Raw genomic sequence first — 1,153,433 nt, forward strand, 5'->3', positions numbered from 1 at the left:
TAGACTAGATGACATTCCAACTCAAATCATTCTATGATTCTGTCTACAAGTCAAAAGTTCAACCTTTTCCCTCTGCCCTCCAACAACCTCTTATCAAGGCAAAGAATGAAGGGTGGATCCTATCAGTTCATGCAAGCTGTCACCTCATGTAAATCCCTGCCAGCCACTCTGCAAGCCTGTTAGAAACAGTCTTGCTGTCCTTCCCTGTAACTTCTGACTCATGCCACATCACCCTATGACATTTTGGCACCTTCTTTTGTCTTCCTCTCCACACTTTGTTTTTCACCTGTTGCTGTTTAGCCCCACCCTGCTCATTAGATCTGGCATCTCACAGGGTGATCAACAATCTCCAGCTGACTACAGTCTGCTGATGCCAAAACCAACAGAGTCAGCCTTGAGCTGCTAGGAATGGAAGCAGAGTGGACAGGAGACGGCTTTGCCATCCACCCACTCTGTTTTGAGCAGATGGGCTTCCAGTCCAAGCGCTCTCATTTACATCAACTGTGGCAGAACCAGTGACTAAGGATTTCAACAAGGACACCTGCTCATCACAAGTTATTTAGGAACATGGTAGGGATGGGGCTGTTTGTCGGCTGTACTCCTTCCACATCTTTCTGCTGAGAGAAGTAATTCCAAAACATAAAAGCAAGCAGTAACATTTAAGACAATGCATTAAAAGGAGGTAAGGTCCAAATGCAGGAAGGTATCACAGAATGGTAGGAATTGGAAGGGACCTCTGAAGATTAACAAGTCCAACCCCCCTGCCAGAGCAGGATCACCTAAAGCAGATCACATAGGAACACATCCAGACGGGCCCTGAAAGTCTCCAGAGACCAAGATTCCACCACCTCTGGGCAGCCTGTTCTGTGCTCTGCTACCCTCAAAGTAAAGAAGTTCCTTCTCATCTTCAGATGGAACTTCCTATGTTCAAGTTTATGCCCATTACCTCTTTTTCTGATACTGGGGACCACTGAGAAGAGTCTGGCCCCACCTTCCTGACAGCCACCGCTTGTTTGTAAGCATACTGGAGTGTCTGCTGCAGGCACATCTCAGTGGTTTCAAGGGGAAGGCAGGTGCTTGAACTGTTTCATGGAACCAGACTTACCAACACAAAGCTGCATCAGGAAATGCAAACCAGCAAAGGCACAGTTAACACCTGCCTGATCAAACAGACCAAGGAGATACTAAAAAAAATAAACCTTGATGTACAGGGGATGTCTCAGTGCATACAACAAACACCCCAAAGCAGCAGCCTTGTAGTGATGTTCTTTGCATGATTATAACATGTAAAAGTCCCAGCCCTGGGCCCAACTGAACCATGACAGGTGCCACATGACATCAAGATGTATTTTTAGATTCTGCAGGTGCAGTATTATACAGCCCTTCCAGAGAGAACTGTGACTGCAATGTTGCTTGATTACTACTTTTCAACCTCTTTCACCTACTTGGGAGAGAAGCTTCCAGGGCTATCCTGCAGCCACTTCATGTTTATGAAGTTATGAGTTTATGAGCAACTAGTCTATTACCTTGAATCATAGAATGGCTTCAGTTGGAGGGGACCTTAAAGGTCATCTCTTAGCTAATCTTAAAGATCTCTTCTCCAGGCTGAACAGACCAAATACCTTCAGCCAGTCCTCACAGAGGTGCTTTGCCTCTTTACATTTATTGCTGACACTGCAGGCACCTCGGGGTCTGGAGTAGTAAGCACTAGGAAAATGACCACTTGTTGGATTGGGATAATTTGGAAGGGAAGATGGATGCTGGAAATTCTCAATTTCATTCCCAAATAAGCCACTGGTTTCTAATTGCCTTGAGCAAGTCACTTGATCTTCCCATAATCCCCTCTTCAGAACAGAAATGAGTATGTCAGGGAAGCTGAGAGCATAAACCCATTAAAGACTGCAAGGAGTTCAGATCCTATAGTGATAAACAATTACTTAATACAACTGCAATGCTTGGCAGCATATGTCAGTTGTTTCCAAGTACAGACAAAACTGCTTGGTCTGATGAGCACATGAGAGATTTGCTCAATAACAACCACAAAACGGCAAAGCAACAACAAAAAAACCAAACCACCAAGAAACTGCAAGTTGGCTCATCTAACCCAGCATTTCTGCCTGCTGTGAACACGTGCTCTCTCAGAGACAGAAAACAGATATCTCCTGCAGAAGTTGTTCAACTAATCTGGGTTTACAGAAATAGAAACATCTACCCAAGATGCTGAAGGAAATGCTATGATGCTGAGCACTACGGCTTTATAACAGAAGAAGAAACCATACAGAGTTACAAAACAAACCAGTGGTACGGCTTTATTGATGATTCACACAATCAAACACCAGTCACCCAATTCACTCCAGCAGCTGCAGTGTGACAGTTTTCCTTGCTAGGTTTGACTGATTTTTCCAAGGTAAACAATATTGGCTTTTAACTTGGGGTGGGGAGAACTCATGCTTTACAGTTGCCATTTCGTAAGAGCAAATGCATCACAGCCAGCACAATACCTTGCAGTTTTATAGCACTCAATCTTCAAAGCACTCTTCAGGCATTTAATTAAAGCCTATTAAAGCCTCACAGCAGTCCTGGCTCCCAGTCCACTTTAGGTCACACCTCCTTATTAATATTTCACATAAAACCCCCACTACCTCTCAACATAGCTTATTCAGGACTTCTATGGCTTGTAGTAGTCTCACAAGAACCTTAACCCTTTAGTTAAGTGGGATTTATTAATATTCTTGAAGCCAGGAACTGATAACAGATGAACTGCCAGTGTGCTTCCATAATCTCACCAGCACATACATTATTTTCAGCAAAGCAGAGTTCCACTGGTATGAAAATGATTTTGATTTCCCACTAAACACACTCAGTCATATCTGAGAGTGTTATACACATACAGTCACAGCAGCAGTTCTCTCCAGGCGAGTCGACTGCTGAGCTACAGGAGACAGGAGTGAGAAAACCTGGGGAAAGGGATAACATCTTTGATATTGGCAACGCCCAGGATGTACTGCAGGTAGCGTTCAAACCCCATTCCGAAGCCTCCATGAGGAACAGAGCCGTACTTTCGGAGGTCTAGATACCTGGAATTTAAACAGACAGTTACATGTGCAGCGTGGTTATGCTGATGTAATTACAGACAGCTTTTTATCTAGGGTTTTGCTTTCCATCTTAATTGCTTCCCTTTGACCCTAACCACTAGTGGATTTCTGCCAACACAGCTGATGTTGGTCAGGGGTGCGAGGAGGTGCGGTTCCCTGACAGGCAGGATTGTATTAGCAGAAACCCCAAGTGCAAACACATTGAAACCAGCACCAGCTATGCTCTGCCAACACGCTACAGCCTGATTTGTTTAGGAGCATAAGACCCATTTGGGTACGAAGAACAGACTGAACATCAGAGCTCTGCTCCTACTAGGAGCCTATTTGTAAGTTTCAGTATCTAAAGCATTCCAAGCAGCGGCACAAATCCAGGTTCCTGCAGAATCACAACACATTTTCAGAAAATTATAGAATGGTTTGAGTTGGAAGGGACCTTAACAAACATCCAGCTCCAGTTCCCCTGTCATGTCCAACCTGGCCTTGAACACCTCAAGGCAGGGGACATCCACAACTCCCTGGGTAACCTGTTCCAATGTCTCACCAACTTTGACATTTTCAGTGTCAGAGATGGAGTTGCCTGGTTGGGTTTGTTTAACCCCTGCCATGCTCATGCTAACATCTGCCATCCAACAAATTCTTTCATTTCTGTCTTCTTTTCACAGGGTCACAGTATGTCAGCAGTTGGAAGGGACCTCTGGAGATCTTTGAGTCCAATACCGTGCCAGAGCAGGACCGCAGAATCTAGCACAGGTCACAGAGCAACACATCCAAATGGGGGTTGAGAGTCTCCAGAGAAGGAAACTCCCCAGCCTTTCTGGGGAGCTTGTTCCAGTGCTCTGTGACCCTTACAGTAATGAAGTTCTTCCCCATGTTGAGGTGGAACTTCCTGTGCTGTGGTTTACATCCATTGTCCCTTGTCCTATGACAGGGCACAGGTGAGCAGAGGCTGTCCCTTCCTTACTGACTCCCAGCCCTCAGATATTTATATACATTTATTAGATCCCTTCTCAGTCTTCTCCTCTCCAGACTAAACAGCTCAAAGTCTCTCAGCCTATTATTTTGTATAATGCAGTGGTTTGGAATTTACCACTGTACCTCATCAGGCAGTGCTCCAGTCCCTTAATCATCCTGGTAGTCCTCTGTTGGACTCTCTCATGCAGATTCCTGTCCCTCTTGAAATGGGGAGCCCAGAACTGGATGTAATATTCCAGTGGTCTTATTTCATTTCCAGTGGTTTCTTCAGAAGCCTATACAGATCTTGCTGTCTGGTGAATATTCCTTCTTTTTTGGTTTTTTTTTTTTCTTTCCCCCTTCAAACCACTGATTAATTTATTTCCACAAGAAGTCAGCAAAAAATCTTGGACATACCTTCTCCAAAAATGAGATCTGGAACAAGACATTTCATTTGGAGAACATTTAATGGAGAACATTTTCTGTGGCACACAGAAAAACTCAGGTATTCCAAACACAGGGGATGTACAAGAAGATTATGATGGTTCTTTAGAGCCCCCAGTTTTCCAGCTGGACAGTAGCTGATGTGACACACAGGACCTATATTTGCAGCTATACATTGTCACCAACAGTTTTATTTTAATGTGAGTGAAAAAAATCTCAGTGGTTCTAGTGATTTATGGGGCCACTTCAGAGCATGCTGAGGCCACAAAAGTTATTCTTCGTTTTATGAAAGCACTAGTGAGGGATTGAGAGACTACAGATGGATTACATTCCTCTTGTCTTGTACATGAACACTTCATCACCCCAGTTTTAAAAAGAAGCAAATGCACTTAAACATAAAATATGCATATAAAAAAATATGTATGTTTTATCACTTAGGCAGTGAAATAGAGGAAGAAAGGAACTGTCAAAGCACCTGAAGATTGCATTGATTGTAATAAATGGTTTCCCAAATTTTAACTACTGTTAAATCAACTGCAAGGAAAAACTGGATTTTTAGAGTGTATATGTATGTATTTAAATATATGTATACACACACACACTTAAAATATGAATCATATATAAGTCTATTTACTTTATATCTATAAATATGTATTTAAAAATCATAGAATGGCTTAGGTTGGAAAGGACCTCAGAGATCATCTACTCCAACCCTCCTGCCATGGGCAAGGACACCTCTCAAATAGACTTGGCTGGCCAAGGCCTCATGCCATCTGGCATAAAGACCTCCAAAGAGGAGGCATCCGTAACCACTCTAGGCAACCTATTCTAGAGTCCCACCATCCTCATACTGAAAAACTTCTTCCTAAGATCCAGTCTAAACCTACTCTCCCTCAGCTTAAAACCATTCCCCCTTGTCCTGGCTCTAGATACTCTTATGGATAAAAGTCCCTCACCAGCCTTCCTGTAGGATCCCTTCAGATATTGGAAGGCAGCTCTAAGGTCTCCGCAGAGTATCGTATTCTCCAGGCTGAACAACCCCATCTCCCTCAGCCTGTCCTCATAGCAGAGGTGCAGCAGCTCTTGGATCATCTTTGTGGCCCTCCTCCTGACTCGCTCCAACAGTTCCATGTCCTTCTTACAATGGGGACACTAGAACTGGATGCAGTACTTGAGGTGGGGTCTCACAAGAGCAGAGTAAAGGGGAAGAAGAAATAGGTGTACTTTACTGGATTCCATGTGTTTCACAATTGTGTTGGCTTGAAGACTACATTTAAATAGAGTGAAGCCAGAAGTGATCACCATTGATCATCTTTACTTGCAAACCAAAATTACTCTCCAACAAATTCTATAGCTGAAAAAGCGCTTAACAAGTCCAAGTGCTGGGTTCTGCACTTTGGCCACAACAACCCCATGCAGCACTACAGGCTGGGGTTGCAGTAGCTGGAGAGTGGCCAGGCAGAAAGGGACCTGGGGGTAGTGGTTCACAGAAGGCTGAACATGAGCCAGCAGTGTGCCCAGATATCCATGAAGGCTGATGTCATCCTGGACTGCATCAGAAATAGTGTGGCCATCAGGAGCAGGGAAGTCATTGTGTCCCTGTACTCAGCACTGGTTAGGCCACACCTTGAGTCCTGTGTCCAGTTCCAGGCTCCTCAATTTAAGAAGGACATTGAGATACTTGAATGTGTCCAGAGAAGGGCAGCAAAGCTGGTGATGGGTCTGGAGCACAAGCCCTATGAGGAGAGGCTGAGGGAGCTGGGGTTGTTTAGCCTGCAGAAGAGGAGGCTCAGGGGAGACCTTCTGGCTGTCTACAACTGCCTGAAGGGAGGTTGTAGCCAGGTGGGGGTTGGTCTCTTCTCCCAGACAACCAGCAGCAGCACAAGAGGACACCGTCTCAAGCTGTGCCAGGGAAAGTTTAGGCTCAAGGTGAAGAGAAAGTTCTTCACAGAAAGAGTAATTGGCCATTGGGATGTGCTGCCCAGGGAAGTGGTGAAGTCCCCATCCCTGGAGGCATTCAAAAAAGGATTGGATGTGGCACGTGGAGCCATGATTTAGTTGTCATGAGCTGTTAGGTATTAGGTAATAGGTTGGACTTGATGATCTCTGAGGTCTTTTCCAACCTGGTTGATTCTGTGATTGATTCTGTGAAAAGATTGCCCTGGCAGACTCAGTTTGACAGTATGCCTTTCATATCATGAAATACTACAATGACCTGAAAGGAGGCTGCAGTGATGCTGGGGTTGGTCTCTTTTCCCAAGGAACCAGGAACAGGACAAGAGGAAAAGGGCTTAAGTTGTGCCAGAGGAGGTTTAGATTGGATATTAGGAAAAATTTCTCTCCTGAAAGAGTGGTCAGGCATTGGAACAGGCTGTACAGGGCGGTGGTGGAGTCGCCATCCCTGGAGGTGCTCGAGAAGCATGTATATGTAAGTGCTTCACAATATGTTTTACTGATCATGGTAGTTGGGTTATGGTTGGACTCAATGATCTTAAAGGACTTTTCCAACCTTAATGATTCTATTATTCTATAAATATCATTTTTCCTTGCAGTTCATTAAGAGTAGTTAAAAATCTGGGAAGCCATTTATTACATCAAATAAAATCTTCATTATGTTTTTCCCCCCCTGCCTCCACCACCCATGTGGCAAAATCAGAAGCAGAACCTCACAAAATCCTAGGACTCCTTACCTGTTTCTACTAGAACTGACACACAAGGTGCAGTTACGACTACACTGCAGACTCAGGGGTGGGACATAAATTTTCTGAACCTTGGGACCCATTATATGTGGTGCTGGGTGTTTGCTTGACTTGCTAAGGCTCAGCTCTATCCACCCAACACCATGTGATAAAGGCTATGTTTACAACATGAATACAAAGGCTGGGCAAGAGCATGGCGGTCTTCATCTCTATCCAGTTCACACAGATTGCATGCTGGGAACTGCCCCCAGAAGCAACAGCTTTTCAAGTGTTTGCAAGGAAGATGATGGGGAGACCTGATGCTGAGGGTGGCAACTCGTGAAACAGAAAAGACCTCATAAATGTGAAGGGTAGAGCAGAGCAGGCAAACCAGCTGGTGACAGCTCTAGCTGCAACTAGTAACATAAATAACAGCACAAGCACTTCTGCTGATGTCTATAAGTATCTCTCAGTCTGTGCAGAGACAGCTGAGACATGCCTAGCATCTTCTCTCCCCTTTTGCTGGCAACGGCTACAAATCATTGTAAGGAGATTAAATAACTCAGCTTCTTCCAGATGAACAATAATAATAAATTCTACCCTTGCTTATCCAGGGCTTTCATCTGTAGATCTCAAAGCACTTTGAGAGGCCATTTTGGCAAAAGGAGTGAAACAAACCCCATTACAGTTAATGGAAAAAGCCCATTGAAGTAAACGTGCTGAGGATCAAGACTGTGAATCCTTTCTGATGATTGTGCTCAAAAGCAGCAAAGAAATTGAGCATTTTCCCATTCTTCCAAGATGAAAGAAAAAGCAACTGTCTGCAGATGAAGAGAATATTCCCTTTAGGCTGCAAAATACTCCCTGAGGTTTTCCTTCATTCGAAAATCACCAGACTTTGGATGTTTCTCACCTCAAAAAGAGTCAAGAACGGGTCTGGCTATTTCTCCTCATAGCTGATATTGAAGAGGAGAGCTGAGCACTCTAATGGCAACTGGGGGACTGTGTAACATTATTTCCTGTAGGAAATAAGTTTATGTGACCCCAGCTAACCCCAGAGTTCATGTTCTGGACCTGAAAGACTGTCAGTTTTTCAGCAATTTGAAAGTATGTGCTCCAACAACGTCCCCCAGCAATGAATTCCAGGACATTGTTATGCGCCAAGTTAGAAGAGCATTTCCTTTCATCCTTTTAAAAATGTATACCCTCTTATCATCATCACCATCTCCTGTGTTGCACAGCAAGGCACTAGGAAGATCAGTGCCCTCTTAGTGACCATTCATAAGCAGAATGTATTCTTCTCCATCTCCTTTCAAAACAAATACAATCTTGATCTTTCCTGCAACCCCCTTGTTTGACTGAAGCCTCTGCAGCCAGTTGGAGAAAAGTAAGGATGAAAGAACAAAGATACTGCAGTCCACAGAGCTCGATATTCTACTAGAAAGAAACAAAACAATAGAGCAAAAACGAGGCTAATGAAAGACTACTAATGAAGTGACATCTGAAAGACCTTTTTGTTGAATGTTTCAGGAAATAAACACGTGAAGCATCATCAAGTTCTGATTCTCCCTCAAACACTCTCTTTGGTTTCAGGCAGCTTTGGCTTTACTACAGCTTTGTGGGAATCCACACAAAAAGCATTCAGGGGGGTCAATCTAAAACACTCCTATTGACATTTGGGCACATGCTTGCCTCTGTATGGCCCAGCACAATACTCTGGTTTCTCCCCAGAGCAGGACTAACTGGACCAGGCACCTGCTTCCAGTTTTTGCTGGGCTCTGAAGGATGTTAAAGGGTGGTATGAATGTTGTCAATGGCCATGGATTGTAAGTGGCTCACCAGTGTAGCAACTCAAGTCCAACTCCTCCCTTCTGTCTTACCACACAAAGACACAATAGAACATTCCAGCATTTGTGCTTCAAAGAAAATTAGAAATCAAAGAGCCCAACAGAGCTCACTCTACTCCACCTAGAGCAGGAAGAAGGCCAAGAGAACATAGTAATATCCATTCTAAGACAGCAGATAAGATCTGCTTTGCCACTGTGTACTCTCAGTAGCGTTACACCACAAGATCAGAAAGGTACCTGGATGGTAGAGGTTTCAGGATGAGGGCATGTTCTCCCTTGATGCACATGATGATCACCAGAGGGAGGAAATGAGTGCCTTACATGTAGAAAGACTCAGATGCTGCCAGAGCTGAGAGCAGTGGGGACACATTCATTACAAAGTATCTTGTTATTGCTTGTGCTAAGTGGAGGCTGCGAGTAGGACCAGGTACCCTGTGTACAAGGCAACAGACTCCTCAGTGACAGAGAAAGCAAGTGACTTCCCAGAGAAAACTCTGACTGTTCAGCTTTCCCACCTCACTTCCACGGATCTCTCTCACTTCAGCCAAGATCATCATCTACGCTACCGAGCTCTTTTTGTATCTACAGTTCAAAGGAAGGAGTGTGAAAATAAGATAAAATAACTCTGCAAATCAAGCCAAATACTTCTCCAACTCATATTCTTAATGGAAAGAAACTGGCACAACAGGAAAGATCCAGTGACATAAGGAAGATTCAGAGGACTTTGCCTGTGTCCCTTTACCTAGTTTTTATGAAAAGCTTTCTAGAAGGCAGGAATGGGTAGAATCACAACAGTATTTCACATCATCAGTTGCCTCTGCACAATGATTCTCCTGCAAACAAGAAGGCAGTCCTGAAGGAGTCAGCCCCCACAGTATCTTCATGCTTAACAGGAGTAGAAAAGAGGCAAAAAGCGAGATACAACAATAAAAAAGGCATTTGAAACTGGAGGATCACATCTACAGCTGCCCATTCTGATGTCAGCAAATATTATACTTTAAAAGGAATGACTCAACTGTTCTGCAAGGAGTGTGCGAGCCAGCTTTGGAGACTAAATTCAATCACTAAATTGGAGGAGACTAATTTCAGTCTCTCTTTCCACCTCCACTAAAAAGATGGATGCTGGCAAGCCACGTACCTGTTTTCTGGCAGATACTGAACTGTAATCCAGAAGCATCCAGGTTAACTCATATCCTGCACCTTCCTAAGACACCAGACCCTGGGAATCCCTGGGAAGTCAATCATCTGTGATGGAGTGGAGAGAACAGAGGAGGAAGGAATCTCTATAAGATCACAGGGGGAAAGAATTTCCAGAATGCGACTGCTTCATATGACATGAAACTGCAAATGGCTGGCAGGCCATTTAATCTTCTCTCTTGCGGGAAGCAAGCGGCAGAGCTGAGCTCTCTCTGTAGAGCAGGAATGCTCTGCCACTGAACATCAGATCTTCGCAGCCCATGTCTCAGCATCTTCTCTCTAGGATCAGGTGATAGGATGAGCAGAAATTACCTGGAATGGCACTGGGGCGGGGTTGGGTTGGATATCAGGAAAAATTTCTTCATGAAAGTGTGGTCAGGCATTGGAACAGGCTGTCCAGGGAGGTGGTGGAGTCGTCATCCCTGGAGGTGTTCAAGAAATGTGTGGACTTGGCACATGGTACATGGTTTGATGACCATGGTGGTGCTAGGTTGATGGTTGGACTCAATGATCTTAATGGTCTTTTCCAACCCAAACAATTCCATGATTCTATTCTATTCTATTCTATTCTATTCTATTCTATTCTATTCTATTCTATTCTATTCTATTCTATTCTATTCTATTCTATCTAACCACATGACTGACCAACCTTGGAGAGGATAATCCTTCCCTCAGATGAAATGATACGGTATAGTCTGGCCCATAAATGCAAACCACAAAGAAAGACATATAAGTTACTCCATTTTAAAATGGATGATATAAATGTCTGCCATGCACTGGGCTGTTCCTAAGTGATTTCTCATTGTGAGAAGAAGAGAATGAAGAATCCTACACCTAACTCTTTTTCAAGGCAGCTTCCCTAGTGATCAGTCAAGATGCTGAAGAGTATTTGAATGCACTCTTCAGAATTTAAAATTCTCTGCACTGTTACCCCTTCAGAAGCTATGACAAAGCACATACCAAGAAACACTTGTCAAGAGGAACACTAAAATCTGTCATTTTAATAGGTTAAACCACTAATTCAAAAGGTTGATCTGTCTCCTTCACAGGACAGTTTTAATTGCTTCAACCACTTTGTTAGGGAAGGCTTTTCAATCCAATTGCCTTGGGAGTTATTCATAGAGATGCTAAAGGTCACAAATTGTTTGTGGTTCTGCAACCTGTTTATCTCATGCAATGGTGGTCAGAAACTATTCTGATCTAGTTGAGGATGCCCCTGCTTTACTGGAGGGAGAGCTGGACTAGGTGACCTTTGGAGGTCCCTTCCAACCCAGACCATTCTATGACTCAGCTTCAAACACAGCCTAATGATTTAATATCAACAATCATTACGGCTTGCCTATTCATCTACTGCAGGCAATCTTGAAGAAGTAACCTCTGCTGCAAGGGAACAAGTTGGGTAGATAAACTAAATAGCATTAAACTTTGCTTAAATGAACGGGCTGTTCCATTTAGACTGGCAGTGATGGTAGGACAACTCGGCCAAGAAATGTTCCCTCAAGAGCAGGATCAAAAAAATGAGGCAGCAAAAAAAAAGAGTGTCTAAAGAAGAAATAAGTCAAGGTAGTGTCTTACCATTGGTAGGCATCTGCAATTTTTAACCTGTGGAACAAAACCAAAATCCTTTGTAAGTACAGGAACGGAGGAGATCTGCACAAGCAGAATTTGTCTGGAAGAGTACACTACACGAAAAGGGAGAGTCTGGTGACCAAATTCAGTTGAAAAAGGTAAGACAAGAAATTAAGGGAAACCTTGATCAGTGCCTGTCAGTTCTAGTAATTGCTAGACAAACTTGAACAGATTCCCAACACGCTTCTCTAAAATGCAAAGTTTGTTTTGTCAACATGGAGGATTGAGCTGAGCTTCATGCAAAGACTTGTGCGTATTCTTAACTTCTAAGTCTATCAATAAACTCTACTTGTGAATGCTTGCAGAGGACAGGCCTGAATATTACATTTACAATATTAAATTTACAATTAAATCTATAATGCAGCCAACCTCATTTATGAGTGAGTCAAAATCTCTTCACATGTGGCTACACAGCTCCCTTTCTGTAGTGTAAAACCCCACTGAACTCCTACAGCTTTATCAATGCATTTTAACTTCTGTAAAACTACTAAATAAAAGATGTCTTTTTCTAATTGCCACCAGTGCACCCTCTCTCCTTTTCCTGCTCTGGCAGAAGCAGAGGGAAGTTGATGGGTTCTCTTCCATTTCTCTGAACGTTAACAGAAAACTGTTGACAAAGAGAGGCCACTTCTCTCATCTTCAGTGCACTGCAGCTGTCCCTGACTGGGATGTTGAGAGCTACTGTATGAAATGTGCATGAAGAGACAAGAATACTGTTTTTAATTTCACTTAATTATGCTGGGGCTGCAGGAAGTACAACTAAAAAGCCTTAAGAAAGTGTTTGGGCTCAGCAGTTAAGATCCTGATTACTCAAAACTGAGAACAATGTGTGAAAAGGGGTGTCACTTTTCCAGGTCATCTCCAATGCAGAGCTGTACTTCCAGGTCACTAAAGGCATATCATATTTGTAGCTTGAAACACTTTCTTTGACTTTCCTGACGTGCAAGAAAAGTCTGGCTTCAGCCTCTACATGGATCCCTCCTCCAGTCCCACACCTTGATGGCTGTGGACTGTCTATCCTACTGGCAAAAATTTCAAGTGAAAAAGTGCAGCTGCCAACACTATACTTTGCTTCAGCTGAAGCAAGCCTGCCTTGGGAGAGCTCACAGCAAGAGTAACAGGAAGCACAGGGAATAATATCATCCTAGACCACAAATTGAGAACCAATGTACTGGTGATTTTAATTGCCCTGTGCCTTTTGGATTCATTGAAATGGATTTTGCTCTTCTCCACTGACTAGATACATTTATGTGAGTATGTGCTTGATTTAAGCAACAAATTCATTCCCAGCCTGCAAATTACGTTACTCTGGGATTAATCCTCCTCCAAAATTGCTTTGCACAAGAGTATGACTGGCCCCAATGGGCTTGTCTGAGTTATGAAAGGTTCTTTTGAACAGTCAGGGAAGATCCAGTGAATAATTGTCTGTGGAGAATTACCCCACCAATAACGTCAATTATTGTTAACTAAACAGCAGCTTCAATACTCTGACACTGAATGTAGCCTAAAATTACTGTCACATGATCCAGAAAAAAAGCAGCAGGGAAAGAGCCATGTGACTCAGTAGAGGTCCCAAGCACTTCCAGTGAAGCTTCCCATCAAGCTGTCAGCAAAGAACTGTATTCTCTTAAATGATGCCACTGAGGCCAGCTGCATCACAGCCAGCAAAGCTTTCAACCAAAGCTGCAGTTCCTCAGTTACACAATGCTGTGACAAATACATCTAAGCTCTCTCTACGTGACAACTTCCACCTTCACAATCCAGTCCCAGCCACAAAAGCTGCAAGGAAAAGGCTCAAGGATGAAGTGCCTCACACAAGACCCTGTTCCAGACAGTTCCAGCAGAGCTGAGGGATTCTGTTGCTCTGGTCTAACAAAATAAATTCTCTTTCTCTGATGAGCTAAAACAAGGAGGCAGTTCCCACACCTACAACAGAAGCACAAGAACTTCTTCACTGGTTCACAACCACCTACTTGGTTAAATAGATAAAGAAACAAACAGGCTTTTTAAAAACAGCATTAGTTGCCCATCTACTCCTCTGTCTTGGCAATCACCAGCAGCTCTCAAAACAGTCCCGTGGTACCTGTGGGTTTTCCTTACCTCTGCAAGCGTGACTCGAGGAAGGGCAGTCGCTCCTCTCTCAGGCTGCCTCCACACAACTCTCCTACTCCTGGTACGAGGAGATCAACAGCTGCAACCTTCAAAGAAAGAAACCTAAGCATAAGTCATGCCATGCAGCCTTACAGTCTACAGCAGAAGTACAGTTGGTACTGATGGATGTTTGTAAATAGCCCCTCTAATTTTTATTACTGAATCCAGAACACTTAGGTAAATAGCTGCAAATGCTTGAAAAGCCTCTTCTTGACAGGAGAAGGCTGCGAGGGAACTTCTCCAGTGGCTGGAGAGCGGCCAGGCAGAGGGACCTGGGGGTACTGGTTGATGGTAGGCTGAACATGAGCCTGCAGCCAGGAGGGCCAATGGCATCCTGGCCTGCATCAGGAACAGTGTGGCCAGCAGGAGCAGGGAGGTCATTCTGGCCCTGTACACTGCACTGGTTAGGCCACACCTTGAGTACTGTGTCCAGTTCTGGGCCCCTCAGTTTAGGAAGGATGTTGACTTGCTGGAACGTGTCCAGAGAAGGGAAACAAAGTTGGTGAGGGGTTTGGAACACAAGCCCTATGAGGAGAGGCTGAGGGAGCTGGAGTTGCTTAGCCTGGAGAGGAGGAGACTCAGGGGTAACCTTATTGCTCTCTACAACTACCTTAAAGGAGGTTGTAGACAGGCAGAGGTTGGTCTCTTCTCCCAGGCAACCAGCACCAGAACAAGAGGACACAGTCTCAGGCTGCACCAGCGGAGGTTTAGGCTGGATGTTAGGAAGAAGTTCTACACAGAGAGAGTGATTGCCCATTGGAATGGGCTGCCCAGGGAGGTGGTGGAGTCACCATCGCTGGAGGTGTTCAGGAGGAGACTTGACAGGGTGCTTGGTTGCATGGTTTAGTTGATTAGGTGGTGTTGGATAATAGGTTGTACACGATGGTCTTGAGGGTCTCTTCCAACCTGGTCTGGTCTGGTCTGGTCTATTCTATTCTATTCTACTCTACTCTACTCTACTCTACTCTACTCTACTCTACTCTACTCTACTCTGCTCTACTCTATCCTACAGGTTACTCTGGTGACAACCTGTCCATGTAGCAAGCCTGTGCAGGGTGTGAAGAACTCAAAGATGGCTCACAAGGCAAGAGACACATGGGCAAGTCTCCTGAAGATCTGGTTCCCTAGCAGTTTAAGCTACTCTGATGCTTACAACTTGTGTTTTACCTCATTCCTTGAGCCAGCTGTAGTGGTAATGATACCAACGGATAAATCGCATTGAGGTGCTGATCCATGTGTGAGAATCCTGATGTTGTAACCTCTGCTCTTAGGTTTGGGCTGGTTTTCTTCTCTGTTTTGTTTTATAGTTACTTCTCTTATCCCACAGCTGAGCTGTTGCTAGAACTAAAGCCAGTGAATTGACAGCAGCACACGGTTGGGTAGTGACTCTTTTTAGAAGGTTGTCTCAGTTCAACTAGGAGATCACACCCTCAAAGCATGAGATTTGGGGAGGAAGTGTTTATGTCCTGTGTCCATCTACTATTTAAGGACTACAAAGATGCTAGATTTAGATGACATGAGACTCATGGATTGCTTGGAGTCATGTAATTCTAGGCATTTCACATATTAGTAAAGAAGCCTACTAGGCAAAGAAATAAACTCTGGCAAATCTGTCTTAAAGGACTTCAGGTTTACCATTACTCAGCTCCTGAATCCTCTTGCTTTTGTTCTTGCTTTGAGGATTTCTTCTACAACAGGAAAATGACTGAACAAGATGACCTGATGGTCACATCTTATCTTGGACTTCTTGACTGGAGGTCTAGCAGAAGACTACCCTTATATGAGTAGGCTAAGATACGTATCTAGTCAAATAAAAGAGAAGAGGTGGAAAGTGACCTATGGACTCACTGTGTGTTGAGGTCCATCTTCATTGTCCCGCATGTAGAAAGGTTTGAGGTCGTATGGGTAGTTAATCACAAACACAGGAACCTCACCGCAGTGCTTCACCAGGTACTTTTCATGCTCTGTTTGGAGGTCACAGCCCCACTGTAAAGACAGCAAAAGGGACCTGGGATCCTGCTTTGGTGCATCTTGCCTGTGGCAAAAGACAAAGCAAAATCCCTCCACAGGAGTGATGTGAAACCTTGAATGATGTGAAATCAAACACAGCAACTTCTTACACTGGGAACATCTGCTAAGCAGGTAGGGTTTCACAAGTTTTAAGACAGGGCAAAGCAATGAAACTAACATGGTTTAACTTCTGCAGAACAGGGCCAGATCATCCCTGCATCAAGCTCAAGCATCTGGTATCAAATCAGAAAATAAGCCATACAAACAAACAAATAACATTCCCACCCCAAACCACACCCTGCACAGCTTAAGGGCAATAGGAACCTATCCAAAATCAGCTCACTCAACCCAGCCTTATTTCAGTCTTATCTCTGGCATAGAGAAAGCAGCATCACTAGGCTGATCACCTTTTTCCCTGCTGTGTCCTCTTATGTGCTGCATTAATTCTCACTTAAGAAAGCCCAGCATCCTATGAAACAATTCTTTGCCATCAGAAACCCAGGATGTTTGCAATGCCCTTCACTTCTCCTTTCTTCCATCAATGTTATAAATTCTGTGGCCTTTGACTAGAGACCTCCCATCCATTATAGGATGCACAAAGAACGGAGGGAGCGGAAGAGGAAGAGAGGAACAGATACTCTGCAGACTCTCCTCATCTGAAAACACGCTGAGTTTGCTGTCTCAGATTGGGGTAGTACAGATACAGAATTTGAGGTTCCACACCCACTTGTACACAGCGACATGACAGTTTCCCAGCTGGCTGCAAAGGCAGCTTCAGCTTGAGGGTTATTGTCCTCAAAGCACCAGAAGGAGATGAAGATCAGTCAGTACACATGAGATGAGCACCAAGAATTCTCTTCATAGTGTGTGTGTTTGAAATCAGGCAGAGTTAGTGTTTGTGGCAGTTTGGGCTGGGTGCCTCCTGCTGCTGCCATACGGGGTGCACCTCTGGTGCCTCAGGTGTCCAGCCCAGTGGGTGGACAGAGGAAGCTGCGTATTTCATACCCATAATGTCCTGCTCCCTACAAATCCATCTGCAAGGTCTCACACTTCCTCTTTCTTCCCTTGCCACTCCCATGGGAGATGCTCCCTATCTGGTTATAGAAGGGGTTATCTCAAGGCCTCTTGGGCCTGGCTAGGCCTAATGCCAGGAGGAGAAGGGGGAAGGGCAATCTCAGATCTGGCCAGCTGAGATTAGCCTAACAGTGGAGGGGGGGAAGAAAGAGCCCTGGGGGGTTTGGGTGTAGCCTCAGGTAGGGAGAAGGGGAGTGCTGGGAGGCTTCTGGGTATGCTTTGGGATCTCTTTTGTCACTGTGCTTGTAGTTTCTCTGTAAAACACTCACTGCTTTCCCATTTAAACTTTCCATCACTTCTGCAATCCATTTGTTTGAGCCTTGTTTTTCTGCCCCGGTGGGAGGCAAGGGAGGATCTGCTTTCAAACTTTAACAGTGTTAGAAGGACTAGTATGTGATTCTTTTCCCCAATGTCTATGCTATGGAAAGACAAGGGATTCCCTTTACCTACATCTAGATGACATCATTAGGCCTGCTTTGGTTTATTAGCCCTTGTCAAACTTTTGGTACTGTCCTAATGATTCCTTTATTTGAGGACCAGGAAAATAATCCTCTTCAGATGACTGCTACTAAATCCACAATGTACTCAACACTACTTATACACAGGAAGGAGAAGTGCTTTTGGCAAAGCCTTGGTCCTTCAATAGCAAGCTCATCACTTCCTCTCCTGCAAAGTTACAAGTTCTTGTGCTACAGATCTCACTTCCATTTCAGCCATAGAGGGAAAAAGTTACACTTGGATTACAACTGAGCAAACACCCCAGGAGGCAGATACCCTGTACAAAGTAACAAATCTCAGGGTATCAAAAAGAGATCTACCAAGTGATGAGGGAACTGGAAAAAAAGGCTCAAGGGAGATCTGCTCACTTTCTAGAACTATCTGAAAGGAGGTTATAGTGAGGTCGAGGTTGGTCATTTCTCTCAATTAACAAGCAACAGAACAAAAGGAAATGGCTTCAAGTTGTGCTAGGGGAGTTTTAGGTTGGATATCAGGAAAAATATCTTCCCCAAAAGGGTTGTCAAGGCCTGGAACAGGCTGCCCAGGGAATTGGTGGAGTCAATATTCCTGGAAGTGTTTAAAAGATATGTAGATGTGCTGAGGGACAATAGTTTAGAGTTGCCCTGACAGTCCTGAATTGATGGTTAGACTTGATGACCCTAAAGGTCACTTCAAACCAAAATGATTAGATGATAAAGTTCAAGCTGGCTCTGCATATGAATATGTACAGGGTCAAGCCACCACTCAACCACCTACCTCTGGCTTGAAAGTGAAAGTTTGAGATGCTTGCTTCAGAATTTCCACTGCCTCATTGTAGGAAATTCTGCAGGAGGGGGAGGAAAAAAAAAAAAAAGCCTTTAAGATAAGGATGAAAGGAAAAACAAGGAAGTTTTCTGGCTAAGTGCCACACTGGAAAATTGAGGAGGCATTTCCCCACCACCATGCCAACTTGTGCTGTGATGTCAGACTTCCCAGCAAAGGTTCTTTGGACAGAAACCAAAAGCCATTTTATATGGCAAGAATCCTATGTTTTCCCCTGTGCTTCAGCTACACGTAGGGCAGGAAGTACTGAGCTCTCAAGACACTTCTGCAATTGCAGCTGAATTGCAATGTTGCATTTCAGTCAGAGGTGAGCTCTGCAAAGAGTTGCTTCTTAGAACCATGTGGATTTTGTTACGGAAACAACGTGCCCTCACTGGCACAGCTCCATTGTTCAGAGTAGTGTTAGGCAAAAATAACAGCCCAGAGTGCAAAGGGCATGAGGCACACAAGGATCTACCATGATCCTGTTGCCCCAATGTGGCTGTAGCTGCTAAGCACAAAAAACAGCGCAGGGCTGAGCTGCCCTACAGTGCTCTGTAGGATGCATGGAGAGCACCACTATTCGAAGAAGACAGGCAAGAGTGGAGAAGAAGAGGTATTTTTGGAGGCCACGGTGGGAAACCAAAACTCCTTCAGTCCTTGAGCACACAGAAAAAATGGGAGAAGAAACTGCACAAGCTATTGGGGATTGAAAAACAATTGGGAAAAGAAAACCGATTAGGGCTTTTAAATATCAAAACATAGTTTCATAAAAAGGGAGTCACTGGAGTGAAGTGTGAAGGAAAGCAAAGCACCAAAGCCAAAATCAAGCATTACAGTGAGCAAACCACTGCACAGGTACATGCTGGGAGAAGGATACTGCTCGAGAAGAAGGGTTTTGCCCAGAGAAACAAAAGCCAAAGGCCAACAGATTCAGAGGTCAGGTACATGCAGAGATGAAAGGGTAACTGGCAACAGCACAAAGGAACTGCATTTCATTCCCTTTTGGAGACATCATGCTAACCCAGAAGACACTGAGTTAGGAAAGAAGGAGAACACAAAATAGGACCAAATTTTACTTACGTCACAAATTTGTGCTTCAGAATTTGTTCCAACCTGCCCTTGGTCAAAACAAGAAAAGAAATAAAATGTAAAGCTACTCTGAAGGGTTCTGGGGCCCAGTGGAAACTCAGAAAAGTCATCTCCCTCCAAGTTTTAATTTGTAGGTCTGCACTGTAATCCAGATGGGGTCAAAATCCACTCCCACACATTGAGTGCTACAAGGATACCCAATTATTGAAGTTGATCATTCAGAGGCTCTCACATGTTTTGACAGCCACAGTCCTCCCACACTTGCTACCAGCTACAGAAAGTTGTGTGTCCTCTTTCTGTTGGTCTGAACAGCCGCATAAGCTCAGAGTAACTTTTAGCTCTTCATGGTTTGCTATCAGAGGACAACACAGTAAAAAATAAAACCAAAATTAAGCCTCCCTATAGCAAAGAAACCCCAAGTGTCTAACAGGACTGCAGGTCTTTTCTGTCACATTTATTACCTTCTGAGCAGGAGCTATGTATTTATGAAAAAGCTCAACATCATGAGGACATTTGGAGAGGACAGTACTTGTCACTGTCTTGAAAAGATCTTCCATAACCTAGCAGAGAAAACAGGAATGCATGAAAAATTAACACTGCTTAGGTGTCCCAGACCATAAATAAAACAAGGTACACATCAGCCAAAGGGTACAGAAGGAGCTTCTGTCCTTCTGCATGGTCAGACTGCTTAAGAGGGCATCAGCTTGCTAATGCTCCTAATTAGCAGGCTTCCTCAGTAGCTGGGACTGGGACCTGTATTTCGGCTGTGAGTTTAGGGCTTCAGTGTCTGCTGATGGCCTCAGAATCTTCAGTCAGGTAACTTCAGTGAAAATGCAGCAGGAATGGTCAGCCACAAACACAGATTAAAACCATTTGTGGTGACTGGTGTCTGTCCTGTAATGAGCAATTCTGGTTTTCTGCTTTATTGTTAGAAGAGGCAGAACTAAAGGAGAGGAAATAACCGTGTGCTATTTGAGATAAAGAGACTCTATGCAGTAAGAGCCAAGCAAAGAGAACGTGCACAGAGACAAGCAGAGAGCTAAGGCAGAGGACACAACAATGCAGGAATGTTTGAGAAACTAAAAAAATATGTGGTTTCATTTCCCTAAACTCATGTGGATTAACTAGATGACATTATCATCCAATTTGGATAAACTTATCCATTAAGGAATTAAAATGCCATTTCAGTGCTAAACAAAAAGAGCCCCCACGTGGGATGCCACTGCATTTTGATCAACCTGTTTTAAGAGTAATTTTCTCTTTTGGTTAAGCAAAGCAGACCATACAAGAGACTTGCTGCTGTGCAAATTGAAGGGTTCTCATGACTACTTGTAGTCTTCTGCCTGCACCAAGCAGGTCATTGCCACTTGCGTAGTACTGATGATCCCAACTCTTCTACACAATCACCCTCCTTATTCTCATCTCCTTTGTAAGGAACACTGCAATGCAGGCTGGGCTGCACATCATTTCATCCTGAGATGGGACCAAGCTTTTCCCAACAAAAAGCACCTTTGGAAGTCATGCCACATTCCTGTATTTTTATTGTGAACACAATGACTGCTTCATTAATTGCAGCTGAGAGATGAAGTATCCAGCCATGATTTGTAGGTGGGCAGCAGTCCCTAGGCACCACATAGCCCAGGGAGAATAACTGAAAAATGTCCCCCACTTTCAGTCAGCAGAGCTGTGGAAGAAGCTGAGGAAAAAACCAGACCTTATAGTGTAAGAGGAACAAAAGGCACAGAAAAGAAGCAGCTGGGCTATTGACCTAGTGTAGTGGTATGATTTCCCCCTCCCCACTCATAAGCCAACTCAGTACAGGCTGCAGTTCTTCTCCCAGGTCCACACAGCAGTTGTGAAAGGACATGTACTAGAGCATTAGTTAAAACATCCTCTTAACATACCTCCTGTCCCCTCTGTTCTCTGGGGACAATAAGGACAATTACTTCCTGCAGTGGATCCCAGTGCTGAGGCACCCCCTTAGCACCCCTGGCTCTTACTCCCCTCCTTATTGTCTTGGATGAACAGCGGATCCTCTTACAACTTGGTACGCATGTACTTGGGTCTTGGCCATGAAGGGAGATAGATACCAGGACCTCAAGATTCAGTAAGCAGGTGCAACTGATGGAAAAGTACCAGGACCCTTGAGTCTGAGACTTACACAAACCAGAATACTGCAATATTTAAGAGAAGCCAAAATGGAAAAGCACCTGACAAAAAAGGCAATTAACTCAGACCCTACAAAAAGTGATCCAAAAATGAGACCCTTTTAGCTCTCCTGGATCACACCAGGCTGCATCCAGCACTCAACTCAGCTAGAATGCCTCTTAGGACCTGTAATGGCAAAGCTGACACAAGGTCTGGGTGAGATTAACTCTTTGAGACTCAACTCCTGCTCACTGAGAAATGCTGATGCATTGTGAGTATTTAAACTCAAAGAGGGAAATTTTTTATTATGGGCTAGTCACTTTTACCCACCTCTCTACCCTTCCAGGCATTTGATTTCATGCATTTGCTTGTGTGAGCATTTACATATTACACTGGTCAAATATTTCTGTGTCTGTATGCTTTGTGTTTATGGATGCTTTGGCTGGAGAAACATTGTAGTAAGTTGTCATCTTGTCATCCTTGAACCTGTAATTAAGTCACTGTTTTACTACATCACTTGTTACAGTAAGTGCTGCTAAAATCAGCCTTTGATTTATCCCACTTTGTTAATAAATCTTGAATTGCTGATAAATGAAATTGTGTCAAACATATTCATCTATGACACCAAGACAAGATTTCAGGCACATTGTTCAACTTCTCCCGTTCTTTGCCTGTTCCAAACTGATGAAGCTCTGCACTGACAAACAATTTCTGCATCCCACCAGCCTCCTGCATCAATCTGGGCCCTCTTTTTTTCAGAAGGGATGAGCCAACCAGAGGAACAGCATTATCATATGCAGATGAATGGTTTTATCCCAACTGCTTCTCAAACATGGAGGAAATGAAAAGCAAGCATTCCTGCTGCTGAGTGGCAAACAACCAAACAGCCAGCTTTGAACATTCTTCAAAGTGGTTAGAAAAGGGCTTATGCAAATAAAATTAGAAAACTTCTTGGCAACTCATCTGGTTTCACCAGGCAGGGACGAAGGGATTTTACATTAAGCTTCCTCTTTCCAGAAAATGAAAGTAGCATCTGGTTTCAGAAAACCATGTTGGTTAATTAGCAATTTTTTTTTCCCTCCCTGCCCCCCCTCACTGTGCGATAAAGTAACAATTAAGTTCCCACAGCATTCAACATAAGCAGCTTCCTCTTGTGGAAAAAAAGATGTGGGTGGTATGGGAAAAACAATCTGAGAAATATTTCCAGGTTTGAGACTGAGGTTTTAGCCTGGCCAAAAAAAAAAGACACGTGGGTCATGCATTGGCTTCCTCCCTGCTCTTGTAAGGGCCGGGTGCTGCACATTGGCCACAGCAACCCCATGCAGTGCTACAGGCTGGGGTCAGAGTCGCCTGAGAGCAGCCAGGCAGAGAGGGACCTGGGGGTACTGGTCGATGGTAGGCTGAACATGAGCCTGCAGTGTGCCCCAGCAGCCAAGAGGGCCAATGGCATCCTGGCCTGCATGAGGAACAGTGTGGCCAGCAGGAGCAGGGAGGTCATTCTGGCCCTGTACACTGCACTGGTTAGGCCACACCTTGAGTCCTGTGTCCAGTTCTGGGCCCCTCAGTTTAGGAAGGATGTTGACTTGCTGGAACGTGTCCAGAGAAGGGCAAGGAAGTTGGTGAGGGGCTTGGAACAAAAGCCCTATGAGGAGAGACTGAGGGAGCTGGGGTTGCTTAGCCTGGAGAAGAGGAGGCTCAGGGAGACCTTATTACCCTCTACAACTACCTGAAGGGAGGCTGTAGACAGGCGGAAGTTGGTCTCTTCTCCCAGGCAATCAGCACCAGAACAAGAGGACACAGTCTCAAGCTGCACCAGGGAAGGTTTAGGCTGGATGTTAGGAAGAAGTTCTACATAGAGAGAGTGATTGCCCATTGGAATGTGCTGCCCAGGGTGGTGGTGGAGTCCCCATCATTGGAGGTGTTCAAGAAGACTTGATGGGGTGCTTGGTTGTATGGTTTAGTTGATTAGGTGTTGTTGGATGATAGGTTGGACACAATGATCTTAAAGGTCTCTTCCAACCTGGTCCATTCCATTCCATTCCATTCCATTCCATTCCATTCCATTCCATTCCATTCCATTCCATTCCATTCCATTCCATTCCATTCCATTCCATTCCATTCCATTCCATTCCATATGCCAAATGAACCAGGAACAAACAGTGGAAGGAAAAAAGAAAAGGGGGTAAAAAGATGGTGGGTTGAAGTTTCCCCACCAGCATTAACTTTGCCAGACCAACTCAGTTAGAAGCAAATGAAGCTGTATTTACAAGCAAGAACTACACTGTACAATGGAATGCAATGAATATGAACAAAATATACAGTATTTACAATATTATACAGGTATTTACAATTAGTAAACAACATGAAACTCCCCCTGGTCAGAGACCAGGGAAGCCATTCCACTGTCCCCCTGCCCCCTGTGTCTCTCAAGAGAGAGAGAAGCAGAGAGAAAGCAGTGGCTTGGACTTAACTAAGCAATTTCAGCCAAGGCCAGCCAACAAGCACGTTAATCTCTCCCAAGCAAAGCAAAACAGCAGAGATCAGGAAAGAAGAAAAAATTGTTTAGGTACAGCCAGTCTTATTCTAGATATTTATCCAATGAATCTGTTTAGAATAATATTTTGTTTTCCTTTTTACACCCAATAGTGATTTATTCATATTTTTCTACTTTTCTGCTCAAAATCTGGAACTAAACTTTACAGACACAGCCTAAAACCACCACACAACTCTTGAACTGAGAACTTAACAGCTTTAAGCAGATAATATAATGAAGAACTGGAAAGCAGACCATAAGAAAAATGAGCAGAGAAGCACAACAACTCTCTTGCTGGCCTGAGGGAACACATGGACTGGAAACACATGCAAAGTGACTGGTTTGAAGGTATTCTGAAGGAAACATGTTTGGCAGGAGACTTTACTCAGAGAGAAAGACAATGGAATCACTACAAGTAGCTCATTGCAGAGGTGGGACTCCTGATGTCCAACAGCCCATTAATTTGGTTGCTTCATCATTCAATTCTTTACAGTTAAGGGTGATGAGACACTGGAATAGCCTGTCCAGGGAGGTCGTGGGTGTCCACTTCCTGGAGGTGTTCCAAGGCCAGGTGGGATGAGGCCTTGTGCAACCTGGTCTGGTGGAAGGTGCCCCTGCCCATGGCAGGGGGGTGGGAACATGGATGACCTTTAAGGTCCCTTCCAATCCAAACCATTCTGTGATTCTATGGTAATGGAAATGCAAAAGTGGTGCTGGTAAGAAGCCAGGTGAGGAGGAAAGAGGTAGAAGTTTTTCCTTCTCTCTCATCCATTCCAGCCTTTCTGTCTCGATTTTCACCTTTCTAGGAAGTTCAGCAGTATTGGTCTTGGCCTTCCCCGATGGTGATGCGAAACTTTATACAAACTGTTCAATTTTGATTAGAAGCAGCTCCCAACTGTATTGTTTAATTTTAACTTGGATATTTTGATGTTGCAACTTATCCTCTGCCCAAATAAAGTTATGACCAGAGTTGAAACAGAAGAAATCATCAACAGAACAGCAGTAAATGGTAGCAGCAGCAATTGAAGGTGCAGTGCACTACAAGGAGGGTTCAAATCAGTGTTTTCATGACATAGGAGACATTCAGAAGGATTTTTCTTTATGTATCTACATGGGGCATGCATATGGATACAGCGCCTATCACAGGGTATTTAAATAGGAAACATTCATCAAGTGGATCATTACTCCTTGCCTTCATGCTTGCTCCCACACACCACAGATGTGTGCACATACACACACACACAGAGGGGACATCTGCATCTGGTCTCACCCATAAAGTCCTTTCCTTCAGCTCTATTACTTAAAAGGAAATTCTACAGGAAGTGGAGAGAAGGACAGGTAGAACAGGGGGAATATAAGGAAGCTGCCCGAGCAGCAAGAGTCCTGGTTAGGAAAGCCAAAGCAGAGTTTGAATTGAATCTAGCCAGGGAGATTAAAGGGAACACTAAGAACTTTCACAGGTATATTAATGGGAAGAAGAAGCCTAGGGAAGGTGTGGGCCCCCTCAGAAAGGAAAATGGTGACATGGTCACAAGTGATGAGGAAAAGGCTGAGGGACTTAATAACTTCTTTACCTCAGTCTTCACTGCAAGGGCCTCTAGCCACACTCCTGATGTTATGGAAGTCAAAGCCAGGGACGGGGAGGAAGAACTGCCCATTGTAAGTGCAGATCAGGTTCGTGATCATCTGAAGAACCTGAAAGTGTTCAAGTCCATGGGACCCGACGGGATACACCCACGGGTGCTGAGAGAACTGGCAGATGAGGTTGCTAAACCCCTCTCTATTATATTTCAAAAGTCATGGCAGTCTGGGGAAGTCCCCACAGACTGGAAAAGGGGAAACATTGCCCCCATCTTCAAAAAGGGTAAGAAGGAGGAACCAGGGAACTACAGGCCAGTCAGTCTCACCTCTGTGCCTGGAAAGATCATGGAGCAGATCCTCCTGGAGTCACTACTCGCTCAAAAGAATAGTGAAGAGGTGATTTGGAACAGTCAGCATGGCTTTGCCAAGGGCAAATCCTGCCTGACCAACCTGGTGGCCTTCTATGAGCAGGTGACAAAATTAATAGCTGAGGGGCGAGCAACTGATGTCGTTTACCTGGACCTGAGCAAAGCCTTCGACACTGTCCCACACCACATCCTGGTCTCCAAACTGGTGACACATGGGTTTGATGGGTGGACCACTAGATGGATAAGGAACTGGCTTGATGGCCGCACCCAAAGAGTGGCTGTCAATGGCTCCATGTCCCAGTGGAGGCCAGTGACAAGCGGAGTCCCTCAGGGATCAGTCCTGGGACCTGTCTTGTTCAACATCTTTGTGGGGGACATGGACAGTGGCATTGAGTGCACCCTCAGCAAGTTTGCTGATGACACCAAGCTGTGTGGTGCAGCAGACACGCTGGAGGGAAGGGAGGCCATCCAGAGGGACCTTGACAGGCTGGAGAGGTGGGCACAAGCCAACCTCATGAGGTTCAATAAGAGCAAGTGCAGGGTCCTGCATCTGGGTCGAGGCAATCCCAGGCACAAATACAGGCTGGGCAGTGACTGGCTGGAAAGTAGCCCTGAGGAGAGAGACTTGGGGGTGCTGGTGGACAAGAAGCTCAACATGAGCTCTCAGTGTGCACTTGCAGCCCGCAAAGCCAATCAAATCCTGGGCTGCATCAGGAGAAGTGTGGCCAGCAGGTCGAGGGAGGTGATCCTCCCCCTCTACTCAGCCCTGGTGAGACCCCACCTGGAGTACTGTGTCCAGTTCTGGAGCCCCTATTACAAGAGGGATGTGCAGGTGCTGGAGCGTGTCCAGAGAAGGGCCACGAGGATGATCAGAGGGCTGGAGCACCTCTCCTATGAGGGCAGACTGAAGGAGTTGGGGCTGTTCAGTCTGGAGAAGAGAAGGCTCCCAGGTGACCTAATTGTGGCCTTCCAGTATCTGAAGGGGGCCTACAGGAAGGCTGGGGAAGGACTTCTCAGGATCTCAGGTAGTGACAGGACTAGGGGGAATGGAATGAAGCAGGAGGTGGGGAGATTGAGGCTGGATGTGAGGAGGAGGTTCTTCACCATGAGAGTGGTGAAACCCTGGAATGGGTTGTCCAGGGAGGTGGCTGAGGCCCAGTCCCTGGGGGTGTTTAAGAGCAGGCTGGATGAGGCTCTGGCCAGCCTGATCTAGTGTGGGGTGTCCCTGCCCATGGCAGGGGGGTTGGAACTAGATGATCCTTGTGGTCCCTTCCAACGCTGAATGAAACTATAAAACTATGACCAACAGCCTAGGACCCACTATGGAGAGAGACTGCTGTTTCGAAAGGAAGAAGACTTGTCTGTCAGACTACTGCTTTGCTGGCCATGAAAGCTGAGCAAGAAATGCTGATGGAAGTTAGGAAACAGAAGGAGCTTCAGCTATAGCAGCTGGATGTCACTCCAGGGAAGGAACCTACAGCCCTGTAGAAACCCCAATGTCCTTATGCTGCACAAGATACTTGGAAAAGATCTTCCCTATGTGGTTACCAGTGTTTGCTGCCTTGAGAGTGCAGCCAGATTTGACCAACTGTCTCAGCCTTGGCACTAAAGACAGAAAGTATTCTGAATGCAAACTATTTTGGAAGTCAAACCACATCTCTGTTTCAGATATAAGGTCCCTGAACCTGACACCCAAAATCAGTGCTACTGCTGATTTCATTTCATGCCTGAACTCCCTTCTGTAAAAGAGAGGTATTATTGCTCCATGTCACTGGGCTGTAATGACAGCAGATTAATTTTGATCAAGTACATAACCAATGGAAGACAATACTGCTGCCCTCAGGACAGAGCTCAAATTCTGTGTGTTAAATTGTCTTCACCCTCTTTAAAGAGATGCATTTTCCATCTCTTAAAGAGACAGTGGTGCTAGTATGGGATCTTGTTAAGAAAGAATAACACTGTGTGTGACATGCCAAAAACACCCTCAGGAAAACTCCCTTCAGGCATTTCCTAACTTTACAGCCTAAATAATTTTTTAAAAGCATGGTTGTGTACATCCATTTGATGAAATTCAATGACTACTGCCATCATATGGGCTCTTTGAGACCCCATTAGTGTCATGAATGAAACAGGAACATCCACATCCACTGCACCGCCAAGGCAGTGGAACAAAAACCAAGAGAGAATAACATACAAAAATGGCTACATAACACAGCACTGAAGAGAAAGGGGGAGGGTGGCAGCAGGCATCTCCGACAACAGATAGAGAACTGGGAATTCCAATTCAGGGATTGGAGAGGAAATGGCTCTAGTAAGTCCAGACACTTCCATACCAATTGGACCTCTCTCAATAACTCCCTCTCTTTCTCATCCAGTTTGGAGGGAAAGTGCCTTGGGGCGACTTAACTTCTTGACTAGACCGTCATGGAAAGAGGCCACAGAGGCCTCTCTTTAGGTACATACAGATACCCTGTACACTACAGTAGCAATACTATCACCCAGCTTTGCAGCATCCAGTACTGCACCAAGCACAGGGGACTTTCCACAGAAAGTATTGTGAAACCAGGGCTGCGAGAGTTGAAGCTTCTTTATAGCACTAAACCATGTTTTGGCACAGAACAGAAATTTAGATTGCATGACCAATGATGAATGAGACTTCACAAGAACTGTGCAGCTAATTTAGGAATAACTGAGTGCTACTCTGCACAATTACAGCAGGGAAAAAAGGACTGTTGCTCCAGGATTTCAAGCCCTTTGCTCCCAAATACATGTAACTTTGTTACTAAATCATTTTCCTTCTATTTTCTAAGGGAAACTATGTTTCTTTTGGAGCTTTGGCTGAGAGACAGAGCCCAAGCCTCACCAGAGAGCTGTAAACATGCACATCTTTAGAGCAAGGCTCTTCTTCAATAGTGTACAAGCAAATACTTCAAGAACACCCTGAAGCAGCTGAGCATTCCCAGCACACTAACTCGCTGAAGATGGAGGTATTCAGTCCAAATGCTGAATACCAACTTTAAAAATAAATGTTAAACAATCCAGCTCTTTATGTGAGGACAAAGTTCAGATGCTAACCCTGGCTAAGAGCCCCCAAGGTTTTCAACTGGGCGTTTTGCGCCAAACAAAGAACTTGCAGATGATGACAAACAGATAAATTGTCCAACGGGCAGAGAACAGGGAATTTAGGTCAGTTATGTGGGGAAAAAAAAAAGCAACTTAACTCAGGCTTTAGAGCAGTGGTCAGCTGCTTGTTTTTGCTTTAAAAAAAAAGAGATTGCCCAATGATTTAAAAATAAACAAAAGGGGAACTCCACTTTTGCAATGAGAACATCACAAAAGTGAAGCATGCTGCAATGTGGACTCGATGTGAGGAGTATAACATGATGGCTTCTGGGTGACTTTCTGTCATGGGGAAAGATGCTTATCAAAGACTTCGGGACAGAGGGAAGAAGTGAAGAGGAAAGTACAAATGGAGACTTCTCAAGATATTTAACAACAAAAGCCAAACTGAAGGGGGAAGTTTTTCTTTTCAAGCCCTGCACATTCCAGACCAGTTCTGAAATCTAATTCTCTAGATTGTCTGAACTGGCTGGCTGTACTTCAAAAGCCAAGGAATTAGGGTTCTCAGCACAAGAGTAGAGATGTGTTCATGCTGTGTTCAAGGGCTCAAACATCACTTAACAAGACTTAATGAGATCCTGCTTATTACAGTGGATAAAAGCAGTGAAGATTTCAATCAGCTCCTGGTCACCCAGAGAAACAGGGAACTCAGAAGGTATAAACATACACACATGCTATGCTCTGAGAATACACAAAGTTCTTCTGGAGAAAAGGAGAGCCAAAAGAAAGAGCAGGATGCTATTAATGATGGGGCACAGAGATTCTCCACAGGTCAGTCCACATAGCCCACTGCCACCCAGACATTCAAGATGCAGAAGCAGGACACAGAGGAGACAGAGTATGTCAGCTCTGCTGTCAGGCTGCACTGACTCAGCAGACTGTGTATGATCCAGGCTGAAGAAACTACCACCTGGATGTTATTTGATAAATCTGTAGCCAGTGCCTCAGGTCTTTCTCTTTTTAAAACTGTTTCTCCAACAGCCTTCTAAGAAGCTTATCTGATATATGAGAGTGCGTGTGGATGTTTATTCACAAGTATTACTGGGCATAAGCTGCCTTATATGCTGAGACTAGTGAGATGCATTAGTATCCATCATGTGGTTAGACTGCAACTGAGAGGTCAACCCTGAAAAATCAAAAGCTAGCTGACTAAGGAGTTCTTTCAGTCTTCTGTTAAAGCCACAGTCAATAGTGCATGCCAGGAACTGTTGTTTCTACTTGAGATTTCAATGTAGCTTTCAAGGAGCTCTTTACAGAGCACACCAAGTGACATGCTGATTAATACTGCTTAGATTCACTGGAGAGATGCTGAAGGTTTGAAGGGGAAAGTGCCACTTTCATTAGTGCCAGTCAAGCACATTTACACATTTCCTGGCAATATAGCAACCGTGCAGCCTCCCACCCAGAGGAGGGTTGCGTTTGCACCTCTATCTTCCTTTCCAAATACCCTCTGCAGTTTCATCTCTGCTGAACAAAGCCGCATCCTTGGGAAGTGCCTGTGCAACCTATACCCAGCTCACACAGGGTGAGAGGAGCTGTGACCTCTGTCAGGGGCAGGGAGCACAGCTCAGGCAGGATGAAGTTCTGGCACTGGTTCTGCATAGACACTTGGTGTACCCACCTGCATGATGTCTTGGAGGCTTTCAGTGAAGGACAGCTCAGCCTCCACCATATAGAACTCTGCCAGGTGCCGGCGACTCTGTGAGTCTTCTGCTCGGAATGTTGGCCCAAAGGTAAACACACGAGTAAAAGCCCTGCAAGATGAGAAGGAACAGGTAGGTCAGGCCTGGTACACCAGTGGGTCTGTTATACTTAAAGCCCTCGCTTTTCTCCCAGGAGCTAGAAGCTCTCCTGTGTTCATTTAATCTTTGACTACATTAATGCCACTGATGGGTACACTGATGTTCCAATCCTTTGTCCAGACATGGAGAGGTGTTGTTCACACCTCTTTGTGACTCAGGGAGCTAGTACAAATCCTGTTCAGCTTTCACTGAGCACCATTTGTGCTTGGGGCATAAGTGAGCTCATTGGAGGAGCACCCAGACATCATACATATGCTCTTGTCTATGTCCCTTCATATTTGCTGGGCTGCAGGATCTGACCTTTACGGCTGCTGTGACATCCCAGAGCTCAAGAAAGCTGAGAAGGTCCTGCTGCCAGAATTGCTGGGCTGGCTGATCGCACTGAGAGGCGCTGGTGAAGCCCAGCAGGATGATGCACGGTGCGTGGCTTGCAGTCCCCCTCTAGTGGCAAGACACAAATTTACTGCTGAGATCTAGAACTGGGCTCCTTCCACACAGCTGACAACGGTTCAGCTACAAGGGGTCCCTACTGCACAGAACACAGCTGGGATATCATTTAACACCGAGGCAAACAATGCATTTCCTATTGTGAAGCTATTTCTCCAGCAAGCTTCTGGAGAGTCTATTTAAATATAACCCCCCCTGTTTTGCAGCCAGGTCATGCTGTGTGACACAGGATACAACAACCTTCTTGATCCTCCACTTCCTTTGTAAGGAACCTTCTTACCAAACAGCAACACACCTTTAGAACCTTTATTTTTACTGTGGAGAAGCTGCACTGCAAGCAATACCTTTTACACTGTGGGCAATGAGCACTTGGGCTCCTGGACATGCACAAGCCAGCGACAGCTTCCTAAACAGATGCCATGACAGCTGTGTTTCCTCTCATGCTGCATGGGAAGCAAACCATTAACAGGGAGAGAGCAAGCTTCTTTAGCAAAAAACCATGGTCTGGACAGCTTCTTGGTACATCTTTAATTTGGTATTATTTGTAGCTGGAGCCAGCACATAGAAGAAAGAACCTGATCAGCAGAGATTAAGCACAGTTTAAAACTCATGAAAGGATGTGTGTTAATTGCTGGGGTTGGCACTTGACTTGCACCTCAGTCTGCAAGTTAAAGAAGATGTTTGTTGAAGTTTCTGCACAGGGTAATTTTGTTAAACTTAAGTTTAAACAAAAACCACTACAAAAAGCAGCATTTTCCCTTTGCCCCTTATGGAGGCATCTGCACTGCAAAGAAAGGAACACACACATTCTGCTTCCCTCATCTGCTCCCTCATGTCACATGATGGTTAAAGGTTATGATCTAAAGAAACAGCACTTTCTTTTTCCTTGAGTTGCTAGTAGTAAACACAGCAGTGGAAAGTTCCAGGTCAAGACTTAATACATAGTCTAACTGCAGGTCTCTTCTTTCTGCTGGTTCTGCTGTCCCTGCTATGACAAATCCACTTTCCGCCCCCATACCTGCACTCTCTCCTACATGACCACAACATCCATGACACTAACCAGGTTTTGCAGCAAACATCTTTCCTCCAGCATCATTAAGGCTGAGAGACCTAAAGCTGTATAGTCTGGAGAAGAGAAAACTGAGAGGAGATCTTATTAATGTTTCTACATATTGGAAGGGTGGGTCAAGAAGAAGGGGACAGTCTCTTTTCAGTGGTATCTTGTGATAGGATAAGGGGCAATGGGTATAAACTGGAATACAGGAAGTTCCACTTCAGCATGAGGAAAAACTTCTGTAACTGTAATGGTGACAGAGCACTGGAACAGGCTGCCCAGAGAGGTTGTGGAGTCTCCTTCTCTAGAGACTTTCAAGACCCGTCTGGATGCAGGGGGATTGGACGCAACCTCCAGAAGTCCCTTCTAAACCCTACTATTGTATGATTCTATGATCATTTCCAGCATGTCTCTTCCCCCCCTGCTGCTTTCTTTGCTTGGTGCAATGTTACTGTAAACTTTTGCAGTCACTTGATCAGCCCACTTCAAACTGCCTTTTGCTATAGTGTCCATAAAACCCCAGCAGTGTTTAGATAAGTGATGTACCAAGACTATTACTCACTGCACAGGTCAGTATTATCTCATCAGTTCCCTGTGCTCCCCCATCTGCAGCCATCTGCTGTCTTGGGTCATACAGAAACACACATTCTTCCTCACAAGCCCTTTTTGTGTTTTGCCTTTTTTTCCTATGTTCATACAACACCTGGCACAACAAGGTCTTGGATCCAAACCTTAAGAGCCTGCACTGCTATAGCAATACAAACAACAAATATGAAACAATGAGTCACTTGGCCAAAACTGTTTGGTGTTTAAAGCAGAACTGGTCAAAAACTTTTGCTTGCCAGGCCCTGGAGGTTGGCTTGCAGAGGGAAACAGGAAATGCAGGTTCTTGTTCTACCTGTGCCTGTGCTTCAGACTTGTCCTAAAATATTTTGGTTTGAAGCACTAAAATGTTTCACTTTGAAGCATTTAGAGAAAAAATTAAGCCCTAAATAAATGAGTTTAGTCAAAAGTTCAGATTGTGACTGGGCCAGGACTGGACACATGACATGCCATTGCTGAAGTATCCACTCAGGACTCCTCAGTTTGAGGTGCAAATCTCTAATTTCTAGCTGTCATGAAGTCTTCAAATTAACAGAACTAAAGTGTGACACCAGCTGGCTAGCAGGAGATCCTGTCCCACAGAGCAACAGTCTGGCCTCAGTCAGAGACAAGAAGGACATGGACCTGATGGAGTGGGTCCAGAGGAGGGCCAGAAAAATGATCAGGGGGTTGAAGCAGCTCTGCTATGAAGACAGCCTGAAGGTTGTCTGGGTTCTGCTGAGTGTTAAGCCTGGAGAAGGAAGGCTCTGGGGCGACCTAATAATGAACTACCAGTACCTGGAAGGGACCTACAAGAAGGATGGAGAGAGACTGTTTACAAAGGCCTGTAATGATAGGATGAGGGGCAGTGGCTTCAAACTAGAGAAAAGCAGATTTAGATTGGATGTTAGGGAAAAGTTCTTTACTATGAGGGTGGTGGAACACTGGAACAGGTTGTGCATGGAGGTGGTTGGGGCCCCATCCCTGGTGACATTCAAGATGAGGCTCAACAGTACTCAGGGCAACCTGATCTAGTTGAGGATGCCCCTGCTAACTGCAGGGGGATGGGTTGGTCTACATGACCTTTGGAAGTCCCTTCTGACTCAGATCATTCTATGATCCTCAGCAGTTGTCCAAGCACAGGCACTGACACTTCAGTTACTGTAGGTTACTGTGGCAAATAAGAGTCTCCAGCAACGCATGCTACCATGAGCACTTTGAACTGCTCTTAATTCCTACTCACTAACAGCCCAAGCATACCTGGTTACTCATCTTCCAAGGGGGTGCAGGCTGCAAGATATCCAAAAATAAAAACCACCACCTTATTGGTCCAAGATGTCAACTGAAGTTAAATACTTCAGTCACAGACTGATTTTGTGCTGAAAGAATAAAGCCTCTCTGTGCCCAAGATGGAGATTTTGAGGCGGCCAACTGCAGAACAACTGCAGGAAACAACTTCAGTCTTTTGTCAGCTCTGTGCATCCTCTTAGAATCATTCTTCTCTGATTAGTATACTGGGCACCATCTACACCTACAAAATGAACCATGGTGAGACCTCCACCTGCACTGCTGTGTGCAGCTCTGGAGTCCTCAACACAAGAATAACATAAACCCGTTGGAGCAGGTCCAGAGGAGGCCACAGAAATGATCAGAAGGCTGGAACCCCTGTGCTGTGAGGTCAGGCTTAGTTAATTGGGGTTGTTCAGCATGGAGAAGAGAAGGCTCCAGGGAGACCTTTTTGCCACGTTTCAGTACTTAAAGGGGGCCTATAAGAAAGATGAGGGCAATCTTTTTAGCAGGGCCTGTAGAAACAGCACAAGGGGTGATAGATATTCAGACTAGATAGAAGGAAATAACTTTTCACACTGAGGGTGGTGATACACTGACATGGGTTGCACAGAGAGGTGGTAGATGCCCCATCCCTGGAAACATTCAAAATCAGGATGGACAGGGCTCTGAGCAACCTGCTCTAGTGGAACACGTCCCTGCTCACTGCAGGGGGGTCAGACTAGGAGAACTTTAAAGGTCTCTTGAAATTTGAAGCATGCTCAGCAACAGCAGGAATAAAGGCTTTGTGATAGCCTGTAGAGAACATCACTGGTGTCAGGCTGAATTTGCCTGCCTGCCCCTTGGAAGAAGGGGGAAAAAACCCAACTCAAACTCCCAAACAAACCCTTCTCTGCAGGGGGAGGAGAAATCATGCATTTCTCAAGCTAAGAGTAAAGAGAAAAGATAGATACAAATAACTGTGAGAACTTCACCACAATCCCAGGACCCTGGCAAAGAGAAACGAACCAGATGTCATGTTGGCAAAGTGATCAAAGGAGCACAATAAACACAACTCATCTGGTAGTGGCAATGCAGCACTGGCCAGAGATCCTGGGCATGCCAGAGGAACACAGCTAAAAATACATGCAGCCACTTTATCAACTCCAAGCGTGAACAACTCTTTTTCATTCAGGCATCCATACACTGTTTACTGTGCTCTGCCTTTTGAGCCATGAATCAAATGTCCACCACACAAACCTGACCTTTATTTGTACTTCATCTGCTATTAAAAAGCATATCTGTGATTTGATGCACTGAACATGTATAAATATACTAGAAAAGAGGGGTTGGGAGCTGTCTCTGCTCCAATTTCATGGTACAGAGGGCAAACCCAGTCATTTTGTTCTGTGTGCATTCAGCACCTAGCACAATGGAGCCTCAGTCCAGGGCTCTGCCTTCTTTGCTCTGCAATGTAAATAATCAATCATTTCACATTCCCAGACCACTGCAAGACTTCCAGCATTTAAAAATAACCTGGAAATTCTGCCTGGAGTCTCCAAAAGTGCCTAGGTCAGTTGGGGTTGTGGGCACACAAAAGTCTTAAAAAAAAATAAATTATCAGTAGTGCTAATTCTTCATCTCCAACAAAAGCACACACAGGGCAGGGGGAGGGGAACAAGCAAGCCCAATAATCTGTTGAGCCCTTCTTCTTAGCCATTACAGGCAGAGCAGTAATGTCTGTAGCACTGTCCTTGTACGTGCTAGCAAAGAACACAAGAGAGGCTTTGAAACGAGTCCCCTTTGCAGTCAGCTTCACACAGATCAGAGCTCTGGACAGCAAGCCTGAGTGCATTTATGCAGTTCACAGGCGCTGCCAGGGTCGACACCAGAAGAAGGCACAGAGCTGCTTTAATTAATTGCTCCCTTTCTGGGACTGGATTTTGCTCTGCCTGGCTCCCTGGGAAAATCTGAGGGCTTAATGTGGAGGCCAAGAGAATATCTCCAGCACAGCATTCCCTCTGACACACAGGAACACTGCAGAAGCCAGGGTCCTGTCCTGAGCAACACTGAGCATGCTTGCCCCAGCCCAGTGAAGGGCTTAGCCACCTTCTAGGTGTAGGCTCCAAAAGCCCCTTTGGATGCAGAGAGCAGTGCTTGGATACATTGCTGGAGCCCAGCCATCCTCCACACCAATAATTGCCTGGTGAAGGCTCACTCTTGCAGAGCCTGCAGTTGTGATCTCCACCTTAGAAACAGCCAGGAAGGGAGAAACACCCTCTTTTTTCATTCTTATTTCAGACACTACTAACACCCTCTTCCAAAGCAGCAACATCTCTGCCTCTGAGAGTTTTAAGTCATGCAGAATGAAAGCTCGCTTCATTTGAACTTGTTGACAAGTTGAGGGAGTGATAGAAACCAATACAGAAGTATAAACTATCTGCATCCAAAGCTGCTTAAAATCATCCTTTTAATTAAACCCAGGCAGAGTTTGTAGGCTTGAGTGTCTCTGCCTCACTGGCAATTTTTACACTGCAATCCAAATAGAATTAATTGTTGTGATGGCTCTCAAGCCAAGAATGGATTGTGCTCCTTTTCTGAGCCAGGACTCCAAGCTGCTACGGAGGTAATAAAGACTTATTTGTGCTGTTGGACCAAGGGGATATAACTCTGAGCAAGGCTATTAATCAAGAAGATGCAATCCCTGCACAGTCAGCTTATAGCCCATGCCAAGGTCATACCACACAGCAGTGACAAAGCTGGAGGCAGGAGATGGTTGCTGTGACTCAGGGCTGAGCACTAAACCACACCAGTACAGGCAGCTATTCATCTGTACAGTGTCCTCCTTCTCACCGCAAAATACTACAGGTATTGTGCACAAACACAAACACAGTAATTACTCTGATGAGGTCTGCAGTGAAAAGTTGAGCTGAGTGGCAAATCTCATCTTTGGCCAAACTAAATGTGCTCATTTCATGTTCACAGCATGTGACCCTTCAACACAGTATGTTTCCCAGGACCATTATCCACCAACCCTCCCCATCACACACATACATGCACTTAAATGTACATGGAAAAAACCCATCTAGAAACAATTTAGCTTCTCACCCAGGGACAAGGGGGTTGGACTAGGTGACTTTAAAGGTGCCTTCCAATCCAAACCATTCTATGGTGTCAGCAGAGGAGTAAAGGAGAGCAAGGTGACCCTAAAGCACAAAGGAGTTTAGCTTTGTCAGCTTCGTTGTCCTTTCCCTTAAGAAGGGAAGAAATAAATAAAGTGAACCATCTGATTTAATTCCACTCTCTTCCAACACGGTCATATACATTTTGAGCATGGAGGACCTGCCTGCTTCATCAAAACAAGCAGATGACTTTGCTTGGCTGCCAGGAGATGCAGTCAGCTACAGTGCTTGACCTAAGCATGACTGGGATTGTTCTAAGATGCTGAAATTTGATGTTTAAAGATGTTCTGGCCCACTGTAAGAAACCACATGCACACACACAACTATTGAAACACACTGATTCAATGCCTCCAGGGTCCAGTTTTCAGAAGGGCTGGAAACTCAGTGCTCCAAATGAGGATAGTGAGATCTGGGTGCCCAGCAGTTTGGAGAAGAGGAAGAATATTTCTACATCTTTGAGCTGGGTAGACTGTTCTAAAACAAAACCTCAGAGCTGGACAGAAGTACTTGGGTTTTAACTTCAGTATAAAAATAACACTCCCATTACTATTGTTTGGTGGTTTGGATTTTGCACAATGAAAATGCACATTTCTGTTGAAAAGGTGGGGTGGGGGGATTGAATTTTATCCAGAAAATTATCAGAAAAAGGACTTCTAAAAGCTTCCTCACAGAAAACAGGAAGCACAGATGAGAAAAGTTGTGTCTTGACAGGAGTTTTTGTAGCAGTAAATGAGCCTTAGGCCTGGGCAGCAGCAGAGCTAAGGTTCCGATTCGTGCTGCAAGGAGATGGGTTTCAATTCATGTTGCAAGATGGGGCTGTACTTCCTTTTGTAGGCAGCCAAAAATAAATACATAAATTAAAAAGAAAAGAAAAAAAAGAGCTGTCTAAGTTCCCAGACTGGCACTGGGAAGTGCCAACTTCCCCCCCTCACCCCAGCCAGTCAGACTGAAGCAGCACAGCAGTTTCCCTCGCTGCATCCCGCAAAGGTGTGGTGGGTTGAAAATCCACACCCCCCACCCCCAACATTAAGTTTGCCAGACCAGCTCAGGTGGAAGCAAATGAAAGCTGTATTTACAAGCAGACCATGAATATGAACAAAATATACAGGATTTACAATATTTACAGGTATTTACAATTAATAAACAGCACAAGAACCCCCCTGGTCAAAGCCCAGGGGAAGCTACTAGCTTTTCCCTCTCTGCCCCTCCCTCATCCTTCTGTACAAAAGGGAGAAGAGACAGAAGCAGAGAAGTTAGTACCAAAACAATGCAGCCAAGGTCAGGCAGAAGCAAGTTAGTATCTCTCCCAGAATAAAGAAGAGAGAAGAGAAGAGATACTGTTTTGGGAACAAGATCTTACAGAGGATAACTCTCCAATGGGATTGCTTAGAATTATCTTTATTTTCCTTTTTACACCCAATAGTGATTTATTTACATTTTACTATTTTTCTGTTCAAGATCTGTGAAAAAATTTAAAGGCATAGCCTAAACCACCACAAGGGTAGAGTCCTACCACACCCATGAGGTTATGTGTGTGGCAGCACTCTGCATCCATGCTCCAGGATCAGCTATCCCTGCACCAGGTCCTTTGCTCCAGCTTCAGCAGCAAGAATAGGAGGAGAAGGAACAATGATCCTCCCCAGATCAGCCACCTCTGCATGAAAATGATCCAGGCACACCTGAGTAATTTAACAACGTGACCCACATACCCTAATCAGCTGGCAAAACGCACTTTGATCTGTTTATGAAACCTCACAGCACTCCTAGGTGCTGCTGCTCGTTTAGACATGGCAGGAGAATAGGGGGAAATGGAGACAAAGCAAATCCTTACTCAGAGCCATAACATCTCTTTTGCTTCAGGCTCAAAGATCTCATCAGCGTGGATTCCCTGCCCTTTCGTGTGACACTGCTGTACTTTACTTGCAGTGGAGTCTTGTTTTGTCCTAGTTTTGATATTATTATTACTAATTAAAGTCAATAAAATGACTGATTAGCAATGGTAAATCAAGCTGGGTTGATGAAAGCCACCAGAGCAGTTCAGTGTTTCTTCAAATAACCATTTCCCATGCTCAATTTAACAGGGATCTTCTACAAAGGAGTGATAGAAAATGTCTCAAGGATTTAAACAAGACGGGGAGCAAAGATGTTTTCCAAACTTATTAATCCAAGTGACTCCATAAAAATATGCTACCAACAGGGAGAGGGGAAAACAAGTAGGTTAAGTCTTTTTTCTTTCAGAGTAGAAAGCCCACATGTTCTCCAGAAACTCCACTCTGATACCTATGAAGAGGACTTTGGGTTTTTTGCTATTAAGTTTTTCATATGGGCACTGGTTCTATGAACTTCATAAATATGAATCACAGCACAAAATCTGTATAGCTGCACAAAGGGAGACAGGGTTCAGGCCACATTTCATAGAATCATAGAATTGTTTTGGTTGGAAAAGGCTTCTAAGATCACAGAGTTCAACCATCAACCTAACACCACTGTGCCCACTAAACCATGTCCCAAAATACTATGTTTGCAAGCTTTTTGAACTTCTCCAGGGCTGGTGACTCCACCAGCTCCCTAGGCAGCCTGTTCCAATGCCTGACCACTCTTTCAGGAAAGACATTTTTCCTAATACCCACCCTAAACCTCACCTGGCACAACTTCAGACCATTTCCCTCAGTTCAGGAAGGCGTCCCTGCCCATGGCAGAAGAGGTAGAACAAGATGACCCTGAAGGTCCCTTTCTACATTGCATGAGCAGCCAAGTCTAGATGAGAGGCTTCCCTGCCCATGGTGGGGAGGTTGGAGTAGAAGACCTCTAAGGTCTCTTCCAACCTAAGCCATTCTATGATTCTTGCTTACTCCAGCTGTAAGGAGAAACAAGTTCAGAGAAGGTGCCCACCATGAATGTGACTACTGTGGTATGGGCAATGTGTGGACAGAGGGTTGTAACAGCTCTATTGTAACATACAAAGCCACAGTTTCTTACCCCACTGCAGCTCTCATGGTTTTGTCTGGGCACATGCATGATGTTAAGCTGCAAGGTCCTACACAAACTTGGATCCCAGGATTTTCTGGCATGGATCCTAAGGAGCCTATTGCTGCTTTGAATAGGGATGACAAGACAGAGAAGGAAAAGGAACCATGCACTGGATTCAAGACAAGTTTGTCTTAGCATGCTTGTAAAGGGATGACCAAGAATTTCAACTGATGACATCTTTCACCAGACAAGCATAACAATTGTTTTTGTGTTGCTACTTGCACTTGCTTTTTACAGTCAGGAGCTAAAAACTTCACAGAAGGGACTGTTAAAGGTCATCTAGTCCAACCCCCTCTGCAGTAAGCAGGGGCATCCTCAACTAGATCAGGTTGTTGAGCACCCTGTCAAGCCTCACCTCGAACATTTCCAGGACTGGGGCCACAACCACCTCCCTGGGCAACGTGTTCCAGTGTTACACAACCCTCATAGTAAAGAACTTGTTCCTAACATTCAATGTAAATCTGCTCTTCTCCAGTTTGAAACCATTGTCCCTTTTCCTGTCATTGCAGGCTTTTGTAAACAGTTTCTCTCCATTCTTCTTGTAGGCCTCCTTCAGGTACTGGAAGGTTGTTATTAGGTCTCCCCAGAACCTCCTCTTCTCCAGGCTGAACACTCCCAGCTCCCTCAGCCTGTCTTCTTCGGGTCCATTTCCTTCCTGTATTGAGGGCTCCAAAGCTGGATGCAGTACTCCAGGTGAGCAGAGTAAAGTGATGAATAGAATAGAATAGAATAGAATAGAATAGAATAGAATAGAATAGAATAGAACAGAACAGAACAGAACAGAACAGAATAGACCAGAGCAGGTTGGAAGAGACCTTCAAGATCATCATGTCCAATCTATCATCCAACACCACCTAACCAACTAAACCATGCAACCAAGCACCCTATCAAGTCTCCTCCTGAACACCTCCAATGATGTTGACTCCACTACCTCCCCAGGCAGCCCATTCCAATGGGCAATCACTCTCTCTCTGTAAAACTTCCTCCTAACCTCCAGCCTAAACCTCCCCTGGTGCAGCCTGAGACTGTGTCCTCTTGTTCTGGTACTGGTTGCCTGGGAGAAGAGATCAACCTCTGCCTGTCTACAACCTCCCTTCAGGTAGTTGTAGAGAGCAGTAAGGTCAACCCTGAGTCTCCTCTTCTCCAAGCGTGATAGAATCACCTCACTCAGTCTGCTGGCCATGCTTCTTTTGATGCAGCCCAGGCTGCCATTGGCCTTCTGGGCTGCAAGCTCACACTGTCTGCTCATGTCCAGCTTCTTGCCCATCAGCACCCCCAAGTCCTTTTCTGGAGAGCTGCCTTCTATCACTTTATTCCCCAGTCTGTATTGACAGTGAGGATTGTTCTGGCCCAGGTGGGGGCATCTAACACCTCTCTGGGCAACCTGAGGGTGTTTCATCACCCTCACTGAAAAACATCTCTTCCTTATATCTGGTCTGCCTCTCCTCTCTTTTAGTTTACAAGCACATCAACATGGACTGCAAAGCTCCAACCAGCCAAACGACCCTAGGCTCATTGTTGTACCTACTAAGTTCCTTCCTTTAGCCTCCCAGTGACACACAGTCATTAGCAATCACTGCAGCAGTCATGAACCAGACTGAAGTATGCGGTAATTGATTAAAAACAGACATGTCATGGTTGCTTTTTATAGCTGAAATTAAGTGTCAGCCTAATTAATGGAAGTTAGTGTGCTAATTATAAGAGTCTGTGTTGTGACTCAGACTCAAACAAACGTTGTGCAAGAAATGTCAAGAGATTTTTTTTTTCAGGCACCCAAGATAAATAATTACACTTATTTTTGTTACTTCTTAGCAACAGGAATGTTATACAACAGGACATCATTCCTGCAGCTGCATTCACAAGTAGTTCCAATTGTACAGTGTAGAGCAAATATTTGCTTTAAGACAATGCAATCTGTTCCATCATCAGCCACTTATTTTGGCATCAAATTTTAAGGCTGCGTTTGCCAGGCTGCTGAAAATGAAGATTCTTTTATGGAAGATGGCCTCAAATGCATCTCTCTTCAGCTCTGCAGTGTTTTATTGTACACCAGCCCAAAGTGACAGCTATCTCTCTCCATCTCTTTCCATGCTCTGAGAAGCAGTGAAGCACTGGCATTTTAAAAGTGAAATCGGTGTTACTTCTTGAAAGTGGAAATTCACTGCCTCCAGCTCTCTACAAACTCAAGCAAACACAGCTAAAATGGCCTGGATGACCAAGATGTTTTTAGAGCCTCTCTGCAAGCTGCAAAAAGCAGTTGCAGAGAGTACAGTGTCCAGCTCTGGATCCCCCAACATAAGGACATGGACCTGTTGGAGGTGAGCCAGAGCAGGGACAGAATGGTGATCAGAGGGCTGGCTGAGGGAGTTGGGTCTGTTCAGCCTGCAGAAGGGAAGGCTCTGGGGAGACCCTATAGCGCTCTTCCAGTACCTGAAGACGGCCTATAAGAAAGCTGGAGAGGGACTGTTCATAAAGGCCTGTGGTGATAGGACAAGTGGCAATGGTTTTAAACTAGAGCAGAGTACATTTAGATTAGATAATAGGAAGAAGTTCTTTACTATGAGGGTAGTGAAACGCTACAGGTTGCCCAGAGAAGTTGTGAGTGCCTCATCTCTGGAAGTGTTTAGGACCAGGCTGGATGAGGCTTTGAGACACCTGGTCTAGTGAAAGGTGTCCCTGTCCATGGCAGAGGGGTTGGAAATACATGAGACTCTTCTAGCAAGAGGGGCTGAAAGGAGAGGAGCTGGTAGAGCTTGTGGGAAGTGCACATGAATGGAAGGAGGATAAACAATACAGCCAGTTAGCTGTACTACTTGCCAGCAGCTGGATTTGGCTGTCTCCAGTACAACAGAATCATCTTCAGTTACTGTAGACCCTCCAGCCTAGTTCAGGTCCCCAAAGGGGTTTTATCCTCACAGGAGAACCATGGGGTAAGGAAGAGCCACAAGGACATCTCAGCAAACCAGTGACATTTAAAAGCAGTTATCAGGACACACAGAGTCCTACAAGCTTCTACCACATGCATTGGTTACTGACTCATCTGAGCCTGAGAAGCCTGAAGTGGGGAGCTGTGTTACCGAATAAAGACTTTGCTGGAGACCTTAAAGAGCCTGCAGATTTACAGCAGCTGACAATGAGGCAGACACTCTGAGCAGTCTGCTGAGATGCCATCACTACAAAGCTGAAGTACAATGAGCTGAGAAGTTGTGCCAACTAGGCCGTCGATGTCATACTGAGAGACAAGATGAGCTTCTCCGTCCTTGCCTTCAGTAACAAGCCGGCACAGCACAGCAGACAGTCAGTAAATGCAGGAACACCTCTTTTCCCACTCCTCCTCAAAGCAAAAGAGTACAAACTGACAAATTATGAATGGCTCATCCTTCCCTCCTGTAATTAGGAATAGCAGCAAGCAGCTCTGCTGTAAAACAGAGCCCTGAGCCCTGGATGACAGGCAGGCATGGGTACTCAGATGGTATCTTGTGGGCTGCAGAGGAACTCTCCACAAGGACAGAAGATCTGGTTCAAGACACACCCAGTAAGTCTTTTCCAGACCATCCATGGCCAGACTTTCTCACTTACAGCTTGGAGGTCGCTCATGAGTGCTGTATATGAATAGAATAGAATAAACCAGGTTGGAAGAGACCTTCAAGATCATCGTGTCCAACCCATCAACCAATCCAACCCACCTAAACAACTAAACCATGCAACCAAGCACCCCATCAAGTCTCCTCCTGAAAACCTCCAATGATGGTGACTCCACCACCTCTCCAGCCAGTCCATTCCAATGGGCAATCACTCTCTCTGTATAGAACTTCTTCCTAACATCCAGCCTAAACCTCCCCTGGCACAACCTGAGACTGTGTCCTCTTGTTCTGGTGCTGGCTGCCTGGGAGAAGAGACCAACCTCTGTCTGGCTACAACCTCCCTTCAGGTAGTTGTAGAGAGCAATAAGGTCACCCCTGAGTCTCCTCCTCCCCAGGCTAAGCAACCCCAGCTCCCTCAGTCTCTCCTCATAGGGCTTGTGTTCCAAACCCCTCACCAGCTTTGTTGCCCTTCTCTGGACAAGTTCCAGCAAGTCAACCTCCTTCCTAAACTGAAGGGCCCAGAACTGGAGACAAGACTCAAGGTATGGCCTAACCAGTGCAGTGTACAGGGGCAGAATGACCTCTCTGCTCCTGCTGGCCACACTGTTCCTGATGCAGGCCAGGATGCTGTTGGCCCTCTTGGCTGCCTGGGCACACTGCTGGCTCATGTTCAGCCTACCATCGACCAGTAGCCCCAGGTCCCTCTCTACCTGGCCGCTCTCCAGCCACTCTGACCCCAGCCTGTAGCACTGCATGGGATTGTTGTGGCCAATGTGCAGAGCCCAGCACTTGGATGTGTTAAATCTCATGCCCTTGGACTCTGCCCATCTGTCCAGCCTGTCGAGGTCCCTCTGCAGAGCCTCTCTACCCTCCAGCAGATCAACTCCTGCCCCCAGCTTGGTGTTGTCTGCAAATTTACTGATGATCGACTCAATGCCCTCATCCAGATCATCATATCTACAAGGTAACTCAAAACAGACACGACTGCTTGGCTTTCTGGTCTGCTACCCCTCTACTCTGCTCTGGCGAGGCTGCATCTGGAATGTTTTGTCTAGTTTTGGGTCCCTCAGTTCAAGAAGAATCTCAAGGAACTGCTTATAAGAGCCCAGCACAGAGCCACAAAGATGCTGAAGGGAGTGGAACATCCCCCGATGAGGAAAGGCTGAGGGACCTCAGGCTCTTTAGCCTGGCTTAGAGGTGATCTCATTCAAATTTACAAAGATAAGAAGGGCAAGTGTCAGGAGGAAGGAGTCAGGCTCTGCTCAGTGATGTCCAATGATAGGACAAGAGGTTATGGGTGCAAGCTGGAGCACAGAAGGTTCCACATAAACAGAAGGAAAAACTTTCACTGTGAGGGTGACAAAACACTGGAACAGGCTGCCCAGAGAGGTTGTGGAGTCTCCTTTGGAGACATTCAAAATCCTCCTGGACATGTTCTTGTGTGACCTACTCTAGGTGATCCTGCTCTGGTTTGGACTTGATAATCTTTTGAGGTCCCTTCCAACCCCAAATGTTATGCGATTCTGTTCCCTACAAGTTCCTCCCTACCCTACCTCTCATACCTATCCTGTTCCACCCCAGGTTTCTAATGGACTTCAGTAAGATATGTTCTTGAAATCCCATGTCCCACAGCAAGTCACAACAGGATATGGGCCAGGAATGGATGGGGAATGGTCTCTGAAGCTTTTCTGTCTTGGTGTCCAGCCAGAAACTGTCAGGGATCAGTTGTTCCTGAAAGACTTAAGACTGCGGCATGTCAATAATAAAGGTAATTTTTGACAGAGGGAATCTCTGAAGAACAGTTCCATTTTGGGACATTCAAGATTTAGTCTGACTAAAACAAAGGATAAATATCACAAGATTAAATCCATACCACCTAAATCTTTACTGTTTTCATGGCTTTGCTTATTGGGGAGACTAGAATGTCTGTTTTGAGGGCAGAAAGACTCCCACTTTTCTGCAGGGCTGGTCTCAATTTCATCATAGCCAAGCATCACTACAGTGCTTCTGCAACTAGAAGAGCTTGATCTGTTTTTGAAGACTGAAGGGATTCATAACCACCTGAGCTGTAGGCCTCAAAAAGTCAGTGTGATTAAATAAAATAAAAACAAAAGTAAAAAGGGCAGGTTCACAGACCAGCTATGTCCCATAGTGAATAAACATAGCTTATCTAAATGTAGATGGCACTGGATCCATTTAAAATGCCTGTAAGAACTCTACTGTAAAGCAGGCACATGAAGCAGCAATGTAATGTCCTGCAGGCTGAAGGACATTGATTTTGTTATTCATCCTCAGCGAGCAAGGTGCACCTGAGTGCTATCAGTGGAAAAAACATTTAGCAGACAGGTTTTGCATCTGCCCAGTTGAGCCTTCTGCTCCATCCCATATCAGGCTGTGTGCTATTTAAAAGGAACAGACTGATGCAGGAGAGGGAGACTGTGTTTCAGGTTAATCATTACAATCCATACATTTCCTTTGGACTCATTTGATTTGTGGAATTACGTCTTCCAGTAAAGGTCACAGCATGTGACAGTCAATTAGGTCTAATGTGTGCAGATGCATGACGTCCCAGCATCTTTCAGGTACTCAAAACTCCTTCACCCCTACAGTTAAACAAACCTCTTTTTCCTCATTAACTTTCCCCAGCTAATATTTGGGATGACGCACCAGACTCTGGCTGCCAGGTGACGTGTGCTTCTGTCACAGCAGCCAAGGAACCACAGGAGAAATATCCTATCCAGCCAGAGTCTAGATGGTCTGAGAAGAGAGACAGTGTCCCTCAGAGGAAACAATCCAGGCAGAAAACAGCTTTCTGAAGAAATTTATACCTTTTGATTTACAGGCAAAGCTTGCCCTTTGAATAATTTCACTGCAGATATTTGCTAGCAGCCAATTAAGCTGTGCAACAGTGATTAAATTAAGAAACACTGGTTCTCAACGGTGGATATGAGGCATGAACTGCAAATACTGTAAGAAATACTCATCAGAACCTTCACATGAACAGGGAGCTCCCATTTTCTAAAGCTAGGATTTAATCCCTCTTCAGAAGACTTGCACTGGACAGCAACTAACAAAGTCACAGCAAGTGACTGACACATCCCCTTAGCAAGTGGCAAACTTCAGTGCTGCCCGCCTGAGATCTGGTCTCTGACAGGTTTTATCAGCCATTCAGCTGGCAAGCAGTGTTTTGGCTGAAGTACCACATCTGAGGGGAATCCAGGCTGCAAGTGCTCAGAAAACTGTGGCTGAAAACAAGGGAGTGTGCTGATTTCACTCCATCTGTTTAATGTCCTGATCTAGCTAATTTATTGGGAAAATTCAGTGTAGAAGAGGATCAAACCTCCTAATTAAAGGGATCTGTCTCTCTGACAGACTGACACTCTCTGCCCTCACAAGCTCAGTGAAATATTAGCATTAAAAGCTTAAGGATATATTTTGTTAAATCAAAGTCAATATTGACTATTTGACTGGGATCACTTTGGTGGCTAGAATGAACAAAGACTAGATATTAGGAAGAAATTTTTTACAATGGGGTGGTGAAACACTGGCCCAGGTTGCCCAAAGAGGAAATACATGTCCCATTCCTGAAAACATTCAACGTTAGGCTTGATGGAGCTCTGAGCAACCTGATCCAGTTGGGGATGTCCCTGCTCAGAGCAGGGGGGGTAAGACTAGATTATCTTTAAAGGTACCTGCTAAACCATTCTATGATTTTTTTTTGATATGCATCAAGTTTGAAAGCCATGAAACAGGAGAAATGAAAAGTGAAGGAAGAAACACACAAGGAAGACTGAAAAAAAGCAGCTTAAGGAAAAGAATAGAGAAAAGAGGAAAGGAATGTGATAGCCCGAAAGATTTTCTTGCTGAGACATGCCACAGGAAGAATACACTTAAGGCATTACAATTATGAGCAAGAATCCTATAGACAGGATTAGCCATCCAATATTCCCAACCTATGGCAAGCAGAAGGAGACTCCAAATATTTTAAAATAGTTCATAGACCAAAATTAAAAAGTAACTTAATTTTCCCCTGCTGAGGCTGTCCTCTCACACCACCATCCAGCCACTGCTGCTTGATACATTCTTTGATGAGGTCAAAATACTGTAGGAATCCTGTATACAAATCCTGGATGAAAATCACCTTGTGATTGTACCATGAACTGAGATGTGCCCTAAAAAGGATAAAGATTGCTCACCATACTGCAGCTGCCCTGGAACAATGGGCAGATACCACTGCTATCGATACTCTCTGGAATATGCATTAAGACAGGATCATCTCCACCCATCCAGTACCCCAGAAAGAGAGGATGGTGAGACAATGGATTCACCACCTGGCCCCTGATGTGTATTATGTGTGTGGGCAGGTAAATGGAGAAGGAGGAGGTGGAGACCCCCCAGTTCCTCCTGACCCCTGTACAAACACAAGGCATACACAGGAAGATTTCCTGGGGGCCAATACCTGGACACATACCTAAGGACTAAAAAAAAGACCCGAGCAATACTGGCAGAGCAGAAGAAGACAACACCGCATGCTGGAAACATCACGGGGCAACACAAACCAACTTGGACTCTAAAACCTCTCTCTCTCTCCACCTCTGATCAATGGTAATATAATCTCTTTCCTGCTCTCCCTCTTCTCCCTGTTTCTATTTTTAACCTCTCTCTCTCCCTCCTTCTGTTCCGACCACTTTATTCTGTTAATAAATAGCCTCGCTGTTGATATTTTGGCCTCACTTGTGCCTCTAATTTCATAACATGGGAATATTCAAAAGAACTGAGTCTCTTTCCCTCTCTGGACCGAGATAAATACCAAATGAGATGGTTCCATAGACCAAGCCAAGAAGTTCTCTTTTTGCTCACCCTGCCATCACTTCCAAGTGGAGCTGGCCAGAAACTGTCAGGAAGGCAGGCACATTGAAGAAGTGGGTCTTTTCTTTTGCCTCATTTGAGGTCTGCAAATCAAAAAGAGAGCAAGAAGTCAGACTGTTGGTATCTGAATAAAAAGAAAGCTCCTAGCTTATGAAACACCACAGTTCCCACCTCCATTTTCAGTGACCTATGAGGATATAGGACATAAGTACCACAGCAACTTACAGAACAAGACAGTAGGCATGCATCCCCAGTGTCACCAGCACAGCTTGGACACATCTGAAAGAACTAACAGGGCCCATAAATTGGATCACCAGCAATCAGTTAGTTCAGCTGAATGTGAGCCACAGAATGGTGGGGGTTGGAAGTGACCTCTGGAGATCACCTAGTCCAGCTCCTCTGCTAAAGCAGGGTCACCTAAAGCAGATTGCCCAGAATCATGTCCAGAGAAGAAAACTCCACAGCCTCTCCACGCAGCCTGTTCCAGTGCTCTGGCACTCTCAAAGGAAAGATTTTTTTCCAGATGTTTAGGTGGAACTTCCTGTCTCCCAGTTTGTGGCAGTTGCCCCTTGCCACTGGGCACTAGTGAAATGAGTCTGTACCCTATCCTCTTGACACCTACCCTTTAGATATTGATAAGCATTGAGAAAATGCCCTTTGAATCTTCTCTTCCCCAGGCTCTCCATGGTAAGATGACTCAGTTGCATGGAGTTTGTTTGCCCTAAACTTTGATGGAATCACAGAAAAATTCAGGTTGGAAAAGACCCTAAGGATCACCAAATCCAAGTGATAACCCTACTGTACAAGGTTCACTTCCTAAACCATACTCCCAAGCACCACAACCAAACAACCTTTAAACACATCCAGGTTGGTGACTCAACCACCTCCCTGCTGTCAGCCCATTCCAGTGCCTGACCACTCTTGCCATGAAAACTTTTTTCCTACTGTCCAGTCTAAACCTACTCAGTGGCATCTTGAGGCCATTCCCTCTTGTTCTATCACTAGTTTCCTGTGACAAGAGACCAGCAGCAGCCTATCCACAATGCCCTACAGGTAGCTGCAGACAGCAATGAGGTCTCCCCTCAGCCCCTCTTTTCCAAACTAACCATCCCCAGCTCCTTCAGTTGCTCTTCATCAGATTTATTCTCCAGGCCCTTCACAGCTTCCTTGCCCTCCTCTGCACTGGCTCCAGCACCTCCACATCTCTCCTGTATTGAGGTGCCTAAAACTGAACACAATACTCAAGGTGTGGCCTCACCAGAGCTGAGTACAAGGGGACAATCACCTCCCTACTCTTGCTGGACACAGCATTTCTGATACAAGCCAGGATGCCATTGGCTTTCTTGGCCACCTGGGCACATTGCTCGCTCCTATTCAGTTGCTTGTCCATTAGAACCTTTCTGCCAGACAGCTTTACAGCCACACTGTCCCAAGCCTGCAGCATTGCTTGGGGTTGCTGTGACCCAAGTGCAGGACCTGGCATTTGGCCTTGTGGAAGCTCATCCTATTAATGGTGGCCCATTGATCCAATCTATCCAAGTGCCTCTGCAGAGCCACCCTAGCCTGCTTTGTCGGCAGTAAATGTTCATACAAAACTAAAATAATATGTGGCTCTTCTTACCTCTTGCCTTTGTATCTGGGTATGCCACGAGCTCTAAATTTTACTCAAAGAAATCTGTGACTTATGTTTTTAAACACAGAATCATAGAATGCATTGGGCTGGAAGGGACCCTCAAATTTCATCTTGTCCAACCCCCCTGCAGGAAGCAGGGACATCCTCAACTAGATAGGTTGCTCAGAGCCCCATTGTTCAAGAAAAGACTGGATGAGGCACTTAGTGCCATGGTCTAGTTGATTAGACAGGGTTGGGTGATCAGTTGGACTTGATGATCTTAGAGGTCTCTTCCAACCTGCTTGATTCTGTGATCAAGTTTAACCCTGAATGTCTCCAGGGATGGGTACTCCACCACATCTCCGGGCAACCATTTCCAGTCTTTTACTACCATCATTGTGAAGAGCTTCTTCCTAATGTCCAATATCCATGATCTGAATTAGGAATAACATTGTAGAAAGGGAGGAGGTAACTCAAAATGTCAGGAAGCACAGATTCACCATTTCCCGAGTCTGAGAACATGTGTAGGAGAAAAGCAGATTTTCTAGAGCAGCCTCTGATTTCTGCCTCCCTGATAAAGTAATACATATATAGCTAAGGGCTTGGTCTACCTAGGAATTTGGGATGATCTGGATGAGGGGATTGAGTCAGTCATCAGCACATTTACAGATGACACCAAGTTGGGAGCAGATGTTGATCAGTTAGAGGGTGGAAGGGCTCTGCAGAGGGACCTTGACCGACTGGACAGATGGGCGGAGTCCAACAGGATGGCATTCAACAAATCCAAGTGCCAGGTGCTGCACATTGGCCACAACAAGCCCATGCATGGGGTCAGAGTGGCTGGAGAGCTGCCAAACAGAAAGGGACCTGCGGGTGCTGATTGACAGCTGCCTAAACATGAGCCAGCAGTGTGCCCAGGTGGCCAAGAAGGCCAATGGCATCCTGGCCTGGATCAAGAATAGTGTGGCCAGCAGGAGCAGGGAAGTCATTGTGCCTCTGGAGTCAGCACTGGTTGGGCCACACCTTGAGTCCTGTGTCCAGTTCTGGACCCCTCAGTTTAAGAAGGACATCGAAAAACTTGAACGTGTCCAGAGAAGGGCAACAAGGCTGGGGAGAGGCCTTGAGCACAGCCCTATGAGGAGAGGCTGAGGGACCTGGGGTTGTTTAGCCTGGAGAAGAGGAGGCTCAGGGGAGACCTCATTGCTCTCTACAACTACCTGAAGGGTGGTTGTAGCCAGGAAGGGGTTGGTCTCTTCTCTCTAGCAACCAGCACCAGAACAAGAGGACACAGTCTCAAGCTGCACCAGGGGAAGTTAAGGCTGGAGGTGAGGAGAAAGTTCTTCACTGAGAGAGTCATTCACCATTGGAATGTGCTGCCCAGGGAGGTGGTGGAGTCACCATCCCTGAAGGTATTCAAGAGGGGATTGGATGTGGCACTTGGTGCCATGGTCTAGTCATGAGGTCTGTGGTGACAGGTTGGACTCGATGATCTTTGAGGTCTCTTCTAACCTTGGTGATACTGTGATAGAGAAACCACAACTCATGCTCCTAGGAAATGCAGACGTACAAAATGAAAACCCCTCTGGAATACCTGTTGAAGAACGTTTTCCCCAGCAACATACAAAAGAAGGGTCCCAGTTTCTATGAAGTACTGAATTCTCACTCTTTCCTCCCAAGAGGAATTGTGAGGGGGAAGAGAAGAATCTCTACTGTTTGGAAGTTTGAGTCCTCACACAGCATTACCTTGAAAATTCAATTTCAAGTGTGATGAGAAAATGGAAGAATATTTTCTGTGTCAGGTGCACTGGCTTCTAGCAAAGACTTTTAAAAGTAGTGTTATTTCCTTTTCATGGGTAAATGAATTTGTTTCCATTGTAAAATGACAAACACTACTCAGAAAAAAAAGTAAGGAAAAAAGGAAATGCAATGTGCTCTTAGGACTTGTTCTTCAGTCCTCAAAAACAGCAGAACTGAAATAATGTGGAGTTAGAAACAACACTGCTTACAGACTATATAGGCACTGAAAGCCAAACTGTTTCACTGCAGCTTTTGCATATTTTTTCAGGTCTTCAGATAATTTAAGCATATAAAAAACTAAGAGTAATGGAAAATTTCGCAAGTTCTATGTTTCATTATGAAAAGAAACACCCTAAAACAGTCCCATTAAAGTGACAGCATATTTTGGGCAGTTCATTTACAGGTACAAAAGAAAAATCAGAAGACCTCTGTGTGAAGTACTTGAAAATCATTTGAGCATAAGGACTGTGCTTTACCGCATCTCTTGCAGACACCAAGCTGGCCATAATCCTATCACGAATCACAGAATGGTTTGGGTTGGAAGGAACCTTAAAGACCAGCTAGTTTCAACCTTGCTGTAGTGACCAGGGACACTTTCCTCCAGACCAGGCTGCTCAAAGCCACATCCAACCTGGCTTTGAACATTTCCAGGGATGGAGCATCCACAACCTCTTGGGGCAAACTGTTCCAGTGTCTCACAAAGAAAACTTTTGTCCTTGTATCTATGACTGCAGGGAGACATCACAGGCAAAGAAAGCCACCAGCCTCTTGAGATATTTTGGACAGAGCACTGCCAGCAGGTCATGTATCCTTCCCCTCTGCACAGCACTGGTGACTCAGGATCAGAATCACAGAAATGTTCAGGTTGGAAAAGACCCTCAGGATCACCAAGTCCAACTGATATCCCTACTTTACAAGGCTCACCCCTGAACCAAGGTTCACCCCCTTTAGTTTTGAAAAATCAAACAGTTCTAACATTTTGTAGAATAAGTCATCTTGGGATGAAAGAGACAAGCTCATTTTCCTCTCTTTAAGAAAGAGAAGCCCTCCAAATTTTTCAGATACTGTAAGCAGCAGCAAAGTCAAGCTGCAGCCAGAAAAGGAAATATCTCAAACATTTTTAGCAGTTTTAAAGCTCCTTTCCATTACTCTCCAAATAGAGTTCATGGCTGAGTTACCAGGATGTGCAGCTCCCCTTGGTGAAAGCAGCACCTAGTTCACTTTTAGCTAATTAACTCAGAAAAGCTTCTACCAAGCGAGATCCCAGTGGAACAATCCCTATCTGGACCCTACGATATGTAGCCAGGGACTCACCAGGATTGCCGGGTGCAGTCCTTGCACCCCCAGTACAAGAGATGTGGGCACACTCTATTGAGTCCAGCAAAGGGCCACAAATAATGGCAAATGGACTGGAGCATCTTTTGTAGAAGAGAGGCTGAGCAAGATGGGACTGTTCAGTACAGAAAAGAGAAGGCTCAGGTGGGATCTTATCCTTGTGGTAGAAATACCTCCTGGAAGGGAATGAAGAATGTACCATGCTCATCTCAGCTGTGCTTGCTGAGAGGAAAAGAGGCAATGGGCATCAATTTTAAAACAGACAGATGAAATTTCACCTGAAAACAAGAATATACACTTTATTTACTGTGAGAGTGGTCAAACACTAGAACAGGTTGTACTGAGAGGATGCAAAATCTCCATCTGGGAAGACATTCACAGAATCACAGAATTGTCAGGGTTGGAAGGGACCTCAAGGATCATCTAGTTCCAACCCCCCTGCCATGGGCAGGGACACTTTTCACTAGATCAGGTTGCCCAGAGCCACATCCAGCCTGGCCTTAAAAACTTCCAGGGATGGGGCATCCACCACCTCTTTGGGCAACCTGTTCCCAAAACGCAGCAGGACAGAGTTCTGAGCAACTTGTTCTAACTGACCTAGAGAGAAGTGAGATTGATTAGATGATTTCTCTGACTTTTAAGAAAACCTGAAGATAAATGAGATTTTTCTTCCAGCATTTTCTACATCTCAATGTCATCCCTAAGCTTTAGAGGAGTAAAAGGTTCAGGAGAAAGGCAGAAAGAAATTTGTGAAGCTGAGGTTTGGCTGACCTACATTCACTTCCAAATGACTGCTTTCTTCTGAGGTAAGTTTGGAATACCCACTTTTCAAAGCATAGAGCCCAGGAGTTGTGCCAAGTGTCACTAGCTCAGCTAAGAATGTCACTGTCTCCAGACACCCTGCTCCCCAGCTTGCTTTGTCACAAGGACCAGGTGGGTTTGCCAGCCTTTGATATACTGCCACCTGCCATTTTTCTCAATGAGATGGAAGGTGTTGTTTCTGTTCTTAAAAAGCTCTGCTGCTCATCACAGAGATAAAACAGAGACTGCCAAAGATCTTAGATCACAAGGCAGTTTTATCTCTCCTCAGCATCACATTAAGGAAAAGAGCAAGCTTGACTTGCTTCACAGAGATCAATGAAAATGCAACAACTGGTGGTTGCAACCCCAGGACTGCTTCCTTTGTTCCCTAGGTCTTGTAGTTCTAAAAACCCCTAACAACAAAACCCAAGGATTCAGAAGCAGAGCCCTATTGTTTTCTTCAAATAAACTTAGAGTATTTGCTCAAAAACAATAAGGGTATTAATAAATATACAAACATCCATACATCACAGTCCCAGAATCACAGCCAGAACACTGAAGAGTCATGGGCCACTCAAGTTTCTCCTACTGCAAGCTTAGTTCAGCTACATTCCACATTCCACCAGTGAAAAATCCCATCTAATCCTGTAGGATGCAACTTCTAAACAACAAAAAAGAGACAGACTGGAAGCAGGAAAAGAACAGAAGAAATCAGCCATGAAATCTTCTTCCCAGGTCCACAAACAGGATACAGCTGTCTCCAGGAGCTGGAGCTTGGTTTATTTGTAATGCCTCTCTGTCATTTTTCATTCTCCAAATCAGATGTAATCTCAGAGATGCAAAACTAAAATAGACACAACAGTAAGTGACTGGAGGAAGAGTATGAGAAAGTCTACAGCTCAACTAGACTTAAAAAAACCTGGAGCCAGATTGAGAGCCTACAGAGAGCTCCCAAAGCATGGGTCTGCACTGTGAGCAGCTCCTGGATGGCATCCAACAGAAGGTGAAGAGTCACCATGGCAATATAGAGATAATAGTTTACTCCTCCATCATGATATGAATGCCTGCTGCCCACTTCCTTTCCCTCATTTTGAGGCGAAGCTTGGTGTTGTGAACTGCAGAGCCAATCCACCTGCTACACAGGGAAAATGAAATGCCTCCCTTTTCCTTCAGAAGGGGTCCTTTCAGCAAGGAGATATCCCATAACTAGCAGCTTGACATTTCACATGTATAAAGATGTCGGTTCTTCCACTTCACACATTTAGGCACAGGATCAAGGCCAGCGATTTCAGGTGTGTGTGTCCCAGATTTAGGTCAGATTTTTAGACAAAGCTTGTTTCTTTATTATAAACCACTACAGCCACTGGTAGAAGACAAGAAATAAATAGTAGGTGATGCTCTCTCTTCACACCTGACACTGAGAGACATTGTTTTTCATGTCCATGACTAACAAAATGAAGTGACAACATTGTGGTGCATTTAATTTCAATAGATAGGACTTCTCTTGCAATTCCCAATCCCAAAACACCTGCTTGATAAAAGATTAGAGGGGAATAATGTGCGTGCTTTCAAGTTCTCTCCATTCTCTAGTCAAAAACTACTCAAATTACAACGGGGAAAGAGGGAGGGGGAAGCTGTATGAAGCATTTTAGTGTCTCAGAGTAAACGAAGCATTTTAGTGTCTCAGAGTAAACGTACCAGGATTTGATGTCAACATCAAAGGCTTTTTATTCTCATTCTAAATACGAGAACAACTGGATTTAGTACCTGTTTTGTTTCCATCTCCTCAAATGTCTAATGATGTAATTTAAAATTATTCTCTTTGATGTCACTCTTATATTAACTTTCACTTGAGGCAACTAGCTTCAGGAGAGTATATACCGTTTGAATCTGTCTTTCACTCGGTGCAAGCTAAAAGCACAAAGGGATCAGAGAAGACTTGAAAAGCTCAGAGAAATCAGCACTGTAGTTCTAGCCCAGGCCCACAAAACCAACTGCTGAAGTTTCACAGCATCATGTCTGTAATCTGGACCTGTCTTCTGCAGCAGTGAGGCTGCACCCTGAACATCGTGTTCAGTTTCGAACACCTCACTACAAGAAGGACATTGAGGTGAGGAGCATCTCCAGAGAAGGGCAAACCTAGTGAAGGGTCTAGAGAACCAGTCTTATGAGGAGCAGCTGAAGTAACTCAAATTGTTTAGTCTAGAGAACAGGAAGCTGAGGGGAGATCTCATTGCTCTTTACAACTTCCTGAAAAGAGGTTGGAGTGAGGTTGGATTGGTCTCTTCCCCCTTGTGTCAGGTGACAGAATGAGAGGAAATGGCCTGAAATTGTGCCAAGGGATGTTTAGATTGGATATTAGGAAACATTTCTTTACTTAAAGTGTGGTCAGGCATTGGAACAGGCTTCCCAGGGAGGTGGTGGAGTCATCATCCCTGGAGGTGTTCAAGAAACATGTGGGCATGGCCGTTTAAGACATGGTTTAGTCACTATAGTGGTGTGAGGTTGACAGTTGTACTCAATCTTTGAGGTCTTTTCCAACTAAAAAAATTCAGTGATTCTATGATGTCCCATTATAAACATGACTGAATTTTCCCTTTAGACAAGCACTGCAAAATTCCTGACTTCCACAGAGTCTTCCTTACAGTCCTAATTCTGATCAGGCGGAGGACCTGCATTGGGCAACAGCAGCTGGCTCTGCTGAGACAAACATCACATGAATAAGGACTGGAATTGCAGGTAGTGATGAACCAGGTAGAAAGAAGCAGAAACTGGGGGAGCTAGAAAATGCAGGAGCATGTCCTCCTCCCTCAGATCAGTTCCAGCTTATTCTGATTCCTGCTGAGCAGCCCTCTGAAGTCTTTCTCCCAGGCTGTCTCCCAGATTGTGACACATCTGTAAAAGGGAAAACACCTGACAGATTCTAACACTGCTGCATTTAATTTGGGATTTTTTCCAGCAGATCCCAGTGTTCCTTGCTGCTGATGAGGCTGTTTCTCAGCAGTAGCAAAGGAATGGTAGGAGGGAGTTTCTGCAGCTTCACCAGCAGTTACATACTACTGGTGGAACAGCCAGGGATCCCCCCCTCAGGGATCTAAAATCTTTTACACTCACTCTTGTGGGCAAGTGGCAAAATAACCCCAAAAGCCAAATGCCATCCAATCTCTGGAAATATTTTGGAGAACAATACCTGGATTTGGGTTTACAGTCAAGTGTCCTTTCAAATAGTAAAACAGCATGATCCATGCTCTGAGTGCAGTCAAACAGCACCCAGAAGTATGTGGAAAGAGACAAGCCTGATGCATAGCACATATCACCTCTGCTGGAGGTGGATAATAAGTTATCCAAGGGACAGTAATGTGCCCTTGTGGCCAAGAAGGCCCATGGTATCCTAGGGTACATTAAGAAGTGTGGCCAGCAGGTCAAAGAAGGCTCTACTTCCCTTCTGCTCTGACCTGAGACCATATCGAGAGCATTGTGTCCACTTCTGGGCTCCCCAGTTCAAGAGGGACAGGGATATACTAGAATGAATGGCTGGGAGAATGATTAAGGGACTGGAATATCTGTCTGATGAGGAAAGACTGAGATCTGGGGCTGTTTAGTCTGGAGAAGACTAAGAGAAGAACTTATTAATGTTTACAAATATTTGACAGGTGGATGTCAAGAACATGCCAGTCTCTTCGCAACTATGTCTTGTGATAAAACAAGGGGCAGTGGACACAAATTGGAACACAGGAAGTTCCACATCAACATGAGGAAAAATTTCTGTAACTGTAATGGTGATGGAGCACTGGAACAGGCTGCCCCAGAGGGATTGTGGAATCTCCCTCATTAGAGACTTTCAAGACCTGTCTGGATGCATTCCTGGGTGACCTGCCCTAGGTGACCCTGCTTTGGCAGGGAGATGGACTGTATGGAGGTGCCTTCCATTTCCCATCATTCTATGATTCTATGGAGCTAACAGGTAGAGTGCAGAACTTCCTACATTTAGAGCAAGGTCCTCAGGAATGAGTAAGGCCACAGGCAGTAGAAAACACATCTGAGATCTACTTTAAGGAGCTGTGAATGCCAATGCAGCTGTTGCGCTTTCTAACTCATTGCATGCCGAGTTCTATTAAAAGGCTGCAGCTGGGCCACAGGAAAAGTGGCTTTCCAGGGCCTCATCATACTGGCTGGAGCATCTTGAGCCAAAAAGACTCTTTCAGAGAGTAGAGAAGCCTCCACCTTCTCCACAGCAGCTGAAGACAGTCAAACAAGGAAACTTCCCAGGGAGTGAAGTGGAAAAGAGAGAACACGAGGCCCAGAAAGCAGGGAGCCTTCAAAACTGCAGACAGAGTGGGAGGCTACTGAAAATAGCAGGGAACAGACATGCAGCTGGGTCACAAAGACAAAAGGAAGGCAGATTTCCTAGGAAGCAGCCCCAGAAGGCTGCTTGCAATACACAAAGCTGCTTGTGCTTGCAATATACCAAGCTGCTAAGAATTGCAGACTTCAAAAAAGGCAAGGGAAGGATCTGCCTTGAGGTGCAAATACTTTGTTCAGAGGAATTATTCTCAGATTAAATCAAAATAAAAACAGCTGTCTCACCCTTGCTGATCTGCCTTCCCCCATTATAAGAATTACCTCCTCCTACTTTGCATTCTGCTAAAACTCAGCTTCCAGTGTTCAAAGCTTTTTTGGTGTTTTCAGTAAATTTGCTGTAAAGAAAGCAGCACAAAACCAAGATACTTCTCCCCTCCAGGGTTCCACCGGAGGCACAGACACATTCAAAGGTGCAGAAATTCACAAGCTGGTGTTGCTGATATTCTCCTCCCTGTGGGTCATGGTCTGACTGGCTGTTTTCACACGTCTAACAGTTTCTTCTCCAACATTTCCTCAGGACTACATTTCTCAGGTGCAGAAAAATCTCAACTGTAAAGATTTCTTTGGAGTTCTTACCATCTTGTGATTTATTTTAAATGTCCTCTGCTTACCACCCTCTTTTCATTGTGACAATACTTCATTTTAAAAATATTTAACTGAATTGATTTGCCCAGAAGAGATGGAAGAGATTCTCCTCCAATCCAAAGTCCTGGTATGAGAACATCCCAGCCAAAGCTATGTACAGTCTAATCAGTACACCCAAAACCAAACAAAGATAATGAGGAAGCTGAACATATAAACAAACACAAATCCTACAGGATTAGGAGGTCTAGGAATCAAAGACCACATGCCTTCAAAAAGCCTTTTTCTTCTAACTCAAGTTACTTTTTCCTTCATCTCTTCAAGTCTCATGTAAAACCAGATTCCTGCTCTCTTTTCTTGCCACCATTTCTGAGGAATGCAGGAGCCTGAGCAGCCATCAGACATTAGTCAGAGGATTAAAATTGTGCCAGTCAGGAGAAGACAGCTATTAAAAGGCAACAGTTCACAATGGGTGCAAAAATAGCCTCTGTGTGGGACATACAGGCTACTCAACCCAAGTTTTCAACTTATTCTACCCAGTACAGGATAGCTAAACTGGTGAGATAATCAGCTTTGGACACTGCTCAAGGGAGCTAAAATGAAAACAAAAAAAACCACAGGGGCTGAAAAAGGAACCTGTAAGCAGCAGGTGCATTGTAACTACCACAAGCCTGGGAGCAATAGGACATCAAGTCACATTCTGTTTGCAACTGGAGGATAGGTCTTAAAACTTTCAGTACAGGATTTAGACATCTTTTGCACTGAAGAATCTAATTTGCAGGTTGCTTTCACTGATGGGAATCTTGGCTGCTGCTGAAATATAAGAGGAACAGGAATTTATTTTCTCCCTCAGTCAGTGCAAACAGTGAATTAAGGACGAGTTTAAAGTGACTGAATACAGCAGACAGGGAATGTCTTGATGGTTGGTATGATTAAAAGTATATAGAGATTCCTGGCTTTGTAACAAATATCACACCCTTGTTTTTATGTCTGACAGTGTCACATGCCTGCCCTGAGACAAGCTTAATCTTCCCCAGACTTCCACTGTCAAGAAACACCGTCACTGCTCCTGTGGAGTGAAGTGGTCACAGCAGGGTAACATTGGGTCTTGGGTCTATGCTAGCCAAGGCTAATTCTGAACAGAGCTTTGCAAAAACAAAACCAAGACCTAAATTAGGCCAGACAATGAAGCAGTACTCAAGAAAGAGGAAACCAGGGAGAACTTCATACTAGCAAGTGAATTTTTGAAGCTCTTTCCTTGTGGCACAGGCCATTAAATGGGATCCAACTCAGCATTTACTCCTCACCTTTCAAGCAGGGCTGCCATTACATTTCTCCAAGACAGGTATTACTTACCTAAGCAATCACATTTGAGAGAGAGCTAGAGATTTGCCTTGAACATTTAGTTAAGATCCAGTTTATCCACGTTTGAGACTTGCAATTTAGCACCTCAATCAACATTTGCATCAGTGCTTCTGTTACCAGCAGCCACCTACGCTGCAGTCCTGCATCCTCTACAGCTTTCAAGTGGATACAATTTGTACCAAAGATGTAACACACTGTACAGCTGCAAACCCTGTAATGTTCTCATCATTAAGTGTCACTTGTTTTCACATCTTAATTTGCATGCAACAGCCTTGAACGAACCTTTGGGTAGCATTAAGAGATCTCATTTAAAGAGGAACAATTTAGTTTAGCTAATCAACTCTATTGTCCCAGCAAGCAAAAGGCTGAGCCACACATACTGGTTTAGAAGGGAATCACCAGTAGCACAGGTTAGACCTTGACATCCTGAAAGATGAGCACACAGAGGCATTTTTTGTCATGAGGCTCTGTAGTTGGTGGAAGATGAGATCCTGCAGCAAACAACTGCTGCCTCAACAACTTGTCTTTTGCTTGCAGATGATTCACTAGCAAGGCTGGAGCCAGTAAGCATAAGTGGCAATGGATGCAACTGTCTGAAACAGGCAAGTGGATTTCAAATATGGCCAAGAAGGCCAACAGCTTCCTGGCCTGGATCACAAACAGTGTGGCCAGCAAGAGCGGGGAAGTGACTGTCTCCCTGTACTTGGCACTGGTGAGGCTACATCTCAAATATTTGGTTCAGTTTTGGGCCCCTCACTACAACAAAGACATTGAGGCACTGGACAGTGTCCAAAGGAGGGCAACAAAGCTGGAGAAAGGTCTAGAGAACAAGTCTGATAAGGACTGTCTGAGGAAACTGGGATTGTTTAGTTTGGAGAAGAGGAGGCTGAAGGCAGACCTCAATGCTCTCTACAGCTCCCTGAAAGGAGGTTGGATTGAGGTGGGGGCTGGTCTCTTCTCCATAGTATAAAGTGACAAAACAAGAGGAAATGGCCTGAAATTGTGCCAAGGGATGTTTAGATTGAATATTAGGAAAAATTTCTTTCACTGAAAGAGTGGTCAGGCATTGGAACAGGCTGCCCAGGAAGGTGGTGGAGTCACCATCCCTGGAGGTGTTCAAGAAACGCGTGGACATGGCATTTTGGGATACAGTTCAATGTCCATGGTGGTGCTAGGCTGATGGTGGACTCGGAGGTCTTTTCCAACTGCAACAATTCTATGAAATAAAAAAGGATTCATGCATATAGGGGTTAGGAACTATGAGAGACATGTGGGGAAGATCCTAGTGGTTATAGGTGTATTTATGTTTCATAAGAGGTTTTGACCCAAGATGTGAAGGCCTTCATGTAACGAGAGAATGTGGCAGTAATCTGGCAGATGACTGGGGAGACTTGGCCACACTGGGGGATAATTCCAACATAAAACAGGAGCAGCTTGTAGGCAGGAATTCATATACGGGTGAAAAGAAGTTTTGGGTATTGCTGACTTTCTTTGAAGGAGCTATCTCAAGGTAAATTACATTCTTCATTTCAAAGCTAAGAAATATTTGTGTGTAATAGGCTGTCCTGACCATCCCATCCCTGCTGATTGACAGCTGCCTAAACATGAGCCAGCAGTGTGCCCAGGTGGCCAAGAAGGCCAATGGCATCCTGGCCTGCATTAGGAACAGTGTGGCCAGCAGGAGCAGGGAGGTCATTCTGCCCCTGTACACTGCACTGGTTAGGCCACACCTTGAGTCCTGTGTCCAGTTCTGGGCCCCTCAGTTTAAGAAGGATATCGAGACACTTGAACGTGTCCAGAGAAGGGCAACAAGGCTGGGGAGAGGCCTTGAGCACAGCCCTGTGAGGAGAGGCTGAGGGAGCTGGGGTTGTTTAGCCTGGAGAGAAGGAGGCTCAGGGGTGACCTCATTGCTCTCTACAATTACCTGAAAGGTGGTTGTAGCCAGGAAGGGGTTGGTCTCTTCTCTCAAGCAACCAGCACCAGAACAAGAGGACACAGTCTCAAGCTGCACCAGGGGAGGTTTTGGCTCGAGGTGAGGAGAAAGTTCTTCACTGAGAGAGTCATTCGTCATTGGAATGTGCTGCCCAGGGAGGTGGTGGAGTCACCATCCCTGGAGGTGTTCAAGAGGGGATTGGACGTGGCACTTGGGGCCATGGTCTAGTCATGAGGTCTGTGGTGACAGGTTGGACTTGATGATCTTTGAGGTCTCTTCCAACCTTGGTGATACTGTGATCCCATCTCTCCATTTACTAAGATCTTCTATTTCACTCTGTTTTCCTTTGTACACTTTTTCACAGCACCAGGGACAGAAAAACCTCGTCAGTATAAAAGGTGCTGACTAAAGCACAAAGCAGCAATTTAAATTATAGTAATGCATCTGTTTAACTGTGCCTGAATTACTAGCTTCAGCAAAGAACTGCTGTATCAAAAAATAAACAAACACATGTACAGAAGTACATGAAGGAAAGGGTTTGTAAAGACAAACATTTCCTCTAGCCTTTAACAACCTACAGAACTGCTTTCCAAGCAAAAATCAAAAGAAACTTTAGGCAGCCCAACTTACCTCAATTTGAAAGAGCTCCCCAGCACCTTCACAGTCATTTGATGTAATGATGGGGGTATGAATATGCACGTAGCCATTATCCTGGAACAGAAAGAAGGCTGAAGTGAACTAGCTGAAGATACAAACCAGCAGCTTCAAGGATACTATCAACCAGCACACTTCATAGCTGAGCAGTTAGTTCCCAAGCAGGACAGCACATGTACTCCGATAGGCAACTTCTGCCTCATATGGACAGAGGACTAACTAAAAGCTGGTATAATTTACAAACCCATGTTTCATAAGTAACAAAGTTTCTGCTTTTACCGTGGGGTTTTGCAACTGCTCATCTCCATGCTATTCCCCTTGCTTCTCACTGTTTTTATATTTTTGGGCAGTTTCAATCAAATTCAATCCTACAGCCTCAATATTTCAGTTTCTTCCAGCCTTTCAGATGATGATGGTTAGGCAGAGGATACTCTCTCTTCATGTTCTCCACGGGAGAGAGGCCTTAAAAACACCCAACTACCATGAAAATATCAGTCCCACCTCAGATCTGAGATATCGAAGTCAAACTGGTTTTAAGAGACATCATATATGTGTACTCTGGCTTGGTCATCCTACAAGTACCTGGAGAATTATTCATTCATTTAACAGTTCATAACAGCTGAGGGCTCTGAAACCAGGAAGATTGTAGGAAGAGTGCCTCTTCTCTGGGCAGGGGTCAATAGGATGGGACCAGACTTTTCAGTGGTGCCTGGAAACAGGGCAAGGGGCAACTGGCACAAACTGGAACACAGGAGGTTCCATCTAAACATGTGGAAAAAACTTTCCTTTGGCAGTGCCACAGCACTGGAACAGGCTGCCCAGGTAGGTTGTGGAGTCTCCTCTGAAGAGATTCAAAATCTGCCTGGACACTACCCCATGCAACTCTCTCTAGGTGACCCCGCCTTAGCAGAAGAGTTGGACTTGGTCCTTTTTTGAGGTCTCATCCAATCCCCACGATTCTACCATTCTGTAGGTATTTCTGAAGCACAACTGTAGGCTTTTAAACCAGCTGCAACACAGTTTGCAGTCCTCAGACAATTACATACAGCATGTTAGGTGCAAAACCAGGAACAGAACTCTAGTACCCATCACTTTCCTAATTTAGTCTCACTACTTGTGTATCTCAAGGTAAACAAGAACCTGGAACTAGCTGATTTTAGCTATGAACAAAGGATTTGTTCTCCCTTGCATCACTGTAATGTATAGCATGAAGGCAACTCCTTTAAAATCAGGGTGTGCCAGCATGACCAAGACAGAGGCAATGACAGAGCATAACTCATTGTCTATTTACATAAAACACTAACTAAAAAAACAGATGAAAAAACAAATGTTTCTAAAAGTTTAATTTCACAGGGCCACTCTCATGAGAGGTCCTGCACCTTATCACCAGCTAGTTAAAGGCCAGGAAAACAGGAGCAGGATTTAGTGCCCATCCTGAGAATCAACCTAAAATTAATTTGGACCAAAGAGTTGGTGTGGACACAACATATTTTGTGGCTTCACCATAATTGAAGGAAGAGGGAGCAAGTCCCTGCAGTCAGGTGTAGGCTACATTGGTTACAGGTGAAAAGACCTCAGCTTACTGAGCAATCAGCAGGAACTTCTCACCGAGATCCAGTGACAACAGAAAGAAATTTAGGAGCCAGAACTACTTGCTTTGCCAGTTTCAGCCTACCAATGCAAAATGAAGGTCACTGCCACAATTCCATGCATACTCCAGAGACCTGCTGGTCATGTGGCCATCCAAGCATACATGAGATTTTGGAAAATTGCCTAAATTCCTCATACTGTGGTGCCAGCCACTGTAAAGAAGTACATTTCACATCCCTTAGATGATATAAAAAGGGTATGTGAACTGCACAGGTCTGAAAGATGAGAAACCCATAAAACCCTCTTGGATTGCTCCCCTCCTAAAATACTTCAAGTAGCATCACTGGTTCTGACAAACCTGGAAGTTAATGTGCAAAGTGAAGCTTGACAGTCACACAGTAACTATTTTACTGTGTCTCAGAACAATGTTTCTCTCCTATATGGACCCCACAATACTCAGGAGAAGATACAAAGATGACATTTGAGGCTTCAGCGTCCAAACCAAAGGCATTTGGCATTAGTCAGCCACTGATGGAAATGACTAGGCTAAAAAATCCCCACCACTTTCCATAGTTAGAGTCGAGATCATTTCATCGACTCATAGACTGTTTGGAGTTGGAAGGGACCTTTAAGGGTCATGTAGTCCACAACACCCTGCAGTAAGCAGGCACAGAGAATCAGAGAATTGTCAGGGTTGGAAGGGACCTCCAGGATTGTCTAGCTCCACCCCTCCTGCCACAGGCAGGGACATCAGGTCCTAGACCAGGTTGCTCAGAGTCCAGTCTAACCTGACCAAGAATGTTTCCAGGGATGGGGCATCTACCACCTCTGGACAACCTGTGCCAGGGTTTCACCACCTTCATTGTAAAAGATTTCTTTCTTCTATCTCATCTGAATCTCCCCTCTTTTAGTTTAAAGCCATCACCCCTTGTCTCTAGCAACACAGGCCCTGCTAAAAAGATTGTTCTCATCTTTCCTATAGGACCCATTTAAGTACTAAAAGGTTTTCCTGAAGCCTTCTCTTCTTCAGGATAAACAATACCAACTCTGTCAGCCTCTCCTCACAGCAGAGGAGTTTCATCCCTCTCATCATTATCTTTGTGGTCTCCTTTGGACCCACCCCACCAGGTCCATGTCTTTCCTGTACCGAGGACTACAGAGCTGGACTCAGCATGTCAAATGAAGCCTCACCAGAGCAGAGGGACAGAATCACTTCCCTCACCCTGCTGGCCACTTCAAGTGTGTACTCAAAACACCCCTTATTTTCTTTCCCTATTAAGCTCTTTACAGCTCTGCACAATGAAAACTCTCCAATTATACTTTCTAGTTATGGTGTGTTCTGCCATTGTCAAGTCAGAAATCAGAGCATTCTTAGGGTGATGTAGGTGGCAATTTAAGAAGTCTGCTTTCCTTCCATCAGATGGAGCAAACCACAGACATTCCTGGTGCTAGGAGAGTTGGGACATAAGCATTCTCAAATACCAGGTCTGGGACCAAATCTTCCTTATTCCTTTAAAAATAACTTTAATGTAGCTATTCCTGCTAAATTAATAATTCATTTTTTCTTCAACCTTGCCTCTTAAACATTTTAAACAGGAAGGTATGTCAGGGCCTGAGCTGGAGTTAATTTGGAGAAATAAACCTTGTATCAAAATAAGATACTTCTTTTGTATCTCGCTGCCTTCCTAGCCTGTGCCTGAAACTGTTGCAGGCAATGCCATCTAGTGGCTCCACACCAGTAAAGACCGGTTCCAAATTGAGCGGGCTTCTGCCTTAGCAGCTGGCACAACACTGACACCACCACAGCTTTACCTGACATAGTATTTCTACTATGCTCTTAAAAAAATAAAATAAATCAGAACCCCCCAAAAAATATCTTCTAAATGCCCTGTGGTGCCATACAGGTATCTCTTGGAGCAGGCAAGCCTTTTCTGCCACTGCAGGTGACAGCACCAGCATAGCTGGGACCTGAAATTCAATCTCAACCATTCTGACCTGTGGAGTCATACTGATTACTACACAGGAATTTTGTAATCAGACTACTCTGGATGTGATTCTACTCAAGGTAAAAGCAGCTTATCTAAAGTAAAATAAGTTTGTTGCAACAAAAGGCTTTAAAAGAAGGGGCTCAGATACACTTGAGGACTTCATCTTTCTTTACTTGCATGACCTCTACATGATATCTGTAACCAGAGTTCATCTACTGCCTGCAAAATGCCTGTACCACGCCCACAGCTAAAGAGTGACAGGTTCATAAAATGCAGTTCAAAATGTATCAATGCTCATGTATCTCTTGCACTGGGAATGCAAGCACCTCACCCAGCAACCCTGATAAATCAAGAGTGCTGTGCAGATGGGGAGAGATCCCCTCCCTTGCCCTACTGGTAGTGCTCTGCCTAACACAGCCCAGGAGGCTGGTGACCTTCTTTGCCCCATGATGACTCCTTGCTGCTATAGATAGAAGGAAGAAATTCTTCATTGTGAGGGTGGTGAGACACTGGGACAGGTTGTCCAGAGAGGCTGTGGATGTCCCATCCTTGGAAGTGTTCAAGCCCAGGCTGGACGCAGCTTTGAGCAGCCTGGTGTAGTGAAGATGTCTCTGGTCCCTGCAGCAGGGTTGGAATTACATGATCCTTAAGGTCCCTTCCAACTCAAACCGTTGTACAATTCCAAGAAAACAGGAGACTCAATCTCATCTATCAGCATCTACACAGACTTGCAACACAGCAATAAAAAGTCAAGAACTTAACAGAATAACATGAAGAGCTTATTCTGTTGGTAGCCTTCCTGCATCAGATTTCTCCATGTGGGAGGAGGCTTCTATCCAAGGACCGTAAGGTCACTGCTGAGGATGGGTTAAACAACTCAATATTATGTTCTGTTCCACAGACCACACACATTGGCAGGCAATTATATTGCTGCTTAATGAAAGGGATAAAATAACTAACAGGAAATGGGTGGAAAGATCACAGATGTGCTAATCTGATCACAGCTAACAGTCTAGCCAAGGCCTCAGGCAAACCTAGGACTGGGAAGAAAACCACCATGTTCAAAATCCATACCTTGCAGTAAAGATGTCACACTCCCTCCCCTCCCTTCATGCTCCCATGAAGCCAGACTGGTGGAGTGTTTTACACCTAAGGCTCAGTGCAGAAGGGATTACCTGGAAGAAGGAGTGGATGGCTGCAGTGGCTTCACTGCGGATTCTCAAGAGGGAGGCGAGGGTGTTGCTCCTGCATCGCAGGTGAGGGAACTGTCGGACATACTCCAGTGGGTGCCTCTCCTTCATTTTCAAGGGGAATGTCTGAAAAACAAGGAAATAAACTGAAGAAGATGAGAACTCAGAGCCAATGTAGTTTTATTGCTATTCATGGAGCAGCATCGCTGCCTGCTAAAACCCAGTTTTCAGTACAGAGCAGAGAGGAACTACATACTTCTGCCTGTTTTTTCTAGTTTTGCTGTGGATTTTATAAAGCTTTCAGCAGAGCAGAAGCCATGAACACAAGACAAGGTATCAGCACTCTGACATGCTCCACCTTCTGGATGCTAAGCCCCCTTGCAAGCCAGCTGCTCATCCCACTGCCACAACAGCCAGACAGTTCCAAACATGCCTGCGGCAGACACAGCTCTTCCACCTGCACAATCCAGGGTGTTTTGCCAGTCCCACAGCTTCTCCAAATTGCATCCCAAGCCAAACTTACCAGGCAAACCACCTGGCACAAGGAAGTGCTTCAGGGTGGGATAAATGCACATGCTTAGTTGCCAGCATGTGCACCAGTTTCCACACAGAAACAGCTCTGCTGCAGAGAAGAGCTTTCACAGTGATCTCATGTGTCTCCTTTGAGGTACTCTACAGACACTGCTGACTTATCAAAGCCTGCAGGACCACTCAGACTTAAACACTCTGCAGAACACTTTGTTGGATATTGGACCTTTTGAAACTTCTTTCCAAAGCAGTTCTACCAGTTGGCCACCTGCTGCAGTGACATACCCAAGTATCACAGGCTCCCACCACACGGATGCTTTCAGCTCGCAGCTCCATGTTCTGCCTCCGATGAGGACTTTTGACCAGTTTCCCTCGCACTTCCACTGCGCTTCCAAAAGTCAGATCTCTAAGAAACCAAGAGGAAAAAAATGTCAGCTTAACTAAGCACTGACACAAAGTCAGATACATTCCTCTTAATTTAGCTGGGCCACCTGAGATCACAAGAGCTACTGCAGTGATAGGGCTTAAAGGATCAAATGAAAATTTATTAAATGCATAGAATGGTTTGGGTCAGAAAGAACCTCCAAAGGTCATCTAGTCCAACTCCCCTGCAGTCAGCAGAGACATCCTCCACTAGATCAGGCTGCTCAGAGTTTTGTCAAGCCTGACCTTGAATATCTCCAGGAATGAGGACGCAACTACCTCCCTGGGCAACCTGTTCCAGCGTTCCACAAGCCTCGTGGTCAAGAACTTGTTCCTAACATCCAATCTAAATCTTCTGTTCTCTATTTTCAAACTACTGCCCCTCATCCTATTGCTACAGGCCTTTGTAGTCCCTCTACAGCCTTCATGTAGGTCCCCTTGAGGTATTGGCAGGCCACTATTAGGTCTCCCCAGAGCCTTCTCTTCCCCAGGCTAAACAACCCCACCTCCTTAGGCCTGTCCTCATAGGTGGGAACCTGAATAGATTCACAAAGGTAAAGAATAATTTAGGACAAATGAGGGGAAAAAGAGACAGGTTTTTATGAGAAGGGGCTCTTGGTGGGCACACACCAGACAGACAAAAAAAATAATAATCAAAAAACAAGTTATAGGCAGAAGGTTCTTGGATCACCCCACAGCTCCCAAATGCAGCCCTCCCCCCAGACAGCACAACTGAGAGTAACAAACAAGATGAATCTGTAAAAGAAATGCATTGTTTGATTAAAACAAACCAGACATGCCCATCCGTGGGGTATATCTACTGAGTCAGCCTCAGATTGTTACAGGAAGAGCAACAGCACTCTCTAAAATCTGGGGGACAGTTATCCAAGGCTACATTGGGTGATCTCCAAGCAAATCCAATAGCAGTCCAAAGTGCCCACACTGCTACAGCTTTCAAGAAAATTAAGTCCAAATTACTCTCACATGACAGGCAACTGAAACAGAACCATGGAATCATTACGCTTGGAAAAGACCTCTTAAGATCATGAAGTCCAACCCTCTACCCAATACTTCCTTGACAACTAGACCATGGCCCCAGGTGTCACATCTACTTTGTTTTTTAACACCTCCAGTGATGATGACTCCATCACCTCCCTGGGCTGCCTGTTCCAGTACCTCACCAGTTTTTCAGTAAATAAATTTTTCCTGACATTCAATCTAAACCTGATATTTTCCTGATATTCAATCAAGCTGGAACAGCTTGAGGCCATTATCTTGTCCTGTCATTAGTTACTTGGGAGAAGCGGGAAACACAGAACCACAGAATTTTAGGGGCTGGAAAGGATTTCAAAGGTTCATCCAGTCCAACCCCACTGCCAGAGCAGGATCACCTAGACCAGATCACACAGGAATGCATCCAGGTGGATCTTGAATATCTCCAGAGAGGGAGACTCCACAAACCCCCTGGGCAGCCTGTTCCAGTTCCATCATCTTCACAGTGAATAAAGTTGTCCTCATGTTCACATGGAACTTCCTATGCCTCAACTTCTACCCTTTGCCCCTTGCCCTGTCATTGGGCATCACTGAGCAGAGCCTGGCTCCATCCCCTTGGCATTCACCCTTTACATATTTATAAACATGAATGAGGTCACCGCTCATTCTCCTCCAAGCTACAGAGCCCCAGCTCCCTCAGTCTCTCCTCATAAGGAAGATGTTCCACTGCCTTCAGCATTTTTGTGGCTCTGCACTGGACTCTTTCGAGCAGTTCCCTAAGGTCCTTCTTGAAGTGAAGGGCCCAGAACTGGACACAATGTTCCAGATGTGGCAGAGTAAAGGCAAGGAGAACCTCTCTCGACCTACTAACCACACTCCTCCTAATACACCCCAGAATGGCATTGGCCTTTCTGGCCACCAGAGCACATTGGTGGCTCATGGTTAACTTCCCATCCACTACAACCCCCAGGTCCTTTTCCTCTTCATTGCCCTCTAGCACTGACCTCGCTAGAACCTCCTTTTAGGTAGCTGTAGAGAGCAATAACGTCTCCTCTCAGCATCCTCTTCTTCAGGCTAAACTACCTCAGCTCCCTCAGCCTCTCCTCATAAGACATGTTCTGCAAAACAACTTTGTCACCCTTCTCCACGCCCACTCCAGCACCTCAATATCTGTTTTACACTGAGGTGCCCAAACCTGGACAAAGTACTTGAGGTGCTAGGTACTGGGGCACAATCACTTCCTTAGAAGTACCTCAGCTTAACTAAGCTAAGAAAGCCTCAGCTAAGCAGAGACAGAGTAGTCACACTCTGCAGCCTAAAAACACACCCGGAGACCCTGAGCTGAAGTAGTGCCTGTCCTGTGGCCAGCTGCCAGCTGCTTGTGACCCCCTGGCAATGGGAAGGAAGCCTGAGCAGACTCCTCGAAGCATTGCTCAACACAGATACTTTTCCAAGTATCTCAAGGTGACCAACCTATTTTCCAGGCTGGGATCAGCAACCACCTGGAGGTGTTCCAGAGAACTCCCATCATTTATGTGCAGGAACAAAATTTCTTTCTGGGATCGGACAGAGCGGACCCAACCCTAGAGGCAAAAGAAAAAGAAACTTGTTATTTCTTGGCATGGACGGTCATGCTCTTCTCCCTGCTGAGCTGGACATGCTACCTTAGGCCTATTTCGACTTCTTATTGAAGGGAAAAGAAATATTTATTTAGGGGGAACAAAGATAAAAAATAATGTTTAAAACAAGTCAGTGTCAGCTTTTCTACTGACTTCAAAGCAAAGAGATACAAATACTTAGGCAGAGATATCAACTCTTCTCTTGAGGACAGCAGGGACAACTAAGATCTACCTGAATCTCAGGGAAGATGAGACTCCAGAAAGCTACAAAGTGCTCAGAAGATGAAAAACATTTTAACAAAATACATGTTCTTCCTAGTGATGTCTCTTCAAAACACTTCTTGCTGAAACAAGAGAGACAAGTAATGCACAGCTTTCTATGATAAAACACTCAAAGCTCCTTTGATGATTTTTAGTATCCATTTTTGTTGCTGCATCACCTGTGGGAAGTTTTCCACTGCAATTTGTTCATTGGCTGTTTAGAATAGAATAGAATAAACCAGGTCAGAAGAGATCTTCAAGATCATCGTGTCCAACCCATCAACCAATCCAACCCACCTAAACAACTAACCCATGGCACCAAGCACCCCATCAAGTCTCCTCCTGAACACCTCCAATGACGGCAACTCCACCACCTCTCCAGGCAGCCCATTCCAATGGGCAATCACTCTCTCTATGTAGAACTTCTTCCTAACAGCCAACCTAAACCTCCCCTGGCGCAGCCTGAGACTGTGTCCTCTTGTTCTGGTGCTGGCTTCCTGGGAGAAGAGACCATCATCTGCCTGTCTACAACCTCCCTTCAGGTAGTTGTAGAGGGCAATAAGGTCACCCCTGAGTCTCCTCTTCTCCAGGCTAAGCAACCCCAGCTCTCTCAGTCTCTCCTCACAGGGCTTGTGTTCCAAACCCCTCACCAACTTCGTTGCCCTTCTCTGGACATGTTCCAGCAAGTCAACCTCCTTCCTACATGCCCTAAGCCACTGGACTGCTAAAAGAATGATGCTGCAGCCAATAGATTCAGATGAAAACACATTCATGTGGCCTTGGGCAGCCTGATCTAGTTGGAGTGTCCCTGCTCATTGCAGGGGGTTGAGCAAGATAACCTTTGAGGATCCCTTTCAACTTGATGAAATCTGTGAAAACAAAAATAAAAACTAATGCCTTGAGTGTTTCTCTTTACACTTCAAAATCAAGACTGCTCCACTGTCTCCATGGGAAAAAATATTGAGGAAAAAAATCTGTAAATGTTCTTTTCCAGTTTGACTATAAGAATAAACACAGTAAAGCAGTTCTTTGTAACAGAAAACCAGTAGAACTGACCACATATATGCCAGGGTAATGTCTTAAGTGTTTCAAAGAGAAATAACATTTCCCTTAATAATACTCAAAAAAATAATAATTAAAAGTTAAGCAAGTATCACGAGAACAAGCAACAGTAACAGCATTCAAAATACAACTCCCTTAGCTGCATAGACAGCAGGTTGAGGGAGGAGATTCACCCCCTCTACTCCACTCTGGTGAGACACCACCTGGAGTACTGTGTCCAGTTCTGGAGCCCCTATTACAAGAAGGATCTGGAGGTGCTGGAGCATGTCCAGAGAAGGGCCACGAGGATGATCAGAGGGCTGGAGCACCTCTCCTATGAGGACAGACTGAAGGAGTTGGGACTATTCAGTCTGGAGAAAAGAAGGCTCTGAAGAGACCTAATTGTGGCCTTCCAGTATCTTAAAGTCATCTACAAGAAAGCTGGGGAGGGGCTTTTTAGGGTGTCAGGTAATGACAGGACTAGAGGGAACTGAAACAATATAGAAATGGGTAGATTCAGTTTGGATGTTAGGAAGAAGTTCTTCCCCATGAGGGTGGTGAGACACTGGAACAGGTTGCCCAGGGAGGTGATGGAAGCCTCATCCCTGGAGGTTTTTAAGGCCAGGCTGGATGCGGCTCTGGGCAACCTGATCTAGTGTGAGGTGTCCCTGCCCATGGCAGGGGAGTTGGAACTAGGTGATCCTTGAAGTCCCTTCCAGCCCTGACAATTCTAGGATTCTAGTTGCTCCCCAGCTCACAAGAGTTAAAAGCAAAACTTAAAAGCAAGACTACCCTTTGTAAAGCTTCCAGTTCACCTTCATGCTGCAGAGAACAACCTACCAAAGTGCTGATTAAGTAACCAAGCTGCCTCTTTTCCAGTCAGTTTTGTTTTTCTCTTAAGTGTAAGTGCCCAAGTAGTTCCAACCACTTCACATCACACAAGTGCTTTAGGTATTTTATACCAAATCAATGCAAATCATCTACTTCTGTCGTCTAGATGGAACAAACATGAAGAATCAAACAGTATCAGAGGTAAAGCATCCTTGAAACTGCAATATGACTACAAACACAGACAAGGCATTAGAAAGGCTGGTATAACAGGGAGTGGACAACTGCATACAAGAACTATGAAAGATTTTAAAGCCATGAATTTAGCGATTAACTGAACTTCAGCTTTTGCTCTAGCTGCACAACTTCTGCCAAGCATTTACCTAAACAACCTCTTCAGGGTGTTACACTTGAGGCAAGAACTAGTGCAAGGATTAGATAATCTGTAAAGGTGCTTTCCAACCCCCACCATTCTGTGAAGACAGGAGTGTAAAATTATGGTCTGATCATTTGAATAATCTCCTATTTCTGTGGCTAAAGCAGCAGATGTTTAAAAGGCCTTTCATACAATAACACACCTGAAGCTGCTGTGCTTATCCTTTGTATCCCAGTAAATCCCCACAACAGCCCATACATATTATACTTGATAAATCAAATTTAATGCATATTTTCTTTCCTCATAAGCTCTCCTTAATGAAACACACAAAATCCCTAAACAAAGAAACATTCTCAAGAGATTTTGTTCTACCTCGTCAAGTTCTTCTGGGATCTGTAAAGTAGGGAGATGAGTCTTGCATCCCACAGTAAGAAGTGACAAACATACCCCCAGGCTTGTATTGGACCCACAGAGGTTATGGCAGCAATGTTTTAAGCACTTCACACCTTACTAGAAGCAACGTGTAGTGACAATTATGACTCAGACCACACTGCACGTTCCAATAACCCAGTCATAATAAAGTTGGGTTTAAGCCAGGCCAGTTCCCCAGGCCAGTTTAATACAAAATATATTTTTTGCCAGCACAGAGGAAAAGCAATAAAGCAGCAAAGACCTGGGGCAAAAAGAAGTACTGTAAATTTCAGCATCAGTTTGTATTATTCATAAAACTACAGCACCTGTACTGAATGAACTTCTTCCTACCCTATAAGGCTTCATCTATGTGTGTGCAGGAGTATCAGTGTGCTATAAATTGTGTTTTGGGTCACCAGTGATGAAGCACTGTCAAAAATCATCTAACCCAAATCTCCTTGCTGTGGACAGGGACATCTTTCCCCAGATTAGCTGCTCAAATCTCCATCCTACCTGGCCCTAAACACTTCCAGGGAAGAAGTATGTAACACTTAATCTGAGCAAACTGTTCCAGCACCTCACCACCCTCATAGAGAAGAATTTCTTCCCCATAAATTTAAATCTATCCTCTTCCAGTTAAATTTAAAACTGTTACAAAGTACCCTAGACCTTTACAGATTCATCCAGAAATAGTGACAGCTGCACAGTTCTAGCGAGGGGCCTTGCACTAAACCAGGAAATATGCATCTGCAACCATTACCCTATCAGTCAGGAACACCAGAAAGCAGAGGGACACACAACGTGTACTGAGGATAGAGTTCCACTGATAAAAACCTATTTATCCCAGTCGAACTTGCTTCACGACAGGAGCCAGACACAAACAACAAACAGTTATTGTTATCTCTACCTGACACTACTATAAATCTAGACAAGGAACAAGACCTAAAGCAACTATTTAAAGTCATCAGCACAGAGGCAATGGTTTGGTCCTCCAAACTAGAGCTGATAAAACCAAAACCAGACAGTGCACGTTTAAGCAAAGCCCATCACAGTGGCAGCTTTTCCCTGCACACGCCCCGAGGAATTTCACAGCTTTGTTACGTGCTCTGTCAACAGCAATCTGAACAGTGAGAGCTCGCCCTGGAAACTGTAAAGGAGATCTGCAAGTTCAGTAAAACGAGCTGCAGAGATTCTAGCTTTCCTCCCTGAAGCAAAGCCAGTGTATCCGGGGTGGGCCACGCCACTCCAGCTCCCCTCCCAGTAAGGGTCTGGGTGGGTTACCAGGTATACCCCGACCTCCCCTGGACACACCTGCACTTTAACCTCGCCACCGGACTCTCGGGCCCCCAGCGCCTCGCTGACCCGCAGCCGCACCGCCTGAGGCAGGGAGGCGCAGCGGCGGAGGGCCTGCCACCCACCCCGGGTACCCAGCATGGCGCAGGCCTAGCGGGTCTGCTCTCCGCGGCGGCCCGGCCTCAGCCCTCCCGGAACACTCGCTCCACGCCGGCCCGCTCCCGCACAGTTCCCGTGAGGCAACACACCACCCGTCGCCACACGTGATCTTCTCAGCCAATGGCCGCCAGAGGCTGCTCCAGCCAGCCAATCGAAACGGGAGAGCTCCAGGCCCTAAGGACGGTCTCTGTCTCCGTGTTGGCGCAAGGCACTCTGGGAAATGTAGTTCTTGGGATGGCACTGAGCAGGGTACGGCGGGATGCGATCCTCATGGCGGGGCGATAAAGGACACCAATGGCTGTGGGAGGGATCCCCATGGAGTGTGTAAGGAGTATTTCGCTTTCCAGGACCTGTCATAGATCAGCAAAGTCCAGGCTGTGTGGGGAAGTAATGTTTGTGATTTTATGCTGAGCTGCTCACTAACTGATCTTTGTATAATTATCCTATTCCTACTATTCCTAGAGTAAGTTTAGTTAGCCTAGTTTAAAGGAATATATTGAAAACAAACAAACAAAACAAAACAAAAGAAGGATACATAAAGGCATCAGTTTAACAGACTAGCAGTGGCACTGATGTTACCCCTTTCTCATAGAATCAGAGTGGTTTGGGCTGCAGAAACCATATGGTTCCAACCTCCCTGCCATGGGCAGGGACACCTTCCTCTAAACCAGATTGCTCCAACACTTCAGCCTTTAACACTTGAACCCTTCCAGGAATGACGCATCAACAACTCCTCTGGGCAACCTGTGCCAGTGTCATACCAATTCATAACAAAGAATTTCTTCCTTACATCTAAATCTACCCTCTTACAGTTCTTAACCATTGTATCTTGTCCTGTCATTACAGGCCTTACTAAAACATTTCTCATTTAGAAGCCCCCTTTAAGAACTGAAAGGTCTCAACAGGGGCTCATCAGAGTCTTCTCCAGGCTGAACAACCTGGACTCTCCCAGCCTGTCGTTGCAGCACAACAGTTCCAGCCCCCTGATTATTTTTGTGGCCTTCTCTGGACCTGTTCCAATCCATGTCTTTCCTGTGCTGAGGACCCAGCAGTGCAGGTAGGGGTCTCACCAGAGTAGAGGGGTGAAATCCCCTCCCCTAACCTGCTGCCACTGCTTTTTTTTTGGCAACCCAGGATGCAGGTGGCGTTCTGGACTGCCAATGCACATTGCCTGCCTATGTCCTATTGTTTGCCAACAAGTACTCCCAAATCCTCTGCAGGGCTGGAGACACTTGTGTTCTTGATAGATGCTTCTCAAGTTTTATTCAAAGAGGCCAGAGGAAGGGAGGGGGTCATGAGGCTGAGAAATGAGAGAGTCTTGTCCTCCAGCAAGGGTTGCAGAGCAGAACAAAGTCCTGAGTCCCTGATCGAGGAAGGCATGGACTGACATGGGGCATTTCTCCTCAGAGAGAGACCCAGGAGGTCAGGAGAGTGACAGATGGTGCCTGAAATTCTCAGCACACTGACCCTAGACTGCACTGCAGCTGAGGAGGGTGGCTTCTCCCTTCAGTGTCCTCCCACTAGCATTCTCAGGGCTGTGGTGCTTTTTTACTAAGGCCTGAAGTGACAGGGTAAGAGCAGTTTTAAACTGTAAGAAGGTAGTTTTATGTTGGATGTAAGGAAGAAATTTTTTTTACTGTGAGGGTAGTGAGGTACTGGAATGAATTGCCCAGCATTCAAGGCCAGGTTGGATGGGGCTTTGAGCAACCTGATCTAGTGGAAGATGTCCTTGCTCATGGATGAAGGGTTTGAATCTGATGATCTTTAAAGGTTCTTTCCATCCAAAACCATTCTATGAGGAAAGATTAAAGTCAGTGCTGCTTCCCCACACTGCCTGGACTTTGTTGCTCTGCCCTGCCCTTTGCCTAATCCATGTGCATCCCTCTTCTGCTCAGTCACACTGTGGGAAGGCAGCTACTGAACATGTCTGCTGTGCTGGTGGTCAGGGGTTGTCTCACTCCTGTGCATTGATCTTTGGAGTACAATGGGTGAAACAAGAGACAGCAGCAGTGTTATGCCCCAGGGCCAGGAGGTGCTGGGAGTCAGCCTTGGTAGTGGCACTACTTCTAGGGAACCAAATCTCTACCTCACTTCAAAGCCTCAGTTATGAAAAGAATTGCTGGCCAGAAACCTCATTTAAAAGAAAAAAGCTGGGCTTATGGGAAAGAGAAGTGGAAAGCTTTGTAGATGCCTATTTTTGACTTTTCCCTCATGGCCTTTTTCATCTGTGCATGAAAAGCTTCTTGTCTCTGAAGTCCCCATGCTGCTTCCCCATGCATGGGCCTTCCTTCACCTCTGCCTTTGCTCCCAGTGAGACCATGTCTCCACCTGTGGTTCTTAGTCTAGACCTGAGCTCCAAGCTGCCTTGAGAGGCCATCCCAAGGAATTAGAGCTGCAGAGCAGGGGCACAGCTGTATCCAGGTGGATGAGAAAGATATTGAGAGGAAAGACAGGAGATTGCAGGGAGAGGTACAGGGAGGGAAGATAAAAACTGTGCTAGAAATGCATCCTCATCCAATGAGGACAGCTTGTCCAGTGTCCATCCTCCATGCCACTGCAAGGCACCTCACTTGGACACAGGCAGGTTATTACCTCAGTGCTTGATGGAAAAACAGGGACACACAGGTCTTAGTGCTCCTGAGTGAGCAAAATTAGTTTTGTTTTAATGTCAATCACCATCCCCTCCTGTAAGTGCCAGCATTGAGCTTTGCTGTGTGCCTGCCCAACATTGTGATGTGGCTTCTTAGAGAGTCACAGCACAGGAAGGAGCTGGTACTGCTACAGTGTGAGGCAGAGATACAGGATATAATTGCTAGGAAATTAGGGCTCTGTTGTTCAGGGAACTCCTGGCTTAATGTGAGAATTAAATGAGTGTGTAATGAATGTTCAGTGCATGCTGTATGTTCTCTCTGCCCAGTCACAGATGGTGTACTTCTTACTGCTCTCAGCTATAGGTGTTTTTGCACTTGTTCAGCCCATACTGCCCAGTTTATTTTCTTCCAGGGCTATTTGACTCATAAAATTCTCTCAAGGCCAGAAAAACAGTTAATTTAGAGAATAATTTGAGACTAACATGAATGACAGTGTCTAAATGTACCAGGAAGAGGCCATAGTCCATCCTCTAAGACTTTTCTGGTCCAGGGCCAACTGTGGGTATTTGGAGGCAAGGGGTAACACAGGAGAGTCTGTCCTCAAACTTCTAGAACTGGACTTGAGCTTTTTCCCATCTGACTGAATATTCTTCCATCTAAAGACCAAATGGAGAGGACAGGAATTTGGTCTGTCAGTCCCCAAAAGAAACTTCTGGTAAAGCACTACCAGAGTGCAAAGCTGATGGTCTCATGTGTTTTTCTGCCCTTAGAGATCAGCTCCTAGATCAGCTACTGTTCCACACACCCTATCTTGCTCTATACTCCTTTTGCTGAGTTCCTCCCCTGGGGCTGGTGCTGCTGAGGCTTACGTGTCTGCGAGGCATTTCATCCTCCTGAACTGCAGGCAGTGTTTGTGTGCTGACAGACACAGTCTACAGCAGTATTTTAAGATGGCAGAGGAAGAGGCAGGGGTTACTGTGTTCCAAATTCTCCAACAAACATAGATTGGCTCCTGTCAGAGCTGCCCATCCCCTTTCCACTGCTGGATGCTGTCCTCAATGAGTAGCAGGACCATGAACCATAGCCCTGGTGATGGCTCCAGATCTAAGGCTGTTTCAATAGCTCCATTTGGGCCCATGCAGTGCTGGACCTAGTTCATAGCTCTGTTCCTTCTTGGGAACATGAAGTGTGTGTTTTGTAGCTGTTTCAAGTGTCTACAAAGATATGACAGTGTCTGGATACATGATTTGTTTCATTCTCTGCAGAGTTCTTCCAAAAGCTCTCCAGAGGGCACTGGTGCTGCCTATGGATTGGATTAGATTAGTAATGTAAGTCTGAACAGGGAGATAGGAAGATGTTGTCAGGTTATCTTCAGGGAAGGAGGTATAAAGGATGGTGGGAAATAATGATTCACTTTTGTTCCCAGCTGGTTGTAAGGTCTGTGGAGAAACCATGGAGCAGTGGTGGGAAGGAGCTTCCAAACAGGCAGTGTCAGTTTTTGGGTAGGAGTGGAAAATCAAGTCTTGTGCTTGTAGAGCATCCCCTCTTTGGTGTCATCCATATAGCAATGCCCAGCCTTCACCTGGCATAAGTATTCTGAAATGCCTTCTTTATGGATGTTTCAGCCTGGTGCTTTAGCTCCAGACTGTCGCCACATGAAGCCTCCTCACCAATGCCCCTCTGCATATTTCTGTTCCTTTATTTTGTCCTTTCTAGCAAGTGGAGGAGGATAGGCTCCACACATCTGCTTTCAAAATGAGTATGTCCTTGTTTCATTCTGATTCTGAGGCTTGTAGCCTCAGATCCTCCAGATCTGGCCTTGGAGATCCTGGAGGCATCTCTGATCTGGGACTGCTGAGAAAGCAAGGAACAGGATGACAGCAGTACAAAGCAAGAAATCAAATCTTGCCTCCTCCAAGATGACCCTCATCTGTCTGGAGTCTGATGATATGAACCTGGTCTGTCCACACAGTTTGGAATTAGAGATGCTGTTACACAAAAACTTTCCTCAGGGCTGAGCCTGTGGAAATTTTATCCATCTCTCCTTTTGATAGCCCTGAAGATGTGCAGTGGCATCTCTTTCTGATTTTAAGGGCTCTTTCGAGAGGGCTTTTATCAGCAGCAGTGTCCACTATTCATGGGCCTCTGATCTATAGTCCTGAGCATCCCCAGAAAAGTCCAGCATCCTTTTGACTTCTGTGCCAGGAGATCAACTTGTACCTTCTACCTGAAGCTCAACATGGCACCTTCTGTGCAGATAAAGAACTATGCATGCAGGGCGTGAGCTTGTCCTCCCCAAAGAGAGAAGAGAAAGGCAGATAAATCTTTGTTAACTGAAGGATAATATGCAGCTCTTCAATCTGGCAGACTCCCCATAGTTGTGAAGTCTTCTCACTTTGTCAGTGAATACCCTTTGGTGTCCTTAAAGGTTCTAGTTTGAAACTTAGACACACAAGATAGTAAAAATCCTGCTGTGTATTAGATGTAGGAGTGGGGACAGTGTGATTAGAAAGTGCTGACCTTTGCTTCAGTGGTAGCTTGGTAACCTGAAATGAAGAACATTTGTCTTTATTTCAAGGGAAAGGATGTATGTTTCTTTGCTTCACAATAGCAACGTTCTACTGAAGTGAGACACAACATGTAACACATTCCTTCCAGGAAATAAAGTTGATTTTCCCTGAGTGATTCTCCAGTTTAGATATTTCATTCTTTCTATCTCAACTTCCAGGAGTTTTTTTCCCTGAACCTTTCACTGAAAACCAAACCAAAGCAGATGCAAAACCTGCTTCTTACCATGTCCTTCAGATTTTTCTTTATGTGTCCCAACAGATGGAGAAAAATGGAGAGCCTGTCCTTCTGTCAGAGGATAGCACATGACTTGGCTTGGCTGACTTTATGTTTCATGACAGGAACAGTTTCATAGTGCCATTCTTTGCCCAGGTTGGTGGTGGTGCTTTCAGAGGCTCTAAGCTTGCTCTGCTGGGTCTGGGCTGTATTCGCAGTCCTCTGAAAGAACTTCTGTCCCTGGGAAGGTCCAGCCCAGAGAGAACAAGCCAAGGATGGAGCCTTGGGAGCTGCACAGCAGTGTCTGAGCTGCTTTGTTAACTGTTCTACTCTGACAGCACTCCTTTGTGGTGTCTGCTGGTGAAACCCATATGCTGCTTTCCTGCAGAAAAGTTTCTAGTGAAAGGCAAAATCTGAACCCTTTCCTACCTGGTTACCAGTGATATTGCCCAATACTAGGTGAATCACTGACCAGTTGCCTCAATGAATGGGGGAACTTCTTCAAGTTCCTCCATTCACACCTTCCTACTTTGACCTGAAATGTGGTTGTTAGCAGTCCAGTTCTCCAAACTTTTTCCTTCCCCCCAGCCTGAACAACAACAGCCTGGGGGTTCCTGAGTTCAAAACCTCCTGGCTTCTAGCTCCATCCATTATGACAGCAATGAGGAACAATATGACTCTTCATATAGACCTTCCTGATGAGCAGAGATCTCAGATATTCAAGCACAAAGGAATGCAGCAGCAAGATGTCCAACCTGATCTTGTTCCACATGTCTCCACTCAGAGCATTTCCTGCTTCAGTGGAAACAGGGGTGTCACTACACGAATGACATTCACTGGGTGAGGTACCTGGACTGGAGAAGTGAGTCTGTGGAGAATAAAAAGCAGAATGGGAAAACTCTGCTTCCTCAGTCTGAGACCACGCTTACTCACCACTGCCACTTCTCTGGCAGACAGTGGATGTCAGAGGAGCTCAGTGGATGGTGGGAGCCAAGTCTGAGTTCAGTGGGGCATTGGGAGAATGAGTGCCGTGGACCAGAACAGTAAGCATCTTTAATTTGAGCATAAGACAGGAGGAAGTGGCTTGCAGGAGCCTTGTAGAAGAGTGTCGGACAGGACTCCCAAGCCTAGCAAGTACACCTGTCCTCCTCCCAATTCCTGGAGCAATGGACCCACCTGAGTGGTGCTCATACTAGATGTTTGTGGTAGAAGCAGAGTTCACCTTCTGTGATGGTACTTCACTGAGGGAAAAAAGAAAGAAGAACTAGATTATAGATGATCTTTAAGATCTCTTCCAACCCAAACCATTTGATGAGTCTACGATTAAAGATGACTGTGGCTACCAGACATGTAATGTGATGTCATGTTAAAGGTAGTGAGTCTGGACCAACCTGGACTATGTTGACAAATGGGTTTGAAAGCAGAAATACTTTTGATATTTGCAGGTCCTGTTGCTAGGAGTGAATCCTGAGGATGGGTCAGAGGTTTCCATCTCTTCCTTTCTGTCTTGCAGTTAAATGCACAGTGAAGATCTCTTCCATGCAAACAGCTGTGGGCTTATCCTAAGTAGCTGGTCTGTTCTGCAACAAGGTTTTATCCTTTAGAAATTAAGATCAAGTGGTTAAAAAATGGGCAGGAGGAGATGGACAAGGTTGTTTATGAGGACATCCTCCTAAATAGTGATTAGTCTTTCCAGATCCTGGACGCTTTGGAAGTCACACTTAGGTGTGCAAGGGGATATCTGTGCTTGCCAGGTAGAGCATGTCACCCCACCAGAGCCCCTTACCATCACCTGGGGTGAGCAGCTGGAAATGGAGAGATCAGAAAATTTTAAGAAGAGTTACTTCTAGGTCTGTGGGGACAGCAGGACAGTAGAAAAGGTATTTTGGGAGGAAGCAATATCTAGCTGTGGCCTTTACTGTCTGGACTACTCTCTCAACAGAAACATCTGGATCTCCTGTGAGCAAGAAGATGGGCTTTGTGCTGCTTCATCATGGTGGTACTTGTCATCTATCAGAAGAAAAAGAAAGGCAAATTATTCATGAGCTAAGGAGAAACTCATTCTTAATGGGGCTGCAGAGAGATGTTTTAAAGCCTGTAAGGCTTCACCAGAATTTAGATTTACCATGACAATTTCCTTGGGTTCCCAGCATTCAAGTAGGTTTTATATGATCTAATCCAATATCTGTAGGAGCCAGTGATAGCTTTTAATTTATTTTAACTGATGTTAGATTGGGCTTTCAGTGATGAGAAGCCATTTTAAAACTATCATCAGCTGCTGAAAGGTCATCCCAGTCCTCAGAGATACAGTCCTAGACTCCGGTTATGGTTTCTTACGAGTATCAAATTAGCTACTTTATTCCCAAATGTCTCCACATTGCTTTGTTGCAGACATATTTTGTAGCCTCTAGAAGCAAATACACTCATACTTATTTATAGAAGGATTAAATACCCTTCTTTTGAAATCATGCAGGGGAGAAAAGAGAGAACATTATCTTCCCAGAAAGCTGCAGCCTTGTTCTCAAAATGCTGTTTTGCTAGTAACAGCATCTGACCCCAGTCTTTGCTTTTTCCTTTCTAATAATGTAAGATTATTAGAATCACAACCAAACACTGGGTAAGTCATTGTCATGTGATATTTTTCATGGTGCAACCTCAGCTTCATCCTGCACTGTTATTTTTCCTAAGCAAACTTCCTTAAACAAGCCACACCCACCGCAGCCCTTTGTCTTTGTGAATTCTCGGCTTATAGGTTTAGGTCACCAACATCAGGATGACCTGAATTCCTTCCCCACTGTCACAACTAGGGTGAGTGCCAAGAGGATGGAGCCAGGCTCTGCTGGGTGATGCCCAATGACAGGACAAGGGGCAAAGGGTGGAAGTTGAGGCATAGGAATTTCCATGGAAACAGGAGGAATTTTTTTTTTCACTGTGAGGGTGACAGAACACTGGAACAGGCTGCCCAGGGGGGTTGTGGAGTTTCCCTCTCTGGAGACATTCAAAACCTGCCTGGATGTGTTCCTGTGTGATCTGGTCTAGGTGATCCTGCTCTGGCAGGGGGGTTGGACTAGATGATCTTTCAAGGTTCCTTCCAGCCCCTAGCATTCTGTGATTCTGTGAAGGCTTGGTGCTGAAAATGCTGAAATTCCATTTTGTGTCCCAAATATTAGTTTCCCAGTGAACTATGATGAGAACAGTGTATGGTTCTCCAACCTGCCTGGAGCCTGAGCTTGTTGCACTGGTGTTTTTAGGGCCCTGCATTATCTAAATGACAAATGCCTTGAGTAGGTCTCCAAGCTCATCTCAGAATCTGGATTCCCCTGCCATAAAGAAATCTTCTACCAGAATGGCCTCCAGCAGGGCTTCCTTGGGCTCTCAGAAGCTCAGCTGACCCCTTGTCTCTTAGCAGCTCTGTGTGGTGGGTTAGCATGGGAGCACCATACACTTGGTGATGATGAGGAGAGGGAGCATGTTGGCAGCTACTCCAGAACTTCAGAGCAGAGATGCAGCCATGCTCATGTTAGGATGAACATGGAAACCAGAAGAAAAATTCAGGGAGGTGAATGCAGGAGACTGGTAACAGGATCCTGAAGGAGCTTTTCCTATCTCTCAGTCTAGCTGGAACAGTGACTGGCAATTCTCCAAAGCCTGCACAAGAAGTTCCTACAAGCAGTTGTGCTCTTTTTTCCTTGCCATGCCTGTCTGCTTCAGCTACAGTGAAAGGCAACACAGAAAAGGGACACACTACTGGATGACTAAGTCCACAGCATATCTCTCTGCATCTGTTTCTCTCAGAGTTTTTTTAAAGGAGCTGTTGCTGCTCTTGATGGATGAAAAATGAAAAGCTGTCCATAAGCTGGCAATGTGCACTCAGCCCAGAAGGCAAAATCATATCACAGCAGCATGGGTAGAAGGTTGAGGCAGGTGATTCTGTTCCACTTTGATGAGATCCCACCTACAGAACTGGTTCCGGAGTCCTCAGCACAGGAAAGACATGGACTTGCTGGAGTGGCAGCAGAGGAGGCCACAAAAATGATCCAAGGGCTGGAACCCCTTTGCTGTGAGGACAGGCTGAGAGAATTTGATTTGTTCAGCCTGGGGAAGAAAAAGCTCCAGGAGGACCTTGTTGTGGCCTCTCAGTACTTAAAAGGGGCCTATCAGAAAGGTAGGGACAATCTTTTTAAGCAGAATCTGTTGTGACAGGACAAAGGGGTGGTAGTTTTAAACTAAATGAGGGCAAATTCAGACTAGATAGAAGGAATAGTTGTTTTACACTGGGGGTGGTGAAACAGTGGAACAGGTTACCCAGAGAGGTAGTAGATGCACCATTCCTGGAAACATTCCAGGTCAGGTTGGATGGGACTGTGAGCAACCTGGTCTAGTTGAAGATGTCTCTGTTTACTTTAAGGGAGTTAGACTAGGTGACCTTTGCTGGTGCCTTCTAACACAAGGCATTCTGTGGTTCTATGATTCTCTCTGTTTTTTCCCCAATGCTATTCCCTTTCCTCCTATGGCTGCCTGTGTTAGCATGGTGCTGTCCCTTTCCCTCTCAGAAGAGCTGTAAATTCAAGGGCTGTTGAGGTGGACTCTGCTCCTGCATGATGCTGCAGAAGGAAAACTGGAGCTTCCCAGCCCTGCATCCACCCGGAGAGAGAAAAAATCAATAGCATTTCTAGGGAATGTTTTGTACTTGGAGCATTCTATCTAATGGTCTGAAAAGATTTGATAACTGGGAGCTAATTAAATGTACTAATTAACCTGGTGTTTAATCTCAGCTCCTTGCTAGCTTCCTGTGCTGCTGAAGCAGAGCTGTAGTCCCTTCTATTGTGACATCCAGCCACTTGGCTTAATTGTGATGCCTCTGCACATGGTGCAGGCACTCAGCTGCTAAGGTGATGAGAGGAGCACTAAAGCCCATGTATGAGAGAAAATTAGAGGGGTGAGGCCAGCCCTGTGTGACTAACAACCTGTGAGATGATTTCCATGAAGAGGATATTGACAGTCTAATTTGTTTCCCCTTCCCATAGTCACTGGTTTGTTCTCATTGATGCCACTACTTTGCTGGGGGGATGGAAACAATCTACTTCTAGGCACATGGTGATAGAATGGTTGTGTTATGACTTGGTCTCATCCTTATCACCATGCCTTTCAGCTGCTCTGCTACATCCAGGAGGAGGATGCTGATCACTTTCTCTTTGCCCCGTAGTTGGCCATGGACCTGCTTTTCTGTGAGGGTTTATACTGGTGGTGTTGGTACTGTTTTGGTGTACAACCTACACAGCCAACTCTCAGAGTTCCATGAGCTGTTTCCTCAGTGCCACAGAAGAAAGGTTATCTGAAGTGACTGCCCAGAGCCCTCTCAATCCAGCAGCAGTTAAGGAGGAACTTCTCTAACTTTCCTATATCCAGCTCCTGGCTCTGGATCTGTAGTGCATCCTAGAGCATGTTGGTGACTTGGTGGATCATGGTGGGCCCAGGAGAAGGTCTGGTCTGCAGATGAAGCAGAGACAGAAGGCTCACAAGATTGAAAATCCTGGCACATCATGAAGGCCATCATCCTGTGACACACTCCTTGTAGAAGCAATATTTAGTGGGAGACTTCTGAAATCATAGAATCATAGGATCATAGAATCATAGAATGGTAGAGGTTGGAAGGGGCATCTGAATATCAAGTCCAATCCCCTGCCAAAGCAGAATCATTGAGGCAGGTCACACAGGAACACATCCAGATGGGTCCTGAAAGACTCTAGAGAAGGAGACTCCACAACCAGTGGTATTGATGAGGCAACAGTGTCTGCTCAGCAAGTTTGCTGATGATACCAAATTAGGAGCCTTGACTGATACAGCTGAAGACTGTGAGGCCATCCAATGAGACTTGGACAGACTGAAAAGCTGGGCAGAGAGGAACCAAATGAGGTTCAACGAGGACAAGTGCAGAGTCCTGCATCTGGGGAGGAAGAATAAACTGCACCAGTACAGGCTGGGAGCTGATCTGTTGGAGAGCAGCCCTGTGGAGAGAGACCTAGGAGTCCTGGTGGATAGCAAGTTCTGCATGGGACAGCAATGTGCCATCGTGGACAAGAAGGCCAATGGGATCCTGGGGTGTATTAAAAAGAATGTGTCCAGCAGGTCGAGGGAGGTTCTCCCCTTCTACTCTGCCCTGGTGAGACCTCATCTTGAGTACTATGTTCAGTTTTGGGCTTCCCAGTTTAAGAGGGACAGGGATCTGCTGGAGAGGGCCCAGCGGAGGGCAGCAAGGATGATTAGGGGACTGGGGCACTGCCTTACGAGGAGACGCTGAGGGACCTGGGACTTTTAGTCTGGAAAAGAGAAGACTTAGAGGGGATATAATAAATGTTTATAAATATCTGAGGGCTGGGTGTCAGGAGGGAGGGGACAGGCTCTGCTCACTTGCTTCCTGTGATAGGACAAGGAGCAATGGATATAAGCTGCAGCACAGGAGGTTCCACCTCAACACAAGGGAGAACTTTGTTACTGTAAGGGTCACAGAGCACTGGAACAGGCTCCCCAGAGAGGTTGTGGAGTCTCCTTCTCTGGAGACTTTCAAGGCCTGTCTGGATGCGTTCCTCTGTGACCTGAGCTAGATTGTATGGTCCTGCTCTGGCAGGGGGTCTCTTCCAACCCCTGACATCCTTGATCCTGTGAACCACGCTGGGCAGTCTGTTCCAGTGCTCCATCATCATTAGTTACAGAAGTTTTTCATCATGCTGAGGTGGATTTTCCTGTGTTCCAGTTTGTGTCCATTGCCCTTTGTCCTATGACAGGACAATCCTAATACTGCTTCTTATTACAGCTGCTGTGGCAGTTGTGCCTGGGAAGATACCAAAAACTACAGACTGCCCAACCTCAGTCACAATAATTGCCCCCAGCAGCACTACTTATGCCATCAGCTTTGGTTTGTTCCTAGTTGTAATTCCATCTACACACCCTTCATTCCTGCTAATATAAAAAAGGGATGTAGATGAAATTCTCTTGGCTTCATGACCTCGATGTGGGTTCACAACTCCCTCTTTAGGAGTTACTAATTTGAGTGTGGTTGGAAAGGAACCTGTGTGAGCACAGGGCTGTTAATTAAACTAGGCAGGGAAGCAGGCAGCAGTAGGGGGATGCAGCAGTCACCTTTGCTGAAAATCACCAAGAGAAAGCCAGGCATGAATCTCTCTGGGTTGTCTTGGGAGAATGAATCAGACCTGCCAGGATGTGGGGAGAGGGGAGAGACAACCCACCCAGGGGCTTTTTTTTCTGAGCTGAACAAGCAAACGACTTTACGAAACTGACAATCCCCCAGTCCCCCAGTGTCTCCTTGTGCAGCCCTATGCAGCCAGCGGAGGAAATTGGTAACTGTACCCAGCAAGCCTGTTTTTAATTAACAAATAATTATCTACAAATTGCTGTAATTATTGCCTTGGATTCCAGAGGATGGGGATGTTAGTGCAAGATGAGCACAGTTTCCTTGTGAGTGAAATAGTTTGTTTCCCTACCTTATCTCCAGTGCCCTGCTGCTGTGAGGTTTGGGGACTCCCTGGCCCTTTCCTTTCAAGAAAGTGTTAAAAGGCTGCCTGGAAGGGGAAGTGGTGGGAAAGACACCAAAGGGAGGACAGGTTCTTGTGTTTATCAGGTTGTCTACCTTCATGCTGAAGTGGTTTGGGTGATGCCAATTAAGACATAAACTAAATTGCTTCGGTTGAAAAAGACCTTTAAGATCACCAAGTCCAACCATTCTACCACTTCTGGTGCTAAACCATGTCCCTTTGCACCACAGCTCTGTGTCTTTTAAACACCTCCAGGGATGGGGATTCCATCACTTCCCTGGAGAGCCTGTTCCAGTGCTTTGAGAACCTTTTCAGTGAAAAAGTTTCTTCTAATGTCCAATCTAATCCTCCACCAGTGCAACTCAAGGGCATTTCCTCTTGTCCCATCACTTGTTACTAGGGAGAAGAGATTGACCCCCACCTCACCACAACCTCCTTTCCTGGACATAAGAAAAAACCTCACAGAAAGAGTGGTCAGGCATTGGTATGTGCTGTCCAGGGAGGTGGTTGGATCACCAACCCTGGATGTGTCTAATGGATATTTAGGTGTGGTGCTTGAGGATATGGCTTATGGGTGAACCTTGAAGAGTAGGGTTCTCGGTTGGACTTGGTGATCCTGAGGGTCTTTTCCAATCTGAATGTTTCTGTGATTCTGTGATTCAGTTGTGGAGAGTGAGAAGGTCTCCCCTCAGCCCCCACTTATCCAGAGGCAGCCCAAGTACTAGGGGGTACAGAGGGGTGTTTATTGTTCTGAAGGACCCAGACATTTTCAGCAGGTCTAACAGGGGAAAATCCACTCCAGCTTGCGGAGAAGTATTGAAAGATTATGACGTGTCCCAGGATGGTTAGGCCAGGACCTGGATGGGCCTGGAACTATGCTGAAGAATTTCCAAGCCCAAAATTCATCCTCGCTCAGCGTGTTTAAGCTCTGAATTCTGTCACCTCCTGAGACTCGATGCCCTTTTTCTGTCACTCCTAAGTGACTCAACTAAACATGCTGCTCCTGCCAGGGTTTCCATGACAGCCTGTACTTCAAGCAACCCAGACACTTTTTATTAATCTTCCACATCATATTTACCTGAGGTGAGCTGCCTCTGTGTGCCATTGTGAAATATTGCCATGTACCACCTCTTTCCACTTCTTCATGCAGACGTTAACCATTTTGGGTTGGGACACCCTGCAGCTCCTTCCAAGGTGTTGTGGGGTGCATTGCCATCTCTCACAGCATCCCTTCAGCTGTAAGAAAACCTCTTCTTAATGAAGAGACATTATGCCTCCTTGATGCCAAGGTGCATAACGACTAGGACAAGCTGAGACCTTGGTCCTGAATTCACCCTGAACTTGCCTTTCCTTTCAGGATGACACAAGACCCTTAATCCTACTTAGAAATATTCTACTTATCCTGAAAATATAGACATTAGTAGCTACAAATACATAGACAATAGCTGCTGATTTTCTGCTACTTTCTGGGGTAGCAAGAGGAAATGGGCCATGTGAACTTGTGTTCCAGTGGACACAAACTGCAACACAGGAGGTTCCACCTCAACATGAGGAAGAACTTTCCTTTGAGGGTGACAGAGCACTAGAACAGGCTGCCCAGAGAGGTTGTGGAGTTTCTCTCTCTAGTGACCTTCTAGTGACCCATCTGGATGCATTCCTGGGTGACCTGCCCTAGGTGATCCTGCTTTGGCATCTCCAGAGGTCCCTTCCAACCCCTACCATTCTATGATTCTGTGATTCTATGATTCTGTGAGCCTGGTTCCCAGCACTGGCTGGTCTTGAGAAGCTTCATGCTTTTCAGACCTTTAAGGTTCAAGCTCCCAGCATGAACTCTCCCTTTCAGAGCTTACATTGGGACTTCAGTAAGCACTGAAAGGCATTTCTCAGTCATTTCAGGACATGCTGTTGAGCTTGGCTTTATGTGCGAGTGAAAATCTGCCTGCTGTGAAAGCTGAGTCTCTGCCCTTAGCATGGTGCCCTAGATGGTGGGACCTTGCTGAGCATTCGTAATGTTCCTGCCTTATTCAAGGCATGGCTGTACCTCAAATATGTGACTCTAGCAGGAAAACAAAGAAAATCAGACCATGCTTTGGTGTTAGGATCAAGAAATGGCTTTTTATATTTTGTAATACCTACTCCTCTCCCACGCACTGTGGCCTCTAAGTAGTTGGTTTCTGATGAATGCAAATAGCTCATGGATAAAGAAACTGTCACAAGAAATGATTGATTGTGCTTAATATTTTTATTTTCAAGACTTAAAAGGAAATCTCTGAAATATCCTTTGGCAGGTTTTTGAACCTAATGAAGTGATTCATAAAGATACAGAAGGAACTGAGGGTCTGTTACCAGTAGAGCGGGAAACGTTGGTAGTGTTTCATACTCACTCTTGCAACATGACTGAAGAATCCTAGGGGGAAAAGGCAAACAAAGGCAAAATTCAGATCTAGTTGCTTCAGCCCTACTGACAAGAGCAAAACTATGTCTTTCTTACCACTGTTCACCTGTAGCGTTTTAAAAGTAGGGAGAGGAAACCAGCTTTTTGTTGGTGAAACCCAAATATTGTCTGAAATTGGAGTATCTCCAGACTGCTGTGCCCAGCAGCACTGAGGTGTTTGCCACCAAGTTTTAATTCATTTGGAGAGTTCCCATGGGAAACCAGTATCCTGTTGTGCCAGTGGGCTACACTGCTGAAATAACTTGTTCTAAATCACACGAAAGGTCAAGGTCACGCATGGGATTTGCACCCTGACCTTCCAAAGTCTTGTTCTGTGCATGCACCATCAGCTCTTGTTTTTCTCATGCCTCGTTTCATTCCAGAGACTTTATGCTGCCTTCGACCTCTTCCAGCTGCCAAAGATGCTTTTTGCTGCCTCCAGTGTGTCTCCACAGGGGACATGTCCTCTGTAGGGAACATATACCCATAGAGGCCATGTCCCCAAAAAGTTGGAGGAGCTCCTTGCTCTGTGTGAAAGAAAAGGCTGCCTTGTGATCAGTGGGTCTGCGGGATGGCCATTGTGAGTTTTAACTCTGTAAAATCTTCATAAATTAGGATGGTATGGTTTTAGGAGAAATTCTGACTGCTCCAGGAGAATGTCACCTTTCAGTTAAGGGACAGCAGCCATCTCACCTGACTCTAGAGCACTGCCATGGAGATGTCTGCATCTAGCCATTGTTCACACTCCTTTGTAGCTGGCTGATAGAGACAAATTAGCTCCTCTAAGGAGCAAGATGTCCTATCCTGAAGCATACATCTAAAATAGCCTGGATGAATGCTCACAGGACAGTCTGAGATGGCAGTCTCAGGTGGCAAAGCCTCCATGATTAGGAGACATGTACCCATCTGAGGTATGTTTGCTGTAGGCAATGCTCAAGGTGTTAGAGCGATCCTGCAGTGCCAGGGGGAACAGCTTAAAAAACATCTCCACTGGCTCGGCGTGTACAGGTGAGACCTCACTGCTACTAGTGAGCTCCAGGTGTTCAAAATACACTGTTTTCTGCTTCTCCCATCACAACCTGAGCTGACATTTCTTTCATCCCAAGATTTTCCACTCTTTTCAGCTACTTCTTCCCTTTTGTCACTAGATGACAGCAGAGGTCTCATAACATCACACCAAGGACTGCTCTGAACCCAGGGTGTGTGTGGTTTCTACACCTGGCAGTTCAAGCCTGGGACAACCTGTTGGGTTGCCATCCTGACAACTTTAAACTACTGTTCATCTACTTATTTGTCTGATTATGTAAAAATACAACATTAAAATAAAAACTTGCACCTTTGGTGCAGTGCAGCTTGTGTGCATTTTCCTGTTTCAGCACCTCCATGTCCACATCCTATTTTTAAGAGTTTCTCTCACACCTGCTTATGCCTTTTAGTCGAAGGTAGACTTGTGGTTTCCAAAGATGGACACTGTCCATCTTATTTAATTCCATAGGAGCACTCACAGATAACCCTCCAGTCCTGTACAACCAGCTCCTGTACAATACCTGCAGGCACAGAGCTGGGGAGAGGATTGCAGTGATAATTGGGAATTGACACATACAAATGAGTGTAAATATTTAAGATGGGTGGGTGGGTGGATGGATGGATGGATGGATGGATGGTTGGATAGGTGAATGGATGGATTTTAACGCATGCAGTAATTACTTCTTCTCAGTGGGATATAGGCCTGATAATTGAGAGTTAGATAAGAGGTGAAATGGGTGATTTTTTTAAGAAGAATGGTTTAATGATGAATGATTCTGTTATCAGGAATACCCTTAGCAGGTGCAGAAAACCAGAAAAAAAGGCTAGGGTTTTTTTGACACGAGTCAGTCCAATGAGTGATTTCTGTACCTGCGCTGCTATGTAGGGGGCAGATTCAGGCTGTGGTCTAGCTGAGAGCTCTACATGAACACATGAACCTTGTCTGATTATTAACTGAGCCAGGTCTCCAATCTGTGCAAAGGTATTATGTGGGGAAGGTATGATCTATATTCTTAGGAGAGCCCAGGACACTTTTGGAGATAGTCTGTGTGATTTATTCATAGTTTCATAGGAGATTCTGGGACAATATTTCACAAGGAGGATTTTCATTACAAAATTCTTAAACCTAAATCCCCAGCAGCAATCTTCGGTGCCTGCAGCTCTTGGGCGTGGTCCAAGAATTTGTCCTTGTCAGCACCAGGGCTGAACAGATACCAAGACCAGTTGAATCTTTCAGATATTGTAAAACATGAAAACATATCTCAAGCTTCTTCTCAGTGACTAGAGGAAGCTTCCATGTTGTTTTCTGCAGAGGTTGATGCCTTTGTTTTCCCTGCAGTACAATTTTTACATTCAAAGAGAGTGATAACATATGGATACTGGTAGCCCTTCATGATCAGTCCTTGGCCCTCTGCTCCTATTGACTTGGCCCATGCAGGATCATATCCCTAAGGAGCTGTTGTAGTGTATTATGATGGAAAACAAACCCAGCATTTTAATTTTTAATCATTCAATCTCTAGCCTACAGTTGGATGAAGGAGACATGAAATTGTTTCTTTGGTGTCATGCTCTAGTTGTTCCTGGTGGTGGAGATGGAGGTTTCTGAAGAATCATGGCTCCCAGTTCATTGTAGCCAAATAAAACTGGCAGTATTCCCATATGACAAAACATCTCCCTCGAATGGTTCTGCTCTTCCTAGGATGAGTAGCTAAAACGGGAGTTAGGAAGTGTCAAGAGAGGCTTGTGCCTCTCAGTTGGCTATGAAGGGAAAGCTTAGATGAGTCACTTAGACCAATTGCTGACACTTGGGGGTGAGGTGAATCCCATCCCTGGGAAGGAAGAGCTCAGAGGCTGTTTGCTGTGTGTCCTGAGCAGTCCAGTGTGTGCCAACCTGAATCCCATGGAATAGGTTGGGGTACGGTAGGAGAAGAGAGAAAAGGAGAGGAGAGTTGAGGAGAGGAGAGACTCAGTTTTGGAGCTGCCCATCACCAGCAGAGGACCTTGACATGTCTCAGAGCATGAGGCAGTACCTATATGAACCAGCTAGGATCTGCCCATCTGTTTCATCTCCTATTTTAGGAGCTGTGAATCAAGGTAAAATCCACTCTGGAGCTGACAAGTATCTAGGTCACCCTGGCCATAGCCACAGCTGGCAGGTTGGTGAAGGGAGGGGAGAAGGGTGATGCTTCCTGATGAATCAGAGCTGAAAGCAGACCTTTAGAGACACTGGTACAGCCTGAATGTTATAGATCAGCTACTGCTGACCTAAAACATTCACCCTGAGATTCAGAGGGTGACTTCTAAGCCTTGTTACTACAGTTTTGGGACTAAGAGGGGTCCTGAGAAACCCATCACAGGCTGAGTCTCAGGAGAAACAGCCTGCAGTTAGGTAGCTACGTGTCTATGGTATCAATTGAGCTTTTAAAACTGGAAGCATCTGCCCCAGCAGTGATTTGATTTTATGCAATGTGTATCAAGCTACCGTGTTGCTAAGCATGCCACTAAATCCTTGCACATCAAAGGAATAAAGTAAATCAAGCAAAACTGCATAAGCCATATTTCAGGTCAGTTTTGGCAAAAGGTGCTTAGACAACCCAGGAGGTTGTGGTCTTCCAGCTCTCAGCAAAACTCAGAGAAGGCCAAAAGCAGTGTAGTTTTTCCTTTGCCATTGGGCAAAAGGCTCACAGCTAAGGTTGGATTAGAAACTGCCCTAGAGCTGAGGGGTCTAGATGTCTAGTCCCGAGTCTGACCATGATTTTCCAGTTGTATTGAAGCATTTTATTTACCCTTTTTGTGCTTCCATTTCTTGACTCCAAATTTTTCTCCTGCATCTTCCATGAGGAAGAGGAGAATTAGTTAGATAATACTGTTTACTAGAGAAGAAAAAGCTTTGCAATTGTTACATACTCCAGTTCACCCTTTGCTAGTCCAGCTAAATTGAATTCCTGGGACTAGGTATTGCAGTGCAGATTTTGACCACATTATTGCTGTTAATATTCACTCTTCGGACTCCTGACTATGTGAGGACTGATGGCTTTTGCTGCTTTCTGCTACATCAGAGGCCCTCGTGAGGGTCAGAAACTTCACAGGTTCAACAAGGTCCTGCACACTGGTTGGAGTAATCCCCAGAATCAATACAGGCTGAGGAATGAGGAAATGGAGAACAGCCCTGAGAAAAAGGCATTGGGGTTGCTGGTGGATGAAAAGCTGGACATAAGCCAGTAATGTGCACTCTCAGCCCAGAACCAACTGTGCCCTGGGCTGCATCCAAAGCAGCACGGGCAACAGGTTGAGGGAGATGATTCTGCCCCTCTACTCCACCCTGGTGAGACCCCATCTGTGTCATCAACACAAGAAAGATATGGACCTGTTACAGCAGGTCCAGAAGAGATCACAGAAATGATCAGAGTGCTGGAACCCCTCTGCTGTGAGGACAGGCTGAGGGAGTTGGGGTGGTTATTGCCTAGAGAAAAGAAAGGTCTGAGGAGAGCCTAATGTGGTTTTCTTAAACTTAAAGGGGCCTTTAGAAAAGAGTGGGACAGACTTTCTAGCAGGACCTATTGTGACAGAGCAAGGGGTGGCAATTTTAAACTAAAGGATGAAGATTCAGACTAGATAGAAGGAACACATTTTTTTCCAATAAGATTGATGAAACACTGGCCCAGGTTGCCCCAGAGAGGTGGCAGATCCTCTACCCCTGCAAGCATTCAAGGTCAGGTTGTTTGGGGCTCTAAGCAACCTGATCCAGTTGAAGATGTCCGTGCTTATTGCAAGAGGGTTGTACTAGATGACATTTAAAAGTTCCTTCCAAATGAAACCCTTTTATGATTCCATGAATCTGATTGTAAGCCTAGCAGCTATTGCACTCCTTGGAGCCAGGCTGCACTGACATACGAGCTGTCATTCATCAACATACACAGCCCCACAAAAATGGAACTACAGTTACCAGTGCCATTTAACACAGGTGAACTCAAACCCAGTTACAACTTCTGGTCACTCCTGGTCTAGAACACGTTGACATTTGTAGATCACCATCCCCATACAGAGCACTACACAAGAAACAAATGCAACCCATCTCCCAGGGCTCTTTTTCTCTAGAGAATCCAGATGCTTTCCAGGCGCCTGGTAACAGAACAAAATAGTCTACTATTAAAATTCAAAAGCAAGGAAAATAGCCCTTCCCCGCAGGCTTTCTTTCTATGAGGCATTTCTGATGCAAATCCAGAGCCTCTGCAGAGGCCTGGCATGCAAATTCCAAATTATATAGCTAGCTTTCCCCTCTTTAGAATTGGTTGTGTGAAACACAAAATCCCTTTGCAATTGTCTCTGGTGATGACAGTAGCTCCTTATGTTCCAACCATTCCCCTCAGCCTGCCTTGTACTGAAGGCCTGCAAGGCTTGTAGCCCAGGAGCTACCTCTTCTTCCTGTGGACCTCCTGGCTCAGGAGAGAGCCAGGAGTCATCCTTCAGAGGATGATGGAGGGTCCACAGACAGAACTGCCTTCTTTCTCCAGCCCCCTGGAAACTCCCTGGGATCACATCTGCTTTTCTACCCCCATCTCTGGAAGCTTTCTCACTGACATCTGAAAGGGCACTCTACAACTACACATTTGGGGTTATTTTGTTGTGGGGACAGGTTAAAAGTGAGTCACAGTCTTTTTCATGAATTACTTGTACAGCAGAGTTTTTCCACACAGTAAGCCATTGTGAACCCTTAGGTAGAGAAGATAATTATGACTGGTGTAAAGCTGTGCCTAATTTCCCACTCCATTAAAGGGGGCACTATAATTCCCTTTCCTCTGGGAGGTGTATGATGATTTAATCATAAGGGGAGCTCTGTATTTATACATTTTAAAGACACCACTATGATTGTATAGCCCCACCTTGTACAAAACAAAGCACAAAGAATGTCAGCCATTAATGTCTGTGTTGGGATCATAACTTTTTCCTTGGTTTTCTAGAACATCTCTTAGAAAAATATTCCTGTGACCAATCTGACTGTGTATGTGTCAAGGTACAAACCTCTTTTTCTATGTTGGCTTGCACATAGCATTGTGATTTCCATTTATAAATTCATCTTGGATGTATAATATCCATTTGCACAGAAACACAGAATGGTGGGGGTTAGAAGGGATCTCTGGAGAACATTTAGTCCAGCCCCCATGGCAAAGCAGGTTCACTGAGAGCAGGTTGCAGAGGACATTGTCCAGGTAGGTTGTGAATGACTCCAGGGAAGAAGACTCAACAATCGAGAGAGGCAGCTTGTTCCAGTGCACTACCACCCTCAAAGTAAAGAAAATCCTCCTCAGGTTTTGATGGAACTCCCTGTGTTCATCTTAGTGCCTGTTGCTTCCTGTCCTGTCACTGAACACCATGGAAAAGACATTGACTCCATCCTCCTGACACCCACCCTTGAAGTATTTATAAGCACTGATAAGATCCCCTCTCAGTCTTCTCTAAGCTTAAAAGCCCCAAGTCCCTCAGCCTTTCATTTTGTGCAATTTGTGTAACTTGCGGATTTCGTACCTACAGCCCACTCACACAAGGTCCAGAGTAATGTTAGCCAGTCAGTTCCTGATCAAAGAAAGAATCTGCCACATCCCTGAGAACACCACAGAGAAATTGTGGATGTGACCATGTGTGGCCCTGGCACTGGCTGAGTGATATGGCAGAAAGTGTTTTTCCTTGGGCTGTGAATGATATCAGGAACTTTGGAACTGAATGGGTCTATGGGTTTACCCCACCTAATTAATTGTTTTTTTCATGTCCATGTACCAAATTACAAAGGGTTTAGTTTGTATTGCTTCCAACAAAGTGAAGATTATTTGACAACCTTATAAATGAGCTGGAATCTCTTTGTAGGAGTGTTTATGGATGGATCAAACTCAAATGTATAAGTAACATATGCCCACACATGTACACTTTAAGTCCAGTTTAACAGACCATAAGAAAACACTTGGCTGAAGAGCTGTATCTTGAATTTAAGTGGTTTTCATATGGTGAAGAACCTTGTTATTTTGAGAAAGTAGCTTAAGCTGTTGTTCCTCAAAGGAGGTTCAGTTTTGTTACTTGATGATGTGACAGGCAGTACTGTGTTGTCCCTCATCACAGGATTTTGGTCTTGAAAAAGCTTTGCTTAGCAAGAGCTGATGTAGTCTAAAGTTATTTTTCTGTTGGATGTGACATCACCGTGATAAAATAGAGGATGTTTTGTTCCCCTGATCTGCATAAGTGGAAGTGATGTGCTTACTGATGGGACACATGGGCAAAATGAACCTGGGGCTACCTATGAGAGGATGTAGTGCTCTGAAAATGTTTATCTTTTGTCATATGTAAGAAAGCTAATCTGAAGACAAAGGTGCTGGTTGACCTCTAAAATGCCAGTAAGGTTTGGCCAAGGGGCATCCTCTAGAGCCTTCAGGTAGTTTGTGAAGATTGTAGATCTCTAGTTGCTTACTAAAAGTGGCATGAGATGAGCAAAAGATTACCCATGCCAATTTTTTTTCCCCATTCTCTTGGTGATTCCCTAAAGACTGAGACTAGGAGCAGATAGGCTCAGTGGGGTGGGAGTCAATGGGTAGGAGGCTGAATGCAGTGTGCTATGCCTGAGGGAAAGACTGAGCTCAAAGGGCTGTGCTTATTCACCCGCCCCAGGGACCCAGACCCCCAGAATTCCATGTTTCGGAGATGCTGCTGTGGTCCTAGGTAGGCTATTTTCCAGGAAACCTGTAGGGAAGTCACTCCTTATTTCCATCTGAACTTTCTGATTTGACTGCAGAACCACCAGATATCATTGCCCCTTTCTCCCAGGTATGAAACCTGATTTGAACATAGTCAAACAGGGGCATTTTGCTAATGTTAATCCCAAAATGCACACTCAGTAGCTGTTCATGTTCATGTTCCACCTATTATCGACCAGTATTCGGTCAGAGGATGTAGCATTTTGAGGCTGGTTGCCTTTAAGAGGGCCACAGAGTTGAGACTTCCAGGATCTAGAATGTCCAGGAAATGTACCAGAAGCTGTAATCTTCGTATTTCTTCCCACACATCCTCAATCCCTGTAAATCTGGCTGCAAAGTGATTTTCTTCCCTTTTCCCCTTCCTCTCTCTTCCCGGCAAGATGTCCAGGCTCTGATCTCTTGCAGAGGAATGAGGCCTGGTTTTTGGCCTTGTCAATGCTGCCAGTTAGGCAGAGGTGGCTTAACTGGTGGTTTAACATTCAGTTGCCAAACTGAATGTTGTGCTGCATCATTATGGAATCACAGAATCACAGAATGGTCCAGGCCAGAAGGGAGCTGATCTAGCGTGACCTCCCCACATTCAGCTGGGACATCCTCAATTAGATCTGGTTGCCAAGGGCCTCATCGAGCCTCTTGAGCCTTCCTTTGAGTATCTCCAGGGAAGGGGCCCAAGCCACCTCCCTGGGCAACTTGTTCCAGTGTTCCACCACCCTCATAGTGAAGAATTTCTTCTTGATATCCAATCTAAATCTGCCCTTCTCAAGTTTGAAGCCATTGCTCCTTGTCCTGTTAGTGCAGGCCTTTGTAAACAGTCTCCCTCCATCCTTCCTGTAGCCCCCTTCAGGTACTGGCAGGCTGCTATTAGGTCTCCCAGAGCCTTCTCTTCTCCAGGCTGAACACCCCCAGCTCCCTCAGCCTGGCCTCAGAGCAGAGCTGCTCCAACTCCCTGATCATTTTTGTGGCCCTCCTCTGGACCTACTCCATCAGGTCCATGTCTTCCTGTCTTGAGGGCTCCAGACCTGGATGCAGTACTCCAGGTGAGGTCCCACCAGAGCAGAGTCAGGTGGCAGAATCACTTCTCTGGAGCTGGATGCTTTTGTGGTATGGAGGGCAGAGAGTCCTTGGTAGGGAGGGGGGATTGAAAGCCTGGGTTGGTTTGGCTTGGTATAAAGATAGTTTTGGGTGAAGCTTTGGCTTGATGAGCTTCTGTGTCAAGCCCAGATTATGAATTTTTGTGTATTTTATATGCTTTGCTATGCTTACCACTATAGAATTGTAGTATTGTAACCTTTCCATTTAAACTTTGCAATACTATCCAATCCTTAGTGTGAGCGTTATTGTTTTGCCCCTTTTGGAGCAATAGAGCAATCTGCCTGCTCATTAAACTGCAACAGAAGACAAGAAAGATATGGACGCACTGGAACATGTCCAGAGAAGGGCCATGAGGATGATCAGAGGGCTGGAGCACCTCTCCTATGGGGGTAGTCTGATAGTTGGGGTTGTTCAATGTAGATAAGAGAAGGCTCTGAGGGGACCTTATTGTGGCCTTCCAGTATGTGAAGGGGGTTTCAAGAAAGCTGGGGAGGGACTTTTAGGGTGTTGGGTAGTGATAGGAGTAGGGGGAATGGATCCAAGCTAGAGGAGGCGAGATTTAGATTAGTCATTAGAAAGAAGTTCTTCCCCATGAAGGTGGTGAGACACTGGCACAGGTTGCTCAGGGAGGTGGTGGAAACCTCATCCCTGGATGTTTTTATGGCCGAGCTGGATGTGGGCTCTGGGCAGGGGCATAGGAACTAGATGATCCTTGAGGTCCCTCCAACCCTGACAATTCTGTGATTACCCGCAGGACATCCCAAGACTGATAGCAGCAAGGTTTGCACCTGGAAGAAAAGTTGTACTCCTTAGAGGACGAGTGAGCAGTAAGAAGTGGAGTAATAAAACCAATAAGACCTCTGAAGCAAAGAGCAGGGAGAGGTTTATGAGACAGTTGGACACTTTTATGGAGACAAATGGAATGAAGTGACATGGTGACAAATCAGAGGGGTGGGGCTGAGGCCTACAGAAACCAGAGAGGCCAAGGAGAGTGAAAATATCTTCAGTAGTTCCCTGTCTTGCTTTTAATGTCCAGAAGAAAATGTTCCTTGTGGGAAAGTTCATGGAGAACTTCATGGAGAAGCTTGAGATGGCCTCAGCTTTGGCTCATTAGTGTGGCATGGGTACTACTAGGCATGCCTCGCAGCTGTCCCATCTCTTTGCCAGGAGCGTGACACCACTGCTTGTCCCTCTCTCGGTGATTGAAAAGTCATCTTTTTGCTTTTCCCTCCACTCATCAGCATCCTTAAATGACCCAGGCTTCCCTCAACTCCAGCCCCCTTCCACACCGTAGTGTCTTGAAAACACACAGCACCACTTTGAAAGAGATGTTGAAAATCAAGAGTGATGCTTTTAGCTCTGTATAAGGATCTAGAACATTTGACCTATTTTCCTTCCACTTGGTTACTTCTCTCCTTTTAATAAATCAAACAAAACTGTAGGAGCACTGAATTTCATCTTGTCTGGACTGTTATATTTCATCTTCTGGGTGGGTGGAGGTAGGTGTGTGTGGAGGGGAATGGCTCAGAAGCCTGAAAACATGAGAGATGACTCTCTTAAGCTCGTCTGATTTCACAGAAAGTTGCCAGATCGGCCGCTAATTAGGACCTATCAAAACCAATCAGAGGAAAAGGAAAAGGTCTGTCAAGTTGTTAGCTGTCACTAAGCTTTTCTGAGTGTAGAATTGGGTTTTTTGGGTTTGGTTTTTTTTGCATAGTGCACAAATTTATTCATCCCAGTGATTTTAGAGCTGCACTCCCTCCCTTGCAGCACATCTTTCTGTATGAGAAACCTCTTCTATCATCTTTGCCTCTTGCTCAATTGGCAATTTTCCTGCTGGGATGGGCAGGAGCACTCGGGCATTGCCAGGGTGGAGATTAGATTTTCGCTTGGCACTTTTTTCCCCCCTGATGCTAAGAACATTTTCCTCGTGTGCTGATAACGCCATTATTTCTGTTTCATCTGCAAAGTAAGTTTGGAAATCAACAGTCCTTGGTGTTCACTTAGCGATGTAAAAACACAAGCATGATGAATAATCATATTCTGTAGCCTGTTAGGGAAAAAAAAAAAAGGGGAAAACAGTGCATTTTTTAAAGGAAAATTTAAAATGTTTTCTTTAGCAGATTTTAGTGGGAAAGTTCCCTCCTCTCCCCACAGCATTTTTAATTCCACAATGTGGTTCACATTATCTGTGGAATTCTCTGCTCTGTTGGGTTTTGAGAAATTTCTGTCAATAGGGCGTGTCTCAAGTAGTAAAAGTTAGAATCATCTTGAAGCGTTTTGCTGGATCAGAGCTCTCATTATCAAGACAGTGGTCACACCAGCTCTGACATCCAGGAATATTTCTGGTTCAAAAACACAATTTAAAAATAAAATGGCTAGGTTTTGTGTCCAGTGCAGCCACCAAAGGAAAATGTATGACAACTGGAGGCCGTAAAAACAGAGCAGGATCACTGAACACATCTGGAAATACTTTAATTACTGCACATTCAACTTTGAACTACTTGGTTCCTATGTAAACATAAGGCTAGTAATTAAAGTACAAGATTTAGCTTGTGCGGATTGCCATCTTTTAACTACTGGTCTGGAGAAGGAAGGGGAGAGAGAAGGGGTAATTTTACTTTTGCAGGTTTTACGGCCAAAAGGACCATTAGATGTGACTGGATGTATAACAGACTGGTGAATTCCACCCTGCTACTCCTTTTGAGTCCAAAACCTAATGTTGACTAAAGCATATTTTCTTGAAAGATACTTAATCTTGGTAGGAGAACATCAAGTGGTGACGTTACACCTTGGAAAGCGGAGGGAATACTTATTTAATGAGTTTTAAGAAAGCATAAAGATCATGAAAAGCTTTTCAAGTCCTTTTTGGAACCAGTCTAAGGATGTATGACATTTTAATTTGAGCTGCAATAAACCAGTTACAAAGGGCCATGTTTTTATCAGCAATTTTATACATATATATATATATTTAATTTAAGATGTGTTAATAAAAAAATCATCGAGGTCTAAAGGATATACAGTAAAAAAATTAAAAAAAAATCAGTTGGCTTGTTAAATTATTCTGAGGAATTACTTCAGATAAGGTTGAATTCAATGATTTGCCATGAAACCTGGTGTAGTTGGCTCAAGATGATAAATTAACTGCTCTGTAAAACTGCTTAAAATATCTTTTCAGTGCATTAAGAAATATCTCTTCATGATATGAGTGGGGTTTTTTGTACAGTATTAGGGAGTGCCTCATCTGCTGGCCTCCATTTTGGCTCAGCAAGAACTTTCTGTCTGCTGGTGGCTGGGTGGTCTGTGTGAAGGCAGCCACAGACCTCTCCATAGTACGTTTCAACCCTCAACAGACCACCACTAGAAAGCATGAAATCAGTGCCACACTGCAGATGATGTTATTGTAAGGCTTGATGTCAAGTAGGGTTCATCTTGACATGCTGCACACTTTGAATCTTCTGGATTTGCTTCAAAGGTTATTTCTGTGTTGTGCTGGTGGAAGCTACATGAGATACCTTAACTAGCTCACCAGGACACTCTGCTTGGCTGAGACCACCTCTATGGGTGTTTAAAACTGGACCCAGCCCTCATCAAAATGTTTCTTCTCTGCTCACTGTGGAAGATGCCCAAATGGCTGATTATGGCTACTTGTCTGAACTGTGAAGGTTAAAATTACATGGGTGAAATCATATTCCTTTTTACTGGTATTACCTAAATAGATCTGCACTGTAGCTGCACCACAGCACAGCTAGTCCATCTGTGCCTAAAACCTAGGCAAACTCAGGGTGGGCAAAGTCACATGGGCATTCTAGGCATTAAAACAACAAGAGCTTGATGAGTTAGGTCGTCCTTGGAAATCCAGGACTGAACAAGCCAAGGAGCCTGGACTGGTTTAGTGGGCATGGTGGTGTTGGGTTGACAGTAGGACTGGATGATCTTAGAAGTCTTTTCCAACCTTAATGATTCCATGTTTCTGTGATTCTGACTTTCCAGTGTTGCCCTCTATTTCCAGTAGAGATGGGAAAAATCTCCAGAAAGCCTGACTTCTGCAGTTTTCCCTCTGTCTAGCTTTATTTACCTTCTGGAGTCAAACGTAGAAAATGTGAACATATGGGAATAAGAGAATCACAGAATTTTTGAGGCTGGAATAGATCTCTGAGATCATCAAATCCAGCCTATGACCTAACACCACCACATCAGCTAGACCATGTGACTAAATGCTACATCCAGTCTTAAACACCTCCAGGGGTGGCGACTCCACCTCCTCCCTGTGCAGTCCATTCCAGTATCTAATTACCCTTTCCATGAGGAAGTGCCTCCTAACATTCAAACTAAACCTCCCCTGGTGCAGCTTCAGGCAATGCCCTCTTGTCACAAATTGCCTGGGAGAAGAGCCCAATGCCCACCTTACTACAACTTCCCTTCCCATACTTGTACAGTGTATAAGGTCCCCTGAGTCTCCTCCAGGCTAAACAGCCCCAGCTCCCTCAGCTTCTTGTCATAAGACTTTCCCTCCAATCCCTTCACCAATCTTGTTGCTCTCCTCTGGACCCACTCCAGTACTTCCACTTGATGAGAAATATAACCTTCTGAACAAAACTTGGACATTTTTAGGGTAACTATTATATTACTGCTACTGCACTTCTACTTTTTGTTAATAAATATTCCCAGTGATGTCAGTGTATCTCAAAATGTTTAACATTAATAGTAATGATTCCCACATATTTTAGACTCTGCTTCTGGTACTTCACAGAGCTTTGTTTGGCTGAATTATAATATTAATATATATATATATATATATGTATATAATGAGGCCATTTTCCCTAGGCTTTCTTCTCCATTTGTATGACAATGCAAGAGGATGTAACCTTTCTTTTCTTGCAAGTCAACAATATTGAGGCTTTTTTATTTTCAAGTTTGTAATTTCCCTACCTATTTTATCAGTGTTTGTCAAGATAAAGCACATACAAGCACTTCAGTGTGCAGCACTGTCGTGTGTGTGAGGTGTGTTTGTCATTATCAGGAAGTAAAGAATTGAATAGCTCCATCAAAATGTTTGTGTCATGCATAAGAGCAAAGGATATGTTGTTTAGTATGAATTAAGTGAATGAAGGTAGGTTTCAATAAGGGAAATATCACTGCAGATTTATTTATTTGAGAGTTCAAGCTAACGTGGTATGGGGTTTTATTTGTTTGTTTGTTTGCTTTTTCCTTTTTTTTTTTAATAGTGGATATTTGGAATTTAAATTTGTGTTCAAATTTCCTGCTGAAATCAAGCATTTGCTGTGAGGTGATGGAAAGCATCAGGACCTAAGCATAGGTTGTAGCAAGGAGAAAAAGAGACATTAGAGAAAAGACTAAAGAGCAAACAGCAGCGAGCTGCCAACAAAGCAAGCAGAGAAAATCAATTTTCTTCATCTTGATTTTGCTTTTTGTTTTTTTCCTTCTTTTTTTGTTCTTTTTCACTTTTGATTGATGTAATTGTAAAATAAAATTTAATTACCTTTGATTTGAGAATGCTTCTGAGTAGGTCCCCATCATAAAAAGGACAAAAGCTATTGGAGCGAGTCCAGAATACCACCTAAGAATGCCACCCAAGAACACCATTGGCACTTGTGGCCACAAGGGCCCATTGCTGACTCATGGTGAACTTGGTGTCCACCAGCACTCCCAGAAGAGCACCACTTCAACGCATAAAAAAAGGAACAACCCAAACCAAATTGAATTTTAAGTCCTGTTAGAAAAAAAAAGCCCACTGGAAACGAACCTGGGGCTGTGGGCATGAGGCAGCAATGTTCACTGGCACTCCAGAAGCCCAGTCAAATCCTGGGCTGCATCAAAAGAAACATGGCCGGCAAGTTGAGAGCAGTGATTCTGTCACTCTGCTCTGGTGAGACCTCTCCTGGAGTACTGTGTCCAGCTGTGGGATCCCCAACACATTAGGGGCATGAATCTGCTGGATTAGATCCAGAGGAGGGCCACAAAGATGATCAGAGATCTGGAGCACCTCTGCTATGAACCCAGCCTGAAGAGAAGGCTCCAGGGAGACCTTATAGTGGCTTTCAGTACCCAAAGGGGGGCTATGAGAAAGCTGGGGAGGGGACTGTTTACAAGGACATGTAGCAACAGGACAAGGGACAATGATTCTAAACTACAGAAAGGCAGATTTAGATTGGACATTAGGAGGAAGTTCTTCACTATGAGGGTGGTGGAACACTGGAACAGGAGTTGGTGGAGGGCCCAGGGAGTTGGTGGAGGGCAGCCCATCCTTGAAGACCTTCAGGATTAGGCTTGATTGGGCTCTGAGCAACCTGATCTAGTTGGAGATGTCCCTGCTTACTGTGGGGATGTTGGACTAGGTGACCTTTAAAGATCTCCTCCAAGCCAAACCATTCTATTAGTGTATGATTCCATGACTCAATGATATCATCATGCTGTTGTGCAAAACCCTCTGAAATGCCATGTGCAGTTCTGTTTCCCTCATCTCCAGACTGATTTACTAGAGATGAAAAAGGCAGAAAGAAGAGCATCAAGAATCGTGAAGGCTGTGGTATGGTTTCTGTAACAACAGCTGAGGAGGACACAGGAGTCACAAGTGATAAGGGAAGTTAAAGAAGGAATAGCTAATTGTGGCTCCTGATGCAAGAAACATTGCATTGGAATAATGGGAATATTTTAGTGTTTAAAATTAAAAGGACCAGCTTTCCAGTGTTCATGACTTTATTTCTCCCCATAGCAAGGAGATGAAGTACTGAAGGCCTTGCTGCAAAACACTGTCAGAGCTAAAATTTTGGAGTTGAAAGAGATATGGTCCAGTTAGACCTTTGGTCTGCCTTGATAAGATATTTTTTATGTGACTACTGGAATTCAGTGAAAATTTCTTATGTATATGCATTTACTGGTCTGGAATGTCCTGTGCAAGCTTGCTCTCTACTGGGACTTCAGATGACAGATTTTACTTATTAATTCAGAGGTTGTGGTAAAAACCTGAGTCTGGATAGCTTATATCCACAGCACCAAAGGGACTGACTGATATCCCTCCAATGTCACTTGTAGGATATGAAATAGACAATAAGCCAAGAAAACAACTATTGATAGTAGATATACTCCTGAGAGTATTTGGTGAGGCTGCACTTGAAACTGATACAGGAAACAGTGTAATACATGCATGTTTGATCAAAAAGAATCATCCAGTTTCAAAACCGGCATGGAACACATTTACAGAAGCTGCAGCAGAGGGTGAGCCATCCCTGGAAGCTGTCGTGGATGTGATTGTGGACTGGCCAGGAGAGCCCACAGGTACTGGTATTTCCAGCTCCAACTGAAGAATTGTGGCAATCCATGGCAGATTATCTGAGGATAAACACATATACTGCAGAAGCTCAGCCTTCCTTGAAATAACTCACATAAATACTGGAAGGTTAAGTGGATGTACCTATGTGGAGGGTTGGAAGGGTAAGGCCAAGAAGCCTCCTCCCTTCCCCCTTGTAAGGTAAAGGGAAAAAAAATTGAAGGGAAAGGAAAAAAAAACTCGCAAGCTGAAATAGCAAAGCAGTGGAGCTGTATATTTACAAAGCAATGTAGGATATGCAGGGGAATATATACAAATTTACCATATTTACAATATATACAAAGATATACAATAAAGTAACACAGAAATAAGAGTTCCCCCCTCTGCTGAGGGGGTTCCCCACCTCCTCTCTCCCCTCTCTCCCCCCTTTCCCCAGAGTAGGTTAGAAGAGAGAGAGAGAGAGAAAGAAAGAAGTTAAAAGCAGTTTTGTGTTAATTGGAAAGCAGTTAATACAGGCCTTATATCTTATCGGTTTCAAGGCCGAAGCCTTGGCAGAAAGCCCAGCACAGAGAGAGCTGCTGCACTGTGGAGGAGCGGAAGCAAGACTGATAGAAAAGTGCTGGAATGCCCAGTTCACTCCCAGTTCAGAAGGTGCTTCCTCCCACTCTTCCAATGAAATTAGTTTAGATCCGTTCTTTTCATTTACCAACATCCGTCCACCATATTCCCTTTCTTAAAGGCACAGCCTCAAACGGTCACAACCTAGAAAAGCCTAAAGAAGAGCCCCAAATGAAGTATCCAGGCCACAAAATGCAAAGTGGACAGATAAAATCTTGAAATGTGTGACATTTGCTGAAAACTGCAGTGCAGGCAGGACCCTGGTGATGATAAGTCAGGAGTTCTTGAAGCCAGAGTCCAAATATATAGTACACAACAGTGACTATTTCTTAGCTTTGTCTTATTCACTCTGCCTTGGTATTTCCTTTAGTGGAAAATCTAACACCAAATCCATTATCATTGGCCTTGGTGGTGTCAGTTGGACTCAATGATCTTAGAGGTCTTTTCCAACCCAAATGATTCTGATTCTATGATATTTGCCAGACTTAGGATTCCAGCAATGACAACCTGCTGGTTCAGTGAACAAGACTTACACAGATGGTAGGTGCTCATGGATCTGAATTCCTGTCTGTCCAAAACCGTGCAAAAAACCCTAGTGGAGGACATCTGCAATGGTAGATTTCTGCTCTGTAGACTCCAAAATGGATGTGATATATCTGGACTTCTGCAAGACCTCTGACACAGTCCCCCACAACATCCTGCTCACCAAGTTGGAGAGATATGATTTGATGGGTGGACTGTTCAGTGGATAAGGAATTGGCTTGATGGTCACATCCAGAGGGTAGTACTCAATAGCTTGAAGTCCAGATGGAGAGCAGTGACAAGTGGTGTTCCTCAGGGGTTGTGGTGGTTTGAGCCTTAACTGGGAGTTAAGATCTCAGATGGGGGCAAGGCTGAGAATGTCTTCCCCCACTCCCCCCTCCTCCCTTCCAACAGAGAGGGGAAAAAAAAAGAAGGAGCACATCCACCAAACAGTAATTTGGAGTTGGCTTGGAAGTAGAGAGGTAAAAAGTTTTTTTCTTTAAACAAAGTAAAACAAAACTATATATATATATGTCAATAACAGGTAAGATTCACAAGGGCAAGGAACAGGGATGGATGGGAGGGGGACAAAGAGGAAGAATACAAAACCAGTTTTTCTCTGAAGAGCCACGGAGGCAGCAGGGAGAAGGATCAGGCCTGACCATGTGGCAGAGGAGCAGGAAAGCAGCCGCAGTAGCTCTCATCCAGGAAAGGCAGGAGCCAAAAGGAGTACTAACAGCTACAATGTCCTGCTTTTTATACCCTAGCTGGGCAGGGAGGGGGGAGTGGAATAGACTCAGCTTCCCAGGGGAGAAACGCCCTGCAGGGAGGGCAAAGTACCCACAAGCCCTCCACCCTGCTTTGTTTGTTTTTGTTTCCAGAATGGGCGTTAACCCACCACAGGGGTCCATACTGGGACATGTTCTGTTTAATATTTTCATCTATGCTATATTCAGTGGGATCGAGGCACCATCAGCAAGTTTGCACATGACACCAAGCTGAGTGGTACTGTCAATACATCAGAGGGACAGGATGTCATCCAGAGGGACCTGGACAAGCTTGGAGAGGTGGGTCCAGGTGAACCTCATGACGTTCAACAAGAGCAAGTTCAGGGCTCTGCACCTGGGCCAGAACAATCCATGCTATCAGTACAGACTAGGGGAGGAGGTGACAGAAAACAGCCCTGTAGGAAATTACCTGGGGGTTCTGATGGATGAGAAGCTGGACATAAGCAGGCAGTGTGGCATCCTGGGCTGCATCAAAAGATGTGTTACCAACAGACCCAGAGAAGTGATTCTGCCACTTTGCTCTGGTGAGACCTAACCTGGGGTACTGCGTCCAGGTCTGGAGCCCTCAGTATAGGAAGGACATGGACCTGATGAAGGGGGTCCAGAGGAGGGATACAGGAATGATCAGGGTGTTGGAGCACCTCTGCTATGAAGACAGGCTGAGGGAGCTGGGGTTGTTTAGCCTGGAGAAGAGAAGGCTCCTGGGAGACCTAATAGCAGCCTTCCAGTACCTGAAGGAGGCCTACAAGAAGAATGGAGAGAGACTGTTTACAAAGGCCTGCAGTGACAGGAGAAGGGCCAGTGGCTTTAAACTAGAGAAGAGCATATTTAGACTGGATGTTAAGAACAGGCTCATTACTATGAAGCTGGTGGAACAGATTGCCCAGGGAGGTGTTTGGGGCCCTATGCCTGGAGATGTTCAAAGTGAAGCTTGACAGGGCTATGGTCAATCTGATCTAGTTGAGGATGCCCCTGCTTACTGCAGAGGGGGTTGGTCTAGATGACCTTTGGAGGTCCCTTCCAACCCAGACCATTCTGTGATTCTATGATTCTATGATTTTATGATTCTGTTATTCTATGATTCTATGAAATGTGTTGAAAAAGATCCAGGTACTCAAGACCCTGCAGCTGTTGTATACATTGGTACATTGGTTCATCCTGATACAGAGGATTAGGGACATACAAACTCCTGAGGAAGAGTTGTGGAAGAATCATAGTGCACTTGCAAGCTATTCCTAGTAGGAGGAATAGGGTTATGAAATCTGCAGAAATAGCCCTAAAAGTACAGAAAAAACTGATAACGTTGTGAAGTTGTAAAGGAATGAGCAGAAGGACAGAGATGGATGGGCCTCTTAGAAGACCAGCCAGCACACACAGTTCTTCTGGGAGCTCCTGAGAGACTTACTGAGTGCTGTTAAAACAGTTAAAGTGGAGCTGAATGTGGTGTTTTGTTGGTTGTTTTTTTTTCCTAAGTGCTGTAATACAAATTGCAATGCAAGCTAATTTGCTGCTGAAAACCTCAGAGTTGTGTTATGAGGATATTGACTATTTCCAGAACAAGGAACAAGGTGATACTCACCAGAGATGCCCCAAAGAAAGAGCAACTGAGAGGCTTCTGGAATCTGGTAAATGTTTCTACTATAACTTGACTTCTCTACTGCAAGTATAGCATCAAGCTGCCTTCCTGTCTGGACTCTTTGTCAGTGACTTCATTCTTCCTCCATCAGAACCATGGTCCAAAACTTACACTCTGAGCATCTCAGGCTGGTCATAGATCAAGATTCTGGCTGCAAGTCATGTAAACCACGTTTAGGTGTCTAGAGGGGAAGTGTTACTGGTTGTTGTAGCTTACTTTTACAAAGAGAAGACCAAAATACTCTGCTGTGGTAGTGTCTCCTTGCACATCTTGCTGCCACAGCTTCATGCTGAGCTGCATAGTGACAAGATGTCCCAAGGATTTGTACTAAATTCAGAGATAGCATAGGGGAATGAGCACTGATATGGATGAGATGAGACCTACAAGACATGAATTAGGAATTACTGAAATAGGATAACATCTTGCATAGGGAAGAAGTCCTCTTCATCTTAGCTGGGTGAGGTCAGCCTGTCAAAAAACAATCTGTGTATCTTCACTTAGCTACAGCCATAGGGGGCAAGATGCTCATATGTTATTCCCCTGTTGTTTACTCACCTCTTGGCAATAAATATGTGCTCTTCAGCTCGTGGATAGGGCTTTGAACAATGTCATCTAGTGGAAGGTGTCCTTGCCCATGACAGGGAGGGTGGAACTAGGTGATATTTAAGGTCCCTTCCAACCCAAAACTTTCTGTGATTGAGATGCTATGACCTGCAAAAACACAGGCCACTGAAGGAAGAATCACAGAATCAGCAAGGTTGGAAGAGACCTCCAAGATCATCAAATCCAACCAATCACCCAAACCTGACTAATCAACTGGACCATGGTACTAAGTGCCTCATCCAGTCTTTTCTTAAACAACTCAAGGGACACACTGACCCCACCACCTCCCTGGGCAGCCCATTCCAATGGGCAATCTCTCTTTCTGTGAAGAACTTCTTTCTAAGATCAAGCCTAAACTTCCCCCTGCACAGCTGGAGACTCTGTCTTCTTGTTCTGTCACTGGTTGCCTGGGAGAAGAAACCAACCCCCACCTGGCTACAACCACCCTTCAGGTATCCTCTTCTATGCACCTTCCTACCCCAAATCACTGCTGGGCAGTTTAGCACACTCCATGCACCATTAGATGAGCATTGATTATCTGGCTTTAGCACCATCAATATTCAGTCCATTGATGTGCAAATGCTACTCTGGGAAATAAATATCCATAAATCATTTTGCTAAAACTCCCAACCAAAATAAGGGCAGATGATGATACTAACTGAACTGTACAACTGATTGGAAGTAAGAGCTTCTGAAATAGCTTCTTGATTGAGAGTGTATGTCTCATTAATCTTTTAAACAGAACAACATGAGCTGAGCACAAAAAGATAATGGAGCCCCAGCAGCATCCTTGGCCCTGCCTTTAGGACAAGAACTGCAGTGCTTGGGCCTGATTAAAGAAGTCATTTAGGTGGAGGTGTCATTTTCTGGAGGTGCTTAAAATACCACAGGCTATGTTCCCTGAAGTGCATTTCTGCCCCTCAGGCAACAGGATGCAAAATGGAGATCCTTCTCTCGTAGTGCTTGGCTGCTTCTCTTTCTGCAGGTGCTAGTGTTCTTCACAAACTTATTTTTTCCTGCTTAACCTTCCCTAACACCCCAAATCTGTCCCTGGCCTGAAGCTCCCCAGTATTAGAAATAGTGAGCATGAGCTGGGCATGCGTGATAGTGTGGACCTTATAAATCTGGCTTGTGCTGTTTTGCTCCACACTAAGGTAGGGCTGGAAGAATATAGGATTCCCACCTCTACTTTGTGGTGGTTGGGACATCTCTGCAGAAAGAAAGAAACTCACATTTGGTTCCTGTTCAAGCATGCATTGCATCTGAGTTCATGACTGTCACAGAATCACAGAATGGTAGGGGTTGGAAGGAATCTGAAAATTATCTAGTTCAACCTCCAGCTAAAGAAAGTTCATTTAGGTGAAGATCACCTAGCCTTTGTCCCAGAGTTAGAGGTATCAAGCACCTCTCTCACTGAGGTTGTCCCATGACACATGGAAGCATTGTGTCATCTGGCCTCAGCAAAAAGTCAATCAATTTGTTGCCCTGCACTGAGACATCTCCTGGTGAGAGGATCCTGGACCCAAGACTTTGCTTCAGGAAATATTTCTTTTTGACATAGGGTTGTATTTACAGCAGAGACCGCAACCAGGTAATCCCTCTTGAGGTGTGATTCTGTATTCTTGATAACCCTTGGCTTTCTGTGTTTCACCTGATGTAGTCAATCTCACCATCTGAAATCAGAAATGAGATTAGCTCCAGGTATAAAACATCCAAAACCCAGGTGGGTTTTGGCCAGCGAAGCACCCAGATTTGAACTGAGGCAGAGCAGAAGATGTATTACTCACATCTTGGTTGAATACTACCACTGTTGGTCACAGCTACAAGAGGGACAGAGCATCCTCCCTGACTGTAAACACATGCAAGGCTTGGTGATTGTCCTTGGAATGTTTAATTCCCTGGTGTAGGTAACATTAGAGGTGTTTGTGCTCCCTTCTCATCCTACAGGAGAGCATTTCTGAACCCTTTGATTGTGTCATGAACATACAGCACTCTCCTTTGGCTGTAACCTTGAGTAGAGACACTGCCAGTACCTCACAGGAATCTTGGCAAACTAGAACATTTGCCTTTCATTCCCATTTGCACCAGTGAGTCACATTACATTTGGGCAGTTGGATCATTTTGATACCCTTGGAGAGCAGTGAAAGAGAAAAGGACCTGAGAGTCCTAGTAGATGGAAGGTTGACCATGAGCCAGCAATGTGATCTTGTGGCCAAGAAATCCAACACAATTCTGGGATAAATTAGAAGGCATTAGTAGGTCAAGAGAGGTTCTCCTCCCCCTCTACTCTGCCCTGGTAAGTATGAATTTGGAATATTATGTCTAGCTCTGGGCCCCTCAGTTCAAGAAGGACCTCAGGGAACTGGTTGAAAGAGTCCAGTGCACAGCCACAAAAATGTTTAAGGGAATGGAACATCTTCCTTACGAGGCGAGCCTGAAGGAGCTGGGGCTATTTAGCTTGGAGAAGAGGAGACTGAGAGGTGACCTCAATCATGTTTACCAACATGTAAAGAGTGAGTGCCAAGAGGATGGAGCCAGGGTCTACTCAGTGATGCCCAATGACAGGACAAAGGGCAATGGGTGGAAGCTGAGGTATAGGAACTTCCATGGAAAGATGAGGAAAACATTTTTCATTGTGAGGGTGATGGAACACTGAACAGGCTGCCCAGGGGGTTTGTGGAGTCTCCCTCTCTGGAGATACTCAAAACCTGCCTGGAAATGTTTATGTGAGATCTGGTCTGGGTGATCCTGCTCTGGCAGGGGGGTTGGACTGGATGATCTTTTAAGGTCCCTTTCAACCCTTAACATTCTGTGATCCTGTGATTCTGTGATTCTTCTATTTCCTCAGGTCTTCAAACTCTACAGCCCAAATGTGGTGTGCACGTGACGTTATTAACTGCTGTAGCTGCTTGTCCTTAACATGAGTTTGGACATAAACACATAACAAATTAGTACAGAGCAAACAAAGCAAACAAAGCCAGATAAGAAGAACAGCTGAAGTTTTCCCTCTCTCTCTCTTTTTTTTTTTTTTTTTTTTTTTGAGTGCAGTTTATCAAAATCAGTTCTAACCTCTTTTTAAAACACAATGCCAACAGCAAAGTCCTTCTGAACTTTAATGAGCATTTCCCAAGTATGACTGGGAAAGTCCTGCTATTTTTCACTTGATCAGGGAGTTTGGCAGAAGGCTTTTGTGAAAATAGATGGACTATTCTCATCATAAACAGCGAGGGATAAAATAAGGGTCTTCTAAAACAGACTGAAAACTGGCTGCTCTGCAGTGCAGCCAAGAGGCTAATGTTTGTTGAAGGTTGCCTGTGGAGAAAGTCTGTTGGGCTATCATTTCTTAAATCATAGTGGTTTGCTCAGTTTTCTTTTGAGGGAAGCGAAGGGAATGCGTCAAATCAATGTCAGCAGACCCCTAGTCTCTACCAGAACAATGGGTTTTAAAGTACATCTTTGCTCTTCTCCATCTTCCCTCTGGAAATGGAGTATATTCTTCTCCCTTCATTGGGTTGCTGGAAAGGCAGTTTATTTTGCAGTTCATCACCAGATTTTTTCCCCCTTCCTTTCATTTTTTTTTTTTTTCCACTCTCTGATGTCACATTGCAAACCCACAAGATTGTCTCTTCAAATCTCTGTGGGAAAAATCTAAGTGACCCATACAGACATTTGCAGAACACTGCAAGGCTCTGCTCATTAATAGCATAAAGCATCTGACCCAACACCATTTCTTGATATGGCCTTTTATAGTGTTTCAGTTCCAATTGTAGCTCTGAATTTGCTGATGCCATCAATTACAGCTACAGACTGGGCCATGATTCCAGTTCGTTGTCTCTTTGTGAGCTCTCAAAGAACTCAGGAGCACCTGGACAGTACAATGTGCTTGGTAGATAAATTTAAGTGTGATGGAAAACTTGTGTTCAATCATACTGTGGAATAAGGTGATGAGCTTGAATGGAAAGGAAGAAAGCAGAGATCAGACAGAAACACTGAATTAAACTGTACAGGTGATGAGGATTTACATCCATAGAGGATTTCTCTTTGTTGTGTGTCCAGCTCAATCCAGATAGAGGAATGCATGACTCTGAATCAGAGCCAGAATACATTCTGCAGTCCTCAGGGGTTTCTCCTCTGATTTTGGTGGATTTTACAATTTGGGATTAAAATCACATCCTTTTCACTTCTAATGCACTTCACCTCTAGCCTTTTACCATGTTCCTTGGGGAAGACATCTTCCCAACTCTTGTTTTCATTCATGTATTTTCCATCCTTTTCCCCATGCTGGGGATGTCAGTGTGCAGGGAAAAAGAAGCCCATGGCACTTCAGCCTGCCATGGAGATGGCTGAAACCCAGCAGATTCAAAAAGAACATTCATGGCCTTTTCTCATTTAAGTGAGACTCACTGAAAAAAAAAAAAAACAAACAACAAACCAAAACCAACCAACCAAAATAAAAGAAACCTTGCAGATGCCTAATACTTTACCAACTTTTCATCAGTTGAGAAGCCATTTACACTTTAGGAATTCTCATCAGAATTCCAAATACTGAGGGAAAAAAGGCAAAAAACCAATAATCTTGTAACTTTTGGGGGTGTTCTTCTCTCTTGCACATCTTTGTGCCTTGGAATCTTTGATCGCCTCCCTACATCAAGGAGAAAAGTTTCAGCCCTAGCTCAATGGCATCAGAAAGACCCTACCACTGGAGGAAAGCCACATGAAATGGTCATAAAGGCAAGGAGGGGGACTGCAAGTTGGTCTTCTGGTTCATTCACTCCCTTGTAAAAGCCTCATCTCTACTCATTTCATTGGTTTTTGAATCTTGTGGTTTGCTGGTGTTGTAGTTTAAGGATTAATTGGTATACCATAGAGATGAAAACTCCCCTGAGAGTCTAGAAAGTCCCAGGAGGGAGGCACAGGATGTTGTAGTGTGTTATCCCCTTTCCTGTATTATCCCTGTACAAGAAGACGACTTTCTGGTCATCTCTCTCTTCCTGCTCTGGGCACATGGCTTTTGCTTTCTCTTGCAGCAAGGAGGAGGCTTCATTGGCTGGAAGATATTTTTACTGTGTAGTTGAGACCCAGTTCAGGGCCTAGCAGGCAGCAGGTAGACCATAGCTGATTCTGATTGTATACATCCTTTTCCCTTAATAGCTCTTGTACTTTTGTTTGCTTTTGTAAATAGTATTACTTTTATTAACTTCCAGTTCTGTGCAAGGTCAGTCACACCCTGGGCTGCATCAAAAGATGTGTAGCCAGCAGATCCAGAGAGGTGATTCTGCCACTTGACTCTGCTCTGGTGAGACCTCACCTGGAGTACTGTGTACGGGTCTGGAGCCCTCAATATAGGAAGGACATAGACCTGATGGAGAGGGTCCAGAGGAGAGCCACAAAAATGAGGCCAGGCTGAGGGAGCTCAGGGTGTTCAGCCTGGAGAAGGGGATGCTCCAGGGAGACCTAATAGCATCCTTCAGTACCTGAAGGGGGCTACAAGAAGGATGGAGAGAGACTGTTTACAAAGGCCTGCAGTGACAGGACAAGGGACAATGGCGTCAAATTGGAGAAGAGCAGATTTAGACTGGATGTTAGAAACAGGTTCTTTACTATGAGGGTGGTGGAACACTGGAACAGGTTGCCCAGGGAGGTTGCTGAGGTCCCTTCCCTGGAGATATTCAAGGTGAGGCTTAACAAGGCCCTGGGCAGCCTTTTCTTGTTGTGGATTTCCCTGCTGACTGTGGGGAGGTTGGACTAGATGACCTTTGGAGGTCCATTCTGGCCTGGCTCAGCCCGTTCTGTGATTCTATGATTTACTCCTTTTACCTTCCCTTGCCTAGTTTTTCCCCATGGGGGAAGCAGGAGGGGAAGTGGGGTAAAATACATTCTGTCCTCTGTCTGGAGCTGTTCCAGTTCAAACCTGGACAGCTAATTATGCAGGCTTTGCAAAACAGAGTCCGAAGAGGACCTGCTGATCTATCTGATCTTGTCCTCAACCTTTTGCAAGACCTTCTGTTGCACATCCCATCCTCCTCCTTCACACCCGAGCCAGTTAGACAATACTACCCAGCACAACAGGATTTGAAATGCCACTGTAATAGCAGCAACAACATAATTGCCTTTGTTTATCATAAATTTCCTTTTAGCTAGTTTTATTAAGGCTCTTGGGCTTAGGTGCTGATAAATTAACATAAATTGCCATCTTATTAATGGCTCCCACTCTAATCTTCCTTGTGATGAGAAAGACTGGGGTGAAAATTCACAGCAGACGTTGCATTTTCTGGCAGGTTGTTTTATTGTTATTATTATTGTGTGGTTAGTTTGGGGTAGTTTGTGTTTTTTGTTGTTGTTGTTTGCTTTGTTTTGTTTTTAAATTTTTTTTTCCTTTCATTTTTTTTCTTCTGTCTAATTGTAATTAACTAACAGTTGAGAAAAGTTGGCCTCCCTGTGTCACCTGCAATTGCTAGAGTCCAAGCTGCAGCTGTAATTTAGAGGGCTGGAATAATCACATAATTACTCTGCAGTGATTATGGTAGACTTGCATGGTCAGTGGATAAGAGAGATTACATGGCATTGGGAAAAAAAGATGCAGACATATGCTGCTAGTTAAGTTAACTGCTTTATATTAATCCTGGCCTGCAGAGGGAAAGGGACATCCTTCTGCCAGGGGACTGGATGCACAAAATCCTTACCCAGACTGTGGGGAGCATCAAGCCCTGACGTTCTGCTTCCAGTGAGTAGGAAGATTAGTTATAAAAGAAGAAAATAGGAAATAGTAAGATTAAGTCCTGGAGGCAACCTGCTTTTTAAATCTTTCACAGTATCGCCAAGGTTGGAAGAGACCTTGAGGATCATAAAGTCCAACCTGTCACCACAGACCTCATGACTAGACCATGGCACCAAGTGCCACGTCCAATCTCCTCTTGAATGCTTCCAGGGATGGCGACTCAACCACCTCCCTGGGCAGCACATTCCAATGACAAACGACTCGCTTGGTGAAGAACTTTCTCCTCACCTCGAGCCTAAACTTCCCCTGGTGCAGCTTGAGACTGTGTCCCCTTGTTCTGGTGCTCGTTGCTAGAGAGAAGAGATCAACCCCTTCCTGGCTACAACCACCCTTCAGGTAGTTGTAGAGGGCAATGAGGTCACCCCTGAGCCTCCTCTTCTCCAGGCTAAACAATCCCAGCTCCCTCAGCCTCTCCTCATAGGGCTGTGCTCAAGGCCTCTCACCAGTCTTGTTGCCTTCTCTGGACACGTTCAAGTGTCTCAATGTCCTTAAACTGAGGGGCCCAGAACTGGACACAGGACTCAAGTTGCAGCTTAACCAATGCAGAGTACAGGGGCACAATGACTTCCCTGCTCCTGCTGGCCACACTATTCCTAATGCAGGCCAGGATACCATTGGCCCTCCTGGTCACCTGGGGACACTGCTGGCTCATATTCAGGCAGCTGTCGATCAGCACCCCCAGGTCCCTCTCCGTTTGGCAGCTCTCCAGCCACTCTGACCCCATCCTGTAGCTCTGCATGGGATTGCCATAGCCAAAGTGCAGCACTCGGCACTTGGACCTATTGAATGCTATCCCATTGGTCTCCGCCCATCTGTCCAGTCGGTTGAGGTCCCTCTGCAGAGCCCTTCCACCCTCTGACTAACATCTGCCCCTAACTTGGTGTCATCTGCAAATTTGCTCATGACTGACTCAATCCCTTCATCCAGATCATCAATGAAGATGTTAAAGAGGATGGGGCCCAGCACTGATCCCTGGGGGACACCACTGGGGGACACCACCAGCTGGATGTGGCACCATTCATCACCACTCTCTGGGCTCGGCCCTCCAGCCGGTTCCTAACCCAGCACAGAGTGTTGTGGTCCAAGCCTTGAGCTGACAGCTTAGCCAGCAGTTTGCTGTGGGGAATGGTATCAAAGGCCTTGCTGAAGTCCAGGTAGACCACATCCACAGGCCTCCCCACATCCACCAAACGGGTAACCTGATCATAGAAGGAGATCAGGTTGGAGAGGCAGGACATGCCCCTCCTAAATCCATTTTGGCTGGACCCGAGCCCTTGGCCATTCCTTGGGATGACAACACAAACCTTAGAATCATAGAAACATAGAACTATATTGCTTGGAAGAGACCTTTCAGATCATCAAGTCTGATCATTAACCAAACACTAGTAGGTGAGCACTGAACTATGTCCCTCCACACTACATCTACACACCTTTTAAATAACCCTGGGGATGGGATTTCTCTGGGCAGGCTGTTTCAAGGCTTGATAACCCTTTTGAGTGAAAACTGTTGTCCTAAAATTCCACTAAATCTCCCCTGGCACACCTTGAGGCTGTTTTGTTCTTGGTCTATCATTTGTTACTTGGCAGAAGAGACCAACCACCACCTCACTTATACCTCCTTTCAGGTCTCCCCTCCTTTTCTCCAGGCTGAACAACCCCAGTTCCCTCAACTGATCCTCAGAAGACTTTTGCTCTAGACCATTTACCAGCTTTGTTGTCCTTCTCTGGACATGCTCCAGCACCTCAATGTTTTTCTTGTACTGAAGGGTTCAAAACTGAGCCCAGTATTTGAGGTTCGGCCTCACTGGTGCCAAGTATAGAGACATGATGACTTCCCTGGTCCTGCTGGTCACATTTTTTCTGATATAAGCCACTATGCTGTTGGTCTTCATGGCCATCTGGTGTTATGAATAAAGGGTAATATGGTGAGAAATTAATGAAAGTATGAATTATTTATTAATTTGGCTCTGCCTCCCACGTAACTACATACAAAAGTTATAAAGGTTATAAAAGGTTTGGTATTCGGTTGAGGAATTATCTTCACAACAGGAATGGTTACAAATGGTTTGAGAGCAGTATTTAGAAGAAGATAAATCCAAAACAAGGATGTTATCCCTGCTAATAAAAGGTAGGAATTTCCTGGAGACTTTAGGAATGTATCAATTAGTCATAATGATGTTTGCCAATTGTGGGAATTTCTCTTTTGTCTCTTTTTATTGGTGAATCCTTCTGAACTGCTGCTGCTTATAATCCATGTGAGTATATGGCAAAAACCCAGGAGAAGAGCCTTGTGCTCTCTGTAGCTCATCTGTTTTAATTCAGCCAGATAATTTTTGTGTTATCTTTAAGCATATCCCAAGCTGAAAAAGACCAGAATTGGATAACCATCAGTTGTCTACTTAGACATGCCCAGACTTGACCAAAACATGCCCAGACTTGGCCCTGGATGGGGTCTGTGCCTGGCAGGACATGTGGCTTGGGGAAAGGGCCCAGGTGAACCCACTGATCTACAGGCCTGGGAGGAGGAGGAATTGTCTCCTCTCTCTCCCTTCATCCCAGCTTCCCTGTTTCCCCCCATCCTGTTTTTGTGAGAAGGGAGGGGAGAGGATTTGGATGTACTGCCACACCTGGGCAAACTACTGGTTCATATTTAGCTAGATTTCTGCCAATACCCCTAGGCCATTTTCTACTGACAGCTTTCCAGCCCCTCTGCCCCAAATCTGTAGTGTTGCATAGGGTTCTAGATTCTCCGTTAAAAGGAAGCCTGAAAGCTGCAGTCTTTTTTTTTTTTAAGGAAAGAAAGTAAACTGGTGAGGTTGTAAAGGGATGCTGCAGCCCTCCTTTCATAAAAGAAACAGTTAGGGGCACAAGTTTGTTCCCTTCCCAGCTGAGTCAATGGGATCATCAAAGCAAGGAGTGGTGTTCCACTTTACTTGCCCTGGGTTTCACCTGCAGGTCTGATTCTGAGCTGAATGAGTGTGTGGCAAGTTTAAGGTTAAGGTGGCCTTATGCTTGAAAGTTGTTTATGGTCACTACTTTGGAGCTGTATTCTAGGGAAGGGAATGGAAGGGAATGGAAGGGAAGGGAAGGGAAGGGAAGAAGACCAAAGAGGAGAAAGGAGATAATTTAAAGTATTAATTTTAAGTGACCTACAATAATCATCAAGTCCAAATGCCTGACCACTTCACTGCTGACCAAAACTGAAAACATACTGCTAAGGACATTGTCCAAAAAACTTCTTAAACACTGATGGGCTGGGGCACCTCTGTAGGAAGCCTGAAGACATGATTAATCTCTTCCCTTTTGCCAGGCTGTCCTGGCTCCTCTGCTCATGAGCTGGTTTTCAGGAGGATAAATTCACTCATGCAAGTGTTCAGTCAGAGCCAGCAGCAGAGATGACCTGGGAAAGTTGGTGAGGGTGACCGTTGTGCATGAAGTCAGGGCTTGGCTGAGAGTGGGACGTTCTAACCACTACACAGAGGTGACTGCTGTAGACATTGGCAAAGACTACATTTCCCAGCAAGGTGGCTTACTTTGTTTCCATAAAAGTTTAGGACAAAAAAACCCTTCCACTGAGATACAAGACATGCTTTAGAACATTACTGGATGGGATCCCTGAGTGGGGAAGGGAGGCTGTTTGAAAGCTGCTTCCCAAACACTGCCGCGTTATCGGTTGCACAGGTACAGTGTACACGAGGTTAATGAAGACAGGATAGGAGGGGATTAGTAGCACATTGCAAACAAGTTTGTGCTAAGTGGCTTAGGGTTCATCCTGTCCTGCTTCTAAATACTGATTTCTGCTGTTTTCACCTTCCAAAACACATAAACTGTTGATTTTGATTAGTAAATGAATTTAGACAGATAAGCTTTAGCCATCTGCTAACAGCAAGATGTGCCCCACCACCTTGTCCTTTGACATTGACAGCTGAACTTGTGGAGTTTTGGTGCAGAGTGTCCACACTGATGTTCATCTGCATAGCTAAATGCAGCCCCATTCCTGGGCAGCCCATCCATGGGGTACCTGACCCCCACAAAAAAAGCCTGTCCCACATCCTATAAGTCATTCTTGTAAGCCTTGACAACAAACTCAGTACTACTATGCAGAAAAGGATGGAGAGAACTGAAGGGCCCCTCAGTTCCCATCACCTTATGTCTCTTTCTGCAGATCATCTGCAACCATTTAGGCCTGGAGTAACTAATAACAGAAGAGTAACTATATATAACTATTCCAGAAGAAGGGAAGAAGTAACTAATAACAGAAGTCAGCTAATGTGGTGCTGGCACAGTTCATGTGGGGGAGAACAGCATTTCTTCAGGCTGAATCGGATTCTTGGCTTCAGCTTTGGGTGAGTTTCTTACTACTGTTTTCAGTGAGAAAAGGGTAGCTGCATCACATTTGATATTCAGTGGGAAGCTTCAAAATATTCTTAAATTCCATACCACCCTCCTGCATGCCCTGGATCCTGCTCAATTTTGTTATCCATATCCACCAAAACTCTCATCCACACAGTGGATTCAGAAGCAATTTAAGAGCTCATTACCTCTAATTTGTTTTTAATTCTTCTCTCTGAAACCCAGAGAGCTGTTAGCAGTTTCAGGGTGATTACAGGGGGCTGCTCCTATTGAGTAAAACTCCTTGGAAGGAAGAAGAAACATATTTGCAGGATGTGGTGGCATTTCATGCTACTACTTCCAGGTTGACCCCTTGCAGCATCCCATTCATGTTGTGCCTGTGCAGTTCAGTCTGGCAGCAGCCAACAGCCTATGAGTGTGCAACTTGGATATTTTCCCACTTTTTTAGGACATTTGGGGCCTATGAGATTTTCTGTCTTTTGCAGCGAGGTATCAGGCTGCTTTTGACCTCCTAACAGACTTTCTGCACCTTCATCTACCCTGGCTTCCATCTGTACCATGCATTAGGATTAAATACTTTGCTCTAATTTGACTTAATATAGGCCATGTATGGGAAGATGTTGCACCTGTGACATGCAGAAGGGGGACCTAGATGACCAAGTGGTTCTCTTCTGCTCTTGGCCTTGGGCATCTTTTACTCCCAGGGGCATCTTCCCCCTTTAATAGTTCTCTAAGTGCAGCACAGAAAGACTCTGTTCCTGTACTAAACCCGTGCCTTTATGCTCCTAAACCAGATCAGCATCCAGGTTGCTCTCTGCCAAGGGTAACACCACTACTGCCAAAACCTAAGCTTGCCTGCTGCACAGGACCATGGTAAGAGCCCTCGTACTAGCCTCATCCCTGTGAGAAACAGCTGCAGCCAGCCTCCACCAGCACAGAGATTTTCTGACACATGCAGGTGGAGTCAGAGCATCCAAAGGACATCAGGAGTTACCTGGTCAAGGCAGCTGAATAGCACACATCCCTTATCTCTTCTCTCCCATAGCCCATTGCTCACCCAGCCAAACCTGCTATATCCTTGATTTCCACCTCTGTGGTGCCATCAGGAGGCTCCTGGGAAAGGGACAAATCAGATGTAACTGAAAATGGGCTGGTGGCACCGTAGTGGAGGGAAATACCATTGTAATAAAAGACCAGCAGATGCAATAAATAGAGAAGTGCGTAGTTTGCTTGCTGAAATGCAGCATGCCCCAGTTATCCACATTGCCTCATCAAGTCCTTGTAAACAAAAGTGTGTGTATACCCACTCTGCTCTTTGGATTCTGCTCTCCACTCTTGGCAAAAGCTGGAGATAGAGGCATCAATTCACAGAATCACAGAATGGTAGGAGTTGGAAGGAGCCTCTGGAGATCATCTAGTCCAACCTCTGCGCTAAAGCAGGTTTCCTTAGAGCAGATCATGAAGTGAATGGGCATCTTCCAGGCTGACTTGGTTTCATTTGGGACCATTTACTGAACTGAACCTAATAACAGTCACAGAATATTAGAGGTTGGAAGGGACCTCTAGTCATCATCTAGTCCAACCCTCCTGCTCAAGCAGGGGTACGTAGAGCACATTGCATAGGATTATGTCCCAGCAGGTTTGGAATGTCTTCAGAGAAGGGGGCCCCACAGCCTCTGTGGGCAGCCTGTTGCAGTGCTCCAGAACCCACAATGAAAAAAATTTCCTAATGTTCAGATGGAGCTTAGTATGTTCCAGTTTGTGCCTGTTGCCCCTTGTGCTCTCTCTGGGCACCACTGAAAAGAGACTGGAGCCATCATTTGACCCTGCTCTTTAGATATTGATAAACACTAAGAAGTTAACCTCTCAGTCTCTTCCAGGCTAAAGAGGTCCAGGTCTTTCAGCCTTTCCTCCTCAGAGAGAGGCTTCAGTCCCCTCAGCATTTTTGTATCTCCCCAATGTCTCTCTTGAGCTGGGGAGTCCAGAACTGGACACAATACTCCAGATATGGCCTCACTAGGGCAGAGTAGAAGGGAAGGAAAACCTCCCTCAACATACTGGCAACAATCTTAATGCATGCCGGAATACCACTGGCCTTGGCTACAGAAAGCACATTGCTGGCTCACATTGGTTCAGAGATTCACAGAATACATTGAATTGGAAGGAACCCTCAGGGGTTATCTTGTCCAACCCCCCCCTGCAGACATCAGGGACACCTCCAACTAGATCAGGTAGCTGAAGGCTACATCAAGTCTGACTGTGAATGTCTCCAGGCATGGGGCCTCAACCACATCCCTGGGCAACCTGTTCCAGTATTTCTTTGCTCTCATTGTAAAGAACTTCATTCTAATGTCCAACCTAGATCTACCTTGTTCCAGTTTAAAAACATTGCCCCTTCACTACAAGCCCTTCTAAACAGTCCTTCCCCAGCCTTCTTGTAGGTGCCCTTCAGATATCGAAATGCAGTATTTTGAGATGCAGTTACATACAAATGCACTTATACTTCTTCATCAGCACTCCCAGGTCCTTCTCTGTGGAGCTGCTTTCCAGCAGGTGAACCCCTCACCTGTACTGGTGCAGAGAGTTATTCCTCACCAGGTGCAGGACTACACTTGACCGTGTTGAACTTCATTGCATTCCCCTTGACCCAACTCCTGAACCTGTCCAGGTGTCCTGGCTTTTCTGTAACACAATCCCAGGCCAGACGTAGGCTGCAGGCTGTTAGCTCTGAGTCAGCCAGGAGAGCTGACTTGGGTTGGCTACAGGTGTGTATCAGACCATGAGCATCACACTCAGTATAAAAGGGGAGGTTTGTTAAGGAGAGAGGAGGTTTTTGTTTGGGTCTTTTACTGGCTTTCTTTCTCATCTTCTTTCTTTTCCTGTTCTTGAGGACTGCCTTCCTGGATATTGTGACTGCTGCATTTTTGCTAAGCTGAGTATAGCTTTATATATTTTTTGTTGTGTCAGCTGCTCCTCCCAGTTTTGAATCACCAGCAAACTTGTTAAGAGTAGACTCCAGCCCTTCATCCAGATCACTGATTAAAATGCTAAATGAGACTGGACCCAGTACTGACTCCTGGGGAACACCACTAGTTACAGGCTTCCAACTAGATCCTATACCACTGATCACAACCCTCTGAGCACTGCTATTTAGAGAACAAGTCTTGTGAGGAGCAACTGAGGGAAATGGGGTTGTTTAGTTTGGGGAAAATGAGGCTGAGGGGAGACCTCATTGCTCTCTCCCTGAAAGCAGGTTGGAGTGAGTCAGGGGTTGGTCTCATCTCCCTAGTATCAGGTGACAGAACAAGAGGAAATGGCCTGAGATTGTGGCAGGGGAAGTTTAGGTTGGACATTAGGAAAAATTTCTTCGTTGAAAGAGAGGTCAGACATTGGAATAGGTTGTCCAGGGAGGTGGTGGAGTCACCATCCCTGGAGGTATTAAAAAAATTGTGTAGATGTAGCAATTTGTGACATGGTTTAATGGCCATGGTGGTATGTCAACAGTTGGACTTGGTAATCTTAGAGGTCTTTTCCAACTGAAACAATTCAGTTTTGGGGCCCTCAGTTTAAAAAGGACATTGAAACACTTAAACATGTCCAGAGAAGGGCAATGAGGCTGGGGAGAGGCCTTGAGCACAAGTCCTGTGAGGAGAGGCTGAGGGAGCTGAGGTTGTTTAGCCTGGAGAAGAGGAGGCTCAGGGGAGACTTTATTGCCATCTACAACTGGCTGAAGGGGGGTTGTAGCCAGGAGGGAGTTGGTCTCTTCTCTCAAGCAACCAGCACCAGAACAAGAGGACACAGTCCTAAGCTGTGCCAGGGGAAGTTTAGGTTCAAGGTGAGGAGAATGTTCTTCACAGTGAGAGTTTTAGCCATTGGAATGGGCTGCCCAGGGAGGTGCTGGAATCACTGTCCCTGGAGGTGTTCACAGTATCACAGTATCGCCAAGGTTGGAAGAGACCTCGGGGATCATCGAGTCCAACCTGTCACCACAGACCTCATGACTAGACCATGGCACCAAGTGCCACGTCCAATCTCCTCTTGAACACCTTCAGGGATAGTGACTGGTGCTGGTTGCCTGGGAGAAGAGACCAACCCCTTCCTGGCTACAACCACCCTTCAGGTAGTTGTAGAGAGCAATGAGGTCACCCCTGAGCCTCCTCCTCTCCAGGCTAAACAATCCCAGCTCCCTCAGCCTCTCCTCATAGGGCTGTGCTCAAGGCCTCTCCCCAGCCTTGTTGCCTTCTCTGGACATGTTCAAGTGTCTTGATGTCCTTCTTAAACTGAGGGGCCCAGAAGTGGACACAGGACTCAAGGTGTGGCCTAACCAATGCAGAGTACAGGGGCACAATGACCTCCCAGCTCCTGCTGGCCACACTATTCTTAATGCAGGCCAGGATGTCATTGGCCTTCTTGGCCACCTGGGCACACTGCTGGCTCGTGTTTAGGCAGCTGTCAATCAGCACCCCCAGGTCCCTCTCTGTTTTGGTGCTCTCCAGCCACTCTGACCCCATCCTGTAGCTCTGCATGGGGTTGCCGTGGCCAAAGTGCAGCACCTGGCACTTGGACTTGTTGAATGCCATCCCATTGGACTCTGCCCATCTGTGCAGTTGGTCGAGGTCCCTCTGCAGAGCCCTTCCACCCTCTAACTGACTAACATCTGCCCCTAGCTTGTTGTCATCTGCAAATTTGCTGATGATTGACTCAATGCCCTCATCCAGATCATCAATGAAGATGTTAAAGAGGATGGGGCCCAGCACTGATCCCTGGGGGACGCCACTGGTGACTGGCTGCCAGCTGGATATGGCACCATTCACTACCACTCTCTGGGCTCGGCCCTCCAGCTGGTTCCTAACCCAGCACAGAGTGTTGTGGTCCAAGCCTTGAGCTGACAGCTTAGCCAGCAGTTTGCTGTGGGGGACGGTGTCAAAGGCCTTGCTGAAGTCCAGGTAGACCACATCCACAGGCCTCCCCATGTCCACCAGATGGGTAACCTGATCATAGAAGGAGATCAGGCAGGACCTGCCCCTCCTAAATCCATGTTGGCTGGACCTGAGCCCTTGGCTCAAGATGGGCCCTTGGTTCAAGAGGGGATTGGATGTGGCACGTGGTGCCATGGTTTAATAGTCATGAGGTCTGTGGTGACAGGTTGGACTTGATCTTTGAGGTTTCTTCCAATCTTGGTGATTCTGTGAATTCTGTGATGCTCTGATTCTGCCTGTTCTCAATCCTACTCGTCTAACCCAAATTTCCTGAGTTTACCTATGAGGATGATCTGGAACACAGTGTCAATACTTTTTCTCTGGGAAGCAATATTTTCCAGGGTTAAGATATCAAACCTAACTCATTTAACAGTTGGATTTGATGATCTGAAAGGTCTTTTCCAACCAAAGTGATTCCAAGAATCGTAGTGGATGTCCTGGCACTGGGGCTGCCCTCCCCAGAAGATGGCAGCCTCGCACAGCGTAGGACTCTCGGTTGCTTGGCTGATCCCACCCAGCTCTTTGAAAGGAGCGTGAAATATTTATCTACAGATATATTTGGATCTGATATTTTTTTTTTTTCTTCTTCTTCTTTGTTTCTCCCCTTCTTTGTATCTGAACAATCTCTCTCTAGCCTTGCCGGCACAGCGGTTTTCCAGAAAAATGAGACCTTGCAATCTTGTCTGCTTTCTGACTCAAAGCTTGCAGGCTTGTGAGGGTTTTTTTCCCCTTTTTTTTTTTTTTCTGTTGTTTCACAGTTAACAAAGGAAAAAAAAAAAGGAAAAAAAAAAAGGAAAAAAGCAAGAAAAGAAAGAAAAAAGAAGAAAATGAATTACTGCTAAATGCTTTAAAGCTAATCTGAGGTTCCTGGTAAAGAGAAATCATTAAAATCCAGCATGCTTTACAGCAGAAAAGGTGAAGTGAATTTGCAGAGTGAGTACTTTCCCTTCCCTCTGCTCATATTAAGACTTGCTCATAATATTGAACGAGCCTTTTGGCCAGAGATGTGCTGAGCCTTGCCCCTCTTGATCAACAGGGATTAAAAAAAAGACGCCTGGGAATGCTCATGCCGAGGTAATGAAACAGGAATCGGAGGGCTTTGGAGAGCAATTTGAGAAGTTTCCTTTCTTATTGCAAAGGTCGGGGTAGGCTTTTCCCCAAATTTAGTATTCTGTCTGGGAGAATATAAAATAATGAGACTCCTGCTGCTTCCCTGGGGAGACTCTTGAATTGCCTTGGAGATATTACTGTCAGCCTGAGGTTTTTTTTTTCCCTGCCTAATGCTGACCTGAAAAACCTAGCAAAGAAGAAAGCAAAAGTGAACATGTGCTTGTTTTGATGCTTTCTGGTGGGCAAAACTGACTTTTATCATTTAGTTCGAGCCTTGGGGAGGGGGGAGGTGTTTGTTGGTTCATTTTGCATAAGAGTCACCAGTATTATGAAATTCACCATGGGAAAAATTTTTCTTTTTGGAAGAGGAAATAAGAGAAAAAGGGGATTGCTGACAGCCTGCTCTGAAGGCCTCTGCAATTGCTGGGGAAGGGATGCAATGAGGCTGGAAAAGTACAGGGTGTTTCTCAGTCATGCATTGAAGAGAACAAAAGCTGGCACCATGAAAAAAGAGAGAGCGAGCAGCTGCTGGAGCAGTTAGGGGAGGAGAGGCTGGCTGTGAGATGCTGGCATTTACAACAGAGTGGCTTTAGGGCATGAGGGATGCAGACGGCAAGGAGGTGTTAGGAAAAGTCCTATCAACATATTCCTTGCAAGGCAGGAGGAGGAAGAGTAAAGTGCCCTGTGCAGGGGATTGGAAAAAGCTGCTAGGAAGCAAAGCGGGTGCTGGCAGGCTCTGGCTGGTGGTTTCCAGGATGACTTATTGCTGCTAGCTGAGGGGAGGAGAGGAGAGAACTGAGCATAAAGAGCAGAATACAGCAAGGAGACATCCAGCACAGTATTAGCTTGCTTGCCTCTAAAGCTGCTCTCATGATGAACGTGGACCTGTTGTGTTTCTGAGGCACCTTGGGCTTACAGCACTGGCTGCAATCACTGATGGTCCCCCAAGAAAACTCTTATTTCACACATTTATGGCATATCAGGGGCTACTCTACAGAGCAGAGCTCTGCTTGCCTGCAGCTGGGCTTGCAGACAAGGAGGGAAGGGCAGATGTGCTTCCATGGTGGCCTTTTAATGGGGCCCCGTGTGTGAATTAACCCTGTCACACAGCCACCAACCCCTGACCATGAAGGAGTAACGTGAGAGGTTTAGCATCCTACCCTGCTGACAACTGAAGTGAAATGGAGAGCTGGTAAAACCTTAGTCACAGAATGGTTTGTGTTGGAAGAGACCTTTAGAGGTTTATTCCAACCCTCATGCAGCAAGAACCTTCAACTAGAAAAGATTGTTCAGAGCCCAGTCCAAACTGACCTGGAATACTTCCAGGGATCCACCACTTCTGTGGGCAGCCTGGGTCAGTCTTTCAACACTTTCATCATAAAAAATTTCATTGCTTGGAATAATGGCCCACCTTTTAGCATGAATTGCTGCTGGTCATTTGGGTGGTGGTATCACTGAATAAACCAGGTTGGAAAAGACTTCAGAGGTGGTACCTGGAGGTTGCTTATCTTTCAGCTTAGATAGATCTGGAGGTTCAGACACTTGCAACTCTAGGAAATACCACTCAATCTGGGTGCTTTTGGGAAGCTCATCCCTGTGATCTGGGATGAGAAACTGTGCTTGGGGCACTGGTCATCTGTGTGTCACCAGAAACAGTGATGACTCCAAAATGAGTTAAGATGTTGGATCACAGCATCCCCAGGGATGAGACAGCAGAGGATGGGTAAAGTTAAGAGCAGAGTTTGCTAGCAGTGCTGTGAACTTAATGAAGCAAAAGCTGAGGATGAATCCCCAGTGAGAGCTACTTCCCATTCTCTGAATCCCTCTGGATACAGCTGAGTCTGGTCCACTTTCTTCCCATTGAGATGCTCTTAGGAGTAAAAACCTGCTACACAGGTTGCAGAGGACATGCTGTGGACACTCATCTTTATTAGGGGTGCCACAAAGCTGGCATATTTATCTCATCATCCTGGACCATTTCTGAGCTGCTCTTTTGTTTGCTGGAGCGAAAATCAGGTCTCATGTGAAGGGCAGGGCAGCTGGGGCCACCATCTGAAATGAAAAGGCCCCAGGGATAGAGACGAGCTCACACAGCCTGATTTCGCACAAAGGGGAATAAACATCTGGAATAGGTTAACAAGTGAGGTGGCTGAAGCTGTGCTATAAATAAGACTATAAATAAGTTCAAGAGGTGTGTCAGCAGGCTGCTAGGGAAATACAAAAGAGCCAGAGGCGAGGAAGGGATTGAGGATATTAGGATGAGGGTGGAGGAGCCCAGAAAAACAAGCTTATAATAAAGGGAAAATAAGATGGAGAAGCAGACTGGTCTCTTCTTTTTCCAGCTGTGCTATGAGTTGGAGGGGAGAGCTGTTTCTGACTAGCATTTAAGGAGGACAGGGAACTGCTTGAGAGAAGAGAATAGAACAGAACAGAATTAACCAGGTTGGAAAAGAACTTCGAGATCATTAGGTCCAACCTATCACCCAACACCATCTTATCAACTAAACCATGGCACCAAGCACCCTATCAAGTCTCCTCCTAAACACTCCCAATGATGGCAATTCCACCTCCTCCCCAGGCAGCCCATTCCGATGGGCAATCACTCTCTCTATGAAGAATTTCTTCCTAACACCCAGCCTAAACCTCCCCTGGTGCAGCTCGAGACTGTGTCCTCTTGTTCTGTTGGTGGTTGCCTGGGAAAAGAGACCAACCCCCACCTGGCTACAACCTCCCTTCAGAGCCTACACCAAAGGGCTACAAAGATGATGAGGGGTTTAGAAGATCTCTTATGAGGAAAAGCTGAGGGACCTGGGGCTTTGAAAAGTCTAAAACCTCGAGGAGACTGACTGCTTGTAAGTGCTTAAAGGGTGTCAGGAGGATGGGGCCAGTCATTTTTTCAGTGGTGTCCAGTGTCAGAGAAGAAGGTAATGGGCACCGGCTTCAACACAGGAAGTTCCATCTAAACTTCAGGAGGAACTTTTCTACTTTGATGATATCTGTCCAGAGAGGTGGTCTTCACCTCTGGCACCATTCAAAATGCAACTGGGTGCCATCCTATGCAACCTGCTCTGTGTGAAACTGCTCTGGCAGGGGATTTGGACTAGATGATCTCCAGAGATCACTTCCAACCACTATAGTTCTGTGATGTGTCTGAACCAGCAGTGACTGGTCTGTTCAGTGTGAGGCAAGTTTTGCCCCTAGAACTGGAGGGTATTGAAGAGAGTTGGCATCATGGTGTTGGGTGTTACATACCTCTGATTTTGGAGCTGCTCTAAGGGATGGATGTGTGGGTTTGGAGGCTTGTATGATCAGAAATACATCTGGAGGGTGGTGATGTCTTCTGCATGGCATGCTGCTGAGAAGGGAAAGGGTGAGGAGGAGTGGCAAAACACAGAGATGCCTCCATAAAATCCTCCTCCACAATAAAGCATGAAGAAATGATATAGTGATGGAGTGAGGACTTGTGTCATCAGAGTAGCTTCACTGTGGTGGTGCCTGGGGCTGATGGGGACCAAGAGGTACAACATTGGTATGAGAAAGATCAGAACAAACTCCTACCTCAGCTCCTCAAAATATTCATTTCTCATTCCTTTTACAGAGATATGTGGTCAACAGCTTGGGGAGAAGGGAATGTTGGATTCAAGTAAACCTCTTTGATGTAGCAGATGTTTCTAGGGACTGCCTTGGCCAACCATCTCTTAAGCAGCTAATGCATGCCTGAAGTTCACCAAAGCCATGAATCTCCAAGATTTTAAGCATTTATTTTATTTCTTTTGCCCTGCATAACAGGCCTTTGCAATCACTCTGCACTGGGAGATCCCTACACTTAAACAGGAGACACGTCCTGAGCTTTGCAAAGGAAGATGTTTCCAAAATTCTCACACGGACAAGCATCCCCTAGCCAAATGGAGAAAACATCCTGTGCTTGCAGGTCCAGCCAAACTGATTTTGTCAGCTATAGCAGCCACTATTTTGGCTTCCATGGTGGGAAATGGGCTGGGAATCTCCAGAGTGAGCAGCCAAGGTTTGTTAAACTGGGATTTTAGGTCATGTTAGTGCTGGGTTGCACTTACAGGGAATGCAGCTGATGGGTTTTAGGGGATTTCTGATGCTTGCCCTGACTACAGACTCACGATGCCTGCTCTGACTGCCTGGAGCCTATCATCATTCACAACAGAAAGGATACATCAGGTCTCCTGCATTGCTTACTTTAAAAATAAAGCTTTTTTTTTTTTTTTTTTCCTACCCAAATGAACACCATAGAGATCTGCCTATCTTGCAAATGTGACTGCATCTTTTCTTCAACTGGGTTGGGAGTTTTTTCCCCACCTTGCCCATAACAAGCCTTTCTGACACTTTAGGCAAAAGAAATCCTGGTTTTGGGGTGCAATTGCAAACACTAACAACCTGAGCCAGAAAAGTGGTGGAGGCTCCATTCCTGGAGACATTCAAGCAATGTCTTCTATTTAAAGCTGTCTCTGCTCACTACTGGTGTGTGTGTGTGTGGTGTGGATGAGATGTTCTTTGAGAGTCCTTTAGGAAGTTCCATGTAAACATGAGGACAAATGTTTTCACAGTGAGCGTGATGGAACACTGGAACAGGCTGCCCAGGGAGGTTGTGGAGCCTCCCTCTCTGGAGATATTCAAAACCTGCCTTGATGTGTTCTTGTGTGATCTGGTCTAGGTGATCCTTCTCTGGCAGGAGGGTTGGACTGGATGATCTTTCAAGGTCCCTTTCAGCCCCTAACATTCTGTGATTCTGCAATTGCAACCTGATGCAATTCTGCAATTCTATCCGTACTGTGACTTAAGGGGGCAACACCTCTGTAGTGGAATTTACTGATGAAAATTGAGGCACTGAAGGAATGTTTATGCAATGAGTATCACCACTATGAATACTGATATGCCTGGGCAGGTAGGTGTGTTTTCTGAGGGTCTCCAGAATTCCATTTCAGCTGACATACAGGTCAGCTTTTGAAGGTCTGGGCCTTGGTGCAAATGTTTCCATTCCAAGTTTCCCCCATAATATGTCCAGAAAGTAACCTAATGTGATGTTAGCCTGTAGATATCACAGCCCAGTGAAAGCATCATCAGCTGGTTTCTTGGAGTAAACTCATCCATTCATTATTAATGTGTGCCTGGAATTTCAATTTACTCTCATTAAAATGTGATTGATGGTAAAGATACAGTAGATTACAGTCACACTGCACTGGCACTTCCCTTGCACTCAGAACAAGCCAAGCTCTGCTTTGTGGGCAAAATCAGACCTTTTGCTTTGTTTTCTTGTGCAGAAGTGGGACTTTGTCCTCTCTGTAGTAATTGCTTTTCCTTTGCCTCTTTCAAAACAAAAATTGCTGCTGTTTCATTTCTGTGATGTAAATTGGCAAAAATGGTGAGAAATGAAGAAAAAAACCCTAGGAATGTCACTACTGGCCTTGCAGTTTTAATACAGGCACAGTAATAAGATGCTGAAGGGGTTGGTGCTGTTGCCCAAATGCCCAGAGCTGGCAATGAGGAACTTCTGTGCTGTTAAAGAGAGCAGCCTTGCCATGTCCACCCTCCTCCCCCTGCAAACACAGGCGGCAATTTCCCGCATTGCCTGGCCAGCCTCCAAGCTATGCTCTGAGCCAAACCCTGGCCTGTAGTTATACAGGAGTTAAGGCCTCATTAGTTTCTTATTCCCATATCAGCAGGATGTTAGCAGGCTCTGAATTGGCCAACTGGTTTCTGGAGGTGAGCCAGCTAGCAGCAGCGCAGGGCTTAGTCCCCCACAGCAGGCACTGGTGCCGCTAGAGAAATGCATTTCACATGCATCCCATGGTGACACTGCCAGCTCTTCTTCTTTCATGGGTTCCCACTTGAGTTATGTGGAAGGTCCCAGGAGCTTCATGCCAGACTCCAGTGTTGATCTAGGCTCCCTGGGAGATGCTCTTCCACCAGCTACTTTTCTCTGTGTCCCCAGCACTCCAAATTCCCAGATGTCCTGATGCAGAATAAGCTCTTCTTGATTGCTTTGGCTCCTCGGAGAGCTGCCTGTAACCTCACATGTTGTGTTGGATGCTGCTTTTATCTGTGAGGCAATCTTCTATAGAGTTGGCTACTCTTTCATCTCTTGAACCAAATTTTCAATGCTAAGTCAGAGTCATCAGGGTCTAACCTGGTCTTAAGCTATTCTGGTCAGCTCCAGCCTCAGCCTGCAATGAGCCACTCTTTTCATCTGGCTCTAGATGCAAAATCTGCTGGCAAGAGCTTTTCTTCCCTTATATGTGGGTGGGGGAAGCACCATTGCAAATCATGCTTAAAATCTGAGCTGGCAAGAAAGCTCTGAAAGGCCTTTGAAAGGCTGAGCAAAACATTTCTGTAAAGCTATGCAGCCCATGCCTGGAGAAAGGAGAACTGCTGGCATCCCAGCATGATTTGGTATTTTTTTTTCACCTGTTCCCTCTTGATCTCATTCATGCCTTCTTTTTTGGTTGTTTGGGGTTTTTTTTGACTGTTCTTAGGTCTCCTCAGTGATCTGGTCCATATATTTATTATCCTCCCAGTGAAAGCCGCACCACTGTTCACATCACACACTTCCACCTTGCAACATTTTACCAGCATGCCATGGTTTGCTAGGAGGAGTTTCAAGCCTTTTCATAATTCCAAAGGTGGCGATTAAATCACTGCCTCCCAGCTGCCTCTTGCAGTGAAAATAAACTCCCATTTCCTCAACTCTCCCTCATACCAATATCCAGGAATTTTGGAATGCTTTGTGTCATTCTCCAAAGGTCTGCCCCTCCAGGGTAATTGCAGAATATCTGAGACAAGGTCATGGGTCACATACACGCTCCTCTGGGTGAGATGTAGCTGCTCCTTTGCAAAGCAAAACATGTCATTGCCCCTGATTTGCACACCATTCCCCTTGTAGCTCAGCACCGTCTCATTTACTTCCTTTTCTGAAACATTACAGATGAGGAAAGTTTTTTTGCCCCAGGAAATCAAGTGCTTCAGATCTCACATGAAGAACATGTGTCTGGGTCCTTCCCTCTTTCTCTGTTGTCTTTCTCTTTCCCTGTGGTTAAGCAGGATATATGATTGCTAAACTAATCTGGTCCTCAGAATACACCTTGTGTTGCAAGGTGCTGGTGAGTTTGTTAAGGATGTGAAATTACCCACTCAGAAACGAGGGGCATTTTCCAGGCTGGCTTGGGTTTCTTTGAGGACCATTTACTGAACTGCAGCTAGACACAGAATCACAGTATCACAGAATGGTGGAGGTTGGAAGTGTTGGAAGGCACCTCTAGGGATCATCTAGTCCAAGCCCCCTGCTCAAGCAGGTTCCCCTTGAGCAGGCTGCACAGGGCTATGTCTATGCAGGCTTGGAATCTCACCAGAGAAGTAGGGCCCACAATCTCTCTGCCCAGCCTGGTTCAGTGCTATGCCACTCTCAAAGGAAAGAAGTTTTTTAATCATATGGAACTTCCTGTGTTCCAACTTGTGCCCCTTGTGCTGTCTCTGGGCACCACTGAAGAAAGTGTGGCCCTATCCTCTTGACATCCTTTAGATATTGATAAACGTTGAAAAGATGCCCTCTCAATCTCTTCTCCAGACTAAAAAGCCCCAGGTCTCTCAACCTTTTCTCAAGAAGATGCTCCAGTCCCCTCAGCTTTTTTATATTCCTTCACTGGACTCTCTCCAGTAGTTTCCTGTCTCTTTTGGACTGGGGAGCCCTGAAGTGGACACAATACTCCAGGTGTGGCCTCACCAAGGCAGAGTAGAGGGGGAAGAGAACCTCCCTTGACTTGTTGGCCACTCTCTTCTTAATGAAACCCAGGACACCTTTTGCCTTCTTGGACATGAGGGCACATTGCTGGCTTATGGTGAACTTATGGTTGTCCACCAACACTCCCAAGTCCTTCTCCACAGAGCTGCCTTTCAGCAGGACGGACTCTCAACTGTATTTCTGCAGGGAGTTATTCATTCCCATGTGCAGAACCCTACACTTGCTCTTGAACTTTATAGGGTTCCCCTCTGTCCAACGCTCCAGCCTGTCCAGGTTCTTCATTCAGGCAAAATTCCAGCTCAAGACAGAAAGATTTCACAGACTCATATTTTGCTGTGTGGCTCACAGTAAAATGTTTCCAAGGGATGGACTCTGCAATGATGTGACCTTACAAGGGTGTTTGTGGACGTCTCAAGACATTAAATGTCATTTTCTGAAAAGCTAGGAAAACTTAGCAGATTTTACATCAAACTTATCTCCACAAAATTAAAAGCCACAATGATTGTAGGAGCTGAGCAATTAAACAGGCAGAGAGAATCCAAAGAGCCTGTTTGTGAAGAAGTTTTGCAAATCCCAGCAATATTTTGGGGTAGGTGAAGTAGAGACTTAATAGGAAGAAAATATCCCTCACACTATGGAATCAAGTACTGAGGGGATCAAGTACAGTGTTTCATTCAGAGTCAGAAGAAATTGCTGCTGAAAACAAGGATCTCAACAATCTGTCTGAGAGGCCATAAGGATTGTTGTTCCTTCATGCTAATAGCTTTGAAGAAAGAGAATTCAACAGAAATTTCACCAGCAAGTGGCACTTGTTCCAGACCTGTGCTGTCAGGCAGGAAGCTCAATATGCATTTAAGATGTTTGTGATCTTAAACTTGAGTAATACAAGGACCTCATGGCCTTCCTGTCAGATCCTCTACATTAAAAAATCCAAATCTTCTGGCAGCTGGTTGTGACTTCAGGTACACCAAAAATTCATTGCCTGTTTCTTTGGGCTTTCTGTGTGAATTATCAGAGTTTGAGATGGGAGATGTAAAGGGTGAGTGCCAAGAGGATGGAGCCAGGCTGTGCTGGGTGATGCCCAATGACAGGACAAGGGGCAATGGGTGGAAACTGAGGCATAGGAAGTTCTGTGGAAACACGAGGAAAATTTTTTTCATTATGAGGGTGACAGAACACTGGAACAGGTTGCCCGGGGGGTTGTGGAGTCACCCTCTCTGAAGACATTCAAAACCTGCCTGGATGTGTTCCTGTGTGATCTGGTCTAGGCGATCCTGCTCTGGCAGTGGGGTTGGACTGGATGATCTTTCAAGCTCCCTTCCAACTCCTAACATTCTGTGATCCTGTGATTCTCTGATAAACTGCTTTCAATTTCTTGATGTTTCCTTTTATGCATGATAATGAACTCTCCCTTTATAGAAATGGAGGCCACATGGTCAAAAATATGTGATGACAGTGTGATGACAGTGATGACAGTGAACCAACCTTGTGCTGGGTGTAGTACAACACTGAAAAATGACATAATGGTAGTGACTAGTTTGCTATTCGATAGCAGTTCTGATTTACACTTTACTAGGACTCCATGTTTTCTCTCATGCCCATAGTGTCCAAAGTATCTGTCCCACTGTTACGGTAAAGAAGATTCTAGTAAGATACAGCCAAACTCTTTGGGCAATGAGGCAGTGAAGAATTCTGCTTACCATTTATTTTACACTGTATGACTCTTGAGCATTCATTTAAGCCATCATGAAATCGACCACTTGTTTAACTTCAACAAAATCTCCAGAAAAAGGCCATGTTTTGTGTTTCAGGTGAATTCTGCAGGTGATCAAACATCATAGAGTAGAATCAGAGAATGTTTTGGGTTGGAAGGGACCTTTAAAGGTCATCTGGTCCAATCCCCCTGTGGTGAGCAGGGTCAGCTTCAACTAAATCAGGTTGCTCAAGGCCCCATCCAACCTGACCTTAAATGTTTCCAGGGATGGGGCTTCCACCACCTCTCTGACAACCTGGGCCAGTGTTTCAGCAGCTTCAGCATAAAAACGTTTTTCCTTGCTTCTAGTCTATATCTCACCTTTTTTAGTTTTAACCACCATCCCTTATCATATGACAGCAGGCCCTGCTAAAAAGATTGTCCCCATATCTCTTGTAGGCCCTCTTTAAGTACTGAAAGGTCTCCCTAAATCTTTTCTCACCTCAGGAAAATGGAGCTCATTTGCATTGCCATGCATCTGCAAGACAAGCAGCAGAGGAAGCAGGAGATGTGGCTTGTTCTGAACTACAATATAACCAACAGATTCAGTTTAAGCCTCAGGATTACTCATTTGATGGAATTAAATGCCCAGGCAGGTGGTTGAGACCCCATCCCTCAAGATATTCAAGTTGAGGCTTGACAGGTATCTGGGCAACCTCATCTAGTCGAGGATGTCCCTACTTGTTGCAGAGCTGGTTGGACTAGATGACTTTTGGAGGTCCCTTCCAACCCAGACCTTTCTATGATTCTATGATAATTTCTCAAAGAGTGGGCTCTTCTCTGAGGTACAGAGTTATCTTCTATGCTTGCGCCGTCACTACCCAAAAGAGTCAAGAAAGATCTCATTTTCCAACGGTTACTAGTGGAAGATGTGGATACTCATCCCTGTACCTGATTCCATGCTCAAGGAATATTTTATACTCCTCGTGGACACTTTATATTCATGGAGTGTAAGCCTTCTGTGATAGCTCTAGGTGAATACTGATTTTGTGGTGCTCTCCAGAATACTGTATTTCTCCTGCACATTGGAAAGAGGAAATGTTGCTAGAAGAAACTTCAGCCATGTAACTCGTGCATATAGGCTTGTATAGACTATGACCATTCTTTATCTCCTGGATTAAAGACTTCTTCCTCAGCATGAGAGGTGGCTGCAGAGGAGATACACAAGAAGCATGTGTGAGTGAACACTTGCAGTCAGCTTGTTTTGTTGCTTTTTTACAGTAGTTTATTCAGCCTTCATGTGCAAGGCTGTATCTCTGTGTAGAAAAAAAAAAATCATCTGGCAAGGTAAGGAAAATCTAACCCAGCATAAAGACTTCAATCCTTGGAGCATGCCAGCTCAAAGCAAGCTGGCAAGGTTGCCCTGTAATTTTGAACTTTGGTGTGCAAAGAATTACATAGAATAGAATTATATAGAATAAATCAGGTTGGAAGAGACCTTCAAGATCATCACATCCAACCCATCAACCAATCCAACCCACCCAAACAGCTAACCCATGGCACCAAGCACCCCATCAAGTCTCCTCCTGAACACCTCCAGTGATGGTGACTCCACCACCTCCCAGGGCAGCACATTCCAATGGGCAATCACTCTCTCTGTATAGAACTTCTTCCTAACATCCAACCTAAACCTCCCCTGGTGCAGCCTGAGACTGTGTCCTCTTGTTCTGGTGCTGGTTGCCTGGGAGAAGAGACCAACATCCGCCTGTCTACAACCTCCCTTCAGGTAGTTGTAGAGAGCAATAAGGTCACCCCTGAGTCTCCTCTTCTCCAGGCTAAGTAACCCCAGCTCCAAGGAATATCTCATTCTCAGAAAGTGAAGGAGCTCTCCTTAGGTCTCAGTGTTGGTGACACAGGAATGAATACATTGGATTTCTGTTTCCATTTGACTGGAGATGTGGATGAAAATTTGAAATACCTGCTGATTGTCAAACCTGAATAAACTTACTAGGGGGTGGAAAAGAAGTGGGGGAGAAGAAATTTCTTGCAGCATTTGCCCATATTTTACCTTTGGCATTCATCTGTTTGGTAAAATCTTCAGCTGTCTGGGAGTCTGCCTGTTGCTTAGCAGCAGAACAGCTCTCCTGATGCTCTGGAGGACTCTATCTTGGGACAACTCAGAGGAAAGGATTGGACCATTATTGCTCTCAAAGAGCAGATTTCTTTTTTCCATTATCCATGAATTACAGGAGCAAGTAATTTACAGAGAAAATACCTTGTTCCTCAATAATTCAGTTTAAAGGGTGGATAGAAAGAGCCTGGATGTCTTATTTAGAGTACTCTTTTATTCACAAAATTTATTTGGGTCTTCTTGCTGCCAGCGCTATGACGGGCTAATGTTTGAACATTGAAAGAGACATGTGTATTGTTCTGGTTGTTGATATCATCATGGATCAATAGCTGTCAGTGGATTATAATAATCTGTGCCTTGCATTATTGCCTGTGAGGTGGTGGCGGTGTGTTCAGAAATACAAATACCACAATAAATAAGTAGCTATGTTGGTATTTATTTTGCTCTGCACTGACATCCAGCTGAGCCAGAGGTACCATTTTATGGGTTTCTCTCAGGGACTGGATGACTGCATCAGAGGGCTCGAGCACCTCTCCTATGAAGATAGATTGAGAGAGTTTGGGCTATTCAGTCTGGAGAAGAGAAGGTGCCAAGGAGACATTATTGTGTTCATCCAGTATCTGAAGGGGGCCTATAGGAAAAACTGGGGAGGGACTTTTTAGGGTGTCAGGTAGTGATAGAATCAGGGGGAATGGAACAAAAATAGAAATGTGTAGATTCAGATTGGATGTTAGGAAGAAATTCTTCACTGTGAGGGTGGTGAGACACTAAAAGGTTGCCCAGGGAGGTAGTAGAAGCCTCATCCCTGGATGTTTTGAAGGTCAGGCTGGATGTGGCTCTGAGCAACCTGATCTAGTGTTAGGTGTTTCTGCCCATGGCAGAGGGGTAGGAACTAAACAATCTTTGACAACCTTTCCAACCCTAACAATTCTATGATTCTGTGTGCTGGCTCTCCATACAGTGCTCCAAAGCTGCTTCCACCATCATCCTACTCCTGAGCAGCCTAGAACAGACATCTGTGCTCAACTAATCATAAATCCTTTTCTGTTTCTTCATAGTCCTGGTCTTCCAAGCCTCATTTTGGAGCGTATACAAGCTTTCATCCAGCACAGCTGGATCCAGCGGTGCAGAAACTGAAGTAGCTGATGCTTGGGCAGATGATGTACGGGCGAATAGTTTGGAGAAGACACATGACAGCATGGGACTGTACTGGAACAGAAATTCAGCCTCTGCACGTGTGGCCAAGTCCTTATGATCAGCACTGAAATCACATCCTGTGTGCTTTGCTCTGCTTTACCACCTCCTCTTGGAAAAAATCATCCATCTTCATCCAACTGCACAGTACAGTGCAGCTGCTGATGATTCCTGTTGGCTGATCTCAGCATCAGAGATGATCTTTCACAGAGTTCCCCTGTACCTGTGGCTGGATGTGCAGACTGCCACTGCACCCCTGAGCACACCACCTCTGACTCCTATTGGGATCAAGCAGCTCACTGGCCCTCAATGTCTTCCTGCAGCTCAGCTTCCACCTGCTGCAGTTCAATGTCAGAAGAATTAGAAAATCCAGTGATTTCCCAAAAGACCTTCAGCTCTACTGCACAGCTTATCTGGGGAGGCTGTCAACCACATTTACCTCAGGGACTAAAGGTTGTAGAGTGTCCTGGCCCAGGCCCAGCCCCTGCTTTACATTGCAGCCCCATTGTGAGCAGCCAAAATCTACATCTCAATTTCTCCCTGCTGTCTCCTGTGCCAGCTTCATATCTGCTCTCTGCATGGGATGTTCCTCACTTGCAGCAGACCTTCCTGGGCTGCCTCCCTGTAATTGTAGCACTAATCCAGGAGCCAATGCCAGCCTTGTGCTCCAACTTGATCCCAAATTCACTCCTGTTGCCTTTATAGAATCACTGAATACTTAGGGTTGGAAGGATCTTTTAAGATCATCTACTCAAACCCCCTGCAGTGAGTAGGGACATCTTCACCTAGATCAGGTCACTCGGAGTCCTGCCCAACCTCACCTTGAATGTTTCCAGGAATGGTGCATTCTTTCCTTGGAAGAAGAGACCATTACCTTTTTATTCTACTTGACTTTTTCAATACATGCACTAAAACTCATAAATTTTTTTCTTCTCTGATGGCCAGCACACTCCTCCATGTTGGCAGAGCAGATGAGAGATGAATTTAGACCTGACATGCAGCAAAGAGAGTTACTCCTAGATGTGTTGGCATCTGTTCAAGCAGTTTCTTGCTCAACCTGGAAATTCCTATCTCCTGCTGTAAAGGTAATGGGTAATGTTCTGCAGCACCAAGGGTAAACTCAAGGCCCAAACCATTCCTTGTGTCGTAAAGAGGTATTTTGAACTTCTGCTGTGAGATTTGACTGACGGCACCCGTTTGAACAGGGTGTGTTGCTGTACACCCAAGCTCACCTCTTCCAGCTGGCACGGGCAGCTCTGGCTGCGTTTCATCTGCTTTGCACCTCGTCAGCAGTGAGGAGGATGCTGGAACCAATTTAGGTGGTGATGTGGTAGACAGCGCGTGAGGCAGAGCAGGATGTTGGGAGCGGCTCTGCATCTGTCTCCCATCACAGGCTCTGGCTAGGAATTTTCAGCTGGCTGTGAGAAGAGCAAGGCTGAGCAAGTGAGGAGCACGTGCGCTGAGGAGGGAGCAGCATTTAGTAAGTGAGGTTATGGCATGAGGTTGGGTGTTGGAAGAGCTGAGCACTTCCACTGGGCCTGTGTCTCTCACTTGTGAGGTTTGGGTTTGGAGCTTCAGCCCAGCAGAGCCTTAAGCTCTATCTGCAGTTATTACAGTGTGCAAAAAGGTCTGGCTGGGGTGTAGTGCAGCTCAGCATTTGGAAAGAAGTGTAAGGCTGGTTTATTGGTGCAAGGAGCCTTAGAAAAGCCAAAGCATTGCTCTCACCCCAGTTTGTAGAGCAATTGGTTTAGAAGGGACTGCTGGAGGTCACCTGTCCACCTCCTCACACTCAAAGCAGGGTAATACTTGCTTATTGTACTGTGTGCTTGCAGCACTTTCTTTACTGATTTTGTATGTTTAAGTGAATCTTGAATTTTTGAGTACTGTCTCCTTGCAAAATTCCTTCCATTGCTTGTCTGCTCTGTGGATCTTCTCAGCTTGAGAGAACTGTTTGGGCTGAATTGTGCCAAACTGCAGAACAGAGCCTTCCCTCTGCACATCCTCTGCTCCATGGACAAATGCCTGGGAAGCAGTCTGATTCAGAGCAGATTTCAATCCTGTAGGTCAGCAGAGGGACATGGTTTATGTCTGAGGATTTTGATATGTAATGGGAGATGGCAGTGAAGGCACAGAGATGGTTGAGCCACCCAAGGGCCAGGGAGCAGATGACACTCATTTGGCTTTGCTGTGAAACTGCTATCTGCAGTCCTTGGCTGAGCACATGGATGCCAAACAACTCTGCTGTCCCAGCAGGAAGGCAGAGGTGAGCACCTGGAGAAGGTAATGCCAACAATCATGTGTCTATCACCACAACCAGGTCTCCAACATAACTGCAAGCCTTATCTCTCAATGAGACCCACTGAGGATTTGAGAGTCTTCTTGGACAGCCAAAGCTGAGAGGGTTAGGGCAGATCCTCACCCTCTTCTTCAGATCTCTGCTGGGCTTTGGAAACTTTCCTTAAAGCCACATTGCTCTTAGAAGCCCTTGGCCATTCCTTCACCCCCCAGTTTAAATAATAATGCAACTTTTTGGTATTTATATGTCTCCTACCCAGTGCCTCATCAACAGGGCATAGAGCTTATGTCTGCTTCATGTGGGCAGGCACCCTTTTTTATTTTTTATTTTATGTTTTGCAATCTATGAAAGGCCAACAGAAGAAAAGCTGGCTGCTATCTGTGCTGTTGCTTAATCCTCAGACTCCAATTCCCTCTATCAGCACTATCAGCGAGACTTTTCTCTCTGCCACCATGTTGCAGAACAGCAGATAACATAATCCTAAATCCCAGGTACAATTTTGACCCTTCCCCTGTGCCGAGCTTATTTTCGAAAGCAAAGTCTCTTGCATCAGATGAATCCCAGCTGGTAATGTTCTTCCTCAGCCTCTGTGTTCCCTTAGTATCAAACCAAGCCCCATTTGCTTTCTGCTGTCTCCTTTTCTGAAACTATTTTCAGTTTTCATTTGAAAATGTCTTTTAATGTGGCCATGTGTGTAAGGCTTTTTGGAAAGGGGAATTAAAAAAAAATAAAAAAAACCATAAATCCATGATGCATCTTTCTCTCCTAAAGAGCTCTGATTTATGACTCAGAAGAATTATTCTTTCTGCCCATAAAGTAATTTTTCCAGCATGTTGGTTCCACACAGGGTAAGATTAGTTCCAAATCCAGATAGCTGTGGATTTATCAGACCATCTAAAATGCACACACACATGCACATGTGCTTAAAAAAGAGTCAGTGGGCCAAGGTTTTGTTGGGTTTTCTTGCTACAGAGAGTAAATTCATCAAATTCATTAAGTTGCCTTGGCTTATTACCAATGGAGTTGAGACTGGGACATGACCAAGGGGCTGAATCTGCATAGGTATTACCATGATCATCTGCACGCATCTTAGACCAGACTTATTCTCTCTGTGCCAATTACCAAACAATAGTAATATTATCTGCTTTATTTTATATTAACATATTTGAGTTATTTTATATTTATACTCTCACAACCACAATGTCTGCTTTAGTTGCAAACAATAATGTCTTTTTCATCCTTAACTGCTTTACAGTAAAAACATTTGATTCATGATGGCATGTTTTGGAAAGGTCCCAGTGGTCTTGGGTTAAGCTCTGCAGAACTCCCATGGGTGCTCATGATGTGTTTATTCAGGAAAGACTTTGGCTGAACTTCATGGGTTAATGCATTAAGTAGAAAGGATATGAAGAAGATTTTTTCTAGGGAAGGAGTAGCTGCAGTGCTGGTTTTTCATAGAAGTTGTGACTGGGCCATCTCCAGTCACCTAGGCTGGCGTGGAAATTGCAAGCATGATTGAGATTTGTCTTCATGCAGGTGTAAAATCCTTCTCCCACATTCTTTGAGTGTGTTTAATTCTCTTCCAGTGTTAAGAAATTCTTATTTTTCCCTCAGCATCTCCAAGCTGTGATACCTATTTGACAGTGTGACTCTGAAGGATCACAGGATGATAGGAGTTGGAAGGGACTTCATTGAGTCCAATCCCCCTGCCAGAGCAGGATCATAGAATCTAGTGCAGGTCACACAGGAACACATACAAATGGGTCTTGAAAGTCTCCAGGCAGAAGCCTGAGGAAAACACCCACAGATAACAGACTTGGAAGTAAGGATTCCATAACCACACTGTTCCTTCTGAACCTCCCTAATCCAGAGCTGCTGCTCCTTAAAGAGTTTATGATACCTGGGCCTTTGCCATTGGCACACTGTGGGCTGCAAGGAACTCAGCAGATCCCAGCTGCTGTGGTTAGTCCTGGAGAAGTACCAATGATGTTGAAGATTTGGTGTTACCCCAATGGGGCCCTCCAGTTCAGAAGATGTTTTGTGTGATATGAACTGTATAAGTTAAAGATGTCACAGGATCTCAGGACGTTAGGGGTTGGAAGGGACCTCTGGAGATCTTTGAGATCTTTGGAGATCTAACCCCCTGCCAGAGCAGGACCATAGAATCTAGCACAGGTCACACAGGAACACATCCAGATGGGTCTTGAAAGCCTCCAGGGAAGGAGACTCCACAATCTCTCTGGGGAGCCTGTTCCAGGGCTCTGTGACCCTTACAGTAAAGAAATTCTTCCTCATGTTGAGGTGGAACTGCCTGTGCTGTAGTTTACAGCCATTGCTTCTGGTCCTGTCACAGGGCACAAGTGAGAAGAGGCTGTCCCTTCCTTCTTGATACCAAGCCGGCAGATATTTATAAACATTTATTACATCCCCTCTCAGTCTTCTCCTCTCCAGATTAAACAGCCTCAGGTCTCTCAGTCTTTCTCCATCAGGCAGTGCTCCAGTCCTTGTAGCCCTTCATTGGATTCTCTCAAGTAGATTTCTGTCCCTCTTCAACTGGAGAGCCCAGAACTGGATGCAATATTCAGGTGGGGCCTCACCAGCGCAGAGCAGAGAGGGAGGAGAACCTCCCTGGATCTGCTGGACACACTCTTCTTAATGCACCCCAGGATCCCATTGGCCTTCTTGGCCACAAAGGTACATTGCTGTCCCATGAATAACTTCTTGTCCACCAGGACTCCCAGGGCCTTCTCCAAGAGGCCCTGCTTACTGCAGGGGACTTGGACTAGATGATGTTTAAGGGTCCATTCTGACCCCAAATTGTCTACAATTCAATAAGAAAAATATAAAGATGGGAGTGGAGGTGGTGGAGTCACCATCCCTGGAGATGTTCAAGAGGGGATTGGACGTGGCACTTCATGCCATGGTTTAGTCATGTGGTCTGTTCTGACAGGCTGGACTTGATGATCTTTGAGGTCTCTTCCAACCTTGGTGATTCTGTGATTTTGTGATTCTGTGACCCAGTCCCTTCCTAAATGATCTAGGATCTCTGTGCAGTAGAGTTTGCCTGCAACTTAGTAATTTGGAGAAAAATATGGCTCTTGATTCCTTACATCAGTCACACACCGCATGCTGCAGTGCCTGATGGCACCTCCTGTTCCTGCAGCTGCCCAACATCAGTGGCTGCTGGAAACCTTTTTCTGAGCCTTGAGCCAGCTCTAGAAAATGGCGACATATTTGGCTGGTTTCTTTTCCTTCCTTCCTTCCTTCCTTCCTTCCTTCCTTCCTTCCTTCCTTCCTTCCTTCCTTCCTTCCTTCCTTCCTTCCTTCCTTCCTTCCTTCCTTCCTTCCTTCCTTCCTTCCTTCCTTCCTTCCTTCCTTCCTTCCTTCCTTCCTTCCTTCCTTCCTTCCTTCCTTCCTTCCTTCCTTCCTTCCTTCCTTCCTTCCTTCCTTCCTTCCTTCCTTCCTTCCTTCCTTCCTTCCTTCCTTCCTTCCTTCCTTCCTTCCTTCCTTCCTTCCTTCCTTCCTTCCTTCCTTCCTTCCTTCCTTTTCTTATTTTTCTTATTTTAAATGGGAAGTGATCACTTACATGGCTTTGAAGCATCTTTTGAGTCAAGTCAAATAAAGTACCAGAAGTATCAAAAGCTGGGATATATTGTTTTGGGTATTTCTAGTTTGGATAACCTCACTTGTGATCTTCTGTGCTGGTGCCCATTGGTGTGTGTGAGGCTGCTCACATGAAGACCCCTAAATTTTTCCAGGGACTGCAAGATCTTGTGCCTGTTTCTCTTTGTAATAAGCCTTTGCCAGCAAATGCATAATACATAATTATAAATCCTCCACCTTCTGCTTCATGTCTTTCAGGGTGGGATTAAAACAAGCCACAAACAACAGTGCCTCTTTGCAACTTCATACTTAAACATTATTATTTTCCCCTGTGGCAGCAGGAGAGGAAGAGGCAGTGATAACTGATGGCAGAAGAATTTGAGCAGCTGGAGCAGGCTAAAATCTGAGAAAACAGTGAAGCTCTGATAGGTTTTTCTCCCCACCCTGGAGTCTGAATAGTTTTTCCATCCCACAAAAACACTCATGGAAGGGAGGTGATTTTCCTTTCTCCCCATGCTGTGAATAAGAGGTGCTTCCAAGAGCATCTGGAAGTATTTCCTTCCCTAAGCAGAGATTGGTGGCTCCTGCTGTGAATGTTTTGCAGCATCCAAAAAAAAGAGAAAAGACCTGGGGAAAAGAAACTCAGCTAGGACAGTTTCATGGATGAGGTGGCAGCAGGTGGAGGAAACAAGGGCTGGGTGTTGTAGAGTAGTGGATGCTCTAAAGTGACACTGATGTATTTTCACTGATCCTGAGCAGCCATTTAACTCAGTGTTGGGTCACACAGGGCTTTTTTCAGCTGTCCTGCTGCTTTTTTTTTTACAATGGGAATCACCTGGCTAAGCACAAAGCTTCGTATGTGGAACCTCTTGCAACTGGCATGAGTTCCACCCAGGTAGTAGGTGTCCTGGCTGGGAATGGAGGGAAAACCCCAAGGTTTTTGGTTGTTAATTGAGTCCATTTGCTGAGGTGTCATTTCTGTGATGCTCATTTGTTGGTGGTACCTGACCTTGACCATTTCACAACGTGGACAACACACTGTGGAAAAAATGATGAGGATCACTTTGGTGTGTCTGACAGATGGAGTCATGCCCTTCTATATCCAGACCATAGAATAGAATAAACCAGGTTGGAAGAGACCCTCAAGATCATCGTGTACAACCTTCATCTAACACCACCTAATCAACTAAACCATGCAATCAAGCACCCTAGCAAGTTTCCTCCTGAACACCTCCAGTGATGGTGACTCCACCACCTCCCCAGGCAGCCCATTCCAATGGGCAATCACTCTCTCTGTATAGAACTTCCTCCTAACCTCCAGCCTAAACTTCCGCTTAAAACTGGAAATGCAGTGAGATCCTGAGACTGTAATGATTATCCCAGGGAGTTCATGATGGGCTCTATTTGTCACCTGAGCCTTGCTTATTTTGAGGGGTGGAAGATTTTGTAGTCAGTGTGGGATATCTGTGAGAACCTGGCATTCAGTTGTCATGCTCTGACTCAGATTTTCTATATGACCTTGATCTGGTTACATGATCTCTCCATATTTCAGTTTCCTATGGGAGTATGAAGGCTTTCCTTCCCTGAGTATATACTCCTTATTCTCTGTGAGGGGCTAGGGTATCATGGGAGAGGTGGATGCTACGTGGCTTGTCACCTGTATATGCTGTAAACATCTCCCATCAAGATGCTTCTCCCTTCCCTTTCTGCCATCAGGTACCTCACTAGCAAGGATTGCTGTTCAGCGAGCCCTGGTTGCAATGGTTTTTAAGAGCTGGTAAACTTGTCTACTTGCTCACTTGTCGCTTTTACAGAACAAGATTTCCTTCAGTAGATGCATAACCTGACTGCGGGCTCATCAGTGGGCCACCAATCTTCCCTGCAAGAGCCCTCAGTACAGGAAGGACCTGGACCTGATAGAACCAGTCCAGAGGAAGGCCAAAAATATGATCCTGGGGTTGAAGCACCTCTGCTGTGAAGACAGACTGAAGGAGCCGGGGTTGTTCAGCCTGGAGAAGAGAAAGCTTTAGGGAGACCTAATAGCAGCCTTCTGGTACCTGAAGGGGGCCTACAAGAAGGCTTCAGAGGGACTGTTTACAAAGGCCTGCAGTGACAGGATGAGGGGCAATGGCTTCTAATGACAATAGCTAGAGAAGAGTAGATTTAGATTGGATGTTAGGAGCAAGTTCTTTACCATGAGGGTAGTGGACCACTGGAACAGGCTGCCCAAGGAGGTGGTTGTGGTCCCATTTCTGGAGATATTAAAGGTGAGGCTTGACAGGGCTCTGGGGAACCTGATCTAGTTGAGTATGTCCCTGCTGACTGCAGAGGACTTGGACTAAATGACCTTTCCAACCCAGACCAAACTAGAATTCTATGATTCTATGATTTACCCTACCTGCTGAAGGTGTTCCAGCATCACCTTGTCCTCCCATGCTTTTGCTAGCTGCCCCTCTAACCAGGCTGTGCTGGGTTTATTCCTCTTTCCTGGACAATGTTAGTTGAAGATCAAAGACTTTTTTTAATTACTTGCTTCATGAAAGCTTGAGATTTTCTGACCTGAAGACGGAACAGCTCTGGTAATCTAACAGAAGCTGTTCGGCACAAGCTGTTCACTTTTGCTAGCTTCCCAGTGGTAAACTCCCAGCTAAAGCCTCAGAGAGTGATATGTGGAGAATAGATAAAGACATAATATGGCAGAGAGGAAAATCTGAAGGTTTTCTCCTGCGTGTGTCTGTCTGCTGAGATGTATTTATTATCAGTTTCATATAATTTTATATTTTCCAACCTATTTCAGATATATGATATGATATAAAAAGATGGACTCTCACGGTGCTGTTACAAATGATTGAAAATTACCATCTGGGAAGTTTGTCATCTGCAATATCTAACACAATGGAAGCATGCTGTATTAAAAAATAAATAAATCTATATTTCAAAACTAAAAGAATAATAATAATAAAAAAAAAAGAAACCCTTGTCAGAAGCAATCTGTTTCCCAGGAATATTCTGGATATAAAGTGGAGATTTATAAACCCTGCAGTGTGTGCACAGCGAAATGGATGAAAACAGGAGCTGCTGGTTGGTGTCAAACTGCAGTGGCATTCTTGCTGCTCTCTGCAGCCAAGCCATTCGTACAGCATGGACTGTTTCCAAACTGGGATCCAGCAGGGCTGTTTTCCTCCTTTCCAAAGCTTTGGAAAGCTGCACTTCCCAAGTGGTGTTTCTGTGGGTTCAGGACAGATGTTTGCTAGTCAGCAATTGGCCTTGCCAAGCTTTGGACATGATTTTGGACCTTGGTTTTTTGCTCTTTCTCTTCCCTCCTGTCCCCCCCTGCCCCAGTGACTAGGAAATGAATGGACCCAGTTCAGATGAGGATGTGAAGAGCTGCTGTTCATCACCAAAGAAGCAGACATTTGCATCTATGTGAAGGTAACTAGAATTTTGACTAACATACATTTCAACACAGTCGTCCATCTGTGTGACTACAATTCATGGGGTTTGTGCCAAATAAGCAGACATCTGTCAAAGGAAATAAAACGGAGCACGTTTGACTTAACAAGTAGCAGGCTGCTGTTGCTAGGACTTGCCACCCAGAGAAGCTGTGGCAAATGCTCTGCATTTGGCTATTGATAAGTGCTGATCTGTGTGCCAATAGCAATAATGAAGCTAACCAAGCTGGCTCATGGAAAGATGATAAAACCCCCAGGCTTTCATCCCAGGTTTGGAAACAGGCAGTATCCACCCGTTCTCACGTTAGCCAACACACAGAGGGATGTGGAATGAGAGTGTAAAGGGCCAGAAGTGATGAAAAACATACTTCACATTGTATTGCTGTGAAAAATCACCTATGGGAGTATGGTGGTGGGAGAAATGTGTCCACTGACCTGACTTGTGAAGGCTCACATGAGTAGCAACCAGGGGCTTGACTGGGGCAGGGATATAAACCTGCTTGTCTTGGCTTGAGCAGATCAATGCTGGTGAATCTCATTCACCAAAAAAAAAAAAAAAAAAAGAGGAATACCTAAATTTTTAAATCAGTGGACAGCTTCGTGTAGGAGTCCTTCCATTTTATGGCATCTTTGAAATATTAATTTTTCCCACTCTCTTAACCATCTGCTAGTCATTAATATCCCTTTGGAAAGCCAGGAATGTCTTTTCTCCCCAAAGACACATAAGTTTCCATCCTTCCTTGACACTTTGCAGAGCCTCCAAGAAAATCTCTCCCAGCTACTTGCTAAAAACTATTTTTAGAGAATAGATTTACCACTGAAGAATAATTCAAGCTTTCCCTTCCATGCAAACATGTTCTGCGAGGCCACGACACCAGTCTGTTCACTTGGGTGGGAGAAGAGCACATGGCCAAGGTTCAGGTCCGGGAGTTGTCAGTGAGGGTGAGACTCATGGCAGCCAGCAGCAACCACCATCTAAGCTCAGCTTCGTCTCCCTTTATAGCCAGTGAGGAGAAAAAGTCAGTTCTAGAACATGAGGCATCTGCCTAATGTAGCCATCTGTCTTAGAATGAGATGGATCATGACCCCATTGCTCTTGGTTGAATATAATAGAACAGCAGTGAAATTAGTTGAATGGGTGGTGATGTTTCAGGAGTCTAATGATGGAGAGGATGGACACTTCCTTTGATCACTTCCGATGGAGAAGGAACTACATCCACTATAGAATAGAATAGAATAGAATAGAATAGAATAGAATAGAATAGAATAGAATAGAATAGAATAGAATAGAATAGAATAGAATAGACCAGGTTGGAAGAGACCTTCAAGATCACCTTCAAGATCATCATGTCCAACCTATCATCCAACACCACCTAATCAACTAAACCATGCAACCAAGCACCCTATCAAGTCTCCTCCTGAACACCTCCAGCGATGGTGACTCCACCACCTCCCTGGGCAGCCCATGCCAATGGGCAATCACTCGTTTTCAAACTCACCGAAAATAATCACATTCAATGACCTCTTCAATAGTTGGAGAGATATTATCATTAATGGGCTTCTGTTATCACTGTCCACTCTCTGCCTAAAATTAATTTGGTGTCATTGTCCAAAGTGAAACAATGTTGCCTGGGCTATTTCTGTCTGAGTGAGTTAATGGGCAACATGGGAACACCTCTAGGGATTTCAGGTGGCGGAGCTGTGAAATACTTCATAGAATCACAGAATGGCTTGAGTTAGAAGGAACCTTAAATACCATCTCTTTCCAACCCCCCAGCCATGGACAGGGATGCCTCCCACTAGACCAGGTTACTCAAGGCACCATCCAGCCTCATCTTAAACACGTCCAGGGATGAGGCACGCACAACTCTCATAGTAAAGAACTTCTTCCTAATGTCCAATCTAAATCTACTCTGCTCTAGTTTAAAATCATTGCCTCCTATCTTATCTTATCTTATCTTATCTTATCTTATCTTATCTTATCTTATCTTATCTTATCTTAATCACCACATGACCTTATAAACAGTTCCTCTCCAGCATTCCTGTAGCCCCCTCTAAGTACTGCAATAAGGTCTCCTTAGAGCCTTCTCTTCTCCAGGATGTACAGACCCAATCACTCAGCCTCTCCATGTAGGAAAGGTGCTTCAGCCCTCTGATCGTATTTGTGGCTGTCCTCTGGACTCTCTCCATCAGGTTCTTGTGTGGGGGCCCCAAAGCTGGACACAATTTAGTGAGATAAGGACTGATACTGTTTCATATTATTCCAGAGGAACACATCAACCTAAATTTTTGAAATTCCAGAACAATGTTTCCTGCATACTGGTGTCTTTTCTGACCCACCTTTTTCTTAATAGAATCACAGAATGTTAGGGGTTGGAAGGGACTTCAAAAGATCACCCAGTCTAACCCCCCTGCCAGAGCAGGATCACCTACAACAGGTCACACAGGAACTTTTCAAGGCAGGTTTTGAATATCTCCAGACAAGAAGACTCCACAACCTCTCTGGGCAGCTTGTTCCAGTTCTGCCACCCACACAGCGAAAAAGTTTTTCCTTATGTTCATGTGGAACCTCCTCTGCTCTGTCTTGCACCCATTGCCCCTTGATTTATCAAAGGACATCACTGAGCAGAGCCTGGCTCCATCCTTCTGACACTGCCCTTCACATCTTTATAAACATGACTGAGGTCACCTCTCAGTCTCCTCTTCAAGCTAAAGAGCCCCAGCTCCCTCAGGCTTTCCTCATCAGGAAGATGTTCCACTGCTTTCATCATTTTTGTGGCTCTGTGCTGGACTCTTTCAAACAGTTCCCTGAGGACCTTCTTGAACTGAGGGGCCCAGAACTGGACACAATATTCCAGATGTGGCCTCAGCAAGGCAGAGTAGAGGGGGAGAAGAACCTCTCTTGACCTACTAACTACTCCACTTCTAATACACCCCAGGATCCCATTGGCCTTCTTGGCCACAAGGGCTCATTGCTGGCTCATGGTTATCCTTCTGTCCACCAGGACCCACAGGTCCCTCTGCTCTGCAGGGCAGGAACTCCAATCTATAGGATTTGATGGATCTATATAAAATCCTGTTTCTGCTCCTCTCTTTTTTTGTGTGAGGGTTTTCTGTTTGGTTGCTTTTTTGTTTGGTCTCTTTGGTTTGCTTGTTTGTTTTTTTGGGTGCTGTTTTTTTGTTTCTTTGTTTTCTTGTTTGTTTATGGAGGTAGAAAATTTTGCTCTGGCAATACATAATGCTTCAGCCTTACCTTTGCAGATAACTGGGGAAGGTGGAGGGAAGGTGGGGAAGGCATTTCTGGTAATAGCTGGTTGGGTTTTGTTGGATCATAGGCTAATTCCCAATCTTTGTATTACACAGCCTTATTTACATTGCATTATCATTTCATTTATGTGCCCCTTGGAGCTCTCAATCACTTTGGGGAGCTCTCCAAATTTGCCTTTCATTACGTATTAATGAAGTGTTAATAGCTCACCCAAGCCATTTTTGAGCAAACACCACGTGAGGTGTTTGTTTTGTGCTATCAGCCCATGTGCTTTGCTAATATGTGACTGGTGGGGACAAGGCATACGCCACCTTACTCCTAATTTCTCCTTCCATCACTTGCTTTGCTTGCACACAGTGTCCCAAGCCTTTGGAGGCCAGTGTGGATCTCCCCACAGTAAAACAAAGCTCTTGTGCACCACTTCTGGTGGCAGGGAGCAAAAAACATGAGGCAGAGTCTTTGAAAATTGGGCAACTTTTGAAGGTTGGTCCAAGGCATGAAAGGCAAGAAACTACTGGAGAAAGGCCAGCAGACAGCCACAAAGATAAGGCAGCAGATCAGAGGGCTGGTGCTCCTCTCCTATGGAGACAGACTGAGGGAGTTGGGGCTGATCAGTCTGGAGAAGAGAAGGCTCTGAGGACACCTTATTGCAGCTTTCCAGTATCTTAAGGGGGCCTAAAAGAAAGCTGGGGAGGGACTTTTTAGGATGTCAGGTTATGATAGGACTAGGGGGAATGGAGCAAAACTAGAAGTGGGTAGTTCAGATTAGATATTAGGAAGAAGTTCTTCACCATGAGGGTGGTGAGACACTGGAACAGGTTGCCCAGGGAGGTGGTGGAAGCCTCATCCCTGGATGTTTTTAAGTCCCGGCTTGATGTGGCTCTGAGCAACCTGATCCAGTGTGAGGTGGCAGAGGAGTTGGAACTGGATGATCCTTGAGGTTCCTTCCAACCCTGACAATTCTATGATTCCATGACAAGGGGACTGGAACTTCTACATTCTGAGGAAAGGCTGAGAGAGCTGGGTCTGTTCAGCCTAAAAAAGTGGAGACTGAGAGGGCCTGGGGGGAGTGTCTTCTCAATGCTCATCAATATCTAAAGGGTGGAAGTCAGGAAGATGAGGACAGACTCTTCTCAGTGGTGTCTGGTGACAGGACAAGGGGCAATGGACACAAAATGGTACACAGGAGGTTCTGCATAAACATAAGGAAAAAAAAAATCTTCGCTGTGTAGGTGGAAGACCACTGAAGCAGGCTGCCCAGAGAGGCTGTGAAGTCTCCTCTGCGGGCATTCAAAACCCACCTAGATGTGTTCCTGGGCAATTTACTCTAAGTGACCCTGCTCTAGCAAGGGGGCTGGACTAGATGATGTTCAGAGGTCACTTCCAACCCCTACCATTCTGTTATTCTGTGTTTCTGTGATCTGTTAGATTTGCACACATCCAGCACCTGGCAGGCTGGGTGTGCAGAACTCAGGAAGAGCATTTCCTGGAGGAGCAAGGAGAGTGGCTTACCTATTGCTGACCAAATCAGTAGGGCTGGAGGCCTGAGTCTGTGACATGCTCTTCAGCACGCTCAGGGATTTGGAGATTTGACTTGCCTGTTACTGCCTGTCCTCTAGCACTTAATTCTTTTAGTGTGCTTGTTTCTGGTTATTGATTTCTGCAGTTTTCTTCATCCAGACCCAGAGCAAATTCTTGTAGTTGTGTTTTCGTTTGGGTAGTGTGGGTGTGGGGTTGGGTTTTTGTTGGAGTTTTTTTGTGTGTTAAGGTGAATGATTTGAGCTGGGTAAAAGAGGAAGATTTGCATCCACAGGGAAATTCATCCCCACGTTGCCCAGGGAGATGGTTGAGGCTCCATTCCTGGAGATACTCAAGGTGAGGCTCAACGGGGCCCTGGACAACCTGATCTAGTGGGGGATGTCCCTGAATGCAGTGCGGGTTGGACTGGATGACCTTTGGAGGTTCCTTCCATCCCAAAGCATTCTATGACTCTGTGATTCTATGGCTCTGTGATTCTATGACTCTCTGATTCTATGATTCTTTGCAATTTTGTTTTAAATTTTTGTTTTCTTTTCTGGCAAAATGAGGAAGTTCCAAATGCAGGGGCAGAAACAGAGGCAGTTTTAAACTGCTTCTTCCCACTATGAGAGAGTGTTTAATCACTTCCCCCCCTCTGTGGTCAGGAAACACCATTTTCCACATTTCCTTCCATGTTGCCTCTTGTGTGGTCCCTGGTTCATGTGAGTTTGTCGGAAAGGAGCAAGAGGGTGAGGAAGGAATAAGAAACTACATAAAAGGTGTTACATTTTTTTACCTTCCCTTTTTGTATCTTCAGCTGCTGCCTGACACCTTCTGCCCTGATCTGGCAGTGCTTTGGATTAGTGCTCCTGCACTACAGAGGAATTATTTCTGAAACTGTAGGGGATCTGCTTCTGGGCATCAGCGTAACCAGGTAAGCTGCTGAAGGATCAGGCTATTGCACTCTTGCAAGTGATGGGAAAAAGGCATGCTGATGTATCTTAAAAGCACTTTGAGGAAGAGCTTATTGACAGGCCCTTAATACATGCTCCAAGGACATTTCAGACATCAGTGCTGTGTGATGTGAGGGTGATAAGGCCTCTGCAGAAGGTTTTGTTGTCCCTAAAACAGTGTCCCCTTATCAATCCCCAGCATGCCCTGGCTGCCAAGGTAGCAGGACAGGGCAGCAGAACACTGTGGTGGGGATAATGGAGTTTATTCTCTTCTCTTCTGGTGAGACCTCATCTGGAGTACTGCGTCCAGCTCTAGGGTCCTCAATACAAGATGGGCATGGACCAGATGGAGAGGGTCCTGAGAAGGGCCACAAAAAGATCAGAGGGCTGGAGCACCTACAAAGACAGGCAGAGAGAGTTTGTGTTGTTCAGCCTGGAGATGTTTAAGAAAGATGCTGAGTTGCTAGAACATGTCCAGAAAAGGGCAATAAAGCTGGTGAGGGGTTTGGAGCACAAGCCCTGAGAGGAGAGGCTGAGGGAGCTGGGGTTGTTTAGCCTGGAGAAGAGGATGCCCAGGGGAGACCTTATTGCTCTCTACAACTACCTGAAGGGAGGTTGTAACCAGGTGGAGGTTGGTCTCTTCTCCCAGGCAGCCAGCAGCAGAACAAGACGACACAGTCTCAAGCTGCACCAGGGGAGGTTTAGGCTGGATGTTAGGAAGAAATTCTTCCCAGAAAGAGAGATTGGCCATTGGGATGTGCTGCCCTGGGAGGTGGTGGAGTCACCATCACTGGAGGTGTTTAAAAAGAGACTGGATGAAGCACTTGATGCCATGGTTTAATTGATGATATGGTGTTGGGTGATAGGTTGGACTTGATGATCTCTGAGGTCTTTTCCAACCTGGTTAATTCTGTATTCTGAGAAGAGAAGGTTCCTGAGACATTTTATACCAGCCTTCCAGTCCCTGAAGGGGGCCTACAAGAAAGCTGGGGAGGGAGTATTTACAAAAGCATCTAGCAATGGTTTTAAACTGGAGAAAGGTAGATTGGACATTTGGAAGAAGGTCTGTACTATCAGGGTGGTGGAACACCAGAGCAGCTTGTCCATGGAGATGGTGGAGGCCCCTCCCTTGGAGACATTCAAGGTCAGGCTGGATGGGGCTCTGAGCAACCTGATCTAGTTGGGATTGTCCAGTAGACCTTTAGAGGCTCCTCTCAACCCAGTGCATAGTAGGTTTCTGTAATGGACCCTGACTACTTTGAAGGATTTGGGGAAACACCTTCCTGATGAGTAGACCTCATTGTTAATTCAGTATTCCTCTTAGTGGGGAATGACATTTGCAGCTCCCTCCAGAGGACATGGATATGTTTCTTTGCAGCACTGTCTGGACCATAATGTGTTGTCAAATCCATAAAAGAGCTCACCTGAAGGGATGTTGTAGCCTTTAAACAGAATCAAGAAGTATGGTGCCTCCTGTTTTTTAAAGCACTTCCCATGAATTCTCCAGGATGTGTGACAGGATATGACCCTCTCACAGATGACCTTTTAAGTAACAATAAAATCACTCAGTGGTGCACTTTATTTTGATTTATCATGCCTAACATAAAGGGATCATATATCAAAGGAGGCACTAAAATGATGAGACTAATAAGAAGAGACCAAAGGAAGATGGGGAATAACTGGAAGAAGTTTCATTGGCGTTTTCAGTCAAAAGGGTTAGGAAACCATGGCTTGGCTTGAATGGCCCTGGGAAGGATTTCCACCCCCCAGTCCCGCCCAACCCCACCTGACAGCTTAAAATGCAGAAGGAATGTAAAAATAAACTAATTGAAAAAAGGGGAAAAAAAAAAAGAAAAAAAGGAACATAGGGAAGGGAAGGGAAGGGAAGGGAAGGGAAGGGAAGGGAAGGGAAGGGAAGGGAAGGGAAGGGAAGGGAAGGGAAGGGAAGGGAAGGGAAGGGAAGGGAAGGGAAGGGAAGGGAAGGGAAGGGAAGGGAAGGGAAGGGAAGGGAAGGGAAGGGAAGGGAAGGGAAGGGAAGGCCATGTAGAATCTATCTCCCTTAACTGGAGTATGATGATCTGGATGAGGGGGTCGAGTCAGTCATCAGCAAATTTGCAGATGACACCAAGTTAGGAGTAGATGTTAGTCAGTTAGAGGGTAGAAAGGCTCTGCAGAGGGACCTCGACTGACTGGACAGATGGGCAGAGTCCAATGGGATGGCTTTCAACAAGTCCAAGTGCCGAGTGCTGCACTTTGGCCATGGCAATCCCATGCAGAGCTACAGGCTGGGGTCGGAGTGGCTGGAGAGCTCCCAAACAGAGAGGGACCTGGGGGTGCTGATTGACAGCTGCCTAAACACGAGCCAGCAGTGTGCCCAGGTGGCCAAAAAGGCCAATGGCATCCTGGCCTGTATTAGGAATAGTGTGGCCAGCAGGAGCAGGGAAGTCATTGTGCCCCTGTACTCTGCTTTGGTTAGACCACACCTTGAGTCCTGTGTCCAGTTCTGGGCCCCTCAGTTTAAGAAGGACATTGAGACACTTGAATGTGTCCAGAGAAGGGCAACAAGGCTGGGGAGAGGCCTTGAGCACAAGCCCTATGAGGAGAGGCTGAGGGAGCTGGGGTTGTTTAGCCTGGAGAAGAGGAGGCTCAGGGGTGACCTCATTGCCCTCTACAACTACCTGAAAGGTGGTTGTAGCCGGGAGGGGTTGGTCTCTTCTCCCAGGCAACCAGCACCAGACCAAGGGGACACAGTCTCAAGCTGCGCCAGGGGAGGTTTAGACTCGAGGTGAGGAGGAAGTTCTTCACCGAGCGAGTCATTCCTCATTGGAACGGGCTGCCCAGGGAGGTGGTTGAGTCATCGACCCTGGAGGCGTTCAAGAGGAGACTGGACGTGGCACTTGGTGCCATGGTCTAGTCATGGGGTCTGTGTTGATAGGTTGGACTCGATGATCCTCGAGGTCCCTTCCAACCTAAGTTATACTGTGATACTGTGAGTACTGGACATTTTCTTCAGGCTTCAGCTACGTCACTTTTTGCATTTAAATGATATTCAGAAAGGAGATTTATCATTAGCCTTCATACATTTTGATTCTGTTTAATTTTTAATATTAGGGCACTTTGATCCATTGACATAGAAAATATCACAAATTAGTCTGACAAACACAGATTTTCTTCTAAGAGAAGAAGCTCTGAAAGGGGCAATCATTGCTCAACAGCTGATGTTTCATACCCCTTCCAAAGTTGGGAATGAATGCTGATGGAGGGGTGTGTGTGTGAATGTTTTCATCCTCGTACAAGTGAAGTGTATGATATTTGCTGCTGGGGAGAGGTTCCTAGCTGAGGTGGAGAAATTCCCATTGTCTTCAGTAGTACAGCCTGGCCCGAGGACCACAGCTGTTTCTGGATGCTTCACAGTGGTACATGGTCTCTTCCATTAGATGTTGCCCTGGAGCACAACCTGGTTACACATCTTTTAGCACTGACATGTCCATTGATGAGTCTTTGGACACGAATGGAACAGCCATAGAGCACCAAGGGAGTGATAATAGAAGAAAATCTTCAGGTTTCAATGGATGTGGAGCTCACTGGTATTCAACATTCATTCTGTGCTCTCAATGCATGTTCCACTGAGTATAGGGAATGCACACATCAAGACAGAATTGCCAGTCAGAGATGCCCCAGCAAGTCCTCTACCTTCAGTGCATGAAGTTGTGAACCAAGGCCAAGTAGAGGTGGTCCTGAAGGTGGACCCCACAGGAGCCAGTACGCTCCATCATACAGCTTTTGCAAGTAAGAGGCCAAAGCAGACAGATAGCAGCCATGGTGCTTGGACCAAGGATGCGCTTATCAAAGCAATTTGCATGGAAACCGTAAGGATTGTGAATTTGAGATACATTTAAATAGATTCAGCATTTGAATAGACTCAGTAAAACCCCCTTTTGCATAAGTCAAAACAAGACTTTAGTGTTTTGTTATTTTTTCCTTTATGGATTGGTGAAAGTGAGTGGTTTGAATTTTTAAGTGAAATGTTCATTCCATAACAGCCTTTGGATTACAAAGATTGACTGATGGTGAAAGAAGAAGAAGAAAAGAATTAAAACATGCTTCAATCACTCTATACAAAACTAAAGATTTGGAATGAGCTTATTGTCATTATTCAGCCAAGAAGCAGTCCAAATTCTCCCTGGAAGATCATAGACACTGGGATGAGGGGGAGGAGGCAAACAGCAGCCAGAGCTGTTGTTATGACCCAGATAAGAACAAGTGACATAAAAATGCCTGAGCAAGTGTTGGTGGGACTGTGATGCTCACTGTACTCCTGGCTAAAATGGATACTTTATCCCATTCCTGAATGAAGACCTTCATGAAAGACATTTCTTGCTTTGCAGTTATATTCTGTTATCTAGAATAGAATAGAATGGAATGGAATGGAATGGAATGGAATAGAATAGAATAGAATAGAATAGAATAGAATAGACCAGTTTGGAAGAGACCTTCAAGATTTTCACGTCCAACCTATCAACTAATCAACACCAACACCAACACCATTTAATCAACTAACCCATGGCACCAAGCACCCTATCAAATCTCCTCCTGAACACCTCCAATGATGGTGACTCCACCACCTCCCCAGGCAGCCTATTCCAATGGGCAATCACTCTCTCTGTGTAGAACTTCTTCCTAACATCCAGCCTAAACCTCCTCTGTCTAGTTTAGGAGCTGAGCTCCTCACTGAGTGTTTCTCACAATGAGGCTGCAGAGCACTAACATTTCTTTTTGAGGAAAATAAAAGATGAGGTGCCTGAGATCAACAGGTTGAGTTGGGTTTTCTGCATCAAGTTCAGCTGACTGTTTCCCATAATATAGTCCTGGAGAAACTGGCTTCTCATGGCTTGGGTGGGTGGACATTCAGCTGGATAAAAATCTACCTGAATAGCTGGGCCCAAAGAGTGGTGGTGAATAGAGTTAAATCCAGTTGGTGACCAGTCAGAGGTGGTGTTCTTCAGGGCTCAGTATTGAGGCCAGTTTCTTTTACTATCATTATCAGTGATCCGGATGAGGGACTTGAGTGCACTCTCAGTAAGTCTGCAAAGTACACCAAGTGTGGTGTAATCTGCCTTTCTTAAAGGCACAGCCTAAAACTGTCACACCAAGTTAGGCAGGCTTGGGGTAGAGTGGCTGTAAATCTGTCTGATGGAAAAGAACCTGGGGATGCTGGCTGACAGCATGAGCCATCAGTGTGCTCAAGTGGCCAAGAAGGCCAGCAGCATCCTGGCCTGTATTGAGAACAGTGTGGCCATCAGGACCAGGGAAGTGATTGAAACTACACTTTGAATACTGGTTTCCGTTTTGGGCCCCTCACTACAAGAAGGACATTGAGATGCTGGAGCATGTCCAAAGAAAAGAAACTAAACTGGTGAATCATGAAGAGCACAAGCCCTTTGAGGGGCAGCTGACATAACTAGGATTGTTTAACCTGGAGAAAAGGAGGCCTAGGGGAGACCTTCTTGCTGTCTAGAGCTCACTGAAAGCAGGGTGGGTGTTGGTCTCACGGGTGTTGGTCTCTTCTACTAAGTAAAAGGAATGAAAAAAGAGGAAACAACTACAGGTTGTACCAGGGGTTAAGGCTGGATATTAGGAAAACAATTATTCCCCGAAAGGGTTGTCAAGCCCTGGAACAGGCTGCCCGGGGAGGTGGTGCGCAACATCCCTTTAGGGATTTAATAAATGTGTAGATGTGGTGCTGAAGAACATGGTTTAAGGATGGACTTGCTAGTGCTGGCTTAACAGTTGAACTTGATGATCTTCAAGTTTCTTCCAACCAAAATGATTCTATGGTTTTATAATTCTTTGACTTCATCCACTTCTCTGAGGTGCCTGCTTGAGGAAGACGGTCCCATAGGTAGAGATATGGCCTGAAGACAAAACCAGCCATCAGCTTCACTAAGACTGCAGTCACTTGTTCTCTGTTTGCTGTAGTATGTGGCAGTGAGCTCCTCCTCTATGCATTTCAGCCAGAAATCTAAATTTGGGAGGAAGAATTTGGCCATCTCTAAGGAGCTGTATGCTGCAAAATGTAAAAACAAGACTGCTTTTTATGTCATCCCAAGGGTTTTCAAAGAGGAATTTGCTTTTCCTTACTTGATAATAAAAAATATTAAAAACATCCTTGGACCTGGATGGCTCTAGGAGAGGAGAGGAGGGGAGAGGAGAGATTTGGAGAGGAGAGGAAAAGTTCAGAGAGGAGAGGTTAGGAGAGGTTCGGAGAGGTTTGGAGAGGAGAGGTTTGGTTCGGTTCAGTGAGGAGAGGTTTGGAGAGGAGAGGAGAGGTTTGGAGAGGAGAGGTTTGGAGAGGAGAGGTTCGGTGAGGAGAGGAGAGGTTCGGAGAGGAGAGGTTCGGAGAGGAGAGGAGAGGTTCGGAGAGGAGAGGTTCGGAGAGGAGAGGAGAGGTTCGGAGAGGAGAGGAGAGGTTCGGAGAGGAGAGGAGAGGAGAGGAGAGGAGAGGAGAGGAGAGGAGAGGAGAGGAGAGGAGAGGAGAGGAGAGGAGAGGAGAGGAGAGGAGAGGAGAGGAGTAAGACCAGAAGAAAAGCACATTTCAAGAGTCATCAACCTTCCAACTTTGAAGCGCCAGGGCATGTTTGCTGCAGTCCTTTCTCAAGGTCCCCACAGAATTGCTGAGAGGAAGAAATCCTTGTTTAGCAAAGCTGCCAGATGACAAGACCTGGGGATGTAGGGCACTGAGCAATCACACGGTGCTGTGCTTGTTCAAAGTGCACCTGCAGGGGGGAGAGCAGGGATGGGGGGTGTGTGTGTATCTCTTTGTGAGGGTAGGGGGAGAGCAGGAAGGGATGGAAGACTCTCCTAAGTGTTTATAATACCTGAAAATCCCTCTTGTGGCTGCTCCATATAAGCACTCACACATTTGTCTATATATACACAGCTATTTCTAGGCAAATAAAGAACTCTTTTTCAACAGTGGAGCTCATCAAATGGTTTTGGTTGGAACAAACCTTTAAGATCAAGTTCAACCATTAACCCAGAACTGCCAGGTCAGCACTTAATCACATCCCTCAGCACCACACCCACACTGCAGCTTTGTGTGCCTCTGTGGCATGTAGGTGTGAAGTCCTGTGTTTCCCAAAGTAGTATGCACACAGGTGACCTCCTTGCTGGAGGTGGCTTTTCCAGAGGTATGAGAGCAGTGGGGGAACAGCATTGAAGGCATGGGGGAGAGGCAAAGTGATGCCAGTGTGCAGTACCCTTGTGTGGTTTGTATAGTGGGGACGAAGCTACAGGGGTGGCTCCTGTGAAAAGTTTTTTGAGCCACTCTGTGGACCTGCTTCTTAATTGTTGTAAAAAGGTTTGGTATACTTGCTTCCTGCCCCAGGTATGCTTACCCTGTGCAATATAAACACAGAAGCCTCTTAGGTGTAGAAACAAGTAACTCCTGACTGACCCTGTGCTCCAGTGTTTCTTGCCATGAGTTTGTCTGTGGCTGATTCATGGCCACATTAATGTGGACTGCCACATGCTGGATGTGGTCATCTGATACAATGTGCTAATCAAGCATCCTTTAAGCTGTCTAAGAAACTCCAGATTATTGCTGTTTGTGAACATTTTGTTCTCATTTATAAGAAAGCTCCATTCTGCAGCCAAGATCATACACAGGAAAGCAAACCCAGACAGATCTTCCCCAAAGACTAGAGGCAATTCTGAAATGCAGCATATCATAGAATCATAGAATCATGAAATTGTTGAGGTGAGAAGAGACCTGTGAGATGGTCAAGTCCAACCACTCACCTAGACCTCACAATGCCAAGACAACTGCTAAGTCACTACCACTAAACTACATCCTAAATATCACATCTATGCATCTTTTAAATGTCTCTAGGGATGGTGACACTACCAACTCCCTGGGCAGCCTGTTCCAGCCTGTGAAGAAATGTTTCCAAGTATCCAACCTGAACCTCCCATGGCACAACTGGAACCCATTTCCTTTTGTCCTGAGTTTCAGTCCCATCCTGTTATGAAGAAGAGCCTGCTTGCCTCCAGTGATGAGATAGAACTCACAAACCCAATGATGGGTCGCAGTGCCTTTGTCAAATGCTTTTTGATCCTTGCAGTTTGCAATAAACCCCTTTCAAATCCTGGTTTATTATGGGAATGTGGGAGCAGCTCTAAGTAAAAATGTTGTGACTCAGATAGCAAAATAAAGAGGTACAACAAGAAGAATCACAGAATCACCAAGGTTGGAAGAGACCTCAAAGATCATCAGGTCCAACCCATCACCACAGACCTCATGACCTCATGACGTGGCATTGAGTGCCATGTCCAATCCCCTCTTGAACACCTCCGGGGACGGTGACTCCATCACCTCCCTGGGCAGCACATTCCAATGACAAATTACTCTCTCAGTGAAGAACTTTCTCCTCTCCTCGAGCCTAAACTTCCCCTGGTGCAGCTTGAGACTGTGTCCTCTTGTTCTGGTACTGGTTGCTTGGGAGAAGAGACCAACCCCTCCTGGCTACAACCACCCTTCAGGTAGTTGTAGAGAGCAATAAGGACTCCCCTGAGCCTCCTCTTCTCCAGGCTAAACAATCCCAGCTCCCTCAGCCTCTCCTCATAAGGCTTGTGCTCAAGGCCTCTCCCCAACCTTGTTGCCCTTCTCTGGACACCCTCAAGCATCTCAATGTCCTTCTTAAACTGAGGGGCCCAGAACTGGACACAGGATTCAAGGTGTGGCCTAACCAATGCAGAGTACAGGGGCAGAATGACTTCCCTGCTCCTGCTGGCCACACTGTTTCTAATGCAGGCCAGGATGCCATTGGCCTTCTTGGCCACCTGGGCATACTGCTGGCTCACGTTCAGCCAGATGTCAATCAGTAAGAAGACTCAGCCCAGAGGTGTTACCAGCGAGCAAGTGGCACAGGGCTCTAGAGTCACAGCTTTTTCATTCTTTGTCCCCCAATGGTGTGATCTCAGACCAAACATTTAACCTCAGTGCCTTACTTGTCCCACTTGTAAAATGGGGATAATATTTTCTAATGCTGGAAGGAGATTCCAGAGGGGAACCACAGCACAGGTATGAAGCACAGCTATTGCAAAAAAACCCCAACCCCACCAAAGTGCTTATTTCTTTATATGCTTCCTTTGCTAATCAGTTTAAATATTTTTTCTTTTTCTTTCCTTTTATTTTTTTTTTTTTAATTAAAAAATTGGGAACACAAAGGAAGATTTATAGAAGTCATTTGATGAAACCCTTTCTGGCTGCATCACAGGGTGTATTCACACAATTTTCTGCCAGCTTCTGACCTGCCGTGACTTATTAGCCTGCTGCCTTGACTATCCCTGTGCCACTGATGAGCAGCCCTGCTTGTGAAGGATGCTTTTCTGCCAGGCTTGTCACACTCTGGCTTCAAGTTTAGGTCTTGAGGGTTCTGAAGCTCAGATTGATGGTGGATGATGAGGTCTGGTTATGTAAAACTCCTGGAGGACATGAGTGTCTCCCAGATGGAAAATAACACCATAATGATGAGCTAACAGAGACCTCTCATCTGCTCTTGGAGGCAGAAATCAAAGCCATCAGGCAGCCCTGATGGCTTACAGCATCTCACTGGTGGGACCAGCTTTGCTGAACGAGCTCACTCTAATGATCTGGCCACTGACTTCCTCTGCCCAGGAAACCCCAGGGTAAGAAAACATTTTCTGAACTCCAGGTTAAAAAACCCTGCTCTGTGAGTCAGGAGGTAGACTCAGAGCCACTTGAGCTGCCTGAGCAACGTGGCAGGCCAAAGTACAAAATCAGAACTGTGCTTCTGCTGTGGTTCTTGTTTATTTAATTCAGGGAGCGGGAGGCAAGCTGGTATGAAGCCTAAGCACGCTGGGTTGTTAACCACAAGGATGCAGTGCTTGCCCTGCTTCTCTGTTCTTCCCCATCATTTGCCAAGTAAATCCTGACAAGGATGTGCTGGCAGGGGTTTGGAAGGCTCATGTTTTTACAAACAACAAGTTGGAGAAGAAAGAGGTGCTAGGGCTTGTGATTTATGTAGTGGGCTGCTAGTTGTAACAGTTTTCCAGGCAAAAACCAAGAAATGCTCTTAAAATATCCAAATCTCTTGCCTGGACTGCCACTGTTTCATCATTCTGTATTCAAGGGAGCTCCTCTCACCCTGAAAATTTCTCTACAAATCATCACCACATAAAAATGACTGATGCAAACCAGAAATGTCATGTTTTGACAAAGCCCAAGCTCAGTTGCTTCAAAAGGACATGTTAATGACCAGATAATTTTTTAAAAGCAGGTCACTCTTTGCAAAAGAGTCTCTGTCTCTGCTCTCAGCAGCAGCTCAACTTTCCTGTGCCTTGAAACTACATATTTTTTAAGGAGTGCTGAAGACATTGCTAGTGTTAGATTGCAGCCTGGGCTTTCCCCAGCCTGCAGGTGTGGCACTGCCCCATCCATGCTGTGTGGTGGAGGGTGCTGCAGATGGCATTTACCTGCCTGGGCTGTTGCACTGCATGGCTGGTGAATACACCATCTCAATACACACATTAACCAAGCAAAAAAAACTCTGGAGAACCCTGGATACGTTCCTGTGTGACCTGCTCTACGTGATCCTGCTTTGGCAGGGGAGGGGTTGGATCTGATGATCTCTGGAGGTCCCTTCCAACCCCTAATATTCTGAGATTTCAGGTGAGCCCTGTAATGTACTGTGCCAAGCAAAGGCTCTGGAATGAATATATCAAGCTGGAGCACTTGCACCTAAGGGGATGACCCACTGAAGCCACACCACTTGTGTTCTCCATGTGTCCATTTCTCCCACCCCAGTATAATCCTCAGTCTTTGATTTTACTGCTTTCCAGTGACACAAGAGCTGTCCAGGCTTGAGTTACATTCTACAAGAGATGTAGAAGAGGACAAATTTTGCTGTGTTCCCATCCTCCAAGCAGTCTCCTGAAAGATAAGCCAACAGCCTCTGGCTGTGGCCCCTGTTACAAACATGATGTGGTAAGTCCACTTTGGCTGTTGAACTGGCATGGCAGAGGAGTGCCCTTGATTTAATGCCCACAATATTTTGATTAAAACATTGGTCTTATCTGGCATGACCACATGAGATAAAGGCAAACCCGACACACTGACAGCTTAAAATGTTGCTGTTTCCTTAGTTACCCTCAGGGATTAGTCCTTGGTTCAATGCATTTCAATATAGTTATCAATGATTTAAAGCAGGCTCTTTTCCACTGCAGGTGGCACGATGAGTAATGGATGGTGGGCACCAGCAAGGGCAGGTTGCTATCACAGGGTGATTCCCCTGGCTAAGCATGGCCTGAGAAGATGCATGTGAGGGAAAAAAAATATCACTGAAAAAGTGATCAGGCATTGGAATGTGCTGCCCAGGGAGGTGGTTGAGTCAGCACCCTGGATGTGCTAAAGGTTGTTTGGATGTGGTGCTTGGGGGTTTAGGGGTGAACCTTGTAGAGTAGGGCTCTTGATTGGACTTGGTGATCCTGGGTTTCTTTTCCAACCTGAATATTTCTGTCATTCTGAATAACAGCCTGATGCAAACCAATGCATCTGCCTCAGAGCAGAGGCTGCAAATAAGACCCACAGGCTCAGGGGAGGACATTCAAGTCACCATCAATTGTCTCAGTAGGCATTTTCTAGGGCAAGAAAGGAGGTTGTAGTGAGGTGGGTGTCTGTCTTGGCTCCCATGTAACAAGCAATAGGATGAAAGGAAATGGCTTCAAGTTGCATCAGAAGGCTTTTAGATTGGACATTAGGAAAAATTACTGAAAAAGTGGTCAGGTGTTGAAACAGGCTGCTCAGGGAAGTGCTAGGGATGGACTCACCATCCCTAGAGATGTTAAAAAATGTATAGACATGGCACTTGGGACTTGGTGAGACACTGGAACAGGTTACCCAGGGAGGTGGTAGAAGCTTCATCTCTGGAGGTTTTTAAGGGCAGACTGGATATGGCTCTGAGCAACCTGCTCTAGTGTGAGGTGTCCCTGCCCATGGCAGGGGAGTTGGAACTAGATGATCCTCGAGATCCCTTCCAACCCTGACAATTCTATGATTCTGTGATTTTCGCAGAGAACAAAAGCCCCAACACACACAATTTAAACACAAAATATTCTTTTATTTGTCACCGAAGGCTACACACGGTCACTTCTCTCTGTCTGCTCAATTATTATTGGGTTTTTTCCTTTTTTTTTTTTTTTTTTTTCTCCTAGAAGGTATCTACATCTGCACTTATTTACAGCCTGGTTGTATTTACACAGTCAAGAGTACAATATTAGAAACACAAAAGTGTTGAGAAAAAAAAATTTCTCAAAAAAATTAGTTCCAGACTTCAGGAAAATTCTTACACAGGGTAATGACAAGAGTCTTCAGTGCTGGGCTTACAGATGCAGCTTTCACACAAAGTCCTCTTCTGGGCTGGAGCTGCATCAGAAGTCCTCACACAAAATAAACTTTTTGACCTTTTTTTTTTTTTTTTTTTTTCAATAGAAAATCGTGATTCTTTGATTTGTTATTTCAACCCTCCACAAACTGTCCAAAAGCTTTAAGTTTCTGTTTGGAAAGTTCTGTTGTTTGCTTGAGCAGTTTCCAGCTCTGAGGGGAAAAGGGAAAAAAACCAATATATATATATGTATATGTATATATATTTTTAGTTAGTTTTCACTTGTGGTTTTCTATGCTCCCCTGGCCCAGAAAGCATTGACCTCTGGGATGGGAGTTGGCAGTTGAGCCATGTAACACTTTGTCAAGAATATGAAATTTTAAGGTGATCAGAGGAAATGGGGGAAGAGACACAAAAGGTTTCCCTCAGGTGGCCCCAGTTGTTCTTAGTTTGGGTAGGAAAAGGACGGACAAGCACCATGGGAAATGGTCCCTGGGACATGTCAATGGCCTTTTGTCCAGGAGCAAGATAGGAGGTCTGGGCCAGGGCACTACATATCCCCAGGGTGTCTGTTTAAAGCTGCTCTACAGTCACACATAATTTTGTTTACATATACCCTAGAGATGAAAAATAAATTCACAAAAGCAAGTAATGAAAAACAACAACAAAAGTTGTGAGGTTTAAATTTATTTTTTATAAAACTCATGCAAATTCTTCTGTGTAACAGAGGGATTCAGATATCTAACTATTTAGTGATCATAATAAAAAGAGCGATTATAATAAAAAGAGATGCTAAAAAGCTTGCTGTTCTGTGGAGGACTGGAACAACAGGAGCACAAACACCCCTGGGCCATGCCTGTTGTGGGGTGGAGGATGCTCCTGGCCATATGGGAGCCAGATTTTATCCCACCAAGCCCCAGCCTCCATGCAGCATCCATATTTCACTCCAGAACATGGTTTAATGGCCATAGTGGTGTTAAGTCAACAGCTGGACTGGATGACGCTAGAGGTCTTTTCCAACCAAAACGATTCTATGATTTTATGATTCTGTATTTTGGCAGTGGCACCAGAGCTGGGAGAATAAAGTGACTGAGATTTAATGAGCAAAGCCATCTTTTTAGACTCCATTATTAGTGTGATAGGTGCTTTATTTCTCCTCCACATGTAAAAACCAGCCATAGGGCTCACCAAGATCCCTGGCCCTGGTTTCAATTATGTGGAGACTGAACCAGAACAGACTGCTGTGCCGTAAATACAAGGGGGGCCCTCTCCATACAACGTAAAAGCCAGGGCTAAAATTTCATGTTAAAAGCCTTGTCTTCGCTTAATGGATTGCATGGCCATCTCCCACCGTGACACTTATAAGTCATGGCTGAGAAAGTGCTTTATTACATATATTTATTTTTTCTTTTTTTCTTTTTTTAAACCAATTTTGATTTATTCTGGTAGAACAGACCGAGCAGAATCCCAATCCTATCCTTGCACTCAATAAAGCGACTACAGATAGATTACAGAAGTCCCTCACTGTTTCTAACTTACAGCCAAATAGTGTCCCAGGGACTGCTCCCAATCATCTGCGTCTTTTAAACCCAAACCAAGCATCAGGGTTCTTAATGACCTTCGTCTCATCAGCTCTCTCCTGGTGTCGCTCAGAGTTGTTGGCCCATTTTCATCATGGCTCTGATCAATAGCTGTGATGACAAAGATATGATGAGCCACCTGATTCCCTCCAGTCACTGTTGCTTAATGATTTTTCCAAGCTCCAATCTTTAGTTGAAAGGGAAAAAATATAATAAAAAAACCCCAAACATATATATATATAAAAAACAAAATAAACATTGTGGCATTCCTCACAATGCCAAATCAGTCTTGCTCCTCTGCCCTTGGGCTGAGCACACAGGATGTTTTTCAGCTGCAGAATTCCCTCATGGCATGGGCTCATGTCTGGGTACCGCAGCAGATTGGTTTCATCACTGTTGTGCCTCACCCACCACTCACACCAGGAGCTGCAGCCCCTGCTCCAGACTGCTGGATTTTCTCATCTTGAGCTGTGAGCCTTGGCCAATACATCCTTCTCACCACCCTTTGGACCGAAGAACACCTCAAGAGTTCAAAGTCATTTCATCTATGCTTTTGTATTTTGAAGGGAAAGCCTTCTTGGAGGAGGTGCAAGTCCTGTTTTTTGGGGGAGTTACGAAAAGAGCAACTTCTCAAAGTCAAGCCATAAAGGCACATGTGGCCATAGTGACATTTTCCCTTGGTGATGGTCTGGCAAGCAACTGGCCTTTGAAAGAGCACGTAGAGGAAGGGGATATTGACATTAGTGCCCTGGTATCTGCGCCTAGGACCAACCAGTGCTGGAGAAGTGAGGCTCTGCTACCCCTCTGCCCACGAGCAGAGTGAAAAGAGTCATGCAGACATAGCTTGGCCCCATGGGGAGGCAAATTGGGCAATGCAAGGGCTGGGAAGGGGATGTGGGTCCATCAGCTGAGTGGAAATGCTTGTGAAGTTGAGTGCAGTCTCTTGAGGAAGATGCAGCTCTTTGTGGTCACATCCTGTTCCAGCAAATTCCAGGGGAATGGACTTGCGATCCTGTAGAAGGAACATTTTTCACTAATGAGGGGAGAAATTTAGGGATTCAGGACCAAAAATATTCTTTCCTTGTTTTGCCATCTACATAAAGTAGAAAGCCTTTGGAGATGCTAAGGATTCAGGTATGCAGCAGCTGTCTTTGGGCAGGTTTCTCCCCAGCAGTAGACAGCCATCCCTTTGAATGGTTTTGGTTTTGATAAAGAGAAGAGCAACACATACATATATATGCTTGTACATAGAGGATTTATTTCCCCCGTTTTTTGACATGATGCCCATAGTGCCTGCCCCAGATGAAGGTCTAGGAGTCCCCTATGGACCTGGCAGGCAGATAGGTGTAGTCACATCCTACCACTGCTGGAGGATGCTGACAAATGGAAGCTGAGCTGCCTTCACCAAGACGCAGGCCGGGATGGCTCCTGGTCTAGGTGCGCTGTATGCGTGCGGCGGGAGCATAAGACTCTTGAGAACTGGTGAACTCCTCAAAGTCGTTAGCGCATGTAATAACCTGAAGAGTCTGTGTAAGGCTGTACAGGTGGCATCTCAGGCTGGCAGGGTTCCAGTAGGAATACTTCACACTTGAAGCTCTTTCCTTAGCTGTGTGGAAAGGTGGCCCATTTAATCTTGCACTACTCCTCTTGGCATTGCAACAGGTGGACAGGGATGGAGATAGAAGCATCATCTCTCTTCAGAGCTGCTTGGAGAGGAGCAGTATAAATGGGATGCACATGGAGCTCTCTTAGCACTGCAGGTCTTTGCTGGGGGTTTATACCTTTTCGACCCAGCTCCCACAGGTCCTTTTTTAGTTTGGGTTTTTTTTTTTTTGTGTGCTCCATGCATGCTGTTTTAGACACTCAGGAATTTGGGAGGAATTTGTCCATAGTGTGTCTAGGGGGGGGAAGCAGAGCACTGGGTACCTCTGGGAATAAGGTGCTGACCCCTTGAAGTAAGTGGCAACTGCTTGCTTGGATAACACTGCCCTAATCCTCACCAGTGCTGCTCAGGGCAATTGAGGCTTGCCAGGAGTTTGATACCATGTAATATCATGGCCTTTAACCATCCCTGGCAGGCAGCTGCCCAAAGTAACTGATCCCTTGCCAAAGCCTAGATCTGGTCCAGCCAACACATTTCCTCCCAGCCAGCCCTGCCAGAGCTGGATACCTTTTCTATCCTGGCTGCTTGTAACTCACTCCAGCCAAAGTAATAAAGATTGCATGTTGCAAAGGGTGGTTCAAAGTACATCACTGGCATACAGCACTAGTACTGTCACCCTTGCTGCAAGCAGGGGAGGCCACCAGAAAATCAGGCCTATACTAGTAGGTGGCCCCAAAGTGGGTCAGCCCTGGAGCTCTGCAGCTGCCAAAACTCTGGTCATGAAGCCAAAGGTATTAGGGATTGGGAACTGGAGGACGAACAGTCTGTTGGGGGAATTTCCATCCCATCACCTTCCTCCTGGCAAGCACCCGGAAACAGAGAGGCAAGGCAGACGGAGCTGGCAGCTGGCATCGATGGGGAAACCACAATAGCATTGGAGCTGCCAACATTTCACTGCTTGAGGACCGCATGCCCAACACATCCCTGCTTTATCTTGGGGGCTGGAACCTGCAGAGATGTACCAGGCTTCATTGAAGGGTGTCAGTGGTGCTGGCATGAGTGCAGAAGAGCTGGCTCTGCATGCATTGTAGGGCTCAGAGTAGGGAATCAGTCTTAGCATGGATTTGCACATCTCAGGTTATCTCTCTGCAGAACCAGGAAAAAAAAATCACAGTGGATGAAATGAAAAAAGAATCAGGCCTGAGGTGTTCCCAGAGAGACGTGGTGAGAGCTCTTAAGAGTCAGGATACGTTCACGTGTAAGTGTGATAGAGACATCTACTTGGGACCAGGGTTGGCCATATCCGGCCAAAGCTCCAGCAAGAGGTGGAGTGACAGGGTTGCCTGCAGGAATGGCCCTTGCTACCACAGGGGCTGTCTCAGGCAGGGAAGAGGATGTTAAGCTCATCTCCTTGTTCCCTTGAATTTCAAGGACTCTTGCAAATACCAGAGCACAGAGGTTATGTGAATACAAATTACATTAGCATGCCGAGTAACTTTGTCAGCAGTTTCTTATTAAAGCACTTGGTCCCCTCTGTAGTGGGCATTTCCATTCAACCTCCCCCTTCTTCACCACTAACAGTCAACTGGGCTCTCCATTTAATTCGAACTCATGTAAGAAACAGTGAGAGGGTTGATTCCAATATCCCCCTCCTTGTCCCACCACGCACAAGCTGTTGCTACTTATTAAACATTTTAAAATCCCTGCTGCCAAAGTCCCCGGGAGACATTTATCTGCCATCGTCATAAACGACTTGCCAGCATGCTACTCAAAACTGCATTTCCCAGCCAATAAATACAAGCTCCAGAAATTAGGAAAAGCAGGGTTTGGCTTGCTCTAATTTTCAGTGGTATTACACCGGGATACTATAACTACTTTTAAATTCAAATCAGCTTCCTAAAAATTAACTGTTTTTTATCAGATACAGCACAGTGGACTGTTAAACACGTAGCCTCGTGTACTGAAACACTATACATTTAATGAAGTTATGCCATTAGCAAATGTACAACATGGGTGCATTAAATCCACCTATAGAACAGCTCTACGTACGAGAGAGAGAGAGAGAGGACTTATTTTAGCTTTACTCAATAGAGCAGGAGGGCCTTTCTTGGCTTTTGCTATTATTTTTTTGTTTTTAGCTAAAATCAGGAGTTGTGCCCATACAAAAAACAAAACAAAACAAAAAGAAGTCCACCCCCACAAGTATCTACTCTCATAATGAAAAAAGACTGATTTTTTTTTTTTCCTTTTTTTTTTTATTCCAGTTCAGGAAGGAAGAGAATCATCTTGCAAGTTAATATAATCAGCTCCTTTGCCTCTATAATCTACTTCTGCTCAGCAGGACCCCCCTCCCACCCCCCCGCCCCCCCCCCCCCCCCTTTATGTCCCAAGTGAAACGTGAAAACTACTGGTAAGGTCTCTTTTGAGGCACATGATTTGGACGGTTGCTTTCGGAGTATCAGAATCAGCGTCGGTTTTTCCATCTCCTTTCTTCCCAGGCTGAGCTCGCCAGCATGCTGTGGGCTCCCCGTGTGTTGGGCGGAAGGCTTATCTGTCCCTGCCCCAAATCAGAAAGGGTTAGGATGACGTAAGTCAGCACAGACACCCATTTCGCGCTTCACACCTAAGGACGGACGGACGTTGACGACTCCCCACTTCAAATTCCTTACAAAGGGTGGGAGTGGGGATTAAAAAAAAAGCCCCAAAACAACAATAACAACAATAACAAATAAAAAAAGGACAAGAGACACTAAATTTCACGGTGATCACACTACGGCAAAAGATACCTTCTGTTCATTGCAAAACAAAAAGTGTGAAGGCCAAATTAAAGAGGGGAAAAAAACCAAACCCAAACCAAAAAGTATGTTGCATGAGTTACAGTGCAACTGTATTATTCCTCCTCCTTCTATGTTCCTCCCTCCCCCCACCTTGTTCAGTTTAGAAAAAGGATTGAGTACAACACAGTCAGGTAAGTGGCCACAAAATAGTAGCTGTCTTTGGCAAGAAGTCACCGCATTGACCCTCTCTGTCACCTTCTGCCCATTTCGCTCTGTCTCATGAAGTGGATGTTGTTGGCGCTGTCTGAGAGTTCGGGGTACTGCTCCACTGAGATCACAAAGTAGCCATCGTAGCCCTGTACCCGGCCTGTGTTTAGCACTTGCTGCTTCTCCCCATCTGTCCAGGAGCGAATACCCTCCTCCCCGTCCCGCAGTCTCTGCTGTTCCCGGGACCAGGCTTGGGCAACGGCACGCTGCCGGGCCAGCTCCAGGACACGAGCCTTCTCCTCGTCCAGGGTGGTCCCATAGCGAGTGTTGAGGCAGAGCGCGCCATGCTGCAGCTGGATGTCCGTGTAACGTCTAGTCCTTCCGCCCAGCACTGTGTTGATCTGGGACACGGTCACGTTCACGCCGTTCTCCAGGGTCCTCCGCCCACCGCTGAGGCCCAGGATGGACAGATCACCCTCCGACGGCCCTTGCTTAATGAAATAGTGCGTGTCCACCCCATCGATGGTGAAGTGCAGGTTCTCCAGGTAGTGGGCATTGTTCAGGATGGCTGCGATCCTCCGCCCATCCTCGTTGGCCACGCTGATGATGTCGGTGGCCACGCGCCCATCCTTCATGGCGAACTTGACGCCTTTGCCAAAGATGGAGCCTCCAGAGGCAAAGTTCTTGTTCTTCTTGACCTGCCGGCACCCGGCGATGCTGGAGCTGTAGATCTGTTCAAAGCGCTCAAGAGTGACAAAGGCTTTCAGCTGCTTCTGCACTTCACATTGGACCCCCAGAATTGACTGAGCAGGAAGAGAAAGAATAGAGTGACACATTAGAAAGAGAAACTTGAGGACCCAAAGGCATTATTAGCATGCTGGAGAGCAGCAGATCATCCTGGAAACACCTAATGAGGAGCCCCACTTTTTTTTTTTATCCTTACCACTTTTCCAGATTTTTAACTCTTCTTAAAGAGAGACATCTTGGCAGGCTATGCCCCCTGATACTCATTGTTTCAATAAACCAAACTGTATTAAATCTCACAGACTAAAGGATGTAGAGATAGAAAAAGGACTTTTTTTTTTGCCTCAGTGGTTTGAAGGTCTAGTTTGGACATGCAATTATTTTGTGCTTCAGTGTTTCTCATCTGGACGTAAGAAATCATTCATCCTGCAGCTGCGATGCTTTGCAAAATGCTTTCAGATTTCCTGTGAAAAAGCAGGGATCCTACTTGCAAAAGTTCTCTCTAACTTCACTTTGTAGCTCCTTGTGCTACCTTCAAGAGCTCTGCATCACACATATGACCCTCAAAGTGGCCATAACCCTGCTATATCCCATTTCATCTTGGCCAAAGCAGGTAGTCCAACATTCAAGGAATGTCTTAAATCCAACCTCTATTGCCTGCAAAACCTCTAAAATGTGGCAGGCTCCCTGAGATAAGTCCAGCCACACCTGATGCTTAAGTTTTGGAAGCAAAACTGCTGAAAGGCAACAGCTTGGAGCATTTGCAGTCAGGTACAATACAAAGTCAGTTTTGGTATTAACACATAATGGAGCAAGCACACAGCAAGTCAGCAGCTCATCATTACTGCAAAATGTCTTTGGAAGTGCTCTCATCAATTCATGGCAGCACAGGTTTCTCACAGACTCCTGTTCACAAACAATTCTTTGCTCAAATTTCACAAAAGCAAGAGGATGCTCTGACAAAACTCTCCTGGCTCTGCCAATGGCTCAGTTCAATAATGTAATGACATCCAGGATTAAAAATAGGCTACACAGGAAAGTTTGCTGCACTCCAATTATTTCGAGGAAATTTAACATCCATGAAGGATATTGCCTTAAACCATCCACAAGTTAAGGCTGACATCCTTCCCTGGCTGAGAGAAGACAATTCTTCTGGAGAAGAGAAAGCTCCAGGGAGATTCTATTGTGGCCTTTCAATAATTCAAAGGGGGGGCTATAAGAAAGATGGGGGGCAATCTTCTTTAGCAGAGCCTGTTAAGACAGGACAAGGGGTGGCTATAAACCAAAAGAGGGGAAATTTAGACTTAATACGAAGACGAAGTTTTTTACAATGAAGGTAGTGAAACCCTGGCACAGGTTGCCCAGACAGTTTGTAAAAACCTCATCCCTGAAAAAAAAAAAAATTCAGGTTAGGTTGGATGAGGCTCTGAGCAACCTCATCTAGTTGAAGATGTCCCTGCTGGCTGCAGGGGTCTTGGAGTAGATATCCTTTAAAGGTCTCTTCCAACTCGAAGCATGCTATGATTGACAACAAAGCTGGTGAAAGGTCTAGAGATTGTCTCATGATAAGTGGCTGAGGGAACTGGGGTTGTTTAGTCTGGAGAAGAGGGGGCTGAGGAGAGACCTCATTGTTCTCTACAACTCCCTGAAAGGAATTTGAAATGAGGTGGATGTCAGTCTCTTCTCCCTAGTATTAGGTGCTAGAATGAGAGGAAATTGTGCCAGGGGAGGTTTAGGTTGGACATTAGCAAAAAATATCTTTACTGAAAGAGTGGTCAGGTATTGGAATAGGCTGCCTAGGGAGATGGTGGTGTCACTGTCCCTGGAGGTGTTCAAGAAACCTATGGACATGGCTCTTTAGGACATGATGTAATGGCCATGGTGGTGTTAGGTTGATGGTTGGACTTGATGATCCTAGAGGTCTTTTCCAACCAAAACTGTTCTATGAATTCAGAGAATGCAGGCACTTGGCTGTGGAACTCTCAACTAACACTTGTAAGGTGGAGAGGGAAGGGAAATAAACCTTCATTTCCATGGTGGCTTTTCCAAAGAGGGGTCTCAGGACATTAAAAAATTAAAATAAAGGATTTAGCACTGCAGCTTGCTCAGGCATTACAAGCAGTGTTGATCTATAAAGCAGAAAACTATAAGGAAACAGAGACACACAGGTTCAAGAGTGTGGTTTGGGTTGTAAAGCATTAAAATATCCAGCACTGACTTTTATTCAAAGTGCCATGCGGGCAGGCATAGCTTCTCCTTTCCCCCTTTTGATTAACAGCATAGGAGCTGGAGAGGGAAGCAGTCACCTATGAAAGAGGAGGTCTTTGTGGTTCTCCCCATAATGCCTGCAGGGGATCTTGCACACAGCCTAGAGAGCAATATAATTAACAGACTGACAGGGAGCCAAACCCAGCTCCCCTGCCAACTGCACAAGAGCTGTAATTATGCAAGAAATGGACGTAATTAATGTAGATGTCACTGATGATGGACACAGAACAATTAGGTTTCTAGGCTCCAGGAGACACCTACTGCTCTAAATAAGTGTATACTGCACAGCCTTACTTAGCTGTTTCTACTTCAGAGAAGTTTAAATGAGGAGGCTTTCTTCTCAAGTGCATCTCATGCGGACTGGCTCCAGGTGGTCCCACTACTCAATGCCACTTTGCTCTTCCAACTTGCCTCAGTAAATTTTTGCACGTGATGGGAAAAGACATTTCTCATTACTCATGCTGAATCACCAGCATGGCCTGAGCTCCTTCACTCAAGGATGTAAATCAGGTCTTCTGCATTGCACTGCAATGTCCTGTCATGATTTATAAATCACCATCTATATATACATCACCATGTTTACCAGCAGTTGAGTGATACACAGGCTCTGGAATTAATTGCACCATCTACTGATTATCACTTAGAGGAAGGGAGCTCTGGGAGGTCAGAATACATGGGCGTGTAAGAATTATTCCTATCAGAAATCACGCCCATTCTCCTCCTGTTTTGTCTTCATCACCTTGCTGTTGATAAGTTGCAGGAATTCTAGCACTTGTCAATGCTGAGCAAATTATTAGGTATAGATTCCCTGTGCCTGGTGCTGCTGCCTCCAAACTGGGCTGCTCCAACAAAGCAGTGGGGCTGGACACTAGTCTTTTGTCTTTTATTCCAGTCTCAAATAAAAATTGAGTTTGCAACGGGATCATGGGATGTTAAAGGTTGGAAGGGACCTCTGGAGATCACTGAGTCCAACCCTTCTGCCCAAGTAGGACCATAAAATCAGGTGCAGGTTGCACAGGAACACATCCAGATGGGTCTTGAAAGTCTCCAAAGAAAGAGACTCCACCACCTTTCTGGGAAGCCTGTTCCAGTGACCCTTATAAAAACAAAGTTCTTCCTCATGTTGAGGTGGAACTTCCTGTGCTGTAGTTCACATCCATAAGCTCTGAAAACTTGCTGATGGTGCAAGACAGACCCTGTGAAACGACAATCTGATGTGCTTTGGACAAGTGGGACATAGGGTTTGTATCCATATGTTTATATTGCTAAATATAAAATAAATATTTTATAAATAATACAGTTTCATGAAACTGTAAAAAGTAAATGCTGCTAAAGACAAAGAGATGTTGTATTGCACCTCTTGTCATTCACATGGATTGGTTTTGTTCTAATTCCTGGTTTAGTTTTGGACTCCTGTAACTGCTTTTTCCACAATATGTTTCCTAACTCTTGACATTTTTCTAACTTTCCTCTACCTTTTGGGCCAGGGATTGGTCTTAGACTTAGTTGCAGAGACATATTCAAAAATGATGTTATGGAGTCTTGTGAGTATAACAGTTGTAGAAGACAGTTTGTGGTTGGATAGTGTCCCTGGGTTTGCCATTAATTCAGGATGGATGGTAGCATGGTTGATACACGCCATCACATAACAGGTATCACAGCCAAAAACTGTGCCATGATCTACCTCAAATTCCAAAACCAGTACCTTGGACCTTCTAGCCTGAGGTAATTTTCAGTTTTCCATTTTATGGTCAAATTCTCCACAGCTTTGAATTTCAGAGCAGTAATTGCCCATTACAAAAGGAAAGTCTGATTTTTAAAGTTTTTGGGTTGGTTTGTGGTGGTTTTGTTTTGTTTTCTTTTCTTTCTTTTACAATTTATGGCCCAATGCTGGACCTTTCCTTGGCCTAGCTGCATAATGCCTTTGTGATGTTATATGAAGCTTTGTGTGATGCTATATGAAGCTGTGGAAGTCCACAGCTCCACTGTTCACCTGGATGTAATTTGGAAAGAATATAAGCAGCACGCACCCTGCTACTGGCAGGATGTGGAGGTTTAAGGGACTACACCATGATCTAGAAGCAATGAAACTGTCATTTCCTGCCTAAGGACACCCACACAGGACACCAGGCCAAATGCCTTGTTGCTGTCCTCTTGGTCTCCACCCAGGACATCTTCTCTATAGTGGGAAGGTATTTCTTGTGTTGCACTGGGACTGTCACTGGCACTGTTCTCTGATAGCTGAAACACAGATAAACGGGCTGACCAAAGCCATGGAATTAAGAATCTCTTGACGTCCAGTCACGTGCCTGCTTAGAGACACTGCAGGTGGGAGGTTCATGAAACTGAGGGCTTGAACCACCTTCCTGGCAAAAAAACTGAGCCTTTGTCGATGTGTGGCTGTCCCAGCATCCCATGCACTTGCTTCTCATACACATTGACTACAGGACGGTTTCAGTCGTCCGTACATGGATGTCTAGTGTGTTCTGAGATGCCTCAGAATGCATTCAGCATCTGCACAGAGCAGTGAGAAACTGAAAAAGTTCTGGGAGATATTTATCCTCCAAGTAGCACCTGGAGGCCACTTTGCTTACTTGGCCCTTATACAGACAGATGAATCAAACCTCTACTTTGCAAGGCCAGAGGACCCTATAGCATTCTCATCTTGGTCTACAATTAATGCCTAGCACATGGACAGCCCTTTAAGTGAGATCCACTGTCTGTATGAGCTAGATGTTGAGAGACCAGAGTGGGTAGACACAGCTAGCATGCATGGAGACCTCTATATCTACATTGAATTCAATCCTTGTTCCTAGCATCTATTATCTGAACTGTCCTCTGGGCTCCACTGACAGGTCAGCCAAATAATTTTTGACACTATGGGAAATCCTGCTGGGCCATCAATTCTTGCTCTAGCAGGGTGCAGGTAATCCATGCTGTAGACATGAGGAAGTTCAGGAAACTCTTGGCTATCTCAAATGACACCTGCAAGGGAGTTCATTGTTAATCTCTGCTGGCTATAATGGAAGCTTGGATGTCAAGTTCACAGGCAGAGACCTAAATTTAGTTGTCTTAATCAAGAAAAAAAATCACATCCGAAGGGTTCTCCACTGGAGACTGGTTGCAGGCCTTCTGGGCTCCTCATCTTTTTTCATGTAGGGAAGTAGGAGATCATACACGTGCACAGCTGCAATGCTCAACATCATCACCACTTAGCTATTACACTAACTAAGATAACAATCTCTGTTATCTTGAAAATGAGCCCAGGAGCACTTTGAAATGACTTTTTGAGTGTGTTTCTTTGAGGAAAGAGTGTATTTGGGAACACCTCTTTTTTTTCTTTCTTTCTTTTTCTTTATTTTTTTTTTTTTTTAGGAGGAAAAGCAAACATATCCAACAGAAAAAAAATCACTCTACAAACCTCCACAGATTCAGGCAAAGCAGAGTACAGCCAGCTTGTGTGCTCTGCTGTGAATGTAAAGGGGATGAAGGCAAACAGATTATGGGTAGTTCAAAGAGGCTGTGTATCCCTGACTTTGAAATTACCATTTCTGTTTCATCTTGGAACTCATTTTAATGAACTGGCAGAGAAGAGAAACAGAAAATTTCTATCCAAGGCTGGCATTCTCTAAATACGCTGCTGCTTTTAGCAACTGTAAACCAAGGTGTCTATAAAAACAGTTTTGCAGAAGAAAGAAGGGAATTCATAACTATTTTATTTCAGTATTTGCTGCTAGAGGCGAGTGACAGATATGCTGGGCTTGTTTTCTCCTCACAGTCTTTTTTAATCAGATGTCCTTAGGTGACATTTCACTTTATCTGGTAACAACCCATTGGAGAGCAGAGAACGACCTTCATCATTTGTTTGCTGCTGCACGGGGCTCAAGAGAATGGCACATTACAGAGCACTCTGAATAGCCTCTTGCATTTTGCCAGCACCTCTTGAGGGTTTGAAATACCACAGGCAGATACTATCATCTGTTGTTTTTAAATACCGCCTTCCAGTGTCAGACTGAAAGCTTTAATTTCCCATCAAAGATCCAAGATATGAAATACATGCACATGTTTGCAAGTTTCTCTCCATCCTTGTGCCATTATACACAGATAGGTGTTTCTCTTACCACCATATGGCTTACAACACAGAAAGCCACTTCTTCCAAATGCCTTGGAAGTTATGACTACCCCAAAATACTCTGAATCATTAACTCCTTCCTATTTATTCCTTAGCTGTCTATTAACAAAATCATTCTTCAGAAATCAGCCTCATCCCTCCATAAGCTTGGCCTTGTGGCCAAGAAGGCCAATGATATCCTGGGGTGCATTTAGAAGAGAGTGTCCAGCAGATCAAGGGAGGATCTTCTCCCCCTTTACTCTGCCCTAATGACGTCCCAGCTGGAATATTGCATCCAGTTCTGGGATCCCCAGTTCAAGAGAGCCAGGGATCTACTTGAAAAAGTCCAATGGAGGGCTACGAGGATGATTAAGGGACTGGAACACTGCCTGATGAGGAAAGGTTGAGAGATCTGGGGCTGTTTAGTCTGCTGAAGAGAAGACTGAGAGGGGATCTAACAAATGTATATGAGGGCTGGGTGTCAAGAAGGAAGGGACAGCCTCTCCTCACTTGCACCCCGTGACAGGACAACGGGCACAGCACAGGAAGTCCCACCTCAACATGAAGAAGAACTTCTTTACTGTAAAGGGTCACAGAGTGCTGGAACAGGCTCCCCAGAGAGGTTGTGGAGTCTCCTTTGGAGACTTTCAAGACCCATCTGGATGTGTTTCTTGTGCGACCTGCACTCAATTCTATAACCCTGCTCTGGAGGGGGTATTGGACTTGAAGATGTCCAGAGGTATCTTCCAATCCCTAACATCCTGTGATACTGTGATCCTATGTCTCTGCTTACTGAAGAGGGTTTGGATTGGATGACCTTTAATGGTGACTTCCAACCCAAATCATTCTCTGATTCCACCAAGCCATGTTGAAAACAAATCCTCATTTTGGATGTCCCCCACCAAATCCCAGCAGGTGAAGGTACAGGAGGATGCCATCAACCACAAAAGCCTATCAGGCTGCACACTGCACGCTGCACAACCATCAGCACTGGACACTGGTTGGCAGAGAAGCCAAGTGCATGCTTAGCAACCTGTCAACCATGGGTGCAAGTGGCACAAAAGAGGTGAGCAGGCCTGGTGCTGTAGATGCTGATTGGTTAACAGTAAGCAAAACAAAAGTGACAACTCTTGGGCTTAGAGGACAGGGCTCCCCTGCCTCCTGCCAGTGTACACAGCTGTAGGGGGATAACGAAGTTGAGCTCATTAAGCAAATTTACATCTGTGGGGAAATAAGAGGATTTGCCTCCTTCTCTTGCTCATCTATTTTCATAAAGCTTCAGGAGATTAATGTCTTTGAGACTTCAACTCCTTTCTCTGCATCAGATCCAATGAAAAAAATGGCCACTACTTTTGCAAAACAAAACTAGGGGTTGATGAACTGACTTGCAGACAGCATGATGGCCCAAGCCCAGGACAAAGCACCTGCCATGTGAGGATGTCCTCCCCGAATGATGAGCACTGGCAGAGCCAGTCCCTCAAACAGATTGTCCTTGAGAGAAGCTGTGCCAGAAAGCATAGCCCTACAGCTCACACCCTGCTGAGCATCCCAAAGCAGTCCTTACCTCCAAAATGCTGCTTCATGAAGGATGCCAAAAGCTGCTCTGCCAACAGAGCCTGTAATGGGTACTGCAGGAAAACAGTACCCTTCCTGGAGGCACAGAGCTCATGGAGAAGTGCTGTCAATTCTATGAGGACTCAGGGGCGCTGGTGGATGAAAAGCTGGTAATGAGCCAGCCATGCGTGCTCACAACCCAGCCTGCATCGAATGAAGTATAGCCAGCAGGAGGAGGGAGGTGATTCTGCCCCTCCACTCCACTCTGGTTAGACCTCACTTGGAGTACTGTATTCAGATCTGGAGCCCTTAGTAAAAAGAGGACATGGACCTGCTGAAGGGGGTTCAGAGGAAGCCACTAAGATGAGCAAAGGGCTGGAACACCTCTGCTGTGAGAACATGATGATATCAGACCCCTAATGGGAAGGCCGTGAGTTCAAGCCTGCAGTGGGCAGTAGTGTCCTCCCTACTCTAATCATGAGGTCTGTGGTGACAGGTTGGACTTGATGATCTTTGAGGTCTCTTCGAACCTTAGTGATACTGAATACTGAATACTGAGTTGGGATTTTTCAGCCTGGAGAAGCCTCTGGGGAGACCTTATTGTGGCCTTTCAATAATTCAAAGGGGGGCTTTAAGAAAGACGGGGACAATCTTTTTCAGTAGGGCCTATTGTGATAGGATGAGAGGTGCTGGCTTTAAACTAAAAGAGGGGAGATTTATACTAGATAGGAGGAAGATATTTTTTTGTGCTGAGGGTGGTGGTGAAACACTGGCCCAGTTTGCCCAGAGAGGTAGCAGATGCCCCATTTGTGGGAACACTGTAGTTCAGGTTGGCCAGGGCTCAGAGCAATCTGATCTAGTTGAAGATGTCCCTGCTCACTGCAGGAGGGGTGGTGGATTAGAAGATCTTTAGAAGTCCCTTCCAACTCAAAGAAGTCTGTTATTCTATGATGCAGTTAAGGATACAAGTGCCAAGTGAAAAACATCCCTCCCTGCAAATAGACTTGTTCTGGTTCCAACGATTATCTGACAGTTCAACAAGACAAAAAGGAGCGGGGGGGAGGGGGGGGGGGAACCAAACAAAACCCCACAAACAAAGAACAAAATAAAAACCAAAACCAAAAAGATAAATTGGATTCAGGTGCAGCAGCTCCACGATATGCCAGAGGTCACCCAGAGTCCCCTGGTGGCCAATAACACTGAACTTGTTCAACAAACAATTTAGTGACAGCCTCTCAGATGTAAGGAGGAGGGGAGGGAAGTGCTGCACAACAGAGTATTGGATTTTAAATGTCACTCCAGAGCTGCAGGGGGTTAGTGCAAGGTTGATGACACACTGGCTGTTTCTGAGCTGGTGGATGCTCAAAGTCAGAGCTATTTCTTCCATCTTCTGGCCCTGCAAGGCAAGTACCAGCAATATTTTGGAAGGAGATACTGTGACCCGTTGGTTATGCACTCTGAAGTGATAGGAAGCAGCCATTTCTGTGGAGCTGGTTACTTTGCTGTTGTGCTCCTGTCATTCATTCCTCACTGATAAAACAACTGACTCGATCTGCTGGGCCACAGCTTTGATCAGCAAAGCCAGTGGAGTTACTCAGATTTACTTTAGTTTATCACAAGGAGGTATGTGGCCCAGAGAAATCAGGCATTGGAAGGTGTACAGATAAGAAAGCTATATTGCATCATTCAGTGAATATCCCTGGATGGATATTGTACACTGCCTCCTCCAGACTTCTTTTAGAATCATAGAACCACAGAATGGTTTGGGTTGGAAGGGTCCTTTAAGGGTCATCTGGTCTAACCTCCCTGCAGTGAGCAGAGACATAGAATCATAGAAGAGAACCATGGAACCATAAAGGTTGGAAAAGTCCTCTAAGAGAATCAAGTCCAAACACCAACCCAGCACCACCATGCTCACTGAACTGAGGTGTTAGCTATTAGGTAATAGGTTAGACTTGATGATCTCTGAGGTATTTTCCAACCTGTTTGATTCTATGATTCTATGTCCTGAAGTGCCACGTGTACAAGTTTTTTAAACACCTCTAGGGGTGGTGACTCCACCACTTCCTCAGGCAGCTTGTTCCAATGTCTGGCCACTCTTTCAGGAAAGAATTTTTTCCTAATATCCAATGTAAACCTTCCCTGGTGCCACTTGGAGCCTTTTCCTCTTGTCCTATTGCTTGTTAACTGAGAGAGTAATCTTCAGCTAGACCAGGCTGCTCAGAGCTCTGTCCAACGTGACCTTCAATGTCTCCAGGGATGGGTCACCAATCAGCTCTCTGGGCAACCTGTGCTGGTGTTTTAAATGACTAAAGCGCTGGAGCTTAGTCCACATACTCTGGAAGACCGCTTCACAATTTGATCAGTCTTACTACCTGAAAAATGTCTTGTGCTTCCATTTAGCTTTATTTAATTCCATCATTTGCTATGTAAAATGTTCAAAGTTTTCTATTTCTTCCCCATGCTTCACCACCAGAAGGATGGAGGGCTGGATTGTGTCTGGGTGTGTGTGCATGTGGCTGGAAGGGCTGGGAGAACAGCTTTGGATGCATGGATAGGCTTAGGAGAAAATGGATCATGTGTTCAGGTATCATATGTGAATTAATTTATTTTTTGCAAATATATGCCTACAGTGTGCTGGATGTGACAGAAAGGAAGGGAATCCTGCACTGCAGAACTGGAGAGCCGCTTGCTATCACAGCATGATCCTGCAACTGCAGACTGAAATAAAAATGCTCATGTTTTGTTGCTGTCATAACACAGGAAGAGCAGGAAAGAGCCTCCAATAGCTAAATTCCACTTTCAGCACTTGAGTGTGAAGTGACTCATCTGGAAGCATGATAGCTGCATGAATCTCTGGTTTATGAAGCAGGTCCCTGTACCATCCTCACTGCAGCTTGCTGCTTTCCAAACCTGATGGGGATATGGAGATTTTCTTTTATTCTCCCTGCTCATTCAGGAATTCACCTGAAATAGGTGGATGGAAAGGAGGGCTCCTTGGTTTTATTTCCAGCTCAGCTGCCTGTTTGAGCATGTGCCAGTCTTTATCTCAAGCTGTCACTCAAGTTGGCTATTCAGGAAGTCTAGTAATAATACTGAATTAATGAGAAAATAATGGCACAATAACAAGACCACTAATAATAATTTCTGTTGCAGTTCTGTGAGAGTTATTTATCTACTGCACAGAACAATTCAGAGACAGTCTTTTGTGTGGTCTCTGAATGAGCCTTCCCTGTTTGCCTTCTCCTGTACAGCTTTGCCTGGGGAGACTGTGCCACATCAGAGAGAAGAAAAAATCCTGAGGCTATTTCTCATTTTAGAAGTCATCTGTATTAACATTTTATTGTTTAATCCAAGGAAAAGAGAAACAAAAAAGGGGTCTCTGAGCTCCAAAACACAACTGAGTTACTGTGGCATGATGATTTTCAAGCATCAATTCTGTCATGGTAGCAAAAGGCATAGTTCTTTTGGTTTGCCTCTATTATAAAGTGATACAAAGCCTTAAAATAAATCTCTTATTAATGTTGAAGCTTGTATATTTTAGCTTGTCTTCACCATTGCTATGAGGATGAGCTGACACATGATTCTTTAACAAGTCCACATGGCATTTAACAAGTCCACGTGCCAGGTGCTGCATTTTGGCCACAACACCCCCATGCAGTGCTTCAGGCTGGGGTTGTAGCGGCTGGAGAGCAGCCAGGCAGAAAGGGACCTGGGAGTAGTGGTTGACAGCCAGCTGAACATGAGCCAACAGTGTGCTCAGGTGGCCAAGAAGGCCAATGGCATCCTGGCCTGCATCAGAAATAGTGTGGCCAGCAGGAGCAGGAAAGTCATTGTGACCCTGTACTCAGCACTGGTTAGGCTACACCTTGAGTCCTGTGTCCAGTTCTGGGCCCCTCAATTTAAGAAGGACATTGAGGCACTTGAACATGTCCAGAAAAGGGCAACAAGGCTGGGGAGAGGTTTCGAGCACAAGCCCTACGAGGAGAGGCTGAAGGAGCTGGGGTTGCTTAGCCTGTTGAAGAAGCAGCTCAGGGGAGACCTTATTGCTCTCTACAACTACCTGAAGGGAGGTTGTAGCCAGGTGGGGGTTGGCCTCTTCTCCCAGGCAACCACCATCAGCACCAGAGTACATAATCTCAAGGTGTGCCAAGGGAAGTTTAGGATTGAGGTGAGGAGAAAGCTTTTCACAGAAAGAGTAATTGGCCACTGAAATGGGCTGCCTGGGGAGGTGGTGGAGTCACCGTCCCTGGAGGTGTTCAAAAAAGGATTGGACGTGGCACTTGAAGCCATGGTTTGGTTAGTCATGAGGTGTTAGGTACTAGGTTGGACTTGATGATCTCTGAGGTCTTTTCCAAACTTGTGGGTTCTGAGATTCTATTTTATTAACCTGCAGTATCTTGTCCTTAGCTCTAAGTGATACTTCTTGTGGTTTGGGAAACGTGACACTGTATCCCTAGAGGTGTTCAAGAGGGGATTGGATGTGGCACTTGGTGCCATGGTTTAGTCATGGGGTCTGTGGTGACAGGTTGGACTCGATGATCTTTGAGGTCTCTTCCAACCTTGGTGATTCGGTGATTCTGTGATTCCATATTTTAACTCCTGCTTTAATATGTTTATAGGACCCATAGAATCTGTCACAGGACAGTGTGATTTCAGTGAACTCATAAATAAAAAGTCTAGGAGGGCAGCTGGAATCCACTTCCTACTGTTATCATTTTATTAGCAAAAATGTTATCCTGATCTCCCCAAGGATATTGGTGCCACGCTGCTCTCGTGATGTTTGAATGCACAGCAAGAGCAAGCAGGAGTTCAGACTAAAGAGGATTTGGACTAAACAGATGAAAGCAACCCCAGAATAAAATCAGGCTGGGAGATGAAAGAGTATCCTGAGAGGTAAATGGCTTCTTTAAGTTCACACAACTGATAAGCAGTAGGGCTGGGAGTAACTCAAGGCTCTCACATCCTGACCCAGTGTGCTAACCTTTAACAGCACTGCCTCCATCTTTCAGCAGAATAATTCCCAACAGGAAGAAAATGAGGGAAATGATTACACTGTAAAAGCTTTTTTTGCCAGTTTCATCACTGAATTTTCTGCTGGCACCTACCAAAATGGCTTGTGATGCTGGCCTAGTTTTAAAGGCAGGACATAGGATTAAATTTTGGGATTAAATCTTTAGGTCAATCCCTGCTTTGGGATTAAACTCAGACAGGTAAAAAGAAAGTTAACTATCATCTGAACCTTTATTCTGGTGAGACCCACTGCAATGCAGAACAGTTTCCTAGTGAAGTATTGCCACTTGTTTAAGACATTTTAAACCAGTAAGTGTGTAGAAAAAAATCTGTAGACACTTATTCTGTGTCATGATTTGCTTTTTTTCCCCCACTTTCAAGACTCCTTGGTGCAAAGGCCTTGAATTTAGCCTGCAATATGGCCTCTTGTGGGAGAAAGCACTGACATATAATTCCTTGAAGAACAACCGAAAAAAAAAAACAAGAAAAAAGCACAATGACAGTAAAGAACATAAAATATGATGATTTAACCAGATTTCATTACTATAATGGGGACTGACTTGCTCTTAATCTCCCAGTTTATCTGAGAAAAGAGACTGAGAGATGGTTTGGGTTGGAAGGAACCTTTAACGGTCAGTCCACCCTCCCTGCAGTTTTTCAAAACAAAGGTTGCAACAGGAAAGTCTGCTGCTGAGGATGTGAGATAGAGTATAGAGTTGCATAGATCACCTTGCTGTTGTCCCATTCTTGGGTTTTCATCTGTGTGTGGATCAGCTCATAGGATGGCTCCATGGCATCCATGTCTGGCTTGGGGTAGCCAGGAATGACGTTGTGCAGCTGGAACCCAAAGGTGAGCAGCCAGCTGTTGACATCTGAAAGGAAAGAAAAACATAAATCAGATTATCTACTCTCCCAAGCAGGGTTGCCCAGGAGAAGGCACAGAGGAGGATCTTATGGTGTCTGGCACTGCAGCAGCCTAGCTAGAATGATGAGTGTTTACTTTGTGTCAAGGGCACAAATCTTAATGGTCCTTGAAAGAACTGTGTGCCAAAGCTGGGCTTTCCACCTCCAACCACAGCCCAGTTCTACACTTTGCCAGCTCTGAAACAACTGGCAGCAACCAAATGACTCAAATCAAAGCCAGCTCCATGTCTGCCCTTTGTCAGCAGGAACCAGGCACTGGTCTAAGGTATGCAGGAGAAGCACGGGAACATCAGTCTGCTAATGGAAGTTGAGATGCTCCAGCTGAAAGGGAAGTGTTGTCAAGTCCCACAGTCAGTCACAACAAAACTCTTCCTCAGGACTCTCAAAAGGACTACAGGTTATAGATTAAATTTAGAGCTATGTCAGCCAGAATACCAGGACATGAAGGAGAGAGAGTGTGGTCATCTAGAGATGCTCATGGAATAGGCTCTGGACATATCCTTTGCTTTTTCCATGGCATTTCCAGTTCAGTCCTGAGTTCCTTGGCATTTTTCATAAGAAGGTGTAGTTAGAGTATTAAGCCATTGTAAAGACACCTGTCATCTTTTATAGTGACACTTCAAATCCTCCACACTACCTGACAAGACATATTATAGTGAAAATAAGCACACAGATACAAGATTGCTTTACTTGGGCACTTCTCATAAACCCCTTAGAAAAAGTCCATGGATCGTGAGAAAACTGCAGGCTACAAGTGATAAACTATTGTCCTATACAAAAGAGAGACCACTGGCGCTAAAAAGGACATGATGGAAAACCTCCACCTGGGATATCATAAAATGTTTGGGGTGAGAAGGGACCTTTAGAGGTCATCTAGTTCAAATGTCATTCCTGTATTCACGTGACAGTACCAAGTCTTCCCTGATTTTTGATTGTACAGCTATGAAGAATAGCAGCTGAGAGTCAATCTGCTGGAGAAAATAATGATGGGGTTGGCTAACTCCTAGATCTGCTTAGGATCAGCATCAGAGCCTTTGATGATCTCACCTTGTTTGCCTTCAGTGAACTCTAGAGAAGGACACACCTGCTACAGTCCCTGAGCAATATGGCATGCATTTGGCACAGAAATAGACATGGCAATAAAAAGGAAAGTTTAACTAGTATCAGCTCCAAAGGGTCATAATTGTTGTAGATGTAACTGGGATTGTGTTGGTGATTGCTTTGCTTCAAGTTGGATGTGCAAGAGGTCTGGCTTTCATTTTGGTGAACTCAGTAAGCGTTGTTGAAAGAATCTGAAAAAAAGGATCAACTTAAATAATCAAATAGGCATCTTTAAATACTTTTTTCTCTATTCTCCATGAGTCTAAATGAGTGTTTTGAAGAGCTGGTTGGAAAAGAAATTATGGATTCAGGTGGCAAATAAGGCACTTCGAGATGACTGGAGAACCAGGAGCCAAAAAAACACACTATCTGTTGCTTGTTTTCTTACGGGCCAAAATGTTGAGCTTGGGCAGATTTCCAAAAAGCCCTTGTGACAATCCATGTGGAAGGGGGAGGATTTCTGTAATAAAAACACTTCTGTTTGCTCAATGTACAGATTGGCTGTGGAGTGCCTTTGAAACAGAGAGGTTGGAGGGAGGGAAAGAAATTAAAAGGCTCATTTGATTATTTCTGCCCCCCCCCCGCTTAACGCTAAGCCAGCCTACTTCCAAATCCTTCTCATGCAAAATGAAAACCTTTGATGTACATATTGTGGACCAGGTGGTCAGGAGAACAAAGTAAAACAGTGAAGGTCGGCATTGGTGCGGGAACTATTCGCCAAGTACTTCACAAACATTAAAAAGGATACAGAGCAGGGATGCTGAAGAGCAGAAAACTATGTGACATATCTGGAAAGATTCAAGACAGGCTTTTCTTTTTTTTTTTTCCCTCTTTTTTTTTTCTACTTCTCAGAAAGCTGACTTTGAAAACATTTGCAAACAGGAGTTTGTTCTTTTTGGGAAGAGGTGTTGGAGTACCCAGAACAACAACAACAAAAAAACCCTCCACCAACTTAAAAACATGGGTGGAAGGTGTGGAGCTGAGAAAACAGAGGGGAAAATATTAATTTGCCAAGAGGCAGTGACAACTTTTGTGACAGAAAAGTACATTTCACATCACAGAGGTTTTTTTCAGCTACAGTAACCCTGCCAACACATTTCACAGTAAATTCATTTGAGGGCAAAGAAAAAGAGTGCTTAATGCAGACACATGTAATGGAAATGTCAGTTCAATCCATCAGGATTGCTGAAGCTGGCAGCAAAGCTCTGTGCCATGAAGTGTACAATCACTAAAATATTCATGTTTAACAATGGGCCTCTCAAAAGGTAAATACCTGCTTCTCCTGCTCTCCCCTCCACATGCCTCCAATTTGTACCCACTAGCTCAGAAACCTCATCACTGGAGACCACAGCATGTGTTGGCCACCCATGTCCTGGGCACTGAGTTCCCACTGAGGACAGCAGGTCCCATGATGGGGACCGAGGGACAGAAAGTGGTTCCTTATGGGCAGATTGGGCTGTGATGGCAAGGACACACTCTTCATGGATCCTGTCCATGACCTGCCTGAATGCTTCAGCAGATGGAAACACCAGAGCAGCAGCCTTGCATCATAGCACTCATCCCATGACATGATCAGTTTCTTCCACGCCCTGGGAGAGGAGAAACTTAAAAACTGTGTTTGGGCTCTGTATTCCTGAAAGATTTAAACCAGAACTTTTATGACAGTGGAAAAAGTTATTAGTTGCATTTAAAACATTAAAATATCAGATTTGGACATCTTGATGTTATCATCAGAACTGGTAGGAAAACTGATCTCCTGTTCCAAGACAGGGCTGGGAATTTTGCCCCATCAGAGGAAAACAAAATTATGTTAATATATCCCAAACCAATTATTCAAAACCTAAATCGATTTAAGACAACAATTTCAAATTAAGATCTTCCATTTTGGTTTTGAGTCCTTAATATTTCTTTTCTAGTCTTCAATTCTTAGCTTTCACTTCACTTCAGAAAGTTGAACACCCCTAAAAGCATTTTTCTTCTACGCTACTTTGGAATTTGTCATTTAGACAGTTGTGAGAGCTGTTTACAATGTTTCTGCTCAGAAACCTCTCAAGCTCTACCTTCTCCCATAAGCAAATTCAGTTTTGACAAATGAGCATTTTCTGTTAGGAGAACTTACTTCAAAGTATTCTCTGCCAGCCTTAATTGTCAGAGGGTGGCCAATACACAGGATCTTTTGACATAGTTGGTGAGGGGTTTGGAACACAAGCCCTAATGAGGAGAGGCTGAGGGAGCTGGGGTTGCTAAGCCTGGAGAAGAGGAGGCTCAGGGGAGACCTTATTGCTCTCTACAATTACCTGAAGGGAGGTTGTAGATAGGCTGGTCTCTTCTCCCAGGCAACCAGGACCAGAACAAGAGGACACAGTCTCAAGCTGTGCCAGGGGAGGTTTAGGCTGGAGGTTAGGAAGCCCATTGGAATGGACTGCCCAGGGAGGTGGTGGGATCACCATCACTGGAGGTGTTCAGGAAGAGACTTGATAGGGTGCTTGGTTGCATGGTTTAGTTGATTAGGTGGTGTTGGATGATAGGTTGGACACGATGATTTTGAAGGTCTCTTCCAACCTGGTCTGGTCTATTCTATTCTATTCTATTCTATTCTATTCTATTCTATTCTATTCTATTCTATTCTAACCCCCTCCTTACTACAACCTCCTTTCAGGTTGTTGTAGACACAGTCTCAAGCTGCTCCAGGGGAGGTTTGGGCTGGATGTGAAGAAGAAATTGTTCCCAGAAAGAGAGACTGGCCATAGGAAAGTGCTGCCCAGGGTGGTGGTGGAGTCACCATCACTGGAGGTGTTTAAGAAGACATGGTTTAGTTGTTTAGATGGTGTTGGGTGATAGGTTGGGCTTGATGATCTCAAAGGTCTTTTCCAACCTATTTAATTCTGTAATTCTCTAATTCTGCAATTCTACTAATTCCATATTTCACTTCCCTTATGGCATCATCTTCTCAGCTCTGGAGAAAACAGATTCTAATTAAAAAAAAAAACCCAACAACCAATAATCTAATCCCCGTGATTATTGCAGAAGTACCTGAAAACATGAATCTCAGTGGCGAGAAAAACAAGTGGAACAGAAACCAGGATTTTTATTTGGTAACTTTTTTTTTTTTTGGCCATTAAGCCAATTTTGCTATTAAGCCACAGCAGGAGTATTTTAAAATTAATTCCATCTCCTTGAAGAAGTCTGCACATCAGATTTCTGACTGTGCAGCCTGGCTTTCCAATGGGAATTATATAGAAAAGAGTCCCACCAAAAAAGTCCCTCGTCCAGATCGTTGATAAAGATATTAAACAAGACTGTTCCCAAAACTGAGCCCTGGGGAACACCACTGGTGACTGTCCACTGACTGGATTTAAATCCATTCACCACCACTCTTTGGGCCTGGCCATCCAGCCTGGTTTTTATCCAGGGAATTGTCCACCCATCCAAACCATTTTCTCTACAAGGATGCTGCGGGAGACAGTGTCAAAACCTTTACTAAAGTTCATGAAAGCAACATTCACAGACTCATCCACAAGGCAGGTCATCATTTTTGTAGAAAGAGACCAGTTCAGTCAAGTAGGACCTGCCTTTCATAAACCCATGGTGACTGGACCTGATCACCTGGTTCTCCTGTATGTGATGTGTGATAGCGCTGAAATTTGTCTACTCCATTACTTGAGGTCAGAGTGACAGGCCTGTAGTTCCCTGGATACCCTTCTGGCCCTTCTTGCAGATGGGCATGACATTTATCAATCTCTAGTCAAAGTAGACCTCCCTGACTAGTCAGAACTGCTGGGAAGTGGCGGAAAGTGGCTTGGTGAGCACTTTGGCCAGCTCCCACAGTATCCTTAGGTGGATCCAATCTGTCTCCATAGACTGCTGTTTGTCACAGTATCACAGTATCACCAAGGTTGGAAGAGACCTCAAAGATCATCAAGTCCAACCTGTCACCACAGACCTCATGACTAGACCATGACACCGAGTGCCACGTCCAATCCCCTCTTGAACACCTCCAGGGATGGTGACTCCACCACCTCCCTGGGCAGCCCATTCCAATGATGAATGACTCTCCGTGAAGAACTTGTCTAAGTGGTGTAGCAGGTGCTTACCTGCTTCATTCTGCTCCCCATCACTGTCATCCAGCTCAGGGGGCTGGGCACTCGGAGGACAACTGATTTTACTACTAAAGACTGAAGCAAAAATGGCATTAAGCACCTCAGCCTTTTATTTATTCTTGGTCACTATGTTTCTCCCAACATCCAATAAAGGATGAAGGTTCTCCTTAGCCCTCCTTTTGCTGTTAATGGATTTACAGAAATACTTTTTATTGTTTTTCACAGCAGTAGCCAGATTAAATTCTAATTGGGTTTTGGCCTCTGCTCTGTAATAAAAGGTTTAAGTTGTTGTTGCCATTCTGCTAAAACAAATCTGTCATTTGTTTACTTGCAAATAAATCTCTAGGCAAAATTGTGTAAACAGCTGCTCCTCTTACAAAGGAAAAGGTTATCAGGACATTAATTGGGAATTAAATTTATGGTATCTGGAAGCAAAATAAAGCAAACACCAAGGAAAAGAAAAAGAAGGAGCTTTGGGATTTAAAGTCTGCATTGATGTTAATGAATTAAAAATGTCCTGGACACAAGGGTCAAATGGCAAGGAAAAACTTGTGTCCATTATATTAAACACTGGAAAACCTCACGGTGACCACAATACGGAGAGAGAAGAAATCTATTCACTGATGGCAAGCTTGTGAACATCTTAATTAATTTAAATGTCTTACCTGTCATGTAACACTTGATATCCTGAGAGTTGCTAATGGGATTGTTGTTTTTGAACATATACAGGTTGAAAGGCATTATATTATTGCTACTTAGATGCTTCCACATATCATGGTCAGGACTTGTCCACCGACCCGCTAGCACATCGTAGTCTCTCCGTCCCATATGGATAAGCTTTGTGAGGGGGTCATACAGTCCTCCATGGTAGCCAATGATGATCTGGAAGTTGGGATTGGTGTCCATATAGATCTCCCCATATGCTGTGTACAGTATCTGCTTAATCATTAAGCCAGTCCCACTGAACACAGCCAAAGGAGTGCCAATGTTATCACAGGCTATGTAGAATTCATCACCGCTGCTGAGCTCCATTGCAAAGAGGTGGCCTTGGAGGTCATAGTAGAGAGAGGTGATCTCGGAGCTCGAGTGGTTGTATAAATGTGTGACCTTGGTTGGGCTGGTCAGGTCTGCGTAGAAGAACTGCAAGTGATGGCCATGGCTGGTTTTGCTAGAGACTCTCCTTCCTAGGCCGTCATAACGATATTTCACACTCCACCCACTAGCTTTATTGTAGGCTTTGATGAGCAGGCCAGCTGAATTGTACTCAAAGATATCATTGCCCCTTTGCTTCAGAAAACCATCTTCATCCATTTTGTACTGCACATCCCCCAGTCTAGTAATCCTGTCCCTGAGGTCATACCGGAGTGGTGTAAGGCGGGCACTGTTCCCTGGACTCAACAAATGGAGGTTTCCATTCAGGTCATAGCTGTAACGCCAGAGTGGTTTGTCATTGATAGACACTGTCTGCAACTGGCCATCAGCATCATATTCATATGAGTACCTAGTTGTGTTTGCGTAAGGGCCAACCTTCAGCTCTTTCTTGACCACTCTCCCCATGTTGTCATACTGCACAGTCATCCAGTACATGAGAGACCGAAATATCTCATACTGGACCTCCTTCATCCTGCCATAGGCATCAAAATGTTTAGTGTGAGTCATGACAGCAGTGGTGATAATCTGGTTGATATCATAGTAAATGACTCCAAATTTGCCAAATTGCTCAGTTTTGCCTGAAACATCATCATACCTGTAGAGATCAATGGGTAAAGGTGTCTCATTGATGACTGCTTGCATGCTGGTGACCCGGAAGCTGTTGTCATAGTTATAGTCAAAGCGTGCGTTCACCATGCCTTCCTCAGTGAAGCGGAAAATCTGTCTGTCGATGAGGGGCCCTATCTGTCTGTATCTGATTGTGCAGGTGAAGCCTTCATTCTGCAAGTTGATGGTCTTCAGCATCCCAGCAGTTTCATCATAGGTGAAACTGATCTTTGTGGTGTCGTAGAGCATCTCAGCTAACTTGGACAGCTTTCCATACTTGTAGATGACACGTCTCCCTGTGCCCAAGTACAGAGTGTGGAGGAGCTGCTCATCCTCTGTGAAATCCTGAATCACTGAGGCGTTGCCTTCTGGTGGCCTGTAGATGTTCCTGTAGTAACCAATGGAACGAATGGTTTCTAAAGTCTGGCGGGCAACGTTGGGCATGGTCACAGAGGACAACCGGTCGTTCTTATCAAACTCAAAGATGTACTGCCTCTGGCTGTGAAGGAGCAGCACCATGGACTGGATGGGAAGGAGAAAAGCATAGATTATATTCCTGGTTTTCAGGCAGAGCTGAGTACTCAACTCCCACAAAACCTGCAAGATTCTCCAATCCAATGAGCATGGCAAGTGAGATAGAAGTCTGCAACCACAGGATTCAGTGGTGAAAGGTATGCACTGCACAGCACATTGAACATCCCCAGGTAGGAATGGGTCAGAGGAAGAAGCAGTTAATGCAGAGACGAAGGGCTAAGTTCAGGATGCTCAGCTGATCAGATCAATACCCTGTAGCGAGCTGTCTCTGCCCAAATTCCCTGTGCCAAAAGCTTTTACAGACTAAATAAATAAAATTGCTAGAGCTACTGAAACAGTGCTTGAAACAAGTGTCCCCTGACACCTTCCCATGCCCAATTAATTCATTGTGTCTCCATATCTTTTAGTCTCTTACTGCGAGCTTCCGCCTGCATGTTTAGTTGTCCTGGGATTGGTTTTTGCATTGTTAAAACTCATCCATACAGCTTGTATAATACAAGAAGCAAGTCAATACTTCTTGTTTTTTAAAAGCTACGTTACTGCAGTTTCCTTCAGCTGCTGTAGGGACAGGCTTTATACAAAACTAGGGAATAAAAAATTCCAGCCCCTGGTATGCAGCATCTGTATCTACAGGACACTGGGCAATGGTAATACCCAGAAGAATTTTAGTCTCACACCAGTCAAGAGAGCACAGACTACAGAAAACCCTCTACAGTGAGCTGCTGGATTCTTGCCTCATACTTATAAATCACATGTATTTATTTCCTATGAGGCAGGAATGGGCCATTTGAAGAAGGCAGGATGTCAGACTGCATGGTTTGTTTTCACTCCTACTGTTCACACCTCTGCTTTTTCCTGAAGATATTTGATATTGCAGCTAGCTCAACAAAGGGATGCTGTGCTTACAAAATCAAATGTCAAAGCCTCACAGCATTAAGACATGCTCCCAGCATGACTGGGAAGAAGCTTCTTAAGCTATTTTCATCTGCACTTCAGTGGTCTGGCAACAAAGTTACTGTGTGCACCTTAGTGTGGGCAGAATAGCAGTATTAGGCTACAAGGACCATAAATCAGCTGGAGAAGAACAGCTGTACTGAAGACAAAGGAGTAAAGCTCATTTGCACCAAATGCACAGAATCATAGAATGTTAGGGGTTAGAAGGTAACTCTGGAGATCACTGGGTCCAACCTCGCTGCCAGAGCAGGATCATTTAGGGCAGGTCATACAGGAATGCATCCAGATGGATCTTGAAAGTCTCCAGAGAAGGAGACTCCACAACCTCTCTGGGCAGCCTGTTCCAGTGCTCCGTCACCATTACAGTTACAGAAGCTATTCCTCATGTTGATGTGGAACTTCCTGTGTTCCATTTTGTATTCATTGCCCCTTGCCCTGTCATAGGACACCAATGAAAAGAGATCAGCATGTTCTTCTTGAGAGATAAGAGGACTCGTACCTTCTCCAAGTAAGTGTAGCTCCATGACTTGCCATCAGCAAAGATCCTTGATGTAATTCTGCCAGACTGATCATACTCCATCCTTTCTGACATTGTGCCCCTCTGAATCCCTGCAATGTGTCCTCCTGAGGAATAGGTGACATTAACCCCATTCAGTCGACTGCTGGGTGACCAGAGGCTGGGCCTCCCTGCCTGGTCGTAGAGGATGCGAAGCGTGAACTTGCGGTGGTCATCATAGATTTTCTCTGTCCTTGTCACACGATCAAAGTCAAGGGACAGCAGGTTTCTGTTGTGAACCTACAGCAAAGAGATGGAGAATTAGAAAGCTGGAACCATTTAAATTACAAGGGCATTCCTTGTTTCACTAGACACCTCTTTCCATCACATGGGAGAATATCCAGCTGTTCATTACTTCTGGATAAGAGGCAATTTTCATAGCTAAGAGTCACAGTATCACAGTATCACCAAGGTTGGAAGAGACCTCAAAGATCATCGAGTCCAACCTGTCACCACAGACCTCATGACTAGACCATGGCACCAAGTGCCACATCCAATCCCCTCTTGAACACCTCCAGGGATGGTGACTCCACCACCTCCTTGAGCAGCCCATTCCAATGACGAATGACTCTCTCCGTGAAGAACTTTCTCCTCACCTCGAGTCGTCCTAATGCTGCTTCTGTTGACTCCAGTGAGGAGAGAAGCAGAACAACAGGGTACTTGTGAAACATCACCACAGTGAAGGAATATTGTCCCTATTCCAAACCTATGCTTAGGCCTGCTACAGCAGTCTTGTCATTATAGGCCTAGAGAAGATGTAATGACAACTTGTTGCAAGGCATTCTACAAAACCTGGGGTAGGTTCTCTTTTGTTTTCATAGGTGTTGAAAAATAACACTTGCAGAAAGAATCACAGAACCATGGAAATATTCAGATTGGAAAAGATCCTGAGGATCATCAAGTCCAAACTACTCTGCAAAGTTCACCCCTGAACCATATCCCCAAGCACCTAAACCACATCTAAATGACCTTTAAACACATCCAGGGCTGGTGGCTCAACCACTTCCTCCCTGTGCAGCACACTCCAATGCTCAACCACTCCTTCTGTGAATTTTTTTTTCCTAATGTGAAGATGGATGGATTTTTTGTCATCATAGTGGAAAACAGAGTTTTAATCTGAGTTTACGAATATACTGCAGTCACAGGAGGTTTAGCCTTTCCCCCAGGATAAAATATGGAGGCCCTGACCACTGTAGAGGTTACACAGGTCAAGAACTCTCTGTGAGAGCTGGAGTTGTAGCTTCGCTGTCATGGGGTTATTCAGTGCTGCATAATTACACTCCTGCTACCTTCACTGCCTCTGCATTTCCAAAGATCAAAGGTATCTACTTCAAAGGAAGGAGCAGGAACACATTTTGATTCAGGGATTGTAGCACACAGTGATACAAAAAGGAGCTGATAACTCAACTCATGTTTAGCCACGTGAGCAAGGAGACTTACAAAGCCACATCATCACAGCAGCAAAGTACTCAGCAAGGACAAAAGCCCCAATAATCTAGTGTGAGCTTGCCAGTGAAGACAGCTCTTTTTTCCATCTCATCAGTTCTGAACCTCTTTCAGCTGCTGAACCCCACTTTTTGCAGGGTTTAAAAATAGAAACATAGAAACATTCATTCAGGTTGGAAAAGACCCTCAGGATCACCAAGTCCCACCGATAACCCTACTCTACAAAGTTCACCCCTGAACTGTATCCCAAAGCATCACATCCAAATGACCTTTAAACACATCAAGGGTTGGTGACTCAACCACCTCCCTGGGCAGCCCATTCCAATGCCTGACCACTCTTGCTGTGAAACTTTTTTTCCTAATGTCCAGTCTAAACCTACTCAGTCGCAGCTTGAGTCTGTTCCCTCTTGTTCTGTCACCTGTGAGAAGAGACCAGCACCAGCCTCTCTACAACGTCTTTCAAGCTACACAGGCTTCTGGCATGAATTTCAAACTCCAAATAGTTGACTTGGGTTTCAGTTCTCTTTGTGGCACTTCACCTGCAGTCAGTAAACCGAGGTTTACTGCTGCTGTAAGGTCTTCAGACTGCAAGTTAAACACGCTGCCTTCTATACTGAGTGAAGCTGAGAATCCTGACCTGAGCACTGCTCTCAGTTCGCATCCAGCTTTTATTCTTGCCATTGCTTCAAGATGTGTGATTGACTTTCTCCTATATTTTGAGAGATGTGAGAGTATCTGAGAGCTAAATATCAGGAGAAAGGATGTGACAGAGCCAATAGATAAGGAGCTCCTCAGCCCTGTAGGGATGGGAGAGGGCAGATATCTATGGTGAAACCTAGAGAATGGGGACACTGCAACATCACAGAATCATAGAATGGTTTGGGTGGGAAGGGACCTTAAATATCATCTAGTTCCACACTTGCCTGGCATCAGCAGAGACACTTTCCACTAGACTAGGTTGCTCACAGCCCTATCCAACTTCCAGGGAGGAAGCATCCACACCTTCTCTGGGCAACATGCACCAGTGTCTCACCACCTTCAGGGTAATGAATTAATTTTTTTTTCCTGATATCTAGTCTAAACCTACCCTCTTTCAGCTTAAAACCATCACCCTTTGTCCTATCACTACACTCCCTGATAAAGAGTCTCTCTCCGTCTTTCCTGTAGGCCCCCTTTAAGTACTGACAGGCTGCAACAGGGTCTTCCTGGAGCCTTCTCTTCTCCATGCTGAACAACCCCGATGCTCTCAGCCTGTAGTCTTAGGGGACAAGTCCTCACAGGGGACATAAATCAGAATTCAAAAGAAGGTAACCCAGAAGTTGGGGCTGGAAGAGGCAAAATCACAGCTGAGAAACTGGAAATGAGCTGAGGATGCATGTGGCCAGCCAAGAGAGAAGGAATCTGTGCCATGATGTAAGTGTGAAGATGATGTAAGAGGAGGCAAGTGCAAAAAACTATTTTCAGCTTATGAATAACGATGCCAAAAGGCAGGTATGATTCGAGGCAAGGAATGGCATGGAAAAGTAGATGATGCTCCAGTTCAATGCATCTAAACCAGAATGTAAATGGGCAGGAGAAAGGGAATCAGCCAACAGTCCACTGTAAGGGGCAAGCTGGGAAAAAATTAAAAAGGTATCATGACTGTAAATACAGATACAAGTAATTAATGGAGCCATTTGATACCTGGTAAATGCTTGCTGCTATAAATAAACAGAAGTGGCAACTGCTTGCTGAAAACACAACCCTGCAAAGCAGGAAGGAATAGGATTTCTGTCTTCCATCTATTAACAGAACAGCTCCAGCCTGGCAGCTGCAGCTTCTTCCACTACTGGTCTCTGCCAAGAGAGTTGGAAAGAGCTCTTCCAGCCTGGGACAGTAATCCAGGCTGAAAACGGTCCCCTTAATCCCTACGCCAGCAGCATTGCCATTCAATGTGGTGGAAGGACCAAATAACAGCTCCCAGGATATCTCTTAAGCACAGTCCAAATTTCTGCCTCCCATTAGTAGTGCCCTAAGTCATTCCACCCTCCCCATGCTCTGGCAAGCAATTTTTGCAGGACTAGTTGGAGCCAATCTCTTTTATTTTATGCTGTGCTTTCTGCTGCTCTCTTGGTGTAATCTCTCTTATCTCTGAGAAGTGTTGCAGTGCCAACAGCCACCCCTCATGATGATAGGCAAAGTGAACTCTACCCTGCCAGATAGCCTCTGAAGAGGGGATAAATCTCTTTCAGCCTTGTTCAAGGATGAAATCCTTGAATCATAGACTCTTCAACTAGAGTAGGCTGCTCAAAGCCTCATCCAGCCTGGCCTTGAACATTTCCAGGGATGGGGCATCTATAACTTCTCTGGGCAACCTGCTCCAGTGCCTCGTCACTCTCACATTAAAGAATTTCTTCCTGATCTAGTATCTTCCCCTCTTTCACTTTAAAACCATTACCCCTTGTCCTGTTACTACACACCCTTGTTACGAGTCCTTCTCCAGTTCTCTTGTAGACCCCCTTTAAGTACTGAAACACTTCTCTAAGGTCTCCCAGAGCCTTCTCTCCTCCAGAATGAATAGAAATGAATTTTCTGCCGAGGCACTGACAGGGCTGCAGGCTTCAGTCCAATATCTATGTTTTACAGCGAGCAGCTAAATAAGGTGCCATCCTACATCCTGGAGTTCTTATCCTGGAACAGGGTCTGAAAAGCTCCTGCAAAAAGGCTCTTGCCCCTCAGAGCATTTGGCAAGGTTTTTGATCAGCACAGGCTCAATACAGGATCAATTTAAATCCATGGTTCACAGTGTATTTGCTGTCCTCTTTATAATGTGTGAGAGACTAAATTCAACCCCAAGCTCTTGTTCCACAGCACCTTACTCAATCCCTTAGCTTGCTCAAGAAAATCAAGAGCATATACATGCCACCATCTCCCATTTCCCCTATGCTTCCCATGGAGCTCCTTTAGCTGAAATTAAAATTAAACAACATGCATTGATCTCCCTGGGAGCACAGGAGCACAAAAAGGGAAGATTTCTCATGAAAACACTCTGGCAACCTTCAGCAGAGGAGGGCAAACAATACCTCTGCAGTGACAACTCCAGGAGTCAACAACATCCATGTGATAAATGGCTGCCTACAAAGCAATTTCCCCAGCGAGCTGCTAAAACTGTTGGGGTGGCTACATCCAGACCCTGACACCATGAAGAAATTGTAGAGATGATGCTGGACTGTCCTTGTTGATCAATGCACCATGAATGGTTAGCAGCATATCCAAAGAGACCTCTCTGGTCATGCCAGTTCTTGGGAGTGTCTGGGACACCAGGTTTTGATGCCACCATTAACTTGCTGCCAAGGACTTGGAAAAACAAAGTGACTTACAGTTTAGTTTCCATGGTTAAACAAATGAAGGAGCTGAGCCAGCAGCTCTGTCTCTTTTGGCTGTCCTATTTGCTCCACTGTCAGAGATTATTTTACATCCTTCTTAATTGAAAAAACCTCAAGTTTGTTTAATGGGGGAAAAAAAAAAAAGAAGGAAGGAGCTCTGTTCCTTGGAGCGGAGTTTACCTAATTCTTTCCCTTGCAGATGGCCTTTGTGTTGCTGTTGGCTACTGGTAGGTTGAAATTGCAGTCAGCCAATTTGCAAAGATACCTCACTGCTAGATTCACAGATATCACAGCCTTCCATGGGAAGTATGGGATAGGAAAGGGAAAATAGGACTCTTTTAACATATTTGTACTGCTTTACTGATACCTGGCCAAGCACAGAACCGGGTCAGTATTGATGGAGATGGGAAAAAGGCATGAAGATTGGCCCTTTTCCCCTCATCCATGCAGAAGTCCCTGCCCTGTGCCTTATCCCTGCAGTCAAGAAACATTTGTATTGTCTTATTTCCTAGGTCCTTATTTCCTAGATGTTCAAGGAGGCATCTGAGAAACTGACTTCATTATGCTGGACAGGTTTGAGTTCATGGTTACAGGTCATCAATCCCCAAGAACACCCCGCAACCATGGGAGGAAGGACTGCAACTCATAAAATGTGGAGCCATGAGATGGCAGCAGCAAGGAGGCTGGTTTCAGGAGAACTCTCTCTTTTACAGTGGCCAGATCCTGTTCTCCCTGTCTCAGAATCTTCCTGAAGTGATGCTGCAGCCTCTTTTGGGCATGCTGTTTCCCCATGGAGCACCAAGTCTTTGCTGCTGTCTCATGGGAGCGGTGGGGTGAGGGGAGAGGGAAAGTAATGATTTACTCACATATGGCAGAAAATGATAACATTTCCCCAAATGAACATAAACATGTTGAACTTAACTTCCCTAAGCTTCTCTCTTGCCAGGGAAAGCAGCAATTACTGCTATGAGGCAAGAGGAGAACATGACACACAGACTATGTTAAATGCCAGGCAATCCCCAGGGAAGCAATTAGCACCTTGCAGGTTTATGTCTTCGGGGTGCAGATGCTTCCATGCAGGTACAGACAAGCAGCTGAAAATGTCTTGTACAACCTCATCTGCTCTGAACCCCTGAACAGAGCCATAACTTAGTCCTTCAACCATGCAAGATGCTCTTCTGCTTCACTAGGAGGGCTCGAAATGTGAGTAAATGCTGGCAGATTTATAGGGACACAAGCAACCAGCCTGAAACCTCATTGTGCAAGTGTTTTTCCAAGTGCAGCACAATATAAAACAAAGGCACATTCTGTGTTTGAATCCACTGTGAAAATCTGGGAAGATAAAAATGACGCGGGCAGCTGAGCTGTGGCTAAATGGGTAGAAACTGCTTTGAACACAAAATAGCTGTGACACAGCTGCAGATTTCAGTAGGCTCTCTCCTTTCAGAAAAGGACCTGCCTGATCATTTCTTTGGTTATTAGAACAAAATAAAAACCCCATGACAAAGCAAACAAGAAGGGTGATGCCAGATGATTTGCAGATATACAGCAGTTCCCAGTGAAGGAGCAGCTTCAGCTTTCAGTACAGTTTGCAGTTTTTCTCCTGGTAACAAAATAGGAGGCTACTGAGGCAAGGGGAAAAGAACAGAGGCTGGGCTGGAGAGGCTGAGGAGCAGTATTTGACAAGTGTAAGTGAGGAGAGATGGGATAAATCACACCAAGGTGGCAGGGGTCACACTGCAGGGAATAAGGAGAGGTGAAGAGTGAGGACTGGGAAACACATATGCCAAAACCAGAGCATAAATATTTACTGCAAAGCTTAAGTGTGAATAAATGGCTGCAGTCCTTTTGCTGTGGTGGCATTACACAGCACAAAACTTATTTCTCAGAGGCCTTGAATTTGCCAGGTGCTGAGCAGCTTCCCAGGAACTGTTCATCAGCCCATGACTCTGAGACTAGCAAGGTACAGGGGGAGTGCACAGGACTTGCTGTTGCCAGTTACCAGCCTTGCCAGCAGCTAGCAGAGGAATTAGAGGCTTATTGGGCAAGATCTTTAAACAGCCTTGACAAGCCTGTGGTGCACTGTGCAGAACAAGGTGTTTCAAACACTTCACTCTCAAGCACAAACAGGACTTCTGGAGGAGAGAGAACCATCAAAGCCGGAGCTCTTTGCAACACTTCAGAGAACAATACAAACTGTGATGTAATGCCCTGTGGGCTCAGTTCTTCAACAGATGAGCAAGTTTCAGGAATCTAGAGATTTTTTTGAGTCTACTCAGTGAACAATAACCATAGAATCATAGAAGTGGTTTGAGTTGCAAGGGACCTTAAGGGTCTCCAGCTCACCTGCCATGGAAAGGGACATCTTACACCACACCAAAAGCCCCATCCTATTTGGCCTCAAATGCTTCTAGGGATGGGACATCTGTCACCTCTACGGGTAACTTCTTGCATCACTCTCACAGCAAATAATTTTATCCATAAAATCTATTCTCAATCTCCCCTCTTCCAGTTTAAAACCACTATCCCTTGTCCTAACACTGCACTCTCTGATAGATTCCCCCCAATCTTTCTCACCAGATCCCTTTAAGTATTGAAAGGCTGCAATGAGATCTCCCCAGAGCCTTCTCTTTTCTAGTCTGAACAACCCCAACTGTTTCATCATGTCCTCATAAGGTTGCAAAGCTGTTGGTGCTCAGGTCTATTATAGCCAGCAGCACAGGCAGAAAATATCTATAGTAATTGATGCTATATTTTATAGTTATGATCATCCCTTGCTTGCTTAAACAGCCTGACATGATGGTTAAACCTGTGATGTCTGATGGGAGGTCACACATTACCGGTGATGCAGAGGACTCACCACTATCTGTGATGCTTAAGAGAACACCAGCTCATAAAGAGACATAAGGATATATTCAAGTCATAAAGGCAGTGTCACTGAGGATGATCAGACAATTCTCTGTTCTGCAGCCTCATCCCTACTGCAGCAATGAAAATCAGTCCTGTCCCTTCCTGTCACAAGACTGGGGACTGTTGAGCTGAGAATTGTTGGGAAGTGGTTGTGGAGTCTCCTTCTGTGGAGACTTTCAAGACCCATCTGGATGTGTTCCTGTGTGAGCTGTGTTAGATTCCATGGTGCTGTTCTGGCGGGGGGGGGTGCACTTGATGATCTTTGGAGGTCCCTTCCAACCTCTAACATCCTGTGATCCTGTGAACTGCTCATGCTTTTCACTTACCCTCAGGCGACGTCCAAAGACAGTGACCTGTCCCCTTGCTTGCTCCTTCCTCTGCCTCCACTCCACGAGATTGAGGCCATTGTCAATGGGCAGGGTGACGTTCCTCTTCCCCACTGTGGGGTTGACAGTGCCAGCCAGCAGATGTGGTTCGGTTTGCAGGGCCACCTCCATGCCATTAGCGAGCATCAGTCTGAGAGAGCCATCGGCACCAATGTAATAGCTGTTTCGGACTTGATCTGGAAAGAGAAAAGAGAGCTTTTCCTATGGCTCCCCAGTGATGCAATTCCAACCTTTCATTTGCTCCCTCACTTTGGCTTCATCAGAATTTCTGGTGGCTGTCACGAAATGCACTCTATCATTCACCCATCCTGCTCACACCGAGCAAGACTTGAGTTTCATAAAAGATGGGCAATGTAAAGATGGACAATGTAAACATGGACAATTTCTTTTTCATTCTGATGAGGTTCTACACCTCAAATTCTTACACAGGCTAGAAAAGGCACCAGTGGAAGGCACACATTCCTCCAAGCTAAAACACTGGATGGTGACATAATTTGCCTTAAATCACATTCTGGCTGAAACTTCCCTTGTTTTTATATCCTAAAGATCCCAGTTTCACTACTGTATATGAAAAAGTAGGGCCACCTACTTTCCTCATCTTATACACCATCTAACAAGGACAGGAGATTGCACAGCACATTTAATGCTAACCAGTTCCCAAGCAACAGACAAAGTCTTCCACTTGGGTAATTTTTGAGGAGGGAACTGAAGTTCTCATGTTTGGAGAGAGAAAAGAGACACTAAGGTCCCACAGATATCTGTACATCTGGCCTCCCCCAGCTTCTAAAAGATCAGTAGATTTTGAGGTCAGGGTTTGGAAGTTGAGGAGTGAAAGAGTAAAATCCCTTCCACGTCTTTTATAAAATACTCAGGCCCTGTCCTTTGAGTCTCCAACTGACATTGCTCTCTGCAGAGCAGAGCTCATGAAGAGTAAGAAAACATGAAAGTAGCCTGGAAAAGAGAAGACTGAGAAGCAATCTTAAATGCATATAAATATCTGAAGGGTGGAGGCCATGACAATGGGGCTGAGCTATTTTCAGTGCTGGCCAGTGATAGGAGAAGGGACAACAGGTACAAACTAGAACACAGCAGGTTTAACTTGAACTTAAGGAAAAGCTTCTTTCCCTTGAGGGTGCCAGAGCAGTGAAACACACTGCCCATAGAGGTTGTACAGTCTCCTTCTCTGGAGACTTTCAAAACCCACCTGGATGTGATCCTAGGCAGGCCTGTGTTAGCAGGGGTATTGGACTAGATGATCTCCAGAGGTCCCTTCCAACCCCTACCATTCTATGATTCTATGAGACTTGCTCCGACCAGAATGGCTTTAAAAGGCACATTATACAATGATGGCCTTACCTAAAGCTCCTCGGGAGCTGGAAAATATGACAATTTCTGTCTCCTAGGCTGCCACAAATACCTAATTGTGAGTAAAACCACCCATTAAAAATGCATGTCAATTGCTTTTCCATTCTGAGGCAAGTTGGGTTTTGTTCACTAGTTACTCTGCCATCGCTCAGCAGGAAACAAGATCACAGTGAAATTATCATCTCTTGTCTGGATGAAGTAGATCAGCAAAGAGCACAGTCTGGTATGATTAGGGAAGGAAACTTGACACCAGTTGGTCTTTTTTATTGTGAGTCTGATGTTACTCCTCATGTAGCCAGCTGGAGTCTTGCCACACTGATCTCAGCAGGACTGCAGCTCAACTCACTGTACACAGTAGTGATGGTCTGGAGCTGCTGTGGCACTGGATTTTTGGAACACGTATAGCTGTGACCCACAGTGTAGACCCAAGTAGTTTAGCTGTATCACTGAATATTTGAGTTAATAGTCTTTTGACATGGACTCCAGCAGAGGCAAAACCCACTCTAGTCCAGTGCAAATGGAGAGAAAGGGAACAATTAGTCAGCTGTCCCCATTCTTTTCTTAGCTGCTTGGTTTGGTGAGAAAGTGGTCAGAGATGCACTTTAAATCAAATCAGTCAAACATCTCTGCACAGCCAATACACTCCTCCCTCCTTCATCCTTCCCCAGGAATCAGGGGAAAGCTTGAAGGTCTCCATGAAACTCACTGGACATGTGATGTTCCTTTTGAGTAACATAGCAAGGAAACTCCACAAACACTCTGGGCAGCCTGTTCCAGTCTTCTGGCACCTTCAGAGGAAAGAAGTTTTTCCTCATGTTTAGGTGGAGCTTCCTGTATCTAGTTTGTGCCTGTTGCCCCTTGTCCTATCACTGGGCACCACTGAAGAGTCTGGCCCCATATTCTTGACCCACGCCCTTTAGATATTGATAAGCATTGATAAGATTTCCTTCTCAGTCTTCCCTTCTCCAGGTTAAACAGCCCCATGCCTCTCAGCCTTTTCTCCTCCAGAAAGATGATTCCAGTACCCTTGTCTTCATAGCCCTCCACTGGACTCTCTGCAGCAGCTTCTTGTCTCTCTTGAACTGGGAAGCCCAGAACTGGACACAATACTCCAGGTGTGGCCTCACTAGGGCAGAGGAGAAAGTGGACTTCCCGTGACCTGCTGACCACACTTCTTTTAACGCATCCCAGAAGACCGTTGTCCTTTTAGTCCACAATAGCACACTGCTGGCTCATGGTGAACCTGTTGTCCATCAGGATTCCCAGGTACTTCTCTGCAGAACTGATTTCCAGCAGGTCAACCCCCACCTTGTACTGGTGCTTGGGGTTATTACTCCCCAGGTACGGAACCCTGCACTTGCCCTTGTTGAACCTATTTTCAGATAAGTGTATTTCTTTAGATCCACACAGTTTCATAATTTTCTACTTCTGAAGATGGTCAAGCTGTTTGTAACACTCCGTGTCCCAATGGCAAGAGTGCCGCTCTGCTGGAGGGCAGCACAATGATGTAATCAAACGTGACACCATTATGTAACTGTGCCTTCAGCCCTGGGTGTATCAATCACATCATAGTCAATTATCTCATGAAAGGGCTCCCAGCAGTGGGCTCTATTGCTTAATTAGGCTCTTGAGGTGAAGCCAACCTCATGTCTGTGCAGCTGCCAAGCATCTTAATGCACTTGTCTGGGCTGGAGTGAGGTAGGTTGGATCTGTTTTACAAGCTGGAGGAAAGAATAAGAAAGTCATTGTGCTCCCCTATGGGAATAGTGAGGATGGATTGAAGGTACTGGCACCCTCTCAGAGCCACCTTTTCCAAAGGCAGGAAAAGCAGTGTTCAGGCACAGAAGGCAAAGCTTTCTTGTAGGAACACTTGCTGCTGTTATAGAGATTGGGAAGGAAATGCGTGTCCCAGAGATGTGGGGACAAATGTGATGCTGGAACATGTTGCTGTCACATGGAACATTTTGTTCCTCACAAGGGCAAATGATGTTTGACACCCCATTGCCATCAGGCACCGACCATGAGTAAATGAGAGTGGGGGAGTGAAAAAGTAAAGAGTTTGCTGATTCTTTTTCTTTCTCTAAGGCCCAGGGAACACGAGCCATGGCTCACCCTGACCCTAAGGAGGCTTCGGTATTCAGAAACTGGAGAGTCAGTCTGGCATGGTTTCTGCACTACAACTTCTGCCCCTACCAATGTATCAGCACAGTGCTCCCTGGCAATTTATTCCTCTTTTCTTTCCCACTTCATCACCTTTTCCTCCACCTCATCAATCCTCCACTTCCTCACCTTACCATCACCACTAGAACTGTGCTCATTTCCAAAAGCAACAAAATGGTTCCATCAGTCCTACCCTGGCTACCCACTTCTTTTTTATTTTGTGCCTCCCTATATCAGCCCTTTAGCTCAAAACCAGAGCTCTTGAGGACAGGGATGATAATTTTTCTGGATGCTTCCTTGTGAATGTTTGAACAGCCAGAAAACAAAGAATCGGAGCAATTTCCAGTAACCAGCTGGAAGCCTGTTCCAGGAGGAAAGTAACTGTTAAGTTGGAAGCCATTAAGAGAATGAAGCAAAGGGGTCAGCTGGAAGTGTGGCTAGATTTATGCAACCCTATTTGTTATAACAATAATGGTAATGATGATGGAGGACTGTGGTGCGTGAGGACTGCTCAGCAAGGGACTGGCCGAGAATGAAGCAGAAAACATCTGCAGAGCAGCCATGGTGAGAGGGAACGTGTCTGAGTAGGTGTCAGTGTGTCTGTACCAGCAGGTGGGGAGCTCTGGGAAGTAGAGGATGCAGGTGATTCTTGGTACTGAGATTACCAAAACAATGCGTGTTTCCTGATGGATAATCCATTGCATGCAGCTTGGCTGGGAGAGGGACAGTGGCCCAACTCACCTTGGAGCAGGGTGTAGAAGGCTCCAGATGCTGATAAATTAGTGGTTATTGTAACATCATCCTTGCTGGAGGTTTCCACCTGGACATGCACGGAGCTGTCAGTGTCGCTGCGGAAGCTGCTCACTTGGCCAGTAGGGAAGGTCACGTTGGTCAGGCGGCCAAAGCTGTCGTACCTGAAATGGAGGACGGAGTGAAGTCAAAAGCTTCAGCAGAGGATACAGGAATCATCCTGTATAATTAGAGATCAGGTCCTGAAGGCTTCACCCAGATTTTTCCCACAGGAAAACACGCTGTTACTCTGTCAGACTGTCTTGACTTTTTTGGCTTCCTGAGAAGAAAATCACAGCTTTTAGCTGAGGAAAATCAAGCAAACAGAAAATGACTAAACAAGTATTAGTCTGTATTTTAACATGAGTTTCCCTATACTTATCACCTACATTACGCTTGTTTACAAGAGTAACTTTATTTCCCATCCACTGTGCTTATGGAAAAGCACTGGGCTGTGCGCCGTGTCTAGCAGAACTAGGAGTTTCTGAAGGCAACCAACTCTTTTGTATGGTTGTGTCATGAACTCTTTAGTAATTCTCTTTTTTAATGTTTTTTCTTTTCTGTCTTATTTTAAAAGCTAACATTAAGGTAGTAACAAGAACCTAGCAGACTGACCACATCAGGCAAAGAAATATCCTTTGTGAACATTGTGTAGAGCTCTGGGCACAGCTGAGACCCCCACATCTACTGTTTCTGTTCATCGGTCCATCTGGAAGGACCAATTTAAAACCATGAAAAAGCAGCCCAGTTTTCACCCCTACTGTGTCCTTGGCTTTTCCAATGAGGGAATCAACATGAGCACCATCTGGGAAGGTTTCTCTGATGTGGACACCTGTGTACCAGGACCCAGATAAAATAAGCTACAGAAATGCAGGTCCACAGAAGTTAACAAGCTGGGGGCTTAATTTTCAATAAAAAGGATTAGACACTTGTGCCTAGAGACCTCCTGAGTTGACAGAGCAAACACACCATCCTGCCATTTGTGGCACTGCAAAGAGGGTGTCCTTGGGTCACAGACTGAGCTGAGAGGAGAGGACTGGCAAAAGACTTTTGCAGTGAGGCTATTGTAAACTGAGATGGAGAGCAGCAGAAAGCTCTGGTGGCTTGGACTTTCTGATTCTTGGGTAGCCATGGATGAGATGGACCTTCAGAGAAGGGATATTTAAATAGGGAGAAAATAGAAAGAGTCCAGCAAAAACAGTCACTTTTTTCAAGTCCTGCCCACATATTTAAGAATGATTTATATGCTACCAAGAAAACAGATCACTTAGAGATGCAAAGTGAATGGTGGGTGAGCAGATAGGATGTGTTTTTCTGCAATACTCAGAGGCAAGCCTTTGATGGAGCACAGTGTCTAGTGAAGGGCACCATTCCTCAGAATGATAAAGTGATGTAAATGATACATTAAAGACAGCAAGCTTAGAAAACATGATCTAAGAGGCAAAGACAAAAAAATGTATTAGTTGATTTAGAAGAGAAAAAACAAAGAAGTGGGATGACACCACCTTGACAACAGTTGTTCTGAAGAGGATTCTAATTAGATGTCTGTCATGACTGTTGAGGATGTGACAAAAAGTAATCAGGTTGAATGGAAACAAGGAAGATTCAGGTCAGAAGATCATAGAATCATAGAATGGTCTGGGTTGTAAGGGACCTCTGAAGGCAGTCTAGCCCGAGCCCCTCTGTAGTCAGCAGGGACATCACCTTGAATGTCTCCAGGGGTGGGGCTCCAACCATCTACCTAGGCAATCTGTTCAAGTGTTCCACCACCCTCATGGTAAAGAACTTGTTCCTAACATTCAATCTAAATCTGCTCTTCTCTAGTTTGAAGCCATTGCCTCTCATCCTATCACTGCAAGCCTTTGTAAACAGACTCTTCCCATCCTTCTTGTAGGCACCCTTCAGGTTCTGAAAAAACATTGTTAGGTCTCCCCAGAGCCTGTCTTCATAGCAGGGGTTCTCTAACCTCCTAATCATTCTCATGGCCCTCCTCTGGACCTACTCCATCAGGTCTATGTTCTTCCTGTACCGAGGACTCCAGACCTGGACGCAGTACTCCAGGCGAGGTCTCACCAGAGTCAAGTGGCAGAATCACCTCTCTGGATCTGATGGCAACACATCTTTTGATGCAGCCCAGGATGCCATTGACCTTCTGAGCTGCAAGCTCACACTGTCTGCTCACATTCAGCTTCTTGTCCATCAGGACCCCCGAGTCCTTTTCCACAGGGCTACTTTCTAACACTTTAATCCCCACTCTGTATTGATAGTGAGGATTGTTCTGGCCCAGGTGCAGAACCCTGCACTTGCTCTTGTTGAGCCTCATGAGGTTCACCTGGACCCAGCTCTCCAGCTTGTCCAGGTCCCTCTGGATGACATCCCATCCCCTGTGGTGTATTGACAGCACCACTTGGCTTGGTGTCAAAGATTGAGAATGTTTTCCAGCTATGTGGTTGCTTTAAGCAGAGGAACAGATGGAGTGCTGGAGATCCCACTGCCCAATGCTTTTAAGAACAGGTGAGAGAAATATGTTAGAGTCTGGACACAGTGATCAGACTTCAGAGGGACTAGATGGTTGAAAAGCTCTCAGTCCTCCTCTTCAGAATTACTCTGAGATGGGGAATACGACAACAGCCCCCAACAAATAACAGAACAAGATGGATAAGGAAAAAGGGGTGAGGAAAGAAGAAAAAGTGCTCTTGAACTGCAACTCATGGAAGACCTCGAAGCAGCCATTGGATGAGCTCTGAACTATGCAGAAAACAATAACCTCCTCTTCCACTCTCTTTTTTTCCCCCAGATTTGTTGACGGTGCTGGTAGTTCACGTTTGACAATATTCTGGTCATGACTCAGTATGAGGAAGGGCTGGCTGAAAAGGTGATTTCTGCCCAAGTTTAGTATTCAGTGTATGATGACTAAGTGGGTGACCTCATTGCGAGTCACTACAGCCCTTGGGTTTGAAGAAACCATTGCATGAGGCTTTTCTTGGCCAATGGGCAGAGGGGGAGTTAGGAAGTTAGATGAGACCATTTGGTCCTCCACAGTGTCAGCCTATCAGTCATGGCGTTATCCACACACAGAGGATGGAGGAGCCTTGCCCTTTCCCTTGGTGATCAAGCAGCTACTCACAAAACAGAGTAGAAGGAAGGAAAAAAAAAACCAGGGATAAATTCAGAAGTGCATTGCAGGAGTTTGGCAGAGATCAGTTAAAGCTTTTCCAAGCAGCTAGCAGCACACAGCTCGGAACTGAACTGAATCTCCTTGCAACAGCCAGAACTGAAGTGCTCTCACTACCAAATGCTTTGCTCCATGCTTGTGGCTGTCCTGTTTGCACTGAGATGCCATGTGTTTTCATTGTGCTTTCTGCACAGTCATCTGCACATCTCCTCTAAAATCACAGGTTCTGCTGAGACAGGACACAATTTAGTCTCTCACTTGAGCAGAGAAGACATGCTAAAGGTGTGTTGTGTAACACCCTGAATTCTTTCTACTATGACATCAATAGTCCAGTGAATAAACCAGCCTGAGCCATAAGGGTAGACTCAGATCTCAACCGCTCAGAAATTCAGAAAAGGTGGATCTGAATCTGGCACCTCTGACTTGGTGGGATTAGTAACTGTACAGAATTTATTTATACTGTTCTATTTACCTTTAAAATAATGAACTGCTCCTGAAATGGAGCTTGATTCAACTCCTAAAAATAATGGCACAAAGCTAGACATGCTTCATTGAGGCCTAAAGGGGGAGTTTGGTGCCAGATGTAATCTCAGGTGTGAGTGTGAAAGGAAGCAAGTCTGCAGATTAGGGAAAGGACAGTGAAAGTCAGAACAGGTGCTGAGAGCTTGCTCATGTGATAGAATTGGCTGCCATTTTATTTAAATGCTGACTCAATGTCCTGTGAGTCATATAGAATCATAAAATGGTATTGGCTGGATAAGACCTTTGAGATTATAGAGTCCAACCATTATCTAACTACCATGCCTAGTGCTAAACCATGTCACTTAGCATCACATCTATATTTTATCCTAATTGAACAACACTCAGCACCTTTCTGAGAGTCAGCACAAAACCTACACTCCATGCAAGCCCTACTTAGGTACTCCAAAGAGAGTTTCAAAAACCTCTGGCGACTCAGCTAACAGCCCCAAGCAGCAGCAGACACCAAGCTCCTTAAACTCTGTTCCTGGACATCCAGTTCCCATCACCCTTACAAAGGGTCCTCCATCTCTCTTCTGGGCAGATGTTCAAGTAACCTCTGCCTGTGTAAAATGGGTTACAGCATAATGAAAGTATGTGCTGGTGCCTAGACCTCTGTGCACATATTTTTCTATTTAAGTCAAAATGAGTAAGTACAAGAGGCTTAATTTACACAGTCACATTTTTTCAGCTATAGAAAATTCACTCTATGGGGAAGAACTTCACCAAGAGCAAGGACTTCCATTTGAGACTTTGAGTCCTGAGAAGCAAGGCTAGTTTTGGACCAGAACAGTCTGGAATGGGTTTAAGATGTCTGCACATTTATATTAGACTTTTGGCAACTCCTTAGTCACCCCATTAGCCTCCACCAGAAATAACCTGGACCATCTGTGTTTTCTGCATTTGCAAGAGCTGCTACCCCTCCACCAAGCAGCCAGGCAGGGACCTTGCAAGCACTCACTTTGGGGGTGACAGCTCACCTATTTGCAGCTGCAAGGAGGTCATGCCTAACAAAGGGAGAAAGGAGGGGAGGCAGCACAATTAGACTGTTCCCATTTTTATTATTAATTTTAATTGGTGGCAGATGAAGTGTAAAACACTTGTGCCCAGACAGAAACTCCTTTTAGCGCTGTGATGGCAACGCAAAAGAGGTGTGGGAAGCCAGTTAGCATGGACGCACATGGTGTTTTTCTCTTGCCAAGCAGTTCTTTGTTTCTGTTTTACTCAGGAATGGAGCATTTCCCCCCCTTCCCCTTGATTTAGATCGCACAGTACATACCTGGTATCATCTATCACATAGTCACAGATGCAGCAGCTTGAAAGCTTGCACATCCCAAACTGATAAATGTGCTTAACAAGTTAAACGACTCAAATCATTCTACCTCTGTTTTCAGCCCTGTAAAGGCACTTATAGGGCACATCCTTTACTTGGAAAGGAAGGCCAAGATCCTGTAGCTGCAGGTGTGCCCTGGTATTTGCAGTAAGACAAATCTCTCCTAGTCACCTCATTTTGTAGCTAAGCTGCCTAGGCCTGTTTCCACAGTCTCTGGATTTAGAGGTGGACCAGTTTTCATCACAGCCTAAGATTTCTGTGTTCTCCAAATGCTCTGAAAGCAGCAGAATTAAGGACTTGCTGAACCAGGGGAGAGCACACAGCAGCCACTCGGAGCAATGAATTCATCACCTGCTAACACAGCTGCTGCCTCCCATTCAAACCTGCTGCAAAGACCCAGTGCTCACAATTACGCTGACAATTATTAGGCCAGCAAAGGAAGCCGTTGCCATCCGTTCCCAATTGGAAATGCATTTAGCTAAGGTTCAATGCACAGAATTAAAATGGTATTTGGTGCTTATGAGGCTTAATTGTTAGCTTGTAAACATTCAGAGCTTTCATTTATCACATTACCATTGTGTAGAGACCTGGGCCTTGGGAATTAAAAAGAGCATCCTAAGTACCGTCTATTCAGAAATCAATTCCTTGCCTCAGTCTCTGGGTTTCCTCATTTTAGCTTTTACACATTCCATTGGCCTTTTAAAACTACAAGTCAAACAGATTGGAAAAAAAATCACCATGATAATATTGCATTTAGTGCCAAAGTGTCCTAATGTACCTTCCAAGCTACACTTTGTGTGTGCTTATGCAGATGTGTACCCACCCCCTCCGAACAAGCTCATCTCTTCCCAATTTTCAAAACAACATTAAACACAACATTAAAATCAAATCCATAACAGACAAACTGATACTACTCAAATGTGTATGAAGGCAAGTCCTCTCTACGGTGACACAAGGTTAGGTTGCAGCCACTGTCTGCAGAATTTTGCCAGAACAAGGGGAGGAAGATCTCCCTCTGGTTTTTATAATACTCACTATTTGCTTGGTTCTCAGCTAAACTCTGATGCCAGGCATTCATTTCAGGCTCAAAACATCACCTTGAAACTTAAGAGTTGCATTAATACTGGACAAGTACTATTTTTTCATGGCTTTTACTAGAGTTTCACCTAACTTCTTCAGAGGAACAATAATGAGAATATACTTTATCATGAAGAAGTTGTGAAGCAAAGGAATATTCCAAAACAAGGTAGGAGAGTAAAATCATAGACTGATAGAATGGCTTAAGTTGAAAGGACCTTAAAGGTATCTGCTCCAACCTCCCCATCATGGGCAGGGACACCTCTCAGTTAGACTCAGCTGCTCGAGGCCTCATCCAGTTCAGCCTCGAACACCACAAGGGAGAAGTTATCCACAATGTCCCTGGGCAACCTATTCCAGTGTTTCATGACCTTCCAACTGAAGAAAAAAATTAAAAAGCAAAAAAATGTTTCTCATATTCCTGTCTGCTGCAGAAGCAGAAGGAAATGCTCACTTGAATTACACTAAACCAAGGATGCCACCAAATATCATGAGGAGATAAAGGGATGTTATAGATAGAGTGAGCTAGCTCTTCACAGAATCACAGAATGTTAGGGGTTGGAATGGACCTCGAAAGATCATCCAGTCCAACCCCCTGCCAGAGCAGGATCACCTGTACCAGATCACACAGGAATGCATCTGGGCACGGGGGGGGGGGGGGGGGGGGGGAGGGGGGGGAGGGATACATGAAGCTAATTGGGCACACAAATCCACAGAGTTTTGAGTATCTCCAGAGAATGAGACTGAGGCAAGAGGTGGCAGCTCTTCTAAAGGCAGTAAGTGTTCATTTTGTCTCTGTTTTTTAAGAAAAATTGCAAAGCCTTTATGGCAACTACAAGGCAGGCTGAGTCTTCACCTCACCATGAGGTGACCACGATGCCCAATTCTAGCATCTGCGTCACCCAGACCAGGGTGCCCAAACACTGCTGGTGCTGGGGTTGGACTTCTGAAGAGTCCCAGGGGTCATTGGGAAGCCATCCAAGGTCTTCTTGCATGCTCAGTCCAGCTGGCTCCTACCTTCCATTCATTACAGTGTGTGAGGTTTGGCAGAGTTTGATTCTCTGGAAAACACTACCAGCCAAAGCTCACCTTACCTCCCATCTGAAGATCTGGCTCCACAAGGCTCTTTGCCCTCCAGGCATCTGTGAGCCACTTCTCGGGCAGCCCATGAAAAGGTTTTGAATTTCTGGGTTTGGCTGAAGTGATGTTTAAGTATTTCATGCTGTATGGGAGGAGGTGACCTTTGAAACTAATTGAGCACACAAAGGACCTAAGTGAAAGAGCCTCATCTGGGCTAAATAATACATAGAAGGTTTGACTTTAGCTCAGAGGGAAATTGAATTAACATGCAGTGATACCATCTCAGGGAGCTAATCAAGATAATTGCCGTATTCTTGGTTTAAACAAATACATTAATGAGAATTTCCGGATTCTGAAGCAGATAAACAGCAACTGCTAAGAAACTTGGTTAAGGCTGGTAGCAATTTTTTCAGGTCAAGTGAAAAAGCAGCAAGCACAAAGCAGCGAATAGTCACACAGCATCCTTTGTCTTTGACTTGAGGAGCTGAACAACAAGAAGCTGTTCCCCTGGCACTACTTCCAGATCAACTTCCTTTGCTGCTGATTATCACTGTCACAGGTTCAACAGGAAGGCAAGTCTTTAATCCAGTTACTGGACAAGCTGTGCTGCACTGCATTAATTGACAGTGAATGTCAAGCTCTCTGCAGAGGCAGAGAAAGTCTACATAATGCTAAAATCCTCAAAGAAGTCCTAGATAGGCCTTTGGGGATGGGCTAATTACTGCAGGGAGCTAGGTTTCACTCTCAAAGGAAAGGGAAACTGCACACCATTATATGCTGAACCTTACTCAGCTCTAAACCTAGTAAAGCAGGATTGTTAGAGCAAGCTTTGGTGTAGGATGTGTGAAAGGAAGAGCTGTAAGCAAGTCTGTCACTGTCTGAAGACAGCATCTGTCTCCTTCCCCTACAGAAATGAAGAGCCGACCATGACAGCCCAGCCCAAACCCTGGGAGGACCTGGATTCCCTGGCATGCCCTGGACATATAGAATCATAGAATCATAGAGCTGTTGAAGTTGGAAGACACCTTTGAGATCATCAAGTTCAACTGCTTGCCTAGAGCCCACAATCCCACCACTATTCCTAAGCTACTACCACTAAACCATGTCCCTAAGCAGCATATCCATATCTTTTAAATACCTCCAGGGATGGTGACTCTACCACATACCTGGGCAGCCTGTTCCTGATAACTTACTCTGTGAAGAAGCGTTTCCTAATATCCAGCCTGAACTTCCCCTTGTACAACTTGAGCCCATTTCCTTTTATTCTCTCATTTGTTGTATGTGAGAAGAGACTGACATCTATCTCTCCACAACCTCATTTGAGGTAACTGCAGAGGGTGGTGAGGTCTCCCCTCAGTCTCCTGTTCTGACAACTAAACAACAACAGTTCCCTCAACCATTCCTCATAAGGCTTGTGTTCAAGGCCCTTCACCAGTGTAGTTGCTCTTCTTTGGACATGGTCTATTACCTCAATGTCCTTCTTGTAGCGAGGGGTTCAAAACTGAACACCAGTGCCAGAGTACTGACCTCCAGGACTCCAGTACATAGACCTCATGCACTCTGTTAGTGTGGGGTCAGTCTTTTCTTCCAAGTAACTAGTGAGAGGATAAGAGGAAATTACCTCAAGTTGCACTGGGGAAGCTTTAAGTTAGATATTAGGAAAAAATTGCTTACTGAAAGAGTTGTCAGGCAATGGAAAAAGCTGCCCAGGGAAGTGGTGGATTCACCATTTCTGGAGGTGTTCAAGAAACATATAGACATGGCACTTCAGGCCATGGTTTAGTGGGCAGAGTGGTGTTGTGTTGACAGTTGGACTTGATGATCTTATAGGCTTCTTCCAACCTTAATGATTCCATGATTCTAGGTCACGGCTCTTTGCTGTATTGTCATAAAGTCTGACTACCCTGGGTGATCTTGCTTTGGCGGGGGGGTGGATCCCATGATCTCTGGAGGTCCCTTCCAACCTCTAATGTACTGTCATACTGTGAGAAATGCCCTGGGAAGAGCAGAAAATGAAGGAGGACCAGAAATGCTGGACATTCACATACATAGTGTTGCCACTCTTGCAAATGTTGCCAACCACCCTGTGTGGTGTCTGGTTTATCACGGAATCACAGAATCAACCAGGTTGGAAAAGACCTTCAAGATCATCAAGTCCAACCTATTACCCATAAAATTCTTTCAGAACCTGTAAGTAGTTACAAAAGACGGAAATAGCATGAACAACTTCCAAATGATACCTTGATCATATTTTACAACCACTATCATGAGGCATGGTGTGGGGTTTGATCTTCAGTTTTGCATAGAAGATGGTTCTCTACAGACAGTCAGATAAAGGCAAACCTTAGAAGGATATTCTTCATAGGGTCACTGGTGTGGTTGTTTACTCTTAACACTTTAAACAGCGTGCCCTAGCCCATAAGCAACTCTTACATACTGTGAGAAACATGAAGGTTTTCCTCAGTCAGATTTGATGGCTTCATTTTCTTGGCCACAAGGAAAACAGAAATATGAGCTTCACATTCTCCCCTCCCCTCAAGCAGAACTGAACATTACTCAGAGCACCTTCCAGCTGCTCTTGATCATGGGATTTATCTAAATCACTTAGACTTCCTCAGTGTATATTTCCTGATGTTCTGATACAGAAACCAATAACCTGGAGGTATTGGATGCTGATTTGGTTTACACTATCTTTTTTGACTTCTTGGATGTCAAAGGACTTAGATTTCATCCAGGCATGCCCTATAGTTTGTGTTTGACTCATGCAAATCTTCTATCTGGCAAGAGTATGTCTTTAGAGAGGCATCCAGAGACATGATGTAAGACAGCAAGAAATTGAGAATATACTATTTCTCATGGTTGCTCACTCTACTCGTTAGGTAGCCTCAGTCATGCCTTCCTGTCAACTTGATTATCTCTAGCTTTGTCTTCTAGCCCCTTACCCTTCTGAAGTCTTTCCCTGATAGATTAAGATTGGTGATAGGTTTATGGTGACATGCTGTGATGGAGACACTTCCCAGTCTTCTTCATGTTAAGATAAAAAGATCAAATCTTTGTTCTCCAGCTTAATGCACTTTCTCCTCATGAATGCATTTTTGTTTGGTTTTTTTTTTCTGAACAGCCTTCATCTTTTACTCTCCTTCATAAAATGCAAATATGACAACTGACAGTATTAGTCTCATCAATCCTGTAGAGGGACAAAATCAGCCTCCTACTATCCACTACAAGTAGAGTTGGACAAGTAAATGCACTCTTTTTTTTTTTTTTTTTGTCCATCTAAATGACAAGTTAGACAGATTTGCAATGGAATTACAGAATCAGAGGATCAGAATGATAGAATCATTTAGGTTGGAAAAGACCTTTAAGATCATTGAGTCCAACCATTAACCTAGCACTGACAAGTCCAATGCTGAGGATCACACTGAATGACTAGACACATTGCTCACTACAACCTCTCAGATTCAATGCTCATCCCAGTTCTTCAGATGTGGCCTGGTTTTTTTGCTTATCCTGGCATTAGACTGTGTAAGAATTGATTAGTTTCCACAAAACCTACTTATCAAGCAATCTAAGTTATCTCACTTTCATTTACTAATCTTGCCATTTTATCAGTTCTAATTTTATATTTCCCCCAGGATTATGCATGCAAAACTTGGGTAGAATCAGTCCCTGCCAATTCATCCCAAGCAACCTCCTTGGATGATTCCCTACTGCTGATTACTTTCTGAGAGCTATCACAGAACAAGTTCTGATATGTACTTTTCACAGCTTGGAAGAAGAGATGATCTGCTTTCCAAGTCCTTAGTGGACAGGACAAGACAGCATAGGATAGGATAGGATAGGATAGGATAGGATAGGATAGGATAGGATAGGATAGGATAGGATAGGATAGGATAGGATAGGATAGGATAGGATTAAGAGTGACAGTCTGATTCACAGAACCATAGAGTGATAGGGGCTGGAAGGGACCTCTGAAGATCATCTAGTCCAACTCCCATGTTAAAGTAAGTAACATTTAAGTAAGGAAGATTTAGATTGAGGTTATAAAAAAAGCTTTCTAACAATAAGCTAAGTAAATGTATTATCAATAGCAATGTTTATGAATAACCTAGATAACTTTAGAATTGTTTAGGTTGGAAGAGACTGTAAGATCGTCAAGTCCAACTGTTAACCCAGCACCGCCACAATCACCACTAAACCATGTCCCTCAACACCATATCTACTTTTAAATCCTTCATGGAATGTGACCATTTGAGGCTGTGCCTTTAAGAAAGGGACAGTGCTGGAACACTCTGGCTGAATATTTTGAAAACAAAGAGAGGTCTAAACAAATTTCATTGGTAGATTGGTAGAATGCAACTTTAAGTTTTAGTGTAGCTGGAATTTTCCTCAGTTCCATTCCTCTCTGCTCTCCCTTTCCAGCCTGTCTGCTTCTGAGCAACTAGCTGGAGTTTTGACCTTGAATACCAGATAAGCACTAACCCTGCATGCGCTTGGAGGCCTAATAAGAATTCTCTTCCATAATAACTGTCTTTTCTCTCTCTAACCCTTTTTGGGAAAAAAGAGAGGTAGGGGGAGAGAGGGAGGTACAGGGGGGGAACCCTCCTCTGTCTGGAGGAGGGAGTTTTGTTCCTGTATTTTTCTTTGCTGTATATTTCTGTATATATAATTGTAAATACTGTATATATTGTGTATATACAACCTGCATTCCATATTGCTTGTGAATACAGCTCTACCCTTTTGCTTCTCTGACTGGGCTAGCTGTGGTTTCTTTCTTTGTGGGGGAGGGAGAGCTAGGCCTTCTCTCAACCCACCACAAGGAATGGTGGGTGACTCCACCACTTCCCTTGACAACCACTAGGGTGAAAAAATCTTTCCAAATGCCCAAACTAAACTTCCCCTGGTGCAACATGTGTCCTTTTCCTCTTGTCGTATCTCTTGTTACTCGGGAAAAAAGAGTGACCCCCACCTCACTACAACTGCCTTTCTGATAGTTGTAGAGAGCAAGAAGGTCTCCCTTCAGCCTTCTTTCTCCAGGTTAATCAATCCCAGTTCCCTCAGCTGGGCTTCAATATCATTTGTGCTCAAGACCCTTCAGAAGCTTTGCTGCCCTTCTTTGGATTTTGATAGTATGCATTTGACCAGAATGTGGACATCTGCACTGTAAACATCCGCAGCTGAGCTAATCCTTCTGGACTACCTTTACAGAGAGAAACTTTCAAAACACAACTCCCCTCATCTCATCCCAAAGCAGACACCTGACACAACCCATTAGAAACTCATCTCAAAAGTGCCTCTTCTCTCCATTGCCTATAAAGGGAGGCTGAGGTAACTAATTCAGATATAGCCTTTTACCCTGTAGTTCTATAAAGCTGTATCAGAATCTGCCAGGAACAGTTAAATAGAGATAACTGATCACAGGTTTGGATGAGATATCTCTGAAGGCACATTCCCAATTCTATTTTCAGTGATGCTGTGCTATCATATAGTGCTGAGTTGCTCCAGTCAAGATTTCCATAGCCTAACCACTAGAGAATACCATCTTCCATTTACCTCTAAAATGCTTTCTTATGACTCTTCTGAAGTGCTTAAAAGGACCAGAAGGATGACTTCCACAAACCCTCTATTTTGTTGGATAGCAAGAAATAATGGATCACCGTTATAAATACATCCAGGGAACAAGTTGTATTTCAGCTTCTGCCTCATTTTATCTCCTTTATATCTGCAGTCACGCTTTTAAATAAAAGATTATGTTTGATGTATAAATCTGACCACAATTAGAATGTAATGTTTGGTTTGCTTCACTGTCCATGGCTACATCTGTTTTCAAGCACAGGAACTATTTGGGTTCTTTGCAAAAAGAAAACACCTCTTGATTTAGCACAATGGTCCTGACAATGCAGCAAGCTCCCATTCCTGTAGAGAAAAACACCCTGTCTTGCCTCCCTAAAGCCTTCCTCAAGCAAATTCAATGTAAGAGTTGGAAGGGTATTAACTTTGATTCAGGGAGGAATATTGCTATAGTAATTGCAAGCAGAACATTGATGGAATGCAAATAACCTTTCCTAAGATTCATCACAGAGTTTCCAGCAGTTCCTTTTGAAGCAAGAGGAGTAATGGTGAGCATTAAGCAGAGAAATGTGAAACCAGGCCTGGAACATTTTAAAGAAAGAACCAAAGCAACTGCATGCCTAGCACACAGCCATGTGGGTTCAGCCAGCTTTCCTTCCCTGAGTCTCTTTTGGCTTTTACAGTTTTTTAATTTGTAATCTTGGAGACTGTCTCTTCTAGTCAAATGGGGCTCTGACAATGGGTCTATTATTATGGTAGCTGAACAATTCCATGTATCCATTCAAATCATGTGGGAAAATAGGCACCAAAGAGGGAATTTCATAGAGGCCAGACTTGAAAATCCAAATGACCCTGCTGAAGAGGGAGGGGAAAGGACTCCCAATGGCAGGATGGCTTTGCAGACCATCATTCTAGATGTCCTTAATTCAGGTACCTATCTTTTTCCTATTTGATATCAGAAAAGTGTTGTCTTCATGTCATTGACAAGCAGGGAATTGCTAATACTAATACAAAAAAGTCAAACCAAGTCACAGCTACCTCTGGGTTTTTCAAGGCATCCTGTCTCTGCTGAAAAAGCTCTTTGGGGCAGGGATGGTCTTGAACTGTTCTGAGAATGTTTGTAAAGCTTCGTGAGGCCAGTTACAACAATAGAAACTGAGCAGTCCGTTAATTACAGCCTCATTTTCTGAGCAAGCTGTCATTAGTCATTGCTGGTTGTCATCCTACATCAGCCATTTCAAACAAGCTCAGCAAAGACACTGCGTCAGGGGAAGGAGGTGAAAAGCTGCAAAAAAGAGGATCTGATGGAACTTTCACACTTCTAAGGCTTTCGAAGCCAAGCAAAATTCTCTGACAGTAGCCTAAATCCCCAGTGATAACTACAGTTAAAGAGAGCCAGGTGTCCAAATTACTTAGATGACTTAGAAAAACTGAGCAGAAACCCTGACTGACTCTTGACTTGGTAGAGGGAGTTTATTCAAACTTAACATACTTCTAGCATGAGGTGTTTGTGTGAGATCAGATATTCCCTGTTTCAGGCAATAATTCTGTGCAGGGAATTAAATTCCATCAACTTCAGAGAAGACAGAATGAAGTCAGCAGCACAATGTTCATAATATACTTACTCATAAAATGTTGTCCAACCATTTTCATTGCTTTTGGTGGCAAGGAGACCAGAGTTGCCGTGGTAGGTCATCATGGCCACTTCATGCCCCTGCGTTGTTACACTCTTGAGGGCGCTGTTGGTACCAATTGTCACCCAGTAGACTTGGCCATCGGGCACCACCAGCCACAGGGGCATCCCCGTGGAATCTCTTCGGATGTTGACTAAGTTGCCATTGTTGTCAGTGATCAGGGTTATATCTCCATCTCCAGAGTAAGTAAAATTGTAAAGATAATCTCCAGTGGTAAGGCTCTGAGTATAAAGGTGCTTGCCACTGGTGTCAAACAAGTAGAGCTCCTGGTCTATGGGTGAGGACAACTCATAGAGGTTTTGTGTGTTGAGGAAGGGTTTGTTTTTCCGAATGAAGCGGATGCGGATATTTCCCAGGTCAGCAACGTACAGCTCCCCATCGGCACACACTGCCAGGGAGGATGGCGCATTGAGCTTGGCATCCTTGGCATAGCCATCATCCCCTGAGAAGCAGTCGCAGTTAGCATCATTCTTGCAGTCACAGCTGCTTGGTGCCCCAGCGACCAGAGAAATCTCTCCATTGGTGGTGACCTGCCTGACACGGTTGATCTTCTTTTCGTCGGTCTCAGCAATATAGAGGACCCCGTTATGGGAGACGGCCAGGGCGGTAGCAGACTCCAGCGTGGCATGGATTGCCACCTTGCTAAGGAGGAAGTGATCCATGCCTGGCACCTGGCAATGCATAGGTCTCCCTGCCACAATGCGCACTTGGTGGTTCTCAGATATTTGTAAGACAACGTTGTTGTCAAGGACATAGAGCGAGTTGTCCATTGGATTGACTGCAAGGTCCGTGGGCCATTCCAGACGAACCTTAATGGCAAGATAACACAAGGGAATTATTACAGCAAGGGCTTTTACACTGCATGATTGCCAGAAACCCATCACAAGGAGGAGGTTTCAACATGTATTAAAGGGAGAAAGGGTAAATAAAGCACAGCTAATTATTACTGCTTGATATGGTGGCCATAGAGGACAGAACTTGGTGTGAGGGGGGATGCTTAGCTGCTGGTCACACAAAGCAGACATGTGGACATCCACAGTCTGCATTGCAGCAGTGGTGGGAGCAGGCTGATGGACCGGCAGGCCTTGATTACATCTTCACAGAATCACAGAGGTTGGAAGGGACCTCCAGAGATCATTGAGTCCAACCTTCCTGCCAAAAGCAGGATCACCTAGGGTAGTCTGCACAGGAATGCATCCAGGTGGGTTCTGAGTCTCCAGAGAGGGAGATTCCACACCCCACCCCTCTCCTAGGCAGCCTGTTCCAGTACTCCATCACCCTCACTATAAAAAAGTTTCTTTTTATGTTGAGGTGAAACCTTCTATGTTCAGATTTATGTACATTGTTCCTTGTCTTATTACTGTGCACCACCAAAAAGAGATTGGCTCCATCCACTTGACACCCACCCCTCAAATATTGCTAAGACATTGATCAGATCCCCTCTCAGCCTTCTCAAGACCAAACAGTCCCAGGTCTCTCAGTCTCTTTTCATAGGGGAGATGTTCAAGTCCCCTAATTATCCTCTTGCTCTGCACCATGGCTTCTTCCTGCTTCTCCATCTTGGTGTGAGGGGCTGTGGGAAGGGGCACATTGCCCAGGGAATGCAGGGATAAACACAAATATCTAAAGATTCAAGGGAGATTTCCCTTTGCCAAGCATTCCTATGTTTTTGAATTGATGGAGCCTGGATCTGATAGCAGAGACCCGGGACTAGGAATTTTGTGAAGTGCTATGAATTCAGTCAAATGAAACAATGATCCTCTTGCTGAAGGATTTTACAGACAAGTGGCTGATCTGCTCTGGGCGAATGACAAGGAGAGAGGGACAAAACTGGCAGCTGTGTCAGCATGTGTGTATGTCTAAGTTATAACCACCCATTTTCTGCTTGATGTTGCAAAAATGCAAAACAGCAATTCCCAAGGAATTCAGGCAATTTCAGCACACTGAATAAAAGACTTGTGTCTTCACAGTGGTTTTCAGAGTTGGTTTTTTTTCCCAGCATCATGGAAAAAGTGGTCACCACAGCTCTGCACCGATAATCTATATACATAAACAAACTGAAAAAGTTGTTGGTAACACCATAATGAGTGAGGTCTCTATTTCTAGCTCTACTTGTACAACACTCTGTCTTTTCAAATGAGTCTATCCATTTAGTTGCCAAACCTACAACATGTTTACCAACAGAATTCAGAGTAATTTAATTTTTCAGTTAAAAAATCTAAAGTGTGCAATTTTTATTTTTTTTAACTCCAGATTTATATAGAAAAAAAAAGAAAGCCAAGGTCTTGATGGGAACCAACTAACACTTAAATGTTTTCCTAATGGTTTGCTTTGGGAAATCCAAAGCATAAATACATGTTGGGAATTAATAGATTGAGAGTAGCCATGTGGAGAAGGATTCAGGGATGTTGGTGGATGAAAATCAGAATATGAGAAGCCTGTAGTGATAGATGAGGGGCAATGGCTTCTAACTATGAAAAAGCACATTTAGATTGGATGTTAGGAACAAGTTCTTTACCATGAAGGTACTGGAACACTGGAACTGGTTGCCCAGGGAGGTGGTTGGGGCCCCATCCCTAGAGACATTAAAAGTGAGGCTCAACAGGCTCTGGGCAACCTGATCTAGTTGAGGATACCCCTGTGTACTGCAGAGGAGGTTGGAATAGATGATCTTTGGAGGTTCCTTCCAAACCAGACCATTCTATGATTCTATGCTTGCTCACAGTCCTGGGCTTCATCAAGGGAAGTGTGGACAGTAGATAAGGGAGGTGATCATGCCCCTCTGTTCTGCTCTGGTGAGACCACACCTGAAGAAGAACTGTGTCCAGATCTGGAACCGTCAACACAGGAAAGACACGGACCTGTTGGCCCAGAGGAAGGCCTCAAAGATGACTGGGGGACTAGAACCTCCTTGCTGTGAAGAAAGGCCAAGAGACTTGGGATTATTCAGCCTGGATAAGTCTCTAAGGAGTTGGTGTTGTCACATTTAATTACTTAAGTAGGGTCTACAGGAAAGCTGGGGAGGGACTTTTTATCAGGGGGTGTAGTGAGAGGATGAGAGGTAACAGTTTTAAACTGAAAAAAGGCAGATTTATATTACATTGCAGAAATTCTTTGCAGTGAGGGTGATGAGGTAGTGAAACAGGATGCCCAGAGAAGTTGGAGAAGCCTCATCCCTGGAACTGTTCAAGGTTGGTTAGGGCTCTGAACAACCTGATCTAGTGGAAGGTGTGCCTGATCACTGCAGGGAGATTGTAACTAAATGACCTTTATGATTCCTTCCAACCCAAATAATTCTATGATTCTATGATCTTGCTCATAGTAGAAGTGCAAATGGTGTTGGGAAGCAAACACTTCCAGCTAAGTAAGAAAGAAAAGCTGTTCTGGTGGTATAGCTTCTTTCAGTCAGCCAGTGAACTTTAAGTTAGAGCAGATGGCCTTGGTATCTACTGGTTAACTGAGAAGCTGGCCACTTTGTACCATTCTCCCTGCACCTGTGAGGTTTTTTGCTCTGTACCCAAGAGCATGATGTGCTGTAATGGAGAGCTCGGGGATTTGGTCACACTCAATGCTGTGCAGTTCCAGGATCTCCCTTGTTTCTTTGTTACAAGCTTTCCTCTCCCGTCATCCATCTCAGGGGCAGCTGCTTGTTATTTGTCTGAGGTCAGTAAGTTTGGGAGGGGTATTTTGCATCCATAAGCTGTCAAAATTATTGGAAGGAGGAGGAGGAGGAGAGGCCAGTAGGCTCAAGTCCAGCAAAACATCTCTTACTGTGATTTTGCTTAAACCAAGAACAAGAAGAGACCAGGTAAGATCTAGAGGCACATAGATTCTTATTTGTGAAACCTGTATTTGAACATTTCTGAGACAGTAATGCTTTGCTTTTGATGCTTCTACTCATGTTTAAATCCTTCTTCAACTTTTTCTATTTAAAGACCATCACATGCAAGGTATTCAGTTCATTGTGCCTTCTAATGGCTGGGCCTGTGAAGCTCATTTTAATGGCTAAGCATTGAGCTGAGCTTTGTCTGCTCTGTTTCTCTGTTTGCAAAATCTCCTTCCTTTTCTCAGCTCCTGGCCTATTTTAACCCTTCCTGTAGTAAAACATTATAGCCTGTGGTTTTCTCTTTAATAATGCATGCCTCCATCCCTCCCAGTGGTGTTTAAGCTCTGCAGCATTGAGTTAGCATCAAGAGCAGAGTTTATTCTGAACTGACATGGGAATTTTCAATTTCTTAAAAACCATTCCTTGTCAACATTGGCAGCTAAATATTTCATGTCCTCATGTTCCAGGGAGCCTCAGGGACCTGACAGTAAAGATCCTTCTAGTCACTGTAAATGATGAAAAGCTATTACCCAAGCTAAGGATTTTTTTGGCCTGGTTTGGGCTGTTGCTGTTTTGTTTTGTTTTAATTAAACTTGGTTTTGGTGTGTCTGTCCAGAACAGTACCTGTTAATCTGTCCATCACAGTACAGGTTAACCTGAAAATGCCCCCTGTCATTTCATGAAGAGAAAAAAAGGAGTCTTCAGCTAGTCTATTTTAGCTCATCTCAGAAATGGTAAATTGGTATGCATATAAGGTACACAACTGCTAGAAAATGATTTTTAAAGCCTCAGTCCACAACAGTCTTGTGGAAACCGCCTCTGAAATTCAGAGAGAGAGAAAAAACCATACTCAAGGTGGCCTTCACCCAGCCAAGTTTTCCTCTGTAGAAGGCCTGAGAGCTTTTAAACTCATAATTTCAGCATGTTCATAAATTGAGAACAGTGGGAACTAGTTGTAAAGAAGCAAGAACAATCTTTTCAAATTAGAAGGAAAACCAAGAAGAACAGATTCCATGTGGAAGCATAGAAATTATCTAGGTAGTTACAAAAAGGAAACCCTGTTGACATCTATTGTGGCTGAATAACAGTGCTTAGCCCTCCAGCTATGATCTATATTTTCATAGGAGAGGGCAACATTCCTGTAACCAGGAAAACAAGTGACACAAAGCTTACAAAGCCTCCAAACTGGCAATTTGACAGGTTGGCCAGTGCCCCATAAAATCAAGTACTGGGTTGTAGCAGAGTTCTCTTCTGTGCCATGGAGAAGGAAAGCAATCGTTAAACTGAGATTTCTTATTCTCCCTCTCTCTCTTTTTTTTTCCTCTCCACCTTTAAGCAGCAGGACTTAAAAGCTCAGCATGATGGTAGCTGCAACCAATTTTCAATCTGATGCAATTCAAGATTCTAGTTTTCCTGCTGTTGCTAATTTTGGCACCACAGCATCCAATCAGTATTTTCTAGACGCTAATTTAATTCAGGTTTAAAATTGTGCTGGGCCAAATTAGGATGGGGGGAGGCAAAGGAAAAAATCCTGTGTTTAGCTAACTTGTTAGAACATGGCATACAGCACCACTAAAATGAATATGGCTGCCTGGTCTTTATACAGACTCACAGAATTAACCAGGTTGAAAAGGATCCCTGAGATCATCAAGTCCAACGTATCACCCAATACTATCTAATCAACTAAACCATGGCACTAAATGCCTCATCCAGTGTTTTTTTAAACACTTCCAAGGACAGTGACTCCACCACTTCCCCAGGCAGCCCATTCCAATGGCAAATCACTCTCTCTGTGAAGAATTTCTTCCTAACCTCCAGCCTAAACTTCCCCTGGCACAGCTTGAGACTATGTCCTCTTGTTCTGCCACGGGTTGCCTGGGAGAAGAGACTGACCCCCACTTGGCTACAACCTCCTTTCAGGTAGTTGTAGAGAGCAGCAATAAGGTGACCCCTGAGTCTCCACTTCTCCAGAATAAACCTCAGCTCCCTCAGCCTCTTCTCATAGTTTAAAGCAACTTGTTTCTTGAGAAATTAGGCTAATGAAGCCTGGTTTTAATGTCTCCTAGCTCTGAAAAAAGTTTCTTCTGTGGCTGAGACATCTGAGGTGTTGATCTGTTAGAGGGTAGGAGAGCTCTGCAGAGGGACCTTGACAGGCTGGACAGATGGGCAGAGTCCAAGATTTAACACATCCAAGTGCCAGGTTCTACACATTGGCCACAACAACCCCATGCAGTGCTATAGGCTGGGGTCAGAGTGGATGGACCTGGGGGTAGTGGTTGATAGCAGGCTGAACACGAGCCAGCAGTGTGCCCAAGTGGCCAAGAAGGACAGTGGCATCCTGGTCTGCATCAGAAATAGTGTGGCCAGCAGGAGCAGGGAAGTAATTTTGCCCCTGTACTCAGCACTGGTTAGGCCACACCTTGAGTCCTGTGTCCAGTTCTGGGCCCCTCAGTTTAGGAAAGATGTTGAGTTGCTGGAACAAGTCCAGAGAAGGGCAACCCAGCTGGTGAGGGGTTTGGAGCACAGCCCTATGAGAGAGGCTGAGGGAGCTGGGGTTGCTTCACCTGGAGAAGAGGAGGCTCAGGGGAGACTTATTGCTTTCTACAACTACCTGAAGGGAGGTTGTGGCCAGGAGGGGGTTGGTCTTTTCTCCCTGACAAGCTGTGACAGAACAAGAGGACACAGTTTCAAGCTGTGCTGGGGAGGTTTAGGCTGGATGTTAGGAAGAAATTCTTCACAGAAAGAGAGATTGGGTATTGGAATGGGCTGCTCTGGGGGGTGGTGGAGTTGCCATCACTGGAGGTGTTTAAGAGGAGACTGGATGAGGCACTTGGTGCCATGGTTTAGTTGATTAGATGGTGTTGGGTGATAGGTTGGACTCGATGATCTCAAAGGTCTTTTCCAACATGGTTAATTCTGTATTCTCTATTCTGTGTCTTTAAGATCTCTCTTCCCAGAGATCTCTGAGTTAGGTCAGCTAGGTCTTTCCTTCAGTCTTTATATGATCTTTCTTTTTGACCCAGCCAGTTTCATACCAACAATAATGTAGAGATGTAATTGTCCTGGAGCCCTTACCTTTGTCAAAATTGAGGAGACACATGGGCATGCAGATGGGGTGATGGCATAGGCTTGTATTCTGTAGAAACCAAACCAAACCATCATCTTACCTGAGAAATGTCCATGACAGAGTCACAGCTGAGAGGCCGAGCAGATGTCAAGTCATTGGAGCCCAGCACTGTTGAGATGATCCCATTCTGATCAATCCGCCTGATCATTGTGCCATCCACAAAGTAAATCAGCCCAAACTTGTCCACAGTGATGCCTGAGGAGCAAAAAAAGCAAGATAGTCACAAAGTGATGACATGGTGATGAAAGAGTAGGGCTACTTGTTTTGGTTCAGAGCAATATATTTTATGGCATTCAAAAAGGATGAGATGAGAGCTGGACATGTGGGAGTCCTGGTTATCAGGAGCTTTGAAATGGCAGCATTCCATGGAAGGCACTTCCACCTGGCTTTGGTAGAAGAGGGTAACATGGGTGGCTTCTGTGAGAAGCTGCTAGAAGCTTCCCCTATGTCGGACAGAGCCAATTTCATCTGGCTCCAAGATGGACCTGCTGGTCAATGCCAAGCCCATCAGCAATGGTTGTACCACCTCTGTGACAACAACATATTAAAGAATGGGAAAAAGTTACCATGCAACAGCAATTACAGCCACAGAGAGGAGGGAGATCATGAGAGAATAAAGGACTGCAGGCACCAAAGTCACTGAATAAAGCGGCAGAGATGCTCCAGGTGCTGGAGCCGAGATTCTCCTGCAGCTTGTGGTTAAGACTGCAGTGAGGCAGACTGTCTGTCTGTAGCCAATGGAGGTTAACAGTGGAGCAGATATCCACCTGCAGTCCAGGTGGAAAGGGGTTGCGATCTTGTGGGAAGCCCATTCTTGAGCAGGCTTCCAGCAGGACCTGTGAACTCAAGGATAGGGGAGCCCATGCTGGAGCAGGTTTGCTGGTAGGACTAGTGACTTTGTGGGGTATCCATGCTGAAGCAGTCTGCTTCTGAAGGACTACACCCCGTGAGAAGGACCTGTGTTAGAGCAGATTGTGAAGAACTGTAGCCCATGGGAGAAGTTCATGAAGGACTCACACATGGGAAGGACCCCATGCTGGAGGATGGGAAGAGTGTGAGGAGTCTTTCCCCCAAGTAGGGAGCAGCAGAGATGACATATGATGAACTGACCACAATCCCCATTCCCTGTCCCCTTGCATTGCTGGAGAGGAGGAGACAGAGAAATTGGAGAAGTTGTTAAGCCTGAGAAGACGGGAGGAGTGAGGGGAAGGTGTTTTTTAAGAAATAACTTTTATTTATCATTATCCCACTCTGATTTGATTGGTAATTAATTGATTTTTTTTTTCTGCAGGTCTGTTTTGTCCATGCCAGTAATTGCTGAGTGATCTCTTCCTGTCCTTACCTTAACATGAACTTTTCATTATATTTTTCTCTCCCTTGTCCAGCTGAGAGGCTTTGGTAGGTACTTGGGTGTTCAGCCATGGTCAAGCCACCACACACAAGGTGCAATTTAGAAATCCCTGTTCACTTCTGGAGAAGGGCATGGCATTTAGTGAACTTCCGAAAGGGAAAGGTTTCCTAACAAGGACATGAGGCAATGGCCTCAAGTGGTATCTGGGCAGGTTTAGATTGGATATTATGAAAAAAATCTTTACTGAAAGACTAGTCCAGCACTGATGAGGCTGTTCAGGGATGTGGTGGAGTCACCATCCCTGAAGGTGTTCTAAAAACATGCAGATATGACAATTTGGGACATGGATTAGAGGGCATGGTGGTGTTGAGTTAACAGTTGATAATCTTGAAGGTTTTTTCCAGCTGAAATGATCCTTTGGTTATCTAAATAGGTGTCTGCATGTTCAGAAACATGGTGTTACTTCTCATGGTTGACTATTTAGCCATGCACATGGAAATGTTACACTAGTGAATCTTTCAGAAATAGCAGTGAAGAAGGCTGTGAAAGATCCATCAGGTCAACCAAATTTCAGATGGATGAATGTGGAAGGTTTTTTCTTAGGACAATCTTACCAATTGGATGCATTTCATCTGTTTCTGACATCTGCTAAGTGATTCATTCTGTTGTCTAACCCTCCTTTGTAGACATACTCCTGTCAGTGGATCTGAAGTCTGCCAACTGGAGCTATAGGCTGCTGCTTCTTGTTTCCTCACCTGCAGCTACATGCCATTTCACTTGTCCCTAAGCATCATTTCTCAAGTATTTGTTATGTTAGCAAAACCTCTTTTATCCCATGCCAGCTATACTCTGCATCTTCCATCAGAGGATTTCATGGTGCTTTACACTTACTAATTACACCTCATAGCAGTTTGTGAGTGTGAACACCCTGATTTTACATATTGGGAAAATAACAGATAAAGCAATTTTCACAAGGTCACAGAGAAGGACCATGACTAAGGCAGGAGTATAAAGCTAAGGGCCCCATTCACCTCTCTTTTATGCTAGTATAAATTAAAAATAACTCCACAGATCCTAATAGAGTCATCCATCTCATCCACCCTAAGGTGGCAGAATGCCACTCAGCATAATATTTGAGTGTCTTAGAGACACCAGAAGAATGTAATGGAACAGTAAAAAAATGTAGAAGCCTGTAACACCCTTTTCCATGCAAGTGAAATTCTGCTTGGAATATATGAATGTTAGGATCTCCCCATTCGGTTTCTTTCACTAGCAGGGTAGCAATCCCTCAGCAAAAAGCAGACATCTGCATTGTGCATCCAAGCAAGTGTCTGGAGCTTTTCCAGTCAATGGAGAGAAATGCCTGCTTCCAGGCTGCCATTCATATCACCTCAAAGCTGATATCCTGAAGAGAATATGTGAATCCTTTGAAAAACACCTTTTCCTCCCCACTGCCTATAAATGGAGACTACAGCAAATCCCTCCAAAGGAAACATTTATATTGTAGACAGAAAAAGTTGTTGAAATAAATCCTCACTATCGTAGTTGGGTTTGTTGGTTTTGGTTTGGGTTTTTTTTTGGTGGTGGTTTGTTTTTTTTGGCTCTCATTGTGGTGACAGAAATGATCTGTTCAGATGGAAAGCTTGGAGAATGTTTCTGAGAAGCCATCAGATCTTGTGTTCCTCCAGAATGCTGTTTTACAGCCAGATCCCCTAGTTTGAAATATTTACCCTCCATCTTCATCCACTGTGAGCTATGCTGTGAAGTACAGCAGTTCACAGATCAAAAATTTTAGACTTTTACATAGTAGGGACTAATCTCCTGATTGCTTTGGCAATTAAAATCATGACCTTCAGCCACCACTGTGACTATGACCCAGGCTGGAAGCCACAGAGGTGGACGATATGTGGCAAAATGTATTGTATTTGGTCAGAGAGAGACCCAGAGAAGATAACTGAGCCTAGATGTAATGACAGGAAAACCTCAGGACTAAGTCATTGTTTGAGGGAAAGAACAAACTGAGGGAGCTGGGGTTGTTCAGTCTAGGGAAGAAAAGGATGAGGGGAGACCCTATTGTTCTTTACAACTACCTGAAGGGAAGTCAGAGTGAGAAGGGGACCAGCCTCTTCTCCTCGATGACAAGCAATAGACTAGAGGAAATGGTTTCAAGCTGCACCACTGGCGGGGTTCAGGCTGGATGTTAGAAAACATTTCTTCACTGAAAGGGTTCTCAAACATTGGAGTGGTCTGCCCAGGGCAGTGGTGGAGTCACCATCCCTGGGGGTATTCAAGCAGCTTGTGGACTTGGTGCTTAGGGACATGGTTTAGTGTTGAGCCTTTAGTGCTGGGTCAAGGGTTGGACTGGATGATCTTGGAGGTCTCTTCCAATCAGATATATTCTGTGATTCTGTAACTTCACTGATCTGAGGTAAAGGAAGGGACTCAGAGAGGGCTGCAACTTGTGGATTCAAATTCAATTAGGAGTCAAGGAACTGAAGTTTCAGATCATTGAGCTGAATGGGAGCTGTGCATTTTCACTGGAAGGTGAAACCAGCATTTTCCTTAGTTCTTCACAGTGTCTCTTTGTCTGAAGGACATCGTCTTGACCTGGATTGGGTATTTGACCATCAGAGCAGTGAGGTTTCAGAATAGCCTCTAGGGTAGTGAGGAAAAAAATTACTTGCTGTTTTTAAGATGAAGTTCATTAATTTTGGAGAGGATTATATGACAGGATTGCTGAGATAATGGATGACAGGACTAAATGACCCAAAAGATTGCTTCTAGTTCTACATTCCAATACCTATGTTTAATTCATGCCAAGATAGGGCTGATCTTTGCAGGCCCATGAAACAAGAACCTCAAAGACGAGTGACAGGGACCTGTTGCACATTGGAATGTTATGGGAGAATCAGAGAATCATTAAGGTTGGACAAGACCTCTATGCCCACTAAACATGTCTCGAAGTGCCATGTCTACATGTTTTTTGAACACCTCCAGGGGATGGTGACTACACCACTTCCCTAGGCAGCCTGTTCCAATGCCTGGCCACTCTTCAGTAAAGATATATTTCCTGATATCCAGTCTAAAAGAGAAGCCATAGTTGTGGCCATTTACTCTTGCCATACAGTATAAACTCATTTGTGGTATCTTAGCACTTTCTTAAAAGCTTGCGGAGGGTGGTATAAGGATCAATATCTCACAGGCACTGATGGCTTTCAGGAAGCTATCTTTATCTGCCACAAGATCTGTCAGCATTGTGTGCCAGTTTTTGCCCTATCCAATGAGTGATCCAGGATGTTGGCACATGTCACCTGTCACTGGCATCTGCTGTTGAAGGTTACTGCTGCTTTAATTATTCTGCCCACTGAATGGCAAGTTCTTGGATATTTCTTGGTGTTTGCTTGACAACCAGGAATACAACTGAGCTCTTTCAGCGATATGGCAGACGTGCTTTCTTGGAAGAGGCCTGATAGAAGGTTTAGTTGATCCTAATTGGCTTTTGTCAAATACAAGATGCTCTTAGCCATTCCTAGATTCACAACAAGTATTTTTCAGGGCACCTGTCCATTAGTCTGTGTGACAGGCCAAAAGCCAGTGAAGGGTAGCAAGGTGGATAATGCAATTTTAAATGAGGCAGAATTTCCTCTCTTAGCTAGTTCCATATGTATTGAATTGGATTTATCAGCAGTGTGTGCTGACAGCTGCTCAGGGTGTGCAGAGCTGAGGTCTGATGGCTGGTCTGATTAACCAGTTACAGTAATAACAACCTGTACCTACTCTGGCTCTTGAGCCAGCTCTGATCTGTTGATAGAGCACAACTTTCTTTTGCATTCCAGCTTAGACAAAGAGCTTGCACACTCAAGTGAGTTGAAGTGGGATAGCAAAGTTACCACTTATCATCCTGCTCTGGGGGAACAGCATGTGCATATGTGTTCTTATCACAGAGCACTTCTCTGCTTATCCCTCTTTCACGGAAGCTAAGCAATCTCAATTGCTTTGCATTTCCTAGGATGTTCTGCAGGGTAACAGAATTTGCAGTCAGTGAAAACCCTAAATTCCCATTTGCACATGCTCCTCACACAGCAAGTGCTGCAATCCCTTCCTGACTTGAGCTGATTGTTTTGGAATGAAATCTAACTATGGAGAGGAACCCTGCTCTCCCACACACAAACATCTTTGGATGGATGACTTCTGCACAGAGGGAAAGAAGCATCTCATGGTTTCTTTGCAGCAGATTGTAGAGGTTAGATTGGACCTTTCTGTGTTTCCTTTCCGATAATGGCATGGTTCCAGTGCTAGGAGCTGGCTTCTGCAAATGGGCACAGAAATGGGTAATTCACATGTTATGCATGCATGTAAAGCTAAAGGCCTTGGCTTGCTTTGGCAGAAGGGTCCTCTCATGTTTCCATAGGAACATAAGGGGATTAAAGATTTTCAGCATACAGCTCAAAGTTCACTCTCACAGTTACTGAAAGAGAACATCTGCTACCCTTACCCAGGTAGTTTAAGCTCTGAGATATGTGATACATTTGCTATGAAATCATGTTGGCTCCTCTTGGATAGTTGGAGATCCCATATAAAACAAGGACTTGTAGCACCGCGTGCATCGCACCAGTGAGTTGTGCTGATAGAAAGTTATGATCAGATGACATTTGCTTCAAATGTCAGGACCTTGTAGTGTAGGGAGGTGACAGCACAACATTCGCTGCAAATAGCTACTTGGATGTGGTGGGTTTATTCTAGAAGATGAACTGCTAAAAGGGATTGCATTGCACATGTAGCTCTGCTTAGGGGTAAAAAACCAGACCACAACTCTTTTAACTAAAAAAAATAGGTGCTAAAGGAATCCAAATTTGGAGCTTTCTTGTCTGGATGGATGCTGAATGACTGAGTGATAAAATGGCAGATGAAAATCAATGTCAATAAGTAGACAGGAATTCACAGGGGAAGGAGTAAGCCTAACTACCCATACGCCACGACAAGCTGTAAAATAGATCAGAGGAAAAAAATTTCAGAATCCCTGTGAAAAGTTTTCTGCAAAGATCAGCTTTGTGCTCACCAGTGGTCCAGGAGGGAGCTAGAAGCCAGGATTGGATTAGGATAGGCACAGACAGAAAACCAGAAAGCAACAATCTGGCCTCAAGAAGACCACAATTTTTCATGCTGTGGCTGAAAAAATCATGAGAATTGTTAGCACAGGATGTCTGGAAGGGAAAAAAGCTAAGTGTTCAGGGAGGCAAGTTCATGGTGATATCTAAGCAGAGGTACAGCCTTTTCAGAAAGTGCCTCAAATGTCAATGACTAGAATCTGGAGTGGACTAGAATCAGCAGGGCTCTCTGCAGCTCCCTGAAAGGAGGATAGAGCTATGTGGGAGTTGGTTTCTTCTCTCTAGTGACATGTGATGGGACAGGAGGAAGTGGGCTCAAGTTGCATTAAGGGAGGTTTAGGTTAGATCTTAGAAGAAACTTCTTGACTGAAAGTGTTCTCAAACCCTGGAAGAGAGTCACAGTATCACAGTATCACAGTATCACTTAGGTTGGAAAGGACCTTGAGGATCATCGAGTCCAACCTATCAACACAGACCCCATGACTAGACCATGGCACCAAGTGCCACGTCCAAACTCCCCTTGAACGCCTCCAGGGTCGATGACTCAACCACGTCCCTGGGCAACCCGTTCCAATGACGAATTACTCGCTCAGTGAAGAACTTCCTCCTCACCTCGAGTCTAAACCTTCCCTGGTGCAGCTTGAGAGTCCTCAGGGAGGTGGTTGAATCCTCATTCCTGGAAATGTTTCAAAAAGGCTGAGACATCATGCTGAGTTACATGATTTAGTACCTGTCTTGGTAGAGTTAGATAATAGTTGGACTCCATGATCTTAAAGGTCTTTTCCAACCAAAACACATTCTATGAAAGGCCACATTATCAATGCCCCTTTCCCTATGTGTCTTTTCTGGCTACAGTAAGAGACAATAAATTCCGTTTGGTCAGCCTCTGCTCTTCCCTTACGTGGCCCTTACATTAGCATTGGATAATCAAAATGTTACAAAGTTGTGAAGAATTGAGTTTCTTCTTCTAATTTTGTGGAACTCATGAACGCTCAGAGAACAACTGAGATGTTGTTTACACATTTAGCAGGACACAGCAAAGGAAGCAATCTGTCCCCAAATTAATTACTTCAATTTTGCATTGGTTTTGTGGTGCTAAATGAATGAGATGCTCCATCCTCCCTAATGTCCCTTCTGAAACCTTCTTCCTATTGTGTCAGGCTTGTCACTGCAATCTCTCCTAATTGTAAACTCCTTGGTAATTTCTCTGCCACAACATTTTCCCAAGGAGATCCACTGATGAGTACTCAGATGAAAACAAATGCTGTGACAAGCTGGAGTTTTAATTTTTCTTTAGATTGCTTGTAGAAGAGGATCGTTATTAGCAGATGATAATTAGAAAGTGGTAACACTTTAATTTGCAAGGATATATTGAAATTCATTAGCATCTGAATGCTTTGCTGTGCTCTGTGGCAAATGAACTGAAAGTACCAGACTGGTTCCTAACGGCTGTGATAAATACCCTGACCAAGCAACTGCCACCACTACTGCATCTGTTGGTCTACCTGTCCTGTGTTTGTACGGCTGACTTTTATCAGAGAAACCAAAGACAGGGAAATGTCACATTTCTGGCTCTTATCCTTCCTAATGCTGACCATATAAAGGGATGATGCTTCAATGGTGTGACCGTTTTAGGCTGTGCCTTTAAGAAAGGGAAGCATGAGAACCTTTATCCAGGAGGACAGAGGATGATGAGACACTGGAACAGGTTGTCCAGAGAAATTGTGGATGCTCCATCACTGGACTTATTTAAGCTCCATCAGGTTGGATGGGGCTTTGAGGAACCTGATCTAATGAAAGATCATAGAATCATAGAATGTTAGGGGTTAGAAGGAATGTCTAGAGATCTTCTAGTCCAACCCCACTGTCAAAGCACAAAGATGTCTTTGAAGATCCCTTCCAACCTAAACCATTCTGTGATTCTAAGATTCTATGAAGTTGTTCACTCAGGAAGTAAGGTGGGAACTGGAAGAAGTGATCAAAACTGGGGGGAAAAGGTGGGGACCTCATCCTTCAGCCTATCACCTGCAGGAGGCAATCGTCACTCCTAGAATGTGGGTCGCCCCACTTTGAACACAAGCACTGGCATAGAATCAACCACTTTCAGGGTTCCTCTCTCTTCCCACTGAGAAGAGAAGCAAAAACAGATTGGATGCTAAAGGCAGCTGTAAAAATATGTGTTGACACCTCATGACTGACTCTCCAGCCTTTATGAATTGCTATTTCTTACCCGTCAGGAGTGTATTCTGTGTATTTTCCAGTGAGCTGCAAATATCAGCTAATTAAAACCTCCTGGAAGTGGAGACAAGACCTTGTTTTCATACAGTTTATGAACAAGTGCAAAGATGACCTTAAAATACACAAATCCTATTTTGCATGGAACAATTATCTTCAGTCAAAAGTAAAAAAACTTTAGCATTAAAAAGTCGAGTTCAGTGAAGAGCAGTGATTCTTGAAGAGCTGAACTTTTCAAGACCTTCTCTGGTCAGCTGCTATCTCTACAGCTACAGAATAATTTTCTAATTTCCTCTGACCATTCACTTATGAGTGTCTGTTCCCTTGCCAAGACAGGGAAGCAGAGAGTAACTTATGGTCTGCTGGTTACTTGTACAATAAATCATCTTTACTTTGAACTATTATGAAAAACAATCACACGAAGGAAGGGAATTTGCTGGATTTTTCTACTAGGATGAACTGCTGTGAAGGTATAAAGAAAGCTGACATTACACTGTCAGTGTGAGTTTTGACTGTTAATCATGTATTGAAGTGAACTGGAAATGAGTCACACCTGCCAAAGCTATTGTCTTGGCAGACTTTGCAAACTCAGGATGGAACCAGATGAGGGAAGACTGTTTACAAACTTTGCATTGGCAGTGTGTGCTTTCTGGATTATTATTTTCTTGTTGTCATTTTGCTTCATGTCATATCCTCTTTCACCCTCAATTTACTCCTATTTTGTGAAATTTCAGAGCTGTGAGGAGTGGATGCATGCATTTTGCCGCTATGTGATTGAGGTGGAAGAACAGTCTCTCCTGAGAGCTTGAATTGCCAACAAGAAGTATTTCAGTACTGAAAGCTTTGAACTCCAGAGCTCTATTTCCCAGAGCAAAGCAGAAACATAATTCATCTAAACCTTGCAACATCCACCCATGTAATGAAATGAATAATATTTTTCTTATCTTGTACAAGGGAGAATGGAGGTCCAACAAAAGTTTTGGTGTTGGGATTTTTTGCACATCAAAGTGGTGTAGAAAACTGGATTACAGATTTCTGCATTCCCTGATCTTATAACTCATCTGCTGGACTCTGCATCTCTGCCCAAGTCACCTAATTTTCTTTTCACTCACCTCTCTCAATTCAGTGAGCCAATTTCTACACTGCAACCTGACCACAGGTAGCTGTTCCCTTTCTATATCTGTGCCTCAGGCAATAACTTCATCCCAGCATAATGAGCGCCTCATGGGAGTCTAGAGTCCTTGGAAACCATGTTGGGCCCTTTGAATATCACACAGGTAGCAGTTTGGCTTTCTGTGCTTTTTGGCACAGAACAAGTTTCTCAAGTTTTATTTTTCTCCATTCTGCCAGAAAACAATGAGCCAACAAGTAACAAAAAAGATAAAAAAAAATCACAACTGGAGCTGACACAAATGGACAGTAACTCAGTTTGAGTTTCCTGGATTCAGTAACAATAATTCATCTCTGTGTCAACTTCCTTAGTCTAGCCAAGAAGAGAAACAACAACTCAACTGTCTTCATCTTGCCTGAAATAAATTGTTAAAGAATCCCCTGGTTTTGCTGAGGGGTTGCTTTACAAAGAGGTTGGGATAGACTTGAAAATTCCTGTGTGATCAGGGAGGGAGCTACCCAGATGGAAGGAAAAGGGAAACGGGCAGCACACTCATGCCAAAGCAAAGGAGCTATGAATAACTCCTCATAAAAACTGGGCAAGAAGACACAGACAAAAATGCCACATTTCTAAAAGTACTCACGCATGGGTGTCATTCTTAGCCCTGTTCAGAAGCAATGCAGAAGGTGTGCACACCAACAGTAACTTCCACCTCATCACTATCCACTCTGCGTGTTTTTTTGATTTTTGTTTTTTTCCTGAGGAGCTGTGGACAGCTGGCAGGAGTGACATCCTCCATATGCAGAGCTTGTTACCTTGAGACTGCCAGACTGAAGTCTTGGCTACACACAGGACTACATATGTTTGGCTAAACCTGTTTTGAACAGTTTACTTGAGAGGCATGAAGGCTGTGTGGTGCTTTTCTTCTGATTTGACTGTGCCTTTATTATATTTTAGTAAACTACTCAGGAACCAGGTGAGGTCATACTGAATTAGACCATTCCCACATTGAGATGTCTAAGCCTATAGGATTTAAGCTGGATGCCACAATACAGTGCGCCAATGTATAAACCTCACTTTGGGTCCCTCTGAGCTGTGTGCTGGTTTTTTTTTTTTCTATTTTTTAAATATAGCAATGTTTGCAGAGTTTTGGGTTTTTTTTTAATCATAGACTTGTTTGAGTTGGAAGGGGCCTTAAAGATCATCTAATTCCAACCCTCCCTGCCATGAGCAGGGACACCTTCCACTAGACCAGGTTGCTCAAGGCCCCATCTAACCTGGGTCTTGAAAACCTCCAGGGAGGGGGCATCCAAAACTTCCCTGGGCAACCTGTTTTGCAGTGTCTCAACACCCTGACTGTAAAGAATTTCTTCCTAACATCCATTTTTAATCTATCCTCTTTCAACTTGAAGCCATTACCCCTGTTTCCATCACTACAAGCTAACAAAGCTTGCCGAGAAAGCCTCAGTGAACTGAACATAAGTGAATCCAGTCCAGATTAGGAAAGACCAAACACCGTTATTTGTTAAGGAGAAGTAAAGGCTAAGTGGGTATAAAATGATGAGTGGATTTATTCTCTTGCCCTTTGCACATGTGCTCATCACTACAACCCTCTGATTTGGCCCTCCTTCCAGCAACCTCAACAAGAAGAACCAGGACTGGCTGAGGGTGGGGTGTACCCATGTGCTGCCAAAGACAAGCCCTTATGATGTATATGTGGCTTGACTGGGAAGGCTTGCAAAACTCTCAGTGGTGTTTTCTGAATTGGAGAGGAAAGCAGTCTCTGGTGTGGCTAAACAAGCCCCTTTCCAGAAGACCCCTTTAAAAAAATAACTGTGGAGAAGAAGCAGTCTCACCCCTAGGATTGGTCAGGGTAGCATCAGTGCCTTTGCCTCCATCTCCGCAGCGGGTGTCATCGAATGGGAGGCACTGATCCCCGGTTCCAGCCAAGACCTCGGAGTTCTTCACAATGTCTTTCACTGATGTGGTTGACTTGATTTTATAGATGCGTCTGCTGTTGGTGTCGGAGAGGTAGATGGAGCCGGTGATTGGATCTGTGGTCAAGTAATACTTATGAGCTGGGCTGTGGCTGAAAAACAAGGGTATGACGTTATTATTTTCTTGGATTATTTGTTTCCTTAAGTCAACAGGCAACGCAAGCACTTCAGAGAATAAAAATGCACAGGGCAGACAGACTGGGAAAGTGAAGCAGTACTGTGTTCAACAACATTAGTACAAGGAGTGCTACAGCAGGATCCTGAGCATGGAGAACAGCTACTAAAGGAAAGGGCTCACTAGGCTGAGCCAAAACCATGCTAGGAACTACTACAGTTTGAGTCCCAGCACCTGACTGTCCTTAATTTACTTAATACATACACAGTCCTGAAACTGGTGTTAGTGCAGTGCCAGAAAGTGAAGGGAAAGCAGAGTGCACTAGGGACTAAAGGAAAAACAAACCCAAAACCAGACCAAAAAAATGAAATTAAAAAATCTGCCCTCCTAATACCCAATACCAAAGCTCAAAAGCAGACTCCCAAGTAAAAAGCACTTGAATATATACTCTTCAAGATTACTTTATCAAGGCTTATCTGGTGCTCTTGCCAACTCCAGCAGAGGCTCTAGAGTCCTGTCCTGCTCTCATGGAAATTATCATTCCTGCCACAGAATTCAGCTGGACCTCAATGAAGACAGAAACAAAATGGTCCTTGGAGTGACGAATTTTGCCCTAAAAAGCTGTCTTTCAAGGATTCTATGTATAGTTTGGTATAGATACTAAACATTAACTTCTTTAAGAGTTTGCTATTAGTGTGTATTGAGCTGCATCTCTTCTAAGCCAGAAACCAACAGATTAAACTTGTAGCACCTGATGCCTGAACACAGGTCTCCTTCCTTCTAAGAAAGGCTAAGTAGTAATTAGAATAAGTATGAAAAAGTCTCTACTTCACTCCAGAACATCTTAAAGCTGTCCAAATTCATCAGGTCCCAAGAATTCATAATAAACCTATAGGCCATAGGTCACAGTTTTGCACTTGGTGGAATTGTTCCAAGAGAAGCTGGTTAGAAACCTGAGTGTCAATCACAGTTGGCTCTCTCCCTCATAATAAGAAATATCCTCTCTCCTTCAACCTTTATGTTAGGAAAATTAACCCTTCTTCAGACACATAAAAACTACTGGATTAGTCTTTAGTGCTTTAAAAAAATATGAGTTGGTTCTTTGTGCAAATTACTTAATACTTTGGTTAAAAAAATAAAAAAGGAGCCTTTCTGATTTATTCTGGAGTATCCCTTGTGATTTATCCTATTAAAATCTGAGCAGATTTCATCTCCACAAATGACACTGATTCTCGCTAAATAAAATGCTTTGACCTTCAAGACAGCTCCGCCTGACAGTTGAGTCTCCATCTGTATTCCTTTCCACTGACAGCAGGCTGGTAGGGTATTATTTCATTTACCTGCCTGTCACTCACACTAAGCAAGTGGCTTCAACCCCAGTGGAAGAAGTTTCCTGTGGGAATCCATCATCCAGTTTGATCAGGGCCTTGCATTTTCTTCTGACTGTCCTAACAAAGCCCAGCTGAATGTCAGTCAGCTTTTGAGCTGCTCATAATCTCTCTTTTGCATGAGAAGTGGACAAGAGGAGAACATCTTTAATGGCACTTTGCAATGCTTTAATGTCTTTGCCTGGAAAGAACAGATAGCTTTCACCAAGCCTTACAGCAGGCCATTTGCAGATGGGCAAAGGTAAATAATTTCCCCAAAGATGGAGAAAAATGGTGGCTGAACTGGAAGTTCCCACTCCCCTCTCCCAGAACTATTGTTACAATTTACTTTTGGATTTCACAGCCTTGCTCTGGTGGATTTAACTATCAATTACAACTTTCTGCAGAACAGGGAGATTTTCAAACTATTTTATAATCCTGGTTGCTAGGTAGAATGAACAGCAAAACAAATGATGCTTACTTTTAGCCATGGATCAGAGAACCAGGCAAAAGCAAAATATTCATCCAGCAGAAAAGCTGAACAGTACTTCCCACTGTCTTATTAGGGTAGAGCTTTGGGTACTCTGGCAACTTAAGTTTACTTTTATTAATGAGGCTATGCATAGAGATGCTGGGAAAAAAAAAGTAGGGGCAAGTTCAGTGTACACAATCATCACAAAATTAGTTCTAAATGGTTGAACTTTTAATCCCCTGCATAGCTGGATGCCACAGGGACACACACCTAAACCAGTACTTTGAAAGAGGTAGAGGTAGAAACTTATGTTGATTGAACTACCCATAGGAGTATAATAATGTGTTGCTTAGGGACATGGTTTAGTGGTGACTTAGCAGTATTGGGTTAATGACTGGATTTAAAGGCCTCTTCCAACCAAAATGATTCTATAATTCTATTCTATGTGTCTTGGGTCACGTAAAATCTTGAGTCACTTGAGTCTGGATTTCACCTGGTGAGCTGCTAGTGAAACTCCTACGACACACAATTACCTTTCTAAAGCTAATGTTGTTTAACGGTATGGGAAGACCCAACACAAAAGACATCTTTTCTTCTGCATGGCTCTTTGAGACCCATAGGAAGTGCTGTTCATTTTTATCAGCCAAACTTATATTTACAAGCTTGGCTTATCATGGTCTCCCACACCTTGCTCCATGCACAGAACTTTTGTGGGTGGAAGGCCTGCTGGGATGGCTTAGGCAATGGAGTATTTAAGCTGGGATGCATTGGAGCATGGAAGGTAAACCACAAACTGTTAAAAACAGTCAAAGTGGAATTTACCCTCCTTGCCTCTGGTAGCAGTTTTCACCACTGTCCTGGTTTCTGCTGGGATGGAGTTAATTTTCTTCCTGGTAGCTGGTATAGTGCTGTGTTTGGGATTCAGGATGAGAACAATGCTGATAACACACTGATGTTTCAGATGTTGCTAAGTAGTGTTTGTATTAAGTCAAGGACTTTTCAGCTTCTCACACTGCCCTGCTGGTGAGTAGGCTGAAAGGGCACAAGAAGTTGGGAGGGGACACAGACAGGACAGCTGACACAAACTGGCCAAAGGCATATTCCATAACATATGATATCATGCCTAGTATATAAATTGGAGGAGAAACTGGCTGGGACTGGCTGATAGCTGCCTGGGGACTAGCTGAGCAATTGCACTGTGCATCACTTGGCTTTCTTGGGTTTTATTTCCCTCTCCTTTTGTTATCTTCCTTTTCATTATTACAAGTAATTTTTATTTCAATTATTAAACTGTTCTTATCTCAACCCATGAGTTTTACTTTGTTTTGATTCTCCTCCCCATCCTACCCAGGGGAGGAGTGAGCACATGCACTAGGAAGGTGTCATTCTCTGCCCTTGCATGAATTGCAGTATTATACACCGGAGCTCTTGTTTAACACTTTGAAATCATCCAGGATGAGAGATGCTCAAGAAACCCCATACATTAGCAATGTAAAAATTCCCAAACTGCTTCTCTTCCTCTGTGATGATCCATGATCACGGAGCTGGGAACACTGGGGCTCTGCTTTTTATTTAAAGCCACAATCAATAGGCAAATCCAAGTGGCAAATTGGACTGATCTGAAGAAAAACTGAAATAAATCTGCCTGGGGCAAAGCAGAGAATTTCTTTTTCTTCCTTTCCCTTTCATCCTCTCTTATTGCTTAATTAGGCAACAGAGCAAAGCAAAAGACAGGAGTTTTCACTATTCAGAAGAGTCATTCCGTTACAGTATTTGCAGTCTTCAAATATTTATCCCCCATATTGACACTGCCACCACTAGAAAAGGGCTGTGGATGAAGAGCTGATTTCCCAATGAGGTCATTCCTTTTGCTATTAGGGCTTTTAAGAAGTAACCCTGAGGACTGTATTGCCTGAAGCAACAACCCAAAGTTGCAGGGATGGGACAGGCTGGTCCCTGGCAAAGAATAAAGACTTTTTGTATTAGTGGGCATGGTGGTGTAGTCACTGGGAATGAGGACAGTTTCATAAGCAGATGTTCTGCAGGCCAAAGTGAAATGGAGGTGATACTGCTTCCTTGTGTGCTTGTGATACAGCCATGTGCTGGAAAAGCACAGGGAAAAACCTCAGGGTTCACACTGAGCCCAGCTGTTTGTGGGATGTCCTTAAACCAGGACTTTCATCCACCTGCCTTGTCCCTTTTTTCATTCTCATCAGTTGGACAGGATTGTGCCAGCTCTATTTGGGGAGCTCTGCAGACACGTTAAGAGACTCCTTATACATGGGCATGGCACCTTTGTGGAGTCTCCTTCTCTGGATGCATTTCTGTGTGACCTGCTCTAGGTGATCCTGCCTTGGCAAGTGCGTTTGAACTTGATGTTAGAGATCCCTTTCAATCCTGAACTTTCTGTGATTCTTCCAGTATTTAAAGAGAGCCTATAAGAAAGATGGGGAGAGTCATTTTAACAGGACTTGTTGTGAGTGGACAAGGGGTGATGGTTTCAAACAAAAGAGGGTAGATTCAGACTAGTGAATAAGAAGACTTTTGTTTATCTATCTATCTATCTATCTATCTATCTATCTATCTATCTATCTATCTATCTATCTATCTATCTATCTATTTATTTTACACTGAGGGATGGTGGAATACTGGCCCAGATTGCCCAAAGAGGTGGTAGATGCCCCTTCTCTGAAAACATTCCAGGTCAGGTTGGACAGGATTTTGAGCAACCTGATCTAGTTAAAGATGTCCCTGCTCATTCCAGAGGGGTTGGATTACATGGCTTTTAAAGGTCCTTTCCAAACTGTTCTACTATTCTCTGAGGAAAGAAAGGAATAAAAAGTTGGGGGATTTAAGGAATAGGTAGACAAGTGGGATTCATGTGGATTGCTTCTGTAGTGCTATGAGAGATGCACAAGTTCTAAGAATAAGTTGGTATTACCCTCTTGGGACCAGAGCCTATGTTTTGGAGGAACCTCCTGTTCCAGCATGGAAAGCCAGGCTCTAAGAAATAAAGATGAGAAAAGGGAGATGGTAGATGGTTCCTGGTTTCAGTTTGTTACCTATAATGCATCAGCAGAGCAGATTTTACCTTTTCATGGTTTCTGTTCAAAGACAGAAGATTCATGTGACCAAGCTTTTGATGGCTACATAATAGATGCCGACACCTGAATTGGCTGCCTTAACTCCCTTTATAAGCAGTGGAGAGAAATAGCATTTTGGGGGCACAATTTGTAAGGGTCATTTTCAACATTTTTCCACATGAACTACATCTCAGTTTCTCAAATGTAAGGGCATCTACAACCTCCATCCCTGGAAGTACTCAAGGTTGGGTTGCATGGGGTTTTGAGCACTGGAAGTTGTCTCTGCCCATGGCAGGGCAGGTGGAAGTAGATGATCTTTAAGGTTCCTTCTAACCCAAACCATTCTATAATTCTCCTCTAAAGGACAATTTCTGATAACTGTAACAGTATGGCTCTGGCTCCCACTGTGGTCAACAGACAGGAGCAGTTACAACACCAAAGTTAGTTACCCATAACAACTGAATAAAACCCTGAGGCTTCTTTGGATCTGATATCTCTGTTTAGAGACATGAAACCACTTCTATGAAACTTTCTGTGCTAGCTGCCTCTTTACCCTCTGAATCTTGCTGGCCACATGCATTTGCTGGTGACTAAAGAAGCACCAAATTCCTCCAGCCAAGCATTTTTTGTTCAGTGGGGCTGTGTTTCCATGACTCCAAGCTAAGCACCCTGCAGCTCACAAACAAAGGATTTTATTATGGCTTGTGTGAAGTCCTGCTCTTTTATTTTTTTTTCCTTAGGTGACATTCAATAGATTAATACATAAGGAGGCTACACAGTGCAGTGAGCTGAATTTACACTTGGCCTTTTAGTGTTTTCCATTTGTCTGTGATGCCCAAAGCACTTCTAGTGTCACAGGCTGGATAATAAAACTTCGCAGCAATGCCATAAGCCAACCCAGGGACTGCAAGGGACTTTTAAACTGATCCTAGGGCAGTTTTCTGAGATACCTTTCTTTGCCACTAATTATAGATTTGTTTTTCTAAGGCATGAATGGAAACAAGAAAGGAAGAATCTATCTAAGTGTGGCTATTTTTTTGCATATTTGCAAGACAAATGCCTCACTACCCTCCATGCTTCTGCAGTGAAAAGATAATGATAATTAACTGCAACTTATTATTGCCATGCTTGGAAACAGTTAGATTCTGTAAGCCCATCAAGACAGGCCTATACACAGTCATACTGGAAAAAGTTCCCATTAATCTATTACTAAATGAGAAATGGGTGTAAACTTGGAAGGCATCACAGTTGGGTGATGTGTTTTGGCTTAGCTAACATTCCCCATGTTGCCAAACAGCCATTTTGGAGGTTGCAGAGCTAGACCTGGGCTACCTACCCTGTCCTGTAGGGCCAAGCCTCTTAGTTGGTAGGTCCAGAATCTCTGCAGATCAAGCTCATCACAGGCTACATAGTGGGGATGAATTCTTTCTGCTCAAGTGAGGAAGCTGCTGTGTACACATTGCAGCTTTTCCAAACCACCAAGATTCAGTGGTGTGGATCTCACCCTTTGCAACTGTTGCCTGTTTATGGCGTCAAACTTAAGACCTTCTGGAGCTCAAAGCACTGGAAATTTAGCTAAATCTACATCCACTCATTTCCCTATGAAGAGGCTTCCTAACAAGAAGTATTATGGGAAATGACACAGAGGAGCTGCTAACTCACATGAATGACTTCTCTCAGTGTAGTCACAGAGGGGAATATTTGTTCTAGAGCTCCTCAATTCCTTCTTCCCTTTTTGGTCCCCTTTGCCCTACCCTGTGCTGATGCAAGCATGTCTTAGTTTTCCTTTATTTAATTTCACTACTTAGACTTTAGGAATTGCCTAAAGGCTGAAGCCCTGGCAATCTTGTAAGGCTCTGGTGGCATCTGTGGCCAGTCCACACATCTTCACTCAGTTATTGCCTTCATATATAAAGCCTCTTCTTGTAACAGCTGTTCAGCTGCTGCCCTTCATTGTCAAAGCAGGTGTACCTTAGTGGCTGTGTATTTTTAGGACATTAAACATACAATCTGGCTGTTTCAAAGAGAAATTAGTTTTTCTATTGCCTTCAAATGATGTGAAGGAGGAGCTGCGGGACTGGAACTCAGCCTGATGAAGACAGTCAGTGCAGAGTTCTTGTGTACCAATCTCCTAGCCCTACTAATAGTTGCTTTGGGCCAGTGTGCTGTACTGTGGATGCTCAGCCCTTCATTAATGTTCTGGCAATAAGACAAAAAAAGTTTCTACTCCATTGTGTTTTCAGGCATGCAGATAAAAAGAACATTTCTGGTTTCACACAGCCTCTATGAAGTCAAAGAAGCCACAAATAAAAAGCACGTAGCAAGAAAAATCCCCAATCCCAAATGCAAAAAGAAAACCAAACACACATACCAAAAATAAATTCCCAACTCTACAGTCTAAGCAACCAGGGAGAAGGATGGGAAACTTGTCAGAGACAGAGAAGTCCCTGCAAACACAGTGACAGGAGGTTGACATTCAGACATCTTCCTGAATGCAACTGATTGGATCAAACTCACTGAAATGCCAGTGAACCCAAGACAAATATTCTTAGTGACAAAGCTCCAATTTAGAAGTCTCTCTTTCATCTTGTTTTCTTGTCATTACTCTTTCTCTTTTTTTTTAATTGCATTTCCTGACCGAGGTTCTGAGTTGCTCTACCTCCTGCCTGAGCCTGACATACTTTCACATAATGTGAGGGCTCTCTATGAATAGCTCAGGTTGACAAAAAGTTACAAAAACTTACTTCTCCAGGTGATCCTGGGGTACATATGGCCCTTCATTATGCCTGCTACACTCCACAAGCTCAAAAAGACCTTCTGACATATGAGAATTGTTTTTATATCATGCTACTCTAGTGACCTGTATCCTGACGATGTCCTCATTTTACTTTCTTGCTTCATTCCCACCCATTTTTTCCTTCCACCCTCCTCCTCTTGTTACACTGCTTCTCATCTCTGCATTTCCCCTGCCTGCAGCTATAACAAACAGCTCATGCAGAAGTCTGTGCGACTGTGCTCTGTGATTAATGGCTCCCAGTTCCGATGACTGATTGCTTACGCCAGTTTTAATCACGCCAGCTTCATTTGCTATTGAATCATCTGGAAATGGCACTTGTGGCTCACTGTGTAACAACATGCAACAAGACAGGGAGCGGCATAAGAATTCTCCACTGGTTGGCTTACCTATGTCTGAAATCTTTATTTCTGACAGAAGACAGGAAAGCAGGGAATAGAAGAAAGAATGAGGTGTTAGCAGCTCAGTTCGATGCAATATTAGCAGATTGAAAACTTGACAGTAACTGTATCATACAATGCAATAATAAATAAAGACTTAGCTGGAATGACACCGATATATTTTATGTTGGATATTGCTTGGCAGTGAGCTCACATGTGCTGTTGCACATCGCACAGGAGGTGTGATCTCACCTGCTTGAAGTTATGCAAGAGAGAGGACCAAGCAGACTTTATCATTCAGAGCAGTCCTAAGTACATTTAGATGCAGATATCTTTAGAGGGGTTTTTTCCACCCTCAAAGCAGTTACTTTTGATTTACAAAGGCCACTTAGCATTTGCACAGTTATGTGTGGCAGTTCATTGCCATAACCTAGTGAACTCTAGCCCAGAGGACTGAAATTATGCCAAGCTGGACATTTTTCAAGGGTCTAGTTACATACCCATCTGCAGCTGCTTGTGACCCACAATGCACTTGCTTTCCCCTCTGCAACAGGACACTACACTCAAAACACATCCTCCTAAACAAAACCCCAAAGCCAAATAGTGAGGGTGTTAATCTCCAAGGAGATGCCGATTTGAGAAGACACAAGCAAACTCCATTTAGTCCAAAAGCAATGGCTTTCCTCCACAGCTTTTGGTCAGCTAGCATCTGAACCCACTTACTTTATGGCACATCAGAGTGAAGAAACATTTATTAGATCCAGTAACCTAAGTGTTTGCACAGTTGAAGCAGCAATCGTTCCAGCAGATTTAACTCTGGAGTAAATTTAACTCTGTGGCTCTACACAAAAGCCAGCAAGGCCATTCCATCAAGGCTCCCAATTTTCTCCTTTCCAACCAGGAAATACTCTGCAAAACCTCTGCTGGGCCTGGTATTTCCACTGACAATGAAACAGGGATCAGGTTTTCAAAATGGTACTTCTGGGAATGAGATACTAATCCCACTCAGTTGCAATGGGATTTGGGCCCCCAAAACACCTAGGCTCTTCTGGAAATCTCACCTTTAGCCATTAAAATAACTTTCTGGCACTGGAAGAATATTATGTTCTTTAACATGGACCAGGCCTGGAGATTTATCTCAGCTTCCCACCTTACAAACATCAGAAATATTGAGTTCTCATATGTCACAGAAGAACACAAAGCAGGTTCTTGCTTTTTTACTTAGAAGATACGTCAGTCCTCTGAACTTGGACTGTAAACATCTCATTGTGGGCTTCCTAATTCAACGACTCCTGATTTCCTTGTTGTCCTGTGAGCATATCAAGACAGATGTTCTCTAAGTGCCAGCCTTACGATGGCTGTCTGGGTTTTTCTTCTCATACACTATGATCTACAACAATGGTTCTGTGTGCCAAATAGGACCTTTAGGAAGGTCTAATGACTGGTCTGTAAATGAGGGACTAATGGGATCTTGCACCAATGTTTCTGCAGATCAGCTCTTCCATTTTCCCCTGTGGCCTTGCAGCACAAAGAGAAATACAAGGTAATGGTGTATGGGATCTTGCTGCCCTAGGAAGCTAGCTAGTAAGCTCCCACATGGCAGTCCTTGCAGAAATGGAGCCTCACTTTTGTCGTCAGCAGTCAGGACATCAAATCTGAATGGAGCAGAGAGGTTCTTACTTGATGGAAGATTCTCATTTTCAGGCCAGATCTTGAGAGGTAAATGGGAATGTGAACCTTCCTACTATGGTCACCTCACATCAACACCTTAGAAACTTAGGTCTGGCCCTTCAAGGAGAGAAGACTCATTCAGAAACACTCATTTAGCTCTAATGACAGTCCTGGAGTGAGTCCTGTCTGGCCACGAAGAGTCCAGAATCAGGCCCTGATGCTTTGAAATGATTAATTGTATTTGTTGTGGGAATTTTAGATGGAAAAAAATCCCTCCAGTGAGGTCAATCTGAATTTCTGATTCAGTCAGAATCTGTTTAATTTTCTCAGAACTTGTCACAAATCTGTACTTTTCCCTCTCCTTCCTTGTTTTTAACAGATATTCCTTCCTCATCCTACATATTTCTCCTAATATATGTTTTTAATTCTGCTATTTAAGGTTAAAAGGAGCACTTTGCTCAGATGATCCATAGATACGCTTAGATGACCCACAGCTATGACCCATCTCTATGTTCACCTTGACACTGCTGTTCAGCTGGAGACTGAGGGACAGGTTTTGACATATTTGTTCTCAGAACCCCTCCCCCAAACAACCCACAAACCAAACAAACTAGAAAATCCCTATCTCTGACTTCCTAGAGCGATCATCCTGTCTTAATTATGAATCATCTGCTCTGATTAACCTCTAGATGTCATCATCAGTGCTGTGTCCATCCAAGTTTAGGTTTTGTCAGATGCTGTTAATTTTAGCAAGTCTTACTGGTCTGTTAATTTTAAGTCCCACTGGTCTCTATCTACCCAAGAAGGAGACATCAACAGAGTATGGCTTAGCAGAACAAAAATGTGGCAGTGTTTTCAGTGTGTGATTCAGTGGTGGGGTCTGAGGGACTTCACTTGTTAGGCCTGTGTTTCTCTGGTGTAACTCAAAGTCGGCAGTGCTGCAGAAGAGGCAGATCTGGACAGCTATTCTGGTTTGCTCTGGTTTTCTTAAAGAGGTTTACTAATTTTCCTTTTGGGCACTAGAGATTTTTGCAGAACTTAAAGGCATAACTGTAATGGCCACATTCAGCACAGCGTACCTCAGCTCCAGGATGTTGGTGACATTGCCAGAGGGAAAGATCCTTCGGATGTAGTTGAAATCTCCAACGTAAAGACTTCCATCAGACCCACATGTTAGGGCAACAGGAGCCAGGAGCTTGTTGCCATCTGCAAGACCATTGCAGCTTGGACAAGAAATGCTCCGTCTGCGGCCATTGCCCATGATGCTTCCAATTACAGGTGGCTGCTGGGAAATAAACTGGTTCTCCCCATTTCCTTTATGTAGGATGCCTAAAGAGAGAAAACAGTAATATGGAAATCAAATAGAGACACAAGGAAATTGAGACCAAAGGAAACCCATACTGGCTGGGGAATATGTCAAGTAGCAAGGAGGGCTCATCATCTTTCATAGCATTGCTTTGTGGTGGTTTCCAATGAGGATTCTCTTATCTGAAGTATTTTTTATAGACAATTCCTGCAGAACAGAACTATGAAGGGAGAAGAAGACTGGCATTACCTTTGAACAAAATACAATTTTCACTGTCTCCTGAATTTTCACCTGTCTATTCTGTCCCTCCTTGTCCTGTTAAATCTGCAGTCTACCAGATAAAAAAAGAAATTACATAGTTCATGGAAAAATAAGGGACAAAAACACCAGGATGTATTCTCTAGAGAAATGTTTCATCTGCAAAGCTTGAAAGGAGCTCTGCTTATGTTCCCCAGAAGTGTAGTGCTTTCAGCAGTGATGTGGGCAGAATTAGAAGTTTGCTCCCATACCACTGCTATCACCCAGATGGACACAGTGCTTCCATCTTTTGAATGTGTTCTGATCAGCTTTCAAGCCTCCCTGTCTGAAAGAACACAGAAGGTTTGATGTAAACCTATGGAAAAAAAGTCTTCACTTTGAGGCTAATGGAGCACTGGAACAGGATGCCCAGAGAGGTTGTGGAGTCTTCTTCTCTGCAGGCATTCAAACTCCACCTAGATGTTCTTGTGTGATTTACTCTAGATGATTAAGCTTTAGCAAGGAGGTTGGAACAGATGATCTTCAGAAGACCCATCCAGCCCCTACCATTCTGTGATTCTGTGCTGCAGTCTTGAGCAGACTTAAAGGTCTGTGGCACATTCCATTTTTCCTTATGACTTATAAAGCCTCTTGCTTCTGCCAGTATGTTTCAGAATACCTTCCTTGTTAATACTCTTTTATTAAGATACTACTAAGTTAGACCTGATGATGTTCAACTACTCCAGTGATGGCCAGCAGTTTTTGCATTTACGTACACCAAATTGCCTCTAAGTGTAGGTTACTTGAAATAATTTGTTAGTAATATACTAAGGACAGTACATATGTTGGTTTGGTTTCTTTCCTTTTCTTTAATTCTTAGCAGTAAGCAGCAACTGGGCCTTGCAACACTGCATTATTCTTTTGATGTGTTACGGACAACCTACCACTTTGTATGTTGAGGGCATGGTGTTTGTCCAGGGACCATCCTCCAAGTTTGGAAGCATCAATTTCATAACCCTGGAGCACAGCTGTCCTCTTCTCCCACAGGATTAAGTCAGGACAAGATTCATATTCGTAACCTACTGACACTGTGAAAAAGAGAATGAAAAAAAGATGCCAATAGATTAGTAACTCAGGGATGCACAGTCAGCACACACAGTTTCAGCTGAGCAGAGGTAAGAGCATTTCTATAGGCAGCTGCCAATTCTGTTTAAAATATCATCATCATCATAAGTTGGAGTTGTAGTATTGTTCTCTTTAAAGGCCATCTTTCATTTAAAAAGGTCAACAGAGTTGTAGATGTTGGGGAAATGTGTTAAATATTTTAAAGGCATTGTTTTAAAGACATATTTTAAAACAATGAGTATTGGAAAGTGTAAACCACTGCAGAAATCCTAAATGGAAGTATTTCAGGCCTACCTACTATCTTTAATCAAGCACTTAATGTCAGGAACTTGCTAAAAATCATGCCCTTTCTTGGAAAGTAAAGACAAATATAAATGAGGCAAGGAGCAGACCCAGCAGGGTTAGACCAGGTTGACCTGTGGCGATTGTTAATGTCAAAAGGCTTTGCTTGCCATGATGTCTCTAATCAGAGCTTTTCAGGAGTAACTCTGCTGAACACATTGGACTTGCTTAAAATGATGTCAGGAGAAGTTAAAACACAATGTTGACAGAATAATGACTCTTTTATTATTTCCTCAGAAGAAGCAGGACCAGTTTTCAATGGTCTGCTTTTCTTCTGCCCTACCTGATCTTTTCAGTGCTAACAGATGAAGCAGAGCAGAACTAAAAATGAAAAGCAATTACACAGATCACTTTTTTTTTTTTTTTAACTAGATAAAAATAAAGGCTTGATCTTACAACTTTCCAAGGCTCCTTAGAAAGTGCTGTGTGAACTCAGGATCCCTCACCAAATACAGCCTTTTGCAGAATCAGACAATATCAGAAGATATAATTTAGGAAATGAAGGCTTGATACTTTCCATTGCACTTACCACCACTAGAGGTAAGAAACATTGAAAACCTCAGTGCTGATGTGCTCAGATTTACTCTGGGGCTGCAAAGTTGCATCATGGAGCACCTCAGAACCTACTGCTGGTCTAGCATCTTAAAGAGCATGTAAAGAGTTTTTCAGGATATGCTACCAGGATACATTTCACTTTGTGGACTCAAACCTGCATAAGGTTCAGCAGGTTGTGTCATCCAGCATGCTCAAGGCAGCTGAGCCTCAGTGAGAGGAAGGCACCCATTCTTCCTCCAAGAAAACAAGGCACCTACAGCACCTCTAAAGAGGTCTATCTTCAGTTGGGCTGTGAAGCATCAGCAACCACCATTCTGTCAATGTGAAATCTATTTGCTAATTCGGAATCTCCCTCATTTTGCTGATATAATTTCCTTGGCAGCCTGAAGGGTTTAGTCTAGACTCTGTTGAAGACCTGTAACTGGATGCCTTCTGGTTGTGATCACAGAGCAGCATCACGTCTGCTCAATAAACACTCAAAACACCCCCTTTACGCCAGCACCATCATCCAAGGATCCCTGGGTGAGGTCTGGGATGGCAGCAAGAAGGGGAATGAAGCATGTCTCTGCATATATCTGCAGCATAATGTCCTACCCCACCATGGGCTTCAGCTTCTGTCCCTGTAGAGAGGGTGTCATGGGTCACAACGCTTGGTGCTGGTAGTGTGGCACATTGAGTATGTAGAACCTTCCTATTCTTGTAGCTCCTGACAGTCTTTTGCAGTTGTAAATGAATGCACAAGATTCATAAGGGAAGATCATGCCCCAGTTTGGGATGGCATTCTTCAATAGGTAATGAAGGGGAAACTAAGATTAGAGCAATCGAGAAGGTCAGGCACAAGGAGGAGTGGAGACCAGGGCTCTGTTCTAGGGATTTCTTTCAAAGCAGTGCCGACAGCTTTTGGCTACAGGCAAGAGGCAGCCAAACGCCTCTAGCCCCAGTTCATTCCTTCTGTATGAATCTGATTGTAGCAGCTCAGGATGTGTGTGCTGGGCCATGAGCCAGAGAACAGCTAAGTACTCATCTGCTGGGGAAATGTGTGCTGCCTGAACAGCTGGGCCCAGTCCTCCCAAAGGAAACAGCAGTGAACCAGCAGGGACTATCTTATGAGTTAGCAGTTGGACCATACTGATCTAGGACAAGGCCTGTGCATTACCACTTAGCTGCTTCTATAAAGAGACAGAAGCCCTGGGGTCACTTACCAAAGGCTTCTGAGAGCCCATACACCTTCTGGCTGTAGACGTCTGTCTTATCCCAGATGAAATAATAGGAAAGGTCTGGAGCAGCTGCAAACCACTTTCTGAAGAGGCGTCCCTCGACGGCCACCATGAGGTGGACTTTCATGAGGTTGAAAGGGATGGTGGGGTGGGTCATGCTGATCCTCAGGACTGATTTGTAGCCAGCTGTGCGACTGCTCAGGTAACTCACTTTTATTTTACTACCGGAAACGTTAATCTCCTCCTGTAGAGCCTGTGGAAAAGCAATCCAGGAGGTGTTAAATCAGCAGCCAGCAGACAGGAAAAGGCAGGGAAGCTGTAATTTATCAAACACACCTTTATAAAACCTCTGGTAGACATGTCTAGAAAAAGCACAGCTAGTAGGCACCGAGCATGAAATCATATATGTAATTTATAGGGTTAGTTGTGGCAGCCAAAGAGTACCCCCCTCTTTCTCTATATCTGTTACATGGAAAAACAGGAGACCAAAATATCACATTGTCCCTATGAGGACAGGCTGAGAGAGCTGGAGTTCAGCCCGAAGAAAAGAAGGCTCCTTATTGCAGCCTTTCAATACTGAATGGGGGCCTACAGAAAAGGTGAGGAGGGACTCTTCATCAGGGAGCATAGTGACAGTGCAAGGGGTAACAGTTTCAAACTAAAAGAGGAGAGATTTGGATTAGTTGTCAGAAGGAAATTCTTTACTGTGTAGATGGTGAGATAAACAGCACAAGTTGCCCAGACAGGTTGTAGATGCCCATCCCTGGAAATGTTCAACCCCAGGCTGGAGGGGACTCAGAGCAACCTGGTCTAGTGGAAGGTGTCTCTGCCCATGGCAGGAGGGGTGGAACTAGATGATCTTTTAAGGTCCATTCCAACCCAAACTACTCTGTGATTGTCTGATTCCAGGACTAAAGTCAGTATTTACATGTGACTCCCTGTTAGAAGGAGTCCCAATACCCTTAGTGAAAGGAGCTTGGGTTCTGAAATTATTCCAGCCCACCTATTTAGATTCTAATTTCTATCTTTTATCTTGGTAGAGTTTGTGGGGTTTAATGTCTCGGCTACTTTTTCGCAGTAAAACATCAAGCCCTACTTGGCTTCTATCGTTATGGATGTTCCCTCACCCTGATCATAACCTGCCATTCTCTTTATGTCATTAGATACAAACTTGAATATAGAAATTTTCATCTCAACATGAGGAGAAACTTCTTTATAGTTAGGGTGAAGAAGCACTGGAACAGGCTGCCCAGGGGGGTGGTGGAGTCTTCTGTTTTGGAGACTTTCAAAACCCACCTGGATGCATTCCTGTGCAGACTACCCTAAGTGATCCTGCTATGGCAGGGCGGTTGGACTCGATGATCTCTGGATGTCCCTTCCAACCTCTAACATTCTGTGATTCTGTGATACTCATCTCTCCTTTGAAGCTGCTCCTCTCCTACCTCATGTCTGAATATTCTTCTCCAGACTTTTTTTTTTTTTCCTGTCCCCTGGTTCTTATTTTCTGATCTCGTATTTCTTCCTACTTACCCTGGTCCTTGCTTAAAATTCCTTGCCCTCTTATGTGTCTGATGAAGCTCTTGGCCTGACCTACCACCAGTAATGCCTTTTTTTTCTCTTGCATTTTCCCTTCCTTCTCCTGATTCCTGTTTCCTAGGTGAATTGCTTTGTTTTCTCTTCCACCCATGAATGTGGGTACTACCTGAAGGGGGGTTGTAGACAGGCAGATGATGGTCTCTTCTCCCAGGCAGCCAGTACCAGAACAAGAGGACACAGTCTCAGGCTGCACCAGGGGAGGTTTAGGTTGAATGTTAGGAAGAAGTTCTATACAGAGAGAGTGATTGCCCATTGGAATGGGCTGCCTGCGGAGCTGGTGGAGTCGCCGTCATTGGAGGTTTTCAGGAGGAGACTTGATGGGGTGCTTGGTGCCATGGGTTAGTTGTTTAGGTGGGTTGGATTGGTTGAAGGGTTGGACGCGATGATCTTGAAGGTCTCTTCCAACCTGGTTTATTCTATATTCTACCTCTAAGCTGCTATGATATGCAACAGCCTTAAATCCCTTACCAGCATTCTATATTCTATTTCTGACTGAAATGGTTATGTCACAGATGCCCATTCCAGTACAAAATTTCACCAAAGAATAAAGAAACATCATGGAATGTTTTGTTTGCCTCTGCTCTGCTTTCAGAACAAAAAGTCTCAGTAAGGATAGGATTTTTAGCTAATTTGCCTGCTAAAGTATAAACAGATCTTAAAATGTCTTTCTATTTTTATTTTTTTTAGTTGGAAAAATGCAAGGGGAAGTGATCCAACATACATCCCTGCTGATCCTGCCACAAAAAAATACTGAGAAAGAAGGGCATTTCTATCTTAAGTCTCAGGAGAAAAACAAATATTAGTTGTAATTTTCCAGAAAATTTCCCTCTTAAGTTAGCACCCAACATGTACATGGTCAGCACAGGCTAGTAACCTTTGGCAAAGTTTGACGGATGAAGGTAGAAGCTTAGCAGCAAGCTGGAAAACTTAGTCTGATAATGGGATGTGTCAGAAGGTCACAGCTGGCGCTGTTCTCTCCTGTGTCACTTCTGATATACTTCAGGGTGCTGGACTCTAAATGAGCTGTGAAAACACCTTCCTGGCAGTAATCAGCTTTCATAATGTTAAAGGCATGGAGAGTTGAAGAGAACCACCCATCAGGAAGAGATCACAGGTATCCAAGGCCAATGGCATCCCACTTGTACCAGAAATAGTGTGGCCAGCGGGACTAGGGCAGTGATCATTGCCCCTGTACTTGGCACTGCTGAGGCCATACTTCAAATACTGGGTTCAGTTTTGGACCCTTCACTACAAGGACGTCAAGGTGCTGGAGTGTGTCTAGAGAAGGGCAATGAAGTTGGTGAAGGGACTAGAAACAAGTCTGAGGAGCAGCTCAGGGAACTGTAGTTGTTAGTCTTGAGAAGAAGTGGCTGAGGGGAGACCTTTTTGCTCTTTACAACTCCCTGAAAGGAGGTTGTAACAAGGTGGATGTTGATCTGTTCTCACAAGGAACAAATGACAGGACAAGAGGAAATGGCCTCAAGGGGAGGATTAGATTAGACAATAGGGGAAAAACTGTTGCACAGAAGAGTTGTCAAGCCCTGGAACAGGTTGCCCAGGGAAGCGTTGGAGTCCGGGTCCCTGGGGGATTTCAAAGTGGTGTTGATGTAGTGCTGAGGGACATGGTTTACTGGTGACATGGCTGGGATAATGGTGGAATTTGATAATCATGAAAGGTTCCTTCCAACCAAAACAATTTTATGACTCTATGATCCTGAGGTGTCCTCCAAGTTAAGTGGCTTCTACAACTCAACTCCTATGGTACCTCCTAAACTAACTTCACTGGCGTGATCAGGTTTTGTGGTTAGTGTTAACAGTAACAACTAGTCCTGGCACCTGAAAGACCTCTTTTAAGTTATTTTCTAAGGCCCAACACTGCTCTGAGTGATGACTTACAGCCTCTGAGCATTGCAGCACTTGACAAACAGACACAGCCAAAAGTTAAAGTGCTGTTCCACTGTGCTTATAAATATTTACTTTCTCTAATGCAGCCTTTTCAATTTACATATCTCAGTTCTTGGGAGGCTGAGAAATGATAGATCTGGGAAAACTCAGGAATTTAAAAATATATTTTATGAGCTCAGCAACAAGCTGGGCTGGGACCAAGCTCAATCAGAGACCAGCTGAGACAAGCTGCAGTAAAGGTGGTCCCTTGTATCAAATCTGTCTCCATAAGTAACCCCTCTAGAAAAAAGCCAGGCAGAAATAATTGTCACAGAGGTACTATTTGCAGTGTCTGGTTCAAATCCCTGTCAGAAATTATTATTTCTCTCTGTTGTGATCTGTCTCTGCTGTCCACCATTCCAGAGAAAGGGTCGGCACAGTGGTGCTGAGGCACTGAGCAGCACAAGGGGCTGTGTTTAAAGGTGCCTGCTTGAAGAGGGGGTTCAAAAGGTAATTCAGATGATCTGCAATGCATTGGTAGTTTGTAAGCAGTGATAAAGTAGCAACAAAGAAGGGTCTTGGAGTGGGGGAGTATAATCCTACAAAATATTGACAGGAGAAGAAGGGAAAAAATAAGCTTTAAAATAGCCTAAACTCACCAAAAGTAATGACATCTGAATTGTGCCCTTAATTCTATTCGATAATTGCTGTTTGGTCCAGATAAATTCATATGCTCTGTCCTTGTGGAAGACTAGGGCTCTTAGAGTTTATCAAAGCCTGACCAATATTATAACCTTCTCTTTAAAATGGTTCAGCTACCTGGCTGGTCAGGCAGAAGAGCTGGGTTTTTTAGGCTTACGCAGGCTTTTCCCTTAGCTTCTGGGTGTTGATGTATGCTTGTGTAAGTCACAATTCTTCCACTCCTTGCATGAGATGACAGAGGAAATCTTGTTTCTGTGTGCTGGGTTACACACTTCTCTTATAGCTACTCTTTCAGCAGACATGACAAGGAATAATCACCTTATTTTTTAACATGATGCTGTGACAGTCTAATAAGTTTGTCTCTCTCTATGTGAGTCAACAAAGATAAAAGTGATAGCAGAGCCACTGGAAAGAAGGTGGAAAGAATCCTGTCCACCAATCCTGGATGCAAATCAGCTTGTGATTGCATCGTGATAACACGGGACTACAACAATGGACCCAAGGACCCAGCCATCACACCTTTAGGGCAAGATAATCACCACCTGTTTCCTGAGCTTTGTCTGGATGGAGACAGGGTAGACGGAGATTCCCCCCTCCTCCAGCCAGGGTCTTGCCTAAACACACAGATTTCCTGCCACTGGAATTCCTGAGGGACAATATTTGACTACATACCTAAGGACTAAAAAACTGTATAAAAGACTTGAGCAACTACTGGTTTGTAGAGAGAAACAGAGGAGAGAAACAGAGGAGAAAAACGGGGAGAAAAATGGAGATGAAGGAAAACACAGGAGACGGGCCAGGCCGCTGAGAAGCCGGGACAATGCTGCTCCGGAGAAAAGAAGCTGCCCGGAGGACCACAGCTCCAGCCAAATCCTCAGCACCGTTCCTGTATCAACCCAACATCTCCCCAGAGGACCACAGCTGTTCTCCAGCAAAAGCCTCACCACGGTGTCTCTACAAACCCAACATCTCCTGCAGCACCTTTCCTCCACAGACTTTATCCTGGGGGGGATGAGGGGTGTGGTAATATAATTCCTTTCCTCTTCTCTCTCAGAGCTTCTATCTCTCGTCTCTCTCTCTCTCTTTTCTCCCTTCCCCTTCTTATGTCCACTTTCTCTATTTTCTCCCTCTTCCTTTCTTATGTCCACTTTCTTTATGTAATAAATAGTCTAGCTGTTGATACTTTGGCCTCGTTTGTGCCTTTAATTTCACAACACGGGAATATTTAAAAGAACTGTGTCTCTGGACCGAGACATCTAATGTCTCCGGACCGTGACATTTAAATGGCGTAGTCGGCAGGATTCCCGTGCAGTGAAAAGTATCACAGCAAAATTATTGCATTTCTGAGAACCCCGAAATGTGTGTGTGTGCCTGAGACGTACTTTTAGTACGAAGCGAGAGTGGAGTCCAGATTCGCGTTTCCACTCGCCCGCGAGGGAAGTGGCCGGAGAAGGACGAAGCGAAATTTTCAGAGAGACTGTGTGGGAGTTCTCAAAAGCTTTAAATGTGTGTGCTTTCTCGGGGAAGATTATCCGGGGTACAACTGTTGGTTTTATAGTGTGACCTCCTCGAGAATCCTCTGTACCCTGCTTTAAATTTGTGTGTGCATTCCCGGGGAAGATTATCTGGGGTACAACTGTTGACTTTATAGTGTGACCTCCCCGAGAATTCTCAGTACCCTCTTTTAGGGAACCCAGTGTTGGTGATATTTGTAAAGTGTGGCTTTCCCGAGAAGCCCAGTATTGAAGCAAAAGTTGAGAAACTTCTGCTGGTGTGTGTTCGCTCAGGGAAACAGAGTAACTCTTCCCTAAGAATTACAAGGTTGTTATCCTAGTGTAACAAAAAATTTTGAGGTACAAAAGCTGAGAAGCTTTTGCAAGTGTGGGTTCACTCAGCGAAATAGTGTGACTTCCTTGAGAAGCCCAGGTTGTTGTTGTTTTTTCTTGTGTGTGACCTCTCCTGAGAAACCTATTGTGCATTTTTCCTGGAGAAGATTATTTTGTAGTAAGCCTTTTAAAAGTGTACGTTTTTCCAGGGAAGGTTTTGCTGGTACAAAACAGTGTTTTGATCTGACTTCCCCATGAAACTTAGTGCCCTATTAAGAAATGCTTTGTGAAACAAAAGAGATGGCCGGGAGTGAGAAGCTTTTTAACCTTTTAGAAGTTCACGGTGCCCGCCCCTCTGTACAGGTACTTGACTGGGCCCGTGAAAATTGGCATAATTTCCAGAGTGTGGCTGATAGAATTGTGGCCCTGCAGAAAGATGCACGAGCAAAAGCCGGGAAAGGCAAAGGTTTTATTTGTGCGGTTTTAGGTGCCTGTTTAGCCGCCTCAGTGAAGGAGAAAGAGGAATGGCATGAACAGGAAAATATAACTATTTCCTCTTTGCAGGACTTAGTTTCGTCACTGCAAAGCCATGTTGCCACTTTGAAAGACGTAGTGGCAGATCTTAAAATTCAATTGGAAAAGGAGAGGAGGCAAAATTCGTATTTGGACTCAAAAGAGGGTGTGAATTACTTGGAGTCTGCCCCTATGTGCCCTCGGGCAGAACTGACAGTGGCTAAGGAAGCTGCTGCGCATATCAGACCTCTCATTAAAACTGAAGTTTTATATGAGGATGGGGAGGTTACCCCCACTATCACAACCAAAGAAACGCCTTTCTCCTACACTGAATTGGCCAAAATTCGTGCAGAATTTGCACGCTCTGCTGGGGAATCTGAGGTGGAATATGTCTGGCGAGTTTCAAAAACTGGAGGTGATCAGATTATGTTAACAGAAGCTGAAGCCATGGGCTATTGGGGTGATAATGTTTTTCTAACTACAAAAAACAGAAGTGGACCCTGGAGTCTTACGCAAAGAGCTGCCTATTGGGCAGGGGGGTTTGATCCAAAGGAGAGGGGTGAACCCCTAATTCTGCGGGGAGGGATGAATCAGATAATGGAGAATGTGCAAAAAGCTGCATGCCTGCAGATGATATATGAAAGGGAACTAAAACATCATTTTGAATCCCCTCTTTCTATCCTGGTGGATGCAAACAGAATGACTCCTTTGATCAGGGGCCTCTCTGACTTGCTTAAAATAAGAGGTATCCAGCTTCAAAAAGAAATAGCTAATACCCCATTTTCTTCCAGGACATGGCAAGATGTGGGGAGGGAATTATTAGATTATGCTAGGCAGTATAGTGTACCTGAGGAAATGAAAAAACCTCAAACTAGAGGCTTGAGACATGTGAAAATGACTCACCCACCAAGCCCCCAGGGCCAGATGCGCCGTATTCCTAGTAGGCACCTGGCTGGGGGCAGGGAACACTTGAATACCCGGCAATATTGGTGGGGGGTGGGTCGGGAGAAAGGTATTCCAAAAGAAGTGGTTGATGGGGTAGCCACGAGACAATTACGAATCATTGTGCAATGTTGGCCCGAGCCTAAAAAGAGGGCTGAGGTCACTGCTCCCCTCTTGGTGGGACCATTTGATGAGGGGAGGGATATGGCCCCCAGGGCAACTAAGGGCTTCACTTCCCAGCGGTGAATTGGGGGGTGAAGCATGAGTCAGGAGATCACCAAAAAATTGTACTTGGTTTGGAAAAAGGCTTTTGTTTGTGTTTAGCTTGGCTTTGAGAGAACCTGAAACACTCAACGATACTTACAGGCCCATTCAAAGTAATTATCACCTGAGAGGGTGGCTCTGAATGGTAACCTGGAAATACCAGTTTTGTATGTTTCAAGGTTGTGTTTCTTATTTGTGTTTCTTATTTAAGTTCTAATGCTAAATTTAAGTTCTAATGCTGAAGACTACCTGATGTATTGTCAGAAGGACTTGTCTTGCTACAATATGGAAGACTTCTCAAGTTTTGCATCACAGAAGACATCTCTTCAAGGACTGTACTTTCCATAACCCCGCAGACATTCAGATCTGGACTGAAGCTCTCACTTCAATTCCAAACTGAAGGACTGACGGGGTGGGGGGGTATGGGTTTGTTTGTTCTCCTGGCTTCCAGGAGGAACAAGGATGCTTTCACCTTGTGTAATTACCTGGTTTAATTTTGTTATATTTTCTTAGCATTGTCAATCTTGTATAAATCCCTGTTGTATACAGTGATTCAACATGTAGTGTCCAACATGCAGTTTGTGTCTAATGATGGTGTACAACAGATTTGTGCTGTTAGCCAATCAAAACTTATGTCTATTGCAAAAATTGTTTAAAACTTCTTTCCTTCCTTTTCCACTTCTTTCCTTTCTTTCCTTTCTTTCTTCCTTTTATCTTTGATTGACGGGGTGGTGTGACAGTCTAATAAGTTTGTCTCTCTCTATGTGAGTCAACAAAGATAAAAGTGATAGCAGAGCCACTGGAAAGAAGGTGGAAAGAATCCTGTCCACCAATCCTGGATGCAAATCAGCTTGTGATTGCATCGTGATAACACGGGACTACAACAATGGACCCAAGGACCCAGCCATCACACCTTTAGGGCAAGATAATCACCACCTGTTTCCTGAGCTTTGTCTGGATGGAGACAGGGTAGACGGAGATTCCCCCCTCCTCCAGCCAGGGTCTTGCCTAAACACACAGATTTCCTGCCACTGGAATTCCTGAGGGACAATATTTGACTACATACCTAAGGACTAAAAAACTGTATAAAAGACTTGAGCAACTACTGGTTTGTAGAGAGAAACAGAGGAGAGAAACAGAGGAGAAAAACGGGGAGAAAAATGGAGATGAAGGAAAACACAGGAGACGGGCCAGGCCGCTGAGAAGCCGGGACAATGCTGCTCCGGAGAAAAGAAGCTGCCCGGAGGACCACAGCTCCAGCCAAATCCTCAGCACCGTTCCTGTATCAACCCAACATCTCCCCAGAGGACCACAGCTGTTCTCCAGCAAAAGCCTCACCACGGTGTCTCTACAAACCCAACATCTCCTGCAGCACCTTTCCTCCACAGACTTTATCCTGGGGGGGATGAGGGGTGTGGTAATATAATTCCTTTCCTCTTCTCTCTCAGAGCTTCTATCTCTCGTCTCTCTCTCTCTCTTTTCTCCCTTCCCCTTCTTATGTCCACTTTCTCTATTTTCTCCCTCTTCCTTTCTTATGTCCACTTTCTTTATGTAATAAATAGTCTAGCTGTTGATACTTTGGCCTCGTTTGTGCCTTTAATTTCACAACACGGGAATATTTAAAAGAACTGTGTCTCTGGACCGAGACATCTAATGTCTCCGGACCGTGACAGATGCTCAGAAGGAATTTTGAGAAACACTCATAGAATGGTTGGAAGGGATTTTAAGTTTGTCTAGTTTCAATCCCCTTGCCATAGGCAGGGACACCCTCCACTAGACCAGATTGCTCAAGGCCCTGTCAAACCTGGCCTTGAACACATCCAAGGAGGGGGCATCCCCAGCTTTCTTGTAGGCTCCTTTCAGGTACTGGAAAAGAATTTAGGGTTTGATTCAGAGGACTTAACATAGACATCAAGTGCTTTTGAGATCTTCTATAGGATCCAAAACTTCTGCAAAGGACTAACAGATCTGACATGGACCTTCCTGAGATCCCTGCCCTTTTGAAGCTACAGCTGGAGGCCTGAGGGGACACTTCAGGGCATTTTAAATAGCACCAAATCTATCTCTAGGAACCTGAATAAAACACTTAAAATGTATTATTTAGTCTTTTGAATGCATCCAGGTAGAGGACACTGCATCTATTTGTTGGAACTCATGAGGTTTCTATCTGCCCACTTGTCGAAATTTCTTTCCCAGCCCTGCCATCCACTTGTCACCTCCTCCCAGCTGTGTGCTCATGCCTTTTATATTTAACATTTCTCTATTGAGAACTGTACATTATAAAATGCAGCTGCAGAAACTGACAGCTTGGTTATTTTTTAAGTACCACCAGCACAGGAATGAGAAGGAATCCATTTATGAACTGAAGTATGCTCAGGACTCTGTTATATATCAGATTTACCATGTATACTCCCGCACCAAAACTCTGTAAACCTTCAGCTGTCAAAATCTGAGGTGGAATACTGTTTAAACAGGTTTTAGCTCAAACATTTGACACGTTGGCAAAGTACTGTTCATCATGTATGGAATTCATCTTACCTAAACTTGCGAACCTGTTAGGAGTCTCCTCCGAACTAATCTTCTAGGTCTTTCCATGGCAAACAAGCAGAGGCAGGCTCTTTAGAACGTAGGTGTTGGCATGTAAACTTAAGAGTTGGATACTCTTCTGTTTTAAGGCATCCAAATCTAGTGTAGATATGTAAGTGTGTGCAAGTGAGGTAGCCATGTAAACATCAATTATAGTCAGGGAAGATCTAAACGATATCGTCAGTGGGAAGCAAGTGTCTTCAAGATGGTCAGCTTAATTGATCTGTAGGTTCCATAGACAGTATTGATTAGATTTCTGTCAGGTTTAATGGGAGCTTGGGCATCTAGCACACATCCAGATGACTGCGTGTGAGCACCTTATTTAGGTGCCATAATCTCAAAATGAGTCCCACTTAGGTATTAATTAGATTCCATACTTATAGGTGTCTAGTGTGATTTGGGATGTCCAGGTTCTGTGATGTTCACAAGGGATCACTGGATCACAGGATGTTACGGTTTGGAAGTGACCTCTGGAGATCTTCAAGTCCAACCCCCCTGCCAGAGCAGGACCATACAATCTAGCACAAGTCACACAGGAACACATCCAGATGGGTCTTGAAAGTCTCCACAGAAGGAGACTCCACAACCTCTCTGGGGAGCCTGTTCCAGTGCTCTGTGACCCTTACAGTATAGTTCATCCTCATGTTGAGGAGGAACTGCCTGTGCTGTAGTTTACATTGATTGCCCCCTGTCCTATCACAGGGCACAAGTAAGAAGAGGCTGTCCCTTCCTTCCTGACACAGAGCCCTCAGACATTTATATACATTGATTAGATCCCCTCTCAGTCTTCTCCTCTCCGGACTAAACAGCCCCAGGTCTCTCAGCCTTTCCTCATCAGGCAGTGCTCTAGTCCCTTAATCATCCTTGTAGCCCTCCATTGGACTCTCTCAAGTAGATCTCTGTCCCTCTTGAACTGGGGAGCCCAGAACTGGATTGGGGTTGGCAGATAGAATGTAGGACACTGATAGGGTAATTATTCCAGGTTGGTAGTTGGAGGCCAATCAAGATTTATGCAGAACATTTCAAATGGCACCAAACATCTGCAGTATGGTTGGTGAAACACTGGCATAGGTTGCCCACAGAGGTTCTAGATGACCTATTCTTGGAAATATTCCAAGTCATATTGAACAGGCTCTGAGCAACTTGCTCTAGTCAAAGATGTCCCTGCTTACTGCAGGGGGGTTGGACAAGATATCTTTTAAAGTTCCCTTCCAGCCCTAACCATTCTATGATCTATAGTCAAGAAACTGTATCAAACCATTGCTTATGATCGACATCTCTGGCTCCTTTCACAGTGCACAGACACATGCTCTTATTGAAGAGGAGTTTTAGAATGCTTTAGTCCAATTATACATAATTAACACAAATTAATTAGTATCCTACCAAATAATGAGTGAGACTACAATTATACTTGCACTGTTGCACTATTTGCTTCTTTCCCAGCCAGCACTGAACATTATCTTTCATGGTGCTTGTTGGTTTAGGATAAAAGATGTGAAAACTGAACAAAGAATTGGCAATCTGATGGACTTTACAAGGTGCAAGACTTAATTAGTAATTAAGCTGTGACAAACCTGGTGACTGTAAATAGAAATTAGTGTGAGAAAGGATCACAGGATTTGGTCCTGAGGGAAAGGTAAAGTTGCTGGATTCAGTACCTGGAGTATTAAAATTAGGCAACAAAAAGTGACTTCTTTGCTCATTAATGCTACCACAACCCAACCCCAATGGAGCCAAGCAGGAAACACACAATTTGTCACTACACTTGTTACTATTTTTACCTTGGCAGTCTATTATTGGTTGCTAAACGCAATACCCAGGACATGTTTAATGATGTCATCTAAAACCCTGGGCACAACATGTCCAAGAAAGGAAAGCCTGAATGCTGCTACATCCATATATTCCAAGACAGTGAGCATTTTTAAGGAAGATGAGTAATTCTGTTGTTTGGACAATCCCATTTCAAACACATCTTTCTATTTGGCAAAGCACTTTGAGTACATAGCAGTTTGATAAGCTGCTTTATATCAGATTCATATCCTTCAAAAAGGAAAGTGGGGATGATCGATTAAAAGTAACCCTCTTGCTAACCCTCATATATCCCAAATATCATGAAATGTAATAAACCCCCAGTGCTCTGCAAGCTGACCATTTGCCAACCATCTGCTGGCAGATTGCACATCTTAGCAGCTTTGTAGGATGAGGGGTATGCCTTCAAACCCTGAGAAAGTTCACACTCATCACTCCACCACTGAGGTCCATAATGCCCAGTGGGTGAAATTTGCTCCTGAACAGAAGAAAGGCATTAGAGCGTAAGAGGTCCTTCAGCCTCATGCTGGGCATACTAAATACCAAAGGGCTGCCTGAAGGCTCGTTGTGGGTCACAGTAGGGTCCCAGCCCATCTCCTGCAGATGAGAGGTGAAAACAGAGCAGAGCCCGTGTAGGTTTATACTGCTGGCCATGAGTGCTTTGCATCCATACTTCAGGAATAAGGGAAAACAAACCTTCAGGCTAAGTGTGTGGTTGTGAGAGAGTGCTCCTGGCAAACATCTGAGAAATGGTGCAACAAACAGGGAATGATTGTTTTTAGGAAAGCAGGGGAACAGTGAAAGACCCAGAAGCACAGTGGCATGCATGTTGCTCAAAGCAGGCAAAAAGACCACAGAAAGGAGCTGGATTAGAAGGAGCACCTCTTTTATGAGGATGGGCTTAGAGAGTAGGGGTTGTTCAGTCTAGAGCAGGGAGAATTTACTCCAGCGTTCCAGTACTCAAAGGGGGCCTACAGGAAAGACAGTGAGGGGCTCTATCAGGGAGTATAGGGAGAGGATAGGGTGCAACAGTTTTAAACTTAAAAAAGGCAGATTTAGATTCTTTACAGTGAAGGTGGTGAGGCACTGGAAAAGGTTGTCAAGAGAGGATGTGGACACTCCATCCCTGGAAACATTTAAGGTAAGGGTGTTTGGGGCTTTGAGCAAGCTGATCTAATTGAAGGTGTTCTGCCCCTGGCAGGGGGGTTGAAACTAGGTGGTCTTTAAGGACCCTTCCAACCTGAACCATTCTATGATTATATGAACCCTTTCTCCTTGGTTCAGACAACTCATACCTGGATTTCTGGAACAATAGGACCTTTTTCCGAGCAGGAGCTTGCAAAAGCTGTCAGCGGAGATGGGGAGACCACAGGGTTGGGCCGGGCAAAGTTACTGAGGTCACAGCTTGGGATCTCATTCTCCTCGTGCCTCATGACTATGGTTTCCATCACGAAGAAGCGATCCCATGGCAGCCACAGTGTGTGTTCCTGGGTGATGAAGGGAGCCCGCTCAAAGTGCAGGATAATGGAGATCCCACCAATGGTAACCAAATCAAAGCTGTTTGAGGAGATGGAATACAAAGTTAGTGCCAGCCCCACCCCATCTGTTTGCAACAGCACCCAAGCAAGGACCCCCTGAAAAACTGTTGCAAGAAATACCATCAGCCACATTTTACAAGCCTAAAACCTGCAGCCCACAGAAGATTTAGCTGAGTAAGAGCAAGTGGCAGAGGCAGGAGCACAAACGCAGCTTCTTTGTATGTTGTTCTCATGTGTATTAAAACCATACCCATCCCTTGTTTTGAGACAGATGTCTATTTTTGTTAGTGTTTTGCTACTGTTATTTGACCATACATACTCATATTTTCATTTGATTTCTTTTTATTTTTTTTTTGAGGGGGGGGCTTGCTTTGGGTGTTTTGTTTTGTTTTGTTTTAAAATAGTATTTATCATCCAAACACAGTCATAGATTGGATCAGTTCACATGGTGAAATAAACTGTTTGGAAAGTGGTTTCTCTGACACACCACCAGATAAATTGCCTTGGCATCACTGCTAACCTAACGAAGGCCTAATGCAACCCTACAACTTGTGGAACATATGGAGCCCACTCACAGACAGAGCCCAGCATGGGGAAGCATGGGGAAGAGATGAACATCATGCAGGCAGTCTCTGCACCACAGAACTCAGAACATAGTCTTGTTTGACTCTTGATCATTTACAGCAGGGGGGATACAACTTACCGCCTGTGGTCTGCAACTTTACCCTATGCTATCTCTGGCCAAGTGGCTTTTCTGCCTGCGTTAATACTGAATAGCACAGTATCAGGTCTCCTGAGCTGTGTGAAAGGACATCACCTCAAGGAGGAAAATATTCATCTCCTGGATGTAAAGATATTGATACAGAGTTCTGTGGGGTTTTTTCTTAGTTTTCCATTTACATTTCACTCCTTCTTAGAGATGGAGATTTTATGAAGTGCCACAGGATGTATTTGCTATGTATAGACTACAAAAAGAAGTGTTAATTGAGAAAGGGAGGGATTTCAACACAATTTGAAGATCCCTCTGTTTAGCTTCTTTGGCCTTTTCATCAGTATCTATTCAATTGTAATGCTAAGTGTGTGTTTCAGGCAAATAAAGTTTTCTCATCCCTGCTTCTCACTTTTGATGCTTGGCACTAGTGTGCAACAGTCTCACACAGATCGTAAGCTCACTGGCTTCGGCAGAGCTGCTCCTCTGCTTAAGACCATTGTGCTTAAGAACTTTTCCATGCATGAGAACTAGGATCTGAAAGCACTGACAGCCCAAAGCCAGGCATTATACACTTTGTAATTAAAAGGGCAGAAAGAATCTGGGCAAAAGTCTTTGAAATTATTTTAATTAATTAAGAGGCTTTCAGATCAGCTTCAAAACTCCCAGAGGAGCAACAACAGGTAAAAACTACTCCTAAACAAAAATCTTTGGCAAGCAATCATTCAAGAGAATCTTTTTTCTTTTTTATGGATGCTAGAGTGAGGTGGCATTTAGTAAATATAATTATGAAAAGAAAGTCATTCAGGAAAGAACCTTAAACTGAGTCCACAGGGTGGGGTAGTGGAAAGCATTTTCAAAAGCTAAAGATGTGTTTATTCTACCACTCAAGTAAGGGCATCAGCTTCCCAGCCCTATGGAGCTTGGCTTGCAACAGCCTGCAGAGTCACTTGCAAGGACTGCCAGCAAAGCTGCACAGCATTTGTACTTTGATGAGAACATTTTTAACAGTCAATTAGCATTTGGCAAGCCCTTCAGCTAGGAGGGAGAAGCTTGCTCTGCATGAATCCAGGCACTGAAAGGGGAAACGGGAGGAAAGAAACAAACATTACAAATGATGCTCAACAAGTTTGCAAGCAAGTGGGAAGAGTTTTTATTTGGAAACACCTTCAGTTCACTCCTTTGTGAGCAGTTCTTGACTTCATTAAGCTTAGACCAAGGATGGTGGCCTGCTGGAAAGAAACATCCTTGCCTCTCCTGCATCCACAAATCAGGATGCAGAAGGGAAAGCACCAGCTCCACATCAGGTTCCAGCAGCTGTGAAAACAGAGGCAGGCAGTATTTTTTAGCAGGCACTGTTACTAATGAGCCAGTTTTCCCAGAGTCACAGGGTGAAGCTTTGAAGTTACCTTGATGAGCTGAACAAAAGTGAAAACCTAAACCAAACAGAAAACCCAAACCTGAAAAACCTTCCTCCCAGCTTCCCTTAGTGAAATTAAATTAAGCAAGAGCAAAAGTGTCTTGGGATTGAAAGAATGAGATAATTTTGTTTCTGGTTTTGCTGCTGCTCTCTAATGTCTCTTTTATCACTCTGAAAAAATCATCCTTGTGGTACAGTCATATTGTTCTGTTTTTCTTAAAAGACTCTGGAGAGACAGGCCAGAGGATGAAATCCTGTATTTATCCACAAAGCAGATTAAGAAAAAACACACACAAAAAAACCCCAAACACAGAAAATTGTAACCCTTTCTTATTTCTTTGCTCTGAAAGTTCATGTATTTGGTCATTCTGAGAGAGCCATGCCAAAGCTGCTGTGATGCTTAATGACAGAACAAGGGGAAATGGGTGGAAGTTGAGGCATAGGAAGTTCCATGGAAAAAGGAGGAAAACATTTTTCACTGTGAGGGTGACAGAACACTGGAACAGGCTGCCCAGGGGGGTTGTGGAGTCTGCCTCTCTGGAGATATTCAAGGTCTGTCTGGATACATTCCTGTGTGATCTGGTAGAGGTGATACTGCTCTGGCAGGAGGGCTTGGACTGGATTATCTTTCGAGGTCCCTTCCAGCCAGTAACATTCTGTGATTCTGTAAATGTGATGGCAGGTGACACTGAATAAGTTTAAAGACAATCCTGATAGCTCATTAAAAATATCCCTACCACCATGGGGTACTGAGGACTTGCAGCCTTTATAAAGTAGCAGCTTCACCATATTTAAAGCTTTATTTTAAAATGTGGTTTATAGAATCACAGAATATTTTGCATTGGAAGGGACTTTTAAAGGTCATCTACTCCAACTGCCCTACACTAATCTTCAATTAGAGCAGGTTGCTCAGAACTCCAACCTGACCTGGCATGTTTCCAAGACTTTAGCATCTATCACCTCTCTGGGCAACCTGGGCCAGTGTTTCACTATCCTCACCATAAATAATTTCTTCCATATATGTAGTCTAAATCTCCCCTCTTTTAGTTTAAAACCATCACCCCTTGTCCTGTTGTTGCAGTTTGGGCTGGGTGCCCTCTGCTACGTGAGGTGCTTCCTGTGTCCAGAGGTCCAGCCCAGTGGGCAGACACAGGAAATTAGGTACTTCTTACCATAATTCCTGCACCACTATAAGATCCAGTGCAGGGTCTAGCACTTCCTCTTGCTTCCTTCTCCTTCAGCCGGTAACTGGGGGAGATGTCTCCTGGCTTTGGGCCTGGCTAGGCCCAAGGCCACGGGGGATGGGCAGTCTCAGATCTGGCCAGCTGAGACTAGCCTAGCAGTGGTGGGGAGGGGAAAGGAGGAGCCCTGGGGGTCTTGGGTGTACCCTCAGGTGGGGATGGGATATCTCTGGGTCTGGTTTGGGATCTTTCTCTGTCACTGCGCTTTTGGTTTTCTGTAAACATTCACTGCCTTCTATTTAAACTTTCCATCACTTTTGCAATCCGTTTGTCTGAGTTGTTAGTTTTTGCCCGTAGTGGGGAGGGGGGCTGCCTCAACCCAGCACGTGTCTCAGCAGGCCCTGCTAAAAAGTCTGTCCCCACCTTTCTTATAGGCCTCCTTTAAGTACTGAAAGGGTGCAAGTAAGGTTTCCCTGGAGTAAAGGTTCAGTACTGATACTTTGCTCCACCTATCAACACTCTTTTGCAATGAAATGCATACAACAGAGCAGTTTAAGAGTTTTCATTTTATCTTTATGCTTTGTTATCTGAAAAAAAGTCTGTCCCCCAATAATTAGGCTAAAACCACACACAAGCCTTGAACTTACCAAAAGCTTGCTCAGACTCAGTGCCATGAATTAAACAGAACCAGGATTTCACTATTGGAGGATGTACAGAATCATAGAATTGTCAGGTTTGAAAGGGACCTTAAGGATAATCTAGTTCCAACCACGCTGCCAAAGGCAGGGACACCTTACACTACATCAGGTTGCTCAGAACCACATCCAGCCTGGCCTTCAAAACTTCCAGGGATGAGGCTTCTACCACCTCTCTGGGCAACCTGTTCCAATGTCTCACCACCCTCATGATGAAGAACTTCTTCCTAACATGCAATGTGAATCTACCCATTTCAATTTTTGTTCCATTCCCCCTAGTCCTATCATTACCTGACATCCTAAAAAGTTCCTTGCCAGCTCTCTTGTAAGCCCCTTAAGATACTGGAAGGCCACAAGAAGGTCTCCTTGGAGCCTTCTCCTCTCAAGAATGAATAGCCCCAACTCTTCCAGTCTGTCTTCCAAGGAGAGGAGCTCCACAGATGCAGAAACCTTGAATACAGTGAACCCACTAAGAGGGGTGAAGAATTCAGCTCATTCATTTAAAACCTGAGATGATCTTTGAGATCTTTTTCAACTGGATGTATTCTGTGAGTTTACTCATTTTGAAACTTGGCTATGGCAAAATAAAGCTAAAACAAGCAAAGAAACAAACAAAAGAAACCTTAAACCAACAAAACAACCAACCAAAAAGCCAAATCTGAAACAACAAAATCAGCCTAAGAATCAACTTTGCTAAACTGATCCAATTCTGCCTTTTAAACTTCTTCACTTCAAACACACAGTTATTGCCTTACTATCAGTAAGTTGATTTGTTAAATCAATTTAAGGCAACTCAGTGCACATTTTCAAGAACAGATAGTCTTGTGGTGGGTATGTCAAATAATAAAGCCAGTGAGCTTTCTGCAGTTCTCTCATAACCCCTAGAATACAGAGCATGCAAGCATGTGCTTCCATTTTCCCTCCACTCCAACCCAGAATGCTATCAAAGATGGTCTATGACGGTGCAGTACTACAGACTGGGAATGCATGCAGGCTGCTACTGCAGTTTGGGAAGAGCTACTTGCTTAAGAGCATCTTTTTGGTTGGTGGGTTTTGGGTTTTTTGTTGTATTTGTTTTTAATAAAGTGTCTCAATCACATGAAAACTGCCCTGTGAAGAAGCTGATGAGAACAAAGTCATGCTCCTTTCAGAAAATTACTGAAACCCATCAAAACGCATAATAGAAACTGTAATAGAAATAATTCTTTGCACACTTTTACAAGTGCTTTACAAATAGTATTTAATAAATGCTGTAACAATCAGTAAGGAAGGCAAGTAAATATCTCCCTTTCACAGGCTGGTTGGCTGGCCAAGGGAGGTTAAGAGAGGCATCTAATGCTACCTGCTAAATCAGCAGCAAAGATAGGATTAGAAGTAAGGGATGTCTCACATAATTTTCTGCCCTGACAATTTTAGTCTGCATGCTCTTAATTTTTCAAGGTAATTTTTAGAAGATCTCAGCACTTGAGGAAGATGTTGGTTTTGGGTGTTCTTTAAAAGAAGGGCTTTCCCTTGTCCATTTATTACCTCCAGAGTACACAGATGCACTGCTGTGCTCCCTCATTTGAAAAAAATATGTGCACATATTCCTCAGCCAGTCTTGGAAGGTATTTTTATGATCCTGGAGACTCAGTACTGCAACTGGGCAATTTGCTGAACGTTGGACATGCACAAGGTTTCTGTAGAAGCAGATTGCTTTGAGGGCAAGGTGAAAAAAGTAAAATCAAAAGAGCTGACACCACACAGTGTGGGGTTAGACTGACCACCAGCAGCTGGCGACAGAAACCCCAGATTCAGGATGAATGCTACTTGGTGTCATATTCCCTGTTCTCAGACAGCTATCTCTGTCATTTTTATCATTTGGAGCTGAGTATCTGTTGGGGGCTGAGTCAGCAAACTGCAGCACAGAGCTCCTTGAAACTAATTTAAGTTCTGGTGGCTGGCAGCTGGCCCTGAGGAACCAGCAGTCCACTGAAGATTGGAGGAGCATACTGATGCTCCAGCTACATTGTTTTCTCCCCTGCCCTGGGCACCCTGCTCAGCTGGAGGCTGGGAAGGACACAATGTGGAAGGAACACCTTTGACTTTACTCTGACCTGGTGAGACCTCACCTGAAGTACTGTGTACAGGTCTGGAGCCCTCAATATAGGAAGGACATGGACTTGATGCAGCAGGTCCAGAGGAGGGCCATGAGAATGATCAAGGGGTTGGAGCACCTCTGCTATGAGGACAGGCTGAGGGAACTGGGGTTGTTCATCATGGAGAAGAGGAGGCTCTGGGGAGACCTAATAGCAGCCTTCCAGTACCTGAAGGGGGCCTACAGGATGGATGGAGAGAGACTGTTTACAACGGCCTGCAGTGACAGGATGAGGGGCAATGGCTTCAAACTGGAGAAGAGCAGGTTTAGACTGGATGTTAGAAAGAAGTTTTTTACTATAAGGGTAGTGGAACACTGGAACAGGTTGCCCAGAGAGGTGGTAGAGGCCCCTTCTCTGAAGATATTCAAGGTAAGGCTCAATGGGGCCCTGGGAAACCTGCTGTAGTTAAGGATGTCCCTGCTGACTGCAGGAAGGTCAGTGAGGATGACCTTTGGAGGTCCCTTCTGGCCCAGACCATTCTATTTTTCTATGATTCTATGACTTGAACTGACAGTAGAAGTAGGTTTATAGTAGGGTGGGTGACTTCAACCTGCCAGATATCTGCTGGGAACTTAATTCAGCAGAGAGGAGGCAGTCCAGAAGATTCCTGGAGTGCATGGAGGACTGCTTCCTGATGCAGCTGTTTAGTGAGCCTACCAGAGGCCAGGCTCTGCTTGACCTGCTGTTCTCCAATAGAGAAGGGCTGGTGGGCGATGTGATTGTGGGAGGCTGCCTAGGGTGCAGGGATAGTGAAGTGCAGGGAGATAGGGAGGAGCACCAACAGAACCTTCACCTTGGACTTCCGGAGGGCAAACTTCAGCCTGTTTAAAAAACTTATTTGTAAAGCTCCCTGGGTAGCAGCCCTCAAGAACCAAGGGGTCCAGACTGGTTGGGCCTACTTCAAAGAGGAGCTCTTGAAGGCACAGGAACTGGCAGTTCCCACGTGCCGAAAGACAAGCCGTCGGGGAAGGTGACTGGCCTGGATGAGCAAGCAGCTCCTGGAGGATTTACGGGGAAAAAAGAGGCTGTATCACCTTTGGAAGGAGAGGAAGGCTTCTCGAGGTATGTTTAAGGAAGCTGTTAGATTATTCAGGAAAAAAATTAGAGAGGCAAAGGCCCAGTTGGAACTTAAGCTGGCCACCTCTGTCAAAGACAATAAAAAGCATTTTTACAAATACATTAACACTAAAAAGAAGGGCAAGAAGAACCTGCACTCCTTATAGGACCTGGAGGGAAACACTGTGACTGAAGACAAGGAAAAGGCTGAGGTCCTGAACACCTTCTTTGCCTCAATGTTTAACAGCAAGGCAGGAGGAATTCAGGATGAGTGGCCTCCTGAGCTGGGCGATGGGGTCGGGGAGCAGTGTAGTGCCCCGGTAATCCATGAGGAATTAGTTCAGGACCTGCTGAGCCACTTGGACACTCACAAGTCCATGGGACCAGATGGGATCCATCCTAGGGTGCTGAGAGAGCTGGCAGATGAGCTGGTCAAGCCACTCTCCATCATTTTCCTCCAGTCCTGGCTAACCAGTGAGGTCCCAGGTGACTGGAAACTGGCCAGTGTGGTCCCCATCCATAAGAAAGGTCAGACGGAGGAACCTGGAAACTACAGGCCAGTCAGCCTGACCTCAGTGCCAGGGAAAGTGATGGAGCAGATTATCCTGGTGGCAATAACTGTGCATCTGAAGGATGGCCAAGGGCTCAGGTCCAGCCAACATGGATTTAGGAGGGGCAGGTCCTGCCTCTCCAACCTGATCTCCTTCTATGATCAGGTGTCCAGTCTGGTGGATGTGGGGAGGCCTGTGGATGTGGTCTACCTGGACTTCAGCAAGGCCTTTCCTGTCCCCCACAGCAAACTGCTGTCTAAGCTGTCAGCTCGTGGCTTGGAGCACAACACTCTGTGCTGGGTTAGGAACCGGCTGGAGGGCTGAGCCCAGAGAGTGGTGGTGAATGGTGCCACATCCAGCTGGAGGCCAGTCACCAGTGGCGTCCCCCAGGGATCGGTGCTGGGCCCTATCCGCTTTAACATCTTCATTGATGACCTGGATGAGGGGATTGAGTCAGTCATCAGCAAATTTGCAGATGGCACCAAGCTGGGAGCAGATGTTAGTCAGTTAGAGGGTGGAAGGGCTCTGCAGAGGGACCTCGACCGACTGAACAGATGGGCGGAGTCCAATGGGATGGCATTCAACAAGTCCAAGTGCTGAGTGCTGCACTTTGGCTACGGCAATCCCATGCAGAGCTACAGGCTGGGGTCGGAGTGGCTGGAGAGCTCCCAAACAGAGAGGGACCTGGGGGTGCTGATTGACAGATGCCTAAACATGAGCCAGCAGTGTGCCCAGGTGGCCAAGGCGGCCAATGGCATCCTGGCCTGCAGCAGGAATAGTGTGGCAAGCAGGAGCAGGGAAGTCATTGTGCCCCTGTACTCTGCATTGGTTAGGCTGCACCTTGAGTCCTGTGTCCAGTTCTGGCCCCCTCAGTTTAAGAAGGACATTGAGACACTTGAATGTGTCCAGAGAAGGGCAACAAGGCTGGGGAGAGGCCTTGAGCACAAGCCCTATGAGGAGAGGCTGAGGGAGCTGGGATTGTTTAGCCTGGAGAAGAGGAGGCTCAGGGGAGACCTCATTGCTCTCTATAACTACCTGAAAGGTGGTTGTAGCCAGGAAGGGGTTGGTCTCTTCTCTCAATCAACCAGCACCAGAACAAGGCGACACAGTCTCAAGCTGCACCAGGGGAAGTTTAGGCTCGAGGAGAGGAGAAAGTTCTTCATGGAGAGAATCATTGGCCATTGGAATGGGCTGCCCAGGGAGGTGGTGGAGTCACCATCCCTGGAGGTGTTCAAGAGGGGATTGGACGTAGCACTTGGTGCCATGGTCTAGTCATGAGGTCTGTGGTGACAGGCTGGACTCAATGATCTTTGAGGTCTCTTCCCACCTTGGTGATACTGTGATACTGTGACACTGTGATAGGGGGAATTTGCCTGTCACTGCACAGGCACTGGAAATAGTCAAATGTTACAAAAGTCTTGAGATGGGATAGCAGCACTGAACTCCGTGCTCCGTCCCTGTTTAGCTCACCGGTGTGTTTGCTGCCTAGTAGTGCAGTTGAGGATAAACCCCCAGAGGAGAGAAGCACAGAGCCATTTTAAAGCAGAGAGATTGTCACTTACTCAAAATACTTGTAATCTAAGTTAAAGGTCACACACAGTAGCCTGGTGTTGTACATATGACAAGGAAACAGCTGGAAAAGGGTTATGGCAGGCATTACTGTCCAGGAATTCTTCAGGTCCTCGGCCTCATCTAGTTGGAGGCAGTTGGTGCAGTGAGTAGGGACAAGATGACCTTTGAAGGTCCCTTCCAACCCAATAAAATCTGTGAACCTGCCCTGACAGACATGTCACCCATGAGAGGAAACATCACTCAGAAATCCTCCTAGCCACCATCATTATTCTACCAGCTTCTCTGGCCAAGGCAAACATTAATGAAAGCCACAGATTGGAGAGATGCTAAAATCTATAAATACTCTCCCAAACGTTAGTGGTTGGTAGTCAAGACACAGAGCATGTGCATCTGGAACCCCTTGTGCTTCATTTTTGTTCTGAAAAGAAAGGAGTTAATTAGCACTGACAGGCAAAAGATAAGAAAGGCTTTCCCAATTTCCAATGCTTTTGTTTTGGCTGAGGATGATTGCTCAGATTTTAAGCACGTGCCTCTAACACAACTGTAACCCTAATGACTTCTTCCTATTCATTAGCATGAGTTAAGTAAGAATAGAACTGGAGGCCTCTTTCTTTACATGCATGGGCACTCATTGCCCAGTTGTTGGATGAAGATACTAGATGTTATCACAAAGTTAATTATAATAGCTGATAAAGATCAGAATAGAATACTTCATCTGGAAGGGACCCACAACAATCATCCAGTCCAACTGCAAGACCACTTTCAGAGCTGACCAAAAGTTAAAGCATGTTACAGGCAATGTCCAAGTTCCTCTTAATCACTGGCAGGCTTGGGATATCGACCACCTCTCTAGGAAGCCTGTTTCAGTTGTTTCACCACCCTCTTAGTAAAAAATACTTCCTAATGTCCCATCTAAACCTCCTCTAGTGCAGCCATTCCCATGTGTCTTACCACTGGGTACAAGGGAGAAGAGATCAGCACCTCTCTCTTCATGTTTTCCCCTCAGGTAGCTGCAGAAAGTAATAAGGTTGCCTCAGCTTCCTTTTCTCCAATTTAGACAAGCCAAAAATTCTTAGGCACTCCTCACAGGATACTTCTTCCAGCTCTTTCACCAACTTTTTTGCCCTCCTCTGGAAGCATTCAAGTACCTTCACACCCTTAAGTTGTGTGGCTCAGAGTTGCACACAGTACTGAAGGTGAGGTCACAACAGCACTGAACACAGTGGGATAATCATCTCTTTTGACCAGATGGTCATACTGTGTTTGATGCACTCCAGGATGTGGAGTGCATCCTGGAGTCCTTTTGGCCGCCAGGACACAACACTGACTCATACTGAGCCTGTTGTCAACCAGCAGTCAAAGATCCCTTTCCACAGGGTTGCTTTCCAGCCACTCCTCTCCCATTTTATACTTGTGAGCAGAATTACTCCATGTTAGAATCCAGCACTTGGACTTGTTAAATTTCATTCCATTAATCACTGTCCAATCTATCCAGATCTCTCTGCAAGGCCTCATGTCCCTTGATATAGTCAAAAGTACCTCCCAGTTTGGTATCATCAGGAAATTTGTTAATGGTGCATTCATCTCCTGTATCCAGATCATTGAAGAGGACTGGTCCTAGAATTGAACTTGGAGGAATACTGCTGGTGACCAGTCACCAGCCAGATGCAATCCCATAACAACTAACAATGCAGCAACATAATCATAAGGCATCAACAATGAATGCATTCTTGGAAGGAGTTTCTCTTTACTGCTGATGGCACTAATGCTGTAACTGCTGCTTGAACATGGTAAATCCTATAAAGACATCCTACCTGCCATCTTGTCTGCTGATTGTGTATCCAAAGAGAGGATTGTTGGCAAAGCTGATGTTTACTCCAACTAGAGGGGTCCCATCTGCTGTCATCACCTGGCCTCGAATCACGCATGCGTGTCTGCAAGAAAGAGAAAAAAGAAAAGAAACAGTAAGTCTATTGACAAAATCAGGTTTTTTTACCTCTAGCTCTGTGGCTGGAAATTCCTAAGGGTCAGAAAGCTCAGGCCCTTGTGTCTTGAAAAGCTGGGAGCCATAATGCATGTCTTGATGGTGGGATGCTGCTCCTGAAGACTTTCTTAAGACTTGTCTAAGAACTTTCAACAAGTAAGATGAGGTTCACCTTTAGCCTACTCTCAAAAAGCAACAGCTTCAGCATGTACTTCATTAACCATGGACTTCTGTAGGATTCACATCATCACATTGGAATTTGCTATAACCAGCTAAGCTTCACTGTGTCTTGCCCTCACTAAAGGCAAAGCACATGTTAAAAGCAATGAGAACAGAAACCCACCAAGTACTACATGGCCATATTTAAGGCCCAAAAGCCACAGAAGCAGCCTAATCAAGGCTTGATGGCTCATTTCTTCCACACTTGGGAAGACCACGACAGATAATTTGCTAGGTTTAGGTAGCTTCCCTACAAACTGCTTGGGGAACTGAGAATGCTGACAGGATGGGCTTTTTCTTCCTGTCTTTTTTCTTCCCCCAAGTTTGGAAGGTGGCTCTGTTTTATAGGATACATCTATTCCAATTACTCTGTGCTCCATAATGTGGTCTTTTATCTTAGGATTTCAAGGATCTTTACAAACATTAATACTGCAAGATAGGTATTTTACAGAGAAAGGAAATAAAGCATAGAGTGATTTTCAGTTGTCCAAGGTCAGTTAGAAAATCTGCAGTAAAGCCAAAGATAGATTTTCCAGGTTCTTATTCCAAATTCTGTTTCCAGACACCTAAGTCATTACTACAATGCAACCTTAGAAGCTTCCTATAAAGACAAAGCATTACACACATGCCTGTGATAGTGTCTGAACCCAATTTTTGGCTGAAGGTGACTATTTTTCCAAGCAGCAACAGCAAATTGTGGTGTCAGTGTGCTAACATGATGCAGTGAGTGATTTTCCTAAGTGCTGTCCTGCTGGAGAGCAGAGATTGAAAGCCACTGTTCCCACAGGTGCAGGACCAGTTCTCAGCTGGAGTAAATCATCTCAGATGCATTTTCTGTCTACCCACTTCAGCTGAGAAATGTCACTCCTCTGGCTCACTGAGGCAAAAGATGATAACCCACAATGTTTTGTAAAGATGATTTCCTAAACACAGATCACCAGGTTATCATCTGACACTGCACCTGCAAATGTGACATTGTATAACACAAAAAGATAAAGTATAATTCATATTTAATAAGGGCTGTGCTATTTGTATGTTCCACAGGACAGAAAACAGACTATTAGCCAGGGAGGCTTAAACCAAAACCCTCCTGGTCTAAATGGAGACCTCCAATATGAACAAAAGTTCTCAAAGTGTTACTAGAATGTGTTAGCAATCTAAAATACACCTGGATTCATGTGCAATTCTGGAACAGGACACAGGAAAATGAGATAATGGAAATGACTTTTCTGTCACTGTGTTTTCTCTGATATATCATACCATATGACTTGTTAGGAGTCATGTAGGAAAGGACTTGGAGTCAACTTGGAGCTAATAATATTCTTAATTTCAGGCATCGGATTGGGCTGCCCAGGGAGGTCATAGAGTTGCCAACCCTTGATGTTTTTAAAGGTTGTTTGGATGTGGTGCTTGGGAATATGGTTTAGGGGAAAATCTTGTAGAGCAGGGTTCTTGGTTGGACTTGGTGATCCTGAGGGTCTTTTCCAACCTGAATGATTCTGTGATTCATGCTCCTATTGCTTTTCAATACTTTTATTGCTTCTCCCAGCTCAGCTTTCCACATACAACAAATTTAAAACAATCTTCCAGCACAGTCTTATCTACATCACTCTCTAACACAGAGGGCAAAGCATAATTCAAAGGATCATGAAGTGACAGTGTCACCATTCCTGGAGGTATTTAAAAGACCTGTAGGTGCAGACGTGGTTTAGTGGTGACCTGTCAGCATTGCACCTGATGATCTTAAAGGTCCCTTCCAAACAACATGATTCTATGATTCTATGCTTGGTAAAATGTCATGGGTTAAAATAACCCTACTGAGGTCAATAGGGTACCAACTGCAGCACAGCTTTTTCACAAAGCACATGTGTCTCATCTGAGCTATAAGCAGAAGCCAGGCTTTCTCTTCTCAGATTTTTCCATGATCTCCTCCACCCTGCTCCATCTCCTTATCCATCCTTTAGAGACACCTGAGGAATGGTTTGCAACTGTTTTCTCTCAGCTTGTTGTCAAAATGGTTGCACATTTTGTGAAAGGCAACTGTGGACTGTCGCTTGCAGACTCAGACCTGAGCATCAGAGACTCAATGTTCTGAATTTCTACCAGCACATTCAAGTCAACAGTGGGATTATGAATGTTTCAAAATACTTGAGAGATAAGGTCATACATTTTTGTGAACCCAAAGAGCGCACTTCTACCTATATTTTTTTTCCTTCTAGGACCTAAAAGGAAGCAGAGGAAAAATTACAAGGCTGCAGATGTTTCTCCTGCTGTCCTACACAAAAGACATGTCCAGGCAGTTGCAAACTTCTAAGCAGTACTGCAAGCACATTGGCCTAGATTCTCAGCTCATGTTAATTGGAGGGATGTGCTTTGTATCAGGAAGAAGCATCTGGTCCATTACACATCACTGACAAGTATTTGTACAAGCATTTGTACAATAACGAGCACCAGCACAACATGGACAAAGAGAGCTTCCTCTGTCTTTGGCAGCTGTAACAAATGTATTTGAACTCACACCTTCCAGGAAGAATCATAGAATTGTTTTATTGGAAAACACCTTTAAGATCATTGAGTCCAACCATTGCCTAACTCTACCAAGTCTGATGCTAAACCATATCCCTCAGCACCACACATGTGTGTGTCTTTTAAACACCTCCAGGGATGGTGACTCCATCGCTTCCCTGGGCAGCCTTCTTCAGGGAAAAAATTTTTCCTAATATCCAATCTAAAACTTCCCAGGTATATCATGAGACCATTTCCTCTTGATGTATTGCTTATTTCTTGTGAGAAGAGACAACCCTCACCTGGTTGCAACCTCCTTTCTGGGAGTTGTAGAGAATGAGAGAGTCTCCCCTCAGCCTCCTTTTCTCCAGGCTAAACAACCCCAGTTGCCTCAAACACTCCTCATAACACTTGTGCTCTAGACCCTTCATCAGCCTCGCTGCCCTTCTCTGGAAACCCTCCAGCACCTCAGTGTCTTTCTTGTAACGAGGGGCTCAAAACTGAGCACAGTATTCAAGATGTGGCCTCACCAGTGCTGAGCATAGGGGGATATTAATTTCCTTGGTCATGCCAGCCACACTATTTCTGATACACCCCAGGACACTGTTGGCCTTCTTGGTCACCTGAGCACACTCATGGCTCATCTTCAGCTGGCTATGGACCAACACCCCCAGGTCTTTCTCTGCTGGACAGCTCTCCAGACACTCTTTGCCAAGCCTGCAGCATTGCATGAGAGAACCAGCAAGATGCTCGGTTCCTGTTCTAGATGATGCTTCGCTGCACTGCACTTCAACTATGTTAGCACATCTACAGGCTGACTAACTTGGATGATGGTGGCATCTTTCTCAGAGAAGCAGCTTGTCAGCAAGCCCAGCTGCATCCACCAGTGTCTTGAGGACTTATAACAATAGCTTATTTACATGCTATAAAGAGGTTCCCACAAATGGGAGATCTTTCCCAAACCTCAACAATAAAAAGAAGCTGGAACAACACACACAAATGTGAAACCAGTTAAAAGCAGAAAGGATGGAAACTGGAGGAGAACCAAAGCCCAGACACAGCCTGATCTGATTTTCAAATCTCTTTTCCTAGGTGACAGAATTTGCCCCACTTGGGAAAGGTAGCTAATACAGTGTGTTGGAAGCAGCTGGCATAACTAGCATCAACATGTCATTTCTGGAGGCAAGATCAACTACCCTGTAAAAATCTTCTCTCTCCTGATGTGACTCAACAAAGATAAAATCACCTTTGCTGCTGGTCCAGACAATGGACCAAGGCCACTGCTATTGATACCTTCAGGAATGTGCATAAGACAAGATCATCTCCACCCATCAGGTACCCTGGAAAGGGAGGATGGTGAGACAATGGATTCACCACCTGGCCCCTGTATTGGGTGTGTGGGCAGGTAAATGGAGGAGGAGGCAGAGGTCCCTCATCACCCCCACCTCCCACCCCCACCCCCACTTCCTCCAGACCCCTGTCCAAACACAAAGGAATACACAAGAAGATTTCCTGGGGAACAATACCTGGACACTTACCTAAGGACAATTTCCTGGGGGACAATACTTGGACACATACCTAAGGACTAAAACACTGTATAAAAAGACCTGAGCAACTACTGGCTCAGGAGAAGAAAAACACACAAGAAAAACACAGGAGAAGGAAGACAATGGCCAATGCCGCCAAGAAGGAAAAACGGAGAGAATACCAGGACAGAGACATCACCTTGTAGCTTGGAAGTAGCAGACCAAGAGGAACCCTCCCTCTGTGTCCTAAGTTCCACCTGCTGCAACTCATGGAGCTGAAGAGGCTGCTCAGAGGACAACACAGCCAAAGCTGCAGCACCCTTCCTCTACAGACCCAGCATCTCTTCTACACCTAACGCTGCAGCATCTTTCCTCCACAGATTCAAACTGTCTTGGTCGATGAGGGGTGTGGTAATATAATTCCTTTCCTCTTCTCTCTCTCCCTATTTTCTCTCTCTCCCCTTCTGATCCATCCACTTCATTTGTGTAATAAATGGTCTAGCTGTTGATTTTTTTGCCTCATTTGTGCCTCTAATTTCATAACACGGGAATATTCAAAAAAACTGAGTCTCTTTCCCTCTCTGGACCGAGACATACCCACAACACACTGAGCCTCCCAGGAACCTGGTTAATACTAATTTAGTCAGACATTTCCTTCAGAAGACCTTGGTCCAAATGCTACAAACGAGTTAAGCAGTACTGCTAAACCGTTCAGCTCTGCTAGAAGGTCTCCTAATATATTTACATAAAATTATCTCTCATGTTAATAGAAGAGATTTATTCCATCAGTTGAGGCCTGCCAGTTCAGAGTGTTTTCTGCAGTTGATCAAAACTGAATTTCTCATAGCTGGGGCCTCATCTTCCCATTGAATTATTAACAGATTCCATCTATTCTCTCAAGTTTTTTGTTTGTTTCCTTCACTCATTTTACAGAAGACTCTGTGGATTCTTGTTTTGCAATGGAAAGCAGACAGCTTTCCCCCTCTTCTTTAATTAGACTTTTTATTTCTATTTTTCTTTATTTATTTTGTCCATACAAGCTTCCCTGAAAGACCAACTTATTGTACAGATGCTATCTAGAATGCCAGATGGTGTATCAATTTTACACCATCACTTTGTGAAGTCATTCTTTATTCCCTAGAAAACTGAATCAGGTCTTGCTAGTAAGATCTTTGCCACAGTGGTCTCAGCGTTCCTACTGCTCAGATATAAAGAAAGTCTGATAGGTTCTCAACAAAATTCAAGCAGACAAAGCCAGCTTTAGAATAGAAGCCAGAAAAGTAAACTCCCCCAAACCCATTTTTCATTACAGGAGCACATTAAAGATTTGTCTTTAATAGCGACTGTGATCCAGTGCCTCATAACTTAGACACTGGCCCTTCCAATAGTTCTTACTCATAGATGTTTTCTGCTGACACTGAGCTTGGCATTACAAAAGAGACAAAAGTATTGCTTCTGCCAAACAAATTTCACTGGGAAAGAAAATTCCTAACCCCTGTTTTGCTGCAAGAAATGTGTATTTTTTCCTTGACCGAGAATAGGTGCCATGAGAAGTCTCACCCCAATGAATTTCTGCAGTTCCTCAAAATATTTCCACTGTAACTCATTCTGCCTTCTCCTTTAAAGGTTTCAGATGTATGGAGTTGCTTATCATGATTGCTTAGCTTTCCTCAGCCAAGTTATTTATAATAAATATTTCAATTTGCCAATATCAATCTCTTCATCTCTTTGAACTTACCACTTCCATATTTTTTGGTGTATGTATGGGACTTATCCTTCTGCTCTGGATGAAACTTCAACAAAGCACCATGGAGCAAAAATCTATGCTCACTGAGAATCACAGAATCACTAAATGTTAGGGGCTAGAAGGGACGTTGGAAGATCATCCAGTTCAACCCCCTGCCAGAGCAGGATCACCTAGACCAGATCACACAGGAACACATTCAGGCAGGTTTTGAATATCTCCTGAGAAGGAGACTCCACAACCTGCCTGGGCAGCCTGTTCCAGTGTTTTGTCACCCTCACAGTGAAAACATTTTTCTTCCTGTTTCCATGGAACTTGCTATGCCTCAAATTCCACCCATTGCCCCTTGTCCTACTGAGGGCATTACTGAGCAGAGCCTGGCTCCACCCTCTTGGCAGTCACCCTTTACATATTTATAAACATTGATGAGATCACCCTGCAGTCTCCTCCAATCTAAAGAGCCCCAGCTCCCTCAGTCTCCTTGTATGGAAGATGCTCCATTCTTTTAATTGTTTTTGTGGCTCTGTACTGGACTCTTTCAAGCAGTTCTGTGAGGTCCTTCTTGAACTGAGCTGTGGTGACCTTTTTGCATAATAATAACTCAGGATGCAGCACACTGTACTTCATCTGTTTTGAGTTGACTGCACCTGTCTCATGTTCAACAACCTCAGGACAGTCTAGTACTAGGACAGACAGGAAAATTAGTAGAGTGCCAGGTGAAAAGTTAAGGGCATCATGGTCAAACATATGACACAAAATGCTGGCAGATGAAGGACAAAAGAAGAAGAGGAAACAGCAGAACATACAGGCCTTCAAGTTCATTGTTTATGGCAGTATTTCACATAGAATAGAATAGAATAGAATAGAATAGAATAGAATAGAATAGAATAGAATAGAATAGAATAGAATAGAATAGCATAGCATAGAATAGAATAGAATAGAATAGAATAGAATAGAATAGAATAGAATAGAATAGAATAGAATAGAATAGAATGGAATAGAATAGAATAGATCAGGTTGGAAAAGACCTTTGAGATCATCAAGTTCAACCCATCACCCAACACCATCTAATCAACTAAACCTTGGCACCAAGTGCCTCATCCAGTCTCTTCTTAAACACCTCCTGTGATGGTGACTCCACCACTTCCATGGTCAAAAACTGTCTGCAAAACCAGTCCTGCCCAACTGTACCAAAACCCCCTGCTCCTGGTAGTCTCTCCTTGAAGTGAGCCAATCCTTTCCTGATTGCTTCAGTTCAGTTTAGCTGTAGCAAAAGTTCAAAGTTGAAACCTACCTACTGCTTGTAGCCACCAACTTCAAGGAGTTGAGGAATCAACACTAGGAAAAAGAATGGAGAAGTTTCTGCTGAAGGGTTCCTTGTTAGACAAGAAGGGTCCACTTATGAAAAAATGAAAATTAAAATGTAGTCATCTAGAAAGACCTCTGTACCACCACAGGTAGCACAAATGAGTTTCTGAAAGGGTTTGGCACACAGTGGGAAGCTGGGATACAAATCATTAATTAGGCTGAGCTGAAAAGCTCACCAATAAGGGCAGCACCAGAATGCCACTGTCAGTCTGACAAAGGGACTAAATGCACTGACATTTGACCAAGTCCCAGACAGGGACCTGGTAAAGTGGCACTGACAGACATGGTTTTGCAACAGACCCTGCCACTCATCTTTCTGAGCAGCTGATGGAGTGGAAGACTCATGAGAAAAAGAGCAGGGAATGAAGAGTGAAGTTGTCAAGAGCTCTGATCAGGCTTAATAAGGGAAAGTCAATTCTAAGTTGCTTGCAGTAAGAAACAGTTTCTGCTGTTTTTGTTTAGCCTACACACTGAAGATATTTATAAGTGCCTATAACAGAAAATTCAGGAGATGCTGATGATTCTTTATGTAGGTATGGTCATTAGGTGTTAACTTTTTGCAAGTCTTTTAGATATTCTACAAGACACACAGTAAAACTAACTGGTTTAAAATGCTTCAGTGAAATCCCTTCCCTTAAACTCTGTAAGCAAGGACAGGGGAGAAAGGAACAAAATGCTCAGATACTTTTACAAATGTGGCTTATGAAGTTGGCATTTAAAGACCAAGAGGAAAGTGCTCATTAATCAAGATTTGCAATGGCACCTCTAGATACAGATTTTATCTTGTCTCTTTAGATATGGTCTAACCTGACTATCAAAACGGTGAGTCTTCTTCATCTGATATTTTCAGTACCCATGAGAAAGCTTGGTTTTATGACTAGCTGATGCTCAGTTTCTCAAACTCCACACTTCATGGATCAGATTCCGTTCTGTCCAGGAAGACTTACAAAATGCAATTGTAGCTGAGCCAAAAGAAGAAGGTATCTTTATTGACGACAGTTTAGTCAAAAAAATGTAGTACCTCCTGAAGACCACCTCTGCTTCTAGAAAAACCATGATCAAATGATTATTGCTTTCAAACCAATTCCCTCTCAGCTCCACTCCTGCAAGACTCAGGCCCATATTGCTTTGAAAACTTCTCCCAAGATCTGAACCTCATTCACCTACTCACATACTCAATGTGTGTCCTTTTTCTCTTTATGAAAGCACAATCCTTCTCTTTGATCTACCAAGCAATCCTGCCACTGTTGGAAAGAGATGCCACTTCTGCCATCCAAAACATCTTGGCTCTATGTGCCTCATTGACTCACTATTTCTGCATTCCAAGATGTCTCAGTTGAGATATAATGGCAAGGTGGGAGGATAAGGGATATAGGAAGGCTGCTCAGCAAGCAGGAAACAAAGAAGGAAAGACACTAATGCTGGTCTGTGAAATAATAAAACTGGCTCAAACTCTACTATTTAAGTGAAAGTATTTTAGAACTGAGTATTGTAGGAAATGCAACACATAATAAAGTTGAGCTGTGCTTTACTGCAAAGTTTTAATGAAGAATCCTTTTATTTACAATGTAGTTGACTAAGTAATGCCTTAGAAGTTGATGATTCTCTCCTTTACCTCAGTACAACCAGAGAAACGTGTTCTTCCTTTGCACAAGATCTGAAGAAACAGAATCATGTTCCCTTTGTTTTTTAGGGTCTGTAAAATCCAAGTCAAGTGTTCAGTAGCTTCTAAGGTGCAAAATAATTTTTCCACCTGATATTAATATGCTCATTCCATAATTGTTCAGAAGTGATCCCATAACCGTTATTTCTGTGAGGGGTAAAAAATTTAAGGTGTAGTAACTTTCAGAATTGAATAATGAGCTCATGTTAAGTCTTCCCCCAAACCATCTGCAGAACTTACCAGTTCTGTATTATTCTACTATTTTATATCTGCCATTTATTTTGTGGCCACTTTCAGCTCTGCAGAATACCCCAAATAAAATCATTTTCTTCCACTGAACTTGAGGCCCCATGAAAGCAGAACTGAGCAGAACATCAGGAAAAATACATTATTTCCATGTTAACTACAAAGTGAACTCTCTTTCTGATGATCTTACAGAAAATACTTTAACTACATGTAAGATATCTACAGCTTTGCAATGATCCAAAGGAACTATGAGGAAAAGAAAAAGGTGGTTCAATTAAAAAATTATAATGATTGGTATTTTAAAACTGATTTTATGGGTTTTTTTTTCACCTTAGAAGGATTTAACCAATATAACAAGTAAATGTCACACTCAAAGGACAAACTCTTCCTGATACTAAAATGGTTGAAAACTGTAGTAGGATCCAGTTAAGACCCCATAGCAAGAGGTAACTGCCCCCAAGCTGACCTGGCAAGGCAGAACTTCATTGAATCAGTGTAAAGCCAACAGGATCAGCTCACACCAGTTTCCCCTGCAGTTTTAAGTCCTGCCTCACTGGTGAGGTTCCAGGTGACTGGAAATTGGCCAATGCGATTCCCATCCATAAGAAAGGTCAGACGGAGGAACCTGGAAACTACAGGCCAGTCAGCCTGACCTCAGTGCCAGGGAAAATTATGGAGCAGATTATCCTGGCAGCCATAACTGCGCACCTGAAGGATGGCCAAGGGATCAGGTCCAGCCAGCATGGATGTAAATGGATCCTGCCTCTCCAACCTGATCTCCTTCTATAATCCGGTGACCCATTTGGTGGATGTGGGGAGGCCTGTGGATGTGGTCTACCTGGACTTCAGCAAGGCCTATGACACCATCCCCCACAGCAAACTGCTGGCTAAGCTGTCAGCTCATGGCTTGGACCGCAACACTCTGTGCTGGGTTAGGAACTGGCTGGAGGGCTGAGCCCAGAGAGTGGTGGTGAATGGTGCCACATCCAGCTGGCGGCCAGTCACCAGTGGCATCCCCCAGGGATCAGTGCTGAGCCCCATCCTCTTTAACATCTTCATTGATGATCTGGATGAAGGGATTGAGTCAGTCATCAGCAAATCTGCAGACGGCACCAAGCTGGGAGCAGATGTTGGTCAGCTAGAGGGTGGAAGGGCTCTGCAGAGGGACCTCAACTGACTGGACAGATGGGCAGAGTCCAAAGGGATGGCATTCAACAAGTCCAAGTGCTGGGTGCTGCACTTTGGCCACAGCAACCCCATGCAGAGCTACAGGCTGGGGTCAGAGTGGCTGGAGAGCTCCCAAACAGAGAGGGACCTGGGGGTGCTGATTGACAGATGCCTAAACATGAGCCAGCAGTGTGCCCAGGTGGCCAAGAAGGCCAATGGCATCCTGGCCTGTATCAAGAATAGTGTGGCCAGCAGGAGCAGGAAGTCATTTTGCCCCTGTACACTGCATTGGTTAGGCCACACCTTGAGTCCTGTGTCCAGTTCTGGGCCCTTCAGTTTAAGAAGGACATTGAGACACTTGAATGTGTCCAGAGAAGGGCAACAAGGCTGGGGAGAGGCCTTGAGCACAAGCCCTATGAGGAGAGGCTGAGGGAGCTGGGATTGTTTAGCCTGGAGAAGAGGAGGCTCAGGGGAGACCTCATTGCTCTCTATAACTACCTGAAATTGTAGCCAGGAAGGGGTTGGTCTCTTCTCTCAATCAACCAGCACCAGAACAAGGGGACACAGTCTCAAGCTGCACCAGGGGAAGTTTAGGCTCGAGGAGAGGAGAAAGTTCTTCATGGAGAGAATCATTGGCCATTGGAATGGGCTGCCCAGGGAGGTGGTGGAGTCACCATCCCTGGAGGTGTTCAAGAGGGGATTGGACGTGGCACTTGGTGCCATGGTCTAGTCATGAGGTCTGTGGTGACAGGTTGGACTTGATGATCTTTGAGGTCTCTTCCAACCTTGGTGATACTGTGATACTGTAAAGGGGATTTTGCATAGACTGAGGGGTGCTCTCCAGATCGGTCTATAGTCAGCAAATCTTGGCAGAATCAAAGAATGGTCTGAGTGTGAAGGGACCTCCAAAGGTCATCTAGTCCAACCCCCTCTACCGTGAGCAGGGACATCCTCAACTAGTTCAGATTGCCGATAGTGCTGTTGAGACTGACCACAAATATCTCAACTCCCTCCCTGGGCAATCTGTTCCAGTATTCCACTACTCTTACGGTAAGGAACTTGTTCCTAAACTACCCTCATGGTAAAGAAGTGAGGCAGCAAATAGCTGGGGGCAGAAAACTTTTTGCAGAGTAAATATGCTAGGGTCCCACATGAGAATCATTACACCACTGAGTGGGTATTAAATTTTAAGAAGCCTTAAGCTGTAATGAAATAATCAAATCTCTCCATTGAACAGGACATGTAGTTCCTGGTGATGTTATTATACTGGAAGGAGCTACTGACTCAGCTCAGAGTTACCACTCCTGACACATCCATCAACGAGCGATGTAAAACAATGGGCATGTGGACTGCTGATTTTCAAGAGGAACAGACCTTGAATATTGAATTAATATTAATCAAATATCTGCAATGCCAGAGCCAAGAGAATGCATCAGCATCACACATTAGTTTAGACTCCTAAAACCAAACACATCAGCATGTGTGTAATCTGTGAGGCACTTAACTCATTAGAGTTTTGTTTTTCTGCTTGGAAGCTTTGAAAGCTTAACTTTTACTTTCTGCATGCTCCAAGGTACAGGTATCATGCCTGAGACCTTTTAATCCCAGGTAATGGATGGTGCAGCATTTAAATCAGCTGCCTTTCCTGATCCTGGAAGCATGCCGAAATCACACCAGGAAGAATCTCAAAGAGCTTCAAACTGAAGAGTTTGTGCTTCATAATAAATATCCAATGGTTTTTACTATTTGTTAAAACTTGCACTCCAGCATCTCTAATGCCTGTGCATAGGACTTCCTTCTACTGCCACATATGAAAGTGGAATACAATTACAATGTGGTTAGTAGCCAGCAGGTCAAGAGAAGTAATTCTCCTCCTCTACTCTGGTGAGACCCTACCTGCAGTGCTGTATCCAGCTCCAGGGTCCTCAGCACAGGAAAGACATGGACCTGTTGGAGCAGATCCAGGGAAGGCCACAAAAATAATCAGAAGGCTGCAATACCTCTGCTATGAGGACAGGCTGAGGGAGTTGGGATTGCTCAGCCTGGAGAAAAGAAGGCTTTGGTGAGACCTTATTGTAGGCTTTTGGTACTGAAAGAGAACCTATGAGAGAGTGATGGAGACAGACTTCTGGCAGGGCCTGCTGTGACAAGACAAGAGATGGTTTTAAACTAAAAGAAGGGGGATTTAGACTTGACAAAAGGAAGATTTTTTCTTCACAATGAGGGTTGTGAAACACTGGCCCAGGCTGCCCAGAGAAATGGTAGATGCTTTATCCTTGGAAACATTCCAGGCTGGGTTGGACAGGGCTCTGAGCAACCTGATCAAGGTGAGATGTCTCCGCTCACTGCAAAGGAGGTGGACTAGATAACCTTTAAAGGTCCCTTCTCACTCAAACCATTCTATGATTACACTGTTATGGAAAAAAAAAATAAATCATTAGTATGGATGGGAACTTTGCTTTTATAGGAGAAACGTTGGGAGAAACCTCACAAACTGGAAATAAGCAGGTGCATATATTGAATTGGCAACTCAAAGTCACTTCAAGCAGAAATAATTTCATACTATATAAATATAAAATAAAACTAAAAAAGGAACACTGAAAATATATATCATTATATGACCTGTATACTGAAAACCTAAGTTTTAAAAGTATGCTTTCATGTGCTTAAAAGGAATAATTACCAAAATGAAAAACACCAAGTCACTGAAAATTCCTTGTTATTTCCCTCTATTTCAGGCCAAGGGATCAGGCCCAGCCAGCATGGATTTAGGAAGGGCAGGTCCTGCCTGACCAACCTGATCTCCTTCTATGATCAGGTGACTGCCTGGTGGATGTGGAGGCCTGTGGATGTGGTCTACCTGGACCTCAGCAAGGCCTTTGATACCATCCCCCATAGCAAACTCCTGGCCAAGCTGTCAGCTCGTGGCTTGCATGGGAGCACGCTGCATTGGGTTAGGAACTGGCTGGAGGGCTGAGCCCAGAGAGTGATGGTGAATGGTGCCACAGCCAGCTGGCGGTCAGTCACTAGTGGTGTGCCCCAAGGATCAGTGCTGGGCCCTGTGCACTTTAATGTGGCAATGCCAGCGATGAGCAGTGTGAGCAATCTGGCAGTGCAGGCCTAGAGCCTGACATGGTGGTAGGCCATGCTCAGCCTAAGTGCAGAGCCAGCTAGCAGTGGAGCAAAACAGTGCTGTGCCTGCAGCATGTAACTAAACCAAGACACTGGTAGCTATAAACATGGACAGTTATCTTGGGACAACAGGACATGCACCTGCATCAACAACCTCGTTGTGTCGTTAGTAGTTGGACCAATAATCTGTAATAGTGCAATGTGTGGTCACTCAGAGGGAACCAATGGAGCCATGCCAACAGGGCACTCCGAGTTTATATAAGTTGTAGCAGTTGCCTTGCTACGCACTTCTGCCTTTCCTGTCTCCTGTTTCTTCTTCACTTTACTGTGCTATACTTGCACTACAGGCCTGCTCCATAGGCCTGCACCATCGGCCTGCAACACTGGAACAATAAAGGAACAATACTCGATCATACTGGTCAGCCGTATTGATTCCTATCTCCATCGTCCGATACTTTAACATCTTTATTGATGATCTGGATGAGGGCATTGAGTCAGTCATCAGTAAATTTGCGAACAACACCAAGCTGGGGGCAGGAGTTGATCTGCTGGAGGGTAGAGAGGCTCTGCAGAGGGACCTTGACAGGTTGGACAGATGGGCAGAGTCCAACATCTTGAGATTGAACACATCCAAGTGCTGGGTTCTGCACATCGGCCACAGCAACCCCATGCAGAGCTACAGGCTGGGGTCAGAGTGGCTGGAGAGCTCCCAAACAGAGAGGGACCTGGGGGTACTGGTCGATGGTAGGCTGAACATGAGCCTGCAGTGTGCCCAGGCAGCCAACAGGGCCAATGGCATCCTGGCCTGCATCAGGAACAGTGTGGCCAGCAGGAGCAGGGAGGTCATTCTGCCCCTGCATACTGCACTGGTTAGGCCGCACCTCGAGTACTGTGTCCAGTTCTGGGCCCCCCAGTTTAGGAAGGAGGTTGACTTGCTGGAATGAGTCCAGAGAAGGGCAACAAAGTTGGTGAGGGGTTTGGAACACAAGCCCTACGAGGAAAGACTGAGGGAGCTGGGGTTGCTTAGCCTGGAGAGGAGGAGACTCAGGGGTGACCTTATTACTCTCTACAGCTACCTGAAGGGAGGTTGTAGACAGGCGGATGTTGGTCTCTTCTCCCAGGCACCCAGTACCAGAACAAGAGGACACAGTCTCAGGCTGCGCCAGGGGAGGTTCAGGTTGGATGTTAGGAAGAAGTTCTATACAGAAAGAGTGATTGCTCATTGGAATGGGCTGCCCAAGGAGGTGGTGGAATCGCCGTCATTGGAGGTTTTCAGAAGGAGACTTGATGGGGTGCTTGGCGCCATGGGTTAGTTGTTTAGGTGGGTTGGATTGGTTGAAGGGCTGGACGCGATGATCGTGAAGGTCTCTTCCAACCTGGTTTATTCTATATCTAATTCTATATCTAAAAGTAGTTCATTTAAGCAGGAAAGAACAAAATCAGAATGATCTCTTTGGAAGACAGCAATGCTGGGAAGGAGAAGGTTTGGAAAGGTGTTGGGTTAGTTTGTTTTAAAATACAGGAGGAAGAAATGACCCTATTCCCATCAATGTAGGTCAATGTAGGTACCATGTTGTGCCATGGTTGTCTAGTATCTCTCACTCAGTCTTAAACAGACGGTGCATTTATCTTTCAAAGCTGCCCTAACTTTTAGAGCTGCTGTGTCCCATGGGCTCCTGCCTTTCAGTAGGTGCATCCAGCCCATGGCATTTCACTGCCAGCCCAACAGAGCCACATTCTCCTGCAGCCAGGCCAGAGCTGTAGGCTAGATCAGCCAAATCAGAAAAAATCATCAGAAAGCTCACTTCATGAGTGTGGGTTTCTTGAGTTCTTTGGCTAGAAAAGCACCATTTCTTACTTTGCTGTATCAAACCTACACTTTTATTGAAGGAAAAAGTACAGAAAAGAAAAAGCACTACGGTTTCTCTGTGAAGAAACCTCAGGAAGATCTGCTGGGGTGAACCTGCAGCCTTCCAGATGTGGGAAGAAATGGGTGAAAGGAAAAGAGAAGGTGCTTTGAACGTCTTCCTTCAAGGTTACTAAGGTAATATTCTTTTAAACAATTCAGAACTGAGGCAGGTGGGTGGATCAACAAAATGTTTTGAAATCCATTTTGATCCTACCCTATTCTCTTGTTCTTTGGCCATGATCAGTACTCACAGTTCTTGTTTTGATGGGGCTTGGGATTAATGTTTTTTTATTGTTAAACTGCATCAATTTAGTTACAGTAAAGTAGTGCACACAAGCATTTATAGTACGCCTGCATATCTTGGTGCAACAGTGCTCCCTCTCCACTAAGGATCTCTAAGATAAATTGTACAGCCTGGAACATGGCAAGGACACAGGGAGATGGCACTTTGCTCTGGTGAGACTTCACCTGGAGTACTGCATCCAGGTCTGGAGCCTTCAATATAGGAAGGACATGGACCTGATGGATCAGGTCCAGAGAAGGGCCATAAAAATTATCTGGGGGGCTGGAGCACCTCTGCTACAAGGACAGGCTGAGGAAGCTGGGGTTGCTCAGCAGAGAGAGAAGGCGGCTCTGGTAAGACCTAATAAAGGCATTCCAGTACCTGCAGGGGGCCTACAGAGAAGGATGGAGAGACTGTTTACAAAGGCCTGCAGTGACAGGATGAAGGACAATGGCTTCCAACTAAAGAACTATGCTGGGTTACACCCACCTTGGGGTGGGGGGAGGGTTGCAAGAGCCCTGCTTCCCCCGGGGGACAAAAGAAACCTGATCCAGGTGGACTTGGCTTCCCCCTCCCAGGGGGAGCGGTCCCCCAGGTCTAAGTTGGTCTGTTCCACTTCTCTTTCCTATCCAGCAAGACTATAAAGGGGAGGGCATGGCAGACATCTTTCTCTTTGCTCCTGTCTCACCTGTTCTAAAGGACCAACAACTGCTGCTAGCATCCTGGTTCTGCCATGTGGTCGTGTCTGGTCTTCTCCCTGCCGCGTCCATGCTTCTCTAAATGACTGAAATCCACATACATCGAGGGAGGTACAAGGCCATCCAAATTTGGTTTTGTACATTTTCCTATTCATCCTTATTCCTTACCCTTGTAAACCCTCCCTGTTACTGTTTTTTATATATATATATATATATATATACATATTGTTAAAAAATTTACTTCTCCTACTTCCAAACTGACTCCAGATTATTTTTTTGGGAGATTTAGTAGATTTTTTGGTAGTCTCTTCAGGGGTGGGGGGATGATTTCTCAGTTTCTTGCTACCATCTGAATTCTTAAACTCCATCTAAGGCTCAAACCACTACAAGAACAGGTTCAGAGGGATGTTAGGAACAGGTTCTTTACTATGAGGGTGGTGGAACACTAGAACAGGTTGCCCAGGGAGATGGTTGGGGGCCTATCCCTGGAGATATTCAAGGTGGGGCTACGGACAACCTGATCTAGCTGAGAATGCCCCTGCTTACTGCAGAGGGGTGTTGGACTAGATAATCTTCAGAGGTCCCTTCCAACCCAGACCATTCTATGATTCTATGACAGAATCACAGAATGGTTTTGGTTGGAAGGGGCCTTAAACATCATCTAATTCTAGCCCTCTGACACAGGCAGGGACATCTTCCACTAGACCAGGTGACTGGCCAACCTGGCCTTGAACACTGTCAGAGTACACAACTCTGGGCAACCTGTTCCAGACAAGTTTTCAGATACCACTAGGGGACAAAAAAAAAAAGGTGCACATTTAATTCTGATTAGAATTTTAAACAATGTAAAAGCTAACTACTTTTTGTACAGGCTACTGACATGTGGGAAACAAGGGACTACTCACTGTTGCAACTAATACCAGATTCTTCTCTCTGATGTTTCTTTATAGCTCAGCTTATTATTCATAGCTGCCTGTTTAATGGGGATAATACTGCTGGCAGCAAGTAGATATACATAACCTTTCCCAGAATAACGGGTATAAAGCAGACCTACTTAAAACTCACTTAATTTCAAGGATTTTTGACCAAAAAAAAATATGCCAATTCTGCACAGGATTAAAGTACCTCAGGAAACCATATGTCAACACCTAACATGAAAGACTGTGTGGATCAGGACTTCAGCATGTTCTTGCAGTTTTCTGACTCTGTCCCTCAAGAGAAAACAAATATATCAGGTGTCCTACTTGAAAGCCAACAACTTGACACCACTGCATCTTGTGCTGCTCCTTATGGTGATGGACAACTAAGGATGGCTTAAAAACACAAAGCAAACAGCAAGAGTAAGTGGTTTCAAAATCAATAGAAGAACGATCAAGTAGCAGAAGAGTACTTGTTATCTCTTCATCAAAATGATGTGAAAAGACATGCCGTGCATTCAGAATTTAATTTAGCTACTTGCTTTATCATCATAAACACTCATTTCAATATGGACAAGATTTTATTTTTCTTTCCAAAACATGAATAATATATAACTGCTGGTATTTTGGAGGAGACAAGGTCTTTACCTTTATCCATCAGGGTAATTTATCATTGTCTTTCTTTTTCTTCTGCAGTGGTGAGAGAGCTTTTCAGCTCAGCTTGTTCTTAAAAAGCTGTAGTGTAATTCAATAATAAATTCACTCAAAGGCTAGCTGTCACAAGGCATTCATTTACATGTATCCATTAGGTGATCTGCACTGCTGTTCTCTCTAAAGGGTAGCTAAGCTGGGTTTCTGAAGCCTGGGAAATATATTGCTCAGATATTCAATCACCTCCTCCATGCTGCTACCACTTCTGCACAGGCCAGACAGGAATGTAAATGTGCTGTGGTTCCCCCGAGCATGATAATCAGCCAGCCATGACCTGGTAAAGCCCTGAGGAACAGGCTGTGGTTCCTGACCTGAATGATGAGTGTGCCTGTGCCACAGGTGTCTCTGCAGGACATCAAACGTGCAGGAGACAGAGGCTTTTTTTTTCTCACTGTGATGGTTATGGAACACTGGAACAGGCTGCCCAGGGGGTTGTGGAGTTTCCCTCTCTGGAGATATTCAAGACTTGCCTGGATGTGTTCCTGTGTGACCTGGTCTAGGTGATCCTGCTTAGGCAGGGGGGTTGGACTGGATGATCTTTTGAAGTCCCTTCCAGCCCCTAACATTCTGTGATTCTGTGATTCTGTTCAAGTCACCTTTGTGTTGTTTGCTTGCAGGGGACTGCTCACAGGAAGTAGCATGCATACAACTCCAGTCCTGCCCTATGAGGATGATGATGCCGGAACAAAATCACAGAATAGCAGGGATTGGAAGGGACCTCCGAAGAATGAGTCCAACCTCCCTGTCAAAGCAGGATCACTGAGACAAGTCACACAGGAATGTATCCAGATGGGTCCTGAAAGTCTCTAGAAGTCTCTAGAGAAGGAGACTCCACAAGCTCTCTGGGCAGCCTCTTCCAGTGCTCTGTCACCCTTACAGTAAAGAAGTTTTTCCTCATGTTGAGGTGAAACTTCCTGTGTTCCAGTTTGTACCTCTTGCTACTTGTCCTATCACAAGACACCACTGGAAAGAGACTGGCAGCTTCTTCCTGACACCGACCCTTCAGATATTTGTAAACAATAATGATTCCCTCAGTCTTCTCCAGACTATATAGCCTTTCCTCATAAGAAAGATGCAAGACATCCTCTGCCCATCAATCTACAGTCCTGATCTACACCAAGCAGGACACGACTTCATGAATCAGTGGAAGCAACAGAAGGGAGCGGGCTGTCCTGAGGCAGGATGCTGCAGTCCTCTACCAGAACAAAATTCCCTGCTCTCTCTCCTGCTGGACAAGCTATTGAGCTGGCAGCTGGAAGGACAGATGAAAATGGTTCATCTTGCTCCAGCTGCTGCTGTGATCTTCATGAAGATCCTAAGCAATTCCATGGGTAGGAGGGATATTATCACCTGGCTGCTGTAAGATTAATGGTAGAAGATTCAACACTGAGAACACTGCTGAAGAAAGGTGTGGCAGTTTCAGGCTGTGCCTAGGAAAATTTTCCACAGATTGAGTAGAAAAGTGGTAGAATGTACATAAATGACCATTGGATATAAAAGGGAAAATAATGATAAGGTCTAAATAATCCCATTGGCCTGGTATCTAGTTAGTTGTGTAAACTATCTCTTTCTCTTTTTTTAACTTCTTTGCTCTAGCAGATACTAACTGGTACTTTCTGCTTGGCTGTTGCTGACCTTGGCTGCATTCTTTGTTATGGCTAAGTACTAACAAGCTACCATCTGCTCCTCTTTCTCTTGTCCCATGTACAGGGGGGAAGAGGAGGAAGCTGCTGGTAACCCCCTGGTTTTGTCCAGGGGGGGTCCTGTGTTGTTTATAAATTGTAACAATATGTAAATATTGTATATTTTGTACATATTAATTACATTTGATATTTCTAGATTTTAGTCTGGCAATTTTATTTTGGGGGGTAATTTCAACCCACCACAAAAGGGCATGCCCACACATGCAAATTATCTCATTTGCTCAGACTAACAGGGTTCCAGACAGCTTCAGCCCATACTCCTCCACAGAGCAGTCAGTGTCTGACCAATGCTGAAGCACTGTCATTTCCAGGGTGACAAGAGATGGCTGTTTAAAGGTGCAGCTTTCTAGGTGGTGAAAATAGGCAATTGAAACTATAGAGAGAAGCCAAGCAAGCAGAAAACACTTGTAGTGGTTGGATTTATCCACATCTACAGGATCATTAAGAACTAATACAAACACACAACATCTTTTAAGATCCCAAAAGAGTAACAGCATTTTTAGCAACCCAACACACCAATAAGCCTGGTGCTGTCTCAGGGGAAAAATAAACCTTCTGTTGAGGTCCTTTGCTGTTATTTGTAACTACTTGTGATGAGTCAAGGTATTTAACTTGAGACATGCAACACAATCACAGCTTGAGGTGAGATCTGTAGACCATATTTAGTGATACACACTCTATGCTGATATTTTAAGAATGACAACCTCATAAATCACCATCTCTGCTTAATCCTTTGAGTTAACTTAAACAGAACATGGAGCCCCATTTATTAGTTCCACTACAGCTAATGAAAAGCAATCATTAAACCCATTCCTATTGATTCAAATCTTTGCATGCCCTTACTCTAGCAATCTATATGCCAGATAAACATTTCTGCTAGCAGGTGCTTCTTTTTGAATCCCAAATCTCTTTTTAGCAGGACATCTACAGATGGAAAGTAATTCCTTGTTATCACACAGTATCACAGTATCACCAAGGTTGGAAGAGACCTCAAAGATCATCGAGTCCAACCTGTCACCACAGACCTCATGACTAGACCATGGCACCAAGTGCCACATCCAATCCTCTCTTGAACACCTCCAGGGATGGTGACTCCACCACCTCCCTGGGCAGCACATTTCAATGACTAATGACTCTCTCAGTGAAGAACTTTCTCCTCTCCTCGAGCCTAAACCTCCCCTGGCACAGCTTGAGACTGTGTCCCCTTGTTCTGGAGATCTATCATCAGACCTATGAAACACATGCAACTGTTGCAGGCATTTGTGACCCTAAATGGTGCAGTCTTTCTGCTGGTTCCCTGTTGGCACACCTTGAAGCAAATTCACTGTGTAAATGAAAAATTCCCATTATTTTCACCCACCTCTGTGTGCTGCTGAATGCAAGCAGTCTTTAAAGACAAGCTGTAAATATTTTTAAACAGATATGTGTGAAGACTCTTATGGTTGTATAGAAAAGTACATGAAATGTGTGTCTACCAAAACTCTATCTATCAGAAGGGACACACGTGGACCTGGTGCCAGAGTTGTGTGGAAGGACTTTCAACTGAATTCAGCTCAGGAATTGTAACTCACACTATTACTTAAAAAGAAACTCTACAGGAAGTGGAGAGAAGGACAGGTAGAACAGGGGGTATATAAGGAAGCTGCCCGAGCAGCAAGAGTCCTGGTTAGGAAAGCCAAAGCAGAGTTTGAATTGAATCTAGCCAGGGAGATTAAAGGGAACACTAAGAACTTTTACAGGTATATTAATGGGAAGAAGAAGACTAGGGAAGGTGTGGGCCCCCTCAGAAAGGAAAATGGTGACATGTTCACAAGTGATGAGGAAAAGGCTGAGGTACTCAATAACTTCTTTACCTCAGTCTTCACTGCAAGGGCCTCTAGCCACACTCCTGATGTTATGGAAGTCAAAGCCAGGGACGGGGAGGAAGAACTGCCCATTGTAAGTGCAGATCAGGTTCGTGATCACCTGAAGAACCTGAAAGTGTTCAAGTCCATGGGACCCGACGGGATACACCCCCGGGTACTGAGAGAACTGGCAGATGAGGTTGCTAAGCCCCTCTCTATTATATTTCAAAAGTCATGGCAATCTGGTGAAGTCCCCACAGACTGGAAAAAGGGAAACATTGCCCCCATCTTCAAAAAGAGTAAGAAGCAGGAACCAGGGAACTACAGGCCAGTCAGTCTCACCTCTGTGCCTGGAAAGATCATGGAGCAGATCCTCCTGGAGTCACTACTTGCTCAAAAGAATAGTGAAGAGGTGATTGGGAGCAGTCAGCATGGCTTTGCCAAGGGCAAATCCTGCCTGACCAACCTGGTGGCATTCTATGAGCAGGTGACAAAATTAATAGCTGAGGGGCGAGCAACTGATGTCGTTTACCTGGACCTGAGCAAAGCCTTCGACACTGTCCCACACCACATCCTGGTCTCCAAACTGGTGACACATGGGTTTGATGGGTGGACCACTAGATGGATAAGGAACTGGCTTGATGGTCGCACACAAAGAGTGGCTGTCAATGGCTCCATGTCCCAGTGGAGGCCAGTGACAAGCGGAGTCCCTCAGGGATCAGTCCTGGGACCTGTCTTATTCAACATCTTTGTCAGTGACATGGACAGTGGCATTGAGTGCACCCTCAGCAAGTTTGCTGATGACACCAAGCTGTGTGGTGCAGCAGACACGCTGGAGGGAAGGGAGGCCATCCAGAGGGACCTTGACAGGCTGGAGAGGTGGGCACAGGCCAACCTCATGAGGTTCAATAAGAGCAAGTGCAAGGTCCTGCATCTGGGTCTAGGCAATCCTAGGCACAAGTCCAGGCTGGGCAATAACTGGCTGGAAAGTAGCCCTGAGGAGAGAGACTTGGGGGTGCTGGTGGACAAAAAGCTCAACGTGAGCTCTCAATGTGCACTTGCAGCCCGCAAAGCCAATCAGATCCTGGGCTGCATCAGGAGAAGTGTGGCTAGCAGGTCGAGGGAGGTGATCGTCCCCCTCTACTCAGCCCTGGTGAGACCCCACCTGGAGTACTGTGTCCAGTTCTGGAGCCCCTATTACAAGAGGGATGTGGAGGTGCTGGAGCGTGTCCAGAGAAGGGCCACAAGGATGATCAGAGGGCTGGAGCTCCTCTCCTATGAGGACAGACTGAAGGAGTTGGGGCTGTTCAGTCTGCAGAAGAGAAGGCTCAGAGGTGACCTAATTGTGGCCTTCCAGTATCTGAAGGGGGCCTACAGGAAGGCTGGGGAAGGACTTCTCAGGATCTCAGGTAGTGACAGGACTAGGGGGAATGGAATGAAGCTGGAGGTGGGGAGATTCAGGCTAGATGTGAGGAGGACGTTCTTCACCATGAGAGTGGTGAAACCCTGGAATGTGTTGTCCAGGGAGGTGGTTGAGGCCCCGTCCCTGGAGGTGTTTAAGAGCAGGCTGGATGAGGCTCTGTCCAGCCTGATCTAGTGTGGGGTGTCCCTGCCCATGGCAGGGGGGTTGGAACTAGATGATCCGTGTGGTCCCTTCCAACCCTGAATGAAACTATGAAACTATGAAACTCTAAAAACATCAGAAAAAATGAAATTTTGAGTATAATCTGTTCTATAGTCTGAAGCCTGGTTTTACAGCAAGAAATCACAACAAGTGACAGGAGAGAACTGACTGTGATAACATTTAGTCCAGAGTCTGTACTGTTCAGTATCCAGAACCTTCAGTCTCCAGAATGCTGCTAAAGTACAAGACAGTTTGGCTTTAATCAGAATCACTGTTGTCAGCTTTCTCGGATTCTGAAGGCCCTGGCAGGAAGACAAGTCAGGGAAACTATCACATCATACTGGTGGGCTTCTAAATGGTTCATGTATAAGGTCAGCATGTAGACCACCAAAGGATGCCGACAATGTCCCTTCATGGGAAAGCATTAGTTAAGACCTGGAAGGGCGTGAGAGGCCTGCTGAGATGCAGCTGTTGAAGTAAATACCCATGCAGACATAAGGGTTGTATATTTTCAGTGCCAAGCTATTCACTGCTGTGTGGGAAAGCTGAAAGTAAGCAGCTGACTGAGTGGCATTCAACAGAGTCCAAACCTAAATGATGAGGAATCATCTCCCAGTTCAGGGTCACCACTTCTGAAGGCAACATTCAGGGCAGCCACTGAATGATCTAAGAATCTAACATCCCAGCACATGATTTTAGCAGGATGACTTCCTCTGACAGCCAAGTGTGTCTTTCAGCAAAGAGCTGAGATGCAGTCACAGAAGCAACCTGTGTAAGATTTCTTTGCCAGTTCCTGTTTCTTGATGATTCCAGTGATAATGAACATCTCAGTATTAAAACTAATCTATACTCAAGTTGATTGTTTACATTGCAAATCACTTTGATAGCCCTCCCTAGACTAAGATTTTCTTCAGCTCTTCTGAGTTCTCCAATGGTCACAGTATAGATTACAAATACCATTCTAGTTTCCCCTCTTTTGGCCCTGTCAAAGGAACAAGTTCTGCTCTTGCCACTTATGAGATGCTTCTGGAAAGATGTCTTTTGCTTGAACTAGAAGGTCCCTGCTGAATGGAGGGCTTTCACTCCATGAAATAAGAGAAAGCAGGAAAGATGCAGCTGCCCATTTGTGCTGGGTGAGAAGCATCTTGTCTGTCTGCAAGACATTGCGGATGAGAAGACAGGAGAATCTGACCACAAAACTCTTCAGATATTTGCTTTCCTTAGACAATTTCTGTGCACTGCATCTTGCTGTGGTCCCAAGTCTTAAAATGGTCAAGTGGCTTTACACTTTATCTCTTCCTGAATAAAAACCAAAATTCACTTACCCTCCTTCGAAAGGATTGTCTCCTGGGATGACATGAGTGCTGTCCTTGCCGATCAGGAACTTGATCCGATCGTAGAACGAATGCAAGCTCTGCTGGGAGACAGGGGTTTGGGTCTCCTGGATGATATCCAGAGGGTCTGGGGAGCCGAGGCACAGGGCATTGACGTGGCACAGAGGCTGCAAGCAGCAGTCTGGGTCCATGCAATCCACCAAGCCATCTGTAGAAGGACAAGGAAGATTTCAGAGCAATAGTAAGTAGGGTGCAAGAACTCCTTGCAGTGCAGGCAGAGATTAATTGAGACCAACAGAGAGTAAAGCATGCTCTCTAAAAGTTCCAGTAAAGGACCTCAAATGTGTATTAATATGTAACATTAATATGTACTATATGGAAACACACATATACATGAGATTGGACCCTAAAAAATTACACCACATTTTTGAGGTTAATTCTGGGGTATGCCATTTCACATCTCACTGAGATAACTTCAGAGCCCCAAAAGGTGAATTTTTTCCTATCAATATGCAAACAACTCTTTTACAGTAGTCCTGCTCCCTGTGTAAATCACAGGCACGTTGCATCATACCAAAACTATCACAGCTGCTTTCAGTAGGAATAAATAGTGAATAAAGCCACAGTATCTACCAGGGCTACAGAGAGATCTACACATGCAACACACTAAAGATTCTGCCTTGATAAATGAGAAAGTAAGGGAAATTTTGCTGAGAAGATTTGGTCTCTCTTGGCCTTTGTCACATTTATTCCACACCAACAGATGACCTCAAACTCTCAGGATATAAATCTCACACGTTCAGCAACACTAAATTAGTAATAGCAATAATACAACAGTGGACACACATGAGTAGAGTTTGCCAAGCCTACTCTAGTGAAATGAAGGTTTGCATATCTGTCAGCCATCAAGTGCACAGACAGAACTGCTCCCCTCCCACCACTAGAGCAGCATTCCCCTGTTCATTGTGAGATGCCACTGTTCATTGCAGACAGCTTAGTAAAGAGAGGTGACAGGAAAGGAAATCAAAAAAGATCAGAAGGTTTGACGAAGCATGACATTTAGAAATAAAAAAGTTGTTAGCATGTAGTAGAAATGGATCTTTAAATCAGATAAAGGAACTGGATGCTTTTGTTCTGGGATAATGGGATATGGAACCCTTCACTTCCAACTCATCAGTTCAAGAAAGACAGCTTGATAGTGAATGAAAATTGCTATGATCTGATGGCTGTTCAAAGCCCTATTGAAATGAGTGGCTGTAGTTTCTGGGAGCTCCACATATCAGAGAGCCCACCTTTACAGCTGGCATCTTACTAATGATTTCAGTATACAGTAAGGAATGAATGTACTCAGAGAGCAACACTGTCCTGACAAGTAGGTCTCACCTACAGTGGAATGAGGTTTGGAGTTGTCACAATACAGTGTTTTTCATTTCAAAGAAAGAGTAAATTAAAACAAGACAATCATTATTAGAGATTTTGAGCTTCGGTTTCATCCCAGCTATAGAATCACAGAATATTAGGGGTTGGAAGGGACCTCCAGAGATCAAATCCAACCCTCCTGCAAAGGAAGATCACATAGAGCAGGTCACACAGGAATGCATCCAGGTGGGTTTTGAAGATCTCTAGACTTGTACTAGTACAAATAAGAGGTCCTTTCACTAATGTTATTCACATTACTTTTAATTTAGAATCAAATTATCGAATAATTTTATTTGCAAAGAACCGTTAAGATCATCAGGTCCAACTACTAACCTAGCAGTACCAGGCCACTACTGACCCATGGCCCTCAGCACCACATCTACAGGATTTTTAAATACCTCCAGGGATGGTGACTCACCACTGCCCTGGACAGCTTGTTCCAGAGTGTTAAAATCCTCTTCAGGGAAGAAATTTTTCCTAATGTCCAACCTAAACCTTCTCTGGTGCAATGGAGGTAGTTTCCTTTTGTCCTGTCTCTTGGTACTGAGGATAGACCAACCCCCCACCTCACTTTCAGGTAACTGTAGAGAGCGAGAAGATGTCTCCTGAGTATTCTTTTCTCCTCATAAGACTTCACCAGGTTCATTGCCCTTCTTTGGACATGCTCTAGCACCTTTTTGAAGATGACAATCTGGTCTGGTATTATTGCTCCTGTACTAACAATGGTTTATGCATCATGGATTCTGATTGTCTTAAGTTATACCTGTCCCGTTCTTGGAAGACTTTTAGCACTGCAAAACATGTGTACCTAGTGCATAGGTTGCCCAGGGAGGTGGTGGAGTCACTGTCCCTGGAGGTTTTCAAGAAAAATGTGGCGATGGCACTTCAGGACATGGTTTAATGGCCATGGTGGTCTTAGGTTGATGGCTGGACTCAATGATCACATTTTTTTGATTTTATGATCACTGGGAAAATAACTTCATGTGGGTATCCATTCACAGATAACCTACTCCCAGAGCTTCCAGTCTAGGAATAGGACAAAGAGCACTGAATATCTGCTCCATACAGACACATGCACAGTGAGTCACTTTCACAAGTGTGATGCTCCTGCCACCAATGACAATGGAAGCAGTGTTAGATTAGCAAAAGTGCTTGTGAAAATCCCATCCATTATCCTTAGCTCTGTCTGTTCTGATATCTTTACAGTTTTATAACTCCTTGCAAAATTGCCACAAAAATGTATCAGCTCAGGCACAAAACCTACCCAGCTGTCTTTCCTCCCAATGACTAGTGATAATGAAAAAACCCACCCAAAACCCAACAAATTACATTTTATTTGCTTATTTACAAAATATGACTTGCTGAAGATGGTTAGGCCAGTAGGATTCTGGCAGGTCAAATCTCAGATGGAGTTTAAGAGACAGTCAGTGAATCAAGCTCTGCATAGATGCAATAACCTTATCCTGATAGAAATACAAAAATACTGATGGAAATAAAAAAATATAGAAAAAAAAAGAGATGGAAAAGGAACAACAAACTAACCTTGTAACTATATTGATTAAAGTCTCAAGTAAGATAAAACATTGTCATTTTCCCCACACACATTAAAAATGTTTTCTAAGGCTACAGACACTCAGCTGAGGACCATGAGCCAGCTGAACCATACTTCTTCATTACCCTGTCTTTATTGCAGGCATCAGAAATGTGTTTTGGGATCTGAAGCTGCAAGATAGCAAGAAAATGTGGGGTTTGCAGGAAACAGGAGATATATGCTTGAAAAACAGATGCACAGGTACAGGTGGGAACGCTGAGGCCTCATCTACAGACAAGTCTCTCAGGAAAAGAAGACCCACAGGTTGAAATGAAAATGGAATTAATGAAATAGCCAAACTGCTTCCAGTGTCAATACAAAGCATATGAAGTTATACTCAGCCCAGCAAAGGTGCAGCTACCACAATATCCAGGAAGGCAGTACTCAGGAGCAGGAAGAGGAGCAGAATGAGGAAAAACCCAAACAGAAGTCTCTAGCAGGAGTCTTCTTTCCAAACTTTCCCCTTGCTACTGAGTGTGATGATCATGGTCTGGCATACACCTGTAGCCAACTCAAGTCAGCTGTCCTGGCTGACTCAGAACTGCTTATGGCCTGCAGCCCATGGCTTGCTTGGGATTCTATCCCAGCAAAACCAGCACAAACTGGAGAGCAAATATGGTACTTAATTATCTCCATGCATGGTTGAAAGCGCTATGTAGAGAAATTACAGTAATTCATGTGCTTTCAGGTTAGAGAGGCTACTATGATCAGTTTGTCTGACCTCTTATATACACAGGCTGTTCTTTTTCTCTTGCCCCAGAACAGGATTAAAGCCTGTCATTTAGAAAGACATCTCATATATCAAAGGCAGCTGATTACAGTGAGTTCACCACTTCCTCCAGTAAGCTAGTCAAAAGCTTAATTACTGCCAGAAAACTGCACCTTATTTCAAGGTTGAGAGTGTCTAAATACAAAGTCCCACCACTGGAATTAATTTTGTAAGGTTATCAATGTTTCCTTCTGCCCTGCAATGCTCAGATGTCTTTTCCAAGTGCAAGTCCATACAGAGCAACAATCTCTTTCAAACCTTTTCTCTTAATAGTTGAGGAAGATTAAACTTCCCATTGTAAGCTTTTTTTCCTAGCCACTGGATTTTTCTTTGTGGCCTCCCTTCATCTCTTTCCAGTAATTTCACATCTTTTGTTATGTGTGGGCACCAACACTGGACACAGAACTGTGGCAGCAATTGGGTACAGAAGAGAGACAACTTCCCAACTTGTTGGGTTTTTTATACTTCTAAGGTTCACAGTAGCCTTTTAGCCACAGCCTTGCACTGAGAGCTCATGTTGAGACAATTATCTCCAGTGACCTCTAAATCCTGTTCTGAGTCATTGCTTTTCAAAAGCCTCCCAGCTCATAAGTATAACATACTTCCTTTGTTCCCAGGGGGATTATCTTGCATTTTGCTGCACTGAGACAGATTTTGTTTGATTGTGACCTTGTAGCATCGTGTGTCAGATCACTCAGTATCAGAATGATCTGGCTATGCTATTTACCACCACTTGAAGCTTTACGTGACCCAAAGATTTTACCAGGAGAGACCTAAAGTACACGATAAAGACAATGATTAAAATGTTGAATAAGGTTGGGTACAACAAGAACCAGTTCCAAGGGATCCCTTCAGAAACAGCTTCCACCATGGATGCCTTTCAATTAACAAATTAACTCAGAGATCTGTCATTCTGCCAGATTTTAAGCCACCTCTCATGTTCCTCATTACTATTTCCATGTAATTAGAGTTTTTACACCTTTGAGACACTTTCTGCATTCCATATAGACTCACGTGTCCTTTTGGCAATCTTGCCAAAAACGAAACTCTTTGTCACGCCTCCTTTGTATAAACCCAGGAAATAAATATCTCTTGTGATCTCAGAGTTATCATGGGGTGAATCAAATCACTGCCTTTGTGAGAAAGGAGACAGCGGCCAGACATTGCCACTTCTGGTAAATAATGTGATCAGTGCTTGGCATCTTTCATTAAGACTCATGTAATCATAAAATAAGCAAGACTGGATGGGATGTCTGCAGGTCATCTTGTGAGCTCTCTCTCATTCCCTTCAGAGAGAGACTGATATGAAAAAGAATAAACTGAGCTCAGCAGAAACCCTTCCTTTTCTGCCACTGAGGATGAAGCAGCTACAATTTATTCAGTTCACATTATTTTTTAGGGGACCAAGTCCACTTTGATCAGATAACCTGTGCTCGGTAACATATTTTTCTCCCAAGTAACTAGTGAGAGAAGAGGGAACAGCCTGAATCTGCACCAGGGGAGGTTTTGGCCAGACATAAGGGAACATTTTTTCACTGAAAGGGTTGTCAGGCATTGGAACAGGCTGCCCAGGGAGGTGGTTGAGTTGCTACACCTGGATGTGTTTAAAAGCCATGCTTTGGGATATGGCTTAGTGGTGGACTTGGTAGAGTAGGATTAATGGTTGGACTCAAGGATCTTTAAGGTCTCTTCCAGCCTAAATGATTCTATGATTTTATATCACTAGACAGGGAGTTTAGTTTGGGATTACTGCATCCAGCTTGTATCTCCTGGGTGGAGCTGGAATATTGTTTTTAGAAAGATGCTCTGTTCCATTTAAAAGATTGCAAATTCACCAATCTTGTTAGTGAGCTCTTCCAAACAAACTTTAAATTCTCTGGGAACAGAGACGGTCTTTTTATTTTCTGATCATAAAACATCTGCTCCAGTCCCAAAGGGCTTGGAAGTGCCAAGATAACACAATAAAATAACCACAATTCTCATTAAAGATTTGTATCTGCAGTCTATTTTCAGCCTGTTCTCCATGCAGGCACTGCTTAATGGAAGGGACTAAACTCTAAAGCTATCCATGCCTTCTTGGAGCAGGCCCTTGGCCCTACAAGCGAATGATCAGGTGGCTGGAGCATCTCTGCTACAAGGACAGGCTGAGGGTGTTGTTCAGCCTGGAGAAGAGAAGGCTCCAGGGAGACCTAATAGCAGCCTTCCAGTACTGGAAGGGGGCCTACAAGAAAGCTGGAGGGAGATTGTTTACAAAAGCCTGCAATGGTAGGATGAGGGGCAATGGTTTGAAATTAGAGAAGAGTAGACTTAGATTGGATGTTAGGAAAAAGATCTTTACAATGAGGATGGTTGAGAACTGGAACAGGTTGCCCAGGGAGGTGGTTGAGGCCCCATCCCTGGAGATACTCAAGGGAAGGCTCAACAGGGCTTTGGACAACCTGATCTTGTTGAGGATGCCCCTGCCTACTGCAGGGGTTTGGACTAGATGACCTTTGGGGGACCCTTCCAACACAGTTGATTCTATGATTCTCTGATTCTTTGACATATTCCCTTCTCAGAACCAAAACTAATTGTCATGTCCATAGCCACTACTATCCTACAAAATATTTACTCCCCAGCAGCGATGGGGCTACTATCCCTGAGTTCCTTGGGTTGCTGCTGCACTTGCTGGCTGAAAAATGCTCACAAACCCCACAGCAGACTCATTCGTCTTTCAAGCCTCATGCAGTCTGGCTTCAAGCCCTTCACCCACCACCACGTAGTGCCAACAAGGTGTCAAGGATTAGTGTTGTACAGAAGCAAAGGGCTGGTTTTGAGAGACTGACTCTGCAGTAAACAAGATCAGCCATGAGCTAATAAAATTTCAAATTAGCTGTGACTTTTCACGGCCCCACAATTGTGTTGGCTGATTTAATGGGCAGCCTCTTAGCTCGCTGCGATTGAATAATTGAGCATTTCTACAGAGTTATGGATGCTGCAACAAAAATCCATCATGCTAACATCAACAATGGAATGCAAATAACCTTCAGCCAGAGGTGTTATTATGTGTTTAAGCAGACTCTGACAGGTGCTGCAAGTCAAGTGTTGGGCTGGAACAGCCAGGACACAGCTAGAGAAAGACCTGTCTGTAGGCAGTGAGCATCCTGTGGACCACGATGCACATCAGGAGCCCCAGACACACAGGAAGAGGTGAGCCTAAGAAGCCTTACTGAGGTAAATCTAGGAAAGTGTTCATGGCAAACTCATGATCATGAGACTTTTTGCCACTGACTGCAGTGGGAAGAATACTTGTAAGAAACTGTAGTAGGCAAAGTGTGGTGAGTTGGAAAGCAGATTCTCTCTTACCTCCCACCAGGGCAGAAAAATGAGACTCAGACAAATGGATTGCAGAAGTGATGGAAAGTTTAAAAGGAAAAGCAGTGAGTGTTTTACAGAGAAACTACAAGCCCAGTGACAAAAGAAGATCCCAAAGTATACCCAGAAGCCTCCCAGCACTCCCCTCTCCCTACCTGAGGGTATACCCAAACCCCCCAGGGCTCATTCTTCCCCACCTCCACTGTTAAACTAATCTCACCTGGCCAGATCTGAGATTGCCCTTCCCCCTTCTCCTCTTGGCATTAGGTCTAGCTAAAAGCTCAGAAAAAAAATCCCAGTAAAACCTCCTTGCCTTTCCAGGAGTATTTCCATTGCCAAGGAAAGCTGATTATACCAAATCGAGTCTCTCACCTTACCCAGTTCTTATCTTTCACTTTCCTTTCTCTCCCATTCACCAGGCTGCATTAGCATTTGTTGTGGGGACTCTGCCTGTGCTGAGACTTTAGGTGTCTCAGGGAGGCCTTACTGCTCTCTACATCTACCTGAAAGAAATTTTCTCCCAGGTAACAAGCAGCAGGACATGAGGAAATGGCCTCAAGTTGTGCTGGGCAAGGTTTAGGTTGCATATTAGGAATATTTTTTTCCCTGAAAGGGTTGCTAAGCCCTCTAAGCAGGTTGCCCAGGGAAGTGGTGTAGTCACCATTCCTGGAGGCATTTAAAAGATGTATAAATGTGGTGCTAAGGGATATGTTTTTTTTGGTGGATTTGGCACTGCTGTGTTAACAGATAGACTCAGTCTTAAAGGCCTTTTCCAACCTAAACTATTCTATGATTTTATGATTCTGTGATTCCATTACTGGGAGAGTTTGGATGGGGAAAGTTTAAAATGAAGATGCTCAGATGTAAAGCTAACAAGATTCTAGTCTTAACATTGAGCAGGTCAGGTTTTAGCCTTCCAGCTCTAGTCTAAGCTCTGGTGAACCAGAGGCTAGAAGAATGGCTCAGTACTTCTGCACAAAGCAAAAGTTATTGTTCATGGGAAAGCTTGTGCTGACAAAGGTTTACAGGAGTAATGATGTTCTGCCTTGAGTTGAGGATCAACACTCAATTTACTTCAATTGGATTTGGGGAATAAACAGGTGTTATTCCAGCACTTTGCAGAGAACAATTTTACCTATTCAACAACAGAGCTGTAGCATTTGGCCTCTCTCTGAGGAATCAAAGGGAAACAAAATACAAACACAAGGAACAACAGCAATGTGACTGTCAACCCCCTGTGATCACTTTAACTATTAATGTTCTCTTTGCTCTTTCTGTCCCACTTGTTCTGTTTTGATTTTACCTGAATAAGATTCTCACTGGTTGTATCCTGGCTAAATTAGTTTGCTGGCTGCCTGGGAAAGGAATTGTCCTCACATCTTTCTCAAAGTGCTTAGCATATGTTTGCAGGTTCCAAATAACATAGTCATATGTAATAGCAATCATGTATTTGAATTGCAGGAGTCCTTGGGCTCTAGTGCAGAAGCAGAGCTCTGCAGGGCTAGTCACTACAGAAATACTCTGCAAGAAAAGCTCATCCTAATCCAGACATTACTTAAAAAGTCATCTGAAAAGAAAAAGAAGGGAAGTGCAAGGAGGAAATGACAGAAAACACACAATAATCACCACTAGCTGGGCATAAACCAGAGCTACAATAATGTGTTTATAGTTTATAAGTTCACAGCATCCCCCAACTCACCAGGGCTCTGGAGAATACAGTTGATGCAGCTGGTTTAATGGGTTGCTTCCTCTCTCCAGGCAGATTCTTAACAAAGGGATTTACACATTGCACAACCAGCAAAGCAGTACAGAAACTCGGTAATCATGAAGCAGAGTATCTGAGGGCTTGTCTCAGCATGGGAGAGACCAGCATTCAGAATGGGCAGTGCGTAGGTGGCTTAACCTGATCAATGCACATGCAATATTCTACCTGAAACTGCCTCTTTAAGGAGCCAAAGCATCTCTCAAAAGTGATTCCTCTGAGAACACATGACTCAGAGTTTAGAAATATTTTGTGGGAGCAATGGGTTCACACCCTCAGCACTTGAGATATCCTTGTCACCAAGGCCTCTCAATTTCTTGGCAAGTGCTCCAAGTGTTAAGCTACTGCTGAAAAATTCACCCTAATGTATTCTATGACTTGAATCCAAGGCAGTTCAGGCAATCATTTGGGCACAGATTGGAAGGTGGTTTGTGATACATCAGATGTAGGTACATTTCTCAACTCCTAGTGAAGAAGAAAGTGGCCATGCCTGCTTTGCATGCTGGTCACACTTGTGACAAGATATTAGGATTTTAAGAGTGCCTTCTGCCCCAGGAAGAGGCAAGGCTTTGCCTCAGGTGATAAGGAAGATCTGGTGGAGTTTTTTTGAGTTTCTCCTTTGAGTATTGATGGCCAAACTCTGTTTAAGCTTCTTTTCAGGTGCAGATATGCTTTGTGAAATGCATGTCCAAGCCTGTATTTTCTGAAGATGGCTCATGTCACCTTTTGTTATCTCTTAGCTATCAGTAGTGCCTCCTCCCCATGAGTAACTTCCCTCATTTCAGTAGACAATGGTAAGTTTCTTTTGACACAGAGGACACTTGCATGTTTTCTTTCTTAATCTATTAATCAAAGACATTTCATTAAGGACAAGTCAGAAGTTCCAAGAACTCTCCCAAGCTGTCAGGAGAACCCACAACCACTGTTAGACCCTCAGTTCACAACACATCATCATCTGTAATGGCACAACTAACACTTGCTTCTGCATGCTGTAATACATGAGTTACCACCACCATCTTGACAGCCCCAGTGCTAACAACCAGTAGCAGGTGACACCCATGTGTTACTGTCCAACAGTGAACCAGAAAAGAGCTCAAACTGAAAATGTGAATGGTCATTTTGTTCTCTTACTTGAGGAAAACTTGATTAACAGTCATCATAAAACAGAGGAAGAGAAGGTTGGTGATTTATAACAAATTGTACCAGCTAGACAGGTAGAGAAGACTATCTCCTCTTTTTAGTAGTGCTTTGTGGTTCCTCCAAGATGATCCTGTTGTATGACTGGATCTATCTGTGATGGGAAATACTAATTTATGATGGCTGTTTTTCCCAGGTGCGTTCAGATCTCAACACTTCCCTTCATAAGTGTAGCAAGAACATTAATGCATCATTTTTTATGGTTTCGAGGAAGTAGACAGCTCCCACATCACGCCCAGGAGACAATCTTCTCCTGCTATAAAAGCCTTGCAGGCATGAAGTAAAGGTTCATAACAGTGTGGAGAAAGCAAATACCAGAAATCACCTCACCACCTTGTCTGCAGCTCAAACATTTGCAAAGACAAAGGGTTGTGCTCTGGACTTCTCCTGGATTCTTTACAACTCCTTTTACAACCCTCCAGGTTGTACTACCTTCAGGTGTAAACGTATGTACTGGCAAGGAACAAAGCAGACTCCTGCCAGCTCTCTCAGGGATTATTTGGCATGTGGTGGGCAGATGGTGGACACATGGGTGTTGAAAAGGTCAGTGTGCACTGCCAAAATGTCTTTTGCCAAAGAGTTTGTAATGCTGCTGTCCCAAACCATTATCCAAGTCTCCACCTTATTGCTATCACACAGTCATTGTGGTGCCAGATCACATCCAAAGAAAAGCAATAAAGGTGGTGAAGCATCTAGAGTACAAGGATTATGAGGAGAGTCTGAGGGAACTGGGGTTTTTTAGCCTGGAGAAAAGGAGGCTGAGCAAGGACCTTATTGCTCTCTGCAACTAACTGAAAAGAGGTTGCAGCAGTGTGGGAGTTGGTCTCTTCTCACAAGTAACAAGTGATAGGATGAGAAGAAACGGCCTCAAGTTGTGTCATGAGAGGTTTAGATTCGACATTAGGAAAAATTTCCTCACTGAACAGGTTGTTGAGTCCTGGAAAAGGCTGCCCAGGGAAGTGGTGGAGTCACCTGTCCTAGGAAACTGGAACAATGGTGAACTGGCTGAAATGCTGGCTCTCAGTACAGAGGGAATCATATACCTAGGTGATTTTCCTGGAGCAAAGATGGTTAATGCAGCTTTGCTGCCCAATATCACATCTGTGAGATTGTGAAGAATATCCTCGACCTCTCCATTTTTCCTGTACATTCTTTTCCTAACAGAAGAGTCTACAAATGCAGCAGAACCCATATTTAGCCCATGGAATATCAGCCTTTTCTCAAGGTTTTGTCAAATGCTCTTCACTCTGCTAATAGGACTTGTCACAGAAGATAATTTCCTTGGTCATTTAAGCCTTCAAACGTCTCTTTCTCCTAGCACATGACAGAGCACTCAGTGTGGGGTGAGACAGGACTACTCTCAGGTAGTGAGTGTTCACAGCCATGAATTAGAGAGGTTATTTTCTGCCAAAGAGAGGCCAGAACCACTTTTCTCAGCTTGTTTTAAGGAAACACCTTCCATTTGTTGTAATACAGGTGGCCTCTTAGGTCAAATGTGCCAAATCCCAGCCTTTCACGCAGATTGTTACAGCTCTGTCACTGAACTGTTTTCCCTTGACTGATATTGGATGATGACCTGCTCTCAGTTACTTGCTATGATCCCTTTCAAGTTGATGGGCTTTATGTTTAAAAGTGTAAATAAAGTGGATCTGGGTGTGAAACCTAAGTGCTAGCTTTGACAAATGACACCCCTGTGAGGAGAGAGGACTGCTCTCCCAGACACCTTTTTTCTAACCTGAACAGAGAGTACATTTCAATAAGTCTTTCTGCTTAGCTTGTTATTATTTATCTGAACAGCCTCCAGACTTAAGAGGAAAACACGCCCTGTAATTCGGTACCCGTCTGCCTCAGGGTATGATTAGGCTGGGATCTGATGAAAAGGATTCTGACTTCAGCTACCATTATCCCAAGGAATTTCCGGCTGCAGGGATCTTGACTAGCTGACACTCAATACCACAGCACAAGAAGCAGCTTCTGAGGAGCTCAGGCAGAGGGAACCCCCCTGTAGCATGAAGAGCCCCACCATGGTGTCTCAGTTTTGAGAGGTGATGCTCTGTGCAGGAAGTAAGCAACTATGAGATGATATCTGAAATAGCTCAAAGGGAGGATCATCAAACCACAGAATCACAGAATTGTTTTGGTTGGAAAAGAGTTCAACCATCAACCTAAGACCACCATGGCCATTAAACCACAACCTGAAGGGAGGCAATCATTCTCCTGTACTCAGCACTGGTGAGGCCACACCTCAAATATTGTGTTCAGTTATGGGCTCCTCACGATAAGAAGGACACTGAGGTGCTGGAGTGTGTTCTGAGAAAGGCAGTGAGGCTCATGAAGGGGCTGGAGCACATGGCCCATGAGGAGTGTTTGAGGGAGCTGGGGTTGTTCAGTTTGGAGAAGAGGAGGCTGAGGGAAGACCTCACTGCTCTCTACAACTATCTCAAGGGAGGCTGGAGCAAGAAGGAGGTCAGCCATTCTCCCTGGTGTAAAGCAACAGGACTAGAGGAAATGGTTTCAAGACATGCCAAGGGAGGTTTAGGCTGGATGTTAGGAAATATTTCTTCACTAAAAGGATTCTCAAACATTGGAATGTTCTGCCCAGAGCACTTGTGGAGTCACTGTCCATGGAGGTGTTTAAGCAGTGTGTGAACTTGGCACTTGGTTTAGTGTTGATCCTTCAGTGCTGGGTCAAGGGTTGGACTGAATGATCACAGAATCACAGAAACATTCAGGTTGGAAAAGACCCTCAGGACCACCAAGTCCAACTGATAACCCTACTCTACAAGGTTCACCCCTAAACCAAACTCCCTTGCACCACATCCAAACCACATCCAGGGTTGGCTGTTCAACATCTCCCTGGGCAGACCATTCCAAATCCCTGAAAATGATCTTTGAGGTCTCTTCCAACTGGATGCATTCTGTGATTCTGAGGTGCCATGTCCACAACACCTTCTTCAATGCCTTCAGGAATGGTGACTCCACCGCTTCCTTGGGCAGTACTCAGCACTGGTAAGGCCTCACCTTAAGTACTGTGTCCAGTTCTGGGCCTCTCAGTTTAGGAAAAATGTTGAGTTGCTGGAACGTGTCCAGAGAAGGGCAACAAAGCTGGGGAGGGGTTTGGAGCACAGCCCTATGAGGAGAGGCTGAGGGAGCTGGGGTTGCTTAGCCTGGAGGAGGCTTGGAGGAGACCTTATTACTCTCTACAACTACCTGAAGGGAGGTCTAGCCAAGTGGGGGTTGGTCTGTTCTCCCAGGCAACCAGCACCAGAACAAGAGGACACGGTCTCAAGCTGTGCCAGGGGAGTTTTAGGCTGAATGTTAGGAAGAAGTTCTTCACAGAAAGAGAGGTTGTCCATTAGAATGGGCTGCCCAGGGAGGTGGTGGAGTCGCCATCACTGGAGGTGTTTAATAGGAGACTGGATGAGGCCCTTGATGCCATGGTTTAGTTGATTAGATGGTGTTGGGTGATAGGTTGGACTTGATGATCTCGAAGGTCTTTTCCAACCTGGTTAATTCTATTCTATTCTACTGCCTGACCACTTCTTCCATAAATAGATGTTTCTAATATCCAATCTAAAACTCCTAAATCTATCTCTCTCCACTGATGGTCACCATGGTGACTAGCTCAGATGTCTGACTTCTAAAACTTCATGAAAGGACTACAGTCTCCATTGTCTGCATTCATGTGCATATGAAGACAACATACAGCCTTGAAATCCTTTACACTGAACCAAAATAAAGCACCTTTCTCCAGCCCTGAGCAGGTATCACTCCAGAGACTCTGACGGGATCCCAAAAATGTTTGTGGTGACAAAGTGAATATGGGTTCAATTTTACTTCTAAAACACAGGTACCTACTGTCATTTGAGTTAGTTGCCTTTGGATATCTGAAGAATCCAAAGTCTGCAGTCACACAAGAAATACACATACCTATCTATGTATCTATCTATCTTGTGTACTAGAGATCCAGGATACTGTGAATGGGAAGCCAGAAGCCAGCTGGATTACTCTAGGAAGTCTCAGACAATGCTGGACAAATGGTAAAAGACATTAAGTTTCATAATGGAAAAGTTATGATTAGATATTAGGAGAAAAAAGTTTCCTGTAATGATGGTCATATACTGCAGCAGGTTGCCAAGAGAGGTAGAATCTTAATCCTTGGAGGTTTTCAAGAGTTGACTGGATATTCTTGAGCAACCTGATGTGATTCTAATTGCTTTAAGCAGGGCACTGAATTAGCTAGCTGCTGGAGGTTTCTTCCAACCTCCATTATTCTTTAGATGTTCTACAAATGTCCCCAGCTGCCTTGCTATCGAAATCAGAACATAGGAAATAGGTCCAGAATCACTCTTTCTTCATGAATCCATGGAACTGTATTCAAATCCCTAAACAAGGAACTCAGCAGAAATGCCCACCAATGCTCACACCCCTACATCTCAGGGGTTGAAGTTCCAGGTTTGAGGCCACAAGTAAAAACGGTCCATAAAAATGCAAAAAAATCAAGTTTAAAAGGTAAATATATCCCACTGTTCCACTTTCCAGCCGAGGAGAGTCCTTACCAGTACTGCAGCAAACTCAGAGGAAGAGCACAACATGTAACATGGATTATCTGCACTCTGCAAAGCGCACGATGTATGTGCATTGTTTGCAGTGCACCAACAGTAAAACCAGCACTCATCTGTAGGTCTGACACATGAATAAGCTGTCACCAGGCAATGTGCTACAACCTGTCAGTTGCTCTGCTCTAGCTGTGTACACCACTGCTCCATACAAGTTCACCAAATGCAAGTTAGCAGCTGATGAGCGCTAAGTTGTAAACACGTCGGTGTCCATTGTCTCTCCTGTCTACTGCTGTCCTCTCAGGCTAACAAGGCAACAAATGGCCTGTTTCAAGGTGAGGGGAACCCAGCTACCAGGTTAGCACCTTGAACCAGGAGATACAAGGTGATGGTGTTCCACCAACCTGCTCAGAGTCTGGTCATCATCTACACTATATGTAAGACTGGATTGCTCCTTCTTCCCTCTCTCTTCACAGGCTTTTTGCTGGTTATATTTTTCCATGGAAAGTGGGATTATCCTCAGCTTTTATTTAACATTTTTTCACACAACTGATGTGATAAACTTAATGGCTGCCCTGTGTCAGCTATAAGTAGGACAGAGGACTACAGTGACATTCAGTTTCATATGATGCAAAAAGTGACCTTTGTTTTATAGTGCACACTCTTTGTTTGGTTCTCCGATTTTTTCCATCTTCTCTAAAGGGATAATTTGGTCCATTTGCTATGCCAGATGTGCAGAAGTATTTTAAATATTCAATCAGAATCCCAGTTGCTGTGAAGCAGATAATCACAGTCTTGGCTTGGCTATTTTTTTTTTATTATTTTTTTTCAACTGTACTGCTCTTGCAAGTATGATAAAACAGAGGCTTGCAAAAGCAGTCTCCAATTCACAGTCTGAGTCCTGGCCCAGACTTGTGGTTTACAAAGCCTTTTGCTGAGTGACAACAAAACAAATTATGCAGTCTCCCTTATGCCTTAAATTTAATATCTCATATCCTGACCTCTAATTCAAACCTTCACACTGCACCATAGTTTCCTTTGTAATGAGATAACTCTGAATATTAAGTTTGCATTACGCAGAGCTATTATTCACATGCCTGACATCATTATATATGAAACCCTAATCAATAAAACATGGTTCGAGAGGGATTGGATGGCTTGTGGGCATGGGGATCAGTCACCAAACCCTCTAAGTTTCTGCAAAACATCCATCCCAAGTCAGTAGTGGCCTACCAGAGAACCTCGATGAAAACCTGAGGCAGTGAGGCCAAAGTTTCAACAGTCCAGGACATATACTATCTGAGGTGGTCCCATCATGTCAGTGCTGAGCAACCTGGCTGGAGTGGACTGCATAGCCTCTGCCTGCACTGGTGTATGGCCTTGATTAGAAGACAAACAAACCTCCCTCTCCAGCCCTCGAATCCCAAGTCCGAATCCATTTCATTTGTATTCAGATCCACTCTGGCTGAGTCAGCCTGGCAGGCAGTGCTGTCTGTTCTCCACCAGCTGTCAAAAAACAATCTGTCCTGCAGAATCAAGCCCAGCTGACTGCTCACTGTGCAAGGCTTCCAGGCTCTGTGAAGCCTGACATCTCACATGTGCTGGTGTCCTACCTCCGTCGTTGTCTTTGCCATCGCCGCATGCCGTCTCCATGGAAGTGTCGCAGCCGGCTCCTCTCCAGCCCAGCTGGCAGACACAGTGCCAGCCATTCATGTCCAGGGTGCATCTGCCGTTGCCGTTGCACAAGCCAGGACATCCCTCTGCAAGGCAAACAGCCACACCTTCAAATGCACTGGAAAGACAAAGCAACATAGCCTGGAAAGGGGCTAATTAAACAGCTCTTCCCCATTGCCTTCAGTTTATTTCTCCGCTTCCACTTTGTGTCTTCCCACCTGGAGTGAACTGTCCCAGTTTAGGAGATGGTGAGAGCCACTCAGTGGGCTGCTATCTCCCAGGAGGTCCTCACAGCACAGCCTCTCTAATTGGATCAAGGGAATGGTGAGCTTCAGAGAGGCAGGGAGTTCTTCCTGCTTCAATGATTGTAAAACCCAGCTTCCCCTCCAAGGCTCTCAAAGATTTGCTTTCTAAGATTGAGATTTGGAGTTACTTGGGTTACTTTAATTGCACATGGGGTTGAAGTTCCTATCACCCAGCAGGGTAAAGCAATTGGCTTCCAGCAATATTGAGACCTCAGACTGGTAAGCAGTCAAAGCTGGCTGGAAAGGGAAGGCATTTCCTATGCAAGAAAGTATTTGGAAAACACCCGATATTTCTGCTGTAGTCATTTTGGGTGGGATTCCTCTATACCAGAGAGCCTTGCAACTCTCTCTGTAGTCAGCAGAGAAACAGACTGACCCATGGCATAAACCTCCTCATTTGTGTCAGATGCCCATCCTGATGAGCAGAAGCAAACTCTGGAAACATCCATTTCTCCCCAGTAACTACAAAGACCTTAGGTTTCTTTGGTGCTAAAACTTAGGGTGGATGAACACCAAGCTCCCAGGCTGCTCACTAGGGTTTGATATTTCTCATCTGATGACCTCCCACTGAGATTTCCCTCCTTTTCTCCCCTTCATCATCCCTACCTCCCACCCCTCCCCCCAAGAAAATTGCAGGGTAATTTCCACAGTAAGCAGCAGTGGGAGGAAGGCTGCTTAACTTCTACAGCTCTAGGGGCTTTTTACCTGCAGAGATCAAAAATCTTTACCAAGAAGCTGTCAGAAATGTAAGACACATTTTACAGCTTTGGAAATTGAAGTACAAGGGACTGAAGTGACTGTCAAGGTCACTCAGCGGGACTGATTATACCAGGAACACAATTCAGTCTTCCTAAGCCCTGTTTTAATACCTTCTCTATTTATATGTGTGTTGTGCAATCCTGCCATACAGTTTGATTTTCTTCAGGCCCTCAGCTTTGCAAGACAGGTTTGTTTGTGAACTGTGTAAACAACACAGGAAGTTCCATCTGAACGAAAAGAAACACCTCTTTCATGTGAGGGTGATGGAGCAGTGAACAGACTGCCCAGAGAGGCTGTTAAGTCTCCTTTTCTGGTGACTTTCAAAACCCACCTGGACATGGTCCTTTTACAACCTGCTCTGGGTGACCCTGCTTTAGCAGGCAGGTTGAACCAGATGGTCTCCAGAGGTTCCTACCATTCTTTTTTTATGATTATCCTGTCCTAAAGGGTTACAACCTGATGACAAAGAGGTGCAAGCTATTGCCACATCTGGTTGATGAGGTCTGCCCTAGAAGTGCTGAGACACCACGTAGAGCACATCACACTTTTGTGTGTTCATTTGTGTCCATTCAGAAGTGCCTTGTAACTAAAGAATTGTTTCATGGTGAGCTTCCAACCTATTCTTGAATTGTTTTTCTAACAAGTGACAGATTTTCAGGGATCAGATGGAAAAAAATTAAAAGGTGATAAGAAAAAGTCCTTTAAAAGGATCTTAAGTATTTTTTTCATTTATAAACATTTTTGTTGTACATCAATCTTATAAAATGTGCAAGTATGTGTGAGCATGCTTGTGTGTGTGCAATCTATAGATCTGTGTGTGTATGCTGCATTATCATGTCTACACCATAGAAGAACTATTTATAGGGAAGGCTACTGGAAATCCTCCATTTTAATATCCTGTCTTCAGTTACTTACAACAGTGCCAAACTTTTAACCACTGATTCTGATTTTCTTTCCATGCTAGAGCTAATTCATATGTTTGTTCTCTACTTTCAGTATAAGCTGAAAGCATTCAGCTGTTTTGGAGAATGAAAGAAACGTATTGTTAAAATAATCTGTTAAAATTACTTGGCTGGGTAGGTAATCCTGCTTTGGAGTAGATAAATTGAGTCTGGGTGGGACCATCCAGAGAGTAAAGATAGGGATTTTATTTCCCAGTTTATAAACCTGCCTAAATTAAAGGATGAAAAACCTCTGTAGAAATCTCACTTTATGTGTCTTTCGCAAAGCTCCATCAGAGTTTGGCTGCTGCATCATCACTGAGCACACCTCATGTTTTTACTTGCTTGAACTATTTATAGCCTATCCTAGGAAGTTATTTTCTATCCTGCAGTTGAAGAGGATGGGCAGAAAACTCCTTGCATGGGTACTATGGCATTGACGTGAACAGGAGTGCAGTGAGAACCAAAAGGAGTTGGTAGATTAGAAGACACCAGTGCAGAAGGATAAGAGTAGGGTTGGATACCACTAGATTTTTTTAAACCCAGCAATTATTGTTTAAATCCTGGAGCAGAATTTTATTTTCTGCAGTGGGAAGATGTATTTAATAATTTTTCGATGGGAGCTATAGACAAAAAGTCTCTTTAAGTTTAGTTCCAAGCCATGTAGGAACAGATCCAAATCCTAAAAGTAGTTTAAGTTAAGCCTATGAAATGTCACATGATGAAATTTCAGAGGGAAAAGAGCAATTCTGTTGTATTGTTCTTCCTTCAATTATATTTGCATTTCATAAACAAAGATCTCAAGTGCAAAGATCTAGCATTATTAGACAGAAAAGATACTGCAGTGACTGATCACTTGCTCGAAGACTGAAAAAAGCAAATGATCTTCAAATGTCTCATATGAGGCATAGCCAGTAAGTATAAGGAAAAACTACTAGAACTGTAAAAATCAGGAGCTCATATGGAACTGCATGTGCTCTTCTCCAGGCTTAGGAGAGGGAGGATTTAGAGTGATAGAAAATAATGGATATGATTTGGATGAGGTACCTTCTGCATCTGAGGAAATTACAAGAGCTTGATTTATCTACTCTAGCACAGCAAAAGCTAAAAAGACTATGATTGTTTACCACAAATTCATGAAACAGATGAACACTGAGAAGGGACATCAACTATTTAAGCTAAAGAGTATAACACTGGCAGAAGAACAAATGAACATAAACCAAGCATTAATAAATTCTGGTTGGAAATTAAAAAAAAAAAAAATATGCCAGGATCAAAGGAACAAAATTTTGGTGTAGCCTCCCAGTAAGAGTATTAAGGAGAAGAAGCCTCATTGACCTATCCATTTATCTATCCATGGCAAATTTATCCAAAGGTTTATATAGTGTGGTTGCCCTTAACAGCAGAGGACTGGACTCTGACTGAGGAGACCCCTTTTAGTCCCATGTCTTTGAATTTTCAGGGTAATTCACTGTCTATATGAAATGCATTTGTGAGCATTTTAATGGACTTTCAGGATTTCTTCTGAATCTTCTTGATCTGAATGCAAGGAAACTAAGCATCTCAGAAAGCAGATAGAGAATAGCATCAGTCAGGAAAGGAGAGACAGAGGACAAATACCTCATGAAATTATGCCTTCCCAAATATCTATTCCTCTTATTGACTATTAAGGGATTCAAGGTGACCAGACAAGATATAAGCATCTATGCTGTAGACACCTAAAGCAGCATAACTCCCACCTGCAATTTCATCTTCTATTCTCCTGACATCTTTCAAGTCTAGAAAGCAAGTTTACCCCTTCCCACTATGGAAAGAGTCATCTCTGTTTCCTAGTGAGATAAATCTCTGTCGAGGAACCAGAAAGAACTGTTTCTTAATGGCAGATAAAATCCTCTTCACAGATTCATGAACGTAAAAGCTTTCAGATATTAACATTACAAGATATTCAGATATTCAGATCTTACATTACAAGATACAGCAAAGTATCAGTGCTGTGAGGATTAAGGTGTAACTCTCCTGTGTCATGTGTCTGGTAGTAGAGAAGAGAGTTTTCAGAAGTAATGACCATTAATAGAAAGTAACACAATTAAACAGCAGCTACCACAGGACTCATACCTTTAGAAAGAATATAATATGGATGTGTAGGCAAATATATCTAGGAGAATGGACTTGTAAGTACTACCATTTCGAAACTGGTTCACTGCATAAAGACTTGACCACCAGTAGCACTACAAAGACAAGAATATACAGTGTTTCCTGTCCCACAAACAGTGCACTTCAAAACACTTCACAAAAAAAGATGAAACAGATAAACTTGATCCTCTCCTTTCCCCCATGCTGGGGAATAAAGCAAAAAGATCATCTTGTCTCCAAAGTGCTTCTGAATTTCAGCACAGCAGGATGGCTTAATCCTCATAGGTTTACACCACCATAAGCTTGCAGCTCTGATTTCTCATCCCCAGAGCCACTAATAAGCCATTCTTCCTGTTTGTGTTTGTTAAGGGTACTTGGGTGATTAATAGAATTAAATAAATGGATAGGGCTTTTTGAGGTGGTGCTGGTGATCAATCCTATATGTGAGTTTCCAACTGGAACACATAAATGAGCATCTGAATGATGGCAGTACTGCAGGACATTCACAAAGACGTCAGGGCTGCCAAGCAAGAGACAGTGCAGGCCAGGGAAGCGATATAGAACATGGACTAATTTTGAAGTAGACAAGGGAAGACTGTCAGAGTCCAAGGAGACTGTCACCAGAGTAAGAAATTATCCTGTCACGTTAAGACTTGGTGAAATAATCTGCTCTTAATGATCTGTACAGTTAAGGCTTTCTCTAATTAGTCCAATTATAAACAATGTTCAAGGGGATTTTTTCCTCAAGCCAAGCCTCATTGCCACTTGAAATTGGACTTAAAAGATAAGGCTATTATCATTCCTCCATTGTCAATATGAAAGCACTGATGGATGTTCTAGCAAGTGCCAATAGTGGTTGAGTTCAGGATATGGCTGAATGCAGGATATGCAAACACCTGGAACTTGGAGCTTGAGAGAACAAGAATCAATAAGTGAGCTGCAGAACGTCTGTAGGACTGAAGTGGAAGAGCAAAGCATTAGCTGATTCCTGCAAATTCTGAGAAACTCAGTAAAGCGTTCTGGAAAACACTCAAACCATGATATTTTGTGATGGTAGGAATCCATAAACTGTTAATCAGGCAAAGATTAAAAAGTTACTTGCCAGAGCTTCTATTGCTTGTAATTGTACAAATGGGGAAACACTGCAGTCAGATCTCAGGTTCTTACTGCTTGTCAAGCTTGATGAGCAGCCCAAAGAAATCACCTTGCAGCCATCCTGAGCTCAAATGATCAGCATCTTTACATTTCAGACTAGATGTTTATATGCCTGACTACAGTTGTTAATGTGATTATTTTTTTGAGGTATAATTGCTACCCAACAACAGGAATTAGTTATGTGTCTGTACCATCAGCTCCAGAGGGATTCTGAATGGTGCTCTCTAAAGTCAGCACCCCTTTAACAGCAGGCACCTCTCTTCACTTTAAGCATTACCAGTGTTAATTAGAGAGCAATTTGGAAGACTCCACTCCAATTCTAGTTAGAGTTCCTTGGTTTAATGATGCTGATGTTTAGCACTGAAACTTGCCCTCCAATTTATGAGCAATTCTGCATCTCCTTTGCCTTACTGGTTTACTGTTAAAGCTGTTGGAAAGATTCAGCAGTAAATCAGGCTCACCCTTGACAACACAAGATTACTGGGAAGGGATTTCAACCAGAGGGATGTTAATAATTAAGAAAGCCAAAAGGGCATGAGTAATTTAGTTTTGAAAAATGCACACCATGGAGTTAGCCAAGTAAAAACCATGTACTTTTAATGTTTCAGCTATTGCTAATCTTTCCAAAAGAGGCCATGCATGTTAAAAGCCAATCTTTTATTCCTAGTAGGCTGCTTAAGCTGTTACCCACTGAAATACTCACTAAATATAGTATGTCTTTATTCTTGGGCATAAAGGTGAGTCAAAAGGCTTTCTAGAAGAATAATGACAGCCAGAGAAGACTTAGTGAAAAAAACTGGACCACTAAATGGGCAAATCAGCACTGAAGGTCTTTGGACCCAGGTTCTGCAGGTTGTATTCTCATCTTTTCTATGCCCATGGTGATTATCTGCTACCTTTACATCCAACCTTTTCCAATGTATGTTGAGATGAAAAGGAGGAATCCTGGGGTTTTGAAATACAAAGCACTGAGATGTGGAACATTAACCAGAGGTTCTGATCACACTCCCTAGTGATGGCCCACATCTGTTTCTAAGGATGTCACCACTAGTGCTTCATAAGGGCACAAGTAAGTGATCCTTTTTTCTTGATCTCAGAACAAGAACATACTTTTGCTCCTAATAAAGTCAGGCATGTTTTACTGACACTAACCAAGGGGAGGAAAGCAACTAACACTGACCAATCTGCTGATCTATAAACTGGAGACCAAGGACAACTACCAGTTGCTGCACTGAAGATGAAAGCCTCCTTAATTAAACTGTGGACATTTCCTTATGATTAATATTTGTTTGTCTGTTCAAAGTTTTTTCCTGTTTGTGATTGTACCTGAACTTGCCTTTAAGCCTCAGTGGAAACAAGAGAGAAACATTAGATTATAAATTCATCTGGAGAGCAAAGTCAGTAGGGCAACCATGTTTCTTGTCACATCACAAGAGCCCTGTATGGCAGAGACTTCATTTTAACTGTTCCCTGAACAAATATTTTGGCATATCTGTCTTTCTTCATCAGCCTCTCACAGCTGCTATTTCTGATTGCTCACAACCTGAAAAGGAGGGTAATGCTATGGAACTGATTTGTTCAACCTGATTTTTTGGTTTGTTTAACCAGCAAACATATGATGCTGTGTGGTGTCAGAACTGTGTTGCCATTAGTGTCAAATCAGCCACGTAGAAAGATGTTTGTGTCCAACTCAGTCACACTTATTGTCAGACTGTTGCATTTAACTACTTGTGTGCTACCCCAATAGTTTAGAAAAACTAAGGGACACTGTGGAACTGTCTTTTGCTGTCTAAAAGTTCTACATTAATTTAGCTCATTGTTCTGGTTAGTAAATAATGGGGATGTTTTATGGATAGCAGATTATCTCTATTCTGCAACAATTAATTCCTTTTATTCTTCATGGGAGAAAGACACAGTTCTTAGGCTTCCTTTACATTTACAAATAGGAACACTGGGCTTGGGTTTTATTGTAGTGTACATTAACACAACATCAGTAGTTTCAGTAATTTTGCTGGTTTATAAAACCAGATGCTTTGTGGTGTTAACATTTTTGTATTAAGAACAAAAAATGTTCAAACAATGAATATTTCATTACTAGAGTTCCCACATAAGACTTTGCAGTGATGGATCAAACCCATGAAGACTCCACACAGAAAGTGCACTCACCTGCTTGGTACAAAATGGGTTATAGACATTTAATTAAAACACATCACTCTACAGGGCTCCTGCTGTATTCACAGACACTTTTGTTTCCTCCTGACTTGCCTTACCTGGGTAGGAGGGGTGAGGATGAGAGATGATTTGGAGGGCAGGGCAGGGACATGGGGAATGGTAGGTAGGAACACTGATACGATGTTAACACAGGGGCACAGCACTTACAGAGGTATTTCCTACCTAAATGACTGGAAAGATCACCCTTCCAGACATTAGGGAGCACTTTGGTGACAATGAGGAAGAGTGGCAACTTCCACACAGCATGTTCATGGTGCATTGTTTTTAAAGAGAAACACAAAGACAATAGGAAAAAATAGGAAGGAAGAGCATACCTTTCACTACCTTATCCAGATAGTGAGCTTGGGAGATAAAAGACAGGACATTTAAGGTAGGATTGAATAAGTGCATTGCAGCTTACTACGAAATTGTGCAGGTGCTAGAAAAGGCAAAGGAGAGTTCGCTGTGGTATGAAAAGAAAAACCTTGATTATGAGGAGAGAAAAAAAGGAAGAAGGGTGGAGCACAGCCCTCCTCAGTCAAAGAGCTCAAGAAGGCTGTGTTTAGACAATCAGTCATCTTTGCTCATTAAGATCAGGAAGAGAAACAGGAAAGTTTTATGTATATATGTATGTGGTTTTATATATAGGTACATATAGATATAAATATATATATATATAAATATATATATGGCAGAATATTGTAATGCTCTGCTCATTTGCAGCAGTCTGCCTCTGTTTTACTGAGCGCTTTCCTTCTCATCAGGAAAACCAGAGTAATTTGAAGGTGCTCCACCTGACCTGCATATTGTCCTATATTTTTCCACAAAAGAGGCACAGTTCTGTGACCTTACCAGATTGGGAGAGGCTTTTCCCTGGATCTTCTTGATGGGAATACATTGCATTTATACAGCATTCTCTAGCCCCAGATCAAATTATTTTATAGATGTTAAATTAACCTCATGGCAGCTCTACCAGGTAGGTATTAATATACTCATTCCAAGGAGGACTAATGGAAAAAAAGAAAGTTACAGATGTTGTGGGAGCAGTGCCCAATTCCCATGGAACATTATTTGGAAAACCACCTTCTAATTGATTTTCTGGCATTAAACAGAAAGTTGGTGGCAAAGACACAAGGAGAGAACCTTTGCATGTGCCAGCAGGCGGCACTCTCTGTCCTAACTGGTCTTTATCCATAAACAAAAGGTTCTGAGTCCTGCAATTCTCTCTTTCATTACCTGCTTAAACATTATTTCCCTTGTTCTCTGCAATTTCTCAGTTGTGCCCCGGTACTCTTTTAAGGAGGTTTTTGTTTCAGGTGGGTTCATACACACTGCCCACCTGGGAGGTCACAGCCTTTGGACTAGATAATCTTTGGAGGCCACTTCCAACCCAAACCATTCTATGATTCTATGATTCCATGCTATGAATTCAATGGATCTGTTGAAGCACTATTGTAAGCAACTGGAGAGGGCTGGGAGGATCAAATCTAACCTAGTGTGGAGCAGTTACTGAGACTCCCCCTTGGAAATGAGATTAACTAATCACCTCAGTGTAGTGGCAGTGATGCAGAAAGCACAGCATCACCATCTACTTGGATGGTGGCTGAAGCCTGGGAATGTGTCCCATGGATTTTGACATCCACACCAGCCCAACTTGTAAACTTAGGCAGCAGTTGCTGTGCACATGGTTGCATGGTTGCACATGGTTGCCAACACCTACCATACATCAGTTATGTGTCAATGTTTTCTTGTCATCTGAAAAACAATGAGGATCTTCTATGGGAATATTCTGTGGTAGCACAAATCTGTCTTCTCTAAACCTGCATTGTCACATTCCCATGCTATTCTTCTGGCATTAAAATATCATCTTACCATTTACAGGAATTCCTTTGGAAATGCTGCAGGCATGGGAGATGTGATAAAGAACTACGTAGGGGCTACATAGAAGAAAAGCCACCTTTCTAAGGTGTTCTCTGAACCCAAAGGCACCATGTTCAGCTCTGTATTACTACCTTCCTCCAGGAAGCCACTGTCCCTTCAAATCTGCTATGTGGAGAGGTCATATGAGCATTTTCAGTCTGAAAGTCCTCTCATTCCACCAGTCTGAGCTAACTTGGTCTGATTTGTCTGAAACACATTGGGAAGAATCCTATCAGCATTTCTCTTAGGTCATAGAGATGGAAAAGAGAAGAGGTGCTGGAAGAGGTTCTTGGACAGAACTCCTCCAGTATGCTCTTGTTCTTCATTTTCTAAATATGTATTTTCCTTTTATCTTCCCTGTGGGGTGAAGTAGACAGAACCTCAGTGAAATCACTGGAGTTAAATGGAGAACACAATTTGAAGGAGAGGAGAAAGTAGCCATTCATTGCTGAACCACTGATGGCACAAGGAGTTTATGCCACAGGGGAAGGGGAAAAGACTCTTTGAAGTTCATCTGTGCTTAGTACTTACTGTCAAATATGCTGCCAATCTACTTAAGGTTAGATTACCTTCAGTTTCATGCAAAATCATGTTGGAACAAAGCAGCAAGTATATATTTTCCACTGACTCTTATAACCATAGTTCTCTTGTCCAAAGGTACCCATCTTGACCAGACAGGGTGGGTGACACAGGGTCAAACACAGCCCACCTTCAGGTGCAGATATGCCTGAGGGCTGCAGTGATGTGACTATTTGCTCAGTTGGGTAGACAGAATCTTCAACAAACACTGGTGGAATTGTTGCACATGGACCAAGCTGTTGTATAGATTTAAATGGAACAAGTGATGTGTTAGAAAGCTGGGGAAAAGAGACCAGGATCCACATGGAATCTGGACTTGTTTGGATTCCAGCTGCTCCAGCAGAGCCTGGGAGGCATTGATTACAACCTTGGCTGCTCAGAACATGTGTGATTATTTTTGCAAGAAGGCTGATGAAAGACAAACTTCAAGGGACAGATTTTTCAAAATTTAAAGTTTTGCTAAGTAAAACAAACCCCAGCCCTACAGCACCATAAGCAGAAGCTCATGTGGGATGGGCTACCCACCTGTCTGTCTAGGCACTTGCTATTCCATACATCACCAGTACATGCCAAGAGTAGATTTTCAAGTGGGTTTAAGTATGCAGCTTTTGCAGAGATCAATGGGAATTAGGCACTGAGGTGCTCTGAACATCCTAAATCCTGCTAGGTAGTCTGTTGTGTGCTTGGAGCTAGCTGTTGGTGCCTCAGCATTCTAGAGACCCTGTAGAATTCAGGTGCAGCAACTGAACTTCAAATGACGGCTTTGGTCTGGTGTCCAGACTGTTCAAAGTTTATGAACATCCCAACTTCACCACACAGGGAAGCCATCTCTGCCATTACTTGTCTAAAGAACCCTAAAATGAATCAAGTGATTAATCTCCTTGCTGAATCAGATTGACTTTCATGTATCAGATACAATCTCAGTATCTCAGCAAAGCCCACATAGGCAGAGTGAAGTCTCCTTTTGTATCTCTGAGGTGGGATGCAGAGCACCTGGAGCACTGTCCAGGGCATATTATCAACCATACCAAATTTGAGACCAGGCTGTTACAGCCCTAGGAAATTTCTGGGGTTCTTTAATAAACATGGTGCTACCTGTGAGCTAATCCCATAGAGGAGCCTACCACAGAGCTGAGCTGTAATTTGGCCTTGCTAAGCTCACAGTAAGAGGGTTTCCTTCATCTCAAGAGGGTTTATCTCCCCTCAATGCTCCTAAACCCGCTGTACTCCTTCGATGTGATTTGGGCCAGAACAGAAGAAAGTTGAATTCTTGCAATGCTTCTAACTGGGGACAAATTTGGAATATGCTGGAGAGCACCATCATAGGAGTCTTGCATTGTGACTGTTGTCATGGTTTTGTTTTCTTCCATTAAGAAATTAAAGTGATTGAACCATTCTTCTGAGTTTCAGGATTCCTGCAGCTACATTATCAACTTTCTGTTCTACTCTTGCCTGGGTGCCTTAAGTTTGCTGAATTAGGATGGTGAATGCAAGCTTCTGCATCAATTTCCTGGTTGGGAATTAACTGGGGTTCCTCTAATGAAATCTCTGAATGTGAGCAATCAAGCCAATATATTTGGTAACATGACTCCTTGTACGAGCAAACAAAATTAATCCACCGGGATCAGAGTTTCCTTGAACACCAAAAGAAAGAGCCTCCTATGACCTTCAAACCAAAAGGATTTCTTACTCTCAAAGATGCTCAACAGGAAATGGAAGAAGTGTCCTTTACTTGTATCATCCATTTCGACCATGTCACCTGCACACATGGCAATGTTGTTAAAGCATCACTTCAGCAATGGGGGTTTGTGCTTGTCAGTGCTAAAGCAAACTGAGCCATGATGCAGACACAGAAGGAATTATTGTCAACAGAACAAGTTGCCATGCAGGGAAATTACACAAGGACAAGGGGAATGCTTTCCACATAGTTAATGTAATTCCAAGTCAATGTCCTTTCATCTGTGCCAATAGAACTAGCTTATTACGCCTTCCAAAGCTATTCAATTTTCTTGGGTGTTTATGACTTTGCCAAATCTCCTTTATATTCCACACATTTATCAATGAAATATTCTGCAGGAAATACTGTTTACAGCTTCAGAGGCATGAGACTATGTACAAATTTGTTGCTAAATCACCATGCAAGTAGATGAGGGAGGGGTGGAAGTGAAAAGAAACAGAATTGCTCCAGCATTCTTAAGTATTAAAGAATGATTCCTAATCCAGGGCAGCACTGCAATAGGAAGGCAGCAGCACTACGGTAAAATTTTACCACAGTAAAATCTCAATGTTGACTGCATTGCAGTGCTGAACTTTCCCACAAGAACACGGATTCTCTCTACGTGGAGTAAGGAATACTGCAAATAATTGGGAAAATTTAATTACCAGGGAAAATAAAAGTTTGTTGCTCCAAACCAATCCAGGCATATCAGCTGTGTGGAGAAATCTCACATGCCAAAGGAGTGGCATTTTGGTTTTGCAGCAGAACTAATAAAATGGTACTGAGGGCATGAATCAGGCTGCCTTTGTTTTTTTTGGGTTTTTTTTTGAATAAATGATTTTTACATGAAATTGTCCCCTGAGTTTCAGATAGTTTTTTTTTCCCCCAGGAATCCGTGTCGCTTTCCAAATCAAAGTGCTTAAACACAAGGCTATAAAATAAACATTATTATAGAAACACAGGATTCCAATTAGCACAGGATTGCTCTCTTTTAAAGTAATTTAAGAAAGGTTTTGTTGATTTTTTTAAAAAAATCTTTTCATTGTGAAAAGAAACAACAGCTGCTAGGGACATCGAAAAGCAAGCACGGTGTAATGTCTAATGAGACAGGGAATTTTAAGAGCTAACTATTTTTCATTAGAGGGATGCATGTGGAGGCCATAATGTGGCAGGGTGACATTAGCTTAAAGGATAAATAGAACTGAGCCACAGATATGGTTTGTACCATTATCTTACTGCTGGAATTAAAAAAGCCTCTTGTGATCAGGCTTCATTTCCAGTCTGTCTGTGTGGGCTCAAAGAAGGTGATTCATATATATAACTAAGGTGCTAATCCACATGGATAACTATGCTGACATTGGCCCAGGTGTAGACAGTAGGTAGTTTTGATGTAGTGTGATCTATATGTATTATGATATAAAGAAAGTAACATAGAGGTAAAATTTCTTATCTTTAAAAGGAGTTGATTAAATAAAAATGACTGGAGGAGAGTTCTCACTCTGGAACAACTCTTCTAAAGTCAACTGATTTTTTTTCAGGTCTCACACAGGCATTATTGAGAGTAGAAGTGGATTTACTAATTTAGGTTTCCATTAATGTATAATAAATGTGATCTAGGGAGTTTTAATGCTACTGATTTTATAGTATGGCTAATGGAATGGGAACTAAAGTACTTGAATGCATGACAGTCAGGAAAAAAGAAGAAAGGAAAATACATCAAGGAGGTAAGTGAGATGAAGGAAGAAGGTAAAGCCAAGCCAAGCCAATTCATTAATGATGCTGCAAACTGTTTAATGTGAGAACTGCAACTCTTTGCATGTTTTTGGAGTATTGGTAGCTCTTTACTATTACTGCTAATAACAGACATGACATTGAGAGCTTAAGATAAGTGTCGGGTGCATGAGGAATAGAGAGGTAAAGAGAGAGGGAAATGAAATGGTCAGAAAGGTAGCAAAGCAGACAAGAGATAAGCAAGATAGCTAATTGCCAGCGAGAATGCAGTTTCCTCTGTTATATTGGCAAGCAAAGTGGCAGCACAAATAATGGAGCAAACAAAACTAGAGAAAACTTTAAATCAGATGCATGTTTCTGAAAATGTCATCACAGGAGAGAGAAGTCTTGGGGGCCACAGAAAGACCTTTTAAGAGAAGCAAAGCAGGATGTTTTCAAAACCATCTCTCTGACGTTTGACAGCTTGTCTCTATGAGATCAAGCACCACATAGGTGTACTTTGTGTCTGATAATAAAATATATGTATCCCTGTTACTAACAAATGAAAGGACATTTAATCTTTTTCCCACATGAAAATGTATGATGTCAGAACTGGAAATCCAAGAACAAAGGTGCTCATGCTACACTAAGTCACACATATTCATTTAAGCATGCGCCTTTTCTCCTCCCTGATGATCAATCACTCTTTGAAAAGTAGTAGTTGGGTTTTCTTTCTCCCTACCAATAGTGCAGTGCTCTCCGTTCCATCCCGGGCTGCATTCACACTTGCCGTCACGGCAGGTCCCGTGCTCATTGCAGCGCGGGTGACACGCTCGCTGATCACAGGCTGTGCCCATCCAGCCCTCCTCGCAGCGGCAGCTGCCTCCAACACAAATGCCATGTCCTCCACAGTCGGCTGCACAAATCTCTGTGGGAGAGGAGAGAAGAGAGAGGAGGGGATATGGGTGGAGAGAAAGGAGAGGTGGAGGGGTGGGTGGGGGGGGGGGGGGGGGAGAAAAATCCAGAGTGTTATTGTTAAGAAAAGCAGCCACACTTCACTACCTCGCCTTATGGGGTGATGAAAGAAATTCCTGGAGCTCATAACCCTAATCCTTCCTGACAATAAGAATCTAATAAGTACATCACAAAAAAAAAAAGGAGATGAACATGGATTGCAGAGGTCTGCTGCCATTGATCCTCCTATTCGCTTTCTAATTCTCCTGTGCTCTTTAAGCTGTTGTGATCGCCAGATCCAAAGGGGAAGGCTTTTCCAATAAGCAGAACAAAAGTCACATTTAATTAAACTCTGGTTAAGTGTGGAAATGACGTGCTGATAAACTGCTGATGCTAAAGTTAAGTGCTGGCAAAGCCTGTTTATGGCTTGTTAACCCACGCTTCTGGGGATAGGGTTCATTAAGACCCTTCCTCTCCCTTTAAAATGATTATAGGATATTTCTGTTTCTGCTGAGTCTGCAGATCTGCTGTGTCCCTGTTCTCCTACCATCCCATTAAAAATCTCTTCTTAGGTGTTCAGAGGTACTACCATCCTCTTTCTTTTGAGGTACATGCACTGGAGTTGATAGGATGATGCCTGTTCCCAAGTCTTATTGGAGTTAATGGAAGCACTGGACACCCAGCTGGGTATTTCAGTACTTACCTCCACAAAAGCGAAGAGCTAAAGGACATTGTCTTTTCAGAGGTCCTGCCCTTCCTTTCCCCCATGAGCCCAAGTGGGCATGAGGACATAGATATGCATAATGGTTTTTGTTCAGCACTAGACTGGCATGCCATTGACATGACTTTGGAAGACTTCACCTTTTCATCTGCACTATATTTGTCTGGAAAGACTGAGACTTGGTGGAGAAGAGGTACCCATGAGTCAGGTGTTAAAATGACTGCTACCACCAGTACTATGCAGGACTGATTTTGAGGGGAAGAAAAATAAACCCAAATACTGTTGCAGTGTTATGCTGCAGATGAAGTTAAACAAATCTATTTCTTCTCCTCCAGGCTCATCCCCTGACTGCTCACTTTGGATCTCCCATAAACCATGACTGCACTCTCCTCAGTCAGAGGAAAGGCAATTCAGACTATGTCAGATTAGCAGCTTCCCCCTCCCCCCCCCCCCCCCACTTTCTCTCTGACTTCTGCCTGATGCTTCTAAATTGGATTGAACTTTCCCAAATGTTTTGAACTCAAGTATTCTGCTTGACTGAGCCATTTTATAGGTTTTACAGGCTAAGGACACAGTTCTTCTTGGGGAGAATGGAAAGAAGATGTGGACAGAAGAAACACTGAATGTGGCTGGGGTAGAAACGGAGGAAGGACTACCAGAGTACTGTGCAGAGCACATCCTCTCTCTGGTCTCCCAGCTATGTACCCTCAGAATGAGTATCTCAGACACCAGCCCATCTCCAGTGCCTTTCATTGGGCCTCTGAGCATATTAAGTGCAGGATTCAGGCTTCAAGGCTTATGGTGGAAGGGCAACTGGGCAAGACATTTACTGCAGGTCACTGGCTGCACATAATATATTCCAAACTACTCAGCCTGCATTAACATCACACCTGACTGAAACTCAGCCTTACTTCAGTTGCTCTTACTCTTTTGCTAATGACTATCACCAGTAACAAGAAGCTTGGGCTGTGTGAGGACTCTTAATACAGTTCTGATACAGGGCTGGAATATCCACTTCAACACCAGGAGGAAAGTTTTGCACCTTAAGAGAGAGTTGCAGGGTGATCAGCCACTTACCATGAAATAGGCTCTTATCTCCAAGGATCAGAGAGAGTTCTTTAGGTAATGGTTACTATGACAGTCATTATAAGAATCATAGAACCATTTTGGTTGGGAAAAACCCATAAGATCATTGAGTTAAGCTACTATCTAACTACCAGTTCTGGTGCTAAACCATGTCCTTCAGCACCATGTCTAAAAAACACCTCATTTCCTGAGCGAGACATGAACAAATACCTAACTCCTGCTTACTCTACAGTCGAGGGTGCTGGAACAGTCTTCAGAAGGTCATCTTCTGCAGTGCCTTGGATGTCTCCAAAGTCTTTCAAACCTTTAGTCTCATATATTTAAATATCTAATAAAAGAATTTTAGAGTTCAAATGTGCTTATGGTACTCAAGAACTTGTCTGTCTCAAGTACTTGTGCATTTGGGCACCTTGAGTGCTTAAACCAGGGACATGCACATGTCACTTGCTGCAGGAATGTAGCAGCATCTAATGTAACCTTTAACTTAGCACATGGCTGAAGAAAGACTCTTGAGTTGCTGACAGAAGTTTTTACATTTCATGTGGCATTAAGACACAGATTTTCACAGTTTCTAGATGCCAGGGAGGTAATATACTACAGTGATGGGTCTACAGGTATATGCGAGCTCTGTGAGAGGTGCAGGACTTTCTAGATGTCCTGACATGCAATCTTATGTTCTGTTGCTAGGACTGGGAAATGCAGCTCATAGTTGGTCAGATATCTACAGGATGATGGTGGAGGCAAAAAAAAAACATCAATCCACACTCCCCCCGCTCCCCCCCCCCCAACCCCCAAAACCAAACCAAACACCAGAGAGAAAAGGAAGCTATTTGGAGCGATAGTCAGATGCCTTCTTGGAGTTATGTAAAGATGAGGATAATGGAGTGACATTCAAAAATGGTGAGGAAAGGGGGGAAAAGCACTTTCTGAAAGGCAGAATCTCTGCAGAGTCATTCCTATGAAATGGGATGGAAAACCCACTGGGACATTTTCCTCTTGACTGAACTTTTTCTCAGACAACATGCTGCCAAAGAACAGTTTTGCACACATGGGCCAGGGACAGGCACTGCATGATCCAAACCAAACAGATAACCCAGAACAGGAGCACTGGGGATGCTTTGGGTTTCATCTCCCACCCAGCTGAGACCCCAGCCATGCCACCACCCATGCACACAGGAGAGTGCAGGCTCTGGGTTCTGAATGTATAATTCCTGTTTAATGGGTGTGTAAGGTAGTTTGGATTCCCAGGGGCCAAGAGCTGTAATAAAGACCCTCAGCTGTGAATAACACTTGTGATGCAAACCACTTACGACAGTCTCCCTAAAACGTAGTTTAATTATTGCTGACAGGGAACCAGGAGCCAGGAACTCTGGAACCTCAAGCTTCCATTTAGCTGCTAGTTTAAAGGTAGATGGGAACCATACACTTTAAACACCCTGCTGTATGCCCTGGCCCTTTATAACATGGTGCTCTTAAACGCTCACAGCTTTCTGACGGGTGATTAAATAGTCAGAGTAGCTTTTACTTTTCTGGTGGCACTCAAAGAAATGATCAAAATGGATTTCAGATTAAGTTTCCACTCAAAAGTGGGTCCTTTCAGGCATCTCAAGACGACTAAGGCTGATTTACAGAAAAGGGCATATGAATAATTTCTTCATCATTCAGTCCCAGGGACAGAATTTGCCACCTCTGTTCTTATTACGAGCTACTTTTTTTTTTTTCCTTTCTTTCTTTTTTTTTTTTTTTTTTTGGTACATTTCCCAATTCTGTTGTTAAAATTAGAGAACATGATTAGCTACCATCTGAGCTGTGTGAGCAAATGAGAAGGAAAGCTTTTAATTCTCCTATTACAGTATTCACAGGCTGGCCAGCTGCACTTTATTGCTCCTGCCTATTTAATCTTAGTTAGAATGCTGTGCTTGTGCATAAAAGACCTTCCTGTTAAATATTTTCACACCAGCTGTTCCCAAAAGGTGACTAAATATTTCCTTTCATCTTTAATCTCTTCCACTGTTTGTATGAACAGCTTAGCCCTTCCTTATCCTTTCCTAGAGGTGCATTGTGTTTTACTTCACCTTGTCGTGCAGCTTTCAAAGCTGCCTGTAGTTCCTTGAAGGAAGGGGATCTCCTGAGCAAATCCGGTGCTCAATTTTACAGGAAATATGTCCTCAGAAGGTACAATCAGCCCATGCAGCCCTGTGGGTACTACCTGGACTCTGAGTGACACCCTGACACTTGGTTTTTCCAGAGGGTGCTGATGGGCATCAATTGATGCATGGATGCAGGTTTTATCTAAGGAATCAAGTTCATTTCTCTTCTACCATCTGAATCTTTGCTGTGTTGCTGTTGGTGTCTTCCATTGCCTTGATTTCACCTCATCTTATGTTACACACTTACCTGAAGAACTCAACTGAGCTTAGTTGCCCTCAAGAAGGAAAGACATGTAGCTCCAGAGGCCTATTCACCTGAAAACGTTTACAGAGAACTTCTGGAGCACACTGTTGAGGTTTGGGTGGTTCACCCAAGGCTATCAGATGCATTATTAACATTATCCTTACAAAAGAATAATACCATTCTAACAGAATAATGGTAATTTTTCAGGGTGGTAATAATAATAATATACTTATCTTCAGTTTCAGGAACTGTTTTGTTCCATCACTGCTTTACCTCCACCAGGAACCAGACCCTGAGACCAGCCTCAACTGCCTAACTACCTGCTGGCTAGTTTTCAGACAAATGGCGCTTTTTTTTCTCCCTCATGGCTGAGAGAGAGATTTCCCTCTGGTCTATAAAAGCTGCCTCAGAATTCCTCAAGGTTTTCTAAAGAGTCATAATCCAGCTTGAAACACAGAATCATTTTGGTTGGAAGAGACTTTTAAGATCATCCATTGCAGCTGTTAATCAAGCACTATCAGGTCACCACTAAGCCCTTTCCCTCAGCACTGTACCTACATGTCTCAGACTGCACCAGGGGAGGTTTAGGCTGGATGTTAGTAAGAAGTTCTATACAGAGAGAGTGATTACCCATTGGAATGGGCTGCCTGGGGAGGTGGTGGAGTCGCCATCATTGGAGGTGTTCAGGAGGAGACTTGGTGGGGTGCTTGGTGCCATGGGTTAGTTGTTTAGGTGGGTTGGATTGGTTGATGGGTTGGAAGCAATGATCTCGAAGGTCTCTTCCAACCTGGTTTGGTTTATTCTAAATAAAGGTTTATTCTAAAGGACCAGAGCTTTTCTTTCAGCAATAAAAATGGTGAATGGAAAGGGTGTTGATTTTTGAAGCATATCTGCTATGTTCCAACAGGCTGAACTTTTCAGAGCCTGTCAAATCATTGCAAGCTCTGTATGACAATCTCCACTGCAATTACTGTGCAGTGCTTGAAGATCTTGATGATGATGATCTTGAAGGTCTCTTCCAACCTGGTCCTATTCTATTCTATTCTATTCTATTCTATTCTATTCTATTCTATTCTATTCTATTCTATTCTATTCTATTCTATTCTATTCTATTCTATTCTATTCTATTCTATTCTACATGCCTTTTGAATGCAACACTTCCCTGAGCAGTCTGTGAAAGGGCTTGACAACTCTTTCAGGGAAGAAAGTTTTCCTAATATGCAACGTAAGCCTGCACTGACACAACTTTTGTCCTATCACTCATTACTTGGAAGAACAGACTGACACCCATCTCACTACAACCTCCTTTCAGGTAGTTGCAGAGAGCAGCAAGGTCTCCCCTGAGTTCCTTTTTCTCCAGGCTAAACAATCCCAGCTCCTTCAGCCACTACTCATAAGACTTGTGCTCCTGAAACCTACCTGAAATCTTGCCAGTGGCTGCTGATGGGCTGGAACTTTTCCATGTTGCATGGATGAAAAATGCATTATAATTTTATTCTACCTCCACCAGCCTGTCTCTGTCTGTTGTCATTCACCTAATGCTTAAGAATCTCAACTGTCTGAGGCCAAGATTATCCCTTTCGTTCTGCCTTTGCACTGTGCCAGGTGTAATGAGGTCACAGCCCATTAACAACACTTCAAAAGTAAGAATACTAAAACAATTACTCATACAAATAAAAACCTTATACCTGATTTTTTTATTTTATTTTCTTAATTTATTTTTTTTCTCTTGAATATCCTGCTAAACAGTGACCCAAATCTGTCCCCTTGAGAATAAAAAGTCTGCTATTCTGCCTTTGATATTTCAGAAGAAAAGTGGGAAAAGAAACCTATCAAACACTGGCCACCAGTGTAGTGCTTTGTTCATGGCACTTTGTAATTGGTATAATAGACATGGAACCTTCCAACACAAGAAGTGGCATAATCCAGAATTCCCAATTATTTTCACATTACATTAAAGAATTGGGTTGGGAAAGGGACAATGATGTCAATTTATGCTTCATTTATGCCAAATCCAGTTTTACATGTTTACCCCCATCCTTGCAAAATCCTAAAATTGGCTTGACAACAGTTTAAAGCTTTCCAGCTTAGAGAAAAGCAATGCAGATGAAAATTTTTCTTTAGCATTCATGGGATGCAGAATCAGAAATTTAGCTGCTGCTGCCCTGCCTGCTAAATCCTTTAATAAATATGGATTTAGTGCTAAAATATAAGATCAGGTGAAATTGCTCAGAGCTTCCTGAAAACTAGGGCAGTTCTGCTGACCTTCAACATATTAATAGAAAATTGAATAATTAAATATCTATCTTAACTGGGATTTTCCCATTTCGAGTTGGTTCATCTGAGGCAATTTGCAGCCTCTGACAGATTTTTCCTGAAAAGAAGCACAGACTTGAAACGCAAAGTTTGCTGAGGGGCTAACCTTGCATTTGCTTTAGAAAGCAAGTTATGAGGAATATCTGGGAAAAGCATCTAGTAGGAAGATATGGATGGAGATACCAGAAGGTTCATGACTGGCATGATTGGCATGATGGGCTCCCCAGTTCAAGAGAGATAGGGAACTGCTGGAGAGAATCCAAAAAAGAGCCATGAGGATGATTAGGGGACTTGAGCATTTCCCTTATGAAGAGAGACTGACAGCCCAGGGGATGGTTAATCTTGAGCAGACTGAGAGGGGATCTCATCAACGTCTATCATTATCTGACGGGTGGGTGTCAAGTGGAGGGGGGCAAGCTCTTTTCTGTGATGTGCAATAATAAGACAAGAAACAGGAGGTTCAAACTTGAACACAGAACATTTCACCTCAACATGAGGAGAAACTCCTTTACAGTGAGGGTGATGGAGCACTGGAACAGGCTGCCCAGGGAGGTTGTGGACTCTCCTCTTGAGACTTTCAAAACCCACCTGGATGCATTCCTGTGCAGACTACCCTAGGTGATCTTGCTTTGGCAGGGGGGTTGGACTTGATCTTTGGAGGTCCCTTCCAAACTCTAATGTCTTGTGATTCTGTGCTTTAGATAGCAGTGAAGTGCTAAATACTTTATTCAGAATGAAACACATTTTGCAGAGTTACAAAACTATCATTTGTATGACTCGATGACTTTGTAGTGACATATGAACTCTGCTGGACCTGAGGAAGACATAAACCTCATTAGCTTTTAAAACCATCCTTTTTACACAATGTTATATGGGTTCAAACTATGGAGCAAGACAAAACCTGCATTTTCTGCCCTTGTCACTAATGAATCTGTAGCATGAGATCCTATGAAAACCACCCTGCCTCAGTAGTGACTGGGGAACATTCAGCAGTTTGTGTCAGAGTCATTAATTGAAGGCCATGTGTTTTTTCCTTCAGAGGACATGTTCTACAAGCAAGGTCTGCATAATTTAATGCCTTCATACAAACAATGTTTACCTGTTTTCAAAACATGCCTCAATTAGTAGAAATAGTAATTACTATTTATGTCATTAAATAGAAAACCTGTTTGCTTGTATGAGTGTAATTAGACTTCTGGTACCAAGATGACTGTTTGCTACACTCCAGGATCAGAATGCATTTTACATAACTCAGCAAACTGAATTTATCTGAAAGGTAAAGGCTATTTCTTCTCCTTCCATGGATGATGAAATCAAGATTAAAAGATGCTCTCCAGAGACTGGAAATTAATTCATCAGCCTTGCTATCACCTCTCAGCAGGAAGAACAGTGACCTTCAGTGATGGTTTTGCAATGTGACTCAGGACACCTAAGTGTTCAACTGCTGAAGATGAAGCCCTGAGGAGCATCCTGGAGTGCCTGCCCTTGGGGCATCCTGTATTACAGTGTGACCCTAACCAGGGCACTTCAGTTGCCTTAAATGATTCTTGCTGGGGTCTGCAGGATGATTGAGTACAGGCCTTCAATATATGTGCAGAAGCAACAAATTTATACCTGCAGACAAGATGGGATATGCACAAAGGAGGTATAAAACCTGTGCATGACAGAAGAGAAGAGAGTTTTGACTCTAAGCTGAGCTGTCTACCTATGAAAAGGGTTGGTAGACATCCCTGATAAAAGAAAGCACCCACCTCTGGCCCTCAGCTAGCCACAAAAGATTAATCCCACTTAGCCCTTTCCCCCATTTTCCTTCTGGCATTTAGTTCTTTACTTGCATAAGCAGCTTTGTGTTTAACTGAAAGATTTCTGCAAATCCCCTTCTAGGTCACATCTCTAGAGATGCAAATCAGGAATCTAGGTGGCTTTGAGCTGCCTAACTTGAAGATGAAGAGTCCACAGCATAGCTCCTCAAATGGGCTGAGCAAATCCAGGAGATCTGTCCCATAACTGCCTTGGAAGCCACCTTTCATCTCTAAAATGAGTAATGAAAAAGTTCAACATGGTAAAATATTTCAGCTAATGTATGTCTGCCCTCCAAGACTCTTACTCTAAACACACAGCACCTAGCGCAACAGGCCTCTTGGGAGTCCTTGATAGAGCAAGCAACAGTGAGGACAGAAGCAGTCATTAGCAATCCCCCTGCTAATGGATCACAACTCCTATCCACCCTGTGCAGCTGCACAAGGTACAGTGGTGTAGTTGGGATATCTGCTAAGAGAAACCTCACCTCTAAGTGTAATTTCAGCTTGCTTCATATTTGCATAAAGGTTTTGCAGATCCTGTCTCAAAAGCCATAAGTCTGTGAGACAAAATTCCATTAAACTGTTCTGCTGTCTTTTATTAGCTTCTAGTTTCTACAATATTTATACCCTATTTTCATTCTTGCCTTAAATGCTAGGGACTGACCATCACCTTGTGTCTGAAACATCTGCTCTATAGCTGTGATTTACTTTTGTACTCATGTCAATCTTCCCTTTATTTATTATTCTGAACTTTATTTTAAACTGTCTCTTGCTGTTGAATAGCAGGACATGAAATGCCAGGTTTTGATGGACTTCAGTCCTAGAATTGAGATTTTTTGAATAAAATAAATATCCCAAAGTGCAGAATTATGTTTTTCTCTTTGATGCTTAATTGGAACTCTCTGCTTTCTGGAATGTGAGTTAAAGCTTCATGGAGAAGAAACAATTCCTAATGTATTAAATGAAGCCCCTAGCAAGGATGCTTCTCTGGGATCTAAAATAATTTCTCCTCTGGGCCTATTGGAAGACAATTTGACAGTAGAAAAGCCTTTTGCTCAGGTTTACAGTCATTAGAATTAATTAATTTCTTTTCCAATTCTGTACATTTTGGGTTTGTCTAAAACAAATTCAACAGAGCATTTATAAATCTGTGTGCTGAAGTCATCACAAGCTTGAGATTCCCTTAGTCAGAGCTATACAGAAATCCCCAACAAGGCTTCCTGTTTCTTCAGACAACAGCTCACCAAGAAAATCAGAAATCTTAACTGCCTTTTTCAAAAGGAGAAACAGAACATGTATGAAATGTACTGGGATGACATACTCAGCCGTTTCTCCAGTTTCTCAGTCTGTTTCTCCACACAAATAGGATGCAGCAGCAGATGGTCCAGAAGCTTTGCATCTGCTGTGCTGTCCAGATGCCTCAACACTGGTCTGGAAGGATGACCTTTATGAAAAAGAAGCTTTAGCTCTCTCCAAAGCCCTTTCAAACTCTCATCTGCGAAGATCATTAGAAAGGTGCTCATTAGTGCAAATTGCAATAATAGGGTTTGGAATATGAACATCTTACAGCTTGGAAGGGATCAGAGAAGTGATACTAAACCAAATACATCCACTTCCGACAGCTGATTGTATCATAAATTTCTGGCCTTGAGTAGGTGCCGATCCATGATATGACAATCATTGGTCTGACATTAGCTTTACTAGCTCATTTTTATGTTACTCTGTTTTACTGACTCCAGGTTATATTCTGTGCCAGTTTAAATTGGAATGAAACATGATTTGAAGATGAAAACTTCCAATAAACTTTTGCAGAAACACTGAGCATTACAAGCTCCAGTTTGTTTGAAATGCAATGTCACAGTCCAAGAGCTATCCAACAACAGCATGGAATTGACTGAAGGCATGTGGAGAAGCCGTGACAGAACCTATGCCCATTGCTGCTGAGCCAAATAAGTGAGATATGAGAGGACAGTCTTGATCCAGCCTAGTTAAAGCAGGTCATGGGCAGAACCGGACTATGGACAAGCATCAAGTCTTCTGATATTCTAGTTAAAAGAAGGAACAGTCAAAAGCAGAGGTCTAAGCTCACAAAACCAAGATAATGTCTACATGGCCTTCTGTGAGTTGGTTCAAAGTGATTGGCCAGACTTATTGAACATTATGTGTCTTCAGTTCACTAGCTGCACAAGTTTCATAGTTTCATAGTTTCATAGTTTCATTCAGGGTTGGAAGGGACCACAAGGATCATCTAGTTCCACCCCCCCTGCCATGGGCAGGGACACCCCACACTAGATAAGGCTGGCCAGAGCCTCATCCAGCCATAGAGCAACCTTAAACCTGCAGAATCACACACTGATTCCTCTGCTTTTATGAGCATGACCTATTCCATGCTGTGACTTTAATGCTGAAGACTCTCAACTGTCTTGATCAACTTGTTTTCTTTCCAAAAGAACTTGAACCATTTCATATCATTCTTGCAGAAGACTAGTTTTGCCCTCAGTGGCAGCTGGATTACACTTATTGTGTCGAAGAAGGGCCTTAATACAGTTTTAAAAGCAGCAACTTTATCACAGTTACTCCATTGGAGAGGAAGGGCTAAATTATGATCAGCCTCCATGTTGGCATGATGTAAGTCCAGAAACTGTAAGGGCTCCAAGGCTTCTCCTTTCAAAAGCAAAGCCAGAGAGAAAGACAAAATTTGGTCATCTGAGGCTCAAGTTTTCAATGACGCAGGCAAATGTATTAATTGGTTTACCATCCTCAAGACACTCTATTTAATGGTAGCCTGTTTTAACCATGGAATTTATCAGTTTGTTTTGGTGTTATGAAATATCTGTTCTTCCAGTTAGCCAAGTCAACATAAACCCCAAAGAGTCCAGTACATCACTGCTCTTTTCAGGCAGAAAAGTTCGCATCACAAAGCATAACTGATCCAAATAAAAAGATTTTCTGAGGTCATGGTGTGACTGCTGAGGTCACATTTGGAGACAAGGAAGAATCATAGAATCATAGAATTGTCAGGGTTGGAAGGGACCTCAAAGATCATCCAGTTCCAACCCCTCTGCCATGGGCAGGGACACCTCACACTGGACCAGGCTGCTCAGAACCCCATCCAGTTGGCCTTTAAAACCTCCAGGGATGTGGCTTCTACCACCTTCCTGGGCAACCTCGTCCAGTGTCTTACTACCCTCACGGGGAAGAACTTTTTCCTGATAGCCAATCTGAATCTACCCAATTCTAGTTTTGCTCCATTCTCTCTACCACTACCCAACACCCTAGAAAGTCCCTCACCAGCTTTCTTACAGGCCCTCTTCAGATGCTGGAAGGCCACAATAAGGTCTCCTCAGAGCCTTCTCTTCTCCAGACAGAATAATCCCAGCTCTCTCAGTCTGTCTCCAAAGGAGAAATGCTCCAACCCTCTGAATGCTGAACTAAAAGTGGCATGACGGGAATTAGTCCTAATTGTGGCAGAAAACAAACAGGGATGGAATTGAATAGGCTGCCCACTGCCCTTTGAGGGGGTCCATAAATTTACATTGATGCTGGTAGGAGAGAAGGAAGCCTTATTCATCACAGTATGCCTGAGGTCAGTGGAGAACAAGGACTGCTTCTTACACCACTATTCTCTTCATACACTATTCTTGGCCAGAGACATGACCTAATTATACCAAATGTTTTGTGATCTAATGGTCAGAGCCAAACTGATGATATCACCATTTCCACTGGTTTTAGCCAGGTTTGAAATGTCAGCTAGAACACAAGTTTACACTTCCTTCAGTCTCTCCCTTGGTTGCACATGACCAAGACTATGTGGACTGCTGCAAAACAGAGAGGTGGCTTAAAAGCTGCCCTAAAGCTGAGAGAAGTTTGATGGATCTCTGCTTGGCCAGGGAAATGCCTTAACTATCAGCTTGTAAGTAAGAATCCACATTTGAACACAAAGTTTCATTTTCTATCCTATTGTGTGTTTTTGCCTTCCCTTTAGTATGTCTTTTTCATCTGCTGACCACAAAGATATTTAGACTTTTGAAGATTTGGCTCCCCACAAAAATAACTACAGCTCATTTCATCTATTGCCTTTTCCCCCCCACCCCCCCCACCCCCCCCGCCCAGGATCACCTTACATATATTTTCAATAAGCAAAGGGAAAGGGAGTAAAAAAGGAATTTAAATTAAAGCCTTCCTGAATACTTTTATTTCAAATGTTTTGGCTGTTTTCAGTCCTTTATTGTATTTTTAATAAAAAGCTTAGAAGACTTTAAAGGATAAGTTCATCTTGGCGATGGGTAGGCTAAAATCTGTGCTCACAATCCCAACTACATAAAAAACTTTATGTTTTGTACAATGATAGCTCTTGTTATCGCTGCTGATTGTCTGGATTCACTTATTATTTCACAATCCACAAAGCAGGTATCTGCCAGGCAAGCCTGCGATAGCCTTGTGTAGCAGCACTGGGCTGCACATACTTTATGCCTTCAGAGAGAAAACTCACTTCTCTCCACACAAATAAAATGTGGAAGATCACAGGCTCACAAATCAGCATGTTATGGTTCTGCAAGTCTGAGGATGAAATCCCTGCTGGTACAAAACATTTCCTGGCCTCCAACAACTGTAATAAGACCAAGTTAAAGCCTTCAGGATTGATCCAGGACAGATTTTGATGGTATCTTCTGAAGCCTAGCTTTGAAGACCCTTTACTTTCATACTTTCAGTTGCTTCAGACTAATGTTTGTCACCACATTGCAAGGGTGGTGAGATGAGTAAGTTTCAAGGTGAAGGAAGATCATTCAAAGTGGCATTAGATTACAGAGTTATTAATATATTTTCTTAAGGTTTAAAATACATACATATAAAGGGGGCCTAACAGAAAGATGGGGACAATCATTTTAGCAGGGCCTTTTGTGAGAAGGACATGGGGTGATGGTTTTAAACTAAAAGAGGGGAGATATAAGAAAGAATGTTTACAGTAAGGGTGGTGAGCCACTGGCCCAGGTTGCCCAGGGAGGTGGTAGAACCCTCATCCCTGAAAATATCCCAGGTCAGGTTGGACAGGGCTCTAAGCAACTTGATCTAGTTGAAGATGTCCCTGCTCACTGCATGGAAGTTGGACTAGGTGACCTTCAAAGGTCCCTTCCAACCCAATCCATTCTGTGATTCTATATTTCTTAATTTCAGGTGTTTTATCCTGAGGTTTGGCTCTCTTGTTCTTCCCCATCTGTTTCAAAGTTAAGCAAAAGACAATGGAGTGATTTCTTAAGCATTAAAGGGGGCCCTAGTCTGCAGTAAGGTACAAGCCTGCATCATGTGCCAGCTGATGCATTATCCATCTTTTACAGAGGCATTTTTACCTTTAATGAAGAAAATGATGGTTTAAAGGAGGAATTATATGAACATTTTCCAAGGACTGATTTGTATCTTGTTGGCCTTGGGCATGACATAAATTTAACATGAGATTTTGTTTGGTGAGGTTGACATCAATAAGCACAAGGAAAACGATTTTTGTCTCACATGTTGTATTAACCCTGGTGCTGTTTGACCAATGGGATATGATGTTGTCTGGTAAGATATAAGAGAACTGTGTTTCTGTGTGTCTGTATGTGTGTGTGTGTGCAATAATCTCCTGTACAATGCCTGAAGAGAAAATGGCATTGGAAGGTAAAGGTGTGTTTGCTCTACATTTCCTCTTTCATTCTTCTTGGTCTCCTTATCTACTAATTGGAATAAAGAAAATATGCCTGTTTCAATGAACTGTGCAACTTTGGGGTGAGGAACTCTTCTCGGTGTTATCAGAATGGCTTTTCCCATTGTTAATGTGAACAACTAAATTGGTACTAAAAAATCCAACCATTACCGTTAGCTGACACAGAATTGTAAATCCAATCATTGTTTTTTGGATGGGCTCAAACTGACCCATACTTCTGCAGAGTAAATACAAACTTCTCCATCAACTTCAACGTAGTGGGCAATAATTTATAAGAATATGGTTTCCATGCAAGTTTTACTTTAAATGCAGCTCCTCAGACTACCAAAAGCAGCAAAGCCATGGAGCACTGTTTTACAACTGCAGGGTTAGTGGCTGATCTTCTGGTAGCCCTATGGATACCCACAATATTTCCCCACTGTGCTTGGAGGCCAGGTTTATCTAGGCATATAAGCCAGGATTGTGATCACAACACGGCAGTCAGAGTCATACAATCATCACAGAATCATAGAATGGTAGTGCCTGGAAGGGGCTTCCAGAGACCATCAAGTCCAACCCCCCTGCCAGAGCAGGATCAACTAGGGCAGATTGCACAGGAACACATCCAAATGTGTCTTGAAATTCTCTAGAGGAGACTCCACAACCTCTCTGGGGAGCCTGTTCCAGTGTTTTGTCACCTTTACAGTAAGAAGATTTTCCTCATGTTGAGATGTAACTTCCTAGGCTCCAGTTTGTATGCATTGCTCCTTGCCCTATCACAGAACACCATTGAAAAGAGACTGGCACTCTCTTCTTGACACCAACCCTTCAGGTACTTATAAACATTAATAAGATCTCCTCTTCTCTTGACTAAACAGCCCCACATCTCTCAGCCTTTCCCCATCAGACAGGTGTTCCAGTCCTTTAATCGTCCACTCATTTCTCCATTGGAGAGCTTCTGTATATCCCCGTCCTTCTTGAGCTGGGGAGCCCAGAACTGGACACAATACTCCAGAAGTGGCCTCAGCAGGGAATAGAGGAAAAGGACCCTCCTAAGCTTTTTTAAATTAATCACACAGGCCAAGAAAGGTTTCCTATTTTTATGCTAACTGTGACAGTTCTGTAATTACCTCTCTCCTGAGGAATCCGTGATCATGACATCTGATGGGCCTTCCACACTTATTTGGCACAACTGAAGATCTTTCAAAAGCTGAAACCCAAACTGCCCTAAAGTAACATGAAGTACTCAAACAAGTAGGCAGCTGAATCGATGAGGCATCAATTACACTCTTTCAAGGGTTTCCACTTAAATAAAATCTGAACTGACCTCTGCAGAGGTTTCTCTTCTCTATCCCACAACTATCTCACTGAATTGGTACTGTCATGGGAATTCTAAAAGCAGAAGGCAGCTTGGAACTGGGCATAAATCCAAACGCATTTTGCTTTCTGTCCACTAAAAACTTAACATTTCTGGACAGAGTAAGTGTGGCCAGGGTGAGTGCTGCAGTGCTGGAAATACTGAGGAGATGGATAGTCTGAAACTCTGTTCTTGTCCCAAATGACACACACTCTGTGCTTTAGGATAACACCCAGTTGAAAGCCTCATCCTCAACTTCAACATCCCTTTAGATTGGCCCAGTCAGTTACTTCTTTTCTTTTAGATAACTACTTGTAGCATCTGCATTGACCTGACAGGTGGGATACTCTCTCAAGAAGTAGTTCCTCATACTGAGGGGACATCTGAGGCATGTGCCCCAGAAAAAAATGAGCAACTTAAGGTAGGTTTTCAATAGAGAGCTTTAATAGTGAAATGCCTCAGAAGTTGAGAGAGAGGTTGAAAAGTTCTCTGTACCACTTAGGTAACATTAAATAAACTGCATTTGCTTAAGGTAAGTTGTAAATGCCCGTGACAGATCCATAGACATTTCCATGGATGCTATCACACAAGTGATTGCAAGGGACCTCCAAAGGTCATCTAGCCCAACACCCCCTACAGTAAACAGGGACATCCTCAACTAGATCAGAATGCCCAGAGCCCTATAGGGCCTCACCTTGATTATCTCCAGGGATAGAGCCACAACAATCTCCCTGGGCAACCTGTGTTACACCCACCTCATTGTAAAGAACTTGTTCCTAACATCCAATCTAAATCTATTCTTCTGTAGTTTGAAGTCATTGCCCCTTGTCCTATCACTAGAGGCCTTTGTAAACAGTCTCTCTCCATCCTTCTTTCAGGCCCCCTTCAGGTACTGGAAGGTGGCAATTAGGTCTCCCTGGAGCCTTCTCTTCTCCAGGTCGAACGGCCCCAGCTCCCTCAGCTTGTCCTTGTAGCAGAGGTACTCCAGCCTCCTGATCATCTAGACCTGCTCCATCAGGTCTATGTTGTTCCTATATCAAGAGCTCCAGACCTACATGCAGTACTCCAGGTGAGGTGTCACCAGAGCAGAGTGTCACAATCACCTCTCTGGATCTGCTGGCAATGATCCTTTGATGCAGCCCAGGATGCTATTGACCATCTGGGCTGCAAGCTCACACTGTCTGCTCATGTCCAGCTTCTCATCCACCGGCACCCCCTAGTCCTTTTTCACAGGGATGCTTTCTATCACCTCAACCCTCAGCCTGTATTGATAGGGAAGATTGTTCTGACCCAGGTGCAGGACCCTGCACTTGCTCTTGTTGAACCTCATGAGGTTCACTTGGGCCCACCTGTGTAGTGAAACATCATAATGTGAAGTGAAGCATCATAACTTCTACCTTCTTCACTGAGTCCCAGTTTCCAATTCCCCTCTCTTGCCATTAAATGAACAGCCCTAGAGTTTATATCTCCACTGCCAATTTCAGACCACCACATACAAAGTACTATTCCTATTACTGCTCTTCTCCAGTGTACTTTTAAGAGTCTGAAGTACAGTGCTGGATGTCAACTGTGCATAAAGTGAGTCATTACAAATGAGTGATTGCAAAGGAATCCTTATCTGTATGCAGGTTGGTGTAAAACCACTGTCAACTGCCCAGAAAAAGTCAGTACAGTTATTACACAGAGAACATAATTTCTCTCTGCTTTGAATAATCAGCTTTTCGATGGGTCTAGAGAATATCATGCATGTCAAGATGTCAAACACCAAACAGAGAACAGTGTGAAAAACACTGATTTAAATTTGAGGAGAGTGAAGGACACCACCAGATAAGTTAATTCCATTGAGAATGATTTTGCATCCAAGCATTATACTGTTTTGATGGGCCTGGGATTGTACTGATGCAGCACTAAGATACCTGTAGGAAATGATTCATTTCCCAGATAACTTGACTCACTTCTTCATTTCACTGCACTCAGCAAATGTGCCCTATGGTATGTGGTTTGCTGCTTCTTGATTAGCCAGAAATACTCAGTCCAGTTTAAATAGGTGAGGAGTGAGGCTATCACATATTAAGCTCTGTTTCATGTTGCAGCACAGGTCATTTCTTTATGGCCACTACACTTAGACAATAAGAGGTTAAGAGAGCTACCCTATAATGACTTCATTAGTTGCAAGAATTTGGAGAATGAAGTCCTTTGCTAGGGCTAATTAAAAGGTGAAGGGAAATAGGTCGCCCAAAGCCTGGTATACAGAGGATCTGTGATGGCAGATCTTGGAGAAAGGGGTTTAGGATGAGTGGTTCTTAATTATTTTTTTTGTACTAAGCATTGCCTTGGACTTTTTAGTTGAGCTGAGTTATAAAGGACCTTTTTGTATTTGCTTGTGCAACAGTACTAAGATGCAAAGGAGAAGGGATTTGGTCCTCACCTAGAGAAATCAGAATGCCCCTTTTGATGCTCAGTTGAGGTAATCTCTGGACTTACCTCTGCACCTTTCTCTGAAAAAGAATTTGGGAATCAACCAAAGAGGAGTGGATAGTGAGAGAAGGGGCATTCCAAGAAAGCGTCCCTTGCATGGAACAGTGAAGCAGCTTAAGAAGTTTCTTTCTAGAGTGAAAAATCTGAGGCAGCATGGCAGCAGCCCTATCTCAAGATGCATTGTTGGTGGACACACATGAAGTCAGAACCCCCCAACCTGTATCATTACTTCTTCCTATGATGCTGTACATAGTAGAATTCACAAGAAATTGAATTGCACAGCTTGCCCATGAAGGTACAGGCTAAGTGTAAAGAAAAAAGATAACACAAATAGAAAACAGAAATCTCTGTAATATCATTATCTTGTGACAAACTAGAGGTTTGATCCAGTAATCTGTGTTCCTCTAATATTGCCACTAAAGGCAGGTGAAATCTACCTACTTAGCTGAGTCTAAGGTTCAAGGAGAGTTTAGTTTCACTTTTTATATATGATTCCCCAGACTTCACCCAGTTGCTCACACACTGACTGATACCTTCTAAATGAATAGAGCACACAGCATTAACTTCAAGGTGTTAAGAGCTGGAAAATTCATTTTTCACTCTGTATTTCCATATGATTATGCTGTTTCTCAGGGTCTGCTTCTCAATGCGGTTTAATAAAGAGGCTGTCCTTGGCACTAGCCCATGTAGGCACAGTCCTACAGATTTCACTGGGACTGAACACATTCCTAACAACTTGGCTGACCTGAGGTTGATTTATACCAGGACTTAATTTTTTCACTTAATAATTCTTCTGTTCTATTTGGTCTTGGTTTACAGGACAATAAAAATCTGGCTCCTTTAGACCCTTCTGCAGAACCTCCACCCCAGTGGGTTGGGCAGTGTGTTGTTATATGTACTAACATGCTTGCTCGCTCTATTTTAATCATGCAAGAAGAGTACCACACATCCTGTGAGTAAATCTGTCTTTCAAATCAAGTCATCAATTCAGTGGAAAGGTCCAGGCTAGACATGGAAGTTTACAAATCACCTTAGCTGTGATTTTAGCTGTGAGGCACAATAACCTGAATGTTACAAGCAGCTCGGTGAGGAAAAGGGTCTTGGAATGATGCTTAAGTTTGTCTCAAATAACCTCACACTGCCAAAGAAAGTTTGCACTAGATGGATTTATAAAAGCGGTAAAAGGAAAGCTTATAAATCATCTGTTCATGACCCTGCAGGTTAACAAAGGGGAAGTGAATTCTGTTTGCGTCTAGAAATGAACATTTTTCTAAATCCATCCCTGCAATCCCCAAACCTCCATATAAACTCAGAATAATGACTCAATTATGAGCTATGCTACAAAACCACTAGAAATACAGGGCTACCTTGCCCCTCATGGTGGTCTTATAAATGAATACACAAAGTATGGAACTGAAGATGGTTTTTGACACTTGCTAGGAAGTTATCAGCCTTCCGGATGCACATTACTGAATGGAATAAAGAATATGTTAACATAGAGAAAGAAAAAGCCTAACACCAAATTTATCTTCCTATCAATGCGGGAAAGCCTCCCTTCCCACAGCTGCAAAAGTTTTGATCAACCTAGTTTTAGCTCCAGGCAAGTAGGTCTTCTCTTTTAATTCTTCAGTCCAGTCAATTCTGCTTTATGACAATCTTCCTAACATCTAATCTAAATGATGACTTTTGAAAAGGGGTTTGTGGTTTTTTTGTTGTTTGGGTTTTTTTTCACTCATATCCCTGGTACCAGTTGATTCAGTTTTCTTCATCCTTGGAAATTACTCTCTTAAAATACTTGCAAGCTGTTAACCTGATTTTCTTTACACATGACAGTAATTCCTTGGTGAAAATATTATGTAATTTTTCTACTATATCCACTCTCCCAACAGTTTGGGGCTTTTTTTCTTTGTTGTTGCTTTGCTGAAAATTCATTTCACTGCTTATACTGAGCTGCCCTGGATTTTTGGCCTAGTTCCACCCCAGCTGTGCAAGGTAAAGAAGCTGTTAGTGCTGCAGTCTTCTGTTTGTGAGCACAATATACAGCACAAAAGCCAAAAGACAAATGTTCCATAGGTTCTGACTATTTCATGTACTGTAGGATTTCTCAGCATGGCATCAAAAGCCTAACTGCAGTTGGAAGAAAAGGCTCCTGAATAGTTTTTCTCTAGCCTTCAGGTACCTGATGCAGATTTTGAGCAAGATGCCCGCTGAGCCAAGGAATGAAGGAAGGTCACAATCCCAGACCTATACACAGAACTGACCATAAAAATCTGTCTCCTTGGTAGGTGCTTGCACTACTAAATATTTCTACTTAGTTAACCTATTTTCACTTGACAACACTTATGGTCTTTTACTATGAACTGCATGTGACAGTTATCCTTCTCTAGCCGAGCCTAGAAAAGGACATTACAAAGGAAAATGAGACCTGAAGGATTGTCACCTCCTCCTTCCTGTTTACAAGAATATTTAACCACCTCCTAAAAATCAAAACAGGCCCTTTGGTGGCTACTGGCATTCATCAAGAACTAACAGCAGAACAAACAGTTTTACGCAGCCCATCAGTTACCTTCCCAGCAATATAATGAACAGTAGCAAGTCCAGGTGGTGTTAATGAGGTTATGTATTGTATTACTCCATGCTCAGCAATGGTAGCAGAATTATTTATGTAGTTGAGCTATGGAATTTCTGCTTCCAGTCATGTCCTACTTGTGCTTTACTGGACCCCATTTGTAGTGCTCTCCTTGCAGTTCTGACCCTGAATATTTCACAAAGTTTAAATAAACCAACAAACAACAGTAAATCACTGCTGACGTTACCGATTGAGCAATCATGTCCAGTCCAGTTGGGATCACAGCTGCAGAGCCCAGTATCTGGGAGGAAGGTCCCGTGACCAGAGCATTGGTCCAGACAAGTGGCTCTTGGAGTCTCACAGTTTGTTCCTCCCCAGCCAACCGAACAATGACATTCTCCTCGCACGCAGACGCCTCGTCCCGAGCAGGTGGGATCCATGCAGTCCACTATAGGTGAGAAAGAGGAGGGAACAGACAGGGAAAGCAAATGGGAATTTCAGACAAAAAGCTATCAGACTGCCATCTGCACAAACAGATTGAAATAGTTTCTCAAGGCTCCAGCCAGAAAGCAGAGCCCCACTGTGCACAAACCAAATGTTTAATGTAAGAAGACAGTGTCCCAAAAAGACAGTGAGACCTAAACCACTTACATTAAAAACAAAGACAAACTTAACGACAAAATCCACTTTTTTACCCAGGTCCACATTAATAAATGTTATTTCTAGCAAGAACAGGCTAATATCAATTAAGAATAGAAGAAGATGACTGTTCTCTTGCACACATATTATAGTTCCATTTATTCCATTAGAACACCTAAATTACTAATTAATTCAAAGCTGAGCTCTAATTTTCTGAGAAATAATTTTACAGAAAGATTCAGCAGAAGCTGATGTCCTTATTCAGCAAAACACATACTTAAAGTGAAGAATCTACTGAAATCTAGAGAGGCTTCACAGACACAGAAGTTTAACATTAAACATATCCCCAGGCAGTTTTCTGAAGCAAGGATTGAAACAAAATTATATATATATATGTATATATGTATGTATAAAACTGTACTTCTGGTTTTATTTTTGACCAATTAAGAGTGTTCCACAGAATCATAGAAACACAGAGTCATAGAATGGTCTGGTCATCTAGTCCAACCCCCTGTGCAGTCAGCAGGGGCATCCTCAACTAGATCAGGCTGCCCAGAGTCCTGTCAAGCCTCACCTTGAATATCTCCAGGGATGGGGCCCCAACTACCTCCCTGGGCAATTTGTTCCAGTGTTTGGGATTTTATTTCCCCAAAGAGGTACTTTCCTAACAAGACTGGAGACCATTCAGTCAGGGTCACTGTATGGCAGTGTCCACCAAGAGACTGAATGTACTGCAGCCTGATTCCTGACTCGTGTTCTGCAGGCAATTGTCAACTCCTCTGTCCATGGGGGAATTTCACCCAGCAATCACAAAACATGAAACACACCAGACACCCTCTCAGAAAAGGACTGGAGGAGTCAATCATCTATTTATATAGAAAAGCTTCTAGGACAGCCTGGAGAAATTCTTCCCATCTCCTCAAATGGTGTGTGGCAGTGCCCTGGGGATCAGTGACAAGTGTCAGTCTGGCTAAGCAGCAAGGGGAAAGCTATTCAGCTCCTGGCTCTCATATAGAAGAGTCGAACATGGGCAACTCACAGGCAGTGGGTTTGTGGTTTATATTTCCCCCCTGACCCTGCAAAAGCTAATAAGAATCTCAATGACCTGTTCAAGATCCAGAAACCTTAAAAGGAAACACAACAGCTGCTCTGATAATTCCCTGGATTCTTAAAACCTTCTCAGCCTGACAAGTAATGGCTCAGCAATTACTATCCCAAGGCATGTGAGAGCATTTTCTGATTTTATTTGATTCCTGAAGTCCTGCTCATAGCTGGAACAATCCTTGAAAATTGTAAGAGGCTGGAAAGGATGAGTCTATAAATCTCCTTCACTGTTCGTAGGCTGGGAGCTAGGGTGCCAATTTTAGCATGAGACCCTTGAAGCCCTGGCCCTCTTCTTTCCCAGCAATAATAAGAATGAAAAGGACTAAGAAACAGACTAGCAGCCCTGTAAGTTCTCAGCAGATGGTTTCAACACAGAGAACAAAGATCACAGGCTAACTGACAAGAGGCTACCTCCAGGCAATTAATCATCCCTACTGAAGGTCAGTTGGGAAAAAGGTGAGTTTTACAGGGGGGTTCCAGCACAGGAGGCAGACAATCTGCTATCTCAGCTCTAACACAGACGATTATAGGAGGGGAATGTGCATGTCAGAACCCCCCATTTATCATAATCCCAGGGCCATTTTTCATGTTGAAATGAGCCCTTTCAGGAAACGTCACACACAATGGCTACTTTAACCTCAGCCTCACTAGCAGTATCTCTTTAGGCTCTCTGCACCATTGGAAGGGCCCCGGGACAGGATTATAGGCTTCTTCTTTCTTCTTAATCAATTGCTTAGTGGATTTGGAGTACAATGGTATATTTTTAGGGGGCTCTGTTTGACACATATAACTGCTCAGCTCTGAGAGAAGCAGAGATGGAGAGCAAGGCACTAGGGCAGAGCTGACAAGATCTGATATACTTGGAAAACAAGAAGGGAAAAAAAGAAAATTTTGCATATATCTGCATTGCTGCTTGGAAAATGTCCCAGGTGGTCTAATTCCTGTTGGAAAATGCCCCATTTATACTTCAGCCTTGTACAGAATCTTTGCCAGGGAGCTAAATCGTGCAGCAAGTTAGTGCCTCTTCTATGCTTTTACCCAGTATGCTTCATGCTTCATTGGTCACACAAGTTGTTAGGCTTAGCTGGTACCCAAAGAGTAACTTCTCATTTTTTTGCTGCTTAAATTTGCTCCCCTCCCTTTAATGTCTCACTGGCTTAGCCCGTGCCTTATAAAATATGAACCAATAAATGAAGGAAGGAGAAAAGAAAAACTCATGTATGATTGTTGGCTGATGTCTTATAAACATTGCTGAACTTCTACAGGGGAAAAAGAAAGACAGACGAAACCTTGGAATGAAAACCCATTACAAATGTGGACTAAGCAGTGAAGCTAGGAGAGCTGAGAAATAATAAAAAGTAATCAATGCCAGATGGTTCTTCTTAGAAAAGAAATTAAAAAGTAAGAGGAATTTAAAAAATAGTATATATCAACTGCTTTTACTAGATCTAAATATACATATATATGTCCTCAAGATTTCCCCCGTGGCATATTTCTGAGTTACTTCACCCCCTCACAACACAATACAAATTATGCCTAGGATGTGAAAAACAAATGCATGACTTGGAAAAATACTAAATAGCTCACTAGAAAAATGATGTTCTCTTTGTTCTTCCTTCTCTTTCAAGTTTTTACCTAGTGGGTCTGACACCGTCCCCTGCTCCAGTGATAAGATAAAATAACTAACTAGTGTCTGGTTTTTCTGCTTTAAATGTGACCAGGGAAAAGAGGTTCCTGTTAGAAAAAGGCCAAATATTACTCTGACTTACACACATCAAACACGTCTAGCTGAAGGCAAAATCAGGATCTTTTCATTTCTGTTTATCCAGTAGAGATATGATGCTTTAAAGATACTTCAGCAGTCACCATCTTTGGGGTTTGCATACCCCATGGCTTCACTGAATTGTGCTTTCTTAAGCCAAAATGAAGCTTTCTCCAGAGATGAGACATTGGTATAGAGCTGACACTGTATTCATCTCTAACATTTACTGACACTGAAGCTACTTTACATCAGAGATGTCCCAATCCAATACGCTTAAAGCATCTGAGGAATTGCTCTATTAGATGCCATTTCAGTGTCTGGCTCCAATTCAGCCTATTTTCATTGTCCAGAAAGTAAAGCCTCTTCAGACAAATCTTTATCCTCCATATATGAAGACAACCATAAATTCATTTAAGCCATTGTGATTCTTATACATGTATTGAAGCTTATACATGTATTGAAGTTTGAGGAGGGTAAATTTAGACTGAATACTAGGAAGATTCAATTCTTTACAGTGATGATGCTGGAGCAGGTTACCCAGCACTGGTTGTGGATGCCCCCACCCTGGAGGTGTTCAAGGCCAGGCTGGACAAGGCCTTGAGAAACCTGGTCTAGTAGAAGGTATCCCTGCCCATGGCAGAGGGTTGGAACTAGATCATCTTTAATGTCCCTTCCGATCCAAACCATTCTATTACTCTATGAATCAAACGGATGTCTTAAACCCATCAGGTGGTGCAGAAGGCTTAAATATATATCTGTAGAGGTGTAATTGAAACATAATTATCTGTCAGGTCATCTGCATAGGATTATGAGAATAGTTTTCAGAAGTGTTGAGTGTTGCTCTTTAAATCAGGCACTTTGGGATGTATTTTTATAATTGTCTGAATAATTTGAGCATTTCAAAACTGTCCACTTTTTTCATTTAGCAATAAGAAGCAGTCACAGACTCAGGTTTATGGTGGCAGGTGACTTCTTACACAAAAAAGTTAAAGATAAGTGCTAAAACGTACTGTATGTCTGAACCACAAATCTAAATGTAAATGAAAAATGTTTCCTGGCTAACATGAGAAAAAAGCTATGGAAAAGCCATTAAAATAATATCCAATTTTGAAGCAGAATTTACTCCAAGTCCTAATCATTTCTATGCTTTTAAAGCTGACAAGAATCAGGGACTTTCACTCACATGCCACCACTTTGTGTATGTAAGCAACTGAAATCGCTTGGCATAGCGTAGCAGAGAGGAAAGCACTGTAAAAGTAATTATACACTGAGATGTGCAAATGGAAATGATGCTTTAATAAGAACATTTGAACATATGATTAGATGTCCTGGTCTTTCAACTAGATTTTTCTGTTTGAAGCATTTGATGGCTTTTCATCTCATTACTTAACAAATATGATAGCTAACGATGAGTTATTGCAATGTTTCATTTTTGTGTTGCATTCACCCATTGTATCTCTAAGGTGCCCATTACTGTTCTGTTTAAGTGCCAGTCCTACCCTGAATTGCCTCTGCCCATGCAATTCTGCAACAGCAGTCAAAGCAAAAGGCTAATGGAGTGAATCTTGCAAATACCTTCTTCACAGCTCTCGCCTTTGTAGCCTGGGTTGCAGATACAGGTCCCCATGATGCAGGTGCCATGGTTATTGCAGGAGACATCGATGCACTGGTTGGTTGGGACATCACATTCTGCTCCTTTCCAGCCACTGTGGCACAAGCACCTCCCCTTCATGTACTGCCCATTTCCACTGCACAGCACTGGGCAGGATGCTGGGGACAGATCATAGTAATCACATTAAAATACAACTGTACATGACTCTCACTCCAAAAAAAAAGCACAAGAGTGCAGCATGGGATTTATGCTCTTCATAGACAGTCTTCAGTGCCAAAACCAATTCTTTTACGTGGATGACACCCAGCTGTGAACAGTATTCTCCTGTGACTGCATAAAGCAAACAAACAGTGCCCTTGAGTTAGAATATCTCCTTGCTTTGTGCCTCTGAGACTTTTTTTCACCAACTAAAGTCAGAATTTTCTTGTACTCTGACTTTTCAGTGTACTGGTGTCTTCTTTCAGCAGCACCACTGACTTCAGATTGTTATCACTATCCCCAGTCCACTGCCAGACTTCATACTTTCCTTGGCACTGCCTCTGCTGAGGACCTTAGCTGTACACAAATCACTCCCTGTTTTTCTCTTATACTTCTCAGCTTTACAGGCTTCATCTGCTTTGCTCAGAGTCCAGAATGCCACATTAAGACTATTTCCCTGATTTAGATCATGTCATACTACCAACTGCATCTCCACCCTTATTTTGTGTTATCACCTTGCTGGACTTCATTTATCATCAGACACAATGCCTCTGGTCTTCCCAAATCCCATGTAATAAAAGTTCTCTACATTTGTCCTCTGATCTTTGTATCAGTTTATAAAGGTATTTTTCATTGCTCTTGTTTACAGCAAAGTAGGTTGATTGTCAAGGCCAACCAGTTACAGGACTTCTTCGCTGTGATAAAGAGGAGATGACAGGCTCAAGCTGTGGCATGATAGCTTCCAGGATTGAGTGTTTTCTGAGCTGAATTTGGACAACATCAGGCAGAGTGGAATGAAGGATACAGAGCACATTCTCCAGGGAAGCAGAGGGCATTAAGGACCAGACCCCAGTCTCCACAACCAAAGTTTTGGTAATCACTGCTCCTTTCAGCTTCCTTTCAGCTCTGATGATGTCTTTTCCCTTTTCTATTCTCCACAGCTGCCACCTTACACTCAATTTTTTCTGCTGTTCTGGTTTATGTGATCCTCTGTTCCAGAATGGGGTAGTTGGTGATCTGCTCAGCTGCTTGGATCCTCACAAGTCCATGGGACCAGATGGGATCCATCCAAGGGTGCTGAGAGAGCTGTCAGAGGAGCTGGCCAAGCCACTCTCCATCATTTTTCAACAGTCCTGCCTACTGGAGATGTCCCAGAGGACTGGAAGCTGGCCAGTGTGATGCCCATCCACAAGAAGGGCCGGTTGGATGAGCCAGGGAATTATAGGCCTGTCAGCCTGACCTCAGTGCCAGGCAAGATCATGGAACAGGTCATCCTGAGTGCAATCACACAGCACTTAGAGGATGGCCAAGGGATCAGGCCCAGCCAGCATGGATTTAGGAAGGGCAGGTCCTGCCTGACCAACCTCATCTCCTTCTATGAGCAGGTGACTGCCTGGTGGATGTGGGGAGGCCTGTTGATGTAGTCTACCTGGACTTCAGCAAGGCCTTTGACACCGTCCCCCATAGCAAACTGCTGGCCAAGCTGTCAGCCCATGGCTTGGATGGGAGCACACTGCGATGGGTTAGGAACTGGCTGGATGGCCGAGCCCAGAGAGTGGTGGTGAATGGTGCCACATCCAGCTGGCGGCCAGTCACTAGTGGTGTGCCCCAGGGATCAGTGCTGGGCCCCATGCTCTTTAACGTCTTTATTGATGATCTGGATGAGGGCATTGAGTCCATCATCAGTAAATTTGTGGATGACACCAAGCTGGGGGCAGGAGTGGAGCTGCTGGAGGATAAAGAGGCTCTGCAGAGAGACCTCAACAGGCTGGACAGATGGGAAGAGTCCAAGGGCATGAGATTTAACACATCCAAGTGCCGGGTTCTGCACATCGGCCACAACAACTCCATGCAGTGATACAGGCTGGGGTCAGAGTGGCTGGAAAGCAGCCAGGCAGAGAGGGACCTGGGGGTGCTGGTTGATGGTAGGCTGAACATGAGCCTGCAGTGTGCCCAGGCGGCCAGCAGGGGCAATGGCATCCTGGCCTGCATCAAGACCAGTGTGGCCAGTAGGAGCAGGGAGGTCATTCTGCCCCTGTACACTGCGCTGGTTAGGCCACACCTCGAGTCCTGTGTCCAGTTCTGGGCCCCTCAGTTTAGGAAGGATGTTGACTTGCTGGAGCGTGTCCAGAGAAGGGCAACAACGTTGGTGAGGGGCTTGGAACACAAGCCCTATGAGGAAAGGCTGAGGGAGCTGGGGCTGCTTAGCCTGGAGAAGAGGAGACTCAGGGGTGACCTTATTGTTCTCTACAATTACCTGAAGGCAACCAGCACCAAAACAAGAGGACACAGTCTCAGGCTGTGCCAGGGGAGGTTCAGGCTGGAGGTCAGGAGGAAATTCTACACGGAGAGAGTGATTGCCCATTGGAATGGGCTGCCTGGGGAAGTGGTGGAATCGCCATCACTGGAGGTGTTCAGGAGTAGACTTGACAGGGTGCTTGGTTGCATGGGTTAGTTGATTAGATGGTGTTGGATGATAGGTTGGACACGATGATCTTGAAGGTCTCTTCCAACCTGGTCTATTCTATTCTATTCTATTCTATTCTATTCTATTCTATTCTATTCTATTCTATTCTATTCTATTCTATTCTATTCTATTCTATTCTATTCTATGCAACCTGCTCCATGTAAGCTTGATTTAGCAGAGGTTGGACTAGATGATCTCCAGATGTCCCTTCCAACTCCGGCTATTCTTTGATTTTGTGATTTTACTGAGGAAGCTGCTGATTCCTGACTATCAGAAAGAAGAGCCTTACCCTGTTCACACTCTCTTAAGCCTCTTTTTTAAGCCCTCTTCTCTTCCACTCCAGCTCAGCTACACTCAGACTTCTTTCTGTTCACTGCTGTACATCACCCTTAGGTGAGAGCAGCTGGGCTTCTCCTCTGTTCCTCAGAAAGGCACTTTATGAATGTCTTTATGCAGGGCAAATGTGAAAGGAATATTCTAGTCTGTTGCTTAATTCAACTGCATTAGGCATGTGATGAAAATAATGAACCTCTTTGGCTTTGTTCCAGACTCTGATTACATGTGGGAAGAGGTGTTAGCATGGTTAAGGGAAACATTCCTCTCTTCTTCCCATCTTTTCAGACAGTAATCACACAATGTGCATCCTCTGTAGTTTCCATGTGTTAAGATATTTTGGAGTTTGACTTACAGTCAGATTGGTTAGAGTGCTACAGAATTACAGCAACCTCAACAAAACACAAAGCATTGCCAGTTCTGACATGCAATGAACTATATTTGCCTGGCCAAGGTAAAAGAGGTTTAGAAAATAAAGGAACTTGGCATCTGCTATTACCAAGGAGCCCTCTGTTCCCTTTAAACGAAGCACACTGCAGTGGTGCGAGTCAAGCGCATCATTTGCAAGGAGGTATCCACCTACACAACACGAGACACAAATTGTTTAAGATGCACTGTAATGTGCACATGATTCACAGCAAACTTGCTCTGTAATTTCACTTTTCAGCTCGGCTGATGGCATTTTCCGCCCGCCTTGTCTCGAGTTTCAAATGCTCAGTAATGGAGCCTGCTCTTTCAAGGCACTGGAAGAGGATAGCCTGCAGCTTTTTTTCAACAAGAAGAAAGACTAATTGCATATAACCAGTGAGAGGTTGCTGAGAAATACTTAGATGTTTTCTGAAAAGACAGCTGATCAATCAGTATGAGATCAGATAAATTAGAAGCCATCTGCAGTTAGACTGGCCCTCCACAGAGCCTTCTATGGAGAACACCTTCAGCATAACTGGAAAGTGTTGCTACAAATGTCAAGGCAATGGCAGGAATAAACCTCCTTTGTAGCATGCTATAATGAATAAAGACAAAAGAGGTTCCTGGATTTTTTCCTTTTCCAGATATAAAGACATAATTATTGTTTGATCATTCAGATTCCAGCATCAAGTCTGAAGATGCTGAAATTATAGTAATCCTCTAGTGTGGTTATGGCAGCAGCAGCCCAAATGCAGCCCACTTTTCTGGGAAGGTTTAGCATCAGAGTCAGATCATTTGGTTAATCACAGAATGTTAGGAGTTGGAAGGGACCTCAAAAGATCAGTCCTGCCAGAGCAGGACCATCTAGAGCAGGTCACACAGGAATACATCCAGGCAGGTTTTGAAAGTCTCCATGAAGGAGACTCCACAGCCTGTCTGGTTGGCTGTTTACTTCATATAGAACCTTAAAATGATGTCTCCCATGTCCAAGTAGGCCTTGGTGATTTGTTCTGTTTTACTTGGTTTAAAATAATGCATTAATAATGCATTAATAATTAACTGTTATTAAAAGCAGAACTATTTTCTGCTCCACAGTTTCCCACTTGTTTGGAAGGTGAATTTCAAAGCTGGATAGAAACAGAGGAACATCCAGGATATCTATGATGTAGAAATCTTCATGTGGGCTGACTTACTGACTTGCTTATTTAAGGATTACTGCTCAGGGCAGGAACTGATAGACAGCTGCAGACAGATACTGTAGCAGACTTACACATGCCACAGTTGCTGCCCTCTGAGGGATTTGGAGGTCAAAAGCAGCGTCTTAGATTCCCCTGAAAACAAACAGGAAGGCAATGCTGGAGTCCTTGTATCTCATGCTCATGGCAAGATGATCCATTTAACAAGCCCACTGGGTGGAAATGCATGTATAAATATCAGTTTGACACTCCAGGTACTAATCTGTCTTCCTAAAGGCAGGGAGCAATCTGATAACTACAAATTATTCTGAATCAAAAGACAGAGACAGGTAAAATGTGTTCCTATCATCCAGAATTAACACACTAGTGAAGCAGGAGATACTCATGTGGCTCAGCTGAAGTGCCTGAGCAAGCTGGGTATACAACCCATGAAGGGAGGGAAATTCCTCTGAAAGGGAATTCAGAACAAAAGTTTAAATATTCTGCCTTGTGAAGGAGATTCTCTTTCTCCACTAACTCTGCAGGGAGCCTTGAGGAAAACAAACCCTGAACTTCTGCCCCTACCTAAAGTTAGGAAGTGTGAGTAGGAATATGCTGTGGGAGATGGAAGAAAAGCACTCCTTTTGTGTCCTGCTCTACGGGTTTGAAAAGGAGCTTGGAAATGCAAACCAAGTGTAAGGAAATGCAAACCAAGTGTAATCTGAGTCAGCAAGAAGTTTGACATAACAGCTCTCAGGGATGCAGACTGCCACATCCATCTTACTGGGCTGTGAACTCTGAAACACCACTGGGGTTTCAGCCTGGACCACACTGCTTCAGCAGAGAGCTCCTTGCCTGCGGGGTGTGTGGCTCTCCTTATCTCTGGGCTGGGATACACCAATGTGACCCAAGCTCAGCTGGAGGCAGAGAGGACACAGGATTGGACAGAATTTCGATCTCTTTCTTGGGAAGGAGCCAGCCTGCTTTCCAAAGTGATGAGCTGGGGTGAGGGACTGACCTGTTGCCTTAGCAAAGCTCCTTGTGTGGGCATTAACTTTTTACACTCCCTCCCTCCCTAAATTTATAAATCTGCACTTATTTTGTTGGACTGTCTGAGCCAAAAAAAGGCCTCACAAAGGTTGATGCACAGCATTCTGGCATTTCTCACATGGAACGTTTTGATTTCTCAGTCTAAAACGTGTTCTTACTAAAAGTACTGCAGTTTGTTTTTAAAATGTTTAAATAACCTAAGAATTTTGGGTCAAATGAAAATCATTCCAAAACCATTTATTAAAAATACTTTTGACTTAAGCAGAAAAATGTATTATTTGCTTTGCTGGAGTAAGACTCCTTCCCAGTTTTGGCGAGAATATCCAGTTCTTCCTGCCGTTCCTCCACTCCCAGCCTTACTCTAGCCCTGCCTCACTCCTCATAGCCAGACTTTCAGCAATCGCTTACAGCTCTGGAAGACTTGCAGAGCCTGCAGCAATGAAAAAGGTACTTAATTTCTGAGTCACCATCCTTGGAGGTGTTCAGGAGGAGACTTGTTAGGGTTCTTGGTTGTATGGTTTAGTTGATTAGGTGGTGTTGGATTGGTTGATAGGTTGGACGCAATGATCTTGAAGGTCTCTTCCAACCTGGTCTGGTCTATTCTATTCTATTCTATTCTATTCTATTCTATTCTATTCTATTCTTGGGTCATGCCACACAATGGTAGAGAGCTCTGCTAACCAAACAATAATAATGCCACATTTCCAAGTCATGTTTTCTGAACTTGCTCCCAGAGAGAAAATTCCCAATGTGACATGTTGCCCATCCAGATGCAGCTGGACTTTTGTTGCTAAGGTCACAGAAATACACAGATCCAAACTGTTTCCATCCTAGTGCAGTATCTCCAAGCTGGGTGAAGTATACTTTATAAAAAGCACAGACATGAATATTAATTTCCACAAGAAAAATGCTAACCAAAGAGAAGAAGGATAATCAAGTATGAATTCCTACCTCTGCCACAGTCGGGGCCCAGAAAGCCAAGGAAGCAATGGCAAGTCCCGGACACACAGTCTCCATTCCCATAGCAATTACTGGGACAATTATCCACTGATTCTGGAAAACAAAAGAGAATTCAGATACATCTTTAGGCAAGAAAACACCTCTGAGTTTGAGAGGGCTCTGGATGGCAGGACAGCTGAAACATCAAAGCAATCACCACACTTGGGGCTGAAAGCATTAGTCTGAGCTCTACTTGCTCATCCGTTTACACCAATTCATAGTTCAACCATAACACATTAGTGTGGAGCAACAGCAAATCCTATGATTAAATCACAGCTGCTCAGCACCCACCCAGCTTTATCCTTACTCAGTACCTGAGAATTTCCATGTTTCTTTTCTTCTGGCCTCAAGTTGCACCAGAGGAGATTTAGACTGGATACTAGGAAAAATTTCTTTACTGAATGAGAAGCCAGACATTGGAACAGGCTACCCACAGAGGCAATGGAGTGCATCCCTGGAAGTGTTCAGAAAATGTGCAGATTTGGCACCCTGGGTCATGGCTTAGGGTTCACAGTGGTGTTGGGCTGATGGTTGGATTCAATGTTAGAGGTGTTTTCAACCTTTATTCTATGGTTCTATGAGTTTTCCAGTCACTTTCTGATTTTGAATTTATGGGAGAGAAGCAATACACACCATTCTCATGGCAGAACATGCACCTTTGGTCTGATTTTGTTGACCGGGTTAAGTGAATTTGGGACACTTGTGCCAAACAGAGCTGAGCTATGCCAGAAACATTCCACCATGAAGTTACTGAATAGAGACACTTGGTTCATCCTTTCTGTCTGTTGGAGGATTATTTCTAATCAAATGTCTTCTGGTTTGTTCTGCAATATTATCCAAACAGCCCAAAGTGGTGGGGCTAATATTGTATCTTGTTGGAACAGGAATGGGACTGTTTCACACTTTCTTTTCTTTTTAGTTACCATCTGAAATTCCCTGACTTTGGCAAAATCAGTGGCTATTCATCTTTCAAAGGAAGTTCACAGGTAAGAAAAATGTTATCTACCACTTCTATTTTGAGGACAGATCAGAATATTTGGGTTAAAAATTATCTTCCATGAAAGAACATAAGCAGGTAAAGGCATTCGTATCTTACTGTGAGTGGAGACTGAGTAACTGTGAGTGGGTTTGGAAAGCTGATGGAATACTATGGTTCATTCCACACTATTATTTTATGTTTTCTCTGAGGAAGATGCATATCAGATTAAAACTGCATTTATCTACAGAGGAGGGGTCACAGTGGTACATCTGTCATGGAATGGAGTGGAAATCTCAGCCATGTGAATAATGATTCTGCTTTCACAGATGTACTTCACAAGGCCTTGTGGTAGCAAAGTTATTTGTAAACTTCCTATTGGTGCAAGTGAAGAGAAACAGCTGCAGCAGAGATGTGGAGATTAGCTTCCAATCACAACTGGAAGGAAGCCTGTTTCTGGATGGGTGTTCTCCAAACAATAGAGGTTTCTGAAGGACATTTTAAAGGATGTGGTGTAATTTAATCATTCATAAAGAGCAACAGCAGTTTTAAATAATAAAACCAGTTTCAAGCATTTGTGCTTTAAGTCTTGGCATTGGGCATTTCATAATAAGATAGCTCCATGCAGCAAGGAAGGTACAAAGGACTGCTGCCAGTTTTCTAATGCTTAACCTCTATAGTTAAGCAGATATTCACTTAACAACAGGTATAAACATAAATCTAACCTGTAAATGAAAATTTAATAATAACCCATATGTACATAGTCTTCAGAACTTGGTGATGGTTTAGTTTCACTGCTGGAAACAGAAATAGTTCTGCTTTATGCATTTTTTCTCTATGCTTTTGTTTACAATGATTATAGCCTTCTTGTCTTCAGGAAACACATGTGGATATGGAAAGGGTTGCCCAGAGTAGTTGTGGACACCTCATAAATTCATAGAATGGTTTAGGTTGAAAAGGACCATAAGGATTATCCAGTTCTAACCCCTCTGCCATGGACAGGAACACTTTCCATTCAAAGAGGTTGCTCAAGACCTCACCCAATCTGACCTTAAACACCTCCAAGGTAAGGGCATCCACAACCTCTCAGGGCAAACTGTTCCAAAGTCTCATCACCCTCACTGTAAATAATTTCTTCATAATATCAAGTCTAAATCCATCCTCTTTTAGCTTAAAGCCATCTCTTCTCATACTGTCACTAGAAGCCCTTGTAAAAAGTTCCTCCCCAGCTTTCTTGTAGGCCCCCTTTGGGTACTGGAAGGCTGCTATAAGGTCTCCTTGGAAATTTCTCTTCTCCAAACTGAACAGCCCCATAGAGCCTGTTCCCACAGAGGAGAGTCTAAATCCCTCTTATCATTTTTGTGGCCCTCCTCGAGACCTGCTCCAGCAGTTCGATAACCCTCTTGTGCTGGAGGCCCCAGAATTGGATGCAGTTCGCCATGTAGTGGGGCCTCATGAGAGTGGCATTGGAAATGTTTAAGAGCAGATGAGGCTTTGAGCAACATGGTCTAGTGAAGGGGTCCCTGCCCATGACAGAGGGATCAGAAATAGACAATCTTTATGATCCCTTTCAACTCAAGTCATTCTATGATTCTTCTATGCACATATACATACTTAGGAGGAACACAGAGAGTCTGAGTACTGTGAAAATAGAGAATGAGATGGGAAAGGAGATTTAACAGCTCGCCTGTTGCTGAAAGGGTCACTTCCCTCCTTTTCCTCTAATTCTCTCATCCTAGGTGCAAGTCTAATTTCCCTCTTCTTGTGCTGCTTTTGGAACTCATCACCCCTTTCAATGAGTCACTTAAGCTCAAAAGGTGGCAAAAACATTAATACAGCTGAGAAAAAACTGCTTTCTACTGCCCCAAAATTGGAAGCAGTAGCAGGGCCACTCTGTTCAGCATCAGGGCAGTACTTAGATGTCTCCTGAAACCACACCAGCACGCTGTCATTCTGGGTCAGGGTCTACAAGCTGTAGCAACACTGCTTGGAGGTTATGTATGCATGACCTTTGAAGTCAATTGGAATACCTCTGTCAGTGCTAGATGAAGGGCAGACCCCCAGTGTTATGACAACACCTATGGTAAATTAATAACTCCTTTTAAAAGCTTTTTTTTTTCTTTTCTTTTTTTTTTTTTTTTTTTTTTCCCCCCAAGGTTTTGCTTGAAAGGACTGAATTGAGTCCTTGAGAAGGAGTAAAACATCCATTCAACTTTCTTGGTAAGTTTATGCAATATAATAAATAATAGTGATGCAAAATAATTTTAAAAATCAAAGCAACATCTAAAAAGCAACATAACATCAGGCATGGCAGCTGTTCCAAAGGGCAATCATGCACCACACCAATTTGAAAGGTAAACTTTGTTACTGGAAATATTAAAGTTCAGCGTTGTTCAGCTGAGGTATTTGTGGAACCCAGGAAAAGACAGGCAATACTCAATACACCAATTAGGTGTCTACAGGAGGTTATACTGGATGACTCTTCCACCGTACTGACTATGTATAATGGGATCTAGAAGTTGAGAATGACCACAGAAATGCAGTGTAACTGTGTTTAAGTAACCAAAATTTCTCGACTCTCACAATCACAAAATGTTTTGGTTTGGAAGGGACCTTTCAAGGTCATCCAGTCAAACCTCCCTGCATTTAGCAGGAATATCTTCAACTAGATCAGGTTGCTCAAAACCCCAAACAACTTGAGCTGGAATGTTTCCAGGGATGTGACAACTACTATCTCTCTGGGGAACTTGTGCCAGTGTTTCACCACCATCACTGTAAAAAGTGTCTTCCTTATATCTAGTCTAAATCTACCCTCTTTTGGTTTAAAACCATCATCTCTTGTCCTGTTGGAGTAATGCACCTTAGGGTGAATTAATCTAATAAACTTAACTTCAGTAGTGCTTCCTTTACTCCTCTGATGTAGATATTATCATCAAAGTCCACCCCTAATTGTTCAGATCTCATCCACAGTGATCAACACTAAAGCATGCCAAACCAAAAAAAAAAAAAAAGTTCATGTCTATTTTGAGATTAATCTATAGATCTGGCAGTCTACTCTGAAAAAATGCAGTTGTGTGCTCACAGATCACTTCACAGTTCACTGCCTCCTCAGTTGGTGATTTCCCAAGTTCTTCTTTGCAGCTGTGCCCAAACTACCTTATACCAGATTGTGGCCAACAGAAAAGGAAGAAAAAACTAAAACCAACCAGGTGAATGAAACTCACTGTACTTTCTTCACTGAAGTACCTGAATAGCTTTAAATTGTGGCCTGAATTTCCTATGCTATTAATAATAGAGTAGGCCCTTAAAACTCCCTTCATCCTACTTCACTGTTTCCTTTGATGCTCCTTGTTTTTCTAATATTGCCCAGAGTAACATTTCTAACTTGTTCTCAGCTTACACAAGCTCACTTTGCCCTGGAATAACCTGATAAGGATGAGATGAAGTGAAGAGAAACTCTTCCCTTCAGTGGCTTGGCTGGTGCCACTTCCCATTTTTTAGCAGTTAAAACTTGCCTGGTGTGACTCAGAGCAATTAAGGTCTCTGCACAGTCCCAGAAGTTCTTTACTACTGAGAATCAATTCCAAAAAGTGATGAAGATTCATGCAGTACATCTTTGCCTCAAAGATGCTCCCAAACAGCTCAAAAAGTATTTCCACTAAGGAAGCTTTAAATGAACTTGCCACATGAACTTGAGCTAATGGGAAGAAGCAAGGGTTGTGAGTTAGGCTTGTGAGCAACAGGTCTGAGTGTCATGTGCAATACTGAGAATGAACCTAGTCTAGTCATATTCTTAGGTAAAATCACAAACTGGAATTGCTTTTTACTTTGAAGATCCCAGGCATTAGCAAGTCATAGGCAGAGAGGTGAGGAAAATGTTTTCACTATAAGGGTGACAGAACACTGGAACAGGCTGCTCAGGGGATTGAGGAGTCTCCCTTTCTGGAGATATTCAAAACCTGCTGGAATGCATTCCTTGTGTGATCTGGTATATATGATCCTGCTCTGGCAGGGGGTTGGACTGGATGATCTTTCAAGGTCCCTTACAGCCATAGTCACTGAAGACTTCCCAGAAAAATGCCTGTCTTCATACAAGGACTGGATTTCACTTCAGCGGTTGAAGACTGTGCCAGCTGGACAGGTAAGCTGATTTTATGTAATTTCTGAAATGTACACATAACATGTACACATATATGCACAATGCTCTAATATCTAAATTCACAACCAAACAGAAGGTGGTGGGTGACTTGGCTTCAGAAATTAGGGAGTCATGATGAGGGAATCCTAGAGATAATGAAGATTCAAATGGACAACATTTCAGAAGCTGGGACTTAGTCAAATTGCTATCTAATGGGACTTAGATGATAGAAAAGATCAAACTCTTAACTTATAGGGAGACCTTAAGTTAGTGGCACAAAGAAATTATCTTTAATATATTCGTAATCAACAATGCTGCACAGGTGAGAAGCTGCCAATCAATAAACAGGTCACTGCAGTCATGGCAAGGTTCTAGTCTTCATTCTACAATTCTAAGCTGTTACATATTTTCCAATATACACAAAATTCCATATGGTGTTTCATGAATAATGCTTTGGGAACTGCTTTAGAGAATCATAACAATGTTTTGTTTGTTTTATTGTTAAAGTTCACTGGGAGACCATGGGTGATGATTTTTCAGAAAGAGATGTACATTCCCTGTTTTCAGTCTGACTCCCACAGCTTTCTTTTGGCTTCCAAATCGCCAGTGTGATTGACACCAGCTGGTAAGAGCAAAGATTATGAATTGGAAGGTCAGCGAATGGATGATGCATGATGCTTTCATATGTTTTTGATATTGTGTCCAAAGCTCCCATGCCACTTTCTAACAACCAACAGCATAGGAGCAAACCTCCTGAAAGCAAATAACTCACACTGGGAACAGACCAGCAAAACTTAAGCTGATGCGGCTTCTAATGGGGACTGCAGAAGCTTGTGCATGGAAGTAATTGTCCTGCCAGCTTCAAAATCTAATTAGAAACTTAAAAAAAAAAAACCAAACCAAACCAAACCAGAACAAAACCCCAAACCGAACAACCAAAAAAACCCTACACAAGCAATTTCCTGAATCAATATTGTAAACATCCACATCTCCTTTGGGAGAAAGAGTAAATGGGATAATGAGACACAAGGTCTTCAGATCCACATTGTCTCATTTTGAAGAATGGCACAGAAATGCCTGTCTGAGGCAGCAGGTATTCCCTACCCTAGTATAGCCTACCTCACTCAGGAAATGAAGGATCTACACAAGTGCTTCTAGATTCATAAAAATGAGAGATGGAAAACATTCATTAAATGTGAAAGCCTAAACTTCTCAAGGAGCCAAACTCTTCTTCTGAAGTACTCTTTAAGGTCCTTCCTGCTTAAGAGCTTTAATTATCAAAGCAGAGAATGAAACAGCTTGGAGCAAGCCAGCTTTACTTCATGCACCATGCTGACTTACAGCTGCTGAAGATACTTTGGGATTTTTGCCATTTGTCTCAGGGGACTTATCCAGTATGAATAATCTCACAGCTGGTAGATTTTGAGGGAAACTTGGTTTAAACCTTTATCTCATTGCTTCTTTTCCCACTGCAGTCACTCTTTACCCTGACAGAACTTATAAAATGGCATGCTTCTGCCCATACTCATGATAAGACTTCACACTACACTATCTTTCATTTAAGGATATCACCAAGTTCAACGGAAATTGCTCATTGTTACTACTGTAATTTTTTTTAGGCTGGTAATCTGAGGCATAGCCAAATACACTGTTTGCTTCATACCATAAACTGACTCATGTGACAGCGACAAAACTCCCAGGCTAATGGTCTGCGCAGGGGACCACTTTGCTGCTGACAAAAGGCCCTGTGAAAGCCAACTCTACTGTGGTGAGCTCTATAAAGATCTGTTCGCCTGGCTTGCAATTACCTACACGAATTACCTTTATCAGGATGAAATACAATAAACATATTAAAGAGGCAGAGAAGTTGTTAGAATCTTGAAGGACTTATTTTTTATGTACTCACCGTGTTTGTTGGTCAGCAGTATAGCTACCATAACAGTATTTCCACCTTATCTATTTGCTATGCAACATTCAACTTAATAGCTTATTTCTATATCTTTGGGCCAGAGGCCAAGGCAGATGTTTGCCTGACACCAAATCCTGTTAAAAGCTGCAGTAACACAATTGTGAGTTAAAGATAAATATTTTACAGGCTACACTTGCCACCAAACGTCATCATTCCCTAGGCATTTAGAGGCAACTATCTATTGGTAAAGAAAAAAGTTATCTAGCTGGGAACTGAAGGCAGTAGTTTTGCTGGGAGTTAATAAGCGCCAGGACTGCTTTCTAAGAACTGATGAAATACACGGTGTGGTTGTACGAATTCAAATGTAACCTCAAAGAGTTGTTCTTGAGCTGATAGTGTTTGGTGCCAGAAACATCTGTCAATAATATCATAGTATCATAGTATCATTCAGGGTTGGAAGGGACTACAAGGATCATCTAGTTCCAACCCCCCTGCCATGGGCAGGGACACCCCACACTAGATCAGGCTGGCCACAGCCTCATCCAGCCTGGGCTTAAACACCTCCAGGGACGGGGCCTCGACTACCTCCCTGGACAACACATTCCAGGGTTTCACCACTCTCATGGTGAAGAACCTCGTCCTCACATCTAGCCTGAATCTCCCCACCTCCAGCTTCATTCCATTCCCCCTAGTCCTGTCACTACCTGAGATCCTGAGAAGTCCTTCCCCAGCCTGCCTGTAGGCCCCCTTCAGATACTGGAAGGCCACAATTAGGTCACCTCGGAGCCTTCTCTTCTGCAGACTGAACAGCCCCAACTCCCTCAGTCTGTCCTCATAGGAGAGGTGCTCCAGCCCTCTGATCATCCTTGTGGCCCTTCTCTGGACACGTTCCAGCACCTCCACATCCCTCTTGTAATAGGGGCTCCAGAACTGGACACAGTACTCCAGGTGGGGTCTCACCAGGGCTGAGTAGAGGACTGCACTGGAAAAATTATTCTTCAATGCTAACCTCAGTTCCTGGAGTGAAGGTTCAAAGGAAGTGAAAACATTGAGAATACTAAGTATTAGATGCAAAGAAAAGAGCAGGGCTTTTTTTTAAAGGTTATCTCAATGTTTGGCCTCTTCAACTAGTAGTCTACTATAACTCTATGCAAGAAATGGCCTCAAAGTCTTCTGTGCATCAAAGAAGATATAGAAGGCTACTGAACTTGAATTAAATTGCACATCTTCCAATCCAGCTGCCCAGGTAGATGCAGTATACATAAAAATTGGTGTGATACAAGGTTCTCCCCTTGCCTTATGAATGCCAACCATCTGTATATACAGATGCACTAATTTTATTTTTTTTAGTGAGTACATCTAAAAAAAAATAAAATATTGGAATTAACTCACATATTTAGGGAAGAATTGTTTATCACATAAATACATACATTTATTCTCACATAGAAAGAAATTGTTGCTGTCCACTGACTTAATTTTTGCCTAGTGGTTTCCTGTTGGTAAAGGAAGTGTTTTGCTTTCTTCATGCCTGCTAAAGAAGGGGAAGGAGGGAGCAGGACAGTAGGTATGTAGATTCCATGGTTCATACCTAACCTTGAAATCCACTATGTGAGCCACATCAATGTGAAAGGGCTATCGGGAGTGCACAGCATTCCTCTCACCCTATAACAAATTACATCCCATGGGAGAGCAAAGGGACATTACATAATTTCACCTTATTCTCTGCTGCTGCACCAGAACAACCTCAGCAAGCCATATATTCTTTCTCCTAGACCTGCTTGTCCAGGATAAAGCTGTCATCAACAAGCTCATTGCAATAATGTCTCTTTCACAAAATGCTCCCTGTCACTGCCCTGACTACATTAGCATTAATTTTAATAGGCAGCCAGGCAGTATAACATGAAAGGCAAAGAAGATTCTGAAGCTCTGTGAGCACATTTAATTTACTTCCCAGTTGCAGAGCTTGCAGTCTTGTTTATTTTTCAAAGAAATGATGCTACACAATTGAATTTCACTGCAGGGTAGGTTGGATTCTAAACCTAGAGAACTGTCACCTGCCCTTGTAATTGTGACAACAATGCCAAGGGAGACGTGGAGGTGAGAGTGGATAAAACAGGTTACAGATATCTTGAAACATCAGACTTGACATTATGAGGGAAAAAAAAGGGGAAAGAAAAAAGGGGGGTGAGGGGTGGCAGGGGGCAGAATTGCCTGGAAACAAAGGAAATGTGGAAATGCTGGGTCTGGTATTCTCTCACTCCTCCTCTTCCTTTCCTAGCTGAATTCCTTCTTATGGTACATACTCACCTGCTGAGATTTCATTTTTTTTCTGCTTCATTTGTATTTTATAAGGTTTTTATATTTGTAGCTCAAGTAACCACACCTGGCAGCCAGAGATGTGAAAGTCTTGACAGCATCATGGAAGCTCAGTCATTATTTCTGAGTGCTCTTTCACAGTTTCCTCTTTCTGTAAGGCACCTAGTGTGATGCTGATACTGCTAATGCCACTTGATATTGGGCCAGATTTTGAGAGTGAGGTTTTGGGTTTTTTTGTGTGTTTTTTTTTTTTTTTTTTTTTATTGTGTGTGCGTGTGGTGGTTTTTTTTCCTTCTTCTGAAGGCTGGGAGGTTTGTTTTAATTAAAGATCCATGCATATAACCCTGTTGTGCTCTCTTATCCCAGTGAAACCCTAACCTTCGCATGCAGCTATGAGGATGCTAAATTAGGAAAAGGGCCACAGGCAGGCAGTCTTTTAAACTGCTCCTCGAGTCACTCCTGAGTCTGGAAAGTCAGAGTGAAGTACAGTAATCACAGTATCCAATTGCATGTTATTGTTCCTCCAGTCTTTTTCTCTAAGAACTTGAAGAAACTCCACATTTTTAATAGCAGATACGCCACATCTCCACCAGTGTACTGCGAGCAAACACCTGCTCCAGCTAGCAGTGACTCCAGAGGCTGGATTAGTTTTTAAAAGGTGATGGTGAAACACAGAAGGTTTGGCACTCAGGATCAGTTTGAGTTGTGCACTGAAGCTATCAAGCGCTAGTGAGTTGGCCAAATTTGACAGTACAGCACATGAGCACATTTCCCTTAGAGGTATCTGTACTTTTGCTTCTAGGCCTGGCTTGAGATACATACCCAGGTACTCAAATGACTCTCACCATAATAATGTCAGTCCTCCTCATGCTATTTCAAGCACATTCAACTTTGAGCCCAGCTGGAAGTACTACAAAACCAGCTTTTCTGTGCATTATTTTTGACTCTCTCTTCAGCTGAAGCAGGGACCAAGTGGGAATAGTTTGGGGAGTAAATATAAAAAGAGAACAAGCCTGACTGTTTCAGAAGCTTGTGCCACATTTGGTCTGAATTTGGTTTGCCCTTTGAGACAGGAGCTTTATCTCACTGATTCATTCCTTTCTCTTACTGTTTCCTTTTTAAGAGGAAATCTTTCCAGTGCAGAATGCCTTATAATCTAAAGCTATCAGATGGTTGAAAGAATAAGGTGTAATGGGATTTCAAAAGCACTTGAGCACCAGGCTCTGTATACTGCATTTAAGTTAATGGCAAAATCTCCTTTGACTTCACTGGGACCAGAGGGAAGGCAACTTTTAGAAAATCCTGCTAATGTACTTCTGCTGTTGAGAGGGATACAGAGGCAACACTGTTGGTTGGTTTTTTTTTGTTTTTTTTTTTTTTTTCCTGAGAATGTGAGCATGAAAGGCTTTATGAAATACAGTACTTCAGGAATCACACACTGACCATCTGAAAAATCCCTCTGCTCTAAATCACTTGAAACATGAGCACAGGTTAGAAGTTAGCTGGGAACAAAAATACCAGCGAATGATTTTAAACACAGTAGCTGGTGGGCTGAAGCCTTCTTCCTTCCACAACGCAGCTTCTAAGCACAATAACACTAACCTCATACTTGTAACATACACATGACAAGGTTGTGGAGATCAAGCAAGATGGCTTGTGAATGTTTCTTTTTCTCCTAGTTTTCCTTTTTTGCAGCTAGAATATTTTTAAACCCGAATTTTGCTCCAGTGAATGAAACCCTCATATCCCAAATTTGCCCAAGGGATTCTAAAGAATATTTTTTTTTTCTGGTTCCCACTCTCATAAATTGTTACAAACTAATACAGGAAAGAACAATTATTCAGCCTTCAGGGTTCAACGGTTCAACTTCTGGAGCAAGCGGGAAGTTACTTCATGTTCAGTACATTACAATTTCTGCTCTTGTAGCTCAGGGCAAGGCTAAAGCTGGCCTTGAATTTAATTTTAAATGATTAAGTTGGTGTATTCTAGGGGGAAAATAAAAAGCAAACCATTCTTGCATACATACACACAGAGACCTTCCTATGGGTCCTCATTTGATCAAACAAATGCCACCAAGCTTGGGGTGATATTATGATTTTGGGTGCATTAAAGACTAAGTTTTATTTTACATAAAGTCTTCAGCAAATATATCCAGCCTGATAAACTAGGATGTATTGACTGAAATGACTGATGTCTGAAATTCAGTTAAGTAGGTCCCTGGTGCTAGGTAGATGCCCTCAAATACAATGGCCTGGTCTCCAGTCCCTATCACAGAAAGGTCTGAGTCTCCTCTATCTTTCACGTCAGAACTGCTCCCCTGTAGAGGTGCCCTCAACTCACTGGGGCATTGCAGGTGCTCCAGATGTTTGTGCTCAGGCAACTGCATTCAGCTCCCAGTGGTCTTGCATCAGAGCCAGAGAAACAGCAGGACTTCTGGCTCTGGTTTTGACTCTGGCAGGCTTGCTGCGCAAACTTGGTTAAATCAGGTTCTCCTCAGAGCCTCCAGCAAGTCCTCTAGAAATCAGTTCACCATAATTTTTGTAACTTTTTCCAGAGACTGTTTAGCACTTGGATAAAGAAAGCAGTCATATATCTAATACACAGACTAAGTGTTATCATTTAAAAAGTCAACATATGCCAGGAGTTACTGTACAGACTATGTCCTTCTCATTCCACCCAGTCTCTGTGCAAAAGTGGAGATTGGTCCAGTAACTCCTAAGGTGCTGATGCTATTTGCTTCTGGTTTTTCTGTGGTCAGTTAAACACAGGCAAGTACACAGACTTTAATGTAGCCTTTAGAAAAATAAGTCTTTTGAACGTCTGTTGTTCTAGCAGAGAACAGGTTCTCCTTTTGTTTGCCAAAGAGGATGAGTACCTCCCACAGCCTCATTTCTATGTTTTAGCAAGGGAGCATTCATGGAAAGAAAAGTCTGCACAGACCTGTTCTAGCAGCTAAGTAATACGACCCAGGAATAAAACAAGCTGTGCTTACATTAGCCTGCAGTCTGGGCTGCATGGAAAGAGCTATATACAAAAGTGTAAAAACAAAAACCATATGCACTGTTTTACACGTTTCTCCAGAAGCCCTCAGACAGCACGATATGCTGTGTTATTAAAGCAGAATTCTGCTGCTCTGAGAAAAAAAAAAAAAAGGAAAAAAAAAAAGGACAGAAATAACAGAAAGAAGGAAAAAGGTTTTAACTTCAGCATTAAATAAACCCTTTCTTGACCCTACTTTGTCAGATCAAGAGAACTTGCCTGCTTGCGAACAGTCCACTGACAAGCAAGTTCAAGGCTACCAGCCCATGGAAGTACGGATGTAATCAAAGGTTTTTCAGAAAGACAAACCTACCTTCATTTTTCTACCACTTTAAAACATGATCAAAGCCAGACAAAATGTTGGTCACTAAAAACATTCAGATGTCTCACTCCTACTGAGATGAATACTTCTTGGTATCCAAGCAATCTTGCCAAACATGCCTTAATTTCTTTTGTACAATAATATGAATAAAAATGTGTCATGTGTTATAATATGAAGAAAAATATGTTGTCTATTTTTCCCACTGTGATGGGTTATGCCCATCCTGGAAGCAGTGGGGGAGGGCTTGTGAGAGCTTTTGCCCTCCCTGAAGGTGTTTTCCCCCTGGGAAACTGACTTAGTCTGTTTCACTCCCCCTCCCTGTCCAGCAAGGGTATAAAAAGGAGGACACTGCAGCCGTTGCTCTCTTCCTTCTGCCTCACAGGGATGAAAGAGAGTTGCTGCTGGCTTGCTGCTTCTCCGCCACGTGGTCCTCCCTGCTACTTCCACACCTCTGCAAATGACTGGTTTTGTATTTCATATTTTTTCCCCATCCATCCTTGTTCCTTACCCTTGTGAATCCTACCTGTTATTGTTACATATACATATATACATACGGACATATATATATATATTGTTTAAAGAAAAATTCTTTACCTCTCTACTTCCAAGCCGACTCCAAATTATTTCTTGGTGGATTTGCTCCTTCCCTTTCTTTTCCTCTCTATTGGGAAAGAGGAGGGACGAGCGGGGGAGCGATTCTCAGCCTTGTCCCCATCTGAGCTCTTAAGTCCCAGTTAAGGCTCAAACCACCACACCCACCCAAATTGCCAGCTGTGATCATAAGACCTACTCAAAGACAAATGTACATGCATCAATCAAAATAAAAATTAAACAACAGAAAGCTATGGTGTAACAATAAATAATTTATTCCACCTGTGCTTTAAAGCTCAGATAGCTTTACACATTGATGTTTTCTACTGCTTTTACTCACAGAGCATCAATGAAATTATACATTCTGTATGGAAAAAGCAGATGAAGAAGTTTTTAAGAGACAAGTATCTGACCTCTACAGGCTGCTTATTATTTAATTATCTTTGAGATGTGTCCCTAATTTCCACTTTATTAGAGATGCCTTACTTCTCAAAAGAAAAATCCTGAAATAATAATTTTGCTTGTCATTATGGCTTCAGAAGCAGGGTTATTATGCAAAAATTGTTTCACACTTGCAGAGTGAAAAAAGGTCAGCACAAATAAGATGTAGATTTGGAACAATTGGTCTGACTTCAGGTTTCTTGCAAGTGCTGTAGCCCCATCAGAAGCAGGCAGAATGCTGCAGGTAGCAGTCAGGCAGTGGTGTGCTATAGGATCATGTAAAGTCATCACTGACTGAAGCTGAAAGGGATTTAAGAACCAGAAGCAATGTATGATCTGTGAGGAATTATCTGAAAAGGCAGACAGGGAGCTAAACTCCAACACTGGGACATGCTCACCCCTTGGCTCACTTCACTGCAAAATGAGATTGTTCATCAGTTCCTGAGAAAAAGGTAAAAAGATTAAGGAAGCACTGATAAAGCTATTGTTGCCTTCTAGCTGCTGAAGTTTTAAGAGATGTATCAATCCATGTAAAAACACCATCACTGCTTTACTGAGAATAGCAAATAAAAATCCTCTGGGCACAGGGAGTGCAAACTAACACGAAAAAAGTTTCACCTGCACAAAACCCTCCTTCCATTTCCAGATCCAGGCTCAGGCTAGGTTTATTTTTTATTAAGCCCTATAAAGCAAACAGATTAGACTTACACCTGGGCTGGATGAAAAAGTGAAATCTCACCCAGCACACCTACTTGGAGAGGGGAATTCTTGCAGCTCATAGAAAGCCCAGACAGAGAGAGTTCACTCCAGATTTCTGGCTCTCCAGGCAATACCCCACCTCTCAGGCTGTGCTGCACGTGGCTAGGATGGAGATGGCAATCTCTTCCCCCTTTGCCATCCTTCTGCAGACACTAATTTAAAAAAAAAATAAATAAAAAAGTGGCAGCATCAGGAGTTTTTTTTATTACAAGAGTAATCAAAAAAAGCACTGACCAACTGAAAGAGTATCTGTCAAGCAAAGGCTTGTAATGGGACACAGAGCTGAAGGCAAAAAAACAACCACCATTTGTAGAGCATGCAAAGCTCTGCTGTTGTTTTGCAGGAGAGAGATCAATAACATCAAGAATGATCTTGTGATTTTTCCTTCCTGCCGTGGCCCTGCTATGCCAATATATTTCCTTTTTGGTGCAGAGCAAGAAAAGAGTTTTGAGTCTGGGAAGGAATAGGCCACTAACTAATTATCTGTAGAAAGCTGTGATAAGGTGGAGGTGCGCCAAAGTCCTTGTGTGAAACAGGGGAAGGTGACCATACTCATGAAGTTCAACAAGGGTAAATGCAAGGTCCTGCACAGAGATTGGGGCAGTCCCAAGCACAAATACAGGCTGGGGGAGAACAGATTAAGAGCAGCCTTGAGGAGAAAGACTTGGGGGTGTTGATGAAAAGTTCAGTGTGACCTGGCAAAGTGCACTTGCAGCTGAGAGGGCAAATTGTATCCTGGCCAGCAGGTTGAGGAAGGGGATTCTGCCCTCCTGATTTGCTTTCTTGAGACCCCACCTGCAGTGCTATGTCCAGCTTTGGAGTTCTCAGCACAGGAAAGATATAGACCCGTTGAAGGGCCAGAGGAGAGCCATGAAGATGATCAGGGGCTGGAACACCTCCTTTATGAGGAAGGTGTGAGAAAATTGGAGATGTTCAGCCTGGAGAAGCCTCTGGAAGACTATATCAGCCTTCCAGTACCTCAAGTAGGCCTACAGGACAGCTCTGAATGGGTGAGGACAACACTTGTAACAACTGAGCACTTCCATGTAGTAGCTGGAGTCACAGATTCATCAAAGCACTTGCTAAACTTTCCACTTTTTTGCTGGACATAGCCTAAGGAGATGTTCAGAAAAGGACACTAAAACCAATTCTTCTCATTCATAGTCCTGAAGATCTAATTGTATGTGGGGGACTTTTGAGTAATTCAGTCATTAAGGAGCTTGAAGAAAGTTTAAGCCAGAACAGATCATGCTCTACATTAGTCTGCACAGTCTCCTGACTCCTCAGTATTTACACAAAACCAATTCAGACTTTTCCAGACATTAGCAAAGCAAGCATAAATAATGTGAATGGTTCACATATATGTATCCCTTCTGAACTGGCAGTTAGAGTTTAAGTCAGTCTACATGCAAACAGCAAAAATAAGGGAAGCAAATCTGGGTTACTCAGGCTCTTCCTTTCTTCTTTGCTAAGAACAAGCTGAACACAAAAGCACTTTCATTCGAAGTTGAGGGAGAGTGATAATAGCTCTCACACAAGTCCCATGCTTGTTTTTGTGCACTGTAATTTCTCCTCTCTAAGCCAGTCCTACCTTGAAATTCTGCTCTGTTGGTGCCCTTCTCATGTCTGAGCTGCTGTCCTAGGGACTGTACGGGGGGAGCTGTATTTCAGGCCATGCAGGAAAGGAGCTGCCTTTTGATGTATATTGTGAAGTGCCGCATCTGCTGGCAGCCCCTTATAAATAACACCACCAGCTCACTTTGCACTTCGATGGAGGAACATGCAATACTTTATGGATAGTAGAGGGGACAGTAGGGACAAAGGTCCTTTTCTTAAGCCTTGTCTCTTGCAGAAAAAAAAATAGTGAGCTAAAACCTTGAATCCTATCACAGGGGTTCTACATATGTTTCCTGTTGATAGTTGGGTGACATGCTGGTAAACAGTTAAGCTCTTCTCCAACAGACAGCTGCTTTTGCTTTCTCAGAGGCCCTGCACAGTCAAGCTTGCCTGAGCTCAGTGGTAGCAGCTGCTGGAAGACACTTTCTCTCCAACTCCATAGATGCTGTTTTCAAGCTCTTAGATGTTTCTTGCTTCTACTGAGCAGATTTTTGGCCAACATCTGTCTTATATGTGCTAATTCCAGTTGATTCCTCAGCCTAGTATTTTGCTCTACTTATATGAGATTGTTCCTGAATAAATCGCCACTGTCAGGCAGAGGTGAACCCAAAAGGCACTTTTCAGAGAAGTGTTTCTATTAGAAATTTCAGAAAGTGCTGCCAATGTCCTTTGCAAAAAGGTTAATGTATTACTGAGAGACCTGGATTGACCATTCCTTTATGATACCTTGCATTGTAATTAAGAGGAATGGGATATAAAAATGCTATTAAAAGCTGAAAACTTTCTCAGTATCTTTCTTTTCCTCGACCTGAACTGCTTGTGATATGCAGAAGCAGAGGCGCTGACAGGCACTACAATGTTGCATTCTCCCCAGGTTTATGTGCAGTGCCATGTAACAGGCACACAATTTGACATCACTCTTTAGTGACAATGATTTCACACACTTTTAGAAAACAGGCCAAACTGCCATCTCCTGCCCTCAGTGCTAATGTTCCTGAGTGGGCTCAGTTACAGCTACATCCGATTCCAAAACTGCCTGATGGACAGCCTCACAATTTAGGAAATTAACTGTGTGTTTTCAAACTGGGAATACAGATGCTTTTTTCCCCACTTTTCTCTAGAATAATGGAGACCAAATCATTCCAGACAAGCACTGCACAGTAATTGCAGTGGAGATTGTCATACAGAGCTTGCAATGATTTGACAGGCTCTGAAAAGTTCAGCCTGTTGGAACATAGCAGATACGCTTCAAAAATCAACACCCTTTCCATTCACCATTTTTATTGCTGAAAGAAAAGCTCTGGTCCTTTAGAATAAACCTTTATTTAGAATAAACCAAACCAGGTTGGAAGAGACATTCAAGATCATCGCGTCCAACCCATCAACCAATCCAACCCACCTAAACAACTAACCCATGGCACCAAGCACCCCACCAAGTCTCCTCCTGAACACCTCCAATGACAGCGACTCCACCACCTCCCCAGGCAGCCCATTCCAATGGGCAATCACTCTCTCTGTATAGAACTTCTTCCTAACATCTAACCTGAACCTCCCCTGGTGCAGCCTGAGACTGTGGTACTGGCTGCCTGCGAGAAGGGACCATCATCTGCCTGTCTACAACCTCCCTTCAGGTAGGTGTAGAGGGTGATAAGGTCACCCCTCAGTCTCCTCTTCTCCAGGCTAATCAATCCCAGCTCCCTCAGTCTCTCCTCATAGGGCTTGTGTTCCAAGCACCTCACCAACGTTGTTGCCCTTCTCTGGACACGCTCCAGCAAGTCAACCTCCTTCCTAAACTGAGGGGCCCAGAACTGGACACAGGACTCGAGGTGTGGCCTAACCAGTGCAGTGTACAGGGGCAGAATGACCTCCCTGCTCCTACTGGCCACACTGGTCTTGATGCAGGCCAGGATGCCATTGGCCCTCCTGGCTGCCTGGGCACACTGCAGGCTCATGTTCAGCCTACCATCAACCAGCACCCCCAGGTCCCTCTCTGCCTGGCTGCTCTCCAGCCACTCTGACCCCAGCCTGTATCACTGCATGGGGTTGTTGTGGCCAATGTGCAGAACCCGGCACTTGGATGTGTTAAATCTCATGCCCTTGGACTCTGCCCATCTGTCCAGCCTGTCGAGGTCCCTCTGCAGAGCCTCTCTACCCTCTAACAGATCAACTCCTGCCCCCAGCTTGGTGTCATCCACAAATTTACTGATGATGGACTCAATGCCCTCATCCAGATCATCAATAATGATTTTAAAGAGCACAGGGCCCAGCACTGATCCCTGGGGCACACCACTGGTGACTGGCTGCCAGCTGGATGTAGCACCATTCACCACCACTCTCTGGGCTCGGCCATCCAGCCAGTTCCTAACCCAGTGCAGTGTGCTCCCATCCAAGCCATGGGCTGACAGCTTGGCCCAGGAGTTTGCTATGGGGGATGGTGTCAAAGGCCTTGCTGAGGTCCAGGTAGACCACATTCACAGGCCTCCCCACATCCACCAGGCAGGTCACCTGCTCATAGAAGGAGATGAGGTTGGTCAGGCAGGACCTGCCCTTCCTAAATCCATGCTGGCTAGGCCTGATCCCTTGGACATCCTCTAAGTGCTGTGTGATTGCACTCAGGATGACCTGTTCCATGATCTTGCCTGGCACTGAGGTCAGGCTGACAGGCCTGTAATTCCCTGGCTCATCCAACCAGATGAGTCCTCACTCAGAGGGGAGGTATGCCTGAAGGACTGACTATACAGTTTGGCTTTAGGAGCTGATCATTATGATCACCATTATCACTTTTGTGCTTTCTTCTGCTACCTGTGATTATTGATTAATGCTTAACACATTTTCCCAGCAGTTCTATCACCCTCGCAGCATCTCTGGGGCAACACCACTCTCAGTTTTACATAGTTTCATAGTTTCATAGTTTCATTCAGGGTTGGAAGGGACCACAAGGATCATCTAGTTCCAAACCCCCTGCCATGGGCAGGGACACCCCACACTAGAGCAGGCTGGACAGAGCCTCATCCAGCCTGCTCTTAAACACCCCCAGGGATGGGGCCTCGACCACCTCCCTGGACAACCCATTCCAGGGCTTCACCACTCTCATGGTGAAGAACCTCGTCCTCACATCTAGCCTGAATCTCCCCACCTCCAGCTTCATTCCATTCCCCCTAGTCCTATCACTACCTGAGATCCTGAGAAGTCCTTCCCCAGCCTTCCTGTAGGCCCCCTTCAGATACTGGAAGGCCACAATTAGGTCACCTCGGAGCATGGTGAGCAGCTGAAGCATGAGACTAGGCTGTATCAGAATTAGCATATCAATCAGAATTCAGGAGTTCTAGGCTGCTGTTCCTCTTCTCAGATCACAATATCCTACTTCTTCCTGTATCACAGTTGTACATTTTAAGCACACTTTCACTGTAAGCCTTATGTCAAGTGTAATAATGAGAGGAGATTTTTTTCTATGTGCCCCTGCCATGGAAATCAAATTAAATGGTGCCTTGCCTCTTGACAGTCAACACAACTCCTCTGCAGGTTCCTCACCCCACACAGACAGATCTAAGGCTCCCATCACATGCAACTTGATTTATTTGTTTGGCATTGCAAATTTACCCCCCCCACCCTGATTCATAAACACTGTGTCAGGTTGCTGTGTCCCCTTTACTCTGGCACTGACAAAAATCGTAACACCACAGTCCTGTGGTATTTATAGACTTAAAATCTAGCAACTTTTGTTGCCAGACCTCATGAATACACTAGAAAGGCTCTGAAGCACTACAATACATTCACACAAAACACACCTGCTTTGATTTTTTCTAAACAAGCTGTTGAAATCCAGATAAGAAGAAAGGTACCAATTTATTAAGGCTATTGCATTTTTTAATGGTACTTAAAAGAAGCTGCACTTCTCTGGCCAAAATTAATGGAGAAGTTACATATTCCTATGATTATTTTTTTTCTTAGCTCAAATGCATTTCAAAGTGCATAGCTTGTGCTGAAACAGTTTTTCCTGTACACTTTGAAATCAAAGACAGCTAGAGACTGTCCTTTAAAACTGTTTTCTGCTGTGAAAGCCTCACTGATTTTCCTGTGATGGGAAATTTTAAACTGAAGAAACTTTTAGACATGGAATAGAAAGATCACTTTCAGAAAAATACACGGAGGTTCTTCTGGGCAGAAGGTAGTTAGTGCAAGTAAAACTTACATTGTATAAATGAAAGCACATCTGCATTCTATAGAACTTCAATTTCATAAGCTAATATGCAAAACTCTTTCTGGCATTGCCTGAGCATGACCAGGATTGAATATGTGCATTTCCAGGTTTAAAATTTCACACAATATTACAGCAGTTTCCACTTCTGCATTAGATAAACTTCAGCACTACATTGGAATATTGGGATCTTAATGACTTTTCTTTAATAAAACCTAAAGTTTTAATTAATCTGCCAAGTCAAATTACAGTCCATAGCTCATAGGTAACTATTGCAGACAGCTGAGATTCAACACCAATGCCTCTTCTGGGAGAGGGATTAGTAGCAAGTTTGGAATTAATCTGTTTTTATCAGCAAAGGAAAAAAAAAAAGTCTATTAGACAATGACAATAGCTAGAAGAAAGCCGAGTGCTAGTTTCATGGAGCAATATTTAAACTAGAGCCAAACAGTTTCAGTAAGTTGGTCAAATTTTAAAGTAAGTATTATTGAATCAGAAAGAGATTCTGATATTTACTGGGTAGAGAAATAGTATCTAGTATGCTAGGCTGCCTACAGGTAGCATATTTTCCTCTTTGGACAGCAACAAATTGGTGCCTACATGCTGAACTGGAAGAGAACTTTACTGCCAGAGAAACTGAGAGACCTGTTTAGTTAATTTGTTTTTAAGAAATTTCACCTTCCTTCTGTTGGCAAGGACAAACAGAGGTTCTTGTTGTTGTGTTTCCTACTACCAAGCCTTGCAGTGCTCTTTACTGTAGTTTTAACCCCAGTACTCTGACTGAACTCTAGCTTGAGTAATTTTGACAGTGTTCAAAGGCAGGACTGTCTTTCACACCAAACTGTTGCATGGTGCTGCTGTCTGCTCTTCAATCATTTCTATACCTCTGCAGCAGAGAGAAAAAAGAAAAACAAAACAACCAACCAAACAGAACAAAACCTAAATTAAAAGATTGTCAAAGGAACAACACGAAGCAGGGAATTCCGAGTTTGTAATCCATCTTTGGCACTGGGTAGAATCTTGTTATGGATATAGTTACTGAAAAGGCCTACGAAATATTTATGGGTGATTTAGTGCCTAACGGTATTCAGCCTGTTGTTAAATACATCCTCCACAAGCACTCTATCCAAAACCACAGTAAGCTTCCATGCAATCTGAGAACGTGTGTTAATACCTGGCCTGAAGGCATATTTAGGAATAATGCAGGAAATCCTTACCAATAGCAGTAGTAAGAAAAGAAACCACTTCCGATTCCTTGCCATCATTGTAGAAGGCTAAATGCCATATTCCTGAATCTAAATACTGGATGAAGCCTGTCTCATGACTGGACAAGGGCACAAAAGCTCTGTGCTGCCGCTGAGGTCCTTCTAGGCTTCTTGCCTCCTGTGTCAGTAGACGTCTTCCATCAAGGAGCTCAACAAAGTCAAACTGAAACATAAAAAAGAACAGTGTTTGTGTGGATTTCAGGCTACCTTAAGTTTAGTCTCTGGTTCTGGGTCTGTCTTACGGGGGAGACAGACATAGTTCACATTGGGTATTAGAAAGATACATCTACAGAAGTGTAAACACGATTTTGTCCAGTAACTCCAGTATGTTCCTGAATTACCTGCAAGCACTCATTTTGGAAATAACTGTGCTACAAATATATATTCTGAATTACATGAATCAAGAAATCAGCATTATTTAGAATGTGACTTGGGGCATATTGTCCCTACTGATACATTCTTATTCTGTGGAAAAACAGCCAGGGAAACATAAGGTCCAGGGTTCATGCCTAAATTACTTTGTATGCATGGAAAGAACCTTATTTGTTAACTTCTTTGTGTCCTAACTAATACAGAAAGCAGGCAGAAAAATTTATTCAGTCTAAATGGGTTGCTTGCCAGAACTGCTATGGGTCACCAAGGCAAGAGGTATCAAGGAAAGTAAAGAATGAAGTAAAGAGTAAGTAAATTCTAGCAGAGATTTTGCAGAAGTGTTTTGCTTAGCCAGGAAAGGCTTTATATAAAAACAATAGCAAAAGTGGTTAAGGGATGATAGAAGATAATATGGAAAAAGAGACAAAGAAATATAGAAAAGTCTCACTCAGTAGCTTTTGGATGTTTTCCTCAAAAGGACAGACATCTTTATTTTGTTTTGCCAGAGTAACTGCAGATGGACAGCTGCTTTGAGTTTCGCTACTAGTATTGTAACTACCTTTATTTCATAGAATCATAGAATAGAATCAATAAGGTTGGAAAAGACCTAAAGGGTCCTCAAGTCCAGCCTGTCACCACAGACCTCATGACTACTAAACCATGGCACCAAGTGCACGTCCAATCCCGTCTTGAACATTGCCAGGGATGATAGTGACTCCATTACCTCCCTGGGCAGCACATTCCAATGGCTAACAACTCTCTCAGTGAAGAACCTTCTCCTCACCTTGAGCCTAAACTTCCCCTGGTGCAGCTGTGTCCTCTTGTTCTGGTGCTGATTGCCTGGGAGAAGAGACCAACCCCTTCCTGGCTACAACCTCCCTTCAGGTAGTTGTAGACAGCAGTAAGGTCTTCCCTGAGCCTCCTCTTCTCCACGCTAAACAACTCCAGCTCACTCATCCTCTCCTCATAGCGCTTGTGCTTGAGGCCTCTCACTAGCCTCGTTGCCCTTCTCTGGATAAGTTCAAGAGTCTCAATGTCCTTCTTAAATTGAGGGGCCCAGTACTGGACACAGTATTCAAGGTACTGACCAGTGCTGAGTACAGGGGTGCAATGCCTTCCCTGCTCCTGCTGACCACATCTGATGCAGGCCAGGACTCCATTGGACTTCTTGGCCACCTGGGCACACTGCTGGCTCTTGTTCAGCCAGCTATCAATCAGTACCCGCAGGTCCCTTTCTGTTTGGCCACTCTCCAGCCACTCCAACCCCAGCCTGTAGCTCTGCATGGGGTTGTTGTGGCCAAAGTGCAGAACCCGGCACTTGGACTTGTTAAATGTCATCATGTTGGACTCTGACCATCTGTCCAGCCCATCAAGGTCCCTCTGGAGAGCCCTTCTACCCTCTAACAGATCAACACCTGCCTGCAGCTTCGTGTCATCTGCAAATTTACTGAAGACTGACTCAATCCCCTCATCCAGATCATCAATAAAGATGTTGAATAGGATGAGGCCCAGCACTGATCCCTAGGGGACACCACTAGTGACTGGCTGCCATCTGGATGTGGCACCATTCACCACCACTCTCTGGGCACAGCCCTCCAGCCAGTTTCTAACCCAGCACAGAGTGCTACTGTCCAAGCCACGAGCTAACAGTTTGGCCAGGAGTTTCCTGTGGGGGACAGTATCAGAGGCTTTGCTGAAGTCCAGGTAGATTACACCCACAGCCTGCCCCACATCCACCAGATGGGTCACCTGATCATAGAAGGAGATCAGGTTGGTGAGGCTGGACCTGCCCTTCCTAAATCCATGTTGGCTGGACCTGATCCCTTGGCCATCCTTCAGGTGCACAGTGATTGCCCTCAAGATGGTCTGCTCCTTAATTTTCCCTGGCACTGAGGTCAGGCTGACAGGCCTGGAGTTTCCAGGTTCCTCTGTCTGACCCTTCTTGTGGATGGGCATCACATTGGTCAATTTCCAGTCATCTGGGACCTCTCTGTTGAGCCAGGACTGGTCGAAAATGATAGAGAGAGGCTTGGCCAGCTCACCTGCCAGCTCTCTCAGCACCCTAGGATGATCCACATTGCCCTTATCCTGCAGGGCCTCATACTTATTATGCAAGGGCAATGGGGGAGGGAAAGGGGGCAACATGTGTGTAATAATAGCATTTTATGTGGTAATATCTTAACAGGACAAGTCAGATATAAGCCTAGCAGACACCACAAATGTTGAGTGAACTGTATCTAATCTAAATTTTACTGTGTTTAAATGAACAGGACCTCATCACCCTCTACAGTTACCTGAATGGAGGTTGTAGCAAGAAGGGGGCCAGCCTTTTATCCTTGGTGTCCAGTAACAGGACTAAAGAAAATGGTTTCATGCTGTGAAGGTTCAAGCTGGATGCTAGGAAATAATTCCTCATAGAGAGGGTTATCCAACATTGGAAAGGCCTGCCCAGAACAGTGGTGGAGTCACCATCCCTGGAGGTATTTATGTAGCACGTGGATCTGCTGCTAGGGACATGGTTTAGGATTGACCCTAAACTGGATTGAAGGTTGAACTGGAAGATCTTTGAAGTCTCTTCCAATCAGAGGTTTTCTGTGATTCTGTGAGCAGAACCCAGCAGCTGAGGCACAGCTTAGTTTTTCAATTCCCTGACTTCACTTGATTTTGCCTCTCTCATCTAGTTGGACAAATAAGCTTGTAGTTTTTGGCAGGAAGGAGGAAAACAGGCAGAAAGAAACAACACTGCTTATTTTTGTACCAGTAGATGTTGTTGCACTGAACAGCTGCTGAGTGTTGACTGAGTGTGACAACAATATTAAACCTTCTTATGCCTTTTGACTTTATTGTAGCAAAATTTGGGCATTTCTGTTACTGGTTTGATATGGACTTCAAAGTCAATCAAGACAAGAACCTGAGGACATGTTCTTTCCTCTGCAGTAATTTCTAAGGTAAAAAGAAAGTGTTCATTCCCAACAACATTGAGAAAAATCTCTGCATGACAAAGCTTGAACATGAAATGACAAAATTTGTCCTTAGAGTGTTTTCAGTAGTGTATTTTAAAAATGTATTTACATGAATTATTTTTAAAGTTGTATTTCAGTATACAGATCTCTGAAATTTGGTGCTGAAGTGGCTTTTGAGAATGTGAAAGCTGTCACACCTGTAAAGGGCCTTCTTTTCAGGTGTCTGTCCAAGTAAGCTTTGGCAGGGACAGTTTATTTCAAAATAATGTAAACATAAATTATTAAAATTGAGAGCATAAAATATAAAATGGAAGGTAACTACAGAATCTAATACACAGTTAAAAATGTTAATTTGTTTTGAGAAAAATTTAATTTTAAAAGCACATAGTGATAGCACAAGGGACAATGGTTTTACACTGGAGCAGGGCAGATTTAGATTGGACATTAGGAAGAAGTTCTTCAATGAGAGTGGTGAAACACTGAAACAGGTTGCCCAGAGATGTGGTTGAGGTCGTGTCCCTGGAGATATTCAAGGTCAAAACTGATGGGTCTCTGAGCAACCTGATCTGTTTGGAGGTGTTCTGGCTTACTGCAGTGGTATTGACAAGATGTCCTTTGAGGGTCCCTCCTAACCCAATGCATTCTGTAATTCTGTGACTTAAGAAAATAGTCCTGAGAGTTAGACACTGTGAGCCAGGTATTTGTAGTCATTCTGAGGATGAGCTTTTGCTTAGACTGATCACTCCTCATGCCTCAAACATGGCCATGCCTGACACAGCAAAGAAGGGCCATGACAGAGGACAGCCTGAAGCTGTCTGGTTGCGGGCAATGTCTCAAAGGAGTTGAGTTTGACTAAGGAATGCATTGGCCAAGTACACTGAATAAGTAAAAATCGGTAAGAGGGGCAAAAACCAAACCTACTCATTTCCACTTTGGAGCATGATGAGACAGACTGACTAGAGTTAGAAAAGGTAAAGTTCATTTCACAAAATGCTGACATCTCTGGCAGCTTGAATTAGTTTTCCAGTTGGACTGCAGTCAAAGAAAGAGACTTCTAGAATGCAATCTCTCTCATCCCAGTTGATATAAGAAATGTCCCATGGACTATGAACAACTATTTCTTGCTACACACTAGACATAGATGCTTAAAGATTAGTGAGTAAATCCAATTTTGAGGCACCCAGCTATGCAGAGGTGCTGTTGTTCCATTCCAACCTGGGTTGCACTTACTTGGGGCTTCCTGCCAAGAGTAAAAGCTTATCTTTATAAATATTTGCAAGGTGCTGCTGCAGATGTTGATGAATTTGGAAAGTTATGAGCTGTAAATATTAATTGAACTACAAATGCTTTATTGCATTTTAATACATTCAGAGATTTTTAATATGCAATTATTAGAGTTATTGCAAAGCAAGGAAATCATAGATAAAATACCACGTTAATCAGATTGTACAAGTGGAAAAATGCCTCCCACAAGATGTGGTGGCCAATCCCTGAAACTTGTGATTTAACAAAATCTGGCTTAAGTTTAAAAGTTTGCAAACTTATTTGATCTAGGAAGATTAAATCTAAGAGACTGCATAAAATTGTGTAACTTTTTTTATGGTTTGTTGAGAAGAATGAGAAAAAATACCCCTTTAGTTAACAGTAAAATATTCTAGGCTCTATTTCTAAGACTATGGCAATTTGGAGCATTCTCTTTCTCCATGTTTTTTAGTGTCCATAGTTGCAAGTAATCTCAACTATAAGAAAGATTACCACAGCAGCAAACCATTCCCAAAAAGAATCTGGAATAGTTTGTTGGTTTAGCATCAATAAATAAAACTTTTCACATTTTACCAAACTCAGGAATTGATGCAAGGGCTCTACAATTACGGGTTAATTGAAAGATCCCAAAAGAAAATAGACTATGTTAGGGGTCACACTAAAGAAGATGCATTATCTAACCAGAAGACATAACCAATTATCTAACAGAAAAACAAACAAAAGAAAAACGCAAATTGATTGGAATGAATGGAATGAAGCTGGAGGTGGGGAGATTCAGGCTGGATGTGAGGGAGAGGCTCTTCACCGTGAGAGTGGTGAAGCCCTGGAATGGGTTGTCCAGGAAGGTGGTTGAGGCCCCGTCCCTGGATGTGTTTAAGACCAGGCTGGATGAGGCTCTGGCCAGGCTGATCTAGTGTGGGGTGTCCCTGCCCATGGCAGGGGGGTTGGAACTAGATGATCCTTGTGGTCCCTTCCAACCCTGACTGATTCTATGATTCTATGATTATAAGTTAGAATTTTACAACTGCCATCAACAAGGTAGGCTAGGGAAAAGTAGATAACCCTTGACTAAACCCTTCTGGAAGAGACAAGACCACTGCTCCAAGCACACATTTTGCCAAGGCCTTCTTTATGAAATTCCATATAAAATTTAGAAATATAAAACTCACTGCGCAGAGTGTTGGGATGCAACAGATAGGCTGGTTGTGCAAAAGAAAATATGAGATTTGTGTGTTACGTATAAAGTACAAAAGCCACATTTATAATTTCAACACAGCAAAGAAAGTCACCAATATAATGACTCCTACAAATAAACTTTGGTGAAATTAAATATCATAAAGATATACAGAAGGAGAATAATCACAGAATAGTTTGGGTTGGAAGGGACCGCTAAAGCTCTTCTAGTCCAAATCCCTGTGCAGTTAGCAGGGACATCCTTAACTAGATCAGGTTGCCCAGAGCCCATTCTAGCCTCACCTTGAATATCTCCAGAGATGCAGCCGCAACTATCTCCCTGGGCAACCTGTTGCAATGTTACAATACCCTCATGGTAAAGAGCTTGTTCCTAATATCCAATCTAAATCTGCTCTTCACTAATTTCAAATCATTGCCTCATGTTACCACTGCAGGCCTTTGCAAACAGTCTCTTTCTATCCCTCATGGAGGCCGCTTCAGGTACTGGAAGGTTGCTATTAGGTCTCCCTGGAGACTTCTCCAGACTGAACAACCCCAGCTCCCACAGCCTGGCTTTGAAGCAGAGGTGTTCCAATGCCCTGACCATTTTCATGGCCCTTCTCCAACTCACTCCATCAGTTCCATGTCCTTTCCGTATTGAGGGCTCCAGAGCTAACTCCAGGTGAGGTCTCAGCAGAGCAAAGTGGCAGAATCACCTCTAAGAGGTGTTTTAGTTGACTACAGGTTTACAAAATAATGAATTCAGAAAAAGAAATAATCTAAACCTTAAAATATTTACAAGTAATAAATCAATTTTGATATATTGCCTCCAACTTCACTAGTTATGTCTACAGAAGAGGGTGGGGGGTTTGATCTGCTTCTACTAGCGTATCACAATTTTTATTCTTTGAATAAAAACGTCCCTGTAGGCATTTTTATGGTGGTTTGGTCCACATGATGATTATTTTTTTTTTTTTAAATTTATTACTTTGCAGCTCAAATTAGTGGCTACACAAAAAGAAGCACTTATATGGATTGAGCAAGTGCATTGCCTTGTCCAGCATGCAATATTGAGACATGTGACTCTCTCACAGTCAACGTCTCATTCTCAGCTCAGCCTTCAACTGATACACAACCATGCAGTGTTAAATGGGAAAAGCTCTGCCACTGCCAGATCACAATATTCCAGCAGAAGTTAAAGAAATACACTAGCAGTGATGGTGAAATCTGTGAGGGCTTCTGAATTGCTTAAATCATTCCTATGGTTGAGTACAGGGCCCAGTGTAGAGATTTTGCTTTAAGTTTAATAGACCTGAGGCTTAGGTGTCAAATTTTACATTTGTTATTTAAACTACTCATGTGGTAAGTGCTGTTCCATCACAGAAATTAATAATGATAACAAGTAAAATCAATACAGACTTCTGATCTGTAGTCAGTATTACGTGACCATGACTTGAGCTTTTATTTAAATACAAGAGGTTTAAGGGTTTGAATCCTCCTGTAAAATGAGACTAAAAATGGGCAATAACAGCACCACTGTGTCACTGCATTTATGAACTGCTGATCCTATTGAAATATTTTAATTCTGTGGAAAAATAGGCAGAGAAAGCACAGATTTATGACACCTCTTTGACATAAATAAGTTGCAGGTGTGTTAATATGTAAAAAATACCGTATTACTCAGAAAGATCGTAATAAATATACCTTTGCTCAAAAGGAAAATAAAGGCAGAATATTTCTATACATCTCAAATAGCTGTGTTGGTTGCTGGGCTTTTCAGTGAATAGTGGATGGCACATGTCTTAAAACTGAAATGTAGAGAAAATGACCTACAAAATCCATATTTAAGGGAATGTTTTTTCATATTTTTTCCAAGAAAACAATTGCTTGACACAGCTTCTGTCAAAGCGTGTCAGGAAAGGCAATCATTTCTACTTCTGTCCCACAGACTAATAACTTGTAGTGGGTTGAGAGAGAAGGCCTAGCTTTCCCTCCCCCACAAAGAGGAAAAAAAAACAAACCACAGCTAACTCAGTTTGAGAAGCCAAAGGGATGCTATGTTTACAAGCGATGTGAAAATGCAGGTTGTATATATCCACAATATATACAGTATTTACAATTTATGTACAGAAATATACAGCAAGGAAAAAAAAAGAATACAGGAACGAAATTCCCTCCTCCAGACAGAGAAGGGTTCCTCCCACTGTACACCCTCACTTTTTTCCCAAAAAGGGTTAGAGAGAGAAAAAGGCAGTTATTAAGGAAAAATTGTTTTAGTAGGCCTCATGCGAATTAATTACAGGATTAGTGCTTATCTTATCCAAGGTCGCTCTGGATAGGCGCCCAGAAGCAGGCAAGCTGGAAAAGGGAGAGGGAAAGGAACGAACTGAGAAAAATTCCAGCTGCACTAAAACTTAAATCTGCGTTCTACCAATCTACCAATGAAATTCATTTAGACCTGTCTTTGTTTACAAAATATTCAGCCAGTGTATACCAGCACTGTCCCTTTCTTAAAGGCACAGCCTTAAATGGTCACATAACTATATCTTAATTTCTGCCTAAGCAGTCACCTGTAAAAACTGGATTTTGTTTGGCTGTACACCAATTATGGGCACTGACCAAGCTCCAACTAGCCCAAGTCAATGTGCATAATGAGAAGAGGTGGCTTAAGGCATTTCAGCACTTAAGACAAAAAGGAATTGTGCTCCCATGAGGGTAAGCAACAGAGGTCTTCCTGCTCTTACCACAAGAAGGGGGAAAGGCAAAAGAAAAGAAAGGTGAGAAGTAGAAACAGATCTGAGATACGTGCCTACATTTTGCCTGTATCTGGCACTAAGCTATGGCAGTTACTCTATCGCCTAGTGACTTCTCCCCAGCACAGAAAGTAGAATCATGAAAAAGAGAGAAGACTCACAGGCTGGAATGAAAACAGATTTAACAAAAAAGCAAATTAATATAAATGCCAATACAAAATATGTAAAGTTATATAGAGCCCAGCATAAGTGCAGCAGTCCCAATATCCAGAAAGGCAATCATCCACAGTAAGAAGACAAGACAAATCGTGAGAAGCTCAAGCAGGAGGCTCTAGCATAAGACTCCAGTCCCCAGACTTCCACCTTTACACTGAGTGGGATGCTCATGGTCTAGGATACACCTGCAGCCAACTCAAGTCAGCTGTCCTGGCTGACTCAGAACTGCTAATGGCCTGCAGCCCATGACTGGCCTGGGATTCTGTCCCAGCAAAATCAGAACCACCACTTAAAAGGTTATTCTTTTTGCTGTAGTTTGATTGTGGCTGCTGCTGCTAGGGGCACAGGATAAAGAAAATGGTATCTCATACTGCTAGGAGCAGCCAGCTGATGGTGAGTGATAACCAGCCCAGAAAAAAAATTTCTCCTTCTGGCAGCTTGCTGTTTTAGGCAAGTGCCTGCTTTGCCTGTGCCTACAGCCCACCAGTTTAATGTGTGCAAATGTTGCAATTATCACTGGATTCTCTTTCTCTGGATGGATGATCTTTAATATATTGCAAGCATACAACAAATTCCTGAAAGAAATAGCTGAAATAAAACAATAAGCCATAGGAATATACAATTTAAGAGAATTATTATTTAATTGATACGAGGTTTCATTACCTGTGTATGTGATGGTGGGAGGCCTTTTCTGCCATAGATGCCAACCAGAGCAGCCTTTCCTAAAGACACATTGAATTTCAGATGCACTGGGTGGTCGATGAACACCTGAGATCTCCAAAAGATACCAGGAGGGATCTTCTGTGTGGCTCGTCTTCCAACATCAATTTCTCCAGAGTCTATAAAACTGTCATCTGGAAAGAAACTACTGGGCTTTCCTGCCAAAACACAGGAACAAAAAGCTTGGATTAGCTTTAGATCCTAAAAGTAATCCAGTCAGACTGGTATCTCTAACACTGATCTTCAGAAACAGTCTATTAGTGCTCTGAGGCCTTCAGAGTACTTTATCTAGCTAATATACATGATTATGGGAGGAAAAGCTGGAAGGGTTATTCCTGGCTTTCATAACTGTTTTGTTTAAAAACATGAACATGGGAAGAACAACCTGGAGAAAAAAATGGCCTTTTGTTTAAGTTGTAACTTCAGAGAGTGTGTAATCACATTCTGAAAATAAGAATAAATCATTATATCATCTGACATTATATCATAAATGAACACAAGTTCACAGACGAAGAAGTCATTGAATTAGCAAAGAGAAGCATTGTTAGAGTGAGGTAGACGTCACAGAATGGAATGGCAGTGTGGAGAACAGCAGCATGAACAATGCTTAAGTGAGGAAAGGAAAATGTTTATTAAATTTGTTCTTGACAGTGATAACAGCATTTGAAATTCGTTCAACAGCCTAAAAAAAGCTTAAGAATAAAACAGTACTGAGAAAAATGAAGGAAATCAAACCCTGCCCTTGAGTAACATCTACTAAGAAATCTGAGAGGTTTTAACTGAACTTCAATACAATCTGTAAAGTGTGTTATGATTATTCATCTTCTTGCAGAAGACAAGCAAATGGAAGCATCTGTTTCTTAAAGGCACCACCAGGTTGGAGAGCCTGAGTATCCAGATGGCAATCAGTACAGGTCATAACATCCAAGGCAGTCAGCAGGGAGCTCAGCATCCCTGGAAAACACACCTAAGAAACTCCAGGTTACAAATTCACTGACTTGCAGTTCTCAAAACTGGTGGCCACTTCAAAAAAATTGAACCCAAAGATAATCCCAGAGAATAAGGGGCAGAATGAAAAATAAAATGCCAGAATGTGGCCTTTGAAGCCTTTGCTAAAGGCAACAGCCACATCTTCACCTGCACTACATAGAGATGATGAAGGCAACTGCTTAGCAAACAGCCTTTACCTAAGATCACTTCTGGTCAAAAGGTATGCAGTAAAGAATTGGTTTTTGTAGGGAGAGTATCATGCCACCAGCTAAGACTAATTATTAATTTTAGAATCTCAAAGAAATTTGTTCTCTCCATGCCATTACAGCACACTATTCTGTGTTGCACAGATCAAGCAAGAAAATGAGAAGGAAATTTCCAGGTACCTATAATTTTTGTAGGAAAATCACACTGTCTTTTTTATTTTATTTTTTTTTTCTCTTTCAGAACCTACATTAGGGAAGTGGGAAACCAAAACATCTTTTCCTACCCATTATGAATTTGGGTCAGATAGTCTTCAAATTGACTTGCTGTGGTGAAAAGGTGATTGGTAGAACAGCCTTTCATCTTATTGTTTCAAATGATGTTTCCTTTGCTATTATATTATATTATATTATATTATATTATATTATATTATATTATATTATATTATATTATATTATATTATATTAATTACATTTCCTTAAACTTCTCCATATACCATCCCACATAAACTCTCCAAGAGAAAGAGATGGAAATTGCAAGCTGACTCTGAAAATCTGTATAGAAATTCTGTGCATTTTAGCTGTCAACAAAAGAAAGAGCTGAAGGTGTTTCTCTGTAGGATGGAGCATTTTTCCTCTTAGTTCTTTTCTTTCTCTCTCCTTTTTTTCTATTTTTCTTTTAAACTGATATAAAACTTTCTTAGCAGAACTTTTGGCCCCAGTAAGACTAACCCTTGATTTAGAGACAGCAACTGCTGGAGCAGGACTTGATGGCATTTTTCATTTCTCTGCTCTCTTGTGACAGGAGTTTTATGCACACCAGTCCAGTCTAGAAAACATAGGGTGTATACATGTTCATAGTAGAAAAGCTTCTGGTGAGTTTATAAGATCCTCATTTATCCTTCTTCATTGCATTAAAATAAATACTAGGGGGAAATCTGAATGCTTTTTATCCTTTTTTATTCAAAGTGTGTATTTAAATAGAGATAATCAGAAGCAGGTTAAGCAAATGGACATTCTTTCCAAATGGTTTTGTGCCGATAGAGTACAATTGTTCACTGAATATCAGCTAGCTTGATTCTAAAGGGGATTACTTTATCAACTGGATTGTTAATGTTTATTTGGCATGCTAAAAATTACTTTTCACGCTGTCAGGATTAAAGGAAATAGTTCCCATGTCTTCATGGAAAGTTTCTTATTCCATTATTGTAAAATGGAAAAATTCTGTATTCCATTAAAAACCAGCTAAAGACAGCACATGGTTTGATTCAAGTGAAGGATATATTTTTCTGATTACTACTGACATGTTTTATAGATTCTTAGAAATTCAGATGAAAACTTGAAGCATTTGTTATGCACCCTGATTGTCCATTAATAAAGACTGTATGTTGGGGGTGTGAGAATTTAATATGGTAGATGTTGCTATGCAAGAGAGAGCATGGAGAAGCTGAGTGTGGTGTGCATTCTGCCTGTAGAGAGAGCAGTGCCTGCTCATGCCAGCCAAAATGCTTCTGTGATAGCAAAAGAGAATTCCACTGATATAATTTTACATACAGTCACAAAGTGTATGTCTCTTCTTGGTGGACAGCTGTATGTCTGAGAAGCTGATATCCTAGAAGTTATTATATCATGTTGCCAGGAGTTGACATCTATGCTGGTACAGAAGCCCAAAGAAAGGCTCTCTTCACCTGGATGAATTCAGCTCCTGAAGTCCATCCCTCTTTCATTTGGTTTTAACTTAGAGCAGGATCAGACCCTAAGGACCAGGTACTTCACAAAGAAAGTACAATAAGAAAGCCATTTCACTTTCTAATCAGAAATTAGGTTTTAATCAGAGTGTCTGATTCCTCAAAATTAACTTCAGGTCTGAATTCTTAATTGGGCTGTCAATTACTTTGTTCTTTCCACATAATACCTTGAACTTTTCAGTTGCTGTAGCAACTATTTCTAATTTAACTTGGATATCAAAATGAACTATTTCATTTCAAGCCTTGCTGAATCTGTTTGTATTTTTGACAGCAAGGTACCCTGACTCATCAAAACACTTAAGAATACACATTTCTCTGACTTCAATCACAGTTAATTACATGCTTAAATATGAGCATGTGATTAAGTGCTTTGCTAAACAGGAAGGGGCTTAAGCACAGGTAAATACTGTGCTGGAGCACAGCAACGGTTGAGAAGGAATGGCTTGCTGAGAATTGGCAAGACACTGGTAACAATTCATTCAGATCAGCTGTGGGGATCTTCCAGCTTATTTCTATGTGATCAAGATGACTTTCAAATGGCTTCCAATCCACCTCAATCACCTACATCCTGGTTTAGAAGAGCAACCACACAATGCTGCTCCAGGATTAGTTGTATAATCACTTGATGAGGAGAGAGAAAGGCATTTTAAGGCTGATGCTCCTGCAATAATGATGTTGTTCTGATGTGGTTTTAAGTCACGATGAGATATTCTCCTCTAAAGCCTACAGATTCCCTAACACCTCTACAAAGCACTAGTGTGATAGGTCTTCTAATTACATAACTGGGGTATTTCCCTGATTTCTCTTTTGGCACAGCTTATTTGGCACAGCTTACTTCTGCTGATGTCACTATAAGCATGGCTGACAAACAAGTCAAGTGGAGGTTTTTGATCTGGACAGCAGCTTTGGATCCATCCATTTATTTTCCTTTTGACTTTTAAAAAGAAACTAACAGATCAAAACTAGGTTTTTCAAAAATTAAACAGATGGCAAGTTGGGGGGGGGGGGAAAGGATCTGTCATGAAGTATTTTTGAATACAACAGCAGGGATATCTGCAGCTTGCTGTACTGTCTACTAAGGTTTGCTGAGAATAACCTGCTTAGCTGATTTTCCCTTGTAGCAACTTGATGTCAGCCATCGGTTCTAGTAAACATGCTGTTTCAAGGAACATACATAATTATGGCCTTTATTTGGGCTAATAAAGACAGATAAGCTCTTAAAGACAAAAATCCTACAATTCATTTGAATTGAAAATATAAACATAGGCTCTTAGCCAAATCTAGGGACCTTCTGAATCCACTGAGTTGCCAGAACAGTAGCATTCTTATCTCTTACCCACAAAACTACCTCCTCCAAAACTACCTCCTCCAAAACACCTCCCCAAAATAGCCAATTATTCCAATTTTGCTGGATTCCATTCATCTCATATAAAGAAGCTCTACACACAAAAAAAAGAGCTTTCTGAAAGTTTGAATTTCTCATTTCTCCAGCTAAGTCTTTGGAGGCATAAAACACCTTTCCTTTGCAGAGCTTGCAGGTACTTTTGGCAGTGCTTCTTCTGTAACATGCACACAGAAATAAGTGAAGCTGCTGGGTGACAAATTTCTGATGAATTTCTGACCCACCCGTTGCTTCTAATTTCTGTTAAAATTGCAAGTTGTTGACACCACAATACTTTGTGGAGATCAGGTCTTTTTTCTGTCTACTTTTGCAAAGAAGTGTCCAACTCTGCAGTGTTAAAAGTCACAGTGTAATAACTCTTTGTAAATATTTTGGTTCTCAAAACATTTGGGACTAGGTGGCAGGAAGTAGGCAAACCGAAGCATTTTTGAATTGTTGAAGAGAAAGCTTCATTCAGTGCTCCAGGAATCACTTAATTTTCAAGTCATAATTTTTACCATGAAAATAGCCACTCAAGGCAGGATTTTCATGAGGTATCCTGTGGGATATGGTACAGATGGTTCCACCTTGAGAATGTATGAGATGTATGATGAGGGTTGCACAGAGTTTTATCATATTAGTGGACATCAGAAGGGTATGAAGCTTAGAAACATATGGAAACAAGGCTGAAGCCTACTAGTTCTAGATGTGAAAGACTGGAAAAAGCACCTGATGATGGCATCATCAAGAGTAATGGAATATGAGATTGGGTGGCTGGAGTTCAGAGTAAGAGAGAAGACTCACAACATGAACACACACCAACCATACCTTCACTGGTTCCTTTGCCTTTCCTGTCAGGTAACTCTAACCCTGTGCCCCCTGAAGGATATAAGGAGACGTCCGTTGGCACTGGCCAACTGCTGGCTGTGTCTTCCGTGATTTCATACATCTGCCCTTCCATCGGCTGCAGGTGCCAGTTTAGGCCAAACAGGTGCATGGCTGTGGTGAGCAATGAGAAAAGTCATCTTTTTCTGTTTGGGAGAGTTTCAGAACTAGAGGGGCACTTTCTAAACCCTCACTTCACTGCCTTATTAGTGGTCATTGGTTTAGGACAAGAACAGGATTAATGTACTTGGACAGTCCTTTCTGCGTCTACCATAACAACTCCCTAGGTCTTTCCACCCACTTAAACCTGGTTTGAATCACCTGTACCAGTCCACTCTCCTTCCAGTAAACCACTCCTGACTCATGGCCTGTGTGATACATTAGTGAGGCACTGTGTTTCAGACAGCTCCCAAGGCTGGGTTGACAATGCGGTGAGCATGGAACTACAAGGACCGTAATTTATCAATCTATCATTAAATCCCAGGAAGCTGCTCTCTGGTTCATTTTGCTGTATCCACAACATATTATGTAAATTGCTTGTTTGTTTTTTTCCCCCACCAATTATACACAGAAGCTCTTACAGACATCTCTGACAGTTCTTCCTGTATAAAACCACGTAAAAACTAAGACAATTTAAGATCTATCTTGCCACACATGCCTTTGTGCTCAGCACCAGGGCTGAGAGCAACTATGACTGAGCACTCCTCAGCATAGCGTCTCCTATTCAGATCAAAGATACATCCTCAAGATTTAAATATAAGCAACACCATTTAGATTTGTGTGACATCAGGGCACAGCTCTCTGTAGGTTTCTGGGCCACGCAAAGTCATCCAGTGCACACATGAATCTATTTCAAGGCATTACAGGAAGACAAGTGAAGTTAAGGAACAAGACAGAATACTTAAAAAGCAAACACATGTATGAGGACTATGGAAAATCATATGCCTACACAACTTATATTTGCCCCTTGAAAATATAAAGCAAAAGAATGTGGCTTCCTGTATCAGTTTTTCCTTCCTCGACATAAACATTTCATACTTGATCAGTATCCAGTTTAGCTCCAGGCTCTACACAACTAAATGATCTGATATTTGCTGGACCTGGAGTGGCATTTCTTTTTTAAGGGAACGCCTCGATATTTTACACTGTAATTTCTCCAAGAAACTGTACAATGGCATTGGCATCACAGCCATTTAGTGTACACAAAACCAGTCAAGAAACAGGAGCATTTCCATTGCCTGTAGTTTATTCACAAAGACACATCTGAGCTTGGCAAACCCTGTCAGGGACAAGTGGTTAGTTCATTTAAACCTGTGCATCAGGAACAATTTTTTCAAGAGGACTGAAAAGTAAGCTGAGTAGCTCTCCAAACCCAGGATATTTAAGCAATTTGTTGGAATCAGTGGATTTTTTCCACTCCAGTCTCAATTAGTTCATCTATCATTCAGTAACACAAGCAAGCTGGTTTTGCACTACTACAGCATCACAAAAGAACATGAGAGCAAACCCCTTCTTTTACCATGTAAGTGGGAACCAGTTTGTTAACAGGCTTAACCATTAGAAAAGAAAACACTCCTAAGCAGCAAAAATCTCCCAAGAGCCTGTTCAAAGCTCAACCATTTTTACACAGGTACATGTACCAAGAAGGAATGTCACCAGCACAAATTTTAAGTCAACCAAGATACTTTAGGCAGAAGGGTTGGTGTTTTTATCTGAAGGAGTATATTTACATGGCACAGAAACTGTGCAAGGGAAGGAAGGAAAACAGTCTGGGAGCAAGGAATTTTGGCATTGCTATGTTTGGCATTGCTGCGCTTGCATAATAACTTTGTGTTTATACGTCCCTCATCTTCAGGGTGCCTGGCACTTCATAGCTATTAACCTCATAAAACCTCATCAGGCAGGAATCTGTTGTTTCTGTTTTGCAGAAAGGAAAAAGAGAACTGCAGCAGACTAAGGACTGACTCAGTTCACTTGCTTGGGCATTACAAGGTGATCGGGTGTTAATTCACTTAATTTACTCTATGTACATATGTTCGCAAGCCCCAACAGGCAGTTCATGCATCCCTTTCACCAGCAGTTTTTGTGCTAAGGTCAATACTAGATGCTGCCTCAGAAGAATTCCATCCAGGCTGGTCCTTTCAATGGACCAGAGTGTTAGTCAGGTACTGCTGAGCTGTTACAGAGCTCTGGGGTTTAGGTGCTCTGAGCATGTCCAGGTTCCCGTGTTCCACCACGAGGATCTTTGCAATTCCAAGCAGAAAGAAAACTAATGTTTGCCTCTCCAAACTCAGGCAACCCTAAACAGCTGGCAGCCCAGATGCTGCTGCTGGTCCTAAGTGCTGAATCCTAACTCCATCTACCAGATGTCTTCATATTACAATGACTTGCATGCTCTCATACTGGGCATCTCTGGTTCAGGCAGGAATTGAGCCAGTGGCAGGATTTTTTTTTATAGTGCACTTGCTCTGTCCTTCAAATATCACAATCTAAGTGCCACATAAATGCTTAGGAACACATTGAAAGGACATTGCTCTTTGAAAGGGCAATGCTTCAGAGGAATGTGTTGTTTGTAAACTATTATTTACTGCAAGAAAATGAAGGTGAAGAACTCAGTGTTGTTTGGGGTGCAGTAGAAAAGCTCTGAACATTTCTTCCAGCACATAAAATAAATTTTAAAACACCTGAGAGGAAATATCTTGTGTAGGGAGCATCTTGCCTATGTGTAATGACAGAACTGATAACCGGGAAGCGCTGCGTCTTTTTTGCACATTAGCCATCCCCCTGAGGAAGTGAATCAACCATTCCATGTTGCCACCCATTCCTAAACATTTGCAAAATGTCCCAGAATAGCAAATATGACAGAATTATATATGCTGTGTTATCACAGAGATATGAACGTGAATATGTTAACTTTTATCTTGGGTTAATAGATACTGTCAAAAGCAGTCTGTCTTGTGGACTGTCTTGTGGACATTGATTTCAACACCAAATAGAGCATAGAATCACAGAATCACAGGATGGTTTGGGTTGGAAAGGATATTTAAAGATCATCTAGTCCAACTCCCCTGTCATGGACAGGAGCATCTTCCTTCCTTCAGATCTCTCAAAGGCCTGTCTAATCTGATCTTGAAGACTTCCATGGAAGCAGTAGCCACAACTTCTCTGGGCAACTTGTTCTAGTGTTTCACCACCCTCATAGCAAAGAATTTCTTATGCAAGATCTAAATCTACCCTCTTTCTTTCAAGAGCAAGTGCAGGGTTCTGCACCTGGGTCAGAACAATCCTTGCTATCAATTCAAACTGGCGGATGAGGTGTTAGAAAGTAGCCCTGAGGAAAAGGACTTGGGGGTGCTGATGGATGAGAAGCTGAACGTGAGCAAACAGTGTGAGCTTGCAGCCCAGAAGGGAAATCACATCCTGGGCTGTATCAAAAGATGCAGGAAAGATGTGGACCTGATGGAGCATGTCCAGAGGAGGGCCACAAGAATGACCAGGGGTTGGAGCACTTCTGCTGTGAGGACAGATTGAGAGAGATGGGGTTGTTCAGCCTGGAGAAGAGGAGGCTCCAGGGACACCTAATAGTACCTGAAGGGGGATGGAGAAAGACTGTTCACAAAGGGCTGCAGCGACAGGATGAGGGGCAATGGCTTTAAGCTGGAGAAGAGCAGATTTAGACTGGATGCTAGGAACAACTTCTTTACTATGAGGGTAGTGGAACATTGGAATAGGTTGCCCAGGGAGGTAGTTGAGGCCCCTTCCCATGAGATATTCAAGGTGAGGCTCGATGAGGCTCTGGGCTGCCTGATCTAGTTGGGGATGTCCCTGCTGACTGTGAGGAGGTCGGACTAGATGACTTTTGGAGGCCTCTTCTGGCCCAGACCATTCTATGACTCTGTGATTTACAACAGTTACCTGTGTTCCTGTCACTACAGGCCCTGGTGAAATGTCTGTCTCCATCTTTTTTACAAGCCCCCTTAGGTACTGAAAGGCTGTAAGCAGGTCTCCAATGATGACCCATAAGAATGAGTTCTGTGCACACCATGCCTACGAAAGTGCAAAAATCTGAGAAATGCAGACAATTATTTGAAAAGCACTTTGATTACTAAGTGACTTAAAAAGAATTCAGAAAACAGAGTTGAAAAGCTTGCAGCTAATGCTCTATTCAGGGCTTCTGTCAGATGTTTCTCAGCCCAAAATAAAACCCTGTAAAGATTCCCACCCATAAGACAAGCAGGCATCATGCAATTTTTGCTGCAGGTAGGTAATAACCACGGAATCCTTCTTGAAACCAGAACAAAAAGTCTGATTTACTTTGGAAACACACTCTGATAGCAGACATATTACTAGGAAATAACCGATTAAGTGTTTATCATTAAGTGTTTATCATTACTGTCTCCTAAATACCAGTAGTATCTGATGGGCAAGCTTGTAGAATGCTCATTCTTCTGCTTGCTCCCCATCATAGCCACACTCTCAATAAAATAGTAACAGCAGTGGACTTTTGGGTCTCTACATCTCAGTGGGAAGTGTAACAGTGTTGATGCATACAGTTGTTTAAATCTTTTAGGAGAGGCATAAATCAACCTTGATCTGTGCTAAATTGATGCAAAGGTGTGTTGGTTTTTTATTTTTTTTTTGGGGGGGGAGGGGGAAGGAAGATGATAATCAGAGAAAAATGAAAATCCCAGGAACCATGGATGAGAGGCACAGTCATAGCTTTGAAGTGTTAATGTTCCTAAAAGCAAAGTGAAGCTGTAAAAACAGTTTTAAATTCCTGATGTTCTCAGTCTCCAGGTCAATGGAACCCACTGCTGACATTTTCTTTGGCTTGCTTTTTTTTTTTTTAACCTTCTGCTCAGATAGATGTAAGATGTGGCTCACCATGAGCAATTGCCCTCCTGAAAGCCCCCATGTCCTTCTTCCTCCCCAACATGCTGCTCAGTAGATATTCAGATATTGAAGACTCCCCATGTATTAAAAGAGAACACAGCAATTAACAATCATTAAAGTGTACCCTTTAGTAAAATACCATGTAGCTTTCACTGCCTGGGAAGCCTCATGACATGCTCTTTGCGGAAGCTGTGGTTGTATTTCCCGTGGCTAAGAAAACGCTTTTGTCTGCCTTCTCTTGGAATGGAAACAACACTTAGAGGAAACTCTGCATGACTCCTCTCTGGATTGTTAGAATGCCAACAACCTGGATGATATAAAGGTATCTGGGGCCTCTGGCCCACTATGCTCATGTTTTGTCATCAAGTCTTTGACTTGCCCAACCTTTTAACTGTAGTTAAGTGCTAACAAAAACTGCCTTGAAACTTGCTGAGTGGGTAGCAGAATTTTCTGTGGCTGAATAAACCACCTTGTCCTCAGTCCTAAGTCACTTCTGGCTGCCTTCTTGGTGGGGAAAAGATGGAAGCCAAACTCTGGGCCTTCCAGGGTTTGATTACTTTGATGAGTTCAGCATTTCAGCATTGACAGTGCTATGGGGCTGTTCATTTATTGGGCTCAGATTCACTTTAACAAAGCAAATTTACAAACAGTTTAGAACCAGTTAAGCTGTTTAACCATCCAAATAAATCAAAGGTCATATTGGTGGAAGCAAGTATTATGGATTATGGTTCTTTAGGTTTTAACACATGATCTCTTTGGTATTGTGTTATTCCAACTCCACAGCTGTTTGTGGAGGCCATAAGCAGCATTAGCTGGTGTTATTAAGCTAGATAAAGAACATTGTTCCCAAGTTTGTTTCGAAGAGACCCAGGCTTTTGGGTATCTTTTGTGTTATTGTCACTTGCTTATGACACAGCAAAATGCTGAAGTCAAAACAACTTACTCAGCAGAGTAGAGAACAAAGAAACTGGTACAGCATTTAGGATGAAAAAGGACAAACAAAGATAATAATTCACATGGTCAACAAAATGGACATCTCTTGGGACAGGTTGATGGAGTGAAGGAGTTAGCAGAGAGAGGCAGATAATTGTGATAGATCACAGTGAGAAGAAAAGACAAGACATGCTTACTGAAGCATATGAGACCCCCAGAAACCACGCCAGTCAGCAAAAAAATTGAAAACCACACTGCTGGCCCTTTATTAGCTTCTTGCTTTGCCCAAAGCAGCAAGCTAAGTGTAATAAATAACCAAACCAATCAATTACGATGTTTAAAATTAAAGCCAGGGCTGAAGCCACCAGCTGCTTCCATAGTGCAGGCTTTCCAAAGGACAGGCTTTGCTGCTGCCTTCTTGCCTGTCCTTTCAGAGCTAAGTCCGGCAGGTACTGCTGGTGGTCTGGTGATTCTTCACTCAGCTGAAGCTCCTAGAGAAGCTAAAGAATGAATAAACCAGCAACTGTTTTACAGTTAACAACTTATCTTGCCCTGAATGGTGAGTAAAGAGCTTCTCAGAATGGAAGCTGAACAAAACAAGTTAATCATCACCACCAGGAGTGTGGTGCACAGCCTGGATTTACAGCACACATAGTAAATGTCATGCAGGCAAGACAGAAAATCTTTTGTGCTTCCTGTTTGGAAATCTTAGCTGGTCTCTTTGCACTAAGAATGCTGCATATTTTGGATCCATATTTATCTGAGGATGGCACCATATTTTTCATAATAACACAGGGAAGCATCCAAGCTTTGGGAAAACTGGGCTTCTCTGCACAGCCACTCCACCCTCTTCAGCTCTGCTGCAGAAAAGTTTGGTTCCACTACTCCACTGGTTTCTACAAGCACCTCACTGCACTGAGTGATAGCAAAGCTAAAGCCAACCAAGCCAAAGGACCATTCCTGGTAGGAAGAATGGTTTTCCCCAGCTCCCCACTGTGGCACAAGGCAAAGAAGAAAATAGCAAAAGACAACAGGAAAAGGAATCATTGAGAAGCACTGATGCCATAATGAATGAGAATAAAAATCAGGAAAAAAAGGGAGGAAGGTGAGATACATACAGACTGAAAAGAACTAAAGGGGACAAAAAAAACCAAAGTAAAGTTAGGAAAGAGCAAAGGAAAGCTAAGAAAAAATGTAAAAGGGACTTGGTATAGGAACATCAGCTGGAGCTGCTTCATTGGTTGAGAAGACATTTTTGTACTTTGCATCATTGCACTCCCTTCCTTCTTGTGGAATCAATCACATGATGTGATATGAGGTCAAACCCTCAGGTTTGACAGTCAGACTTATAATAGCACACTCTCTCAAATGAGACCTGAGGTTTGCCTTTTCTCCTAATTGAAAAAAATCTGAATTCCACCACTTACGGTTGATTTTGACTCAAGTAAATGTATTGCTTTCACTCCTGTCTCAGGAATAAACTTGACTGTAATTATCCAGATAACTGTCTCTCTCTACACTGAAATTATATGATTTCTGTAGAAGTGGGAGAATTGACTGCTGCAGAATTAATCATATTTTTGTGACATTCGATGTTATGAAAAGGAGCCTTGCAGCATGAAATAATCACTGGTTTGTCAATCTTCAATAAATCAAGGAAGAGTCACGTAAGATTAAAGAGAATAGAAACAGTAAAACAAACATTTAAGAAAGAAATCAACTGGTTTGTTTTTCTTTTATGCTGCTGTAGCATTTCAGTGCTGGACAAGGCTTTTGTGTCCCAGCAGGGCAGAACACAGCAAGAGTTAAGGACTGCTGTGGCTCTGTGGCCGTACTGGTGTTAGAAGAGGGTAAACGCAGCAAACCTAGATGCAGCGTATTGTACCAGCCCTACTTTCTTCTAAGGTCAAGTCCTGGACCAGAGAGATCATCTGTTCATCTAAGGGCATGGGACACTGAGTGTTGCAGTTACTTAATTCCCAAGCACCTAACAGGTTCTCAGGTCTGGAATTGAAACTAAGATCCTGATTAAAGATCCCAACTAAAGATCCCGACTAAAGATCCCAACTAAAGATCCCAATGGTTCATTCATAATATCACATCATTTGCACATACATATCAGGCCAATTCTTGCATGGACTTTGGTAGCTACCTTGCAACCAAAACCCCTGCACAACACTCTCTCCTTTCTAGCATCTGAGTTTTTTTCCTATGCGTAAACACATTCCTTCCATGGCTTGAAGCTCTTACTCAAGGAATAGAAAACTACACTTCTAAAATCATCCACTACCCAAATGAATGTGAGCTTGCACACCAGTACAGGACTGCAGCCATGTGGGAACATAGAATACTGAACACAGCCCAGCTGGACTTGGGATGCTGTGTAGTTAGAAGTATAAAATTCATAGGTCACAATGGAGTGAAGCCCAAAAGGCAGCTTGATTATATGTGGTTTAAGTGGAGACTCTCAGCTTGTGGCTGGGAGGTCCCATGGCTCTGCTTCCTGGCATGTTGATTTATTTGACACAAAACAATAGCTAAGAAAAAAAGCACAAGGAGGGATATTTAGAACAAGGCTCACTATTGTTAATTCCCCATTTGCCCCCCTCCCTGACTGCTCAGTGATCCAATCTTCAATAAGAATAAAAGGGGTTACAAGCCATCTTCACAGGCTGGGAGTGAAGACAGTCTGCTGGGCTGCAAGTACTTCCTTCTGAGAACTGGAGAATGTGTTTCCACCCATCCCTGGGTGAAGAGATTAGAATGAAGGATTTAGATGATAAACCAGAGAGAGAGATGTGGAGCTGTGTCATATTTGCAGGGTTTTATTAGAACCACAAATGTCCTGAAGTAAGAGGTACTTTCACAGCCAGTTCAGTATAGGCACATCCTATGGGATACATCCAGTTAACACCTGGGCCCCTGCTTCCTGTCTGACCACTCCTCCACACTCACAGCTCAAACTATGCGAGTACCAGAAGCAGTTCTTTCAGACATAATTCAGGCTTCCTCCTTTCCTCAATTAGAATCACCATGTACAAAGGAGGAATTCCAGTGATGGAAAGCTCCCAACCTCTTAAAATTTTGCCACCACAGTGGGAACTGCATCTTGTGAGAACAAAAGATTGCGGTAATCACCTTAAGTCCTGGCTGCAAATGCATCTACTTGCTTTGATTGGACACAAACCAGTTATTCTTTGACCCCTCCTGACTGAAGAGCTGTTTCCAAGATTTCCAAGACAGAAGCAGATAGTCTACCAAACAGTATTAGTTCCTCCTTAGGAGAACACTTTATATTTTAATTTAATTCCCAATTGCTGTTAATAGGGAAGGAAAAAAGCTTCTAGCTGAAGCACCACATTTCTTTGAAACCTTCAAGGAGTGACTAGAAAGACCTGTTATAAAACGAGGCAGTTAAACTCAATGTTTGTTCAATGCAAAGAGTCAGCATTTCCTATTCAACGTCTCCCTAATTACTCCTGGGGATCAAAGACTTTCGAGCCATTGCCTGTCTATTCAAACCACTAACAGATGATCACTAGCCCCTCCAGTGCTATAGTAGCTTGCTGGATGCTTGTAATTTCCTGAAGGAAAGGGAAAAAGCTGTTTTAAATGGATATATTTAAATATTTTTATGGGCATTTTTAGGAGGCTTTTTGTTCAGTGTCAACATAAAGGAAAACAACAGACATAAAAGTGGAGTGGCTTATCCAAGGAGCTGTCTGCTTAAATATAAACTGTAATTTCCTTCAGCATCTACACCATTGTGAAAGCAGAATAAGAGGGTGAAAGAGAGATCTCAGCAATGCTTTGCTGCTATTAAGCAGCTTACTGCACCAAAGAAACTTCTATCAGTCCCCCACTAGTTCTAGTAAATTTGGTGTTAGACATGCTTGGATCTTTCTCAGTAAAATAATCTTTTCCCTTTTAGATACCCTTTCTGACAGAGACCATATTACTATAAATATTACTGAGATATTTCTTCAAGATCAAAGTCAATTAAAGGATGGTCCCACTGCACCTCTAAATGGAGTTTTAATTTGTGCACATAACACTAGAAATAATGGTTTTCCCATTGGGGCACTCACTTCAATTAGAGAAATCAGGACAGGCAGCCCTACCAGAGGGCCTCCTACCTTGCTTTGCAATTACTGAAATTCTGGGCTAGCCTGCTATGGACAGTATCATTTTACAAATAAAGTTTCATTACAGACATAGAAAAGATGAGCTCCTAATTAAAAAGGGAGTCATTTACATAGGTAAATCAACAACCTCTCACATGCTCCCTTCCTTATCATGGTTACCATATATTGTTGGGAAACCTGTGTTCCTAAATTACTAGAATAGGTTTCTGAAAATCTAAAAAATGCAGTTTGCTTTGTAAAAGGCACAAACAATACCTGTTGTCTTCTATCACAACAGAAGTAGGATGAGAGTTTAAATCTGGTATCCCACTTTGAAGGTTAAGAACTAAGTCTTGTAGCATTTGATCATGGAATAGTTTTGGTTTGAAAAGACCTTTCACATCATCCTGTCCAATCACTATCTAACTACCAAGTCTGGTGCTAACCCATGTCCTTCAGCACCACATCATACTGAGTCTTTTAAATACTTCCAGGGATGGTGACTCTACTACCTACCTGGGCATTCTGTTCCCAGTATTTGGGAACCGTTTTTGTGAAGCGGTTTCTTCTAACATCTACCTAAACCTTCTCTGGTGCAACCTGAGGCCATTTCCTCTCATTCTATCATTTGCTACTACTATCCAATCACATTGCTACAACATCCCTTCAGGCAGTTGTAGAGAGTGAGAATGTCTCCCCTCAGCCTTCTTTTCTCCATACTAAACAATCCCACTTCCTTCAACAGCTCCTCCTAACTCTTCACCAGCTTTGCTGCCCTTCTCTGGACCTGCTCCAGCACCTCAATGCAAGCTGATCTCTTAGGTGGCTGTCTGCTCATCTGTCCTTCTGAACACAAATGTGATTTTATCATACAAAGAAGGAAATTATTTGAGAGTACTGCTTGTGTTTTAATCCCAAAATCAGCTGAAAACTGCATGAGTGTTACTCTAATATGCACATTGTAATAGCACTGAAGCCCCACTTGGGATGTGCTACCTGATGAAAGAAAAATTAACAAAATGATATCTTTGGAATCCCTGGGTGTCCAAAGCGGAGGTTTAATGGGAACGTTCCTTACCCTGAGTAAATCTAATGACTTGAAGAGAATGTTAGAGGTGCTTACAATTCAAAATTTACACATTGTGTAGGTCAGGGCCAAAGAGCTCATCAGCATTGTTAAAACTGAGCTCTAAAGCAGGATCCTCTCACTTTAGTATTCAGTATCACTAAGGTTGGAAGAGACCTCAAAGATCATCGAGTCCAACCTGTCACCACAGACCTCATGACTAGAATAGGGAGGACACTACTGCCCATTGCAGGCTTGAACTCACGACCTTCCCATTAAGGGTCTTATGTGCTACCAACTGTGTTTAGTGACCTTTAGAAGAGGTCTGACAAAATTTAATCTTCATATTGTTGAGACTGTTTTGACTGTTTTGGAGGACAAACACATGAGTATGTTTAAAACAGGCTAAGATGCTTAAATTTATTTTCTGGTTTTCCCTTACACAAACTTGAAAAGCAATAGACTATTCCAACAGTTCATCCAAAGAGGGAACAATTCTTTTTTTTCCCTCCTGTACAAAAGCTCAGCAAATGGATACAAATGTACAGTCTGGGAAAGCCGATAAAGTGGGTGACACAGCACAACTAATGACACTAGACACTTTTCCTTCCAGAGACCATGGGCAAAATCCAACACAGTACTTTCATGTACTATAAATCTAAGTGAATGGTTCAGATCAGTGTGAAAAGCTCTCTCAACAATGAAACTTAACACAACCTGATGATTTGTTCCCTTGGACTTGGAACTAAATTCAGCACAGATTAAGGAAAGTGCTAGCAAGTGCAATCCACAGTGTTCTCTTAAAAGTCCCACAGTCATCTTTATGTATAATTATAACTAAAAAAACCCCATTTGGTAAAGAAACTCTAAGTTCAAAAATTCAAGCAGTCAAAAGTGAGCAAAGAATAGAATTAAGACTGCTTGCGTGATTTTAGATCTGCCCCTCTATGCATATGTACTCTGTAATAGCCTTTAATTCGCTCATCACAGGCTATTTTCTTTTTACCACTGCCCCAATGCTGAGCAGAACAATTGCACAGAAATTGCCACTCAGCCCTGGCAACTGCAGCATTGTGGCATGTTCAATTGCTTTCTAGGGATGCCATATGTGCAGCCTGGTTGGTAGCAGTAGGAGGGGGTTGGAAAGGAAAGGAACACACTTGGTGCAGTTTTGCTACTGCACTCTAAATAGGTCCCTCCGGAGCATGTGTGTGCACTCCGGTTTTCTAGTTTTGTGGCAGCCAGTTCTGGGTGGATCAGGGGTATGATGAAGTGCACATTGTTGTTTGTTCTTGATAGAGAAGAGGTGCCACAATTCTCCATTACCCCCAGGCTTCTGCAATATAAAATAAGAGCGGATCCAACAGCAAAGTTCTGCATCAGTGAATGACTGCACTGGCAGTAGGGATCCAGCCCCCTGCTGTCACAAGTCTTTTTGGGGTATGTTCACTTTTGATTACTTAGGCCATGATAATTTTGTTTCATTGTTAAGTACAAATGCTTCCAAGCACATGCTCAGGGACATAGTACATTACCTTGTCCCTTCATCCTCAAAGCCTATGATGACAGTAATGAATTAAACGGTACCAAGCAGTGTACACCACTTATTTCTTAGAAAGGACCATGAGTTTGGCTCTGATTCACAGAACCACAGAATGGTGGAGGTTGGGACTCTGGGGTTCATCTAGTCCAACCTGCCTGCTAAAGCAGGTCCCAGAGCAGGCTGTACAGGATCAGGTCCAGGTGGGTTTTGAAATCTCTTCAAAGAAGGAGACTCCACAAGCTCTCTGGGCTGCCTGTTCCAGTGTTCTGGCACACTCACAGGAAAGAAGTTTTCCCTCATGTTCAGACAGAACCTCCTGTTTTATAGATTGTGCCCACTGCCCTTTGGCCTGTGACAGGTTTCACTTGAACTTGAGAAGAAAAGTCTTTACTTTGAGGGTGATGGAGCACTGTAACAGTCTGCCCATAGAGGCTGTAGATTCTCCTATCTCTGGAGACTTTTTAAACTCACTTGGATGCATTTCTGTGCAATCCGATCTAGATGTACCTGTTTTAGAAGAGAGTGTGGACTAGATGATCTCCAGACATCCCTTCCAAACATTACCATTCTGTGATTCTGTTTGAATGTGACTATCCATCAGAAGTTAACAATATAGAAATGCCAATCCTGGATCAGTTGTATGCCCAGAACAGTCCCACGTACATGTTTCACAGCCTGGAGTAGCCCATCATCCAGCTTGACTGGAGATGGTATACTAATATAAATAAACCGTCTCTGACCCTTTGGATTAATACTGTGTGGAATATCATTAGGCCTAAATCGTGGGATTTTTTTTTCACCAAAAGCCTCAGGAAGCCCTTTTGGTGCTTGATTTCATTATAATTTCTGCCATAATTAAATGAGATTCTGCTCCACTGATAGTACAATTAGAGTTTCTTTTTACATACTTAGTTACTGTAAGCATAGCCATCAGCTCTGCTAACTGCCTTATTTTGTTTCACTTTTCAGAGTCTCTTTGCATAATGAAGTGATTCTACAGTTGTACCAGGCAAGCAAGGTGTGATGCTGCTGCTGTGTTATGTGCTACCATATTTGAAAATAGCTAACATATGCTGTTCTCATCATCTTTCTAGGCAAAAGCTTCTGACTCCAGTAAGGAGGTGATTGGAAGCTAAGGTATGATAAAATCAAATAAAGCAGAAGTTAGGAAATGCTGGTGATGGTGGAAGAGCTTATTACTTTCTCATTTGAACACAGATTCAGCAACTTATATCCGCCTAAATGTTGAGCATCAGATCCTGATATCTCAAAGGGAATTGTGTTAAGTGGTCATTTTGGAGCTTTTAAACTTCAGCACAAACAGCAGTGTTGAAATCTTGTCACAGAGGGAAAGAGCAGATTGGACCTTTTGTTCTTTATTTTACAGGTCATCTAGTAGGTCACCTGGATTGTATACTTAACAACAGCTCTTCACTTAACACTGTAAAGATGTACATCTACCACATAGCTCAACTTTAACTACAGGTGAAAAAAAAATCAGAGAAGGCATCACTGCTGCACATATCCAATAGAAATGAATGACCTGGCTACAAATCAGGCTTTGGAGCCATCTTCTAGTTTATGCTAGAAAATAACAGGGGAGAAACACTAAAACTAGAACTGAGGAGTATTTTTCACGATCAGTGACATCTCTGATCTTACTCTTACAACTAGTTACCCACAAAAATGTATGGCATTTAAAAACACTGAAAGAGAGCCCATTGCAGGAAAGATTTATTTCTGTCTCCACTTAACTGCAATTAAATTATGTTATTTTACACTAATTAATATGAAATAAAAGCACAGACTCAGGGAGAACTGCTTCCAGTAGATACTAAGATCTGTAAAACTGGCTCTTTTTCAGCGCCAGTGTGCAAAGGTCAACCTGAGATGTCAAATGAAGATTATAGCAGCACATCTGGGCTGCTGTCATAAAGGCAAGGCCAGCACTTCTGGTGTCAGCGTGCTTGTTATTTTCTTTTCTGGGGGCTTATAGCAACTATAAAAACTCACTAAAAGCAACTGATAAAAGCTGAGAGCCCATATCTTACCATTTAAGGAAACCAGAAGAAATTAAATTTGTCCCTTTTGTGTTAAAGATCCTTAAATTTAAGAACAGCACAGGCATCTAAAGGGCTAACTGTGATGCTATGTGACTGATGTGTGGTTTCGTGGTGCACCGATGTAAACCTCAAGATCAGATGGAGCCCTCTGGGTATACGGTCTCAACCTGCTTTCCACCAGTTAAAGAATCAGTCATATTGGAGGTCTGCTTCTAAAGGGAAACTATTCTTCCTATAATCACACAATGCTGAAAGAGGATCAGACTTTGACAGAAGGACCTCTTTATTCACTATCAAAATAAAACAATAAGCAGATATAAAAAAGGTAATAAGCAAACCCCCAGAACAATAGGGAAACAGAGAGTAATCTATATAAATCTAAGACAAGGCAGAGGGTTGATAAAGGAAGCTGGGGACACGAAGGAAAAATACATGGCTTGGAAAAACAAAGAACAATAGAACATCTTTTTAAGTGTCTGGAAAGCTAGCAAACTAAGCAGCAGTAGAGCTATTTCCCTGATGGAGATGGGGAAATTGTTAATCATATTACAGTAGAGGCTGAAGTGTGCAGCAAGAATTTTTGTTCTCGTTTTTGAAAATAACTATGATAACGCAATTATTTCACAGGAAATAAGTTGGGTTTGGTTTTTTTTTTTTTCCAGTCCATTAATAACCAAGAATTATATTCAATGACACATATTCAAGGACAAACATTCCTAAATCTGCAGGCTCATTTAACTTGTATCCAGTAAATGAGATAGCAGAAGAATCTGACTCGCTGATTAATACTCAACCAGCTACCAAGAGATTAGAACAGGGTTAATGCTGTAGAAATATTCAAGAAAGGAAAAGAAGAGGAGGCAAGTCACTTAGATTGGGTAGCCTAGCATCTGCTACAGACAAAACAATGGAAAATATAACACAGAATTCAATTGTGATGAAGAATACAGTGAATAACACAGGCCATGCATATTGCTGTTCTGAAAAACAAATCTTAATAAAGAAATAGTTACTCTTTTTTGGTAAGATGGCAGTTTAGGAAGACATTGGATTTAATTTGGTATGATTTTCAATTAAAGAGACAAGCACTTTCCAAACATAAAAAGCATTGTGCACGTGCTCAAAAACTAACTGGAAGACTTTAAAATCATCAGTATTGGTGAACAACCACTAAATGTTAACATTCCTTCTGAAATTCAACAGCTGATAGTTGGCCTGAAACAATCCAAGATTTACATTTATGTTACATAAGTAAATATAAAATCATGGATGACTAAACATCCAGATGACTCAGAGAGCATCCAAGTGACAAATACAATGATGAGGATGGAACAGATAAACAGAAGAGCTGGACAGCTACTAAATTTGAATGATTCACATCAAATGTGCTTCAGGTTCAAACCAAATGTGTTGTCAAAGGCCAGCCCATACACTTAGGCAAGTGTGACTATACACTTACACATGTTGTGCCCATGAAATGGGACACTGGCAACTGAAGAGTGAAAATTACTTCAGGAGTGAATCACAGAATGCCAGGTTGGAAAGGACCACAAGGATCACCTGGTCCAACCATTCTATGTGACAGGGCAGTTTAAATAAGATGGCCCAGCACTCTGTCAAGCTGAGTCTTAAAACTGTTCAATGTATGGGAATCCACTACTTCCCTTGGGAGAACATTCCAATCTCTAACTGTTCTCATGGTGAAAAGTTTTCTTCTGGATTCCAGTTGGAATCTACCCAGCAGTAACTTTTAGCCATTACCCCTTGTATTTTCCATGTGACTCCTATTAAAAAGGGAGTCTCCATCATGCTGGTAGATAACCTTTATGTACTGGTACATGGTAATAAGGTCTCCCCTAAGACTTCACAGAATGTTAAGGGCTGGAAGGGACTGTGAAAGATCATCTAGTCCAACCTCCCTGCCAGAGCAGGATGACCTATACCAGACCACACAGGAATGCATCCAGGCAGATTTTTATTATCTCCGGAGATGGAGACTCCACAGAGATTTGGCAGAGAGCTGTGGGAACCATCTAGTCCAAATTCCCTGCTAAAGGATGGTCACCAAGAGCAGGATCCCATCCATGTAGGTTTTTAAAGTCTCCAGAGGAGACTCCACAATGTCTTTGGGCAGCCTGTTACAGTGCTCCATCACCCTCACAGGAATGAAGTTCTTCCTCACAGTCAGGTGAAACCTTCTGTGTTCTAGTTTGTGCATGTCATCCCTTGTCATGTTGCTGGGCACCACTGAAAAGAGCCCATTCCCATCCTCCTGTCCCCTGCCCTTTAGATATTGATAAGTATTGAAAAGATCCCTTCTCAAGCTGCTGTTCTCCAGGCTAGAGCCCCAGGTCTCTCAGCCTCTCCTCCTAAGAGAGATGCTCCAATCCCTTCAGCATCTCTGTAGCTATTCATTGGATCCTCTCCAGCAGTTCCTTGTCTCTCCTAACTGAAGAGCCCAGAACTGGACACTACTCCAGATGTGGTCTCAATAGACCATGGTAGAGAGGTAAATGAACCAAATGAGACCTAGTCACTTAGTGAGCTGTGTGCAACAATTTTGTGAACATTTGAAAGAACCGAGAAAGGACCTCAAAGCTCCTCTTTAGCTAACAGATTTATTTCATAACATAAAGGCTTCACCAGAACAGATTGTTTAGCTGCCATTCCTCGATTTAGCCAAGATAAGATGGAAGTAGAAAATACTGAAAGATCCATGTGAATCAAAAGAAGAAAAGGCAACAGTGGCAAAATAGAACCTAATCTGGGATCAGAAAAGAAATATGATAGCAGGGAATTAAAGAAACTTCTTGGAAGGGTAATAAACTGGTCTATAATTTAATTTCAGCAAAATCTTAATATCAAGGCATAAATGCAGGATTAATATATACAGATGGAGTTTAATAATTAAGCATTTACAATTTCTCCTATTGATCTCAAGTGGCAAGTAAACATTGTAATGACTGGTATATAATACATTCATAGCTAACTAGGTTAGATAGCTAAGAGTTTTGGAGAGCTGCTTTAAATGGGGTTTATTAAATAGCATCAAAGAATGCTGGACAAACTGAGCTTAAGCTAGCTTTCAGGGTGATTTTTAGACAATAAAAAGGCACTTTATGAACACATCATCCTCCAAACACAATTTTACTGTCAAAGCATTTTGCCTGTAGCAAGCAACACCGTTCTTTAAGTGAAGCTGCATCTGTACAGAGTTCAAAGGAATGAAGAGCTGAAAAGTAGACAGAGCTCTGACTCCAACCAAATGAGTGACTGTTTTGGCTTCATAATATATTTTCCAGTCCTAACCTTAATCTAAATCAAATGCCCATCTCTCTGGCTGTTCATGCAATGCAACCGCAGCACATGCTTAAGTATAGGAAAATTGCAAGTGCCTAACTATATCAAATTGTACCTCCATCTAGTCTGGAATCTACATCAGGCAGAGGATAATACCTTCTGTTTCAGAAGAAAGAAACTATTCTCCATCACTAATTCAGTTAGAAACTGTTCCACAGATCCAGCCAAACAGCTGCTGGGTATGGAGATCTGGACAATCAAATAAGTCCTGTCCATTTCTAAACTCAGAATCCTTCTTCCCAGGCAGCACAGCAATGTCCTAGATCCTTCACCATGCTATGCTAGTAGGTCTGACACCTAACAGGTAAAGAAACTCTGTTGGCAACATATTTGGATAGCAGCATACCTCATAGCATTATCTCTGCTGTAACAATCTCACTGTAAATTCACTCTCCAAGGCAGAGCTCCCATGGAACACCGACCCTATCACATCCCAGCAAAAGCCACGAAAGTTTTCCTTGTTTAGCTGTCAGCCAAATGGTCAGTCCTAAAATGGGGAAATTGAACTTTCAAGCAATGTCTCTTCACCACCTTCTCAAACAGCGAATTTGCAGGTCAGTTACAAGCTGCTTAAAGAGGCAGGGGTTCCATCCACGCCGTCCCTGCCCTTTTAATGTTCCAGCCCTGATCTGCCACTGCTTTTCTCTTTGGCACTCTCACCCCATGAGACAAACTTCTGCTGAGCTCACAAGATTTACATAATCTGTGTGTGTGCAAAACTTTGATGTGCATTGTCATCACTGCCTTAGTGCCTATATCTGAATATTCGGAAAGGTGGCAACAAGTCAATCAAAAGCTGGTAAATTCAAATGAAAACCAGCTCCTGGTGTTTAATACAGCCTGTTGTATTTTGTTTGTCATTATCTCTCCAGACCAGTGACTCGACTCTGTAAAACCTTCAGCCTGATCACAGTGTTGACGCATGATGCCAGCCATTCAGTTTCCATGGACTTCTATTTATGTCTCCTCTCCTCTTTGAAAAAGCCCAGCACGATAAATGACCATCAGACTATTACATACCATACATTCACAAAATAATGGAAATGCTGCCTTTTAGCCTTAAACAAATGATTCAGCAAATGCTTCACCCCCATGAGGGTGGTGAGACACTGGCACAGGTTGCCCAGGGAGGTGGTGGAAGCCTCATCCCTGGAAGCTTTTAAGACCAGGTTGGATGGGACTCTGAGCAACCTGATCTAGTGTGAGGTGTTCCTGCCCATGTCAGGGCGGTTGGAACCAGATGATTCTTGAGGTCCCTTCCAACCCTAACAATTCTATGATTCTGTGATTTTGAAAAAAGAACTGTTTCAGCAAAGAACTTCAGAAATGACCCAATGCCTTCTTGTTTCCTCTCTGCCTGCCTCACATGGTTGCCCATCACAGCTGTGTCTGAGCATTTGTCACAGAAAAAGTTTTGCCAACAGCAGAGTTGCTCACGGATATCCTGATGTCTATAGGTCCAGACATTTGTACAGGCAGGTAAGGCTTGCAGTGAGTGGGTTTTAATATCTAAACTGACATCTGTGACATGTCTGGCGCTATGAAGAGCATCCTGAAGCCCTGGACATTTCGCTGAAGCATTTCCATTAACCAATCAGCATATAAAAAAACAGAGTAGATGCCAATCCACTGCCATGGGACCCAGTCCAAAGCCTATGCACTTGAATGGGAGTCTTTCCAATGAGCTCAGGTTTGCTTTGGAGGATGAAAATGGTCATTAAAAAGATGATTTCTATGGTTGTTTTAACTAATAAGACCAGAAGGAAAGTAGCCAAGTTTCCAACACTTGTGAATGGTTATACAGATCAGACCTTCTTTACTCATGATTAAATTATTTACCAGTCAAATGGTCCCCATGGCATCAAAAAGAGCAAAATATTGTTTAAATGAGGAAAGGTATCTGTAAGAAAATGCAACTATGCAAACAGAGAGGTAAAAAACCAACAACAACAAAACTGGAGGAAAACCTGCAAACAGAGCAGGTTAAAGCCTGAACAAGTTCTTGATAAGAACTGTCTAGCTTTTATCAGAATGAAAAACATCTCAGCTTAACTTAGTGAAAGTACAAACATTTTGACTCCCTGATTAATTTTTTTTCTTTTGGGTTAGGTGATACAATTCTCATCTGCAACTTGACAGGATGTAGAAAATAATTACAAATGAAAAGGTTATTCATAATGTTTAAATGAGTTAATTAGTAAACCCCACCAGAGTCACTCATTACAGTAATTAATAATTGATTATACTTGAAATTAAACACAATTTTTCATCAAAATCTAATTAAATATCTGCCTTTTTGCTTGTTGATTAGAACACTGGGTCTGGTAGAGACAATCTTTGCTAAATATGTTTATGCTGAACTGAACCATCGAATTTGATTTCTAATAATTGATAGTTCCTTTAGAAATTAGTAATTATGACCCTTAATTACAGCAGTTCAACCTGATCAGCATTGCTGGCACTTTGCCAGCCATCCATGGAGCCTGGCAAGTGCCACAGAATTCATTTGATTGGAGAAACAAGGATGGGACCCAGTGGACCTCCCTTTTAATCAGATTGACTGTGCTCTTAAATAGGAACCTGCTCTTTTTGGAGCTCTGAGAAGGTTTTTGAGTTGGAGAACACAAAGTGGCAAACCAAACTGTTCTCAATCTATCAAACAGCACACACCTCCTCCACCAGGATTAACAGGCACTGCTATTCTGAGTTATAATGATACTCCTCTGACATGCTGAGATAATATCCAAAGGAACCATGTTCAGAGCATAAGGAGAATACCAGACAAATGAGAAAGGCGAGTCCAAATGTACACAGCAAATGATGAAAATTGATTGCATATTTCATCAAACTGCTGCTGATTTAATGTTGGTTAATTAATCACTCCTGCTCCTCTTACAGGAGACATAAAAAGTGACCAGAGTATGATGCAAGGCAGAAGTGGAAAAGTATCAGTCATTAAAGAAGTGTACATAAAAAGAACACAGTAAAAGCAATCCTTTGTGGTAGTGGTGATTATACTCATGTGAAATGAAAGTAAAAATCTTTCGATCCAGGCTAAGATTTGTAATTCTAACCACAACCTTTTATAGATCATTAGTGTACAGGAACTCACAGGGAAATCAAAAAGGCTCATTTGTGCCATGAGAAATGGGCTCTGTTACCCATGATAACACCTGTAAGTTTGCGCCACGGAGAGTTTAAAACAGAAGTCTAAGAATGGACTTTTGTAAGACATTTATAACAAAAGATCCAATCTAACTGAAGAAAAAGTAATGGTAACTGTCCAACTTTACAGGCTGAAAAACAGAATTTTCAATTTTAACAGTTCAATTAATTTTGCAGCAAACACTGGGAATATTTTTCTTTTTTTAAATGAATGCTGACAACACTTCTAAACCAAAGAGATTCAGATCAGGAGCAGCTCATGAAAAACCCACTGCTTCTCCACCCAAGGAACAACTTTCCCTGACTCTCCCTACTCAAGAAAGGCTCTGTTATGTCACAATCTAATCTCAGTCTTTCTCCACCCTCCTGGTTACTCTGTGGCATTCAGAATCGATGGTTAAATGGCTAAATTGTGCCACCAAAAGATACAATAAAGCCACATTTTTGTGTATCAGGATCTTGGTTCTGATCCTGTCCCATCAAAGTCAAGAGCAGAGAATCCCACAGACCAGGATGTGACTGGGACTGGACATGGACCTCATTGCCTGTTTTAAGGGGCTCCTTTGGTAAAATTTGGTGGGTTTATGTCACTCCAGGTATGCTTTGCAGGGTGTAAACAGTCTGTGCCATTGAAGGCACGACTCATGCTTTACTAAGCTCTTCTGGCTCTATGACGTGTTAGGCTCCCTGCCATAGCACTGCAACCACAGTTAAATCATCAGAAGTCTTATTTCCCCATCATGTTGTACTGCAGTCTTGACCCTCTGCTTCTCAAATGTTAGCTTTGAGGGTGGGTTTTTCAAAGAAATTCAAGAAAAGCAGAAAATAAACAGAAATACGCTTACCTATGAAATACGCCAGCAGGATCACCAGCGTGACTGAGATGACAATAGCACTCAGAGCAGCACATTTCCAGTTACAGTACTTATAGGGCTTCTTCAGATTAAAGGCAGGCCTAGAGAAGGTACTTCTGGGAAGGGGCCTAGGGGGAGGTGAGTACACAGTGCTGGACGTCAAGGGATATCCCGGCGAAGTTGTACAAAAAAGGGGAGAACTGCCTCCAGGTTTGAAGAGGAAGTGCCTGAGGAAGAAAGACCAACAACAAGTGACTTCTCACACAAGCCAAAGGAGATGTGGGGTAGGAGGATGACGACTGCTACCAGGACGAAGAAAGCAGCTCCTCTCAACACTGGCTATGGACATGGATGGCATGCACAAAAGAGAAGAATAAAAATCAAAGGCAAATCACAGAGTAAAGAAAAACAAAACAATAAAATCACAGTGCCAACAACGCCACAGAGAACTCTTCAAGGGCAGGAGTCCTCTCTGTGGAAGAGGTGGCGTTAGAGTGAGATGAATACCCCAAGCACAGCTACAACAGACTGGTGGCAGGGGCAGCACCAGGGGCCTGCTCACGTTCCCACAGAAACGCCCTATGGAGACTGAAGAGGAGCATAGGTTGGATTAAAGAGAGGAAGGTGTTTACCAATTCATTGATCACTGCATGAGAGCGTTTTTTTATATGGCATTGGTGAATGGAGATGGGGAGACCTGAAGCCATTCCATAGCACCCAAATTGTCACAGAGGGGAATATTCACACTGACCCCGCATGGCAAGTTCAAATGTTGGACAATGGCATGGCTAAAAGCATCAAAGGCCAGAATTCCAAGTGCTGTGTATTGCCAAGGGGAAGAGGCATCTGCTTCCAGAAAGCTGTCCAGAACACCTTAGTTTGATGCCTGCTTTTGAAAAGTGTGAATTACTGTCAAAGGCAACAGCATTTCCTGTCCAGTGACACATTGGGAGGCACAGTCTTTAGCCCACTACTACAAATGCAGCCTGAAAGCCAGCCTCTGAGGACCCTGTGTGAGACTCATGAAAGTCAGCACAAAAAGAACCCACTACAGTTCATGAGTTGCTGAAGAGAAATGTCTGAATGGGAGTTCTTTCCATGGGAATTCTAAATGAAAATCCTAATTTGGAGGGACATTGTGAAGTACAAGGCATTCAAATTCTGGGAATGAATCTTGGGAAACAGATCGGACTCTTCTATCACCATGCTGATGTAAAGCAAAAATGCAGCTTGTCAGAACAGAGAAAGCCCCAGTGCAGCACCTTCTGCCGTGGCTTATGGGGCTAGATTTGCAGCCAGCTTAAACACAATCAGCATGGATCCATGGTAGTCAGGCAAACCAGTGGATTGTACCAGATGGAGACATGACTCCATTTTCCTCTACAAGTCACTTACGCAGTCACAGGGAGAAATGTCACATGCAGAAATACTGCCATGCAGAAAAGCCACTGATTTGTGAAGTATAAAGTAACACATAATTCTCCAAAATAGGTGTTTGCAGCATTACAGCCTTGGTTTTATTGGTGCTCTAAGTATGAGTGATGAACATTAGAGGAAGAGACATTATTTCCACTAATGCTCTACATCAAAACATTCATTTTTGCAAACAATCAGATACCATCCTGTGTTTTGGAAAGTATTTAGACACAGGTGTATCAGATCTGTGCAAAAAAGTACCTGCAGTTCAAGTAGAACCACAGAATCATACAATTGTTTTGGTTAGAAAAACTTCTTAGATCATCAAGTCCAATATCCAAAGTGTGTCAGGTGCTCTAATCACATCTTCATTTAATGATGGCTACCAAATTAGAAACTGCCAACACAAGGTCAACAGCTTTTACACTAAATGCCAAGTCAAAAGCTGCTTATAACTTTAAAAGTTACATGATCAAAAGCTAGGCAGAGATACCAGAATGAGTAGTTAAGTCAAAATCAAAGGCTTGCCTTACAAACACCACCAGGAGACACTTGTAAGATAATGTAGAAAATACCAGTTTAACAATGAAGTATCAGGCTGCCAGCACAATAATGGTTTAAGATTTTCCAAGGAAATTAAATTAATCTTAGTTTATATGAGACTCAAAATTGCTGTAGGTACTTCTAATGAAATTTCTTTCAAAGCAACAAGGGAAAAAAAGAAGAAAAAAAAGGCAAATGGCATGCTGTGGCTCACTAGCATATTAATGAATCCGCCATTAATATGTACAGGACACAGTGCTCCAACCTTCAGAACTTCATTCTTTTAAAGCCATCTTGGAAGAGGCCAGCAATGGTGATGCCCTTAAACATCATTGGAACGACCAAATGCTTTCATGCAAGGATCACATAATGACTGTACAGTAAAGAGGAAGACCACGGAAGTGTCACATACCCATCATTGTAAGCACCGTCATGTCGGGAGGAGGTGAGAATGTCCATCTCAATGAGGTTGTCCTGCAATGTCTCTAGGAATGTCTGCTTTGCTATGTTTCTACATACATATGGAAACATGAATGAAGCCAGTGAGTCATGCATATATGAAGTGTGATCTTATAAATCACAATGGTTATAGTGCAGTTGTGCGTGGAATTAGAATGATGGACCATATATTTATATGTATAAGATGCTACACATATACATATATAGCTTTCAAGAATGTTCAATTCTCTCCCTATACCCCTGGTATATATGCATATACAAACATACAAGCACACACGCCCATGTGCATGTATAAACAAGAGCTGATGTCTTTCTTCATTTCACATTACTTATTGCCAGTGACACAGGAAACCTTCAGAACTGCTGCATTCAAAAAGCTGGATTTTGATCCAGTACAGCTGTACCCTTGTTATACTCCTGCATTGGCGCTATTGTTACCCTGAAAAGGCACAGCACATTATCTAAAGCCACTTCAGCCAATACCTTTGTAGAATACCTATGCCTCACACCCTCATGGATTTCCAGCAATAATCTGCCACTCCTTTGCTTGAATTTCTGGTTTGCATTTGAGAGCTTTTTAGTCACCAGTTTGATGAATTTGTTTTCCTGTGTGGAGCAGTAACTTGCTAGTTAGAAGTTTCAGAATACAAGTTTTGTTTAATATCTGTGATATTCAGATAGAAGCTGGAAAAAAGGTTTTGCTGTAATCCAGATTCCAATACCAGAGCATGGGCTGTAGTCTGGATAATACAGGCAATAGGCCTGCATGTTAAAAAGCCTGGTTTTGACCCGGAATACAACAGTAGCCTTTTTCAGTATCTGGTCTCCCCAGCATGTACTTTGATGAGTCACTTTTTGGCCTATATATGCTAGACTGTTTTGTAGTTTTGAGGAGAATAGCAGGAACACAAAGAATTAAGTCAGAAGCACAGCTGGGAACAGACTGTGCCTTTCTCACCTTCAGGCTTGTTCCTCAAGACCTGGCAAAAGAATATTCCTCACATGTTCTTTTAAAACAAAAAAACAGTCCTGATTTTGCCCATGTCTGTTTTCATCATCAAAACTGAATTTAAGTCTGACTGTGAATAAATTCCCTGGCCAGAACTAGCAAAAGGAACATAACAGAATTGTGACACTTTATCACTTATGAAGGATTTAAGCATTTACAGGACTTAAGTGACACAATGTGAATTCAAATGAGAACTCCCCTGCCAAAGAAACTGGGTGCAGGTAACATGGTAGAGCAAGAGAAACCAGGCCTGTCACATTATACAAGCTGTGATACTGTCTTTTCTAAAACCTTATCAACCTTCATTTTCATTTCTATTTCTTCCTCTTCCTGCTGCTAATGCCAGAACTTCTTCAGCTCAGCTCAAGGCTTTTGGAGGCCCCTGGGCTGCTTTGACAGAACTCTGAATGAAAGTGACTCCTATTCATAACTTTGGAGTAAAGTGGATTCACATGCATGAGCTGTGTGCCATAGCACTTGAGAGATCCATCTATCACCAAGTGTTTATGGCTTCCTTACATTCCCTGGGAATGCAGGAAAGGTTGGATGTTGAATCCAATGCAGGAAGAAGCAACGTATGTACATGCACTGAGAATTTAATGGGTAAGAGGCAAGGTATCTAGCAACACACCAATCAATAAAAGTTCATCGGTGGTTAAAATCCATGTCAAATTGGTTCCATGAATTTCAGTTGATTATTGTCAATAAAACAGAAGAGGGGAGGGTTATATAATCTTATAATGTATGTATTTGCAACAGAGATGTCGCTGGGTCACTGAGGTGACTACTGAATGACTATCCTTCTCACTGAAGGCTGGACAGAGTCTGCTCCCCTGGAGGTTACCTGTGAATAGCTGTCTAGTTACAAACCATGCTCCCTTCTCATCATGAGTTGCGGTAGAATCTGACCATACATGATTATCACATGAAATTTCCTGAGAATAGAAGTCCCCTGAAAGCTGTTAGTTTGTTAACTATGTGTCCATATACTTGGCATGTATTTGCTCCTGAAAGGTCAAATACACAGGAACAGAAAGGAGGCTACAGAAGGAAGAGTGAGGAATAAATATGGGGGGAACTAACTTACCTGCCAGGAGTGACTGCTGAGCAAACATCTTCTCACCACAACTTTGCTAATATATTGCTTTCAAAGCAACAAAAAAAGGGAGCAGACAGGAAAAGAAAGAGGAAAAAGGAGAAATAGAGAAAAGGGAGTAAAGGGAAACTAAAGAAAAGGAGGGAGACAAGAGGAGGGGCTCTTCTTGCAATATATAATGTTCTCAGATAGAGGGTATGCCTAGTGTATCATCTCTGCCCTTGCTTCAAAGTATGGAAGTTTCAGGGCAGTGGCATCCTAAATTCCCAGCTCTGAATGTTGCCTGGAGTCCAAGGCAGTCAAAATCAAGCCTCTTTAAACTCTGGTGTGCTTACAAATCTATAACTGTGGGCAGGTTTCACAGCCTGTCACAATCCCTGTTTAAAAGACATCACTTTTTCTTCATGTTTCCTCTCTCTGTCGACTAATATGGGATTTAAAAATAACGGATATTCAACAGAAATACAATTCTGGTTTTGACATGAGATTACTATAATCTCCTCTTGCTAGACTTCAAAGGTCTTAATTCTTGGATTAATGTCTCTTGGCAAGGATTTATTTTATTACATATTGGACATTTTATTCTCTTAGGTGGAGGTCTTTTTTTGGTCCTAAAAACCTTTGCAGCTTCACGGATGAGGTAGAGCTGGGCATCCAAGCTGGCCAGACAGTTCTGAAACCTAATCTTACACGTCTGCAGAATTCCCATTGAGGGAAATGGAAGTGTTCTCCATGTTGGGAGAGCAGATTGGTCGAGTGGAGATTTGTCACAGATTTACTGATTAACTATGCTGCACAGCATTCTGTGCATTATGACACCATTATAACACATTTGTTTTTCTTAATGTTGTTTAGAGAAGGCACAAAAGCCTGTCAGCTGTGCTGTGTCAATGTGCTTATTTGCTGTTTGGCATCAAAGTGCAGATTCTTTTCCAAGATGTTCTTTGTCTGAAGAGACACTGGCCAAAATGATGCCATTCCAACCACTGTGTCAAAAGCCACAACATCAGTCTTGAAACAACCCATTTTCTACCTAATTGAGAAAATCATTAAATTATGGATCAATTACAAATGTGACTGATTTGTGATGCAAGTGAAATCATCAAATGATGCTGAAAGAGCTTTTCATGCAGGTAGGCCTCCAACATTCCATCTGGTTAACAGGAAGAATGTAACCAACCCACTTGAAGATAGAACAGCTGGTTTCACGTCTTTTAAAACTGTTATCCACAACGATTTTGTGGAGAAGAAACAACAACAGACTTTAAGGCTGGACTCATTTAGAATTTAACAGGAGTTCTCCAGGGCTAGCCCAATAATTGTTCTATGAACTCCAGAATTTATTAAGATAGCATTGCCTCCCCATCTCCCCCTCTGATTGCCATCACAATTGGACAAACAGGGATATGATGCTTTCATCAAAGAGTTTCTCTCTGTGATATTCCTTCACTGATCCAGCAGCAAGGATGTTCTTTCTCAGCTGTGATGGTGGGTTCTAAAAGACTCCAGTCAGCTGTGAGGATGCCTTGGTTCTATTAAAACAGTATATTGTCTCTTCTCCAAAGAAATTGTCGCATAGTTTAGAAAAAGGCATAGGGCTACCTCCTGAGTTATAGAGGTAGCTGAAAGGCTGCAGGAATGGGGTCTAAGGATTTTTTTAAATGTTTTTTATTTTTATTTTCCCCCAAGAAATAGCACATAGAAGTCAATGCTTGGGTATATATGTTCAAGAATTAGCAACACAGTATAAATACTGAAACTGTTGCCAAATCACACTTGCAGTACTTGCTTATAATTTTGTCATAATCTTTTGGATTCAGCTTCTTATTTGGATCTTTTTAATCAGGTATTTACAACAAAATTAATTATCTTTAAATGCCATCAAATGTGATATTGAGGTCTGATTTGGAAGTTTCGGAGGGCCAGCAGACAGAGCTCATCTTCAAAAAGATCAACAGATGCACTCATTTTTAAGAAACATTTTCTTAGCAGAATCTGGCAAAACTGGGCACATTTTGTTCCAGGACACAGACAGAGCTACCCTGATCTCTATGAGATTCTCAGAGGCAGTGATGCAACAAATTTAGTCCCTGGCTCACTTTTCATTTAGTATATGTTTTTTTGCCGTCTAAAATCTTTTTGTTGGTTTCAGAAGGTAAGACAAATGAAGGAAGAAAGACTTCTCTACAGACTGAAAAAGATATCATGTACAGAGGCTAATGACTCCAGCATCTCCAGTGGTCTCTCAAAAGCAAAGGAAATGGTGAAGCAAAACCTCTGGAGAACATAAACACTGAGTTGTAAGTAGACAGCAAGAATGCACTCACCATCAGAAGGGAGGACTGAGGCTGAGGGAGTATAACTTGTTTTCCCAAAACCTATGCAGAACCTAAGCAGAGCTATGAACTAGAACAGTGGCCCCTGGTCACGCTCTTCACATGTTGCATGGGTGGAAAATAATTTAAAGGCTAAATGCAAACAGCATTAATTGATTGATGCCTGGCTTTCAAGTGTTTCATGCTTGCTGGAGCAATTGTATAGCAGAGTAAAATGCTGCAGCCAACCTCTCCTCATGAGGTGAAACAAGATCAGTCTTTCCTGAACGAGGCACTACAAAAGTATCTGCTTGATGAGGTACAGATAGAAAGCTAAATCTTTTCAAATATTGACTGATTTCAGTATCTTAAATAGGCTATTGATCTATCCTACCACATAGGAAGAAAATACATTAAAGGAAAACAAAAGAAAGAAAACCAAGAATATTTTAATCTATGACCCTGATTCCAATTTTAAATGAGGAAAATAATCTTATAAGCAGCTGTTAAAGGCAATATTTTTAGTTTGTGAACAAAGAGCAATTTCCTCTTCTCCTAGACCAAATAAAAAAGACATGAGGAGTAATAAACACAACAGAAAATACTTCAGCCAAACACCAGCTCAGAAACTGAACGACTAACTCTACAGATATATTTTCTATACCATCCTTAGCACACACAGGCAGAACATTCCAAAGTCCTAAAGAAAATTACTTACCTAGTCTCCAGTGGGATGTTACTGTTAAGTAACCAGTTGTCCTGAGCATGGGCTGGCTCTTGCGTGCTGGCTGGCTGTTCTCCAGAGAGAGAGTGGTCCGTAGGAGCTGGGCTGGGATTACTGCGTGGAGTGAAATTCCCTCTGTTTAGGGAATTGATGGAGGCTGCATGGTGTTGATTTGGGGTGTGAGCATGTGATATTGGAGGTGGTGGAGTTCGAAGTCTCGAATGATTCTGAAGATTTGGAGGATGATCTACAACAAAAGAAAAATTTTGTTTAAGGTTTGAGTTGCTCTGTAGCACACTCATTTCTGGGCAGGCACCCCTAAAAAGTAGGAAGGCTGGGATCCAACATATGCTAAATCAGACTCCAAAGGGTAACACAACCTTGCTCTATATGCTGTAGTAACACATGCATTGATCCCCAAGCTGGACAGAAAAATGTTTCAGTTTCATACACAGAAGTTCTGAAAGCTTAAAGCACTTCAAAAAGGCTGCCCTGACAGCCAAGTTAACGCCAATGAACAACTGCAGGTTGCAAACTGTAATCTATCTGTGACACTGATTCACGATAAAGCATGAAAAATCCAACTGGCCTGGCTAGATAACACTTGAGAGCAATTTCATGATGGATATACCGCTCCCAGTGAAGTTTGTTCAGCCTGCTTTGTCAGAGAACTTCCAATAGTTAAGTCAATGAGAAGACAGAGAATACATTTAATCATAGGCTGAATTTAGGGAAAGCCATAAAAGGTGTCAGGGCTATACAATTTCACAAAATCCAATACTTTGTGTTGTGAGAGATGCACTCACATGGAGTAAAAAATGCATGTGGCATAAAAACTGGGGTGTCAGGAAAATGAAACAACATATGGTGAAAAAAGATCAGTGATAGTGATGCACTTTTATTGAGTCTGAGGGAAGTAGATTGAGGATAGCAAACATTTAGGAAAGAGCAATCTAGTGTTGATTATATTGATAGTTTAGTTTTTACATTAAGTAGCCAGGATATTTAATTCACTAATACCTGAAGGATACTTAAAATTACTGTAGCTGGAGGGGGCCTACAAGAAAGCTCAGGAGGGACTGTTTACAAGAGCATGTAGCAATAGGACAGGGGGAATGGTTTTAAACTAGAGGAAGGTAGATTTAGACTGCACATTAGGAAGAAGTTTTTTACTCTGAGGGTGGTGAAACAACAGAATAGGCTGCCCAGGGAGGTGCTGGAAGCCCCATCTCTGAAGACATTCAAGGGGCTCTGAGCAACCTGATCTAGTTGGAAGTGCCCTGGCTTGCTGCAGGATGGTTGGACTAGATGACCTTCACAGGTTCCTTCCAAGGAAGTGAAGAAAAAATAAAATATTTGATGGAGCTGGAGAAAGAGCCACAGCTCAGCATACTGAACATGAGACACAGGAAGCATTCCCCTCTGATTTTACCAGGTTTATGCTTGTAAGCCATTAAGGTACAACATTTATCTGCTGACTTATTTGAAAAAAAAAGGCATGTATGATATCAATCTAATACTTAGCAGAGACAGTCCTGTACCATGAAAAGCTAACACTCATGTTCTTTAATTAGACAGCTCAGAACTGAATGAACTTTTCACAGTTCTAAATTACAATATAGATGGTGATATAAAAATTTACCTTGATATTTAATGACATTTTTGAAATCTGGATTAAGACTTGGATTCAGGAGACCAACAGAGAAAGCATTTATAGTGCCTCTGCAATCTTTTGGATATTTAGACATAAGATAAAATACAAAGATGTGCAAGATACATCCTATCCTTTCTCTCCTCATAATGTATTTACACACACTACCTTACCATTTACTGTAGTGGATTATACCAAAACCTTAGGGTGGTTAAAGGGGTCTAGCAAAAAAAAAACAGGTGTTAATTATGAAGGTGTCAATGTTCCACCTAGAATAGAATAGAATAGAATAGAATAGAACAGAATAGAATAGAATAAACCAGGTTGGAAGAGACCTTCAAGATCATCGTGTCCAACCTATCATCCAACACCACCTAATCAACTAAACCATGCAACCAAGCACCCTGTCAAGTCTCCTCCTGAACACCTCCAATGATGGCCCCCTCCCTGGGCAGCCCATTCCAATGGGCAATCACTCTCTCTGTGTAAAACTTCCTCCTGACCTCCAGCCTGAACCTCCCCTGACGCAGCCTGAGACTGTGTCCTCTTGTTCTGGTGCTGGTTGCCTGGGAGAAGAGACCAACCTCTGCCTGTCTACAACCCCCCTTCAGGTAGTTGTAGACAGCATTTGTTAGGTTAGACAGGGGGTATATATTCCATTGGGAGAACTGATTACCTTTATCATCCCAACCCCTTTTACCCTATACTCTGAGAAAGGTCAGAGGAACATCTTCAAAGCGATGTTTTCTCTCTTTTGTATCAGTACAAAGGGGGGGAAAAAAGATTAAAAATAAAGGTCCTTACTGGCCGTTTGTATCTGGTAGGTGAGTCTGCCTATTTCCCTGTGGTGAGACCTCACCTGCAGTACTGTGTCCAGGTCTGGAGTCCTCAGAACAAGAAGGTCATGGACCTGTTTGAGTGGGTCCAGAGAAGGGCCACAAAATTGATGAAAGTGCTAGAGTCCCTCTTCTGTGAGGCCAGGCTGGAGAACTGGGGTTGTTCAGCCTGGAGAAGACAAGGCTCTGGCAAGACCTTTAGGGACATGGTTTAGTGATGACCTTGCAGTGCTGAGCTGAAGGTTGGATCAACAATATTCTGTGATTCTCTGCTATTCTGGGACCTTATTGTGGCCTTTCATATTTAAAGGGGGGCTATAAGAAAGATGGAGACAGACCTTTAAGCAGGGCCTATTCTGACACACAGGGGGCGATGGTTTTAAACTAAAAAAAGGGAAATTCAACTAGACAGATGGGAGAAATTTTTTACAGTCAGGGTGGTGAGACACTCCACAGGTTACCCAGAGCGGTGGTAGATGCCCCACCCCTGGAAACATTTCAGGTCAGGTTGCATGGGGCTCTGGGCAACCTGATCTACTTGAAGATGTCCCCACTCACTGAAGGGGGTTGAACTAGATGACCTTTAAAGGTCCTTTCCAACTCAAACTGTTCTATGATTCTATGATTATTCCCAGGAATCAAATGGAGTGTTCAGGAGTCTGTCTTAGCTTACTCATCCAAAATTAATAACACTATAGGGACTCTGATCTAACACTAGTTAGCTTTCTATACATCAGTCAGCAAACTAAAGGGAAGGACAGAGAGAAGACCATGGACTGCATGGATGAAGAATGTTAGAACTAAATCATCTGTGGCCTGATGTTTGCAGCACCAGGTGAATTAAGGCATCCAATCATCCTTGAACTGGATATTATTGGGGACTGCCAGTGAAATGAAGCCTTGACCGCAGAGGCAATATAAACAAGAGTGGAAGAAACCTACTGCTAGCTTAGGTGAGTTGGTGACTCTTTTTCACTCTCAACAGACAGCAGCCATGACTCCTTGGCTTAGTCTCGATTGCTGAGAGGCAAAAGGAAGTCACAGAAGGCACCAAAATCTGCAGTCTCAGGACAAGACCAATGCAGCAATTCCAGGATGAGGGAGATGAACATAAATAGAGAATTTCCAGGTTTTAGGGCTTTCAATCTATTACAAGAATTTCATTTTTTCCCAGAGAAAATGACTTGTGCAATAAGGGCATCCTACCAAAGGTTTTCCAGCACCAATTATTTCAGTTTTATTACACCTGATGTCTGAGATAAATACTTGACACAAACAGGAAAGGGCAAAAGGGTAAATCCTGGAATATGCAAGAGGTGCTTTGTGAAGTTCTCCTGGATATCAGTTGACTTTCCCTACTGGAGACTCCACTTTCACACTCTGAATCAGAGTCTGTTTCCAAAGATCTGTTATGCAAATTTCAATTTACATCCTATTATTACAGACACATTGCAGATGCTCTTATGGATAATGCTTTCAAATCAAGTAAAAATGTGTCATTTTGAGTCTCTATTTGCATACCCTCTGTGGTTTCTTTGCTAAGTAAAGACAGCACATCTATCTTATTCTCCTCTATGTGATTTTTCACAGGATTTTATAGCTTGCATTTTTTCTTTTTCTGAGATTGAAGCAGTTTTTCCAAACAGCATATTTTTAATTTCATTCATATACAAGTTCTGAACATTTATGGCATGTCTGAGCATTACTGAATTAAACATACCTTGACTAGGATTAGCAACTATTTCCCTTGCCCTACCATTATTTTTTTTTTTTACTTCTTCTTAAGTTAAAGAATATTTTTTAAAAAGGTGTAGATGAAAGCACAAGCTATGAAATGTTTCACTGAAAATTAGTGCAGCTGTGTATAACTTTCCTGACATGACAAAACTGTTGAGGTTCTTAACCTTCAGTGGTTGCAGGACAAGGGAAGCCCAAGAAGCAAATTCTTTCTTGATTTCCTAAAATTACAACTGTCTCCTCCTTTGAACATGCTCTTTCTGACTTGTTCAGCAATGTTTGAGTGGTATAAAGTGTGTGGTCATATTTCCTCCCATGAAGTGGAACCTTCATGCTGGCTGCATGTATGTGTGTGGATCTTAGACAGTAGGAAGATGCTCTGATTCTCCTGCTATGTGTGAAATATAAACCCTGTATATTTATAGCTGCTTAGGCAGCACTGAGGTTTTGCAGATCCCACCACATAGCCTGGATGCAGGGAAAGCCAGCAACAGCTTTCTACAGCTGACAACGAGCCTGTATTTGGACAACAGCATCACAGGAATTCAGAAGACTCTATAGGGCGGGACACAGTGGCCTCTACACTAGGTTCCCCAGGATGGATAACTGCAAGTATTTGTAAGTTAACTTGGTTTACTCAAAGAGAGAGAATTTTCCACATTTTCCTTCTCAGTTTTCCTCTTTGGTTTCCATGACATGGAGTTTATGACAGAATCATAGCATTGCTTTGGTTGGAAAAGACCTTTAAGATCATCAAGCCCAACTATTACCTAACCCTACTAAATCTGGTGCTAAACAATGTCCTTACCTCTCTACTTGGAATGAAAAACCCAACATATTCTATTCAGAAGGACCAGCCCTCCACCCCTCCAAATTCCTAACAGTCTCCAGAGTTAAATAACACAATTTATGGGATGATTTTTGCCTTGAAAAGACCTGTCAATACCAAAGGAACCCTCTCAGTCTTAGACACCAGGTGTCAAGGAAGCAGAGTCACAGAGATAAAGTTCAACATTTCTGGAAGATAGGCTGGCAATGTGGAAGTCCAAATAGCTCAGAACTTAATGAATACCTCTTTAAGCTTCATTTTCTGTAATGGGTCTCCAAAGGGCATCAAACATGAAACATATCAGTATTCAAATGTAATGAAACATTGAAAATCTGATTGCAAAGAACACCAATAGAAATCAAGTTCCCTTTGTGTTACTTCCTTTGTTTGTTGTTTAACATTAAAATGTCATTGACTAACACTGGCTTGGCAACACAGATAAAGCAGAGCTGAAAGATAACTCAGTTAATGAGGCTTGTACTTGGCACATATTAGAGAGCCTTGACAGAATCCTGTGAATGAAGAATTGAATAAATGGGAACCATAAAAAGATTACCAATGAGGAGCTAATATGACAACATTTGAATAAAAGGTCTGAATCCCATGTTCCTTTTCTTTCCCTTAATTTGTAATGAGTAGTACTGTTTTGAAATTAGTCTCTGTAACAATTACACTTTCTGATTCATTAGGTTTTGGGATTCTGTTCAGGGCAAATGTGCTAACCTCAGAGTGAAAAATGTGTTCTCATCTGTTTTTTTTTCTTCCCCAGCTTCTCCTGTTCTGCTAAACATTTGTCATTTCTATGTCTGCTCATATTCAGACAGCCTGATGCCTGGCTGGTGTCTGGGTTGGGTACATAAAATATTTTGCTATACTCACTGCCAGGTGGAATGAATCACTCATTGCTCTCTTGAACTTAAAACTCCACAGTAGCTTTGATGACTAACTTGGTAGTGTGACTTTGAGCACTCATGCTTATTCCCACACACTGAGCAATCCTCCCCTTTTTTAAAATCATGAACTCTGCATTCAACTGTCAGAACAGCTAGCAGCCTCGCTTCAGCTCCAGGCCCATACTTCAGTCTGCTGCTCGCAACACTTACACCGTTAGACAGCTAAAATCACCTTCATAGGGTAGGCTCCCTTCTCACTTTGACTGCCACTGGGTATGGAAGTTGGGATGCCTTCAGTCATTAATCTCACGAGCCACCTAAGGTCAGGTGGACTATGAGAGACTCAGATAGGTTTTCTCCAGTACCCTTGCAAGGGGCACAGAGAGTTTGATGTTCAAAGTGAGATAGCTTACCAGAAACAGGTTCCCTACCAAACACAAGTCAAGCCAACAACGGCATGTGCAAAATGACAAGCAAGCAAAATATTTAACCCTTGAGTTGACAGATAATGAAAAGATATGAGGAGCAAAATCAGAATGGGAGATATTGTATACTCATAGGATAGACTGGTGATTTTGATGACAACAAGGATCACCCACAGACCAGGACCTCCTCCCCATCTGCACCATGCTGAAAGCGCAATGTGCAAAAGTGGCAGCTCTGTCAAACCAAGCAGGGCTATTAGTGATATTCTGCAATCTGAAGGAGAATTTTCTCCTTCAGGGACTGTGTTATAACAGGCTTTTTCTACATGGGACACTCAGGCAGTCTAATGAGGAAGCCGTGTCACAGGATAGTGACAGAAATGGAGTGAAACAGATCATTCAGTATTCTGGTTATTTTTCTGTGCAGAGATGTCTGTTTTCCCTCACTAACACCTAAAACCTGGAATGAGTGGTACAATTTGAGTGATTAAATCTCTCCTTAAGAAGTAGATCCACTGAATTTGACATAAGACTAGTTGCTCCTACCATCAAGAGGAGTGTTTGTACCACGCTGTGAAATGCATGTTTTTCTCCAGCAACATATTGTGCAGCTGGTTTTTTGAAATGCTAAGCCACAAAACGACACTGAATCATAAAAGAAAACAGAGGACTGAGGTATAATTTCCATTAAGTAACAAAACAACAATAGAAAAGCTACCTTGTGGTGGTTTTTTTCTCTATTGTATTTTAAGCAACAGCATAATAGAGAGCTGCTGTTCCATCAGGGACTCTCACCAGAGAGTCACCATGCAGTTAAAATCAGCAGTGTCTATGTCCTCATTATGGAGAGTATTCTGGTTCAGAGTCTTCTCAAAGTTGAGCTCCTTGAATCCCAGTCTTCACAGCCTTTTATCTCACTGGTACTTTATAATGCTATGTGCATAGACATGCAGCCAACTATGTTTTATGGATGATCAAACCTTAAGAAAAACCTTCCTGTGCACACCTGCATTGAAAATTTGGTGCAGTCTTTTGTTCAGAAAAATCCTAGAAGCTCAGGAAACCATTTAGCAAAAGAAAATGGCTAGACCAATGTAAACAGGTTTGAGTGCTCCTCTAAATGCACAGCTTGGACACTGAATCTGTAAAAACTACTGTGATCACAAGCAGATACCAAAAAAAGATGCAGACCATAAAAAGCTGTAACAAATGCTCATGACAACACTACCTACAGTGTCCCTCTGAATGTCTCCAGCCACTATCCATAGCTATTTTAGACATTGCTGATAAAGCTACATATACCAGGACCAGTAAAAAAAAAAAAGACTGTTACTATCAAAACCTAAACTTGAAGTCCAGCTGTGTACAATGTGTGAAAAATCATAGAATCATAGAATGGTATGGGTTGGAAAGGATCTTAAAGGTCATCTAGTCAACCCCTGCTGCATTGAGCAGGGACATCTTCAACTAGAGCAGATTGCTCAGAGACCCATCCAACCTGACCTGGAATGTTTCCAGGGATAGGGCATCTACCACCTCTCTGGGCAGTCTATGTCAATGTTTTACCACCATCAATGTAAAACATCTTGCTTGTACCTAGTCTATATCTTCCCTCTCTTAGTTTAAAATCACATCATCACTCCTTGTACTATTGTAACAGGCCCTGCTAAAAAGACTGTCCCCATCTTTCTTGTAGGCTCACCTTTAAGTACTGAAATGTGTCCCCGGAGCCTACTCTTCTGTAGGCTGAACAACCCCAACTCTCTCAGTCTGTCCTCACAGCAGAGTGGTTCCAGCCCTCTGATAATTTTTATCTCCTTCTCTAAACCTGCTCTAACAGGTCCATATTTTTCCTCTGTCGAGGACTCCAGAATTGGACACGTGAAACCATACTTCATTTTGTAAACAGACTGTGGAAATGGAGTACCTAGAAACCAAACAGCAGATGAAATGGCAAAATAGCACCTTGTTATTAACTGACAAGTCTAGGCTTTACAAACTACAAGGGCTTCTGAAGCACACCTAAGTAACATTATTTGTTTAGCTGAGTGATCTAAGAAAATAGGCCCAGCTGGATTGTACATGGCCACTTCTAGGATTAGTTGAAGGTACTCTCTGGCTGCACAGATTAACACTTCATTTGCTTTATAGGAAACAACAGCTATACCAAATCAAGTCCAAACAAGCCACCCTCACTGTATTTTTCTCATCAAATGTGTATATTACATGCAAACTTTCCTCTCAAGTGCCAAAGTGCCTTTGCAAAAGCAAAATATTGACTTTGGGGTTTGAAATCAATTTTTTGTTTGATGCTAGGCTGTCAAGCTTTGGCTGTACATAGTCGATGAGAGCTCTGGGTGGTTGTTTTTCCATCAGTATGCATCTGATTCAATTGAATGCCCTACAAGTAATGCTTTTAAAAAGGTCCAGGTCACTGTCAGAGGACGGTATGCAGATTTCTAACCCATCGTGTTTGTTCCTTAATAAAAGCGAATCACAGACTAATAAAATCAAGACAGATTATTACTATTTAGACTCTGACAATTTATAAAGAATCATTGCCTTAAACAGGGAGGAAAGTGGGGGAAAAAAGTTTATGATGTCTGGCAAAGCGTAAATGAGTTACTTAAATTTAACATATTTAAGTTCTTAAATAAGTTACTGGAAACATGAGAAAGTAGCCTGTACACTGCCCAACTAAACAAATTTTCTTGCAGCCCCAGAGACTGGATTTTCTGTTGGTCTTACTAAAAATGAACACCTTTAACTACCCTGATACTACACACTGGAGGCAGTGGTAGCCTTTGAAGTCTCAAACTGTTGAACTGCTGGCCCTTCTGGTTTAGTCATATAAGCAAATAAAAATTATACTTTTATATATATATATATATACATATATATATAAAATATATATAAACTTACATACACACATACAGCTCCTTGACTTTCAGAAATACCCCAAACATAAAAATTGCCCATGAGCCTCACCACTCTGTTGAGATACTGAAGTCACCACATTGTACCCTCAGCCCCTCAGATCTGGGTTCTCATGTCTGCAAAGTCATAGTTACAACTCTCAGTTCTCCAGAGGATGCTCAGATCACTTTACTGTGCCATTCTGACAGCACTGATGGTTTCTATATTCTCCCTTCCAGCTAAGTGACTGAGGAAAACTCACCTTCACTGCATCTTAATAAGGGACAGCACCTTAATTGTAGGCAAGAAAATCCACTGTCTTGAGTGAAGGATGGTACAACCGTGATCTGATTTTGAGTTGCTACAAATCACACTCATCAAATAGTTCTAAACATGTTTGCCTACAACTGCAGACTAACATATGAAGAACTGGGAGCCTGCTGCTCTCTTTTTTTCTGAGTAAGAGATGTAGGAAGTCAGTACTTAGAATCACAGAATCATAGAATTGTTAGGGTTGGAAGGGACCTCAAGAATCATCTAGTTCAAATCCCCCCTGACATGGGCAGGGACACCTCACACTAGATCAGGTTGCTCAGAGTCCCATCCAGCCTGGCTTTAAAAACCTCCAGGGATGAGGATTCTACCACCTCCATGGGCAACCTGTTCCAGTGTCTTACCACCTTCATGGTGAAGAACGTCTTCCTAACATCCAATCTGATATACTTCTGAAAACATGTGACTCTAACTGATAAAAGGTGTATTCAGTTCCTCCTGGTTTATATGTTGAAGTGCATGCTATATAAACCCTACACCTCATCTGCAGCCAGCCACACTATCCCAGTGGCTGGGAATTTGGCATTTGTCTATGCCACTTAGATGATTACCACTCACAAATCTCCTTTTAGTGGAGCCCAACTTGCACAGGCTCAGCACAAGTGGCTGGGTGCCACCCTTCCTGCACAAAAGGCCTGGAGAAATGGAAATAACCCTCAGATTTTCTGTTATCCCAACATGTTAGAAACATAACTGTTATTACACCTAAGGTTATCCCTCTTGAAAGGGATTCAGGAAATGTGGTGCCTCTCTGATGCCTGCAGTTTATTGACTTGAGGCACTGAGGAACTCTTGTACAGAGCGCGTTTAACTGGTTTCCCTGCATATGCTGTGTCCTGTGTCTGTTGTGTGGTTCTTCTATACAGTAACATCTGGAGACAAATATCTAAACAAACAGAAAACCACACAGTTCAGCCTTGTCCAAACCAGACACGATTAGCTGGTGTAGTTACACTGCCAAATTTCTGGCTTGTTTGTGTAAAGCCATTCCCTAAACTAAAGTACATCCGCAAAAGTTACCTCTGACTGTGTAACAGCAAATAAACATCGGATTTTGCAGCAGAGCTCTGTCAAACATTGTTGGCTAATTTATTTATTTTATTTCATATACCTGTATTGGAAAAGCTTTGAAATACAGACATCATCTTTGCCTGTTTCTCCCTAAACCCAAAAGAAACAGTTTCTACATTTTGCTTATGCCCTCCAAAAAGTCTTATCTAAACAGCAGTGCTGTTGTGACTTAGCTGTACACAAACAAAGAGGACTGACAGATCCCCAACTCCAGCAGTAAAGCTGACTATTTATAGGAGCTGAGGAAACAGTCTGGTTTATAGAATTTTTACAATGCTGTTAGCAGCAATGATCCAGAGAATGTCCTATTGCAAATATGATGAATTTCCATGCAGCTCAACTGCACAACAGGAGCAGGTAAGCAGACTTTTAGTTCTCAGGGTGTAAGATTAATATGCTGCAAAGCAGTTTAAAATTTACTGTACTTAGTGTTAACTTGCAGACTCTGGGTCTGGGTTCTGACCTCTGAGGGGCAGAGACACCAGGATGTTGCACGGCACAGATATCCAAGACAGGGGTTTGCCCTTTTTCATTTGTACATGTCCCAGGCTTGTGAATGAATCAGTCTCTGGAAATGCACAATTCCATTATTCCACAGCAAAGTGCTTATGGAATGTGACATGATGTGGTGTAGCATAATGCCAACAAGCACTAATGATTTTAATTATTCACTCTAGAGACATAAACAGAGAAATTTCATGTTGGCAGCAACTGAAATAAACTATTTCAAGTCTTCAGTGGCAAACACAGATTTTTACATGACTTAAATCCCCTTCTGTACCTGCTGCCACCCAGGTGCCACCACCAGACAGAGGCACTGCATAGTAGAGATATAGTTCACCTATTTTTGTTTCGTTTCTTTCCTCCTCACCCTCCATAGTCTTTGTTTTTTTTTCCCCTGCCTTTAAAATTTAACAAAGCCATTTCTATTAAACACCTCCAAAGTGCAACATAAACTGGTGACAATTCCATCTGACAGCTGCAACTGATGTGATGCCTGTCACAGTGATTAATATGTATACCCCCCAGCCCAGCCCCTGTGTGTACAAAAGCTGACTGCCTTCCTTTGGTGAAAACCATGGGTGCAGTTAAGTGTGAAATCTCTCTGCACAGGTGGAAAACCTTACTCCCTTTGGCACAGGAATCAGGTTAGTGAAAGCTGGGCTCCATGACCTTTCCCTTCAGGTTCTCTTTGACATTCTTGGAAGCATGATGGCAAAAGGCTTCACTCCAAATAATTCTGAAACACACATAAAACTTTTTTATTTTTACTAACACTTGAAGAGGCTACTAAAAGAAAATCAAAACTATGAATCTGTCAAGATCCTCCTCAGCAATGGTGCACTTTGTTCAACAACAGTACTGTGACAGAAGGGCCATGTCTTTTCTCTGGTGTGTCTGTTCGTCTCTCTGTTCCTAACGCCTCTGCCCCTAAATATCTCAGCACTAATTAATACAGTCCCTCTGGCAATGCACTTCTGAGAGGAAACATTCACCGTGAGCCTCATTTATGGTAAGTCTCATTTAGCACATTCTTCTTTTTTTATTTTTTTTCTATGTTTTACAATGCAAATCTCTAGCATGTTCATGGTTCTTCACCATGAGAGCGGTGAAGCCCTGGAATGGGTTGTCCAGGGAGGTGGTTGGGGCCCAGTCCCTGGAGGTGTTTAAGACCAGGCTGGATGAAGCTCTGAGCAGCCTGATCTAGTGTGGGGTGTCCCTGCCCATGGCAGGGGGGTTGGAACTAGATGATCCTTGTGGTCCCTTCCAACCCTGACTATGATACTACTATGATACTATGATACTATGTAACATATATCAACAAAACTATAAATACCCCCACACCTAAATACTAATAAAGACACCTATGTACTAATAAAGACATTTATAGATGTGCTGATGCTAATTTTTTACCCTATTATTCTAAAAGTACCTTTGTACATCTCTGCCTTGTTACAAATGAGGCCTCATCTCGAATACTGTGCTTGGTTTTGGGCCTCTCACTACAAAAAGGACATTGAGATGCTGGAGTGTATCCAAAGAAGGGCAATGAAACTGGTGAAGGGCCTGGAGAACAAGTCTCATGAGAAGTGGCTGAGGGAACTGGGACTGTTCATCTTGGAGAAGAGGAAGGTATGGGGAGACCTCATTGCTCTCTACAAGTCCCTGAAAGGAGGCTGGAGTGAGGTGGGGATCATTTTCTCCTCCCTAGCATCAAGTGATAGAACAAGAGGAAATGGCCTGAAATTGTGCCAGGGGAGGTTTAAGTTGGATATTAGGGAAACTTATTTCCTCAAAGAGTGGGCAGGCTTTGGAATAGGCTGCTCGGGGAAGTGGCGGAGTTACCATCCCTGGAGATGTTTAAGAAATATGTGGACATGGCATTTTGGTACATGATTTAATGGCCATGGTAGTCTTGTGCTGATGGTTGGACTTGATGATTGAAACAATTCTGTGATTCTATGATTCCATATGCATAGCATGATAGGAAAGATGTTGAGTTGCTGGAACATGTCCAGAGAAGGGCAACAAAGCTGGTGATGGGTTTGGAGCACAAGCCCTATGAGAAAAGGCTGAGGGAGCTGGGGTTCCTTAGCCTGGAGAAGAGGATGCTCAGGGGAGACCTTATTGGCATCTACAACTACCTGAAGGAAGGTTGTAGCCAGGTGGGGGTTGGTCTTTTCTCCCAGACAACCTGTGACAGAACAAGAGGACACAGTCTCAAGCTGTGCCAGGGAAGGTTTAGGCTGGATGTGAGGAAGAAATTCTTCACAGAAAGAGAGATTGTCCATTGGAATGTGCTGCCCAGGGAGGTGGTGGAGTCACCATCACTGGAAGTGTTTAAAAAGACACTGGATGAGGCACTTGGTGCCATGGTTAATTGATTGGTGCCATGATTTAACTAATTAGTCTGGAGGGCGGACTTCAGGTTACTCAAAGAAACTAACTCAGAAGGTTCCTTGGGAAACAGCTTTTAAAAACAAAGGGGTCCAGGAGGGCTGGACCTACTTCAAGAAAGAACTCTTGAAGGCGCAGGAACAGGCTGTGCCAATGCGCTGGAAGATGAGCCACCAGGGCAGACGGCCAGCCTGGATGGGCAATGAGCTTCTAAAGGAGTTAAGGGAAAAAAAGAGGGTGTATCATCTTTAGAAGAAAGGTGAGGTAACCCATGGAATGTTTAAGGATGTTGCTAGGTCATGTAGGAAAAAAATTAGAGAGGCAAAAGCCCATTTAGAGCTCAGACTGGCCTCTGCTGTGAAGGACAACAAAAAATCCTTCTATAAATATATTAATAGCAAGAGGAGGGACAAGGACAACCTCCACTCCTTGGTGGACACAGACGGAAACATGGTAATAAAAGATGAGGAAAAGGCAGAGGTACTTAACACCTACCTTGCCTCAAATTTTAATAGGTTGTGTTCCAGACAACTGGCCTCCTGAGCTGGCAGATGAGAGTCAGGGAGCAGCATAGTTCCCCTGTGATCCAGGAGGAAGTAGTTAGAGATATTCTTAGCTGCTTGGATCCCCACAAGTCCATGGGACCGCATGGGATCCATCCTAGCATGCTGAGAGAGCTGGCAGATGAGCTGGCCAAGCCTCTCTCCATCATTTTTCAAGTGTCCTGGCTCACTGGAGAGGTCCCAGGTGACTGGAATATGGCCAACGTGGTGCCCATCCATAAGAAGGGCCAGTTGGAAGAGCCAGGGAATTACAGACCTGTCAGCCTGATCTCAGTGCCAGGCAAGATCATGGAACAGGTTATCCTGAGTACAATCACTCAGCACTTACAGGATGGCCAAGGGATCAGTTCCAGCCAGCATGGATTTAGGAAGGGCAGGTCCAGCCTCACCAACCTGATCTCCTTCTATGATCAGGTGACTGCCTGGTGGATGTGGGGCAGGCTGTGGATGTAGTCTACCTGGACTTCAGCAAGGCCTTTGACACTGTCCCGCACAGCAAACTCCTGGCCAAGCTGTCAGCTCATGGCTTGGAGAGCAGCACTCTGTGCTGGGTTAGGAACTGGCTGGATGGCCAAGCCCAGAGAATGATGGTGAATGGTGCCACATCCAGCTGGCAGCCAGTCACTAGTGGTATGCCCCAAGGATCAGTGCTGGGCCCCATGCTCTTTAATATCTTTATTGATGATCTGGATGAGGGCATTGAGTCCATCATCAATAAATTTGCAGACACCAAGCTGGGGGCAGGTGTTGATCTGTTAGAGGGTAGGAGAGCTCTGCAGAGGGACCTTGATGGGCTGGACAGATGGGCAGAGTCCAAGGGCATGAAATTGAACACATCTAAGTGCTGGGTTCTACACATGGGCCACAACAACCCCATGCAGTGCTACAGGCTGGGGTCAGAGTGGCTGGAGATCGGCCAGGCAGAAAGGGACCTAGGGCTACTGGTTGACACTAGGCAGCGTGCCCAGGCAGCCAAGAGGGCCAATGGCATCCTGGACTGTATCAGGAACAGTGCAGCCAGCAGGAGCATGGAGGTCATTCTCCCCCTGTACACCACACTGGTTAGGCCACACCTTGAGTCCTGTCTCCAGTTCTGGGCCCCTCAGTTTAGGAAAGATGTTGACTTGCTGGAATGTGTCCAGAGAAGGGCAACAAAGTTGGTGAGGGGTTTGGAACACAAGCCCTGTGAGGAGAGGCTGAGGGAGCTGGAGTTGCTTAGCCTGGAGAGGAGGAGGCTCAGGGGAGACCATATTGCTCTCTACAACTACCTGAAGGGAAGTTGTAGACAGGCACATGTTGGTCTCTTCTCCCAGGCAGCCAGTACCAGAACAAGAGGACACAGTCTCAGGCTGCACCAGGGGAGGTTTAGGTTGGATGTTAGGAAGAAGTTCTATACAGAGAGAGTGATTGCCCATTGGAATGGGCTGCCTGGGGAGGTGGTGGAGTCATCATCATTAGAGGTGTTCAGGAGGAGACTTGATGGGGTGCTTGGTGCCATGGTTTAGTTGTTTAGGTGGGTTGGATTGGTTGATGGGTTGGACGTGATGATCTTGAAGGTCTCTTCCAACCTGTTTATGTTTATTATTATTATTATTATTATTATTATTATTATTATTATTATTATTATTTCTATGTAAAAATAAAAAGTAATAGTGTTCTTACAATAGTGTTCAACAAAATGTGAGCCCAGTATGATTCAGAAACAAAGATCAGCAACTCACAAATATGGTGCACGGATGCACACACCTGTATATTAGGAAGGGCTTCAGTGTGATCAAAATAGTAAACAATAATTTCATATTTGCACTGTCAAAGAACTAAAACAACAGGTTGGTGTAGAAAAGGAATTTTATATGACCTTCAAGTCTGTTGACAATATGCATTTAAGCTATATTTGAAACTTCTCTTTCAAACATTGATAGTATCACAGTATCACTAAGGTTGGAAGAGACCTCAAAGATCATCGAGTCCAACCTGTCACCACAGACCTCATGACTAGACCATGGCACCAAGTGCCATGTCCAATTCCCTCTTGAACACCTCCAGCAAAACCATTTATATTGGCTACATTCTGGAAGCATTTGCTATAAAATTTATACCCCTTCTAACTCCTAATTTCTAACTCCTTTTAAACAGAACAAATCAAGTTCAGCAGTGAGTTGTATTAAAATACTGCCTTGCTTTTTTTAGCAACAGTCTTGTTGAAACTTCTTTACTATGTGCCATAGGCACCAACCGGCACAACTCTGTGAGGGTGACAAAATTTTTTGGTTTAATTAAAGAGAGGATGATAAAGATATATTTTATTATCTCTAATGCAAGAACTATGTGTAACACAGGGGATTTTTATTGTTCCCTTCGTAGTCCTAGAGCCTCCCTTATTCCCCAGCTGAACAATGTACGGTCTGGAATGGGCCCATCATAAACCACAGGCTGTAAATTAAACAGTGGGATGAATAACTGGCTGGAGGGTTATAAGAATGCTAACATAACACATGCTATTCAATCTAGTCTGAGGGACCTTCCTTCAAAGCATCCATTTCAGAAGTACAATTACTTAATAACATGATTTAAATGAATCATAACAGAATATTTTTAGCTATAAGGCTTAAATTTTATGGAATTTGTTTATGCATAGATCTTTGTATTACTTACTTTCATCCTAAAGGTTCCAAAAGCACTTCACATATTTATCAGACTACAGGAAAGAATCATTTCACTTATCATGGGAAGGCCACCATGCCTGCCAAAGAACAAGACAGCTGCTGTATGAAGGATGAAGCCCTGACTCTGTTGATGACAACCACAAAGCCCTGACAGGCTTTAGTAAGACTGGAATTTTACAGCTCCTGGAAAAAAAAACACCAACAACAAAACCCCCACAAACAAACAAACAAAACCCTACCTTAATACTTGAGGGGAACTTTAATAGTGGAAACCAGGCAGGACTTTATTCTCAGTTCCAGTGATCAAACCACGACAGGCAGCAATTTGTGTTTGTTGTTTTGAATCTAGCAGCCTGCCTCCCTGTCAGTGCAACCACTAGGAAAGAAATGTGCAGAAACTCCCACAGCGATGCACTGCCCTTGATCTGCAGCAAAACTCCTGGATTGTCAATACTCTGCTTGGTCTGCAAGGTAACTTGATGTCAGCAGCAGTTTTGTGCACAGTGTGGGCAGTGTATGGCTTCTAAGGAAAGTTATAGAAGCTGAGGATACACTGAGATTAATCAGGATTTGATACCTCACTGGAGAAAAATAAATGATCAGGGTTTGTGGATACAGTTGGTGAAGAACATGAAATTGCAGACAGAAAAAGAAAATCACACTGAAAAACCACAAACGGAGCCAGAGAAGAGCAAGAAGAGTGAGGCAGGGGAAGGTTAGCACTGAAGAAAGGATCATTGACAGAAGGACCAGATTGCCTTTCATTCTTCAACAGATCTTCTGAACTATCTGGACCATTTCGCTGGACCATCCCTGATCTTCCATCAGCCAAAGCTAAATTCCCCAAGCCCCATCAAACTGTCCTTGAAACCAGACTTTATAAGCTGTATAAACCAGGGTGGGTGGAAGCAGGTGCTCAAATCTCCCTGTACTTCTCCCCTATTCAATCTTGTTATCTATCGGACAATCCATAATCAAAGCACCAGAATGGCTCCTGAAGTGAACCCACAGACCCAACTCTGATGGGAACTTCTGGACCAAGAGATGGCCTAATATCACAGAGAAGCTCTAAGCGAGCAGCAAGGAAGTTACACTCTCCATTTCTCTAAATCCATGGTAGTAAAGCTGTCAGTTACAAAGCCCAAGTGCTTCTGTGTAATTGCAGTGTCTAGTGAAGGAGTAAAGTGATATTGTCCCTATCTGGGACATGGTGCTTTTAAACTAATCTATCTGGTGTATACTGAGAGCCAGGAACATAAATAATATTTTTTTATTGCATAGCAACTTTCACCCAAAATTCTCCCAGTAATTTACAGCATTAATTAGTTAAGAGCATCTGATAATAGGACTCCATGTTACAATGATTATGACTATAATTAAAGGTAATGAAATGATGAAAGGACCTGTGCTTGATTTGTGCATTAAAATACTGAACTCTGAAGTAACAAAAACAAAGTCGAGCACAAAGATTTGTGACTGAGCACACATGAACTTTTGTGTTTCATTTCTCTAGGCCAATCCTGCCTCTAGCTAGGAGCATGTGTGTGAGGTGTGTGAGATCTGAAAGATCTGGTAGAAGCTTTGCTGTGGTATAGAGGTTAACACCAGAGGAGCAGCAAAACAATGAGACCAGTAAGACATGCAGGGTTCTGTGGTGGCAATTAAACTGGGATGAGCGAGCTGAAATGTTTCAGGCTTTCAAAAGGAAACAGTCTGGATGGCAGTAATGGGAATTCTTCAAGATCTGTGGTCAGTTTTGGCTCCATTCTTGACAGACACATACTGCATGCATTCAGAATTATTATCTTTTGGACAGATATATTTGCTGAGACCAAGAATGCATCCTGAATTAGTTTTTTATTCCCATGGGGAAAAAAACATTGCATGATGGGCAGTATGCACCAGCAGTTCTGTAGTCCCCCTGTTACTGAGAAATCCAAGTACAAAGTGTTGCTGTGGCAGGGTAGTAAGGCTGGCCAAGAGACAGCTTTCACAAAGGTCAAGAGTACTTAAGTGAGTGGTGTGAGAGACTAAATCTTATCTCTCTTGATGTGACTCAACAAAGATAAAATCACCTTTGCTGCTTGCCCAGACAATAGCTGATGTGCATCGGGCAGACTCCAATGGATAACAACTCTCTGGAATGTGCCCAGACAAAATCATCTCTACCCATCAGCTACCCTGGAAAGGGAGGACAGTACAAAATCTAAAGATTGCTCACCAGAGTGCAACTGCCCTGGAATAGTGGGCAGATACCACTGCTATTGATACTTTCTGGAATATGCATATTCACCACCTGGACACATACTTTAAAAACTGTATAAAAGACCTGAGCAACTACTGGCTCAGAAGAAGGAAAAGACCGGGGCAATGCCGCTCTGAAGAAAAATAAAGAGAATACCAGGAGACAAAAGGACAGACACGGGAGAAAAAGACATCACCATGTAGCCTGGAGGCAGCAGATCAGGAGGAACCCTCTCTCCGTGTTGTAAGTTCCACCTGCTGCAACTCATAGTGCTGAAGAGGCTGCTCAGAGAAGGACTTGGACTTTGGGGTCTCTCCCTTCCCTGCTCCAGTGGAGGACAGCACAGCCAACAGGGATGACATCTCCTCCATTCCTCCACAAACCCAAACTGTCTTGGGGGTGGGGGGTGTGGTAACATAATTCCTTTCCAATTCTCTCTCCCTCTTCTCCCTCTCTCTCTCTTCTCCTGTCCACTTTATTCTGTTAATAAATAGCCTCACTGCTGATATTTTGCCCTTGTTTGTGCCTCTAATTTCATAACATGGGAATATTCAAAAGAACTGTCTCTTACCCTCTCTGGCCTGAGACAAATGGGGAAAGAAAGCACAAAACAACAGCGAATACCTGACTGAAATTATGGCTGGAACATAGTTTTCTGGAGATGTTTTTTTTTTTTATGACCCTTGGAAATAAGTAATTTCCAAACCAGCAGAAATAATAATGAGAGGCTTTGTGATGGCTGGTTGGTCGCACACATATTTTGGCTGACATGCAGGCTGCTGACAAAAAGAATGGTCATCAGTGCAATTCTGCTTGTCTTTTCTTATACGAAGGCACCAATTTCTACAAAACTCGTAGTAATTTGGTATCTTTGAGACCTGACTCTCCATCAAGCAGGCAACAGCTTAAAAACAATATGTGCAAGGTGTGTCAGGTAGGTAATAAAGTTACTTAGGCCCAAGCTGATTGCTGCAAGAGGACAAATATTATATGAAGCATGAAACAATGACAAACCTGACAAAACTACTGCTTTTCTTGAATGACTACATATGCAGACCGTGTATGGTCTTCTATAGGTAAAATGCTGCCCTCATCTTGAGGAGTTCAAGATTCTATGGAAAGAAAAAGAAAGTGGTGAACTGACCTTTTTGTCTTGGACAGAAAGAGGATGCTCCATTATTTTTAGGAATTAGTATAAAGGCCCCAGTAAAATGACACGTCACCTAATTGTCCTTCAGTGCAATAAGAACCTTCTTTTTCTTCCTCCCTCTAAAAGATTTCTTTACTGAAAGGGTTATTAAATACCGGAATATGCTCCCTATTGTTAGAGGTGTTAGACATGCTTTAGCACCAGATTTGATAGCTAGATAATGGCTGGACTCAATCTTAAAAGTCTTTTCCAACTGAAAAATTCTGATTCTGTAATTCTATGACTTACGATCGCCATGAGATCATCCACAGAAGACAGCATACAGCTTATGATGAGGGATTTCTCCAGTCAAATAGCCTCCTCATAATGATGAAAGATGTCAAAAGTGTGGATGAAACACTGGAAGTCATGAAACCTGCATGGAGGAGACGTAGTCTCCATATGCATATACAGCCATCAAAGCTTTTGTAGTCACCAAAATTGCCTCTGCAATCCAGTGGGAATCAACAGATTCTGAGATGCTACATTAATTAAAAGTTTGTATCACACTACTGCTGTCTGATAATTAGCCATTCAGGACTGAAGGCTGGCAGATTAATAACACTTGTATCCAAATACATCAAGAACATTTGATTCATCCTCTCCCGAAGCTGTCTCTGGCTGTCTCTATAGGCATCCATCATTAGAGATCACCATCTCCAGCAAATCAAGCAAGGATCCATGCACAAACTAGCAACAGTATTTCTCTCTCTTAGCAGGCACAGAGTTACAGATAAATATTCTGCTGCCTCTAAATGGGTTTCTGCCTACCAATCATGCCAAATGAACAGGTAGGAAACAGAAGGAAAGCCTTGGCTGACAAGGAAAAGAATGGTGGCTCAAACAGCTTCTCTGGAGGTGAAGGCAGCTGAGTAGTTAGAGCTGTATGAGCTGTGGAAGGCTGGCTGGAAACTCACTCTGGCACAATGAAGAGAACAGGGTGGCTTTCTGAGAGGAAATTAGCAAAGACTCCAGCTCATTAGTGATCTGAGCAGCCTTTCACAAGCTTTCCCATGCTGTAAATTTCTGATGCAGAAACAAGGGGTGCTCTAAGCTATGGCGTGCAAGTGCATGGCCTTCCTCATCCCATTCCAAAAACAATCAGGCAAGAGACTGATCTGAAGGGGTCAGTGCTGAGGCAGCTGGCTTAGCAGTCTTTCATGGTGGGGTATGACAACAGCTAGTGTCTACTGCTCAGATCTCAGAACCAGAAGCAACTGGATTTCAGTTTTGAGCCAGGGTCAGAGCTACACCAATGTGATTCCTCACAGATCTAGCAAAACATGGCTTGAGCCACGAGGACCTTTGATCAGTAGCATGAAGGAAAATCATAACTCTTTATATGGAAAAATCCCAGGAGGGACACTTTCCTTGTTTTTCCCTTGTAGCTGCCAAGGCTACTCTGTACATGCACATCCCATGTTCTTATGCTTTTCCTTAAGCATTGGATCCTGGGCTTTTCTGAACACCTGCCCAGATACTGCTCAGGTACAATTTACAGAAGCTGTACTACAGGTTGGAAAAGTTAAGATAAAACTGAAAACTGAAGACTCCAGCAAGATGTAAAACATGAGGAAATAGAAGTGGGTGAATAACTCCAAAACAGAGAAAAGTATTCTGAACTAATACGAGTACATAAAATCAGCAGATAAAATCTGAGCAAATTGTGTTAAGATATTAGTGGTCACACATCTGCTTCTACATCAGTGTGCGTAAAAGATGCAGCTTAGAACCACTCCAAAAAAAGCCTGTGGGGTTTGTGGGTTGCATTTTTTTCCATTTCAGATGTTGATTTATGCTGCACTTACTCCCACTAGCTCAAGTTTATGAAACAAATAACCTGACTGGTGGAGAAACTGGAACACATGGAGTAGTCATTCATGTGCTCATCTTTTGGCTACTACTATTTCCTTTTTCTAATTTATGCTACTTAAGTTGTCAGGAAAAAAGTAGTCTCTTGGCAAATGAGAATGGATGCAAAGGAGCAATCAACAACATATATAGCACACAAATCCTTGTCCCTCATCATCCAGGGACTGGAAGCAAGTTCAGATTTAGATAGAAAATCTCCACAGACTTACACTTATAAATATATGTAATAAACTCAGTAAAAAACCATGAAGTGTGAAGTAAGCACTTCATCAAAGGCTTATTCTAGTTTTCAACAAATACAAAAATTTAAACTCCTGCTGCCCACGTGAGTCTGTGTGTCTGGATCTTTCTCGATAGATAAAATTATTCATGGCATATTAGAGCCTGTCAGTATGTTTAACCAGGGGAAAAAAAAAAAATAAAGAGACATATAATTCCTAGAGGAAATCTAAACAAATTCATTATGAGAGCTGTGAGGGAGCCACAATACTTTAGGAGGAACAAATGTAGTCTGCAGCATTTTTTCAGTTCTTTCTACACCATTGACTTACCAGAGGAAAGTACCACTAATTACACCTACTTGCATTGATTACTTTTTTCCTTCAGGATGGATTACCTTGTCTTTCCCTGAATCTAGTGATTTAAATTACAATGAAGCCACAATGTGATGGAGGCTGGAAGTTGCCCTTGAAAGAAAGACATCAAACATGACATTAAAAAATAAATAAATTCCTCTTTCTGTATTATCTGCCCTTCCAAAACAGGTTAAATTTCAAGTGATGTGATTTAGCAAATACTGCAGTGACATAAAATACCACACATTGCAGGAAATGCCAGATATATTTCTCGTGGCTAGATAAGGTTCAGTGATCCAGATCTGGATCAGATACGATCCTGTTTACACCAATGTAAATCCAAACTAAATTCCTCTGAAGCCAAGGTATTTGCTAGATCAGAATCTAGTTCACTAAATTGTAAGTGATTACATTCTTAGGCATACTCTTCTTATCTGTCTCCTCCTTTTCCCCTCTTACAGACTCTCCAATATTGCCACCAGGACCATGAGGATCATCTAAATGAAACTCATATGCTATGGGTCACAGAATAGCTCCCAATCATTTCTACATCAAACCCAGTCATTTGCAGTTGTGGCAGAAAAGATCAAACATTTCTGCTGATTTTTTTTTTTTTTTTTAATTTGTACTATCTCTGTGAGAATTCAGTAATTAAGATACAATTGCCATGGCAACACATTACACCCAAATCTGGTTATAATAAAATCTGTGGCAAAATTTCTATAAGGCTTTTCTTAACAGTCACCTACTCCCTGTGTTCATAGAAGATTGTATCTTAGCCACCAGTCTAGGACTTTGTCTGACCTTTCTGAAGTCAAGCTGAGAGATGGATCTTAGAGAAAATTTCCTGACTCTGATTATCTGCTTTATCTTTCAAAGGCTATTTTAGCAATTAGAGCGCTCTCTTTTGTTTTCCATTCCCCTCCTCTTCATACCCTCTCTCTAGTATTCAGAAATCACCCCATGTCACCCTTGCCATTTTGTAAGCAGTGACAAAAAGCTTCTTAAGTCTCGGCTCTATGTTCTTTGCAAGGATATTTACAGTACATATTTCCCCATGTACCAGCTACTATTAATCCATTAAACTTGAAACCTTTACAGCTTCTCACTCAGTTACAATGCAGGTGCACACACAACGAAAAATCTCATGAAGAATAAAAAGACTACAACAAGCAGTCCAATGATCCAGTGCAGCCTCACAGTGTACCCTGGCACAAAAAGGGGCATTGTCACAGGTGTTGCACCATACAGAATAATAAAATCATTAACATTGGAAAATACTTGCAAGATCATTGAGTACAACTGTTAACTCAACACTTCCAGTTCACCACTAATCTATGTCCCTAAACTCCACATCTACACATTTATTGAACACTTCCAGGGATGGTGAATCCACCCCTTCCTGGGCAGCCTGATCTAATGTTTAATCACTCTTTCAGTGAAGACATTTTTCCTAATATCCAACCTAAACCTCCTCTGGTGCAACTTGAGACCACATCCCTTTGTTCTGTCACTTGTTACCTGGGAAAAGAGACTGATACCCACCTCACTACAACCTCCTTTCAGGCAGCTGTCGAGAGAATTAAAGGATGAGAGAGGATATTGAAGGATTGGAGGGTGTGGGGAGGACACTAAAAAAATCTTATCTAGATATTGAATAGAATATACATAAAGTGACAACAAAGAGATCTGATAGCCAATACATAGCACAGGAATCAATACATGCCAAGGAAACAAACCACTGTAGCTCCAAGATGCCAAAGAGTGCTGAATCCTACGTACAGCTAAGCAAGTGCATACATCAACCTCAGGCTGGTGTGAAGCTGGCACTTTTTTTCCCAGTGTTACCACAGAATGTGTTTTCAGATTTCTTCTTATTTCTCTTTATCCTTCTTTGTTAAATTGGCAGTAAATAATATTATTTTCTCTAAGCTGAGTCTGTTTTTTCTGTGATGGCAATTGCTGAGTGATCTCCCTGTCCCAAGGGCTTTTCATTGTATTTTCTCCCCCTGTCCTATTGAGTGATAGAGCAACTTGGTGGGCACCTGACAGCCAGCCAAGGTTAGCTCATTACACCATCAAACCCATGACTCTCCAATTTAGTGACAAGGATGTTGTGTGAGACCATGTCAGAGGACGCACAGAAGATGGATGACATCAGTTGCCTTTCCCTTACCCCCACAGTCACTCCGTCATAGGCCATAAGATCAGTCAGGCATAATTTGCCCTTTGTGAAGCCATGTTGACTGTCTCTACCTACCTTCTTGCCATCTATATGTCTTGACATAACATCTAGGTGGATCTGTTCCATGCAAGCACAGAACTATATGAGTGGTCAAGAACTCCCAAGGTCTTCCTTCTTACACTTTTTAAAATGGATGTGATATTTCCCTTTTCCTAGACACCAGGGACTTTGAGTGACATGACTTCTAACATGATGGAGACCAACTACATCTGCCAGTTCCCTGTCATGTATAAGTCATTATCACCAAATATTAGTGCTCCACATTATACTATAGGATAAAGAAAAACATGAGAAAGTCCAGGTATGAAGACCAGGGGGAGCCTTGACCTTACAACACCAGTTCTGTTTGCCTTGCCTGACCTCATACATATTTTCTGCTTTCTTGCTCATATATTTCTATTTTCTGCAGCCTCCATGAGCTTAGGCTTTACATAATCATTGCTTTGAAATCCAGGAGAATTACAAGCTCCTGAAATCTTTCTCTGTAGATTATTTTCTTCATCTGCATGATCTTAATGACACATGTAAAACTCATGCCCTAGATTTTAATGATGGTGACCTTTGGGAGTTACAGTTGAGTCAAAGCCATTTTAAACACAAGCCTGCTACTGTATTATATCTCTGCAGCTGTAGCCAAGTGAGAGGGTGACAAGTGTAATTATCAGCCCTTTTCTGTAAAAGCTCCTAATCTGAGAAAATGCAAAAAGGCTCACAAAATGAGTGCATGGATGTGCCATGATGTGGTATCATTAGGATAGGTGGAAGTATTGTGGTTTTGAGCAGTTTCAAAGTCAGATGCATTTGGTGTAGAAAACAGGAGTATAAAATGCGTAGTTAAGAAAATAAAAATGCATTGAGCTCTGTACACACCATTCCATATGCTTGTGTTCTCTTGGATTTGGAAATGCTTTCATAGATTTGCTTTAAACAGCTATTTTGGAATGAATACTGGCAACACTGATCATGTAGAAAGTATGATTGTGTTTATAGTTTCACCTCAAGCACAGCCAGAGTACAAGTTCGGCTTTATAAACCAGCTGATATAACCTGGTCAGTGAGAGCTAAACTGGCTTGTTTTAAACCTCAGATAGTATCACCAATGAAACAGCTGAAGCCAAATTGATGTAAAGACAATGCATTGATTTTACAGGATATAAGCGTATGTGATTGGAATCTAGTTAATCTTTCTACCAAGGCAGGCCAAGACAGTCTGCAGAAGCCTTGAGATGCTATCCCTTCTCTCTTGATCTTCTTCTACCAGCTGGCGGATGCCCTGAGGCACATAGATCATAGCAATGAAGCTGCTCTCAGAATCTAAAAATCCTACCCCTGTTTCCATGGGAGGTACCTGCTTGCAAAGGAATAAATGAGAAGAAAATTTAGATTTCCAGCTAAACTAAGAGAAAGTGCTTGAGAACATATTATGGTTTGAAAAGTTTCAGTAATGAGGACTGCTACATATATCACCAATTTTAGAACATAGAAAATTACCTCTGTGGTGCTAAATATTTTAACCAACTTCTGATCCAGCACTCTGAGTTCCTAACAACAATGGCAGAATTATTTTTAGCATCCACTGGAAGACATTTTAAAAAGTAGGCCCTTGAGCAACAGTGTTTCTTAAAAAAAAACCCAACAACTAGTACAGCATTCACGAACAGGGGAAACTACAGCTGAAAAGGAATTTGACAAGTGCTGCTGCAAGGTATTTCTCAGAGGTGTTAAATGTCTCCATTCCTGCAGTGTTTGGATTTTGCTTCAACATCCTTTTACTATTCAGTGTCAACGCCCAGACTAATTGTATGTTACTGCAGCAATTTTCACTGTAGAGCTATTTCACATACTGCACCATATTTTATAGTAACTTGCATAGTTATTACTGGGTCTGACCAGAGGAGAACTTGATGGTATAATGAATTCTGTATGAGAGAGAATCTGAGCCGTGGTATGCTTAACATTCATCTAGAATAAATCTGTTAACTTCAGCAGACCTGTGCTGGTATAATTCAGATGTGAGTTAGATCCACATTTTGTATTCATGAACCCACTCACTGCTGGAGAGAATCAGAACTGCTCCTTACATGCTGCAGAGCCTCCACCACTAGCACTCCTCCTGTGGCTGTAGATGCCCCCTTCCTGGCAGTGTTCAAGGCCAGTTTGGACAAAGCCTTGAGCAACCTGGTCTAGTGGAAGGTGTCCCTGCCCATGGCAGGGATTCGGAACTGGATGATCTTTAAGCTCCCTTCCAAAATAAATCATTTTATGATTCTATGTTTCTATTGCTTCACTGCCCCGTCTCAGCCAGTTAGTGGGAAGATAAATATATTCATGTGAGGTGCTCAGGTACTACTTTGCTGGTAGGGACCAGAGCATGGTCCATGCAGCAAGCAAGGGCCTAAACAATACTGGTGACACTAAGCTATCATTACTCAGTATAACAAGGACAAAGAGGTTAGAGTTAATTGAATTGTCTCAAGTTCTACAGACTATGTCAATGTGATGCTCTGAAGTGAGCTCTGTTTTCCTCTTGATTGCAAAGGACTGAGAAGGTTCTCAGGATGAACTTCCTCAAGGGCTACTACAAGTGACAAAAAAATAAAAGGTGATGTCCTACAGAATTTCTAGTTAAATTTACGTAAAAAATAGGATTACTGGTTGAAAAGCCAAGGAACAGCCACAGTGAAGTTAAAATACACTCAAAAGATTGCATTGGTGTTAGCCACTTACAGACTAGCCTTCCAGTCTCAGACATTTCTCTAGGCTCCTTCTACAGATGGTGGAGAGGCTCAAATATTATTAGATGCTTTTACAGAATCAGAATAATTTTGGTTGGAGGACACCTTTACGATAATCAAGTCCAACCTTTATAAAATTACATGAGCCACCATCAAGTCCCAACCCATAAACCTGGCACTTGTGGTTTTTTCTACAGATCACAGCATCACAGTATATTAGAGCTTGGAAGGGACCTCCAGAGACAATTTAGTCCAACCCCACTGCCAAAGCAGGATCACCTAGGGTAGTCCACCCAGGAATGAATCCAGACGGGTTTTGAGTGTGTCCAGAGAAGGAGACTCCACAACCCCACTGGGGAGCCTGTTCCAGTGCTCCTTCACCCTCACTGCTAAAGAAGTTTCTCCTCAAGTTGAGGTGAAATCTTCTATGTTCAAGCTTGTACCCATTGTTTCTTGTCTTATTATTGCACACCACCATAAAGACATTGGTCCCCTCCACTTGACACCCATCCCTCCTATATTTATATACATTGAGATACCCTCTCAGTCTTCTCAAGACTAAACAGCCCCAGGGATCTCAGTCTCTCTTCACAGGGGACGGGCTCAAGTCACCTAATCATCCTTGTGGCTCTCTGTTGGATTCTCTCCAGTAGGTCACTGTCTCTCTTGAACCAGGGGTCCCAAAACTGGATGCAGTATTCCAGGTGTGGTCTCTACAGGGCAGAGTAGAGGGGGAGAATAACCTCCTGCTGGACACACTTTGCTTGATGTACCCCAAGATCCCATTGGCTCTCTTGACCACAAGGGCACATCGCTGTCCCATGAAGAACTTGCTGTCCACTAGGACTCCAAGGACTCTGTGGAGCTGCTTTCCAGCAGGGCAGCCCCTAACCTGTACTGGTGCCTGTTGTTGTTCCTCCCCAGATGCAAGACCCTGCACTTGTCCTTATTGAACTTCATGAGATTTTCCTGCATCCATCTCTCACCCTGTCCAGATCTCGTTTGATGGCTGCACAGCCTGATGGGGTATCAGCCCCCTAGTCCCCAGTTTTATATCACCAGCAGACTTGCTGAGGGTATTCTCAATCCTGTCATCCAGGTCACTGATAAAGATATTGAACAAAACTGGACCCAGTACTGATCCCTGGGGAACACCACTGGCCACAGGCCTCCAAGTTGACTCTGTGCCACTGATGATGACCTGAACTCTGTTGTTGAGCCAGTTTTCAATCCACCTCACAGATCAGCTGTCTATGCCACATCTCCTGAGCTCTTCTATGGGGATGTTATGGGAAATAGTATCAAAAGCTTTCCTGCAGTCAAGGAATATGACATCCACTGCTCTTCCCTCATCTACCTATTTGGACATGGTTTCATAGAAGGCTATCAGATTAGTCAGGCTGGATCTCCCCTTGGTAAATCCATGTAGGCTACTCCTCATAATCTTGTCTTCTGTGTGGTTAGAGATGACATCTAGGATGAGCTGCTCCATTGTCTTTGCAGGGATGGAGGTGAGGCTGACTGGTCTGTAGTTGCCTGCATTCTCCTTCTTGCCTTTTTTGAAGACTGGAGTGACATTTACTTTCTTCCAGTCATCAGGCACCTCTCCTGTTCTCCATGACTTTTCAAAGAAGATGGAGAGAGGTTCAGCAACAATATCAGCCAGCTCTCTCAGCACTCATAGATGCACCCCATCAGGGCCCAGATCTTCAGTTGGTATAAGATCTCTAATCTGGTCCTGACTGACCAGTGGAGTGTACTCTTCCCTCCAGTTCTGCTCCCCTGATTCCAGAGACTGAGGTTCCTGAGGGCTGATCTTAGGAGTAAAGACTGAGGCAAAGAAGGCATTCAGCAACTCTGCCATCTCTGCATCAGTTACCATATTTGCCCTATAACTCAGTAGGGGGCCCAGCTTTTGCTTGCTCTTCATTTTATCATTGATGTATTTGAAAAAACTCTTCTTGTTCTCTTTCAACCTCTTGGCATTACTCAGTTCCAAGAGGGCCTTGGCCTTCCTTGTTGCATCTGTACATTCTCTGGCTCTGTTTCTATAATTAACTAGACCTTTTTTCCACATAATGTAAACCTCCTTTTTCTTTCTGAGTTTTACTAAGAGCTCCTTACTTATCCATCGTGAAGATGTGGGTTAGCAAACATGGCAAACCTGGCCAGGTACCCTGAAGCCATCACAAGAATACGACTGCCTGCAGGGTAGGTGAACTGCAGCTGGTATTACTGACAGACTGGAAGGCTTTCAGGAAAGAAGGTAAAGGACAAGGATATGAACAATATTTTGGGGCTTGAAAAGCATGCTAAAGAAAGTTAATGGAAGGAGTTGAAGAAGAGCCAGCAACGAAAAGTGACAGCCACAGAGCTCTGAGCAAAGAAAAGGGAATTCTATGTGGGTTGTAGAGCTCAAACAAAAGAAGGCTCGAAGAAAACAGACGAGGGAAAATGGAACATGAATAAAGTAAAGCAGCATAGATGGACTGGAAAACACAGATGGTGCATTTGGTCACAGGCACTGAAGAGTTCATGAAAGCTGTGCACGTGTAACCGCAGGCAAACATCGGCTCTGACATCTGCATTGACAGATTCCCACTCTTTGGGAAGATAAATAACTTATTTTGAAGGCAACACTTCAAATAATAGTATAGATAGTGCTGTAAATCAGAGTCTTATTCCTCAGCTGTAATTCATCGACTTTACCTTATGTACCATCTTTCTATCATATGCCAGACACAATGTTCTTCTATCCTATTCTATCCTATTGTCTGCTAACAATCACTCCTAAATTCAGTATTTCATGGTCCTTTAATTCTTCTGTCTTTTAACCCACCTATAAATGTCCAGTTCTAAAGGCTAGTGGTAATATTTCTGCAATTGTCCCCAGCAGCTCTCAATGCCAACACAAGGATGAATAGAGTGAAATTACCTCGCTGTATAGTGCATCTCAAGCAGGGTTTCACTGCTCTGCAGCTATCATACTAAATCACCATTCTTATTTCATATTTTTGATGTAGGTAACTACATGCTTTAAGAGCAATTAGAACAAGAAAAGTTCCACCACAACATTTTTGTGAATGCCCGTCCAGCTTGGCTTTGAGTGAAGGAAGTATTTATTGGATTTATTAAAGGTTAGCAGCACAAAATCACAAACTCAAGTCCCATCCACGTTTAATTGCATGACTGAGCCTCTCCCAGGCTGGGTCTCTCATACTGACACACAGGACAAGTCAGCTTTTGTTGAAAGTTTTGAGAAACAGGAGTGTTATCAATTCTGAAAACCAGGCTCTTCTGTGTCAAAAAATCTTGATTAAACAGGAATTGGGTTTAAGTATAAAACAAAACAAAATATATATATAAATTGTGCTTATTGTGGCTTTTTAATAGCATATCTTGAAATGTCTGACATACCTGAAATGTCATTTTCATACCTGTGGTGGGTTAACACGTTCATTACCTAGTCCATAATGAATGATAAGATGAAAGATAAGCAATCCTGAAATGTATCCTACCTGGTTTTACAAGCAGCCTTTCTTTTTCCATACTGATTTCAAAACTGAAAACACTGGCAGCAGCTCTGCTTGAATGTTAGAAAATTTGGTCCTTGAGCAATCCACTTTCTTACCATGTAAATCCATCATAGTGTTTGGACCAATCCCTTTGTCAAAAGGATTTCTGAGAATTCCAAGGGGTAGCTACTTTTACTATGCTCTTATCCTAAGCAGTGTCTGCAAACTGGATGTGTGGCTATTAAGTAAGTAAAAAATGTCTCAGAGGGAGCTTTAAATAAAGAATAATCTCCCACATTATTGTTCCTGCAAGTCTGCAGGAATAGGTCTAGGGTTCGTTAGGTGTCCTGGAGCTTACAACCATGTCTCTTTGTTTCCCTTGCTTGAATAAACATTTGATAAAGGAAAGATGAAAAGTTAATCCTGAATTTGTATCTAAAGACATGCAGGGGTGAAAGAGAGAGATCTACCTAGATTTTCTTACAAGGTTATAAGAATAATAAATCCAAAGATACTAATCAGGGGAATTATCTCTTATCTAAACAGCTAGTTTAATGCAAAGTCAAGAAATAATTGGCCTTTCAGGAAGACTTACATATGAATAAGAAGGAAGACATACAGGCCTACTCAGATGAAAAAACAACAACAGTGAAGAGTTTGGGATAGCTTCAGAGACACAGAGAGTTTGTGGATAAATCATGGAAGGGGCTGAATGGCTCCAGAAATTCCTTCAGCCATTTACCAGTCAAGAAAGGTAAAAAGCAAAGGTAAAAGAAGCAGTATGAATCCTGCCCTTGCCACTGACTGACCATCCTGCTAGTCCAAGGCAATCTATTTAACCCGTGTCAATCCTTCCATCTGTGCAGTAGGTTAATAATATTTACCTACACATGTCTTTGGGATTCAAACATTATTACTTTTAAAGTCCTTTGAAGAAGAATCATGCTATGTGATTGCTGAATATTATTATTACTAAAAATGTGACATATTGTTTGAGTTAAAGAAAGTAGTATATCTTTATCTTAAGGAGCTTGTCAGTGCATAATGAACTGAAATTGTGATTCCTTAATATAGTTACTGCAATTTCTAGTCAGAATGTTCTGTATTTATTGTTTGCATTGTGCTGACTTATATTAAATTAACAAGATTATACTGTATGACTGTTCTCCTCTTGAGACCCTCAGGAAATGAGGCTGTCCTAGGGAGCACAGTGTTTAAATAAACATTATTTTATGCATTAGCTTATAAGCACAGACTGTCGTTTTTCTGCATCTTCAGATGTGTTTTTAATGTTATGTAATTCCACATTATGTTTAAAGGCAACTTCATTGCTTTGAATATTAAAAACAGCAGAGTCAGAAGTATATCAAAATGGACTGCAGGAAGCAGTCCCAAGGTGGGAGCTGAAGGGACTGATTATTCTATTTCATCTTTTCTCTCTGTTCTTTGCTGTACCTTATATTCAATTAAGACACAGAAGGGAAAACAACGTTCTTCCTCACTTGTGCATTCACAAAAGCATTTGCTATTCTTTGGACATCGCTGAAAGAGGCACATGTTAGAAAGCCATCACTCAGTCCAGCTTATACAGCTATGGTGTCTGATTCTGCACAACCTGTTCATGGGGGGGATGATATCACCAGCACTTTCTGACACAGTTTTGGCTACACATGACTCAAGGATGTGATTCAAGAGACATCACAGCTCAGGAGCAATGCCCAGTGGCCTGTTCACAGACAGCCATCCTCTTTTCTAGGCTAGCAGACATACTTGCATGGATATGGGGTGTTCTTTGACACCTAGCCTCATGGCACAGAAAAGATTCAGCTCAAGAGTAGACGTAATCTGACTGGAACCACTGAAGAGTGATGCATGAACATACTGATGGCAGCTGTGGCTCTTTGAATACTATTTATGCACAGCCAGAACTAAGTTTAATACAGTTGGAGTCAAATGCTTCATTTCCTGGCTTAAAGAGCACTGATACCATATCTCTGAATTTGTCATAGAGTGTGGAATCATCAAAGTGTCAGTGGTTTCCATACAGATTCTGAGGCATATTCCACAGTTTTTCATTCTCGTTGAATAGAATTTACTTACTCATATTCTCCCAAATGAGTACCACATATGCTCAACTCAAAGCAAAGGTTAGAGGAGCTGATCCTCAGTATACAAATAGAGAAGTCTTGCACCTCCACTCTTCTATGAATGTAGAACAACGTTTTGCTCTTGTTTTAGAAGCTTTTAAAGATGCAAATAAATCTAGACCACCCTGACAGGGCTCTCACTGCACAGGCCATTCATCTAGAATAAATTCAGCTGCCATTGAAAGTTCAACTGGATTGGACAAAGAAGCAGCAATCAAGCCATCAAGCCACTTCCATGTGAGGCAGGTAATTACAGACTCTGTTAAATTACAGTGATTAGATGATGCTAAGAAGGCGGCCCAAGAAATCTCAAGCAACTTTTGAAGAGGGAAAAAAGTTTAATTAGGCAGATGCAGGCCTCTTGCAATTGGTTTGATTTTTCCTTCCGTCCCTCCCCTTATAAAAAGCAAGCAGGTTAACAGGAGACAAAAGGCAGATAAGGGAGTGTAAGTGGATCAAGGGGAGCCTTGGGAAATCCTCAAACAATACATCTGAATGTGGCATTAAATGGTTCATTTGGTGGTAAGTGATTAAATGCAAGAGGACTTTCTTTATCATGGAAATTGGTCCTCTGTGCTGTTGGACCTATGCTAATGATCTGAAACTCTGAGAAAAGGATGACTTTGTTAAAATGGTTTATAATACACTACTTCATGTTGAACTATGAGGAACACTTTCATGAATACAGTCATGCAAGGGATCTGAAAAGCAATGGATTTTTGTTTGGCAGAAATTCTCACTGGTGTCAAAAGTTCACAACCTAGAAAACACTGGCTTGTTATACATCACCTTTGAGCAAAATGTGCCATTTTTAGTCACAACACTGAGAAAATAAAGGCCCTTCATGGGATGCTGTTGTACTGAGAAGTCTCCATTTCCAAGTCTAATTAAAGTTAGCCTGGTGATAAGAAAAACTATGCTGCAATCATTGCAAACCTGTATTTAAGCCATTTAAATCCTTTACAACCCTAATTTATATTTTCCAATGTAACCTATGTCAGCAATGACATTCCCTCAAAGAAAAAAAAGCCTACTTGCTCAGCACATCAGCTAACAGCAATCAGAGGTCCTGTTTCAAAATCCATTTACTAATTCCCTTGCTACTATGAGTGACTTTAAATTAAACTCTCACTATATTACCTCAAATGACATATTCATGCAAAATCTGTGAAGGAGGGCTGAAATGTTTTTACAATCTCATTGATTCAATACTAAAAATGCTTCAAACTTTCACATGAGGAAAAGACAGTTTCATATGGTTGTATGACCAGCAAATTGGATGGAACCAAAAATAGCAACACATTCAAACCATTCAAAAGCCGGAAAGCATCATTAAAAGGTCATCCCTTTCTGCCTTGGCTTCCCAGACGCTGGTGGAAGAATAACAAATGGTTATGGTTTCATTTTACAGAGTAGCAAGGAGGATTTGAGAATCCGCAGGGCCTCATCTGCTGTTTCTTAAGCAAACATCTAATGTAATTTTAAATTTCACTTCATCATTGTGATACCTTCAAGCAAGTCCCTCCTGAGTGCCAACTTTCCCTCTCAATGGCATACAGGAAGAGTTACAGAACTGATAGAAACAGCCCCCTGTATGTTACCAGCTGCCCTATGGCTGTGATCTGTGACACAAGGTACACTTGTAGGGACACAGCTTCTCATGTTTCTTCATTTGCCTTTAAGCAGCACTTTGTGTGTATGAAGAGCTGAAGCTACTTACAGCCACAGTGGTAAATTATATGTTTTAATGGAATGCAGGGCCAAGTTTACAAAGATACTTAGGTGTGTGAAAGTGCAAGAGATGAATGATGTGGTGAACACTTCTGAAAGCATTGGAGATCTATTTCTAGAAAGCCTTAGGCCAAAGTTAGATTTCATTTCAAAAGTGGTCCATGCATTTCAGAGTCTAAGTGTTCCCAAAAGTTACTGTGACTTAGGCTCTTAAATCTCTTGGGCACTTCTGAAAAGCTTATCTTTAGTAACATATAAAGTATGAAAGTGTCTGTACCAGCAAGGTACCTCTCTTTAAATGTCAGGAGAGGAGGCTGCTTGCCTGCTAGGCACTCTTTATAAATCCTCTAGGAATCTTTCCTCATTTTTATGTGTGCAAATAAATCTTGCCTCATCCTCTAATGTAATTTAAAGCAACAGGACAACTCACACAAAGCAACTATGTGAGTGAGTATTGATAAATCCCTGATAATCAAATCTCCCAGTGATTACTGATATGGACTTGCTGCTAAGGCTGGAACAACGCCAGCAAAAATGCAGCCTACCAGCTTCAACAGCCCAATGTGACCTAGATGTGTTAAAGTACAGGACACAGACATCTAGAAGATGATCTGCAAAGATGAGAAGAGCTCTGCTAATGGAGACACATCTAGCCAGCCTGATGGCTCTCACCATTTCAATGACCATATTCCTCTTGATCAATGAATACACAGTGAATAAGGCCATAAGCATTCAATCCTAGCACCCAAGGAATCTTAAAATATACTTTTCTGATTTCTGAGATGGAGAAGTAAAGGCACCATGAGGACAGCATTTCTAAGGTACTGGAACCTCCACCACACAAAAAAAAAACCCACACCCCATGCCACTCAAGCCTTCCTGAGATTTCCACTCACTACAGCCACAAGGAACTGGCCAGAAACCTCCTCCTTCCTAAACTCAGGTTGTGACTAGTGGCAGTTGTTTGAACACAGGACTGTTAGCTCTACACTAAATCTTACTAAAAAGAAAGGAAAAAAATTCTGAGCACCAAGAACGAAATTTTAAGACTCAATAAGCCAGGAAAATTCTTTACTTACAACTTGTCAACTACCTACCAGGCGGCCATGCTTGTTTCTTCAGCAAACAAAAATTTATAGTCTCTACATAGTCTAGAGAGGATGGAGTAGATAAAGTGAGGAGGGAGGGAAACCTTATATATGCCCCCTTAGTTCTCCCTTAAAATAAAAAAGCAGCCAGATAAGGCCTAGTCAGCCCCTGGGTCTTTTTCTGGGTTATCTGACACCTGCTATGGCTTCAAGCAGAAAATGTGGAGGCCAAGAAAAGTCCTCTGAGTTGCAGTCTAAAACTGCATTATGATGTTTGCTCAAATCTGACTAGCAAACTCCCAGGCTCCTCTCTGTTGCCCTGGTAGTCACTTAAACTGAGGTTACTTGCTTGCAGAGACATAGTAGGAGAGAATTACAAGCCAAAAAAAGGACTATTTAAAATAATCATCATGTTTTTTTATGGAATAGCTGGTGCTAACTCCACTTCTGGGGGTGGAGAGGGAAGGATCTCTAAATTAAATTCACATGATCCACTCTTGTTCATTCACATGTTTATGTAAGCTGCCCACTGGCAGAAAGCAGGGCATTTGTAAATTAAAAGAAGAAAATCAAGACATCTTAGAACAAATATGCTTTGCTGATGAAAACTATTTATGGTGAAGGTAAAAAAGTAATAAAGAAGACCCAATGGTGGGGCAGGAGTTCAGATAAGCTCTTGCAGAATTTCATCAGATTTTCAAATGCTATAATAAGACAGCTGGCATATACTGTCCTGCACAAAGGAGACTGGAAACATAAGGTAATGAGTAACTGCTTAATTACATGGTCTGTCAGATGCAATGCTCTCCCCAGCAGCACAGTGCCTGTTGACTTTTACATGCAATGGCTGGACAGAGACAAAATCGTAACTCTGCCCTGACTCCCTGAGGGAAGCATCTTCCTTCTCTGATTGCCCAGACATTGGGCCTTGGCCATTCTTAATGAAGACAGAAGGAATTCTGTTTTGCACCTAAACATGAGTAGGACCAGACCCTCCAGAACAGCAAGCACTGGGCAGATTTTAGCACAGTTGTATATAAATTTAAAATGACTGCAGGTCTCATGGGTGCCTTAGGAATGCTATCCAAACTCTCACCATTTCCTAGCAACAAGGTTCAAGCCTTCATGACTCAAAAGCTATGAAATAAACTGAAATGCGACAGAACAGGAGATAAGTCTAAATGTTGTGTGCTATTTTCCACAGAACATTGGCAGGCTAGAGGTTATCTCTTTAACTGCGAGAGGAAGCATTTGGGGCACACCATGCCTAAACACAAACACTCCAAAGGCAGGCAGCTTGATGATAATTGGGAGCCTATCTATGGAGAATTTGCGATTCAGTATATCAGGCTCCATATGACCACTGCAGGATGTTCCTTACGATCTGATCTCAGTGTTTGTCACTTGTCAAAAAATTGAGAACAAAGTGCCAATTAGCTGAGGTTTGTTTTCTTTTATTTTGCCTGAAATAAAAGATGAGCTACAATGAAAAAAAAAACCAAAACAAAAAAAATTTCTGGTGTGTGTACAAGGCAGGGAGAGGGGAAAAAAAACCACAATAAACAAACATTTCTACAAAACCTCAAATGATTGGACTTGCAAAACAAGGACAGCTGGGATGCATAATCAAGAGCATTAGAAAGATCTTATTTTATACAATAGAAACTTTCCTAGTCTGGCATTTGCTCTCTCAATATACCACACAACTTCTAACTTCTGCTGAAAATCTGCAAATATCCTAAAGGCAGCTCAGCTGCAGTAAGTAAGAAAGGACTTTGAGGCTATGTTCAAGGCAGTGGCATTCAGTGGCCAGGAGCTTTTCAACCGTTGACATAAGATTGCGCTGCGTTTGGTAAGAGTTGATGATTTGCAAGGAACACAGATTTATCAAGAGGAAATCATGCTTGACTAATCTGATTGCATTTTATGATGTCATAGACTTTACATCTTAGACTGATTTGCAACAATTTAATTATCTGCTTCTTCCTACCTTGTTCTGCAACAGGTAAGGAGACACTAGAGCCATATCACTAGCATCTGAGCTCTTCTGCAATGAAATGTATGAAAAGAGGTTGTAGTGAGGTGGGTGTTGGTCTCTTCTCACAAGGAACAAGTGATAGAACAAGAGAAAAAGGTTTCATGTTGCACCAGGGGAGGGGTAGGCTGGACACAAGGAACAATTTCTTCTCCAAAGAGGTTGTTGAGCCCTGGAACAGGCTGCTCAGGGAAGTGGTGGTGTCATCCCTGGAGATATTTAACAGCCTTGTAGATGTGGTACTGAGAGACATGGTTTATTCGTGACCTGGCAGTGTTGAGGTTAACAGTTGGACTCAATGATCCTAAAGGATTCTTCTAATCTAAACGACCCTGTTATTCTGTATTGCAGCTGCCTAAGACGATGTAACAGCACTACATAGATTTGTAGGTTTTAAGATTAAAAAAAAAAAAAAAAAAAAAAAGAACATCTGGTTTTCTAGCCTCATCTCCTGGGTAGCCCAGTCTCCCATGTTTCACTGCACTGAACAGTAAACCAAAGGTTTGAATACAAATTGGAAAGAAACCAAAAAATAGCCTACTTCAACCAATAGCAAAGAGAGGGAAAATGTGGAGAAGTGTAACAGAATCACTGAAATTAGAATATAACTAGGACAAAGGAGTCGATACCTGTGTATTGCAAAGATTGCAAGAGATCTTTAAGGAACCACAAAGAAGTATTCAAGAGTCTGGTTTCATGTATCTGTTAAAGAGAACCCCAGATACTGCCACAGAGTTTTGGCTCGACACTGACTGGTAACGAAAACTGATAGGTCGGGAAGTACCAGCAACCATTCAAATACAATCAGCAAGCATTCCTTGGAGGTCTCCCACTCAAGGATGGATCCTGCCCAACATTTGATAGCATCAAAGAAGATAAAACACCACTAGTTTCTTAGGACAACGTGTTGTAAGTCAAAAAACGTATGACCAGTGCTGCTGATAGTGAAGGGTAATGTGCAATTTTCTATAAACTCTAGTAAAAAATAAAAAAAAAAAGGCAATGAGCAAAATGAATTTTCAGCCCAAACTGGAATCTAGCATAAATAAAAATGCTCTTTTGTATTAATGTCTTGTTTCGGTTTGTGTAAGGAATCGGCCAGTAACTCCTTCTATAACAAAATTACTTTTCCCTTTCCTGCTGATAGTGATGGGATTCTGACTGACAAGTGCAGTGAGCTTTTTCCTTCTTTTTTGAGGCTCTATATTGAGTGAGGAAAACTCACTGCTTTCCTGACTAGCACAACGCCCTGTCTCTCAGTGCGCTGTGCATGAAGTACTGAAGCTTGTTATGTTTAAATAATAATATAATGCAAGCCAAAGGAGCGATTCTGTACAAACATAGATTAAAATGCTTCACCTAGAGCCCTGCTCAGGTCACTCCTAAGGGAGGCTGAAGGGAACAGACTGCGTGCATAGGGGAGAACACACTTCGTGGTTAAGGACAACAGCCTTTCACATTGCTGCCTTTTAAGCACTATGGGAGTCAAGCAATGACAATTTCTAAGAAAAAAAAAAATCCAAATTTGCTTTCGAGCACAAATAGAGGTAATTAAAGTACTTGCTCTAACAGGAAGCTGCATTAGAAAACAACTTTGCACTTTTGAGGACGCACACTGTGTTTCTTGTTATGCCAATTTATTTTAATTAATCGGAAAAACATTTGTTTGAGGTATTAGCAATGCAAGCGCTTAGCCTGTCATTCTGCCTCCCCTCTGAATGCCCAGAATGGCAATTCTGAAGCAGAGCACATCTGGCACGAGAAGGAATCTCTCCTTCTGGCACATTGCTAAAGAGCAGCAGTACAAATTCAGTGGGCCAAATCTTTGTCCTTCCACTCACCTGGAGTAAAGTGGAGCTATGCTGGTGTTCGTCGCTGCACAGAAATGTGATTTAACCCTTACTATGGTGGGAAGTGGTGCTCCTAGCATTGCAGGAGCAAATTCATGCGTTCCAAGGAGGAAGACCATGCAGCTAACAAACCACATCAGCACATGACAGGCAACTTGTAACTTGGATTTAACCTTGTAGTGTCACGTATAGTGGTAGCTGGCCCAAAGTCCCACTGGGAGACAGAAAGAAACCTGACAGTATGGGGAGGCTGGAAGGACCAAACAAGATAGAGTATACCCAAGTGATAATCATGGAATACAGAAGGGAGATAAAGATTATCTAAGGCATTAAAAGACAAAAAGGAACCAGAGGACAACTTCTTCTCCTTTCTTGCTTCCCTACTCCATCACATTTCTGAAATCTCAACTAAATTTATGATATCTGCATAAACAGCTGCTTCTCTCCAACAGCATCTGGAAAATGGACATGAAAAATACCATCTTTGAATGCTTCATTACAATAATGAGACAGATTGACTTTCCCTCACCAGATGTAGTCCCTTACATAGTCTACACAACCCAAAAGAGTTGGATAAACCTTCTCCAAGAAAAGGCAGGTCCCAAAATCATGTAATTGTAAAGCACAGGAACAAGGTCCCCAGGGAAGTAGTGGAATCACTATCCCAAAAGATATTTGAAAACATATAGATGTAGTGCTGTGGTTTAGCACCTGGCAGTGCTGGGTTAGAGGTTGGACTTAATGATCTTAAAGGTTTCTTCCAACCAAAATGATTCTATGATTCTACACTAACCATGTTGTTCAAAGTTAATCTGCCCCACAGAATAAACAGTTTCTACTAAGACTCATGATTCTATGACCGCCATGACTTCTTTAAAACTTCTGAAGTTTTTAAAAAAGAAGCAATTAAATTTTAAAACAATTCACTATTTTTCATTGCTAAAATTACAAAAATGTATTTAATAGCATGTTTTGGATTTTATTCCTCTCAATTATAATGTTTGAGGCTATCTCATGTTTAAACCAGTTTAAATAAAATTAAGAGCACTAGAAACTGTATTATATAATTCTTTTATCTGGATTAAAATTATTGGGTAATTGGAAAATTCCAGGGGTGGACATACAAAAATAAGCATCAAATATATCTAGATATAAATGCAGGTTTTGCCATCAGAGATGCAGAAAAAAAGTATTATAATATCACCCGTAACATTGCCTAACTGGAACCATTTGTCTTACCAGAAACACTAACAAGCTGAGGGAAAAAAAGAGTAGTTTTGACAGTTGCATAGCAACCAGAAAAAGGCAAGGTGGACATTCCCTGAGGATGAGTGTGGCATTAAGGGGGGGCAGACAGCAACTTGGCTCCAGCTGAGGTTGTTTGATGTTGCCAGCCTGCCCTTAGAACATCTACAATCCAGAGGGTAGTAAATCCTGCAGCTAAACAGTACCAGCTCTCTGCCAGCACATCCTGCAGGCAATCAGGGCAGCTTCATACCAAAAGGTATGAAAGCTCTCAGAATAAAAATAAGAAAGCAGACCAAGACAAACAGTTTGGGTGAAACTGCAGCAACAAGCAACAAGTTCTCCAGACAAGGACTCTGTGCTACAGCACATAAGGAGCTGCTGTTTGCTGCAGACCGAGAGCAAGAAGTGATCCATCCTAAACTCACAGTGTGACAGCCCACAAAATCATCAGGTGGAAAGCAAGCCTTCCCATGAGTCACCTAAAAACCAGGCCTGGAAATATCTGAGGTTGCATATTCTGCTCACCTTAAACTCAAGTCACTGAGACTGAGCCCTAGGTCACACTGAATTGCTGATTTACTCAAATACTCTCCTGTTAACACATGAAAAACGATGAGTAGAAACTATCACATTGCAGTGACAGTGCCCACTGCCTTGTGGGCCTGGTACATTATAACCACTACTAGTAAGGGTAATTTATCACATAGAAGCTTTTACTATATTCTAGCAGAAGAAGGAAAAAAACTCTGTATGTTAACTAATGAAGAGCAAGCTTCTCTTTTAATTACAAACCAGCTCAGACCAAGTGACTACAGAAGTGTAACCAAGGAGAAAATTTTGCTCCTAACCTTTCATCCTCTTTCACAATAATCTTTTTTTCCCTCTTCGATTTTTAACCTTCTCTGTCACCAGCAGCACTAAAAGCTGCTTTTTCTTCCCCCCCTTTTGCTGTAAGAACAAACAAACAGTTGCCATTTCAGTCAAAGCAATGTTATTCTTCAGCTGGCTGGCACTGGTTTGAGCTCACAGGGCGGTCAGTTCCGTTGGCTCCCATCCAGCAGGCTGAATAAACCATTCTGGCACTAAGTGCAACTCTGTTTGGGCTCAGAAATCAGCACTTCAGACCTATTTCCAACCTGAACACTTCCAGTTTACAGCACTTCAACGCCACAGGAAGTACACCAGGACAATCTGAAACTCAAATTTATTTGAAACAAAGCTTTCTTCCACAGTCTTAAGTCTTTTTCTGCCCTCTTCTTCCTCCTCTCTTCAATGTTTGCAGGTTGGAATTTAATGCTCTATTTTTTTTTTATTTTTTTTTCCTGCCAGAAGATTGGCTTTTGCAGCAAGTTCTGCATCCAAATAAACCATTTCCTCCAAAATGCAAACAGTGGCCGAAATTGCAGACAGGTCCTTATAATATTTTCTCTTTTCCTCACTTTCCACCTTAATAAGCAGCACTCTGAGAGTTGAGCAGCATATTCCTGAAATTACAAAACTCATGGGCAGCCACCCAGCACAAGACTTTGGAATCTCACAGTGTAAAATGGAAAACACCAGGAAACTTGTAATACACGAGAAACTACTGTTCAGTAAGTGCTAAGGCAAGCTGGAAGGATTAAAACTGCAGGACAAGGCACTTAAGCCTCCTGCTTTCTGGCAGAATAACACTAACAGCAGAATTCCACTTTACTGGGATAAGGGGATGGGTGAGCAGATGCTTGTGAAAATGACAGCAAATTTGACTGCAAAGTCTAAGAAATTGCATTGAGCACTGCATTTCAGTGATCAGGTTATTATTATCTCTTTCCTCCCCTCATTTGTCATACCAAAAAAATTCCAGCTCAGACACCAGACTCATAATGAACAAACAAACAAGCATTGTTCAGTACCAAAATCTACCAGCGCTCAGGTGGCTGCTCCTGAAGCTGCCGCGACACTTGAGCTGGGCAAGCAACAACCACACAGGCAGGTAACAGAGACAAAGCCAGAATGACAGATTATAAGCACAAAACTAATCCACCTGTTGTGTTTTGGCTGCACAGGTGTGTTCAGGAATTATGTTTTTGCTATGCAAGTCACTTGTGCCAATCTCTACAGATGCTTTCACTTTCCTTCAGTTCTTCAATCTATGTGAAATAAGCTTTCCAGAGCTACTGTGATGAAAAACTTCCAGGGAAATTAACTCTGTAAAGCTTCAAACATTATCATTACCTCTTGTACCCAATAATTTATCAGTCATTGTAGCATGCAAACATCCTACTCTCAGCATCTGAGCAGATAAAAGATATCGCTGTTGTTTGAAGGGACCTTAAATATTACCCCTTCCAGTGCCCTGAAAAGAATTATTTGGGGAAAAAAAAATATGAAAGTTTTAAGATCACCTCTAAATCCTGCACATAAATATTACACTCAGCCATGATGGAGACAAATAGTAAAAAGGGTGCAAGAACCCTGAGACCTGTTTGAAGTTGTCAGATAAAAGTTAGCGCATACAAATTACCATTTAGAAGCAGAAGTAATTTGAAGAGGTTCTACTTAATGGGTAGCATGGCAAATATGGGTTCTGGTTTCCAACAAAAAGTGACATGCAGTAAAACATTTAGGCAATCTTTCGAGGACTATGTAGCATTTCAGAAATTAAAGGGCTTTAGGCAGCTTTCCATGTGACAGCAAGCAACCCACAGTTCAATCAGTGGAGAACTGTTTGTGTTTTAGCTCAGGATGGATTGGAGGAACTTCTGGAGTGGACTGACACTGACATAAAATCCTCATGTTTTTTTTGCAGAGAAGAAATGGGAGAGAAAGAAAACTGGTTTAAATAGAAGCTACCACAGTTCTTAGCCTAAATTGAGCCAAACACCTAAATTCCCTGTTTGGTAATTCATGTGACTAAAAACTAGGACACAATTTTGAAATAAATAGTTATGGTGCCTTTGCAAATTTCACAGCTACATTTGAAAAGAATCTATTTCTCATTCCATTAGCATGCAGGATCTTTTATGCAGATCTTGGATATCTGTCCATGTTTGGGGGTTTTATATGGATTCCACACATGAACATTGTGGCTGTCTATAAGCTGGGGAAAACTCCTGATCACCCTAAGCCATGGTCAGCAGGTGAAATTAGGTCTAGGAAGTGGCTACCAGACTTTTAGAAATCAATTGAACCAAAGCACTCGGTTGTGTTAAGTGTCTCTGTGCAGCTTTTGGGAGAGAACATAGCGTAGTAGCTGTTACAGAAATGGGAGAACAAGCCAAGGTGAATCTCTCTGTGATGGCATTGCAGAATGCCTGGGTGACCTCAGGCTAGTCACTTGTGACCTCTGTAAAACGGAGATAATCACACTTATCTGAATGAAGGAGGTACCAGGAAACCTACTGTTTCCTAATTGTGTAGAGACATACATGGGAAAGGCACAATATAACTACTTCTGCTATTAAAAACAGTTACATGGGTTAGGTTTCTGGAATATCCACTGGTGACACAATAGATTTTACTCATCTGTGTAAAAGTGTCAAGCTCAGCTATTATTTTGATCTCATTGATAAAGAAAGGATGGGTGGTCTGGTAGACTGAAGCACATTTTAGCTGGAAGCTATTACCCTTTGAGACGACCTCTTGTTTCAAGTTTCATTGGTGTATCAGAAAAGTGACAGGCAGCAACAGTAAGGATCTCTGTAACTCATTCTACAAAACCACTAAAATCTGATCTGTCTTCTCCGACTTGCTGCTCTACTATCCTACTCCTAATGATATTTTTCCTAATCAAGCACACGTTAATGGCAGGAAGCAGCATCACTCCCTTCTGGTTTTACCTGACCTCTTTCTCCCTGGGTACTTGCTGCATATGTGAAGTTACACCAAGCTCAGTTGTCCCACATGATTAAAGAGGTATAGGAAAACTGACTGCAATATGAAGAAAGTCAGCAAAACTGTTGTAATTTAAGAGGAAGAATGAATATGAAAACAAGATGCTTGAATGAGGAGGTATATGGCTTGAGGTAGAATGTAGATGCTTGTGATAACCTCATGTAGCCATTTGGTTTTAGGGAGAGAAGATGTTTAAGGTGATTTGGGCAGGATCCATGTAAACTGAGTAGCAAGGCAAAGAGCTGATTTGCATTAAAATACAGCACAAGCCACCATCAAGTGGTTGCAGATTTACTGGAGAAATGCAATTCTGGAGAATTATTACAGAATCTCCACATTTGGCCAGGAAGACTAAGGCAGGAAAGGCATCGGTGTGGAAGTGTTAGCTTTAACCTGGAGTAATCCATGCTGATTTTCATTTCACCAGAACAATTTTGTCCCAGAAATACCAATACAGAATTACAAACACTGGCACCTCTGTCTGAAGTGCTCATTTCCAATGAAGGAGCCTTGTTTCACTCGGTGTGTTTGCCAGGATGAACCTCTCTGTCATTTATACCAGCAATGCAATCCCTACCTACACGTGCTTCAACACCAGACTTGACTGATGCATCAACCTTTCTGCTATGCTCCTTATGAAATGCTGCGTCCTATCACGTTGCCACAATGCTGCCACTAGATTTATGGCTATAACTAAATCATCTGATCATACCACTTCTGTGCTGTGTGTCTTCCATTACCACCTAATGTATCAAAAGCATTGATTTTACACTTGTGAGCTTTCCTGCTGAAGCACTCCAAGGTCTTGCAGCACTTTATTATATCCCAAGCCCACTCCCATAGCTGTCATGCTAATGAGGCATGTGTCGCTACTCTAATTTTTCTGAAGCAGGTCACAAAGCTCAATTCTCCTCTCATGTGGGAGAATCTGAAGTCCAATTCCTGGGCTGTCATGGCTGGCTGATTCTGAGCAGTGCATATGATGACACAGACTCTCATTTTACCAGCCTGACCACCACAACACCCTTTCCCCCCAGATGCTGAAAAGAAATATGGCCACTTATGATTTCAGAACGCTTTTCCCTATTTGCAGCATGTTGTACTTATCGAACATCTAATATCCTGAGGTCTTCAAAATGCTGAAATTATAACCTGCTTAACCTCAATAACTCTGAGAGGTAGATGTTTGTCTCAGAAATACACGTCTTCTTTAGACAGAAAGAAAATGAAACACAATGAGATTGAGACTAAATTGATGAGGCACTTGGAAATACCTGAAATCCCACAAGGATTTAACATAATAGAGAAAGGCTCAGATCCTCCAGATATTTTAAGACAACAGGTAAAAATTGCCTGCAATTATGGGTCCCTCCCAACTCAAGAATCATAGAATGGTTTGGTTGGAACAGGCCTTTAAAGCTCATTTAGTCCAACCCCCTGCAGTCAGCAGGGACATCTTCAACCAGAGTAGGTTTCTTAAAGCCTCAACCGACCTAACCTGCAATATTTCCAGGGATAGGGCATCTATCACCTCTCTGGTCAACCTGTGCCAGTGTTACCCCACCCTTAGCATAAAAGATTTCTTCCTTCTATCTAGTCTTTTAGTTTAAAACCATTGCCCCTTGTCATGCGAGACAGGCGAGGAAGAAGGGGTGGAAGGGTGGCCCTTTACATCAGGAAGGCACTAGATGCCATTGAGATGGAGATTAGGGACGATCGGGTTGAATGCTTGTGGATAAGAATTAGAGGGAAGACCAGCAGGGCAGACACCCTGGTTGGAGTCTGTTATACACCACCCAACCAGGAGGAAGGTGTTGACGAAGCATTCTATAGGCAGCTTAGGGCTGTCTCAAGATCTCCGGACCTTGTTCTCATGGGCGACTTCAACCTGCCTGACATCTGCTGGGAACTCAACACGGCAGAGAGGAGACAGTCTAGAAGGTTTTTAGAATGAATGGAGGACAGCTTCTTATTCCAGGTGCTGCGAGAGCCTACCAGGGGCAAGGCTATGCTTGACCTCCTCTTCACCAACAGGGAAGGACTGGTGGGCAATGTGGTGGTTGGAGGGTGTTTGGGGTCCAGTGACCACAAGATAATTGAATTCTCGGTTTTTGGTCAAGCCAAGAGGGGCGGCAAGAAGACCTCCACTCTGGACTTCCGGAGGGCAGACTTTGGGTTACTCAAGGAACTAATTCAGAGGGTTCCTTGGGATAAAGCCCTTAAAAACAAAGGGGTGCAGGAGAGCTGGACCTACTTCAATGAAGAATTGTTGAAGGCTCAGGGACAGGCTGTGCCAATGTGCCGGAAGATGAGCTGCCGGGGCAGACGGCCAGCCTGGATGGTTCATGAACTTTTAATGGAACTGAGGGAAAAAAAGAGGGTGTATCACCTTTGGAAGCGAGGGGAGGCAACCCACAGAATGTTTAAGGATGTTGCTAGGTCTTGTAGGAAGAGAATTAGGGAGGCAAAAGCACACTTGGAGCTTAAACTGGCCTCTACTGTGAAGGACAACAAAAAGTCCTTCTATAAATACATTAATAGTAAGAGGAAGGGGAAGGACAACCTCCACTCCTTGGTGGATACGGAGGGGAACATTGTAACAAAGGATGAGGAAAAGGCAGAGATACTTAACACCTTCTTTGCCTCAATTTTTACTAGAAGGGCAGAACGTCTTCCTGACAGCTGGCCTGCAGAGCTAGCAGAAGGAGCCAGGGAGCTGCACAGTTTCCCTATGTTCCATGGGGCGGTGGTTGGAACTCTCCTTAGCAGCTTGGATCCCCACAAGTCCATGGGACCAGATGGGATTCATCCTAGGGTGCTGAGAGAGCTGGCAGATGAGCTGGCCAAGCCACTCTCCATAATTTTCCAGCAGTCCTGGCTCACTGGCGAGGTCCCAGAGGACTGGAAGCTGGCCAATGTGGTGCCCATCCATAAGAAGGGCCGGTTGGATGAGCCAGGGAATTACAGGCCTGTCAGCCTGACCTCAGTGCCAGGCAAGATCATGGAACAGGTCATCCTGAGTGCAATAACACAACACTTACAGGATGGCCAAGGGATCAGGCCTAGCCAGCATGGATTTAGGAAGGGCAGGTCCTGCCTGACCAACATGATCTCCTATGATCAGGTGACCCGCCTGGTGGATGTGGGGAGGCCTGTTGATGTAGTCTACCTGGACCTCAGCAAGGCCTTTGACACCGTCCCCCATAGCAAACTGCTGGCCAAGCTGTCAGCCCATGGCTTGGACGGGAGCACACTGCGATGGGTTAGGAACTGGCTGGATGGCCGAGCCCAGAGAGTGGTGGTGAATGGTGCCACATCCAGCTGGCAGCCAGTCACTAGTGGTGTGCCCCAAGGATCAGTGCTGGGCCCTGTGCTCTTTAACATCTTTATTGATGATCTGGATGAGGGCATTGAGTCCATCATCACTAAATTTGCTGACGACACCAAGCTGGGGGCAAGAGTTGATCTGCTGGAGGGTAGAGAGGCTCTGCAGAGGGACCTCGACAGGCTGGACAGATGGGCAGAATCCAACGGCATGAAATTTAACACATCCAAGTGCCGGGTTCTGCACATTGGCCACAACAACCCCATGCAGTGCTACAGGCTGGGGTCAGAGTGGCTAGAGAGCAGCCAGGCAGAGAGGGACCTGGGGGTGCTGGTTGATGGTAGGCTGAACATGAGCCTGCAGTGTGCTCAGGCAGCCAAGAGGGCCAATGGCATCCTGGCCTGCATCAAGAACTGTGTGGCCAGCAGGAGCAGGGAGGTCATTCTGCCCCTGTACACTGCGCTGGTTAGGCCACACCTCGAGTACTGTGTCCAGTTCTGGGCTCCTCAGTTTAGGAAGGATGTTGACTTGCTGGAACGAGTCCAGAGAAGGGCAATGAAGCTGGTGAAGGGTTTGGAACACAAGCCCTATGAGGAAAGACTGAGGGAGCTGGTATTGCTTAGCCTGGAGAAGAGGAGACTCAGGGGTGACCTTACTGCTGTCTACAACTACCTGAAGGGAGGTTGTAGACAGGCTGATGATGGTGTCTTCTCCCAGGCATCCAGTACCAGAACAAGAGGACACAGTCTCAGGCTGCACCAGGGGAGGTTCAGGTTGGATGTTAGGAAGAAGTTCTATACAGAAAGAGTGATTGCATTATGGAATGGGTTGCCCGGGGAGGTGGTGGAGTCGCCGTCATTGAAGGTGTTCAGAAGGAGACTTGATGGGGTGCTTGGTGCCATGTGTTAGCTGTTTGGGTGGGTTGGATTGGTTGATGGGTTGGATGCAATGATCTTGAAGGTCTCTTCCAACCTGGTTTGGTTTATTCTAATAAAGGTTTATTCTAATGTCACAACAGATTATTTTATTCTAATTGTATTCTAATACTATAATATTCTATTCTATGCTATGTTCAGAGATATTCTATTATTTCTATGAATTAACTGTCCTGTTAGGGCACCTTCAGTTAGAACAGGTAAGAAAGACAAGAAGTGACAACAATAATTCTTAACCTACTCCAAGAGGCATCCCAAACACTCAGGCAATACTTTGTGGTGTTAATGTCCAAGTAATGTTGATGTCCTAAAAAGTGAAAGATTAGGAATTGCCTCCTAATTGGAGGCAATTAACAAGGGCCTATCTGGCCTTCTTATTTTGATCATTCTTACCAATAAGATTACTTGCTCTTGGAGACAGTTGATGACTAAAGAGGCAGACTTGGGCTTTGGTAGTTCAAGTAAGATGCCATCACCAGCCTGTTGCCTGGCTGTTGTTGCTTTTAGTGAATGGTTGAATATTTGCATGTTGCTTTGACATGTCAACATCAGCTGACCTCTTGTAAAAAGAAATGTGACATACTGTATGTCTGAATTTTTTCAACCTCTGTCATACAGTCATGTGATTTGAACCATTTTGTCTTTTTGCTACAGTTTATCTGTTTTATATGGAAAAGGCTTTAATTAAGTAGGCTTCCATTAATCAGTCTAATTATTTACACAGAAAGATAAAATATCAATCAAATTTCCTCTATGAAAAGTAAGGCCAGACTTTGAAGACATGCCACAAAAAGAGATCTTAAACTTCATGGTATCACCATTCCTTTACCCACAGAGATGCTGTGGACATATCAGCAGAATAGAGTAGGAGCACGACAGTATTTTACATTTTCACTCAAGAATCTCAACATCTCCAAAAGATTGCAAGAATCAAACAATTTTTTCCTGTGAGGGTGCCAGAGCACTTGAATGGGCTGCCCAGAAAGACTGTGGAGTCTTCTCTGGAGAAATTCCAAGCCTATATGGATGTAAGCCTGTGCAGCCTGCTCTAGGTGACCCTGCTTGAGGAGAGGGGTTGGACTAGATGATTCCCAGAGGTCCTTTCCAACCTCCACCGTTCTGTGATTCTGTAGTGCTGTAGGTCTGTGATCATAGCTTTACTAGGGGAAGGTCCTGCTTGACTACCCTAGTGGTTTTCTATGACAAAGTGACTATGTCAATAGATAAAGGATGACCTATGGATGTGATCTATCTGGACTTCCGCAAGGCCTTTGACACTGTCCACACAACATCCTGCTCACCAAGTTGGAGAGATATGATTTGATGAGTGGACTGTTCAGTGGATAAGGAATTGGCTTGATGGTCACATCCAGAGGGTGGTGTTCAGTGACTTGAAGTCCAGATGGAGAGGAGTGACAAGTGGTGTCCCTCAGGGGTCCCTACTGGGACATGTACTGTTTCATATTTTTATCAATGCTATATTCAGTGGGATCGAGGCACCATCAGCAAATTTGCAGGTGACACCAAACTGAGTGGTGGTGTCAATATACCAGAGGGATAGGATGTCATCCAGAGGGACCTGGACGAGCAGCCTTCCAGTACCTGAAGGAGGCCTTCAGGAATGATGGAAAGAAACTGTTTATAAAGGCTTGCAGTGACAGGATGAGGGGCAATGGCTTCAAACTAGAGAAGGGCAGATTTAGATTGGATATCAGGAAGAAGTTCTTCACTAGGAGGGTGGTGGAACACAGGAACAGGTTGCCCAGGGAGGTGGTTGAGGCTCCTTCCCTGGAGATATTCAAGGTAAGGTTCAACAAGACCCAGGGCAACCTATTCTAGTTGAGGATGTCCCTGCTGACTGCAGGGAGTCAGACTAGATGACCTTTGGAGGCCTCTTCTGGCCTGGACCATTCTATGATTTTATGATTCTATGATTATTTCCCATTTTATTCATGGAAAAGCCAAGCACCAACATTTAGGTCACTTGGCCAAGGTCACACACTGATACCAGTCACCAGTTTTCTGACTCCTTTTTCTAGGTATTAATTACTACAAAATACTGTCCTTGTAGCCATAGACTACATGCATTGAACACACTGTACCAGCTATTCCAGTTGTATTCGGGGTTTTTGTCTCAGTTCCCGTGGCGGGAACTAAAAATCCCAAACCTTTTAACCCTTCAAATTCTGGTGCCAGAATTCAAACTGCCATCAAAAATTAATTCTGATGTGGGATGCATACACTGGAGCTTGTAGTCCTCAAAGGCTTAACCCAATTGACTCTTAAGGAACTGTGACAGTCTTTCATATAAATCCTTTCAAGATCAAAGGCTTCTTCTGTGCCATAACTGTCTATCACATGAGCTTTACTACCAAGCATGGGCACTAAGGGCTTGGTCCTGCTGTTAGACACATGGTTAAGGATTGCCCTCTCTTGAACAAAAGAACCCTACTGCTTTGCACCCAGGTACGCATGGGAAGTAATTTCAAAGGATACACCATGCTTCATAAGAACACAGCAAGAAGCTACACTATCCCCTCATGTTCCAAATATCATTTTTCAGACTTGTGCTGTATCCACAGAAGGCAGTTTTTCCCTTGGAGTCACTGCCTCAGACATTTTAACCTGATCCTTCCTCTTCTACTCCAAGCCCCAAAGATTACACTCAGAATTCCTAAAGCTATGACTGCTTGAGTTGGAGAATTTGTTGGACTCAAATAATGGTTTGAAAGCTTTGTTGGAGATTAATAGTGTGTTACAATAAACACAAGGAATAATGCAAAGCACAGAAACCATGGAGGAGGAAGTGGGGGGAGGCATCTTCTGAGGCTATGCAGCTATTGGGTGTTTGGTTTGAATGAACACATAGGTCAGAACAAGACTTCTGGCATCTTCTTCCTTAAAAATTAATCACTGGTTCACAGTGGCCAGCAAATTTCAGGTTATAAATAAGGCTCAAAGCCCCTAGGTCCTCATTTTAAAATTGAGACATATGGCTTTAAAACAGCTAATGGAACAAACCTTCCCAAAGTTTGAGCTCATTCCCAACTGAGAGATCCATTTCACAGTAATGACACAACGCAGCCATGAGTACACAATCAAACTTCCTTCCTATATTTTATAATACTTTGCACTTCCACACCAGCTTTTATCTGGTAAATGGAAAATGTTCTGATGAACATCAGGTATGGCTTCTCAAAGTGTGGAAGACAAACAACCACACAGAAGCTGAGCGTATACACAACCTCCCATATCTCAGTCATGCAGACAGAAGCTCAGAGAGGAAACCCCAAAACAATTTCAGTGCTATGAACCCCAAAATCTGAAGAGATTTACAAAAAAAGAGCTTAGTTTACTCTCTGAATCTGATGTCTGCAAGTATGGAGCCATGGCTCCCCTTTTGTATACTTACTCATCATAGAGTAACCATGGCTACATCCAGCTGTGTCACACAGGAAACAGTTTGGAAGGCTACTGAAGCCAACAGCTTGCTATAGCCTCCATTTACAATGGAGAAACTGAAAGTTAAGCTATTTAGCTCAGAAGCCTATGGCAGAAACCAGAAGGCTGAACTCCTACTACTCACTTCAGTCTCTGGATAACTTTGCCTTCAATGTTTTGTTCTTCTAAAGCTGCCCAGAAGCATTTTTTTCCCACACAGAATCTGTTCCTTTGGGGGCTTTGTTTCATGTTAGTCACAAATCTCTCAGTATAACCTGAGGTAGACCAAACACAAGCAGTCCTGCAGTGAAAAAGCATCTAATGGGCCATAAATTAATGTTTCATTTCCTTTAATAGTGTAATGATTAATTCCTTCTTCAGAGCAAGACTTTGTTGCACATTTGACAGTTACACTACAAAGAAAGAAACAGGGTTTTGTAACACTGAAAAGAATCAAAGCCAGAATGCTGCTATTTTTGTTTGTGCTCTTGGTAGCTTGACTATTCAAACAGATTCTTCTCCCCGATTTTGTAAAGAAAAAAGGTAACAAAAAAAAAAAATCCATCTCAGATGAGACCTTGCACAGCTTGTCAAGTTTCAACCCACAGTGAATTTTTACTGCAAATATAAACCTCTGAAAGCAGGAGTTTCTAATGGAAATGCTGACATAACCTTAACTATACCAATGCTGCTGTAATGCTCAGGTTACCAGGAATATTTCTGCTGCCAATTCAGTTTAACAAGTCTGAATGCATATAATTTGTTCCAGTTGTCTTTCCTGAAAGTGAGGCTCCTTTGTGCACGCTTTTCAATGTGGCTTGCATTAAAAGAAATAAAGAAGAAGAAAAAAAAAACCAAAATCCCCACCATGTTCCTATGTAAATTCATATACACAGTGATATGGGGTTTATCACAGCTAAAAAGCTATAAATCTGCTTTAACTGATTCAGTGTGTTCCCAACCAGCCTGGAAAGGTGACTCATTTCATTGCTGCCCTTTGCTGAATGTGACAGTCATAACTTTGCTTTGTTCTCTTTGGGATATTTATTCTTTGCGAAAATAAAAACCAAACTGGCTTTCTGTGTACTCATATTATCCACTGCTGACCAAACCTCCCTCTTTCAGCCAAAAGGGTTTTAGCTGGGTCACGATTTGATCCTCATTATGCTAGCAATCCAATCCAAATGCCTCCCACCAATAACAGAGATAAGAATCTGGTCCTATGGCAAATTATTTGCTTCTCACCTTTGGCTCATCCTGAAGCCAAACAATTGCCAGGTTAAACAAATACTCTCAGGATGCAAGGTGAATTCATGGGGCAAGAGGGTAAGTGACAAGGTAAGTGGGCACTTCTAGAGCATCATGTCCTCCAAAAGATCTGCTGTTTGCATACTGAAGTCTTTTTGATCTTTTCCCCTGGTAGGAAGAGTGAAATAGGAGAAACAAAAACTCAACAGGATGGCCTCACCACTCAGAGAAGAGGTGCAGGAATAATTCATGATGTGATCCGCCTCATATATTCCAGTTTACAACTTTTAACTTGATCTTCCAGGGTCTTAGAAGCAATGTCTGATGCTTGGGAATTCAAAACCTTAAGCTTGTTGTCATCTTTATGACAAAGATAATTTCAAAGGAATGATTTGAAGACAGATTTTCAAGTATGCCAGTGATTTTTTGAATGGTTTCAGTGGTCTAATAGATGACAACTGTGAAAATCAAACCAAAATGACCAGATTGAGACCCCCAACTAATTTCTCAGGCTCCTATGGACTCACAGTCAGCCACAGCTCTTTCCATAATGAGTGGAAAAAGAGGAATCTCCTCAGGGTGATACAGAGTCTGATGACCTGAAATGCCTCAAACTAAATTGAAAGCTATGATTAATATGTCTCTTGTTTAGCTTTCTGACTAAAATTAAAAGGGAGAATTTTAGATTATGGTTTCTCAGGCTGAACTCTGAACATGTTCATAGAATCAAGGAATAATGAAATCAGAGAATCATAGAAATGGGGTTGGAAGGGACCTCTGGAGATCATCTAATCCAATCCCCCTGATAAAGCACGTTTGCCGAGATCAAGTTGCGCAGGAATGTGTCCAAACAGGTTTTGAAAGTCTCCAGACTCCACAAGTTCTCTGGGTAGCCCATCCAGAGCTTTGTCACCCTTAAAGAAATTTCTCAAGTTCAAATGAAACCTCCTGTTGTTTTAGTTTGTACCTGTTGTCCCTCATCCTATCACTAGGTACCACTGAAGAGCCCAGCCCAGTTCTTATACCTCCACCCTTTAGATATTGCTAAGTATTGAACAGATCCCCTCTCTTCTCTTTTCCAGGCTAAAGAGCTCTAGGTATCTCAGCCTCTCTTTGTAAGAGATTCTCTACTCCCCTAATCATCCTTATGGCTCTCCATTGGATTCTCTTCAGTAGTTTCCTGTTCCTCTTGAACTGGGGAGCCCGGAACTGGACACAATACCCGAGATGTGGTCTCATCAGGGCAGAGTAGAGGGGGATGAGAACTTCCCTCAACCTGCTGGTTGCACTCTTCTCCATGCGTCCCAGAATACCTCTGTCCTTCTTGACTACGAGGGCACCTTGCTGGCTCACAGTGAGCTTTTTGTTCACCAGCACTCCCAGGTCTTTCAGCAGGTCAACCACTAATCTGTACTGGTGTAGGGGTCTTTCCTCCCCAGATGCAGGACTCTACACTTACCCCTACTGAACTTCATGAGCTTCACTTCTGCTCAGACTTTTCAGGTCTGAGTGGCAGCAAAGCCTTCTCAGGTATCAGCCACTCCTCCCGGTGTTGTATCATCAGCAAACTGTCTGAGAGTACATTCTGTTCCTTCATCCACGTTGTTGATGAGTATGGTGAACATATGAAAATTATTTGCTGTATCTCCCTATTCCTCAGTTTCCCTTTTGTAATTATGAATTACCACTGACTCAGAATGGACTCTGCAAATGTCTGACAAAGAGTGCAGACATTAATTGTTATTCTTACTTCAGACATTTACTGAAGTAGAAAAGAAAGAAGAAGCAGAAAGACAAAACCCAGCAAGAGAACAGGCCGTCCATCCACCAGCCTTTTTATTGGAAAGAACACCATAAAAGCCTTACATACAAGAAAACTGAATTTAATTGGGATTTATTAATAATTATTAGATGAGCAAAATATCAGTTAAGACTGCAATATCAAAGATTCTTTTACTCTTCTCAGTCAGATCCCTGAAAATTCTCCACTTCTAAGAAGCCTTACATACCCTTTTTTTTCTTTGAAATGCTTTCATATTCGGTGTCCTTTGGGCTCCCTGCTGCAGTTTGATTTCTCTGTGACTGTCTCTTCCATCCTCATGTTGTAAACACCTAACCCTGTGCTTGAGTGGGACTTGTACAGGACAGCTCCCATGTCTGAAGTCAGACCTGAAGATCAGAGGAGTGATGCCTGATGCAAAGCAGGCTGATGTTCAGCTCAGCCTTTCAGCTGGTCACACTGGGCTGCAGAATGAGTCTGAAAACTCTGTGTGGCAGACTGTGCAGCACCAAACACACCAAGGATACTAAAGAATGGAACACTGAGCACATACAGTAGATAAATTAAAAACTTCCAGCAGAAAATGCCCTGTACTTCTGGAACAGGACTTCCTTTTAGAGCCTGAAGAAAACCATCCATAGCAGGTCGTGGCAGATGATCTGTGCCAGAAATGCACAGTTTATTATCAAGTTAAGCTATTTGACAAAACACAGATAAGACTAGCATATCCCTCACCAGACTTTTTGTAAAGGACTTATCTCCATAAATCTGGGCCAAATCATTTAATAAAAAGGTAGAAAGTTCCTTCTGAAGGATAGGAAATGGAGGTAAATTACAAATGGTGATTGTCTTCAACAGCTCAATGTTGATCATTAAAGTGAAAAAATATCCTAGACAGAAAACAACATACGTCCTTTAGGTTACAAATCAGGTCTAGATTGGTCCAATTTAGTCAGAAATGAGAAGGAAGATCTTAGGTGAACATATTGCTTCAACTAAAGAAAGAAAAAGTGGCACAGGCAGTACACAAAACTGCATTAACTCCCTGAACATGGATTTTGTTGGCCAAATGTCTTGTTCACACAGATCCCACTAGGTAAAAGCAGCATGCTTTGTCTTTTTATCAGCTTCTCTGATTAAACTGATCCTATTTTGGTCTATTTTCCACTGAAATCAGGGATTTAATGGATCATCTTGAAGGATCTAACCTTTTCCCATATGTACTCAACATGGTTTTCCCTCCTCCCATCCACTGACAACACCATCTGTGCCTGAGGTGAGGACTGCATTGTCCATGCTTCACACAAGGCTGAACACTCCCCTTGGAATTCAAAGTCTAATAACACTGTGAATCATGCCTCTCTCTCCCTCTAGCAGCAATGTCACTGTGACTGGCAGCATGACTCTCCATTGCTGCTTTTTTTTGTGAATAAATGCCCTCAGTGGCAGAAAAGGAACAGGGCTGGTTAATTATGGGGGAGCAAAATGTTTTGGGATAGGGATATATTTGAGGGAGAAGCCAAAGAAACTGAGGTATTCAGAAATGAGAATCCACACTGTTAGTTGATTCCAACAGAGGTTTTATTTTACCTCCTGTGTCACATAAGTGATTTCTAGGACTGTAGAGTCAGTTTTATATATTCCTACATCTTTCTGATATCTCTTTACTTCTGCTAGAATTAAATAAAATCCACACCCTGGTCTCTGAAGTTGTGTTTGAGAATATTCATATACCCCAAATGAGAGGTGATTTTGGATTTTGTGGCTTCCATCTGCAGAAGTTGTTTCAAATGTCAACATCCACCCTTTTTCTCTGCCTAACATAAACAGCTTGGAGAAACACACCAGACCTCACAAAATGACAAAAGCACACTTCCACTGATGCCTGCTCACTGATGAAGGAGCTGGAAGAAGTCATGCACTGAGGCTTTGACTACAAGGCAACATGGTCAAGTGGTCTTCAAGGAGATGTCAGCTTTCTACAGATTTTACATATTTTCCAAAAATCTGTTCTTTGTCACTCTGCACATCAGCCCCCCATGGGGATACAGCCCCATTTTCCTACCTCACAGCTGTACTTAGCAGAGATGTGCCTGCTAACATTCCCACTGCCATGCTGCGGATGCTGAGGGAATTGGACAGCAATGGTCATCTCTTCATAAACACCACTCTCTAAAGGCATTCAACTATTTATTTATTTATTTTTTTTTTAATGCTATTTACTGGTTCAAATGAATAAGAACTGCTGATGTCAAGCCAAACTCTATCTTTTCCTCCTTGGGTGGCACTCAACCTTTCCCATCCAGACAGCATCGCCCTACAGCACCCCTGGCTTGTGCTTCTCCTCCCATATCACTGTCAGAGACAACATGGACCAATGTTCTGATCCAATACAGCCTTTGTGAATTTCTTAACACAATCAGATTAAAGATTGGATGCACTCAGACAGTTCTAGCTTCTCACCAATCATATACACAAATACCTATACACCAGTATATACCTACTGATGAGAAACCTGAAGAAATAATTGGTGTTTCTGAATGTTCACTCCAAAGCAGCCTGCTTTTCAAATAATGCTGATAACCCCAACACAGAACATTTTAAGGCTTCTCAAAGGAAACATCCTGAGATGTTTAAGAGAGTTGGGGTTGTTTAGCTTGGAGAAGGGAAAGCTTAGTGTAGTCTTTCAATACTGAGAGGGGGCTTGAAGGGAAGATGGAGAGAGACTTTTAATCAGAGATAGGACAGGGAGTGATGGTTTTAAAACAAAAAATGAAAGATTTAGATCTGATATTAGGGAGATATTATTCACTGTAAGTGTGGTGAGGTTCAGGAACAGGTTGCTCAGAGAAGTTATAGATGCTCCATCCCTGGAAGTGTTAAGTCAGGTTGGTTGGGGCTTTGAGCAACCTGATCTCATGAAGATGAGATCCACAGCAGGAGGGTTGGAACTAGAAGATCTTTAAAGGCCCTTGCCAGCCCAACCATTCCCTGATTCTATGAAATGGAGACATTCACATACCCAAATTACTATGGGTAATTTTAGATAACGCAAAAGGTCTTCTGGAGTTGATATATATATAAAACCAAATTCTAGTATTCCCAAGTCTGAAGAGTCTTTTTTTTTTTTTTAACTTAAAATTAGGTACTTGCTAATAGTATATATACAATAATAACTGAGGATTTTTAACCTTCTAAATGACTTTTATTTTAAAAGTAAAAAAATCCAAACAATGGCTTGTAATATATCCAATGTGAATGTAAAATATGCCTGCATGTTTATACACTTAGTAGCTTATCCCAGCCGTCATTTGAAAGTTTAGTTGGGCATTTTCCTGGGAAGTGTAGAAATAATATTATGAACATTATTACCTTTCTGGAATGAAAGGAACTTAGATAAAGAATAGCCTACTGTATCTTCAAAAAGTAGCATTTTTCTTAAGTTCCATGTGCATTATGTTTGCAATTTACATGGGGATTCGTAACAGCAGTGCTGCTCCCTGGGTGTTACTTACTTTGGATGGACTTCTCTAAGGCTGAGTTTACACAGCTGTGGAAGGAAAACCTAGCCACAATCAATTAAAAAGTGCAACACAAATCCTTTGGACAGCATTCTCAGGCTGTCCTGCTGTTAAGACAGCTACTATTCTCTGAGAATGAGTGCTCTAACTGTATTAAACTTAGTCCTAACCAAAATAAGCTTTTACTAATTTTCACCATTTAAGGAACATAAAGACCTGCTTTTGTCATTTAAAGTTTAAGCTGACTAAGCCTCATAGAAACAGAACATTAAGGAACCAAAGCAATTAAATCCATTTACAGAGGTCAGAAGAGTCATTGGGTTTTAGACATGATGGGTTCGTATGGTCTGTGCTTCTTATTCACATGAACTTCCAGATTAGGAGTTGATAGGTGGCATAGTAAGTAATCTTTGTTTTCCTTCTGATAGCAGAGTGAGGCTGAGCTGATCCTAACAGGTTACCAGAGTGTCAGCATTACCTGCACTTCTGATTACTGAATGCAAAGGAGACCCCAGATGCCCTGTCTTTGTGTTGGACATATTTATTAGCAACCTGATGAATCCTACACACAAAGAGGCCTCAGGGAATGTAGTATATCTACAAGATGATGCAAAAAGCACTAAGAAAAAAGAGGATAAATAAGCATGAAGTTGAAAAGCCTAGCTAAAAAGTATAACTAACTCACCAGCACATCAATAATACAATAATGTCGTCAACCCACTGTGGACTCTGAACAATGTTTTTTCTGTTGTTCAGCTAATTAGTAAGAGAAGAGATTAAGGTCTTTAATCTCACTTGCCATCTCTACCTTCCTTCTTTATACCTGAGGATATCTGTGCTTGTGTGCACATATATTCTCTAAATGAACAAAGGTAAAGTATATGCATCATGATGTTGAAAACCTGAGGTGGAGTGTGAGTTTGGCTTTATTTACAACCAAAAGGTCATCTGCTTGATTTCAGATCTCGATGCATTGGACTGCAGGGAGTTAGATGGGTGTGTGTATTACATGGTGGAAGGGGAGGGGGAAAGCTGAACAGAGGATATGAATTTTAAGCAGCTTCCTGAATGAATACGACACTGTATTTCCCCCTACTCTCCTTAGGATGACAATTCAGAGGAGATAACCTTCTCCTTTGAAAAACTCTGCAAGTTTGTTTTTATCATAACAAATGCAACTAAAGAAAAGAGGGAAGCTGGGGGGGAGGGAGGGGAGGGAACAGACAAATTAAATGTCAAACTTTCTCTCCTTACTTGGAGATAACAGCATACTAGGAAACCTTCTTAGAAGCTTAACATAAATGCAGTTAAGCTGTTGCCAGCTGCAGTAAACCTCTCTCTCACCTTTCTTTCTCTCTTTCAAGATATCTTTGAATGCCTTCTCCTTCATCATAAATCAGACCTGGGAGCAATTATCACTCAAGCCGGATGGCAGCAGCCTGAGTGGCCACTGCGATTCCACTGCTGTAATCTGCACTTCGTCAGGTTACACCACCCTTGATGAAACTTCACATTTCTTTGCCAACGAGCGTTACCTCTGTGTTTATGCCTCATTGTCTTTGCAGCAGAGAATTGTGAATCTCATTCTTATTCTGGAAATTTGTTTGAGTACCACGGTCCATGTGGCAGTGATGAACACCCTCAGCTCCCCATTGGGGAGTCTCGGAGCATCGCAGAAGCACGGGTTGTGCTGCTGCCTCAAATACTTACCGAGAGCATCTCCCAGCGCCTCTGAGAGAGACACGGACACAGACAACGTTCTGTAGTCTCTGAGGCTGAGCACACAGTACTGATGCTGCTGGTACAACTCACAAAGTAAATTTGTGAGTTTTCGGCATTTCCTTTTCCATTCATGCACCCTTTCCGTGACAGATACCTGACAGCAGCAGGAGACTTCGGGCTGCTTTCAGCTTCTGAGGGCCGTCGGTGGAGCCCACCTGGCCACCCTCCCTTCAGCCCTGCCAACCCCCAGGCTGCACCTTGCTGTCCTCACAGAGAAGGCAGTTTCTCTGTGAGTTTTTCAGACAGGATATTAAAAAGTGAAAAGCTCCAAAGAAACCCAAAATCCCCCCTAAAAAGGGAGAGGATCCCAACCTTCAACTCATCATGAAGTTTTTGAGCTCAGACGAGCTGTTGCAACGTGCACAGCAGCCAGCACGAACCTTCCAGTGATGCATTTTTCAACTTTTATGAGATTAACTTCTCCTCTCTTTTAATCCCCTCCCCAATTTTTGTTTGTTTTAACAAAATCCCCCAAACCAACCCAAAGGGCACATCTGCAGCACCACCACCCCCCTACCCCCGTGCATGGCTGTCAGACGAGCAAGAAAAGTAGGTATAGAGAGAAAAAGTCACTCACCGTTGGCGGCGACACACAGGTTTGCAGAGCCACTTTTAACTAAGAATGAATTAGGGACAAACTCTTCCTCAGAGTCAGAGTCCGCGGCCGGCTGGGCCGCGCCGTTGCCCAGCAACCGCCCCGGGCCCTCATTGGCCGGCGGCGAGGGGGGAGGGGAGGGGGACTGCTCCGGGGGGGTGGAGGAGGCGGACGAACAACGCAGGGGAGGACCTGCGTGCCACAAACATATACACACACACAGAGAAAAGGGGGAGAAAAAAAAGACAACAAGAAATAAAATCAACCAAAAAAGCCACAAAACACAGACAAGAGAAAAAAAAAAAAAAAGTGTAGCCGGGGTACGAGGGAAAGCCGCCCACCCTCTACCGACGCTTGCCCCAGCGGGGCAGCACTGCCTGAGGGGCGGGTAACTGCACGTATCTGCCAGCCCGCGGCTCTGAGGGGGCCGCCGCTGTCCTTCGGCTCTGAGGGGTCTGTCTTTCTCCTATCGGCCGGTAACCATCCGATAAAACTCATCTCCACAGAGTTTTTTAAGATGTAGGCACTGGAGGGAGCCTCTCAGTGCGAGATCTCCCACAGAGCGGCCACCTTCAGGCCAAGCCTTGGTGCTGGGCTGCGTTGTACTCAAGGAGAAGTTTTGCCTGGTATTCTGAGCTAAATTATTTCAGATTTCATGTGAAAAGGGTAAAATCCTTTTGGGAATTGGGTTTAACCGTTCCCTTATCAAATTTATTGGTTAAACAGCCCAAAAGCTGCCTCATGCTGGCAGAAGGTGGAGGAGAGAGCCATGCATTGCTATGTGTTGTTGAAGTGTGTCAATGAACCCAGACACTGATACAGGGCAGAAGCAAAGCTTCTGCAGTGTCATTTCATTGATTAAATAATGAGAAATGCGGCAGATTAGGTTCTTAGATAATATTTTACATAAAAATGTGCCCGATCAAGGAGGAGCTTCCACTGAATGCAAGGAAATTGGATCAGGTACATGGAGGTTAAGTAGATCCAGTTTGAGAAGTGTACTGTAAAGGATTAATGGTTACCAAGGTCTTACGCCAATTAGATTTTTTAAACAAAACTGGGAAATCAGAACCCTCAGACTGATGAAAATACTTTTCAGACAAACGTGGAGGTCAGATATGTGCAGTACATCAATAAAACAAGGAGAATATGAACACAGACATATAATAGCTTAAAATGCAGGACAATGCATTTAAACATGAGTTTTTCTCCTTGATATAGTTGATCTGAAATTCATAATGATTAATCTCCCATATTTTTCCAAATACTGAAATGTTATCATGCAAAATCCATCAAAATAAATGAACAGTCAGCACAGGGAAACTTAAAAAAAATTCTATTTCTAAAAAAAACCACATCTTGAACATAACATAGCACATAACATAGCTGTACAATACTTCTTACTAAACACAACACAAACAGTTTTTAAAAAGACACAAACCTAAAACAATAAAGTGGGTTTAACATTTAAATCCCCCAGAGCTGGTTCTACTAAGTTTGGTCATCATTTTTTCTCTTGGATGCCATCTCTTTGGCATATGCAGATTTTATAAACTGCTGATTATAATCAGAGTAGAAATTGTGGCATCAGAGGTAAAGCCTGGGAACTGGAGAAAAGACAGGACTGTACCTGTGTTCAGAGACACTGAAGTGACTGTGGGTCACCCAAAGGAGAGGCCAGCCTTGGTAGAGCCTACACTTTCTTGCATGAACTGCAGTATGCACAGTGTGCAGTTGTTGTGAGCCCTGTGTGTTTTGTTTGGATCAGCAGTGGAGTTGTCTGGGTCTTGTTCTTTCTGACAACCCTCCAGACAGAGAAGTTCCTCCTTTAGGAATGCAGCTTATAAGGAATTCACAGCCCACTTCACGCTCCCTGACCCTTTTTACAGTGCCAAGGCTATAACCTTCCCATTGTATTAACCACTGGTAGGAGCTGGAGAGAGACAGCAAAAAAGGGAGCGTGTGCAAGTGGTAGAGCACTGCTTTCCGAGCAACAGACCCTTATTCAGCTCTAACTCATGTCCTCTTGAAGGGGCAAAGTCTGCTCTGTGTTGTCCTTTGTTGCAGTGGAGATTTGATGAGCCCTGACATAGTAAAGTTTAAATCATTGCTTTGATTTTCTATGCATTTGTTACAAAACAGGATGGTATGTATTTCTAATGCTGTATAGTCAGAGCAGAATTCTAGCATGATGATGAGTGAACTGGAAAGGAAGTGTTAAAGCTTTCTTGTCTTCCTATAGACCCATGCAGTTTTTCAGTGCACTTTGTAACTGGAGAACACATTTTTCCAGCAGCTGAGAGGCAAACTGGATTGAAAAAAATATTTGAATCCTCTGACTCATTGACCCAAACCCCAGTGAAAATGCATAAAGAGGAGGCTAATGGTGTGACCACTACTCATGAAAAAAGACTGTGGAGTAAATTGCAGTAAACTTCCAATGCTCTCCTTGTGTTTTGGTCAGACAGCATGCTTGGCATATCTATTCACGATGTCTGCAGTCTGGACACAAAGCCCCAGGCAGAATAGGCTGAATTTGAAAGCGTAGCCCAAACCCCAAAATGTCAGTGCTTTTATCAGCCCATGTCAGAACCATTTCCATATGGTTGCAGGTTGAGTATTTTGCCATGGACTTTCCCCATCTCTCAGTATTGCAGTTTTGGTAGGATAAAAGAAAAAATTCTGGGGAAAAAAACACAAAAACAGAAACAAAAACCCAACCAACCAACCAACCAAACAAACAAAAAAACACAAAAAAAACCCCCAACGCAAAACCCCAAACCTAAACAAAATAAACAATCAAACAAAAAAACCCCAACCAAACAAAATAAACACAAAACAAACAAACCCAAACAAAAAAACCAAACCCAAAGATATCTCTTTAATGGAAGCTTTGGATTTTAATCACCTGCACCACCTGCATAGTGCACATGATGTGCATGGTTACATGCACATCTGGCAGTGCACACGCTGACCTTTACAAGGGAAGGTTCCATCAGAGTTGTGCATACTGACCATTTCACTGAGGGCTGTGCTGCTGGGAAGGGCACTGGCAGATACCACCCTGTTCTCTGGAAGACTCCCTTTTGGGCACGCAATATTAGGGTGGACACAACAGGAGCTTTTACAAGCTGCTGGATAGAAGCTATGCTGACAGTAGCCAGTTAAAATGCATAGGGAGCCAAGCAATATCTTCCTTTTAAACCTGTCAGCAGCTCTGTCTGTAACACAAGGCTTTCTTAAGTTGTGGATCCTTTAAGGGAACTACCTCCTTTTCTTTGCTTGGATGGCAAACCAAAAATTAAACCTGACCTTTTCACAAAAAATAAACCAAGAGAGAGACGAGGAGACAAGCTCGTATTCTTCCCAGGCAAGCATCTCGTTGAATTTACTGAGACTGCAGGTCCAAGTAAAACAAGAAGGATTTGGCCCGTAAACTTCCATTCCAGCTGCCAGAGCAAAATTTCTAATTGATTAGTAGAAAATGAATTTATAGCAATACTGGGTTGCTATGGAACCTGAGCAAGTAGGCCAAGTTGCTTTGCGGTATGTGCTGTTTCTCCTTCAAAAATCCAAAGCAGGAGGACTAGATAACACATTCATTATGCACACTCTTGCAATTTGGAAGCTAACTCAAAGAAAAACATGTATGGGCCCCTTGGCATCAATTTGTAACAATCTTACATATCCGCTCACAGCGAACAGTCAAAATTATGTTCTTTGGACTTGAGGCAGGAATAATATAAGTCGAATGTCTCTGGATGAGTGATACGTTGCTTGCACATATTCAGAGGAAAACAGAACATAAACTTTTATTTTATCTATGTGCCAGTATTTCAGATTAAGATTAAAAAAGAAAAAAAAAATAGGGGAAGATATGTTGCAGTCTGTGGTAGATTTATGAATGCACTTTGGAAACACAAACTTTGGAAGTAGGTTAACACAGAGAATCTGTTTCCCAGCTTCACTAAGGAGCGCTGCAAAATTCAGGCAACCGCTTTAAATTTAGGGAAGAAGCAGACCAGAGTAGACTCTAAATAGTTAGGGGAAAGTAAGACAAACAGTAAACATGCCTTCAGTTTATGCTACACATTTGGCTGTAATATTTGAGAATACGGCGTGTTTCTAGAATTACTCTGTCTCTTGCAGGGTTTGGCCGTCAGAGATTACGAGCTGATTTAAAATGGGTGTATTCCTGCTAGTGGGAATAGAAGGGCTCCCAGGAATTCATAACACTCAAGGAGATACTTTTAAATGAAGGGCAGTAAATTATTTCATAGACTGTATTCAGGGGATTATACTCATATGTTTACAATTTATCCCAAAAGAGGTGAAAAAGTGTGGATAAAGACATGGTGACTTCTCACAGAACTGATACCAGAAGGCAACAGAATACTGATCAATATACTGAGAATGGTATTATCTGCAGTCAATAAATCACTAGTATCAGCTTTGCTCGCATAGTGCCGCCTTCTGTCAAGCTTGAACCAAGAATCTTTAGGAGCTTTAAAATCGTTGAGTATGTAAGCTCTGGAATACTGTTACCATATCCATTGGGATCTGTTATCAGATTGGCTCGTGGAAGTAGATTGTCTGAGGAGCACACTTAGCACTTCTGATAGATACAGAAACTGAGTCACAGAGGAGTGAAATAATTTGATTCAAAGTTCAGTCATTTCTTCTGTTTTCATAGTGCACCCCTAGACACTGAAACAGTCTAAACAACTGTTTGTCACTCTCAAAATACTTTAAATTAACACAATTCCTATCATGAAGGAAAGATTGCAGGGGTTGGAGGGTGGAGTGGGTGAGCAGAAGTACTGTCATCATGATTAGTGATGATCACTACAGCAACTACAGTAGTTGTTACTTCAGAGCTTTTGCATTGAGTTTTACTACTGTAGCCTGTAGGGCTGTAGCCTTCCTACAGCCCTAAAATATGGAAGTTTCCAACAATAGTATTGGTGCACCAGCAATGATAAGAATTGCTACAAGCAGACATCACTATACAGCTCCAGCCTTTAAAATGTAGGGCACTGGTGTGCCCCATGGGTTTACAGGAGTATTCTGCAGTGTGCTGACTGCATGTATTCTAGGAAAAGAAAAAGATGCACTAACTTCTTTTTCTTGTCTTCCCTTCACTTTACACAGTAGTTTTGGGTGGGTTTTAATCAAAACTAATTGTATTGATCTCCATTAAAACTGTAGCTGGGCTTGTGCTGGTGAAAACCTTGACTTGCTTTCACAATGGAAATACAGAGGTAAAAGAAAGAAATAAATCTAAAGCTCAGGGGATTTCATCCTACACTCTCTCTGATTGATTAAAACCCCACAAGGATTAAGCACAAAAAAAGTCATGGACCTGTTGGAGTAGGTCCAGAGAAAGCCACAGAAATCATCAGAGGGCTGGAACCACTCTGCTGTGAGGATAAGCTGAGACAGTTGGGGTTGATCAGCCTGAGGAAGAGAAGGCTCCAGGGAAACCTTCTTGCAGCCTTTCCGTACTTAAATGGGCCCTACAGAAAAGATGAGGATGTACTCTTTACCAAGGAGTGTAGTGATAGGACAGGGGGTGATGAAAGAGGGTAGATGCCAGCTAGGTATGCAGAATAAATTTTTCATACTGGGGTTGGTGATATACTGGCCCAGATTGCCAAGAGAGGTAGAGGTAGAAACCCCATCCTTTTGCATTGCAGGTCAGGATGGACAGGTCTTTGAGTAACTTGGTCTAGTTGAAGATGTCAGTTTTCACTGCAGGGGTTTGACTAGATGATCTTTAAAGGTCCCTTCCAGCCAAAACCCTTCTGAGATTCTACTGTTCTGTATTCAGCAAACTGGGCACTGGGACATTCCAGGCAGCTCCTCTGAGCTGGATTGCTGGCCCCACATGGACCAAGATGGGAAGGGCAATGCACTACCTGCATGGTGGAGTTTACTTCTCCGCAGAATATTCAAGGCACTGCTTTGCATTAGAGACCCTGCTGGCTTGCGATGGTGAGTGGGAGAATATCTGACATTTTGCTTTTCAAGATGAAGGGTAACATTATTTGAAGATGAGCCCTCATTATCACATGGCAAAACCCTGTTTTAGCATCCAGGAGCCTCATTCCCTCAAAGATGGGAGAAAGAAGGAATTTTGCTAAGGCACAAAAGGCATCTCTGCCTTTCTCATGATGCCACATCATGCCTTTCCATAAAACACCTCTGGAAAAAGAGCAAGTAGAACTGGCTGCCTGGCAAAACATGTCAGGGAATCATAGGAGTTTGGAATTGTGAGCAGATTTATTGCTGTTCTTTAACAATAGGTGGTCACAATGTTCTTAGTTCAACAGGGAATATATATCTTGCATTTAGAATTGATTAAAAAATCATTGTTGGAAAACTACTCGTAGTTATTTATATTTCCTGAATTTCCACCTGCATGTATGTTTGGTTTATTTAATTTAATTTTGTGCATTTGATTTATAGCTATAGAGCCAGAGGGCAAAATAAATGAAATAAAGGGGATAAATGAATATCATCTTAACAAGAAAAACCTGGGCAGCTGCCAGGTCACCAAAATTAAGAAATGAGTGGTTGGGCCTCAAATATGAGAAATAATCACATGCCCTATGGGAAGGCTGGCATGTTGAGAAAAAAGGACCATGTGAGGTTAGGAAGGAATGAATAAATTCAGTTGTCTGAAGGGGACTATGAAGAACACATGGTACATGGACTTCACTTGCCTTGTGGGTGGTTTGTGTTACTCTTCCAAATTCTGTTCTTTCCCTCTCCTATGCTGTGAATTTACACAATATTTTTTTCTCTCCATTTGTCAGGATGGTGTATTTTCTGTCAAGGAAATTACCAAGTCTTTATCAGCGGGATCTGATGAACAGTCTTGTTTGTGCAGGGCAGACTATAGCCTAACTTCCTTTGGTTGAGAAATGCCTAATGTGGTGGTGGCCCTATGAGGAAGAGTGTGATAATGGGATATACACAAGTGCCTCAGCTCTGTGCCTGTGTTACTTGCTTTTCTGCCTCTGTTCCAGCACAGAGCATGGACTGAGTGTTTGGGCCTTACACAGTCATTCCCCAAATGAAACAGAAGGTAGAAAGAGACAAGAAATAACACGGACCTCAGTTCTCCTTTCCCTGAGCTCCTGAGTTTACTAACCTGACAATTATCTACTGAGCAAGATGGAGAGGAGCAGGGAGGAAATTGTTCCCTTCTGAAATACAGTTCCTCTGGGACTTGGGGTGCTCTGGAGTAGCACAGCCACACATCCATTTATTTTTTTTTTTCTTTTTTTCCAACACAAGAAAATAATATGGCAGATTTTCAGAAAATTACATGGGCAATTGGCTGAGCCGGAAACTCGGCTTGCTCATTTGTAGACACAACAGTAGAAACAGATTGTGGACGTTAGCTACGCGATTTTCTGAAACATCAGTCTCCAAAACAGAGATCATGCTGTTAGTCAAAAGCACAAGCAGGTAGTGTAATTTCCAGATAGATGGAAGATTGCTTGTATCTCCTTCAAAATCAGAGAAATAAGAACCAAGCAAGAAAGACCATCCTCTGATAGACACAGGATAAACAATCCTAATCACCACAGAATATTTATAGTGCTCCTTGGGAAATATTTACGCAAGTAATTCACATCATCTAAAGTTTTAAGGGAAATGCAAGCCCCTAATTACAGATCAGTGTTACAAAAGCTTGAGCAGCTTTACTCAAACCCAACTTGTAAAAGAGTAATGTAATCAGTAGGAAGGCTGATGAGCTGCCTAGGAAATGGCCTTTCTCAATATGACACTAATGCTCTATCTGATCCAGAACACCTAATATAAAGTATGACGTTCTCTGGAAATGATTACATGCAAATCTCCTAAAAGGTCCATTTTCTTTTATTTGAACACCAGACTGTAGGCTTTGTAGAAATTGCTTTCCTTAAGCTTAATGCTAACAAAGAGGTTTACACTTGCCTCCCAAAACTTTCTCCGGTAAGTCGGTCAAGGCAAAGCATACTTTCATATTCTAGTTACCCTACGAGGGAAAAGCCATGTCAAGATTTTTTCATCTGCTCCAGGAAATAATATTTACATAAATATCTTTCAGAGTAGTTTGCAATAATTTTCTAACATTAACTTCTGAATTAATTCAGGAAGAGTCAAAACTGTGGAACACTTGAGTCCAACCAAAATTTCATATTATTAGAGCCTACCAGGGAGCAAGATGAAATCATCCTATAGTCAAAAGACCAAAAAATCCACAAGTAATCATTGATATACTCTGGAACCTTTCTGACCAATGTGGATGAGTTTTGCGTACACTGTATGTGTAAAAACATGCATGTTCAGGCAAACTGTGCTGTCAAGGGATGAGATGTGTGTTTTTCTCTGTTAACTAGACAATCACAAATGAGCATTTCTTGAAAGGAATGAAGATGGCAGTTGTTAAGAGAATCATAGAATCATAGAATGTTTTGAGCAGAAAAGGAGATTTAAAGGCCATATAGTTTAACTCCCCTGCAGTGAGCAAGGACATCTTTAACTAGATCAGGTTGTTCAGAGTCCTGTCCAACCCGATGCTGAATGTTTTCAGGGATAGGGCTTCTACTACCTCTCTGGGCAGTGTGCCATAGTTTTGCCACTCTCATTGCACAAAAATTATTTCTCCTATTTACTCTGAATCTCCCCTCTTATAGTTTCAAACCATCAGCCCTTGTCCTGTTGCAACAGGCCCCGCTATAAAGATTATCCTCATCTTTCTTCTAGGCCTCCATTAGGAACTCCAGGTCTTGTTTGAGAAAATGAAAGGATAATGTGATATCACACAGCATAGTCACTACAGGATCTCCCTGCAGTCAAGGGAAGTACAGCCTTATCTTCCAGAAGCCACTTAGCCTGTCTGCAATTTGAGCTGGAGTGTCTTATTTCTCTTCATCGATTATACAGGGAGCCTTGGGTGATCCTAGCTCAGGTGCATAAATGAAAGTAGCATGAACTTAATGTCTAGAACCTGTCTGTGGATAAGGCAAATCGCACAGATGCATTTTTGGCAGTGATATTTTAGTTTTCTCCATAATACCTAAGGCCCCATCATATGTGCAGACTTAACACTTCCCTTCCACGCTCCTAGACAAAGGTGCTGTATAGTAGCAATGGAAGTGGAGACTAAATACATAGGCAGCTGGAGATAAAAACTGCAGTGAAGGAGAACTTTGAAGCAATGATACTTTATGCTTCTCTTGGGAAGAAACGTAGTCTGTCTGAGTAAGTTCAGTCCAAGGAAAACATATGGCTGCAGATCTCTAGAGCGTGACAAAGGGGTATCAAAGTTATACCGCAGTGAGAATCCAACCCATCTATCTGCAAGCTCCCTGGGGAGGAGATTTAGGGTGAGAAGAATGTTGCCTGGATAAAGAGATTATATCTCTTCCTATTTCAGTTAAAATTACTTTTGGCTTTGGACTTCTGCACTATATAAAATAATGAACTTAGTTGTTTAGCCTCTTACACTTACGGGACAATTTCCTCTTGATTTCACTCTTTATCCCCATTAAGGTTGGATGCTTGCATCCCTAAAATTGTATGGAAGTAATTTTCCAGTGACTGCTACATCTTATATTCCAGCCAATGACTGTTATTTCTTATATTCTACCCAGCCTCCCTTAATTTTGGGAAGACTTTTTTCTCCAGTACACAATTTCAACAAAATGAACAGCCTCCCTTCAACATCTAAGAGTCATGGCTCAGAAGATCATTCTCTTTCTTCAGCAGAGAAAAGAGAACAAGGCACTCTGGTGCCAAAAGAGTCTTCTTAGCTGCAGTTCTAAAGGGACCTGATTAAGAAGAAAGGTTATGTTCCATAGCAACTCCTTTCTGTGAGCTAGCCCTGGGGCTCTGGACTTGGAAGGAGTAGAAAGCATGAGGCTCCTCTGGAGTAGAAAGCAGCATGACTGCAAAGGAGTGATGCTGAGCCAGAGTTAATGTGCTCTGGACACAAGCAGCTGGACATGATACCATGCTCAAGGGGCTGCATCTCTGCACACCATTGTGCTGCAGAAGTGCCAGACTGCAGGACTCCTAAGGCTGCCCAGACAGATTGTGGGGTCTCCTCTGAGGAATTTCCAAACCTGCCTGGATACAATGTTGTGCAACCTGCTCTGGGTGACCCGGCTTTAGCAGGAGGGTTGGACTCAATGATCTCCAGAGGTCCCTTCTAATCATCACCATTCCGGGATTCTGTGATATTTCCTCCAAAATGGCTGTACATCTTTCAGCAGACAGCAAACCAACTCCAACTTGTAAATGCAATAGCAAGGATTTCAGAGAAGTTCAGAAACATCACTGGTATTGTTTCTTTTTTCTCCAAAGCCTTGATTAAGATCTTTAAATCTGCAATCTGTATATTTTAATAATTGTTTCACTGACTTTGGTCCTGTGAGAAAACAACATTTTACCTTCAATTTTGTTCACTTCTCTACTTGGAGGGAAAACTTGAAATTCTGCAAGGTACTACATAAAGAAAGGTTTCAAATCATAGAATCACAGAATGGTTTTGATTCAAAGGAATTTTAAATATCACAGAATTATTTTGGTTGCAAGAGACATTGAAGGTCATTGAGTCCAACTGTTAACCCTTCACTGCCAGGGCATACAGTTCCAAAACCCCTGCCTGGGCAGGGACCCCTCCTACTAGACCAGGTTGCTACAGGCCCCATCCAACCTGGCTTTGAGTGCTTCCAGGGTTGAAGCCTCCAAATTTTTCTGGGTGAAGAATCCTCATGGTTTGGGTAATAAACAGCCCTTTTTGATTTCTTTGTTCATCTCTGAGGTAGTTATTCACTATAGCATAGAAATCCCTTTATAAAAAGTCTAATTTGAAATTCACAATGAATTAGACTGGGCAGCCTGTTCCAGAGTCTTAGAGGTCTAACAACACCTGCTCTCAGATGTGCTTATGTGTTTTACTGCACTGAACACTCTTCAGTAGGCTGGTGAACATACTAATATAGTGGTCTCCTTTATCTCTAATTCTGATGATTGCATGCCTGACCTCTTTGACAAGCTTGACCTTCTGTACACTGCTCACTATTGTATACAGCTATTTTCTTTCTAACCTCTTTTCCAACTGAAGGCCCTGATCTGCAAGCACCATGCAAACTCAGGTGCCTTTCATCAGCTTGCTACACACTCCACGTGTGCATTGGCCAAATGACTGGAGTGGAGAAGTTTTTGCAAAATAGCCCTTGAGGCACTTCTGCAGACATTACAGCAGTTCCACCACGCTTTAATGAGCAGCTCTGGGCTTCAGTTTTGCTCTAATTTTTACCTTTTGGCTATCTCTGCACACATTTGTATGAGCTACATTTCACCCGTACTCTTCAAAACTGTGATTGCCCAGCACCACATGAGAAGGTCTTTTTCATTCCTGGACAGTTTTTTAAGTGATGCTTCTCATTTTGCAATCCAAAAGAAAGAAAGAGAAGAAAAAAAAAACCCACCAAAAAAAAAAAACCAAAAAAACAACCTCAAAAAAAGCAACAAACCAACCAAGCAAACACAAAAAAAAAAAAAACAACCAACAAAAATCCAGGCTAATCCAAAACTCCATTTTCCATGAGGCTGTATTATAATTCTCAGTGGGATAATGCATGCAAACTATCTTCTTCACATGAAACTTCCCAGCAGTATTATGTTGTTTTCTTTCCTACATACAGAAAAATATAGTAGCCATTTTATTTGTCTGGGCTGTTTCCTTAACTTACAGTGTGCTTCCTAACTGATGTCACATCCTGTAAAGTGATCCTATCAGTGAAGATGATAATAGTATAAACTTAGCTCTTTCTTGAACTCCTAAGGTGTCCGTTATTCAGAGACTTACAAAAATGCTTGGAAAATTAATTTCCCACCCAGTTCTGAAGCATTTTACTGAATTACCTGGAAAAATTCAAAGGCTGACTGGAAAGGAGTGCTAAAAATAATTTGGAAAAATTTAACCAAGAATAACAGCTACTTCTTATCAGCAAGAAGAAAGATAAAATAAGCAGGGATTTTTCTGTTAGGATAATTACCCAGACTATCAATTTCCTTATTTAGTATATTTATTTAGGCACTGCAATTAAGCTATTTAATTGCTTGGTATTCTCTAAGAACTGACCTTGATGTGTAAAGTAAAATGATACCAGGAAAAGACACAGAGTAATAACTAAAATGAAGAGTATTGGAAGGCAGAAGTCTTTAAAAATGTATCACTGTTTGGTTCTAGACATGTTAAGTTTTGTCTTTTGTTTCATAAAGTATTAAAAATCATGGGACAGCAATGTGAATATAAATTATGCCAGGGAGATTCCTGAAGTCCCAGATGGTCAGCAAACCTGATCACTTCTAGGTGCCATGCAGTTTGTAAGTTATTATGCCCATTAAGCATCTTCCCACTTAACCCGCTTGTTCATTGACTTTTTAACACTAAAAAGAGAGAAAAACATTTCTCTTGCTCCACCTTGTTGGAATGTGCACTAAGATGAAGAGTTCTCTTCAATCTTGTAAAGGTCTAAGTTAGCTAATCCCATCCACAGTGAATGGAGCCTAGAATAAAAATTTCCCACTCAGAGAAAAGTTTCAATTCCTGCATTATTTCAGAAGGGATAGGTGTTGTCATCACACACACATCCTTCAGAAGATGGCTAAAAGGACTGGCCCTCAAAGGCTTCTTACTAGTTTCATGGGAAAAGTTAAGATATTAATGTAAGAAAACACGTAAGAGACACTCAAACTCCCTGTACCATCAAAGTGGGAAAGTTGACTACAGCTTCCACTGATTATCTTCAGGGCCATCTGCCTCCTGTCATTTCCACTTTCCTGAAGACATGAAAGGCAAAATTCAGATGGTTTTTGGTAAAGATTTGTGGTAATTTTAGGCTGTACCTTTAAAATTTCCTGCAGATCTCAAACAGAAAATGGTAGAATGCAAAGCACCTTTGGGTGTAAAAAGGAAAATAATGGTAAGTTCTAAACAGTCCCATTGGAGACACTATCAATAAAGTGGGGTTGTATATACTATCTTTCGCTTTTGGCTTCCTTGCTCTGGGAGACACTAGCTTGCTTCTGGCTGGCTTTGCTGACCTTGGCTTTGTTCTTTGTTTTGGCTAAGTACTAAAAAGCAATTTTCTGCTCTTTCTCATGTGCTTTTGTGTCCAGGGGGGTGTGGAGGGGAGCAGAGAAAGGAAATCTATTAGATCCCCTGGTTTTTGGCCAGCGGGGGTTCTTGTGCTGTTTATAAATTTTGCATACCTGTAAATATTGTAAATACTCTATATTTTGTACATATTCATTGCATTTCATTGTAGGTTCTAGTTTTGCTTGTAAATACAGCTTCATTTGCTTCCAACTGGGCTGGTCTGACAATTTAATGCTGGGGGGAATTTGCAACCCACCACAAGACTGGATTGGTCCCAGTCTGTTTGGGATCAAATATCCCAAATTTCACCAGGTTTCTTAGAGTGGTTATGTTATATATGATGGAGTATGCATAGACGTCATAGTCTGTAGACCTCAGTCCTTAGGGCAAAGAACCAAATTTTCCCTTTCTTCACTTAAAATTAGCCTCTGACAGCAAGGAGATCAGGATTTTTTTTGTTTTTATTTTTTATTTTGTGTGTGTGTGTGATATTACTATCAGATTTTTTTCACAGGCAATCATAGAATGGTTTGGGTTGGAAGGAACCTTAAAAATCATGTACTTGCAAACCCCATGCCATTAGCAGAAATATCCTGTTTAAGATCTTAAGGATATCCTGTGATCTTAAACAGGATACTCAAAGCCCCATCCACCCTGGCCTTAAACTCTACTAGGGATGAGGCATCCACAGCATGTCTGGGCAATCTGTTCTCATGCATTACCACCCTCATAATAAAGATTTTCTTCCTGCTGTCTAATCTAAATCTACCCTCTTCCAGTTTAGAACTGTTACCTCTCATCTTATCACTACATTTCCTGATAAAATCCCTCCCCATCTTACCTGTAGAACCCAAATCTCATACTAAAGATAGCAAGTGGATTTTGGTGTGTATCTGTTTATATAATCAAACAAACAAGCAAGATTATGTTTAGGAGCCAGTGCCTGAAATTGCTAACACACATCACTCTAAACATGTGTTATTTCCAAATATATCTGAAACAGTCAAGAGTGACCTGCACACAGACTTAGTACCGAAAGAACAAGTTGTACTTTCGGTATTACCTCCTGAAAAAAGCTGCTGCTCTCTGTCCCTGTGCCTTTGGGTGTAAACTAAGCTACTACACACTCCTGGGAAAACAACACACATTTGGAGATGCTTTAAGGAAAACAAAAGCTCACCACTCCTTGTGTTAGACTGAGGGTACACAGAAGCTACGGTCAAACTCATTTGCATTTGGGATTCTAGCAATGGGCAGGTAAAGGCACTGTTGACAAACTGTTTTGCATCTGAAGGTTCCTGAAGGCTTTCTTTATCTAAGGCTACTTCAAAGGCAGTTCTGGTTGGATCTGTCTGATGTGGCGCAGTAACTACACTGTCTTCTGGCCTTTCTTTTTTTCTTGTATTCTTATTCCTTTTTTCTTTTCATTTTCTTTTGTGCTGAAGATGATGCAAAGATAAATGTGAAAAGGCATGACATTTCCTTTTTGTTATGGGTTTGTGATTTTTATTATGCATATCCCTGAGGTAGCTAAGCCAGCACCTGGCACTGTTTGAGTATTCTGGCCTTCCAGTCAATGAAAGCAGAGGCTTGGGAATCTGGGAGCAATAGAGCTACTTCATAATCAAAGTGGCCATTCCAGTGTGAACATTAAAACTACACACACACAAAAGGGTTCTGGTAGCTATTATTCCATGCCATTTACCCTGCAAAAATATGTATTCACTCCTACAAGTGCTGATATAAACTCTGAGCAGTTCCTCTAAACTTGCACTTAGCTGTGAAGTCTGCTGCTTCTATTTCAGATATGAAGAAATTCATCTGCTTTTTCCAAATACAACACTTCTAATGAAGATGTTACCTATGCTTATAATTGTTTTCTTGACTAACTCCTCAGATTATCACACCTACAAAAATATGCCTCCAGGGTGATATTTCAAGGTCTCAAATGGTATACAGATGCTTGCTGGCTCATTTTGAGAAACAGTTTTCTGCTCCACTATTGGTTTTATAACTGTATTGGTAACACTTACAATAATTTAAAGCTTGTCACCTAGTAAAGCACCTGAGTTCCCTGTATCCTCCCAGTTTTGATGGGGGTAACACTCACCTCAAGTCATAGAAGGATGCGAAAACCTGATGCAAATGATATGAAGTACACCTGCTATTTAAAATATAGGCAAAATCTACCACAGGTCTCAGACAGCTCAGAGAAAAAATGGAAGATCAGCAATCTTAATGTGTCCATTTCTGGAATGATCTAGACTTTGTACACAGTCTTAATTCTCAACCTGTATTGTACTCTAGCAAAGAGCTCATCCACGAGACCACATAAACGTAGCAGAAACAAAGGCCTAGTTTGGACTAGTTTGAACTAGTTTGAAGGTTGAAAACTTCTGATGGCACTAGAAGTTAAATCTGTTGTGAGGGGGACCACCAGGAACTGCTGGAGAAAGCTTGTAGGATATGAGTACAAGACAAACAGATGGGAGAGTTTTGCATGGCACTGCAAAATATGATGTACACGAAGGGAATTAATGAAATAATGGTAATGAAGTTTGCCATTGCACTCATAGGATGGGAAGGTAGAGCAAATGATTGCTGTGGATGTTCAGCCTGGGGAGGAGTAGATTCTGGGGGAACCTTATAGCTGCCTTCCAGTACCTGAAGGGAACCAGCAGGAAGGCTGGAGAGGGACTTTTCATAAGGGTGTCTAGTGACAGGACAATGGGGAATCGTTTTAAGCTGAGGGAAAGTACATTCAGATTACACTTTAGGAAGAAGTTCTTCAGTATGAGAGTGGTGAGACTCTGGAATGGGTTGCTTAGGGAGGCTGTGGATGCCTCCTCCCTGGAAGTGTTCAAGGCCCAGCTGGATGAGGCCTTGAGCAACCAAGTCTAGTTGAGAGGTGTCCCTGCCTTGGGAGCAGATGATCTTTAAGGTCCCTTCCAACCTAAGCCACTCTTTGACTGTATGATTTCCCCTTTGGTTTACTTTGTGAAAGCTGTTCAGAAAATGCATCACAGGGAAAAATATCCCTCAGCTGCTGTAAGTTGTGAGCTAGGTGGGCTAGAGGAACAGAGACTGGTCTCTGGCTCAGACTCTCCATAGCAATAGGTATTTCTGCTGCTTTTGTTATTGCTAGTCAGAAAATGGAAGGGGTAGCATTTTATTTATAGAAAGCTTGTGTCTGATTATACAGCAATACTAGTTTAAAGCTCAAGCAGGCATGGATTTTCCCTAACTGTGAAAACAACTCTTTAAGCCATTAACTTCTGCAGTTCCTCAAGAAATAGGTATATTTAAAATAATTTCAAGCTTACATGGCCAACCATTGTAAAACTTATTTTTGTAAAATTAAAATAATTTATCTGCTTTTTTTGTGGGCAAAGGCCAGTTGGAGGAACAGGAAAAGTTGTATTGCTTGCTGTTGCTGTGATGCTGTGGAGTCAGGCAAGAGATGGATCAATGAATATGTTCTTTACATGTCCCATTTTACCCTTTTCAATGGTACAAGGTGGCTGTTAAACCATATAATAGAAAACTGGATAGGAGGAATTATTTCTGTACCCACCACTGATGGAACTGGAATTACAATTCTTGGAACAGTACTTCACAAACCATTACATTTTCCCAATCTCATTAGTTCATTTATTCAATGGTTTCTTTTATCACGGCCAGTGCTAAAATCCATAAGAAGTGGTCCATCTAGCAAAGTGAACTTTGCTTTACAGGCAGGAATTAGTCCACTCAGACCCCTGGAGGTGGTAAGCACAAGCCTTTGAGCATGAGGTTTTTTGCATTTTGCAAATTCCTAGAATTGCTTTGAATATTCTCTGAATAACAACTTCTTCTGTCACCTGTTCCCCAAGGCTTTAGGAGTCACTGGAAAAAAAAGCAATAAAAAATTGCATTCCAAACTCAATTTCCAAAGCTGTCCCAGCAGAACAATGCTTAGTGTTCACATATCATGTTTGATCTGACAAACTGTTTGACAGAAGCGAGCTTGCTTCTTAGAGGAAAAACAGATGAACAGCAAAGCTACCAGGCCAGCATCTTCCAGTGGATCAGATAAAAGTGCAGTGCATCCCTCGCTTCCCACCACTGGGCTCTCTATCCCACTTGCTCAAGAAACTTTCATATTATTAAAAAGTGCAGCATGGAGACAGAAAAGAAAGCAGATTAAACCAATCTACCTCTCACACCTGGGCACTTAATGGGAATCTGCAATGAATAGATGTGTTTTATGAAAGATCTGTTCTACTAAAACCTACCTTCATTTCAAGAGGGAGCAGAGCTGGAGTGAACACTAATAGCACCAGCTTATCAGCTAGTCTGTAAAATCCTCTTTATAAACCTATGGATGCTAATTAACTGTCTTGCAATAATGCCAAACAGAGTTGTACATTATTCATAAATAAAAGAGTGTGGAAAATGTTAAAAAAGTAACTACACTGATTAATGTCTGGGCCAGTGTTTTGTAAACCCAAACTCTTTTGGTCTGACAACTTTTTCCCCCTTATTTTGCCTTTTTAGTTAAGGTTCATGTGAACTCTCTCAGCATAAGTTCTTGTCCTTTCTTAGAAGACCCCAACTTTGGGGTAGCAGAGTGAAGCTCTAAGGTTGTCCCAGGGTCTGAACTTATCAGAAATTGAGCAGAAGCCAATATGAATAATAAGGTGGAATAAATGCATTTATGACTGACCTTTGAAAAAAATGTTATCTGGTAACAGTGGTAGAAAAAATTATGGTCTTTATGAAAAGATTTGTAGGTGGAAAAGTTCACTATAAGAAAGTTACAAGTATTTATAAGCAGCATGACAGAAACGTGTAACTATAATGTGAGATTGATGGTTTAGGTTCAGAAATGGTCAGTGAGACACTCAGACGGAGATGACACTCAGAAGGAGACGACACACAGCTGACTTCAGACAGGACAGGTTTGGAAATGAAAAAGCTGTGTACATACAAGTGGGATGCTGCCCTATAATCTGTGGCAATGCCAGCGATGATCAGTGTGAGCAACCTGGCAGTGCAGGCCTAGAGCCTGACATGGTGGTAGGCCATGCTCAGCATAAGTGCAGAGCCAGCTAGCAGTGGAGCAAAACAGTGCTGTGCCTGAAGCATGTAACTAAAACAGGACACTGGTAGCTATAGACACAGAAAGTTATCTTGCGACAACAGGACGTGCACCTGCATCAACAACCTCACATGTCATTAGTAGTTGGACCAATAATCTGTAATAGTGCGATGTGTGGTCACTCACAGGGAACCAATGAAGCCATGCCAACAAGGCTCTCCAAGTTTATGTAAGTTGTAGAAGTTCTCTTGATACGCACTTCTGCCTTTCCTTTTCTTTCTTCTTCTTTGCTTTACTTTACTGTGCTATACTCACGCTATAGTCCTACAGTACGGGAACAGTAAAGGAACAATACTTGATCATATTGGTCAGCTGTATTGACTCCAATCTCCATCATCTATAATAATCACCCTCCATGGTGTGGCCCAGAGCTATAAAGCAATCTTTGGCTCTTTAGCACGGCCAAGCACTAAAGACACTCAGCAGTGATCATCCCCCTGTACTCGGCGCTGGTGAGGCAGCACTTTGAGTACTGTGTTCAGTTCTGGGTCCCTCACTACAAGAAGGACATTGAGGTTCTGGAGCATGTCCAGAGAAAGGCAGTGAGGATAGTGAAAGGCCTGGAGCACCTGGCCTACAAGGAGCATCTGAGGGAGCTGCAGGTGCTCAGTGTGGAGAAGAGGAGACTGAGGGGAGACCACATCACTCTCTACAACTACCTGAAGGGAGCAAGGAGGCGGCAGCCTCTTCTCCTTGGGGGAAGGTGACAGGACTAGAGGAAGTGGCTTCAAACTGCACCAGGCTGGATGCTAGGAAATATTTCTTCACAGAGAGGGTTATCAAACATTGGAATGGTCTGCCCAGGGCAGTGGTGGAGTTGCCATCTCTGCAGTTGTTTAAGCAGCATGTGGACCTGGTGCTTAGGGACATGGTTTAGGATTGATCCTAAAGAAGGTCAAAGGTTGAACTGGATGATCTTTAAGTTCTCTTCCAACCAGATGTTTTTTGTGATTCTGTGGTTCTGTGAAAATCGATGTACATCCCTGTAGAATAACTTTTTGCCCACTCTGATTAAGAGGAAAAAAATCTGACTTCTTTGGATGAGAAAAGTTGCACCAAAGTATGGCAGTATTTTTATACCCTTTCTTATTAATATATTAAACTTCTCATCATTCTTCAGGGGAGATGAAGCACACCAGTGCTCAACACGACTGTAGGTTACAGTCACCCGTGTCATTCTCTCAGATAAATGGCTTTTACATGGTGTATCCTAGATGGCCAAAATATCAGGAGGGTAATTTGTCTTTAAATTATGGCTGTTAGTAATTAATCCTCTTTTGCTCTGGACTTGAGTGACCTTTATAAAGAAGCAGTTTAAATTAAAAAAAAAAAAATGGGCAAGAAAAAAAAAAAAAAAAAGAAGCAAGAAATGAGCCATCCCTTTGCAAACAAATACACTTTTGTCTTAAAGTTGCAGCAAGAACTATGAAAAGATTGCAGAAAAACTACAGCAGACTCAAAATATAACCCAGAAAAGGTATACTAACCAGCTTCTGCTGTATTTGAGGATAAAAAACTTCCCTGTAGTGGCAGTGGGAAGCCTGTGACCTATCCAAGACTTGCAAAAGCTGGGTCATCTCTGTGATAAACTGCTCAGTCCCTGCATTTCCATCTTGAAAAGTTGCCTGATGAAGTGAGAAAGAAAATGTCTGGCCTCTGTAGATATGGTGTTTCTTAAAGCCTTGATCAAAATCAAATGTCTCCCTCCCTTTATTTGGAACGTTAAACAGAAGCAGCTGTGCTAGGGACATGTAGGCTGTCAGTGTGACCTTCAGAACTGGTACCTGCTCACTGGTAATTACACAGCAATAGCTGTTGATCATCTAGAAAGTGAATCCAACACCTTGTAGGAAATACCTCTGAGGAAACAGAGTCATGATGAAATGCTGCCCTGCTTTATTTTTGTGAGTGAATGCTAGCATTCATAAAAATAAATGACTAACATGACAGATAAGAAACAGACATTGGTCTAGTGCAGATTCTGTGCAGACTGTTTTGGGTGAGACATCTCTGCCTGTTTATGTGGTTGCCTTGCTTGCACAGTTTTGGCTTGGACCTTTCCTTTTGTTAGGAAAGAGAGGAGAGATCATTCTGAAACTCCCAAATGTGTGGAGAAGTGCAACCTGTTAACTTAGTTGTTAAAAAAGGACATAGGTCAATAACCAGAATGATTTGTGGTGAAACCATACCCGTGTTTGAGCTAGCTTGCTGTTTTAGTGGCAGGCATCTTGGGTAAGTGAACAAGGCAAAAAATGGTCCTGGTGAGTCTGGCTGAGAAGGTTAAGTAGGGAAAACCCTTTACTGCAATATTTATTTTTTCTCATCTACAAATCTGGGATCTTATCTAAAGAAGAGTGGTGACTTCTCTTTCAGATACAGCAATCTCTTCCGTCTCAGATTCCTTATATGTGATTTTAAGCTCTGCCTAATTGAGACTGCCTTATCTATGTTATTCTTAGAAACCAGAAGTTAATCCATAAGAGCTACAAGTTTATCTTTCTCCTTTGTAGCCACATCTCAAGCCCATGCCATCACCCTGCTTTCCCTCATTTATCAAAATAATATGGCAGCTAATTCTTCTGGAAGAAAATAATGTGAGATATGCATGGCAGGATGCACACATTCCCAGTGCTCTTTTTGGGAATTGGGGGGTGGGTACCCCTACTATGTTCCTGTGGTGCCTAGGAGATTTGGTTGGTTGATTGGGACAGCCAAATGCTAACATAGCATGGTGAAAGAGATAATGGCCTGTAGGACCTGAACCCCCCACACATTCCCCATCTGAAAGCCTGTGCCTAGGGAGGATATCCAGAAATGGTCACTTCTCCCTGGAGACTCAGAAACTAAGATGTTCTTCCCTAGACTATCATATCTTTCCGTACCCTATCCTGTTTTGTAAATTAACAGAAATTATCAGTTTTCAGGGTTGTCAGCGCAATACCAGTCCCCAGGTCTGTGTTTACTTCATGGAGAAAGCCCATCCTGCTTCTCTCCCGACACTCAGCATATTCAAACCTAAGTCAAATGTCCACATGGTAAATGATTATATTAGGTGTAAAGGTTCCCTTGGAGAACTGAGACCTGTGTTTATTTGCAGAGCAGGTGAGGTCTGCTATTAGGGCAGAAGGAGAAAATGCAGGAAAATATTTAAATAGTTCTGGGTCAGTGAGTGCAGATTCCTGGTAAGCACTGTAACAGAGGTGGATAAAGGGTGCTGGCAAGTTAACTGCTTGGCCAGGTTTAGGGACAAATCTAACTCCCTTTTAAGAATTGCTCTCTTAAACAATTGTTTCTGAATGTAAATATGCAGTGAAGCAAATTTTCCACTACATTGAAGAACATGGTCATTTCTGAATTTTGTCATAAAGAATTTTGGGGCATTTTTGGTCATGATGAAGCAACAAAATCAAACAGCTTGCTGGCATGTGAATGTATACATATAATACATTCAAAGCTTAGATCAAGTCTCCAATTATGAAAGGACCAATTCAAATTCTCAAACCAATTTATTCCTAACACAGAGTTTTCAAATTCAATTGTGTCACAGAAGGTGATATTTTAGTCTTCAGCCAAAGATCAAAACTACAAACCACAAAATATCAAAATACACAGAGGTGGTCCACTGGAGGACAGGAGTCATGTAGAGAAACAGTTAAAAAGCATGCACTGGGGAAACTGCTCTATTGGCATGGTGGGGAATTTGTGAACTTCAGCATAAGCCAAGACCTGAAGCACGAAAAGTGCTTTAAGATCAGTGAGTTGGACAATGTTGTTGATCCCTGGAGCAAAGAGGAAAGGTTTGAAAGAGCAACAGCTACATGAATGGCCCAAACATGAATTCTTAGTTGATGGTTCATGGAATCAGAGGCATTAGGAATGGAAAAGACCTACAGGGTGATTATTCTGCTTCAGTACTCTGTCCTGTGCTTCAAGCTGGACACAGACTTCTCTGACCCAAATGTAGATTTTAGTATATGCTTTTGATTTAGGGTCTTAGTCAATCTCTTGTAAAGAATGTTAAACTGCAAAGCATGAACAGGAATTTAAATAATGAGAAGGAGATCTATCTTTGCTTTTTACTGGTTTTTCCTTCCGTCCTTTCTTTTGCTTTTTAATAGGCTTTGAACACCAGCATGCATTAAACTATATGCAAGGCCAAATGAGTATTCTCTTCCAGAAGGGACACATTTTCTTTCCATGATGTTTGAAACAGGTACCTACAATACAAAGATTCACAGCAAACAAAAAGTTGCTAAACAAAACTAGCTGTTTCACCAGCTGAATGCAGAGTGCAGATCCTTTCCCCCAGGACATGATTTTTAGTGGTAGAAATAGGTTATGTAGAAAAAAGGTGAGATCCTACAAGAACAGGAAATTACACCAAGTCATCCGTATGGAATCAGGGATGGAAAGAAGGAAGGAAGTGCAGAAGATGTGAAGAAAATTTCTGAGAAATGTCAGCTTGTGGCCACATGTGGCACTCATAAGCTCAGTATGTGGCTATATTATTTGTGCTGATTTACAGAACCTGCAAAAGAACTTACACCTGAAACAGAGCAGGGGAACAATGCCTATCCCAACATTTTCTTTATGACTTTTCAAGACAACTAACTTACACAATTAGAGAGAAATTTCAGGAGAAGTCATGAGAGCCAGTGCTAGCACTTTATCCACAAGAGGTCCAGCACTGTTTCTGTTGCCTTTCAGAAATCCCATGAAGCTGTCATTTTGATTCTGGAGACTGACCTCTGATCAAAGTTTCCCTCAGCATTTCTCCCTTTTGTCAAGTGCCCAGTCTTGGCGTGCTGGGCTTCAACCTTTATTCCAACTCTATTACTTTATGTGAAAGTTTGCAGACTGCAGGGAGAAGGCAAGCCACTGACTCCTTGGCTGGCAGCAAAACTGTTAGAAATGAAGGAAGATAGGGGTATAAGTACAATGCTGGAGGGTCAACCTAAATGAGTAGCTGTCCTAGCTGCACACTCGAAGCAGAAAAAAGAATGAATAAAATACAAAAACAGAATACAGAAAATTTTTATGATGGTGGTGAAACACTGGCCAAGTTTGCCCAGAGAGGTGGTACTTAACCCATCTCTGGAAACCTTCTGAGTCAGGTTGAATAGGTCTCTGAGCAACCTGATCTAAGTTGAAGGTGTTTCCGCTCAGTGCGAGGAGGTTGGACTAGGTGAAGTTTAAAGGTCCCTTCTGACCCAAACCCTTCTATGATTCTGTGATTTCCACATTTGTTGAGATCCCAATTGTGTTGTAGCTGCATTCTTCATGCCAGATGTGCTCTCTCGCCTTCTTAGCCTGGCTTAAACCTTCATTGCTTCCTAAACAGATATTAAGGCTGAGTAGTCTCACCATTCTCAGAGTCTCAGGCTAAATATGTCAGTCAATATATTGACACAGTCTATGCCCCAATCCCATCAGAAGCAGTTTAGACATGGGCCTCTCTTTTCCTGTGGTTTAACTGGTTGTCCTCAGCACTGCACTACATGTCTGCATGGCTTTGAGATTTACAACACACATGCATGGAGCTGGCAAAGAACTGGGGTTGTATAAGCTTATGCAACAACCCAGCGTGATGTATTTACTATCTCTGAACCCATTTAGATTTTCTTTGGATGGGAGCCCTTTGAGTAGGAGCAAGACTTGGAAAAGATACTAATTAGAAACTTGCTAAACAACCTCACAGATGACAAATGTCTTCAGCTTTGAAAAGTAGAGGTGAAAAAGACCATTTTCTTGTTTACCTCTTCCTACCTAAGAATAGCTGTGACTCTGTCCTCATATATTTTCATGTACTTTATACTGATAGGCTTTAAATTACTCAAGTGATAAGGTCTATACAGCATGCAATATGCCATACAGTAATTGCAGTATTTTTTGAATGAACATTTATATTCTAGATAGGCTGATAATAAGACTATTAGTGATGTAGCTGAGAGGGTAGAACACTACTCACTTTTTATCAGGCTGGCCTTTAGTCAGATGGAACTGTAATTCTCATTAACAGAAGCAACAGAATGCTGTACACAAGGTAGTTAAATAGTGCCATAAAAGAAAGCATTTATCCAAATGCTCCTGAGATATATATCAAGAGGTGTTTCTGTCACCATGGTTCATTTCTAACAAAGGCTGGACTAATGGCTAAAGAATTTCACCTTGTCTTGAAAATCACCAGCATAAAAAGTCAAGCCAGAGGGAAGCAGCAGCAGAGGAGATTGTGTTTTAAGTATTAAAAAGTAGAAATAAGGTCTATCCAAGTGTTTTCTTCTATGTGCTAAAGATATTTCAGTGGTATTCACATTTCAGCCATACTGCCCATCCTGTAGAGATTTTGTGCAGAAAGTTGCTGTCCTTTCATACTCTGATGAGAATCTAAAAAACTACTCTTAATATAATTCAGGCTTCAAACAGTTTGTGCTGGGTTGCACCCATCCTGGGAGGGGGAGGATTGCCAGAACCCTGCTCTCTCCCCCCTGGATCTAAGTTAGTCTGTTCCACTCCCCCTTCCTGTCCAGCAAGACTATAAAGGGGAGGGCACAGTGAACATTTTCTCCTTTTTTGCTATCTCCTTTTCACATGTGTGAAAGGACGAAGAGCCACTGCTGGCTTCCTGGTTATGCCATGTGGTCAGGCCTAGTCTTCTTGCTGCCGCATCCACGTTTCTCCAAAGGACTGTTGGTTTTGTATATCTTCCTATTTATCCTATTTATCTTTGTTCCTTACCCTTCTGTTGTTCTTACATATATATATATGTATATATATATATGTATATATATTCTGTTTGGAAAAAAAAAAAATCACTTCTCTACTTCCAAATAGCCTCCAAATTATTTCTTGGTAGATTTACCTCCTACCCTTTTTCCTTAGCCCCCTTTTCCCCCCCCTTCTCTTCCCTTTTTTTTTTTTTTTTTTTTTTTTTTTCCCCTATTCTTTCCCTTTCCTTTTTTTCTCCCTTGTTGGGAAGAAAAGGAAGGGGGAGAGGGGTAGGAGTTCTCAGTCTTGCCACCATCTGAGCTCTTAAATTCCAGTTAAGGCTCAAACCACCACACACCTTTTCAGAGAATTTACTTTAAATATGACCAAGTGCTGCAGGCTAATGCTATCCATGAAGTAGCCAGTTATATCTGAGGAGAAATCAACCCAAAAGACCCAAATCCAAGTTACTCTGAGTCTTCAGGCAAGCTGTGCTCTATTCAATCCATACCATTGTAAGTGCTCTTCCAACTTTCTCTTTTCAGGTATTTGACACTCAGCCTGAACTCCTGCCAGTGATTATTTGCATCACTTTCCAACCTGCAGCACTCTGTGTCTGTTATCTGAGTTACTGTCACTACGTCTGTGAACAGCACCGAGATCCATATGCCTGGATTTGCTGCTTGACAGAATTAAGCAAGCAGCAGAACATCCACAAAATCCCTCTTCTTCAGGATGATCCTAATGATTCTCATGCAAACCGTATCCAGTCCAGCTGATCCAGACTTCCCTCCCCGTTAGGCAGTTTTCCCGTCACAGAATATGTTCTCCATGCACTGAGCCTTTTTTCCCTTGGCAGATCTCTCAGCGGATCCCCATGCAGCCTAACCCCTAGAACACATCCTATGTGTTTACTGAATTTTTCATGAATCCCACATTAAATCTGCAGGCTTTGAGGTGCACTGGGGAGCTGACATATTTACCCTTCCAGATCAGCACCACCGTTATCTTTCCTAAAGAAGCACAGGAGCACCTTTGTTTTCCAAAATAGGTGTGGGCAAAGTAAAGACCATGGTCCTCACCAGTCACTCAGCTGCCACATCATCATTCTCCTCAAGCGCATTCCTTATGCCATTTATTAGCATTGCTAATACCAAGCACCTCATTTTTATGCCGCTAGCAGTGACTGTGAAAGCCATACTGAACTTTCTAATCCATTTATCTATTAATTTATTATCTAATTAAGGCTCACAATGACAGTGCTATTTGTTTAAAAATGCCCTCAAACTAAACCAATAGAAAACACACATGCATTCAAATCAATTAAAATGGTACTTGCTAATGTTTTCCTTAATCAGTTGGTAACTGTTCTGCTACCATTTCAAGGAAGGCAAAATTCATTTTAACTTCATCATAATCATGTGACCTACTTGCACAGTGCCAAACGACTACAAATGGATGTTACTGTCATGTCATAAGGGCATGGAATAGTACCAGCCATGAATTTTGCAAGAGCCATCCTAGGAGTTAAGGCTTTTTTTCATAAAAGTGCCCTAGAACATTAGTTGAAATGCAATCACTGAAAGGCAGGCAGGCAAAATAGAGATTTTTTGTTGAGTTTATTAAAGTTTACATCATATCTAGTGCTGCATGTTTGTGTTTTGTTTTGTGTTGTTGTTTTTTTTTTTTCTTCAAGAGTTGTGTCTTTTGCACAGCAGCAGCAGAGTCTAGTGCCACATGCCTAATGCTTCATGTCCATGACAGCAAAAGAAAAAAACAACCACCAGTCTTCTGATGTTGCTTAAACAAAGCCTGACCTCATTCTATATCTACTGAGCTGTGTCAGAGAGACTTTGTACTGTAGCATCATCCACAGAGAGGAATCCTGCATAATACCTTAATGCCATTTGTCTTGGCCACTGACTTCAAAAGCTGTTGTCCCTCTCATTTGGATGCAAAATGTGCAAGCAGTGCACATCCAAACCAGGTGCAGATGTTACACTGTGATCTACCTTCTACTCGAGGCTGTGAAAGATCAAACCTGATGTTAATTGCTTATTGTGGCAGAAGATTTCTGGGGCACAGCTGGAAGAGAGCTCTACTCCCTTACCTCCTTCCCTGCCCCCAGAGCTTGCGGGAGTAACAGCCCAGATTATCACGCTGGAGAGAGTTGCTCCATTTGGTTATTTAGAAGCATTTTAAGAGCATCATTCAAAGCCCACAGTAATGCACACTGACACCAAGGTCTGAAACACAAATCCCCATGGACTCAGTCTATCCTATTCAGCCTGCAAATGCATGGAGGGACGTTCATTCGTTCTTGAGATTTGTGTTTGAACATGATTAAGGACAACCACTGTTGTTTTTCCCCTCCTGCTTGAAGCATCACTTTTCCTTATGCTCCGTATTTATTGTGCCGCATAAGATATTTTTAAGATAAGGGAAGGCAGAAAGAGGCAGATTGAAGTTACCTGTAGCTGTAGTTTCTTTAACTGGGAATGACTAAATAATGTTTCTCAAGCAATTTACTTCTTGAAAGTGCTGGGGATTTTTTTGTTGTATCTTTTTAATACTAAACAAGGAGCCAAAAGGAAATGTAATAAATGAGATATTTTTACACACTGCAAGTAAACACTGGCATTAATAGGGTTTTAAAATTCCAACTCTGCACTGGCTGAAGTGACACAGCCATGCCTGGGATGGAGATCACTCAGTTTGTCTGAGAAGAAGAAGAAATAAACCAAAAGAGACTTTTTTTTTCTTTTATTTTTTTTTTTTTTTTTCCAAGGGAAAACAAGGAAGCAGGAGAGAGCTGTCAGGGTCTGACCTTGCTCTTTCTGAAATCCAGAGGAGACTGTATCTGTGAGCTTCAAACCCTGACTGCCTTCCAGCACAAGTGTCAGCCCACGGGCTTGCAAGCTGGTTTTCAAGTGTCAGCTAAGCCACCTGAAGAGTTGCTCAGCTTTATCAGTTCAGTGGGGATTTGTTTGATCAGGTTTACAGGATGATGCCTTCCTGAGTGACAGCGTGGGTCTGGGTAGCTGATGTGTGTTCAATAAAGCACATTCCATTCCCAGAGCTTATTTCTTTCCTTTTGTGCTTTATTTACCTTGGCTGACGTTATGACACTCAATTAGTCTTAATATTGGAAATGTTTTCTAGATTAGAGACTGCTGTTTAATAGCACCTGGGAGGAAGTGCTAGGTCTGATTAGTGATGCCTGATTCAATGGGAAATAAACTCCCCCAGCAGCCTACTGACAGCTAACTCCCAATCCTAAATAATACTGGGATGGGAGAGGAAACCACTGCAGCAACTGGCTGGGACCTACCCCTGTCCATTACCTGCAGTGACCAGAATGAATGGTGCCCACATAAAAAAACTCTTGTACATGGTTACTGATGAAGACACAAGGAGCCTGAAGGTGAAGCTGTTGGAGTAGGGAGGTGATCGTCCTCTTGTACTTGGCACTGGTGAGGCCACACCTTGAGTATTGTGTCCAGTTTGGGACACCTCAACACAAGAGAGATGTGGAGGTGCTGGAGCCAGTGCAGAGGAGAGCAAGGAAGCTGGGGAGGGGCCTGAAGAATAGATCTTATGAAGAGAAAATGAAGGAGGTGAGGCTGTTCAGTTTGAAAGAGAAGGCTGAGAGGATACCTTATTGCTGTCTACAACTACCTCAAAGTACATTGTGGAGAGGCTGCTGCTGGTCTCTTGTCACAGGTAATTACTGATAGAACAAGAGGGAATGGCCTTAAGCTGCCACTGGGTAGGTTTAGACTGGACAGTAGGAAAATTTTTTTCATGGGAAGAGTGGTCAGGCACTGGAATGGGCTGGGCAGGGAGGTGGTTGAGTCACCAACCCTGGATGTGTTTAAAGGCTATTTGGATGTGGTACTTGGGGATATAGTTTAGGGGTGAACCTTTCAGAGTAGGGTTATTGGTTGGCCCTGGTGATCCCGAGGGTCTTTTCCAACCTGAATGTTTCTTTGTGATTCCGTGATACAGTTCGGGTAGCAAAGGAGAGGCTATGCCAAGCTATGGCTGAGCTCTCCCTAGGTATTGTTTCTGCCTCATGGTTTACATTACTGTCTCTGTTGGCTGCAGTGGGCATGCTCTGTGGTGCTGCTCACTGCATTACTGAAATAGGTCAGCTCAAAATCAAGCAAAAAAAAAAAAAAAATTTCATTGTTATCCTGTCCCTTAGGATCTTTTCTACCCTAAGGAACTCATCAGCAGCATTGCTGCCCTCAGCAGAGAGATGTCTGTGAAAGCTCCTCACCAGAGGAAGAGGCAGGAATTACTGCTGGTCTGGTAGGCAGGGATTGGCAACACCACCATGAGCAGAGAGGACAGGACAAAGTGCAGGGAGAGCAGTTCATGAAGAGGATGGTGGCTGGAACCTTAACTTAAGGGATGGCTGAAGAAATGATGACACACAGTTCATTCTAGAAAAGGAGGGGTCTTCCCATGAAACAAAGGGTCTTTGAGAGATCAGACACCAGGACCTGGCCATTTTTTGAGAACTCAGAAGCAGACCCTATAGGTACTGTTACAACTCAGTCGTGCCATAGTACAATCAACATCATTGGCCTGTCTATCAGTCAATCACAGCTGAAATCCAGAAGGCAAATGGATACAGACAGCAGTCCTCTCTCACACATACCCATACCATTCCCTGGGACCATGATGCTCTGATCCCCTGATTACACTCTACAGGGAGGTTCCTCATGTGTCCCAAACTCAAACACACCTGTACTACACTTAACCACTGGTGAATGGATGGCAGACAGCCAGCATACTGGTGACCTGAAAAGGAGACTGTGGCTGTGTTACAGGTTTGCTCCCAATACTTCAGGCAGGTTTACTCTTGAGGGCAATCTCAGAGATTGGAGCCATTCCACAAATATCTGAATGTATTTTGGCATAAAGTTAGCAGTACCAGAGTATGAACTTAGTTGGGGAAGAGGAATATGTAGGGCCACCTTCTGCTTTTCAATGTATTAAAGATGTTTATGCCAGCATTTAAGTGTAATAAGAATACATGAATGCTTTAATTAATTTGATAACATGCTGTAGAGAGGATTGAGTGAAGATTTATGAATAAATAATTGCAGTGGTGCATCCTGCCTGTGTTGTGATCATTCTGAAAATCTGTCAATACACAACATCACATCTATTGACACAGCTACCACAGCGGTATCTATACCTTCCTGTATCCATATATAGGGGGAGAGAAGTGTGAGAGTATCGTTTTCTGGTATTGCTGTGGGATAATTGCTGACAAAGGAATCACTGACATTTAAATGGAGTTTCAATGCTGCAGACAGTTCCAGGAATGTGGTATCAGAAAAGTAAAGCTCTCCTGTTGTTCAGTTATCAATTTTCAATTAATTTTATAGTACAAGTGATGCTTTGCTCTAGAGAAGCTGACATAAAATCAGGCTATTCTGGAAAGTTCCTACAAAATGTGCAGCTGGTGTTGTTAATTCTGTTTTAAACCAACTATCTCCCTGCACAATTATATTTCAATAAGCAAAAGGTTATCTCTGTTGGAATGACACGTGGTGGGGAAAACACTCAAACTGTTGCAATGCTATCCCTGGAATTTATCCTCCAGCGTGAATATTTTTCTCAATTACAGCAGAACAAATGTATTAAGTATCAGCCAGATAGGAACATCAGCCATTAGCTGTGTATTTCTGACAAGTTTTTAGATCCCAAGGAAAATTACTTTTTCTTTTTTTTCATCCACTTTGTGTTTGGCTTAGAAAAATAAAATAGAAACCAAATAGAAACTACTCAGAAAGAATAGGAAAAGTGTCCATGCTATGACCCAGAAGGAGAACTCAGGATTTCTATTTGCTAGAAATTGTTATTGGTATTGTTGGAGAATCATCCACAGTGCACCAAAACTCTTTTAGCATGAACTTGTGCAAGTCACCAGTCACCTACGATCCACTTGCCTCATCTATAAAGTGGAAATAAATGTCTTTCCCACAGCTGGGTCTTGTAAAGACACATTTGCAGGATTGGAATGCCAGTATAAACCGGTTTCTTATTCAGGGCTTTATATACTGTAATGAAAAAAGGCTGAGTAATCACCAACGATGTTGATGTCTTATCTGAGATTCCCCCTGAGATTCCTCTAGTCACGGGAAAGTGACAAATTATTTTTCTTGTGTTTCTAATAGAGTCAAAATGAGCACAGCTCTTTGTAATAGTCAGTTCCTTAACAAGCTCTTAAACTTTCATTATGTCTTGCTCTGCTGAAATATTTTTCCTGCAGAACCAGACATCAAAGATATAATGTAGCTCTGGACAGTGGGGCTACTTCACCAACTGCTACTCTTAGGTTATCTGTAAGAGAGCAACATATTGTTTTGTTTTTATGAGATCCTGTAAAAGGAAGGCTGGTGCTTAGAAAAAATGAAATGCTGCAAGCAATATATTGGCTGGATTAAGTTCACCTCCAAGGCTTACAATTTCAAGGAGCCTCTACCAACTTTCAGTAGAAAAACATTGCAGCTGTGCTCACACAGAAAGCAAAAGAGGATCCAAGCTCCAGTTCACATTAATTTCATTGCTTAATGTCACTGTTGCTTGGGCTCACAGTGGTCATGGTTTGACCCCAGTGTGTCAGCCCAGCTCCCAAGGCTGTATCTGGGCCCAAATCCATCTTCCTTCATCCGTGCAGATTTCCAAAACAAGCTTCCTTACTTATTTCTTGATGTCTGGAGTGTGCCCACTTGTGTATAATAAAGTGGACCTGGACAGACTGGAGAGTTGGGTGGAAAGGGACCTAATGATGTTGAACAAGGTCAAGTGGAGGATCTTGCACTTCAGGAGGAATAGCCCCATGCTCCAGTACAGGTTAGGGGTTGAAGTGCTGGAAAGCAGCTCTGTGGAGAAGGACCAGGAGTGCTGGTGGATAAGTTAACCATGAGTCAGTAATGTGTCCCTGTGGCCAAGAAGGTCAACAGAGCATTAAGAAGAATAAGGTGAGTAGGGCAAGGGAGGTCCTCCTCCCTCTTTGCTTGGACCTAGTGACGTCACACCTGGAGTACGGTGTCCAGTTCTAGGCTTTCCAGTTCAAGAAAGACAAGGAACTACTGGAAAGAGTTAAGCAGAGGGCAACAAAGATCATGAAGAAAGACTGAGAGACCTGGGGCTCTTTAGCCTGGAGAAGAGAAGACTGAAAGGGGATGTTAACAATGCTTATCAATATCAAGAGATGGGGCTGGACTCTTTTCAGTGGTGCCCAGTGAAAGAACAAAGAGCAATGGGCACAAACTGGAAGACAGGAAGTTTTATCTAATCATAAGGAAAAAATTCTGTCCTGTGAGGGCACTGGAGCACTAGACCAGGCTGCCCAGAGTCTACTCTGAGTGACCCTGCTTTAGCAGTGGGATTAGCCTAGGTGATCTTCAGATGTCCTTTCCGACCCCAACCATTCTGTGATTCTGTGAAGCAAAAATATTTGTTTTCTCTTTGAAAAATACCTGCTGATAAGGAACATATTTCTGGAAGTTGATAGCCACTTCCTTGTTAATAGAAGGCAAACATGCACCATCCCTACAGCAATTTTCACCAACTTGCTTGACTGCCCTCGTGCCGAGGCAGGGAACACAGTACTCAGCTTTGCTTAGTTTAGAATCAGAAGAAAAATTAAACTCTGATGGCTGTTGCCTTTTGTGAGGGTGTATTCAGAACTGATCTTCTGTCAAGCAAGTATCTCCCCGAGATGAAAGCCAAATGGATTGATAAGTATCTCATCTCACACCCCACTAACACTGCAGATGGTCACTGACCAGCGGTGCAAGTGGGGCACTTGGAAGTGACAGAGACATGTATTTGCTTGGAGCAGAGAATCAATAACAGGTGGAAAATAAGGCAGTAAAGAAAGATAAAAAGGAAAAGAAAGAAAAAGGAAGAAAACCACAGTTGATGCAATTCAGTTGCTGGGAGGATAGGGTGATTTGAAAAGTTATGTAAGGTTAATAGAAAGTAGGTCTGTAGTTTGATAATTAATCTCAGTTATTAAGTTGTGGTCCAGGCACCCACTATTTATTTTTTGGCTTGGTGCATTTTGAGAGAGTGGAGGGAGGGGAAAGATTATGGGATCTCCAACACAGAACAAGACAAAGTGCTAATGGGAAAGATTATGGCTGTATAATCCTCAGCAAATGGCATAAAAGCAGTAGGTACCTGCACTGCTACCACTCCTGCCTGCAGAGATATGTCACTGCCAGAAATGTAGCTGCTCTTTCTATGGCCTCTGTAGAAGTGAGAAAAATTCAGACTGAAGCTGTTATTCTGTAAGGTCTCCTGCAAATCCATTGGATTTTGCTCACAGAACCATAAAAATTGCCATGCTGAGTCAGATCAATGGTCCATATAATCCAGTATTCTTTCTCTGACAGTGACTAATATTAGATGTTTTGGTACATCACAGGAATATGTAAGAAACCTTTCATGACCAATTATGGAACAACTTTCCAATAGATGAAGACTCATGCAGACCTTTGGCAGAAAAGACAGGGTTTTTTGTTGGGTTTTTTATGGTTGTTGTTTTGTTGTGTTTGAGGGTTGGTTTTGTTTGTTTGTTTGTTTTGCTTAGAGCCTGAAGGATTTCTATTAGCTCTTGTCTAACTTGACTCTGCTTATATTCACTGGTCATATAAATTTCTGTTCCTTTCTCAAACCTGATCAAGTTTTGTCTTAACACTATTGTGCTGCAGTGAATTTTAGCGGTTATATTGTCTTTGGAAGTATGCCTTATATCACTGCTAAACTTACTGCCCTTCAGTTCTACTGGATGGTTCTTGGTTTGATTTTATGAGTGGGAGTAAAGGCTGCCGATTTACCTTCCTGTAGTACTCAGAATGTAATACACTTCCATGAAACACCTTTTTATTCACCTTTTCTTTAAACTAATTGCTCTTTTCTGTCTCTCTCTTGCCTTTGCATTCTTCCTAATATTTTCTGTGCTGCAGGAGACTTCTTTCACCCTGAAATCCTTCTATTTGTTTAACTAAAATTACTTATTTATTTAGATTTTATCCTGCTTTATTTTATTTTAAAGGCTTGTAGCAATGGGACAAGGGGCAATGTTTTTACACTAGAGAAGGGTAGATTTAGATTGGACATTAGAACACAGTTCTTTACTGCGAGGGTGGTAAAACACTGGAACAGGTTGCCCAGGGAGATGGTGGAGGCCCCATCCCTGGAGACACTCAAGGTCAGTCTTGACAGGACTCTGAGCAACCTGATCTAGTTGGGGATGTCCCTGCTGAGTGCAGGGGGGATGGACTAGATGGCCTTTAAAGGTTCTTTCCAACCCAAACCATTCAAGAACTCCATGATTTTACCTTGGCACTGAAATCTGATTCCTCCAGAACCTAGCAATGTGCTCGAACCTCCAATCTGTGTATTTTTACCTCTTGTTTTTTCCATCTGTATTTCCTCAGGTGATAGTTCGGTTGTTCCCTTGCATTGTGAAATGGCTCTGGATTTCCTCCTTATCCTCCTGTAGCTCTGTCACTGCCTTTTGGGCCATCTGCCAGTGTTGCCCCCTCTCTCTTTACTGCTTTTCCAAGACAGTAAAGGGCATATTAAACAGAGTCCATTCAAAGTCCTTTGCCTTGATGCATTCTACTTTTTTATTTTTTAATGCCCACATTAAACACATCCTATGGTCTTTTCATAGACTTTTCTCTTTAAGTTCAAAGTAAACTGGGAAAGACTAACAGACTGGGAAAACGTGTTTACATCTGTTCCACCATGTACATATGGTTTATTTGTAACTTTTCATAACACTGTTATAACACTATTTCCCATTTTAGCAAACTGAATAAGGTTCACTGGTCCATCATTCAGAGATCTCTGTTTCCATTTTAAAGAAGCAAGCAGATCTTCATCCCTCCAGTCCCCTATGCTGAAGTAAGTAACTTCCCTTCCTATGACAAGCATCAACTCCATTCCCAAGAGCAAAGAATGAGCACCTCTCTGTCAGGAGAGACATCCAATGCAGTTTGATTTGAGCTGTCTAGTCTCAGCAGCAAGGCACTGTCTGTAATAATAAGAACAGAAATACTGTAGCACCTTTGGAGTGTGAGTTGTTCCCCGAGGCACTTATTTTGGTAGCATAAATCACCCTCTAGAGACACTGATCTCTCTCTGCTGAATACCAGGACTGCCTAGAGGACCAGCTTGGATCTAATGACTCATTCTGCCTGACGAGAGTTTCCTGAGATGGATCCTATTCTCAGTGACTTGAGAATCTTTAATGTTAATGCCTTTTTTGTGGTCTTCTCTGGCATTCAAATTCAACTCTGATATTTTTAAATATGTGAGGAACTGCAGGATTTGGAAGACTGACAATAGGCTATGGAAGCTGTTAAGAAAGGGAACACCTTTTTAGTGAGAGGTTGGCCAGGTGGTGGAACAGGTTCCCCATGGAGTTTGTAGAGTCTTCGTCCTTGGAGATAATCAAAAGCCTTCTGGACATGGTCCTGGGAAACTGTCTCTAGGTGGGTCTACAGAAGTCAGTTCCAAGCTTAACTAATCTGTGATTCTATGATTATGAATTAAACTCTGGGATGGTCTGAGCACTTTTAATAATTTTCTGGACTAGCTTGTCAATCATCCAGTAAAAAGAAAAGGAGTTAAGAACCTGCCAGCTTAATTCCAAATCTCAGAGCCTTGTTGGCAAAGGTTGTGGAGTCCTGAGGTCTGTGCTCATCCTCCCAGCAACGCTGTCCAACTTGCTATGGAAGGAAAAGGTTTAAAATGTACCATGCTCTACTGTATATAATACATAGTCAGTCAGAGAACCTCACTCCAGGAATCTGTTAGATGCTTTTCAGGAGAACATTTAGGATCCATTTTCTTTGAAGAACAATAATTGAGTAATGGGGATATTTAATTTATGTATGTCTGTGTGTGTGTATGATGGCTATACCTCATCATATCAGCTGTATATGGGCCCATATGAATGTTTTAAAAGCATTTGCTGTCATTCCTCCGTACAAAAATAAAGCAACTTAAGGAAGGTGTTTCATTGACTGCTAATATTAAGTCCCAGGAGTTAGAAACATAGCAAGGAAATTGTGTTATGTGATGGGATGAGAAGAAACCCTAAGCTGTATGTCTCAGGAGAAATCAATTCATTGTGTCTCTTAGTGTCATAAAAAATACCTCCCAACAAGATGTATTCAGAGTAGTATTAGCAGAAAAGTGAGCTCCTAATGGCCTTTATTGATTAAGGCAGAAGCAGCAGAAACTTCTGAGGATACTGCTGTTGTACAAAACAATTGGAAGTATCATTGCCTTGCTGCACTCTTAAGTAGATTTAGTGAAGCTGCCCCAAACTCAATGTCATGGAACTACCACAGCCCTTTGCTGCAGTGAGAAAATGATTTGCTGAGCTTGAAAGAAGCTTCCCAGTCACCTTATCTAAGATGCTCCTTTTTTTTCCCCCCAAAAAATTGTTTTTTTGTCTGGAGTGCAAAACCCTCCTTTGTCCTTCTCAAAGACTTCCTTACCATCCTGTTCCCTTCCCTAACATCCATCAAAAGTTTGCACAGGGGAATGAACACAAGAGTCCCCTTGAGGGACAGCAGCCCCAATGACTTATGCCAGTCATAAAGGAAAAATGACTGCTGTGGGGAACGAATTCACAGCGACTGTAGGACTGTCTCTAGGAAAGGACACACAGTCAAATGCAGCTGAATTATGGAGGCCTAATAGCCTGCCATTAGTTGAGCCACTGTAACTCAAAAGGTTGGGTGCAGAGCCTGTGTGTCTGGAAGGGACAATGTCATATGATGCAGAAGTGCATTGCACATTGGCTGATGCTGAGTGGGACAGCAATGCACTCAGGATTTCTGCCTCCCTGTCTAGAGGCAGGCTCCTAACTGTGAGATGGAAAATGTTGCTTTTCAATTTGTTGCTTAGTCTGAATTGCTCTGTTCTGCAGAGGGTGAGCTGAGCTAACGGTGCCCCAGCATGCAGCTGGGTGGGGCCAGGTGCACCTGTCAGACTGGGAGGATGCGGTGAGGTTTGACTGTGTGCCCACATCCTCCAAAAACCCTCTGGATGGGCACAGACCGTGTCGGTGGCTGCTTGACTCGCTGCTCTGCTGCATTATTGAGATGAGAGCTGCTGAGAGCCATGGCCAATGGCATTAAAGGCCCGGCAGTGTGTCTGAACGCCGGCCACACAATGCTGTAAAGGGGCCAGGACAGACGGTTTGGATAGGGGCCAGATCACCCTAAACTGCAGCCAAGGAAACTGGTTTGTGACTAGCCCCTTGGTGAATGCACATTTATTTGGTGCAAGATTAATACACCTAAAGTAAACAGAGAGAAAAACAGACAGGCTCTGGAGCAGTGTGAAGAGGTGACCATAAATAGGGATGATAAAGAGTATAAAAAAATAATCTGTAGCCAGCCATAAAAATTCCCACTCCCCGATGGCTATTTTACGGAGAGCTGTTTTTTCTCTTGCAAACAGTAAATAATGAAGGCAGGTTTTGTATGTAAGGTGAAGGGCAGTGAAGCAGTGTTGGGGGCTGATCACAGGGTAAGGTGCTCAGCATCACACGGGGTCTGCAGACTGGAAGCAGAGAACATTGCTGCTCTTCTGCTGTTAAAAACACTGGAACCACCCCAAGCCATTGAGCCCTTGCCAAGTAATTCATTGCTCTGTGGACAGACTCTGCTTCTTGTTCGTGTTTGCTGATCTGATGCAATTCTGAGTGCTTAGTGGTTTAACAGAATTCTTCAGGAGACACTCGATTTATCACTGATAAATCAGTGATGAAATCTCAAGTTCAGTTATAAAGCGAGGGCTCAGCCACAGCCATATGAAAGGCTTTCCCCTGGCTTAGAAACACACCAGCGAAGATACTTGATATGATAACCCTGCACAACCCCTGCTTCATGAAGTCTTTGTTTCAGGCTTTTGTTCTTAAGGCATAATTATTGTTTCTGGCTAATGATTGAAAAATCTGTACATTCACACTGTGTGTGACCAGCCTTACCCTGCCTCACCAGCTCTTAGCTCCTTTATGCAGACAGCAAAGCAGCTAAACTCAGCAAAGGGCTTCTCTGTTCTAATGGGAACATTTTGTGTTTTCATAACTGCTGGTGCCACCTTCTCCTTAGCATAAAATGGATCCAAGCCTGGATGGTGGATAGGTGACTGTCTTAGTATGTTCCAGGGGTCCTTTCTACTTGTTCAAGTAATGCCCTAAAAGCAGTGGATTTTCACCCTTTTCTCTTCCAAACCTTGACAAGTTCCTTCATCTGGACAGATTTAGATTGGAAAACTAGGAAGAAGTTCTTCGCTATGAGAGTGATAAAGCACTGGAGTGGGTTGCCCCAGGAGGTCACATCCCTGGAGACATTCAAAATCAGGTTTGATGGGGCTCCAAAGAACCTGATCTAGTTGGGGATGACCTTGCTTTACTGGAGGGGGGTTGGACTGGATGACCTTTGGAAGTCTCTTCCAACCCAATGCTTTCTATGATTCTATGATCTCACTGTACAGTGTGCTTCAGATACAGAAGTGGTGACAACTTCCTTTCTTGCAGGTATGAGTCATGGATGAAGCCCGTGACAAATTTTGAAGCATTCAAAATGATTCTGGATCTGCATTTGAACCAGGATCTCTACCTATTTGCTTTTCAGATGGTTAAATAACAGTTCACAGAATCACAGAATTGCCTAAAGTGGAAAAGACCTTTAAGAACACTGAGTCCAATCATTAGCCTAACACTGTCAAGTCCTTAACTAAACTATATTCCAGAGCACTACATGTGCATGACTCTTAAATACCACCATGGATGGTGACTCCACCACCTCCCTGGGCAAGCCTTTCCAATGCCTGATAACCCTTTAAGTGAAGAATTTCTTCGTAGGATCCAACCTGAACTTCCCTTGGCGCAACAATGCATGACAGGAACAACAACTCTGCAAGCTCTTTTTTTAAGTTTCACTAAATATGCAGTTAGAATGTGGAACAGAGGAGACCACACTTCCTTGTTGGTTTTTTTTTTTTTTAACCCATGCCCGCATTGTTCATCATCAAATCTGCCTGAGATATCTCACTGCATGTCAGCCTCAAACCTCTAACCAAACGCATTTACCTGCACACCACTTGAAAAGCAGGTTATGCCCTTTGATCCAAATAGGCAGTGAAACCAGTAAGAGATCTGCAGGGCAAAGAACTGCTTGATTATTCCTCTGTGAGTATCTGTTATTTCCCATTAATAGATACAGGGCTGCTGCTCTGGATCCTGACCTCCATTATACTGGTACAATGCAGCAGCTCCACTGACTTTCTCATCAGTGTCATCCCGAAAGGTGCTGCAGTACAAAACACGGCCCCGCTATGCATTCCTCTTTCATTTCCATGCATTCCTTGCTTGGTACTGGAGTGGAAGCAACACCAGCACAGTTCATCTTTCATTGCTTCGTGGCATGATTTATGTGCCTCATACAGCAGCTCCAGGAGAGATTATTCTTATTTATACTGTGCTCTAGTATATTTTCTCCTCAAACTAACTCGATACCCCCAAATAGAAGCAATGTCTGAGAAGAGAAATGAAACGGGAGGCAAACAGTGGGAAACAAAGTGTCTGGGCACCACTGCATTAAAAGAAAATCCCACACTAAGCCCATTTCCACTGTGGTCTCTGTGAAGGGTGCAGACACTATGTGTGTGGGATCTCATTGCAGCACCAGCAGGATATGTGGGTTTTGATTAAGAAATGGAAATGTATGGCAGTTGTTTATGGCTTGTATAATGGTGCTGGGAAACTGTTGGATTGAAGCTTGGTTTGAAGTGGGATATAAACCTGAATCTATCCTTCCTTGGTCAACTGCTTGCTAAAAGTTGAAGAGATGTGCTGGTTTGTCTTCTTCCCAGGCTCTTTGTTTTAACACTTAATAGGCTGTCTTGCTACAGGGGAAGGCTATTTTAATTGCATGGTAATGGGGAATGCTACCTAAGGAATACAGGTCCATTGTTTTGGTGCTACTTGAATGACCAACCATGATGTGTGACTTAGTGTGATTTAGGTAATTTTTCTCCTAAACAAATAAAATTCAGCGACAGTCAGGCACTCCTAAAGAAACAAACGAACAAATATTTGGCCACTTTCCTTTCTTTGGTGTCATCTTCAAAAAGAGGGAAGGAAAGGAAGTAGTGAAGGAAGGGGGGGGAAAGGAAGAAAGACAGAAGGAAGGGAAGGGAAGGGAAGGGAAGGGAAGGGAAGGGAAGGGAAGGGAAGGGAAGGGAAGGGAAGGGAAGGGAAGGGAAGGGAAGGGAAGGGAAGGGAAGGGAAGGGAAGGGAAGGGAAGGGAAGGGAAGGGAAGGGAAGGGAAGGGAAGGGAAGGGAAGGGAAGGGAAGGGAAGGGAAGGGAAGGGAAGGGAAGGGAAGGGAAGGGAAGGGGAAAGGAGAAACAAAAAAATAAATTAAAAATATAAAAAGGGAAAGAAAAAGATAAAATGAGAAAGAAAAAGATAAAATGAGAAAGAAAAAGAAAGAAAAAGAAAAAGAAAAAGAAAGAAAGAAAGAAAGAAAGAAAGAAAGAAAGAAAGAAAGAAAGAAAGAAAGAAAGAAAGAAAGAAAGAAAGAAAAGAAAGAAAGAAAGAAAGAATGAAAGAAAGAAAGAAAGAAAGAAAGAAAGAAAGAAAGAAAGAAAGAAAGAAAGAAAGAAAGAAAGAAAGAAAAAGAAAGAATGAAAGGAAAAGAAACAAAGAGTGTAATAACCTTTTAAACCAAAACCAGCTACACCTAAAGCCCAGATGACTTCAGAGAAGCTGATTTACTAAAGCTTTCTAACGTTTCACATAATCAATTGCATCTCACCATTGCCTGACTATTGTTTAACATACAAGAGCCATATAGTTCCAGACCTTGCTTGGGGCAGGTAATGATGGTGTGTTTGTGTGGGATGGAGTAGTAATTTATTTCAGACACGGAGGTAATTCATTGCAGACACTCTTTAAGAGACTTGGGGGAGAAAATAAAGTGACAGATGATTTTACAATAGTTCAGGATTATTTTTTTTTTTAACTGCTGACCCTGGAACTGGTAATAGCAGGAAATGGAAAGATTAGCATAAAGAATGGTCATTGATACTTGGGGTCTGATAGCCATTTTTGCTGAGCCTTTATACTTATTTGAAAGGAATGAAGCATTAAAACCAGCCAGGGTTTTCTTTCTTGCGCATATACAGTATTACAGCTGTTATGGAAAGTGTAAAATGGGTGAACAGGAATTATGCCAAAGGGCTTCACAGGAATAACTCCAAACTCACATAAAACATGACAGAGAATTAGATCTCTTTTTGTTCTAAATTGAGAAAGACTTTTCAGATATCTATATAGACACCTTCATTTTCCATTAAATTCTTTAATTTTAGTATGAAAAGAAAGGATGGATTTTTGGTTAATGTCTGCTTAGTAGTATAAAGTGGTTCTGTACAGGGAATGAGTGACTATTCCAAACAAAAGGTTGAAATATTAAGATTATGGAAAAGAGGCTTTCCTAGGGAAGTCAGTGATGGAGGTTATGGGAGGGTACAGTGAATCTACCTTAAACATGGCAAGAATCAAGATGACCCTTTAAGACATGCCCTCAGAACTTGGTATCAGCAAGGTTGGAAAAGACCTCAAAGATCATCAAGTACAACCTATCACTACAGACCTCATGCCTACTAGACAATGGCACCAAGTGCCACATCCAATCCCCTCTTGAACACCTCCAGGGATGGTGACTCCACCACCTCCCTGGGCAGCCCATTCCAATGGCTAGCAACTCTCTCTGTGAAGAACTTTCTTCTCACCTCAAGCCTAAACTTCCCCTGGTGCTGTTTGGGACTATGTCCTCTTGTTCTGGTGCTGATTGCCTGAGAGAAGAGACCAACCCCCACCTGGCTACAAATACCCTTCAGGTAGTTGTAGAGAGCAATAAGGTCTACCCTGAGCCTCCTCTTCTCCAGGCTAAACAACCCCAGCTCCCTCAGCTTCTCCTCGTAGGCCTTGTGCTCAAGGCCTTGTGAAACTTGTTTACTTTATGGACAAGTGACCATTAAAGGATATTGTAGGGATCATGATTTATTAAGTTAGGTTGGGCTCTGCAGTGCAAAGGTGTCTGTCCAGGCAACAGCAATTCCACTAGAATTACTCTGTATTAAACATGAACAAAAGTGGATTAGACTCATTCACACCTGATCTGCTCAATTCAGCCAGCAGATTGACCTCCCACCTCAACAGACATTCTTGCAGCTTAACTTTGAGTCTGAAAATCTAGCTGTACCTTATCCCTATCACCATTATGAACTTACTGGGCTATTTTAGTGATGCAACAGGAAACCCACTGCCATTTTCCATAGCTTAGCAAGTTAAATATACAAAATGGGTGATGTGACTTGAAGATGTCCTAAATAAACTAGTATTCTTTCTCTTTTTCTAACCACAAGAGCCTGGTGTGGAAAGAAAATACTCAAGGAAAGATAGATATGCCTTAATTTGGGGTGAATATCATCAATAAGTGTTAACTGCTGCACTGAACCAAGCAGTTAACAAAATTGATGTGATTAATAATAACATCAGACAACTGCTTTCTGTGGCTTTGGATTTTTAGTGCTCTGAGTTCCTAGAGGAGCCAAGGTGAGGAGAAATGGGAGCTGCTGAAAATTGCCATTTTTCTTTTCCTGATATCAAGTCTAGGAAACCCCTGCAGTGTTCTCACCATAATATGAAAAATAAAGAAATCAGGTGTGATACTGCTGTCTTAATTGTGGTAATCATGGATTTTTTTCCAGGTACAAAGAAGAAGGATGCTACTGCTTTTACATTAAAGGAGAGTGAGCTTTATGAGTCATAAAAGAGGAGGAAACACAGTAATATTAGCTCACAGGCTGTAATAAACAAAGATGTGAGGACTTCCAGGGCTTATCCCTAATAACAAGGAAGCTGAAGGTGTTCAGCAGCTCTCTGGACCAGACTCTTTTTCAGAGTTGTAGTGTGAACAAAACACTTTGAGCTGAGGATTCATCCCAGCATCCCTAGATGTGAGGAACAGAAGCATTACTGCACCAGGTTAACTAGGACACCATTTAGGAAGGCAGCATGTCTGTGAAGCAGCAGCTGAGGCACAACACATCTCTTGAGAAATGTGCAAAACTCTCTTTGTAACAGGAAATTTCTCCCTTTCCTCATATGCTGTTCACTTGAAAGCCTGTTTCTACAAATACTTGCTGCTTGACTTGCTTCCTGACACCACGAGGAGTCCCATTTAATTAACCTGGCAGCCTACGGTGGTGAAAATAGATTGGGGCTTGTAAGTGTGGAGATTGACAGTCTCTGCAAGCTGCCTTGGTTTGCTTAGCTACAGAAGTTATTGTTTCTCAATTATTTTGAACTTAGGATTCCAGGTTATACATCCAGTGGCTTTCTGCAGCTGCAATGGTAGTTGAGAATGGGGAGGGAAGGGGAATGGGACTGCTTGACAAGGAGCATCAGCAGTTTACTCCCCCGTCTGCATGAATTGCCTGTGGCTAATCACAAGCCTCCTTAACATCTTCCTCTGAGAAAACAGATGATCAAACGCAAGAAAGCCTACTCATTAAAGCAAGTGCTGGGAAGGTTTTCTTCTTTTCAGACCCATCCCTGTGTTACTCACTATTAGCTGAAAAGCATCTGTTTACCATCAGCTTTTTTTAAAGTTAATAAAAATGGAGCTTGAACACTGGTTCTGATTAGGCAGGTCAAATAGTGAAAATACTCTCTAAGGCCAGGATATTCCTGAAGATCCTATCTCAGAGCAAAACAATACATAGAAATCACCAGAAGAGTAACAGATCAAGGCAGACAACAGTGGCCAGCTGGGTGCTACTGGGTTTGGAGATGCTTCTGTGGTTCCATAAATGGAGATGCAGAAATGGTGGGTGAGATTGAGCCATCTGAATTTTTGCATCAGGTACCAAAACAGAAGCATTAAAGTGTGGGGAGGGAAAACATAAAAGACGATTAAAAGGCAACTCTCTCTGTTTTTTTAAATGAATTGCAATGGCCCCAGCAAACATTTACAGATTCAAAGAATGCATTGGATTGGAAGGGACCCTCAAAGGTCATCTTGTCCAAACTCCCTGCATTGAGGAGGGACACTAGGTCAGGTTGCCCAGGACCACATCAAGAATGATGGTGAATGTCTCCAGCGATGGGATTTCAACCACATCCCTGGGCAACCTGTTCCAGTATCTCACCACTCTCATTGTAAAGAACTTCCTCCTGATATCCAACCTAAATCTACCCAGCTGCAGTTTAAAACCATTGCTCCTTGTCCTATTGCTCCAAGCTCTTCTAAACAGTCCTTCCCCAGCTTTCCTGCAGGTCCTTTCCAGATATTGAAATGTAGTTATAAGGTCTCCCTGGAGCCTTCTCTTCTCCAGGCTGAAAAGCCCCCACTCTTTCAGCCTGTCTTCATAGCAGAGGTGCTCCAGCCCTCTGATCATCTTCATGACCCTCCTCCAGGTCATGCTTCAGCAGGTCTATATCCCTCTTGTTTCGGAGGGCCCAGAGCTAGACATTGTACTCCAGATGAGGTCTCATCAGAGCAGAGCAGAGTGGCAGAATCCTCTCTTGATCTGATTTGGTTTTGGTGTTGCTTTCTGCCTGCTTCTCTTGTTGGTGCTTCATTGGCCTCCTTTCTCCTCAAATATCTGTGTCATTGCTGTTTTAAATGATACTTACAGCAATCAAATCCTCCTGCTAATCTTATCAACAGCTGAGACACAGTGATGGGGGTGCAGTCAATTGCTATACACCACTTCTACTGGAGTATTTTCTTTCACACTATTATCAAAAGAAATTGCCTATTACCAAAGTAGGTCTAAGGAAAAGGCGGGGGGAGCAGATAGGCATGGGTGGGAGAGCAGGATATTTTCCATCACAATGCAGTTAGTTTATGTTGGAATTGGCAGCACGGTGGGCATGTCACTCCCCCCAGGTACCTTGCCCAGCTGCTTGAGTCTGTTCTTTGTGTGAGACGCTGCTGTTTGTGTTGGTTCACGTGGCTTTCTCTTTTCACGGGTCTGCCTTTCCTTGAGTTAGGAGATGGACAGCCAGGGGGAGGAAAGGCATTTACCCGTTAGCACTGCCTCAGTAAACGTGATCCCTTCTTAGGTGTTTGTGTACTTTTGTGGGTGCTGCAGGGTGAAACTGTAAATTCTAGTTATAAAAATAAAATGTGATGAACAGGCAAAGCAGGTGAGACAGAGAGAGATGTTAAATGCTGGTATTTGGATGGCTGGGTGAGTGCCCATATTAGACAAACTTCTCAGAGACATAAGCAGCTTGTAGCTCCTACTTTTGGGGGTAGAGGGGCAGCATGCAGAATTTCTGATTGGATTCCTCAGCAAAACTACTTCAGCTGACACCCCAATGTGACTGGCCTGCCTTTTGCATAGAATCATGAAATGATTAGGGTTACCTTTAAAAGTCACCTAGGCCAAATCCCTGCAGGGAGCAGGGACATCTTCAACTAGCTCAGGTTGCTTGGAGTTCCATCCAACTTGACCCTGAATGTTTCCAAAGATGGAGCTTTAACCATCTCTCTGGGCAACCTGGGCCAGTGTTTCACCACCTTCACTGTGAAAAATTACTTTCTTTATTGAGTCTGAATCTCCCCTCTTTTAATTTAACGCCATCAGCCCATATGCTGTCACAACAGACCGTGCTACAAAGTTTGTCCCCATCTTTCTTATATGCCCCCTTTAAGTAGTGACAGGTGGCAATAATTTCTCCTGGAGCCTTCTCATGTCTAGGCTAAACAATCCCAAACCTCTGAGCCTGACCTCAAAGCAGAGTGGTTCCAGCCCTTTCATCATTGCTGGGACCTCATGTGGGCCCAATCCAAAAGGTTTATGTCTTTTCTGTGCTGAACTTGGCACAACACTGCAGGTGGGGTCTCACCAGAGCAGAGCAGTTTCTCTTCAAGGAGAGACACCTGTATCTCAATGCCTATTGTTGTGAACTGGTTCATAACTCAGTTCCTTATAGTCACAGAATCACAGAATCACAGAATCACCAAGGTTGGAAGAGACCTCAAAGATCATCAAGTACAACCCATCACCACAGACCTCATGTCTAAACCATGGCACCAAGTGCCACGTCCAATCCCCTCTTGAACACCTCCCTGGGCAGCCCATTCCAGTGCCTAACAACTCTCTCAGTCATCTGTGACAGTTAGCTTGGTTACTTCAAAAAAGACCTGCAGCCATACATGGCTCACGAAGAGCCTTCCCACACCTTCACTCCTTCTTGCCACACCTGCCACATTGCCAACTGAGTTTTGTCATCATTTTTTTATATTGTTAATGCCTTAAAGTGGATGGGCAGCACTCCTGGGGATCGTGTTTGAATCCCTCACATAGGTGGCCAGGGCTATGAATTCCTTCCTTCTCCCTTCATCTGGGGTAGCTCAAGTTACTCTAAAAAGGTCCATATTTCTTCCTAGCTCCTTGTAGTCTTTCTTTGGGCATTGGATAGTTAAACAGTTTTTTTTTTCAACTCATTACAGAATTAATATCTCTTCATAGCATTCCCAAGAAGACTGCCCCATGGCCAGCATATCAGTAATGACAAAGATATGGACTGTCTTATTCCTATTCCCACTAGAACTGTCCTTGAAATAGTCTAGCCACCAAAAGTCTTTGGATGCTTTACTCCAAATGGTCTCCTGTGTGGAGTCTGTGCAGACCCTGCAGTGAAGCAGTTCTCACAGTGACACTATAGACCCACCCACACCTTTTCAGACACGAGATTGTTCTGCTCTTGTGGCTTCCAGATTCACATCAAATTTGCAGGCTGTCCCTTTTTACATGAAGTAGCCTGGAAGAGCTTCTTTCTCCAGCATGTAGAAAATTGCTTTCAGAGATATATTTGAAAGAAAATCTCCCTTCTCAGTATCTAATATAGTGCAGATTTCTTCATTGAGCTTGTCTGCAAGGAGCCTGGGGTCCCAGAGTCTTTTATCCACATCCTACCAGAGCCAGAATTTGGAAATGCCATTGACTAGACTAAAATGTGGCTTTTAGAGATCATAGGATTGCTCTGCCAAGTTTTATGGAGAAGTTTAATTCTCAGATTTAAGTATAAAACCTGGGTTTAATCCATTACTGTCAAAGACTTTAAAATAGTGTAACACCTCCTAGTTTGCTGTACCTCCAACACATGCACACAGATTATTCCACTTTGTAAGTGTGATATATTTGAAACTTATTGGAAGCTACAAAAAAATTCAGAAGCTTATCTACTACAAAAATGTGATCAGCATCTCCACATATCTTTGGGGATTTAAACTAATTTATTCTTAAAATTAGTGTTCCTACTTAAGAAACAGTTTTCATTTTCATCAATAGAGAAATATAGAGTCACCAGAAGGTTTATCTTACTGTAACCACACAAAGTGAGATACATGGTGGCTGTGAGATTGGATTATGTAATTTATATCTCATAGTGTAAGTGCTAGCATAAGACAGGGGATACATAGGGGCAACCCAAGTCCAGTACAAACTATATAGATTCATAGTATCACTTTGGTTGGAAAGACATTTAAGAGCAAGTCCAACCATCATCTAACTCTGCCAAGTCTGGTGCTAAACCATGTCCCTCAGCACCACCTCACTGCACCTTAAACACCTCCAGGGAGGGAGATTCAGCCACCTCCCTGGGAAGCCTATTGCGGTTTTTGAGAACCCTTTCAGCAAAGAAGTTTCTTCTAATATCCAACCTAAACCTGCCCTGGTGCAACTTGAGGCCATTTCCTCTCATCCTAGTATAATAGTACCAGAGAAGATGAGTTGCAGGACTCATGCAATGTAAGGGCTTTCTTTAACAAGAATAATGTTCAACAATTAAAAAAATAAACAGAAGCAAATAAAATATTTTGTGTAATATGTTAAAGAGGATTAGAAAGATATTTCATCAAGTAGATTAAAATACTCACAAGCTAAGGATAGTTTAGTATACTGCATACACAGATATCTCTTTAATGACCTCTTGCTTGTGTCCAACACAACGTAAGTTAAAAAAACCCAAGAATCAGGTCTATATGCAGAGGTGTGGAAGTTGGTGGCATTGCTATAATCCATGTCTGGATTTGTCTCTAAGTGCATGTGTGTCAGAATAAACCAGCACTCAGAATGGTGTGAGTTGGAGAGGGGCCTCTGGGGATCATCTAGTCCAATCTTCCTGCTCAAACAGGGCCACAGCCAGGTGCATTTTGAATGTCTCCAGAGAAGGAGACCCTAATGCCACTCTGCCACTCTGGATAGTCTGTCCAGGGCTCTTGTTACCCTCACAGGAAAAAGGTTTTTCCTTATGTTTAGGTGGAACTCCCTGTGTTCTGGTTTGTACCAGTTGCCCTTTGTCCTGTTGCTGGGCACTTCTGAAAAGAGTCTGGCCTCATACTCTTACCACCCACCCTTTAGCTATTGGTGAACATTGATAAGGACCCCTCTCAGCTTTCTCTTCTCCAGGCTAAACAGCCCCAGGTTTTTCAGCCTTTCCTTGCAGAAGTTAAAATGTCCTTCATTGCAACTCAGAAATAGGAAATTTTTGGCAATTGAACCTGAGACTCACCAGAGTAGAGAGTCAAAATCCCAAGGGAAAAAAGAACAACCTTTGTAACATGTCACAATATAGGAATATGGACTTGTTTTCTTTCCAGAGACATGTTATGAGTCCAAAAAAAAACAACAATAAAATAAAGGACTGAACTCAAGACCTATAGAAAACCAGGGAACAAAACGAGCCTTCGCTGCAGTGGGGATGGAATCTTCCAGAGCCACAAAGAATACAAACCCTCCTGTCTCCAAACACTTCAAATCCGTTTAATATATTTTTCTAACATACTAGCAAAACTAATAAGCTTATCTTGCATGGAAAAATTAAAGGCATAAACATAGCTATACCTGTGGGTAAAAGTGCTGTGGTCAATTGCCAGCCCCTGTACCCCATGCTGGCAAGAAAACAACTACAGGAGAGAACCCCCTTGTGCACTAAAGGAGAGCATACTGAAGGGTCTCCATCTCTCTCTCTGTAAAGTGAAAATGATCGTAGGAGGTTCTAATTATCCTGCAGCAAATTAAATGGCAAAAGCAGCATGAGCCTCTAAGGCTCTTTGTTGTAGAGAGGAGTTTCTGGTGGGGTTTTTTGTTGTTTTGTTTTTACATTCTGGCTTAATGCACAGCTCATCATTAGCAAATGCTTGAGTTTAGCCTGTGCATTGCAGACTGGGTCAGGAATCACATGGATGTGATCAATGTATTTCCACCTTGAAAGCATGGGCAAAAACAGTGTCTTTTTCCTAGGCAAAATAATTAATGGAGAGAAAAGCTCCTTAAAACTAAAAGAATTAATCTGAATTATCCTCTCTCAGTATTCTTGATTTGAGGTTGGCCAAGGTTTAAAGTGCCACATGAAGCTGGGAGCTCACTGAACCATCGAGCACCCTTGCTTGCTATTTGCTTCTCTTCATTATTCACAAAATCTGCACAAAGTCAGAACCAAGTCTATAAGTGAGTTACCTGATCAGAAGGAATAAAATGTCAGCAGTTTGGCTGTGTGCTTGGCAGTTGGGTTGTCTTCCCTTCAGCCCACGAGCTACCTGTGCTGCGTGAGCTGTTAATGCAAACTGTCAAGGATCGAAGAAACACCTCGTCTGCAAGGCTTAGCTCTTTGTAATGATAGAACATGATAAAACAGCAAGCTCCAAAACTAACAGAAACAGAGTTTTTCATGTAAATGTCAAGGTACAATTTCATATCTATCTTTAGCTGTAAATAGAAGTACAGTGTTATGTCCTGGCAGCTTAAGCTGTGCAGTAGAAGCACATCAGCCCCATGCAGAGTCCAGCTCTGAGCCTGCTGACATCAGCAGGTTTCATCAAGCATGAATGAGCCCCAGTATGTAAGAACATGAAAATTATACTGGTGGGTTGGCCTCACTAATGCTGAGAACTGGTAATTCCAAATATGAAACACCATTCAAAAGAGCAGTTGAGTTTCAGGAGGAGAGCTGTCCAGATCCTGCATGTCCAGAGAAGGGCAACAAAGCTGGTGAAGGGTCTAGAGAGCAAGTCTTATGAGGAGCATCTGAGTGAACTGGGGCCGTTTAGCCCAGAGAAAAGGAAACTGAGGGGAGACCTTATTGCTCTTTACAACTACCTGAAAGGAGGTTGTGGTGGGGTAGGGGTTAGTCTCTTCTCCCGAGTAAAAAGCAGTAGAATGAGAGGAAGCTGTCTCAAGTTGTGCTAGGGCAGGTTTAGATTGGACATTTGGACAAATTTCTTTACTGAAAGTGTGTTCAAGCCCTGGAACAGGTGGTCTAGAGAAGTAGTGGAGTCACCATCCCTGGAGGTGCTCAAAAATTTGTAGACATGGTTTAGTGGGCATAGTGGTGCTGGGTTGATGGTTGGACTTGATGATAATTTTTTTTCCAACCTTAATGATTCTGTGATTGTGTGTGTAATGTTAGTCTCTGAGCCAAACCTCCACTTGATGTAAATCAATTTATACCTTTTCCAAACAGAAACTTAAAAAAACCCACCCCTGTGTTTGCATGTGTACATACAAACACGTTTATTCCTACTAAGGGAATTTGAGCCTTTTAGCCTTATTTTATAGCCAACAGCAGCTTTAGCTCATAATTTTTTCTGTGTAGGCAGGCAAATTTTCTCCCTTCCATCAATTTCCTAATGATCCAGTCTTAAAAGGATTCATTTCTCCATTTTTTTTGGGGGGTACCTTATAACTAGCACCATGTAGATAGTTGTCAGCTATAACACAGAAGAGTCACTTGTGGCAGTTAATGCATCTCTCCTATGTGCCTCTGTCACTCTCCTCCTGCTCCAGGCCAATTCCTCTTCCATGAGATAAGACAATGTTGAAAACGTCACAGTAGTGCTGAAAATCTTGGTCTGGGCAATGATTTTGTAAAACTTTGGCACTTCCTTCCATTGCTTGACTTTGTAGGTGGTTTTTGTTGGTTTACAGGAGAAAGCCAGAAAGTACATGCTTGGCAAGCTCAAAAAAATCACAAGCTAAAGAGAAAAGGCAATCTGAATTCTCATTATGCTGAAGTCTTATGATTATAAAGCGAATTTTATGACTTTTTAAAGGAGATTCAAAGTCTTTGAGTGCAGGTCTTTGGCAGTGAAGACAAAACTCATTTAAACCACTTGTTCATGAAATGAAAACAACTTTCTCACCAAAATTCTCAACCTGTGGGTGGCAAAGTTTTCTCTGTTTTGAGGACTGATGAGATTCTAAGTTGCTTCCAATCCATACAATAGGCAATAAAGTAAATCCAATAACACTTACTGCTGTCTTCAGTGTTCTGGCTCTCTTCCTTTGCAGTGCATAATTTAACATAAAGCTCCATCTCCTATACGATGTAATCTGGCATGCCAGGAATGTTCACAGGAGGATGGCAGTTATATCACATAGTGAAAGCTGAGAGAAGTGTATCTTTTCCCCCTGCAGAGTTAATGACACTGTTTTTATTTATTTTTCTGTGATGCTTCAAGAAGTTTTCTTGTGAGGAATGATTCTGCAGTTTGTCTTCCCTAGGAGCCAATGTGTACTCTCCCCAAGTTGCCATATGTGCTGTTGGGGGAAGAGGGAGGGAGAAAAATGGCCTTGGTAGATGTCCACAGCTACTGCTGGTCAGCTGGCAATGACTCTTAGAAACAAAGAACAGCTCAGAAATGATGCAATATGCCTTTTCCTTAGAGTGGCCAAGTTGTTTTCAAAGACATAAGACCCAATTTTCTCATGGTACAAACTGTTCTCTAGGCAGAAGTGCATCCACAGAGACAAGCATCAGATGAGGATCACAGAATCATAGAATGATCTGGGTTGGAAGGGACCTCCAAAAGTCATCTAATCCAACCCCCATGTAGAAGAATGTCCTGCTACTCTTGGGATTGCTTAGGTCTCACCTGAGAAAGTTGTGGTTGTTCAGCCTGGAGAAGAGAAGCCTCTAGGAATATGTTATTGTGGACTTTCAGTACTTAAAAGGGGGCCTATAAGAAAGATGGGGACAGACTATTTAGCAGGGCCTCTTTTGATAGGACAAGAAAGGAGTGTTGGTTTTAAGTAAAAGAGGGGAGATTTAGAGTAGATAGAAGGAAGAAATGTTTTACCATGAGGGTAGTGAGACACTGGAACAGGTTTTGGTTCTGGATGCCCCATGGACAGGGCTCTGAGCAACCTGATCTAGTTGAAGATGTCCATGTTCTTTGCAGAGATGTTGGGCTAGATGACTTTAAAGGTCCCTTCTAAACTAAATCATTCCATAATTCCATGATTAAATGGGAGATTTCATCAACATTTCTTTATCTTGAGTTAAAATTCTCTACCACATAATGACTACTCAGACTAACTGTTCATGAGATTTGGGAAGTGCCACCTCTAATGGTGTTCAGTTGTGGGACAGGCTGGTGGATCAGGGCAGGGCTATTAAATACCCAGTGACAGATCATTTCAGGCTTTTCACCCATTTTTCCCCTTGTTGTGTTGCCACAATAAAGACTGAACAGCTATATAAAGCCTGGTTTTGATGCTGACAGAGCAGATTTCTATTCAAAGCCAACTCAGAAAGGAATCATCCTCTTTATCCAGAATCTATAGAAACAAAGGAAAAGCAATGGGTTAACAACACTGGTCCACATCTGCTCCTGAGTGCTTCATTCCTTGTTAAGGGTGCAAGTGGAAGCAGGCAAGGAGAAATTCTGAATTTTGGCTGCAAAAGATGTAAAGGCCACTAGGACAAGAGGAAGGAGGAAGGAAAAATAATGAGAAACCCTCCACAAGAAGGTGGCTTAAAATCCCAGGAGAGAATGGAAATTGGAGGGATTTTTTCTGTTCTAAAAAGGAGTTGGCTGTGTTATCACAGAATTTAAGGGGCTGGAAGAGACCTCGAAAGATCATCTAGTCCAACGTGTTATACATCTTATATGTGTGTTTGTGTGTTTCCCTCTGCTCCAACTTTCCAAGACCTTTTAGCAACAAGATATTCTCAACTGTATCCACAGATATGTGTGTATTTTTATGTATGAACACTGATCCACAGATTCTGAGGTAATCTGAGAAATGCAATAAATATTTCTCAGTGGCATATAAATAAATTCTTCTGACTCAGAGAAGTTAGTAACATATGGTTTGAAAAAGCCTGGACACCATTAAGAAAAGTAACTTCTCTGAGCCAAACCTCCCACGTATCTTGTGTGTAGAGGTGGGGAAGAAGATACAGTGACCCAAAGACCCTAAACTGTGCCTGTGAGGTCAATGACAAAACTTCTCTTAATGTTCATAGTGCACTCAAATGAAATAAAGTTTAAGTTATATTTAAACCCAATTTAGACAAGCCCCATATCTATTAAACCATTATGTGGGTTTCTGCACTTATTGGCATCACCAGGATGCCTGGGCTCAGCTCATGTGATGCTGGCACCTATTAAAATACAGACTTTAAAGAAAGGTGGTTGAATAGCTTTCAAAATGAAACATTGGGTTGGCATCATTGAAACACAATATGTGAACAAGAAAAATACACAAAGCCCCAGAGTAGGTAGGATGAAATCACAGACAGCATGTTGTCTCTGTTTTCAAGTGTTTTGAAAGGGGCAAATCAACCAGGATGCTGGGATAAGACTTTGATCCTCTCTTTTTAACAGTGCTCTGCTTTTAAGTCTTTGTTTGTTTGTTTGTTTGTTTGTTTTAGTGGCAAACAACTCATGAGTTAAGAAAACACTACAGTGAAGTCCAGCATGGAGGGAAAAAAACCCACACCCCCCACAACAAGATACAAATAATTCACTGCTGCAGAGAAAGATTGAAGCGTATGGGGTGAAGTTGATTAGAAAATTCCATGATAGCCTTTATAAATGTGGGCATGGAGGTTTTATTTGATAGTAACAGTGGTGCTAACAAGAGAAAGTGCCTCTGTGTGTGTTTCACAAGGCTAGAAAAGACTGTAAAAGGCTCTGCAGAGACCCGCATGTTTTATTTAGAAATCCCAGAATACAGTCCAGGAAATCTGGCCTTTTGTAATCAAGATGTGCTGGATGAGAAGAGCTCCTGAGCCACACACCAGACAAAAGAGAACGCGTTCCAGAGACATTTTTTCAGGGTATAGTGAGGACCTTGAAAGGCTGATGAGCAACGAAGGAAATATGGTGAATGGCAGTGGTGGTTCTTTCACATTTGTGTTAGACTTGGCCAAAAGAGAACAAAAAGCTCTAGCGCAGAAAGATCTTGAAGAACTCATCACCACAGCATCTGAGTAGTTTTTTTCTGGATAATTGTGCTTGTGCAGCATCCCCTCCAGTGGACAAGCACCAGCACACTGACCTTGCGACCCAGACTGGAAAACAGGTGAGTGCCCTAGTTTCAACAAGGAGCAATCATGAAGTTAAAGGCACAGCCAGGGGAAAATTTCACTTAGAATCAGTTTATAGTTTGGGTTGGAAGGGACCTTCAAAGGTCATCAAACCCCTTGCAGTGAGCAGGGATATCTTCAACTAGCTCAGGTTGCTCAGAACCCCATCCAATTTGAGCTTCAGTGTTTCCAGGGGCACCTACCATCTCTGGACAACCTGGGCCACTGTTTTACCACCCTCATCATAAAACTTTTCTTCCTTCTATCTAGTCTAAATCTCCTCTCTTTTATTTAAAATCATCACTCCTAGTCCATTTTCAAAAACCCTTGCTAAAATGTCTGATCCATCTTTCTTATAGGCCCACTTTAAGTATTGAAAGGTTGCAATGAGGTCTCCCGACAGCCTTTGCTTCTCCAGGCTAAACAGTCCCAAATCCTATCCTTTCTTTACAGGAGGGATATTCCATTCCTCTGATCATTTTTATGGATAACTCTGTACCTGCTCCACTAGGCCCATGTCCTTCTTGTGCTGGGTACTCCAGAGCTGGACACAGCACTGCAGGTGGCGTCTCAGCAGAGCAGATTAGAGGGATAGAATCTCCTCCCTTGACATGTTGGTCACTCTACTTTGGATTTAGCCCAGGATATGGTTGGCTTCTGGGCTGGGTTTTCAACACAAGAGCCTGTTTTCTTTCTTCTTGCAGAGACAAAGGTATATATTACAATTTAGCACCTTAAAAAAGCAACAGTAAGGCTAAGCTGAGCATCATGGATCTTAAACACTGTATAGCTCAAATCTTCCCTCCTCCTAGAAATGTTGTGAGTTGGAGCATCAGAAAAGGGCAGCATCTTTATTAGCCACAACATTTTTAATGGTATGGGCATCCTTGAAAATTTGCCTCTATGGCACAAGACTTTGAGCAATTCTGTGTCAGCCCAGCAAAGTACTGAAGGCAACTCCCTTAATCAGAAGAAGTAGCTCAGAGCTAATTGACTTGAATAAAAGAGACTTGCTATTTTTTATTTTTTTTTTTAATTTGTTTAATGATACTTTCTCGGAAGGCTGGATTTTGCAACAGGAAAGCAAACTCTCTAGGCTATGGATTGCCCTTTCTAACCAAGTCTGTCACACCTGCACAGCAGGATCCTGTTAATTGCTTGAGGGCTTGAGGTGTTACTGAAGTAAAAGCCATCACTGAAGTGCCAAGCACAACAATTAACATTTGAATTATTTACAGACTACAGGTGGGCTATCCATATGCATCTGTCCATACACTTATAATCTTCTGACATGCTTTAATATAGCTTTCTGGAACTTGAAATGCTGTATCCGTAGAATAGGTTCCCATGTGAGCCAAAATGGTGATTTAACTTTGAAATGGAATTAACACTCAAGGAAATTAATGACTGGCATTTAGGGTCACATCACCACTCTTAAGGCAGGAAATGGTACAGTCTCTCCATGCAATGAGAGGGGAGAGGATCCCTCTATCCTACAGGCTGAAAGCCTCGATCTGGCATCTCTGGATCCAGCCTCTGCTTTCTGAGCAAGAAGACAAAGTTGGAAGCAAAAGAGCAAAGGCTGGAACCAAAGGAAGGTCTGACAGGTTTGTAATCAAAGCAGTCTATTGCTGTTTTTAAAACCCTAATAAACAAAATGTAGTGCAGAAAAAAAAAAAAAAAAAGAAAAAAAAAGCAGTCATGGTTCAGGGCAATTGTGCAGTGTGAAACATTCACCTCTTTACACTTCAGGGACTGTTAATCTGGTGGAAGAAAAGCACAAGAGACATTTTCACTCTAATTGATAGTCTAGCGATATTGCAATCTTTCGAGTATTAAAAGTAGAGAGAGAAGCAAGGTTTGCATGTCTGTGTTTTTAACACGTCTATCATCCATCTGTGATTTTACAATCACCATAGTAACCCCACAAATCCCCTAACTCTCCCTTGAAACCATCCAAATCTGAAAAAAATACCCCAAACACAAACAACAAAACAACCAAAGAGTACAACTCTTGCTTCCCAGCTCAGCTCATGGAGCCCTGCATCATTAACCATCAGATAATGACCAAGCCCACCCCTTAAGTATTTGGAGGTTGTTTCAAGCAGCTAAGTATGGTTCTTGGAAACAACAACCCCACTGAAATGGCCTGTTAATGAATGATTTATTAGACTGGCAGCAGCAGCTTTCACTGGGATCATTTCTTGATTAATAACCACTAACTAGTTGATGTCTTTGTAAAAAAAAAAACAAACCAAACCAAACCAAACACACCCAAATCTAAAGGTTTTGCTTTTGGGTGCGTGGTGGTTTCAAGCTGTGCCTGGAAAATTTTCCACAGATATTGAACAGAAAGTGGTAGGATGTAAATGAATTACTATTGGATGTAAAAAAGGAAAATAATGGTAAATTCTAAACAATCCCATTGGATTGTCTACTAACAAATTTGGTCTGTATAGTCTTTCACTCTTTTCTTATTCCTTGCTCTGGGAGACACTAACTTGTGCTTCTGCTTGGCTTTGCTGACCTTCGCTGTGTTCTTTTTTGTGTCTGAGTATCTTAACAAACAGCTTTCTGCTCTTTTTCTTCTCTAACATGTCCAGGGATGTATGGAGCAGGGAAGAGGAAGCTATTAGGAGTCCCCCTGGTTTGTCTAGGGGGGTTCTTGTGCTGTTTGTAAATACCTATAAATGTTGTAAATATTGTGTATTTTGTATTTATTCATTGCATTTCATTTTAGATTGTAGTTTTGCTTGAAAATATACCTTCATTTGCTTCCAGCTGAGCTGGTCTGGCAATTAAATGTTGGGGGTAAATTTCAACCACCACAGGGTGTTTTTGGGTTGTGGGTTTGTTTGTTTGTTTGTTTGGTTGGTTGGTTGTTTTCCCTTAAGATTATAGAAATCTGTTGATGTTCCAGTTTACTTCCACATTGAAGCCATCCTGAACTGGTCTGCCTGAACAATGTGAGAAGTGACCTCTGTTGCTTTCCCTGTCCAAATTTTGTACATCATCATTCCTATCCAGCCACAGGGCAGGATAGGTGAAGAGGCAAGACCCAGACTGAACCAGCAGGTTTCACCCATGTAAACAGCATTGGTGTTTATGTTGCCACTGACTAAAGAGGAGGAAAGAGAAGGTTAGCAGGAAAGATGCTGCAGTCTCAGGTTCAAGGTCTGGATCACCACAGCAATAGCTGGAAATATAAACAAGGGGGGTTTAAGTAATCATAGAATTGCTTTGGTTGGGATTTATCTCATTGAGTCTGACTGTTAACCCAACACTGCCAAGTCCACCACTAAACCGTGTCTCTCAGCACCACACCTTCTAAATCCCTCCAGGGATGGTGATTCCACCACTTCCTTGGGCAGCCTCATCTAGGGCTTGACAACACTTTCAGGGAAGAATATTTTCCTAATATCCACTTTCAACCTCTCATGGTGCAGCCTGAAGCCATTGTTCTATGCACATTATTTGGGAGAAGAGACTGACATCCACCTCCTTACAGAGACCTGCAGGGATGAACCCAGTTTCAAACCAGAATATCTTGTGAAGGCATCTGATTCAGCAATAACATACCTTCATGAGATAATTGGAATGACAGGATTGGATGCTTAATAGAAAATTCCAACTTTTGAATATACAGCAATTATAATCCCTGTCTGGAGCATCTGAGAAAGGCTTCAAGGCACAGAAAGTTAGTCCTAAGTGTGGAGTGTCAGCTGCTCCTCAAGAATCCTCTGAAATACATGCAGCCCATTTTAACACTGAGGTATCATCAGAAACTTTTTGTGAAACAAGAATAAAGTACCTTGCTTTTATGTGGAGCTGGGAAGGGGTTCAGGAATCAAATTGTTGCTTTGCCAGACTTCCATGAAAACATTGTTGGCATGAGAAAGCTGTTCCACTAAGTATCTCCTACTAGCTTGCCATCTGGCAGTGTTATTGCTGTCAAAAATGCAGTCATAGGTGTTTCTGACCTGACTTGTATTTGTTTGTTTGTTTCTAATGGTGTCTGCAGTGTGCCAGACCCACCAAGCTGAAAAGAGAAAGAGGGAGGTCTTTGCATTACCAAGATAGGACCTCCAGTTTCATGACTCCCCTTCTTCCAGAGGTCCTTGCTCTGACACAATACACTGGACCCACTCATCTTATTCCTAGAAGAAATGATGTGCTGCTAAGACACAAACATTTGCTGAGGTCCATTGGAAGCTGTGGAAGGAAGGCATCTTTCTAGGGTTGTCTCTGATGCCTCTATGGTTGGAGCTCCAGCAAATGCAGCCTAATTTGAAGGAAGAGGGGATGCTGCTCTCTGGACAGTACTGTAAGGGAGAGCAGAGCATCCCTGTGCATTTGCAGAAAGCCAGGATTGCTCTGTTTCATGTACCATGGACCAGCAGGCTTCACTCCAAGCCTAAAAAGCCCAAATGTTTGCATGATGTCTGCTTACTCCTGCATCTGCTTAACTTATCCCTATTGATACTGACTTACTCTCTTCACCCACTCCTCCTCCCCACCATAAATCCCATTTAGGAAAACTGAATAGACAGCATGGATATTGGGTAGGCACAGATTTCAGGCTGGAAAAGCCTGTAATGAATAAATGGGAGGAAATATAAAAGCAAGCCCACCAAGGACCATGGTTTGCCCACAGTGCTTTTATGAGAACAGCGTGCATGAAAGCAGGTCCAGACACGCTATTCTTTGCCACATGTTAAAAATTAGTTTATGAGAATAACACAATCAATGCATTGCTTCTTCTAATATTTCCCTGCCTTTTAGTCAACTCCAGAGTCAAAAGCTATTGGCGTTCCCCAGCTGCCAACTGGGACCTGGATGGTGCCAAATTGCCTTAAAGGCTTTTGGAGTGTTCATCCCATGTGAAGCTGTTTTGAGGCTGGTATGCAATGATTTGAGGTCTCCTGCAATGATCTCATCTGATGCTGAGTTTGCAATCACCTGGAGACCCTTCACATTCCAAAAATTAGGGAATTTATTGACCCCCCATACAGGGGACAGTGAGGCTGCACCTCACATACTGGGTTCAGTTTTGGGCCCCTCACCACCAGAAAGGTATTGAGGTGCTAGGGAATATCCAAAAAAGGGCAACAAAGCTGGTGAAGTGTCTGGAAAACAAGTGGTATGAGCAGCAGCTGAGAGGAGATTGTTTATCTGGACATAAAGAGGCTGAGGGGAGAGCTGTCTAAAAGGAGGCTGGAGTGAGGTGGGTCTCTTCTAAGTCACAAAAGATAGGACAGGAGGAAATGGACTCAGGTTGCACTGGGGGAGGCTCGGGTTGGACATTTCTTCACCAAAAGGGTTGTTAAGCGGGTAAATTGGAACAGGCTGCCCAGGGAAGTGGTGAAGCCCCATTTCTAGACGTAGTAAAAAACATGTGGATGTGGCACTTACAGAAATGGTTTAGTGGTGACCTGGGTTAGTGGTTGGACTTGATGATCTTAAAGGTCTCTTCCAAACAAAACTATTCTATGATTCTTTGATTCTGTGATCTCATAATTCTATGATTCTGTATTCTCCTGCCCTAACCAAACTAGCTCTGCTTAAAAACCTCAACTAATGGTCTTCAATACAACAACTAGCTGGGATGGTGGGAGAAAGGAGGAACCCTGCAAGTTCAGAAGAGGCAAGTGGTAACTGAAATGTGAATCCAAGCTGCTCTCAGTGGAATGGGGCAGAAAATCTGATTGCCTCCCATATGTAGAAATGAACTCTTGGTAGGATGAAATTGGAAAGAAAAATTATAGGAAAGGGAGCCCTTGTGTGGTTGCTCTAACAGCCTTGAGTTTGCTGCTAAAACATTGCAGTGGCCACTAACTCTGTGTCTTGGGATGTGTTGTAAGACAGACAAAAAGCCAAAGCCCTTGTTCAGTCACTGCATCATCCATCCCTGATACCTCTACAACAGTTTGCTAAGAGGACCTGACTCATGCACCCATCACCCAGCTGCCTGTCACACCAAAGCAGTTTACTTATTTTTCTCTCCATGGAATTGTATTTTGGCCTTTTGTTCCATTTTGTTTTCCTCTGAAAGTTGTTGATCAAAGGAGCCAGAGGAGGGAAATACTCCTATGAAGGGACCTCTAAGAACCACATAAATTTGCACAACTGAGGGTATTCAAAGCATTTTGCTGTTGTTCATAGTGCAAGGAGAGACTTGTTGCAAATGGAGACATTTAAGAGTGGATTTTAGAATCATAGAATTGTTGTGGTTGGAAAAGGCCTCCAAGATCATCAAGCCCAACTATCAGCCTAGCATTAAATCATGTCCCAAAGCACCATGTCTACCCTTTTCTCTGCTCTTCTCTTTTTCCTGTTGCTACATGGGTAACGGCAAAAAGGAAAAGCTCTGCAGCCCTGCATCCCAGATTGTGTTCGGCTTTAGTGCACTTGAATATGGATGCAAATGATTTTTCAGGGGCCATGCTGAGATGCAGGGGCAAAGCAAGGAAGTAATCCAGAATTCCTGATATATCTTTCATGATCTGGCTAGAAATTAATGTTCTCACTTCCTGGGAAAGGGCAAATAGGGAGCTAAATTCCTGTTTATACCTCAGGAGAAGGGAAGATACTCCACAACAAGACAGGGTTGTTGAATGATGAGCTAGTGAGGAATAAAGGGGCTAAACCTACAAACACCACCACTGCTGTCCTCTGTACTAAGGAGGGGGAAGGATGTTGGGACAGCAGTATAGGACAGCAAGGTTTAATGTAGGCTGGCGGTGGAGCAAAATGAGCTTTGTAGTGGTGAACAAGGTTTGTGTGTGTGTGAGGATGAATTTTCAGAGGTGACTCAGCTCTGCAGCATCAGCAGAGTGGTGGAAATGGTGTTTCTCTGCTCTCCTTCAGACCCAGCCTAAATCTGCTCAGCAGAAAACATTGATCCTGCTGTAACTGTGACATTTTTTTGACTTAAATAAAGCTTTATTTCCTTTTGTGTTGGGGCGTGAAACCAAATTCATTTCTTGCCTGGACCTAGCTCCAGCACAAGTGAAAAATGCCTTGCAAACTTATCAGTTTACATATGCTAATAAGATGAATTCTCAGCATGCTCTACATGGAGCGAGTTTCATAATACAAGGGGAAAAATAAAAGAGAGAAATCCATTTTCAACAACGTAGTAAAATCACTTTCCCTGTAATAATGAAAAAAAAGGCCACAAATAAATTCTACTTCACTATTCTTATCTGTCACGTTGAATAGAGTTATGCAAATGCTGGGACATTTGAAGAGTAGCATTTACTAGCAGTGCAAAGCATTATAGACCTGAAGCTATTGATGTTTTTTTCTCTTTATTTCCTCATCATCCTCACAACAGCACTTGAACTTGGGGGTTTTGTTGGCCATGTCAAATAATTTTGGAAGTGCCTCCAACTTTTCAAAGCCTCAGATGTTAGACAACTTCACAGTGAGTGCTTTCAACAAGCCTCAACTTACTCTGGTAGTGATGAGATAATGAACAATTTAAACAAAATGAATGAGAGAATTAAAATTAACAGTCCAGAAAACTCTAAATGATGAGGGAAGAGCCTCTGATGAGTTAGAAATATTCAAGCTTTTTGAAGGGTTTTGAGTATTTGCCCGTGAGTATGTGTGTGTATAAAAATTCATAACCTTGTTCATAATAACCATTATTACTCGATAATCTTGAGAGCATACAGACTCTGTGCCACATATTGGCAATAACCTCTCTTCTGTTTATGGTTGCACAGTGGAATTACATTCATGCAGACACAGGAAAATTATTTCTTTTGACTGAATGAATCTTTTACATCTTTTGCAGGAATCAATTTATGGGGTTTTTTTCATTCCTTGCCATATACTGACTCATGTTGGAGCCTGAGCAGGTTGAAGACAGGGTAATTAAATCCCTTTGCATATGACTGAATGCTCTGAAATAACCTTTTAAAAGAGGTATAAGAGTGTCTAAGAGACAAATCATTATGTACAGCTACTTCTGGAGATGGGCACAGTGTCTAGAGCAAATAGTGATTGAGATTAGGATAAGAAGTCAAGAAAAATATATGCTCGTGGAGAAGAAATGAAAAAAAAAATCAACCCTGAACAATATATGGGAATGTCATCCATGTTCTCACTTATTTCATTTCTTGTCATCTGGACTTTACTGAAGAACAAGGAAAAGATCCAGCATTCCCAAGTTGTATCTAGGAATGTCAGACACAGAGGATCACAGAATGTGGGTATAATAAGCCTAGTTTTCAGCTCCCCTATCGACTTAATAATAGTATGAACCAGGATGATGTCCAAGACTCAAACACTCTTTGCAATTAAGCAATGAGAGTTACCAGCTCCTGTAGGTGATGCCATGGCTTGAATGCTATTGTTCCAAAGCTTTAAAAATACAGTTCTGCCTCTAAAACCCTCACACACACTGAGAAAAAAGAAAGTGGTTATCAAGGAGCTCTAGCAGATGTTTGTGAAAATGTTGCAACCCCAGCACTTGTATGGAGTTTGCCAACAATTGCTCAGAGGCTGAAGAATGCAGATTGAATCTGGACTAAGTCACAGTATCTCTGACTATGGAGGCAAATAATCCAAACGTGATGTTTTCATCTTATTTCACCAAAAGGTAGTTTAACCTCACAGAAGCTGCATGACTGCAAATCTGCTACGTGTTTTTTCCTTCCTCACCACTCCAGGTCAGCAAAACAAATCTGAATTGATGAATGCTTCCTTTTCTCCCAGATCCTCAGCTAATTTGGCAGAGCACAACATATCCCAAGAGCTGGTGGTTTAAAAATGGAAAAGGGTCAGACTTGATCCCCTGGTTCTTTGCAGCACAAAATAATCATTTATATTCGTATAAAGTGGGTTAAAATAGTACTCAAATGCTCCTTTATCAAACTGAACTTTTAATACCCACTCTGAAATTGATTTTTACTAGCATACACCTAGTTAAAATGCAAGGCAATGGAAACTGCTCCTATATGGGTTTTTTAGGTTCCAGCTGGTAGCACCAGAAGAATTCTTCAGAAGCTAGGCTGCTTCCTATTCAATATTAACTTTACACATGGGAAGCCTGATCATGTGCTATTAAAGTCAATAGGATTTTTATCATTCACCATAATGAGCAAGCCATCAAACTGTATGCTTTCTTCTCTTCCTTCCATTCTTATTCTAAGCTTCCCATAATCATTCCTCAAATGACTTTTCCCTGTACTTCCCTTCATGTTTTCTGTCATGAATGCCCCCAAAAACAAACCCAGGAGCTGAACAGGAGCTGTTGTGATTCTGTGCTTTAAAATTGCAGCTAAAATATTCTTCCACATTTCCCAGCAGAACTGGGTAGATTGTGGAGCTCTCAGCAGAGAGCCTTTGGAGGCTTGGTTTTCATTCAAATCAAATTGAAACGGGGCATGAACATGAGTAAACTAAGAGCAATCAAAACCAATATAACACAGCTGGAGAGGCCAGCTTGGCAAGGTGCTGAATGTCCTACGCTCTTGATGATTAAATGAACCATAAAGGTTTTTGGCATCTTGTGGCATTATGCTCTGAGGTCCTGATCTTGGAGCGGAACTTCAGCTATGCCTAATTTTAAGCTCTTGCTTATATCCCAAGGAGATCAATAGGGGTTTGCACCAGATTTATGGCATCTATCTATAGGCACTTAACTGAAGTAGAGGGGAGCATTGGTCTCTGACTTCAATGAAGGACAGATAGATCCAGGATGTTTTCTTTGTTTTGCATTAAAAGTGTCAGGGTTGGAAGGGACCTCAAGGATCATCTAGTTCCAATCCACCTGCCATGGGCAGGGATACCTCACCCTGGATCAGGTTGCTCAGAGCCACATCCAGCCTGGCCTTAAAAACTTCCAGGAGTGGGGCTTTTACCACCTCCCTGGGCAACCTGTTCCAGTGTCTCACCATCCTCATGGTGAAGAACTTCTTCCTGACATCCAATCTGAATCTACCCATTTCTAGTTTTGCTCCATAAAAGTTGAATGTGAATACCTATGAAAAGTGATGAAACTAAAAAGACAAACCCAGATGATCTCGAACATCTCTGAGTCTCGAACAGGATTTTCCTCCCTCTACCACAGAATCACAGAATCGTGGGCATTGGAAGGGATCTCTGGAAAACATCTTGTCTGCTACAGCAGGTTTGCCTAGATTAGGAATGTGCCCAGGTGAGTTTGGAAAGTTTTCAGAGAAGGAGACTTGTACCACTGTATCACAGAATCACACAGAATCACAGAATCACCAAGGTGGGAAGAGACCTCAAAGATCCTGTACAAGCATTAAATCCCAAAGTGTACACAGACATCTTTATGTCAAGTACTCAACTGCATCAGCATTACACAATAAAACACTGGAATATCAGGTAGCTACATACAAAGGGATGGTATAATTCTGGCTTAGACATGGTCAAAAGACTTTATAATTAAGGAAATAAAATGTTTTGGCCCAGAAACAAATACTAGAAAACCAAGCGTGCATGCGACCTCATTTTCTTTCAGGCTATTTGTATCAGTGGAAGGAAATGATCTCATTAATTTATGGACAGTGTTTGTCCCTGAAGATCACAGTCTGGACTTGAGGGGTGGGAGGAAAGTGTATCTGACACGGCTCATGTTTTTCATATGCTAAATGATTTCTGATATCTGTGAAATGAGTTATGCAAAATAAAAATAATACTTACAAAGTCCAATATCCACCCAAAACCTGGCTGCAGCAGAGGAAATGAGGACAAGCAGTTCCAAAGGCTCTAAAAATATTTTTGTTAACTGGTTTGCATAGGGGCTTGTATGGATGAAAAAGTAACTAGTCCCCTAAAGCATTGTTTTGTGGGTTTTTTTTGGTATCCATCAAATTATAAGACATACCTCTATTTGGATGTGTGTTCTTGGAGGATCCAGCAACTTGGTTATGCATTTTTAGATGGCCTCCATGTGCTCAAAAAGGGCAGCCAGAGGCCACATTTTTCTAGTTGTGTTGGAAAGCGCAGACGAGAAGTTTGACAAGAACGTGAGAACCCAACATAAGGGGTGGTCTTGTCTCTGGCTGTTTCTACATCTTGCTCCCTTTCATATTTCTCAATAGATTTAACTTTATCACTCAATTAATGTGTCTAAATCCTCATTTCTGCATTTGTGCTCATAAGTGCTTCCAAAACAATTCTAGGAATGGAGATGACTAACAAAGTTATGACCACTGTGTGGCATCTGCTTGTAGCCATCAAGGATAAGGTAATAGAATAATTTTCAAAGGTACACAAAAACATCAGAATTTGTTTCTTTTCTAGAGATTTTCTCTTTGATTGTCTATCTCTTTCTGCTCACTTGTTCTGCCTGCACCCTGAGAGATCATGTTACCTAAGGACAAAACTGGTATTTGTGAGGGATGGAGGGCATGGGATTGCATTAAACATATTCAGGTTGTAGGGTTAAAGCTGGCATTATGGAAATCACTGGAAGTGAGATGAGGCTTCATTAAATGCTTTGGGATCTGAAATTAAACACGTTTGTGCTTTCCCTGCTCAAATTAAGCAACTGATCTGTGACCTGTAGATGACAGGAACATGCCTAGTCCATTATCACTTATGCTAAGATTTTACACAGACTTCAACAAAATACCTTCCATATTTTTCAGTCACTTGTACTTTGTATTTATAGTGACTTCTTTCACCCTACATTTCAAAGCCTTGAAAAACACTTGCATATTTATCTTCACATCAGTTCTTTGGGTATTATTAACCCCAGTTTAACACTGAATAAAAGAAAATGTTGCACTCTAGAGCATCTAGTAAGTCAGCTTCCCAGCTTGCATAAGACAGCAGGTGTCCTGACTACTAGGCTATTACTCTAACCACTAAACCACATTCCCTTCTTTTGTCTTATATCTTCTGGGAATCATCCATCAAAGAACTTTCCTGCATTTCCGTTTATTGCTTCCCAGGTAATGTTTATTGCTTTGAAAGTAACTAATTGTTGCTCTCAGATGCAATTAAGAGTATATTCCACCCCCCCCACCCCCACCCCCCCCCTTAAAATGCAGAGCATTTCTGAGATTCCTAATCATTTGAGTTTTATAACTCTGTTTTATTACTTTCCAAATATACAATGCTCATAAAAAAGGTAATTGAGTCTTTACAATAATGCCATTTCCTAATGTTCACCAATGAGGGAAAATTATCATCATGCAGCAGAATATTGTGTTTTAATTGTTTTGCTCTCTTATCCCATGTCAAACGTTTTGAGGGCAAATGCTAGGTATCAATACTAAGACATCACTGCTGAACAAAGTGGTTGTCAAGGGTGATGATAATTCAGTTAGGCAGGGAGCATTAGTGGTGAGGAGAGGAAGATAATACAGAGACTAGATACTTTGGAACAGTAGTTGAAAAATGTGAAATAGTAAGTGTTCAGATTAAAGTCTTATTAGAAATGAAAACCGAGAGCCATGGGTTTGCTTCTCTGCTTAAATTACATAGTGCATGGCCAGGCAGCTCTGCCTAGTGGAGGCACAAAAAAACCCTTCACTTTGCTCAGTCCTAGTGTAGGTTGAAAGTGGCTTTGGCAGCCACAAAGCACGAGGAGGAACACATGGCAGCAGGGGTGGTAGCTTGGGTCCAAGAGTCAAACAGTGTAAGAAGCAGAACAGCAATGTGTTTAACAGAAAAAAAAATGTTACCATTTTTGGTGTCAGGCTTCATACTCAATTGCTCTTATTATCAGAGAAGCTGTAAATAAGATTGAGACTGTAAGAGCCCAAGCTGAGGCCATTTTTAGAAAGAGAAAGCCCTAATGAAGCCCCTGTTGCAATTCCCCATGTGTGAGGTGGGGACAATAAGCTCTTTCTCCAGCAAGATTTGTGATTCTGTTAGGACAAGCAGTGTTCTTTAACATGAAATGAACAGCACTTTGCCCAGCAGGGCTCTGACTTTACATTGAATGGCTCAAATTTACAGCCAGGCAAAAATACATAAACCAAAAGATAACAGTACTTGTGTAGATGAATTTCAGGCTACTTTTGAATTTCCCTTGTTCCTGCATTCCCATGATGAATGCAGAGGCATCCTTTCTGTCTGGGATAGCTTGCAATTAAACAATCTCTCTGCTTTCCTGCATGGCAAGAAAGCCTTCAAATATGGCTTGTCTTTGATCTGTTCTCACTGCTGTGGCACTCCACCTTGTGAACTGGAAGTGTATTAAAACAGGGGCTGCAGGTATGAAGAAGTGACCTGTATGACACAACTCTCTCAGGCACCTTATACAGGACGCTGCAGGTGTTGGATAACACACAAATGAAAAAGGAATGTGGGATTAAGAGGGATGTTCAAGGTCACCAACTCTATCCCTCAAGTATAAAAGGTATTGTCCATACATGCCTCCTCCTCTTAATAGTAGTTATTTTCTCATCTAATCTGACTGAGAAGGAATTCCACTACTCATTCTCTAAAAAGTAGAAAATTTTTAGTTTCCTGTGTAAATTTATTTTCGGCCTCTTTTGGCCTCAACAGCATCTTTTAGTTTAAAGACCTCTGCTCCCTCCCTGGTGTTTACCTGGCTGATATATTTAGAGTCTGCAGTCATCCTTTCCCTGCCTTCCTCCTCCAGTCCTTACTGTGACAGATGAAACCCAGATAGGCTTTGCAGTAACCCCAAACTCCCCTGTGCCATAGCCATCCAAATTGCCATTTTTTTTGCAATGGTTTTAGTTTCAGTTCTTCTTTTTGAACTCATTCATCAAGATATGAGTGAGGGAAAGAAATAAGGGTTAGAGTCAGCATTACCATGAAGGAAATGAAAGTCTAGAGAGAAAAAGGTTGGCAAGAGGAGAATTTGAGTCCCCTGACACCAAGCCCCTTGCACTACCCGTTTAAACATTTTTATTCATGGCATACCTCCATCACAGCAAAGGGTTATTAAGGTGTGAGTCACTTGGATCTCAAACCCAGCATTTCACCCTGTGATCTTCTAAGTCTCATCCAATTTGCTCATGAAATGAAAATCTAGCAGGAAGCGTTTGATGGCTGTGCATATTAATATGTGCTAAAACAAGAGCTTTCATTATCATCTTCAGTGCTTGCTTTTCCCTTTTTCCACTGAAGCAGTGTGAAGGTTACTGCTAAGGTCAACTGCAGTCCATGTTTATTGGTTTATTCCCTGATTTTGAGTTATTGATATTGAATTTGCTGAGGAAATTGGTGCAGTGCAACCTAAGGCTAATCAATAGGCTGCTGCTCTTTTTGCATATTAAAAAGATAACCTTATGGAGTAAAAAAAAAAAGACAAAGCTTTACAAACTCTTGGGCAGCTGTTTTCATTTATTTCCACACTGTCTTTCCCCTAAAGCTGTCTTTAATGGGCAGAGCACATTTCAGTCTTTCCTCTTTCTCTTTCTTTTTTTTTTAAATTTATTTCCTTTTTTTTTTTCTTTGTTGTTTTTTTGGTTGTTGGCTTTGTGGTGGTTTGTTGTTTTTTTTTTTTGTTTTGGTTTATTTATTTATTTTCTTTTGCTTATCTATTTTCTTCTGAATAAAAACCAAATGCCCACCATACAGATATTCAGATAGCTCACCCACTTGGATTTGTTCCAGGTACAGATAAGCATCATGGGCTCATGGTATCAGCAGGACTGTGTCCCCTGGCTGAATGCTGCATCCCTCAACCATCTTGCTGGTGGTCTCTGTAACTTGCCCTGTGCTTAAGCTTCAGCTCAGCTCAGTATATAGAATCAGAGATTCATAAAATCATAGAGCTGTTGAGATTGCAAGAGAACTCTGAGATCACAAGGTCCAACCATTCGTATTAAGCTTGCAATCCCACCGTTACTGCTAAACCATTATCACTAAACCATGTCCCTAAGCACCACATCCATGCATCTTTTAAATACCCCCGAGGATGGTGACTTCAGCACTTCCATGGGCAGAATGTTCCAATGCTTGATAGCCCTTTCTGTAAAGAAATTTTCATAGAATCATAAAATCAACCAGGTTGGAAGAGACCTCCAAGATCATCCAGGCCAACCTGTCACCCAGCCCTATCCAATCAACAAGACCATGGCACTAAATGCCTCATCCAGTCTTTTCTTGAAGATATCCAGGGATGGCAATTCCACCACCTCCCTGGGCAGCACATTCCTATTGAAAATTACTCTCTTTGTGAAGAACTTCTTCCTAATATCACGGTATCACAGTATCACCAAGGTTGGAAGAGACCTCAAAGATCTTTAAGTCCAACCCATCACCACAGACCTCATGACTAAACCATGGTACCGAGTGCCACGTCCAATCCCCTCTTGAACACAACCAGGGATGATGACTCCACCACCTCCCTGGGCAGCCCATTCCAATGGTTAACAGCTCTCTCAGTGGAGAACTTTCTCCTCACCTCGAGCCTAAACTTCCCCTGGCACAGCTTGAGACTGTGTCCTCTTGTTCTGGTGCTGGTTGCCTGGGAGAAGAGACCATTTTCCTCCTGGCTACAACCTCCCTTCAGGTAGTTGTAGAGAGCAAGAAGGTCTCCCCGAGCCTCCTCTTCTCCAGGCTAAGCAACCCCAGCTCCCTCAGCCTCTTCTCACAGGGCTTGTGTTCCAGGCCACTCACCAGTTTCGTCACCCTTCTCTGGACATGTTCCAGTACCTCAACATCTTTCTTGAATTGAGGGGTCCAGAACTGGACACAGTAATCAGGTGTGGCCTGACCAGTGCTGAGTACAAGGGAAGAATAACCTCTCTTGTCTTGCTGGCCACACTATTCCTGATACAGGCCAGGATGCCATTGGCCTTCCTGTCCACCTCAGCACACTGCTGGCTCATGTTCAGCCTACTATCTACCAGCACCCCCACATCCCTTTGGATATTTTTCCTAATATCCAACTTCAACCTGCCCTGGCATAACTTGAGGCTGTTTCATAGAATCATCATAGAATCAACAAGGTTGGAAAAGACCTCAAAGTTAATCAAGTCCAACCTGTCACCCAAGACTTTATGACTAAACCATGGCACCAAGTACCATGTCCAATCCCTTTTTGAACACCTCCAGGGATGGTGACTCCACCACCTCCCTGGGCAGCCCATTTCAATGGCTAACAACTCTCTCTGTGAAGAACTTTCTCCTCACCTTGAGCCTAAACTTCCTCCGGTGCAGTTTGAGACTGTCCTGTCCTTGTCCTGTCCTTGTTGCATGTGAGAAGAGACTGATCCCCATCTTATTCCAGTCTCCTTTGAGGTAGTTGTAGAGGGTTATCAAGTCTCCCTTCTGCTTCCTCTTCCAAAGACTAAACAATCCCATTTCCCTCAGCTGTTCCTCATAAGACTTGTGTCTTTGTTTTTCAGAACACCTGCAAATTCATCAAGACTTTGATTTTTATGCTCCTACCTACACATACTGCCTCTTGCACATGTGCTTGGTTGCTGCGCAGCTCCCCTCCTTTTCCTGTCCTAATGTTGTTATAGGATATTGCTGTTTGCTAAGTAATGAAAGATGATATTTAAAAGGATGCTAGTACTAGGTTGACTGCTGTTGAATTTCAGAGTTGCTGGTACAAATACTGAATTGTATTACTTTCATGGTAACAGACTCTCCAAAGGATTCTCCTCTTGCCTCAGATGCTCTGTCCCCGGTCAGTTCAGATCTGATTGCTCATCTGTTAGATGTAATCTGTTAGATGTAGCTCTACAGAGCCTTTCATCTGATGTGTTTTACAGAGTCTGGGCAGCTGTCATAAAGAAGCAAGTGGGAAGCTGAGTGCTGAGGCTCTTCCTAAAGTAATTTCTGTTGATGTGTATTTAGTGAACCCATCCTGGTGCTAAAGAGGTGCAGTGTGTTTTCTGTAGGTGTGCATATACACAGGGCTAATTAAAATGTCAGTGCTGGCACTAGTGGCCAGCTGGGACAAACCTCCACAGCACCTTTCTTCATCAGACCCCACCCCACTTGGTCAGCACTCCCTGAGGTGCACCCACGAGTGCTGCTGTTTCAGGATGTGATTTTTATAGTGTTGTGATGACTGAGAGCATCTTTCTAGGCACAACTTGGGAATTTGGCTGTTTTATGAAGCTGCCATTTCACTGTCTGCTTTGCTGTAATGTAAGTGAAACATGAGACATGAGAAGAAGGATCCTGTTTTCTCAGAAATAAGTTGTAGTGTGATGACTGCAATTTCCATGCTACTGGAAATGCAAACGAATACTGTAACTGGAATGGGTTGCCCAGAGAAGCTGTAGACTCTCATCTCTGGAAATGTTTAAGACCAGGCTGCATGAGGCTTTGAGCAACCTAGCCTAGTAGGAGGTGTACCTTCCCATAACAGGGAGCTTGGAACTAGATGACCTTTAAGGTCCTTTGCAACTCAAGCCATTCTATGATTCTATGATCATGTTTATCCATGAGAGAGATGTGCTTTTGGAGGGTAGAGAGTTATCTCAGAGATCTGTCTAGAGACTCTGAATGTATCTATAAATGCTGACACAGGTTACCCATAGAGGTGATGGATGCCTCTTCCCTCAAAACATTCCAGGTCAAGATGGACAGGGATCTGAGCAACCCAGTGTAGTTGAAGATGTCCCTGCTCATTGATGTGAGGTCGGACCTTTAAAGATCCCTTTTAAACCAAATCATTCCATCATTCTTTAAGAATCCAGACTGAAGCTGAATTTTGTGCTAGTGCTAAAACTTAAACTATTTGCCCCCAGCAATACTAAAGCTATGGACAACCATGGCAGCACGAGCACCAGGATTGAAGAGTTGCTTTGCAGTAGTACTGCTCTTACTCCATGCTGCTTGACTGCTCCCAGTTCTTCAGAGGAAGACAGATGCTAAGAGCAAAAGACCCTTCTGTTGTGTGTGTGGGGGTTGACCAGCGTGACTATACATTCATGGAAACAGATGGAACAGTTTATACTACAGTACTCATGCATATTTGGTTTGTATTTGAATGAAGACTAACAGATGCAATGTGCGATTTTATTTTTTAGGAAATATATGATTAGATATGGTTAATTTGCAGAGGGTAATGAGCTACATGCCCTTATTAAAAAGTCATATATTTATGTACATTTCTATCAGAAACATCTTTCTCCTGATAACGGAAGCTCTCTGTTAAAACCAGAGAAGTTGTCCTCTTTGGATATGTCTGTTTGGTACCTAATTCTTCTTTCCAGCAATTGCACTCTTATGCTTACTAAGAAATTCAGACAGGGAGATGCTGAAGACTGAATTGTGATCCTCCAGAAATTTGCTCTTTTTCATTTCTTTTTGGTTTTTTTGGTCATTTGTTTATCTATAGATAATTTTATTTTTGCCATTTCATTCTCACCATGTTAACAAGATGTTCAGCATCTTAAACTATTTTCACTCATCGTAAAACAAGACATAAAGTGAAACATTACCAGGTAGACAACTTTTTAGGGCTGACACTTCCCTGAACCTTAGACAACTAACATGGTACTTTTATTTTCATTAATGGATACTTTGGAGGAATTTGTCTTTTGGCGTCTGTGAAAAAGAGAGTTGATATGTGGGTATTTTTCCTCTTGAATTTAATCAGTTCAGTTCACCATCTACTAGAACCAGGAACTTTGTTTTCAGCCTCATAAATTCAGTGAGCTGATTGTGTTATGAGTGCTTCAGAGGGCTGGATTCACACAATTGTAGAATTCTTTTGGGTGGAAAAGATCTCTAAGATCAGTGAGTCCAACCTAACACCACCACAGACCTTAAATCATGTCCTGAAGCCAGTAATGCCAGATAAATTCCTATTCACTGACCATCTCAGCACCATTTTTGGGTAGATTCAGGGGACTGGGTGTCAGAGCCCTGGGCTCTAGTCCAAATCTTGCTGATGGCAGAGCATGCAACACCAGCCAGATAAAATTAACAGGACTGGAAATGCATCCCAGCAAGCCACCCCTGCTTGCAGCTGCCCATGCACACCCATATTTTACAGGCTTCCACATCATCACTTTGCAGACTTGCACACTACCGCTTTGCAGCAGTTTCATGAGGTTTACTTAACTTTTAGCACAGATGATTCCTCATTTAGGACGTGGATGCCTGAAATATTGAGGATGGTGGCCAGTTAGTTCAGTGCTAGTTATATGCTGCTGATGAGAAAGACACCTTAGCACAAAACACCTGGGGCACCCTTCCCATTAAAGCACTGTGAGATTTTTAACAACCATGCAGAGCAGATGAAATCAAAGTCTCCTTCAAAGCAGGGACTCACAGTGCCATGTAACTGTGTTTTCCTGTCCTGGTGGGATGAAAAGCTGAGTGGACTCTGCTGATGAGTTCAGTCCCGTGCAAGTATGAGTCCCCTAGACATCTGGCCCAGGCTTCACTGATTCTGCTCTGCTGGGGAAATAGCCCTTGTGCCAATTCATTGAGCAGAAGCAACCTGGCCTTTTTTTGTGGTGTGTATTATCAGACTGGCTCTTTCTCAAATAAATCATACTGGCCCATGCTGTCATCTACGTCAAGCCAGTTTTTGGTTAAAAATTCCATCAGCCAAGCTGATGTGTACTGAATTTGTGCAATGGGTTGTTTGCCAGGAAAAAAAAAATAAAAAAGGGGGAAAAAAAAGGCACAAGGCTTCACCTTTCTATGAGAGATAGCTTCCTTTGTAGGATTGGGAAAGGAGGAAGGATTGTGATAAACATCGTTACTAGCAAGTAATTTTTCCCTTTCTGATGCAGCTCTGCAGTGAGTTTGTTATCTGCCTACATGAAAGATCTTTTCAAGATATTTCAGGTCCCCAGGGAAGAGAGAGACTAACAGAGTCTTCCCAATAATAATAAAGGGGGGATATCAGGGGGGAGAGAGATGTCTCTCTTGTTCCTCTAATACTTGACAAAGCACTTTCCTCCCACTTCCCAGCACTACTCTCCTAAGTAGTTTGGAAGGGAAATGAGTTTGCTTGAAGATATTTTTGTTCTCTAGCTAGAGAAACAAATGCATTCGCTGAATATAGCTCTGCCAGGAAAATAAGAACATGGGCAGGACTTTGAATGGAGTCACTGATAGGAGTGAAGGAGAGGAACCGTTTGCTGTCTGAATTGCTCATCAGGAAGAAATAAAGGTGAAGAAAGGGAGGGAGGAAATGGAGTCATGTGAGTAAGGATACTGAATGCAAAATCTGAGTGGAAGAAACAGTAAATGGTAAGAAGAAGCTGGATGAGTCTGAGTCATGCAACAGATTTTTTTTTTTTTCTTTTCTTTTTTTCTTTTGACTGCTTGAGGTTGTATAAAGCAAACACTGCAACAACCCACCCTGGAAAACTTTCATGCAGTCACTACAGAAAAAAATGACCCTGGAGCAAGGTCGTGCCTTGTTTTGCAGGGTCTGGCTGGAGAGCTAGTGTAGAAGAGTATGTGATGTCATTTTCATGGGCAAGTACCCAGCTGCTAGCAACTGCTCTTCTTAAAGGTCATCTAATCCAACCTTCCTGCAGTAAACAGGAACATCTTCAACTAGACCAGGTTGCTCAGTTATGTCAAACCTGACCTGGAATGGTTCCAGGGCTGGGGCATCTACCACCTCTCTGGGCAACCTGTGCCACTTGCAAAATGTCTTCCTTACATCTACTCTAAGTGTACTGTCCGTTAGTTTAAAGCCATCACCCCTTGTCCTGTCACAGCAGGCCCTGATAAAAAGACCATCCCCGTACTTTCTGTAGGCCCTCTTTAAGGTCACAATAAGGTCTTGCCAGAGCCTTCTCTTCTCCAGGCTGAATGACCTCAACTCCTTTAGGCTTCACAGGAAAGGTGTGGTGGCATGTCACAATGAAGATGATTACTGACTGCTTTCTAACCACATGCAGGACTTCATAAGACCTCAAGAAATCATAACTCCTGATCTTAGCATACCAGCTTTCCTAATACAGTGATATTTTCATAGAATCATAGAATCAATAAGGTTGGAAAAGAGCTCAAAGATCATCATGTCCAACCTGTCACCCAACACCTCATGACTATTAAAAGCACGGCACCAAGTGCCACGTCCAATCCCCTCTTGAACACCTCCAGGGATGGTGACTCCACCACGTCCCTGAACAACATATTCCAATGGCTAAGAACCCTCTGTGAAGAACTTTCTCCTCACCTTAAGCCTAAACTTCCCCTGGCACAGTTTGAGACTGTGTCCTCTTGTTCTGGTGCTGATTGCCTGGGAGAAGAGACCAGCCCCCTCCTGGCTACAACCTCCCTGCAGGTAGTTGTAGACAGCAATAAGGTCTGCCTTGAGCCTCCTCTTCTCCAGGCTAAACAATCCCAGCTCCCTCATAGGGCTGTGCTCAAGGCCTCTCACCAGCCTCGTTGCCCTTCTCTGGACATGTTCAAGTGTCTCAATGTCCTTCTTAAATTGAGGGGCCCAGAACTGGACACAGCACTCAAGGTGTGGCCTAACCAAAGCAGAGTACAGGGACAAAATGACTTGCCTGCTCATGCTGGCCACACTATTTCTAATGCAGGCCAGGATGCCATTGGCCTTCTTGGCCACCTGGACACACTGCTGGCTCATGTTCAGCCAGCTGTCAATCAGCACCCCCAGCTCCCTTTCTGTTTGGCTGCTCTCCAGCCACTCCAACCCTAGTCTGTAGCTCTGCAAGGGGTTGCTGTGGCCAAAGTGCAGCACCTGGCACTTGGACTTGTTAAATGTCATCCTGTTGGGCTCTGCCCATCTGTCCAGCATGTCAAGGTCCCTCTGCAGAGCCCTTCCACCCTCTAACCAACCAACATCTGCTCCCAACTTGGTGTCATCTGCAAACTTACTGATGACTGACTCAATCCCCTCATCCAGATAATCATTAAAGAACAGGATGAGGCCCAGCACTGATCCCAGGGGGACACCACTAGTGACTGGCCTCCAGCTGGATGTGGCACCATTCACCACCACTCTCTGGGCATAGACCTCCAGCCAGTTCCTGATCCAGTGTAGAGTGCTACTGTCCAAGCCACGGGCTGACAGCTCGGCCAGGAGTTTGCTGTGGGGGTTGGTGTCAAAGGCCTTGCTGAAGTCCAGGTAGACTATATCCACAGCCTGCCCCACATCCACCAGGCAGGTCACCTGATCATAGAAGGAGATCAGGTTGGTGAGGCAGGATCTGCCCTTCCTAAATCCATGTTGGCTGGACCTGATCCCTTGGCCATCCTTCAGGTGTGCAGTGATTGCCCCCAGGATGATCTGCTCCATAATTTTCCTTGGCACTGGAGTCAGGCTGACAGGCCTGGAGTTTGCAGGCTCCTCCATCCGACCCTTCTTGTGGATAGGCACCACATTGGCCAGCTTCCAGTCATCTGGGACCTCTCTGTTGAGCCAGGATGGAGAGAGGCTTGGCCAGCTCATCTGCCAGCTCTCTCAGCACCCTAGGATGGATCCCATCCGGTCCCATGGACTTGTGAGTGTCCAAGTGGCTCAGCGAGTCCCAAACTAATTCCACATGGATTTCAGGGGTACTACACTGCTCCCTGACCCTGTCTACCAGTTCAGGAGGCCAGTTACACTGGAGTCCTCCTGCCTTGCTGTTGAAAATGGAGGTAAAGAAGATATTTAGAACCTCAGCCTGTTCCTCATCTTTAGTTACAATGTTACCCTCCAGGTCCAGTAAGGAGTGGAGGTTCTTCTTGCCCCTCTTTTTAGCATTAATGTATTTATAAAAATGCTTTTTATTATCTTTTACAGAAGTGGCCAGCTTAAGTTCTAGCTGGGGTTTTGCCTCTCTATTTTTTCTCCTCCATGAGCTAACAACATCCTTAAACATATCACAAGTTGCCTCCCCCCCTTTCCAAAGGTGATACATCCTCTTTTTTTCCCTTAATTCCTTCAAGAGCTGCTTGCCCATCCAGGGTGGTCACACTCGCCACCAGCTCATCTTTTGGCACATGGGAACTGCCAGTTCCTGTGCTTTCAAGAGTTACTTCTTGAAGTAGGTCCAACCATCCTGGACCCCCTTGCTCTTAAGGGCTGTTGTCTGAATAAGTTTCTCGAACAAGTTTAAGTTTGCCCTCTGTAAGTCCAAAGTGAGGCTTCTGTTACTGCTCCTCCCTATTTCCCTGCATATTGAAAACTCCACTATCTCATGATCGCTGCACCCTAGACAGCCTCCTACCCTCATACTCCCCTCTAGTGACCTTCTGAATTCCCTGTAATTCCTTACATTCTTACATAAAAATATTCTAAACCAGAGTCAATAACCAGTTTTCAGACAGTATTTTTGCTAGTGTGTCTGCATACTTCAGAAAAAAATGCAGGCAAATAATCTGCTAATTTCTAATTATTATTTTTTTCATCTTATTCTGGAATCTTATTCATAGATTTATCTAGACTTGGAAATGTACCAATATAGTTATTCCTGGAAAAATTATTTGGAAATATTAATTTCAAAGTAACTCACTACACGGAATCAGAATGATCAGACAGATACTTGTGCCAAAAGAAATGATGCTGAAATAATTATTTCCTAACAGCCATATCAGTAAATTTGGAATTGGAGATGAGCTCGTACACACAGGAAGGAAGCAAACCCTATTGTCTCCCTCCTTCCTTACAGCACTTGTTTTACAGCCGAATAAGCAATAATGAGGCTGTAGATCTATGTCGTCTTCTTAGAATCCAAAAGGCTTTAGAGACTGTTGGATGAATTTCAACAACCTGTTCAAGTCCAAGGAGGAAATAAGCTCTTCCAGAAATTCACCAATCTTCCTTTTTCTTCTTTGAGTCTGGCTGTAGCTCAAAGGAACCTTATAGACCATCTGTCCCTCCTATCCTCTCAACCCCCACATGCCACCATCTATAAGACATCAATCTGTGACGCAGCTCTGGGAGAGATTTTTTTAGTAGTTTCTCCAGGAAAACATCTGAGTGATTCCTCTGCAGAATCTATCTATTCTCTGTGTCTGCTGGGGAAAGGGAAATTGACCTCTTCCCATCTATACCAGGGACTGGACATTCTTCTCTTGAAGGATGCAAATGTATTTGCAAGAACTTTAGAGAAAGCCAAGAATGAACTCACCAAATCCAATCCAGGGAGGACAGTGATAAACAGGACATGGCTCATGAGAACATTAAAGCTTTGGAAAAGATTACTTACAGTGAGACATGCCAGAAAAAAAGAACGAAAAGAAAGTTAAGGATTCAGTTCATCACTGCCTATCAGGACATAGATCTGTTGGGGTACTGCTCAGGGACAATAATCAATGCTAGGGTCTAGGGTGTCTTTGGGAATGCTTCCTGAATATCCTCTCTTTCCTTTTGTGCTCAAGTGGAGCCAACCATAGTCTGATACTAAGAATGAAAACTTCAACCACTGACTGAGATAAAAATTATTGGAAGCTGCATTTGCATCAGTGGCCAGAACATGGCTTTTCCTAAAAGTTAAAAAAAAAAATAAATTAAAAACTTCTGTTCTGAGGTGGTAAAACATAGAATTCATAGAATCACACAGAATCAACCAGGTTGGAAGAGACCTCCAAGATCATCAAGTCCGACTGATCACCCAACCCTATCTAATCAACTACACCATAGCACTAAGTGCCTCATCCAGGCTCTTTTTAAACACTTCCAGGGATGTTGACCCCACCACCTCCCTGGGCAGCCCATTCCAATGGCCAGTCTCTCTTTCTGTGAAGAACTTTTTTTTTAAGATTAAGCCTAAACTTCCCCTGGCACAGCTTGAGACTGTGTCCTCTTGTTCTGTTGCTGGTTGCCTGGAAGAAGAGACCAACCCCCACCTGGCTACAGCAATAAGCAATAAGGTCTCCCTTGAGCCTCCTCTTCTCCAGGCTAAATGTCCACAGCTCCCTCTCCCTAGGAAAAAGCACTAATCCCTTCTCAAACATAACTTTTGAAACTGGACTGTTCCACAGTCATGCAACTTACAAATAGAAGCCAGTCTGAAGTTTTCTGTATCACAGATGCTTCCACCTGGTTGTCCTGTTCATTTTTGTTTGCCTTCTAGTAAGATATTCAGACCTGAGTTGAAAGATACCAAGGGCATCACACAGAGAGGCTTCTGGGAGGCTGCTTACCCTGACCCCATGACTTTTGAAGGAGCCAAGACCTCTGTGCTGTCAGCCCGTTACATTCAATAGCTTTCCATTCCTGTACAGCTGTAGATCATTGCACTTGCCTGCACTGTAATGTGCCTGTTTAGGTTCTGTCCTTACAGCTTTCTATTTGTGCTGTTTTACTACACTATCTAGTTTTAATGTCCAAGCACATTACCAGCCATAGGTTTAACTTTTCCACTAACCACTAAAATATTGAAAAGCATTGTGCTGACTTCCAGTGCCCAAATGCCTACCCTTTCAGCCCCAGAAACTCTCACCAATGAATATAGCAAAGGTGTAGGACTATCCCTTGATGTTTCGCAAAGGCTCTGATTCAATTAATACAAATTCCAGAGTCTAACAGGAGCAGAAGAAAATTTAATAACCCAAAATTTATATGGGAATCAGTCTATTTGCTTCTAGCCCACATGAAAGAAGATAACCCTCCATGAAGATGCATGACCCCCATCAGAAGGAGGTATTGACATTTCGTATTCAGCCTTAATAGGAGCCATGGAACTTTTGTGAGTCTATCTCTGCTTTCTGCCTTCATCATTGACAGCTCCAACAGAAATCAAGTGACAAAAGAAAACAAATTTGTAATGATTTGAGAGCAGAGAGCATGCCAGTGGAAGGGGTCTCATGAAGATGAAATGGCAATGACTGTCCTCAGGGGGGAACCACACTTGAGGCACAGTCAACAATCAAAAACATTCAAGCAGGGTTGAGGAACACTACAACTTGGGAAGGTTCAAGAAGACTACATTTGGCCCAGTGCAACAAGTCTGGTTTAGGTGTACAATTTACAAATACATCTAAATTGCATTTACATAAATTGTTTGTAGACTCATCCCATGCCAAGTTTTCTACTCTGCTAGTGACTGTCTGCAATGCCCTAGAACATCACCTTCCTTCTCCTGAGAAGTGGCCCAAGACTGGCACTCCTTCAATCTTCTACAAACACAGCACTTATCTCATGGTAGATCCCAAATGCGTGATGGGTGAAATTTTGAGTTTGGAAAACAGGTTTCTTTAAAGAACGATGCAGAGAGAGTCCAACAGAGAGCCATGAGGATGATTAGTGGACTTGAGCCTCTCCCCTGTGAAAAGAGACTGAGAGCTCTGGGGCTGTTTAGTCTGCAGAAGAGAAGACTAAGAATGGATCTCGTCAATGGCTATAAATATCTGAGGGGTAGGTGTCAAATTGAGGGGCCCAATCTCTTTTATGTTGGTGCATAGTAATATGACAAGGAACAATAGATGAAAACTTGAACACAGAAGATTTTACCTCAACATGAGGAGAAACTTCTTTACAGTGAGGATGATGGAACACTGGAACAGGCTTCCCAGAGAGGTGGTGGAGCCTCCTTCTCTGGAGATTTTCAAAACCTGTCTGGTTGCATTCATAGTTTCACAGTTTCATAGTTTCATTCAGGGTTGGAAGGGACCACAAGGATCATCTAGTTCCAACCCCCCTGCCATGGCCAGGGACACCCCACACTAGATCAGGCTGCCCAGAGCCTCATCCAGCCTGCTCTTAAACACCCCCAGGGACGGGGCCTCGACCACCTCCCTGGACAACCCATTCCAGGGTTTCACCACTCTCATGGTGAAGAACCTCCTCCTCACATCTAGCCTGAATCTCCCCACCTCTAGCTTCATTCCATTCCCCCTAGTCCTATCACTACCTGAGATTCCTATGTGGACTACCCCAGGTGATCCTGTTTTGGCAGGGGGGTTGGACTTGATGATTTCTGGAGGTTCCTTCCAACCTTTAACGTTCTATGAGCACATCCAGAAAACCACGTGTGTGCTGCATTTACCTGCCATGTCTCCCAGAGGGAACATTGTTGCATTAAATGCCGAGGAGGAGTAGAACCAGCTACAGGAAAAGTTAGCTTTGTTGAGCATTAATAAAACTAATGGGGTATGTTTATGTAGCACCTTTCATTCCAAATGATCAAGTGGCTTGCTAGTCTTAATCATTTCGCCCATCGCTGAACTGCAGACACCTCTGGGGTGGAACATTAACAGCTGCTTGGTAGAGCACAGCAGCAAAACAGAGCAATTTAATGGAGGAGAAACACCCCGTCCAGCTGCAGGTGTAAAGGGAATTTTGTTAAGTGGAATGCAATTAGCCAAAGTGATGCTGCCTAGGAGAGAGGGAGACATTTCCCTTAATACTCTAATATGGGTCTACAGCTGGTTTTCCAGCCCCTATGTTACTGGGGAATCGGCATTGCAGCCTGGTGCTGGAGTTTCAGTTGATTCTCAATTTAATTTCCATTCAAGGCTCCCAAAAGAAAAAGCATCTTTGAGAATTTTTTTTTTTTTTTTTTTTTTTTGTGGGCTTCCAGATTCCTGCTCTTTGAGCTGAGGATTGATATTGCTATTTCCATCCCTAAAATGGGCCAGAACTAAACAAAGAATGTGGCGAGAGACGGAGCTCAGTTGAGCCACGTTACTTACAAGCAGCACGAGGTTCTCTGGGCTATAAAACCCACACATTATGTGAGGGAGAAACCATTGTCCCTAAAGTATTCATGGCAGGGTGGCTTGATTTAAATTGTAATCGTGGTGTAAACCAGGAAACAGAGAATCTTGATTTAAATAATCAGTCTTAATCTTGTTTTGCATGTGTGCTGGTTGATTCTCACTGATTGGTATAATTTGCTGCTTCTTTACGCCAAATCAAAGAATATCCTATATCTATACATATTTATTTCAGCAATTATATCGTTCAGTATGCATTTATTCAGATTCCTACTTTTTACATTTTCTATGAAGAGAAAATGGGGAACAACAGATTTCTTATTCAGTGGATGATTGCTGGATATGTTTTGTTGTTGTTGTTTTGTTCTTTTTCTTGGTTTTCATTTATTTTGAATTCATGTCAAGCTGCATTTACATGGAAACTGGAATTTAGTCATCATTTCACTCCCCTCCTTCCAAACTGAGTGTAATAAAAGTACTTGAACCTGCTGGAGATACAGGAAGAAAATAAGTCTTGCACAGAAAATGAGTTGGCATTAACAAAGACTGCGCTAGCTGTCGCTGGGGAACTGAACAGAGGTGCATTTCCAAGAGAGCTCAGCGATCCTTCTTCCTTGCTGGCTTAAATAGCTCCCAGGTGTTTTTGTTACCCAGTCCTAAGTCACTGGCCCATATTTGATCCAAATCAGCAAGATTTTCTGGTGGGTGACTGTGACAGTCTAATAAGTTTGTCTCTCTCTATGTGAGTCAACAAAGATAAAAGTGATAGCAGAGCCACTGGAAAGAAGGTGGAAAGAATCCTGTCCACCAATCCTGGATGCAAATCAGCTTGTGATTGCATCGTGATAACACGGGACTACAACAATGGACCCAAGGACCCAGCCATCACACCTTTAGGGCAAGATAATCACCACCTGTTTCCTGAGCTTTGTCTGGATGGAGACAGGGTAGACGGAGATTCCCCCCTCCTCCAGCCAGGGTCTTGCCCAAACACACAGATTTCCTGCCACTGGAATTCTTGAGGGACAATATTTGACTACATACCTAAGGACTAAAAAACTGTATAAAAGACTTGAGCAACTGCTGGTTTGTTGAGAGAAACAAAGGAGAGAAACACAGGAGACGGGCCAGGCCGCTGAGAAGCCGGGACAATGCTGCTCCGGAGAACAGAAGCTGCCCGGAGGACCACAGCTCCAGCCCTCTACAGACCCAGGCTGCCCAGAGGAGCCTCAGCACTGTTCCTGTATCAACCCAACATCTCCCCAGAGGACCACAGCTGTTCTCCAGCAAAAGCCTCACCACGGTGTCTCTACAAACCAAACATCTCCTGCAGCACCTTTCCTCCACAGACTTTAACTGTCCTGGGGGGGATGAGGGGTGTGGTAATATAATTCCTTTCCTCTTCTATCTCTTGTCCCTCTCTCTCTCTCTCTCTTTTCTCCCTCTTCCTTTCTTATGTCCACTTTCTTTATGTAATAAATAGTCTAGCTGTTGATACTTTGGCCTCGTTTGTGCCATTAATTTCACAACACGGGAATATTTAAAAGAACTGTGTCTCTGGACCGAGACATCTAATGTCTCCGGACCGTGACATTTAAATGGCGTAGTCGGCAGGATTCCCGTGCAGTGAAAAGTATCACAGCAAAATTATTGCATTTCTGAGAACCCCGAAATGTGTGTGTGTGCCTGAGACGTACTTTTAGTACGAAGCGAGAGTGGAGTCCAGATTCGCGTTTCCACTCGCCCGCGAGGGAAGTGGCCGGAGAAGGACGAAGCGAAATTTTCAGAGAGACTGTGTGGGAGTTCTCAAAAGCTTTAAATGTGTGTGCTTTCTCGGGGAAGATTATCCGGGGTACAACTGTTGGTTTTATAGTGTGACCTCCTCGAGAATCCTCTGTACCCTGCTTTAAATTTGTGTGTGCATTCCCGGGGAAGATTATCTGGGGTACAACTGTTGACTTTATAGTGTGACCTCCCCGAGAATTCTCAGTACCCTCTTTTAGGAAACCCAGTGTTGGTGATATTTGTAAAGTGTGGCTTTCCCGAGAAGCCCAGTATTGCAGCAAAAGTTAAGAAACTTCTGCCGGTGTGTGTTCGCTCAGGGAAACAGAGTAACTCTTCCCTAAGAATCACAAGGTTGTTATCCTAGTGTAACAAAAAAAAATTTGAGGTACAAAAGCTAAGAAGCTTTTGCAAGTGTGGGTTCACTCAGGGAAATAGTGTGACTTCCTTGAGAAGCCCAAGTTGTTGTTGTTTTTTCTTGTGTGTGACCTCTCCTGGGAAATCTATTGTGCATTTTTTTTTTTCCTGGAGAAGATTATTTTGGAGTAAGCCTTTTAAAAGTGTACGTTTTTCCAGGGAAGATTTTGCTGGTACAAACAGTGCTTTGATCTGACTTCCCCGCGAAACTTAGTGCCCTATTAAGAAATGCTTTCTGAAACAAAAGAGATGGCCGGGAGTGAGAAGCTTTTTAACCTTTTAGAAGTTCACGGTGCCCGCCCATCTGTACAGGTACTTGACTGGGCCCGTGAAAATTGGCATAATTTCCAGAGTGTGGCTGATAGAATTGTGGCCCTGCAGAAAGATGCACGAGCAAAAGCCGGGAAAGGCAAAGGTTTTATTTGTGCGGTTTTAGGTGCCTGTTTAGCCGCCTCACTGAAGGAGAAAGATGAATGGCATGAACAGGAGAATATAACTATTTCCTCTTTGCAGGACTTAGTTTCGTCACTACAAAGCCATGTTGCCACTTTGAAAGACGTAGTGGCAGATCTTAAAATTCAATTGGAAAAGGAGAGGAGGCAAAATTCGTATTTGGACTCAAAAGAGGGTGTGAATTACTTGGAGTCTGCCCCCATATATCCTCGGGCAGAATTGACAGCGGCTAAGGAAGCTGCTGCGCATATCAGACCTCTCATTAAAACTGAAGTTTTATATGAGGATGGGGAGGTTACCCCCACTATCACAACCAAAGAAACACCTTTCTCCTACACTGAATTGGCCAAAATTCGTAAAGAATTTGCACGCTCTGCTGGGGAATCTGAGGTGGAATATGTCTGGCGAGTTTCAAAAACTGGAGGTGATCAGATTCTGTTAACAGAAGCTGAAGCCATGGGCTATTGGGGTGATAATGTTTTCCTAACTACAAAAAACAGAAGTGGAGCCTGGAGTCTTACGCAAAGAGCTGCCTATTGGGCAGGGGGGTTTGATCCCAAGGAGAGGGGTGAACCCCTAATTCTGCGGGGAGGGATGAATCAGATAATGGAGAATGTGCAAAAAGCTGCATGCCTGCAGATGATATATGAAAGGGAACTAAAACATCATTTTGAATCCCCTCTTTCTATCCTGGTGGATGCAAACAGAATGACTCCTTTGATCAGGGGCCTCTCTGACTTGCTTAAAATAAGAGGTATCCAGCTTCAAAAAGAAATAGCTAATACCCCACTTTCTTCCAGGACATGGCAAGATGTAGGGAGGGAATTATTAGATTATGCTAGGCAGTATAGTGTACCTGAGGAAATGAAAAAACCTCAAACTAGAGGCTTGAGACATGTGAAAATGACTCACCCACCAAGCCCCCAGGGCCAGATGCGCCGTATTCCTAGTAGGCACCTGGCTGGGGGCAGGGAACACTTGAATACCCGGCAATATTGGTGGGGGGTGGGTCGGGAGAAAGGTATTCCAAAAGAAGTGGTTGATGGGGTAGCCACGAGACAATTACGAATCATTGTGCAATGTTGGCCCGAGCCTAAAACGAGGGCTGAGGTCACTGCTCCCCTCTTGGTGGGACCATTTGATGAGGGGAGGGATATGGCCCCCAGGGCAACTAAGGGCTTCACTTCCCAGCGGTGAATTGGGGGGTGAAGCATGAGTCAGGAGATCACCAAAAAATTGTACTTGGTTTGGAAAAAGGCCTTTGTTTGTGTTTAGCTTGGCTTTGAGAGAACCTGAAACAATCAACGATACTTACAGGCCCATTCAAAGTAATTATCACCTGAGAGGGTGGCTCTGAATGGTAACCTGGAAATACCAGTTTTGTATGTTTCAAGGTTGTGTTTCTTATTTGTGTTTCTTATTTAAGTTCTAATGCTAAATTTAAGTTCTAATGCTGAAGACTACCTGATGTATTGTCAGAAGGACTTGTCTTGCTACAATATGGAAGACTTCTCAAGTTTTGCATCACAGAAGACATCTCTTCAAGGACTGTACTTTCCATAACCCCGCAGACATTCAGATCTGGACTGAAGCTCTCGCTTCAATTCCAAACTGAAGGACTGACGGGGTGGGGGGGTATGGGTTTGTTTGTTCTCCTGGCTTCCAGGAGGAACAAGGATGCTTTCACCTTGTGTAATTACCTGGTTTAATTTTGTTATATTTTCTTAGCATTGTCAATCTTGTATAAATCCCTGTTGTATACAGTGATTCAACATGTAGTGTCCAACATGCAGTTTGTGTCTAATGATGGTGTACAACAGATTTGTGCTGTTAGCCAATCAAAACTTATGTCTATTGCAAAAATTGTTTAAAACTTCTTTCCTTCCTTTTCCACTTCTTTCCTTTCTTTCCTTTCTTTCTTCCTTTTATCTTTGATTGACGGGGTGGTGTGACAGTCTAATAAGTTTGTCTCTCTCTATGTGAGTCAACAAAGATAAAAGTGATAGCAGAGCCACTGGAAAGAAGGTGGAAAGAATCCTGTCCACCAATCCTGGATGCAAATCAGCTTGTGATTGCATCGTGATAACACGGGACTACAACAATGGACCCAAGGACCCAGCCATCACACCTTTAGGGCAAGATAATCACCACCTGTTTCCTGAGCTTTGTCTGGATGGAGACAGGGTAGACGGAGATTCCCCCCTCCTCCAGCCAGGGTCTTGCCCAAACACACAGATTTCCTGCCACTGGAATTCTTGAGGGACAATATTTGACTACATACCTAAGGACTAAAAAACTGTATAAAAGACTTGAGCAACTGCTGGTTTGTTGAGAGAAACAAAGGAGAGAAACACAGGAGACGGGCCAGGCCGCTGAGAAGCCGGGACAATGCTGCTCCGGAGAACAGAAGCTGCCCGGAGGACCACAGCTCCAGCCCTCTACAGACCCAGGCTGCCCAGAGGAGCCTCAGCACTGTTCCTGTATCAACCCAACATCTCCCCAGAGGACCACAGCTGTTCTCCAGCAAAAGCCTCACCACGGTGTCTCTACAAACCAAACATCTCCTGCAGCACCTTTCCTCCACAGACTTTAACTGTCCTGGGGGGGATGAGGGGTGTGGTAATATAATTCCTTTCCTCTTCTATCTCTTGTCCCTCTCTCTCTCTCTCTCTTTTCTCCCTCTTCCTTTCTTATGTCCACTTTCTTTATGTAATAAATAGTCTAGCTGTTGATACTTTGGCCTCGTTTGTGCCATTAATTTCACAACACGGGAATATTTAAAAGAACTGTGTCTCTGGACCGAGACATCTAATGTCTCCGGACCGTGACAGTGACATTTCACATTCTCTACCCTGGTTTGAACTGATTGTGGAATCATAGAATCATTTTGGTTGAAAGAGACCTTTTGATTATCAAGTCCAACCAATAAGCTAATGCTGCCAGGTCACCACTAAGCCATACCCCTCCACACCACATCTCTATGTCTTTTCTACACCTCTGATCTCTCTCTGTGGGGGATGGCAGAGGTCCCATGGGAGTTGTGAAACCAGATCTCATTGACACCCTGTCCTTGAGTAAAGACTTTAAAATCACAGAGTTTTGGGGGGGTGTGGGGTAAATCAGATCTGGGCTCCATAAGCCATTGCACCATCATGGCCATGGGGATGGACAACCCTTGTGAGGGCATGTGGATGGGTACCTGGGCTCAAAACCTCTTGAATCAGTCGTCTTTGCAGATATAAAGTGTGCTGGAAGTTGCTGTAATGCAGCTTGTCTCTGGTTTTATTCATGCAGATTTCTCCCTCTCCTCCTTTTCAGCTGCTGGTAGATTTCTGACTTCTCTAGATGCTCATTGAGCTGATCTACTTGAATGACTTGATGTGAAAAAACCCTCCCTTTCCACCTGCAGAAGCAGCAGCAGCTGTCAGGAGCTGATCTGGCACCTCCACAGACTGGCATTAGGTACAGCCAATTCACTACTTTGACTTCCTTTAAGACTTTGGCAGTTTGCTTGGAAATGATTTAAAAATGATTTACAAGGCTGTAACACAGAATTCTGAATTTAAGCCTCTGTTGAGCCGTCATAATTTCCCATTTTGTTTAAACAGTTTATCTGTTAAAAGAAGAAATGTGTATTTAATTTCAATTACTTTTAATTTTTTTTTTTTTTTAAATTAGTGTTTCTATCTACCTTAGGACAAAGTGACCAAACCAGGGCAGAAATCACAGGGTGTTTCTGGGTTGTCATTTTGATGAAGTATTTAGTTTCTGAGTTTTTAACTGAAGAAGTTGGTTGTGGAAGCCCTGTGATACTTTGGGAGGTCATTAAACACATCAGTGAGAAGAGGGCTGAGCTGGCGGCCAGTTCATGCTGCTTGCCATGAAAAGGTCTTGCCTTTGAAGAGTTGCAAGGGGAGCAGAAAGCTACTGCCTGAGTGCCCCATTGAGGGTGAGATGGCAACATTATGAAGCCTTTCATGCTGTTATCAGTGAGTGCCCTGGGTACTTGGGACCATTAGAGGACCCAGGAAGTTTTTGTGATCTCCAGCTTATGCTGCATGGGTTCTTTGATACTTTTTGTCTCACAGTTGCTCAGACGAGTTTCATGGCTTATAAAAAATGCAGCAACAATAAAAAGCAGGGGTTTGTCACCCCCCAAATTCATAGAATCATGGAATGACTGACCTTTCAAGGTCACCTAGACTAACACCCTGAAGTAAGGAAGGACATCCCCAATTAGATCAGGTTGCTCAGAGCCCCATCAAGCTTGACCTTGAATGTTGCCAGGGATGGGACCTCTACCACTTCCCTGAGCAACCTGCTCCAGTGTTCCACCACCCTCATAGCAAAAACTCTCTTCCCAATGTCCAATCTAAATCTACCCTGCTGTAGTTTAAAGCCATTACCCCTTGGCCTAGTTCTACAAGCCCTTGTAAACAGTTCCTCCCCAGCTTTCTTACAGGCCCCCTTCTAGTACTGGAAGGCTATAAGGTATCCTTGGAGCTTTCTCCAGACTGAACAACCCCAACTCTCCCAGCCTGTCTTTGTAGCAGAGGTGCTCCACCCCACTGATCATTTTTGTGGCCCTCCTTTGGACCTGCTCTAGCAGGTGAATGTCCTTCTGTTGAGGGCCTCAGAGCTGGACACGGTATTCTAGTGAGATCTCACCAGAGCAGAGTGAAGTGGCAGAATCGCTTCTCTTGATCTCCTGGCTAATCAATTGGGCATGCACAATGCATTTGGCCTTCTGGGCTGCAAGTGCACATTGTTGGCTCATGTCCAGCTCTTCACCCATCGGTTCCCCCAAGTCCTTTTCTGCAGGGCTGCTCTCCATGCCTCTACTGATAATGGGGATTGTCAAGACCTAGGTGCAGGACCTTGCACTTGGTCTTGTTGAACTTCTGGAGGTTCATCTGGGCCCACTTCTCCAGCTTACCCAGGTTCCTCTGGATAACATCCTGTCCTTCTGGCATATGAACCACAAGATTTGGCTTGGTTCATGTTTGAGGGACTGCCTAATACTAAAAAACTTCAGTGCTGAGGATGCTTAATGGACTCCTTGATAAAACTGGAGTGTAGTTACTGTGTTTGCTGCTATCCATAGGCTTGATTAGAAAATATTTGAGATCACTACAAGGGGGAGGAAAAAAATAGAAATAACATCCTAATTTTGTAACAGGGAACTGAGACAGAGGAATGAACCCCAGATTAAAAACTGTCTGCAGCAGAGCTATGGATTAAATCTCTTGAACTGAAGTCCTGAGTGAAGTCACTGATTCGTGTAACACCTCTGCTCCTCAAATGTCTTTGTACCATTCTGACACGTGGGAAAGACTTATTTTTGTCTGAAACATAATGAAGTTACTTTTAGAAAATATTTAATCTGTATGAATACCAGATAGAAATTACTATTTTAAGTTTATATACATGTTTCAAAAATTATCTGTGCTGAGATGGACAGAACATATCAACATCCTGCCTTAGAGCACATAATTAGAGTTTTTAGGGGCAGTTGAAAGAAATACTGAAAACTTTGCAGAATTAGGGCAGTGTCTCCTCTTCAATCACTGCCCTCAATTGAATAAAATGGCATTTTTGCCTAGAAGTTAATCAAAAGCCTCTGAGAAATAAAGCAATGAGATTTTAATGAACAAATTCTCCTGGCAGAAGCTGTGCTTTCCTTTATTTGGAGCTCAGTGTGCACCTCTCAGCATGAGTAAAACATAAATGACATTCTCTTTCCTCTCATTTTGTTCTGCTTATGGGTGGAGATGCATCTTCACTGGAAAAAGCAAAGCCAGACCTCAAGGGGCATGGAAGAAGTCTGGACCAGACTGGATCTAGACGCAGATACAGTGGTCCAAATGGGAACACAGAAATACAGACATTCACAGCTGGATATGCTAAGTTGGGGAGAAGCCTTGTGCCCTTTCCCCTGTGCAGGCAATAGTGTGGTATGTCTTTGAAAGGCAGAGATGGAGTGCTGGGAGCTTGATGTGACCTTGCCCATCCAGGATGAAGCAGAAAAAGGGGAAAAGGCAAAGGGAAAGCTTTGGCTCTCTGGTCCATGATTAACTAGTAGGCTTAACTCTGCAGGGCAGGGGTCCTTTGGTTGCAGAGATAGATATCAGATCATTCTGAGCCCTCAGTCATTGTCTTGTCCAAGTTTGGATTTATTGTCCCCTTTGAGCCTTCTGCGTTGCCCCATGCTGCTTCTCTTTCATCTATCCCAGGAGGATGGAACTTGTGCCTGGCCCTAAAACCAAAATGCTGCTCCAAGCGCCGATTGACCTGCAGGTCCATCCTGAACCAAGCCCTGCTGTCTATGTTCTGATGGCCCTCAGTGTCCTGTCCATAAACCTCTCTCCAGGACATTAGCCATTCCCCATTGGCATTGCACAGAAATTCTTCCTCAAAACCAGACTGGAAGCAAAGTATTGCTATGAAAAGAGCAATAGGTCTTATGTTGCTGAACTAATCTGTATTCCCCCTAAGGTGTTTCACTCTGAAAGGAGTTATTTATGGCAGTTGGATATAGTGTAAAAAATGTATAGATTTGCTTCCAGAATACTTGGCAGCTTTCCAGCATTATTAATAAATGCAATTATTTTCCTTAATGGAAAAAAAAAATATCTGTGACATGGAAATTTAAGGTGGCAAAGGAAAGGACAAAAATTAACAGCATAGTTGAAAAGAACTGTAAATTTTCACCAGTTAATGTTGTTTCTACATGCCTTCTCTCCCAGTATCCGGGCTATTAATGAGTTTCTAGAATCTGGGCCTTTTTTCCCTGCTTCTTCATCATCATCACAATAATAATTATCATGTGAAACCTACACACTAACCTGTATTGAATTGAGTTCATTCCAACCAAATAATATTGTGAAGGGATTTAATGTCAGTGTCCTTTCAGGCACAGATTACAGTAATACAGAAAATACATTCTCTGTGGGACATACCATATGAGAGTAAAAATAAGAAAATGGATAGACTTCCTCTAGCAGCAAGGAGGCCACTGGCAAGACATTAGTCCCAGAAATCAGAGGGAATTCCTTCACCATGGAACAAAGTGAAGATATTGATCACAAATGCAGCAAACAAAAGTTAAACTCAGATACATCCTGTGTACCTTCACTTCCTCAGTTGTGAATATGGATGCTGCAGGCTCCCTCTGTGGTCCTTGGAGTGACCCTCATGCTACCAAAGGGACAATCAGTTCTTTGAGTGGGTTGAATCCTATCTGAGAGACAGCGGCATCCTCATTTGAAAGGCTACTTTACACTCAGTGGACATGAGGGTTTGTTGAATGTGGAGAGAGATTATCTCTTTCCCTAAACCCTATCACTTTACTGTTCCACCAAGGTAGAAATTTGCAACCCTTGTGAAGAATTGAGATGATCCCCCAGGTTTTCACTTTCAAGAAGCATCTCAGGGCTAATATTTAAAAAGGAGAAAAAATATAAGAGAACATAAAAAATACAAGAAATCCATCATCAAGAATGTCAGTGGTTAGAAAGTTGGATCACAAGTAAGGAAGATGTAACAGCCTTCAAGGGATCCATTTTTCAGTGGAGTATGTAGCATTAGGGATGGTCATGTAGCTAAAGTCTCCTTTTTAGGATTAATATTCTTTATAGGAATCTGAATATCTTTACAGTTGGAGAGCCTGAAGGTAAATTCCATCCTCTAACCTTCACATTTCAAGTGCTTACCAAGTCTCTGAATATCTCTATAAGGCAGCTTCAGTAAGCTGAATAGCTAAACAATTCTCATGTACTCCTTGACTGAGGAATTTCTTGCAAATCCTTCCTGGAAAGGAGCAGTGTATGAGCTTAGAAGAGGTGAAACAGGGAAGGGGATTAGTGAAAATTCCCTTCTGGATTTGCCACTTTTTTTGTAGTTCTTCCCTAACTTCTGCAACTGATGATGGATCTTTTCTGGTAAAGGTTCTGGCTAATTTTTATTTCAAGCTGAAACATCTTGTTATTAAGGTTACAACTGATAGAAGGCAAGTGAAAGGTGACAGCCAGCAGATGCCTGGTTTTTACTTGGTAATTCTAATTTATTCTTGTCTTCCCTTACCCAAAAGGTATAAGGAAACTTAATAAAGTGTAGCTTTTTCTTACTTATTGAGAAGATTTTTTTTTAATTATTATTTTAAAATTCTTCTTTCTGACTTCTCCAGATTTGAAAAGCCACTTTTTTGCCTACATGGTTTGCAGGAGAAACAAGTCTGAGGCAAACATTCCTTTATTGGAAGTGCTTTATAATACACTATTCAATTTAAATGAGAGAGAGAAAAAAACAGATGTTGCTGCTGCAACCTCGGTAACTGTATGAACAACAGAGTGTATGGAGCCTGAAAGAAAAACATGCTAATAAAAAGAAGAGTCACCATGGATTATCAACTGGGGTATTAACAAGTAATTTGTCCTGCTAAGATTACACAATAATTCTGGCACTGCTAATTGCACTGATGTGTTGAATTGTACCTTGGGCCAGTGATTTGGGTCAACATGATTTGGGAAACAGGAAGGTGAATGTAAAGAAGACTCAGTAAAAATCCTTCCTCTGCAGACGGTCAGAGCTATTTAGGGGAACCTTGCAAGGCCTTTGGCAACAAGTATTAACAACATTAAGAATGAGCTCTGAACAGCCAAAGGGAAGAAGAAAACCACACAGAAATAATGACCACTTTACTAGAACTCCCCTAGCTATTGTAGAACAGCTGTGAAGAGAAAATATTTGGAAAAAGCTGATCAAATTCTGGAGCATGTGGCTTGATCATTAAGACAGCTTTCTGGTTTAAAAGAAGCCAAAATGTATACAAGAAACCTAGGGGTAAACAGTATTTTTGGTGTATTTAACTTAGAGAACTAGGGTTTATATCACACTGGTGGGCTAGCTATTTTGCAGCAGTTACCACCATACATCTAGGAGCTGATCTAACACTGCTGATGGAAATGAGAGTTTTCAAAGGCTTCAGTGAGATTTGCTTTAGATACCACTGAATAAGAGAAAGTGTTAGGTTTCTTAACTACCCAGGAGAAATAAAATTATATCATTTCTCTGGTGTTCCTTCTTTGAAAGATTTCTCTTTAATTATTTCCTGCTGTAATGTACCCTTGTGCTTCTTCTCTGAGCATTCAATTCTATTGAGTCCCAGTTTCCTGTCAGTTCCTTTAAGAACTCTTTCTAGCAGCAGTATTGGCTGAAGCAGTGTGGAAGCAGAAAATATGGCAGTTACTGCAAGAAATGGTCTTTAAACCATGTATTATGTCCATGAAAATGGATAAGGGTTGGGTCTGTGATGGTAGAGCAGGCAGAGCTACCATATGTGTTTTCCAGCTCCTGATTGCCAGTATGCTTTCAGCTTTAACAAAAGCCTATGAGATTTATCCAGAAAGGCAATTTATTTGATGGGAAAGCAAAAGTTAACTGTAACATATCCATTATCTTTCTAAGCAAGTTGGCAAGGCTTGGAGAATGGATTTGGATATTGGGCTGGTTGTTTGCTTGACAGTGTTAAAGCTCATTTAAATGCATCCCAGAAGAGTAGTGACTAAAAGAAAAATTAGTCCTCTCAGTAGAATATGGGTCCAGCACAGCAAAATGAATTGGTGCTCTTAATCATGTCACCAGTGAGTAAATGTCTGTATTGCTATAGTCACCATACCACTTTGGTACTACTGATTGGTCATCTCAGAGGTGAAGCCAAAAACAAACAGACCTGGATATTAAACTGCTCTTCCTAAACAGTCATGACCAACAGATATTGAGTAGAAGTGTTAAGGCTGACCATGCCTGCCTCCAGTTCATTGTTAAATAGGAAAGCTGAGTACAGCAGTGCCATTTTACACACGTGAAATGCATGCAGGATTGTTTGCAGGATGACATGCTTCCAACATGTTTTTTGAGTGGTGATTAAGGTGGACAGAAGCAGCACAGCACAGCAGTCTGATAGCAGTAGTCCCACAGCCTGCGTTTTGGCTTCCAGGGTGGTTAGATGTGGAATTTTAATTCATGTTTACTAATCTTTCAATCAGTTAGATAAGAAAATGGGACACATCAGCAACATTTCTGCTGCAAGAATTTCTTTACATAATGTATCACAATTGAACATCTCTGGCTCAGTTGAAATGTCTCGAGCCATCTGATGTTACTCACCCTGCCTGTGAGATCCTTTTGGCCTCTTGATACTGCCCACATTCTTCCCAAGAGGAGATGATGACAGGGAGAAACATCAGCTCTACTCTGCACATGTACACAGCATTAATCACTGCCAACTTGTCTTGCTAATGAAGAAAACCCCTCTCTCTCTCCCCCTTCATGTGTTTAACCAACTGCATGCCTTGGTGGAAATTAAAACTAAGTCCAGATTAAAAGAAAGCAAATCTTTAGTTTTCCCAGTCTTCTCTGGAATAGTGAAAAGTTAAACTACAGTTGGCCCCAGGTTGAAAGTAATCCTACAGCTGGATAAACCAGTAAGCTCTCCACCACATTGAATCTATCCAGGTACTACCAGAATGATTCATAATAGTTTGGGTGGATCTGGGGTAAGGTCTACCAGAATGATGCATAATGGTTCGGGTGGATCTAGGGTAAGGACCATTTCATGGGTGCTTATACATGAACATCATCCATCTCTACATTTATTAGGAGTGCCCTGGGAAACACAAAAGCCTGAGAAGTTCAAAATACTGTCTGAACAGTCCTGTATGCCCCTGAAGTCAAAGAAAGCTCAGCAATACTACAAACTATTGAAATTGGAGAGGGAGGGAGGTTGGAAAGACCAGCATGTGCAGCCATGCTGACTAAAGCATCATCCAGTCTAGACCATTATGAGCAGATATTTATCCAGTTTACACTTAAAAACTTTTATCAATGGGCTTCTGCTGACAGTGCATTCCTCTGACCATCTCTTCCAGTGCTTAACTGCCTACAAACTATTTATGAGGAAAGAAGGATCTTGGGGGCTTTGTTCAGCTCAGCAGATGGCTAAAAGGAGACCCAGCTCTTAACTGTTTTAGGTGTGTGGGGATATACAGAAGATGAAGTCAGGCTGCTCTTGGAGATGCTCACTGAGTAGACAAGAGGCAGTTGACACAAGCTGAGGCAGCGCAACTTCTGCCTAGCTCTTAGGAGAATTTTTTGCAACAAGTGTGGTCTACATCATGACCAGGACAGAGAGGTTGTGGCCTCTCCATCTGGGAGATACTCAATGTGTATTGAGTGGAGGTGGGGAGATTCAGGCTAGATGTGAGGAGGAGGTTCTTCACCATGAGAGTGGTGAAACCCTGGAATGTGTTGTCCAGGGAGGTGGTCGAGGCCCCGTCCCTGGGGGTGTTTAAGAGCAGGCTGGATGAGGCTCTGGCCAGCCTGATCTAGTGTGGGGTGTCCCTGCCCGTGGCAGGGGGGTTGGAACTAGATGATCCTTGTGGTCCCTTCCAACCCTGAATGAAACTATGAAACTATGAAATGAACAAGGCCCTGAGCAACCCAATATGACATCAAGCAGGGGACCAGACTGGAGACTGTCAGCAACACCTTCCAACACAAATTATTCTGTGGTACTGTATTTTTATGATGATGTCTTTATGATTACAAGTATTTTGCTTTTAGAATGTGACTAAATTGCTGCAAGTCAGTCAATTTCTGGGAGACTATTACCTTGTTCTCCTTCACTGTGCTCTTCTCTATATTAAACAATTGCTGGCTCAGTACAAAGCCTGTTCAGGGTTACCTAAGGTAATGCCAGTTAACTCCAGGCTCAGATCCAAATGACCACTTCAGGAATTTCTTTTGCTGGAATCAGTCTTTCTGAGAAACAATGAGAACTGGTGTAGGAAAGAAGTTCCTGGAAATCTTGCAGTGAAGAAACCAAACTGATCCCCGTAAATGGGTCTGAACTTTTAATAGGATTTTACAATTTCAGCTTAGCCTAGGTGGTCATGCTGCAGAATGATGCTTGAGCTACATGAAGTACCTGCCTTATTAGCTGCAAAGAGTGATTGCATTATCCCCAGATAGAGTGCAGTAACCTGAGCTGTCCCCTCTGTCTTCATACTCTGCAAATTGAGGGTCCAGGTGGAGCAAAAAGTGTTGCCCAATAGAGGGAAAGCCATTGAGTGGGAAGGATCTGAACTCACTGCAATGCCAGAGTTAGAACTCAAGCCAATACTTCAGTAAAACCAAATTCTCAATGTAATACAAGTATTCAACCTCCTGGAAAGCCTGGGAAGAGTTTAGATAACAGAACACATGGCTTTTTGTGCCAGCTGCCTAGGTAAGTGATTGATGGTCTGTAATATGTCATGGAACCAGAGCACTTCACCAGTTTCCTTGAAGACAGAGGAGTGGATTGTGGCTGCACTTACTGAGCAGCATATCTGTTCCTTTGAAGCATCACCACTCCTGAAATAAAAGCAGATCTGCTTTTTGAGGGAACCAAACCTCTCATTTTCTAAGGACACAATAAATGCCTTGGCAGAATCTCCCTTAGACAGCTTTGGATTTACAAATATCAGAAGTAAATTCTGATTATTTATTTTGGATAAATAATGAATAGCATAAAAATTGCTGATGTTAACCTTCATTGGAAAAGTTGTTTTAATGGGCCCATAAAATCTTCTATTGATGACAGGTTCATAAAGCTCCATATTGACTTCAGCTAAAGGCTATAACTCCTATCAATACTGTCAACAATTAATATTGACTAATAAAGGTATCCTGTAAACTGAGTCATAGCATTACACTACTTTATGCTGCCATTAGCAAAAGTTCATGTCTTCTTGCAACATCACTCCTATAAAGCTGGGATTTCTCAAAATGGCCCCTGTGATAGCTGGCAGCAGAGGGCCCAGAGTAACTCTGAGTATGGGCAGAGGAAGGAAACTGCTAGACAAAGTTTCTAAGTGCATCTTGGACATCATTTGTGTACATTTAAGACTTTTCTTTATTCTTTCTTCCCTTCCTCCCTTGCAGCCTTTGCTTGGATATGTTTATAACACTAATTCAACTGCATTCTCTATATTGAAATGATATCTCTTTCTCTCAACTCTGGAACAGATTTTCTGACCTGAGCCTGACTGACATCTGTGTCATCTTCCCTGAGAAGTCTAAGCATCATCTGAAGCTCTTCAATGGCACAGTTCGGATTCTAATATTTTTGCTCAAGTTCCACCACCTCCTGTTTGTTGATATGAACAATATAATTACATACTGGACACCACTGCTCTCTAGCTTTTATTTATGCTGCACAGACATCATAATTTTGAGTTTGATATAATCTTTCTCATTCAAAGTACTCAATATCTAAGGCTGCAATTGCCAATGGCTCAAAGAAATTCCTTCTACATATGCACAGCACTTAAAATGCCCTTAGATATCTTCTCTACCTTTTCTAATTGCTATGAAGTGATAGTTAAACAAATGGCTAGTGTGTCATCACATTTAAGGGAAGAGGAATTGGAGGTTATCTCAGTCCTGACACAGCTACTACTACCTCAGCTACTACTACCTCAGCTACTACTTTCAGTAAAGTCTTTCAAGGCATGTGCTGTTGCTAATGCATTGTTGATAGTATAATTACATTTGTAGGTACAAGGTTGTGTTTGTACATGTAGAGGTAACATTACAGAAAGCACTGAAAACGACTCCAAAAGCTAAAATATTCTTCTCTCTTAAGGAAAAAAAAAAATAAGAATAAGAGAAAAAGACTGAAAAAGAATAAAATTCTGTACTTTGCTTTTCTTTGTAGGCATGGAAAGAAAAATATATAGGGTAGGATCACAGCTGCCCATACACTACCATAGAAGGCACAAGAGAGTGGGATGGAAGTGCAGGATGTTTGCTTTTAGTTGTTTTCTAGCAATTTCTTGGAGTGTGTAAAATACTAATTGACCCTGATGATCCCTCTATATTTCATCAAAACACAAGGCTTGGAAGGAAAATGGTATAATCTGGCACTGCACTACTGTCTGTCCTAACAGGTGCAACCCTGTAAGATACTATGCTAAGAAACTTTAAAAAAATATTGTAAATCAATTTAAAAATACTCTTCTGTACATTCTTTAAAGAAAAGGCCATTTCTCTCTTTGAACTTTGCCTAATATATCATTATCTCTGAGCAGAAACTTAATAAGCTTCTACTGTAATTTTGTTGGAATTAAACATAAAATCATGTGGGTGGTGTATGTCTCACCATGTCACGGCTTCCGAAGGAAAAGTTATCATCATTTGTCACTCTAATACTGTGGCAAAAAGCATAAAGGGAACAAGCAATACAGTCATTTCACATCAGCTTTCTGTGCTAGCTCAAGCTCCAAATCACTTGTACGCAGCAGCTATATTAAGAAGCAGGCTGTGCCATAATTGAATTAAAGGTGCAAAGGCATACAGGGCTCAGTGAACTCCTGGGTCAAGCTGAAGTTGAATCAAAATCCTCTCTCCTTCCTACACTGCTTGACAGAACTGCTGACCAAAAAGGTTTGGAGACCTACAAAACACAGGCAGGAGTCCCCACAGCTGGAGACACAAAGTTACAGAGATAAAAAAAAAATAAAAAAAATCTGTGACCTTCAGCTTTTATTTCACATGAAGAAAAAGGCTTCTAAAAATACTTCACCATCAGTTTCCTTCAGAGAGCAGTCAGCTGATTTACATAAATGAAACAGCTCCTGTCAAGGAACCGGCAAGGAAAAGAAGGAAATTATCTGCCCCCAAAATCTGTAGCAAAGATAAGAGCAGCACTGGCCAGGGCAGGGGAGATTTAAATGCTTTTTGTCTGAAAGGTCACTACAAAAAGCAAAAAGAGTATTACAGCCACTTAATGATCTCTGTCGCTGTGATAAATAAGTAGGAGCTTCTCCAGCAGTTTATTAACAAACACTCTGTAGGACAGCACAAAAGGACACGACATGGGGCTATTAGAAGAGTGTTTTCACTGTGTCTGATAAAAAACACCCAACAGAAAACCTAAGGAAGATTAAGCTGGAGTGGTGAGAAGCATTGCTGGTAGAACTCAAGGCTGACAGCACAGGGGCTGTCACCACTTACCGGTTTCAGTATTCTCGTGCTCCGTGTCAGTGAGGGTGAGGTTGGAGTTGGCCCTGCTTGACAAGCAGGAGCTGCGTCCGGACTTGGTGTTGCGTCCCCAGAGCCTCACAGGGTGCTCAGGCGACATGACCACATCTGCCTCTGTGTCAGCATCCGAGCCAGTGCTGATGGAGTAGCCACAGTGAGGCAGCCCAATATCAGTCTGGTACAAAGTCCCATGTGTGGGTGTCACGTCTTCAAGACCCAGCTCTCGCAAAGAGAAGTTGGCTCCTGGGAGAAAACACAGCAGCCTGATTACTCTTTAATAGGGGATGGCTTCTTCCAGCATAAGTCAATGGCAGAATCATTCATACTCTGTATTCAAGTGGGCTGCAGCGGGACCTGGGTCCTAACAACTGCCCAGAATGGTGGTAGATGCCCCACGCCTGGAAGCATTCAAGGAACGGTGGCATGGGGCTCTGAGTAACATGATCTACTTAGAATCATAGAATCATGGAAACATAGAATGGTCTGGGTTGGAAGGGACCCCCAAAGGTTATCTAGTCCAACCCCCTCTGCATTCATCTGGGACATCCTCAACTAGATCAGGTTGTCCAGAGTCCTGGCGCGCCTCACCTTGAATATCTCCAAGGATGAAGCCCAAACCACCTCCCTGGGCAATCTGTTCCAGTGTTCCACTACTCTCATGGTAAAGAACTTGCTCCTAACATCTGATCTAAATCTACTCTTCTCTAGTTTGAAGCCATTGCCCTTCATCCTGTTGCTACAGGCCTTTGTAAACAGTCTCTCCATCCTTCTTGTAGGCCCCTTTCAGGTACTGGAAGGCTGCTATTAGGTTTCCCTGGAGACTTCTCTTCTCCAGGCTGAACAACCTCAGCTTCCTCAGCCTGTCTTTGTAGCAGAGGTGCTCCAGCCCCTGATCATTTTCATGGCCCTCCTTTGGAACTGCTCCATCAGGTCCAGAGGGCTCCAGACCTGGATGCAGTACTCCAGGAGAGGTCACACCAGATCAAAGTGGCAGAATCACCTCTCTGGATCTGGTGGCAGTGCTACCTTTGGTGCAGCCCAGGATGTGACTGACCTTCTGGACTGCAAGCTCACACTGTCTGCTCACGTCCAGCTTGTAGTCCATAAGCATCCCCAAGTCCTTTTTGGCAGGGCTCCTTTCAATCACCTCATCATCCAGTTTGTATTGATAGTGAGGATTGTTCCAGCCCTGGTTGCAGATGCCCTTGCTCACTGCAGCAAAGCTGGACTAGATGACCTTTACATGTCCTTTCCAACTAAAGGCATTCTGTGGTTCTATGATCATACTAACAATTAACCTGTTTTGTGGGCTTGCTCAGAATGAGATCAAGTGATCCTGCCAAGACCAAAACAGCTGGATTCCTACTTCTGGAACTTGACCTTTACTCAGGATGTGTTCAATAAAATGGTCAAATTTGAAAGCAAATACAGATGGATAAATACTGGAATTCTTTAAGAAAGGTAAAAAGTAATCTTCTTGGGAGAAAAGCAAAATGAGGCATGCAATTATCAAAAGTCCTACCATACACTTGGCAACTCTACTACAAGGGGAAATTTGAGTGAGTTCTGCTTATTGAAATCCCTGTAATTACATACTGGGGATTTAAATTTCCTCTGGCAAGCTCCCCTTCCCCTTGCTGACCACTCACACCTTGACTCAGTTAAGCTATTTATTCTGATACAGTCACAGTGGAGGTTATTTGGCTGCAAACAGATGCCATTGTGTAGCTGACTAAAAACACAACCTGAAAAATTACTCCTGAGTTCATGTCTAGTTACCTGCAGAAGTTCAAAATCAGACCAAATCAATGTGAATGAGGCTCCACACTTTGTTTGGAGAGTTGCATGAAGAGGTGGACAAAAGCAATTAGTGGCTCCATTTTAATCCATATTTATTTATTAATGTACTTTCATTTTTCAGCCCTGAATATCTTAAAAAGATTTTGGGCACTTGTGAATGTCTTTAGCTGCACTGTGCATTTATGTGGCACAATGTGCTCCTGATTCTGTTATGTTATGTCTTGATTGGATGGATTAGAGAAATTTATCTATAACTGGTAGGAAGCATCAGACCCTGGATCATGGCCAAATACCAAGACCAGTGGTCAGATTCAGTCAAGATGTCCTTTGAGATCTGGACAGGCTGGAGAGCTGGGTAAAGGTTAACCTCATGAAATTCAATAAAGACAAGTGCAGGGTCCTGCACCTGGGGAGGAATAACAACAGGCACCAACACAGGTGAGGGGCTCCATGCGGCAGCAATGTGCCCTTGTGGCCAAGAGAGCCAATGGTATTCTGGGGTGCATCAAAAAAAGTGTATTCAGCATGTCTAGGGAGGTTCTTCTGCCCTTCTACTCTGCCCTAGTGAGACCACACTTGGAGTACTCTCTCTAGTTTGGGGCTCCCAGTTCAAGAGAGACAGGGACCTACTGGAGAGAGTCCAGAGGAGAGCCATGAGAATGATTAGGCGACTTGAGCATCTCCCCTATGAAGAGAGACTGAGAGACCCTGGGCTGTTTATTCTGCAGAAGAGAAGGCTGAGAGGGGATCTGATCAATGTATATAAATATCTGAGGGGTGGGTGTCAAGTGGAGGGGGCCAATCTCTTTGGTGGTGCACAGTAATAAGACAAGGAACAATAGGTACAGACTTGAACATAGAAGATTTCACCTCAACCTGAGGAGAAACTTCTTTACAGTGAAGGTGATGGAGCATTGAGACCGTCTGCCCAGAGAGGCTGCAATAAAAATGAGGTAAAATCTGCCAAAGTGATAGAATCATAGCATTATAGAATTGTTATCTTGGTTTTAAAAGACCTAAAAGATCATTAAGTCCCACTGTCAACACAACACCACCATTCCCATTAAACCATGTCCCAAAGTGCCATGCCTACACAGTTTTTAAACACCTCTAGGGACGGTGACTCCACCACCTCCCTGGGCAAACTGTTCCAATGCCTGACTACACTCTCAGTAAATATTTTTTTCCTAATATCCAATCTAAACTTTCTCTGGCACAATTTGAGGCCATTTGCTCTTGTTCTATCTTTTGATACTAGGGAGGAGGCACCAGCACTTACCTCACTACAACCTCTTTTCAGGTAGTTGTAGAGAGCAATAAAGTCTCACCCCAAACTCCTATTCTCCAGATTGGCCTCCTATGCACAGACCACAGGTTTGAAAGTCCTATAGATGTTTTAGTGGTGATCTAGCAGTGCTAGGTTAATGATTAGACTTGGTAACCTTAAAGGTCTTTTCAAACCAAAACAATTCTATGCTTCTTTGACTTAGATTTACAGCAGTGTTGCAACTCAGATGTGTCCCAAGAAGACAAATTTGAGTACATCATCTCCAGCAAAGTTCAGGCCCAAACTTACCTTTGAACAGTAAAGTTCATAACTACTCATTATTGAAATCTGTTTATCAAGTCTGGATCTCGAAGTTGTATCCAAAACTGAGTTTTGATTCTCTCCCTGCTCAAAACCACACAATCAAGTGGCTCTCCTTACATTTGCATTTGTTTCTGTGAAATATCACATGGTGGATAATGTCTATCTAATAGAAACAGTCAGATTTCTACTTTTCCATAGTCTGGTTTCATGCTTGTGTAGCACACTAACTTTTCCCTGAGCCCTGCTTCATGGTGAAAGTGTTTCACATTGTAGCATGCATGCACTGAATCATGGAATCATAGAATGCTCTGGGCTGGAAGGAGCCACCAAAGATCATCTAGTCCAACCCCCCCTGTAGTAAGCAGGGGCATCCTCAACTAGATGAGGTTGCGCAGAGCTCTTTTGAGCATCACCTTGAATATCTACAGGGATGGGGCCCCAACCACTTCCCTGGGCAAACTGTTTCAGTGTTCCACTGGAAGATCAGCTGGCCTAAGTAAATGCTATTTCACTAAATGTCTTCATCCAGCTGACTTTGCAACTCATAGTGAACAGTGAAGACGATTCAATGCAAGGTGAATAACAGGACTGAGCAACATTTCCTTCTAAAGCTCAGAGAAAGAGCTGTTTGACGTCAGGAAGAAATAACCATGGCTCAGCTTTTTGCAGATGTACATACAGCTGAGAGCACTCCGACTATATAAAGCATTCATGAACTTCACACCTTTATAATTGACTGAATAATACAGTTAACTTTCAGACAGAGTGGACAGATAAGGTTGCTTGGAGTTTACACCTCCATCAAACCCTAGAGCCTTGCATGGGAAGCACAATGCAAGCTTGCGGCAAATTAATCCATTTAAGTTGATTGCAAAGCAGTCTGACAGAGCATCCTCCATTACTGCATGGCATGAGGTAGAAAATGAACTTGACCTAAGTTATAAACACAAGGTCTCCCCAGAGACCTTGGTCTTCTCTTCCAGTTCTGACGTTTGTGCAAGGGCAGGATAGTTTTTAAACCATCTTCTGTGGAGTAATGGAAAACATTTTCTTTTGGTTTTGTTTCCATATTTGAGACACTGATTGTGAGTTCCACCCTCCTCTGAAACATGCCACACTTAACATCATCAGACTTATCAATGTGTAGCATGACTAGTGCTCTCCAGTAACAGCAACTCATAAATTATGAAAAATGACTGCTACAATTAACTGAAAATCAGATTTATTTGCAATAAACAGCAGGAGATGCATCGATTTTCATATTCTGTGCTCACTGTTGCCTTTTAAGCTGCAAGAAGTCAAGTCAATAAAGGGAGGATAATAAATATCTGAGACTTTTAAATTCAGATCTGGTCTATTTTTTCCTGTGCTGACTTGCATGTTTGCTGGCACTCTCACTCTAGCTAAAACCATTTAAATGCTGACTTGTTTATTTACTGAATTTATTTGGTCAATTTGAAATATTTCCCTCCTCTGCCTTCAAAACCAATGCAGGAGAGAAATTCACTTTGCCTTGTTGATGTCAAGCAGGCTAATAAGGCTTGGTTTCAGTTGGCGGGAGACCAAACACACCAAAACGTGACGTCCATTCATGGCTTTCTGCCAGTAGTAAATGTGGCAGAGAAAGTCTGGGGTTGTTAACAATCCTCAGGCCACTTTGGGGACTTTTAGGATAAGATGGGAAACAATTATAAATTGAATAATCTGTGGGTTATATATCAGAAGCAGAACTGGTGCCCTGACATGGTTAATCTTAACTTCTCAATTAATTTCAGTCACTTGCTGGAAAAAACAGTAAAACCCAGCAGTGAGTTTTACTGTTTTCTCAACACCCTACAAAATTTTCCTGGGGAAGTATGAACTTGTGTATAGCAAATTTATGCTCCCTGTCAATAGGCTGGCTTTTCTTATTTATCTTTTGTGGGCTTCTTAGGAGAAGTCCATGGACCTGCATGGCCTCAAAGACCCTCAGGTTGAAAACCACTGACCTGTGCTAATTCACATCTATACTGCATGGTGAATATATTGTATGAAGTGAGAAACTCAATGACCTCAAAGGTTTCCTTTTCTTTATAACTTTGCAGATTCCTTAGAGAGGATGAAGTACTTCAGAGTTGCTAAGAGGGAAACTCCTTTTATGATTGCAAAATATTACTTACAGCACCCATTGGCCCTTTTGTTACTTATTGCCTGTTGCAGTTACCCTGAAATACAAACACCAAAGCCATGTGCATAAAGAGACTTCTGCAAGCCATTTTGCTTGTGTGTGACTTAGAGAAGAGCCTTGCACCAAAACCACAAGTGCATGGGTGTTTTAACAGTGAAGTTAAGCAGCCCCCATGTTAAACAAGTGGACTTAGGAACATTCCCTTTGGTCAGTTGTCTTTTCCAAACTGCAGAGGATACACCTAGAACAGTCTGGGTCAGCTATTTTATGTTCATTGTCTGGAATGCTGCTGACTATTTGACTCGCTTTACCATTTTATGCTTTTCTTGATGGACTTCTAAAAATAATTTATGTGAAGCCCTGCTTGGTTTCAAAACTAAGACAGTTGTGTCTCTGTGGAAAAAATGAAGATGAGAATATAACAGGGGCCAGAATTCTAACTCTGTCCCAGTTTGAAGGCAGATCTTCCCTTGCCTCCCACCAGGGCAGAAAAACGAGACTCAAACAAATGGATTGCAGAAGTGATGGAAAGTTTAAATGGAAAAGCAGTGAAGTGTTTTACAGAGAACTACAAGCACAGTGACAAAAGAGATCCCAAAGCATACAGAGTCCTTCACAGAACACCCAGAAGCATCTCAGCATTCCCTTTCTCCCTACCTGAGGGTACATGGATACACCCAAAACCCCCAGGTCTCTTTCCTCCCCCCCCCCCCCCCCCGCCATGAGGCCAATCTCAGCTGGCCAGATTGCCCTTCCCTTTCTCCTCTTGGCATTAGGTGAAGCCAGGCCTAAGAGGCCTTGAGATAACTCCCCCTCCATTACCAGATAGGGAGCATCTCCCACAGGGGCAGCGAGAGAAGAAAAAGGAAGTGTGAGACCTTGCAGATGGATTTATAAGGAGCAGGACATTATAGGTATGAAATACACAGCTTCCTGTGTACACCCACTGGGCTGAACACCTGGGTCACCAGTGGTGCACCCTGTATGGCAGCAGCAGGAGGCACCCAGCCCAAACTGCCACAACCTCATGTAGGCAACAGCAGCAGTGAAAATGCAGCTGCACTGACTTGAGGCTAGCAGTAAGAAGGAAAGTATCTAGAATCTCTGTTAGGACTGGGGAGCTCATACTAATCCTTGAACCTCCACATCTTCACAAGTACTGTAAAACAGATGCACTAAATGAATACCTGTAAGTCCTAAAAGTGGTTCTTTACCACTTCTCTAATATTGGAGCATGTCCCATCTTAAACATACAGCCTGCAGGCCACATGCAATGCTAAGATTGGTTCCTCCCATGTGCAGCTCTGTTTCCTCCCTTCCTTCAGGCTTCTTGAGTTTTACGATGGCCCAAATGGACAGTGGCACTCTTCCCTCATAGTCTCTGCCTCAGCATCCTTATTGACTTCATTCATGATGAAGCAGGAACATTATGTAGTGAAGATGTCTCCTGAGGAGGCAGGGGCTTTCTATGTATGTATGGTGAGGCAGATGCACAAGAGGTATGGTCTTGTGTGGAAAGTGGAGAAGGGCAGTTGGAGGCAGAAAGACTAAGACATAGAAAATGTGGTATCCTAGACTAGTGGTATCTAATTTGAGGACACTGATTTGCATGTATCCAATGCCTGTGCAACATACTGAAGTTCCTTGCTGTATTCCTATGTATACCTTGCTTTTCAGCCCCAGAATCCTTCAAAAGTAGCCTCTCACCCAGCCCCAGCACTAAGCTGATTAACTCCAAGGCAGAAGGCTCAAGGGAGACCTTCTAGAAGTCTTCCAGTACCTGAAGGGAGCCTACAAGAAAGTTGGGAAGAGGCTGTTTACAAGATCATGTAGTGACAGGACACAGGATAATGATTTTTAACTAGAGAAGAGCAGATTTAGACTGAACATTAGGAATAAGTTCTGTACTAGGAAGGTGATGGAACCCTGGAACAGGTTGCCCAGGGAGGTGGTGGAGGCCCCACCCTGGACACATTAAAGGTCAAGCCCAAGCTTTGAGTCACCTGATCTAGCTGAGGATATCCCTGTTTACTGCAGGGTAGTTGAACTAGATGATCTATAAAGGTGCCTTTCAACCCAGGGCAATCTAAGATTCTATGATATGATTCTCACTCATGCTACTTGAAGCAACATGTGATGAAATGTGGCTTAGTTGGTAGTGCATCAGACCCTTAATGGAAAGGTCGTGAGTTCAAAGCCTGCAGTGGGCAGTAGTGTCCTCCCTACTCTAGTCATGGGGTCTGTGGTGACAGGTTGGACTCGATGATCTTTGAGGTCCCTTCCAACCTTAGGAATACTGAATAGTAAGTCTGAATAGAAATGTATTTACCTGATCGGCAGAATTCATCAGCTTCCTGGTGCACCATGTCTTTCACCCTGTTGCTGTAGGTCAGCCTGGAGTCCTGATCGTAAGCCTTCAGGGTCTCACTGGAGCTGTAAGACTTCTGGGGTACCTTGCTGTCCTCACTCTCAGCTGAAGAGCTGGTGTAGCGGCGCTCAGTGTCACGGCGCCGAGTCAGAGATCGATAGGGTTTCCTTTCTTTTACATCCATGGCACCCTTGTCTGAGTACTCAACATTAAAATAACAAAGTCTGTGTGGTGGTCAGATTGGAATAACCTGAAAGAGAGAATAAGACAGGTTCTAGGTTCACGCCTTTGGGCACCTGAAGGCAATTTTTCCTTCTTTATGCATTCTTGCAATGAACAAAAGAGAGGTTACTTAACGGACTGCAGGAAAACCCTTTTAGAGCAATTACCAATTGAAAGAAAGTCTCAATTATGTGTGACATATAATAATTGCCACAGTTTGTGGGACACATATGTGCAGCAACCTGCATCTGTGTGAACTAGGCACACACTTGGGAATTCAATACTGATTGTGATTTTTCTGTGTCTTCTTTTCCTAGAAAGTGCTTCAAACACATCAAGGAGGCACATTTTCAGCACATCAGTCACCTAATCTCTGGGAAATCAGGCCACGTGGAAATGTTTCCATGTGCACAGCCAGAGGACTTTGGGAAAACAGGCCACGTGGAAATGTTTCCATGTGCACAGCCAGAAGACTTTGGGAAAACACCATCCTATGGTTTTGAAAGTGTTTTGATAGAGCGTGAGGTTAGAAGGGATGAACAAAAGAGCAAGACGGCAAGAGGGTAGGGAGAGGGAGAAAAGAAACATCAGGGTGAGGTATGGATAGAAATAGGATGAAAATATCTTTCTGTTCAGAGAGCTCATCTCAGCTCAGCTGGAAATATATTAGAACTTAAGCAGAGCTGAGAAAGTGTAAATAAATGATAGTGCTCTGCTTCATGTAACAGCATGACCTGGGATTTATGCCTGTGAGAAAACAAAGTATATATGCACTGGTATGCAAGCACACATATTTGCACACAGAGAAAATTGATAACAGAAATAAAACATGTACTAAAAGTGGTTTAGTCAAAATAATTAATAAATTGTCTTTTTATTTTAAGTTTATTGGATGCAACAGAAGCCACAGAGAAAAAAAAAGTCAATGGCTTGCAGCAAGATGATAAAATATCGTTTTGAATACCTAAACTGGTTTATGAGGAAAAATACTGATAAAACCCACAAACCAAACATTGAAATCTGTAATTACAGGCTGAGTTCCTCAGGAATTCAATCCTCCTGACTGCTAAAGAACAGATGCTGAGTCTCTAAATGCCATACTGTTTTTTCACTAGCAGTACTTAAAAAGAGAAAGGGAGAGGATGAGAAAATACCTATCATTGTTTTGGTGTTTTTAATAGTAAATATCTATGGAAATGCATTGGCAAGGACTGAATCTCATTATCATAGAAAGGTTTGGGTTGCAAGGGACCTTAAAGACAGTTTAATTCTAACTTCCTTCCCCTCGGCAGGGACATCTTCAACTAGACCAGGCTGCTCAAAGCCACACGCAGCCTGGCCTTGAAAACTTTCAGGGATGGGGCATCCACAAGTTCTCTGTGCAATCTGTTCCAGTGCCTTACCACCCTGACAGCAAAAATTTTTTCCTAAAATCTAATCTGAATCTACCTTTTTTCAGCTTATAACCACTACCCTTTGTCCTATTACAACATGCCCTTGTAAAGTTCCCTTTCCACCTTCCTTATAGGTTCTCTTTAAGCACTGTATGGCTACTGTAAGGCCTCTCTGGAGCCTTCTGTTCTCCAGGCTGAACTATTCCAGCTCTCTCAGCCTGATTTCATTGTAGAGGCTCTCTATTCCTCTGATCATCTCCATGTCCTTCTTATGTTGGAGGCCCCAGAGCTGGGTACAGCACTTCAGGAGTGGAATCACCTCCCTCTCAAAAGCCTAAATCCCAAACATGCTAATAAAATCTTACTCCTCCATGACTCTTAGACCTCAACCTTGCTTCAGGTTGTGTGCCTGAATTTGTGTTGCATCACAACACAGCTGTGATGCAACAGCTGAGGAGGGATGTGCTGTGAACTTTGCATGTTGGTTTAAAGGGATTTGATGTAACTTGCATTTAGAATAGAATAAACCAGGTTGGAAGAGACCCAACCCGATCATCCCTAATCTCCATCTCAATGGCATCTAGTGCCTCCCTGATGTACAGGGCCACACCTCCACCCCTTTTTCCTTGCCTGTCTCTCCTGAAGAGCCTGTAGCCGTCAATTGCAGCGCTCCAGTCATGTGAGTCGTCCCACCACGTCTCTGTGATGGCAACTACATCATAACTTTCCTGCTGCAACAAGGCTTCCAGCTCCTCTTGTTTGTTACCCATGCTTCATGTATTAGTGTACATGCACTGCAGCTGGGCTGCTGGTTTCACCTCTGACTCTAGCTTATCGCCCCCAGACTCTTGCCTGAGGGGACTAGTTTCAGCCCCTTCCCCCTTCAAAACTAGTTTAAAGCCCTGTCGATGAGACCTGCCAATTCCCTTCTCAGGATCTTTTTACCTTTGGGGGACAGGCCATTCTCATATATTGTGACCTTTCCCCTTCTCTGGGACAGATGTACTCCATCTGTTGCCAGCTGACCTGATGCAGTAGAAAGTTTTCCAAGGTCAGAAAGCCCAATATTCTTTTGACTGCACCAGCCTCTAAGCCACTTGTTAACTATAGCTGCTGACCTGTTTCTTATGGTATTCCCTCCTGCAACTAAGGGTATTGATGAAAAAATTATTTGTGCACCTGACCCCTCAACCAGGTCTTCCAGGGCCCTGAAGTAATTTTTGATAGCCCTGGGAGTTTTGGTTGCAACATCATCATTCCCTAACTGCATAACTAGTAAGGGATAGTAGTCAGAGGGCTGCACCAGGATAAGCAGCCTTCTGGTAACATCATTAACTTGGGCTCCTGGCAGACAACAGAGTTCCCTATGAGTTGGGTCTGGCCGACATATGGGGCCCTCTGTTCCCCTCAGAAGGGAATCACCAATAACAATTACCCTCCTCTTTTTTTTTGAGGGAGAGGATGAAAAAATACCTATCATTATTTGAGGGAGCAGGTCCTGATGCCAGGGGAAGGCTGTTTAACCTTAGGCTGCTTTGCCTTAGGCAATTTGTGACTCTCAAACCTCTGAACCTGTGAAGACTCTTACCACAGGCTCTGATAACCTAAAAATCATAACCCTAATGCAGAAGCTTGAAGACAACAACTTGTTATGGATTCTGCACTTGTCACGGTGTCTGGTGTAAGTATAACTAAGCAAATACTTGAGCTGAAGAGAGACTGAAGAGGGACAGCTGTGAGATACACCTGCACCTGGACAAAGAAAACAGAGAGCCTCACTCCTATTTCTGGAATTCTGACTTTGCTAAGACTACTGGCTGGGTTTTGTCCCCTTAACCTCAGAAATGGACTTTGCAATGATGGAACCCAATTCCGACAGCTGATACAGCAGTACACTTAATTATCTCGCAATGTGTTCCAGTGATGGCAGCAGACCAACTTCATACTTCCTTATCTGTCAGCAAAATGCATAGAAACTATTGAACACAACTTGGATGAATGGGGGACTGTGCAGCGGGGAAGGAGGACAGGGAAAAGAGGTGAGTGTCTTATATTTAAGCTTCACTTAAATCATCCCCAGAGATCTGAGCGCTACTTTGATTTTAAACATGTTTAAACCCACGGAACTCATGGACTGAAATTCATTCATGAGCTATGTGAGTTCAATATCATGAATGCAAATAGGGTTTAAGAGGTCAAAAAATTGAATGCTCGGATGTAGAAGCAATAGCAAAGGCAATACTGTTATGCTAAGGATCAGATTAACATAGTTACAACATGTAAGACATCTACCAAATATTGGTAGATACTCTCTGTATTGAATCAAATATATTGGCACATTCACAAGGGAGAGGGGCAAAAGGAATAGAACATTTGATTTCTTTTCAGTCTTCCACCCGTAAAAAAATAGCAAATATTTTTTTGGCTTGAAAATTGTGACTTTTGTTGTTTTTAGCGACTGCTATTGAGTTGTTTTGTTTCCTTTATTCCAGCTCTGCTTGTGTGAAATTCTCAAAAGGAGCAGGTTTGTTATACCTTTTAATAAAACACCTTAAAACAGACTCCTTTGTACCAGCACTGGAGTAAGAGCTGTTGTAGTGAACACTTACTGTCACAGGGGAAGGAGATAACAAAATGTGAGCATGAAGCAGTTACTGTACTCTCTAAGAAAGAAAGGTGGCTTCTCTCTACCTATGAATATTGCAGCAATTCCTACCAAGGGCCAGGTGTTTGGAGCACCTCTGCTACAATGACAGGCTGAGGGAACTGAGGTTGTCCAGCCTGGAGAAGAGGAGGCTCTGGGGACACCTAATAGTGGCCTTCCAGTACTCAAGGGGGGCCTACTAGAAGGATAGAGAAGAGACTGTTTACAAAGGCCTGTAGTTATAGGACAAGGGGCAACGACTTCAAACTAGAAAAAAAGCAGATTTAGATTGGATGTTAAGAATGGGTTCTTTACTATGAGGGTGGTGGAACACTGGAACAAGTTGTCCAGGGAGTGGAGATATTCAAGGTGAGGTTCAGCAGGGCTCTGGGCAGCCTGATCTAGTTGAGGATGCCCCTGCTGACTGCAGAGGGGGCTGGACTAGATAACCTTTGGAGGTCCTTTCCAACCCAGACCTATGATAATTCTATGATTAAAAAACCCTCTAGCTGGAGAGGCACATGTGCCAAGGAAACCTTTCTGTAGTGTTGGAGTCACAAGGTACAAACGGGGTCTGTAATTATCATTAGTAACCTTGAAATTTAAGAAATTGTGAAAAAAAATCAGGAAATTTAATGAATTCCCACCAGATTAAGGTTTTTCCTTTTGTCAAGGAAGGTGATGAAAAACTGAAAATACTCCTACAGTACATCAAAAATAGCCCTGTAAATTTGCACCACTCACATACACATTCCTCTATAGCACTGCTTCAATTCCCAGTTCATTCATGTCTTTATAAATTTAATGCTCCTCAGCCCTTTCTTTCTCTCTCTCTTGTTGCTTGTAAGGAGACACTTCTCTGCTAGAAAGGTCACCCCCAAAACACATAGTGAAGGTTTTGTGTTCTGTGTTGTGGTTTTATTTATTTTTTTTTTTTTTTTTAAGGAACTGCTGCCTACAGCTGACTTAGGTAAGTTTGCAACACCTCTCCATGGACATGCAGTACTTGTCATCTCATTTTTATGACCCAGTTCCCAGATGGTTTAGATATCTTGCCTTCAATGGAGTTGCATCATCAGGGAATTTGCCTTGTAGTGTTTCTGTGATAGATTGTTATATTTTATCTGCTACTCCTTGAGTCTTGATTTCACTTCTGGTACAATTTCACCATCAGCACCTCACAGTTTTTCCTTACTTCTCCGGCACACAGCAAATACAAAGAATCACACTCATCTCAGTTACATACTCAACCAGTTTCTTTCCTCCTCTAGCTCATGATTGCTCCTCATAATTTTAAAAGCTTCCATAAACTTGCTGTACCTCATATAAAAAACCTTAGTGCTTCTAATATTGTCCTTTCTATTCCTTTATTTTTCTCCCTCCATAAAAGTGTGTTCTGAACCATTTCTAGCTGGAAAGGACTGTCTTGTTTTATAATGCGACATTTCTGGCTGGGTTTGATTCTTTCATCATACTGCTGTCTGCATAACATATCAAATTTCTGCTTCTTTTTTTTTTTTTTTTTTATCCTCCAGGCTAATTAATGGCAATAGCCATTCTTGGTTTTGTCAGCTCTCTGAGTGACTGTGCAATCCCAGCTGGACCACAAGCTGGATTGGAACACAATTCACAATAGAGGCATCCGTCAGACTTTACTTACTCTGCTCAGAAAAATCCCACTGACCCCAGAAGGGGTTACTCATATGCTCAAGCCTATAAACTCCGACTCCTTGACACAGTTGTATATTTCAGAGGTGTGGGACTCTTCTCACATCATTGCTTATATGTCAAGAAGCAGAGAAAATAAAATCAGCTTTCTAGTTCTAGTGCAGTAGTGCAGTAAACATGATGCTTATTTGCAGCTCTTTTTATTTTGCTTTTGCTTTGGTGGGCTCCCAAATAATCCTTTTTATTATGTTTTATCCTTTATATCTATCCTTCTCATTCTCGGTACTATTGCTTTTTTTGTTGCTCTTTGGAGCTTTGATTAACCACACCGGCTTTGTGCTGCAGAAGCACACTCAATGAATGGCAAGGGGAATGATTTATTTTCTGAGTCACTGCTCAAAAGACAAACTTCCATCAATCAAAACCTAGACAAGAGAGTGTGACACCACAAAGTGATATGCTAGGAGGCGCTTACAGCAAAAGGGACAGGTGGTCTTTGATAGCTGACTTACATTGCAGGTCACTAATCACAGAGATTAGCAGCTAGGTGATAGACAGCGCCTGTTCTGGAAGGCAGCATGTCATATCATCCAATTTTCTGTCAAAATGTGAAGCATTAAATGGTAGAGATAGCTTTATGTGTTTCTTATAGAGTTATGGCAACAAGGTGATGAGAAAGCTGAAGGAGTGAAATATCTTGTCTCCATGAAAATGTGAGCATGAATCCTGGTGGGTCGATTTCAATCCACCTTTGTACTGGAGGAAGCAAAGTGACTTTCCATTGTTGTTTATTTTCCTCCACAAAACTGCCTATGCAAAAATGGCATTGTCTTACTTGACAGAGACTGCTTTTTGTCTTCTTAAAGTCAGTCTTCTCATTCCACTGCTCAGGGCAATTTTTTTTCCCCCTTATTTTTTTATTGCTGCTGCCCTTTGTAGAATGTGCACAGCCACATAATACAGAGCAACAAACCTTTGGACTCCACAAATCAAGTCATTAACTAAAACCTGATGCTGGTAAGTAGTGAGAAAGTATCCTTTTCTTCACTTTATAGAGGAAGAGATGAGGCATGGGAAGTCAAAGCCACTTGCTTAAGGTGGTTCAAGAAAAATGTAACAGAATTGAGAACAGACACTGACCCCTGGATGTTTTGAGAGTAAAGTCACATAACTACAGCAGAATACTTAATTTAAAAAATCTTGGCCAATACATGTCTGAAATCTTTATGTGAGAGGAGTAGTATGAACCTCAGGTATTATTAACAAGATGCTCTTTCATGTTTACAGAAGGCTCTTCAGTCAGGGATGGTGGACCATGTACAATTGTGATTGTATCTGACCTGTAAAATCCCATGGTGAATGATGAAAGTCCTGCTCAGAGTCCAAAGAGGCAGTTTTGCACCATGTTGTATAATAATCTTCTCCAAACCACAAAGAGATATTGGAGCCATACCAGCACTGTTATTTAGGATCTTAAACTGCAACCAAAGATGTTGTGAGTTCAGATGATTAAATTACTTTGTGGCTGTGGTTATTAATGTTCTACACCAAGTTAAGTCGTCACTTCAAATTTAACATCTTATGTGGAACAATGCAGTCCACTGTGAGAGTCCCACCACACTTCTGTGAGGATGCAAATGCCCAGTTTGAGGCTCCATATTCTGGTCTCATGACACAATATTGCACCGAGGAAACCTTAGAACCATAAAACTGTTGTTGGAACAGACCTTGGAGATCATCAAGTCCAAACATTCCTCTAGAGCTCACAAACCCACAACTATTGTTAAGCCACTAGCACTAAACCACATCCCTAAGCACCACATCTGTGTTTCTTTTAAATAACTCCAGGGATGGTGACTACACCACCTTCCTGGGAAGCCTGTTGCAATGCCTGATAACCCTTTCTGCAAAGAAATTTTTCCTAATATCCAAACTGAAAGACCATATTTGGTAATTTCCATTTGTCCATAAAGGTCCATGATATTGCCTGCCATTCCACACCTCTAAAGAACAAAGCTGGCATAAATGTAGTGTTGAATGCCATGATGTATTCAGCACATATTTAGGTATGTACTTAGGGGTGATACAAAGCAAATTTGTACTGCTAGGTGATCAGAGGCTCCAATGGTCTGATCTCATCAAACACACAACTATGGCTTAAACAGTGTGATGCTATTTACCAGGGTTTTGAGAAATTCTTCTTTATAACATAAAAGACTCCTGTGTTTTTTTATTAAACTTTAAGCTTCAGATTTATAACAGAGATTCAAATCCCAGGAGGCCTTTGTAGGAAATAAATTAAGCTGTAGGTATAACATCCCCTCACATTTTTGGCAAAGGCTTTGGAAAGAAGCAAGTATGAGAGAGAAGAATGAAGAGTTTAGTTAACACTGCTTGGCTCCAACCCAGTGCTTGAAGAAAGCAACAAAGACTCCCTTTTGTGGTCTCAACCACCAAGCTTTTCTTCTACTCATAAGAGACTTGTTAGGCAACTGGTAATGTTCTGTCCAAGGGATGTGCTTTGTGACCTTTTCGTGAATAAATTTAAACCTGTAATGAGCTGGAGGTCTAGAAAAGCTTGAAACGGTAGTTAAGATTTGAAGTATGGTGGGAAAGCATGAAGGGGGCTAGAATGCAATTATCTCAATTATTTCTGGTTTACAAATATCCCAGTCTCCCCTCATGGGCTCCAGCCCTTAACCTATGCTAGGGGAAGATTTTGAGGCCAGAAGTTAAAAAAGCTTTCAAATAGTTTTTGACTAATGTAAGCAGTTTGCAGCTGCAGTCATCAGAATACTACTCTGGCTTCTTCCAATATGGAAATGACTTTGGAAACAATCTTATTTTTTATCTTGAAACACTCTTTATTAGTCTATTTAGCTATTCTTGGGAGAGTCTGGTTTTCTTCAGAACCTCAATTTAATAGATAATGCATAAAGGTGTTTAAATAATAAATGCCCAGAGAGCCGGCCTGACAATGTAGACTGATTTAGGTTCAGCCTGCAAATCTGCCCTGGCTAACTATGTCACACTCAAGGCTTGGGTCTGTTGTGTGCCACTGAAACCAGTGTGTGTCAGGGAGTCCCAGAGTGAGAAAGCACAGGTGGCATCAAATGCAGAAGTAGCATGTCTATTGCATGTAGTCACTCAATTAATTCCATTTAAGCATTTCTATTCTTCCTCCATCACCCTCTATTTCCTGATATGGGCTTTTACCTGGGATACAGAAGACTAAGATTTTAGTTCCTAATGTGAAATACACAGGACAAAATGTTGAATGTGTCTCAATAATCCCAAGTGAAAGCCAAAGGCACAGACTTCCTCAATCACCTTGGGAGAGTCTTCTTCTTCTAGAAGAGAAAAACACTCTGTTTTGCCTTCCAAAAGGCAAAATGTGTTTGATGAGTCTCTAGTCATCTTCTAGACAATAAGAAAAGACTGGTACAAGGCTCACTGTAGCGGGCTGATGATGCTTGGATTCCAGGTGCCCACCAAGCTGCTCTACCACTACCCTCTTCGGGAGGACAAGGAGGGAGAAAATAAGATGGGAAAAAAATCTCATGGGTGAAGATAAAGGCAGTTTAATGTAGCAGAAGCAAATGCCAAGCATGTAAGCAAAGAAAACAAACCTCCTGGGAAGTAGGACCCATTACACATAGGTAATAATAAATGCCCCTTACCTCCCCCTTTCTGTTATTTTTTTATTGCTGAGCAGACATGATATGGAATACCCCTTTGGTCAGCTTGGGTCAGCTGTCCTGGCTATGTTCCCTCAGCCTACTAGCTAATGTTGAAGAGAGAGCCTCTGTGCTGTAGTAGCATTGCTCAGCAGTAGCTGGAGCACTAGTATGTTCTCAGCACATTTCCAGCTACCACCATAGAACACTGTGAGGTGTACTATGGGGAAAATGAACTCCATCTCAGCCAGACCAAAAACTCGCATTTTGGATAGTAAGCTTTGTACCCACTCTTGAGTAAGATTTGTATGTAATTCTCAGTGGTCTGCTGTGATCTACAGGGACCTTGTATTAGAAGATGATAGCCCATAGGAAAATGGAGCAAGAATCCCATGAAAACTCCCATGTGTCATTCAACCTCTTTATCCCACCATTTGATAAGGGAATACTCACACTTAGATATGCTCTCTCTGTATCACAGCTTCTATGCCAGGTAAACTGAACAGGAAACTATACATCTTTTATTACTCCTATAGGGACTTGATAAAGTCATAGGAATTGTTTGCATTTCTATGAGCTTCTAAGGGAAAACAGAAAGAAAGAAAGGCTCTTATCTGCTCATAGATACACAAAGCAGAACCAGCAATCTTAGTGAGGTATCAAAGGCCAGCTGAACTCTTTTACACAGGAAAACGTTTTACAGGATTGTTCATTAATTGATCAAATAATTGGTTATACTCTGCAAGTTCATGTTTGTTGTGTGTTATACAGCTGTGTCTAAGAGCTGACCACACTGTGAAGTTCAGGTCCTGAAATCATGCACAGGAGAATGGCTGTACTGGGTTAGACCAAAGGACAATCAAGCCCTGTACCATGTCTCCCAGTGGTGATTTGGAAGAGAAGGGGAAAAGGGTTTGGAATAGTGATTTAGGGAGTAAAGTTGGTCCTTGCTCTCAATACAATTCCAGAAGGCTGGAGTCCAGTAAATTTTTTTAACTAGACAACTGAGTTTGGCAGTCCTTCATGGACCTGTCCTCTGAGAGTTTGTTTAATCTCATTTGACACTTTTGGCCTTCTGACATCTGGGCAGTCCCACAATGTGATTACCTGTTGTGTGAAAAAGGACTTGTCACCTTTAAACTCGCTACCTGGTGTGTACAGCTTTTGTCTCCTCTGTGGGGATATTGATGAGCTCACAACCCTTTCCATAAGAACAAGGCTTTGAACTTATATCTACTCTCAGACATACCCTATTCATCAATATTATACATTATTTGTCCTCTCACAGAAGAGAACTGAATGAAGGCTGAGGCTCTTTTATGAAAGAAGGCATGTCTGCCTGTTCCTGCAGTCACCACTGCAGGCTCTAATCCTACCTGTAAAAACATTGACACTATCAGGAGTGTCTGTGTTTGCTGCAGGCAAACTAAGAAAGAGAGAATGATTGGAAGATAATGTTTAAAGCATAAACCTTGTCAGGTATCTGTAACCCTCAGCAAAAGTGTCACGTTGGTGTGTACCTCAGATGTGAAAAAGTGCTCAGAGCCCATCTCCTGTTCTACATTCTTCCTATGCAACCTGGGGGTCTGAGCTGCTCACAGAGTGACAACTTGAGTTGAAGGAGAGGTGCAATGTCAAACTTGTAATATCTCAATCTTTTTTGGCTTGGCTGTGAAAATAATAGAGTAATAGTTTATGCTTCCATTGGCATTCTCTGCTGCAATTGAATGGCAGGGGACACCATGGGCTCAACTGAATTTGGAGGAATATACTCTAAGGTCTGCTCAGAAAGCATTGCCAGGGACAGATTCCTTTTGTACCTGCTTATTTATTAACAGTATTTATACAGACATTCTGCAGAGTGACATGACAGAGAACTTCCTGCAGCAGAGGGAACCTCTCACCTAAGCAGGCATGACGAAACAACACAGGGGAAATGTGTGCTACTCTGCCTTTTTATTTATTTATTTATTCATTTATTTATAGGTAAAAACATGTATCATGTCCACATTCAGGTAACTCCCCAAACCACTGCACAATTAGTGACAGGGCCATCCTGTCCTTTCTTTTACTACAGTATCATGTATAAAACTGTCCCTGCTCTTGTTTCAGATGCTGTGGTACTGGCTAATCTGTCCTTGCTTTCCTTCAACAGGGACATGAAAAGATCTCTTTTTTTTTTGGTTGATAAAATCCCCCAAAGAGTCTGACTTCAAGCTAAGTTTATTAAAATATGAATTATCAGTAAAAAGACTGCAAAGGCCCATGAATTGATTTCTGATTTTCTATGGACTTATTTAAAACTTCTCTGTGAGATAATCAGCGTGCAGTGAGAGATGCTAGGGATTGATTAATCAGTATAACCCCTACTGTGTCTAAAGCTTAACTTTCAATTACACAAGCTTAGGCAGTATATTTTTCTTAGGTGAAATGCCTATGGGGGAAAACCTGAGAGATAAAAATAGTAAATTGGAAATAAAAACTAATCGCCATTTGTGTTTTTCTTAAACAAAGGCTCTTCTTAAACAAAGGGCTCCCTCCTTGGAGTAACAAGGAGAAGTATCACCTCTAAGAAGAGATTTTAAGCAGATGCAGATGCAATTCTTACAAAGAGAATTCCATCCCACATCTCCACAAATCACTGTCTTCTTGGCACGAACTGCATGCTGGCAAGAGGACTTACACCTAATTGCTGGGTTACAGCTCAGTGCTAACATGCACAGGGTAAGAACCTCAAAAACTGACCTCGGTGCATTCTTCCAGATGTACAAATGCTGCAGGACTGCAAGATGTGTCACACTGGGGGCTTGGTAAGGTAATGATAAGTGGCACTGTAGCTTAGGTAGAAAGATAAAACCTTGCATTTATATTATCCTTGCAAACTTCTGCTTTCCTACTTGCCAAATGATTGTAGAGTAAAAGCAAGATTTATTTTCATTTACTTTTTTTTTTTTTTTTTTTTCATCACCATGGTAAAATCTCAGAAGGTAAATATTAGGTTCTGATAGAAGACTTTTGTTGTAAATCTACATTGCAGTGTGAACAAGATGCCCTAGAATTTGTCTCAGCTAATTTTGGACATCAATTCTCAACGTATCTGCAGCCAGACTAGTCACAATTGATTGCTCCTACATTCAGCAAAACAAACCCAAAAACAACAACAAAAGAACCCCAAACACTTTTAGGTGAAGATTAATTTAAAAAATATATATTTTGGACATTTATTACCGATAAATTGTTACCTAGCAATGACTCTTTCTCCTTATTGACTAGGGACCCTAGGTTCACAGGATCACAGGATGTCAGAGGTTGGAAGGGACCCAAAGACATCATTGAGTCCAACCCCCTGCTGATTCATTCAACAGTAGATGTCTAAATTGTGTTGGGTTAACCACACCATAGAGTTCTTCATTCATGTTGTTGCATGATTGTGGTTTCTTGATGATTCTACCATTCCAGAAGGTACCTTTGCATCTCTCCCGTTCTATAGGCAGAACAGTTAGGAAGAAGAGAGGTATCCTGAATAAGGTTATGCAGGAAGTTGGTAGCAGAACTTGTTTACTGGAGTTCTTGGACTATGTGCCAGTATTCATGAAAGCCAAATATTTCTCACATTTTTTTTGTAGATAAAATGCTAGGTAAGAGATTAAGTGGTTTATCCAAGTACAAATAGAAACTAAACAATGTATTGTTGGTAGGAAGATTACTAATTTATTGACTAAGTGATAAGTTGTTTATTTTGACTTTCTGTGGCAAACCAGATTAAATTATTCTTTTGAAGATAAAGCTTTTGTGGCATTTAACAAACTGAGTGAAAGGGCTCAGTTATCTGCTGAAGGAGAGCTTTGCTACTGTGCTCAGGAATCCAGTTTGAGGAATATTCTGCAAAAAGACATTATGGGAAGAAAAGGGAAAAGCAAATGAAGGACCTGGGAAAGGCAGAAGGCAAATGAAGATGTAAATGGCTCTTCTAGTCATACCTTTAATGAATAGTTAGACCAAAGATTAGAAGCCATTGAGCTAGCTCTTGGTCAACAAAGGATAAAAATAGATTGCAAACCAGAATAGGATTACATTAATTTATACTAACCCAAGGCTAATTAGTTACTGTTTGTGCAGTGCTTAGAAAGCAGAAAGTGCTATATAAACATTAACTATTGCTATTTGTTGCAAATGGATGCAACAAACTCAATCTTTTATACTTCTTAGGAGATAAGACCATAAAAAAGCAAAATGCAGTAGCAGGCCCCACTATTTAACTGAGATGTTGTAGGGCACATTCAGGTAAACACAGAAACTTATTCAGTGACTATTGCTGAATTGTGAACATTTCATTAGGAGTCATAATTTGATTTTCTTTCTCTGGAAAGTCTGTCTTCTGGCAATCTTTTACAGTGAGGGTGGTGAGACACTGGAACAGGTTACCCAGTGAGGTCATGTATGACACATCCCTGGAGATGTTAAAGGCTGGATTGGATGAGGCCTTGGTGTAGTGGAATTTGTCCTTTCCCTTGGCAAGGCAGTTGGAACTAGATGATCTTTAAGGTCCTTTCCAACCTAAACCATTCTATGAGTCTTTGAAAAACAAACAAACAAACAAACAAACAAACAAAAAAAACCCACAACAAAAGGCACCGCCCCCCCCAAAAAAAAAACAAAACCCAATAACAAACCACACCAAGTTTAGAAGCTTAGCATGCAGCCACCATCTCTGCCATGTGCTGCGTTCATTTCTGACCATGCATAGGGTCAAATGACAAGACGGTGTGAGAGATTGAGGCCATGAGTTTGAGTAGTGAATAAACCATTTTGGACCATGCAATTGTTCCTGAGATGGAGAGATAGTGATGTCTACTGCTGAGAAGCAAGAGTCTGGGAAAGAGCACTAGTTCCTCTTCTGCCTAAATACCATTAATTTATTGTGTGATCTTGGACAAGGCATTTAACCTTCTGGGCCTATTTTATGAAAAACAGATATAACTATTCTCAGCTGTTTCACAGCCAAGGAGAGGGCCCTTGTTTGATGCTTTTAAGCATGTCATTTCAATAAATAATCCATGAGACATATATCACTATTAAGAAGATGACTGAGAGAGTCCAGGAGTCGAACAAGAAACTTATTAGGTGAGATCACACAGTTCCAGGATGGATTCTGGGCCATGACATGTTAATGATTTGCAAAGATTATTAGGCTCATCAGAAACAAGGACATAAAAGAACACTAAAGTAAAATGCTTATCTGCTTTTCTGTGATAAATTCTTGACCCAATTCCCTTCCTACCTTGGCAAGCTCTTGCAGAGAAGAATGATAAATAGCAGAGGTCCAACCACTTTGTATGTTTTAAAAATCACAAAGGATAATTCAATTAAAAAGGCACTTTATATGAAAGAAATATTTTGCCAGGATGTGAGCTAATCAAAACCTGTATTTAGTTCTTAGGATTTTCAAAGCTGTGTACTCCGGGTAGGGTCTCACCAGAGCAAAGTAGAGGGGCAGAATCACCCCCTTCAGCCTGCTGCCCATTCCTAACTATTTCTCAGGCTGTAAACCAAGAGGTTTCTAACAGCCCTTCTAATACATCTTTTCCAGTTCTAGCCCCTGCAAGCCATGACAAAATGATCATTTTGTAACTCTTAGAGATGATATTGCTCCATTTCTGTCAAAAGAGCTGCTACTGCTTCCTGAAAGTTGCCTTGCTGAAACTCCTCTGCTTCATGTCCACATTCACTTCTCTTTCCTTACAGACTGGATTTTCTCTATCTTTAACTGGAATTTCTATTAATACTTTGATTTCTCCATCATGTCTTTACCACAATGTTTTCAGGACAAGTTGAAAACACTTGAAAGCAAATACAGTCAGCATTTTATTTTCATTTTTCTTTCATTTTAGTAACATTTTTTGGTTTCCCATACAGGAAAAATAATTGTTATTGCATTAAAAAATAAAATAAAAGATTAGATCTCCTCTACTGCCTTGTAGCTTTGTGTTGTGCAATTCATTAATCCTGTAAACTATATTTTAAGATGTTCTACTAAACACTTTTTTCTAACTCTATTTCTGACCAGAGAGGAGTGAATTTGTTGTCTCATCTCCTGACTGCTCTTGGGTTTTAAACCAGCAATGGCTGCTATGGACTGTGCATCTGATTCATTAAATTACATAGGAGTATTTGCCATTTATTTCTCTTGGGAAGGAAAATGGGGATTTATAAGTGCAGGTCCTTGTACACAACCTTTTAATGTTCACATTTATGACATGGGCTGCACTGCACCATCTTTCAGCCTTCAAAAGCATCAGTGCTGAGGAGGAAAAGGAATAAAATAAAATTAAGAAATAGGAGTCTTTTGGAAATCTCCTTCCCAGAATGAGCCAAAATGAAGAAACATATAAGAAAGCAAAGTGGCAATTTTTTTCAGATGTTTCCTGTGACCTTGGGAACCTCCAATTTGCAAGAATCCCCCTGAGGACCTTCAGGAGGGACTGAGTTTGATTGAGCAGGTATTTGTATAAAATTAGACTTCTTTCTGGCATTATAAGTGTAGTGCCTACTATAATTAAGGCAGTTTTGAATTTTTCATTCCATAATTATATGTAGCTGAGGTCTGGTGCAGCCTCAACCTTCATGCTGTCACTAAATACATTCACTGCTTCATTGGGTCATTTGGCTTATAAACAAGTTGAGCCTAAGCACTGGGGTCTGTGCATTTAAGCTGATTTTTTGGGCAGGTAAAGAGATATTTATATTTTCATTTTGCTTGAGTGATACCAGCACCTGCCACTTGCTCTAAACAGAGCAGTTAACCCATAACTCCCTCTGTCAGCTCCTGTTGACAGAAAGCAAAGCAGATAAATTAATGGCTCCCCTGAGAGCAGTGAGGACTCATGTAAACAAACACCTCACAAAATACAACTGAATTCATGGGAATGGATATAAGACAGAAAACACCTCCTAACATCCTCATAGGCACTGAAGGCTGGAGGCAAACACCCGTGATGATGCTAAAGGTGGGGAACATACACCAGGTGCTCCGTGGCTCGTGCCATGGTGATTAGTGCATCCCAAAGCAGGTGGAAAAAAATTCACTCCTGCCAATGACAATAGCTGGGATGTCTTTGAAGCTTTCTTGAAATGTGTGGATGTGTAAATCTGACCCTTGCCCCTCTGTGTGGGCACACACACAAAGTCCTGCTGCTGGCAGATGCACCCCATAAATGGTTAAATGCAAAAGGAGGTGGAATATATGATTCTTCTAAAAATCTGGTTTGCTTTTAAGCCAACACAGAGGTTGATCCATGCTCCTTGGCTTCTGAGGGTGGGTTCAGTACCTTCATCTGTCCAGTCCCAGATGTACTGGAAGATGTAGTGCTGCGACATAAACTGAAGAGCATTCAGTTGTTTGCTCTGTCTAGGGATAATATTGAGACACATATATCCTGATGATGGAAATCCTATGAAAAGCCAAATCTGTAGGTCAGGTGTCTGAGCTGTAAACTGGGGATTAATCCAATTAATTAGGGGATTTCCCCACCACCACCTGAGTCTCTATGGTCTTCCTTTCTCAAATATATTTTCCCTTATTTTCCTGTTCCTGTTACTACTTTTGAAGTGTCTAGCATACCACAGGATGTGTGCACCTCACAATTTTCTGAGGCAGAGAAGTGTGTGCATAGTGAAAAAAAATGAAAGATCCTCTCCTATCTCATTGTGTCTGGTTGGTTTTGCCTATGAATGTCTCATTACTTGCGGCAATAAAAGTATCTGTGTGGCCCTTATCTGGTAGAAAATGATTGCAAAAATTAAATTTAATCAGATGCTTTTTATTCAGACCAAGGATCCAGTCTGGTTCACTGTTGCACAATGAGACTGTGTGTAGAGCAGCCAGGATCTGCTGCTAGCCAAAGCATGGGCTGAAGGAGGATTTATGAGATACAATAATGCTGTTTAGGGTAAAAGCAGCTCCCACATCCCTTCTCCCTGCTGTCCTGGTCGGGATTTCACTATAACTGCTGTCTGCTCTGCACCCCAGATGTTGCAACATCTGGATGGAGAAGGTGTGAAGATTTCAGACAAACTGAAGGATCTTAAACATCTTTTTGCCTCTCTCACAGCTCAGCTTACCCAGGAATGTGTAGGAGAATCCTGTAGCTGAGCTTTTGCAGCTGAGCTAAGCTTGCATTAACCTACAAGTTGTGATTCAGGAAAGGATGCGAGTAAGGGGGATGAGCACAGCATCAAAGCAAGGAGCTGTAAATGGAAATCTTACTCACATGTGTTTTACCTCCTACCCTGGCATTGTTTGGTGTCTGTGTGTTGGCTTGGACTGAAGCCAATGAGTCAAACAACATTCTCTGTGTAGTTATATGCTTAATTGAAACAAGCAGAGGTCTCCATGGCTTAGATTTGTTGAGGATTGTTTCTTAAGTAGTTGCTTCTGAGGAAGATGGGGGAGGTACATGCAGAAACCAAGGGCATGAAGTGGCATTGAAAAGGCACAAGTCATGATGGGAGGACATGGTCTAGATGCTCTGGTCTGCTCCCCAGCCCACCCTGAACAGCAGTCAGTGGCTTCTTTGGCATATCCTTGGCTGGAAAATTAAGAACAAGAAGTTGCACCAAGTGGTCATCTTGCCCTGCTGAGTGACTGCCATCTACAGCTCTGGAAGCACACAATGATATTGCTGCCAAAAGCAGGGAGAAGGGATGTGACAGTGGTGATCTGGCCAGACTTGTGGTAACATGGAATGTTTCTTCCCAAGCCTGGTTTTCCACATCACCCTTTCTTCTAGAGTTCAATGGTTATATGAGGGCAGCAGCAATAAATAAATGTGCCTACCCTGGAGCCTCATTAGTGAAAAGCCCAGCATTCTAACTGAATTTATTAACACTGCATAAACTGTATTGGCACAAGGATGGCAGACATGAGCCTCCTTTCACCTTCCCTTCCACCACCTTTGCTGCAGCAACAACAGGAGTGCAAGCAGAGAGGTGGACTTGGTAATATTTTAAGTCCTTGATTTTACAGTGCTGTGCAAAACTGCTCGTGATGAGAAGGCTCTGCATAAATGTACGGGAAAGGGGAGATAGGATCACAGACAGATCCTGGCCTAAGGTGAAGACACCTGTGGCTCTTGCTTCATGCTTTTCAGCTCAAGATAGTTGATCCATATCAGAACAGGCAGCTATTTCATAAGGGAAGGAGAATGTAGACCACATATCTGATTCCAGGATTTAGAAAACAAGGTAACTGCAGAAGCAGGGCCAAGGGTTTAGTTTAGGGTCTGGCCAACACTTTTTCCTATAGACTGCAGAGGCAGAAACACTCCAGGAGAATCATAGAATCATCTGTTTAGAAAAGACCTTGAGATCATCAAGTCAAACCATAACCTGAGTGTTTAAGCAGCATATTAGTCACATCGATATTACTAGCTGGCCTCTCAGTGTCCCTTCTTTTGTGACACCTCCTACCCCTTTTCTGGTGTGAGAACTGTATCAGCTTTCCAGTCAGCCCCAGGCTAAGGCTGAAATGAATATATTTCACTAAGATATAAGAAAAAAGCTTCAGTAATTTGTAAGTTTGGAATCAAATGTATTTAGACCATTTTTATTTTTCAAACAAGCAAGCAGAAACAAAAGCATTAAATAGCTTTGATGGTTAACATTTATTGCTGAACAGGAATACTAATACTGTATTGGTCCTCAACCAGACTTTTCACCAGTGTAATCTGGGAACAGTGCAGCCGAAATTTGAGACACAAAGGAGATATCTACACTAGTAAATTAAATATTTTATTACAGTAAATAACAGTCTGGGACTGTTCCCTGGTACTGAGGCCAATTGGCATGGAGAAGCTTCCATCTATATAATAAACCCTCCTAGTCTCCAAAACAGGGTGATTGCAGTCTTCTGCATTTTGGGACTGGTCCCTGGCCCATGCTGTTGCCTGAGCTGTGCTCAAAAATTGTTTGGCCCAGGTCAAAACTTTGCCAGGAACTTCTATTAATTGTTGTTTAGTTTTCATTCAACAACATAAACAACAACTCCCTAGCAGTGTTGAGTTTATTAGCATAAGCAGAGCCAAAACTGCAGCTGGCCAAGCTGCAGGGGAATAATACTTCCATATTTCCAGTAGTTTTCAGATACTTCTGTGAATGAAAATGTGGTTTTTATTTTGATTGTAAGTTAATTACACAAGTCATGAAATCAGTGTGATATCCTGCTCTTTAACCCACACCTTATGTGCCTTGCAGAGTCGTTGGAAGAGCTAGGCATTGGTAATCTCACAGCTGGAAGGCATGAATGGAGCAATAAATGGGACCTTGGATTTGTTTTTTAAGGAAATTCCTGCTCCTTCCCTTTCTTCCCAAGGTGGTTAAACAGTGTAATTTTCACAGCATTCTATTTTCCAATTTTCTTTCTCCCCCTTTTATTTTTTTAAGAGTAAGAAGAGCAAATGAAATGGAACTGGTCTTTCATTACCAGTACATTGATGGAGCAGATATCATTTAGAGCATGTTGTCTGGGAGTGAAGGCAATACTAGCCAGAAAGAAGATGTTGCCAGGCTTCCATCCAGACTCTAATCTCTGATTTCAAGTTATTACATGAAGCTCTGCAAATTGACAAACAATGGGAACAATAATGAAGGGGTGTTTAAGAAAGAAAGATGCCATTTGGGGGGATTATTGGATGTGAATGCTATCTTTCATGGTTCTTGGCAAAGAGCGAATTGTAATTGCGTTATTGTCAAATCAAATATTCCTAAAGCACCCCTGGGGATTGGTTTTCAGATTTGTTAATATTTTAAAAGCATCCCTTGATCTCACCCATGCCTGCATGTGGCTGTGATTTCATTATGTTCTGAAGCAGATGTCTTTCTCTCTCCCTTTTCTCCTCTCTACCTTTGAGTTTTCACCTTAATAAGGTGCATTAGGAACAATTGGTTTCAAAGTCCATGAGCACATGAGATCCACCAGGAGAAAAAACACTTTAATCCTGCCATGTCTGCAGAACTGGCCCTTTCACCAGTGCTGGCAACTCATGAGTATAAGAAACCTCTCAGAGGAAAAACAAAATAAAATAAAATAAAAAAAATCCAGACAAAAACTTTCCCTCAGAGCCATAGGCAGAAATGCAGAGCCATGACTGAACATGAGAGCAGCTCGTTGGCTTAATCTAAAAGCCTGTCTCCAAGCTGAATTCCCAACATTATATTGAATTACCTGTCCATTACTCATGACTCTCCTTTTTGAATGAAAGCTGAATAAGCAAATATTGGAGGGGCATACCAATGAATGCAGGAAATCCTGGGTCCTTTGTGCATTTTTCAATGAAAAAACCACCTGCAGAGACCTACCAGGATCAAGGCAATCTACCTCAGCAGTATTTATGCTGCTCTTTTTCTTCAGGATGCTTGACACAGAGGTGTGCTCTCCCTGAAGGCCAGGGCTGCGACTTTGCTTGACATCTGTAAAGTGCCATCCATCAAGTGAATTAATCATGAATCAGAAGGTGACAGAAAGTGTGGGCAAGACAGGTCAAATGTTCTAGCCCTGGCCAAAGAGCAGGCACCTAAGCAGCTCTGTTTCTAGCAATGATCCATGCTCCTGCCTATGCATCACCGTAAAAAGATCTACCTTATTTTCTGTCCAAGCCCTTTCTACTTACGAGGTTCTGTTTGTTTGTATCAGTTTTGTGTTCCCAAATGAGGATATCACACTGAGGTAGACAGGTAGAATAATTAAAGGACTGTGCACTCATTAGTAACAGAAGTTTCCTTGTCAAGCTGTGTTAAGAATAGAAATGTCTTCTTGGTAAAGAAGTCTATGGAATGACCACAGATGGTGTGTTGGAAAACGGAGCTCCAGTTACGGCTGGGGAAGCAGAGACAGTGAAGAGAACTCAGGGACAAACCCATGTGGTGAGTCACTCAATGCCTCTGCTGGCAGCAGAGTCAGGATCTGAATGGAGATCTCTTTCTTGGTACCAGTCTAGTCTAAGTCATGTAGTTAGACTAGTCTCATCTTTGAGATGCTTATGCTTTTTTTTTTTGTCACTGTGGGGAAAGCATTATCCCCTGGAAAGCATATTTTCATCCTAAGTTTGTAGGCTTAACAGTTAAAATCCCTTCCTCCCTCCCCTTGCCACATGTCTTGGCTTTTTTCCTTCCTATTTAGTTGTATTCAAATATGCAGATGCTTCAATGAACTCAAGTGGATATTTCAGTGGTGACTTCACATGCTCCTACTAAATTTGACTATTATGCCATTTTCTTTCTCTAACTCTCCTTTAAATAAAACAGAGCTAGATTGTTGCACATTTCTTTTTATCTTTATTGCTTTTAAGGCCACATTTACTATATAGACTCCAGACAGCAACTGTCAGACATATGCTTTACCTCTGTAGAAAGATGTGAGTTTGGCAGCAGAGGACCAGGCAACTTCCTAAGTCAGAAGCAGTCTGATGCACAGAGTGAAATACCTGCTGCTCTTGTAGATCTCATTAGCTCAAAATACCATTTGAAAGCAAATCTCATCTATGGGAGGCACCTGCATGTGGTGACTTAATCATGAGGTCATGTTCTACAGTTCTCCTGAGGAAAATATTGGGGTCTCATGACAATGTCCAGAGGTTATACCTGCAAGGCTCAAACTTCAACAGGGAATGTTTTCATATCATCTAAGGGGAGAAATTTATGCAGAAAGTGAATGACCCTGCTCACTTGGAAGACACAGAGAAACGGTAAGATGAGAAACATTCTAAGCAAAGAAAGCTGAGGAGAAACCTCCAATGGGTATGGATTGTATATAGTGAAACTCTCATGGAGTTTACCTTCCCAAATCAGAAGAAGCAGCCTACAGAACAATAAAAGGAGCAAACAGGACTTGAAGGTGTGTAAGAGCTTAAAAGTAGGGTACAGTCTACAATCTGAAATGTAAACAGGAGAAAAATGTGTTGCTGTAAGAATAATGGTTGCTGAAATGAAGGAAGAGTAGCACGATGGGAGAAACATGCTGCAGAGCTGGGAACTGTGCATCAGGAGCATTTGTTTCTTTAAAGCTCAAGAAGCTTGAGGCTGGCAAGCCCTGATAACCACTTGTGAGCTGTCTGATAAATGGGTCAGATGCATTCCGTCATGCTTGGCTGCAAATGCTGGCCATGAAACAGAGAGGGGGATTTGTGTGGCATAGAAGGTCCATGTAGCCCATGCTGTTTGTGTCACTGCCCTGTGAATCATTGCTGGAGATAAGAAATAGGACCTTGAAGAAGAAGTTGGAAAAGGCTGCGCAGTGGAGATAATTCATCTATGCCTGCTGCAATGGGATGTTCTTCATACTTTCCTTGCAATTATGACCTGAGCCACTGAAATGAATGTCAAAGAGTTGTAGCAGGGTACTAATGCAATGATTATATCTTCTTAATTACAGATACTTTAAAACATCAACAGCAGCAACAAAACTTACTTTTCATTTGTTAGCTTAAGGTGGGGAGGAGGGTGCACATCATCTGAAATTTCTATTTGGAATGGAAGAAACAGGTGAAAGGGACCATCTGAGCCTGTCATGGGATATTAGAAGCTCTGAGGTAAGGAGAAGTTGGGTTAATCCATTCAAAAAGGACTGTTGGCTTATTCCAGATCAGTAAGTGTTGACCTGATGCAGGAACTAGCTCAAAAGGTACCTTGGGAAACAGCCCTGGGTCCAGAAGGACTGGACCTTCTTCAAGAAAGAGTTCTTCAAGGCGCAGCCTGACCTCAGTGCCAAGCAAGATTATGGAACAGATCATCTTGAGCGCAATCATACAACACTTATGGGATGGCCAAGGGATCAGGCCCAGCCAGCATGGATTTAGGAAGGGCAGGTCCTGCCTGACCAACCTGATCTCCTTCTATGATCAGGTGACTGCCTGGTGGATGTGGAGAAGCCTGTGGATGTAGTCTACCTGCACTTCAGTAAGGTCTTTGACAACATCCCCCACAGGAAACTCCTGTCCATAGCTTGGACAACAGCACTCTGCATTGGGTTAGGAGCTGGCTGGAGGGTTGATCCCAGAGAGTGGTGGTGAATGGTGCCACATCCAGCTGGCAGCCAGTCACTAGTGGTGTTCCCCAGGGATCAGTGCTGGGCCCCATCCTCTTTAATATCTTTATCAAAGATCTGGACAAGGGGATTGAGTCCATCATCAGTAAGTTTGCAGACAACACCAAGCTGGGGGCAGGAGTTGATCTGTTAGAGGGTAGGAGAGCTCTGCACAGGGACTTTGGTAGGCTGGACAGATGGGCAGAGTACAAGGGCATGAGATTTAACACATCCAAGTGCCGGGTGCTACACATTGGCCACAATAACCTGATGCAGTGCTACAGGCTGGGGTCATAGTGGCTGTAGAGTGGCCAGGCAGAAAGGGACGTAGGGATACTGGTTGATAGTAGGCTGAACATGAGCCAGCAGTGTGTCCAGGTGGCCAAGAAGGCCAATGACATCCTGGCCTGGATCAGGAACAGTGTGGCCAGCAGGAGCAGGGAAGTCATTCTGCCCCTGTACTCAGCACTGGTTAGGCCACACCTTGAGTCCTGTGTCCAGTTCTGGGATCCTCAATTTAGGAAAGATGTTGAGTTGCTGGAACATGTCCAGAGAAGGGCAACAAAGCTGGGGAGGGGTTTGGAGCACAGCCCTGTGAGGAGAGGCTGAGGGAGCTGGGGTTGCTTAGCCTGGAGGAGAGGAGGCTCAGGGCAGACCTTATTGCTGTCTACAACTACCTGAAGGGAGGTTGTGGCCAGGTGGGGGTTGGTCTCTCCTCCCAGGCAACCAGCACCAGCACAAGAGGACACAGTCTCAAGCTGCACCAGGGGACATTTAGGCTGGATGTTAGGAAGAAGTTCTACACAGAAAGAGTGATTGCCCATTGGAATGGGCTGCCTGGGGAGGTGGTGGAGTCACCATCAGTGGAGGTGTCCAGGAAGAGACTTGATGGGGTGCTTGGTGCCATGGTTTAGTTGATTAGATAGTGTTGGATGATAGGTTGGACTTGATGATCTCAAAGGTCTCCTCCAACCTGGTTAATTCTAATTCTATTCTATTCTATTCTATTCTATTCTATTCTATTCTATTCTATTCTATTCTATTCTATTCTATTCTATTCTATTCTATTCTATTCTAATTGAGTCCTAGTGATCCCAGTGCAGGATATGTAAATCCAGACTCTATTACTAATGCAATTAAAATGAAGACAGGCAGGGATAGTTTGGTTTCTTCATCCTGGAGAATAGAAGACAAGGGAAAACCTTATAGACCTTATATTTCATAGTAAAGAGCACAGGGCATATTTATTATTTTTCTCCATTAATTGTTCTTAGTCTTTCTTGCTTCCAAAGATAATCACACCTCCACACTTCCTGCACTATTGCTTGTTGATTGGCGTGATTTATAAGAACTGTGAGGTTTAGTCCCTTCAGGCTGAATGGGGGAGTACACTGAGGTCTCTTTGTTTTCAGCAGATCTCCCAGCTGCTTTACAACTCCCCAGCAGTTTAAAAATCAGCTGTGGTGGGTTTATCATCACAGTCGTGCTATAGGACACAAGTAATCATAACAGTGGTGGTGTTGCTTCCTACATTTGATGTAAGGTGTTCTTAGGAGGGCAGATGGGGAAGGCAGCTAGAATTCTATTCAGTTCATAGACTAGGTGGCATCACAGACTCCACAGTTACATTAGTACCTCCTGCAGCAGGAAAACTTGTATATCTTGCTCTACAGGAGTCTAATATGAGCAGACTTAGAATGTGTCATGTATCTCTAGGTCACTACCAAAAGCATATCAATATGCTGAGGAGTGTGTGTATATAGGAAACCTTAAAGGGAAAAGGTAAGAAGGACTGATCTATTAAACATATGCAATAAACAGATGTAGACTAGCAGGCAGTAGAGACAAAGGGGTCATAAAAATCCATGGAAATCTGGAGGATTCAAGCATCAAGACAAAACCAGGATGGATATCAGTGCTAACTAATTCAAAAGAAGGTTTGATTAAGAGAAAGAAAAATTCTGATTAATGGAATGAAACATTTTCCTAATGATCAGATCCCTTTGAGAAGTAGAATAACCTCCCTTGTCCTGCTGGCCACACTATTCCTGATACAGGCCAGGATGCCATTGGCCTTCCTGTCCACCTCAGCACACTGCTGGCTCATGTTCAGATTGTGTTGGATTGGGAATGGAATATCCTGCTAGATTGGGAATGTAATAACATGGTAGATTTTCTTCCACTTCTCAGGATTACTATACTGGATAATTCAGAATGAAGGTGGGTAAATCCACAACAATGATTACAAAAATCCAGTAGCCCAAATGAGGCAGATGTGGACCAAGCTTCTAACCAGTTTGCCACTGCCCAATACTGTAAGGCAATAGGAATGCAAAATGTTTCCATTGAATGGAGATCCATATCTATATCACAATGCTGTGGGATCCTCTATACAATCAGAAGGCAATTCATTGATCCAAAGAAAGCCTGAATTCATAGCCTTGGTATGACAAGATGGGTTCTTCTAAGGAAAACCTCCAGAGCTGCAAAACTGCTGTACAAGCCTCCTCCCCTCTCAAACATCTGCTTATTATTTGTACGGAGCATGGGCTAGATTCCATACTCAATGGCAATCCCCAGAAGTTTGTAATGGGCCCTAAATAATCCTTAACTTATCACAACAGCTGTTGGAAGGTGGCCCAGGAGGATGGTTGAGAGGATAGCTTGACTGAAAGCAGGAGATGTTTCTCATAGCAGCTTTGACAGAGAGGAGAATCAGAGCCACCGAATAACATCACTTAAGCTTCAAAATATCCCAGTGTTCTTGCTTTAGTGAGGTGTATTCACTGGAGATCTGGAAACTGTCAGCTTGTTCCAGCTTTGCATTACCCACAGGGAGGAAGCAAGTACTCTGCTGACTACGAAGATGTGCAGCTATAACTGCACAGTAATTCAATAGTAGCAGGGAGTCAGGGTGAGCAGCCCTACCACTGGATAGAAGACACCAGAATGGAGAGACATTTAATTGGCAGATGTGCACTGCTTAGCATTAGTGAAGACAATGAAATTTCACATTTGTGAGCATTAATTCAGGTTTTATCTGATCTACAGTATGTCTGTGCCTTAAATTTCCTCCAGAGCACAGCTGGGTGTTAATCCCCTTTTCATGTTATACCTCTCTCTGGCAATAAATGCACTTGTCAATTAAAATCCATTCTTTGAAGTTATTTCCAGCTTTCCAGAGTAAAGAACTATGAAGTCTCACTATGACCCCGGATTAATTAAGAAGGGCCAAATTTGATCTCATTTATGGGAGTGTAAATGTGTTGCAACTCTATCCCCAGTCTAGCAAGAGAAGACATTTAATCTTGGTTGTTAATTTTATTTTATAATCTTTGGCCAGGAAAAGAGAAGGCAGTATTATCCTTCAGCTGGTGCTCAGTGGACTGCTTCTTCCTGTGGATTTTAGTGTTGCACGGCTACAGATACTTTCTTTTAAATAAACCACCACAAGTTATCCAGATGACCACAGCATGTAATTTGCAGAATTTTGTACAACAAAATGAACATTTATCTTGTTTGCCTTCTCTCATTCAAAGTACACCTTCTCTCAGCATCTCTGCTCTGTGTCTGCATAAAAATATCTTTCCACTGATTGGTGGGAACGAGATGGACACAGTTGAAAATCACATGTCCTTATATTCTGACTTGTTCTGTTATTGCATATGCCATGCCAAAATCAGATGCAATCAAATGTTCATGATAAGTAACTGTTTGTTGTATGGCTGTGCTGGCATTCATGAGACCTGGACAGGCTGAAGAGTTGGACAGCGAAGAACCTAACAGAGTTCAGCAAGGGCAAGTGTAGAGTTCTACGCCTGGAGAGGAATAACCCCATGCACCAGTAAAGGTTAGGGGCTGACCTTCAGGAAAGCAGCTCTGCAGAGAAGGACCTGGGAATCCTGATGAACAAGAAGTTCATCCTGAGCCAGCAATGTGCTCCTGTGGCACAGAAGGCCAATGATGTCCTAGGGTGTATTAAGAAGAGGGTGAGCAACAAGTTGAAGAAGGTTCTCTTCCCTCTCTACGCTGCTTTAGCGAGGCTGCATCTGTTTTCAGTTCTGGTCACCTTACTGTAAGAGAGACAAGGAACTACTGGAGAGAGTTCAGTGGAGGCTATGAAGATGCTTGAGGGGACTGTAGCATCTTTTACAGTATGTTTCACTGAAACATAAGGAGAAACTCCTTTTCTGTGAGGTGACAGAGCACTGGACCAGGCTGCCCAGAGAGGCTGTGGAGTCTTTCTATGGAGAGATTCCAAACCTGCCTGGACACTGTGATCCTATGCAGCCTGCTCTGGGTAACCCTGCTTTAGCTGGAGGCTTGGACTAGATGATCTCTAGAGGTCCCTTCCAAACTCTCTGATTTTGTGAGACACTACTTAAAATGATCATGACTAGATATTCTGCCTCCTAGAGAAGAATGCAGAATCCAGTATTCAAAGTGGTTCTGCAGCTGCATGAAAGTTCTCATAGTGGACTGGAGACAATCATAGATAAGCCAATTCAGCATCAGATGTATCAGCCTCAGCCACCTGAGTTGCAGACACAATTCTTCAGAATTGGGAGGCTAGCCACTGAAAAGATTCCTGCTCATTTCAGTAGTGATAGCAGCCAGATCCTCCACACTTGGCTATGGATAGAGTTTGAGTGTGGAAAGCATGCTGAGTGCACAAAACCTTAACGTGGCATGGAAATTTTGCCTGGGCAGACTTATGGGAGCAGCTAAAGACATCACAGAATCACAGAATTTCAGGGTCTGGAAGGGACCTCAAATGGTCATCTTGTCCAACCCCTCTGCCAGAGCAGGATCACCTACAGCAGATTACACAGGAACTCATCCAGGTGGGTTTTGAAAGTCTCCAGAGAAGGAGAATCCACAACCTCCCTGGGCAGCCTGTTCCAGTGCTCTGTCACCCTTGCAGTGAAAAAGTTTTTCCTCACATTTACGTGAAACTTCCTATGCCTCAACTTCCACCCATTGCCCCTTGTCCTGTCTCTGGGCACCACTGAGAAGAGCCTGGCTCCATCCTCTTGGGACTCACCCTTTACATATTTATAAACATTGATGAGGTCACCTCTCAGACACCTCTTCTCTAAGCTAAAGAGCCCCAGTTCCCTCAGTCTCTCCTAGGAAGATGCTCCACTCCCTTAATCATCCTTGTTGCTCTGTGCTGGACTTTTTCAAGCAGCATGTCTTGATAAACTCACTAGCATACTACTCAGAAGTCCCGAAGAGCATTTGAAAAAAAAAAAGAAAGGTGTAATAGAGAGTGCCTTCTAAACTGCTAAATAGAGAGGTTAGTCTGATAATAAAACTAGTTTCATTATGTTTTGAGATGTCTCCAGTCATTGGAAAGGGCTGGGAAGGAGCTGTCCAGGAGCAAGGAGCAGGGAGGAGGGCAAAGCCATGCAGCTGGGAATGGCAAAAGTGAAAGAAAAGCTGTTGCCTACCATTCCCATCTTACAGATTTTTACACAATTTTACAAAACTAAATGAGCGTAGGAGAAGGGAAGTGGTAAAAAAGGGTCCATAGCATTTTACAGTTGAAGTTCAATAGTGCAGCACTGTTCTTTAGAACGAAAAACACTGACGAAAAGATATCACCAGCTGAGTGTTTGGACATATTTCTTGACTATTTCATTAATCCACCTTCATTTATTTTTAGCTTAATAGCGTGATCCATAGGAGCTGGTTAAACTGTAGAGAGGGGTAATTTGTTCAGCTAATGTGGAGTAAATGAAAGATAAGGAGACACGTTACATGAGTCCTGCAAAATTTGATATAATAATCCCTACCTCCGTCTGCCTTCTTCAAAACATAAACAAAGTATCACCACACTTTTATATCGACCTACCATCAGGTATTATTGCCAGCCCATGGAAATGAATAGAAGAATTAGAGGACTGGTGATCTCCCTGGGAATATATTTGAAAAACAAGGTACATCAAACACCCTCATTCATCTTGGTATCAGTCCTGTGTTTATGCAGTGAGGTTTTGCTGCTTTAGGAAGGTTGTGAATGTAAATAATTTCACTTAGTATTCATGTTGCTTTTAGCATTGAACTTGACTGCAGTGAACTACTAAGTTAAAAAAACAAACATCTATGGGGGAAAAAATGAAATCAATAATTTTTTTTTCTATCTAGTTCTCTTGAGTGACACTCCTGAATATTTTAATGATACTTACTGATAGAATCATGTGGCATTCATTCCACCAGCATAAATGGAAACAGGATCTAGGCCCCTGTTACAGGATGCTTGTGTATATTATTTTTTAAGTGGAAGCTGGTGGAAGAAAAATCAGTCCACTGGGTTACTTCAGATTTATTTCCAATGGGTTTCAGCACTTAAAAGTGTGTCTAAAATTATATTAACTGAAACTCAAGTAGAACCCTGTTGAGTACACTCATGGTGCTACAGCTACAATCGCTAGGCTTAGAGAAGTGTGTTTCACAGATGTACACAGCCTTAATGTCTCTAGTGTCCATGTAACCTTCTCCCTCTTTCTCTCCCTATGTGGTTTCTTCTCTTTGCTCCATTTTCTTATTATATTTTATTTCATCACAAGGGGGAGGGAAGGGGAAAAGCAGCAGTTGACTCTTAGATTTGCAAAATGGCAAGAAAGATCACAGTATCACAGTATCACAGTATCACTTAGGTTGGAAAGGACCTCGAGGATCATCGAGTCCAACCTGACACCGCAGACCCCATGACTAGACCATGGCACCAAGTGCCACGTCCAATCTCCCCTTGAACGCCTCCAGGGTCGATGACTCAACCACCTCCCTGGGCAACCCATTCCAATGCCGAATGACTCGCTCAGTGAAGAACTTCCTCCTCACCTCGAGTCTGAACCTCCCCTGGCGCAGCTTGAGACTGTGTCCCCTTGTTCTGGTGCTGGTTGCCTGGGATCTCAGAGGTGGACAAGGCTCAACAGCTTGGTGGGAAGTCTGTGTCTTGGCTACTTCTGTATTATTTCTTGATGAGCACTAATCAGTGTTGCTTTTGGGAAAAGGAAAGAAAAAGGTAGGGGAAAGGAGAGACTGATCTCCATGCTGACAGAGGCATCCAGGTAGGTGACCTCTTGCACTCTACCACTGCCCTGATGTTTGACCTTGGACAAGTCAATAATAAACAGATACTAGTAAAAAGCTGGTTTTGCCAATATTTAGCAGTACATGTTATATAGACATCACTGTAACTGCTGCTTACTGGCCTGGGAGTAGTCTGTCTGTACTATAGCCAAGTAGCAGTAATGAAATAGATGAGATCTTTCCCTAGTTTAAAGAACAGCAGAAAAAGAAAAGGAATTTTTTTTTCTTTTTTTAAAGGGGGAAAAAAGAAGAAAGGGCAAAATGAAACAAAGAAAGAAAGAAGTAGGGAAACAATCCAGAGCTATTAGGATGAGGAATTAGTCTCCAAAAGTTGCATTTTAATGAAGGGCAACCTCCAAAATTTTGGGAAACAGTAAGTCAGGCCATTTATTTATTTATTTATTTATTGGGAAATAGGATAACTGAGAGTCTTCAAATATCAAAGTACCACACAGAGTACTAAAACACAGCCAACAAAGTGAAGAGCTAGAATGCACTGTGCTCAGGAAATGTGTGCTGCTTTTTATTTTATTTTTTTTTTTAGTGTAGTAAAATCCCAAGATGTGAGACTGCAAAATATCTTCTTAGCAGCTGGATTTCCACTGAGAGTTCTCTAAAATTGGCCACAAGACATCAAGCTCTGTGAGATGCTGAGACCCTCTCCAGTTCCCATCCATCTGAGATACTGTTTCCTTGGCTACAGAATGTGATCTGAGTGCTGGCCTCAGTGGAACCAGATTCCCAAAGCACAAAGAAGAGGAAATGGTGAAATAAAAAGGAGTTGGAAAACAAATTAATTCACAAACTCCAGGCACAGATCTGATCACTCACAGAATCAGGCAGAGCTCCTTTGGAGAAAAAGGACAGCAACCTGGCAGAACAAACTCTACAGGGTTTGCAAAGCTTTTGTTCTGTTACATACAACTTAATTGCTGAGTTCTTCCCTAACTTGCATTTCTGAGTCACTTGTTTTTAATTAAGCCTCTAATTGCCACATTTTCTTGGATCTTGCTATTGTGTCCCTGAAATCGCCATCTATGTTCAGAGTTTATTTCCTACTGTTCTTATCCTAAAGAAAAAGCTGTGATGTGGATATATCCAATTCCACCTCTCTCTGTCTTGATTAGGAGAGCTCGCTTGAGTGTGAACTGAGCACAGCACATTTTGTCTCTTTTTGGCATTATATATCACTCTTTCTAAAGGTATGTCTTGGCCAGATCCCAGACTCCTTAGGTCTAATATACTGTCAGTGCAGACATTTATAGCAATCCTGAATCACAGAAGGATATGGAAAAGCAGAGGTTTATTTGACAGAAGAGCCAGGTGTGTGGGAGCTAATTCCCTACCAGCACACTCCTGTATTTCATGGTTTGTGCCAGGGACAGGCAATTTTCATTCCCCTTAAGAGCTGAGTGGAAGCTTTACTATCAAATGCTGGAAAACCAGTGCCCCGGGCCCACCAAAGAAGCACACTTTGGAAGCAGTCCTGCCTCCTTGTCTACTATCCAGCAGCAGCTCAGAGCTGCACATCCTGCCCTGGAGAATGACTGTCCATTGCTAGAACCCTGCCCAGTCTTATCACAACATCCCAGTCCTTGACACTGCAGAGCATTCTGATCCAGACACACAGCCTTGGACTGCTGTCTAACAAGACAAAGAGCAGCTCTGAAATGGAAAACAAATATTAAAAAAACACCCCAGAATTAATTATTTGGTTTCTTCTGCACACAGATGTAGGCTGGTTTGGATTTGTACACTGGCATAATCATAACACATAGGTCAGGACAGTGAATGTGCTGTGTGGGAACACAGAAATAAATTCATTGTTTTCCACTGCAACCACATCGCTGTAGACTACATGATCCTGTGGAGTGCAGAGCAGTACAGATTTGGGTCTCTGGACCCCAGGGCACAGAAAAACCTTTTTCTGGTCTATAGCTAGATGGATGAAATGCAGCATGGAAGAATACAGCAATACAGCAAAAGCACAAGAACAAACTTAGCTATGCCTAGACAAAGGACTTGTGGTTGCTTCCTTCTCACCTTCTCTTTGATGGCTGCATGGAAAATAAAAACAGTTGTGGCTATAAATAGAGCTGCTGAGGAAGGAGGACAAATCCTGCATCATTCATGAACACGAGTCTCAGACATTCTGCCAGAGCATAACTTAAACATTTGCTTACATCAAAGCAAAGCACGATCAAAAACTGTGGGCTTCCCTCAAGGCTTTCATTCAAAAGAGAAATAGAAAAAGAAATTCACTCTACCTCAGTTACTAGACACATTGTATAAATGAAAATTAGTGTAAACAGTCTGGAGATAACTAAATATTAAATGCACACAATTTATATAGCTTGAAGGAAAACAGTAATTGGTTAAACTCACGAGAGAGCTGAAACTCCACACTCTATTGTTTTGTTCTTTACCAAATGCAGAAAGGATTGGGTAAAAAAGAGCTACAACACCATTCATAAGTCATCATTATCACACTAAGCACCAGAAGGAACTGCCTTCATGTCTAGGCTCCTACAATCACAGACAATTATATCAAATGTTAAGACCCACCTAAATTAAGGCACTCTGTTGTTGTATCCAGCTTTCCCCCAGGGATCAACTTAGCCCACATCAGACACAGCAGCCCCACCCCGAAGATGCCTGATTTGGCAGCAAGGCTCCTAATACAAACACCAAGTTATTCAGCAACAAAGCTGAGCCCTTGCCCACACAACATCCACTCATACACACAAAGCACAGGTCATAAATCACTCCTCTAGACAGTGTAACAGTGTTAAGACCTTCAGTACCTATAACCACGAGAGGTAAAATCTACATGGGCCACAGATAAAAACCAGAGCAGACTAGGAGCATGGCCAGTGTTGTAAATTCCCTGTAAAGGTGGGTAAATTCCCTGTAAAGGTAGAACCTTTAAATAACCCACCATCTTTCCCCCTGATAATATTACCAAGGGAAAATTATTTCCCAATCTTGAAGCCAGGAGACTTCCAGCACATCAGTTGGCTCTACCAAAGATGTAAACTCCAGCCAGCCACTTTATCCAGTTCAAGAACAATGCACTGCAAAGTTAAGGATAGGATGACCCCTTCCAGGAAGTGTTCAAGGCCAGGTTGGATGGTTTTTAGCAACCTGAGCTAGTGGAAGATATCCTTACACGTGGCAGGGGATTTGAGACTAGATGACCTTTAAGGTCCTTTCTGACACAAACCATTCTATAGTTCTATGATTCTGTGTTACCAGAGAGCCCAGAGGATTTGTTTTTCTCCCTGGGGTGCTTCTTTCTCTAGCCTGGCACTGTCTTCATGTCTGAACCAAAAACTTTTTCTTGTATCTTGCATATTCTTCAAGGCCAGATACACATCTTACTGTAAATTTGCACAGTGCTGAGCATGTCTAGACTTTGGTGTAACTGTGATGCGTATCTGCCATTTTTTTAAGCAAAAAAATCCCACTGACTTCATCAGGGAACTGCACAGCAAAATTTCTTCTTAAGTAGCAAGAAAGGATATTGGTGAATACATCAGATCTCACAGCAAGTCACGAAATACTGAAGTAAGAATATTTCTAAACTGTAATTGTCATAATGGATAAGTTAGGAAGTGTGCCTGATCAGGGTAGTTGAGTGGGATCCAAATGCCCTAATTTACACAATAAGTAGTGTGTTTATACTTGAGGTATGCTCAAACTGGAGACTCAGTTTAGAGTGGAACAAGAACTTCCATCAGATTAATAATTTCTTCATCAATGGGAAGCTAAAGTCAGACTTGGATACAATTTCACAGTATCACACAGTATCAGAGTATCACTTAGGTTGGAAAGGACCTCGAGGATCATCGAGTCCAACCTATCAACACAGACCTCATTACTAGACCATGGCACCAAGTGCCACGTCCAATCTCCCCTTGAACGCCTCCAGGGTCGATGACTCAACCACCTCCCTGGGCAACCGGTTCCAATGACGAATGACTCAGTGAAGAACTTCCTCCTCACCTCGAGTCTAAACCTCCCCTGGCGCAGCTTGAGACTGTGTCCCCTTGTTCTGGTGCTGGTTGCCTGGGAGAAGAGGCCAACCCCTTCCTGGCTACAACCACCTTTCAGGTAGTTGTAGAGGGCAATGAGGTCACCCCTGAGCCTCCTCTTCTCCAGGCTAAACAACCCCAGCTCCCTCAGCCTCTCCTCATAGGACTTGTGCTCAAGGCCTCTCATCAGCCTTGTTGCCCTTCTCTGGACATGTTCAAGCGTTTCGATGTCCTTCTTAAACTGAGGGGCCCAGAACTGGACATAGTACTCAAGGTGCAGAGTACAGGGGCACTATGACCTCCCTGCTCCTGCTGGCCACACTGTTCCTAATGCGGGCCAGGATGCTATTGGCCCTCCTGGCCACCTGGGCACACTGCTGGCTCATATTCAGGTGGCTGTCGATCAGCACCCCCAGGTCCCTCTCTGTCTGGGAGTTCTCCAGCCACTCCGACCCCAGCCTGTAATTTAACTACTTATAAATAGAGGAGTTGAAATTTTGGGTATAATGGATGAAGATACTGGCAGATCTGTTTCCTGAGTCAGGTCTCCAACTTTCATAGTATCATAGTATCATAGTATCATTCAGGGTTGGAAGGGACCACAAGGATCATCTAGTTCGAACCCCCCTGCCATGGGCAGGGACACCCCACACTAGATCAGGCTGCCCAGAGCCTCAGCCAGCCTGGTCTTAAACACCCCCAGGGACGGGGCCTCAATCACCTCCCTGGACAACCCATTCCAAGATTTCACCACTCTCATGGTGAAGAACCTCCTCCTCACATCCAGCCTGAATCTCCCCACCTCCAGCTTCATTCCATTCCCCCTAGTCCTACCACTACCTGAGATCCTGAGAAGTCCTTCCCCAGCCTTCCTGTAGGCCCCCTTCAGATACTGGAAGGCCACAATTAGGTCACCTCAGAGCCTTTTCTTCTGCAGACTGAACAGCCCCAACTCCTTCAGCCTGTCCTCATAGGAGAGGTGCTCCAGCCCTCTGATCATCCTTGTGGCCCTTCTCTGGACACGCTCCAGCACCTCCAGATCCCTCTTGTAATAGGGGCTCCAGAACTGGACACAGTACTCCAGGTGGGGTCTCACCAGGGCTGAGTAGAGGGGGAGGATCACCTCCCTCGACCTGCTAGCCACACTTCTCCTGATGCAGCCCAGGATCTGATTGGCTTTGTGGGCTGTAAGTGCACACTGAGAGCTCATGTTGAGCTTTTTGTCCACCAGCACTCCGAAGTCTCTCTCCTCAGGGCTACTTTCCAACCAGTCACTGCCCAGCCTGTATTTGTGCCTGGGATTGCCTCGACCCAGATGCAGGACCCTGCACTTGGTCTTGTTGAACCTCCTGAGGTTGGCTTGTGCCCACCTCTCCAGCCTGTCAAGGTCCCTCTGGATGGCCTCCCTTCCCTCCAGCGTGTCTGCTGCACCACACAGCTTGGTGTCATCAGCAAACTTGCTGAGGGTGCACTCAATGCCACTGTCCATGTCACCCACAAAGATGTTGAACAAGACAGGTCCCAGGACTGATCCCTGAGGGACTCCGCTTGTCACTGGCCTCCACTGGGACATGGAGCCATTGACAGCCACTCTTTGGGTGCGACCATCAAGCCAGTTCCTTATCCATCTAGTGGTCCACCCATCAAACCCATGTGTCACCAGGTTGGAGAGCAGGATGTGGTGTGGGACAGTGTCAAAGGCTTTGCTCAGGTCCAGGTAAACGACATGCAAACTCTGTTGCATGCAACTCCTTGGATTTGTGGTTTTTCCAGGTGAGAACTGAAGTCTCACTAAATTTGTCTGATTTTTGTGTATTTTAAAAGGACCCCTTTAAAGAAGAATTGTTCTGTTAAAAATACATTTTTCCTATGTTTGGTAAAAATTGCTTTCTCAAACCATTTCTTTTTACTTGTCGACCTGCTAACCCTCAAATGCTGGCTGGTCAACAACTGAGCAGATCATATGCAAAATCTGTAAGGATCTTTTTAAATGGAAGTCAGCAGGGTGTATGTAGGATAACAGTCCTTATAGCTGTAGGTCTAGGAAAAAATATCAGGTTCTTCAAAGAGGTAAAATTCAGCCTTATTGTAAATCGTTCTTGCTGATAGTACTTCTATTGATGTTTGCATTATGCTATCGGGTCACTGTGCAATAGGACACTCCTTGCCTGTTTGAAAATCCCTGGTGGACTTTGTCACTGTTCCCTATTTAAATAGAACCATAGAATCCTATAATCATTTTTGTCAGAAGAAACATTTAAGGTCATCAGGTCCTACCATTAACCCATCACTACCAGTTCACCATTAAACCGTGTCCCTTAGCACCACATTTAGAACTTTTCTGGAGAAAAGGACACTCAAGGGAGACCTTCTCACTCACTACAACTACCTGAAAGGAGGTTGTAGCAAGGTGGGGGTCAGTTTGTTCCCCCAAGTAACAAGTGACAGGGCAAGAGTAAATGGCCTCAATTTGTGTGAGCTGAGGTTTAGGTTGGAAAATAGGAAAAACATCTTCACAGAAAGAGTTGTCAAGCACTGGAACATGCTGTCTAGGGAAGTCACCATCCCTTAAGGTCTTTAGAAGAGTTCTCTCAGCTGCTCCTCATACGACTTGTGCCCTAGATCTTTCAGCAGCTTCCCTGCTCTTTGGAGTTCTTTCTTCCTCTTTGAAATCCAAGTGAGAGTGATTCCTCAAGATATCTACCTTGGATGCCAATCTGCATGCAGACTGCAATATTGAAGCCAGTTCTGCATTCCATTTTGGATGAAGCCCTGTAAGACCTATTCATCATCAGCAATAATTGCCTAGCTTCCTAGTCCACTCACTGCCTGAACACAAAGGATGAAGGAAGAGTTCCCATTGTTTCCCAGGCTCACAAACAGGAAATCAGATTCAGGTGTCCTGACCTATGTTCATATCATTTGGGGTCAATTTCTTGGGCAGTGTCGTAAAGATTTAGAACAGAAGAGCAAATATGGTGTGATGTCAGAGAAGTCCTGTGTATGACTGCTTTATATTTTTCATTAGCTTAGTTCAGAAGCAAAAGTGCATCAAGGCAACAAAGATGTGCATTTAAAGCACACTGAGAGTCATTATATGCCATTTCATGGAGGAGTAAGATTGCAATGAAGTCAACCTCACTAATCAAACAGCTTCCTGTGTTTGAAGAATTTTGCCTTCAGTTTTATCTTCTGTAATGAATCTTTGCTTGAAGCCTAGTCATGTCCTATCACAATTACTCATTCTGTATCAGGAACACTCAAAGAATTAGACCGTGTTTGTTCAAGCCTATAACTTTATTTATATTTTCTTATCTCATCTGGCTCAAAAAACATTGAACTCAACACAAAATGAGCCAGTTCCATATTTTCCATGCCATATAATGATTATTTCATATTCAAATTTCATTCCTTGTTACAGATGTATTTCACAATGTGTATAACTTATATACAAATAAAAATCCATCTGGATTAATACCAACAAACATATTTTCCAGTTAACCATATGAACAATTCTCCTTGGCTTACTTTATCTATGTCACTGAATACCTGGGGAAAAAAAAATGCAATATTGCTGTGAAACTAAAGAAATTCTAAAGCTGGGGAATTTTAGGTGAAAATGTGATATTAGGAACTACTGAACAAACAAGCCATTGTTATTTAGAAATTGAGCTTACTCATATGAAGCTTGACAAAACCCTGTCAATAACCTCTCATAATAGCTACCTACTTGAATGGGAATATGATGATCACAGAATGTTGGTGATAAATTATAGCCTGGTTTTATTTTCCACTGCAATGCTGTTACTCACCCATATTTATAACGTGCCACTTATTGAAGTGTGCATGTTTATAGGCTCTCTGGAAAAGTCTGATAAAGGCAGTGATTAGTGGTAGGCTACACTCCAAACAGCCAGAGCTCAAACTTCCTTTCCCCACTGATGCTGGCTTGCAGTAGTTCATTTTCTGCGTTCTCTCCTTCAGTGCTGTGGCAGCTGGCACGAAAGGAATGCAAAGTCACACTCTTGTGCATTGCACTTCGTCTTCATTATTTACTTTACACTCTTCTACCTGAATGCATCAGAAAAGCCTCTTTTTAAGACCTTTCCCTCCATGCCTGCTTTTAGCAGGAGCCTGCTGCGTGGCAGTGTTACTCTAATTTAAGCTGGTGGGAGGGCAGACTTGATGGTTTCACCAGGTGCTGGGTTGGTGGGGTCTACTCGTTGCCACTTTCTGAAAAGCTTCATTATTTTTTTCCCTTTTTCTTCAGAGTCCAACCCCCTGACTTTGGTGTGGTGATTCTTTAATTGCAGCCCAGGCTGAATTCAAGTTCTTCCTGAAAGCATTTTTAACCAGTTCCAGAGCTCCTTTTCTGTTTGGAGGGTTGAATGGTGGCTTCAATAGCATATGTATATCCAGCTTAGCAAAATGGGTGCATAAAGGAGGCAATAAAGGGCTTTGTGTTGCTTTCAAAACTTCACTATAGAACTTCAGCTTCTGCCAGTGCCATGGGAATTCTTCCAGAGTAAGAACTAGCTTAGATAGATGTCCCACTCATGGCTAATACGAAGAACAAGAAATAGTTATCGGGAATTAACTCATTATAACTTCAGCATGAGAATATTGTGGAGGGTCTACTGGAAGTGAACAGCAGAAAACAAGCCCAAAACTTATGTCAATGCTGCCAAAGTTTGGCAAGCTGGACTGAGAGCAGAAACAAAAGCCATGCTGGTATTACGCTCTGCTGATAATGTCCTTCCATCAGTTGTGTGGCCCTGGAACAACCTCATCAGACGGTCGTTTGTCAAAAACAAATTTAGAGCAATCTACCATATGTAATTTACAGCCGTGGCTTGACAACATACTGCAGTTATCCCCAGCAGACACAACTGTTTACATTTTATACGCATAATTGGGTCTGGTTCAGTAACATTTTTCATTGGTGTGTCTGCCAAAATTATTAAGCTATTAGTACACACTGAATCAGTGCCAAGCAAAATATTTGCCAATAAAAATGGCCTTATCTGTACAAATGCTAAAAAGGTTTGTGTTTTTTTTGGGGGGGTGTAGGTTTAAGATTCTGCTCCATGTGGATGTATGTAGATGTAAAGATTTAGCAAAGCGGAAGACATTGATGGATCATAATAGCCCAGATTTTGGGTGCGACCCATGTGATCATGTCTTGTCTGCCACATTTTCTCCTACTGCTGTAGAAGAGACATATGGTGTCCACTAGTAAAGCCCGTGGAGGAATCTTGCAAAATGTCTTCTTATCAAGGTATGGAAGATTAGCCACCATCTCCATACTGACCTTGTGGGAAAGATGGGTCCTCAAGTCGACATTCAGACCCTAGCATGCAATGCTTAACTCACTCTTTAAACATGAACCCACAAAACTAGGCAGTTCAGATAATCACATCTTCTCTGGCATACATCCTTCTGTCTAACTTCCAAAAATGAGTATTTAAATTGATATTCAGTCTTCACTACCTAACAGGAATTGCAGAGGCTCAGCTAGTTTATTTTTTTTTTAACACACACACACACACAAAACACATGTTTGGAAATCTTCATGTTTTTTGACTGGTCACAAGGATCCACAGAAAAAGAGCAATTTTGTTACTGAGAGTTAGATTTTTTTCAGTACTATCTGCACCTTCAACACCAATTCAGGAAAATGCTTTCTCAAAACCACTTATCCACACCCTGTCTCAGCTTCCCAGATGAGGAGGTGGTGTGGTATGTTATTTAAAAATGCCTCTTTTTAAATCTTGTGGAGAGGAAAATAGTTTTTAAGTGGCACCTCTTCAGGAAAATTTTCTCCCACCTCCTCAGGAAATAGGTTGTTTACCATAATATTCTCAGCTCCTCTTAGTCAGACCACCAAAATATTAGTCCACTCAAAGTCTCCAACTCCTCAAAGCTTTCTCCCTCACCTTCTTTTCAGTGGTGCCCAGTGATAGGAGAAGAGGCAATGGACACAAACTAGAACACAGGAAGCTCCATCTGAACATTAGGAAAAAAAATCTTTCCTTTGATGGTGCCAGAACTCTGTAAGAGGCTGCCCAGAGAGGTTGTGGAGTCTTCTTCTCTGGAGACTTTCAAAACCCACTTTGAACACATTCCTGTGCAAACTGTTTTAAGAAAATCTGGTTCAGACTATATAATCCACAGAGGTCCCTTCCAAATCCTGCCATTCTCTGATTCTGTTATAACCCATCCATGGGAAGCAAAGAATGACCCACAAAGTAAAGAATCATCCGCAAACTTAAATAGGAGTCATTGTGCTTAAATTTATGGGGAACAAGGCTAATTATTAATATTGAGTCTCCTGTGAGGTTAAAGAGCAAGGCTAAGACAAAAATTGGACCTCAAAGATGGACACTTGTATTTATTTTCATTAGAGGATATATAATCAGCACAAGAAAGGTAGACTACAGAGCCTGCAAATCTCTGTGACACAATGATAACGTCAGACCTCTGTTCAAATAATGAAAAGGGTGCAAATTTTCCATCCACATTAAAATGTCTGTAGCTCTCTACATAGGTTTTACAGGTGCAATTCATCTTATCCTAATGTACACACATAAAATATGCCAGATAAAGAGCTCCACATAACTCTTTCCCTTCATTGTCTACAGATGAAGTCCAGGGTGACTAGCCAAAATGTTGATGCTTGCACTGCAGAGAGATAAAAATAAGGCACAGCAAATGCTACCTCTATGCCAAGTGCTTTTTGAGATGTGCTGCATGCCTCGGGTCTCAAAACTCAACTGCGTCTCTTAAACACTCAACAATCCAATGGGAGTTATTCAACATTTGGAAAGGTCAATATGACAGTGTTTTATTATTTGATTACACTAAAACATTATTTTATTTAAGAAGTCCTGGTCATATATTTCCCTAGAATGAGCATACAAATGTATGAAATACAAAACTTCAGAACCAAAGTTTAATTCCTCTAAGTTTTTTAAAGAGCATGCTGAGGAAAGCACAGGTTTTCCTATAATCACATTCTGGTATTTTTACTGCCTCTTGTTTGCTCTTAGTCTCCTTTTTAAGATAATCTAAGCCAATTCTCCACTTTTTGGATGACATCCCCTTAAAGTCATCAGGCATGAAAGGAAAAGAAGTCAACTTTGATCTCACCATCTCTGTATTTTAAGTAAGAACTTTATCTTAATGTTCTCAAGTTTTGTGTCTGCTATGCTTAATACATCCATTAGACATCACTTACAGGTTTTTTTTTTCAATCAATGAATGTGCAACACTCATCAAGAAGCCTTGAGGTTAATTTTAAATTATTTTTCCATATGGTAACTGAGAGACAGCGTTCCCACAGTGCTGGCTGTGAAGCTGCACAGTGTAAGGTTGTGGATTTTGTTTTGAGGAAGGCGGAGAATGGTTGGACTTGATTATCTTAAGGGTCTTTTCCAACCTAAATGATTCTATTATTCTATGAAGATGTCCAGGTGATGTTCACACCTGCATGGCCCTTGGGCAACAGAGGGTTCAGTTTCATCTCACATCTCACTTAACCTGGCTGATGTGTCTAGGTAAAAAGATAGTGTGTCCTGGATTTTCCTCCATTAATTGGTGCAGACAGAATGGAGGCTCCTGAGGGTGGTTTCCTCATTAAGACCCATGGATCTCCTCTGGAGGTGTCTATATCTGGAAGAAGCCCAGGGGACTTAGGAAATGGGATTCATCTCATGAGACAGCTGCCCCTTGCTAGTTTTCTAGACTCCCCTGATGTATAGAAAATAGAAGGAAAGCTACATTTGTGTGCTCAATTTAGCTGCCCTGTTTTATATATTCAGTGAAGGTGAAAGGAATTAGCCAGCTAAAATGTCTTTTTCAATCTGAAATTTGTAAGACACTTAAGGGTTTTTAGGTGAGATGAATACTGCCTCAAGTAGGATTAAGCAGGGTGATTGCAGGTTGCAACTCCTCTATTCATTATTTTACTGTAATGTGAAAATGGAAAGTTATTGTTTCTTCTAATCAGAAAAGGGTTATTAAAATCCAATGAAAAAATAAATATTATATTAAAAATAAAAGAAAAATAAAAGAAAAATAAGCTGTTTTATTGGAAGGGACTGCTCTGGCATTGCTCTTCCATGCATTACACCCCTGCTCCTGAGCACATCCCTCTCCTATTACTCAGTTCCCAAGGGCTATGCAGCTGCTCTGAGAAAGAAGACACCATCCTGCATGCAAGGCATAGCAATCTCTTATCACTTCCACCTTTCCACCCTGACAACTGCTGACCATGAAGGGAGGAACACTCAGAAATGAATTGGCTTTGTTTCTGTTGTTTTGTTAAACTTTTTTTTTTCTTTTTTTTTTTTTTTTAACATCAGTACAGAATAAAGCCTTCCACCTGCTATTGTGCAGCTGAATTTCTAATCTCTGGTGCCAGCGCAGCTGCTGGGAGCCAAGCCTTAAGCAAGAGAAAGCAAGGTCAGGCACGCACAGGGACAGGACGGCTGTGCTGATGTGATGTGACACACACGCGTCTCTACAGCACCAGTAGAGATACCCCAGTTGTTAATTGCTCTGCAAAATTCATTACATCACCCATGGGCAACATCTCCGGATGGCGTTGAGCATGCTGGTAGAGAAAATGGATTCAAAATTATTTCACTTTATTATTCTAAGGAAATAGATGGTACAGTGTTTTTTTTTTTTTTTTTTTTTTTTTGTTAATGATCAGCCATTAGGAAGAAGGTGGCAAGTAATCCTGAGGGATAACTCCACATGTCAGTGTTGGCTCCAGCTATTGGCGGGACTGATAAAGGAAACAGAAAATGATCCTGCCCTGCAGGCTCTGGAACCAGTGATAATCTGATAATGAGTGCTGCTTACTAGATACTTTCCCGCATGTTTTCTTTGATTTAGACTCCAGGCCCTAAATAGCAATTTGTTCACATTATCAGCAAAACAGTTTGCAAGACCTTTTGGAGACCAAGCAAGCAAATGCTTCCAGAGCCCTCTGCAGTTCTTATTTTTCTGTCCAGAGCTCATTTGTCTGCAGCTCATTCAGGTGACAAGCCTGAGAAAAGTCACCTTCGGCTTGTACGCAATGCCAGGCATTAAATGGACTCAGAAGGTGCTGCACATCCACAGCCTTTTGATGATTACCAGGGGCCTCTGCTCTCCTGACAATTAAGCCTGAAATATTGTGACAGCCACCACTGGGGATTGAGGAAGGGACAGGGAGAGCTGAAGGTTTGAGTATCAAAAGTGCAGGTAAAGAGGCAGCACTGTGGGGCTGTCAGTGGTTACATCATTTTATAATTGCAACCAACAAGATAGGTGCTTAACTTCAGACATCAGCTGGTGAATTACCTCAGTTTTCTTATCTGTAAAATAGGTCTAATTCTATTTGCCTTTCTCAGGAAAGCACGATGCATTTGGTTTACTAATTGTTTTGAGTGCTTCGGGCCGCTTAAGAAATATGAAATGCTCAAGAAGTGGTGGAAGGGTTGTCAGCACAGGTGCACCCTGGAATATACAGTGTGCATCTGATGTCATATAGGATGTCAATGCTTGTTTAGAGAGCAAAAGCATGTCCTTAAGAAGTATTTTTCTGCATTAAGAAAGACTATAAGGTTGTAGTGGAGTTTGAAATACTTCTTTTTGGTTTGGCTATAAAAATCCCAAATAATCTTTAATGTGAATGAAATTCCTGAGGCTATCCCTTGATTTAATTATGTCTGTTCATTATTTATGTAGTATTCTGACATATCTAAAGCCTTCATTTGCACGTGTGGCTCTTCACTTATAATGGTGATATTTTTCAGCATGTGTTGTACAGCACTCCTAACTCACATCCATTTTAATAATGGGTGAAACCACACATGTTGAGATAGTGTGATGGATTCAGAGGATCATCCAAAGCATCTATTTGTAGAGTACTGTCAGACTGGTCAAATGGTTATGAATAAGGATAGATGTTTCAGATCTAGGGTATGATTCAGAAAGTAAAGTCTTGCTCAGAAAAAAAACTCTAAACTAGTCAGTGATGGGTGTACTGGCTTTTGCTGAGATGGTAGCTGATATGGTGCTACGCTTGTCTTCCCAAGAAGCCCTTATGTGTGATGGATTCCTGTTTTTATGGGGATGCCTAAACATCTACATGCTGATGGGAAGTAGTGAATAAATTTCTCATCTTGCTTTGCACATGGTTTTTGTTTTGCCTGTTAATCTCTCTTTATCTCAGCCCATGAGCTTTTGTAGTTTTGCCCTTCCAGTCCTTTCCTCCCACCCACAAGGTTGCTCTGTCAGAAGGTTTGGACTAGATGATCTCTTGAGGTCCCTTCCAGCTCCTAACACTCTGTGATTCTGTGTTTCTGTGAAAGTAAAGGGATTTTAGCCCTTTCCTCCAGTTAGCATAACCTATAACAATTTTCATCTGATGTCATTACCAGTATCTACCTATGAACCTGTTCCCATTATTGCTTACCAAGATATGCCTTCCTCTGGGTTCTTATTAGATGCGTATGCATATATGTATACATAACTTCTGACTGGAAGGGGAACTTCAAATCCTCAGAACATTACAGTTATTTAGGTAGGAGAGGAACTTTGGTGGCTACTGAGTCCACCATCCAGCTCACAGCAGGGCCAAGTTTGAGGCTGGATCTAACTGAGGAACTAGATCAAGTGGTTCAGAATCTCATCCAAACCAATTTTTAATATCACCAAGGATGGGGTTATCCTACTATGCTGGTGTTTGATTGAACTCATTGTAAAAATTATTTTTCTCTTCTCTAAATAAAATTTTCCTGTTGGGACACAGACCAGAATGAACCTTGGGAGACTTCAATTTGTTTCCTCAAAAGGCTTCCTCTGTGAGAATACAAATCTCTCTTAGACCACATTCCTCACTTGACAAATAGAAGTAACATTCCATAACAGGCACAATATTCTGTCCCTTTCCTCTACACAGAACAAACAGCAGGGATGGGAAGCCCAGAATTTAGTGAAAAGGGTCTCTGGCATAGCTCACACTACCAGATAATTCCATCCTAAAACTTCTAAGTGATCATGGTGATGAGATATACATGACAGAATTTATGACAGAAGCATATTTAGATGCTTCTGTTTCCAAGAAATTTGGCTGCTGTAAACTTTCAGAAATTTAAAAGTACATCCAAATCCACAAGGAGAAAATTCAGTTTGAGCTTTGAGAGAAGGTTTTATGTATATTTTATTAAATCCTAGTTTCCATATCATGTAAAAGCCCCTCAGAAATCACTTGTGTCTCCACACTGATAACTTCAAAATGCCTCACACGGAGCACTCCAGCATCATTAACTGGTGTGCAATGTTGATTTTCACGCTGCAAATTTGATTGAAAACAGGAGTTTATCAGTAAAATGCTGAAATAGCCTTGAATATGGGGAAGTGAATTAGTGTAATTGCTGATGGGCTCTTTTTATTATCAAGGAGTCTTGATTATAGCTTCGTAGACTTAAATTATGGCAAATCTAGGACAAGATCAATTTAGTATCTAAGCAAATATTTATATGAAGCTGGAGATTGGCATATATTGATCCATTTACAAGGAGCATAATTCTGTCTGCAAAAAGCACTGGCATTGAACAGTGCTCTTTTCACTATGTGCTTCCTCAACAGCAAGGAGCTGTGAAAGAAAACATAATTTGAGAAGTTAGAGGGTTCATCCCAATCAAAGGGAGCTGTGAACCTAAGTCAGTGGTTAAGGACCACCCTTTAGATGAAGATTGATTGCTGCCAGGATATGTATTGTAGATAAATTGATAACCAGTTCATGTAGCAAGTTAAAAATCCTGCTTGAAGGAAAAGAAAACATTTGAAGTATCTGTCAATTTGTCAAGTTGCCAGTTGTTCACAGGTAAACATCACCCAGGGCAGAGCATCAGCTGCAGCATTCTGAGTCTCCAGGCATTTTTGAGAGGTCTTGATATAAATTAGAAGGGCATTTCAAACTTGTCCGATGAAGAAGGATCCTTGTGAAATGATGACCCTCTCCAACAAAGGCTGCTTTTGTTGTGGGGAAAGGCATGTGTGGGGGTAGGGAATAGAAAGGAGTCTGATTACCTTTTGTTGCATTTTGACAGTTGAAAAGGCCCTGATGAATAATTACCCTTAAAACTAACAAACAAGGGGAAACAAACAAACAACAACAAAAAAAAAAAGGCAGAAAAGTAGAAGGGGAAAAACACCAACCCTTCCCCCTCCCTATAATCAAGAGTTCCCTTTGAAATAAAACCAAAATAAAAATAACTTGTAGAGTATAAAAAAGTGATTTGACTTTCCTTTCTGCCTTTGGCAATTGTACACACACAAACACACAGAGACACATACAATTGGAAGACTCCCACTGTCATGTTTATCTTAAACTTTTCTAGTCTCAATCCACTGGGCAGCAAATCTTAAGCAAAATGCAATTAAAAAAAAAAAATCAAGGGAAAGTACAAGCAGCAAAAAGCGCACCCTTGGTTGAAGGCTCCATTGTTTTAGTCACAAAAGAATGATTCCTGGAGAGCAGCAGTTGTCATCTGTTTTGCATAGTCTTTATCTTGCTCTTAATTGGCATTATGTGGAAACTTATCTAGAAGGCCATGGGAACCAAAAGGCATCTGTTGCCCCCTCTTTCTTTGAACCAGCAGAACCCAATTAAAGTACAATTATCTCCCTTTTGCCATTAGCATCCTCATCTAATGGATCAACACAGGGAGGAGAAGCTTTATTAGTTTGAGAGCAGCTACCTTTTCTTATGAAAATTCTTGTAAGGATCATAAAGAATGTAAAGGAGACAGAAGTGGTAGAGGCTTTGGTGAGCTGAAATGTAGTGCTGCCTTAAAACATGTGATCTAGTTTTCTAGAAGACTTTCTAAATGCATTTATTTTCACAGGGGAGTAACTGACCTAAGATTCAAAATGCACTCATGTAGCTTGGATTCAAGCCCGGAAAAATAAAGGAGGCAGCCAAAGAAGAAGAGAGAAAAAGACACAGGTGTCTTCTCAGAGAGCCCAAGCTGTCTCAGAAAGCCATGAACTTGACAATTCCTCTACAGTTTACTCAGGTTTTAGCTAGAACAGAATTTTCTTCACAGTAGCCACTATGAGGCTATGTTTTGGATATGTGAAAGGTGCTGTGTGTCATGAAGAAAACGGTGCTGATAACACAGGCATGTTTTTGTTATTTCTGGTAATGTTCACACAGAGTCAAGGCCGCCTCTGCTCCTCACACCACCCAACCCTGTGAGCAGGCTGAGGGTGCACAAGAAGCTGGGAGGGGACACAACTGGCCCTAACTGACCAAAAGGATATTCCACACCATGTGTTGTCATGGTCAATGTATAAAGCTGAGGGAAGAAGAAGGAAGGTGGGGGATGTTTGGAGCAATGGCATTTGTCTTCCTAAGCAACCACTACATAAGATGGAGCCCTGCATTCCTAGATGTGTCTGAATAGATGCCTACCCATGTGAAGTGGTGAATTAATTCCTTCTTTTGGGTTGCTTGCTTAGAAAGCCTTTACTTCATCTATTAAACTATCATCATCTTAGGTCCTGAATTTTTTCACTTTTACCTGTGTCATTCTCTTCTCCATCCCACTGGTAGGGAGTGAGCAAGGGGCTGTGTGGAGTTATTTGCTATCTGGGATTAAACCATAATGCTATGGATAAACATTTCAGGGGAAATAATGAGACCACTTTCAAATTGCAGCCCAGAGTCCACTCCCAGGTCTATATCCTGCTGCTGAATACAAAAAAGCTATAGCCAACACACGAGTTCCTGCAGCCTCTAAATCTTCTTTTTTTAGCATTCCAAGGTGGCTTGGACTTTTAGATGTCTCCAATAGCATCCCCTTTAGGGTTTTATTCCTGGGGGGTTTGACACAATCATTGAATCATAGAATTATTAGGGTTGGAAGGGACCTCAAGGATCATCTAGTTACAAACCCCTTGTCATGGGCGGGGACACCTCACACTACATCAGGTTGCTCAGAGCCACATCCAGCCTGGCTTTAAAAACCTCCAGGGATGAGACTTCTACCACCTCTGTGGGCAACCTGTGCCAGTGTCTCACCACCCTTATGGGGAAGAACTTCTTCCTAACATCCAATCTGAATCTACCCATTTCTAGTTTTGCTCAATTCCGTCTATTCCTATCATTACCTGACACCCTAGAATGTCCCTCCCCAGCTTCCTTGTAGCCCCTTTCAGATACTGGAAGGCCATGATAAGGTCTCCTCAGAGCCTTCTCTTCTCCACACTGAACAGCCCCAACTCTGTCAGTCTGTCTTCATAGGAGAGGTGCTCCAGCTCTCTGATCATCCTCGTGGCCCTTTTCTGGACACATTCCAGCACCTCCAGATTCTTCTTGTAATAGGGCCTCCAGAACTGGATGCAGTACTCCAAGTGGAGTCTCATTAGAGCAGAGTAGAGGGGGAGAATCGTCTCTCTCAACCTGCTGGCTATGCTTCTCTTGATGCAGCCTAGGATGTGATTTGCTTTCTGGGCTGCAAGTGCACACTGTTGGCTCATGTTGAGCTTCTCATCCACCAGCATGCCCAAGTCCTGGCCAGTTGCTGCCCAGCCTGTATCAGTGAGGTGCCCTCACAGAACAAACACTCATGGCTGATTCTAGTTACATATGTGCCTGGCTGTTACAGGCTTCAAAGATAGCTCTGCATAACTTCTGTATCAGTAGCCATCCCCAAGTTAGCAAACGTTTGCACTACCCCTCATTCTGTCTCATCAGCAGCTACTAAGAATATGCATGTGTCAGGAAACGTCATGCATTTTATCGCTTCAGCAAGTCAGGCCATCACGAAACAGTACATGTCCCAGTTGCACCCCTGTTTTACCCCTGGGTGTAACTGGGCTTAAATAAACCTGAGCAAGGAAACAAACAAGCTGCCACTTTTTTTCTTTTTCTTTTTTTTTCTTTTTCTTTTTCTTTTTCTTTTTCTTTTTCTTTTTCTTTTTCTTTTTCTTTTTCTTTTTCTTTTTCTTTTTCTTTTTCTTTTTCTTTTTCTTTTTCTTTTTCTTTTTCTTTTTCTTTTTCTTTTTCTTTTTCTTTCTCTTTCTCTTTTTCTTTTTCTTTCTCTTTTTCTTTTTCTTTTTCTTTTTCTTTTTCTTTTTCTTTTTCTTTTTTTTTTTTTCTTTTTCTTTTTCTTTTTTTTCTTTTTCTTTTTCTTTTTCTTTTTCTTTTTCTTTTTCTTTTTCTTTTTCTTTTTCTTTTTCTTTTTCTTTTTCTTTTTCTTTTTCTTTTTCTTTTTCTTTTTCTTTTTCTTTTTCTTTTTCTTTTTCTTTTTCTTTTTCTTTTCCTTTTCCTTTTTCTTTTCCTTTTCCTTTTCCTTTTTCTTTTTTTTTTTTTTTTCTTTAGGATATTTCACCACTCTGTTTTCAACCTGTGAAAGGTGCTGTGTGTCATGGTGAAGAACTCAATCTGCCAATGTGGAAAGTAGAATACTCATTGTAGAGGAGCTACAGAGGGGCACTTCTGCTGTACCAAGATATGGTCATCAAATGTCAGTGTTAACAGTTTTAAGATGTATGGAGACAGACTGAGAGAGTTGGGGCTGTTCAGTCTGGAGAAGAGAAGGCTCTGAGGAAACCTTATTGTGGCTTTCCAGTATCTGAAGGGGGCCTACAAGAAAGTGGTGGGGGACTTTTTAGGCTGTCAGGTAGTGATAGGACTAGGGGGAATGGAGCAAAACTAGAAATGGGTAGATTGGATGTTAGCAAGAAGTTCTTCACCATGAGGATGGTGAGTTACTGGCACAGGTTGCCCACAGAGGTGGTAGAAGCCTCATCCCTGGATGTTTTTAAGGCCAGGCTGGATGTGGCTCTGAGCAACCTGATGTAGTGTGAGGTGTCCCTGGCCATGGCAGGGGTGTTGGAACTAGATGATCCTTGAGGTCCCTTCCAACCCTGATAATTCTATGATTCTATATTCAGTTTTACAATCATTTCATGGGCTTGCTTAATTGAGTTCATTTCCAAAACAATTTAACAGAATATTGCCTGTTAGGATGTTTTTCAGGAAGCCATCAACTCTTTGACCTCCAGCAGCAAATCTCTTGTCTGATTTCTTCCCTGGAGAGCTCAGTGCTGCAGCTACACGATTCTCCTACCTGAACAGAAAACAATGTCACTGAGTATGTGCTTTTGACTTTTGTCATTTTCCACATGCTTCTTTTTTACTGGTTGGCCAGTACAATGGAGGGAGGAAGACAATGTCCTATCTCCAAAAACCACCTGAAACACAGGGTGGCTGCTGCAGATTCTCTAAATAAGCAGCACAGCTGCAAACAGGGAAAACAGTAACAGTCCCACTGGTACACCTGACTATGGATTTATTCACAGATTTTTTTTGAGCTTCTGAGAGTGGGGTAAGTGTGGTAAAAAATCCCCAAAGAAGTGGTAAGGACTTGGTTAAAGAGATTAGAAAAGGTTCAAACAAGGGAGAACAATGTGGAAATTATGCACTGCATTTGACTACGAAACCACAAAATTTCCACTGTGCCCTCCCATTATATAACACCCAAAGGCTGCTCTGAGAGCAGTGGAACAGGATGAGCAAATCCAGCACAGAGATGAAACCTGCAGGGAGACAGCTGTGGTGGAAAGGATTGAAATTAATGCCAAGCAATAGATGAGATTTTGGTTGAGATTTTGATGAGATTTATTGCTGCAAATGTTTTTCCTGGCAAATGTCACCCCCAACAGAATTAAGAAAATAAAGCAAAACTCAGAAACACCTTCCAGATAAATGGCAGCTCATCCCTCAAATTCTCAGGGTCACAGTATCACAGTACATTAGAGGTTAGAAGGGACCTCAAGAGATCATTGAGTCCAACCCCCTGCCAAAGTAGGATCTCTTAAGGTAGTCTGCACAGGAATGCATCCAGGTGGGTTTTGAAACTCTCCAGAGAAGGAGACTCCACAAACTCTCTGGGCAGCCTGTTCCAGTGCTCCATCACACTCGCTGTAAAGAAGTTTCTCCTCACATTGAGGTGAAATCTTCTATATTCAAGTCATGGATGGCCTCCTTGTAAGCGAGCGTGGAGAAGTGTTAAAAAGTACTTCAGCCTCATCAAGGCTACCATCTATGACTGTAGAGCACATGTTTTGAAAGCATCCTTCACAGTGTGGCTGACTCTAACTGGGAACATCACATGAACAAATGCTGCAGCTGAGCACTGCCCATCACAGCTGCATTTTTATACATGGTCTAATATGGGAGAATTAAGATCCTGTAGAAATAAACAGAATATTCTGCATTTGCCTCTTGATGAAGCTTGTTACAGTGCCTCTCCTGTTCTGTCCTTTATGGAACTACCAGAATTACTCCTTAGTGGTTGGTAATTACACTTAAAAATGCCAATTTTTTGGCACAGACAGCGAAAATTGAGGCTTTCAGGTGAATTGTGTGTTTGCCTTGAACAGGGCAGCAACTCTGCATGAGGCTGGCCAAGCTCATTTTTATTTTCTCAAAAGGACTGAATGCTCCGTAGATCTGAGTGCATGCCTTAGGCATAGACCCAGCTTCCCCTCCTCACAACCACCTTATGTTTAGCAATCTTGGGAGAAAACAGTTTTCATCATGCAGAGATGAACAAACCTCCTTGAGCCAGATGTCCACCTCAGGAAAACATTTTCCCAGCCTTTGGAATCTTGATATTTAGGCTGTTATTCTCACAGGCACTTTTATTTCTTTTCTTGGGTAGATTTGGAAGGTCCTTGTGAAGGCTACCATATCCTGCTACTTGTCTTCTCCGAGCTGAGCTGCAATTCAGAGGTGCTGATCTCTGTATTAAAATCTAATGTACTTATCTTTCCCAGCAAGGCCACATTAGGTTAATATACTGTTAATAGTAAGTGTTCAGGGTAACACTTTCAGCTGAGTCAGGCTGCCTGTTCCTGCTATCAGGTTAAATGTGATAAAACAAAGAACTTGGTCCTTTGTCTGGACCAGATAAGACCCATGTCTCTTTGGCATCCAGAGGGGGAAAAAAAACCAACCAACCAAGCAAAACTCCCAAAACAAAACAAAAACCCCCAGACTTAATTTAGCAAATAGAGTGAAAAAGGTGACTGCTCACTTCAAAGGCATATAAACCGTTACCAGATTTATGTTTGCCCATTATTATCAGTGGTAATACTGTGCTGTTATTGCAAAATAGAGTCAGGGGAAGGATCTCACCTGTTGAAGTATATTTTAAATTGCCTTCCTTATTTAAGCCTGTCCTTCATGTTAGGACTTAATAGGACTCCTCACAGGGGCTAAATACATGCTTGAAGATTTTTGCAGCAGCAGTACTCAAGGGTGCTTTCTTGTACCAGGTGAAGACAAATCCTACAACTCACTTTCATTTATTTTTATCCTATTGCACAAGAGATGAATGCTCTTACTCACATACCTGTCTGTTTTGCCTTATGATATTCAGTAGCTTCTTAGCCCCAGTGAGAAAGCATGCTAAACCAAACTTCCCTACCTACAGAGTTGAGGGTGAAGTCATATACAGCTGAAAAGTTAGCATTAAAATTAGATAAAAAGGCTTGGCTGCAAAATGGAAACTGATTCTTATGTGCCCCAAAGCAAATTCCTCTCACTCTTCCCACCATTCTCTCCACCCTATCAGTCAATGCCTAATTAGAATCTGTAAATTAAAACAAGTCTATCCTAGGTCAGCCAGAGCATTTGAAAGCCTTACCATGAACAAAATGAGTTTAGCTCAGCCAACATGAACAAGTGAAAGCAAAATGGGGTAAGAATCCCTGGATACATAGTTCGTACTAGGATCCATAATGAAGTCAGTTCTCTGTACCATGTCTGTGGCTGACATACTAGAGCTTGCAGAGAGTCCACAACAGTGGCCAATGGCACTATGAACTTTGCTGCTCAATGAGAACTACAAAGTAAGGAGAGTCAAAGAGCTTTAGCCACATTATAGTGGGCTTCAGGCTTGCTTGAAAGAGTGCTACAATTCTAATAGGAACTACATGTCTTCTTCAAGGAGAAAAGATATAGAATCATAGAATGATATGCATTGGAAGGAGCTTTTAAAGGTCATCCAGTCCAATCCCCTTGCAGTGAGCAGAGACATCTTCAACTAGATCACGCTGCTCAGAGCCTTATTCAATTTATCTTGAATGTTTCTTGAGATGAGGCTTCTACCAACTCTCTGGGCAACCCATGCCAGTGTTTCACCACTTTCATCTTAAAATGGTTCTTTAAATCTAATCTAAATATCCCTTCCTTCAGTTTTAAACCATCACCCATGTCCTGTCACAACAAACCCTGCTCAAAAGTCGTGCAGCAGTGGAAAGGGAACCAAGGGTACAACACCTGCCACTGTGACATCTGTGCTATCTGGCGTCACAGGCTGTGATTGTAGCAGTTTTCATGTACTGACTACTGGCCTCATGCACAGCACTGATAGATCTGTCTGGAATGAACACTGTGAGATTTTGCAGAGATGTACAAGGAAACCCTGAAAGATGCTTGGTAAGGTCCTGAATGCAGCCAAATCATGCCAGATCAGCTGGGAGATTCAGCCTGTTTGTGAAGGTGGGTGGTATGTGTAAAGGCTGTGGGTAAGCCTATATCATTAATGCTCTTCAAAGAGAAGGAAGATGTTATGATATTTTCATCTATTACGAAACTACAAGGAAATGAGCAGTAAGTATCCCCAGGGAAAGATTTCTCAAAGGTACTCTATTTCTGCAGCTAAAGGTGGTTCTGATGGTATGAAATGATCTCTTTTTCCAAGCGTGGTCATGATGAGATCTTTGCTATGATGTTGCTGTGCTATATCAGTTCTTTGGAGGGTATGAGATCATATCTCCTGCGTGTCACAGCTAGGAGGAGCAAAACCTATGCTGAAAATTGCTTACAGCAAAGCAAATGAAAACTCAAATCTCATCTGTCCAAACAAATACTTCTGAAATTCATTTGCACATCTAAACAGGGAGAAAATGATTGACCAACAGTGTACAAGCACTTCTCTTACTAAACTTCTCAGTTCTGGGCCCCTCAGTTTAAGAAGGACATCAAGACACTTGAACGTGTCCAGAGAAAGGCAACAAGGCTGGGGAGAGGCCTTGAGCACAGCCCTGTGAGGAGGGGCTGAGTGAGCTGGGATTGTTTAGCCTGGAGAAGAGGAGGCTCAGGGGTGACCTGATTGCCCTCTACAACTACCTGAAAGGTGGTTGTAGCCAGGAAGGAGTTGCTCTCTTCTCCCAGGCAACCAGCACCAGAACAAGAGGACACAGTCTCAAGCTGCACCAGGGGAAGTTTAGGCTCGAGGTGAGGAGAAAGTTCTTCACTGAGAGAATTGTTAGCCGTTGGAATGTGCTGCCCAGGGAGGTGGTGGAGTCACCATCCCTGGAGGTGTTCAAGAGGGGATTGGATGTGGCACTTGGTGCCATGGTCTAGTCATGAGTTCTGTGGTGACAGGCTGGACTTGATGATCTTTGAGGTCTCTTCCAACCTTAGTGATACTGTGATACTAGTTTCTACGCCCACCCCTTCGTACATCCTACAGCCAAATTCCTGATGACATCCTTCTTATTTTTTTGCCAGTTCCCTCTCTGGAAAATAATGGGAGGGAAGAAAATTATGTACTTGAAAGCAAAAAATAAATAAGCAAATGAATAGATAAATAAATAAATAATGCCTTTAGTAGTCACAGAGATGAGCCTATTTCATCCTTCCTCCAGTATCTTGAGGCAAACTTCAAATCATAGAATGGACCTTTAAAGGTCATATAGTCCAGCTGTCTTGGCAGTAAGCAGGGACATGACAGGATCACAGAATCACAGGATCACAGCTTGCTAGGGGTGGAAGGGACTTCTGAAGATCATCGAGTCCAATCCCCCTGCCAGAGCAGGACCACAGAACCTAGTGCAGGTTGCACAGGAACACATCCAAATGGATGCTGAAAGTCTCCAAAGAAGAAGACTCCACAACCTCTCTGGGGAGCCCATTCCAGTGCTCCATGACCCTTATAGTAAAAAAGTTTTTTCCTCATGTTGAGGTGGAACTGCCTGTGCTGTAGTTTACATCCTTGTCCTATCACAGGCACAAGTGAGCAGAGGCTGTCCCTTCCTTCCAGACACCCAGCCCTCAGATATTTATGAACATTTATTAAATTGCCTCTCAGTCTTTTCCTCTCCAGACTAGGTCTCTCAGCCTTTCCTCACCAGGCAGTGCTCCAGTCCTTTAATCATACTTGTAGGCCTCCGCTGGACTCTCTCAAGTAGATCTCTGTCCCTCTTGAACTGGGGAGCCCAGAACTGGATGTAATATTCCAGGTGTGGAATCACTAGAGCAGAGTAGAGGGGGAAGGAGAACCTCCCTGGATCTGCTGGACACACTTCTCTTAATGTACCCCAGGATACCATTGGCCTTCTGGGCCACAGGGGCATATTGCTGTCTCATGAACAGCTTGTTGTCCACCAGGACTTCCAGGTCATTCTCCATCGGGATGCTCTCTACCACATCACCTCCCAGCCTGTACTGGTGCAATTTATTTTCCCTTCCCAGATGCAGTACTCTGCACTTATCCTTGTTGAACCTTATTAGGTTCCTCTTTGCCCGGCTCTCAGTCTGTCCAACTCTACAAGACATCTTCAACTAGATCAAGTTGCTCAGAGTGCCATCAAACTTCAAGGGTTAATCATGAAAAATGACAGTCTAGTGCCCTGGAAAAACAAGCATGAACTGATGCTTAATTAACACTGCAAGACAAATTGATTTGGATAAATAGAACCTTTTACATTAATCCCTTTCTGTCTAGAATCATAAAATTGAATCACAGAATCATTAAGGTTGGAAAAGAGCTCCACCCACCACCACCATGCCCACTAAACCACATCCCCAAGTGCCCTGTCTGCATGCTTTTTAAACACCTCCAGGGATGGTGATTCCACCATTTCCCTGGTCAACCTGTTGCAATGCCTGACCACTCTTTCAGTAAAGACATTTCCATAGTTACTCAATTTAAACCTCCCTTGGTGCATCTTGAGGCCATTTCCTCTTACCATATCACTTGTTATTTGGGACAAGAGACTGACCCCCACCTTGCTACAAACCTCCTTTCAGGGAGTTGTAGAACAAGAAGGTCTCTCCTCAGCCTCCTCTTCGCCAAGCTAAACAACTCCAGCTGCCTAATCAGTCCCTCACAAAACTTGTGCTCTAGACTCTTCACCAAATTTATTGCCCTTCTCTGGACTTGCTCCAGCCCCTCAACTTTGTGGGTTGAAACAAGATGTCTTGGAGAATAGGCAGCTCCCTATTACATGCCCTCTCTGTAGCTGTAGCACCTGGGGGCTTTAAATGCATCACCAGCCCAAGGTGTTGGATGCTGTATAAATATACAGTTGCTAAAGATGCTTGACTTGGATTTGTAATGTAAACAAGAAGATATGCCATGTAGTTTCTGTGACAGGTAGATCAAGGCTAAGAAAACAAGGGGCTTAAAGAAACATGAATAGATGTACACATTTTCTAGCAGGTTCAAATTAGCTGGACAGTGGGGACTTTTTACAAAGCTATTCATATAAAGCATTTGTAAATGCCTCCAAATACCTAAGAGTTGCTTATCAGATTTAGCAGGAAAATAGGAAAAAAGTGCACTGGTTGCAGCAAAATGGCATGAAAACCATCAACAGCCAGTGTTTGCAAGCTAGGGAACCTAATGCCAGGTAGCTAATACTGTCTTTCCTCACCTGAGTAAAAACTGACTAATCAGCAACAAACCAGGGTTTCCATCCAGAGCTGCAAATGAGCAGCAACTCTGAAAATCAGCCTGTTTCCAGATCAATGCTGGCTGCTCCAAAACAAAGATATTGGCTGAAAAGCACCCTGAGAAATGCTGTACCTACCCTGAAGGCATTTTATTCCTTTCAATGAGAGAGTCAAAGAACAGCCCCTGTTATTTATAGTGTTCCTACTCATTTTCTGTGTGCATTACCTTTTGCCAGCTGGATTCAGCTGATAATGTTGGACCAGCCCACATGGCATACTCAGGAGGCAGCTATTGACCAGCCCCTTGAAGTGGAGATGTGATTGCCCCACGGTTGGCATGGGCTGACTCCCACATTCAGTTGGACATAACTAGCGAAAAAATTCTGTGATTGCATAGAAAATAATCAATTTGGGGTTTATTCTTGACTCTCTGACCTTTTGCCTTTTGTTGTTTTTGTTGTTGTGTTTTGTTTTGCTTTTTTAAAGAAACAGCCTTCTTCATATTATGTTGACAAGTAAGAATTCACCTTCAGTAGAAGGCATCAATATTTCCTGTGAAGATATCTTCCTGTAAAGAGAGCTTGTCATGTTCAGTGACTCACAGCAATTTGGGGAGTTTTATTTTAGAGATTTCCTCTCCTTTTCCTCACTCCACTCAGTTTGCTGTAGGCTGTCACCTCATTATATTGTTACCACTTACCATGAAACCCTGACTTTGAAACCATTTTTTTTCTCTGACAATTTTTCACCTCTCTCTTTTCTTTTTTTTTTCCTCCCCTGCCCCCCTCTTTTTCTTTGATGCACACTCTTTATCTTGCAGTGAGATCTCTCTCAGGGCTCTGCTTTTTCAAATCATGCTTACAGACACAACATTTCAGTTCACACCAGCTCTAATAATTCTGAGTAACCAAACTCCAACACAATGTGTATTTCGTTTGAGTAGGGTAGATATGCATACATTTGTCCCCTAAAGAATCTTAGAATTGTTTAGGTTGTAAAAGACCTATAGGACCATCAAGCCCAACTCTTAACCCAGCACTACCAAGTCCACCACTAAACAATGTCCCTAAGTGCCACATGTACTCATCTTTTAAATACCTCCAGATATGGTGACAGAGCCACCACTTCAGTTATTCAGTATTCAGTTATTCAGTATTCCTAAGGTTGGAAGGGACCTCAAAGATCGAGTCCAACCTGTCACCACAGACCTCATGACTAGAGTAGGGAGGACACTACTGCCCACTGCAGGCTTTGGGCATCCTGGTCCAATGCTTTATGACCCTTTCAGTAAAACATATTTTCCCAATAACCAATGTAAACCTTTTTTGTTGCAACTTGAGGCCATTTCCTTTCATCCTGATAATCTAAAGACAAGGGATATTGAATAATTACACAGATGTGTTGGAAGATTTTGGAAATATTCACAAGGCTGAAGCTGAAAGATCTGATTGAGTTGCATTGCCTGCATGATGTTCCTACAGTTTATAGTCAGGAGAAGATTCTGAATGCTACAGATTCAGCATGCAAAATTTAGCTCAATTAATTGTCTGGCAAATATAGATATATATATACATATATATATAGAGAGAGATAAAGTATATATAAATATATAAAAATATACATGAGACAGACTCTGAGTTCCCAATGAATTCATAGTGATCATTGTTACTGTGGAAAGAAATAATTTAATTCATTATAGCAGCAAGTGGTTTCTCCTCCAAGAGTAAAGAACATATTCCTGGACATAATCTGCAGGCAGAGTTGCCATGCTTTGGGAACTGCCTATTATTGTTTATGTCAATATCAGTACAACACTGGGGATTAAACCACTTCCATTGTGTCTCACAATTCAATATTAATTTCAATTACATATCACTTTATATTCAGGGCTATGAGCTTTAGAACTCTCCCTCCCATATTTGTAGTTTTATCATTAAAAGGCATTTCATTCTCTTCATTCATCATTCACCTCAACACTTCTCTGGTTTGAGGTGAATATGAAAATACAGGAACCTGTAGGTGTCCCAGTCCACATCTGTAGTGCTAGGTGCTGTACGCACACCTTCCAGGTGGAAAAGCTCTTACAATCTGAATAGAGAAGATAAATATCAAAGAGGAACTTTGATCCCACATCACAGATGAGAAATAAGGGCTTAGGGACATTAATTCCTGCAAACATCCCATCAAGCTTTGGACAACAGTCATGCATAATTCAGGCATCTAGTTGTCCTAGACAGCCGTCTACAGGGGAAGAGAGAGAAAGAGGGATAGACTTCTCTATGAGTAATTTATGTGCTCTGTGGCCTACATATTTTAGAGATCCAACATTCACCCCACTGCCTGCACAGGAAGACTGGATTGATCAGCTCTTCATTTAGATCTCAGTATCCATTATCAAAATGCCCACAAACCCACCTATTTTTCTCACCTGTTGAAGCACCTTGGGGGATAATCTGATCAGGTCAGCATTCCCTACTGCTAATTCATTCTCTTCTTCAGTTCTCTCTATTTCCCACTTAAAATCCACCCTAGTTTTCTACCCTAAATGCAGTTTCTGAAAACTTTGTTCCATTTGACTCTAGCCTTGGAACTCCCTACTCCTACTGTCTCCACCTCTGTTTACTCCTCTCCTCTCCTCTCCTCTCCTCTCCTCTCCTCTCCTCTCCTCTCCTCTCCTCTCCTCTCCTCTCCTCTCCTCTCCTCTCCTCTCCTCTCCTCTCCTCTCCTCTCCTCTCCTCTCCTCTCCTCTCCGAACCTCTCCTCTCCTCTCCTCTCCGAACCTCTCCTCTCCTCTCCTCTCCGAACCTCTCCTCTCCGAACCTCTCCTCTCCTCTCCTCTCCGAACCTCTCCTCTCTGAACCTCTCCTCTCTGAACCTCTCCTCTCCTCTCTGAACCTCTCCTCTCCTCTCCTCTCTGAACCTCTCCTCTCCTCTCTGAACCTCTCCTCTCCTCTCTGAACCTCTCCTCTCCTCTCCTCTCTGAACCTCTCCTCTCCTCTCTGAACCTCTCCTCTCCTCTCCGAACCTCTCCTCTCCTCTCCTCTCTGAACCTCTCCTCTCCTCTCCTCTCCTCTCTGAACCTCTCCTCTCCTCCCTGAACCTCTCCTCTCCGAACCTCTCCTCTCCTCTCCTCTCTGAACCTCTCCTCTCTGAACCTCTCCTCTCCTCTCTGAACCTCTCCTCTCCTCTCCTCTCTGAACCTCTCCTCTCCTCTCCTCTCCTCTCTGAACCTCTCCTCTCCTCTCTGAACCTCTCCTCTCCTCTCCTAACCTCTCCTCTCCTCTCCTCTCTGAACCTCTCCTCTCCTCTCCTCTCTGAACCTCTCCTCTCCTCTCCGAACCTCTCCTCTCCTCTCCGAACCTCTCCTCTCCTCTCCTCTCCTCTCTGAACCTCTCCTCTCCTCTCTGAACCTCTCTGAACCTCTCCTCTCCTCTCTGAACCTCTCCTCTCCTCTCTGAACCTCTCCTCTCTGAACCTCTCCTCTCTGAACCTCTCTGAACCTCTCCTCTCCTCTCTGAACCTCTCCTCTCCGAACCTCTCCTCTCCGAACCTTTCCTCTCCTCTCCTCTCCTCTCTGAACCTCTCCTCTCTGAACCTCTCCTCTCCGAACCTCTCCTCTCTGAACCTCTCTTCTCTGAAGCTCTCCTCTCCTCTCTGAAGCTCTCCTCTCTGAACCTCTCCTCTCCGAACCTCTCCTCTCTGAACCTCTCTTCTCTGAAGCTCTCCTCTCCTCTCTGAAGCTCTCCTCTCTGAACCTCTCCTCTCCGAACCTCACCTCCTGTCTCCTCTCTGAACCTCTCCTCTCTGAACCTCTCCAAACCTCTCCTCTCCAAACCGAACTAAACCTCTCCGAACCTCCTCTCTCCTCTCTGAACCTCTCCTCTCTGAACCTCTCCAAACCAAACCTCTCCGAACTGAACCAAACCTCTCCAAACCTCTCCGAACCTCCTCTCTCCTCTCCAAACCTCTCCTCTCCAAACCTCTCCAACCCTCTCTAGGAAAACCTTTGAGCAGCTGGTTAGATTAGATAATTTCCAATGGTCCCTACTAACCCCAAATATTCATTATTTTACTCTCTTCCTTCTTCTGGTCTTTTCCTTTTTTTTTTTTTTTTTCTTTTTTTTTTTTTTTCCCCTGCATATTCAGCAGTGTCAACTTCACTTTCATTCCATTTGAGGAGTCCCAGACATGATCTCCAACCAGCCTTCCTTCTCTCACTGTGGACAGCACTACCATCCTGTCACATGCCCATAACCTTGACAACCTCTTCAATTTGTACTCCTCTCCCAGATACCACTTCCCAGTGGCATTGACACCATGCAGATGTGGCCTATGTCACACAATTATGGTGATGCTTCTTCTCTCTCTCTACCCATCAAGGTAGATCTCTTACCTCAGACTTCGTTATTGATCATCTTAATTATTGCACAATCCCTTTCTTTCATGTTTCACATGTAAATATGCCCTTATGATATTCCCTGAATGCAAAGGCCATTTCTTCCCAGATAATAGCACTGACTTCCTTTTCCCATTTTATATCCAAACTAGGCTGTCTGTATCCAGTCATACCACACAACCATTGTCTACGTGCTGGATTTTCAAATGAGAACTTTTGTGTTTTTGTCCATGCTGATTCCCAGAAATATCTATAAAATAACCTTTTTATTGTCTTCCCTTCTCTGCAGCAATATCTAGAAAGCACTGACAAGGGTTAGGCTGCAGATGCTATGTTAGCATTGCCTGTCAAACTAACCAGCACTTTCTGGTTACATCCATGGGTCTCTACCTGCCTGTTCCTACTCATGGCTTCATAGATATAAGTAATTTATGCAGAGAATGTCTATGCACCCAGAGTGCCTGGCACAGTAAAAATGAGCCCTTGAACAGGACTGTAATGTAGATTATTGTTGTCAGATAATAAAGATAAACACAGATCAATAATAGACATCTTCTAAAGAAATTACTGAAATTCCTCATGACTGTAATTAAATAAATCTGCAGAAGAAATATGACAACTGTTGTAATTTGATTTTAAATGACAAACGATAATTAAAACATTCCAGGGACTGGAATGAGTACTCACTTTTTGTATTTATCTTCTTAGAAATATCTAGGAATAATCCATCAATTACTTCTTGTAGGATGGAGTTTTAACCTGGACCAGTACTATTCTCAGTCTACCTGTAAGAAGACATACATGCATACATGTAAATCAGTGTTTTGTTTATTTTTTTATCTGCTGTCCTAAATGAATTGAAAACTACTGCTGACAATTAGGGTACATAAAGCAGTCATATACATGTGGTTCCTAATGTAATATCATATCACTACTGTGCTAGGGTTTGCTTAGTCATCCCATGGAAATAAATCATAGAATCATAGAATCATTCAGGTTGAATAAGACCTCTAAGATAGTCAAGTCCAATTGTCAACACCACCATGCCTACTAAAGCATGTCCAAAAGTCACGTCTAGATGGTTTTTGAATACCTCCAGGGATGGTGATACCATCAGTTCCCTGGGCAGTCTGTTCCCATGCATCACAACACTTTCAGTAAAGAATTTTTTTCCTCCCAATATCCAATCTAAACCTCCCCTGGCACAACTTGAGGCTGTGTATTGCTAAATACAAACTGAGGCTTTCTGTACAGCATTTAGGAATTAAATGTCTGTCCTTAGCTAACTGCAAACATCCATCCTTTTGCCAAAAGCGTAATTTACCCATTGCTCTATGGTAGTTTCAAGCGTTTCCAATTAACATGGTAGAGGTTGCTTCCCTGTTGTGTGATTTTACAGTTCTCAGAAGGTGATTTTTGTTTTTTTTTTAATTTATGTGGTTATCCTGAACATTTCCTTCCTTAAATCTTTTACCCTTGTTAGAGCAAAACAATTAAGATCTTACACAGATGCTTCTTGTTTCCACTCACATCAGTAAATTTTGTCTTATCTGTGTTACTTGCGGTATTGAAGAGCCCCAGTTTAAAAGTAATGATGCCTGTGTGACAAAACCTGTCACACTGCAAGCAGGCGGTCCAAACACAGTGTAGAACAGCACTGAGGCTCCTCTTCTTTTACACCTTTCCTTAGCTGATTAGCCCTAAGCCCCCTCTCTTAACTCCTTTCCTTGTCTCAAGGAGACAAAGTCCCACAGGGCCTGGGGAGGTGGGGAAGAGACCACAACAATTGGGAATGTGTGGTTTCATTAAAGCCGTATTTCCCAGGCCAGTCACTTTTCCAGGCTACCTGGGTTTGCTTGATATGCATCTATTTTGGACACACTCTGCTGCACAAGGTCTTGCAGCACTGGAAAAAAATAAAATTCAGAAGTCTGAACAACATGGTAGCATACTGTGATGGAGGTGGATTTCCAAATCTTTCCTTGGCAACCTCTTTCTGCATATATAGTCCAAAACTGCATTGACCTTTCAATCTTGCCAATTGCAAATTAATTTTGAATCCAAGCTATCCAGTGAAAAGGTGCAAAGGTCACCTTTAAATAGCTGCTCTGCTACATTGCCCTTTACTCTATGGTCCACATCCTTCAGCTTTCTCCCATTAATTCTGCTTTTTGAACAACCCTCCTTTCTGCTGATTGTGTCCTCATACAGATTATTTCTCCTCCACATGCATTTTCTGAAGCTGCATCTCATTTTGTCATTTCCTGCCTAAGGTTTCTAATGTCTCTATCTTCACTGATTTATGCAGTGCCTCCCAATTTGGATCATCTGTGATTTTAATTAACATGTACTCTTTTCCTGTCTTTTGGCTAATGAATGAAGATGTTTAAAGAAGAATGGACTCAAGACTGCTCCCTGATGTTCCCCCACTAGAAAACTCATGCAATTCAACACATTTTCATTTATTATCTCTCTTTGCTAATGGCCCTGTGGATGGTTTTTAATCAACATCACAGGGTTCTTATCTAAGCCAATCTGAATTAATTTTGTGAGTCTCCTGTCTCACTGGTGTTCACTTCAACAAGAGGGAAAACAAAACCAGAAGAGGCCATTGCTCAGTGGAATGCATTTCTGGGACATCTGGAAATGAGGAGGAGGTGAGAAGTGTTCATTCTCTTCTCCTAGGACTCTGGCATACTTATGGTCCCTCCCTGCCATAACAGCTATACTTCTCCTAATTTTTAATATTAGGAATTTTAATATTAGTTTTTAAACTACTTGCCAAAGTAGGAAAGTGACATTATTCCCACTTTTGTGAATTAGTTCCAGCAAGGAAAGAAGAGGTGGTCAGTTCTGCTCCATCATCAGTCATGGTTACAAACTCAGAGGTTATTGTTGCTTTTTCATTTATGCCTCTCTTCTGGAAGATATTGTGCTATGCCTGCCTGTGTTTCTCTGGCATGACCCATCAAATGCACCATCAAAGTGATAGCATTTGATCTTTAATTAAAAAAAAAAAAAATATATATTTTCATAGAATTATGGGTTTGCCTTAGAAGGGACCTTTAAAAATCATCTAGTCCAACCCCCCTGCATTAAGCAAGGACATCTTCAACTAGACCAGATTTCACAGAATCATGTTTGACCTGAATTGGTTTCCAGAGATGGAGCATGTACCACTTCTCTGGTCAACCTGAGCCAGTGTTTCACCACACTCAGTGTAAAAAAACCCATTTCTTCCTTCTATCTAGTCTGAATCTGTGTCAGAATGTATCATGATCTGAATGCCATTTTGAAAGACCAAGTCCAACTAGATGTAAAGCAATGCCAGAAAAAGTGAGCATCAGGCACTCAAAGCACACAACCTGCGTAGTCTAGGCAAAACAGAGTGATATATGTTGGATCTGCTCCTGGAAGTTATTTGGGCACCTCCTCTCACTCAGCATGGGTGTTGAGATATTTCTGAAGATTTTGACCAAAGTGCTTTCCTTGATGTTATACAGGGAGTTTGCACTGGATTTGAACCCAGAACTACAAACATTAAAACGTATTCCCTACCTAAGAACTTCTTTCCTATCAAGAGGATTATAATTTAATGCAATGGACATTTAAACTCCAGTGACTTCTCTATGACTGTACTCTTTTGTTCCCCAAAAATTAAGGTCTCACCCTGTCCATGTGTAGAACTTCTTTTACTGTCCCCTCTCAATAACCAGTTTTAATGTGGTAGTTACAATCCTTTTGGATGAAAATAAAGAGCACCTTTCTGCTGTAGAGGAAAGGATTAGAAAAGGCATTTGTTGCATGAATTTCTTTACACGGGTTATTTCTTTTATGAAATATTAATTGATGCTTCTGAATCAGCTCTGAAATAATCCCAGAAACTTCATGTGTTTTTAATAAAATCCAACAGGATTAAAAAAAAATTAAATCATAGAATCATAGAGTGGTCTGGGTTGGAAGGGACCTCCTAAGATCATCTAGTCCAACCCCCTTTGCATTAGGCAGGGGCATCCTCAACTAGATTGGGCTGCCCAGAGCCCTGTCAAGCCTCACTTCGAGTATCTCCAGGGATGAGGCACCAGCCACCTCCCTGGGAAATGTGTTACAGTGTTCCACTACCCTCATAGTAAAGAACCTGTTTCTAACAGCCAATCTAAATCTGTTCTTCCCTAGTTTGAAGCCACTTCCCCTTGTCCTATCACTGCAGGCCTTTGTAAACAGTCTCTCTCCATGCTTCTTGCAGGCCCCCTTCAGGTACTGGAAGACTGCTATTAGGTCTCCCCAGAACCTCCTCTTCTCCAGGCTGAAATCCAATTTTCCCCTTTGCCTTTCTACCTCTCTCACTAATAGAAACTCATGGGACAAAAAAACAACAAAACAAACCAAACCAGCAACACAATCCACCCTAAAAAACCAAACCAAACCAAACCCAAGCAAAAATACCCCAACCAAACAAAAACCCAGAACTCCACAATAAATAAGCAACCACCACCAAAACACCAAAACCCACCCAACCCCCAAAGAAGCTCAACAAAGCCTAACAAGAAAAACAGAAGGAAAAAGGAAAATAATAGAATATTTCCAGGATCATCACCAGTTATAAAAAAAATAATAATCACGAGCTTAGAAATTATCTAAGGGAGCACAGAGGGAGGTAAAAACATGAAGAAGTCAATTTGGAAAATATTTGCTGGAGCAAAATTTATAAATAATCATTATGGGTTTTTTAAATGTGTCAAAATTAATATGTGTTCTTGCTTCTGCTTTTCTCATTAATGTATTTAGTGCAAAAACACATCTAGGACAAAGTGTTTGTTACAAATGTTCTCCTTATATTAGGGAAATAATTACACTGGTTTTGGTTTGGTTGTTGTTTTTTTTATCTAAACTTTTAAACACAGCCTAGTTAGAAATGAATTGCCTTTAACTTGCTAATAATAAGCACAAGAAACTTACTCTAAGTTCATTTCTGGTGCAATTTATACTATATACAACTTCAATGAGGTGTAATTAGCAGTGCATTGCAATAATTTATTACTGATTTTAAAAGCCTGAACAATCAGGACCTTACAGCAAAATGGGAAAATGGGAAGCTCTGTGCCAGACATGTTATTCTGGTTTATATTAATTCAGTTATTTTACCTTTGGTGCACATTCATCTATCCATACAATGTGAATGCTCCATTGAGAAAGAAGCTGAATATTGAACCTTTGGCTCAATATGAAATATGAACTCTGAGGCATAGCTGCAATAATACTTCCATTTGCATTATTGTGATTAACTTTCCTCTGAATAGGAAGCATCCTGTAATATTAATTGCAGAAATCGTGAGATCCCAATTGTCATAAATCACTGTGCAGTGTAAAGCGAGCTCTCCTAAAACCTTAAAGAAAAACTTTTTTTGTGTGTGTGTTTTGGATTTAATTTCAATCTCATTTTTACTAGGCTTTCCCATTTGTGTCTGTTGACAAGACAGTAATTATGCTTTTCTCTTGATTAACACATTCTTTTCAGTAAGGTCCCAAACAGCTTTCATATGAAAGACTAAATTCAACAGAGCATGTTTTTTTTCATTAAAGACTTAGCATTCACCCATAGTTAATTCATCACACAGATACTTCCTGTCTCAAAGGAAGAAGGGTGGCCTTGTAGCTAATGCTCTCTATCAGAAGTTTTCACCACAGCAGATGAAATTAATGCCTCTTATAACATGATGATTATTGAATTAATTTAATAAGTTAAAACGGGGGAGGGGAGGGGGGGAATGTAATACGTTGTGTCTGCTAAAGGATGGATCTAAGGGAGGTTTCTTGTTGCTTGAAACAGTATCACCTCTAAATCTGTACAAACGTGAATTTTTAGATATTTATATATAATCTATAGACTTAATTACCATAGATTCATAGAATCATATAATGCACTGACTTGAAATGGACCTTTAGAGGTCCTCTAGTCTAAACCCCTTAAAGTAAGCAGGAACATTCCCAACTAAATCTGGTTACTCAGAGCCCCATCAAGCCTGACCTTGAATCTCTCCAGGCATGGGCCCTCCACCACCTCTCTGGGTGACCTGTTCCAGTGTTTCACCAGCTTCATAGTAAAGAACTTCTTCTTAATGTCCAGTCTAAATCTACCTTTGTCTTGTTTAAAACCTTCATTCCTTTTCCTGTTGCTACATATCTTGGTAAACAGACAGCCCCTCCTCAGCTTTCTTGTAGGCCCCCTTCAGGTACTAGAAGGCTTCTGCAAATTTTGATTAATTAATACAGATTTTAAATAATCTATATACCATTTACAGATCTATTTATGTCAAGTTGACATTTTGCACTTCAATACCATTTCTGTCAAAGAATCAGAGAATGTTGAGGTTGGAAGGGACCTCTGAGGACTATCTAGTCCAACTCCAGGTAGATTTTTAAAGTCTCCAGAGGAGACTCCACAACCTCTCTGCGTACCCTGGACCAGGTCTCTGTCACCCTCACAGGAAAGATGTTTTTCCTTATGTTTAGAGCATCCTATGTTCTAGTTTGTGCCCTTTTCCCTTGTCCTACCACTGGGCACCAGTTTCTCCACAGTTAGCAAAATTGGCAATACTCGCTGATTAATCAAAGTGAGCAACTTTTACATTTGGTACATCAGTTTTTGTTTGTAACAGACATCTGATGCAATGATTAAGTTTGATGTATTACATTGTACCCTAAAGAGTATCCAAAATTCAAAATGTTTTCATTGTCAGTGTTGTGAAAATAAGGCATCTGCATCAGGGACCACACACAAGGAAATAACAATGTCTTGCCACCTGTGCTCTTTAATTTAGACTTTTGATGGTTGGATTGTTTTAGGGTTTGCTTGTTTGGTTTGTTTTTTTTGGATACAATATTTCAAATTGTATCATATATTAAAAAAAACACCTGATCTGTCTAAGCAGTGTTAAGCCCTGGAAATAGCAGTACTTTTTCTATTTAGTGGGCTGCTATGGTCCATCCTTCATTAAGTCACATTTGGTGAGATGACCCTGAATTACTTTGGTACCAACTGAATTTCTAGTGACAGTGTCTACTTTGCAGGAAAACAACCTCTGCAAGATGGCAAAAATGCCACTTTCAACAGCATAAGAGATGGTCATAGATGACCTGGTTGTTGCTAGGAGGTTGAGAAGAGATAGAGTATGAACTTGCCCTCACCGAAGAAGTTCAGACTAGGCATTTCTGGCCAGGAATACTTTAGTCCCAACTCTGGGCCTGATTTGTGGATCCTGCAAAGCAGTTAGACATGTTCTGTAGTCCACACCATCCCCAAATAATGCTTCTGGCAGATGGTTACCATTAATCATACGTCTTACTAGAATCAGCAGAGCTTCAATATCTGCCTGAAGTCAAGTGTTCCCTCAGAGTGCCATGGCTGAATGGTGACAGTCTGATGAGTTGAGAACACTTAGTCATGACCAGGATTAAATGAGAACATACATATAGAAACTGGTCACTTTTACTTCTGATTGTCTCCATGTTGCACTTTTTCCTCTATCTCTTTTTCCATTATCACCCTCTGCTGCAAGTGATGGCTTGGGGTTTGCTGTCTAACACAGCAGCTAAGCAGAGTGAGGTGGGAAGCAGAGACAGCACGTACAGACATGAGCTGAAAATGATCCTCCCAAATGAAGTCCTGCTCACAGAACAATCTCTCATTATTTTGTTCCCCCACAGAGAGCATAAAGGCATGGCTGATGTATTCAGAGATCATAAGCATGTTCCAGAAGACAGCAAATGAAAGCAGAGGAGAGTCTCATTGGGTTCAGCAGAGCCAAAGGACACTTTTCTCAAAAGCAGCATATTCCTTTGCAATGCCTGAAGCCCATCCATTCCCATAATGCTCCCTACAGCTACCTGAAAGGAGGTTGTAGCAAAGTGAGGGTTGGTCTCTTTTACCAAGTGACAAGTGACAGGATGAGAGGAAATGACTTTAAGTGGCACCAGGGGAGGTTTTGATTGGATATTAGGACAAAATTATTCACTGAAACACTTGTCACGCCCTGGAAGAGGCTGCCCAGGGAAGTGGAAGGGGTGGAGTCACCTTCCCTGAAGGTTTATAAAAGATGTGTAAATGTGGGACTTAGGGACATGGTTTAGTGGTGGACTCACCAGTGCTGGATTAACAGTTGGACTTGATGATCTTAGAGGTCTTTAACAACCTACAAGACCTACACATCTTCTCTTTTCACACCAAATTGACATGCCATGCGGAAATATTTATTAGCTTTGGCATAATGCTTCATTGCCATATCTACTGACAGCTTGTCTGTAGAAAAAAAAATTATTATAATTATCATCATGAACATTATCCACACAATCAGCCCTTGGCAGGAAATACATGTGGAAGGTAGACCTTAGAAAGCTAGGAGTAGGTCCTTTATAACCAACCTATAACAGGTAAGATTTGCCAGGAGGGACCACCATCCCTTGCTACTGATTCAGTTGGGAAAGACTTAAAACTTGTTATCCATTTCTCTTTTGCACAAAAAGGAAACAGGGAAAGACCATTAGAGGGAGGTTGGAGAGTGCAGGTAGAGCCACCCTGGGGGAGGACCTACAGAAGCAGTTAATCCTGAAGAGCTGCTCTTTCTCTAAGCATCTCTTCTTTTTTGGCGCACCCATCAAATCAATTCTGAACGTCATCAGTCAGGACGGCTCCCAGTGGAGTGAGTGTTTTGCACATCCCAATCTGTTCCAATCTTATTGTAAGGGCCATTTCGTTGCCCTTTATCTCTGCTGTTATGTCGGTTTGTTGTTTTTTCTAAGAAGGGTAAGACTCATTTTTAAGCAGTTTATAAAAGAGATCATAAAAGAGTACAGAATGGAGGCCTCTAAGAATTCAGATAATTTTCTCAGTGTGTAATAATTTCAGGTGGAAAATGGGATTTCTGGGAATTGGCAGCACACATAAAGGATGTGGAATGCATCCTGTTGCTGTTCATCAAAGAATTGCTGTCCTTTGCCCTTTGTGTACCCAGCTTTTCCTCCTCACTTTGTGAGGCCTTTGTGCAAAAACTTGGCTTGTATGTTCTATTTTTAATCATGCCATGTCTATGTCTCATTTGCACCTATTTCCTTTGGTCATCACAGATTTATCTCAGCTAACTTTTGATGTCTACGTATTAGAAGCTAAAGTGCTATCATCCTAGACTCACTTAGGTGTTTAAGTTTCAGCTGTATAAGTTAACAGTTAATGAGTCTCACCTCAATCCATATTTTCTCTAACCCTTCAACCAAAACATTCAGTGTTGCTTTGACAAAGGCTAAACAGCATTTCAGGAATTATGCTGTTCAAAACATTACAGCTGACCACAAAAATAAGCCTGGTAAACAGCATATTTTATCAAGTCAGAAGAACTCGAGGACAGAATATCCAGTTTTGGCCAGCTGGGACAAAGGGTAGAGTGCAGAGACTTTAGCTGCATTGCTTCTGATGTGGGAATCTGGTTCACTGAAGCTTGATTTCAAGTGGTCTAATTGATTGTATCAGAGTGCAACAGCTTCTCTCTCACAGTGTGGTTGGTGTTAAACTTGCAGAGTTTAAAATTAGCAAACTCATCTGATCAAGGCTTGCAAAGCAGTTTAGAAAGCCAGATTTCCTGTACGCGTAAAACCTCTCTTTGGATCTTACCGCAAAACTTTCTTTGAAACCCTCATAACCCATATTGCTAAATTCAAAGTACTAAAATGACTTTTGGGCAACAGCATCTCCAAAACAAATATTTTCCTGGTCTACTGTGAGAAACAAAATGTCTTCTTTGGCTTCTGGATCATTTTTTCAGCTACTCCTTTTTGTGTGGAAAAAAAAAAAAAAATATTTTTCCTGTTGGGTTCATTTCATAAGTAAAAACATTTCTACTGGCCTATTTGAACTGTATATTAAGCGTGTCCCTGTAGAAGAAAGAATTTCTGTATTGCCTAGGAAAGTATCACAGTATGTTTCCCAGATTACACTAGATGTTTCCACCATTGTTGTTCAACTGTTGTCCTGTAGTCGCTTCAGGTCTTTCATCAAAGACTCAACCAACAATAAAATGTAATCTTACCATTCATTAAAGCTGTTAAATGGAAGCAATAATCTTTCCCTTTATCCAGTGTTGATCTACAATCCAAGCTCCTTCAAATGCTTTGCAGTGGAGGGTAAAAGCTGCCCCTATTTTTTTATTTTATTTCTTTTTCCAATGGGTAGGTAAGCTGGCATAGAGAAGTTTACAGGAGCACAGCTATTGAGCTTGGGGATAGAAAACTTGACCCTAATAAAAACTGGCAATTGTGGACTAAGCTATGTGGAGCCCACATTTTTTGTAGACAAGAAACACTCTGCATATCATCTTACACATCTTGGCTGATCATTTTGTAGGTGATTTGTACATCTGAACTTTGACACACTCTGTCTTGAAAACACTGAGGAAAATTGCAGCTTCCTAGCAATGCTTTTAATCCCACATGCCACAGAATCTCTACAAAAACTTCACTGAAACATTTTGTTTGTGAATTTCTTAAGAGTAGAATAAGCATAAAAAATACCAGCCACCAGTGGTTAACAAGTTGTACAAAGCAAAAGCTCTCAATGCAACCATTGTGACATATTTGTGGCACAGGAGATTAATATTAATTCATCTTTTAACATATTTTTAAAAGTTGCTTTATCAGAAATTAAAACATTACGTAACTGCTGGAGTTTGATAGTTCTGCACTGCTTGGGGCACATTGTGCCTGAAATGTGCTGCTGAACTCTTTCCTTAATGTGTCATTGATTTGCTGACGTAAATCAATTGGTTGTGGCATTAGTGAGACCAGTACCATGTGAGCATAGGGCAAGGACACTGTTCCTGAAGATCAGTGCTTCTGGTTTGGGAGGATGGGCATTCAGTGTTCACTCCTTGCTTCCTGAGGGTGTAACCCTGTGGGGGAAGGTTTTGAGAAAGGGTTGTTCTCAAGGTGGACCACATAGGGACTTCACATACCATCTCCTGTGCATCTGCCCCAACCTTTCTCTTCCAGCTCCATGTATCACACCCCAACACATGACAGGTCCAAGAAGGAATGGGCAGTCATTCTCCTGGGACTAACCAAGTGTGCTTCTGACCCTGAGGAATGCCACTACCTTAGGTATCTTCTGGGCTGGCAGGTCTGACACATAACTGTATTCTTGCTCTGCAACTCATGACATGCTGTGGTTACTCCACTGCTGCACACTTAGTAGCCTGCCATGCTGGCCATCATGCTGAGGCAAATGTAGGCATGATGCAATGTCCTTGCTGGAAACCATGGGAGAATGTACCTTCTACATTTAGGCAACATATTGCATTTGAATGGCTTTAACAAGAGTCCCCCATTGCAGAGGAGCAATCAAGGGTAGGGCTGTGGAAAGGTTTTCATTTGTGGTGTGACAAGAGAGGGCTATGGCCACTGAATGCCTTCTCTTCCTTTCCTGCCTATCCCGGAAGGCCAGGGTGAATAATTTAGATATTTCTGGAAAGTTCCAATAATGAAATGGCATTCAAAAACATACACTTAAGTGCCTGAAAACAGACAGACAACTACACACAGATATATACACGTAAGTGAAATTTGCTATTATCAAAAGAAATGCAAATACCAAATGAGTGCTGAACAGCAGGAGCTAGACTGACATATTGTACTGTACTGAAATGACTCAGCACAGAAGTATTTAATTTCCTCCCAGAGGCAAAATGTCTCTCCTTAACTGGAAAAACTGGGGTAGCCAAGACACCTTTGCTTTGTACTGAGTACATACAGTGATACTAAGGCCTATACTTTTATGAGAGAGATGCTGTGGATCAGAATTGCAGCATTTATTTATTTTTCTTTGAGTAAAAAAAATAAGAAATAAAACTAATAAAATAAAAGAGTATTCAGATCTTAGCTACACAGAAGAACTCAAACTTCTCAATAGTCACACCCAAATGCAAAAATCCCATTCAGTTCCTACCTCTGCCAGAAACAACTTCTGTGTCATGGGAAAAGCCCCATCACTAACCCTTGCTTCAGACCTTCTTTCTGCACAGTCCCTTAATAAAATGAGAACACACCCTCTGCTGAGTGCTGGGACTGCAAGAAGGAACCTGTTTAAAGAGATGCCATGGCAGCCTCTTCACTAGAACTTGTCATAAATATCTTTACAGTTGCAATTTTATCAGGAATAGTTCACTGCATTATTAATTTTTAGAATAAGACTCATTATTCTCCACCACCTGCGCAGTTAATAATTATAAAAATGTAATATATTATGAAAATACATATCATAGAGAAAATTTGGAATGGCCAGATGGCAACAGCCCCCCTCTCCAGGCTACCTCTGGGACAATACACTGTATGAATACTATTAACATTCAACATTGAGGTCTTCATCCTCATTTAATTATTTAATACATCTCAAGGAGGAACAGGTTGCCCAGGGCAGTTGTGGAGTCTCTCTCTCTGGAGATATTCAAGACCCACCTGAATGAATTCCTGTGTGATCTACTATAGGTGATCCTGCTCTGGCAGTGGGGCTGGACTAGATGATCATTTGAGGTCACTTCCAACCCTTAACATTCTGTGATTCTGTAAAGCTAATGCTATCGTCTGGAGTGAATCGATGTGATCTCTCCCTGCACAATACAAGTTGAATAAAAGCAGAGGATGTTTTTGTATCCCCCTTGCTCACACTGCAGCTCGGTTCCCAGGGGCCCTATCCCTCCAGCCCAGGCTGTGATTATACATCAGCATTTTACTGCTTATCGATAGGACTTCATCATTCTGTGAATGAGAATAACGTTCCTTCAGACCTGTTTTTGTAAAGCAAACCTCTATCCATAGGAGCAATTAGTCCCCTGCTGTGAGTTCAGACACACCAGCTCTGCTGCAGCTGCTCTCTGTTGCCAGCACTAAATTTTCCTCAGTAGTGGATCAACGTGTTTAAACACTTTGATCTTCTTTATCTCAGAGACGAGATTTGAAAGCCTCCTGGATGCACAATTTTTCTTTCGGGTTCAACTCCATCTCATCCACCATTTCAGTGCTGACCTGAAACTTTTGTGCTTTATTTACTGGAGAGGCATCATCTTTTGAAATGGCTTCTCACATCCTCTCAGAAAGACTTCTCCTCCCCCTCCCCCCAACACAGCTTAAGTAACCATACATCAAACAGCAGATAAGAGGCACAAAGGGGACTCAGTCTTCTACACAGCAATTCAGAATCATCTTAATCTCCGTCATGCACTTTCTGATTTTCTTTTTAATCTCCCACAGCACAGTGTGCACCAAACACAGCTGAGAACTTGCTGTTTAAACTGCCTTATTACTGTTACGCTGTGAAAGCTTAACTAAAGTACAGAGTATATGAGCACAGATAAACTGAAATGAGGGAATGTGCACCTTGGGTGTGGGTACCATTACGCAGATGATGGGAGATAAGAATTCAAATCACCATCCTCTTTCTGATGTCCTGGCAGATGACAGGATGACCATGAGCCAGCAATGTGCCCTCATGGCCAAGAAGGCCAGTGGCTTCCTGGTGTGCATCAAAAAGTGTGGTGACAGGTAGAGGGAAGCTCTTCTCATCCTGTGCTCTGCCACAGTGAGGCCTCATCTGGAGTATTGTGTCCAGTTCTGGACTCCCCAGTTCAAGAAGACATGGAAAAGATTGACAGGGTACAGCAAAGGGCTACAGAGATGGTTAGGGGACTAGAACATCTCTTTTATGAAGAAAGGCTGAGGACTTGGGGCTTTTAAGCCTAGAGAAGAGAACACTGAGGAGAAGTCAGTGCTTATAAATACTTAAAGGATGGGTGTCAGGAGATGGGGGTAGTCTTTTTCAGTGTTGTCCAGTGACAGGGCAAGAGTTAACAGGTACAAACCTGAACATAGGAAATTCTATCTAAACACAAGGAGGAACTTCTTTGGGCTGCATAGTAGAGCACTGAAACAGGCTGCCCAGAGAGGTGTTGGGGTCTCCATCACTGGAGTCACTCAAAACCTGCCTGAATGCCATCCTGTGCAACCTGCTTTAAATGACCCTGCTCTTATGAGCGCGATTGGACTGGAGGATCTCCAGAGGTCTTTTCCAACTCTTTTCATTCTGTGGTTCTATGATTCTGTGGTTGAAGCTCACTCAGTTTTCTCACATCTCAAGATACTACAAGTGAACTATTAGTAATGTGAAACAGCTGATAAAGGCAAGAGAGTTACACTGCATGTAAAAAAGAAAAAGGGAGAGACCTAATTGTGGTCTTAAAGAGTGTTTTATAAAACAGAAGGGGACAGGTTGCTTTAGCAGGTTCTGTAGTGATGACACAAGGGGTGATGGTTTTAAGCTGGAAAAATGAGATTCATACTAATGTAAGTAAAAGTGTAGGTAAAAACATGTTGCAGCGAAGGTGGTGAAACGCTGGCCCAGGTTGCCGAAAGAGGTGGGTTGCATGTAACCCAAGCAGCTTGATCTAGCTGAAGATGTCCCTCCTCATTGCAGAGACTAGATGACCTTTAAAGGTCCCTTCTTACCCAAGATATTTGATGATTCTATAAGGAGTCCAAAGAGTTTAATTGATATTACAAATGTATGGATGTTTTGACCAAGTACTTGCTAACAAATACAGACAGGGTATTTTCTCTCACCCCAGTATTTGATGCTGGCAGTGACGCAGAGCTCTAGAATAACAGTATAATTAGAGACTTTTTTTTTTTTTTCCCCATGAAGATTTGCTCCTTAGGCATGATTTTAATACCACAGACAATCAGAAGAGCTGATGGAGAGCCAGATGAGTGAGTCAAAACTTAAGTGAAGATTATTTCTGCTGTGGTTTGAGTGCTCCCACCCTACATTGGCTGTTTTTATTACGCAGGTGGATGGAATGTGCTCTGCTCCATTTCCAAGGGAGCCACACAAGCTCTGCATAAATCAGTCAGCAAGTACCTTGAACCACACATATTATTAGGAATGCAAGCAAGAGGAATTCCAAAATGAAGCATGTTTAGACAAAGAGGCAGTTATGGCATGGAGAGAAAGAGAGCACAAACATTTCAGCTGGAACCAGGGATAGAGCACAGTAGCTCAAGAGTTGGGAAGCTTAATTCCCTATTTATGTAGCCTTATAAATGGGGTGACTTGAATCTTCTTAATATGATATAAGAACATCTAGTGGAAGTGAGCATCACAGACTAGGTCCCAAAGGGGATTTTGGATACTGGTCTTCTAATATCCATACAATTCAGAGAGCTATAGTCTGGTCTCATTTACAAAGGGTCTGCCCAGATGTGTTTTTATGGGCATCAACAAAGTTATGCAGTGCAACGTCGAATGGCGTCACATTATACCTAAATGTTTTGTGTTTGCACTGCAGAAAAAGGCAAGGAGGAAAAAAGCAGTTCATATCATTGCAAGTTTGACCATAAAAATGCATTCCCAGTGGGTCAGCACCTGTTTAGATAAATGGTTTGCTTGAAGTACACAACACAGTAGAACTTGAACATTTATCCATATGGCACTAACACGAACTGCCAGCTGTGGCCAGTCGTCCAATATGTTCCCTCTCCATCTATGACATATGAAACCATATGGAATCATCTATCCATTAGGAAGAGATTATTTTCAGACAGGAAGGTTTTCTGACACAATTATTAGCTGTGGTGTTCTTGACCAGGAACAGGCTGAAATAGGCAGGAAACAAAAAGGGGCTTATGTCGTCTTAAAGAGTCATGAGAGGAATTTTCTGTTTTTAAATCATCTTTCAAGATAGGCTCTTTATTTTTTTTTTTCTTTTCTTTTCTTAAGAATGTCTTTTATCTCTCAGCTTTATGTCATTCTGCTGTATGGGTTGCTTTTCTCTCCACCTATCTCTGTGATGAGTGATCATGGCACATGAGAGCTACCGGTTTCCCCTGAATTTGGGTTTGATTAGGGCTAGCAGTCAGGTACACAAATTATTAGAAACAAACTGTTTCAGGACCAACTGCTGCAAAATTCTATTCACAATCAAGTGGTCCTAGCACTGAGACTCAACTGCATTTCCCTCCCCAGTGACCTTCACCTTGTACACTTGTGGGCTTTGCTCTGAGCCAGAACTAAACACTGTACACCATCATAAAATCAAAGGAAAACTGACAAAACAGAGTATCTACCTGAATTGGATAATTTCTTTATTGAGACAGAAAATCCTATTAGGGCAGTTTGTGTACTCTCAGCCTGCAATAACTTAATTACTCATGATTTGCACCAATGCAAATGAGATGAGAATTCACCCCCTGAACACTTGCTAGCACTGTTCATTGACATGATCAGAAGTACAGTGTTCCCTGTAATCAGCCATGGTTTACCTCTAATGGATATAAGCAAAGACAAGAGCCTCAGGCATTTCAAGCTCTGTCATGAATAGCTGATTCCTGCCTGACTAGAGTAGGCAGATTATGTATGGAGAATCTGAGAAGTTTATCTTGGAAATGATGCAGCCCCAAATGAATCTGAAATTTGGAACTGTTTCTAAAAAGTAGCACTCAAGAGGTACTGGACCTTTCCCCACACCATGCATTGTACCTCACCCAATCCAACAGAAAAACCTCTAATTAGTGTGAGATAAAAATCATATCTGAAAATCATCATGGACTATCCAAGGAAGAGAAAGATAAGATAATTACTGCTAATATTAATAAGACATTTGAAGTAAGAAGTTCTTTGATCTATCACCGTGGTACTTGACTTAGGCTGTTACACACTCCAGTGATTCTCAATAGACCAGTCAACATAATTCCAAAACTTAGTGTAGACTCAACAGATAGCATTAAACACAGGTGAAGTTTTGTAGGGTGATCAGTTAGTCTGCTGAATATAGCAATAATCCATCTTCAGTCCTTTTTTTCACTTTCCTCTTTTATGGGAGATGGTCACCACTGAAAGCATCTGAACCTGGGTAACAAGTTTTGTGCTGCTCTGCTGACTCTGTAACATCATGTATTCTGGAAAAGAGATCAACGACTTCTTGTGGTTCCACTACATCCACAGTTAGGGCAGTAAATGACAAGCCAGGAAAAAGACAATGTTTTTTAATTACTTGTTTTTAAAAGTAATTTTCACAACAGCATGTGGGTCTCTGCAAATATCCAGCTGTTTGGATATGTTTTTCATACCCTAACATTGGTGTTCACACAGTATTTCCTTTCCTGTCAACTATGCTGGTTTCTGTAGTCGCAGACCAGAAAGCATCCAGTGTCCACATTGCTGGTTATCACAGCCTCATAAGATCCTTCTGGTTATAAGGCAATTATTTGACTTTTAAGATAATCAAGTTCCAGGGCTTGACAACCCTTTCAGGGAAGACACAGAGCAGAAGTTTTGTTACTCATATTTCTCACTCACTGCCATCTATCAAGTCACCAAATCACTTTTCCTCTGATATCTATATCTCTGCTTTAGCCTACAATCTGGATTAGAGAGTTTCTCAAATCTGCAGACTTTATTGATTAGGACTATAGAGACCATAATCAATCAGGAAGTGATAAAACAAGCTAATCCATATGCTTTGATACATCTGTGCGTACAGGCAGGTTGTTTAAAACATACATATCCATAAAAAGTATTTCACATAGACACTAAAATTTTACAAATCAGTGTTTTCTGTTCTCATAATGTATTTGAAGAAAACATCCCAGAATTCAGCTAAACTGAGAGGTCACTGTTCCAACCTGGGACTTTTTCCAGGACCTGATAGGATTGTTTGCTTTATTCAGTCTTTACCTTTGCTTCAAAAATGATCAGGGGCACAGAGCACTTCTGCTATGAGGACAGGCTGAGGGAGCTGGGATTGTTCAGCCTGGAGAAGAGGAGGCTCCGGGGTGACCTAATAGCAGTACCTGAAGAGGGACTACAAGAAGGATGGAAAGAGAATGTTTACAAGGGCCTGTGGTGACAGGATGAGGAGCAATGGCTTCAAACTAGAGAAGGGCAGATTGAGATTGGATATCCACCTTCACTATGAGGGTGGTGGAACACTGGAACAGGTTGCCCAGGGAGATGGTTGAGGCCCTTTCATTGGAGATATTCAAGGTAAGATTCAATGAGGCCCTGGGCAACTTGATCTCCTTGGGGACGTCCCCACTGACTTGTGGGAGAATAATAGAATAGAATAATAGAATAGACCAGGTTGGAAGAGACCTTCAAGATCATCGTGTCCAAACTATCATCCAACACCACCTAATCAACTAAACCATGCAACCAAGCACCCTGTCAAGTCTACTCCTGAACACCTCCAGTGATGGCGACACCACCACCTCCTTGGGCAGCCCATTCCAATAGGCAATCACTCTCTCTGTGTAAAACTTCCTCCTAACTTCCAGCCTAAACCTCCCCTGGCACAGCCTGAGGCTGTCCTCTTGTTCTGGTGCTGGTTGCCTGGGAGAAGAGATGAGTCCCCGCCTGTCTACAACCTCCCTTCAGGTAGTTGTAGAGAGCAATAAGGTCACCCCTGAGTCTCCTCTTCTCCAGGCTATGCAACCCCAGCTCCCTCAGTCTCTCCTCATAGGGCTTGTCTTCTAAGCCCCTCACCAACTTTGTTGCCCTTCTCTGGACATGCTACAGGAAGTCAATATCTTTCCTAAAACTGAGGGGCCCAGAACTGGACACAGTACTCGAGGTGCGGCCTAACCAGTGCAGTGTATAGGGGCAGAATGACCTCCCTGCTCCTGATGTAGGCCAGGATGCCATTGGCCCTCCTGGCTGCCTGGGCACACTACAGGCTCATGTTCAGCCTACCATCAACCAGCACCCCTAGGTCCCTCTCTGCCTAGCTTGGGAGGTCAGACTACATGACCTCTGGAGTTCCCTTCTGGCCTAGACCATTCTATGATTCTACACCTACTACAAACAGTATCCTGAGAACATGGTTGATAATGACAGAACAGGTCTCAAGCACAAAACACTGTGATATACAAAGCACTAACAAAGCCCAGATCAGGCTACCAGTCTTGTGTCAGGAATCTGTTGAACAACAAAGTTGCTAGCCCAGCTGCAGGAGCAGCAAGGTCCAGAACTGTGCATCAATCAACCTCAGAGCCACTGCATTAAAATCCCAGAGAAAAGCTCAACAGAAGTTGACTGCTTTATATTATTTGTCACATGGAGCCTTGAAGAAAATTCTACAGGAGTGTTTATTCTCACACCTTCACAAGTACCTCTTGTCACAAGATGAAACCAACCTACCTGTTAGCAGACAGAGGCAGGAACTATATCAAACTCTAACAGGAGCTGAATTCCTTTTTATTTCTGTTGTACTTAGTGATTGGGAAGAAGATGCCCAAGACAATCTTCAAGGCATATCAGGCTATAAGTGTTATTTCAGGTTGCAAAACAAACGTGCCAAACAGCTAATTTTTGAGAAGCCCCTGGCACATTAACTTATAAGAGCAGAAGATAACAAACCAGACCTTTAGACAGATGGAGGCTAATTAGAATTGCCCTAGCTTTTCATTAACTTCAGTAAAGCTGCATTGACACAGAGGTGGAATTAGAGTTCAGACTAGTTTTTCTCCTCCTGTAGCAGGCAAATGCCAGCCCAGATCTACGGATGAGCACTGGCACTGGCACCTTGTCCAGTGCCACCATTCAACAGATTAATGTCTCATTTATGTTTTTGGTTCCTTTCCCACTTGTTGCCTGCTGAGACTTGCTGTCTTCTGGGGCAGAGTCTGTTTTACATGAGCCTAACCGTGGACCCATATTGCCTTGAAACTACAGCAGCATTGAACTGCTGCAGCTACATTCAGAGAGAAATACTTGAAATGACAGAAAGTTGTTTACCCCTGCATCATTTCGTTCCTGTGTGGGAAGAGGAATAAGCTGCAAAAGTATAAGAGAGATCTGCTATGATGCAATACGATGCCTCATAACAACAGAGTTGCTTTAGTAGAACACTTATATTCTTAACTGACATAATTATACTGTTAAAAATTTCCAGTGCTGACCCTGTTTGTGCTGGAGCAGAAGCCCTCATGATTCTGCTGCAACCCTGACTGGTACCTGTGGTTGTTACCATAATGAAAATAATGAATGATAAAAAGTAATAATTAGAGATGAACTGCATGCATTGTGCTGTCATGGGTAGGCAACGCAAATTACTTGCAGAATCTTTTCCTACTCCTCTGTATTCTGTTCTAAGTGACAAGCTCTTTGTTAACTTTTTCTTGGCTGTTAGCAATAAAAATGTGCATATGCGGCAGCTAGTAACTCAAGCTTCCCATGGGGACAGTTAATCCTCTGCTCCTTGGTCCTGCACTTCGTTCCCTCAGTCACTTTCCTGCTACGGATCCAGTAACAGAGCAGGAGAAGACGTGCCGGAAAGAGAATGAGAGCAATAATTAACCACAAGGAACAGAGAAACAGTACTGGTTAGAAAGAGCAAGAAACAATGGCATGTCAAACAGCTAAACATCAATGCTTAATGGTTTAAACAAGTAACATGAAAGCCTTGCTCTTTCTTATCCAGTGACGCAAGAGTCTCCCTAGCCACAGAAATCTTTCTCCCTTCAAGGAAAATATTAAAAAATCCAATCTTTAATAAGCCACTGGAAACCCAGAGGCACAATACAGACCCCCTTTGTTTATCATAGACCTTTTATACTTAGAGGTCTTCAGATGAATGAGGTGCCAGACAGCAGTCTGGGAAAGCTGGGAGTGTTAACACTCTCCATCAGCTTCACAAAACCATCACTGCGTGCACACAAACTCTACCCTGACTTTCCCACAGTGGCTGAGGATGATGAAGAAATTATTCCAAAACTATTTAAAAAAAATAAAATGATGCCTCTTTCTGAAATTCAAACTTCATATTTAGTACACAAGTGACATGCTGAGAAAAAAAAATATTAACTTTGATGAGTTCAACAATAAAGCTCCAAGAGAGTCCCTCACTTGCCTAAGTAGGGACATGTAGTCCTGTTTTGAGATCTCTTGGGGTATCCCACAGCTTTTCACCCATTTCATGCTCATCTTCTGGAATATGTTGTGGCATCTCATATAGCAGTGAATATCTAGGTACCTGAATTATTCTTCAGTCTCTACAGGTCTACAGTTTCACCCTAAGGCTAGTTTGTGAAGAGATAGCGGAGTTTGCAGAAAGCTTCCTTTTCTTGCTTGAATCACAATAGCAGCTACTCCTTGGAGAACAAAACGCTGAAGAACAGGATGAAAATGTGTGAGCAGTATAGAGCTCTTTTACGCTCTCTGGCTTACAGCATGAGAAATCATGCATTCCAACCCACAGAAAGCCTTAGAAGAAAAAAAACTTAGGTCTGGATGTCAGGTCTGTAAGATTTTTCTTATTTGTAGGCTGAAGATTCAAACCTGTAACCTCTTAAATAGGGTTTTGCCTAATATCTCATATAAAACATGCTGAGTTCTGCTTTACTACCAGTTCTACAGCTGCATGACAGTGTTAGCTTCCCCATTTGCACCACTGGGGCACCAACTCTACATTAATTTCAAGGCAAGCTTTAGATCTAGCTTCAGATAGGCAGTTTCAAGACTTGAGACTTTTGAAGACCCATCCAAATCCTTGATTAAGACAATGAAACCCCAAGCTACCTGTTCAATTTTTCTCTTTCAACAGCAAACTAACATGGGGGGAAAAACGAGGCTTCTGTGCTTTGCATGAGGACTGGGCTGGCAGGTTCTGCTCAAGGCTTTCTTTAAATCGAGCTCCAAGCACAACCACCTGGGAGTCACTTGACTTCCAGACTTGGTCAGACTCATGGCAGCTTCCCAAGCACTCACATGCTTGTTCTAAGAAAAGAGATCCAGTGTTATCTTTAAAACTGAAGCAACCCAGAGCTCTGTCCCATTAGCTCTGCAGGACAGATAAGTTCATAAGTACTTTGGCAAACAATGGGTATCTGACACCTTTCCCTTCCATGATGTCTCTCCAAGTAGACTATTAAGCTAGACCACAGTCTTTGGTAGGACACTTGTTAAAACAAAAGCCGGATTCAGGAAGGTATCTAGCAAAAATGGCCTCGTTGGTAATGCACATTATGCTCAGAAAACTCCTTTGAGCTTGCACTTCATCAAGCTAGATGATTCCCTATGGAAGATTAGTCTAAAAAGATGATTTAGTGCACAATCCCTGCACAAGGTACAACCTCTCTCGGAAAGGCATTCTGGAGAAATAAATGCATGTAGGCTGGGTGAAAATTCCTTATTTGCACAGTGAGTGTATAACAGTCTCCTTTGCTCTTCCTCACTCCTTACACTTGTAGAATGAAGACTCCCAAAACCTTTCAAGCTGCCAGAGGGGTGTTTACACCTTGCTACAAAGAGCGACTAATCTGGAGGGTCTTGATCGTGAAAACTCTTCTTCAGGGTGAAATAATCACGTGAAGTGGGAGAGAAAAAACAGACTGACTCTAGATATGATAGAAAAAGATACTATGATTTTTCTTGAACTTATGGAGTTAATATGTGAGAGTTTACAAAACTGCTAAACTTCTAAGAAAATCCCTGCTGTGGGATGATCTTATATACAAGCAGTTTGCCCTTCCTAGGATTTCTCCCTTCTGACATACCCCTTAGATGGATTTACCAGGCAGATGGAGATGGGTATTTTTTGGAAGGAGACATCATGGGCAGGGAAGGGTTACAACCACAGATGCCCCACATTTGCAGAGCTTCTCCCAGCTTCTCTATGCACATAAACAAGAGAGCTGCTGGCCTCTCCACTTAAAGAAAGATAAAATCAGGTCACTTAAGACAGGGAGAAGAAAGAGTGAAACAAACATAGAGCTGAGAAATCACCGCTAAGGGAACATCCTGTACATGTAAGAGTAATGCAGAGGGGGAAGTGAAATTCCTGCAGACTCCAGTTCTTGCAGATTCCCTCTGTTGCCATGAGAATATATTTGTTTTTTTCTGCCTTTGTTTCCCCCCATACAAAATGGGGACAATTCTTACATAATCACTTTGCAAAGTGCATAGGAGGATTAGTTGGCTAATAGTTGTCACATAAACAGAGCTATGAAAGCTCAGAGGAGTATTTTTAATGAATAACTAGTTAGCTTGTCATATATTTCAGTGAAGTTCTTCCCAGGAAGGTCAATCAAATCTTATTTTTCTGCTATCCTCCACTAAAGGCACAAACCCCTTAACCATTTTGTCCCCAGTGGGCTGTCTTTATCGAAAATGACTTCCACACAACACCTGCTTTTATATGCTGTGCTTCTTTGTCAGTCATGTACATGAGGCACAGTGAGCGGCACATTAAACAATAACAGATTGATTTGTATTTAATAATCTGACCTTGGTTTAGCTGGACAGGCAATGATGTTTTACATCCCGTCATGCTGCAGACATGACATGTTATGGATTCTTGTAATGCTGCTGTGAATATTGAGTGACTTCAATGAAGGCTTCAGTATTCTACCATAAAAACAGAGATCAAAATATCTTGAAATACTTTGGGGTATTTAAATAACTGGAAGTGACTGCAGCCTTGCTCTTCAGACTTTAACCTGCATAAACCTGAGAGATTTTTGTGCCCTTTGCAACTAAGGTCAGGGGCAAATTTCTTTTCCAGCATACCCAAAGCCCATTTTATTTGTTCTAATCAGATTGACCTGGATTCAGTTGGCTTCCTCCAAGCAAAATTCACTGTATTGCTCAAGAAAAAAAATAAAAAGCCTTCACAATATCTGCCAGATGTAGTGACCCTCAGCTAAAACAAAAAGACAAATAACAACAAACAACAAGAAAACAAACAAAAATTTTCATCAGCATATTATTTTATTTCTGATTCACTTTTATCTCCTAAAAGCCTGTAGGACATAAAAACAGCACTAACTTTCCTCCCCATCACAATGCTCAGCGATAACATTAGCTGACCCACTTCAGTGCTGCACTGAGTTCTGCTGTTAAAAGACTGAAGGCAAATTGACTCTCCTGTCTTTTTACAATGCAATTCTCAATGCATATGAAATTAATTATTTCCTTTTCCTTTTTTTTTTTTTTATCATTATGACAGCTTAGCACTTACCAGGGAGTGCTTTCTAGGGAGAAGGAAACTGACATATGACCAAGTGAAAGATGATAATTTAGTCATGCTTATTTTGCACATCACATGAGAGAATGGCTATGATAGATCTGGATTAACAATGGAGAGCCCCTTCACACTATTTTCCTGGGTTTGGCTCACTCTCAGTGCAGAAGGACAGGTGTGATGGATGTGAAATCTAGGCTGTGCTGCAGAAGTTTGTAATGACAGCCTCAGAAAGCATCCACGAAAATGGACAACCCACATCTTGGTCTTTCCATGGGATTTTCCTAGAGGTGGCCCAACTGTTTTCCCAAGACCACCATATCTTCTGTTGCTATTTTCTGATACCATCTTCATTATAAAAACAGGGTGTAGCCCATGGTGGAGTATGCTCATACCAGAATATAGTTTTCTGCCCTCTTTACTTCTTTCAATGTTTAAGTCACTGCACCAGGTAGCTGGATTCATTCCTGTTCCTTTAGTGACTGAAAACCCTCTTCATTTTTCTATCATTCCTAAGTTAAAGCCTCATTCATCTTCCTTCATGAGGTTGTTACAAATGGTCATCTCCTCCCTCTCTTGTGTATGAGCAGTGCAGAAACAGAACTGTTTACTTTTGATCCCTTGTGAGCACACACAGACCTCAGTGGCTGCTCATGTCTAGGTGCAACCTTGACTCCTCCTCCACTTCTCTCTTACATTGTATCCTTCTCCTGTCCTCTTAAGAGGGAAGCATCAGCCTATATTCTTCTCATCAAATCTTATTCGGCTTGGAAGTAAATGGTTGCAAATGTGCTGCTTTCAGAGAATGAAGATGCAGTTAGATAGACCCATCTGTTCCCCCTTGAAGTCAAGAGAGATACTCGTCTGATATGAGATGAGGAGAAAAATTGGGATGAAAAGCAGCTGGCTTTGGGCTCTTTTTAAAGAGGTTTCCTCATTCAGTCATAAAATATTCTGATTATTCACTCCAGGGCTGGTTCAAAGCTGGATGAGAATGTCTTCTAGGGCTAGGGAAGGGATGTTCTCCATCCACTGCTTACTTGTGACCAGAGGGTCCACTTCATGCTGGCATTTACTTAGGCAAACAGGAAGGAGGAGAAGGGAATGCCATCAGCTTGGTTAAATTCATTAGCAATCCATTGTTAATATACTTAATTGATAATGATGCCTTCATTTTTTTATTATTTTTTTTTTCACATCAGAAGGCAGTTAATGCCAGCAGAGAGTTACAATGAGAGCAACATTTCACAGATCAGAGTGGATGTGTGCATATTTTGAATACCAAGCTGGGGGAAGGGGAAGATACCTTCGTGGGTTGGAAACTCTAACAAGCAGGATGGGATTGCACTATAAACTACATGCTGGGCATGTATTACAGTAATCTTGCTCACTAGGGACTCACTAATTGGACATTTAAGAGCAGGCATATAAATAAAACACCTCCAGATTGTAGACAGATTACATGTACACATTCAGTTATGTTATGGCTACACTTTCTTCGTGATTCCTGTTACATGGCCCATTGGTAGGGTTTTAAAATGTAATCCCCCAGGCAAGAGAGTCCAGAAAGTACTTCCTAAATAACACACTGCCAATACTGATCTGAATTAAGACCAGACTGTAGATGGTGTACCATACAAATTCTTTGGCTTTGCGTTGATTTCTTGCCTTTTTTTTCCCCCTTTCCATTCTTCCCAGATGATACTTAAAAAAAATAACTGCATTTCAGAATAAAAACCACAAGGAAATAAATCTTATTTTGGTACTCAATCAAGGAAGAAGAACAATATTTCTGAGGGATTTAAAAAAAACCCCACAACATTAAGTAGTTTAAGAACACAGTTTTAGTTTTGTGAAAATAGTGATAGCAACAGTTTATGTAGCTGGTGTGCTTTTAATTTCAGAAGATCCTGAAGATCTTTACAAATTGATTTTGTGGAGAAGTGTCTCATACAGAGATCTTACTAACTTTTGCAACCCTGTAAGGACACTTAGGAACAATATAGAAAAAGAAGCCTTCTTAGTGTGCACTCTAAAGGCAGTGAAATATAGAATCACAGAATCATATTGGTTGGAAGAGATAATTTTAAGAACATCAAGTCCAACTGCTAACCCAATACTACTAGGCCACCACTAAGCCAAGTCACTCAGCATCACATTTTCAATCCCACTATATTCCCATTATCTCAATTTTATTTTTTAATGCATATATGATTGATGTGATATTCATTTTGTCCAATGAATCAATTTCTAGTTCTACAGCAAATAAAAAATGATTATTCTTTATACATTTTTACAGCTATCCAGTCTTGAAGATTTGGTACATTTTCTTCTAAAGTTCCTTTCAATTGTGATCCATAACCTTTTCACTGACCATCAAATAAAAAACAGCAACCAAAGCTGGTGGTATTTGATCACCAGGTCTATTTGGTCCTGTTTCTGAACAAAAAGATTAAAACTTTCCTTTCAAAGAAGGACATAGAATTGTTTTTGTTGAAAATTATTTTTAAGGTCAAATCCAAACATTAATCCAACATTGGGAGGTCACCACTAAAGCATGTCCCTCAGCATCACATCTACAGGTCTTTCAAATAGCTCCAGGATGCTTCTGTGGGCAGCCTGTTCCAGGGCTTGACAACTCTTTGGGAAAGAGCTTTTTCCTAATATCCAGCCTAAACCTCCCCTGATGTAACTTAAGGCCATTTCTTATGATCTTATCACTGTTATCTGGGAGAAGACACTGACCCCCACCTTGCTACTACAACCTCCTTTCAGGTAGTTACAGAGAGCAATAAGGTCTCCCCTCAGCCTCCTCCAGACTAAACAGTCCCAGGTCCCTCAGCTGCTCTTCAGAAGACTTGTGCTCTAGACCCTTCATCTCCAGCATCTAAATGTCCTTCTTGTAGTGAGGGGACCAAAACTGAACACAGTATTTGAGGTGCAGCCTCACCAGTGCTGAGTACAGAGGACAATCACTGCTCTAGTCCTGCTGACTACACTATTGCTGATACATGCCAGGATGATGTTTGCCTTCTTGGTTACCTGGGCACACTGCTGGCTCATCTTCAGATGGCTGTTGACTAACGTGTCCAGGTCCTTTTCTGCTGGGTGACTTTCCAGACACCCTGCCCCCAAACTGTAGTGTTGAATGGGGTTGTTGTGACCCAAGTGTAAGACCTGGTACTTGGCCTTGCTTTTCCTCATACAGTATTAGATTATAAATTTGCTCTAGATTATTCATAATGCTCTTTTAAAGCATGTTTAAAAAACTCTGAAATAATGGAGACATTTTAATCAACCTCAGATACATGCCATTGTGATTTTTTTTTCTCTTTTTCTTTTTTTTTTTTTTTTCCCCTAAGCAATCTTTTATGTTTGCTTGAGGTCTGCTTGTCACAGTATTTCTAGCCTCTATTTTTGGAGCATTCAGTGAATCTCAGACTTATTACACATCTGCGCTATTTCATTCCTTCTTGCTTCAGGCTGGGGAGAGCATGTTTGGACAGAGCCTGAGCTCCTCCTTCAACATTTCTTGGTACATACAGGTGGCACACCAAATGTTGATTATTTGTTGCTTTAGCTGTAGAAAGAGCCAGGCATGGAGGAAGTTGTGACTCAGATGTGAACAGTATGTAGGACTGCTTGGCTTCTTCAGGGCAGCTGTAACCAACTCATGATGTGCAGCCATTTCTGAGGGCTGAGCATGAAATTGGATGATGCTTGCACAGGTGGTGGTTGTCAGTATGAATCCACTGACTCAATCATAGACTCATTTAGCTTGGAAAATACCTTCAAGATCATGGACTCCAACTGTTAACCCAACACTGCCAAGACAGAGCATGGCCCAGGCTCTAATCCTGATCTTCTAGATGAATACAAGTCTTGTCCCAGTTGTTGGCACTACTTGGCTACTAGTGCTCCACAGCTGTGTTTTGGATCATTCCTGATGGATCTCACCAAAACAAATCAGCTCTGGAGAGGGTGGCAATGAGTATGTGATCTTCTTAACGCCTGTCATTTAGTCTATAGGTAAGTCCTTTAGCCCTATTCTGTTTCTTTTAACAGTCTAGAGACTGCTGTAAAGATCACAGACAAGCCATTGTCTCCCATAGGAGCACGGATTTCCCAGTATCTTCCTCTTTTTTTTGATCATATTTATGTTTTTCTTATTTTAAACTCATGTTCTTCAGAAGCTGCACCAATGACCTACTTTTTAAAAGGCATCACAGAAACCCCTGTTTCTTCCAATGTTTAGTGTAAAATTTGTACTGCAAAGGTTAGTCCGAGCAGGTAACGGACCAAGGCAAACATTTACCATGGTGTGTGTAAAATGTAAAAATAAAAAATAATACATAGTTTCTGTCAGGCCCTTTGAATAATGCAAACAGTGAGCTGAGAGGTGTCAAAACATAAACGAAGCAATTCTTTTTAGCCATGCAAATCTTCTGTAGGCAGTCTGAAGTCTGAACTGCAAAGCTTTTCCTGTAGTATTAAAGAGAAGAACTTCCTTTCACTGTAGAGTGATGGAGGCACTAAGCCCTGCTCTGTCGTTAGTCACAAGTCATTTTAATGTGGGTCTGTAACATCATGAAAGATGACCTGCAAAAGGCAAGTGGCAGGCTATAATTCTGTGCCTTGGAAGGTAACACCAGTATCTACTAGCTGATAATTGACTTTCCTGTTATACACTCATCATCTGTAACACTTTTAGACCCTCAGTAGGTCCTTGCTAGCAGTATGTGTGTTAATCCCAGTGATAGGGATAGTGCAGGAAGTTGTCCATAGCATGGAAATGACTCTCCTTGTCTTGTCTGGATGCAGCAGCAACACACATGTAGCTGTGAACCCAGTTTCAATTGCCACTCACAGGCCACTAATTATATTTTTCATATGATCGAAGCACTACCTGGCCTCAAAATTGACTGTGATCCCACTGCAGGTGCACAGTGTGAGATTTTGTCTCTGCCCTGAAGAATTTGTAATGTAGCCAGGCAAAGGGGTAGAAGAGTATTCGGGAAATAGCATGCCATTTGTGCCCTGTTTTCAAACACCTCCATAAGGGCTGAGAAGTGGCTACTATCAGAGACAGATATGAGGCTAGATGGACCTTTTGTTTGACTGGTCTGAGCGTTAAGAGCAGCAAGAGAAAATCTATGCCCTAAAGACTCGAGTGATTTGGCCAGAGTCAGGTCAAGAGCCTAACAAGAAAGAGAGCCCCAGGGTTGCAACTTGGGAGCCCAGCCTGGGAACTGCTGCATTGCATCCAGATTTGGCTTCTCCTCCTCCCTAGGCTCTGCAGATAGTCTAAGTAAGACTTGTATCTGCTTGCTTTAAAAAGAGATTTGCAGACTGTGGCAGGAGCACTGACACAGACATTGCCTGGGCTGCTTGCATTGCTGCTTCTACACATTTGACATTGCAGAGGGCAGGACTAGCTGCAAAAGACAGCCTGGTTAACAGGGATAATGAACCTGTCTCCGTGCACCTGCTCAGAGCAACCAGTGATATGTTCACATGCATATTCCCATTACATCCCACTTGTGGAGCTTGATATTCACTCTGTGTGCTGAGACAGGATTTAAAGCAGAGCTGCTGAAACCAGCATACACTGTGGACTGCTCCAGTACAGATGCAGAGCTTTAACCAGGGGAGAAGAACCACCAGAGTAAGCTGAGAAGACAAAATACAGCTGGGTCTTTCTGTACTGCACCCTGCTAGCCTGGGGGAAGGTAAAATCAGTGTAGGAACACAAGCCAGGGGCAGCACTCAGTTTCAGAAATGCTAGAATAGATAAAGCCTTGGCTTCATGCTACTTTGCTGCCTTGGTAAAGGTATCTCCCACATGTGATTCCTAGTTTGTGCTGTAATCCTCACCTGCCTCGGTGTGTATATTTTGGATACAGACTTGAAAGTTGTGATGGTATCAGGTAATTTGGCTCGGGTTTATTCTGTAAATTTGATACATTATCTTTTGGCAAGGCAACTAGATGTGTAGAGGGAAGGAGCAGAGAAAGGAGCAGGGAAGATTTAGTGAAATCTACATAAAAAAATGTTAAAACTCACTAGACATATGGACCCACTATTTCTCATTCTTTTTTTGTTTTCTTTGAGTAATGAACTAACACTGTTTGTTATCTGGTAACTCATTTGGGATGCTGAATATGAGAGAAATCCCAAAGCAATAAGTTTTGTTATTCTAATTTGTGTTTACTGAACTGACATCCACCAAAGCAAGCTGGTGGATGTCAAAAAATGTCTCCAGCCAGTTTCAGTTCTGAACTAGACCATGAAATTATAAATAATAGTCATGTCTTCTATAAGCCAGTAAAAATATATCTGTAAAACAGTTCACTTTTGGGACACAGATGAACTTGAGCATCTGAATGTAGTTTAGAAGGACTGAATGTCTGCATGTGAAGGAGAAAAAAATATTCAAAAGTACCTACAAGTGGGTTATGATCCTTTATTTAACTCCAACACATCTGTCTTCTTGGAGCAAGGAACCCCTAAATGCTTGTGAAGAACTGCAGCTGTTTGAAATCATACCAAACTGAAAAAAACAACCTTTCACCTTGAATGCAAGAATCGATACTGATCCCCTTTACCATGTGGTAGCAGATTTCAAGGTCAGTCTCCCACTAGCAATGTGGAGCCAGGATCCATGCTGCAGTGCAAGTCTTTTATTTCCATTTTTTCTCATTTATGTAGAGTAAAATATGTATGAGCTATATCTTGGCAGTTCTCTTTTTCCCAATCATTTCAGATACAAGAGTCCTGAAACCCAACCACTTTCCCCCTTGATCCTCCTTGAAATATTCCTCCCTTCTTTTATCTGTTTTCTTTCCAGCTTCTTTTAAACTCAGAAATTCCCTCACTCAAAACAGGGCCCCTTCTGCTACAATTATTCAAGTTTTTGGAATTCAAGTTCAAAGCACCAGTGAGAAACGTTATTTCTTACTGTTACGGTCCAAAATTAGGAAAACATGCTTTTACCCACAGAATCCAGAGCACAGCCATATTTGTATTACCAAATGTATATACTTGTCTTAATTTTAACAGCTATTGGTGTGTTTTTGTAATGACAAGTGACAAACTAAGAGTTTCTCAAGAGAGATTCCACAATAATTCATTAAGAAGAGGAGTCACAAACCCTATTCTAGGTTACCTTATGAGATCTAAAGCTCACTAGGAAAGTCCAAGAGTTTTCACAGACTTCACAGATTCTTTTTTGTCCTGTTCACTTGTACTCAAAATAAAGAAATTTTTAAAAAATCAGAGGAAGCTTAAATAACATCTATGCAATTCTTTACAACAATGTTTGTTTAATGTAAGCAGCAGGATCACAGCAGGGTCACAGCATCGTTTTGATTGGAAAAGACCTTTCAGATCACCGAGTCCAACCATTAACCCAGCACTACCAAGTCCATCACTAAACTATGTCCTGCAGCACCACATCCACACCGCTTTTCAATCCCTCCACAGATGGAGACTCCTCCATTCCGCTGGGCAGTCTGTTCCAGGGCTTGACAGCCCTTTCAGTGAAGACATACACATACTACTACACTTTTTTTGGCAATGCCTTTTTCATTAACTTAGGGAAAAAAAAATATTCTTTGGACAGGATATCACTTGTGAAAAACAGTTACAGTTTTCCTGGTTTTGTGTGTTCTCTCTTCTAGAGCTATGTGGTGTGAGGTGTGGTCTGCTTAAGGGAACCAAACTGTGACTATTGCTTTGTTCTGGGACATACTGCTACTGCCTGGTGCTTTTGAATATCTGTTGGCCTAAATTCAAGCACATCTGAAGGACATTTCTGGATGGTTGCTGGAACGTGTCCAGAGAAGGGCAACAAAGTTGGTGAGGGGTTTGGAGCACAAGCCCTATGAGGAGAGACTGCGGGAGCTGGGGTTGCTTAGCCTGGAGAAGAGGAGGCTCAGGGTAGACCTTATTGCTCTCTACAACTACCTTAAGGGAGGTTGTAGACAGGCGGGGGCTCATCTCTTCTCCCAGGCAACCAGCACCAGAACCAGAGGACACAGTCTCAAGCTGCACCAGGGGAACATTAGGTTGGAGGTTAGGAAGAAATTCTACACAGAGAGAGTGTTTGCCCATTGGAATGGGCTGCCTGGGGAGGTGGTGGGGTCACCATCATTGGAGGTATTTAGGAGGAGACTTCATAGGGTGCTTGGTGCCATGGTTTAGTTGATTAGGTGATGTTGGATGAGAGGTTGGACTTGATGATCTCAAAGATCTCTTCCAACCTGTTCTGTTCGGTTCTATTCTATTCTATTCTATTCTATTCTATTCTATTCTAAAAAAAAAAAAAAAAGATATCCCCCCACTTTCTCTCTAACTGGACTTTTTTATAAAATGTGGATATTGAGCAGGGATTTCCAATGGCAAGGGAAGACACAGAGCACTGATTTTGTCATTCTTAATGTATGCTGCTATAGATTTATATAAATATGCACTCACTCACCCAGAATGATAGATATATAAAATGAACTTTATATGTTATGCTGGATGTACAGCAGTTATCTGTGTACAGAAATATGCACAAACAGAAATATGTATTTTTATATATATAAACAGGGCTTGACTTGATGCCATTAATCTGTACTACCAAGACCTCTTGTCATGATGTAGTTACAACACCTCAAATCACTTTTGTCACTAACATTAAAAAAACACCCAAAAGCTACTGCTAAGCAGTATAAACATATGTCTTCATGAAACAGGTTTGTAGCTACAACTACATTAGCAAATCTGTCCCTGTTTTCCCGGTTTTGGGCCATGAGCTACTCCAGACCAAGGGACAGAAAAGATACTCTACTCCTTTTTGGGGAGAAAGAACAAAAATACTACACTACTGGAAGTTTAAATGGAAATTGTATTTACAAAAAGGCATTTGGGTAGAATGAACGCATTTGCAAATTAGGCTGAGTCTACCAGGCCAAAACCTTCCAGAGTCCTCCCCACTACCAGCTTCAGCAGGTGTGAGAGCAGGCAAAAACTGCCCCTCCACCAGATGTAGCCCTACCAGGCTTCACCAGGCCTGCTGATGCATCTTGAAATTCCTGTGCCAGCCAAAGATGTCTCTCCCACACAAACCAAGGGATAAGAGGTGCATGTTCTTCTTGAGGAGGAGAGGAAAAGAGCAATATCAGCTAGAAACTGCCTTAAATAGTGCAATACCAGAAATCAGAATACAGTAACATGTTACAATATCCTGGGGTGACCAGGTCCATTCCTTAGGACTCTCTATCTTTTGGAGGACTTAATCTTAGTGGTCTTCTTCTAAAGATACCTGAGCCTCAAAATCACCACACCCTATATAGACCATGCTTATGCCTTCAAAGGAATAACAAGCCCCATGGGTATCTCTAAATTTATGTTATGTAGAAGTGTATTTTCTTTCCCTACTAGAGAATCAGAATCACAGAATGTTAGGGGCTGGAAGGAACCTCTAGAGATCATCCAGTCCAACCCCCCTACCACAACAGGATCACCTTTACCAGATCATACAGGAACTCATCCAGGTGGGTCTTGAATATCTCCAGAGAGGGAGACTCCACAACCCCCCTGGGCAGTCTGTTCCAGTGCCTCATCCGCCTCACAGTGAAAAAACTTTTCCTCCTGTTTCCATGGAGCTTCCTATGCCTCAGCTTCCACCCCTTGCCCCTTGTCCTGTCACTGGGCATCAGTGAAGGACCCCCATGGAAAAAAAACTCAGTCACAGCTTCTCAGAGTTACTTAAGAGATTGTACATAATCAATTCCCTTTCACTTCAGTGGCCGCTCAGATTTCAGATCTGGAATTCTGTGCTGCATTCCCAAAGCATCATGGGTTTATGCTAAAATAAATCAGTCGTGTCCCTTAGGATAAATAATAAACTCACAGAGAGGCATTTCAAGATCTTCAGAAATGTAACAAAAGCAATCTGCAGGTAAGAGGTACTACACCTTGAGGTGAACATTTTCTTTTGACCCGGATGGCTTTGTCTATTAAGAGGTGAAGATCACTAGGAGAATCATGTAATCTTTTGAGCAGCTCTCTCTATAGCTGGCCCAGGAGAGGGCACTTACTTGTCGTTCATGGTGCTCAATGTCACGTATTGCCCTTGACTAAAATTCTTGGTGCTCAGAGGCTGGAAGATTCTCCTGCAATTTGTGCAGAAGAGCAAGTAAAAGTAGAGAGACAAAGTACTTTGTCCAAGGTCACTTTGCAGGATGAGACTCAAAATTAGAGTGTTAAATGCCGTGTGTTCTACCCTGGAGAAGAACAGAGCATTCAAGTTTCACTGAAGCCTCTGAGTAAGCAAGAGAACACAAGAGCCCAGTTTCCAGTTAAAATCTCAGCCAGACCAATGTGTAGCAGTTGAATTCAAATTTGCAGCCAAGGTCTGAGCCTCCCCTGCTGATTAATGCATAATTAACAAGTCACTAGGAAATGCTTCACCAAACTTTTCATTAATCTTGAAATTAATTCCAGCTTTGGTTTCATTTTCTGATTCCTGAGAATATCCCTATTCTTGAGACATCTAAACATATGCTTACTTCCAATGAAGCCAGTAACACAAAAGGTTATTAGCTACTTTTTCCTTTGGAGCAATGAAGCTCTTAAAGTTCTTAGTGTAGTTTAGCATTTCCTGATAGCTGTTTGCTTTAAGCAGAGCTCATTGCTCACAAACCCTAAGTGGATAGATTTCTCTAGGAACCCCTATTTTACCACAACTGAGACAGAGAGACCCCATAAATCTACTGATTTTTACATCACTGATATCTCTAATAACCCACATATCCTGCCTGATGATGAGGACCATGCAGGACTTGTCCTTAGAGAAACAGGTAACAAAGAGCTGTAGGTTCCCGTAAGGAGTCCTGCTGTGCTCAGGCAGCCTCAGAATATCTAAAACAACCTCTAAGGTCCCTTGCTAGACTCTACAATCCCACTCAGGCTCCCTAACCGTCTCACCCTCTGTCACAAAGCCCTTTCTGTCTTGCTCCCATTCTTTATACAACAGAATTCATTTTCCCATTTGGTATTTTATTTTGATGTTCCAGGCATAAAAAAACAAATGGTTCCCTCAAGCCATTTCGTCTCTATGAAACTGTGAAATAGCTTTGCAATTTTGGAGCAGTTTAAAATGCATTGTTATATTGAGAAAGAAAAGGAGAGGAGGGAAGGAAGCTTCTTTTCTGACTTTTGAGTACTGAATGCTACAGGAAAACCAGATTGAAATTCTTCAAATAAGGATTTCATAGCTTCTGCAGAAACCAAGGCGGATGGCTCCCCATTTACATACTGCCATCTATATAAAAGAAATGAGACTCAACAGTTTTATTATAATTATATAGCTTGGGTTTTAGTATTAATAAGCCTATTGTTATCACCACTGCCTTTCAAAAAAACCTCCACGTTTCTGTCATACAAACTGAAATATTGGAATTGATTTTTTAAGGCATGTACTAAAAAAGCAAATCCATTCCAAAGACTCCTTGGTTTGTTGCTCAGCACTGAACTAGTTTGCTGGAGATTATCACCAAGGACTGTGTTTGATCATTGTTTTTTTTTGCCAGTACTCCCTTGCTCACTGAGTGCTGCTCAGGATACACAGGGCTTTATTTAAAATTCACAGCAGAAGGGACATGTACACTTTAAAGATGGTATCAGTGCCATTTTCTGTGGGACTTCAGGCAGTTCCTAGGTGCCTGGGCTGATGTTCTATTAAAATGGAGCATCCTTCATTGGACCACAAAAGAAGGTGACTGATAATTAAGGTGAAAATGTTGCTTTCCTCTCTATGCTACAGAATCCTTATCAGCCATGTGAACTCTTATCAGGTGCCTTCTTATCTCTCCTCTTGTGCATCCTATGCTGGAATCCCACACTGAACTCCCATGGAGATCAATGGGAGCTCCACGTGGGATGTGAAAGCACAATAGCTGGTGGAGTCTCCCGAGTATGGCTCTGCAAACACAATGTGGTCTTAAGGGCAGGGTACACAGAAAGGAAATGTAAAAGGAAAAAAATCAATGTCTTTTGAGGCTGATGCAATATAGATGCTGCACATAAAGCAAAGTTGTTCACTTGGTGTCACAGCCAGAAGGAGAATCCAAGACTCAAAGCTGAAATGCTGCAGCTTTGGATATTCACAGGGACGCATTTTGATGGGGTGAAAAAAGGCTTTTTTTCCCAGGGTAGAAAGATACAAAGAAACCTGTGGCTCAGTTTCAGAGACTTTTTGCATAGAGAAAACAGAAGCATAACTTTTTCAAGCAGATATTACAAAGGAGCTTTGTGGAGAAAGTCACAGTCATAAAAGCAGGAGTTTATCTAAGCTAAATCTCTGCGTGTCAGTCACTTCAGCTTCAGAAATATCAGCAGGTCCTATTTGCCATCTCTGTGGCTGATCACAATCCATTTCTTATGGATACAGTGATAGAAGTGGATCTTCAGGCAGAAGTTGGAGAAGGACAGATATTTGAGGTATTTGGGGGAAGCAGACAGAGGCTTTGAACACCACAAGAGGTTTGAAGATCAGGTGGTGTGAAAGGGAATTGTCAAAAGAAATAAAAGGGGGATGAAGGAGAATGGGGGAGAGAGGCTTTACAATCAAACAACAGTAAAGAGAAATTTCTAGAACAGGCAGAAAATACAGGTATATGATACAGCAGGGAAGAGGTGACTGTAGTCAAGAAAGGAGATACTGGAGCTTCATGGCAACTCTCATAAGAATATCAAGCCCACAAGAAAAGAATTCTGTGCAGATGGTTGAATGAAGCTTTGAAACTATTGTTTTGGTGGGAGTTTACCCTAAAACATCACTTGCGTGCTTCTGGACACTCTGAATTCCCCTTAAACCCTGGAATTAGGCAAAGGGATAGGAAATTCAGACCCCAGCCCTTTTCAGTTAATATCAACACATATCTCTAAGCCACTGAACCAGAGGTACATTTTTGAAGAACGACTGTGAAGGAGTTGTTAGACATGTGACTCTTTCAGACTATTTTTCATGGCAACCACATGACTGCAGCACTGCCTGATGCTTGGAAAAATTACCGCCGAGGTTTGCTCCTCTCCATAAAAACAATTGTAGCTTGTTCTTCACCTACCATGAAAAAGACCTCAAGTGTAGATTTATCATCTCCCTGCATACTTGTCAGCTTGCATTATCTTGACAGAACACAAAAAACTTGAACACATACCCTCTAGTAAAGAATTCATAGACTCCCAATGTGGGAAGGATTAAGCATCATAATAGCCAAACCAAACAATTTCTTAGGGAGTTCATATAATGTCTGTCAAACATGAGCCATAGCTCTGAGAAGAAAAACAAATGCAAATGTAAATCACCTCTAGCTTCTCCTATGTGACTAAATCAATCTGTTTTCATTTGGGCAGAGTCCACAAGCTTTCACCATCTACAGAACCAAGAGATGAGGGAGAGTATTGACTGTGTTTGGCATGTTTGCATCAAAAGTTCCCAAGGCACTTAAGTAAAGTGAAGGTACTTTAATAATAATCAATTCAGCTGAAAAAGCTTGAGAAAAGGAAGGAAAAGAATAAGATTAAGGTTTTGATCACTGCTGAAGAATCTTCATCTCTTGTGTCATCCATAATCACATTTTGAGAATCATGTCTTTGACTTAACATGAGAAGACTTGGACCCAAACTGGCATCCAATATAATATACACTCATTACTTACATGCTCTGGAAGATTTAGTCAAAATGAATGCCAGACATGGAAACATAGTAACAAATTAATTTAGAAGGAGCTGGACCTACGAATCTGTTGGTTCTCTCAGGAAGCTGTAGGTATGGCAATCTGAATTCTTGAAGAAACTGCACATACCAGGCTAAAGAAGACCTTGTTCTTTGTCATACGTTCTAGACACAGTTAAATCAACAAATTCCTTCCAGAGTCAAAGGAAAGAGATGAACACCGGAAGAATTCTTGATAGACAGTTCCTGTTTCCATGCCAACGCCAAAGGTCTGTTCCTTCATTACAGGGTTAACTTGTATCATGAAGAAATATTCATGTTATGGAGTGAAATAACTGCCAACAAGAGTGCTACCAAAAGAATATGCTGCAATATTTACTGTCTGAAAGCAGAAGATAGATAAATTCATGGTAAAATTATTTAAATTCATAGGACAGTGAGAATAGTTAAGAACTTGCCAAAATTTTCAATGAAATAACTAGTAATGCCAATTTTTGGCTTTGCATGAGAAATTCTCCACCACACAAATACCTAATGTGTTATACTTCAGAAAGAAAACTACTTAGGGAAATTCTACAGTCTTTCTGACAACATAAATGTCAATGGTGAGCTCTTCTGACTCTTGACTATGAGACTTCCAGCTTGAGCAAGCCTACGAAGCAGAGAGCTCCTGTCCACACTCGCAATTTGTTAGACCTTAAGACAAACTGTTTGTGTATCCTCCCTTCTATCTCTTGGCTTGTGTGAGGGCTTTTCTGGGGACACTGTATCTGTGCCTCAGAGATGTATTCCTGTGTAAGGCAGTATATCTAAGCACTGCTGTAACTTCAGTGCAATCCATTTGTAACACTTTTTTCCCCGCCTCCTGTTTCTCTTCTCACTGGTATCTCTCAGCAACTTTCCCTATGTTAGTTAATGCAGCAAATGAGATTATGCTATCTGCTACTGTTGATACGTTCAGACAGCATGCTGCCCATGTTGTCAATGCCACTCTCCACCATCCACCCTCATTCTTACTAACTTAAACCTTTCAAAACCACTAGCCAACATAGACTAATTTATTACTAATCTCTGACAAATCCTTTGTTAATCCTTCCTCACTTGTGGCTTGCTCAGTTCCTACTGAAGGCAAAGGTAATTTGACTCAAAAAGGCCACAATTTATTGCTGTGATACACAGTGTTTGGATATAGAGTAAAAATAGATCCCATTCCTGCCAAATGGAATTTCAGAGAAATAGACAGACCAGGTTTCTTGTTATCTTCTAGAGGGTTAATGAAACAATTGAGCGTGGTGGATGTGTGTTTCATAATATCCTGTTTAATGCATCAGTGCTTTCTTGAAGTCAGTCTTTACATATTCCTATATTTATATACATATAAAGTATCTATTTTATATATATATTGCTTATATATATATATAAACTTTATATATAAGTATATATAAGTATATATAAAGTATATCTACATATTTAAATATATATTTATAAATGTACTTTGGACATTAGGAAGAAGTTCTTTACTACGAGGGTAGTGAGACACTTGAACCAGTTGCCCAGAGAAGTTGTGGACCCCTCATCCCTTGAAGTGTTTACCACCAGGCTAGGCAGGGCTTTGAGCAGCCTGGTATAGGGGGAGTTGTCCCTGAGCATGACAAGAGGGTTGGAGCTAGATGATCTTGAAGGTCCCTTCCATTTTAAGCTGTTCTATATATGTTCTATGTATTGTCCTATGCCATCAAGTTGGTAGAGCTGGTATGTGAGAGGTGAAGGTAAGTAAAAGATTCATACACTTTGTTGTAAGAATCATAAAGCCAACCCTCAAGTGCACCATATCTTTTGTTAGAGAATAATAGGAATTCTTTGACAACTCATAATTTGATAAGTTTAATTTCCTTTTCTACCCTGTTTTTCTCCCTGGGCTGTTAGCAAATATTTTTTGATAGAAAAATTTAAAAGCTATCTTCTCACATTTTTTTTTTTTTCCCCTCAAAGTCCAAGATTTAGTTGTTGTCATATTTTACATTTTGTGTTCCAGGAAAAGCAATCTGGAATCAAGGTTTTCTTACTCTGTATGCTGGACAGATAAATATGTAAAAAAAAAAAAAAACTGTTCTGCAAACAGTATGTACCATCTGGATCAGAGAAGAGATTAAATAAATACAGGAAGAAGAGTAGTGAAAATGAAGTAGGGAGATCACAAAATGAGAAAATTATCTGGCACAATGAGTTTCAATTTACTTTTCTGTGTGTTAATGTGAAAAGATGTTATTAAAAATCTTATAAGTCTTTGTGCTTTGATAACTGTCACATTGCTGCATTCAAGAGTGCAGTTGGTACCTTAAATCTGAAAAACCAAAAGGCTGAGTGAAACTGCAAGTCTAAGCTAGGGGACAGCCTTGGTCTCCTTTGCTCTGGAGTTAATGTTTTTGAAACATGCAAATTGTAGCAGAGTGCCTTAAGACTGAAATAATTTTATATACTATTTTTGGTATAGGAATAAAATGCAAAGATTTAGTGATTTAGCCAGAGTCACACAGGGAAACTAGTGGTGAAAGCAGAATCCAAGTGCTTTACCCTCAAGCTTGTTCTCTGTATTATGAGATCCTATTTCTTTTAAAAATACCAGACAAAATACACTAAGAGCCAGTGGGGAATTACCCTAAACAACTAAAAGTGAGTCGTGCTTGCCAAAACAATTGACACTACATTTTGCAGAGCAGAGGGACTCTTTTAGGCATATGTGCTCACTTGCTAACTTGAAGAATCTGTAAGACACAACTAAAGATTCACTGTAACTTCCTGTGGTATTTCTCACTCATAGGTTTTTGCCTCAACAAAATAAAATTTCATATGAATCCCTGGAGAAGTAATTAAACATGACTGAGAAGGCATTCTTGTGTTGTGGGTAAGTGTTATCTTTATTTTACAGATGGGGAAATTGAAGAGTAGAAAAATTAAGTATTAACCCCTACTCAAGAAAACTAAAAGGAGCAATTGAAATCTAGAAATAAAGTCTACTTCATTTTTTTCCTTGAGTTTTGTGCCCTAGAGTATTTTAAAATAGGATGTGTGGCTGTAGTATATCTGACAAAGGATTCCTAAATAAAAAGACCAGTGATGGAACTTTTGTCTTGATTAAAAGTCTAACATTCCCTTATTGAATGTTGACTGAAGTCTAATTCAGTTTCTATCGAAATAATGCTAACTGCCCTAACTACCACTTTAATGAGGAAATCCTTACTACAAGGCTTTTTAAAGCTTCCTGTAAGATTCCATGCAAGACTTACGGCTCACTAGATAGCCCAGAAAAGCATTTATTAAAGACTACAAATGTAAAAGCACAGAAAGCAAGTAACATCTTATAAAACTTAGCTGAAACTTCCTACATGTGATAGATTGTAAAAATTCCAGGAGACCCCTTTCCTAAACTCTCCCATGAGAAGGGATCTAGACATGAAACATCTCCTTCCTGTTGCATACAGTCCCAATGAATTAGCATAAAGGTTACCAAAGCCCTTTTCTATCCTTCCTGTAGTGCTGGGTTAGCTTCATGGAAATGGCACCTTGTTCTTGCCTTCTTATGTTGTAATGATCGATCTTGACAACGGTTTTTGAGGCAAGGGGGAGCAGTCATGGCTACAGGCAAAATCACAGCTTCTGAACTCCATGCTTGTCAATAGCTGTTTTAGTTTGCATTGCCTTGCTAATGTGCCTTATAAATATTCCCTGGGGCTCTACACACCACCACGTTGCTGTTGCCTTATTCATCAATACAGTCAAAACAGAAGCAGATGCTGCCAGTTAAGGTCAAGACATGCGTCTTCCAGATCTCTGGAGTCAAAAAAGGCCTCTGTCCCATCTTATAAAAGAAGTCTGTATTCCATTAATAGGTAACTCATGGGCCTCAGAGTTCTTCCCTGATGACCCCAGTAATTAAGCCTAACTGCTGTGCAGAGATTTACCCTCCACGAGCCCTCTCCACTCTCCCTGTTTCACTTGCTCTTTTCTCATGGAGTGTTTTTAGCACTTGGCACACACGCTGCTATCCACAGGCCATGCTGTGTCAGGTGGCATCTAACACGATGGGAAATGACAGCCCAGCCATCATTCCAGATGAATAAGAAATTGAGTGAAAGACTGGAGTGTGAAAGGTTTAGGGAAAGGTGACCTCTCCTTATATACAGGATGGATGAGGATGCTGGGGCTTTCACAGCATCTTCTGCATTTAAATCTCCAGGACCAGAGACATTTCTGAAGCTGCTTACACAATCTGGCTGATCAGTTCTTGGCATATTTTTTCTTTTAATTATTGAAAATGTCATCCTAAAGCAGTGCAACCACTTGGGACCATGCTTTAAAACAAACTTGATTTCCCTTAAGATTGAAAATACATGCTACTGTATACTAACAAATACAGGCTGAAAATTCCCACCACTCTTTAGTTCCTTTGAAACTCTTACTAAGAGCGTCAGACTGGAAATTAGTGACTGTGAACATTATGGTCACTATGTTTCTATTTAGGCTCTGATGTGGGATTGATTCAGAAGCCAAGGGGAGCTGAACCCTTCAAAATATAGCTTCAGGGAAGAGTAACATTTCACAAAGTCCTTGGCTTTTCTGCTAAGACTCGTGGCAAAGCAGACATCTGGCATGGACACTTTCTGCAGTATGTGCATTTAGGTTTGTGCAGACCTTTTGGCATTGACGAGAGATGTCTTCTCAGAACCTACCCTCACACATATTCATCGAGAAGCTTGCTTCGTGACTAATCTCTCCTTGTTCTTCCTGCCTCACCTATCACCACCAAATTTATTCCTGGGGAAATTGTGTTGTTTAATGGAGAAATAGTAGTACAGTGGATGAATACATGTCTTCAATATGTGCATCCTGGGCTGCATCAAAAGAAGCATGGCTAGAAAGTCAAGGGAGGTCATTCTCACCCTTTACCCTGTTCTTCACAGTATCACAGTATCACTAAGGTTGGAAGAGACCTCAAAGATCAACGAGTCCAACCTGGCACCACAGACCTCATGACTAAACCATGGCACCAAGTGACATGTCCAATCCCCTCTTGAACACTCCAGGGATGGTGGCTCCACCACCTCCCTGGGCAGCACATTCCAATGACAAATGACTCTCTCGGTGAAGACTTTCTCCTCACCTCCAGCCTAAACTTTCCCTGGTGCAGCTTGAGACTGTGTCCCCTTGTTCTGGTGCTGGTTGCCTGGGAGAAGAGACCAACCTCTTCCTGGCTACAACCACCTTTCAGGTAGTTGTAGAGAGCAATGAGGTCACCCCTGAGCCTTCTCTTCTCCAGGCTAAACAATCCCAGCTCCCTCAGCCTCTCCTCATAGGGCTTGTGCTCAAGGCCTCTTACCACCCTTGTTGCCCTTCTCTGGACATGTTCACGTGTCTCAATGTCCTTCCTAAACTGAGGGGCCCAGAACTGGACACAGTACTCAAGGGTGGCCTAACCAATGCAGAGTACAGGGGCACAATGACTTCCCTGCTCCTGCTGGCCACACTATTCCTAATGCAGTCAGGATGCCATTGGCCCTCTTGGCCACCTGGGCACACTGCTGGCTCATGTTTAGGCATCTGTCAATCAGCACCCCCAGGTCCCTCTCTGTTTGGGAGCTTTCCAGCCACTCTGACCCCAGCCTGTAGCTCTGCATGGGGTTGCCGTGGCCAAAGTGCAGCACCTGGCACTTGAATTTGTTGAATCTTGTGAGATCCCACCTTTAGTGCTGTATCCAGCTCCAAGGACCCAACATACAGATATGAACATGCTCAAGCAGGTCCAGAGGAGAGTGATGAATGTGATCAGAGGCCTGGAATACTTCCCCTATGGAGAGAGTTGTAGTTGTTCAGCCTGTAGAAGAGAAGGCTCTGGGGAGGCTTTATAATGGTCTTCCAGTACTTAAAGGGGGCCTTCATATAAGCTGGATATAGATGTGTTACAAGGACAAGTAATAATAGGATGAAGGGGAATGACTTTAAAGGGAGTAGATTTAGACTAGAAATAAAGAAGAAATTCTTTACTGTGAGGGTGATGAGGCACTGAAATAGGCTGCCCAGAGTAGTTATGGATGCCCCATCCATGGAAGTGTTCAAAGCCAGATTGAATAGAGCTTTGAGTAACCTGATCTAGTGGAAGTTGTCCTTGCCCATGGCAGGGAGGTTGGAATTAGATGATCTGTAAGATCCTTTCCAACACAAACCATTCCGTGATTTTATGGTTCTACGCTTCTATGATTTAAATATACTACAGGAGTTGTAAACATGCAGCTTACCAACAGTTTCTCATAATGTCACAGAGTCATGCAGCACAGTTTGATGACCTCTGTCTCAAAGCACAGTGAACCCATTTATGGTCCCTAATTGCTATGTGCGTGTATGTAATGTAGGGAGGTTTTCTCTTATTTCAATGCTGGTCCTCTTCTGCAAAAGATGTGACCTGTCAGAGTAGACAGCTGCTTATGCATCTAGAGACACTGTGATTGTTTGAAGACTTTAATAAATGTGGAAGCAATAGAGAGAAGTAAAACATCACCTCCATTTCTCATGCAAACCTTGCTTGATAAAATCTGCTGTCTTCCAGTAAGCGGACAAATTACAAAGAAGACACACAGAGCACTTAGAGTGGGCAGACTTATCTGGGGTGCAAGAGGGGTTGCAGACCTCTGATAGCACTTCCTGGTTTTCTTTACAGAAGGGAAGACATGTCCTTCCACTTTCTTTCCTGTGCTTCTCTGCAACTATGTAAGTCCTCTTCACGATATCCATGTCTGGAGGAAAGTGCTTAAATTTTTCCTTTCAAGCTCTGATTTCCTTGCACATGTTTGTCTGGCATGACCTCACCTTAGTGAGGATTGTTGGGCTATGCAAGGAGGTTTTGTATTCATATGTCTGGAAGTTTTCTTATTGTGGGACCCTCACCACAAGAAAAATGCTGTAGTGGGTCCAGAGAAGGACAACAAAGGTGGCTAAGGGCCTAGAGCACAAACCTTATGAGGAACAGTTGAGGCAACTAAGGTTGTTTAGTCTGGAGAAGAGGAGGCTTAGGGGCCATCTTCTTGGTCTCTACAAATACCTGAAAGGAGATTGTAGTTAGGTGTGGACCAGTCTCTTCTCCCAAGTAACTAACAATAAAAAGAGCGGAAATTACCTCAAGCTGCATCAGGGAGGGGTTAGTTTGGAAATTAGGAAAAATTTCTTTACTGAAAGAGTGGTCAGGCATTAGAATGGACTGCCCAGGGAGGTGAACCACCTCCTTGGAGGTGGTTCACAAAGCTTGTAGACATGGCACTTCAGGACATGGTTTAGTGGCCATGGTGGTGTTGGATTGACAGTTGGACTAGATGTTCTTAGAGGTCTTTTCCAACCTTAATGATTCTATCATCTGAAGGTTATTCTTAATTGAGAACAAGCTTGCCAAATATTGATGTATGAAAAATATTAAAGCAATGTCCACCTCCCTTTATGTCACATGCATTTATAAACTATCCTTAGCTTCTTAAAACTCTCTGGGCATATGGCTGTCAGCCCACTGGCCTGTGGTTAACAAGACATATTAAGATAAAAGAGCCACCAAAGCCACATCTTACGTGGAGAGTATGGACAGGGGAATGGCTACATCTGGAATTGTGTTACAACAAAGGACCATCTTAAAGCTAACTCATACAGATGTGTTTGGCTCCAAGGAAGCTTACAATGCTCATTCTTGTCCTAAAGAAATGCACCATGCTCCAGAAAGGAAAATGAAGTTAAAATATGTATTTGATTTTGTGTAAAAGAGTGGGACGAAGAAGAAGAATGAGAAACTTTCCACTGTCTTATTAAACTCTCCTTTCTAAAGTTGTTTCTGTTCAAATGAGACTTGCCAGTTCAGCTAAGCTGATAACTTCAGAGCCAAATGTGTTCAGTTCCACTGCCATCAAGAAGGATAGATTTTAGAGCTGCTGCTCATTTATGTGTTTGTTCTGATGAAATACAGACATTTATCTTGTGGAACTACTAAAACAATTGCATCATTTTCCACTACAAATTGAATCAATGCACCCAGCGGCTGCTGAGCTAGGAGCAGGGCTGAAAACTATCTTCTGCTATGCAGCTGCCCTGATGGTAGAATCCACATTCATCTGCAATGCCTTCACCTTCCCTGTCCATTCTCAAATCCCTTTTAGAATACGCACACACACAAAACAAAACAAGCAAACAAACAAAACTGGAAGATTTATGTATTTTTTTCCACCACAAACCCTCCCCTTATGAGCCTGAGGGTGGTCCTGTTGTCCAAGTGCAGTTTGCAGGGGACACTACTATGCCCCCATGCAAAACTCAGATCCCACCTGGAATTTCTCCTTATCCTTACAGATATTTGCCTCTGGGATTTTCAATCAGTCATCTCTCCTAACAAAGCATCAAACATGGCTCCATTCTCTTGTCAGACTCCACACCGAGCAAGCTATTTGGTAAAAAATCATAGTCCTTTATTCAAACAAAGAAGATAAGGACACTTCCTTTGAGAGCTCATGCCCCCTGGGCAAGTCTAAATGTCTGAAATTACCTATCAAAGTGTAATCACTACCATAAACAAAAAACACTCCTCTAGAGAGAACAGCTTTGTGTGGGTAAGGAAACAAGTGCTATGATACATCTGGGGGAACTGCCAAACACTTGTGTAGAAATACAACAAATCCTGATCGGCTCTTATCAATATTCCCATTATATGGTTATTAACTATTATTTATATCACTGATGTTTTTGGGGTCCTCAGGTAAGAGCATTCAGGGGGATTTTAATCAACCGGGTAATGTCCTGATTGGTTTCTAACAGCCATCCTAGAGGGTGATGGATGTTTTACAGACCCTACATCACAGCTACCATTCAAAAGCGGAAAGCTCAGATACTGCTGGACTTTGACAAAGGCTGAGGAATGCTCATATTTATGTGCCTGAATCCCAAGTGCAAAAATAAGAGTTCCCTTCTAGCAGAGAACCTTGCCACTGACAAATTCCTCTTTCCACAATTTGTTTTATTGCTGCGATTGTTTTTGTTTTGTTATGTTAAGCTGTGGTTCTGATTTATCCTGGTTTTATTTATGCACATTCCAGTAGTGTCTAGAGACTCTAAACAGTATTATTGGTGCCTACCATACAAACCTAGATAAAAGACAGCCTTTTCCCTGAAGGCAAATAGAAATGGGGAGAAGATGTGTCTGTGGTGGAATACAGAAGAAAAGAAAAGGCTGTCATGAGGAAGGATCCAAGGGAAAGCCAAGATTTGCAAAAGTGTTTGGTTGTTTAGAGGGCCTCAGGGTTTAGCAGCTCTAGCTGAGATGTTTCCAAAGGGGGTTGATAATGTAAAGCATTCGTTGCCATAAAACAGGATTTGAGCCTGCCTCAGGTTAGTCACTTATAATACCAGGAACTGAAGATGTTTCTTACGCTTCTAAAGTAGCCTCAGTTTAGACTTCAACAAATTAATCTTCATCCAGTGTTAATGGTGTTCAGTACTGGCTCTCAAAATCCCACACATTAATAGTTTACAGTTGTGTTGCTTTCAGGTTTGTCTGGTTATGATGAGAAAAACAATGAACACTGAAGTAATGTGAAAATATGCTTTGAAGAGGCAACATTTATGGGGAGAGATTTTTATCTTTTATTACTCCAACAGATAAACTTGGAAAGAATAATTGAGCATTTACGCACATGCTCAGGCTTGAAGCAGAAGGAGGAAAATACAAGCTAAAACAAAACTGTGAATAATTGCTCCAAAATTGTCATTCTACAATACTTTGTCATTGGCATAAAAGTTGGCATAAGACTCTATTCCCAGGCACTTGGTCCTGCTGGTTCCTCACTCCTCTACATTCACTGAGATGAACTGAGCCAATGCTACCATCTGCATGACTGTGATTTAAAGCAGTGTGTTCAATGATGTTGATTTAACTGTTGTTTCCATTTCTTTTTATCTCAATTGTTTGAGTGACTGTATACACAACATGGCTAATAAACAGTATAACAAAATGGGGCAGCAAATTCTGCAGAAGAAACAAGATGGGGATAAGAAATCCTTAAGTGGCTTTAGTGCCAAAGGCAATGTACTGGGTTATTACACACTTAAGTTTAATTAATCTGTGTTACTCAATTAGAAAATTTGAGAGAAAAAAGATTTTGAGCAGAGGGAGCTACTGGCCAAAAGGGAAATGATTTGCCTCAGCAGAAGAGAAACAGGGATTCATTTAGTCATCTACAGCATTAGTCTGAGGATTTCATTGCACTTCACTGAAAAAATTAATACTGTACATCTGTGTCCTGTACTGGACCATCCTGCAGAAGATAGTTTCAGGCCATTCACTAGAGCATCAGCAAGGCTTTGCTGCTCACTTCTACATATGGGTAGGAGGACAAACCTTGCATTGTCTGCCAATGGCCTATAGATCAGAATTTACCTGGCTCCACTGCTGCTGCTTTCCCCCCTGCCCTGTAGAATGCCACAGGCTACGAACAGATGAAACAGGAAATATTATAGCCTTTCAAAAGATCAGCGTAACTCTTAAGGGGAAATTATCCTTTGATTGTACAACAGAGATTCCTGAACACAGCTGATATTAGGAAACACCCATGTAACACTACCTTCAATAAAGAGACACACCAAAACCTAAGTGTTTCTCAGGTTAGAAGAATGAAACCTGGCAGCTTTGCATGGCTTCTTGGCAAGGAATATGAGTGCTCTAAAGTGGCTGGTTAAATGCTAGAATTATAATGGGAAATGGAAATGGAAAAGTCTGGAAACTTCTAACTTTAGAGGTTGAGAGCTATTTTCTGTTTCTCCTGGTCGGTGTATAATGAGACACTTACGGTTGCTCCCTGTTGCTGCTCTTTTGCATAAATACATGCCAGAAATAGGAGCAGACAGCTGCAGAAAAATCCATCAAGGGCTATTAAACACAAAGATACCACCTCTGGCTCAAGTAGTCCCAGAATAGCAGATTGCTGGGAGCTGGGAGGTGGTCCAGGGGAATTGCACTGCACGTCCATCCTGCACCCATATCTCCATACGAAAGAGATTTGAAATCGTGCTGGCAACTTCTGCCCTTACCCAGTACAGCTCTTTGTATGCTCTGGTGTTGAATGAGCACTGTGCAATATTGCATTCACTGGGTGCAATTTGAAACAGATGTTTCACAAAGATGCTTTCGTGAATTATTTGGGACAGTTAAAGTGGCTCTCAGAAAAAGACACCTCCACAGTCAGTGGAATCTACCCTTTCTAAAGGCTGACAGGCTTTTGTCTGTTGTACCCCACTAAATCCCCATCAAACATAGCTATACAGCCTGAGCCTGGATTCTACTGGAAAATACAGATTCTAGAATATTTTTTTTTTGAAGTTGGAAAGGTGTTTAGGTAACAGAAAGCAAAAACTCTTTCAGATCAGCCTCTAGTAACAAGTTACCTACCTTTTTTTCCCCCCTCTAGAATCATTAATTTTGGAAAAGACATCTATGATCATGAAGTCCAACTGTTAACTCAGTACCACTATGCTCAAAAAACCACATCCCAAAGTACCATGTCTACATCCTTTTCTGTGAGCATTCAGGCCTCAGTCCTCATCTCAAACGCTACACTTAAGCTTGAATTTAGCCAAGTCCCTGTAGTCTGTTCAGAAAAGAAAACAAAGCAGAACTAGTTTATTTAGACAACAACACACTATTTTCTTTCCTTGTTCTTCCACATATGAGAAAAAGCCTGGGAAGAACTGGCTTTCCAACCTGGGAGTGAAAAACTCCACTTTTGGTCAGAAGCCAACCACAGAAAGTTTCATTTGTTGCAATGATCTTTACAGAAATTTCATCAGAAGAAAATAAAAAAGTAAATTATGAAGAGGAATCACTGTGGCTGATACATTTGCACATGCAAGAACACACGTGTATGTCATAATGTTCCAAAGTCATTCAGAGAATAAAAAGATTGACACATAAAGATGAAAAGAAGGAGCTTTAGAATAAAGCATTGAGGAAAATAAATTGGAAATATTTATGAAACCATCATCTAGCCATCGTCTTTTAAAACTCACATCATGTACCATTCACAGATGGTGAACCTGGTTAGGTCAGTGGTCCCAAAACATTAGGTTTGGGGAAGTTCCTAACTTGATAGGAGGCCTATTAGTGTTAGACACCCCAGTTCAGTTGAGACCTCACACTCAATAGCTCTAAGCTCTTTTAATATCCAGGTTCCTCCATCTGGCCCTTCTTGTGGATGGGGATCACATTGGCCAGTTTACAGTCATCTGTGACTTCTCCCGTGAGCCAGGACTGGTGGGAAATGATGGAGAGAGGCTTGTTTCAGCTCATCTGCCAGCTCTCTCAGCACCCTGGGATGGATCCCATCCAGTCCCATGGACTTGTGAGTGTCCAAGTGGCTCACTGAGTCCCAAACTAATTCCTCATGGATTTCAGGGGTACTACACTGCTCCCTGACCCCATAAACCTTTTCAGGAGGCCAGCTATCCTGAAGTCCTCCTGCTGTATTGTTAAAAATGGAGGCAAAGAAGGTATTTAGTACCTCAGCCTTTTCCTCATCTTTAGTTACAATGTTACCCTCCAGGTCCAATAAGGAGTGGAGGTTCTTCTTGCCCCTCTTTTTACCATTAATATATTTATAAAAATGCTTTTTATTATCTTTCACAGCAGTGGCCAGCTTAAGTTCTAACTGGGCTTTTGCCTCTCTAATTTTTCTCCTACGTGATCTAACAACATCCTTAAATGTATCACAAGTTGCCTCGCCCCCTTTCCAAAGGTGATACATCCTATTTTTTGCCATAATTCCTTCAAGAGCTGCTTGCCCATCCAGGGCGGTCACCTTCCCCACCGGCTCATCTTTCGGCGTATGGGAACTGCCAGTTCCTGTGCCTTCAAGAGCTCCTGGACCCCTTTGCTCTTAAGGGATGCTGCTCAGGGTAATTTACAAATCAGTTTCTTGAACAAGTTGAAGTTTGCCCTCTGAAAGTCCAAAGTGAGGGTTCTGTTACTGCTCCTCCCTATTTCCCTGCATATTGAAATTTCCACTATCTCATGATCGCTGCACCCTAGACAGCCTTCCACGGTCACATCTCCCACCAGCCCTTCTCTATTTGGGAACAGCAGGTCAAGCAGAGCCTGACCCCTGGTAGGCTCACTTAACAGCTGCATCAGGAAGCTGCCCTCCATATGCTCTAGGAACCTTCTGGACTGCCTCCTCTCTGCGGAACTAAGTTCCCAGCAGACGCCTGCAGGTTAAAGTCACCCACAATATCATCAATATCAAAATATCATGGAGAGTGTCTTTGGAACTACATCAGCCAATTTCTTCAGAACTCCCATAGATTTATATATGTTGATGTTCCTCAGGTGATCCTGAACTTGATCTTTCTTTACAGTGTGAATTGCTTTACCCCACTGCTCTGCACCTAGTGAAATGGGGATGGAGGCAGAGAAATTTTGCCGCTGAAGACTGAGGTAAAAATGTTATTGATTACATCAGCCTTCCCTTCATCTGTTGACACCAGCTCTCTATTCTCATTCCTCAGAGGGTATATGATTTCTTTAACCTTTCTTTGCTGGTGGATGTACTGGCAGGAGCCCTAAAAGTTCATAAGTCCATCCTAGAAGTCTATAAAGTGGATGCCATATGGGAAAAGTTAAATATAAAAATAAAAGAAATAGGCACATATATAAGACAGCATGAGGAATGATGGCTTTGCTTGGCCTGGGCAGTGCTTGCCTTCCCCTCAAAGGATTTTCAGCTTCCTGAGCAATCAATCCAAGCACTAAATTTGCCACTTCTTGTCTTTGTAAAGAAAATCTACCAATAAATCCCCATAAGAATTTGTGTAACCCAGATCAGTCAGTTATTTCTCTCTCCCTCAGCATTCTCAGCTGAACCAGCTGGCTCTCACCCTGCCCAAACACAGATCTTGTTAGGCACCAACGGACGATGCAGAGAGCCTGCAAGATGCTTTCATGTTGCATTTTGGAGGCAGATACACTTTTTTTGTGTAAGAACAAATAAGCAGGAAAGCCCCAAAGTAATTTGTTTTCTTTTATGCTAAACAGGAAGATGTATGGGAAGAAGAATACTGCTTATTAATCCCAACCAGTCAACTCCAGCTGAGCAAACTCTGCCATTTGGTGGACTGAATTTCTTAATCAGGAAAACATATGGGGAGGCAGTTTTTCAGTGACTGAGACAGAAGCATTTTCAAATGCTTTCCAATTGGTGCAGACCAGAAAGACAACATAGTTTGCATAAGAAAACAGGAAATATCTTTTTTTATCGTTGCTGTTTTTTTCACCTTGCACAAGCAAATTAATGTTAAGGGAATTCAACAGCTTCCCTGTAGTGTTGTGGGAGCAGCAGAACTGGTGAAGATGGCTCAATTACAAAAATAAGAAAGTTGTATACAAGCTGAAAATGAAATGAAGCAAAACTAACTCATGCTTCTGTTCTACTCATCCACCCACCCCAGGAATGTGTATCAAGAAAACAACTAAAAATCTGGAATGTATTGCCAGAAAAAGAAGAGGCAGAAAACTACTCAAAGTAGCCCAATAAATGGCAAAAGCAAAGCCTTGAGAGGAAACCTGCTGCATTTTCACAGAATCACAGAACGCCTTGGGTTGGAAGGGACCTTTAAAGGTCATCTAATCCAACCCCCCTGCAGTGAGCAGGGACATCTTCAAGTAGATCAGGTTGCTCAGAGCCCCATCCAACCTGATCTGGATTGTTTCCAGGGGTGGAGTATCTACCACTTCCCAGGGCAACACCCTGGGCAAGGCGTTTCACCACACTCATGTAAAAATTTTTCCTTATACCTGGTCTAAATCTACCCTCTTTGAGATTAAAACCAAAATGCTTTGTCCAGTCGTAACAAGCCATACTAAAAAGTTTCTCAAGTTTTTGCTAGGAGGTTGATCTAGCTAACAGCATCTTTCCCCTCTAATGAAGCAGAAGGAAAAGTCCAAGCACGATTTGTGATCACTTTTGCTGGTGAAGACACATCTCTTAGAAAACGTTAAAAATCAATCTCTTAAATATTTGTGATCACATATGGGACCAGCACTGCCTGTGATCAAAGAGGTTATGAGTGAACAGAGTAGATTCTATTCCCTCCATGCATTTTGGTAGAATAATTTCTCTGTGATCTTTGTAACTTAAAATATATTGTAAATGCTCCAGAAATAAAGTCAGAGAAACAGGTGAACCCTACAGGTCAATACATACATGGAGAAACAAGTTCCCTAAGTTATATAGCAAAGGCTACCATCTACTAGACTGGTTAAATATACTTATACATGACATTGTTGGGGTGCAAAGTAGGGAGAAAGTGAGAAATGAAATTGCAGCATGATCTGGTTGACAGATATTTTTGTTCTTAGCTATGATATTCAGTGTTTCACCAAATTGTGGATATGAAAAGAAAATCATGGTCAAATATTGTATTAAAAGAGAATGGGCATAGATATAAAGCAGCTTGGAGAGAGATATATAGAAACTGATGGTTAGCACCTCAAGAGATTTCTGTAGTGAAGAATGGGTCATTAATCTATTCAAAGCTACAGAACCCTGCAGGTGAAACTGCGTAACTAGAAATGCCCTTGACCAGGTAAGGGTAACAGACAGGTACCTGGAATCTGCAGAGGGGCCTAATTCTCAAATGTATATGCAACTTTGTATGCAGCAATACTTACAATTCAAAGTAGGAATTGTAATTTATTAATAAGTTACTCTGTATGAGCAGATGAATTACTCTTTTTTTTGCCCCAGCCAGGGAAGTTGTGTGATCTGGTGTTCCTGCAATGATCTCATTCTCTTTAGATGCTTTCTTACTGGTAGAAAAACATATTATGCTGTATGCAAGCCCCATCCTGCCTTCCTTTCACAACAGTGTAGGATCAAGAGTAACCCCTTGCTGAGAAGAAATGGCCTGACCCAACTGTGAAAAAGAGATGAGCGAGGCCAGATGGATACCCAACACCACGTTGAGCACCAAGGGCCGGAGGGAGCTGGACGACAGCAGAAGAAAGAAAGCTTTGCTGATCTCACCATGAAGTAACTGCAGGGAATTTTTCACCTTCTTGAGGCACTGCACCAACATCTGTTTGTCACTGATATTAATAGAGCAGCTTCATAGTCATGACTGAATTAGACGGCCCTCTCAGAACCCAGTGTGAAAGAAGCCAGAAGCAGTAGCTGGCACTGTAAGGTGATGAAGAGGGAGACAGGGAGGGAAAGAAATGTCCCTAACCATAGACAAGATAAATGACCTTGAACAAAGTGGGAGTTGTCTTCAGACAGCAGTCACAAAAATGGGACAGCAGACCCTGAGAAGAGCTCTCATGGAGAGTTCAGAAGTTGGGGGCAAAAAAGCACAATGACAAACTTGCAGCCTGCCAGCATGTCACATTAGCTTCTAAAATCACAGCCCAGGTGAGTGTCATCCATCAGCAGAGCTCTGTTTTGCTTTCATTTGCTATATAACTCCCATCACCCTACTTCAAGATTGTTTCTGACCATTTTAAAACATGTTTTAAAGGGCATTACCTGCCTCAATTCAGTTGTAATGTTCAGAAGACTACAAGTTTTGTGAATTTTTACAAGATTCATCTCTCCTATCTTAAGACATCTACAAAGTACATCTCCAGGTCTGAGCTGATCCTTTGATACTCACTTTAGAGAAAAGGAAAGTGCTTCTGGGGCATGATTCATCCCATCCCAAGGTACACATCTAAAACAGGTCAGAGAAATCACACCTGAAAATGTCTATTTTGCCCTCTGTTGACTCAGGAGCTTAGTTGAGGAGCTCACACTCAGAATACTTCACTGAAATATCTGAAGCAGGAGGAGGCAAAACCTACCCTAGAATTACTCTCTCTCAAGAGGTGCCAAAGCTCTTCATTGAAACTCTTTGAAGCTGGGAATTATTTAGGCTGTAAAGCTTTAGGGGGTCTCTTACTGAGAGCTTGAAAAGTTATTGACATATTGGAAACTCAGTTTAAATGAAAGACTTTGCACACTGCAGCAATGCTACCTGGTGGGAGTTTCACATGATTCCTGGTTAAGAGAAAAAGGAACATGATCTGTTGCTTGTTGCTAAACAAGGTCCCACTCTCTACTATGCAAAATCCCATAGCTCGTGAGTCTGTTTCTCGCCTCAAGGAATGGTACCACCAAGATCTTTACAATTATATTGGCCTAAACCTGAGGGAACACAAACCCAGAAACAGACCTACTCCATTCCACATTGATTTCTATGCTCTCCTTATGTTTAGCTTGCAGAATGGTTCAAATATTGATGGTATGCATGCACAGTCTTACACAAACTCATCTTTGATGGTCTTGTACTTCTGCTAATTGTGACTTGGTATCCTCTGCTCTTGTTTGTAGATTAAAAACTTATTCAGTTCCCCTTTAGTGAAATTCTCTTGCCAGTGGAGATTCACTTCAAAGATTAAACCATTTCTGGCTTGGGCTCACAATCTTTTCTCAGGAAAAAGATAAACATAATTGTTTAGATAATTCATGGAGAGAATTTAATAAAATCTATAGTAAAAAGAGATGTTTAAATCTTTAAAATACCTCTAATAAAAATTCTTTGACTTGCTTGTTTGAGGAATTTTTGTCCTTTTGCTGGGGTTGAACTTTTTGGCTTAAGAAAATAGGTCTATTAAGCATTTCAAAAAGTAAAAAAATCTAGATCTGTTTATAAGAATTCTTAAAAGTCATTTATCCAAAGAATACTGCTAGAGATTTTTTACATGTAACAGCTGCATTGCCTGCAATTTGTAATCTACAACATTGTCATCACCGTTTACTTGCTGTTCCATGATGCAAGTCAGCAAGAGCATTTGCAAGCTCTCTGCTTCTGCATTTCAAGCTTTACCTCAGGGTTTCTTTGACAGACAATCAGAAAACCAGCACAGCCTTTATTTCAGCCCACCCTCCTTACCATTATGTGGCTGCATCATGACAGTGAGTAGACTTCTTGCGGGAAGATCAAAACCCAGCTGCTCTCACATGTTGAGTGACATATGGGAACATGGCATCTCAACCGTGTCAGCAGGAACCTAGTGGCAGGATGAAGGCCATGCCTGCAGTGATGCATCTCACAAAGGCAGAGAGCCTAAACTTGGGTGGTTTCAGAACATTCCCCAAAGAACAGGGACTTTTTGGGTAGAGAGGACTATCAGATTGTGGTAAGGTAGCACCCCTCCATGATGGCCAAACACAGGAGTTGATTTACCTACTATTTGTGAGATGGTAAGTCTTTCACACATCAATAAGGAATAAACCCAGGTGTGAGAGCAGCTTCACAATAATTGTCACGGCAAGGCTGAAGCTAGATATCTGCCATGCCTTAATATTAATATATGACATTTTCCATCCAGATGGTATATTACCAGTGTTACAAAAGGGAGTATGTTCACATGCCCTGAGGATGTCAGAAGAACAACAATTTAAGACAGAAGATGAATCAAACTTCTATACTTCAGAGTCCCAAGCTCAACAAAGTGTGCCTGTGCACGTGCTTGTGTGTACATACATACAGAAAACCCAGAGGGTGGATGATATTTTCAAGAATATTAAAAATTGCCAGATTCTAACCTTCCAGAGCACTAAAAAGAGCACAGAGAGGTTACGTATTTATCAATTCTGATTCAAAACTGAATGCTGGAGAAAGACACCTGTTGTCTTCACACTGGTTGTAGACCAAGCTCTCCACACAAGAACATTAGAGGATGTTTACATCTCATTTGGTGACTACGTTTTTTGCTGTGTGCTAATTCTTCTTGGTTTTGTCATGAGGATTTTTTGTTTACAATAATGGTGACTGCTTCAATGCCAATAAAAAGGAACTGTTCTCTACCTAAAGTGACACTAAACCAAACCCAAGAAAGTAATTCAGGCATTGGAATGTGCTGCCCAGGAAGGTGCTTGAGACACCAACCCTGGATGTGTTTAAAGGTTGTTTGGATGTGGTGCTTGGGGATATGGTTTAGAGTAGAGTAGGGTTATCATTTGGACTTGATCATCCTGAGGGTCTTTTCCAACCTGAATGTTTCTGTGATTCTGTGATTCCAAAGCCATTAATTACTCATGCGGTTCTTCATGAGAGGCATTTTCAAATGCAACGCCTTTAACAATTTTGTACTGCTGTTGAGACTTACGTTCACAGATTCTGTGGGGCCTAAATGAAGCAGAAGGATTAATTGCATACAGGTGCTTTCTTATTTTTGTATGCCACTGTTTTTTATTATTCTTTTGTGGGTTTTAAGAAAACAAAGGAAATAAAAGGAATTTACATTATACTAAGAAAGTTAAAGACAACCTGTAAGAAGTAATTACAGGCACAAAACATATGGAAATGCCATCTCTTGTTTTGGTTATATTTGCACATAATGTATGCAGAGTAAGTCATGATTAGCAGACAGGAAGCTTGCTCTGTGATTATGCTGGATTTGGTAATTGAATCCACCAAGGATAATGATGCTGACCTTCCCATTTGAAAATAAGCTAGACATTCAAGTTTTAAGTGGTTTGCGTTAATTCTAATTGCATAGACATGTCTACCCAGAGCTGCTGCCGGGAGGACACAGGACAGGTAAATAATGATTTCATTAAAGTGTTTTATTAACAACAACTAAAGGAGTACTGCTTACAGCAATGGCATTTGGACCCTAGAAACCTAAAATCTGAATATCTAGGACTGAGGTACACATGCCAATGCCCTAGCAATCACAACAAGAGTCAATGATTACAGAGACTACCACTTGAAACCCCCCACAAAAAAAACTAGTAGCCAGTTAAATCATGAGAGATCTGGACTCTTTTCTCATCTGTTATTCTTCCGTCATTTTAGGAAGAAAGGATTCCTAAAAGTTGGAACTGAAATGGAATTTGGGTAAATAAACATAACACATATCCTTGAGATATGGCATGGTTTCATCTACAAAACTCTAGCTTGTTTGGGGTATTTCTTATTTTCTTTTGAGGTGGTTCTCTTTCACAGAATTATTAACTTGGTTCTACTGCTGCAGTTCAAGAACAGAGGCTATTCGTCATGCAGAAACAGATCACTGGTCTGTTAAATCTGAGATCTTTCCCCTACTGCAAGGTGACCCAGTTCTCAGTCAGTCCAGTGAACCCACTCCCAGATCCATCTGTGATGCTCTTTCCTAAACCTTGAAGGCAAAGCTGCCTTAGTCTAAAGCCTGAGGTACAATTTTACTTCCTGTACAACCAATTATATGTTTCCCAGTCTGCATTGTGACAAGTTTGTCAGGGAAAAAGGAGAAAAGCAAGGACCAGTGGTTTAGAGGAGGCTGTATGCCCTCCTGTTCCCAGGGTCACATCAAAAACATGTTGCTGATGGGGAGTGAGGCAATGGCCAGAATCTCCTAGCTATTACCTTTGCTAGGACTACAGTCTGTATGCAGTATTTTATTTTTTTTTTTTTTAATTCTGAGGACAAAAACAACACCAAATTACAGATCTTCATGTCTCTTAAATTTCTGATGTGTCAGCCCCAGTCAGATGTGGGATCCAGTCACCTGCATCAGGTCTGGAAATTATAACTCTTTCCATGTTGCTTGATCAGATCAGCTCTGTGCTGCTGCCGGGGAAAACAAACATTTCCCCATCTAAATGCCAGACTTGCACATACTCCACAGTACTGCAAAAGTAAAGCAAAGTACTGCAGCAAAGACCACTCACACATAGGACTCACCTGGGAAGGTGTCCAACATGTGCATTGGAACTCTAATGTGTTCAGTACGCATCAGGCATATTGCACATGTGTTTCACATCTATGCACAGAGGTTTATGTCTGGACAATGGCAGGAAGAAATTCTGCTTTTCTTTACCCCCTGATCCAAACAAAACTATGCCTTTGACTGATTTCCACTGAGTGCTGAAAATTGATCACTGATGTCTGCAGCTATAGCTCAAACACTGAAAACTGGGAGTTGGGCCTGAGTCAGGGTACATGTGATCCAGATCTGCAGAAACATCCAACCACCAAGGCAGACCAGCTATACCATCCCTGATAGCACACACTGCTGGATATGACCATTCATTGGTGATTATAGGGCAAGAACTCCCAGAAATAGTAAGAAACATGTATGATTTTTCAATGGCGGTTCATCAAGCTGTAAGGGGAGTGCTTAGAATCTAAATTACTGAAAAATAGATGAGATAAATTACACTGAAGCTCTATAACTGCACTGGAATGAAGTTATATACTTAAATTTTGCATGTGTAATAAATCGGCAATATGGAATGCACAGGCTTTCACCTCTGGGTCACTGGCTTACTGCTCCATTATTTTTTGTGCATAAACAGGAAAACATTATGTAGTCCTCACTTAGAGTCTATTTATATGTCAACAACACTCTGAAAGCATGTCCAAAACCGTATTTTCAGCTCATTAGAATAATTGCAGGAGGGAACTGTGGTAGTCTGAGGTTTTTAAGGTGACACAGAGGTCAAATCCATCCCATGATCACTGTAAGCAGAAGTTTTTATTAGTTACTTCACACTCTCTGCTTTCTACAATACAGACTGATGATCTCAGTCCAAGTTCAAGTGATTAGATACATCTATCATATGTCCCTTACATGGAAAGTAGGTAAACAAAGCCTGAAGATCACTTGCTTGTCCAGAAAAATAATAACATTTTGTATCTTTGAGCACAAAAGTCAAGCCTTCAGTTTAGGTAATGGTCATTTGGCCTCCCAGACAATGGAAGAGACCTTTATTGATTCCTTCTGTCGTTCTTACCCCATCGCCCAGCTCCTGGATACAAGCAGATTTAAGAACAACTCAACTCAAAGGCCAAACAGAGCTTGTGAAACTGTATGGCCACACAATGAGCTTTTCACTAGCTGTGTAGTGTTGCCTCTTCTCCCTTGACCCTACACACCAGCCTCTGCTTCCAAGGAAATCTAACGGCAACATGGTGAGGATGGCACCTTGAACCCTGGGGGTTAAAAGCAGTGAGGACAGTAGTGAGAGCTCAGCACTGAGATATTGAACCACCTTTCTTTGTGCAGTGTTGGTAAAGATAGAGACGTGGCAGAGGCAGTGAGGTGGCTCTTCATGTTCACCATTGAAAGAAGCTAATCAGCAGGCTCATCAGCCCACATCATTTGCTATCAGCCCCAGATTCTCTTTCATGAAAAAGGTCATCCAATCTGCTCTATCATTTCTAGCAACAGGAAAGAGACACATAGACCAGAGGTAGAAATGTTCCTCTCTCTTTTCCAGACTTCCCTGCCTACAGAAAGATAGGCGAGAAGGAAATTCGAGTCATGACCTTCTTGCTTAGTGAAAGAGCCTTAGAATCAGCTGCTTGAGGCAGCATTGCCCTTTTCAGGGTGACTAGCACCCAAAATGAGTGCTTGTGGTGGTCAAACCAGAAGAGAAATATCCACATGGAATCCCCCTCTGTCACAGATAGGGAGAACAATGCACACAGACAGCCATGGATCAAGTTGATAATAGACTACTCCTGTTCACAGACAAAGGAAAATGAGTCTCAAATGTCCAGTTTTGTCTCTGTTTTTTGATAATATCATGCACATTGCTGCCATCCTGCCTCAAAGTCATAACAGGGACAAGCAGTGTGGCACCAAGAAGGGACAACATGGTTATTGAGAGCTCAAGCAGACAAAAAATAGAAAGAAAAGCACATCTACCACCCAGCATATTTAGCATCATGATCCTTATTTTCTTGCAGTATTGAGTCACATGAGGCTCAAAATATTTCTCAAGTTAATAAATGGTGAAGTCAGACACAAAAGCTACAACTATGCCACTAAATTAAACAGGGATGGGGTTTGGGCTTGAGAACAGGAGTGTGACTGACCACATTGTTTAATGTCAGCACCCTCTCTGGTTTGGGTTTGATCCATAATAACAAACAAGCTCCCAGACAAAGGCCAGGTATATTTTGTGAGTTATATGAACCAGGCAAATAAAGACAGTGATAATGTGAAGAGATGACAAAATGCATAGAAGACCTCGACTTCACTTTCTCGTAATCAGCTACCTACCTTGATACTTATTATTTCCAAAATTCTTTTTCTAAATGACACTATTAAGACATTAAAGGATCAGAGCAAAGGACGGTGAACTGGAACCCACAATGTTAATTATGGCTCTGATACTAGTTACTGAGGAGACCCATGGCAAATCACAACTTTTCTGTGTCTGTTAAGTGAGAAGATGACTACTGCAAATCCTTACCACATGTCAGGAAAGAGAGACCTAATTAATTAATTAATTCTCAGAAAGTGCTTTGGAGATTAAGCGTGTCATGAAGGCTAAATATTATTACTGAACTCAGATTCCTACATAAGGGCAGAGGTTCCCAGAAAGAGAAGCAACAAGACTGGGAAGCAAAGAACATTCTTATAGAAAAATAATATCTCTGGTTCTGAAGCACTTTCCCAACAGCCATGTGATTTTCTCTAGGTGGAAGGTTAAAAGCCTTTCTGCGAAAGCCCAGGGTTTTATCAGGGTTTAGGGTTATGATATGATCCTCAGTCTTCTCCAAAATAGCTCTCATTATTAGTAGCTGCATATGTGTAGTTAATTGATTCATTAGGCCTAGGCATCACTATTGTGGAGCTAGTTTTTTTTTTTTCTGTGTCCTCTGAAGAGCATCCTTTACTGGAGAGATAAAGAGACACTGGTAAACATGGGCAATAGCCACCAGCTCTCAGCACTTCTCACTCCCTTGCTTTTCTATATGGTGTAAGTTAGAGGACTAGGAGTTCAACTCAGATGCTACAGAAATTAGACCATAAAGGAAGGAATAAGAAAGGGTTTGAAGCAAGAGCTACCAGAGGCTAAAATGAAGTTCCAGCAATCAAAGGCAAGGCTCTTGCCCAGAGCAAAAGCCATCCAACAGTGCTTTTACTTAGCGCTTTAAATTTCCCAGTCTTTCTGGAAAATGAGCTATTTCAAAGGTCTACCTTCTTAAACAGGTCAATTTTTCCCCCAGTAAAAAAAAAAAAAAGGCAGTGATGTGTTACTGCATAGGTGGCCAAGGCAGAGATTTCAGTGTGAGGACAGGCATGAGCTAACACAGTAATATATATAAGAAGGCATGGATCTCATTATCAGCGAAGCCAACCTGAATTTTGTCACAGAGTCTGACAAGAATACACAGAACAGCTGAGCACTGATACATGGATTTCAAAGGACCTTCACAATCACCATTCTGTACTCTGGACACTTTCAAAATTCACCTGGACATGTTCCTGTGCAACCTAATCTAGGTCCACCTGTGTCAGCAGCATATTGGATTAGATGATCTCCAGAGGTCCCTTCTACCTTCTACCATTCTGTCATTCTATGTGATTCTGTGATTCCTGCATAATGAATTTGAACTAGATCCTATCTCTTAAGATCTCCTATCTTGATTTTAAAATCCCCAGCTACTTGCAGAATGAAGTTCAGCCTTTGAAGAACTAGTTCTTAATTTCAAAGATACGTTTGTGATCCTTGGTTCAGGTTACATCAACATCTTCTCAGCTCTTTTCAACGGATTGAAGAGCCATTTACAATGTTTATTTTCTGCAAAAGTATCTGTAAGGACATAACCAAGTCTCTTGCTACTTCTTTAATTTAAACTGCATTTATAGTATTCAGAAATCTTCCATTATGTGCACATTTCTTAATTGCTTAATCATTCTTAGGAGTTTTGCCTGCACCATCCCCACACACAATATTCTGGTAGCAGTCTTGTTAGCACAAAACCCCAAAGGTGACAGTTTTACTCAAGATCCCCCAAAAGATACATTACTTATTTTTGGTACTAAGTTTTGGCCTCTCTGTGCTCCGTACTTATTTTTGGCACTAATGTTTAGTGAGTGATAAAACAGGACCCCTCAGACATATATCTGAATCAATCTGTAGCCTTTGTTCCTACACATTTGACTTTACTTTTGTCTCATACCCTGATATCAAGCAGTCCAGATTGTCCTGTATCAATGATCAGTTCTATTCCTGATGTATCACTCCCTCAGACTGAAATCTGAACACTTTATAGGTAATGAGTGCATCTTCTTCCATATTGTTCCTAGAACTATCAAATGGCAGAGGCTCAGCAACTTATATGTGTTTGGCCCACTAGAAACAGCCCTGCTTGATCTTCCCATTCACAAACAGATTTTAAGACCTAAGGCCTTCAGCCAGGCTTTAGCCTTTTAATCAGTTCTGGTTTGAGCTTGTACCATTCTGGTTTCTTAATAATATGTCATACAGCACAAAGTCAAACCTAGAGAAGCGTAAATCTGTTACATGAAACTATTACCTTTCTCTACCAAACTTGTAATCTCATAAAAAAGACATCAGGACGTTTGACAAGATGTACATTTTTTTCCCTTCTTTTTTTCCCTTCTTTTTTACTTTCCTTTTTTTTTTTTTTTTTTTTTTTTTTTTTTTTCCTGAAAACTACATTGATTGGCATTAATTACATTACCCTCTTCTATGTCTTTACTATTTGAGAGCTGCATCAGCCATTCCATTATTTTGCCTGGGATCAATGTCAATCTGACAAGACGATAATTACCTGGGTTGTTCCATTTACCCTTTTAAAACATTGGTGCAATGTTAGTTTTCTTTAAGCTTTGTTAAGGATGGAGGGTTTCAGGGGAGATTTCATGTCAGTTGTGTCCATTTTGACATCTTGAGGCCATGACAGAGACTGATGCTTCCACGGGCAAGGTTCCTATTACAACAATTATTACTTCAGATCTTCTGTATTTGCAATAATTAAAAGGTCAGCATAGCTCTGCAGAACCCTAGCCTAAGATAGTCTGTATGAGGAGAAGTGCAGAAGCATATGGAATCTCATGCACTGAAAATGGTGTTGATCTGATACTACCTCACATACTTCCATCATTGTGTGTCCCAGCACTTCTACTGCAGGCCCCCATGGCTCACTGTGAGGTTCTCTTTCACTTTCCCTGGCCACACACATTTCTGACTGAGCCATAAGCCATGAACTAGTTGTATGTGAAGTCCTCAGTGAAAAGAAGCCTCCAGCCCTACACTGACCAGAATGTCTTGCCTCTGAAGAAGACCATAACTGGTCAAGCCAAGGTCCAGCATAGGAGAGAGAGCTGGGGTGAAGACAGAACTGTGATAGGACAGAGAAGAGATGTTTAATTGTACTTCCCAGGCCACTTCGACCAGCACTGAAAGTCATATTTGCAGTGACTAATGGAAGTTTTTGATTTATATTTCAGTCTCTCCAGAAAGACTAAGATGCTGCTACAAAGCATAGTACTATATCCCCACTGGGATTAATCAGCCTTGGCAGCAAAGGAAAGCTTTCCCTGTGGCAGGAAGAGAAAAATCTGACCAAAACTAATGTTGCCAAATCCTGTTGTATCAGGCTCAGTATTAAGACTGTGGTCAAGTTTAAGCTTGACAAAAGCAGGTACTACTGCAACATCTTAGTTGACCCCAAGCTCACATCATCCTTTCTCCTCTTCAATGCATTGGCTGAAGAATGGCGACTACCTTGTATCTTTCTGGCGCACAGCAGCTCTTTCAGACTGACTCATAATCACATAAAGCTGTCTTCTCAAGGTGCAAAGGTCAAGATGCTTCCTTAAAATTTGCAGAAACAGATCCTTTTCCACAGCTTTGGTAGCTAGAGGTTTTGCAGCACTTTGCTGTGCTCCCTAAGAAAGTAGACTTTATGTCTGGCTATGACATCTGCTTTGGGCTGTAACCAAGGTCTCAGCCTTCCAAATGGGTTCTTTTTATTCTGCACTGCTATTAGGGCAAAATAAAAAAATTCTGCTTTATTAATGTATGTTTTATCCATAGTATTTATTTCAGGGGTTGGTTCCAGCACTAATACTTGCTTAAACTCTTAGAAACATATCAGACTGTATAAAGCTACAAAAGAACTGGTCATCAGCCACAAATTCATAGCTATTACATACATCAATGCATAAAATTGTTTCCTAGACCAGCATGACAATATAGAGAGCTGTATTTGGTGCATGATATGCAATTTGGATTTCAAGAGAGTATGGTCTAAAGCAAGGATTCTTTTATGCCACTCACTGTGATGCTCCTTATATAGAATCATAGAATTGTTTTGGTTAGAAAAGACCTCCAAGATTATCAAGACCAACCATTGACCTAAGACTGCCATGGCTATTAAACCATGTCCTGAAATGCCATGTTTACACATTTTTTTTGAATGCTACAGGGATGGTGACTATACCATCTCCCTGGGCAGCCTATTCCAATTCCTGACCACACTCCTTTCAGTAAAGAATTTTTCCCTAATATCCAATCTAAACCTCCCCTGATAGAATTTCAGGCCATTTCCTCTTGTTCTGTCACCTGATACTAGAGAGAAAAGTCTGATCCTCACTTCACTGCAACCTTCTTTCAGGTAATTGTAGAGAGCAATGAGGTCTCCCCTCAGCCACCTCCTCTCCAGACTAAACAGTCCCAGTTCCCTCAGCCACTCCTCATAAGACTTGTTCTCCAGGTGCTTCACCAGCTTCATTGTTCTTCTCTGAACACACTTTAGCAACTCAATGTATTTCTTGTAGTGAAGAGCCCACAACTGAACACAGTGTTTGAGGTGAGGCTTCATCAGTGCCAAATATAGTGGCATGATCAATGTCGGTATGCTCATCCTGCAGCATGCTTAGAGAAACAAAACACCACCTTAAATTTTATCCAACCCCCAGAAATGTAGGGGAAAACTGTATTTTCTTGTGAATCATAGAATATATAGTACCTCAAAAATACTCCATCTACTCAATGGCTTATAAAATAAAGACATGTAGGAATAAAACCAGGGAGAAAACATGTCCTATATACAATTAAATATGGCCATACCACATATAATCTAATTAAGACACTCTAATGTGTTCTTGCGTTCTTGTTGCCTAGTACCTGCACTCAGGCAGTGGTTAATTAAACATGCAGCTTAGCAATGGTGACTGTGTCACACATTTCACAATGCCTGGTATTAAAATTTTATTTGTGACTCAAACAAACAAACAAAAAACAACAAAAAAAATTCTTCAGTTTTCTCATCTCATGTAAGTGTGAAGAACTATAATCAATCCAGAAAGGTGCAATGTTTATGATATTTAATACTGGATAAGACCAAGAAGAAATAAGTGTATGCAGAAAACACAAGACGGCTCTTTGGGGATCAACTGTGTAGAGAGAGAGCAGTGATGGTGCTATATCTCATTTTTGTATTTCATGTAAAATAATAAAACAGGAAATATTGAAACATGCCTAGGTTAGAAATGAAACAACCCCTTCATAACTCACAAATGAAGAGCAAAACACTTCTTCTTTTTCTGTCTGATGAGGATATTTTAAATACTATTTCTATTATGTCCTGTGTTTAGTGAGGTTTTCTTCATGGGGGGATGGCACATGACACACCCAAAATGATTGAATACATGTAGTTGAGATCACACTGTAAGGCCTATCACTTCTGACAGATCCAGAAGCTCTCAATTTTCCTCTTTGCTTCCACCTCATGAACAAAGACAGGCTCAGGCCTGGTATGTGTGAATAAGTGAGAGAACACATCAGGCCAAACTGGGCTCTGAGCAACCTGATCTTCTTAAATATGTCTCTGCTCACTGCAGAGTGGTTGGACTACATAACTTTGAAAAGTCCTTTCCAACCCAAAGCATTCAGTGACTATTAGTTATTCCATAGCTAATTTACTGCGTGTTGTGATTATTATCACACCATGTACATCTAGACCTACCAGCATATTCACAAGCTTTCCTATACAGGCTTCTAGGACATTTATTGACAGTATCATCATGAAGACTCTTTGGAATGCATCTCATTATAATGTATAGAAAGACTATTCTGAAATAATTCATTTTGTCAGTACATTAAATGGTCACATCTTCAATCCCAGGCAATTAACTGCCCAACAGAGTCAATTATCTAACAGTAAAACTGGACCCTTGAAGACTTCCAACAAAATTAAAGGGTCTCCTGCAGAAGAAACAGAGTGGCCATAAAACTCTCTGTGACTTAACACTGTTAGAGGAGTCTAAACATTTCCTGAGTCCATTTGGAGTATAGATTTTTTATTTTCTTCCCAAATGACCACAGGAAACGGGTTATATAATTTTAATTATTGCTGATGCTGCTCAGAGCTTCTGAGGGCAAGCCAATAATTCCAAAACCAGGTCTCTGGTTCTCTCAGCGTATCTCTCAGCGTATCTTCCACTCCCACATTTAAACCCTCTATCCACCTTATATGTTACCTTTTTTAAGGAAGCCTTGAATATTGTGTCTGAAACGCTTTGATTCTCCTTCTTCTCCCCTCTCCGTTAGTCATCCTCGCATCGTTAACTATGAAGTCCAGATTGTGAGACTCACAGGCTAATGGAATGTCTAATGCAGAGCAGCTGTACATTTTTAATGCAAAAGGGGAAAAATAAAGGCAGCATATGGTTTTATGTAATCTTCCTATGAATTTTTAACTGAGCATTCTAATTCATGTTGGACAGAAAGCATTTTTACTGGTCCTGTGTGCTTAGAGCCTAAGTTCTTTACTTACAGTGAGTGCAGGTGAGATTGTTTTGTAGTAGGTGCTGGTGTGGTTGGTGCTTGTTTTGTACTGAGGACTTTAAACATTACAATTCAGTGGCTGGAAAAATAAAGGGATGTATGAGCAGGATGAATTAATTGGTTTCTTCCATACACATCTTTTCTTGAAGGTTCTGTGCAGTCCTGCATAATCATCAAAATAGTAGAAAATACCATAACATTTTTCTGCACTTCTTTCTTTGTCAAGTGCTCATAAAGCCCAAAAAGAATAATAAAAATATATATATAAACAGACTGAAACTTAATAAAAAGGGCAGATTTTTTTTTTTTCCCCTAGAAGTTCATCCTTAAGGATTATACATGTTGACTCAGCTCCCTGACCTACTATATGTCATTATGCAGGGCATCAGGAGGTTTAAATTCCTTTGCTCCTATGTGACATTCATTTTATGCCTACGTGACTACTTTCAGTAGCCCTGGTATATATTATACATTGCACTGCGATTAAGTAATGCTTGTATTGGAGAAGATCATCCCGGGACCCTGCTGGTGGATTGAGCTCTATGGTTCTTGTTTCTATCCAAACAGCAGAATGTATGAGAATCTGGATCTGGTTAAGGAAGATGTTGATAAATTCAAGATGTCTTCTTAAAAAAAACTGACCCCAAAGTACCATCTTCTAATATGGAAGTAAAATGGGTGTTAAACTAGTCTCAATATGAGAGCAGGATTTAGAAAAAAAAGTAACCTTACTCACTTTTGAGCTCTCTTGTTAAAAGAAGGTGTGGATCACCTGAAAAGGCTCCAGATGATAGCATTTTGAGGAAGGACTAAGAAAATTGCCAGAAGAAGTGATTACATTGTAATTGTGGTGAAATGCATTCAAGGCTGTCACAAAGAGGAAAAGGAATTTTTCTCCTTCATACAGCCAGGAGAATATGCAGCTTAGGGAGGCTGTGAAGTCTCCATCAAAGGAATCATTCAAAACAAATGATGGAAACACGCTTCAGAAATAACAAATACAGCTGATCCTGACTTGGGGTCTTTTGAGTCCCTTCCAGATGACTTATGATCCAATGATTACTTTATTATTAACTGCCAGCATGGTTGTACTTCTGTAGCCTCAGAGCTGATCAATACCGATTCTTCTGTTACTTTGCTGCCACCCTGTAAGCTGCCACCCTGTAAATGTCCCCACATTAAACTGATCTTTCACATTCACCCATTTTCTTTGTTTTCAACTTCTTTCCCTAGCTTGTTGCTCACCCCATTTTTCTAATGCTGCATTTAAGAACTTGCTTCCATCTTTTTTTTTTTTTTTAACTCATCAAAGTGGCTGCCCTCCCTCTCTAACATGTCAGCTTCATTCTTTATATTCAGCCTTTCCAGCAATCAAAAGTGTTTCAAAAGTGTTCTAGGAAGGAGCCCATATTACAGATGAAGAAACCAAATCAGAAAGAGTAAAGTAACTTGCTGCATAACCATGAAAGAAACAGGGCTGCCATGCCTGTTTGACATCCTGCAAGTGGAATTTCTTCATTGTTATCCACTAGTGATGCCATACTGTAGTTTTCTTCTCAGATGGAGACATGACAACAAAGAAGTCAGGGTGTTGTAAGTTAAGGGAAATCAAGAGTTAATTGGTATAACCATAAAGAGAAGTCCTCCAGAGGCTAGGGAGTCCCAGGGGGACAGGCAGAGCATCCCAGGATATTGTAATCTGTTATTCTATTCTGTTTTGCTGTATATCTCTGTTTAAGGGAGTGGACAGCCAAATCTCTCTCTTCTCTCCAGTTGGGACATATGTGCTGCTATATTCATGGTTTGCAGGGGAGAGGCTTTCTCTTGGCATTGGAGGGCAGCAAATTTAGTGTGGAGGGGTGCAATTTGGGCCTGATCTTGGGCCTTCTGAGTTTGAGTGGGGTGAAGGTTTCTGGAAAGCTCTGCAAGGTTTTGGGCTGGCAGGCCCAGGTGAAGGATTGAGCCTAATTTCTGAACATATTCCTTTTCTTTTACCTGGATACTTTTTGTGTATATTTGTAAACAGAATTTCCATGTAAACTTCCAATCCAGTGTGGAGCATTTTATTGGGAAGGGGTGAAATATTCTTTTCTGTCCTTCTGCCCTCGACAACTCACGGCTCAAAACTAGGACACAGGTTAAGGAAACCTAAGGTGAAGATGAAGATACCATTCATGGTGGTTTTGCTATCCAATTGCATTAAAACATTCTGTAATTGCAGTTATGGGCCAAACAAATGCCATCTTTTCTTAAATGACAGTCTTCCATAAGGCTTCATGTGTCATGCGCAGTTTAATTAAAAAGAACACACACATACCCAAAAAAAGTGCAAATTTGCTCCAGAATTAGAGTATTTTTTCAAGGTAGTTCTTTGTGACTAGAAAATCTGAGGACGTTTTCCTTTCTAAACAAAGAGTGAGGTCTTTGACTAATTATCCAACTGCAAGACTTGAAGAATCCCAAATACGATTTGACTTGCAATAAAATTGCTAGCATTTTCAACACTGAAATCATTCCTCTGAGAACATGATATCAAATTTCCACTCTCAAATGATCTGACTTCAAAATTAGTCTTTCTTGCATTGCACTGACTGTGTAAATGCCTATGGAAAAACAAAACCAAAAAACCCACAACAGATACCTCGTTCCAATTTTCATCCAAAGATGGATTATTTGGAGCTCTGTTTTCTAGTGCTACCTGCACATCCTCGAATTACACATGGAGAGGTCTCCTCTGAGGTCTCCAGCACTGTGCAATACACCCCAAGCACATCAATTTTCTCCATGGTGTTTTATTTCCTTTCACCATGAGAATGAATGGCAATATCAAGGTCTATTCATGGGTGCTTAAAACAATGCATATGAAGACGCAGCCCCATGTTATTCTGTTTGAAGACAAAGACAGCTGTTACTGACTTACATCTAAAAGCTGGATTGCTGCTGGATTTTGCTGCTTTTACCAATATATTGTCATGGGGCTTACCATGCACTTAGTACTTTGCTACAGTGGTGAAAGTCTGTCACTAATGCGATAAAGCCAAATAATTCTTAACTTACTCTGCACTTACAAGAGAATAACATCTGCCGTATAGTGATGGGCCTCATTCAGACAGAGAGTGTCAAGAATTTACACAGAAAGAAGCAAAAGGAAGCAATAACAAGGCAAGCCACAATACTTGGAAGCAATCAGCATAGATGTTCAGTAAAAGAAATGTGTAATAATCCAGACCTGGATAGAACCGACCCAAACACTGAATCCAAAGACTTATCCAAAAGCAGATAAAAACAACCAGAAGACATCCTTTATTGCCTTACACATTTGGCAATGCTTTCTTTATGTCTCACTTAAAAGTCCTGTGAAAAGATATAATGAAACTCACATTTTTTTAGGGCTTTTGTTTTAAACAGAGTAAAGAGTCAGATAGATCATGTTGTCTGTTTATGGGGAAATTGAAGACTTCTCTTTCCTGGTCGATGGAGCCACTGGATGAAATTAATTCATTCTCAATACAGTGCAAACCCATGAGAATATTCACCATTGCAAAGTCAGGCTTTGGCCTAACATAAATGAAGTGATACTTAAAACCAAAAAAACCCCAAACCAACCAAATAAAAAAAGCCTCTACATTTTTTGTGAGAAGGAATAGAATAGAATAGAATAGAATAGAATAGAATAGAATAGAATAGAATAGAATAGAATAGAATAGACCAGGTTGGAAAAGACCTTCAAGATCATCACGTCCAACCCATCAACCAATCCAACCCACCTAAAAAACTAAACCATGGCACCAAGCACCCCATCAAGTCTCCTCCTGAACACCTGCAATGATGGTGACTCCACCACCTCCCCAGACAGCCCATTCCAATGGGCAATCACTCTCTCTGTATAGAACTTCTTCCTAACATCCAGCCTAAACCTCCCCTGGCACAGCCTGAGACTGTGTCCTCTTGTTCTGGTGCTGGCTACCTGGGAGAAGAGACATGAAGCTTTATTTCTTCTCCCAAACCACATTTACATAGTCCAAAAATATATTTCAATTATTGGAAGACATGACTGTATGCTGAGCTGAGCAGTGCCTTCCTTTTCACTCACTTTTTTTTTTTCCCCACCTCTTTTCTCCTGCATGAAATGGGCTACTATTCCTTACTTACACATTAAGTACTTTGAGACGCTTACATATGGCCTATGTATAAGAGATGCGTGCAGCAGCATCAACAACTGAGTCACAGCAGTAGGTAAGTAAATCTCTTTATATTATTTTTAGGTTTGATGTAATATTATTTCTTATGAAATGTGTTTTCACTGCACACCTCTCCCCCTGGTTTTCTGTAGCATGCCTTTCTGCTTCAGAAATTCTGTTTCACTCACAACTTTTCCACTGCTGGTCTTGTGCCACAGAGATCTGAAAGCCACACACAGGATGCAGGGCAGACCACAGCAGAGAACTTCGCCTATTAGACACCAGCAAAAAAGCTTTAGAAATAATAACAAAATAAAACAGATTATTCAGAAAACCCTAATCATGATGAAGCTTGTAATTTTTTTCTTTTAATTGGAATAATAAACTTGTTGGGATTACCTTGAAAATGCTCCTCATCCAAGATTAAAGTGTAATCATTTTACATACTATGAATATGATAGTTTACTAATTGTGCTTCTTTATCTTCTGGATCAGTGAATAATTGGTTCAAGCTATGGCTGGAATTCATTCATCCTGGACATATGAATGAGAAAGAGGTGAAAAACTCCCAAGATTTCCTGCTTTTTGGAAACCTCTTCTTCCAAGATTGTATTTGTTTCATTGTCCATTTTCAGTCCTGCTCTGATGAGCCACAGAAGATCATGAGGAGCACAGCTTCTGGGACTATTGCTGCATTTATAACCGCTAGTCTCATGAAGCCTAAGATATGTCAAAACAGCAGGGGTTCATTAAATGTGGTCACTGTCATAGCATTTTATTCACAGGAATGTGTAAGGATTCACTAATGAGGAATGACTTCCGAAAGTAAATATACAGAATATGGTTACATGATGACAAAGAAGGTGTCTAAAGAACATACATTCTTTGGGAGATGTCAGCATCTCTGTGGCAAGGGAGCTATTTAAAATGATACAAAGCACCTGGTGAATGGGGATGTATTTAAGAAATGGAAATATAAGGGCTATTAGGGGAGGAAGCCATCAAAATACTGATGATGAAATGGTTTATCCAAAATATGTGCCTTGTCAGTAGATTCAACTGCTCAGGATATATCGAAAGAGAATAGAAAGTTAGTGTCTTTCTTAGAGAAGCCTGCCTTTCTGTCTTTAAATCACAGAGAATGTCACAGTTATGCCATCCAAACAGGTTTACAAAGATTTCCTTTGCTTTTCCCCCTTCATTTTCATTTGTTTGCTGTCTGTGCTTGCAGCAGCTGAACCTCATGAAGTCCAACAAGAGCAAGTGTAAGGCTCTTTGCACTGGTGCCCAAGGACAAATGACAAGAGGCACAGACTAGAACACAGACTGTTTCAATTAAACATAAGCATAAATTTATTTCATTTGAGGGTGTGAAGCACTGGACCAGGCTGCTCAGAGAGGTTGTGGAGTTTCCTTCTGTGGATGCTTTCAAAATCCATGTCTGTGTGATCCTGTGCAACCTGCTCTGCTTTAGCACCAGATCACCAGAGGTTCCTTCCAAACCTGACTATACTGTGAAATTGTTGGCAACTTTAGTTGCATCTGCATGAAATGGGTTGCTGACAGAAACACCACCATCTTCCTAAGTGCAGGCATGGAAAAACATGAACTAGATCCTCAGATATGGCTTAAAAATATTTTTTTGTCAATCTGTATTTTTAATCAGTTCAGCTGAACTCAGAGTCTATGCTTTCATGGCCCAGTAGCATAATCTGTCTGTATTAGAACTGACAGTGACAACAAATGTGGCTGTGTAAGACATACCAGCTGATTGGTTTGGGTTTCGCTTGAAGCATCTTATGCTTTTCACTTTCAGAGTCAAATAGTTTAAGGAGATCAACTTTGCAAGTTACTCTTTGAGATTCTTCAGTAACATGTTTTGGTTTTGTGGGGTGGGTTTTTTTTTTGTTTTATTTTGTTTTTGGTAACTATGTATATATTGGGAAAACAGAGGATGAAGGTGAAAGGGGATCCTTTTTTTCCCCTTTTCACCTTTCAGTCACTAACTTCCTCAGTGTTTATGGGTCTGGGTGATGTCTTGTGAGGTGATATGAAACTACCATGTCTACAACACTCAGCTCAGCTCCAGGTCAAAATGTGTGACTGTGTTGGCATGTTTACAACTCTGGGCTAATAAACCCCACTGATACTGAGCCTATTAGTATGGGTTTGGCCCCGTGCTACAGTGACACAGATTCTGCTTGGCTTGGAAATTCATACTCCAGAAGCACACGTCAGCCCAAAACATACCATAATGCAAGAGAATTACAGCCTTGCCCAACTGTGAGTAGAACCAGAGCAGCTTTATTCTTCCCAAATGGCAGTAAAGGAGGAGTCATCTATCTCTTCTACACATAGAGAGCACCAGGAAGTATGAGATAACTTGCAATAATGGGTACTCATCCCTTTAGAAACAAAAAGTAAGAATTATTTCCAAAATCCAAGGACACCAAAGAAAAGCCAAGAAGAGCAAAAGCAAAACAAAACTTGCATACTTTCATGTTTATCCTCTTGCTGGGGGTGTTAAATGACCGGCTACAATACAGCATATCCAACAGGCACTAGCTCAGAGCAGCAGGAAAGGGATACAAGTCTCTCTTAGGAGACTTAAAGTAAAGCCCTTACAGCTGCCCTCATCCTCCCAGCTGCCATTGCAAAACAAATATGGGGCCCTGTAAGTTGAGGGTGAGCTGATTCTGACGACAGAAGAGACACTATCTGAGGTGTTGCCTAAAGCAAAACAGCCCACCCCCTGCATCAGGACTTGTTCCCTCAAAAAAAAGAAAAGGGTAATTGTTATTAGTGATTCCCTTCTGAGGGGAACAGAGGGCCCCATATGTCAGCCAGATTCTCCCCACAGGGAAGTCTGCTGCTTCCCTGGAGCCTGGGTCAGGGATGTTACCAGAAGGCTACCTAGTCTGGTACAGTCCTCTGATTACTATCCCTTAGTAGTTATGCAGTTAGGGAGTGATGATTTTGAAACCAGAGGTCCAAAGGCAATCAAAAAGGACTTCAAGGCTCTGGGAAAACTGGCTGAGGGGTCAGGGGCACAGGTAATTTTTTCATCAATACCCTTAGTTGTAGGAAAGAATACTGAAAGGAACAGGACAGCAGCTGTAATTAACAAGTGGCTCAGAGGCTGGTGCCACCAACAGAATTTTAGATTTTTCATCTTGGGGAACTTTCTATGGCACCAGGTCAGCTAGCGACAGATGGAGTACATCTGTCCCAGAGGGGGAGAAAAATCCTAGCACATGAGAACGGCCTATCCTCCAGAGGGAAAAGGGTTCTAGGAAGGGAGTTGGAAGGTCTCATTGACAGTGCGGGGAAGGCGACCAGCCTGGATGAGCAAGCAGCTCCTGGAGGATTTAAGGGGGAAGAGGAGGCTGTATCACCTTTGGAAGGAGGGGAAGGCTTCTTGAGGTATGTTCAAGGAAGCTGTTAGATTATGTAGGAATAAAATTAGGGAGGCTAAGGCCCAGCTGGAACTGAAGCTGAACACCTCAGTCAAAGATAATAAAAAGCATTTTTATAAATATATTAACAATAAGAAGAGGGGCAGGAAGAACCTGCACTCCCTGGTGGACCTGGAGGGGAACACGGTGACTGAGGATGAGGATAAAACTGAGGTTCTGAACACCTTCTTTGCCTCAATGTTTAACAGCAAGGCAGGAGTTCAGGACGAGTGGCCTCCGGAGCTGGGCGATGGGGTCGGGGAGCAGTGTAATACCCTGGAAATCCATGAGGAGTTAGTTCGGGACCTGCTGAGCCACTTGGATATTCACAAGTCCATAGGACCGGATGGGATCCATCCTAGGGTGCTGAGAGAGTTGGCAGATGTGCTAGCTAGGCCACTCTCCATCATTTTCCTCCAGTCCTGGCTCACTGGTGAGGTCCCAGATGACTGGAAACTGGCCAACGTGGTCCCCATCCACAGGAAGGGTCGGATGGAGGAACCTGGAAACTCCAGGCCAGTCAGCCTGACCTCAGTGCCAGGGAAAGTGATGGAGCAGATTATCCTGGCGGCAATAACTGCGCACCTGAAGGATGGCCAAGGGCTCAGGTCCAGCCAACATGGATTCAGGAAGGGCAGATCCTGCCTCTCCAACCTGATCTCCTTCTATGATCAGGTGACCCGTCTGGTGGATGTGGGGAGGCCTGTGGATGTGGTCTACCTGGACTTCAGCAAGGCCTTTGACACCGTGCCCCACAGCAAACTGCTGACTAAGCTGTCAGCCCGTGGCTTGGACCATTACACTCTGTGCTGGGTTAGGAACTGGCTGGAGGGCCGAGCCCAGAGAGTGGTGGTGAATGGTGCCACATCCAGCTGGAGGCCAGTCACCAGTGGTGTCCCCCAGGGATCAGTGCTGGGCCCTGTCCTCTTCAACATATTCGTTGATGATCTGGATGAGGGGGTAGAGTCAGTCATCAGCAAGTTTGCTGATGACACAAAGTTAGGGGCAGATGTTAGTCAGTTAGAGGGTAGAAAGGCTCTGCAGAGGGACCTCGACCGACTGGAAAGATGGGCAGAGTCCAATGGGATGGCTTTCAACAAGTCCAAGTGCTGGGTGCTGCACTTTGGCTACGGCAACCCCATGCAGAGCTATAGGCTGGGGTCGGAGTGGCTGGAGAGCTCCCAGACAGAGAGGGACCTGGGGGTGCTGATCGACAGCCACCTGAATATGAGCCAGCAGTGTGCCCAGGTGGCCAGGAGGGCCAATAGCATCCTGGTCTGCATTAGGAATAGTGTGGCCAGCAGGAGCAGGGAGGTCATAGTGCCCCTGTACTCTGGTTAGGCCGCACCTTGAGTACTGTGTCCAGTTCTGGGCCCCTCAGTTTAAGAAGGACATCGAAACACTTGAGGGTGTCCAGAGAAGGGCAACAAGGCTGGTGAGAGGCCTTGAACACAAGCCCTATGAGGAGAGGCTGAGGGAGCTGGGATTGCTTAGCCTGGAGAAGAGGAGGCTCAGGGGTGACCTCATTGCCCTCTACAGCTACCTGAAGGGTGGTTGTAGCCAGGAGGGGGTTGGCCTCTTCTCCCAGGCAACCAGCACCAGAACAAGGGGACACAGTCTCAAGCTGCGCCAGGGGAGGTTCAGACTCGAGGTGAGGAGGAAGTTCTTCACCGAGCGAGTCATTCCTCATTGGAACCGGTTGCCCAGGGAGGTGGTTGAGTCATCGACCCTGGAGGCGTTCAAGGGGAGATTGGACGTGGCACTTGGTGCCATGGTCTAGTCATGGGGTCTGTGTTGATAGGTTGGACTCGATGATCCCCGAGGTCCTTTCCAACCTAAGGGATACTGTGATACTGTGCTTTAAACTAGATTCAAAGGGGGAAGGGGCTGCAACCAGTCCCCCCAGACAGGAGTCTTGGGGTGGTAAGCTGGAGTCAGGGGTGAAATCAGCAGCCAAGCTAAAGAGCATGTATACTAATGCACACAGCATGGGTAACAAACAAGAGGAGCTGGAAGCCTTGTTGCAGAAGCAAAGTTATGATGCAGTTGCCATCACAGAAACATGGTGGGATGACTCACATGACTGGACCACTGTAATTGATGGTTACAGGCTCTTCAGGAGAGAGAGACGAGGGTGAAGGGGTGGAGGGGTGGCCCTGTACATCAGGGAGGATCTAGACACCATGGAACTAGAGATCAAGGATGGTCAAGTTGAGTGCCTGTGGGTGAAAATTACAGGGAAGACCAGTAGGGCAGACATCCTGGTTGGAGTCTGTTATAGACCACCCAACCAGGATGAAGAAGTTGATGAATTATTCTGTAGGCAGCTAGAGACTGTCTTAAGATCACCAGACCTTGTTCTCATGGGCAACTTTAACCTGCCTGATATCTGCTGAGAACTTAACACAACAGAGTGGAGGCAGTCTAGAAGGTTCTTAGAGTGAATAGAGGACAGCTTCTTATCCCACCTGCTGTGTGAGCCTATGAGGGGTAAGGCTTTGCTTGACCTTCTTTTTACAAACAGAGAAGGGCTGGTGGGAGATGTGGTGGTTGGAGGCTGTCTGGGGTCCAGTGACCATGAAATAATTGAGTTTTCAATATGCAGTCAAGCTGAGAGGGGCAGCCACAAAACTTCCACTCTGGACTTCAGAGGGCAGACTTCAGGTTACTCAAGGAACTAACTCAGAAGGTACCTTGGGAAACAGCCCTTAAAAACAAAGGGGTCCAAGAGGACTGGACTTACTTCAAGAAAGAATTCTTAAAGGTGCAGGAACAGGCTGTGCCTGTCTGAAACATCTTATAGGAAATCATATAGATAATGATTTCAAGCCTGAGAAGAAGGTTAGGGGTAATTTTTGGCTTCTTTGGCCTGCCAGAAGAGAACAAGTACGACTTTCTCTGAAGTGGCATATATCCACATAATGACTCCTGCTATTTTTTCTTGACTAACTGGACTGTAACCCCTGAAGCCACTACTTTGTGCTTAGAAATGCACAGAAAATGGTCTGCACAGTGCTGCAAAGAGTTTGGAAATTGCAGATTGTTATCAATAATTAGTATGATTTTTTTTTTTTGCCATTTACTTAACAAAAGGAGGCTGGGTCAGTGGCAGTAGTTCAGGCTTGTCACTTTTCATCAGCTTAAGTGCTGAGAGCAGATATGAATCAGGTTACAGCTAAAAGCTTTATACACCAGTATTCATGGCCAAGAGTGCATCAGTTGTGAGCATTTGGTTAACTTTCATATGTTATGATTCCTAAAAGGGGAAGGTTCTTGATGACTAAGAATCCATTTGAGGTAATGAGAGCTCACTTGGAGCTAACAGGCTCAACTTCTTTAAGCACTGCATGCAAATAACCTGGATCCTGCTGCGAGTTATGCTGGCAGCCCAATAACACCCAATGCAGACATCCACAGACTACAGCAAACCTCAACCCATAGCATTATGCAGCTCATCTGAGCATATCCATCCCTTTTATAAGGACATAAGTCACATTTATTGATATTAATATCCGATAGATCACTATCTGATATATATAACTCAGAAAAATCTCTGTACACTTGAGGAAGGGACATACTCTGTGGACTAGCTCTTAAAATACACTGCTCACTTCTCTTTCCACACTGGCTCTTACAAATTCCCTGTCTCCACCTCACTGCTCAGTTAGTTGAAAACAAGCAATCATGTTAAGAAGATAAAGGTTTTTTTTTCAGGCTTCTGGGATGCAAGGTCCCATTTTGCACTTGAAATTGTTCAGAGATTGGCTGCATAAACATATATCTGCTTGCTTGCCAGAGCTGAAGGAGCCTACTGTGCTATTTGCCTAAATTCGTTGCGCTGCATTGGGGTGGCAGACATGCACTAGTCAAAACTATTCAAGTTTTAGTTAATTAGTCTAACATGGCAACACCAAACTTTTTATCAACTAGTCACATACCTGTCTGAAAAGTGTCATCACATTTTAAGGTGGTTCAGGATAACTAAAGTGAAGACAATCTGGAGCAGACATTATTGGAATGAGCCTGGGTCAACCCAGTAGACTTTTTTTGTTGTTGTTGGCTGGCAAGAAATCCTCTGATCTGTGCACAGGCTTGCAGAAGGGTGTGGAACAAACAGGATTTTTTATTTTTTTTGTAAAACAATATACAGTCTGTATTAGCAGCCATGTTTTAGAGAGTTCTTGACTGCAGCTGTCAAACAAGAAAGGCAAATAACAACCCTATGTTGGCTTAAAAGTAACAGCTTTTTTTATCCTGTTATCCATATAGCTTTTGTGTTTCTTGTCTTTTAGTAACTCTATCCTACCGTAAGCAAAATGTCAATTGTCTTCCTGCGCAAATCTGGGATTAATGGCGTAGTGAACAGATGCACTGCAGAAGCCAAAGACAGAAACATTTCTTGCTTAATGTAATCAGTTGTGGGTAGGGTTTGAGACCACAAGTAAAAAGCATAGGAGAAAGAGAATCTGGATTGCTGTGGTTGGAAAAGACTTTTAAAATCACTAAGTCCAAATCCAACCATTATCTGACTCTATTGGGGCCACTAGTACTATATATTCTTAAGCACCATATCTGGATGGCTTTTAAACATCTCCAGGGATGGTGTTTCAATCACTTCCCTAGGTAGCCTCTCTAAAGTCTTTGATAATCCTTCAGGTACTGAAGCTTTTTCTAATGTCTGACTTAAACCTCCACTTGCAGAACTCGATGCCATTAAAGAGCCTAATGGTTCTAAGCATGTTTCATATCTATTATCTCCGCTATGTAAAGACCTGGATAATGACGAAGACACATATATGTACACACAAATACACACTAAAAATCACAAACAAATGAAGCAAAAAAAAAGCATATAATATATATATAATATAAAAATAATAAAAAAAAATAGTCATATAATGTTTTGACTTGAAAGGGACCTTAAAGATTATGTTGTTCCAACTCACACCTCTCCCCCCCCCTCTTTGGGCAGGGACACCATCCATTAGAATATGTTGCTCAAGGCCCTCTCCAACTTGGACATTCACAACCTCCCAGGGCAACCTCTCCCACTGTGTCACCATCCTCACTGTAAAGAATTTCTTTCTAATATCCAGTCTAAATCTATTCTTTTTCCGTTTAAAGTCATTATCCCTTGACCTATCACTATTTGCCTTCCCTTCTCCAGACTGACGAGCTCCAACTCTCTCAGAGTGTCCCCACAGGATGCAGTCTTCCAGCCCTCTCATATCTTTATTGCCATCCTCTGGACCTGCTTCAACAGTTCAATGCCCTTCTAGGCTGGGGGCATACACGCACAAATAAAAATTAAAAGTTGGTTTTGTTGTAAAACCATCACTGAAAGAGCTAACAAGGGTGATCACCAACAATGATCAAAGTTTGAACACATATTTTAGCTGCTAATTGGTGGACTAGTTCCCAGCCAACACTCTAATCCTATTGCTAAGTCAGCTAATGCTGTGGAGAAGCCTGGTATATCTCAGGTAATCTGAATGTGAGCAAAGGCAGGAAGGAAAGGTTAACAGCATCAAAAGGCAATTTTCAGATACACTGGCAATTAGAATAGTAGTCAAATTCATTGATTTTCATGATTTAAGCGGTACACTGATTACCAGGTGGAGTCAGGAAAAACTGGTGGGGCCATCATAAAGAATGAATCATTTTATTTTCTTCTGAAATGTGCAGGTTTTGTTGATTCAGCTGTTAGAGCAAAGGTGATCTAAGGTCCAGATTCAGACATCTGAAATTAGACCTCTACACAAGAGGCAGGTGTCTGTCTACACTTCAATTACAGTCAGAGGAGACCTAATCAGCCCAGTCAGTGGAGTTTACAAAGCCATTTGGCTGGTCAGATGCAGGTGTCTACCTCAGGGTCAGATAAACAGCTATACTAACAGCATTGCCTACATTGAGTAGATCAAGTTTTAAGGGAGCTTTGACATCTATCTCACGATTCAATTCACAAGACACTAAAATTCATGTCATTGAATATGCAGATGAATCCTGCCCAATGCTTTTTTATTTTCTTTATGTCTTTATTTCTTGTGATGTCACAATTTCCAGTTCATCTACATGCATGTGTGTGTTAAGATGAAGCAATGAAATAGCTCAGGCACAGCATGCCTGAGACATTAACCTAAAGCAGCATTCTCCCTGTGCTATTACAGGTGCTTCTGAAGATATTACAAGGCAGTCAAAAACTGCACACTGCCTTGATTGCTGTGCAACTGCTGGTTTGCAGGGAGATAATAAGCAACACATTTTTCCCAAACTGAAAAACATTTCCCCCATTTCTGCATTCCCCTCTTCTGATAATGCTTGCTCTCCTTCAAACTCATCTTCCAGCTTATCAGAATTTAATGAAATTCCTCTCATGCATACTTACAAATACATAGGTCTGTGATAGTAAACCAAGGCCAGCAAAATACAAGTGGAGTGCTGAAATACAAGTGCCTCTCCAAAACTCATAAAAACCATGCAACCCACCTCACAACAATCTAAACACTTTTTATTGTTCCTTAAGGGTTATTTTATTAATTTGCCTTTTTATGTTTTTTCCAAGAAAACATCTCTATGTAAAGAACAAAGAGCAGCAACTGCTGCCAAACAAACGTTATTCAAAATAATCTTCACTCAGTGTTTCATCTTTCCTCATTTTGAATCACAAAAATCTCAAGTGAGAACATCTGATGGCCAAACAGATTGCTTGACCTCCTTTGGAACAGTAAACCAGAAAGAAATGAACAGAAATTGTCTTCAGTTTTTGTAAAAGCTTATGCTGTCCTTGAAAAAAAATTGCCAGCAAGGAAGAGTTATGCTCAATGAAATTGTTCATTTCTGTAAGGTCTCCAGACCAATGCATTTTGTGCTGATTATGAGGAATCAAGGGCATCATTATTACTAAAGATAAAAAGGGCCAAAGTTAGGTCCAAAATTGGTCATTGTATTGACATTTAAAACCATGAAGTGCACCAAACTCATTACAGATATCAAAACTAAATAATGAATCTCCGCACCACCCTGTTCTGGTAGAATTAGCACCTACAAGACCCATCCTGTTGTTACATGTATTGAGAATAAATACAGTAGTTGAGTGGGAGAGAGATGAAATCTCAGGAGGTCCTACACCAAAGCCTACACTCTAATCACCTTTAAAAGAAAACAACCAACCAACCCCCAAAAACCCAAAAAACCCCCACCAAAACAACAAAAAAAAAAGCACCCCAAAACCACTCCCCCAAACCAAACAACCAAACAAAACCACAAAGGAAAATCCTTTCCCAGATGATCATTGTTGTGTCCTATTTGTTCCATGATACCTTTATAAAGGAAGGCAAACACACCTTTTTTTTTTTTTGTATGAGATGGAGCCAATTAAACCTGGCGAGTTGTAAAACAGCAGCACTGACAATTTTAGCTCTGGTAATCAAGTTGCAAACATCAGCTTACTTCACAACATCAGTTCCAATGTTTTTAACAACCTTCTTGTTTTCTCACTGACATCAGTGTATACTGGAGGAGTGCAAATGGGCACAGTTAGGCCTGTTTTGCAGAACAGCACCACAGAGTATAAGATACTGCACACATCTGTATGACTAAGTAATTTCCCACCTGTCACAGGAGAGAGTCAAATTCAACATTTACATCTTTGATATACCCCGAGGTTCTACCATTTCATCTCTCCTGAAACACCAAATTGTTCATTTCTCATTAATTGTCCTTTATGCAGAGAATTTTCAATTAAATTTAGAGTAGTGTTACACTCCTTGCTTTTTGATATTAGCCCCCGAAGATTAATAGATTACTTGCAGTTTCTGAATTGCCATCTGTGTTCTATTACTCTCTCGTCATTTGTTCTGGTTATGAAACCAAAACAGAAAGTGTCTCACGGAGAGCAGCAGTAGCTTTCTGGGTCCCCAGAGGAGCTGTTTTCCTAGAAAGAATGGCCGCCTCAGTTCGAATGCAATGACAAACCTAAGTGCTTGCATGGAAGCCTACAACTCCATGGAGGACAACATCCAAATTTCAGTTCAATTTGCTAACACCTGAACAATGCAATCCAGGTGTCTTTCTGCAGTATCAACTTTGTGTGCTTGTGAGTTCATGAAGTTTGTTTTTTCTCTGGTATTAACAAAAAAAAAAAAACAAAACCAAAACCAAAACACCACCCACCAAACAAACAAACAAACAAAAAACCTAACAAACAAAAAACCTCAAACCAAACAAAAATCCCCAATCAACCAACCAAAGAAACAAAACAAAAAGAAACAAAAAAAGTCTGGAAAGAAAAAAGAAAAATCCAAACAACTTAGGATTTTAGGAAAATTTTATTTTCAAAGTTGAAATTTCTGAAGAGACAATACTAAGCAAATGAATCCCAATGAATTCTAAAAAAATAATCACAATTATTTATTAAAGACAACATATTGTGCTATTAACCGGGGAAACTTGCTGCCCTGGTTTGATTATTCTTGTTTCATTTTTGAACGTGATAACTACTATAATTACTGTGCAGATGTCCTAGCAACTATGCTAAAAAAAAAGTATCTGTATCTGCTTTCAAATTTTACAGGTTTCAGGAAAAAAAAAATCTGGTTCTATATTCACAATATTTGTAACCAGAAAACCCCACCTTAACATGGGATGTTAGTGAAGATAATACATCCTTTAACAGCCTCAGGTTTGAAAACAATTCTCCCTGTATGGAAGTTAATCTATAATAATCTACAATAATAGTGCTTTATTTTCTAAAGAAGAATTTGGTAGTGGTCTGTATACCAAGATGTGGGGTAATGTGGGTTGAACCTGACCTAGCAATTCCTGTTACAGAATCACAGAATGGCAGGGGTTGTAAGGGACCTCTGGAGATAATCTAGTCAATTCAGAACAAGAGGACACAGTCTCAGGCTGCACCAGGGGAGGTTTAGGATGTTAGGAAGAAGTTCTATACAGACAGAGTGATTGCCCATTGGAATGGGCTGCCTGGGGAGGTGGTGAAGTCACAATCATTGGAGGCGTTCAGGAGGAGACTTGGTGGGGTGCTTGGTGCAATGGTTAGTTGTTTAGGAGGGTTGGATTGGTTGATGGGTTTGACGCGATGATCTTGAAGGTCTTTTCCAACCTGGTTTATTCTATTAAATTCTATTAGTCCAACCGCCCTGCTGAAGCAGGTTCCCCTAGGGCAGGTTGTGCAGGGATGTATCCAGGTGGGTTTTGAAAGTCTGAAGGGAAGGAGACTCCACAATCTCACTAGGCAGCCTGTTCCAGTGTTCTGTCACCATCACAGTAAATAAATGTTTTTTTGTCACTTGAAAGGCAACTGAACAACTATGAGTATGGAAGAGGAAAACAGCAAAATCCTGAAAGCTTACCAAAATGAAATGGGTCCTGCTCTTTGCACATCAGCTCTTTATACAATAAATACATACCTACATAGAAAGTACAAGGAGTCATAAATTGCCTGAAAGAGAACTTTTAACACCCAGCCTTTGACTATAGCATTAGCTACAGCTCACAAGTTATATACTCAGGTTAGATAACAGTTACTGTTAGGCTGTACTCCTTTAGGGATCACATCAGCTATTGGAGCCCAAGTGTCCAGCATGGCCAGTGGCCACCTCCAAGGCTTTGCAAGGTCATAGTAATCTGTCATAGTTTACAATCACTCACATTCTTCATAGAATCTTGGTAATTCTTTTCTGACAAGACAAGGTTCTTGAGGGTTTTTTAGGGGAGGTTGGCTACTTTCTGATTTTTCATCCTTAAAGCTCTGGAGTCTCCAGTACAAGAAATACATGAATATGTTAGAGTGCAGAGGAGGGCCACAGAAATCATCAGATGGATGGAAGAACTCTCTTATGAAGGAAGGCTGAGAGAGCTGGAGTGTTAAGCCTGGAGAGGGGTTTGGACAGACATTACTGCAGCCTTTTAACACTTAAAAGGGGCCTATAAGAAAGCCAGAGACACCTTTTACCAGAGATTGTAGAGACAGGAGCAGGGGGCAATGGTTTTAATGTGGAATGTTTAGACTAAAAGAAATTTTTGATTATGAGAGTTGTGAAACATTGGGAAAATGTTTCTTACCAACAAAAGCTGTGGATAGCTCATCCCTGGAAGTGTTCACAGATAGCTTGGTCTTGCAGGGTGCTCCAAACCCCACTTCCCCCACCTCCATCTGCAGAGGTTTGAATGGGGGGAAGACAAAGGCATGAAATTGCCTACTCCTTCCGCTGGGGGCTTGAGTGGGGAAAGGTAAAACAGGCACCTTTCTTCCTACCAGGAGCTGAAGTCCCTCGTGTTTTCACAAGTGTATTCACCTGCGCTGGGATATAGAAGAGCGATTGGCTGGATTCTTCGCTCCCAGTATATATCGGCATTGTGTAGTGAAATCTTAAAAGACAGTATCAGAAAGTGGTCTCGGACTCGCTCTGGACTCAGTTTCCTGGGATTCATGCTGGGACTCACTAGATTCACAGCAACATTAGCCTGCAGCACCCAGATCTGCCTACCCTGGGGCCCTGGCTGTTGGCTGGAAACACGCTGGCAGTGTGGCCTCTCTTGAGCTGCTAAGACAGCACTGCTCCACAAGATTTGCCCCGTGGGAGCCGGGTCTAAGGACACTTTAACTTTGGCAGTCCCTTTTTCCTCTGGATTTATGCCACCTGATTCACAAATTGCTTGCAGTTCTGGAGGATGCCACGAGGGGTGATCCAGGGACCATCGCCAAATTCCTGCTTCACCCTTGTGAGTAAAATCCGACTCACTTGCTTTCCCTAGGGTCCTGGCTTGTCACTGATTTTATAAATGGGGTAAAGTTATTTTGGGGCTTAGCCTTTTCCATTTTCTGAATTCTCTAAATTGTACTCAAGTTGCCCATAAGCATCCTTGTAGAATTTATGACCGAGTAGAACCCTTAAATAAAATTTAATCAGTTTTATACATAATTTTGGGTGTTTTTTTTTTCTTTCTTTTTTTTTTTAAATAAAGATAACTGTACTTTTGTAATTCCCACCTTGTTAATTTAATCCAAATAAAAACACTTGGACAAGGTTTCAAGTAACCTGATATAGTGAAAGATTTATCTGACCATGGCAGGAGTGTTGAATTAGATGAGCTTTAGAGGTCCTTTCCAACCCAAACCTTTCAATCCCTCTAATTGAGGGATTGATTTAATGTCTACCTCGAATATCTGGGAGGTGACAATGTAAACTCTGTATGTTATGTGACCTTTTTAAAAACTTTTGCATACCCAAATATTTCAACAACTCCTTTTTGGGATATGACACTTCCAAACAAGACAATTAAGGAGGAAAGTTGGTGCCATGGTCTAGTCATGAGGTCTGTGGTGACAGGTTGGACTTGATGATCTTTGAGGTCTCTTCCAACCTTAGTGATACTGTGATACTGTGAAAAAAATTCACATAAACAATGCAGAATTCAGATGAGAAGAAAAATCTGGATAGGACATTTTATATAATGTGGCCAGAATTTGTGTCTGAACTTTGTGTCTAAGGATGGCTGAAGTACTACCTCATGATAAACTACGCGTTCTCTGCCTATCTGGAAGAAACAGGCATTCAGTGAATGCTATAAAGTAATTCACACAGCAGCTAGAGGAATAAGCATCTGTGGTGGGTTGACCTTGGCTAGATGCCAGGTGCCCACCAGGACACTCTATCAGTTCAACAGGATGGAGAAGGAGAAAATAAGATGGAGGGAAAAAAAAACCCAGTACCTCATGGGTCAAGACAAAGTCAGTTTAATAAAGCAAAAGCAAAGATTGCACGTTGAAGGAAAGGAAAACACAAGATTTATTCTCCACCTCCCACCAGCAGGCAATGTCCAGCAACTTTCTAGGAAGCCAGGCTTTGGTACCCATAGGGGGCACTCCAGAAGACAAATGCAACATCAAATCCCCACTTCTCTCTCTTTTCTCTTACCTATTATTACTGGGCAGACATCATATGGGATGGGATATCCCTTTGGTAATTTCGGGTCAGCTGTCCTGGCTGTGTCCCCCTAGCCTACTGGTGAAGAGGCAGTATTGTGGAGACAGACTTCATGCTGTGGTAGCAGTGCTCAGCCAAAGCACTGATGTGTTATCAACAGCCTTCCAGCTACTACTACACAGCAATAAGAGGGCTGCTATGAGGAAAATGAACTCCATCTCAGCCAGACCCTATACAGCATCCAGACTTTTTATTTCTGATATTTTAAGTTTTGGACCATCTCAATTAAAATCGGTTAGAAGTCAATTTCACAGCTGTTGGTTTTTAAGATCTCACAAAAATGGTAATTCACTGCTAGGCAATAATTTACTTCAGTGCAGCCATTCCCAGGATAAAGCTGACACATTTTAAGTCTCCCTCTCTCTCTCTCCCTTATATCCATCCTTCAGTAAACCAAGGCTGGGGAAAGGACAGTGATCTCGCGTCTTGAAAAGTATGAGGAGGAAGAAGAAGATTACAGATCTGTATAAGTCACCCCCAGCCATATTTCACTGACATTATTTTCTAAGTAGACAGTGAACAGGAGCCTTGTCTGTTGAGATCTGAACCCTCCTTGTACTTCACCCTGTCTGTACTGAACATTGCCAGTAATAGTATCCCATGGAAAGACAAGACTGAATACAAGTTGTTCTAATACTGGAAAGGATTTTTTTTTATCTATATATATGAAATCTCTTTTTTCTTGGTTAAAATATTTGGATTATATTTACATTTTGAAACATATCCTAAGCACCCTCCTGAGGGATCAGAGCAAGATCAGTCCTTTGGTGGAATTTGTTTTTCAAGTAAAGGTTGAAAAAATTGTGCTGGAAACCTTAGACATGTTTTCAAGTGGATAATTAAACCAGAATGTCCCCAAGGGGGGTGGCCTTTAGCATGAGCTGGTTGCCAGTACAAGTCTATTTAATAGATTGTATGTTATTCCTTTCAGGTTTATTTGCCTTGTATTTGAGTGCATAGAACTGAAAGTAAATTGGGTAATAGGCATTACCTAAAGTTATATGGACTAGGATTGCTCACATGAGTGAGAGTGATGGGGCAGAGAGGCATACAATCCTGGACTCCTAAATCCTGCCAGGAGCTGAACTGAGATGCTAGGTTCCATAGTGTAAGGCAGAGCATCTCTGAAATGTAGCCAAAAGAGAGATGTCATAGGACTTGGTTCACTTCTGTGAGGAATGTGGGAAGTTTCGCCACACCTTTTTCAGAGCAACTCTAAGAAGTCCAGCACTGCAAAGCTTGAGCATTGAATCATTTAGCTCAGCCAGTATATTACTGACATTTTTGGTAAATGTTAAGCCTATCTTTCTTTGGGGGAGAAATTCAGTTTACTTGTATAGTGAGTGGCAAAACGATGCCTTGATCTCAACCAGTTACTAATGTTATATGAATGCTCATCTTTAATAACCATAGTTTACAGAGGCCTAACAAAGGGCTGAGTGAAAATTAATCTGGATTTAGTTCAATCCTGATAAAACTGTGCTTCCAATACCATGTCTAAACATTACCCAAGTTTACCTTTCCTCTCCTAAATAGCATGATTTCACCAGTAATGAATTAACATAGCTCCCTCAGAGCCAGTGGGATTAGTCATGTACAGAACTAACTGATAATATCTGAAGCACATCTATTTTCTTCAATATTATATTCACATGTTTTCCCCAATGACTACCTTCCACTCATTTTTATGTAAGTTATTAAAGTAGATCATATGCCATCTGCCTCCAACCTTACCCTCCATTACCTATGTTTGACATGGTTAGGTTCGAAGAGGCCTGCAGCTGTAATTCATATATTCCCAGCCTTCCACCCAACACAGAGACAGCCTTTGTTTTATTATGCACAGCATTCTGTGCGTCAAAGTTTGATGCAAATTATCAATTACTGTATCCCAGTGTATCACTTGCAAAGTACTTTCAGGATGTAAGACCTGAGCACCACTGCAGAAACATTTCTTCTTTAGTCCTGATGTGGATGTACATGGCTCAACAGTAGACCGCTGCTAAATTAAAAGAGGCAAACATCTGCCCAATTCCAAAGGGTAGCATCAGAGCACTTAAACAAAAACACAGCAGGGAATTTAATCATGAGAAAACTGAGGCGAAAGAAGATTTTGTATGGGCACAGATCGGTTTAGTTCTTTCATGGCAAAAATAAAGGGGTCAGAGAGATCAAGAGGTCACCTATTCATGGGTTAAAAAAACCAAACCAAACAAAAACAAAACAAAAAACAGAACAAAAAGGACTTTTCTATAGTCTACTATGCAGCGTTAGGAAATGTCCAGATCAGGGTTTCCCCACCCTGCATTCTACCCACCTTGAAGAATAAAGAAAACAAAATCCTTGGGCTTCAACCTCCCAGCCGGCTTTTATCATAATCCATATTATTCACAAAATAGACTGAAGGTGACTTACGTGGTGACCTCTCACCACAATTCAAAACGAGTCTTAATGAACTAGGGTAATTCATTCCTCCGGCAGAGCTTATGAGATAAGGCGAGACTGCACTGGTGGGCTCAGCAGACTGAAATGTTAATCTTTTGTAGTTGCTGTTCCAGAGGACCCCCAGGTCAAATCCTAGTGCTGCTGAAAAGTTGCACTGCCTTTGTTTAGAGTTGGAGAAGCATGGTTCTTGATTCCAGTGTTGCCATTTACTTTGCAGAATGTAGTCTCTGTGTGTGTGCGTGTATGTAGTTAAAAACAGCCTGTAAAGTCATTTATAACCATACCACAGAACTATCTGTTGAAAGACAGAGAACAAAGGCTTTTTTTTTTTTTTAAACACGAAAAAAAAATAGACAAAAAGAGAGAGTTTAAGAAGGCTGAAATAAAAAAAAAAAAAAAAAAGGCAACACGACTGTGCTCCCAACCCACATTTGTGGTCATTGTCCTCCTCTCTGGCTCATTAAAAGCCCACCGTGCTGTTGCTTCAGGAGTCAGCTGGAAAGAAATTCCAACCGACCTGGCTTTGATTATTCATTACACAACAGGAATGTATTGCTTTTCATCTTCCAGTAGCAACAGAAAAATATGATCAAATGTGATAGCATGTAAACATCTCTCATTTTCTCCCTTGCCTGCACCTAGACAAGCTAACTCCCTCTCCAATCATTTGTACTCCTTGCTTTGAATCAGTAAAGTGTTAAGGAAGAGATGTGCTTAAAGCTGAGGTGGAAAAATACGGTGAAAGGAATTGAACTGAAGTTCCCACATCTCCAGTTCCTGTCCTAATCTTGCTGCTCGTGCCTTTCTTTCTCTGGCAGCACTTGCCAGGCAGCAAAACCAGTGAAAAGGCCCTTGGACCTCTGATCAAATAGCAGGAGTGAAAAAGGGAAAGTTAGAAACTATGGGCCTGATTGTAAATAAACTTATGATGATTTTAGAGGTCTTTTCTAACCTTAATGATTCTATGATTCTAATGGAGAAGAGTTAGCAAGGAAAACTTTAGGAGGCTTACTGAGAAAAGAAGAGCGCATACAGAGCTGAAAAAAGGTTTTAGAGCTGATGAAATTGTTTCCTGTTCTCTGGTTTTAAAACTGATTAAATGGTTTCCTGTTCTCTATCTCTTTTTAAGAAGATAGCAGAGCTTCTCTAATATAGTAAGGGCAGACTGGAAAATCATATTTTGGTGGAGAAAACATACCTGCAAACTGCTCATAACCATTCTGACCTCAGCAAGTTATTCTTGAATGTGACACAATGGTGGTTAGTGGAGCTCAACCTCCTTGACAGTTTCAGGGTTAGAGTCAGAAGACCAGAGAAAAATCTTAGTTTCTCTTAAGTCACATTGGGGCTGTATATTGTCCCCAGGGTCTTTGTGGCAGAGGATACTTCAAACTACTGACACGTATTCTGAATTTATTGGACAATGATGCAGGTATTGGCAACTTCTAGACTTCTGCTTTAGTACTCAGAAAATCTACTGAGATCTTCTCAGCATGCATTATTTTAAACCTTTTCATATTTTTGTGGTTCTTCCTTTTCCTCTGTTAAACTTGAGATCATTTTCATGATAAGCCTCACTAAACACCATTAACTGCCATGGAAACTACCCAGGTTTCAGCTGAATATGATCAACTCACCTGCACACTATTACCATTGTTATTATTACTATTAATTTTTAGAAGTAGGCTATGACTAATGCACCTATGTGTGTGGATGTTATACAAAATGGAAAGTCCAATTTTCCCCTTGACTTCCATTGTAATGTGACCTTTTCCCCTTCAATTTAATTTCTGCAAAAGAGGAAAGGAGAGCTCAGTTCTCCTTCCCAGTGAAGTGAGGATTCTGAGGTGTGGTTTGGGCAGGGTTAAGTGCCACATCACATCAGAGAGTCTGCAGGGTCCTTCCTCTTAATGGAAAACTCAATGGCTAACCATGATCTCTCACACAGATGCTTTGATTGGGTAACTAGGGCAGCAGGTATCAAGAATGTGACAGCAGCTAAAGACTGCCTCCAGAAAGTCTTTCCAAATTTAATGTCAATCTTCTAAAGTCAGTATGTCCTGCAAACACTGTTCCCTTGCACACATCTCTGAGAACCATGTCTGACAGTATCAAATAGGACTAAGACTTTCTTTTATCATCTTAGTCTTCTTTTATTATTATTATTTGTGTTAGTACTAAGCTGCTCAGCTCACAGACTGATCCTTCAGTCATTTAAGCCTGATCCTACAGTCATTTCATGGATGAAAACCCAGAACCGGAGACTATGTACTAGTGCCCATTTGAAGAAAAATCCTCCCTTTACTTCTGGGTAATTAAAGATACTTGTGGTTAGAATTTGTGCAGCAATAAAGAGGCACATTTTCAACAAATTGATCATTATTATTTTGGCAGCCAAGCATTTGAAGAATATTTCCACTCTGAAAACCATCCATGTCCATGTAAGCTAGTCATCTGCATTTGAAGAACACTGCTGTTCCAAAGGCTGCATTCCTGTAAAATGGCAGGGAAAGAATTTTCTTCTTTTTTATTTTTATGACCTTCTTTAAATTGGATCTGTGATGATTTTTATTTTTTTTCCTTGATAAAAGAATTTGTACTGTGCAGCAATATACTTGCAAAGCTCAAATAAAATATACAGCTATGTTATCTCAGAGTGATGACCTATGATTATGTCCATTCCTTTACTTCCTACAAGTTTGTATGTTATAATCCAGTAAAACAAAAGGCCAGATCACTCAGCTACCTAGATCCCTTGCAGTGTACTTAGCCAAGGGTGAAATTAATTGAAATTCAATGGTGAAATGTTGATTTACAAGTGGAGGATCTTTTTTGTTCACAGTTCCATAAAAGTCTCTTTTGCTTTTGAATGGATGAGTGGTTAGATTTAGATTAGAGAACTTATATAAACACAAAAAGATAAACAGTTCCCATAGCCTTTTCTCAGATCATAATAATAAAAAAAATAATCATATGCAGGGTGAGCTTTCTAAAAAGAACAATCTACAGAAGGAAAAAAATAAAGGAACATCTTAAGCTGCTGTCACCATGCTCTGAAGTGCCCACACAATAGGTTCATTTCATAGTGAAACCATTTCTCCTTTTGGTTCACTTCCCGACATTGTCTGATGGGCAGCTTTGCTCTTTGCAAATAACGGTTCAGAAATCCTGAGTGAAAGGTTCAGAGCCGGATGGAGAAGACGATCATTCATCCGTTCTGCAATCACAAAATTCAGGCTCCTGTGTAGCTTGTGAGCAAACAGCTACACTGAAAGCCAGGATGTGAGGAGGGATACTGGCTCCCACAACAAGTGTCTGAACTTGAGCCCCCAGAAGTATTTACTCAGAAATTTGCATAGAGTCTTTCTGCCATTTGTCATTTCTGCTTCCCTCTTTCTCTGAAAGGGATTCTTTTTGATGAGTGATTGCTACCTACCACCAATCCCCTTAAGGTGAACCTCTGTGCCCTTTAAACAACATTGCTTAAAAAACAGAAAGCAAAATAAAAGAGAGAAGAATAAAAAACACCTCTAGATGGAAGTGTTGGATGTGCAGGAGAGTAAACCTGGGTCTCTTTCATTGATCAGTTATTGAAAACAGAAGACAGTATCACAGTATCACAGTATAACCAAGGTTGGAAGAGAACTCAAAGATCATCAAGTCCAACCTGGCACCACAGACCTCATTACTAAACCATGGCACCAAGTGCCACGTCCAATCTCCTCTTGAACACATCCAGGGACGGTGACTCCACCACCTCCCTGGGCAGCACATTCCAATGACTAATGACTCTCTCCGTGAAGAACTTTCTCCTCACCTCGAGTCTAAACCTCCCCTGGTGCAGCTTGAGACTGTGTCCCCTTGTTCTGGTGCTGGTTGTCTGGGAGAAGAGACCAACCCCTTCCTGGCTATAACCACCTTTCAGGTAGTTGTAGAGGGCAATGAGGTCACCCTTGAGCCTCCTCTTCTCCAGGCTAAACAATCCCAGCTCCCTCAGCCTCTCCTCATAGGGCTTGTGTTCAAGGCCTCTCACCAGCCTTGTTGCCCTTCTCTGGTACGTGTTCAAGTGTCTCAATGTCCTTCTTAAACTGAGGGGCCCAGAACTGGACACAGTACTCAAGGTGCAGCCTAACCAATGCAGAGTACAGGGGCACAATGACTTCCCTGCTCCTGCTGGCCACACTATTCCTCATGCAGGCCAGAAAGACCATACTCTTAAACACCCCCGAAGCATCACATTTGATGGTTGAACTTGATGATCTTAAAAGTCCATTCCCACCTAAATAATTCTATGGTTTAACCTTTGCCTGGTTAACACGTAGACATTTTTCATGGGAGGAGTGTGTAAGAGACTAAATCTTGTCTCCCTTGATGTGACTTAACAAAGATAAAATCATGTTATCCAGACCACTGGATAAAAAGTCTCTGGAATGTGCATAGACAAGATATCTCTACCATCAGCTACCCTGGAAAGGGAGGATGGTGAAAAGGACAATGGTTTCACCACTTGGACACATACCTAAAAAATGTATAAAAGGCCTGAGCAATTACTGGCTCAGAAGTAGGAAAAGACCTGGGCAATGCCATGAAGAAAATACTAGGAGAGAAAAGGACAGACACAGTAGAAAAGACATCATCATGTAGCCTGGAGGCAGCAGACCAGGAGGAGCTCTCTCTCCATGTCCTAAGTTCCTCCTGCTGCAACTCATGGAGCTGAAGAGGCTGCTCAGAGACAGACTTGGACTTTAGGATCTCTCCCTCCCCTCCTCTACCAGAGGACAGCACAACCAACAAGAATGACATCTCCTTCATGCCAGAGTGGCAGCACCCTTCCTCCACAGACCCAAGCTGTCTTGGGGGGGTGAGTGGTGTAGTAATATAATTCCTTTCCACTTCTCTCTCCCTCTTCTCCCCCTCCCTCTCTATTTTTTCCCTCTCTCTCCCTCTTCTTCTGTTCTGTCCACTTTATTCTGTTAATAAATAGCCTCACTGTTGATATTTTGGCCTCGTTTGTGCCTCTAATTTCATAACACAGGAATATTCAAAAGAATTGAGTCTCTTACCCTCTCTGCACCAAGACATTAATATTGGCATAGTCAGCATGATTCCCATTAGTGAAAGTACCTCAGCAAGACTATTACATTTCTTAGAACCCCGAAATGTGTGTGTGTCTAAGATGTACTCTGAGTACAAAGTGAGCGAGAAGTCCAGGTTCATGTTTCCACTCTCCCGAGAGGGAAGTTGCTGGAGAAGGACAAGGCAAAAGTTTGCAGAGAGACTCTGTGGGACTTCTCAAAAACTTTAAATGTGCGTGCTTTCTTGGGGAAGATTAACTGGGGTACAAATGTTGGTTTTATAGTGTGACCTCCCCAAGAATTCTCAGTACCCTGTTTTGGGAAACCTTTTTTTTTTTTTTGGTGATATTTTGTGAAGTGTGTGTTCTCTTGAGGAAGTATTGTGGATTCCCTGACAAGCCCAGTATTGAAGCAAAAATTGAGCAGCTTTTGCAAGGGTATGTTCTCTCAGAGAAACGGAATGATTCTTCCCTAAGAAATCCATTTTTTTTTAATCCTGTTGTAACAGAAAATTTGAGAAACAAAAGTTGAGAAGCTTTCGCAAGTGTGGGTTCTCTCAGGGAAATAGTGTGACTCTCCCTTGAGAAGCCCAGGTTGGTTTTTTCTTTTGTGTGACCTCTCCTGAGAAATCTATTGTGTATTTTTCCTGGAGAAGAGTATTTTGGAGTAAGCCTTTTAAAAGTGTGTTTTTCCAGGGGAGATTTTTTTTGGCTACAAACAGTATTTTTTATTTGACTTACCTGTGAAACTTAATGCCCTGTTGAAAAATGCTTTTTGAAATAGGGGATTGGACGTGGCACTTAGTGCCAAGGTTTAGTCATGAGGTCTGTGGTGACAAGTTGGACTTGGTGATCTTTGAGGTTTCTGTGGTTTGAGGATTCTGTGATTCTGTGAAACAAACGAAATGGCCCTGAGTGAGAGGCTTTTTTCCATTTTAGAAACTCATGGTGCCTGCCCATCTGTACAGGTACTTGACTGGGCCCATGAAAACTGCAGTAATTTCCAGAGTGCGGCTGATTGAATTTTGGCCCTGCAGAAAGATGCAAGAGCAAAAGCCAGAAAAGGCAAAGCTTTTATTCGTGCAGTTTTAGGTGCCTGTTTAGCAGCTTCAGTGAAAGAAAAAGAGGCATGGCATGAGCAAGAGAATTGAACAATCGAACAATGTCTGAAACATGATCCAACAGATCACCAAAAAGTTGTACATGGTTTGGGAAAAAGGATTTACTTGTGTTTAGCTTGTCTTTGAGAGAAGTTGAAACAATGAAATGCAGTTACAGGCACATTCAAAGTGATTAAGCTAACTCTTTCAGGCACATCACTTGAGAGGGTGGCTCAGAGAACCACTGTGTATGTATGTGTGTGTGTGTGTGTGTGTGTGTGAAACCTGGAAATACCAGTTTTGTATGTTTTGAGGTTGTGTTTCTTATTTAAATTCTAATGCTGAAGATTCCTTGATGTATTGTCAGAAGGACTTGTCTTGTTACAATATAAAAGATCTCTCAAGTTTTGCAGGCTGCAACCCTTGGGGAAAAAAGTTTCCTTACATCATCATCACAGAAGACATCTTTTTAAGGACTGTACCTTCCTCGCTGATCCATTCAGATCTGGAAGGAAGCTCTCACTTCAGTTCCAACTGAAAGACTGACAGGGTGTGAGGGGGTTATGGATATGTTCTCCTGGCTTCCAGGAGGAACAGGCATGAAACGAATTTTGTTCTATTTGTTATGTGGTTTAGTATTGTTACTCTTTCACCTTGTGTAATTCCCTATTTGATACAATTAATTAAATGTGTAGTGTCCAATATGCAATTTGTATCTAATGACAGTGTATCAAAACTTATGTCTATTGTAAAAAATGTTTAAAACTTCTTTCCTTTCTTTCTTTCTTGCTTTTATCTTTGATTGACAGGGTGGTGTAAGAAACTAAATCTTGTCTCTCTTCCTTTCCACTTCTCTCTCCCTCTTCTCCCTCTTCCTCTCTACATTATCTTATTTCACTGGATTATTCAAAAGAACTGAGTCCCTTACCCTCTCTGGACCAAGGCAGAGTGGTCGGGCATTGGAATGGGCTGCACAGGAAGGTGGTTGAGTCCCCAACCCTGGATGTGTTTAAAGGTTGTTTGGATGTGGTGCTTGGGTATATGGTTTAGGGGTGAACTTTGTAGAGTAGGGTTATCGGTTGGACATGATGATCCTGAGGGTCTTTTCTAACCTGAATGTTTCTGTGATTCTGCAGAGACAGGTCCTGGAGTAGTCACTGTGTTGGCAGGGATGCATGCATCATATGAGATGCAGGTATCTGCAGACATTAAGTCTTTGTGTGAGCGCAGACCTCACACCGTATCTTATCTTAGTTACTGACCTAAAAAGTAATATGTTGTCTGTGACTCTGTGCCTACCTGGCTACACTCCCTTGCCCTTGATGGAAAACACTGCCACTGACAGGAATGTGTTGTGGATGTTCAGGGGCTCACACAGGGATCTGGAAGTGAGGTCAGGTCACAATGTCACAATGTTGTTGCCAAGATGTGACTGAAAAAATTACCTACTTTGAGCATTAAATCTATTCATATGCAAGAGAAAATCTTTTCTTGCTAAAAATAAAATAGAATAAAATAAATAGTCAGTTAGGTTTCCCTTGACTGAAAGCTAATAAAAAGATAAACAAAGTAAGCAGGACTTGGCTTCAATGTGTCCAATCAATTGACCTCCTAGCAGAACCAAGTTTTGCCAATTATCAACATTGCATGGGTCATCTAAGAATGATCTAGCAACTATATATTTCATGAAGAGCCAATACTGTGTAAACCCATGCTATAAAAAAGAGTTGGACATTTTTTACTTGATATTCTGATCCCAGATAGACTTCTTAGCATTAGTGTTTTTACTTTCCAGTCCCAGACAAAGTATGAGCTGTTGTATCCTTGGAGACGAGATAACCTGCACAAAATGTTCCCTTCCTCCCTCAGGTCTCCCCCACTGGATTGGGAAGCCAGTTCAGTATGTTCCCTCACTCACTAAATTGCCACTTAGACATGACACTGTTAAACATGGTCACCTCTGGTGATATGCCTTCTGCACAGTGATGAAGTCACCAGGGGGGCCACTAGATAAGCCAGCTAAAGAGGGTCAAGAAAGCTGTCCTCTACTTGATAGCAGCTTCTTAATAGCTTTCTAAAAACAGTGTGCCATCAAGTACCCAGACAATTTAATTTCACTTCTCAGCTGGAAAATAAGTACAGTAGTTGTTTCCATTCAGAAAAGAGGAAAAAGGAGAACTCATCCACCCATTGATTATTTTGTTCACTCATCTCCAGTGTTTATTTTGACATACTGCAAGCTGCAAAATTTTGAGAAGACTTTCTAAGCCCACACACGATGACACTTTCAGCTACTTTCAATACTTTCCTTGACACTTTTGTAAGGTCTTAAGGTGCTTGCCTATCTTGTGATGCTGTAGGAAATGGCTAGATAATGTTCAGAAGTAATAGCCACTGCACAACTATTTCTGCTGCTCTACCTAGCAGTGACACAGTGAGTAACATCAATGTATGGACCCTAAGCTTCTGAAAAGGTCCTGTGCTGAATTAGTTTTCAAACTTGGCATACATGCCAATGACCTGAAAGCACCTCATTGTCTTTCAGAGTTTTTTACAGACTTGAGCAGACACTGACACACTCACTGTGGGTGTGGTCACAACTTCATGTGCAGGGATAATCAAACCCCACAGAAACCACTGTTGGAATTGCTTCTTTTTGTTACTTATCTTATTAGACAATCTTCTATCAATTTTGCATACTAAAGGAGGGCAGAAGGGCTCTACAGAGGGACCTCGACTGACTGGACAGATGGGCGGAGTCCAATGGGATGGCATTTAACAAGTCCAAGTGCTGAGTGCTGCACTTTGGCCACAGCAACCCCATGCAGAGCTACAGGCTGGGGTTGGAGTGGCTGGAGAACTCCCAGACAGAGAGGGACCTGGGGGTGCTGATTGACAGCCACCTAAACACGAGCCAGCAGTGTGCCCAGGTGGCCAAGAAGGCCAACAGCATCCTGGCCTGCATTAGGAATAGTGTGGCCAGCAGGAGCAGGGAAGTCATTGTGCCCCTGTACTCTGCATTGGTTAGGCTGCACCTTGAGTACTGTGTCCAGTTCTGGGCCCCTCAGTTTAAGGAGGACATCGAGACACTTGAACGTGTCCAGAGAAAGGGCAATGAGGCTGATGAGAGGCCTTGAGCACAAGCCTTATGAGGAGAGGCTGAGTGAGCTGGAGTTGTTTAGCCTGGAGAAGAGGAGGCTCAGGGGTGACCTCACTGCTCTCTACAACTACCTGAAAGGTGGTTATAGCCAGGAAGGGGTTGGTCTCTTCTCCCAGGCAACCAGCACCAGAACAAGGGGACACAGTCTCAAGCTGCACCAGGGGAGGTTTAGGCTGGAGGTGAGGAGAAAGTTCTTCACGGAGAGAGTCATTGGCCATTGGAATGTGCTGCCCAGGGAGGTGGTGGAGTCACCATCCCTGGAGGTGTTCAAGAGAGGATTGGACGTGTCACTTGGTGCCATGGTCTAGTCATGAGGTCTGTGGTGCCAGGTTGGACTTGATGATCTTTGAGGTCTCTTCCAACCTTGGTGATACTGTGATACTGTGAAAGCATATTCTGTAGTAAATGGTTAAACAAAAGCCATAGAATCATAGATTTTTGGAATGGTCTGAGTTGAAAGGGACTTCCGAAGGTCATCTATTCCAACCACTGCTGCAGTAAGTAGATCAGGCTGCCCAGAGCCCTGTCGAGCCCTGTTGACCCTCACTTTGAATATCTCCAGTGATGGAGCCCAAACCACCTCTCTGGGCAACCTGTTCCAGTGTTCCACCACTCTCATAGTAAAGTACCTGTTCCTAACATGCCATCTAAATCTGTTTTTCTCTGGCTTGAAACCATTGCCCCCATTCTATAACTACTGGACCCTGTAAACAGCCTCTCTCCATCCTTCTTAGTAGGCCCCCTTCAGGTACTGGAAGGCTGCTATTAGCCTTCTCTTCTCCCGGCTGGACAGCCCCAGCTCTCTCAGCCTGTCTTCATAGCAGAAGTGCTCCAACCCCCTGAGCATTTTTGTGGCCCTCCTCAGGTCCATGTCCTTCCTGTATTGAGGGCTCCAGAGCTGGCTGCAGTACTCCAGCTGAGGTCTCACCAGAGGAAACTGGCAGAATCACGTCTCTGGATCTGCGGGCCACACATTTTTTGATGCAGCCTAGGATGTGATTTGCCTTCTGGGCTGCAAGCGCATACTGCCTGCTCACGTCCAGCTTCTCATCCATCAACACAGCCAAGTCCTTTTCCACAGGGCTGATTTCTATCACCTTATCCCCCCCGTCTCTATTGATAGCGAAGATTGTTCCAGCCCGGGTGCAGAACCCTGGTCTTGTTGAACCTCAAAATCTGGCAATGGTTCAGATTTTCTGAGCTCCTTAAAAAATGGTTGAGGTCAGACATTCTTTCACTGTGTCATTAACTGGATGGAAATTATATTTCATTATGCAAACAGCCATGTTGGGAGTTTTGTACAAGCTGAGGGGTTTCTTCTGTAGTTTTTAGAATATTGCCTAATGACTTGATAAAGCCAGAGATTTGCTTTCTGCTTTGCGCACTGTTCATCACAGTGGATCTGCAGTCCCACAGTGCAACCATAGTAAAGATCCCAGCCACAGGGCTCCCCACAAGCAAACCACTTATTACTTAGAGATTAATGTGGACTGGCACCAGAGCAGCAGACAGTCTGAAGTGGCAAGAACAAACCTGTGACTTATCAGCTGAATTTGTGATATATTGTACACAGTGACTCATAGTAGTATTTGAAACATCTTTTGCTCCAGTGGAGCACTTTAGCCAGTGCTTTGGTATACCTGCAGCTCTTCAGCTCTGCTTTGTAAGCTGAAGACATGCCTGTAAGCCTACTCCTCCATGAGGAGGACTCCAGCAGTGCTGGGATGCATGGCATTTAACCACAAGAAATAATGTTTTTTCTTGCCTTGATGGAAGCCTGTTTTGACTAGTCAATGACTGTCTGTGTAGTAATAATAAAAAACTAAAATAATATTATTATTAGGGTGATCAGAATTGTCGCTTCCAATTTTCTAATCTACAATACATGCCTTTTAAAAATCACTGCATGTGAATGCTTTCAAATAAGTAAAGACAGTCGGGAACCCCCTCAAAGTGCTCCCACCAATGTCATACTTTGAGTCTTTTATATTCTGTACAACTTTGCAGGCAGAAATCTCATCAAGGTACCAAATTAAACTGTCATGCTGCTCTGTGACTCCTGAACTACTGGCACGCCCCAGCTGTAGTGCATGTTATTAATAACATCAAGTTGTCGGGAAAATAGTTTCCAGGTCATGTTGTAAGGGCATCTAATTGGTAACAATGAATGACAAATTCCCTTTAAAGTTCAGGAAATAACTGGATGTGCCACAAAATGATGCAAAATACAGAGAGAGCCAGCATGAAGACCTGCTTTTGGAACAGCTGCACCTCACTAAAACCCTAAAAGCCAAAGCAAAATATTTGCATAGAATCTTAAACATCCAAGTGTTTCATTTTTCAGGCAGAATTAGTTACAGACAGCATAGCAAGAGAATGAATAAATAATGTTTGTCACAGTTGATTTCTATTGTTAATCTATAGTAACTAGCTAACCAAACATAAAGTAAAGGTTAAATTTCCAGAGATGTTGAGATATTATCAGTAAGCTCACTTGACCAAATTAAGACTACCAAGCTTCTACCTTAGATTACCTCTTGGAGAAACAGAGACACTGCATGATTAGAGGCAACATCTGCAATAGCTGTAGCAAACCATTCCTGTAAGAATGCCTTTTCCCTATCACCAAGAATAGAGTCCAGCTTAGGTGGGGATGTCCAAGCTTAAGCAAGATGAATCCCAGCCTTTAAGAATGGAGGCCACATAATATGTATCCAACTGAGAAAGGTTGAGTGGAAGGATGCACTACCTGTGCACCAGGTGGATAAGTTTGATAGGCAAACTATCCCAGTGGTCACAACTTCATGTGCAGGGATAATCAAACCCCACAGAAACCACTGTTGGAATTGCTTCTTTTTGTTACCTATCTTATTAGACAATCTTCTATCAATTTTGCATACTAAGGAGTAACTTATAACCACTTGGGACCTGCCTTTCAGGCAGTCTCCAGGGACGGGGCAGACGTGCAACTGAAACAGCAAGCAGGGGGCCTATAATCCATGAGCGCAACATCACTTCTAGTTTGAGGACAAAAAGGGATTTAAGCAGTACAAGAATGTAGGCATGTCACTCTGAAGCATGGTGAATCTCAGCCTTAGTGCCACAAAAACATGCCCAGGCTCTAAGGCCAGAGAGACTTCTCACTTGTCCTTCTCAATCCACAGACAAAACAGCTATTCCCAGGAGGTGGATTAAACATTTCAGAAAGATAGCTAATCTTCTTTTAAAGAACCAGAATGGTGATGAGTCTGCCACCTCTCCCAGTAAGGTATTGCAATGTTTAATTACCTTCATTGCTAGAAAACTGCACATTCCTTCAAGCTTGAATTTGTTTAACTTTGTCTTCCAGCCAATGAATCTTACTCTGTCTTAGTTTGCAAGAACAGAAAGACCTCCCTATCTAACAGTTTATCTAGGCATTGGTGATTGCACACTGAAGCCAAAGCCCCATCAGTCTGCACTTTGATAAGCAGCAGTGAGCTCCTTAACCTCCATGCCACATAGGATATCTCCCTTGATGTTATTTTTGACCTGTTCCTCAGTTCTCAGAAGCTCTTCTCCACTGCTCTCCAACAGGAATGCAGGGTACCCTAGACTTGGGATACATGTAAGTCTGGTAGTGTTTGACCCTCAAAATAGAGAATAAGAAGTAAACTTGGTTGTTTGGTCTCGTTTGTTTTAATAACTCTCCTCTGTCTCCAAGCAAGCTTCATCAAGGTCTGTGCTTCTTCAGAAGAATCACGCAGTTCTTCCTGTTTTAGTGTCGATTTCACTTCTCCATATAGATCTCCTGAGCAAACTGATCTTGTTGGAGATGTCCTTACTCACTGCAGAGGGATTGGACAAGAAGATCTTGGAGGGTGCCTTCCAACCTAATGTATTCCACGATCGCTAATGTTTCAGTGCTTCCTTTCAGTACTTAAAAGGGTCTTTTAAGAAAGATAAGCCTCTTCTGATATGACAAGGGGCCATGGTTTTAAATTAAAAAAGGTAGATTTAGACTAGATATAAGAAAGAAATATTTTATAGTAAGTGTAGTGAGACACTGGCACACATTGCCTAGAAGCTCTATGCCTGGAAACATTCCAGGTCAGGTTGGTCAGGGCTCTGAGCATCCTCTTCTAGTTGAAGATGTTGCTAACCGGTGCAAGGGATTTGGGCTACCTGACCTTTAGTAATCCTTTCCAATCCAAAGCATTGTATGATTCTATAAGGTGAGAAGGCAGAGAAGGCAGCAGGTTTTTCACCAGGTGGTCCCCATTCCAATGGTTTTTCCATTCACCCGAGAAAGAAAAACAAAGAAAAAGAAAAAGAAAAAGAAAAAGAAAAAGAAAAAGAAAAAGAAAAAGAAAAAGAAAAAGAAAAAGAAAAAGAAAAAGAAAAAGAAAAAGAAAAAGAAAAAGAAAAAGAAAAAGAAAAAGAAAAAGAAAAAAAAAAAAGAAAAAGAAAAACATCCTGGAGAAATATTTATCTGCAAAAGCTGTGCAGTATCGGTTCCTGGGAAGTGCTGGCAGCAACACAGATCTGACTGGGGCCCTGCATGTGTAATCAGCTTCACAATGCTGTGGGCAACACCACACAAGCAGTGCCTTGCGGGAGCAAAGCCATGATCACAGTGATGAATGGTTCTCCAACTGCTGCTACAGGCACTGCAAGAAGGCAGGAAACAGGTTGTAGGAACAGAAAGGATGAAAAAGGAGAGAGTGGGTAAATGTATAAATAAAACCTGAGGAATACAGGCTGAAGGACTGATAACCAAGTGGGGTTACAGGTTTTAAGTGGGAAAAGAATGCTTCCAAGTTATGGAATGAATAGACATCTATGTGCATTAAGAGGGCAGTGGGGAACAAAATCAAATTGAAAAAGACATATCTGGACAGCAGAAGTGGTGTTTGTGGGAAAAGAGAGCACTGCACTAAGGTCATGGTTAAGCAGCAAAAACTGGTAAATGTAAATTCTAGTTCTCTAGATTTGTTCGTTACAGACAATGAGAAACCAAGGGCTGATAGAAAAGGAATGCTTAAGAGAAAGACTGAGGTTGTCTCCTTACTCTGACAATGCCTCTGCTGATAGACAGCCATGGGTAAGCTATTTTAATATAACGAGTCTCACTTCTGTTTTGCATAAAAGACAACCATGTTGGACGCACCAAGCAGTTTATAGACATTACTTATGTCCACACAGCATCCTTCCTTACAATTAGGGAATAACTCAGCAACACAACAGCACTGTATTTAAATATTGTCATAGTTTTTAAAATGGGAAAAGTAATACACAAGAAATGTTAAGATCAGAAATCCATGCATATGTTAAAATCAATAGTTGAAGGCTCCTAATTTAGATCACGTGGATGATTTTTCAGCAGTTCATTGCAATATCATGCAGAATTCCTGCTCTACGTCAAAAAAAAAAAAAGAATACCAAGAATGTAAAATAGGAATCAGAGTCTAACACTTCATCCATCTTAGCACCATCAATTTCTATTGCCTCCTGCAGAAGCTAAACCAGCTTGGATTTCAGCTGCAAACCTCTCTCTAGTACTTCTAAAACTTGCTGGCCTCAGTGACCCCCCAAAAAACAGCACTCCATGTCCACATTTCTTAGACAGCCAGCATGAATTCAACCCTGCTGCAACCAGCATCCTGTCCCTCCTATGGCAATTCTGGGCTCTCTCATCTTCTTAGAGTCTTTTTGCAGATATTTCCTGCTGGGGTGGACCAAATACCACAGGCAGGATAGCAAAACTTAGCTAAAGCAGGAGGTAAGTGGTCCTTTGCTTGTTCTTCAAAGCAAGAGCACTCCTGTGGATTTCTGTCTCCTTCCACTCTCAGTGGTTCTATAGATGTTTCTGGACCAAACCTGCCCAGAGAGGTTTTGGAGCCTTTGTTTCTGGAAGCATTCAAAACCTGCCTGAATATGTTCCTAGCTGATTTACTCTAGGTGACCTTGCTTTAGCAGGGGAGTTGGACTAGATGATCTTCAGAGGGCCCTTCCAACCCCTACCATTCTGTGATTCTGTAAAATCCCTGTCCTCAACATCTTTCTTCCTAATGGGTGTAAAAATTGCCCACAAGGACTAACACAGGATAATGCAGGTCATTTGACACAGGTCAAGTTTATTTATTACATCACCTCTCCCTGATAATTTCCCCAACCAGGCTTCCAGGTTGCTAATTATGGTGTGTGATTGAGCTCACTCTACCTGCAAAGACATGATGAGAAGACACTGATCAGGCTTTTAAACAAAGATGAGCACCAGCATATCACCTCTAACATGGTGAGAAGCAAATGTCCTCCCTTTGCCTTTGCCACTCACTGCAAAGTCCCTGTCTATGCACACACACACTGACCATCACTCACCTTAGTAACACATGATGAAAACTCACATTACACTTGGGTAAAATGCATTAAAGGGGTTTTATCTGCTGAAAATAAGTGGCACTTTACCATCTTTTTAAAAAGTTGTTCCACAAAAAACTTGGGCTGGATTTACTGCCATTCAATAAAGAAAAGATCTGGAGAGGCATCTATCTATCCTTCCATCCATCCATCATTAGATGTAATTTAATACTTAATGACATTTGTGATCATCATGCCATGCTTGTAATTGAAAATGAATAATTGAAATTCCAATTACCACAGGGGTCAACATAAGGGGAACTCGTATAGTAACTTGCTAGGCAATAGCCTAAATTTGCAGTCATGTTAGGACTGCAAACAATGTGTCTCATTCTTCAATTATGTATTGGGAAAAGTCATCTTAATTTCTCCTAGCTACTTCTGTGAACAGTCTCGACATTGTCCTGAAAGACAGAAAATCTAGATTACCTCATGCTCATTCAGCATCTAGTTGGATAGTCCTGGATCAACACTCCTGTGGGGCTCTTCATTGACTTCTATCCTCACCAGAGCAACTGAAGGCATCACCAGCAGACCATATGCATTTCAATACCAACCATACATTTTTCAGCATGGGGGAAATGGCAAGGGAGCATAGAGCTGCAGGAGACCACAATAGATGATACCAGTGAAGCTAGCCCTAAATAATCAATCCTGGGCTTCAAACAACATCCAGTGGTAAATCACCAACATAACAAAAGAGACTCATTTTGAAGCCATTAGCTGTTTGCAGTACAAGGAACTTTTCTGGCTTTCTCAGAAATTTGATCCCCTAATGACTGCAGAAAGGGCATCAGGACAGAAAATAATTACAGTCTGTCAGACAGTCTGGCATTCAACCTTCCACATGGTCCAGCAGACAGTGTCAAAGATTTGACCTCAAGGGGTTTTAAAGCACATTATCAGAAAATACTCATCTAAATGGTCTACAGAGCATCCTACAGCTGATCAATGTCTTAAGTGAGCAATACTTAGCAGCTGGAACGTGTTTGATTAGTACATCTAACCCCTGATTGATTGGTATTCTAAATAATTAATTGCCTTGTTCGTGGGGGAACAAACTAAAACTTTACTAAGTGACAAGGATCTTGGTGTCTCTGTAGCAGGCTTCAAGGATGTTAGTTCTGCTTTTCACTGGTTGGCTTAAAATTTTCATGTGAGGCTACCTGTATGTCCATCCAGAGTTGCAAACTTTCACTTTTTTCCTAATCAGAATTTCCCACTTTTCCTAATGCTCAAGAACTTGGCTCAGTGAACATTTCCCTTAAGCTTGATACACTTCCAAGAATTTTACATAGTACTTTCATTTGTTACTTTCAATTATCTTTAATCCAGCTGATCATTTTAGAAAGATGGAATGGTTTCAGGCATTAAACATTGGCCATATGACTGTGAAAGAAAAAAAAAAATAAAGAAAAAGCTATGCATACAATGTATATTCGTACTGGGATTTTGAGTAGGCTGCTGACCATCCCACATTAGACATCTGAGTATAACCTGGTCTCCTCTGGCTTTTCTTTGTACCCAGTAGAAACAGGTACCTCCAGAAGGCAAGTAATCTGATCTGTCTTAAGATGCACCCCTTTTAAGTGCTTGGGTTTGTTCAGTGACTCCTACTCAAGTGTTAGGGTCTACATGCCCAAACAAGTGATGTGTTGCCTTTGATCACAAAACTATCGAGTGACTCTGACAACCTGCTGTAGATTTCTACTCACAGATAGAAAGGGATGTGCAACCTGTGTTAACCAGGTTCAGCCAAGGGTTGATATGCAGTCCTTTCTTAAGAAAATCTAGAGGGACTGATTATTCCTGCAAGCACCAAAATGTGCACAGCTTGGCCTGAAATGCAAATGAGGTGGTCTGAAACAATTTACATCTCTTCTACAGGGATACCAAGCTGAAGGGCAAAAAAGAATCAGGCCATGGTCTAGTCCTCACCCATTCTTCAATGCCCTTCTGACCTTGTCTGATAAAAGCAAGTGACACCTTCTTATAGAAGGAAAAGGAAAATCTTCAGATTTTGAGGCAGCTGAGAAAGGCTCCATCTGACCACAGAAATCTCCCTTCTGTGAGAAATGATAGAATGGTAGTGGTTGGAAAGGACCTCTGGAGATCATCTCCTGTAACTCCCTTGCCAAGCAGGATGACCTAGAGCAGGTCACACAGGAGCACATCCAGGCAGGTTTTGAAACTCTCCAGAGGAGATTCCACAACATTTCTGGGCAGCTTGTTCCAGTGCTCCATCACTCTCACAATAAAGTTCCACCTGATGTTGTACCTGTACCTGTTGCTCTTCATCCTATCACAAAGCACCACCGAAAAGAGACTGAAAGGTCTCCCTCCCCCCCTTCTTCCCCCAGCTCCAATCTCAATCCACTGCATGCTCTTTCACCAAGACCCAGCATTATCTTTCCAGCAAAGAGATAAATAAGTCATAAATATTAATAAATAATCTGCACTCTAGGTCACGTTAGTGCTCTTCTCTATATGACATTCAGTTATCTTACTCTGGTCTGGATCTCTTGGCAGGACTACATCCTGGATCTGAGGCATGAAAAGGCCAGCTTATCTACCTGGCCACTAAAGGTCCTGGTATTTCAAAGGCAGTTAAGTGTTTCATGGAATTTGCCCCACAGTGTTTCTCACTGGAAAACCCATAATTCACTTGTAAAAGGGGTGGTGCTCTGTTCCTTTCTCTGCAATTCTTGAAAGAGTTGCTATTGATAATCTGCAATCTCTAGTCGTTCCCTCCAGCCTTGCTTGAAAAACAGTGTCTTCCATTCTTAGTGATGATTAAGAAATACCAGACTCTTGTCCTCCTATCCTCTCTCAAAGAAAGACTTGGCTCACACAGGAGCTTTTTAATGATGAGGGATACACTTCTCAAAATTCAACCAACATCCTTTTATCTTTGTCCCACCAATTACACTGCAGAAGACATAACATAGCCAAACTAAGTATTGGTCCTCCATATAGCCCCTTCCACTGCAGATCCATGAATGGAAAAAATTAGTCTCTATTGCAGTCTCACCTTTAAAATCTCTTTCTGTATAAATGGTAACGTATTAAAATGTTCTCTGTATTGTCGAATGTGTGTTTTTTTTTTTTGGTCAGCACTACCACATTGCCAGGCACATCACAATGTTGTTATTAACATCAGATTTATAAGGACCATCAGTGGGTGAAGTGTCCTTGGAGAGGCTTTTTAAACAAACCTGATTTCAGCTTATGAAACCAGACCATCATTATGTCTCTCACCAACCAAAGAATGTGTGTTTACACAAGAGGAGGCCATGGGTCAGAGGCAGAGAGCAGAAGCACAGACAGTGCAAATCAATATTTTTAGATAGTTTACTGTTAAATAAACTGTAAGACCAGGTCCAGCTGGTTTAAATCAGCTTCACCACTCAGTATCAATGGAAGGAGGACCATTTACTTGTATTGGAGTTACAGATCTTGGTGTCATTATCTCAATAAACTTCTGGCTGGAAAACCTCAATGGCTTCTTTAATTATTTACTCATTGAGGATATGGAGGAGGTATTCATCTTCTTGTCTTACAAATATGGCAATTAAACACTAATTTAGAAATCTGAGTAGGATCAAATATTTAAGTTCTTAGAGCCTTTGAGTAATCAAGGACTGCTGGGTGTCAAACAGATCACAGGATTGAAAGATCTGTTTCATCAAAGAAGTTCATCGAATCATAAAATGTTCTGGGCTGGAAGGCACCTCCAAAGGTCAGCTAGTCCAACTACCTCTGCAGGAAGCAGGGGCATCCTCAACTAGATCAGGTTGCCCAGAGCCCTGTCAAGCCTCGCCTAGAATATCTCCAGGGATGGGGCCTCGACTACCAGCCTGGGCAACATGTTCCAGTGTTCCACTACCCTCATGGTAAAGAACTTGTTCCTAATATCCAGGTTCCTCCATCTCCTGATGCTCAGCCCAAAGTCCTGCTCTAAGAATACAAACTCCCATCTCTCCTATCCTTAGCAAAGGCTAAAAGGTAAAAAGTTTGAAAGCAGAAAAACAGAAACAAATGCCTTCCTATCAGTTGACAAAGTTAGGTAGCCTTTTCCTACATTGCTTCAAAGCTGACTGTAATGGTGAGATGGGGTGGAACAGTTGCCTTCACTCTGTTGCAGAAGGCAAGAGGAGTTTGAGACAGAATAAAGCCACGGCCAGGCAGAGATACAGACCAGGTTGTTCATCTATTTCCTTGTGAGTCATGTCCAAGTTTTGGACATATGTTTCCATACACATCCAAAACCAGTTTGGGTGGGAATTAAATAGAGGTCTGACTTTGACGTGCCAATATGTGCAGCACAGTTGCCTATTGTAGAGGTTGCTTTACACATACTTCTGCACACTCAGTTTGTGAGTTAAAGTGGGCTCTAGGTCAACAACCCTCACTTGGGAACTCCCAAGTCCAGGCTCTGAATTCTGCCAATACTCTGCACAATATTAGGATAAGATAGGATAGGATAGGATAGGATAGGATAGGATAGGATAGGATAGGATAGGATAGGATAGGATAGGATAGGATAGGATAGGATAGGATAGGATAGGATAGGATAGACCAGGTTGGAAGAGACCTTCAAGATCATTGCATCCAACCTATGATCCAACAACACCTAATCAACTAAACCATGCAGCCAAGCACCCCATCAAGTCTCCTCCTAAACACCTCCAATGATGGCGACTCCACCACCTCCTCGGGCAGCCCATTCCAATGGGCAATCACTCTCTCTCTGTAGAATTTCTTCCTAAACTCCAGCCTAAACCTTCCCTGGCACAGCTTGAGACTGTGTCCTCTTGTTCAGGTGCTGGTTGCCTGGGAGAAGAGACATACCTCCACCTGTCTATAACCTCCCTTCAGGTAGTTGTAGAGAGCAATAAGGTCTCCCCTGAACCTCCTCTTCTCCAGGCTAAGCAACCCCAGCTCCCTCAGCCTCTCCTCATAGGGCTTGTGTTCCAAACCCCTCACCAACTTTGTTGCCCTTCTCTGGAAACAGTACTCAAGGTGTGGCCTAACCAGTGCAGTGTACAGGGGCAGAATGACCTCCCTGCTCCTGCTGACCACACTGTTCCTGATACAGGTCAGGTTGCCATTGGCCTTCTTGGCTGCCTGGGCACACTGCAGGCTCATGTTCAGCCTACCATCGACCAGTACCCCCAGGTCCCTCTCTGCCTGGCCGCTCTCCAGTGACTCTGACCCCAGCCTGTAGCACTGCATGGTGTTGCTGTGGCCAATGTGCAGAACCCAGCACTTATTCTGTTCATGAATACATTAAATACCTATAGATCATCTACCTTCTGGGAGGATTACTCTAAGCCTTGTCTGATAACACAGCCAAGGAATTACAAAAACTCTTTTTTTTATTTTTTTTTTGTTTTGTTTTAAGCAGTGAAGCTTACAATGAGGCTTTCTTTTTAACTTCTGAGCTATCATGTCTTCTTTCTCCCTTCTTAGTTTCCATATACTACCTTGCAAGGTTTAACCTTTAATTTACTTTTTTTCATCACTGAAGTAGTCAGAATTGATTTTGATTTTTTTTTTTTTTAAATTAATGAAGACATAGAAACTCTAAGAAACAATCAAGTTACCTGAAGGCTAAATATTATAAATAGTTCTACTCTCCTCTTTCTGGAAAAGCCAAAACATTTTTTTTTTTTTAATTGTCTTTTGAATAATAATGGTAAATATAGATTCAAAAGCACAATTGTGAAACACTCCAATTGGAATTTGATTAAATTGCCTCATTCTACAGAAATCTAGCTAGGATATGTCACTGATGACTGCATTTGAAATTATTATTAAGAGAAAATATTTATGCCATAGTAGAATACAAAATTCCTGATGGGAATAACTACTATTACTGCTTGCCATTACTACTAAGTCAACCCTCCTTGCAGCATGCATTCTCTGTATCCATGTGTAATAGGATATAGTCTTAAACCATTTAGCTGAATTTAATAATCAAGTTTTATTCCACAGTGAACACCTTACTGACATGCTCTGATGGGTTTTTGTCATTGCTGTCTTCAGTGTTTTTTTATTTCGCAGCTTTTGCTACATATTTGCATTTTTTACCAGGGCCTGATGTGACAGGTCAGGGGTTGTTGGTTATAAACTAAAAGAGGGGAGATTGAGACTAGTTATGAGGAAGACTTTTTTTTAATGAGGGTGGTGAAACACTGGCCTAGGTTGCCCGGAGACATAGTAGATGATCCATATCCCTCTAAACATTTCAGGTCAGGTTGGACAGGGCTCTGAACAACCTTCCATAGAACCATAGAACCTGATCTACGTGAAGATATCCTTGCTGACTGCAGCGGGGTTGGATTAGGTCTTTTCCAATCCAAACCATTCTGTGTTTCTATGATTCCTATACAGAGGACCTCATTCATGTAGTCACTCTAACAACTGTAAATGCATGAGGATATGCTTTGGCTGAAGTTTAAAATAAATTAGTAACATATTTCATTGCAAAATTAAAAGAAATACCAAACACAACACATTAGTGCTTGATCTTATCTGAGTAATGCATCTTGTAGTTATTAGTTTATGCTGCTATAGGAGTTTTGCAAGACTCTGGCTTTGTTCCCCTTTTTGAACAACTATATCTTGGTATGATCTGAATAAGCTTTCTTTACAGTTTTTCTTTTCACAACGAAAGCATCTGCAAAACTAAACATAAAAGAAGAAATAAAAAAATAAATAAATGAGTGGGATCAACAGAAATTTTACTTGGACCGAGGCATCATGTTTTCTTTTGTCGAAGTCTGTGTTTTCCATCTTTCTTTTACATTTTTATTTCTTTAGGCCAACAGGCTTAAACCAACAGTTTCTACCAAGCCACTGAAATTTTTCATGTCAGTCTTTTTCTAATTTTCATTTTTCCTTCTCTGGAGAAGAGAGCTGTTGAAATATGTGGATGTCATACCACTCTATAGAGCAAAAAAAGTCACTTCAAAATGTTATACCCAATTCAGTCTATATGATCATTTAACCACAAGATTTTAGGATATGTCCTCAGTAGCAGCAAGGAATTAAGACTCATGCAGACTCAGTACAAACTCATCCTGTCTACCTTTAGACAAAGTATGAACTTAGAGTCATCTCCTGATACTTCGTCTGCAAGTCATTTTTGTTTACTCTTCTGTAATCTCCTATGGATTTTCCACTGCACCAAGGACCTCTGTGTCATATCTAATGTTCCACTAAAAATGTTTGTTGGGAGATTTATTTTTTTTTAACCTTTTAAGGTCATGTACAGAATTTATGAAATCCCAGCTGGCTTCAGAAAGAGTGGAGGATGTTACTAAAGAGAGTATGTCACTCAGGCTCTGCCCACATTCATGGCTTGATGACTGAAATAATTCCTTTATCATGCTCTTGAGCTTCACAGGTTGGCCAACCCTCCTCAGCCTGAGTAACTACAACTTTTTGGCAAGTCTTTGTTCTTCTAGTATATGGATGATGGTGTATTGTCCTGTTCCTTACTCTCTTACACAGCAGCATGTTGACTTGAACTTTCACAAAAGAAACAGAATTTCTGGGTTCAAAACTTGCAACCAGGCAGGAGAAAAGGTTTCTGCTGTGACAAGACCTAACCTCTTCACTATCAAGTGATCTCAGAATCAGTTTAAGTGCTGTGTAGAAGGGAATGTTCTTTTTCCCTTCTAGGTCAAGTTTTTCACCTTTCCAGACAAGACTATGAGGCAACCAGGCTACCTGCAACAATAGGATCATCACTCTGTACCTGAGTTGTTAGACTTATCTAAAGCACTGATTTCTCACCCCAGGAACAGTGTCTTTCCTGCACAGTGGAGTAATGTCAGCATGAGTGATGGAGAGAGATCCCATGCTGACAGGAAGGAAAATCATGTAACTTCTCCCTAGTATCAAGTCATAGAACAAGAGGAAAAGGCCTAAAATTTCATCAAGGGAAGTTTAAATTGGATATCAGGAAAGAAATATTCCTGATAGAGTGGTCAGGCTTTGTAACAGGCTACCCAGGGACATGGTGAAGTCACCATCCCTGAAAGTGTTCAAAAAACTTGTAGACATGGCACTTCGAGACATGATTTAATGTCCATGGTAGTGTTATGCTGATGACTGGACTTCATAATCTTAGAGGTCTTTCCAACCAAAACAAATCCAGTGATTCTCTGAAATTCAGTCACCTCCAGTGTCCCTCCAAAACTTTCACCTTTGGTTCCCGCTTTTATCCCTAAAACGAAGTAGAATTTTAGGGGACATATGATATGATTTTATTTTAGATGCCTTTTAAAAACTAAACTATTGCATCCTGAATGTGCTTATTTCTCAATTTCTCTCCACTGACTTAAAAAAATAAAACAAACAAACAAAACCCAAACAAACAAAAACCAAACAAAAAGAACCCTAAACCAAAAAAAAACTCAAACCAACAAACCAAACCAACCAACCGAACAAAACCCAGTCTGTGTTGACCAACTTAGCTGTGCGTATTTACATTTGATCAGATGCCTCTAAATCCAGGCTGGGTTTCTGTGTACTTTGTAGTCTTCTTTTCCAAACAAAACTTGCATTTTGTTAAGAAAATTCTTTCATACTATCCAAAACCAAAACTTCAATAACATTCAGAATGGAAAAAAAAAAAAAAAAAAAACAAACCACAAACAAAGCAAATTAAAACCTCCTGGTTTTAGACATTCATGTCCCAGAATAGACTCTGAAATCTAACCACTGCTGTTTGGACAGCCAGAGGGAGAAACAGGCTATAAACAAAACTGAAACAGATCCTATTGATTTTTCCCCATGCAGGCTAAGCTGCATGCAAAATCAAAATCAAACATGGAATATCAATAACTAACAATAAGTCAAGTGCATTTTCAAATTAATTCCCTCTCCATGGTCTAAGGCATTCCTACAATAAGTCAGATAAAGAAAGATACCTGCAAGTTATGATTTGAAGTGGACTATGTCTATTTAAAGATTCATTTCAATATATTTTCACACTGATGACCTTGATGGAATAAAATAATATTATTTGAAAGCTGTTAACCAGGTGCAGTTCTCTGTTGCCTGTATATCATAATGGTAAAATGTTTTCTCTAGCAGAAAAAAAAGCTACTATGAGTCTCTTTTTCTTACTTCAACACCTAACCCTTTTACCCTGAGCTTTTTATACAGATATCCAGACTACAGAGTTATGGTATCCCACCACATCAAGCCTCTGACTTTAAGGCCAGGGATATACAAGTAAGCACTATGAACTACTCCACACCAAGGGTAGGATTCGTCCCTCATTAAACTTTGGATGTTGTAGACAGATGATGGTTGGTCTCTTCTCCCAGGCAACCGGCAACAGAACAAGAGGACACAGTCTCAAGTTGCAGAGGGGGAAGTTTAGGCTTGAGGTGATGAGAAAGTTCTTCACAGATAGAGTAATTGGCCAGTGGAATGTGCTGCCCAGGGAGGTGGTGGAGTCACCATCCCTGGAGGTGTTCAAAAAGGATTTGATGTGGCACTTCAAGCCATAGTTTAGTTGTTATGACGTATTAGGTATTAGGCAATAGGTTGGACTTGATCTCTGAGGTCTTTTCCAACCTGGCTGATTCTATGATTCTGTGATTCTACGATTCTGTGTTGAGAACATCTTCATGTAAGCTAGCCATCCACAACTCCTTGATTGTTTATGGAAAGAAATTACTACCACTGCCTTCCTCCATCTGAGATGAACCTAGGAGTGCAGCTTAAAATAAAGCCAAGCTAATACAGCTCATGAATTGCTGAGATACAACTGTCTTGTGCTCCTGCTATATCCTTTCTGCACAATAAGATGCTTGTAGTGGGGTGACTCCTTTCTCTTGAACTGACTCACTGAAGAACAGCTAGCACAGCATAACCTGAACTGCCATGATGACACCTCTGAGCCTGTACCTCTGAATTACTGATCCCTCTGAAACTGCTTGAATGGAAAACTTGAAGTATTTCATTACAGTCCCAGTCTCTATGTACAGTCGGTGCTGTTTATGTATCTTGCAATTTAAATTCCTTGGCATTTTTCACACAAATAAATATAATAAAGAAAGGACAATTTAATTTACATTTGGTGGGGTTCAAAAGTCACTGTAGTTGAATGATAATTTGCCGTGAAGCATGGATATGAGTCCTCATGTTTGCCTCTTGACCTGAAAGGAAACGGCTAGTGAAAATGTCTAGCAGATAATTACTGCTAGGTGAACCCTGAGGCTTGGCTGTTATTCACAGGTCAAACTCTCTAAGATAATTCTCAGGATAATATTACTGGGGAGCTTGCTCCCTTTTCCATAATGCAGCACCTGCTTCTGTCGTGACAGCCCATGGATGCAGAGTTGAGCTTTGGTTTCTTCCTTAAGCTATCTTGGCAGGGTGGAGGATGGAAGCAGCAAAAGGCAAGATAAGGCAAAAGTCACCTTGCTGTAGAGAACCTGGGGTGATTTAATTTTTCTTATTTATCAGGGCTATGACTTCTAATGGGAAGCACAGAGATTCTCATGTCATGCAATAGGATCAGCTATTACTCCTGGAGAAAGGAAGCAGAATAGTTTGAATACACAAAATGTTTGGTAGCCTAAAAGCATTAACAAATGGACCTTGTTATAGCATCTTCTCCTGTGCCTGTGATTATGCACATCTTTCACCATGTAAAGAAACACATCTTTCAGAGTATTTACAACACTGTGAGGAGAATTTTGTGTTTCTATTTGTACCCCATCACTTTGAATGCCAGCAAACCATTTCTGTTTCAAAATTCTACTGCAGATTACAGAATCACAGAAAGGTTTAGGTTGCAAAAGACCCTCAGGATCACCAAGTCCAACCAACAATCCTAATCTACAAGGTTCACCCCCTAAACCATATGCCCAAGCACCACATCCAAATAACCTTATAACACATCCAGGGTTGGTGGCTCAATCACCTTCCTGCCCAGCCCTTTCCAATGCCTGACCACTCTTTCTGTGAAAATTTTATTCTTAATGTCCAGTCTAAACCTGCCCAGTCACAGCTTGAGGCTGTTCTCTCTTGTTCTATCGCTAATTGCCTGTGAGAAGAGACCAGCACCAGCCTCTTCACAACATCCTCTCAGGTAGTTGTAGACAGCAATGAGGTCTCCTCTCAGTTTCCCCTTTTTCAAACTAAACAGCTCCAGCTTCTTCAGCTGCTCTTCATCAGATTTATTCTCCAGGCCCTTCCCCAGCTACATTGCCCTCCTCTGCACTGACTCCAGCACCTCCACATCTCTCTTGTATTAAGGTGCCTAAAATGGGACACAATACAGCATACTGCTTGCTCATATTCAGTTGCTTGTTGATTAGAACCTCCAGGTCCCTTTCTGCCAGACAGCTTTCCAGCCACACTTCCCCAAGCCTGTAGCATTGCTTGGGGTTGTTGTGACCCAAGTGCAGGACCTGGCATTTGGCCTTGGTGAAGCTCACCCTGTTGAAGCTCACCTTGTTGAAGCTGACTCATTGATCCAATCTATCCAAGTTCCTCTTGACCAAGAGGAAAAATAAACCTGTCAAAACATCTCAGAGGATCACTTAAAACCATTTTTTTCATTATCTTTTAGTCAGGACAAATATATTTCCATGATTCAGTCAGACGTGTCCTATATCTAAGGCAAGACCAGGATGCTCCCAGAGCTTCTACAGCAGTGCAAGCCTCATGAGCACATGCACAAGACATACCAGGGGTTGTAACCATGCATGGGGGTATGTTCAGCCTGCTTTACTCCCCTCATAGAAACTTAGGGCCATAAAAAAATCACAGAGGTCGTCCAGTCCATCCCATTGCCCTGAGGTAGGCTTAACTACAGAGAGGTCATGCCTGACAGATGTTTGTTTAACTTGCTCTCATAATGATGGAACTCCACAGCCAGATAATCTGTGCCTGGTCTTTAGTGTCCTCATTGCTAGAAATCTTTCCTTCCCAGTGCTCTAAATTCATCCTTGCTGTTGTAAGACAAGAAGTAGTGAAGATCAACAGCAAGAAAATGTACAAAGGGTGGAAAATTTTATACTCAAGGGAGAAAAAGGAGGGGGGAGGGGGAGGAAAAAAAACCCTCTACAAGGATCCATATGTTGAACTGTGATAATTCAAAATTTTGCAACTGAAGGCAATGTTGAAGGGTAAAGTTTAGCAGTCCCAGTGCCAGCAGTAAGAATAATAATTAATAGTAATTATGCATCTGGTCAAAGGTCAATGGTATAATAAGGTTACATGATTAGTCTGGATAGCAACATAGAGAGGGGATGGGAAAAGTTATGTAAGGGTCTTAATTAATGCCACTTATAATGCTATTAATAATGCATGATTAACTATTTAAATATTAATATCTTTTATTACTTTCTCTTATTTTACCATATTGCATAAAAGGAAAAAAAGCATCATCTTTGCCTGTAATAGCTCATATGTAAAAGCCACTAGCAAATTTTCTACCCTGCACTGGAAGGCACATAGCTCTTCATGTCCTGATTCAAATACTTATAGATTTCTTTAATTCTATTTGTGTTAATCATGCCTTTCACCTCTTAAGCTAAAAGAACTGGACTTATTATACCTACTACAGTTATTAAGAAGTCTTGTGTATCCTTTCTTGTTTTGCCTCTAATTTATTTAGAAAATGCAGCTGAATGAACTGATTTGTTCTAGAGTAGCAACATAGTGTGGAACGACTCCAAAAGATACCAGCTCAAATTGGAAACAGTTAGGAAAAGGGGAAATGAGCTATCAGTCTCGAGTTACTACTACTGTAAGTGGAAACAACTTTACAAGTACATTTGGACAATTCATATTATTTTGCCAACACTTTGAAGTTACACTTTCCTTCCTCATTTCTTAAGTCAGCAAGGAATGGTTATTAAAGGCATCTTAAAAAAAACAAAAAACAACCAAAACCCAAAAAACCAAAACCCCACCCTATCAAGATATGGCTTTGAAATCTTTGAAAAGATGCCTGTAACATATAATGTGCCATAAGCATGTCTATTAAATCATCACTCTTGTGGTTCTAGCACAGAAAAAAAATTCTTTTCGCATAGGATCAGTAGCTAAACAATAATGGGAAACACTTGGGTTGAAGGTAAAAGCTGGCTGAAGTAAGCTTTTTCCCATCTGCTTGTTATCAATGGCTGCAGGAGCAAAGCAGGTGACCTATAAAATATACTTTTTTTTTTTTTTTTAACTGACAGGCTTTTGTTTGTGATTGTCACAATGAAGGGTCTCACTTTAACATTTTAGAGATATCGCCCAGTAGTTCAAAATTAAATAACAGCTGGTAGTAAAAAACAAAAACAAAAACAAAAAAACCAACAGAACAGTGCTGCCAGAAACTGAAATTATTTTCTCATGTTAGTAAAAAAGAAAAAATGCTAAAATAAATTAAGTCCTCAAAATTTTCCAGACATTGTGCTAGAAAATACAAAGCAGACTGAAATCAATAGGAACGGATCAATTAACTTTCCCTGTCCCAGGTAAATGAAAAGCAAAGAAAAGTGAAATCACTAGGAAACACAGTGAAGAGAAAAATTTGGGTGAACAAATATACCCAAGAGGAGGAGAGAGATGGTGCAGCATGCTGCATTTATTACTGAAAGGCATAAACCAAGGATCAAAAGGTAAAGCTAAAGAAATTCACACCAGAAAAGGTATAGATGCTTAACAGTGAATGCACTTAACCACTTAAGCACAGCTGTGATAGGTATGGTGGGATCTCTATCTCTGAGTGTCCTCAGTATGTCTCTGGAAGATAAGAGTTGCCCAGACAGAAGTTGCTAGGCTCCAATTGGGAATGAATGAAATTCCATCACCACCATTAAAACTGAGGTCAAGGTGGAAAAGCTAATGGTTTCTCTGACCTCAAAAATCTTTGAAATTATGAAACCATTATATTAGGTTGCTGATCTAATTGTCAGGGTCACTTGGAGTTCTGGGGTTTTTTATATAGGCTTTTTAATTTATTAGATTGCTTATGACTTATAGTTGAGATAGATACAATAATTAACCTTTAGTTATTTTTCAAGACAGGATTTCTCTAAAAACAAATTTTTTTTTTTGTAAATCATAAGTGTTGGTTGGCATTCAGCAACCACAATGTGAAAAAAAACAAACCACTTCTGAAATCCCTTAAAGCCATTCTGTGCACTGCATCTGCTTTTAAATATTTTGTCATCAAGAACATTAGTGAATTGTTAAATCAATTAAATGTTTGTAATTAACAGCAATAAAGAAAAAACAAATTGTGCAATTATAAGTGAATTAAACAATGGAATTATTAATTCTAAAGATTGGCATTCTTCCCAGAGCTCTAAGTTTAGTTTTCCTTGCCTTTTTAAAGCTCAATTTCTTCTCTGCAGTCCATCCAGCAAAATTCATAGTGCTTGTTTTGTCACCCAGGGTTTTGCAGATGCATGAAAACTGCTGTGTTCTTGCAGAGATGTGGCTTCTGGCCTTACCAAGTGAATGAAATGATGCAAAATCTTTTAATGTTCAGGTTCCAGGACAGTTGTCTCATAACAACAAAGGAAAACCTAAACTAAAACAACTTTAAAAGAAATCTTAGTCAGACTTGACATGAGTTTATATTCATAGATGATCTACTAAACCCTTAGGTTAAACCTGCTTGTGCATAAGCTTTACTACTGAAATAAAATTAAAACTAATTTCTTAAATGAAGACTTAGATCTTGAGTTAAAGTTTTCTCAGTTGCAGGGTTTTAGTCTGTCCCATTAGGCAGCTTTTTAAGTCAAACAACAATCCAAATTACCATCATTTTCATGCCTGTCCAGACCAGTTCACCTTTGAGAATTGATTTGTCAGTGCAAAATGAAGACATGATTGGAATAACAAAATCAAGTAAAGAGTCCACTTAGTTCTGCTCTAGAATGTTGCAACATCTGATTTGTCAATATTCTCCTCTTGTGTTGGCCTGTTGCTCATTAGTACACGTGTAAAGCAAAGTTAGAGAAGAAAAACAAGAAGAAAATCTTGAGAATGAAGAGGCAGCAATGCAAATCAAGAGTCCCCAGGCTGCATGCGTGTGCCTCTTCAAGTCTGCCATCAGCCTGGACACCTATCCTCTTTGTTAATAATATTTCCTCAGGGACCAGATTCTATCACCAGTGCTGCTGCACTGGTTCCATATCTTCTTAAGTGAAGGGCTGTGGGCAGCTTCAGAAGCATGATTTTGGCTCCAAGGAGTGGGGATTAAATAGTGGCTGGGAGAAAAAGAGGGCAGCAACATGAACCTGCCAGGATTTACATGGGTTTAACTGACAAGATCATGTTCCACAGAAGGTGAAAGGAGGTGGTCCTTTGCTTTATTTTGGTATAATCTGGGTATTTATTAATTAAATGCAGCTGCAGAATGTGGGAAGAAATTCAGCTGCTTTTTTCCTTTGGCCTGCACCACCAGGCTCTCAGAGCACCTATCATCTCTTGTTTCCTCACTGACACCTCTTACCCTTCTTTTCTGTTCTGTTCCTCCTGCTCAAATGACGAAGGGAGAGCTGCAAGAGCTGCATTTCTAGTATAAAATATTTTTTCATCTTTTATTTTGTAAAATGAGATTTTGCAGATCTTCATTTTACGGTGGCCAGCAGTGCTGGGGATCTGGTGCCTTTCCCTTTGTTCCCTGCGTCTCAATAATACTAACATATGAAGGTTCATGAAATAAAACTAAACCTGCTGACAGACCTGGCCAGGCAGTGGTTTGATGCAATTAAATACTAATTCAGATTCAGATTTGTGATGGTTTGCAACCAATGACATCCCAAGGCCGCTCTGTCTTTTAGACATAGCTATATAGAGATGTCTTTAACAGCAGAAAAGGCATGTGGCTATATGTATTTCTGTGATGAAAGATGTTGTCTTGCTAAAAGCATCCCAGTCTCTCTGGGGGTCTGCTGGAAGACCTCCAGAGACAGTGGTGTTCCACTGCAGCCCACATATTCATCCTGAATCCCAGCAATTTATTTATTTTTTTTTAAACAATCAGACAGTTGTGGATTTAGATTATTATAAAAGGGATGTGGAGCTGAGGCTCCCTGGTGAGATGCCATCACTGTATACCCATCACTGCTTTCCTGCACCATGCAGAACCTTTGTTTCAGACTTTTACAAGACCAAGACCACATTTCTTTACTTGCATACCTTGAGCAATTCTGAGCACAATTAGTTTTCTATATGGCTATGCTTATAGAGAATCCAGTTCTCAACTGAACTCATTTTAAAGTACAGAATACAGAATTAACCAATTTGGAAAAGACAACTCTCTGCACTTTGTTCCCTTTACAACAAGGGAAGAATAGTGATATAAGGAATTTGTATGCTAGTAGTGAACTATTCGTAGTAGGAAGAGACGGGTGCTTTTACCTGCAGTGGTACAATAGGAGAATCACACCTTTGAAGTACAGAGAATCTCTCAGTCATGATGAATTAACACTGGTTTTAATTAGACATTGTCCTGTTTAACCTATGAAGTTGGATTCAATAATCTTAAACATCTTCTCTAATAAAAATTGTTCAATGAATATGACTATTTTATAAATTCTAAAAATTAGCAGAAATTATTATGGGCACTGTGACCACACTAGTCTCAACTTCAGCTTAGTATTGAAGAGTTAAATATGTGAAGCAATTGCTAGAAAAAAGTGTTCAGAAAAGAAGTGAAGAAACCAAATTATTTTATTTTTTAAAAACATTTTTCACAAACTTTGAATTGAAGACAGATTTTTTTTCACTGAGAAATTTCTACTTTCTTGACCCTCCTGAGCTAAATAGAATCTGATAATGCTTAATTAACCACCTCTGCTCACAGATTCACAGATTGCATTGGGTTGGGACAGACTCTCAGAGATCATCTTATCCAACCCCCCTGCAGTGAACAGAGACACCTCCAACTAGATCAGTGTGCCCAGGACAACATGCTCATGCTTAAACCAATTAAATTAAGCTTTTCTATGTGTTTGTGTGTATTTGTGTGCATCTTTTAAAGACCTGAAGACTTTACATTCATTCCCATCTCTCCTCACAAACAAGGATAAGAGACAATATGGACAGCATGTGCCCCCATGGCCAGGAAGGCAAATGATATCCCAGGGTGCATCAAGAAGACTGTGTCCAGCAGACAGAGGGAGGTTCCACTCCCCCTCTACTCTGCCCTAGTGAGACCTCACCTGGAATATTTAATCCAGTTTTGGGGTCCCCAGTTCAGGAGGGACAGGGATCTACTTGAGAGAGTCCAATGGAGGGCTACAAGGATGATTAAGGGACTGGAGCACTGCCTAATGAGGAAAGGCTGAGAGATCTGGGGCTTTCTAATTTGGAGAAGAGAAGACTGAGAGGGGATCTCATCAATCTCATCAATGTTCTATAAATATCTGAGGGTTGGGTGTCAAGTAGGAGGGGACAGCCTCTTCTCACTTGTGCCCTGTGATAGGACAAGGGGCAATGGATATAAACTACAGAACAGGAAGTTCCACCTCAACACAAGGAGGAACTTCTTTAATGTAAGGGTCACAGAGCACTGAAACAGGCTTCCCAGAGAGGTTGTGGAGTCTCCTTCTCTGGAGACTTTCAAGACCCATCTGAACATGTTCCTGTGTGACCTGCACTAGATTATATTGTGACATGGTCCTGCTCTGGCAGGAAGGTTGCACTTGATGATCTCCAGAGGTTCTTTCCAACCCCTAACATCCTGTGATCTCAGAACATGAAAACCTCCAAGCAAAATACCTGTCCATGCTCTGATATGCAACTCTACATTGCAGTAGAAACACGCAGCTTTGTGTGGGCCGATCCCATCCTTCAGTCTGGCTCCCTGTACATCAATATCACAGCAAACAACATGCTGTATATCACTGTGCAGATCCTGAAGAAAGACACCTGCTCAATACCAGTGTTCAATCTCCTGAGTTAAAAAAACATAGCTATTATTGTTTCATAAGTATGGGTTATTAATCTAGCAGGCTGTAATGTTTGAATTTAAAATGACTCCGTCTATCTCAGCATGACTATCGATAGAAAATGCCATCACAAGATATACTGTTGCACAAGCTGTTAAGGAGATTATTTTTGTTTGCATAATAATTACTCTGGCAGAGAAGATGCTCAGCAATCCTTTGGACATACACATGCTTTCACCTGCTGTTACAGTAACAAAGAAAGTGAAGGGTCTGGAGAATAGGTCATAAGGAGCAGTTGAGGTCACTGGGGTTGTTTAGTGTGGAGAAATGAAGGCTAAGGGGAGACCCTCTCACTCTTTACAACTACCTAAAAGGAGATTCTAGCAAAGTGGGTGTTGGTTTGTCCTCCCTAGTAACAAGAGATAAAACTAGAGAAAATGGCCTCAAATTGCACAAGGCTAAGTTTAGGTTTGGTATTAGCAGCAAATTCTTCACTGGAAGAGGCTCCCCCACGGAGGTGGTTGAATCACCATCCCTGAAGGTGTTTCAAAGACACAGAGATGTGATACTAAGGGACATGGTTTAGCACCAGACTTGTTAGAATCAGGTAATGGTTGGACTCAATGGTCTTAAAGGTCTTTTCCAACCAAACCAATTCTATGATTCTAACAGCCTGCTTGATGTACTTATGCTGAATCTATATAAATTCCTATATAAGTTGTGTAGCAATGGTTCTAAGCAGCAGCTAAAACCAGCTATGTAGTAGTGTGAGGTTAACTGAGTATGATGAAGTATAACCAATATGAGAAAATAAAGATAATAAATGCAGTAGACTTCTTTACAGGAATACCAGAAAATGTAAAGTAGCTTGGTATTTCATAATACAGTGAAATGGAAATCACAGAATCATAGAATGGTCTGTGTTGGAAGAGACCTCTGAAGGTCATCTAGTCCAACTTCCTGCACAGTAACTAGATCAGGCTGCCCAGAGCCCCGTTAAGCCCCACTTCGAATATCTCCAGGGACTGGGCTCCAACTGCCTCCAGTGTTTCACCACCCTTGCTCCTAACATCCAATCTAAATCTGTTCTTCCCTAGTTTGAAGCTGTTGCCTCTCATCCTATTACTACAGAACTTTGTAAACAGCCTCTCTCCATCCTTGTAGGCCCTCTTCAGGTACTGGAAGGCTAATATTACATCTCCCTGGAGCGTCCTCTTCTCCAGGCTGAACAACCCCAGTTCCCTCAGCCTTTCCTTGAAGCAGAGGTACTCTGGCCCTCTGATCATTTTCATGGTTCTTCTCTGCACCTGCTCCAACAGGTCCATGTCCTTCCTAGATTGAAGACTCCAGAGCTGGACACAGTACTCCAGGTGAGGTCTCACCAGAGCAGAGTAAAATGGCAGAATTACCTCTCTGGATCTGCTGGCAATGCATCTTTTGATACAGCACAGGATGTGATTTGCCTTCTGTGCTGCAAGCTCACACTGTCTGCTCATGTCCAGTTTCCATTAGCACCCCCAAATCCTTTTCCACAGGTCTGCTTTCTAACTCATCCCCCAGTCTGTAATGATAGTGAGAACTGTTCTGGCCCAGGTGCAGAACCCTGCACTTGCTCTTGTTGAACCTCATGAGGTTCACCTAGGCTCACCTCTCCAGCTTGTCCTGGTCCTCAGTCCCACTGAATTTGGATTAAGAAGAGTAATAAGCAGCTTTGTTAAGGATTAAACATTAGTAAAGTGATACAGATAGCAGATACTGAATAAATGAAAATTCACTATGAGTTCATTATGTTTCCAGAGCAAACCATCAAGTCTTGTCTCTGGGACAGATGTATTTGCTCTCAGTTGTGTGTTGTAGAGCTAATAGCAGAGTTCAACCTATTCCAGAAGGGTGTGCAGTCAGGAGAGGCAATCTGAATAGCAGCAGTTTCAAAAAATATTTGCTATTAATGAATTGCATGATTAAATCTTCCTAGTAAACTCAATTTTCCCATTGATAAAAATATTAAACAGTACAGGTCCCAGTGCAGACCCCTGAGGGACACCACTTGTCATAGAATCATAGAATTGTTAGGGTTGGAAGGGACCTCAAGGATAATCTACTTCCAACCCCCCTGTCATGGGCAGGACACCTCACACTACACCAGGTTGCCTAGAGCCACATCCAACCTGGCCTTAAAAACCTCCAGGATGAGGCTTCTACCACCTCCTTGGGCAACCTGTTCCAGTGTCTCACCACCCTCATGGGGAAGAGCTTCTTCCTAACTTCCAATCTGAATCCACCCATTTCTAAATTTTTTCCATTCCTCCTAGTCCTATCACTCCCTGACACCCTAAAAAGTCCCTTTCCAGCTTTCTTGTAAGCCCCCTTGAGATACTGGAAGGCCACAATTAGGTCTCCTTGGAGCCTTCTCTTCTCCAGACAGAACAGCCCCAACTCCTTCAGTCTGTCCTCATAGGAGAGGAGCTCCAGCCCTCTCATCATACTAGTGGCCCTTCTCTGGACATGCTCCAGCACGTCCAGATCCTTCCTGTAATAGGGGCTACAGAACTGGACACAGTACTCCAGGTGGGGTCTCACCAGAGTGGAATAGAGGGGGAGAATCACCTCCCTCAACCTGCTGGCTGTGCATCTCTTTTTACAGCCCAGGGGATGTGAGATGAAGCCCAGGATGTGATGTCACTGCTCTCCATCTGGACTTCAAGCCATTGAAGACCACGCACTGGATGCGACCATTGAGCGAATTCCTTATCCTTACTGAATCCTTGAAAACTGTTAGTAATACCTTAACTATTTAACAGAAAGAGAACAGCAAATGTTCAGAGGTTAAATATCCATTTATTTTGAGTTTTGACTTATTCTAGAGAAACGCTAAACTAATTGCCTGAAGATTTTAGAGCTTGCGGAATCTTGCATATTTTGACAATTTAATATTAATAAGGTAAATATTATTTCAAAATATATTCCCAAGGGTCTTTTTGCATATGCTTTTTAAAGATTTTCTCCTGCTTTTGCCCCTTGCACCTATTACACATACATAAATTACAAGGTCTGTATTATCAGCAGAGAAATTCAAAGATTGAAAGAGAATACTGTGAGAGACTAAATCTTGTCTCTCTTGATGTGATTCAACAAAGATAAAATCACCTTTGCTCCTTGCCCAGACAATAGCTGATGTATATTGGGTACATGCCACTGGATAACGACTCTCTGGAATGTGCATAGACAAGATCATTTCTACCTATCAGCTAACCTGGAAAGGGAGCATGATGCAAAGGATAAAGATTGCTCACCAGACTGTAGCTGCCCTGGAAATAATGGGCAGAGGCCATTACTATTGATATTCGCCGGAATATGCATATTCACCACCTGGACACATCCCTAAAAAACTGTATAAAAGATCTGAGCAACTACTGGCTTGTGAGCAAGAAAAGACCAGGGCAATGCTGCTCTGAAATAAAACAAAGGGAATACCAGGAGTGAAAAGGACAGACACAGGAGAAAAAGACATCACCATGTAGCCTGGAGACAGCAGACCAGGAGGAACCCTCTCTCTGTGTGCCAAGTTCCACCTGCTGCAACTCATGGAGCTGAAGAGGCTGCTCAGAGAAGGGCTTGGACTTGGACTTGGACTTTGGGGTCTCTCCCTCACCTCTGCCAGTGGAGGACAGCACAGCCAACAAGGATGGCCTCTCCTCCACGCCAAAGCTGCAGCAGCCTTCCTCCACAGACCCAAATTGTCTTGCAGGGTGAGGGGTGTGGTAATATGATTCCTTTCCTCTTCTATCTCCCTCTTCTCTCTTTCCTTCATAGCCTTGTTGTTGATATTTTTGCCTCATTTGTGCCTCTAATTTCATAACATGGGAATATTCAAAAGAACTGAGTGTCCTTCCCTCTCTGGACCAAGACAGAATAGAATAGAATAGAATAGAATAGAATAGAATAGAATAGAATAGAATAGAATAGAATAGACCAGGTTGGAAGAGACCTCCAAGATCATCGCATCCAACCTATCATCCAACACCACCTAATCAACTAACCCATGCAATCAAGCACCCTGTCAAGTCTCCTCCTGAACACCTCCAGTGATGGCGATCCCACCACCTCCCTGGGCAGCCCATTCCAGTGGGCAATCAATCTCTCTGTGTAAAACTTCGTCCTGACCTCCAGCCTGAACCTCCCCTGGCGCAGTCTGAGACTGTGTCCTCTTGTTCTGGTGCTGGCTGCCTGGGAGAAGAGACCAACATCCGCCTGTCTACAACCTCCCTTCAGGTAGTTGTAGAGAGCAATAAGGTCCCCCTGAGCCTCCTCTTCTCCAGGCTAAGCAGCCCCAGCTCCCTCAGCCTTTCCTCATAGGGCTTGTGTTCCAAGCACCTCACCAACTTTGTTGCCCTTCTCTGGACACGCTCCAGCAAGTCAACATCCTTCCTAAATTGAGAGGCCCAGAACTGGACACAGTACTCGAGGTGTGGCCTAACCAGTGCAGTGTACAGGGGCAGAATGACCTCCCTGCTCCTGCTGGCCACACTGTTCTTGATGCAGGCCAGGATGCCATTGGCCCTCTTGGCTGCCTGGGCACTGCAGGCTCATGTTCAGCCTACCATCAACCAGGTCCCCATGTCCCCAGTTCCACAGTATCCTAGTTAAGCTACCTGCTTGGAATTTGTTGCATCCTTCCAGGCAGATGCCAATTAGAAAAAAAGGGGGGGGGGGTCGAAATAACAATAGCAAAAGATTGATTGACAAATGCTATTGAACAAGGCTTCCTTCAACTATTTTATGAAAAGGACACTGCATTTCATTAAATTCTCTTTTTAAAAGCCATCTCTATTGAAAAGAATGCATTCAGAGGAGTTAACTGTTCCTGTCCAGCAGATCACGTACCAAATTCAGAGTTCACCTTCTCATGGCAGGAGGCCTTTTTCCTACTTGCCCTATCTGCAGCAGGAAGATAAGAGGCAGGTGGAAAGGTCTTGAATCCTTATTATATGCAAAGAGTAAAGGTATTTGTACAGGGCTGAGTGCATTTTTATGGACCAGCTGAAAATACATAATTGCTTTATCTGCTGATACACTGAGGAATGTGCTATCTAGGCCACACAGGTGTGGAAAAGAAGTCCTCAGAAGACTGCTTTAAAATCTATTTTGCAAACTTCACACTGAGGCTTCTCACTGTGGAAACTTCCTTAAGTATTTCTAATGGCATGAAGCTTCAAATCATTCTTATCATCTGAAGGCCAAAGTGCAATGGAAATTGCTTCAGAAATTGCCAGTCAGGCAAGTCTTTAGCACAAACACCCTTCACACCAAGTCTGTGGATGTTTCACTAAATATGGTGACCTGAGACTCATGTAGCAGGCATGGATTTGGAGAGGCAGCAGAAAACTTTCCAAGGAGCATGTCATGAAGCCACAGTAGTTGAAATCACCAAAACTGGCACAAATCTAGATAGGCAGAGACCAACACAAGTGCAGTTCTCTTGAGAGACAGACTGAGAGAAGACCAGTCTGTCTACCTAGATCCAAATTCAGTAAAACCTGGGGAGACAATACAATATCAGAATCCTACTGTTGTGAGGGGTAAAGAACCTGAAATTGCTATTCTGGCTCAACGCAGCAGAGATAATAGATATTACGGAGCTTTCTTCTCAAACTTCACCTATGAAACACAACACTATTGATTTCCACCTATAAACCTGCCTTCTTGTACTACATAAATGATGAGACAGGCAGACAAATGTTCTTCCTCTGCTTATGCCATAGGTAGGAAAAGTAAGAAGGAATAAAGGAATGTAGTAAGAAGGAAAAAATGAATGGGACTGAGTGGAGACAAGAAAGGTGGAAGTAGATTGTAGGAGAATCCAAATGAGTATGTCAGTGTTGTCTGTACAGTCTATCTCTTGGCTGACAGTCTAACTTGGCTTGAAACAAATCACAGCACAGTGTGAAAAAGAAAAATATCAAGACTGGAAGAAGCCACTTGGCCTGTATCTTGACCCCACAGACAGTTTGGATTTGTCTGTGGTGTTCATCTTATTGCCGTTATGAACAACCTGAATTGAGGATGCAGAAGGATTAACCTCCTCCTTAGCAGGGATATTCTGAAGTGGCTGATAACAGTTCACTTTGCCATTCATGCCAAGTGACTTCAGTGGCATTACATACGAAGGGAACTTACAAGGGTGTAAAAGTCTCCAGACAGGAATCTCACCCCAGTTCTTTGCATAGGAATATCTAGCTCAGAACACACAGTGCTAAATCTCCACTATAAAAATGATGAGGTAAAGAAAGAAAACTTCAACTGAAGATAAATATGGGTGTTAGCAAATTCAGCTGACCTATCCTCCCACTGTTTCCAAGAGCTGACAGAGAAAGTGGACTTGTCCTTCCCCCTGGGAAGTAACTAAACGGAAAAACTCCTTGTGCCACTAAGACATGTAGCCATGGAGATGCCTTTGGATAATGACAACGATTCACTTCCCAGATTTATAATTTCTAAAATCACAAAAATAATTCATGTTTGACCAGGACCTTTGGAGATCTGCAGTGAAACCTTCATTTCAAAAACACATCTATTTAGATGAGGTGATTCAAGAACTTGTCCCACTATTTGAATGTCACCAAGGATGAAGATTAACCATCTTTTTTGTACCTCTTATAACATCTGTTCATGTGGAAAATGTTTGGCACGGTATTTTTAACCACTTTACATTTCTCATGCAATTTATTCTCTCACAGAATGACAACGTTAGTGACTTCAAACTGGAAGCTACCACTGTGGCAGCCTTGTTAATTCTGTTATACTCAATTTTCAAATATAGTTTTGGGTTCTAGAGGAGCTTTATGCCTTACTTCACTTAACATAGTTATCCCAACAAGCTTATATCTGAGGCAAAAAATTACTGTGTACATCAACAAATATGTTTTTTTATTGTCTCACCTCTAAAACAGAATAAGTTTTATTTCCTAGGTTTGTGATATTCTTTGTCTTTCCCAAATCCTTCTATAAATTATCAAGCAGCAGTCCTAGCCTTGCACTCCAGAACTGATCTATGTCTGGCGAAACAGGCAGCGTACTTCAATATTTGCAACTAAAGGATGGAGCGTTGGAAATTGATTTATACAGTGAAGGCTGCAAGGGTCTGAATGTGTCACCTATTCCCATCCTGGACACACTTTATGTAAAAGACATGTACCATTAAGGATGAAAAATTTATAATGAAAATATGCAGCTACAAAGGAATACATTTGTTCTATTTATCCAAATGGCCTTTATGAATATTTGTTAAATTTCATTGTATATGTGGGCAAGATAGGTTGATATAGCTATCAAACCACTGTAAATCCAGAGTAGATGTAAGATTACCATCTCTCAGCCCTATGGTGTCCACAGTAGGACACATCACTTCCCTTAATTTTCTTCTGCAGAGTGAGATCCAAAAGCAAAATGTGATCATGGTGGCAATAAATTATGTGGGATACCTCATGTGAACTAAGGTCATGGTTGGGTAATCATTTCTGATCATCTCTTGTGTTCATTTCTCATAAAAATAATAGGAGTGAATCCTGACAAGGAGTAAGAAGTGGCTTTGTTTTGTGGTGTGCTAATTTTGCAGTCTGGATACCTTGAAGTAATGCGCTACTAATGCTCATTTGGCCAACCCTTAAGAAAAGGAACCACAACATTTTCCATGAACAGTGTTTGTACTGGGTTGGGGAAAATATCTTTACACAGACATATTCTGTCTCCTCACTGAAATTCAGCTATTTGAAGAGCTCCAACAGTTTGAGAAGCACAGTTTATAAAAATGATCAATTACTGCTGTTGTTTCTTGTGTCCACCAGCCCCCTACTTGTAGTCAGCAAAACAGATTTCACTTTTGTAGGGTTTTTGAGGACAGGGCACCAGCAAAACAATAACCTTGCTTCAGTAGATGACTTACAGGGGTTCCCTGTGTATTTATTATGGAAGCTCAACTAGCCCAGTGTGCAATCAAGATTATTTTTCTTATGAAGTCCAGGCTTGCATGGAATTCTGTTAATTAAATGCACTGTAGAAATGTCAGCCTTTCCCCCTCTATACATATAGCATCCTTTGTCGTTCACATAAGGATTTTAAAGTGCTCTGCAGACATCACTTGATGAAATATTACTATTGAATCTCTGTGTGCTATTATCCCAGAAGCACTGACCTTGCTTCCCCAATGCAGGGATCTGTCTACCAGGCTGATCACACCAATATCTGAGTACCTCAGAGAAGATCCTTATGTGGCAGCATTTGTGTAGGAACTCAAAACTGGCCAGATGTACTGATAAGGTCCATTTATTACTCTTGTGTATTTCTGTAAGGTTATAAACCAGTTCCTATATAAAATTTAAATCTCCATCCTAGTGTCACATGAGGAGATGCATGGTTCAGATAGCTCAAATTCCCTCCAGTTGTCAGTGTCCCCCATATGGGTAGTGATGGATGCAATTTACTATCAGATAGTAACCATGGGGAACCAAGATGAATAGATCCCCCCTTCACTCTTTTCCAGGAGATATGTAGTACTGATTAATGTCTTTGAGCTGCTGAATTACTTTGGGAATAACCCTTCAATTTATGTCCTTTGCCTTTATTTGCTAGGACAGTATATTAACACTGTATGTTTTAACCATGGACAATCAGATATTAGCACATTTTCACAGGTTTTGGTTTTTTTCTTTACCTTGACTGGATCTATTGTATAAAGATACCACACCTCACACAGCAGGGTACATGCAATATATCTGACAGGTAATGGTTACCCTCAGCACAATATCAGTTTTGAATAGAATCTTGGCTTGTTTCTGTAGCTATCAAAAATTCTAGATTAAGCCTCTGGGGAAAAAAAAAAGAAAAAAATAAAACCAAAACAAATTATGATATTTGAGTTTTTATTCCTGCTTTTAAGGAAGTCCTGAGACTTAGGAAGACTTTTTCTTCTAGAAATTAGATCTTTTAATAGTGCCTAATCAAATTTTGATAAAAAAAGATCCTTTCTGGAGCTATGCAGATATTTAATGACATCATCAACATCCTTTGCATATTTGTGATTCTTATTCAATATCCACCTGTTCACTTTTCTTCCAGAAAAGAAAAGCCTCCAAGTGGTAATTTGAGTGCTCTACTATTGCCTCATCACATGTTTTGTTTGTTCTGAAAAAACATCTTGTTTTCTCCCTTTAACACAGTGGAGAGGCCTAGGCCATAGTTTCTTTTATTAAAATATCTCTGGGAATCCCCAAATGAAAGACAAAAGAGGCTTGATACAACGGCAATATTGCTATACCAATCTCTATTGAATCAGTCAGTTGCAGTCAGAAATCTAAACATTGCTTAAAATACATTTATTTTAATAAAGACACATCAAGAACAATCTGACTGTCAATGTTATGAGGTATATTTTTCAAGAATTTGCCCAAAGCAGCAGAGAATTCAGTCTAGTCTCATTACTATATAAACGTAGTAATCTGAAATAAGTAATTATAGCCTGGACTGAGGAAAGAACACAAGCATATGCTTATTGTTTGAAATCAAAGGAGAATCAACACACCCATTTCAAAACTAGAAATATCACAGGACTATTCACCTTGTCCTTTCATGTCAGGTCATGATAGCTTTTGTTGATTTGTTTCTGTACTTTGAAGAGCAGAGATCCTTTACTTGAAGCTGTAGAAATAAACTTCATTATGCTTCTAAATGTTTACTTAAGGCTAATTAAAGCCATAATATACGTGGAACTTAAAGAACATTTCCAATTTCTATTTGTTTTCTTTTCTCATTTTTAAAATACTTTGGGATGTGCACTCCTTGGTGAAACTAAGATACAGTATTCTGTGGTGCCTATGTTTAACCCATATCTGGAGCTAAACTTCAGCAGTTTCTCTATCACCTGATAACTCCTTCCCAATAGAGAAGGGGGATTAGGAAAATGAGAAAAGGCTCATAAGTTGAAATGAAAAATGAAATAGCCACACTGATACCAATGCCAATACAAAGCATATGAAGTTATGTTCAGCCTAGCAAAGGTTCAGCAGTCATAATATGTACAAGAATGCAACCTCAAGAGCAGAAGAGGGAAATGTGGAGGAGGAGCCCAAGCAAGAAGCTCAAGCAATAAGATCCTCTCCAGTCAACAAACTTCTCTCTTTACACTGAATGTGGTACTAGTGGTCTGGGATACACCTGTAGCAAACTCAAGTCAGCTGTCCTGGTTGACTCAGAACTGCTAATGACCTTCAGCCCATGGGTGGCCTGGGATTCTGTCCCAGCAAAACCAGGACATGTGGTTGACATTTTTAATTTGTCAAACACAAATAATGTTTCGTAGTAGATAACACAGCTCTAAAAGACACCTTAAACAAAATCATTAGAAGAGTCAGAAGGAGTAGATCCATATGATACTGTAAAATCAGTCATGGTTATGCTCATTTAGCAAAAACCTTGGTGGAAGTCAAGATAAAATTGTAGAGTTCATATTTGTTGGATGAGTTTTGGTGGGTATTTGGTAAATTCGATATGCTGGTGAAATACAGAGACTGGAGGCTTTGTAGGAGAGAGCAAATTATGCTAATTAGTATATGAGCTGCCATGAAATCATATTTAGGTGATTTTTTATACTTCAAATGAACTTCCAGAACAGCATATTAACACTGATAATGTCATTTGTCCAAGCTTCAGGAACCTGGGATCATTTCTCATCTTGATTCAATCACTTTAGTTAAATCTCTTGTTAACAATATATATTTATATTTTTTTAAAAAGATTTTCCAAGTGATCACTACTTATTAGATTATAAGTGCAAAATGACACTGCAAATATAATTTCATGTTTTTCACTGTTTTCATTTCTATAAAGAAACATAAGAAACAAATAACAATCTGTTAAAATATCACAATGAATAGCTTGATTCATCAACTCTACTTAAGTATAAACACACATCAAGAAAATGATGCACATATAAAGCCCACACCCATGATAGATTAAGAGGTTTAGGTTTTTTTCCTCTCATTTTTTTTAAATACATCTAAAAAAAACAATACTAGTGTACTTACATATTTCAGATCCTCATCTGTCTAAGAATAGAAAGCACTCAAGTCATGGGTCAGAACAACTCGGGTGGTCTCTTCTCAACTCCCTTTTTGTGTTCACCATCCAGAAAAATCAGTGCACCACTGCAATGGTCCAGCCATTCTCACTACAGAAAAGGAGCCAGGTGTTGGGTGTCAGAATAGACTAGATTGCATTTGTGAAGGTTGTTTGCATGGCATCTTTCAAGATTGTCCATGTAGGATTCTTTGACTCCCCCTATCTGTGACTGAAGTAAATCACATAATTATAGAATCATATAGTCTGAGTTGGAATGGACCTTAAAAATCACCTAGTTCCAAACATCCTGCCATGGGCAGGGACGTCTTAAACTAAATAATTGTGGCAGTTTAGGCTGGGAGCCTCCTGTTACTGTCACACGAGTTACACATCCGGTGTCCTGAGTGTCCAACTCCATAAGGTGGAGACAGGAAACAGTGTATTTCATACCCATAAATCCTGACTCCTATAAATCCATCTGCAAAATCATCCTCTTCCATTCTTCCCTCTCTGCTCCCATGAGAGATGCTCTCTGTCAGGTAGCAGTGGGGGAGTATCTCAAGGTCTCTTAGGCCTGTCTAGGCCTAATGCCAAGAGGAGAAGACAGGGGGGCATATTGATCTGGCCAGCCTGGGACTAGACTAGCAGTGGGGGGAAGAAAGTGCCCTGCGGGTTTTGGGTATACCCTCAGGTGGGCAAACGGAAAGTGCTGGGTGGCTTTTGGGTGTGCTGTAAGGGACTCTGTATTCTTTGGGATACTTTGCTACTAAGCTTTGTAGTTTCTGTAAAACATTAATTGCTTTTCTATTTAAACTTTCCATCACTTTGCAATCCATTTGTGTGAGTGTCATTCTTTTGTACCTCTTGGGGCAATAGAGGATCTGCTTGGCCTTAAACCAGGACAATCAGGCTGCTCAGAGCCCCTTTCAACCTGATGTTGTATGTATGTACATCAGAAGCATGTTCTCCCCAGGCGTATGCCTTTATATCTGTATTAATGCAGAGAAATGGATGTCTTCATGTCTATAGGACATCCATGCCCAAGGTGCCTTTCTCATGCTTTGATTTCCTCAGGAACTTTGGCAACCAGAAGAGAGTTATGGCATGTTCCAGGCTTGTTCCTACCCAAGATATATATACATATATATATGGCATGCTACCATCCATGGGTAGCTTCACAGTTGGGATGTGGTCTCAAAGCCTGGAAAATGAGCAATTTTACACCATATGTGAGGTGTTTCAAGCTAAGAAGAATAAAATCAGACCTGTGAACACACATTTAAACCTGGAGAAACCTTCTAACAACAATTGGGACAAACCCTCTAACATCAATTATTTCTTCTTTTTTTCTAGATTTCATGCTTAATGCTGGTGGTAAAGCATACTTTCTGAATTTAAGATAGCACTCAGATGTTGTCATCTTTACAATCTTTTAAAAGAAATCTAAGGAGAGAACCCTTCCCACCTCATTCCCCAGTCCCCCCTGCCCAAGCCCTGACACCATTCTTCAAGGTAGTTTGGTAATGTCCTGAACAACTTTTTAGCAGTTCAGGATTTAATGGGGACTTGAACACAACTCTCAGTTTTGTAGATACTTAAATATATGTAAGTTTAAGTTTACTGTGAAACATGTTTGGGTAGTGTCACTCAGTTGGTGATAACATTCACCGGTGTAATATGTGGCACAGCAGTGAAAATGAGCCAGCATATAATCTTACTAAAGGCCATTAGCTTCTGATAGGTCACAATCATTCCCCTCAGTGCGGTAAAAAATAACTTGAAAAGTTGTGACTGCTAATGTAAGAAACAGCCCAGCTCAGATGTCCACACAAAACTGTCCAGTGTCACTAGAAATGCCCTAGCATGTCACTAGAAATGTCCCAGAAATGTCCTGACTGTCCCTCAGAAGTCATCAAGAGAGAAATGTGTTTGCTGCAGATCCTGCATCTTCTCTGCCAATCTCTTAAATAAGTTTGGGCATCTCAATTGTCTTCAGGCACCTCAAACATATCAAAGTTTATTATAAAACTAAATCTCAATTTATGCATTGACAACAGGGCTCTGAAATCCACCCCTCACTATAACTGCTCCCCATATATGGTGCCAGCTCACCACCCAAAAAATACTGCTTCAAGGAAAGGGTTGTATGCACAGAACCCAGCACTTCCATGTTGTTCCCCATTTATGCACATGCATGCATGCTATATTAGAGATCACTGGTTTTTTTGTTTCTTAATTAATATTCTTACTTCTTGGTAAAAAAATAAAGCAATGGCAATTCCAAAAAGCCATTATGTTTTCATTGTTAGAAGCTGACATAAATGGGTTTCAGTAGAGATAATGCTGTAAATGTTGATCATATTACAAGCTGGCCCACCTACTGTCATGTGAGGAAGCAGGGGTTTAAATACAGATCTCCTATTTTTAACAGAGTTAATATTAGAACTGAAGGAGTAGACATTCAACTGGGGTAAATAGTAGCTTTGCTGCTGTAAGTGGCACTATGCTGATTTATAACAGCAAAGGAATTGTCAGAAACAGTATATCTTCTCTCCACCAACAGTTCTATTAATATATTTATAATATTAATTCAATAAAGAAAAGAAAAATCACAAAACAAAGAAAAACTGAGATTATTCAACGGTAACTGGTGGGTCCTGACAAACATCTGTGAGTACCAAAAACCCTCCCATAACCAAGGTATTAAAATAAGAGATTTTTACATATTCCTATAATTCATTTGTTTTCATCTTCAAGCAGCAGTTCCTGGATTACTGTAAGTAAGATTATCATTAAAAATAAGAGGAGAACTGTCAGATTTCTTACTAAATTGGAAATAGGTGTTCCATATTTGGAAGAAAAATAAAAAGCACAAAAATGCTGTAATGTTTCAAATGCACAGCTCTAAGTATTTTAATTTATCTTGAGATATTAAATATTTTAGAGCTGGATATTAATTTGGGCTGCCTACTCCACAATGCTTGGACTTTACAATACTATAAACAAGATTACAAAAATCTAATAATTTTAACACAAGAGGAACCTTTACTTCTCAAAAAACCCAACTAAAGGAGCCAAAGTTGAGTTTTGTTTTTAAATTACTTTGTCTTTAGATGAGGTGATTAAAAACTCCATCATGAAACATAACACAGAGCAAAGCATATGAGGGCTGAGACTAGGGGCTTTAGGGAGATTAAGGGCTGCAGAGTTGCCCACTTTTTGTCACATTAACCTGCCCAGGAAAGCAATTCCCTCCACATCCCCCATGCCCGGTCCCCATAAGCAGAGACATACGGCAGTTCTGTGATACAGGGAGTATACTGTGGTAGTTTTATTGGTACTAGTACTGCTTCTCAGTCAGTGTAATTCTTCTCTGCTCAGCTGTGAATTGATCCCATTGACGCTTGGCAAAGGGAAACAGCCATCAGATTAATGCTGCCCTTGAAGTCAGATGCCTGCTCTGAATTGCCTTCCAGAGGTACCCCTCTCCACTGACCCCAGGGAGATTTGCTGATTAAATTTAGGCTAGAGCTAACTTTTGTGCCTCTGCTGATTCAGTTGGATTGATTTGTAATGGTGTGCTTTGGTATTCGTGAAACACTGGTACATAATTCTCAGATGTGTGTATATTGATAGAGCATCATCAGAAGTAGCAATGAGAATGGTGAAAGGTGTACATGGCCATCATTGCCTTCTCATCTAGTGGAATGTCAAAATGAGCAGAGCCCTTCCCTCCCTCTTCCACCTGTTATCTAACTGAGGACATAGCCATTAAAATGGCTCCATGGAGGCCTCATAGCTATATTTGAATATCTGCCAGAAGGCTGGGGAAGGACTGTTTAAAAATGCTTGGAGTGATAGGACAAGAGGCAATGGTTTTAAACTGGAGCAGAATAGATTTAGTTAGACATAAGGAATAACTTTTCAATGAGAGTGGTGAAATTCTAGAACAGGTTGCCCAGGGATGTGGTTGAGGCTCTGTCCCTGGAGACATTCAAGACCAGACTTGATGTGGCCCTGGGCAGCCTGATCTAGTGTTGCTGCTCATTGCAGGGGAGTTGAACAAGATGAAGTTTGAGGGTCCCTTCCAACACAAGGCAATGTGAATCTGTAAAAATAATTCAAAGCCCAGATCCCAGAGTTTTCACATTGCATTGAAATGAAATTGTTATTTAACAGGGAATCAAAAAATCATAGAATCATTTTGATTGGAAGAAACACTTAAGATCATCAAGTCCAACTGTAAACACTTCCAATTCACTACTAAACCATGTCCCTCAGCACCACATCTACATGACTTTTAAATATCTCCAGAAATGGTGACTTCATTATTTCCCTGGGTAGCCTGTTCCAGGGTTTAACAATTCTTTCAGAGAGAATTTTGTTCCTAATATCCAGCCTAAACCTCCTTTGACACAACTGAATGTAATTTCCTTTTGTTCTATCACTTGTTACCTGGGAGAAGAAACCAGCTCCCACCTCACTACAGCCTCCTCTTGTAGGCTTCTCAGCCTTCTTTTCTCCAGGCTAAACAAGCCCAGTTTCCTCAGCTGCTCCTCATAAGAACTACCTTGAATGGTGAGATAACACACATTTTGCAAGGCCCTTGCAAAAGGGGTTTTCAGCTCAGATTCCAGGTGAAAGTACAAAAGGCATTGGCTGTGTGGCACAACATCGCACCCCCACACAAATATATTTTCTGCTTTCCTTCTCAGATTTCTCTTCTCAAGCCACTTGCTTCTCTTCTGATTTTGAAATTGTGAGGAATTTTATTCTGTGGCTTTTATTTCCTCCAAAGCTGAGCTGCAAGACCTCAGTTCCTCCCTAGAAATTATGTCTCCTTGAGTCATTATTCTCTCCTGGCCTCAGACAACTTTCTGAGATTTCAGAACTGAAAACATGAGTTTCAAATCAGCTATTAACTCAGGAAGGCCAAATAAGCCTGGATCCACCAGTGTTCCAGAGATGCATTTTCCTTTTCTCCCCTCCCTGAATTCTGGTCGAAACAGAACCAAAAAGATTATTCTTAAGACAAGTTTTGGTTTGTTTTACAGACCAAATAATCAGTTGAATAGTGTTTTCTTTTCACCTCCAGTTTTCTGCTACAGATTACCATTTATCAAATCCATCTTTCTTGAAGAATTCTGATGACCTGTAAGAGATGAAATGTTAGCTATCAAACCCCTTGGGTACATCCACAAATGATTATGTAAGGCTGGAGGCTCAGTGCCAGATAAACAGATGACAGATCCATTTATCATTAGTAGGAACAGGCACATTAACTGGCTACAATACCAGTATCATCCTCTAGCATTTACAAAACTCTTCTTGATCCTGAATGTACTACTAGAGCATCCTTTATTAAATAAGATGAATAACACTGAGGCCAAGGGTCACCCTGCTTCAGCTGAGAAAGCTCAATTATTTATGGATACTTCCCTCACTAAGGCACCAATAGGTTACCAAGCCTTGTAAAGAGAGGTTTTGGTCTACAGAGTAAAGCTTATTATTCTACACATACAGAGCTTCTGCATCAGAGAATCAGCAACAGAGAAATGAAAACACTTGAGTTCTGTAAATCTTCTGGACTGGAGGAGGGTGGCTGAATACTGGAAGAGTCTGCTCAGAGAGGCTGTGGAATTACGAAATTAGGGGGGTGGCTGTGCAGCCATTGAATGAGATCTGGACAGGCTGAGAGCTGGATGCTGGCAAACCTCATGAAGTTCAATAAGGACAAGTACAGGGTCTTGCATCTCAGGAAGAATAACAACAAGCATCAGTACAAGTTAGGGGCTGCCCTGGTGGAAAGCAGCTCCATGAAAAAAGACCTTAGAATCCTGGTGGACAGCAAGTTGTCCATTTCTCCAAGCAATGTGCCCTTGTGGCCAAGAGAGCCAATGGTATCCTGGGGTGCATCAAGAAAAGTGTGTTCAGCAAGTCTAGGGATGTTCTTCTCCCCATCTACTCTTCCCTAATGAGACCACATCTGGAATACTGTACCTGATTTTGGGCTCCCCAGGTCAAGAGAGACAGGGACCTGCTGGAGAGAGTCCAATGGAGAGCCACAAGGATGATTAGAAGACTTGAGCATCTCCCCTGTGAAGAGAGAATGAGATCCCTGGGGCTGTTTAGTCTTGAGAAGACTGAGAGGGGATCTCATCAATGTGTATAAATATCTGAGGGGTGGGTGTCAAGTGGAGGGGGCCAAGCACTTTTCAGTGGTGCACAGTAATAAGAGAAGGAACAATGATTACAAACTTGAACATAGAAGATTTCACCTCAACACTAGGAGCAACTTCTTTACAGTGAGGGTGATGCATTCCTTTGTGGACTACCCTAGATGGTCCTGCTTTTGTCAGGGGGGGTTGGACTTGATGATCTCTGGAGGTCCCTCCCAACCTCTAATGTTCTATGATTCTGTGATTCCATCCTTGGGGATATTTTAAACCTGACTGGACACAACTCTCAGCTATTGTAGGCTGCCCCTGCTTTGAGCAATGTTGGTTGGACTAGATGAATTTCAATGTCCCTTTCACCCTCTGTGATATTCTCTTGTTCTGAATACAGAAGACACACAAGTGGATTCCCAGATTTCTGTGCCTGGCCTTTCCATGTGCTCCTACAAAAGTGTTGATGCAAAATACTTGTAACTGGCCACTGCTGCCTGCTGCCTCCTCATGGCAAGAGTAATCTCATTTTGAGAGACTTTGATGCAAATTTTCATGTGTACTCAGTAACTGGGCATGTGAAAGAGGAACCAGTGGCCATTACTTCATATTGTACCTGTAGCATTCCCTGCAGTTAAAGGAGTTTGTCTGCAAAATGGGAACTACTTGAAGCTGTAGGGAACAGCTGCTATGCAAACATCGTGTCTTATTCAAGCACACTGGGGTAATGATTCTGTGTGTCATCTTTGTCACCTTGGTTAGTCCAGATGCAGTAATAAAATCCAATATTTCTGCATCAGAATGGAGAAAGCAGAACATGGAACATTTTATTGAAGTACTGACCACTCTGCAAGTAGGCAAAATAAAATGTTTCTTTCAGGTGTGGCTTTCAGCTAATTTTATAGTCAGTTTGCAATAAATTGTTGTGACCTATTTCATTGAAGGAAGAGCTTGAAAGTAATACTCTAATCCTGGGACCAAAAAAGGACCAGCTGGGTCAGAGACAATGTCAATTAAGCTTTGCACTTCACACAATTTCTGTCTGGTGGCCATCGATGAACAGAGATTTCAATGTTATCAAATCTTTTCTATGTATACCTTGTGGACTAATACACTGACCCTATCATAAATGACATTTTTCTCCTCCCCTTGTCACCTGATCTTTTGACACTGGCAGGAAAGAGATTTTTTATTTTTCTCACTTTCCCCAGGGACCCTGGGGACCCCTTTTTCAGAATGTTAGAAAATTTCCTCTATACTTTGAATGGAGCATTTTGTTTGCACACAACACACAATACTAGAGAATTTTCAGTGTTTACACTGTCAGGCTGGCACTCATGCTTTATACCTGCCCAGCCAAAAGAACTGCAGATGGTTGGTGACAAAAGGAGCATCCCATGGAGCTTCAGGAGAACCGCTGCCACAGATCCCAATATGAGAGCCTGAAAGACACTGTGCAACAGCTCAACCATATCACTGTTCAGCATTCAGCCAGAAGCAAGGCAGGTGCTTGAAACGTTTGCCAGGATTCACTGACTCAAAATGGCTTAGTCTTCAAGCCTGAAATAAATCTGGCAAATGAGTGTGGGATGCTTTTACAAAGCGATCTAAGGGCAACTGCCTGCTGTTGGACGGCATCTACAACACCGGCTCTGCGACTTTTTGAAAACAAGAGGACAGACCTCTCCAAAATGATTGCTTCCAGGACTCAAAGCAGGACAGCCTGTGAGAACAAGGAGGAGAAATGGGAATGCATGTCAAATGAAGTAGCAGCTCAAAGAAAATGAAATATGATTCCTATCAGGTCTCCTCTGAGCATGGTTCTCCAGGACCACAGCATCTGCCACCCCACTGCATTTGGTGTCAGGGACCATCTGATAGGTGACTGTTTATGGTTCAGTGCTGCAGAAACACATGAGATGCAATCCTTGCTGATGTGCTTGGGGAGGAAAGAGTCAAAACTGTTGAGCTCAGTATGTTAGACTTGTGATATCTGGATCAGTCCCTCTCTCTGTTTGACAGGTTCATATTTCATGTCATCCTACCTCTAGCAGGCAAGTGACATAGTTAGAGTTCTGTCTCTGATCTGAACTTCTGAAATGAAAAACCTTGTTTTGTGCATCTTCCCTTTTCAGGTTGGTGGAAGAGAGAGGAGAAAGAATACATGTCATTATATTGTTACTTGATTTTCTTAAATGCTCTTCTCTGTGACATTTTCCAGTGCCTGCCCCTTTGCCTGCTCAAAATTTCCTGTGCTGCAGCTGCAATGTATTAAGATGATTCACTGTTCCTGCTAAGCAACAATGAATCCATCCAGAATATGTGGAGCTTCCTCCTTCTACAGAAGAAATGAACTGCAGCAAAGATCATTGCAGTTGATCCATTTTCAGACTCAGGAAGATTATTCTGCACCTCTGCATTTCAGAAGATGACCTTTATCAGATGTAAAGCCCACAAATATGTTCTGACTGTGTAGGGCAGACTGCAGACACAGGATTTGATATACAAACCTAACAGTTCATCTCCTGTCATACATCAGCCAGCATAGCACAGATGCAATGTCACAGAAAGAAAAGAAAGATGTAGAGAGAATAAACATTAAAACTGCCATATGATTTGCCAGTGGGAAAGAGGAACCCAAGTAAAACAATGTATACTGAAGGTCCAGTGAAGTACTGTGGACTTAGTTTTGATAGAGAAAGCAAGAGAAGCCAGGGATAATATTGTCTCTCTAAACGCAAACCTTGTTGGAGAGAGATGATGCTTCTGTGGTTGGACCAGTAAGTAAAAGAGAGCTCTTTGCTGAGAAAGCAAATGGACTTGCTGCTGTAGGAAACATTGTGCACATTGATGCCATAGGGCATCAATTTCATGATCAGGAGACCCTGAGACCTGCTTCAGCTTTCCCATAATGGGTGGATTGAGTGCATTCATCAAACCTGAGATTTCAGGGATCAAAGTTCAAAAAGCTACCAGAGGTGAAATCATTCCTCTCCATCCTTCTTTTCTTGTCCCTTCCAAAAACAACCTCACTATTCTTTTTAATTTTTTTTTTCCTTCTCATTTGACTGAAATCACCTGGGGGTCAATTATCTTTCTGGGATGGAAACCATATGCCATTTCACGTTCTTGCATAAGGTTAAGCTGCATATGATGAAACCAATCAATTAAGTCTTGTGAGGAGAGAAGGGAGGGTGAAGTCTGGCCAGGAGTTAGTGTTCTCATTTACTGACAACCTAATCCAAGGTGTCAAGACACATACGGAAATTTGCTTGCCCAAAAAGAGCACAGGAGAGAAAGTGCTGCCTCTGTTGTTGTAAAATGAGCTGGAGAACATTAAAGAGGGGAATGTTAATATAAAGAGGATGGGGACATGCACTGACTAAGACTGGTAGGTTGAAAAGGTTGAATTATTTAAAATTATTTTAAAAAAAACAGGTTTTCTGTATGGATTTTTTGGGGTGTTTTTTGTTCGTTTATTTATTTGTTTGTTTGTTTGTTCTGTTTACAGCTTGCAGACTGCTTTGAAAAGGGCAGATACCTTGCTGACATGCATTCATAAAATCCAGCCTGCTGTGTGGACTATGCTTGCTATGTCACTTTAGTCCAGGAACAATCCCCTAAAATACCAGCCTCAGTTTTCAATCTATTTGGCATGTGAGTTGGTAGTTATCATGGTGGATGGTTTTCCTTCAAGCTAGAACGTGGTTTTTTGTTGGTTTTTTTTTCATGCTGGTCTGGCAAGGATAAAAGAGAGGAAGAAAAAACAGATGTGGAAGAGCTCCACTGAATCTCACACTGGTAAAATTCCTTGTACACAAAGACCGCAAGTGGAAACAAGATCCACAGCCACACGCAAGTGACTGTAGGGAAACTATACAAGTCAAGCTGAGACCTGTTTACAAATAAATTCTTGATAACCACTAAACCAGCAACTTTGTTGCCCTTGTCAATTAATTTCCTTGTCAAAGAGCAACTTTCTCTTTGCCAGTGTAAAAGGATATCTCTGAGAACCACTCAATCCACAGCTCTGAAGAACTTAGGTTGTAGCTAGAGTAACATTTCAGTGCAGTTGCACTTCCCCAGCGTCCAGCATTTGGGAAGTGTGTTACTGAAAAGAAATAGCCAGAAGTAAACACAGATGTCTACTGTTCTGGCTTCAAATAACCCTTGTGGAGAAAGAGGGGTGTACATATGTATGGGTGTGCACGTGTGTGGGCATGCATGGGAAAGCAAAGAGAACATTATTTTTGATCTGAATCCCACTTAAACAAAGATCTTAATGTTATCCCCTGGAATGAGGTAAGAAACATGATCATTTGGTTCCAGGACCTGCCTCAAATGACGGGTTTTGTAGCCCTGAATGAGCAGCAGCCAAAGTAAGAGAGATCAGATGAACTACATTTAGAAGTGATGCAGTGAACTGGTACAAGGGGAAAGTGCTTTTAGTGATCAATATGAAAACAGGGGGCTTTCATCTGACCACAGTAAGGATGGCAAAGAGGAATTTGGGCAATATAATATGGGATAAAAGGGTAGATAGCCTCTTATTTCAATCTAAAGACTTAATGATGCTTATTAAAAGGTTGTTACTTGATTTCATGGAAGAATTATGGTCCTTTACTTTCCTGAGGATGGATTGCCTGACAGAGCATGGCAAGTTTTTCTAAGCACTTGGTCCTTTTTAAGGAAGCACTCTTCTTATGTCTCTGTAATGTTGCCAAAAGATCAGCTCTTGCAAACAGGCAATTCACACCCGCATTTTTTATTTGAAGGCCACTACCTCTTGAAATACACAATGCAATTCATCAGGCAGCACATTCATACAACAGCACTTGAGTAATAAGTTATTATGATTTGATCCACATAACAGTTGTCAAGATGTAGGTCAACTTTACCAATGTATGAGAGAGCTCTGAAATAGCAAACTGGCCTTATACTTAAGAAAATGCATTGGGCCAAAGTCAAGTCTGGAGGAGACTTGTGGATGTCAATGAACCTCCAGCAGGTGAGCTAGGCTGCACAATTCTGCTAGGGAAATTGCTTCACCACTGCAGCACTTCATTATAGCTGTCATTTTCTCTATGAATTATTGCTTTCTTGTCAGATTTACCTCCCCTTTCCACTTGAAAACAGTCATCTAGGGAATAGGCCAGCAACAAAACAAAACCTCCTGGAGGTTAATGTAGCAACGACAACAAAAAAAGGGAGCTGGTCTACCTCTTAAACAAGGGAACTGAACCACATGGTATTCTTTCAGCTTCAAGAATCTAGTCTGTTTGTATCTGAGTATAACAGGCAGCGCTCCTTTTCTGGCACTCAATATCAACAAAGTATTTTGAATGCACTGTTACTAGGATTTTTTAAGACTAATTTAGATATTTCAAGAAAAGTGTGCTTCAAGAAAAGTGTGTCCAGCAGGTCTAGGGAGATTCTTCCTCTCTACTCTGTCCTAGTGAGACCACATCTGGAATACTGTATCCAGTTTTGGCCTCCCCAGTTTGAGAAAGACAGAGGACTGCTGGAGAGAATCCAATGGAGAGCCACAAGGATGATTAGAAGACTTGAGCATCTCCCCTGTGAAGAGAGAATGAGATCCCTGGGGCTGTTTAGTCTTGAGAAGACTGAGAGGGGATCTCATCAATGTGTATAAATATCTGAGGGGTGGGTGTCAAGTGGAGGGGGCCAAGCACTTTTCAGTGGTGCACAATAATAAGACAAGGAACAATGGATACAAACTTGAATATGGAATAGACTAGACTAGACTAGACTAGACTAGACTAGACTAGAATAGAATAGAATAGACCAGGTTGGAAGAGACCTTCAAGATCATCACGTCCAACCTATCATCCAACACCACCTAATTAACTAACCCATGTAACCAAGCACCCTGTCAAGTCTCCTCCTGAACACCTCCAGCGATGGCCACTCCACCACCTCCCCGGGCAGTCCATTCCAATGGGCAATCACTCTCTCTGTGTAAAACTTCCTCCTGACCTCCAGCCTGAACTTCCCTTGGCGCAGCCTGAGACTGTGTCCTCTTGTTCTGGTGCTGGCTGCCTGGGAGAACAGACCAACCTCTGCCTGTTTACAACCCCCCTTCAGGTAGCTGTAGAGAGCAATAAGGTCACCCCTGAGTCTCCTTCTCTCCAGGCTAAGCAGCCCCAGCTCCCTCAGTCTCTCCTCATAGGGCTTGTGTTCCAAGCCCCTCACTAACTTCGTTGCCCTTCTCTGGACTTGTTCCAGCAAGTCAACATCCTTCCTAAACGGAGGGGCCCAGAACTGGACACAGTACTCGAGGTGTGGCCTAACCAGTGCAGTGTGCAGGGGCAGAATGACCTCCCTGCTCCTGCTGGCCACCTCAACACAAGGAGAAACTTCTTTACAGTAAGGGTGGTGGAGCACTGGAACAGGCTGTCCAGAGAAATTGTGGAGTCTCTTTCTCTGGAGACTTTCAAAACCCATCTGCATGCATTCCTGTGCAGACTACCCTAGATGATCATGCTTTTGTCAGGGGAGGTGGACTTGATCTCTTGAGGTCCTTTCTAAACTCTAATGTACTGTGATACTGTTGATACTGTGAAATGAGCTATTCTATTATTTAATTATTTTTAGTTAATGTTAGGAAATCCCATACACTGTTTTAATATAAGTATACAAGGTGATGACATTCCTGCAATTCTACACTAAAGAGATATGGGGCAAAGACATGTCGTGGGAGACAGGAGCCCAGAGGAGCAAACTACCTTTCGTTTTGATAGATTCATCCCATCAGCATAAACTATCCTTTCATGGGTTAAACAGCTATTCACCCTCCCACTTTACTGAAAAACAAACCATGGGAAATTAAAGTAAGTTATCTGAAATATGATGAACTGGACCAAACCTATGAAAAGTTCTGTTGGCCCTGTCTTCCACCTGAAGGTGTTTCTCTTACATCTGAAATATGACTTGAACTAAACATAACTAGTATCCAAAGGGAGACTAACAATCCAAGATCTAGATTCGAACACCTTTCACATTGCAAAATGGAAGAAATGTTTTCAAGTTAAATATTTTCAGACATATGTAACATCTGAGAATGTTCTTTTAGAAAATAGCACAGCACTGAATCAAGTGATGATCAAATTAATAAAATTAAAGAGCCTTTTTTCTGTTGCCTTCCTTGAATAGCCAATTTACAAACCAGAAAGTAAATGTACAAAGAATCTTAAATCACAACCAATCACCTCAGCAAACCTTTCCCACTCACTTCACACAACTGAATGTTTTAAAAGGCAGGACAACTGCTACAGAAGATCAAGTCCAGCTTTACTGGAACAAATTGTGCTTTGAAATATGTTGGTGAAATGCCACAAAAGTCAATGGAATATGACCTTTGCAAGTCATGAAAGAGGAGCACTAAATTTGTCCCAGTCAGCTTGGCTTGAGAGCCACTTTGCACATTCTATTCAGAGTCACTTGTTTCATCTCTTAGGATAAGTAAAAAAAACAACAAAACAAAGAGTTAAAATATTAACTAATGAACATGAGAGGCACCCTTCTACAGTAAATCTGTAAATCTTCCTGGTAATGAGGACAAGAGGCTGGAAACTGTACACCAGATTTACATGAAAACTGATACAACTTGATGAACTTGAGTCAAAGTCCCTTCATTGTGAGACGTCTTTATAAAGAAGCCAATTTACTATGAAGTGTAGGAGGTCAGCAAACATTTTAGAGCATTTCCCAGTGCAGCACAAGCTGTTACTTGTGTGAATGCAGAGCAGTCATAGAGCAGATCCTCATTCTTTGCCTCCTTCCTCTCCTGATCAAATCATTGTAATAAAGAAATTTCTGGGGTTAAGAAATTCCTGAGATGCTCACACCTAAAATTTATGGCATGACAGGCATTCATAGAACCACAGAATCACAGAATGATTGGGTTGGAAGGGACCTTTAGAGGTCATTTAGTTCAACCCCCACAGTAAGCAGGGAAATCCCCAACTAGATCAGGTTGCTCAGAGCCCCATCAAGCCTGACCTTGAATGTCTCCAGGGATGGGACCTCAATCACCTCCCTGGCCAATTTGAATTTGACAGAATCTGACAATTCTGTCAAACACACACTTGGGAAATGTCTACAGAAATAACTTCGTTTATTCTTTAAGATTCAGTTAACAAAGGAAAGGATGGAGGCAGTGAAAATAATGAGAAATTCACCTAAAAATCATTTCCAATAAATATTAAAGCAGATTAACAGATTATAAGACAAAAATGTAAATGGAGCTTCCATAGTTTAAAGTTCTAATAGCATTAAGGTTCTATTTCCTGTCAACTTGTTATAAGGTAATTGTTATTAATTTTTCATAGCTAAATAGCAGAGGAAATGAGATTCCTGTATTATTGGCCACTCGAGCTGTGAAGGAGTCCAGTGTGAATGGAATGTGTTGAAAGAGTCTCATCACAAAATAATTACAATTATGTCTGGAAAAGGCTTGACACTGCAGATTCTTCTCAGGTATAGATGAAGTGTCCCACTCAAACAATGACTCCAACGATTTAGGATTTCTTGATATTAATAGACTAAATTATTTTTTAGTGAAGCATTTCATTCAGAAGTATTTCAGTTCTGTGTGATACATATCCATGTACAATTGTAGATATGTGTTAGAAAGGCATTTGAGCTCAGTGCAAGAGACAGAGCTTATCCTTTCTTTTCAATGTAGTTTGTCACTTCCTTTTGGTATTTGACATTGACACTACTTTGCTCAGTAAATACTGAGGAGTTTGTTCAAAATACCTTCTTTAGATATCTGACTTAGGCATCTTAAATGCTTTTGTCATTGCCAATTTATGGACTTTAAAACTGAAAATCTCTAGATTAAAAAAAAAAAAGTGTTTGAAAGTTACATTTGGACTTTGTCAGTAGTTTCAAGTTTTTTATTTTGTAATGCTGGAGAGTGACTTTTTACAAGGGCTTCTATTCATAGGATGAGGGGGAATAGCTTTAAGCTAGAAGAGGTTAGATTTAGATTGAATGTTAGCAAAATATTCTTTACAGTGAGCATGGTGAGACACTGAAACAGGCTGCCCATGGAGGTTGTGAATGCCCCCTCCCTGGAAGTGTTCAAAGCCAGATCAGACAGGGCCTTGAGCAACCTGCTGTAGGGCAGGGTATCCCTGCCCAGGGCAGTAGGGTTGAAACTGGATCTTTAAGGTCCTTTCCAACCCAAAGCATTCCATGATTCCATGACTTTCAGGTCTGATAGATCCATACAAGAAACCAGTCTAAAGTAGTAATTTCAACCCTGATCTTGATGTCAGAAGAAACGAGTTCTGGTATTCACAAAGTGCTTTGCACATGCAAAGCTTTATTTTTGAGGACTATGTCACTGCTACACCACCAACAACATAATAAGGATGCTGAGCTTGCAATAGTGTATGTGCCTGTAAAAAACCTATACCCTTGAAGGGTAATTATTAACCTATGCCACTGAATATTATGCTGTATCCATGTACTGCATCACCTAAAAGCAGCCAATTCGTAACCTCTGTGTTGAACCACCAAAAGATGGGAGAAAATCACAAAGAGTTAGTGTTCATTCCCTAGAGTAGTTCAGGAAAATAATTTCATCCCAGGTCATTATGATACGTGTAATAAAATCAGCAATAAACCAATGACACGTGAGGGATGCTGCATGTCATCAGATGCACAAAAGGCACAAGCTGAAAACACAGGTTAGAGATTCTCATTTAATTTTAATAATAACTTAAAAAGAGTTACTTGTAACTAATGCCAGAACAAATTAAGTTCTGATTAACTTTTTCATGCTGACATTCCCTTTAGTTATGTAAACATCCTCCACTATATATACATTAGAAAATTCTTTGTCACATAGCAGCAGGAATTCCTTCCTGCTTTGCAGCTCAGATTTTCTTTACTTGACATAATCCTATCATGTCTGGCTTTGTCACCCTGGGATAACAGAAACAACTTTTCCCTTTACCCTCGGAATGCATGACTTTCCTTTTCCTACCAAGTCAGGTTGTTCAGCCCCTTAATGATTTTTGCTGCTGTTCTCGGAACTCCCATCAATTTGTCAACGTCCGTCACAAGATTCAAGGCGCAATCTCATCACTGCCATACAGCAAGAAAATCACTTCCCTGTGGACGAAGGACTGAAGAGTCTGCACATAGAGACCCATATCACACCATCCGCTTTTTGCCAACATCTAGCATTCCAGCATGCATATATATTATCTGCTGTCTGCTAAAACCCCAAGGTCTCCTTTGACGTTTCTGCTTTCCAGGTATCTTTGTCTAACTTAATAACTGGTGTAGCTTGTTTCCATCTCAGAGTTATTAGCCTACATTTTTCTAGGTCAAATCTCATTTTGATACTTGAAGCACATATTTCTGACAACTCCCACTCTCCTCATACTATTTTCTGGTAATTAAACATAAGTTAATCTTTTGAGGTAGAAGTAGAAAGACCCTTACTAAGATTTGGATAGGGATTGATCAGAGTTGTTCTGTCCTTTAACCCTTTAATGTCTTCCCCTGATACTACTGAGTACTGAATCATCAGTTCATCAGGGTGGCTGAACGTACAGGTAGAAAAAGGCAGTTCTGGAGTTCTTATTTATCCCTTGCATGCTGGCCAGAAAGGAAAAATGCAACCATGATATCGAATGATACCGTTTGATATCTACAGAGTAGACAGTCCACACCTGAACAGGTCTGAATTCTTCTATAGACAGTAGAATAGAATAGAATAGAATAGAATAGAATAGAATAGAATAGAATAGAATAGAATAGAATAGACCAGACCAGGTTGGAAGAGACCTTCAAGATCATCGTGTCCAACTTATGAACCAATCCAACCCACTTAATCAATTAAAACATGGCACCAAGCACCCCATCAAGTCTACTCCTGAACACCTCCAGTGATGGTGACTCCACCATCTCCCCAGGCAGCCCATTCCAACGGGCAAACACTCTCTCTGTATAGAACTTCTTCCTAACATCCAGCCTAAACCTCCCCTGGTGCAGCCTGAGACTGTGTCCTCTTGTTCTGGTGCTGGCTGCCTGGGAGCAGAGACCAAACTCCGCCTGTCTACAATTTCCCTTCAGGTAGTTGTAGGGAGTAATCAGGTCAGCCCTGAGCCTCCTCTTCTCCAGGCTAAGCAACCTCAGCCTCTCCTCATAGGGCTTGTGTTCCAAACCCCTCAACAACTTTGTTGCCCTTCTCTGGACATGTTCCGGCAAAAGCAAGTCAACCTCTTTCCTAAACTGAGGGGCCCAGAACTGGACACAGTACTCAAGGTGTGGCCTAACCAGTGCAGCATACAGGGAGAGAATGACCTCCCTGCTCCTGCTGGCCACACTGTTCCTGATGCAGGCCAGGATGCCATTGGCCCTCTTGGCTGCAGAATTTTAAAAAATGGACATGTTCAGGTTACAACTATTCACATCTTGAAATAAACATAAAAACTAGGTTTAGCAAATTGCACACTGGAAGTGTTTGTTTCTTTTCATTGGCAATGGAGATTGCTCAGTAGTCCTAGCTGTAGACAGGATAACACCTACGGAGAACTGTAGGACTATTGTAGACATCTTCCTTACTGGCTTCATGGTTTACAATTTCATCTTTTTCTAACTACTAAAATGTAAAATCATAACATCATTTTGAGATTCAGTTCTCCTTTTTCCATGTCATATTTTTATTTTCCTCCATGTCACTTAGGAGCATTTGTGATGATCTGTGTTTAACAGAGGGTTTTACCCAGCAGATGTCTAGCAGTTAAAGTGCTGCATATCCTGTATCCAGCTCTTGAATAAGGTCTAAGGAATTTATGTTTTCTTTCATTTCAAGGCCTGCAACAGATGCCTACTGATGTCTTTCATTCTTTGTAATTTAATCCAACGTATTTCACCATTCTGCTGTTCGTTATCAAATGGTATCTCAGTGGCACTGCAAACATAAAACTATTCATTACTTTGGTGAATAGCAGTAATGAAAAGAACATAAAAATGGAACCAACACAAATAAATAAACCAGCCCTCTCATATATTTACTGCTTTTAAAACTCTGTTATGAAGGCTATCATTCTCTCTGTGGTATACACAATGGTTTCCAAGTGTTTCCTGCATTGCTTCATTAAGAAAAGTTCAAATAGGTTATCACAACTGCAGCAGCCAACAGTGCCACAAATTTTCAGTGTCATTATTCTGTTATTAACTTAAGAGTTGAAAGTGAAATTTTGATTACCACCTGGCTTCTTGAACACTGCCATGGCATAATCCCTGAATCTCATTAAACCTGTCAAATAGGAAGATACTTGCCCACCATATGATACTGTACATTAAGTTTATTTCAACAAGAGAAATCTCTTTAAGTTTTATTATAGGAATAACTATGAATTTTATTGTTTGTTTAACAACATGGAACATTCTATAAAGATCAGAAACTTTAATTATATTTCTCTACCTAATCCTCCAGGGAATTCATTGGAATGGAATTTCCAAGTCCTGTTTCTCTGAATCTGGACATGGCTCTTTTGTTATCTATTGCCATTTTCCACCCATATGCTTTTGAAATTTTAGAACTAAATCCAATATATTAAGTAGCTTTACTAGCCAGTGAGATTCTGTCTGCTCACTAGGCTCAAAAAAATGTATATTTAGAAGGTAGGCTTCATATTTCTTTTTTGTATCTGAAACAATTTGGAGAGGCTGCAGTGGTAGCCACAAATAACTTACTAATAGGTGGTGCTAAAATGAATGATGGCTACACAGAAACACTGCCTTGTTCAGCAGGTTTATTCCCACCTCTTCCACCACATTCCTATTGACTTCATTGATAATCTGAAGTCTTCACAGTTCTGACGGGGATGCCAATAAGACTCCATTCCTGTGACGATCTCTTCAAAGCAACTGTTGATTATGCTCCAAATAATCGTACTGGTATGAGACAGTCTGCCATTCAAGGGCTTGAATATCTATCAATGAGTACATAATTTCAAAAGGAAGTATTTACTCCTGGATCATCAGGGGGGAAGCATCTCTCATTTAGAAAAGTTGAAAGAATCCTGTTTGAGTGTGAGACACACTGTCACATTTGAAAAAAATCCTTGTGGTAGACCAGCATATGAATCTGTACTGCTGACTACCACTGACCTTCAAAATGAAAGGTAAAGAGCCAAGAGAAAGCTATGATGCTCATGTGGTGTATTTAATTATAACTGCAAATCAGCATTAAGGACAGAGGTAGGCATTCGATGGCAGGTCAGAACATCTCCTTGAATTAATTAGCAGTAGAGTTACTGATAGGATTTTAGAAACAATGATTTTGTTACTGGAAGTCACTGCTCTGTAGGAAACGACTTCAACAGTTCAATATTTTTCCATGTGAGAGAGAATGCCAGAACCTTTCTGGAATGGTGCACTTTGGGTGGTGTGAGCAACCACTCAGCCTTATGAGAATTTTATTAAAGTGACAAGTTTTTCCAGATTTTGGCTTTTACTTGAGGAGTGAACATCACTGGAGACCAGAAGAAAGTCTGTGATATTCCCTAGTACTAAGACATGGGCTGGATTCACAGAATGGAGACATTTAGAGTTGCATGTTTATACTTTGTCCTTGTGGGACTGAAACACCCAGCATCAGTCTCATATGTCAGCCATTACCCCACAGAAAAAGGCAATTTGGATTAAGCTTCTGATGCAAGAAGTCAGCACTTTTCAATCAAGTGTTTCAGAAGAAACCATGAAAGACAGGGATATTTCAAGGCTTTTAAAATTAGAATATTTAAACCAATTAGCATGCTTACATTTTTTATAGGGCAGCAGGATGTGCTCATTGTTTGTAAATTCTGATTTTAAAAAGCATGTATCTGTAGGCATTTTTTTTTCTTTCAGGTACAAAATCTAAATATAGTAGATCCTGAATATTCAAGATTAGAGAAAATTTTGAGCACTCAAGACTAGAAACCTGTGGCCATATACATGAGTTGTTCCAGGAAACTCTGAAGCCACGAGTACCGGGTCCTTAATCTGGATCTTAACCATCACTGATTCATAATGTACTAACATGAAACTTCCAAGAATTGGATTCCTCGCTTTCAGGTTATGAGATGACAATTATTTCTTTTTCCAAAAGAAAAAGGCAAAGTGTCAAATCCAAGGTGGTCCTGGATCATCCACAGCAGCTGGTGAGGAATACATAAGAATATGGGAAAATAAAAATTACTATACCCAGTTGAAAAAAGGCATGAAAGATAGTTCTTGCTTGAGCTTGTATGTTTCCACCTCATAGGGTAAAAATAGAATTGGATTAAATCTTCTTTCTGTTCTCCAAATGTATTCTGTAAAACTGAGTATTTTCCAATATTTTTTGCATTTTTTTCCTATTGCTATTTTTCAGGCAAACCAAAAACCAAAGGAAAAAAAAAACCCTAATACAGATTTTTGGACCTTTTGCAGTTTACTGGGAAAAAATAAATTAATTGGGATGCAAAACAACAAAAGTCAATAATTTTAACAGATATGATGAAACAGGCTTACAAGTGAGTTAATGCTGCCATTTCAAAACCACAAAATACCTAGGTTGACAATGCTGCATAGAGGAAACAAATACACATATAACTTCTCAGCACTGAATAGTAACTTTTATTTATTGCATTTAAGCTCATGTTATCTGACTTTTCATTTAATTTTACTTTGCTCCTCATAGAGTGCATTATATTAAATATTTACTATCTTGGCTAGGATGTCATTGCACACTTTACTGTCTCATTAGATTACTCAACAGCAGTTCATGTAGGAATTATTTAGGGTTGCTCGAGGGTGGAGAATGAAATGTGATGGGGTGAAATTAGAAAAAGAAGAAGTATAGACAGTTAATCCAATCATATCCAGAAAACTGCAAGCAATTTCCCACAGAACAACTAGATCTTTCCTGTTTTTTTTGTTTGTTTGTTTGTTTTGGTGTTTTCCACATAGACTGGGTGGACTGTCAACATTTGTTCAGTAACAAATATTCCTGCACAGAAAGAATAAATCAGAATCTTTGCTGACTCAATAGTATGATGGTCTCTTGCCATTACCGATGGCCTGGGAGTCAGAAGACATTTTCACGGCTCTGCTACTTCTTCGTAACCTTGGTTGGATCACCTCAGTGGTTTTGTTTTCTCCTGAGTCTCTTGCAAAATCTTGAGTCTTTTAAAACAAGGTTTAATTCTAGCTGGATCTTGTCATTGCTGCTGCAATGCAAATAAATAAATGGTGTATTTTCTAGCAATGACAGAATCATAGAATCGTAGAACTCTTGAGGTTGGAAGAGACCTTTGAGATCAAGTCCAACCACTTGCCTAGAGCTCACAATCTCAACATTACTGCTAAGCTAGTAAGACTAAACCATGTCACTCAACACCACTTCCACCCAGCTTTTAAATACATTGAGGGATGATGACTCCACCAGCTCCCTGAACAACCCATTCCAATGCCTGATAAACCTTCAGCAATCATACTCTTCATCTTGTACCACCTATTCCCTTCTTTAAATTGTGGGGTTTTTTTACATTCAGTGGTGACAAGATCTGGAAGAACCCAAACACCTACCTGAATTTTACAAAACTCATGATGTTAAAAGGAGTTTACAATCTACAAGAGAAAGGATCACAACGTTTGGAAACATATCCCTCATCACTATTTCACTAGTTGTCCATCAGCTACCATCATCCAATATCTAAAGAGCTCCACCACTTAACAGCTCTTTTTCATGACCCATGGCAAGTAATAGACATAACTTTCTTAGAGGTAGGTATTCCTACTAGGCTTCTTCTATAATTGAACACTGAGAATGATCTCCAGAAAATTATTTTCTTTTTCTTTATTAATGATACAGGAGGCCTAAGTGGGTCCCCTAGGAACTGGATTTGACCAGTGACTCATCAAGTGACCAACATGGACTTCAAGAAAAGCAGTACAAGAACAAGCAAGCATACTGAGAGCTATATCTGCTGAATATTCTCCTAGACCCCAATAAAATGTGAGTCAGGAATCTTTTCAGTCTGAGGAAGAGATGCTGTGATTAACAGATTTCAAAGGAAGTTTCTTCATGAAGTTTTTTTAAAATCCAGAAACAGCTAGATATTTAAATTTCAGACTGCTAAAATTAGCAAGCCTCATCTCATTCTGTAAACTCTGCTTTTCTACAGTAAGGCACTGGATGGTCCCTTCTATTTTGTGCAGGAGAAGAAAGCCACAACGTCACAAAAACTGTCAGCCTGAATGTAATTCAATGTCCTCTGGAAGGTAAGATAGTGGGATATCTCCCTGGAAGAAACTGGATCAACTTGCCAGATTTCTTACAGGGGAAACAGTAACTGCAGATCAAAGACTGGAGGAGGAACTGAGGGATAAGGGGAATGAAACTAAAAAAGAAAAAGGAAAAAAAAAAAAAAAAAAAAGAAGATGTAGTTCCCTTCTGCTCAGCAAACAGCCATACTTTCCATGTGTGTCTTGGAGCCAGGACTCTATTCCAAGTGAACCTCTGAACTTGGTCCACCACACTTCCCAAGAGCTTAATCTCATTAGAGTGCTCCTAATATTTTATCGAAAATTCATAGCTTGTTCTGCTGATCCATAAACTCCATGTGGTAGCTGTCTTTTAAATCATGGATTGGAGACTTTCCCAATTTTCAACTTCTAAAATCTACCCAGTTGTCATATAACTACTATTTTCTCCCACACTTGCTTACAATAGGCCTATTTTATGCTTGTTTATTTTGCAGCTGTGGATTTATTTTTATCCCAATGGATCACTGTCATGGCATGAATAATATCTTCAAAACAGCAACCACAATCCCATCTATCATCACAAAAAAACTCTTGGAAAACATCAGTATAGCTCTTCTGTTCTTCTGTGAACTACTGGACCAATTCTCATTGCATTTTTTCCCAAATTCACCATCACTTCCCCTGTGGTTACAGAAAAACAATGGGAAAGTCCTGATGGAGAATAAAGAGTTGGATTTTTCATGGCAATAAGCAATCAAAATTTCATGATGAAGATCACAACTGCATAACTTCCCCATGCACTTCATAAAGTCAGAGAGATGGAATGGCATTTTCTTTAAGAAATCTTTTCCTTTTCCTTCACTAGTTCAATATAAATCAGTAGAAAATATGTCCTTGTGCCTATAACAGATGTTCTCCACTGTGTACTCTTCACCAAGGTGCTTGATCAGCCATCAGTGTTGCCATTTGTAAATATATGCAAGGGCATATTTAATGCTGTGCTCTTGGATGGACCAACCCATGCAGTCTTTTCACAAAAGTCATCTAGAAGGATGTTGTGATAAACCACGAGATGTTGTTGATCTTGTTATCATGTTGCACCAACATATGATCCTTTTGGCAAAATACCTGCTTGATGGGTGAATTCAGAGTACAGCATGGTGAAGATCAACAATCATAGAATTGTAGAATCACAGGATCAACAATGGTTTGGGTTCAAAGGGACCTTTTAAAGTCAAGTAGTCCAATCTCTCTGCAGTGAGCAGGGGCATGGAATGGAATGGAATGGAATGGAATGGAATGGAATGGAATGGAATGGAATGGAATAGAATAGAATAGAATAGAATAGAATAGAATAGAATAGAATAGAATAGAATAGAATAGAATAGAATAGAATAGAATAGAATAGAATAGAATAGAATAGAATAGAATAGAATAGAATAGAATAATTAGCCAGGTTGCTCAGAGAGCTGTCCAACCTGACCTGGAATGTTTCCAAGGATGGTACATCTAACACCTCTCTAGGCAACATGTTTCACCATCCTCACTGTAAAACATTTCTTCCTTATATCTAAATATCTCCTACTTTAGTTTAAAACCATCACCTCTTCTTCTATTGCAACAGGCCCTACTAAAAAGATTGTCACCATCTATGCTCCTCTATGTACTGAAAGGCTGCAATAAGGTCTCCCCAAAGCCTTCACCTCTCCAAACTGAACAATCCCAACTCTCAGCATGTCCTCACAGCAGAGGGGTTCCAGCCCTCTGATAATTTCTGTGACTTTCTCTGGACCTGCTCCAACAGGCCTACGTCTTTACTGTACTGAGAATGCCAGAGCTGGACCTATCACTGCAGGTGGGATCTCACCAGAGCAGAGGGACAGAATCCCTTCCTTCGACCTGCTGTTATTCTGGGGGAAGCTGGTAACAGGATCAAGGATAAAGCATATTTTGGGGTCTAAAAGTAACAGATGGGATTTGTGAGAGGAAAAATGTGAGATGCCAAAAGCAAGAGAAAGGAAGAAAAGCAATAGTTTTAAACTGCCAAAATGCTCAATCAGCTGTAGTTTGCAGCTCTGTCAGATACTTTAAATCCACTTCCTCGTGTCAAAGCTGAAGTGGAATCTGCTCAGTGCTCAGCATTACTTTTCATTAAAGAAAGTGGCTGCTGTGAGTACAAGTTGCAAGCAGGCTTTGGAAAAGGTGATGAGCATGGAGAGGATCAAGGAAATCTCAGAGAGAGACAGAGAGATGAGAGTGAAAAAAAAAAAAACAGGCTTGATTTTCCTCTCACTTAAAGCAGTTTTACTTTTTAAAACTCTGCTGATTTCAGAAGAGCTGCCCCCTATTTACGGAAGTATAAGACCATGAGACTGAGTGCATTCCAATGGAATATATTTTAGAATATGCACCCTCCTCATATTCTTTTTTCTGGCTTTATTGTTAGCCATTTTCACAATTACCAGACATTACTAAATATGTTACTTTATTAAAAAAAAAAAAAAAAAAAATTAAAATAAAATAAAAAGGAAAAAAATATTTTAAAGTAAAACAAAGAACATATTCCCTCCCTGAGTTTGCATTCAGAGATGGTGGTATAATACATGCCTCTGAAGTTGGACCAGTAGTCTGTATAGGTGATGACATAGGGCAGCAAGTATGTCTATGAAAAGGTACCTCCAAAATACGCTAATTCTCACCATGATGTACAGAGGGTGACTGTGAAGTTTCCCATTTTGCCTGATCTAAAGAGAAATCTCTATGTACGTGCAATAGAGAGGACCAAGAAGTGTCACAAATTTTGAGTGAAATGTTTTAAAGCCGGATTACCCAGATGAACCAGTTGTAAGGGCAAACATTTTATATGATGCTTTCTTATTGAGTAGCCAAGTTCTCTGCAGTCTTAAGGGAGGTTCTGTTTACATGCAAAAGCATGACAATGAATATCAGGAAATAAAACCTATATATAAATACTATGTTGCTTGGCCCTCGGCAGCTGAGGCCACGGACAATGTATTACACACAGATGTACATTTTGTAATGCTTTCATTTAAAAGGTTTAAGCTGTTTCCAAAGGGACTGCTCCAGCTCCCAGACAAACGGCCGCTTGACAGCTCTCCTAGTGCTCAAAGCTCTCATGCAATTTTGTTCAATACACAAAGTGCCAGACTGAAGGAAATTGCTGTTCCTCATCTGATGTTAAGTGATTGGCTTTCCATCTTCATTAAATGTGTGCTACTCGATGCCTCGAAGACATTTTACCTTGTCCTACAATGTGAACTTTAGCAGCTTTGCTCAATACCCAGAAGGGCTTCATGGAAATCAGCAGAAATATCCTAACTGCTGGCTGCCTATGTCCTTGCCCCGATTAAATCGATTAGAGATTGGGCAGATCAGATGTTGTCTCACTAGATGGACTGAGTTACTCTTAAATGTTGGGGTTTGAACTCAAATGAGATTTTATTCCCAAAGACCCCAGTCTCATCTGCAAAAGTGAATTAGGAATGGAGGAAAAGGAAATGGTGGAAAAGAAAGATTTTGGCTTGTGGAAGTGGGTTTATACAGGATATACAAAATTAAGGTAATATCAGAGACACATTGGTGGCATTTGTGGCTGTAGACTTCTCTAGTCAGTTTTGCATGCCCAATTTTCTCTGTCCAGTTATGGGCTCTCCAGTTCAAGACGAACAAGGATCTGCTGGAGAGAGTCCAACAGAGGGCTACCAGGATGATTAAGGGACTGGAGCATGTGCCCTAAGAGAGGAGGCTGGGAGACCAGGGGCTTTCTAATCATGAGAAGAGAAGACCAACAGGGGATTTAATAAAGGTTTATAAATATCTGAGGGTTGGGTGTCAAGAGGGAGGGGACAGGCTCACTTCAGTTTCACCCTGTGATAGGACAAGGGGTAATGGATATAAACTACAGCACAGGAGGTTCCACCTCAACATGAGGAGGAACTTCTTCACTGTGAGGGTCACAGAGCACTTCAACAGGCTCCCCAGAGGGGTTGTGGAGTCTCCTTCTCTGGAGGCTTTCCCGACCCATCTGGATGTATTCCTGTGCAACCTGTGCTAGAGCCTATGGTTCTGCTCTGTCAAGGTTGTTGTACTTGATGATCTTTGGAGATCCCTTCCAACCCTTAACATTCTGTGATCTTGTGTTGTAGCTAAAACGCCAGGTGTCCACTCTCTTCACTAGTTCTGATGAGAGTATTGCTACGTAGTTTCACAAAAAATGGGGTTTAAATGAGATATCTGAAACCACTCACTAATCTTCCAGAGTATAGCAGGATATGAGGCATATTTCTGGATCAGTCATTGACCAAGTATGACAACAAAAGGGAGATTTGTCTCTCAACAGCCATTAAATAAACAAGCAGCCTTTTTTATTTTTCCCTCCTCATTTTGATAATAATGAAGAGTTACTGCATCTCTCAAAACTTGAAAACACAACTCTGCAGTTGAAACCCACTGTAATGAGATCTCTCAAGTCAGGTCTGGTCAAATAATGGACCTTCCCTGTTTAGGTGTAAGGGTGGATAAACAACTGTAAAGTGAATCCTAACCACAAGAAATTGCACGAGCTCCTCACATTTGTTCAGCTGGTTTGCACCAGTGCTCTTCAAAGCTTCCCTGTCTGTGAACACATCTAGGTGAATGCTTGCCCTGTTGGCAATTCAGCACACTAGAGAAAAAAAATGAAAAAGGGATGAACACTATGTCTTGTGGAAAATATAATCACTTTGGAAAGACTGGATGGATGGTGTCATTATGAGTTTTCATCCACACCATATGGTAGTCCCCAAAGAGCAAATGCCTGTGTGCAAAAGGGATGTAAGAGTGAAAACACCATTACTGGGAACACTGGTACTCTGGGCAGAATGAGGAATAGCTGGTTCTCCTCAAGTATTAGGGAACATCTTGGCACTGAGAAATCTCAGGAGCAGAGTGGTGCTGGCATTCCAGTGGAAACAACAAAGAACTGCTTGAAAGAGTCCAGCACAGAGCCACAAAAATTATTAAGGAAGTGGAACATCTTCCTTATGAAGAGAGACTGAGGGAGCTGGGGCTCTTTAGCTTGGAGGAGACTGAGGGTTGACCTCATTGATGTTTATAAATATGTAAAGGGTGAGTCCCAAGAGGATGGAGTCCGGCTCTGCTCAGTGATGCCCAATAACAGGACAAGGGACAATGGGTGGAAGTTGAGGCATAGGAAGTTCCATGGAAATGTGAGGACAACTTTTTTTCACTGTGAGGGTGACAGAACACTGGAACATGCTGCCTGGGGGGTTGTGGAGTCTCCTTCTCTGGAGATACTCAAAACCTGCCTGGATGTGCTCCTGTGTGAACTGCTCTAGGTGATCTGGCTCTGGCAGGGGGGTTGGACTGGATGATCTTTTGAAGTTCCTTCCAGCTTAACAATCTGTGATTCTGTGAATTTCCTTGGGGGAATAGAATCGTAGTGCTTTATGACCCACCAGAGAAAAATTATTCACATTTATGTTGATATGCAACCGCCCCCTTCCATCCCCTGAAAATATTCCAATCTGCACAGTCTGCCTTAGCTGAGGAGAAAAATCACAATAAACTCAAACGCTGTGGAGCTCTTCCAGCCTGGGGATGAGGTTAACATTCTCTGGAGGTCTTCTGTGCATTTGAAGACCTTTCCAGGTGGTTCCACATGATTTACCAAAATGAACAGGTCAACATTCAGCTAAAGCTTGGTATTTGAGGATTTTGGGGGACAGATTCCTTTTACCCTGACCTTAAACACTTAACTGAACTGCTAAATTAAAAGCATAAGCTTTTCAGAGAACGGAAATAACCCATTGCCAAGTAGAGGTACTTCTGTTCACTGGCCAAAACGGTAGTTTAGAGCAACTGATCTTTTAACATATCTGTCACAGTTAGAAGCAACGATTAGACAGAATGAATCCTGATTCTTCCCCTTGAGAGACAAGATCTCCTGTACAATATCAATCTCTCTACTTCTGAAACTTCTGAATCTCTCTACTTCTGAAATGTTTAGTACCTTCACCTAGTCTAGCTCATGCCATAGTCATGAAATTAGAAAATCAGACACAAAATATTGTACCATTAAAATGTTAAATATTCAGGAGTAAAAGTTAACTGACTGTTCAAATTAATCATTTCCCAGTTCAGCAAAAGCCTCATGACCCAGAGCACCAGATAACCAGATGACCAGTTAGTCATGAGGTCTGTGGTGACGGGTTGGACTTGATGATCTTTGTGGTCTCTTCCAACTTTGGTGATTTTGTGATTCTGTGGTAACACTGCCAATGAAATTTTCTCAACAGAGGCCCAAGAATTATTTGGGAAGGGGAGAACTGACTTTCCCCTATTCCTTTTTTTATTAACAAATGATAAATCAAGTGAAGAGTTGACACTTTTTTATTTCAATGTCATATCACTATTTTTAAAAAATATTAAAAATGAGATTTAGCAGTTTAATAGGGTTTTGTGTGTGTGTTAGGTGATGCATATGGATGGACTACAGGAAAACCTCCAGGAAAAAGAATGATGTTTCTTTCCCAATGCAAGATTCACAGGAATGGGGATAAACAACCAATCTGCTTGGAAACACAATTCCAGCAGCAGTTGTTTGCAGTTATAGATGTACAATCCTATCTTTATATTCCACATGTGGATATAAATTGCCAGCCTCTGCTCTGCACTTACCAATATGTCACACTTGTGAAATATTTTATTATCTAAACAAAACTATGTTTTACTTTATATGGGCCAGTATTTCTATGTAGATCTGACATCAAAAGGGGTGCTGTGCTAAACCATTATTATGTCATCTGTCAAGAAGCTCAACCAGTGTCTTTCAGCATGCAGAACTGAGAGACAGAAGTTCCACCCTAATCTGGAGATAAAGAGCAAGGACTATATTCTTTCTCCCTATTTCCCTGTTATTAAATGAAGAAAACAGATGTTTCTTACACAGGGTGGTGAATGTTTGTAAAGTTTCTGAAAGAATACATTAAATTATTCATGAAGAACATAAATATTAACAGCTTGATTCAACATAGCAATAATCTGTCTTTCTTTAGGAGGTTATACTGTTCTCCATCACCAGAACATCCAAAAACAAAACCAAAAAACAAACAAACAAACAAACAAAAACCCCAACCAAAAACCCCACCACATCATACTTTATGAATAACCAAGAGTGACAGAAAAGTTCTGGGACTTCATGGTGCTGCTATGACTTCTCTCTTAGGCAATAATTCTTAGGTTTTAGACGGGAGAACTTTTCAATTTTGCTCTTACTTTGATTTGTGGTTTTGATAGCTGATTGATTTTACTTTGTAACTGACTTTATTTTGCCATCATTTGATTTACTGAAGTCACAGTTGAGAGGGGTAGAGGGCATGTCCATGTTTTGAACAAACATCATGTTATGCTGAAAGGATTTTTTCTTTCCCTGCATGAGCACTAAGCATTTATATCACCCATGTGACTGTAGTTCTCCATCAATCAAGACTTTGCCTTGGTATGATGGGAAATTGCTAGAGTTATCAATAGCAGTGCAAAGCCCAAAGATGGAGATATTATTTGTCAAATAAACGAGATGGCAGAGGTTACAAAGAATTCCACAGAAACAATGCTGTGAACCAGGTCTAAAATAGTGCTGAATCTAACCCCTATTTCCTCACTTGCTTGGTACTAATCTGTGCTATGAGGCAGGAAAATGATGCTCAAAGTTTTGCCCTGTCTGTGCTGATGAAGAAGGATGATGTTTGAACTCTGCTTATTACATTGTGAGGACTGGCCGCTGGGATGCTATTCTCACACGGGCTGTGCTAAAACAGGCTACACCTACAGATGTAATTTAAATGTGTAAAAAGCGTTCACAAGCACTGAAGCCAACTAGCATGGAGTGCCAAGTATCTAAGCCAGTAACCTCTTTTAGCCTCCAAAACAACATAGATGCATAAAAAGAGCCCCATACTGGGGAATTATTTGGGAGAGCACCAGCTGACACAGACAAACACCATGTCACAGATGCTTCTAACAGTGCAGCAGAAGAGATGATTGTATTCTAGTGCCTGGGACTGTTCCCAGACACTATTTAATTTACTTGTTGGAGATATTCTTAATGTTCCCATTGGTGAGATGAGCTTTAACATCTACTGTAGAGCAAAATATTATTCAATGCATGCCCTGATTATGCCAGCACAGGAAGGCTTGGGAATATTAAATTAAAGTGGTTGCCAACTAATAATACACTATTTTTTAATTATTCAGCACAACTCTGCCATTGTCACAGATAAAAGACAAGGGCTTGGCAGAGAAAATTGAGATGGAAACCTACTACCACCATCATCAAAACCAAGAGGGACTTTAAAATCACCAGGTGTTTCTTTCCAGATGTTGTCACTGATGATGCAATTGAGTGGATTTAACTCTTGAGCCAGAGGATAGATGTGAAAGCTGCTGTCCTGTACCTGTATTTATTTGTGCTTTTTTAGTACAAACAGCACAACTCAAGTAGAGGAGGTTAATGATTTCCCCACACAATGTAATCTAGTTTATAGATCTGTATAAAGGTTTTATGGCACCACTTGATTATGTGATGTCCCAAATGATTTATCAAAGAAGTTGATGTAAAAGACCAGCAAGAAATGCTGGAGAATTAACTATCTAATTCTTTCTGGGAAATAAACAAACACTCAGAACCCTCAGGAAACTTGAAACCCATGTGGTGTGGAAAAGAGATTGCAATTTATTTGCCTTTGATGATCCTCCTTAGTTGCAGGTTATAGTGATAAATTCATGACTTGTGACAAGTAGAAAGAGGAGTGGGAAAGGTGCAGTGCACATTGGAGTAATTTAATAACTTACAGAATGGGGTGACTAAAAAGCAGGTTTCCCTCCCTGGGCTTTACTGCTCAAACTGGAATTAAAAAACCACAACAAAAGAAACCAAAACCAAACTAACCAACCAAACAAGCAAAAAACCCCAGGCTGCACATTGGGCTTTGAAATGCTGAAATAGGAGACAGCCAGAAACAGAATGGCAAATAAAAAAATAAAGCTTAGCAGAAGTGTATCACACAACTTCCTTTTTCTTTTTAATGTCATCAGAACCACACAGACAGCAATGTGTCCTTGTGGCCAAGAAGGTCAAGAGTATTCACCATGAGGGTGGTGAGACACTGGAACAGGTTTCCCAGGGAGGTAGTAGAAGCCTCATCCCTGGAAGTTTTAAAGGCCTGGATGTGTCTCTGAGCAACCTGATATAGGGTGAGGTGTCCCTGCTCATGTCAGGGGGGATGGAACTAGATGATCCTTGAGGTCCCTTCCAACCCTAACAATTCTATGAATCTATTCTGGGGTGCATGGAGTATGGCCAGTTGGGCCAAAGGGAGGTTCTCCTCCCCCTCTACTCTGCCCTACTTAGACCTCATCTGGAATATTGTGTCCAGTTCTGGGCTCCCTGGTCCAAGAGGGACAGGGACTTGCTGTAGAGGGTACAGAAAATGGCTACAAAGACCATGAGGAGACTGGAGCATCTCTCCAAGAAGGAAAGTCTAAGAGACCTTGGAATCTTTAGCCTGGGAAAAAGACTGAGAGGAGATCTTCTCAATGATTATAAATTACTAAAGATGGAGGTCAAAAGAATATTTTCAGTCTCTTTTCAGTGGTGCCAAATGACAGGACAAGGGACACCATGCACAAACGAGAACTCTGGAAGTTCTGCATAAATGTACAGAAAAGCTCTGAGGGTGACAGAGCACTGAAACAGACTGTACATGTTATGGAGTCTCCTGTGGACTCTTTCAAAATCTACCTGGATGTGATAATGTGCAACATGCTTTGGATAACCTTGCTTTAAGAAAGGCGAAGACCAGATGATCTCCAGAGTTCCTTTCCAACCCCTACTATTCTGTAATTCTGTTGTCACAAAAAGCCACCAGAGGTTACAAAAACACAAACTGCATCTGTAGTGCTTTCTCTCTGCATGACCAACAGATAATGCCATGCTCGGAGCAAGAGCTTCAGCCACTGCAGATCAGCATGAACTGTGACTGGGGAGCTCTGTGCTGCTAATGAACTGCTAAGAATGAAGTCACGCTGTGAAGATGGTCCAGGGTACAGTTTGATGCTCTTTTAGGCACTCCAGCTGCCCAGTCATAATCCTCTGATCTGCTTATTTCCCACATGCCTGGACAAGACAGGTAGTTATGGGTTCACCTTGATTTGGAAGCACTAACATGAAGCATTTAAATGAGAAGTGCAGAGGTTCAGATAGCTCCAGAGTGAAATGTAGCTCATGTGGTGATGAAAGCTTAGTTGACTACTTCTTTTTTCTTACTTTTAGTCTTTGGTATCCATGAATGCAGGTTTTAAGGTCTTATTCTCTGCAGAAAAGAGATAATCAAACTTTTTTCTTGAAAAAAAACCCACAAACTGTAAGGAAGTAGAATAAACCCTAAGACAAGCTACAATTGTATTTGAGGAAATTTTCTATTCTGGCAGTGCACATGCTGCCCACATATATCCTTTTACTAATTCAAGAAAGTCACTATTAAAAGATATGGTGGTATATTCTCCCCTGTCCAATTCTGTATTTCCTGTGTATAGTCCTGGGAATATCAGCCAATGAAGAAGTAAATAAATGGCATAAAAGCAACAGAATAAGGTCTGGGATCTGGTCTTTTATGAGAATCATTTTTACAAGAGACCATTTAAAAGTGGATGCAATATTCCTATAAGAAACAGAAATATTTTTTGGCAAATGATTTGCAAACAAGGCTGAAATCCTGACTTTTGGGTGGTATAACTGAGCTAGAAGACCCATCAGTTTATTGCTTGGAGCCCTTGCAAGATGAAGTGTCATACCTATTGGCATACAGATAGAATCATAGTATCATAGAATAATAGAATCATAGAATCGACAAGGTTGGAAAAGACCTCAAAGATCATCAAATCCAACCTGTCACCCAAGACCTCATGCCTACTAGACCGTGGCACCAAGTGCCACATCCAATCCCCTCTTGAACACCTCCAGGGGTGGCAACTCCACCACCTCCCTGGGCAACACGTTCCAATGACTAACAGCTCTCCAGTGAAGAACTTTCTCCTTACCTCGAGCCTAAACTTGCCCTGGCACAGCTTGAGACTGTGTCCCCTTGTTCTGGTGCTGGTTGCCTGGGAGAAGAGACCAACCCCCTCCTGCCTACAATCACCCTTCAGGTAGTTGTACACAGCAATAAGGTCTCCCCTGAGCTTCCTCTTCTCCAGGCTGAACAGTCCCAGCTCCCTCAGCGTCTCCTTGTAAGGGGCTCAAGGCCTCTCACCAGCCTCATTGCATTTGTCTCTGGACATGTTCAAGTATCTCAATGACCTTAAACTTAGGAGCCCAGAAGTGGACACAGTACTCAAGGTGTGGCCTAACCAGTCCTGAGTATAGGGGCACAATGACTTCCCTGCTCCTGCTGGCCACACTATTCTTGATGCAGGCCAGGATGCCATTGGCTTTCTTGGCCACCTGGGCACACTGCTGGCTCATGTTCAGTCAACTGTCAATCAGCACCCCCAGATCCCTTTCTGTTTGGCAGCTCTCCAGCCACTCTGACCCCAGCCTGTAGCACTGCATGGCATTGTTATGGCCAAAGTGCAGCACCCGGCACTTGGACTTGTTGAATGCTATCATGTTGGGTTCTGCCCATCTGTCCAACTGATCAAGGTCCTTCTGGGGAGCCCTTCAACCCTCTAACAGATCAACTCCTGCTCCCAACTTGGTGTCCTCTGCAAATTTACTAAAGGTGGACTCAATCTCCTCATCTAGATCATCAATGAAGATATTAAAGAGGATGGGGCCCAGCACTGATCCCTGGGGCACACCACTAGTGACTGGCTGTCAGCTGGATGTGGTCCCATTCACCACCATTCCCTGGGCTTGGCCCTCCTGCCAGTTCCTAACCCAGCACAGAATGCTGCTGTCCAAGGCACGAGCTGACAGCTTGGCCAGGAGTTTGCTGTGGGGGATGGTATCAGAGGCCTTGCTGAAGTCCAGGTAGACTATATCCACAGCCTGCCCCACATCCACCAGGCAGTCACCTGATCATAGAATGAGATCAGGTTGGAGAGGCAGGATCTGCCCTTCCTAAATCCATGTTGACTGGACCTGAGCCTTTGGCCATCCTCCAGGTGTGTAGTGATTGCCCCCAAGATGATCTGCTCCATAATTTTCCCTGGCACTGAGGTCAGGCTGACAGGCCTGGAATTTCCAGGTTCCTCCATCCAACCCTTCTTGTGGATGGGCATCACATTGGCCAATTTCTAGTCATCTGGGACCTCTCCAGTGATCCAGGAGAGGTGGAAAATGATGGAGAGTGGCTTGTTTCAGCTCATCTGCCAGCTCTCTCAGCACCCTAGGATGGATCCCATCTGGTCCCATGGACTTGTGAGTATCCAAGTGGCTCAGCAAGTCCCAAACTAATTCCTCCTTGACCCCATCAACCAGTTCAGGAGGCGAGTTATCCTGGAGTCCTTCTGCCTTACTGTTGAAAATTGAGGCAAAGAAGGTATTAAGTACCTCAGCCTTTTCCTCATCTTTAGTTACAATGTTTCCCTCCAAATCCAGTAAGGAGTGGAGGTTTTTCTTGCCCCTCTTTTTAGCATTAATGTATTTATAAAAATGCTTTTTATTATGTTTCACAGAGGTGGCCAGCTTAAGTTCTAACTGGGCTTTTGCCTTGCTATTTTTTCTCTGACATGATCTAACAACATCCTTAAACTTATCACAAGTTGCCTCTCCCCCTTTCCAAAGTTGATACATCCTCTTTTTTTCCCTTAATTCCTTCAAGAGCTGCTAGCCCATCCAGGCTGGTTGCCTTCCCCACTGGCTCATCTTTTGGCACATGGGAACTGCCAGTTTCTGTGCCTTCAAGAGCTCCTGTTTGAAGTAGGTCCAATTGTCCTGGACCCCTTTGTTCTTAAGGGCGGCTGCCCAGGGTACTTTCCAAATAAGATGCTTGAACAAGTTGAAGTTTGCCCTCCAGAAGTCCAAAGTGAGGGTTCTGTTACTGCTCTTCCTTATTTCCCTGCATATTGGAAACTCCATTATCTGACAGTCGCTGCATCCTAGACAGCCTCCTACCATCACATCTCCCACCAGCCCTTCTCTAGTTGAGAACATCAGGTTGAACAGAGCCTGACCCCTGGTAGGTTCACTTAACTCCTGCATCAGGAAGCTGTCCTACATACACTCTAGAAACCTTTTGGACTGTTTCCTCTCTGCTGAATTAAGTTCCCAGAAGATGTCTGGCAGGTTAAAGTCACCTACAAGGTTCCAATCAGGATGTCAGTTTTGTTAGGCCTCCCTTTGATTTTAACCCACAGACACTCAACCCTTTCATCTGCAACCTCAAGTTCTGCGGCATCTAGTCATTCCCTAATGTACAGAACATAGTTCTGACTCAAAGGGTATTCACTGAATTCAGAAGATATCTAAGTTAGCAAAGCTCTATTCAGTTAGCATCTTCACATCATCATCAGAAACTATAACTACTCTGTATAAATTAATGAGTGCTAAAACCAAGAGCATTAACCCATGATTGTCCCTACTGTAAAATTACGGATATGTCCCCTGGCAGTTTTGATCCAGCACTCACAACTAATTTGAGGGAATATTTCAGAGTTGTGTGGGCAAAGGAACATACATAAGAGGATGTCCTTAATGTTCGACTCCTTCTCTGAAGGAGAAGGGAGTTTCAAAATCAATTCCTCAACACTACAAACTATCTAAAGTAATTTTTGAGTATATCCTTTGATTGAACCAACACAAGGGAAAAATAATAATAAAAATAAAAAGGCAAATCAGAGTCCAAGGGGCAGTATCTTGGCCATTATTAATGCCTGAGAGACAAAGGAAAGAATGTTCACTGGTGTGATAGTTTAAGGCTATGCATTTTTTTCACAGATCTTGAACAGAAAGTAGTAAAATGTAAATAAATCACTATTGGGCATAAAAAGAAAAATAATCATAATTCTAAACAATTCCATTGGAGAGATATCTGCCATAAGATTTCGTTCCCCAAACAATTTCTCTCTCTGCTTCCTCATGCTGGGAGATACTAACTTGCTTCTGCTTGACCTTGGCTCAATTTTTTTGTCTCCTTTCTCTTGTCCCTTTTGTAGTGGGGGATAAGGGAGAGGCAGAGAGGGAGAAGCTAGTACCTTCCCCTGGACTCTGACAAGCATTTTTTTTTATGCTGTTTATTAATTGTAAATACCTGTAAATACTGTAAATACTGTGCATTTGGTACATATGCATTGAATTCCATTGTAGATGGAAGTTATGCTTGTAAACACAGCTTTCATCTGCTTCCAGCTCAGCTGATCTGGCAAATTTAATGTTGGGGTAGAATTTTCAACCTGCACCAACTGGCCAACTTCTTAAATTGTAGGACAGGAACAGAAAGAGTAAAAGATGCCATAATCAACAGTAATTTGTAAAGCTAAACTTTTGAATGTCCAGCATTAGAGGAAATGAAACCCATATAAGCCATTACTTTTATGAATAAAGAAGGCAGTTCTTGACATCAGCCTTTTGTATCTCTTGACATTCAGCAAGCAATTCATATGGACAAAAAAACATGAAAAGACCCAGAGGTGGAGTTCTGCAAGACTTCAGAATGAGAATTTTTTCTGGCAGAACTGCAAAAGGGTGCTCTAAGGCTATGCAGTCCACACTGGCAGGACAACACGTGCACATCAGCAGCATGACACTGCTTCTTAGAAGCCAGGAAGCAAGAAGGAAAAGGCTCTTTACTTCTGCCCTCACATAAAAGCAGTTCAGTCCTGTACCATAGAAAGGGCTATAGTAAAAACTGCACAGAACTGTGACAAATCTATCATAATTGGAGGAGCATAAAATCATGGAATGGCTTAGGTTGGTAGGGGCCTTTAAAGGTCATTTACCTCCAACCCTCCTGTAGTGAACAGGTTCTGCAAAGCCCCATCTAATCTAACTTTGAATCTTTCCAGGAATGGGGCATCCTGCCACCTCTCTGGGCAACCTGGGCCAGGGTTTCAGCACCCTCACTGTAAGGTGTTTCTTCCTTCTATCTAGTCTGAATCGCCTCTCTTTTAGTTTCAAACCATTATCCTTTGTCCTATTGCTACAGACCCTACTAAAAAGACTGTTTCTATCTTTCTTATAAGCTGTCTTTATAGACTGAAAGGCCACAATAAGGTCTCCCCAGAGCCTTCTCTTCTCCAGGCTGAACAACTCCAACTCTCTCAGTCTTTTATTGTAGCAGATGTGCTCTGTCTGATCATTTCTGTGGCCTTCTCTGGACCTGCTCCAACAGGTCCCTGTCTTAAATGAATACCATTTCTGCATTCTGTCTGCAGCTGATGCAATATTATATTTTTGACTGTGAACTGTGATCTCACAAGCTCCAGTTCCAGAAAAGTTACAAGATGCAATGGATCTGTAACCAGACTGGGGAAAAACAACCAAAAAACTGTCAGTCCTTAAGAAGAAAATATTTGATCAGGAGCTGCTCAGAGAAATACATCTCAAAACCTGTTAAACACTCTGTTGAGAATCAGAGCCCCAACTTTGTATCTTCAAAACATAATTGCAAAACTCACTTTGGATTTGCGTGTTTATATTATATATGTTTGTTAATGTCCACTTGTACATATAGGTTTGGTTATAAGTATAGACAGAAATAAACAATAGGAGAAGGCTTTTTCACTCAATATGATGAATGATACCTAATGTTTACAAAATACAACCATTTGTGGCTCAAACTTGGAAAAAAGCCATTCTGGTTTGGTGTAAATTAGTAGAGGCATGCCAAGAGATAGATGGTCCACTAAGTTCTTTGCAGTGTTTTATTGCCTGGATTAATTAATGATAATGATTAAGAGAATAATAATCTTTTGGCTTCCAAGAGGGAATCCGGCAGTCTTCCCTGCTCAATAGAGTGTTAGAAGAGTTTAAATACTTGAGGCACCACAGGCTACTATGAAGATTTATACAAGTCAGTGTTCAAGCTGCCCAGTGTTACTATTTGACGGGAGAACTTTAGCCTAGTTCCTGACTGCAAAGACTGAAAGTAAATAAAAAAAAATAAATATTACCACCGCATACAAAAGAAAAAATAATAAGGTCTATATAATTCCTTGGCTTGCTAATGGGGATAGAGAGTAGCAGCATAAACAGTTCTTTCTCTCTTGCTCTTCTCCCACTTCTGCTTGCGACTTCTCTCTCTCTGCCAGGGTATCTCCTGTGTGAGGTAACAGGGAGGAGGAAGGGAGTGGGAGAGGAGGTGAACGGTCCCCCTGGATTATCTGAAGAGTTTCTGTGGTGTTTATAAATTGTAAATATATATATATGTAGTACATATATTGTATATTTCGTACATATTGATTGTATTTCACATTTCTAGATTTTAGTTTGCTTGTAAATATAGCTTCATTTTGCTTCCATCCCAAACTGAGATGGTCTGATGATTTATTTTGGAGATAGTTCTCCAAATTAGTTGGGGGGTGATTTCAAGCCACGACACCCAACCTTGGAAATTTGTTATGAGAAGGTTTCTTGGAGGTTAAATGGATGATATTGCCCATAGTGCACTTCCATTCTTCTGTAATTTCTGGAAGTTTAATGTTCTTTCAAAAGAAAAAAAAAAAAAAGGCAATTGATTTCTTAATGTTAGGTTTGGGGCTTTTTGTTTTTGTGGTTTTTTTTAAATCTTTCACTTCTGACTGCATTATATGTTTGAAGTTTAGTCTGGTTCCATCAGTTATGTACTGAACCAGTCTATCCAAGTGCTTGTCCAAAGAATCACTACATAACAACCATTTACATTGTTCTGATAAAGTTAAATTTCTTATCAAGATGATAATCTGAATTTCAAAACAGTGCTGGATATATTTTGTGAAAGAGCTAATCCTTTATATTTTTTTTCCTCTTTTTGTTTGGCAGTTGACCCTTCACTTATTCCTGGTTATTGGAAGCATATCTACATGTCATGATCTAAAGAAAGCAGCCATTCATGAACACAAGTATTTAAAGTCTTTGAGCCACAGATAAAACATGCATATTATGAAAGGGAATTCAAACATTTTGGAATGGAATAGTAAAGACTCTTACAATTTTGTTCTTATGCCTTCTGTGTATCAACAGATAACTTTTCTACAGAATATAATTTCCATAATTATTACTTATATATAATATTGCAGGAAATGCTTCTAATCCATTTTTAAGAAGAGGATGAAAGGCATCCTAAGAATAAAGATTTTCTTTCTTTAAAGATTGGAAAATTGGGGAATGACTGAAGTAGAAACTGAAGAGATACATGACATTGATTTACAAATGTTCCTCAAGCATATATATATATATATATATACCAGTAATCTACAGAAAAATGTTCTTTTGCAGCTAGATGTAATCATTAAAGCTGCAGATATGCTAATGTCTAATAAGACAAAAAGAAAGTACTCACATTTCTTTTATTTTCTAAGCAGTACTGCTCTTTCTATTGTGAAACAACTTTAACTGAGCAGGGACATAATGTGCCTTTAAATATTTCTTAGAGAGAAAGATTTCTGCTCTTGAGATTTGATCCCCTTCATGACAACAATTTGACACAGCTCTGCATCTTTAATCTGAGAAGTATGAGACAGGTGTGGAGACATTTTTTTTGGCATGGACTTTCATGTTGATAAGCTCTCTCTGTTTTTAATTTATTTCCTCCTAACAGCAGGTACCACAGATTTGTAAACCTTTCCTGCAACTTTCCTGGACGAAAGTTTTATATTCCTTCAAGGACACACACCAGTCATGTATTGACCTGACAAGGGAGACTGTCAGCATCTTGATAGTATTTTCAGACCCTTTAGTTTTATCCTCTGAGAAACAGTCTTTGTTATCCAAGAGTGGCTGTTCGGTATATGTGTTGGCTGGCACTAATTCAAGCACTGCTCCTCTTTTCACTGATCCAGCTGGTTTAGCTATCTGCCTACCCTTTCAGAAGCAGGGGCTGAAAACACAGACTAACAATTACTGTTGTAATCACATATACACATAATTTAAAACAGAAAGGATTGTTAGATCATTTTGTCTGACTACATGTATGTCACAAGGCATTATTTTTAAGCATTGCACCATATTAATTTAAAAAATTTTGTTTGGCTAAACTGTGTAGATCCAAATTCATCCCATACAACACACGGCAGCCTATGAAATGCCCATTTTTGATCCTTGATGGGCCAGAGTCTATGGAAAGAAATAACCCCATCAAGAGGACAAATCAGGACAGGATATGAGCTGCTCTGTTTAGGACTCCTTTTTGTCTACACAAGCATGGACTTGGACTTTTAATGACCGTGGGGTATTAAAACCAATGCATGACAAATCAAAAGAAGATCAAAGAAATTAAGACATAAATAGGGAACAACAGAAAAGTATTGTTGCATCATGGTATAAAGACACAATGTGCCAAATTGATACATAGAAAAAATGATTGACAAATGACAAAACATCCACATGACAAAAGGTCATTTGGATGTAGCACTTGGGGATATGGTTTTGGGGTGAACCTATTAGAGTAGGGTTATTGGTTGGATTTAGTGATCCTGAGGGTCTTTCTCAACCTGAATGTTTCTATGATTGTGTGATTCTGTGAAACAGCAGAACTTACTATGGCAAAAAGATGCAAAAACTAGAAATTAGAAAGGAAACAGAGATAAGGGATACAGGTAAGCCTATACATTAGAAATGACTAAATATACTGAAGTTTTTCATGTTGCCAGAAACAATTGAGAGACACCATGACTGAGACACTTGAGATATTTTCATGGTCCTTTTCACTGTTAGAATTAGCAAACAGCAAAGGCAGGTGGCAGGTTGAAACCAAAAGCAGGAGATTTGTGAGCAGGTAGGTGTGCTGCACAGCATGTAGCTATGCTGTGGAACTCAGAAGTCTATTAAAATGAAATAAGGAACATTTATTATCTGTGACTTCAGCCCTCCAGAAGTTTTTAAACAAATCTCATCATTTAACTATAGTGCTTCCTAAATAGAAAAAGATTTGGTTATTTGAACCATGCAGGAAGCATAAATGACGAAAAGTGAGAAGAAAAAAAAAAACTCAGTTGCAGCTTTTGCAGCTTCAGGAACAGATGTCGTACACACACAAAATAGCAGCTCAGGAGCAGCAATGCCTGTTGTTGGGCAGAGCAACACCTGTGTGAGAAAAAACCCAAAAACATCTGGACTGTGGCAGCATTCAGTAAGAACCAAAATTTATCTACATTATTTTCCCTGTGGACCAATAAAAATGTGCTTTTTACATGGAGATGTTTTTTTTGTCAGTCCAGTGTAACTACCAGAAATGTTAAGGGTACTCCAAAGTGGCTCTAAAAGATACCGTTTTAGGGAGTTCTGACAGAGAGAACTTTCAGAGAGTACGAGAGACCCTCACACTTTCTCAGTATCCAAGGGTTTGGATTCAGTTTAAGATATTCTCTGCTCCGCTTGGGGCACATTAGAATACTTCAGAGAGATGTGAGCTCTCCCTTCTGAGGTATTCTTCAGCAGTCCAGTAGAGCTAGATCATAAATTCCGAGTGGGAGGTGGCTGGAAAATTTTGTCTTCTGCTGGCAGAACTGAATGTCACAATGAATGGAGATATGTTAACATCACAGACTGTTCTTATCTGTACCTGCAACTAGTTCCACGGGGAAAAAAAACCCAAACAAACAAAAAAACCCCACCAACTCTCTGCTTTTAAAGAATGATTTGTGTGCCATTAAGGAGTATCTGAGGATTGCAGCAGTTGTAGTTGATTTGTTATAAGCATATTCTGCCTGATTTAAAAGAATACGGTTCCTCCAAGGATGTGAAACACAACCTTAGTAAATTTAATCTACATATTTTAAAATACTTAGTGACATTAAAAAGAAAACAACTGGCTTTATAGTATATGAAGTATTGCAACCCCATGAAGTTTAAGCATAGGCAGGGAAGAATAATAACCAAAGTGAACTGATCAACAGCTGTCTCATTTGTGTTCATCAGCTAGTAATGACAGATGTGATCCTTTGCTGCATCCTTGCAGGTGGAGGAAGAGATGGCCCTATAACATAACAGGTGCTGGAATCACAAAATTATCAGAACTGGTACCCCAATATGTGCTGCAATATTTTCATTGCATCAATGAAGAAAGATGCTTGATTGCAGTGAGACATCTCTGTAATAATTCTATAGCTCTCTGCATCTTCACTTGGTGACTGTGCTTTTCTCCTGCTTTTGATCATCAAACGATGAGTGCCTCCTGCCTGCCTAATCAGGGAGCCCATGCCTTACAGATCAACCATGCATGTGCTGAGATCAAACGGCAGAGTCACCTTTCAGATCTAACATCGTGTATCCAAGTTCACTCCTGGTATGACAAAAATGACTCCTGCCTCCTGTGATAAGGAATTTAATTCATCTAGGATGAGGTGAAAGGAGACACCTTTACACAAACATTTCTGGGACACAGCCTATGAGGAACCCAGTCCTATTCCACACCTCACAAACACCCACCGAGATGGAAGCTGTGCATTGATGAGCCTACATCATCCAGCAACTACCATGATGCCTCAGCAATAAGCAATTCAGATGATCAATGCCCAAGGCACACAGATCCTAACCCACCCAACTCATTGAAAGAAGAAAAGATCCATGACATCCAAATTAAAGATGGAAAATAAGATGTCTTATCTCCTTATAAATTATCAAGGTTTACAAGACTTTAAACTAATTTCTGATTGTGAGCAAGAATTACCATATTCTTGTTCAAGACATAAGAAAAACCAAATATATAAAGATATAGCTCTGCTAAAATTTTTTTCATATGGGCCACCTTTAATTATAAATATTCAGCCTATTTGGAAATACATAGTAAGACATGATATATATTAGGCTGAAATATATAACAGACCTACTAGCAGCCTTCCAGTACCTGAAGGGGGCCTACAAGAAGGATGGAGAGAGGCTGTTTACAAAAGCCTGCGGTGACAAGATGAGGGGCAAAGGCTTCAAACTAGAAAACAGTAGATTTAGATCATAGAATCATAGAATCAACAAGGTTGGAAAAACCTCAAAGACTATCAAGTCCAATCTGTCACCCAACACCTCATGACTACTAGACCATGCCAGATAGTGCCACATCCACTTGGATATTAGGAACAGGGTCTTTACTATGAGGGTGGTGGAATACTGGAACAGGTTGTCCAGGGATATGGTTGGGGCCCCATCCCTGGAGATAAGCAAAGTGGGGCTTGGCAGGGCTCTGAGCAACCTGATCTAGTTCAGGATGCCCCTGCTTACTGCAGAGAAGGTTTGATGAGATGACCTTCAGAGGTCCCTTCCAACCCAAATCATTCTATGATTCTATGACATTCAGGAAATAAGTTTCAAAGCAGTATCTTAGACACAGGGACAATCTGGGGCTGAGGGAGCTGAGGTTGCTTAGCCTGGAGGCTCAGGGGAGACCTTATTGCTCTCTACAACTACCTGAAGGGAGGTTGTAGACAGGTGGAAGTATGTCTCTTCTCCCAGGCAACCAGCACCAGAACAAGAGGACACAGTCTCAAGCTGCACCAGGGGAGGTTTAGGCTGGATGTTAGGAAGAAGTTCTTCACAGAAAGAGTGATTGGCCATTGGAATGTGCTGCCCGGGGAGGTGGTGGAATCACCATCACTGGAGGTGTTTAGGAAGAGTCTGGATGGGGCGTTTGTTGCCATGGTTTAGTTGATTAGATAGTGTAGGATGATAGGTTGGACTCAATGATATCAAAGTTATCTTCCAACCTGGTTAATTCTATTCTATTCTATTCTATTCTATTCTATTCTATTCTATTCTATTCTATTCTATTCTATTCTATTCTATTCTATTCTATTCTATTCTATTCCCACCTACCTATAAACAACAATTAAGATGCTGAGCCATGTGAAGAAAGGTTGGTTTTTTTCCTTAATCCTATAAAAATTCAAACCTTACTACGAACACATTATGTTAAATGCATGGTTTGCTCTAAGTGTTAAGCTATTGAATTTTACTTGGAATACTAAATTGTTTCCATAGAGCTGCAAATGGTTAACAGCTCTCCAAACAAGGGTTGTGAAGCTAGCTCCTGCAAATCACTGCAGTTCCACTGGCTGCATCTACACTGACTGAAAAATATCTCTCTCTCTCTCAAAAAAAAAAAAAAAAAAAAAAAGAGGAAATACAAAAAAATACAGGAGAAGCAGATAAGCTTTACACATCCAAAAAGGCAAATGTGAGATCAGTCTGTGGAGTGGCTACTAAGCTACAAAGGGGAAGCTGTCTGCTGCAAGAGAGAGTGCAAAGGAACTTGGAGGTGTCAAAATACGCAGGTACAGCGATACAGCTTACTCAGATTAATGGACTGATAATATCACTGCTGAGACCTGGAAAACCACTGCCTTGACATCCTTTGCTGGCAGTGTTGATACAAACTCCACAGGGCTGGGGCTAGGGGCAAATTCTGGGGCTTCGCATGTCAGGCTGATGAAAGAAGGGAAATCTATTTCAGCGCTTTAAGGACAGAGTAGCTTTCAGTGCAGAAGGTCAGTCAGATACACGGGTAAGTTGCTGTATAGGAGTAGACTCAGAAAGGACTGCTGAAATGAAAACCAGATAAGGCACTGGAACAAGATCCTACAGTCTATCAATGCCCTAGGATAGTGTAAGGGAGACACATGGGAACTCACACATAAGGAAAGCAGGGTTTTTTTTTGCAGTGTTGACAATAAATATGTTTGTTCTATAGTGGAAAAGAAGCCCACAACCAAGCCTTGGAACAAAAATCCCTTACAGGCTGATATGGGAAGAAAGCCTGTTTGTGGTGAATACAATGAAGAATTTGTTCACGACGATGCAGACAAACCTATCACTTGAAAGGTGGAAGTTGTTTTTTTTTGACCCTGTTCACTTTCCATTGTGGAGTTAACCCAACTGGGAATTTAAGCCCCCTAGAGCTAGGGAAATTCCTCACTCTCCCATCTTGTGGAAAAAAAAAAGGAAAATTGACTGCTATGGAAGTATTTCCAGATGATTTAGTCCTGGAAGGTGCTGGATGTGTGCAGAATTCCCACTGATGGCCAGGTGTATCTTGCAAGCCGTGCCGTCACCCTGCACAAGAAAGCTGATTCATACCTGGCCCTCCACCAGTATTTCTTTCATTTCAGACTAATCCCTGGCTAGAAATTGATTTTATAAGTTCCTAGCTACCATATTTTAGGACACACTCATTTCTATAGATCCTTCTAATGCAAGAAACCTTTCGTGGCATAAGGCACAATGAAGCACCAAGACCTAGATACAAAATTAATCAAAAAATTACAATCTGCAGAAAGAAGAAAAATGTTCAGTCTGTTTTGAGTCTCACTAAATACTCTGTTTACATGCCAATTTCACATGAAGGTTCAAGGAAAAGGAAAAAGTTGTGGTTTTATCCTGGTCAGAACTCAAGTCAGCACAGAGGTCAATAGCAACAGCATAAAAGAATGTTTAGTATAGAGAAGAGGAGACTGAGGGGAGACCTTATTGTTCTCTACAACTACCTGAAAGGAGATTGTAGTGAGATGGAGGGATGATCTCTTCTCCCAGGTAACTAGTGATAGGACAAGGGGACATAGCTTCAAGTTGTGCCAAGGAAGGTTTAGATTGCATATTAGGAAAAACTACTTGCTAAAAGAGTGGTCAGGCATTGGAACAGGCTGCCCACAGAGGTGGTAGAGTCACCACCCCTGGACATGTTACAAAAATATGTAGACATGGCACTTCAGACATGGTTTAGTGGGCATGAAGATGTTGGACCTCATGATCTTAGAGGTCTTTTCCAACTTTAATGAGAAATCAGGCTGAAATAACTATTTGGGCTGACACATACAGGCACGATGTAGTTGCTACAGGAGCTAGACTTTGCTGTGTTTCAAGGAGAGGAAGGTTGGGTTTTGGATTGAGACATTATTCTCAGACAAATATCCAAGATCATATTCCCAATTTATTACCAGTTTAATACTTGTCCTCTTTGCTGTCATTTGAACATCTGCAGTTCTTAATCTCGGAAAGGGTTATAGACTACTTTTCAGAAAATGAGTCAGGTCTTATAAAATACACTGGTTTAAATAGTTTTGGTTTCTAGAGGGAAGGCTCAGCTTCTAAGTGTTATTTTAAAATTAATAAACCAGTGTATGCATTGAAGGAATGGCAGAAGCAATAATCCTATTCCGATACCTTATGGTTTGAACCACTGTAACAAAGGAAGTCACAGATTTCAAGGCTGGAAGTGACTTAATCTCCCAGATATAAACTTAAGATCATGCCATGATATCCATCAGATTGAGTTCCAAATGTGATAGTATTTTACACTTGAGATCTTTATGTGTTGCACCCAGCCCACATGAGTGCTGTATGGCTCAAGGCTAAGTAGGTAGCCCAGAGTCCACATCTAACCTTGATGAGATCATTAAGTGGTGAAACAGTCCTTCCAGTCTGCTGTATACAAAGGCTCCCCTTTAACATTAAGGTGTTCAGCATTGCATAAAATATTCCTGGGAGGGTAGAGCTTCCAGAATCTGGCTTCATGATGTGACAGTCCTCTACTTTTAGTGATGTTAGGAAGATGCCATCATGAATCAGTTATGGATAACCTTACTAAACTTTTATTATGTTATGGTCTCTAAAGAGCCATACAGTTGAAGATGGGTGTTAGAGACAGAATGAGAGGTAAGGGATATTGGTTGCAGGGCAGCAGGGATCAGAAGCTCAGGCAAACAAGAGGTTGAGATATGGGTTTAGGACTTTATGAGGGCATGGGCTCAGACTGGAGAATTAAAGATGCAATGTGATTGTGGAAGATCAGAGATTTAGAAATGGAAACTTCTGTAGGAAGACAGATGTTGAAGGAAATGATTGTAGAGAATGGACTAATAGCAGTGTTTGGGGGATAAAAGTAATAGTAGATCACTTCTCTGAACTGTCATAATGGGAAAACAAGAGACAGATGTAGGGGTAGAAATAGGAGTGAGGAGGAGAGAGGAAGAAAACAAATACCTTGAAGAAGGAAAGACGTGGGAATAAATTTTAAGTCAACATGCAAATAGTGATGGATAATAATAGTACTGAGACCTTACATGAGAGTTTGTGTTTTTGCTGAGGGAGCGAGAAACTTCAGGCTCAGTAGAAGAAGATGGGCAGGTTTATCAAATCCTTTACACAAATCCTCATGTAAAATAACAGCAGACTGCTTCAGCACAGGCTAGATTTACATCCTATATAAAGATAAATCTCAAAAGAATGTCTATCTAAGAAAATCAAACCATCATGTGCTTCAGGTTGTGACAAACTCTATAAGAAACAAGAAGAGGGACAAGGGGTGGCTCCTGCCTACATTAGTGCTGCTTCTCTTCTCGTGAGACCTGAGGAGGGACCAGAGCTCAAAAAAGAAAGTTGCCTGAAGTGGAATACATCAAGGACACAACATTATCCACCCTTGTCTGTTTGCTCAGAATCACACTCATCTTTCATAATCAGCAAGACATCAGCAAAACTGTCCAGCATAACACCACATTTTCATTTTTCTTCATTTAATTGTGCTCTGTCCCATGGCAGGGATCAGCAAGCAAACAACATGCAGAAAAGGAACCATGAAGTAGTCAGCAGGTATGGCTGGAGAGATTTACCTCTCAAGAGTTGGGAGCAGAGCCAGATATACCTGATGGCAGGACTTGATAAAGGAGGTGCAGGCAGTGATTGTTTTTTGTAAATAACTCCAAGAAGCCAGAAAACTGAAATCTGAAAGAAATCATCTTTCAGTTTCACACAGTGGGACATAAAATTCCACATGGAGAAATTGATTCAACTCTGAGCTGGCTCCACACAACACTTCTTTCTCCATCCACATGGAGAAATTGATTCAACTTTGAGCCGGCACCACACAGCACTTCATCCTCCATCACAGCTTCCACAAGCATAGATTTACAAGAACAAGAGATTTACAAGGCCAGGGTTTATATTTTTCCATCCTGGCAAAGGAATTCTGTGGTTTAATTGAAATGGCTTTTTTGACATGTCATTTCTTAATTCCTGCTTTTTCTTGCCCTCCATCCCTCTCGCAATCTCCTCCCAACTCCCAAATCAGAGTGTTTCAATTAATAGTTTACATATTCCAATGCAATCTTAATTTGATTTCCCAAAAAGTGTGGAGTCTCTCTTTCCCTCTCTCTCTGGCATGTGCAAGCTCTGTAGCAGCAATAGCACTGAACTTGTTCTCATTTCTGAATGAAATGCTAACTTCTCACACATATGTGAGATGCATGGAAAAAGGCACTGTGCCCTGTGGTTGAAGTCAAGCAATGGTCAAAAGAGGAGGAAGGAGAAAGATGTATCCTTGTCACAGATTTTTCAAAAAGCTCCAGTAATCCTCCAGCAAAACCCTGTGACAACAGAGACAACTCTGTCATCTCCAGGAAGATGCCAGAGGCTAGACTACAGTGCCAGCCTTGTTCACAACTGTGAACAGAGAAAAACAGAAGCTGTAGCATGCTTCATCCATACAGTGTCCCAAGATAAGCAACCAGAAAACCATAGCTGAGTTCATATTTGGCTTGTCTATTGCACTTCTCTGCTATGAATACCAAGAAACTTTAAAAAGGTTTGGAATTATGATTGTCCCCATATTTCACATGGACCAGCTGGTGCATGCTGAAGTGAAGCTTCTGTGATTCTATGAGTTTACCAGGGTCATGCAGAAATGGGAAAGATGGAAATAGTCAACATTTTGAGGAAAAAACACCCACTCAGCAGCCATCACATTGCCTTGTTGGCATCAACAAGCAAATATTTTTGCAGTGTTGTTGTTCTGTGAAGCAAACAATGCTTTAGGGTCTTCTTACCCTTTACAACACGTATAGAGAGTTATTTAAAGATATGGGAGGTGATACAAAAAGAGACCATTGATAATTGATATGGGGGGCTAAAGAACCTTCCCTATGAAGCTATACTGAAAGAGTTGGGATTGTTTATCCTGGAGCAGAGAAAGCTCTGTGGAGATCTTGAAGTAGCTTTCTTATACTTAAAGAGGCCTACAGGAAATATAGGAGATAGCCTTTATTAGAGAATGTAATGAGAGAGTGAGGAGTTGCAGTTTCAGATTTAATGAGAGTAGAATTAGATAAGGTACTGGGAAGAACTTCTTTACAGTGAGGATGGTGAGATACTGGAACAGATTACCCAGAGAAGCTGTAGAAGACACCTTGTCTCTGGAAGTATTCAAGACTGGGTTGAATGGGGCTTTGAGCAACCCGGTTTACTGGAAGGTGTCCCTGAACATGGAAGGGAGGTTAAAACAAGACGATCTTTGTGGTCCCTTCCAACCTAGGCCATTCTATGATTATTTCACTAGACTTGGATAAGGCAATCATTAATCAGTTTGAGAATGGAGAATGGGGAGAGGAAAGGAGATGTTCACCTGGCCGAAGAAGCTCAACTGAAGTAAGAAGAAAGGAAACAGGAGGATCTGTAAAAACACTGGTGTATTGTTTCTGCCTAACATGGAAAAGCCTATCAATTGTTCTCTAGTCTCATCTAACTGTCGACTGACTCCTCCATATGTGTGTTAACGGTGTTATTCCTTTTGTGAAAAATATTTTTATCCTATCTATCCTTCAGACTAGATTCCTGCATTGCATTCTATTTAGATGTAAACTCAAAGTTTTCTCAGAAACTTCTGGAACTATAATGGTCACTTAGTAACATTTTATGTATCTATCAAGATAAACCACTACTCTATAGACAGATTTTTATGCATTTTTTTCTTCCTCCTGAGAATTATGTTTTTTGCTCTGGTGACATACAAGATCATTTGTCTTATTTTATTGTTGCTCAGAAGTTATATTCTGCTGATAACTTTGAGATGTATGTATTATAAGACAGAGCACTCTCAGATCAGCAAGTCTAGACTTCAGCAAAAAAAATTCTCTTTCCTATGCAACAAGTCCTTATTATCCATCAGGGTGTACTTCAGGATCTGCCAGTATATTTAGACATACACTGTTGTTTGGCACTGTAGGGAATGAAAACACTATTTCAGGATCATTGACACTTTGTCAATGTAACTGATTTTAATAGGTGGTTTTGTTCTATGTTTTTTGATTTATTTTTTTTTTTTTTAAATTAACAGCAAGGGACACTTGGTGAACAGGGAGTTGATACCATAGAAAGAACAGCATCAGGAAAGAACTGGGTGCCCGGCATTCTAGAGACTGTGTCTTCTGTTGTGAAATCTGATTTCATGCCTCTTCCCTTGAGCTTTTTCATCTAGACAGTGATAAGCTTGTGCTACTATATTGTGGCACAAGGAGATGGACAGCAATTCTGTTGAGATGAAATGGTAGTGCTACAGTAAGTGAGTGTCTGATGCTCTTGTGCAGCAGTAGCCTGGAAGAAAGCTTTCATCTGATTCATCTGATTTCATCTGGTAGAAAAACACAGCAAATGATAGCTCCATCCATTTTGCAACTTTATTATTGCAAGCTGTGGTTATGTGAAATTCCCCAAGAAAACAATGGTTGATTTTAAAAAGAATTTGTATAGGAAGAACAGGGATATTGCGGGGTATACACAAAAGTCAGTCCCTTGGTTCACACTGCATGAGCAAGAACAGTAGGTGAGGACACTGAAGATATGTCCTCTGTCATTTCTGGTTCCTTTTGATGGAGACAATTTCATACTGTAAGCTACCTCAATTTAAAAGAAAAGTGAGTGGGGAAAAAAATAGTTGGCTCCTTCATTCTCTCACTGTGTGTAATGACATTCATTTAGCTGTCCTGGTCCCATATTATATTTGATGATAAGACCTGACCTATGTAAGTTCACCCTGTGTTGTCACTTGGCAGAAGAATTCCTCATTCTAACTCCAAATTTCCCATGTAATGAGGCAGGATGCTGTCAAGTCAGTTGATGAGTTCTACTCATAAGGTGACTGCACTAGAGAGTGTGGCACATTATACATTCACAGCTGGCAATCCCTGTAAAACAGAAAGTGTTCCAGACATGGTTGTGCAGATGCAGGATCACAGTCATCATAATCAGAGTACAATCATTGAGTTCCCCATCCCACTTAACATTTGCAAGCTGGTGGCTCCATGGGTTGACAGTTTAAAAACAAGTGAAGGACCCTCCTCAAGCTATTCCTCTGATCCCTTCTATCCAGGGGCACAAACACAGGTAGAAAAATCCTCTGACCTGCCAAGAGAAATTTGGGCACAATGCTCTGATATTAAGCAAGAAGGTCTGTACTAAAAACAGTAATTTAGTTTGAGGAGGCAAATGTGTGGTCAAGTAAGGTTCACTAATGCCTGCTTGATTTATGTCAAAAAGTTATTTTGTTAATTTCTCTGGTTGATTCTTACTCTTTCCCTCCAAATGACAACACTATTATTAATGCTAATTATTCTAAGCTAAGTAACATGATCCTCATGCAAGGAACAGCTTTGATGTATGCAAGTGACATCTCTTATGTGGTGCAAAATTGCTCTGTTACTACTCAATAAAATTATATTTATGATGATTAAATACAGGAACTGCAACCTCAGTCCCATTAAGTTAAATGGCAAAACTCCCAGCAACTAGAATGGGATGATTATTGTTCACTTTTATAAAAATCCACTAATTTCACCATTTTTTACATTTGAATAAGCAAAAGGAAATGAGGTTGTGCCACTGCCAAAGATTTTATTTCCTTATCTATATTTCCTTTCTCTTTAGGCTTCAATTTTAAAAATCAAGTCTCCGTCTTTTTTCCCTCCTCTTAATATCAATGAGCCACAGTGCTGTCCACCACATACATGTACCGTGCTACTTTGGCAACATAAATTATGCTTTATGTTCTTATTGAGTCATAAATAACAGGATGTTAGGATTTGGAAGTGACCTCCAAAGATCATCAAGTTCAACCTCTCTGCCAGAGCAGTACCATAGACTCTAGCACAGATTGCACAGGAATGCATCCAGATGGGTCTTGACATGTCCAAAGAAGGAGACTCCACAGCCTCCCTGGGGAGCCTGTTCCAGTGCTTTGTGACCCTCACAGGGAAGAAGTTCCTCCTCATGTTGAGGTGGAACCTCCTGTGCTGTAGTTTATATCCATTACTCTTTGTCCTATCACTGAGAAGATTCTGTCCCCTCCCTCTTGACACCAAGCCCTCAGATATTTGTAAACATTTATTAAATCCCCTGATTCTTTGATTTTATATTGTTCTTAAATATCATAAATAAATTAATCTGACACTGACCCAAACAGGAGCATGAACATATCCTTTTGTATCAATTTAAATTTTGACCTCAAAAATTTAGAGGCACATTCCATATTTTTTTAGCCTTTTATTTTTTAGACTTTTTGATATTTTTAATTGTTTTTCAATATATATCTATCATTCAAAGACTTTTTTATTGAGGGTTCAAAATATTCAACATTATGACTGGGGAAAATAAGGCCTAACTAGAAAAATATGGTTAGATAAAATCACCTCCATAGGTCCTTTTCTGCTCTAAACATTCTATGATTACAATATATCTGGAAATTTTTTAAAAAACCCAAATCTTCTGCAATAGTTCAGGTCAAATCTTTGGTGGATGCACAAGGAATGTAACTTAGCTGGGATTCTCCTACCATTCTCTATGTGCCTTAGATAACGCACTCATATGTCAACAGTGCATCTAATGAGTACCACAGAAGAGTCCTTACTGAACATACACACATCAGTAGTACAGTGCAGGTGTGATAGATTTAATGCTCCCAAATACATCAGTTCTGTGACATATGGACTTCCCATATCCACCAGGTATGACCAGTAAGTATGAAATGAGTGGGATGAGTTGAGTTTCCACATTGTGTACAGGCCATCTGCACAGACTAAAAATACCCCAGAGAGAAAGTTTAGCCTTGAGCAAACTTTCACATTAAACAGCACAGCTCTAAACACAGACGCATCTTTGCTGTCTGCAAAGCTTGCCTGACACTTTCTATTGCATAGTGTATAAATAATGTTGTGCTTCTATTCCCTTTTCACATTGATCCGCACTGGCCTTTACAACTTCATCTGGGATGACCTTGCAGTTGAAGATAAGAGCTGTCTGCAGAAGATCTAAGGACCCAGAGCATAAAGCAAGGTTTACTACAGTGTGGCTGTCACTGTGACCTGCCTGGGCATCTTCTGTGAATTATTTGCAGCTCAGGTGGGGTTTTCTTACCTGAGTGGTCACAACAGAACTGGAATCACTTCATGCAGAGTTCTCTCCATTTTCCTTCCTATATCAGTTCCTCTAAACCCTTTATCTTCACTGAAAGGATATTATTGTCTTGCAAAGAAAAAAAAAAAAGAAGAAAAAAAAAAGAGGACACTTTGTCTAGTATATCTTAATTGCCATAACATTTAAAGAAGACACATGATTCCTTTAATCCGAAAGGCTAATGAATCACTTTTAATCACACAAAATGCCATGTCCTATAGTGGTAAGCAGCATAAAGAGAACAGTGGGAGTTGGTAGACATATGTTGGCTTACTTTTTCCATAGCATGGAAAAAAAAAATACATCAGCCTGCTTCTGCCTCCTGACTGCACACACCTTCCTTAACTTTGGAGAAGTAATCACATTCTTCTCTACTCCTGCTTCACTCTTTGTCCTTTGATTGCAGATTCCAGATGTGTTCAGTAGCCAGTAATTACTTTTATAACTTGAACATCAGGTTAATGTTAATGGCATTCTATATAGACACTCGTAATTGTCTCTTTGTTTTCAAACTTCACTCCCATCTCAGTATAACTGTGTTTCCATAATACTAACCAAACAATGATCTCTTATCTTCCTTTCATGTTTTTGATGTCAAGTATGCAGGAAGGAAAAACTTACATTATTCCAGGCTCTTCCCCGCTCCTTCACTATGTTTATTAAATGTGTATCTGTTATTTTTATGTCTTAATGCCAATGGATTTTCCTTTTAATTACAGCAATCTGATTTCAGTTTATTTAAATGCTGATTTATGTTTATGCTATCCCCTGGTATCAATTTCATTCCAACTAGATCCCAGTGTAACTTAATTACTCCTAGTCTTGTCATTCCAAGCTAATGCTAATTAAAACAGTTTTATTACTGCAAGGTATTAAAAATTAACCCCTCCACTGGTCTATAGGAAACAAAGTAGTAAAGTCAAGGTGAGGAAATGCAAGGCTTACAAAACCAGAGGAAAGAGCACAGAGGAATGACCATTACATGTGTTCCTTTCCATCACGTGACTTGCGGTAATTGCCCAAGAATAACAGTCTGGTTTTATTTCTCAGTCTGGAGATGTCTATCTCTGCTCATCCCACATTGTATCCATCTTCTCTTTTAAATCCTGTCCGCAGTCAAAAGCTGCAAAGCTGAAGAGAAAGAGCTACTGGTGGGAAACTTCTTATCCTACTGCACCTCTCTTCCTAACCCTTCACTCACACCTCTCCCTACCTGCTCTCTGTCCTCTTGTTCATCACACATCGTACATTTTGCTATTTCTTCAAACCACACATTTAACTACATTCAGGAAAACCAGTGTTTTAGTCTACTTTTCTTCCTTCTGTGCTTACAGTGAATGGAGAACGTCATCCATACTTGGCCCTCTCCAGTTATCTCTTCTTTGTAGAAGATGGAGCTGAAGGACTGACTAGATCAAACTTTTCATAGTGGATGCTTTACAGCCAAAGAGACAGCAATGTAATAAGAGGCCTTTCAGTACTTAAGTGCGATTTATAAGAATGATGAGGACAGTATTTTTAGCAGGGCTCGCCATGACTGGACAAGAGCTAATGGATTTAAACTAAAAAAGAGGGAAATTCAGACTAGATAGAAGGGAGATATTTTTTACACTGGCCCAGGTTGCCCAGAGAAGTGGTAGATGCCCCATCCCTGGGAACATACCAGGTAAGGTTGGATGAGGCTCTGTGCAACCTGATCTAGTTGAAGATGTCCCTGCTCACTGGAGGGACTAGATGACCTTTAACGATCCCTTTCAACCCCGACCATTTTATGATTCTATTCTGTGATTCCATCTGAGACCATATGTATCACACAGTAACAGAATATATTGCTACAAGTCTTCAAGCAAACCAGAAAAAATATTAGGACTACAAAACACCAGCTGAGTGCAATTATCTCCTCATAATGCTTGTAAACTTTACCTGTCACATCTACAGCACACCACTGCAGTTGCATTGTACACTGTCTGGATTCCCAACCTCCCTTCCCATCTCAAACACAGCTTTATTTTCACCCACATTACTACTAAATTCACATTTGTAGAAATAGTAATACCAATAAAGTAACTCAGTTATTTTAAGAAATTCCCCAAGTCCTTATTCCTCAATACCAAAACAGCTTCATATATATTTCCTCAGACACGCAGAATCATAGAATCAGAATTGTTTTGGTTAGAAGATATCTTTAAGATCATCAGGTCCAACTGTTAAGCTAACACTGCTAGGTCATCACTAAACTATGTCCTTCAACACCACCTCTACAAGTCTCTTAACTCTCTCTTGGACTGGTGATTAGACCATTTCCCTGGGTAACCTTGACAATCCTTTTGGTGAAGAATTTTTTTCTTAATGTCCAGTCTAAATATTCCCTCGTGCAATATGAAACTGTTTCCTCTTGTCCTATCACTTGTTACTCGGGGGAAAAGACTGACCCCTCACATCACGTCACATCACCCCTCTTGGCCACAGGTCAACAATGTGGCTTTGTGGCCAAGGAGCCCAATGGTATCCCGGGGTGCATTAAGAGGAGTGTGTCCAGCAGATCCAGGGAGGTTCTCCTCCCCCTCTCCTCTGCCCTGGTGAGACCTCACCTGGAATATTCTGTCCAGTTTTGGGCTCCCCGGTTCAAGAGGGACAGGGATCTACTTGACAGAGTCCAACAGAGGACTACAAGGATGATTAAGGGACTGGAACATGTGCCCTGTGAGGAGAGGCTGAGAGACCAGGGGCTTTCTAATCTGGAGAAGACTGAGAGGGGATTTAATAAATGTTTATAAATATCTGAAGGCTTGGTGTCAAGAGGGAAGGGACAGGCTCTTCTCAGTTTCACCCTGTGATAGGACAAGGGGTAATGGTATAAACTACAGTGGAGGAGGTTCCATCTCAACACAAAGAGGAACTTTTTCCCTGTGAGGGTCACAGAGCACTTGAACATGCTCCCCAGAGAGGCTGTGGAGTTTCCTTCTCTGGAGACTTTGAAGACCCACCTGGATAGATTCCTGTGTGACTTGCCGTAGAGTCTATGGTCCTGCTCTGGCAGGGGGGATGGACTCAATGACTTCCAGAGCTCCCTTCTGACCCCTAACACCCTGTGATCACTACAACTTCCTCCTTTCAGGTACCTGTAGAGTGGCAAGGTCAATATATATATATGCACACATATGCAAAAGTGTACAGTATTGTATTCAGGTGTTTGGCTTTCCAGCATAGTTTTTCATTGTGTTGCCAGGTAACTGGAAGACTTCTGATACACATGTGCAGAAGACATACTTAATTGTTTTTCACGTGCACCCAAATGAGGAGACAGTGAAGACTAGTGTTTTTTCTGCTGATGAGTAAGTGACATCTGTGGGAACACAGAAAGCTACAGAGTGTGTCTGTCTGGGCCTAATTGATTTATAAAAGTTGCCGACAGACAGATGTGAACAAACACTCCCGACAAACAACATGATTATAAATTAGCTGCTTCTTTTTATAGGAGGTAGGCTAAAAACACACAGCAAGGATAAGTAATGGGTGCTGGGGACAAGTTATTTATTTTCTGCATCCAGTGAAGCACAGCAATTGTGCTCTTGTTCTGTGGGCTGTTTTTCTATCTGAGTCTGGGAGTAAGGAAAAAGAAGCTGAAGAATGAGGATGATTTCTATAGAGAAGCATATTGCAGTATCCCAGGGAAAGCAAGCTGCTAGACAAGATGTAAATATGACCTGTCTGAGCTCTCTGTCTGAATTTGTGGGTTTTATCAGAAGGAAGTGGATAGGTCCTACTGTTATTGAAGAATTTATGTCCTGTCTTGCTTAACAAAATTCACTTCTACACAGTCCAAGCAACTCAATTTCAGAATTCCTGCATTAGAGAAGAAGGGAGTGTGAACTTCATCACATTTCTTTGATAAGTGAATAAAGTTGTACAATCTTTTGAATTGTCTTTTAAGCCGGTGGATGCTACTCATTTCCCCAGAAGAAGAAGGGAGGGTGTGAAGGGGTGGGGAGCCCATGAGACAGCTGAAGTCCTCTTATGTGAATGCTGAGATCACTCTCAAAATGAACTATATGCTTTCCTCAGTGTACTAGAAAAAAAATAACAGGAAAAAACCCCAAACATAACCCCCCCCCCAGTGTCTTCAGACCTATATTATTGTTGAATACCAGTTATATTGTCTAGATGAGAATTTCACTTAATTTTCCCATATATAAGCATGAGGCAATAATAAAGACAAGTGAAATAAACTGAGCTCAAAGCTATAGTCAAGACTGCATGAAATGAGATTAAATAAATATAATTAAACATGACAACATATTGTAGAAATTCAATACTTATCTTACATTATTAGAGGTCATTGGTAAAGTAAGTGGAGAAACGTAAAGGAAAGTAGTAATCTTTTTAACATCCTTCAAAACTCCCAATATCCCTATCTGCACCCCGTTTGAATTCTGCTGGTTCCATTGCTGGCAGCCGCAACAGGGAATACTAGAAACATGTATGCTGTGCATGCATGTGCTTTATACAAAGGGAAGGCTTGTCGTGCATCGTCACATCCCCAGAGGGACAGGCAATCCTAAATCTTTCCTCCTCAATGTTTTCCACAGAAGTGTAAAGAAATCTTAGAGAAAGAGAACAAGTGCTAAGTGTACTGGCACAAGCATAGAAATATATTTTAAAAAATCATTATTTTTCAGTCCTTATGATTTGCAGCCTTCAAGGTCTGCAGTTAGAGAAGGAGCTGAGTGTTGACAGTAGAAGATGGTGCTGCTTCTCAGCTAAGGCATAGCATGTCCGGCCCTGGGCAGGCACATAATGGGGGCAAGGGCATGGAAAGCTCTTGCACACATTCACATGCAAGAAGGTTTAAGCAGCAGCACTCAGCCCTGGGGCTGGGTAGGGCAGTGAGCAGCCAGCATGAATTTTTGTGGTCAGTGAGGGATTTTCAGGATAAGAGAGCTCAGTGCAACCACAAAGAAGCAGCTGACACACTTCCAGAGCTGTAGTTTCTAGGAGGAAAAGAAGATAGATATAGAAGCAGACTCATGCATACAGATGGTTTCAGGAGAGCAGTTCATAGGGTCAGTGGTGCAATGAGATATAGCACTGGGGGTCCTGTTACCCTCATGGCATCTTGCAGAAGCAGGTATCTGGGCAATTAAGTTCAATCAAACTTCTCCTTGAGGTCCCAAAGTTGATGCAGATGATCAAATTTTATCCAAAATCCTGGTAGATGTGATACGTCAGTGGAACACAGGACATCAAGTAGTCCTGGGAAGATGACATTAATTAATCTTGTCATTAAGAGCAGTAGGAAATAAGTCTGAGAGCAGCTTGTCTCTCACACACATGCACGCCTGCACTCATGCACCAACCAAGCCAGGCTTCAGGAGACAAGGCTGTTGCTCAGTGTAAAGGAAACTAAGTCAATATTATCTTTTAATAACAAATCCGAAAGGAGGCAAGCTGTCCCAAAGAATGAGCCAACAGAAAACATGATTCACAGGAATATGACAGATCAAGGGGCCTCAGCTGAACAAATTAGCATGTGCAAATATTTGGGCTGATGAGCTTGATGGAAATTTAAATTGTAGAGAACATATTAGCAAGTGACATCCCCAACTTGAGTTCTGTGAAAAAAACAACACTCCCTCCAGCCCAGGAATTGTTTCCCCCACCTTTTCTTTCACTTAGTAGAAAACACTTTTCCTTCATGCTGTGAGAAATAACCTTTTTTCTTTTCTTTTCTTTTTTTTCTTTTTTTCATCCACATGCTTGCTCTCACTTTTCTGATGACTGCTCTGAGTTTAATAAGCTGCTGTCAGACCTATGCAGTTAAAGCTCAAGGTTGTGTTTTCGTTTTCCCTTGTACTTGCACAGCACAATTCCAGCAGTGTCACTATTACAAGGCATGATGCAACTCCTCACAGGAACAGTGCAAGACAAAAGCAAGGTGTTTAAGGAGCAGTGAAGCTTCTATCTCCTGCTGTGGGACAGATGTGCTGGGAGAAAGGAGAAAAAAGATCTCCTGGAGTCTGTCTTCATCTTAAACTCATTTGGGTTTTTTTCCAAAGTGCTCCCTGAATAAACAGGATAGGACAGACTAGGCTGTATTTTAAAGGAAAATGTGCAATTAACCTTTTTGTTGTTGGTTTAGGTTTTTTTCCCATGCATTTCCATGCTTTATGGAATAAATACTAGGATCATTTAAAAAGAAGCTAAGTTTTGCAGCTAAGGAGGAAATAGGAGACAGTCAAAGAAATTAATTGACCATTTCTTCCTTGATTTGGTTCCTGATCCCAAGGAGGGAGAGGGTGAACTGAAAACCAAGTTCTTGTATAGCTAACTTGATATTTTCTTTCTTCCTTTACTGCCACCAAAGTAGGGAATTGAAAAAAAGTAATGCTGGCAATTCCTGTGCTTCAGTTAACATATGACTTCCTGAACCAATGATCATGTCAATCACCTGTTAGACATGAGTTAGAGAAGGGCAGTTGCTCTTGTTATTATGCTTATCTAAATTGCTATTCACAGTCTTAAGCCCTACTTAGGCTGCCATTTTGTGGTGATCACTGTGCTAGATGCAAGAAAAGCTTATGAGCATATGGTAGCATTTTTCTGTTCACTCATTCTCAGGATTTCACCCAGCTTTCATTGACTTTCAATGGCATCTGGAAAATTAATTGCTATAGGCATCTTTCAAAGCCTCAACTACAGTACTCCTAAGTATGCCGGCTACTTTGCAGTCTAACCACACAAAACAGGTTCCCTGCCTCCAGGCACTTGCATCCACTGTTGGAGCCTTGTCCTTTAGTGTGGCAAAGATGTCAAGCAATGCAGAGTGGTTATGCCAAGTCTCAGGCCACATGTGGCTGTGATGGTTTAGAAGAGCTGGGCTAGTCCTGTCAGCTTGCAGTGACCATCACCAGATGAATCAGGAGAGGTGCTGAGCAGCCGGTGCTTTGAGATGCAGGATTTAATTTCATGGTCTGCCACCAATGGCCAGTAGAGACTCTGTCACATCATTTAATCTCTGTGCCATTTTATTCCTCTTAGCACACAATATGTTTGGGACAGAAAGCATCTCCCATTATCACGTGTGAAGGAACTTGTGTCAAAGGCTCTGTCATTAACTGGAATCTGAACTAGAATCATAGAATCAACAATGTTGGAAAAGACCTCAGAGATCAAGTCCAACCTATCACCCAACACCTCATGACTAACTAAACCATGACGTCGAGTTCCACGTCCAATCCTTTTTTGAATACGTCCAGGGATAGTGACTCCACTACCTCCCTGGGCAGCACATTACAATGGCCAATTGCTCTTTCTGTAAAGAACTTTCTCCTCACCTTGAGTCTAAACTTCCCCTAGCACAGCTTGAAACTGTGTCCTCTTGTGCTGGTTGCCTGGGAGAAGAGACCAACCCCCACCTGGTTACAACCTCCCTGCAGGTAGCTGTAGAGAGCAAGAAGGTCTCCCCTGAGCCTCCTCTTCTCCAGGCTAAACAACCCCAGCTCCCTCAGCCTCTCCTCATAGGGCTTGTGCTCAAGACCTCTCACCAACCTCATTGCCCTTTCTCTGGACACATTCAAGTATCTCAATGTCCTTCTTAAATTGAGGGGCCCAGAACTGGACACAGTACTCACAGTGTGGCTAACCAGTGTGGAGTACAGGGGCACAATGACTTCCCTGCTCTGCTCCTGCTGGCCACACTATTTATGCAGGCCAGGATGTCATTGCCTTCTTGGCCACCTGGGCACACTGCTGGCTCATGTTCAGGTGGCTGTGAATCAGTACCCCCAGGTTCCTTTCTGTTTGGCTGCTCTCCAGTCACTCCGACCCCAGCCTGTAGTACTGCATGGGGTTGTTGTGACCAAAGTGCAGTGCCTGGCACTTGGACTTGTTAAATGACATCCTGTTGGGCTCTGCCCATCTGTCCAGCCTGTCAAGGTCCCTCCGGAGAGCCCTTCTACCCACTAACAGACCAACACCTGTTCCCAACTTTGTGTCATCTGCAAACATACTAAGGGTGGACTCAATCCCTTCATCTAGAAATAACAGCAATAAAGTATTTCTACTTTGTCAGGAGAAGTGTGAGGATTCATCTGTGCTCTGTGAGCTGATGGTACCTACTTAATTGACCTGTGAAAGTGGTTGGCCTTGATTTTGGCGAGCATATTTCCTTCATAGCCCCGTGGTTTCTGCAGGGCAGAGGAAAAGCTTTTGAACAAGATGATCCAGAACAGAGGTAAACAGCATGTCGCATAAACATCTTTCTAAAATTGCAAAAGAATAGAAACCTCCTCCTTCCTAAACAATAGCAAGACCACTGCAGAGGTCAGAATAGCCAGAGCTGTAAAAAGCTTCTAAAAATGTACGTGCTGCTGTTGAATTGCTTTGCCCTTGTCTCCTGAGCTTCCCAGGGAATTCTATTCAATCTTGAGTTTTATGAAGACAAGCCCAATGAAGCTTTGGTCTGCAGCATTTCTGGCTGTACTCTGAACTGCTGCTCAGGATGTCTTTAAAGATTTAAAAGAAATTTAGCTTTACCCTTGTCTCTGTGGCATTTATTTATTTTTTTTCCAAGCCACAAATTGCTGAAATGTTTTATACCTTTCCTATTTCCCCCCTTAGAAAATTCCAAATAGACTCATCACCTAATTATGTTATTTCCATGTTGTAAACAAGATCTGGAAGAATGAGATTACAAGGAACATATCTCTTCTTGCATCTTATAATGTGCCTACACTGAAAAAAAAAACAAACCCATAACAAAATTCCATTTCAATTTCCTGTAACAGGGTGCCTTTAACAAGGGGAAAAAGAAGAGGAGACACTTTTAGACACAGTCAGTGATGTACAGTTGTTCACTGCCGTAAAGGCCTGCTTTCTGTTTCAATGAACCATTACTGACATTTTAAATATTTTTAATATGTTATTTCAAACATAAAAAGAAGTTCCTACTGAAATACCCACAAAAACTATTAAAACATTCTTTGTCTCCAATATCATATCCTGGTCTGCATCAAAAAATGCATTGCCAGCAGATCCAGAGAGGTGATTCTGCTGTTCTGGTGAGAGCTCTGCTGGAGTACTGTGTCCAGATCTGGAGCCCTCATGTGATAGTTTCAGGCTGTGCCTTTAAGAAAAGGAAAACAAAAGATTGTTCTAAAAGAATTTCATTGGTAGATGTCTGGGATGTAGTTTTACAATCTTGTGTTTTTTTCTCATTCCATCTTTCTGCTGGCATGCTGACTGTTTTCTCACTGGACAGAGACCTCTTACCAGCTGAACTTGAAATAAGGATTACCAGCTTCTTAACAATGCTTTGAGCTAACTAAAAATCTCTCTAACATCTCTCCTTTTCTCTTTTCTTCTAATTAACCAGAGGAAAAAGGGAGGAAAGAATCTGGGGGAGAAGCAAGGCAGTGTCCTCCTGCCCAAGGAGGATTTCTGTGCTGTTTGCTTTTTGTAAAAACTTATATAATATTGTAAATACTGTATATTTTGTACATATTCATTGCATTCCACTATTGCTTGTAAAATACAGCTTTTTCATTTGCTTCCCTGTCTGAGTTCAGCAGAGCTTTTGTTGGTGTAGGTGGGTTAAACCATCACACCTCAATATAGGAAGGACATGGACTTGATGGAGCAGATCCAGAGGAGGACCACAGAAATGATCAGGGGGTTGGAGCTTATAGACAACGGAGATGGGAGTCAATACAGCTGACCAGTATGATCAGCTGTATTGTTCCTTTATTGTTCCAGTATTGCAGGCCTATGGTGCAGGCCTATGGTGTGTGTATAGCACAGTAAAGCATAGAAGAAGAAGGGAAAGGAAAGGCAGAAGTGCATAGCAAGGGAGCTACTACAACTTGTATAAACTCAGAGTGCCTTGTTGGCATGGCTTCATTGGTTCCCAATGAGTGACCACACATCGCACTATTATAGATTATTGGTCCAACTACTAATGACACGTGAGGTTGTTGATGCAGGTGCATGTCCTGTTGTCCCAAGATAACTTTCTATGTTTATAGCTACCAGTGTCCTGCTTTAGTTACATGCTGCAGGCACAGCACTGCTGGCTCTGCACTTATGCTGAGCATGGCCTACCACCATGTCACGCTCTAGGCCTGCAGTGCCAGATTGCTCACACTGCTCATTGCTGGCATTGCCACAGGAGCACCTCTGCTACAAAGACAGGCTGAAGGAGCTGGGGTTGTACATCCTGGAAAAGAGGAGGCTCCAGAAACCTTCCAGTACCTGAAGTGGGCTTACAGGAAGGATAGAGACTGTTTACAAAGGCCTCTACTGATAGGACAAGGGACAACAGTTTCAAACTGGATTCAGATTGCATGTTAGGAACAAGTTCTTTACTATGAAGGAAGTGGAACACTGGAACAGGTTGCCCAGGGAGGTGGTTGGGGCCCCATCTCTGGAGATCACAGTATCACACAGTATCACAGTATAACCAAGGTTGGAAAGGACCTCGAGGATCATCGAGTCCAACTTATCAACACAGACCCCATGACTAGACCATGGCACCAAGTGCCACGTCCAATCCCCTCTTGAACACCTCCAGGGACGATGACTCAACCACCTCCCTGGGCAGCACATTCCAATGATGAATGATTCGCTCAGTGAAGAACTTCCTCCTCACCTCGAGTCTAAACTTCCCCTGGCACAGCTTGAGACTGTGTCCCCTTACTCTGGTGCTGGTTGCTAGAGAGAAGAGACCAGCCCCTTCCTGGCTACAACCACCCTTCAGGTAGTTGTAGAGGGCAATAAGGTCACCCCTGAGCCTCCTCTTCTCCAGGCTAAACAATCCCAGCTCCCTCAGCCTCTCCTCATAGGGCTTGTGTTCAAGGCCTCTCCCCAGCCTTGTTGCCCTTCTCTGGACACGTTCAAGTGTTTCAATGTCCTTCTTAAACTGAGGGGCCCAGAACTGGACACAGTACTCAAGGTGCGGCCTAACCAAAGCAGAGTACAGGGGCACAATGACCTCCCTGCTCCTGCTGGCCACACTATTCCTAATGCAGGCCAGGATGCCATTGGCCTTCTTGGCCACCTGGGCACACTGTTGGCTCATATTCAGGTGGCTGTCGATCAGCACCCCCAGGTCCCTCTCTGTTTGGGAGCTCTCCAGCCACTCCAACCCCAGCCTGTAGCTCTGCATGGGATTGCCGTAGCCAAAGTGCAGCACTCGGCACTTGGACTTGTTGAATGCCATCCCATTGGACTCTACCCATCTGTCCAGTCGGTCAAGGTCCCTCTGCAGAGCCTTTCCACCCTCTAACTGACTAACATCTGCCCCTAACTTGGTGTCATCTGCAAACTTGCTGATGACTGACTCGACCCCCTCATCCAGATCATCGATGAAGATGTTGAAGAGGATGGGGCCCAGCACTGAGCCCTGGGGTACACCACTGGTGACTGGCCGCCAGCTGGATGTGGCACCATTCACCACCACTCTCTGGGCTCGGCCCTCCAGCCAGTTCCTAACCCAGCACAGAGTGTAGTGGTCCAAGCCACGAGCTGACAGCTTAGCCAGCAGTTTGCTGTGGGGGACGGTGTCGAAGGCCTTGCTGAAGTCCAGGTAGACCACATCCACTGGCCTCCCCACGTCCACCAGATGGGTATCCTGGTCATAGAAGGAGATCAGGTTGGAGAGGCAGGACCTGCCCCTCCTAAATCCATGCTGGCTGGACCTGAGCCCTTGGCCATCCTTCAGGTGCACAGTTATTGCCGCCAGGATAATCTGCTCCATCACTTTCCCTGGCACTGAGGTCAGGCTGACTGGCCTGTAGTTTCCAGGTTCCTCCATCCAACCCATCTTGTGGATGGGGACCACATTGGCCAGATATTCAAAGTGAGGCTTGACTGTGCTCTGAGCAACCTGATCTAGTAGATGATACCTCTGCTTATTGCAGAGGAGGTTGGACTAGATGGCCCAGACCATTCTATGATTCTGTGATATCAAAACCAAACTCGTAAATTTTAAAAATCTGGGTGGGGAAGTAAATAAATTGAGTGTGTTGCAGAAAGAAAGCAGTATTTGTTTATTTTTATTTATTACATCTTTCATTTCCAAGTTCAGCTGAAATCAAAGAAAGCAAACACTTAAACTATTTTTTTTTTTTTTTTTTTTTTTTAATTCAAAATCACCTGGAATAATAACCTACCTGTATTCATGTTCAAAAAACAGCCCTCTGCTGACCTGCTGGAATATTATTTTTTTCTCCCTGTCATTTCATAGGCTGGAAGGCACCCCGTAAACTTGTGAGAACCTCTGTGGAGATTGTGGGTTTAAGATAGACATTTATTTTTCAGGGAAATACTGTGCTCTTTATATATGTGGTTCCTGAACTATCTAAGGAGATTGATGATAACACCCTGTGGTTGACAGAAAAAAGGTGGAAATATTCTAAGTGGAACAAAACACATCCCATGTTCAAATGTTAAATAAGGCAATTAACATTCCTAAAGTTATATTTTGTATTATGGCAGATTTCATAAAGTAGGAGAAAAGTAAAATGACCTGCAACCTAAGGACGGGAGTGGTGTGAGCACTACCACCTGATCCTTGAGGTTCAAAACTGAAGGATGCATGCAGGACCCAAATCACTGACAAGTCCACTGCACAATTCTGAGTGTACTCAATATTTTGGTTTACCTTAGTAAATATTTTCCCTTTAATGGCTGCATTTGACCTTGCAGCTTTAGACATGCATAGAAGAAAGCATCTGAGTCCTGATTCAGGAAGATATAAGAAGTCATACTGATTTCAGAGGAGATCTGTCAAAGTTAGGGCATCTTTAAGGCCTTAGGGATATCAGTGGGATTTCAGCACACATTTAAAGTTAATCATGTGCTTTCACATCCTTTCTAAAGTGGACTCAACAGCCCAGCTGAGTCTTTCAAAAAGTCTTCAAACCTTACAGACCTCAGAATGTGCTTTCCCATTTTATTCTTCCTCACCAGCATTCCTTGAGCTTTAGGCAATTATGTGCGTTTCTGCTGAATTAGAGCAGGATGAAAGATCCTCCACTTTGGAAACCCTATGAGTTTGTGGTGCCCAGCTGGTTTTGGGAGTTGGGACTTTCTGCTCTCCCAGTTTTCCCTCTATACAGAGGTCATGGAGGCATCAGGACTCACAGGAAGCCACCACTCTGAAGCCCTCCATGGGCATCTCCTCTTGCATGGATCTCAAATCCATTCAGCAGCCAACAACCTTTGTCTTTTCTTTATAAAAAATCTATGCAATGATAAGGATTCCCAGATCAATGGAGTTTCTGTAGCTTTTAATCTATTTTTTTTAATCTACTTTTACTTTTTTGCTCATAAATTTTAAGTTGAAATTCAATATGATTAAATGCCCAAATGAGCTTGCTGGGCTTTATTAAAGTTCTGAGCATGGACATATCTTTCCATGTTTTTACTGGCCATTTCACCTCAATATGATGTTTTCAAAAATTGAAAGATATTCATCAAAGGAAGAGGTGATGGAGGAAGCCAGCCTCTTTCCACTGCTTGCTGCCAGCGCAGCAAGAGGTGAAATAAGCTGTCAGAGCTCAAAGGGAGTGCAAGCAGGAGACATGCAGCTCCATGCCTATAGTTCCCATTGCACATTCTCCCTTCAGCCTCAGGAGGGCATTTTGATGGTGTGGCACTAATCAGAAAGATGAACTCGCTAGTGCTCTGAACACACCACCAAAAGGCAAAATGCGACCAGCATTCGTCCTACAACAAATCTCACAAAACCTCAGCTGTGCACCAGGGAATTACCACCCCCAACGTGCCCTCACCAGCCTCAGATGTTTCTCATTGGTGCTGGGTAATCTGCTGTCCCATGGTGGGTGCAGTACAGCACCTTCATGGACAATACCACCAGTTACAGGTTTAATTAACAATGAAGTACTTGCCACAAAGGCCAACAATCTATGCCTGCCCAGATCCCAAGCTGAAATTAACATTGTCCTTGCTATTCTGGAGACTCTCTCCTTGGCTTAGATGACAGATCCTGTGCTCCTCAAAACAAGGTTTCTTGCTTGTTTAACATCCCTTGTTCACCAGAAAAGGGCTTCAGGGCTAAAGTAAAATTAATATTGGAAGCTTTAATGACAACTTTGATCATCTGTAAATGCACTAAAGGAGCAGTTTGAGTGGTTTAGGTGTACTTCACTCCCAAAGAAGTAAGAAAGCATGCATTTATGCTTTAAAATCAAGGGAAATAAAGATAGAATGCTAAAATGGAAAAAAAAAAAAAAAAGTAGTAAGGATAAATTGAATGATTTTTTATTTTTTTTTCTCCAGGAAATCACTGCTTGAAAATTTCAGGGCCAACACAGCCACTTGAATACTGAATAAAGTAGCCTGGTTTAAATGCAATGAAATTGCCCTCTCCTCAGCTTTCTTTCAATCTTTTGTGGTCCTACAAGGGGCCTTAGAAAAGAAGGCCCTGTGACATGCTAATCCAGCTGTCCTCCAGCAGCTACATTTCATCAGTCAGTAAGAGCTGAAGCCACTATTTTTAAGCAGGAACCTCAAATTCCCTTTTTGACAGCTAAACACTTGTTGTTTTTACATCTCCTGAGTTAACTGTAAAAAAAAAAAAAAAAAAAAAAAAAAAAAGGCAAAACAAAACCCACTCTGCAACACTTACCACAAACAACTTAAATGACTAAATCCACATTGCTAATAATTCTGTAACTGCTAACCTGCAAGTCCATGAGTCTTGATTGCCAATTGTCACTCAGATTAATTTATAAAATCATGTTGATTTTGAAGCTCTAATGATGCTGAATTAGTAAATGGATGGGGCAGAATGGTTTTCTGAGTCAGGGGCCCTACACTGTGAATAAAAAGGTTTTCCATCTATGTAGCTCCTGGTATCTCAAAACATTTAAACAAAAATTAATTTGCTATCACTCGGAACACCCTGTGAAGTAATTAGACATTTGTGTCTTGCAGAAGTCAAACCACGGCATTAGGACAAACTCGAGGGCATGAGGCAGGACTGAGTCCAGAAAATCTGATTTCAACAGAAACTGACAACCCTGTTTTGCCATGGAGCTGTCTTGTAATGAACTACCAGTGTGTCTCAAAAGGTGCAGTCTTCAGCTGAAGTTACAGTTTCAGCTCTCTCTTGAGATTACACTCTGCTGTCTTGCAGCAAGCTCTTCCCCTGACTTAGACTGTTCAGAGCTGCCTTCACTACAGGACCTGAACAACCTTTGGGGCTAGTATTTGACTGAGAAATGGTAGCAGGGTCACAGGCAGAAACAGAACCAAAACCCATATAAGAAGAGCAGTGGGATCACATAAACTTCATAAACTTATAAAACAAATTTTTTTTGCTTTCAATTTGTGTGTTTCACAAATCTTGACATTTTTTACTCTTCTATTTTCTCCTAGTGCATCCAGAAATACTGCAATGGTGTGGTCATTACCAATGGACTCTTGTGATTAGAGAAGTCTAAAGCTGCTTAGACTTCACAGTAGCAACAGGGATTTAATGTATTTTCCCCTTGCTGCTGTTCAGCTTTCAAAAGAACTGAAAAAAAACTTTAAACGCTTTTTTTTTTTTTTTCCCAATCTGAAATGGTACTAAAGAAATCAGGGGAAGTGTGTACAGTCCAAAATTGATTTTCCTTTAATGAGTAAAAAAATAATCAAGTTAGAAGTGCACGTTCAAGGAACCAGCTTGATGTTACCTATAATGATATTGTAAAGGGCAGAACTGAATTCTGGCTTTAGTTTACTTAACTACACATTGACCATTTGGTTATCTTCTTCACATCTTACAGAAGTGAAGGAACTCCTGTGGGTCAAAATCAGGTACATTCACTAGAAATCAAGCAGTCATGTTATTATTTAGCCTTTCTTTTTTAAAAGAACTTTTTCCTACTCTGTGTGTGCTTTCAGTCAACCTGTTATCAATGGAAAAATTAATTTCAATCTAAGAAAGCCTGAACTGAAGCACCTCAGGAGAAAATATTTAGAATCATAGAATAGTTTGGGTTGCAAGGAACACTTAAAGGTTACCTAGTGCAACCCTTCTGCAGTGAGCAGGGGCAACTTCAATCTTAGAGCCCCATTCAACTTGATCTTGAACATTTCCAGGGATGGGGTATCCACCACCTCTCAGGGAGCCCTGAGCCACTGTTTCATCATTTATGGGTTTAAAAAGATACTTGTGGGGTTAAAAGTCTCATTCTCTGGAGAAGCTAATAGCTGATGAATACATTAGCTCAACTCAACTCCATTTCCCTCCTGACTATGCAAAGAGGAGCTACATCAGCATGCCCAAGCTGGGAATCAATTACCTCTCATTCCCATGCTGCTAAATATTCAGATACTGTTGGTGTATCTCCTACAGTTTGGCTTCAGTTGTCTTGCAGGTTAGCAAGGAAATCAAATGCAAATCACATAGGTGATTCCTCTGCGGGAGGACAGAGCTGTGGCTGCCAAGGAGGAGGCAGCTTGCCTTTGTGTTTTTCAGAGTCACATAGCACTCAGCCACACGGTTCCCATTGACTTTCAAATGGAAAATATGTAGATGCGAGTCAGAGTTATGGAAATGTAGCCTTTCACTGTATCATTAGTTTTTTGTTTCCACATGACAGAAACTCATGATTTATTTTGAATACTTAAAATCTGTCAGTGCAGCTCTTTTTTTTTTTTTTTTTTTTTTTTTTTTTTTTTTTGAGGTGGGGGGGGGGATGTTTTTGTGTCTGTGAAATAAGCACTGCCTACAGTACTGGCAGTGAAGCAGTAGAAAACTAATATAGCCAAAGAACATTGTAAAAGAACCTGGTTTGCATATCATCTAATCTAATTGCAACATATGTAGCATCCTTATAATTACAGGATGGGAATATGGAGATGGTCACCTAGGCTGTGCTCCTGCCTGCTGGACAAATTGATTAGTCTATATGCTACACCTCTAAAGCAGAAATAATGCCTTAATCACATGGAAGTTTTAAGGCTTTGTCAAGGCTTTGATATTTTTTGATTCAATACAACATACTCTCTAGGCCACATACAGATATCAACAAGCTTGAGACTACTGTAGTTCCTTTGCTCACACCATACCACTAAGCATCTTTTGTTGGTGTCTTGGCTGCCACTTACGGCTGTGGGCTAAGACTGGGCTACATGGGACACAGTCAGTGGGACTTCCTGTCCTCTTGTTATCACTAAAGAAAACTCCACCCAAATCAAGGCTATAGCTAATTTCAAACTGAGCTGTAGAGACAGAAACTGCTGCAAAACATATATATAACATTATTTTTTTTTATCTCCTCAAAGTCTTATGCAATCCTGAACATTTAGATTTAGCAGAATCCCTCACCTGATGGTTTGATTTATCTTGCTCGAGCCTGCAAAGCAGCTGAGCTACTTAGCAATTCAGCTGAGATTACTGCTGAAAAGCACATGCTGGTGTGTCTGGCTGAATAATGTCCTTACTACAAGAGCTTCAGGGGCCACCAGATGATCTGGCCAATGAGCTAAGAGAGATCATTTCTCTTAACTAAGATTTTCTCAGAGGGAAACTGATATTTGCATATTTTACCAGTAATATTAGACTTTGAAATGGCATAATGGTATCTACCTATAAGCAATCTACCCACAAGTGCCTATTTATGTTATTTTACTAATCAGGACACTTTATTGGAATCTCTACCTTCGTGCAGAACTAGAAACTACCAGTCTCATTCTTCTCTCAATTAGCATAAATCACAAATGATTTCACTGAAATCAGTGAAATTTCAGTGATGCAAAACTCATAGGGAAAGACATGAGGGTCCTTGTATTTCATAGCTCTGTCTTTAATATGCTCAACTTGGGGGCCTTCAGCACAAAGCCCTTCTGTATTGAAGACTGTATTCCAACAGGAGTCTGACATGGAGCTTTTATAAAGAATTGGGCTAAACTGGAGCTTTTCCATGTCGTAGATATAAATACTAATAAATGCACCGCATAACGCATGCGTCCACATCAATTAAACAGGAACCAGAGAAGTGTGTCCAAAACTGAGATTACTGAAGAACTTGAGTTGGGATGGATTTGCTGGCAGTAACTCACTAGTGCTAAAGCTATGCAAAAACAGATGGGTGAAACAATTTGCAAAGAAAACACAATTTTTTTTAACAAACCGAACCATTATTTAATCACTTTGGTCAAAAGTCTTGGGACAGGCTATAAAAGAGAGTGAGATTACAGAAGAGGGATGAAATTAATACAGATTGCTTGTCATGAGGATCCCTCTTCCTCCCTGAAGCCTTTGCAAAAGCAACAATTTGTGATGACATTGAGCTGCCTTTGGGGGAGAAATTGCATTTCTTAGCTTCACAGGTTCCTAGATGCTTTTGTGTGACATTAATATCTGTAACGATTGAATCTTTTCCCCTAATAAGGTATAATGGAGTTGGAAAAGAATGTCTATTGCTGCTGCAAGAAACAAGCATGATGTTCAGATCCTGGAAATTCATCCCCCTCTCTCTTATCCTCCTGCAGCAATATGGGAAAACTGAATATATGTATGCAGGAAGCTGAACAGGTGGAGAAGAAGAGAGGCTGGAAGAAATTAATGCACAGCCACTGTCCCCACATGTGCCTAAGCCTCAAGGTGTTTATTGCCCTTACAATCACAAAAAGGCTTTTCAAAACTTTTTTCCAGAACATGTCTTCACCAAATTTTTATCACTTCTTTCTCACTTTCTGTAATCTCTGCCAAGCTCCTTTCCTAAGGCTACAACATGGAAGTTACTGACAGTAAGTGGTTGTTTTGGGTTTGTTTGGGTTTTTTTTAATACATATTTTTTAAAGAAGTAAAATACAGACATGTTGGCAGCAGTTTTGGTCACTGAGAACCCAAGGTGTTGAAACAGCAGGAGGGAAAGAGAAGAACTGGTTTTCAAGCTAGGAAACACTGGAAACTTAATCAAAGGGTCCACAGGCACATAAGCTTACTCCATCTTTGTGTACGTGTTTTGTTATCTCAAATTGGAGAGGAAGATGAAACTGTGTTTACAATCTGGCCTCGCAGGTGCAGTCTAAGTTTCATCCCTGTGATTGCCAATTGCTTTTCACCCTTTCTTTTAGTCCTTCTCCTCCCTTTTCCTGGTGATGACAAATAGGGGCACAAAGAAACTGGGGAGAACAGAAGTGCTTCTCTCCAGCAACCACTCAAACTTTAAGCAGAATACTGAAAGAATCAGTATGAAATCACAGAGGCTTCCTTTCCCCCAACCCCACTTGCTCCTTGTTAAGCTTCACAGCTCAACAAGTGTCCTACTTTGAAAGACAAAAAGGAATAAAAATATCCACTCATTTTTCCAACTCCCTAATTAACCCTTTTTTTTTTTTTTTTGTTTCCCTCACTACGCTTCCCTTTAGTACACTCTTTCCTCTACTGTCTTTTGTGAGACAAAATGGTGCAACACAAGACAAAATGGCAGAGGGATAAACTACCAGTATTTGAGAATCTTTTAAAGAAAAGCATATGCAGAGGTGCTGCCCTTCTACTTAGGTCATTCCCTCTGCAGCAGAGCAGGATGGGCAAAATCAAACCAATATTCAGAGATTTTCAACTGTAAATCTCAAGTTCTGGCAAGCTTCTTTATCATAGTTCTCCAAACAGGAAAGCAAAGGGAGAGGGAATTTGAGAACATATGATGATAGAACAATAAATTGGTAAACAGACTCCATCCAGTCTGTGTCCTTCATTGAACTCAAAAAGTAATAAACAATAATAGATTCAATATGATAATCTTAAATGTGAGACATGATTTCAGACAGCCAGAATATAGCCACTGAAAGTGTCTTCATCCTCCTTCTGTCAAAACTGAACTGATGTACATCAGTAAAGCTCACTTTAAAAAAGCATAAATCAAAGATCAGCATTGAGTTCTGCCATTTTGCTGCCTGCTGTGTTCCTACTGACTTCTCTTGAGTTAAGCCTCTAGAGAACAGGCAAACCATGGAAAAAGATAGGTCAAAACTCAGTTTTACCATCAAAATACATTTCTTACCTGCAGATGCTTCTTTCAGTAAGATGCTGAAAATCTAAAAATGTATCTATAAAGGTAACAAAAATAAGAATCTCCTTGTTTACTGAGTTGTTCTTCTGATCCCAAGGCCATTACCTCAATCATGTTAACCTAAAATTTAGAAATGTATTATGTATTTAATTTAGCTAAGTGCAAAATAATGAACACTATATCAGCAAGTATTTGGTTACTTCTTCATCTGTATAACATAAGGGGATGTATGGAAGAAGATCTGTTCCTGAACAAGTTAGTTTCTTTTATTACACTGGTTGGCAGTACCCCTGAAGTTCAGAAAAATTAAAACATGGAAAAAGTAATTAAAGCATGCTAGGCGTAATTACTTTCCTGCTTGCTTCAGCAGTGTTTTGGGGGAGAGAAATCATAGTACTTCAAACCCCCGTGTCTGTTTAGGAACTGTAATCCTCAAGGCTTCTGCCAAGTAGAAAGCTGTAATTCTCTCTTCTCAACCGGACAGCCTCCTGCTTTCATCAAGAAACTTGACATTTTCCATAGCCAGCTCCACAGGGAACTCCTTTCACAGGATACCATTGAGACCCAAGGATGTGAAGAGCAAAATACAAATGAGTGTTTATATTCTTGACATATTGAGAATTTTGATAATTGGATGCTGATTGTCGAAGGGTTCCGAGAATATTTAAACTTAGAGGGTAAATACTCAGAATTAAACCAAACTGTTGGAAGGCAGAGCACAGCTCATGCTTTACCAGATCTTTTAACTTGTTGTTTCAGAGGTACAAACGTTGGTACAGAAAGGCCCTGGAAACATAATTTCACAAAAAAGAAGACAATGTCTGACAAACAGAGGATGAAAAGAGAAATCCAAAAGGGAAGGAAAATAGTGGCAACAGAAATCAGAGAAAATTAATTTTAAATGAGAATAAGGTAAATAACAGCAAACATTCAGAAATGTCTACTGGATTATTTGGGTAGTTTTCTTAAAAAAAAAAAAAAATGGACTCAGGGACAGTTAATATTTCAGAATCGCTTTTTTTCCCATTACTCAGTGCTCATCTGGCCACATCTGGAATACTGCAACCAGCTGGGCCCCCAAACAAAGAAGGTTGTTGACAAACTTCAGGGAGTCCAGCACAGGCCACAAAGGTGGTCTGGAGGTTGGAGCACAAGATTTACAAGGAAAGGCTGAGAGAGTTGGATTTGTTCAGCCTGGATACTCAGCAGGGACTTCATAGCAGACTTAAAGCACCTCTGAGAAAATTATTAAGAAGATGGAACCAAGCTGAGGTGCATGACAGGAAAGGATCCATCTGTATAAAAGAAAAAAAATATCTAGCATGAGACTTTCAAGTTCCAGTAAATTTTGGAACCTCCCTCCTCTAAGATTTTGATAGCCCAACTGGACAAAAGCAATCTGGTCTGGATTCAGTGCTGACCCAGTTGTGAGTGGAAGGTGGGGCTACAGACCTTTTGATGTCCTTTCCAACTTTCATAACCCTCTGATTCTATGTCAGCTCCAGCAGAGATATTTTAGATAGAGTAATCTGGGAGAAAGGAGGGCTAAAAGGCAGAGAGGAAAAGCTGTAGTTACTGAAATATATGACAATCTGAGCACAGGCCAAACCATTTCAGCAGTTAAGATGGAATTTTTTAAATAAACAATATTTTGAATATTGTGAAGAATGGAGAAGAATGCCAGACTAATTAGAATTATCATCTATGAATCTATTCTTTATGGAGTAAAGAATAAGGTGTTAGGTGAAAAATGGTCAAAGTCATACCCCTGTCCTCTCTTTGTTCTACCTCTTGAAGCATGGAGGAGTAGATGTTCCACAATGTAATTCAGTGTTTTCCTGTTCTCTCCTTTTCTACCCTATACAAATAATTCAGGGTTTCATTTGTTTATTGAACAAGCAGCACACTTTGCACCCATAGACTAATGACAACTGCTTATGCAGATGAAAATACTTTGTTGTCATCCTTCTCGAAGTAAAAAGCACACATACTACACAGTTCACAGCAGGCTCTCATATCTTCAGCCATGCCGCTGGTCTTCATTCTATGTGAAATGGGTAATAATAGAAGCTGCAAGATGAATAAGAATATAAAGCTGAAATGTTTGGTCTGGGGAGACCTTATAGAAGCCTTCCAGTACCTGAAGCAGGCCTCTTTACAAGGGCTTGTAGTGATAGGATGAGAAGGAATGGAATTAAGCTTGAGAAGGGTTGATTTAGATCAGATGTTAGAAAGAAATTCTTTATAGTAAGGGTGCTGTGACCCTGGAATGGGTTGTTCAGGGAGGTCATGGATGCCCCCTTCCTGGAAGTGTTCACATCTAGGCTGAATGTGGCCTTGAGCAACATGGTATAGTGCAAGGTATTCCTGTCCATGGCAAGGCGGGTTGAAACTAGATGATCTTCAAGGTACTTTCCAACCCAAACCATTCTATGACTCTGTAATTCTGTGATAATTGCTTAGCACAGGACACAGTTGTTAGAAATGTTGTCAAAATAAATATTTGTTTGATAACAGGCAACAGTTTTTGTCCATTCTGCACTGGGGCAACCTTCTGAGTTCTTCATCAATGTCTGCACTTGACTACACATTAAGTCTTGCTGTTTCACAGCAAACATTTGAAGATCAAGGTTCTGAGTAAGGAAAATCTTGGCATTTCTGAGGACAAAGGGAGCCTTGGTCTAACTCTATGCTGAAGCCAGGATTTTGACAAATTGTACTATGTTCCACATTTAGGGATGAAGTATGGCTCACACATATCACAAAATGGTAGCAGCTCTACGACATAAAATTGCTCTGATACTTTCTTTTGCATTGTTTGCTGTGTATGTTCAGCAGGTTAATGATGTCCTGGAGTTTCAGTCCTTGGAATGGAAATTCAATCATTAAATGTGAAGCCAAGGCTGTTTTGCAAGACTTCTTACAATTGCTTTGCCACACAACTAAGAAGGGCAATCAGGAACAAAAGATGGTATTCCTCACTTTTTGCTGCCACCTACTCATGTCACACCATGCATCTTGCTTTATCTTAGCCCTTCTTTGATTTGCAACTGACTTGTTACAATGAATGTATTAGAAAGATTGTGCTCGCACAGAGAGCTTGTGAACCTTTAAGAGGACCCAGTGACTGGCTTGAATTAAACACTTGTAACTTTGGATGCTTCAGTTCTATGCAGCTGATTTGATTCTTCCCAGATCCACAATGCCTTGATAATGACTTTGAGGTATATTCTTGGATGAAAAATCAGTGTCCTACTTGTCAAACTATACACAATGAAAAATTGTAATTCTGATAAGAAAGAACTTAGCACCTTCCCCAATATTTCTAATTTTTGTGCAGTCATACACAAGATCAAAAATTCTACCTAGGAGAATTAGGGTGCCTCCTACAAGTGCTAAAAAAAATTCCCACACATTCACTGACAACCTCCTAATAATGTATTAATAATGAGCAAATGGGACCATAGGAAACTTATGGAGGGGCATCCACATTCCTGCCACAACGGTAGAAGTCGTTGTCAGAGTGTACATAGGTACAAGTAATCAGGGACTGAAGATATCAGGCAATATTTCATAGAATCATGGAATCACAGAATGGTTTGTGTTGAAAAGAACTCTTAAAGGTCATCTAATTCAAGCCTGCTGCAATGAGAAAGGACATCCCCAACTAGATCAGGTTGATCAGAGCCCTGTCCAACCTTTCTGGAAAACACATTCCAATGTTTCATTACCCTTATTGTGAAAATAAATAAATAAATAAATAAATAAATAAATAAATAAATAAATAAATAAGCCTCTTCTTTATATCTAGTGAAAATTTACACTTTTTCAGTTCAAGACCATCACCCTTTGGCCTGTTGTGACACCTGGCCCCATCTTTCCTGTAGGATGCATTTAAGTATTGAAAGGTCTCCCCTGCAGCCTTCTTTTCTCCAAACTGAACAATCCCAACTCTCCCAGCCTATCCTCACAGCAGAAGTGTTCCATTTTTTGTGGTCCTCCTGTGGATCTGCTCTGCTGCGGACTTCAAAGCTACACACAGCACTACAGGTGGGAACTCACCAGAGTTTAACAGTGGGGAAGAATCACCTCCCTTGACATGCTGTCCATGCTGGTTTGGATTCAGTCTGGGATATGTTTGGCCTTCTCCCACTACTTGAACAGGAGATTCTCTAAGAATAATTTGCCACATTAAGACATGGACCAACTGCATTTTTTGTACCTTTTAATTCATGATCTGTTCACACGGTATGATCTGGATGCCATCTGAATGTTTTGGATATCTCCAATATCAGTCATTTCTAGGGGTGCAAGTAACCTGGAGAGGAACACAGTGGAGAAAAATCTTTTTCCTGATATTGTCTCCACCAACACTTTACACTTGCTGGTTCTTATAGAGTTTTAGTTATTCTATAGACTCCAAATTCTGCTCAAATGTGGATGTTGCTGACAGTTTGCCGTAAGCCAGACAGTGACAGAAAAAGCAGGACAGAATACTCTGTGCTTCTAAAACATAGAGGGGTGATTTGCTGAAGACAGTGAATTTCAGTACCCCATCTGACAGCCACCTTCATCTTTAACTTGTGAAGCTGAACAAAGTGGAAATGTTGCCTCCTGGGGTACATCGTCTACATGATTTGCTCAAACACCACCAAAAGCTCCAGGGCCCAGAATTTCTTGTGATGGGCTGGACAGTGCATGCAGTCACAACTGCCATTCTGATCCACATCTTACATCAGGAAGCATTTGCTGTTACAGAATCAAAACTAGCCACAGTTCAAAATTTCTGTGCAGACCAAAAGAGAAAGCTCACAAGAAAAGGGCATGGGAAATTAAAATTAACTCAGCTGATCATTTGGCACACAATATTCCAAGGGATCAAGAGGAATTAGATGAGAAAAATGCACAGAAGACATATAGTGGATTGGCATCATTATCAAATTAGCACCTTTTATATCATGTTTCAATCTCCTCTCAGGCTTTTCCTTGTAATACATATGATTAGAAGTGAATTAGTAATGGCAATAAAGTGTCAAAGAGGCTATTTTTAGTGACTGCATTAAAAAAAAAAATAATGAAAAAGCCACCTTTGCACTGTTTTAAGGAATACCTCATTAGGTGCAGGAAGGTATACTAGAGACACCAAACTCCATACCCATGAAAACACAGTACAGGCACACAATTGCCAGCCTCTGCCTTTAATTGCATCTGAAAGTCATTGTTCCCCAAACAAAAGAAGCTGTGGGGTGAGTGTTTTATGTTTCATTGTACCTTTATCAGCTCCCATCACTCAGTATGAGAGAGGCACCCAAGTCAGTGGTGCCAAAGACCTGATAGTTTCTTACTGGTCTAGCTGCTAAGGTATTCTTTTTCCCAACTAATTTTAGCCATTCATGAATATTCCCCTGCCTCACAATATGACTCATTCACATGGTACTTTTTCTCTGTTGACCTCAAATTCTTTATGCAAATAGTTTATTTTTCATCACCCTGCTGCACAGAAGGTGCTGTACAGAAGGCATGTATTCAGGGTAGTGGGTTGCTCAAAGTCTGTAGTCAATATTTGAGCCAATAACCTTTTTCTGTGTTTTTGTTTGTTTGTTTGTTTGTTTTTTCTTTTTATTTTCTTTTAAGAGTGGAGGGCATTTTATTACTATCCTCATCCCTTTTAAGAGGGCATTCTGTGTTGGTTTTGTGATTGGGTTTTGGGTTTTTTTTGTTTGTTGTGGTTGTTATTTTGCTAAAATTAATCAGACAAGATTTATAGAAAGTTAGCAAATAGAGGGAAGGCTATTCTTATTGTGCTGCTTTAAAAGTATTTTGGACTGTAAGGAACAGTGCTTCTTCCCATAAATAAAAAAACAGAGGATACTACACAGATACAGTTATGTACAAATTAATTTAAGCATAGTATGTGTAATCTGATTTCCGCCAAGACTTCAGTTGAAGGAATATATTATTTTTCCTCTTCTTTTCAAGTTCTCTCCTCAGTCCTTTCCTCAGCATTTTTTAACATAAGTTTACAATGTCCTCCCTGCAAGTGTGGGTCTTGGAAAGGAAGATAATAAACTCTAGTGATACTCTTAAATATAGGTAAGCATTTGAATAAAACTTTGTGTGGGGTTAGCAGAGCTCAGTGGTGAAGCATTAGGATTTATGATAAACATGAGGTGCACACACAACAATCACAGTTAAATCCCATCTGTCCGCTACAGACACTCATCCTTCTTTCTCAAGGAGGCTGGTGACACTGCCCAGTATTGCCCCCCTGCCCCTCCTCCTTGGGTTTTAGCCACATTCCCCATGGGAAATCTCTGAAGAGAGCTAATCAGAAGCAACAGAGAAGGACTTCAGATAGTCTGTGGGCAGCATGCAGCAGTAAGGATTACCTTTCTTCCTTTGTTCAACAGAAATAAGACATTGCAACTATTAATGAGTAAACCAATTGATAGACCCTTCTTTATTATTTGCTTTGGGTTCTCCTATTTGCCTCCTGGTTAAAAAGCACCAAACACTTCTAGGATATCACTGCGGAGCATAAATACACAACACTGCTAGTATTATCTCTTGACTTTCTAGGAAGGTTCAATCAGAAAAAAACAACCAAAAAACCAAAACCAAACCAAACCAAAACCAAAACAAAACCCACCAATAATCAGGTACCAGGACAGGCAAATTTGACCTCTGAAACATCTAATTAAGGCTACGTTTGCACACTGCTTTCAAGGTTGACTACTTCTGCCCATTCACTCAATATGGAACATATATAAGCAACAGCAGCGTATTAATCACAATGAAAAAGCACATTCTCCCCCTGCTTAGACTTGCTGTACCTGTTCTTTTTCCTAAATGTTTTCTATTCAGAAAGTTGAGGCATTGATATCAGAAACCACTAAAATAGAAACGATACCTTCCAATTTCTCTCTTGAAGTGGGAAAGCAACATACATTTGCTCCATCTTGGAAAACAAAGATCTGTACAGGATTATAGTTATTTTTTGCTGGCTTTTCTCCCTATTTAGCAATACCCTTCATGTCCTTTAGATAAGCATCTCTTGTCTCCATGATCCCTAGACATAAACTGAAGGTGACTTTAGTTTGATTCTTCTCAGTTTCCAGGCTTCTCATTGCTTGAACTAATGCTTTCAATGTGTTTTAAAGAGCTTCCATCTCATGAAAAACTTTAAGAAACATTCTGATTTGATAAAACACAATCCTCTTTTCCCTATGGCTGTGGACATTCATGGATTAAGGGAAAAAAAAAAAATAAATAGTTCTTCTTTTATTTTTCCTTTTGGTTTCCAGGCTTCACTGCTTATACTTTAGCAACAGAAAGAGTGAACACAATTTTCAATTCCAGACTACAGGATGTCAAGACTACAGAGAACAGCTTAAAGCCAAATTTGTCTACATGATAGTGTTTTCATTTCCTGAAGTCTTCTAAGTGAAAATCTATTGAGTTTACCATTTTGAACACTATTCTTCATAAGTGCAAATAAAAAAGCGAAGTACACACAAAAGTATCTATAGTAAATGTGCAAATGCAAACCAAATGATTGCTACCAGAAGCATAGCATATATATAACTTAAATAAAACTGTCTTGAAAAAAATATTTAAAAATAAAACAAAAATTAAACAAAACAAAAAAGGCATCTAAATTTGAAAGGCAACAGGGGAAAGAATATGCATAAGAAAACAAAGATATTGCACTGAAACCTGCTCTCAGATTGCTCTGAATCCATAATACTTTACATTGCTTTATGGAATCACCCCCACATACAGAAGTGAAAGGGGAAAAAAAGTCTTCAGTTGCTCATTCTCCTTCCCAAGACTCTTCTCCAGAGATGTGAAAAAGAGAGGACACAGGTAAAAATGCAACAATTCTGCTTTCCACCTGCACACCATTTGAAAGTGAGGTGCTGGGTACATAAACAATTCTGTATTGAAGCACTTAACTAACAAAACCACAGCAATGGGTGGGCACGGCACCTGGCCATGTAGGCTTTCAAGGGATGGGGATGGGGGAGGTGGCTTTCACAGGGCCACAGCCCCAGTGCTACCACACATACAGCACCTAACCTGGCATTGCTCCCATCGAAAAACTTCTTTACCTTCTAAGGATAGAAAGGCCAAAGATCTTTTCTCCTTGCTAGTAGATCATCTTCTAGATGGAATAGGCAGTGCAGAGGGGTTGTGGAGTTTTCTTCTCTGGAGGCTTTCAAAACTTGCCTGAACACATTCCTGCGCATTCCGCTGTAGGCAAACATGCTTTAGCAGGGCATTTGGCCTAAATGATCTCCAGAGGCCCCTTTCTACCCCTACCATTCCATGATTCTGTGCTTCTGTGATGAGTCCTGCATCTTATTCATACTTATTTAGACTTCCAGATCTGAAGAACACACAAAAGTTTGCTGAAAAGGGACCAAGGAACAGATCAAGAGGAAGTAAATGTTCAATGTCACCCAAAACAGTATGTTGTTTTGTTGGTTTTGTTGGGTTTTTTCCTCTATACAGGCAAGAAGCACAAAAAGCCAGTAAAGACCTTATTTTCCTGGCATTACAGGCACAGGGGGTGGCTTATACCTACCAGTCTGTTTCTCATTGCCTATGTGCTTCAGAAGCTCTGGCATGCCCACGTAGGGTCTGATGATTCCTCCTTGTCCTTTATGTATACACTCTTTATCACAAAGGCAACGAGATTTTCCCATCAGCTCATTGCTAATTTCAGTGAATTATTGCATATTTTCAAAGAGCTAATTTGGCCTTCAAGGTCTAACATTGTGCTTTGAGGCACACCTTCACAGTATCACAGTGTCACCAAGGTTGGAAGAGACCTCAAAGATCATTGAGTCCAACCTGTCACCACAGACCTCGTGACTAAAAAAATCACCTTGTGGCACTCAATAAAAGCTGTAATTAGTGCCATGTTCTACCAATAGCATGGTGGGCCCACCATCTTTCGTAGAAGCACAATCTTCAGTCCCTCCCCAGTGGTTTTGGATCTTCATCATTCTTACCAGCTTTCTGACACCTTCCCTGTATGCTGAGCATTTTCCTCACTGTCTCATGGAACCTGCCCCCTTTTCTCCTCCTCTTTCGCTCTCCAACTTCTTCCCTCTTCTCCTCCAGCTTCTGCTTCTACTTACAGAAATAATCTTCCCATCATGGAGATCTTCTAATTTGTTCCCTGTTTATGGAAGCATGTCTTCTACCATATTTTCTTTGGTCTTGTTGCCTATTTTTTCTATATCTGCTCTTTTCTTTCCACAAATATTCATCAACTACCCCCTCTTCTTTTTGCCTATATCTCCCTTTCAAACTCTTCTAGAACTTACGCCGTGAATCCAATCAGTAATTATTTATTGCCAAGCCAGCAGACAAAATGGAAGTGGCCTGAAGACAATGGAAGTTCTCATGGAAAACCATGACAAAACTGAATGACTCATTTAGGAAAACCATAGCAGAGGTTTTCTAACATCAGGGTCCTCAGATGGTACAGAGATGTATCATTTCTTTCAGAAAATAGTCTTAGTCAAGGATCTGCCACTCCAGGATCTGTCACCCTGAGACAGAAATGCTAAATATAAGTGAAAAAGTCAACATCATCCCACGTATTTTCATCATGCCCTGGTTTGCATTTTCCATGTTTAAATTAGATGTAAAGTGCACTAAATTCAGTACAATTGAACACTCATTTTGGAGTTCTCTTTTTTTATTCCCAAAAGATTATATGCAGCACTTAAACCATCTTACAATATAATCAGACTTTTTGGCATTATTATTATTTATGTTTAACTCTTATCTGAAATTAGGAAGCAAACAGGTACTGCTCTGCTGTCTCAGCAATCTGAGGGGCTACTGTATAGGTAGTTCTGGACTCGAGGGACTGTAGCCTGATCTCCTTCCCACACAACCTATTTGGGTAGAAAAATCACAGCCACTATAATGAGTAGTGTCTCTATCTCCTTGTGTCAGCTCTGAGGGTGCTCTTCTGGCAGAAAACTAAATGCGACCTTTCACTGAGGCTGTGACACAAACACACACATATTGCACAAGCTTCCGGATCAATGAGTGACGCTTGCAGCTCTCTGATGTTCAGTGCTGCTTTAGAAGGATACAAGCCCCAGCACTTTGCTGTTCCAACACTGTGTTTAAGACATTTTGAAAGTAAGCTGAATATGATGAATGTTTTGGTATATATCCTGCTCAGTACAACCTCGGTGAAACAGTACTAAATTCAGTGTCACCTCTGGTCTTAAGATGTCATGATAGCACAATTTAGTTCCCACTTTCAAAAGTGATCAAGTGTTTTGTTAAGTTCACAATATCCACACTATTCAAGATAAGAACAGTAATAATTCCTGAACAAATTTTAGCTGGACATAAACCAGAAAATTCTTTGAAATCAATGAATGTTTGTAGAAACTCATAAGAGATCATTGTCCAGATGATATAAGGTTCAGGTGTTAGTACAGATCCCATCCTTGTCTCCATTCCCTTCTCCTTCTTTGCATTTGGGCACTGGGTTTGGCTGGGATAAAGTTAATTTTAGTCTCAATATCTTCTGTGGGGCTATGTTTTCTATTTGTGATCAAAACAGTGTTGATAGCACATGGATGTTTTAGTTACTGCTGAGCAGTGCTTACACAGAGTCAAGGCCTTTATGGCTTCTCATCTGCTACAAGCAGTGACTAGGCTGGAGGTGTACAAGAAACTGAAAGGGCACAGAGCTGAGATAGTTGACCTCAACTGACCAAAGGTTATCCTATAGCACAGGATGTCATGCTCAGCATGTAAATCTGGGGGAAGAAGGTGGAAGGGGGTATATTCGAAGTGATCATGTTTGTCTTTTCAAGTATGTTGTTATGTATGATGGAGCCCTGCTTTCCTGGAAATGGCTGAAAACCTGCCTGCCCATGGAAAATAGTGAGTGAATCCTTTGTTTTATTTTGCTTGTGTGCATAACTTTTTCTTTAACTATTACAGTGTTTTTGTCTCAACCTATAAGTTTTTGTACTTTTAACCTTTTCATTCTCTCCTGTCCCAGTGGGGTGGGAATGAGGAAACAAATGTGTGAGGGCTAGATGCTTACTGGTGTTAATCCACAACAACATGATAGATAAAACCATTTTTCCTGCCTAAGAAGTTCCTGCAGCCCTACCTCACATTAAAAAGCATTTCTTTGTTTCCTTTACCTTATGGTCATTAGTGTCCAAATACTGAGCTAATATAAAGCTCCCCTTTAACCAAACAGCAGGTCTTATATCTTCACAAGGCAGAACCACTCTACAATGGAATTTGGGCACATTTCTGTTTCTCACAAACTTGTCCACAGAGGACAAAGACTGCAGAGAATATCGATGGGTGGGGACTTGAAAATATGTAGTCAGAAGCCTCTTTCTCCTTTGCTATAGCAGACTTATAAATAAGTTCATGAGAGACCATGTTGCATTATTTAGCATGGAAAGGTCTGTATGGATCAAAACTAAATTTCTAAGGTATAGGAATTTGCCACTTGGTAATACCTGACAGTGAGCACATAATTCCAGTGATGTCAGTGGAGTCACACTAGCCTGTAACTGGACTAATGGGAAGGAAAACACATCCCATGGGTAAAGACGAAAAGATATATAGTATTAAATAAAAATAGACAGTCAGAATAACTGCCTCAGCCTTGGGTAATATGTTTGGTAATAGCCTTTACTATTAGTTTTACTCATGGGAAATTTTACACAGGGAGGAGAGGCTAAATTTCATGTGGAGGAATCAATTCTCAGGACAAAGGAAAATGATAAAGATAAAAGCAATGACAAATATGGCTGAAGGTATCAGAGAGAAACAATTGCTTTTCAGATTAACCATCCTCTTTTTAAATTGCCAGTGGCAGTGTTTTATAAAAAGTAGGATGCTTCCAAAATCAGTCTATCAAGGATTTTGGGTCCAAATTTGTGAGAGTCCCTTAGAAAGGGAGAAAACTTTTGTATCATTCTTCATTAATTTTCCACTTCCTTAAGTGCTTTGGGAATGATCTGTTAAAGTAGGAATGTAGTGAAGAAAAACTAAAGGAATGTGTGTAAGTACATAAAGTTGGCCCCATGTCAGCAAAGCCTGGACTGTGATAAGGAAAGCTTTGTGCAAGGAGTAGGTATTTTATGATACCACAATTATTGGTTCAATAATCAATTGTCAGGGGTTTCAACCTGCAATGAAAGCTATCGTTTGCCAAGCCAAACACTGAAAAAAAGGCAAAATAAAAAGAAAAAGGAATAAGGCCTTGAACACTGCTGCACTTAAAAGTTAACATTACCTGTCGACATGCTCACGAGTCAATGGTCTGCTAAATTTTGCACAGCTCAACAATTCTCCGAGGTTAAATAACATGGCCTTATAAGACTGAGTTTCACCCTGCCACCTCATTTCCCAAAAAGCCCATCCACTCCTACAAAGCCAAAGCAACAACCCCCCTCTCTCCTCACTTCTGACAGGAGACAAAATATTACTGCAAATACCAGCTCTGGTGCATAATGAGACACAACTGCTTGTACTGAGATTTATCTGGATTATCAACAGATAACAATTTTCAAGTTAAATAAATGCTATGTGTCCATGCTTTCTGTGCTCCAAAACTCCCAAAGCCAGAAAAGAGGCATTTTTTATCTCCAAAGCTGACCATTTTAAAAGGATTCATTTAATTTCTATATCTATTCATAAACTGCAGTTCAATCTAGATCAAGTAGCAGACATTTGAATTTCTGCTGTTTCCCATTCCAAGTTTCTTGCCATGTATGTGGTATATGGGCATGTAAACTCCTATCAAGTGGTTTGATTTCATTTTGTACAGATACAGATTAGTGCAAGACATGGAGAATGGCATTATCACAGGTTCAATTTAATTAAATTCAGATTTAGGATGTGTGAGTATCTCTGATGAAGTTCTTGACAAGAAACAAACAAACAAAAAACAAAAATAAAACAACCAGCAGCAAAATCCCCTGAATAGTCTTGGGAATTAAAGCTTTGCTTGGGAAATGTAGTTGTCACTATTTCTAAAGGATGCACAAGGCAAGGAAGACCGTGGCTATCCACATGGGAGATTGCAAGAACAAGGTGTGGAATATCAAAATATAGGTATATTGTGTATTCCAAAGTTAAAAGGAGATAAAAAGGATCGTTAGCCAGACCCTCTGTGTGACACAGAGTGAAGGATATAGCTGAGTTAATTCCAACTTGAACAAAAGTATATATTAAAGCCTCAACAAAGCAAAATATATTCAAGGTCTATAGAATCATTATATTCATCTTCAAGTTTTCCTCATTGTAGGAACTAATATGTAGCTTGCTTCAAATCTCTTTGCCTAGGTACAGCTTCCTGGTGTTTCTTATCGATGCATATATTCAAAAGAGCCCTCTGCCAGTGAATTGCTGTTGCATCTGAAAGTAGTCAAAATGATTGCATCAGTCCTTAGATTGCACTTTGAGGAGCTAAACAATTGTAGACTTTCCTGTTGTTCACTATGTGTTCACCAAGCATTTAATCATTCTCATATCTGTTTTCTGCATTTTCTCCTATTTATCAACATCCTTTCTCTATCACTGGTATTGAACTAAAAAAAAAAGTATTTCAACACTACTTAACCCAACACAAATATTGAGGTGATTCACTGTGCCTACATAAGACTTCCCTGTTGAGGTACATGAGTAAAGTGTCACACTAAAGTGAAAGCTCCTTTTTTTACCTAATTATCCATCATGCTAGAGAAGATTTTTACAGTCTTGGAGTGCCTGGATAGAGTATCCCCAATGACAACTGTGCCTTGTTATTCCATTTTTATGTTTCACTGCATTAAAAAAGAGATTGTTTGTCTATGTACAGCTTGCCAAGGTACTTAGATCCCTGTAAGTATCTCCTACTCTTTCATTACTAACCCCTTCAGCTTTCAGAGCACGTACAACTATTGACAATTGACATACTTTTGTTATCCCAGGTCACTGATAAACATCAGCAGCAATGTAAACCTAGGAAATGGTGTCTCATAATCCTGTAAAAAGTTAGTTGGAAAGAAAGATAAACGAGTAAAAATATCAGTAATATCTTATGGAGTGAGAGTTGCACATTGTGCTGGAACAATTCCCTTTATGAATAAAACTTTAGCCAGAAATGGCCCTTTTTATACAGATAGGGATTACTTAATCTATGTTACTGTACCAAATGTACTTTATGAAGGATAAAAAACATAAAAAACATTTGGAATTAGTGTGTTTGGGTTATTAAGAGTCAGCTGACACCTGAAGATAACTAAAGGCAAGTAACAGGAATACTGGAACCATTATAGATTTACTCATCTCACAGAGGGGTCTAACCTCCTAATTTTCTTCTTAAATAGTTTGATTACTAAAGCAGTTTTCCTGTCATAAATCCTTGGCAATAATGGATAGTGTGGCAAGTCTAAAAACCACGCCTTTTACTGTAAAATATTTTTGTGGACTTTTTTTTTTTTTTCTTTAGATGACATATGCTCAGTGTCCTCCTGCAAAACATTACTTGGTAGAGCCTCTGTCTTTATCTCTGACTTTCACTGTTTCTAGAGTGGGAAATCATATGCCTTCGAGTTATTAATAATCATATAGAAGTTTTCCAAAGAGTATCTGGGGTATGAACAATATATAGCAAGGACATCTATATCATTCTAATACCTACTTAGATGTTAGCTACTTACCAGTCATAAAATAATTCTAATTAGGACCATCAAGATACAGAAGCCATAATAAGAAATGGCAGGAAATTACTGGTATTCCAGTTATGTCCCCAAAAGACTTTGGAAACCTAGGGGTTTCCTGACAAACTATGACTCTGCTTACTTGCTTTGCAAGTAAGAAAAACCTATAACATGTGGTCACATCTGTGTGTCCTACATGAATGACAAGAATGTAAAGTAACCTATATTGCTGGTAAAAACCTAATTAGCATGGCTACAGGGTGAGCAGTTCCTCCAACACAATAATTTATTAGCTAGGAATCCTTGGGCCTTGGCCAATGCAAGCTTACTGCCAAGGAGATATGAAGAAGAAAGGAACCTAACCCACAGGAATTTCTGTCTCTTAGCATGATGAATTTTGACACAGAACCTTCCCTCATCATATTCACCCTAAGTTAAAAATGGAGGACAAGAAAAGGGATTTGATACCTGTTAGGCTGTGGCAGTTACTTTAATTTCTATTAGTAAGCAGCTCCCTGGTGACTACTTACCTGGACCTGAGCAAAGCCTTTGACACTGTCCCACACCACATCCTGGTCTCCAAACTGGTGACACATGGGTTTGATTGGTGGACCACTAGATGGATAAGGAACTGGCTTGATGGCCGCACCCAAAGAGTGGCTGTCAATGGCTCCATGTCCCAGTGGAGGCCAGTGACAAGTGGAGTCCCTCAGGGATCAGTCCTGGGACCTGTCTTATTCAACATCTTTGTGGGCGACATGGACAGTGGCATTGAGTGCACCCTCAGCAAGTTTGCTGATGACACCAAGCTGTGTGGTGCAGCAGACACGCTGGAGGGAAGGGAGGCCATCCAGAGGGACCTTGACAGGCTGGAGAGGTGGGCACAGGCCAACCTCATGAAGTTCAATAAGAGCAAGTGCAGGGTCCTGCATCTGGGTCGAGGCAATCCCAGGCACAAATACAGGCTGGGCAGTGACTGGCTGGAGGATAGCCCTGAGGAGAGAGACTTGGGGGTGCTGGTGGACAAAAAGCTCAACATGAGCTCTCAGTGTGCACTTGCAGCCCGCAAAGCCAATCAGATCCTGGGCTGCATCAGGAGAAGTGTGGCTAGCAGGTCAAGGGAGGTGATCCTCCCCCTCTACTCAGCCCTGGTGAGACCCCACCTGGAGTACTGTGTCCAGTTCTGGAGCCCCTATTACAAGAGGGATGTGGAGGTGCTGGAACGTGTCCAGAGAAGGGCCACGAGGATGATCAGAGGGCTGGAGCACCTCTCCTATGAGGACAGGCTGAAGGAGTTGGGGCTGTACAGTCTGCAGAAGAGAAGGCTCCGAGGTGACCTAATTGTCGCCTTCCAGTATCTGAAGGGGGCCTACAGGAAGGCTGGGGAAGGACTTCTCAGGATATCAGGTAGTGATAGGACTAGGGGGAATGGAATGAAGCTGGAGGTGGGGAGATTCAGGCTGGATGTGAGGAGGAGGTTCTTCACCATGAGAGTGGTGAAACCCTGGAATGGGTTGTCCAGGGAGGTGGTCGAGGCCCCGTCCCTGGGGGTGTTTAAGAGCAGGCTGGATGAGGCTCTGTCCAGCCTGATCTAGTGTGGGGTGTCCCTGCCCATGGCAGGGGGGTTGGAACTAGATGATCCTTGTGGTCCCTTCCAACCCTGAATGAAACTATGAAACTATGAAACTATGAAACTACAAGGTAACAGTCCCCATCAAGAGCTGCTGCACTGTCCTTTATCAAAGTGGAAAGTGGCACCTGTTTTGCATAGGCTCACTAAATAGATGTTTTAACTGGACAGATACTGAAAAAAAAAAAGGCATATTTTCCCCTGGGAGTTTTCATAATCTGTCCTCATCATATCTCCTAGTGCAGCCTGTAAGAAAAAATGGATTTCCTGTGTTAATATATATTTATTTTTTTAAAGATATTTTCATACTCTTTTCTTCTCTGGATGGGTCCCCACAATAGTCTAAATTAAAAGTAATTTTCATGAGGAAAATTTGAAAATATTTGGGCTTTGTCAGCTTATTTTGTGATCCTCCCTCCCCTGTGCTTCCCTTTTTCAGTTTGAAGAGCTGATCTTTTTGTATGCATGAATGTGAGTTATCCTCCATGGCACTTCTATAAGTTACCTAATTTGTGTGTCTTTAATGTATCAGTTGCCCCAATCAATCTGAAGTTAAAGAATATTTTTAGACCTTGAGGAATCTTTCTCTACCTTCCTTCAGAAAGGCAGACAGCATGCTGGACATGAATGATACTTGAACAAATAATTAACTTGATGATTTTGTCCTTCACATGGCCATTTGTAAAGCCAATGAAGATAAATCAAGGCAAAAAAAAGATACTTGCTTTTATTTAGAAATGCGGGTTATTTTTTCTCCATTTTTACTCCAACTACTTTGCTTTATTTTCTGTCTCCACCTGAGTTCTTATGTGTAGAAAACACTGAATTATTGCTGATAAAACCATCTGGAAAGTTAACTGTATTGTTACCACCTGTCACCATTCTGTATGGGCACACTATATCTAAATAGATTTAACTGCATAGATACCTAACACTCTTTTAATATTGGATCTGAGATAGTTATGAAACATTATTACTCCTTTAAGACTTTATGTGGTATAAGAAAGTGGAAAAATCAATATCCAAGGGCAGTAACAGGGGATGGTTTTGTACCTGGTTCTATTTCGTCTTTTTTTCCTTCTTAATGTGCTTTTTTTCTTTTCCTAGAAGAAAGTAATATAATCATAGAAATATAGAATAGTCTGGATTGGAAGGGCCTTTAAAGTTCATCTAGTCAAACCTCTAGAATAATCAGAGACATCTTCAACTAGATCAGTTTGTTCAGAGCCTGTTCAACCCTACCTTGAATGTTTCCAGGGATAAGGCTTCTGCCACCTCTTTGGGCAACCTGTGCCAGTGTTTCACCACCTCAGCACAAACAAAATATTCCTTATATCTACTCTAAATCTTTCTCTTTTAAACTATTACACCTATTCTTCTCACAACAAGCCCTGCTAAGAAGAGTGTCCTCATCTTATAGACCCCTTTAAGTACTGAAAGGCCACCAGAAGGTCTCTCCAGAGTCCATTTTCCTCCAAGCTGAACAGCACCAGCTCTCTCAGCCTATCACAGCAGAGGGGTTCCAGCTCTCTGATAATTTTTGCAGCCTCCTCTGGACCTGCTCTAACAGGTCTGTATCTCCCCTGTGCTGACGACTCTAGAGCTGAACTGCAGGTGGGGTAAGGACAAAGCACTCTTCAGCAAAGAAAAGACCTACTCACAATATATTGGAGCATAGGTCAAGTACACACTCTGAAATTACCAGTCTCTGACAAAAATGGGATCTGCAGAAAGGATACAAACAGCTAGACTGAACACATCATGTTACAGACAGTGCTGGATCCTGTGAGCTCCTGACAGCTAAATGGCTAATCTTTTCCAAGTGGAAGTAACATTCCTGTCTCATACAGAACAATGGATTTGTAATTGAGAAGAACTAACAAATTCAGAAAGGGTTTTGTGCACATGTTTGAAGAAACTGACATTTTTACAATCCAGCCAAGAATCATCTTCCAAGATAGCATTCAAGGGATCAAACTAAGCACATGTAGGAACCTAATAAACTAAATGCCCCAAAAGTCAGGTCAGCTAATTTTCTACTTCCCAGCTTGATTACAAATGTGATTTCCATTCAATAACTTTGTATGAAGAATGATGGACTCAATTCCTGTATCCCAAAACGAATACTGCCTGGACACTTTGGTGATATGTTGAGGAAGGGAGAATGAGAGACAGAGTTACCAGGACACCAAAATGATTTCCAAAGAGGAAATAGGTTATTAGAATAATTTTAGATGGGCATATAAATCAAGGGACAAAAATGTCAGTGACTCATCCTGGGGTCACAAAACAGAGCTACAAACAGATCAGAAGTCTCTTATGTCCCCTCCTTTAACCTACCGATTAAAGTCAAACTGTCTCCTTAATTACTGTTTAGTGTAACTATAACTGTATGAAGTCTATTCAGGCTTAATATACATTTATCTCTCAAATTTAAAGCCCACCCAGTCCTAAAGCACAAAGAAATAGAAAAGAAGGTCTTGGGAGTACATCCTTAAGAAGTAAGGAAGACATATCTCTACAGCGACCAAGAAACAGTGACAGAAAAGGGATCAGCTAACTTGCCCCATGGGACATGATCTGCAGGCTGGGGGTTGTTCAGCTCCTGCCCAAGCTGTCTAGCACATATGCTGTAAAAACAAGTGTCAGCTAATGGAGCATGCCCTCATGCTCAAGGAGACAGCAAAGTGCATAGTGCTGCCTGTCCCATTGGAATTGAGTTCTGGACAGTCAGAGACCGACAGCTGTGGGACAGTCTGTTCTGAGTGTCCATCAGTTGTTAACTTTCAACATCAATCTGTCATTTCCCCCTTGTTTTCTTTTCCAAGTGGTCCCTCTGGTTGAGTGTTATAATTCCAAAATTATGCTTTCTTGAGTAGTCTCATTTATCAGAGTAAGACCACAGCTGCATCAATGCTGATGAGGATTGAATTTTTTTGCCTCTGTTACAGATGGAAGAATGGTAACCTTGGATGGAATGAAGAAGCTTGTCAAAAGATATTTTTTTTTAAAAGTTCCTCCAAGAAATTAGCCTGAAATCTACAACAGAGGCATGGAGGTAAAATCAGAGATTAATTGAATTTCTCTTATTTATCACCCCAGCTGTAAGAATGTTGCAGGGAGTTACCTAGTGAGACAAGAATTACTGGAGCTGCTCCAACTCGACCTTGCAAAGAAGTCTAACAAGCAAAAGCATAATTTGTGGCAATTTTCCTGAAGTTCCAGGATGACTCCCACGAAACCTCAAAGGTGAAGTGATCTAACAAAAACAGGGAACTGTTCTGAAAAGGAAAAATCCCATGTCACAGTAAGTGGGGCTAGAAGATAGGAGCCAAAACACCTTGCCTCCTCCTGCTCTGCCAGGTAAGTGGTTAATTACCATATTTGGTGAAAAACCATAGAATCATAGAATCAGTCAGGGTTGGAAGGGACCACAAGGATCATCTAGTTCCAACCCCCCTGCCATGGGCAGAGACATCTCACACTAGATCAGGCTGGCCAGAGCCTCATCCACCCTGGTCTTAAACACCTGTTTTAAAAGGTATAAAATTGGAGGTTTAGTTATAGTTGGTATGTGTTACTGGCAGAGCTTCATAAAATGATCAACAATTATCTTTCTTGTCCATCAAGTGCTCAGGGATCACACAAGGACAGGGAGTAGGAATACAAAATACAGTGTGCCAAAAGCATAAAATGTGTTGTTTCTGTTGTAACTCTCTCTTTTCTATTTTATTTTTTTTGTACCACAATTTCCATGCATATCATGCAAATTAAAGGTGGTGGGCTTTTTTTCCAGCACAGCTACTTTCCCACTTATCTGGAAGCAATCAACCCTGCAAAATCTTTTCAACATCAGACTCACTACAGGAAGGCGCAATTTTTTAAAGGACACAGTGGAGTTTCATTTTAAACCAAGAACAAATGAACGCATTCTGATTTAACTTTAGCACTTGATTAACCCAAAACTAATCAAAAAGAGAAAGAAAAAAAAAAAAAAGGCTGCTCATTGACATGCAAAACCATCTTTATTATACTGCTGCTCATAAAACTTCATATGTAAACTGTGCCAAAACATTCAGACAACAAAAACTAGCTTAATTTCAGAGATTTACACATGTTCCTGAAAGACTGAAAGATTTCACACCCACAACAAAACTTTAATTAGAGCTAAAATTACAATACAATGCATCCTACCAAAGTAGATGTGCTATATATAGCTGCACATTTAACTCTTCAGTCGTCAGGTGCTCTGTACATCAGGATCCCTAACATCCTATTTAGCTAAGTAATTCGTTGCTCAGTGCTTAAAACACAGCTGGAGGGAGAGGCACAATATGCTGTGCTGTAAATGCCACTGGAAAGATGTGTAGCTCATGAACAGTGGTTTCATGAATACAACTCACACGCTTCTCTGTTTGCTTTCTGATTATTTCTCTTTGAGATACTCAGCCTGTTTGTGAAGGACAAATAGTAGAAAGCCTGATGTTGCAAAGAGATGTGGATGCACATAATGAGGAAATCCATTATTTCACAAAGCAGGCCCAAGGTTTCTATGGGACTCTACACAAGACTAAGCATTTGGCACTCCTATAAAAGGCTCAGCAGAGCTGTTATTTGCTGTTTGTTATGGGGGATATTTGGAGTGCTAGCTTGAGGTCTGAGAGTGCTCTGAATTCATCACCTAACATGCACAATTTTAGTTAACAACAGGAGATCACAGCTTGAACACTAGTATTTGGTGTTATTGCCTGACCATCATAACTGAAGCACAACTCTCCCAGCGATCACCATCCAAAACTGGACTGCTGCAAAGAGGGGAAATGTAATAGAAATGTTTCCTACACAGTGTACAGTCACAAAAAGCACATAGAGAGAGTCAGTGCTCCCTAGCCACTTGGGAATTCAACTTTGTCCTGGTTTTATTGAAGACTCTTCTGAGAGGGAGCAGGTGACATGAGTGAAGGAATAAGGAACCCCTTTAACTTCTGTGCTTGAAATCTGGAGGTACAACTGTTTGTCAACAATTCCCCTCTTTCAAAACAATTCACTCAGGTGCTTACATTAAGCTGGGATGAATCAGGATTTGAGTATACAAAGATAGGACAAAATAAGTTGCACTCTATGTAGAGGTGACACAGGATACTTTCCTCACCATATAAAGAGTGACCTATGGTGGATAATTTGACCTGAGGGTTCTGCAGAACCATCTTCCACTAGTCATGCCAGATAATGCTATTAGCACTTGTTTAGGTTTAAGAATCTCAAGACTATGCCAGTTAGTACTGGTCACATACTAATGATAGGATGCCTTGAAAATAACCTTTATTTTATTGCTTTTTTAAGGACAGAATAAGCAAATGGTAATTCCACGAAGAAAAGATTAGATGCTCTGACTGCTCAAAAGAGCTATGTTCAACGGTCACATAAATTGTTAATGGAAAGTTGGAATAGTAGCAAAGAGAAAACTGTGAAATATTCAATACTTCAGATGGAATAAAAACAAGTATCAGGTTATAAACAACAGAGCCATGAGGCATGATCCCAATGTATAGAAGATTTTCCTTCCAAGATGAATGTCTACTTGCAGATATCCAATAACAGCCCACACGTTAATCACAAAGGGGAAAAGATAAGAGTTCAAATCATATAGTTCTTTGTGTTCCATACATTTCATGGCTGTCAGTCTGAAATTTTGCAAGAGGCTCACATTGATGATAACCCTATAAACAGGATAACTCTGGACTTAAAAAACAAACCAACCAACAAACAAACAAAAAACCAACCAAACAACAAAAACAGAGAGAGAGGGGAAAAAAGCAAACCAAAAATATATAGTTCCCCCACATACGGTTCTAACAGATGCAGTTTTAAATTACCTTTGGGACATAATAATGTTTTTTGAATGGGCTGAATGTTAAATAGTTGGCTCCTCCTATGTCACAGACATTAGTGCTCAGTGGTTGAAGCAGAAAACTCCCCATTTGTGTCTTTAGCTGGCACGTACTTAATTAATTTTCAACCCATGCTGGTCATTAATACGTTGGCCTGATGTCCCTTTCACCAGCAAGATGAAGAATAAAATAGGATTAAAGAAATGAAATAAAACAAATTCAGGCAATGTATCCCCACCCCCAGCGGACAATACCAAGTCTGCCTGCATTGCTCCTTACACAACATCTCCTACAGCCCTGCAATGGAAACTCACTGGAGAGGACAGCCGAGGAAGAAAAATGTTAAATAATTCAAAGCCACTAACATTAAGACTGATGTAGGTATAAAAATAGTCACAAAACATCACTCTACATGTTTTCATTATCAGAACTTTGACTGACTTTGAAACATCAATAAATCCCCAAAACTAACACCCTCCCAGCCTCATACTCTTAATTAGTCCAGCAGTCAAAATGCCATCCATTTCCAAACCAGCCTTCAATTTTCATGGCCATTTTGTCTTTCTGCACTGGGGAAGCCAGCACAGTTCCACAGCAGGAGTGAAAAAGTCTGATCCTGAGCCCATTAAAATCCACGGGAGCCTTTGAATTAACAGTAATGATCCTTGGATCTGGCTCTGGTTTAGGTTAAAGCGTTGCGGTACTTTGGGAATTCAAGGAAGATTGGATGCGATTGTCTTTTGTTATCGCCAAAAATCTCTGTCAGTGGGAACGTCCACTTCCAAGCACTCAGCCTGTGAGATCAGTGCACATTTTAAACAAAGGCCTTCATGAAATATTCAAGGAAACATGATGCAAGGTGAGCTACCATATAGTCTGTGTAAAGTTAGCTCGAAGTAGTTTCATTTGAATAGAGGGAATGAGAGAGAAAGAAACAGGAACATTGACAGAGGAAGAATATGTGCCCACATGCACATACATTTGATCAGCAGCTTTGCTAGGAATGGGTGTGGGGAAATGAAATAGTAACTGACAAGTAAAAAGTATCCTGATTTTTAATTTATTTATTTGTTTCATGCACAGAATTTTTAGCTTTCCATGCTCTGAAAGGGGAAAAAACAAAACACACGTACCCCAAAAAAACCAAAATCAAACCCTAAACAAAAACCACCACACATACACAAAAAAAAAAAAAAAAAAAAAAAACAAGCCAAGCAAACAAAAAATAACAGAAGAAAACAAAAAGGGGAAAAGAAAAAGAAATCAAACCACCTTCACTGCATTTATCACAGCAGAGCACTGACTGCAGTAATCCGGCTCTAGCACTGAAAGAGCTGGCACAGGTTCCTTCATTCCTGATATTCCCCCATTTCCTCATCCTCCACACTGCCTGCCAAAAAGAGACACTCTTCTTTCCTAGCATCAGCATCTGATATCCCCTTCTTTCCTGTTACCATCTTCTTAACTAGACACTAGCTGTCTGATAATCTTAGGAGAAGACATAAAAAGCCAAAATAAGGAAATACTTAAAATTCAACCAAACGTTAATTATGCAGAAGGTATAAAATAATACAAAACTAAGTGGTGCAGGTGTACAATAATGTTGTTCCCTGGAGCCCATGATCAGCAGTGTCTGGCACAGACAGCTACAAACAGATGATATTTTAAAGCATATGGGGAGCTTGCAGGGATGTAAGCAATGGTTTGTAGCTTCTATATGAGTAATTTGTGCATCCCTCCATCTCAAGTAATATTGTGAACAGTTCCAGCAATCATAAGCTATAAAAAACAAGCCCTAAAGAAAGCACCGTTCAGGTAGACCCAGATGCCCATCACCAAACAGGGCTTTAAGTGACTGGCAGTTGGCTTTGTCTGCTCACAGTTTCTTTTGAGATAAAAGCATAAAACAGGAGAACATAGAATGTTTCCAAATCCTAGGTGTCTTTGCAGGGCATCTTGGATTGTAGGATAGGGAAGAGTGAAATTTAGGAGATGGAGATGCAGAAGAAACATGTCAGGCTGTGGGAAGATAGTCATTAAGTTGTCCCTTGGTTCAGGACTCACTCAGGTGCTCCAGTGTGGATGAAGTGAATGGCATGATTTGATGTTTGAGGGAAGAGCAGATGCTAGTTAGAAGCCTAAGAAAAAAGACTCCGTTAGATGCTGTCAATGAGAAGCAAATACATTTGAGCTGCAGTCATGCTCACAGTCAACTGTAACATGACAAGTAGGCTGGCTGTTCTTGCTTGATATTAAGTGTATTTTGTTGGTTATATTTTAGTTTGGATTACCCCCAGGATTAGAATGAAAGTCAAAATGAGAGCCTTATTTCATTGCTGGGCTTTTTGATTCTCTTCCAAAGCCTCCAATCTTTATACCACAACCTACTCTCACAATGCTGAGTAACTATCTGGGTGATAATAACACCGGATGAAATTCAGTGTCAGTAAAAGTAGAGTAATGTATAAAGGGAAAATTAATTCTAACAATACATACACAATGTGGACTCCAAATTAACTGTGACCACACAGGAAGGTGGGTGGTGAATCACCATGGGATGCCCTCTACTGGCTCTCTGCTCCTGGCAGTCAAACATGCATCTTGGGATATGTCAGGAAAAAAATAGCTAACAAAAGTGATGTTGTACAGCTATGGACGCATTCCTATCTTAATGTCCCATGCATTTTCAGTTAACCCACATCAAATATATATAGTAGAAGTAACAGAGAGAAAAGATCTGCGAAGATTATCAAGAATATGGAAAGACATTTGCAGGTGAGATTAAGCAGAGTGGGGATTTTCAGTTTGGAAAACAACAATAGAAAGTGGGAGGACCAGACCATGTTAAATCATGATGCCCATAACCCACAAAGTAGGAGTCACCTAATGGAATTACCAAATTTTGAGTTCAAAGTGGGGAAGAAAAAAAAAAAAAAAAGAAGGTGGCTTTTCATGCATTGAATGGTTTGTACTTTGAAATATTTTGCCATGGTATCACACCTGTACACTGGGTTTGAAAAGAATCCAGCAGATTTTTAGAGGACGACTGCTTCTCTGACAATTCTGCCTGGTTAGCAGCATGGTCAAAAAGATTGTCCTGAAGACAGAGGAGTAAAGACTCTGTTCTGTGTTTTAATATGAGTACAATTCATATCAGCTCAATACAACTGCTGTAGACATTTGGCAAACCAAGAAAAATCTCATGGATCATGAGATCAGCCTAAAAGCCCAATGCATCCAGAAAGTTAAAAAACTCCGTCTTTCTCCCTTCTCCTTGGTACATGTTCTCATCACACTGACTCAAAAGAAAGAATTTACTCAGTGGGAAAAAGAGAAAAAAAAAATCCCTAGAAAATGATGGAGCTAGTTTCCTCCTGGGCAGATGAATTAAACCATGAGACACATTCTGAAGGAGTGAAGGACAAGACCCAGGGAGAGAGGACATTGGGAGGGGAGAAGAGGGGGTGAGCAGGAACCCTCTCCTTCCATGGCAGTGGGTCCTGAGGTTGGCTCTGATGTGAAACTACATCCTCAGAAGTCACCTGTGATGATGACAAAAAAAAGAAAGAAAACTGATCACACAAAAAATACAATTATCTGCCCTTTCACCCTTTCAGTTTCAGAGAGGTTCCTTTTTTCCTTTTTTTTTTCCTCCTCCTTGTTGTTTGGCTGTGATTTGTAATAACCATGGCTGTTATATTAAGCCAAAATTCTTCTGTGAGAAGGACCTCGAGCCCAAAGACAGGATACAGGGGAATTAGTGTGATTCCTCTATGAGTATAGCATCGCCTGAGATTTCTTTAGTTTTAATCCCATTCTACAAATCCCGCAATGTCATATCGCTTTGATGCGGCTTTGTGGGTTTCTCATTAATTGTATTCACTTTTGTTTCCAGGAAGCTTGAGATTTCATCGTCTGCTAACATATGCTGAAATTCATGTGTCAGTTTTATAATAAATTTCCAATATATAAAAATATCTATAAAAGACACAAGCACAAAATTAGTTTGCAACACAATCGCAAGTTATCTGTTTATTAGGGAAAGGAAAAGTTGGTGGTGCTGTCAATTATAGGAAGAGCAAGGCAGCTTTAATAATGAAACAGCATTTGCAGTTTCTCATAACTATACTAAGCAAATTGTTTGGGCTGAAAATTACCATGCCAGCTGTCTGCCTCAGGCTGAAAGTTTTTGGAAAATTTCAGTCAAAACAGTTCAACAGATTCTGAGAACAAGGATAGGGAAAAATATGTTGTTTTACCCATGTTAAAAAAAAAAAAATGCCTCTAGCCTTCTCTCTAAAATCTCCTCTGGGATCTTTAGGACTTTAGAGGAGGGATTTAAAATTTGTCTAGAAGATAATTGTTTTTCTTTTAATGAATTTTATGTGAATCTGTGTGAATTTGGCCAAGTTTAGACATCCTTGATAAAAACACTGTTGCTACATGCCCCTGGGTGCATTTGTATGCATTTGCCAGCTTCTATCACTAGAATTTCCACCTGTGTTGGACTAAACAAGATGCTTTGTGCTGTGCAATGTGCCAGGTCTGCATCCAAGAATCAGTACTGAAAACAAAGATGCTCTCTGGTACTCAGCATGACCCCCAGCTGGAAGGAACTGAAGGAGGTTGTGGGGAGAAACTTGTTGAGCAAGGATTAGAGGGATGAAAATGAGACTGCAGAATAGAGGTAGAGGAAGCAGGAGATGAGAGAACCAGACTGAGCAGGATAGACCAAGCGAGATATGTTTTAGAGCATCAGAGTACTCTGTTAAAGCAAGCAGTGATTATCTGTTAATTTATTTATCTGTTAATTTATTTATCTGTTAATTTAAGCCATTAACATATACAAATACCAAAATGATACAACATGACAAAGCTACTAACTTTTGCAAGACTTCAAAAAAGAAATGCCAACAAAAACTAGATTATAAAATTTAAAAATATATAATAGGATTTAAAAAATGCATATTATAGCCCCAGAGTTTTTTTTAAAACCAAAATGAAAGTTGCCTTAATCAAGCACACTGTCCACCTTCACTATGATGCAGTCATTATTCACAAGATTGTGTTTCATCCAAGCCATCCTGGAGATGAAGCAATGAGAATGAGAAGCAGAAGATGAAGTTTATGATCCCTCACACATAGCAGTGTTTGTAGTGACTAAGCTGAACACAATGGAATGAGGAGGAATGTGTTTCAGAATAAGGCAGCCAAACGATGCCCACTGTGAGCAATGTTGGGCAAGTTACTTCAACCTAAGGTTTCATAACTCTGTCAAAACTAAGCATGTTGCAACCTCTGAATGATCATCTTGATAGCTCAGAGGCTGATCTGCCTACATGTCAAAAACCCACAATACCAATTAAAGGCCATGTGAATTTTGCTTTACTTTATCATCATGAAGTAAACCCCGATCATGGCTCTTTCTGCAGGAACATATCATGAGATCTGCTCTTGAGATTGCCCTCTGCTTTCTAGCACAAAAATTTGTACCAATGCCAAAAACCTGATCACACCTCTGCACACAGCTCTGATCACACAGCTGCACAAAGGGCAATATTCTAGAAACACCAACATTTGCTTGATCCTGGCTGACAGGATCTGTGCTGCACCAAGCCTGACCAGCCAATATCTTGTGTATCAACAAGCAGGAAGCAAATTCTAGCATCTCATGCTCAAACTATTTTGTTTTTTCCAGCCACTTCTGGCAGTTATTTCTGAAGTCTTTTTGACAATCCCAATTCTCCCTTCTTATTCTTAAGTAGGTTACATAGGTGAGGACAAAATTGTTTCTATCCAAAGACATAATGGCAGTTCAAAAGGAATTGGCAGAATATGGAAAATTTTCCCTTACCAGATTTAGGAGTTTAGTTCATTATCAGACTGGGTGATTTAAGTCTAGGGGATCCAGTGGAAGAGATGGTTTATGACTTGCTGGCATCCAGGACCTGGCTCTTGCATGTACAGACTGCACTTAAAGACACTGCTGCTGAGGAAATGATCCTGGCTTCTCTTTCCCTTCACAAAGCATAGCATAGAAAGGAAGACTGATTTTATGCATAGACCAAATATTCTCCAAAGGACACAGCCCTAGACTGAAAACTTTAAGAAATCTTCAGTTTTTCAGTAAATTTATTAGCATTTGTGTGACTGAAGATGAAGCTTGTGAGCCCTTATTGCATACGTGACACTGACTGAAGTAAAACAGTAAAATAAGATTTAAACCTTCTGTTTTCTAACTTTTGATTGTTTAACTGAGTAACTTCCAGAATACTTTGAAGACTCAGTGGGTGCAAATGCATGAACAGGTAAGTGATACAGCTTCTGTTCAGTGTTTCAAGACAAAACTGCATTGAATAATTACCTAAATCCTAAATCAAAGGGTAGCAAGACATCTTCTGCTTTCACATTTGCTATTGCTGCCTGGGTAGCACATCTGCCACCAGTCCCTTAGCGGCAGTTATGGTGGCAGAGCAGGAATCTGGATTGCAGTGGTTTGCCCAGACTGTAGCAAATACTATCTCATTAAAGCTTGAGGACATGTCAGTGAAATCAAACTGAATCATCCCCATTTAAATGCACTGATAAATGTGGTTCAGTAAGCTCCTTCACCTAAACTGACCACTAACAACTCTTCTTCCCTTCTTTCTATTAGACAAGCAAGGATGTGCCACATCTTAGAAAGCAAATCTTATTTGGATTAGCAACATTAACTGCTATCCCTCTTTTGTTCCATAGTGTGTTTTCTTCCTTCTGGCTGCCAACATACTGGAAGAATGTGGATTTCCATGTTTGCTGCTTTCACAGACATCTTTACATTCAAAAGATCACCTCCGCTGACACCCAGCAGGACAGTATGTGACAATGTTTGACTCTCCCTACAGCACAAACAGCTTTGTACCTCACAATTTGTTATAAAGGCAGAAGAGTTTTGGTGGGCAAGGCTCAAACTTTCCATGAAATTGGAAGTTTCTGTAAGAAGTCCTTGTCACTTCACACAGCCAAGGAAGTGTGCTCTCCTATTCAGATTTTACCTCTGCTTCTAAAGATGCTCCAGGAAGAGTGATTCAGGACAGCTGGCAAGAAAGCCTACATATTTCTAAGAAAATTATTTGACTATCTGTGCAGTGCCAGCGAAATGGCACAGAGGAATGCAAATTCCACATGTATTCCTGACTTAAATATAAGACCTATAGCCACACTACAGCAGCACTCCTCAAGCTGTGCTGGTTATAGTTAAGAGATGAAATTTCTCCATTATTCTTTTTCCTTTTAAGCTACAGCAGAGAGGAAATATATCTGCATTTAAAGAAAATATTTAATTACAAGGGTTTTCCTCTGAAACATTGATCAAGGATCTATGAATACCCAATTCACTGGAAGTGGTGCACATTACTCTATCAAAGTGCCCAGCAATGCCAACCTGTTAGTTCAAAGCAGAAGCAGAATATTTTAGCTTTCAGTTACAATAAGCTATGCTGACAGACCTGGTAACAGGGCAGGTAAAAGCGAATCTTTAAATCTGAATTGACATTGACTTGAAGAGTTTCATTTCTTTGAATCAGTTCTAAGAGAGGGAAAGAGAGTTTCAAGCTGCTTCACTTTTAGATACGACAATTACACAATTATTAAACAGGAGAGAGTTTGCTCTAAAAAAGAAAAAAATAAGTCTCAAGTGCCTACAGAGATAAGATAAAAAAGAGAAAGTGATGTTAAAGAAGGTATCAAACAAGCAAGGTTTTGTTTATCCATCTTTTTTTTTTTTAAATTCTTTTTTTTTTTCTCCCCATAAATTTTTGAAACTGCCTTGATTTGAAATCCTACTAAGAAATCACATATGACACGCAGCATCCCTCCTGCCAAATCTCACTCATTGTGGCATTACTGCAATATTTGTAACTTTTGATCTGGAAACATCAAGTTACGTAAGATCATAGTTGTGCTTCTTGCAAGGATGTATTTCTGTTAGAAAATAAACCAGTGAAGATGGAACTCAAACAGAACTGGAAATGACTTTCCCAAGGAAAAGGTAGTTTTACTTAAGCATCTCAGCTATTTTTGAGTGCAAAAACTCAACATTTTATTCTCCTGAGCAGAGAAATGGTAAACTACCAGGTTAAAAATAATCTGAGCAGGCTCTTAATTGGAATAGTGTACATGTTGTAGAGAGAATGAAATAACATTTTAGTTATTCTGCACTCCAGCAAAGTAATCAACTAAAATAAAGGCAAAAAACCCCACAATCTCCTCACTTTGTAAAACAAGAGAACATTCCCCCCCTCCAGTGTACTATCTGCTCACCAAAACAAAAGGAAGGCATCTCATTTAAATGAGTTAAGCAAAATAATTAAGCTACCAGGAGTTCAAAACCCACTAGTCTTCTTAGTGCAAATCTCATTTCTTCCCCAGAACCACTGAACCCAATGTTTTCTCTCTTTTTCCAGCTATCTAGTAAAATAAGTCGGGAGGTGGGGAGAGAAAGGGTGGGAAGGGGGATGTATCTCCCACCAGCAACCAAAACTAGGCAAGTAGTTTTACTGTCTTCTCTTGATGCTTTTCCCCTATCCTTTAAAATCACAGAAGGCAAATTGTCCCCAGAAAAGCCTTCCTAAACCAGGCCCCCTTGCTAACAAAACCCAAAACTGTGAAGTTAACTTGTGCACCTCCTTTTGCCTTTTCCCCCTTCTCTTGTCAAAGACCAGTCTGAGAACCTCTTTCCACATCAAAGACCCTCTTTCTCCACCAAAACATGATTTTCTTTTCCTTCAGATCACTCTGATAAACGACAGATAAATTGAAAATGTGCCCGGTAAAGCTGTGCACACATGCACGCACGTACGGGTGGAAAGGGAGGGTGAGACACAGTTGCAGGAGTCCCTGCAGAGACACGATGCATCAATGTTGTGCCAATAATACCCAGTTCTTTTGACTTTGGGGAAAGAAGGGGGGGAAACTGAAACATGTTGTCCACAAAGTTACAACCTCTTTTCTCCCTGACCCAGCTTTGGGTGCCAACCCTCTTCCCAGGGTGGTCAGGCACAGAGCATTTGTCTGGAGGAAGCATAACCCAGGTAACATTTTTTACATGCCTGGGAAAAGCCTGGCCTCACACCATGACCTGAGGCACCCCTCCCCATCCCCAAACCTGCTGGAAACCAGTACAGACCCCACTTTTCCTTGCCTGTGCACTGGCTTGGAAGTCATATTTTTAAGGGATCAATGCAGCAAGGAATACTCATGGCCACAAAACAGCTTGCACCAGCAAGGACTGAGCCAGCAGTGTCATGGGCTGTGAGCTGGGAATTTAACAGGGAAGGGCAGCTCACGGTGGCCACAAACTAACAAATTCCTATAGGCTTGTAACCCAGACAGAGCCAAGCAAGCTGCTTTGAGGGGTTGTCTTGCTGCAAACCAGTGCAACAGAGATACGTCTTCCTACCTTTATGCCCCGCCACACACACACAGAGGGTACTAAATATATACATACACATACATGCATGTACACACTCACTGTTTTTTCCAGCCAAACCTATAAAAGTTCTACAGGCTGAGACACTAAGTGGGAGGCGCCTGGCTCTGAAGAGGCCAATGAAATAAATTACATACAAAGCACTGGCTCAGCCCCAACCTCCTCCAGCAACTCCGGAAGATGTTGGGGTTTTTGATGGCAAATGCTTTGCCCTTGCTGGACCCAGTGTGCGGCTGGCACATGTGGGCTGCTAGGATGGTATAGGTGTACACAGAAAGCCTTGGACATTGCAGGCACATATGGCAGACATGCTGGGAGCAGAGCACTTTCCATAGGAGGGGAGGGGCGAACATACTAGTAAGCAATTTTATTATGGTCAACGAAGCAGAAAGAAATTGGGTTGGGTTAGGCTGGGATCTGCCAAGTTCCCCACTCAACTTCTGTGCCCCAGAGCAGAGAGTAGCACACTACCAACTTGCCAGGCTACAGCATAAGTTTATCTATAGACAGAACAGACAACTTCCAACTTCAAAGCTCTGCTCTCTTTTTCTCACTTAATGTCCCTCCCTTCACACAGAACTTTCCTTAGGGAAAAGAAAGAAAGAAAAAAAAAAGGTGGAAAAAAAAAACAAACAAACACCCAGCTATAAATTCAAGATGAGACTTCACTGAAAAAAACCCAAAAGCTAAAGAGGAAGCTGGGGTGGAGGGGAAGAGATTATTTTGTACTTTGCGGGAAAGATATTATTGTATATTTTGCTTCAGGGTTTCAGCATTTGTTTGGGTTTTTATAATCATAGAGAACTGAACTTTCCTGGAAGAGCCATAAGCAAATGCATCCAAGATACAGAGAGGTTTCATCTATTTAGTCAATAAGTATTTAGCTAGCTCTGTTTTAGTTGTATCAAAACCAGAATTCAGACTGTGTATTCCATAAGACAAGGAAGACTGTGGCATCAATATATTTCTGCTGTGCTGTTTGTTGTTTGGTTGTGGTTGGGCTGTGATTTGTGGGTTTTTTTTGTTTGTTTGTTTCGTTTGTTTTTTTTTTCCCCAAAATCATGTGCTTAGGTGGTTGTAACCACTGTGAATTTCTAAGAGTGGCAAGAAAAAGTAAATACATACTGCCTCATCAATACTTTAAGGGATTATTTTTAAAATTATTTTGTAAAGATTTGGCATACCTTAACTACCACTTATTTCAAAGTAAAATATCCCAGATGTTAAGGGGGGGGGGGGGGGAGAAGGTGTGTGATATTTTTACAAAACAACTATGAAGAAATATGATGTCTGTTGGTAGCAGCCTGGTTTGATGTTCAACAGCCAAAATTTGTATTTCAAAATGCAAATTGCAGAGAATGTGAGCAAGAGCCGTAACTACTGCATTTCTCCCCGGCACTCCAGCATCCTTTCTCCAACGCCACACTGTTTGGAGGGGAGCTTTGAATACTGTTAGGGCATGGCTGGAAGCAGGGCTTTACCATTTAATGCCTAAGAAACAGAATTGTCACTCAAGTTGCAGTCAAGTGTATTTTTCTTATTTTTGTTGGAGGCAAACCCACCCTCCCGTGGAAAACGGGAGCCCCCTTCCCCATCCCTGACTCTACCACAGAGCCAAATGTAAACATACACACACACACACACTCCCACCACGCACCACCCTGCAGCAGGACATGGGGACGGGGTGGAGGGCTCAGACAGAGCAAAAGGAGCTTTGTGCAAGCTGAGAAATACCGAGGCTCTTCATTGCCCCCCCCCCCCCCCCCCCCCCCCCTTCGGCTTTTACTATTACATAAATAACACCGATTAATCTTGAAGATGCATCTTTGCTCCAGTGCCTCCAAATCTGAACTGCTGCCTTTCCCCCTCCCGACCCCCCCCCCCCCCCCCGACCCCCCCCCCCCCCGCCTTCTCCCCTCTCCCAGCACAGCCGCACCGCTCGGGGTGCAGAGGAAAGGGTTGGGCCGGGAAGCGGGGGCGGGGGGGCAGGCTGGGAGAAGCTACCCCAAACACACCCTGGAGCAAGGTCTTGCAGCTTGCAGGCTTGTGTCTGGTCCCCACCGCCCCAGCCAGGAGCCTCCAGCAGCATCTTTGCCTCCTGCTGAATTGCTGCAAACTGCGCGCGGAGGGAGCAGCAAGGCTGGGATGTGAAGGAAGGGAAGCAAGCTGGGCAGAGGAAGGGATGGTGGGGAAGAAAAAGCAGGGATTCAGGGAGCTTCTCCCAAGCCCCAACCCTGTGCCTGTGTCGTTGGTCGGAAGAGGGAAGGGGGAAGGGAAAACTGGAGGGAGGAGATCGTACAAATGCACTTTTCAGACCAAAAAACAAAGCTTACCATGTCTGCAGGCTTCTCCCCACTGAAATGCCACTTATGTGTCCAGCGATCCCAAAGTGGGCAACTACAGCCAGGCACCGGAGCTCATCGCAGCAGGCAGATCGGCAAGACACCCCCCCACCCCCACCCCCAAAAATCAAAATCAAAATTAATAATAATAATTGAAAAAAATAAGGGGGAAAAAGGGGGGAGGGGGGGCAAAAAGAAAAAAAAAAAAAAAAGATCGGTCCAGCTTCTTTCCTGGCAGGAATCGTCCCTGGTAGGACTGCCCAAAATAAGCAGCTGCAATCCAAAGGCTTTATTTAAAGCTTCCCCCCCCTCCTCCTCCTCTCCTTGCCTCGCTCTCTCTCTCCCTCTCTCTGTTACACACAGAGAGAAAGAGAGACACACACAGGTTACATGAATGGGAGGCAGGAGCCGGCGCTCCCGGGCTGGGAATGACAAGCACACATGGGCCGGCTGCTGCGCACCGCCCGGCGCTCGGCAAGGCACGGCTCGGCTCGGCGTGGGCACGGCACGGCTCGGCACGGGGGTGGCACGGGCGGGTTTGCGGAGGGGATGGGTATGGTATGGAAATGGGCATTAGGGGGGAAGGGGCATGGGGAAAAGACGGGGATAGGGGTGAGATGGGGATGGGCACGGTATGGCATAGGCATGAGTAGACATCGGTACAGCATGTCATGGACATAGAGAGGAGCTGGACATGGGCATGATAGAGTCATGGCATGGGCATGAGGCAAATGGGGACACAGGCATGGACATGAACATGTACACAGACAGAACCTGGGCATGGGCATGAGCATGGCCATCACAGAGTCCTGTCATAGGCATGGGGAAAGAGTAGACGTACACAGGGGAATAGCATGGACATAGGGAAGAGATGAGCATGGGCATGGACATGCATATGGTAGCATGGCATGAAGAGTACATGGGCATTGGTATGAGATGGGAATAGGCATGGACATGGGCATATAGATACACGGGTCACGGGTCATATAGATGCAGCTGTGTCATGGCATGGACATAGAGAAGAGACAGGCATGGGCATGAGCATGAAATAATCATGGCATACACATGGGACAGAAGTAGACATAGACATGGGCATAGCATGGGCACAGGGAGGAGGTGGATATGGGCATAGCATGTGCATGAGGAGGACATGGATGTTGGCATGAGATAGGCATGGACATGGCACAGGCATGAGATGGGTGGATATAGATGTAAACACAGCATGGGGAGGATGGCGTAGCTACAGCATGGCTATCAGGAAGGGATGGACATAGACACGACCACAGTCAAGGCATGGGAAGGAGATGGATTAGGATGCAGGGTGGAGAGTGGATGGGCGAGGCATGTTAAGGGCATGGACACAGGAATGGGCATGGTGAGATCAGCTATATGTGGACATAAGCATTGGGAGATAATAGGAAGGTGAGAAGATCTGCTTGGGCATGTGATAGGCATAAGGAAGGAATGATGCTGGCATTGGCTTCAGCATGTGAATGGGATGGGGATTAGGACAGAGACAACGATGGGGTGGGGATCTGCCTCAGCTGGTGTCTTCATGTCCTGGCCCTGGTGAGCCTCTCTATCTTCTTGGGGTCAGGTGGGCTTTGGCTTCAGCACATGTGATGATGAGGGGGAAAACTCTTGCATAATGGCAGGCTTTTGGGGTCAAAAAGCATCGCACACAGAGGTGTCAGGAGATTTAATCATTATTATAATTATTATTATTGCTGCTATTATTAATTTTAATATTTTTCTATAATTGTGTTGCTTGATAATTGAAATAAAATTCTCAGGAAGAATGTCCTCAAGATTTCAGTTGCATAATTTAAGGTTATTTCTTCTTTAGGACAAAGATCAATGCTGCTAGTTAGTGCCTTTTAAATATTTGTGGGGATTTAGTTTTGTTTTTAAACTGTATTGTCAGGAAATGATGCCTATTTAATATTGCTATTCAGCATGGTCTGAGGTGAGAAAGGGTTGTGGTATTGCTAGGTGTTAGGCCCTGCTACTTCTTCTCCCTGACCTTGGGCAAATCCCTGATAATTTATCCAGGATTCATCCCCTGTTGCCATTGACACTCAGCCTATCATTTTCTCATTCACCAAATAATCATGCTTCTCTGCTTCAGGTCCATCCTCAATATTTGCTCTTAGAAAACTTTTCAGCAACAATCTTCATGTGACTTACATTGGCATGACAAATCTTGGAGTGATAGTGGATCATGCCCTAAAACTGCAGTGTAAGAAGAGTGCTGAACATAATGGACTGCAGCACTTCACGCAGTGCTTTGAGCTACATGGAAACTGTCCTCTTCACGGCATACTTTTAAATCAGCCAGGTACAAGTCTGTTCTGCCTTTTTTATTTCTTGTCCTGAAATTTCCAGCCTTTGTGGGAAAGCAAAAGGTAAGATTGTATTTTATTCCAAACCCAGAAATCAGGGTAAAAAGGCACACAGCAAATCAGAACATAATCTTGAACAGCAGTTCTCCACATAAAGGCCTGCTTTGCAAAATAGCTGTTCACTGAATGGTTGTTTTTTTCATTCAGTCATATATATTAAAAATTAAATACATTTGGATTGGTCTTATTGCCTCTAGGATGTATTCCACATCAGGAATCTAGATTTTAGATATAGGTAATCTGGGATGTATTCCACATCAGGAATCTAGATTTTAGACGTAGGTAATCTGGGTCTCTGGAAGGGCAAAGTTTAATTGAGAAATATCTATATTGTTAGGAATAGCCCTCATCCATATTCAATGGTAATTGTATAAGCCTTTCAAAAATCATACAGTATGCAAGCTTCCAAAATTTCTGAACAAGAAACATTTCCATTTAAATGCCAAGAAGCAAATTTCCCTCTCTTGTTCAATACTAAATCAGTCACATGAGCAGCTTGCATTTGATTTTAGAAAGGAAATGAAACATCTTCACTTCCAATTGCATGTAACTTTTGCTTTTTCTTGTTCTTGGGGCTCTTACTCATTTGTGGTGCTCTCCTGCAGTTTTCAAATCCTTCCATTTAATCTGCCTGTTCACTCCAGCCATTTACTTACTTATTTTTCTAAACTCCAGCAACATTATTAAAAGAAAACTAGTAAACCCAAGCATGATGTAGAATGCCATTTGCTTGAATTCTGGTTGCTAAATCCAAGTCTAACAGTTCAACACTATTTGTGCAGTAGGCCTTTCTTTGTTGACAGAACTAGACAATGATGCTCTTGGAATGAGAAGAAAATGAAAGAACAATAATAATTTAATAGGAAAAAAAAATTACTACACTCAGGAAAATCCCCTTGCTTCAATTTACAGTGAATTACTGTGGTCACAGAAGTGTGCTGCATAGTGATTTGGAGCATATTTTATGAAGATGTACATTTCAAAATGTCAATGTTCACCAGCCTGCCATATTGTGCCTGTGTCCTGTACCCACAGTATCTTCACACATCTGAAATACTCCTTGCAAACAGATGCTAAGTCAAACTCTTTTCCAAATAGTGGGTTTTGTAGAATTTGTAAAGAAGCTACATCTGTGGAACAAGAAAGTGATTGAAAAGACTAATGCATGAGCCTATTAGACCTTGTATTCTAAGGAGAGCAGAGAGAGCAAGTCCTGGAGCTGCTGCTGAGATTATCACTTAATAGCCCTGATGTCGGGTTGTGTTTCTACGTTGACATTTGCTCCAACAAAACAAGGAAAACACCTATCCTTAAGTCCTCATTCATCAAGCTAAAAAAAAGTAGCAACATCTGCTGTGGTCAAAGTTGTTTGTTTCTTTTTATGTTGTTGTTTTTTTTTTTTTGGTTGGTTGGGTTTTGTTTGGTTGTGTTGTTTTTTTTTTTTCTGAAGAAGTTCAGTAGCAGAGGTGTCTTTGGTAAACCCTTTGCCAAGAGGTGCTGCACTAATTGACAGCCACTGCTAAATTTGTGGGGTTTTTTTCCTGCTTCCAGGAGAGTAATCCAGAGGGAAAAACTCATATATTTTAATCAATGGAAGTGAAACCATTTGCCTTTCAGAGACTATAAAATAATACACACCCCAGGGTTCAATGCTCTTTTCTACTCCTCCAGAATATTCTTAAGGGGAAGTCACTCTTTTCTTGATGAATGTGCAATTCAGATGTGGAAATATGCCATTCTTCATGCTTTCTCCATAGGGAGCAAAACGATTTCTGTAATTAAACCCTTTTTGCCAACATTTCCTGATGAGAATAGCTTTTTTTTTTTGCCTTTTTTTTTTTCTTTTTCTTTTTTTTTTTTTTTTCCCTCAGACAAGGGGAAAAGCCATATAGAAAAGAGTTTGCTAAACCAGCTCTGGAGGGTTTGACCTTTAAGCCTATATTTGAATTAGTCATCTTGGTTTAAAGGCACATGAGGATGAGGATGAGCCATGTTAGTAAGGTGAACCTTAAGTTTCTAATTAGGCACTGTTGAAAAGATACGTCTGCAGGACAAAGGAAGATATAGGTACCACTGCTAATGTTAGTCTAGCTATTAGGGATGACATTAGCACTGAAAACACACAGCCCAATTTTCAGCTCACTTTAGCAGCACCAAGTGTGCAACGAGGGTCCCTGTTGGGCTGATGCTGAAGTCTGTACTAAGACATCATTGCTGCACTGGTTCCCATGGTAGCTAGACCAAACGCTGGGTTCTCTGATATCTGTCAGGTTGTCATGGGCAGTGTAGGCAAAACTGGAATTAAATGAGGAATTAAGCAGATGTCTGAGCTTTTGTAGGACCTGGACCTGAAGTCCACAACGTGTTCCTTGTCACTACAGAAGGGAGCATGTAATATACAAAGATCAGGTATAAGGCAGAGTTTTAGCCACTCATTGCTGCACAACGGATGGCAGAGTTGAACCAGAGCCAGATGCAGAGCTGAATCCTGAGGTTCCCACTCTTAATCATGTCATGCCCCTCTTCCTCAGCTCCTGAGTGGGGTATTGAAGCAGAAATTACAAGAGTTCTTTATAAAGAGCAGAATTTCCCTCCTCTTCCTCCCCACTCCATGTGTGCATGCAGTTTAAATCAGCCTTCATTGACTCAGAGAGAAATCTTCACTGCTGGTACTATGAGGTGGACTCTAGAGCAGGAACACAGGAGTCTTATCACTCACAAGGATCTTTCATTTTCTAGCTGATTTTTATCAGGATGCTAAAGGATGGAGAGTGTTATACTAACTTGACTGTGCCTTTTGTACCATCTCACTGGATCTCAGGGCTTAAGGAAGACAGAACTGAGTATTTACCCACAGTACTGGATCTTATACCCTTGCTTTCCTTGTCTGCAAAACATCAGTGTCTGTTGTCATACCTGAGAGGCACACGATGGAGTTGATTCTGCTCCTACTGCTTACTCAGGAAAAGTTCCTATCAAGTGAATTGGACATTTGCCTGAGTGAGTGTTGCAGGATTCGGCCCATATGCTCCTCAGCTCTTATATTTGCATAGTGCAGAATATGCTTACAGTAGAGTGCCAATAAAACAAACCTATATACAGTAAGCACAGAAAAATCAAGAGCACAGTTAAGACCATTTGCAAACAGCAGCTGAGCTCTGCAGCTGACATTCAGGCTTATAACGCTGTCAGAGACCGTGCTCTGTCGTTGGTAATATGTACAAGATGATTATTTATAGGCAATTAGATGGAAAGCCCTGTAAGTGTACAGGTCTTTATTCCCCATCCTCTAAGCCTATTATTTTATTTTTTTCTTATGAATTATTTATATTTTAACTCTCTAAATGTGTCTTCTTTTTTTTTTTTTTTCTTTCTTTCTTTTTTTTTTTTTTTGTTTTAAACTATGGAAAGCCTTTCAGGAGGCCGCTTTAGTGGAAGACACTTCTTCAAGTAATTGCTCTGGTTTGTGCAGACATGCTGCCTACACCATATGTGGCCAACCTCAAATGAGATATTTGTTCATTTGCTGTAATGAAATACAGTGAGGACTCCTTTGTCTCCAGAAATTCCATGGATGTCTTATGAAGATGTGCATCAGGAAGGCGCTTGTCTTGTCAAGAAGACTTTAAACTACTCAGAGGATCAAATTCTGCCTTTTCATGGACAATCTTTTCAAAAATTTCAAGCTTTTTTTTTAATCCATGGGATAGGACAGAATATTTGTTAATCCACCATACATAATACCATGGTCATGAACAACTGTAATATAATGTAGCTTTTTAAAAAATGACCATAAATATATTAAAAGAACCTCCAAACAATAATTACCCTATTTCCACACCATAACTTCACATCAAGTTTTGCTCATCTCACCATACAAAATGGATGGAATATATGAGTTTTTTCTTTTTAATCATAATGAAATATGCAGCTTTTGTTAGGGAAACCTGGCTACCAATGTAATAGGGACACAGAAGAACCTGTTTAGAATGGCTATGTGAATGGGAATTGCTGTTAAATTGCAATGAAATACTACAGCATATCAAACAGTATCCAAAATCAAAGAAAACTTGGAAGACCATCCTTTACTCAGATTCACACCATAATCTTGTTGTGGAAGGAGACTTTTTGTGATGAGATCTGCTGGTTTAGACAACTGTGTAATATTTCCTCATTCTGTAATAAGACCGCCTATCTTGACTGACTTTAAATGACTCACCCTAGATTTATGCTTGTGCAATGCAAAATTCATATGAATAGTCCCATTCACATGCTAGATGCTCTTGGGAAATGAAGAGTCAGTTATTTCACTCATAGACAGCCCTGGTCTTGCTAAAAGAATGGGTCTGCTCTTGGGACACCTCCTTTGCCCTTTAAAGAATGAACTCTGAGACAGCAGAATCAAGCCACCATTTCCCCAGCACTTCCACTCCAGGCATCTCCTTTCCATGCATTGAACTGATCATTGACCTTTGAGATAGCCAAGTAAGCACATTATTGTGTGATTACCGAGAGAAAAGGTGAGCTTGCGGTAACAGCACAGCAGATTTGAGTACGATTACCGGCTCCAATACATATTTTCATCACTTGTTAATCTCTCTGGGCTCAGCCAAGAGGCCATCTCAATGAATTCTCACCAGACAAGTAAATAGCATTAATATTTCCTCTGTCCCCTTCCTGGACCACCTCCATCAGCAGACACACCACCACATACGAACAGGGAGCAATTGGGCTCTGCTCCCTCTTTCTGCTCTGTCCTCCAGATAAATTGTGTTAGTTTACTGGCAAAATCTAGTTTGTATTATTGTTTGCACTTCAGAGTCAATATGGATATGGAAGAATAAGCTGAAATATATGCCTTGTGCATCATTAATAATAGCGTAGCATCTCTGTAACTATGTGACAATTCCCAAACACTCTATTTAACAGTAAGCAATTTATCATCTCTGCCATATCCCGACCAAGCAGTTCAGATTCCCCAATTTACCAGAAGCACTATTCTCTGTGCCTATTTCTAGTGCTTATGTCAAGACAGACGAACAGTCTATGTGCTGGCTTTCAACTCAGAACATCCAGGTTCAGTTCCCTGGTGTAGCAAAAAATAATCTAGGCTTTGGTTTCCTCTATATAATATACAGAAAAAAATACTTCCTCCCTTTATCAGATGTTGTGAGGATAAATGTGTTAAAGACTGTAAGTCCCACCAGTACTACAATAGCCATAATTATCTCAAATAGATACACATGGTGCAAGTGCAGTGATATTTAATACATACCCTATGTGTGTAAAGCATGAGTCAGGGCTGATACAAACACAGATTGTGCTAAGGAGTTAAAAATGGTGCTTACTTGCATGCTCTTCCCTGGCTCACGTTCCATTAAAGTTTGTATGTCACAGACCAGCTTCGTCTCACAGTCACGATGGAGCACGTCTACTTAAGTCAGTGGCTTTATCCCAGTTGTACATTCATGTAGGCAGGAGCCCATTGTCTGGGCTGAGACACTCAATCTGGAAGAGAAAGAATAAAAGGACTCCAGTGTGTAAAGTCATTCATTACAATTTGGAATGAACAAGGAAATCAGTGGGGTTGCTGGAGGTTAAGCAAGGGCAGAAATTGGTCTTTTATCATTAAAATGTCATAGGGAAAAAATACAAAAAGCAATAGATCTAATCCTGCACATCTCTACTCATGTCACTTGCCTTTATTCATTGCACAGGGTCACAAAGAAACAAGCATGTATATTTGCAGGACCAGATGCAAAATTCATTTGTAATAGAATTTCATAGACAAGCAACTTTATTTTTTTTTTCCTTCCCCTAGGATGGAGCTCCAATGAAATTTTGATATGACCTTTATATACTTTTTAGAAAAAAACAAGATTATTTGGCTTGCCATCCTATATAAGTAAATTTTCTACAGTAACTTGGAAGTCAGAGACATGAGAACATTCCTCAGTAGGCAGTGAATATTTTTTGAGATTGGACCTGAATTTCAGTGATTTTTTTTTACAAAGAACTTTTGCAGTGAAAGAAAAGAAAGAAACATGATTACAAAGCTTTTGATACTCAAGAAGCATCAGATTACCAGGAAATGTGTTAGTGAAAGTTGTTCTGAAGTGCTCCAGTAACATCTGTGCTTATTTTATTGTACTGGATACCCTTAGCAGTGATGTCTTTATGCACAGCATCAAGATCATGAGAAGCTTTAATAGCTATCCTAAAAATTTAAATAAAATTGTAACACCATCCCCTTCAAGAATGCAGCAAGTGACATTACTTTCTGAAACTTTATGCTGTCTCTATTTCAAGACTTCCCAACACAGCAGCTTCTACAGGGAAGCATCAAGACTCCAAACACAGCAGCGAGGACAACTCAAAGCACTTTTGATGATCAACTGTTCTTCAAGCAGGAAATCTGGCTCAACCAAGGGTTCCTCCTCTCTTTCCTGTGTGTGTGTAGATCTGATAACCACTGGAGATAGATTTTGCCCTCATATCATCTCTGCACATGTTCCTTCTCTCAAATATGGTATTGCACCTTTTGGTTTCTTTACACTCTCCACCTCATGTGCCAGGTCACTGGGAGCCAGAGTATGCTCAAAGCAGAGATGCTACAAACATTACTGTCTGTATCTAGGAGGCTAAATAAAACAGCTGCTTGATCCTGTAGACTTCTACTCAATCATGAGTCTAACAGAGATGAAGCAGTGGAAAACCTGAACTGCTACCATACTGCACTACTGATAATCGCCAGAGTTGAACTTTTGCTGTTCCCTTTTTACATTTAGAGACTACAGCTTTAGAAAGTGACACTTAAGTGGTGGATTTAATATTCAGTAGACAGTAGCTTTAAAAATGGTCTTTCTTCTTTGTCAGCAATCCCCAGTTATAGGTTATGTAGCCTGTTAGGCCTGATCATGCCTGATCCAGCCATTTTCAGAGTGCAACTGGGTCAAAGGATGAGTTCAGTCATCTGCAGGATGAGAAGCTACAGTCTTAATATGCTATTTAATTCATCCTGTTGGGCTGGTAAAGAAAACCATCATAAAAGGTTTCATGAGCCTATTGGGTTGGATTAAGAAAAACCACACAAGTGTCTTTAAATGACAAAGGAGTAATGCAGTTAGTGACAAATCTGCCTTTCTTTCCCTTTCTCTTTTGAGTGAGAAGCTACCCCAGTCTGCAAATCTACTGAAGACAAAACAGGACTTAAACTCACACCTTCAAAATAAAATAAGGTACTTCACTTACTTTTCCTCTGCGTCTTTTTGCAGAAGTGCCTTACACAAAACATCTGTCAAGGAAGGTCATATTCTCCCCTTCCTATAACCCCACACTGGTAGTGCTCAGACCCAACAGCCTCTTTTCCTGAGGAAATAGGCTTTTATAGGAGTGTTGTCTGTCCATATGGCTCCCCATCTGTCAATCCTGCACCCAGCAATATATTCTGAACCTGGTGGCTAATTTCACCCCACCTCTCTAGGGGGGAAAATGCTTAAAAGATATAAATATCCCACGTGGTTTATGGCAATGAGTGATATGGGAGACCAGGACAAAGCACAGCCCATTTGAGTGAAAGGTGGTGGTATAAGCTCGTTAGCTAATTGCTTGGCTCAGGCTGCCAGCTGGCCAGTCAGCATGGGCAAACTGGCCAGCTCAGATACCTGTTAGGGACTTCTTGGATATTCACACAATGCATTTGGCCAGCCAGCAGAGATGGAAAGGAGGCTTTTGCAGAAAGAATATATGTGTACAAGGGTTGACAATACATGGAAATGAAAATGTGCTGAGGGCTAAGGTCAAAGAGAAAATGGTGTTATTGAAGTGGAGGAGCAAACAATGACTGGAAGTTATGATTTGTGGAGGAGGGATTTGTTATTTAAATTGCTAATAGAATGACTTGGTTGTTTCTCTTGTGTCAGAGGACAGGGTTGGATTTAGCCTCTCCAGTGAAGACTTCCCTCCTTTTTTTTCTTCAGAGCCTAACAATTACTCTGTTTAAAAATAAAGATCTGCATAATCCTGTACCTTGTTTAAGATAATTACCAAAAGGGAGAGGTTAAGAAAAGAGCATGAAAACAAGGCATGAGCAGAAAGCAACCTATGGAAGGAACCTTATTATTCTTTCTCCACAGCCAAAAAGCAGAGGCACCAGAAAACATACTGCATTGCATATCAAAAGTTCAATTTAAAATGCTCTTAGTAAAGACGTGCAATAATTTTGCTACAACATCAAAAGTCAGAGCATCCGGTCTCCAGATCTCTGGTGCAAGAAATTCCCTGGTGTAAGTGGCAGCAGAACTGCTCTGCTCATCTCTGTGTTCGTCTGGTGTGTGTGGTGTTCAGGAGTGAATCATTATTTGTGGTCCAGGAGTGGAGAATGAAAACCTGTGTCTGGCTCAGCCGTACCACTGATTAAGCAGATCCCACTGTCACTTGTCTCTCAGATATATTCTGACATTATTTTGTACCACTCCATTCCCAAAACACTTGCTTTTCCCCACTCCTCCAGCCCACCTTACCCCTGACATCCCTTTCTGTGTTTAACACACATTCACTTGTGGCATAAAACAGAATCATAGAATTGTTTGGGATGGAAGGGACATTTAAAACATCATCTAATCCCTGTACTGAGCAGGGACATCTTCAACTAGATCAGGCTGATCAGAACCCCTTCCAACATGACCTGGAATGGTTCCAGGGATGGGGTGTCTACCACCTCTCTGGACTACCTGGGCCACTGTTTTCCCAACCCTCATTGTACAAAATTTCTTCTTTATATATAGTCTATCTCCCCTCTTTTAGTTTAAAACCATTACTCCATGTACTATCACAACAGGCCCTCTTAAAAGATTCTCCTCATCTTTTGTCATAAAGCAGAAACATTCAGGACAGCCAAACATCTAACAAATTAGACAAACTTAGCATTCCCACTGTCAGATAATAAGGCACCCAAGCTAACCTACTGATAAAATATGTAGTATGAAAACCTTGTGATCTGCACAGATAGCTTAAGCTTCTGCAATGCTAATTGCTATTACAACCTTAAGCTAATATTTGAGCCTTTGTATCGAGCAAGGATGTGTAACAATTAGATTACAGGATCTGAGGCATTACAAAGAGAGATAAAAGCCGGAGTTTGGTCATGGTATGTGGTGTTTTGTTTACACAGAGATAATAACAATGATGATAATAATAGTATTAAAAATAACTGTTCTATTCAGGTCCAAATTCTGCTTTCAGGTGCATCAGACCAGATTGGGAATAAACCTCTTGCCTGCAACAGAACTATCAAAAAAAATTTCAGGAGGAAGCATGCAGATCTCTAGTCAGGGTACATTTCACAGCTGCTGAAGAGCCCAGCATGATGTACAATGAGCTCTAGATACTCACAGCAGTAAACAGTGAGCAAACATTTCCAAAGCAGGGCCTGAGCTTGAGTATTTCCCTGTACTTCTGTCCTGAGCTTGGATATTTCTCTGTAATTCTGTCCTGAGCATCACTGAGAGATCTGATGGCATCTACAGCACCCTGGTCCTGATGAATGCACGACAGCTCCAGGGGCCTCTTGGTTTTTTTTTTTTCTTTCTGTGATCCTTATGCTTTCCTCATTCTCTCTTCCAAATGCATGTGCATATGTAAAAACACAGTATGCTAGAATACAGTGACAATGCCTAGCATGGAGGAAAAAAGCAAACAACATTGAACTATGGAGAAAAACACAGCTCACTAAAGCAGCATGCCAGATTTAATACATATTCTGTTTTATGTGCCTGGATCCATGTCTTTAAAACTTTCTACAGTGTGCTTAAATGAAAAAGCATCTTCTTGTATATATTTTTAGATTTATTTTTTTTTTCTATTTCACAATGGGTTTGGGGGGTTGTTTTATTTTTTCTCTTAAGCCCCCAAGAGAAAAAATATCACTCCATGTCCATCCATAACAACGGCCAGTTCTTCTGATGAACCACAGAATTCCTCAGAGATAAGTCAGCTTATACAAAGACGCATGTGGTCCCTGAAATTTCTCTGCTGCTGAGATCCTGGAAAATAAATTACAAATACCTACACACACCCTAAAAACTGAAGCTGAGATTTTTCCTCTGCTGTAGATACTAAAATCAAACTGACTACCTGTACAAGTTTTTCAAGCATTTGCCACCAATATCTTGTAAGAGATAATCAGTCACACAAAGCAAAGAAAATGTCTGTATCCACTTAGGAATATTAAAAGTGATATTAGAGCATTTAAAAAACCCATATCTGCTAGCAGTGGGTTTAAAACAATTCTCAGCAGCTGAAAAAATGTTCCTATAGTCACACACAGCAAACAAGCAAAGCAACTTAACAGAAAAAGACAAGCTTCCTTGTTTTAGCAAGTCCTCATTTCACTCTGAGTCTATCATTAATATTTAGGAAATCTAAAAGCAGGCATAGTAGCCAGATAGCATTGTATTTCTCCTTACCCATAGGCACTAAGGTCCTTTAAGAGAACTGCATCCTGCAGGCTGTCGATACTTGGTGGAAAACTTGAAAAACAGGTTTTAAGCAAAAAACTCTTTTGAGAATTAGATCCAGACTCGAGAGGCTAAAAGCATCACTTGAAACAGCCAGTTTAATTTATTCAAATAAAAGCCACATAGCTCAAGGACAGGTAAGTAGGTAAATAAGCCATTGCCAGCCCCTTCTTGTCAAAGAAAGGTACCGTGAAAAGCCTGCATTAAAGTAGATCTCTGCATAGGAAATGAAGGAGCCTCGGGTATAGACATTTGATTTATTTTTTTCTGAGCGTGGCACAGGGGAGTGTGCACTGGCTCAACCTGTTGTAATCAAACATGTGGGTTGCTAGTTGTTGCGATGATATTGCAGCAGCCTCTTTGTTAAAGAGACTGTGTCTTTAGCAGCCATAATTAGTCTCTTACATATAAAATAAAGACATTGCCAGTGACAATATTGCTCTCTGTTGTCCCATTTTTTCCCCTCTTCACCACAATTCCGCCCCCCCCCCCCCCCCTTCCTTCTTTCTTGCAGTGAGTATGAAGAAATGCAGTAAAGAAAGGATAGGTCTTATACGTTTCTGATTTGTTGAGCTGACAATCCTTTTGCTACTTGATTTCACTTTAATAGGATCTTCTTGTTACCCACCTACTGCAGCTCAGTGTGGAAAATCTATGCATCAAAAGGTTGAAAGCTTGAGGCAAAACTTGCCTCCCTGAGGCTCTAGGTGGGGTGGCAGAGAGACAAAGTCATCTGGTTACTTTGCAAACAGTATTAAGGCAGTTCAGGGAAGTGTAGGTTAAGGACATTATCTTTCCCATAAATTAAGCTCCAACAGGCTTCTACTCTTTCTAAAGGCAGAGAAGCTAAAGGAACAGTCAAATATCTTTTAAAGGCATGTAACTGTCAAGGAGAAGTGGTCAGAGGATTTATTCCATCTAAGACAAGCATGAATTTTTGTTCAGCTAATGTAGGCTTGTGTGTGTTTGTGTACACCCCAAAATGACCCTGTGACAAAAAGATGTGACTGTGACAAGCAAAAGGAGAGGGAAAAATAAAACACAACTACGCATTTGCACAGCTTTCAGTCATGTGGTTTTGTGCAGGAATATGAGTGTGGGTCCACAATCCACACATGGATTCATTTGTAGGCAGTGCTGGGACCACCTATAAGAGCCCCAGATCTTTCAGGGTTGCTCCTCTATCATCCTTGTTGATGAGCTTCAGAGAAAAGGCAACTCTGGTTTAAAGCAACCTCTGGAATAAGATATTATAACTTACATTTAAGCCCAAAACTGTGTTTGGAGCCTTGGCTGCACCTGTGTTTCCCAGAACTTACTTTGGGACTTAAAATTCACTGTCTGTGTAAGTCTTACTGAAGAGGGGGGGGTGTGTGTGTGTGTGTGTTTGCATTTGTAAAAGTCAGCTTGGAGACACCACAGCCCTTGGTCTGGGGGAAATGGAGGGTAAGGACATTGCAGCAAAGAACTGAAGGAGATTAAATTAGGTGTTTGTGTTGGCGAGGGAAAATTTCAGCTCTGCAAACACAAGACCTGATATTTTTCCGGCTGCTCCGCACAGCGGTAGGACGCAGCACGCTGAGAAGTGCGTGTGTAGCACTTCCCTCTGCTGGAGGCAGCCCAGACTGTTACCTTGCTGCGAGCCTATTCCTACAGGTACCAAAAATGCTGCAATCCCTATCATCCAACACAACAGCGACAATAAAGTGGCCACAATTCATTTCAGTAACTTTCATTTATATAAAAATCTCGGGGTTGACTGTGGGGTTAGACAGAGCAGCTCTTACAGCACGCAGGAAAAAAATAGGACCAGAGGGAAGTGGTGTGTGCTTCAGAGATTGTTTAAGCTGGCATGTTTCAAAAGGAGACGGAACACCACAACCTGGACATGTAACACTTCTCAAAAGAAGAAAGAACTGTCTGATTGCTCATAGCTTTGCACAGCCATGCACATTCCCCCTGCCACCAATTCTCTTTGCAGCACTGTTCACGAGTGCCTTGGGGCTTTTTTAAGGTACTGGTGTCTGTATTATCATGCACTGATCAGGATTGTTTTGGAGTTTGTGCAGGATCACAGGTCAAGGGAATGTCAGAACAGAATAAATTGGTGGAGTGAAGAGAAATCTGTCTGTTCTATCAATCCCTACTCCCCTCTTGCATCATATTCAGGCACTAGCATACCTACTCTGCTACTGTATAACTGATAGCTTTCCCCATCTATCCCTTCCTTATAGACTGTGTAAGTCAGTGGTTTTATGACTAGGGGCTGTAGAAATGTATAGCCCAGATGGAAACTGATTCTTTTCCCCTCTCTCTTAAATATGCAGAACATTTTCTGAAGTTTAAGATGTTATATTTCACCTCAAATAACTACTCATTACATTCTTCATTAGCCTTGTGGAACCAAACCTAACTGAACTACTTGCAAGCCCAGTGACTACCAGGTTTTAAGAGTACACATTGTGAGAAAGTCCTGGAGACTCAGGGCTGGCCAGAAACCTCTGTAACTCCTGTGGCCTCCTGATATTCTGACATTTTGCTGATATCATCTTTGTCATTGCCTGTTCAGGAGTGTTCCTGTAAAGAGGAGTTGTAATCTAGTAGCACTTTACCATCCATACACTAAACCTCATAACTTTTTTTTAAGAATCAGAGAGATATTGAAGGGAGACAGAAACATGTTTCACAACAGAATACACAGTTGGAAAGAAAAGTGCTGCATTTATTTTAAAGACATTATCCATTGGAAAATGTAAAAAGAAAAAGTTCAAGTCTATGTTTTGTGCACAAAACTTTCTTGTTTAGAATCACAGAATGCTTTAGGCAGGAAAGGACCTTTAAAGGTTATCCAGTCCAACCTCCCTGCAGTTAGTAGGGACAACTAGATCAGGTTGGTCAGAACCTTAGCCAACCTGACCTGGAATGGTTCCAGGGATGAGGCATCTATCAACTCTCTGGGCAACATGTGCCAGTGTTTCACCACCATCACTGTAAAAATTTCTTTCTTGTATCTAGTCTAAATCTTCCCTATTTTAGTTTAAAACCATCACCTTTTGTCCTGTCACAACAGGCCCAATTAAAAAGGCTGTCTCTCTCTTTCTTATAGGCCTCCCTTTGGCGTTAAAGATGCCAAAAAGGTCCCGCAAAGAGCCTTCTCTTATCCAGACTGAACAACTCCAACTGTCTTAGCCTGTCCTCATAGCAGAGGTGTTCCAGCCCTCAGATCATTTTTGCAGTGTTTCTCTGGAGCTGTTGCAACAGTTTGATGTCCTTCTTGTACCAATGATTCCACAGATAGGCAGAGTACTCCAGGTGAGGTCTCACCAGAGCAGAGTAGAGGGACAGAATCACCTTTCTCAGTCTGCTGGCCATGCTTCTTTTGATGCAGTCCAGGATGCAATTGCCCTTCTCAGCTTAAAGCACACATCACAAGCTCATGTCCAGCTTTTCATCCATCAGTACCCCCAAGTCCTTCTCCATAGAGCTGCTCTCAACCTGGTGATCCTCCAGTCTATATTAATACCAGGGGTTGCCCTGATACAGGTGCAGTACCTTGTGCCCAGCCTTGTTGAACTACTTGAGGTTCACAAAGACACACTTCTCAAACTTGTTTGTGTCCATCTAGATGGCATTCCATCTCTCTGGCATGCCAGCTGCACCACTTCACTTGGTGTTATCTGCAGTCTCACTGAGGGTTCACTTAATCCCATTATCTTTGTCACTGATGAAAATATTAAACAGGACTGGTTCCAGTATGGACCCGATACAGACACCACTTGTCACCAATTTCCATCTGGATATTGATGCATTGACAATTACCTTCTGGGTGTAACCATCCAATCAATTGTTTATCCACCAAAGAGTCTACCCATCAAATCCATGTCTTTCCAGTTTAGAGAGAAGGACTTTGTGTGTGACCATGTCAAAGTATCATAGTATCAGTCAGGGTTGGAAGGGACCATCTAGTTCCAACCCCCCTGCCATGGGCTGGGACACCCCACACTAGATCAGGCTGGCCAGAGCCTCATCCAGCCTGGTCTTAAACACCTCCAGGGATGGGGCCTCAACCACCTCCCTGGACAACCCATTCCAGGGCTTCACCACTCTCATGGTGAAGAACCTCCTCCTCACATCCAGCCTGAATCTCCCCACCTCCAGCTTCATTCCATTCCCTCTAGTCCTATCACTCCCTGAGATCCTGAGAAGTCCCTTCCCAGATTTCTTGTACGCCCCCTTCAGATACTGGAAGGCCACAGTTAGGTCACCTCGGAGCCTTCTCTTCTCCAGACTGAACAGCTCCAACTCCTTCAGTCTGTTCTCATAGAAGAGGTGCTCCAGCCCTCTGATCATCCTCGTGGCCCTTCTCTGGACACGTTCCAGCACATCCATATCACTCTTGTATTAGGGGCTCCAGAACTGGATGCAGTACTCCAGGTGGGGTATCATCAGAGCTGAGTAGAGGGGGAGAATCACCTTCCTTGACCTACTGGCCACACTTCTCTTGATGCAGCCCAGGATCTGATTGGCTTTCTGGGCTGCAAGTGCACACAGAGAACTCATGTTTTGTTTCTCATCCACCAGCACTGCCAAGTCTCTCTCCTCCAGGCTGTGTTCCAGCCAGTCACTGCCCAGCCTGTATTTGTGCCTGGGGTTGCCTTGACCCAGATGCAGGACCCTGCACTTGGTCTTGTTGAACCTCATGAAGTTGGCTTGTGCCCACCTCTCCAGCCTGTCAAGGTCCCTCTGGATGGCCTCCCTTCCCTCCAGCCTGTCTGCTGCACCACACAACTTGGTGTCATCAGCAAACTTGCTGTCTTGACAAAAGTCCAGAGGCATGATATCCATAGCTTTTCCCTTGCCCAGAGATGTAGTCATTCCATCAGTTTCCTCAAAAAACCTCTGATTTGTTTACAGGATATGTGCTCTCCTTAGATGTCTTGCAATCACTGTGGCTGCAGAGTAGCTGACTGTTCTATCTCCTCTCTGACATTTACCCACACTGCTGTGAAACAAGGCTTGCTCTGTGCTTCAGTTGTAAAACCAGCTTCAGTGAAACATCATCAATTACCCCTTTTCATATGAAGAATGGCTAGTGAGGAAATAGGTAGAGAGATTCCATCATGTTACTACTTATTTATTTATCTTTAATGAGAGAGGTGGCATTTGCCTCCCAAATTGAATTATGAAATTGATTTAAACTAGCAGAGATACTTTTTGCAAACAGGAGGAACAAACCTGGCTGGATTCTTTGTTAAATAATCAGCCTAATAAAGCTGGAAATAGAAAATGAACAAGTTTCATGCGCCTCATGTGTAGGCACCTACACTGGCATTTTGCATCTCATCAGCAGGGTATTATTGAGAGGCAAATCTGTTGATGGTTCCTACTCAATTACTTGGTTTGCATCTCAGAGTTTCCCTGGAACAAATTGTATTGCATTCAGGTAGAACTAAAGGGGACAATGGGCTTCAGAAGTCACAGAATCACAGAAATGTACGGGTTGGAAAAGCCTCTCAGGATCACCAAGCCCAACTAATAACCCTATGCTACAAGGTTCACCCCTAAACTATATCCCCAAACACCATATCCAAACGACCTTTAAACATATTCAGGGTTGGTGACTCAAGCACCTCCCTGGGCAGGCCATTCCACTTAACATATCACAGCCACCAATGAGCATTTACTCTATAGGACTAGAGTAGTGCTAGCTGAAAGCAGTGCACTGAAAATACTCTAATGGAGATGTCAAGTTGTCAGAATAAACTCCTTCAGCCTATGAATCTGCCCCTGCAATGTTATACTGTGTTGTTGTACTTAGAAGACTGGGAATCACAGTGCTCTTCTTTACTGAACTACATGTATTAAGAAAGAAGGTCAGCTCAAAATATTCTAGGCTATGTCCACGCTAGCATTTCTACAGTTATTAGAGGGATAAACTCTAATGAGATCTAATAGGACAGAACTTGTTATGATGCTGGAAGAAGATAGTTGAAAGAGAATAAAACCTTGATATATCAAGATATTCCAAAATATTAAAGCATTATACCTTCTTATGAACTATGATACAGACAAGAATTATCATAGAAAACTTATTGAATAGAAGTGGAAAAATTAGGGAAAGAAGATGATGATCTAAACACTGTCCCTCCATTTAGTTGCTTTGAACCGGAATTTCAACAAATCACACAATGGTAGTTGTGTAAACCAGAAAATATGGGTTATTAGCTCACATTTGAAAATAATGATTAAATTTTTCCCATCTACAACTGCATGAAGCCAAACAAATTACAAAAATGGAGTTAGTCTGCAGGGGTCATTCATGCCTTTGGGATAGATTTAAATCTCATTGGAAGTGTAGAAAATCAGGTTTCTATTTATTCTGTCAAATAAGTGACAACTTCAATTAGCACTTCTTTAAATGAAAATAGCAAAGAAATGTGGAAGAAGGAGAGGAAAACAAGAAGAATAAAAAAAGAAGGGGAAAAAAAAGAGAGAAAAGGAAGAGGAAGAGGAAAAATAGAGGAAAAAAAAAAAAAAGAGAAAAAAATGTAGGCAGAATGCTTTAAGTTGCATATTAAAAGGGCTGTCCTCTGAATGAATAGGAAACCACAGATTTTCTTCTTTCATTTTTTCTTCTTCCTGATAGGGAAATTCTGCTTTTCATACATCAAGCAAGGAAAGATAACTAAATGACAGACCATGGCTTTATATATTGGTCTAACAATGGAGTTGGGCAATTATAGTACTGGAACTCATAGTAATACTTATATCTCTCTAACTTTTTCCATGGGCCCCATCCTATGTTCTGAACATTCCCTGTCATTAGTACTCTCCCATGACCAGGAAAAATAACAGTATATAAATAAAAACTGAAAGGGAATACAGTGGTGACTTCCTCTGCAAAGGAAATGAATTCTCTTCTTTCTCATTTGACTGACTGCCTGACTGGGAGCCTGAGCTTGGACGGTAATGAAAGAAGAGACCTGAGGCAAAACAAGAACTGGACCAGGAGCTTCCCAGGGATTGTCACATTTGGTTGAGGACAGAGCTTTGGCAGAGATACAGCCAGTCCATCATCCTACTGGAGAAAGAGCAGGGCTGTGAGGTTGCTTAGGGAGAAAACATTGACCTTAATTTTGTTTCCAAAGATTCTACTCCTTCTTTAAATTGATTTAAAAATAAAAGCTCAAAAAGATTCAAAGTATTTTGTAGAAATGCAAGCTAATACAGCATATATTTGCTGCCAAATGGAAACTGTTCTGGTCTGTATATGTTAAAACACAGTCAGAGTGGTGCTGCAGCCTCCATGGCCTCTTTCTCTCTCATGACGAATCACAATGCTCACAGGGGTCTCAACAGAGAATGCCACAGTGAAGTTTCAGTCCTTAGGGCAAGGCACTGCTGAGCCTTGGTTTCCCTCATCCCTAGAAGTTAAGTAATATCTATATTTTCTGAACCTTTCACTGAAGGTAAAAGGTAAAATGCTGCTTAAAAATTGAATACCAAATGTTTTCCCATCCACAGAAGACCGTTTCAAGAGGAGCTGAAGCATTTGACTGTCAGCATTGTAAATCTCTCAGACCTGCAAACTGCAATAAATAATATGGAGCTACATATGACTTCACTATTCTTGTGGATTTTGGCTTTACATAAGATGCATAAAGGCCCCTCCTGAGGTGTCCCAATGAAGGACTGAGCTTTTCCTGCAGCTTTTGCTATTCATCTGCATCTTGTGCTTTGCTCTGTACAAATGTTTGCAGTGATTTGTAAGCAGTATCTGCAGAGGTAGGCCCAGATGAGAATAATTATTGCTCTCAGGCAGCTTTATGCATTGACAGAAGATAAAATACAGTCATATCCATGATACTATATATGCACTTTCTCTGTATGTAGTATTAAAGTGTCCTTACTGACATTCTAACCATAGCTTCAGTAACTTGCATTTATATTTATGCTTTTTTCCCCTTTTTTCTTTTCTTTTCTTTAAACCTACCAGTCTGGTTCAGACTGAATCAAGATAGCTTTTTTTAGTTTTGTACCAGACTATATAGCTCCTAATATTGCAGGGACATTGTGGTTCAGAACACAACTCTTCAGACTCGGAATCTGGACAACTGCTGCTGAGCTACTGTGCATCTAAGTCTTAACTTCTTTTAAACTGCAGAGAGCAGTGATTTGTAAAACTGCCTTGAGATCTGTGTCAGGTAGATGCCAAGTGTGACTATAAATATAATTTGGGCAGCTAAAGGGGCTGATGCCAATTCTTTCAGAAACACTTTTTTAACAAAGGATGCTGGAAATCTCAGTCTCTCTGTGTAAGCTTGAATGCTTTCAAAACTTGCCAGATCTTCCTTGTTGAATTCAGTGAGACAATTTAAGAAGGGAGTACTGCCAAGAAAGCAGATGGCCTTGGCCAAGCTCTCTTTGGCCACTTAAATCAACAGGATCAAAATTAAGTATTATATCAAGGTTATGATGGTTAAAATATCTCATTCTCCATCTAGAGAGATCTAGAAGTTCAACAAGAATTTTGGGCCACTCATAAAATTAGGAGTAAATATCTGTTCCAATGCAGAAAAAACATTCAGTAATTTTTCTTTCTCTCCATCACCATTGATTTTTGGTTGAAAAGTCTATAACGCATGGTAGCTGTTGTAGCTCTGCTAAGATTTCTAAACCAAAGTCTCTGCAGTTCATTGAGAAATTTGTTCCCTATTAATGACCAGTGGGTCGGTGCTGTTAATATGAATATCCATGATGATGCAGCCATAGTGTTCAATGACAAGGATGAGAGTATTGTTATTTTATGCAGGCACTGAAAAGAGAGCTAACCCATAATTTTGTTATGTTTTCAGGGCTTGACTTTTGTTCTAAATGTCAACAGGGTGTGCAAATGCCATGCAAGTCTCCCTTAGGACTTGACTCAAGTTCGTATGCAGATACTTCAGAGGACTCCTACAATTTATGAACTAAAGAAACTCAGCCAAAATATAGGCAAGGAAAAAAACCAAACTTGATAGAGAATGTAACAATATTGTATAATTTTCTGAGAACTTCTATGTATTTGTGTATATATATATATATATATGCACACATGTCTACAAACACACACATACTATGCTCATAAGATTTCATGATAAACTCATCGGCTAGTTTTAAACTGTCCTAGAATATAAAGTATAATTTTCCAGTTTGCCTCTTTGGATTATATTTCATGCTGGTTTATCTGCTTTTCCTTATTTTCTATGTAATTAAGACTTAACACAAAAGTAGCTGTTGAAAACTTCTTAGAATGATAGTCTGGAAGCTGTCTCATCAAAAGAAATACTATATGAATGCTGGGAGAAGAAATTTCTCCAGACTGCTCCAACAGTGAACCTCAGACTTTTTCTGCATGGAAATGCCTATAGATGTGAAGAACCAGGGGAAACAAATGTTCCTATGTAGATCGCTCTGGGCCATGACAATGCTGAGTTACTTGGCAAGGATGAATGGAAAAATCTGTGCAAAAAGCTGCCCTTGCACTTACTCATGCAAAAAGGAGGCCTATGTAGATCATTACTGTGCGAAAATCTGAAAAGCAGAGACTGTTCTTGACCAAGACAAAGGATATTAGAGAAAATAATATTTTCCTGAATGTATGGACAATGTAGAAAGGTTTGAAGAAGAGAGATTCTTGAAAGAGAACCTCTCTGAAGGTTTCTGTTCTTTTGGTAGCATTCTTAGCTAAATTTCCTTTGTAAGAAGAGCCTGGAAAAATTTCAGTGAAAAGCTGAGAAATATAAGAAAAATTCTAAGAATCAGGAAAAGATAAGGATAAAGAACAGTGAAAAGAAGGTCTGTGAACTCCATAGGAAAATGTGTTCAGAGCACCAGTGGCAAGGTGCCTCATGGATAAAAAAAGACCAACAACAGATTTAGAGTAAGGCTAAAAAGGACAGTGCCTACACTTTCATGTGACTCCACCTGGAGTACTCTGTCCAGCTCTGGAGTCTTCAGAACTGGAAAGACATGAACATAATGGAGCTCATCCAAAAGAGGCCACAAAAATGGTGTGAGATCTGGAACACTTCTGTTATGAGGATAGGCTGAGAGAGTTGGGTTCAACCAAGGAAAAGAAAGTCTCTGGGGATACCTCACTGTGGTCTTTCAACACTTGAAGAGGACTTATAAGAACAATGGAGAGACACTGTATCAGAGTCTGTAGAGATAGGATATGACAAAGTGATTTAAGTTAAAAGAGAGTAGATTTAGGTTGGACATTATGAAGATTTTTTTTTTTTTTTATTTTTAAATGTATTTATAACAAGAGTGGTGAGGCAGTGGAAAAGGCTGCCCATAGAAGTTGTGGATGCCCCATTCCTGGAAGTGTTCAAAGTCAAGCTGGATGGAACTTTGAGCAACCAGGTGTAGAGGAAGGTGTCCCTGCCTGTGGCAGAGGAGTAGAAACTAGATGATCTTTGAAGATACCTCTCATCCACAACCATTACATGATTCTGTAAAAAATTTAGGACACAAACTGGGCACTAGTAATTCTCCTTTTGGAACACAACACCTTTATTTTTACCCCAGGCATTTAATTTTCCCTTGTTTCCATTATACCAAAACTTTGCAAATTGTTCAGGTCTCAAAAATATTGCCTGGAGTACTGTGTCCAGTTCTGGAGCCCATATTAAAGGAAGGATCTGGACATGCTGGAGTGTGTCCAGAGAAGGGCCACTAGTATGATTAGAGGGCTGGAGCACCTCTCCTATGAGGACAGACTGAGAGAGCTGGGGTTGTTCTGTCTGGAGGAGAGGAGGTTCTGAGGAGGTCTTATTGTGGCCTTCCAGTATCTTAAGGGGACCTATGAGAAATCTGGGGTGGAACTTTTTAGGGTGTCAGGTAATGATAAGACTAGGGGGAATGGGGAAAAATAGAAATGGGTGGATTCAGATTGGATGCTATGAAGAAATTCTTCACCATGAGGGTGTTGAGTCACTGGAACAGGTTGCCCAGGGAGGTGGTAGAAGCCTCATCCCTGGAGGTTTTTAAGGCTGGGTTGGATGTGGCTCTGAGCGACCTGATGTAGTGTGAGATGTCCCCGGCCATGGCAGGGGGTTTGGAAATAGATGATCCTTGAGGTCCCATCCAACCCTAACAATTCTGATTCAAGACACACAAAAAATTCCACCTATTCCTGTTGAATTTAAATCATAAAACTTTAATTTCCCCCATGTGTAGCTAGTACAGTCATTGTTTCTCTGCCACTTCTCTCCTATTACTTAACTCTTATCATTTGAAATGATGTGGACTAGATACCTTGCTTCACAGAAAACAAGTAGGCTGCTGGCATTTAGGAATCTGCTAGTCTGCCTGTTTGACAGTGTGAAATATGCGACACCTACACCCATCACTTCACTTAGGCAGTAAGAAGGCTGATTTATTTCATCCAGAAAACAAAACAAAACAAAACAAAAAACCCAAAAAGAAACCAAAAAGGAAGTGTCTTCTGGCAAACTCCAATTCCTAATACTAGAAGTGGTATTTGTCCCAGAAATAAACATTTATGCACTGCCTGAATAGTAGCCAATGGCATGACATTAGGCTAAACAAGAACAAAGTGCATATTTTGGAGGTCTGTTTCCTTGGCTCATCAAAGTGAAACCAAAGATGGGCAGATACTGTTTTCACTACTGTGTTTCTCCCTCCCTTTCTTCTTTAATTAGAGATGTACTACAGATAAAGTTATCTTGGAGTTACAATTGAATCTGAAGTTAGAATAGAGATGTGCCAGAACCAAGCATACAAGACCTATGTCGTGGATATGCCCTCAGAAATGCACGGCAGATCCATCAACGAAAAATGTAAGTTTATTTATATATATACAAACTCTGTAACGGGGTATTTACAATCGCCCTTCACAGGTATCAATATTCGGTTAGTGGAACTATCTTTACAGAATGTTATGTATGGGCATTTAAACCAAAATGATTCACAGAACTTAGAATCTAAACTGGGTCAGAGAGTGGCAGGGGAGGGGTTGATCAGTGACCGGCAACCCTCCACCCGGAGCAATATAAACGCTATCCTAAACGAAGCTCTACAAAGGGCTTGGCTTACTCACAAGCTGAGAACTTCGTGGAGTCTTTCCTCAGCAATGTTTATAATCCAGACAACGTGGCACGGATGTGCCGTAATAAGGAGGCAGGAAATGGTGCCGGCCGCGTGGCCACACCGCGTGGCTCTGCTGTTCTCTCCCAGGATACAAAATTCCTCGCTCGGGGCGGGGGCTGTGGCAGGTCAGCAACGCTGGTTCACACGGTCTACCAGGTTTTCTCCTACGATGGATCACGCAGCGGTTGATCCCACGGAGTGCTGTCCACGGCACCGCACACAGCTGGGTGACGGTGGCAAAAGGACCACGAGGCCTCCCGAAGCACTGGCTGGCACGCACGCACACACAGGGTCCAACACCGAGGTGGGGGGCTCATTTGCCAAACGACCCCTATTTACCATTTGCCCCAGTGAATACTGGCCCAATAAGCATCTGTTGCCAACGCAAACATTAACCAATGAACTACCAGCTACCAAATATGGCCTGAGTATATGCTATACTCGGGGAAACAAACATATAGCCTGCCTCTAGTACTGCAGGGGTGAGACCACGCCCAGGTAGGCTGTTTACCTGGACTCAGTGGTGCCAGGATCCCCCCTGCTGCCCCCAGAAAGGAGGGGGGGACAAAGGAGCGTTAACACATACAGAAATATATCCTACCCAAATGTCTGGGGCACAATCCTGATCATAAGCATCCTTCACTACAACCTAGTTTACTGTAGACATTGAGATTGTGCAAATTCAATCTAATCTGTGATTTTTGACACTCATAGCAACCTTCCTAGCAGCTCAGTTGGTTTAGCAGTTCAGCTTTGTCCTAAGGTCTCTGCCAGATCTGCTATATGACTATTATACACACTAAGAAATCACTAATGTTATTTTTTAAATAATGATGAGACCACATACAAAAAGTCCAGTTAGTGGTGTGATCTTGGACAGAAGACATCATTCCTGTTCATGAAAAGTAAACCTTCCCATCCAACCCTAACTACCACCACCATCTATCTTCATCTCTTCTACTGTTCAGCTTTCATGCCAAACACTTCTTATCCCTTTATCATAAAGTAGTGAGCATGTAGAATTATTTGAAGCCAATATCAATGATGGTTTTTGGGTTGTTTTTTTGCATTTTACAGAGGAAAGCATAGAGTTATAAAGTTGCTGGCAATTACCTTTCTTTACTGATTGAACATCACTTAAACATGTGATAGGTATTGCAGCATGCAGAATGTTTAACATTCCAAATCTTTCCTTGTCAAAGCAGGAGCAGTACCCGATCCCACAGATACAATGACTTCATTCCTTGAAAAACTGCTTCCAGCTATTGTGTTTTTCAGATTAATTTTATAGCAGGGTTTCAAAGTTGACAGTATCAAATATAAAGATGATTTTATTCCTATATTTTGAACTTTTGAGTTAAATATACATTATTGAAATATCTTTCTGAAGCTTCCTTCACTAATGAGTATTGTCAGAAAGAAATGTCGGGTGTCACCAAAAAAAAAGAAAAAGTTTCACATTTCTGATTAATTTCCTGTCATTTTGTAAACTCTTTTGAAACCAGCCATTTAAAATAGTAAACAGATGTTCTGATAATAATTAACAAGTATTTCTGCAAGTAGGGGACCAAACACTGCCTGCAAACCTACTGCTTTCTGTTCTGTTCTATCTACAGACCCTCTCCATCCCAACAGCCCCATTTTTTTTTCCTTCCTTCCTGTTTTCATTATGGTCTCAGTGCACACTTCCAAAGCCTGCACAGATCCTGTAGATAATCGTTTCCCCTCCATACCCCCCATGCCTCCAGGCTATCTCCTAAATCCAGCAAAGTCTACCAGCTGGCAAAAGGCACCATATGCTGTGGCTGGTTCCAAAGTATACATGTGATAACTGTCTGGTCACTACATACAGGCTGATTGTGCAGTGTCAGACTAAGCAGAGGAAAGAATTCACATCACAGCCTTTCTAAGATGAGGGTTGCTCCTATATTTGGAGAGTATTAATTTCCATTTTTTTTCTCCTATTCTCCTGTTAATTGTGCATTGATAACTGTCTATGCCCAACTCTTTTCTATGACTAGAATTACTCCTGAGACCACCTTTGCGTAACTTTCTCTCAATTTCAGATCCTCTTGATATAGCCTTATCCTTGATATAGCCTTCTCCTTGATATAGCCCTTTCCTCTCCTTGAAGCAGACAACAGCTCCCTGCTGCAGGACACTGCCAAGAGACAGAAGACTTCACTGAAAAAGGGAATAAACCTCAAGAGCTCAAAAATGAAATTGTGCCTTTCAGTGAAATCATAAGCAAAAATTTTATTGCTTGACGTTTTCCACAGTCTCATGATTCTCTTTGCTTGGAGTTGCACCACTTGTTCTGAAAGGCCTCGGTCTCAGCTGAGTTTCTCTGGATTTATTGCATATTTTCTTCACAACAGCCACCTTAAAATTCCTTAAAATCCTTGGGTATGACCCTATCCCCCAAGTCTCTATTTCCTGATTTGGTTTGGTGACCTCCTCACACAACTCATAAAGAGAGGTTAGAGAAGTTTGCCAGGGAAATCTCTGTCCTTCACACTCAGCTTTGTTTTCCCAGACTGAATGGCACTTAAACCCCTGGGAGTTTGTATGGTTAAGGACTCAATGAACTCCATGAAAGACTCTGTGATTTGTGCAGCTATTGGTATTTTAGACCATAGTGCTTAGATCTTCATACACCTCAGGATACGAAACATGTTTACACTTCTGAGTCTAATTATTTTAATCAAATTAAGTGGCTGCTAGGTTTTCCCTATTAACATGTCCAGAGAAAAGATAGCCTTGGGACCACCTCAGATATTTTTAAATAAGGCACAAATATTCTGAAAGAAGAAGTGAAATATATGACAGAGTTTTTGAAGAAAGGGAAGGGAAGGGAAGGGAAGGGAAGGGAAGGGAAGGGAAGGGAAGGGAAGGGAAGGGAAGGGAAGGGAAGGGAAGGGAAGGGAAGGGAAGGGAAGGGAAGGGAAGGGAAGGGAAGGGAAGGGAAGGGAAGGGAAGGGAAGGGAAGGGAAGGGAAGGGAAGGGAAGGGAAGGGAAAAAGTTATTTCACCTCTGCTTTTCAGAGATGATAAAATAATAATCTCATGATTTAGCTACAGAAATATGGTTTCCATTTCTATCATAATGACTTTCTGTATGACCTTGGGCTAGCTGTTTCTTCATCTTAAGTAGCATGAAAACATATTTATTTTTTTGTACATTTTGGCTGAAATAAATCATTAACTTATCAGACAAGCTTTGCCTGTCACTATAGCCATGTATGCACATACGGTCCTGATCTCAACTGATGTCTCTAGGTGCTAATGCAATGCAAAAACTCTGCAATCAAAACTTTGCAGTCAACTGTGCGAAGTCAATCAATGGTGCAAAATAAATCTTTGAGAATCCCCTGATAAGTAAACAAACAGATAAACAATAAGCAGCTCCACACCATTTCAGATCATGTTGTTTTGGACAGGAACAAGAACAGTTCTCTTTTCTCAAAGCTCCCTTTGACATTGATGTCCTCCCGCACCTTGCATTTTATTACTGGAGCACAGCAACAATATGCTAAGAATAAAATATATTTTCACATGGCCATGTTGCTACTTGAGGATTCTAGCCGGTTATGAGATGTGATAATCTCTTAACTACTTTTCACAATTAAAGAGCAAGCACTCTACTCCTCTCTAAACAGGATTTAGCTCAAAGAGCTGGCTGAGGTTGAATCTGGAACCTGCCAGATCCAATCTATTTCACGCTTTTCTAGACCAAAAGTTCTCAAGTGCCTCAGGGCAACAAGATTTGGCTATCAGGAGCATGTGGATGATCACTGAACTTCCAGATAATCCACACTGCAACACTTTGACATTGAAAATCATCATCATCATGTATTTGTGTAGGACCTGCTGGCCTGCAATTTTTGATAAACATATCACATGAGTTTCATATCACAGTATCATAATATATTAGAGGTTGGAAGGGGCCTCTAGATATCATCCAGTACAACTCTCCTGCCAAAGCAGGATCACTTAGGGTAGTCTGCACAGGAATGCATCCAGGTGGGTTTTGAAAATCTCCAGAGAAGGAGACTCCCTGGGCAGCCTGTTCCATTGCTCTGTCACCTTCACTGTAAAGAAGTTCTCCTCATGTTGAGGTGGAACTCTCTATGCTCAAGTTTGAACCCATTTTTCCTTGCCTTGTTACTGTGCACCACTGAAAAGAGCTTGGCCCCATCCACTTAATATTTATACACGTTGATGAGATCCCCTCTCAGTCTTCTAAAGACTAAACAGCCCCAGGGATCTCAGTCTCTCTTCATAGGGCAAATGATCAAGTCCCCTAATCATCCTCAAAAAATGAAAAGGAAAAAAAAAAAAGAAATTAAATTAAAATTCAGAAAATGAATATGAAAACACACATTTATTGAAACTGGTACCAATCACAAAACACACACAAACTTCAGCCTAAACTTTTGTTTGAAGAAAGCTTTTTAGCTGCAACTATGTGGTTGTGAAGCAGAAAATCACTCACCCCAAAAGACTTGGCTTCTTGATGACCAACAAGGTCCTCCTGCAGTTGTATAAATAATAAACTATTCTTCTGGCCAGAAAAGAGATAAACTCTTTAGTCCCATGGTTAAAAAACTAATCTGGGATGTGAGAAATTCACACACTGAAGTCCTTGCTCTAACAAACATGTATTTATTGACATAAAGAGCTTGAGCAGCAGAGGTTAAGTGAGGGAGGCTTGCCTCAGGGAGACCCAGGAAGATTGTGATGTCTAAAGTGGCTTCTTGAAAATCAGATCATTACTAATGGCACAACATGTACTCTTCTTAAAAGAGTTTGGTTTGACTTCAGTACAATTAAAAAAAAAAAAAAATAAATCTTTAAGAGTGTTGTAGGGACAGGAAAATCTTTTCCAAACCCACCCAACTCTATATGGCATCCATCACCACAGAAGCAGACACTCAAATACTAATGGTGCTTGTAAAGCATAAATTGAACTTTGCTAAGCAAAATTAAACCAATTAATCATAGGCCAAAACTTCAGAAAAACAAAACAAAACAAAAGTTTTACAGTGGGCTGTGAAAGCTGCCAGGTTCTGGGATCTGCAGTAGCCTCAGCCTCACAAGACTTTGGCTTCAAAGGAGGCCAATAAGGTTATGATTTAGAGGGTCATACTTGTCTCAGATAACTGCAAATTAACTCAGACTCAAGTCATTTTTACTGTGTAGAAGCCTTTCGGTAAAGCAGGGCTAAAAATTCTCCGAGGATGGTAGTTTCCAGGTCTTTCTGTCTCCAGCTTTCTATTCAAGAGAGCTATCTTCATAAACATCTCCTGCTTGTTTCTTGTCTGCTCTTCATGATGAAAGCTATCACACATGCACACACAAACATACAAAGATATGGCAGCTATGCATGTGACTCGAAGGTATTCAGACCTTCCCAGCTGCAACTGCCTTTAAATGAGTCTCCCTTGATTTTCACCAGTTTTTCCTTTTCCTCTGACCATAGAGAGAGCTTCAGTGGTTACTCATGCAAGTATCAACTCTCTCCTTTCAAAAGGCTTGTCTGTTTCAAACTGAACATATGGATTGTGAAGAAATCCAATGGGGCAATACCCTTTCAGCAGTTCCATTTGCATAGGTAGTGACAAGCCAGGTTAGTTGGAGGAAGGTAGAATTCACACCATTGGTCTCATGATAGGTAGCACCATGGATGCCTGTCTGTTAATGTGCTGTGAATGATTGCATGTGTTTTCTGACAAAAAAGACTTCATGCCATAATGTATTTGCTAGGAGAGTCCCTTATTGACTAGCTCAAATGATTGTGGATGACAACCCAGCTTTGCTGCTGTGTACTACAGAGATACTCACCTTTACAATCCCTCCCTCCCTGTCCTGCTCTGGCAGGGGGGTTGGACTTGAGCTCCAGAGGTCCCTTTCAAACCCTAACATCTTCTCTGTGTGTGATCCTCTCCTTCTACTTAGAGAGACAGGCAAACTTTATCATCAAAAAAAGCCAAACCCAAAACAACGGATAAGTGATTTGACACAAATCAGCAGAGTGAAAAAAAAAAAAAGTTCTTCATGTACAAGACTTTTTTGCTGCTTCTCAGGATTCACATGAAAGATGGTTTGGACATTAATCAGGGATCCTCCTGAAAACAGCATCTACCAAAAAACACATTCCACATCCTAGTCTGTTTTGCAGACTCAGGATGTATTAGATGAGCCTTTCCTCTCTGGGATAAATCCAAAAAGCAATTATTCTGAGATATATTTTATCCTGGCAGAAGCAGTGGTGGCTACAAGTATGTGAGGATTTAAGGACTTGCATTTTGGTCCAGACTGTAACCAGGTTTTACTTGTTTGTGAGGATACTGCTTCCTTGTTCTGTCCACACCCAGTAGTATTTGAATACTTGTCTTTTTTGTAAAGGACTTGGAGACAAACAAGTGAAAAATGTGTTGTAATATAGAATGTCTATTTCCAGGAATGGGGCATCTACCACTTCTCTGGGCAATCTGAGCCAGTATTTCACAACCCTCATTGTATAAAAGGTCTTCCATATATCTATTCTGAATCTCCCCACTTTTAGTTTAAAGCCCTCACCTCTTCTTCTGTCATAACAGACCCTGTTAAAAAGTCTGTCCTCATCTTTCATATAGGTCCTGTTTAAGTATTGAAAGGCTTCCATAAGGTCTTCCAAAAGCCTTCTCTTCTTTATGCTAAAGAACCCACATTCTCTTAGCTTTTTGTCACAGAAGAGGTGTTTTGGCTCCCAGATCATTTTTGTGGCCTTCTCTGAACCTGTTTCAACAGGTTTATTCTTCATGTGCTGAGGACTTCACAGCTGGACACAGTACTCCAGGTGGGGTCTCACCAAACTGGAGTAGGGGGAAAGTAATCCCCTCCCTCAAGCCCCTGACCAAGTTTCTTTGATGCAGCCCAGGCTTCAGTTGATTTTCTTGTTAATGAGCACACATTGCCAGCTGTTGTACATCTTTTCATCTAACAGTACCTCCAAATCCTCTGCATGGCTACCCTCAATCACATCATCCTCCAGCCTGTGATGATACAGGCAGTTGCTGTGATCCATGTGCAAGACTTCCCACTTGACCTTGTTAAAACCTCATGAGGTTCACAGAGGCCCAGTTCTCAAGCTTATCTTGGTCCCTCTGGATGGCATCCCTCCCCTCAGGCATGTCAACCTCACCACTCAGCTTGCTGAGGTTGCACTGAAACCCACTGTCTGTGTCATTAATATTACACAATACTACTCCTAGTATGGACCCTTGAGGGACAATGCTTGACACCAATAACAATAAAAATAACTATTAAGATATTAAATTATTAAACCATTAACAGGTTGCTTCTGCTGATTTCATTAATATTCTATAAGGACCTACATCAGACTGCTGATTTGAAATGTCAAACTGGTCCAAACAATTTTTTACTATACTTTCCTTATTTCACTGTGGGCTCTACTCTTTCAACCCTGGTATTAATTTTGTTAGTCATCCAATTGCAGTTAATCTTTCTAGGGAAGACTAAAGCAAAAAGGCATTAAATGCTTCAGTCCCATCATCAGTTATTTTCTTTCTTTGTCCACTGAGTAACAGTCCTGCACTTACATTCCTTTTAGTGACAGAACTGCTGTAGGCAGCTCCCAGCACCTCCTCCCCCTTTCCCTTTGCCATCCCTCTTTCCCTTGCATTACCGCTCATTTGTGCCAGTACGACAGTTTGCAGGACCACATGGTGAACAAATTAACTGATGCAAGTTAAAAATAAACATGTTTTGCTGGGTTATTCCTTCATGCTCTTTCCTTCCTCTTATTATTACTAATGCACCTACCCAATATGCTTTTATATTGCTGTAAATCCTTTGTGTAACAGTTTGCCCTTTCTGACTTTGTTGCTATGTGCTTGTGCTTATATTTCCCACTGATTTTGAACTACCTTCAAATCTTTTGTCATTTCTTCCTAAATTCCATAGAATGGCGACCATCATCAGACAAGTTCCTATTAACCCTTCTGCTCCTTCCACATGACATTTTGACCCATGGAGTTGTCTCTGTTAGCTTTATGGAATTGCTTCTCCTTAGATTTCTTCATGTGAGATATCTCCCTATTAGCTTAATTTATTGATATCTCCTTTCTTAAATATTCTTTGCACTTTTACTTTCTGGTTCTCTCTTATCTCCCAAGGAATCCTAGAATCATAGCAATTTTGGGGTTGGAAGGGACCTTTAAAAGTCCCCCCTACAGTGAACAGAACATCTTAAACTTTACCTGGTGAGTAATGAATCAGGGTAGTCACTCTCTTCTCAGTGTCTTCTTATTTTATTTTCTCAACACTTTCATATCTATTGGTCAGAAAAGGAGCCTCAAGAGTTTCTTCTAACATGAGCCTACCCAGCTTTGGGAGATACAAGTCAGCTTCCTGGCAAAACAGGAATTTGCTATTCTTGCTCTTTCTATTTGGTTAATGTTTGGTATCAACATACCCCACTGGCAACAGACCCTAGGGTTTGAAATATTCCAGTAGGTTTTTAATGGATTTGTCTCTTGTGTGTTTTTATGGTCACCACCTGCACACCCCACCATTCTTCTAGCTTCTTTTCCATTTCAGCAAGACAGTTTCAGCAAGCCCACCTCATACTGAATTCTGGTTTCCAGAGCTAATTATATGTCTTTGGTTTATAAGCCACATCATCTTTTTTTCTGTCCTCTCTGAACAAGTTGTACCTCTTCAATCAATATTCCAGTCATGTGAATTAATCCAGCAAACCTCTGCTAAGCCAATTAAAACATAATTCTAATTATGTATTAAGATTCCCAGTTCCTCTGGCTTATTCCCCATACATCTTACATTACTGTACAACCATTTAAAATGTTCAGGAGATTGACTCAGTGCTTTTCTTTTCATCTCCCCTTTGTGTCTTTGTGTTTATACTCTCCTGTCTCTGGCAAATTTCATGTTCATCTGTATTACTCTCATTTATAACTGGTAAACAAAATGCTGGGGTCATACATATCAGTACTGAGGTACAAAATAGTACTCAAATATTAAACTATTAAAATATTAAAACATGCTTAAGCACTTGAATTTTGCAAAGATATTTCCTGTGAAAGAGCAGCACATCCACTGGGTGTGCTAATAATTATAAAATGAGAATGAGTGAGATAGAGAGGTATTAGTCAGTGGAAAAAGAAATAAATCCACAAATACAAATCAGACAGACTAGGGATGAGTCACACAGAAAATTTTTCATTAATAGAGATTTTTTTCAAATCATGTCAGACCTTCCCCACCTCAGGCTATCACAACACTAGGTATTACTTTATTCAGTAACAGGAGTTTTTCTTGTGTGTCTTGGAGAATATATTTATAAAGTGTCATGAATAGCCAAATTCCAAAGAACTTCAGACTGCTGACAAAGCAGCCTCTCCCTGTATTTCTTACATTAAATATAAAAGACTTGCTTTCTTTCATGCAAATCAGTTCTTATGCATGTACATACATAGGCACACAGACATAGCCAGAAGATCACATAAAGCTCCCTGAAAGTTGCCATGAGACAAAAAGGATGATATGTTCAGCTGTAAAAAATGGCCACATCACACTGCAGCTGTATAACAAATGATAATATTTTATTTAGCACTTTCACAAGACTTTTCATCCATCATGGATTTGTATTTTTGCCGCAACTTTCTGGGCATCAATGTGTTGTTTTTTTCTTACTGGTATTCTCCAGTGCAGGAAACAATTGTGACTTTAGTCCTAAACATCTTAAGTGTTCTTTGGTCTCCTGAAATGTATTACATTGGTTGTTATTAAAACAAATATATCAGTAATGCAGACTTCACTTCCTATATGCTGCAGGTCTCCATTGAATTACATAGAATGTTATTGCATCCATTTTACCTATGTAAAACACAGTGGAAATCCCGAAGAAATAAAGTCCCAGTGATCTCAGTTTGTGAGTATTCAGTTTGTGAAACTTTGAGGCTTCTAATCCTTACATTTAACAAAAGAGACTTAATAATCTTATACTATGCAAATAATAGAATCATAGAATAGAATTATAGAATCATTTTGGTTTGGAAAAGACCTTTAAGATCAGTGAGTCCAACCATTGCCTAACTCTATGATGTCTGATTCGAGACCAAGGCATCTCTGTGTCTTTTAAACACCTCCAGGGATGGTAATTCAATCACCTCCCTGGGGAGCCTGTTCCAGTATTTGAGAATTCTTTCAGTGAAGATATTTCTTCTAATATCCCATCTAAACCTCCCTTGGTGCAACTTGAGGCCATTTCCTCTCATGTTACCACTTGCTACTTGCGAGAAGAGACCAACACCCACCTTGCTACAGCATCTTTTCAGGGAATTGTAAAGAGCAAGAACATCTCCTCCTAGCCTCCTTTTCTCCAGACTAAACAACTCCAGTTCCCTCAGCCACTCCTCAGAAGACCTATTCTCCAGACCCTACATCATCTTTGTTGCCCTTCTCTGGACCTGCTCTAGGACATCAATATCTTTCTTGTAGTGAAGGCCCCCAAACTAAACATGGTACTCAAAAGTGCAGCCTCATCAGTGCTGAGTAGAGGGGCACACTCACTTCCCTGCTACTACTTGCCCCCTACTGTTCAGCCAAGTGTGCTGTTGGCCTTCTTGGGCACCTGAGCACACTGATGATTTATAAAACATTGAAGATTGGAATTGTACAAAATCAGTTCAGTTACTTGTAAGGAAGAGACTAACTATGAAAGTAAAGGCTTTTTTTTTTTTTTTTGGGGGGGGGGGGGATGTCAGTCAAATATAGACAGGTAGCTCCAATGGGAGATATAGTTTCACCAACTGCAGAAGAGCCCTGAGACTCCAAAATCAGGCTACTTGATGAAACACCTGAAGTTAAGCAGGGTGGAACCATCCTCACATGACTCATGGTAACAAAGCAAGGACTAGAAACAGCCTCTCCAGTCCTTGCTAACCATTTTAGTGATCATACTGTTTCATGCAGAGCAGAGGAGCTGGTGGGCCAGGTATTGTAACAGCTCCCAAACTACTGACAACCCCATTGGACACCCAATTTATTGTGCACTCTTCCTATCGAGAAGCATCCTTCTTAGGATCTTTTAATTGCAAATGTCATTTAAGAATGGTTTCAAACATAGAGTAGAGAAGTAAGCAGCCTTAGGGAGTGGGACCCCTTAAATCGTGGTCAGCATCATGGAAAGGTGGATGGCTCATCTCCCATATGAATAGTGAAGCGCCACAGTGCTAATAAAATAAGGCCTGCTTGCAGCAGACGCAGGCATATCTTTCAGCCCACTCTCTGTGATAATAGATGTAGTAACGTTTTGACTACCGCCTTGTGTTTACTGTGGGTGTTAACTGAGACATTTCCATGTAAAGAAAACATTTATCAAGCTCACAAAAACGTCTGCAGAGCAATTATTGCACAAGAATGGTGAGCACTTGAGAAACAGGTTCATTCATTCATTCATTCATTCCATATACCTGTTTAGGCTTGTTTCAAAGGAGGATGCTGCTTTGAGGGATGTTGAAATTAGGTCAGGTCTCCTCGGTAGAAGTTGCGTGGGCCAAGGAATAAGGCTTGGCATAAGGAGACCCGGTTTCTATTTGCATAACTTCTGCTGAGTTACTACATGGCCTTGAGCAACTCACTTTGCTGCTCCATGATGCTGCTTCCCATCTATTTGTAAAATAGGGTTAATGGTACTTATCAGCCTTCCTAAAGTACTTTTGTGATGAAAATTATAGTGACTGCTAATTGTTTTCACTCTCTCCTTGGAGAGAAGCTCCTTTCATTCAAGAAGTGTAAACTTAAGCACATTTTCCTTTGACGGTTTCAGTGTTCAAGTTTTAATTTACACTGAAGGTAGCAACCTTTCTGAGAAGTTTTCTTAAATATGATATACAACATCTGAAGTTGAGACCTCCTGGGCCTGGATACTATACAGCATCACAGCAATAATGGACAGCACAGAAGATGTCAGATCAGCATAGTGAAAAACATGTGCTATCCACAGGAACTGAGGACAGTAAGAGATTTGGCTACCTCATCAAGATCAAGAAGCCCACATCACCTGGTCTCCAGGTTGGTGAATCAGCCACAAAAACATCCTTTCTGTATTCCATAATGTCCTTCTGGATTAATAGTAGACATTGCAAGGGAACTTCTCTTTGTGATTTAGTTTTCACTTTCAGAGTATCCATGCTCCTCAAATAACTGGTTTTTCTACAAAAAGATCACTGACAACGTGCAGTATTGGGCTAACTATCTGAAATTTCTTTCCTGCTGGAAAAGAAGGGCTTCAGAAACCTTGCCTTATTAGCACATTAATTGCAGCTGTTACAGACAGCAATTATTTGCTCAATTTTCCTCAAATTCATCATTTTCTTATAAAACAAAACCAAACCCCAAAACACGGTAATGAATATTCAGAGTATCCTGGCATTTGAAATCCTGCTTATTTTGTAGCTGGCTGTGGCTTCCTTCTATCTGAATACCTTGTGCACTTTCAGGCTCATATAATTGACAGCTGCCCTGCATGCATAGCAAAACAAAGTTTAATCCCCCCCACATCACAGACAGAAAGTACTTTGACAGTTTCAGTGCCAAGCAGCACGCTCTGACATCTACCCAGAATTTATACTTCCTAGAGCAAACACCAACTTGTCTCAACTCCAGTCGGCATTTCAAGTAGATCTGTAGCTGCCTGGACAGTGAAAAACCATCTGTAGTTCTTGTTTTTTCAGCAGCAGAAGACTGTGAAATATTGCAAGTAATTCCTGTGATTGTGCTTCTCCTTTAACTTAATCAACCCACACAACACCCCCACACACCCCCCGAAAAATATATAAAATCAGGAAACCATGATTTTTTACCTTCAGCTTTTCACTTTGAAGCTCTCTCAGCTGTTTGCCCTCATTCAGTGCATTAACAGGAGAGTTCAGTCCAAGAGAATTACAGCATCTCCTGGAAACAGCCAGTTCCTCCAGACCTCTGTACCAAAATCCATTCTCAGGAGCCTAAATGTGGTTCTTCACAAGCACCATAAGGCACCCTTGATGTATGTATGTGTGTGTATCTATATATGAATGACCAATATTACAGCTGTTATACTGCAAAGTGGAGAGTTCAGACAGTGAAGGATTAGGTTGTAAAAAGTCCATAGGAAGGGATGAATATATGTCCATTGTTTGGGTGGTGAGGAAGCCATGTACTTTGTTCATTTGCATCAGGCCCTAAAAGTACAGGCAATTTAGCTGAGTAAAGCTGAGCTGGATCAGTATATACAAAAGCAAATTGTTATGATGGAATATTTAGTATCATTATTTAGATTAGTGCATTTTATCACTAGACTGCATATCACCTAGCGATTTCTGTGGCTTCATAACTAATGCTACAGCATATCTTTCAGAGAGATGTCATATACTGATTTAGAGCCTTCAAGGAAAATCTAACACTTCCATTGTAAATTGTTCCCAAGTTTCATTAGTCTTGCTGCTAAAATTTGCACCTTATCTTATTTTGAATCTTTCTGGCTTCAACTTCCAGTCACTGGATCTTGTTATACCTTTGTCTGAGAGATGAAAGAGCCCTATCCTATTGAAAATTGTCTTCCTGTGTGGGTACTTACACAGTGTCAGCAAGTTTACCCTCTTAACCTTCTTTCCAACAAACTAAATTGCACGCAGTGTCAAAATTATTCTTTCTTGGAGTAGGAAGATTGATGGTACCAAATTCAGGCAACTACCTGTGCCTACTTGCCTGAGCATCCCTCTGTAATCAGTGGAGGCTCCTTCAGCAGGCAGTTTAACGAACCTTAAATGTGAATATTCCCTGAAGGTGTCTATCTCTCTGTGGTAACTCTTGCACTATTCTAGGGCAACTATGACCTTCACTTGCATGTCTCATTGAAATGACTAAAGTTTTGTGAGATTTCCAGCCTTTAAATAATTGTCTTTTTTTTTTTTTTTTTTTCTTTCTTCCTGAAATCCTTCCTGTTTTCTCAACAACTCTTTGGAATGATAGACCTAAAAAATGGAGGCATATGTCAGCCCCAGCTTCCCACAGTATCCTACTACATGGTTAGCAATGCCTCCATTGTCATGTTCAACTTGCCTACATTTGACCAAGAGCAAAAGTAGCCATTAGCTCCATATTCACAGTTCATATTCAGTACATTGTGTACAATGACCTTTCATTATTATTTTTTTTTCAGAGCTTCTGCTTTCCTGAATACAGTCCCACATCCCCTAAGGCTCAGAGATACAGAATTTTCAATTTGGGGTTATATTAAAATAGATTTGTAGTGTACTCAGAGCTGCCAATCAGGATCAGGGCCTCACCACACAAATACACAGTGAGAGACAGTCCCTGCCCTGAAGAATTTACACTCTAAATTAGACAAGACAGACAGTAGTAGCATGTGGGGGCGATTAAATGGATACACTGAAAAGTGAAGGCCACAAAGAAATTTGATGTTTCCCAGATTTTCCCACCCCTACTAGCTTATCAAGGAATATATGGGACTTTTTTTACTGATACCTACTGTATGACTCCATCTAAGCAACGTCTCAAGGATGCAGGTGCAGGGCTGCTATCACTTGACCAGCTCTGGCTGACTCATATCAAACAGGAGGTTGAACGTGTATCAGTAGGTGGATGTGATGAATGGTATCTGTCCTGCAGGAGGTTCTAGAGGCAGAAGCATGGCCAAGATCAAGATTCCTACCAAAGCTTCATGGTTCCTACCAAAGTTCATGGTTGTGGTCAAGACCAAATAATTTAACAATCCCCAGTAACAATGTCTAGCTCTCCAGTGGCTGTGTTTCTTTGCTATCAGTGTTCAACAGCCCCACAAACCAGGCAAAGGCACATTTATCTGAGTTGCAGAGCAAATGGACAATATGGAGTTCTGCACATTTCCCTGACAGTATTAGAGCTGGTGCATTTTCATTCCCACACTCTCCAGACTTTTCTTAAGATCCTTTCATTCTAAATCTTTGCAACAGGAAGAAGTATCTTGAAATATATTTTAGTGATCTAATTGAACTTTAAAGATTTTTGTAGTATATTTAAGTTATCTCTGTCAGCACTGACTTTCTGGATGAATAGTTTGCAGCCCCACAACATGAGGGGCAGACCCAGGACAACTGCTGGGAATAGGATGGTAGAGTGTGGAGCAGCTGTTTTCATGGCCCTTCAAACCATCTTCGTCCTTTGGGCAGCTGTGTAGCTAGTGGATATATGAAAAAGCCTTAGGTTGGAAATGCATGGTATGATTTTCCATAGACACATTCTGCTTTGGTTAAAATCTATTATTTTTAATTTTTTGGTGCTTGTTTTAATCTTGCTTTTTATGTCACTGCCCAGTTTTCATTCCTTTGTAGGTTAAGCTAGTAAGAAAATAAAATTAAACAAAATAAAACTAGTTTGACAATCAATTCCAGCCACTGAATAAGCAGTAAGTACTTTCTTGGGAAGACAATAATTTAATAGACATGTTTAAACACACTATAAAATAATTTCTAGAAAACAACATACAGCAATTGGAAATGGATTCTCTATGGTGAGAGCCTAAAAGATGCTGAGCAAATTAACTTCTCATGCATGTCCGTGGGAGCTGAAGACAATCAGGGTTTAATTCTGCATTAACTGAGGTCAAGAGCAGTAACCGAAATTACTCAGTATCTTCTATCAGCTCCAGTTGCTACTGGTCACTACATATGGCCCTACTTTATAACAAAGAATGTCATGCTCAAAGCCATCCACCTGTGACATACAGGTTCCTTCCTTTCACAGCTCTTAGCACTGACTACATTTCCAACATGACCCCAGTACACATTGACTATTTTCAAACCAGGTGCACAAGGTTTCCCTTAGAATCATTACTCTCAGATGCTCCAGGCTGGGCTTAGGAATTAGGAAATATGTGGATCATTTCCTTGTCCACTCTGAAGGCTCAAATGCAGAATGGGGGGAAAAAAGACAAACACAAAAGAAGTGGAAAACCATTCTATGGATAGGGACTGGAAAAGGTAGATAGGGCAAATCTGAGCTATATTATATGGAACCTGAGATTCTTTCCAGCCCCTACTATTCTGTGATTCTGTGAGAAGAGAAAATGGGAGCTAACACGTCTCCCTTAATTTACAGAAAGATATAAATATCAGTTACCTAAATTTCCTCAAGGACAAGGGGACAAAACTGCTGAACACCTCAGAAAATAACATAGGTAAATTAATTTCCTTTCTTCTAGTCAATAAGCCACAAAAAGGTTAAAATTATTTATATGTCTATAATATGTTTATTAGAATTATTTATAAATAAATATATATATATAAAAATGAAATAATAAAGACAAAAATATCTAATCACCTTCCACTATGGTAGTGCGTGAAATAAGGAGACCAAAAAAATCCCCTAACAACAAAACCTGTGTATTTAATGAATACTAAATGACAGACAATAAATGCTGCACAAGCAATCTTCATTTTGAATTTTCTATGTTTTTCATTTTTGACTTTGAAGCATTAATGCTTCTGCTAGGCTGGCTTGGGATGTATTCCGGTTTTTGGTGGCAATGTCATCTTTCTCAGTAAAGTGCCACTTTGCCTTGTGCTTCTCTTGGGGAGAAAAAGAGATAAACCCAGATGTGCTGGGTACTAATCTGATTGCTTAACGTGTTTTTGGAAGATGCTCTGATACTGTGATGATTCAAGCTAAATGAGAACTTGCAGATAAGTGGAACTAAGCCCCAGGTTGTCAGTAATGAACTTCAACTTGTTCACACTGGGCTTAAGCCCAGTAGCACTGGACATTTTTACCTACCACAGACGGCAATGATAAGACATGAGCACGCTCATCTCCCTACAGATGCAAGATATGATACCACTTGCAGGCAAAATTACATTAGCTGCTTACTGTGCTGCAAATGTTAATGCTTTATAAGCAACTAGAAATTGCCATGTTGTAAATCTGAGATAGATGACAGAAATCAGAGAGACTTACTGGGGATGTTCCCTTTGCTTTCAGCTGAGTTATACTTTATTAATATCCTGCTTTCTCTGTTTACAGATTGGTTTTATGAGTGGGTAAAGTGCATTTGTTTTGGTTTAGCATAGAGAAGCAAAAAAAAAAAAAAAAAAAAAAAGAAAAAAAGAGAATTTGTTCTTGCTGCTTTCCTCCTCTTCCTCCCCTGACCTTGTACTTGTGCAGTTATTTAAGTGACAGTGTAAGTGTCACTAAACATAGTTATTGCTAGGAAGATCCTAACATTGTTACCTTGACTACATATCTAGGTGCCATAGTGATGAGTGTGGTAGTGTCCTGAATGGGGTCATCTACCCTTTCTGTTTTGCTGTGGATTTCCTATTGCTGCTGTTACCAGTGCTCTATCATGGACAACAATGCACACTGGGATGCAGCCTGTGTGTCTGCTGGTGACATACCCTTCTGTTTTCATCATATACATGTGCTCTTAGGCCAAAAAAAAAAAAAAAAAGAAAATCATTAACAGAGTGCTTATCCCACCCTTGCTCTAGCACATCTCAGCTATGAGTCTACATCATAGGCAGTGCATGCTACAATAGTGTGTGGATTCTTTTCTAGTGCTCTGCAGATGATGAAAAGACACAAAAAACTCCATTATATGAACATCCCTTTGAGCAATCAGTAGGTCTGGTGAGTATGGTTCTGCCTTGGGGAGACTGTTTGCCGTTCAGCCTTTAGAATCATAGAATAGTTTGAGTTGGAATGAACCATTAAAGGTCAACTAGTACAATACCCCCTACAATCAGCAGGGACATCTTCAACTAGATCAGGTGACTCAAAGCCCCACCCAACCTGATTTTGGATGTTTCCAGGGAAGGGACTTCTACCCTCTCTCCGGGCAACCTGGGCTAGTATTTCACCACCCTCATCATATTAAAAAAAAATTTAAAAAAAATCCTCCTTATATCTAGTCTAAGTCTCCTCCCTTTTAGTTTAAAAGCAGCCTTCCAGTACCTGAAGGGGGCCTACAAGAAGAATTTAGAGAGGCTGTTTTTAAAGGCTTGTAGTGATAAGATAAGGGGCACTGGCTTCAAACTAAAGACGAGCAGATTTAGATTGGATGTTAGGAACAGGTTCTTTACCATGAGAGTGGTGGAACACTGGAACAGGTTGCCAGGGGAAGTTGTTGAGGCCCCATCCCTGGAGATACTCAAAGTGGGGTTTGATAGGGTTCTGGGAAGCCTGATCTACTTGAGGATACCCCTGCTTACTGCAGAGGGGATTGGACTAGATGACCTTCAGAGGTCACTTCCAACAGAGACCATTCTATGATTCTATGGTCTATGTTGTCTAAGCCATGTCAAAGGCTTCATGGAAGTCAAGATAGACAACATCCATAGCTCCTCCCTTGTCTATTGATGTTTTTGATTGTATTGATGTATTACTCCATCATAGAAGGCCACTAGGTTGGTCAGGCAGCCTTCACCCTTGGTGAAGCCATTCTGACTGTCTCAAATCACCTCCCTGTCCTGTGCATCACTTCTAGGAGGACCTGTTCCATGATCTTCCCTTGGTACAGAAGTGAGGCTGATGAGCTGACAATTCCCACAATCCTCCTTTCTACCACTTTTAAAAATGGGTTCAATATTTGGATTTTTCCACTCAGCAGTGACTTCACCTGACTACCATGACATTTTCTTTGTCTCTGTAAAAAAGGATTTGAGACTTTCCTCTGAGTTCTGGGAACTCACCTTCACACACCACCACACCACACATGTAGTTGGAAGTGCAGGCAAAGAGTGATGATGTTTATGCACAAGACTGTCTCTCAAGTCCATGCACCTCTAAATGGATGGAGTGGAAGTGTGATGAATGATATCCAGAGCAATGTATTTCCCTCTTAGTGCTGAGCTCTATGTTCAGAGATGCACAGCTTACGAGATGCGCACACTAATATTACAGCTGCCACTTCGAAGGGTAGTGAGGAGGGAGTAACAAATGCTGCATTGTCAGTCTGTAACAATAAAGAATAATTTTCATTCCTTGTGCGCAAGAGCTCCAATTATAATCTAATTCAATTCAGATTAACTATGCTTTGATGACATTTCCATTACATAAAAAAATAAATTTATTAGCCAAGTATAATGTGTTTTGACTATAGTTCTAATGCTAATAAGAAGGCTGTTTAACTGCTTTAATGCTGCATTTTAACTACAGTTATAAGCTATTTGTCCAAAATTTATAATCAGGAAAATTATGAGGATTTACAGGTGAGCTGCTAATAACATTTTATAATCCTTTTGGTTTAAATCCCATCCATTAAGAATTTTCATAACAGGATTTCATCGAAGTCGCTTTCCAGGTGTTTTGTCCTGAGCTAATCTCATGGTCTGGTGAAAGGTGGAAGCCATGATGAGATCAAATTAATGTTTCTTTATCTGAGGATTGTTAATGACTCTTTGCAGGTATATCCAAACCACAGACACCTAATCTAATTATAGCACAAGAGCTGTGTCTTTTATGGCCTGTGAATTATTTTGATACCTTTTGTATTGCCATCATCTCCAGCAATCCTCATTCTCTCTCAGACTTTTTCATGGGTTTGTCTTCTGCTCATTGTTCATATTTTAATGTCTGTTGTGGGGTTTTAAGGACAGGGACTCACCATCATCCTCTTTTCCCAGTGCAGAAATGGAAGGAAGCTTGTAACTAATTAGCCATTCTTTTTAGTGGAGCACATACATTGTTTCCACTGAGGGCTTTAGGCCAGGTGTTTGAGTTATTCCAAATGAAAACTCAAAGCAATCTTCCCTTCTGCCCAAAGGAATAGTGAAGCTGGATTAGCTCTGCATCACTTTGCTGGTCTTCAAGGCACTGTTTGCCTTTTGGCAGGCTGTGCACAGGCTGCTGGCATGGTGTTTGGAGCATGACAGCTCTGCTACTGGCCAAAATACAAGGGCATCTATAAAGCCAGAACAAACTATGAAACTATATTGTGAATAAACACAGTCAGCACACATTCACCTCATTTATTGAGGAAAAGACCTACCTTGACACTCCATCTCAAGGTAAATGATAATACTCGTGTAGCTTGCAACAAATTGAAATGGCCACTGCTCACTTTAGTCAAGAAACTGCTGTCTTGGAAGAAGCTAGATCCCTCAGCTCAGGAACCACTCAGAAATGGGTGCAGTAACAGATGGAAAATTCTGATCACTCCAAATTTATATCTGTCGAAGCTCCATTTTAATTACATTCCACAGTGTCAGATTTAGTTTCTGTTCAAATTTACTTCTTATTTATTTCATTAGTTTATGTGAACAGAAATTAACATTGGTTCACTTTTTCACAATTGTCAGAGTCAAACCATTTTCATTAGAAAGTCATTGTGGTGGGTTAACACCCTTTTCTGAAAACAAAAAATAACAAAGCAGAGTGGAGGGCTTGTGGGTACTTGACCCTCCCTGCAGGGCATTTCCCCCTGGGAAAGCTGAGTCTGTTCCACTCCCCCCTCCCTGCCCAGCCAGGGTATAAAAAGCAGGACATCATAGCTGTTGGATCTCCTTTTTGGCTCCTGCCTCTGCTGGATGAGAGCTACTGCAGCTGCCCTCCTGCTCCTCAGCCACGTGTCCGGACCTGATCCTTTTCCCTGCTGCTTCCGCACCTCCTCAGAGAAAGATTGGTTCTGTATTATTCTTTTCTGTCCCCCTCCCATCCACTCTTGTTCCTTGCCCCTTGTGAACTTTTTCTATTATTGTCATATATATATATATATAGTTTAAAGAAAAATTCTTTGCCTTTCTACTTCCAAGCCAACTCCAGATTGTTGTTTAGTGGATTTGCTCCTTACCCCTTTTTTTTCTTTCCCTCTCTGTTTGGAGGGAGGAGGTGGGGGGAGTGGGGAAAAGATTGTCAGACTTTTCCCCATTTGGGCTTTTAACTCCCAGTTAAGGCTCAAACCACTACAGTCATCATTGAATCAAATTATATCCAGAGAAAAATAAAAACAAAATAATTTAAAAATTAATGAAAACCAACCAAAGAAACAAAATTACCAAAAACCTACCAAGCAACACCCACACCCAACTTTCCAAGTAATATCTTCAAAGAGAAAGGGGAAAACACAAATGCCAAAGGAAATTTTGGTCATTAATCAGCCTTCTCCAATTATTTATGTTGAGTAATTTATCCACTCTTTTTAATACTCTTATGGGGAAAATGCATTTTTCACAAACAGATCAACAATTTAATATTTATTTTCCCCTCATCTTAAATCTTCTTTTTATTGCTTAACACACATCTGTAGACAATATATCTAAGTCCCTGAGTTTGTAATTTTCTTTGTAAGTGCAGTTGCTTACATGGGTAAAAGATTTATTATAGCAATCTAAAAGATCAAGAAACAACAAGACCTAATGGCTGGACTCTAAACTGGATTAATTGACTCTGGATATGCTGCATAATTATTTTTTATATTTATAGTCTGGGTGGTTTTTTGCTTTGTTTTTGTTTTTGTGGTGTTTTTTTTTTTTTTGGACAGTTAGACAGTTTGGGAGATAAGGCCTATCACTGCAAATCTCTGAGACAAGACTCTCTAAAATACATATTTCATCTAAACTAAAATATGGGAGCTACCTGTCAAACTCCATGGTCTCTTCCTTGTAGAATGTCAGATTAGATGAGCACAGTATTTCCTTCTGGCCTGAAAATTTATGAAGTATTTATTTCAGAGTTCATCTGTAGTAGTCACCTAGGTCAAATAACAGGTCAGGCATTTCTGACAAACCAGACAAGCAGATACAAGCATCACCATGGGGCAGAAAATGGCAATCTTCACCTTGTTCAGTCAGATTCTCTAAATGATGACCAGAAAGCTGAGGGCAACCTGCAATTCTACAACAGCAGCTCAAGTGACAATTTGAAGGGAGCCACCAACACTGGAATGAAATATCACCATCTCAAATCATAGAATCATAGAAACTTTTTGGTTGGAAAAGACCTTTAAGGTGACAGATTACAGCTGCTGAAAATGTGCTCAAATCATCTACTTATTTCTAGCTGGTAAATTAGAAATAAATTTGCAATTGATAGAGAATAAGAAAATAATAAAAAATGCATCAAATAAAACCTAACCCCACAAAGCTCTACTAAAACTTTATTCCAGAGTGCATAAACAGAATTACCACCGTGTTTCTTCATAAGCCGGTGATAACCTCCCCTTTGTGCCTACAGCCAGTGACACAACACCTGGAAAAGTGTTCAGTTAAAACACCTCAATATCAGAAAGAGCTGGAGGCACTTCAGAGGCATCCACTCAAGCAATTAAAGAGGTAGGAGGACTGTTCAGGGAGGAAGCAGCCTCTGAATAACTTGGGAAAGTGATGACTAAGGCACTGTGTTGGCTCTTTGTGACTTTTATGGGAGATTTTGCAGATATTTCAATGAGATCTTGATGAAGGATAAAGATATGTTAATCAATGGTAAAATATGTGAAAAAGAGGAGGAAAAGGAGTATTTAGCCACTGCACAGAAGAGAGATGAGGTGGAATTATAAAGGGTAAAAATAGAAGCAAACTTTCTTAAAACATTAAAATTTATAACAGGTAAATGATGAAAAGAAAAAGGGTGGAACAATCCCATGGAACAGAATATTCTTTTGATTATTTTAGCTAATGTCACTCATGGAAAAAAAGTGTTAGGAGCTGACATGTATAGGCAGGAAACTGAGATTTCTAAATCCTGGGACATAAGCCTGAATAAGGCTCTGAAAATTTTTCAGTTGATTGTGGAGGTCCAAATCCAGATTCCAGTTTGTTATTTCACTTGCCAGTCAAAGCTCTCTCTAACCTGAGAATATTCAAAACCAGAAGTCTTCAAAACTACAAAGTTCTCTTTTCCAGTTCTTTCCCTAGCAAAGCTTCAGGGCAAATAGTGACAGGCAAAAATTCCTTCACTTTAAAACCACATAACTAGGTCCTATGATGAAGTACACTCTACCACTGGAGTCAGCAGATAAGGAGCATGACATTTTAATAAGATTCTTGAAGAGAAAAAATACATAGATGTAGTTGCAGATCAGGTTTTAGAGGCTTGTGTCTTACTGACCACTATGGGAAAGTCTGTATTCTATACATGGAGATGAATTCAGCATCTGATGAACAGTGAGCTGCACAGTATTTGAACTTCTGACCTGTTCAGTGAAAAAGTACCATGCCAGATCTCATTTTTCACTTCCTTGTAATCCATTGTTTATGTATTCCTATCCAGTCCAAATATTTAAATTATGAAGAATGAGGAGTCACAGGTAGGAAATCCACTATTTCATTCCACTGAGATTATTTATCCTTATTTTTCTGTGGTGTTTGGTTGGTGGTTTGTTATTGCTTTGGGGGGTTTTGGGTGTGTTTTGGTTTTGGTTTGTTGGTTTGTTTTTGTGGATTTTTGGGTTTTTAAATGTATTTTTGTTTGTTTTGCTTATTTGTTTTTACTTGTTTGCTTCTTTTTGTTGGGAGGGACAGCACTAGAAGAAAAATTATCAACTCTAGGAAGAGGCAGTTGTTATCAGTTTAATGATCAGTGAGTAACTGGATTTTACAAGGACCCAAGGGCTCTTGGTTCAAAAAGAGTCAATGACTTCTGAAGATACACAGCATTTCTCAGCATTTATCCTTATTTATGCAAACAAACCCCCAAAGAAGAGGAGAAACCATATTGATGGCAACAAGGCCTTTTTGGTCTTGAGAAATTGTAGTTCCCTGTGAGCAAAGCTTCAAGTTTTCTTCCAGCACTATAGCTGCTGCAAATGATATAAAATGTCAGTGTGGGAATATTTCAGTTGCTGAGCTCCCTCTGTATGCATCCTCCCTCTTTTAGCATTTAGGCTTTCTTTTGTTCTTCGTGGAGGTGCTGGATAATCCACACAATGTACTACAGTTGTTCTTTCCAAAGAAAGACATGAAGCAGAATGCATGAGGAAAGTAAGAGAATAATGTTCCGAAATAGAAAAGTAGCGAGTGAGAACTGGAAAATATATTACAAGAATCTTAAAGCCACTCTCCATCATTTTTTAACAGTCCTGCCTCACTGGAGAGGTCCCTGATGACTGGAAGCTGGCCAACATGATGCCCATGCACAAGAAGGGCCAGAAGGAGGAAGCAGGGAATGACAGACCTGTCAGCTTGACCTCAGTGCCAGGCAAGATTATGGAACAGATCATCTTAAGTATAATTACACAGCACTTAGGGGATGGCCAAGGGATCAGGCCCAGTCAGCATGGATTTAGGAAGAACACATCCTGCCTCACCAACCTGATCTCTTTCTATGATCAGGTGACCCACCTGGTGGATGTGGGGAAAGCTGTGGATGTAGTCTACCTGGACTTCAGCAAGGCCTTTGACACTGTCCCCCACAGCAAACTCCTGGTCAAGTTGTCAGCTCGTGGCTTGGACTGCAGCACTCTGTGCTGGGTTAGGAACTGGCTAGAGGGCCAAGCCCAGAGAGTGGTGATGAATGATGCCACATCCAGCTGGCAGCCAGTTACTAGTGGTGTCTTCCAAGGATCAGTGTTGGGCCTGATCCTCTTAAATATCTTTATTGATGATCATAATGAGGGGATTGAATCCATCATCAGTAAATTTGCAAATGACAACAAGCTGGGGACAGGATTTGATTTGTTAGAGGGCAGGAGAGCTCTGCAGAGGGACCTTGGCAGGCTGGGCAAATGGGCAGAGTCTAAGGGCATGAGATTTAACACATCTAAATACTGGGTTCTACACATTGGTTACAACAACCCCATGCAGAGCTACAGGCTGGGGACAGAGTGGCTGGAGAGCAGCCAAACAGAAAAGGACCTGGGGGTGCTGATTGACAGCTGGGTGAACATGAGCCAGCAGTGTGCCTAGGTGGCCAAGAAGGCCAATGGCATCCTGGCTAGCATCAGAAATAATGTGGCCAGCAGGACCAAGGAAGTCATTGTGCCCCTGTACTCATCACTGGTTAGGCCACACTTTGAGTCCTATGTCCAATTCTGGGCCTCTCATTTTGGGAAAGATGTTGACTTGCTGGAATGTGTCCACAGAAGGGCAACGAGGCTGGTGAGAGGTCTGGAGCCCATGTCCTGTGAGGAGAAGCTGACACGGAGCTGGGGTTGCTTAGCCTGGGGAAGAGGAGGCTCAGGGGAGACCTTATTGCTCTTTACAACTACCTGAAGGGAGGTTGTAGACAGGTGGAGTTCAGTCTCTTCTCTCAGGCAACCTGTGACAGAACAAGAGGACACAGTCTTAAGCTGCACCAGGGGAGGCTTAGGCTAGATGTTAGGAAGAAAGTCTTCACAGAAAGAGAGATTGACCATTGGAATGAGCTGCCCAGGGATGTGGTGGAGTCACCATCACCGGAAGTGCTTGAAAAGAGACTGGATGAGGCACTTAGTGCCATGGTTTAGTTGATTGGATAATGTTGGGTGATAGGTTGGACTCGATGATCTCAAAGGTCTTTTCCAACCTGGTTAATTCTGTATTCTATTCTAAAAATAGGTATTCATCTCCACTTCAATATCAAGCAGTCTATCTGTTTGGGTTGCATGGAAGGAGTCCCTAAGCAAGGAGTAATGATTAAGCAGTTTGAGTTTGGTAAGATAATAGCCCCCATGCCCAATTATCAGTGCTGCTGTAGACCTCTCTTTCATGTCAGCCAAACAGTACAGACTTGTTGGCACATCTATACCAACGACACACAAGCCTCTGTACCCCAAACTCATGGTGCTCTCCACTGTGATACTCTAAAACCATCAAACCCTTACCCCCACTGCATACTTCCCAAATGCCCTACTGCTTCCATCACAGCATTTAGACTTTCTCCAAGCATCCCTCAGAAAAAAATCCTTTTGCCACCCAATAGATAAAGGAAGACTGTACATGATAACCAGCCAAGGTGTTTATCCTGTACTTCTAAAACCACTGATGCAACACTTTATGCACTTTCCTCCATGTCTTAGGGCAAGGACAGACTGCAGAATGATCAAAGTTGGAATTTTATTATGAAAATACTAGATATGCAGAAACTGGATGCATTGAGGAAGAAAAAGAAAGTTTTACATCCCTTGAGATTCTGGTGCCAGCATGGGCAGCCACGTCACAAAGCAGGAAAGTATTGAGCACATGGCCTGTAACAGGCTTAATATTGCCTGAAACGAGAGCTCATCCAGCAGACCAACAGCATGAGAAATGGGCTGCAGAGAGACCAGAGGGAAGAAGGGACTGGAGTGTGCTGAGTAAACACAGAGGAAATCATATAATCAAGGAGAAAAGGTATAGCCCTTGACAAGACCTCTGATAGTAAAGTCTATGTTAACAATATCACCTTGTAAATCTGTTGAGTGCATGTTAACTCTGCTTCCTCTGGATAATATTTTTATTATGAAAAAAAAAAACAACCAAACAAAACCAAACCTTCCTCAGAAGATAAATAGGTTTCCAAAGAAGTTTAAGTGGAGTTTTAATAAACATTTATAAAAAGAAAAGAAATGCAGCATTCAAGCATTGCTTGGGTACACATGAGAATTTTGTGGCCAGCTAAAAGTCTTTTTTGTTTTGTTTCCCAAATTAACAATGAGAAGGCCAGATCAGTTTGCTTTCCTGAAATTATAGCCAGGGAACACTTCTTTTTCATGTAGGTTGGCTGTGGTTTGGGGGGATATTAAACCATTTGCATTAATAATAATCAAGGGCTATCTACCATCAAAAGAAGTCACTGACTCAACAGTCTGATTGCATCATTTTAGGGAAAGGAAATGAAGTTGAGCATTTGTTTAAACATAGTGAAGTGAATTAAAGAAGTTATATTAAAAAAAAAATTAAAACTCATCTCCTATTCATTGAATTTCATTAAGGATAATAATCAGAAGACTAGGAGACAGGAAAGGTCTTAGAAACCCTGACCCTTGTGAGTATTTTGTTAAGAATGACTGATTTAATAGAGTGCATTTCAGTTCAGATCAATGCAGACCTTCCTCAAAAGGTGAGAATACACTATGCTGAAACAAGAGCTAAGTCTTTTTCATGCATTACCAACTGAAAAAAAGAAAAGTAAAAAAAAACATGTCATGCTGTAATAAATGAAGCAAATAAAATAATTAGCTGCATTTGCATCAAGATAATATATAGAAATGCCACTAATGATAGGACTTGTGAGGTTTTTACTGAACTTTTTCCAGCAATTACACTTCTAAAGAAGATATTAAGGAAGATTTTGGAAATTATCTGAAAAGAATAATATAGGATGGGGAAACATGCCCTTAAAGGGAAATAATAATTACCCAGTCTATTTAGTATACTTGTAAACAACCAAGAGTTGACCTGGTCATGGGTTAGATGCACTTCCATGAAGGAAGAGCTGTCTGACTGTAAAGTGGTCTCTAGTTTAGATGTGAAAGCAAACAAAGTGTACCAGCCAGTGTTTGGAAGATGAAACTAGAGAAATTCAAGATAAACCATTAGCATAATTAGCTCTTCAGAGAGCGCAACTAAACTTCATGCTAGTTCTTCATCACCTAAACTGAAGACTGAGCTACAGCACATTGATTTGGAAAACAAAAGGCATACAGGCAGACACTGTAGAATTAGTGCAGAAACTGCCAAATAAGTGTTGTGTTATAGAATCATTGAATCACAGACTCATAGAATAGTCTGGGCCGGAAGGGACCTCCAAACGTCATCTAGTCTGACCTCCCTGCAGTCAGCAGGCACATCCTCCATTAGAGCAGGTTGCCCAGGGCCTTGTTGAGCCTCACCTTGAATATCTCTAGGAAAGGGGCCTCAACTACCTCCCTGGGCAATGTGTTCTAGAGTTCCACCACCCTTATAGTAAGAACTTGATGCTAAGATCCAATCTAAATCTGCTCTTATCTAGTTTGAAGCCATTGCTCCTTGTCCTGTCACTGCAGGCCTTTGTAAATAGTCTCTTTCCACAATGTAGGCCCCTTTAAGGTACTGCAAGGCTGCTATTATGTTGTGGGCATTGAAGGAGACAAATAAATCACTTTTGAGCCTGAAATACCACTTTCTGATAAAGAAACAGACATGCTCATTAAAACAAAATCTAGAGAGGTGGTAGGGTAGAGAGCAGGCAACATAAAGGACATCTGTTGTTGACCTGTGAGGTGCAAATGTATGAAATGTTTGACCAATGACCATTTAGATAAGTTTTATGTGGCCAAAGTGGAATAGTACTGCTAGAAACAGGCTTGCTGTCAACTGCTGAAAGAGTACATAAGCTCTGTGTGTTCTCTCAATAAACAGATCATTTCTGAGTTATCTATGGGTGTCATCAAGTCATTGTAGATATCTCAGGGGTTCATGCCCTTAATATGACATATTAGGTCTTCCCAGAACATCAAGTTCTCCAGGCTGAACAACCCCAGCTCTCTCAGCCTATCCTTCTAGCAGAGGTGCTCCAACCCCCTGATTATTTTTGTGGCCCTCCTCTGGACTCGCTCCATCAGGTCCATGGGATTATGGGATAGCATAAAACTGGAGGAGTTCCACTAAAGCATCAGGTCCCCCTGTGGACAAGTATATCACTGAAGGATGAAATATGGAGAAACTAAGGGTGGCCTTACTGATGCTGAAGCCCTGGCATCCTATCTGTTCTCCCAGCACAAGAATGTAGATTCCCTTTAAGTCCTTCACCAGGAGCTCCAGACACAGTTAATCATCCAAGAAAATATCTGTTCCCAAGCTGCAGGTTCCTGCAGCAGGCGAGAGCCTTCTGCCCTGTGCAAAAGCCAAGGAACTTGTGCCTCTTTCTACCTCCAAATTTGCTGTCTCTTTGCAGAGGCAGCTGCCTGTTCTGATGCCTTACCTCAAGTTCTGCCATGTTACCCAAGGTTTACGAAGGAGATTTTCAGCTCTCCCACCACCCACATGGTGCATGACTATCCCTTGACTTCACATTTCCTTGTTGGAAAGTCAGAGCTGATTCTCATAATTTCAAATCATACTGATTATCATTCACAACTAATTTGCATCTTTTAAAATTGCAATTTTTTTCTTTTTCTCAGATACAAAGTGGTTCATAAATGATTCAGATCAGACTAGAAAAACACGTCTATTCAGAAAACTGCTTGATGTGTTGATGCTCCCTTCTTTTTCATCATCATCCATTTAGCATTGTCAGGGACTAATGCATCTTGCAAAAGCATTGTTTAACTATACCAGATAACACATTTTCAAATAATACAATCTTCGTCTTTAGTCTATAAAAAGTGGTTATTATAAATATGTTAATTATCTGCTACATTCAGCTTGTTTTTGTAGTCTAGAAGAAAGCCCATCTCAAGCTACAGAATGAACTTTAGAGAAGCACAGAGATTATGTTAGATTTCACATCAGCATTATTCTTAAAAACTGAGGTATCCAAAACAAGTCCAGTTGTAGCTAAAATTTATTTTGAAGAACATATCTGCTCACAACAATTTTGGATGTTTGTGGTTATGGAGTTTTCCATATTGCCAAAAATATTTTAAGTGCAAGTTGGTTTTTGTTTGTTTTTTTTTTTTCTTTTTCATTTTTTTAGAACACAAAAAGGGAAATAATAATCCTATGTACATATGTGTGTGTGTTCATAAGTATAAATGTATGTGTACACATTCATGGAGAAAGACCTTGGAGTCCTAGTGGACAGCAAGTTCTCCATGGTGACATGGTCACATGTGATGAGGAAAAGGCTGAGGTACTTAATAACTTCTTTACCTCAGTCTTCACTGCAAGGGCCTCTAGCCACACTCCTGATGTTATGGAAGTCAAAGCCAGGGACGGGGAGGAAGAACTGCCCATTGTAAGTGCAGATCAGGTTCGTGATCATCTGAAGAACCTGAAAGTGTTCAAGTCCATGGGACCCGACGGGTTACACCCACGGGTACTGAGAGAACTGGCAGATGAGGTTGCTAAGCCCCTCTCTATTATATTTCAAAAGTCATGGCAGTCTGGGGAAGTCCCCACAGACTGGAAAAGGGGAAACATTGCCCCCATCTTCAAAAAGGGCAAGAAGGAGGAACCAGGGAACTACAGGCCAGTCAGTCTCACCTCTGTGCCTGGAAAGATCATGGAACAGATCCTCCTGGAGTCACTACTCGCTCAAAAGAATAGTGAAGAGGTGATTGGGAACAGTCAGCATGGCTTTGCCAAGGGCAAATCCTGCCTGACCAACCTGGTGGCCTTCTATGAGCAGGTGACAAAATTAATAGATGAGGGGCGAGCAACTGATGTCGTTTACCTGGACCTGAGCAAAGCCTTTGACACTGTCCCACACCACATCCTGGTCTCCAAACTGGTGACACATGGGTTTGATGGGTGGACCACTAGATGGATAAGGAACTGGCTTGATGGCCGCACCCAAAGAGTGGCTGTCAATGGCTCCATGTCCCAGTGGAGGCCAGTGACAAGTGGAGTCCCTCAGGGATCAGTCCTGGGACCTGTCTTATTCAACATCTTTGTGGGTGACATGGACAGTGGCATTGAGTGCACCCTCAGCAGGTTTGCTGATGACACCAAGCTGTGTGGTGCAGCAGACACGCTGGAGGGAAGGGAGGCCATCCAGAGGGACCTTGACAGGCTGGAGAGGTGGGCACAGGCCAACCTCATGAAGTTAAATAAGAGCAAGTGCAGGGTCCTGCATCTGGGTCGAGGCAATCCCAGGCACAAATACAGGCTGGGCAGTGACTGGCTGGAGGGTAGCCCTGAGGAGAGAGACTTGGGGGTGCTGGTGGACAAAAAGCTCAACATGAGCTCTCAGTGTGCACTTGCAGCCCGCAAAGCCAATCAGATCCTGGGCTGCATCAGGAGAAGTGTGGCTAGCAGGTCGAGGGAGGTGATCCTCCCCCTCTACTCAGCCCTGGTGAGACCCCACCTGGAGTACTGTGTCCAGTTCTGGAGCCCCTATTACAAGAGGGATGTGGAGGTGCTGGAACGTGTCCAGAGAAGGGCCACGAGGATGATCAGAGGGCTGGAGCACCTCTCCTATGAGGACAGACTGAAGGAGTTGGGGCTGTACAGTCTGCAGAAGAGAAGGCTCCGAGGCGTCGCCTTCCAGTATCTGAAGGGGGCCTACAGGAAGGCTGGGGAAGGACTTCTCAGGATCTCAGGTAGTGATAGGACTAGGGGGAATGGAATGAAGCTGGAGGTGGGGAGATTCAGGCTGGATGTGAGGAGGAGGTTCTTCACCATGAGAGTGGTGAAACCCTGGAATGTGTTGTCCAGGGAGGTGGTTGAGGCCCCGTCCCTGGGGGTGTTTAAGAGCAGGCTGGATGAGGCTCTGTCCAGCCTGATCTAGTGTGGGGTGTCCCTGCCCATGGCAGGGGGGTTGGAACTAGATGATCCTTGTGGTCCCTTCCAACCCTGAATGAAACTATGAAACTACTATGAAACTATGGGACAGCAATGTACACTTGCAGCCGAGAGGGCCAATGGTATCCCAGGGTATATCAAGAAAAGTGTGGCCAGCAGGTCTAGGGAGGTTCTTCTCCACCTCTACTCTGCCCTAGTGAGACCACACCTGGAGCATTGTGTCAAATTCTGGGCTCCCCAGTTCAAGAGAGTCAGGGACCTGGTGGAGAGAATGCAACAGAGAGCCATGAGGATGATTAGGGGACTTCAGCATCTCCCCAGTGAAGAGACAGTGAGAGACCTGGGGCTGTTTAGTCTTGAGAAGAGGCAATCTCATCCATGTCTATAAATGTCTGAGGGCTGGGTGTCAACTGGAGAGGGGCAATCTCTTTTCAGTGGTGCACAGTAATCACTCAACGAACAATGGATGCCAACTTGAACAAGCACTGGAACAGGCTGCCCAGGGGGTTTGTGGAGTCTCCTTTTCCGTAGACTTTCAAAACCCACCTGGATTCATGCCTGTGCAGACTACCCTAGGTGATCTTGCTTTGGCAGGGGGTTTGGACTTGATCTCAAAAGGTCCCTTCCAACCTCTGACATTGTGTGATTCTTTGATATGTGATTTAATTTTTTACTTATAGGCCCTAAAATTATGTCTCTCCTACACAGATATTTTTTTTCCAAACCTGAGCTATTAGTAATGTTAAAGTGATCCATTACTCTGTTCATTCATCCATTTGACAAAAATAATTTTTACTGAATCATATTGCATGATCCTTTTTCTTATTGGATAGAAAAAAATGCTCAAACAAGAGGTTATACAACTCTCTAAATATGAATAAATTCTTTTAGTATGGCATAACAGGTATATTATTAAAAAAGAATTTATTATGGACCTGTAAAAAGTCCTTATCCACTTTATTTAATTCTCAGTAATTCATTTGATTAGATTTGGCTTTCCTTGTTTTGATTTGTTAAGAACAGATTCAACTATGATGAGTATGTTTTAAAAACAGAATAGCAATAAAGGACTGACATTGTATATATAGAACCTGCTGTAGCAGTTTCAAGTAGTGCAAATAGGCTTTAAGTAGATCCATTGGAAACACTTAAGAATGAAGAAATGTGTTAATGTTTTATTTTTTTGGGGTTTTGTTTTGTTTCAGAAATATGCCACCACATTAAAATAATGCTGTCTAAGTTTACAATAAGGAATTAGAAACAAAACAAAAAATCTGTGACCTTCCAGGGGACACACAGAATCACACTTGGATTTCCAGGTCAGCTGCAACTGGACTCCCTCTCAGACACACAATATAATCTTCACCTTTATAACTTTTACCTACATCTGCACTTCAAAACAATTATGATCTATCAGCTTTCTACTCAATCATATAAACTAAATGGGGATTGAATTCTTTCACAGTTGGCTCCAAATGCAAAAGTTGTTCTCCATCCATACCTGCTATACATTTCACAAGCACTTACTAGCTTTTCCCCTTTCTGTAGCGCAAGTATGTTCAGATGTGCTATGGGACTGTGAGTAGATTTGTACATAGGTACACTACTATAGTCATACATTTTGTAGGTATTCAAAGGATTCTTCTGCCAACTTCCTGAAAGGACCCCATACAGTTCAAGGAAGTCTGGACAGTTGTTGAAGGAATATGCTGAGGTATTCCAGGTTCTAAGCTACTCAGAGTTCCTCACTAAGGACATAAAACATAGTGGAGTCAAGCAGAAAACCTGACTCTATCAAACATCTTGCATAAAGGAATAATTGTATAAACAGATGAAAACCCCTGGGTAGACTGGTCATTCTCAGGCCACTTGATGTCTTGGCATTCCTAAGTAGCTACGGCTGATGTGTCAGATCTTAAGGGTAGAGCCTGAGGGGACTGTGAATGGTAAAAAATGAGATCTTTGCTTCTCTTTGGTTATCTTGTTGATTCTATTTACCACTTATTCCTCAATTTCATACACTGATACTGCTGCTTCCATAAATTATCACATTTTATCATTTTATTGCTAGCAAAATAAACTTTGATGGCATATTTAAAAGATGTCAAGGCTATGAAAATGAGTTTATATTTGCAGAATGTTTTAAGTTGTAGCATTTTCAATATATTACAGCCAAAGGTGGGGGGAGGGGGGAGGGGGAAGTGTTTAAATTGAAGTGACACAGTGAAGGTTATTCTGGCCACATATACCCACAGACACATGCAAAAATGACCTTGAAAGATATCCCATCTGCCAGGTCTCTCCATCTGACTGAAACAGGGAGTTGCTTTACAGCCAACCCATGCTAAATAGAATGAATTCAACACAAAACGTGGCAGGCAGCTTCTTGTCAGTCTAACTAATTAAAAAAAAACAAACAGATGGAGAAGCAGTAACTCTTATTCAACAGGAATTTGGGCACTCTAAGTGAGAAGGCACCGTCATAATTTTCTTAGGATGTAAAAAGGAGTGTCCTTATACATCAGTTTACAGGTTCTAGATCTTATGGATTGAGGTTGTGTATCTGATTGTCCCTGTGCAATACACACACACATACACACTCCTGTTACTTTTATATTGAACTCTGCCTTGTAGTGCAAGAGAAGGTGTCTAAAGGGTTCTTGGAGAGGTGGGAGAGAAAACAGTAAGAGAAACTTAGAGATCACAGACTTGATTTCATTATGCTGCTGTCTTCAACTCATCACAGCTGCTGTTCTTGATCTTCTTTAGTCCTCAATTTATATATTCAGCTCTTGCACTAGTAAATTATTACCACATCAACAGTGACTGAAGGAGGATTGCTAAGAGGCAGGATGATCGCTTCTCAGGTGCAATGAGCCTGAAAGCAGGCAAATGAAAGAAGGGAGTAAGAAGTAATGCTTGAAGCCTGCTCTGAGATAAGAGTGAAACTAGGTGCAAGAGACAGCACACATGAAATAACATGATCTGAAATTAGGTGCTGCCAGGAATGGCTTTGAACAATGTGCTTCAAATTGGTGCAAAGCAACTGGATTCTACAGATGGTTGAAAGGATTTGAAGAGGAGGGAGAAGAAAGTGGATAGTCTAAACCAGGAATCAGTGATGACTGCTTTGTTTGTAGTAGCTTGGACAGAAATAAGAGGGGCTAAAACTGAAATGGAAGTTACAGGAGCTGAACTAGAAAGGTAGTAGTTTAGTGTTAATCACATAGACAATGAAACTTGGTTGCCATTTTTAAAAAGAAGGACAAATCCTTATTCCACCACATTGACATGAAAAGAATCAGACACGAACAGGTCTAGAAAAATTCTACATAAGAAATTATAATGGAAATGCATGCTTTACAATGCTTTTTTTTTTTTTTAAATATACTGTCCACATGAACTTATAAATAAATGACCTCATTTGAACTTTTGGTAGCTCTCTTAAAGACTTTGTAGTATAAGACACCAATTCTACGGACTCACATGTTTGAGGCTATAAATGGCATGTTTGTAGGGCTTTATTCAGTAAGCCTCTGCTTATTTCCAGGTCAGAAAGGCTAGCAGTCCCAGGAATTCCAGAACTCATGAGCTGAACTGTCAAAGTCGTGAGATTTGGCCTGAAAGTTATTAAAATTTTCTGTGTGAGACTCCAAAATTTTGCTTTTTGAACAGTCTCTTCTGACTTGGAGCATATGAGCCAGCTCACAACTATTTCTAGTGAACAAGGCCAGCTTGAAGCCTCTTTGGGAGTCCTCACTAGAAGAACCAGCTGGGACTAAATCACAGAAAGCTGCCAGATGGTGTAGCCACCTTTCCCTCTCCAACCAAAATGCCCAGTGAGAAATAATTATGCGCTTCTCCAACCTACTATCTGCCAGCCCACTGATATTGCAGCACCTTACTATATATCTCTTTTCCCTCCAAAATTTCATCTTGAATCTTCATCATTCATGAGGTCAATTCATTTTCCACTCTTCACCTTAACACATTCTGGGTTTCAAGACTGCTATCAGTAATAAGGAGGAGTTAAGTCACACATCCTGGAAGAAGTTGGAGAACCAGAATCACAGGATATGTGTTTGGCTTCTGGATGCTTCCAAATCACACCTGTGTTTCTGTGCCAGTATCATCGCCTGCTCCTCCTGCTTTAATCATTCCAAACCTTTCTGGTAGTCCTGAGACGGAGGTTGGATGTTGCATTGTTCCCCTTATAACTGCTCTGAATACCAGAGGTATGGTTAACCCTAAATATTCTAAAATAGTTACTTTCCTGAAAATATAAATAAATTATTAAAAAAGCTGTGCTGAGGTAATATTTTCAGTTTTTCCTGGTGCCATATTTTCTTTTTTTTCTTTTGTAAATAACTGAAAGTTCAGATCTTTGCATGGTCTTTTCATGAAGTCATCATTTCTGATGGTGCAAATTACAAGAGAACATTTGTCAAATAAAGCAGAATTTTCAATAGAATCAGGACAGTTACAGTGAATCTCTTGCCTGTGGAATTTCCATGCAAGTCTTAATGGGATTTGTAGAAAAGTTCTAACAGTTCTGCGAAAGAAAACTGAAAGAAAGCAAGAAAGCATCTAGGTGACATCTTTTAGAGAGGAGTATCTCCAAATGAAGACATGAATAATTCTTAAATAATGATAACAATAAAAGGTTAAAAATCACTGGAATTTAATATTTTCTCTTTTACAGCCTGGCTGGATATATTTTCTTCATTTAAAAATCAACAACACAAATCCCAGCAGCCACAGTTCAGAGAAAATCTGAAACCCAGATGTCCTGGTCTTCGTCCCAGTTATCTTGAGTGTTAAAATGAGAAATAACTTCATGAATGCCAATGCAAATCAACCTCAGCACTATCATTTTTGGAGCACAGAGCATAACAGAGTATAATTCTGTATCTACAAACCAGAGTTTTATTAGTGTTATCATTAGCAAAGCCAAGTTGTGAAATCTTCATTCTGTTTCCCTGCAGCAGCTAAACTCTTCATGACTTGTATAGGACTTAAGGGATGAGTTTGAACCTCAAGGTTTGACCCGTCCTCAAGAGTTTGCCCAATGTCCTTGCATAACCCTACCAGTGGAATTTTCAGCTCTGTAGTACTTCTGTGATTAGCACCATCCCATATATTCCTGGATCAGGCTCAAAATCTGTCCCTTTCTCTTACAGTCCACAAATAAACCTTTTCTCTTAGGAACTTACGAATGTGGGAGGTTCCCAGAATCACAGAAATATTCAGTTTGGAAAAGACCCTCAGAATCACCAAGTCCAGCCAAGAGCCCTACTCTACAAGGTTCACTCCTAAACCATATCCCCAAGCACCACATCCAAACAACCTTTAAGCATATCCAGGGTTGGTGACTCAACCACCTCCCTGCCCAGCCCATTCCAATGCCTGACCACTCTTTCCAGGAAAAATTTTGATTCTTGTTCTATCATCTGTGAGAAGAGACCAGGACCAGCCTTTCCACAACATTAATAAAGCTCTGCAGAACTGCTGCAGACATTATCATACATTTGAAGTGAAATCCATCACACTCTCCAACCTAAACAAAGAGCTGTCTGTGCATTTAAAAAAAAAAAAAAAAAAAAAGAAAGAAAGACACACAAATCCTCCTCTCAAAACCTACCAAAATGGAACTGTCTCCTGCACATCAAATACTGTCAATTTACAGGGGGAGTGGTGGTGATGGAAAAAGTGACAGGGAGAACAGAACTCGACATGACAGATGTTAGTCATACTGCTTAATGCGCTACTGGAAAGTGCTGAGATCGTGCAGTGATAAAGCCTGAGTATGAAGCAGAGCAGAACGTAATTCTTTCTTTATCCATTATGTTATGGAGTCTACATCTTTTTCTCTCTCTCAACCGTAGTGATCAACTTTCTCTCTCATTAGGTCCCAATGTAATATGACAAACATTCACACTTACTGATTTCATTCATTTGCTCATCTGAACACACAGAACTAAGGAAATCAGCCTTGGTGCCCCAAATTCAACATTTACACTTTAGTTTGCATATACAAAATCCCTACAAGCTCATGATTCCCAGAAGACTGTAAATGTGGCTGAATAATAAAATAATCTCACCTTTACTTTTTTGTACTCCTTCTGCTCTACTTCATGTTTTAGGTGCTTGCTATTCTTAATTATTTCATTATTTCTCTGGTACAGTCAAGGTACTCAGTTTAACAAGATACAAATATAATAACAATCCCTAATCCATAAAGAGATTATGTTGGTAAAAGCAAGGATTACATATTGCTCCAGCTCTCCTTCTGACTTATGGCAGTTCCCTGTTTTTCTCTCTCTTGCCATGTCCTGAATAATTAGTAGAGGCAATGTGCCACTTGTAATGTTAATTGCATCATTACATACATTAACCAAGACATTTTGACCAGTGCTGTGCATTTTACAAGGATGACCATGCTATCACTGGGAGGAAAATCACAGTACTCTGTCAAAGTGATTTTTGATAAGGTAGAAATTTCAGCTCAATGATTTACATTTCTTTCACACTGCATTTGCCTCCTGAAGGATTTGTTGTAAGGCAATCAATAGCAGTATTTTTTGTTCTTCTCTAAATTTCTTTAAATCTAAGTCTTATGCTCTATTTCTATTACCTTTTTGTTGTTGTTGTTTGTTTTTATTAGTGCTTTTCTTCACTAAATCTCTAAGTACTTCACAAATAAAATGTAAGAGTCGTTAGAGATGTTTTATGGATGAGGAAGCTGAGGCATAGGGTGTGAACCAAGTAAAACCTATGATCATTACACTGCATGCTCCTTCAGAAAAATTAGCTATGGAAATATCTCAAGTAATAATAAATATCATTATACTATGATTACTTTTGAATAAAATAATGCATTGGCTTACTTATCCATTGCCTGACAATAAAAGTAATGATTAGACTCAGACTTAGCATCACTAAAAGGAAGGAAATGCTTAGTTATTACCAGGCTTTATGTATAAATTCATGTTGTGAGGTGAAAATAAAAAGGCATTCATTTAAGTATCACTAATGGGACAAGCTAATCTGAGGTGGGAGAGGAGGATAGTAACTCCTGCTCTGAGTGTTTTGTAGCACTAGCAGGCTGTTCTGAATTTATTTTGTTTCATTTTACTTTTTTTTTTTCTTTTACCTTATCTTCCTCTGGTTTCTTTTTGCTTTATTTTGTTGCTTTTCACTTTTTCTTTCTCATTGCTGTATTTAAACTTCTTCAGATGCACTGATTTTTATTTAACAAATGTTAACACTGACACAGCCACACCACGGGGCCATCTTGAAGACAAAACTGGTTGTTCACTGAAGCCTAGTTCTCCTTTTCCGTTAAACCACCATGAGTTTATGTCTTAAAATAACTGTATTTCAGCCTTCCCTCCAAACCCTGAACCAGATGAGAACACACAATAGAATATACTCACAAGCAAAAAAGGGGCAAATTCAACAAAGAGCAACAATGTGAGGTACCGACATTGCAAATCTAACATGACATTTGAAAATATTTCTCTTTCTGCTCATTTCTGCAGGAGTTTCTCCTGCCTCTTTTGCCTTTTATTCATTCAGCTTGCAAAGATTTTATTTTTTTTCCAAGTAAAGGGTTGTGTTTTAGTCTCATTACCTAATGGAAGAGGGACCTAATTCAGGGCATTTTTCCATTGTAAAGGAAATGATAAACAGTCCCACTATTAAGAGGAACTTATTTTCAGGAGGAACTGCTGACACTTAACAGAGTTTCTTCATTATCTGTACTTTTGATTAAACTATCAGCAACCCTTTCTGAAGATACACTGTGGGGAAACATGCTACTTGAGACACAACATAGTAGGGAAATTAGGAGGTCCAAGCAGCAGTTGCTGATGGGGTTACTATATTTCAGTCCAAGGGACAATCCTCTAAAAATCCAACCAAATTCACTAATCTTAAGTGATAGGATAAGAGGAAATGGTCAGGAAAGGTTTAGGTTGAACATTAGGGGAAAAAAAAATCACAGAAAGGAAACAGGCTGCCCAGAGAAGCAGTGGAATCACTATCCTTGAATTTGTTTAAGAGACCTGCAGATGTGGCACTTAGGGATGTGGTTTAGTGGTGGCCTGGCAGTGCTGGGTTAACAGGACACAATAACCTTAAGAGTCTTTACCATCCTAAACAATCCTGTGATTTCTGTGATTACTGTTAGCCAGCAAAGACCAGCAGAAGAGAAGCGAGAGCCAGCCTGGGGCTGCCAAACACTGTTATCACTGCATCGTGGTAGACATATCTCCCAGTGTCACGTAACTGCATCAAGTCTTCTGGATCTGCCTTGGGAGAAGCTACATTAAGACATATCCTGCATTCATATCACCTTGTAGTGAAATAAAGAGGACAAAGCCCAAATGGAGAAAAGAAAATGAGACAACCTGTATTATTCAGAAGTTAAACAACAACAAAAAACACAAAAAAACCCCAAAACAACACAAAACAACAACTGATGCAGACATCACCTGTCGCACATGTTGCTGAAAGCAAAGGCCACTGCAGAAAGTGAAATTCCACACAAAACCAAGGACAAGTAACATTCAAGCTCACTCCAGAAAGTCAGTTAAAACCTGCACAACACAAGGGGAGGAAAATGAAAAACTAAGAGGGAAATCAGTCTTCTATCATGGCTTAAATAAAGTTGCAAAGGAAAGAAGTGGTTTGGGAACAGTGGGAAAAGATATGTGAGCAAATTGCAGAGGAAATTATTTTATGTGATTATTTTATGTATATCAAGAGTTAAACTAAACTCTTTTTTATCTTAGTGGCTGAGTTCAGTGGGAAAAGGGAATTCCTAAGGCTTTGTTTTGTTGCTGTTTCCGCAGTGAAAAAAAAAAAAAATGAGAGAGAAAAGAGAGAGTCTTTTTTCTCAGGATTAATTATTGAGTGTTCCAGAACTTTATAATATATTTATATACTCCCTAGAGCTTGGCACACTCTATCTCTCCCTTTTCTCTTTTACTATGTCATCATCATCCCAGCACTTTTCACTCGAATACCTCATGAGACTATGTGGTATCAAAAGAGATGGAGGTGCTGGGGAAATGCTGGCATTCTGCAGAGCTCCTGCTAGCCTCCTTCAGATATCTTTGTTCTCAGAAATTCAGGACCATGGCTGCAGATATGTATACTCATGCCAAAGCCTAATATTTAAACTTGCTGTTCGTCTAGAAATTTGTTTTACTACTGTAATTATTACTTGCTGCCACAGAATATAAAATCATGGAATCATAGATATGTTTTTGTTGAAAGACATCTTTCAGACCATCAAGTTCAGCTGTTAACCCAACACTGACAGGTTACCACTAAACAATGTCCCTCAACATCACATAGAATCATAGAATGCTTAAGATTGGATGGGACCTTTAAAACTCATCTAGTCCAACCTTCCTATCGTGAGCAGGGGCATCTTTAACCAAAGCAGGTTGTTCAGAGTCCTATCTGACCTCACCTAGAATGTTTCCAGGCATGATACTTCTACCACTTCTCTGAGCAACCTGGGCCAGGGTTTCACCACAGTCAGTGTAAAATATTCTTCCTTGTATTTAGCCTAAATATCTCTCTTTTAGTTTAAACCTATCACCCCTTGCCCTGCTCAAAATTCTGTCCCTGACTTTCTGATCAGCCTTTTTAAGTCCTGAAAGGCCTTCTCTTCTCCAGGCTGAACAACCCAAACTCTCTCAGCTTTGCCTCACAGCAGTGTTCCAGACTTTGGATCATCTTTTGTGGCCTCTTCTTGACCTGCTCCAAGAAGTCCATGTCTTTCTTGTGCTGAAGGCCATTAACTCCTGGGATGACTTCATCACTTCCCTGGGCAGCCTGTTCCAGGGTTTGACAATCCTTTCAGTGAAGACATCTTTTCCTAATATCAAAAGTAAATTTCCCCTGGCACAGCTTAAGGCTATTTCCTCTTGTCCTATTGATTATGACTTGTGAGAAGAGACCAAGACTCACATTTTATTCACTTGTGCCCCCTTAATGCACATTTTCAGGTTTTTTTCTTTCATCTTACCCCTCCCACCCCGTACAGCATAAGAAGCAAAAACAGATTAAAATATGTTTGAAGTTTGAAATGAGGGTGGCAGGAAGATTTTAATTAATTTTATTAGATAGAAGTACTGCTGCTGGACAACTTGAATGATCCAGAGGATGGTGCAGGGATTACAGCTGAGGGATGACAGGTGATAGTGAGAGTGACTGTACTTCCTGTGGTGAGGAGTGGGGACATAAGCTCTGATGTTTGCCACTGTTTATAAGCAGTTTGGTGGCATGCCACCTCTTTGAAGCCCTAAACAAACACTAATTAACACATTTGTTAATTGCCCTCCACTTGCAGAGACAATGTTGACCTCAGTAATGTTTGGATCATTTTTGCGAAGCCAGAACTTCACCTCAAAGTGTTTCCTGTAGACTACACTGAAAACAGCTCATTTAAAAAGCATCCCTATGATTTTCCAGGGTTGTTATGCTGATAGTAGTGAGTGCCCCAGTTTATATGGTTTAATATAAATACTCGTGATATTTGATTTACCTCTGGAGCTTGAGACAGCAATAGGATGAATCACGACAAACAGTTTTGAATAAAGATGCCATCAACAGTTTTCTTGCTTTATATTTGGTGCTGTGCACAAGAAATATCACAACTCTGTTTCTTCACTCAAATTGGCATGACAGCAGTGAAGAAATATCTCTGAGGCACTTGCTACAGGTGTTAGTTTGGAATATATCTCATTGTTTAAAAATGCCCTGATTAAATGTCATTTTACAGAACAGTGGCATGCAGAATTCACATTGTTGGGATGTGAAACCAGAACTGTCCCTCTGTGTTGTGTGTACTTACTTCAGTGTATTCATAGGTTGTGATGACAGTTCCAGGATGTGTTACAATCTATTGAACAAATGGCATGAATGTAAAAATTACATGATAAAGCATTTACACAGGAGACAACAGATTTATTGATCTACCAAAACAAGCACAGTTTGCAAGTTATTTAACTTTTATATTTAAAGGTAGGGAAGCTATTACAGTCTGTTATCCAGGAAATATAGATATGGTTATGGAGGAGGAATATTTGCCAAACACAAATGTTCTGCAAGGTGCAGATATCTTCACCTCTGTTAGCCAACCTGAGCCTCCTTTGTACTTTTTGACTTCATCTAGAGGAAATACACCTCCAGAAGCAGAATCACTTAATCCTAGAAGAAACTTCTGAAGTAAGTTAGATGAATCTTATCATGTATTTCTTGACTCACTCTGGAAGGAATCCAGTCAACCAGCTTACATAGCTACCTACACTGTAGATATCTAAAGCTGGGGAAGATGAGTCTTATGCCTGGTAGTTTATGATAGTTCCCCAGCAGCACCTCCAGGCAACAGTTCCAGTCTTTGGAAATACTTATCAGAGAAATAATCTATTCCAAACTGGTCAATGGAGAAAGATAACTACATCCAGACAACCACTCAACACAACCTGAAATACCATCCTTTGGAGTCACATTTCTCTCTCTGTCTCTATTAACTAGATAAGATAATTAAATTTCATGTGGCTATAGACACCAAGGGGGGGAAAAAAAGTCCTCCAAGGCTGAATGTCTTCCTATGATTCAGTGAGCCAACAACTGGTTTCAGTTTAATTCTGTCTCACAAAGTTTTGAGGAGTGTGCAGCAGTTTAGCTTTATCCCTGCTGCATCCTGCTTCCCTTACAAGAGATGAATTTCAATAGGTGATAAAAAGTGAGGCTTTAAAACCAAGACTTGCATTACTGGAGGTTACATTTTCAAAACACTGATGAACCTGGATGGCTGAGTTTTCAGGAGTCAAACCTGGATGGCTGAGTTTTCACGGGTCAAACCTGGATACCTGAGGGTGATTTTCAGAACTCCTCTCTGTCCCTGATTAAATATAGTGGTATTAATGAACAGTTAGTTATTTTGGAAACGCAGTCTCTAGTATCCTTAGTGCTTACACTTAGTGCTTACAGATAGCTGGAACAATCTTAAAGCCCAAAACCCCCTGTAAGTGTACTAACAGTTCAGTTATATCTGTTGCATGTCAATATTTGAAAATCATTCAGTTTTCAGACCCATGACTGCGTCCTAACACTCAAAGACACGTTTTCTAAGCATGTTTATTTTTTTATACATATTCTTACAACATGCAGGAAAGGAAAATATTTTCAGTTATCATAAAATCAGCATAAGAAGTCCTGTATCCCACCCACATGGCAGTAAATCCATGTAAACATGTGAGTGTAAATGCAGGGAAAAACAGGACCGTGCTCCAAAAAATACTTCTGAGATGCCATCACTAGTCGTCAAAAGAAACCTTAATCTTTATATTGGTCATTTGGACAGTTCTTTGAAAGATTCCCTATTGCCCCTGCACTTCTTTCTCATTCTGCTTTTACTTTCTGCCAGCTGGATCTTGATGCAAGAAAGAATTTAGATCTTTAGTGTCGTAGTTTTGTCAGCCTCAGATACTTCTCTTGCTATCATAAATCCCTTGCAAATCAAGAAAAGGATGCTGAATTTGTCTCGCTACATGTAGGACATGTAAAGCATTTTATAATGAAACATCAGAGGTTGGTGCCTACTCCAACTTCAATGCATCTATTAATCAGCTGAGACTGGAATGACTCCACAGAGTCATTCCACCAGAGCTGATCAGTTAATGTCCCTAACTCAGTTGTTATAACAACAGATTCATACTGGATGCTTCAGTCTAGCTCAGAGCAAATCTTTACTATGTGTTCCTTTACATACTCTGCTCATTCAAGGGCAGTATCATGAAGACTCTTGACTCATTCAAGTAGTAACAAGCCTGATGCCATTTCAGTTTAACTTCCAGTAGTCTGTACGTTTATGTTAGAGGACAGGACTGTATTCAGCTACAGGTCATGATGGTAATCCCTTTTAATGCTTCTGATATGTGAGGAACACATCTTCTATCTACCTTTCTGATCCAGCTTTCAAGTGTGATGTAATGTCAGTATTTCATTCCTGATAATCGTTTACTTAATCTCTGGATTTTTCTAAGATGACCTCCTGGAGCTTTGCTTTGTTTTTGTGTTTGTTCAATCTCCATACAACACAGCTTGCCATGTAATGTATTTAGTCAGGCATTTCTCTAGCTCCATTGAAAGTAAGCTTAATGGGAGTGAGCCATTCTCCTTCCAGTGATAATTCTGGAGTATATCCAACATACAGAAGGACCAACTTTTGATTTATTATATTTTTTAAAAATCTTTTAAAAAATATTTTAAAAAATCTTTTCCCCATCATGAACCCTCAGGTTTTGTTTTTCATTAAGTACCTGAGCTCAGTGCCTACTGGAACTGAAGTAAAATAAGAATCAGGATAAGAAGAAACATTAGAACACAAGTACCACTAATAACCTAGGGTTTCTAAGAAGAATTGACAATTAACTGTGCTTTGTTTCTGGTTATTAGCTTTTAAAAATTTCTGTATATCCTAAAAGTCTTAGAGAACAAGCAAGCAAACAAACAAACACAGAACCACACAGCCCTTTCAAACAATGCCAACTGGAGTTCAGCCCATAATAACACAATTCTCAATGTTGAGCTAGAAGACTCTTGCATAAACAAAAAGTAATTCTGATGGAAGATTTCAAATCCTGCCTCTTGGACACATCAGTGTTGTCTTGAGCTATTATGAGACTGATATTTGTGTCTTTAACACCTCAGTTATTTCACAGAAGCACAGAATCAACAAGATTGGAAGAGACCTCCAAGATCATCAAGTCCAACTGATCACCTAACCCTAACTAATCAGCTAGACCATGACACTAAGTACCTCATCCAGGCTTTTCTTAAACACCTCCAGGGTCAAGCCTAAACCACCCGTGGTACAGCTTGAGACTGTACCCTCTTGTTCTGCTTGCCTGGGAGAAGAAACCAATTCCCATGTGGCTGCAACCACCCTTCAGGTAGTTGTAGATGGCAATAAGGTCTCCCCTGAGCCTCCTCTTCTCCAGGCTAAACAAACCCAGCTCCCTCAGCCTCTCCTCATAGGGCTTGTGGTCGAGGCCTCTCACCAGCCTTGTTGCCCTTCTCTGGACACATTCCAGAAAGTCAACATCTTTCCTAAATTGAGAGGCCCAGAACTGGACACAGTACTCAAGGTGTGGCCTAACCAGTGCTGAGTACAGGGGCACAATGACTTCCCTGCTCCTGCTGGCCACATTATTTCTGATACTGGCCAGGATGCCATTGGTCTTCTTGGCCACCTGGGCACACTGCTGGCTCATGTTCACCCAGCTGTAAACCAGTACCCCCAGGTCCCTTTCTGCCTGGCTACTCCCCAGCCACTCTGTCCCCAGCCTGTAGCACTGCATGGGGGTGTTGTGGCCAATGTGTAGAACCCAGCACTTAGATGTGTTAAATTGCCATCATGTTGGACTCTGCCTATCTGTCCAGCCTTTCAAGGTCCCTCTGGAGAGCTCTCCTACCCTCTAACAGATCAACTCCTGCCCCAGCTTGGTGTCATCTGCAAATTTACTGATGATGGATTCAATCCACTCATCCAGATCATCAATAAAGATCTTTAAGAGGATCAGGCCCAGCACTGGTCCCTGGGGGACACCATTAGTGACTGGCCTCCAGCTGGATGTGGCACCATTCACCATCACTCTCTGGGTTCAGCCTTCCAGCCAGTTATTAACCCAGCACAGAGTGCTGCTGTCCAACCCATGAACTGACAGCTTGGCCAGAAGTTTGCTGTGGGTGATGGTATCAAAGGCCTTGCTGAAGTCCAGGTAGACTACATCCACAGCCTTCCCCACATCCACCAGGCAGTCACCTGATCATAGAAGGAGATCAGGTTGGTCAGGCAGGACCTGCCCTTCCTAGGTGTTCAAGAGGGGATTGGATGTGGCACTTGGTGCCATGGTCTAGTCATGAGGTGTGTGGTGACAGGTTGGACTCGATGATCTTTGAGGTCTCTTCCAACCTTAGTGATACTATGATACTGTGATCCTGTAATAAATCCATGCTGACTGGGCCTGATCCCTTGGCCATCCTGTAAGTGCTGTGTGATTACACTCAAGATGATCTGTTCCATAATCTTGCCTGGCACTGAGGTCAAGCTGACAGGTCTGTCATTCTCTGCTTCCTCCTTCTGGCCCTTCTTGTGCATGGGCATCATGTTGGCCAGCTTCCAGTCATCAGGGACCTCTCCAGTGAGGCAGGACTGTTAAAAAAAGATGGAGAGTGGCTTGTCCAGCTCATCTGCTGGTTCCCTCATTACCCTAGGATGGATCCCATCTGGTCCCATAGACTTGTTGGGATCCAAGTGGCTGACCAGCTCTCTAACTGCTTCCTCCTGGGTTACAGGGGTACTATACCGCTCCCTGACTTATCTGCTCGCCCAGGAGGCCAGTTGTCTGGAAGACAACCTATCTTGCTATTGAAAATTGAGGCAAAGGAAGTATATTTCTTTGGGTCTATACAAGTTGAAGAGTACAGGTTGATTTCCAACTTCATCCTGGTTCTGTATTTGGGAAATTAGGGTTAAATGAACCTTCTTAGCTTGTAAAAAGCACTATTCATTGATCTGAAGAGTGCTCTGGCTACAGATAAGCTTCTTGAAGGTGTGCTACATAGCCCTGATGAAGGTAGACCAATAGGTAGGAAGAGAGTAATTTTTGGGTGGACAGAGGTGAAGCACGTCACCCAATGATATGAACACCTCCTGGTAGGGAGGAGCCCTCAGTTCCAGATTCTGTTTTTGTTTTATGAGTCATATTGATGCATTTCTGGCTGTATTATATGTGTAAAATAGACATCATTATGGGCATGGCTCAGTCCTGAAATAGCTAAAGAAATCTCAGATTTGGTGCAGTTTCCCAAGTCAGGTTTCCCTGAGTCACTTTTCTTTGTATAGTCTAGTCAGCTTGTCATCTGATTTGATTTCTGGATGGTTCAAAGGGCTGTCAGCATTAACATTCAGTGTAAGGTAGGTACAGGTGCCTGAATCTTTTCTGGATGTAATCCTCAAGGCTTCACTTCTGATCATCCATCATAATAGCTATATATACAGAGAGATTGAGTGAATTTCCCACTGTCTAACAAGGAGGCTGCTGGAGGAAGAGATTTAGGTGTTGTCATTCCCATGAATAGACTACTAAGCCCTACCTCTTCTTGAAGTTGAAAATGAGGTGATAGCCACCTAGGTGGTACACATAAAGGGCAAATGGAAATTTCAGAAAGAAAAAAGTAAACTGTTTCAAAAAAAAGCAAAATTATAATGTCTATGTCTGTTATGGAGGAAAGATTAACATGGTATTGTAAATATAATGAATAGATTAATGTATTCATATGCATTGCCTGAACTTGTGGATACTCTGTATCTTGACCTAAACTGATAGCTTTTTTATCACTCCAAAATGTTCATGGCTGTGATTCTTTTCCTAATCAGCATTCAGAATATTATATTACTTGGGAATTCTTGACACCATCCTTTCAATGTGGATACAGCAATGGAATTGCTTTTCATTTCCTTCTGGAATTCATTATACTTTGCCAAAATTTTTAAACTGGCTAACATTTCTGAAAAATATTTCTGTACTGGCATTCTGCAAATCAGGTTCACATGGCATTAACACTAACCATGCTGACACTGAGTCATCTTCAGTTAATAGTGAAAGACTTGTGCAGAGACTGAGAATAAAGCATTATCCATAAAAATCCAAATGTATCTTATTAATTACCCTAATTTTTGAAAGTATTTTCACCTTCACAACCAGAACTTTTGCATTCTTCATCTTTCTTTTTGTGTCATTCTTGTCTTTCTCTTTGCTCATCTCCTTTCTTTCTGTCTTTTCATGTTTCTTTATTATTGCATCTCCTAGTTTCTAATCTTGGGGTTTATCTCATAAAAGATCAATAACGTCGTAGTGAATGACTGTGCCAGAAAATGAATGACTACTTAGCAGCTCAAAGAAAACAGGTTAGAATTATGTATATCCCAAAGATTAGCATAGATTTAGAGTGTTGTTTCAGTAAAACAAATACTGGGAAAAACATTTGGGAAATTTTTCTCCCCAACTAAAGAATCACAGAGTGATAGGGGTTGGAAGGGACCTCTGGAGATGGTTCAGTCCAACCTTCCTGGTAAAACATGTTCACCTGGAGCAGGTTGCCCAGAACCACATGCAGGTGTACCATGGTTTAGTTGATTAGATGGTGTTGGTTGATAGGTTGGACTTGATAATCTCGAAGGTCTTTTCCTACCTGGTTAATTCTGTATTATGTATTCTGTATTCAGGTGAGTTTTGAATATCTTCAGAGAAAGAGGCTAAAGAATATATTTCAGAAACTCCAAAACCCCCTCATCCTTCAGATTCTGCCAAATCTGAACGTGCCTCAAACATACAAGGCAGAGTGGAACAAGCCTTAAGGAAGGATGTTTAACACCTCTGTTCTTCATATCATCTTGCCCCTCCTTGATCCAGGCAAACTGCAAAAAACTCACTACCAGCCTTACAGGACTATTATGCATCTACGTTTATCCAAGCATTTTGCAGAAATGATCTTCACAACAGCTGGGTGCCGTAGGCACACAACAACAACTTGTTTTACAACTGGGAAACTGAGTCATGGTGAAACTATGTGGTTTGGCCAGGAGTCACTCAGAGAAAACAGTAGCAGAGCCATGTATAAACTTGATGGTCTCAACTATGTGTCTATTATGGATCAATTGATTATATTTTTTCTCTCTACAAGGACACTCTAAACATTTTGAACAATGTTTTGACACTTTAGAAACATTACTTTAGTTTCCTAAATTAATATATATTCCATTTTTACCATCTGTGGAAGTTCTCAAAACTGCAGTTTAACTTGGCTTTTGTTGTATTGCACTGAAATGAGAAGATTTAATGAAACTCATATTCTATTCCATTCAGTGAAGAATGAATCTTACTACTTTACAGTACAACAATTAATATCAATTACATTACTTGGAAATATGAGAGACTCCACATATATATATTCTCCATGAATCAGTTTTCTAGCAAGGACCTCTGTTTATTATAGCTGCTGAATATGATCAAAGAAGGGAATCTTTAAAGTGAATAGTTCAAAGTATGAAATTAAATATCAAGAATCATTCTTCCCAGGGGAATGATGCTTCTATGTACAGCAAAGAATGGAGAGAATATCTTCAGTAAGAGCATCTTACAGTTAAGGGGACAGTTTGGAGGACTAAATTCTTTGATGATTTTGTGAGTCTGAGCACTTTATGGAGCCTCTTTGCTTCTCAGTTATCCAAATGTAAGTAATGCCCCACAGCACATCTTTAGTTCAGAGGGAGGCAGTGACTATTTACTCAATAAATTTGTGCTAAAAGTACTGACATGTAGCATATATATTCTCACACTGGGAGGATTGCCTCTGGTGGAGCAGGGGACAAAGTGGAAGCTTCAGGAAGATGGCAGATTATATGCAAGAAGGAGTGGAGTGTCTTATGATTGGCAGAAGCTAGTGAGTTGAATCAGTCTCAGACCATTTTCCATCTCAGCATCTATGTTGAAAGGTACCAGTTCAGTCTGGTGCTGTTGCAGAGTTTTCTACACTTCTTTTCCTCTCCCTCATGTTTCTGTATGACTCCCTATCACTCCATCTCCTTGACCTTATCATTCTGCCATATGTATTGTGAATTGCATGTTTCAAAAAAGAAGAATCAGCCACAGGGCTGGAATAAGTTGCATAATTTCTTGAAACAAGCTCTGAATTCCTCAGAAGTCAGTGAAGCTCTACCTGAAAGGATTTTGTGGCATAGGTGCCGATAATGAGGCTTCTCCTATTATTTTTTTAGTAGCTACTCAATTTAACTGTATTTTCATTGTGCCAATAATCTACACCCAATTCATAACAGCATAATGACTGCATTTCAGAGTGCCAGCAGTGTTTGAGATTGTGTGATTTAATTTCACAGTGCTTTCATATCACACATTTACAAAACACAGACCAGAAAACAATTTTAATTGTGCTCCAAGGAAACCATGCTAGACGGTATTCTAACCTTCAAAAGATTAAATACTAAAAGCTCATAGTCAATCATCATCTCTTCTTCTTTCTTTTTTCTTTCTTTTTTCTTTTTTTTTTTTTTTTTTTTTTTCTTTTCTTTTGTCTTTCTGGTTAGAAGAAGAAACATCTTGAGGAAGATACTCATACAGCATGGTCATTTAAAAAATCTCCCTAATACCAATGAGTCAATTGTCTGCATCAGAGCATATTGGGATTGCTGTAACCCAGAAGACGACTTCCATACTCTTTCAGGAATGCCATGCTTCCGTCAGAGCAAAGTGGTGACCCTACCAAACACAGCAGTTCAGATACTGTCCAGAAGAGAACAGGAGTGAAAAGACACCCATCAAGCAGTACAATCACCTTTCTGCTGACAGTGGCGAAACAGAATTTACCAAGGGCCACGCACTGAATCCAGACTGCTGAAACTCCAGCACAAAGACTTATAAATGAAATCATCCCATTTCTCTGTAAATCAAGCAGGAAAGTGTTGGGAGACAAGTTTAAAAGAAGAAGGGGAGGACATTCCTCCCAACAACTCAGATTTCATAGATCAGAGCCGAAAGAAGCAGGAGGTTTCTGGCTGCACTGCATTTAGATCAAAGACCCTGTTATAGCTTATATGATTAATGAAAGAAGAACAGCATTCCAAAGATTAACAAATTTAATTCCTGAGAGTGTAGCAGTTATCTGTGTGGGCAGACTGACCCCTAATCTGTGACTTGGTGCTGGACTGTGCCACTCTTATGTTTCCTCTCTCCCCTGCCTCCACCACCGCCTTCACGGCAGCAACTGAAAGATGACATTGAGTAGATGGGTTCAGCACAGGAAGATAAAAACAATGTGAAAGGATGGAGATTGGGAGCTTATCAGCCAAACAGGACACAGGATATAAAAAGTAATCAACTTAAAGCTCTTATCAAAATGTCTCCTGGGAACAGTTGTGGTTCTTTTTTTTTTTTTTTTTTTTTTTTTTTTTTTTTAATAAATAAATAAATTAATAACAATGTCCTTGCTCAGTAAAAATACAAGATGATTTTAAAGCAATTTCATTTGATATACTCCACCTGTGGGCTGTGTCTGTGTCCCCTGAAGAATGCTCATGCTTTGTAATTTGAGGTGTTTTAAGCCCAGGGAATAAAATTATCATGTACAAAAGGAGTGTATTTAAAAGAGGAACCCAGACATGACATGTTCTGTCTCATTTAAAAAGTGAATGGGAGAATGCTGAAGGAATGCTCACTCTGCAATATGTTAAGAATTTAAACAATTAACAAAATATTTAGACAAATTACATATAATTATGTGCTAAAACAAAATAGCTGTCTGTAAGATCCTCCCTACCAGGATTCTAAAGAGCTTCATTTGCAGAAGTGCTTCTTTGAAAAGGTTTTGAAATCTTACAGAGAATCCTGTAATCTGATTACAACAAACAACACTTCAAGTGAAATATTTTTGGATTTTTGTTGTTGCTGGATTCAGCTTTCAGGATTAATCATTTTCAGTTTACATGCCCACTCTAGCATGCATCCAATCTCTTCTCCACTGCTAAGAATGTACATTTCCTAATCTATAAAACACCATCCCACTCATTTAAACAGTCTTGAGCTCTTCAGGGGAAAACAAAAGACACACACAAAAAAAGACACATACAAAATATTATTTCATGTATTTTTTCCAAATATCCAAGCTTTTCAATTAGCTTTTTTTATTTTAATAAAAATTCCATTGGGCATGTGTATGCTCCTTTAACAATGGAAGGAAAATAGTTCTTAAGGAGATAGATAATATGAGTACAGTAGAGGAGAATAATAATAAAACATAGTAGAGAAATATTATCACATGTAAAATGTTGCAATAATGTCAGAGAGACACTTTGAGCAGTGAGACCTTGATTCCACCCTGATTTCATCTTGGCATTTGGCATAATTTGCTTGGGGATGGGTTGAAGGCAAATTAGGCTTTATGCCACTTTTGTACTCCAGCAATTCATTTGGTTGCCAGCATAAGTTAGAGTGGCCTTAGGGCTGTCCCAGTTTATATTTAGCTTCCTATGCCTGGATTCCAGACTATGTTGCAGTTTAGGTTCTGTTCTGGCCAAAAGATCCCTGTGCATTGGAAATACAACAACAATAACATAAATTATGTTATGGTTTTAGTAGCATTTTAATGAGCTGCTTAGGTCAGAGAGGTCTTTTAGCTGGATACCACAAGGCAGTCTCATTAGGGAAGGACAAAACTCCAGCTGCTCCTTCAGCTCCTCCAGAAGACAAGTCATAGAATAATAGAATGGTTTGGGTTGGAAGAGACCTTACAAAACACCTTTCCCTGACCACTATCCCATGGGCAGGGACACTTTCCACCACAACAAGTTGCTTAAAGCCCCATCCAACCTGTCCTTGAACACTTCCAGGCATGGGACATCCACAACTTCACTGGACAAACTGTTCCAGTGACTCACCACCCTCACAGTGAATAATTTCTTCCTAATATCTAATCTAAATCCACAATCTTAGAGTTTAAATCCTTTACTCCTTATCCTATCACTGCATGTCCTCTATAAGTCCCTCTCCAGATGTCTTGCTGGATCCCTTTAAGTACTTGAAGGCCACAATAAATGTCTCACTAGAGCCTCCTCTCCTCTCCTCTCCTCTCCTCTCCTCTCCTCTCCTCTCCTCTCCTCTCCTCTCCTCTCCTCTCCTCTCCTCTCCTCTCCTCTCCTCTCCTCTCCTCTCCTCTCCTCTCCTCTCCTCTCCTCTCCTCTCCGAACCTCTCCTCTCCGAACCTCTCCTCTCCGAACCTCTCCTCTCCGAACCTCTCCTCTCCGAACCTCTCCTCTCCTCTCCAAACCTCTCCTCTCCGAACCTCTCCTCTCCTCTCTGAACCTCTCATCTCCGAACCTCTCCTCTCTGAACCTCTCCTCTCCGAACCTCTCCTCTCTGAACCTCTCCAAACTTCTCCTCTCTGAACCTCTCCTCTCCGAACCTCTCCTCTCCTCTCTGAACCTCTCCTCTCCGAACCTCTCCTCTCCTCTCTGAACCTCTCATCTCCGAACCTCTCCTCTCTGAACCTCTCCTCTTCTCTCCGAACCTCTCCTCTCTGAACCTCTCCAAACTTCTCCTCTCCGAACCTCTCCTCTCCGAACCTCTCCTCTTCTCTCCGAACCTCTCCTCTCCGAACCTCTCCGAACCTCCTTCCTTCTCCTCCTTCTCTCTCCTCCTTCTCTCTCCTCTTCCTCTCCTCCTTCCCTCTTCTCTTCCTCTCCTCTTCCCTCTTCTCTTCCTCTCCTCTTCCTCTCCTCCTTCGCTCTCCTCTTCCTCTCCTGCTTTGCCCTGGGCTGAACAATCCCAACAAGCCCCATTTTCTTCTTAGGAGAGGTACTCCAGCCCAAGGATCATTTTCATGGTCCTTCTCTGGACTTGCTAAAACAGACCCCTGTCTTTCTTATGCTGGATCTCCAGAACTGGACATAGTGCTCCAGGTGTGTTCTCATGGAAGCAGAGGAGAGGGACAGAACCACCACCTTGGACCTGCCAGCCATGCTTCTTTTGATTCAGCTCAGGATACAGTCCATGTCTTTTTATCACAAAAGGGATTTGCGCAATCCATACCACAACTCTGCCTGGTGCTCATCATGCCTTGGCTTTCACATGTGCACAATGAGAGGTTCAGTCAGGCTTGAATTCTGAAGTAGGTGTGTCCTTAATATTCAATTGCTTATAAATATTTAAAGGTAATAAATGTCAAATTAAATGTTTAATGGTCTTGTTTACACTTAAAAGACCTTGAGAAGGATCAGGAGGCCACCAAGCTCTCTAAATTGACCAGTTACTGAGTTCAGAAGAACATCTTCCATCACTTCTGTTGTTCTGGAGCAAGTAGCTTGTGATAGCAATGAATTAAAAGAGACAGGCACATTGATGTAGGGTGTGCCTGCACTCTTACAGGCAATAAAAATCTCTGTGCTTTGGGCTATCCCAATAGGCCTTGTCTGGGTGGACCCTGAAATAACGATGCATCAACTGGCTAACACTTTCCGTGGTCTCTTTTTTTTGTTTTTTCCCCTTGCTTTTTGTAGCAGCTCTGGAATTCCTGACACATTTAGTGGATTTTAAGTAATTTTATAGTAAATTCACCTATTTTGAACTACCTATTTTGATGATGCTTCACCATGATTAACTTAGGGCTAATGTGCAGAACATAGCCATGAAGAAGAAATCCTCACATTTCCACTGAAAGATGGAATTTCCTGCAGAGGCATAGATTTCTAGAAGAAGGTTTTCTGGTTTTTTACAATCCATTTAGCAGCTGCCTTATTATACCTTCTTTTTTTATTTAAGAAAGTGAAAGTTCAGATCTCATTACTGTAAACTGTGGAAACAATATACATAACCTCAGCTGTTAAAAGCAGGGAAAAAATGTTAATTATGTACAATCATAGTCACCTTCACCTTGGTGTGCTTTAATAAACTATGAGTTTAATTCTGTACACATGACTTTTATAGAGGTGAAGAGACTTGAGACAAACTTCAGAGTGACCTGTGAGTCTCCAGAGTGAAAGGTGGTGCAGGGAAGAGCAAAGGTAGAAGCTGAAACCATGGTAAGGGAGCACATTGTTTCTCAGCTCTCCACATTTGGCCCCTTCTCTGCTCAGCTCTGTATTGGCTTAAATGATTGTTTTCTAGCATTTACTTGAAAACAGGCCAAGCTTTTTAAATCATGCCAGAGAATTTTTTTTTTATTTTTTTTTATTTTTTTTTTCTTTACATTTTCTTATGGCTTTGAATTTGTAGGCTTGAATGAAGCCAAGAAAATACTAAAAAATATTCAACTCAAAGTCGCTCATTCTATTCACACACCCCACTGTGGCATTTTGCCTCTGGATTAATTTAGTGAGATAGTCCTGCTTCATTAATTGAAGCTGAAGGCAAACCCCACTTATGCTGTCCAACAAGAATGAAGGTTCTTGATTTGCTATTATGTTTTAACTACCTAAAGACTCATATGTGAGTTGGTGCTCCAGAATCTTAGCCATTTCCCAAACACAAAATAAAAAGGTAGTTTCAAACCTCAAAAGCTTATTTTACAGCCAAGATCTGTGGAGAACAGCAATGATGATCTCTCTGGACTTCTCTCTTTTGAGAGGTTGATGGTGAAACAGTCTGTAACTACTTTTTCTGTTTGCTTGTTTCTTGTTTTTGTTTATCCAAAGTAAGTTTTAAGTTTTCCTTTGTGCCTATAGGAAACCTTTCACTGATCCATTTCCTGAAACAAGTAAACAGTATTCAGCTTTTAATTGAGTGAATTATCCACAGGAGAAAAGCAAACTTTAAAATAATTGCTCTTTTTCTTCCTTTATGTATTTTTTTCTTTTTCTTTTTTTTTCTTTTCCCCAACAAGCCACCTGTCATCCAAATGTAAAACACACTGGATAGCAGACTCTAAAAGGTCCTATTGTGAAAACCTACTCCAATCACACCATCAGTTTTCAAAATCTATTTAAAAGGAAAAGATTGACACAGCATAACCCCATAGTGTGCACCCTCTGGCTAGGGAACTGAGCCCTCCTGCAGCTCAGAGCTAAGGAAGCAGGAATTTTACTTTTTAAATCATGTGGAGTATATAGAGAGAAGGAGGGAGGGAGTGTGGGGAAACTAGTGCTGATCAGAGGAACTACTAATGGAATAGCAGATTTTGAGGATGTCTGATCTCTTCTCTGCCTTGACTGCAAAAAAACTCTCAGATGAATTATGAAACACACAGCCCTGTCATACCCCCGTGAAAGTTCAAGGAGTAACGCAGTTGTGTACTCTTCACTGGGTACTCTGCCAATTTGCTACTTATTCTCTACTTACTTTACAGAAAGATATATTTTATGTATTTTCCATAGAGAATACGTATCTGTTTTTACCAGTTTTCTTCCAATGTGCTCAAGGAAATGATGGCTTTAAAATATTCCTTGACTTTTTGTACTTGTGTAGGGAGGCCATCAGCAATCCCTATACTGAAAGCACTGCTCTGATTTCACAGAAGTACAGAATTGCTTATATTGGAAAAGACCTTTAAGATCATCGAGTCCAATCATTAGCCTGACACTGACGTCCTTGACTAAATCATATCCTTAAGCACTGTGTGTACATTACTCTTAAAACTCCCAGGAATGGGGACTCCACCACCTCCATGAACAAGCTGTTCCAAAGCATGACAGCCCTTTCAGTGAAGAACTTCTTCCTAATATCCACCCCAAACCTCCCATGCACAATGTGAGGCCATTTCCTCTTGTCCTATTACTTGTTACTTGGTTGAGCAGACCAAACTTTCTGTCAGGGAGTTGTAGAGAGCGATAAGGTCTCCCCTCAGTCTCCTTTTCTCCAGACTAAATAATCTCAGATTTCTTAGACATTCTTCATAAGACTTGTTCTCAAGACCTTTCACCAGCTTTGTTGCCCTTCTCTGGACATGCTTCAGCATCTCAATGTCCTTCTTGTAATGAGGGGCCCAAAACTGAACCAAGTATTTGAGATGCAGCATCACCAGTACTGAGTACAGGGGAAAGATCACATTCTTAGTCCTGCTGGCCACACCATTCCTGATAGAAGCCTCAATGCTCTTGGCCACCCAGACACACTGCTGGCTCAACACTTTCAGGTCCTCCTGTGCTGAGCAGCTTTCCTACCACTCCTTCCCAAGCTGGTAGTGTTGACAGGGGTTTTGGTGGCCGAAGTGCAGAATCTGGCATTTGGCCTTGTTGGAACTCATACAATTGCTTGTAGCCTATCAATCCAGCCTGTCTAGATCCCTCTGCAGAGCCTCCTTACCCTCAGGCAGGGCAACAGTTCCACCAACAGTTCCACCAGTTCTGTCATCTACAGACTTACTAAGGGTGCACTTGAATTCCTTGTCCAGATCATTAGTAAAGATATTAAACAGGAGTACTGAGCCCTGTGGAACACCATTTGTGACTGGCTGCCAACTGAACTTAATTCCATTCACCACCACAACATTTAAATATTTCAGGTTTCAAGAGTTTTTGCCTGCACCCTGTTGAATGCACACCTTCAGCTGTAGGAGTCATCTCACCTCACTTCACTCATCTGCAGGGGAGCTATGTGCATGAAAGTTAGTTTTCACCTTCTTCTCTTTACAGTCACAGGCAAGAAATAAGTCCTGCTAGGAAACGGTTCATTTGAGTGATTACAAATAGTTACCTTATGGTGAGATAATTAGGCCTTAGAAAAGCCTAATTATTTCTATTGACTATAAAAAGTACCTTGAAGATTGCTGGATATACAGAAACTGCCTCTGGCTCAGGTATTTCCTGAGCTGCAGATCATTGGTAGCTGTAAGAAAGACGGCTCCATGTTTGCCCTGTCCTTTTGCTTTTCCCTCAGGACCCATCACCTACTGCTCATTATGGGCCAAATGATCTTCCAGTGAAGTACACATTTCAACAGACTAGACAATCCTTCTGTGTACTCACAGCCTTGCCTCTATCCACGACACCAACTGCATGGCAGGAACGACAAAAACGTCTTCAAATACACCCAGAGTCTTCCACTTTGGGGAGCTGCAGAAGTCCAAGTAAGGCAGAAAGCAATAACTCTTTCAGGGCAGAAGGGAGGGTTACGTGTCTGCTCTTAGGATGTAGCCTTGATATATAGGAGTACAGACATCCTCTGTGATCACTTTGTGTAGGTAGGTGGCAAGCAATATCCAAATGAGTATACAGTCCTGTTTTCATGAAGGCTATCTTCAGAGGGGCAGGAATGCTGGGGCTTCCTACCTGCCTGGCTTTTCCAATGGGTTAACTAACTCAAATAGCTTCTACTTCAGATTGTTTCTACTCTGGCCACCAAGAACAGGCCTATGAGAATTAAATGGTAAGATGTCCTGGTTTGAGGCTGGACAGATCCTCTATTGCCCTGAGAGGGCGAAAGAATGACACACAAATGGATTGGAGAATTTGAATGGAAAAAGCAATTGGTGTTTTATGGAAATTGCAAAGCATAGTGCAAAGATATCCCAAAGCATACATAGCCCTTATAGCACACCCAAAAGCCTCCCAACACTTCCCTTCTTGCCACCTGAGGGTGTACCCAAAACCCCAGGGCTCTTCCCCTCCCCCTCCCTCCCCCCTACTGCTAGGCTAGTCTCAGGCTGGCCAGGTCTGAGACTGCCCCCTGCCTTTTCCTCATGGCATGAGGCCTAGATAGGCCTAAGAGGCCTTAAGATACTCCCCCACTATTACTCAATAAGAAGCATCTCCCATGGGAGCAGAGAGGGAAGAAAGAGGAAGAGAATGACTTTGCAGATAGATTTATAGGGTGCAGGATTTATGGGTATGAAATACGCTGTTTCATGGGGCAAGATAAAGACAGGGAGGACACTCACCATGAACCTTTACAGGGAAACCAGACTTGACTTGGGGAAACTAATTGAATTTATTGATAATTAGTAGCAGATCAGGATAGTGAGAAATAAAAACAATTCTAAAACCACTTTGCACCCATTCCTCCCATCTTCCCAGACTCAACTTCCCTCACAACTTTTCTTCCTTCTACCTACTGAGCCATGCAGGGAGGTGGGAGTTGCAGTCAGTCTTTCATCTAGATCACGGATAAGGATATTAAAGATAACAATACTGAGCTCTGAGAAGCACCACTTGTGACAATTTGCCAACTGGATTTACGTCCATTCATCACAATCACAATTCGGGCTCAGTCATCCAGGCAATTTTTTACTCAGCAAAATGAACGCATGTGCAAGCTATGACCAGACAGCTTCTCCAGGAGGATGCTGTGGGAAACAGGGGAAACAGTATAAAATACTTTACTGAAGTCTAAGTAGACATCATACGCAACCTTTCTTTTGCCCACTAATTGGGTCACCAAGAGACATGCTATCCATCCATCCATCCATCCATCCATCCATCCATCCATCCATCCATCCATCCATCCATCTTCTCTTTTCTGCAGTCCAGACTCTCCTCTTGGATATATTTTTCCTTATAACCTCAATTTGAGGCTATAGTAATTAGCCATGGGTGCAAACAGAACAGCTTCACACTTCCTATTGCAAAGAAGAAAGGGATAAAATCAGTTTTCAGGTCTCCGCAGAATGCCTTTTAGGCTCCTTATCAGAGCAATATTTTATCAGTTCTGGTCCCTTTGTTTCCTTCAGTTATTTCAGGAATGGTATGAAATTAATGAGGCTAAAGTTTTTTGTTTCATTTTTCTTTGTTTGGTTTTTCTTCTATGTGTTTTGTTTGTTCATTTCTTTGTTAGCTTGTTTTTTAAGGATCTAATTTGCTTAGAGGTGCTTTATAACCTTCCTGGAGTCTCTTTCTCTGGAGACTTACAAAATCTGCCCCATGCAGACTACCATAGGTGATCCTGCTTTGGCACAGGGGGGTAGACTTGATGATCTCTGGAGGTCCCTTCCAACCTCTAACATTTTGTGATTCTGTGATTTATAACTCCCATTACACAACCCTGGCTGTCCAAGGTCACCTTATGAAAAAGAATAGTTTGTGAAGCGTACATATGTCATCAACTTCCCCTCTGAGAAAACTAAATGGAAAAATATAAATGATGCTGATTTGGAAGAAGTTCCATACACATATCTCAAAACATGAATTAACAGACTAGGTTAACATGCAATTCAAAGTGACTACCAGGAAGTCACAAATGTAACTTCATATCTTTAACCTTATTCCTATCATTCTTAATCACAGAAATATAGAATTGTTTCAGTTGGAAAAAACCTTTAAGACCATCAAGTCCAACTGCTATCTAACTACCAAGTCTGGTGACAAAACACGTCCTTTAGCACCACATCTATGCGTCTTTTAAACACCTCCAGGGATGCTGTTTACTATCTTCATTGATGATCTGGATGAGGGGGTTGAGTAAGTCATTAGTAAATTTGTGGATGATACCAAGTTGGGAGGAGATGTTGATCGGTAGAGGGTAGAAGGGCTCTCCAGAGTGATCTTGACAGGCTGGACAGATGGGCAGAATGCAACATGATGGCATTCAACAAGTCCAAGTGCCGGCTGCTGCACTTCAGTCACAACAACCCCATGCAGCACTACAGGCTGGAGTCAGAGTGGCTGGAGAGCAGCCAGGCAGAAATGGACCTGGGAGTACTGATTGACAGCTGGCTGAATATGAGCCAGCAGTGTGCTCAGGTGGCCAAGAAAGCCAATGGCATCCTGGCCTGTATCAAGAATAGTGTGGCCAGCAGGAGCAGGGAAGTCATTGTGCCCCTGTACTCAGCACTGGTTAGGCCACACCTTGAGTACTGTGTCCAGTTCTGGGCCTCTCAATTTAAGTAGTTTAGATCTGCTTTGAGTAGATGAGATACGAACCCTCTCACCAAAACAACTTTACTACAGTGGTTAGGAACAGAGGCACACCAAGGAAAGTCTAAAGGAAAGTGATGCTAGTCCTGGTACGTAGGTTCATGTAAGTGTTCTTGTAACATAGCAAAAGAAGTTTCTAAGTTGGATGGTGTTGATTTTATATGAGGGATAACAGAAGACAAAGACAAAGAGAAAAAAAAGAAAAGGGCAACCTAGGAAGACATTGAGAAATTCTGATAACACTTTTGAGATTGTGGAATATTCAGAGGAATGCAAAAATACTATGAAAGCCTATTTTTTGCAAGTCTTTCAGACCAAGATATTTTTATCTTCAGCAGTTTGAGCTGACTGCTAAACTAAGATGTAGCCAGAATTTTATTATTTCTCTTGTGCCTAGTAAACACACACTTATTTAGTCAGAATGCAAATATTGTTAAGAACATTCTACCAGATGCTTCTCTGGGTTCAAAACACAATCATCTTTGGAGCTTACATTTGGGCATTTTTATTCTGCTTATGATAGTTTAAACAACCTATGTGTTGGTAGGTACATGCTCAAAACTCCATGTCTAAGTGATGTACTTTAAGTGAAGTGTATCCTAAAAGATCATGCCCAGGAAAAGAAAGCTATAAATATAAATACTGTACTCTAAAATAGTATAAGAGAACCTTAAGGAGAACACAGCATAAATGCCAGCCTAAAACAAAATGCAAAATTCAATTTTGTGCTATTTGTGGTTTTACATCCAAACAAAAAAAAAAAAATCAAATGAAAGGAAGCACTTGCACAGACTTTTGAACATGCAGGTCCAATCTGAACACTATGACAAATTTTTGAAGACATTTAAGGAACGCTGACTAAAATGGGTGGTTTTGTGCTGCTTTTATCAGCCTGTTCCACTACACTGATCCCTGAATAGAAAGCATTGCTCTGGAGAATATTCATGCCAAAGGGTGACTACTTGCAATTCTAATGAAATGTCTTCATACTTCATCAAGAGAGGAGAAGAGAACCACCGAAATGTCACTGTCAAGAATTATCTTTTGCTTAACATGATATCTTTATGCTGAATTTTTAAGGGTCAGAGAGAAGACTGTCAGTTCAGCTGCTGAATTACTGAGATCTGATATATCTATCAGCATGGTTTCATATCAGCAGCAGACCAACAAGACAATGGGATGACATATATTTGCTAGAGAGCAAACAAGTTCTCAAGAGAAGCAAATGGAGACAACATCTCCTCTTGAACTACAGAACCCACATCTCTGTTTTTTTCTGTCAGTTTTACAGAGGAAGTGAATTTGAAGGTGAAAAGTGCCAACATGACCAATTTGAATGACCTCATGCATTATCAAGATACATGAGAAATTTTCTGTGACCTTTTAATACCCTATGAACTAAGCTCCAAGGTAAGGAAGTACAGATATTTCTCTTCTGCAAATACATGACTCAGTCCTGGCTCACCAGAGTGGTCCCAGCTGGAACCTGACCAGTGTGATGCCCATCCCCAAGAATGGCTGGATGGATGAACCAGGAAACTACAGGCCTGTCAACCTGACCTCAGTGCCAGGAAAAATTATGGAGCAGATCATCTTAGGGGCAATCACAGCACACCTGAAGAATGGCCAAGGGATCAGGCTTAGCCAACATGAATTTAGGAAGGTCCTGCCTGACCAACCTGATCTCCTTCTATGACCAGGTGACCCACCTGTTGGATGTAGGGCAGGCTGTAGATGTAGTCTACCTGGACTTCAGCAAGGCCTTTGATACCGTCCCCCACAGCAAACTCCTGGCCAAGCTGTCAGCCTGTGGCTTGGACAGGAGCACTCTGTGTTGGGTTAGGAATTGGCTGGAGGGCTGAGCCCAGAGAGTGGTGGTGAATAGTACCACATCCAGGTGGAGGTCAGTCACTAATGGCATCCACCAGGGATCAGTATTGGGCCCCATCCTGTTCAATATCTTTATTGATAGTCTGGATGAGGGGATTGAGTCAGTCATTAGTAAATTTGCAGATGACACCAAGATGGGAGCAGATGTTGATCTGTTAGAGGGTAGAAGGGCACACTGCAGAAGGACCTTGACAGGCTGGACAGATGGGCAGAGTCCAGCATGATGGCATTTAAGAAGTCCAAGTGCCAGATTTTACACTTTGGCCACAACAACCCCATGCAGAGCTACAGGCTGGGGTCGGAGTGGCTGGAGAGCAGTCAGGCAGAAAGGGACCTGGGGGTACTGATTGATAGCTGGCTGAACATGAGCTGGTAGTGTGCCCAGATGGCCAAGCAGGCCAATGGTATCCTGGCCTGCATCAAGAATAGTGTGGCCAGCAGGAGCAGGGAAGTCATTGTGCCCCTGTACTCAGCACTGGTCAGGCCACACCTTGAGTGCTGTGTCCAGTTTTGGGCCCCTCACTTTAAGAAGAACATTGAGACTCTTCAATGTGTCCAGAGAAGGGCAATGAGGCTGGAGAGAGGCCTTGGGCATAAGCCCTATGAGGAGAGGCTGAGGGATCTGGGATTTTTTAGCCTGGAGAAAAGGAGGCTCAGAGGAGACCTTACTGCTGTCTATAACTATCTGCAGACCGCTAGACCAGCTACTTTCTCATTCTCTGTATGTGCAGATCAGTTATCCCAAGAGAAGCCTTTAGTTCATAGACTGCACTTAGTTGGAAGGGACCCTCATTATAATTCCTTTAAGATTTATACCCCACCACCAGATAAGAAACAGATCAGATCCCCAGCCTTGAAATTTAGATAAGTGATGGTGGTTTCTAGTCCTTATTTTCAAAAATGTATCTACTGGAAATATATGGAATAGTTTTGACTGTCCCTTCCATTTCCTTCACTCTCATACCCATTTTCCCCCTCCATGTGTGAAACTGGAAGATTATTTTATGCATTCCTATAATGTCTAGAATCTCCAGACTTGTGAGATCTATACAATTAAATACTAAAGATTTATTTTATGACTACCTTTCTTCAAGGAACTGGCCTGATAATATGAATCTTTTTTATACCGTTTAACAAAATATTCCTAAGTTGACATTGCATGATCTGTAATGATGTCTTAAAGATGAAGACTCTGCACCCTACACTTTGAATTTAACACAGGCTTTTCCTTTACTTAATGAGGACAAAGCAAAACTAATTTGCACTTCCTATTACTGGTTTCATCCAGAAATCAAGGGATGAAAAAACCCCACAGTATTTCTTAGAAGCAAGGTAGCAACAATGCTGATTGTGACCCCGTAAAGCTGGAGACCTTGTTATTAGTAATCTACAGCTGTGCTCCCACAGTGGAAGCATCCACCCTGGTCCAAGATCCCAAAGGGCATGTCTATACTTCAGCTACTGAGGCACCATTAGATTTATTGCCATAACCAGAAGCAGGTGCTCCGCCATGAATAAACATCACTGTGACTCTGTCACTTTCTGATTTCACCAGTTAACAGATGGACATACAAATTTGGGTTGGCACCTGCTACTGCACCATTTTTCCCTTGTTTTCCCAAAGAGAACAGAGTTTTGCTTGATTCTATACCAGTGGGTATGTAAGAACAGAATCGAACCCCCAGAACTCTTAAGTAAGGACATACAAGTGCCTACAAAGATAATGGTTTGTGCAGCCCTGGAAAATATCAACTTAGATTGCTTTAAATACAAGTAAACTCAAACAAGCTCAAGCAATTAGCTTAGCACAACTCTGAAATGTGTTTAATGGATGAGTGATCAAAAGGTTTTCCATCAACTTGAGCTGAATCAAACTGGCAACTAAATCTTTCCTTACACATAATTTTCTGAAGTCTGAAGTGACAAATTGGACTGAACTCAATTAAAGCAGCAGGTTCTATGCATTTAATTGCAAGCAGTGTCTGTGATTGTGAAGGAATCCAATTCAGAATGAAAACACAGATGTGGCTGTGGCGTAGCTCTGTAAAACACAAAGAGGCAAAAACCGACTTCAATCAAGAAAAAGTTACAGGCAATGTAAAATTATTCATTCTGCCATACTTCTGGAGCACTAGCTGTAGGCAAGTATTCAAAGACAAAATTGGGAAGTGTTCACCTAGCTGTATCGTTGCAGTCCAAATGCTAGAAGATAAAGTAAGTAAATATTTGTAAAGCAGTTTGACTGTGAAAAGTACATGAAAATACTAATGGCATTTCCAATTACTATGCAATGACACTTAGTTCAGAGAATTAATTGTATCATTGCTTAGAATATATTAAAAAAAAGTTTGTGCTAAAAATGGTAGTTAAAGAATGACTTTGTAATAGAACACTCGAGTGTTATGGGTGAAGTGCTTAGGGGGTAAATTTAGTATTTAGTCCTTCAGTGCACACACATGGCTCCCATTGATATTAATGGGAGCCATACACACTTTCAAGGACAGGTTTCAACCTACACAAGGAAAAAAATAATAGAAAGGAAGCAAAAATAGAGTAGATCAAGTTATTCTCAAAATTGACCCAGGCAAACACATGTGCTAGCATTTTAAGTCCTGCACTCAATGAAAATTAAAGTTGTTAAATAAGCAATGGAATCAATTTTAAGCAATTGCAGCACATATTTATAGAAACAGCACCTCCACCACATATCTAAACAACTAAAAAGGGAACCTATTACTGGTTAATTTTGGTCCTTGGAAGAAGATTTCCATAGTAAAGCTAGTGTGAGAATCATTTTAAAAGCTCAGCAGGGAATTCCTGTACAGCCTATAAGTTCTGTTTGAAATTGGGGCCTTTTTATATGTATCTGTATCAAATTGCAGACACTATTTTGGATGTGGGATTTTTCTGTCCTTTCACATCCTGGTTGGGGGTCAGTTGTAGAGACTGTTGTGAAAGAGCTAACCCATCAAAAAGACTAGAAAGATTTAAAGGAGGGGGAAAAAAAGGGCCAAAATCCCCAAAGATGATATGGTTAAACAAGCAAGGTGAAGAAAGTTATTTGAACTGCAAAATATCCCTCAGAAAGCTGAAGGACCCTTCCAAAAAAACAGAAACAGAAGAGAACCAGTTAACTATAAAAGCATAATACAGCAGGACAAAAAAGGAAAACCAAAAATCATTTTGAAGAAAACATTACTAAAATGATAAAAATGAAGACATTTTTTCCCCCAGTACCAGAATAAAGGAATCTGCCAAAGAGTTTGCAGGACTGAGAGATGATCAAGAAAATAAAAGATCACATAGAGAATATATACCTATGGAAAATACAGACATGTTCTCCATGATCAGTGTTGATATGTTCAGGGAGATTCTCACACCAAAATCTTTCCTTAAAAATAAGTTAATTTGAAGATCTATTTCAAATTGGACTATAATGAGAAATGTTTTAAGAGTGAATAATAATAATAGAAGAACAGTATTATTTCACCAAGACCAGATAGTATTCACTCAGGAGTTCCAGAAGAACACAAGTAAGAAAATGCTATGCTATTAATCGTGCTGGGTAATTTCTTGCCTAAACCAGAATACCCACTACCAGAATGAGATGCCAACATAGAAAAAACCCAAACCAAACAATCAAAACCACAACAAAACAAACAACCCCTCACCACGTCCCTCCCCCCCAAAAAAGGCAATCTCTTCAAAGAAGGTATTTGAAATCACCAATCAATAAAATCACACTGTTCAATTTGATAAACATTATAATAAAAAAAGAAAACAGGAGACACATGGAAAATGGGACACAATGGAAAACATGAAGATGTGCTTCCCTAATCCGTTAGAACTCTTGTTATTTTCTAAGGGATTTTTCAACACATCTTTTATTATATTTTGCTGTCTTCTAATTATCATAATAAGGGTAGAGAATAGTGAGAGAAGAGTCATCTGCTGAGTATTTTCATTGACAGTAAAGGGGACATTGGAGGCTTTCCAAAGTAGGAAGAACCAGGCATTGACAGATTGAGGTCTTGTTATTGTCTGTACTTGTAGGTATCTCCAAAAACTTGCTTGAGAGATGCAAAGGTAGTGGACTTCATGACATATCTACACAGGTTATCTGCTGGTACAGGTGAGGATGCAGCAATCTTTTCTTGCACAAGTATTTACTCTATAGGCATATAATCATATTTACTGGTTCTAACTGAAGTTCACCACAAGGGTGGTGAGACACTGAAACAGGTTGCCCAGGGAGGTGGTGGAAGCCTCATCTCTGGAAGTTTTCAAGGCCAAGCAGGATGTGGCTCTGGGCAACCTGATCCAGTGTGAGATGTCCCTGCCCCTGCTCACTGATTTTATGCTTTATTACAAGGTCAAACCTATCTACCTGTAGTTTCCAGGATCTCCTCTCTAGCTCTTTGTATACATAGGTGCTATGTTTGCAGCTCAGCAGTCAGCTCTCACAGTAGTTGTAAAAAGAGGTGGTGTACTTTAGTCATCAACAGGATAGATGTTGGAAGAGGGGCCATTGAGAGAAAGAATGGTATAGAACTCTGTAAAATATGGAGTGTCATGGAGAGGGTATGAATATGTATATTGTTTAATAGTTTAAGATGCACAGAACTCAGAATCATAGAATCATTAAGATTGGGAGAGATCTCTAATATCATCAGTTCCAACTATCAACCCAGCACCACCATGCCCACTATTCCATAGTGCCATATCTACATGCTTTTTGAACACCTCCAGGGACAGTGACTCCACCACTTCCCTGGACAGCCTGTTCCAATGCCTGGCTGAATATAATGCTTGATGTCACACAAACTGTATTGTTAAATTGCAGTCTTCCCCATGCCGGACAGTACCAGCAGTGCATTCAAGAGATTTGCTACAACAAGAGCCACTGGTCTTTTCCTTGTTGATTCAATGTATATGGTTTGTTCCTTTATGTGAGTGACAGAGGAAATACTCTCACTGGGACAGAGATATAGGGAAAGGAGAAAAATACATAGTAGAATAAAGCTGAAAAGCTTGTTTCCCTTCTTATTCCCAGATAATCATTGAGAGTTGCTGCATTAGGCAGAAAAACTGCACTGTAAAAAATATCCCTGGGAATCCAACCCAGGAGAAATGCTGAGACTCCAGGCTAAAAGTTTATGGTTACCAGCAAAAGTACAATGTAGAGAGTGTTCAAAACAAATCACACATAAAGATCTACCCCAGATGAAGAAAGAACAGAATTGGTGATAAAGTAATCATCCTGCTAGACTATGATGTGAAAGAAATAACAGTTGCACTAGAAGAATGGTGGGGTTATTATTTGCCAATTATACTTTTGTATCTTTTAGTCATTTAAGTGGAAAAGCTCCAAACTTGCTACTTAAAATCAATCAATTTTGGATTTAGTAGACACAAAATATAGCCCTGCTATTTCAAACCATTACAGATTAAAAGTATGACCATTAATGAGTCATAAAATATGACCTTTATTTTATCTCCCTTGGAGTAGCTGAAAACTCCTTGGTTGGATAAAGACTAAGATATAAGATGTTTTTTATGACTTTATGACAACTAAGCCAGTCCTAAATCTGAAGTAGTTTGTTTATCACTTATTTGGTGCACCTGTGAAATTTCCTTGTCAACAGTTTGTGCTTTAAAAGATGATATTAGATCTTAGTTGTGAATTTAGATATAGCTCATCTCAGAGGAAGATTATATTCAGAACTGAGGACACTTTACATCTGAATAAGAGTTTCCACATGGGTTTTAAGATACTTGAACTGTGATGCTCTAAGTTCACACCTCCAATTAATTTGAATTAATTTTCCTAAGTATGTAGATGTCAGCTGGCTCCAGAACTCTAGATATAAACAACTTCACACTCTGGCAAAGCCTAGATATAAACTTGACAGCTTGGATGCATTTCTATTGACTTGAAGCCAGGACTTGAAGCAGACAGAACAAATTAATGTGTGAAATACCCTTAACCAGCATCTCAGAATTCTGAGAAACAAGTTTTACCTAAAACTGCTTGAGAAAGTCTGAACTCTGTTTCAACAGTTATCATGTTTTAATAAGGTTTATCTAAGCTCAGCTTCTGGAAACTTTAAAGTTTGCTGTCTCTTGATAAAACTTGTTTCATTTCATATCTACACATTCTGTGTTTAAATGGACTTGGCACACTTCACATCAGCTAATACTGCATTAAAAAACTGTATATGGTACAAAAATGTCAAAGGCAGCTTCAAAATGTAATGAAAATGCTCTGTATAGTGTCTTGGAAAAAGAGTCTTTTGCTGTTACATATTGGTACACACATAACTGCACCAAGAGATATCATAGCTTTGATCTTACATGCACCTAAAAATATCTAACTTCAGTACAGTGCTCAAATAATTCTTTTCCCTCACAATGAACCCAGATGTTCTTTCATCACAAAAGAAAATTAGCTTTTACTGCTCAAAATTAAATGCTGAAGAATAAGCCAAATATAGGTCATGCTTAGCAGAGTTGTTATCCTGTTAGATAGCATACGGTAAGAAGGTTCAGGTCCGGGCAGCATATACATGGAAGACAGCCAGAGGGTTGAAGGAAGCTGCAATTTGGTAAATAAACTGGAAATGAACTAAATGATGTAACCCAGTATTCAACTAGGCCCTTTCAGTGGTGAAAGGCAATTTCTAAGCACAGAGGCAGGAGAGACTGTCATGGCAACTTGTGATCATTAATGATGCCATAGTACTTGTACGAAAATAGTTTTATTAGCCCTGGTGTCCCAGATAAATTCCAATTTCAGTAATGATATTCCACTGACCTACATTTCCCTAGCAGTGTGAACTGAATGAGGTTTTTCTTCCATTTGTGTCTCTGTGACAGTTCATGATTACTGTGTGTTGACAAACAGATGTTATGTTCTACCCAGGAGATGAGTGGGCACCACATGAACCATACAATAGATGTGATAACTGTACAAGAGATCCCAGAACAATGGGGGCTGAATGTGTGACTCTGAACCTTTCTCATCCGTAACATCTTCTGTTATGCCTGGACAGCACAACGTGGCCAAAATCTGTATAAGGGACAGAGTGTGATCTTCCAGTACATTGTGTTATGGGGTAATTCTGTTATTGATGCATTTAGAATGATAGAAGGAAGAGTCTGTGTTGTTTGCTATAGTTTATTTTGTATGAGAAACCCTGCACATATCTTAATTAAAAAGCAGGGTAACAATTTTCTGTGTAAAAATAGTACTTTCACCTGTATTTTCTACACAGGTAAAACGAGGCACAAACATCTTCCAATAACAGCACACCATTACACTGTGTTACCTTTCAGGCTAGCCCAGTAGTTGGGGTTTGACATGACAGACCATAACCTCCACTGGTCATTGCCTGTGAAAGTGATTTGAAATGGGCAACAAATTGATTGCCAAGGCAAAGGTGAAGCTAGATACTTGCAGTGGCTTGAGAGCAATGAAGCATTATCAGGTAGGAATAAGTGAGAATATAAAAGAGAATGGGGAAGGCAAGAGACAAGAAAGATGGAGAAGAGGGCAAGAGGGTCTAATGAAAAATTAATGGGCTTGTGCTGGTGAGTGGTGTTTCTCTGTCACAGAAATCCTCAGTGTGAAGCAGCAAGACATTTCTCGTTGTATGTAATCACACCAGGAAGAGCATATAATAAATAGGAAGAGACAAGGCTGTATGCCTCCACAATAAAGTCACATTATTTAATTTCCCCTTTGTGACAACTATCAGCTCAGAAGCTAATCTAAACTTTGGGTAGAGTTGAGTTCAGATGCCAGGTATATTCCCCAGCAATGTGGAGCACAGAGCAATAGGGGCTTGAATGGCTCAGCCAAATGATAGAGCAAATTTCACCTCTCCATCAAGAGTTAAATATCTCTTCTGTGATGGCTGAGATGGTCCCAGGTGATTATGGTTAATGGGCTGTTTGGAGGATGACATGAAATTAATTTGTCAACCTAAACTAACAGCAGGTCAATCGAATATCTCCCTCCCATGGTGAATGATGCAAGATATCAGAGAAAGGAAAAAGAAAAGGAATGTGGAGCACCTGTCTCCACTGCAGAAACAATGTCTCTTGTGGGACGTTTTCAGAGCCAAATTGACTACATTTTATACACACATACAGGCACACTTGGAAAGAGGCTTCAGTTTACAGTGTTGCCACAGCCAAAAAACTTCTAAAAGTATGAGGGAAAGAAGGGAGGAAGAAATAACCCAGTGTAAAAAAGAAACGTGGAGATAACTCATGAGTATGCAGCAAAGAGCCTGGTTTTCTATCACCACTGCTTCAGTCTAGTTGAGGTATGTTTTCACTTGGATTGCACTCCAGAGTGTGACCTGCCCACTCCTATTACATTGGTTTCTTCTAGGGAAATGAAATATTAGCCTATTTTCTTAACTTCTGTATTAAGAAGACAAGTTAATTTTTCACCCCTCTGGTGAATTATTGTATGATCGGTTTATATGAGAGATGTCCCAGGAGTGAGAAAATGAGTCATAACTCACAGGAGGTGAAACTGCAAGTGAGTAATGAAGAATATGAAGATCATTCTTTCCCCTCAGTGCCTGCACAAGCTTGTTCTGCAATTAGAAGGGCAAGGGAATAGGTAAATACACAGCTGAACCACAAGTCATCTTGGTGTGCTGTGATCTTTGAGAAAAAGTCTTACAAAGTTTATTTTTGTTGGAAATGAGCATGTGCAGCTATAAAATACATTAATAGCTCCTCACTTCCTACCTAAGATCTTCATTAAACTGTCAGGCGATGGAGCAGGTCCTACAGGAGAGTTTCCTGAGGACATGACAGTGATTCAGTCCAGATCTTTGTTGTTCCCCATTGCTGCATGCCCACAGCTTCTTCCTTAAAAGGTTCAGAAAAAGTTTATTCTGAAAAGCCAGCTTGCCAGAGGCACACTGGAGAAGGTCTCTAAACCCTCGTTATTATGGGTGTGATCAGTATGACACATGGGTATACTGCAGACTGCAGTGCCTCAGCCTGCCTTAGTTATAGAATTGTTTTGGTTGGAAAAGACCTCTAAAATCATTGACTCCAACTGTTGACACTACAGCCATTAAACTCTGTCCCATAGTGTCAAGTTCTCCATCACCTGCCCACAGGCTTCTCATTTTCACTGCCTCAGCTACATTCCTTATTGACCTAGTCGCTTGTAGCACATAGCAGTCAGCATCTCACTGTTTCTTGATGAAGGTTTAATTCCACAAGATGCAAAGATCCCCACATTTCTGATGCTTATCCCAGCACAGCTGCTACTTGCAATTCTGTAAAGGATAACTTTTGTCATCTAAGCATGCTGTATTTTGGCTTGTATAGAGATATGACAGCTTATGCACCAAACCTGGTCTCTCACGGAAAGAGAATGGAATCCACTTTTAGTGTAAAATACATCTGAAGATGTAATGGGAAATCCCTATGTAGACTGCAGATAATGCTGCTGAGCAGAAAGCAGCGGAACCCCTTAAAGCTCCAAGAAGTGCAGCTTCTTGATATATAGGCTACATTCCTTTAGGTCACCAGATATCTCCCATATTTGTTCTCTGATGTAAGACAACTTACAGGGTTTTTTTGCATTTTTGCTGTCTTCTGGTGAAATGATCTCACCAAGACAAGTTTTCTTGCTGTTAAAATTTTTGGGACAAAAAGTTCTGGGATCTCTGCAATTCAGATATCCCTGATCCCTTGGAGAAATGTGCCTCAAGTTGTCTTCATTTTCCACTTTGTTGAATAAATGTTTCTGAACAGATTTCTTGCTACTTGTGTTGCTGAAGAGGCTATAAAGTTTACCACAAATACCAAGGCAAGAAAGTTTACAATAAATGTCAGGGAAAGAAAGAGAGGTAAATGACCACTGAAAATGGGGATCTGCAGACTCAGACCATCTTCAAAACTGAATCCATTTCACGGAAAATTCAGTGTAAACCCATTTGCTCAGTCTGTTTCATGATCCTTCATGTGCTGTGTCAGTGTGTGACTATTGGGGTAGGGGGAAGGAAAAGGAGCTGTAATAAAACCTTCTGAAAGATAAGACCCAGGAATATCACAAGAAAGCTAGAAACCTCACATCTGCTAACATCACCATCTAAATACATAGTTCTGTCCTTTGTGCTACAAAAACTAGCAGCAGCTGCCCCTCTGATGTGAATATGGAATGGAACAATTTGTTTCAAAAGGGACCTCTCTACATCATCTAAAAATCACTACCAGAGGCCTGGAAACACGTGACATGCAAAACTTGATACCATCAAGTGTAGAAGGTTTTTTTCATTTGTTCTAGTGATGCCCGGTGGATTCTTCCTCAGCATTTGAAAAGGTGTTTGAACATGCTTTAAATGGCGACATTTCAAAATCACCAATTGCTCAGCATGGTTTCCTTTCCCTACATTAATAGTGATTTGATAGGGGCTGAATTAACGAGGCAGGAGTTATAAAAATACAGTTATCTTTATTTTTCCCCAACCCCCAGCCCCAAATTAGGTATCAAAACTTATTTGACTATTTACAAGTTCTATCTGGTTGTGAATTCTACCAGGGTGCTTATGGGTAACTTTAGTACAATTTAGAGAATTCAGAAAATGGAAAAGGCTAAGCCACAAAATAGTTTCACCCTGCTTATAATCAGAGGCAAGCTAGGAACCTTAGGGAAAGCCAATGAGAACACCAGGTTGTACTCATGAGGATGGAGCAGGAATTTGGAGACAGTTCCTAGGTATCTTGTCAATGGCAGGCTCCATGAACTGCAGGTTTTATAATCCAATTTGTGGATAACGCAGCACAATCCAAAAGGAAAGGACCCACCAAAATCAAAGTGTCTGTAGACACAGCTGCTATGAGGGGAAACTTGTGAACAGCAGCACTGCAAGAAAGCTGCAGGTTTCACAGCAGGCAGGGTCACTCCACGGAAGGCAGGGTTTCTCCACAGCAGGCAGGGTCCAGGGAGAAGCCAGGTCTGAGTGGAGCGAGCAAGATGAAGGCCAGAGCAACAGCAGGAGAAGGAGCAAGATAATGGTGAAAGCCCTGATCGATTTCTAGACAAAGTGTCCAAGGTCATTGTATAATGGGTGTGAAGCACCCTGCTTAATCATAGCTCCCAAACCCAGCAGACTTTTCCCACAGGGAAGGAACCTCTGCCCTGGTGGGAAGAATGGGTGCAAATTACCTGTCCCCAGGTGAAGGGGAAGGCAATTTCTCACCTTTGTCTTTCCCCATTCAAACCTCCACTGATGGAGATGCGGGAAGCGGGTTTAGAGCACACTGTAACAAATAGATAGGACACTTTGTGCATTTTGGAGAAAGTAGCAAGTAACATGTGAAGGTTGTTTTTTCCCTTGCTCAGGTTGTTTTTTCCATTGATCCACAGACTACATTAAAACTATCCTAGTATAGCTACATGTGCACTTATATGGTTTATCTTCTACCCACTCACAGAGAGAATACCTGAAGGTTATATGTGGACTGTTTGATTAGTCTGATGCCAACTGTTTAATAAATACATTTTTTCTTATTATATGCAACTGATTTCAGCTGTATTCCACAACAATTGCCCCTTGAGGTTAACACATACAGTCAGAAACACCTGCTTAAAGTAACTTGAATTTTGAAGGCTCCTAGCATCAGTCTCCATCTGACCTTATGCTCCTGTCTGTATCATTGGTTCTTCTCAGAGCTATGCATTTCCCTCCCAAACAGCCATATTTTAACCCTCCATCTGAAAATAATGCAAACAGAGAGGTAAGGAAGAAGCAGCTCTTCTTTAGTAGGGTCATCATACCTATCTCAGAGGTCATGCACAGGGACATTTCTAATTCTAGTTCATGCTGAGGGAAGGATTGTATTAAAATATTAAACAATACAAACAAGAATGTTCTAATTACTCAAAATAAAACCCAATCTTCTGAAATTAATGCATAAATCAGAGAACATATATATTTTATTGAGGGAAAAAGTTCCTTCAAGAACATTACATATACAGATTTTTTTAGGATACAATCCAATCAAAACCTATAATGCCTATTCATGTTTCATGATGTACTCTGTTAATTGTGGAGGCTTTTTGTTTTATTAGGGGATGATTTCAGCATCTGCAGTGAATGACAAATTCATCAGGGAGCAGCATGCTGGAAAGGAATCTTGCAAAGTCAGAGGAAAACAGGGCACTGACTGGGGAACAACTCATCTAACATTAGCAGTCAGGCATAGGCATGACTGTGACACAGCAAGGCTTGTGGCTCAGGTTGGGTAGCTTCGCTGGTAGCAAATATTTTGCCAGAAATTCTGGAAATTCTATGTTACTTTGTGTATCAAGACTATGCTCCTAGCAATGCTGGCATTTCAAACTTTTTACATTGACATGCACAGTATTGTCAAAGTGTTGCTTGTTCCCTGCCTGCTGTTGATGATACCGTGACATCTAAGGCAGGTCACGGAGAGTCCGCAAACTACAAGCCACAACAAGATGCCTCCCATCATATTAGTTATTAAATATTCCAAATAGGAGGCCTTATTGCAGCCTCTCAATAGTTAAAGGGGCATACAAGAAAGACAGGAACAAATTTTTCAGTAGGTTCTGTTGAGACAGGACAAGGAGTGATGGCTTTAAACTACAAGAGTGGAGATAGAGACTACATATAGGGAAGACTTTTTATTTATTTATTTATTTATTTATTTGTGATGAACGTAGTGAAAGACTGGCTCAGGTTATGCAGAGAGATGGTGGATACCCCATCCCTGGGAACAGTCAAGGTGAGGCTGGATGGGGCTCTGAGCATCCCCATCTAGTGGATGCCCCTGCTCACTGCAGGGGGGTTTGAAGAGGTGACCTTTAAAGATCCCTTCCAACCCAAACCATTCTACGATTCTGTGATTGTAAGGGTCTGACTACTGCAAATTTTCCACTCCTGTTTTTCTGCTATCTCAGGCATATTATAATTTTCCATACATTCACTGACAAGTAATAAGATGCAAATTCTTCTAAGTCATTCCCTATCAGCTCTTTTGTAACATACTCTCCCAAGTGGATTTTGTAGTTTCTAATATGGGGTTGACCTAAAAGCACAGCCTTCCTCACTGCAGAGGAATTTTTAGGGCTTCAGTCCATTAGAGAGCTGTTTAATTGCTTGAATTTTATAAAACAAATAATATTTATCTTTGTTTCAATCTTGTCTCAGTTAAGCCTTTCTGTTCAAAGACTACTAAACTGAAGGAAAGAGGATCTGATATGCAGTGTGAATACAACAGGCCCTTTCCTGGGAAAAACAAACAAACAAACACAAACCCCCACAAAACAAACAAACAAACAACAAACAAACAACAAAAAAAAAATCAAAAACAACAACAAAATTAAACCAGCAAAAAAACCCAAACAAACAACAGGCTAAAACTCCCTCCTAATTTGCAGACACTGTCTGTTTTACATCATGATACTCTGAATTAGCTCATTAGTGTGTGGGATGCAGTGACATTGAGCTCAGCACTGCAGCTAAAATGTTGCTTCCTGCCCCAGAGAGACCATCAGGGGCCCAGCACAAGAACAACTAGTTGAAGTTTTACAGCCTATGTTATAAAAGAGGCAAGAGTTATGGCTTCAGCACATGAAGGAGTTATGGGAGGCTTCTATCTCTTAGATGAGATTTATTATTGGATGGTAACTACCCATGTGCATGGTCCTAATCTATCCCAGTTGCAAAGTAATGTGACTTACTTTAAACTTAGTTTAATCTTCACTGTATTGCACTGCTTGTAGCATTTGCCAATACAATGCCCCACAACTGTTCCTGTGGCTCACAGTCAGGGATAATTTGTTAAGCCATGGAGCTGTGAGTCCACAGCCTGTGATCTAAGAGTTCCTCTAGCAGCAAAGCCCATGATTCATTTCTCTGAACAGAAAATGTTACGGGATAACAGAACAACGCGGTGAACAGCAGGGGTTTGTCAGTGTTACAGCTCTACCATTTTATTTATTTATTTATTTATTTAAAGGATGATTGAGGGATTTCTTGCACCAGGAGTCAGCTTTTAAAATGGTCTTGATAGGCAACATGAGATGGGGCAACTTTTACTGCACCCGACCTCCTCGAACTTGATGGGGTGAATTTATCTAGAAAGGGCAAGAGGGTACGAGCATTGGACTTGGCAGAGCACATTGGGAGGGCTTTAAAATAGGTCTGAAGGGGGTGGGTGAGGAAATCAGTCTCTCCAGAGAGGAGAGGGTGGGACATAAATTAGGATTAACTGAGAAATCAACAGCCCAGCTGAAGTGCATGTACACCAACGCATGCGGTATGGGTAACAAACAAGAGGAAGTCTTGGTCCACCAGGAAGACTATGATATAATTGCCATTACAGAAGCATGGTGGGATGAGTCACATCATTGGAGCACTGCACTGGGGGGGTTACAGGCTCTTTAGGAGGGACAGGCAAGGGAGAAGAGGAGGAGGGATGCCCCTGTACATTAGGGAATCTCTTGATGCATTAGAACTTGAGGTTGCAGATTAAAGGATTGAGTGCCTGTGGGTTAAAATCAGAGGGAGGCCTAACAAAGCTGACATCCTGGTTGGAGTCTGCTATAGACCACCCAACCAGGAGAAGGAGACAGATGAAATCTGTCAAGATCTTGTCCTTGTGGGTGACTTTAACCTGCCAGACATCTTCTGGGAACTTAATTCAGCAGAGAGGAGGCATTTCAGAAGGTTCCTAGAGTGTGTGGAGGACATCTTCCTGATGCAGCTGTTAATGGGAGCCAACCAGGGGTCAGGCTCTGCTTGACCTGCTGTTCTCAAATAGAGAAGGGCTGGTGGGAGATGTAATGATAGGAGGTTGTATAGGGTGCAGTGACCATGAGATAGTGGAGTTTTCAATATGCAGGGAAATAGGGAAGAGCAGTAACAGAAGCCTCACTTTGGACTTCTGGAAGGTAAACTTCAGCTTGTTGAAGCAACTTATTTGGAAAGTACCTTGGGTAGCAGCCCTTAAGAACCAAGGGGACCAGGATGGTTGGACCTACTTCAAACAGGAGCACTTGAAGGCACAGGAACTGGCAGTTCCCAAGTGCTGACAGATGAGCTGTCGGGGAAGCTGACTGCCCTGGATGGGCAAGCAGCTTTTGAAGGAATTAAGAGATAAAAAGAGGATGTATGACCTTTGGAAAGGGGGGGAGGCAACTCGAGATACATTTAAAGAAGTTGTTAGATTGTGTCAGAGGAAAATTGGAGAGGCAAAAGCCCAGTTATAATTTAAGCTGGCCACTTCTATGAAAGAGAATAAGCCACTTGGATACTCACAAATCCATGGGACCGGCTGGGATCCATCCTAGGGTGTTGAGAGAGTTCGCAGATGAGCTGGCCAAGCCTCTCTCCATCATTTTCCACCTGTCCTGGCTCACTGGAGAGGTCTCAGATGACTGGAAACTGGCCAATGTGATCCCATCCACAAGAAGGGTCGGATGGAGGAACCTGAAACTGCAGGCCTGTCAGCTTGACCTCAGTGCCAGGGAAAATTACGGAGCAGATCATCTTGGGGGAAATCACTGCGCACTTGCAGGATGGCCAAGGGATCGTGCCCATCCAACATGGATTTAGGAAGGGCAGGACCTGCCTGACCAACCTGATCTCCTTCTATGATCAGGTGACCTGCCTGGTGGATGTGGGGAAGGCTGTGGATGTAGTCTACCTGGACTTCAGCAAGGCCTTTGACACTGATCCCCACAGCAAACTCCTGGCCAAGCTGACAGCCCATAGCTTGGACAGGAGCACTCTGTGCTGCGTTAGGAACAGGCTGAAGGGTCGTGCACAGAGAGTGGTGGTGAATAGTGCCACCTCCAGTTGGCAGCCAGTCACTAGTGGTGTTCCCCAGGGATCAGCTCTGGGTCCCATCCTCTTCAACATGTTTCTTGATGATCTGGATGAGGGGATTGAGACAGTCATCAGTAAATTTGCAGGTGACACCAAGGTGGGAGCAGGTGTTGGTCGGTTAGAAGGTAGAAGGGATCTCCAGAGGGACCTGGACAGGCTGGACAGATGGTCAGAGTCCAACCAGATGGCATTCAACAAGTCCAAGTGCCAGGTGCTGCACTTTGGCCACAACAACCCCATGCAGTGCTACAGGCTGGGGTCAGAGTGGCTGGAGAGCAGCCAGGCAGAAAGGGACCTGGGGGTGCTGGTTGATGGTAGGATGAACATGAGCCAGCAGTGTGCCCAGGTGCCCAAGAAGGCCAATGGCATCCTGGCCTGCATTAAGAATAGTGTGGCCAGCAGGAGCAGGGAAGTCATTGTGCCCCTGTACTCAGCACTGGTTAGGCCACACCTTAAGTACTGTGTCCAGTTCTGGGCCCCTCAATTTAAGAAGGACATTGAAACTCTTGAATGTTCACAGAGAAATGCAATGAGGCTGGTGAGAGGCCTCGACCACAAGCCTTATGAGGAGAGGCTGAGGGAGCTGGGTTTGTTTAGTCTGGGGAAGATGAGGCTCAGGGGAGACCTCATTACTGTCTACAACTGCCTGCAGGGAGGTTGTAGCCAGGAGGGGGTTGGTCTCTTTTCCCTGGGAATCAGCAGCAGGACAAGAGGACACAGTCTCAAGCTGCACCAGCAGAAGTTTAGGATTGAGGTGAGGACAAAGTTCTTTACTGAGAGAGCTGTTAGCCGTTGGAATGTTCTGCCCAGGGAGGTGGTGGAGTCGCCATCCCTGGAAGTGTTCAAGAGGGGATTGGATGTGGCACTTGGTGCCATGGGTTAGTAGTCATGAGGTCGTGGGTGACAATTTGGACTTGATGTTCCTTGAGGTCTTTTCCAGCCTTATTGAGTCTATGATTCTATGTGATCTCTAATGCACACACTCTTGAACAGATTTAGATACTGTTAGTGTCTCTTTGCTTAGTTGAAGCTTTTTCTTACCTTTGACAAAACAATTCAAGGAAGGGTTAAAATGCACCTAATTGAGCAGCTTCAAAGTGATTTAGTTAAATGAAAGGAAGTTCTCTGATTTTTAAATGTTCTTAGCTATTTTTTACTGAGACCATATAGTCTTGTTTCTTCCTAAACCTTTTTTTTTTTCCTGGATTGAAGCCTTCCTTTTTATAGCCAAAATGCTTTATATAGTGTGAGATGATATTTACGATTTTGTCTATTTTTTCCTATTTTTCTAAATTAAAGTCATCTTGGGACATGTAGGAAACAAATATCCTCTCAAAGCTAATACACCCTAATTCAGTCTCTTCTCCACTCATTTCTTTTTAAGCACTCAAAACATCTATAGTGGAGTCAGAAGGGTACAGACACAAATAATATCTTCATGAGAGGATAGGTGTCATCTAGGTGGACTGTCAGGAGATTTAGCTTTAACATAGGAATATTTGAGATTTGCTCAAAAGAATTATTAATTTCCCCACACACTTTTCATGAAATGAGTAGTTTATTTCACAATCACAGTTGCTGATTCAAATGATGTTTTACTGGCCACAAAGAATCATGCCTGATCCACATAGACCAGATACAGTCAAAAGTTTTAAGGCTCCGAATTTTTTATTAGAAATAAATAAATAAATCAAATGTGTTGAAGAATTCACTGCAAAGATATTTCACTGTATAATATAATGAACATAACATAATCATCATTTCTGGCAGAAAAGGAGCTGGGGGTTCTAATTGATGGGCAGCTGAATATGAGCAAGAAGTGTGCCCAGGTGGCCATGAAAGCCAGTGGCATCCTGGCTTGTATCAGAAACGTTGTGTCCAGCAGGAGTAGGGAGATGATTGTCCCCTTGTACTCAGCTTTGGTGAGGCCACACCTCGAGTACTGTGTTCAGTTTTGGGCATGTCAATACAGGAGAGATATGGAGGTGCTGGAGCAAGTGCAGAGGAGGGCAACAAAGCTGGGGAAGGGGCTGGAAAACAAAGATCTGTGAGGAGAAACTGAGGGAGCTGGGGCTGTATAGCTTGAAAGAGAGGAGGATGCGGGGAGACCTCATTGCTCCCTAAAACTACCTGAAAGAATATTCTAGAGATGCTGGTGCTGGTCTCTTTTTACAGGTAATTAGTGATAGAATAAGAGGGAGTGGCCTCAAGCTATGACTGGACATTAGGGAAAAAAATATTCATAGAAAGAGTGGTCAGGCATTGGAATGGGCTGGGCAGGGAGGTGGTGAGTGACCAACACTAGATGTGCTTAAAGGTCATTTGGATGTGGTACTTGGCCTATGGTTTAGGGGTGAACTTTGTAGAGTAGGATTCTGGGTTAGACTTGGTGATCCTGAGGGTCTTTTCCAACATGAATGTTTCTGTGATTCTGTGATCCTATGTGTTTTATTCGGAACTTAGCATCTACAAGCGTTCATCAGAAGATAAGGCATCTGTTTTCTATCCAGTTATATTATATAAGGGGAAAAAAAAAAAAAAGAAGGAAGGGAGGAAGTGAGGAAGGGAGGAATGAAGGGAGGAAGGAAGAAAGGAAGAGAGAGAGAAAGGAAGAGAGAGAGAAAGAAAGAGAGAAAGAAAGAGAGAAAGAGAGAAAGAAAGAGAGAAAGAGAGAAGGAAAGAGAGAAAGAAAGAAAGAAAGAGAGAAAGAGAGAAAGAAAGAGAGAAAGAAAGAAAGAAAGAAAGATGAAAGAAAGAAATTAAGGAAGAAAGAAAGAGAGAAAGAAAGAGAGGAAGGAAGGAAGGAAGGAAGGAAGGAAGGAAGGAAGGAAGGAAGGAAGGAAGGAAGGAAGGAAGGAAGGAAGGAAGGAAGGAAGGAAGGAAGGAAGGAAGGAAGGAAGGAAGGAAGGAAGGAAGGAAGGAAGGAAGGAAGGAAGGAAGGAAGGAAGGAAGGAAGGAAGGAAGGAAGGAAGGAAGGAAGGAAGGAAGGAAGGAAGGAAGGAAGGAAGAAACCCCATTACAAGACATTTCCAAATCAATGAAGACAAAGTTAATCAGGATTCATTAACCCTGCAGTTCTTTGCCTCACTCCTGTGATGGATAACAGAAAGGCAATGCATCTGACTGATGATACAAATTTGGATGTGATCAGCCATGCAGAGAGGAGAAGAATGGGAAGTGTGTGGTGAACCTTACTAATGTGGAGCTTTTTTGGGAACAATGTGAAATTAAAGGAAGAGATAGAATCTGGAAAGTGGTATCCTACTGAGCAACGTTTTGACAGAAGAAAATCTGCACAACAAGCAGCTAAATGTCTATACAGCTCACTGCCATGGGAAAAAAAAAAAAAGTCCCTTATAATTTAATGGGGCCAGAATGAATAGAAATCTCTAGAAGAATTTAAGACAAAAAGATGGTATAATCCCCTTTACACAAAATACCTAATGACTAAGATACTTTCTGTGCAACTTCAGGTTGTTTAAAGGAATTTAATAAAGATTACATACTTGAAAAAAAGATTTATTTAAGGGAGCTTAACTTTCTGTAAGAAAGTTAACATTCTCTTCTTGTAGCCCACACTGCATTTCCAGAGGAGTTACCAGAACATGATTTTAAAATAACTGAATATGTAATTGTTTGGCTTTGCAGAATGATTAGCTGTAGCTCACATATACAATGTAGTCACATCATGTAAGCAAAGGCTTGCATATACAACATTCACAGAATACACAGAGACAAACGAAAAATGCACTCTACACCTTTAGCATCCTACCAGGCAAACACAGATAACTACAGTAAACAGGACAAAGTCAAGATTTGGCTGGTGAGGAAATTAGGGAAGGTTGCGAGCTTAAATGGAACTAATGTGGCTGCAGTCACCTATTTCATTAAGTAGAGTAAATTAACTCTTCTACATCTCTGCTGGAGCCCATTGGATGGCTATTTATTGGATGGCTATCTTGTAATCTTTTTTTTTTTTTTTTTTTTAAGCATGATGTGTGTTGACTTCCTAAACTTTTTTCTCAACTGCAGGAAGGAAAAGGCCCCACTGCTTGTATGATAAGAAAAGATATTCTTAGCGAGACTGCTCGCTCTTTCTGATTATTTCCAGTCATAGATATAGAATTATTACACTAGGAAATAAATATAATTCAGGAGACATTTCCTTACATAGTAGCCAGTATCTTTGTTCTCCTGGATATAATGTAAGTTAATTTATGTTTTAGATGATGTCACACATGCTGTTTTCTGGTTGATTTATTTTCTACAAGTTGAACCCACAATTAACACTGAAGTAATTAAATGTCTTCTGCCTGGATTTTGTTGAAATGGGAAGAGAATTATTTTTCTGCATAAGTATGACCTTGCTATGTTGGAGTCACCGATAAGGTGAAAAATTAGCAAAAAAACCTCAAGTGTATACATATAATCTACAAACTTTGTAGTTCTAAGTTCTACCAAAACCAGTAGGAGTTTGAAAGCACTGGTAGTAAAAAGAAATATTGGCAGAAGTAGCAATTACCACAGCAATGTGTCTTTTGTCTGAATGGACTTCATACTAAGCCATGGAAAGTGGACTTATCAGCTGGGTAAGTCAAAATCTCTACAATATTACTCTCCAACTGAGATGACAGAAGAGACAGGTGCAAAATTACCAAGGCCTGACAATATGAGTAGCGCCAGAAATGAATGACAGCCTGCGTACTTTGTGTGATTTGCCCAGCTAATTATATAGGCATTCAATAGCACTACCTAGTTAAGGACCTGTCAACATTTCTTCCTGAAAGAAAACTTATTTGTAGGTTTTTATAACATAGCTGTAAGGAAATCAATTCTAGGGTGAATCTTGACACACATGGCTAAGTGCTTAAGAGGTATTGGTTTCTATCAAACAATAGACAAACATAATTCAGCATTTAAAGAGTCAACACTGGCCAACACTGCACAATTAGAATAATGGAGCATTTCTTTCTATTTACAGCAGGAGATAACTGCATTAACTCAGTGTTCCTATTGTGATTTTTAATGGAGGAAAGCATCAAGTAATCAAAATAGTTTTTATAAGCCATTTTTCATTTGTATAAGCAAATACATATATATATATACATATACATATATATATATATATATATATATATATATATATATATATAAATCCTAAATGCAAGTAAATGAATTATCCAGATCATTCTTCATTCTCCTGCTCTTTTGCTTCTCCCTGTCTCCTCCCCTATCATGGCTTTAATTTTTCAAATCTATTAACACTACATTCTATGGAAAGTTCTGGCTGGTGTGCTGGCAAAATGAAACTAAAATTAGGCTGGTAAAGTTAAATTTCAAAATTCATGCCTGCTGATAAAAAAGCCTTAGCCTGGAAGAAAACACCAAGTGCAGACCGTATCATCCTCTTGTTGCTACCAAGCTGTTCAAATCTACATCTATAAGCACTTAAGGCAAATGTCAAGCATAGGAAAAAGCAAGTGAAAACAGCAATGTTTCAAACACGTGATAATGAAGAGCTCTGAAAGAAAATGTTAGCTAGTTTAGTAGCAGGTGCTGTCCCTGCTCTGCTTTGCATTTCAGAAGCTTAACTCTTGTCTTTCACTGGTGCTTATGGTATTTATTGACCAAATTCACATTTCTGTATGCCGAGGAAATATGTTGGTTGCATTATTCATGGCAGGCATAGCAAGAGAGCCTTGTTACTCTGGTGATCAGTATTAATCACCAGAAAGAAAAAAAAAAAAACAAAACATTTTTAACATGATTTTGAAGTGACAGTCAGTGATGCTTGCCTATTTATATTCATACTTATTCTTAACAATGTATTTTTCAGTAGTTTTTATTATTTTGCTTCCATGATTTTTCATGAGTTTAAGTGCATTTCTTTCTAAATTCCCATGGCAATAATTTCCAGTGCCATGAATTTATTCACTTCACCAGGAATTAATTTAAGATATTCTGCTTTGAACTCTTGCTTGAGAGAGAAAGCAAGACCCCTTTCCATCTGGACTATTCCTTGCAGTGTTTGGAACACATTCCTATTGTGACAGAGAAAAAACAGTGTTAATTTTTGCATACAGCTTCATGCAATGTCAGAAATGGAAACACCCCCCAGGTGTTAATTCTCAGAACTGCATTTACAAGTTACCTTTCTCAATGGATGGTAATTTCTAGGGTTGGATGAAAGCATTCCTTTTTTTTTTTTTTTTTTTAATTGTGTTTGAAATATTTATTTTCAAAGACTCACTTTTCAATGGCAGGAAATACAAAATAGGCTTCTGTGGCAGTTTCAACCCACCACAGCTTCACTTTTCAAAGCTGAAAAAGTATTTCTTTATTTACCTTTTTTTTTTTTTTTCTTTCCTTTGTTGTTCTCCTACAAAGGGAGTATATGTAAGGATTCACAGACACAAATGAAGTCAAAACTTTGACCTTGAATAGTGTCTCCTTTAAAAACCAATGCTCCCAGCTTAAATTAATAAGATGTTCATTCCAGGATCTGAATATAACCTTTTGTCTTAGTTTCCAAAAATGGATCCAACAACAGAAACGCCTCATTGTTCCAAATTTCCTTAAGGTTTTTGAACAATTTTATCTCTCCAGGAGGCATTTCTCAAATGTTCCACCATTTTTATCCCCTTGCTCCCTGGAGATTGAAGAGCTAATTGTTATTTGCACTTTCAGCAAGGCTTGCACTGTTCTCCTGGCATCATAGTCATGAAGTCTTATTGCAATCCTTCTTCTTCTTTTCTCTGAGACTATCCCAATGGTCCCCAATGGGCAGGTTATGAATGATAATACGCTCAGGTTGCAGCCAGCTTGTGCACGTAGATATACATATTTAGTGACTACTTGCAGTACAGAAGATTTAATAACATCCACACTGCTCTGGCTTCCTTGACCCATAACTTTGAGAAGAAGTCACCTTTGGAATTGTATTCTTAACCCTTCCTGTCTCTGTTCTTCCACAACTTCTGCTCTAATGTGCAGAGGTACAAGGTATTTAAAGTCAACAGCGATGAAATAAGTTGGAGATTTTCAATCAAAGTGTTCCAAAGATTGATGCTATTCACACACATAAGGGCCTGAACACTTTTTCTTTTTCTTTTTTTTTTTTCCTTTTTCTTTTTCTTTTTCTTTTTCTTTTTCTTTTTCTTTTTCTTTTTCTTTTTCTTTTTCTTTTTCTTTTTCTTTTTCTTTTTCTTTTTCTTTTTCTTTTTCTTTTTCTTTTTCTTTTTCTTTTTCTTTTTCTTTTTTTTTCTTTTTCTTTTTCTTTTTCTTTTTCTTTTTCTTTTTCTTTTTCTTTTTCTTTTTCTTTTTCTTTTTCTTTTTCTTTTTCTTTTTCTTTTTCTTTTTCTTTTTCTTTTTCTTTTTCTTTTTCTTTTTCTTTTTCTTTTTCTTTCTTTTTTTTTTTCTTTTTCCATCAAGTGAAATACATTTGCATAAAAATTAAAGTAATTTTGTCTAGAGTTTCTTCAGGATTTAGTGTCTAGGCTCTGGTGTAGCTGAAAAGAAAGTCATGTGGGTGCTTTTAATTTTCATAATCCATGAGTTTACACAACTGTTTTCTTTATGCAAAACCACCAAAGAGCTGAAGCAGTGATACAGAGATGTCCCCCTTCCTTTGGCACAGACTTGTTTCCACTTATAAACTATGCTTAACCATTCACAAAGCTATGCATAGAGGACTGCTAGGGGGAATGAACACCATTTTTGTTGAGCAGGAGGTTCTTGAGCTGTTGCTTACTGTCTCTTGCCAAAGACAGGATACAACACTAAAGGGACAGGTGGTCTGATCCCATATGGTCATTCTTATAATAACATAACTTGGCAGGAACATTTTCAGTAACCCATCCTGGGTAAAGGAGGCATAGTTCTAACCTGTGTGGTGCGAAGGATGTCGTTTATTGTGCTCCCATGATGCAGCTGTATCAGCAGAAGCAACATGGTAAGAGATGGATAAACAGTGAAAAAAGGGAGGAGAACAAAACTATAAAGGTGTGAAGGTATAGCAATGTCTTCACCTGTTTGTGGTTCTGATGGAAATATATAGCTTCAGCATTAAATCACATCTTCATCATATAAAATGCTTCATGTCCAGAAAATTATAGCCTTGCTGCATCCCAGCTCTGCTACACCTTTGTGTTTTTGTACCATGATAAACCACTTCTCCCATATCTCACCAGCTGCAATGGTAACTGGGATGGATAAATGATCCAGCTTTTAGAATACAATCCAATGTAAAGCACTTTTTTGCTGCCTCTTTTTTTTTTTTCCTTTTCTCCCCAATAAATGGGAAGCATGATTGGGGTACTACTTAAAGCAGCCCCACTGTGGTATTGGCACAGCTGAGGGGAAGATAGTTTCATAGTTTCATTCAGGGTTGGAAGGGACCACAAGGATCATCTAGTTCCAACCCCCCTGCCATGGGCAGGGACACCCCACACTAGATCAGGCTGGACGTGAGTACATACAGAATTTTTAAGCTCAAACTGAGTCAAAGAACATTTGCAAGGTGAAACCATGGCTATTGCCATGTATATCTACCCTTGAATAACCCCTTTAATTCTGTAAGCAAAATCACATTCACCAGACACTTTGTAATGTGTCAGAAGGCTTCCAATTCGTGGAAGAAGCCCAATAATTTCTGTTTTAATTGGGTAAAAGATAAACATATACTTCTGATTAGGGCACTAGACTGTAAGTTTTTACTGTTGTACAGTACTCAGAGAAACTGCAAAGTTGAATTAGATTGCTCAGGCTCTCTAATGCTGTTTGATATGTCTTAGAGCATCCAAAGTGTACACTGAGGAATGGTGGACAAAACAGACATTGTGGAAGAGTGGAAGAGTTGTGTTTGCTGGAGGAGTAGTTGGAAGTCCAACACAGCTCTCATGGATATCACAAACAATGTGAGATCTTTACTTGGGTGATAAATAAGCCTTCTAATATACCCATAGATGTCTTCAAGCAACAACACAAGCATACTTGTTTTGGGCTGGAGCTGAGTCATGCCCTGGATGTCTACAGGGGAAATATCTAGGTAGGAAATACAAGCATACACAGAGTTGTCTAGGCCCTAACTTCAAAACACAGGAATAATATGCTAGTAGACTTTTCCAAGGTCAAGCTCCTCAAACACTAAGATTCTTGACTGTTCTTAGACAAAAAAAGCTGACTTAAAATCCTTATAATTGATGGCTTGTTTGCTAACTGCTCCCATAAAACAATATGCCCTTAAAGGCAGGTTACAGCCATTCTCTTTCACACAGTCATATTCCATTTCACGAAGATCAATGACCAAATTTCTGCAGCTTTTAAAAGTGGAATTAGGACAATCTAAAGATATTTCCTCTCATTTCTTTCTGGTCCAGAAACACAAATCTATTATGAAGCTTTTTCAAAACATTTCTCATTCTGGTTTAAATGTTTTAGTCATGATATCAGAGGTCTTAAATCAGAACAGGCTCAATATACTCTCTCCTCACACATAAAAGGTCCAGTATATTCATCATTGCACTTGAGTCATTTCTTGGTGCCTATTATTTAAACATTATGCTCTTTGGCCAGTCTGTTCTCCATGCAATCAAGGAATCCTTTGCTAGCATAATATCCATGGTTTTATATAACGAAGCCCTATTCAGACAAGCCAACATATTAGGCCTCTTTTACTGCAGCTGCAGTAAACTGGATACAGAATGTAAAGCACTGGCCAAGACACTGAAAAAATGGATGTTTTGAGTGTCCAACTTGACACACTTAGAAGGATCCAAAATAGAGAGGATGAGTGAAAGCTCTATTGTTTTGGAATGATGGACATTCTTTAAGATATCCAAGGCAGAATGTCAGATTTTGTCCTGGTTTGAGGCCAGGCAGATCCTCTCTTGCCCCTGAAAAGGGCAAAAGAATGACACTAACACATGGATTGCAGAAGTGATGGAAATTTTAAATGGAAAAGCTGCAAGTGTTGTACAGAAGCCACAAAGCATAGCAACAAAAGAAACCCAAAGCATACAGAGTCCCCTACAGAACACCCAAAATCCTCCCAACACTTCCCATCTCCCAACCTGGAGGTATAACCAAAACCCCCCCGGGCTCATTCTTCCTTTCCCCCCAACACACACTGCTAGGCTAGGGTCAGGCTGGCCAGGTCTGAGACTGCCCTTCCCTCTTCTCCTCCTGGCATTAGCCCTAGCCAGGCCTAAGAGGCCTTGAGATACTCCCCTACCTTTACCTGATAGGGAGCATCTACCAACAGGAGCAGGGAGGGAAGAAAGAGGAAGTGAAAGACTTTGCAGATACATTTATAGGGCACAGGACATTATGGGTATGAAATACGCTATTTTCTGTGTCCACCTACTGGGCTGGACAGTTGGGACACTGGGGATGTAACTTATGTGGCAGCAACAGGAGGTACCCAGCCGAAACTGCCACAGATTTGAATTGTCAGACCTCTTTTGTTTTCATGGCAGTTATAACGCCATGTGACCTCTAGAGCACTTAGATAATAACTGAACATCTCATACATTCAAGTGGATTTCAACTGATAGAGCATTTTGCAAAAGTATATCAGAGGCTTCATTTAGACACAACCTTGCTAAAGCTGAGTCTAATTTCAGACATTGAACAAAATGAAGGGCTCATATAAAAGAAGTTAGGGTTGAACAGTGATGGAAGAAGAAAGGGGATGGATCATATACAAAGGATCCAGCAATAATAATCGTCTTCCTGATTGTGGAAGAGTTAACCATATGATTCTTTTCTCTGAATTGTGTGTCAGGGTAACTGATCCAATTACTCTCCCTAACCACAGGCCTCTTGTTGCACATGTGAAAATGGGGACAGGAACTGATTCAATTACCATAAGAGACATCTAGATTTCTGATACACAAAGTTTTGGTTTTCTTTTTCCTGTTCTATTTATCAATGCTGTATATGATTCATCCTCCTCCTACATGGGTGGGAAAAACTTGTACTGGATGAACAAACTCCTAACATGAGCACCTGAAGGATTACATATAGTCAAACTGAGAAATATAGTTTACAGTTTCCCTACTATCTTTGTAATCTTTTCAACAAAATCCCAGGGAAAAAGTTGCTCTGGGGAAATATGGAAACATCAATCCTCAAATTAATGTTTTGGATTGAGGGGATATATAATTTTCCTTGTGGTTTGTGGGTTTGATTTACTGTCTTAGTACTGTAGTCTAGATACACTTTTTATACCTTAGTGATTCAAACAATATTTTTTCCCAGTTGCACAATCCTTAAAAAGCTAAATGGCTAGTTTATTCCTAAGGTAAATGTGGTGGCCAAATAACCTTAGTTTTCCATTGAGTCCAAAATGTAAATCTCATCTGGTTATGGAAGTGAATGGAGTTAAAAAAAAAACAGCAATGGACCACACATAACCAAGCTGACTAAAACACAGGATATTAGGCTGGAAAATTTATCAAAAAATTACAGAAATATAATCACTGTGACCTAGGAAGAAAAAACAATCTTGTTTTCTGCAGTGCAAACTATGTGAGGCCATGAGTTGTTCCATATCTGTCTGTTCCTGCTTTGATGCACTGATGGAAAATTCACTGAGCAGAAATCACTCTTGCTAATAGCACTGCCTTAAAGAATGAGATGCTCCACACAAAGCCTCAGCTCTTGCCTTAAAATGTGGTTAAAGAGACAATGAACAAGGAGTACAAGAGGTGAGCATTATAAAAAGATTTTGCTACCCTATTCCCTCATCCATTTTTCTTCCCTGTTTGTATTAGGAGAACATCATCATCTGTTTTGGATGATTACTGCACTAACATCTATCTTTACACATCACATGAGAAAAAGGAGGTGTCAGCTCATAGGTTTCCCTGTGCTGTCAGTCCAAGAGTTCAAAGACCTTTTGTAAAGAGGATGTGAGAGGGCATGATGCTTTCTCACTGATAATTGAGCTGCTCCCCTCCAGCAGAAAGCAAACTTTGTGACACAGGAACTGGAAGCTGTATTCAGGAGCCACCCTAAGTCAAGATCTGAGAGTCTTAGCTGGCTTAATTCTTTTGGTGTTTTAGTAGTTTCATCCAGTCTCTCTCCTTCAACTTCCCAGCAAATAATTCAGTTCTATCAGAGTTTCAATATCTTAACTATTACTGTCACAATGCACTCGTGCAGGTCTCCAGGAGCTTCTAAACGGCTGCAGTACAGGGATGCTGAGAAGAAGCAGCCATGCAGTGACACAACTGCTCCAACATAACACGATCAACAGCTCATGCTCATTCACTATCCTGCATAACTGGTAGGTGTCATTTTGTGAAGTACATCACATATACTCCACTCTTGTACTTTCATAGTTTCATAGTTTCATTCAGGGTTGGAAGGGACCACAAGGATCATCTAGTTCCAACACCCCTGCCATGGCAGGGACACCCCACACTAGATCAGGCTGGACAGAGCCTCAGCCAGCCTGCTCTTAAACACCCCCAGGGACGGGGCCTCGACCACCTCCCTGGACAATACATTCCAGGGTTTCACCACTCTCATGGTGAAGAACCTCCTCCTCACATCTAGCCTGAATCTCCCCACCTCCAGCTTCATTCCATTCCCCCTAGTCCTATCACTACCTGAGATCCTGAGAAGTCCTTCCCCAGCCTTCCTGTAGGCCCCTTTCAGATACTGGAAGGCCACAATTAGGTCACCTCGGAGCCTTCTCTTCTGCAGACTGAACAGCCCCAACTCCTTCAGTCTGCCCTCATAGGAGAGGTGCTCCAGCCCTCTGATCATCCTTGTGGCCCTTCTCTGGACACGTTCCAGCACCTCCACATGCCTCTTGTAATAGGGGCTCCAGAACTGGACACAGTACTCCAGGTGGGGTCTCACCAGGGCTGAGTAGAGGGGGAGGATCACCTCCCTTGACCTGCTAGCCACACTTCTCCTGATGCTGCGGGATCATCTGGGTTCAACTCTGTCGTGACGGTACAGAAAAGTGTTTTTCTTCCACTACACATAAACAAACTTAGGACACATTTTATCCCCATAACTACTTTCATATGCTCTGTCAGGGTCTTTTCCATAACAATCTGTGTTCCATGTTATTCAGCAAGCCTTGAGAGTATCGCAAATCCCATAAAACAATGACAAAGGATCCCCTTTTTTTTCTTATTAATATAGACATACAGGTTTTGTGACTTTCTGTAACAAAGAACACATGCTGATGACTGCATATTGAGTAGAATATTCACAGGCAGCATGTCAGTATCTCAGACCTGGTGTATCTTTATTTTTGAGCTTTTGTCAAAATCCAAGATGTTACACAGTTCAATAAGTAGATATTATAAGAGACTAAATCTTGTCTCTCTTGATGTGAATCAACAAAGATAAAATCAACTTTGCTCCTTGCCCAGACAATAGCTGCAAAGAGAGGGGATGGTGAGCAGACACCACTGGGTAAGGAATCTCTGGAATGTGCATAGACAAGATCATCTCTACCCATCAGCTACCCCAGAAAGGGAGAAGGGTGAAAAGAAAAATGGATTCACCACATGGACATATACTAAACCAAGATGTGACTAAAAAACAGTATAAAATACCTGAGCAATGCCTCCTCAGGAGAAGAGAAACAGAGAAGAAGATACAATGAGAGAAAAGGACATACACAGGAGAAAAGAAATCACCATATAGTCTGGAGGCAGCAGACCAGGAGGAACCCTCTCTCAGTGTCCTAAGTTCCACCTGTTGCAACTCATGGAGCTGAAGAGACTGCTCAGAGAAGTACTTGGACTTTGACTTTAGGATCTCTCCCTCCCCTCCTCCAGCAGAGGACAGCACAGCGAAAAAGGATGGTATCTCCTTGCCAAAGCAGCAGCACCCTTCCTTCACGTACACAAACTGTCTTGGGGGCTGGAGGGTGTGTGGTAATATAGAATCATAGAATCATAGAACCAATAACGTTGGAAAATACCTCAAGGATCATCAAGTCCAACCTGTCACCCATGACCTCATGACTACTAAACCATGGCACCAAGCGCCACATCCAATCCCCTCTTGAACACTTCCAGGGATGGCAACTCCACTGCCTCCCTGGGCAGAACATTCCAACAGCGAACAGCTCTCTCTGTTAAGAACTTTCTCTTCACCTCAAGCCTAAACCTCCCCTGGTGCAGCTTGAAACTGTGTCCTCTTGTTGTGGTGCTGATTCCCTGGGAAAAGAGACCAACCCCCTCCTGGCTACAACCTCCCTGCAGGTAGTTGTAGACAGCAATAAGGTCTCCCCTGAGCCTCCTCTTCTCCAGACTAAACAATCCCAGCTCCCTCAACCTCTCCTCATAGGGCTTGTGGTCGAGGCCTCTTACCAGCCTTGTTGCCCTGCTCTGGACACATTCAACAGTCTCAATGTCCTTCTTAAATTGAGGGGCCCAGAACTGGACACAGTACTCAAGGTGTGGCCTAACCAGTGCTGAGTACAGGGGCACAATGACTTCCCTGCTCCTGCTGGCCACACTATTCTTGATGCAGGCCAGGATGCCATTGGCCTTCTTGGGCACCTGGGCACACTGCTGGCTCATGTTCAGCCAGCTGTCAATCAGTACTCCCAGGTCCCTTTCTGCCTGCCTGCTCTCCAGCCACTCTGACCCCAGCCTGTAGCTCTGCATGGGGTTGTTGTGGCCAAAGTGCAGCACCCGGCACTTGGACTTGTTGAATGCCATCATGTTGCACTAGGCCCATCTGTCCAGCCTGTCTAGATCCCTCTGGAGATCCCTTCTACCCTCTAACCGAGCAACACCTGCTCCCACTTTGGTATCATCTGCAAATTTACTGATGACTGTCTCAATCCCCTCATCCAGATCATCAAGAAACATGTTGAAGAGGATGGGACCCAGAGCTGATCCCTGGGGAACACCACTAGTGACTGGCTGCCATCTGGATGTGGCACCATTCACCACTACTCTCTGGGCTCAGCCCTCCAGCCAGTTCCTAACTCAGTGCAGAGTGCTGCTGTCCAAGCCACAGGCTGACAATTTGGCCAGGAGTTTGCTGTGGGGAATGGTGTCAAAGGCCTTCCTGAAGTCGAGATAGACTACATCCACACCTGCCCCACATCCACCAGGTGGGTCACCTGATCATAGAAGGTTGGTCAGGCAGGACCCACCCTTCTTAAATCCATGTTGGCTCCATAATTTTTCCTAGCACTGAGGTCAGGCTGACAGGCCTGGAGTTTGCAGGTTCCTCCATCCGACCCTTCTTGTGGATGGGCACCACATTGGCCAGTTTACAGTCATCTGGGACCTCTCTGGTGAACCAGGACTGGTGGAAAATATTGGAGAGAGGCTTAGCCAGCTCATCTGCCAGCTCTCAGCACCCTAGGATGGATCTCATCCGGTCCCATGGACTTGTGAGTGTCCAAGTGGCTCAGCAAGTCCCAAACTAACTCCTCATGGATTTCAGGGGTACTACCCTGTTCCCTGACCCCAGGGAGGCCAGTTATCCTGAAGTCCTCCTGCCTTACTGTTGAAATTTGAGGCAAAGTTGGTATTTAGAACCTCAGCCTTTTCCTCATCTTTAGTTAAAATGTTTCCCTCCAGGTCCAATAAAGAGTGAAGGTTCTTCTTGCCCTCATTTTAGTAATAATGTATTTATAAAAATGCTTTTTATTATCTTTCACAGAGGTGGCCAGCTTAAGTTCTAACTGGGCTTTTGCCTCACTAATTTTTCTCTGACATGAGCTAACAACATCCTTAAACGTATCACAAGTTGCTTCCCCCCCTTTCCAAAGTTGATACATCCTCTTTTTTTCCCTTAATTCCTTCAAGAGCTGCTAGCCCATCCAGGCTGGTTGCCTTCCCCACCGGCTCATCTTTCGGCATGTGGGAACTGTCAGGTCCTGTTTCTTCAAGAGCTCCTCTTTGAAGTAGGTCCAACCATCCTGGACCACTTTGTTCTTAAGGGCTGCTGCCCAGGTTACATTCTGAATAAGTTGCTTCAACAATCTGAATTCTGCCCTCCGGAAGTCCAAAGTGAGGGTTCTGTTACTGGTCCTCCCTATTTCCCTGCATATTGAAAACTCCACTATCTCATGGTCGCAGAACCCTAGACAGCCTCCTACCATCACATCTCCCACCAGCCCTTCTCTATTTGAGAACAGCAGGTCATGCAGAGCCTGACCCCTAGTAATTAATTTCCTCTTCTCTCTGCTTCTTCTCCCTCTCTCTCTCCATTTCCCTGCACTGTCTCTCTCCCTTCTTCTCTTTCATCCACTTTATTCTGTTAATAAATAGCCATGCTGTTGATATTTTGGCCTCATTTGTGCCACTAATTTCATAACATAGGAATATTCAAAATAATTGAGTCTCTTAGCCTCTCCATATTAAGACAGATATACACACTACTCTGTTGATCAAAGGCAGACTAGCTATGGATGTCTGTTATGATGTTCATTACTTCAAGGAATAGATGTGTTCTCTCTTCCTCCAGGGGTCTAACATAGAAGTAAGGGCCATAAATGTACAAAGATACATTTCTGTTTGTGTATCTGACTCATGTCAAAGCACCTTGGAGCCCTTGGTGGTAAAGTACAATCTTTCAGAGCATCAAATTTCATAACGAAATTTTAGTACCTCAGAAAATCCAAATAACATTTTGGGGAAAGCACATGTCTCAGAGAGAGTGTTGAATTTACACAGTCCTTTTAACTAAAAGCACCTGCCAAGAGCCCTCCTAAATGTAACATGTCAAACACAGGGATAATATTTTTAATATTCACTCAATATTTTAGTGAAGCAAAGATTTTACTCCCTCTATAAAAGTAGGTGCACCTTTCTGTAGGAGAAGGGTGTTTTTGGATAGCTTTGTAATGGCTATGTTTGGTCTCTGACTTAGAAAATAATGTAAACATCTTGTAACTGAAGGGAGAAACTTGGCAGAATTTGACTGGATGTATTAGAATACTGTTTTGTTATTTTAACCTATTGTATGCCTTAATTGCATGCACACCAGTAGAAAATAACTAATTAAGACGCGATACATGCCTTCTGATGGAGTATATAACTTTGCTGTGTAATGTAATAAATGTCTTCACCTGCTAACATCTTGGGCTGGAAGCTGTGCTCTAGGGTGATCGAACACCTAGGGCCATATTACAAGTGGTGACTCCAACGTGCACCCTGAGTCACTACAAAGTATAAACAACAAAAAACTTCACTTCATAAGGCTGGCAGAGATAGTGCTCTCTGCCTTCATTAAATGGTCACCTTGAAGTCGTTGGTCTCTATAAGACTCGCTAGAGGCTGTTGTCCACTGGAAGGAGAGCCCAATGGCTGGTCCCCAACTTAGCTTAATTATAGATGTGGAAACCATGGACGTCTGGACATAAAAAATAAAAAAGAAAGACAAATTAAAGGCACCTCTGGGAAAAAAATAAAAAAAGAAACTGAAGAAAAAGAACACCCATGGGCTGCGGGGCAGAGGTGAGCAGTTGGGGTAATTATAAGGGGGTTGGAGCCTCTTTTTTAGGTGAGCACATAATGGGGAATCAGATGTCAAAAGAAGAGAGTGATTATTCGGAGTCTTTACTTAGATCTTGAAAGAAAGAGCTATAACTCTCTTAAAAATGTTTTAATTGTGGACAAAAGGAACATTTTAAGCAAAAAGCATGACTTGGGAGGAGATACCTGTCCTAGAAGCCTTTAAGAAACTCTTTAAGCAACATGAGAAGTCTATCAGTACCTCTGCTTTTCAGCAGATGCTCTTTTCAGCTGCTGAGCACCACTCCTCATTCACTAAAAGAACAGTGTATGATCCAGGGATCTGGCATAAGATCAGAACTGAGTTTTGTGACTATACTAAAAAGGATAGTAAGATCAGAGAAATTAGAGCAACGCCTGACACTGAATCTACCTTGGAGAAGCAAATAAAAAACACTGATTGCCAGAAACTTTTGTGTGACTTAAGAAATCCTGCTGTAAGTGGTGTGCTAACAGCTTTCACACATCAACATTCAGAAACTTTGGCAGCAGAGGCTGTCACAGCTTCTCCCCCAGCTTTTGATGTTTCAAACAGGATGGGCAGTGGTATGGAGCAAGGAGGAAGCAATGGATTCTGCTCTGGCCATCTTAAGCTTCAGAGTGGTGGTGTCAGCCACAGCAGGAGGACAAGCAAGAGGCTCAAAAACATCAATTAAGCTTGGAATCGCTGCTATCATTTCCCCCTGGGACTTGCTTGTTATCTTTGGGTGAGAATTTTACAACTTCTAGAGAGCTTATGAGACTTTATATGACCCCGATGGACGTTGCAGCCCGACCTCATGGTCCTATGGGACTCTCCATGCCACTGAGGGTGTGGTGAAGGCACATTATGCCCAGATACTGAATCTTGTCCCAGCATGTGGACAAGTTCTCCCTCCTCCAGGAGGAAGACAAAAGCCAAGACATTAGCCAGGTCAGCATGCACCAGTGCATGCAGTGCTCATGCTGACACCAACTATGGGCATAATTCTAGCTTCACGCTTTCTATAGGCTGAAGCCAGTTGTTTATGAGAGTGCCCATTGGTCAAGCCCAGCCTCGAGGAATCTATAAGTATCACCCCAGTTGGTAAACAAGTTGCCCCCTCATTCACTTTGTCTCCATGCTTGCTCGAGAGAGCAACTCTCGAGCTTCATCCTTTGCCATTGAGCTTATTGTTATTAGCTTCTGTTATACATGCACGCATACTGAAAGCCTCTGCATCGTGAGAAGCATAGAGGGAGGACCTTAGCGTTGCTACAGCCAGTTGTACCGACCGGGAGAGCCCACCATGCCACTGGAGAACTGGACCAACCCCCGAGGGTAAGACCTGCCCAGTTGCCGGGGAGAAGGGACTTGATCGATACCGAGTCCACACATGCCTAGCCCCGCCATAGCAGGAGAGGAACCTCCACGTGTGCCGCTCTGAGCCCTGTGAATCTCAGGGAAGACTAAGGCATTGTTTGTGCCTATACTGCACTGAACCTGGGACCACTCTGAGAGTCCCGCTGTTCCTTTAAGCTCAGTAAACGAGAATCCGCCGCCTAACGCAGCTGCTTTCTCTCCCCAACGCTGTTTGCATCAGCCCTGAGAATCGCCATGGTTGGGCCGACCCCATAGCTTTGCCTGCTGCCGTGTAGTCCAAGCCCACCTACTGGCCACCGTCGTCCCACCCTGCCGTGTGAGCCGACTTTGAGGGCCGACCCCACGGGCCGACCCCAACCAGGACCTGTTGTCTAGAGGGAATAGAATATCGTTCACGTGCTTTCCATCCACTAGCACTCAGTTCAAAGTATCCGCATCTAGCAGAGTAAGCGCTGATGCATAGAAAGATTGTAATATTGCTGTGTATAGCCAAAAGCCGCCTGCATCCCGCCGAGTCCCCATCAAGTGGCCAAGGGCGGAACCACACCCTCTGTTATATAAATATAGAAATAGTCTGTGACTAGTTCAATTAAGTTATAATCATAACACTAAGCCACTTGTGGAATCTATTTCACGAACGTGCACTAGAACATGTATATAAGTTGGTGATTCAATGGTATTAATAGTTTGATAATTAATAAAAATAACATTTTCATAATTCATATTTCATATTAATAAATTTAATAACCTCTTCACCACAGAGGGATCCTACAGTTCAATCCCAAGAGCTAGCTAGACAGGGAGCTGCTGTGGATTCCGCAATGTTCTTCCCCCCCCATCCCCCGCCCCCCCCCCCGCCATCCCCCCACTTCTGTGGCTACAGTAATTTTGCTGAGCCTGTCAGTTCCCCTCTTTCCCCTCCACAACCGCCTTCTCCCTCTGTTATCTTTAACTTGTCTGCAAAATCTGTGGTCTGCTTTAAAGTAACAGTGCTAAGTTTTGTTAAGAAAAATATTCCACATTTAGTAAGTGTAAATCTGATATGGATAATAATTTTAGCATTATTTCTGATTATAAGGGATTTTGGAAATTTGTTATTTTGATGGTTTTAGTTGTTCAGTTTTTATAGTAAGCATAATGAATAGTGAGTACTCAAAAGTATTTAGTAACTATAATAAGGTATATCGAGTAATAAGTAATAATAAATATGTTAAGCATATAGTAATTATATTATTATAATTAGTAATTAATTATAATAGACATGGCAATTAATAATAATAAAATACATAAGTGATAATGGATAAATTTAAGTGGAATAAGCTATTCTGCAAGTTCAGAAATGAAGTTTTTCTTCTGGTTCCAACCTTCCTTTTTTTGTGTGTGTGCTATAGCATTTCAAAAGAGCTCTATGCAACATAGGTGAAGGTTGTGGTAAATAGGTTTTCATTTTAAAAAATCATGCTTAAGTTAATGTAACATTCTTTATGTTTCTTTTTTAGACATTGATTCAATAGTTTAATTGTAACATAGTTCTCTAAGCTTTTTTAGGGATTTTGGTATATGCATGTTAGGAGTTTGATATATGGGTATTATAGATTTTTTTTTCTTTTCTTTGTATTCACAATAGCTTTAAGATAAGGATTATATATTTAAAAAAAATAAATAAAAATTCAGCAGACCTACCTAACACTGATCGCAATAACTGTCATGAGAAACTGTGGTGAAGGCACATTATGCCCAGAATTATGCCCAGATATTAAAACTTGTCCCAGTGCATGGACAAGTACCCCCTCCTTTCATGAGGGGCACAAAGGCCAAGGCATTAGCCAGTTGGCATGGACGCCTGCAAGCACCCATCACATGGGATGCTTGTGCTAATACCAAGTATGGGCATAATTTTAGCATCACACTTCCTATAGGTTGTTTACGAGAGTGCCCATTGGCCAAATCTAACCTCGAGAAACTTGTAAGTATTACCCTAACTTGTAAATATGTTGCCCTCTTTCACTTTATTCTCTCTCCTTGCTTGAGCCTAAGCTCGTGCCATAGTTTTATTATCAAGCTTGCATCTGGACAGGCCCTTTGAGCCTTAGCCCTGAGAGTAATTGCAGAGGAGGGACCAACGCCAAGAGCCTGAGAAGCCTCAGCATTCTATTGCCAGTCACACTGGTCAGAAGAGCCTGCTGTGTCTGCAGGAAGACTGGACCCCCAAGGGTAAGAGCTGCCCAGTTTCCGGGGAAGGGATTTAGCCGAGTCCGGCAGCCCAAACGTCTGAGTCAGCCTTAAGCAGCAGACTGATGAGCTGTACAACCCTGTGTGTGTTTCAGCTTGGAGAGCAGTACCAGTGTCAGCCACATACCTGCATAACTCTGCCATCGTGGGAGAGGAGTTGCTACTTCAGCCACTCTGTGCCCTGCAAACCTCAGGGAAATCCAGAGCACCGTTCATGTCCTGTGCTCCAAAGCCGGGACCGCTCCGATACGGGTCCCGCCTGCTCCTTCAAGCCAAGCAAAGGAGAAGCCACCACTACGCACATCTGCGCTTCCCCCCGGGGGGGCCTCCACGTGGCACTGAAGCCTATTGCCTCAGGGTCGACCCTGCCAGCTCCACCCCCATCAGCTACCATGCCAGATCGGAAACCTCTGAGCCCACCTACCGGGAACTGTCACCCCACCCTGCCATGTGGGCTGACCCTGTGAGGGCTGACCCCGCCCTGGGACCAGCACTGCCGGCTCTGACAGGCCAACCCTGCAGGACTGCTCCTTGCCGTCCGCAGGGAGCCGCCTGAGTCCTGTGGAGGGAACCTACCTACCTGCTAGCCTAAGGTCCATTCCCTCTCTGCTGCCGTGGAAGGGAGAAGATTGCCACCCACTGTCTCCATCCGGACCAGCTAGGAGCAAGCCTGGAGACAGCAGTCTGCTGGAACCTAACCTTACTACAAACAAAGGACACAACGTATCTTTCACGCGCTTTCCACTCACTAACACTCAGTTAAAAGCACCTGTGTCTAACCGTGATAACATTTCTAGTTCAAGCCTTGTAATATCTCTGTGTATTTAACCAATTCCACCAACATCCTGTCGAGTCTCCAGCTCCTGGACACCCTTTGAATTGAGCCCTTCGTTACAGTAATAGAAATGAATTCTGTAAATATTCTAATTTGGTCCAAATTATAAATATTAAACCACTTATGGGATGTATTTCACAATCATGCACTAGAATACATATATAAAATAGTGATTCGTCAGTTATTAATAAGTTTAATAATTAATTAAAATGATATCTCTAGAGTTCCTAGTTCATATTCATAAATCAATAACTCTTCATAGAATCATAGGATCAATAATATTGGAAAATACCTCAAGTATCCTCAAGTTCAACCTGTCACCCAAGACCTCATGAATACTAAACCATGGCACCAAGTGCCACATCCAATCCCCTCTTGAACACCTCTGGGGACAGTGACTCCACCACCTCCCCAGGCAGCCCATTCCAATGGCTAACAACTCTCTCAGTGAAGAACTTTCTCCTCACCTTGAGCCTAAACCTCCCCTGGTGCAGCTTGAGACTGTGTCCTCCTGTTCTGCTGTTGATTCCCCGGGAGAAGAGATCAACCCCCTCCTGGTTACAACCTCCCTGCAGGTAGTTGTAGACAGGAATACGGTCTCCCCTGAGCCTCGTCTTCTTCAGGCTAAACAAATCCATCTCCCTCAGCTTCTCCTTGTAGGGCTTGTGCTTGAGGCCTCTCACTAGCCTCATTGCCCTTCTCTGGACACATTCGAGTTCACAGTATCACAGTATCACAGTATCACCTCCAGGATCATCGAGTCCAACCTGTCACCACAGACTCATGACTAGACCATGGCACCAAGTGCCAAGTCCAATCTCCTCTTGAACACTTCGAGGGATGGTGACTCCACCACCTCCCTGGGCAGCACATTCCAATGGCCAATGACTCTCTCCATGAAGAACTTTCTCCTCACCTCGAGCCTAAACCTCCCCTGGTGCAGCTTGAGACTGTGTCCCCTTGTTCTGGTGCTGGTTGCCTGGGAGAAGAGACCAACCTCTTCTTGGCTACAACCACCTTTCAGGTAGTTGTAGAGGGCAATGAGGTCACCCCTGAGCCTCCTCTTCTCCAGGCTAAACAATCCCAGCTCCCTCAGCCTCTCCTCATAGGGCTTGTGCTCAAGGCCTCTCCCCAGCCTTGTTGCCCTTCTCTGGACATGTTCAAGTGTCTTGATGTCCTTCTTAAACTGAGGGGCCCAGAACTGGACACAGGACTCAAGGTGTGGCCTAACCAGTGCTGAGTACAGTGACACAATGACTTCCCTGCTCCTACTGGCCACACTATTCTTGATGCAGGCCAGGATGCCATTGGCCTTCTTGGCCACCTGACCACACTGCTGGCTCATGTTCAGCCAGCTGTCAATTAGTACTCTCAGGTCCCTTTCTGCCTGGCTGCTCTCCAGCCACTCTGACCTCAACCTGTAGGTCTGCGTGGGGTTGCCGTGGCCAAAGTGCAGCACCCAGCACTTGGACTTGTTGAATGCCATCATGTTGCACTCCGCCCACCTGTCTAGTTGGTCGAGGTCCTTCTGCAGAGCCCTTCCACCCTCTAACTGACTAACATCTGCTCCCACCTTGGTGTCATCTGCAAATTTGCTGATGACATCCCCTCATCCAGATCATCAATCAAGATGTTAAAGAGGATAGGGCCCAGCACTGATCCCTGGGGGATGCCACTGGTGACTGGCCTCCAGCTGGATGTGGCACCATTCACCACCACTCTCTGGGCCCGGCCTTCCAGCCAGTTCCTAACCCAGCACGGAGTGTAGTGGTCCATCCAAGCCACAAGCTGGCAGCTTTGCCAGCAGTTTGCTGTGGGGAATGGTGTCAAAGGCCTTGCTGAAGTCCAGGTAGACCACATCCACAGGCCTCCCCACATCCACCAGACGGGTCACCTGATCATAGAAGGAGATCAGGTTGGAGAGGCAGGACCTACCCCTCCTAAATCCATGTTGGCTGGACCTGAGCCCTTGGCCATCCTTCAGATGCACAGTTATTGCCGCCAGGATAATCTGCTCCATCATTTTTCCCGGCACTGAGGTCAGGCTGACTGGCCTGTAGTTTCCAGGTTCCTCCATCCGACCCTTCTTATGGATGGGGACCACACTGGCCAGTTTCCAGTCATCTGGGACCTCACTGGTTAGCCAGGACTGGAGGAAAATGATGGAGAGAGGCTTGGCCAGCTCATCTGCCAGCTCTCTCAGCACCCTAGGATGGATCCCATCTGGTCCCACGGACTTGTGAGCGTCCAAGTGGCTCAGCAGGTCCCGAACTAATTCCTCATGGATTACTGGGGCACTACACTGCTCCCTGACCCCATCGCCCAGCTCAGGAGGCCACTCATCCTGAACTCCTCCTGCCTTGCTGTTAAAAATTGAGGCAAAGAAGGTGTTCAGGACCTCAGCCTTTTCCTCATCTTCAGTCACAGTGTTCCTCTCCAGGTCCAATAAGGAGTGCAGGTTCTTCTTGCCCTTCTTTTTAGTGTTAATGTATTTGTAAAAATGCTTTTTATTGTCTTTGACAGAGGTGGCCATCTTAAGTTATAACTGGGCCTTTGCCTCTCTAATTTTTTTTCCTACATAATCTAACAACTTCCTTAAACATACCTTGAGAAGCCTTCCTCTCCTTCCAAAGGTGATACAGCCTCTTTTTCTCCCGTTAAATTATCCAGGAGCTGCTTGCTCATTCATGCCAGTCGCCTTCCCCACCGGCTTGTCTTTTGGCACATGGGAACAGCCAGTTCCTGTGCCTTCAAGAGCTCCTCTTTGAAGTAGACCCAACCAGCCTGGACCCCTTTGTTCTTGAGGGCTGCTACCCAGGGAATTTTACAAATAAGTTTCTTAAACAGGCTGAAGTTTGCCCTCCGGAAGTCCAAGGTGGAGGTTCTGTTGGTGCTCCTCCCTATCTCCCTGCATATTGAAAACTTCACTATCTCGTGGTCACTGCACCCTAGGCAGCCTCCCATGACCACATCTCCCACCAGCCCTTCTCTATTGGAGAATAGCAGGTCAAGCAGAGCCTGGCCTCTGGTAGGCTCACTTAACAGCTGCATCAGGAAGCAGGCCTCCATGCACTCCAGGAATCTTCTGGACTGCCTTCTCTCTGCTGAATTAAGTTCCCAGCAGGTATCTGGCAGGTTGAAGTCGCCCACAAGGACAAGGTCTGATGATCTTGAGACAGCCTCCAATTGTTTGCAGAATAATTCATCAGCCTCCTCATCCTGGTTGGGTGGTCTATAACAGACTCCAACCAGGATGTCAGATTTGTTAGGCTGCCCTCCGATTTTAACCCACAGGCTCTCAATCCCTTCTTTCTCCACCTCAAGTTCTGTGGCAGAGAGTGACTCCCTAATATACAGAGCCACCCCTCCCCCTCTTCTCCCTCACCTGTCTCTCCAAAAGAGCCTGTAACCCCCCAGTGCAGCACTCCAATCCCACCATGTTTCTGAGATGGCAACTACATCATAGTCACCCTGATGGACCAGGAATTCCAGCTCCTCTTGCTTATTGCCCATGCTGTGTGCGTTGGTGTACATGTACATCAGCTGGGCTCCCGACTTCTCAATTGCCCCTAATTTGTGCCCTACTCTTTCCTCTGCAGAGGGACTGATTTCCTCACCTACCCCCTTCCAACCTAGTTTAAAGCCCTCCTAATGAGCCCTGCCAACTCTAGTGCTAGGACTCTCTTACCCCTTCTAGATAAATGCACCCCATCAGGACCCAGCAGGTCGGGTGCAGTAAAAGTTGCCCCATGATCAAAGAAACCAATGTCCTTCTTAAATTGAGGGGCCCAGAACTGGACACAGTACTCAAGGTGTGGCCTAACCAGTGCTGAGTACAAGGGCAAAATGACTTCCCTGCTCATGCTGGCCACACTATTCTTGATGCAGGCCAGGATGCCACTGGCCTTCTGAGCCACCTGGGCATACTGCTGGCTCATGTTCATCACAGAAACTGAGATCAAAAGCATCAATCAGAGGCTGATTTCATGAGAATGTCACCAGAAAATATCTGAATTAGGATAGAATATCATGGTTGCTTGATTGTGTGATTAGAGAATATGTTCATATGGATTTATATGGTAACTCACCAGTCTGTCATAGTTAAGTAATAATCTCAAATAGTTAAAAGGAAGGTCAAATGGGTTATAGCAGAAAAGACATTTTCATTTTAGGTTATAGAAAACAAAAAAGGGGGAATTCAGGTTTTATGTCACAAGAAAGAATGGTTAAAGCATGTTAGGTTCTGTAATTTTCATGTTATATGTGGTTTTAAGTGTGATTTAACACAAATTATGGAGGATATCAAAAGTTTTGGAGGCTTTAGGTGGGAGAATGTTGAAAGAAAAAACAAACAATATTAGGCCAAAGGTGGGAACAATAGGACTCAGTACCTTTCCTTAGCAAACCAGAGCATCAAGAGATCAGTATGTTAGGATGAGTAAAAATGGATTATTGTGTTATGTTCAATTTTACATTGGGCAGAGTCACGGATATCTAGGATGTCATCTCTGACCCAGCAATGAAGCCTTTTCACTCTTGCTGTCTGCCTGCAGGTATTTTCCTTTTATGTGGGGATAGAGCCTGCCCAGCCCTACCCTCATGGGTCAAGGGAGGACCTTTCTGACATTAAACACTTCTATGATTTTTTACCATCTTAGAAAATGGCAAAGGTGCAACATTCATGCCTTTGAAGCAGATTGTAAAAGACTGCTGAAGATTAGATTTGCTGTATTTGTAGCTCTTTGTATTTTAATCTCTGTGTAAAATGTGTTCAGGCTAGAGCTTCTATGGTTAATCAAGTCTTCTTTATTAATAAGAAAAGGGAAATATAAGAATTGGAACTAGGAAGATGTAAGTTCTCCTTTAAGAGAAACCTTTCCATTTGAAAGAAGCAACTGTCCTGTTTGTGTTTTGACCTTGTAAGATAAGTGTATGTTTGTTATTGTAGTGTAGCTGGAAGTCTTGTTATCTTTACCCATATATTATGCCAGTTGTGTTAGAATGAGCTAATTGGTACAGCTCTTGAAGTCCAACAAAGTGATTTGCAAAAACAAAGCAATCTCACATCAGAAGTATTAAATGATTTAGCTGCTGAACATTGGTCTGTTAGACATGCTGTTACAGAATAGGACCGTTGTAGATTTCTTGTTACTTGTCCATAGACATGGATATGAAGGCTTTGATGGCATGTGTTGTTACCAGGGTGGATACAAAAATTGGATTGTTGATTTGATTGATTGCTTTTGCTATATATTAATTTTACCATGCTTACTTCTATGTATGCAAAGAAAGTTAGAAAGGTCAATCAAAAGTGTGGTTTTATTAGAAAAAGAAAAAGGGAGAGATGTAAGAGAAAGGTTGTTTTTGGATAGCTTTGTAACGGCTATGTTTGGTCTCTGACTTAGAAAAGAATGTTAACATCTTGTAACTGAAGGGAGAAACTTGGCAGAATTTGATTGGATGTGTTAGAATATTGTATTGTTATTTTAACCTATTTTATGCCTTAATTACACGCTCTCACTTTTAATAGGACAACTCTCCACACAGCATGAACATTCAGCTCTTTCAGCCACATTTTTCATGCTAACAGCCTGCCTATTCCCAAGAACACACCTTTTAAAACTGTTTTCAGTTCTCATCTTCACCAAAAGTAGTTTTATTGAGAACATCAGTAAGATGCATTTTCAACCCCGAATGATTTTCCTCTACACTAGTACTACTATAGATTTAATCTTTTCTATTTTTATTTACACTTACAGGCAAGACAGATATGCCTTTAAGGAATACAAGCTTTCACTCACATTTAGTTTATTTACCCTTCCAATATCTGCAGCTCTTCTACTAAAGTCTGCAGAATGGTTGCATCAACAGAATGTCTTCTACATTAGCATCCATCCTAAAAGTTTTATATGTCACATTTAATCTCTTGATAGTTGATTCCACTCATGTCACAGTTCTATCCACCTCCTTACAGGACACTTAACATTGTGCTATCCAGGTTCACATACAGTGATGGTACTTGAGACTTTTGAAAAGTAGCAAAATCTATTGCAGTTTATTCCACTTTGCCAATACATCTGACATTGGTTTGTCTTGTGCTGGTCATCAGTTTTGCTTCATGTGCTGTTTTGTTTCTCTGCATTTCCCAAGATTATCCAGCTCTCATCAATGTGTATTCTCATCCACATTTTTGTTACTATCATCAATAACCTCCATATGTTTCTGTCTGAACTGAGGAACTTATTTTTCTTGAAAAATTAACTCAATCACTTGTAGCAGGTTCTAAGTTTTGTTCTATCTGCAATCCAATCTCTTACTAGAGACAAAACATAAACCTTAAATAAAGGCTCTTCAGCTTCACCTTTAACAGGTATATTTAAGTAAGTTCACACTTCTTTTGAAATCCTTTGAAAATATTTTGTTCAAAAGCTTTTTCCTCATATATAATCAGAATTTCCCATGTTGCAACTTGCCTTTAGTTTAGAAGAGTTAATCACTGTCTAGTCTAGCCCTTCCTACAAGGTACCTCTAGACAGTGATATGATGTCCCTTTTACCTTCTCTTTTAAAGCTGAAGAAATTAATTTCTCTCAAGGTTTTCTTACATCGTGTGTCTTCCAGTTCTCTAAATATCTATGTGGCATCCACTAAAATAATGTCTTCCAGTATATCACCCTTAGCAGCCTCTCCTCCGATGCTTACCCATAAGCTCCTAATCATTTTGACATAAATCCTAAGTCAATACCCATGAATGCAAGCAGCATTTCACATTGTGGCATGTGCACCACTTTTTTTGTTGTCTGTCCTTTTAGGAAGATGTTTGCCATCCACTGCAGTTCTCCAGCCATAAGACCTATGTTCCCCAAATCCTAGTGTCATATCCCTGCATCCTGATGACTAGTAACTCCTGACCAACCTGATCTCCTTCTATGATCAGGTAACCTGCCTGGTGGATGTGAGGAGGCCAGTGGACGTAGTCTACCTGGACCTCATCAAGGCTTTTGACACCGTCCCCCACAGCAAATTCCTGGCTAAGCTGTCAGCCCATGGTTTGGACAGGAGCTCACTGCATTCAGTTAGGAACTGGCTGGAGGGCTGAGCCCAGAGAGTGGTGGTGAATGGTGCCACATCCAGCTGGCGGCCAGTCAGCAGTGGAGTCCCCCAGGGATCAGTGCTGGGCCCTGTGCTCTTTAACATCTTTATTGATGATCTGGATGAGGGCATTGAGTCCATCATCAGTAAATTTGCTGACGACACCAAGCTGGGGGCAGGAGTTGATCTGCTGGAGGGTAGGAGAGGCTTTGCAGAGGGACCTCGACAGGCTGAACAGATGGGCAGAATCCAGTGGCATGAGATTTAATACATCCAAGTGCCGGGTTCTGCACATTTGCCACAGCAACCCCATGCAGTGCTACAGGTGGGGGTCAGAGTGGCTGGAGAGCGGCCAGGCAGAGAGGGACCTGGGGATACTGGTCGATGGTAGGCTGAACATGAGCCTGCAGTGTGCCCAGGCAGCCAAGAGGGCCAATGGCATCCTGGCCTGCATCAGGAACAGTGTGGCCAGCAGGAGCAGGGAGGTCATTCCTTCCCTGTATGCTGCACTGGTTAGGCCACACCTTGAGTAGTGTGTCCATTTCTGGGCCCCTCAGTTTAGGAAGGATGCTGACTTGCTGGAGCATGTCCAGAGAAGGGCAACAAAGTTGGTGAGGTGTTTGGAACACAAGCCCCATGAGGAAGCTGAGGGAGCTGGGGTTGCTTAGCCTGGAGAAGTGGAGGCTCAGGGGTGACCTCATTACTCTCTACAACTACCTGAAGGGTGGTTGTAGACAGGCGGAGGTTGGTCTCTTCTCCCAGGCAGCCAGCACCAGAACAAGAGGACACAGTCTCAGGCTGTGCCAGGGAAGGTTTAGGCTGGATGTTAGGAAGAAGTTCTATACAGAGAGAGTGATTGCCCATTAGAATGGGCTGCCTGAGGAGGTGGTAGAGTCACCATCATTGGAGGTGTTCAGGGGGAAACTTGATGGGGTGCTTGGTGCTATGGTTTAATTGATTAGGTGAGTTGGATTGGTTGATAGGTTGGACACGATGATCTTGAAGGTCTCTTCCAAACTGGTCTGGTCTATTCTATTCTATTCTATTCCTGTTATTTTCCATTCTGCATGTGTTCATGTATCAACATTTGAGATAGATCTGAAATGTGACACCTGACCCCTGCTTTCCCTTTGACCTTCTTTTCACCTCTATTTAAGGTGCCACATCCAGCTGGAAGCCAGTCACTAGTGGTGTTCCCCAGGGATCAGCTCTGGGTCCCATCCTGTTCAATATCTTCACTGATGATCTGGATGAGGGGATTGAGTCAGTCATCAGTAAATTTGCAGAAGACACCAAGGTGGGAGCAGATGTTGACTGGTTAGAAGGTAGAAGGGCTCTCCACAGGGACCTTGACCAGTTGGACAGATGGGCAGAGTCCAACAATATGTCATTTAACAAGTCCAAGTGCCAGGTGCTGCACGTTGGCCACAACCACCCCATGCAGTGCTACAGGCTGGGGTCGGAGTGGCTGGAGAGCAGCCAAACAGAAAGGGACCTGGGGGTGCTGACTGATGGCTGGCTGAACATGAGCCAGCAGTGTGCCCAGGTGCCCAAGAAGGCCAATGGCATCCTGGCCTGCACCAAGAATAGTGTGGCCAGCAGGAGCAGGGAAGTCATTTTGCCCCTGTACTCAGCACTAGTTAGACCACAACTTGAGTATTGTGTCCAGTTCTGGGCCCCTCAATTTAAGAAGGACATTGAGACTCTTGAATGTGTCCAGAGAAGGGCAACAAGGCTGGTGAGAGGCCTCGACCACAAGCCCTATGAGGAGAGGTTGAGGGAGCTGGGATTGTTTAGTCTGGAGAAGAGGAGGCTCAGGGGAGACCTTATTGCTGTCTACAACTACCTGCAGGGAGGTTGTAACCAGGAAGGGGTTGGTCTCTTCTTCCAGGCAACCAGCACCAGATCAAGACGGCACAGTCTCAAGCTGCACCAGGGGAAGTTTGGGCTTGAGGTGAGGAGGAAGTTCTTAACAGAGAGAGCTGTTAGCCATTGGAATGGGCTGCCTGCGGAGGTGGTGGAGTCCCCATCCCTGGAGGTGTTTAGGGAGAGACTGGATGGGGCACTTGGTGCCATGTTTTAGTTGATTAGATGCTGTTGGATGATAGGTTGAACTCAATAATTCAAAGGTCTTTTCCAACCTCGTCTCGTTTCGTCTCTTCTCTTCTCTTCTCTTCTCTTCTCTTCTCTTCTCTTCTCTTCTCTTCTCTTCTCTTCTCTTCTCTTCTCTTCTCTTCTCTTCTCTTCTCTTCTCTTCTCTTCTCTTCTCTTCTCTTCTCTTCTCTTCTCTTCTCTTCTCTTCTCTTCTCTTCCCTTCCCTTCCCTTCCCTTCCCTTCCCTTCCCTTCCCTTCCCTTCCCTTCCCTTCCCTTCCCTTCCCTTCCCTTCCCTTCCCTTCCCTTCCCTTCCCTTCCCTTCCCTTCCCTTCCCTTCCCTTCCCTTCCCTTCCCTTCCCTTCCCTTCCCTTCCCTTCCCTTCCCTTCCCTTCCCTTCCCTTCCCTTCCCTTCCCTTCCCTTCCCTTCCCTTCCCTTCCCTTCCCTTCCCTTCCCTTCCCTTCCCTTCCCTTCCCTTCTCTTCCCTTCTCTTCGCAGTCATCATCCTCAGATACTTTTTCACCTGAAACCTTCCTCACTAGGTCAGCAAGCCAGATGGCAAAACTACGTTTGCGTAACTTTGTCAGATGAATCCTCTCAAAACTACTTTTGCCTATCTTTGTCAGATGAATCCTCTCAAAACTACTTTTGCTTATCTTTGTCAGATATATCCTCTCTCTCCATTAAGTCATTTTTCCTTTGGAAAGATACCATGGTAATTAGAGCTAAGGTCCAGGTGAAACACCAGGTGTGCAACCAGGTGTTATTCTGAAGGATAACATCCACATCCACCTCTTTCCTCTTGACTAACATGGCTAAAGAGAATATCTCTGAGTCTCTTTGTTCCCTTGCAGAGGCTTGTAGTTACAAGCCTGTATAAAGAGATTCTGTTAAAGGTCTCTTAATACTTAATCAGTGTCAGCATAAGTACTTGAACAGCAACAGATAATCATCTGAAGTCTGAATGGATGTCAGCAGTCTGTGCAACATCCCAGATTCAACCACAAGAAGTAATGAACATCCTGAAACAAGAAGTATGCTTGGCAGAGGAATGTTTCTGTCTTCTTTAGAAGTCTCTAGCCATGACCATCTACCCTTTCCTCTGAATGCCATGTGGATCAGTGCCTGCTGGCCCAGATGGCTCCCCTGAGGGAATTTGCTCTTCTTTGCTTTTTACAGGCATATCTGCAAGTGCACATCTGACATCTGCAGGCAGAGGAAGAGTCTTCTTTCCATTACTAAAAGCCACAAACTTCCATTCTTCAACCTTGCAGTCTAAATTATTCTCTTGTTTAGACAGAGCCTCTGACTGTTCCTCCTTGACTGTCTTCAAGGTCTTTGCAATCACCTTGTTATTCTTTTTTTATCATACTTGATACTGTCCAGTTCGCTCTGCTCATCTCCTCTAACACCCTTTTTACCTGGTAGCTGAGTGCCTTAATCAGAGCTCACCTCTAACCTTCAAGTCTGAGATCCTGCTAGGTGCAGGAGTAGTTCAACCATTCCCTGTGGCAGACATATGACATAACCTCTAACAGTTCAGCACACTCCTGAGCAGTACCTCTGGGCTCTCTATCATGGTTTTGTGTACATATACTACTGGGTCATTTCCATACCAAAATCTATATATATTTGGCAGCTGAAGAATGTGTGTTACAGGAGAAACCTCCTCAACATCTCTTCAAATCTCTTATAGAAAGGAGTTTTGTTTGGTTTGATTTTTCTTTTTAGTGATATCCTGGAAGCCACACCACCTCTACAGGTATGTGGATATCTTATAATTTTTATAAGTTGTTAGCAGTAGTTCAGCAACAAGTGATGTGATCTGTCTGGGGCTCTCAGAAGCTTCAAAAGAGTGCACAATATGTTGGATCATCTCTTGTAAGTGCTTGTTAATAGTGTGTCACACTCTGTTCTGGTGATAAAAGCATGTGATAAGTTGCACATAAAATATTCTAAGCTCCAACCAGCATAGGTTCTCCTTATCCTCACTATGTCTTGTGGGAGCATTTAAGATTTCTGGTTTGCTTTTCATTTGACAGCTAAAATTTTGTCCAACAATAAGTGTAGATGGAAATTCCCACAGCCCACACTTGTCCATATTTGCAAGGCTTTGAGAACAATGTATAGCATGCATGATGAATTGCATGATACTGACAGTGTTAGATAGCATCTTATGTGGTGGATTATGAGCTGATGAGCTATGACTAATCATCTTATCACACATTATAATTTTGCTACTACCTTCTGCTTCCACAGCTGTTGTGTTCACTGGTAGCTCCTTACCTTGGACTATAAACTCTTCGGGGCTGAAATACATTTCAGGTACTGCTGTATAATGTGGAATTTGTGTTACGAGTTGCCATCTCTGTTGATGTAGCAGAAGATAAGTGATCATGTCAACACTGCATGTTAGTTGTCCTCAAAATCTAAATTTATTTTTAATTATTGCTGAACAATCTTTCTCCTGAAAGATTATGTTGCAAGGAGTTAAGACTCTATTCTGACATGGTTCCTCAAAAGTTCCTGACCTCAAGTACGATAGGTTGAAGTTGAATGACCCATGAGACCAACACAGTTCCCAACAAGTTTATAGAAGGGAGGAGACAAAGGAATTCAGAGAATTTCAAACTATTTTTTCCTAATGAGGTGCAACACTGTATAACATACAAAAATCTCAAGTGCATTCATATATAGACCAGTTTCAAAAGTCAGGATTTCAAAACACCACCAGAATTTCTACGATAAATCTTTGAGTGAACTTCTTCAAGTACTCATCTTACATTGCCATTTTCCTTTTATCCTTTCAGGACTATAAACTTCTTTCCCTCTCCTCTTCCTTTCCCTTCCCCACACATACTTAAAATTCATTACAGTTTTAGACCCCCATTTCAGAAACTTTGCATGTCATTTTTCTAATATCCATTGCTACTCTCATCTCTTGTTAGAATTCATAATGCACAATAACTTTCCATGCCTCAAGGCTTCTAAGACTTCTATTTAAATAACTTTCTGGTGCTGAACTTGGTGACTGGAAGCTGTGGAATTAAAAAGATGCACTCTCCTGTCAGAGCAGCAAGGTTGGGTATGGCTGGCTGAAGCTCTTAGTGCTGTAAAACTGGTCTCACTAATTGATGACCTAATATACCATCAGATTTTCCAGAGCATGTTTCCATTCCACTTTCAGACACAGTCAAATTTCATATTAGCCTTATCAAGCTGAAGCATGTCCTACTAGGATCAAATTCTGCATGCAAGGAAATTGCTTACTGAAGTTCTCATCAGCCCATGTTGCACATATCTGCAGGGTCATCAGTAATATAAATAAGGATTATCTGGAATATGCTCAGTGGCCACAAACATTCATATTCCAAAGATATTATCCTAGTTATGAAATTATTCACAGTTGCATTAAGGAGATTTAACCTAGAAAAAGGTTGTGCACTAAATGTAACTCAACAGCTAACTGATGGGAATTAGTATTAAATTTTCATAGTAATTTACTTCATGACTTCAGATCATGCATTGTTGATATTTTTAATGTCTAATATTAGCTATGAAAACAGCTGATATTAGCCACTGCTGAAGAATAACAATCAAACATTAAATTGATTAATGATCTGATCCAATGTATTTAATTTTACATTCCTACATCTTCTGACATAATTTGTAGCACTCTTCTGAGCCATGTTGAAAAGGGACAGGGTTATCTAGTCTTACAATGGCAGACTAGTGAGATATTTTGTAATGGACAAAATCTTGTTGCTATTTAGCATTATACATGACATTATGAAAAAATGTTGCAAGTGTTACTGTTTTGTGGGGTTAAGATTCTAACACTGGCTTGGAATGACAGTCTGCCTTCCTAAATTCCATCTGGAGTTTCCCCTGTATAAATATTCCTTTCTTCTCCAATTTGTGAACTAAATTATTCAATGCTATTGCTCTGTGATGTTAAACAGCTGTTGTGTTTCATGCTTAAAAGTTCACTTCATTGACGGCTGATGCAATTCTTTCATATAAATTTTATTTTAAAACATATTTTACCTACCTTGAATTAAATGCAATATATGCATACATGAAAATAATATATATTTTATCATCTGTGATGAAATTAAGGTCTTCATAGATGGCACATATTGTTAATCCTACAGATGTAGCTGAAAAGATTTTTAATATAACAGTGTTCTGGAAAAGAGTAAACCAAAAATTACTATACTATGATCCCAGAGATATAAAGATGTTTTTCTGGGAAAGCACCTGCTTTTATATATTGATGAGAAATTTCACAGGGGCTTATTTTTGCCTTCAGACATTCATACATAAATCAAATTGATTCCGATAGAAATTGTGAGTGAATATTTTGTTGCTTTTACTGGAGCAACACTATTGCAGAGGCTTCTATGTAGAAACCATTGATAAATAGATTTGCCTTTAACTTTAAAAGCTTGAATTTGGAATTTTAGCTTCCAGATCTGAACAAAGTCATCAAGAAGGAAGTAAGACCTGCCATGAAGAGATGAAGCCTGATATAGTGTCCAAGAAAGACTATCAACTCACACTCTTCCTACATCTGCTCCAGGCCACTTTCAGAGCCAGGATGCTCGGACAGAGGAACATTCATCCTAACCTCACAAAAGCATTCTTATTTCAAAATAGAACTTCTCTGAATAAAATGTAGAACTCTCTTTTCTTTTGTGAACTTGTATTTGTCACTCTCAATTTCTTGTTTTCTAGACTGCGAGCTACCACAGTCTATAGGAATCTCCATTCACAGGAAAAATATGTATCTTTCTACCATTGCCAGACTTCGTCTACTGTTGTTTTACAATTGCCCTTTCCATTACCTGCCTTTTTCTATTCTGACCACCCTCACTCTACAGTGACAGAGTATTCATCATCAAATTAAAGAGTTTGGCTGTAACAGCACACTCTTCAGTTTGCCTTCTCAGAGCATGTAACAGAGGACATCCAAGGGAAGTAATATACAGGACAGCAGTCTTAATTACAGCAATTGTACATAAAAAAAGGAATTAGGCTGAAAAGAACCCAAAAGCTAACCTCACACATCTCATTTTAAACTCTTCTTGAAGCAATTTTGGCTTAGAACAGAGATGAAAAGGAAAACTGAAAGAAATACTTCTCTGCTCTTGCTGTTTGATGGTCTCTTAGGTACGTATCTTCTTTGAACAAGATCGGTTAAAACCACCTAGTCTGACTTCACACTTTCTGGCATTGGATGTTATCCCCAGACCCTGCTCCACTCCCAGTGCAATTTTTTTTTACAATGGTGTCTACTTTACCATGTTCAAAACCTTGTGTGGAGGTGCATTTTGCAAGACCACACCACCTCAGTATTTCTTTAACAGAACTCCTTTCAAAAGACTCAAACTACCCACTGTGACCCTCATTCTCCTACAACTACACCTCAAATTCAGTACACTACAGCACATAACAGGTCATTTGAGACAGAACATCGACAGCTCATGGTCTAATGAGCTCCTGGCTTTGCAAACATCAAGACCAAGACTGCAATAATGCATTGTTTCTAGGAGCCCAACATCTTAAACAACTGAGAATACTTTGAGAATGCTGCTTGTCTCCCACCTTATGCCTCTTGATAATACAGTTAGCACGATTTTTACTATTTAAATTTTTATCAGGGACCAATTTATCACTAAACCAATAACTACTGACTGATGAATCCTTATCTGTCCAAAATACTCCACCGAAGGCTACCACCATATAAAAAAAAAAAAAGATTCACATTCTTTAATTCACCAGATTTAAATTAACTTTCATGCGTTGCACTGTTCAACACAGAGTCACTTGGACTTTTACAGAAATGTGAGCAAGTTAACCAATTCAAATTCACCAGTCTGTGTACTTTTTGTGGTGGTCAGTGACTTCTTACCTGCCATAATATCATTTAAATATATAAATATATTTACTTATTATAAATAATATAAATAAAAATTATAATCATTAATTTGTTCTATGCCTATAGATACTTTGACCCAAAACCTCTCCTTAAGAACATTGTTTTCTCTTCACCACTGAAGATCAGCTCACTCTATCCATTCACCTTCTTAACATTAAACAATATTTGATTGATATTCAAACTAGGCTACATTTTAAACCCTGCTGTGTTTTGTACATTCCTTTGTAGTAATGATGGCAGATGAAATCAGGAAAGCAATTTATTGGTCACTTGAGCTCAGCTTTTAATAGTCATTGGTATGTATACCTCCTGTTTGTACACAGAGCACTCTACATTCTTGGCCATCAGACATGTTGGAAATTTATTGTCAAAGGTCAAAAGTTCTCTTAAAATCAGCTGCTGAATCTTGTGTCTCATGGTCTACTATCATAGAATTGGAACAGATAAGATTCTAGCCTGAAATATATCCATGATCAGAGTGAATTACTGAGATTTGCTAAAATGTATCTTTGTTTCAAGATTAGTGTGGGTCAGAGAACAATGAGGGGAACCATCAGAGTCTTCTCATTTTGTTTATATGTTTTTATTTGCTGTAAGATACTGACACTGTAAATTTCTAATATTTGATCTATCTCTTCCTGAATACAGTTGCTTCAGTGACAGGAATGGTAAGGACAGCATTAAGATCTGCCCATATAAAGCTTTCAGTCAGTGATCATGCTACAAGAATTTTCCTCCAAATGACCCACTAATGAGATACTTGATGACTTTTGATTAGGAAAAATAAGCTACATGTGAAGCATGACTACTGTGCTCTCTTATTCACTGTGAGCTATTGTTTTGTTTCTTCTTTAAGAATGATATTAACCTGTGCTATTCCTTGATTTTTTCTTCCTTCAAAATCCTGGCACTGTTCCAGTGCCAGTAATCACCTTTTAGCTAAAACTATATACTCTGAGCCACAATATGCTTTCCTAATTCTCCCTAACTTTTATGGCAGCATCATTTCATTCCTATACCTTGCTGCCATCTTTGGAGCCAAGCACCACCAACATGAACAGGCCCCCAAAATTATTCAAGACAGGAAATGAAACTCCCTGTTAGATCAAAATGGAAAGAGAAGGAAATGAAATGGCTTACAGTTTTGTGTCTAGACACCATTACATTCCATTCAAGAAGTTCAAGACAGTGAATATAATGTACTTCCTAGCAGGTGGGCAAAAGGAATGGAAATCAGATTTACTGTGTTCTGTGCAGTTTCCAGTACCACTGATGTTGAAGATATTGATGGGAACTTTGTTAAGACACTGTGCTCTGCTCTATTCATTTGTGTAATAATGCTAGTGTTTGCAAATATCTCTGGAAACTTCATAGACAAGCCCCAGGATTGTAACCTGGGGACTATTACTAAGTGTCTATTGTTCAGGCATGTCACTGTGGTCCCTAGGAAGCTGAATTCCCCTTCACATCCCAGTGAGTCTTTCTTTTCAACTTCTAATGACTCTGAAAGAGTCATGCATAATAAATACATGATTCACAGACAGCTACTTAGACTGCTGTCTAACAAATCTCTAATTTGTTATCTAGTAAATATAGTAACACTTAAAATACAGAGACTCAATCAATGAATCTCTCCTTGTCTCATGTATCCGGAATACACAAAGTGCAATACACTGCTGCTATCCATGGGCCAGACACTGATTACTGTCTCTCTCTCTATATATGTATATATATGTATATACCATCATTAAAACAAAGTACAAAGAGCACTAAAATATTAAAGCAGTCTTTTAAACATATTATTATCTTTCTTCTTCCTACCTCCCCTCCTGCAATATCCTTCTATGACTGTCCCCAAAAGGGAAGAAAGGGGAGTCAATTATCTACAGAAAAACCTGGATCCAGACCATACTTCAGTGTCTGTTCCCTTCGTGGTGTTTTTTTTTTTGTTTTGTTTTGTTTTGTTGGTTTGTTTTTTTTTTTACAACAGGACCAAGTAGCTATTTTAAATTGTCAGTATTGAGTATAAATATTGTAATTCTATGTAACAGACATTATGGGTTACAAGCTGAAAGTGGTAAGTTACAAAAACTAATAATCCAAAATGGGAATATTTAAAGATTTTCCAGTATGTGTATGGAATTCCACAGATATATTCCTCTATAATCCTGAAGGATAATTAGAAAACCCAAACTATGATTCATCTTGGGGGCTGGAAAAAATAACTTCTAGTGGTCCTTTTCAACCTCATCCATCCTGTGATCTGTACTGTAGCATCTTCCTGGAGTGCCCAGTAATAGGCTCTGGATCTGTGAATCTACAGTACATTTTTATATAATTAGGATACCAAAATCAAGAAATCTGAATCCTGCAGGTGCCTCTACCCCTACCAATAAGTTTCTTTAGAAGGAATTGTGCTGTTCTCTGCTTGTGGTAAAGAAGGATCTGTGTGGTACCTGATAAAACACATTAAAGCTAGAAACATGCTGCCTTTAGGCAAAGAAGAGATGTTCTTAGGATTGATAGTTTTATCTCACTATTTGGTTTCATCACATTGAATCAATCATCTCCAGGGGGCTGATTTTAGACAGCTCAGAAATTTCTGTTTTCTGGAGTACATGTGAATGTTTTGCAGTGTTACAATCTGCATGGGTCCATGATCCCTTCCTGTCTTTTGTTTGAGTTTTGGAACCAAAAGAAAGTTTTTCAAAGCTTTTGTTTTGCCTGGGTTCATGCCAAACCACTGTAGAATTGTATATTCAGCATATATTTTCCTAAGATGACATGGGTTTCATGAAATTAAAAAGATTTGTCAGCTTTCAGAAGATGTGCAGCTGAGATATCAGTTTGTAATTATATCTGAGACATGGTAGTCACTTCAGCTCATATTTCATTGAAATCATTGTTCCCAGCATTGTGTCTTTGAAACAAGATGTTTTGCTAGAGTGACAAACATGGTCTGTTTTAAGATTAAAAAGCAAACCAAAACAAATTAAAAGGGAAATCCAACACAACTACCCAGGTTAATCAAACTTCTCTTTCAGTGCTGTTTTTGCAATGACTCTCAAAACATTCAGCAGCTCTCAATGGCACCAGTCACCTCTTCAGCATTCAGTTCTTCACTGTTGTCTTTCCACGATGGACAAAAAGCTGGACATGAGCAGACAGCGTGTGCTTGCAGCCCAGAAGGCAAATCACATCCTGGGCTGCATCAAAAGAAGTGTGCCCAGCAGATCAAGTAAGGTGCACTTTTCGCTGCTCTGGTGAGACCTCACCTGGAGTACTGCATCCAGGTTTAAAGCCCTCAATACAGGAAGGACATGGATCTGAAGAAGCAGGTCCAGAGGAGGGACATGAAAATGATCAGAGGGTTGGAGCACCTCTGCTACTAGGACAGGCTGAGGGAGCTGGGGGTGTGCAGCCTGGAGAAGAGGGGGCTCTGGGAACACTGTGCTGGGTTGCACCCATCCTGGGGAGAGAGGGTTGCAAGAGACCAGGAAACACCATGATCACTTGCTCTGAAATCTCAGAAAGGAGATTTATTTTTCTCCAAAGGATATCTACCCTACTGATAATGAATTAAGTTCAGTTCCAAAATCCTTTGAATGTTTTGTTTTCTTGTTTATATCTTTGTTTTGTTTAATTTTGGGTTTCCTCTAGTTTGGTGGTGGTTTTGGTTGGTTGGTTGGTTGGTTTCACCAGGCTCTCCAGAGAAGCTAGAGAGAGAATTCCGTGATGATCTTGGTATTAAAAAAAAAAAAAAAAAAAAAAAAAAAAAACCACAAACCAACAAACCAACAAACCCAAATCAAAACAAAGAAAAAAATATTTAAGATAGTAGAGAGATACAAAGAGTGTTTAGTGGCTAAAGTATTTCTGAAGTTCTGAAGGTAAGCCTCAAAGTTTTAAGACAGTAAAGAGAAGGTTTGTTTATTGTGTGCTACCGAAAAGTAAAGGGATGATTCCTTGGCTGCAACAATTTTTCCAAGGTTTATACAAGTGTCTTTGCATCTAATCTTGATCCACTTATAATTGATATATCTCAGAATTTCCACATTTTGAGAAGTTCATTAGTTATATTTAAAAGGAAAAAGATCTTAATGGGATTGTTGATTACATCGACACTAAGAATTTTTCCCAAAGCAAAGCACAGCTATAAACAATGCTGATAAACAATGCTGATGTGGTGAGATTAGAGAGCTGTTAGTGAAAGCCCCATTTTAGAGTACTTTGTGCATAAATTCTGAGTAGCTGGAATCTCTGGGAATACCTCAGAGAAAACTACTTAGCATAGAGTTAATTACACACATATATATTTACAGTACACATGCACACACACATATATATATGCATCCGTTTTCTGAGAGACAAAAGAAAGTCAAACTACAATGTAAATGTAACTTTTGGCACAGGGACCATGTCGACCCAAACAGATTAAAATTAGTTGATGATTTTCCAAGTACAAATTTACATAGAAAAAGAACAAAGCAGTTCAATTCTACATTTGCTAACTGGAGACCAAATTACCCCAGAGGGAAGAGAAATTTTTTAGTATGGTTTTGGTCCAAATTATTATGATTAGGAGAAACTAAATTGAGATTTTACTTTAGTCAAGGAACAATGATTATTTTTTTCCTTTTTTGCTTTTACCTGATGAGTAGGTTGTAAATTCTGTATTGAGTGGACTTAAAAGAGTAAGGACCCATTAACAAGATTTAAAGTGACAAAGCAAAGCTGTTGATTCTCAGGAACCTTGTTTGGTGTTGATTTAAATTCTGGCTTAGCCATTAAGTTTATGATGGCTAAGAACTGTGACAAAGAGTTGTGTGGACATCCTATCACATGGTTCAGTGTTACCACTGAAGAGTCATTTCTTCATCAATAGATGTGTGATACAACCTTGAATTTCCCTCTCTGGAGATATTCAAACCCTGCATGGATGTGTGTGATCTGGTATAGGTAATCCTGCTCTGGCAGGGGGGTTGGACTAGATGATCTTTTGATGTCCCTTCCAGCCCCTAACATTCTGTGATTCTCTGAATTTTGTAGGCAAATAAAGAGTGAGAGAAAGGGTCATGTTCTTTTTCCTTTGAAATTATTTCATGCATTTTCAGGCAATTCTTTCCCACCACAGAAATGGATAATTAATTTCCCAAGTTAGAAGTGACTTTTAGGAATCAGACATCTTTCTTCAGCACCTATGAATCAATCATGTACTTGCAATGAGAAGGACAAGTTATGGTTATGACTTCTCCACTTCGTCCACACTAGGCGTTAACTGTAAGTCCTCTCTTTGATAGCAAGTGTCTGATTTAGCATTGAGTGAAGGCTACAGAAGAGCTGCCACTGACTCTAAAAGTTAAACCTACAGATAGTAGAAGCACATGGCAAAGAGTATATTTCAGACACTGGTCTTTTGTTAGCTTTAGGAAGGTGATTAGCCTTCTCAGTCCCATGTTTGAACTGACAAAAAGCCAAAGGGTTTGAATCAATATATCCCAGTTTAGAAATTACATTTTTTTTCTGTCCCTAATTACAGCTGAGAGGGGAAATATGCTCTCCTATTCCCAGCTTCTGTTTCTGATTTATTACATTTTCTTGCAAAAGTACATTAGTGTGTTTCACCTTGGTTTATTTGTTATGTAAGACATGAGGCACCATACTCATACACACCTTGTGTGTAAGTGTCTTGAAATCTTTCACTGAAAACACTGCTTAAATGTAAAACAAGAAAATAAGACTTCCTGGAATTTTCCCAGCATTATGTCAAGTGCAGAGGACAGCTGAGGAGAAGGGTGAAGGAGGAAATACAGTTTTGGCTTTTTTGCTTTACGGTACTTAAGCACACAAAACCACACATGAACAAGCACAAACCTGGGCTGCTATCACAGAGGAAGGGGAAGAATTAAGTTTTGTATTGAAATCTCAGCAAAATCTGTCTAATTCCATTTGGTCAATTCATGGCAATTTAAAATGTTGAAAGAAGAAAAATATCCACAACACAGTCAATAAACTCTTTGGTAGATTTACCCTGGAACATAAATACAATTAAGTCATAGGGTAAAATGTTAGGCAGCAAACTCCTGAATGAAAATTGGCTAATTATAAATTGCTTACATAGAACTTGTATAGTATTTCATTTTCTCTTTCATGCAAACTTCAGTAGGAAGCTCTGCAAATGTAGAGAATTTTCTTTGATCTGTTAGGAATAAAACAAATTATATTGCTGCAGACAGCAACTAGACAGAGAATTGTTAGTAAAATCCTGCTATGAACTGCATGCTTGCTGGAGGTAGAGTCATTCTCTACAGTGCTATGCAAAATTGCTCTTTCCTGTCCCTTTTCTTCATCCATCAAAAAAAGATTCCCAGGAACATACTGAGTAGATGTTTACTATAGTTTGTTGAACTTCAGTGCTCAGCTCATCTGCACTCAGAGGTACACATCTGCTTGATGAATATGAGGATGCTTAAGCATGACGGGGTTCTTGACATAGGGAAATAAAACAGTTATCTACTTTGTCAAAGCATCCCATAAATGTAATGCTACAATCAAATGAGCCAGCCTTAGTAAGAGAATTAAGAAATGACCCTACACAAATTTTCCCTGATTCCACACTTGGAGTGCAAGTATATAGTATTGGCTGTATCGAACAATAAAAATGTGTTGATTTATGCAAACTTTTACTTTCCAAACCCCAAAGCACTTTATGACCTGTATAACATACACAGGAGCAGTTTCACTTATGACTAAGTGCTGCAATCTCTGCAGTGGAGCTTTGCATCTGTTAATTAAGGTACATGTGTAGCCCAAATTTCTTTTTAAAATACCAGCATGTGCCATCACCATAGCTCAGGCGGGGAACTAATGCAGTGAGGTTGCCATTAATGTCCACAGACTCAAGATTTTTTCCAGACAGATTTTAAAACTAGGTTAAATATACATAGAGATCTCATGGCAGTATAAGTAGTAGGCAGAGGTCAATGTCCCATATTGTGAAGACCCTTTTCCTTTCAAAATAGTGATGGTGAGGGGTATTAAAGTTCCAAGTCACAGCAATGATTTTCTTTATTCTACTGGGAGACAAGAGCGACATTTGGCCTCTGAAAATGTTCATTGAGTACTAGGGAGGTAGGACTTTTCAAGCATCATAATTGATAGATTTGCAATAAATAATCTATGCATCAAGAAGAAAATCATTGCATGATGACTAGATTACGAACCTAGTCCTTTCATCCTGCTGCTTGTGATTTTGCAATGGCTCTGAGTATAGCTTCTCTGCCATTTGCATATCTTCCTAAGTATTTGAGGTGCATGTTGATTTCATGTTTTATCTCATTTTGATGTGTTGCAGGTGCTTGTCAGTGACTACCAGAATTTCTGTTACAGTCAGCTTTTATTTTATTGAAATATTTGCAGAGAATAATACACTACTGAGGCATGACATGATTCCATTGTAATCCTACTATGTGGAAAGACTCACAGAAGGCATTGAGTGCACTGTTCATAATAGAAGTTTTGGACTGATGGTTATAGGTAGAAGGGTAGGGAAGGTTTTTACTGCAGACAGTATATGGAAGAGAATTTTACAGTGGTTTTACATCCATTTGTATTCAGCAGGCTATCTATGCAGATGATTAATGTTGTCTCCCCTTCTCCCTTGGTTGCTTGCCTTTGCCTTGTGATTTACACCAATCTAGTATCTTGTCACAACTGAGGCATTAGTATGAGTTCAATATGACAGATGCCTTCATGACAAACACTCTCAAGACTGACCTGAAGCTAAAACCCTGTTCTGCAAAGTCGGGAAATGTTGATAGCTGTGAAAAGTTATCATAAGGTACAACATTTTATTAGGGTAATTGAGGTAAGATTTTGAACTGATGACTTAGGACTATTCCTTGAACTCCTTATTTGTCAGGGTTTCCAGACACTGGATCTCTTCATCAACACTGATGATAAGATCAATATATCCAAACATTTGATGTATGAAGCTTTATTACTTCAGGTGTTAGTAGAAATTCAGGATTTTTCCACGATGATACTTGTAGAAAAAGACTAGCAGGTGTGGAAGAGTATTTTCACATAACAGTAATCACATACTATTTTTATTGGTCCTTTCAGCTTGTATTCCATTCCTTCATTTCTGTTTGTTATTTTAGGACTCAGTTCTGCAATGACAAATAAAGAGGCAAGTCACTCAGGCAAAAAACATACAGAGTGACCTTAGATCTTTTCTGGACAAGAGAACTTGGTGTAGGGTGATAATAAGTGGGCATTGATGTAGTATAAAAGAATCTGTATAAAAGAACCCTACATTATGACTGAAAAAAAGAATTAAGGGAAGTGTGCTCAAAAAATTGACTGCCCATCTTAGATCATGTTAATGAAAAAAAGTTACTAGCGTAATATTCAGTTTATAGAATTCATGAAAGCACTTACATTATTTTTTTTCCTAGCTTTTTGGCTAATGACATGTAATAAAATGTGAATTATGCACCCTCATTGTAGTTTTCCTCAGCCCTAGAAAAGCCTTTTGATAACAAGAAGACTGTTACTTCAAGAAGAAAAGCGATTAAAGCCACCTGCAGCCAGCTCAATCTCTAGTATGTGGCTGGTGCATATGAAGGGTTCACAGTAATTAATTACACATGGGTTATGGACAAGCTGGAGAGGTGGACCCAAGGCGAACCTCATGAGGTTCAACAAGAGCAAGTGCACCCAGGCCAGAACAATCCTCACTATCAATACAGACTGCACTTGAGGTGATAGAAAGCAGCCTTGTGGAATAGGACTTGGGGGTGCTTATGGATGAGAAGCTGGACATGAGCAGACAGTGTGAGCTTGCAGCCAAGAAGGCAAATCACATCCCGGGCTGCATCAAAAGAAGTGGGGCCAGCAGATCCAGAGAGCTGATTCTGTCACTTTGCTCTGCTCTGGTGAGACCTCATCTGGAATACTGCATCCAGGTCTAAAGCCCTCAATATGGGAAGGACATGGACTGATGGAGCAGGTCCAGAGGAGGATCACAAAAATGTTCAGGGGGTTGGAGGCTCCAGGGAGACGTAATAGCAGCCTTCCTTGAAGGGGGCCTACAAGAATGCTGGCAAGGGATTTTTTACAAAGGCCTGTAGTGATAGGGTTTGAAGCAATGGCTTCCAACTAAAACAGTAGATTTAGACTGATGTTAGGAACAAGTTTTTTATTATGAGAGTGGAACTGGTTGCCCAGGGAGGTGGTTGGGGCCCCATCCCTGGAGATATTCAAGGTGAGGCTCAACAGGTCTCTGGGCAGCTTCATACATGTGAGGATGCCCCTGCTGACTGCAGAGGAGGCTGAACTAGATGACTTTTAGAGGTCCCTTCCAACCCCGACCATGCTATGATTCTATGATTCTAAGCTACTGTATGCAGTAGGTAGTTGTATGTATCTATTATTTAATTTTCTTTTTCATTATTTTTTGAGACCAGGAGAGGACTGTACTTGTTTTTCCATGGTGAACTACAAAGCCGCTCATTTAGACACAATTATAGTTGGAAATTTGATGGTTTTTTTTCCCCTTTTTTAAATTATTGGTTCAATTTGGTTACTCCAGTGAGGACAGTTGCTTTACAGAGACTAACATTATCTGATTTTTCTGTTGTTGTTCAGATAAAAGCAGGTCGTTCAGGACTTTAAAAGATTTTCTTGAGCATCAATAACAAGTTACATTCAAATCAGCAGTTCAAATCAGCAATCACTTTTAGGGATATAAGGTGGGTTTTTTTTTTTGTTGTGTTGGTGTGGTGTGTTGTTTCTTTTCTTTTCTCTTTTCTTTTCTTTTCTTTTCTTTTCTTTTCTTTTCTTTTCTTTTCTTTTCTTTTCTTTTCTTTTCTTTTCTTTTCTTTTCTTTTCTTTTCTTTTCTTTTCTTTTCTTTTCTTTTCTTTTCGTGTTTCCTGGCCACAATGAACAGTGAATTTAGCTATAATTATGCCATTTTTACCATTAACCAAGTTTAAGATACTGGGTATTCATATTTCAAATGTAAAACCAAACTCTGGAAATTATAAATAATAGTTAAATCTTTTCTGTTTCAGTAATGATCACAAATATAGTTGAAATATGACTGCTTTATAAGAAGTTAACAAATTTGAAGAACAGGATTATGTGTGTATCCCGTACTACCTCTCTCTGATATAAAAATAAACCCTTGATTTTTATGCTCGGTGTTAATAATTGCACCCAGAAATAATACAGACAGTTGTGGTAGAATATACATCACCAGAAACTCATTTATAAACAAATCTAACTTTATATATGAGAATTATGACAAAAGGGAGGTCTTTTCCAAGGTAACTCATTTTTATGGAGGAAATGGCTCAGATGCACTTGACAGTTTTTTGAAAACAACAGAATCAGATTTTGTCCACCAGCTTAACAGGGATTTTTGGCAAGCTTGGCTTTATAGTTTGCCAGGGCCATCTACTCCCTCTGCCACATGCACTGCACAAGCAACAGTAAATGAGGTGGGGAGGGGTTTTATTTGCAGGAAGCAATGACAGTGCCAGGACCACTGAATTTTTAAAAAGAAGAATAAGAAAAAAAAAGTGCTTTCTTTGCCCCTGCTTTAAAGTGCTGACGTGCCAGTGTCACTTTACCAGATTAATAAAATAATGTTCACAGACATTGAGCCTGCCTTTTACATGCTCAGCCATATATTTTCAACACCCACTCTTAGCATTCCCCTTCATTTGCCTGCAGAATTTATCTCACGCAGATGCAGTAAATTTGATAGACAACTTGTGCTGGATTCTCTCTTTAACTGGGTATTGCATCAGCCAGTAAGACACAGAGTATGATGATGTGTTGCCCTGCATTTCAGAAGAAATTGTCATACCCACAGAGATACTTTCGCAGACTACACGTAATGTCTTGAAGCAACATTCCTGTCAATCCTCATCTAACTGACCCATATTGATAATTTTCCTGACATTCTCCTTCTGAAATTTTCCATCCTACTTTGTTTCCCTACAGATAGTTTCCTCTGGAGCTAATGTCCCCTTGAAAACATTGCTGGTTTATATTTTGAGTCTAAGACGGTGTATATCAGGGGGCTGCTGTCTTCAACTGTGCATTCATAGACTTCCTGATTTTTGACAAATACAATATATCATTTCTCCACTTCCCATTGTTCTCATTATTTGTTATAATTTCCAGGAGGCTAATCCTTATTAGGTGCTCAGTTTCCCTTACTAATAACGATTAACTTAGAGATAATGCCACTCATCTCAGTTTGTCTCAGGCAGAAAAGTGTCAGAACATCACTGAATAGACTCTGGTTTTGGCTTGAATGCCACAGAAATTATCTCTTCAAGGATGTGGCTAATATTCAGAGGTGTGTGACCGCTGGTTTTGCAGTCAGAAAAAAACCTCAACTTCTTTTTTTTCCTGTCTAAGATTACAGAGGTAAGGAAACAAGAATATGAGGTAAACTGCATACTTATACTGATTTTTATCTCCCACAAGGAATATGAGATGTACTTAAAATGCAAGCATCTCTGGAAGAAATTGGGGGGGAAAAGAGGGGGTATTGCCTTTGGAAAGGGGAGGAGGAAACTTGTGGTATTTTTAAGAATGTTGTTAGATCATGTAGGAGAAAAATTAGAGAGGCAAAAGCCCAGCTAGAACTTAAGCTGGCCACTTCTGTGAAAGTTAATAAAAAACATTCTTATTAATACAGTAATACTAAAAAGATGGGCAAGAAGAACCTCCACTCTTTATTGGACTTGGAGGGGAACATTGTAACTAAAGATGAGGAAAAGGCTGAGGTACTAAACCTCTTCTTTGCCTCCATTTGCAAGAGTAAGGCAGGAGGACTCCAGGATAACTGGCCTCCTGAACTGGTTGATGGGGTCAGGGAGCAGTATAATCTCCCTGAAATCCACGAGGAATTAGTTAGGGACTTGCTGAGCCACTTGGATACTCACAGGTCCACGGGACTGGGTGGGATCCATGCTAAGATAATGAGAAGCTGTCAGATGAGCTGGCCAAGCAGCTCTCCACCATTTGTCACCGTTCCTGGCTCACTAGAGAGATATCAGATGACTGGAAACTGGCCAATGTGATGCCCATCCACAAGAAGGGCTAGATGGAGGAACCTGCATGCTACAGGCCTGTCAGCTTGACCTCAGTGCCAGGCAAGATTATGGAACAGGTCATTTTGGGGGCAATCACTGCGCACCTGAAGGATGGCCAGGGGATCAGGCCCAGCCAGCAGGGATTTAGGAAGGGCAGGTCTTGCCTGACCAAACTGATCTCCTTATATGACCAGGTGACCCACCTGGTGGATGTGGGGAAGGCTGTGGATGTAGTCTATCTGGACTTCAACAAGGCCTTTGTCACTGTTCCCCACAGCAAACTCCTAGCCAGGCTGTCAACCCATGGCTTGGAGAGGAGCACTCTGTGCTGGGTTAGAAACTGGCTGGAGGGCCATGCACAGAGAGTGGTGGTGAATGGTGCCACATCCAGCTGGCAGCCAGTCACTAGTGGTGTCCCCCAGGAATCAGTGCTGGGCCAAATCCTATTCAATATCTTTATTGATGATCTAGATGGGGGTATTGAGTTCACCATTAGTAAGCTTGCAGATGACACCAAGTTGGGAGCAGGTGTTGATCTGTTAGAGGGTGGAAGGGCTTTCCAGAGGGACATTGACAGACTGGACAGATGGGCAGAGCCCAACAGGATGTAATTTAACAAGTCCAAGTGCTGGGTGCTGCACTTTGATCACAACAACCCCATGCAGTGCTACAGGCTGGGGACAGAGTGGCTGGAGAGCAGCTAGGCAGAAAGGGACCTGGGGGTAGTGGTTGACAGCTGGCTGAACATGAGCCAGCAGTGTGGTCAGGTGGCCAAGAAGGCCAATGGCATCCTGGCCTGCATCAGGAATAGTGTGGCCAGCAGAAGCAGGGAAATCATTGTGTCCCTCTACTCAGCACTAGTTAGGCCACACTGTGAGTACTGTGTCCAGTTCTGGGCCCCTCAATTTGAGAAGGACATTGAGACACTTGAACACGTCCAGAGAAGGGCAACAAGGCTGGTGAGAGGCCTCGACCACAAGCCCTATGAGGAGAGGCTGAGTGAGCTGGGATTGTTTAGCCTGGAGAAGAGGAGGCTCGGGGTGACCTCATTGCCCTCTATAAGTACCTGAAAGGTTGTTGTAGCCAGTAAGGGGTTGGTCTCTTCTCTCTAGCAACCAGCACCAGGACAAGAGGACACAGTCTCAAGCTGCACCAGGGGAAGTATAGGCTCGAAGTGAGGAGAAAGTTCTTTACTAAGAGAGTCATTCATCATTGGAACAGGCTGCCCAGGGAGGTGGTGGAGTCACCGTCCCTGGAGGTGTTCAAGAGGGGACTGGACATGGCACTTGGTACCATGGTCTAGTCATGAGGTCTGTGGTGACAGGTTGGACTCGATGATCTTTGAGGTCTCTTCCAACCTTGGTGACACTGTGATACTGTGAGATGGGTTTGTTTAGCCTAGAGAAGAGGAGGCTCAGGGGAGACCTTCTTGCTCTCTACAACTACCTGAAAGGAGGTTGTAGCCAGCAGGGGGTTAGTCTCTTCTACGCAACCAACAACAGAACAAGAGGACAGAGTCTCAAGCTGCACCAGGGCAAGTTTAGGCTCGAGGTGAGAATAAAGTTCTTCACAGAAAGAGTAATTGGCTATTGGAATGTTCTGTCCAGGGAGGTGGTGGAGTCGCCATCCCTGGAGATCTTCAGGAAAAGGATTCCATATGGCACTTGAAGCCATGGTTTAGTTAGTCATGAGATGATAGGTTGTAGGTTGGACTTGGTGATCTCTGAGGTCTTTTCCAACCTTATTGATTCTATGATTCTATGATCCTATGCAATTGTTTGGTTCAGGTATTCTGTCCAGGAAAATGTTTCCACAAGTGTTTTACAGACTTACTGTAAGTAGTATAATCGCACACTTCAATCATAAATAAGCAAGAAGAAGAGGAAAGAGAGAACTGAGGCATAAGCAGATATTTGAAGCCTCATGCTGAATCTACGAAGCAACAGAATGCAGAGTGGCTGCCCCAGGTGACAGAGGAGAAACCACATCTATTGGGGATGACAAAGGACTGGAGAAGCTGGATGTGTGAGAAGAAGCTTGTGCAGGAGCCTCTAGCAGCTGTTTTGGTTTAAATGACTTTTGCTGAAGTTTATTTTGTTTGGTTTGGGGTGTTGGTTTTGTTGTGGGTTTTTTTTGTTTGTTTGTTTGTTTTGTTTTGGGTGGTTTTTTTATGAGGTGGGAAGGGTATCAGAGTTTTGTATATTGTATCCTACTTTTTAGGAATGTCTTAAAGTAATCTGAAAGTCAACAATATCTTGTTGATTGCACTGTGAAGCAGCATCATTTCATAGCAGCAACAAAAAATATATTTTGAATACACTTTATTGGCATGAACATGTTTCTTGTTGTACAGAGATACAAGGTATGTTCATGATCTTGTTAGAATCAGAGGCACCCTGTTGTCTAGAGAGGTGGCTCTTATTGTGGTCAAAAGAAGGTGGATGAAAGAGCAAGATGAATAAAATGGGTGGCTGTTCTAGAGTGAGACCTACAGGAAGCTTGAAGATTTGTTCAAGGAAAGAATAGATGTACATAAATGCACAACATTATCTCCTGATGAAATTATGCACTTTAAAAAGGAGATAACAGCTGTTCCATTATTAACCTCCTTGTGCCATCTGAAGTCTAATGTTCATTGCCAAAACAAAAAAATAAAAAAAATCCTGTGGAGATACATGCATTGCCACAGCTAAATATCAAGACTCATCAAGATCTGTCTAAGAATGATCCTTGATTCAGAGGCCACTGAAACATAGGAGCCTATATTTGTATTATTCGGGGGTTTTGTGTATGCAAAGTGCTTGTGGTCTCAGATGCTTGATAAGACCTGAACCATGCCCAGAAACAGTTTAGGGACCAACAGTGTGGTTAGATTCCAATCTAACTGTTGTATAATAGGACAGATGATGTCCAGTGACTGATAATGTTTCCCATTTACCATATACTCATATATATGTGTTTATCATGGTCAGCCCAAGTGCAAGGCAACTGTGGAGTGTTAACTCTTGAAAGCATGTTCTTCATCAGCTTCAAACCAGACATCAACATGGATTTCCATATTGTTATAGGATTTTTTATGTCATGTCTGAGCAAGGGATTATTTACTAACCTCAGACACTGAGAGTTACAGACTCCTGTCTTCTGTGTGACTCCAATACTTTCCTAACCTCTGAGAAGCCTCTGATTCAGTTTTTTCTTTTATAGGCATTTGTAAAGATTAAGTCATTACAGAAAAACTCTTTCAAGATAAGAATCCTTTGTAAGTGTTGTGTACAATCACCCTTTATTGTAAGTAGAGTTGATGACATCCTCTATGTGTCAGCTAAGTGAACCTGGTCATAATATGTGATGCCTTGGCCCAATGTCATGTTTCTACCTAACAGAAAATATGGCCTAAAAATGTGCCAAACTGAATTTTGGTGACTGTTATGTGTAGCCTTCCATCAGAATGAAGCTTTCATAAAAATGTGAAATATCAAGATCCAGTTTTGGCATTTGATTGAACTATTGAAAAGGCTCCAGATAATATATCCTGGAAATTTAATGAAATTGTCTCACAGGATTCTGGCCACAGATGGCTTATATAGGTCATCACTTTTCCTCAGATGACACCCATTTCTATATCTTCCTTGACTTACTCTTCTAGCCTTCAGTTTCCCATTTATCTGCCTGTCTCAGCTCTCTCATCTCCTGACTATACCATAACTATTTCCTACTGAATCCTTCAAAGCCTGAAGGCATAATATGGATAAAGAGTTATTTCTGTCTGATGTCTGTAGCTCTGTGATTGTCATTCTTCACTTTGCTTTCAGGGATAGAAATTCCAAGATTTGCCCTTGACTCTGAGGTTATTTTTTTCCTCTCTCAGCTTTTCAGCCTGTTTCCATGCGTAGTTTTCTCTGGAGTGCTGCCAGAAGTTATCTTTATCCCATCACCCTCCTGCTGTTGCCAAACCCTTACTCATGTGCCAATTGCAATTCAATCATTTATAATCTCTCTTAATTTCTTGTACATGTATTTTACAGGGTAATGCCAAGCTACTGTCAAAAAGCATCCATTTCCAATCCATGAGCTACCCCCATGATCTTATAGCCACTCTCGTGCTGTCACAAAATAACCAGACTGTCCCCTAAATGGAATTCAGGAACCAGGCACAAGTGTTAAACAAAGGAAAATTAAAGGAACTTTTGGATCAAATATTATATTAGTGGACTTTCAGACTTCAGGGTCTGTGACTGCTCCATAACCATAACTTTCTACCTCACGCATGAGCCAACTGTCTTGGAGATCACTTCGGGTCCCTACCTCCTTCAAAAAGACCTTTTCAGTTACAATGTGCAGTTTAAAACCACCACAAAACTCTTCCTCAAGTTGAAAATGTGAGTTTAAAAAAAAGAAAGGATGATCTTTAAGGTCCCTTCCAATCCAAACCAGTCTGTGATCTGTTGTGTGGCAATTTTAGAAAGATTCTCCTGTAGCTGTTTGAATTGTGACAACAGTGGGTGTTGTGATTTTAGCCAGGATGGCTGAACGAGTGAAGGTCCTTTTCAGTGTACACTGTATATTCTCTTCTGTGTTTGCTCCACAATGAATGCCATGGTGAACAATTGCCACTGCTATGTAAAGATGCTATGTAAAGATGAATGTCTATTGAGAATGAAGGTCACGCTCCATCTTGAAAAGTTGACTTCAGGCCTTTAGGCAGATGAGGGGCTTAGAGATTTCAGGCTCTAGTTACTGTATTATGTCTAAAAAAAAGGTTTTATAGATGATTGTGTGCCATATAGATATGAGAGAGAGACAGCTTGAGGCAAGGGCATTTTTAGTTTCTGGATTGTAGTAAGGACATTTTTAACAACACACTAAATATACAAATTCTGCATTTCATCCAGTGACTCCTGAAGGTAAAACATAGAAGCTTTTCTGTGAGCAGATACTTAAACTCTAGACTGGTATTTCCCAGGCAAGTATTTCCTATCTTTGGGATGCAAATCTATGCTTCATGTTTTCTTCCCTTATTTGACCTATTGTATTCCTGATTACACTGTGGTATGGATTAAAAAGCGGAAATTGAAGGTATTCCTCTTTTCCCACTTCACTTTTACCTGTAGCCTGAAATTAATGTTCCCGTTTGGACTCTAAGCACCTGGTATATATTTTAGAAAGAAACTAACTAAGCCATGGTGAAAAAAAAGTAAGAAATGCCTCCTTTACTTGACCTCAGACTGTAGCTACTACTGATACCAATGGCAGTTAACACTAGCAACTACTACTACTAAATGTTTCTGGTTCATGTGTTTAAATAAATTAAACTAGAAAATGTGGTGCTTTCAATTTGCAGTGACTGAAGACAGCTGTTGCACTTCAGATATTTAGACAAACTGGTGGACCTTACAGAGCAGATCAAGGTTACTACTAAATGTCATTGAATTCCAGAATTTCACTTGGGATGACATCATGGGCAATCCAAACCAACTTGTCAGAGCCAGTGGCTGAATTTGCAGGCATTAATATAGTTGATAGACATCAGAATATTAAAAAATTTGTTTCCAGCAAGGCCTGTGAATCCAGCTGAAAATTATAGACCTAAATCCCTTGTAAGGTCTGAGTTGAAAGTGATGGCAACACTGTGATGAAGAGCGGAATTGGATCTTGAACCAAGTTTTAGGCCAGAGATATAACAAGATACTTCTCTGCCCAGATACTTTCTGAGGTGAAGACATCCAAAGTCTGTCACAACACTGCAACCTGTGAGTTAAATGCAAGGCTTTTTTTATGTTGCTCCCACTCAAACGTCAATCAGGAAGCCTCTTGTGAAACAGTTCTCTCATCCTACACTGAAAAGAGAAGTCATACAGCAGCGCCTTGCTGCAAAGGGTTGTTCATTTCTTTCAGCATGTTTCCTTGACTGTGAACAAACAAAAGTCCTTTTTTAACTTTCTGATTTGTTGCAGCCGTACTACAACTAAAATAAAGATTGTCCTTTTCAGCCAGTGAATATTGAAATATTTGCGATATTATTCACGCTACAAAGTGAAGCTCTCCAACCTTGACTATTCCTTAGCTGAGATATATGCCATTTATATTTCCTTTGTATTTTACTTTTGAGGGAAGAAAAAGGAAGAAAAGGAGGAAAGAAACAGTATTTGAAAAAGAATTTTAAAAATCTGCAGCTAATATGCTGTGTTACCCAGAACTGTCTTCTCCTAGTTACCATTATAAATAAATATCTATGAGCTAAATAGAGTTGATTTTTTAATCATCACACAGGATACATATCTGTATAAGTAATCAGCCTAACCATGAAAAGCAAAATCTGCTTCCCAGTGTTGGATGGTTTCACTTAGTCTATACTGTTCCTACAATTTAAATTATCATTTTTATTTATGTTTAAGATTCTTATCAGAAAAAAATATTAAAAGTAAAGCAGAAACACTCAAATAAATTTATCCTGATAAAAGTTTAATGAAGACATTTTTATTGGTTAATCTGCCCCTTGTTGGCTTGCTTTTTTTCCTTAGCCTGACTCAGCAGATGGCTGAAATTACTCCCCTTGATTAAAAGGTAGTTCAAATTTATCAGTTACAAGCCACACTTTTTAGTTAGTTTGTTTGCTTGTTTTAATAAACTGAGACATTTCATGGAAGTAGAAAAGAAATTGTTTTGTGAATGGGAAGATCTATGACTGATCAATAACAGATAATCTAAAATGTAGTTAATCTAAATTGTAGTAGATAATCTAAATTGTGTTCAACAGGAACTCTCAGTCACTGACAGCAGGAAAGTGCTGTGTTTCTTTGCCTTCTCTCAAAATGAAACTCTTTAAAAGCTGGGATAGTTTAGTATAATTTTTGCATGTTAATTAGATCTTGAGTAAAGCACCTGATGGTGCAACAGGAATATTTCTCTCTCAGGAATGCAAACTGAGGAGTGCAAGTTTTCATCCTTGTTCTTTCTGGGTAGACAGAAGTTCTGTGTGTGCCATCACTTGACAAAGTAAAACCTCAGGTAAACACATACAGATTTTCCTTCATCTTTATCATGCTTGTGCAGGTATAAATTTATAGCAATGTTTTCACAGTAGTGTACTTTCAGTACACAAATGGAAAATGCTACAGAAAATTAAATGAGGGAGATGCCTCATGCAAATGGAAACTTTCAGAGGTATGTATTAGTTCCCACTGACCTCTGCAGGGAAGCTGCTACTTAATTTGCATAAGAACTATCTAAAGTTCATTTGAACCTCTGAATCTTTATATGATAAAAGAAAAGAGGAGAATAGGAGAGGTATAAGAAATAGGAGTACAGAGAATGAGTTTTGCAACCATGTTCAAAAGGAAAGACCAGGAAAAACAAAAAATTATTTGGCAAGTGGCTCTTCTATTTATCTAGGAAGCCAATAACTCTAGAATGAGGTTGGTTATTAAGCTCTATCTAAGATTGCTCAGCTGAAGTCAAAGCAAAGCTCAGTGTGACTTAGATCTTTATATATGGGAAGACAGAAAATGGGAAGCAAAAGACTCCAGAAGGAACAAGTGCTTCATATTCAGGAATGATGAATAACATAAAAAAAACCCAACAACAACAATAAACCCCACACCCAGACACATGGACTTATGCATTTAAGTCAATGAGACTACATGCCCCTTGGAGAATTGTGTCAATTAACAGCTTCACTGGGGAAAATCTGCAGATGACAACCTCTTAAAGAAGGAGAAAATAGAAAGGATGAAGAATAGACAAAATGCAAACAGAGCAGAACACAAAATTGAACACATGATACAAGTTGATTTTGTTTGAATTGCCTTGGCATTCCATTTTCATCTCGACCATTTTTTAGGCATTAGGATCAAGGAAAATGTTTTTTTACCATCTGTTAATCAATAAAATTAACCAGGCCTTTAAAGACACCCTACCCTTGGTTAAATCTGAAGTTATGCAATAAATATATTTGCACAAAAGTAAATGTTGTAATTTACTCTCTCTTTTCTCCCCTCTACAGTGTCTACACACATTTCTGTGCCATAAACACATAGATAACTGTCATCTTAGTCTGAGCCTCCAAATTACAACTTGATATAATTTTGACAAAGTCTTAGAGCTATTCTCCCTCTAGCCTGATGCTCCTCAAGAAAGTCCTCTGTCAATGTACATCCATTATAGATACCCTCTGATTGTCCACAACCAGTCACACAAATGTCTGAAACTGGGAGCGTTTTCAAATATGATTCAGAAATGGAGGAAGTAGAAATAGATTTGAAATTCTTCTCAATTTATTTATGAGCACTATTTGGATAAATTGCTCTGAAGTGTTGAAGTTTAGGATACACATATATTTTTAAAATACATTATCTGTCTTTCAGTAATGAGCAACAGACTCTTTTTCACATCTGGGTCATATGGAAGTCAAAATTTGTGTCTTTGGCTGTGGTGACTAATGTATTTTGATGTATACTGAATTGGAATATTGTTAGCATCAACAGGACAGTGTCCTATGACCATGAGGATGCTGAGTTAAATTGTCCTTGTTTATAGACCCATGGACAAACAGAAAAGTCCAGCCTGAATATTCCTCAATCACCATGCTTACTCAGGAAAAGCAGTACTCTTAAGAGCTGAGTATTTGGAACAAGGATTCTTTCCTGTAACTACTCGGCAAAAAGACCTTGCACATCCAATACTAATGGTCCTGAAATTGGACTCTTTCTGCTTTGGTCTTACACAGGCAATTTGAAGCAGCACTAGAATACAGTCAAATCATGGCTCTAGTGAGTTGAATCCATTTCCTATACTTCCCATGCAATAAACAATGTACAGTTCAAGCAATGAAGAATAATTTCCTTTTCTTTGTGAAAATCCTCAGTCTAAAGCCCAGAATTAACCTGAATGAAAGTTGTCCATATTGACCATTTCTAAATTGAGTTTTACCTGCTGTCCTGAAGCTGCTCTTTTTTTGGGGGGGAGACAGAATCACAGAAACATTCAGGTCAGAAAAGACTCACCAAGTCCAACTGGTAACCCTACTCTACAAGGTTCACCCCTAAACCATATCCCCAAGGACCACATCCAAATATCTTTAAACATATCCAGGCTTGGCTACTCAACCACCTCGTACTTGGAAAAGCACTGTAGTTACATTGCATTGCATAAGCTCTAACACAGGAAAGTAACAATAGAGAAGGCTACTAGAGGTTTTGGGTATATAGACAATGAGTGTTAATGCAAATATATTTCTTAAGGGCACCATATGATTCTTATTATCCACAAGTACATTTTAGTAATCAAGATAGTCTACTGTAACAGGGTAATATTTTGCTTTTGACCTTGTTCCATTCCTCACATCAGCAGGACCTATGAGAGTGATACACAGTGATTGAAACACAAGAATCTTTTTCTTCACAATCATTCATTATGTTTTATTTCACTTAAGTGATTTTTAATCCACCTCAATACTATGTTTCTTACTCTGTGGAGATTTATTCTCTCTGAGAATTCCTTATGAAGAGGTATCGGAGTAAATTATGTCTGTGGAGTCACCTTTATGTATTATTTTATTAACTTTTTCAAGGAATCTGAACAGGTCAGAGGTGTGCTATTTTTCTTTGAAAAGCTTATGACCCTATTCTCAAAGTACTGCACTATTCTCTCCTTAATGAAGTCTCTACCATTTCCTTGTCTTTTTTATTTCTAATTTGTACCTTATCTGAGGTAGTTTATGTATTAATATATTCACAGGTGGGACTTCCACATCTTTAAAACAAGCTTTGTGGTTTGCTTTCATGTCCTTACCCAAAGATATAACAATGTATATGTATTAACAATGGGAAGGGTCTAATACCAAAGCAGGAAAATTCCATCTTAAAGGAAATTGCTAACTTGAGGTTTTTTCTACTAAGATTCACTACATTCACAAGAAACATGACTTCAGTGGATCCATAGAAAGGGCATCTGGAAAAGACCCCTAGAGTTGTCTGGTTCATATTCATACTTGAAGCAGTACCAATGTCCTCATAACCAGGTGTGGCCCTCCTCTTAACTTTTCTAGGAGAGTCTTGAACCTCTCTAAAGGTGAAGATTCTGCAGCTGCTGTGGGTAGCCTATTCCACTGCTGTACTATCTTCCCAGTGATCATTTTACTATATTTTTATTTTGTTTTATCTTATTTTATTTTTTAATTTTAATTGTTTAATTTTGTTGTGTTGTGTGTCTGATCTCAATCACTTAAGTCACAATATTTGACCTTTGCTCCTTGTTTTGCCTATTATCATTTCTGAAAATTTTTTAACTTGATCTTTGAAACTCCTTTCCATGTAGTTCCTGGCTGGTATTAGACTTACCTGTTTACTTCCACTTGTTAGACTAAAGACGTCCAGGTATTGCTACCTGTGGACCAACTATGTGCCCTTGGACTCTGCTGAAGTTCATAGCTACTCTCCACATTACTTTTGAGTTGAATGGAGTGCTAATTAATGTGCAATCTCACCAGAGTTAGGCAGAGCAAGAAAACTTACTTGGGTATGCTGGTTGTGCTTTTCAGTAGCCCAATATGCAGTGCATGTGAATACATTCAGTGGCTCATATTTCACCTAGGATCTTTCTGATGTAAGTGTAGATCTTTCCACTTTTCGATGCCAAATCTAATAATATTGTTGTTATACCCTTCCTCAAGATTGTCTAGGCCACTCTGAACAGAAGCTCTGACATTTGATGTCATTCTCCAAGTTTATAGTCTTCTACAAATCTGTTGAAAGTACACTAGAATATTATATAGGTCATTATTGTATTCTCTGTACTTTCAGAGAAATACTACAGAACATAAAGTGTCAGTTCCCCCAAAAGTCCTTGGTATCTTCTCACCATGATCAAAACTCCCTTCCCCTTGAGTGCTGATGGGTCAGGAAACAGGTGTTGTGGCTAGCTCAGATATGTTTTTGGATGAGTCTCCACACTGAGCATGTAACGGACATTCACTGAAGTCATCCCAGAACTTTTCTTTGTTGAGGACCTTTTTTAAAGTTTCTTTTCTACGCATAGCCACCAGTTTTCACTGAAGCATAGGACTTAATATCTATTTTGCCCTGTCTGTGGATACTGTTTAGATTGGTCATTGTGTTTAGAACTAACCTGGGGAAGCTGGAGGTGATGTGATATAAAACTGAGAAGGTACAAAAACATTTATTCCTCTAACTAATGACAGTGGCTTTTAAGCTGCATCTCACCTAGGAAAGTAAAATAAAAATTAAAAAAAGTCTTTATTTTGTGTGGTTTGTTAATTTGTATTTTTTCTCTCCTGATACAAACTTTTAGGCATCTAAAACACAGGAGTCACAGCTATTAATCTGGAAAAAAAAATGTTTGCATCATGCTTTGCTCACTCTCTCTGTTGTTTCTTTGACCTTGAAACTGCATGATCATCTTGGGAGTCAGACAGACACTATTTTTGATTTTCTGCAGTACTGGACAAAGCATCACTTATTCTGAACACTGATTCTTCTCTTCAAATGTTTGGGCACATTGCTCCTAAAAGGTATCAGAATTCCTGAAAAGGATGACTCAGTCATGGCTATTGTGTTATCCTTTTAAAATGAGACTGCACAGTTTTCTCAGGGTGAATGTGATTTTACAGGAGAGATACAAAGACTAAATATATGAGACTAAACCAGAATTTTCCAGGAACATCTATTGAAGTGCAAATGTTGGTAGATGTCACAGCCATTTTGATAAGCTGCCTAGCTTCTAACAACTTACAGAATAAGACGTGAAAGACAAAGACTCTTGGTTTCTAACTAACTTGAGTAAGAATTTGGGGAGAAAGATAATCTCACTCGTAGTATACACATATCTCAAAATCTAGTGTTCAAAGCTTGTTTCATTCAGTTCCTAAATAGACATTTTGCTTATGTAGCTTCTGTATTTCTTCACAGAAATCCACAGAAACCAAGACAGAGGTAGGATTATCTCTGAGAGGTGGACCACAGCTGAGTATTCCAGAATTTGCAAGTGGAAAGGAGTAAATGTAATTAATAGGAAAAAATACATAGCAAATGTCCTGCACATTCACAATCCTGTGCAAACACTGAGATGACTGCATCCTCACAGTAACATTGATGACTTTGGTATATACAGAATGGATTTAGCTCATCAAGAGAAATGCTAGACATGTCTCACTCTTTAAATATATTCATTTCCCTTTGAAGTTGATTTAATGAGGCGGCTGATTTGGCCTATACAATCAACAGAATCAGATGCTAAAAATGCATATCTTATTACATTATATATATGTGTATATATATGCATGCACAAGCACATACACAGCTATATTTGTATATAAATATATATAGACAGTCTGGTTCCGCTTTTTCAGCTCTTCTGATCATCTTCTATAGAAGGTAGTTAAGACAACAAATCAAAAAACTTTTAATTCCCTAAAAAAAGACTAGAATATGACATCCCTATTAATGTATTCTATCACCTGAGGCCCTGAATGTCAACAGGGATTTCTGTAGCAAAAAAGAACCTCTTCAGCCTTTTGCTGTAGGTATTATCTGCTTATTCGATATAGTAATACACCATAGATTCACTCCCACCAAGCAACCAAGATAAATAACTTTTTAATTGATTTCACTTATTGATACATTCCATACTTTATTTGAAAGAAAAGAGTTTTAGGCTCTAATGAAATGGGTCTGCAGAGTATTTAGAAACTGCTTACATTTTAGGCAAAATTGTGGTGGTTTGTTTTCTCTGTTTCCTCATTTCTGAATTTTACTTACTAAGACTGAATTATTTAAATTTCTTTGCAGGTGAATAAGAAGTTTATGGTAGCAGCAGATTTTGCAGCAAAGCAATTTAAATGCCAGGTAGTAAGAGGGGGGGCAAAAGTTCAGGAAGTCTTCATTTGAGGCCATGTGTACCAATGAAGTCAGGACACAATTGCTGAGAGGCATTACCTGGTTTCTATGGGATGAGTGATTTTATGCAGAGGATGTGCAAAATGCAATATTTTATATTGTTACTATAAAAATCACCTTTCTCAACAATTATTATCCCTATTCTCACATTTTATGTAAGTCATCTCTCATTTGCAACACTAGTTTACATGTGGTAACCAAAAAAAAAGATCCTATACCCAAGATCTGTATTGACTGAATGACTGCTTTCCATCTCTGTTCTGTTCACCTGTTTTTAAGAATAGCAACATGCCCAGAGATGAGGAGAGAAGAAATGGTAACTGCCTACAGCTATTTGAAAGGCTTTAATTAAAAAAAAAAAAAAAGTAAGAATTAATTTAGTGTAATAATGGGTAGGCCTATGAGTTATGGGATAAAATTGAGAAATGGAAAATAATGGCTGAGTGTTGAGAGCAGAAGTGAGAAAAGAAGATGAAAAAAAAAGATTGAGACCTGTTAATCTGTGGAGTAATCTCCAAAGGGGAATAATATAGCCCCCATTTCTTGACATTTAAAAGGAGACTGAACAAAAGGTGAATAAATGTGCATCAGGGAACAATACAGCATTAGCAAAGAGATTAGTGAAGTGATATAATAGAGCTTTGCTGCCTGAGTCATTGTCCACTGATATATGCCAATAAACTATTATAAAAAGATCTCTTTCAGTGCAAATATAGGTCAGTTAGGACTTCCCTTAGCTCTTCTCAGAGGTATAGGCCTGTCATTTCCATGAAAAATATTCTCTCTTTCCTCCAGTCCCCTCCTCCAGCTTTTGTCTTTTCTGTATTGTTTCAGTGTCTACTGTGTGATGAGCTGCATTGCAGTGTATCAGGGGTAGAAAAAGTATCCCATAACCCTAGGGAGTCAACAGCATCAACCATAGGTCTGGTGAATCTCAAAATCATATTCAGAGTTCAAGTTTGTAAGAGCCCCTGCAGATGGTAAAGCAGCATTGATGACTGTTACTAAAATCTTTCTAAATGTATTCAGCTCACAAGCATTACATGAGTTTAATGAGTGGTTCATTCATGTTATACTCTTCAGATCAGTTGACAGGACTTCAAACAAGAAGAATGTCAAATTCCAGTGAACTAAGTGCAACATGACCTTCAGAGAAGTATTTGATCCATTTGCCTCAAAAACATAAGGAATGGACTCAGTTATCAAGGTTTTGGGGGTGTTTTGGGTTTTGGTTGTGGCTTTTTTATTTTTTGTTTTGTGGTGGTTTGTTTTTGGTTTTGTTTTTGTTTTTTTACTGTCAGGCTGTTCTACAATTTATTTCACAAACCACTCAGACTAATCAGGTTGTAGAATCACAGTTAGAGAATAATTTGGGTTGGAAGGAACTTTTAAAGGCCAACTAGTTAAACCTGCCTATAGTGAGCAGGAACATCTTCAACTAGACCAGGCCACTCAGAATTCCGCCCAAACCGACCTTGAACGTTTCCAAGAAGGGGACATCTGCCACCTCTCTGAGCAACATGTGCCAATGTTTCATTGTGAAAAACTACTTCCTTCTATCTAGTTTAAATCTCCAGTCTTTTAGATTAAAACCATCACCTCTTGTCTTGTTACAAGCCTTGCTAAAATGTCTGCCCTCATCATTCATACAGGCCCCCTTTAAGGCTGCAGTAAGACTTCTTTGGAGCCTTCTCTTCTCCAGACTGAACAACCCAAATTTTCTCTGCCTGTCCTCACAGTGGAGGTGTTTCTTCCCTCTCATAATCTTTAGAGCTCACCTCTGGACCCACTCAAACAGATCCATGACTTTCCTGTGGTGAGGATTCCAAAGCTGGTGCAGTACTCCAGGTGGCATCTAACAAGGGCAGAGAAGTGCAGAATCCTTTCCTTTGACCTGCTAGTCATGCTTCTCTTGATGAAGCCTAGGATACAGTTATCCTTTTGGGCTGCAAGCATGTATTGTTGGCTCAAGTCAAGCTTTTCATCCACCACTATTCCCAAGTCCTTCTCTGCAGGACTGTTCTCAATTGCATCATCCCCCAACCTGTATTGTTACTGAGGATTGCCCTAACCCAGGTGCTGGACCTTTAACTTGGCCTTTTTTAATGTCATGATACTTATATGGTTCTGCTTCTCAAGTTTATCTAGGTCCCTCTAATGGCTTTCCACTCCTCAGGCATGTGTACCACACCACTAAACTTGATATCTTAAAACTTAGTGAAAGTGTTCTTGCTCCTACTTCCTATGTCATTGATAAAGATGTTGAACAGTGTTGTTTCATCCCATTATGGAATCCTGAGGATCACAATTTGTTACAGGTCTCCATCTGGAAATCAAGCCATTGACCATTATTCTTTGGTAGACTTCTTGTCTGATCATCTCTTTATTCTTTAAACAGTCCAGTTTAGAGAAAAAGAGTCCAGATTAATGACATCCTTAGCTCTTCCCTTGTCTACATATGCAGTGACTCCATTGTAGAATGCTACTAGATTGGTCAGACAGGACTTGCCTTTGGTGAAGCCATGCTGGTTGTCTCACATCAACTCCCTGTCCTCCATGTGCTTTAGCATAGCTTCTAGGAGAATCTTCCCAAACACAGAACTGAGACTGACAGGTTGGTAGTTTCAGGGGTCCTCCTTCCTGCCTCGTCCATTCATCAGCAATTCACGTGACTGCCAGAAATTTGAGAGTGTATGTGCAACTATACCAGCCAATTCCCTAAGGACTCTGAGAAACATCTCATCAGGTCTCATAAATTTGTGCGCATGTTCAGGCTCCTCAGGTAGTTGCAAACCTGATCAGAGTCCTGGAGCACCTCTCCTGTGAAGACAGGCTGAGAGGGTTGGGGTTGTTCAGCCTAGAATAGGGAAGGCTCCAGGGAGACCTTATAGCAGCCTTCCAATACCTGAAAGGGGCCTACACAAAAGCTGAAGAGAGACTATTACAAAGGCCTATAGCACTAGGACAAGGGGCAATGGTTTTAAACCAGAGAAGGGTAGATATATATTGGACATTAAGAGGAAGTTCTTCACTATAAGGGTGTTGGAACACTGGAGCAAGTTACCCAGGGAGGTAGCTGAGGTCCCATCATGGAGAAATTCAGAGTCAAGATTGATGGGGCTCCGAGCAACCTCATCTAGTTGGGGATGCCCCTGCTTACTGCAGGGAGGTTGGACTACATGACCTCTAGTGGTCCTTTTCAACTCAATGCATTCTACGATTCTCTGACAGTGGGAGGGAATTTACTTTTCCAGTCCCTATCTTTCAGTGCATCCACTCAAGAGGTATGAGAAGAGAGGTTTGCAGTGAAGACTGAGTTAAGTATTTTTCGTTTGATATTGTGTCTGGAAGCTCTTCTGAGGGCTTTTTTTGTTTGTTTGTTTGTGTTTGATTTGATTTGATTTTGTTTGTTTCCTAAAGTTTAGTTAAAGTTGATTCATCAGCAGAAGATATTTATCTTCTATTTTGCTAGTACTTTTGACGTATTTACAGGTTAAAAAATATGCCATGTCAGCTTTTATTTTGGAATAAAAAAAAAATGAATCAAACCAATGTTTTCTCTGTTCCGCATAGTATTTGCACAGTCATTTCTTCACCAATTCTGCTTTGCATTGGAAACCACCAAAAATCAATATCCTAACTGGGAACTACTCACAATATTTTAGGAGAGGGGTTTGTATTTTCAAATGATGACACTGTAAATATTTTCCTTCATGTGATCATGAGGCATATTCTGTGATTGAGTGACAGAAGCAAAACTTTCCTTATGACTTCCAGATAAAAGAGCCCAGGTCAAAACGAGACTTCATGTTCCAAGTTCATAAAGAATCATGTATTTCACTACTAAATCTCCTGCCATTTCTGTTTATCACCCTCAAAACGATGCAATTTGCTCTGAACAATTCTCTATCCATCATGTGACTGACCTTATGATTAATTTATTCGTTAGGTGAAAACAACCCTCCAACTACCTACTCCGTTAATACCTTCCTTCAAGCTGTTTTCCAACACAACTTTTATAAGTATCACAGCAACCATAGCTACCTTAGTACAGGCACTAACATCATGTTCACTACTTTATGTGATGATTTACCATTTGGAATTACTTGCAGTCTTTCATAAAAATCACAATAAATTAAATTCTTCCATGATCAAAGATACTTTTAAAACTCAATCTAATTTAAGTAAATATTAACAGTTTTGTCTGGTTGGTTGGTTTTGGTTTTGTTTTGTTGGAGGTTTGGGGGGTTTTGTTTGTTGGGGCTTTTTTGTTCTGTTGTTTGGTTGTGGGTTTTTTTTTGCTGTTTGGTTGGGTTTTGGTTTTGTTTTTTTAAACAAGGGAAAATAAGAATTCTTTGATTTACATTATGAATCATTCATCTAATGTTCCCCAACTGAAGTCAACTCAGCTCCAAATTGGGAAACACAACTTGTTTCATTATCTCCCATTGTCTTTGATCATGTTATTTGCCAATTTTTCAATTCTTTTTATAGATCCTGCATTCTATTGAATGTTCAGTACACTACCCTCAAAGCAAGACACTGGTGTTTAAGCATCTGCAACAGCTTTCTGGGTTTTGAACAACAAGTCTCATTGTGAGAGCCTAGGTCATAAATTTTAGACTTTCTATGATGCATAAGAGACAATACATAAGAAAGCAATTTTGTATGGGTTAGTAAGGGGGTATAATTAAGATGATTGACTTCTAGTACTTCCAATACTAGCCTTTCAGTATGTAAAAGGAGCTTATAAGAAAGATAGGAATTTTTTTTTTTAAGCAGGGCCTGTTGCAACAGGACAAGGATTGATGGTTTTAAACTAAAAGAGAGGTGAGATTTAGACTAGATACAATGAATAATTTTTCTTTTTCAGTAGGGGTGATGAAACACAGACCCAGGTTGCCCAGAGAGATGGTAGATGTTCTATCTATGGAAACACTGAGCAGGGGGCTTAGACTAAATAATCTCCAGAGTTTCCTCCCAGTTTCTACAGATTTGTGATTTTGTGGTTTAAAGAATTCACATTTGAGTAGTAGAGAAAGGGAGCTTTCTTGCAGACTGTTATTTACCAGGGGAACTGTGAAGTTCTCACTTTAACTTTGCACTGCAAGTGGTTCTAACCTACTAACTATAAGACATTTACAGTATTGTCATTTTGAGCAACTGTTTGTGGAAGTTTGAAATTTGTGTGAGATTGATATGTAAAACATTATTTCTTTTCCCTCTGCAGTCCTTTCTCTCAAAGAAATGCAGATGGATGAATTCAATATTCTAGACATGTTTTCTACTATGGAAAGAGTAAAACAACCTTTCTGCCCTACTTTTGAATGATACTGTTGGTAGAAACTAAGATAGTTTGAACAACAACAAAAGTTAGTAAAATATAGATTTCTGGTTAAGAGCCTTTTAAAAATGTAATTTAGTATTCAGTTTTTTCATACAGTGTAGGTAAGGTTTGAATTGTACCCCTTCCTAAGACAGAATCGATATGCATATTATTTCTTATCAAGGGTGGCAGGACTTGAGCGAAGGTAACAGGGGGTGCTGACATATGGAATAAGTATTGCTCCTGCAGTTCAAGGCAGATACTACACTGAACTGAACACAACTGATTTAATTTTAATGGGTTTAAGTCCATACCTTTTTCATTACTCCAAGAAAATACCCAGACTGAATAACATTTGCACAATATTTTAGAAAGTATTTCTATTATTTTAAAAATCTTTTTACAGATTCACAGATTACATTAGGTTGGAAGGGACCCTCAAAGGTCACCTTGTCCAGCCCCCCTGACAGTGAGCAGGGACACCTCTAACTAAATCAGGCTGCCCAGAGCCACATTGACTCTGATGTTGAATGTCTCCTAAATCTTGAATGTCCAACCTAAAGCTACCTCTCTCCAATTTAAAACCACTGCCCCTCATCCTATTGATATAAGCCCTTCTAAACAGCCTTTACCCAGACTTCTTTTTTGTTTTGTTGTGTTTTTTTTTAATTGAATCCATCATCTGAAATAGATAAAATATATAACCAATAACCATAAATTCTGATTCACTGGTCAGTTTTTGGTAGAATTTTTTCATTCTCAGACTGGCTAGGTTTGTTTAGAGGACTGCCTTCCCAGTTACATCATGAAGAAAAGAAAAGTGAATAAAGAAGAAGACAGATGTTCATGTGCCCATACACATACACACGCAAACATACACACAAATTAGAAGAGAAAACAGCCTCCTCCCTTTTTTTTTCCCTCCAATAATAATAACTACGTGTATTTTGGTGAGGAAATAGGCCTCTTAAACAGAGGTCTGCAACAGCATAATGACTTTACAAAATGTGACTGACAGTTACCGCACTACCTCTTTAATCATGCTTTTATTTCTATCAAGAATGTCTTATACTTTCATCTTGTTTCAAACACACGTTAGAGCTGAACGTGCTACTGAGGCTTCAAAGGAATGAATAAAGAGAGACTGTGTGTAGAGCTGAATAGGCTGACATGTTTAGTGAGCACATAGAAAAAAAAAAAAAAAGGACCATACTGCATCATACAGTCTCTTCAGTTAGAAAGAAATGCTTTATCTTCTGTAGCTAGTGTTCCCAGAAACAATGTACATTATAAGTAACATTTCAGATTGAATTTATTACTAAGGGGTTGCTGTGCTGAATATCTATTGTAATTATTTACCCAGCTGATGGATTTGACTGTGTTCTCGCCATAACTGGTACAATATATTTTCTTTCAGACAACAGCAGTCTCAGACCTCAGGAGATCTTTCTATCATGTTCAAGAAAATAAGAAATTAATAAATTATTAATAGAATAGAATAGAATAGAATAGAATAGAATAGAATAGAATAGAATAGAATAGAATAGAATAGACCAGGTTCGAAAATACTTTTGAGATCATCGAGTCAAACGTATCATCCAACACTATCTAATCAACTAAACCATGGCACCAAGCCCCCCCATCCAGTCTCTTCCTAAACACCTCCAGTGATGGTGACTCTACCACCTCCTTGGGCAGCCCATTCCAATGGCAAATCACTGATGAGAATCTGTGATTATTACTGTGGAGGAGAGGAGTATGTGGATATTACAGGTCTGGTGGAAAACTGCAAATGTTCTCCAAACATTAGGGTCCTACAGCTCCAGTGCTCAGAAGATTTCCATTCCATCATATTTCTCATTGTTTGCTTTGGTTGTAGAAAGATGAAGCAGTTACATAGGCACACACAGAGTAGTTGCTCCCTATCTGTCCAGTTCAACTGCTGCATCAATATCGGTGATCCTTGAGCCTTATTAACTCTTATTTTCTGAAATGGAATTATTTTCAGCCCACCAGTTCTGTCACGTGTTTGATCTACCATCCACTATTTCTTTTCTTGCATTGAAGGGATTAAAAGCCCTCTCTGGAACTAAGATTTCAAGTTTTTCAATAGAAACTGGGAACTTAAATATCTTTGCTGCTTCAGCTTAATAAAAGTTCTGCATTTCAGCACCCAAAATGAAAGAGAAGTTAAATATTATTATTTAAAAACATGGAAATATGCATATAAATCATCTATACTGCTTACTCCTGCTTTAGAGGTTGTGTGTGTGTGTGTGTGTGTGAGAACACTTAAACTGATACTAGAAGTGATTCCTTTTGAAACCCATAGCTTAATCATAAATATATAAGGTGTTAATGATTCCCCAATGATAGATTTAACTGAACACTATTATGAGAACTTTGTAAGAGATTAGAACTTGTCAAAATTGATTTTGATAGTGAATGAAGAGTCCAAGATGGAATATAATATTGAATTTTAGTACTTTCACATTTTAAAAAATCATTATGGTTGGGCAGCGTTAATCTTGAATGTGAGATGTTGCGTTAAGATATGCTGCCTTAATCTGCAATGTAACTTGGAGTCTTGGTACCCATGCCCTCCAGACTACAGATCATGCTTTAATTTATTCTCTAATTGTGCACTCACAGTTTCTTTCCAAGGAAGGTAGAAATGCAGAAAGAAGTTTGTGTAGCCAGGTCCCATCCCTACAGGGAGTTAGGCTATGAACAATAGTGCAGGCATTAAAGATAAGTAAAAGTAACAGAAATTCTGAAGAGGTTGTTTATCATTAATTTCTCTTTAAGAATGTTATTTATCATCCTCTGTCATAGAACCTAGTGCCAAGGCAAAAAAAAAAAGAAACAACACACCAAATAAAGCCAAAAAACTATCGAGCCTAAAATAATTTATTTAAATGCAATCACTGCACAAAGAAATTACCTGGGAAATTGTAAAGGCCCACATTATTACTATGATAGATGACAAAGTATGAAACATGGCTGTTTTTTATAAAGATGAATCTTCAGAATCTCAGAAGGTTTATTGTGCTTATGACTTCAGTGGTTTAACATCAGCTGGAACTAAGCACCACACAGCTGCTTGCTTACTCCCTCCCACAGCAGGGAGGAAAAGAACTGGAAGGGTAAAGCTGAAAAAAGCTTGTGGGCTATGATGAGAATGGTTGAATAATTGAAATATTATAATAACAACTATTACTATTAATATTTATTTTAAATTGTAATGAGAAGGGAAACAAGTAAGGTGGAGAAATAAACCCCATCAAAGACAACTGAAGTAACTGAAAATAATTTCTCACCACCAACGCACAGCAATCCCTCAGCAGTGGCTGCCCCCATCAACCTTACCCTAGGTTACTGCTGAGCATGATGCCATATGGTATGGAATATCCCTTTGATAAGTCAGAGTTGGCTGTCCCAGCTGTGTCCTCTCTCAACTTCTTGTGCACCTGCAACCTACTCCTTTGTAGGGTGGTGTGTGCAGCACAAATGGCCTTGAGTCTGGGTAAGCACTGCTCAGCAATAGCCAAAACATGCCTGTGTTATCAACACTGTTCTCAGCACAAATCCAAAACAGCCCTGTAGTATCTACTCTGAAGAAAATTAACTCTACCTAGCCAAATTCAGTGCAACGAAATAAGATTTGTAATTTTGGGAAGATACATTAATTTTTTTATTTTTTTTTTCCCCAGATCTAATCCAGTTCTGGAATTTCAAAGTGTAAAATTCAAACCAAGCATAGTTATGGAATTCCAACCAGGGCTTATGATGGAAAATAATCTTCCCTTGGAAGTTTATTCATAAATAGAAAACTTTGGAGTATGTAATCTTTGCCAACTTCTTCCTAGACAGATGGGCGAAGTCCAATGGCATGAGATTTAACACATCCAAGTGCCGGGTTCTGCACATTGGCCACAACAACCCCATGCAGTGCTACAGGCTGGGGTCTGAGTGGCTGGAGAGCAGCCAGGCAGAGAGGGACCTGGGGATACTGGTCGATGGTAGGCTGAACATGAGCCTGCAGTATGCCCAGTCAGCCAGGAGGGCCAATGGCATCCTGGCCTGCATCAGGAACAGTGTGGCCAGCAGGAGCAGGGAGGTCATTCTGCCCCTGTACACTGCACCGGTTAGTCCGCACCTCGAGTCCTGTGTCCAGTTCTGGGCCCCTCAGTTTAGGAAGGATGTTGACTTGCTGGAACGAGTCCAGAGAAGAGCAACAAAGTTGGTGAGGGGTTTGGAACACAAGACCCATGAGGAGAGACTGAGGGAGCTGGGGTTGCTTAGCCTGGAGAAGAGAAGGCTCAGGGGTGACTTCATTGCTCTCTACAACTACCTGAAGGGAGTTTGTAGACAGGCGGATGTTGGTCTCTTCTCCCAGGCAGCCAGCACCAGAACAAGAGGACACAGTCTAAGGCTGTGCCAGGGGAGGTTTAGGCTGGATGTTAGGAAGAAGTTCTACACAGAGAGAGTGATTGCCCATTGGAATGGGCTGCCCGGGGAGGTGGTGGAGTCACCATCATTGGAGGTGTTTAGGAGGAGTCTTGATGGGGTGCTTGATGCCATGGTTTAGTTGATTAGGTGGGTTGGATTAGTTGATAGGTTGGACACGATGGTCTTGAAGGTGTCCTCCAATCTGGTCTGGTCTATTCTATTCTATTCTATTCTATTCTACTCTATTCTATTCTATTCTAATGCAATGAGGAAAATGATGAGTGTTTCAAAAGAAAAGAAGTCTTAATTCCTGCAGTGGACAATGAGTATCTGCCATATGACTGTTAAAGCAGAGGTATAACAGTGGAGCAGATCCATCATGATATTTGGAACTCCTCTCACATTAAGCTCCTAATATCTAGCAATTTGTAATTCAGGGACCTCTGAGACCTCTCTTTCCCTGCAACATGACCAAGGATTTCTCAGAAAAATTAGGGCAATCAAGTGAAGTCTTTGGCGTTTATAAAAACACAAATGTATTTTTTCCCTTTGCTCCACATTTTGTAAGAGAAAAAAATGTGTTAACAGGTCCTTTTTCTATAAACTTTTTTAAATCTTCATTTGTATAATTCATCCCACATAAGAAAGACTGATTTCCAAGCATCGGTACATCTTTAATGCTCTTCACAGTAAACAAGACTTGGCCATATATGATCTTGAAGGTATCATTTTCTCTCACCAGTTTATTCCTTATTTAGCATGTTTATGAATGTAACTACACCAGATGGCCAAATATAATAGTAAGTACTCTCTTGCTTCCTGACAATGTTTTTCTTTTTTCCACATTTGCTTGCAAGTAGCTTACAGAACTCTTAAATAATTTGAAGCTACTAATATTCCCCCAAAACTGGAGTAAATAAAATTTGTATTACTATGTGTTGGTTGTAGTATTCATTTAGTAACCAACCAGATGAAACAGCATGCACCTGTTCACCAGGATTTATGTTTTGCACTTGTTTTCCAGGTATTTATTTCCTGCTACCTATAAAAATACAATAATAAACTGGGTGGGGGTTTTTGTTGTTTCATTTTGTTTTGTTTTGTTTTGGTTTTGTTTTTGTTTTGTCTTTTTTTTGTTGTTGTTTGGTTTTTTTTTTATTTACTTTTAAATTGGTTTATTTTATGGAACTTGGCAGCTTTGATTTGCTTTTGTCTTTTTTTGAAGATCAGGTAAGGTTGATGAGTGAACCAGAGACACGTATAAAACGCTTTAGCATATGCAAGCATGTTGATTGTCTTGACAGCAACCTCATTTTTGAACAAAGTTCTTTTAGTTATGTTTAAAGGTATGCAAAATCATGGGTAAAATATTATTTTGTACACAATTCCTACCATCTAACTATACAACTATACTTCATTGTGAAGCAGATGGGTCTTTTTCTATCTGATTACATTCCATTTTCAGGCCTTGAGTACTGGCTGTAATTTGCTGACATGTAAATGTGTAAAGTGCAGCATATATAAATTACTCAAGCCAGAAAATAGCAGGCCTATTTGGAACTCTTTTGCTCTTACAAATTAGCACTCCAAAATCTCCAGTCTAGGAGACATACAGGAGTTCAAGCAGCATATTACTCTGTATAAACACCTTTTTACTACGTTATGACAGCTTTTGACAAATATAACACTGAACAAAATCATTTGCAATGGCTGCATCTGCCTTTTTAGAATCCATGATGATAACTGCAAAGACTGGTTATTTATTTAAAAGTCAAGTCTATGTTCAGCAGATTTTGTGAAGTGTGAACAGTGAAATCGCTTCTGTGCCATCAATTTTCTGTCTCTAAGTGGAATGCAAGTAGTTTCTAATTTCCCAACCTATACCTTTTAGCTTATTTCCAAAGAACATTTGGCAAGTAACTTTCAGTAACAAACCCTTGTGAATTAATTCACAGCATCACCTCTTAAATGAGAACATGCTGACTTGTTTTGCCTGGGTAAGGTTGTTACACCCTGACTGTATAACAGTGCTCAAGATTAGTTGAATGGTAAATACTTCAATCAATGCAAGTGTTTCAGTATTTATTCTAAACTCACTATTTGAATGAACATTTCATATAATCATTCACTGAGATTGGAAAAGACTTCTAAGATAATCAAGTCCAGTATAACTTCTTTCCGTGTTATGTCAGCACAGAAGTCCTTCTGGTGCTGAAAAATTTGTAAAAATACTTGCACTGGTTGATCAGCTCAAGTATTCAGTGTGTGGTTATCATGGTGAAATTAATGAGAATCAATTCCAGGAAGGAAAGCAACAGATTCATGATTCCAGGCTTTGACATAAAGCTAAGCATAGAGATGTTTCTAGTAAGACCAATGAATCAGATTTTCATGAACCACTGTCTTTTGTCTGTGTAAGGTCTGAAGTGTGTTTTTCTCTAGTCAATTATTATTATCAGCATCTGATGAGCAACAAATTATAGAAATAAAAACTTCAGGCTCTTTGAAATTAGGTTACCGAGAGATGGAAAGAACACAGCCTCTATCTAGGCTAGTATTGTTAACCTAGTTCTTTTGCATATTTCCTCTCTCCTACCATTTTCAGAATGCACCTTAAATTACAAGATACAAATCATATTATCTGATCTAATAACTTCACTCAACCTTCTATTAGGGACACAACAACAGAATTATCTCCATTATCTCCTAATTTAATCATATTGACCTCCTTTCTTCTTCTTGCTGACGACTCTGGCATTTAAGGGTTTGCATGAGTAGATAGATGCCTGTGTCTCTTAGGAAACATTTCCCAGCTTCTCTGACCTATTCCCAGGAGACTATACCCTTCACAGATTTAAGATTATTTTTGTGTGTGTGTGAAGCTGAATTCCTAAGCATACTGTAGACACGATCCTTGCATTTTATACTATTTACAATAAAAAAACCCAAACCCAGAAGTATTCTTCCTGGTGGGCAGAAACACAAATCCTTTTTCATGATTGACTATTGGTTGATGGGAAGCCCAACACGTCCTAGTCATGTGTGTTGCAGCCTAGAAAGCCAACTAGGCTGCATCAAAAGCAACATGGGCAGCAGGTCAAGGAAGCAGATTCTGCCCCTCTGCTCTGCTCTGGTGAGAGTATGGTGTCCAGCTCTGAGGCCTTCAACATGAAAAAAACATGGACCTGTTGGAGCAAGTCCACAGGTGGGCTATGACGGTGATCAAAAGGCTGAAGAACTTCATCTATGAGGAAATGCTGAGAGTATTGTGGTTGTTCAGTGCGGACAAGAGAATGTTCCAGGAAGACCTTATTGTGGCCTGTGAATACTTACAGGCAGCGTGTAAGAAAAATGGGGACAGAGTTTTTAGCAGGGTCTGTTTGGACAGGACAAGGGGTGATATTTTTAAACTAAAAAGAGGTTAGGTTTAGATTAGATGTAAGGAAGAAGTTGTTCACAGTAAGGGTAGTGAAGCACTAACAGATTGCCCAGAGGAGTTATAGATGTCTTATGTCTGGAAGTGTTCAAGGCCATGTTGGATGAGGCTTTGAGGAACCTGGGCAAGTGAAAGATGTCAATGCCCATAGCCAGAGAGATAGAAATAGATGATCTATAGGTTTTCTTCCAACCCAAATCATTCTTTGAATCTGTGATTCTATGATTGTCTTCAAAGTCAGCATGTTTATCTGTGGTGAAGGCACATTATGCCCAGATACTGAATCTTGTCCCAGCATGTGGGCAAGTTCCCCCTCCCTCTAGGAGGGAGACAAAAGCCAAGGTATTAGCCAGGCTTGCACGCACCCAGCGCATGCAGCGCTTGTGCTGACACCAAGTATGGGCATAATTCTAGCTTCACGCTTTCTATAGGCTGAAGCCAGTTGTTTATGAGAGTGCCCATTGGTCAAGCCCAGCCTCGAGGAATCTATAAGTATCACCCCAGTTGGTGAACACGTTGCCCCCTCATTTACTTTGTCTCTGTGCTTGCTTGAGAGAGTAACTCTCGAGCTTCATCCTTTGCCATTGAGCTCATTGTTGTTAGCTTCTGTTATACATGCACGCATACTGGAAGCCTCTGCATCGTTGAAGAAGCCCAGAGGGAGGACCTTCGCTGAGCCTGAGGAGTTCAGCGTTGCTGCAGCCGGCCGTGCCGATCGGGAGAGCCCATCGTGCCACCGGAGGACTGGACCAAACTCCCGAGGGTAAGATCTGCCCAGTTGCCGGGGAGAAGGGACTTGATCCATACCGAGTCCACGTACACTTAGCCCCGCCGTAGCGGGAGAGACGCCGCCGAGTGCCGCTCTGAGCCCTGTGAATCTCAGGGAAAACCAAAGCATTGTTCGTGCCTATACTGCACCGAACCCGGGACCACTACGAGAGTCCTGTTGTTCCTTTAAGCTCGGTAAAGAGAATCCGCCGCCTAACGCAGCCGCATTCTCTCCCCGAGGCTGTTTGCATCAGCCCCGAGAACTGCCGTGGTTGGGCCGACCCCCGTAGCTTCGCCTGCTTCCGTCGTTCGAGCCCGCCTACCGGCCACCGTCCTCTCGCCCTGCCGTGCGAGCCGACTTCTGAGGGCCGATCCCACGGACCGACCCCGACCAGGACGGATCCCTGTTGTCTGAAGGGGATTGAATATCGTCCACGTGCTTTCCACCCACTAGCACTCAGTTCAAAGTATCCGCGTCTAGCAGAGTAAGCGCTGACGCATAGAAAGATTGTAATATTGCTGTGTATAGCCAGAAGCCGCCCGCGTCCCGCCGAGTCTCCATCTAGTGGCCAAGCGGCGGAACTGCACCCTTCGTTATATAAATATAGAAAGGGTTTATAGATAGTTCAATTACGTTATAATCATAACACTAAGCCAGTTGTGGAATCTATTTCACGAACGTGCACTAGAACATGTATATAAGTTGGTGATTCATCGTTTATTAATCGTTTGATAAGTAATAAAATTATATTTTCATAATTCATATTTCATATTCATAAATTTAATAACCTCTTCACCACAATATCTCTGCAGTCTGTTTTTCTGTATCTCTCATGGATGTCAATGCAGAAATGGGAACAGTTTTTCCTCTACCTGAGAGAGGAAAGTAGTATTGTATTGATTTGTTTCAATTGTTTGGGTTTTGGGTGAGGTTTGTTATTACTTATTTATTTTAAAATTTTCTTTCTAGAAAGGTGAAAGTCTCTTTAATTAGCTGGGATTTGCTTCTGTAATCAAAATCACACATGTTATGGGGTAGATAAGAAAAAGCTTTGAGTTCAATGTAGAGGACTGAAACTTGGCTAATAAAATATGGGACTGGAAATCAGGAGTTTTGGGATTTATTCCTATTGTTAGTATTTGCTTTTACGTGATCATTTTCAAGTTACTTAGCCTCTGTTTCTCAAGTTCCTCTGTATACAGAAGGGACAAAAATATAATTTCTCTGTTCCAGGTGGATATTGCACAGAGTGAGGCCTAATTAAAGCCAGTGAAATGTTTTGAGATCCTTGGATAAAAGTTGCTACAAAAAGTTCTAACTATTAATTGTTTCATGTTCACTCATAGATTTTAAGATGCATAACTCATTGAATCATGAATATCTATCAAGTAAAGATTGCTAGCAGTGTGGAATCATGCATTTGTTGGCTTTTTAATTCCAGAAACAGATGCATGTCATGAGATTGAGCCATCCTCGCTTTATGAACTAAACCAAAACTCAAAAATTCAGCAAAAATTTTCAGAGGCCTAAAATACTGCAGAAAACCAACATACCACTGGTCCACTTTTAGTCATAATTTTATGCACAACTCTTTGATTTTTCTGTATTAAGTCCAACACTTTAGAACATATGCTTTTCTCTGGGTGGACTACATTTTTTTCTTTTCATTTTTTTCTTTTTTTCTTTTTTCTTTATTTTGCTTTTCTCTCTTCATTGTTGTTAGAGGTTCTTCAGGAGGAGATGGAGAAGAACTATGTATTTTATAAAAGCTTCTACTCCAATTAGCAAGTTGTGGAATATGCTCCACAAAATGGTGTTTGAATGAGCACAGTCCTGAATGAATCTTGAGATAGTTTCTTCTAACCATGTGCATGGATGTGAACTACTGTGTGATACAATCACCTTTTCTTTGCCTAGATTTTCTTCCTAGGGTAGCAATGGGCACATCACTAGACAGGCAACGACCTCATAACTGTGTTATTTCAGATCTCCTTAAAGGAATGCTCCAATTTCTTTCAAGTTTGTCTAAGTTTGACCTAGTTTATTTTTAAGAGAGTCAGGAAATCTATGCATTCCCTCCTCACCAGTAACTTGCTAGACTCTTGGAATTTATTTTGTTAATTACTGCATTGATTACAGCTGAACAAACTATTGCTTTTCAAGAAGACCCAAACACAAATTCAGACACACCCTTATAAAGATGAGTGTTCTGCATCTGTCATCTTAGACTGACAATACTTGAGGGTTGTTTGGGTTTTGTTCTAGTTTTGTTTTTCATACATAACACAATTGTCTCCACTAGCACTTGGGAAAAAAAATATAAAAATATAAAAAAGTCCAATTTTATTAAACCTGAACGAAAACTCTTTGATAAGCAGGATTTTTGTGACTAAACATGTAGCTGGGAAAAAGGCAGAAAGTATAAAATATGTTTCTTTGAAAAATAGCCAAAAACTTATTGTTGCTTAAGCTTGAACTCAGCATTAATACTGTCAGCCCCCTTTGTCTAACACAACACAATTTATATTCACATTCATGCCGAAATATTCAATAGGAGCATTCAGTGTTGCTTTAACTGGTATCTCGTATATTTCTCACTAACCCCAACTGAAAATCGCAATTTGCATTTAGTATAGATGTACAGCAAACAGAATATTTACCAGCAGACAATATACAATGCACAATGCAAAACCAGAAAGAGCTTCCAATAGTACTGTAAAAAAAAAGTCCAAATCCAAGCAAATTTTCATGCAAAACGGACTTCTGCATGTGATTGTGGACTGGAGAATGTCAATGTTCTTCAGAGGGCAGCAAGTGACCATGCATCCATATCAGAAAAACAGCAGTGATAATGAATTTAACTTTCCTAAAGTAAAACTGCTATTTTAAAAACTTCCAGGGATAAACTATACCTTATGTTACAGTAAAAGCAGGATTAATCACTTCCCCTTGACCTGAGGTCTGCTGTTACACAGGAACTAGTCTTGGTGAGAGCTCTGCCTGTGCCCTGGGTTGAAGGGCAATGAAGCCAGTGAGGGGGCTGGAGTATGTGTCTTCTGAGAAGCCCATGAGGGAGCTGGGATTCTTTAGTCTGAAGAAGAGGAGTCTGAGAGTAGATCTCATTGCTCTTGACAATTACAGAATATAGAATTAACCAGGTTGGAAAAGACCTTTGAGATCATCAAGTCCAACCTATCACCCAACAACATTTAATCAACTAAACCATGGCACTAAGTGCCTCATCCAGTCTCTTTTTAAACACTTCCAGTGATGGTGACTCCACCACCTGGGCAGCCCATTCCAATAGCCAATTAATCTTTCTGTGAAGAATTTTTCCTAGCATCCTAAACCTCCCCTGGTGCAGCTTGAGACTGTGTCCTCTTGTTCTGGTGTTGGTTGCCTGGGAGAAGAGACTGACCCCCACCTGGCTACAGCCTCCCTTCAGGTAGTTGTAGAGAGCAATAAGGTGTCTCCTGAGCCTCCTCTTCTCCTACCTTAGAGGAGATTATAGTGAGGTGGGGATTTGTCTCTTCTCGCAAGTATTGAGCAATAGAACAAGAAGAAACAACCTCAAGTTGTGCCAGAGGAGGCTTAAATTGAGTATTAGGAAAAAAATCTTTACTGAAAGAGCAGTGAGGCATTGCAACAGGCTGCCTAGGGAAGGGGTAGAGACACCATCCCTGGAATTATTCAGAAAGCATATGGATATGACACTTTGAGACATGGTTCAGTGATCAAGATAGTGTTAAGTTGATAGTTGGATTTGATGATCTTAAAGGTCTTTCTCAATCTTAATGATTTTATTATATTAAGTCTATTAATTTAAGTCCTATTGAAAATATTCCAGCTGTGTTTGAAGGCTTGGCTCCATATTTATTATTAACTCATAAGGAAATATGATGCTAAAAGCATTTTTGATCAATGGATTCAGGCCTGAAAGTCTTTCAAGCGTGGCTGACTGTGATTTCTGCAGAGTGGATCTCCAGTTTTAGCTCCACTCTCCAATCACTTGCAACTCAAGAAATTTTTTTCTGAAAGGCTATTTGAATTTGTATTTTCTTTGTGAGAACTACTTCTACAGTTTCAGTCCTCAAACAGTGGAAGACCAGAACATGATGCATAGACAATCTTGCAACTGCCATTACCTAATGTGATGGCAATATTTTCAAGGTTACCAGTCCTACTTCAGTGTTTTACTTCAAGCTGTTTCCAGTAATTACATAGTAGAGCACATGTGTTGGATGAGCATCAAAGGTATTGAGGCCAGAAATTTTGCAGACAAAAAGAATGCTTATTTTTATCTTAAATTGATTTTTTTTTAATTCAATCAATCCAGAAGAGCAGTCAACACCCAAATTTGTGAGAATGTTAAGGCATGAGCAGCAGAAAATTAAAAGGTGACTGTACATCAGCAGGTCTAATTGGAGTACAAAAATGAAAAGGTGGAGCTCAGTTCTAAAGTGCCCTTTCAAAGAACATTCAGATTCTACTAGTTACACAGAAAAGGACTATTATAAGAACTTATAGTTCTATACCATTGAGATATACAGAGAAGTGTGTCACTTGTCAATTCATACACCTAACAGGAAAGCATATAAACAACATGATTATTTGCTACAGAGATTATCATTTGTAGTGTTTGGAAACAGAGCTGCTACTCCTTTTAATTGATCTATTGAGTTACTCATAATTTTGTTTGCAGCAACAGTGCTAAATTTTTGTGTAGCCCAAACAATATTGTGCCCACACATGTAGTACAGCTGTGGTGTATGTTCATCACAGCTACTTTGTGTTATGTTCAGAAGCCTTCAGATCCCCAGTGCGGAAGTATTTTGCTGATATAAGCATCAATATACAACCTAAATCAGAGATACGTCAAGTGATGTATATGATGTGTGGAATATATGTACAGCTGATTTCAGTTGGAGTATCTAAGTTACACCATTTTAAAGTAAACAGAGTAACCAGATATTGTCTTTATATTTTCAACACATTGTGAGTGCAGTCTGAGAAACCTTTGTCATTGTAAATGAGATTCTTCTGTCAGCAGTTCAACTTCCACCCAAACATAAGTTGATATTGTTTGTTCCTAATTTACACAGTGTAGATTTTACCTGGTGTAAACCACATCGAATGTCCACTATAATCTATATTCTAGAGGTGAGCCTATCCATGGTCTTCAACACCCTTTCAACACAACCATTTCCTTTAAGAATATTTTTTTATCTGGTAATTCATGTTTCAGATCCTGTGGCAGTCAATTAGATACAAGCAGAGATGGGAGACACCCCACGAGATGACTAAATCAACACCTTCTTCTCAATAAAGTTGAGTTATACCTGACAGAAGTTTCTTCAGCCTATTCTGAAAGCCATTCAATGACCATCTCCACAGCACATCCAAGCAGTTTACTCCAGCACTTTGTTTTCCCAGTCTGTCCAAGTATTCTGCTGCTAACTCCCTTGAATTCTCTTCAGTTTTAATTCATTCCTTTTTGTTCTCTCCAGTATGTATACAACAGAGAGAAGAGAATATCCATTTCTTTTTCTAACAGCCTATCATGCACTTGAATCTCATGCCCATTTCACTGTAAAATACCTCAAGCACTTCCACCTTTCTTTCAGGTTTCACTGACAAACCTTTCATAGCTCACCCTTATTTCTCCTCTGAGGTCTATGTTCAGCTGGCCCATGACTCTCCTGAAATGTTCCATGATGGACATTCTTTGAGGTTGTATCAATACTAAGCAAAGCAGAGCAAAAGGATTATTTTGCATTTTGCAGGCTGTGCTGTTATGGTCTTTTTACAGAGGCATAGTGTTCTTCACTTATTCACCTGTGGTGTTTTATAAGCCCCTGCTAAGGAGACTGGACAGAGAGTTCCCTCTGTAAAATCAATCATGATTCCCCAAGTGATCATAAGATTAGCCCAGCATGTAAAATCTGTACCCTCCAGTGATCAAAGCAGTCAGTGTTCACAGAGACTTCTGAGAGCAAGTCATACTCTAAAACAAAAGCATTTAAAAGAAAATCTGAAAACCACAGGACAAATTATATGCACACCTATGGTATTAGGTAGCTAATTATCTCCCACAGTTGGATCCTAACCTTGATAAAGAAATACTTCCTTTTTTTTTTCTGGCTCTCTATCTTCCCTCAGCATCTTTAGAGTTCAATCAATCTCATTCATTGTATGTTAAACTGTGTAACTTCTCTGAAAGATTAAGTACCTTCGTGTGTCTACATCATTTCACAGTTGTCTATTCATCATACATATGATCTAAATACACAGACTCACAGACCCTTAGAATAAATCATATTGGAAGGGACCTTTTGCTGAAAAGCAAGTCTGACTGCGTGAGCTTGCTGTGGGAGTTGTTCATAGCCATGCAATATGTGAAAATACACAACAGATACATTTCCCAGCATTTTGTCTCTTCCTCGTAAAGACTTAACAGAGAAGCCCCATTGAGATGCTACATTTCAAGTCCATATGTTACACCTATTTGATTGAAGTAGCAAACAGCACTGAAGACGGTATTGGAAATACAAAAGTTAAAACAACTCCATGAGAAACTGAAGTTGTATTTTTTTTTCATTTTTGTTATTTTTTTTGAAGAAATAAGTCTTATTAGGTTTAATGGGTTTTAGTCATTCTTAACAGCTATCTAATGAGCTCTCCAATTAGGTAAAGAAGAGCAATTTAACTCATGCATTATTATATCTTGTCACAGAAACACATCTTCCCCTCTTCAAAAATTATTCACTCAAGGTCATACAATAAACCAAGTGTAGCAATAGGACTAGAGCTCAGGTGTTCCTGGTCACTGACCTTATAGCTAATCATTTAAATAGTGTATGATTATCTTGATAGTCTCTATTTAAATGTTTTTAATATCTGATGTACATTAATAAGCTATGAATAAAATCTGCACTGATGTTTTCAACACCACATTCTTTAGCATCAACAATAAACCAAAACCACAGCACTTACAGTGTATATAACCAGAAGACTCTGGTAATAAAAAAAAAAAAAAAAACAGAAAAAAGAGTGAAAAAAACCCAGCAATAAGCTTTCTCACTCTTGCCTATGAAACTAAACTTTACACAGTTCTTATGAAGGAGCATCTGCAGATAAAACAGTCTACAAAGTTTCATGATATACAGTGACATCAAATAGAAACTAAAAACATTTCTCTGAAGGTAGGGAGGAAATATAATGTAGTAATACTGAAGTTATTTGCTAGAGAAAAAGGACACTGTAAATATTTAAAATATCTTGTTTTTTATAAAACACCTAATTGAATATGGTATAAGCCTTCACTTGCATAGCCCAACATGAAATGTTGCAGAATAGGAGAAAGAATACATAAATGTCTTACCAGCAAGGCTGTTTTCTAGGTAAATATTTCATCCAATACTTGTACTATACTCTATGTCCAGCAGAATTCATGGGTGATAACCAGGATCCTATAAAATGATAAAGACAAAAACCATCATAAGTCTTTGAGGAATATTGTAAATGAAATACAAGGACATCATTAGTAAAAAATACTGTATATTACCAAAATCTTACAGCATGTCAACTAGAAGAGTGTATCTATTATTACAAGGCATTTTAACTCATGGGGGAAGTGACACGTCAAAATAACAGAGCAAATTACTGCCAAGTGGATATGTTTTGCTTCATCAAAAAAGGTTGAGAAATCTATATTATATATATTTTTAAAAACAACCAACCCAAAACAAAACACCAAAAAACTCACAACATGATCATGACATGGATAAAAGCTACATTGTGTCCATATACTTGAATGAAAAGATTTTTCAGTTGCTGATTGAAAATCCAATGGCAATTTTATTAGAAAACTCAAAGCAATTTAAAAAAAATCCAGTGTAATTTCTGTTGTTCTGCTTTACCTCCTTAAAGCTAAACCTCAGCTAGTTATTAGACTCTCCTCTGAAGTTGGTAGAGAAAGAGAAGCACCTCTGAGAGCAAATCAGGTCACTCATGGGAATGCTTCTCTCAGCACACAGGTTGTTTAGGTGATTGAGTTCAAACTGCACTGCCAGCTAGCTAACTTGAACATGAATCCCACTGGGGAAGTACAAGGGAGACAAGAAAAGCGAACAAATATAAATTAATTTGTCCATTTTTATTTCAACTATGTTTACCTGTCTCCCATTCCTACAATCTGTGATGTGTTAGTGGTTCAAGAGGCATGGTTATGAAGTCCTGTTCTCAGATGAGTGTTCAGGTTTTATAAAATTAATTCTCTTTGAACAAAATCTTGGCTTTAGGATCAGAAAAGTACCACACATTAGAATTCAGACACCTTTCTCAAGGTCTCCACTGAGATGACTGGAGAAGTAAATGGACCATCCTTAAGGCTGCTATTCCAGATCAAGGAATCAGTACACAAACCTCTATTCAAGACCCCTATCTGAATAAACTTTTCACATCTTAAGCATTAGTAAGACACATAGAGCTCAATATTTACAAAGCAACTTCAGTATACACAACATACAACATAAATATTTTACAAGCGTGCAGAACCTGCTAAAAAAGATCTTCTCTCACTTCTACTAACGCATCCCTCCTTCCATAACAACCTTAGCACATCTAACCACTTTATGTAAAATGAATAATCTTGCCAAATATGAGATGGTTGCTGAGATACAGCCTGATCTTCCCAGCAAAGAACAAACATTATATTTTAGTCTCCTTTTAGTGAGTCCAGGAGCATCCTCAGCCTAAATGCTTTTTAAAGAATATTCTCCCTCTTAATGCGCACCAATTAGAAGCAGGAAAAGCAGATGTCCAAAATAAATTAGAGAAAGCATACCAGTCTTGTCTCAGATCATCACCATTGGCAGATCTAAGCAGCAGCACCAACCAGTCAGTAGTTAGGAAAAGAAATATATGTATTTTTTACCTCCATCCCTTTCCAGAACAAAATTGGAAGGGCATTGCAGCTGTCAGAACACTCTAGTTTGCAGAGTTGAAGAAAGCAGAAATCTGGGCAGGGATATATAAAGTCCAAAAACCTTTCACAGAGTATTTTGATTTCTTGGTATTGAGAACACTCTGAAGATTTCATACTTTTGGTGAAGTCATGGTCTTTTATTACCTGCACTAATTATGGTTGTGTGGTATGGATACCTTATATATGTTTTGCCTGTATACATTGCTGAAAAGACCCAGACATTGTCAGGCACTAGAAGACCTAAACCAGTCAGGTTTCTTAGGTATGATAAAGGTACAGTTTTTTTGCCTTGTAGTTGTCCATCTCTGAACACCTTGTCCCCTGTAGATTGGCAGCCTAGCTTTCAGCATTTCCATTGATGTCTAACATGGTATTCATGCTATTCATCAAAATGAGTCCTAATGATAGTAATTTGGGGGTTTGTTTGGTTAGCTTGATTGAATTTTTACATTTTGGGTTTTTTTTTGTGATTTTGGTTGGTTGGTGTTTGGTTTTATTTGTTTGTTTGTTTTGCTTTCTTTAGGGTGATGATTGTAAATTGGAACAAACACTGCAAATTAGTGTTTGAAGTCACATCTAAGAATACTAGTTCAAGAACTCTGAGCCAAGGAGTTGAATATTATTCAGGCCTTGCCCAAAACTGAATTCAAATGAAGGACTAGTTGGATGTAATTCTTTAAAATACATATTGATCCAGCTTTCTGAACTGACTAGACTTCAACTCTACTTTTCTTGACATGCTGCTTAATTGCACCTTAGACATAACTCATGTTCTTTTAGTTAAGAATATGCATCAAATTACACAGAAGTAATTGTAAGTATTTAAAAAATTGAGGAATTTATTTCAGATTAAAAAAAAAAAAAAAAAGTTGTTTCCTCTTATGCTTACTGGAAAGTACATAAAGCCTTACAATGCTTGCACAAAAGAAGTGTGCCTGACTTTGGCCATAAAAGCTTGATGAACTATATACAGAGATGGGAATGAGCAAGATAAAAAAAAGAATTGAGGGAAAAGACTTAACTGTGACTGGTGAAGCAGACTCACTGCAATGGTGCAGGCTGAATTGTTATCTACTCTGAAGACAAAAGGCAAGGAGTAATGGCAGTCAGCTTTAGATGGAGGAGAGGAAAGAAAGATGAAGAGAAAATATGAGACAGATTTCAAATTAAGGAGGATAGCTCATTTCTCTCTCCTCCCTGAGACCGTAGGTTAAAGAATGCATCAAGCCCAAACCCAAAGGAATAAGACACGCTAAGGCCTTTTTAGGATAGGCTTTTATCAGGCAGTTTTTGACAGGCATTATGGAATAAAATGGGACATTAGAAGATATACCTCATCCTGTACATTAGAACTGAAGCTTTGCTGAGGCAGCTGAGATAACTGACCTGCTCCTGTGTTTTCAGAAATTAATCACAACCACCACACATTTCAGCAACCTGAAATTACTTATTGAAAGCCTTTTGCTTTTCTGGTGAGAAAGTGAGACGTTGATCAAAATGCTGTTTCGTTACTAGATCAAAATAACAGATCCACATCTACCAATCTCCAAACATTATGATTTGCTATATATATTTAAAAATGAGCTAAACAAGCTACAAAGAGTAGTATGTCAGCTGAATGATGAGTGAAACAAGAGTGATCTCTGCCATTGCAGAGCTGTTAGACATGCAAATATGCCTGTAAGGTTTTGATTTGTTTGGTTGTTAGTTTTTTTTTTTCATTCTACATTTTAAATTGAAGACAAATTGCAGGCCACAAATGCACACAAATTTTCTATCAACAGGTTTACATTTGCATACTTACAATCTTTTTTTATTGCAGTTGTTAGGGTTTTTTTCCCCACTTGTACTACTAAAAGTGTAAGCACTAATTGACACAGCTGCATTTGAAATGTAAGAAGTCAGGCATTTAGCAGTTCAGGATTAAGTATCTAACATGTCATGAGCATTAAAAGATATCATTTGTTTTCAATTTGAATTGCATAATTGGGTAACACAGTCCCTGCACAACTAATGGTTATTGTGCTTTGACATGTCATCTTGAATGTCTTTTATTTATGATAAATAATCCTTGTTAGTGTTTCCCCTGTTGCTGGAGGGTTTCCTAACCTCTTTATATTCTACTTTTCTTGCCAGTCTTACAGCTTTGTTCAAGAGAATTAATTTTTCAGTACATTATTTTTGTCCTCTTTGCCTTGCATTGGTGACTGTATTTTCTGTTTGGACCGGTGTTAAAGCAGATGGATTTTCACTTGGGATAAAGAAATGACAAAACCATGTTTGGCAGAGCTTTGGGAAAGCCTTGTATGAGGGAACCTGAGACACATATGACAAAAAAATAGATTCATGCAGTTCAAGCATTCCCAGATATCCACTTTGTTTAGAAATCACTTTTTATAGTATTTGAACATTTTCCGGCTTGCTCAAATTCAGGAATTACAGAACTGTGGGAATATCATACCATTGCCTGTAACACTATTTGAATTAGAGTCCTGCTGTGTTAGACATTTCACACAAATTACATCCAGATTGCCCTTTAGCCCTAATTGCTCTCAGTTTTTATTTATAGGTTTAAAAGAAGAGATAATCAACCATACTAAGTTCTAGTCTCCCTTAATAATTACTTACAGATACATCCCACTGAGAACAAAAACAGCTGCCATTTTCCATTGTCTATGACAATACTCACGAAATAGAAAGCCATCCTAAAATAGTACCACTGACCTTCACAGAATTGGAGATTTACACTAATGGCTTTAAATAACAACTAATGTAGCCCAGTGGAATCCAAAAAGGGGTAAAAGTGAGTTTTGACTCATAACTAAACAACCAAATCATAACTTTTGCCATGAATTTCAATAGCTATAGCAACATAACTAGAAGAATCCTTAGGACTTGTTGTGTGGAACATATTTATTATTTTACATTGAATTCTAGATTTATCATTTTGCCATGGAGAAGAATAGAGCAGATTTGGGAGGATTAGTAGATAAAGTCTGAATCGTGATATCATTGCTAAACAAAACATTTTACATGATAAGTGGCTGCTTGGAAATGTGAGTTGAAAAATCTCAAATTCAGTTTAGTGTTAAATGATGCAAATAATGAAGACAGCAACAACTTGGTGAAAGGCTTTCCTAGAGCACCTTAATCAGGAGGAGCATGATGGTTTGGCTGCCTGTCCTGTCTTTGGCACTCGCACTGTATTTTATTATCATTTTTAATGACATATCAGACTAGTTTTTCTCTAAGATGGAGTTAACAATCACAGGCATCAAGATGACTCAAGATTTACAGGTGGTGTTGTAATGTATAAAACTTTTCTACATTCACAGTGCCTAATTAAAGAAGCATAACTGGAAATCAGGAAAATATTACAAGCAGCACAGAGGAAGGCAAATCATGTGGTCACTGCCTCTCAGTATACTGTAAAGATCTCTTACGTGACAAAAACTGAGCTAATGTAGCTTGGAGCAACACTGGAGATACAGACAAATACTTGATAAATCAGGCCTGCTACAGAAGATGTCAGTTCTTGTTCTCCTTCTTGTAATCTTTACATAAAAATAAGTGACATTATGACTTTTACCAGAATCTCTAATGAAACTGAAAGGCTGTTGAAATAATTACCTGGCAAATCAACGTGCTCATATGTATAGATCATTCTCTTGCACCTCCTAACTTAGGCACCTGATTTGTCCTATCCATTTTCTTATTAAATCACACTCATGGAAGAAGGGGAAAATGAAGACAGACTACGAATACAGCACAAAAAAAAAATAATTAGAAACATTAGAACTTTAAAGTAGATGTAGTGAAATGAAAATTTGGCCTTGAATTCCCTTCTTCCATACAACTATTTGCGGTCATTCAAGTTACTCTAGAGACCCAGGTTACTCACACTTTGATTCATCTTCAGGTTCTTTGGCAGATGAAGGAAATACTGGAACTCAAAAAATTTTAAAACAAATGTATGTTTACATCCATTTTACCTATGTTGTACATTAAGCGTGATATGAAGGAGCAGCCATTGTTTAAAGACCTTAACAGTAGGTATTTACACATACTACTGTGATACAGCTCACAGAGGGATATTCACAAAGGCTAACTTAAGACGGGGACAACTAATTTCCCCAGGCTTCCATTACCGTCAGTTCAGGGAAAGGATCCTCCAGAGAGTGATTCAGATTAGGATACTAACTTTTGTTAGCTTTTCTAACTGTCCCCCAAAGAGTATCATTTTAGGACTAATTGACATCCTCAGTCAATTCTCTTGTGAAGAAACACCTACCTCAAACATACAGACCACGTAAAATTGGTCTCTTGCTGGCATTCTCAGTACTTCTGCACAGTAGCATCCATTCTTTTCAGGTTATTACAATTGTATTGCAAAGTACCACTTTAACAGCAGGGTGGCTGTATTAAGCAGCACTCAGCACTTGAATCATCACTGCATTACTTTTTTTCAGTATCCACTACACTGAAACGTCAAACTGTGCTTCAGCTGCTTGTCTAGGTGGCCCACATTTAGCCATGTCTATGTTTTATCAAAGGCCAAGTTAAGGATGCTGCTTCTTGAGCTAACACACAGAAGACAAGATCTTACAAAAGCTATAGAAAAAAAGTGGGACTGGACAACTCTGAAAGATAGGCACTTGCTTTCACACATCCACCTGGAGATCCAAAGAACTATCTGAAAGACAGTGGAAGTGAGATGGGGGTCAGTCTCTTCTCCCATGTAGCAAGTATTAGGACAAGATTAAATGCACTCAAGCTGCACCAGGGAAGGTTTAGGTTGCACATTTGGAAAAATTTCTTCACAGAAAAGGTTGCCAAGCACTGGAACAAGTTGCCCAGGGAAGTTTTGGTCACCATCCCTGGAAGTACTTAAAAGATGTGTAGACGTGTTTCACAGAATCACAGAATTATTGAGGCTGGAATAGCCCTCTGAGATCATCAAGTCCATCCTATGACCTAACACCACTACATTGACTAGACCATGTCACAAAGTGCCACATCAAATCTTTCCTTAAACATCTGCAGGGACAGCAACTCCACCATTTCTCTGGGCAGCCCATTCCAGTGTCTAATTACCCTTTCTGTGAGGAAGTGCTTCCTAACATCCAACCTAAACCTCCCTTGGCACACCTTCAGGCCATGCCCTCTTGTCACAAGTTTCCTGGAAAAAGAGCTTGATCCCCACCTTACGACAACTTTCCTTCAGGTAGTTGTACAGTGTCATAAAGTCCGCCCTGAGTCTCCTCTTCTCCAGGCTACACAACTCCTGCTCCTTCAGACTATCCTCATAAGACTTTCCCTCCAGTCCTTTCACCAGTCTTGTTGCTCTCCTCTGGACCTGCTCCAGCACCTCAATATCTGTCTTGAAGTGAGTGGCCCAGAACTGCACACAGTACTCGAGGTGAGGCCTCAGCAGTGCCAAGTATGGGGGTAGAATTCCATCCCTAGTTCTGCTGGTCACATTATTCCTGATACAGGCCAGGATGCCATTGGTCTTCTTGGCCATCTGGTCACACTGCTGGCTCATGTTCCACCAGCTGTGAACCAGCACTCCCATGTCCCTCTCTCCAGCCACTCATCCCCCTGTCTGTAGCACTGCATGGGGTTATTGTGGCTGAAGTGTAGGACATTGCACTGGGCTTGTTAAACCTCTTACCGCTGGTCTCAGCCCATAGACCCAGCCTGTCCAGGTGTTTCTGAAGTGTCTTCCTATCACCCTGCAGATAGACCCTCCCCCCCCCCCCCGACATGGTGTCTGTTGGCAGCAGAGAAAAATGACTGACATTAAGATGTGCTCAAGCATAAGCCAGTTTATTAACACTCATCATGGCTTATATATTATTCTTTCTGTATCCACATACCCTTTGCACTTAGTGATTGTTTTAGGCTTGTCTCTCTCCTCCTTTTGGTAAGCTGGGGAGCTCTCTTGCTTCTTCCTTTTTTTTTCACAGATCTTCTTCCCTGGAGTTGTTTACATTCCTGATTCAAGGGCAGAGCTCCATTATTTCAAGGTTAAAGCTGCCCATGTCCCCCTGCTTATCTACAGGTGTCATCTGTGAATTTACTAATGGTAGACTCAATCCCCTCATCCAAGTCATCAATAAAGATGTTGAATAGAACTGGGAGATATGGTTCTGAGAGACATGGTTTAGTGGCGAATGTGGCAGTGTTGGGTTAACAGTTGGACTTCCTGATTTTACAGGCGTCTTCCAACCAAACCTATTACATGATTCTAAATATGACATTTGGGAAGGTGAAGAACAATACCCATGTATTCTATGAAATGCCTTCTTTGTGCTGCTGGTTCTTTATTTTATTTGAAAAATCTAGTAATGTGATGGATTAATTTCCAGGATTCATCTGTGCTTTAAAGAGAGAGTCTGGAGTTCCTTGTCAGCAGCTAAGATCTTCTCCCAAATGCAGTATAGATTTGCATGTAATGATGGATCTGGTCACTATAATTCAGATTTTCATTTACTACACTGCTAGAGTCACTTAACACCAATCCATTCACAAAAGACATTTACAGAAAATAGGTTTGGGGATACAATAGCTAGAAAGCTGACACATGCTGGAAAGAGAAGGAAATAAAGCTTCTTATCTCCTATGATACATATTTACAAAATTAAATCCAAAGTCTAAATTTCTTAGGTTCAAAAAACAATTTTGCAATTATTTAAAATAATTTTTGCATTAATTTTCCTCTCAATAAATTAAACCTTGTGGTTTATGCACGTATCAAAATTAGTCCAGCATACCAGGTTTTAACTTGGAAGAAATGGCAAGATAAAAAAATTAATTTGCAATCTTTGAAAATCTTAGTAGAAAGAGAAGGATGCCCATGAACATAGTGGGAACTGAACTGAAGCTTTTAGTGACATGAGGAAATCTTGATAATTTACATCTGTCTCTGGGTATTTTTTTTTTATTTTTTTTTTGTTTGTTTGGTTTGGTTTTGGTTTTGGTGTTTTTTTTGGCATCCCAAGCACTGAAAATGGGAATAAACCCAAAAGAGTATTATCACAAAAAAACATAATATCTAAACTAATGAAAAAATCTTGGAATTCCTGAGTAGGGCAACAGCACAACAGTCCACAGCAGTGTGGTTTCCAGCTCAAAAGTTCTTGAACAACTTCTTTCAAATGTTTGAGATGGCAGAAACAGTGTGATATTTTAAAGCCATAAAGATATTTGGCTTCCTAAAAGGGTTATTTCCAAAGGTTTTCAACCTGAAGAAGGCTTTGTTATACAGTTAACAAGGAGGGACAGTAGAGACCCTAAAGAGAGATTCATCACACCTAAGTTAGACATTCACATCCGTGCTTGTCACCCCAGGCTCCCTTTCCAGTCAACAAGAGTGAATAGCATTCTTACAGTACAAGACATCTGTCTCCTTTAAACCTTTTCTTTAAGGTGACATGCTTTTCACCCTAAAATCCTCTGTTTCTCTTCTTTGAGTATAACTGGAAAGTGGTTACTAGCTCAGATACTAGGTGTTTAAAAATTGATATAAAAAACCCTACTTCTGTATGTCCAAATTGGTCATGGTATACATATATTACTCAGTATCAGCTTCCAAGTTAAGCATAGATAGAATCATAGAAATAATATTTTTTTTTATTTGAAGAAACCTTTAAGATCGTCAAGTTCACCTGCTAGGTCAACAGTGCCAAGACAATTCCACTAAACCATGTCCCTCAACATGATATCACAGTATCATAGTATCACAGTATTGCCAAGGTTGGAAGAGACCTCGAGGATCATCGAGTCCAACCTGTCACCACAGACCTCATGACTAGACCATGGCACCAAGTGCCACGTCCAATCCCCTCTTGAACACCTCCAGGGATGGTGACTCAACCACCTCCGCAGGCAGCCCATTCCAATGATGAATGACTCTCTCTGTGAAGAACTTTCTCCTCACCTCGAGCCTAAACTTCCCCTGGCACAGCTTGAGACTGTGTCCTCTTGTTCTGGTGCTGGTTGCCTGGGAGAAGAGGACAACCCCTTCCCGGCTACAACCACCTTTCAGGTAGTTGTAGAGGGCAATGAGGTCACCCCTGAGCCTCCTCTTCTCCAGGCTAAACAATCCCAGCTCCCTCAACCTCTCCTCACAGGGCTGTGCTCAAGGCCTCTCCCCAGCCTTGTTGCCCTTCTCTGGACACCTTCAAGTGTCTCAATGTCCTTCTTAAACTGAGGGGCCCAGAACTGGACACAGTACTCAAGACGCGGCCTAACCAAAGCAGAGTACAGAGGCACAATGACCTCCCTGCTCCTGCTGGCCACACTATTCCTAATGCAGGCCAGGATGCCATTGGCCTTCTTGGGCACCTGGGCACACTGCTGGCTGATGTTTAGGCAGCTGTTAATCAGCAACCCCAGGTCCCTCTCTGTTTGGCAGCTCTTCAGCCACTTTGACCCCAGCCTGTAGCTCTTCATGGGATTGCCATGGCCAAAGTCCAGCACCCGGCACTTGGACTTGTTGAATGACATCACGTTGGACTCTGCCCATCTGTCCAGTCGGTATCTACATGTCTCTTAAATACCTCGTAGTATGGTGACTCCGCCATTTCCCTGATCAGCCCTGATTTGCTAATATCCAGCATAAATATCACCTGGCTCAACCAAAGGCCATTTCCTCTTGTCCTACTGCTTGTTACATGGGAGAAGAGACTGACCCCCACCTCGCTATTATCTCCTGTCAGGTAGTTGTAGAGTGATAAGGTCTCCCTTGAGCCTCCTCTTTTTCAGGTTTAACAACTCAGTTCCCTTATCTTCTCCCCATGAGACTTGTGCACGCAGTAATGCATCCCTGGAGTCAAGCTTTCTCACAATAGTTAAGAAAAACAAGGAGATTGTGTTAAACACAGATGAGTGCTTAATGATAATATGTAGCTAAATAAAGGAAATTGACTTTTCATGTCATATTTATTAATGGTTCTTGTGAAGATATATTGGAAGTTCTATACATTTCCACATAGCCAGTTCAGATCTGACCTTTTTCAAAGATGTTTGTGACTTGTTAAGAGGAAACAATGATCTTAATTCTCATTAGATTTTTAAGAAAGGCTAAGTCTTTGGACGTTTTACAAAGCATCCTTAAAATCTAAGTTAGATGGATGAATTTCTGAATCTTCAAAATGGACCTAAATATATTACTTGTTACTACATGCAGGTGAGTATCTCAGCTCTCTATCCTTTCTGAGAGAAATAAAGGGTAAATTAAGTAGTCAGAATATTTGTGTATTAGCTGAGCTAAACTCAAAAATGTTGTATTATATTATTAAAAGAAAAGGTTAGGATGGATTCTGATGAAAATTCTTGTGGGAAGAAAAGATCTACAATCTCTTTTACTCTTTCACAGACACCACAGTGAAAAGCAAGGAAAGCTTCTGATTTCCAATTCTATCGATTTAGTATTCACTTTGAGACTCTGCACACATCCAGAATTTCCAACACTAACCTCAGAAGTCCCTTAGTTGTTTGGGTTTGTTTGTTTGTTTGTTTGGGGGGTTTTGGTTGAGTTTTGTTGTTGGTTGTTTGTTTTTAGATGGGCTAGATTAGAAAACAAAACAAGAAACACAAATAACAAAACAAAACAAGAAGGAAAAGTACAAACTTACAGGTCCTGAACTTATAATAAAAACCTTGATCATTACTCTCTGTGTCAAATCTACATTTTCCATTCACAACATTTTTTTCTTTTCTAATTGGAAAAAAAAGGACAACTGGCAGGAATTATAGTCTAAAATACAGCAACAATGTCCAGAGCTAAATTCAGCAATGAATCAAGTAGCAGTGGGAAATGAATATTGATGGATTCCTCCATTCACCCTCCGTATTGTGAAGATTCGTATATCTCTGTTACACTCTGGAGAGTCATTACAAGAACAGACTTAATCCTAGTGTTCCAGATAACAGTCTTGAAATGTGTTGGAAAGCAAGCTCAGGAGAGTAGAAATGTGTCATCACTTCTGTCTGGTACAATTTGTCTAACACTGGTGATCTTGCACAAAACTGATTCTGCAATCTCATTATGTGCATGAATCTGGGGAGTTTCTTAATAATGTAAAGGAAGTATTCAACATTTTCCTAGTCTTCATGGATTTAAAGTCAGAACAGACCATTCAAGTACCTGTCTCATATCTGACAAAAAACTTCAGTCACTAATTCCTGTACCAAATTTACAGCTTCTGTTTGAACTATGGCAAACTTAATTGAAGGATATCGAGACTCAACTTTTAGACTTCAGGTGGTAAGGAATCCATCATACATCTACGAAAGCTATTCCAATACATAATTATTGTTACTTAGTATATGGACCATTTTTTCTAGGCTGGGTTTATCTATCATCAGCTTATACCCATGGAAAATCATTATGAATTTCTAGTAAATTAAAAAGCCATTACCATCAAATGGCTTTCCTCACTTAAGTGCTTGTAGACCATGATAAAAATCACCTTTTAAATTTCATTATAAAATAAATTGATTGAGAATCTTTGCTATATCTACTTAATATACATTAACTGCCTGTTGGAGTTATTAGGTAGCAAATATACCAGTATATTTATTTGCTAAAGACTTTCATAACTTCTCTAGTGCATCATAAACCAAATACTCACAAATGGTAGTGCTTTCTTGAAACATAGGATAACACAGAGTGGAAACAGAAATGCAGACTGAAATAGCTTCTCATACACCTTGTCAATGAACACAGGGACTTTCTCAGCCCTCATCACATTTCAGAAAAGAGAGACATGATTTTACCTTTTTTCAGCTGTAAAGTTCTTCCTCCTTTCCTACCTCCTGAGCCTAACAGGGTGTTTTCCAAAAGCTCCCAAATACACCAGTTGTGTTTTGAGGACAGAGCATTTAGGCTTTCTCAAAGAGTTTTGAAGATCTTGTTCAGAAAATCCATTCTGTGGCTGACTTCCAGATAGTAACATTCAATCATCTGTTAACAAGGGAATTTCCCCTTCCAGTTTTATGGATAGGAAACATATTGTCTAAATACTAAAGGTTTGACATATATAGATATGAAAAACATCCAGCTCCCTCACTCTGGAAATTGTGGTACTCTTCTGTTATCCAAAGCAAGGCAAATATACAAACCTTTACTATTCTTTTCTCTCAGGAACTCAGGCAGAATTTGAATGTAAAACAATTAGCTAAGAGCTACAGCTAGCTTCAATAAGCCCTACAGACTCCTTCATCTCCTCTCAATCCATAAATTGTTGCAAAACTTGTTATTCTGGAATGTCTTCTCCAGGAAGAACATGCTTTAAGAATGAAAAATAGTTGTCACTAGTTTTGAGATCAATTCATGGCAGAAACAACATATTCCACCTTTGAACAGTGTTCAACTACAGCTATGCCTTGCTTCCAGTGCCTGCTACTGAAAGTGTTTGCTATACACCTGATTTGTATCGATCTGCCTTGAACCATAAAATTCTTTTATATATATCTATAGCAGTATTTCGTGTCACTTTTTGTGAGAAATAAGGAGATCAATAGATCTTTCTTCTTTGTGATGGCACAGTGAAACGACAGCTAACTTAGAATTGTCATAGTTTGACTGCAGTTAGCTGTTGCTGAAGATTATAAACCTGTAACTCTGTGGTTAATGTTACACATCTAGGCAAGAAACTTAATTTTAGGCAATCCTGGCTAATTTCTATGGGTGGAGTTGAGAATGTCAGAACTGAAAAAATAAATAAAAAAGTGCACGTTGCACAGCACAGGTTTCAGACTTGTGCTGTTATATCAGAGTATGAGCATTCTATATACACAGATAACTTGCCATTCAAAGTGTTGTGCTGTCTTGGTGCTGTCATGTGTGCAGTTTCTACCCCACACGTTTGGACAGTTAACAGCTTCAATTCCTTCTTTAAACTTGATGGAAATTTACAAAGTTGTGTTATGAGGTCATGGACTGACAGTATCTCACTAAATGTGGTGCATTATATTTGTATAGGACTAGCCATATATTGAGTATGCTAACCATGTTCCTGGTCCTTGCTTTAGATTTGTTTGCTAGGTTATTAGGTGAGCAATACATCTCTTCATGCAGACATGAGAATGGTAGCATGAATCGTTACTCATGCTGATTTGACTTTACAATCTCTTTTGCTTCCTTTGCTTCTTTTTGTCCTACTCCTTTTTTCTGCTTTTTTTTTTTTTTTTTAAAAAAAACCAAAACACCTATTTCTTTTGACACAGCTCCAGATACTTCTCTCAGCTTCTAAGTCCCAGCACTACCATCTGGCCTGTGTCTTGGAAAAGCTGTTCTCAGTGTAGAATCTCCCTTACTTGACACTCCAGCTAAGGCTTCTTATATTCTCAAATCCCACTATCCTAGGCATAGTAATAAAAAGCAACAAGAAATATTACTAAATGAAACTGATGTGAAACTTCCATGGCAGGAAGGTTATTCCTGGCAATGATATTGAATAATCTGCTTACTTGGAATAAAGAAAACAAAACAAAAAAAACCCCAAGCCCCAGACACCAAAAGTTCTACTTCACATGATTCTGCAGCAGATAAGATGGGAAGAAATGCCTTCTTCATCACGATAGTAGAACACTTGAACTGACTTACTACTTCCTGCTCTTATACTACTAGAGAGAATGGCAAAATGATCAAATTGTTCCATTTCTCACATGAAACAATAATGCTCATGAATTATATTTTTCAGAGTGTTTATATTTTTTATTGTAGAATACCTAAATAACATACTTAGCTTAATCTTTCAACCATTATTTCAAGAGCAATGAAGCAATTGTTATTTAAAATGTAATATATTAAGTGTATGAATTTCTCTGAATTAAACACTTTCTAATTCTGGTTTGTCAAAAAACTCATAACCTGATCTCTTTGATTTGTCAAAAGCATACTGCACAGCAATACTATAGAAAGCAGGGGGCAGAGCAGCAAATCACACTAATTCAGTTGTGACAGAGACTGACTGTAGTATTTTGCCAAGACTCCTGTTCATTGAGATTTCATGGTAAGAAAGAGTTTCACAAAACCAAACCTAAACATTAATTGTAGTTTGAGAAAGCAAATAAGACCTGAATGTTGGTTTTTTGTTTTGTTTTGTTTTGTTTGATTATTTGTTGGTTTGTGTTTTTTTTTTCCTCCTCTAGCATTTTACTCATTATTTTAATAGTTCTTCACGTCCTATTGGTTAGAAAATCTGTAGTTCCAAAGACTAGAGTCTATTCAACAGTTCACTAAATCATACAACAGAGAACAATTTCTTAGAAGATCAAACTGAATCACTGGTTAATGCTTTTCTGTTCAGAGACTTCTGCAGAACTGACCAGCAATAGATGCAATAGAATTTTCAAACATCACAATAATGCATGGTCAAAGAATTGTGATTAACAGCATGAAGTCCAACAAACTGCTGATTGCTAGCGGTGTACCGCAGGGATCTGTTCTGAAAACAATTCTGCTTAAAGTCAATGTTAATGATCTAGACAGTGGGGGAAAGTGCAACTCAACAGGATTTTTGATGAAATGAAATTGATGGGTGTAGCACTCTAATAAGTTCACAGTCAGAGCTTCTATTCAGGGGGAACTTGAAAGGCTGGATTTCTGGATTTGAAGGAACTTCATGATGTTCACCACAAAGGAAATACGCAGTCATGGAACCAAGATGGAACCATCCTGTGCAATAACACAGGCTAGGACCTGGTTGTGTAGAGAGTAACTTTACTGCAAAGGACCTGAGAGTCCTGGTGGACAGTCAGTTGAATGTCAGTCAGTATTTTGCACTTGTGTTGAAGGACAAGTGCAGGGTCCTGCATCTGAGAAGGAATAATAACAGGCACCAGCACAAGACAGGGGCTGCCCTGCTGGATAGCAGCTCCATGGAGAAAGACCTTGGAGTCCTAGTGGACAGCAAGTTCTCCATGGGGCTACAATGTGCCCTTGTGGCCAAGAGAGCCAATGGGATCCTGGGGTGAATCAAGAAGTGTGTCCTGCAGGTCTAGGGAGGTTTTTCTCTACATCTACTCTGCCCTGGTGAGACCATACCTGCAATACTTTGTCCAGTTGGGATTCCCCATCTCAAGAGAGACAGGGACTTGCTGGAAAGAATCCAACAGAGAGCAACGAGGATGATTAGGGGATTTGAGCACCTCCCCTGCGAAGAAAGCCTAAGAATCCTGGGGCTGTTTTGTCTTAAGACGACTAAGAGGGGATCTGATGAATGTCTATAAATATCTGAGGGGTGAGTGTCAAGTGGAGGGGGGCAATGTCTTTTCAGTGGTGTGCAATAATAAGACAAGGAACAATAGGTACAAGCTTGACATCGAAGATTTCACCTCAACATGAGGAGAAAGTTCTTTATAGTGAATGTGATGGAGCACTGGAAAAGGCTGCCCAGGGAGGCTGTGGAGTCTCAAAAAGAGATATGAAGGTATCTTTCAAGGAAACATGGAGTGTCCTACTCTAGTCATGTTAATCTTGAAGTTAGGTTTTATCTGGACAAACAGATAAAAGTCTTAATCCATTATTTCTCAGCATGAGGTGGGGGGCAAATTTATGATATTTCCCAGAAGAAAATGTAGAAGAAACTAAGACATGAAAACCTGTGCCTTGCAGATGACCAGGAGGACAGAAAAACAAAATGAAACAAAACACAAAAGAATACAAAACCTAAACCAACCAACCAAATAATAATTAAAAAAACATAAACAATCCAACAAACAAACCAAAGCAGAAAAAGATGGAAGGAAAATGGAAAGATCTCAGTAATGTGATGAAACCAGCTAAAGACAAGTGAATGAGTACTTCAGTGGGGGAGGAATTAAAACTGGACATCAAAAGAAAGAAAAGAAATAAATAAATGGTGGTGACAGATAGTAAGGAAGTAGAGTAAACTGCGATTAAACATTGAGTATAAAAAGTAGGATACAGAGGAGAAGCTTTTGCCCCTAAATAATAGTTCATATGTGCATTCAGAAGTAAAGGTAACAGTTTTTAATGAGAAATTCCTTCAACTTCTCTCATTAGGAAATGACAAGTTTCATTAAAGGAATATTTAGTGATTTTTTTTCTTTTCTCCCTCCCTTTGTTAATTCAACTCCACTCATGTCACATTCCATTTTTGTCTTTGGTGAATTTTCCAATTTATCACAAAAAGAGCAAGACTTGCTCAGTCTTGCTAACAGAAGAAAGTTGATAGGATTGAAGTGGAGAAAGAGAAATTTGCTAATATGGACAGAAAGAGCAATAAATAGTTAATGAAACTTCACTCAACAGAGAAGAAAACCTAGGAGTGGGGAAAAGCCAGGATTAGAAACCTGACATGTTTGAGGGCTAATGAGGAAACATTTCATTTAGTTTTGGTGTGGCCTTGGTTGTTTTCGTTTGGTTTCCTGCAAAAGTTTCTGTTTGCAGAAGACATAAATGCTAAGTTGTATCTTAAAAAAGATAATTTGGTACTTTTACAATGTGTAAAAGAAATGAAAATACAATTTTTGAGACAGGAAGAGCCAGTGAGGTCAGTCATCAGACAGTGAATTGATAATAATGTAGAAAATAAGCTAAGGAGTCAGAACTAGACCACTGTTTTTTCTACATTAAAGACTCAGATATCTGGCAAGCAACTTCTACATCAGAACAGTATATTGGAATGAAATACCAGATGCTGTACACAATGAAACTCTGGGAAATTTGTGGTGTTGTTTTTCCTAGTGTGGCTTTCTTTCTTTCTTTGGTTGGTTGCTTAACTGATTGGGGGTTTTTGTTGTTGGTTTGGATTCTTTTTGGTTTTGTTGATCTTTTGTTTGGTTGGTTAGGTTTTGTGTTTGGATTTTTTTCAATTTGGTTGGATTTTTTGGTTGATTTTTAATATGGTTTGGTTTGATTTAGTTTTGAGGGTATGCGTGTGTCTTGTTTGCTTGTTGTTTGTGTGTTTGTTTCTTTTTCTTTTAAGAAGCTTTATCTCACACATTTCCAGGTACAAGAGAGAAAGTCCACTCCCTGACAACCCCATGAGACCACAAGCTGATGATGACATCAACACAGTGACTGAAGATTGGAACTCAGTAGCTAAGGTAAAGGTTAGGAGAATAAGGTGGTAGCACTAGTCAAAGGGTGGTAGGACTTGAAGAAAAATTAAAATCAATTTGCATATATTTTGAATTAATCTTTATAAACTGAGAAGAAAATTATAAGTCCAGGCTGAAAGAATAAGGGAAACTACATACATCAGTGGAAAAAAGACACTAAGAGTGATTGGCAGTTATGTTAATCTGTTTATGATTTTTAACTGATGTGTTATTTATAAGGCAATAGTAGCTAATTACATCCACATTTGAACTGTGGACCACAGTGAGCTGCATAAGATGAGAAGAGTGTCTGGCTTGTCAGGCAGATGCAGATTCACATGATTTCTCTGATCCTGGTCTAATCCTGATCAATAATATCTCACAGAATTCCTACAGTACAGTAGGAAAAAGTGAAAATATCATGAGTACAACTGAGTCGTGTGAGGAAAAACCCTGAATGAGAAATCATTGCAAATTACATTTTTACATGTTTTAGTCAATTATTAATCCCACATGTTATATTTTACAACGTGTTGGGTGAATATCCCAGAATAATTTTAAAAAGCATTATCAGAGCTATCTTTCAAGACCCAGATTTCCAGCTTTTCATCTACCTACTGGAACTGCAACAGGCTTCACTGGCTACATGGCATAGCTTTCACTAAAATAACAACATTCAACAGAATTTCAGAAAAGGCTACACAGCATTTTTGGGGGAAAGGAATTATGCATCTTAAATATCAACAAATATTTATACAGCTAGCAATCTGCAGCTTAAGTGGTCTCTAGAAATGTAAAGAAAGGGCATATTGTAGTACTTCATGATAAACTCAGTAATAATTAGAATTCCTACCAGGCTGTTAACTAATGCAGACTTATTAAAGCATATTTTTAACTGAGCTTATTATGTTCTAATAAAATTTAAAGAAGCATAGCTGAAGGGAAAGAAGTAGCAGCATCTGGTCTAATACCAGCTCTGCATTGTGCTGTGCTTTTTAGACACTGACAGTGTGTATGTTTTTGAAATCCTGAAATGAAGTCTTACATCAATCTGTTATTACTGCTTTACAAACAGTCTATAATCCTCTGCTTTTAAATTCTGTGATATAACTTTACTGGAGGGGATGCAGTCTCAAAAGCAGCAGCATAAACTGTGGACCCAGATCAAGAGAAGTAATGGTACTTGATCCTTATGGAACCCTACTCAGAAACTAGTTTCTACCATGCGTGTCCCTGGACATAGCGGTGGTCCTCTCTTTGTGGTTCAGGCTCATTAAAAGTGTGTTTTATTTTTTTAACATGTTTTTCCTTTTTTTTTTTTTTTTTTTTTTTGTTTTTTGTTAATCTAACCTTTATACCGCTACATGACTGATGTCCATTTCATGGCCAGGAATCTCCACTGCTAAATGGAGATGTCATTAATGCAGTCATAGAATTACAGGACTCTCTTGGTTGAGGTTGAAAAGGGCCTCCAAGATCATTCAGTCGAATCATAAGAAAGAAGGTGACTTGTTTTGCAATACCAATGTTTTTAAGTGGTACATATTGCTCTGGAGGATAATGAATTTCAAGGAAAGAATAATCTAGGCCTTTACATAACATTTTGGGGAATTATTTTTTCATGGAAAAACAATTCTCATACTCTTTGAAAACCTGTAAGTAATTTACATGCTTTCATCTGTTCCTTTACATCTGCTTGCAGGCTGATAGAGTCAGGGATTCTGGTCAATATCACAACTAAATTATAATGGGCTTATTCTCATCTCTTTGGGCATCACTGGTGTTTGACAAGGTGTGAGATCTGAGTGCACATTGGCAGTGTGGAGCATGCTGAGGGCCCTGGACAATGTCATTCAGACAACTCAAGGAATCTCTCACCTGGGTTATTTCACAGAAATGATGCTAGCATCATGGAATCATAGAATAGAATCATAGACTCAACAAGGTTGGAAAAGACCTCAAAGATCATCAAGTCCAACCCAAGACCTCATGACTACTAGACCATGGCACCAAGTGCCGCATCCAATCCCTTCTTGAACACCTCCAGGGACGGTGACTCCACCACTTCCCTGGGTAGCCCATTCTAATGGCTAGCAACTCTCTCTGTGAAAAACTTTCTCCTCACCTTGAGCCTAAACCTCCCCTGGCACAGCTTGAGACTGTGTCCTCTTGTTCTGGTGCTGGTTGCCTGGGAGAAGAGACCAACCCCCTCCTGGCTACAACCACCCTTCAGGTAGTTGTAGACAGCAATAATCTGAGAACCTGTTCCAGAAGATTTAATTTCCCTTAGGAATCATGAAGAAACAGAATTTATCTGAGTTCAGGCAGCAGTGCAAAAATCTTCAAAGAGAAGATGTCAGGAAGGCGGAAAGAAATTCAGTCCTTGTCCTGTTTACTAAGTATTGCCTGATTTAGGGAGCAAGAAAACATGAGGAGTCACTTTTGGGAAGGCACGTGCACAAGAATCTGCTCAGTGATTTGTGAGATATTAAATAATTGTTTTATTTTTTTTCTGTTTTATAATGTCAATTATGTTTAATTTATGTCTTAGCTCTGTTAATGCAGCCATTTTTTCCCCTGAAATATGTTTTCTAGGGATTTTAGTACAGAAGCATCCTTTATTACTATGCTATTTGCTTATGAGAACAAAAGGGATGAATCAGCGAAGCAATCATCAAACAAGTTACAACCAGGGACCAGATAGGACACCTCTGGAGCAAAGCAGGGATCACCTTAGTTATAAGAAAGACTGCCCATTACAGACTGCTCACAGGGGAGGTAATACACACAAATGTTGATTAGTAGAGGCGTTGATTGTCAGTGCAGGGTTAGGATAAAACTTGTTGTCTTTGTGAGACAGAGAATCCTAAGTCATCATTAATGCAAATAAATAAAAGCCTAGTGGGAATAAGATCCATGTTGTAATGAACCTAACAGGTGTCTAGGCACAGGAGAGTGTTTAAGTCAGAAAATAAATGAGATTACTGATGACTCTCTTCTCTCCAGAGATATGATCTTCAACATCCTTCAGTTTTCAGCACTTTGCTCATTTTTCCAGCAGGGATATGGGTCACCTTATAGTAAAGTTAAAGCTAGTGCCTCTAAGCTTACTTTGTCATTGCCTTTCATAGGGGCTTTAATAGGAGTGCAGACATCCCAGGAGGACCTACCAAGAGCAGAGGAGGAAGAGCGCTGACATAGTACTATATGCCCACAGATGACAAAAAGAGAGCAGACATCCTATGTAAGAAATCTAAGAAAGATTACACCACACTCATAGTGTCTTAATGCCATTACACTGCTACTCAATGCAAGAGAATAGTTCCACAACTGCCAGCTACTTCTTCCAAGAAACTCCCAAGAAGCTCCCATGAGCTTTCCTTCCTCACAGAATCATAGAATGTTAGGGGTTGGAAGGGACCTTGAAAGATCATTTAGTCCAATCCCCCTGCCAGTGCAGGATCACCTATACCAGATCACACAGAAATGCATCCAGGAGGGTTTTAAATACCTCCAGAGAAGGGAACTCCACAACCCCCTGGGCAGCCTGTTCCAGTGTTCTGTCACCCCCACAGGGAAAAATTTTTTCCTCATGTAACTTCCTATGCCTCAGCTTCCACCTACTGCCCCTTGTCCTGTCATTGGGCATCACTGAGAAGAGTCTGGATCCATCCACTTTGCAATCACCCTTTACATATGTATAAACATTAATGATGTCACCCCTCAGTCTCCTCCAAGCTAAAGAGCCCCAGCTTCCTCACTCTCTCCTTGCTCTGCACTGGACTCTTTCAAGCAGTTCCCTGTCCTTAAACCGAGGGGCCCAGAACTGGACAGAGTACTGATTTCTCCCTGTGCCCACTACCCACTTGCAGCAGTACATAATTTCTCAGTAGAAACAGCTGCTAACAGCACAAAAGAAGAAACAACTACATTTGGCATTTTTAATGTTAGTATATCCGTACACAAAATTATTACAGTTATATTTTATTTCTGTATTTGTTTATTTGTTTATTTATTTTTAGTTTGGTGGAAAAATCGAACTCCTTAATTTCAGTGCAGCTACACAAAATGACATAGGTATAAGAAATTTTCTATTTCTCAAAAATTGGTTGAGTATCTAGACATTACAGTGTACTTGATAAACAAGTTTATTGTTTACACTATTATATTTTTTATCTATTTTAGGTATTTACACAACTTCTGTAATACTTCAGGGACTCAAAACCTTTTGAAATACTTATCTTGGTTACGCTGGACAATAGTACATAACCATCAAAGGAGGATCAGAAGCCTAAGATATTCTGACATACATATCTGCATCTCAGTTGCAATTCTGTGCAACTACACCTGTAAAGATGTAGAAAAGCAAGTAGAAGCTGATGATTTCAGGGTATCTGAAGAGCATATTATACATCTCTGAGCTGAAGGAATTTTTAGAGACTATTGCACTAGTTTAAATCAGTGATGACCATTGATTTCAGAAAGTTATTTAAACATGTTTCATAGCTCTGATTTCTTAATTTTAGAAAAAAATTGAGCCCTTATTGACTTTTATAAAGAATGTTGCAAAAATCTTAGAATCACAGAACAGAATAATAGATTTGATTTTGTTGGAAGAGACCTTTAAGATTACAAAGTTCAACCATTAACCTGATCCTGCCAGGTCATCACTAAAGCATGTCGTTCAACACCACATCTATATGTTTTTTTAAACCCCTCCAGGGATTGTGACCCCACCACTTCCCAGGGCAGCCTGCTCCAGGGCTTGACAACCCTTTCATTGAAGAAATTTTTCCTAATGTCCAACCCGAACCTCCCCTGGCAAAACTTGAAGCTGTTTCCTCTTGTCCTATCATTTGTTGCTTGGGAGAACTGACCTTCTCACGTCAGTTAACATAGGGCTCCTTCTGTATAGACTACTGGACAGTAGTACTCCTACTGCAATGTTCATTATAGTTTGAATGTTCTTATTTTCTTTCAGAGGATTTTAACCAGTCTCAGAACTTCAGATTCAAAGAACCTTGTTTCCCCCTGAATGCTAATTAGCTTGATAACTTTGTTTACTTAAAGCTTATTAAGGAGCTTGGTAAATTAATATGTACCATCGTAATATATCTTTCAGGTTTCCTGCAGCTGATTACTTGGAAGGCTATTTAACAAAGAAGCCATAGCTGACAGAGTGATAGTCTTGTGGGATTTGCAAATTACTGAAGGAGCAGGGTTTTTTGCACAAGTTGTATCTGTGGCTCACTGAATTGTGTTAGAACCAAGGTGTTAATTGTATCAATAAACTTAACCATAATGCCTTTCACAAGCCCCACGATAGCCACTTTTGCCCCAGCTGGAGTCTTTAAAATATTCTTAGACTGTATTTTTCCACAGTTGACTTGTACCACACAGCTAGTATTTCTCCTTGAGTCATGCACCAAGAAAACTGGAACTGCTGGTGAAGCATCCACAAGGCCTGCTCGACACCGAGGATAATATGCAGTTACAAAAGAAAAGTAATAAATTATTCCCACAGACCACCAATCTGGAATAAAATGGCACTTTCATCAGTTCTAACATGACATTTTTGCATTCATGCAAAACCTGTTTTTATTGCAAATTCATTTGCCTTTGCTATTCCTTGTTAAAATATTTTTTAAATTGTAAAACTGGATTTAAATTTGCACAGCCTCAGATTTATGAGTGGGGCAAAAAGGCAAAGGGATACAGGCGGTTCTCCATATAAGTAAGGTTTTATGAGGAGTTCTTCTCTAAATGAACTCTGAAATACTCTGTTTTGCATTATGCTCTGCAAGACTCCATTACACTTTCAACCACTTTCAAGATCTCCCATAATTAGTTATATTTAATTGAGGATCTATTTCAGAAGAGCTTAACTTTATATCTCAGATTTTAGAGAAAGTGGAACCTGAATGGAAATACTGTTAGTAATTGTAGAGAACACTCTAAATACTTAAAAAGGTCATTTTTCAGTTTCTTGTTACACAGTAAGTAACAGAAAATTGGAATGGATTCTATGCAATACACCTCATAATTTCATAGCTGGCTAGATGACACTGACTGAAAATACCTACAAGGTTTATAAACCATTACACAGAAAAAAAAAATATAATCATTACTAATGGAGTGCTGAATAAGAGCTAAATTCTTCTCAGTCACCAGTATAATGCAGAGATTAATAAACCAGATAAATCAGATATCAGCTGAAGGAGCCACTACAATCCCTTTCATTACCTAGAAATTCACTGGCTGCTGCTTCTTTTTTTTTTTTTTTTTCCTTCCTTTTTCTCCCTTTGCTTTAAAAAAGTGTATTAGTACTTAGTACAATCTGGAAAATGTCACTAAAGGGTTTTACTATTTTAATTCTTTTAACTGATGTTTGATCAGCCAGGTTAATGAAGTCAGCATGGCCATAGTGGAGTCCAGAATATTTGCTCATGTCTGAATCAAACTGAAGTAAGACTGAAGTCCCAGCTACCCACTCAAGTGCTGGCCATTGTCCTCTCCAACCCTGGAGATTGCTTTCACAGGCCCCTTCCAACTGTCCTTACTGCAGTTCTGTGATACTGTGACAGGAGTGGGAATGACCCACATTTCTTAGAATCATAGAATTGTCAGGATTGGAAGAGACCTCAAGGATCAACTAGTTCCAAACCCCCTGCTATGGGCAGGGACACCTCACACTGTATCAGGTTGCTCAGAGCCACATCCAGCCTGGCCTTAAAAACCTCCAGGGATGAGGCTTCCACCACCTCCCTGGGGAACCTGTTCCAATGTCTTACCATCCTCATGGTGAAGAACTTCTTCCTATCACCCAATCTGAATCTACCCACCTCTAGTTTTGCCCTATTCCCCCTAGTCCTATCACTACCCAGCATCTTAAAAACTCCCTCACCAGCTTTCTTGAAGCTGCCCTTCAGATACTGGAAGGCCACAATAAGGTCTCCTTGGAGCCTTCTCCTCTCCAGACTGAATAGCCCAAACTCTCTCAGTCTCCATAGGAGAGGTGCTCCAGCCTCCTGATCATCCCTGTGGCCCTTCTCTGGACACATTCCAGCATGTCCATATATTTCTTGTAATAGGGGCTCCAGAACTGGATGCAGTACTGTAGGTGGGGTCTCACAAGAGTAGAGTAGAGGGGGAGAATCACCTCCCTCATCCTGCTGGCCACACTTCTCTTCATGTAGCCCAGGATCTTGGACTTTTATACAATTAGTTTTGCACTGATTTATATTTTTTATTTATTCTATAATCCTTCTTCTTGTGATTCTTTGCTGATATTAATGATGTCATCACCTGCCAAAGAATCTTGCATCAGTCCTCTCAGTGTTCAAACAAAATAGCCTTTCTGTATGATTTCCCCCATGTCAGAACAAAAAGCAAATAATCTGTTAAAAATCTGATCAACTGAAGATGTGTGAGCCTACCAGGGGCAAGGCTTTGCTTGACCTTCTTTTTACAAATAGAGAAGGGCTGGTGGGAGATGTGGTGGTTGGAGGCTGTCTGGGGTCCAGTGACCATGAAATAATTGAGTTTTCAATATGTGATCCAGCTAAGAGGGGCAGCAACAAAACCTCCACTCTGGACTTTCAGAGGGTGGACTTCAGATTACTTAAGGAACTAACTCCAAAGATACCTTAGGAAACAGCACATAAAAACAAAGGGGTCAAAGAGGGCTGGACCTATTTCAGGCTCAGGAATAGGCTGCCAGAATGTGCTGGAAGATGGGCCAATGGGGTAGATGGCTGGCCTGGATGGGCAATGAGACTTTGAATGAATTAAGGGAAAAAAGAGGGTGTATCACCTTTGGAAAAAAAGGAGAGGTAATCCATTAAATGCTTCAGGATGTTGCTAGGTCATGTAGGAAAAAAATTAGAAAGGCAAAAGTCCATTTAGAGTTTAGACTGGCCACTGCCGTAAAGGACAACAAAAAATCCTTCTATAAATTTATTAATAGCAAGAGGAGGGGCAAGGACTACCTCCATTCCTTAGTGGACATGGAGGGGAATATTGTAACAAAAGATGAGGAAAAGGCAGAGGTACTTAATACCTTCTTTGTCTCAAATTTCAACACCAGGATAGGTTGTTTTCCAGACAACTGGCCTCCTGAGCTGGCAAATGGAGTCAGGGAGCAGTATAGTCCCCCTGTAATCCAGGAGGAAGCATCTAGAGACCTGCTCAGCTACTTGTATCACCACAAGTCCATGGGACCAGATGGAATCCGTCCTAAGGTGCTGAGAGAGCTGGCAGATGAGCTGGCCAAGCCACTCTCCATCATTTTTCAACAGTCCTGGCTCACTGGAGAGGTCCCAAATGACTGGAAGCTGGCCAGTGTGATGCCCATCCACAAGAAGAGCCAGAAGAAGAAGCCAGGGAATTCCAGGCCTGTCAGCTTGACCTCAGTGCCAGGCAAGATTATGGAGCAGGTCATCTTGAGTGCAATCACACAGCACTTACAGGATGGCCAAGGGATCAGGCCCAGCCAGCATGGATTTAGGAAGGGCAAGTCCTGTCTAACCAACCTGATCTCCTTCTATGACCAGGGCACTGCCTGGTAGATGTGGGGGTGGCTGTGGATGTAGTCTACCTGGACTTCAGCAAGGCCTTTAATACCATCCCATATAGCAAACTCCTGGCCAAGCTGGCAGCTCACGGCTTGGACAGCAGCACTCTTCTCTGGGTGAGGAACTGGCTGGAGGGCCAAGCCCAGAGAGTGGTGGTGAATGGTGAGGGGTCTCAAGCACAGCCCTGTGAGGAGCAGCTGAAGGAGCTGGGGTTGCTTAGCCTGGAGAAGAGGAAGCTCACAGGAACTTATTGCTTTCTACAGCTACCTGAAAGGATGTTGTAGCCAGGTGGGGGTTGATGTCTTCTCCCAGGCAACCTGTGACAGAATGAGAGGACACAGTCTCAAGCTGCACCAGGGGAGGTTTAGGCTAGATGTTAGGAAGAAATTCTTCACAGAGTGATTGGCCATTAGAATGGGCTGCCCAGGGAGGTGGTGGAGTCACCATCACTGGAAATGTTTTAAAAGAGACTGGATGAAGCACCTAGTGGCATGGTTTAGTTGATTAGATAGTATTGGGCAACAGGTTGGACTTGATGATCTCAAAGGTCTTTTCCAACCTGGTTAATTCTGTGGTTAAGAACACGTCAGCTATTTTGAGTTCAGTATTGTTTTGTTTTTTTTTTTTCCCTACTGCCACATAAGTCAGGGTAGGAGTCATGGTTTACTTCTTTCTGGATTACAGTGCAATCAGACTTGTTTAAATTTCTCCCATATGGAACAAAGAAAGAGTTAAGCCTCCATTTCAAGGACACCCCCCACTACATAGAAAAACAAGGTAACAAAAAAACAAAGGTAACTCTCTCTTTCTTCTCATTGATAAGAAAGCTTGCAACATATGTAAGTAATGAACAAGTTCAGGAAAGGCTGTTCCAGTGGCATTACAAACACTACACCAAACTGAGGAGAGCTATGGTGTTTTTTGTGTTCATTCCTCTCCCTCTTTTACCATAAAGAAGGCTTGGAGTATATGGTATAATTAAGAACTTTAAAAAAGTCTGATCAAATGATATTATGACTATTGTGCTAATATAGAATCCACTTTCTATGCATACATGGAAACAAACCAGCTGCCTTCACTAGAAATGGATGGGGCTTATTGTTATTCTATCTTGATTCAGAAAATCCTGACATTTCCCTTATGGTAGAAAAAAACCCAATACTTTTTTAAAATACTTTTTTTTTTCTTTTTTAATGTTCATAAAGAAAGTGGAAACTCCTTTCCAAAACCTGTTCCTCATAGTTAGAAAACTGACTATTCCGTGCAACCCTGGACACCTGATGATATTTAATATAAAACATTTGTGTTCTGCTCAAAAAAAAAAAAAAAAGAAACCATCTCCATGTGGGCTTGCAGACAAATACCAATCAACATGACAGGCAGAAACAAACACATGCTATGCTGTATGCTAATGTGTCCTAATTCCCTCTTCATCTAAAATGATGGATATTCAGAAAAATCACAGAAATCTATACTGTTTTTTAATTATGCACATAGGGTCTTAGGTTATTGAGAAATGCACACTTCAGTGACTTGTGCATTCAGTAAATGGATAGAAAATTAACTGATGAATTTCAAGTTGCTTAAATTCTGTGCAGGCTGTTTCATTTTATATAATGCTGTAAGTTTACTGAATGCAAGAGGCAGTTCACGCTGCTCAGTAGTTCTTATTTTTCCCTTCAGCTGAGTTTCCATGATATTAGAAATTTTTAGGTATTCACATTCTAGCACCCTCTCCAGGTAGCAGCATTCATAATTAGCTCAAAAGTATTAAATAAAGGCATCTCTAAACTACACACACCCTTGAAAAACTCACTGAGAAGCCAGATATTGTAAGACATTCAGGTACAGCATAATAGAGGCTGACACTACAATTCTGCTCCTAATGAACATTATGGGCATTCTGTCAAAGACTACTCTAAGATTAGGTCTTTGCATAAGAAAAACACCATTGTATAGTCACCCACTATAATCTGCATAAACACACAATGGAAATCAATCCAGTAATAGCTTCAGTGAGTCACTTGTCATTATACCAGAATATAACCTTTAAATCCAATTTGGGCATAACATTGTTAGAATAATAAATTCAATTTCATGTTAAATATATTTTATTTGTTTCTATTTTGAATTTGCGTACATTCAACTTCCAGACACATGTTCCATCTGTAACACTTTTCTGCTGTGAGAAATCACAATTACTGTCTTTTAATATTATCTGGCATATATTTGCTAAAGGGAAATGGCTTGGTGTAAATCAGTTTCTTTTCCACTTTAAGGCTGATTCTTAATTTCATTATATTTCCCTTTCTTCAGCTGGGTAACCCAAAGGGACTGTAAGGATAATGAATCATAGAATCACATCACTGTTTGGGTTGGAAGAGACCTTTAAGATCACCAAGTCCAAAGTTAACCAAACAGTGTCACTAAGCATCACCTCTACACATTATTTTAAACACCTCCAGGGATGGTGACCCCACCTCTTCCCTGAGCAGCCTGCTCCAGTGCTTGACAACCCTTTCTGTGAATACTTTTTTCCTAATATCCAACCTAAACTTCCCTTGGTGTGACTTGAGTCTATTTTATTTTCTTCTATCACTTGTTTCTTGGGATAACAGACTGACCCTCAACTCACTGCAACCTCGTTTCAGGTAGTATGAGTAGTCTAAGTTTCCATCACTCAAAAAAAAGTGTTTTTTATCTATGTGCACATAGAGAAATTTAACAAGAAAGATTGTCTTCCCATGTTAATTAAACTCTTAGTGGATTTCATTAAGAGAGCTCTCCCTCTCTGCATGCCAGAGCCAGAGTCATTCTCAGACTAAGAAGATCAAGAAAAACAATACTGTGTGTAGTCTCAATATTAGTCATTCTACAAAACACCTCATCTAATATGAGATAACATGTAGTGGATAGAGTTGCATTCAAGCCAGTAACCCCAGAGTACCTTTCCCATCAGTGAGAAAACCAGACCATGCTAAAATGCAATTCATCTCTCCTACAATAGACTTCTGAACTCAGTCAGATGAATTGCGCCCTAAAAGCACCTCTATTGACTACAAATGGAAGCTAGGGCAATAATCTCACATGAAAATATCTGTAGTAATAACCTGAATAAAATTGGCTTGAGAAAATAATCTTTTATATTTAATAAATAATATTAATATTTTATCATATTTCCAGCCAATAAATTTATAAACTACAACAACATGTATATAGGAATAGAGACCATAAGGTACAATAATGGTATGGATTTGCTAGTTGGGAAATGGTGACTCTGAAAAGTACTTAGGGCCACGGTGGATAATCAGCCAATAATGAGTTCCCAAGTGACACTGCAGTCAAAAGGAGCAATGGATAGAAACATGGAATATTGAGTAGGAGTCATGAGATTAGAATACATCTGTGCCTGATGATAATGAAGTCATTAATAATCTGTCCATTTCTGGTATCAGTGTGCTAAGAGAGATGCTAAAACCCTGGAAAGAATTGAGAGGAGAACAGAGGAAGTGACTAAAACTTTCACAGCAGCATGGTGTCCTGAGGAACAGGAGGTACTCCACCTTTTCAAGAAGAAAACTGCAGGGTGACTTGATGGGATTTCTTTAGTATAGAAGAAATTTGGTAGAAGTCCTTTAGATTCAGAATACTAAGGGAAAACAAAACCAATATTGGAAAGACATCCGTAAAAAAAGCAAAATAAACAATGAAGAGAATTAATCAGTGGAATCACTTTTTAGCTTTCATGGTGAAGGAAGAAATAATCCCATACATCATTACAAGGAAAGGGCTGACCTGCTGGAAAGCAGCTCTGTGGAGAAGGACATGGGAATGATGATGAACAAATTCACCATGAGCAAGCAGTATGTCCTCATGGCCAAGAAGTCCAATGCTGTTCTGAGGTGCATTAAGGCTGAGTGAGATCCTCCTCCCCCTTTACTCTGTGCTGGTGAGTATTGTGTCCAGACCTGTGTCCCAAGTTTGAGAGGTACAGGGAACTATTGGAGAGAGTCCAACAGAGGGCCATGAAGATGATGAAGGGACTGGAGCATATCTCTTATGAGGAGTGACTGAGAGGACTGGGTCTCTTTAGCCTGGAAAATACAAGACTAAGAGAAAGGATCTTAAAAATGCATATAAATATCTAAAGGGTGGAGGTCATGAGGATGGGGCTGGGACTATTTTCAGTGGTGACTGATGATAGGACAAGGGGCAATGGGTACAAACTAGAACACAGGAGGTTTCACTTGAACTTAAGGTGAAAGTTCTTTATTTGAGAATGATGAAGCATTGGAACTGCCCAGAGAGGTTATGGAATTGTCTTCTCTGGAGACTTTCAAAACCTGCCTGGATGTGTTCCTGCGCAGCATGATCTAGGTTTAACCTGTGTTGGCAGTGGGTTTGGACTAGATGATCTTTGAAGGTCTCTTCCATCTCCTATCATTCTGTGATTCTGGAAAGCCTCCATCATTAGAAACTGTAACGCCAGCAATCTACGCTTGTTTCATAAGACATCACACGACTCACTTCAGCTCTGGTTATCACACTTTAGGCAGGAATTAGTGCATGCCACTCCTATGGCTTGAACTTATCATAAAATCAGTGTTCTCTTAAACCCACCAAAATCTATGAATGGTGTTTATTGATAAAAATTTTGCAGATTTCATTTGGAAGATTGCCTCTCATTGTGAACAAAAATTTTTGTTGAACTTTTATTAAAGACACCACTTTACAGTTATACATGCTCAATGTAAAATAAGATAAGCTGGCGGCTGAGGTCTTTCAGCTGCAGGCAGCAGATCCCAGGCATGACTTGATCTGACAGGTGCTGCACACATGGAAGCACACAAAACTGAGAGCATGGTAGATGACACAGGCTCTCACTTTGGAGCATGCAAAATTTGTGCGGTTCTGGTCCTGATGCCTTGTGGTCCCACACTGGGGGAAAGCTCTGTCTAAACCTAGGACTTTTTAAACAACAATATTAATGCAGAAAGTACTGTGCGGTATAGCCAATGGGCAGGTTTTGGCACAGACCTCTACAGTATTACAGGCTGGTGACTTTCCTCAGAAAACTATTATATGGTTCCCCTTACTAAGGGTACATAGTAAGTACCAGTAGTTTTAAAGAGAATAGACTCTAATGTCTTCTGCTCTTGCCAACTGGGGTGCAGAATTTGGCCCTTTCATGGGAGCCCATAGTCCACAATATCGCCTTTGAAGGGGAATTCTGCTACTATATGTCACAGCCATTTAGAAAGAGCAGTCTGATTTCAGAAGATAGTATTCCACTTCTTTGCCATGCCGGTGGTTCATTTCCAATGCTTTTCCCCAAGAGGCAGAGCTTCAATTGTATTCCAGGGGCAATTCAGAAATTAGAAGGCAGGCTGGGTCTTCTTTTTGAAAATTAACATTTAACTTTAATTGTTCCTTCCCACACTGTTTTGGGAATTATTCCTCTGTGCAAACTAAATGGAAATGGAAAAAGGTCATGCACAATTTTTTTTTAAAAAAAGACCTCAAAATATAGCTGCAGTTTAACTTCTTGTCTTAATTTTAAAGATAGCAATAAAAACAAAATAAACCTTGTCTGCATGTCTGCTTTACATTAGAACCTTACCAGGAAAGTTATAATGTTGTCTGTTGCTCTGCTGAAAAGAAAAATAACCAATTTACTCTTGTGTGGTTCAGGGGAAATTAGCCTTGAGAAAATGTTATCGATGTAGCATATTTATGTAGGGTTGCAAGACAAATTATGCCATCAGCAAATAAGGTCAGAGAAGCAGAGTGAATTACTGGCAAAAGTAGGTTGCTTGCAAAGGACAAAGGTTGTTTTAACTGCATATAAACCTTGAAGCCAGATGAGAAGAAATAATAAGAGACTTAGTGTGGAATATAATATTTTAAAGCTCCCAAAAACTCCAAAAGATTTTTTGTCAATGACTGTTACCTTTTTAGGAACGCTGAAGGCATGACAGAATATCTTCCTGTGAGAGCCAGCTTAAGGGCCTCCTGTGAAGTATGGAGTAGTTGCTTCAATGAGCAGACTTTGGACCCTACTTCAGACAGGAAAATGCTGCACTTAGGGATGTGCTCTTAATGCTTTCTCATGCAGTCCTAAAGAAGTTAATGTAGTTTTCTACATCAGGGTAGGAAGAACACATCAATAGACACTGAACAATCTGCTTAACCACAGTATACACTTCATAGAGTAGCATACTATCCAGTTTTTAATGAAGCAGAATTCTGTTTTGCAGTTCTGGATACTTTATGTAATTCCTCATCTGTCTGAAACATGTTTAACACAGGTTCAGCTTTATCCAGGGCTGACATTGACTGCCAGAAACTGGTAATTTATTCCTAGTAGACTTCAAGTTTGTCAGTTTCTTATAAAAATGAGCTTTGAATGTTTGTTTCTGGAACGGTTCAGGGTTACATCATCAGTATTTGAAGAAACAAAACAAAACAAAACAAAAACCAAACCAACAACAACAAACAAACATAGCCATATAAAATGGATAAATAATACTTCAGTAAATCAGCTTTAAGCATATCAATATTGCTTTGCAGTTGTAACTGGCATCACTGACATTTTTTAAAAAGCAAGCACATGACTAGATACTTCCTGGGCATTGGCTGCTTTCATGCTATACATTTCACACTAGTCATTGATGGCAATGCAACTTCTTTGGAGAAGAAATCAGAGTGGGTATCTCCCCCTTTTTAGGGGTGCCCTAATTGCTGGGATAAAGTAGCACACATGATGAGTGCACAAGTAAGGTCAAAGCCATATTTACACCACTGATATTGCCTCAATACCATCTTCCCATGATGAGCACCAACTCAAGAGGACATATCCTGAAGATGGTGACCTAAGCCTGGCAATGAGCTATTATCATCATGCAGGTGGTGAAGGTGCCTGGTCAAGCTACATCCTAAAATCATCCCTGACTAGCAGCAAACTACATGGTTGTATGTGTACAGCCATTCTGCCATATCCAGACTTGAATACTGGCATACAATATTATCTTTTGCTTTTAGCATGGTTCCTATGCAATCTTCCCAGGCAACTACTAGGCCTTGATCACGATCAAGCACAGTTCAAGGGTCATTTTGCTTAGGCAGTTTGGATATCATGAGCTTATTTTCAGTGCTTAGGAGACTTTTCTGAACATTACTGGAATGTGTTTGATTCAGGCTGGGGGAAATGGAATGAACCCTGGCAGTTGAGACCCTGCTTTTTTTGTCCCTGAGTGGATCTGTGTGTCTTCTGGCATTCCAGAAGCCACCAGCCTTCTTGACCCCATCTCCTTTTGTGGATGCCTATAGTGTCAGTGGGTGGTTTGGGAATATAAACAGTTAACAGCAATTACTTCCAAATTTGAAACCTTCAAATATCTCAACTGAACCAATCTATTATGACTGTAAACCCCATAATATGGTCCCTGATATTAAATACCTCCTTTCTCAGGATTTACAGTGTTCATTTTTAGCTTTTTTAGACTTTATAATATCACCTCTTACTTCCTGGGCACATATAAAACATTGTCACTGTGCTTCTGCCTTCCCAAATGTTACTTGCCAAGTAATATGAAAGAACATTTGTATCCTTTGGTTAGCGATTTAAGGAAAAAAAAAAATCTGTGAAACAGGTTTCTATAACTAGAAAGTAGAAGAGGACTTTAAAGAGTGTGATTGAGAAGGAATTATCTTCTTTGAACAGAAGGTAGATGTTTAGATATATATACACTTCATAATTATAATAAGGGAAATAGACCTGGAGAGTTCTGTTGTGGATCAATGGTTAAAGTAATAGCTTGTGAGACTGGGTTCCCCGATTGCAATCCTGATCTATCAGCAGTTTCTAGGTTAGCAGCAAGTAAGCTCATTTTGGGCCCAATTCCAATATCTTTTAAAGATGTTTTATGCTGATGTACCTCAATTGATTCTAATGGAGTCACTTTTACTTTATGTCAATGAAAGTGAAATTGGGATATGATTATGGTCTGAGTTAACTCACCTACCAAATAGACTCAGTCTATTGATTAGGGCTACAGGAGAGTTCACATCTGGAATTTTTATTGTCTTTTTATAAAAAATATGGTTTCTTGTAATTAAAAAAAAATAGTAGGAGACATGATATTGTTGTATGTGCAACAATTTAACTTACAGAGGAATATGTTCATCCCTTGGACTGACGAAGTGCAGTCCAAGAGACTTCAAACTGCCTACCGTGTTATTGCCTCCAGGCAACTAAATTTGGGTTCACCTGAAGTGTTGTGGGGCCCGTAGGTTTTTTTGGGTTACACCTTAAATGCACAGTTAAATGATGTCAAGCCACGTAGCACTGTTCTCCATAACACTGTGTACAGAGGAGCACTGCAATAGGTTAAGTAGCTGCTATATTGTAGTGGTTTGAGCCTTAACTGGGAGTTAAGAGCTCAGATGGGGCCAAGGCTGAGAATCTCTCCCCTGCTCCCCCCTCCTCCCTCCCAACAGAGAGGGGAAAAAAAAAAGGAAAGGAAAAGAGCAAATCCACCAAGCAATAATTTGGAGTCAGCCTGGAAGTAGAAAAGTAAAGAGTTTTCTTTAAACAATATATATATAACAATAACAGGTAAGGAGGTAAGGTTCACAAGGACAAGGAACAAGGATGGATGGGAGATGGGAAAAAAAAAGTAATACAAAACCAGTCTGTCTCTGAAGAGGCATGGAGGCAGCAGGGAGAAGGCCCAGGCCCAACCACATGGCAGAAGAGCAGGAAGGCAGTTGCAGTAGCTCTTGTCCAGGAGAGGCAGGAGCCAAAAAGGAGACCTAATGACTGCAATGTACTGCTTTTCTATACCCTAGCTGGGCAGGGAGGGGGGAGTGGAACAGACTCAGTTTCCCAGGGGGAAAACACCCTGCAGGGAGGGCAAAGCACTTGCAAGCCCTCCACCCTGTTTTCAGACTGGGCGTTAACCCATTACATATATCAATCTTCTGTGGAAGACGGAATCAACAGGCAACCCAAATCAAAATGCAAATGCAGCTGAAGCAAAACATTTTGGATCAGTTAAACAGAAATTTAATGTTTTAATTCAGTAATGCCAAGCTATTGCCTTCCAATATGAATTCAGTTCTGCAGATTGCAAAAGACAGTAGAAAACAAACTGCAGACGGGACACAGAACAAAGAAAGCACAATTTTCTAGAGATTTGTTTCTTAAATCTACTGCCTAAAAATAATCATTAGCACCTTCATCTGTCCATAATGTCCTCAGATATACACAGTCTCATCTTCTGCCTGTGATTATTAATTTAATGTCTATGTTGTAAAATGTGATTGCTTTTAAAACAGGCACATGCTACATGGCCAGTGAGGACCAGTATCTTGTGAACAAGGGGATGCCAAAGCAACAGATGACTGCTGAGTTCATGCTACAGTTCATATTCTCACTGGGACATGTGTTTAAATTATTTCTGTAAAACTGAATTGAATCTATAGTAATTTAAGGTTTGCCTGTATTAGTAAAAAGGTTTTAAACTGCTTTAAGGAAGAAGGAAAGGTAGCCAGAGGTACAAACTGATTTTTCTCACTGCACAAGACAAGAAGGCAAGGAAATATGGCAGGAAATCACACATTCACAAATTGTGATTTTTTTTTTTGGAACTTTCAGTTCCTTGACAATTTTTTTTTTTTCAGCTCAAATTTCAAGAAGACAATTTTTAAAATTTTTGTTTCCATCTCTAGTGCTTATTTGCTTCACAGAGATCTTTGGAGGCTCAGTTTAGGTCTAAAAATATCTTTGAGTAAAAAGAATTTCAAGAGGATTAAGCCTATGTTTTATTACAACCTCCACTAAATACTAGTTACTCACATTCATGGAATTACTGAGGCTGGAATAAACTTCTGAGATCACCAAGCCCAGTCCATGACCTAAGACCACCACACCGACTAGACCATGTGTGGTGAAGGATGCTTATGCCCAAAATTATGCCCCAAATATTAACGACCCTACATATTTTTCTCAAACCCTCTCACCCTCTCTTTGGGGGGGGGGGGGGGAGAAGGTGGTACCGAATTAACAAAGGAATGAGGTGTTACTGAGTCCAGGTAAACAACCTTCCTGGAAACGAGGTTCACACAATGTACTTGCTTTTGCCTTGTGCACTGCATATGAATATATATATGCATATATGAATATATATATTCACATATATATGAATATATATGAATATATATATATATATTTGGTAAAACGCCACGTTACTGGTTAATTATTCTGTGTAAAAGTTTGCTATTTGTCTAGTATTCCTTGTGGCAAATGCTAAATTGGGGTTGTTTCGGTAAACAAGTGCCCCTGCTTGTGCCGTGTTGAGTCCACGCTCCACGTTGCCAGAAAGTCTGTTTTGCCCGCGATCTGCGAACTAGTCTTCCCGAGATTCAAACCAGACTCTCAAGAGCTTCACTAAGGACCGCAAAGCCGCTTGCGCACACTGACCTGCTGTCGGCGGCCGCGAATTCAGCGGCTTCTAGCCGTTGCCTGGCTACGGGCAACGCGGTACTGCGTACAGGCTCCGAGGACCGCTGACGGAGCCAGCTACTGCCCGACTTGTCGCCGAGCAAGCGAACTGGGGTAGCCTGTGTGCACCGCTCATCCCGGACTGCTATAGCCCCGTGAGCGGGGACATCGCTTCGTTCAGCCGGCAGCCATTCTGGCCGGACACAGCGAGCCGTGGAGGGAGTCGGCCCGACTCCCATCTTCGCTGGGGAGCCATTTTGCCGTGCCTCGCAAACTCTCGGCGGAAGGCCTTCCGCCAAGCAGAAAGCCCTTTCTCAGGCGAGGCGCCCCATGGACTAAGATACAAAGGTCTCCAAAAGTTTCCCCTGGAATGCCCCAGGAATTTTTTACTCCGGCAAAAGCCAGAGCCACTGAAAACCTGTACCTGCAAATATTAACTGTAAATAATTTTAGGCATCGTTTGTACATCAATAAATTAATAATGTTATTAATATATCTTCTGCTCGTTCATAATTATAATATTTGTGACATCATGTCACTATATTCAACAGGGTATGTCTCCAGCCAGTCAAGAAACATGAATCTGACCCTCTGCTCTGCTGAGACTCCTACCTACCGTGCTGCATCCAGCTCTGGAGTCCACAACACAAGAAAGGCATGGACGTGTTGCAGTGGGTGCAGAGGAGGCTACAAAAAATGTTTACAGGGCTGTACTCTCTGAGAAGAGAAAGCTCTGGGGTGACAGTATCAGGGCCTTTCAGTATTTTAAGGGCCCTGGGAAAAGATGAGGGCAGGTATTTCAACAGTTTTACTAACAGTGCCTATTGTGACAGGACAAGGAGGTGATGGTTTTAAACAGAAAGAGGGTAGATTTAGATTAGATATAAGGAAGGATTTTTTTACAATGTGGGAGGTGAAACATCAGAACAGATTGCCCAGAGAAGTTGTGGTTGTCCCCTCCCTGAAAATGTTCAAGGTCAAGGTTGGTTTGGGATCTGGGCAACCTGCTTTACTTGAAGATGTTCCTGCTGTGTGCACAGGGGCTGTCTAGATAACCTTTAAAGGTCTCTTCCAACTCAAAATTTTCTATGATTCTGTGTGTCTCTCTTCTAGCTTTCTTGACTGCTCATGGGACATATTTGTAGTGCCTATCTATATGCTTTAGGCTGCATGTTTGCTCCAAAAGCTTACACATTTCTTGGTGGGGAATTGGAATTTTCTAGAGAAAAAGGCTAGTGAAACACACTCCTGCCAAAGGGTAGTTCTGAGAGGAATCCAAGTTAATAAAGTAGGACTACTTAACGTAATGTGATGCATTTGTGTGTGTTTGCAGATAATCTAAAACAAAAATCTGCAGTTTTCTGCCTGCAATATTCTGTGTTGTATTTTGTTCTCTTCCCTAAGCAAGGTGTAAATTTTTCCATCTTCTCTTCAGCTCCAGGAAGTGCTGGAAGCAGATAAGATTTCTCACTTCATGCGAAAGAAGAAAGGACTAACCTACATATCTTGGTGTGAAAGAGTCTGTGTCATTTGAATTCTTAATTATAAGACCTTGTCTTTGTCATATATAAAAGCACTATTTAATATATTTACTCTCCAGGGAAGCAAATAAGTACTTTATTGCTGTTTTACATGTGGCAAAGAGAAAACAGACAGAATGTGAGATATTTAGAATTTTGAAAGACCAATTTTCAGAAAGCTGAGCTCAGGTGTCTGCTAAAATTAGTCTTATTTAGGTTTGTTATTATTATTATCAGCATTATGATGATAATGACAGGACACCTGCTCAAGCAGCAGGTTAAATTGTATTAGGCAGTGTCTAAATATACAGAGGAAAGAAAACCAGCTTCTGAAAAATAGTGCTTATCATCTCAGGATGAAACAGGAAACCAAACTGAGATATGGACAGGCTAGGGAGGTACAGAGGAGTGAGACTCACAACCAGACAGTTTTTCCAATCTAACATTCTCAGTTGGCATTACCCAAATTTTACGTGCCATTTGTGCAATCAATCTGAGATCCCTAACACACTATCGATATCTTTGTAGTTTTGTATATATATATACACATCAAAAAATACGCATTATGCTATTTCACAGGGCTTTGCAAGAAACTTTTGCCATTCATGAAAAGCACCAGATGAAAGAGCATAAAAGTGTGTTTTGAAAGAATGGTATGTAGCTGCTGAATGTGGACATTTTTAGATGGTGAAGAGACAGGAAATAATTGACATGCCATGAAGATCCTTGAATCTAAACACTGATGACTTTATTTAAGGCTATGCAGGAGAAAATGAAGGAGTATCTTTAAGGAAATAGACTATATATATATATATATAAATATAAAAAAAAAAAAAGTATACAAAAAGCAATTCTAGAGAAAGTCTAGGGGAAACAGCATCCTTAATGAAAGCAAAAGTGATCAGATTACACTTCTCAAGACCAAAAAAGTGGTTGTCAAATAACTGAACTGTGGCATGACCATGACCAGCAGAATTCAACTGATGTGAATGGAAGATACTGAAAAAGATTAAGGGGTTGTCGTGAACATCAGGTTGAGCATGAGTCAGTCAGTGCATTGCATAAGGAATGCAGCAAAACTACATAATGAGTTCCATAAAGACAGTAAATTAAACAAAATCTTTATTTTCTTTTCTTTAACCCCAGTGAGACTGCACTTGGAATAACAGGTCCAGTTTTGGTTCCCTATTGAAAAGGAAGAAATTGAAGTGTATGATGCAGCTAGTTGTCAAGGTGATTACTGGCCAGGACAAATAACTCATGTGGAGTGTTTGAGAAGACTGGGTTTTTTGTTTTTTTGTTTTTTTTTTTTTCCCTGACAGAGATAAGGCAGAAGTAGCAGCCTACAGCTTTTTTAAAAGGATGAGGGTAAAAAAAGTGATAACTTGGGGTGGATATGGAATCCCAGTCCTTGGAGATTTTCTAGACTGGCCTAAAGTCATGGCTGACTTGATCTGATGTTGGTGATAGCTCCTGTCTGGTTGGGAAGTTCAACCAATGTCCTCCAGAGGTCTCCTTCAACCAGCGTTTCTGGGAACAAAGTGTAATAGCTATTTTCCTGCCAGCAGTTCATCTTCTCCAGGGAGTCAGAGAAAGCTGTCTGACCTGAACATCTACATGGAGGGGCTTATTAAGGGCTGAAAATTATTAGAACCACAGACTTGCTATTTATTAAAAGATTCCAAAACATTGCTTTGTCACATGGCATTAGTGTATTAAAAGGATGAGTTCCACTTAAAGTGGAAGGTTGAAAAATTGAGTAATCACAACAGTAAGTAATGAAGAAGTCAATTCTTATATGTAGGAGTTTTAAAACATGTTTGATAACATCTTTGTGAGACATTCTAGTGAAACACTCTGTTAGTTATGTATTTACAAGGAAAAATGATGGGGCATATAGAAGGGCATCTTATAAGATACAATAACTCCTTCACATCTTGGAAAAGTCATTTTATAACATACAGCCTCAGATAGTTATACAGTCAATTCAAGATCTGGCTGCTAGTTTAGAAGTCAGTCCCACTTAAGAACAAACAATACATAAAGAAAATTGAAAAGTGTAGCACAGAACTTGAAAAAGAAACCTCAAAAATGTGAGAACATTTTTGACATAAAGCCAAATTTGGTTTCCTGAACTACCCAAGGAGTATGATAGCCTCTCAGAGGTCTTTTTTCCCTTGAGGCACAGGTTTCAATTCTCACCAAGCTTCAGGATCAGTTTGGTAAAATATCACAAAGCTACTAAATCCTCCTGGGCAGAACCAGGTCCCAGTTTATGTTCCATTGGACACAGGGAGAAAGAAAGTGATAATTAAAAGAGAAAGTGGGTAAAAAATGGACATCTCTTTGAAATCTTGCCTGGTGTAAGGAAAAGATATGTGTTAATGGCCAAAAAAATATGTGAAACAATACCAATGGTACTAACAGTCTTCACGGCGAGGGTACTTATAAAATATAGCTCTAACACAGAATGAAATGGCTTGATTTACCTCTAATACTTATTGCCAGTGTTAATTAACACAGTCCTTAAAAATCTGTTCCTTAAAGAAGTCACATAGATGATGTAACATGCCAATGTGATTCAAATCCCTTAGTTTTTTATGCTGCAGATTTTTAAAATATCCACCCTCTGTTCCATGCTGCCATTGCCAGGAAGACTTGGAGCACCAGCTCATGTAGATGCAATCTCTATGTAGCAATTAATCAAAGGTTGGTAAGCCGTAAGGAACAGCCTTTTGAAATAATAAGAACAGTAATAGTAACTGTGATGGTGATGATGGTGGTGATGAGAGATGTACTAAACTACAGAAAAAAAATCAAGTAAGGAGATCTGACAAAATAACAAAAAACCTGAAGAAACTTGAAGAACTAGTTGAGGTGGCGAAAACATCTAGGTAACAAATTGCCATATTTAGACTTCTGAAATGAATCCTCCGTATTGAACCATTTCTTCATGATGGCAATTGCTGACTTCAGTGGAAAATGTATGGGAACATGGATATGTTCCTTGCAGGTGACTACAGAAGTTTTTAAGGTATCTGATGGCAATGTTTGGTAAATTTGATGTTTAGGGATTCATCAGTTTTATGGTACACATGCCCCTGATCTGTGCATAGAGGTAAAAGTTTCTCCTGCTTGTGTTAAAACCTGCACAGAAAGTGGTGTGCCTTCAGGAAGCACCACACTTGTGTGCCCAACTGCATTGTTCATCTTTATGTAGTAAGAGTAGACAAACTTTAGTTGTCTGGCAGCTTAAACAGAATGTCAGTGGCTTTCTGGAGACTTTGCTTGTGTCAAAGCCTCAACTCGTACAAAAAAAAAAGTCTGATGTTCTTTCAGGTGTGAAATTTGTGTTAGTTACAGAGAGCACTTGCCCATGGATACTTAAATGATTGTAGTCTATACTGGTGTTTCTGAGCCCTTGACTTCTTCATATTTAATATTTAAAATTAAAAAAAGGAGTATAACATAACAATAAATACTATAAGTCTTTAAGTGTTCAGATGCTAGTAACTTATGCATATAAAAATAACCAGAGGTAGGTAATGGTTTGTTTCATTGTTGAAATCTTTTATTTCTCTAAAGACAGAAAGAGGTGCAAATAAAAGCAAGACAGATGACTGGTAAACAAAGAAACTGTTTCATGAGAAGGGACTAAAACTGTTTATTTGCTTAACAAGATGAAGATAGATATAGGATGTGATTTCTGCATATGCAAATTATCCTTTTCCGTTCTTGTTCCTTATAATTATTCAAATAAGATATAATCCTAACATAAATAAACTGCTGATCAACGTCTTTGGGGTGGATTATAATAATATATTTATTGGTTTGGGAAAAACGTGGCATAATAGCTCTCTAATAAAATAACTAAGGAAGGGAATGGAGGCTAGCAAGGAAATAAGACTTTTAGAAGTGTGCATATTACAAAATCAGCTTGAAGATTGACCACTGTGATGGGACATTAGTTTCCGAATTCTGCCAAGATATTGTTAAATACCAGGATCTCCAAGATATTAGCTTTTCTGGCTTGATACATTCTGGTTTCAGGTTGAGCTAAACCAGGGAGAGGATCCCATTTTAAACACTATGCCAGACAGCAGCAAATGAAGACTTGCAGAACCTCATGAGGCTTCTCTCTACTATTGTGGTTAATTCTGTCCCTTGGATGGCTGTTGGATGAGCTTACGGTCTTCTCTTCAAGTCAGTGCAATTCCAAAGTGACTTCATAGCTCTTCAGAAATTCTCCTATGGTTTTTTTCAGGAAATATTTTTTCTAAGTGGCAATGCTTGTTATTACTGAACTTTCCAAGAGCTTTCCCTTTGCTTTCTTTTGCTTCTTCTTTTTTCTAATTTTTTTACATGATACCCAGAACCTCATGTTTTCAGGTCTTGTTTTTCAGATAAACTTCATATTGCAGTGCCTAAAGCCTGGAAGCTCTTCAGATCTCACCAGCTGAGATATCTCTTGGCATTATAACATCTCTTGCTGGCACGCAGTCAGTGAACCCTGCTAATACACCATCAATCCTGTCTGGCCCTAGAGAAAGGAGAGTGCCAGGACTTGGCCAGAGTACTACTGTGTTTGGCTTATTCCCAGCTGGAGTTGTTTAAAACAGTCCCCAGGCTGCTTTAATGCGTGCCAAAGACAGCTTGAAAATCAGGGAGCTGACTCCCTGAGCCACCCCATTTCCTGCACCTTCTGTGCCCAATGGTCTCTGTGCACATGAGGCAGCAGAGGCCAGGCATCTCCTCTGATCCACTGCCACTTACAAACTTTATTATCATCAAAGCTTCCCAACATACCTATCTCTCTGTCAAGCAGGTGAGCATTACTGCACACAAGTAGACTGAATTCTACAGAAATTATGAGAGAGCCTGAGTTGAGACACATACATGCAAAACTCTGGGTTTGTACCATTATACTTCAGAGCACTGAGGAAAAGAAAAATAAATTGGAGCCTGAACTCCATACATTGATGATGCACATGTGTATATGAGCTACAAACTCCCTGTAATACACACCCAGATGCACTAATTCCCACTCAGTAATTTCTGTCTTCCTGATACAAAACAGTGATGTGTTCATTTGCAGAAACACCTTTTATTACCTTCTGTAAATGCCCTAGTAATTTTTCTCAAAGATGATTTGTTGCAGAATTGGTGGACAAATTCAGCCTGTGGAGTTTGAACCCTCTTCCTTCATACCTTGGCTTTGTAGAGATAATTTTAAAAGGTGAAAAACCAGTGTAAAAATCTGTTGTTACTGTCTGTGCACTCTCCACATGAATGTAAGCAATGGCATAAGGTGTCTTCGTTGAGACTTAGCAACAGAATATATTCAAAAGTCATTCATTCCCTTTCACTAAACTCCTCTGATTTATTCCTTAGATCTGCTGAAATCAATATGAAAAGGCTAACTTTTAAATGGAAAAAGTTCTTTTTTCAGACACCGAGCCATCACCATGACAGTGTCCATTTTCCATGCTCAGTTGAATCTGTACATGCCTGCCTGGCAGCTTCACTGACTTAGCATGGGCAGGGAACGTGCACTTAGCATGGCTGGGAATGTTTATTCTGAACGTCATTGCAGGCTTTTTTTTCGCCAAAGAACACAGGAGGGCTTGTTTTTCCTGAAATTCAACCTGCCACTCTGAACTCAGGGATTAACCTTATTTTGTCAGTGGATTTTGGCAGCTTTAGCTGGTAATTCTTATGCTTTTATGGCTCTGCGTTTGTTTTTTGTTGGGTTTTTATTTTAAATAAAGCCACAACAGTGCCTCTCTTGGTACTCTAATTCAGGCCTTGTCTTATGACAAAAATCTATGGAAAGCTAGCACCATGGAGTGTTAAATAATAGTACAAAAGATGTTGAGATCTGTCTAGATCTGTGATGTGTTCTCTCTACTCTGCAGACCCAGAGACCATAAACTCTTCACAGCACAGACATTGTCTTCTCCTGTCTGTTTTTTCAAATTCTGTACTCATCTGTAATATTAGGAACAAACAATTGCTTGGAGCAAATACCATTCGATATTCAACAAAGTGCTGAATTCAAATATCCAGCGATATATCCAAATCTTCTTCTACCAGTCTAATTAGCATTAAAATACCAAATTCCTTGAATAAGCTATTTGTATTATTCATTGAAATGCAGTAGTCTCTTTATAAAACTACTTTTTAAAATTCTTTATCAAATTCTCTTTCATTACCTATTGGTGCCTTTATTATGGTTAGGTGATTTCTTTTTCTGTTAGCCTTTCTTTGCTTTCCTCATTTAATTCCTCCATCTGCAAGAAACACTCAAGCTCTGACCATGGCTTACTTCTGAATCCTTGGGTAAACCATTTGCCCTGTGAACACTTTCAGCACAAATATACACTGAATGCTCTGACATTATAGCACTTTCCAGAAGGACAAACAAACTAATGACCATAAATTTAAAGAGGGTTAATCAAATACATGAGCATTTGCCTCTTAACAGACTAAGCTCTAATTCAGTGCTGGCACAGCATCCTATATTTAGATACCAGAATCTGCACAAAAAGATTCAAGATAATTTGACTGCAAATGGGCACCTGAAATGCAAGCTTATCAACTGTAAGGGTATATGGATAGAAGACTCCTCATCTTGTTTGCAGTGAGTGAGCAGCACAGAGTAAACTTTTAAACCAGACCATAAGCATTCTGCTGAGACTTGACAAGCCTCCTCAGCCATTTGAACTGCTGGTCCTGAAGAGTTTATAACAGGAAGTAGAGAAGTTGTCAGGTATCATCTACTTTCTGTGGCAGACAGAAGCCTAACTTAGATTGAGAAAGACACAGTTAAAGATTGGAAACTAGTCTGAGATGAGTCTTGAACTGGCCATGCATCTGCTTATGTATTACTTTTATTTTTTAAATTCTTCATGTTTTTATCTGGTGAGAGAAGCCACAAGTGAGGATAAGCCTGGCTGCACACATACCTTAACAGACACAGTCAAAACAGACAAGTTCTGCTGGGTGAGCAAGAGAAATAATTATGAAATCATCATAAATACATTGCTTCTGGTACAAAGGAGTTTCTGCTCTGGGTCAGACCAATGACTCATTACATCCAGAATGCATTCTCTGGCAACAGCAGACGCACACTGCTTTTGAGGAAAATAGAAATCTCTGACAGTGTAACTCTTTATTTTAACAGCTAATGCATAAGCTTATGCCCCAGAGCAGAAATTTGGTATCCAAAAAGAGGGGAGGTGTGTGTGCAGCTCAGTCTCACCCTAGCACATGTTCAGAAGGTGGCTAAGGCATGAACCCAGCCAGGGAGCCAGGCTTTATACCCAGTCCCAAAGGTGTTTTTCTGGCAATGTGTTTTACAGGCTACATATGCTCCTTGTACTACATGGTCTCTGCTTTCTTTTAATTTCATAGTTGCTTCCTTTTTTTTTTTTTTTGTTATGTAAGAATATACTTTGGTATGTGTTTTACCTTCCCTGTGCCATTTGTTGTTTGATGCTTGCAGCCTACATGCTACATCTCTGAAAACGTGTCTTACCAAGCCTTGCTATTTCATGAGTTGTACAGTTTTCACTTAGAAAAAAGTTTCCAGCTAAAATTTGCTCTTCTACAGTGCTTTTAAATCACAAGCCTGATGAGGTGTATGAAAGCTTCCAGGCAACATAGGAAAAAATAAGAAATCAGCTTGTGCAAATAACTAAACATAGGCTGTCGGGACGCGATCCAACGGTGAGAAACGGTGAGGGAAAGACTCGCAGCAATCAATATGATTGATAAGCAAGCTTCAACTTTATTGTTTGAAAGCACGGCTTATAAAGAATCTCAGCTAAATATGCACAAGTGTCATTATTCCATTGGCTATTAGTCCAAGGTTACATTATAATATCCAGCCTACTTGCAGTTAGGCCTATGTGCAACTTCACAAACTCCTTTCTCAGTAGTTCTTTGTTTCACATACTGCTATCTTATAAGCAACTGTTTCACATGGTGCTATCTTATAAGAAACTGCAAGCACAGTCACAAGGCTGTGGTGACCTTGCTGCATCAGCACACCAGCTAAGCTGTGAGCAGTAAACAACAAGATGGAGTCTGGCCTACACACTCTGGTCAAGCAGCTGTTCCATAGAACCATGTCCCTGAAATTCAAGCCATTCCTCAACAGTAGGCATGTAATGTGACTGAATTTTCCAAAGTAAAGGGCCATATAAAAACATGAGTTCATGGGAGTCGGAGTCACACAGACTATGTTTGGCATTTGTTGGATTATCTATTATGAATACTTGAGTAAAAATGGTAAGTTGTGCTTTAGAAATCCTTCCAAAATTACTTCCAGTTGAACAAGACAATGGAAAGAGATAACAACCGAAAACGGAAACTATTCCATTTGGGCATCCACGAAGCCAGAAGATATGTGAGCAGAAGCCAACAGACAAGGATCATAAACCATGAAAACACAAGAGATCGTCTCAAAAAACACCATTCTGCATGAGAATATCTTACCTAAGCAACCACAAACTGCACAAGCAGCGCTGCCTTGAGTGCCACAGGCAGGAAAGACATGGGCAGCACTGTGGAATATGGTACAGGTCAAAATAAATGCATTGGAGTCTTGTAAAGGAGATAGAAATAATGAAGAAAACTAAAATGCATATGTTCTTATCCAGAATGGTCTTTTTTAAATAAATAAATGCATATGTAAATAAAATAAATAACAGGAAGCTGAACAAAATAAAGCAAGCTCTCTACTTCAATTCTCTGTTATTACACATAACCTGCATGTGAGTAAGTCAGAAAGTGAAAGCTCGGGCAAGGATATTGTTTGTATTATAAGATGCAAAGTACTTCCATTTTGAAAACCTTGTAAAGCGAGGATACAGGGAAATCATCCTTGGGGGAATACAAGCTAAAGATGACTTGCTTTCAAATACTGCATTTTTGGTTTTTCTTACAACTCATAAGGTCATTGTTTTGGGCAACTGGACACCTGCAAAGCCTCTTGGAACTGGTTTATAGCTTGTCAGAGTAGCATCACTCAGCTTCCTTTCTGAGCTCACTAACAGGGACATGGGTTGTCTTCTCCCATGTTCTCCAGCAAAACACAAAATATTTGCTATGCACCATCAATACAAAGCTACACTGCAAGGAGGGTCTCAATTGTTTTGAGAAGAGACAGAGGTATAAAATAAAGTGTCATTAGGCCATAGTGATTGCTTTGTGGATAGCTACAATTTAGTTTTAGGACTGTAGCAGTGAAAGTACCATCAGGTGCCTCAGAGCCAGGGTTTGATTGCTGACTACCAAGGGTTTGGACTCAATGAAGTGAATACAAGTGCCTTTTAGTCCAGAAATATCAGCCATGTCTGCTGGCAGCTATCCTACAGACTGGGAAATTATGCCAATAACATCCTTTAGATGAGATACATCACATGTAAGACCTAAGAATAACACCAATGCATTTTCTAGATTAGTCATTCTTTTATATCAAAATAACAGTACCCTACATTTCATGAGACACTCATTGCAATTTCCTTTTTACTGAATTTTAATGTCCCTCCTGCACTGCACTCTTCTTATGACTAAGTCCTAAATTCCCACCTAAATGTGTATGGTTTGGTATTTCACTTTTATAGATTTTCTTCCAGTTTTCTTTTTTCATTTTGCATGATAATAATTTGATGAGTTTTCCTATGTTTTAGTCACTATCTGCAAGTCAGGAACATCAAAAAACATCTTGATTTGTTGCAATTGTAAACAAACCTTGAACAGATAATTATGGGATATTTTCCAAGTAAAAAAGAAGTAAAAATTCTCTTCTTAATTTAGAAGTCTCTGGGCCATCCTATCCAAACAGAGTCGCTGATCATAAGGAAAGGAAACAGAGTTAAGAAATCTCTGAAGTTTTTTGTTTGATTGGTTTTTATTGGTTGTTTGTGGGGTTTTGTTGTTGTTTGGGGGTGGGTGGGTTGTGTTGGGTTTTTGTTGTTTGTTTATTGTTGTTGTTGTTGTTTTTGTGTGTGTGTGTGTGTTTTTAAGGTGGACAGAATTCAACAGTTTCATTGAGTTTTTAGAGGGCTCCTTGTTTTTCCAAAGGGTTGGTCAAGGCCCCTGCATGAATTGTCCATGCTGTTGCTAATTGTGTCCCTAGATGATTAAATCACTTCCAGTTGCCTGGGCAGTTTTATAGAGGCAGCTGTCAACCTTAATACAGGAAAGGTACCAGCCGTCTCTCTCTGAAGCTAAATAATAAGCATATACTATGGGCCCTGAGGTGCTGAAATGCACACTCCAACACCATCCTGCAGATGCTCAGTGGATGGTTGAAGAGCTCATTCCTGTGGTCAGAGTGCTCAGTGGATGTTTTATGAGCAAGTAGTAGGCAGGGTGAGGGGTATCATCAGTGGAAGACTCACCTCATCCATCTGCTATGATGGCATGTTCATTTTTCTTCAAAAAGAAAAGCAAGATCAGGTTGCACAGTCCTTACATCACACTCCTTTCTGGCTTAGCCTTCACTGAGTACATAAATGTGCTTTGTTTCTGTTGTTCCTATTCATACTGCAGGCAAAGACACCTATGCTAGCATCATTTACACACCAGTGCATATTCGTGCAGAGCGCTCTAGCTACAGATTTTTCTGTGCTGAATTGACATGGAAGAGGGTATTTGCAGTTGGGGGAAACAAAAAGCTTCCAGGTAGTTATTATTATTTGTTTCACTCTGTTCAATGAGATTCTCATACCAATGGTCTGCCTGCAGCCTCTGGTGTTGCTTGGTTTTCCAGGAACAAGGCATTTTTCATCCGGAATTTCTCTTATCACTGCTGCTCATTCAGCTGCATAATCCTCTCCTGTTTTGCCTTGTACTCAGAACCAGCAACCGACAATCTGCAGCAGGTCCCAGACTAAGCCTTTCTCAAGTATTATCAGGATATTTCTTCTGGCAGCTTGCAGGCAAGGGGAATAGAGAGCACGTAGCTTTGCAAATGCTTTTCACATGGGAGAAAGTCTGAGAAAGACAATGCTCTGAGCACTGGTGGATAGTGACTCAAATAAAGAAAAGTTTGAGCCTGCTGGGATTAAAAGAAAATACCCATAGTGTAGCAAACGTTGCTCTTAAAGAAATGTCTCAAAAGGCACTGGTACAACACCCCCTCCTTTTTTTTCACTCTTCTTTTCACCTGTTAAAATAACAGGTGACAACAGAGCAGTGGTCACCTGCTTCATCTGTGACTGTCACATTGCAGTTTGGTACCATAGGAGTGTGTATGCCTGCTTTTATGACATTTTGACAGTATAATATCAACAAAAAAGTTTATCCTTATTCTGCAGGGATTAATACATGTGAGAGTTAATAAATAGACAAGGTATCTTTATTACCTTTAATAGAAGATGTTAAAGTTAGTGTAATTCACAACAGACTCTTCACCATCCAGATCATCCCTGAGGGATGTACTGTCAAGGTTTACCTTCATGTGCAACCATACTGGGCACAGCTGTCAATGTGCAGAAATGAGATATTGCACTTACACCTTGTTATAGGTAGCCTTATTCCTTAGGAGCACATACTCTCTCTCAGGGGGAGGTCAAAGGATGCACACAACTATTGAGTCTCCATCTTTCCCTGTGAACTCTGGCCAGAGAGTGACCCTGCAGCCAAGGAAAAGACACTAAAAATGTTAGATATTTTGGAAGCTATCCATAACATAACCCCTCCCCCCCCCCCTTTTTTTTTTTTTTTTTTTTTTTTTTAGTAAGTACCAAGAGCTGGGGATCTCAGTTTTAAATCTTACCCAAAATATAAGAGAAGATCTTCCTAGAGAAGAGTATTACAGATTGGAGAGTGAGGGACAAGCTGAGACATGATTCTGGATTTTTGGTATCACTCCGATTTCAGTTTCTTACCATATTATCCTGACTGGTTTTTACTAGTTTGTGCACGGTTTTAAATTCTTTTCTGCTTTATCCATCTATTCTCCTTTTCAACAAGTAGAATTAATCACTAAGATTTACAGAGTTTATGACTTCCTGGCAGAGTGAAAGCCATGCAGCAATAAATTCCACAAAAAGACCCAAACATCGCTAGTCTTGATTTTCAGCTGGAAACTGGTCAACACTTTATGAAACCTTTCCTCAGCCATCCCATATGAACCACTCCTCCAATTTCTAAACAAGCATGTATTTTTCTCTTTAACTGTCTCCCTGGTAAATCCTTCCTCTCTTAGGACAGGAGTAAATGCCAATAATAGGACTAGCAATGATGTCTGCATCTAGGACCATCCACTAGGTTACATGAAGTGTCTTGGGAGTTGGAAAAAAAAATTCCTTGTAAATTAGGCAGAAATTGGTGCACACATAGCTGCATGAATTTAATGGAAATGTATTATGATTGCTCCAGAAGAGGTTAATTAAGTATTTTGTTCAAGGATTATAGAGTTCAGGCAAAACACATACCAAGCCTTAAAAGTACACAGCACTTCATGGAAATCAGACTTAATTTACTACATGTATTGTTTCTTTGTCAGACAAAACCAAAAAAGAAACTCTGAAATGTTCAAGTCAGACACAGCCTGTTTATAGGCAATAAAGATAATTACATGGTGCCAATGTAGCCATCCATATTACAGTGAGAGGAAAACAGACACACAGAACATTTAATAAAGAAAATCCTCTAAGGTTTCAACTCAGCCTCCTAAACCTGAGGCAGACAATTAAACTCCCAGGATACACATTCTGCTTAAACTCTCTGGTGATCTGCAACCAAGTGCTGCAAGTTTTAAAGCATCTAAACACAGGAGAGTGAAAAGTTTTCTACGTGTAAAATAAAAACAAAAAAAAAGGTTATGAACTACCAGAATGCACTAAGAACAGTAAAAGAGACTCACGTATGAAGGGACTGAAGTGACTCTAAGAATTTCACCCTTTGTATCAACAGCTGTTTGGCAATGTAAGCTATAGCCAGCTATTTTAATCCTCATTATTAATTGGAAAAGTTGTACACAAAAGGAAGTAGTAATGTATTCAGTATTTTTTCATGCTGAGATTAATAATTAACCATACAATGCTATGGTCAATTATATACATGGAGGCAAGGGGAGGAAGGCTTAGCACTGGTTATTGTCATAAAACTCAATAAACCATGAGGATTGATACTGTTCCTTTTGACCAATTTGGCTTGATCTGCTGTGGTGACACTATACTGTTACGTAAATTGTTCACAGGATAATTAGCTGTGTACATTTTTAATAAGTTAGGATACACTTCTCTAAATCATACTTTGAGTCACTAGAAGATTTAGAAAGTAATTTGTTTTAAAATTATGGTGGGGCAAGGAAAAAACTAAAGTTCAGGAACTTAGACTGTTTGCGTATGTGTTATTGTACTGTATACATTGCAACTTCTATTGTGCTGTCTAAACATGAAAGTATAAAAGGAAAACTGCTAGTTATTACAGCCATGCCCTGAAAGCGTGCTTTTCAAAATCACCTTGTTAACTCACAAAATGAAATCAAATTAAACATATTATGGAAACTTTTAAGGAGATTTGCTTCTCTCTGGATTCTTCCCATAACAAACAGATTAAATTAAAATTCCTGAAACTAGCCAACTACATTTAATGGAAGTTTCCGTATAGGTGTTTCAGATTTTAAAGTTTTTGTGAGCTAAAAAACCCTATTTCAATTATTGCATGTTTTCTGGCACCAAACTCTAGAGCTTGTTTGCTTGTTTCCTGGTTTATAGAGGGTGCAAGTAATAGTTTTGTTGAATTCAGTTTATGTCAGCTGAAGAAAAAATGGTTAAGAAACATTTTTACTCAGGAATATCACTGGGAAGGAGTTATCTAAAATGGTATTTTCTGATGCATATAAATTAAATTGTTATATTTTTATCTGTTATTCACCTAAACATTTCACAAAGAATTAACAAACATAGCTTAATTAAACCTTGCAGTAGGTGCTCTTTGCTGAGCAGGCAGGTATCATCAGAGCAGTTTTGTGTGTTCAGGAACCTGAAGTAGAAATAAGATACAACAAATGTTCTCCATGGCATAGCAAGACAGTAGCAGGTCTAGTGACAACCTATCCTTTGGCTTGAAGGCACAACAATCTTTTTCTAAATATTTCATTTAGGGAGAGGGTTTTTTTTTGGCTTTTTTTTTTTTGGGGGGTGTGTGTGTGTGTGTTTTTTTTTTTTTCCCCCTGTGATAGCAAAGCTGGAGAAACCACTGGAGTTCCCAGACCACTTCTTGCAAAGCCTGTGTTTTAATTAACATTTAGCTAAGGGAACACGTGCAAGTATTTTTATGGGCATAGCTAAAATCCTTCTGCCTGGTGACTGACGATATTGCATCTCTCTTCAGCAGATGGATTAAATGGGATTCAAATCACAGTCTTGGCTTCAGTCTGTTAACTCTTTCATGCCTAATACAAAGACTGTATCAATTAACTTCCCACTGTCTTCAAAACAGAAAACAATAGATGGATATGCAGAGGGGTTTGGGGGGGAGTAGATTTGAAAGAATAGTGAGAAGAGGTAAAACCAAAAAAAAATTATCATGTTGGATCTCTCTCCTGCAGCCTGTATTTCTGAATATAAAATGGATAGTGTCATAAGGACTGGCTTATATTCAAACTTTAATACTAACTCCCTCTAGATTATAATGTTGTTAAAGAATTAAAGTCTAAAAGCTACCTACAAAAGTAGCAGACAATATTTTTGTCTGAAGTGTGAGGATTCAGGATCCAAATTTACCTACCCATTTCTGCTAAAACCTAAACTTGTCCAGTCTAAAAAGCTCTAAAATACAGAAGTGGTTTTTTGGTTTTTTTTTGTTTTTTTTTTTTTTTTTTTTTTAATGCTATTTGTCAACATTAAAATAATATATTTTTGCTTTCCGGTTCCAAAAGCTGTTTCTTGCTAAAGTTCAGTTCATTTTTTAGAGAGTTAAGAAAAGCATTAGGACAGATTGAAATACAAGGAGATGGGACAGGTCGAAGATAAATAAAATTGCTTTCTGCCTGAAATGTTTTTCTGAAGTTGTTAAAACAATCAATTAACAAAATCTATTTTTTATACCCAATTTTAATCTATAAAATTTATAGTTGACTAATACTAAACTCTTGATTTCGGCAAATTACAGAAGATGTGTAATAGCCTTCTAACTTCAGTGGGATCTGGCAGCATTCAGTGTCCAACTAGGGGACAGAAAGAGTGAGAGAGAGTGCTGGAGGAGGAGGTCATACATAGAAAAGTTTTGTTGTTTGTTTTTTTTTTTGTTTTGTTTTGTTTTTGTTTTTTTTAACTGATGAGGAAAAATTTCATATTCTGAGAAATATCTTGGACTGTGACCTTTCATCATGGCATGTAAAACTAAATGTACAAGGGACTGTAAAAATATAATATAGGAATCAATCCTGCAGTAGGAGGAAATGAAGATGAAATAAATAAAAAAATCTAGTTTTTCTTTCTAAACCAGTGCACCATACACTGATTAAATAAAGCATGAATTTCCATCCTATTTTTATAGATGTTCTGTAAAATTGAGCATCATCCAGGAATACAGTAATAAGACCGGCATCCTAATTTTGTCGTAGCATTGAATAAAAATTCTGGGATTCATGACACCTATCTCCAGGCTAGGGATCCTAAATAACTAACTCTTCAGCTTGTTATAGGTTGTAGAAAGGTGGCAGTCAGTCTCTTCTCCCAAGTAACAAGTGACAGTACAAGAGGAAACAGCCTCAGTTTGCACCAAGTTGGTTTATGCTGGTAATTAGGAAAAACACCTTCACTGAAAGGGTTGTTAAGCATTGGCATAGGCTGCCCAGGGAAGTGGTGGAATCACTATCTGAGAAGCTATTTCAAAGACTTGTAGATGTGGTGCTTAGCGACTTGGTATAGTATTGGCTTGGCAGTATTAAGTTAGCAGTTGGATCCTATGATCTTAAAGGTCTTTTCCAACCCAAATTATTCTATGATTCTATAAAGCCACTAATTGTAAAAGGAATTGACACCTTCATCAAAGAAGCCTTGAGGTCAAATGTGGAATTTTTATTCTATTAGCTGTATTGATGTGATTTGCTCAGATTAAGTCAACCTAAAGTATCACTTTTTTCTTATTAATACTTGTCAGCTATGGGAATGCTTTGCCAAGTCAGTAAAATTGTAATACTGACCATAAAAGCATTCCAGCTATATTTAATCAAGTGTTGTACTCTGTGATTACAAAATAAAATTGTCATTTTCTGCACAAAAGAAATTATACCAAGAGAAGTATATTTCTTACAGTAGAACTTGTGGCTGTTCATGGTGCTTCTGGCATTGCAATTGCATCAGTCAGGCATTGAATACCCATACATCCTTGCCAGCTATGGTGGTGGGAATCTGCAGCTCACAGCTGACTTGTAATGTAGATGTCAATGTATTAGTTGTGGAGTTTTCCCAAGTAGAAGATGTTTATTTTGGAGAATTCTCCTTGCCATCTAACTTGGCTTGCTGACCCCAAGCACTTAGGATCCTGGACAGCTGCCCTGGTTTCTTTGCCCTCAACTCAGTTCTGAAACATTTAATTAATAAATACATACCATTTGCCTACAAAGATGGTCACAGTAGTCCCTTTAAATCTACTCAGCTATAAATGTCTTTCACTGTGTCTAATGTTGTTGTTTAAACTATAAAGAGGCACAATTAAAACAATATAATTGAATTAAATCTAGAAAGAGCTCAATTTATAGGAAAACTTCCTGATGTCAAAAATCTGACTTCAGAGAGGTTTCACATGGGTGTAGAGTTTGAGGCACTAGAGAGCTGGGTCTTCAGGTAGAAGAGAAATAGAAGAG

General features: G+C 42.0%; 2 protein-coding genes across 10 annotated transcripts; both read right to left on the bottom strand.

The window, feature by feature from the left end:
- Window positions 1-2,283: 2,283 nt before the first annotated feature.
- Window positions 2,284-76,233, bottom strand: NARS2 (asparaginyl-tRNA synthetase 2, mitochondrial). 4 transcript variants are annotated; one of them, XM_068140038.1, is made up of 14 exons: window positions 76,034-76,233; window positions 71,660-71,769; window positions 69,056-69,176; window positions 68,228-68,368; window positions 63,451-63,531; window positions 49,025-49,116; window positions 30,839-30,971; window positions 19,929-20,027; window positions 19,459-19,496; window positions 18,331-18,397; window positions 15,841-15,978; window positions 13,942-14,039; window positions 11,788-11,814; window positions 2,284-3,077 (listed from the first exon to the last, which is right to left on the bottom strand). In XM_068140038.1, the coding sequence occupies exons 1-14, from the start codon at window positions 76,154-76,156 to the stop codon at window positions 2,933-2,935; spliced, it is 1,413 nt and encodes a 470-aa protein (XP_067996139.1). In that variant the 5' UTR covers window positions 76,157-76,233; the 3' UTR covers window positions 2,284-2,932. The 4 variants fall into 4 exon arrangements, with proteins under 4 accessions (XP_067996139.1, XP_067996167.1, XP_067996157.1 ...); XM_068140066.1 differs by having other exon boundaries at window positions 76,141-76,191; XM_068140047.1 differs by lacking the exon at window positions 2,284-3,077 and adding an exon at window positions 3,084-4,481.
- A 98,678-nt stretch (window positions 76,234-174,911) lies between these two features.
- Window positions 174,912-911,509, bottom strand: TENM4 (teneurin transmembrane protein 4). 6 transcript variants are annotated; one of them, XM_068140081.1, is made up of 33 exons: window positions 911,233-911,509; window positions 803,318-803,460; window positions 669,748-669,845; window positions 607,056-607,344; window positions 599,142-599,411; window positions 499,417-499,626; window positions 437,636-437,888; window positions 432,451-432,549; window positions 430,071-430,306; window positions 408,022-408,192; window positions 402,815-403,029; window positions 393,364-393,574; window positions 371,793-371,894; window positions 365,174-365,368; window positions 360,341-360,541; window positions 339,479-339,664; window positions 325,246-325,392; window positions 308,973-309,189; window positions 284,219-284,338; window positions 272,840-273,101; window positions 259,408-259,675; window positions 257,128-257,271; window positions 255,720-255,969; window positions 252,979-252,999; window positions 244,618-244,850; window positions 232,997-233,151; window positions 225,935-226,812; window positions 211,507-211,679; window positions 207,181-207,416; window positions 199,077-199,373; window positions 195,997-197,611; window positions 189,936-190,078; window positions 174,912-176,319 (listed from the first exon to the last, which is right to left on the bottom strand). In XM_068140081.1, exons 4-33 carry the CDS (start codon window positions 607,276-607,278, stop codon window positions 175,561-175,563), a joined length of 8,490 nt encoding a protein of 2,829 aa, XP_067996182.1. In that variant the 5' UTR covers window positions 607,279-607,344; window positions 669,748-669,845; window positions 803,318-803,460; window positions 911,233-911,509; the 3' UTR covers window positions 174,912-175,560. The 6 variants fall into 6 exon arrangements, with proteins under 6 accessions (XP_067996182.1, XP_067996192.1, XP_067996219.1 ...); XM_068140091.1 differs by lacking the exon at window positions 803,318-803,460; XM_068140118.1 differs by lacking the exon at window positions 499,417-499,626.
- Window positions 911,510-1,153,433: the final 241,924 nt, after the last annotated feature.

This window comes from Melanerpes formicivorus, unplaced genomic scaffold (assembly GCF_026170545.1).
Source record: "Melanerpes formicivorus ecotype bairdi unplaced genomic scaffold, bMelFor1.0.p_v2 SCAF_1, whole genome shotgun sequence".
Taxonomy (NCBI): domain Eukaryota; kingdom Metazoa; phylum Chordata; class Aves; order Piciformes; family Picidae; genus Melanerpes; species Melanerpes formicivorus.

What these genes read in the sequence shown, in the direction of transcription:
- NARS2 (XM_068140038.1), bottom strand. Translation starts at nt 76,156, where the DNA reads ATGCTGGGTACCCGGGGTGGGTGGCAGGCCCTCCGCCGCTGCGCCTCC. An exon ending in GCCTCCAAGACATCATGCAG is followed by an intron (nt 20,028 to 30,838) that starts GTGGGTACACCA and finishes TTTCTCTGCTAG; the next exon opens with GTTATGGAAGATCTTTTCAA. An exon ending in CTTTCACTTTCAAGCCAGAG is followed by an intron (nt 15,979 to 18,330) that starts GTAGGTGGTTGA and finishes CTGTCTTTACAG; the next exon opens with TGGGGCTGTGACCTCCAAAC.
- TENM4 (XM_068140091.1), bottom strand. Translation starts at nt 607,278, where the DNA reads ATGGATGTAAAAGAAAGGAAACCCTATCGATCTCTGACTCGGCGCCGT. An exon ending in AGGCGAGAGCTGTGAAGAAG is followed by an intron (nt 360,542 to 365,173) that starts GTATTTGCAAGA and finishes TCTCACCTATAG; the next exon opens with TGGACTGCATGGATCCCACC. An exon ending in CTTCTACACCCTGCTCCAAG is followed by an intron (nt 207,417 to 211,506) that starts GTGAGTTGGGCC and finishes TTCTCTTTCCAG; the next exon opens with ATCAAGTCCGAAACAGCTAT.